This window comes from Bos grunniens, chromosome 29 (assembly GCF_055505025.1).
Source record: "Bos grunniens cultivar Pamir isolate PY7600 chromosome 29, Bosgru_T2T1.0, whole genome shotgun sequence".
NCBI lineage: Eukaryota > Metazoa > Chordata > Mammalia > Artiodactyla > Bovidae > Bos > Bos grunniens.
In genome coordinates, this window is record NC_141193.1 from 15,560,962 (window position 1) to 16,599,088 (window position 1,038,127).

The following is a 1,038,127-nucleotide window of genomic DNA, read 5'->3' on the forward strand; positions in this document are numbered from 1 at the left end:
GGTTGCACAGAGTCCGACTAGAGTCGGACTGCTAAGCGACTTAGCAGCATCAGCAGCGGCAACCTCAGATAGGAAAAGGAGTACGTCAAGGCTGTATATTGTCACCCTGCTTATTCAACTTATATGCAGAGTACATCATGAGAAACGCTGGACTGGAAGAAACACAAGCTGGAATCAAGATTGCCGAGAGAAATATCGATAACCTCAGATAAGCAGATGACACCACCCTTATGGCAGAAAGTGAAGAGGAACTAAAAAGCCTCTTGATGAAAGTGAAAGAGGAGAGTGAAAAAGTTGGCTTAAAGCTCAATATTCAGAAAACGCAGATCATGGCATCTGGTCCCATGACTTCAGGGGAAATAGATGGGGAAACAGTGGAAACAGTGTCAGACTTTATTTTTCTGGGCTCTAAAATCACTGCAGATGGTGATTGCAGCCATGAAATTAAAAGACACTTACTCCTTGGAAGGAAAGTTATGACCAACCTAGATAGTATATTGAAAAGCAGAGATATTACTTTGCCAACAAAGGCCCATCTAGTGAAGGCTATGGTTTTTCCAGTGGTTATGTATGGATGTGAGAGTTGGACTGTGAAGAAAGCTGAGCACCGAAGAATTGATGCTTTTGAACTGTGGTGTTGGAGAAGACTCTTGAGAGTCCCTTGGACTGCAAGGAGATCTAACCAGTCCATTCTAAAGGAGATCAGTCCTGGGTATTCATTGGAAGGACTGATGCTGAAGCTGAAACTCCAGTACCTTGGCCACCTCATGTGAAGAGTTGACTCATTGGAAAAGACCCTGATGGTGGGAGGGATTGGGGCAGGAGGAGAAGGGGATGACAGAGGATGAGATGGCTGGATGGCATCACTGACTTGATGGACATGAGTTTGAGTGAACTCGGGGAGTTGGTGATGGACAGGGAGGCCTGGTGTGCTGTGATTCATGGGGTCTCAAGGAGTTGGACACGACTGAGAGACTGAACTGAACTGAAAGTGTATACAGAATGGTGGGAACGGGCTGCATGCAGTGGATAACAGGTCAGCATTCTTAGCCAGACAAAGGGCAGAGCACATGGTGAGGGGCTCAGCACACTGTGGAATGATTCAGGACACTATCTGTCTTTCTTCTTCTGAGTGTAAATCAAAGGCTCCAGCTTTCTAGGCCGCCAACTCAACACCTTTTATAGGCACTTAATTCACTCAGAAATTAAAAATATATACACACTCCTCATAGAAAGTACCATTATTCTTCAGCTTGACACATGATTTGATTTTAAGCCTTTCTATGTCTCCTCTACATCCTACTGTGGGTTGGAAGCAGTCAAATGTGTATGATGAATGGCTACTGCTCCCCCGGCTGGTTACCTCTCAGGTAGATACTGCTGACATCCTCTGGGAAGGAAGGCTGTCCCTCCCTCCCCTGCAGAAGCCATCCTGTGAGAGTGGTCAGTGAGAGTCGTGAGAAAGGCATTGGCTTTGATCCACTTTAAATGAGAGAAGGGGGGCAGTTCATCCATGCTGAGTGGGACCACCGGGCAAAGGTTTGGAGGTGAACTTAGGGCTCCAGGGAAATCAAGGTGACCCAACCTGGTGGGTTCCAGGCTGCCTGTCTAAAGATGCTAGCCCCAAAACTCTCCCTGGTTCCAGGGGCAGCAAGTGGACAAGCCAGGAGTTTGATAGAAATATCACGCCGTGCCTTCTTTCCACTAGATCTCCTGTCTCCTGCCTTAGGACCACCAGGAAGGCTCAGTCAGGTATCACTGTTGGCATGCCCAGCCCCTGGGGTCTCCACCCTCGTGCCCTCCTCCTATCTCCCCCATAGCCCTGATTCCTCATGGTCACCTCTCCTTTCACAGCCTATGCTTTGTGACAAAGCTGAAACTCCTTCACCCTGAACTCACCCACCCCTTCCAGGTATGGCCACACGTTGAAGAATTCAGGGCTTTCAGTTACAAAGAACACAATTTGGATAAGTGTGCAAACTGGGCTCTTTTCTTGGGCATCTTGGTTTGGGGAACCTGGACATACCCTGGAGTGAAAGGAATGACACTAGACAAGGAGTCAGAAGGCCTCACTCTGCTCCTGGTTCTGCTTTAACTCAAATGAACCTGAGCAGGTCACCACCCTTCTCCAGACACCGTCTCTCTGTGGGAAGTGACTGTCGGGGAGGTCCATGGGCACGTTCCTGGATGCTGTGTATTTCACAGTCTTCCCCAAATCTGGCTAGTAGAATTCAGCAAGTTTCTACGCTAGCATAAGGCCAAATGATTCTTGCACTTAGGCGCTCAGTCATATCCAACTCTTTGAGACTTCACGGACTGTAGCCTGCCAGAGTCCTCTGTCCATGGGGATTCTCCAGGCAAGAATACTGGAGTGGGTTGCCATGCCCTCCTCCAGGGGATCTTCCCAACCAAGAGATCGAAACCAGGTTTCCCACATTGCAGGTGGATTCTTTACCATCTGAGCCATCAGGGAAGCCCCAGAAATATATAAATCTTTCCTCAAACCAGAGATTCCTCCTACCCAGAAAGTCATCAGTTAGATATTTACATGGAGGGAAGTGGCCAAAAGCAGTGAAGTGACATTTTATTGTTGAACAAGGGGCATCATGAACCCCCACGCAGGGAAGTGGGCTGCTCTAGGTCCCCAGGGGCCCTTCCACCTCCAGGTTTCAGCCTGGCTCTGCCCTCTGTTCAGATGCCAGGGCAGAGGCTGCAGATCCTGCCGGGACCCATGTGTGTGACACCTGGAGGAGCCTGGGAGCTGCTGCCCCACAATCCGCCCAGTTAGACCAGGAGAAGCACTGGACGGGCAGCTGTCCAAGCCCTGAAGGCCAAGTGGGAAGGGGGTCTCCTCTGAGGGAGGGTGTTGGCTCACTGTGTGTCCTGCCAAAGTACCCTCCAGAAATGCCAGTTCTCGTTGCTTTCACTGTCTCAGATCACTGCAACTTTGCTTCTCTATTTAATTCACACCTAACCTCTCAGCCATCAAGACAGACCCCCCCACCTATGCATCTGTGACTCTGTTTCTGTTTTGTAAATAAGTTCATTTGTACCAATTTTTGGGGGGGGGCATGGATTCCAAATATAAGGAATTGTATAGCATTACCAATTCAATAGACATGAACTTGGGCAAATTCTGGGAGATAGTGACGCACAGGGAGACCTGCATGCTGCAGTCCATAGGGTTTCAAAGAGTCGGACATGACTTAGCGAATGAACAGCAACAATACTGATAAAATTAAAAAAAAAAAAGACCACACGCAGGGGAAGATCAGATCACACGCCCTCTCAGCACCCTTGGACACACGGCTTCAGACCCACCAGGCTGGGTCACTCTGACCTCCCCAGAGCCCCAGGTTCACTTTCAGCTCTTTGCCCAGTGGTCCTATGCAGCGTGGATGAACTGCCCCCTTCTCTTATTCAAAGTGGACCAAAGCTGATGCCTTTTTCAGGGCTCTCACTGATCACCCTGATGGGTTCACCTTGGGACTCAGTTTCACTTACATTACAGACCAGTGTGAGGCAAAGAGCAGGGTCTGGGTGCGGAGAAGGCCTGGCCAGTGGGGACCTGGGCAGCCGTGGACACAGTACAGTCTCGCTACTTGCCGGCGACGGTTGAGAGCATTCAGCCTCCAGGGACGCTGTGAGGGTTAAGTGAGAAGACACACGAGCCTGCAGCGCTGCTTCCAACATACGGGGATGCTCACTAAATGGCGGCTCACTCCCTTCACCCCGACCTTCAGGAAGAGGGTCTTGGTCCATCTTGACTTCTTCTCTGACCTTATTTTAATTCCAATTTGATAATAACTCACTTTTTTTTTTTTTTTTTTTAGTAAGAGACCACAGACACCTACATTTCTACTTCAGACAACATCTAGACATTAGCCACCTATAGGGGAAGTCGTGTGGGGATGGGGGTGGAGCAAAAGGAGCCTGTATTCATCCGCCCCAATGCGGACCTGTCTGTCCGGGCACTTTCGGCTGCAAGAGACAGAAACTCAATCCAAGATAATTTAAGCAAAGAAGGGTGCGTGTTTCTCTTCAGGCCTGACTTGTCCTACTTCCGGTGACGCCCTCTCGCATCAGTTCTCATCCTGGTTTTGGTTCACTTCATTTCCTTGCAGACTTTCTCCACCTATTAGAAAAGTTGTCCCTTTGAGCCCTGCCTGTTTCCACACAGCACCTAGAAAAGTCTCAGGGGAGAAACTGATTGGCCAGCCCCGTGCCGCCTGCCCACCTTCACACACAGTGTTCCAGCTACATGGAGCTGATTCCTGGGGTTGGGTGGGGGGACAGTGTGCCAAGTCTCCCTTCCCTCAAGCCTGGAGAACACTGCTGGCCTTGAGCATCCAGAGGCAGTGACTCTCTGCCATGTTCACGTTGAGTATTACCCAACACTGTGATTGGTTTTCTCGAGCAAGCTGATTATAAAGACATTGGAGCCAATGTGTGTGTAAGACATAATAGCATATCGTTCAGAGTCTTCATCCTGGTTCATCCACATCGACTCTCTGAAGTAGACATTATTATTTCCACTTTAAGGACAAGATGGGCGGAGATGAGATGAGAAAATCGAGGATTGCAGAATTGAAGCTGATAAACGGAATTAGACTCAAATCCAGGTCTTTTGATTTTAAATGCTAAATTCTTTCTGTTATATTACTGTGCCGTCTGGCTTCTTTTCGAGATGATGATGATAACTCGTAGAAACCGATGCCAGATGCCTGTGCTTATAATTCCAGTTAGAAAACACAGACCGTGCTCCTCTTGTAGGAACATGGATTTAAATCTCTGTGTCCTTAATCTCTGTGCTGCTAAGAGTTCAACCTTCATTGTAATATCAGCTTAGGCAAATTATCGATACATCAGGAAATCAGCTCGAAGTTAACTTTTCAAAATAGATCCCACAGAATTCTGGTATTATTGGTACCTGGGACATATCACCTCCATTCACGTCAAAAGTGACCTTATCCACAGGAGTCACGCCCCAGATAGCTTTCCAGGGAGACTCCTTGAAAAGGTGGGGACCATCTTCTTCCCCACCATGGCTTTCTCCCTCCCAAAGTGACACCTGCAAATCAGAGCTGGGCCCCCTGCTCCTCCCCAGGTGTGGGAGGGTGGGCAGATCCCTCCCCCGGAGGTGGTGCATCCCCGTCCAGCCTCAGCCAGGCAGCACGGCCACAGCAGGTGGAGCAGAGTGGAGCAGCGGCTTTTGTTAACTCCTGCACATGATGTCAGGGCTGCTCTTTAGATTGAAGCCCCTGTGGTTCTTTCCATAATAGCTGCGAGGAATCAAACCCACTGCCCACACCCCTTCCCTCTCCTCCCACCCACACACTCTCCTCCTCCTGCCTCCTTCTCCTCCCCAAGGGCCTTGTCTCCAGCCTTGGATCAGGCCCACCACGTGCGATTGGTTGCCACCCTCCTCCTAGGGCTGGAGGGCTTGCTGTCCAGTTCAGCGAGGGGCCAGGAGCATGTGGCCAGTTCACAGAGAATCAGTCCCCACTTGCTCTTGCTCACTGCACAGAAGCTTCAGCTATTGATGCTGAACGGTGTATGAAATGCCATCCTGGCTGCCTCTCCTCAGAAGTTAGAGACTTCATCCATTTCCCTTCCTTTTTCCTTCTCCTCGTTCCTTATCTGCAAACAGAAAAATGACGTCCTCAGTAAAGTTCTCTTAACATCAAAGAGTGTGGAGGGTGAGAAAATACCATTTTGCCTAGAACAGGAGACCCTTTTCTGATGTTAATTTTGTCTTAAGACCATTCATTCTCCTCTCACCCTTGAACTGGGAAGTAAATGGTGTATATCATGCATCTGGCTGATCCAAGAAGTGAGTCTCGTTGTCCTGCAGACACCTGATGAGAAGTACTTGAACCTTTGAGCTCAGGGGAAGGAGATCTGATTGTTGAATGAGGAGCCGAGATTTCCAAGAGTCCCCTCCAATTAGAGCTTCCCCTAATCAGGACCTCCAGAGCACAGAATCTCTGCTGGACCCAGGCCACCCCATACGCAAGGACCTGATCACCCTCTGTTCGGGGCAGTTGCAGCAGAAAAGATTCCCAGGCTTGGGGCCTGAAAGATTGAGATTAAGATGGAAAAAGGAAAGGAAGATTTCTGACTGCCTCGATGTGATCCACGTATTAGGTAAGGAATGGGCCTGGTTGAACAGACCCCTGGGTGTGGAGTGCCCGGGACTGGCTTTCTCATCTGTAACTGTATTAATGATATGTTGAATATCCAACAGGCCTATGTGTTCAGCCCATGTCAGAGGAGGGGAACAGATGTCTTCTCCATCGTGTGCTCCTGTGAAACATGAGGGCCGCTGGGAAATTTTACTCGGTGGTAAATCCAGCCTTGAAAGAGCTATAGCTCTCCAGACAGCTTAGCACCGAGCAGTACTCAGAGCCCAAATTAGACTTGTGGTTTGATGGCCCCTAAGGAGAGCTTTCGCCTTGGTGAACGCACAAAGCGATTCTGGAATAATGCCTGCCAGGAGCTTAGTTCACAAGCACCAAGAGCTCCTCCCAGGGAAACGTGGCAGACTACTTCAGTCTCAACTTGATGAAAATGGCAAACCGTGAAAACTGGCTGATGGTTACGATGTATGGTGGTGGGGAGTTTGAAGTGTCTCTGCTGAGGCTCCCCTGGCCCCTAGGAGGCTGAGCCTAGGGTTTGGACCAGCCAGGCGCCCTCCCAGCCTGTGTGGGCCGTCAACAAGCTGTGCTGCTGTTGATGACAAGTGTCTGCTGGGTGTGCCTGTGTGTGCCAGGCATGGTTACAATATCTGTGTATAGAGGGTAAGTAATACAGATCAGAATTTGTGCCAAGTTCATTTTTTTATCTTTTAAAAATTTTACTGCAACCTAGTAGGGACAGATCAGGGCTCACAAACATGTTTCAAGAGCCCCAAAGTTAGGTGCTGTCTTTCTGTTTCTTATTTTTGATTTACGGTGTCTCTTGACTACATATTCTTCTCTCTGCTTTAGATCTGGTCTCTACCTCACTTTCAAGGTATTTTATTATGACTCTCACCATCCTCACAGGGCTTTTAAAACCTGTTGTAGAAAACACCCATTTATCACTTCTTGGCATTTGGATAAAATTACTAATTGTCTGTGCAAAGCAGTTGCAACTTGATTACTACTAAAAGTAATACATGGGGGACTTCCCTGTTGGCCCAGTGGTTAAGACTTTATCTTCTACTGCAGGGAGGGTGGATTCAATCCCTGGTTGGGGAGCTAAGATTCCACATGCCTTGCAGCCAAAAAGCCAAAAAATGTAAAATAGAAGCAATAGAGTAAAAAATTCAATAAAGACATTAAAAATGGTCCACATCGAAGTAAGTCAGAAAGAAAAACACCAATACAGTATGTTAACGCATATATATGGAATTTAGAAAGATGGTAACAATGACCCTATATGCAAGACAGCAAAAGGGACACAGATGTATAGAACAGACTTTTGGACTCTGTGGGAGAAGGCGAGGGTGGGATGATTTGAGAAAATAGCATTGAAACATGTATATTATCATATGTGAAACAGATCGCCAGTTCAGGTTTGATGCATGAGATAGGGTGCTCAGGGCTGGTGCACTGGGATGACCCTGAGGGATGGGATGGGGAGGGAGGTGGGAGGGGGGTTCAGGATGGGGAACACATATACATCCATGGCTGATTCATGTCAATGTATGGCAAAAACCACTACAATATTGTAAAGTAATTAGCCTCCAATTAAAATAAATTAATTAATTTTTAAAAATAGTCCACTTAAAAAAAAAGTAATATACAGGCTTTCCCATATTTTCTCTGTGGATGTTTGTGCTGTTTCATGTAAATTTTAATATCATAGGCTATTAACAATAGCAAAGGGGTTATACAAAAGAAGATCTGATATCTATTTGAGTCCCTTGGAGTATTTAGCATAAGATAATATTTTAGAGGTTGGTCTGAGAGACAAATGCCCAGGTTCACATCCTGACTCCATTGCTTACCAGCTGTGGATAAGTTTTCCTTGAGTCTCAATGTTCTCATCTGTAAAATAGGCATGACAATTGCACCATTCATAGGGTTTGAGAATTTAATAAGAGAAAATTGCATAGGAAACTCTGGCCCTCATGCCTGGCACATAGCAAATGCTCACACTTATGGATGGTTAATAGAAAGTGGTGAATGTACAGATTTGTTGCAGGTCAGGGTGAGGACACTTGTAAGTTTGGTGTGTCTGCCTCTCTTCCTAACAGCTTACCAATGACCTGTCATCTTCATCGTCACTCTGGAGAGCAGAGAAGTGGCGATGACGAAGCCACCGTGCCTTCTGTCCTGGGCAGTTATCACTGAGGCCACAGCCACTCTGAAGCACCTAACCGCACAGGTCACTGTGCGGATCACTGCACAAGACTGGTCTAGAGATAAAGTGCTTGTCCCTTGGGAGTTAGAGATAGGAAGGACATTTTGATGGACTTGTGAATTAGATTGCAGTGGCTTAAAAATAAATCTGTTAACATAAACACCTTTAAAATGAAGAGACTTGAAACACAGTGCTCTGGTTGTATGAAGGGAGGACGAGGTGACCTGCCCACTGTTCCTCTGTGTGTTTGTAGCTCCAGCTGGATCCAATATCCAGACCTCGATGCTCCGTCCCCTCGGAGTTGCCTGGCTGAACACCTGCAGGGGGCGCTCTCCTTCACACACAACCCAGGGTGAGCAGTGCCTCTGGGGCTTGTGTAAAACGGCAGTGCTGTTTCCAGTTCACCTGTGCACTCAGTATCTACTTTCACTCTATGCAGCTCGGGGATATATACACTAACATTATTATGGGGTTTATAAGGAAGTATAATAATTACTGTGGAAATCTGAAAGAAGCATTTCAAAAATATGTGGGTTGAGGCATCATGATGGTACCAGATATATCAGAATCAGCTAAGGAAGGTGGTGAGAACCAGCCAAGTTTTCCAGAATTTTTGTTCACATTATAAAAATTGCTTCCAATAAGAGAAAAACCACAAACTAGATGGTCAATTTTCATGGCCCTTAGACGATCTCTCAAAAAGTCCTCACATCTGTTAGATTATCTCTGTCCGAGTTATAGTGTATCCATCATCAAGGACGTGCAGCTCTCTGAGGACGTTTGGTAACCACACACAAAGTCTATATCTGGAAAGTTCATCAGCGTGTCTAACCTAAGTCTGTCTTGCTGCAGTTTAAATAAGCTCCAAGCACTTACATTATTCGTTGCCATGCATGTAGGTTGCCCGAGACACACAGAATAAACTTCTCCCCTGCTCCCTCTTGGAGAAGCTTCTTCATGTGCAGACTGCAGTCCTCAAATCTCAGGACCCCTCTCCCTTTTCATGTTATCATATGCACATGGATGACTTCAGGAAATAAATTAAGTGAATGAAATATAGGTGTAATGCTGGTATTCTGAAACAGGAGTGACAGGAGAAGAAAATAAAAAGTTATTTACTATTTTCCAAGCAATGAAATAGGAGATTGATTGGAAAAGGTGAAAGATGAGAGAGAGAGAGAGAATCTGTCACTGAATGATATTTTCATCGGAGAGGAAAATAAATACCAGCAAATGAAATTTGACTCATCTTTGCGAGTTTCACCAAGCATGAAAATGTCCCTTTAAAATTTCTAGTAAGCAGTGGCTGGCTATGGGATTTTTCCAGTGTAAAGGGAATCTGAGTTCAGGAGGCCAGGGAATGCCAGAGGAAAGGGATTTTTTGATGTTTGGGGCTCTGAGACTGTCAGTTTAAAAAATGAAGGCAATATAGAAGGGCCAAAGTGACATTTATCATGCCATCTCTCCAGGCTCCTGTCTCTTTAATCAGCTAGCCTGATTTGCCCAGTAAATGATTCCTGACTGTGTGTGTGTGCGCGCGCCTGTGTGCCCGCGCGAGTGTGTTGTAGCTCTGTCAATCCTTGGATTAGAACCAATGATTGCAGCTCGTAGGAGGGCTGTCCAGGGCCAGATTGTACGATGTGTCTCAGTGCCAGAGTATGAAGAGAGATAATTACTGAGAAGTCACACTCTCCCATCCTTGGCTTTCTTGTGGTGTCCTTCAGCAAAACAGTGGATTTAAACCTCCTTCCACCAGCTCGAGAGCAACGCAATCTGTCAGGAAAGAAAGAAAGAGAAAACCGAACCTGACAAAAAAGAAGAAAAAGAAGAAAAAAAAATCATGAAAACCATCCAGGCAAAAATGCACAATTCTATCTCTTGGGCAATCTTCACGGCGCTGGCTGCTCTGTTTCTCTTTCAAGGTAAGAGCTTGCTATTGATCTGCCTGCAGCCGACCCAGGAATTGTACAGTGTGCTGTGGGTGATTCGCAGACTCTCCGAGTCGGCTCTGCTGTATGGTTTGCAGGTGGAGGAGAGAGCGTTCGCTTGCGTTCCAGCAGCATGGCTGGGACGTTCTCCTCCCTCCCAGGCTGTAAGGGTATTGATCGATTCTGGCTGCTAGGGGAACGGGCGGGGGATGTATGTACATAAGTAAAGTGTGTCTGGGGCTCCTGTTTGGTAACGTGGCTGTGTGCTGGTCCCCTGGCTGTCTGTACATTCTTGCACACACACGATGGATGGAGACACATGGAAGCCGGGGAATTAAGGATTCGGAGGGCGGCGGGGAAGCTAATGCGTTGCTTGTGGTACTGGGAAGAAATTTCGAGAGGAAACTTTAAATATCTATCCACCAGTAAACTTGCAAAGCTTCTGCAAGGAGCAAATGGAAAATGCAGGCTAGGCATAATCAGGTAACTACGCTTTGTGGTCAGAAAGCCAGCTCTGAGGGCTGAATCAGTCTGCAGCGGAGCTGGAGAGCCGGGTTAGTTTTCTGTGTGTTTGGGGGTGTGTTTGTGGAGGAGAGCAGCGGGGGTTGGTTAAAAAGCAGAGAAGAGGCTGCGGGAGCAAGCAGGCTCTGAGATTCCGGAAAGCTGTCCTAAGTTGAAGGGAGAGAGGCGGTAGGAGTCGAATGCTAACGTTCTGTTTCTTTCTCTGGGAAGCCGAGCCCTTTGGGCTGCAGTCAGGGCCGGGCTTGCCGAATTGTGGTCCTGCTGTGCTGGGGGTGGGTGGGAATCCATTTCAACCTGGACTCCCCTCGCTGCACCGGAGGTTGGGGGAGCCCAGCGCTCTGTCCCAGCTCCCACCTCCCAGCAGGCTCCCACCTCCCAGCAGCCGCTTTCCCTGCCCACCGCCTGCCCTGTCCTTTGAGGATCTGGAGTGCGCCTAAGACCCCTGCGTTCTCAGTGACTGAGGTGGGCAGAGAAACTTTCCCTGGTGGGTGGCCCAGCTCCGCCTCCCACAGGAGCCCACTTGGGAGCTCAGTGCTGGCTGCTGCGTCCCCAGAGGAAAGTTGGCTCCAGGTGGGCGGGGGTGGAGAAGGCTGGGGAGTCCCACCCATCCGGTTCCCTTCCCCACTGCAGTACCTGGCTCTTGCGGTCCCCGTCACTAGTCCCTTGAGTTCCCCCTGAGGGTGGTCTTTGGGGACTCCCCTTGCCGGAGTTGCAGAGGCGTCCACACAGACCCACAGGAGGTGGGCAGAAGGACCAGGCTGGGAAGGATCAAATGCCTGCGAACCCTCGGCTGGGGCTCAAAGAGCGGGGAAGGGGACCCTGGAGGGCTCCGCAAGGATGCAAGGAAGTCCATCGTATGGGATCTCCTTGCCCTGCAGCTCCCAGCCTTGGGGGTGGGGAGCACGGGCCTCAGGGTGTCCCTCCTCCCCCACGGGGCAGTGGGTGTGAGCGTGAAGGAGGCCACGTGGAGGCAGCCCTGACTCCTCTTATATAACATGGAGCAGAGGCAGCATGCGTGTGTGTGTGTGTGTGTGTGTGTGTGTGTGTGTTCACGTGCACCCCTGCTTGTACTTGGGTGAACAGGGGCTCACCCAGTGAGATCAGGGCCCCAACTCTGGCACTGGGGAAACTGAGCCCAGAGCCAGGCAACCTCCAGTAACAGCTTCCATCATGTAACCCAGAAATGTAAACCAAATGGGGGCAGGGTGGAGTCAGGGGTCCGGAGGAAGGGACAGGGAAGGTCCCAAGACCTCCATCATTTCCATCTGTCCTGAGGTCTGAGTCTCTTCCATTTTAACCTCCGACTGGAGACAATTGCCAAAATTCCACCATCCACAGCCCCACTGGCAGCTTGCCAGGAGCCCCAGGGCCATACTGGATTTACATATAAATTAGCATACGTGATTTTTTTTTTCATCAGAAATAAATGCAGGGAAGCATAATATTTGCTCATACTTTGAATCATTCCCGAACCGATGAGAAGAAAATGGGGGTGCGAAGTTCTCCCCCCAGGGAATTCTGATTGTACACTCTTGTTGCCATCTTGGGTGGGGATAAGGGTGACTGGGTTACCCCAGCCCTCCTCACATTCTACCAAATCCTGAATTTCCTAAGACGAATCATGGCCTTACTTGCACTATCCACCTCGAACCAGCTTTCAATAGGCTTCGATGTGTCAGAAAAGAACCGGGCTGCCCAATTTCAAGGCAAAGTGACCCCCAAGACCCACCCCCCACCCTCGCGAGCCACGTGGCAGTTGGACCAGCCAAGGTGACGTGTGTTTTCTCTTTCAGGGCATGGGAGCTGGGGTGGGCCAGTTACCTCTTATCAAACTCACAGAATTACTCAGGCAGCCAGGTCTTGCCTGCAATAACCCACCCCTATTGCCTTGACCCGGTGGGACTAGTTAGAATGCAGTACACATTCTAAGGCAATTTTTTTCTTCTCTGTTTTTGTTTTAGGCTGGCTCTTCCTAGAGCCCTTACTTCCTGGGCTTCTCGCCTTCTTGAAAAGGTGTTGGGGGCTAGGGGTGGTTGATGGACCCCTCCCTGACCTGCTCCTCACCCCATTCCACAGCCACCATGATCCAGCTTAGAGGAGGAGGGAGTCAGCCCTGATTAGTGATAGGGAGAGGGTGGGGGTGATTAGCGCCCAGGGGCTCTGGCCCTAAGACGCTCTGGGGTTGATTAGCCAGAGCTCCTCCTCGGCCCTGGAGCCAGAGAAGCTCCTGGATGAGGCGCTGTCCTTTTCAGCTCACCGCCCACCTCCTGCCACGGAGAGGCTCAGAGAGGAATGGCTGGTGTACGGCATCTTCTCTCTTTCCAGAAACCCGACCATTTCTCCTTCGAAGGATTAATGCTCCTTTCAACACCTTCCCAGGAACTGGGCTAGATTCCTGTCTTACCTTTCTCATTTTCTCTCATCTCCTCACTCACATCCCATGTCAACTACCTGCCCACATACACAGCAGCAGGGCAGAGGGGAAGGGAGAGGAAATGGAGCTGGGTTCCCCTCTCTTTCTCTGTGCGCCGGCGACACGGACACGGTTCAGCTGGGCGGATCGGCCAAGTTCCTGCCACTCACAGCAAACACTTGGGTGCCAGCCGCAGCCTGAGCTGGGCAACGCTTCTGAGATGGGGGGAGTGGGGGTGACAGATGAGACCATAACAATGTTTACTGGCAGAGTGAAAAATCGGTTTGGGGAGATGGGCTCCTGGGCCTGATGTAAGTAAGCATTGTGGGCACTTGGAAGCATGGCCAAAAAAAAAATTAAGGGGAGATGACAGAGGAGCTTCACAAAGTGAATGCCAGCTGCCAGACTTGGAGCTTCCAATGGGGGAGGCAGGGGGGCCACGGGCAAGTCGTGGAGTGCATAAGAACTGCAGCTTCCCTCCACTCTTCACACCCTGGGACTGCCCTCCGGGCATTGGATGGAGGTGGGCGCAGAGTCCCAGCCAGGGGGGCTCTCAGGTGGCAGTTTCAGGCTAGTCCTAGGGCTGGCTCTTCCCTTTCATCACTTTTAAAGCCGAAGTGAGCCCTGGAAACCCTTTTCCGCAGCTGTGGCCTCTCCCCCTGACTTCCGTGGTTTCTCAGTGGCCTCTCTTGTGGCACGGGGCTGAAGGGTGCGGAGCTGTGTCCCTGGAGGGCCTCTCCTTGTTCCCTGCTTGAGTGCTCCAAGGGCACTGTCCCTAGCAGCTCCCTGAGGACCTGCCCCTGCTCCCTGGCAGCCCTGAGGTGCAGCAACCCAGGCTGGGGCCAGCTGCTTGTCATGGATGGGTCACACCAGTGTTGGCTTCAGCCACGTTTTATCCCTCGGGATGAGGTGTGCTCTCTGGACATCCTAAGAAGGGGTGACCTGCAGGACAGGTGATTCCTGCATATGTAAGAAGATGCTGGAAGAATGATGTGCGATGCTCTCACTCTCTCCTTATGGTGGAAACACTTTGGAGAGGATGATTGTGTCGAGGATTTGTCTCTGTTCCAGATATTTTATGTCTGGAGCTCATGGCCTGCTCCTGCCCATCAACTAGAAAGATGAAGGTGTAAAAAAAAAACAAAAAAAACCCACTTTGCTTTATATTTAACCTCAGCAGAGGTCCTATGGACCCTTCAAACACTGTAATGGGCGTGCCTGTCTGACTGATTTCCAATCGCTTCAGGTGGCCTGAGCACAGCTGGGTGGGGAGCAGGTACATCCGAACACAAAGTTCCCCATGACTTCCGTAGGTGACGATACTTCCCTCTGGGAAGTCTCCCCACCTGTCTGCCAGGCCGGGGAGCAACTCCCCCAAGGGTTGTAAAGACTCATTAATGCTTGTAATGCAGCAAACATGTGGTGCTAAGTGGAGCTCCACGCTGAGCCTGCTGGTATTTACGCAGCTCCTTTCCTTTCTGCTCTACTGGCTTGTTACATGTTTACTTTATGTCTGTAGTCATTTGAAATTCAATAAAACTAATTACACATAAAAAATGAAAACATGCAAAAATAAGGTAATCGATGGCCTGCAGGTAAGATGGAGTCTTGGGTACCACATCCTCCGGGGTGTCTCCTCCGCCGACCCGTTGGCTCGGCCCTCCTTCTCTTAGAGGGTGCGCGGTGGAAGAGGACCAGAGGGGATTTAGAGGAAACACGCGGGACCACGCCTCCTCACCCTTTCCTAGTAGGAGGAAGACTTTAGCCAGGAGGTGTCAGGGGGCGGGGCCCATGGCAGAGGGGCGGGGCCCTGGGGGAGGGGATATGGGAGGAACCAGGAGTTTCAGAGAGTAAAAACCAGATGCAAGCTGGACTGGCAAAGGGTGGAAAGAAGAGGCCCCCATCCTCTGCTTTGACTGATTTTGTTCAGCAACCTCTAGAGCTTATGTTTTATGTATTTATGTGTGTGTGTTTCTGCAACCTTCTGAACTGAGCCTGCCCTTGCTATGGCAGCTTAAACTTGCGGGAGCGTCCGTAGAAGAGATGTGCGCGTCCCTCCACCGTCCCTTTCCTTCCCTCTCTCCCCTCTTCTCCCTCCCTCCCTCTTTCTGCCCCCTCTCCCCCTCTTCTCTGCCCTCCCTTTTCTGTTTCTCGTGGTCCCTTATTCTTTCTTCCTTTCATTTTTCCTTCTCCTCCGTGGGAAAAATAATTGATCAGCTGACAGATCTGGGTCAAGCTGGTAGGGGCTGCTCTGCCTCATGTAGGCTTGCCTAGGAGAGGGGGGAGAGGGGTCTGTCCTCCCAGGTCACAGGAGCCCAGCTGATAGACTGCAATGGTGGTGCGGGGTGGGGGGGGAACCAAGGAACCAGTGGGGAGTTCATGTCCGTAAGGTTGGCTGCGATCCCACTGAAGGCAGCCTCCTCAGCTGTTGCGTGTCTGATACCCCAGGGTTCCACATCCCTTTTCCCTTTGCCTCTTTCCTGCTTCTGTTCCACTTGTACCCCCTACTTGTTCCAGTTTCTTCCCTCATCTTTCTGCTTGCCCCTCCTTTTCTCTTCCTTCCCAAACCAAGACAGGAGATCACAGAATCTCCCCCGCTTAAGTCATATTAGAGAAATGGCCTTTTGTTTATTTGCAAGAAGAAAAACAGAAACTCTGCCAGAAGAGCTCTGTAAGTCATTTGCAAACTGCAAAACAAACCAACAGCGCTTCACATTTCCATTGCTGAGAAAAGAGTATTTCAAGAGAGACTGTCAAGCTGAGAAACCAAATATTGGAAAACACATTCTTCAGCTCTGTTACTAACGACATCTTAGGTTACTAAATTTGATTTTTTTTTTTTTTCGGCTTCTTGAAGAGTATTGCCCTTTACAGTAATAAAGGACTGTTCAAAAGATGGACTGGTTTTGGCTTCAGTAGCTCATTCAAATTCACTCTCCAGAGGTGCCTCCTTGGCTTCATCTTGGTGGTGTCACCAAAATCCAATTCAACACAGACTAGATCTGGTTGTTTACTTGTGCATTGGTTCAGTCACCTGGCGAGTGTTTATTGAGTTCCTATTATGTTCCCTGCATTGTTGTAGGTGCTGGGAATATATCAGTGACCAAACCAACTAGAGTACAATCCCCAGATTTGATTTGATTTGTCATCCTTTTTAATCACGTTGGGAAGAACCAGCAGGAATATCAGAAGTAGGGGTGGAGGGGTGCTGGGTGGCATAGTCTTTTGCACAGTTGCCTGTGCATATTACGATGGGTGGCAAGAGCACACCAATCCTGGAGGCTTGTTTTTAGATAGGGAGCGTGGGAGAGCAAGCGCAGCCAGGCTCTGGGTTCATCACGTCAGAGGTGCTACCTCTGTTGCTCCATTGTGACTCCTGGCCAGAAGGGCTCAGGGTGTGTGATTCTCCCTCCCTTGGCACGTGGCAGCAAAAGCTGCTGTGAGGTGCTGGCTTGGTGACCATTGGCTCTTGTCATTGTCATTCAAGTTATTGGTTGGTTCTTGGCACCACTGCCACCCTTGCCAGTGGCCTGTCCAATGCCTTCATACCCTGCCTTCTGCAGAGAACTGGATGGCCAAAGACAGCAAGGGGTGGGGGTGCTTACGCAGGCACAGTGGGGTTTGCTGAGGCAACTGATCAGGGTGAGGCAAGTTCAGTTCATGGGACCCTGAGGGTTTCCTATTTTAGGGTGGACTTAAGATGACCTCCTTTCTGAGAACCCTTTCTTTGCTACCTACTCGTGTGCTCAGTCATTCACTGAGCCCACCAGTCTTTTCTGTTCATGGGAATTTCCAGGCCAGAATACGGGAGTGGGTGGCCATTTCCTTCTTTGCTACCCACTCATCACACCCTGATTTAGGGTTCCTAGAATGACAGACAAGCGTCATCATTCATTTGCTCTCTGATGCTATAACTGTGGTTGGGACATAGCCTTTTTTCAGTCGTCAGCTTGTGTTTTCAGCTGTATGCACCCAAAGAGAATCGAGCTTCCCTTCTGCTCACAGTGTGTGTTGTGGTTGCCCTCTGAACACTTTAGGGGGGTTACTCACCTGGCTGCTTCTGTCTGCATTTCCATAGTGCTGGTGACTCTTCTTAGCATTTCCCCTGTAGAAGTACAGGTAAGTACCTTTCTCATGGATCCACGATTCTTCAAGTCAAGCAACCTGGAGCAATCTGCCTCTACTGTTAGGAGGTCCTCATGAGACAGGTGCAATGTGCCTTTGTTTGCAATACTCCCATTTTCTAAGCCAATGGTCCTCAAATTTGTTCTACCATGGAATCACCTGAGGAGCTTTATAAAAATGCCAATGCTTGGACCCCATCCCAGAACGCTTACATCAGCATCTCTTTGTGAGATGTTCTGATATTTTCCTGTGCTCTCTAAGAGGTTCCAACCTATGGCCAGGTTTGAAAGCCATACCTCTTTGGTTATCAGAAAACTTTCTCCAACCTGGGATAAGGCACATCCCTTCTAGGAGCCTCTGTCACTTCATCTCTAAAATTAAGCGGTTAGACTCAAAGATTTTCCAGTTTCACGTCCCACATTTTGCAATTCTGCAAATAGCCTTTCTGAGTCTAGTACTTGAAAGGTAGTGGTGCTAGGAGAAAACATTCAGAAGCAGTGTCTGTTTGCAGGAAACTAAGAATATAAACAGCCACAGACGGGCGACCACAGTCGGAACATGTGATGGTGTGTGTGCACACAAACAGTGCACACTGTATCATACACACTATCACGTATCCACACGTGCCTGTGTTTCTCGTCTAGAAGGCATCCTTCAGGTGGGAGGGAAGGACAAACGAGCCACAGCATTTCAGGTAGGGGGACTCAGGAATGAGAATGATCGATCCCATAGGAGAAATTCCGGAGCCTTGGAATGTGTGAATGTGGGTCAAGAATGGATGTGTTGGAGCCTGATTTAGCGCGAGCTAAGTGATGGTGGGTCTTGGCAGAAGCTCCATTCATAAGTGTGAAGATTTCCATCTCTCTCTCCTGGCCTCCACTCCCGCTCACTCCCCAGGAACCGGCTACCCAGCCTGCTGCTTCCATCTCTCTCCTTCTCACTGGCAACAAAGGCTCCGTGCTCAGAACCCCAATGGCAGTTTGGCAGCTACTGTGTTAGGCTGAGGGAGGCTGGCTCTTGCCTCCCAGCCAGGTCAGACCCTGCAGCACAGGCAGGAGGGAAAGCATGCCTGTTTTGATGGAGTCAGCAGGAGCAGACAGCACAGGGGGAGCAGAGCTACCGTGCGGATTTGTGCCAAGTATAGTCCCTGGGTAACTCACGAAGTGTTTCCACTGCTGTGTCAGCCAGGCAGAGTCACAACCAGCTCAGGCCCAGAGAGACTTTCATGATGGTTTATTTCAATCCCTCTGTTGGAGCTCTAACATCCCAGTGGTGCAGCTGCAGTGGTCTCCTCACTTCTATCTCCAGTGTAGGGAACTTGCCTCTCTCCAGAGCTACTGCATCTGACTGATCAGGAAGACAGGGAGACAAAGGAGAAGAATCTGTCCTCTTATTGATTCCAGCCCCTTGTTCTCGATCTGGAGAGGAAACACAGCATAGTCTTTGGATGGTCTGGGCCCAAGCTTTGGCTCTGCCACTTTCTAGGCTGAAACTTTTGGCGATTTAATCAACCTCTGAGGGCAATTCAGTTCCCTCTTGTACAAAACAGAGCTAATTCTGAGACTTAGGTTTAAGGCTGGTGTAAGGATTACATAAGTTACTGCAGAGAAAGTGCTCAGAACACTGCCTGGCACACAATAAGCTCTCAATAAATATCACCTATAGTATTACGAGTGCTGCTAATACTACTACCCACAGGACGAGACTGGTTTTTCTTCGACATGACTTTTCTTCAAATATTTGAAAACACGATTCCCTCCCCTTCTCCCTAAGTTAAATATTCCAAGCTTTTCTCCTGTTTTCTGTATCATCATTCATAGAAAGCATGCCGATGGCCCTTTCCTAAAATTATTCTGGTTATGCTGTTTTCTTCTTAAGGTAAATCTCTTCCCCGTGTGCTTTGAGTATTATAGAATGTAGCCTCACCTGATTCTAAATCCAGATAAAATGAAATCTCTGCTCTCTGAAAAGGCATGAGCCGGGGGTGCCAGCCTCTCTCCAAACCCTTTGTCCTCTGGTTCCCTGAATTCCTAGGGCTTTGCTGCAGCTTCCTCCTGGTAAGTGTGTGCCTGCTCCCTCTACTGATGGCTGTCCTGTCCACCTGGCAAAAACTTGCTATGATTCAAGACAGAACTCCCAGCTCAGCGTCTCTCCGAAGCTCATACTGCCTCCTTTTCTGCCCCCCACGGCTCTGGTGCTTCCTTTGGTCTTTGCATCTATTGCGAGTTGTGTGGTTCCCTGCTGACACCTGTCTCTGTCAGTGGACAGTGAGCCCCTGGAGGTCTGGGACTGCCTGTGTGCCAGCGCACCTAGCCTAGTACCTGGCACACAGCTGATCAGTGTTTATGGATAAAACAGAAGGGGGAGAGAAAGAGACAGAGAAGTGCCCTTAGGTTTATCAGGAGCCAGAGAACCCTGTAGAATCCGGGTGAGCTATAATTACCCCTTCCTTCTCCGATGACTGTGTCATACTGTTCACACAACAACCTGACCTTGGAACTTACCCTTTTCTGAAGTCTGTTTATCAGATTCAACTCATCTCCTCCTCTGACAAGACCTCTTTGAGACTCTGAATATGAAACTACACACATCAGTCACCCCTGCTGGCGATCACCAGCCATAAACCAGATGTTATAGGTACACAGGTAGCGGAAATGAGCTCTCATTCTTCCTGGCTAAACTCACCCAAGAGCAGAAATTGGTCCCTCTAGAGGTCAGCTGGTCAGAAGCCTGGAAGAGAGGGCTGCTCTCTGAGGTGGCATCAGAGGGCAAGGGAAACTCAGACCTAAGACAAGAGGAGAGTGACTGGTGGGTTTTCTTTATCTAGAGAAGGTGAAGAGGTAAGTGCTTCTTACCCACTTCTTCAAACCTACTCTGCCTCCTCCTTCGCCACTCCCTACCCCGGGGGCATTTGACTGTCTTCTAAACAGCCAGAGGAGACCTGACCCAGGCACAGCAAGATTAATTGACAGCCTTTTTTCTCAGTGCAATTGGTGATGCAAAGACATCTGTAGTTCAATAAGCCATTTTGTCAATTCTGAAAACAAGAATAATCATTCTATATTTCTCTTTCCTTCCTCAAAACTTCTTAACAGAAGGATTTGAATGCCTTATCACCACTTTTTCATCACTTTCTGGCACTGCTGAAGCCTTGTCCAAGGCTAAAATAGTTTAATCACCAAGTCTGGAAACTTTTCACAGACTTTCTAGAGTTGTGGGAGGTACTTTGGAATTTGCCTGGTCTCCCACCTGAATAATGTTGACTAATTCCTGGGTCCAGCTCCAGGACCCCCAGAGAGCAGATGCTGTCTGAGTTGTGGTCCTGGTTCTGGCTGTCTATCCGAATCACCTGTGGAGATTGTTAGACGCCCAGGTTCAACTCACAAAAAAATCTCAGTATATGGATCAGAATGGGGTGAGGTCATCTCTACTTTGAAACACTTAGGACTTTCAGTGCAGATACAGCTGAGAATAACTGACACCAGCCCCCGTTTCAGAGTAGATAAACTCTGCAAGAAAGTACTGCTCAGTATAAATTCTACCCTTTCTCTTTATACACAGTGTTCTAAATTTGTTCAGGACAGCAGTATGCTTGTTTATAATACGCACCTCTGAGATTTGCTTAGAGCCGAGGAGTCATGCCATGTGAGTCAGGCCAATGGAAAGCAGGCGGAAGTTTCCCGGGTGGCAGTTTGAGGACTGCACTCAAGAAGCCTGTGCTTTGTGAACCCTACCACTCCCACAGCTTTTCTTGACTGAGAGACTGGCATACTATCTGGGGGCCCAGGAACCAACCTGCAAACAGAAAGGCAAAAAAAAAAAAAATTAAAAAAACACTTACAACCAGAATGGCAAAACAGGAAGCTCTTAGGTTGAACTAAATGAATTTGCTGTTTGAGTAAATCAAAGATAGTTGGATAGAAACAATTTCACATGGCTCCGTCTAACAGAAGGACCCCAAGTTCAAGATAACATAGCAGTCATGCCAGCTGTGCAATATGTATTTCCACACTTATTATTTATGGAAAATATTTCCATATAATTAGGATTCCATTACTTGTAGCTGAATACAATCCTAGTAAATCTACATGGAGCAAAAATGTGCCTCTTTCTGACTTATGCCAGTTCAGTTCAGTTCAGTCGCTCAGTCGTGTCCGACTCTTTGCAACCCCATGAATCGCAGCATGCCAGGCCTTTCTGTCCATCACCAACTCCCGGAGTTTACTCAAACTCATGTCCATCAAGTCGGTGATGCCATCCAGCCATCTCATCCTCTGTCATCCCCTTTTCCTCCTGCCCCCAGTTCCTCCCAGCATCAGAGTCTTTTCCAATGAGTCAACTCTTCGCATGAGGTGGCCAAAGTATTGGAGTTTCAGCTTCAGCATCATTCCTTCCAAAGAAATCCCAGGGCTGATCTCCTTCAGAATGGACTGGTCGGGTCTCCTTGCAGTCCAAGGGACTCTCAAGAGTCTTCTCCAACACCACAGTTCAAAAGCATCAATTCTTCGGCACTCACAGTCCAACGCTCACATCCATACATGACCACTGGAAAAACCATAGCCTTCACTAGACGGACCTTTGTTGGCAAAGTCATATCTCTGCTTTTCAATATACTATCTAGGTTGGTCATCACTTTCCTTCCAAGGAGTAGGCATCTTTTAATTTCATGGCTGCAGTCACCATCTACAGTGATTTTGGAGCCCCCAAAAATAAAGTCTGACACTGTTTCCCCATCTATTTCCCATGAAGTGATGGGACCAGATGACATGATCTTAGTTTTCTGAATGTTGAACTTTAAGCCAACTTTTTCACTCTCCTCTTTCACTTTCATCAAGAGGCTTTTTAGTTCCTCTTCATTTTCTGCCATAAGGCTGTTGTCATCTGCATATCTGAGGTTATTGATATTTCTCCCAGCAATCTTGATTCCAGCTTGTGCTTCTTCCAGCCCAGCACTTCTCATGATGTACTCAGCATAGAAGTTAAATAAGCAGGGTGACAATATACAGCCTTGACGTACTTGAGTTAGAGCCACTCAAAGTACCAGTAATATTGTGCGATCCAGTTTCCTTCTAGAGAAGACTGTGATGGACCCTAGTTATCTTATCTTGACATTCTTAGTTCCTTATCACCATTATCATGTGTAACTTCTAAACCACTAATCATTGTGATCGCTATCTTCTAAGAATGTTCCAGTTTGATGATGAGTCACTAAAAGACATTAGCAGATTGTTCCTGCTGTAGTTTGATTGGCAAAGTGGGGAGTGGGTTATTGCCTACTACACTTTGGACTTTATACATCAGACCACTTTATTATTACACTCATTTCTTTTCTTGTTCAGATATTCCACTCTATTGCTCATTGAAGTTGCACTCATTCCCCTGTCTAAATTGCTGTTATTCACGACCTCTCCCATCCTTGCTTTTATGTGTTTGAAATTTCATTGCATGTGGGTCCATTATTTAAATCCACTGAGGCTATTTTTGTATTCTGATGAGCTGTCACCGTTAGTTTCCTGTCGTTTCCAAGTGATATAAACTTTCGTGTCCACATCGCCAAGGTGAATGATTAAAAAACAGCAAAATCATAGATTCAAGAGTATAGCGGAGTTCTTACTTACATTTTTAGTTCAACTACTCCAGAGTGATTTACTCAGACCCCACTGTGTGCTAGCCATAAACAATAAGTCCTAGTTCTCACATTCAGTCAAGAAAAACAATTCAAGACAACATGGTAAGTGTTGGCATGAAAGCAAGTCTTGTTTGCCATTGCCACATCGAGATTTTTCAGGTCAGAGAACTCTTCTAGAAGGAAGAGATGTTAAGCTGAGACACAAATGTTACTAGATTCAACCAAGTAAGAGCAGATAGAAGTATTACAAGCAAAGGAATCAGCATATGCCAAATCCTAGAAATAGGAGAGTATGCTAGGAATTTAGGAATCCGGTACCAATCTGGCTAGACTGAGTGTGTTGGTGTAGTTTCCTGGGATAGAGCGGGGGTGGAGGCAGCTTGTAGGTAGAAAGACAAGGGGTGCAGTTAGAGAAGTAGTCACAAGTCACACCTTGAGTGTCTTTATGGTTCTTGTTAAAGATTTTATTCTGAGGGAAGAAAGGGTTGTGTGCCAGAGAGCAGCATGATTAAGCTTGCAGTGTTAATTGATAAATAACATTATTTAGGTTACTTAAAAATGTTAAAATGTTACTCCAGTTGCAGTGTGGGAATGAATTAAAAGACTAGAGGATGTGGCAACCAAGCAGGCATGAGTTAACCATGTGAGACTGACAGAGACAAGGAGATGTGGGTATTCAAGCGTCATGGACTTAGAGCAGGGGTCCCCAACCCCCAAGGCCACTGACAGCTACCTGTCCAAGGTCCATGGCTGGTCAGGAACTGGCCACACAGCAGGAGGTGAGTGATGGGAGAGACAGCAAAGCTTCATCTTCAGTTCCCCATTGCTCTCCATAGCTCACATTGCTGCCTGAAATATACTGTCCCCCATCTATGGGAAACTTGTCTTCCACAAAACCAGTGTCAGTGCCAAAAATGTGGGGACTCTGCTGACTTAAAGGATAGGACCTGGAGATGGAGAGAAAAAACAATGATGCACGAGAAAGCAAAATTGGAGAGGACTTCTCATATCTGGGTAAATAGGACACAGGCAGGTTTTAGGGAGGGTGTGATGAAAGCAATTTGGGTCTCGATGGTTTTATTGCTGTACACAGAGCTCTCTGATATGAAGTTAGCTGGATGAATCTGGAACTCTGGAAGATACTTGAGCTTGAACAAAGAGGGTCTTTGACACAGACACAATGGATTACCCAGGAAGGGAGATGATGAGAAATGGGGCAGACAACCAGGATTTAAGGATCAGGAAGGGAAGAGATCTTGGGGAAAAAAATGACAAGTAGGGGCCAGAGCATGAGAGAAAAACCAGGAGAGTGTGATGACATTGAGGTTAGAGGATGTGTGTTTGGGGCAGGCAGGAGCCTTAGCCACCACATCAATATTGCTGAGGATCAACTAAGATCAGACTTAGAGGCAAGAATATCTTCTATTCTCTTGGGAAAACAGTCTTTGGGGGTGAAGACATAGTGTAGGGATCAAGTGGGATAAGAACAAAACATGTGGATGATTATTTAAGTTTTTTTTTTTTTTTTTTTAAGGGAGATAAAGTTGTGACACCCATGGGAGTTGTAGTTGGAGAGAAGTTTGTTGCTTTTGGAAAACAGATTTGAATGCTGGTGGGCGGGGCTGGTAAAGGGAGGGTGGAGGGGAGATAGGAGGTGGATACCCAGGTGAGGGCCCTGGAGGAAAGTGGGGCTGGGTGGGCAAATCTTGAGCATAGGAAGAAAAATGGGACTTGCAGAGAAGGAAAAAAACAGCATCATTACTATTAAAAGTAAGGAAGGAACCACATATTTGAAAATATCCATGACCTTTGGGTTCAGACAGAAATGACAACCACACAGTGAAAGTGGTTTAAAGAAGATAGAAGTCTATCTCTCTGGCTACAAAACCACCCCTCTGTGTACCTGGCTGGTGCAGTGTTCCCAGCCTCAGGGACACTCAGGGACCCCACCCTTCCCATGGTTTGGATCCAGTGTACAAGGTCTAAGAGGGCAGCATCCTTGTGCCAGGCCATGGGATGGAAGAGGAGAAAGAATAAGGGGCAGAATGCATACACGGACCATCTCCCAAGGATGCTCCCTCCCTTGAGGCCATCACAGAATGTCCTTCCTCACAAGCCCTGGGCCAGAGCTTAGTCACTCGGGCACACTGAGATGCAAGGCAGTGTGGGCAAGGTACCATCCACTCTGGAGGACCACATGCCCAGGCAAACTCATGGGCCTGTGACCATGGAAGAAGGGGAGGGTGACTATTAGGAGCCAATTCATGTCTTATGAAAGGAGGAGTTTAAACATCCCTTGACAAGGACCGGAGGGGCCCCCATACAAGTGCATGATTAAGGCCTTACCACTTACTCTGCGGCAACTAACCATGGGTTTGCAACATCTCTGGTCCTTAGGGAAATGCAAATACCATAATTGATACTACTTAATACCTATGAGGATGGTTTTTATTTTTTAAAAATGGTGACAATATAGAGAAACTGAATTGGAAACTTGTGCACTGCTGGTGGGAGAAGGCAATGGCACCCCACTCCAGTACTCTTGCCTGGAAAATCCCATGGATGGAGGAGCCGGGTAGGCTGCAGTCCATGGGGTTGCTAAGAGTCTGGCACGACTGAGCGACTTCACTTTCACTTTTCACTTTCATGCATTGGAGAAGGAAATGGCAACCCACTCCAGTGTTCTTGCCTGGAGAATCTCAGGGATGGGGGAGCCTGGTGGGCTGCCGTCTATGGGGTCGCACAGAGTTGGACACGACTGAAGGGACTTCGCAGCAGCAGGAGCAGCAGCAGCACTGCTGGTGGGAAGGTAAAGTGGTCAGTCACCGCGGAAAATCAAAAAATCTCGGTTCCTCAAAAAATTAAAAATGGAATTACCATATGATCCAGCAGTTTCACTTCTAGGCGTATATACCCCCAAAATTTGAAAGAAGACACTCAAACAGATATTTGCATGCCAATGTTCACAGCAGCATTATTCACATTAACCAAAAGCGGAAGAAACCCAAGTGCCTTTCCAGGGAGGGATGGATAAGCAACATGTGGTCTGTACATACAATGAGATGTCATCCAGCCTTATGGAAATGAGTGAGTGACATTCTGACACAGGCTACAACATGGGTCCCCAGCCTCTGGGGTCTAATGCCTGATGATCTGAGGTGGAGCTGAAATGGAAATAAAGCGCACAATAAATGTAATGCTGTTGAATCAACCCCATACCATGCCCCACCCCGAACCGGTCTGTGGAAAAATTGCTTTTCAACAAACACTTTCTTCCTGGTGCTAAAAGGGTTGGGGACCCCTGGACAACATGGAAAAACCTTGAAGACATTATGCCAAGTGAAATGTCAGACACAAAAGGACAAATATTGTATGATGCAACTTATATAAGGTACTTAGAACAGGAAATTCATAGGCAAAAAGTAGAATCGAAGTTACCAGGAGTGGGAATGGGAGTTTATTATTTCATGGGTACAGAGATTCTGTTAGGAAGATGAGAGATCTGGGGACACAGATGGGGGTTATGATTGTACAACATCATGAAGGTTCTTAATGCCACAGAATCATACACTTGAAAGTGGTTGAAATGGTAAATTTTATGTGTATTTTGCCACAATAAAGACAAATGGAAAAACGAGAGCTGATTAGCAGTCCGTGGTACTGTATGGATGCAGGTAAACTTTGAAACTTAGTGACAGGAAGTTGAAGAAGTTTGCATCTGATAGCTTATATTTTCTCTGAGTGTAATCCATGGTAGGTTTATGTGCACACACTCGTGAATATAAATTTCCTGTGTATGCCTATAACTGTATAGGCTGGCTATTTTTTTCCCCAGAAAACAGAAAAGGACTGAAAATAGTTGTGTGAATAATGATGGAGAGAACTGGCTAGAGAATCAGAGGGATTCCACATAGTATTAATCACGCCTTTCCTCATGGCATTCTTTTTTCTCTGGATTTTAAAATTATTGTTATTATTATTGTTTTTACTGAAGCATTGTTGAAGTACAATATTATATGTTACAGGTGTACAGTATAGTGATTCATAATTTTTAAATGTCATGCTCCATTTATGTTACTGTGAAATGTTAGCTTTGATCCTCTTTTCTCCGGATTTGTAAGATACGATATGATCTACTCTCACCGTCTTTTCCATCTCTTTCCCCATCGTTGAGGAGATACACGACTTTCTCCCAAATGCTGTCAAAACTCATCTCCAACTCAGTTCTCACATGAACTCTGTAAGGAATTACTGAGATAGAGTTTTGCGTTTACAGTTTGCAGAGCCTATCCATGTAAAATATATTTCTTGATCTCCACACCAATCAAAAATTTCTTTTCTCATCGCAGTTCCATTGTTAACTCTGCCTTTAGAAACTGAGGGTTTTTGTTTTGTTTTGTTTTTTCCCTAAAGGCTTTATTTACCTCAACTGTAAATGGGATATTTAAACTTTGTTGAAATGTAGTTTTCATGTTTATGTGGATTATTTTCTGAAATTCGTCTCTCCATTCATACTGAAAAAGTAAAGCCAGGGACCCTAGGAGGTTTCTGAACAGTGCACGTGTTCAGAAGGAACATGTGGCTGTTTCTCCCCATGACAGCATGTGCACGCCCCTCCCCTCCTCCCCCACAGTCTCTCACCACTGGCTTCCATTCTGTTTCTGACCATCCCTTTGTCTCCAGTGCCAGCTCAGGCTGCCATCATTGTTCACAGGACTACTGTTGCCACTGAACGGGTCTCCTATACCAGTCTGCATCCCTCCATCTTGCCCATTACTGATTATCTTGCTACAAAAACAAATTTAGCCATTTGAGTGCTTTACTGAAAATCTCCATGAACTGCCTGCAGCTCTCAAGATAAAGCCCAAGTTCCTTAACTTGGCACAGGCAGCCCTTCCCCCTCTGCCCAGCCTGGGTCCTGCTCTGTCTCTCAGAGACTTTCTCGTGCTGCCCTCCAGCCCCACTGACCCAGACACTGACCCTGCACACTGACTTGGAAACTGACCCTGGAAACTGACCCTGCACACTGATCTGGGAGCTGACGCCTTTCCACATCGCAGTGACCCTGCAAAGCTCTCAGCCCAGGGATGTCCTTACGGAGAGGTCAACACCGTGAAGCCTGCACACACTTGTGCCAATGTTGAGAGGGGCAGACAGAAGACAGCCAGGAACAGAGTTTAAAAGGCTGGAAAAGAAGAACAAAGGGTTTTTGAGATCTGCTCAGATTCACCAATTCTACCCACAGAGTATCCCTCTTGGCAGTTTCCTTGTTAGGAGTCAGCCTTGTAGCCCAGGCATCTATTATGTCTGGTCCAATCTTGGTCCCTGAATCAGAAAGTCTGGGGCTTTCTGAAAAGGCAGCTACCTGTGTCTAGAGAAGCCCCTCAGATGGGTGAGTCACCCTAAATGTTGAGAACCTCTGACGTCAGGCAGTCGTGCAGCACAGGTGAGGAACTCTGATAGGAAGGAAGGACTCCCCTGGGGCCTGCTGGGGCCTCAGGGGAAGGGTCTCAGTTTCTCTGGAATATTCCCACCTTAGGAAAGAACCTGCAGACAAAGCAGACTTGGCGGTACGAAAGCTATAGTGAGTGAATGAATGTTAGTCACTCAGTTGTGTCTGACTCTTTGCAACCCATGGACTGTAACCCGTCAGGCTCCTCTGTCCATGGGGATTCTCCAGGCAAGAATACTGGAGTGCGTAACCACTCACTTCTCTAGGAGATCTTCCTGACCAGGGGATTGAACCCAGGTCTCCTGCATTGCAGGAGGATTCTTTACCATCTGAGCCACCAGGCAAGTCAATAGGAATATGTAAACTAATAAGAATTTCCTTTTGGGTTGCCAGCCTTAGTAGATAAAAATCCAGGACACTCCACTTATTTCCAGATAAGCGATGCCTAACTTTTAATTATGCATAGCACATACTTATATTAAAACTTATTTGCTGTTGATCTGAAATTCACATTGAAGGGGGCATCTTGGTTTTGTGCGATGTTCATCAGACACCTGCCTCTTGTCCATACATCTTAGACCTCAGGAAAATGGCCAGATCAGAATTAAGAGTCTAAAAGGTAAAAGTTTTCTTGGCTTCTCTTCTTTTTAATGGGGAGGTATGTAGTTTGGCAGTGGGGAGAAAAGAGATGGCTTCTCTTTCTGGCTCATTGGATTATATATAAAATCCACATTTGGGAAAGAAAGAGAAATAGAAAAACAGATGGTGGTTCAAAGTGGCCCACGTGCCAGGAATTCCCTCTTCTCAGTTGAGCTAATTGAGCACCTACTATGGTCCACCCCCCGAACCCACAATCCCACAACAGAACGAGGGGCCAGCTGCAGGGAGACCGAATTCTGTCCCTCGGGGCCCTGCCTCTGGGCAGCTTTTCTGCAGCCACTGGTTTACCTGCCCCAGGTGGCAAGATGCAGCCTCATAGGGTGGGGCTGTGGTGCAGAGACTGGGGGATGAAAGACGGGCTTCCTAACAGGATGTAGCTAAGGGAGCCGTGTGCTGACAGAACAATTTGCTGGTGCCCAGAATATCCGCCCAGCTCCGCAAAGCGGCAGCCAGGGCGTCAGGAGAAATTTCAGGATTTATCATTTGCCGGGGTGTCAGGCTTTCTGGGAGCCGCATGCTTTCCAGCGCACTTTTCCAGACCTGCAGCCTTGACAGGCTGTCCATAGAGGCTTCCAGAGCCTTAGGAATAACATGCAAAACTAGTCCGTTTTTCTCCCTTCCCGATCCACTGGTGTTTATGTAAATGACTGGAAAAGTAGTTTTAGGCTTATTTCTGGAGCTTAAGGGCTTGGTGAGAAGCCTATTATTGAAAAATCAGAAAACTGAAAAGCAACTTCTTAGACAATGAATTAGCAGCTCGAGGAGTATGTGTAAGGCCGAGTGCACCGTAACTGGCTGCCTTGCAAATAGGAACTCCCCCGGGACTCAGTCATCAAACACGTGGCAACAGGATGTCTGTTTCAACACAGCGAGTAATCAAAGGAGATTTGCAGTTAATCCAAATAGAACAGAGAAGTGTCCAAGGGAAGGCCAGGAAGAGGAGACTAGAAGCAAGGCGAGGGGCAGCCCAGAGCTTTTGGACCTGGAATGCCAAGTGCAACTGAGACAGCCTTGGAGGGCTGGAGGGTTGGGGGCTGACCCACTCAGCCCCTGAGGCACCAGCCACCCAGAGGGGAGACCGAGGCTTGGCTTGTGTTGATGCAAACGAGAACATGAACCCAGCGCCTGGCTCTTCTGCTTCACCAGCAAGGTAAACTTTGGGAGGAATTGACCTGGCCTTCACTGATTTGCTGGACATTTCTGAGTCCCAGACTGGCTTGAGGGGCAGGGGTCGGGCAGGCGGGGACCACTTGCCATTCAGGAGGTGCCCTTTGGGCGGTGGCTCCACACTGTCTTTCAGGAAACTGTTCCCTTCGCAGGGCCATCACGGTGGTTCTGAGTGTGGTCAGCACCACCTGGGCACTTGCCAGAAATGCTAGTTCTGGGGCCCCACCCCAGACTTCTAGACCAGGGGTCCCCAATCTCCGGGATCTAACGCCTGATGATCCGAGGTGGAGCTGATGTAATAATAATAGAAATGGAGAGCAGAATAAATGTAATGTGCTTTGAATCATCCCCAAACCACCCTCCCCCACCTGGGTCCATGGAAAAATTATCTTACCTTAAACCGGTCCCTGATGCCCAGAGGATTGGGGACCCCTGGTCTAGACCCTCAAAAATGCTGAAGCTAATGAGGCCCAGCTGTTGTGTGGCTTAAGAAGCCCTCCAGGTGACTCTGATGCTCACTGTTGTTGAAGTCTGAGAACCAGGGACTACTGTGCTCACGCGGGGGCCGTGGTATGGGCAGGTGAGGCAGGTTTGTCCTTCTTCGGCAGGCTTGTCTTCGAGTGCAGCCCTGGCCAGTTTCAGATCCCGGAGCAATTCTGTGCTCACCATCCCCTGTCCCGGTCCCCTCCTGGGCCTTTGGGGCTGTGGGGAAAAAAATGAAACATCTATCAAACACGTCCCAGTCCTCAGTGCCAGTCACCAGTGAATGTTTTATGTGTAATATTTTATTTAATCCTTTTCTACAACTTGTGAGCCGCGTTTTGCAAGATAGGATTTTATCACTGACAAAAATTTTGGCTCCAAAAGGTCAGATCACGGGGTCTGGATGTTTCCGGAGCCTGTGCTCTTTGTACCGAAGCCCCACAGCACCTCTGACACTAGCATCCTCTGCCCGAAGAAGCCCTTGGGTGCCGCCCACACAAAGCGCCTGCCAGCCTGGCAGAGCCCCGCTTGGCCTCCCACCTCCCCCACCCAGCCGGCTCCTTGCCTCATGTTAATTTCCCACCTGAGCACTGAGCACTTTATAAATAGCAAATCCAAAATGAATTTTCTACCAGCGATCATTAGCTCCCTTGACATCCATTAAACATTCTCGCAAGCAGAGTGAAGTGACAAAGGCATTGATTTTTACAGTGTGCTTAATAGGGGAAAGAAAGAAAGGTGTTGACAAGTCCCTTTTTTTTTTTTTGGTCCTGATATCACGAGGAATTTGAAATCAGTCAAATGACTTTTATCTGAAAAAAAGAAGGCTAGGATTGGGGGTGGGAGGAGAAACGGGTAGAGGGAAGAGGCTTTCTCAGTTTAGCCCATTGCTGCGTCTGTGACAGGTAAACATGAAGTTAGTTAGCTTGGGCTGGCCACCAAGATGAATATGTCAGATTTAATGCTTCAAAATACAGAGGGTCCTAGCTGGGGAGGGTGTGGGGACTGGTGGTGGGCGGGGGAAGTGAGCAGCAGCAGGGAGACGGAAAATCACCCATCTTCTGCTGAAACGACTGGAAGAATAAATGTATTGATGCAATAGTCAGAGTCAGAGAAGGCTGGCATACGAGGCACAGTAGCTGAAAATTCAACTTTGATTTCAATTTTCATATTTGTCAGCAGTAATTAGATTCACGAAATGTTGTGCCACTGTTCTAAAATACTAATAAGTAGAGGCCTTTGTAGTGTGGTTAATGGAGTCTTTTTTTCCTAGTGGTCTAGAAAAAATTTCATTAAGGCACAAAGTCATACTATATTACAGCGCTTCACCATCATGGACCCTGCTGCTACGGTAACACCATCGGAGACCGGAGCCCTCTGTCTGACCAGAGCGCCTGGCTTGGAAGGGGTCTGGGGCTTCATATGCCTCAGCTGTCCATTATGTTTGACCTGCACGGACCTCCGTGGGTCATGGGGGAAGCCAGCTGGCCAGAGACAAAAAGAGAAGCAAATTCAATAAAGCATCATCATTGAAAGGATAAGCCTGTGAGAGCAAGTGGAAGAGAGGACACGAGGAGAGGGTGGGCAGGTAGGCACCTGGCCCCAGCTGGGAAGTGTGGCTTCCACCCGGAGAGGAGGTCCACTCTCTGTCCATCTCCAGACTGGACCCCTCTGTGGCTCAACGCTGAAGCCCCATCAGTGCCGAACCCACATACCGCATGTCCCTCTCATCCCAGACCTGCTTCTGCTCGGCACAGGCCAGATTCTCTGGGGACAGGGTTTGCTGAAAAGGTTCAAGGTCTGTGATTTTTGAGTGACTTTTCCCTGGGGTGTCCTAACCTCTCTCTGATGTCCCGGGAAACTCCCTGTAGGCAGGATGTGCCGGGGGTAATTGCACCTGCCTGGGTAAGGGTGTAGTTTCCACATTCTCTAGAGAGTCTGATGGAGCTGGGGGAACTGGGCCACCCCTACTCCATTCGCTCCATCTCAGCACCACTCCCCTGCCGTCATGTTGGCCCACTCAGGTGGCCGGTATCTCTGGGACTGCTCAACAGACACAGCTACAGAGACAGCAGCCTCTTAGCTGGACTCTCGGAATCTAGTAAACTCAAGAACTCTGCCGTGATGCTCTCAACTCTCCTCCCCAAAGTCCTGGAGAGAAGCCCAAGCGGTCAGTCCTGAGGCCTCCAAGCAATGAAAGAAAGGAAGAGCAGAGGACCTGTGTGGCCTCCTCCACTGGCCCCACACTCCCTCTCGGTTGAAACTGCTTTGCTCAGCCCAGGAGAGGAGTGACTTGAGCTACAGCACCTGAGCCATGGGTGGGTGATGATGGAGGACCGTGTGGACGGAGGGAGCCGACCAGGTGAGCAGGAGCCATTCGTGGTGAAGGTAGGGTACATCCATCTCGTGAATGCCGGGCCCGCAGCTGGTCACCCTGCCTGGATCCCGCTCTCCTGGACCTTCCCTCACCCCCTACCTCCCTGTATGTGAGTCTCTGACTGTATCTCCTTCGCCAGAGCTTGCACACCTCCTTGGACCAGGCCTCCCCCGCCCCCCGCAATCCCCTCCCCACTGATCATGCTTTGGCTGCCGCGCCGCATCTCCCCAGCAGCATGTGCCAGATCTTATCCCTGGGCGGCACTTCAGGATGAAAGGAGGAGGGGATATTACATCCCCCAGTGATACCCGTGGCAATTGGGAGAGGCTTTTGTTGTGTCATTTCCTACCTCCTTCAGCCTATTAAGCAAACAAAAGTGCTTGTGGAATGAGAAATGTAAATGGCCCACGCAAGCCGATTAATCCTAGATGTACAATTCCATTAATAAGGCCGCTTTTTAATAGGCGGCTCTGGCAGCGGCGGCGGGCAGGCCAGGAATTGATGTATTCTTTGTAATTGTATTGCAACTAATAGGATGTGAGGAAAACGGTACCAGAGAAGCAGGTCTTTCAATACCGCTTTCTAATCAGTCGAAATAATGACTTGCAAGAGAAAGCCTTGAAAAGTAACGACACACAAAATATATAACATCATCCAGGGATGACCCATTCTTCCAAATCCTAGCTTGGGCTTCTTCCTTTCATTTCTTCTCCTGATCTCTCCCTGTCTGCCTCCCTCTTCCACCACAGGTGATCACCTAAACCCAGGCACTGGGCACGTCGAGCTGGGAGACCCACACATCCCCAGGCTCCAGCATTCTGGGATGCAGAGGTGCAGGGCCAGTTGGCTGAGATTGCTTTTGCCAACAATCTGGAAGTCATGGTGGGGAGCGGGAGAGAGGCAGGGTGATGGGAAGGGGAGGGGACTCTAGGAGGGACCCATGCTGGAGCTCACACACTTACCTGAGTGACTTTGGCTCGGTCTCTGCACCTCCCTGGGTCCCCTACCTGCTCCAAAATGCAAGGAATCTGAGTGAGTTTTCAAAGAACGGGTTGGGGGAAGCTGGAACCCTCGTATTCCAGGGATAAGAAGAGCCAGTGGCTGTGCCCAGGACCTGAACACCCATCGCCCAAGGCTCTGCCGGGCTCAGGTGTCTGCACTGGATGTGGCCCCTCCAGAGGTCCTTGCTGTGCATTCTAGTCACAGATAAACTAGTTCATCTCTCCCTCCTTCATGCCCCGATTCAACAAATACTGGCAGGGCGCCACGATGCGCCAGGCGCTGCTGTAGGTTCTGATCAGGCAGCAGTGAGCAAAACAGACTCAACCCCACACCTGCCCTCATGGCATGTGTGGAGTCCGTAAAGCTTGCGTTGAGCCCTCACTGCGGGTCTTATCAGGATGGCGCCTGCTCGCTGGACGAGACCATTCCAGGACAGGAACTGGAGTGCCGGCCCTCTGCTGTGGGCACAGTGGAGGAGCCAGGGCCCCCTGCCAGCCCCTCCTGGTCACTGGGTCTCTCTCCTGCCCATTTGTATGCGGGCTCTGACCCTCCCTTGTTCGCAGGCTGGAGAGTAAATATAAAAAGAAAAGGCAAAGCACATTTCAGTTGAAATCCCCAAGGAAACTGATGTGATTGCCGTACAGAAATGCTTCCAATAAGGGCAGAAAGGAATATTGCTTTTATAGCTTTGGGGACATAAAACATTTAGGAAATGTGATTGACTGGCAGGGCCTAATTTATCATTTATCTCGTTCCCTCTGCTCACTGCCTTCTCCCCACTTCACCCGGGCAGACAGAAACAGGCAAACTTTTTCCCCCTTTTTGCTTTCCTTTCTTCTCCTCTCTCGGAGACTTGGATTTATCATCATTCTGTTAAGCGGGAGAACTCCTGTGGCTATTTATAATTAATGCTCAGAAACCTGCCAATCCATTTAATGACACTGGCAGGTCAAGGCCCCCTTATAGCTCTCCATTAATCATCATTAGAACAGCTCTGAGTTTTTACATTCTTTTTAAATGTTAATTCACCTCTGTAATGCTCCTTTTAGTTAAAACTGTAAAGAGGCAAGTGGCTGGTGGCTCCGTGCTGCCCGCCGGGGGAAAGGCATGATAGAGTTGATAAAGCCCGCCTGGCTTCTTCTGTTCTTTGTCCTCCACCCCCTATCCTCGGCACCAGATGTCAACCCCATTTGTTCTTTGCGTGCCTACATTTATCTGTAGCAAAAGTGCCTAGTGACTTAAAGTTCTGGGCCAATCAACACACTCTGATGTCTTTGGACTCTGGGGGCAACAGCTCTCAGGGCAACAGCCTCTGAGGAGCTGCTAAGCCAGGGTCCTGACATGGTTTGGTGGTTCTTAAAGATAACAGGGCATCAAGGACTCCAGAGGTAAGTGGGGCTGAGAACTGCCCACATGGCTTTTCCAACACTCGCAAACAGGCAGCACACGAGCTGTTAAAAGGGGTCAGGGCACATGAATTCTCTGCTTGCCACTCGTCTCCCTTTGGCCACTAATGGGTTCTGAGATGTTTTGTGGGCAAAACATTTCATCTTCTCCCTCATGTACAAAATGGGGCCCACGTCTGTCCTGCCTAACAGATAAGGTTAAATCCATAAGGAAGAATTAGAGTTGAAATTATACTCAGCTTTGAAAACTGCTATATTGATGCACAGCATCAGGTTTCACCCTTCCCCACCTCTCCTGCCCTCTTAGCCTGCGTCATTAATACCCAAGTGTCTGTGCTCTCAAACTTCTGTTGTTGTTCAGGCACTAATTCGTGTCTGACTATTTGTGAACTCACGGACTGCAGCACGCCAGGCTCCTCTGTCCTTCAAGGATTTTACTCAGACTCATGTTCACTGAGTCAGTGATGCTATCGAACCAGCTCATCCTCTGCTGCCCCCTTCTCCTTTGGCCTTCAATCTTTCCCAGCATCAGGGTCTTTTCCAATGAGTTGGCGCTTCACATCAGGTGGCCAAAGGTTTAGAACTTCAGCTTCAGCATCAGTCCTTCCAATGAGTATTCAGGGTTGATTTCCTTGAAGACTGACTGGTTTAATCTCCTCGCAGTCCTCCATAGCTGTTGCTTTATATCATCTTTCTCAAGTCAGAAAAGTATATTTTGAATCAGCAATATCTACGTAGCAAAAAGAATGTTAAATCTGGGAGGGGGACCTCTATTGGATTGGCCAAAAATTTTATTTAGGTTTCTCCTTAAAAATGCTACAGAAAAAACAGAACAAACTTTTTGGCCAACCCAATAGATCTGAATATCTACTCTGTTACTTATTAACTGTGCAGCTCTGAGCACTTGCCTCATCTTTGTGAGCCTCTTGTCTCTTACTGTTGGGCTTGATGTTTTTAAGGCCCTTTGACCTAGTAAAGCCTATGATTTTCTTGCCTGTCCCAAAGGGCCAGGGCAGTGACTCAACCTAGCAGTGACAAAAGGGTCCCTTTGACCATCTGAGCTCTTAGATGTTCCTTGTCTTGTCAAGCAACATGGCCTAGAATTTAGAACTCTAACAAAAGCAAGCAGAAATTGATATGGAGAGTAGACAATGCATTCTTAGGAGAGAAATGTACATTAATTCACCTTTGACTCTGATTTCTCTTGATTCCACGCACCTTTGTGCAAGCCATTTGGAACTATGAACTAGACCTTATTTTCAGTGTTGGTCATTCAGTCGCATCCGACTCTTTGCGACTCCATGGACCATAGCCTGCCAGGGATGGTCTGTCCCAGGCAAGAATACGGGAGTAGGTAGCCATTCCATTCTTCAGGGTATCTTCCTGACCCGAGGATCAAACCCGGGTCTTCTGAACTGAAGCTCAAAGAGGTAGGGTTCAAGGTTCATGTAGTTCATACTGTCCAGGGTCACAGGTCAAACTCAGACCTCTTGCATTTAAGTCCAGGTTCTCTCTGTTTTTGTTTTGGTATGACTTCATCTTGTTCCCACCCCCCCTCCACAATCTTGATGAATGATAATGAGGTGATACACCTTGGATGATATAGACATCATCCGGCAGCTGCTCCTGTTGTGACTGAATTCTAACTAGCAACCTTTAATTTGGGCTAAAAACTTCCATTCCTGAGTTACTTCCCCAGTGTGTTTACATTCATATGGGCCTTACTGTGTGGAAGTGAGATTCCTGGGGTCTTTGACAGAGAAGCCCACCATGTTCAGTCTTCCTCCCTGTGTGGTCCCAGGACCCATCCTTACGGTCGTCCCATGGAGAGGCCTCCTCATCCTCATCCCATGGAGAGGCCGCCATGCCTCTCCAGCCCTCCTCCGTAAGCATCACTGACACTCCAAGCAGACACTGGCCCCCAAGCTGGGCTTTGGCCATCTGTTCTGCCCATCACTTGAGAATGCAATAAGACCGGCTTGACAATCGTGCCAACACAAAGGGCAGAGAGGGCTGCACAGCAAAAAGCTGTGTCACTTTCCTTCCTCCAAAGGTTGCGTCAGGAATATTTGGGCCCAAAAGAACTCTAGCAGCCAGTAGAGCGCTGTGTTGTGTGCCTCCTTCTCAAGTCACTCCTTGGCTTTGTTAATGGGCTTGTGTCAGTTCCCACTTGGTACAAGTTAATCATAGTAAGGAGTTATGATAACGCAGCGCTGTCCCATTTGAAAAAGCTTTCACACATCTGCTGTCTCTTTAAACTGTCATGGTTGCAGTTGGATGTTAGAACTAAAGGCCTTAGAAAATATTTACCCTAACTTTCTTAGCTGATTATTATTGACGTATTTAGCTTAAGTAATGCATCCTTGTTAAATATAATTTGGACACCATACAAAAGTAGCTTTAAGAAGATTTAAAGTCACTCATGCACAATTACATTTAATGTATTTTCTTCCATTTTCCCCCCTTATTCTCTGCCATAGTTTTTATTATGCAGTTGTAATCATATCATTTATATCTCATTTTTTCTTTTAAGAACAGATCAGAAGCAATTTTCCATGTCGTTATGTAGTATTAGTGAACATAATTTTAATTGGTTTCATTGCGTTCCATCAAGGAGATGTACAGTACCATTACCCTCTGTGTGGACATTTATGTTGTTCTAATTGGGGGCTGTTATAAATAATGTTTCAGTGAAGATCTCCATGCATCCAGCCTTAATCCAATTTTAGGGTTCTTTCCTTAGAGCAGGTCACTAGAGATCCTGTTGCCACCAGTTCGCTTACTTCTCCCAGGGAAGTGAGGCAGGGAGAGATGAGATGACTCCCGATCCCATGGACCATCAGAAGAGCATCACTCAGGCCCAAGGTCAGGTCTTTGGCCTCCTGATTTCTCATTTCTTTCAAGCCATGGTGGTCTTTAGAATTGTTAAATAAAAGGACTTGAAAATGTATTGGGTGCCCACATAAAAATAATTTTAGTATCCAGTGGTTGAGGGGAAAAAAAAAACACAATAAGAGCTACCATGAATTCTGCAGCACTGTGATCAATGTGTATGAAATCAAATGGAGCAGCATCCCTATATACTTAGAAATAACAGAAGCCATATATGCTGAGAAATATCTATCCCATCTGCTGACACTGCTTGATGTAGGCATGGATTCTGAACCTATTTTAAAACTCTTGTCCCCTCTTGACACTGCAGCCCAAGCTAGGTCCCCTGTCTTCTGCCAGGATATTAATTCCAAGGTGAATGAATCCAAGATATTCATCCCATGTCATAGAATCCGTGCGAGCCAGGATTCCTTCCCTCTGGACCTTCCTGTCCTCTTTACTTCAAGGGTAGCCGAGTGGTAGAAGAGAGACAGAGAGGTTATTATGAATATTGAGAGTTGGAACAGACCTGCCACAAGTTTATGTAAAGACTTCAAGGCTTTACAGCCTGAAAGAATAGTCTCCAATAAGCACAACAGCACACTAGACACCAGGTATGCATTATTTTATACAAGTTGACAATGTTTCTGTGAAGAGGGTGCTCCATGTATCATGATTGTTACAGGTGGGAAAGCTGTAGAGGACAGCAGTAGTTCAGGGTATCCAGAAACTTGAGATCCAGTGGGGATTTAAGCCTTGGAAACATAGCCTCTTACCTGTGCACACACAGCCTCCTTCACCCCTGACCCCAACGTGGAGAAGTATGATGAGGCAGGTCATTGTCCTTATGTGGTCAACTCTTGTTCTCATCCTTACCACCCACTCAGAAGCCAGTGAAGGGCTTAAGGGAGAGTGTGACTGTTGGGACCGGCCCTCCTCTTCACCCACCAGCTTCCCAGAATCATGGAGTCAACACTTCCTCCTATGGATGGGGAAGGGTGGGTGTCCAGGCAGCAGCCTTCTTTGACCTAGGCTCTGTGTACTCCATGACTAGGAACATCATAATAGGTGATCATGATTATGGCATTTGATTCAGATCAGATCAGTCGCTCAGTTGTGTCTGACTCTTTGCGACCCCATGAATCGCAGCACACCAGGCCTCCCTGTCCATCACTAACTCCTGGAGTTCACTCAGACTCACGTCCATCGAGTCAGTGATGCCATCTAGCCATCTCATCCTCTGTCGTCCCCTTCTCCTCTTGCCCCCAATCCCTCCCAGCATCAGAGTCTTTTCCAATGAGTCAACTCTTTGCATGAGATGACCAAAGTACTGGAGTTTCAGCTTTAGCATCATTCCTTCCAAAGAAATCCCAGGGCTGATCTCCTTCAGAATGGACTGGTTGGATCTCCTTGCAGTCCAAGGGACTCTCAAGAGTCTTCTCCAACACCACAGTTCAATTGGACCACACAAAATTGCCAGCATTTCACCATTCTGATGTTCACTAGCATCATTTTCATAAGGCTGGTCTTAGTGTATGTCTGGGCCTGATGGCCTTAGCACAGCTCAGTGCTGGTTGGTAGAATACTGCAGTGAGTGGGAGAGGGTGGGCATATGGCACTGTGCCCACCACCCGTCCACAGCTGGCACAGAGGAGTTGCAAAGGGACCTTGCACACCTAGAGTGCTGTAGGGCCTGTGCCACCTGTCCCTTCTCTCCAGTCTCTCTTCATGCCCCCTTGTGTGAACCAGCTCTCCTGAGAGGTTGCCATTTGGGTTCTGCTCTTACCAGCTTTCATGAGAATGCGTAATAGAGTTCTGATCTCCTTTTGGCTGAAGACTGTGCTCCTTTTCTGAGCTTAAAGCACCAGGGGAGAGCCACCCAGAAACATGATCTTTATCCCTGGATGGCGTCTTGATCTAGTTTCCTCCAGCATCGCCCCAAGCCCAGGGTTTAGAAATATAGGGGCCTTGGTTTGAATCTTGCTTCTACCACCTGTTATGTGACCTTGGGCAGTTTTTTTCTTCTCTCTCAGTTTGGGTTTCATCAACTACAATCAATACTGATGATTAAGTTCTGGAATTTATGTAGAATTTTTCCACGCATCATGGCCGTGGGACACATTTTGCTCCCATTTCTTTCTGAATCTGGTGACCTGGGAGGATGCCAGGGAAGGCAGCTTGACTTTGTCTTTTCACAGAAAAACTCCATGTGCTGAACCAAAAGTTGGCCCCAAGGTTCCAACAAGGGCAGGTATGCGTGTGTGGACAGTGGACCACAGTGTTTGAAATAAGTCACATTGTAGAAAATCTAGGACGTGTGTTCCTTGTTATTTATTCTCTCTTCCTTGAGCTTGGAGGAAAAGCAGTTTTCTGCTTCCTCTCTCTGGGCCTCACCTTTTAAGTTTCTGGAGTCTGATACTGCACCCCCTTAATAAACAACCCCCTTTCCCACATGGAGATAGAGAAACATAAAAAGAGTGAGTCAGATGGAGCGCAGAGACAGAAAGAGACAGAAAAAGACAGGGCAGGTGGCATGGAGAGAGAAAACAGGTAGATGTTAAAACACTATGTCCCCAAAGCCAACAATATTTATGATCAGAAAAGCCTCTAATTAAGAAAAATGAATTCCTCTAGGTCTTATAAAGCATCCCCAGTAAACTCCCAGGGCACTTAGGTTTACCTGTTCCCAAAGAAGGTCTAATTCCATAAAGATCTGTAGCATTTCAGAAAGTGTGTTTGCCACACTCTTTTGCTCAGGAAAGTATATTAGGATGCCTCTTTCAACTGTTTCTTTCCGTGAAAACATGGGTTTTTAAAGCAACAAGTGTTCAAAACTCTGAGGTTCTCTGTGCTGGCTGTTATTTGACCTCATTAGGTCAGCCATAATCCTTTAGTCTAAGTTATAAAGATGTTATTATAAAGATGAAGTGATACGTGACCATGCTTGATATGTAGCAGGCACTCGGCAAATGGAGACGCTGTATTTAAATTTCTGATATTTAGACGTGTCCATCGTGGCTACTTCTTTCTCTACCTTCCATCACGGGCCCTTCATGCTCTTCAGTGTCCCTTTTCTTTCTGAGGACATTGGGTATTTGGACAAGATGTGCTAATTGGGGCAATCAGAAGTGGTAAACTGAAAGAATTCCCTTCAGATATATTTTATCAAGAAAATACCCTTAACCCATAATTATCTCATCATTGTGGGAATCAGGCCATTGGATTTTTACATTTTTTATTTAAACTTGGTCCCATCTTCTTCACTTCCTTCAGTGATATGCATTGTCAGCATGACATGTGTTAGTTTTAATTGCCATTTAAAATTTCTTCAAAAAATGATACTTTCAATCACACATTGATTTTGCGTTGGGATGAAAATCATGTATTCAGAAATGCATACAGACAGAACAGCAGGGTGTAAATTTGACAATAGGCAAGTCCTATCTGTCTTTGGAAGAATGACCACAACAATTAAAGGCTTTATAGGATCTAATACAGAAAGGATGCCCACAGCTGATCATTTTGTTGTTGAAATATATAAAAACTTAAAGGCCAAGGGAATTGCTAAGTCCTTTGCAATAGAATAAAACTTCGCATCTGTAGAGGCTGATATGACCAGCTGAAAGTGTTTGACTTATCTTATTAGTACTTAAGTTAATTGTGTGTCCCAGAAGAGATTGCATCTGCCATCTGATGTATCCAAAATGGAATTCATTATCCTACCATCTTGCAGGCCACAGAGGCTATTCCTCCTACAGTTTCTCTGACTCACTTACTGGCACCCTTCTTAACATATTCCTTAAACGGAACCACTAAGAATTATCCTTGTTCCTCCTTTTTCTTCACCTCTAACATTAAATCCGTCTACTTGTCTTGTTGGTTCTTCCTGCAAAATAAATCTCCCATCCATTTTCACTCCCTTCACTCTAGTGCCTTCACCCGAGAGATCATGACATCCTGCCTGGACTGTTGACATCCTGCCTGGACTGTTGCAGTAGTCAGTTCTGCTGCTGCCACACCATCCAGCCATCCTTTACATCATGAGTCAGACAGTCCGCTCTCCAAACAGCAGCCTAAATAATGCTTTCCAGAAGAGATGAGGCTTTGTCACTCCCCCTTGATGCTAAGAAGAAAGTCCACACTCCTCCCTGCAGGCTCTGACGTCGAGGACCCTAGAGGACCCTCCGCCACCTCTTAGAGGCTCTTCTGTATCATCTTCCTCAGAGACTTTGCTCCAGAATTTCGATCTGTCCTCTGCCCTCTGTCTCTCAGACTTGTCTGACATCAGGGACTGTTCTTCCAGGCTTTCTGCCTGGAGCTTTCCCCCTCCAGACTTGCCCAGGGAGGGCTGATTTCAGAAATTCCATCTCAGAGAGGCTGTTTGCACCCAGCCTCTTTCCATGTGATCCAGCCTTTCTGGTGCGCATTTTCCACCCATCACACAGGCCCCTACCACTCCTGAGGCTAGCTCGTTAATTTGTTTACTTGTGTGTCACTTATTTCCTCCCACTAAGATGTTAGTTCAAGAGAGAAAAGGTTACATATTGCAGATTCACTTCTTTGTATAGCAGAAACTAACATGCACACACACACAGTCAGTCCTCATCAGATTTTCTCTAAACTGCTCACTTTGCAAACTGAATGATAATTGAATATTAAAGAATATTTTAAAGAGGAAAAAAATAAGGGAATTGTCCCCTTCCTTATTTGATCATGAAGACTTAAGGTAGCATTTAGTAAGTAGCAGATGATCACTCAATAATGTTAGAATTTGGGAAGGAACAGATAGTCCACCTTTTTTTTTTTTTTTAACAAACTGAGCAGTTTGTTAAACCCCACTAACTATGTGTGCTTACTGTAGAGTGGCCATGCAGAAATCCTTATCTCTCTGGGATATTTGGAGAGTTAAAATAAAATAACTTATGCCAACAAATATTTTGCCAATTGGGAAAACTTATCATGTCACTCTTTGAGAATCAGATGAGGGCTCTTGACCAGCCACAGGGTGCTGGCTACAGGTGTGAATTCTACTCTGCACATACCACCTCCAAAAACCTCACTTCTCCCCCACGCAAACTTGATTGGTTACCTTGATCCACACTGAGTCAGTCTGCAGGTTGATTACAACAGTTTGGAAAGTTAAGATGCCTACTCTTTACAGTTAATGGCTAGGACACCATTTTATGTTTTAAGTATGAAGGCCCCCATCTGTTGCCAATTCCAGGCACTGGTTCACTCCTAGGAGGCCCCCTCCATTTTCTGTTTCTATCAATGGCCTGAGGGTTTCCAGAGGATAGTTATAAGACTGGGTTTAAGAAAACAAAAAGCAAGGCCCTCAGGAGAAGTCCTTAGTGACTCAGTGTCTGTCTTGGGATTCAATGTGTTTTCATCCCAAGGAGGATTATGTAGCCAGAAAAGAATGTCACAAAGGGAACCTCACATCCTCGGTGTCAGCCCGTCTTGACACGAGGGCTGCATTCGCTGCCCTGGAGGCGGCACCAGTTGTGAAATAGCTTATTGCAGTTCCCAGTCTGCACACCCAGAGAACCCAGTGACTGAGTTCAGAAAGGCAGGTTGTAAAAGTTACAAGGGAAACATACACTGGGCCCAGTGGAGACTCTGAGAGCACCCAGGGAGGAGCCTGGGGAGAAGAAAGGTCCGACAGGTGGAAGCTGCCAAAATGAAGCTCTGGGCCTCTCCTCTCTTCTGGGCTCAGGACTTGTCACCCTTCCTTCCGTAATGCAAAGACTCTGAGATGGTCCCTGGTGGACTGCATGTTGAGAGGAAGGAGCCATGTGGTCTGGAACGCTTCTGGGATGTCACAGGTGGGGACTTTCTGGCCCCGCTGCCCCATCCCCTGACTCCTGGGCAGGAGAGAAGGCCATGGCGATGAGGGCTGGACCCGCCCCTTTCTCTAAGCAAATATGCCAGTAGCATTTGGGTTAATGAACTGTGCCTTTTAATAAATGGTTCTTATCTCGCCAGAGTGGTGCTAAATTGTCAGGATTTTAAATTAACTTAATAGTTTCGGGGATGGTACTTATTCACTGGTTACTTGGAAAGTGAACGTGGCCCCCAGCCTGGGCCTCTTATTGAATTATGCAACAGTTAGTTACTTCATTTGGGTTTAAGGGGAAATGTTTAGGATTAATGTGCAATGCCTCAATGCCCCCCTTAATGGGCATTTCCAGGCCTCCCCTAAACTAAAAGCCTGCTATTCATCATCGGGTCACTCTGTGTTCTTCAAGTGTCTTGCACAGGAGTGGCCAACAGCCTGTTGGAAACACCCTCCCTGATGAAAGGGAGACAAAATGCCCCTCTTCTCTTCCTTTTGTTCATTTGTGCAAAATGTTTACCGAGAGGGGCAAACCCCTATCCTGCCTGTAGGAAGCTTATCATCTATACGTTCAAAAGCTATAAATATATAAGACAGGGAAGTTACGAAATTCTAGAACTTCTGAAGGGAAAGGAAAAGTTAATTCTGCCCTAGGAAGAGGAAGAATTGAGGTAAAGCTTAAGATCCCCTGGAGAAGGAAAATGGCAACCCACTCCAGTACTCTTGCCTGGAGAATCCCATGGAGGGAGGAGTCTGGTAGGCTACAGTCCATGGGGTTGCAAAGAGTCAGACACGACTGAGAGACTTCACTTTCACTTTCACTTTCTAGGAGGTAACATCTGAGCAGAGCCTTGAAAAATGCATAATATTTATATGCATGGAGTTGTGAAGAGCCATCCACGTAAATTCTTAATCCCATGCTTCTCTAGTTTACAATGATCAGCTTGTGGGTAAAAAGAATTGCCACTTTTTGAGCATTTACTATGAGCCTGATAAGTTCTTCGTGAGAAGCTTATGAGAGATAAAGTAGCATCCTGAGAATTCCCTGGGGGTCCAGTGGTTAGGGCTCCATGCTCTCACTACTGAGGGCCTGGGTTCAATTCCTGGTTGGGGAACCAAGATCCTGTAAGCCACGTGGTATGGCCAGAAAATACATAAAAAAAAATAGATACAGTAGCATCGCTTCCATTTTACAGAGGAGAAAACAGGCTCAGAGATGGTAAATAATTTGTGCAAAGCCACACAGCCTTTGGCACACAAAAATTCTAACCAAAGCCCAAGTGGGTTGGTAAAACTTAATATTTTTTTTTTTTATTTTAAACTTTTCATTTTGTATTGGAATATAGCTGATTTACCATGCTGTGATAGTTTCAGGTAGACAGCAAAGGGACTCAGCCATACATACATATGTATCCACTCTCCCCCAACCTCCTCTCCCATTCTGGCTGCCGCATAACATTGAACAGAGTTCCCTGATTATAAGTAGGTCCTTGTTGGTCATCCATTGACCATCCCACACTCCCTAACTATCCCTTCCCCCCATTCTTCCCCCTAGCAACCATAAGTTTGTTCTCTAAGTCTGTGAGTCTCTTTCCTGGTAACATTGCTTTGGAAGCAATTCCTTTATATCAAAATTTACTTCGGTGGGTTCATTCTCACCACAAAGCAGGTTCATCCATCAGTGCATCAGAAATTGTGTTGGGAAAAAAAGAAATGACTTTGCAAGCAGTGAGCAGGTGCCAACTCTGTGCAAAGCTTGATGCCCAGCGGGTTCTGAAACAAGCAGAGATGAGGACAAGCAGAGGAGGTGCACCGTCCCTTCCAACCAGAGACATGTGATCCAGGGCCAGAATCACCGATGGCGGTGGTGAGCAAGTGTAAGGAAGGTGACGGTCAGATGCTAAGTGCAGGGCAGAAGGCAGAAAGGCCGGGCAGTATTAGCATCAAGCGCCTCTTAGAAGCAGGAGGATGAAGACGGCAATAGGGATGGAAAGACTGGCGCTTCCCCATCTGCCTTGTGAGCCCTCATTCAAGCCCTGGTCCAAGCCCCTCCAGGACCATGTCCATGGCCCCCGGAGGGGTGCAGCAAGCAGAGTTGGACAGACACAGTTGCGAGGGGGTGCTCCTTCTACCGTCGGGGCACAGGTCCCCCAGCAGCTGCCGGACCTGCCCAGCTAGGAACTTCAGTGTCTCTGCCCTGGGGCAAGGACTCTGCTGTGACTCGGAAGAAGCAGAAAACAAACCCCGGCCCTTTCAGCTCCTTGGCGGTCCCCGGGAGAGGCACAAGGGGGCCTGCTGAGTGGAGTGACCTTGAGAAGGTCGGGCGGGCGTCTGAAGTGGAACAGCAGCGCTGGGGCAGGGGGAGCCACACAGCCATCAAGGAGAGGCTGCCTATAAAGGATCCCTTCTCCCTTTCTTCTGGCGCAGACACAGCCCCGACTTCATTCTGCATTCATAAAGCTTCCCTTGGAAGCGCCTTTAAGTACTGCTGAGGGCGGCTTGGAGAAGCATGTTGGAGGGTCAAACACACATCTCCTTGGGCTTTCTTTCATCTGCCTCAAAAACAAAAATCTCTCCTTTTTTAATCGCCTCCTCCTGTAAAAAGGGCTAATCTTTTTGTTGGCAGCAGCCTCCTGTGGCCTAGAATCTTAGCAATTAATACACCATGGCTGGGAAGAGAAGGCAGGGACTCTGTTCTACGAGGAAGACCGAAGCAGGTCAGAAAGGGAAGCTGCAGGATGTGGGGGAGGTGGCTGGGTCCCAGGAGGATGGAAGCCTGCAAGGTGCTGCCTGAGCAGGTCTGGCCTCAGAGAAAGGTGCTTTTCAGGTGCAAATTTGATCCTATGGCCAGTCACTTCAGTCTGTTCAACTCTTTTGCGACCTCTGGACTGTAACCCTCCAGGCTCCTCTGTCTATGGGATTCTCTGGGCAAGAATACTAGGTAGCCATGACTTCCTCTAGGGGATTTTCCCAATCCAGGGATCGAACTCAGGTCTTCTGCATTGCAGGCGAAGTCTTTACCACTGAGCCACCAGGGAAGCCCCTGAGGCCAACAGATCAATCCAAATTGGCACCTGCATGGAGGGACTAGGAATGAGAAGGGTTTTCATCTGACTGTGTTCTTAGGCCCCCTTCTTCCTCCTGTGACCCTTCCCCTGATCCCCGATAGAAACCTCTTCTTTGTAATCACTTTGTCTTTAACTGAGGCACTCACCCTTAATCTCTGTCATAAACAGATTTATTTTCTTCCCAATTTCTGATTATGGTCTGTTGCTTTAGAGTTATATTTCTAAGAAAAATGTGTGCTCCCACCTGGCTTAAAAACCTTCAGTGGCACCCAGTTTCTCCCATGGTAAAAGCCTGAACACCACAGCATGGTTTAAGGTCCTCGTGCCCTGAGTTTTATAAACTCCCATCCTCCTGGGCCACCAGGTCCCTACCCAGCGACCTTGCACTTCCACCCACTTGGACGTGGTATGATGTGACTTTGCCTCCGGAGTTACTCCACCCTCCAGTCTTCTCCCCTATTTTCCCCACTTGGCAAATCTCACCTTGTCCTTTAAAACTCTCCTAAAAATCACTGCCTCTGAGAAGCCTTTGCGAGCTCATCAGGGGGTTTTTATCATTTTCTCTGCGATGCTTGCAGGGCGTCTAGGTGCGCCACTAATAATGTGCTTGTTGTATTTCGTCTTAATGATTTGTTTATGTGGACATTTTTTACCTCCATGAGATTTTCAAAAGCGTGGAGTGTGCGTGATCCATCTTTCTCGCACAATGCCTGGGACCTAGTTGACACTGAACACATGTCTATGCTAAAGATTGCCAAGATTCGAGGATAAAATATTAATATAATAACCTAGCCTCCAAAATCCAAAGATAGGAGAGGAAAGAGGAAGAAAAGTTTTTGGGTTCGAGTGATTTTGTTCCATAAGGAACATTTGAGCATGAGGGACCTGCCGGATGATAGAGAGGGGTGTGTGTTGCGCATGCGCATACGAGCTGATGAAGCCAATTAACAATGAGGGGACTGCAGTTAGCAGCTACGGGGTTCCTAAAGTCAAGAGCAAAGGATGCTTGTCTTGCAGACTTGCAGGAGGGACCCCCAGAGGCCCCCACATCTTGGTTGCAGGTGGGGACCTCTCCGCCCACCGCGCCAGATTCGCAGAGCACAGACAGCATTTTGGGCAAATCAGAGCACATGGCTGTCACTTTTTTATTCTTCCCCAATTATGTGCTTGGAACAGAGCCCTGAGGACAGTTTGATGCAGCAAAGGGAACAAAACCATAAGCAGCATTTGTCTTACTTCTTGAAAGGAGCTGTTATAAACCCCCTGCGTGGCTAGATCTGAAAGCGTAGCTCCTCCTCTCTGTCCTCAGGCCTGGGGACCCCTGGACCCAGAGCTCCTGAGACCCCTGCCCCTCTGCCTGGGGAGTACAAGTCGGGCTGGCTCAGAGCATCACTCAGTGTCACTGCAATTCTGAGGGCACGTTGCCCTTCAGTATATTGGGCCTAAAAGTTATGTCCCTACGTCTTCCTTCCTGTCCTGTGTTAGCCTGGGAACTCCTGCCAAAGGGATGTGAGAGGTGAGGAAGCAAAGGCAGCATCTGCTGTGACCTTGTGAGCCTGTGGATGCTAATCATGGATAATGACGACTTGGCCTCTGGGACCTAGGAAACCTGTCAGTGGGGGGGCAGGGCACCTTCCAAGTGTTTCAGTCTTCTGGAAATAATGCCTTGTGGAAGGAAGGAGGGACAGAAACAGGGAGGGAGGGAGGGAGTGAAGGATGGAGGGAAGGAGGAAGGGAGGGGGAGGGAGGGAGGCAGGAAAGAAAGAAAAGAAGAAAAGCAAGTAGACCAAACAGTTCCTTTGTCTGTGAACTTTCAACCTAAAACATTCAGTTAAGACCGGAATATTCACCTCTGTAACCTTTGCCTCCTTGGCTTCCGGATAATCATTGGAATGCCCTCCCCTCCCCACTGCATCAAGTTAGTCATTCGCATACTTTGCAGGAGAGTTTTATTAATTCCTGAGTAATTGATAGTAATGAATTTGTTCTCCAAGTGCTGTGGTTTATTGATGACACTTGGGTCTGATTTGCTCTCTGTGCTTATAAGAACAGGATCTGTGCTTGGCTTGTTGAGTTAATAAAATCTACAAAGTGGTTTCACAGAAGAATATGCACTCGAATGTAGTTCTTGGCAAAAGCAGCCGCGTCTTTAGGGGGAGTGTGTGTATGTTTCTGAATCATCACTAATTACCAGAAAGGGAAAATGCCTGCTTTCTACTGGTTTGTTTAGATGGTAAACACAGGACAGAACTGTTTGGTGCTGAGCGGGGCTTTAGATTCGGAGCTGAGCTTTGGTCAGAGAGTGTTTCGGATGTCATGAGACCTTGTGGTGGACTGGTGAAAGTGACACGGAATCCTGGTTTTGTGAGGTTGCTGTGAGTCTCTGCTCACCTCCGGACCCCACCTCCTCCATGTGTCCATCTGATAGATGAGGGCAGATTCTCCCAGGGAAGGTTGCAGGTACCAGGGGTGGATTGAGGCAGCCACCTCGGAGAAGCCACTGCTGGCAAATAATACTGTTATGAATGTTAGGGAAGCAATTAAAATGAACTCATCATTCCCCAAAATATTTATGTATTGAAAGTAATTCTAACTGATTGCCTTTAAGTAGCATTTTCTTCTGTTTTGCGCGATAACCACTGGGAGTGTGTTTTCCTTTGATTTCGGGATTCAGTCCTCAAGTGTGTGGAGATGAGCAGGGGACCTAATCGGTGATGTGGCTGGATATCCAACCCTGACATCACCCAAGCTGCTCCCCTGTCCCTCCTAGAGCTTCGGGAAGAACCTGGCCCTGAAGGGACACTTTTTGTTTCCCTCACCGAGGGAGGAAAGAAATAGTCAGTTCAATAAGTAAGTCTTAGTTGCTCAGTCATTTCTGACTCTATGCAACCCCATGGACTGTAGTCCTTCAGGCTCCTCTGTCCATGGGACTTCCCAGGCAAGAGTACTGGAGTAGGTTACATGCCGTCCTCCAGGGGACCTCCCCAACCCAGGGATCAAGCCCGGATTTCCTGCATCTCCTGCATTGCAGGCAGACTCTACTGCTGAGTCACCAGGGAAGCCCGGTCAGTTCAATGCTGCCTCCTTAATGCCACTGCCTGAGACAGACGGTGGCTGGAGTCAACTAAGGCAAACACACCAACGGCTGGGTTGCCCCACGCCTCTGAAGGATTTTATTAAGAATCATAGTGTTTGTGCCCAGATGATGGAGGAAAACCTGTGACAAACCCCGCTCAGGCAGGTGGGGGACCCCGTTTCTCCTCCTGGTGTGGTCCTAACTGGCTCTGTGACTTCGGGACAGCCCCAAACACTCTGAATCTCGACTTCACTCTCCTTGTGTGAAAACAGATCTTCAAGGTCCCTTCCTTTTCTGACATGCTTGAATTCTGGAGAAAACTCCAAATGCAGAGAAAGCGGAGAGTGGGAGGTTCTGGTCAAAGGTATGGTAATATGAAAAATAGACCAACTGTGTGGGGTGTCCCCTTCCCTGATGCTGGGAGAGGAAGTGAACAGAAGGGCCCTTGTGTGGTAGTTCTGGGGTCAGGGCTGCTGTCCAGGACCAAGTGGGTGGCCTGTCCTCCAGCTGCCTCGGTGCAGCTGACCCCTCTCTGTGGCCCTGCATCACTGAGCTTGGGAAGGGGCCAGGGCTCAAGGTCAGACGAGACTCTGTCCTGCGACAGGGATGCTGTAGCCGATCAGGGTAGAGGCCTTGATGGCCACTTTACTCAAGTTTGGGAGTGCTGAGGAGGGGGACAGAACAAGGCCAGCCCCCTGACGTCACTATGACACGTGCATCCTTGTCTCCCATGCCCAACGTGGGCCCTGTGCTCTGAGCCCTTGGTGTTTGCTGGTGATGGATGGAGGTGCACACTGGGTTCCCCATTCCTTCTTTAATTTTGTCAAAATCTGCATGTCTGTTTCTCTAATTAGAATACCGTGCCCCCACCCACCCGCGGTATGTGACATCCCTAATTTCTCGCAGCTTCTTTGTAACCCTTCACAGCCTTGCATGCTATTCCTTCAATCTCCAAGCAGAGTTCTCTGTACAATACAGCTGCCCAGGCCTTTGGAAAGCAAGCTTTGCATTCCTGAAACCCACCCAATTCCAGTGTGCCCGTCCTGCCCCTTGCCACCTACTGAGGATAGTCATGACAGTGACAGTGACTCTGGGGCCACAGGTGTGAGCCAGGATGCTCCTTCCCTGAGACATGGATAGAACTATTTATTGATAGTGAATCCAAGGGCAGGTCATCTGGGAAAATAACAGGGGGTGGAATTGGAATGGAGTCGAGCTGTAATCATAGACTCTTAGGAAGGATCTTCAGTGATTTTCTAAGTCAATGGGTTGCAGACTTTTTTTTAACCAGTTGCACCTTTATAACCACAGCATCTCTAGCAGCCTCCAGTGTCTTACAAAGCAGATATAGAGAACTTGCTGGTGGAAGCAGGTAGAGCCTGGAGCTGATGGGGCTTGGTCCTCAGGGAAGTTTGCAAACCCCCTGAGCCCTGGCCATGTGAGCACATTCTGAACACCATCAATCTAAGCTAATAAACTCTCCTACAGATGAGATCATTAAGGACAGTGCTTCAGTAACTTATTCCTTTCCGTGTTGCTTGATTTTGTCATCCTGATGAGTTTCACATGTACCGTATGATTAAAGCCAAGCAAAATGGTTCTAAATTGTTTATCTGGAGTTGCACGTCCTGTGAGGAACAGAACAGAAACCAGAATCATGGGTTACCTGCCCTGTAGGCTAGCATTCCTTCCTCTAAGCTAGAGTCCAAGCCAGTGGCATCATGACTGCGGGCCACGTGTTAGGAAGGCAGATCCTCAAGCCCATCTCCAGACTGACTGCATCTGAAACTATAGAGATGGGACCCAGAAATCTCTGTTATTATCAGGCCTCCAGGTGACTGGTGCACTATGAAGTTTGAGAGCAACTGCCGTGGCCTAAACTTTGAAGATCCTCGGACTTGCCCAGTAATTTTGAATGTTCTTAGTGTTGTGTGAGTTAAGGCTTTGGGTGTTTTTATGTTTTCATGTTGGTCATGGGTGCAGGAGGAGGGGAGAAGGTATAGAGTATACAGAATACCCCCTCATTCAATATTTGGGATGAAAGTTGACAGATTTAGCCAATGAAAAAATACAGGATACCAGTTAAATGTATTGCTCAGATAAACAATGAAAAATATTTTTGTGTAATTATGTGATATTTAGGACGTATTAATGCCAAAATGTTATTTAGTTTTTATCTGGCGTGCACATTTAATCGGGCATACTGTATTTTATCTGGCAACCTTATCTGGGACAGATCACAAATTGGGAATATTGCTCTCTTTTTTAGAGTCTTTTTCTCCTGCCTTCTCGGATCCAAAATCAGACAAGTATCTCATTTGGTGTTGTTTAGTCGCTCAGTGGTGTCTGACCCTTTGTGACCGCATGGTCTATAGGCCACTGGGTTCCTCTGTCCATGGGATTCTCCAGGCAAGAATACTGGACTGGGTTGTCATTTCCTTCCCCAGGGGATCTTCTTGACCCAGGGATCGAACCTGCATCTCCAGCATCTCCTGCATTGGCAGAGAGGTTCTTTATCACGGCACCACCTGGCAGCTTCCACATATCTCATTGCAGGGCTATTATTTCCCAAATCCCTTTCTGTGTTGGTGAGAGAAGCTGGCAGAGAGGAATTAAAGCATGTGAAATGGTAAAGGCAGTAGCCTGCCAACTCACCATTGTTGTTTTGTGTTTTTTCCTGAATATTAAGTAATTTTTATTTATTTATTGGGCTGCTATGGATCTTAGTTTCAGTGTGAGAGATCTAAGTCCCTGACCAGGGATCAAACCTGGGCCCCCTGTGTTGGGAGCAGAGAGTCTTAGCCACTGGACCCCCAAGGAAGTCTCCAGCTCACCATTTTTCACCACTATTACTTCACTGGCACAGACACCATATTGTAGAGATTGCTGAGTAAAAGACCAAGAAAACCTTTGCAGAATCACAGACTTCCTCTTTCTCCCTCTCCCATGCAGCAAGCTCCCCAGCCTGTCCACCACCCACAGATCTGCTGATGGACTCACCAGGCTGGCCAATGAACTGCTTGTGGCCCCAGCAAAACTGGGGTCACAGCTCTCAGATGCAGAATCAGACTCAGACGCAGACTCAGCTTCCACTGGCAGGAGCGGGGAACATGTCATGGGCAGCAAAGAAAATCCCGTTGCTTTTACCATAAGATCTTCCAAATGAACTTGAACCTCCAATAGGACCTGATTAAAAAACCCAATTAAATGGCTCTGTAGTCTTGTTTTTGATGTATTGTCCTATGTAATGGAGCTGGAGCTGGAGATTGGGAGGCAGAGAAATGCAAAATTCAATGGAAGATTGAAAATCCTGTTTTCTCACTATATCCCTAGTCTGACTCCCCTGTTTTGGTGGCATTAGGACTGAGAGTCAGTAGGCCCATTTTATTTTTTCTTGACTTTTTAAAAAAATACTTTTTAATTTTGTATTGGATATAGCTGATCAACAATGTTGTGATAATTTCAGGTGAACAGCGAAGGGACTCAGCCATATATATACATGTGTCCCTTCTCTTCCATCCTGGCTGCCATATAACTTTAAGCAGAATTCCATGTGCCATACAATAGGTCTTTGTTGGCTATCCATTTTAAATATAGCAGTATGTACCTGTCCACTTCACACTCCCTAACTATGGACTCAAGGCAGAATGTAATGAAATATGATTTTGGACTAGGGATCTGTTTGATCTGAACAGTGTATCCTGTCCTTTTTAGGGAAGGCTTTCCTGCCTCGAGAAAGAGCTGAATTTTGTAAGACATTAAGGCATTTGTTATTTAATATTCGTGTGCAGTGGACAGATAAGTTCACTGGTCTAGAGGGAACTTCAAAGTACTATGCAGCCCTCCCAGGCTTCCCAGGTAGCTCAGTGATAAAGAATCTACCTGCCAATGCAGAGGACTTGGGTTTGATCCCTGGGTCAGGAAGATCCCCTGGGGAAGGGAGTGCCTACTCACTCCAGTATTCTTGCCTGGAGAATTCCATGGACAGAGGAGCCTCGTAGGCTCCAGTCCATGGGGTTGCAAAAGAACTGGACATGACTGAGCATACCCGCATGCATGCAGCCCTCTGTGCTTAGGCGGAAAACTTAATCACTGAGGGGAAAACGTGTTCTAATGTAGAGAGCTCTGCAGGGGATGGGAGCAGGTGTGGTGATGCTCTCTGGCATGGCTTGAGGAGCTGAGTCCCTGCCAGATGTCATGGGCTGTGCTCATTGGCTTTAACACGTATCCCCTGGGGCAGACGTGCAGGGCACACACAGGCGCCACACCTAGCTGTGTGGTGGCCTAGTTGGATCCTTGCAGAGAGCAATGCCCTAGCAAAGCATTTTGAAACCACAATAACCCACAGGCCCCCAAGTTCCCATTCATGCAGGATCAAATTAGCATTTCATTTTCCTGCTTGACCCAGGATTTTTTCCCTGTAAGAGAAGGGTCCCAAGGTTAGTTCTGTCCTAGATGTTGTGTTGTTCCCTGTACACTTTAACTCTTAGAGAACTTATGTCAAGGAGCATTAAATCTACTCTTCTAGGCTGAGTTTTTTTATTTAGAAGGAAAACGACATACTCCTTATCTTATTGGAGGTATTCAGTTTGGAAGTTAAAATGAGGGTTGTAAAAGTTATCAAGAAAAGGACAGAATCAAGGAACCCAAGGCAATCATAGCCTTTCAATATCCATCTGGACTATCTCTCTTCCTAAAGGAAGATAGGGCCTGATCGTCCCCACAAGAAGGAGGTCAGATAATGACTTTCCTTCCCTTGATTCATGGGTGTCCCAGGTAGCTCACTGGTAAGGAATATGCCTGCCAATGCAGGAGACCAGGGTTCAATTCCTGGATCAGGAAGATTCTCTAGAGAAGGAAAGGACAACCCACTCTAGTATTCTTGCCTGGGAAATCCCATGGACAGAGGAGCCTGGCAGGCTGCAGTCCACGGGGTTGTGAAGAGCTGGCTGTGGCTCTGCACACACGCATCCCTTGATTCATACCATATGCAGGCAGGATGTTGTATGCTCTGTCCCACCTAATGACCCCCTTTGGCAGGGCAAGTCTTTGGAAAACAAACCGACCACAGTGGGAAATGTCCTGAGGTTGTGGCAGCCTCCTGAAAAGTTTGGTTACAAGTTTCATTTGCTCTCTGTGAGTTACTGGCAGTCAGGAGGGTTCAGACAACTGGCTGAACAGGAGGCATCAGAAGATCATAGAATTTTAGAGCTGGAGGGAGCACTTGGGCTTGCCTTCCAGACAGAAGTCATTTTGTCTGAGGTCCAGCTACGAGGTGGTGAGGCAGGAGTGATTTTACCCAGTCCTCTTGGCCACATGACAAGACTTATGGAGGCCTTTAAATGTCAACAAGGCAATTCTGAGTGGAGTTCAGAGCCCACTGGGAGACTACCATCAGAGCTGTGTTGCTGGAGGAATTATGGGAACTAAATATCTGTGGAACCCGTAGAAACCTCAGGCTACAGCCTGCCGGCTTTATCAGCATCCTGGAGAAATGGTCCCTCTGAGGCCATGCAGGCCAAGAGCTATTGGCTCAGATCATGATCACAGTAGAGCACAGGTGGGATGTGACAGAAAAATATCCAAATCGCCTTTGTCTCCCACTCTCCAGGGAATTGGTAATGGTTCTTTCAAAGACAGGGCTTTGAGCGAATTAGAGCAGGTGGAGGAGGAGCAGACACCTTGTCTGAGCTCACCTGGCGTGGTCCGTGCAGAGTGAACAAGGGGGAGGATTGAGCCATGATTGAGTTGGGCCCAAAGCCGAACCGTCAACTCACAGACCAGATGTCATAATGTTCTTGTTTGTCTCCTGTGGGAGGCCAGCTGTCTGTGCCTTGGTAGGAATCTCTGGTTCGGAGAGATGAAATTGACATGAGATTTTCCTGGTTAGTGAACTGGTTCTCTGTTAAAACTCAAGGAAGCAAAATAAGTGACCAAGGCCTCTGTGTTGATATTTGTGTATCACGTGTGTATTGAAAGATGGACACAGTATCAAACCAAGAAGGGCCCATGCCCCAGACTGATTCCCCAGTGTGTTGAAATAAGGTTTTTATCACCAAATGGACCAAGTAAATCACCCAGGAGTGTGCTTAGGAGACCAGGATACAGGACAGAGTGAGTTGAGCATCTCCTCTTGATTAGTTTTCATAGATGCATCTGAATTCCCATTCATTCACCATCTACCCATTTATCTATCCATCCAAATGGCCCAGCTGCTCAGTGTATGTGGATGAAAAGAACAGACCTGAGCTTGGTCCTTGCCTTGCCTTGCAGTCTAGTGGGAGAGGTATTAGTCCGACCAAAAGCAGTTGCATTGCTGGTAATTTTTTTGTCTTACTTTTATTACATATGAGTAAGAAAAGTTATTATTATGTGCAAGTAAATAAACAGAACATTGCAATGTCATAGGGAGTGACATGGTGTGTGCATTTGGACCGTGTACAGAGCAAAGCAGAGAGAACAGGGGAGGGTACAGGGTGGATTTCCTGAGAAAGAGTGACCCAGGGAGGAGCTCTGGGGGGACTGAAATTTCAGTTGGAACCTCAGGGATCAAGAGAGACCAGCGGTGAAAAGAGGAGGTGGAGGGAGGAGCATGTGAGAAGACTATGAAAGGAGACAGAAGCCAGATCATGCAGGGGTCTGAGAACCATAAAAAAACTTAGTTAAATTTTAAGTGCAATGGCAAGACATTGGAAACAGGTGTGGGGTATGAAAGGATTCTTTTAGCTGCTGTGTGTAGATGAAACTGGAGGACTGTAGCAGATATTGGGAGCTGTTGTAGTAACTTGGGTGAGAGATGACAGTGTTTGAGCAAGAGAAGCTGTGTGTCAGGGCTGGATGCCCATCTTTCTCAAGTACCAAGAGCCATGCATGTCCAGGAATCTCCCCAGAGGATTCTATTAATACCATGGGAGCCTCTGTCAGCTTCTTCCTGCCTTTGTGGGTTGTGGGTAGGTGATCAGTGCCAGGTATAGGGTCCTGTTCTTGCTTAAGGAATTGCTCAAGGGAATTTTGTAAATGGCAGTGCAGGCAGATGCATTTTGGTCCCCCGTTGCTGGAGAAGACTCTTGAGAGTCCCTTGGACTGCAAGGAGATCCAACCAGTCAATCCTAAAGGAAATCAATCCTGAATACTCATTGGAAGGACTGATGCTGAAACTAAAGCTACAATACTTTGGCTACCTGATGCAAAGAGCTGACTCATTGAAAAAGACCCTGATGCTGGGAAAGATTGAAGGCAAAAGGAGAAGAAGGTGTCAGAGGATGAGATGATTGGGTAGCATCACTGACTCAATGGACATGAGTGTGAGTAAACTCTGGTAAATAGTGAAGGATAGGGAAGAATGGCATGTTGCAGTTCATGGGGTTGCAAAGAGTTGGACATGCCTTAGTAACTGAACAATATTACTTATCCATGCTCTGAACCCTGGAACCTGAGAGTGTATTACTTTACATGGCAAAAGTGACTTCACAATGTGGTTGTATAATGGAGATGGGAAGATGATCCTGGATTATTCAGGTGGACCCAGTACAATGATAAATATCCTTGTAAGAGGGAGGCCAGAAGGTCAAAGACAGTAGCAGGAGCTATGACAGTGGAAGCAAGAGGTTGGATGGATGCAAAGAGGGGCCACAAACTAAGGCCTGTGGGCAGCCTGTAAAAGCTGAAAAAGCAAAGCAAAGAAATGGATTCTCCTCTGAAGCCCCAGAAAGAACCAGCCCTGGGGACACCCTGACTTCAGCTTAGTGAGACCTATGTTGGATATCTGACCTGTAGACCTCTAAGATAATACAGCTATGCAGTTTTAAGTCATGCACTTTGTGGTAATCCATCCTGGCAGCAATGAGATACTAATACAGAAGCCAGTAATGATGGTATTGGGTAGCCTGAAGAACCACTTAAGGAGTCAGGGCCTGATTTCTACACCCTCCCGGGCCCCTGGTTTAGACCCACTGGACTGAGACTGGCCCACATTACAGCGCAGCTCAAGTTTGCTTCTGTTAACAGCGCAGCCAACTGTGGACGCGACAAGTCTCAAGGTTCTCGACAGGCTGAAGGAACATAACCCAGAAAAAGCAGGCAAAGAATGTATTCTTTTTCTGCTTTATAAAAGTCAAGTTCAGGCACATAGCAAACAGTGGAAAGAATGATAGCTTGTTAGAACTAGTGAGTGCTTGTTGGCAGCTGCTTGGTCTAACCGTGTGAAATGATCATGAACTTTCCCTGTTAAGTCCCACCCAGGCTCTAGCACTGGCCTTTATTTTGTCTCCTCAATCCTTCCTTCATTCTCTCTCTATTCAGAATCAGTGGAGTGTGTCTGCCCTTCAGACCCTGGGGGAGACAGGCGGATCCATGCTGGGTGTGAGATGGGCTGGAAGTCCTTGTAGAGGACTGCACTAGAAGAGGAATTACCAACAATTGTTTAACTGACAAATCAAGCATTTGTACCCTGAAATAAACACATACATCTGTCTGACAGGTCTGTACCGGCTCCCACCATTCAGGTCTGTGTCAAGTCTGGTGATGTGGCTGTGGAGTGTTTCTGGCATGGAGTGACCAAAGGCCCCTTGGATATTTTTTTTTACCCTGTGAAAGTTACAGGGTTCCCCAGAGGAGGAGAGGACCAAGACATCTAAGAAAGACTTAGCATCCCCCCCTCCTTGATGGTTCTTCCCATGTAGGGCTGCAGGCACGCAGTGGTGCCTGGAGGACAGAGAAGGGATTGGATGGTGCTGACGGTTCTTCTGGACCCTTTGACCTTTTCCCCACATAGATTCTTTCTTTGAAACCAAGACTAATGATCTGGTAACCCTCCAGACAGCACTCCCGGAGTCAGGGCTTAATTAGGGCTCATTTATAGGAAGTTGTTGCATATGCAGTTCCAGGAGACTTCCCCAAGGGCTCCAGATGAAGATGACAGGGGTGTTGTGGGTCAGGACTTAGACTCTCTCTTTCCCAGAACTATTGCTCCATCCTGCCTGGTTTAGGCTGCCCACGTTCTACTTGAAGTTTCAACACAGCACTTGCTGACTCACCTACACACCTTTATTAAGGACTCTCCACCTCAGCCTCAGAGAGATGCATAGTTAGCATTGTGATTATTTGGGGTTAGCTATTTTTTTCTCTTGTGAATACACATGAGGATTCTCCTTTTCCTCCTAACTGTGTTATGGTGAATGCCTCACTAATAAGGGCTGTACTTCTAAATGCATTTTACATCCATAATTACTGAAGGACTTAAGTGCTCTCTGGAGATACTAGCTGTTCTTCCATCCTGTGAGCAGGCAGTGGTCAGAAGCATCAGCTGCTGAAGAATCGGTGGATCAGATAACCTGCAGAGTTCTCATGTTTAGTTCTGAAGCTCACATTTTGGCCACAATGCAATGCGCTTCCTCAGTGTAGGTGTCCTGCTTTGTCCTTGCTTGAGCAGAAGAAGCCCTAGGATTCTGATTGGCTGTTTGGAAGGATAACCATGACATCTAACAGAGTTGGAGATGAATATTTCTTACCAAATGTCTCAGAAATTGACGTGTGCCCAGCTCTGATCAGCTGTGTCCCTTCTGCCAGAATCTCCATCTAGACACCTGTGCCCTGGATGTCTGTCTCCTCCCCACAAAGTTTCTCACCTGCATCCCAGTGCCCTGTCCAGTCTGGCTGCGGAAGGTACCATACTGCCTGTTCTGCTGGCCAAGTCCACTGGGCACTTCCTGTCCCCCTGGACTCAGCTCAGGTTTCTGACCGTGAACTTGTGCTGACAATGACCCTTCTGAATTGACACTCCAGTTTAGGAAACTCTAACTTCCTATACTGTTCATGGGGTTCTCAAGGTAAGAATACTGAAGTGGTTTGCCATTCCCTTCTCCAGTGGACCACATTCTGTCAGACCTCTCCACCATGACCCGCCTGTCTTGGGTGGCCCCACACAGCATGGCTTAATTTCATTGAGTTAGACAAGGCTGTGGTCCGTGTGATTAGACTGACTAGTTTTCTGTGATTATGGTTTGTGTGTCTGCCCTCTGATGCCTCTCGCAACACCTACCATCTTACCTGGGTTTCTCTTACCTTGGACATGGGGTATCTCTTCACCGCTGCTCCAGCAAAGCGCAGCCGCTGCTCCTTACCTTGGACGAGGGGTATCTCCTCACAGCAGCCCCTCCTGAACTTGAACATGGAGTAGCTCCTCTTGGCCCTCCTGTGCCCGCGCATCCACTGCTCCTTGGACGTGGGGTAGCTCCGCCTGGCCGCTGCCCCTGACCTCAGGCATGGGGTAGCTGGTGATTGCAGCCATGAAATTAAAAGATGCTTACTCCTTGGAAGGAAAGTTATGACCAACCTAGATAGCATATTCAAAAGCAGAGACATTACTTTGCCAACAAAGGTCTGTCTAGTCAAGGCTATGGGTTTTCCAGAGGTCATGTATGGATGTGAAAGTTGGACTGTGAAGAAAGCTGAGCGCTGAAGAATTGATGCTTTTGAACTGTGGTGTTGGAGAAGATTCTTGAGAATCCCTTGGACTGCAAGGAGATCCAACCAGTCCATTCTAAAGGAGACCAGTCCTGGGTGTTCTTTGGAAGGAATGATGATAAAACTGAAACTCCAATATTTTGGCCACCTCATATGAAGAGTTGACTCATTGGAAAATACTCTGATGCTGGGAGGGATTGGAGGCAGGAGGAGAAGGGGACGACAGAGGATGAGATGGCTGGATGGCATCACCGACTCAATGGACATGAGTTTGGGTGAACTCCGGGGGTTGGTGATGGACAGGGAGGCCTGGCATGCTGCGATTCATGGGGTCGCAAAGAGTCAGACACGACTGAGCGACTGAACTGAACTGAACCTCCTATATCTGTGGCCAGCAGGCCAGTGATATTCTGAAAGAGAGAGGATGAAAGATATAGTCCATCTGTAAATTTTAAAGTAGACTTTACATTCCAAGGAGGTGACATGACAGGCCCAGATGGATGCAATACAAACAAGGTACCTAAGCTTGAATTTAGGGAATCTACGGCTTTGATAACAAGAAGTCAATTGTCCATGGGGTGCTGTTCTCTCATCTTGAAAGATTACCAGCAACATGAGCAACGCTGAAGAAAAAAATTTCACTAAAACAATTGTTTAGAGTCTTATATCTGCTTTTCTTTCCTTTTGTAAAAAAACAACATGTTTATAGCTTTCTATTAACATTGGTGTATTTATTCTGCTTGTTAGAATATAAACTCTATGAGGCCAGAGATCTTTATCTTTTTTATTGCCATTGTGCTCTGAATACCTAAAACAGTGTCTGGCTACAAATAGTGACGCAATTAACATTCTTGTCCATGTAGGAGAGTTCCTACAGGTTAAATAATTTAAAGCTGTTGAGATGATGGGTGTATTATTTTCAACTTAACTAAACATTTTGAAATTTCTTTTTAAGATGAGCATAGCATTTTACACATCTGTCATAGGAGTTCACGGTTTTTCACATTTTTATGAGCAAATGTTACTGAAACACTGCAGCGTTTTGCTGCAGGTTGGGTATGAAATGGTTTTGAAGTCGCCTTTTCCTAATTACTAACGAGGGGCTTCCTTGATAGCTCAGTTGGTAAAGAATCTATCTGCAATGCAGGAGACCCTGGTTCAATTCCTGGGTTGGGAAGATCCACTGGAGAAGGGATAGGCTACCCACTCCAGTATTCTTGGGTTTCCATTGTGGGCCAGCTGGTAAAGAATCTGCCTGCAATGTGGGAGACCTGGGTTTGATCCCTGAATTGGGAAGATCCCCTGGAGAAGGGAAAGGCTACCCACTCCAGTATTCTGGCCAGGAGAATTCCATGGACTCTCCATGGGGTCTCAAAGAGTCAGAGACAACGGAGTGACTTTCACTTTATTATTTAATTTATTCAAACTAAAGAAAAAGAACAATTATTTCTTTCACCTCCCCACCAATATGCTCTTGCATCTAATGAACTTATTTTATATATCTTTATAATATGTAAAATATATTTAAATGTATTTTATATATTTAGTACATAATATGAATATCAGAGGAGGAAATGGCAACCCACTCCAGTGTTCTTGCCTGGAGAATCCCATGGACAGAGGAGCCTGGTGGGCTGCCGTCTATGGGGTTGCACATATATTTGTATGTATTTAAATTCCACGTATAAGAGAAATCATACAGTATTTGTATCTTGGTCAATTTCACTTGGTATAATGCTTTTGAGGTGCATCTACGCTGTCACAAATAGCAAGAATTCATTCTTTTTATAGCTGAGCAATATTCCATTGTAGATATGCATCACGTCTTCTTTATCAGTTCATCCAGGGAGGGGTAGTTGGGTTGTTTCTGTATTTTAGTTATTGAAAATATTTTTATAATGAAAATTGAGGAACATATATCTTTTTAAATTAGTATTTTTGTTTTCTTCTGATAAATAGCCAGAAGTAGAATTGCTACATCATACAATAGTTCTATTTTTAATATTTTGAGGAAACTTCATACTGTCTTCCATAGTGGCTACACCAATTACACATTTCCGCCTTTAGTGTGTGACGGTTCCCTTTCCTCCACATTCTGACCAATACTTTTCGTTTCTAGTCTTTTTATAATAGCCATTTTGACAAGTATATGATGATGTTTCATTGCAGTTTTTATTTACATTTGCCTGATGGTTAGTGATGTAGAGCATCTTTTCATGTCCCTGTGGATCATCTGTATGTCTGAAAAAATGTCTATTCAGATCTTATCTTTTTTTTTAAATCAAATTGTTTGGTATTGCATTTATGAGTTCTTTATATATTTTGGATATTGATCCCTTATCAGATATATGATTCACAAATATTTTCTCCCATTTAATAGATTACCTTTTCATTCTGTTGATGGTTTCCTTTGCTATACAGAAACATTTTTGTTTGATGTAGTCCCACTTGTTTATTTTTACTTTTGCTGCTGTTTCTCTGGGTGTCAGATTAAAAAAATCATTGCCAAGACCCATGTCAAGGAGCTTATTGCCTATGTTTTGTTCTAGGAGTGGCTTTATTTTAGCCCATTCTATTCTGTTCCATTGACCTGTGTGTTTGTTTTTATACCAATACCACAATTTTAATTAGTGCAGCTTTTTAATATAGCTTGAAATCAGGGAACATGATGCCTCCAGTTTTCTCCTTATTTCTCAAGACTGTTTTGTCTATTTGGTATATTTCATGATTCCATATAAATTTTAGGTTTATATTAGTTCTATGGAAATGTCATAGGTATTTTGATAAGGATTGCATTAAATCTGAAAGTTGCTTTGGATACTATGGTCATTTTAACAATATTAATTCTTCTGAACCATGAGCATGCAATATTTTTCCATTTATTAGTCTTCTTTGACTTCTTTCATAAATGTCTTATAGTTTTCAATATACATGTCTTTCCCCTCTTGGTTGAACTTATTTCTAGTTATTTTATTCATTTTGATGCTATTGCAAATAGGATTGTTTCTAAAAAATTTCTGTTAGTTTGTTGTTAGTGTATAGAAAAATAGATTTTTGTGTATTGATTTTGCACCCTGCAACTTTATGTATTTGCTTATTATTTCTAATATTTTTGTGAAATCTTTAGAATTTTCTACATATAATGTCATGTTATCTGCAGATAGTGAGCTGTCTGGTCCTGGGCTTTTTTTGTTAGGAGGCTTTTGATTACTAATTCAATCTCTTTATTAGTAATTGGTTTGTTCAGATTTTCTCATTCATCATGATTGTCTTATGTACTTCTAGGAATTTATCCATTTATTCTAGGTAATCCAACATATTAGTGGATAGCTGGCCATAGTAGTCTTTTATGATCCATTTTATTTCTGTGGTATGGAAGATCCGTTCAAGAGCAAAGTAGGAAAATCTGAAAATGGTCTTCTTCCCTGGACACACCACAGACATACTGAGTCTACAGTCTAAAAATTTCTGCACATGTAAATTCTTTCTCTTTAAAACAAACAAACAAACAAACAAAAAAAAAACTATAGGCTGGCTGTGTGGTTACTTCACATCAAACAAACAAGAAGAAAATCACAGCAAAGCATGGAGGAGAGGCTGGGACAAAATCTTGCCATAAATCTCATCTGATGTAACATCCCACAACCAGAAGGGAACTAAAACCCAGAAGTTCTCCCTGGGGAGTGAGGGGTTTGAACTCCATATGGGCACCCCAACTTTTAAGACATACACTTGAGAGATGATCCCCTAAAACATCTAATTTGAAAACCAATAGGTCTTGTGTCCTGAGACCCACAAGAATCCAGTGATCTGAGAAACTGCTCTTAAATTTTTCACGTGCTCAGACTCACCCACCCCAAGACTCAACTCAGAGGCAGCCAATCAAGTCCAAATTAAAAATGAGGGACACCTCTCCATTCACCTAGATCTGGAGGCCGGAGGAGAGCGCGTGCTTGGTCCCATGAGACTGCAGTAATCCATGTCACCTGACAGGAGTGCACGCCCCTATCTGGTTCCAATTTTTGTAATTACTGCTGGATTTCCCTGGTGGATCAGACAGTAAAAAATCTACCTGCAATGCAGGAGATGCAGTTTCAATGCCTGGGTCTGGAAGATTCCCTAAAGAAGTGAATGACTACCCATGCCAGCAATCTTGCCTGGAGAATTCCGTGAACAGAGGACCCTGGCAAGCTACAGTCCATGGGGTCACAAACAGTTGGACATTACTGATCACACACACAGCAGTCATAACTACTCGGACAAGCACGAAGGTTTGAGCTGAGCAAGGTTTAACGACAAGGTTCATCTCCTACATGAGGCCACTCCTTCAAGACTGGGAGAGGTGATTGTTTCATCTGCTGTATAGAAACCAACACACAGACTCAAGCAACATTAAAAAAAGGAATATGTTCCAAATGAAAGAAAAAAGATAAAACCTTAGGGTAGATGGGGGAACACCAAAACTTATTGAAATGGAGATAAGTAATTCACCTGATAAAGAGTTAAAAGTAATTTTCATAAAGATTCGCACTGAACTGGAACGAAGAATGGATAAACACAAAGGACAAAGAGATGGAAAATATAAGAAAGTACCAAATGGAAGTGACAGAGCTGAAGAATATAATAAATAACTGAAAATTGCACAAAAGGGGTTCAACAGTGGACTAGATCAAACAGAAGGAAAGATCAGTCAACTCAAAGACAAGGCACGCACTCAATCAGAGCATAAAAAAGAAAAAAAATTCAAAAAGTGCAGCTAACGTAAGGGACTTATGGGACAACATAAAACAGACCAAGGTTTGCATTTATAGGGCTCCCAGAAGGAGAGAGAGAAAAAGGGAGAGAATCTTGTTTGAAGTAATAAGAACTGAACATTTCCCTAACCTGGGGAAGAAAATAGATCTAGGAAGCCCAGAGAGTTCCAAATAAGAACCTGAAGACCCCCACACCAAGACACATTATAATTAAAATGTCAAAAGTTGAAGAGAGAATCTTAAAAGCAACAAGAAAGAAAGTAAAAAATAAAAGCAACAAGAGAAAAACTTGTTACATAGAGGGGAACACCCATAAGACTATCCACAGATTTTGCAGCAGAAACTTTCCAGGCCAGAAATAGTGTGATGATACTCAAAGTGCTAGGAAAAAAAAAAAATCTTCTGACCAAGAATACTCTACCCTGCAAAGTTATCCTTCAAAGTTGAAAGACAGCTCAGGAGTTTTCCAGGGAAGCCAAAGCTAAAGGAGTTAGTTCATTGCCACTAGACTAGTCTTACAAGAAATGTTAAAGGGACTTCTTTAAGCTGGAAAGAAAGGGCACTGATTAGTAATAAGAACACATGGGAAAGAATAAATCACACTAGAAAGGTAAATACACAGTAAAGGAAGTAAATAATCACTTACTTATAAAACTATTGCAAATGTTAAAAGACAAAAGTAGTAAATAAATAAAACTATGATTATAATAGTTAAGGGGGGGTGTGTGTTAGTCACTCAGTTATGTCCAGCTCTTTGTGACCCGCCCTGGTCTGCCCATGGAATTCTCTAGGCATTATGCTGAAGTGGGTTGCCATTTCCTTCTCCAAGGAGCTTCCCAACCCAGGGATCAAACCAGGATCTCGTACATTGCAGGCAGATCCTTTACTATCTGAGCTACCAGGGAAGCCCCAGTTAAGGGACACATAAGATAAAAGATGTAAAAATGTGACATCAAAACCAAAATGTGAGGCAAGAGCATAATAGTTCATCTGGATTAACATGCTCAGGCTTCCACCACAAAATACCATGGACTGGTGGGTTAGACAAAGTAAATTGATTTTCTTGCAATTCTGGAGGCTGGGAACCTGAGGTCAGTGTGCTGGTGGGTTTGGTTTCTCCTGAGGCCTTTCTCCTTGCCTTGATTCAGCCTCCCTCTTGCTGTGTTCTCATGTGGCCTTTCATCTGTGTCTGTACCTCTGACATCTCTCTGTCCAAATTTCCTCCTCTTATAAGGACACTGGTCAGATTGCATTAGGGCCAACGTGTGTGACTTCATTTTATATTAGTTATCCATGTGAAAACTTAGCTCTAAGTGTTTTGAGGTGCTGGGAGTTAGGACTTCAGCGTATGAAGTCTGGGGAGACACAGCTCAGTCATAGCACCACCTTACACAGCTCTTCATTACAGCCTGCTACCCATACACATGATAACAGTAATTTGTTGTTCAGTCACTAACTTATGTCCAACTCTTTGCAACCCCATGGACTGCAGCATGCCAGCCTTGTCTGTCCTTCACTATCTCCTGGAGTTTGCTCAAACTCGTGTCCATTGAGTTGGTTATGCCATCCAACCATCTCATCCTCTGTCGTTCCCTTCTCCTCCTGCCTTCAGTCTTTCCCAGCATCAGGGTCTTTTCCAGTGAGTCAGCTCTTCGCATCAGGTGGCCAAAGTACTGGAGCTTCAGCTTCAGCAATCCTTCCTGCAATCCCGCATAAGACAAGTGTTTCAAAGTCCCCTCTTCCAGGGGGAACTAGATGCTGGCAAGATGAATGACCTCACTCGGATTTACAAGTCTAGTGATCATGAGAGTTGAGATATGAAAAGCAAAGTTCTCAACCGTCACACAAAGTGCCTCCTGATGTTAGAGGGTAGGAGCCCAAGGACTGTCTCTAACGGGGGAAACAGCAGTCATGCTTCCCTTAACCTGGCTATGAAGAGTCCCGTTAAGCAAATACCAAGATGTTCTATAACTTGCCTTCTCCATAGGGAGATAGAATTAAATTGATCAAAAAATGAGGAGAGGAGTAAAAAGCTTTTCCTCTTTGAAACGCTGGAAAAAGAATGGTTTGTCAAGTATCGTTCAATTTTTGGTTTCACTTTGGGAAGAAGCATTTGGCTTTGGCTTTTAAAGTTGAAGGACATCATCCCTGGAGCTGGATGCTTGGAAGTCAGATGAGCAATGGCTATCAAATACCTGAGGCTTTAAAAAGACCATTCATTCTCGATCAGGCACACATTAAATTGAAAACCAAAAGCTGTGAGGTCCTTCTGAAACCCACTCTGTGAAAATCTTCTTGGGTAAATCTCAGAATCCCCAGTGTTAGCAAGAATCTGCCCAAGTAAGCTGGCTCATCCTGCTCTTCCAGATCATCTAGAACATGGTCTATTTTAGACCCTTTGGTGAGTAGGAAATCTCAGGGTAGAACCTCCTCCTTTCCCCTGCCTGTCAAACGGATGTATTTCAGTATAAATCAAGGAGGCAACACAGAGGAAGTCACCGAAAACGACTGATCTTATTCTTTCCTCCTCTGCTTTAAATCTACCTGCTTATTTGATACATTTCACACGTGTAATTTATTTCTCCTAAATTGTACACAGTTCTTGAATATTGAATAAATCAGCAGCTTAAGGTCAGGGAACATATCTCTTATTGTTCTTGCTTCTAATTTTATAACAGTGAATGAAGCTGTCTACAAGCAGCAAGCAATCAATAATAAGATCTATGTTTGCTAAGCATTTTTTAAGTGCCAGGCAGCATCCTAGGAGCACTACATCTCTGCTACACGAAACACAGTGCCAGAGCAGCAGTGCTGTCTTTGCTTGGGAGATTTTCAGAGATGCGATCACTCAGGCCCATCCCACCACCTAATCAGCATCTGCATTTCAACAGGACACTCAAGTGGTCCCTCTACACATCCTGACCTGAGAGATGCTGCTTTCCTTCATTTCATTTATCTCTTACATCACCTCAGGGTGGAAGGGATTATTACCCCATTTTACAGATGAGAAAACTGAGGCTCAGGAACATTAAACAAGTTTCCCAAGGTCTTATTTGCTAAACTGGTATCAGGGGTTCAAATTAAGTTCTCACTGTTCCCATACTCCATGCTTTTTCTTTACTGCTGTGACTTTAGAGGAGAAAAACATTTATGATAAAGATTCAGCTCTGTTGATGCCTTGGTTCCTTACGTGGAGAAATTTGCTAGAATAAAGCTGACACTATGAGAATGTCTGAAGTGCTGCCGAGTAGAATCTCCATAAGTATAGTTCGTCCTTTGCTCACTGTTGTGAGACCACACCGTTGTTGAACTTCTCTTGGAACCAGGCAGCATGAGGGGGGTGTTCAGGGTACAAGCTTAAAGGGTGTGGTGCCTGCCTGGGAGGGAGGCTTGTTGCTGAGAAGCGGTGACAGTACTGGCTCCTCAGAGACCAGGGGTGCTTCTGATATCAACCCGCGGTCTTCTAAAATGGCAGGCCGCCTGGATGTCGATGAACCCCAGATACCCCAGGTAATAAAGTACCTGGTTCCTTCTGCATGGCTGCTCAGATTGCATCAGCTTTCCCTGTCTTGTCTAGGGAGGGAGCTGTGGGAACAAATTGGGCTTCCTCCAGTAAACCAGCGTCCAGGCTCTGCGTTCCCAGCTCCAGTCTTTCACCAGTGGGGCGTTTCCATTTCCCTGAGGTCCTCCAGGAAGAGGCTGAATGTAGGGTTCACCTGGCTGGCTGCTTAGGGACAAAGTCTTACCCGTAGACTCCCACTTCACACCTAGAGCTTAAAGCTGCCATACAAGTACTGATGACTTTCCTCCTGCGTTTATGTTATCAGGAGTTCTTTGACTGGCATTATGATGATAAATGAAAAATGCTTTGCACCATTACATCAAGCAGTAATGCAGAGTGCAAAAAATTTCTGCACCACCACCCCCCCTTTTTTTTAAAGAAAAAGAGAGAGAAAATAGAAGATGGGAAAGCAATTGACTCCTGGTGTTCTGCAAAGTTATTTGCATGTGGGCCTGGGTGGAGGCTGCCTGGAGGTGGTGTCACTCACGCTGCCTGGGGCAGGTCCTTGCCGGCGCCTGCCTTCTCTGTACTGCAAAATGTTACCAGCCAGGATTTCCCATTTCTCAGGGATTCGTGATCCACTTAGACCCATTAGACCTGCAGGCAAGCTGAGTTATGCAACTTCCTCCAATCATTGCAGACAAATGCCTGGAGCATCTAACTGGCCTGTGAACCAGTATGCTGATCGTTTACAGTCCACTTGCAGTGTTTGTATGCGCATGCGTGATCAGTCACTCAGTTGCGTCCAACTGTTTGCAAACCCCTGGACTGCAGCTGGCCAGGTTCCTCTGTCCATGGGATTCTCCAGGCAAGAATGCTGAAGTGGGTAGCCATTCCCTCCTCCAGAGGACCTTCGCAACCCAGCAGTCAAATCCAGGTCTCCTTCAGCTCCTACATTTGTAAGAGAATTTTTTACCACTGCGCCAACTGGGAAGCCCTTAGAGCTCAGTTTTATTTTGTACCCTCTTATTCTTCATTTGTCTCCCCTCTCAAATTTGAGTGCACTTTGTTGTGAAGACCATCAGCCTAAGAAGGAAAAGGCTTGAACTGAAGCTCTCACTTTCTCCCGTCTTCGCATTGTGAGGGAGCCATTCTGGGACTCAGTTTCCTCATCTTTAAAGTAGAGATGTTTGGTACTTACCTCTTTGGGGTTGTCTGTTCTGTTTGCTTCTTTTGGTTGGATTTTTTTGTGGTTGTCGGTTTTTGGTTGGTGGGGAGTAGATCAGGAATAATTTAAGTGAAGTGCTGTATGTGCTGGGTTTTGATAGAAAGCAAAGCCATACTGCCCACACAGCATGCCACAACTCCTTGCTGAGACTTACAGACCACCATGTCCAAATGGTCTGAGGTCATGCATGTCAGTCAATAGCGGCCTTTTGATGTTAAGGCCCAAAACATTGAAGTGAATAATAAACACATTTAAAACCCTCTAATGAGATAAAGAAGACTTAGAAATCTAAGTGGGGAAGGAGGGCTGAGCCTGGGGCTGAATTCTAGCTCCCCTTTAACTAAACCAACCTGTTACGTGACAGCACCAAGTTCATGGCTTCCCTCTATAAGTAGAGCACTGTTTCTGCATAGTCTTCTGGGTGCCCTTGTGGAGAAGAGCACGTTCAGGCTGCTTTTGAGATGCCTAAGCCTGGTTTTATGGGGGTCTTTCCATGTGAGCGTGAAGGAGGGTCTCATTAGGATCCAGAAGGTTCCTCATGTAACTGCTTAGGATGGGTGGACACAAAGAGTCTTGGGGGAGGCTGGCCTTTGATGTTTTCTGTTGATGATGTAATGGGTCTTTCAGGAAGCTCCTGGAAATAACAAGAAAATTATTTGGAAATGTTACCTTCCTGAGCAAGAGCCTTAGAAATGCTCAAGTGTTGATGAAGCCAGAGAAATGCAGAGATTGGGTTGTCACCTAGGAGGACCCATCTAGGCTGGTCCTATGGGGACAGTGTTTGGAGCTGGTATCACCCTGGCCCTTGCTGCCAGCTAGGGTCACCTCTTGGAAGCTGTCATTGAGGGTCTGGTGCATGCTGCAGCCGGAGGGTCCTATTTGGATAAGAGGTCACCTTGTCCTTCTCAACTTTTCTGAAGACAATTAGTGGCCACAGTTTGGGTGTTGGGATGAAGGCTGGTAACACAGAGTGCAAGTTCTTGATTTTGCGTCCACGTGTTTCTTTGTTGGCCCTGTGAGTGAGGAGGGCAGAGGGAGGGTGGCGGGGAGCCTTGAAGGAACCCGGGACTCAGGGCACCTGTACTCTGGTTGGTGGTCCTCTGTGGCTCAGTGTACCTGAGGGCTCTGGCTTCACACCGTGGACTGACCCAGCACGCAGGTGGCAGCAGGTGGTGGGAAGGGCGGGGGCAGGGGATCTCTCCACTTCCAGCTTCAAAGGAGTTGTATTGAGCAACTGTGAATAAAAAACAATTAAATTTGCTAAAGGTCTGTGAAATCAGATCTAATCTCTTTGGGGACTTGGAAAATACAAGCAAACAAAAGAGCTGAGTTATTGATTGCTGCATTTCAGCAGCTCTTAATCTGAAATGAAATCAGCCTGGCTGGAGGCCCAGAGGCCAGGGACCCTGCTCTCCATCCCCCTCCCATCCCGTGCGCTGCCAGGAGGCCCACCTGTCAGAACCAGGGCTCCTCGCTGGACGACTGAATTAGCAGGCAGGTGGCGGGTGGCAGAGGGCTGCAGTCATTGAGCTTCCCTGGCCACAGAAGGCAGAGGATGACCTGGCTTATTTTCATAAGTTTAAAAGAGAGGAGCAAATTGAGTTCACAGGTCCGCACCACCCAGCTTCACGTCTCAAGAGAGGCACCTGCTTCTCCGGTGGCCATGCTTGGCCTCAGTCCTCCCATCTTCCTTGTCAGAGGGGCTGTCACTCTACCATCTTAGCCCCAGTCGGTCTTTATCCCCTTGACCTTCAAAGCTGGAGGGGAAAGAGGGCAGTGGGACTGGTGAGGAGAGAGATAAGGGGGGCGACTTGCCCAGGAGGAGGAAGGCTTTGACCTTGAACAAAGGAGCAGGTGGGTGGAGCCAGAGGCCAGCTCCTGAGGGGGCACGTTGTCCCACTTGGACTTTGTTTATTTTTTTCTACTCTATTGGCAATTGTAAGAAAGATTATTTCATACTCCCTGAAGCAAACCAAAGGAGGTCTGAAATGACAAGGTGGCTCCTTTGGCAATTACCCTGAAAAGATCTAGCAAATAAGTCAGGATGTCTTACAAGTTACAGCTTGTCACTTTACCTTAGACCCAGGGACAGGAAAGAGGAAAACAGGCAACACCTATCTGTTAGTGAGACCCCTTTATCCCTTAGTCCATTCAGTCTGTGACATAGAATATCACAGACCGAGCAGCTTCTAAACAACAGAGATTTATTTCTCACAATTTTGGAACCTGGGACATCCAAGATCAAAGTTCCAGCAGACTTGGTGTCTGGTGAGAGCTTGCCTCCTGGTTCATAGGTCTGTGCCTTCATGTGGTGGAAGGGGCAAGGGGCCACTCAGGAGCCCTTTCCTAAGGACATGAATCCCATTCATCAGGGCTCCACCCTCATGACCTAATCACCCCTCAGAGGCCCCACTTCCAACTGAGCATTAGGCTTCCGTACATGAACTTTTGGAGGACACATTCAGTCTTTAGTGTCTTTGAATGGGATTGGGGATGGGGGTGGGGCTTCCCTTGTAGCTCAGTTGGTAAAGAGTCTGCCTGCAATACAGAAGACCCAGATTTGATTGCTGGGTCAGGAAGATCCCCTGGAGAAGGAAATGGCAATCCACTCCAGTAGTCTCCCCTGGAGAATCCCATATGCAGAGGAGCCTGGCAGGCTACAGTCTATGGGGTCAAAAGAGTCAGATACGACTAAGCACACAGCACATACCCCCCAGGAAACCACAAGTGAATTGAACTTGCAGGGCAGGTGAATCTGAGAATCTTCAAATTGATAGCTTAAAGTCTGTAAGTTGCCATGAATAGGACTCAATATTCTGCCCATACCCCTATTCTTCTAAGAGGGTCTCGAATCCTTCCTTCTTAGCCTACTGCACATCAGCTTCCACTGTGACTCCTGTTCGGTGTCAACCATGACCTTACCACTGACTAATCTCATTCCTCCTTCAGCTTGGTTTCCTTGAGGACTTGGAGCAGTGGCATTCCTTCCCTGATGGCCAGAGTGCTGCATTCTCCTGCTTCTCCATCTGCTTCTGATACTCTGCCCCTTCTGCATTTCTCTGACCAACTTAACATTTAGGGTTTGCTGAGGTCTCCCCTTTAACTCTTACATTTCTATACACTCCGAGTGGTCAGTCTATTCCCGCACTTCTACTCTCATGTGTGCATGTGTGCTAAGTAGCTTCAGTTGTGTCCAACTCTTTGTGACCCAATGGACTGTAGCCTGCCAAGCTCCTCTGTCCATGGGATTCTCCAAGCAAGAATATTGGAGTGGGTAGCCATGCCCTCCTCCAGGGGATCTTCCTGACCCTTCTATTCTCAGTGTAGAGACTAGTATACATTCTACTCTGGTTTACATCTTTAGCCCAGACCTCTCCCCTCTGATATAGGTCCATATTTCCAGCTGCCAAATAAACATAAGCACCTGAATGTCCCTTAGGCCTTTCAAACTCCATATGGAGAAAACCAACTTCTCAAATCTTCTCCTTGCCTCACTGTTGGGACTGATGTCATCACCATTCACTTAGTTCCCTGAGCTAGAACTTCTGACTTCACTCTTCTCTCTGTCCACCTCCTTATTCAATTTAAATCCAGACTTCTTGGTTTAGCATATGAGGGTCATCACAAGGTGGCCATAATCTGCCTTTCCTGGCCTATGTGTGCATCAAATCTAGGCCAGTTTTCCACCAGACTATCTCTTTTTATTGCTCTCTAGCACTGCATATATATTTACTCTTTATTCATTTGTCTATAAATGTCTGCTATACATCAGGCCTCTTTCCCTTCTGGTAGAGTCCATTTCTTATTCTATAAGACCTCTGTTGGATGATGGCTCTTTGGGAAGCCTTCTCTCTCTACCAGACAGAATTCCTGGGTCCTCCCAGGGTACTGTTGACTAAAAAGTTAGGCACAAGCTGAAAGTAGAAAGTTTTTTTATTTGGTGGGAGTGTTAAGGACTCTGAGTCCAGAAGATATCATCTCAGGTAGCCCTGAGAGATTGCTCGCTCTAGGGAGGCAGGAGAGGGAGTCAGGCTCTGTTTGCAACAAGAGGGCAGGCAGTCTGAACATCACAGATTATTATTAAGTAAGGAAAACCAGATATCAAGTTAAGGAGTTTAGTGTTATTCTGTGTATGGGAAGGCACAAGAGTATGGAATTACTGAAGTCATTCTTTTCATATACATCTCAGCTATTTGGGGCCAGCATCCTGTCCTTTTGATTTCTCACATCCCCACCCGCCTCCGCCAGCTCCTCAACAATCACTGTGGGGAGAGTTAGGGGGCGGCAGTGTCTGCTGGATCTAAGGCATTGTGTTCCCTTTTGGGAGCCCTCATTCACATTTGGAGGCCCGAAATCACTGACGGATGTTACATCCTTGTTTATTGATATGGCAGGAGATATTCCATTTCACAGTACACACCTCACCTGGCCATGTCACACCACAGTGACATATCTGTCCCTGCCCCCAGACTCGAGGAAAGCACGGAGAGAAATTACTCTTTTATCTTGGTATCATTTCAGTGTTGTAGCACAATTTCTGGCACATAATAGAACCATAACAAATCTGGGTCCAGTGAGTGAATGTTTGGAATAGGAATAAATTCTGCTTCGGACATTAGTGAGTCCTTGAGACAGATGTGGTCCTGCCAAGGAACTCTCATCTGCCCCCTGGACGATGGCGATGCTTTGTGTTTGATGGTGAAGGGACTGCAGGCCGGTGTAGAGGCTGACCAGGAAGCAGGCGCGGAAGGAGGGCCGGGAGAGTCAGCCTCGTCAGAAAGAGCATGAAGTGCACAGGGAGGTGGAGAGGAGCCCAGGTTCTACCTCACTTTCACAATGTGAGCAAGAGGTAGCCTCAGATACCTATGTGTGAGCAGGCAAAGCTTCCTACTCTACAAAGTTGTTGTCAGAATTCAACGAGTATCCTGAGAGCGTTCACAAGTCATTCATGAGCCTAGATTTTGAATGTCATTACTTTTTGGAGTAATTATCTGTGAAGCTGATGATAACGATGATTATGAAAAAAGATATGAATAATAAAGGCAAAGTGACTCAAAAACAAATGGCCGTATAACTTACATGAGAATGTTGAAACCTCAAAACAAAACAAAACAAAACTAGAGAACACTAAAGCCACTTGAATCGACAACTCTGCTATTTCCATATATGCTGTTTTAACACGTATCAGACCAGGGGGTTCTCATATAAGGACATGCTTAAGCATGCATTTCTGTCTGGTCTCTGTCTGACTCAGGTTTTTCATTCATAGAATATTGTTCTAATATATGTGTTCAGTGAGGTTTATAATGCAATTATGAATTCATGCCATTAACCTTTCCAAGTCTCCAAAGACAGCTCTCATTTCTTTCCGACATGTCCCAGGGTACCTTGATTTTACTTTTACCATGACCCTGCCCTTGCAATTATTAGTTTACTTCTCAGTCTTTTGCAGACCTTATTTGAGCGCGTTGTTCGCTGTGCTCCTGGTATTCAGTCGAGGGTGAAATACTCTTAAGTTTTGCTCAAAAGGTATGTGCTGGCATTTGTTCATTCACTGACACACGTGGTGGGAAGAGCTTCCACTGTGCTGGCCCCCAGCCTGCAACGGTACCCCCAAGTGCCCACTCGCAGACATCGTGGAGAAGCGGGACTCAGCCAGAGGAATTATTTAATTGACACTGCAGTGAAGTCCAGCAAAGCAAAAACACAAGGTCCCCCGGCCATGTTTAAGGTGTAGGATTTGTGAAGAAATTACTTTAAAATCTAAAATATGAGAGTTATCCATACTGAGTGTGCAAGGGAGGGGACACTGGGAGATAGTGTGAGGACACATCCTGGCTGAGCCCCGCTGAAACCAAGCACCTGAGCCCCAGACAGATAAAGGCCAGCTTCTCCACGAGTTATGAGGTCAGCTTACAGCAGAAGAAGGATTAGAGTCCAGGGGTTTATCCCGGGCCACACAGCACAATGCAGAGCTATGCTCCAGAGAATGAGAGAAAGCCCTGAGGGATTTGAGAGTGACAGTGGGCCAGGATCCACGCTGACTCCAGGAAAGCGAAATGGCAGGCTTATGCTGCAAGTCACATCACGCTCCTGGGGACCAGATGGTTCTCCTGCAGCAGAGACAGAGTCCTGCCCCTCAGCAGGTGCTCAGACGGCGAGAGTGGTGCTGACTGGTTCCCACCCCCGACAGCGCACCTTGCCCATTTGCTTCTATTAGAGAATCTCCCTGCAGTTATGCCAGCAGCGAGGGGCCTTTCTGGGCCTTACAGCCCAGGTCATCTGCTTTCCCAAGTGCTGTCTCCCAGCAGGATCCTGTGGGTTGTCTCCAGAGCCTGTAGCTGTACCCCAGGTGGTGTCTTTCTCCAGGGTGTGTGACAGCCTCGCTCCTGCCCACAGCTGCGGTGTGGGAGGTTGTATGGCTGCATGTTGGCTCGAGTTGCAGCAGCTCTGAGCAGAGGGTCCCAGAGACTTGCAGAAGCCCTCAGGATTGGGTTGTGTCTGCCTTCTATGGTTTCTGGGTGGTGACTGTCTGTCTTTATAGCCGCCTCTCAGCCCTGCCCGGGATGGCAGTGTTTTGTGTGAACTCACTCACTAGGAATGTGGGTTTCCCACCTGGGCTTTGTGGATGGAGGGATGGGAGAGGGAACCAAAGGGGGAAATAGTCACTCAGCATTGTGAGAGCCATCTCATCCTCCACCATTCTCTTCTCCTTTTGCCTTCAATCTTTCCCAGAAGCAGGGCAGAGGGTGAGATGGATGGATGGCATCACCAACTCAATGAACATGAACTTGGGCGAACTCCAAGAGACAATGAGGGACAGGGAGGCAAAGTGTGCTGCAGTCCATGGGGCTGCAAAGAGTTGGACATGACTTAGAGACTGAACAAACACAACAATTGTGAGAGCTGCTGCCCTGGCAGGGGCATAGCCCCTGGGCATTTACTTCCTGCCCAAGACACCCTGTCCCTATCCCACCCCCCATATATTCATGCTTGTTTGGGGTGGTGGTGGAAGGGTAGAGACTGACAGGCAGAAGAGGTAAAGAGATATGACTAAGCAAAGGCAAGTCCAGGTTCAGGACTTGCCCACCTCCCCCCATAGATTTGGAGCTCCAGACCAGCAGAGAGTTGTGCTTAGGACTAGCCCCAGCCCCTGACACACAGCTGGCCCTTCCAGCCATGTCTAAAGCCAGTAATTGTGCATTTTCTCATTTGATTCACACAATCACTGAGATCTGGGTGGGATAGTTTTGGTCTCTAGGGCCATTTCACAGATGAAGAGGTGTCCTTCTCAAAGTTATACAGAGCCTGAAGCCTCACACACGTCTCCTGATCTGGCAACTTCCGGGTAAGGGGTCTGCTCCCCACCAGGGTCTCCACGTAGAAGCAGAACCCTCTTCCCCCATCCCCACCTCCCCACCCCAACCCTCTACTCTCCCACCTTTCCCACCACAACTCATCTTTCTCCCGCAGCCCTCACTCCCTCTCCCACCTCTAAACTTTCTTATTTTGAGTAGTAGAAGGAGGAACAATGAAAGGCACCTTGAAAAATAATTTTCAAGGAAGAAACGCTTTTATCCCTAATGACTATTATTTGAGAACTTACAGAAGGCTGAATCTGGGCAGGAGATCCAGAACCTTCACAGTGTGGAGAGAGGCCTTGGCCCTCTCTCTGCACTCTGACAGGTGTGTATTCTCACTACCGAGAACTCTGTGCTCTATGGTGGAGTGGGGAGTGGTTGGTCCTCTTCAAGGAGAGAGCTGCCCCTTTTGATGCAGGAGGACAATTCTCACGGTGAGCTCAGCTGCAGACACGTTCACACCTTCGTTCATTCTCTGCTCGGCAGTGAGGGGTCACGTGGTGGACACTGAGACCCATTCCTACGGACTTGCTACTCTGGTGGGGAGACGGAGTAAATGAACCATCTTCCCAGAAAGATTATGATGACTGCCCAGCAGAACAAGTTTCTATGAGAGAAACTGATAGGAACCCCTTTGTACTGGAAGGTGTTGGAAAGACGTTTCTGAGGAAGTGACAAATAGATGACAAAATGATAAATTCCACCTAATTGAGAGACACTCATGAATCATTCAAGGTCATAAACGTGATGTAATAGAATCAGGACTGGGGTCAGAGGACATTTGTCATTGTTCAGTTGCTCAGTCATGTCAGATTCTTTGCAATCCCATGGACTGTAGCCCACCAGGCTCCACTGTCCATGGGATTCTCTGGACAAGAATACTGGAGTGGGTTGCCATTCCTTTCTCCAGGGGATCTTCCTGACCCAGGTATTAAACCGGAGTCTCCTTCATTGCAGGCAGACTCTTTCCTGGCTGAGCCACCAAGGAAGCCTGTTATGCAGATATTTAACCTTAAAATTATCAGTCCCCTCAACTAGTTTGGAGTTAATCTTTCTAGGACCAATGGCTTCTGTTTTCTTGATTTCTCCCATGTTTTGGAGGCACACACCTTTCAGCTACTTCCTGAGAAAGTCATTGACAACTTGCTTGTTTGAAAAATATCACACATCTTTCTTCACATGATCGTTAGTTAGGTTAGATAGAGATATCTCACCTAAATATTTTACCTCAGAATTTCATCATTATCCTGTAGCTCCCAGGGTGGCTGCTTAGAAATGTTGTACCACTCTGGTTCCCGCCTCTTTATATGTGATCTATAGTTTTCCTAGAAAGATCTTAAGCAATACTCTTTATCCCTGATATTCTTAAATTTCTTCATATAGTGCCTTCATGAGGGGGTTGTTTTTTGTTTTTTATTTAATTTACTCTTCTAGGTACTTTGTGAATTCCTTTTCAATCAGTTTTGGAAACTAATCTTTTCATATTTACATGTTAATTTTCTCCTCTTTTTTTTTTTTTCCTCTTTCTGGAAGTTCCATTAAATGGATACACACACACACACACACAGGCTTCCCACATGGTACTAGTCGTAGGAAAAACCAATGCAGGAAACATAAGAGACATGGGTTCCATCCCTGGGGTGGGAAGATCCCTGGGAGGAGGAAATGGTAACCCACTCCAATATTCTTGCCTGGAGAATCCCATGGGCAGAGGAGCCTGGTGGGGTACAATCCATAGCATCACAGAGATTCAGATACAACTGAAGTGACTTAGCAGGTGTGTGTGTGTGTGTGTGTGTGTATATAATATGTCTATATTATACCAGTTCAGTTCAGTCACTCAGTTGTATCCGACTCTTTGTGACCCCATGGACTGTAGCACGCCAGGCTTCCCTCTCCATCACCAACTCCCGGAGCTTGCTCAAACTCACGTCCATTGAGTTGGTGATGCCATCCAACCATATTACCCTCTGTCATCCCCTTCTCCTCCTGCCTTCAATCTTTCCAAGAATTGGGGTCTTTTCCAAGGAGTCAGTTCTTCGGGTGGCCAAAGTATTGGAGTTTCAGCTTCAGCATCAGTCCTTGTGATGAATGTTCAGTACTGATTTCCTGTAGGATAGACTGGTTGGATCTCCTTGCAGTCCAAGGGACTCTCAAGAGTCTTTTCCAACACCACAGTTCAAAAGCATCAATTCTTCAGTGCTCAGCTTTCTTTATAGTCCAACTCACACATCCATACATGACTACTGGAAAAAACCATAGCTTTGACTAGATGGACTTTTGTTGACAAATTAATGTGTCTGCTTTTTAATATGCTGTCTAACTTGGTCATAGCTTTTCTTTCAAGGGGCAAGCGTCTTTTAATTTCATGGCTGCAGTCACCATCTGCAGTGATTTTGGAGCCCAAGAAAATAGTCTCTCACTGTTTCCATTGTTTCCCCATCTATTTGCCATGAAGTGATGGGACTGTATGCCATAATCTTTGGTTTTTGAATGTTGAGTTTTAAGCCAGCTTTTTCACTCTCCCTTTCACTTTCATCAAGAGGCTCTATAGTTCTTCTTCTATATTTGTGTGTGTGTGTGTATATGTATATACTTATATATATACACTTTTCCTCCCTTTCTATTTTCTATCTCTTTTTCCTACTTTTTGGAAGATTTCCTGCACTTTATCATCTTTTAGTTAAGATTAGTAGTCTTTAAATGATTGCTTCAACAGTAGCATTTTTAATTCCTAACACATCTTCATCCTGCTTATTCTCTCTTGTTTTTTATGTTTACATTTTTATTTGATATTTTGTAATGCCTAAATTTTTGCATTTGAAATGTCTTGTATGTTTGGCTTTGTGAGTTTTTAAGTTTTATGGGTTCTGATCACATTTTAACTTTTTTGTTTTTATTCATTTTTATTGGACTATAGTTGCTTTACAGTGTTGTGTTGGTTTCTGCAGTACAGCAAGGTGAATCAGCCATAGATATGCATGTATCCCCTCTCTTTTGGATTTCTGTCCCATTCGGGTCACCACAGCACACAGAGCAGAGCTCCCTGTGCAGCACAGTAGGTTCTTATTCTCTTGTTTGCTTTTGTTTGAGGAGCAAGTGCTAAGCAACCCTTTGGAAGGTCTGTGTAGGAGCTCGTTGACTAGGGGGCCTTCTTGTAGTGAATGGTGAGGAGCCAGATACTCCTTAGGAGATCCTCAGGGACCCACCACTTTGCCCCTTTCTTGTGGAAGAATTTTTTCAGGGAAGACACCCAGGCCACTGAACTGTCACATCCTTTCTGACACAGCTCTGGGACAGCTTGTGAGCTGGCGTTTCTGACAAGTTCCCAGGTGACCCTGATGCTGCTGATTTGGGAACCACATCTCTGAAAATTGCTCTTTTAGGTCAAAAGCTTTCCACCACTTGTGTGTGTGTGCTCAGTCGTGTCCGGCTCTTTGAGACCCCATGGACTGTAGCTCACTAGGCTCCTCTGTCTATGGGATTTCCTGGGCAAGAATATTGGAGTGAATTGCCAGTTCCTCCTTCCGGGGATCTTCCCCACACAGGGATCAAACCCACATCTCCTGCATTGCAGGTGGATTCTTTACCAGTGGGAAGCTCGTTTCCACTTCTTATCAGGATAGAAGTCAGTTTTCAGGTCTCAGAAAGGATTTATGTAATATAACTTCTTCTCAAAGAGACTTTCAACATCTCCTTGCTTCTTGGCCCATCATTACCGCAGCCTCCGCAAAGATACCGTGTCCCAAATTCATGAATATTTCTAGTGCTGCAGCCTGAGTCAGCTTGCTCGTCCCATTTTGGGCATTTTGGGATTAACTTTCCCTACTTGGTTAAATCAATGACCATTCATCTGCTTTCTGTCCTATACAATTTTGTCAGCATGTTTCATCTGCTCATGTTTTCTTTCCTGTTTAATTTGTCAACATAGTTTTTTTTTTTTTTTTTCTTTACTGTTATTTTGGATGGGTATTGGAAAAAAGCAGAACCTAACAGACTTCTTCAGGCCACAATAATTAATCATATCAAGGGTTTATTCGATTGTAGGGCTTTGCCTCTCTTCCCGCAGGAAGTGCACCCCCCCTTTGGCCATACACTCAGAATAAGCTGGAGCCGCCTCCAGCCAGGGCCCAGGGACCATGCATGTGCCATCATCTTCATCAGGAAAAACTCTCATCCCCATTTTTGCTGAGAGAGGAAGGCTTCCCAGAACTAACATACACCCCAGAAAGAAGAAAAAGCAGTTTGAGATTTTCTTGACTATTTGGAATATTTTTCCTAGCACAACAAGCTATTTATCCTCTGCTTTGATTCTCACTGAATTAAGGAGGGAGAAAAGAAATCACTTCACCCTCCAAATGCTACAAGGGAAAAATCACCTCTCACTAAAACACTATGGAATATGTAGGAAGGAGGAAAAGAAGATAAATCCATCAACTAATAAGATAAATGCCTTGTTCCTCCATCTGTTACTGCTGTGTCCTTATCTAGAACAGGAGCGTGGCAGCCACAAGGTAGCTGTGTCAGGTATTATATTCCAAAATCATATGAATGAATTTTCATGTGAGGAATCATCCATGATCTCACCAAGCCAGGGCTCAATTTGTCCTGAGGCACCCACTGTCTTTTTGCATCTGGAAGTCCACTGAGATCACAGGCAGGCATGGGGTTGGCAGTGCTCCTGTGATGGTATCTGTCTCTCAGCTTTTCCAGCTTTGACTCCCTCTCTGCCATGCAGAGGCTGGTGGTAATGACTTAGTTGATTCACCTCTGAGTGCTTGCTGGTGTCCTTACAGGAGACAGGAAAGCACTGGAAGCCTGGGCAAAATGTATAGAGAGGTCTGTGTATGGATACATCTATAATGATAGCATCATTGATTAGACGATTGATCAAATGTGCCACTTCTTAGGTCGCTGGGGAAAACTACAGAATAGTGTTCAATTGCAATGACATCCCAGGCACTTGAGCAGCCCCAATTATCCTGTGATGATTTCCTCATTCAAAAACAGAGTTTATTTTGAGAGCTGAGCCTTGACTGAGCTCCCAGGTGCAGACAGAGATGATGACACGTGGCATCGGAACCCGTGCTTTGGCGTCTCTGTCAGGGGCTGAGAGTCGCAGCAGATAGATAAAACTTGTTTGCGTGTACGATGGAGACTGAGCTTTGCATTTTATTACAGAGACAGTGTAATTCGTCTATATTATCATCACTGTCATCGTCATCGTCCTCGGCAGCAGCAGAGACATCACAGCTTTCAGCACTTGCTGGAAACCTTGCCCATGTCTATCCCTGTCCTCCCAGCCTGAGAGCATCGAACACATAACACAGGGGGTGTGCTGGTCAGGCTGCAGGGTCCATGAGATAGATGCGTGTCAGGCGTCCAGGTGAGATGCATGGGCAACTCAAATTTGTATGTGGTCAGAGGCTGGAAAGAAAGGAAGCAGGCAAAAAAAAAAAAAATGTAGTACATAAATTCAGGAAATAAAGATTGATTGTATTGTAGTAGAATAAAAGAGTGAGACATGAATTTGTCCTCCAGATTTTAAGCTAGGATGCCTAGGCTTAGAAATAGGAGAGAATAGGTCATATTGTTAGGAGAGAATACAAGTTCTCTTTGGAACATATTGGGACTGAGATGCTGAGACGCATGCGCTTAAGGAGGGCTGTCCTGCAAGAAGTGTGTATATGAATCTAAAACTCGAGTGCCATGTCCAGGCCTAGAGATGCAGACGTGGGACCACTGCTGCATAGGTGGTGTGCCAGGCAGCCTCTAGATATGTCCAGTGATCCCCATCTGCTGATCTTCATGCCCTGTATAATCTAGCCTCTTCCACTGGGTATGGGCTGGACTTTTCATCTCACTTCTAATGGTAGACTACAGCAAAAGTGATGAGATGTCATATCTAAGGTTATGTTATAAAAAATACTGTGCCTTCCACCTTGTGCTCTCTTTATCAGCCCCTCTTAGATCACTCATCTTGGTGATGGCCAGCTTCTGTGGTATGACGCAGCCCTGTGGAGAGACCCAGCTGGCCAGCAAAGCCACATGAATAGGCTGGGAGTAAGACTCCCCACACCCTGCCCCATCCCCCCAGTGGTGTCTTTAGTTAAAACCATAGTCATGGTCAAGCACTTGACTACATCCTCATGAGAGATCTTGAGTGAGAAGAACTCAGCTAAGCCTCTTTCTAATTCCCTACACACAAAAAACATAATAAAAAGTCTTGGTATTAAGTTGCTAAGATTTAGGGTAATTTATCCATGCCTGAGAAATCCCATGGACAGAGGAGCCTGGTGGGCTACAGTCCATGGGGTCATACAGAGTCAGACATGACTGAAGCGACTTAGCATCACATAGAAATAAATTACTAATACAGGTGATTAAAATTATGAGAATATTTGAGCTCATCCAGGAAGATAGTATAGAGAAAGAAACATAGATCCTCATGCTCACTAATGTCTAAAGGAACAAAGAAAACATAAAGAGAGTCAATATGGGGAACAGTAGAAACAGTAAAAGTAAAATGAGAAAAACCAGGGCAACTTAGCTTTATAAAAAACAGGTGTGTAAGTGTGTGCTCAGTCGCTCAGTCACGTCCGACTCTTCGAGACCCTGTGGACTGTAGCCTACCAGACTCCTCTGTCTGTCCATGTGACTTGCCAGGCAAGAATACTGGAGTGGGTTGCCATTTCCTCCTCCATGGGATCTTCCCAACCCAGAGACTGAGCCCAAATCTCCTGCTGCTCCTACATTATCAGGAGATTCTTTACCACTGAGCCACTGGGAAGCCCAATAAAGACACAGGGAATGCATTTTATGGAGAGAAAGAGATTAACAGTATTGAATGCTGCAGATAGCTCAAATAATATAAGGTTTGAAGTGTCCTATAGGTTTGGCAATTGGGATAAAGTCTGACTGATCTTTCTAAGAGCGGCTTCAGCAAAGTAGGAATAAAAACCAGATGGCAATGGATTGAGTAATAAGTGGTGCATGAGGAAGGGGAGAAGGAGGTTGTAGACTATGTTTCTTGTTTTGTTTTTTGACTATGTTTTGAGAGGAATGATTGAGGAGGAAGGACTGGATGATTGAAGATATGACAAAATGATGGCTTTTCCTGATAGAAGAGCTAGATGCTTTGACTACAATAAGGACAGAGGAGGGGAAGTGGTGATATCAGAACAGGTTGTGGATGGACCAGCGGACAAAAGGCACGGAGGAAGTGGGAGAACTGGGGTCAAGCGCACAGGTGGAGGGAGCTGGTCCAAATAGGACTGTTGCTCATTGGCTAAGATGGAAGATACAAGGGAAGATACAAAGATACTGAAGATACAAAGATACAAGGGAAGATGTGGGTACTTATATGTGTTTCTGGGAAGGAAGATGAGAAACTATAAGGCAGTACCTCTGCCCTTGATTTTCTTAGAAAAACAGGAAGGGCTGTCGATCAACACTGTGCTTCTCAAACTTTTCCACTCAACATCCCTAGTGAGAGAGGAATTAGTGTGCGTCCCTAGGAATCTGAAGTCATAGTACAAAGTGGTGAGCCGCAAGCTAAAAAATTAAAATTCATTATTAATACATGCTATTTATATTACATTCATTTCATAGCCATATTTTCACAGATGTTTTAAATTGGTTGTATTTAACTTTCCTCCAAAGTAAAAAATGTATGTTTCTGAAAGCTTCATGTATTTACCTTTTTTATATTTTATAATACATTTATATTATTTTGTTTTCTTAGTACTATTATGTTTATCTTGGCACACTGCCCTATATTGTGTGTATCTTGGTATATTGGCTTGAGGGTATTTCTCGAGTGGTTTGCAGGTTCCAGCACTAAACCATTAGCACTCACTGCCACATGAGCTCAGTCAGATGTTGAGATTCATTCAGGTCTTGGTGGGCACCTTGGGAAGCACAAAGCTTCACCAGAGTGAATGAATGAGGAAAAAAAAAAAAGTATACAATTGAGGAGCTGAGTGGGACATCTCAAGCCTGGGGCAACATCATCAGACTTGGTCTCTTCAGCATCGAAGAGGTTGGGCTGTGTCCTCATGCGGCACGGGGAGGAGCTGATATTTGGGATCTGGCATGGGGTGGCATCATCAGCCCCAGATTGCAGGAGTTGGCTAGAGATGGCAGAACTTGGGGAGGGGTGTAAGGATGTGAGTACAGGAACAATTGACTTCCCCATTTTTCCAAGTCAGCATTAACTCCTGCAAGATGAGATTTATGTATATACCATATAAACTTCTTTGCTCTGAGAGGAAACCATACAAATTACCATGAGCCAATTTTTTGTCTAGATCTAGAGACCAGGGACGGAGAAGGCAATGGCACCCCACTCCAGTACTCTTGCCTGGAAAATCCCATGGGCAGGGGAGCCTGGTAGGCTGCAGTCCATGGGGTCGCTAAGAGTCAGACACGACTGAGTGACTTCACTTTCACTTTTCACTTTCATGCATTAGAGAAGGAAATGGCAACCTACTCCAGTGTTCTTGAGAATCCCTGGGATGGGGGAGCCTGGTGGGCTGCCGTCTATGGGGTCGCACAGAGTCGGACACGACTGAAGTGACTTAGCAGTAGCAGAGACCAGGGGACCCACTCCAGTGTTCTTGCCTGGAGAATCCCAGGGACGGGGGAGCCCGGTGGACTGCCATCTATGGAGTCGCACAGAGTCGGACACGGCTGACGTGACTTAGCAGCAGCAGTAGCAGCAGAGACCAGGGGTTGGCAAACTAAGGCCCATGGGTCAAATCCAGCCCCTACCCCTACACCCCTCCCCACACCACTTTTAATAAATGAAGTTTTACTGGATGGAATATGGTCATGCTTATTTGCTGTCATATTGCCCATGGCTGCTTGTCCCTGATAACGACAGATCTGAATAATTGTGACAAAGAGTTTATGGTCCAAAGCCTAAAATATTATCTGGCTATTTATAGAGAAAGACCCCTATGTTACCATGACCTGTATTGTGAGATAAAACTTAGCCAATACATTTTACAAATATTTCTTGCTCATTTTGATAGTGATTCTGAGTCATCAGACACTCAGTGTAAGGCCCCTCATGCCTGGCGAGGGAAGGGCAACTTACCCTGAAGAGGGTCCTCAGCCTTCACGTGCACCCCTCAGAGTGCTCAGTCGTGTCCCACTCTGCCACCCCATGGACTGTATAGCCTGCCAGGCTCCTCTGTCCACTCGGATTCTCCAGGCGAGAATACTGAAGTGGGTTGCCATGACCTCCTCCAGGAGATCTTCCTGACCCAGGGATTGAACCCGCATCTCCTTCATTGGCAGGCACAGTCTTTACCTCTAGTGTTACCCAGGAGGCCCCAAGATTGGCAGGGTGAAAGCCTATTAGAATTTCTGTGCTCAAGCAGAGCTTGCCTTCCAACAGAATTTCCCTGGTCTGTTTCACCCTCATAATGCTTTCCCCACATTCCCGAGCTGGCAGGAGCTCCACTGAGAAGCTGCCTTTGCTTTGTCTCTATTCACCCTTCTCAGCTGTTCTCCTTCCAAATTTTACTTTTTTTCTCTTTTAGAACTTCTGAGCAAGCACACTCAGAGTTCTGGACTCGGACTCTATCGGTTCCTTCTTCTTTAATCCTCAGCAGAGAGGCCCAAAAGAACTAGTTAGCACAGTAAAAAAAAGAAAAAAAAAAACAAGTATTGGTCATAGGAAAGGATTTGCCCAGCCATCACATCAGGCATGAGAGTCTGCATTTATTTGCTTTCCTCTCCTCCAGTTCTAAAATACAGAGCCTCTGGAGCCATTTGAAGCACCTTCTTTTTTTATTATTGGGGGATAATTGCTTTGCTTTACAATATTGTGGTGGTCTCTGCCTTATGTCAATGTGAATCAGTGGCAATGGCACCCCACTCCAGTACTCTTGCCTGGAAAATCCCATGGACGGAGGAGCCTGGTGGGCTGCAGTCCGTGGGGTCGCTAAGAGTCGGACACAACTGAGCAACTTCACTTTCACTTTTCACTTTCATGCATTGGAGAAGGAAATGACAACCCACTCCAGTGTTCTTGCCTGGAGAATCCCAGGGATGGGGGAGCCTGGTGGGCTACCATCTATGGGGTCGCACAGAGTCGGACACGACTGAAACGACTTAGCAGCAGCAGCATATTATATATATATATATAAATATTATTATCTACAGTCCAAGGGATCGCAAAAGCCAGATACAACCGAGCAACTAAGCATGAATATATATATGAGTTTATATATATATATATATATATTGCTCCTCCCGGCCGCCGCCCCTGGCTTCGGGCGTGGGGGCGTGGGGTAGCTCCTCCCGGCCGCCGCCCCTGACCTCGAAATCAGATTGATTCTATTCTTTGCAGCCAAAGATGGAGAAGCTCTATACAGTCAGCAAAAACAAGACCAGGAGCTGACTGTGGCTCAGACCATGAACTCCTTATTGCCAAATTCAGACTGAAATTGAAGAAAGTAGGGAAAACCACTAGACCATTCAGGTATGACCTAAATCAAATCCCTTATGATTATACAGTGGAAGTGAGAAATAGATTTAAGGGCCTAGATCTGATAGATAGAGTGCCTGATGAACTATGGAATGAGGTTCGTGACATTGTACAGGAGACAGGGATCAAGACCATTCCCATGGAAAAGAAATGCAAAAAAGCAAAGCAAAATGGCTATCTGGGGAGGCCTTACAAATAGCTGTGAAAAGAAGAGAAGCGAAAACCAAAGGAGAAAAGGAAAGATACAAACATCTGAATGCAGAGTTCCAAAGAATACCAAGGAGAGATAAGAAAGCCTTCTTCAGCGATGAATGCAAAGAAATATAGGAAAACAACAGAATGGGAAAGACTAGGGATCTCTTCAAGAAAATCAGAGATACCAAAGGAACATTTCATGCAAAGATGAGCTCGATAAAGGACAGAAATGGTATGGACCTAAGAGAAGCAGAAGATATTAAGAAGAGATGGCAAGAATACACAGAAGAACTATACAAAAAAGATCTTCACGACCCAGATAATCATGATGGTGTGATCACTGACCTAGAGCCAGATATCCTGGAATGTGAAGTCAAGTGGGCCTTAGAAAGCATCACTACAAACAAAGCTAGTGGAGGTGATGGAATTCCAGTTGAGCTATTCCAAATCCTGAAAGATGATGCTGTGAAAGTGCTGCATTTTCACAGCAAATATGCCAGCAAATTTGGAAAACTCAGCAGTGGCCACAGGACTGGAAAAGGTCAGTTTTCATTCCAATCCCAAAGAAAGGCAATGCCAAAGAATGCTCAAACTACTGCACAATTGCACTCATCTCACACGCTAGTAAAGTAATGCTCAAAATTCTCCAAGCCAGGCTTCAGCAATATGTGAACTGTGAACTTCCTGATGTTCACACTGGTTTTAGAAAAGGCAGAGGAACCAGAGATCAAATTGCCAACATCTGCTGGATCATGGAAAAAGCAAGAGAGTTCCAGAAAAACATCTATTTCTGCTTTATTGACTATGCCAAAGCCTTTGACTGTGTGGATCACAAGAAACTGTGGAAAATTCTGAAAGAGATGGGAATAACAGACCACCTGATCTGCCTCTTGAGAAATCTGTATGCAGGTCAGGAAGCAACAGTTAGAACTGGACATGGAACAACAGACTGGTTCCAAATAGGAAAAGGAGTTCGTCAAGGCTGTATATTGTCACCCTGCTTATTTAACTTATATGCAGAGTACATCACGAGAAACGCTCGGCTGGAAGAAACACAAGCTGGAATCAAGATTGCCAGGAGAAATATCAATAACCTCAGATATGCAGATGACACCACCCTTATGGCAGAAAGTGAAGAGGAACTCAAAAGCCTCTTGATGAAGGTGAAAGTGGAGAGTGAAAAAGTTGGCTTAAAGCTCAACATTCAGAAAACGAAGATCATGGCATCCGGTCCCACCACTTCATGGGAAATAGATGGGGAAACAGTGGAAACAGTGTCAGACTTTATTTTTCTGGGCTCCAAAATCACTGCAGATGGTGACTGCAGCCATGAAATTAAAAGATGCTTACTCCTTGGAAGGAAAGTTATGACCAACGTAGATAGCATATTCAAAAGCAGAGACATTACTTTGCCAACAAAGGTCCATCTAGTCAAGGCTATGGTTTTTCCTGTGGTCATGTATGGATGTGAGAGTTGGACTGTGAAGAAGTCTGAGTGCCGAAGAATTGATGCTTTTGAACTGTGGTGTTGGAGAAGACTCTTGAGAGTCCCTTGGACTGCAAGGAGATCCAACCAGTCCATTCTGAAGGAGATCAGCCCTGGGATTTCTTTGGAAGGAATGATGCTAAAGCTGAAACTCCAGTCCTTTGGTCACCTCATGCGAAGAGTTGACTCATTGGAAAAGACTCTGATGCTGGGAGGGATTTGGGGCAGGAGGAGAAGGGGCCGCCAGAGGATGAGATGGGTGGATGGCATCACTGACTCGATGGACGTGAGTCTGAGTGAACTCTAGGAGTTGGTGATGGACAGGAAGGCCTGGCGTGCTGTGATTCATGGGGTTGCAAACAGTCGGACACATGACTGAGCGACTGATCTGATCTGATCTGTATATGTATATGCATATATATCCCCTTCCCCGTGAGCCTGCCTTCTCCCTCCACCCCACGCCTTAGATCATCACCGAGGACGGGGCTGAGCTCCCTGCTGGTTATATAGCAGCTCCCTGCTAGTTACCTGTTTCACTCATGGTGGTGCATGTATGGGCTTCCCCGGTGGCACACGTGGTAAAGAATCTGCCTGCCAATGCAGGAGACATAGGAGATGTGGGTTCGATCTCTGGGTCAGGAAGATTCCTTAGAGGAGGGCATAGCATCCACTCCAGTATTCTGACCTGGAGAATTCCATGGACAGAGGAGCTTGCCAGGCTACAGTCCAAAAGGTCGCAAGGAGTCAGTTGGACATGACTGAAGTGGCCTAGCATGCATGCATGCAGTGCATATATGTCAATACTACTCTTTCAATTTTCAGTTCTTGAGAGGCTGATGTACCTAGAGCCTGTTATGCAAAGCGAAGTAAGTTGGAAAGAGAAAAACAAATGTAGTGTATTAACACATATATACGAACTCTAGGAAAATAGTAGTGATGAAGCTATTTACAGAGAAGAAATGGAGATGCAGACATAGGGAATGAAGTGCATTTTCCCAGGCTCCCCCATCGTACGGGGTTTCAGAACCTTCCTTGAGCCCTAAAGGTGTCTCTGATTCAGGGTTTGGGATGAAGTCGGTGTTGCCTACACGTGACACAGCGGTGAGCACAGTGTGCAGGTCTGGGTGATGGACTGGCGTCCTCAGCACACTTTGGGGCTCCACCTTCCCTGTTACCTGGAAGATCCCTGGGAAGCATGCTGTCATTCAAGTAGGTCTCAGGGTTACGGGTGCCTAACGTGAAAGCTGGCTGTGAAGCTTCATGACCAAGTCTGCTGCTGCTGCTGCTAAGTCACTTCAGTTGTGTCCGACTCTGTGCGACCCCATAGACGGCAGCCCATCAGGCTCCCCCGTCCCTGGGATTCTCCAGGCAAGAACACTGGAGTGGGCTGCCATTTCCTTCTCCAATGCATGAAAGTGAAAAGTGAAAGTGAAATCGCTCAGTCACGTCTGACTCTTAGTGACCTCATGGACTGCAGCCTACCAGGCTCCTCTGTCCATGGGATTTTCCAGGCAAGAGTACTGGAGTGGGGTGCCATTGCCTTCTCCGAAGACCAAGTCTAGCAGTACCGAAAAACATGTGGCAGATTCAAATTCAACAATAGCCAACTTTAAAAGATCAGCCCAGAGTATAGAGTCAGCAACAGGGATACAGACAGTAGTGTTCTAGTCTTGGAAAACTGGTTTATTTATAGCAGAGCCCCTGACGGTGGCACTGGCCATCTGGCCCAGTCATTCCAGCGAATCCCCAGCACGTGCAAGTCCATTCATGAAATCTAGGCCGTGGAGGTGGAAGTTTGGGGAAAGCATGGTTTGCTGGGTTATGTGGATTTGCGAGCCTCTCCTTAGGACCCTTCAAACAACTGCACATCACTTTGTTTTAAATCCATGTGCTCTGAAAGCAGTCCTGACTTGGGGCTGGATCAGAATATCAGAAAATGGGGAAGAGAAAAGCTGTGACATTTACATGCACAGGAGCAACTGCCTGGACTCTTAGTTCACATTATAAATGCCTACCCACTGCTCAACACCTGCCATGTGGCCCAGGGATGCTGGCTATTTGCATCTATTAGCGGCGTGGCAAGGGAGTATCATTGGTCAAAAGTGTAACTGTGCTGTTCCTGAGAAGAAAAGCAGTCCTAGTGGGACCCAGCGACTTCCCAGGAGTCACTGTGTGCAGGAGAAAGCTTCAGCTCCCAGGATCTTGAGCTTTTTTAGGCAGGAGGTGGTAGCAACCTTCCACAGTGGGAAAGGCATGTGAGGGCAAGTGGGTGCCATCGGGGTGAAATTGTAGTGGAAGCAAAACATAGTGAGAGTTTTGAGGAAGTTTCACTCTGTGATATGTGCGTGTGTGCATGTGTGCTCAGTTGTGTCCAACTCTTTGGGATTCCATGGATTGTAGCCTACCAGACTCTTCTGTCCATGGAATTCTCCAGGCATGAATATTGGAGTAGGTTGGCATTTTCTTCTCTGGGAATCTTCCCAACCCAGGGATCAAACCCGCCTCTCCTGTACTGGCAGATGGACTTGTTACTACTGCGCCACTCTGTAATACATGCTGTGATTCCCAGCTTGCCCCTTAAATATGCCTGCAGTCTTTTTTGCCGGGTTTCTGAAACGGCACACTGCACCTGGAATTGAAACGATCCAGCTTTGTCCAGGCTGCATGCCACTCCCTCCACTGGCACCTACCAAGTGCCCTCCTACACACTTGCTGTCTATTTTCTCATGTATCCTTCAAAAAGACCCATGAGGTAGCTAATACTGCTGAAGACACAGACTCAGAGAGGGTAGGTAAATTGGCCGTGAGTCACACTGTTGGTAACAGGAAAGGTCAGGCAAGGTCCCACCAGGTCGGCCTCTCTCCAGACCTTCTGTGTGCTGAGACTGGCAGGCATCAGTCAGCATGTCTGGATGGGCTGGGGGCTCAGATGCTGCCAGAAACACGCGCGTTTAACTATTAGCCTCACTAAAAATAATGTCAGGAAGGGAAGCAGTAACGGGACATGAATATGAATGTGTTATGCGCACCAAAGCCCAAAATAATTACTTTTGCTTTAAGTACCCTGCCATTTTATAGGATCCATGGCAAGGCCACCTGCTTCCTGACATGGCTCCTGAGTTGTTTGTGTTTGTAGGTGGGGGCACTGTCTCTCATTTATGATATTTTCTGGGCTTTGAGGACTTGTATATGGGCTGGAAGAGCCTGCTTTAGGGATGGTGGATTGCAGACCCCCTCACATGCTTCTTAGGCCCTGAAAAACCAAGGTTATCTGGCAGTTCCTTCTCTTGGTATTTCCCTAGGCTGATGCTTCAGTTTATCCTTTTATCTTTGCAGAGTTCATGGGCTTACACTGAACTGAAGAGACATTCCTTCTTTTTTCCTTCCCATTTGGCCCCTGACGGATTCTGGGCATCTCTTCAGAGCTCCCAAATCCCTCTTCTCATTTCAATTAGAGCGCGCTCCACGGCTGTGCGGGCCGGGCTGAAGAAGCGAAGCCTGGTCCCCACGTTAGAGCTGATTCATCTCCTTCCTAAGCTCAGCCTGCTCTTGGCTGGTGGGAGGGAGAATGGAGCGGTCTTTCAGGAGGATAAATATGGTTTGTTTGTGTTTGTATTTGCTTCCACGCTGAATTCTGATTGCATCCGGTGCCCCGACACCACAATTATTATTAATTTCCCTGTCTGCTCTCCGAATCTTGCTGCCACAGAGATGTGATGACGGATCGTGTTAGATGTGGTAATTGGATGGGGGAAGGGAAAGGAGGGAGAGACAGATGTTTCATTCTGAGATTCGCATCTGAGTGTGGGCCTCCAGAGCAGAGGCCCGAGATGAAGCTGGAAGCCAGAGGGTCCCACGTGGATGCTGTGGGCCTGTCATCCTGGGTCTGCATCTCTGCTCCACTGGTTTCCCATGGGCCGCTGGACTTCACACCCCTTTGAGGCGAAGCAAGTGAGACAGAGCATGAGAAGTAGGTGCATTCTGACTCCTCAGACCATGGAATGCCCCGTTCGAGTACAGGGGTCAAACGGCCTGGCTGGTAACCACAGCTGGTGAAATAGGAGGGCCTCCGGCAAGGCCTCCTGCTTCATGTTTACAAATGCGGTCTTGGTAGCCCCTGTCAAACTGCAGGTCTCAGCGCTGAAGAGGCTGGTCTCTGATGAGGAAGCTGCTCAAGAGGAAGCACTTCTGCAGGGCCCTCCCCGACCTAGACTGCCTAAGCAATTTGGGGCTCAAATTTCAGCCCTTTAATTACTTGGTCTCTCTGGTGACCAGCCCCATCTGCCCTTTCTAGGGCCACCACCTAAAGTCATCTCATTAGCGCATGCTTAAAAGGGGCTTTTTTTTTAAATTGAAGTACAGTTGATCTACAGTAGTATGTTAATTTCTGCTTACAGCAAAGTGATTCAGTTATACATATGTGTACCTTCTTTTTCACATTTTTTCTATTATGGTTTTTACAGGATATTGAATATAGTTCCTTGTGCTATAGCGTATGACCTTGTTGTCTGTCTCTTCTCTATATAATAGTTTACATACGCTAATCCAAAACTCCCAGTCCATCCTGCTCCCAGCCACCTCTTGATAAACACAAGCCTGTTCTCTATGTCTGTGAATCTGGTTTTGTTTCTTAGATAAGTTTATTTGTGTCGTATTTTAGATTTCACATATAAGTGGTATCATACTGTATTTATCTTTCTCTTTCTGACTTCACTTAGTGTGATAATCTCTATGTCCATCCATGTTGTTGCAAATGGCATAATTTCATTCTTTTTTTATGGCTGAGTATATTCCTATATTCCTATACTCAGCCATAAAAAAGAATGAAATTATGCCATTATATATACACATAAATAGGAGATCAAACCAGTCAATCCTAAAGGAAATCAGACCTGAATATTTGTTGGAAGGACTGATGTTGAAGCTGAAGCTCCAATACTTTGGCCACTTGATGTGAAGAACTGACTCACTAGAAAAGACCCTGATGCTGGGAAAGATTGAAGGCAGGAGGAGAAGGGGACAACAGAGGATGAGATGTTTGGATGGCATCACCGACTTGATGGACATGAGTTTGAGCAGGCTCCAGGAGTTGGTGATTGTCAGGGAAGCCTGGCATGCTGCAGTCCATGGGGTCCCAAAGATTTGGGCATGACTGAGTGACTGAACTGAACTGATATATATATATATATATGTAAACCAGGTGAAGGAAGGTGTTAGTTGCTCAGTCGTCTACAATTCTCTCTGACCCCGTGAATTGTAGCCTGCCAGACTCCTTTGTCCATGGGAATTCTCCATGCAAGAATACTGGAGTGGGTTGCCATTCCCATCTCCAGGGGATCTTTCCCACCTAGGGATTAAACTCACATCTCTTATGTCTCCTGCATTGCAGGCAGGGTCTTTACCATCTGAGCCACCATATACATCTCCTTCATAAAAGAGGCTTCTTATGAATGATGAAAGACAGTCCTTCCACTCAAAAAGTTCCAGTGTTTTGAGGAGGTCTGTGCCTGGACCAGGGACAAAGACCAAGTACATTTCTTATACACTGTGCAAGTCCATTTCTTATGATACCATACTTGTCCTTAGGTGTTCTTCTGAAGATCAGAGCTCGGCGGCCCGTGATGTTGGTGACCCCCAAAGACCACAGGACAAGGCTTACTGCATGCTAGTAGCCTTCACCTTCAGCTGAATTAGATCATAGCAGAGCTGGAGGCATGGCGGCGACAATTATTTAGGGGGTCTTCCTGGGGGCCTCTCTTGAGTGCCCTCCTCTGCTTGGGGAAGGCTCTTGTTCACGCTCTTCAGACCCCCCAGGGGCTGCAGTAGGGCCTACCACATACGGGTACAAGATGAAGGGGCCAATTTTAGTGAACAAGCAGCATCTGGCAAACAAAGGAGTTGTGCCTGTCACTCCTAGGGAAGGGAAGCCGGGAGAGTCTCTGGGGACTTGGAGCTGTAAATCGGTCCAGTCAGATTAGGTGCTTACATTTATTTTTTTCTCATCAGCACGGACGCCGTGGCTGGTAATGGAGCTGCCGTGTGGTAACTCATGCATGAGATTAGCACAGAGGAAGGATAGGAGGGATGGGAGAGGAGAACCCGAGGGGGACCAGGTGTGGCCGCTCGCTTGTGGACTTCCGCAGGACCAGCAGACCGGAGCCTGAGTTTCTAAGGAACAGACAAGGAGTCCAGCTTCCTCACTGTATGGGCAGCAGAGGCCGGGTGAATGAGGGACATGCCTCAGGGCACACAGCAAGCTGGTGGCCCAGCCTGGCAGGGAATTTGAGCAGTCAGCTTGCCTTTCTGGTGAGCCTTTCCTCTGCACAGTCTTGCCTATGGAGGGTTAGTGGTGCGGTGAGGAGAGGGCACGGTGCATGCACAGCCAGGTGGCGATTCTAGCATCGCCTAGCTCGTTCTCTCCTCATCTTCCTCATGCAAACCCTGTCTCCTCTCCTAATGAACCTCTCTCGCTCTGTCCTTGTGGTAATTTCTACCAGCTGGCCTTTCGCAGGTGTGTATGTGTGTGTGTGTGTGCGCGTGTGCCTGTGCACAGAATCAGCGGGGGCCTCTGGTGTGCTGGCCAACCCTGTCCTTTGTGCAAGGCTCTGGACAGCGCTTGGAAGCCCAACTTGTCCCAGACCTGTGCTCTGACTGGGTAAGTCTGTCTGGACACACGGGGCTCCACCGTCCACTCACTGTGAGTGCCAGACAGAAACGGGGCGAGTCCAGGAGGGACACCCCTGCCTACTCGCTGCATCTCTTCGGTTCCAGGTGCCTTCCCTGCGTTTACTCAAAGCAGAATTGGAACTGGAGTTCCTGGAGCCTGAGAGGCCCAGGGGCGGTTTTGTGAAGGGTCCGGTCCTCTTCTGAGGGCATCCCTGCTCCATCTGATCACCTGGGGATCAGAGCTCTTCTCTCCTTTCCTACAGGCCTCAGGCTAGGCTGCTTTATTTAATCCTTCAAGTTGTTACCATGTACTCTGTCCCTCAAAAACTTCTCAAACCTAAACTCCCATGTGGAGCAGTCTTCTGGGCACCACTTCCCCCTGTATCCCATCTTGGCTGACTCCTCTCTCCATCCTCAGTTTCCTCTGGGTTCATCCAGGAAATGGGGAAGAAAACCAAGGTTGCCATTTGGGGCAGGGACTCACACTGGGGTCTCCTGGGCAGACCTAAGAGTGGTACATGGGCACCCTGGGCTCTCCTGGCCAGAACCCAGGGTCATTGCCACTGCCCATGGAGTCAGCAGCTGCCTCTGTCCTTGCTCTGAGATGCATCACCTAGAACACTTCTGTGTACATTTGATTGATTCCTACTCTGTTAGCTGTTAAGTCAGGTTTTGTTTCCCCCCAAGAAAGCCTTCCCTGGACCCTTAACCAGAAGGTGGCCTCCCTCCTTCCGTAACACATCTTGTGTGGCCTTACAGCATTCATCACGAGGTCAGCCCTCCTCACCTACCTTTCTCACGGACCATGCCCTTCTCAAGGCCTGTGCTGTAACTTGTGTCTTTTTTTTTTTTTTGGAGGGTTCCCCCCTCTACAGTGGTTCTTAATAGGAATTATGACTTAGAATCACTTGACGATCTTTTAAAATATCCGCACTTGGACCTTGGGCTTCCCTGGTGGCTCAGATGGTAGAGAGTCTGCCTGCAGTGCGGGAGACCCGGGTTCAATCCCTGGGTCAGGAAGATTCCCCTGGGAAAGGAAGTGGCAACCCACTCCAATATTCTGGCCTGGGAAATCCCATGGACGGAGGAGCCTGGTAAGCTACCGTCCAAGGGGTCACGAAGAGTTGGACACAACTGAGCAGCTTCACTTCACTTGAACTCTGTTGTTGTTGTTTAGATCGTTAAGTTGTGTCCAACTCTTTGGGACCCTATGGACGGTAGCTCACCAGGCTCCTCTGTTCACGGGATTCTCCAGGCAAGAATACTGGAGTGGGTAGCCATTTCCTCCTCCAGTGGATCTTCCCAACCCAGGAATCGAACCTATGTCTTCTGAATCGGAAGGTGGATTCCTTACCACTGAGCCACCAGAGAAGCCCTGGTGCTTGGACATTACCTTCAAAGAATTAAATCAAAATCTTCAGAATATGGGGTCCTGATATATTTTAGTTAAAATTTCAAACATTCCTTTAGGGCTGAGAACCATTGTAGTAGGTACCTCAGGATGGTTTGTTGAATGAGTGAATGCTTTGCTCCAGCATTTAGGGCTGCAGAGGAGATGTAGCAGCACAAGGAGGGTCCCCCTGGAGCCCAGCAACTCCCTTCAACGGGTTCTGCCCACTTCATGTGGTCTCTGTACCAGAAGCCAGCCTGTCTCTACCATTAAAAAAAAATCATTCAAACTTGTTCTGGATATTATAAATTGAACTCAGTAGAGTCCATTTCCTCTATCTGCAGAATTAGGGGAGAAGGTGTCTACGTAGAGAAAAAAGTAAGTAAATAATTGACAGACATTTTATTATAAGCAATTACTGATTGCCAACCATATGCCTACTGTGCAGTGAGCCTGTGGGAGATACACACACACACACACACACACACACACACACACACACACACAGAGTAAAGGCATGGATTTTCAGTCTAGATAGGGAAACCAAGCAGATGCACAAGTCAGGGCTTGTAGATGAGTATTTTCTTTAAATATTTTTAAGGACCACCATTACTTGGTACAGATAATTAGAGAAGACAACCGTGGAACACCAGGTGCTAATTATGCAGGGCAAACATAATGTACAAGGAGCAAGTGACGGGAGACACCATTGTGGGCTCTGCCGAGGAGCATGGCTGTGGGTTCAAGCTAGAAGGACCGGCCCCCACAGGACTGCGTGTGGGTGGTGGGAGGTGAGTCGGGCCAGGGGAGGCGCATGTGCAGATCCAGAAATGGCAATTGCATCTGAAAGTTTGTAGAGAGACAGGTGTGACTGGGACAGAAAGTGTCTGGGGCAAGGAATGTAGAAATCCACACACTTGGGGAGGGCAGACCACATTAGGACGGACTGGGGCTGGTGGTGAGACTGACCCTGGGGCTAGTGCTGAGCATCACTGGTGGGGACCGCGGGGACCTGGTGGTTAGGCTGGTTGTGACAGCAGTGTGAGTGGCAGATGGGAGAGAGACAGGCAGCAGCACAGAGGAGGGTAGGGATCAGGGTCACCTGGGCATTGTGAGCAGGGCCTCTTCAGGCTCCCACGCACATGGGGGTGGGCAGGGAGGGGTGTGTCGCATGTGTTCGAGAAAGGCCAGGAGCCTGGGCATCACAGAGCTGCTGCCAGCAAGGCCTAAACAACCACTCAACTGGGCTTCTGTGCCGTTGCCTTAATTCCCAGGCCCTCAGCATTCTTTCCTCATGTAGTTGGAGGTAATTTGGGGCCCAGGATTTGAACCTGGGGTAGAGCTCCTTTGGAAGGGATGGATGCTACTTTATCACCTTGAGTATCTTTTCATTGTTTGGAGTTTTCTGCACTTCATGGGCTGAGAAATGGAAGTTCTTGCATCTGGCCGTGGCCCCGTCTCCCATCCTTTCCTTTGCTGCACGGCTCAGGGCTTCCTCCTGGCCACGGGCACCTGCGTCCCTCCCAGGCTTTCCAGGCTGTGGAAGCCTGTAGCCCAGGCACACCTGGCTCAACCCACTGTCCACGGTGGTCTCAGGAGGGAGCCCCCTCTGAAGGCATTCTCCTTTTTCAGTCGTAAGACTCCTGGAGCCTAGGTCCTCGGCAGAGGGCCACTTACTTAAAGGAGTGCTGGATTTAAACGAGATGGCAGGATGTTTCCTGAAGCAGGTGATGTGTGTTCTCATTTGTAAAAAGGGGTGAACAGGGCCTTTTATTCAATCTTGTAAAGGCAAGTGATGACAAATGAATGTATCTTCTGCATAGCGGCTGCTCCAAGAGGAAAGCTGTGATTAACAGAGACATTCCTTTTCATTCCTGTGCAGCCCCGAGGGGCCTCTTGGCTTTCCCAAGATCTGGTGAGCTGTGGTCCTCAGGGTGAGTCCAGTGCCTCTGAGCTTCCGAGTGGCCCACCTTCTTCTCTGTCAGCACGGACGGAGCTGGGGTTTCATCTTTATCCAGAGCCCCCTTAGAAAAGCAATACTCATAACCACTTCCATGGCCAGCTCCCTCCAGGGATAGTGCAATTGTCAGTGTCCTGAGGGACAAAGCCCACAGGACTCAGGTTTCCTTTGGCTCTGAGACCAGGTCTCCCAGGACCAGATTTCCACCTTATTTCTCAGAGGAGCTGCCTGTTCTAAAAGTAGACATATTTTGAAGACATACATGCTTCCTGAATCTCTGAACCTCCTTTCTTGCCCACAACATCCTCTCAGGACCACTGGTCAGACAGAAACCCAGGATTCATGGTGGGGGAATTCCTCTCAGAGGTGCATATGGGAAGCAAACCTAGTTTGGGAAAATGGGAAGCAGAAAAGGGAGAAATTGCCTTCTGTAGATACTCTGACCTCTGCAGCTTCCCAACACATGCTGTCAAAGAGAGGAGACCTCTGTGCAATTATAATTAATACTGATGAGTGATCAGAAATAATTCTCTTTCCAGAAGGTTTGAGAGACAGTCAGTAATCCCATTGCAATGCAGGGAGTGGGTTTTCTGTGTGAACAATAGAATTGTTCCTGGTGAATTCGAGGTTCTTGATGTCTTGTTGCAGAAAGCATTCATTGAGAGACAATGTGATAGGCAAGAAGTACGTTTATTTAGAAACACACTTCACAGTCAGAGTGTGGGTCATCTCAGGTGAGAGAGCCCTGAAATATAGCATGGTTAATTTTTATGGGCCAGGTAATTTCATTGGCTAATGAGTGAGAGGATTATTCCAGCTGTTTTGGGGAAGGGGCAGGGATTTCCAGGAATTGGGCCACTTTCCACTTTTGCCTTTCAGGGTTGGCCTGGGAACTATCATGGCACTGGTGGTCACGTCAGTTAGCTGATGTGTTATAATGTGTGTATGATTCGGCTCAAGGTCTATTGGAAGTCGAATCTTCCACCCTCTTTGACCTCGTTTGTTCTACCCAGTTTTTGTCATGTCCTATGAACATGTCATTCTTTTAAAGGTGGTGCCTTGCCCCCTTCCCTCCTGTTTCACAAACTGCTGCTTTGGTGGTGGAAAGAGACAGAGAGAGGGAAAGACAAGTACAAGGAAAAGAAAGAGTAGTTTTATTCCAAAAACTAAACAAGCAAACCAAAGGAAAGGAGCTGCTCTAGGAATTATCAAGCCCATAGTCTCACAGAAGACCCAGTTTTGTGCACTGCTGGGCTGTATGTTGGTACAGAGTGCATGCATGCTACAGTGAAATGAAATGCCTGACATTTCACAACCCCGGCCCCAGTCAGTCCATGTTGAAAACATAAGCCATCTGCCACCTCTAATGTATGCCCAACCTTTGCTCCAAATATCCACCCGATGAGGAGATGGGTATTCCTAGTAATGTACCCTAATTGTCCGTTCCTCTCTTTGGCTGGACTGCAGGCCAAGACATGCTCCTGTTTCCAGCTTCCTCTCCGAGTTGGAGCTGGGGCTGGGGACTTTGTGGGTGGAGGCAGGGGAGGTGGAGAGGCAGAGTGCATATATCCATCCAAGGAAGCATGCTGCTTGCAGGTGCTATAAATTTTAGGAAGTCGTCTCCACAGGCAGCGTGGAAGCATGGAGTGGTGGGGGAAGGGGTGGGAGGCAGGGAGGAACAGGCCAAAGACTCAGAAGTTAATGACATCAGCAGCGAGCCTCCACATCCTGATTTGGTAATAAGCCGGGGCCACAAAGAGAAGAAAAATCGCCTGTATACAGATCCCGTATTTGGCATAGTTTAAATAATTTTAAATGAAACTGTCAGCCTTAAGCTCTGAAATGTGCCTCCAGCAGAAGATAAACACAGAGATGACATGGGGGACTCCAGCAAGGGGGAAGATATCACAATCTTTAATATTTTTAATCAGCCTGTCTTCCCCAAACAGGAAGCATGGTTGCGTATACCCTTGTAGACCATACATCTCCACGTTTTGGATGTGTGCTCATCAATGCAGGCGTGATAGTTCCATTTCAGAGCTCAGTGAGACTTAAAATCTCTGCTTGGCAGCAGCTGGGCCAATGAAGGCGTCAGGTGCTGTCAGCGGGCGGCTCAGCCATCGACCTGCAAGCTTGAGGCGGCAGCTGCAGGAGGCTGGCGGGTGGGAGGCTTGGTCATAGCTCGGAGGCAGGGCAGTGCTACAGGGGAGGCCAAGGCCAAGGTGGTCCACCCCAGAGGCTGTGCATCATCTAAAGCCCTGCACGCCCCCCAGGTGTCCCTGTTCTCAAGCTGCATGCAGAGTTCCCACCACCAGACTCAGACCTTGATTTAGCCTCTATCTTGGAGCTGAAGTCTTACTGAGAGTCTTACTATGAAGGGGTAGACCACAGGGTGAGGCAGGGCCTAGAACCTGATTGAAGAAACTGTTCGCAGGGAGGAAACAGGCCACTGAGTTAGGAAAGGCAGCTGAGAAGAACAGAGGCATGGTCTCCCAAATCCTGGGAAGCTGGGCCTAGCAGTGGTGCTGAGTGTCAGATAGAATTCAGCTTAAGTTCAGGCTCAAATGGAGGCCTGAGTCCAGGGCTGGAAGAGGAGCTGGAAGGGAAGAGTGGGCTTAATCAGCCAGGCATGGGCGTAACGCAGTTCCGTGCTGGTGGCTATACCTGGTCTGGGAGAGGTGTGGGCTGTCTAAACAGACCTCAAACTCCTCAACATGGCATAACTTCTCCACTTTGAAGCTGGTCAGGATTTCCCTCCCTCCCTGTCCTCCTGGGGCAAGCCAAAGACCAGTGACTCGAATAGCTAAGGTTGGGAGCCAACAGGTCTCCTTGCCTGGGGGTTGGGGGGCAGAGTAGACAGCTAGAGAAGTCAGAGGTCAAGTTCAGATCCAAGAGAAACAGGACTGATGAGAACGGAAAGCAGAGCTCAAAAGCAAACCTCAATATTATGCGTAATGTTAACTTGGAACCAGAGCACACTCCAATATTCTTGTCTGGAGAATCCCAAGGACAGAGGATCCTGGTGGGCTACAGTCCATGGGGTCACAAAGAGTCAGACACGACTGAGTCACAGAGCATGCATACATGCAAAGAACACTTTGGACTGGGAAGGTCCCACCAGGGATGGATCAGCTGTACTCAGCGCAGCTGGCAGGGGGAGCCAGCCAGGAACTAGGGAGAGGAGTTGAGGTTGGCCGTGTCAAGGTCAGCCAGGGTCTGGCGAGAGCCTTCCTGGAGGACAGGCGAAGACATCTAGATTTGCATAATTTGATGAAGGCCCATGGGAGATGTATTTGTGGAGACACAGAAGGAAAGCCTGTCTCGACATCCCTGGGGAGTTCCTTCCCCAAGCTCTGCTGACCAGAGCCCCAGCCCTCCTTCCAGGCACATCTCAAAAGCCATTCCCTCCATGAATCGAACACCAAGAAACTTTCCTCTCATCCTCTCCTCCTCAATCTGGCTGATTCACTTTCTCCTTTAATACCTTATAGAATTTTTTTTTGATACTTTACATGTTATCATTTCCACTGTTGCTGCTGTGGACATTGTTAGCAGCTTAAGGAAAGGGGCTGTGCCTTATGCATTACTCACCTTCCACCTCACCTCTGCACCTGGCACGTTACCTGGAATAGCCAAGCCAGACGTGTTTGCTAAACTGAATTTTGAGAGTTATTACCAATCTCAGGCTCCCCCTTCCCAGGGCTGTCTTGACTAGATGTCAAATGCTAGAACAGTGGTTCTCAATTTTTTTTTTCTCCCAGATCACTTGGTGGGTTATTAGAAAACAGAACCCTGGGCCCCACCCCTGAGTTTTGGATCCTATAGGTTGAAGAGACCCAGGAGTTTGAATTTTTAACAAGCTCCCATTGATATTGGGGCTTCTAGTTCAGGAAAAACACCTTGAGAACCCTGCCTCGGAGCTGGAGTGTGACTTCTTTCAAACATGTCCATCATGCAGCTTCCCTGGAGAAGGTGGCACTTCTTCTCTCTGTGCATCTGGTCTGGCTGTGTGGGAGAATGCACACATGGTTGACTACCGCATGGCATCATGCATCAGCATCCTGCGAAAAGGAGGGGTAGACATCGGGTGGGCCATCCGAGACGACCAGATAGCTGCTTCTGAGATCAGGGCCATGGGCTCCTTACACTCACCAGCAGGGCTGCCAACCAGGCAGGTGAGATTCTCCCATGCCTTCTGCAGGTTCTGAAAAGGTGTGTGGCTCCTAAAAATGTTTGAAATTATCTTGTAGTTTTATTCACACACACATCACTGAAGGCCTGAATCGTAGGTCCACCTAATGGCTGTTGAGAACAGGAAATGAGCCATATTTATTCTGAATGTTCAGAGCATCCACGGCTATGCAGTGTCCACTTTTAATAATAAAGATTATAGGAGAAAAGTATTCCTAGGATGACTGTGAGCACTTAGAAAGGAAATTGTACTCATTACAAGGAAGCACTGGTTCACTGCCACAAAGTCCTAGCAGCCCAATCTCATTTCCTTTTTATAACAGTCTACTTGGGGAGTTTGGTAGACATCACTTTTCACATGTAAGCATGGCATTTCCTGGGGTCCTCATGAGGTTCCCAAGTGGTGGATGGATTTGGACTCCATGATGTTCTGAGTAACGGATCAGTGTCAGCCTGGGGGACATCGTTGTCTTTGACCCTGTCCCGTCTGACGTTTTTATCAGCATTAAATGAAGAAGCAGCAGGCACACAGGTCACACCTTCGCCTAATTCAAAGCCAGGATGGAGAGTTAATAGCATGACAGAACTGAGTTTCACAGGATCTTGACAAGCTCAGGAAGTGGGCTAGGTTTTGGAAAAACTGGAACACTAATCTCAAAGCAATACAAAGAAGAAACAGTGAGTAGCAGAACTTTAAAAAAAATGTTTAGGAATGTTAGTTGCTAGAAAGCATGACATGACATTAGTGCAATGTAACTTCCCCAGAAGCTGATATATGAGATAGCATTCATAAACCAATAGGACCCAGAACAAACTGCATTTGCAGCATTATAAGCAGTTAGGGATTCAGGCAAACAGAATTATAGCCAAGTGGCTTTGATGATGAATAGGCTGGATAACACATCTCATGATTCTTAGGTAGAGTTACAAAAGGAACCGAGGGAGTCCCTGGTAGCAGACGGTAAAGAATCTGCCTGCAATGTGGGAAACCTGGGTTTGATCCCTGGATCAGAAAGATCTCCTGGGGAAGGCAATGGCAACCCACTCTGGTATTCTTGCCTGGAGAATCCCATGGACAGAGGAGCCTGGAGGGCTACCGACCATGGGATCTCAAAGAGTCTGACAGGACTGAGCAACTAACACTTTCACTTTCACTTTACAGAAGGCTGAGTTCAAAGGCACAGAGTTTGTCTCCACAGACTTTGAAATGTCTCATATAAATTCCATTTATTTTGAATGCCCCAACCCCCAAGCCAAATGTAAGATCAATGGATGAAGTACTAATTTTGGCTTAATACAAAAATGGGAATTCTAGGCTCCAGATTGTCTATAGGTGAAATCATAATAACGATGATAATATTGATGGTGATGATAATGTCAGCAAATGCTCTAACAACTCATGCAGGCATATTAAGCACGTCTTACTCCAGATCCAGTGCTTGATACCAGTAGCCCATCAGCACGGTGGGCTGACATCACTGGGAAAACGCAGCCATTGGCTGAGCAGTGATGTTGCAGAGGAACTCTGGCTATCAAGAGGCTGAACAAGATGGCCTTACGTTCTGGAAATATTGGAAATACAGTGCCTTTCGGAAGGCTTGTGCACATAGGATTGTCAGTACAAAATATTTCTGTTCTTCTACTGTTTTATATTCTTTCCTCTGGATGTTTTCAAGTATGAGGGAAATTGTGAAGATGAGGGTGTGGGTTGGAAAAACATCCCCTTGCTGCACATCTGAGTGATGGGTTGCCTGTAAGCCAGAATCGACCGGTGTGTCTGCAAGTTTCTGATGGTGGTTTAGTAGCTAAGTTGTATCCGACTCTTTTGCAACTATAGCCCAGCAGGCTCCTCTGTCTCTGGGATTTCTCAGACAAGAATACTGGAGAGGGTTGCCACTTCCTACTCCGCGGGATCTTCCCAACCCTGGGATCAGACCCATGTCCCCTGCATTGGCAGGACATTCTTTGGCAGTGGATTCTCTACCACTGAGCCACCTGGGAAGACCGAGAAATGATTCCTGTGGTGTTATTTCTTATACGCAATCAATGTGTTGGTTGCTTATAGCCACCCCTGTCCCAAGACGACCTGAGTTGGCTGGTGAATTTCAGTTCCACCTCCTTGCTGCGATAGAGCATCTACTACTGAGTCAGCAATTTGGGATCATGTACACATCCTGGAGAAACATCTCATGCATCTTTGCAGCTTCAGTGTTAGCGTAATGCCCAGTACCTACTGTATCAACAATTTTTTGTTGGTTAAAAGGAGATTAGAAAAGAACTAAAGGAAAGTCTCTATACAACTGACCTTAAGAGATGTGAGAGATCAAATACAGAGAGGTTCAAGTTAATATCCCCTTACCTTGTACCCCAGCAAGCACAACCACATGTGAATATCTGTAACAGCTCTTTAATAATTTCCCCAAGCTGGCAACAGCCCAAATATCTTTCAGCTGGTGAGCAGATAAAACAGTAAAGTACATGCACACAATGGAATACTACTCAGCAGTAATAATAATAATAATAATAATGAGGGACTTCTGATACACAGATCACCATGGCTGAACCAGGAATACTTTTGCTAAATCAAAGGGGCTAGACCCCAAAAGCTAAAGACTGTGTGATTCCATTCATATAACATCCTTGAAATGGCAAAACTGTAGTGACAGAAAACAGGCTGGCCTTGGGGGAGAAACTGACTATACAGGAGCGTGCGGGAACTTTGTAGGTGATAGAAAAAAAACCCATAACTTGATTACAGTGGTGATGACATGACTATGTTCAGTAAAATATGTAGAACTAAAAAAATAATGTAGAACTATATATAGTGAGAATGGTGAATTTTACTGTAGGTAATTTATACTTCACTTAAAAAAAAAACAATGAAATAGAGGCATCAGAGGAAATGGGATAAACAGTGGGCTTAGAGTGGGGAGTTAGGTTCAGCTGGGAGGAAGGATGGAAGATGGCCATGTGAATTCTGCACTCCTTTTCCCCGAGTTCTTTTTTCCGTGGTGTAACTGCTGCTTTTCATCCTGCACCAAGGCAAACTCCAAGCAGGTCCCTCCTCCCCAGCAGCAGACAGCTGTCCTAGGGCCCTGCCAGCAGCATGGTCCTCTTCTGAGGGTGGACAGCCTGTGGCCTGAAGCTTCCTGCCTTCTCACCACACCCTGAGGGCATCGAAGTTTCACCCTGAATTACAAAGGGCCACCGGCTTCCTCCTGAGGAGCGGGTGTGGGTCAGAAGAAGCTGTCACTATTTCAAAGGTTCAAACACAATTTCTGTGCATCCTCTTCAAATACCGTCGAGAAATACAGCCTTCAAGAACTGGAATCTAGGCCCAGGTTTTCCTTGAGGTCTCTGAGTTCACCTCTTCTGGCAGCAACATTCCCACCTGGAAAAAGACGACAAGGGTGTGAGAGCCTTCCTGGCACCATCCTCCTGTCCTCGGTCCGAGCCCTGCTCCTGACACGCTTTCCAGTGTCCCTCCAACTGGTGCCACCAGCTGTGCACACCAGCATCCCTGGAAGGGTGGGTGCTGCTCCAGGGGACTTGGCAGGGAGCGGGTGTCAACCACAGCAGGGGGCACAGGGGAAGGGTTGGAACCCTGGGTCTGCCCCTTGACTGTGACCTTGGGTGGAAGGCTTAGCCTCAGTTTCTGCAGCAGAAAGTTACAGTCATCTGTACCCTGTTGAGTGGTTGCTGAAGACTAAACACTGAGGACCAGTGTACTGCTGCTGCTGCTAAGTCGCTTCAGTCGTGTCCGACTCTGTGCGACCCCATACACGGCAGCACACCAGGCTCCCCTGTCCCTGGGATTCTCCAGGCAAGAATTCTGGAGTGGGTTGCCATTTCCTTCTCCAATGCATGAAAGTGAAAAGTGAAAGTGAAGTTGCTCAGTCGTGTCCGACTCTTAGCAACCCCATGGACTGAAGCCTACCAGGCTCCTCCATCCATGGGATTTTCCAGGCAAGAACACTGGAGTGGGGTGCCATTGCCTTCTCCGGGACCAGTGTACTAGGAGGGTGCAAAGTATTTAGTAAATAACAACTGCTAAAATATGTCATTATTAAATATATATATTTCTTTTTTGACTGCACCATTATGTGGCTTGTGGGATCTTAGCTCCCAAACCAGAAATGAAATCCACATGCTGGGCATCTAGGCCCAGTGAAAGCACAAATTCCTAACCACTGGAGAGCCAGGGGAGTCTCTATGTTTTATTTATTTATTTATTTATTTTTACAAATTAAGAATTTATTATATAATCAAAGGAAACAAAGCCATAGTATCTCCATACCTAAACTGGTGAATAGATAATCTATCATCACCCGTTACTTTCATCATTTCCTTTTTTAAAACATTGTATTGGAATAGAGCTCATTTACAATGTTGTGTTAGTTTCAGGTGTATAGCAAGGTGATTCAGCTATGCATAGTATACACATCTACTGATTTTCAGTTTTCGAATATAGGTTATTACAGAATACTGAGTAGAGTTCCATGCACTATGCAGTAGGTCTTTCTTGGTTATCTGTCTGATATATAGTAGAGTGTGTGTGTTAAACCCAACCTGGTTTATCCCTCCCCATCATGTTTCCCCTTTGGTGACCATAAGTTTATTTTTGAATTCTGTGAGTCTGTTTCTCTTTTGTAAAAGCATGTGTGTGTGCCATGCTCAGTCCTGTTCGACTCTTTGCAATTCCATGTACCGTAGCCTTCCAGGCTGCTCTGTCCATGGAATTGTCCAGGTGAAAACACTGGAGGGGGTTGCCATTTCCTCTTCCAGGGATCTTCCCAACCCAGGGATCAAACGCTGGACTCTTACATCTCCTACATTGGCAGGCAGGCTCTTTACCAGTAGTGCCACCTGGTCCTTCTAAAGAAGTTCATTTGTATCATTTAAAATACGAGTGATATTGTATGATACTTGCCTTTGTCTGACTTAGTATGATCATCTTTAGGTCCATCCACATGTAGTATGGCGATTGTTGCTATCATTAATGTCAGAGGTGTTAATAGTCAGTATCTGAAAAACAACCCAACACACCAATATGTCAGTTACCATCAACCTGCAAACCTGACCGTTATAAATATTCTCCTCTCTGACCTTTTCCCTAACACCAGGGCATCAGCCTGACTCTCAGGCTCAGTCCCAGCCTGACTTGGACTCTGGAGGTGTGTGCACTTGCAAGCCAGGAGGAGAGGATGGAGCCTGGAGGCGGTGGCGGTGGTAGCTTCTGGCTTTCAGGGATGGATTTATCACCACGTTGCTGACGAATGTGTGAGAAACACTGTGGTGATAAAGCAGCACCTGCTGTAATTAAAGTAACAGCTCCTGTGTTTTAAATGCTGTTTATGTGATGCTTGGCTTTCTAGGCAGTTTCCCTTCTGCCACTCTAGGACACAGTGTTCCCTCCATCCAGAGACTTTGGTGAGAGCAATGCTGAGCATGAGGAAGGCGGCTAGGACTAGCAAGTCAGGAGGACAGAAGCTGGTCCTTGATTCCAGCCGGTCCTGCGGCCCCAGTCTGGGTGTGGATGCCTCCTGAGAACAGGAACATGCAAACACCACACAGGGCCAGAAACTTTGGAATTAATATAAAGGAAGGACACCGTCTCTCTCAGTGTCTGCAGCAACCAACAAGAAGTTGGGGGTGGTGGTTGCTGTTCAGTTGTTTAGTCATGTCCGACTCTCTGTGACCCCATGGACTGCAGTATGCCAGGCTTCCCTGTCCTTCACTATCTCCCAGACTTTGCTCAAACTCATGTCCATTGAGTGAATGATGCCATCTGACTATCTCATCCTCTGTTGCCCACTTCTTCTCCTGCCCTCAATCTTTCCCAGCATCAGGGTCTTTTCCAACGAATCGGTTCTTCACATCAGGTGGCCAAAGTACTGGAGCTTGAGTTTCAGCATTAGTCCTTCCAATGCATGTTCAGGGTTGATTTCCTTTAGGATTGACTGGTTTGATCTGCTTGCTGCCCAAGGGACTTTCAAGAGTCTTCTCCAGCACCACAGTTTGAAAGCATCAAATCTTCGAGCATGTGATAAATCTGTCACTAAATCCACTCTTGCTGTTAGCTGTCCCCAAGCTGAGCAGAGTGTTTTCTAGGAGTAAACGCCGAAGCTGCATGCAGACTTTGCTGGTCTCTAACACCAGCCTCGCTTTTTGGGTTTCCTTCTCTCTTCCTAACTCCCCCGACTCTTTTCTCTCTTTTCCTCACCTCCCCTCTGCTGCTGCCAGTTTGGCCAAAGTCCTGCAGACTCAGACACTGTGACACCACAGACAGGCTCACAAATCAGGATGTCTTTAGATGGAATCCTGGGACCAGTTGTGCCCTCCAAGGGGCCAAGATGCCCCGTTGGCAGCTGAGAACCATGTTCTGGCAAAGACTCTGGCAGGCTTTCACTATCGATGTCCATCCAGGGCTCCCAGGGCCAAGGGTGGCCACGAGTCATGCTTTAAAAGTTGATTGAACAATTTACTTGCTTTTCCTAAAAATCTCAAGCCTCTTGAGAACACATCATACTGGGTTGATAGATTCTTGGACGAGAACTCCAATTGTCATTTTTTAAAAAATAATTTTGTTTAGTTATTTATTTTTGGCTGTGCTGGGTCTTTGTTGCTGTGCGGGCTTTTCTCTAATTGTGGTGATCGGGGGCGTCTCTCTAGCTGCGGTGCTCCAGGTTCTCGTTGCAGGGGCTTCTTTTGCTGTGTGACACGGACTCTAGGGTGCGTGGGCTTCAGGGGTTGCAGCTCATGGGCTCTATAGAGCACAGGCTCAGTGGCTGTGGTACATGGGTTTAGTTGCTCCATGGCATGTGGGATCTTCCCAGACCAGGGATCGAACCCACGTCTCCTGCATTGGCAGGCGGATTCTTTATCACTGAGCCACCAGAGAAGCTCCTCCAATTGTCATTTTAACCCATTGTTTCTACAACCTGGACTCAGGGATGAGTGGTATTAAAATACGGGAGGAAAACGACACACTCAGACACCCATATGCTACTCTAGGTCTGGCCAACCCCCACTCTTCCCCAACAGTGGCTACATCCCAAATATGAATGACCCCGGAACGACTTATCTTTGGCCTCAATGTATGTTAGGCAATTAATGCATGGTGGTATCATCTTCCTAATTGGGCTTTGCTTGGCTGATAAATGCGTTTGTGTTCCTTGAATACATCCCAGCTGGATGCCGAGGTTGAGCTGCTCTGGGATGAACTGCAAACAGACGGCCCCACAAATGGGTGGCCTGCTGGATCGTCACCCCCTGGATGATGGTTTCCGGGCAGAGTTACTGCTTCAACTGAAGCCTGGGCTTTCTCTGCATTCCAGACTGGAAGGGGAAAGGATAGATTCTGAATCAGATGAGACTCCAAGAAAACTCCAGCTGGCCCTGCACTGGGAATAATGGACCCGCAGGAGCCCGGAGCCATGAAGGAGGCTATGCCCGCCAGGAGACAGCCATGCCTGCAACCTCACCCGCTTTGCCAGCTTAGTGCAGCTTGTTTTGTTTACAATCAAAATCCATGTCATGTGTGAGATCCATGGTTCCCGGGTCCTGAGGCCTAAGCCTTTGAGTGAAAAGTCAAAGTGTTAGTCACTCGGTTGTGTCCAATTCTTTGCTACCCCCATGGACTGTAGCCTGCTAGGTTCCTCTGTCCATGAAATTCTCCAGGCAGGAATACCAGAGTGGGTTGCCATTCCCTTATCCAAGGGATCTTCCCGACCCAGGGATCGAACCTGGGTCTCCTACATTGGCAGGTGGATTCTTTACTGTCTGAGCCACCAGGGAAGCCCCAACCCTGAAGACCTATGTATTAATCCAAGGTTCCATGGGTGATATATTTTCACAGAGCAGAGCCCAACATCTGATGGAAAGTCAATAACGTATTCAGTTCTACAGTCAACACTGTCTTCTCTTTCTCAGAATTCCAAACCCGAATCTAGTTAACACACACAGACAGGATGAGGTACGCAAATCTAAATGCACTACAGCAACCCACAATGTTGCTGAAATGAAGCTGAAACTCCAATATTTTGGCCACCTGATGTGAAGAAATGACTCACATTGAAAGACTGAAGGTGGGAGGAGAAGGGAACGACAGAGGATGAGATGGTTGGATGGCATCACTGACTCGATGGACATGAGTTTGCGTAAGCTCCAGGAGTTGGTGATGGACAAGGAAGCCTGGCGTGCTGCAGTCCATGGGGTCACAAAGAGTCAGACATGACTGAGCAACTGAACTAACCGACGGAACCCACAATGCCTGTATCTGCAAGTCCGTGTATGAGGAATTGTACCGAGGTGGGTAGAAATGGTTTGAGGTGGTCCCCTGGCCATCCTTCGTATCACAAAGCCCTTGTCTATCCTCCAGAGCCTAACAGGGTGGCCTAGTGGTTGCTCTTAACCAACAGATGTCACCCGGCAGGGTTTTCAAGCAGGCAGGGTGTGTGTCTATCAGGCTCCTAGAAGCTTTTGCCCAAACCATCACCTCTGGCACATTCAGCAGAGAAATAGACACTGGGGACCAGGCATCTGATCTCTCCCCCCGACATCCCCCCAATTCCACTGATATTCCAGGTGACTGGCAGCCAAGGATTCTGCCCATGAATGGAACCCAGGGGAGAACGTAAGGGAGAAAGGACAGGAGGGGGAAGTCAGAGAAAGATGTGTGAACAAGTGGGAGTGTTTTCCAAGCTGATAACACAGTCTTGATTGATTAAATACTTCTAAGGGCCAGGCCTGTGCACACTGTATCTCAGTTAATTCTTAGAGCAATCATCACAGTGGGTGCTGTGAGTGTCTTTGCTTTATAACTGAGGAAACTTACCTGCTGCACGTTTAAGCCACAGCCCTAGGACGAACAGTGCAGTTGGCAAAAGATTTAAGGAGCTGTGAAGGTTTGGGGAAAGTGACAACTGAATCTTAATTTCAGATCTTGGAAACCCACCCTGCCCTGGAGCCGTGCAGGCCTGGGCTGGCTCTTCCAGAGGCTGGGCCCCAGGAGACCTGCTCTCTCTCCTTCTCTCTGTCCCTCTCTCTCTCAGATGTCACGCAGCACAATTAGTTAATGCTTATAATGTGCTTTCAACAAGGAAAGTGCCACTTAAATTCACAGCTCTGCTAACCCCTCGGTGACTACGTCTACAAATTCCCTCTTCTCCATGGAAATTGGGTGCTGAGTGTATCATGGCTCCAAATCACTGCAGTTGCTGATAGAGCAATAGAGTCAAGTGTGAAACTAATATGTTTAGAAAGGAGACAGCTTTTCTGAAAGCAGAATCACAAAGCAATAATTTCTTCTTTCCTGTTAAACTATTCTCTTAGCGCTGGGCATTTGTAGACTCACTCCTCTTGGACGCTGTGCTTTCACAACATGTCCTGCAGGAGACACAGAGGTTGGCTGACTCTGCTTCATCACACACACACACACACACACCACACACACACACATACAGACACATTCACCACACATACACAAACACACACCCCTCACACACATGGATGCACTACACATACACAGACACACCCACCACACACACACACAGAAGTATACACACACTGCACAAACACATACACAGAGACATACACACACAGATACATGTACACCACACACACAGACACACATATCACACATATACCACACACATGCACCACACACACACACACCATACACATACCACACACACACACACATGTATCACATATACACACAAACACATACCACACACTTACAGACATACCACACACATACATACACACATATGCACCACACACACATCACACACACACACCACACATACATACACATACATTACACACACATGTATCACATACACACAAACACATACCACACACATACAAACACACCACACACATACATATACACATATGCACCACACACACCACACACACACATACACCACACATACTACATACATATGCATCACACACATACCACACACACACACATACACACTACACACACACATGCATCACACACATACACAAACACATACAGACACACCATACACACAGAGAGACACACGTACCACACACACACATTCACACACACACACACAGGTACACCACATACATGCCACACACACACACACCCCGCACACAAACAGACACATTCACCACACAAACACACACACCCCCACACCCCCCACACACATGGACGCACTACACATGCACATACACAGACACACCCACCACACACACACAGAAGTATACACACACTGCACACACACACAGAGACATACACACACAGACACACATATCACACATATACCCCACACATACCACACACACATACACACACACATCACACACATACACAAACACATACCACACACATACAGACACACATACCACACACACGTGCACCACACACACATCACACACACACAGACACACATACCACACACACGTGCACCACACACATATCACACACACACATACACTACACATACTACACACACATACACACCACACACACCACACACACACACAACATACATGATTTTCAACCCGACACAAGTTTCTGGCCTATAGGGACTATGAGAACTTGCTTTAACAGATTGTGGTGATGAACAAGGAATTTTTTTTTTATCTATACTTATCGGTAAAGAAAAGATAGGGGAGGGAAAAGGTGAGGACTCAAGAGGAGCAATAGGAGGAAGGCACAGGGTGGGGATGCAGGGCGGGAGGGAGTAGCAGAGAGTCCTGGGGAAGGTGAGGCAGGATCAGAGAAGCTGCCTCGTGACAAGCTTGTCCTCGGCAGCCCCGTTCCCCCGAGATGTGTAAGCATCTTCCTGTTCCCACTACAAGTCAGGAGCAGTCAGAGCCTGGCCACCTGGAGCACTTGGACCTGTCAGCCCAGCTGCCCTGCCAACAACCAAGGAATCCAGCTGCACTTAGAAAGAACTCCAGGGCAGAGCAGATCTGAACTGGCCACTCTGGAGTTCCCCCAGGTGTATGCATGTTTCTTTGAGGTCGGTGCCTTCTCTGGCTGCAGTTCCAGGCTCCTCTGTCCATGGGATTCTCCAGGCAAGAATAATGGAGTGAGTTGCCATTCCCTTCTCCAAGGGATCTTCCTGACCCCGGGATTGAACCTGAATCTCCTGCATTGCAGTTCTGCTTGTTCTCATCAGTCAACCAAGGTGGAATTCAGAATAAGGAAATGTTGTAGGAATGAAGGACTCCCTAGGTGCCTCAGAAGGTAAAGAATCCGACTGCCAGGCAGGAGACGTGGGTTCAATCCCTGGATCAGGACGATCCCCTGGAGGAGGAAACAGCAACCCACTCCAGTATTCTTCCCTGGAAATCCCATGGACAGAGGAACCTGGTGAGCTACAATCCATGGGGTCACAGAAAGTCAGACATGACTTAGCGACTAAACAACAACATCAACCCAAGATACTTCATTGTTGGACTAAGTTAGTTGTTATTCAAACTGCAGGCTTCAGGCTTCAGTCCATTGTCTGCGTAGTAAGTCGCTTCAGTTGTATTGGACTCTTTGTGACCCTATGGACTGTAGCCCGCCAGGCTCTTCTGTTCATGGGATTCTCTAGGCAAGAACACTGGAGTAGGTTGCCGTTTTCTCATTCTGGGGATCTTCCCTACCCAGGGATCAAACCCATGTCTCTTATATCTCCTGCATTGGAAGGTGGGTTCTTTGCCACTAGCACCACCTGGGAAGCCCCTGCAACCCTTAGAGGTTATTAAATATTTTAGTGGCTTCCGCCTGTGCTTAAAAAAAGTGATCAAAGTACATGACATAATGTATGGATATTTTATGAACATTTTATTTCAATGTTGTGTGGGGGGTGTGTATATGCAGGGGGGTATTGTGATATAAAATGAATTTGCTATTTTAGGTCACTGTCAAATGTTGAAAGCCATGCGACCAGGTAACCTGGCAGGCCCACGCCTCTGACTCAGAGCAGCCCCACAAGTCCACTTAGGTCTAGAAAACATGGGCCGGGAAGACTTCTGATGACAGGTTCTCCTATGTTCCCTCTGTCTAGGGGACTAGATGTTTGAGAAGAGTCTAGTGTATCGTCGACATCCGAAACGTCACATCATGGAGTGTACTGGGGCAGCTCCGGACGAGCACGGTTGGGGAAAGGACTGAGAATGGGCGAGTCTAAACTGATCCAGCAGGCAGGGCAGGCGTGCAACACCAGGGCCTCCAGACGCAGGGCTGCCGCTGACGCCGGTGGGTGCCCACCTCCCCTTCTTGCCCGTCTGCTCAGCCACGTCTGATTGACTGGCTGACTCAGGCAACCTAATGAGAGGTAACACCCCATATGACGGAGCCAGCACCGGGGAGTCGGTTGATTGACATCCTGGGATCTGACTCTGTGCATAGCCCCACTCGAAGATTCTGTTAATGGTGGAAAAATTAAAACGGTGCTCCGTGCCTAATGAATGCAGCATGTGCCTCCTATTAGCACATGCCAGCTGCATCTCGGGCAACTAGGAAGCAGTTTCTAAATTATTTATCAGTTCCCTTACCTCCACCCCAAAAGAGAGTTGGCTTATGCATTTCTTTATTTCATGGACCAATATGCAGATTAATTGCTTTGGGTTTTTGTGAGTTTTTGTTTGTTTTTCTTTTCCTATGGATTTTTTTTTTCCTGATATAATGTCAGGTGGGGGCGGAAAGGATAGAAAATATCATGTCAATGTCATTTGAATCATAATAGCTACAAATTCACTCCCCTGAATAAATAGAGAAGCTTATTTATCAAACACAGACAAGATGTCTGTTGGGTTGTTAAAGAAGGAGAGAGATTTGAGTCGGCAGCAGCAGTTGCAGAAGTTTACATGATTCCGGAGCTCCCCTGGGAGCAGAAAGCACTCAGCTACTTCCCTGGCCTGGAACCTTGGGGGCTGGCAGCCAATGGGCCACCCAGACGTGGCTGTCTAAGCCCATCTAAGCTGTTCAGCCATCAGGGGCTTAACCCAGAGGGTGAGACGGGCAGATAGCTCAGGGTGTCCCGCCAGGACCTGAGGAGGGAAGAGTGTGTGTCTCATTTGGTTCCTCATCCATTTTGTTGCTGTTGTGCAGTCGCTCAGTGTCTGACTCTTCGTGACCCCACGGACTGCAGCACCCCAGGCTTCTCTGTCCTCCACTGTTTCCCAGTTTGCTCAAACTCACGTCCATTGAGTCGGTGATGCCATCCAACTCTGTCTCCCCTTCTCCTCCTGCCTTTGATCTTTCCCAGCATCAGGATGGCTCCCATTTATTGAGCAGCTACATCCAGGTCCTTTCTGAGTGCTGTACATATATTATTTCATCTAATGCTCACGATAAACAGTGAGCCTATTTTATGACAAATTTACATCAATGAAAAAACCAAATCCAATGGTAAGCTGATGACTTGCCCGAGGTCCTTCCCATGGCCACGTGTCCAGCTAGGATTTGAGCCCTACCTTTTATTTCCATCCGTATATATAGACAGACACCTGGACTGTGGACCTGGTTTTGAGCCCTAACAGCTGAGTTATCTTGGTCCAGTTGTCCTTAGCTGTCTGGGAACTCAATTTCTGGGTAGCAATGAACTGTCATAGTGGACAGAGTGGGCTCCTGGGTTTAGACCATAGCATGCTGCAGTGTGACCTTGCAGGGGGCTTCCTTGACCTCAGCTCACTCCTCTGTAAAGTAGAGGTGGTGGTTGTAACATCGCCCCGGTGGGGGTGGCTTTGCTGAGCTGATGGGTTGCCGCAGGTGGGAGGGCTCTAGCCCGGCTTGGTACACCATCAGCCCTCAGTATATGTGCATTCTTGATCCTCAGCTTCCATCCGTGTGTCCACATTTGTAGCAGGAGATGCAGGAGTTAAGGCCTACTTTGGTTAGGAAATTCTATGAATCAGGTCTCTGTGTATACTTAAGCTCTGTAGTTATCTCTGGTGTTATGCCAGTGAGAACAAAATTAGTGGGTGAAAACTGGAGTGGCTACGAGCAGTGTGAATGCCTGGCACGGATGCATCTTTTCCACTGGCAACGCCTGTTTCTGTCAACACCTCATTTCATACTAACGTGTCCACCTCACGTTATCCCTTTCGGTAGGGCGGCGATTGCGTTCCCATCTTAAAGAATTACTCAGCGATTAGCCTAAGGTCAGAAAGTGAGTGGAAAGAGCGGGTTCTCTGTCCACATGCCCTGCTTCCAACACAGTTCTTGCTTGTCTGCAAGGCAGAGGGATTTGAGATTCTGAATCAAACCCTAAGCAAAGAGGCGCCTTAGAAAATGAGCTTTTTGTCTGACTGCTCTAGGCATTTTCTTTTCCAAAATAAAAGGCTGGGCAAAACGTCCTGGCTCTATTTCACCAGCTCATCTTTTTCTAAACATAAAAATGTACCACTTTTCCTTTTTCTGACTGGAGAGCAATTAATCTTGTCTCCTCTAGACCCTCACGTTGGCACATAGTACAACGGTCTTGAAGGCAGACGGTTCCCTAGGGGAAGAGAAAGTGAAAACATCCCAAAGCAACAAGAAGGATTGGCGAGTTCAAAGTCTGGCCAGTAGGAACCCAGGAAGCTGCCTCAAGCCTCCCCAGTTATTCCGGGAAGTCGGGTCCCCTCCCCTTGGCAGCAGGCAGTGTGTGCAGGTCAGAGCAGAGAGGAACCCCAGTTGGTCATTTGCATGCAGCAGGGCTCTACCAGGTCCTGAGGGACAGGGAAAGGCCAGAGACCTGTGAACTTGAAAGAGAAAGCAGCAGTCTTTTGTTGAGAATCAGAAAAGCAATGTCTGTTAACACTTGCACGTCCAGATCCCAGAGCCTGTAGACTCTGGTCCATGGAACCCATTTCTGAGCTGTACTGTGCTCCCTCAGGAAATCTTAGCTCAGGGTTGACAGGGAAACTGACATCTCTGCAGTTGAGCACCAGGTTGCTGCTGCTGTTGCTAAGTCGCTTCAGTCGTGTCCGACTCTGTGCGACCCCAGAGGCGGCAGCCCACCAGGTTCTGTTGTCCCTGGGATTCTCCAGGCAAGAACACTGGAGTGGGCTGCTATTTCCTTCTCCAATGCATGAAAGTGAAAGTGAAGTCGCTCAGTGGTGCCCGATTCTTAGCGACCTCGTGGACTGCAGCCTACCAGGCTCCTCCGTCCATGGGATTTTCCAGGCAAGCACCAGGTTGGGAACATAGCAAATGCTCAGCAAATTCCTAAAAACAATCAAACTGGATTGTCCACACTGAATCCAGCTGAAATATTATCTAACAGTGTTGTTAGCTCTTAAATAGCAGTGTGGGGAGGGCAGGCCTGATCCAGGTAATCCAACAAGAGTGGCTGATCCCCAGGACAATTCTGGGATTCCTCTAAACACATAGTGTTCTATGTCTATCTGCCTTCCCCAGGAAGTTTTCCCTTGGTTAATTCACGTACTCATTCAGCCTCTATTTATGGAGTTTATACAATATGCCCGGCGCCATCCTAGGAAATACAAGGATATGAAGAGAGCCATAGTCTTTGCCCACACAGATTTGATCATATATGGGAAAAAGATCAATATTATGCCATAATTAAAGGAATGATTTAATTACAATAGTTAGAGGAATTCTTTCTTGTTTCTTAGTCTTCAGAATTTTTGTTTTAAATTGGAGGATAATTGCTTTACAGTATTATATTAATTTCTGTCATATATCAACATGAATCAGCCATAGGTATACATATGTCCCCTCCCTGTTGAATCTCCCTCCCAAACCCCACCCCATCAGACCCCTCTAGGTTGTCACAGAGCACGGGGTCTGAGCTCCCTGTGCTATACAGCAAAGTCCCCCTGGCTGTCTACTTTACTTACGATAATGTATGTGTTTCAGTGTTACTCTTTCAATTCGTCCCTCCCTCTCCTTCCCCCACTGTGTCCACAAGCCTGCTCCGTATGTCAGCATCTCCACTGCTGCCCTGCAAATAGATTCATCAGTACCGTCTTTCTAGATTCCATCAATTCAGTTCAGTTCAGTCGCTCAGTCGTGTCTGACTCTTTGCGACCCCATGAATCGCAGCACACCAGGCCTCCCTGTCCATCACCAAGATTCCATATGTATGTGTTAATATATGATATTTGCTTTTCTCTTTCTGACTTACTTCACTCTGTATAACAGGCTCTAGGTTCATTCACCTCATTAGACTGACTCAAATGTGTTCCTTTGTATGGCTGAGTAAAATCCCATTGTATATACACACCACAGCTTCTTTATCTATTCTTCTGTCGATGGACATCTAGGTTGCTTCCATGTCCTAGCTATTGTAAATAGTGCTGCAATGGACACTGGGGTACATGTGTCTTTTTCAGTTATGATTTTCTCAGAGTGTATGCCCAATAGTGGGATTGTTTTATTCCTAGTTTTTTAAGGAATCTCCATACTGTCCTCCACAGTGATTGCATCAATCTACATTTCTACCAACAACGCAAGGTTGGTGCCTTGTTGCATCAACTTCTCTCCACACCCTCCCCAGCATATATGGTTTGTAGATTTTTTTTTCTTGATGACCATTCTGACTCATGTGAAGTGATACCTCATTGTAGTTTTGATTTGCACTTCAGTTAGAGGAATTGTTAAAAGAATAGCTCAGTGTTAAAGGAATATTGCAATAGGTAAAGGAATTGCTTAATTGCAATGGTTATATACCACAGTACGAATTAGAGAGTGTTATAAGAGTATGTAACAGGAAGTCGTACCCAAATCTGCCCCAAGGACAGAGTGGAGGTGAGAGAAGAAGGCTTTGAGGACATTTATATTAAGACATGGGGAATGAGTGTGAGAGTTCCAGGAAAGTTTGGGGGAAAGCAGGCTGAGCTGTTTGCCTTTCTTAAAGACTTCTGACCAGAGGATAATTGCAGGTTGACTGATATGGACACAGGCCTGAAAACTCACCCTGTCCTCGGTCTTCAGGGTGGCCTGGCCTTGTTCACACCTCAGAGAAGGAGGGGGTGCCCCTGGAGCTCCATCTGTCAAGCTTGGGTGTGGGACCTCACTATACCTGCGGCTGCCCACCTACGCATTCAGGAGCTTCAGCCTGGGAACAAACTCTTCTCATCGAGGCCTTGAAAGGGGTAGAGCCAGAGTCTGCTCGGTCAGGGGACTCACTGGGAACCCAGGTTCTCTCTCCAGTGCTGCGGGAATACCACCCAGTTTCCCGAACCTGAGGCAGTTCAATTAATGGGCGGTGCTTCACACCAACATTTTTCTCTTCCCTGGCTTCCCAGTCAGATGGCTGTGTATTATAAATAACAATAAGCCGGCCCAGTCAGAGGCTATAATTGAGTCTCTTCTTTCTGCTGACATCAACGGGATTCCCTCCAGTGAGTTACTATGTGGGTATTTAATTGGGAGACACATGGGAGGAAGCCAGCCTGCTCCTGTAGTCATGTTGGGTATGCCCACCGATGGCAGGCCCGCCCCCTGGAGGGGCTCCGGGTGTCACTTTCGGCCTGGGAGACTATTGCAGAAAGGTCAAGGAAGACCAAGGACAAAGCAGGTCAGCCTGGAGGCTTGAAAACAGAGGGAACCTTGGCAGAAAAGAGAAATGACCCCGCAAACAAATACTGTTGCCCTAATTTCAGATTCAACTTGTTTAGAACATGTTTATTGATTGTGTGTGTGTATGTGTATGTTGGTGAGTGGTTCATAAAGAAGGGAGAAGAACCTTGGAGAACACCATAATCTGTACAAAGTACAAAGGAACAGCTGCTAGGTGCCTAAAGAAACCATTTCAGCACCACTTTCTTTAACTAGGAAGAAGGACACGGGAGAGGATTTCACTGTTTTATTTACCTGATGGATGTCTGGTGATGAATTTATACAATAGCCCTCTAAGGTAGTATTTAACATACCCATTTGACAGAAGCTGGGTCTAAGAAAACACAGGTAATAAGTGGCAGATATTCAATTCAGACTCATGTTATTGTGACTCTAAATCCCATATTAATTCCACTCTATGCCTCAGCTTCAGCCACTGCTCAGTCCACTCTCAAGCTTCTTGTATATCCATCGATTAATTAATGTGCAAAATATTTGTTTCCAGTGCAGGCACGGAATAGATTTCAGTCCTGTAGAGAATATGAGGAGCAGTCATAATACTAATATTGACAACAGTAGCTAATGTTTACATGGTGATTGTTTTCTTCTAAGCTTCCTTCTAAACATTTTGTAAATATTAACTTGATGAGGCATTGTTCAGTTGCTATCATGTCCGATTCTTTGCTGCCAGGCTTCCCTGTTCTCACTATCTCCCAGAATTTGCTCAAACTCAAGTCTGTTGAGTTGGTGATGCCATCCAACCATCTCATTCTCTTTTCCCCCTTCTCTTCCTGCCCTCAGTCTTTCTGTGTCAGGGTCTTTCCAGTGAGTCGGCTTTTCGAATCAGGTGGCCAGAGTATTGGAGCTTCAGCTTCAGCATCAGTCCTTCCAGTGAATTTTCAGGGTTGATTTCCTTTGAAGGATTGACTGAGTTGTTCTCCATACAGTCCAAGGAGGTACCAGCATCTAGATAACTGGTGTCCAAAGACATCACCGTCATGCCCTGAAACCTGATCCTTTGGGGCTGAAGGCCCAGGTGGCAGGCTAGAGTAAAGATCAGGCTTAACCCATGACTGAGGCCAGGGCCGGGGTGGGCTACATGCTTCAGACTGTGGCACAGGGGTTCCGGACCAAAGCCCAATTCCCCAAGCTTTGCCACTTGCTCCAAGAAATTGTCCTCATGGGGTCCTTGAGCAGAATGTCCAGGTCCTCGATGGAGGAGGGGCTGTGAATCAGTGGGTTAGGGGTCTTCACCAGACACTCAATACCCCTCCCTGCCCATTCCCTACTAGGGGCTCGATTTTTCTCTGCAGCACCTGGGGATGCCACAGATAAAGATGTCCTTTATCCTGTCAGCAAACAGGCTTGGATGGGCAGGATTAAAATCATATCAGAAGAACTAAAGATTGGGTATTATTGAAAATTTCCTAGCTGGAAGGTTTCTGAGAAGCTTGGAAGCATATCTGAGTTAGGGGAGGGGAAGTGGGAGCTTCACCCATCATGGAATTGTGATGGCAGTCAGCTCCCTCTCCTGTTGCCTCCCAGTGACTCTAAACAGAACCGCTGTCCATGTCTGACCACCAGGAGTAGGTACAACCTGCTCTGTCTCTTCTCAGGGCATGGGGTGACCCTCCCCCTTCCATGGGCTGACCCTGCCCCTCCTACCACTGACCCTGTCCCCCCATTTTCCTCGGGATGTTGCTCCATTCACTTCTGCCCTCTCTCTCCAGAATCTTTAATCTCTTCTTCTCCTTGGCCACTTGTTTCTCATCCTACTGTTTTTTCAACTTATCAAGTTTTCCTTTGAAATTAAGAAAAGCAATAAACATAGTTCTCTTGTGATAATTGCCTCATCTCTTTCCTCCCATTATCATCCAGATTTCTTTTAAGGGTAGTCTACAGCCCCACTGTTTTCACCTTATTACCTCATATTCACTTTTCAAGCAACTGTAATGTGACCTCGCGCCCCACCATTTCACTCAAATTGCTCTCATTAAAGTCAGAAATAATGGCCTCCTGCAAGACAAAGTCTACAAAGCACTTCCAGGATTCCTCTGATCTTTCTCTGAATGTATTCACATCTCACATCTTTGTAAGGGTTGATGCAATTCACTGCCTCCTCCATCCTGAAACTCCTCTTCCTCGGCTTCTAGGATACCTGCTTGTCTTTCGCAAGTATCATCCTAAACAGTTGGTTTCTTTCTCTCCCTCTCTTTTAAAAATATTTATTTATTTGGCTGCCCCAGGCCTTAGTTATAGCTTGTGGATCTTAATTACCTGACCAGGGATCGAACCCAGACCCTCTGCATTGATAGCTCACAGTCTTACTGGACCACCAGGGAAAGTCCCATGAAAAAGTTAGTTTCTTTGGGTTCTACCCTTAGCATGCTTTTTTCACTATGTGCTCTCCTTGCCAATATCATTTAAACTTATGTTTTGAAGTTCCACTTATATGGTAATAACCCCCAAATCTCTATCTCTGGTCCCTGAGTTCCATACCTACATAACCAACTGTGTGCTGGATAGAGTCACCTGAATGCCTCCCCAGCACCATATGCTTCACATTCTTTACATCCAACATGGAATTCATCATCTTTACCTCTTATCCTGTTTTGCTCTGAATTCTCTTTCTTGATTTGCAGCATCTCCATCTGCTCAGTTGCCCACCCAGGAACCTGGACTTTTCAATATACATCTTTCTCCAGAGCTCCATTTACAAACCAGTCACCAGTTCTGGAGTCTTTATTTCAAGGATACCGCCTTTTGTCATTCCTGATGCCACTCTGTTAGTTGAGCTTCTCTTTGTATCATGCTTGGACTGGGGTGTCCATCCCCTGTCCTACATAACACTCAACATGCTGCTCCAGGACAATGCTTCCAAAATGTGGAGTTACTCTGTGAGCATCCATATTCAATCAGACAGAGCTTAAGCTCTTCCATGTTACATCAAAGTATTTAAATGATGTGACATGAGCACATTCTCCACCTCAGGGCCTGCCCTTGCTCTTTCTGTGACATGGATGTCATGCCACTTGCAGTTACCTCAATCTCGTGTTGGTGCTTCCTAGCCCTCCACTCAGACTGTCCTTACAGCATCCTGCGTCCTCTCTCCTCCATCATATCTTTGGATCCATTGGCTCTTTAATCTGTCCTCTCAGTTGGCTGAGCACATTCTTTTGTGGATAGAAGGGAATAAACTTGTCAAGTCAAGACCAAGTTTACAAGTAGGATGGGTGCCTACCCGTGTGGTTTAAATCATAAGGCTTAGCGAAGCTTGTAACTAATTATATTTCATTGTTTAAAATTACTTCATTATTGGGTCATTCCTTTTGTTGTCTTAGTCTTTTTGTTTTTGGAGAATCCTCTGTAAATTTCTGTGGGAAGAGGTTCATCCCATGAACTTTTATAGTCCCACACATTACAGAAGGCTGGTCATGGCAGTCAGCTGAGAGTGAGGCTCTTGGTGAAACGGGACACGGGATGAAAAACTGCACTGAGGATATGGAGGCCTGTCGCTACACAGAGAGAGGAGAACACATCAATATAATACCTATATTGCAGAACTAACTTGGTTGAATCATGTGGATGATACCAGAAAGTTCAGTTCAGTTTAGTTGCTCCGTTGTGTCCGACTCTTCGAGACTCCATGGACTGCAGCACCCCAGGCTTCCCTGTCCGTCACTAATTCCCGGAGCTTACTCAAACTCATGTCCATCAAGTCAGTGATGCCATCCAACCATTTCATCCTCTGTCATCCCCTTCTCCTCCTGCCTTCAATCTTTCCCAGCATCAGGGTCTTTTCCAATGAGTTCTTCGCATCAGTTCAGTTCAGTCGCTCAGTCGTGTCTGACTCTTTGTGACCCCATGAACCGCAGCGCACCAGGCCTCCCTGTCCATCACCAACTTCCGGAGTCCACCCAAACCCACGTCCATTGTGTCAGTGATGCCATCCAACCATCTCATCCTCTGTCATCACCTTCTCCTCCTGCCCTCAATCTTTCCCAGCATTAGGGTCTTTTCAAATGAGTCAGCTCTCCACATCAGGTGGCCAAAATATTGCAAGTATTCAGCTTCAGCATCAGTCCCTCAAATGAACACCCAGGACTATCTCATTTAGGATGGACTGGTTGGATCTCCTTGCAGTCCAGGGGACTCTTAAGAGTCTTCTCCAGCCAACTAACAGCACCAGGAATTTAGGATTCAAATTAATGCTCAGAAATTTTTCTCAAAAAAATGAGAAAAGATAAAAATATTTCCTGAATAATACAGCATCATCACCTATGGATCCCTGTGTTCATTTCCTTAAAGATTATCAAAGAGAGATTGCTTTATTGGATCTTGTGAGATGGCAAATATATCATCTGAGCTTTAGAAGTAAAACATGAAGATAGTGCACTTAGCATCCTATAGGTGGTTGGAGGTAGATCGAGTAAGAAACTATGTGACTACCAAAAAACTAGGAAGAAAAGGAAAGCAGGAAGAGAAAGACACATGCAACAAATTTGTGTTGAGCATCTACCCAGAGAGTATTATTCCACTGAGATGGTGTTGGACCAGTGTGGGCCCCACCCCTGCTGTGAGTATCCACTTGGCATATGACAGGTGCTCAGTATAAATGTTTGTGGCAAGAAGGAAGGAATGAGGGATGGAGGGAGTAAACAAGTGCCCTGTTGTTAGTTGGTTTAGAATAGCTTAAAGCAAATGGCTATTAAAAATTTACTGTTTAGCTTTTCACCCTGTGGTATGTTCTTGCCCACAGCGTGTTCCTCCAGAAAATTCACACTATATCTATTGCTCATTAAGGTGAGGGAGCACTTTATCAGGCTAAGTGGCCTATCCATCAGTTCAGCATGTTAAATCTGAGAAGTTATTAAAGCAGACAGCAAGGGAGTGACATAGCTGGGGTTCTAAAATCAGGCACCAAGAGCAGCCCAGCCAGTCATGTACCGGGGCCCTGTAGCCGAGCTGGAGTCAGAGGACATTTCCCTGCTAGTCTAGACCTCTGGACAGGCCAGTCATCCAGCACACACCCAGAAAGTGAGAGTAAAGGCAGTACCATGCTCAGGGCCCAGGTAAGCTCCGTCTTTGTTTTCTGAACCATCTCAGTTACTTGCAGGGCCCAGAACAATGGGGAGAGGGCAAGCTTCTAACTTTCGATCAGGGGTGTTTATGTGTGTTTGGGGCCAGTTTTGTAAGACAGCTGCCTTAATAAAGCATTTATCAAGACAATAAAACAAGAGAGGAAAGAGCCTAAAGATGCTCTGGTGAGGATGGCTCTTTTATTCTATGAAAGTCTAAGAGGGAATATTTTGAACAGAGGCCACAGTTCACCCACGCCCACCAGCCAGCCTTCTCCAGCCCAGCCTGACACACAGGCAGAAGAGCTCTCGATCCTCCTCTCAGGGTCTAAATACTACAGGCACTTGACAGTTCTTTTTGTTGTAGAACACCTAACCCCAATTCCCTTACCCCAGATGGGTTTTCTCTTTTTAGAAATGGCTTTCCTAGTTAGGACTTCCCTGGTGGCTCAGACAGTAAAGTGTCTGCCTACAATGCAGGAGACCTGGGTTCAATCCCTGGGTTGGGAAGACCCCTGGAGAAGGCAATGGCACCCCACTCCAGTACTCTTGCCTGGAAAATCCCATGGATGGAGAATCCTCGTAGGCTACAGTCCATGGGGTGGCAAAGAGTCGAACACCACTGAGCGACTTCACTTCACTTCCTAGTTAGGTAGTTTTGGGGATTTCAAAGATGGCTTTGTTCTAACCACTGAAGCAGTTTTTTTCATTGAAATTGGGCATTTTGACCACGTGACAGTCACTAAGTACTTTTCCATGTAACCCAACATCAACATCCCAGTTCCACTTGGCTCTTTCCTGAGTGTGTCTGCACTGCACATGTGTTAGGTGGGAGGACTAAGAGGCAGATTCCAGGCTGCTCCTGGGCTTGTGGAGGTCACCAGGAACATTTACCAGTGCCCTGCATACCACCTCGCACACACAGGAGTTTAATGTAGGGTTATTTATAAGCCTTCTGACCACAATGATTCAATTACTCAGTTATTCATAATTCATCCATATGTTCATCGCACTTGTCTTGAGCGCCTGCTATGTGCCTTTAGTACAGAGATGATTTAGCAACAGCCTCCTTGTCCTTGAGAAGCATTTTAGAGCCTAGTGGGGGAGACAGACAATTACAATGCAATGGAAATTGTGTTCTAACAGAAATTCACATAAGGAGCAATCTTTCCTGACAGAAGGAAGAGAAAGGTATTCTAGGCAGAGAGAACAGTATATATAAAGTGTGAGAAGGCTGGAAGAGGACATGCGAGGGCCAGGAAACTGTTAGGTCTTAGGTACAGTGCATTGTAGGGCAAGTGTTGACGAAGTGTCTGGGGAGCCTGGAAGAGGAAGTGGTGAGAAACGAGGCTGTGGAGGCAAGCTAAGGGTTGCCTATAGTGAGACTAAGAGAAATGAGGGTGAGACCAGTTATGGCTTGAATTCCTTTCTGTAGCCCGAGGAAGTCCTGTGCACGTCTCAAACAGTGTGAAAAGTGGAATCAACAATATGGAAAGATGTAGTTCTGGAAATTAGTGGATCAAAGAGAGGACCATTATATTAATGCAAGAAAGAGATGATGAAGAAATGAACTGGGCCTGGACAGTAAGTGTGGAAGGAAAGGAGTGATTCAAAAGGTAACTGGTAGTTAAAGGTAATGGTCGTGAGAGGTGGTGTGTGTGGAGTCAGGACAGGGTCCAGAAGAGTGTAACCTCACTTCAGGACAGAATTTAGAGGGTGTCCATACTCAGTAATAAAGAATGATCACATTTTAATGCAATCTTTTAAAGAATACAAATTAATGCTAAATAAATCCCCACAATTAACAACATAACACATTTTAAAATAGAGACAGATCATTATGACCAATTTTTCCTTTTACATCTGGCTTCAGTATGGCTTGACATGGTAATGTACTGATTCTGGCTTTATTTAAAATGTTAGTAGATTGTTCATTATGGTTTTTTGATACGATTTTGATTTTTAAAAAACTATTGCATTAAATGATTGTCTTAATTACTATTGTTTAGGTTGTTGCTGTTCAGTCACTCAGTCATGTCCGACTCTTTGTGATCCCATGAACTGCAGCATGCCAGGCTTCCCTGTCCTTCCCTGTCTCCCAGAGTTTGCTCAAACTCATGTCCCTGAGTCGGTGATGCCATCCAACCATCTCATTCTCTATCGCCCCCTTCTCTTCCTGCCCTCAATCTTTCTCAGCATCAGGATCCTTTCCAATGAGTTGGTTCTTTGAATCAGGTGACAAGTCTTTTAAGGGTGCCTCTTAAATTTTGTGCCAAGGTAGGTCCCTCATTCTTCTCACCCCAGTTCTGGCCCTGGAATAGGTCTGGGGTCAGAGAGGAGGGGGTGTCAGGAAAGATGTAAGATGCTGTCAAGTAGGATATACTAAGGGCCCAATAGGAAGTCTTTCTCTATTGAAGGATTGCACAGTCAGCTTCTAAAAGTGACTTTCTTCCCGGACACCTTTCCTCTGCCCATCACAGCTTGCCATTTCCTGCTAGGAATTTTCACCAAGTGAAGACTTCATTCAGACCCTGCCTGTGGCCCTCCCTCTGAGCAAACTGCGTTTGGGTCTCCCATGATGAAACATATATACAGCTTGTATACCACTTGCCTAAATGCTACAAATGCTTTAGAATAAGCATGGAAATTGGTTTCTAAGCTCCAGCAGTTTCTAAAATAGGAGTGGTTTAAAATAAAGCGGTGCTATAAAAGGGATTCCTATAGAGCAGATTGTGGGAAATGGTGGTGAGCCTCTAAAACAGAAAACCTGGGGAAAGAGTCATCAAGGGCTTCCAGTCAGTGCTGGAAAGGGTGCCCGAGAGGGAAACGTGGTCTGCCAGGGGAGCAGTCAGCTCCGTCTCCAGCTCCTCGGGGCCACGAAACTCATTTCTATCCATCTCCTGAAGCCGCTTTTCACTTTATATCCTGGATTGATGCAGAAGTAATATATTCTGTCAGTGCAAAAATTTGGCTTAAAAAAATACCATGGCCTTTGGACATCTAGGAGGGAATTGGGTGGGGGGGGGGCTTCCAAATTAATTGCAATGCACAGCTGGAATACAGTGGCATGGTGAGGGGAGGGCATGGACATGGCAATGTTTGGGTGGAGAAAATGACTGGGTGGGCATAAACAGGCAGTGGGGGAGTTGGATGATGAAGGAGGGTAGATGGACATGTGAGTGGAGCTGTCTGATAGCTTCAGTTTCCTTAAAGAAGTTGGAGAAAATATTGCTTTCCGAGAGTCTGGGGTTGGGATGAATCTTCGGCAAGATTGTGAAGGTTAAGAGAAGGGGAGAGAGAGGATTGACCAAAGACCATGTGTGAATCTTCATGAGTCCTTGCGGACCTTCTGCACTTGGAAGCCGCGGATGCACAGGACTCCAGTCTACACAGCTGCAGGATTATTTAAAAGCATTTATTTAGTTAGTTTAGGCTGCAGTGGGTCTTTGTCGCTGCATGTGGGTTTTCTGTAGTTGCAGTGCACTGGCTTCTCATTATTGCAGAGAACGGACTTTACAGTGTGGGCTCAGTAGTTTTGTGGGGCACAGGCTTAGTTGTTCCGCGGCATGTGGAATCTTCCCAAATCAGGGATCGAACCCGTGTCCCCTGCATTGGCAGATGATTTCTTAAAGAACTGGACCACCGGGGAAGTCCACCAATTGCGTGACTTTCATCTCTGGGAAAAGGCTTGGAGAAGCCAGGCCCTGGGACTGAAGCCAGGTTGGCAGATGAGGGGTCAGGGGTGAGGGAGCTGGGCAGCACTGAAGAAGAAGGAGAGTTTAGGAGTAGCCAGCATCAGGGGGTTGGGTGCAGCAGGGAGTAACCAATGAGACCAGTGATGAAGCAGGGAGAAACCAACAATGCTGAAGAGTCTCAAGCTTCCAACTGTTCCATCACTTGTTGAAAGTACGGGATGCAGCTGAGGGATGCTGTGTGTTATAGGGTCCTGGCTTGGCAGGACCAGCCTGGGTCAGCAGAGGCAGCCACGCTGTGCGAGCTCCCTGGCAACCAAGGCCCCTTTCACTCTGGTGGTGTCCCTACAATCACGATGACCTCTGTGTTATTACATTACTGTCTTTTCTCTTGAAATGCAGCCACACAGGCCCCTCTTCAGCAGAAGAAGGCATCTTTTCTGCCTCTCTGGGGCACCATGTAGGAACAGGCATCCCTGTATGGAAGACTTACTTCGTCAGTAGCACTGTTAGTTTCCCCCAGGCCACCTACTCATCCTAAAATCGATAAAATATGACAGTCAATAGGGCTTCCCTCGTGGCTCAAATGGTAAAGAATCTGCCTGCAATGCAGGAGATATGGGTTCCATCCCTGCTTTGGGAAAACCCCATGGAGGAGGAATAGCTAAGAGTCAGACACGACTGAGTGACGTCACTTTCACTTTTCACTTTCATGCATTGGAGAAGGAAATGGCAACCCACTCCAGTGTTCTTGCCTGGAGAATCCCAGGGACAGGGGAGCCTAGTGGACTGCCGTCTATGGGGTCGCACAGAGTCAGACACGACTGAAGCGACTTAGCAGCAGCAGCCAGTATTCTTTGCCTGGGAAATTCTATGGACAGAGGAGCCTAGCGGGCTATAGTCCATGGGGTTGCAAGAGTCAGACAAGACTGAAGTGACTAAACAACAACAACAGCGATGAGAGTCAATAAAGCAGGCACCGTCCTTGGGTTGCTAATGAAGACGGACTCTGCTAACAGTTCTTACGACTGTACTGAATACAGCTGTCAAGGCAGTGGGGAATTGGAGAAGGTGGTGTGCAATTAACCTGGTTGGAATTAGGCCAAGGAACCCAAGGTTAATGGCCCTGGGAATGGGAACATTAATGACCACTGATGGTCAAGCCCCTTTTTGTCTTACTCATTAGAGCTGCCTTTTCTATTCTGTGAGAGCCTGGCCTCTGGCCCTGGGACGGAGGGTGATGGAGAGTTGCCACTCCTCCAGATGACGTGTTGTGCATTCTGACAGCTTCTGCCTAGCGCTTGATTTCCCCATCACAACATCCAGGTATAGTGCACAGCAGATCCCAAACATGCCCGCCATCTGCTGAGCGCCGCTGACACACTATGCATATTCATGCACCCAAACCACTCTGGGTTTTCATCCGACAGACTGACAAAAGTGTGACACCCCCTTGCTTTCACCTGTTTGGTGCTGGTGTTCCATTTTCTACACGCTCCTGGGTGAGCTGGAATAGAATCTTTAACCATGCCAAAATGTGTCCTCAGTCACATTTGACGGTGACAGAGTTATTAACATGTGAATCTTCACGGCCTTACGCCCTAACGTGATTGACAAAGAGGATGCTATTTCTGTCCACTCCGCATCTCTTTTTCCCTCTTCCTTTTACCCTCTGAAAGAGAAGTCCACCTTTGCTGGGGCTAATCTCCTGTGATAAGCTTTTGTGATGCAAATTTGGGACACTGGGTGGATAGAACCGGAGTGGGGGTGATGAGGTGTAAACTCAGAGGAGGGATGAAAAAAGCCTAGACCCAGCGAAGGAGCAAGAACAGCCCAATTCAGGATGGGAGCAGTTTGCTGGGGAAGCTGAGCCCGGGGCTAGGAAAGAAAGAAGCTTCCAGGGAGCTGTGTAGGGTGTGTGAGAAAGAAAGTGGAGGCAGGGGAAGGTGGATTTTAAGAAGCCTGGTTGATATTCTCAATCAATCTCTTTGGGCATCTGTAGAGAGAGATGAATAAATGCTGCTTTCAGTTTTAATTCTGTCTGGTTGCTGGAGAGCTTTCCCTCCCATGGAGGACACTGGGATTATCTGGATTATCCCATCATGTATAACTAGGGGCTGAAGGTTGAGGTTCAAAGGACAGTGACCTTGCATTCTCCTCTTGATCTTAGAGTCAGAAACACATTTTGTGGCACCCCTTTCCCTAATGGACTTTAACAAATAGTGTGTTAAAAATTCATGAGTACCAAGACATTCCCTGCTATCCACAATTGCAAGTCTCTAGAAGGCTCTATGACCACCCATCAGTTTTGTACCTTCTTATAGAAGCCTTTCAGAAAGTCTCAGGAGGAGATATTTTCCCATTTCATGGATGTGAAAACTGAGGTCCAGGACCCTAGAGTGACTCACTGGTCTGTGGTTAGGTTACAAGATTCATAAGAAGCAGCTCAACACAGGGTTCATGTGTGAATTTTTATAAAAGGGGAAATGAACATAGAGGGAAAGATATTGAAATGTGCAAATAGTTCTTAAATAGAGGCAGGAATTCAGTAAAAACCACAAGGCTCCAGGGTTCTGGAAGCCTGCCTCTCCTGGGTGGTTCTCTAACACGCGGTCTCTTTGAGTTTTTTGCTGACAGTGAGAACCACAGAGGAGCAGAGACGCAGCTCTGTGAATCTATCTATTCATCCCACACCTTAGCTTCACATGGCCAGTGGTCCTCTGTTCACCAAGCCCTTTTCTTTGGATCCAGCTAAAGTGTGGTGGGGGACTCGAAGCCTGTCCTCTGCCCTTGGCAGTGAAGGGCTGGGTGAGGTGAAGGCAGGCAAGGTGAAGATGTCCACACCATGCTGACAGCCTTGGCATTTCCTCGGCAAACCTGCAAGATAATTCAAGCCATTAAATCAGCCCAAATCACTTGCGGTGACTGTCATTCTCCTGTGTGAACATCTCACTGGCTGAACACCAGCATCTCAATAGCCACAGTGCCCTAATTTTCTTCATTGGAGACAACAAAACCAAAGGTAGTGAGTAAGAGGAGGGACCGAGTCCCAGGGGCAGTCTCTCCAGGGAAGTCTCTTGGGCTTAAATATATCTAAAGTGGATCTAAAAGAAAGCGGTGATTACAGGCTAATTTTCTGCCTGCATTATGTTAAGTGTACCATCATCTACACAAACAGCAATTGCTTTATGCCAGAAATCCTTTGACTGAATTCCTCTTATTGGTAAATTTTGTATTAAAAAAGAGAGAGCTTGAAGGAAGATCTTTCTATTTAAAGGTGAGACTATTCAGCACACCAGTAAAAAGACACGAGATGGGCAGGGAGCCAGAAGATACTTTTCCCTTTTAAGTGCAAATACTAGCGAAGGAGAGATGGTCTAGTAACTGCAGGGAAGGGTCTGGGAGGACCACGCTGTTAGCTTGAGGAGGACGCAGCTCTGCCTCCTGCAAGCATCCTTGGTTTTCTGGCAAGAAAGCTGACAGCGGAGCAGAGGTGAGCAGAGGCTGGTAAAAGTAACCATTCCTGAGTCATTCCAGATGGGAGTGAGGGGGGCCTGGTGAGATCTCCTTTTCCTGAATCAATACCGCCCTTTCCCAGGGGCAATGGAAGCCAACCGGGCCACTGCACTGAGACCCTCTTTCTGGGGCTCAGTACTATGGGCGGTTTTATTATAGTCATTCATTCACTCATCACCTAATCTGTGAACATTTTCTAAACACCTTCTAAGTTGCAGATCATGGGCCACGCCCAGGGAATTAAAAAAACAATCATGAAAAGGAAGCTGGCAGCATGATAGTCAAACAGGAATAGAACGTGGGCGCTGAAATCAGAGAGATCTGAATGAAGATTTTCACCAAAGCTCGTCTTGCCTGGGATAGATAGCTTATGATTTTGTACTTGTAAGTTGGGATATGGGGATGGATTACTGATACCTGCTTCAGAGAGATATTGAAAGGATTAATAATGCGTATAAAGCAATGATCAGAGAGCCTGTTGCCAAAGCAGTGTTCAAGAACCGTGAGTTGTTCCACCCTCCTGAATTCTCATTTGGTACCCAAACTTACCCCTGATGCTGGGAAAGATTGAGGGCAGGAGGAGAAGAGGACAATAGAGGATGAGATGGTTAGATAGCATCACTGACTCAATGGACATGGGTTTGAGCAAGCTCTGGGAGATAGTGAAGGAGAGGGGAGCCTGGCAGGCTGCAGTCCACGGGGTCACAGAGTCAGACATAACTTAGTGACTGAACAACAACCAGAACTTACAACCTTCAGGCATCAAACTCCCAGGCCAACATCAAGAGACACTTGGCTGTTCTTATTACAATCCAAGGCTATGAATTCCTTGACACAGGAGGCTGGGAGGAGGCCCAGAGATTGGGATGTGCGGAGAGGGAGAATTGGATTCTGAGGGAACAGAGAGCTACAGAAAGGCCCTTCTGTGCCGGGTGCCAGTTAGGCGTTGTGTATAGATAATTTTGCAGGTCTGTGTGGTGCAACTGGGCAGTAATTTGAGCATTGGCTTTGCCTTTCTTTGGGATTGGGATGAAAACTGACCTTTTCCAGTCCTGTGGCCACTGCTGAGTTTTCCAAATTTGCTGGCATATTGAGTGCAGCACTTTCACAGCATCATCTTTCAGGATTTGGAATAGCTCAACTGGAATTCTATCACCTCCACTAGCTTTGTTCATAGTGATGCTTTCTAAGGCCCACTTGACTTCACATTCAAGGATGTCTGGCTCTAGGTCAGTGATCACACCATCGTGATTATCTGGGTCGTGAAGATCTTTTTTGTACAGTTCTTCTGTGTATTCTTGCCATCTCTTCTTAATATCTTCTGCTTCTGTTAGGTCCATACCATTTCTGTCCTTTATCGAACCCATCTTTGCATGAAATGTTCCCTTGGTATCTCTAATTTTCTTGAAGAGATCCCTAGTCTTTCCCATTCTGTTGTTTTCCTCTATTTCTTTGCATTGATCACTGAAGAAGGCTTTCTTATCTCTTCTTGCTATTCTTTGGAACTCTGCATTCAGATGGTTATATCTTTCCTTTTCTCCTTTGCTTTTCACTTCTCTTCTTTTCACAGCTATTTGTAAGGCCTCCCCAGACAGCCATTTTGCTTTTTTGCATTTCTTTTCCATGGGGATGGTCTTGATCCCTGTCTCCTGTACAATGTCACGAACCTCATTCCATAGTTCATCAGGCACTCATCTCACACGCTAGTAAAGTAATGCCCAAAATTCTCCAAGTCAGGCTTCAGCAATATGTGAACTGTGAACTTCCTGATATTCAAGCTGGTTTTAGAAAAGGCAGAGGAACCAGAGATCAAATGGCCAACATCCGCCGGATCATGGAAAAAGCAAGAGAGTTCCAGAAAAACATCTATTTCTGCTTTATTGACTATGCCAAAGCCTTTGACTGTGTGGATCACTATAAACTGTGGAAAATTCTGAAAGAGATGAGAATACCAGACCACCTGATCTGCCTCTTGAGACATTTGTATGCAGGTCAGGAAGCAACAGTTAGAACTGGACATGGAACAACAGACTGGTTCCAAATAGGAAAAGGAGTACGTCAAGGCTGTATATTGTCACCCTGTTTATTTAACTTATATGCAGAGTACATCATGAGAAACGCTGGACTGGAAGAAACACAAGCTGGAATCAAGATTGCCGGGAGAAATATCAATCACCTCAGATATGCAGATGACAATACCCTTATGGCAGAAAGTGAAGAGGAACTCAAAAGCCTCTTGATGAAGGTGAAAGAGGAGAGCGAAAAAGTTGGCTTAAAGCTCAATATTCAGAAAACGAAGATCATGGCATCCAGTCCCATCACTTCATGGGAAATAGATGGGGAAACAGTGGAAACAGTGTTAGACTTTATTTTTCTGGGCTCCAAAATCACTGCAGATGGTGACTGCAGCCATGAAATTAAAAGACGCTTACTCCTTGGAAGGAAAGTTATGACCAACCTAGATAGCATATTGAAAAGCAGAGACATTACTTTGCCAACAAAGGTCTGTCTAGTCAAGGCTATGGTTTTTCCTGTGGTCATGTATGGATGAGAGTTGGACTGTGAAGAAGGCTGAGCACCAAAGAATTGATGCTTTTGAACTGTGGTGTTGGAGAAGACTCTTGAGAGTCCCTTGGACTGCACGGAGATCCAACCAGTCCATTCTGAAGAAGATCAGCCCTGGGATTTCTTTGGAAGGAATGATGCTAAAGCTGAAACTCCAGTCCTTTGGCCACCTTTGTGAAGAGTTGACTCATTGGAAAAGACTCTGATGCTGGGAGGGATTGGGGGCAAGAGGAGAAGGGGACGACAGAGGACGAGATGGCTGGATGGCATCACTGACTCGATGGACATGAGTCTGAGTGAATTCTGGGAGTTGGTGATGGACAGGGAGGCCTGGCGTGCTGCGATTCATGGAGTCGCAAAGAGTCGGACATGACTGAGGGACTGATCTGATGTGATCTGATGTGGTGGTCCAGGGGTCGGAATTCCTGTCCTACACAACCTCAACAACTCCAGCAGAATGTCTTCAGGGTCAGGAGGACACATAAGAAATGGCACCTTCCCAGAACCCCAGAAGAATGCTAAGCCTCAGTCTTGGACCACCAAGGAGGTGATCATTTGGAAGACATTCGGAGGACACTCGGCAGGATCATTAATTCCTAAACGGAATAAAGATTTGTGTTGTCATTGAGAATAAGCTGTAAATTAGTCATTAGTCAGCTTTTTGCACACAGAGTTTGGAGACCAGGGAAGATCAGCTTACCCTCCAGCCATCCCCAGGGGAAATCTGGGACTTAATTTAAACTTATCTCCAAGTGTCAAGTACCAGCGCCAAGGTGTGTATTTTACTTTCCTTGAACATGTTGACCCCAGGCTCCTGCAGTGCACATATTATTATGGAACCTTCTAAATGACTAACAGCCTCCAAGGTTGAATGCAGCCTCAAGGGCACAGTTGTGAGGGAGAGAAGAAGGGTGTAGGACTCTATTTCTAGGAGAGACTCAGAGCAGATTGTAATCCACATTTCACCTATGATGAGTTGTGTGACCTTGGATGAATTACTTTATTTGTCTGAGCATATCATATCCTCTGGAAAATGGGGATGGTACCTTCTGACAGATTTGTTGTGAGACTTAGAGACCACATTTTATATACCAAGCTGAGCAATGGCTGCTTACTGGAGGCCCAGTTAATACTGGTGACCTGCTGCAGAAGGCGGGATGAAGGACACTTGGCAGAGATGCAATGTCTGATGATGATGGTGGTGAACAGAGCCTCACTGCTGATGCTCAGAAAGGAAGACGAGCAGCAGACTCCATCACCTCCAGAATCGGCAGGTGAGTCAGGCACGAGGTGTGGGAATGAGGATGGAGGTGGCTTCATTGATTTGCACCACCAATTTGGGCCCTGAAGTCCAGCTGCAGACAGAAGAGTGGTCCACAGCACATACGGTGACAGGCCACAGGAGGAAATGGATCGCACCACGGGCTCACTCAGCTCTGTCTTCTCAACCTTGGTTTCTCAGGACCAACCATCAGTTCACCTCCTCTGCCAACAGTGAGATGCTCTCAGATGGGGTCCCCTCTGCTCCCTGACCGGCAGCCACCCAGCTTTGCCTCTGATTAACCCTCTAAAGCCCGGTAGAAATGGACTTCCTAGATCGTATCTCGCTCGTCAGGAATTGACAAGGGCTTAAAGGAGCCGCTCGGATGGTAAAGCGTCTGCCTGCAATGCAGGAGACCTGGGTTTGATCCCTGGGTTGGGAAAATCCCCTGGAGAAGGAAATGGCAGCCCTCTCCAGTATTCTTGCATGGAAAATCCCATGGTCATGGAGCCTGATAGGTTACAGTCCATGGGTGGCAAAGAGTTGGACGCTTGGACACGATGAAGCGACTTCACTTTCACTTCTTTCATTTTAAAGGAGCCAAGCCCCATGCCCTCCCCTGGCCCAGATCTCCTGGAGTGTGGGGATGGCTTCCTAAGGCGTCAAGCTCTCTCCCTGGCAAGCTGAGCATCTCCCGTCTGCATGAATGACTGTCTCCCTCTTCGGTTTGCCTCTTTTCCTTTCTATCCACGCTCTTCTCCAACTTCTCTTTCTCCCCCATCCTCTCATTCAGGCTTGCTCAAAATCGCTGAGTCAACAAGCTCTTTTCCTGCTGCCCGTCTCAGAAAGCAGACAAATAGCAGGATGCCACCCTGGATGGGCCATAAATAATGCATAGTGCACAGAAACAGCTGGAGAGGCCCTCTGATTACAAAGAGATCTTTAGATAACAGAGCATCCCACTTACTCTTCTTAATGCCCTAGTTCTTCATTCTGAGAGGCGCTCACCTGCTCATTCATCAATAGAGACCCCCAGTGAAGGACAGTGTTTCTCCTGTGGTCTGACCCCAGCTCTACCACCAGGAAGGCCTGTCTGACATCCTCTTGTGATGTTATTCCCTGGGCCCCTGGACACTTGTGGTAATGGTGGCCAGGCTAAATCAGTTCAGGCTTTAAATTTCATTATTTTAAACTCTTGCTATGATTTTGATGTCTTGACACTTGCTGAATTCTGGAAGAGATGAAACCTCTATCTTAGTGCCCTGATATATTTTAAATACGGTGCCTCATAAGTTCCATAGTTAGGACTAAGGGCTTGGTGAATACTGGATGCTCCAAGCAGAAACCTGTAAAGTCGGTTATTAGCATTTCCAGTTTCAGTTGAGGAAATTACAACTCAGATAAGTTAATTGATTAGTTCTAGGTCATCGAGCTAAGAAATTATAAACCTAAGATTGAAATCCAGTATCTATGACTTCATCTTCCATATTCATTTTTCTTTCTGCTAATTAGGAATCAAGATGAAGGGACTCACACAGCAGAGTAGATCAGCCAGGGCAGGAGCAGAGAACAGTTCCAGTTGGGTCAAAGGAAGGTAGGGTCTATGTGCTTTGATTTGCAAAGTAGAAATAGAGACACAAACATAGTGAACAAATGTGGGAACTAAGTGGGGAGGGTGTGTGGGGTATGAACTGGGAGACTGGGATTGACACATATATACAGTACTATGTATAAAATAGACAACTAAGGAGAACCTGCCATACAACACGGGGAACTCTACTCAGTGCACTGTGGTGACCTAAATGGGGAGGAAATCCAAAAAAAATGGATAAAAATAAACATAACTGATTCACTTTGCAGTACAGTGGAAACTAACGCAAGATTGTAAAGCAGCTATGCTCCAATAAAAATTAATTTAAAAAAAGGGAAGACAGGGTCAGGAAGAGGAGATGGACACGTTTGTAGGCAGAATACAGGAAATTCAGCAGGAATGTTGAGGCTCCCAGTGATTCCCCATCAAGGGAAGCGGTTCTCATCTCTAGGCCTGGAGGGAAAGGAAGCAGAATGGTGTAATCATAGACAAGTGAGAGCGGAGCCGAGGAAGAGGCTCTGCCCTCCAGAATCTACACCTCGGAAGGCTTGGCCACTGTCAGGACTCAGCCTGAAGCACAGAGGAAACAGGAGTAAAGGGTCACCTTCTTGACGAGGCGTTTGACAAACACACCTGGAACCAACCAGCGAAGGAGAAAGTGATGCGTTTCATCGGTAGAGTCAGCAACCCTGATACAAAGCAAAACACAGAAGGGAGGGGGCAGCCTGTAGGGGACTGGACTGGGAGAATCACCCGCATGGAGAGTCAGCACACGGTTCTTTATCATTTGTCGTGTGCATGAGTCACTGCCTCCATCCCCAGGCTCTTCGCCCAGGGCTGGATTTCCCATGAAGCTGATGAAATTTAAGCTTCAAGGTCTATAAGCATTGTGTCTCACTGCACAGCAGACTACCTAGAAACTTGACGGCCTAAAACAAACATAATTTCTTATTTCCTGCATTTCCGTGGGTTGGCCAGGTGGTTCTTCTGCCTCTCAAGGTGCCAGCTGGAGTCATGGGTCACTTGTGCAGCTGATTTCAGCCAGGAGCTCAGCTGGGTCTGAATCGTACTGACAGCTCCCCTTCATTGTCTGGGGCCCTCGCTTCTCTGCACACTCTTTCTCAAGGTCTCTCATCATTCAGCAGTCCAGCCCAAACCTCCTTCCATGGCAGCTGGCTTCTAAACGAGTAACAGCAGGAACTCAGGCCTCATACTATTATTGGTCAAAAAAAGTGGCTGATTCTAGGGGAGGGAAGAGCAGCATGCATGTACAGAGGAAAAGACCTTGGGGGTTTTACAGCTCACCTATGCTCCCCGAGACCCTGGTTGGGGTCATCCAGCGGCTACATCCATCTGTACTCCCCAAGGATGGGAACATCTAAGAAAGACTCAACCCACTGTGTCTTGGGACAGTCTGTTATATAGTAAGAGCTAACAGATGCTGAGTCCTGGGGAGAAATAGTCACCTAGTCAAACATATTTGGTAAATATAGAAAAGTAAGACAGTTTAATTGCAGCTAATCAGGACTTCTGTTACTTTTGATCTGACATCTCATTCATATACCATCCCTGTATCAGGCAGGTACCAACTGAATTGGCCATAAACATGCTGTGGATCCAGCTCAGAGGAATTTGAGCTGGGCTTACTTTGATGCACACTTTACATAGTTCCCTGTCACTTCCACACACATGAGACCCTTGCTGTCGGCTCTGATACAGTCACGGCTCCCAGAGTGATCCCATTGCCTTGGGACACTTATCGACCCAGCATCACTGTGCTGTGCGAGTGCGCGCTCAGAGCCCCGAGCTGGGAATATGTAGGGAGCAGAGGAAAGACAAGGTTTGGATGGTAAGAAGCCTGAGGCTAGTCTGTGGAAAATTCCTCCAAATATCACAGCACACAAATGAAAGAAATCTGATGGATGTTTTTCTAGATTTGGCCCGAATCCTGAGAATTCTCATGACACTAACGATTATGATTTCGGAAGCTAGAATAAACTGCTCTGAACTATCCATTTAAAAAATCTGCCGTGCTAGAGGACATTGGATTTAGCTTTCATTTTTTTCTGTAGAAACTATTATAAAATCATTATCATGTGAAGAATTGATAATATATATAGCTAATCAGTCAATCCTAAAGGGATCAACCCTGAATATTCATTGGAAGGACTGATGTTGAAGATCCAATACTCTGGCCCCCTGATGTGAAGAGCTGACTCATCGGAAAAGAGTTGGGAAAGATTGAGGGCAAAGGAAAGGGGTGACAGAGGATGAGATGGTTGAATGGCAATAAAGTATTACTGAAATGTATTGGGAGAGAATTAATATCATTGTTATTTTTTCTAGAGTTTCTGACCTTTGTGGGTACTTTCTATCTTTTAAAAATTTACAAGTTGCAATTTCTCATTTTAAATACATCCATACTTTTTTTTCTCAAATGTTAAATTTCTTTTATTTCTTTTCTTAATTGAAGTATGGTTGCTCTGCAATATTATGTAAGTTAGTTGTACAATATAGTGATTCACAATTTCAAAGTTCACTTCCATATTTATTTTTCTATTTGTAATTTCATGTTTTTGTTTTTTTTTTTAAAGAGAACCTCAAAACTATATAAGCTTCAGGCCCCACTGAGTCTGGGCCATGTCTGCATCTAGACCAGGGGAATCAGAGGATACTCACTAATAACATCCTGGAGCTGATGCTACCTCTCAGCATGGGGGAGTCGAGCTCGGTGTAAAATGACATCTGGGTTGTCTTTCTGGGGAAATAGAGATTCAGAGGATTCCAGAACGAGATAAGACAAGATGAGCCATGAAAAACTGCAGAAGAAAGTTGTCTCACCTTGTAGCTGCTGAGGCAGAATGAGAACAGGGACTTGTGGCCATGGGACCCTCTCAGTTCCAAAGCTCCCTGACATCTGGGAGCACAGATAGGACTGCTAATAATAGCACCGAGAGTGGAGCTTGGCCCACTTGGGTAGGTGCCGTTTCAGGTATCGTTTTGAGCACTTTGTGCGTATTAACTCACTGGACCCTTAACAACCTTGTAAATCTCCATGTCCCTTCCATCTGCAACCTGGGGAAGCAGGCACAGAGAGGACAGGACCCACCCAGGGCGTGCTGGTGTGGTGGGGCTGGGGATGCTTCCTTACCTACCTAAGGGCTTGCATCAATACAGCAACATGCAGCTTATCATGCAGTTTTACAGACAGCATCTCACTTGCAATCCTTATAGCCCTGAAAAAGTTGGCAGGACAGTTGCCGCTACTCTCATGTTAAGGGTGATTAATTGAGATCTAAAATTACAAAGTGACTTATTCATGATCACATAGCCAGTAAGCGGAGGTATTGGAACTGAAAGCAGACTCTTGTGTGCTTTTCATTATATCACGCTGTGGATTAATACGTTTCAGCCCAAGTACTTTTCAGTTTCTATAACATCTTTATGTATAATGCTAATGTAATAACGTCTACCACTTTATAAAAAGGTGTTATTATCCCAATGCTACCATAGAGAAATGAACAAGGTAAAGAGACAGCACACAGGCTGCACCTGAGCCCTGGCTTTTTTCTCCAAATTCACAGGCACACAAATTCAAATTCGCACACTCCCTCACAAGTGGCAGTGCCCCAGTCTGCTTGCCAGATCCTGAATGCAGGTTGGCGCTGGGGGGGAACAGAAGGCAGAATCAATGCCCTAGGATTTGGAAGTGCCTGGTGGGCCGAGGAAATTTTGAGAGGATTGGTGTGGCTGCAACAGAGGGTAGACAGATGTTAAACTGGAAAACAATTGGGACCAGAGGGTGAGGACTTTGAGTAGCATGATGGGAGCATTATTTTGCAGGGAATGAGTATTGGGCACACACCGAAATCTGTACCAACAACGGTGAAAAAACTAAAGAAAGTGAAGTGCATTCTTTAGCGGCAAACTGCAGTCAGGGCTGGGAGTAACAAATGTATATAAGGGAAGGAGGAGAAACAACAACGGTAACAACAAAACAAACACTTCAAAGTATTTATGAAAGAATACATAACCTCTTAATAAAAAACTAGTATTCACCTATTGAGTCTTAGGATCACATAATTGTAAATAAAAGGGTAATATAATAACTGTAATATTTAAAATGCCCCAGAGACTCCATGAGAACCCTGCTTACTAAATATTTTATGTTTAAGGTTGACCTAGAGGTTGACCTAGATCATACCTTTATCAGTGGCCATTGATAAGTGGGAGAATTCTCTTCTCCCCATAGTCCATTAGATTACTGTTCCTTAAACACCTCCGTGGGGGTGATGATGATGGTGACGATGGTTTTTGTGGTGATGATGGTGGTGATGATGGCTGTGGTGATGATAGGACGGTGATGATGGTGGTGATATGATAGTGATGATGATGATATGATGGTGATGATGATGGTGACGAGGGTTTTGGTGATGATGATGGTGGTGATGATGGTGGTGATGATGGTGGTGATGATGGTGATGATGGTGACGATGGTTTTGGTGATGATGGTGATGATGATGGTGGTGATGATGGCTGTGGTGATGATAGGACAGTGATGATGGTGCTGATATGATGGTGACAGTGATGGTGACGATGGTTTCGGTGGTGATGATGGTGGTGATGATGGTTTTGGTGGTTATGGTGGTGATGATGGTGATGATATGATGGTGATGATGATGGTGACGATGGTTTTGGTGGTGATGATGGTGGTGATGATGGTTTTGGTGGTGATGGTGGTGATGATGGCTGTGGTGATGATAGGATGGTGATGATAGTAGTGATATGATGGTGACAATGGTTTTGGTGATGATGATGGTGGTGATGGTGGTTTTGGTGGTTTTTTGGTGATGAGATAATGGTGATGATGATGGTGACAATGGTTTTGGTGATGATGATGGTGGTGTTGATGGTTTTGGTGGTGATAGGACGGTAATGATGGTGATGATATGATGGTGATGATGGTGATGACATCATGGTGACAGTGATGGTGATGATGATGGCTGTAATGCCAGTGATAATGACGGTGGTGACAATGATGATGGCAGCCACCATTACTCATTGCTGGCTCTGCTGTAGGTCACAGGTATTGCCCCTGATTCAAAGTTACTCTTTAAGTTAGGTTTGAGTGCCCCCTTTTACAGATGAATACAGTGAGGCCCAGAAACATAAGTGCCTTTTCCAAGTGGTATACCAGAGCTTAACACAGGTTAAAAAGAAGATAAGCCTCAGAACCTTTTTATTGCACTCTACCTCCCCATTCCTTTGCACACAAACTAGCATTGGAATTCTGTTCACTACTCATTTAAGGTTGAGCAACTGATGTTCATATTTATGGCATCTACACTTGAGCCTAACCTACATATTCATCCTCACTTTTTCCCCTGTAGCCTCTTATTTTAACTTTATTTTCTTACAAACTCATAATCCTTTCTCCTCAAACACCTTTCCCCTAAGTGTCTATCACTAAGTTCTATTAACCCAGCTTTTTTCCAAGTACTTTTCTCAACACATTCACAAGTCTCTCTTTCTCGAATGCTTCTCTCCAGCCCTGTCAAACCCCATGTGTCGTTCAAGGCTTAGCTCTCATGTGTCATGTGCATCAGTTCAGTTCAGTTCAGTCGCTCAGGCGTGTCTGACTCTTTACGACCCCATGAATCGCAGACACACCAGGCCTCCCTGTCCATCACCAACTCCTGGAATTCACCCAAACTCATGTCCATCAAGTTGGTGATGCCATCCAGCCATCTCATCCTCTGTCGTCCCCTTCTCTTCCTGCCCCCAACCCCCAACCCCTCCCAGCATCAGGGTCTTTTCCAATGAGTCAACTCTTCACATGAGATGGCCAAGTATTGGAGTTTCAACTTTAGCATCATTCCTTCCAAAGAACACCCAGGACTGATCTCCTTTAGAATGGACTGGTTGGATCTCCTTGCAGTCCAAGGGACTCTCAAGAGTCTTCTCCAACACCACAGTTCAAAAGCATCAATTCTTTGGTGCTCAGCTTTCTTCACAGTCCAACTCTTACATCCATACATGACCACAGGAAAAACCATAGCCTTGACTAGACAGACCTTTGTTGGCAAAGTAATGTCTCTGTTTTGAATATGCTATCTAGGTTGGTCATAACTTTCCTTCCAAGGAGTCAGATCAGATCAGATCAGTCACTCAGTCATGTCCGACTCTTTGTGACTCCATGAATCGCAGCACGCCAGGCCTCCCTGTCCATCACCAACTGCCAGAGTTCACTCAGACTCATGTCCATTGAGTCAGTGATGCCATCCACCCATCTCATCCTCTGTTGTCCCCTTCTCCTCTTGCCCCCAATCCCTCCCAGCATCAGAGTCTTTTCCAATGAGTCAACTCTTCACATGAGGTGGCCAAAGGACTGGAGTTTCAGCTTTAGCATCATTCCTTCCAAAGAAATCCCAGGGCTGATCTCCTTCAGAATGGACTGGTTGGATCTCTGTGCAGTCCAAGGGACTCTCAAGAGTCTTCTCCAACACCACAGTTCAAAAGCATCAATTCTTCAGCACTCAGCCTTCTTCACAGTCCAACTCTCACATCCATACATGACCACAGGAAAAACCATAGCCTTGACTAGATGAACCTTTGTTGGCAAAGTAATGTCTCTGCTTTTGAATATGCTATCTAGGTTGGTCATAACTTTCTTTCCAAGGAGTAGGCGTCTTTTAATTTCATGGCTGCAGTCACCATCTGCAGTGATTTTGGAGCCCAGAAAAATAAAAGTCTGACACTGTTTCCACTGTTTCCCCATCTATTTCCCATGAAGTGGTGGAACCAGATGCCATGATCTTCATTTTCTGAATATTGAGCTTTAAGCCAACTTTTTCACTCTCCACTTTCACCTTCATCAAGAGGCTTTTGAGTTCCTCTTCACTTTCTGCCATAAGGGTGGTGTCATCTGCATATCTGAGGTTATTGATATTTCTCCCGGCAATCTTGATTCTAGCTTGTGCTTCTTCCAGCCCAGCATTTCTCATGATGTACTCTGCATATAAGTTAAATAAACAGGGTGACAGTATACAGCCTTGACGTACTCCCTTTCCTATTTGGAACCAGTCTGTTGTTCCATGTCCAGTTCTAACTATTGCTTCCTGACCTGCATACAAATTTCTCAAGAGGCAGATCAGGTGGTCTGTTATTCCCATCTCTTTCAGAATTTTCCACAGTTTATTGTGATCCACACAGTCAAAGGCTTTGGCATAGTCAATAAAGCAGAAATAGATGTTTTTCTGGAACTCTCTTGCTTTTTCCATGATCCAGCAGATGTTGGCAATTTGATCTCTGGTTCCTCTGCCTTTTCTAAAACCAGCTTGAACATTTGGAAGTTCATGGTTCACGTATTGCTGAAGCCTGACTTGGAGAATTTTGAGCATTACTTTACTAGCGTGTGAGATGAGTGCAATGGTGTGGTAGTTTGAGCATTCTTTGGCATTGCCTTTCTTTGGGATTGGAATGAAAACTGACCTTTTCCAGTTCTGTCCTTTTTCAGCCACTGTGGAGTTTTCCAAATTTGCTGGCATACTGAGTGCAGCACTTTCACAGCATCATCTTTCAGGATTTGAAATAGCTCAACTGGAATGCCGTCACCTCCACTAGTTTTGTTTGTAGTGATGCAGTCAGGTGCATAGCAAATCAGTAAATATCTACTGTTGTTGTTATTGCTATTTTCATTATTATTATCAATCATCCAATGAGTCTTTGAGAGCCTTCAACCTGCCCAGTATCCATGAGGTGTTAGGAATACAATGACAATAAGACACGATCCTGGGCTCCAGAAACCACAGTGAGGCGAGGGTGTGTTGGGTGAGAGGTGGAGGGCCGTGTGGTAACACACAACAGAGCATGTAAGAGTGCCCGATGGTGCTGAGAAAGGATGAAGTCCATTCTGGAATTACTGTAGAAAACTTTCCAGAAGGTACCTCTGAGCCTAATGAACACATTGAAATTAGCCAAGAAACATGGCTTCATGTTAGGATTAGGGGTTTTCTGAGTCACTGGATTTTAAGCACTAAAACTGGGACAGTTCCAGGCAAAGCTGGCAAATATTTTTGAATGAATGGGTAAATCATGCCTAATAAGTCCATGAGTGGAATTATCCTGCACCCATTGACCTCCCTCTGATGTTCACAGACCCAAATCTGACCTGAGTCTTTGCAGCTAGCCTTGCAGGATCTCCTTCAGTGATGCTCCTCTGGGTGTGCATCTGTGGCAGGATTTTAATAACGAAAGACGGAGAAGAAGATGTAACAGTCACCCAGGTGGGAGAGGATGGCCCTGGAAAATCTCTCCCCTTCTCTCCCTCCCAAGCCTGTGTGTTTCATTAAAATATGTATGACAACATTTCTCCTAATATTATTGCATTACACCATCCTTAATTACATAATTCAACATTTTCAAGGGTATTTGGAGGAAATTTGGATGGTTCATTGACTGGTATTTGAAGGAAGCTGAGAATTAAATTAGAAAACATGAGGGGAAATTAGTAGTAAAGAGACTGATGAAAGGGCCGATGTGGCCCGACTTTGAGCTCATCACGCATGCCGTCTGGAGTCTTGGGGTCTCTCACCCTCTGTAAAGTCGCTGTTTCCCAGCCTGGTCACCAGGAGCAGGAGAATGGCATGGTCAGAGGCTGCTGTGGGCATCACACAGCCCGCTGTTGTTTGTGTTGTGATGTCTGACATGCGTTTTGAGATTGCATATTTCCCCTGCTCCATGGAAGGCGCACGCTCTTGGGCTGATTGCAATCAGGCTGATTGTGGCCCAGGCCCGCTCTTCCTGCTGGCGTGGTGGCTGGGCTCATGGTTCCGTGCTCTGCCCTACAAACTTTCCTCCCTCACCATGTTCCCCTTGAACTTCCTTCTACCCAGCAGAGGTTCCCCCACCCCATCATCCCTTCTCCTGGGCTGAGACCAGGCCCACAGCCTGGGCCTACAGCCAGGAGGAGCCACCCTGGAAAGAGGTTGGGCAGGGGGCCAGGTGCCCCAGAATAGCCCCCCACAGCCCACAGCACATTCCAGCCCCAAAACCCTATTCCTCCCCCTGGAAACAGCCCTCCTCCGGGCTCAGCCAAAACCTCAGGTTCAAGTCTGCCTCTTAGCCACACTCTGAGACCACCTGCGTATCAATAGAATGTCTCATTACCACCCCCCACCAAGTGCTGCATCCCACTTTGCTGGTGTGACGGCTTTGTCAGCAAAAGAGAAAGCTGGAGGGTGGTGGAGGTGTCAATTTATCAAAACAGAAGCTAAGATTTTGAGAAGCGATGGCCAAAGATCTGAATGGGCTTCCAACTCCAGCGAAAGGCAAACCTGAGATGTTTGGCTGAATCCAAAACTGAACTCTTAGGGGCAGACGGAACGCAAGTGGACGTCAGAATGCAACAGAAGCCCCTTCCCCAACCTGGACCCCAGCTTGTCTGGTGCAGCCCCCACAGGAGGGCTGGGAGGCAGGGCGTTCTGGGGTCATTTCCTGTTCTGAGACTTCAGAGTTCACGGCTGAGAATCACCTAGGCATTGGCTGTCACAGTCCCTCACCCCAGAGAGTGATGCTTTCAAGGTCCTGCTGGCAGCCAGCGGGAGTCTGGCCTCGGTTGAAGAAAGGGCCGGCCTCCTGGAGGTTCTGCAGCTGTGCTCCTGTCAATGCCCTGCATCTCCGAAAACTCCTCCTCGCTCTTGATCTTGGGCACTGGCGTTCACCTTGAAGGGGGCCTTGCCTGGGACAGGACCCCTGCTCCTGCCTGCAGACAAAGCAGGGAGCCAACCCCAGCAGGCCAGGATCAGGGCGCCGCGGCCTGGTCTCACACACACACCTGGGCCCGTCATTGTTCACCTGGGGCAGGGGGCACAGAAGCTCCTGGGAGCCCTGTGCCCAGTGGGTGGAGATCAGGCAAGCCCTCTTCACTGGGGGCATCCTGACCCAGCATCTCCATCAGCCTGTTTGGGAGCGGGTAGTTTGTTCCAGTTCAGTAAGCCACTCCATAAAGCTGCTGGTGCCTGACGCGAATCCCTAATTGGAGTGTGGCTCCAGGCCCGCTGGCCGCCCCTCCTGGGCCTGGCACCTCCACCACCTCCCCACCCCCGTGAGTAAAAACCAGGTGATGTGAACGTAGGAGCAGGGAGTACTGGGGTCACACCAGCAACTCCCAACAGGGGCAGAGGGACCCTGAAAGGCCTCGCCCCAGAGCACAGGCAACCCCACAGCCCAGCCAGCCATCATCTCCAGGCCCCTCTTGGACAGAGATGAGATTGGCTGTTACTGAATCCTCAGCCTTGGGCTTTGCTTCACAGCAAGGTTGTTCAGGTCTGGGGAGACAAACGTGGCTCGAGAGGACGCTCTGGTCAGGAAGCAGAGTCACTGTCTCCACCTGCCTCAGCCAGTGGTACCCTCGCCTCCCACCTCCATCACTCACCCCCACCTCCAGTCCCCCATTCCCGCCCCCTGTCTCCTACCCCCCTCTCTCTACCCCCCGTCACCTACCTCCTTCCTCCCATCTGCTGCTGCCTGAGCCTGGGTCTGCCATGTTCAGGGCTGTGGCTGGTGCAAGACAGAACAGAGGCCGCTGTGACTGGACCTTAGGAATACTGGCTCGGCAGTTAGACCAAAGTTCGTGTCCTGGCTCTGCCTCTTTCAGGTCACGTGACGTGAGATAGATCTCAGCCTTGGTTTCCAGGTTCCAAAAAACAGAGCAAACACTCCCTGCCTTGCAGAGTGGCTGGTAGATGGATGCACTTGTCCGTCTGCATGTTGTGAATATTTATTGAATGCTGTTAACCGTTACCGAAGTAATCGTCTATTCTGTGTTGTTGCTCTATGGATTCTGCTACTGTCACTTTTATTATGGTCACGACAAGGTTCTTCTGAGTCCTGTGGACAGCTGTGACCTCTACCCTGGGGCTGGGGCTTTTCCCTTCCTTTTTCTTCAAAAGCCACAGCAAGTTATCACCCATTACTTCTCTTTCCCTGTTGTCTGGTTTCATTAAAAATGCTAATTCCCCCAGCTTGCCTTCCCATCTTGGCACTTGCATATATACGTGAGCGGCTCCTTCCCAGGCTGGAGTGGGCTGCAAAGCTGGAGCTGGAAGGGAGCTGTGCTGGGGAGGGCTGGCTGTCAGGAGGGCCACTGCTCAGCTCTCCCCAGTCTCCTTTTATTCACCTGCCCTTTTCAGGAGGCACCTGCTGGTGAGCAGGAGGAGGCTGGCTCCTGCCACCGGTGCTTCTAACTGCATGGTCTTGCCAGCGTCTGGTCCAGGCAGGAGACATGATCCGTGCTCTTGCAGTGCAGGAGGCTGGTCCTGGCATGGCCATTCCAGGAGTCACATCACTTGGCCGAGTGGCCCCAGGACATTCCATTCCAGCACTTGGATGCCACATGGATCCCAGTGCAGCCACACAATAAGCACAATGGTTATTGCAGCTCATGTAGCCTGGAAGACGTACCCACTGAGCAGGTGTCCGTAATTTCATGGGAGAATGTCAGGCGCATGGATTCAATGATTTTGCACATTCTTTTTAAAGTGAGTGAGTGGTGGAGAAAGAAAATATTGGGGGGCGGTCCGTAGATGTGGGTTCAAATACAACCTTGTGACTAAGCTAGGTCAGCTAGATACTCACCTCCTCTGAGCCTTAGCATCTTCATCTTTAGAGTGGGTTAGTGGTAACTGCCCCACAGAGGTAAGGTGGTGTTGAAGCAGGCCCAGGCCTTGCCCACAGCTCAAACCCCAGTATCTCCACTGTTCATCCTGGGACTCCAGTCTCCCATCTGGACTACTTCAACCATCCCTGAGGTCCTCCCACACACCCCTCTTGCTTCTTTCCAATTCTCCGTGGAGAATGTCCTTTTCAAAATACAAACCACATCATATCATGCACTTATTTTAAACTCTAAATTGGCTCCTCTTCTTTTTTTGGGGGAAAAAAGTTCAAAAAAGTCTTTCTACTCTCCTTTTACACCCTGGCCTGGTATAACCTAAAAATATGTCAGCTTCCTTCTACATCAGAGAAAACTCTGCTGTGTTCCCAAACCAGATTAGGTCCCTTTACTGAGCTCTGGGCGTGTCCCTGCTGTCCACATAGCTTTCATAATTCATTTATATTTTATTGTTTAATGAATCATTCGCCCTCTTTGAGAAGCAAAATACCTCCCTGAGGGAATGTGGCATCTGAGGGAGGACCAAGCAAGAGGAGGACGGAGAAGTGCTCCTTGGCTCTGACAGGTCAGAAGTCACTGCTGTTCATGATGAGCTGGATTCTGATCAAGGGAAAATGAGGGTGAGGTGGTGCAGGGGCGCAAGATGGAGAACCTCCTTGGGGGTCTGGGGAGACCTTTGGTTGGTTGATGACGTCTCTGTTTTCGCTGGGAGACCCCGAAGCACGTGGGCCCGGCATCTGCAGACTGATGGGACTGTCCAGGGCAGGGAGCCCCTGGAGGTGAGGAAACTCCGGTGCGCAAAGGCAGGCTGCAGTGTGTTGGGGATGCATGGGGAACACACGGAGTCCTGAGCACAGAGGGGTCTTGACTTGAGATAGAATGGAAACAGGAGGGAGTGTGGAGCAGAGACTTGGGGTGAACTGGGGAGGAAAGATGGCTCATTTTCTTCTCATGGGTATAGCTCCTCAGAGGTGTAAGAAGTGAGGTCTCCACCCGGGGGGAAGGAAGGAGGTTGGAGGAGGGTGGACAAAGTGGAGCCATAAGGTGGTTCCCTCTGGAGTTGAGGAAAGTGGATGCTGTGGGAAATGCACAGGGATCAAGGCACAATTCAGGCCCGCTGGGCCTCTGAGGTCATGCGTTTGAATCAGGCAAGGTGGCCTGGCTTCCCTTTTCTCTGATCCCTTTAGGGACCAAGCTGTCCTGGCAGAAAGTCCTGAGCCAGAGCCTTCAGAGGGGACCAGAGACACTCCCCTGAAAGTGAAAGTGTTAGTTGCTCAATTGTGTCTGCCTTTCTGCGACCCCATGGACTATAGCCCACCAGGCTCCTCTGTCCAAGGGATTCTCCAGGCAAGAATACTGGAGTGGGTTGCCATTCCCTATCTCCAGGGGATCTTCCCAACCCAGGGATGGAACCTGAGTCTCCTGCATTGCAGGCAGATTCTTTACATTCTGAGCCAACAGGGAAGCTTGGCCCTGAGGTCCACCCAAAGCAGCATCAGCCAGCCCAGCAGCCCCTCCGGGCTGCTCTTCTGCCCCCACCAGCTGTAGACCCCGGGGCTCCTCTATCCCCACCTGACCACCGGCCATTCCTGCTCACCCTCCCCTTTGTCCTCATCATCACACCCCACTTCTGACTTCAGAACGTGGGTCCATGGGTAGAAATAGACCTTCCCTGCAAGGGGGTGACCTCAAGTCAGGTGGGGCTGCAGCAACCCCGGTTAACACTTTGAACTTGGCAGGAATGGATTTCTCAGATGGAAGTTCCCGGCAAAAGAGCTTGAAGGGACTTAAAACAACAGTACCAGCATGCTGCCCATTCCCTGCCCCAGGTGGAATGGGAGTCCATTTCACAAAGCACTGGGGTCTCTCTCTGAGAGACGGCGATGTCCCTGTGTCTGCCTCTGGGTTGGTATACCTCTCCCTCGATTGGCAGCCTTTCCTGGGCTCCCTGGCCTGTGTGCACTCCCACACGTCTGCGGGCTGCCAGACTCCCCGGGTATCTGTCTCGGTATTGATCTGCAGGCTCCTGGCCATTGTGCACCCTGTCAGCCTGTCCACCCCCTGCTGCTGCTTCTGTCTGCACGCGTGCCCGCCTCCCACTCCAGCCTCATGCCCTCTGTCGCTCTTTCTCTGGCAGTTGGCTCTCAAGTCTCAGAATCAACGCAGACATGTTGAAATCAGCCCATCCCATCCTCAGTCCTATGGTCCCCAGCCGGACAGCAGGCAGAGGGTGCTAACACCAGGCAGGACTCTGCTCTGCCCCCAAGACAGGTGGGGGACTTAGGGCCAGGCATCTTGTCTTGCAGCCGCTAACATACCTTTGCTTCCTCTTTTCTCTCAGCCTTACCTGCCCCATCTGAGAAGCAGGGACCACATGTCCTGTCAGATAGGAATGCTTCAGGGTTTAGACAACAAGGTATCCTTATATGTCTAGCTCAGCTTATGGCACATAGTAGGTCTTTTAAATGCTCTTGAGCCTCTGGTGTCTGGTCTAAATCTCAAACATGTAATAGAACAGCCATTTATAGAAGAATTATTCTCACCATGTTAAAGCTGTTATGTGCTTTGTTGTGTTTAATTTTTCTAAAACTTGGTGACCTGGATTATCAGTGTGGTTCCAGAAGCAGTAGCATGGGTATTGCCTGCGGATTTTTTAAAGGCAGACAGGGGATGAGGAGACTTCCATTCAACAAGCTGTGTGATCTTGAGCCTGTTGCTTCACCTCTCTGAGCCTCTGCTGCTTCATTGATAAATTGAAGTGATGGAACCCAACGCTATTACAATGCCTCTCAGCAATCATCCTTTGGTTTTGCAGGTGACTGGTGTTTTGGCAGTCTGTAGGCAAAAGAAGTTTGTCAGTGTTTCTGTTTGATGTCAGTTACTGCTCCAGCAGTGGAGTTGCATGGGAGCAGGGCAGTGGGGAGAGGCAAAAGGGATGTAAGTTGCTTTAAGAGAACATTTGAGGTCTGAAATCCAAACCTGGCTTCCCCTAAAACCAGTTTCTCTAGAGCGTGTACAAATCAGGAGGACCCTGTGTCAATTACCTTTTGTGAATATTCTGGAGCCTGTTTGTGGAACCAGAGGCCCTTTCATACATCATTCCTAGGACTTTTCTCAGGGGGTTTATGGACCAAGGACATCTGGTGCCTGAGGCTTTATGTCTGTTGGTGTGATCATCCGGACGGGGGAAGGGCTCATAACACTCCAAACGCTGGTGCCCGAATATCTTTAATTCCTTCTGAAGGGTCGGGGTTATTTCTCCATTGGGAGTGCTAATGGGATTCTAATACCCTGGCAAATGGGATTTTTTACAACTGCCATTCTGCAGTTACTGAGATGGTGTGTCGCTGGGACAGACCTATAAATCCTGCCAGTCGCTCAGAGAAGGAGGAGGAGAGGGGACGGACCACAGGGAGGGCTGGCTGGCTCCGTGGTGCTGACCACGTGTGTGGCGGGCCCGCTGGGGGGCCGCTCTGCATCCAGTTCTCAGGATGAGTTACTAACTGCACTGTGGAGCCCAGCTAAGCTGTGAAAATACGGCTGGGTCCACAGCCCCAGGGCCTAGAAGAGACAGAATTTGATGGAGCTGAGGCAGAAGCCTGTGAGAAATATACTTTTCCTCTTTCCCTCTACATTTGGCTTTCTTTCAAAAGCCTATGTTTGGAGGGCTCATGGACTGAAGCTTAAGGATATTTTCCAAAAGTAGGTACCTGTGTCCTTTTGAGCCCAGTGGAATAGGACCCCAAGAACATGGGAGGAGTCTTGTGGAGAAGGAACTGCATAGGCCCCGTCTTGATGCTGGGTTAACACGGGAGCCTCAGAGTAACATCACTGTGAAATACAGATAGACATTTCATGTTCAGACTGATTACCACATGAGCAGGAGCTCCTCGTGACGTCAGGTCCCAGTGTCAGCCTACCATCTACTAATAGCCTTCATTAGATCCCCGCAGTGGAGAAGAAGGACAGTGGAGCAGATTACATTTGTTCCCTTGTAGAGATGAACAATAATCCGGGAAATCTGAAATAAGTTCTTACAGGACATGCCAGTTGGTGAGGCAAGACTCAGATCTAGACTTCGCGATTTGAACCCAACCCCACTCCCAATCCTTCTTCAGGAGGGTGTCAGGCAGAATCCACTTTCCAACCCCACTCCCAATCCCTCTTCAGGAGGGTGTCAGGCAGAATCCACTTTCCTCCTTGAAGTCAGGCTCTCTCAGAGGGAAAAATTCACCAAAGTGGGAGTCATAAATAGGATTTGGGTTGCCTAAGAGTGGGGGCCACCTTACCTTGGGGCCGCCATCCATGGGCACCTCCACAGGGACCCACTCCGAGCCCCCTTATGCAGCCTGTGCAGCGCACCCCCAAGCTCTCTCTGCTTTTGTGCCCCTTTTCCAAACTTCCCTTGCCTGCTGCCTTCCTCTCCAATCCCACCCCCACCTCTGCCCCCGTCCCAGTCCCACAACACAGACATCACTCAGGGACATCAGATCTTGTGAGCCTGCTTTGTCCAGACAAAAATGTCAGCTTCTTCAGGGCTAGGCTGCAGCAAGCATTTATTGAGTAAATAATGTTTGTGTAACTGGACCCTATGGAAGAGATGAAAACGATAAAACCTAACTCTAGTTTTCGAGGAACTCACAAAGGTCCTGGGGAGACAGGCTATATCCATCCATAGGTTAAGAATCACCGTGATTTGTTACCATTGTTTAGCTTTTCACAGATAGTCTTCATGTTCGGGACAGCATCTCATCCTGGCCTCCCATTAAGGAGAGGATATTAGGATTTTGATTCCTTCTTTAAAGAAGAGCAAAGCAGGTAGGCGGAGGCTGGTCCAAACCTATGAAGGTAGAAAGCTCTTTAACTGCAGCTCCATCCTAGGCCCGTTGCTTCAAGTAGGCAGGCTGGCGAATAAGACGATGCCAGTTCACACCATATAGACATAAATGGCACAGTCATCAAAGGAAGAACAAAGAAGTCATCAAGCAAGAAGAACTGAAAACACCTTCATCCAGGTGGGAGGCAGTGTTCTCTGTCTCTCCAGAGTAGCTGCTTCTCCATGACTCAATGAGCACCCAGCAGAGCCCGTGGAGAGGAGGGCTGTGGACCCTCCAGGCTGTGGCCACATGGCCATCGTGTCACAGGAGCCGGAAATCTCAAGTTGCAGGAAGCAGCCCAGGCTCTCCCACTGAGGGGGACCACTGTGCAACTGCAGATCTGAGATGAGCCCTGTGTGTCAACACGAGCAGCAAGGCCCCTCCTCCTCGCGCGGCGGACCAGCTCGCAGACTCGCCACTCTCCACCTGCCTCCATGGTCCTGGAGCCCTGCTCAGAGAGATGTGGCCCCCGAAGGCAACATCTCCCCTGTAGGGCACCCGGCCCTGCACAGCACCTCTGCCTGCATCCCTCCCTGGTCCACATGGAAATGAATGGGCCTGCTGTACGTTCTCCTCTCCTGGTTCTTAGCTTCCCAAGGAGTGTGGCTTGGAGCCAGACAGCCCTTGGTTCAAATCCAGCTCCATCTCTCCATAGCTGTACGGCTGTGTTCAATTTACTAACCTCTTTTAAGTATCTAATAACTTCAGCCTCAATTTATTTTCAAGTATTTTAAGTTGCTCACTTATGTCCAACTCTTTTTGACCATAAACTGTAGGCCTCCAGGCTCCTCTGTCCATGGGATTCTCTAGGCAAGAATACTGAAGTGGGTTGCCATGCCCTCCTCCAGGGGATCTTCCCAACCCAGCAATCAAACCCGTGTCTCTTACGTCTCCTATATTGGCAGGTGGGTTTTGTTTTGTTTTGTTTTGTTTTGTTTTTTTACCAGTAGTGCCACCTTGGGAGCCCCTTGTTGTTATCATTTTGTTATTATTGCACTTACTGTATTATCACCTGACCTTTCTGGAAATCCCAGGGGCTGTGTAACTGGAGGATCTGATGCTCTGCTGGGGGCAGGGAGGGCAGATGGCTCGGGGCTCTGCCTTCTGCTTAGCCCTGTCTGGGCAGGGTCTGCTGCGTTTGCTCGGCTGTGAGAGGAGCGTTGCAGCAAAGCCTGCCTCCCGGTTCCCTGGAAGAAGCCAGGAGCCATCTGGTTGGAAGGAAATTGGCATGTCTGTTCTCACCTGGGTTCTGCTACCAACTTTCAGTGCGCTTTGGGGAAGTCACTTCATGTTTCAGAAACTCCAGTTTTTCAGGTTGAAAACCTTTTCGAAGAGAATGTAACCCCTCTGAGGCTACGGAGGAATAGGATGCCCAGCCTTCATAAACCATACAGCCCTGGCCACGTGGTGTTTGAGTGATGCTTTGAGGAACTCTTGGTCCGTTCCTCTGAGACCCACACATGTAGATGCATCTGAGGAGGGAGGCCAACTGGTTGGTAGACACAGGTTCCCAGACCAGCAGGAGAAGTTCAAAAGAAGCCAAGCCAGGCCCTCAGGGCTGGAGCCAAGTGGACAAGCCCAGCAGGTGAGGCTGGCCTGCAGGCAGTGGGAAGAGCACAGCAGTCCCGGGTTCTAATTGAATCGAAGTGCAGTGGCCAGAGTCTGGCTGCAGCCACCCTCGGTCTTTGCCGGTCTCTGGCCAGGGCTCTTGTGACCCTCATGCTGTTGCCCTGTAATCTCTAACCCCCCTCCCCCGCCACCCTGCAATTTTCCTCCAGCCTTAAGGATGATTTGAAAACCACAACATCAGTGCCTTTAGCCTTCACTCTGAAGCCTACGACCTCATGTCAGCTTGACTCCACGCCTGTCCTTGAAAAACAACAACAGTAAAAAACCAACCCAAACAAAACAAAAACCCCGAGGTTATACATTTTGCATGATGGCATCCGATCTCTGCTAAGGACTGATTTTTCTCCATCCCCAGTTGCGGGAAGCCAAAAAGATGGGATTATTGTCTCGGGCAATCAGGAGTGAGGCACCTGGCAGCTGAGCCTGCACCTCGGCTCCCCACACGCTTGTACATAGGCACCATCTAGCCACATCCTGTCCCCAGAAGCCTCAGCTTGCATGGCACCAACAGCGGCATTTACTAAATCCTATTATAGCGGGAAGAGCGCTTTGCAAAGCCAGTCTCTGTGTCAGAGGGGAGTTCTCAGAGCAGGAACGCAGAGGAACCTCACCCACGGTGGGGGTCACAGGTAGGCGGCTCAGGGTCTCCAGCCTCTGGGAAGCCAGGCCCACTCACCTGTCATCCACACAGGTTCCAGGGACATGGACTGGGAGAAGGAAGAGAGCCAGGGGCCAGAGCAGGTGTCATCCACTGACGTGCAGAGACCTGCCAGTCCCTGGCCTCCGGGGCCATGGCTTTCTCACCTGGAGCCCTGAGCCCACCTGCAGCCATGCCCCCTCCCCAATGACTGTCTCTAAGGAACTAGGGAACAGGGCCTGGCTGTGCTGCCTCCCTCCTTCTGGAAGTGAGTTCCAGCCAGGCGCATCCAGCCTCTGGCTGCAGCCAGCAAAGCCCCAGCTCTGAGTCCCTGAGCTCAGGACAGTAGAGGCTGGGATGAGCAGGGTGGGCTGGAGTGCACGCCCAGGCCCAGCAGTGCTGGCCTGGCCACGGGTCCTCTGCTTTGTCATCTGACTCTCCCGTCCCCTTAGCCACCGCCCAGACCCGGATTCACCACTGGGCGGAAGGAAATGTCTCTTGTGTAGACCCTGATGGAAGAGCCCCACACCCTCTGGCCTGCAGATTAGAGCCTCCGTACCCTGTCTCGGGGGTCTTCAGGGTGATTGACTGCAGCGGGGAACCAAGCCCGTCAGGCCAGAAACACTGAACAGTCACGAAGGAAGACCTTGAAATACAAGTCAAGGGCCTATCCCTCCATCAGGTCAGCTGTGTCGTGAGGGGAAGGAGCCACTGTTCTCGGGTTTCTGGGAGACAGGATTGCAGAAGGAGGACAGCTTCCTTCCTGATATCCTCTTCCCACGTCAGAGGAGGGGACCAGAAAATGAAAGCACCGGTATGAAAGGGCTTTGAACTTTTTAGGCTCAAAGGAGCTTTAAGGATCTAAAGTCTTATGATTATCTTTTAACCGTGTGATAATATTGATGCTACGCTGGGGCCTGTGGCTGTCTGGACAGAGTCCTAGGAAACTGAACGTCTTTCTTAAGTATTGTTGTGTAAAAGTCCTCGGCAGCTGAGACGCAGAGGGAGATTTATAAAGGTGGTGGAGGGCCAGAGGTGAAGTTTTATCTTAATTACGTCCTGGGAAGTGGCTTTCTGCCAAGTCCTAGTCCAGGAGGGTGAGAATCAAATGTACCCTTCCCCACAGCACTGTCACCTCTTAATAGACACTATCACTTTGTGTCATCTTCACTGTGGCTCCTGCCTTAGGCACGTGTGCTCCCAAGCCAGCATCAGGTACCACCTGAAAAAAGTATTATTAATGGTGATAATAATAGTGGTAAGTCAGCTGACACCATCACCAATGTCCCCGAAGAGAAAGCGGAGGAAACTCGCCCCTAAGATAAACACTTGGATTTTATTTCCTAATAAGTTAGGAAATAATGCAGAATCCTACAGTTTTCTACTGCAGCTGATAAAGTAGAAAGATCACAGATCTCAGAGTCAGAGAAAATGGGGCAGGAATCTACTCCTGATTGTAGAATCTTTGCAGATCCCTTGATTTTTCTAAGTCTCGGGTTCTTTAAATGCAGATAATATCTACCTCATCATGTTGTCTTAAAATTCAAATGGGAAGGAGCATGCAAAGCATTCAGCCGACTGTCTAGCTCATGATAATTCTCTAGTATGGTCAGCTGTATTAATGCTGGTATCATTGCCAGGCTTTGAAAAGGCTGGAATCACCTCCAGATGTTTTTTAAATGCAGATGTAGAGGCTCAGCCCCCAAGACTAATGATTCAGAATCTCCCTTTAACCAGAGATCAGAATCACTGACCTGACTCAAAGTTGTTTATCTTAAATTCATTAATTATTTGATTAATTCATTTGACTGCACCAGGTCTTAGGTGCAGCATGCAGGGTCTTCAATATTCATGCAGTATGCAGGATGTAGTTCCCTGAGCAGAGATGGAACCCAGTCCCCCTGCGTTGGGTGCATGACGTCTTAGCCACTGGACCACTAGGGGAGTCTCCTGACACAGTTTGTGAGGATTAACTTAGATGATGTAGGTCAAGTGTCTGGCACAGTGGGCAGCACACAGTAGGTCCCCAGTATTTGTTTGCACCCAGACTCAGACTCGGGAAAGCAGGAACAGGGCTCTGAGCTCATAGCCGTGGTGCTTCCTGCCTCCCTGGGAACATCGCTCACCTGCTCGACAGTCTGGTGCTGTGCATCCTCGGCCACTACACACAGCCCTAAGCACTGGGATAATTACGGCCACACCACATACCTGGAGAGAGTCACCTAGCTAGACAGCAGGTAACAGATGAGGTAGGAATTCTCCAGGAGTTCAAGGTGAGAATTGTGAAGACCGTTTTCTGCTGGTGTCAGGCATATTACTTTAGGAATGTGCGGTTCTGGCCTTGGAAGCCAAGCCTGGTTCAAAACAATAATTCACAGTTAATGAACTTACAGAGTTATGGCCCTGGGATCAAAGCTTTCCTTGCATTCATTTGGCCAGTTTGCCTGGATCAGGTGTTTAAACCCAGAAATGAGAAGCGTTTCAGCGAGATTGCACATATAAAGCTTCCTGTGAATGTCCAGGCTAATATAGGCCATTTTTGTTTAATTATACTGTGTACTGCCATGCGAGGGATGAGCAAATTAATATTCTCTACCTAGTTTCTAGGGAGGGAAATAGACACAAAGAGAAGACTCGTGTGGAATTTGGGTTTAGAAAATATGGACAACTTCCTAAACTTTGTAGCATTTCCAATGAGCTAAATAGAACCTATTCTTCCCATTGATAACCATGTGTACTGGTTTGCTTGCTTGTTTAATAAATATATTAGATACAGAGAAACTACTGCTTGATTGAATAGATTTCCTTTAATCAGTGTTTTATTTCTAGAGTGTGCTTTTAATTTCCCAAAGTGCTTTTACATATATTATCTCATTTGATTTACACAATTGTTCTAGGTAGCAGGAAGCAGATATTATTTCATTTCATATAACAGATGGAGGAATCGAGGCTTGAGTTCCTTAGGCATTTAGTCCAGGGGACATGGTGGCCTTGCCAGAGCTGGGACCCCAGGCTTCCATGTCTGTAACCTGTGCCCTTTCTGCAGGATGACCCTGCCCTCTTGAAAAATCACTCCATGCATTATGAGAAAATATGTGTTGCATTAATTTGACTCGGGGGATGGAGAACACCTTGAAAAACACCATAAAAAATTTCTTGTTTCACTGCCCAGGGAGAAGTTCATCTCTCCTTGTCTATCTTTATCTCTTCCTCTTCTTAATGTAAAAAAGGATTTTTGGCCTCCTCCTGGGCCCTTTTAAGTAGTTTCTGCGGAAGTAGATACAGAGCCACTGTGGACTTCATTCCAGAATTTGTTGCTGGAGCAGGAAAGGTGAGCACGCCAAAGCAGGTGGCCATCTATCTTGATACAGGTACGGGCTCAGGAGGAGGGTGATCACTGGAAGTAGCTCCATGCCTGCTCAAGGTGGGGGTACACAGGTCGACTGGAGAGTCTTTCCCAGTCTTGGCACAGACCTGAACACTGTGGGTAGTGATGAGAAAGTCTGTCTCATGTTTTTTATGCTGTGGCCAAGGTCTGAGCTGCTGATGAGGGCTCAATCTACAGAAATTCCAACCACGGCCTGCGACGGGCTTGACTGGGGCTGCACTGAGAATCCTTATATAAGAGTCTGCATGATACATAGAAAACCAGAATCTGGCTGCCCGAGTCACATGTCAAACAAAACCCCCAGAGTCGCTGTACTCAGGACCCTTCCCTTCAGGGTCAGTACTGCTCTTCCTCTGCCACCCAGCCTGACGATTAGCACTGGGTGCATCCCAGCAGCTTAATCACAAGTCATTCGTAAAAGCCAACATTAGCACACAAGCTGGCAAATGGTGGTGCAGGGCAATCTGATTGAGTTCTTCATTTTGCTTACGTGTTAAATCCAGTGTCTCACATATGCCCTTTCAATATCCTTCCTAATTGGTTGCCAAACATCACTTTTTTCTTTCAGCAGCTGGGCGTAGAACCCAGGATCTTTGGTCTAACTCTTCTTTGTTTCTGCCTCAGGCAGAATGGGCTTCCAGTCTTGGCAGGTCCCTGGAGAGACTTTACAAGGCCCTGGGGCCTGTATCCACCTGCCTTCACTTGCCTAGGTCTGATGTGCCTACTTTCTACCCAAAGTTCCCACTCACTGAACTTTTACTGACTTCCATTCACCACCCTCCTTCGAGCCCCAGGCCCTGCTGCTACCCAGGGTCGCATGGCCCATCTGTACCACTCAGTATTCTGGGTATCCATTCAGCCATCCAAGTTAGCACCAACACAAACATCCTCATTTACATGGAATGCACAGAAGGTGACATTCTGTCTGTAACAATAGGTTATAATTATCATGTCTCTCATTTGTATTCCATTTTGCAGCTTCTTGAATTGTTTTCACATGCATCACCCCGTTTGATTCTGCTTACAAGGCTGGGATGTAGGCAATTATTCATTCATTCCTTCACTCACCGAATATTGATCGAGGGACTGGGGAAGCCGAGGTAATTAAGACAGGCATGGTTCTGTCCTGGTGGAGTTTGCATTCTGGACCAAATAGATGTTCCCTTTTGCATTTTAGAGCTGACCTAGCTGAGGCCCAGAGAAGTCAGACTCAGGTCTCTCAAGTAGGAAGTACAAAGTGAGGGCTGGAACCCAGATTTGTGTAGTTTGCTCCTGGGCCTCTTCACCTGGTTGTTTCTCTGAGGGTACAGGAAGTGCCCATCACACACAGAGGCTGTGTTTCAGAGGCTGAGTACTTGAAATGCAGGACACATTCTCCCATAGAAATTATGTTATAAATGGTTACTATGTTACAAGGCCATTCAACAAAAGCCCAGTTAACCCGTTTAACCCATAATGTAGCTGAAGCGTGCTATTAATAGGACAATTCCTTCCACTGACACACATGCCGAGGAGGTCTTCATTCAAAATTGATGCTGGGGAAATAAGACCAAATTTTGGCCTTTGGATTTCTCTTCCTCACTCACTGTGGCCAGGCCGCCTTCCCAGTGTAAGAAGCCAACTTTCCCCTATTTGCTCATTTTCCTTATATTTTCTGTTCTAATTTTGTATGTGTTGCAAGGAGCTAATGTGTATAAGCACCGTGCTTGGTTTGTGTGGATCGTATGCTTTTAAATGAGGAAGTGATTGTCTGGCTTAAGGACAAATGTATGGCTGTTTTCATGGATACCTGGTCACAATAACTAATTAAACCAACATGTTAGCCAAAGCTGATTCCAGGGGCATTTCAGATGTGACCTACTCCAAACAACCTATATTGCAGGTGTATTTTTCTTTTTATTTCTCTTTGGTAGCATCGATAAATAACTTCTGCGGCCTTTAATAGAGACTAAATGAATAGAGATGAGGAGTTTTGCCACTTGGTGTACTGAAGCAGCATCTGGTAAACTTCATGCCTCACTCACGATCTGAACTGAAATCTACTGAATTGCTTCTAGGGTTGCTTCATCAGAAGAAGTACCAACTTCCAAACTGAGACCCAAGGGATGTGCCTGTCCTTCCCTTCTCCTGCCCCCTTCTCTCATCTGAGGCTTCATTAGGACATGAAACCTTCATGGGAGTGGTCATCACCAACCCAACTCTTCTTTACCCATAGGTCTTCATAGAGGCGGCATCTTGTGTTTTGCTTCTGTGTTAGGACCTGAGAGGCAGTGAGTGGAGGCTTGAACTTCTGTCCCATCCCACAGTTGTACTAGAGACTCACCAGAGAGGAAAGCATCCTAGAATGGCTCTAGTGTTGGTAAAGTAGGAGCTGTCAACATTATGCTGCTGCTGCTGCTGCTGATGGTTATTGAGTATCCAGCGTCCAGAGGTACTGTTCTTTATACTTTACAAAGATCCTTTTGAGTCCTCCTGACAATCTGATATTATCACAATTTTGAGATCAACAAACTAAGCTTGAAACGTTTAGGTCCTTTGGCTAAGACCATGAAGCTCACAAAGCAGCACTGGGATCCGAGACACAAACTCTGCCAGTTTTACGGCACCAAGAAGTTCAAAGGCCCCTGGGAAATCCCAGGTATCTGTTCTCTTTATTAGCTGTCCACCATCCTTCGGTAGTGTCCCAGATAGCAGTTTGATTTATGATGGTCCTTAGACCTGGGCTCTTTCTTAGAAACTCAGGGAGCAGGAAATTTAAAAAAAAATCCTTACAAATACAAATGCCTTAGGATGGTTAACTTTGATTTTATACTTTGTGTCTTATGAAAGCCCAGTCACTATTGCCATGCCATGATCCTCCCTTTACCTTGATGACTTAAAGAGTTAAAAAGCTTTATATGTATATTACCCTAAAGGAGAAAAAAACTCCCTGAAATCCACCACTTAGCACCCCTCCATTTAAGTATGTGCTAAGAGGATGCTGAACTTGTATGAAGCTGCACATATATGAAGCTGAAAGATGCTTGCTTCTTCTCTGCATGTTAAGACCCTTCCATCCATACCTCACTACCTCATTCTTCCCCTTTGTAATCTCTCAAGATCCTTATGCCTGGGTTTTTCATAAATCCAGGTTTCTCTCATTTCTAATATAATAATAGGTCAAATGTCTCTTGGAATCATAAGTGAAATTTAAATTTAAATTGATGTGATTTACATGAAAGGACAGCCATGCAGATATATATGAAAAGCCAACAGTGGAGAGTGAGTGGCTCTGGTTCCTGGATGAAAGAGATGAGCGATTTTATGATTACTGATCAAACTCGGGGGGCAGAGGCACATAAAGATTAATGGCTCGGGTCATCTTAGATCTCCTCTGCTTTCAAGTTCAACATCCATGGGCTGACTTTTGAGCAAGTCTTATTTTTCTTAGGACCATTGGTAATAACTGCAACTATTGGAAGGAGAAGAGAGAACTTGGAAGAATCAAAGTCAAGCCTTGTACAAATTAGCCATCTCATAGATTAGGTGACTAGATGTTCTGCTAACAATATTTGCAGGACAACAGAGAAGAGCCCCCTAGTTGATATATGCAGGGCTTCATTTGTAGCTAATGTAAGTGAGAAATATACCAAGATGATTTGCTGAAATCTTGACTGATATGCATTTCATAACAACTACTGTGCAATTCACAGTTGAATTGATGAGCTATCAGGGTTACGTGTTTCCGTAAAACAGAGACCTCTAACTCAGAAAAGCTTTCTCCAGGGAAACAGCTATTTGAGCTAAATCAAAACAAGATTAAGGAGTGATTAGAGTGCGGCAAATAAGAACTATGTGGAAACGTTGGGGAATTGGGTTTATTGAACTGGAGGCAGAAATTCTGCAGAGATTTCAGGAAAACTTCAAGTGTCCCAAACGTTCTCCAGCCACAGTTTTCCTCTGTCTCTGCAGAGCACAGAGCAGGGTGGATGATCTTAAGCTGTATTATTAGGGATTTAGGTCATTCAGTGGCTCTCAAGCCCCAGCTGCTTGTTAAAATCACTCAGCAACTGTTTAAGCCATACTGATGCCTGGGTCTTGCCCTAGACTAATGAATCTCCAGACGTGAGACCCCAGCATTAATGTTTTCTTTAAGTTATGCTGGTGATTCTAATATGTAGCCAGAGTTGAGAGCCACTGGGTTAATTAAAGGAGCTGATTTCCTTACAACATGGGTCCCAGAAACTGGTCACGAAAGCATCCACAGATATTTTAAAAATCTAGGTGAGTCATATTTGAACTGGACTGGTTATGGCTATGTCAGTTGACTTAGCAAACCCATTTCTGACTTAGCCATTTATTTCAGCTACTTAGCTGTCTGGGATCCTCAAGTCACAAAGGATATCTCAGCATGGATTCTCAATCAATATTTCTTGAATGGAAATATGAATAAATGCTAGAAGTTCTCACAGGAAGCCAGATGGCAGTTTCCAATGCTGGCCTGCAGAGGTGAATTTCAGGAATGGCTTCCCCAAAGCAAGTGATGCTTAAACTAAGAAAATGCCACTAGACTTTGCGATTCAAAAGTATCTGCTGAACTTCAAGACTTTCATGCCAAAGAGGCAGAAGTCAGAATAGAAGATAGAATAAGTCAGGATTCAAAGGACAACAAAGAAGTGGGTAGCACAGAAATGGTGGTTCCCTGTTGAATAAGTCATTTGTGAAGCTCGGAAGTAGAGTAAAGAAGAGACAGTGAGGTGCACTGGGAGATGAACCATTTTCTGTGCAGGTTTGAAGATGGAGAGGAAGAATGAGGGTGGGTGGAGGTTGAGGTGCTGGGCAGGGTAGTGCAGCTGAGAAGACTCCAGAGGAGAAGAGATGGAAGACAGAGGTTTCTCAGGTTTCAGGTGGTGTCTCTGGTCCCGTTAGCTATGGCTGTGAAACAAACTAGCCCCAAACCATCCTGACTTGTGGATCAGGAATTTGTTCATAACTTGGCTGGGTGACTTGCCCGCTCCTCATGCATCTACTGGAGTCAGTTGCTGGAATGTGGATGGTGACTATGTTGGCCTGGGGGGTCCAAGGCAACTTACTTTCAGGCCTTGCTGCTTTAGAAGGCTGTGTTCGCTTGGCCCTGTGGTCCCTGTGGACTCAAGACTTGCCATGTGGTCTCTCTCATGCAGATGCTGGACTCAGGTGTGGGTGCTAGCCTAGAGCCCAGGGCACCCATACGGAAGCTGCCGGCTGTCTCAGGCTGTGCCCACAACCCTGGGATAGCATCACCTCTGCTGCAGTCTCCAGTCTAGCAAGACTCTCGGACTGGCCCAGATTCGGAGGGAGGGGGGCTACCTCAATGGCAGGGCTATCGAATGATGTGTGGCCATCACTAGTCTGCCACAGCCACTCCCTAGAAAGAACTGATGATCATAGAAAGAACAACATTCAGGCAGAAAATAGTAAAACTGCAGTGCTAAATAGACTTACATGTTAGTAAAAGAGAGATCGGGGCACAAGAGCCTATGAGACTCTGGCTTAAGATGAACCTGGTTTCTAACCCTGGCTATTTAACCAAGCAGTCTTGGACTGTTTCCTCATCTGTAAAATGCAGTTAATGGTAGACCTACCTGAGTCTTAAGCTAGGCTCTTCAGGAAGTAGAATCTGTGACAAAACTGAGAAAAAAGTTGTTGGTTAGGGGGACCCTTGACATCAGCCATCCAGAAAAGGGGGTGGGGAAGTAAATAAGACAGAGGAACAACTCAGATTGTGATGTATGATGAACCAGCTCAGTAGACGCGCCAGGATTTGTTTTGGAGTGAGTATGAACTTTCTGATCAATTCTAAGTAGGCTGAGATTGCCAGGTCTCTACTGAGTCACTGCCTGTGGCCACCCGGAGAGAGGACAGGCCCTTGAGCAAGATGGTTCTCTCCAACTGAGGGATCCCTGTAGGGCTGACAGCCAAGGGCATCTACCAATAACGCCCAGCAGCTGGAACAATGATCCGTCATTGGAGGGGGCCCTGGGTGGGGTACCTTGTGCCAACCAAGGGGGGTTCGTAATGCATCAAGACACCAGCATGGCTTTGCCTGCCAGCTCTTGTTTGCCTGGAGTGCTTGTAGGTTGGACAAGAAAGTCAGTTGCTGAAGGGTGATGTGTGGAGAAGGATCAGAAGATAACAAGTGATCTGGGCTAGGGCTGCATCAGCATTTAACAGAGTCAAAAGTGGCCAGAGAAAGCTCAGCTAATGGACCAGGCAAATCTGAGAAATTGCTAATACATTCCCAGGCCAGTGTCAATAGGTACCACTCTCTTCACTGTGAGAATGAGTGAAAAGGTCAGGGGACCACGTTTCTCCTCTTTCCCGAGATGATTCAGCATCACTGGGGCACGAGGTAATGGAGAGATAATGGGCTCTGGGTTCAGATCTCAGCTCCACCGTTCACCAGACGTGTGAACTTTAGGAAGTTAATTAATCTCTCTGATCCGCGGCTTCCTCATTTTAAAATGGGGACCACCGCAGCCAACTTGCTGGGCAGCTTAGTGGTAATGTAATATCTAAATTGCCGGGATGAAGGCGTGGGATCAACAAGTAGGAATGTTTATCTTGGACAGGATCACTTATGAACGGCTTCCTTTCTGTGTTTAGAAATTATGTAGGATGAATCCCAGGGCATTTACATTCAACAAAAACACGGATGAAGCATGCCTTGGGTCAGGCTCTGTCTGCCCATGCTCTCATGGGAGCCTCACCGTGGTAAATGTCTGATGGCATCATTGCCTCTTTTCACAGAGAAGACAACAGAGGCTCAGAGAAGCGGAGGGCCTAAAGGGTTAAGTAGTGCCTGAAGTGGCATCAAAGCCATGGCTTCTGACTCCAAGTCCATCCTGCCTCTGCATCCCCATCCTGCCCTAAGTTGAGGCACAGCTTTGGGTGGGGTTTTAGGTCTGCAGCAGGGCACAAGCCATGCTGGCCACATGGGTGCTTCAAGTAGGCTGGAGCGTGCATCTCTGCCATCAGCTTGGACTGTCAGCTTTTTTCATAATGATTAAAAGAAGGTAAAGGAGGAGAAAAAGGACTAAGGAAATCGTCTTTGTACATTTTAATCTGAGCTGGTTTTGAGCAGGATGATAAGGCGGGTTGTGGAAATGTCAGCTTCTCCTTATCTCTAATTGACTTAAGTCAAGGCAGCTCTAATCCTTGTGTGCACAGCAGCCTGGAATGGAGAGATGAGGACAATTGATTCCTACTTTTTAATTAACACATGAGCTGCTTTAAAACAATAGTATATTGGGGGCAGCCTGGGAGCAGGAGGGAATGTGAGGTGGGGTCATCTCCACGGTGGTGACATTTAGAGCAGCGTGGACAGGTGTCAGCATTTGATTGGAATCGGGGCTGGAGGGGAATGAGTGCATCTCGTGCCTGGGCATGGTCCCAGAAGGCTGCGGCCAAGGAGACAAAGGAGTCTCCATGACTTTTCAGGCACAAGTGGGTGACTGTAATTTACTACTAAGTCTGGGCGTACCCAAGGTGTGCATTTGAGAAACTGGTTCCTCACACTGTCCTCCGTGTTGCTGCTTGGCCGGGTGGTTCCTGAAGCTGGTGGTCTAGCTAAGTGTCGGAAGTCCCATGTACACTAATGACAGGAGCCGGAGTATCCTTGTCCCCACCGTGGCTGCTGCGTCTGTGTGGTAGGTTCCCGGCATCCACAGCTTCCACCTCATCTCCTCTTCTGTGCCTGGTTTACACGTCCAGGCTTTTGTCTTCATTCGTGTTGTTGTGGTTTAGTCCAACTCTTTCGCAACCCATGGATTGTAGCCCACCAGGTTCCTCTGTCCATGGGATTCTCCAGGCAAGAAGACTGGAGTGGGTTGCCATTTCCTTCTCCAGGGGATCTTTCTGACCCAGGGACTGAAACCCTGTCTCCTGCATTGGCAGGTGGGTTTTTTACCACTGAGCCACCTGGGCAGTCCTTCATTCCTGTTCAATTCAGTTCAGTCGCTCAGTTGTGTCCAACTCCTTGCGACCCCATGAATTGCAGCACACCAAGCCTCCTTGTCCATCACCAACTCCCAGAGTTCACTCAAAAGGTTTCCTTATTCTGAACTCCACCTTGGTTGACTGCTACCTAAATTTTCTACAAAACAACTTCTGTGCTCCCACCCCCAGGAGATGGATTTTGTGTTTGATGCCCTGCTCCTCTTACTTCATCCCTAGTCTTCTATGAGCTTGATCAAACCTACGACCACAATTGATCTTCTGCATTCAGTGAGCATCACCAATCCTATCACTCACTGGATATTCCTACTGCCATGTCCATCCTGTTCCCAAAATTACTTCTCGAGCATTCTGTTACTGTTACCTAAGATTTGCTTTATCTCTTGGACATTGACATTTGAACTCTTTTCAGCCCTCATTGGGGATAGGAAAGGAAGAAGCTTCATGTTAAATTAGCTTCCCGAGACCCATTCTTGCAAGAGCCGTTTTTATTTCTTTTTTCTTCCTGGTCAATTTTCAAGAGCCCAGCACTCTAGAGTAGTTCAGGGCCAAATGACCATGGGTCATGGCACTTACAGTGTTACTAGAGTGAGCACTAGAGGGTAATATGCTTTTAATTAGTGCTCTTAATATATTAATAGATGGGAGACAAGGGCATGGACGAAGTGGCCTCTGAATGTTTCCCTTTCCAGGATTTAAAGATCTGACTGTTCTGTAGATTTAGAAAGCAATAAATAACTTGGCTATTCATAACACTCTGCCCAGTCCATCACACGACACTTTGACCTCTTGCTCTTTACTCTTGCTCTCGTTTTGGTTCTTTTCATATTTTTTTCAATTGAAATATAGTTGATTTACAATGTTGTGTTAGTTTCAGGTATACAAAAAAATGACTCATATGTGTGTGTATATATATGAAAAGAATTTTTAAAATATATGTATATTGGTAATACAAGTAAACTATAGGTTATTACAAAATATTGAGTATCGTTCCCTGTGCTATACAGTAGGTCCTTATTGTTTAGTAGTGTATATATGTTAATTCCAAACTCCTAATTTATCTCTCCCCCATCCTTTACCCTTTGGTAACCAAAAGTTTGTTTCCTGTGACTGTGGATCTTTTTCTGTTTTGTATATAAGTTCATTTGTATCACTCTTTTAGATTCCACATTTAAGTGATGTTATATATTTGTCTTTCTCTATCTGGTTGACTTCACTTAGTATGAGAATCTCTGCCGCTGCTGCTAAGTCGCTTCAGTCGTGTCCGACTCTGTGCGACCCCACAGACGGCAGCCCACCAGGCTCCACCGCCCCTGGGATTCTCCAGGCAAGAACACTGGAGTGGGTTGCCATTTCCTTCTCCAATGCATGAAAGTGAAAAGTGAAAGTGAAGTCACTCAGTCGTGTCTGACTCTTAGCGAGCCCATGGACTGCAGCCTACCAGGCTCCTCCATCCATGGGATTTTCCAGGCAAGAGTACTGGAGTGGGTTGCCGTTGCCTTCTCCATGAGAATCTCTAGGTTCATCCTATTTTCTTATTTCTTATGTCTTCCCCAAGCTCTGGTATTAGGGAGACACATTGCTCTGGAAATTTTTCTCCATCAGAATTCGTGTGTTTTTTAAGGATGGGGACCATATTTTATCCACTGAGGTTACTCTATGCTCATAACAGATTTGACTTTACTGAACACTTATTTGTGTCTGAGACTCTGCTCTGTCTTTTGCAGTTACTTCTTTGGATGTGAACATCCACTCTATGAGGTGGTGCCATCATTCCTACATTTTCTAATTGAGGAAAAGGACATTGGGAGATGTTAAGAAAACCGGTGCAGGTCCATGGTGCTGTGTGAGTGTCAGAGACGCTGAGTTAGCTTGCAGCAGCTTTTCTGAATCTGTCCCAGAGCATGACACGCCAGAGATTCTCAGTAAGCTTAGCTGAATAAACAATGAATTAAGACAAGAATTCTGTTTCCATTTCTGCTACTAACTTGAACATTTCCTCTAAATAACTGAGCTTTATTCTCTCACCTACTACCTTCCAGAGGACCCGGGTCATAGCAAGCATTTAATAAATGTTTCATAAATGACCAAGTGGATGGTTGACTCTGGAAGTCTTTTCTAGGCCAACCATCTGTGACCACAGCTTGGGTTTCTCGCTCTTCTCTGACCGCACACACCACATTCCATGTCTAGACCTTGGATTCCATTCTACCCTGCAGGTCCTAAGTGCTGAGCATGTGTTTTCTGTATTCCCCAGTTCCTTGTATTATATGTCCTTCTCCTTGGTCCTGAGGCCAGTGTCCGGACTATAGCGTGAGTTCAGTGAATACAGGCTGAAGTGGAGCTGAGTGTTGCCCAGCACACCTCAGGCCAGAAGGAGCACTGACACAGCAGTAGCCTCCCAGGATCTTGTTTTAGTCTTCAGAGAAACTGCCATGTTGTTTCTGCTAAGCAGATGTTTTTGACAGGTCAGGAGGCAGCATCCAGTCTGCTGGCGTAAGGCACATTTGCCACAGTGCCACAGTGCACTACCAGCCGTCTCTGAGTGCTAGTCTCCAGAGACAGAGGGTGTTACGCAGTTTTGGGGGATCCAGAGAGCAATGGTCTGGGAGAAAGACCCCACGGTAATTGACAAAACTCCACTCACCGGATGAATGGTGTCCTGAAATGGTTACACACACATACACACACAACACACACACACAATCAAACTTCATTATTCCTCATCCTTCAGCTCCTTTCAAAGTTGTGGGCAAGACTAGACTCTCGGTCTTGCTCTTTCCTGAAAGTGGAGAGCAAACAATTTTCAGAGGGTAGATAGGATGAGGGAATGAAAATAGGCTCTCAGTGCCCAAAGAACACAAGAAAAGCCATGGCCGTGTCAACAGTGGCCAGAAGATCATGGCTTTCTCCAATATTTGAGATTCCAGAACTTAAAGAACACTTACTTAAATAAAAACTGATGGATGCATGTGTTGGCTTCATGGCATGAATATTTATCCATAGATCATAGATTCTCTAGGAAGTAATTGAGGGAAAAGTTAAGAGGAAGATGGGAAAGTCTGAGCCTGGAGGGACTACCCGCATACCCTTAGTTATCCTGCTGCATGTAGCTAACTTGATATCCCTTGCAAAAAGACATCCATTCCTTTTTTTTTTTTTAATTCATAAATAATTTACTCTTGGAAGAAATGAGATCTTTTCCTATTCTGCCCACCTCTTCAGACACTCCCACACCAACACTATATATATTCACCAGACACTCCTTTAGGGCAGGGACCCTGTACCGTTGATCTGAGACCCTCTGGTACTAGCATAGCATCTGGTCCACAGTGGGCATGAATAAGTGTTTGCTGAAAACAAGAATGAAAGAAAGTCTATATGGAGTTGAGATATACCCAGCTTATCTTGTTCAGTTCAGCCGCTCGGTCATGTCTGACTCTTTGTGACCCCATGACTGCATCACACCAGGCTTCCCTGTCCATCACCAACCCCGGAGCTTGCTTAAGCTCATACCCATCGAGCCTGTGATGCCATCCAACCCTTCTCATCCTCTGTTGTCCCCTTCCCCTCCTGCCTTCAATCTTTCCCAGCATCAGGGTCTTTTCTTAAGAGTCAGTTCTTCGCATCAGGTGGCCAAAGTATTGGAGTTTCAGCTTCAGTATCAGTCCTTCCAATGAATATTCAGGAAAACTTACCTTGATGGATGCTTTATATCTTGTTTTTCTGTTTTAATTTATTTTTCCCCCTGTGAGAAGTTTTAATGTATGAGTGTCCAAGGGCAAGAAGAAAAGAAAAAGAAATACACTTACCATGGAAGTTATCCAGTAAAGTTTAGTCCTTTTCACAAAGAAAAATTTACCAGTTATTTAATTGGGGGACTTGAAAGCTCACAAAAGGGAAAGAAGGGTGGGAAAAGAGGAGGGAGAGGAAAAGTACTTTCCCACCATAGGGAGGGCTGGGGCAGGAACAAAAGCTCTGTGATTCACCCAAGAATAGTAGCTTAAATGACCACGACTACGTGCCAAGGCACCGAGGTACTGCCAACCTCAGCTCTTGTGGGGCATTTGCCCTTTGATGCAGCCAAGGGAAGGGATTTAACCAGGCAAGTGGTGGCCTTAGAACAGCTGTCTGGAGGCCGTTTTGAAAGAGAAGCACCAATATCCTCACCTGTTCCTTGACACTCTCCCTCTAATTGCCAAGGAAGCTAAAGAAAGAGTTAATTAAGAGACTAGAAAGAACAAGATTGTGTTGTTGGTGGAATGACCTAGGCAGAAAAAATGTGGAGGCAATTAAGGAAGAAAGAACTTGGAGGAGGGGTAGGGAAAAGAGGTGGGGAGAGAGATGACCCTTGAACAGGGTTCCCAGAATAGGAGCCTGCAGTAGATAGCATAGCCCACCCGGGAGGCCACCCTGAGCCAGGGACTTCCCAGATCAGCTCCCCAAATCCTCACCAGCAACGGAGGGCCTACCTGCTCTTCTCACATCTTGGAGGAGGAAGCGAATTTTCAGCCAGGTAAAAATAATAAAAACCAGGACTCCAGGGACTTCACTCAGCGGGGGGTCAGAGGCCGCAGCCTTGCCAATGAAGCAGAGCCCAGGAAGGGAGGAAAATTCCCTTTATCTGCCCTGAGGCTTCTGATTTGTCTATTGTAACAGTGTTCTCTGAGCAGTTAAGACAGCCCACCCCCAACCCTCACAGAGCTAAAACAAAACAAAAGACCCACCGGTGTAATTAAATATTCATTGAACTCCTCCTAGGAGTTAGGAAGGTGCTCCTGTGCTGCGGATGCAAAAATGAATCAAACATTGCCCCTTACACAGGAAACTCCCAGCCCAAATCAGGAAATCATTGTCAAACAAGGTAGTCATTTAATAAGGCATGGGTAAAAGCTTTAGGAAGACACAGAGGAAAAGAGGAAGACCCCTGCTGCCAGGGGTCTATTGGCTGAGCTTCTGTGGTAAGCTGAGGTTTTTGAAGGCATCCCAGGCAGAGGGGCCACAGCACAGAGCCACACCATGGCATTTAGGGTCAGGCGGCCATCAGGCTGTTTGGTGGGGGGACGGCGGAGATCAGAATCACCCTCCACGATCTGTGACCATAACATCTGTTGGAGAGGGGGTATTCGGCTTTGCTTTTTAAATTGTGGCAAAAATTGCATAAAATAAAACTTTACCATCTTACCTAGAACTTGAAGCATTATGCTAAATGAAGTAAGTCAGAGAAAGACAAACACTATCTGTTCTCTCTTTTACATGGAATCTAAATATAAACAAAGAAGTTCACAGACACAAAGCACAGATTGGTGGTTCCCAGAGGTGGGGAGTGGGAGAAATGGGTGAACTGTTTTTTATTTTAATTTAAATGCGTGCTAGGTTGCTAGGTCATGTTCAACTCTTTGCGACCTCATGGACCATTGCCTGCGAGGCTCCTCTGTCCATGGGATTCTCCAGGCAAGAATACAGAGTGGGTTGCTGTGCCCTTCTCCAGGGGATCTTCCCGACCCAGTGATTAAGCCCATGTCTCGAATGTCTCCTGCATTGGCAGGTGGGTTCCTTACCACTAGAGCCACCTGGGAAGACCAGTAATGTAATATCATAAAAGAATTTTTATATTGGTTACACTGTTGAAATGACAACATTTTGGAGATACAGGGCTAAAAAAATTATATTATTAACATTAATTTCAACATTAATTAATTATTAGCATTAATTTCAAATAAATTGACACAAAAAATAAATATCTTAACCATTTTTCAGTATATAATTCATTGACCTGAATGAATTCCACTCATAATGTTGAACAGTCATCACCACCATCTATCTCCAGAGCTTTTTCATCATTCCAAACAAAATCTCTTAACCCACAAATCATTTCACCCTCCATCTCCCCTTCCCTCCAACACCTAGTAACTTAAAGTCTACTTTTTGTCTCTGTGATAATTTGTCAGTTCTTCACATGAGCGAAATCATACAATGTCCTTTTGTGTCTCATCTCACTTACACAGTGTTTCCAGGCTCATCCAGGTTGTAGCATGCATCAGAAATTCATCTTGTTTGTGCCTGAATAATACTCCATTGGATGTATCCGCCATATTGTGTCTGTCCATTGATCTTTTGATGGACAACTGTGTTATTTCCATTTCCTGGCTACCGTGAATAATTCTACTATGAATATTGGTGTACATGTATCTGTTTGAGTCTCTGCTTTCCATTCCTTAAGGTATATACCTGTTAGTAGAATTGCTGGATTGTATGGTATTTCTATGTTTAAAATTTTGAGGAACGATTAAATTGTTTTCCACAGTGACTATACCATTTTATATTCTCATCAGCAATGCACAAGTCTCAATTTCTCTACACCCTCACCAACATTTGTTGTTTTCTGTTTTTTTTTTTTTTTTTAATTATACCCATCCTAATGTGCATGTGAAGGGTTATTATGGTCTTGATTTACATTTTCCTAGTGATGAGTAACGGAGAAGGCAATGGCAACCCACTCCAGTGTTCTTGCCTGGAGAATCCCAGGGGCGGTGGAGCCTGGTGGGCTGCCGTCTATGGGGTCGCACAGAGTCGGACACAACTGAAGTGACTTAGCAGCAGCAGGAGTGATGAGTAATGTTGAACATCTTTTCATGGTCTTGTTTGCCATTTATATATCTTCCTTGGAGAAAAGTCTATTCAAGTCCTTTGTCCATTTTCACATTGGGTTGTTTGGTTTTTTTGTAGTTGAATGTTTAAGTTTTGAGTATTAGGAACCACAGACAGAGCAGCCTGGTGGGCTACAGTCCATATCGTCTCAAAAGAGTCAGACACGACTTAGCTACTGAACGAGAACAACAAACTATGGGATAGGAACTAAACAGGACCAATGATGTTTTAAGGTGTCCTGAGGTGTTAAGTCATCCATGGTGAAAGCCACTGGATTAGAAACCCATCGACCTTGTCTGACTTTCAAAGGCCCATATGTTTCAAGGAAGTTTCAAGTGTGATTAATGTATATCGCTGCATTTAAGGAAACGGGAGAGGGTGATCTGACCTGGCCTTGAAGCCGCTCCTCTCTGTCCGGAAGTCCAGCCCTGGAGAGCAAAGGAGTAGGTGCCCCACTCATGCCATGGGGGACCTGGGCCGAGGACCACCTGTGTCCATCAGCTTAGGGGCTTTTCCTCCCGCCCTCACTGGATCCTGGATCCTGGATCCTGGATGGTCAGGCAGGCCCTCCTGCTCCCTCTAGTGGATCGAGTCCAGGACTGGCGGGCAGATTTCCTGCCTTCAAATCCTAGTCCTCTGTGTTTTTCAGGTGACCTTGGAGGTCCCTGAACCTTAGGTAACACTTCTGCAAAATGGGGAAAGGAATTGCAGCTCTAGGATTGTGATGTGACTCCTATGAAACAAAGTGTGTTCTGCACACAGTGGGTCAGACAGGTCACAGGGTTTGAGAGATGCTAGAGAAGAAGGAAGAAGGGCAGAGCAAGGCCAGTAAAGCCTCTCAGCCTGAGTGCAGAGGAGGCGACTGCAGCCTCGTGCAGCCCAAAGCAGGTGTAACCTGGCAGGTGGAGTGTCCTGTGCCGTGTTTCCCTGTAGACCTGAAGGCCCCTCTCCCCTGGCCCAGACCCCCACCCACGCCCCCTTCCCCGTGGGCCTTGGCATCACCAGGCATTCCTGCTCTGTAAGCGTTAATCCTTCAGGGTTCCTCTTGGAGGGAGGCTTAGCTGCATTCATGAATTCACAGTTAAATCCCTCACAGTCCCCAGTCCAATGGAACAGCTGGTTGTGGATACTGACAGCAAGGAGAGAAGTCATCAGTTTGATGGGTGTTCCCCTGAATAATAAGTGAACTGCTTATGACATTTCTGAAAGCGACCGACACGCCCGGCCCCAAGCCCTACCACCCCTGATGTTAGCAGCGTGGACAGGCTCTCTGTGCCTTGACACTCAGGGAAAGCGCCAGCTCTCCTAATGCTCACGGAATATGTATAAACGGTGACATCAGGCCAGAGCCAGGGGCCTGCAGATAGCATAGGACATACGCACATGCTCCTACAGGATTTAGCATCAAGTTCTGACCATTGGCTCGTGGTCTTGGGCAAGCTGTGAAGCATCTCCGAATCTAGGTTTCCCATTGAAATGGGGTCACTATCTTACCCCAAATGCCCTGCTGGGATTAAATAGGACAGCAGAAGGGAGGGTCTCTGGCACTCTGTTGGTGCTTCATAAATGCAATCCTTCAGTCTCTAGCCCAACATAGAAGCAAACTGTGGACTTATTTCTTTGCCCAAAGAAAAAACCTTATGATGGTATTTTGGGGGAGAGAACAGGAGTAGGAGGGACACAAGAAATTTTCCCACCGGTCGCACTGGCATCCCCCTTGGGCACAGGGCCATGACTGAGTCGCTTACAGAAACGGTGGCCGGGGCAGGAGGAAGGCTGGACTTGGCGGGGCTGGGCTGCCTGAACATCCAGGACTCAGAGCCCTTCAGCCAGCCAGTGCTGAGCCGGTGGCGGTGCTGGTGAACCCCGCCCGCCCAGCTGCTGCACAACCATGCAGCACAAATCCCTGTATGGAAGGAGCCGCTCTGCTGCCCCTGAAGAGAGGAGGAAACAGACCTTTCCCTGCAAGCGTGTTTGCTCTGCAACCACCGCTGAGCGCGATTTTAAATTTCACGTGCGGGCTGCCTCCCAGGGTCCTGATGCTGCTCACGGAGGACAGCAGCTCATTTGTCTGTGTGCCTCGTGGCCAGGGGTGTCCAGGTGACAGCTGCTGCTTGGAAGCATAACGGGCCCCGGGCGGCCGGAGGACTTAATTAATCAGTGCATTGATGGAGCCGCTACTGAGAGCCAGGCCCTGTGCTGGGCGCTGTGGGGGAGAGAAAACAGGGCAGAGTCTTGCCTTCTGGTGTCTTAAATTCTAGCCCAGGGTGGTGACACACAAGTGTGTGCAAAGTTAAATAGAAACATAAGAAATAAATAACAACTCAATTCAATACTACTGGCAATGTCACGTTGATACTCCGGTTCATGATTAATTACCCAGGGAAAGGAGCAGACGTGAAGTGCTACAGGAAGGAATCCATCAGTGTGTTTATTATTGACTGCAGACCTAGGGCCATGAAACAAGCCAGATCTTTCTCAGGACCCCTGCCCTGGCCTCCCCATCCGACGTTGTTTCGAAGTTCTTGGCAGTCCATGAAGTGCTAGAGAGAGAGCCTAGACATCCTTAAGAGAATCCCCATCCCCTCCAGTTTGTTCCAGGTGCTCAGGGTTGGTGCTTAAGTGCCCCAAGTGGAGAAGGCAAGGAAGAAATTAGCATCTGCATCATCAGTGTGTCTCCTTGGAGCCGTTATCACAGCCTTGAAACAACTGTGTCTCCCTCATAAGAGTACAAACCACCTGAAGACAGAGCCTTGTCTTGCCTGCTTTTGTAGCTTCCTCTTCGCCACTGCTTGCTATGATGACCAATAGTATGCTACGGGCTTCATGTATTGCCACTGCCAAACTTGCCAGATATCTATAACACAATGCTTAGGAGTGGATCTTGCTTTACTGGAAAGCATGACTCGTTTCTGGTCAAAAAACCCAATGTTTGTAATAAAGATAGAGGTTGGGTCTTAGGAATTTGGGGGGAGGTGGGCAACTTACCTTATTCCCTCTTTTCCTTGACAGAGAACTGGGAGGAGGCTTATGTGATAAGTCGCTCCAGTCGTGTCTGATTCTTTGTGACCCTATGGACTGTAGCCCAGCAGGCTCCTCTGTCCATAGCATTCTACAGACAATAATACTGGAGTGGGTTGCCATGATCTCCTCCAGGGAATCTTCCCGACCTAGGGATCAAAAGTGTGTCTCTTATATTTCCTGCATTGACAGGCAGTTCTTTACCACTGGTGCCACCTGAGAAGCCCTGGAGGAGGGAGTCCTGCTCAGTTACATCTTCCCTGAGACAGTCAGAGCAGAAGACAGGTCACTTGAACCCCATACATAGTGGAAGCAGGTTGGGGCAGAAGAGATGGGCGGGATTCAAGAGTAAGACGTAGTATAGCCTGGTACTCCAGCCTGCTATGGAAATGTTGTCCAATGCAGATGGTAAGTCAGGAGGCAGACACAGCTTGAAAGGTGAATCAAGGGCACAGGGGTGGACAGAACTGGCAGCTTGCACTTACTAGCTGAGCACCCACTACCGTTTTTCAGCATCACCCTGGTTATCAGAGGATGCAGGCACAGAGAGCTCAGAGCCCAGGATGTAGTAGGCACTTCATAAGCATTAACTCAAGATGAACGAGTGAAGCAGAAGATAAGAAACTTTTCTATGTTTTTCAACAATTTTATATGAAAGTCATCAAACATACAGGAAAGATGAAACAATTTTACAGTGAGTACTCACTAACCCATCACTAGACACTACAATTAACATTTTATTCAATTTTCTCTATCAGAATTCATCTATCTATCTATTATCCATCCATCAATCTGACACTTGTGATTTTATAAAGGATATATTCCACTTAAGGAAACAAGGCAAGTACACGTGAGACAATTACTCAGTGTTTTACAGGACAGTGCTAAATAGTGAGATATAAGCACGCATATGATTGGAGAGGAGAAGGTGATCTTCTGTGAGGAATAAAATATCCAAGGACCATTTCAACGGAGACAGGACTTCAGCTGGGCCTGGAAGAATGTGTAGGATTTGGACAGCCTGAGGGAGGGAGCATGGGTTTCAGTGGGCAGGACCCCATTGCTCCGGGTGGTACTCCACCAGCCCTTTCCTCCTATCCAATGCCAGTCTAGTGTCATCTTCAGAGCTGAGGACAAAACCTGGATGTGAATGCCTCCAGGGCTTCAGACCCTGAGGACTCTGGGCATCTCTCTTGTTGAGTGACACACAGTGGGATTCAAGAGACTGGCCCAGAGGGATATGATCTTTTCGCCCAGAATGAAGTTAAAGAACAAGGATGTAATTGGGTGTGTGGGAAGCTGCAGGAACTTGAGGAAATGGTTAGGAAGTAGGTGGGTGTCTGGGGGCTTCCTCTGAAGGTACCGAGAGAAGACCAGGGAGCTTTCCCCCTGACCCCCAGGCGGGGGAAGCAGCACAGAGCAGCCAGAAGGGAATACGATGGCCTCGGAAATGGCTGGTGGTCCTGCGTCTCTGATGGAGCAGGCCCGGTGTGGGGGTGGACACAGCTCAAGGGGAGGCAGGAGCTGTAGTTCTACCAAATAAGCCAGCAGTCTCCTGGCGCCGTCTGGGGAAGAGGTTTCTGAAGAGTAGCTGAATGAGTCCCGGTCGCCCAGTCATGTCCGCCTCTTTGTGACCCCATGAGCTGTAGCCCACCAGGCTCCTCTGTCTGCGGGATTTCCCAGGCAGGAATACTGGAGTGGGTAGCCATTTCCTTTTCCAGGGGATCTTCCCAATCCAGAGATCAAACCCCGGTCTCCTGCATTGCAGGCAGATTCTTTACTGTTAGAGCCACCAGAGGTTTCTGAAAATCAGCTTTAAAAGGCTGTTAGCACGTGGGTTCCTCCCGGGACATTTGCTGGTGATAGCAGTCAGGTGCCTGCCTGGCTTGTGCTTCAAAGACAGACAGAGAAGGTGCTGAGCATTATTGAGCAGTTTGCACCATTGTAAGAGCTGGTTGCCTATCTCCCTGCAGGAGAGGGTCTGGCTGCCTATACCTGGGGCACACCATCTTGCCCTGTGTTTCCTTTTTCTTGCCTCTCGTTTCCCCAGGCTGCTCTCCCCCTTCCCCTGAATCCTTTTTGTCCCCTTTGAATTGTATTGCTGTGCTTGGATGCAGTCCATGTAGGACTCCTTCGGGGAGAGTTGTGGCCCCTCCCTCTGCAGCGGTCGCCCTGGTCTGCGATGGCTACAGTGGGCCAGGGGCTTTTGCAGAACAAAAGATACCTGTTCTGTGGACAGTCCAGGTGCAGGCTGAGAGGAATTCATCCAAGTGCAGTGGAGGATAAGCCCATTCATTTTGTGATGCAGCCTCTGTGTACTTTGTCAGCAAGATGGAGAACACTCACTATTTTCTCTGGCTTTTAGGATTTCCATATTTATTGCTTGTTTGCTACTGCTAGGGAGAAGCAAAGGTGGGGGAAAAACAACAACTTGCTCTATTTGAAATTTTAAACATATGCATTTAAGTTTCCTCCCACCCCTGCCCCATCCCTCCCTGTCCCCTGCAATTTCAGCAACCCAGAGAACCGTGGACTGTTAGAGCTGGAATCACTCGAGAAAGCCAAACCCTATTTCCTCATTATGCACACAAGGAAACCCTGGGCAGGACGTGGAGGGAGTTGGTCATCGCCACATGCCTAGTTCCTGGCAGCCCTGAGACTAGCGTTTATGCCTGCAGAATCTTAATTCCCCATCACTGGACCAAGCAGACTCCTTTCCTATCAAGTCACAGTCCTACTGTGTGCAGGAGATCCCACTGTGCGTGAGGTCCTGTGTGGCCAACTTGTGCATTCCCTGCATCATTCCTCGCAAGGGTGGGAGTCTCTCCCTGTTGGTTCGGTCGGTGAGGTGCAGGAATCATGGGGTAGGTGACACCGAGTCAGGGCTGGGGTGAGGGTGTGGGGGAAGGGGGTCCTCAGGAGGTGAGGACACAGAACAAAGCTGACACAGTAAGGAATGCAGCATTATGGGAGCTAAAGCCCTCGGTGTCCGGCGCACAGTACAAGCTAGATGCTTGTTAATGGACAAGAGGGAGACATCTCCCACCAAGAGGCCAGGAAAGGCTTTTCAAGACATCAGCACTAAGTCTTCTGCTGGAGGAATTTCAGCTGCCAGCCACGAAGATATTTCCAGCAAAAGACAGAAATGAGCTGGAGTGTGTTCAGGGAAAAGGGAGCAGCAGGTATGCAAATTGTGTGTGGAGGGGGATGGGGGGTAGAAGGTGGGGCTAGAAAGGAGGCTCAGCTGTCCACAAGACGGGGGTCACGGAAGGCCTGCCACATGCAGGGCAGCCTTGTAGACCTGGAATTTTGCAGCCCACAAGACAAGAGAGGATGGGGATGGGAGGCATAGACCCACACACAGTCTGTGATGTGACAGCGGGTGCCTGGGAGCCTGCAGTGACGGGGGTCTCTGGAGGTAACTGTAAGGAAAAGCCGGCCATGGGAAAACCAGTGTTTACCATGGAGGGAGCCCTCCATGCAAAGGAGAGGCAAGGGGAAAGCTTTGTGGCCAGAACATACTTGGCACATTTGAGAGAGAGAAAAAAGACTCTCATGAAATAAATTTCAGTGGAGTCTACCAGTGGGAGAGGAGTTTGGGATCAGATTATGTAGAACCTTCTAGTCCATGGCTGGGAGAGTGAATTTCACTCAAATATGATGAGAATAAAATCTAACGTCATTCCCTGCATCACCTGGCCTTGGCCTCTGTCTTCATGGAAACAACTCACCTTGGTTGACCCAAGTCTTTCTCCTTCTGAACATTGAAAGCCCAGCATCTCATGAACACCGTCATTTCCTGCAAGTGAGGAGGGGTCAGTCCCCTCACCTCCCACTCTCATTCTTCCCTATGACAGTCCTATCACAATGGGGCGGCATGTTTGCAGAGTCCCTCAAAACTCTCTAGATGATTCCCTAGAAAATAGATGGCCATTCAAGATTTCTGAGAACAGGAATGACATAATTAAAGCTACTTAAGCAATTTTAAAACACTGAAAGCCTCTAGGGTCATTACATTTACATAAAGATGCCTTTCTGTTGCAAATCTGGGATTTATTTGGATGCAGGAAGGCTAATGGACCAAGAGGCAGGCCTTCCTTGGGAATAAAAGAAGGTCATCTACATCCAGATGTTCCTGTCAACACCCTCTCTTGCAGAATTGATTGGACTCTTTAGTCCTCATTCCTCAAGATTTGAAGCTTTGAGCTCTGAATCTCTCTGTAGTAAGCAAAGCTTAAAGGGGCAGGCCTTCACACGACTGTCCCAGCGGAGTCTACGCAGTCTCCAGGATTATCTAAAGCTAACTGTGACAGAGATACGGTGGCCTCTGTGCTCATCACCTCTGAAATAGTAGTTTATTTCTTTTTTTTTATTTCTTTTTTTGAAATGGTATTTTCTAACTTCTCATTAGTTAGGTGTGAAATCAAAATAGTACCTGGCTCCTTTAAGAATCTTTACCAAGATAATGAAATTTGTGATCTCACAATTGCATAAATCACTGCCAGCCCCCTTAAGTCAATTCATATTTCTGTAGTTCGTTAGTGGCTCGGGAGGAAATTGCATTTATTATAATTGCCTCTAATTGCACCAGATTAGTGATTACAATTATTGATGGCAGCTGATTATTCATTAGGCATCAAATCAATCCCTGTGCTTCTTCATTACTCGAAACAGTAACTCTGATGAGGAGAGGTCTGAAGGAGACCACGTCCACCCTCTTCCCTGCCTGGCAGGCGACCTCCCCAGGCTGCGTCTAAACAAGCACCTGAAAACGATTTAGGACTTAAAGTGACAGAAAAGCAGCCCTCTCCTTCCCCGTCCAGTGCCCAATGATGCCAAGCCCAGCACTGACTGATGAAATGGTGGAATCAATTCAACATCACCAAAGGCTATTTGGAGGCCCTGGAATGCTCTGGACCTGCGAGCTCTTCCAGGATGCCCTCCTTGATTGCAGAGTAGAAACGTCAGAGTTCCCTGGCCCAACTCTTCTGGAATATACACAACCCCGAATATGGAAAGAGAATAGACCCGAGGGCCTCACGGACCAGATTTGTAACTGTGGCTGAACCCTTGGGAGCAGTATAGAGCCCAGCGAGACACTTACCTGCCTGTGCTGAAGAATCACCTACAGGTTGTGAGTCAACAGTGATGAGATGTCCTCTGCTCCTCTTGTTCACCACTAGACTCTCTCACCCAAAACAGGGCCTGCAGAGAGGAAGAGCTGATGCCTGGGTGAGGAGGGAAGACCTGATGGGGTGGTGCTGACGGCTGAATTAGACAACATCCTTAAAGCTCATGTCTTACACCAGGTGATGAGTGGCTTCTTGGTGAAGGTCACTTCCTCCCCACGCCTACTCCCTCCAAACTTTAACATCTACATTATCTTCGAAAGTTCTGTTCCTTATCTCTTTGTGCACTGGTTCAATATTAACAGTAAATTCATCTTCCCTATAATATCTGTAATAGAAGAGCTGCTTCCAGAAGACCTCCCCATGGTGGTTTTCATTCTTTGGCTCACTCATCAATACCTACAGTGTGCCAGGCACTGGATCTAGAGGATCTGAGAGATAAATAAATCATGGGTATTGACCTTGAACAGCTCACAACCAAATGGGAAAGACCATCCATTCTGTCTCGAGGCTTTGTTTGCATTCACAGAACATACACGGTCTAATCAGCCCACCGAGGCTGGGGAAACCCGGCTCATATTGGAGGGTCAAGCAGGCCTCACAGACGTGGAATGTGAGATTGAAATGGAAAGAATCTCTTCAAATGCCTAATGGAGTGGCTAGATTTTCAACAGAACAAGTAGCACCTGAAAAGTGGGGAGGCGAAAGGAGCACCATTTCAGAGCGGCACTGCTGGGTGAGGGCTTCAAACCCACTGCCAGGACGTTAAGCACTGTTTCCAGATATTCCCGGAGGCCAAGACCTCCATGACCAATGGGCCTTCCCTTTCCTAGCAGCTGAGGTCTCAGAATTGTCGAGTTGTCTGAGGGTTTTTTTTTTTGTGGACTCTGTGACCTGCAGAATCCTAACCCATCCTTTCCACAAATGTTCAGGTCACCCTGCTCCCCTTGCCACCCCAGGGGCCTCATCCATCAATTCTGCTGCTTTTCACAAAACTCCTTTCCACCTGGGACTAAGCTCAAAGTGTGTAAGTGTCCGCAGGGATCAGAGTTGTTTGGGGCAGCTGCTGTCAATGCAGAGGCAGGGTCCTCACTCTCCGGAGAGGGAAGGATGGAGGCTGTGGGCCAGGAGGTGTGCAGACGGATCCTGTCCACATGGGTGGAGGCTGGTGCTCATTTTCCTGGTTGCTCAGAGCATGAGCCCTGCAGTGGGTCTGACCTGTGCCCAGATTCCCTGAGAGAGTAAACAGTCATCCCTACATGGGATGAGGGGGTGAGCCTGGAGGACAGGGCCCCAGTGGAAAAGTCTCCTTTCTGCCCCAGGACTCTCCACATCCCAGGCTGCTGACTCATGCAGATGGAAGAGGCTCTCTTCTCTAACTGACAGGTTCATGTACCTCCTGTCTTCCAAGTGTCCCATACGGTGGCTGTCTGCTTTTGAAGGCTAATCTTTTAGGGCAGGGGTCCCCGACCTCTGGCATCTAATGCCTGGTGATCTGAATTGGAGCTGATTAATAATAAGTGCACAATAAATGTGACGTGCTTGAATAATCCCCAAATCATCCCCGCCCTCTTCTTGTCCATGAAAAATTTGTCTTACATGAAACCAGTTCCTGGTGCCAAAAAGGTTGGGGACCACTGTAAATTTGGGGGGAGGAAATATATAAGTATAGAATCATTTCCAAAGAAACCTGAGAATATTAGTCTTCTATGATACCTCAGAAACCCAAACAAGGCTTTCTCTTTCTTGGCAACTGCGCCCACCCCCAGCCTCTTTCCCAAGACCCGCCGGAGGTCCGAGTTTCTCCTCAAGGGCAGCAGGACGCTCACCCACTGACCAAGAAAGGAAGTTGTGTTCGGCAATTTTCTGACTCACGAGAAAGCTGCTGTGGCCGGAGCCAGAGAGGAGTTCTGTGCGGGGACCAGGAATCACAAAGATTTGCCTGGGCTGTTCTGGGAAGCTGTCTGGACCCTGCTATCAGTGCCTCCATAGTTAAGGAGAAGCCTCCTCCCCTCTGCTCCAGCAAAGCTTCCCCAAACTCTAAACTTCCAGAGAAATGCAGACCCGAGCTCCCCCGCCCCCACCCAGCCCTCCATCAGCCGGTGCCCATGGTCCAGCTTCACCGTGGTAACAGTTGGGGAATGAGTCCCAGTCTAGCTGCCTGTGCAGGATGGCTGTGCAGTAAGAGCCTTCATCCTTATGGCAGGCACATTAATGCCAAGTTTGCTCATTCTAATTAATAACAGTCAGTAAACACCAAAGAGAGCTAATGATGATTACAGGCCGCAGCTCCTGCCTGTTAGCAAACACACACAGGCAGGTGGCCCCCTCCCTCCCAGGGAAGAGGCTGGGGCTGCTGCACCGGCCCTCCTCCAAGCCCTGCCCCGTCTGGTCAATCTTGGGTTACTCTTCTCCTGGATTCCTGGCCAGTAAGATAAGAACAAGGCCTGTGCAGGCCAGCCATATGAGAAGAATCCCTGGCTTTGAGAAAGAAGGCTGTGGGACAGGTCTGTGGGTCCTTTTGGGTTCTCAGTCAGTGTTCCCTGGCACTGGGCATTAACCAAACTTTTCTATTTTTTTCCCCTGATTTTAAACATATTTTTCCAGTTTCCAAAATAACTCAATTTGCTTTGAAAATGAAAAATAAAGAAGTATGCATGGAAGGGAGAGCTCCCTGGGTGGGGTTTGTGGCTGGCAGAGCTGCCTGCATTTCCCACCTGGGGCTCCGTCTCTCCTCTTGCCAGCTTCTGCTCCCATTCTGCACCCTCCTCTGCGTGGTGCACACACGATGTTACCCGATGACTGAATGATCACCGTAAAGAACCCTTCATTCCTGGTCCTACAGGGCTCTTACCCCTCCTCCAGCCCCAGTTCTATCCTCATCTCTGATTCAAGGGTTCTTCCCAGGGCCATATTCCAGGACCAAGAGGGAAAAATGAGTAGCACCTGCGGACCTGAAGACACCCCATCTTGGAATGTTTTCTTCTTTGACTTCCAGGGGTTGTGGCAATTAAACACAAGTATATAAACACCTGGGCATTCAGGCTGAATCTAAATTTGGAGAATGTCTTACTTCTCAAAACATTCCCTGACCCCATGTCCCTAGGTGGATTTGAAATCTCCTCCTTGGGGAAGCTGTCAGCTCTCCCTTATGAATCCCCAAGCGGCCCCACAGCTGGATTGGGAAAACGGATCTCTGATCACCCAACTAAGTGATGATACAGCTGTGGCAGAGGCTTGAGGAACAGAGCAGCCGCGGTGCAATCTGAATCTCACAGTTCGCTCTTTCGTTGGAAGACCTGGGCCCTCTCAATCTGTCATGTTTTTCTTTGCTCACCCACCCTCCTTACACACACTAGTTTATTTGGCTGCAAAGATAACGTTTCTTTTATCACCTTCACTGCAATTCAGACAATACTTTTTTCCTCGAAGGGCTGTTCAGTCTACTCCACCCAGAAGTGTTTCTCTGAGAGTTTAAGAATAAAGAGAGTAGAAAGAACTATGAAGGTGGCCGTGTGCCATTTCTAAGGATGCTAATGAATAGATCCAAGTAAATAATGGGATGTGAGCTGCCGGCCTTATCTTCCTGTCTTTTTAAATGAATGAGACCTTTTCTTTGTTCTTTCTTTTCTTTTTTTTTCTTTTATTTGTCTCCCTTTCTATGGCTATTAGTCTTTCTTCCATTTTTTCTCTATGATTTTTTCTCTCTCTCTTTTCTTTTCTTTCTCTCTCTCCTCTCCTTTTGACTAGAATAAGGAATTGAAGGTCATTTCTAAATTTGGTGCAATGCATTGAATGCATTCATTCATCTGTCTGTTTGTTCACTCCAATAACATTCCCAGAGCTCTCACTTTGCATTCTTGGCTAGTTTCTCAGAGCAGAGAGAGGCACAGACCAGCTCTGCTCTGGAGCAGCCCTGACTCAGCAAGGGGAGAAAGGCACAAAGTCAGAGTGACTATTAAATACACGTAGCAGATGACAGGAGCCACAGGAAGGTGAGGAGCAGGTCGATGGGGTCATGTCAGGGAAAACTTCATACAGAATGTGACACTTGGGCTGAATATTAAACTGTGTTGAGTCACCAGGTAGCAGGTGGGATGCAGGGGCTGGTGGGAGGATGGAATTTAGAGGCAGAGGGCGCTGCCTGAGCAAAGGCCAGAGGCAAGAGCCCAGGTCCTGTGAGCATTGAAAGAAATAGGACCCTACAGGGAGGGTGGAGATGAAAACCTACCCAGAGATGGCTGCTGAGTTTGAACATCAAGAACCTGGCAGGATACCAGAACACACACACAATGTTTCCATGTAGGAATGTATCTTATTTTTTTTTTTTCTTTTTTTAAAACTTTATGGCACTAGTGGTAAAGAACCTACCTGCCAATGCAGGAGACTTAAGAGATATGGGTCTGATCCCTGGGTCAGGAAGATCCCCTGGAGAAGGAAATGGCAACCCACTCCAGTATTCTTGCCTGGGAAATTCCTCGGACAGAGGAGCCTGGTGGGCTACAGTCCATGGGGTCGCAAGGAGTAGGACACGACTGAAACAACTTAGCATGTGTGCACGATCTACAGTTGGTTTACGATATTGTGTTCATTTCTGCTGTACTGCAAAATGATTCAGTTACACATATATTCTTTTTCATATTCTTTTCCATTGTTTTATCCCAAGATACTGAATAGAGTTCCCTGTGCTATACGGTAGGATACTGTTGTTTTACTATCCCTTCACTTTAAAATAGGTGAGTGTAAACTCTATGAGGATGAGATGTTTGGATGGCATCACCGACTCGATGGACATGGGTTTGGGTGAACTCCAGGAGTTGGTGATGGACAGGGAGGCCTGGCGTGTTGCAGTTCATGGGTTGCAAAGAGTCGGACATGACTGAGTGACTGAAGTGAATTGAACTGAAACTCTTTACATATTTCTTCAACAAACTAAACCAGTCGATATTTACCTCTGGGTATCAGAGATTGGTTTTATCTTCGTTGGGCAATGACCCTCAGTAGAAACCAGGCTCCCTGCTACTCCATTAGCAATTCCGCTCTGCCTGGGTTTGCCTCTCTTTCCCTGTTGTCCTGCTCATAGACACCTGCCTTTCCTTTCATATTCTGCACACCAGGGATTTCTGATGGGAATGAATCAGAACTGCCAGTCAGTTCCTGGTGGGTGATATAAACCATGCCTCGTCTTCCAGACTGGGAGCCAGCCTTACCCCCTGCACCAGCTGATGCACCAGGCCACCCAGCTGTTGCCATCGGGACTTTTCCCATCTGGAGTCACCTTGTTCCCTGGAATTAGGAGAGAGCCAGTAGCTTCTGCAGCCAGGAGTTGATGAGCAACTTCATAAACCAGGAGTGACAGGTGCCACACTGGTCTCTCTGCAGAGCTGCCCAGAGCCCCTAGGAGGGGATGAGGAAGCAGCTGGCCTTGGGGTTGTGAGAAAAGTAAGAGGCACCGAGGAAGTACTCTCCCTGTTTCTTTCCCTGCTTCTTGAGCTGTGCCTTTCTCCTCCTCTGAGTTTGTCTCCCAGGCCTCAGACAAGACAGAGTGTGGGCCATCTCAGAAGGCAAGCAAGTGAGCAAGTGTAAATCATTCAGCCATGTCTGACTCTTTGTGACTCCATGGACTGTATCTCACCAGGATCCTCTGTCCATGGAATTGTCTAGGCAAGAATACCAGAGTGGGGGCCATTCCCTTTTCCAGGAGATCTTCCCAACCCAGGGACCAGACCCAGGTCTCCCACACTGAGGCAGATTCTTTACTGTTGGAGCTACCAGGGAAACCCCAAGGCAAAAGGCCACCCAAATATGGAGTGGTTAGATTTGTGAGCTGGGTAATTTCACAGGCTAATGAGTGGGAGGACTATTTCAACTATTTTGGGGAAAGGGCAGGGATTTCCAGAAATTGGACCACCATCCACTTGACCTTTCATAGTTGGCCTCAGAACTGCTATGGCACCCATGGGTGTGTCATTTAGCTGATAAATGTTTACAATGAATGTATATTGAGTCTCAAGATTTACTGGAAGTCAACTCATTCTCCATCTTGGACCCAGTTGGTTCTAACCAGTGTATGCCCTGTCCTCCATAGTTGTCCTCTCAAAGTTTGTGCTCAGCCTTCCAGTCTCCTTTTCACACCCAGGTCACATCTATCCCCGATTGGTTGCTCTTGGATTCTGTGCGTCAATCCCACTTCCTCTTTGGAAGATCTTTGGAGGTGGGAGGCAGGATTTACAAGTCATCGGTAGCTCTCAAACCTTATAGCACACTGCTAGGCCATAGGTGGCTAGAAGGCATCGGAATAAGATCAGGAACTTGTTTTCAAGATCAAACCAAAAAACCAGGAATTGCAGAAAGAGACAGAGAGAGATTCGAACTCAGCCTCTACCACGGATCAGTTGATCTTGGGCAAGGTCTGAATTTAAAGGAGCTTCTTTTTCTGTAACTATAAAATAGGGACAGTACTACTTCTCTGAGAATTTTAGGGACTGTTGAATTAGAACATAAAGGAAGGAACTTGGGGTCTGGATATTATTGATACTAGGTAGTCAAAACATATTCCTTCCTTCTTGAATCTTTGAAAGAATTTCCACCCCTCTTTGGACACAAACATGCTTTGCCTCCACTGCTGCCTTCCGCTGCTGCATTTTTTCTAAGTCAACCCCACCCAGGAGGAAATAGCCTCCAGGCAGCACATCCATCCAGGTGATGCCTCCAGGAGTGAGTCGGGAGAAGGTAGAAAAAGAATTTTATGAAAATGCGTTCTGTCTCCCTAGAAGAGAGGGGTAAAGCTTGATCAGCTTTTATATTCATGGTACCTTTTTTTTTTCTCCTCAGAGACTCAGTGTATATAAATGTAAAATTACAATAATTATGATAACATTCAGATTAACTGTGCTCCTCACAAGGCATCAGGAGGTACAGAAGTTTACTGATTCCCACTGGAGTACTTTTCTACCCCGACTGACTTCTGCGTTCTAATCCAGGGGGACTGCCTGGGGAGGTGGGGGTGAAGAGACCAGAGGCTGACCCCTTGGTGCTTTATTTATTCACGTAGAATACATCAAATGCCTCCACTGCCTCCAGGCCTCTTAGTATATCTAAAACCAGCAGTAAGCGTGTACATTAAATGAAAAGAAGTAAGCCAACAGCAAACTTTCACTGTGGCCCAATCATTTCAAGTCAGTTGCCAGATAACTGGGAATTTGAAACACAGATACAGTAAAGATTTTTACTGCTGTAAAAATCTATAGTAATAAAGGAGTTCATAGCTAATGATCTGATTGCCCTCAAAATTGGGAGTCCTTGAAACCAGAAATGTATGAATTCTCATACTTTTTGTTTCATATGTGGTGCTTGTGCATAGGTGATAGTTGAAAGAATGAATGAATGAATGGGAATTCCCTGGAGGTCCAGTGGTTAAGACTTCCCCTTACAATGTGAGTGGTGCAGGCTGGATTGCTGGTTGGGGAGCTAAGATCCCACATGCCTCTCAACCAAAAACCAAAACATAAAACAGAAACAATATTCAATAAAAACTTTAAAAAATGATCCACATCAAAAAATGTCTTAAAGAATGAATGAATGAATAACCAGAGGCACAGAAATTCCTTGTCTCCACCATTCACTATTGTTCTTAGTGTCCAAAAAGCGACAGCAAGAAAGTACAGTCATCATTCAAAGAAGGAAGATGGGAGAAGGAAGCTTTTTCCCTTTCTGGAATATTCTTGATCCTGTTCTAGAGTTTGACAGCAGAAGCATGGATGTATGAAGTACGGGGGTTGGAGCATTTAATTAGAAAAGAGCATGCATTTATCTGGGATGGTGCCTCAGAATATTGCAATCAAGTGAATAAAGAAATACATGTTTGAGACCACATCCTTGCTGTTGTTCAGTCACTCAGTCATGTCGGACTCTTTGTGACCCCATGGACTGCAGCACGCCAGGCTTCCCTGTCCTTCACCATCTCCCGGAGTTTGCTCAAACTCATGTCCATTGAGTTGGTGATGCCATCCAACCATCTCATCCTAGGTATAAGAAACACCAGGCAGAAATAGACAGGAAAGTGAATCAAGAGTTCCTGACTGCCTACAAGATGCCAGGCACTAAGCTGAACCTTTCATATTTCTTATCCCACAATGAGTCATAGAGCAGTGATGGCATCCTTCATTTCCCAGGAAAAACAAAACAAAAAGACAAAACTGACCTGAGGATGGGAAATAGTGCCCCCAGCCACAGCAAGCTGTGTTTTCTGTACCAAAAACTTTCTGACACCACGCACTCCCTTGCCTTGGACTCCAACGGAGGGCATTCCTCCAAGGACAAGCTCCACTGGAGGTCATTCAAAGTCCTTTCATGCAGCCTTTCAGAAGTCTTCATTAGCAAAGAGCAGGGAAGTGGTGAGGGGTAGGGTAGGAGGATAAAATATTCACAGGAGCAAATTAAATTCTGCCCCAAAGATGATTAACATCTAACACTAACAATGAGGTCCCATCCTTCAAGTGACAACACGTGATGTCAGGGGGTATCCTTTAATGGACACTGCTGCCCATCATGAATTGTGTCAGTAGAGTCAGGCATGTGAAGATGTCCATTTCCTGTTCTATGGGCAGGCCCACGCGCACACGAGAAGTGCTTGCATCACTCCAGGGAAGCATATGGCTCTGGATGCGGGGAGACAGAGATCCGCACTGGCCAAGGGAGCAGGGAGACTACAAGATAATCACGAGGACAATAGACAGCTGCATTAAACATTTACTATGTGCCAGCTCTGCTCTGAACACATTACCTGAAATGTATTAATTAAACTTCAAAAAAAAAAAAAAAAGCCCTATGAAATAGACATTGTTCAACCTTTTTAAATGAGAGAACTAAAAAAAAAAAGAAATGAGGGAAATTTAGACGTGAAGCTTCATTTGTGAATGCTACAGGCTGGCAGCTGCAGAGCCTAGATTCAGACCTAAGCTTTTTACTCTGGAGTCCTGTCTTTTAGAAGAAGGAAATGGCAACCTGCTCCAGTATTCTTGCCTGGAACACCTCATGGACAGAGGAGGCTGGCGGGCTACAGTCCATGGAGTTGCAAAAGCACCAGGCACAACTTAGTGACTAAACAGTAATGATATAATGAGATAGATGCTAAGGTTCACCCACAGGATGCAGGTGGAGGGGAGGAGGAAGGTTAGGGAGGGTGAAGAGAAGAGAGAGGGAGAGAAAGGACAGAACAGGAACCTGCCAGCATCAAGTGCTGGCGAGACTAGAGTAACGTCTGCCTCATGCACAGCCAGTGGGACTGCAAATTGGGACAGTCCCTTTGGAAAAGAGTCACCTTTATGTACCAAAGATATGAATACCATATGACCCAGACATTCAGTTTCAGTTCAGTTCAGTCGCTCAGTTGTGTCCGACTCTTTGTGACCCCATGAATCGCAGCACACCAGGCCTCCCTGTCCATCACCAACTCCCGGAGCTCACTCAGACTCACGTCCATCGAGTCAGTGATGCCATCCAGCCATCTCATCCTCTGTCGTCCCCTTCTCCTCCTGCCCCCAATCCCTCCCAGCATCAGAGTCTTTTCCAATGAGTCAGCTCTTCGCATGAGGTGGCCAAAGAACTGGAGTTTGACATTACACTCCCACTTATAAGAAATGCATGCATGCGTGTTTCAGGAGCTGTGCAACAATGTTCCTGACCAGGTTGTTTAAAATCGCTTTAAGATGGAAACAATGGAATGTCTATCTTGGTGGAATGAAGACATCCATTGTGGTCCCTCCATTCCATGTGATGTAGAACAGCATTGAAAATTAGTCAGTTCTAAGTATACTTAATGAGGATAACTCACACACATCACACTGAGCTGCAGTATCCAAAAAAACACACACTATATGACATCACAAAACAGACGTAATTAAACTCTTGTTTTTAAGGATGCAGACTCACGTGGCAAAACAGGACAAAAACAAATGAACAAAGCCAAGGTAGTGGTCGTGATAAAGTTTCAGATGGGGTGATGTTCAGCGGAAGGGGAGTATGGGTGGGGAAGAGGCACCTGGGTTCTGGATGCTGCCTGGGTGATGGTTACCAGGGCATTTAGTTGACAATAATTCATCAAGTTATACTTCTATGCTTCATGCATCTTTTTAATTTTATATATTCCACAGTTTTTAAAAAAGATTTTTAAAAATCCGAATGAGAACAGAGACCAATTCTGCTTGCCTGAGTGCTAGATGAACTTCCAGCCATCCACCAGACAGCTTGACCAGAAGGCCCACAGACGGCTTCAACTCTAAGGGCTGTGATCTCACTCATCCCTCTGGCCTCCAATTCTGCTCCTTCTTCTGTGTTTCCTAATTTGATGAGTGGGGAGGCCATCTTATCTTAGAAAACTGCAAGTTATTCGATCTTCTCCTCCCATGTTATCACTTCCAACTTTTGTATGTGTGTGCTCAGTCGCTCAGTCATGTCCGATTTTTTGCAACCTCATGGAATGTAGCCTGCCAGCCTCCACTGCCCATGGAATTCTCCAGGCAAGAATACTGGAGAATAACAGTTTGGCTACTTCCTCCACCAGGGGATGGTCCTGACCCAGGGATCGAGCCCACGAGAGAGGCAGTCCTCAAACATGAATCTTACTAGGTTAGATCATACTTTTAATGGCTTCACCATTTCCCCATCATCTGTAAAATCAAGTTTTGACCTCTTTGTGTGGCACACACAATTATCTGAGCCCTAACACCTACTTATGGTTTCATTCCCATTTCCCATGAGGCTGACCACCTGCTGTTTTAAATCCTCTTAGCCCATGCTGTTTCCTCTGCTGCCAATAGCTTCATTCCCATTTTTGCCTAGTCAATCCCACTCATTTATCAATAGTTCAAAGCTCAAATCAAATAGCACCTTCTCTGTGGATGCTCGTCTTCCTGACGTTAGATCTTGTAAGGGTTTTTCTTCCCTCCTTTATACTGCTCCAATAGCATGGACTAAGTTGTGACTTAACATGCTCTCTGGACACTGCATGTTGACAGATATGTCTCCTCATCAGATCACGTGAACCTCTAAACAGCTTTGGTACGTGTATGTCCATGGTTCCTAGAATAAGGTCTGGCATAACATATGATCTCAGTCAGTTACTGAGTGAGCAGTGAATGACTTACAGGATGACACTGCGATAGTCCGAGGCTTTAGGCTCATTGTGAAGATAGGTCCCTCCAGTATTTGGTAGTGTAGCCCTTGTTGACCAAAAGCAACATTTAGTCACCTATGACTTTTGGCAAACAGGGAAAGTCAAGACCTTCAACAATCGAGAAACTTCCAAATGAGTATTGCTCCAAACGGGTATGCATGCCCATTCAGTTGTATCCAGCTCTTTATGACCCCATGGACGATAACTCTCCAGGCTCTCTGTCCATGGAGTTTTCCAGGCAAGAATACTGGAGCGGGTTGCTATTTCTTACTCTAGGGGATCCTCCCAACCCTGGAATCAAACCCTCATCTCTTGCATCTCCTGCATTTGAGGTGAGTTCTTTACCACTGTGCCACCTGGGAAGCCATTACTACAAACACTCTTTCTAAATACAATAGACAAAGTTTACTCAGGTCACCTTCAAACACACACACACACACACCTCTCTGAAGGGATAGCCCATAAATACAAAAGAATATGGGATCTACTTCTTACCACTCTATTCTTCTAATTTCTGCTAGCTTTTCCATTTCTCTGGAGTACTGTCTTAGAAAGTTCACAAGTGAAAAGCAAAAACATTTCTAAGATTAAGTTATATATTAACCCTACTCTGCTATGTACAAAGAGCAATTAAGCTTCAATAAATTGTTTTGAAATCACATGGACTGTTTTCCCTTATTTCTTTGAGAAATCCAGTCTCTGTCTGGGTGTGCTCTGCTTTTCCTTCTGAAGGGCAGGGCCTCCCAACCTCCTCGTGCCTGGGGAATGGAGGCTGTTGACAGGATGGCAGCTACCCCACTATTCTTTCTAATTAAATCACCCAGGGTGCCTCTGGGTGACCAGCTTAGCAAGGCATAAGAACCCAGCTCTTTTAAAGAAGTCATGAATTTACTAAGGGACCAATATGTGTTTAACCCAGTTAGTTCTGTGCATCATGAATAAATGGGAAAAAAAAACAAAAGAATCAGTCAGTCAGTCGTGTCCAACTCTTTGTGACCCCATGGACTGTACCCTGCCAGACTTCTCTGTCCATAGGATTGTCCAAGGAAGAATACTGGAGTGGGTTGCATTTCCTCCTCCAGGGGATCTTCCTGACCCAGGGATCCAACCAGGGTCTCCTGAATTGCAAGCAGATTCTTTACTGTCTGAGCCACCAGGGAAGATAGATATAGATGTTTTTTCCCAACCTGTGGGCAAAGTCAAGCTACTCCTTGTGCCATTTACTTGGTTTGTTTTGGTTGGTTCTTAGGGGAAACATGGGATAAACGGAGTAGAATTCCATTAGACAAGGTGGTCCCTTGGCCTTTATGATTAAACTTATATTGGAGATGATCTTTTAAGGGTGAAAATATTTGAAAGTCATTGGTAGTCCCCAAGTTTTTCTTGGTGAAGGTGTGGTTTGTCAAGCAGAGGCCTCCAGTACAGAATTAACTAATGGTCCTGAACCGCCTGTGTGTCCCCCAAGTTTCTGGCCTGTGACAAAACCAATTACAGGTAGATTCTCAATGAGTGAGGTGCTTCCCTTTAGCTCAGATGGTAAAGAATCTGCCTGCAATGCAGAAGACCCGGGTTCGATTCCTGGGTTGGGAAGGTCCTCTAGAAGAGGGAGTGGCAATCCACTCCAGTATTCTTGCCTGGAGAATCCCATGAACAGAGGAGCCTGGAGGGCTACAGTCCATGGTGTGACAGAGTTGGACATGGCTGAGCAGCTAACACTATTACTAGCAATGGGTGAAGCATAGAACTATCTCAGAATATTTCTTTTTTTTTTTTTTTTTTAACTGTCCTGGGTCTTCACAGGGGTGTGCAGGCCTTCTCTACTTGTGTACATGGGCTTCTCCTGTCGTGGAGCACAGGCTCAGAGCGCATAGCCTTAGTAGTCATAGTATGAGCGCTTCTCTAGTTGCGGTCTGCTGGCTTAGTTGTCCTGAATCATGTGGGCTCTTAGTTCCCTGACCAGGGATTGAATTCGAGTCCCCTGCATTGGAAGGTGGACTTTTAACCACTGGACTGCCAGGGAAGCCCCTAGGAACATTTCTCTTTGCTCATTTTCATCTGTCTGTCCCAAGCCAATTGTCAGCTTTGGTTTTCAGACGGTATCTGGGGAGAGGAGCCTTTGGAATTCTTGCACAGGCAGGAAAGGTCCTTGCTCCTGCCTCCTCTTTCCTCTCTTAAGAAGATGACAGTCCCCTGGGGCCCAGAGCATACTTTCCCTGCCAGCATTGGCTCCTTAGAGCAGTCACTGCCTTCAGGGCATTAGCTTAGTAGAACATTCTTAAATGCCAAGCAGTGACAATGCACTTTGAGCCCCCAGTCCCAGGCCTCTGGGTAGCAGGGAAGGAAGAATTCCTCACAGCAGAGGGGCAAAGACCCTGTCTCTGGGTGCCTCCAGCTCCACGCACACACCTCAGGGGAGGTGAACCAGCCTCCAAGGGATCAAAGTTCAAGGAAAGCCTCTTGCTTTCACCAGGAAATGCTGTCTGAGTGTCCAGTGGGAGAAAGTCTGTGTTGTGAGAGTTTCATGGTAGAGAATATGTCCTCAGGGCTTAAGATAACAGGCAAACAGAGAATGAAGGTTGGGAACAAGAGTCAGAGATACACAAGGTGCCAGAAGAGAAACAAGGATGCCTCTGATGTCAACCTCTGAGTGATGTTGTTGTTCAGTCGCTCAGTCGTGTCCGACTCTTTGTGACCCCATGGACTGCAGTACTTCAGGCTCCTCTGTCCTCCACCATCTCCCGGAGTTTGCTCAAACTCAGGTCCATTAAGTTGGTGATGCTATCTATCTCATCCTCTGTCACCCCCTTCTCCTCCTGTCCTCCGTCTTTCCCAGCATCAGGGTCTTTTCCAAGAGGTGGCTCTTCGCATCAGGTGGCCAGAGCATTGGAGCTTCGGCTTCAGCGTTAATCCTTCCAGTGAATATTCAAGGTTGATTTCCTTTAGGATTGACTGGTTTGATCTCCTTGCTGTCCAAGGGACTCTCAAGAGTCTTCTCTAGCACCACAATTTGAAAGCATCAATTCTTTGGTGCTCAGCCCTCTTTATGGTCCAGCCCCCCATCAGCTCCCCCACATCCAAAATCAGTCCACTAAGACAGAAAGAGTTATCACCACCTCCTTCCCTAAGCCCCAGAGCGAAGCAGGTAGTGGAATATCATTCATCACTGTAAATTTGGGAAAACAACCTTTTATATATAGATTATATTAAAGGCAGGGTATTATCACTTTATATTTCAGAGTACACTTATTGGAAATGGTATTTAATAATGGGTAAGTCAGAATGTCTGGGTTGAAAGCCTGGGTCCGCCACTTACAAGTTGTGAATCCTTGGGAAAATGACTGCAGCTCTCTGTCTCTGTGTGGGGGAGGGTGGGGGAAGGTATAAGAACTGCACCTGTCTCATCGGGAATTTTGAGAATTAAGTGAAAAAAAAATCTGTGTATCTGAGGAGACCGTGCTGTCAATACTAGAGATTGTCATCACTAATTATTGTATCATCCTATGTGGAAGGGGAGTCAGAGAGCTAATGATGGGATAACTTCCATGCTGTTTTGATATGTGTGTGTGTGTGTGTGTGTGGCTACAAAGAAAATTTCAGGTGACTTGCAACTTAGTCTTTATTTAATTAATTTTTATTAGAGCATAGTTGCTTTACAATGTTGTGTTAGTCTCTACTGTACAGCAAAGTGAATCAGCCGTAATAAGCACATGGCCCCTCCCTTTGACTTCCTTCTCATCCAGGTCACCACGGTGCATTAAGTAGAGTTCTTTATGCTATACAGGAGGTTTTCATTCATTATCTATTTTATCCATAGTATATATTTATCTATCTATTTTATCAATAGTATTTATGTGTCAACCCCAATCTCCCAATTCCTCCCACTCCCATTATCCTCCCCCCGCCCTCCTGCATATAACTTAGGTTATAAATCATAAATCAGTCTATCATGATATGCAGGAGCAGCTCTTTCTAGTGTTTTGAAGCAAATTATTTTCTCTGGGTTTCCCAGGAAGGGAAGCTGTGCACAGCTGGAGCCCTCGGGCTGTGCTTTGTGGCTCCGTGTTTGTATGTGTGGTGGGCTTGTGGGTCCAGAAGGGGCAGGCTGAGGTCAGGCTGGGGTACTCTGAGTGTCGGGGGAGGCTTCAGAGGACAGAAAAATCCATCCTGGAGGCGGCTGTGGCGACCACTCTTCTAGAAGCAAGTATGTAGATGAATCTTCTCTCTCCAGCTAAGCCAGTGACCTTGGGGAGGAAAAAAGAGGCTGTGTGTAGTGTACAGTAAGTGACTGGGCACTTATCTTGTGGCTGAGACGTGGGTGCCACCAGTGGGGTGTTCTGGGAAGAGTGGGCTGGCTCAGAGGAACGGGAAAGGAGGGTGGGATCTGCAGAACCTGGGCCATGACCTCCATCTCTACCTGGACTCCTCACCCCTGAGAGCCACCTCAGCTCTCTGTGCTCCAGGCTCCTCGTTTGAGAACACAGTGGAATCGAGAATCCTTTTTCACAGATGTGAAAGGATTCTCATCTCGATGAAAGCATGCCTCCTCCATCATCACGACTGAATTATAGTGTAAAGATCTTCCACACTTTTAATGTTCATGCACCCTCTTGCTTCAGGAAGCCGAGGCTCCCTGACCTAAGGCCAGTAGTAGACTTATTTTTTAGTTCTACTTGTGAGGCACATTTAAAAATTAAGTTCATCATGTTTTATTAGCTTTATGATACACAGAAGTGTATGGGTCTGTGCTTTGCCATGTCACCTTCCTGAATGCAGGGGATTCTGTGGTTGATTCATCTGATGCTCTGAGGACACTCATTGCAGTGGCTTCTCTTGTTGCAGAACATGGGCTCTAGGACATGGGCTTCAGTGGGCTTCAGGCTTAACAGCTGTGGGGCACTGGTTCAGTTGCTCTGAGGCATGTGGGATCTTCTCGGATCAGGGATCAAACCCGTGTCTCCTGCGTTGGCAGACGGATTCTTTACCACTGAGCCCCCCTGGGAAGCCCTGCTTCCCCTTTCTTTGCTGTAATCCTTCTCCTTAATATCTATAGGAAGAGCATGGTATGTTTGCTTTAATAAAATTGTCTCAACTTTATTATAGTCCTGACCCTTAAGAAGTTTGTATTTAAAACCCAGAGGTAGAAAGTGTAAAATAATACCTTAGTTCCAAAGGTCATTATAATTGAGTTTTGTGTTAGTCAAGAAAAAAATGCTTTAACAAGGGCAACTCCAAATACAATAGCTTAATCAAGGTAGAAATATATTTCTCTCTCATGTGGTAGATGGCCTAGGACTGGTAGGGTGATCTTGACAGCCAAAGCCTTTAACTCCAGTTTCGAAGTGGCTGCTTCAGCACTTGCCATCACACCTGTAACCCAACCAGCAGAGAGGAATAAGGAAACAGGAAACCATACTTTCATTCTTTCCAAAAGCATGACCTGAAAATGGTACCCATCACCTCTGCCCTCATCCTATTGGACAGAACAATGTCCCATGGAGACCTAACTGCATCAGTGGGTGGAAAATGTAGACCACCCATTAAAACAGGAAGATGCAATATTGGTAAAAATTAGAATTTTCTGCCACAGCTTGCTAGTGACCCACCAGGACTCAAACTCAGGTGTTCTGATGATGTGTATGGTATTATTTAGAACATAAAACAGCAAGGTAAAAAAAATGACTTGGCCCCCAAAATGAATGAACACAGTTGCTGCACCACATGTGTTTAGAAGACCCTGTAGGTAAAAGTCACAGATAAATCCTGTGATTCAGCTGATCTTTGCAAATCTTAGACAGAAATGACTTTGCTATGCTGTCACAATTTTGCTTGGTCTTATCTTTCATGGGAGGTTGGGGAGTTTTCCGCTTTTCTAGATGAAAAGCCCTGGTTTTCCTCACTTAGAAATTGTAGAGATAGTTGCAACTAACATATATCCTCTTATGCAAACATATTTGTAGAAATTTTGATTCAAAAATCCATTATACAGGGTCAGGACCCGAATATATGTTCCAACGTGCCATACATTCTCTAGTAATCATATTGTGTTTTTCTTTAAAAAACAATACTTAGAAGTCAGCCTATGGTATAACATCCAAGGAAGGGAACCTTTTGTGGAATTTATTTTCTATTGAATTTTTGTTGGTGGATGCCTTGTATGCCAGAAGAAGCTATCAGCCTTTTTCTTCCTTCATTATTCTGCTGGTCCCTCCCTCCCCCCTTTCCTCAAGTTGCATCTTTTGAATATGAAAAGCTATATTTAATGCTTAATGTATTCTTCCTGAAAAAGCTTTAAGGCCATCTTCATAAACACCACCATTTCTTATTTAATAAACAATCGCTGTCTCATTAAATGTAAATGAGTTCTTTATCCTTAGCGATATTTGTTGAATCTATTACTTACTGTGTTTACCAATTTTGTTTCCTTTGGCTGGAAAGCTTTCTGTAAACTACTCATAAATGTAAAGTTGAAACGAAGGCATTTTCTCTATGTCGAAGCACCTGCATTAGGAAGCTTTGAAGAGCCCTTTCCTTAAAGTCTGCTGTCTTTCCTGTCCCCCTGGAGAGGGCTTGGGACTCCTGCTTCAGGCCACCTGACCCCTATCTTTTGTCTCTCAGGAATGTTTATGCCTACCTTCCTGAGTTGGAATCAGAGGACTTGCTGCAGGTAGAAAACAGGCGATCCTGGAAAAGCACAGCGCAGCCTGTCTTTGGCCGGGTGGAAAATGAGTTCTCCGTAGTGGCGGCAACATTTGGCACTTTGATTCACTCGATCCTCCTATCGTGTCCAGGTTTCCTGGCTTCTAGGGCATGGAGTAAGGCCCATCTGTTCCAGCAGGCTTTCCCTGATTAGATAGGATGCTTGGCAAACAGAGTCTCAGATAATGGATATTTGAATATTTTTGTAATTTCCATGCTTGCGCCTAACAGCTTAGCAGTTGGCCCTATGTTTAAAGAAAATGGATAATAATCATGAGTAATGTGGCAATTTCCATTCAAAAATTTCAAATGGTGCTTAATTAAATCTTCCAATAACATTTGGAAGCAAAGGTTCAGCCTGCCCATGCTGTAGTCATGAAGAAAAAAAGAGGGAGAGGATAGTGGATGGAATCTTCCAGAACTGGTGGTGGGGAGACCAACCCAAGCACAGGAGCTGGGACCAGGCACTTCATCGCAGCCCTTATATCAATGGTCCCTGAACTTTTTGACATCAGGGACCAGTTTTGTGGAAGACAATTATCCACAGACGGGGGCAGGGGTAGGGGATGGTTTCAGGATGATTCAAGTGCATTGGATTTATTGTGCATTTTATTTCTACTATTATTGCATCAGCTTCACCTCAGATCTTCAGGCATTAGATCCTGGAGGTTGAGGACCCCTGCCCTAGATCACTTTCCACAGCCAGCCATTCCCATGAAACTGCCTGCCAATCAGGAGGCTCCTTAGCATCATCATGTATTTCCACAGCATCTATTAGAAAGGATGGAACACCCCTGGTTGAATGCCTGGGGGTGTGAGGCAGATCTAGAAGACTGTTCTGCTGACTCTGTCCTCATAAGACTTCCCTTTCTATTGTCCAGATGGCAGAGGTGGCTGCTGGCCGGCCAGTGGGCTCATTCAGAGCCGGTCCTGGATTACAGAGCATCCCTCATCAAACTCTTCCCACCATGGGTACTTATTTTAATTTTAAACATCTTCCATTGTAGCAGCGTTCTTGAACTCTCCTTGGTAACTTTTAATGTCCAAAACCCCGCTGATACTAACATCGAAGAATCTTAGCATTTGGAAAGAGTTTGGAAGTCTTCCATTTAGACCGATCATTTTAGAAATAGACCCTGTGTCCCATTCTCGACTCACCCAAAGGCTGTACATTTACCTTAATTCATGCCAGCAGTTTGCATCCAAGCTTGTCCTGGTCTGGAGACTCCCAGTCCAGAGACCTTTGGTTTCAGCATTGAAAATGGATTTTTCGTCTGTTGAAATGTGAAGCTATTTTTGTTCCTTCAGTTCCCACCGGGGGACAGGTAGGAGGAGGAGTGATATAGGACAATTTGTCAGCATCCTACTTTTGTTCAGCGTTCCTATCACACTGGGGCGTCACTCACCACCCCTCATGTTCCCTCTCCATGTCCCTCTGGCCTTCCAATAGCACCTTTCCTCCTCTCCTCCTCTGGTCTCATTTTCCCAACCTGTAAAATCAGGTGAATAGGATTTACCCTTTCCCCTCTAGGGATGTTTGAAGATTGATAACATGTCAGGGAAAAGACTGGATTTATTAGAATTTCGCAATATCCCATTTAAATAGAGAAGAGACCACAGGGAAAAGAAATTTGGAAATAACTTTCTCTTATATTATTTTTAAAATTCATCATTTCCCTTCATATTATTATTAGTGTATGTGTGTATATATATATATATATATATTTTTTTTTTTTTTTTTGGTCTGACTCTACCACAATTTAAAGTCTTTTATAAAGGTCTTGACTGTTCCCAAGGAAGTCGGCCATGCACTGAAGCAGGACAGAGAGAAGGATGATACAGTGAGCCCGGCCTGGGGACCGAGAGCCCTGTCACGCTGACTTATGATGAATGGAGGGGGAGTCTATTTCTCAACCACAGTGGGGGGAGGTAAAGTGTAAAGAAAGATGCAACCATGAGTCTCTGGGTGATCCATCTTGCAACAGATAAACTTTCAGAGGCTGCAGTTCAGGAGAGAAGAAAGAAAGAAGAGAAGAATCAAATTCATTATGTGAAGTTTAATCTCATGAGGAAATATCAAAATATGTCAACAGCACCCAAGACAGGAGGGTGGGGGAGAGGGTGGGGAATTTGCTGATGGTGTTTGTCAGCTGCTAAACCAGGCGTGGAGGCAGAGAGGCACTGGGCTCCGGGGCTCTGACTGCAAACAGCTTTCCCAACCGATTCCACAGGAGGCCAGGCAGAGCTGAGGGCATCTCAGGCAGAATGAAGCCAGGGGATTCAGCAGACATAGGGGACCTATCTGAAGGCCCTACTTCCATCTGCAATTCACCTTCACATCCCTTTCTTTGTGTTTCTTGAGTTCAGGCTCTGCATCATGGTTGGGTATAAATAATCCCATGAAAAGTGTGGCATGGAGCTTTCTCTCTAAAAACCTTTTGCCATCGTGTCTTCCCTGACCACTCCCTGTTCATTTCCAAATTAATTTCAGCAGATACTGCCTTAGCACGAGCAGCCTAAATCTTGCAAAGGAAATTCATAGCTTGAGGAATCTTTCCTGTCACTTTAAGAGGGCTTCTTGGGGTGAAATTCTCAATGTCCTGCACAGACACGAGGCACCAGCCAGCTCCTTCCTCCTTCTGTGCAGACCTGACCCCTCCAGCACCCCAGAGGGGGAGGCGGCAGAGGCATCCCCCACCTCTAGGCACGGAGGCAGGTTTTGCAATTTCAATCTCCGTCCCACTCCTCATTCCCACAGTGACCTTGGGCAAATCGCTTTCACCTCCCTAGGCCTCAGTTTCCACATCTGGAGAGCTGAGATAATAGCTACCTGCCTCCTGGGGGGAGTCTGCGGGGCTTAATTAATTAATGTTTGGCAAAGCTTCCGAGACCTTTGCTTGAAAGAAGCCTTGCAAGCGCAAATTATTATTATTATATCACAGAAGCCTTAACTCCAATTTTGCTGCTGAGGCTAATGATTATTTCTTTCCTGAATACAAAAAAAAAAAAAAAAATTAATTTTAACTCCAAGTCATTTATCAGGTAGTGGGGAAAAATTCTCCGTTTGTCAAGGACAACGCTGTCTAAATGGAATTTCCAGCAGCCCCTCTCGGGGGAAGGTTGCAAGAATATCTTTGCATTTTGCCCTCTTCCCCGGGCACCCTCTGTCTGTGCCCTTCTCCTGTCCCTGTTCTTGGCTCTCTCTCCGGGTCGGGGCGCTAGCCCGGGTGGGCCAGGATGACCCTTCTGCTGAATGTGCTTTTGATTTCCTGGGCTGTGGGGTCCTCACCGGGGTCCTGGTCTCCACCCACTGCCCTTTAAGCAGCTGACCGTCCAGCTCTGGCTCAGCATCGAAGCCAAATGCCAAGTATTTTTAAGGAATCAGACTTTATTCAGTACCGTGAAATTCAGGATCAATTTCAAATAACTGGGCACTGTCACTATTAAAAGCATCAAACTGATTCCCAGTGTCAAACGACCCCCTCCCCTGAGAGAGTGGCCTCATGTTTTCCACAGGGATAAAAATAATGTGAGGCGTTGCATCTGTTTCCTCACTTTCCTGTCTGTCCCTGAGGCTTGATGGGCTGCCTGGCTCCCCACCCCAGTTTTTACCCACCCCTCCAGCAGGTTTCTAGGGCTTCTTCTCTGTTTCTCAAAACAACCTTCCCGGGCTCGTGTGCCGCTTTGCTGCGGGGCAGGGACATTCCTGGCCCCTGTCCTCGCCCTGCCAGGGAGCCTGCGTCACCCAAGGTCAGATCAGGAGTGCCTCAGTGCGGCACCCAGCGGGTGTTCTGTGCCAAGCTTTTCCTCCCAGACCTGAATGCCCCCTGTTGCTGCATGAGCTGTCGGAATCCGAAGGCTAGTGATGACTCCATTTTACTGAGAAAGAAACTGAGGATCAAAAAATAGCTTTCCACCTGCTCTCCTTCACCTGGGTGCAGCCAGTCCTGACACTGCAGGCCTGGCCTGTGAGGCTCCTCCGCTGGCCCGAGTCTTCACTCTCACTGTCCGCTGTTCAAAAACATTCTCACCACACACACACACACACACACATTCTCATCTACGTACACACACAGTCTCGACTAGTACACACACATATAATCATCAGCTCACACATACACATTCCCACACACAACCTCATCAACTCTCTCTCACACACACCCAGAGTCTTATAAACTCACACACACACACACACACACACAAGCTCATCAACTTACACACACAGTCTCAACTCACATACAAATATACAAACATCAACTCACACACAGACTTGAGAGTGCCTCTCCCTGTGTTCCCCCCAGACCTGGGCGTCCCTCTCCCTGTGTCCCCCATCAGACCTGGGGGTCCCTCTGCCTGTGTGCCCTCACTGACCAGGGGTCACTCGATGGTTAACGTTCTCCGTGCTGGGTGAGCACCTGTGTTTTCATGGCTCCTTCCCCTTCTTATCTAGAAACATCTTGGGAACAGTGCTTGGCCCTTCCTTGGCACCAAATAAATATTTAATAAACGAATGTGTGAGCAAATAAGTGCCTCTCTGTTCCATGTTTTTAGAGCAAAAATTAACCATACATTTGATGTATTTTGTATGTGTGCTAGAAACATATCTGAGCAGTCTCTATTGGGCCTCGAGTCCCTGCGGGAGCTCTGCATGTTGCTTCTGATAAGCGCAGTCCAGTGCATCTTGCTGAAATCTCCACACTCTGTCTGTTCCAGCAAGACCACAGGCGTGTTGTAGTGTCTGCTTCATCAGTCAGTTCTCAAGAGAGACCTTGATGCCTATGCCAGTTTGTCTCCATACACAGCAAGTCCTACCTTTGTTCTGTCTTCAGTCCTGGCAGCCCCAAGCTAGAAAACACTGCATCTTCGAGGAAGATGGGTAGCCTCTGTGTACAAGCCCAGACTGAAGTGGTTGGGAAGGGAAATGTGATGTCGATAGAAGATGATATTATTAGAAACCTGTTAAATGGGTTCCTGGTGCGTGCCTTTCACATCTCTCCCTTCAAGAAAACCGCCCCACACCGTGACTCATTTTGTGCAGTCAATACAATCCTGATAAGACCTATCACAGCACTCACGGTGCGAGAAGAAATTAAACATTTAGGGGACTCCTCCCGAGCCACGCTGATTGAGCTGGAAGGATGCTGCTACGTTGACAGAGGCATTTGTCTGCTCTTGCAAGCTAGTAAGTCTTCCTGGCAGAATGAATTACAAATTCCTTAACAGCTAAGGAGATAAAAACAAAATCAGGAGCTCCTTTCTTCTACCTTGATGCTGTTTTTTTCTGGAAGGGAGTCTTGGTGTGCCTGCCTGAGGTGTGCATGTGTGTGTGTGTGTGTGCGCGCGCGCGTGTTGCAAGGGGGTGCAGCAGGAGAGCCACATAGCGGCTCATCTCATCACACACACAGTGTGAGTCTTGAGCTCTCCCAGGCTGACCCTCTTTTCCTGGCCATTCTGTTAATTGAACCAACCGTGCCAGCTCCTGAAATGCAAGGACAATTTTGTCAGCGGGGGAAGGCACCTTGCACCTCTCAGCCAAATACAGCACAACTTTAAACCGATTAATAAAACTCTTAAAAGGATAATATTGTTGGGCAAAGTGCGAAGGGGTCCTGCTCTCGCTCGGGTTGTATTTTTATTAAGCTGTGAGCTGTATTTTTTAAAAAGAGAGAGAGAGATAGAGGGAGAGACGGAGGAAGAAAGGGAGGCTTAGAGCCTGCAGCCTCTTGTTTGCAGATTATTTTATGAAGATGCTCAGTAGAATATCAATTGCCTGTGATTAAAAGTCCCACCAGGTACTATCTTGAAGAGCAGAGGCTTTAGGAGCGAGAGCGACTCCTTGGAGAAGCTGTACCTTTTAAATTTGGAAAAATGATGCAGTTGAAATTTTGCCTTCAGAGTAGGCAGAGCAAGGCAGGGGACTGGTAAGGACAGGGCCAAGCCAGGGTGAGGGGCCGGTTTGAAAGGAAGATTTCTTGCTTTGCTCCTGTTCCTCTTGGTGAGAAGGGGACTGGTTCCTCATGACCAGAGGGGCTCTGGGGGCCCAGGGAAGGACACGCCAAGGAAGGGAATAAGGAAAAGCCTGGAATCTGGTCTTAAGAGATACTGGACAGACCTCTGGCTCCAGAAGCCTCAGAAGCTCTCATTGGAAGTTCTGCCATTCAGGCCTGTTCTATAAGTTCTTTCCTGAATTATCAAATTCACCGCACACATTAAAAATGTGTTCTTTGCTTTTTTGGAAATGAGAATAATTCTAAGTGGAAATGTGATACTGCATCAGCTCAGTCATGTCAATGCTGACGTTTCTGCCCCAGATCACTTGACAAAGATGCTCCCAGGGTCCATCCTGCTTGTCCATCACAGTGAGGATGGCACTAGCCATGGCCGGCTGGTGGGGTGACAGAGCATCACTCGGGTTCCAGGGACAAAATCTTACAAACATTTATGGTGACAGAGCTGTTCTCACAGCTCAGGGTTTGAGCTCAGGGATCACTGGTTGGATGACTGCCCCAGGGAGTGATGGTGATGCTGGTCAGTGTTCATACGAGGACTCCACAACACGGGTCCTCTGTGTCTGGCTCCTTCCCTGAGTGCCGTGCTTTCAAGGGCTTTCCATGGATCTGGGCCTAATTACTCTATAGCAGAGCCTCTCTTCTGCCACCGTCTTGTCTTTCACTGAACTTCCTATTTTTACTTATAGATTCAGGTTTTTCTCTCGTTCATTTTTCCAGTTTAAGAGACCTGGGCCTTCTCATCCCAGGCACGCTTCCCAGACTTGGAAGTCATTCTCCTTCGAAGCAGCTGAGCTTCTCTTTTTTAAAAATTAATTTTTATAAGAGTATAGTTTATTTACAATGCTGTGTCAGTTTCAGGCGTACAGTGAAGTAAATCAGTTCTACATACACATATATCCTCTCTCTTTCAGATTATTTTCCTATATACGTCATTAGAGAGTATTGATAGAGTCCCCTATGCTATACAGGGGGCCCTTAATAGTTCTCTCTCTTACATATAGTAGTATGTATATGCTAATCCCAATTTCCGAATTTATCCCTCCTCCTTTCCACTTTGGAAACGGTAAGTTTGTTTTCTACATCAGTGAGTCTAATTACGTTTTGTAAATAGGTTCATTGGGATCATTTTTTAAAGATTATATACAATAGAATATTACTTAGCCATAAATAAGAATGGAATGATGCCATTTGCAGCAATATGGATAGGCGCAGAGGTTGTCATACTGAGTGAATAAGTCAGACACAGAAAGACAAATACCATATGCCGTCACTTCTGTGTGGGATCTAGGAGCAGCTGAGCCTCGGAGGCAGCTGTGGTCTCTGTGCAGGGCAGCTGGGGGTACCGGCCCTCCATTTCCTACCTTGGCCTTTTTTTCTGTTAATGCTTGCTGTACTTTGTCTAGGTCACTGAGTCTGTGTGCTCACTCCTCCCTTCCCTCTGATCTTTGCTCTCAAAGCTTCTCACTCAGGGCTCCTCTAACTGCAGGGTGCAAAGAACCGCCCAAAGCTTATTTAAAACGCTGATTCTTTTTTTTTTAATTTATTTTTTTATTGCATCAAGGACTTTTTTTTTCTTTCTTTTTTCTTTTTTAAATTATTAAAGTATGATAACACATTTGTAGGAGACTTGGAAAATACAGAACAAAGTTACATATTGTTCTGCTATATATTACAATTATTTTTAAGTAGATAAACTAAGATTTTTAGGTGGAGTTTCAATATCAAACTCTCAAACATTGATAGAATGAATATTCAGAGAAGTAGAAGGATATAGTAGATATGAAAATCACCATGAACAAATGCAATAGAATTAAGATTTTTATGATTTCACATATGTTCCCATAGACTATAAACTAGGAGCTATGTAACACGTCTAGGGACATAAAATAAGATGCAAAAGCTTCATGATCTAAAGGTATTGAAATCATATAGAGTCTATTCTCTTATCACTGTGGAACTGTGTTAGAAATCAATATAAAAAGATACAAAATGCGGACTCTTGCACCTTTGGGTGGGAAGTGGTCCCTGAGCAGGCACACGATGGAAGCCTATTATGCCTGAAGGGGAGCTTGGGCTGCAGTTCTACACAAACTCTGAAAAATCCCCCAAACCCAGAAGCCCTATGTGCATTTTGAAGACAAATGTATGGAGAATACATTTAATGGGGCAACTTCATGGGTCATGCATCTGTGGAGTCCTTTACCCACAGGGAATAAGGCAGGCTAAAGTAATAATTTAAAAACAACAACCATTCAATCAATAAACACCATTGCTTGCTGTGTACAGGCACTGGCAGACTCAGCAATGAACAAGTGCAGTATGGCCCCTGCCCTCCTGGCATGTACAGGGTAACAGAGAAGAGGCCACCGAAGAAGTGACTAAGGCCCCGTGGCAGCGCAGTGAGGTGGGGAGAGAAATGCTTTCCAACCCGCCTGTGCCACATCTCAAGTCTGCTGTGTGGCCTGGGGCAGGTGACCCAGCTGCTCTGTGCCTCAAATTACTGATGTGCAAATGAGGATAATACTAGCGCTTCATTGGCTGTGATAAGAAGATGCTGTTGCTAAGTCACTTCAGCCGAGTCCGACTCTGTGCGACCCCATACATGGCAGCCCACCAGGCTCCCCCGCAAGAAGATAAGTGCTTCAAAGGCCACCTGACACACAGTAGGCACTCAGCATTAGCCAGTAGGTACTTAATGGACTAATGGACTGTGTTTTTGCTAAATGCTTAAGGGGAGGTGGGGTCCACGGTACAGCAGGAGCTCCTTCCTAGGGCTGGAAGAGCCTCCTGATGGAGTGACATTGCAGTGGCTCCGAGGTCGTACCAGATAATTTACATATATTAATATGAATCCAAAAAAGTTTTGCAGAGTAGGTATTCTGCCTGTTTGAATTTGCCCAAGAGAAAACTTGATGTTTTTCGGGAAGTTTGAGCATCTTGCCCAAGGTTGTATAACAGGAAACAGAAGTGACTCCTACTCCAAAGGCCAGGCTTGTGCCCAGCACATCACTCTGGTGAAGACACAGTTGTGGGAGGGAAGCTGCGTGACTGTCACTGAAAGAACAGAGTTGTTTGGGGAGCCACACCCTCTTGGTGCTGTGGTTAGAAAGGCTGGACAGGAGAAGCCGTGCTGTATTCCAGGGAGGCAATAATGTTCTGTTCCTCTGTGTTCATGTTCCTTGTTAAAAAGCACAATATGGAAAGACAAAGGGAGGCCCCGATGCCCCTACCTTGTAGCTGATCCCCCAGCGAAGGAGGCGCCGTCTGAGTCTTGTACTATTTAATTAAAGCGACATAGGACCCAGCCTTTCAGAACTAGGTCACAAACACGCCTTCGTGCCCAGACACTCCTTTTCCGTGAGACAGGCTTTGGGAGGAAGAGAGCCTGTGATGAGGGTGAAGTTTGCTTTCCTATGTGACCTGTCATCCTGCCCACCAGTTTTTCTGTCCTGCAGAGTGCTGCAGGTTGGATGGACAATCTTATAAAGCCACCTGAGATTCTGGATGGGCTCATTTGAAATAAACCTGACTGATACCAGTTGGCTTCACGAACACACGTCAGTACACATAAGACACATGTGTACAGCCACACACAGGGGCCTTGTCTTGCAGGCAAATGGTGAGTGAGACACCCTGATGCACTGCCCCCAGGAAGCAGGCTGTGGTCCTACGATTTCCACAGGAGGCGCCCAGGTCAGAGGGTCCCCACCCAGGGTGCATCTCAAAGGTCCCTTCCCAGGACCAAGAATCCTTCTGACACTCAGAGCCATTGAATACATGCTCGCATGCTCACTCAGTCGTGTCTGACTCTTTGTGAGCCCATGGACTGTAGCTCACCAGGCTCCTCTGTCTAAGGAATTTTCCAGGCAAGAACACTGGAGTGGGTTGCTATTTCCTTCTCCGGGGATCTTCCCAACTCAGGGATCAAAGGCAGGTCACCTCTGTATCATGCACTGGCAGGCAGATTCTTTACCACTGAGCCACTTGGGAAGCCCGCCATTGAATACATTTGCCCTCAGAGAAAGCTCTCCCCTTCCGCTCTTCTCCAGAGGGGTAAGACCCCAACCTGAAACATCACGCCCACCCCCAACCCTTCCATCCATCCGGGTGCCCTCTCTTCTTCCACCCCGCCTCGTCCTCTTTGTCTTCCTTTACCTGGCTGTGCTTTTTGATCTCCGGTGTGACAAATTTCAGCTGCCACTAATGTTCATGTAGAGCATGTTTCTCTTTCCCTTTGGATGACTGTGCGCTCAATGAAAGACTTCTCAGAGAAGGCTCCCTGAATAGAAATGCACAGGAGACAAACAAAGCCCGCCGCTCAGACATCCCCACCAAGCCTCGGGGAGTTTAAAAAGCCCCCGTCGCCCTAGAAATGAGGCTATTAAGGTGTGACATGATTCTCGCTTTCAGGCAGAAGCTTTTTAAACTGCTGTAGAGCCCAATCAAGAGGAGATGAAAACTTCAGTGTTTCAAGATATCTAACTCTTGTGCTGATGAAGGAGGACATGCCGGGACGCAGGAAGAATGGGAAGCAGGTTCCTGGCTGCCCATCAGCCACCTGGCAGAGAGCGTGCCGCCCCGCTGTCCCCTGTATCTATCCACTTATCATCTCCCCACAGACTCCCGACCATCAGGAGGGGTCGAGAGGGGACCAGACCCTGCAAAGACATCAGTCGGAGCGGCACGGGGACACCACTTCGCCTTTCCATCTCTCTCCCTCCTGGGGTCCAAGGGCTCCTTGACAGGACAAATGGCAGCAACTAGCCTGGTGACCGGCTGCGAAAGGGGTGCAAAACTCCTGCTGATTCCAACCTACTGGCTAGAGCACAGGTGCTTTTTCATCATCTCTGGAAATTAAACTTGACCCAGGGAGTGACTTGACCCAGGAAGTGACAGAAGATGAGATGGTTGGATGGCATCACCAACTAGATGGACATGAGTTTGAGTAAGCTCTGGGAGTTGGTGATGGACAGGGAAGCCTGGCGTGCTGCAGTCCATGGGGTCACAAAGAGTCGGATATGACTGAGTAACTAAACCGCACTGAGGGAGTGACTTTGGAACCAGGAGAGTCAGGGTTGAGGTCCCATCCCTGCTCATTGATCACTATATCCTCTCACTTCAGTTTGCTCATTTGCAAAACACCCGCCTTTTGAAACTGAAGAGAGGAGCAGATGAAGTGTGCTTCCTCAAGTGCCTGGCTGGAGAAAGGCTGTGTAAATTAGCCTGGCTGTGCTTTCAAATGGCAAAAAAACGAAGGCAGGGACTCCCAACCGGTGGGCTAGGGCTCAATTCAACTGACGGTAATTTCAGATTCCCCTAAGTGTTGACATGAGACAGAAATTCTGCTCCTTCCCAAAGGCTTAGCTGGGAGAGGCATGCCTCTCCCAGGCAGGTCCAACTTGGCCAAGGCCCCTTCTTCCAAAATAGCTTCCTCTTCCAAGATCGCCAGAGAGAAGCTGGAAGGAAAATGAAAGAGGATTATTTTAGCCAGCAGAAACGTCCTCTTTACCACCAGCATTTTCCTGCCCACAAACCTCTCCTGAAACTGGGTAATATCCAGTAGAAGTATTGGGTTGGCCAGGAAGTTCATTTGAGATTTTATGTATAAAATACAAACAAGCTTCTTGGCCAATCCAATACTTCAAAGAAGGGTTGGGGACCTTAAAGAGTCAGAATCTGAGACAGCTCCTCAGTCCTCTTTTGGTGATGAGGATGGGGGTATATTCTAAAGTGACAGAACACACTTCCACCTGAGAACATGCAGGTACCCAGGGGTTTCTTCTCTGAGCCCCCAGACATGATCTGTCTGTGGGAAAGCACAGCAGATCTGGGATAACTTAGATGATGAAGGCATGTTTCTTTCTTCTTCAATCCAGTGTCCTTTCTTCCCTCTCATGCTGCCAGCATGGGTGTTGGGGAGGGATTCAGACCTGAGGGTGTGGGAGCTAGAAGTCTAGTGTGTGTGCCTGGGTTTTACAGAGGTTCTATAAAGGGCTTGGAGAGACAGACCTAGGTCAGCCTTTTAAAAACCAAATAGACCTTGAAAAGCAACATCTATTCTTTTCTTTTTTTAAGAATATATCTTTATTTTATTTTTGGACTGTGAGGCATGTGGGATCTTATTTCCTAGAGTCTTAAACACTGGTCTGCCAGAGAAGTCCCCCAAATTTGTTCTTTGAAGCTGCACATGAACTGCTGAGTGGTGGCTGCCATTAAGAAACCAGAATCACTGTACCCCAACTCTAGTGAATATGACCCCGAGTCACACGACACTCTCAATGCCCCTTACATTCAAGACTCTCTGCAGTTTCTTTAACACCCTAGGGGAAAAGAGGAGATTCATCGTCTCTCTGTTTTGCATAAACTGAGACTTGACTAGCGGTGATGTGCTTTGTCCAAGGTTGCTCAGGCTGAGGGGGAACTTCAGTCCCCACTGGACAGCATTGGCAGGGCCACAAGATGCAAACCAGTCTATGTGTGTTCAGTGTGTGCATGAGTGTGTGGGTGTGTCTGTAAATGTGTGTTGCATACAGGTGCACATTTACACTGAGTGAGGCTAGCATCCCTTCCTGTGACGCTGGTGGAGACCAGCCAAGGTGAACGAGGCCGGCAGCATTGAAGGAAGAGGGGCGACGTGGACTTGGTCAAAGAAGCAATGCAATCCCTCCAAGAGGGTCCTTTTCCCCCCAGGTCTGCACTCGGAGAAAATCCCCATCACTCAGCCCTCTCACAGCAGAGAGGGGGGGTCTCTCATCTCCTAGACTCGCCTCGTTGGTGGAGCTGGGATGGGCCTGTTTGAACAGCAGCAGGCCTCTGCTGGGCTTTGACCTCCTTCAAAGAGGTCCCTACCTGGCCAGTTATCTGGATTCTCTCAGGCTTGGAGGAGACCATAGACGGCACCTATTTTAACCTCTGTTTAGTGTAAGAACACCCTATTCAGCAAGGTTTCCCAAATTTCCAAAAAAAAAGTAAAATCAATCCCTTTGGATGGCTCTTTAAATAAAACATGGAAGCCTCTGTAGTTCACCAGCTTGTGAAAATGTTGGACACCTGTCTTCCCCTGAAAGATTCACAGTGCAGTTTGGCTTATCAATGGGCTTCCCTGGTGGCTCAGACAGTAAAGAATCCGTCTGCAATGCAGGAGACCTGGGTTCTATCCCTGGCTTGGGAAGATCCCCTGCAGAAGGGAATAGCTACCCACTCCAGTATTCTGGCCCGACATGTATAGTCCATGGGGTTGCAAAGAGTCAGACACAACTGAGCAACTTTCACTTTGGCTTATCAAAGCTCTGAGAAGGCCTGCAACCAGAAACACATTGTTAAATTATGGTGAGACTAACAAAATTATATGCAGACACAGTCTGAACAGCTTCAGTGACAGGAAGTCCACTATCACAGTCAAACTTGCTCCTAAAGTGATCTTACAGTATGTGTCTTTGGAGATAGCCACATTTTATTTTCTCTTCTAGTTGAGATGTTTCTTTAATATGAGAATTATGGATCATAGCATTTGCTTCATAGTCTAGAACACACAGACTCAACGCTGCTCTTCCCAATAGGATGTATAAGCAAATTAAAATAATACTTTCTAACTGAATCATGTACTTAAGGAAATAACCTTGTTGCATTGTCAGATCACTGGATCTTTCAGAATTCAGACAGTCGATTTGGAACCTACCTGTCTGTCACTCACAACCTGTCACTCCGGCTTTTATCCCATTTCTTCCCATATTTTAGCTGAATATCTTTAAGAAAACCATTTAAGGGGGTTCGAAAGTGATCCCTGGGCAGTGGTGGGGGCAGCAGTCATAGAAAAGACGGCTCAACCTCCCCCAGTTCCGGGCCAGTGCAGGGCTCCTTGCCCAGACCCCTTGGATCCCGCTTCCTCTTATTAACATCCTGTCTCTGATTCCTCTGTGTTTTTGCTCCCTAGGTGTTCTGTGGATTCCGGCCAAATTAGTTCATAGCAAATATACTCTGAGAGAAGGAAGAGTGCAAAGCATCTTACATCAGCAGGCTTAAAATGTCATTTCATTCCTTGTCTGATGAGATCCAGGACTGTTTGTTATCTTCCTTCCTACTCAGTAAGCTGTAGAAATACATGTCAACAGAAAGGCAGCCTCCAGCTCAGTGTCTGGAAGATGGGCTGGAAGGAGGGAATCATTTTGATTTGTATTCCCTTCCTTCTACTCTGCTCCTGACAATTAGAGGAGGAAGGGAGCAGGCCCCATACCATAAATATCAGTGACACCCCTCAAGTCCTCCTGCTTCCAAGCAGGCTTCTGCTCACATCAGCTACACATCCCCCAGGCCTGCACTCTTTCCTCTCCTTTCCAGCACAGCAGGAATAAGAGGAGAGGAAGCAGCTGGAGGTGGCCATTTGAGGGGTCTTCTTTCAAAAGAGGCAGGACCTTTCTGTATCTAAATGTGCTAACAATAAAGCCTACCTTTGTCCCTCGTCCATCTCTCCCAATAGACACCCACCCTTCCTTCTAGGACTGTGGCCCAGACACACCTCCACCCAGCATCTGAACTTTTGCCTGGTTCTTCACCCCTTAGCCTATTAAAGCTCACCTGTGTGGCTAGCCCCTTGCTTTCCATGTTCCGCTCTCAACTGGACATGTCAGACAGGCTCTGCTTCTCACTAAACCTTTAATGACTGATGGGAACTGCTTCCATGTAAACATAAGTCAATGCTTCACTCAGCAGAAAAACATAATCTCTGATGGTATATTCACCTAGGAGGGCTCATGGAGATGCATAAAGCTTCCAAGACCCCTCAAAAATTGCCAATGGGCACCTGCCAGTGTCTAGCTTGAAAATAAGATGAGCCCTGATGTAAACAATAATAGCATGGCTGCTGACAGCAGAGCATCTGGAATCGGGGGACGTGGACTTGACTCAGTTCCATCATTGTCTTTCTCTGTGCCCCTGGGAAAGTTCTTCATCTTTACCCACAAAATTGGCCATCGTACCATCACTGGCAGTATGGCTATTTGTTGGTAAATGAGAGAATCTTTGTAAACACTCAGCATAGTGCCCAGCTCATGGTAAACACGCACAAACATTAGCTCTAGGTTTCCTGATTGTGATAGGAGACTGTGAGATATGAAGGCAAATTTCAAGGACGTTGGGACGGAGCAAACCAGAGTGAGAATTTTGACTCTGAACACTGGTTGTGTGATTAGAAACAACTGATCTAACCTCATTTTAGCATCACCTTCCTCGTTGGTAAACAGGAATACACCTGTCTCCCTCGCTAGGATTGTTGCAAAGGTTGAAGAAATCATGTGTTCAAAAATACTTTGTAGCCAGGAGGCATTCAATAAATGTTTGGGGATGGGAAAAACATCCTCTAAGCAGATCGCTTGGAAAAAATGACAAGGATTCTTTTGGGCATTTCGATGTGTGCATTTCAATAATGGACTTGCTTCGTGGCTCTGTCCTAAGGCTATCTATCAACTCTTATAGCACTTCAGTGAGGCAAAGAGCAAATGCTGATAATAGTGTCTCGATTTTATTAACAAAGTTAGTGTCCCAAGCACCAGTCAATAAAGCACAATCAAGTACACCTCTAGACAGATGGATTGCTTTCTTCCTTTAAAGCAGTCATTTTCCAAATATATTTTACATCTCACATTTTCAAGAAGGATCTATAATAAACATTATTAAAATATACAAAATACTGGAGCTGCTCTGAAAGCCGGGATGGGTGGTGCCTGCTCCATTTCCCCCGTGGGCCCTGGGTTAACCTCTGATCCCCTCTAAGGAAGTCTAGGACTCCACAATAGTTCAGAACCCAATGTGCTGGAGGCATAGAATTTTCTTTAGACTCTTAAACAATGCACAGTGTGAATTAATAGTGATTTCCTACTGTCTTGGATTTATTAATACTAGGTCACATCAGGCAAACCTCATTTCCGACTTTGACAGTGTATTACAGGGAGACACAGTAGGCCTGGTGAATCGGTATTTCAGGAATGCATTTTACATGGCTTTTGAAATAGCTTTGTTGGCATGATGAAGAAACTTAGGCCGAATACTAGTAAAATTAGGTGTATTAGTGAGTGGATGAACACCTATAGCCAACAGGTTCCTGAACAAGTAATTGATCAATGTCAAGCGTGGGAGATACAGACTGTGTCCTGTGTCATTAAACGTTTCCATCAGCAACTTGGATGAAGACATTGAGATGACACTTATCAAATTTGTGGATGACATGATTGGGAGCCAAAGCAAATTTATCGGGGGATCGCATCCAGAAAGATCTTGTCAGGGCTGGAGGAATGGGTCAAATCTAAGATGATGAAATTTAACACGGGGGGGGATATGCAGTATCTTATAATTAGGTTGTAAAAGTAATTATTCAAATATAGATTTTTGTCAAATCTTATATTATACTCAGGCATGGTCTGGCTCACTGCAGTGACTTCCCCAGGGGAGGGACTCTTTGAGAGGGTCCTTGGTCTAAGCACTGGATGACGCCCTTAGGAGAAAGGCCAGTACAACAGGGATGGGAGGGGTAATCTAGAGAGTGTGGCTGCAGGAGAGGGTGGTGGACAAGAGCTGGCAACCATTCCAGGCTGAGGTCCAGGTACAGAAAATATTTTTTTTTTACTCATTTTCTAAATATGTTCATTCACAAAGCTGTAGTGTTGGGTCTTTAAGGGCCCAGGCTCTGTACTGTAGCCTGGCAGGCTGCTCTGTACATAGAATTTTCCAGGCGAGAATACTGGAGTGGGTTGCCATTTCCTTTTCCAGGGTATCTTCCTAAGCCAGGGATGGAACCTGGGTCTCCCACATTACAGGAAGATTCTTTACCGTCTGAGCCACCGGGGAAGCCCAGTACCCAGGCTATGCAGGATTAAATACTGGCTTCACTACCCATCAGCTGTGCACCTTCAGGCAGGTTACTTCGATCCCCTGTGTCTCAGTCCGCGTCTATAAAGTGAGGGTAAAATGCAGGGTCCTTGTGAAGTCCAGTTCAGTGAAGCACATGAAGCATTTGCTGTTTTGACTTCTCTTTACTAGGTACACAGCTTGATTGAGTGAGGACAGGTGAGTCACATGATGTACTTGGAAGAAAAGTTGTGGGAGTCATAGCAGAACACCCTGCAACGAAGATCCCAAGGCCTAGAGCTCAGCAAGATAGTCATGGGGGCAAGACAGGAAGCCAGTGACCAGAACTGTATCACTTGGAGCAAACTGGATTTGGGAACTAAAATGCAATTTAAGCCATCAAAAGAAATGCAACATCCAAGTCAAGCTAGCGGGCCCAGGGCCCGAGGTATTGGGCTAATGTACTTTAAATCTCTTGTGTGTGATGGTAGAGACAAAATCAGGTGGAAACTGTCATGGACGCTTCCCACTCTGGACCCTGCTCTCAGTAACAGTGGCACCCAGAGGCAAATAGTTGAAATGAGGAAGAGGACAGTAGATTGAAGAATTTGGTGTTAGCAGGGTGGAAAAGGAAGACCGAAAAAAAATGTACTGGTCTCATTGACTGTTAGTTTCCTACCAGTTACAAGAGTGTGGTGTGTGCAAGCTCAGTGTCTTCAGCCTTGCCCAGCTCTTTGCAACCCCATGGACTATAGTCTGTCAGGCTCCTCTGTCTATGGGGTTTTCCAGGCAAGAATACTGGAGTGGATTGCCATGCCCTCCTCCAGGGGATCTTCCCAACACAGGGATTGAACTCATATTTCCTACGTCTCCTGCATTGCAGGAGATGCATTCTTTACCGCTGAGCCACAGGGAAAGCCAAATGTGGTACCTCCCCCCTGTTATATTATATAAAACAAAACATTCCCAAGTGCTGTGTTACTACAAGCTAGTGAGACAATCCCCTGAGTGCCGTGCTGACCACTGCACACACGTAAAGGTTTGCAGTGGCCCATGCTGGCAAGGGTGGGTTTTCCAGGCCCGTGGACATGACGCCATTTCCTGGCAGATTTTGCCTTCTTTGACGTTTTACTGACATTGAGCTTCAGAAGTAAAGTTCTTTCCCCGGAAGTCCTATCCTCTGGTCCTTAGCAGCGCATTGAACAAGGATTTGTCACCCTCCCTTCACAAGACAGCCCTGCATATATCTGAAGAGTTCTCATGTCCGTGTGTGGACGTGGCTTTGATAACCCAGTAGACACTTCAAGCTCTGTAGTGGGCATCTCAGCATTGCTTCAAGAGTTGGGCTAGATGTCATAGGGCTAGATTTTTCAAATATAGTACTCTGTATTTTTATGAAAACTACGATGAAACAATTGGGTAAGTCCTGGGATTTTGCCTGTAGTGCCAAGGCACCAGCGCCATCTTTGGAATGTCTTGCTGGTCTGCACCCCTCTCTGTTCTCTGCTTGCTGCTACTAAGCTGCTGCTTAGTCGATTCAGTCGTGTCCGACTCTCTGCGACCCCATAGACGGCAGCCCACCAGGCTCCCCCGTCCCTGGGATTCTCCAGGCAAGAACACTGGAGTGGGTTGCCATTTCCTTCTCCAATGCATGAAAGTGAAAAGTCAAAGTGAAGTTGCTCAGTCGTGTCTGACTCTTAGTGACCCCATGGACTGCGCCCTACCAGGCTCCTCCATCCCTGGGATTTTCCAGGAAAAAGTACTGGAGTGGGTTCCCATTGCCTTCTGCGGCTCTCTCTTTAGAGGTCCTTTTTTATCGAGCTGTAGTTCAAGGCCAAGCCGGGAGGGGGAGCTGCTGTGTGAGGTGCCTGGACGCCCCGCCAGGAGGGCTGTGGGATGAAGTGAAGCTGGGGCTCCGGTGGATTGGCAGCCGTAAAGGAGCCCGAGAGCTAATCAGCCGCCATCTGTCTTCATTTTGCTAACCCCCTCCACTGGATGCCACAAGCAGCTCACTTCCTATATTTATAAACATCCCCAATCAGTCATTTCTCTGCCCGCTGTCACATATTTGTGGCGTTAATGCCGGCTGCTTTATCACAGATTGGACTTCATTTCAGGCATAACTCTCCTACACTGTGGTTCTGAGGTCTTTATGGCCACATTACGCTCTATGGCTGAGCTGTGATTACACTTCAGCACAGTGAGGCCACAGACGGTGATCTGGCCCACACGCACCCACCTGCCACCCCTGCCCTCTGTGGGCAGCCAGAGCTCCGGCTACAGACACAGACAAACCGGGATCCACGGGAAAGAGCACGAATAAAGGGCCAGGCACTCTCACAAGGACTCGGGGAGACCAGAGCTCACAGCGCTGAGAACCACAGGGCTGTCTCTTTCGGGTGAGTGACTTGCCAGATGGAGAGAGTTAACGGTGTGAAAGCCAGGTGAGGGGGAGGAGTCTGTCCTTGAACTGACCTTTCTCAGGACACCCACCCCCACCCCCCCAGGTCTCAAGGCTGACACAGGGGCCATAGATTTTTTTTAATCTCATATCTGAAATGAAGAACCTTAGTGTTTCTTCTTACTCCCTGCATCAAGCTTGCCACATTCATAAGACTGTTTTCTTATAGCAGTGGAAAAAAATTTTTTTTCTTCTGTTGGATTTGGGTTCTTGTGGGTCCTGAAATCCACAGTCACATGGGAAGTAGCAAAAGTCCCTCTCCTACAAGTTGCTGCTGCTGCTGCTAAGTCACTTCAGTCGTGTCCGACTCTGTGCGACCCCATAGATGGCAGCCCACCAGGCTCCCCTGTCCCTGGGATTCTCCAGGCAAGAACACTGGAGTGGGTTGCCATTTCCTTCTCCAATGCATGAAAGTTAAAAGTGAAAGTCAAGTCGCTCAGTCGTGTCCGACTCTTTGCGACCCCATGGACTGCAGCCTACCAGGCTCCTCCGCCAGGGGATTTTCCAGGCAAGAATACTGGAGCTCCTACAAGTTGCAGTGGCTATCAAAAATTAGAAGTAAAGTTATACTTGGTCTGCAGATAAACATAATATTTTAGAAAATTGTAGGACCCTGAATTATTGCTAGAACCATGTAAAATACTGGGGATGTAATATGCATATTCAAAGAAAATGTTGTTTTCCATTCTGGAAAAACAGCACTTCAGTCTTCTCGGCCAGGCTGTCTTCTTTCTCCCCACAGAATCCCTGCTCTTCCTTCCTCTTGTTTCTGGTTCTGGGGCTCGTCCCAGGCCTCCGCAGGTCAGCACCCGCCCAGGCTTCTCAGGGCTCCGGCAGGCTAGTCACCTCTTTCCTCAGTCCTTCTACCTGTGTGTCCACTTTATCCCCCGATGTAGGCATTGTCCTTTTCCTTCTTCTCCAAAGAGATGAGGCCACATGGTGGTATTGAGGGAAGTCACTTCAAGGAAGAAGGTTGATACGTGATGCCACACTTCTGACACCCAGCACTCTAACTCTGCCTGATACCTTCCCTCACCTGAAACCTGGGCCTGCTCTGAATTCCAGGCCCCAACCTGCCCCATCTCAAGGGAGACAACGTGCCACCTCTGCCACCCTAACTCCCTAGGGTGCTGCTCTGCCCACAGGAGCATGGTGTTTAGTGTTGTGATGGAGAACCTTTCCCTCCTGATGTTCTCAAAATCCCCTTCAACTATCCAGCTCAACCCATGAATCAAAAAGCTTATTAAAATCCTCATTGCCCTACTCCCAGTCTCCACATGCCCCCAAAGCCAGCTTGACTCAGCGTGAATTCTGTACCACCACCACCCCCACTCAAATGCTCCAAAAGTTACACCCTTTGAGGGGGTGGGTTTCCTATACTAGCAAAATTTTGTTGTAAAGGAACCTCAAGAATCATCTTGAAGTGGGGAAACATGGCCTGGAATCTATACCAAATGGCCCTGCCCAGCTGATGAGAAATTGGAGAAAGAAAGCCGCCCAGCTCAGTCCTGTCAGCCATGGGACCACCGTATGGAAATGAATCCTCATCTCCTTTTAGACCCATAACAGTAACTTCACTTCTAAATTTAAGTGATACACTGCTAAAGTTAACTTAGCCTGTAAGCTGTGCTTTGAATTCAGGCTGCCTGCATTTTAAATCTAAGCTTCACCACTTACTAGTCTTGTTTTGTTTTGACTCTGAACAAGCCTCTGTGTTCTCATCTTAAAAAGGGAATCACAGCCTCCTCAGAGTTGGAGGGAAGCACCCTCAATGAACATCCTCAAAGCGCTTGGGCCAGCCCATGTGACAGGGGTAACACTCAGTAATTTATGCACTGACATTATTCATCATAACCAATGCCACATCCCCTGTTAAGACAGGAAGGGGGCAGGCCACAAGCTTTAAAAGAAAGACAGCCATTGTGGACACGACATAAACTGGTTACAACCAACTAGGTCCAAGATGGAGAGTGAGTTCACTTCCAGAAGATCTTGAGCATGTTTAGACACTGCTCCTAACACATCAGCTAAGTGACACACCCACAGTTGCCATGACAGTTCCAAGGCTGACCATGATGGGTCAAAAAGTGGGTGGTGGTCCAATTCCCGGAAATCTCTGCCCCTTCCCCAAAATAGTTTTAATACTCCTCCCACTCATTAGCCTATGAAATTACCCAGTCCTATAAAAACTGCCAGCCCCATACCCTGGTGCCTCTCTCGCCCCCTGAGATGGCCCTCACTCTGTGGAGTCTGTATCCTCCTTGAACAGACCTTCTTTCACGTTCCTAAGGCCCACTCTTGAACTCTGTCCTGTGTGAAGCCAAGAATCCCCACTTGTCAGCCTGTCCCAGGGACTCACCTGGGACCTGGGACGCGATCATCCTCTCATGCCCCATTCTCTTTCCGGCACCATCGTTTGGCCACTACTTTTCTCATGGGCAAACGCCTCAAAAATCCCAAAGCAGGCTCTTCTGGGATGTATTCCACTTAGGGGTGCTGCCCTTGCATCCAATCTGGGCACCTGTGAGTCCCCCTCCCCAAGCTCTGTCATCCAGGCCACACTGCTCTCAGCTGAGCTTTTAAGGAAATTGAACCGGAGGGCCTTTCCTTTAGGACCATGCCTCCAGATGCTGTTACCCGCTGGTACCTGCTCTCTGCCCAGTGTGGGCCCGTCTCTTCTGCTCGCGCTGATTAGCCCAACGCATTACTAACCTACCTCCAAGGTGAGTGGGAGGCTGGGATGAAAGACTGCTCCCTGAGTCTTCTGTTCCAACAGAACGAATTCTGTTCTGTGGTTTTCCGACTGGATTCAGATCCCTCAGCTGAATCCTGCTGGCCCTCGAGAGTAGAGAAGTTGGTCTCTCTGCACCTCAAATTTAACTCATTTCAGAGAAATGTGAAGCCTCGTAACAGTCCCTCCTCCCCCACAAACGCCCCCACACACAATACAGGCTTTTCCTCTAATTCCTCAGCCCTTGTGGCAAAGAGATATTAAAATATTAAATCTGTCTTAGATATCTTCTTCATAAAAAATTAAGGGAAAATGTCTGTGTTAACAATGTTTTAACATGAAATCATAAACAAACTGCAGTAATTGGATATTTTTCTCCTGAAGGTCATATGCCTCCATAAAAATCACCATGGCAAGTGTGCAATTTGGAAGAGTAATCACACCTTACGTTCAGACACCATGCTTTTTCGTGTTCAAAGAGCATTCTTTAAACATTAATTAGTTACTCCACCAAATATCCTAGGAGGTGTGGATTAATATCTGTTTAACGCAAATGGAGATTCAAAGAAAGAGCAAGGCTGAGTCGGCCTCATGTCACAGGATGATTCTGAGACACAGATTATTAGTTAAACCCTCATAAATGGACCAGGAGTAAGTCACGAGTGCAGCTTAGGTCAAGGATTATTTCTCCTAAATTTCTTACAGATTCATTCTCTTCTTTGATTTGCGTGAACGCCATAGATGTGTGTATGCGTGCTAAGTCGCTTCAGTCGTGTCCAGCTCTTTGCGATCCCATGGACTGTAGCCCACCAGGCTCCTCTGTCCATGAGATTCTCCAGGCAAGCGGGTTGCCATGGCCTCTACCAGGGAATCTTCCCAATCCAGGGATTGAACCCACATCTTTTATGTCTCCCATGCTGGCAGGAGGGTTCTTTACCACTAGCGCCACCTGGGGAGTGCCCCCCCGCCCCAATAAATGAGTTCCTGAGAAACACTTTCATCTCCCCACTCTTAAATCAGAAATTCACTGATTCCAAGGGTCTGGTTAAAGGATGTTATAATTGGGATTTCCCCCTGCCTAATAAGATGCGGGTTACTATACTTGGTTTTGAGGACCATTTCATCCATGAGTGATTTTGCCTAAATGCCAAAAAGCAGGAGCAGGAAGGCTGCTAAGGGAGAACACAGATCATGGAGATCCACAGCATCTCCTGGGATGCTACTCTCCCACGGCTAGGACGGCAGAAAGCTAAGATTAACTGGCTGCAAACCCGCTTTGCTGACACCTGCCCTGAGTCACAGGTGTACATCCCTAGGTCCCAGCTCTGTGTTTTTCTTGAGGACTTATGAAATGCCCGTCACATAAAACCACTTGCCTCCGTTCCCAATAATTGCAGCTTGAAAAGTGAGCTGATCAGCATCTCACTTTTATGGCCGGCTACTAACCCAGCCAGCATTTTCTAATAATACTTCGCCTTTATGTCCCAGGATCGCAGAGCAATTTACGAAGATTAATTAGAAGCGCCTCAGAACTCTCATCCTTGGTGGAGGCAGGGGCGGAGGCCACGAGAGGGGAGTTAAATTAACCTCCCCTGAGAGTGGGAAGTGAGGATTCTAAGTGAGGGCTTGTCTGGTTGAAGCCAGGACTGTATCCGAGAATAAGACCCTGTGTCCCATTAGTAGGCAAGAGAGAAACACTATGTCATCAGATATTCCAAAAGGATTCAACTGGGAGGAAAGAAGGAGGCTGTGTGTGTGTTTATTTTTTATTATAAAAATGATGTAAATATGCAAAGTTGTGAATGCCCCCGGGGTCCTGGCAAGATGCCCAAGATATCTGTAATCCTTGGAGATTACAGTTTGCATCATGCAGCCTGGGTCATTTCACTTTCTGCTTTTCCCTGCCCCAGGCCTTGCAGTTCCTGCTTCCCCAGGAGGTCAAGGGCATGGCAGGTGTAAATGTGACCCTCTGATAGATGGCAGAATGCAGGCTGCCATCTCAGGGCTCCCCTCGCCCAGTGTGCCCCTGGGCCTGGCCGTGTGGGGATCAGCTTGGAGGCAGAGAATAGGAAGTGATGACAGAGAAAGGAGGCGATCAGGACATTGAGGAAGTGCAGCTGCGGAGGGGCCAAGTGGGGGGTGGCGCGGCGGGGGGAAGCTGCGGTGACGTCCTGTTTTGTTCTTGGAACTAAGGCACAAATTAAGGCAAAATTAGAGACTTTCTTTGGGCGATTGGACGGATGGGAGGAGGAGGAAGACTGGGAAGCAGAGCTTTTAAGGACAGCAATTTGAGAACATCTGAGACAAATCTGTGGTTGATTTTTTTTTTTTTTCTGGTGGATTAGTTAGTGACTTTCTTTCTGTATTCCGGAGGGGTTTTTCCCCCCTTCCTTTCCCTTTTTGCACCATGCACATGTAAATGTGATTGAGGATTCTTTCGTCAGATCTGCTGCCTTGGCAGCCTTCCTGCCAGCTGGCTGGGCTGGGGGAACCCGAGCTGGTGGCTGACTGCCATTGACAAGTTCTTGCCGGCCTCGTGGGAGGAAATTTGCCTCGGAGACACTGCCAGACCCTTGTCTGGGCTTTGGTGCCCGGAGGAAAGGAGGGCAGAGGGGATTCCCCCAGCAGGACTGGATCACTCTCTGCCCACGGATGGATGGTGCCTGGGCCAGCACCGCCATTTTGCCTTTGTCCACCCAGCACACAGTCACCAGCGCCAAGTGGTCCCCTGCATTCATTGGAGCACTGTCCCCACAGAGTCCCTGGTGCCCAAAGTCCATCCTGAAAGGCCATGTAAGCCACCCTCCTTCCCCTGTTTCTAACCAGGGCATTTCATTAAAACAGCAAGACATAAGAGGTGTGAAAACCTTGCCCACTTGAGTGGCTGTGGTTTCTGGCCAAATCAGTCTTTTGCTCCTGTTTCCATTCATTCTCCTTTGTGACCCCTCCTCCATCCCCCACCCTGGCTTCAGGCCAGAGGCATTTGTTAGTGTTTTTTCTTACCTTCTTTAATTTTTTTCCACCACCACCACCCCCAACCCTTCCCGGGGAGGCACCTGACTCAGGGCTCACATCCTCCAGAGTTCTCTCCCGTAACATAAAGGGACCCTGTGTGTAAACTGCTAAGCGCAGAACCTGGTTAAAGCAGCAGGTCTCTCCAAGGTCGATGGGGCAGGGTCCCATCATGGTGATCTGTAGTGTGTGTATGTGCATGTGGGTGGGGGAGGGCAGTGTTAACTCAGTCTTCTGAGTTAACAGGTTCTCAGTCTTCTGAGGAGAAGACAATGGCACCCCACTCCAGTACTTTTGCCTAGAAAATCCCATGGATGGAGGAGCCTGGTAGGCTGTAGTCCACAGGGTCGCTAGAGTTGGACACGACTGAGCGACTTCACTTTCGATTTTCACTTTCATGCATTGGAGAAGGAAATGGCAACCCACTCCAGTGTTCTTGCCTGGAGAATCCCAGGGACGGGGGAGCCTGCTGGGCTGCCGTCTATGGAGTCGCACAGAGTCGGACACGACTGAAGCGACTTAGCAGCAGCAGCAGCAGCAGCAGCAGTCTTCTGAGAACCTGTTGGCTCTTCTTTATCTCAGGGTCATAAGGCTACAGGTGTGCAAGTCTCCAGCAGCCCCTTTTCATGTAGGAGTCTGTGGCAGTCAGCCAGAGAGAGGTTCCAGGACCCCCGTCTCCTGATATTCATAGTCTGTGTGACCCCCTCCTCTGGAGAGCGGGGCTGCACTTGTTGACTGGATTCTAACAAATAAAGCATGGCAGAAGAGATGCCATGTCACTTCCGAGATTAAGTTATAGAAAGACTAGGCCTTCCATCCTGGGTGAGCTTGCTTTCTCTCGGGGATGGACCCCGCTCATTGCCGCAATGCATTCCACATGCCACGCCCCAGGTCCCCCTGCTGCAAAGTCGGCCTGTGTTCCCTCTGGTGTCACAGGACCAGTGGCCTGGCTTTCACCTCCGGGAAGCAGCAGGTCAGTGGCCCTCCCCTGTGAGTCACACGCCCCTCCTCCCTCTGTGGGCCAGGGATGCAAATGGCTTAGGGTTGATGGTGATGCTCGTCAGGATAGGGGCTCGTACTGGTCAAATCAATGATGAGGTGAAGAAAACTGTGCTTTATTGAGCATCTATGTGGCTTTGACCACGGAAGGCAGACTCCTGGGCTCTTTAGAGCCTGCTGATGCTGGTGGCCAAGAACCAGCACCCCCAGTACTGGCTGAAAAGCCTTGGGCATGTAATAACCGCCAAGACTCAGCTTCCCCCTCTCTAAAGTGGGGTTATCATGTCCACCTTTTCCAGGGCCACTGCTGCCTCCTCTTAATCTAATATCCACACAGCCAAACCTGGGACCTGGGGTCACAGATGCTCAATTATTTCTGCTTTGGTAACAAGTTGATGGGCTTCCCAGGTGGCTCAATGGTAAAGTATCCACTTGCCAATGCAGGAGTCGTGGGTCTGATCCCTGGGTTGGGAAGATCCCCTGAAGAAGGAAATGGCAACCCACTCCTATATTCTTGCCTGGGAAACCCCACAGAGAGAGGACCCTTGTGGGCTACAGTCGATGGGGTTGCAAAGACTCAGAGACGACTTAGCAACTAGATGACAACAACACTTTGATACTTGAATAGTTGTGGTACATTTGAAATCTCTTCCAAGGCTTGGCTCAGCAGGTTTCTCAAAAAACTAGAGCCTTTTGCCCTGTAATGGTGGTGGCAGTCATGCAACCAGGGACTGAAGTTCCCTCTCTCCTGTTCACCTGCATCACACACATGTGCATGTACATGAGCGCAGACACACATGCACACGGACATGTGCAGGCACTCACCCTCACGCCTGTGCTCACAGCTGACATCTCAGCGCCTCCCCTCTTCTGTCTTCCCCATCACCTCTTGCTCCCGTGCTCCTCCCAGTCTCCTTGCCAGCCCCTGACCCCACGTTCCCCACCCAGCAGCCCAGGTCCTCTCTCCCTGCCCTGTCCCCCAGCATCCTGGGCTCAAGACAGGTGTGCGGCAGCCCGCCATCTTGCCTTGTCACTCTCTGGCATGCCTGGCAGCTGGAATCGCAATTCGCCTTGTTTACAATGCATTGTAATTGCAGACACAGGCTCTGCTGTCACTTGTAATTCTATCTTGTCCTCTTCTCCCCACACACTCTCTTGCCTAAGAGTCAGGCAGGTGCCCTTGTGAGAGGTAGTATTGCCAGGAAACGTGCTCCAACAGCAACATCCAGCGAGAAACACGCTAGGACTTCTGCTCTTTCCCCACATCTCCACGTGAGAGAGGAAAACAGGCCAAAACAGGACATGCCCTCTTCTAGTCCCGCCCACCCTGAATCTCCTTTCCGGTCCCTCAGCTCTTCCGGTCACGTGGCCTTCTGCTTGGCCCTTGCTCCCACAAGTTGGGAGGTTGGAGGGGAACAAACAGGGAAGTCATTTACCTCTTTGCTGAGCTCTGGAGTAGGGAGTATGGGAACCTCCTGGAGACAAACTGCCCTCCCGCAGGGCAGGGAGCTGAGGTCCAGAGCATGCAGGCACAAGGTGACCCCATCCCGTGCACCTGAGCAGGCCTGGGGAGGAAGGCCCACCCACCCAGGCCAGTCTACACAGCCACCCTACCTAGTCCCCATGATAGCTCTGCAAAGAGGGCATTAGTACCCCTGCTCACATGTGAGGAATTCAGACCTCAGTGCCCAGGAGGCCACCCAGCCAGTTGTGTCAGAAAGCAGGGATGTGAACTAACGCCATCTAGCTCCCCACTTTGTATTGGTTTTGCATGTGTATCTTTATTTGCATGTCCACTCTGTCTCTGGACTCACAATATGATGGAGGATGAACTGTTGTCTGTTTGTTGGTTACTAAACCTCAGAATCCTAGAACACAGGGCCTACTTATTTCACTGACTCCCGTTGGCACCCAGCACAGTGGTCAATGCCAAGTGGACCATCCACATATATTTGTTAAGAATGTACGCATTCAGGAGGTCGATATTTCTTTGCTTGGGTTGCTGTCTGGCAACTGCTAAATTCTGTGCACCAGCCTTACATACACTTGTTTCTGATGAACATGGGAAATTTTAGATGCATAGGTTTGATTGGTCTTAGACAAAGTTTGAGAGGACAATTCAGAGTATATACTTCATGACAATTAGATTCAAGCTAAATAACAACCTGGAGTCCCATGCACCTGTTGTTTAATTTGGTACTTGACAGGATTTTGGAGAGAAATTCTGGTATGTCCTGCAGATTCTTGGAATAAACATAAAGTCGTCCCATGGCTGTCCACTTATTAATAGTGTTTGTGTCAGGATGGGGCAACTAGAAGTGGATGTCCTTTCAACTCTTTCTTCGCAGGTCTTACATAATGTTCTCATGTTATATCTATAACAAAAAAAGTACTAATTTAATAAAGATTGATAGCAATATTTTTTCCAAGGAAAATATTGCCGCATCTTGAAGGGAAGAAAGGTACCCTGGCTTGCAGATCTGCAAAAAAAACCCTAGAGCAGTTGGTAGGAAGGAAGGTGTCACAGCAGTCAGTTCTCCCCTCTCCCTTGGCTGATGCTCTGTCCCTGCTTAGCCACTCACTAGCTGTGTGTCCTTGAGCCACTTACTCAGTCTCTCTGTGCTTCCATTTCCTTGTTTGAAAAACTGGACTAATGATGCCTCTGCATTGTAGAATTTTGCTAGATTTAAATAGATCATAAAATATATGAAGAATGCCTAGGGTAGTGGCTCATACTCAATAGGTCTTCATTTAAGGAGGGCTCTTAATTCCATGGCTGCTTTGATGCTTAGGGACAGAGCCCTGTCAGAGACTGGGTGGCTGGGGCCGTGTCTCACATGAGACTTGCTGCTCTGTGTGGGCTCTACTTGGGGTAAACAGGGCTCACATGGCCACCACCCAGGCTCGGCCACCAGCTGCTCACCTGCTGGCGGCTGTCCCCTCCCTCCACATCACGATGGGCCTCCACCAGCTGAAGGCAACGAGAAAGCTTTGATGAGATCCAATTAGGAAAACAGAGTCTGCATTCAAGAGGGCTGAGCAGTTCATACAGAGGGAAGAAAAGACCCTGGAATTAGTCTAAGTACTTTCCTCAGATGTCCTCACACGCTAAATAGTTAAGAAAGATGTGTCATTTAGCAGGACTGACCCCGGGGGTGTTTGCCTCTCATCAGCTGGGACGCTATTATTATTTTGCAAACGACACTTCCATCTCCAGCGACTGTGCTCACCCCTCACTCTAAACAGACACAACTGAATGATATTCAGAGATCGGCTGACTGGGGCGGAGGCTTGGCTGAGATGGAGGACCGGACCCCTGCATGTCCAGGCGCCCCCTTCACGGGCCCCCGGATGGACTCTCAGAGTCTGGATGGACTCTTCTGAAGGTTGATATTCTTTGAGTCTGATTTCTTTGAGTTGATATTTCTCAGAGTCTAGACCCAACTCCTCCTTCCCTGGATGAAGGGATGCTTGGTCCAATGTTTCCTAGGACACTCAGCTCCATGTGCGTCTTCAAGATTATTATTTAACAGAAAGTCCAGTGATCAGCAAACATTTTCTCTAAAGAGCCAAATAGTGAACCGTTAGACTTTGAGGGCCAAATACTGCAAATATGTAACTTGGCCATTGTGGCAACACAAGTAAGGGAATGACTAAGGCTGTGTCTCAATAAAGCTTTGTTTATAAGAATGGACACAAGGGCCATACTGTGTTGACCCTCACATAACTTCTCCAGGTTTTCCTCCTCTGCCTGCCTCCCTGTGCCTCCCCTCCAGCTCCTTCTGCTCTGCTCTGCTAGCCAGGACTCCTGTGGGGTTTGTGGGTGTCTGAGGGTGCCCTGGAGAATGACTCCTCCTAAGCCCTTGCAGATCTCCTATCTGAATCTCTGTGGCATGGCCCCAGGGCTCTACTAGGCTTCCTCTTGGGGCTGAAACTTGATTTATTCTCCCAGTTAATACAAGGCTCAGCTTAGGCCCTCAGGAGACTTCAGTTCAGTTCAGTTGCTAAGTCCTGTCAGATTCTTTGTAACCACATGGACTGCAGCATGCCAGGATCCCCTGTCCTTCACCATCTCCTGGAGTTTGCTCAAACTCATGTCCCATTGAGTTGATGATGCCATCTAAGCATCTCATCCTCAGTCATCCCCTTCTCCTCCTGCCTTCAATCTTCCCCAGCATCAGGGTTTATTACAATGAGTTGGCTCTTCGCATCAGATGGCCAAAGTGTTGGAGCTTCAGCATCAGTCCTTCTAAGTCATTCAGGAAACTCGGGGCCCCTTTAATGCCACATGCATGGGACCTTTCAGCCGCCTGGCACTCTCTCTCCCCTCCACTTTCCCTCTTTCTACCCACCTTAAAATCACAATGTCTCCCCTTTCCTTCATTCCCACTTCCTGTCCCAGCCTTCACTTTAGCTGCCTTCCGCATGTGTGTTAGTGATAAAGCATCTGTAAAGGCTGCCTCCACACTCCAGCCCAAATCACCTCCACCTCCAGCCCGACTGCTAAGTTCAGCTCCTCTAATCCCTGAGCAGGGACCCTCTTCTCCTCAAGGTGGACATCCAGACCTGAACAGTCCTTTTTTCTACTGTAGCGTGGATGGCACCTGCTCTGCACCATTTTTCCTGGGGAATGGTGGGCTTTGAAGGTCATGGTCCAGCCCACTGAGCTTTGCACTCTTGTCTCCACAATGATGGTTCCACTTTTCATGTCACCCAGATGGAAGGGAGCATGCATGCATGCAGGGGAGCTATTTCATCACAATGCCTTATTTCCTAAGGTCAACACCCAGATCAATCTCCTGGCAGAAGTGGCCACATCATTTTGGGTATTCTTTACTATTAAATACAGGGAAACAACATTCAGAAGAAATCAGAAGAGTCCATTTGCCCAAGTGAAGAAAACCTCCACAGTTTATCAGGAAATCCCCACAAAAGACAAGTCACAAAACTCTAAACATTGCCAGCCTGGGTGACTTGGGACCCCTAGCTTCCACACTTTGGCTGTGATCTCCTTCTGCTCCCCAAGTTGCAAGGATATTGGGTCTGCCATGTTGGTCTTTAGCATTTCTTAGCCTTCTTAACTGCCATTTTAGAGAGAAGCATTCAGTTTGCCATGTATTTTGTGTATCTATTCACTCATTCTAAATGATTATTGAACACCTAGGTTGTATTACGGAGAAGGCAATGGCACCCCATTCCAGTGCTCTTGCCTGGAAAATCCCATGGACAGAGGAGCCTGGTAGGCTGCAGTCCGTGGGGTCGCTAGGAGTCGGACACAACTGAGCGGCTTCACTTTCACTTTTCACTTTCATGCATTGGAGAAGGAAATGGCAACCCACTCCAGTGTTCTTGCCTGGAGAATCCCAGGGATGGGGGAGCCTGGTGGGCTGCTGTCTATGAGGTCGAACAGAGTCGATACGACTGAAGCGACTTAGTAGCAGTAGCAGCAGCAGGTTGTATTAAGCATATTTCTGGGCATCAGGGTTATAATGGTGAGCAGATGAGATCCTTCCCCTTGCTAAATGGCTCACAACAATGAAATAATGCCGTGTGACAAATGCTGTAACAGGAAGGATGCAGGCTGCCTGGGGAGTACCTGGCTGGAGGAGTCACAGTGCTCAAGGACTTGGAGTTACTCAGGCAGAAGAAATATTGTTGGTGGTTGGATGGTGATGAAAAAACTAAGATTTTTCCAAATCATATCCTGTGTCTGTAGCAGAGAGTGAAATCCAGGACTCTGTGTCTCTGTGGTCAGAGTTATACCCGCAGGTTCCTGTCCTCGTGGAATAAGCACAGTAACCAGTTCAGTCAGTCAGTTCAGTCACTCAGGTGTGTCCAACTTTTTGCAACGCCATGGACTGGAGCATACCAGGCTCCCCTGTCCATCAACAACTCCTGGAGCTTGCTCAAACTCATGTCCATCACATCAGTGATGCCATCCAACCATTTCATCCTCTGTCATCCCCTTCTCCTCCTGCCCTCAATCTTTCCCAGCATCAGGGTTTTTTCCACGGAGTCAGTTCTTTGCATCAGGTGCCCAAAGTGTTGGAGTTTCAGCTTCAGCAATAGTTCTTCTGACAAATATTCAGGACTGATTTCCTTTAGGATTGACTGGTGGTTCTCCTTGCAGTCCAAGGGACTCTCAAGAGTTTTCTCCAACACCACAGTTCAAAAGCATCAATTCTTCAGGACTCAGCTTTCTTTATAGCACAGCTCTCACATCCATACATGACTACTGGAGAACCATAGCTTTGATTAGACAGATCTTTGTTGGTAAAGTAATGTCTCTGCTTTTAAATATGCTGTCTAGGTTGGTCATAGCTTTTCTTCCAAGTAGCAAGCATCTTTTAATTTCATGGCTGCAGTCACCATCTGCAGTGGTTTTGGAGCCCAAGAAACTAAAGTCTGACACTGTTTCCACTGTTTTCCCATCTATTTCCTACGAAGTGATGGAACCCAATGCCATGATCTTCATTTTTTGAATGTTGAGTTTTAAGCCAACTTTTTCACTCTCCTCTTTCACTTTCATCAAGAGGCTCTTTAGTTCTTTGATTTCTGCCATAAGAGTGGTGTCATCTGCCTATCTGAGGTTATTGATATTTCTCCCAGCAATCTTGATTCCAGCTTGTGTTTCATCCAGCCTGGCATTTCACATAATGTACTCTGCATAGAAGTTAAATATGCAGGGTGACAATATACAGCCTTGATGTACTCCTTCCATGATTTGGAACCAGTCCATTGTTCCATGTCTGGTTCTAACTGTTGCTTCTTGAGCTGCATACAGACTTTTCAGGAGGCAGGTCAGGTGGTCTGGTATTCCCAACTCTTTCAGAATTTTCCACAGTTTATTGTGGTCCACACAGTCAAAGGCTTTGGCTTAATCAATAAAGCAGAAGTAGATATTTTTCTGGTATTCTCTTGCTTTTTTGATGATCCAACAGATGTTGGCAATTTGATCTCTGAGTCCTCTGCCTTTTCTAAATCCAGTTGAACATCTGAAAGTTCACATTTCATGTCTGTTGAAGCCTGGCTTGGAAAATTTTGAGCATTACTTTGCTAGCATGTGAGATGAGTGCAATTGTATGGTAATGTGAACATTCTTTGGCATTGCCTTTCTTTGGGATTGGAATGAAAGCTGACCTTTTCCAGTCCTGTGGCCACTGCTGAGTTTTCCAAATTTGCTGGCATATTTAGTGCATCACTTTAACAACATCAACTTTTAGGATTTGAAATAGCTCAACTGGAATTCCATCACCTCCCCTGGCTTTGTTCATAGTGATGCTTCATAAGGCCCACTTGACCTCACATTCCAGGATGTCTGGCTAGGTGAGTGATGACACCATCATGGTTATCTGGGTCATGAAGATCTTTTTTGTATCGTTCTTCTGTGTATTCTTGCCACCTCTTCTTAATATCTTCTGCTTCTGTTAGATTCATACCATTTCTGTCCTTAATTGTGCCCATCCTTGCATGAAATATTCCTTTGCTGCTAAGTCACTTCAGTCGTGTCCAACTCTGTGCGACCCCATAGACGGCAGCCCACCAGGCTCCCCCATCCCTGGGATTCTCTAGGCAAGAAGACTGGAGCGGGTTGCCGTTTCCTTCTCCAATGCATGAAAGTGAAAAGGGAAAGTGAAGTAGCTCAGTCGTATCTGACTCTTAGAGACCCCATGGACTGCAGCCTACCAGGCTCCTCCATCCATGGGATTTGGTTGCCATTTCCTTCTCCAATGCATGAAAGTGAAAAGGGAAAGTGAAGTAGCTCAGTCATATCTGACTCTTAGAGACCCCATGGACTGCAGCCTACCAGGCTCCTCCATCCATGGGATTTTCCAGGCAAGAGTACTGGAGTGGAGTGCCATTCCCTTGGTATCTCTAATTTTCTTGAAGGGATCTCTAGTCTTTCTCATTCTATTGTTTTCCTTTATTTCTTTGTATTGATCACTGAGGAAGGCTTTCTTCTCTCTCCTTGCTATTCTTTGGAACTCTGCATTCAAATGGGTATATCTTTCCTTTTCTCCTTTTTGCTTCTCTTCTTTTCTCAGCTGTATGTAAGGCCTCCTCAAACAACTGTATTGCTTTTTTGCATTTCTTTTTCTTGGGGATTGTGTTGATCACTGCCTCCTGTGCAATGTCATGAACCTCTATCCATAGTTCTTCAGGCACTCTATCAGATCTAATCTGTTGAATCTATTTGTCACTTCCACTGTATAATCGAAAGGGATTTGATTTAGGTCATTCCCGAATGGTCTAGTGGTTTTCCCTACTTTCTTCAATTAAGTCTGAATTTTGCAATAGGAGTTCATTATCTGAGAGCCACAGTCAGCTCCCAGTTTTGTTTTTGCCAACTCTGTAGAGCCTCTCCATCTTTGGCTGCAAAGAATATAATCAATCTGATTTCAGTATTGACCATCTGGTGATGTCCATGTGTAGAGTCTTCTCTTGTGTTGTTGGAAGAGAGTGTTTGCTATGACCAGTGCATTCTATTGGCAAAACTCTGTTAGCCTTTGCTTTACTTCATTTTGTACTCTAAGGGCAAATTTGCCTGTTACTCCAGGTACCTCTTGATTTCCTACTTTTGCATCCCAGTCCCCTATGATGAAAAGGACATCTTTTTGGGGTGTTATTTCTAGAAGGTCTTGTAGGTCTTCACAGAACCGTTCAGCTTCAGCTTCTTCAGCATTACTGGTTGGGGCATAGACGTGGACTGCTGTGATACTGAATGGCTTTGCCTTGGAAACGAACAGAGCTCATTCTGTCATTTTTGAAATTCTACCCAAGTCCTGCATTTTGGACCCTTGTTGACTATGAGGGGTACTCCATTTCTTCTAAGGGATTCTTGCCCACAGTAGTAGATATAATGGTTATCTGAGTTAAATTTGCCCATTCCAGCCCATTTTAGTTCACTGATTCCTAATATGTCGATGTTCACTCTTGCCATCTCCTGTTTGATCACTTCCAATTTGCCTTGATTCATGGACCTAACATTCCAGGTTCCTATGCAGTATTGTTCTTTGCAACATTGGACTTTCCTTCCATCACCAGTATCCACAACTGGGCATTGTTTTTGCTTTGGCTCTGTCTCTTCATTCTTTCTGGGGTTACTTTTCCACTCTTCTCCAGTAGCATATTGGACATCTACTTACCTGCTGAAAGCATCATATCTTTTTGCTTTTTCATACTGTTTATGGGGTTCTCTGTTCATGGGACCTTTTGAAGGAAGTCACCATTATGTTCATTACCTCCACCATAGTTTGGTTTCAGATCAAACAACAGGGAGGAAACACAGCCCCACCCACCAACAGAAAATTGGTTTAACGATTTATTAAGCATGGCCCCGCCCATCAGACCAAGACTCAGTTTCTCCCACAGTCAGTCTCTCCCAACAGAAAGTTTCCATAAGCCTCTTATCTTTATCCTTCAGAGGGCAGACAGAATGAAAACCACAATCACAGAAAACTAATCAAACAGATCACATGGACCCCAGCCTTGTCTAAGTCAATGAAACTATGAGCCATGCTGTGTAGGGCCACCCAAGATGAACAGGTCATAGTGGAGAGTTCTGACAAAACATGGTCCACTGGAGAAGGGAATGGCAAACCACTTCAATATTTTTGCCTTGAGAACCCCATGAACTGTAACCAGTCAATCCTAAAGGAAATCAACCCTGAATACTCTTTGGAAGGACTGATGCTAAAGCTGAAGCGCCTGTACTTTGGCCACGTGATGTGAAGAACTGACTTGCTAGAAAAGACCTTGATCTTGGGAAAGATCAGGAGGAGGAGAAGGGAGAGGCAGAGGATGAGATGGTTTCAATGGCATCACCAAGGCAATGGACATGAACTTCAGCAAACTCCAGGAGATGATGAGGGACAAGGAAGCCTGGTATGCTGCTGTCCATGGGATTGCAAAGAGTTGGACATGACTTGGTGACTCAACAACAACAGCAACAACAGGAACTGAACATACAGCCCAACTGCTATAAAAGTGACTGTCTCAGGTTGATTATCTTCCTTGCCTTCTCCCAAACAGTCCGCATCACTTCTTGGAGCCAGCTCATCTCTGGCAGTTAGAGTTGAAATATACAGAGGTAACCTTAAAATCTGCATCTCTTACAGATTTGTAATTGTTAATGACCTGGGGTATAGTTGTCCATGTGGAAACTCTCCCAAGGCAGCTTCCTCTGGGGGGCTGGGGTGAGGGTTGTGGGGAGACACCTTGCTGTTTAATAAATAATAGAAGAGCTTCAGAGAGTGTCTGGGAAGCACATTCCTCATGCAGAAATGTTACGGAATAACACAGGATGAATAATAGAAAAGGTTATTGAAAAATTCATAATTTCCAAGTGCCAGTGAAGGGCAGCTCCAGTGCAGTCTATTTGCCTGTAGAAAAGTGATTAAAATATATATTATTGTCCTGTCTATAGGAAAATGTATTATTAAGTGGATACTAGCATGACATTTGAAAAATCCATTTCATTCCATTTAGCAGCAGAGGGGTTTTGGCTGCTGCTTTGTGTTCCCAGGTTTCGCAAGCGTTTTAATAAGCCATTTAAAAAACAAAAAGCGATTTTAATTATGGCCCCCTGCCTCCCAGCCATACTATTGCTTTGCATTTACAGTTCTTTTGCCAAAGAGATTTAAAAACACATAATAGGGAATGTAAACATCCTGCCTACATTTATTATGTCAATTGCCAAGAGAGAAAACTGATCATTGACCAGTACTTACAGGCTGAAAGAAGAGTGGGGTGGGTTGGAGAATGAATCTGCTGGTCCAGACACACAAAGAATAAAGCCTCAGCGGAGAAGTCCTGCAGTTCCTGCCAACTGACCTGTGGCTACTTTTCTAATGGATATTCAGCATCTTTCTTGTAAAGCCAGGAGTTCTTTGTGAAGTGTGCTTCTAAATGGTTCCATCATAAGCAAGAATTCTAATTTATCCACGGGCAGGGTGGAGCTCTCCAGCTTGAAGATTCCATCGCGGTAAAATTCAGAGTTGGCTCCGAATGGACTCAGATTTGGGGGTTGGGGTCGGACAGCTCTGTGATCCTTACTCAGGACTAACTTTCTCCAGCAAACGAGTTAAGGGTCGGAGTGGATGAGGATGTAGTCTGAGAGGCATGGACCACATGCAGTAGACCTAAAGTGCGGATTCTGCTGGTATAGCCTGTGGCCTTTCGGTAAGTGTAGAGGTAGACAGTGGTGGTCCAGAGGTCGTAAAGCAGTTGGTACAGTCCTGGATATTCATTGGAAGGACTGGTGCTGAAGCTGGAGCTCCAACACTTTGGCCACCTGATGCAAAGAGCTGACTCACTGGAAAAGACCCGGATGATGGGAGAGGTTGAAGGCAGGAGGAGAAGGGGACAACAGAGGATGAGATGGTTGGATGGCATCACTGACTCAATGGACATGAGTTTGAGCAAGCTCTGGGAGTTGGTGATGGACAGGGAAGCCTGGTGTGCTGTGGTGTGACATGACCGAGTGCCTGAACTGAACAGGAAATCAGAAATAGCAATGTTCTACAAAATAGCACATTCATAGTCCCTCTCTCTTACCAACTGGGTCATTTTTATGGAATCACCTAAGTTCTCTGGGTCTCAGTTTAAGGATAAAAAAATAGAGCACTTTTCATCAGATCGTAATTTTTAGCATTTTTACTTATTTATCCTATTTTTTAAAAAAGACTATTCAACTATTTGTTCTAATAGAATCTCACTTGCAAGTTGTAAAATTGTTTCTCTAGTTAAACAACTAGAGAAACTTGTCTGTTTGCAATCCCATGGACTATAGCCCACCACGCTCCTCTGTCCATGGGATTCTCTGGACAAGAATACCAGAGTGGGTTGCGATATCCTTCTCCAGGGGATCTTCCCATCCCAGAAACTGAACCTGGGTTTCTTGAAGTGCAGGCAGAATCTTTATCCTCTGAGCCACCAGGGAAATCTGCAGTTGAACAACAGCCAGGGGATCAAATTGCCCTCAACTCAAACCAATGTCCTTCCCCTTTTCCAAGGCAACCCTCAGCAAGACGAGAGCTCTGATTTCATAGGGATTCCTGGAGCTCCATGTGAAAACCAAAGTAATCTTTCAATCATCACTTTCTGATATTGAATTCTGGCCTGTGTATGATTTGTTGAAATGGGAGAACAGATTCTTCTGGACTCAGATTTTCTGCCACTTATTTAGAGTCATCATATATTTATCTTTTATTCAACAAACATACATGTATTACATGTAGAATATTGGGCTAAGTAATGTTTCAATATAGAACATGTGTAAGACATGGTTCTTACTCTTATGGAGCAACAAGTATCTGAACAACTTGGTATAGTTAAAAATACAAGAAATAGGGTGATGATGGAGGAACAAGAAAATTTTTTACAAGTAAAAAGTGAATTAGATTTAAAATAAACTAGATAGACATCTCTATCAAGGTAATGTTGGTCTCATAAAATGAGTTAAGAAGTGTTCCCTCTTCAATTTTCTGAAAAAGTTTGAGAAGGAATGATATTAAATCTTGTTTGAATGTTTGGTAAAATTCACCACTGAAGATGTCTGTTTCTGGGATTTCTTTTTTGTTGTTTTTTGGAGGTTTTTGATGACTGTCATCTTCTATACTAATGACTAATCTATTCATATTTATTTTCTTCATAATTCAGCTTTTGGAAGGTTGTATGAGCCTAAAAATGTGTCCATTTCTTCTAGGTTGTCTAATTGATGTATAACTGGTCAAAGTATTCTTTTTTAATCCTTTGTATTTCTGTGGCATTTTGGTAATTTCTAACGATTTCTGATTTTATTTATCTGATCCTCATCTTTTTTCCTTAGTAAGTCTAGTTAAAGATTTGTCAATTTTGTTTATCTTTTCAAAGAACTAGCTTTCAGTTTCATTGATCTTTTCTATTCTCTCTTTAGTCTTTCATTTATTTCCACTCTGATCTTTTTTATTTTCTTCCTTCTATTGCCTTTGGACTTTGTTCTTTTGTCTAGTTTCTTTAGCTATAAGGTTAGATTGTTTATTTGAGACTTTTCTTGTTTATTGAGATAAGCCTGGAATGCTATAATTATACTTTTTAGTACCGCTTTTGCTGTATCTCATATGTTTGTCCTATTTTAATTTGTCTTCAGGTATTTTTTTTTTATTCCTCCTTTGTTTTCCTCAATGACCCAATAGTTGTCCAGTGGCATGTTGTTTAATCTTGTGATTAAACAAGATCATACTTGTTTAAGGAAGATCTTTAAACAAGATCACAAGTATGATGTGATCATACTTGTGATTTTTCCAGCTTTCTTCCTGTAGTTGATTTCCAGTTTCATACCATTGAGATCAGAAAGATGCTTGATGTGATTTTTAAACTTCTGAAATGTATTGAGTTTTTTTTGTCCCAACATGTGGTCTACCATTGAGAAAGTTCCACAAGCACTTGAGAAGAACATGTATTCTGCTGCATTTTGTTGCAATATTGTATATAAATCCATTCAGCCCATCTGATTGAATGTTTCATTAATGTCAGTATTTCCTTGTTGACTTTCTGTCTGGATGATCTACCCATCAATGTACCTGGAGTGTTAAAATTCACCCTTTAGGTACATTAATAATTGATTTATATATGTTGGTGCATATGCGTTAGTCACATGTATATGAGTAGCTGTTGTATCACCGTCCCGTACTGTCCTCTTTATCACTACACAGTGTCCACTCCCGTGTGTCTCGTTACCCTTTGTGGCTGATATGGATGTGGCTACATCCACTTTCTTTTGGCTCCCATTTGCTTCAAGAGTCATCTTCCATCCCTTCACTTTGAGCTTATGTTTGTCTTTAGGGTTGAGATGGGTCTCCTGGAGGCAGAATATTGTTTTTAATCCACCTGGCCACTCTGTCTTTTGAATGGTGGATTCAATCCATTTATCCTTAGTTATTGATAAATGAAGAAATAGTGCTGGTGTATCGTTTTCTGGTTGGTCTATATCGCCATCGTTTCTTTTTCCTGTGTTTCTGTCATTTTAATGTGATGGTTTTTTATGATGTTTCTCTAGGTTTTCCCTTTTTTTTTATTTTAATGTTTTGAGTCTCTGCTCTAGATTTGTATTTTGTGATTACCATGAGGTTTGCATTAAATGTCTCATAGATAAACTCATCCTTTCTCTACTAATATCACTTTATCTTCATTTGCCTCCCTAGATTCTGCCCTTTTCCTTTTCCACTTTTATGGTTCTGTTTTCTCAAATTACCCCCTTTTTTTGTTGCGAGTTTGTTGCCAAATTGAAGTGCCTATTTTTCCCCTTTAACCTTTATGATTTAATTGTTTAACAACCTATTCTGATATAAAGTTGCAGTTTTCTGATTTTGTCTATTTACTACCTTACTCAGAGTTTGTGTAATTTTGCCCTTCTGTTTCAGGTAGAAGAGCTCCTTTCCACATTTCTCATAAGGCAGGACTAGCAGTGATCAACTCCCTCAGTTTTTGTTTGTCTGGAAAAGACTTTATTCCTCCCACATATCTGAAGGATGGCTTTGTCAGGTAGATATTCTTGGCTGACAGCTTTTATCTCTCAGTATTTTGTATCTGTCACTCTACCCTCTCCTGGACTGTAGATTTTCTGCTGAGAAATCTTCTTTTAGCCTAATGGGATTCCTTTGTAGGTTTTTGTCTTTTTCCTGACTGCCTTTAAACTTCTTTCCTTCTCATTGACTTTGGATAGGTTTAATATGTGTCTGGGAAAAGGTCTTTTTGCCTCGAGGTAACCAGGTGTTCTCTTAGCCTTGTGACCATGTATATCTAGCTCCTTTCCCAGGTTTGGGGCATTCTCAGCTCTTCCTTCTGTAAACAAGCTCTGTACCCCACCCACCCCGCTGTTTTCTCTTTCTGGGAAACCCACCATCCTTATGCCACCCTTCTGGTGGGGTGGAATAGCTCTTGTAGGATCTCTCTCTCTCTTTTTTTATCTTAGCATCTCCTCTTCTACCTGAATCATTTCTAGATATCTGTCTTCAAGCTCACTAATTCTCTCTTCCATATGGTCTGCTCTATTCCCATAGGTTTCTAATACATTCTCCATCTCATTTGCTGAGTTCTTCAACCCTCGGATTTTGCTTTGATTCTTTTTTAGAATTTCAATTTATTTGGCAAAATATTCCTTCTGTTCATAAACTTTGTTTCTGAGCTCATTTAGCTACCTTTCTGAGTTTTCTTGTAGCTTATTGAATGTCCTCATGACAGCTATTTTAGATTCTCCATCAGTTAGATCGCAGGATCCAAGACCTTGGTTTCTGGAGAATGGTCATCTTCTTTTTGTAATACCATGTGTTATTGTGATTCTTCATGGTGTTTGGTGACTTGTTCCTCCGTTGGCTCACTTGAAGTAGCCAATACGTTTCTTATTTAGGTAAGGCATTTTTTTTTTTTTTTGATTCTAACAATTCAATAGGGCTTCCCTGGTGGCTCAGTGGTAAAGAATCTGCCTGCCAATGCAGGAGACATGGGTTCAATCTCTGAGTCAGGAAGGAAATGAAGATCCTCTGGAGAAGGCAACCTACTCCAGTATTTTTACTGGGAAACTCCATGAACAGAAGAGGCTGGTGGGCTACAGTCCACGACGTCTCAAAGAGTCAGACAGGACTAACAACTGAACAGCAACAGCATTCAGGTTCGTAATTAGAGGCCTTTCTTGTAGTTTCCAGTAGGTGGCGCTATATCACAAATATTTTGGATTCTCTAACCTGAGCTGCCCTTGGTCCTCTGTGAGAATCTCACTCTCCTCTCTCCATTGCCTCTGTCAGAGGTTTGCCTGGTGCCCTTGTGCTTCTGGGGTTGCCAGTGTCTTTTTGCCACCTGTGTTGCTGCTGTTTCTGGTGTTGCCATAGCAATCACTGGGATGGTGGGACCCTCCACTGTGTCCAGGGTGATCTGGATCACAGTGACCATGATGACAGCAAGGGGTGTGGGGAGCCAGGGCCGTGGGCGCTTCTGCTGAATCTGGGATTCTCGGGTTCATAACTGTCACTGCTGTGGTCAGGGAGGCTGGAGTGACACCGTGGCTGGAAGAGACCGAGGTCCCTGGCCCCTCTCCAAGTTCCCTGGCCCCTCTGACGCCACTGCCCGTGCCCCGGGCTGTGGACCCAGTTGTGTCTTAGAGATTAAAGTCCCATGTGCTGCCTCTGCTGCTGACGAGTTATCTGGGGCTGCGGGCTCAGCTCCCCAGCTGGCATTGCCTCCACTGTTTCCCCAGTCCTCCCACCTCTAGATGTACAGCTACGTGGAATTCTCCAGCATCTTGGTGTGTTGCAAGCAGCGGCGACTCTGTTGACTTGTGGATGTTTTACTGGTTGTAGATTGAGAGGGAGACATGGGTGTGCTCATGCCGCCATGACGCTGACATCCCTCCTTCCTCAGTAATTCTGAGCAGCTTGATTGAAGTGTGACTCACATACCTTCACAGGTCACAACTTTATGTTGTGCAATTCAGTGTTGGCTGGTATATTGACAGGACTGTGTAGCCACTGTGACAGTCCATTCTGGGACATTTCAGCACCCTGCACCCATTACTAGGCATCCTTGACATCTCCCCTAAACCCCAGTCCCAGGCAGACACTTGTTGTTCAGTGGCTCAGTCCTGTATGACTCTTTGTGACCGCAGGGACTGCAGTACGCCAGCCTTCCCTGTCTTTCACCATCTCCCAGAGTCCACTAGGCAGACACGAGCCCACAGCTGTCCTTACAGACTTGCCTGTTCTGGGCACTGCATGTAAATGAAATCATACAACATGTGATCTTCTGTGACTGACTTCTTTTGCTTGACATAATTTTTTCAAAGTTTATCTATATCATTGCAAGTATCACTATTTCATTCCATTTTATGGCCAAATAATATTCCATTACGTAGACACACTGCACTGTTTTTTAGCCATTGACCAGTTCATGGACATTTGAATCATTTTCACTTTTAGTCTATAGTAAATAATACTGTTATAAACCTGCATATACAAGTTTTGGAGAAGGCAATGGCACCCCACTCCAGTACACTTGCCTGGAAAATCCCATGGATGGAGGAGCCTGGTAGGCTGCAGTCCATGGGGTCGCTAAGAGTCGGACATGACTGAGCGACTTCACTTTGACTTTTCACTTTCATGCATTGGAGAAGGAAATGGCAACCCACTCTAGTGTTCTTGCCTGGAGAATCCCATGGACAGAGGAGCCTGGTGGGCTGCCGTCTATGGGGTCGCACAGAGTTGGACACGACTGAAGCGACTTAGCGGCAGCATACAAGTTTTAGTGTGGAATATGCTTTCATTTCTCATGGGTATGTATTTAGGAGTGAATCTGTTGGGTCATAGGGTAGCTAGCAGATATCACATTGCCGACAAAGATCCATACAGTGAAAGCTATGATTTTGCACTAATCATGTATGGAAGTGAGTGTTGAACTATAAAGAAGGCTGAATGCTGAAGAACTGATGCTTTGAAGCTGTGGTATTAGAGAAGACTCTTGAGAGTCCCTTGGACAGCAAGGAAATCGACCCAGTTGATCCTAAATGAGATCAACCCTGAATATTCATTGGAAGGCCCGATGCTGAAGCTGAAGCTCCAATACTTTGGCCACCCGATGTGAAGCACCGACTCATTGGAAAAGACCCTGATGCTGGGAAAGATTGAAGGCAGGAGGAGAAGGGGTTGACAGAGGATGAGATGGTTAGATGGCATCACCGACTCGATGGACATGAGTCTGAGCAGCCTCTGGGAGATAGTGAAGGTCAGGGAAGCCTGGCATGCTGCAGTCCACGGGGTCACAGAGTCAGACATGACTTAGTGACTGAATAACAACTTGAGATTTAATCATCCATCTATTTCTGGTGCAAAGAGGTACAGCCTGAACAACAACAAACAACCAAACTGCTTTTCAAAGTGGCCACACCATTTTATAATCTCATTCTTGATGAATGAGGATTCCATTTCTCCACATCCACCCTAACAGTTGTTCTTAATTCTAATGTTTCTCAGTGGTTTCCTTAGGATTATCTCCACATAAGCTCATGTCATCTGCAAATAGAGAACTTTAATTTTCCCTTTTCAATCTGCCTACTTGCCTTGACTAGACTGTCCAGTGCAGTGTTGAATATAAGTGGTGGGGGTAACCATCCCTGCCTTACTTCTGTCTTGGGGGAAAGCTGTCTGTCTCCTATCAGTAAGGATGCTGTCAACTGTGGGTGTTTAGCAGATGCCCTTTATCAGGGCAAGGGTGTTCCCTTCTATCCCTGTTTTATAGAATGTTTTAATACACAAAGGCATCTTCTTCCATTTCAAATCAGCTTATAAGGTCTCTTGTTGAAGAGCCCTGAATCCAGCTCTCTGAACTCCTCACTGGACAACATCCAGGTCAGCTTTTCTAGCCTGACTTTATAATTATTGCTTCTGCCCTGCACTTCTTTTTTATTACTTATTACATATTATAAGCATTTTCACCTTCCTTCCTTGATTTACTTTTTTGTTTTATTTCTTTATCCTACCATGTCCTTGAAACTCTCCCCAGGAAGCCAGGGACCGAGTTTACCCTGTTCACTTCTGCTACCACAGTTCTTGAGACAGAGTAGTTGATCAGTCAGTAAACATTTTGAAAAAGTGAAGAAATGAATGTATCCTCTGTAGGTGCACAGGTAGTGCTGAGTGGTCACTCAGCACATAGAAGCAGAAGACACAGGTGGCCAATGACTGGATTTTAAGTAAAGATGACAAGCGGTGAGTCGAGAAAATAATAGAAAACCTTTTTCAATGAAAGGTGTTTTTTGTTTTTTTTTTCAATCAAACAGTAGCCAAGACCGCAGGAGAAGCTCTGTAGAGGTGGGTCACCCTTGTACCTGAGCCCAAATGCAAGCCACACGCGTTCAGTGAGGACGTATTATTTCTTTCCCAGGTAACAATAGCTCTCTAGCATCCTAAGCACAGGGCCAGCCTGCCCCATGGCTCCCTATTCCAGCAAGCTGTGTGTCACAAAGCAAAGGCCGGCCCATAGGAGACCGCACAGGGGCCGCGTAAATCAACCTCTAAATGTACCTTTATCATCCGTTTCATCTTATTCCCTTCGCCACCCTGGAGTTAAATCTCTCCATTGCTCGGCCCCCTCCTCCTGGGCCCCCGTGACGATCATCTAAATTAAAATCTGTTATCGGTGTCTGGGTAATCCCCTCTGATGCCCTAAGTACTGCAGGATCTGTTTTGCTCAAACCACGCATGTAAGAGCTGATAGCTTTTGAGCAGCTGAAATGGCTTTGTATATCTCACACAAATGTCTGCATTGCTTGCAAACAGCCAGGACCTGGCAGAAAAGACACATTCTTGGCTGGAAGGTTTCTGAAGCTGCGAGTGGAACTGCTTTGGAGGGCAGCTCTGGAGGGCTCCTTGCCATGTTCTGTTCACTTCCCCAGATAGAAGAGGAAGAGGATCCCAGGCTTCTCAGCAGTCATCTCGATATCATCCTCGCCATGCCTAATTTTGCATGTTTCATCACAATCTTGTTCTTCTAGGTCATCCTGGTGAGTGTAGTGGCCAGGAAAATGTTGATGAAACAAATGATGACTTCTCCTGGGCCTGTCAACCACAATCATGACAGGAAACAGAATTTCAATTCTGTTGTTTTCCTATTTCTTTCTTCCCTTGTTAATGCATTTTCTCTTCTGGGGAGGAGGGGTATCTAGTGTGTGTAATAGAAAGGATATACATTTGGTGTTAGCAGACCTTGGTTTAAATTCTGCCTGTGATGATTCTAGCTGAAAAATGCTGGAAAAGGTATTTGAGCCTCCCAAATTCAACCCCATGGTCTATAAAACAAAGTCTTTAACACTCACATAGCACTCATTAAAAGAGAATATAATTGATGATTGCTGAGCTTATTTATTGTCATTCTCCCAACATATACTGTACGTGTGTACATGGTTAACTGTGTCTGATTCTTTGTGACCCCTGGACTGTAGCCTACTAGGCTTCTCTGTCCATGGGATTTCCCAGGCAAGGATACTGGAGTGGGTTTCCATTTCCTCCCCTAGGAGATTTTCCCAACCCAGGGATTGAACCCACATCGTTTCTTCTGCATTGCAGGCAGATTCTTTACTCGCTGAGCCATCAGAGAAGTCCCCTAACATATATTGTAAATGAGGCCATAAACTCCACAATGGCAGGGAATGATTGCTTTGTTTCCTGTATTGGCAAAACCTCATATACATCACTCAGTAAGCATTTTTGAATGAATGAATGAGATGAATCAACAGGAAAGTGCTCAGGGTGACATAGTAGGTATTTAAAACATAATTAATCCTTTCACTACTAACTTGAATGTTTCTCAGATCCTGTCTACTGATGGGCAGATTTGAAAATCTCAATTAAGGAGAAAGTGCCTTCTTTTTTGAGCCTTTTCTGTGCAAGAGTGTCAGATCATTTTTCGTAAGTGATGGGCACTGTCTAATGCTTCCTGACCTGGGATCTGTGATTGACAAGATGTGGATGAAGCTTTGCCCTGGTCCCCAAGCCTTTTCCGTGGAACATCTCCAGGGACTCTGTTTGCACTGTCTCCTCTTCCCCTTCCAGTCTGCCGATTGCTCCCCCTTCCTTTTCTCTTTTCCTATCTCGCTACCTTCATCCCTCTCTTCCCCTCTCCCTCTCTCTTCTCTAGCATAAGTCTTCCCAGGTGGCGCAATGGTAAAGAATCCTCCTGTCAGTGCAGGAGATGTGAGAGACATGGGTTCGATCCCTGAGTCGGGAGGATCCCCTGGAGGAGAAAATGGCAATGCACTCTAGTATTCTTGCCTGGAGAACCCCCGTGGAGAGAGGAGCCTGGCGGGCTACAGCCCATGGGGTTGCAAAGAGTTGACACACGCAGGACACAGGCTACTGCCTGGTGGAAGTGCTTTATTTGTTCAATAAGAAAACATTTTCAAAAACATTGGATTCAAAATATTCCACCAAGTTGGAGGCAAAGTCACAAATATCAAACCTTTAATCCCAATCTTTTTGACTCTCTCGTATTTATGCTACCTATAATACCTGGAAATATTAGTTAAAATAATAGTACCAGGAAATATTAGTTAAAATAGTTATGTTAACTTTTTTTTTTTTTAAACCAAGGGAACGCCTTTCATCAAAATAAATCTATGCTCATGCCCAATGATTAAAACCAAGAAAAGTGGATATACTCAGGTCGGGGTGTGGAGGAAACACACACATTCAGCTTCCCTCTGAACCTCGGGAGGCTGGCCTGGGCCAAGGGTCGGGGTCTCCAGGTGCTGGACATGGTGACAAGTGACTGTCAGGCTCCACCCCAGGTCAGGCTGGTACAACCTTCCTGACTCGGCCTGTCTCAGCCACACTGAGAGCGTGGGCCTGCACTGCTTGGCCTGGCGGGTTATTTCACTGTTGTTATGCCTGGCTTAATAGTCGGTGTGAGGTGCTGGTCAGAGCTCTATTATTCAAGTCATTAAACCCAGACAAGACCAAGTCTGAGAGCACACCCCGCGGGGAAGCCCCTGCCCACACTTGGTAAGGTAATGGAAGCTGTGACCTCAGCCTCCTCCACCTCCTCTTTCAATCTCCTCTGCGTCCGCATTCATGCTGTGCGGGTCCCTGACTGTGACTCAGCCTGGGTTTCCATCAACAGCCTCTGACTTAATCCCAAGAAGATCGAAGGCTCCTTGGTGAGGCGAGGCACTGAAAAAGCAGACTGAAGTTTGCATTTGAGCTAGATTTATTTCTTGTTTTTTTTTTCTTCTTTCTCCTTTTGTATGAATAACAATAGCAGTCCCTGGATCTGGCACTTAACAGATCCTTATTTACTAGCCAAGTAAATAAATAACAGCTTCTCTTTATTAGCCACCCCCACAAACAGCCAAAACATACGTCCATCTTCAACCCTTCTCCCCAGCCCTAATTCACTTAATATAAATGCTAATTAGGATGTAGGTTAAGGCCATTACTCTCGCTCAGCAAGAAGATGCCAAACTTGGACTTTCCTCTTGCTGAGGATCGTGAGTCTCAGGATGCCTGTCTTCCTCCTGTCTCCATCCCTCCATCCTGGGGAAGGAGGTGGGAGTCTCTGCCCTTGGTAGTACAAGAAGTGCTTTCCTTTGTTGCAGTCTGCTTGCACAGTTCTGGCATTATCACCGGAGCAGCATCTTGTGGAAAACAAACATATACAAGCACAAATTACTCCAGCTTCCCACAGCAGGTAGTCCCAACAGGACATTGGCCAGTGGCACCAAACACTGTCGTTACACTGGCAAACAATAACCAGGGTAAACTGAGAGAGGACATAAGCTCAGGGCAAGTCAACCAACGAGCTGGGCATCAGCGCTGGTAGAGAGATGCTGAGAGGGAAGAGGGGACACTGCCACGCCCATCACTGATGCAGAAGCCAAGGTTTCGGGTTTAAACCATGATGGGAAAGCTAGCTGTTTCCCCCCAAAGTAGCTGTTGAGCTAGAAGAGGAAGAAGGGAATCAATCCACTGTAAGCCTTATTTCTGAGTGTCTTATTAGAGTTTTGTCCAAAGAATTCATTAGCAAATAAGTACCGACATCTTCTTATACATAGAACAGTTGCTCAAGTGTGGAGAAGACCCATGGTCTAGTCTATAAGAAGACTCTTGTTTAAGGAGCTCTATTCCCAGGGTAAGAGGAGCTTGGCTTTAATACAAGGTTATCCACTGGGTCAAATGAGCAGAGCAGACAATAAGTGGGGTTGGAGTTTAAAAAAGGCAAGTGCCTGAAGGGCTGAGCAGGGGCAAGGCAACCCCAGGAATGGAGAACATTCTGAGTAAAGGCATTGGTGAGGGTTCTCAGTTTGGTGCAAGGGATAAATACATAGAAATATACTCTAGAACGAATATATGCCAGGCCAAAGAGTCTTGACTTCATTCTGGCATCAGTGGAAAGATACTGGAAGGATTTTGAGCAGAAAAATGAAATGATGAAAGTGGCATTGAAGAAAGCTGGATCTGGTCAAAGCGTGCAGAATCTGTTGGACTGGAGGCAGGGGGCAGCCAGACAATGCAGAACACAGAGGCAGATAACATTTTGAAAGGGGAACAAAACCTGGACAGAGGTGGTGATGAGAGGAAAGAAGGATGAGCAGAGAGGCTTTTCAGCATTGGCCGCATGTGTAACACCAGGCAAAGTTAAGCAGACACTGAGGTTTCCAACTTTCGCATCATTTTATATGGAAATATAAACAGGAAAATGTTAGACAGGAGAAGAAGCTGACTCCTAGGAGAAGATGAATTTGGCTTGATGTAAATATGCTAAGTGTGAGCTAATAGCTTGATATTCTAGCACAAGTAGGTGGAGAAATGCAATTTAAAATTGAGCTTCAAGAGGGTTCCTTTCTCTCCACACCCTCTCCAGCATTTATGGCTTGTAGGTTTCTCACTGGTGGCCGTTATGACTGGTAGGAGAGGGCACCTCAGCTTACTTTTGACGTGGAGCACCTTTCTCTGATCCTCAGTGATGTCGAGTACCTTTTCATGTGCCTCTTGGCCATCTGTATGTCTTCTTTGGAGAAATTTCTGTTTAAGTCTTTCTCCCATTTTTTAACAGCGTTGTTTGTTGTTCTGATATTGAGCTGCATGAGCTGTTTGTATATTTTAGAGATTAATCCTTTGTCAGTTGCTTCGTTGAATTGGGAGATGATGATTGATGATATATACACTACCATGTGTAAATTAGATAGCCAGTGGGAAGCTTCCGATTAGCACAGGGAGCTCAGCTCGGTGCTCTGTGATGACCTAGATGGGTGGGACAGGGGAGTGGGGTGGGAGGGAGGTCCAGGAGGGAGGGGTATGTGTATACATATAGCTAACTCCCTTGTACAGCTGAGACTAACACCACATTGTAAAGCAATTACTCTCTAGTAAAAAAGACTTGAGCTTCAAATGGCACCTTGGATCTGTGCAGAACTAAGTCCTGGTACCGGCTCATGTGACAGCATTTTATAATCATGTGCTACACACTGCATATGCACATGAAGTTAGTAATTACAGGATAAATCCTCTGGCTCTTGGCCTCTCCTGCTCCTCTGTGTGGAATCATATTGCTCTGGGACCAAGAGAACAGTTGATCAAAGGGTAATCCACTTACATAAGGAAAGACAAAAAGGGCAAGGAGGAATGACAAAAGGTTTTTAATTCAAAAGGAGCTGACCATACAATGGTCCTGCAGCAGCGATGAGAGCAGAATCAGGAGAGAATGGACAGGAAAGGGAGGCATTAGGAAGGAAGGAGGGCTGGACAGAACTGGAACGGGGTGATGGAACAGAAGCTGCCAGAGACAATGGAACACCGTAAGACTGAGGCTCTTCCCACGTGGAGCTAGAATTGTCTATTTGTGTGTCTGTGAACGTGAACATATGCTTCTGAAGATAGTCCAAAAGGAGACTCCAAAGATTAATATCTAGCTGAGGTAGCCAGCCTCTGAGATACACCCCAGTGCCCTCACGTCCTGGAATATAGACTTTTTCCACAGTGAATCCTATGCTACAATATGCTAGGAATTGATGGGATGTGACTTCAGAGACTTGGTCATAAAAGGCATTGCCCTTTCGGCCTTGATTCCTTGTATCACTTGCTCAGGGGAAAGCTGCCTGCATACCCTCGCACACCCAAAATGCCCTCAGGCAGCCACGCGAGACAGCCACCTTGGAAGTGGGTTCACCAGCCCCAGTCTATCAATACTAGGAACAACTTCAGCCCCCACTGCATCAGGCTTCAACCTCATTGTTGTTCAGTTGCTAAGTCATTTCTGACACTGCAACCCCATTGACTGCAGCACACCAGGCTTCCCTGTCCTTCACTATCTCCCAGAGTTTGCTCAAACTCATGTCTATTGAGTCAGTGATGTCATCCAATCATCTCATCCTCTGTCGTCCCCTTCTCCTCCTGCCCTCAATCTTTCCCAGCATCAGGGTCTTCTCCAATGTGTCGGCTCTTCACATCATGTGGCCAAAGTATTGGAACTTCAGCTTCAGTATCAGTCCTTCCAATGAATGTTCAGGACTGATTTCTTTTAGGATTGATTGCTTTGGACTCGCAGTCCAAGGGACTCTCAAGAGTCTTCTCCAACGCCATAGTTCAAAAGGATCAGTTCTTCAGTGCTCAGCTTTCTTTATGGTCCAAGTCTCACACACATACATGACTACTGAGAAAACCATAGATTTGACTATACGGACATTTGTTGGCAAAGTGATGTCTGTATTTTTTTAATACAGTTTCTAGGTTTGTCGTAGCTTTTCTTCCAAGGGGCAGGCATCTTTTAATTTTGTGGCTGCAGTCACCTTCTGCAGTGATTTTGGAGCCCAAGAAAATAAAATATGTCATTGTTTTCACTGCAATATTGACCCTAAACCAGAATTTTCCAGACAAGCAGCTCCTGCATTCATTCCTGACCCACAGAAACTGAGAGATAATAAAGGATTCTTGTAGTCAAACGTACTAAGCTTTGGGCTGATTTGTTATGCAGCGATGGATAACTAATACACCAGAGTCATACAAAATGAACGAAGACTGTTTAGACTGTTCATCTCAATGTTTGATATGAAAAATATTTTGGCTGCTGTAATGCATCAGCAAGCTATTGAAATGTATGAATACGTGTTTTCAGCCCAAAGTCTATCCAAAGATGTGCAAAGTTCCATAGAGGGAAGCCGAGCTCGGGAAGAGAAATGGATGCAGATTAGATGTCAAGCACGTGCTTATTGAGTTAAATTGAATTGCAATTGCAGACAGTTACAGATGAGGCACTTTACATTGTCACCTCACATGTTTATCAAATGCTGAACTACCAACAACACTTCTGTGGTTCCGGGTAACGTGGTGGAACTCAAGTTTACCCAGCCACGCCAGAGGAAGGTGAGCGGCAGACGCCTTGGATAGGATGGCATCTTCTATTGGCCCAGGGCCATGCACACAGCAGCAGGGAGCTCAGTTCTCTCCCTGCCATGCTCCCCATAGCCTGGCCATCGCCCCCTCCCTTGGTCTCTGCTGCAGGAATGTGACACCCACAGCCTCACCTCAGTCCAAGCAGGCAAGTGAAATGAATCCTGTCTCCCTAAAGCTGAAGCTCACGTTCTGGGGACCTGACCGTCTGAGGACACAGAACGTCAGTTGCCCTCAGCAGAGCCTCCTGGTCTGTTCCTCCCCAAGGGGGTCTTCATTCAAGCTGTTCCCAATTCCTGCTTCCTTTACAGGATCTCTTGCTTTCTATCTGGCCTGCTTCTTGCTGACAGTGTCTGTTTGAGAGCTTTCACCTGGGAGCTGGCCCTGAGCCTACATATCTGGGTACCGTCCTTGCCCTTGAAGCACATAGGTCACTCCTACAATTGGACCCTTCATGGGCTCACTCACCACCCCATGGACTGTGGACCCAAGCCAGTTCCTACTTTCCCCACAGCCTGGCGTCCTCATGCTGAGGTCTCTGAACAGAATTTTTAATTACTCGAGGTTCCCCGCGGCCCCCTGTGGAGTGTGTGTTTTTCTCCCAGTAGGCGCCATCAGAATCTCTTGGCCCCTCCCTCAGGCTGCCCCTCCCTCTGGGGTGTGCTGTGCTCTGCTTTCTAACACTGATGCCCAAATGCCATACACAGGAGGAATCCAGGATCCGTTGGGCACTTCCTTCAAATGTAATAAAAATTAAAAACATACCATGACTCAAGTTCAATAGTCCAATCTTAAAATATTAATAGTTACAACTTCCACTTATAAGGCATGATGAAGAGACAAGAAGAGTATGTACGTGGTCTCATTGAATCCTCATTGTGCCTCTGAGAGAGAGTTTTATCATTCCTGGTTCACAGAAGAAGCTCAGACTCAGGGAATTTAAGCACTCACCTAAAACCACACTGCCTGTGGAACCCAAGGCTTTTTTATTTCTGGAGCATCTCCACTGGGAGATACCTGGGCGCTCCACTACCACAAGGCTGGAGGGAACCTGAGGGAGCTCTGGGTACTAGCCTTGATTCCATGGCTGGGGAAGCAGGGGTGTTTTACTGGGCAATGCCTCGCTGGCCCTGCTTTCTCCTAAAACACCATTTATCACATACAGACATGCATCCGCATTTCCCTCCCCACTATGCAGAAAACCTCAAATGTCAGTTGCAACAGGGGATTTTGAGTCTCTCTTTGTACAGGTGCAGGATGACATAGAGAGGCTCAGTGCCTGCACAGTGTCACCAGGATTCTGGGCTGAAGACTGGCCGGCCTAGAACCAGGAGGACGCGTGTGGGGAGCTCCCTTATCTCAGGCAGAGGGCAGGCCTCTGTAGGGACTGCGGGTCGATCACGGACACAGGGCCCAACTTCTAGAGCTGTCCCTGGCGTGACCTGACCAGAGAGCTGTTTCTGTAGATGCCCTGGTGCCCTGAGGGCTGTGCAGAGTCAGGAGGAGTCCCTGCCCCGGTACACTGGGGTCCTGCTCCCCACTCCAGCCTCACTATTAGCCCTTACAGGTCTGTCAGCGCAGGAAATGAGCACTTTCCCAAAAATGGGTCAGGTTTTTTTGTTTGATCTCTGGTTTTTCCCAAGGGAGGCAGAGCTGCTGGTGTTCCTGCAGGAGGTGAGGGGCGGGTATGGAGCACAGTGGGCACACAGGGCGTGGACTCTCCCCGTGCCCTAGGAAGGGGCAGCCCTGGAGGAAGGCCTTGGAGCCACGGCCAGTGAGCAGGAAGTCATCCCCCGAGGCCAGAGCTGAGCTGCCTGAAGATCTTCGAAAGACATGACCCAGTTTTCAGGCTAGCTCAGGGTGGACTTTTCACTGATTGCCACTTTTTTGTCAGGTCTCGTCTCAGTGTCCCCTGGGCTATAAAACTGCCATTGTCTGTCCCAGGTCTCAGCGCAAAAAGCTGTGGCAGCCGCATGGTGTCCACCAGGACTATGAAATTGGAGGACACAGTTATTTGCAATGAGTTTTGTTGGAAGTAGGTGATCTAAGTCTCCATGGGCTAAGCCCCTTCCAGCTCCTCCCCTCAGGTCCAGCTCCCAGGCCATGACCCTCATCCTGCCCCACCTCCCAGCCCCTAACTTTGTGAGGTGGTGGAGTAGAGTTTTTCACCTTGAACCTCCCTCTTCACCCCAAAATGCTGGTGAGCAGATACACCTCTAGTCAAAGCAGTGACCCAGGTTCCCTGAAGCATCACTCAGGATGGTTAAACACTTGAGCAATCCTGGTTCAAATCCTGGCTCTTCAGAACGTCCTCATTCTGCAAACTGGATCAAGTTATGAAGGCTCTCCTCGTCAGCAATACAAGAGGGATGATAATGCCTGCCTCACAGGGCGAGGGGCCAGAGTTAAAAGCTGAGCACCATGCCCGGATCCCAGTAAGCTCTGGATAACCCACGGCCCCAGGTGTACACAGGATACCTAGGTGGGGGCCCCTGGGGGTACACAGCTCCCAGAACGTGGAGTTTTGTCCCAGGCTTCTTCTGTAGACCCTGCTGTTGTTGTTTCATCGCTCAGTCGTGTTGGACTTTTTGTGACCCCATGGACTGTATAGCCTGCCAGGCTCCTCTCTCCATGGGATTTTCCACGCAAGACTGCTGGAGCGGGTGGTCATTTCCTTCTGTCACCCTGCCTGTGCTGAGAATGCTCATCCCTGGGGTCCCTGAGTGACTGCTGAATCAGCTGAGATCAGGCAGCCCAGTGCTGGGGCAGGTGAGCGAGGTGGGACCTCTGCTGTGCTTGGCCGTGACCTGGGGGTGGCCGATGTATTTCCATGCAGAACCCACGAGAGCCAAGGCTGAGAGTGTCATCTGTACACCCAGGGTCAGTCGCCGTGAGGAGTAGGGTGGGGGCTCAGGATGAATGTATTCAGCACATTGGGTTTCCTTCATTTTCTTGCTCAGCCTTCAGTGGAGTCCCCACAATAAGCTAACTAGCCAGGGCTCTTTGCCGCTCTTGACGGCTTCCTCGGTTTCATGCTCTTACGGAGCCTGTTTCTTCAGGGGGCACAACTCATCTACAAAGAAGGAGCCCAGCTCTGCCCAGGAGAGCGAGGTGAAGAATAGATTGTGTCCTGGCGAGACAACACTGGACGTGGGGCCAGTGCCCACTGCCCCCTCTCCTGGCCCACATATCTGCGCCCCCTTCTCCTCCTCCAACCACAGCAGTGTCTGCGCCAGACTGCTCAATGCAGACCCCCACTGCCTAGGGACAGGGCTCAGGAGTTCAAGGACGGAGGAGAAAGAAATATTTCTCAAGACTAGAGAATGGGAAATGACCGCAGACAAAAGGCTGCCAGAGCCAGGCCATCATAAAACAGAGGAAACGATTTGACAATGAGGTGAAAATTGCCACTGCCAATTCTCCCTGACACCCTGAGCTTTACTCCTGGGCTCAAAGAAAGCTGTCACTGGCTCAGGAAAAGGTCTGCAAGGAGCTGGTAATAGTTTAGTAATGGCCTGGTGACTCGGAATGAGAAGGCAGGCGGCAGCTGTGCCAGGAAGACAGCTCCTGCTTTTAACCCAAGATGGCGAGATATGGAAACAGCCCTCTTCCCCAGCCCTGCTCCTCTGCCAGCTGAGTACATTGGCTCTGGAAAAGCCACAGGGACAGGGAGGAGGTGGAAAAAAACTCAGACTGAGACAGGGCTTTAGAAACAGCCAGATTGTGAGTGTGAACGTGTGTGTGTGTGTGTGTGGTTTTTCCAATAGCTGTTTTAAGGCATGCACCTCCCACTCCTGAGCCCCACCCCCCTCCCTCTAGCATCTCTCTACTTTATGGCAAATGGGTTTTGATTCTGAAGCAAATTGTCCTTGAAATAAGCTCCAGGATCTGAGTCCTTCCACCCCAGATGCTGGGGTTTGGAGCACAGTCTGCTCATTCAGCAGATTCAGGCTCCATCACAGGAGTCTGGAGGGGTGGGTGGTTGGCACTGCCGGTTGTCAGCCTGATGGACAGAGTTGGAGTCTTGAGTTGGAAGCTGCCACAGGCAAGAGTGGGATATAAGGCAGATGTGGGTGCTGCCTTGGTTCTCCTTTCTGATTGTGAGTGTGTGTTTGTGTGTGTGGCTGTAATTGAGAATGTGCTTGTATTCTGGAATTTTGCAGTGTGTAGCAGGGGCTGGGACTGCAAATATCTAAGGTTCTGTGGCTGTGAAACTGCTCACCAACTGGCCATGTCACGGGGAAATGGAATCAGCCATATGGGAAGAGGATGTGTGTTATGTGCAGGCATGTGTGTGCAAGTGAAAGCTGGCATTTATCAACATTTACACCAGACTTCTGTTTGAAGTTAACTTTGCCTCAATTTTGCTGGATTTCTGACCTTCCTATGTCGTTTGTGTCAATCAAATGTCAGCCTTATTCTATGTTGATTGTAATTTAGGGATTTGATGTAACAAAGCCCAAGACAGTGTCTTTGCTTTGACTGTCTGCCCCGTGCCTAGCCAGGAATACTGCCTTAAAGGGAAAGCGTGAGCCCAGCTGACGTGCAGAGAAGGAAGTGCCTGTGTTCAGCTTATGGTGTTAGACGCTGTTAGGACACAAGTGTTAGACAGTCCTGGCTCCAGTTCTAATCTGAAGGTGATCTCGTTTGCTTTAATGTGTCCGAGTTCAGCTGCATGGTTCATGAACTGAACTGGAAGTACAGGGGCTCATGTCAGTAGAGCTAAAATATTCTCCCCCCCATTTTCAGCTCCCGTGACACAAGCTGTTGTTGAAAACATGCTCTTTCCCCAGGGAGTTTTGTTGTCACTGAGGCTGAAGCAATGCAACAGATCTGTGCAAAGACAGCCAGATGCCTTCTCTAGAGGACGGGGATGTGTAGATCATAAGGCAGCTAAGCAGTGGGGGTGGGGTCGGGCCACAGACACACCCTGAGTCCATCTGACCTTGAGACAGGGTGCAATGGGGCTGTCTTAGGAGCAGCATAAAACTTTCAACTCAGGCTTTCTGGGCCAGAGCCGGCTCCTCCGAGGTGGCCTAGGACCAAGCTTTGGGGGTGAGCTGGCAGAGAGATGAGTAGAGAGTTAGTGCCAGAACAGCAATCCCAGAAAGGCTTGGGGCCGCTCATTCCTCTTCCAGTAAGGGAGGCCATGGGGAGGGATTTCGATGGAAGAAGCCATTAAGTATAACCTGGGTTACAGTAGAAATTCAGCAGCTGCAAGACCTCAAAAGTCCCCCAGAGGTTCCTAAGTGCAGCCCTTTCCCCTAAGCAAGTCTGAGCCTACAACCATTCCAGAACCATGGTGTTTCCCTTTAAGTATTTCTCGGGCAGGATATTTCATAAACTCCTTAATGCACTGGTACCAAAACAAAGCTGAGCAGAGAAAGAACCAAATTTCCCCTGGACAATGGCCCAGTGCAATCCAAGATGAATACAGATGTTTCAGAAGCAGTCAGTGAGTCGGCAAATGTGCCAGCATACCTCTTTTGTGTGCCCTCGGGTGACACGCTTCCCAAATTAGGTTAGCTGGATGTGTGGTCCCACGCTCCCTCATCTGATTCATCCTGGTGGGAACAGCGTTGTCAGTTCAGGGAAGAGAGGTATGCAGAAGTCTTGGCTCTGAAAGCATCAGGACCTCCTTTAGCTTCCTTGATGTTCAGATGAGATGGACAAATTGGAATTTAATAGTCAGTTACGCACCGTCCATAGTCAGCTTGCGTTTTATTGAGTTGGCCAACAGTTTCCTTTGGAAAAACCCAAACGAACATTTTGGCCACCCGATGGCTCGTTCAGGTACAAGTGAATACCAAAAAAAACAATGTGTTCTGTAAACAACAGGCTTAGGACATCTTCCATGCAGGGATAAAAAATAATTTGTTTGAATGAGCTGGAAACTAAGTGCTGTATACGGTTGCCCGTGAGCATTAGTCACTCATCACTTGTGCTGCCAATGTAAGATGGTATTCCGAGGAGGTGGTAGTGAGAAAATAGAAGGCATAATTACCTGGAATGTGTTTAGAGTGTATGAAGAGTGATTAGAGAGGACAAAAATCTGTGAATAAAAATACGCTGAGAATGAAAGAATTAATGCTAGGCTAAATTGCTAATTGCTGGAGAAGGCAATGGCACCCCACTCCAGTACTCTTGCCTGGAAAATCCCATGGACGGAGGAGCCTGGTAGGCTGCAGTTCATGGGGTCACACAGAGTCGGACACGACTGAGCGACTTCACTTTCACTTTTCACTTTCATGCATTGGAGGAGGAAATGGCAACCCACTCCAGTGTTCTTGCCTGGAGAATCCCAGGGACGGGGAAGCCTGGTGGGCTGCCGTCTATGGGGTCACACAGAGTCGGACACGACTGAAGTGACTTAGCAGCGGCAGCAGCAGCAAAGATGTATGCAAGAAAAAAAAAATTTGTAAAGGAAAAGGAAGATGTTAGAACTTTGCCCACAGAAGCAGGTGGAACTTCTGAGATGCTGTAGTTTCAGATTAAATGAGCTCAAAGGAGAATGTGCAGGCATACCCCTCTGAGATTGAGACAGGACGTGTTTGTATTGGTGGGTCTTATCCTAAAAAGGATAATAGAGGTGATTGTATGAAAACCTGACAAGGCTATTTAAGAAGCTTCTTGGGCTGTAAAGTAATATGCAAAGGCATCCAAGACTCACCATCCCCATGATGGCCCTCCCTCTGGTTTTACTCTAAAACATTTGGCCCAGGCAGGAGATCATGGAGGAGACAAGGCTCTAGTGACCATGGAGGCTCAGAGAAGATGCCACAGGGGGAGCTTAGATTAAGTTTCCATCTTTTCTAGCGCTGAAGACAAGGATGGGAATCAAATGCAGAATGGAGAAAATTAAATGTGGTTATGTGTTTAGGACTACAGCACAGCAGTTTGTCTGTGAAACCCTAGCTTATCAGACAAAAGTCATGGGCATGACAACAAATGGAGAGTACCCATGGGAAGAGAAGAAGGCACACGTTTGGCCAGACAACCAAGAGGATGGTGAAACAAAACTTGTGGGAAAAGGAGAAAAATGCTTGATGACACTGTCACATCAGATCTTACGGAGAACGGCAGATGTGATATAGAAAGAAATGTGATAGATGCAGTGTCCAGGAAAATCACAGGGAAGCATAGAGAAGTAATATTTCTTCCTCAAATACCCATATGCTGAAGCATGAATATATGTAGTAAATAAAGGTAGCTTGAGATTTCACCCACAGAGGTAGATTCTGTAACCCTAAGTTGAGCCTCATCAGGACTGGCTGAACTAAAGTTTTCTGTATATGCCTTTTCTCTGATTTCTTTGTCCCTTCGCTGCACTGAGAATCTCCTCATGGCACTGCTAAAACTTCTAAAGTCCTGATGAGGCCTCCTACAAACCCCTGACTGATTTTGTTTCTACTCTTTTGCCCATCCCTCCTTCTCATTCACTACTCACCAGACAGAATTATCCCTTCAAAACACAGATCACATCCTGTCCCTCCCTGCTTATAATCTCCAGGTGACTTCTCATCTCCTGCAGCTATAGTTCAAATGCTTCAGCCAAGTTCATGAGGGTTTCCCAGCCCAACCCCTGCCCCTTCCACAGCCTCTTGTCCTCCCCTTGGTCCTTGCTCTCTTGGCCCCAGATGCATGGGGCTTCCTGTGATTCCACAAACCCACCGAGTATGCACCTGCCTCAGGGCCTTAGCACTGGCTGTTCCCTCTGCCTGAGACGTTCTGACTTGTCACAGGGCTGCTTGGGAACTTCACTCAAGTCTATGCTCATATGCTTCCTCCTAATATTGCATCTCCACCACCAGACCTATTATGTCTTCATTGCTCATTGCTATCTGACTTTAAATCACATGTGTATTTATTACACAGTATCTCTCTCCTAAGCTAAAATAGAATTTCTGTAATAGCTGTCATTTTGTCTTTTGGTCCCCTGGTAGATCCCAGTGCCCAGAAGGGTAGTTGGTACATAGTAGATGTTCAGTAACTGTTTGGGAAATGAATGAACTAACAGTGAATCATAACTAGAAATGATGCTACCCAATGACACCAGTCACTGTCAGAAAACTGGATACTTCCAGAACACAGAGCTCTCCAACACGTATGAAGCAAGGATGTGCTCAGTCGCTCAGTCATGTCCTACTCTTTGCAACCTCATGGGCTCCAACCCACCGGGCTCCTCTGTCCCTGGAATTTCCCAAGCAGGAATACTGGAGTGGCTTGCCATTTCCTCCTCCAGGGGAATCTTCCCAACCCAGGGGTTGAACTCAAGCCTCTCACATCTCCTGCATTGGCAGCTGGAAGCAAGAACACAAAAGCTCTAAGTGAATTCACAAAAGAGAATATGAAGGAAATTCAGAGCTGGTGGAGCCCATTTCCTGTTAAGACAGTGAAATCCCAACCTGTCCTATTTATTGATGTCCATATAACTAGTAAGTAGTGTCCAATCAATGAATCGAGTCTCTGTATTCATTGACCAGAATTTGGCTTGTTTAGTCAGGAATCTATTTGTCCTCTGAAAATATACGATTGTAATGAGAAGACCAGATGTGTGAATCTGATACAGTAATGGTGGAGCATCTGTGAAGGATGGTAGATGGAGTGGGGGGTGATCAGGAGGTGAAGAGGGAGGGGAGAGGAGCTCCGTGGACACGGGGATGGAGTCCTGAGTGTGCCATGTGAGGGACAGTCATGGAATACACAAGGGAAGTGACCGTCTGTCCCTAAGCCAGACCGCAGACCAAGAGTCACCTCTGGGGAAGCAGGTTGCTGCAGACAGGCACCGAAAGGACTGTTTTCAGGCTGGACTCCATGAGACATGCAGCCTGTATTTGGGGGCCTAAATAGCAGAGAAAAATACAGAGTCAGGGACAGACCATCTGTCCAGTTTCTCAGTGGAAGCATGGAAACAGCACTTTAACCAGAATAGCTGAGTTTCTGAGGAGGGCTTCCTTGACTGTGGGTGCGATAGGGGTCGTGCTCCAGCCACTGACAGGCGTGGACACTAACAAAAGGCCAGGCGTGAGGGCAGGAGGGGGCTGTCTAGGGATCCAAAGCAGTCAGTAGGAAGATGCAGCCAGAGACTGAGTTCCCCTAGTTATGTAAGAAGGGTGAAGACCCGCCAGTTTCATTTACTAACCCGTGACCTCACGGGTGCCCGCAGCCAATGAGGACTTTGGAAAGATGAAGAGAAATGCGGTAGGCAAACGTGCATTTTGTTCACTTCCTCGTACGTGTAATCTCATGTGAAGAAGCCTGAGAGCCAAGACTCAGATCCCCAAGTGTGTTCAATCCTGTCATTGGCCATGCTGCATGGGGACGGACATTCATTTGTATGCTCAGTGTAACCCAGTGTTCAAAAGTGGTTCTGGAAAGAATGAACAAATAATTTACTTCTTGCTTGAAAAGTTAATTCATTTATATTTGTATTTTGTTTATTATCTCTAAGTTGACCCGATTATTAAATTAACCATTATTTGGCAGCCAAACTTTTGCTGCACAAACAGAATACAAATTGATTGTATCTATTCTATGAAAAGGCAGTTCAGAAAAAACCCTGGGGATAAAAGAAGTAAAACAGGGCACACAGCTTCAGCTCTGCTTCCAGGCCCCTGCTCCCTGTCTTCTTCAGAAGCAGAGAGGATGAAAATGTAGGGCAGTATCCTGATTCCCCCTAGGAAGTCCATATCCCAGTAACCCACCAGTGATCACCTGTGTTGGGTCCTTTAGTTAATGAAAGAAAAATCAAACTGGCTGTCCGGGGACTGTCAGTCAGTTGGCACTTGACTATTAAATTCAGGTTTTCATGTTTGTCACTAAGACACCTTCCATTGAACTCTCGCTGGTACATAGGCTTTCATATTAGAGCTCTCCAAAAGAAAAAAAGAAGATAGTGGGAGATGTCATCTCAAAGGATCTCAGAAAACTCACCCACTCAGTTACCCCCAGCATTGCAAGGATGAGGCTTCATGAGTGCACAGACTCCTCCCTAACTGGAATTTTACTGTGCAAATTCCTTCAAGATGAGCCCGCCATGTAGCAGAGGGACCTCGTCAAGTGGTGGTGTGGACATAGTGTGGAGTATGAAGTTTGAAAGCAGAAGACGGAGGCTGAGTCCTGATTCTGCCTTGCGATAACTGGGTGACCTTGGGGAAGTCATTTCACCTCTCTGAGCCTCAGCCCCTTCATCGTCAGTGTAGATGGTGTTACCACCTCCAGCACTGTTGAGAATCAAATGAAAATATGCATGAGAAGGCTTTTTACACCTGCTCACAGCTCCAGCCATATACAAATGATGGTTATCATTACAATGAGATCTTTTTGGCTGTTCACTATTAAGAGGTGCTTTATTAAAGTCTAAGACAGACCCCATGCTGGACACCAAATCCCATTTTATACCAAATCATATGAGAGAGTCCAAGTGCTTCCATGTTAATATTCCATCTTCCGCTGCTTGCATATTTAAATAGAAATTCATCTGGATGGCAGCACGCTTGGAGCAAGACAGCAGTGACTAAGCAAACAAGCAATCAGCGATGGATTAGGCCCTGATGCAGAGCACGCGGGGCAGCACCAGCCGGGGAGTGATCAGAGCCCGCGGTCCTCACCCTCCAGCGTGTCGCCCTCTGGTCCAGGACCACTCTCCCTCCTGCAAAGACAGCGCTGCACAGTCAGTCACCTAAGCTAGTGTAGGTGGTGGGGAGGAGCCGACCCTGCGTGTGTGCTTAACTGATCCTTTCTGTGTTCTGCTTTCACTCAGCCTGGGAAAACCTCACGTTTGGGTAGGATAAAATGGGGCGTGTGCCCTGGCAGTTCAGAATTTGTGTCCCCACATCCACTCATCCAACAAAGTCTGTTACTTTGACACAAGGGGCTAAAGAAGCTTGATTCTTTTTGTGACAAGAGGTGATGGGGCCATGTTGGGATGTTTTTACCCCTGACTTTTCTCAGGACATCCTGAGCTCTGCTCCTGGGAAAGTCCCAGGCAAGGCGGATGGCAGGACTCAGAGCCCATTTTCCCAGTTCATGGGGGGGCGAGGTCTGGTCTGGGCATCCATTCTGCCGGTGTCCTGCGCGCTTTTCCTGACCAGCTCACTCAGCACATCTTCCAACGTGGACCGTGTCACTGCATATAAAGCCCCACCGACCAGCTCTGCGATCCTAAGGACATGGCTTTAGGGTTCTCATCGGTGATGTGGCCCCAGGGCCAATCAGCCCACTGAGCAGTTCTGGGGATTGAGTGTCGTCATCCAATATGGGGCCCAGATGGTATCTGCCACCTCATCAACCACAAACGTACAGGATGTCACCCCTGCCTGCTCCAGCACCCTTGGCTGCTCTTCCCAGACAGGGCATTACTGCTGCGTATCTGCACCATTCGTGAGCTCCTTGTATAATTTGCTGTTTCACAAGTGCCTGCCTTCGAGGGTAGGAATTGTACCACACACACTCACCTAACACTTGCAGCACTGAGCTCTGTGCTGAGCATAGTGTAGACTTTTAACAGAAGGTTGCATTGCTCAGTCTGATTTTCTGCATGCCCGGTAGAAGAGCAAAGTCGAACACCCGTGCCCGTGGTAGACACCCTGAGGTTCTCCATGGCCCGAGCCCAGGGCGTCCACTGTCTCTGTGGTCTGAGCTCCGGTTTGCTGCGTGCACTCACTCTTTCTCTCACTAACCGCATCCCACTTGCCTCCTGAAGCCAGGACTCTGGAAAGTGAGAGGAGCAAGGCAGCCGGGGTCCCACCTCCACGAGCTGCAGAGGGGTAGGCTCCAGTCACTAATCTGCCTTAAGTTGTTTGCTCCTTCAAAGGAGAAATCAGCAATGATTCAAAGTCCTTCAGTTCAGTTCAGTTCAGTCGCTCAGTTGTGTCTGACTCTTTGCGACCCCATGAATTGCAGCACGCCAGGCCTCTCTGTCCATCACCAACTCCCGAAGTTCACCCAAACTCACATCCATCGAGTTGGTGATGCCATTCAGCCATCTCATCCTCTGTCATCCCCTTCTCCTCCTGCCCCCAATCCCTCCCAGCATCAGGGTCTTCTCCAATGAGTCAACTCTTCTCATGAGGTGGCCAAAGTACTGGCCTCAGCATCAGTCCTTCCAATGAACACCCAGGACTGGTCTCCTTTAGGATGGACTGGCTGGATCTCCTTGCAGTCCAAGGGGCTCTTGAGAGTCTTCTCCAACACTACAGTTCAAAAGCGTCAATTCTTCGGCCTTCAGCTTTCTTCACAGTCGAACTCTCAAATCCATACATGACCACTGGAAAAACCATAGCCTTGACTAGATTGACCTTTGTTGGCAAAGTAATATCTCTGGTTTTTAATATGCTATCTAGGTTGGTCATAACTTTCCTTCCAAGGAGTAAGCGTCTTTTAATTTCATGGCTGCAGTCACCATCTGCAGTGATTTTGGAGCCCCCCCCCAAAAAAAAGTCTGACACTGTTTCCACTGTTTCCCCACCTATTTCCCATGAAGTGATGGGACCAGATGCCATGATCTTAGTTTTCTGAATGTTGAGCTTTAAGCAACTTTTCCACTTTCCTCTTTCACTTTCAACAAGAGGCCTTTGAGTTCCTCTTCGCTTTCTGCCATAAGGGTGGTGTCATCAAAGTCCTCAGGGATCTGCATAACCTGAAAACCCTGATGGTGTGGAAACAGCAGCCTGCGCCTTCTTATGTTTGTGCGTGTGCGTGTGTGCGTGCGTGCTAAGTGGCTTCAGTCGTGTCAATCTTTGCGACCCTATGGATCGTAGCCCACCAGGCTCCTCTGTCCATGGGATTCTCCCGGCAGGAAGAGCGGAGTGGGCTTCTGTGCCGTCCTCCAGGGGTTCTTTCCAACCCAGGGATCGAATTCAGGTCTCTTACATCCACCTGCATTGGCAGGCATGTTCTTTACCACTAGCACCACCTGGGAAGCCTCGTATTATTTTTACCTGTGATTAAAACTAGAAACAGAGTTACCAACTCAGACGCACTGCACTACCTTTAGAGCTTGTCTCTTGTTATGAAGGCAACCATGTGGATAAATCACTTCATTAAAAAAAAAAAATGCTCATCGTCTTTTGTAAGTGTGTTTTATTATCATGCTTTTTGGAGACGAGCTTGTCCCTTCAAAGGCATGTGGCTACCCCGGAAGCCAAGAGGCACGCATGACTGGTCACCCTGATAGGATCCTCTGCAGGGGGGCTCCCAGGGAGCCCCCTGAAGAGAGAGAGACTTTCTGGTGCCATTCCTGTAACTGGCAGAGGAAGGAACAGGAATCTTTAGGATTCAGAGTTGACCAGGGCACTGAAGACAATGCAGTCACTTCCTGGGATTCATAGAAATTAATTCTATAGAATCTTTTCCTAGAGAGAGAGAAGGAAGGAAAGAGGAAAGACTTCATATACATTTTTTAAACTGTCTTTAAGTATGTACAGACGAGTTCACAGAACGTCAACTCAGTGAAGTAACACAGACTGAACACATCCAAATGGCCAGCACTCAGATTAAGGAGCAGAACACAGCACGCTAGAATCCCCATCCCACTTACATTCATGACTCCCTTCCCCTGGGAGCTAGTCTCACCTCCACTCCCAGCACCAGGGGTGTGTCTGCTCTTCAACTTACATGGGCGGTATCTTACAGACAGTCGTTCTCCACCGTGACTGGCTTCTCCTCTTCAGCATTGTGTTATGAGATTCATTCATGTTTATGTATTCCTGGTTGCTGTTCTCTATGCTGGGCAGTATTCCCTTATGTAAATATGCAACCATAACAAAAGGCTGAGTGCCAAGAACTGATGCTTTCGAATTGTGGTGCTGGAGAAGACTCTTGAGAGTCTCTTGGACAGAAGGAGATCAAACCAGTCAATCCTAAAGGAAATCAACCCTGAATATTCATTGGAAGGACTGATGCTGAAGCTCCAATACTTTGGCTACTTGATATGAAGAGGCGGCTCATTGGGAAAGACGCTGGTGCTGGGAAAGACTGAAGGCAAAACGAGAAGGGGGTGGCAGAGGATGAGATGGTTAGATAGCATCACCGACTCAATGAGCATGAATTTGAGCAAACTCCTGGAGAGAGTGGATCACAAAGGAGCCTGGCGTGCTGCAGTCCACAGGGTCGCAAAGAGTCAGATATGACTTGGCGACTGAACAACAATGCAACAAATATCAAAGATTCACAGAAGAGGAAAAGTTTTTAAAAGTTTGAGCTCATATAGAGACTATACATGTTAAAGAGAAAGATATCTAATTGTATCAAGGCACACTTCTTCAACTATTTCATTGTCAGATCAGATCAGTCGCTCAGTCGTGTCCGACTCTTTGAATAGTGATTAGTAATTGCTGCAGTACTAACAATGAGTAATACAAAATAGTTATGACCCCAGTGCTTTCTTCTTTTGGTGGAGTTCTATTTTATCTCCAAAATGATTGGGGAAAAACATGTATTCATTAGATCACAGCTCTGGGACATGTGGTTATTTATCCAGAGGGGGACAGCTTACCTCGGTTGCAGGCAGAGCATTCTTTGAAGAAAAGAGCAGTCTTCAGAATGCTGGGTTTGAAACATTCTATCTGTGGAGGAGGGACAGTGAACATCGCAAACCGTGGGTGATGGGCAGAAGGAGAGGGCAAGCATGACTTGGCAGACAGCTTTCTGTCACTTAAACGATCAGGACAGAATGAGAGGATCAGCCACTGGGTGAGGCTCCCAACCAGCATACTTACTCCTCACATGTGACTAGCAAACAGCCTTCTTACATGACACGGTTCTCCTCGTGGGAGCAATTTGCATCCTCCGCTTCTCAGTTTGCTGAGAAAGCACAAATGAGTAAATAAACAGCCCAGCTCTCCTTCTCAAAATTGCTTCTTCCACCTGCCTCTTTCCAGGAAAACCATCTTGTGAATCACAGAGGCCTGGACAAAATCTCTCAAAAATCTCCGTGCCTATCCCTCTCCCCCACACCCAGTGGTAAGATAATGAGATGCAGGGCTCGGATGTGTTTGACAAGCTGGTCTCTCCAGCAGAAGAGTTGAGAGGCTCCGGGGCTGGGACTGGAGATTAATTAATGCTAAAAGGCACAGTTTGATGTGGCAATGAGATTTCGATTATACCAATCTCTAATTATCTTGTACCACGAGTGCCCTGACTCTCCCAGGTGTTTCTTCTTGGTTGGGAATTGCTATTTGTGCATGAAATAAAGCAGACTGCATTTTTGGGGGGTGGAGGGGGTGTACATGGGCATAGTGGGAGTGCAAAGAGTGTGCACATTGCCCTCCCTGTCTGGAAGCAAGAGGGTGTCGGAGAATCTCTCTGAGGACAGTGAAATTGGCATTGGGATTTTATAAGAAGTGTGACTGAGGCAAGGTGAAGGAACATGTGATGAGCCAAACTGAGTCAGAATCCTTATTTCCTGAGAAATGGCTGCTGGACTATGCCACCCATATGGCTCCTGGAGAAACCCTAGCAGAGGACAAATTAAGTCTCATTTTCCCAGGTCCTATTAGGGGTCCTTTTCATCATAAAGGTCTCCGTTGGGAGAGAGAGTTAGTGACACCAAGCATGAGGCTTATGTCTATTTTATAGTGTTACAATTATGAGTCATATTGATTGCTAATTATTGATATTATTATTATATATATTGGTACTACTAATTACTGTTAGTGAAAGTGAAAGTCGCTCAGTCATGTCCTACTCTTTGCAACCCCATGGACTATACAGTTCATGGAATTCTCCAGGCCAGAATACTGGAATGGGTAGCCTTTCTCTTCTCTAGAGGATCTTCCCAACCCAGGGATTGAACCCAGGTCTCCCACTGGGATTCGTTACCAGCTGAGCCACAAGGGAAGCCCAAGAACACTGGAGTGGGGAGCCTATCCCTTCTCCAGTGGATCTCCTGGACCCAGGAATTGAACTGGGGTCTCCTGCATTGCAGGCAAATTCTATACCAACTGGGCTATCAGGGAAACTCAATATTACTGCTATTACTAACATGAATCAGTACTATTCTATGAAGCATCTCTTCCTGGGGATGTCAGATTTTGGGATATTAATTGTAATAGATTTCTTCTGATTCAAAGTGAGGTATGTGTGTGATGTGTGTGTAAAGCTGCTCAGTCGTGTCTGACTCTTTGTGACCCCATGGACTGTAGCCCATCAGGCTCCTCTACCCATGGAACTCCCCAGGCAAGAATACTGGAGAGGGTAGACATTCCCTTCTCCAGGGAATCTTCCCCATCCTGGGATTGAACTCGCATCTCATTATGTCTCCTGTATTGGCAGGTGGGTTCTTTAGCTCTAGCACCACCTAAGATCCAAGGTTGGAAGGAAACGTAACCTCCCTAGGGGAGGACAGGAGGCCCTCTTCCCCCTGCAGACAGCTTGCACCCTAAGTCCCCAGATGAAACCCCCGAGTCCATGGTAGCAGCTGTGTCTGTGAAGGATGTGTGGACTATTCCAGGTGAGACACCTCAATTTTGCTTCAAGGTTACTCGTAGAGTTTGGTGGATTCATCAAGCCAGGTGAAGAAAAGTAACAAACTCACCTTCTGCAGGCCATGGAGGGAAGAGAGGTCTCTGCACTCTGACATCAGCAGGATGTGACAAGAAAACCCCCTAACTTCTGCCTGTTTCTCCCCAAGTGACCCTTCCCACTCGTAGCAACAGTTCAGGCCACGTTCTGTCCACAGCACGAGCTCTATGGCTGTGGGAGAGTTCCTCAGCCTCCTGACCTCTGCTCTTCCATTTGCAAAACGTGGGGAATAACAGTTATTAATACTTTACAAAGAGTATTTTAGTGTGAAAATGTGTTTGGCACAGTGTTTGGTGTGCAATAAACACTTAATACATGTTGCTGTTAAAAAAAAATATTTTCAACATTCCTGGATCCTTTGCCCAAGCATATAGACATTCAAATAGCTTTTAGGTAGAGTCACAAGTGTGTGTACACACGTGTGTGTGTGTGTATTCGAACTAACTGCTCATCAGGTTTATTTTGGGCATGTCTCATAGTCAAGAGTCAGGTACCCAAAGGGTACTCATGTCTTTCATCCTCATCCCCGATACTAATTACCCTGCTTTCCAAGAAAACTACTGCCTCCATCTGAATCTCATTATGTGTCAGGAGTGCTGCTGGTCCATCCAGACCAAGGGTTATCAGAGTCGACGTGTAGGGAGAGGCCTTTATCGCTGGAGACATGCAATTAAAAGAGTAGGCTGATGTCCTGTTGAAGTTTTACAGAGTGTCGAAAGGGGACCCTGAGGGATGGCGGCACCCTTGAAGCAAAGGCTAGTGTCCAGCTGGGGTGATGACCTGGGCGCCCAAGAGCCAGGGCTGTGGCACAGAGGAGACAATAAAAGGAGATGGACGTGGGTCCTGCAAAGGGGAGGTTGGTGACTCATTTTGAGGTTCATGGCTTCCCAGTTGGGGCAGGGGTCAAGAATCCACCTGCTAGTGAGTTAGAAGACGTGAGTTAGATCCCTGGGTCAGGAAGATCTCCTGGAGGAGGGCATGGCGACCCCCTCCAGTACTCTTGCCTGAGAATCCCGTGGACGGAGGAGCCTGGCGGGCTACAGTCCACAGGGTTGCAAAGAGTCGGACACGACTGAGCACACGCAGCGCAGTGTGTGTGGTGCATGACGTGGGGGCTGGGGCCAAACTGAAGCAAAAACAGGGCTCCCTGGCCTGCAGCTGAGCCGTCTGCTAGGCTTGTGAGTTGGGAGAAGGATGATCTTGGGCACTGTCCTTGGGAAGCTTGTAACTGGGAGTTTGGGGAATTTTTCTATCATCCCTTTAAATGAAAATGACAGAGGTCTTCCTTCCCAGGGACTTAATAATGGATTCAATGAAGAGTAAAGCCGTGTGGCTGCAAATGCATTAAAGATTTTTTTTTTTAATCTTTAGAACCAGTACAGAATGCCTAAGTCATTTTATACAAGGTTCTTATAGTCTGATCATTTCTGGTTGTGCCTGAATGGAGCCTGGTTTCAACTTAAGCCCAGGGAAGCTCTGTCACTCCTTATCCTCCCGCATTCCAAGTCTGCATGACCATCCAGCCTGTGAAATGGTCTCATGCCTGGAAAAGCTTGGCATCCTTAGCTGAGGGACACCTGCTTTCTTAACAGGCAGCTCTATGGCAAGGAACTGTGCCAGCTTCGCTACCCATACATTGAATAATTGGCTGGCTGCAGAAATTGGGACACTCCGCTGCCTCTTGCTCACACTTATCTGCTTAAAATTGCTTCTACTGATGGAAGCCCTGGGAAGAAGGCAGCTCACTTACAAGAAACACCCCGGAGGATGCATGGATACATGCACACAGTTTCAAAACAAGAGTATTTACACTTGGCTCCTTTGGTTGAACAAAGGATAGAACCTTACTTGCTCTTATTTGACCCACACTCTCTGTGCAAGAATAAGGTTGGCTTTTGCTAAAGGAAAGGTATCAGCCCCAGGTTAAGCTGCAAGAAAACCTGAAATAAAATGGCTTAAATAATAGAGAATTCCATGTTTCATACATCAGATTTTAAAGATGGGCAGTGCAGGCTGGTTTGATGTCTCTGCGGTCACCCAGGACCACTGACTCTTTCAGTGTAACGCTTGGCTGCACAGTCTTGGCTGGAGCTCCAGCCATCACGTCATTCACCTTCCAAGCAGCACAGAGGGAAGAGGGGATGTCAAAGGACACAAGCCAGCTATTGTTTTGGAACAGTTCTTGGAAGCTTCGATGCAACCCTCCTGCTGGCTAGAACTTAATCACATTTAATAACATAGGAGATGATTGGGCTACATGCTCCCCTAAAAATGTATGATTATGTGAAGGTCAGATTGTAAAGAGTCTGCCTCCAATGCAGGAGACTCAGGTTCGATCCCTGGGTCAGGAAGATCCCCTGCAGAAAGGAATGGCTACCCATTCCAGTATTCTTCTATGGAGAATTCCATGGACAAAGGAGCCTGGTGGGCTACAGTCCATGGGGCCTCATGGAGTTGGACACGACTGAATCGGACATGACTGAGCCACTAATGTACATACAACACACACACACACCCCTTGGATTAGGAGAAGTCAATTATATTTAATATCCAAAATCCCCAAATTGGATATTCCCAGGAGATGCAATACTATATATATATATATATATATATATATATATTCCCCCCCCCACCTTTTCCAAGCCCAACTTAATCTCTTGTGATTAATTCTAGCTTTGAACGTTTGGGTAAGCCCCTTTAAATTGAATCTGGGGAAAACCTTGGAAATCTTCAGATGTATGTGAATTTTCCAGGTTCTCAAGCCTTGCTCTTTTCCTTACTTCGCTTGAGTTGAATAACAATCTTTGTGTGGTCAGAGTTTACCAGACTGATGATCAATTCTCAGTCATCCTCTCATTCCTCAGTGTTATGTTTCATGCATGGACCAGGAAGCTCAGTGATAAAAATGAAACCTGCCATCGGAGAACAAGACAAGAATTGAGGACTCTTAGTATATGATCCAATAGGCTCCTTTAGAAACTGCGGTTTTCTCTATGTTACATCCCTCCTGGGTCAGATCATGATAATCGCCTTCTGCACTGGGATCTCTTGGAGGTTAATTAGTTATCTGTATCACAGGTTGAGCCTTTTATTGAATATTTTTCTCTCTTTATCTCTGGTACATTACATGAAATTTTAACTACAGTTTGTTAAGGATTTAGAGTTTTTCCCTTCAAAAACCTAATGTCAAATGATATCTCTGTGATAACATTCGTCAGAGCAGGGAAGAAATTTTGGATTAAAAAACAACAACACTAAAAAGTAAAACCATGTTTTCAGAAACCAAAAGATCGCCCCAATTCTTTTCTTATATGTTCCACATATAAGAACATGTATGTGGCTCAGATGGTAAAGAATCCGCCTGCAATGCGGGAGACCTGGGTTCAATCCCTGGGTCGGAAAGATCCCTTGGAGAAGGAAATGGCACCAGCTCCAGTATTCTTGCCTGGAGAACTCCATAGACAGAGGAGCCTGGCGGGCTACAGTCCATGGGGTCACAAAGAGTCGGACACGACTGAGCGACTAACACTTTCACTTTCTTTCTTTCCACAGTGGCCAGCCTGCTTTTTCATAGCCTAGAGGGAACTCGGTTCTATCGGTCCAAGTGAAATCAAATGAACTGAAGAAGTACAGCATGGTGGTTAATAATCTGGAAATACTGTATGGATTTTAACAGGGCTCTGGCCCCTACTAACGATTTCTTAGAACCTGTCTGAATTTTAGATTTCCCCCCAATTCACTCACAATGACAGTACCTAGTATGGGATATTGTGAGAAGTTTATGAGACAACGTATGGAGATTACTTAGCTTACTAAGCAGTCAATAAACTGTGGACTTCCACTGGTTAAGATTCTGTGCTTCCACTTCAGGGAACGCAGGTTTGAGCCCTGGTTAAGAAACTGGGGTCCCGCATGCTGCATCCAAAAATAAAATAATGAATAAGTACATAGTGTGTGCAGTAAATGAACTTACTGCCTAAAGTATCTAAGCAGAGGTCCACGTTGTTAGGTATTTTCAAAACCAAGACGGAGTTTTAATCACAATGTGTATTTTTTTTTCTAAAAGTTCCCTCAAATATTCATACAAGAGATTAAAATCATTAAGATATTAGAAATTTTTTTATAATACATGTTTTCAATACAGACAGTAGCAATTGACTCACAACTAAAAAGGATATGGAAATAAGCCCTGCTGTACTTCCTCGCACTTTCCTGTTAATTATGTCATTATTTTTCCATTGTCATTCATTTTCGTTACAGCAATTTCCATAATTGTTTTGGTCCTAATTATAAATTTAAATGCATTGAATTTTCACAATCAAGGAGTCTTCCACCTCCTTTGCTTCACTTTGATTGGCTCACACATTCATGCATGTTTAAGAATGTCTACTATTGCCTTTAGGGCAACTTGGCTGCATAATATTCTGGGGTCACATTTTATTCCCCTCAAAGTTTGGTGGACACTGTTTCCGTATCATCTGGTGTTGACTGTTATGTTGGAGAAGCCTTAGATTAACTTGTATATTTTGTTTTTTTCTGATAATTTTATTTTTCTTTTCCTAGATGCCAGAGATCTCTTACTTAATCCTCAGTGTTATGTGACAATGCTATGTTTCAGCACCAATCATTCTGAAACAGTTCAAGGAACTCAGAGTCCTTTTTTGATCTGTAGATTCTGTTATTCTTTCAGAGCTATTCTGTATTATATGCTTGAATACTTTCCAGTGCATTTATCAGGGTTTTGGTTCAGAGGAACCACTTTTTCTTATGTTGAATTCCCTCCATAGTCATTATCATCTCCTTAACTTCTTTAATCACTTTGTCTTTTTTCCCTCTTTCTTTCCTTGTAAGAGTATCCCACGTCTTTGCTCTATACCAGTAACTGAAATGTCCACTATGTCTTCGTTTTTCTTAATGGTCCCAATTGATTTTTCTTGAAATGGTCTGCAGTTTGAGTTTTAGATACAAGTCTTATGCTTTCATCTCAGTCTCCTGTTTTCCAGTTTTTCCTGTAATTCTTATTTTGAATTCATGCTCTTATCAAGTCGTTGTACAACACAAAGTATTCACTGGCATTGGTCTCATGCATTTCAAATGAGATTTTCTTCCAAACAGGGTTCTTCATTTGATGTTTGCAAGCAAAACTCTGGTCTTTATTTCTGATTTTATTCTCCCTTTTTTTTTCCGTAGCATGTTGCAGAGCCGCCATAGCACTTCCTTTCATCTTGACCAAGCGTGGGCCACTTTGTATGGATCATCCCTTCCACATTCCTCCCCAGCCCTGTCCAGAGACAGGAGTTGAGTGTTCCACCCCACCGCAGCCTGAGGGCCCAGCAAGGGAAGAGGGCCACAGAGTTCATTTGAAGTAGTTCTCAATAACTGGGCTCTGATTTACCCTCTCATATTCTGTTAGCTGTGCATTCCCAGGGGGGCTGTCCTGAGCACAGGACTCTTTCATCTGGGAATATTGCCGACTTCACTCAGGCAGTGGGGAGCTAATCCTCTTATGAGAGGCTGTAATTTCCTCTTCATTTGTCTTCCTTTTTTAGTTTTTATTTCATATTGGACTATAGTTGATTTACAGTGTTGTCTTCATTTCAGACCTACAGCAAGGTGATTCAATTATTCATATGCATGTATCTACTCTTTTTCAAGTTCTTTCCCCATTTAGGTGATTACAGAATATTGGGCAGAGTTCCCTGTGCTATACAGTAGGTCCTTATCTGTTTTAAACAGAGTACTGTGTACGTGTCCATCCCAAACTCCCCATTTCCCAATTTATCTCTTCTCTAAGCCCACTTTACCACCTTGCCTGTCCCATGGACTTAAACAGAACCCCGTGTTTGAGGCATTAGATTAAAAGTGAGGCTCAGCAAAAGTGATTGTTAGGGTTTGATCCAATCTCTGAAATGCAGAGTTTTCTATACATTTATTAAGATTGTCCTATCTTTCAAACTTTTAAAGGGAGAATTTTGGCTGCATGTCCTTCTCTATGTTTCATCCAAGGTTCTCTGTCTCTCTGTCTCTCTCTCACACACACACACAGCCATGCAATTTAGAAAAGCAAACAGCTGGACATAAACATGTTTGGGCCTTCCTAATGAATCTGATGCTGGGAGGAATTGGGGGCAGGAGGAGAAGGGGACGACAGAGGATGAGATGGCTGGAGGGCATCACTGACTCGATGGACATGAGTCTGAGTGAACTCCGGGAGTTGGTGATGGACAGGGAGGCCTGGCGTGCTGCGATTCATGGGGTCACAAAGAGTCGGACACGACTGAGCGACTGAACGGAACTGAACTGAATGAATCAGAGCCTCTACCATGGAGAGCACTTTCATAACTGCATGGGTGGGGGAGCTCTGTTGCTCATGGTGTGACGTTCAGCCAGTGCACATTAGGAGCAGGAGAAGAAAACACGCAGCCCGAAGTCATAAATATCAAGGCAGCCCAACTGGTCTCTTCCAGGCTGTATTAAACCAAACCCCCTGGTGAGCTGTTTTGAGTTGCAGATCTGGTTGCAAATGAGCTTGGAGCATCCTGGGTAAACAGAGATGGTTGGTAAATTCTACTTCACTTCACCAGTGAGCTGAAAAAGCATTGGATAATATGTTATGAGTTGTAGATCTGTTTGATTGCATTGTTGCAAAGTGGGAATTGTTTTGCAACATAGATTCTTAATCACTGAGGCATCTATGATTGAATGCGTCGAAAATTGGCTGAAATTGAAAGTTAACTATACTGCAGACGGCTTATTCTGGTGTATAATTGAAAATAAATTCTAATAACTCTTCTCGAAAAAGCTGCTCAGAGGAAATTTGAAGCGCCCCGCCCCCCCTCCCCCCCCCTCCGCCGGAAAAAAAAAATGCTTTCTTCAAGAGGCTCTTCCTCTGCATAATGTAGTCATGAAAACAAAGCTCTCTCTAAGTCTAAACTAGTTCTTCTGTGATTTTCATTGCACTAACCAAAAACATGGAGAAGGCAATGGCAACCCACTCCAGTACCCTTGCCTGGCAAATTCCATGGACAGAGGAGCTGGTAGGCTGCAGTCCATGGGGTTGCAAAGAGTCGGACACGACTGAGAGACTTCACTTTCACTTTTCATTTTCATGCTTTGGAGAAGGAAATGGCAACCCACTCCAGTATTCTTGCCTGGAGGACCCCAGGGACAGGGTTAGCCTGGTGGGCTGCCATCTATGGGGTCGCACAGAGTCGGACATGACTGAAGCAACTTAGCAGTAGTAGAAACCAAAAACATTGATACTGAACACCTGTAAACTTATTTTGTAACGTGCTTCCAAAGGCTTTATGCTGGAGAGGTCTTATCATTGCTATCTGAAGTCACTTTAGGGTCATTTTACACAAACATAATCCAGTCTGGGGGAAAAGGCTGTGAAATTTTTTTAATCAAACGGTCTAAGTTTCGATCCTTGCTCTAGATTTTACAGTGTGCCATTGGTAATTCATTTTCTTTTCCCTAAGCTTCTGTTTTTATCTCTTTAAAATGAGTTTAATAACGTAATCTAGTATTCTCTGTTTTGTGTACTGTCAATATGAAAAATAATACATTTATATGAACAGTGTCTTGTACAGAGTTGGCACTCCACACAGGGTAGAAATTACACATGGGTATGTGTGTATACAAGTAAAGTCTATATACTCATTTAGCAGTTATTCATACAGTCATATCTTACTTAAATATTTACCCATCTGCACAACCATAGGCAGCAATTCTGTAAGAGAATCAGAAGGCAGTATCTAGCCCCACCTGGAATAAATATTTAACATTCTGGTTTTGGATTTGGAAAGATCAGCATTCCAATCCTGCCCTGGGTATTAGCCTCTCTAAGCCTCAATTCTTCTGTCTGTAAAATTGAAATAAATAACATCATGCATTTTGTTAGGTCATTGTTACATGTTAAATAAAATCATGCAACATACCTGTTGTATATTAAGTTCAGCTTATGACACAATCTCTGTGCTGCTGCCAAGCCCAGTGGACAAAGAGTGGGCTTCAGGACCAGGCTGATCCAGGCTCTCTCAACTGCTCCCCTCATAGCTGTGCAAACTTGAGCAAGTCCCTGCATGTCTTTTGAGAGGCCACAGTCCATACATCACAACAGATTCTGACCCATGTCAGTTGTCTCCTGAATTCCTCTGTAGTTGGCGTTGGCCTGGTTTGGGGCAGGGTAGACTTTGACGTTGCCTTTTTTTCATGGTGGCTTCCTCTCAGGACACAACTCAGTGACTAACACTTTCCTCTTAGAAGGGGCCAAAAGAACAGTCCCGTCTTCACCTCTCAGCTTCTGCAGGGAACAGTCTCTGCTTTGTCTAAGGCAGTGGGTACCCGTGAGGACCCCAGGCCATCACTCTGCCTCCTGGTGGCCTGCCCTGACACCGCCGTGCTCAGTCCCTACAGAAACCAAGTGCACTCAGGCCTCCCCTCTGTGGCTGGGGCGCCTGCCTCTGGCTGGTGGTGTGTGCAGCTCCTGAGGTTGTTTTCTCCATGGAAGGCCAGAGTATTTTCACTGGAAAAAAATTAAAATTTAAAAAGCCACAAAGCAGGGGTACTTGCTAGGGCACTAACCTGGAATGTCTTCAAGGGATGTGTGTGCACGTGTTCAGGGTCTCTGCACATACCTACATCCATGTCTCCTCCCCTGGTTCCCAAACTGGGTTCATCAGACCCCCCTGTCTTCTCAGGTCCTTTCCAGTGGGCCTACTTTCCAGGCTATGCTGTCCTGGTCACCCCTGTTTTAGCCAGGCCAGCAGCTTTCCCTCCTCATCCTGTGCCTTCTGCTAGTCAAGAAGTCTGGCCCAAAATCAAGGTGTTGAACTCTAAACCAATAACTCATCCCCTCTCACCATCACTGATATTGAGTCTTACCTGCCCCTAACTTTGTTCTCTACCATACCCCTTCTTTCCAGTTCCTGTGCCTAAGCCACAAGAATAAAAGCAAAAATTTAAAACACTTGTCCTCAAATAGCTATTTTCCATGAAGTTTCACCTCCTGAAAGCCAAACCATCCCTGGTGGTGTGCAAGAGAGAATGTCTGGCAGGGATGTTGCAAGGATGAGACAAAAATGAAAGTGCTTGGAGAAAATATGCTCTCAAAAATGATAGACTTTTCTATTTGCTTCCCAGACTCTGATTCCAGCCTCAGCTCCTCAGTGGCTGATAACCAAGTACTGGTTCCCCTCGCTGGCCCCTTTTCCTCAAAAGCTGGACCCCACCAGTTCAGATGCCCTCTCCAAATATAGCACAGCCTCAGTGGGGCAAGCATCATTGTCTGAAGAGCATCTTGTAGTTTGATAAATCCTGGTTCTCGTGCAGGGTAACGATTTCTGAGAGGAAGAGTATGGGTACATTAGTTCATGAAATTTACCAATTATAGGAAAATTCTGCCACTAGACATGAGTTTGATCCCTGGGTCAGGAAGATCCCCTGGAGAAGGAAATGGCAAAGTATTCATGTCTGAAAAAGCCACTGGATAGAGGAGCCTGGCGGGCTATAGTCCATGGGGGTCATAAAGAGTTGGGCATATCTTAGCGACTAGACAACAAGAGCTGATAAGGTTAGGCGCACTGGTGTCATGGGGAAGAGTCAGATGGAGCTGAGTTTTAAAAATGCATGGAAACATTATTCAAAAGCAAGCATAGAAAGATGCCTAATAAGTAAATCAGATACAGAAGCTTTATTCTGGAATTGCTCTGGCTGAAATTGGGTGGGGTGAGGGCTTCCCTCAAGACATGCCTCTTAAGTCATCGGAGTTGTGCCCTTTTGTGTGGTTTGAAGGTCATATAGTACCCCAGGTTTGCATCAGGAAAGCTAGATCCTAGTTCCAGGCTTTGCCACCAAAAAGCTGGAGGATCTTGGACAATCCCTTTGGTCATAGTTTTATTATCTCTAGAATCAAACAGTGCACTTCACCCTGTATGCCACATGAAAGCGTGTTTAAAAGTTAAAATTTACAAGAACAGTGATACTAACAACAGCAATAACAGCTTAGACTCATGGAGTTCTTACAGGCACTCCTCTAGAAACCTTTGCATGGCTCATTCAGTCTTCACAGCAACCTTAAAAGCCTGGTCACTATTATTTTGCCCATCTGACAGGTGAGAAAACAGACACAGAGAGGCTGAGCTGCTTGCCTGAGGTCACACAGTTGTTAAGTGGTGAAGCTGAGATTTCACAGCAAGCCTTCTGAGCCCACACTGGCACTACCACCTCACACCGCCTCCCTAGCAAAGAAGGTGGTGGTCCCAGCAGTACAAGAAGAGGTATTCCAGGATGTTACCATGTTTGTCCGAATCGAGGTAGTCGCTGCCACACCATTTGTAATGTAAACCGACTTTATCAAAACTATTTGTAAAACTATTTTTTTCCTGATTTGGGGATTTCCTAAGACGCTGCTGCCCTGGAGGAGGAAATGGCAAGCCACTCCAGTGTTCTTGCCTGGGAAATCTCATGAACAGAGGAGCCTGGTGGGCTACAGTCCATGGGGCCATAAAGAGTCGGACACAACTGAGCACGCAGGCACACCAAGGCATTGTTGCCTGGTCCTTCTCTCTTTGCTGATAGCACTTATTTTACAAATAAAATTGCTATTTATGAGATAGGATTTTATAGGTGGAATGCAGCTTTCAAAAAGGAAGTGGAGAAAATCTTAAAAAATGCCATATGCTGCCTTTTACCTCATGCTACAAACTCCTACCTGGTAGGGCAGATACTTGATCCTCACATTGTGGGGAATTGCAAGAGCTAACTATTCTTCTGTTCAACCAAGTGGTGGAAGAGATTCTTTCCAAAGCGCAAGCTTTGCCTGTGCCCCACTGGACAAAGGCCTTTCCTGACACTCTCTGGGGAGAGGTTGGCAGCCTTTCAAAGAGGAGGGATGTGGCCAAATCCCCTTTTGGTTCTGTTGTGCCAGGAAAGATGGGAGTGTCTGCCTGGGAGAAGAGGGGAGCAGAGTAGCTACAGTTCTGAGAATGTGTTTTTGTTATCTATCTCCTGTGATTTCGTGCTGGCTCTGTAACCTCCTTGCAGCTGGGAAGAATATAGTCTTCAAAGGGCTTCCTTAGGCCAGAAAAAAAAGTATGAGGCCAAATCGAAAGAAACAGTACTTGTTCATGCTAGAGGGATCAGCATATTACAATTTATTACAGTGGCAGTGAGACAAAGACTAAAAACAAGAATGGGTTCATGAAAGGCTCAGATCCATGTATCTCAGTGAAGATGATTAGCAGAATGTGAGCTTCTGGCTCATTCTAGTCCTTTCAAGGTAACTCTTGGGGAAGACAATTACCCTCCCCAGCAGAAGGCTGCCCTGCAAATGCATATTAGGTATACTTTGGCATTGCCTGAACTTTGGGATTGACCTAATTTGCTGTTTCCTATCTTGTTAATGAGGGTAACTACCCCACTGCTTAAGAAAAGACCTTGAAACGCAAGTCCAGAGACCAGACTGCAAGACACTGTCTTGCAGAGGTGACTTCAGTCAGGGGCTGGGACTCCCCCTGCAGCCTTCCCCTAGCTCTGCATGGAAACTACCTGTGAAGCTTTCTAAAAGTGGTAGGTGCCCTGGGCCCACCCACTCCAGCATGATAAGTCAGTCTCCAGGAGGGCCTAGAACATCAGAACTATTTAAAAGCTTCAAGGGTGATTCTGATGCTCAGCCCAGGTTGCAAATGACTCGTACATGTGACTGCTCATCAGTCACCAAAGTCTAACTTCTGCTCACCTGCAGGTTGTGGTAGTAAACAAGTCATTAGAATTTTCCAGACACTGAGATCAGCACCGAGTGTTCGCTCTCAGTATTAATACAAATATAAAGGGGATCATGGGAAGGATGCTGCTCAAGAGACTTGAAGCAGGTATGCATAAGAAAACATGCATTCTGAGGGGCTGTCCCTCTGTCCTTGTTTGCCACCTTAGGGCAATTATTGTGTGTCCGAGTTGTTGTTACTTGCTAACTTCTCTAGTGAGACTTATGTTCTGTACCCAGATTGACATCATGATGATGAAAGTGTTGATCATAATGATGCTGCTGCTGATGGTGGTGGTGATGATGGTGATGTTGATGGTGATGATGATGGTGGTGATGGTGGTGGTGACGGTGATGATGGTGGTGATGTTGACAATGATGATGATGGTGGTGATGGTGATGATGGTGGTGATGGTGATGACAGTGATGATGGTGGTGATGGTGGTGATGTTGACGGTGATGATGATGGTGGTGATGGTGGTGGTGATGGTGGTGATGGTGATGATGGTGGTGGTGATGATGATGACGGTAGTGATGTTGATGGTGATGATACAATGATGGTGATGATGAAATTGCCCCAATTTACTAGACTAAGCAGTTCTCTGAAACAATGGGTATGACTCTGGGATGTCAGGAGCTGGTCACCACTGTGACCTTGGGTGAATCACTGTCTTTACTAAACCTTAGCTTTTTGGTGTTTTTTTTTCCACTTATAAGAAGAGGTGTGATAAAATAGATGAGTAGTTTTGCACATCTGTTTCACAGTGGAACCCTTCCAAAATAAATAAGATTAAAGGGGAGTTCCTCTGGCTGCACCCACCTGTTGGGACCTGGGATCAGAGTTCTCCCTTTGTGCAGTCTCACTGAGGCCAGCATGAACACTCGAGAGCACAGCAGCAGGAAGAGCTGAACTCACTGACTGAGGCCCTGTGAGTGTGTGAGCTGTCCGCCTGACTGCCTTCTCCCACAGGGAACTCTGCATCGCAGTCACTCCTTTTGGGGAGCTCACAGCATGGATGAGAGTCATCAGTGGCCATGAGCAGGACAGCAGCTTGTAAATAAATCAGTTCAGTAGATAATCCCCAAGTTTCATTAAAGCTCCAATATTCTGGATTTTAAGATTTCTGATTCTTAAAATACCTCTTAAATGAAGCAGAGAGGGGAAAAAAAGAGATTTTCTTTTAAACTTTGGACAAGTGAGCCATTTCCTGGCACAACTTTGGAGCAACTGATAGGTTGAATGGAGCCTGGAGAAAATGAAGAATTGGAAAAGGAGCTCCAGGCTGCAGCCCCATACAGAGTCCCAAACTTTTGAGAAAGTCAAAACTGTTTGGAGAATGCAATGGCACCCCACTCCAGTACTCTTGCCTGGAAAACCCCATGGATGGAAGAGCCTGGTAGGCTGCAGTCCATGGGGTCGCTAAGAGTCAAACACAACTGAGTGACTTCACTTTCACTTTTCACTTTCATGCATTGGAGAAGGAAATGGCAACCCACTCCAGTGTTCTTGCCTGGAGAATCCCAGGGACGGGGGAGCCTGGTGGGCTGCCGTCTATGGGGTCACACAGAGTTGGACACGACTGAATCGACTTAGCAGCAGCAGCAAAGCAGTTTAGCGGGGAGTCAGTGTTCCATTCTAGAAACTGGAGAGACCCAGACAGTTGCTTGTCAAAAGAATAACAATTTGGGGAAGTGGGAGAACTGACTTTGCAACAGATGAAACAATATAAAACTCCAATAAACTCAGGTATCACTCTGGAATTAATGGAGGACAAATTGAATCTGCTGTTAACTTAAATACCCATCTGCTCACATCCCTGCAGCCCATAAATTTGTGGGGCTAATTAGTTGTTGCCATCCTGAGAGCAGCAGGGGGCTAACCACGTTCCCTGGAGTTTTGTTATATGCACAACCCATTCTCCCTGCCTCTTCAGACACCTGAGCTAGAGGGGAAGGGAGAAAGATGGAGATGACCCTTCCTGGAGTGGTCCAAAGAGCTTGGATGTGATAAGGTATCTTGTCTTGACCTTCCTAAAAGATGGACTTGAGAACTCTGCAAACCCATTTACACTTCGTCTACTATTTTTTCCCCAGCACTACAACAAACATTGCTTTTCCTCATCTATCCAATTATCACCCCGGCCCCTCCCTCAATCCCCCTCTGCCGCCTGACTTGACTTCTCTAAAAGCAATTCTGTCTGTACCAGAAATGTGAAGCCTTAATATAGGCTCTTCAGCATAATCGCTTCTTAATTAAGTCAGGCTATGGCTTAGTTTCTCCGAATCATTTCCAGAGGGCTTAATTTTACTTCTGCTCAAAATTAATATTTTACATTTTACTCTTAAAAGAAACAAAAAAGGCTGGAAAGGAACTCGTGAAGAGGGGAATGAGAAAATGATCCAGGGAAAAAGAGAGATCATATTTCAGACCTCATTACTGAAGCGTTCAAGCCTCTGTCGCAATTTCCAGCGAGTAATACTCAATCTGTGACATTCACTTTAGCAAAACAAAGCATGGATCAAGGTAATTAAATGGCACAACTCAGAGCGAATTAAAGGATGATTCTATCAACAGGCGACACCTGCTGATCTGACACTTTCCACGTGCCTGGTTTGTCCTGGCCATGCCTACTCTGGTGAGGGGGTGCGGGGGAGTCTGCTGACTCTTCCAGAGCAAGGAGTTCCTGGCTGCTCCCAGGAGTGGGCAAAGTCGGCATCTGTGTGCTTGTCAGAAGGGCGGGAGGCCCAGGAGACAAATGATGTTAATCCTCTTCCTCTAGAGCTGGCTGACTACTGTCCTGAGCCCTCCCTGGGGCTCTGCTCAGCTCTCACTGTGGACTGTGGGGCAGAGCCTTGTGCTCCTGTTCACCCTAAGGTTGCAAGAACTCTTTCTTCCACAAGGAGGTTCAGGGTGGCCGCTCCCACCCAACAACCCTGTCATCCATCCAGCCACTCACTGACTTCTGACTGTGGACCGGACTGTGCCCGGGTGCTGGAGCAACGTCATGATGCAGAACTGAGAGCCACTTTCATCAATCTGCAGCTCGGGGGCCATGGAACCTGGGTGGGCCGAGAGTTCACTTGCAAACTCACTCTAAGTGTGCGCGTGGAGAACTGTACAAAGGAGACCTGGGAATCCTCAAACAGAGACCACAGGTGTACCTGGAAGATAAGTGCTGCCTAAAAATCGGATGACAGGACCACACACCCACACAAAGGTCCACCTGGTCAAAGCTTTGGTTTCCCCAGTGGCCACGTACAGATGTGAGAGTTGGACCATAAAGAAGGCTGAGCACTGAAGAACTGATGCTTTCAAATTGTGCTGGAGAAGACTCTTGAGAGTTCCTTTGGTTGCAAAGAGATCAAACCAGTCAATTCTAAAGGAAATCAACCCTGAATATTCATTGGAAGGACTGATGCTGAAGCTCCAATACTTTGGCCACCTGATGTGAAGAGCCAACTCTTTGGAAAAGACCCTGATGCTGGGAAAGATTGAGGGCAGGAGAAGGGGATGACAGAGGATGAGGTGATTGGATGGCAGCACTGACCAGATGGACATTAGTTTGAGCAAACTCTGGGAGATGGTGAAGGACAGGAAAGCCTGGCATGCTGCAGTCCATGGGGTCACAAAGAGTCGGACACACCTTAATGACTGAACAGCCAACAACAAAGAATAGGACTGGCTTGGAGTTTTGCAGTATGGCCATAATCACATATGCACAGGAATTCTGCACTGCTCCCATCATCCTATCATCATTATAAGATCAGCTCTGTGGAATCTCCAAGGACTGTGGAGAAGTGGTGCTGGGGAATCTATGCTGAGACCAAGAAGCTGGAAATGAGGTGCTGGCTCTGGCTAAATGTGTCACAAGTTAGTTGCCATCTCTCTGGGAAATTTTTTCCTATTATCCTCAGCCTCCTCTCCGCCTTTTAGCTAAGACCAGTGATGTAGGGGGGCTGTGGAGGACAGGAGGAGTTGGGGGGAGGAGAGGAGGGGTCAGAGGAGGTGGAAGATGCTCAAGCACCAGTTAGACTGAGTACCTAACCATTTATCTAACCACATGGGACATAAGCATCCGTGGGAACCTAGGTGATGGCACCTGCATAGGTGATCTGTGTGACTACCTGAAACTATGGTTCCAGTAGAGTGTGGCGGGATGTTGAGAAGCTTCATCTTAGGGCCTGTAACTGACATTGCCCAGGGTGATTCCTCTTCTCCTGGTTCCCACAACTGAATACTGGCCAGACGTCCCCTCCATCCCAGACCCATGGCCAAAAGCCAGCTCCAGACCAGCAGAAGGGTGTTTCTGCTGAGTAGCCTGCTCTCGCCCAGGGACTGTCCAAATTCATTACTTGCCACAGATTTTTATTGTACAAATATTCTACAAGGTCATTGTGCAGTCCACCAGCAGGGCTTGGGAAATCCTTTTATATGTCGATTATCTTCATTACCGTATGTATATTTTAGGGACAGACTTACTGTAAGGGTCTTTGTAGCATTTCTCAATTTTTTTTCCTCTAATAATTTGTCAGCATGATAGATTTGTCTTAAGATGATGAAAGATACATTTTCCTTTTGCCAATTTTAATAAGAAGGGAAATGATTTTTTTCCCCTGAAAAAGAATTTCGGATGGCAATAAGCCCATGTATGTTCAGGTGCTTTATAATGGGAGCTGGGGTCTCATCATTTATCCCATTTTGTGTATTGTTCCCAAACGCTTCCTTTGCAGGGGAAAGACTTGAAAGATTGCCAGACGTTTGTGCTGCCAGGCTTCCCCAGGCCCCGGTTTGGGGTTTCTGAGCTCTTGTCCGTATGAAAGGTACCATGGACTGAGCCCTTACCACATGCCAGGCCTTCCTTCAAGCGCTTCATTTATAGTAAAGAAACTTCACAGTGATCACAGGAGGTGATTGCTATTATTAGCCATTTAACGGTTAGGAAAATTGAAGCACAGAGAGGATAAGCGACCTGCTAAGGTGATAAGATAGTGGTGAGGTCTAGTTTCAAGGACAAAGCCCCATGCTTGAGTCCCCATCATGCTTTGGAGATGAGCCTACTTTCTGTCCTCAAATGTGCTGATTCTTCTCAGCCTTTCTACAAAGCATGGAGTCCTGCCGCATCAGAGCCCAGTGGCTGGAGAGATGGCAAAAGACGGCAGGCAATCTGGGGAAGGTGTGAAAGAACATTCCATCTCAATCACGACTTTCAAGTTCAGACCTACACAGTAAACAGGGAAAGCCTTCTCTACCCTCAAGCCCTGTCCTCCTCTCTTTATAGTCATCCTGTTTTAAAATTCACCTCTTCCAAGAAGCCTTCTTCCAATGATTTTTTTTGGTATTCTACTTCTTAGGTATTTAGGTCTCCAAGGCTAGATTTGTAGGTACCTTTGGATTACTCAGCTCCATAATTTATACATAATGATACAGTTGACCCTTGAACAACATGGAGATTCATCCGAAATAGAGCTTGTGGTAGGTCTTCTATATCCGCAGTTTCTCTGCATCTGTAGTCTCCACCAAGCATTGACTGTGTTGTGCAGTAGTATTTACTTTTGAAAGATGTGTGTGTATGACTGGATCCATGTAATTCTAACCCATGTTATTCAAGGGTAAATTATATTATGTCTTAAAAATATGTATATATGTTTCCTATTTCCTCCATTGGACAGGAAGTTCCTCTTAGGAGGGTCAAATATTCTGTGTTTTGTACGGTGCTCCCAATAGGATCTTAGATAGGTCTGTAGACACTAGCTTGTATAGGGCACACAGCATGGATAAACACCTAATGTTGGGATTGAATCGTGAGTTTAACATCACTCTACAACCTCAAAAATGTCTGTGATGTCTACCATTGCAAAGAGAAATACAAACCTTAGAGTATAACTATTAAGAGTATGACTCCCCAAGACTGGAATTTTCCTGATGCTCCAGTGGTTAAGACTTCACCTTCCAAAGCAAGGGGTGCGGGTTCCATCCCTGTTGGGGAGCTCAGACCCCACACATAAAACAGAAGCAATATAGTAACAAGTTCAATAAAGACTTTAAAAATGGTCCACATCAAAAAAAATCTTTTTTTTTTTTAAAGCCCCAAGACCAAGCAAGCTCAACTGCAAATGTGTATGTACAGATGCGTGTACTAAAAAGTGTACCTACACAGCACGGAGAAAGAGACAAGCATGAAAGTTTGTTTTATGGATAGGCTTCAAGGGGCAAATACAGAGTGATTATCTAAGACTGGGGTCAGCAAACTCTGGCCTGTGGGCCAAATCTGGCCTGTCACCTGTTTTTACGATAAAGCTCTACAGGAACACAGCTCAGCTCATCCTATTACACGGGACACAGGGCTGCTTCCCACAGCCTCTGTGGAGCCCAGGAGTGAGGCAGAGACTGTGACCCCAAAGCCTCGATTGTACTACACAGCCCTCTCTGTTTCTATTTCTGACACACGCAACTTCTCAACGTCATATGGAAAAAAAAGAAAAAAAAGTTCTCTGAAAATCCATCTTTCTCCCCAGACCTCAACCTATTTCCTTTTCCTCTTCCAACTATCAATTTGAAAATATGTCCAGCACTTCCACTCCTGCAAATCAGTTATTTCCTCAGAAAATGCAGAGCCATGGTCTATTTAGAAGCAGATTTTAGATGAAGTTCCACATTTTTTTATTGTACTTTACCTTTTTATAGTACATTTTAGCATAAATGATACTAGAATTCTTTGTGTATTGTCTCACACTTAGAATCGCTCTGCCAAATCCTTCATTTTGGCAGAGACTTCTATGGTGCGTGTGATAACCATCAGACGGTCCTTGACACCTCCAACCAGACTGTTCGGTGAGAAATGGAAAAGAAACAAACGCTAAAGGGGGCTTCAAGCTCAGAATTTTCAACATTTGGAGTTTTGTTTCAATTTCAACCTACTATTCCCAGTAAGACATGTTTCCTAGTTTTCTGTATTGATTTTTATATTATAGAAGAAGTACAAGGATATGCGGCTTCTGGGCCATGTTCACACTATCACGTGTTCACAAAGGCATGTATAAAGCCCTAAGCCCCGAATTACACGGAGACAGGAAACATGGAAGGGGACATGTCACCAAGACACTGCTCGTAGAGCTTCCAGGCCGTAGGCTGTGCATAGGTAGTTTAGCCTTCAAGCCCACGCGGTACCTCCTGAGAACTCTGGGCTAACGCATCTTAAATCTCACACCTTTATCGGTAGGATTATATCCCCTACCAACCTTCCTTAGCTAAAGGTCAAGTGGATCGCGGAGAGGGGTCTGGAAATAGCCAGGCATGTCCTTGAAACTCAGAAGCATTTGATGCAGGGAAAATATGAGCTCTGGGCAAAAAGAGAAATTCACAGCTTACTGTAAACTCGAGAGGCTCATCATTAAGGGTTCTCTTCAGCGCGTGGGTGGACTTCAGTGGGTTATTAGAAAGTGCTGGGAGGACGGCATGGTGCCTCCCCAGCCTTCGAGAATGGCCTCACGGCGGGCAGCACACTGTGTGAGGGGCTATAAGGTCCAGCATCCCAGGCAAGATGCCTTTGCAGGAACTTCTCAGCTTCTAGTACAGGGAAGGGCAAGCAACGAAAAACACCATGAGGGGTTAGCCACCCCACAGACAACGAGCATCTCCGGCCTGCTGAGCACTTGTCGTACATGACCTCTTTAGTGCTCGCCAAATTTCTGAATTCTATAAATCACCTCCGTTTAATAAATGATCAAATTAAGCCCTAGTGGAATGAAGCCCTAGTTTGTCCAGAGATGTATATTGGATCGGCCAAAAATGTCATTTGGGCTGTTTGAGTGTTTCGGTAACATTTTATGGAAAAAATCAGAATGAACATGTTGGCCAACCCAATAGTTCATGTGTGATGGAACAGGACACAAATTCATAGCTGATTTTTTTTTTTTTAACTGCATCATCCTGGGTAGAAATACTAGCATCCCAAGCAGTCTTGGGGACCAAAGCTAGGAGGAAACATTGACTTTTATGTAGCTTATAGATAAGTTTTTTTTTCCAACTCACTAGAAATGATGATTTTAATACATACTTTAGGTCATTTCCTGTAGGCATACTGTGTGTCCTAGGCTAAGTACGTCTCAGGACCTAGCTTCTCTTGGTGATGTACACTCTTCACAGTCCACCTCTTTGTAATACTAACATGCGTTAACCATCAAATAAGGAAAGGAGATGGCATGGAGGTGTGCATAGTGGCAGGTAAATCCCACCTCACTCCTGACCTCTCTCTGTACTTTATTTTACAGCATGAGGCATGGGACCCAAGAGGTGTTGGCCATTTCTTTTGGAGACCTTCTGAGGGATTATTCACAAGCTACTCTGTGGTACAGAAGCTGTTCAGGGACAACATGGCATTCCCAATGTGGGGACAGTGGTGGTCATTTCCTGGTGTCACGTGTCTGCTGCTTGGAGACAAACGGACCACCTGTGTTCAGATTAGCATTGCCTGTCCCTCTGTGACACAGCAGTGGGAGATGGAAGGATCTCTTTCCCTAAATCCTAAATAATAATGATAGTAATTAAAATGTTGTGCATGCCACCAATTAATGATAAGAAGGAAGCTCACTTAAATCAGTTAAATCTAAAAAGTATTGTTTTGATAACTGTATCTGAGTATAGGGTGGAGCTTTCAGAAGTAGAATGTAGTGTCTGATTATGGGAGGTGGGAGCGGGAACAAATACTGAATGGACTGAGAAGTGGTCTGCGCATTCTCAAGCCCCTGTCAGTACCTGGAGAGAGCTCCATGATTCATAATCTTGAAATGCATAGGCAGATAATTGCCTTAATCACCAGAGAAACATGGCTAAAATGTACTGAAATAAGCCATAAAACTCATTACAAGATAACAAGATTCTATCTACTCTCCAAGGTCACGTTTGAGCTTCATAAGGTCAAGGAGTTAATCACCTCGTTCAGTAAAAGCACCAAAGATAAGAACCTGGGTGTGTGTGTGTGTGAGTTGTTTAACTAGAATCCAATACAATAGAGATGGCCAGGTAGGTGAAAAGTAAGTGGATGACAGTCTCAAGATAACTAGTCATTTTGTGCTTCCCTTTTTAAGTTCTGGAGCAAAAACATCAGGGTATTTGCTTTGCAGAGTTAGTATTTCCTAGACTGGTCCCTTCCCATACAGAACACGTAAGCTGTCAATAGGTCAACAGTGGAGCTGGGCCATGGCTTTAGAATCCGGACAACCAAATTTCTTTCCCTTTGGCCTAATGAAGTGCACTGCAGGCTGTTTTATAGGAAGGAGTCTTACGCATCGCCTACTTTTACCTCCGAGTCTGTCAGATGAGAGAAATAATGTTCAGGCAGGTGCAGGGCTGTCCAAAGTCCCATGGGTTATTCCAGGTGTAACACAACCACAGAGGCCATGCAGAGTACGAACTCTTATTTTACTAAGAGGTCAGGCTCTCGCAGAGGGGAAGGTGCAGCCTGCAGGCACGACAGGTCTTTTCCTGAAGGTGAAATCTCTTCAATCCCCAGTGATGCAGTGAGCATCAGATATGAAGGATGAACTCTCACGTCTTCACACACCTCAGGTGTGGCCTTAGAGTGGAGTTGGTTAAACCTGGCCCAGGGGCAGTTATTGCTCTTGCATGTTATCCTCATCTGAGTCCGGAGGTCCTCAGTCCTCTCTGCAGGCCCTCAACTTACCCCTGCCCACCTCTCTTCTCCAAAGCTGATAAGAAGCTAGACTTAGATCTACATCGAAGACTAGATCCCTTGGTTTCTAAGTAAAGACTGAAGAACAACAACAATAACAAGACTGCCAGAAGGATGTTTACGAAGATAAAATGAGATTATGAGCCTGATTCATAGAACATTCTCAATAAATAGTTATTTTTGTCATCATCACCTTCATTGTGATCGTCACCATCATTACGACCATCATCATCATCAGTTTCAAAAGGGTTGGATTGAGGAATACTAGGGAAGACTGATTGACTAGCTTTCATCACTGCAATGGCCCCATTAAAGGAAACAGGCTTAAATTGCAGCAAAAAAAAGAGGAAAAAAAACCTAATTTTTTAAAAATAAAATTACTGGGAAATTCTGTTATTTACCTCCAAGAAAATATCTAAAATCCCTCTGGGATGATAAATGAGTTACTTTTTGGAGCCAAGAGGTAACTCCAGTGCCAACTCTGAATGTTTTCAGGCATTTAGACACCATTCATCATCAATAAATTACATGTAAATTTAAATCTACTGATAAGAAATCCTACTTTTTTTCTTGTTTTTTGGTACAATGTGATTTACAAATCTGTATATGAAAAAGACCAAGAAAGCTATCATTTTTTTTAGTTATCCCAACAAGGAACTTTAGTTCCTGGCCTCTATGACTACTAACTCCCCTGGAAAGATTTTTCTTTAAGTTGCTCTGTAAAAACAATTCAAGCTCCCAAATATGCATTTATTGAGGATTTACTTTGATAGATTCTGCATAGGTGGTGATTGCAGAATTAATCCTCATTAAATACATTTTTGATAATTAGTTGATTTTCATTTAACACTTAGTAACCACCACACAAACTCTAGGCAAGTATATCTAGTCAAAAAATAAAAAAAGTTTAATAAATACCAGCCAGTGAATAAAATGATTTATTGAGAATTAACTCCTTATTACTATCTGGACCCAAATTCATTGGAGACATTCATGGTTAATTTTACATGGTATGCTCTGGCGGAGCCATGGAATAAAGATTATTCACTGACTTCCATAGGGTTCTTGGATATGCATCCAGCCTGGAGCTAGTAAGTCTAAATATTTGTCCCCTAGACCGAGGATAAATGAAGAGAGTATACAAACCACACTGGACTGCCTAGGGCAGCTGCTCTGACGAGCTTGGTAAACTGTCGAGCACAGGCTCAGAGTAGCCGGAGGTGATTTCCAGCAGTTCAGTCCTGCCGGCGCTCTGTCAGCCTCCCCAGAATAGGGGCTCAGCGTCGGGCCTGCCTCTGAGTCCCAGACCTAAGAGGGAAGAGCTGTGACCTTGAGCAATTGACGCGCTCTCTAACATCAGTTCCGCCCCCCAACCCTGTGTGAAGTGGGCATGTCAAAGACTACCGATGTCCTAAGACTTCTTACCAAATGTGATAGTAAGCAGGTGCATGAAAGGGCCTTGCACAGCACAGGAGTAGAAGCCCTGTGGTTGTGAGGATTTTCCTGGGAAAATAGGTTTGGGATAACACTTTAAGAGTTCTGATGAGGCATTCTTGGCGACCAAAGGCGTTTGTTGGGGAGCTCAGTGTCCAGGTGTCACTCAGTGTCCAGGTGTGCCCTCAAAATGATGCCCAATGGTGGTCCAGTCTCAGTTCTGCCCTGGGCAGGCGGCCCAGACCCAAGTCCACCCAGGTGGGGGCTCACCTCCTGGCTGAGTGCTCCACCCACTCTTGCGGCTGATGTTTTTGGAAGATCACCCCTCCGTAGCGTTGACGAGTGTGTAGCAGTCCAGCTCAGGGCAAGATGGCCGCTGACTGTCCACACCTGGAAAGAACCAGAGAGGGAGGCTCTGGGGAGGGCCCGTGCTTTACCCCTGAGGGGTTCCAGAGGTCAGAAGGCTGGGGCCAGAAGCTCTGGAGCTGGACCTAGTCCAGCCTGCCCTCCCCTGGCTGCTAGAGTCCTGAAGGGCAGGGGGGGGCCATCTCCACCGTGTCATGAATAAACCAGCCATCAACTGAGGGAAGGGGCATCATCACACTGCCTTCCTGCTCCTCCCTGCAGGGGGCCGTGGCGTAGCAAGTCCAGGGGCAGCTGGTGGCGGTCACTCTGCCTTCCCAAAGCCACTTGGAATGCAACCTGCGAATTGCCCTCATCTTTTACTGCTCTGCCAGGCTGTTTACTGGAGCAACCTTATTACCGATCTCCTAAAAATCCCCATAAACTCCATAGATCATAGACTCTAGCGTTATTACAGCTGCCAGCCTGCATGAAGAGCCCCTGCAGTTATTCGCCAGGGGCTGGATGAAGCAGGCCTTGGTCACCAGGTCCCCACTCACGTACGCGACGTGCAACACAGAACCAGCCCCAGAAACGAGGAGGAGGAGGAGGAAGGAAGAGACCTCGGCAGTCTTCTTTTTTTAAATCTCTTCCCCTTTTATGGATCTTTTTTTCTGAATGCAGTCTTTTTCTTTCCGCTCCCTTTGTTCTTTCAGTCTCACACGTCTCCTCCACCTAGTGTCCCTCTTAGCCTCCAGAAGCAGATGCAGGACGTTAGAAAGACAGCTTTATAGCTCTCGTCCCTCCCGCGGGAGGCCTGGCAGCAGCCAGCAAGCCCTGGTTGGGGGTGGGGGTGAGGCTCAGGTCCCTCTGGCTGCAGCTGTGGGAGAAATCTCAGCTGAATTTCAAAACCTGGCTTTGCTTGGGATGTGATCAACAGTCACAGCGGGGCCTCTGTGTTTTACTATATGAGCAAACCGAGAGGGAGGGGAAAGATCCAGCCCCCCTACTCCAGCTCGCTCCCTCCCCTGTGCAGTGCAGCTGAGTGGAGGGCGTGGAAAACTCGTCTACCTCTGGGTCGGTCGTGGGCCTGGGCCTGCCCCAGGCACAGCGGTCCTGGAGAAGGTGGAAACTGCGGCTGTGCTATCAGCAGGGAGCCTGGCCACCTCTGCCTGAGATGTTCTACCAGATGTAGGGGAGGGGCATCTCTCAGCTCCTGCCAGAATGTCCTGGGCAGAGAGCTTGGGGCACCCGCATGAGTGGGGCTCTGAAGCCGCTCCGGGTACCCGAACACAGATGGGAGGGTACTAGGCAGCACCCCGTCTTCAGGCTCTGCCCTGCTCAGCCTCCTTCTCGAATCTCCTGAGGACTGGCTTCCAGGTTGACAGGATGGCTGCATTGGTGAGAAAGTGTTGCTGGAAGTGGGCGGTAGGTCACAAAAGTTCCAGCAAAGGAAAACCTCAGGTGATCACAGCCTCCAGCTTTATCACAAAGGTGGATGGAACGTGCACAGAAGGAGTTTATGAACAGTTGTTGATTATGCCAGAAGTCAGGGCAGTGCAACAGCCTCGGGGTTTCCTGCCCATCAAATGGGCCACCCACTCATGGACTGTCGCAGCAGACACAGAACACATGTCTCCCTGGGCTCACGGCTGTCCCTGGGGTCTCCCTGTAAGACAACCTGCTTCCTGTCTCAGGACACTACTGGGTAGGCTTGCGGGGTTCCTTTCTAAAGGCACAGAGTCCACCTCTGGCAACAGGGGAGGGGAGACAAGGAAACTCTGGCCTCCTTTCCTTTCTGCTGGTGAAACCACTTTCGCAGAAATCTCTTTCCAGGTGGAGCCCTGGGAAGATAAGGACGAGCCAGGTGGACCTCCTTTTCCTGATGGCAGAGCCAGTGCCCTTATGTCTGTTCCAGAGAAGCCTTGTAGGATGTGTGGGGACCTCAGAGCCCCAGAAACTGCAGCTGTAATGGGGAATGACTTCGTCAGGGTGCACACCCTCAGGGTCTACCTAATACGATGCATCTCCAAGCCTTGTCCCCCACCTGCAGCAGCACCATCACCCAGGAACTCCCCAGAAACGCAGGTTCTCAGGCCACCCCTCTAACCCAACCCACTGTCTTTTAGAACACCTGCTCCCAAATACTCCATCTCTTGATGATCCCGCGTCATCTCCCTGCCTCAATAGACTCAAAAGCAACCCTCATTGCTCTACCTTCCTGCAGTACAGTCTGGGTGATGGTGTGGTGCCTTGGAATCAAGGGAATAACTCAGGAGTCATCCCCAGTGGCATGGACAGGGTGCGAGCTGGCAGAGTGTTATGGGTACCAAGGAGGAGGTGAAACTTTGGCCATGCATGGCCCATTACAGAGATGCTGTTGGAGGATGTGGAATGGGGCTTCTGCGGATGAATGTTCAGATTCCCAGGTTGTAGAGTGTGAGTGTCAGAGCAGGGCAGGATAGGGTGGGCACTGCAGCCCTGGACCCAGACACTTGACTTTTCATCCTGTCTCCTTTCCCTTGAGGCCCAAAGGCCATCTGAAGGAGGGCTGGAGAAGAGCTAGTCTTGGATCTAGTTTGGAATAAGTATGCAACTGTCAGAATAAGCTCTTCTCCTGGCAGAAGACCCCTTTCCAGGGAAAGCACTTGAACTTGCTGCGGAATGTGTGCATTTCAGATTTGCCTGAGTCCTTGGTGCTCCGTGAGCCACCCTGGGAGTCAGGCATGCTTTCTGAACTCTAAAGCCTGAGGGGTTCCTGGCTGCGGGACTGAACGTGTTAATAGAGCCGCCTTCCAGCAATGGAGAAACAGACAGAGAGAATAGACTTACAGACGTGGGGAGAGGGGAGGAGAGGGTGAGATGTATGGAAAGAATAACATGGAAACTTACATTATCATATGTAAAATAGATAGCCAATGGAAATTTGCTGTACGGCTCAGGAAACTCAAACAGGGGCTCTGTATCGACTTGGAGGGGTGGGATGGGGAGGGATCTGGGAGGGAGGTTCAAAAGAGAGGGGATATATGTATACCTATGGCTGCTTCATGTTGAGGTTTGACAGAAAACAACGAAGTTCTGTAAAGCAATTATCCTTCAATAAAAAAAAAATTAAAAAAAGAGCTGCCTTCACACTCAGGTTACAATGAGGACTGGGGATGAGCAGAAGCCCCTCTGCAGTTGACTGCATCACCACGGTTGGGCTGTAACCATGTGTCTGAGGAGCCGACAGAAAAGTCACTGACAAGGGTTGGGCTTGTAGGGCCTGGAGTGGAGACAATGTCAAGCAAGGCTGTCTGCAGAACTGGCTCCTTTTCTTCAGAAAGGACAACATGAGAGTTCATCAGAGGAGAACTTTGCAAGGACTTCCCTGGTGGTCCAGGGGTTAAGGTCTATGCTTTCAAGGCAGGGGGCACAGGTTCGATTCCTGGTCGGAGAACTAATATCCCATAGGCCACATGGTGAGTCTAAAAAATAAAATATTAAAAAAAGTTATACGAAAGAGAAGAACTTTGCATTCAGGAGGCAGAAAATGAAGGCAAGCCTGCCCTTGCCGTGGAGGGATGGAGGACACAGGTGGGTAGCGAGTTTTTAATGCAGCTCTGTAGCTGGAGCCGCTCAAAAAGGGCCAGCCTCTTTTTGAAGTCCTCCCTGATCCTTTCTACCAAACTCCAGTTTGTTTCTTTCCCTTTATATTATTCTCAGCACCCAAATGAAAGATGTGGGTGCTCGGTCCTCCCGTGGCACCATATGCCTGCCCGGTGGGGTCAGCCCAGATGCCACATTGTAATTCAGCCTCCTCGTCTGCTTTCTCTCTAGACTGCAGGGAGGCAGGGATCACATCTTTCATCTGCAGCCCCAGAGCTATCACAGGGTCTGCTGTGTATAGATACACAGTCCCTTATCTGCAATTCCAAATTCAGAAAGGTCTGAGAACCAAAAAGTCTTCTTATAACTCATTTTGCAGTAGAATCTGGGCCAGGTATTGGCAGGTTTTCAGAGGCAAGATGTAGCAGCAGAGTGGAGACAACTCATGACTGACAACATGGAAGAAACGCTAAAAGCCAGAGTGAGCAGCAGCCACTGGGCTCGGAGGAAGGGCTGCTACATTATGGGGGCCAGTATGGGGTGACCTCAGATACCTCCTGGCACTTGTTGTTCACTTCAGTCGTGTCTGACTCTCTGAAACCCCATGAACTGTAGCCTGCCACGCTCCTCTGTCCAGGGGATTCTCCAGGCAAGAATACCAGCTTCTCCAGGGGATCTTCCTGACCCAAGGATTGAACCTTCGTCTCATGCATTGGAAAGTAGATTCTTTACCACTGAGCCAACTGGTTTTAAATTGTAGGTGCAATTCTCAAAGATGAGGAGCCGGAGGGGAGGTACACTTGGGAGAGCACACACGATTTTCTGAGTATTTTCCAAGCTTGCTCAGTTCCCCTCTTCCCGTGGAGTTTCCAAACTCTCCCAGGGCTGGGACGCTGGCCCATTTTTTCCCCATTCTTTCCACATGGCCCAGTAAAAGGTATTCTGAGGACAGTCCAGAATTCTCCTGTCCTGCTGGAAAGACTTCTGGGCCTTGCACATAGATTGCAATCAAGAATACAGTTGGTCCTGGAACAACTCAGGTTTAAACTGTGCCGGTTCAATAATACATGGATTTTTTTTTCAATAGTAAACATTACAGAGGGTTTCCCAGGTGGCTCAGTGGTAAAGAATCCACCTGCCAGTGCAGGAGACCTGAGTTCCATCCCTGGATCAGGAAGATTCCCTGGAGAAGGAAATGGCTACCTACTTCAGTATGCTTACCTGAAGAGTTCCATGGACAGAGGAGCCTGGTGGGCTATGGTCCATCAGGTCTCAAAAGAGTCGGACACAACTGAACAGCAAAACATTACAGAACCACAAGATCTGCAGGTTGGTTGGGTCTCCAGATGTGGAAACTGCAGACAGGGACAATCGACTCTAAGTTAACAAGGGTTTCGGCTGTGGGAGGATAAGTGATCCTAACCTCTGTGCTATTTGAGGGTGCTCTCTCCAATAAATGAAAACTTAGATAGTGTGAGTTTTACATTAATATGCCTTATTATTATTATTGGTTTGTATTAGAGCCGTTTTAGGCTCCAGCAAAATGAAGCAGAAAGTACAGAGATTTTGCACCCATCCCCCTTACAGAAGGGCTTCCCTGGTGGCTCAGTGGTAAAGAATCCACCTGCCAATACAGGAAAGGTGGGTTCAGTTCCTGGGTTGGGAAGATCTCCTGGAGGAGGACATGTCAACCGACTCCAGTATTCTTGCCCGGAGAATCACACGGACAGAGGAGCCTGGTGGGCCACAGTTCATGGGGTCACAAACAGTCGGACACAGCTGAGCAACTAAACAACAGCAACTCCTTACAAAAGGCTCCCCCATCATCGACAGTGGAACAGTCCTTGCATCATGTACTGACATAGAAATGGTATTATTTTAATGCCCATTTGTCCTCCCGTAACAGTAATAACAACTTAGACAAGGGGTTGCTCCCCAGCTCTGATCGGGCACCTCTTTCTCCTTCCCTTACCTGGAGGTTCTTGGTGTACTGAGAAGCTAGCCCAGCTGCGATGTCGTGGAGCAGAGAGGAGACAGGATGACAAGCTTTGAAAGGGGTCAACACTGAGAAGACAGACAAGCTTCCCTGTGCTACAGAGGGAAGCTCACAGGCATAGGCACTGAAGATGGAGAAAGACGTATGGGATGAGTTCCCTCCCTGGGGACTGGAGTGGGAGAAAGGAATCTGGGCACATCAGTCCAGATCTCTCGCCCGTGGGGAGGGCAAAAGCCGCAGCAGCTCCTGGGGGCAGCTGGAGACCGGTTTGTCTGTTTCTCCAGGAGTGCCGCCAGACAGCAGTCCTGGATACCAAGCCCTGAAAACCATTCACTGCTCACAATTTACAGCGCGCATTTGAACATGTAAAGAGTCTGACAGCCTCACACATGCTGGTGGAGCCTGCAGGGGGTGCGGGACTCTCTCCACCTCTCAGAGGAGGGGCTGGGCAGAGCACGCTGGTGGGTCTCTCACAGTGGGTGAGGGATGAAGCCAGAGTCCAGTAGGCAGGTCCTGGGCTGTGCTTCCCACAGCGCATGGAGAGAGGAACATTCTCTCCCGGGCTCCTGGCCACAGCCTGTGATGAAACCCCAAGAGCAACAACACAACACAACCATCCTTCTGAACCCGAGAAGAGTGTTTTAGTTTGTGTGTGCGTGCGAAGTCATTTCAGTTGTGTCTGACTCTATGACCCCATGGACTGGAGCCCACCAGGCTCCTCTGTCCATGGGATTCTTCAGGCAAGAATACTGGAGTGGCTTGCCATTTCCTCCTCCAGGGGATATTCCCAACCCAGGGATCAAACCCGCATCTCTTACGTCTCTTGCACTGGCAGGCAGGTTCTTTACCATGAATGCCACCTGGGAAGCCCATTTTGTGTATAGGAAAAAAAAAAAGTTTCTGCATCAAATACTTTTAAGAAAAATTTAAGCTTGGCTCTTCACTGCAGACCTTCTCCAAGTCTTCACTAGACTGATGTGCTACAAAGCTCGCAGGGAGAGAGAACATATTTCCTGGAGGCATCTGACCACGACTCTGACCTTAGCAAAGCTTCTTGAATGGAAAGCTCTTTGGGGAATGAATGCAGCATCAGAATTCATCAAATGGGAGACATGTGGTTACTTTTCAATCTTCAGCTCTGGGGGTGTCCTGCAAGGAGGTTCTCAGAGAAGCCTGAGGGGGAAAGACAGACAACTAAAATCTCTAAGAAGGGGCTCAAAAGAAGTGAGGTATTCAGGCATAATAAGAAAAGGACAGTGGCAGGCCACTAGAAAGAAAAGAATGAAAGTCCCTCAGTCATGTCCGACTCTTTGCGACCCCATGGACTGTAGCCTACTGGGCTCTTCCGTCCATGGGATTTTCCAGGCAAGAATACTGGAGTGGGTTGCCATTTCCTTCTCCAGGGGATCTTCCTGACCCAGGGATTGAACCTGGGTCTCCCGCATTGTAGACAGATGCTTTACCATCTAAGCCACCAGGGCAGGCCACTAGAGTTGACTTTATCTACAATGTGAGGGGATTCGGGATCTCGGGTGGTGAGCTGCTGCTCTTGGAAGAACAAGGGACTCAGCAGGGCTTCCCTGCAGCAGAGGGAGGGGGTCCACTCAGCTGTGAGGAACCTGCAGTGTGAATGTTGGGTGCCTAGGGGGCCAGGAACCAGGCAAGGGGAGGACCCAGCATCCTGTTCATGGACAGAGGTTCCCCTAGGATATGGATGGACCAGGCTAGATCCTACTTGGAGTCAGGTGACTAGAGAAAATGACCCATGTGGGTCTCATCTGGCCTTGCGATGCTGAAATAACTAGTGATTCCTCTAGAAGCAGGTCTGAACCCTGAGCAACGAGGTGATCCTTGGATACTATGTCACAAAGGTGGGGGCAGAGATCTTGGGTGTGTTTATCCCAGGAAGGAGGAGTGAGGAGGGGAATGGGCGAGGGAGAGACAGAAAAATTCAGAGCCAGAGTCATCGAAAAGCTGCCAGGGCCTCCAAGGAAAGTCATCCTGGGGGAACTCTGACCCTTACCCCTAGCTAGGCACCCACCAGCCCTGACCCCAAGTCCCCACACCCCCTCCCCCGAGAGGAGAGGCTCCATGCACTGCACAACCTCATCCCCATGTCCCATTCCCTTGGTCTCCCCAGCTTCTGGTCCTCTCTCATCCTCCCGCCCCATCCTCAATGAAGAGAGGGAGCGGGCAGTGCAGGGCCAGGGTGGCGGGGAGGGGCAGGGAAGCGCCACAAAACCAAAGGAAATCTTGAGGGGAGGCTGGGCCCAAGGGATGGGCTTCTTGCAAAATCCCGAGTTTCATTAAATATAGAAAGGTGGGAGGAAGAAAGAATACCCACTCACTGTTCCGGTTTCAAAGTCGGAAGGCTGGCCTTGATTTCAAAGACCTTGTGTGTAATGTGATGCATGGCTTTCTCTTCTGTTTCTCTCTTTATAGGTAAGTGACATTTCATTCTGCTCATCCCCAAGGCAAAGTTGGATGGTTTTAAAGTGGAAAATAAAATGATCGGAAAGAAACGGGGAAGGTGGGAAGAGGTGGCCGTCGAGGGCGGTACAGGTAGGTGCCCACGAGATCGCTGTCCTTTGCGCAGACAGGGAGGGGGAGGCACCCAGAGTGACGGTGAATGCCTTTCCCCAGGACTGGAGGTCCGGGCCATGGCTGTGGTTTCTGAGATGATGTAGAAGCCTTTGCTCCTGGAAGGAGGTCTGTTCTCTAAGGTGGATGCTTAGCGCTGTCTCCAAGGAGTCTTTCCCTGGCGAGGTTTCCAGCCTGTTAGGGGTTGGTTTTGTGTCCTGGTTCTATGTACCAGCTGCTTTGCGGTGGGCAGCTGATGGGGTGCTGGTAGAGTGGGTAGGGAAGGATGGGATTGCATCTGGATAGACAGAACATTCCGGAGGAGGATCAGGAATTTGGAAGGTGAACATGCCTGTCGTGATGCGACTGCAAATGGCACGGAAATTTCTGGACAGGAAGGAGATTTGTGGGGAAACAGATCCTCTGGCACATTAAGAGTCTACTTAATCGCCAGGTCTGTTTAGTTACCACAGACATTATTTTTCTATTCCTTGTGGTCTCGGAGGCTACGACGGCACTTCTTTTCTCCTGAGCCTGCAGCTAAGCTGAGTCTTAAAGCTGGAGGCTGACTTATTACAGATGAGTTGGTCATTCAGGGAAGGTGTTTTGAAGTTTAAGATGAGTCTGGGTTTTCTACTCTCTTGAAATTCAATTCCTCTCCCCTAAGATGAAAGCGGAAGGACTTCTAATTTCTCCTATAACTTGCGAATGATCCACTGAAATAATTGATTGACGGCTCTGTTGACATGTATTTTCTATTTTTTTTTTTTTTGAAAGAAAGAAGGAAATGTAAAGCCTTCTGTTTAGTAGTCTGTTAATCTAGGTGAAGGACACATGGCTCAATTCAATAAAAATATTTAAATTGCATCGTCTTATTATGCCCAATTAAAGGCGATAAATAGAGTTGACTGGGTGGAGGGGAGGTTGGGAAGAAGGAGACAAAGATAGAAACCACTTCAGTCTGTGGCACTCAGAGGGGGAAATTCTCCTCCACACACAGGAGGCAAATCTGAAGACCCTAGAAATGTTAGAAAGAGGCAAAATTACTAGAATTTATTATTTAAGCTATTTGATGCCATGTCTAAATGTTTGCTACACCGTGGGTTAATTCTCTTTTCCTCCATTTCAACAAAGAAAACAAACAAACAAAGAAAACTCAAAATACGACATCCTTCTCTGAAATTGATTCTATATGGAAAATGACTGCGAATCTCTTTTCATGTCCTCCTATCCCAATCTTGAGGTCTTTTATTATATTCTCAATGAATGCCCAAAGACCCCAGGTGCACTTTCAATGCTGTAGACAGGCCAAGTAAACTTCTTGGCATTTTCCCTGCAAAATGGGAAAAATTAGGCTGCATCTATTGGGATCCTAGTCCAAAAGAGAGGTCTGTTCACCCTGCCCTGCTTTGAAAATGCAGAGAAACTGCAGTCCAGAAGCAACGCTAGCATCTTGCCTGGCAGGCAGCATAAGATGGGGTTCTAAGCTGGAGGGCTTTCGAAGGCCCCGTGTTCAAAAAGCAGATATTATCTTTGGATCAAGGTTGATTGAGTGACTGACTTTGTTGGAAAATGCATCTTCTTTTAGAATTTGTAACAGAATAAGGGCTGTGACATAATCCTTCGTCATCTCGATAGTCTGCCTTTTATGCAGATGGCAGGTATTGGATGGGTGGGAAGGGACTGCATTCACCCCCAGGCTTCCTCTTTGGACACTTTAGTTTGACTTGTGGGCTCAGAGGGAAGAGCCGCTGAGAGGCCAGGCTGTTGGAGTGGATAGTCAGTGTCTTGGAATTTCCTGTTAATAAGGAGGTAATGGAGTATATGTTAATTTTACAGGAAACATTTCCACAGGGTATATAAGTACAATGGATGTATTTGAATAGTTTCCATATGCTGGGACTCTCGGAACCAAGAGGATAAAATTCCATTTGCACCTGCCTTATAAACAACACACTGGCAGCACTCACGTGCCCTGTGGAATCGGAGGATGAACGGGCAATGCTTGCACACGCATATATCCCCAAACATGCCGTCACTTGCACATGCAACACACAAATGCATATTTTTAGATGCAAAAACACCAAGCTGTGATTTTGCCTTTGAAAGGTGACGAGGAGCAAAGATCTTTCTGAGAACCAGCTCTGCCCTCTCTCGCTCTTGTTCCCCAAGACCCCACACACTCTGTTCTTCTTCCCCATCACCTCCTCATCGCCTGGTCCAGTTGCTGTATTTACTGCACAGCCTGGTCCCTGAAAGTGTTTCTTCCTTGGCTTTGGGATCTATTGTATGCCCCCCTTCTCGTCTTGAGTGCCCCGCAGAGTGGTGGGCGACAGTTAACCATGTGGGTCCAGCATTGACCTCCCTCTCTGTTTTCCTCTCCACTTTGGGCTCTGAGGCCTTCCTTGACCACTCTGTCCATCTGCACCAGCTCTGGAAAGGAGGGACAGGCTGTTGGATGGAGTTTGTGCTTCTTGGACCTTGAGGTCTCTGGGTGTCAGAAGGCAGTGATGAGTGTGAGGGGTCAAATTCCACAGCCCCTCCTCTGCCACCTTTGCAAGGCCTGCTTTGAAGCCAGCAGAAAGTCCCACATTTCTGATAAGGACCATTCTGTGACATTTCTTTAAAGCTAGCCTTCTTGAATTTCAGACACCATGCGAAACTGTTCTCTCTCTCATATTTAATTTTCAAAACGACCCTATGATGTTGGTGTTATCACCTTCTTTTTACAAATGAGGAAGTGAGAGAATGTTGCCCAAGGTCACTTGACCTTGAACCTGAACTTGATGCTGTACCTCCCTCGCTATGATAGCTGTGGTTTTAACTGCTGTGTATCGCATAGAGCACTTAAACTGTCCCAGAAGAGGACCAGGTGGCAGGGAGGGAAACCTTTAAACCTTAGAATAACTGGGCTTCTCCTTTCTAGCTCTTTAGATCTATCCAACTCTGGACCAAACAGGCACCTTCAGGACATGGCCTTGGAGGAGCCAGCACAGAGCAACAGAAAAGAATTGGGCACAGACATAGCAGAACTGGGGTTTGAGGCCTGAATCTGCCGTTAAATCTCTGTGTGACTCCAGGCAATTGATTTAATTCTCGGAGCCTCTCACTTCACGACAAAGGCATATCAAGCACAGCACTATTTCAAAAGCTAAGTAGGAGACCCCATCGGAGAACGGCTCCTGGGAAAGGATGCTCTAACCATACCTGCCCATCATCCTTACCTGAACGTCCCCTTCCATCCTGGCTCCCCAGATCTCTAAGCCGAGTTCTTGATTTTTCTGATGAAGTCTAGAATTTTTGCCAACAGTAAAGAACAGTTCTTGGCAGCTTCCTGAGTCTTCACTTCCTTTCAATACCAGGCCTAGTGGAGAGCAAAATTAGCCTGCCAATCACTCAGAGACATGTGGGCCCCAGGAAATTAAATTCCCCCTCTCTCCAGCTGTCTCCCCCCACGCGCCAGGTACCAAATGAATGTGCAGGCCACGCGTTTCCATTCCCGTCTCTCCTTCCTATATGTTAATTTGAGCACCTTAGTAGAACAAAACCAACCTAGTGGATATGAGATGAAGTTCATTATCCCCCAAAGCCAAAGGTTATAGGACGGAGTTAGTTGGAAGGTAGGTTTGGCTCTCTTCCATCATTATTTTGGATTAGAACATTTTCTTTTTCCAGCAATATTTAAAAGCCACCTTCTTACACAGGTCACCGTCTTTCGTGACCAATTGAAAGGAGAGACGTGAGCAAGGGACCGAAGCCACTCAGCACCCACTCGGAGTTCCTGCAGCTGCCGGGGTCTCCCAGACCTCATGCCCTTCCTGCATCTATTTGGCACCCGGGACAGGACCCATGCTACTGCTTTCTGAAGATGATGTTTGGGGACCCAGCGTGCAGTTGGGGAAACTGGGCTCCCAGTGCTTTCTGTGTCTGCCAGTGGCATTCACACAGTCCCTCCTGGCCTTGGGGGGATTAGGGAGGACCTCCTCTGAAGGCTGACTCTTGAGGCGGTCACTCTCTTACACAACCTTTCCACCTCTCAGCTGTGGAGCGAGGGCTTTTAATCCTGACATTTGCCTGAGCATTCAGAGGAAAAGCCTCTTCAGTACCATGGGGCAAAAAAGACTTCAGATACACAGTCACTGCACAGATGTGAGAAGCCAGGAATAGATCCCAGGGCAAGTGAAGAACACAGAGCTTTATCGGAAACTTGCGGGCACTATTGTGGGGTACCTTGTGTCCCCTCTGAACTTCGTATGTTGAAGCCCTCACCCCCAGTCCCTCAGAATGTGACTATCTTTGGAGACAGACCGTTTAAGGGGTAGTTCAGGTAAATAGGAGTAAATAGGAGGTCATAGGAGTGGGCCGTTTTCCAGTCTAACTGATTTCCTTACAAGAAGAGATTAGGGGCCAGACACACACAGATGAGGAAACAGGGAGAACACGGCCATCTCCAGGCTAAGGAGAGATGCTTCAGAATGAAACCGAGCCCCTAGACACCTTGATCTTGGACTTCTCACCTCTAGAACTATGAGGAAGTAAATTTCTGCTGTTTATGCCATCCAGTCTGAGGCGCATCTTACAGCAGATCAGGCAAGAGAACCCAGTCAGGGCAAGAGACAGCGCAGGTGTCTGGACACAACAGAAGTTCCCATGGGCTGCAGAAAATAGGCAGACTCGCAGATCAAATCCCTGCCCCCACGCTCCCGACCTCTGGCTATTTGCTATTTTAAGCCCCACTCTTCTCATCTGTAGAATGGGTTTGACCTGTATCTCACTGCTGTGTTGAGAACTGATTGATAATGAGCAACAGATATTGCAGTAAAATGCTCAACATCCAGTTCTCTACTTCTTATTATTTCTCTTAATAGTGATAGGGATGAAAACCCAATGTATATATAATATTGTGATTTTAGTGTGTGCTAGGCATTGTGCCAAACTTTCACCCAGGACACTTCATTTAACCTGGCCTTTTTATCTGGTGATTAAAAACAAGGCTAGTCTCAGGGCTCTGTGCCTGAGATCGTTGAATTCATCAACCTCTAAGCCAGGGTCTGAATGGAGACTTGTGAACTTCCCACTTGTCACCCCCTTGATTGACACTTGTCGGATCTCAACCTTCTTGGCTTGGGAAGAAGGACTGCCTCAATCACGGGTCATGACAGGTCCACACCCCATCCCCAGCCTGCCTCCATTCATCTCCAGGTGTTCCTCTATTTAAACGAAACTTGTAGACAATTGTGGCCAAGCCTGAGGTGTTCACTGATAACTATTTACATCGTTGAGGGTGAGATATTGAGTGTGAACACGTCGTGCACCACAAACACACATGCATTGAAAGGTGGGGGGGGCGGTCAACTGCTCTGCCAGTGGCCTGGTCTGTGTGGATGTGGAGCCCATAACACACCCTCCCAGGTCAGCGGATCTCAGGATGGGTAAGCACTCAGCAAGCACGCACAGTTCTGACGCCCTGACGGGGGCGAAGCCCGTGACCTCCAGGCAGAGGCCGAGTGACAGCTCAGAAGTCCGAGTCGACATTCCCACTGCTGCCCTTGCCCTGAGCCCGGAGATCTCTGCTCAGACAGTCTGGGTGGGCTGGGGCATCCTGGGCCATATCCACGTGCACCAGCTCTGGAGCTCTGCGTAAAGACATTCCCCTTCCCACTGCCTGAGTCTGGATTAGTTTAACTCCAAGAGCACCTTTCCTCCAAGTTCTTAGTCCTAGCACACTGTGTGAATTGCTCTGCTGCCTCATGAAGCTCAGTCCTCAAGGTAACAAAAGATAGCTATTGGCATTCCTGTTTTGTGGGTGAGAAAGTACAGCTCAGAGATACGAAGCATCTGCAGTAAAGACACACAGCTCCCTCACGAATTCGTGTCTTTCTAACTCCCCGTATCATATAGATACTGTGTCATATCTCTATTCCTGCCTGGGTACAATCTGTACATAATGTGTAATATATAATATATATTACATATCAATATTCTATATAATTATGTATCAATATTATATTAAGTTATATAGTAAATGCTAATATATATATATTTACTATTGAGGACGATGCCTGGGTATTCCTAAGAATTCCCTTCTAGGAAGTACTACAAATTGAGAACTGAGGTTTAAAAAAAAAAACCCAGCACCTCGATTATATGTTACAAGTTGAGAATTGAGGTTGAAAAACCCCAGCACCTCGATTATGTGTTACAAGTGTCTAAATCCTTGGACTATGTCCCCTCACCGATCACTTACAGCTTTGAGCTGAGAAAGGGCAGTGCCTGTGTGGCCACTTCTCTGAGCTGTCCAGGCTTTTTTCTTGTTTAACAGGAGCAAGGTGGAAGGGATAATGAGACAGAAGCAAAGACTCGAGACAACTAATGTTTCCCCCTTCTTGTCCCCAATTTCGGACAAACATGGGGCCCAGAATGAGTGAGGGAATTAAATTAACGAAGACAATTTCTCCCTGTCATTGAACTCTGACTAATGAGTCTATTTCTGGGTAATAAGAAGGAGCAGGAAGTGACAAGGCAGTGTAATGAATTAGTGGCCCAGAACCTCGTTAGTCAGAATAATCTTTCCACGAAAGATAAATGATGCAAACATTAATTATAAAGCCAGGCTGGAAATGCATCCCATTATTTGGCTTCCTAAGAAATATCTCCCAGTTATCACAGGCATTTCAACCAACAATAACAATAAAGTAAAGATTCACTGAGAACTCTGATCCTGGGGAGACTGGCTGGTGGTGAGAGCTTGGGGACCGACCCTGCTCTCTAAAGTGGCCCATTCTCAAATCTCCTGCAATCTCAGGGTCTCGTCCCAGCCCGGCCTCTCTGTGACCTGCAGCCTTTCTCTCCGGCTTGGCCATTCAGAGCCGTCTACTCGGGGCCACTAGAGCCAGATGAGGCCAGGAGTTCAACGGGACTGTTCTCCCACGTCAAAGAGAGAGAGGGCAAGATCAGGGTTTTCCCAGTGACTCCAGCATCCTAAAAGAGAGCTAGAGATCAAAACTGTGCAGGAAATAGAGAAACAGGGGTCAGCTAAGTTTCTGTCCCGGCTCTCTGTGTTTGAAAACTTAGCCTGTTGTTTTGCTTATTTGTTTGTTTGATCAGAGAACTGCTGAGAGTGAGGTCTCTGGTTAAGAGTGCTCTTGGTGAGGGTTAAGTCAGGTTGGCACCTATTAAGTGCTGGGTGAATGCCATCAGCACATATTGTGATGTAGTTTCAAGGCTGCAGAGCTGGCAAGGGTATGGAGCATTGGGGGCAGTTCTCTTGGAGCAGGGATGAGGCAGAGAGAGGCACCTGCCTGCCAATGTCCCCAGGGGGTGAGTGCCAGGCCCCTGAGGGGCTGTCATCTCAGGCTGGTTATCAACTGGAATTTTGGGAGGTGCCCAGAAGGGAAGGGAGGAGAGGGAGGAGGCCTTCGCTTGGAACCAGAGTAGAGACTGAGTCAGTAATAAATGTGCTTTGCTGCGGCCATTACTCCCAAGAGTAAATAAGCCGGAATTAAAAACTATAAAAAAGTCCTCGGCAGCATCCGGTAATAAACTTGTCCGTGACTTCACGGCTTAGAGGTTCCTGAGCTTCTAAGGATGTTTGCTCCCTCCTGCCCATGGAAGGGCTAGGAATCCTTTGCTGCAGACCCGGGAGTCTGAAGCACGGAGGCTGGAAGTTTCCGAGCCTCCTTCCAGGTAGCACATCGAAGTAGAGGCTGCAGGCGGCTTTGTTTCTAAGGCTTGGTTGTTATCTGACTGGCAACTCTTGGTAATGAGAGAAGAAAAAACCAATTAATTGGGAATGAATTTTAATTGTCTCCGACTTCTCATTTGTAGGCTATTAAAACGAGTTGCTATTAAGCAATCACGTTGGGTTGCATCATCCGAGAAGATGGATGCCCCCCAAAAGTGCCCTCTCGTCTTCCAGCCTCCCCTTTGGACAAAAACTGGGCTCTTGGGCTTTATGCAAGGTGAACCCATGGGGGGGAAATATAGAAAAAAGAATCTTGCTGCCAAAATCTAATTTTTTTCTTTCTTGTTTCTACTAAAGAACAATTGCCCGCACTTGTCTGTGATTCTGTGGCTGTTCACCTCTTGCACATTTTGGGAGCTGTAGGAGGGTTGCCGGGGAGGCAGGGCTTGCTTTGGGCAGTTTCTCTGGCAGCTCATCACTGGCTCCATGGTTGTGGGGATGTGAGAGGCTGTAAAGGTCCCTGGAATCAGCCCATCTGGGCAGAAGGAGGGGACCCGGCTTGGGAAAGGACTGCCAGGACCACTCCCCGCCTTCCTCCCCTCCACCCACCTCTTACGGCTCCAAAATGAGCTTTTATTATTTTGAGCTCTGTGTGTGCCTGTGTGCGTGCTAAGTTGCTTCAGTTGTGTCTGACGCTTTGTGACCTCATGAACTGTAGCCCGCTAGGCGCTTCTGTCCATGGGATTCTCCAGGCCAGAATACTAGAGTGGGTAGCCATGCCTTCCTCCAGGGGATCTTCCTGACCCAGTTGATGGAACCTGGATCTCTTAGTTTCCCTGCATTGGCAGGCGGGTTCTTTACCACTAGCGTGGCCTGGGAAGTCTTTTTTGAGGTGTGATTGGCAGATAAAATTTGTATATATGGAAGGTGTACAGCCTGATGCTTTGATGTGTGAATACATTGTGGAACAATGTCGCAATCACGCTAAGGCATCCATCACCTCACACAGTGACCACGTTGTGTGTGATGAGGACCCTTAGGATCTGCTCTTAGCAAATTCCGAGTGCGGGATAGGATACCGTCAACTGCAGTCACCTTGCTGTACACCAGGTCTCCGCAACTCACTCATCTCAATTAACTGCACGCTTTGGCCAGCACCTCCCCACACCCGCCTCCTTGTGATTTCCACTACTTTAGATTCTGCAATATTTGTCTCTCTGCATCTGGGTTATTTCACTTAGGATAGTATTCACGGCAGAATTATTCACAGTAGCCAAGATGTGGAAACGAGCTAAATGTCCATGGGGGATTAATTGGTAAAGGAAACACGGCGTATCCATACCGTGGAATATTACTCAGCCTTGGAAGAAGGGAATCCTGCCATTTGGGTCCTTGTGGAGGGGCCCGCAGGGTCAGCCAGGTCTCCTTGCTGGGAGCTGGGGGACGTAGCAAGGTGGGTACCTGAGCTACTACGGACATGGCAGGTCACTAGATGTTTCTGAACCTGCCCGGCAGTGCAAGGAGTGGAGATCGCAGCCCCTCCCTGAGGGCTTGTGTAGATGTCATAGGTCAGATGTAGGTTGTGTAGGTGTCCAGCTAGATGCTAACCACGAGGGCCCGGGGGTCCCCAAAGTGCTGGAACCCCAGCCCCTCCCCTTTCAGCTCTCCCTCATCGGCCCCCTTCCCATCCCTCTCTGATCTTTCTCTCTGCTCAGTTTTCTGAACGCCCATCACCTGTATCTCACCATCCATGTCCCCCTGCTCTCTCCACACAAAAGGGCCAGGGCCCCCATAGAAGGCTCTGCTGAAGGCTCTGCTGGGTAGGGCTTGGCTCTCTGCCTCTCCAGGTGAGCTCTGCCCTCAGCAGCTTTATGGCTTTCAAGGTGGAGCTGTCTCTGCCCCCTTGGGCAGAGACGTAATCAGCCTGGAAGGCCAGTCCCGCCCCCTCTGCTCCCAAGGGTCTTATCTGGCCTCTCTCCCCACCCCGCAGCCCACCCAGCAGCTGCACAGTATTTATGGAGGGCCGGGCACCTGTCCCCTTCCATCTCCTTCCATCTAAATCACCTGCATGTTCAGGGGACTAATTCATGGCTCCTGCTGCACTCAGCTTGTCAGCTCTGGGCTTTGCAGAGGAGGCGGTGAAATCGCTCTGAACTCTGCAACTGGTGGTGCGGTGGGTGGGGCCCGAGGAACCCTCACCAACCCCACCCCCAACACACACATCAGAGCCCAGGGCATCTGTGGACACGGCATCTCTGCAACGTGACGGGCTGGCAAGCGGCTTGGCTTGTGAGACTGGCCAGGAGTCAGAGGTGTAAGAAGTTAAGGCTGGAGCAAATCTGGAAGTCACCAGAGGTTGACGAAATGCTGCTAATTGACAGTAGCTGATCAAAACGACATCAGAAATGCAGAGAGCCCAGTCCTGAGTGAATACAGGGAGGCTGGTTGAGGCAGTGCTATTTCTCCGTTTGGGGGCTGTGGCCCCTCTGAAGGTTGAGGTCCAGGGACTCTAGAATGTGGCACCTTTGATGGCAGAAGTTGCTGGGCTCAGGAGCCATGCCCTCCTAACTCAGCTCCCCATCTTTGTCCCCATAGCTCTAGGACAGCCTTAATGGGATAGCAGTGTTGGTGTTTATTTTTCTTGTCCACTAGATTCCCAGAATTTTTAGGAAATGGACACGATTCTCTTTAGGTTTTAGTTCTTCTGCTACCTGGGAGGAGCTCAGGAGAGGTTTATGAAACTGAAATACCCACGGACGCCCTCTGACTGCCTCTTCCCAGCATTGAAAGTAAGGCTGTGTGATGAGATTTTCCCTCAGAACAGAGAAGATCACCACACACTTGATTAAGAAGCTACTGTTATTTGAAGCCTAAAAATAGATCTAGACAGATGAGAGGATGGACGGGGTTTCTGAGATGAATTGTGGGGACGTGATGGACCAAAAGGTGACCCACCGACCACTGTGCTGTTGGGGATCCAGGGCACGCTCGTCCAGGGCAGCTCAGGGGTCCCGGTGAGCAGCGGGTGGGGCTTGGAGTGATTCGTGGGATCCCTAGTGCCTCGGAGGACACGGAAGCCGGGGGCGGCCTTCTCTGAATGCCAGAAATGGCAGCCCCAAAAGGAGCGTGTGGCCTTTAGACCGCCTGTTTCCCGGGCGTCAGCCAGGCTTCAGATCTGTGCTTTGTGAGAGCCGCAAGCCGTCACCCCCTTGTGTATGTGTATGGGTGCCTGTGTGTGTAAGTGTGTGCTGTGTGTGTAAGCGTGTGTGTGTGTGAACACCCGTGATCTTTCTTCCCACCCCTTCACCATCCTGGTCACCCAGCTCTGGACAAAGCCTCCCTTTAAGTGCGGCACCAGACACCGACATAGAGAGTTCTGGGGGTGTCTGCCCACTGCTCCCCTTTTGGCCTCTGTCGGGACCTCCCCAGAAATGCTCCTCCATCCCTCACCCAGAGCATCACCAGAGAACCAGAGCTGGAGGCTCTGTTCCGGGGGCTCCCAGCTGACCCCCGTCTCCTCCCCAGGCACCATCACGGCCTTCACCTCTCTAGGCCTCACCCACGGGGCTGGAGAACAGAGGCCTCACGTCTGCAGACTGCCTTTTAAAACAAAACATCCGAACAGGGAAACTACATCCCCACCCACCCCATCCCCCACCCACCCCCCTCCCCCTCCCCAACCCTTTCGGTCTATTGGTGTCAGACTCTGATACATTGAAAGGCAGCTCAGCGAGAACGGGGGTGGGGAGAACAGCATCTCAGGGAGATAATTGACTTCAGAAAAGCTATGTCTGAGATGTAGGAAGAAAACAAGTGAAAATATGTTATTTTACAACCTTGATACTCCTGACCTCATTGAAAATAAATATACACATGCTGTATGGGCGATCAGGTAGGGAAGTTCCCTGGCATAGGGTACTGGCGCCATCTTGTGGTCAACGTGAGTACTGCCACACCACATTCCACATTCGGTTTCCCACAGAAGCCGGTGTGTTGCAGGAGTTGCTTGGGCCCTGCTTGAATTAGAGCCAGAAAATGATCCTAATTGAAAAAATGAGCCATTCCTAAAAGCCTCCCTTCTCCAGACAAGACATCTGGTCACTCCTGGGCTGGCTGGCATGCTCCCAGAGAAGAGGAAGCTACAGTAGGAACGCAAGTCTTTCCAGAGCTTGGTACCGTTTTTTGTGATTTAACAGTTCCAGGTCCTTTGAGGGTCTGAGTCTCATCACCTGTAAAATGACAAACTGGAAATGCACGGTGCTTCTGGTTCCTTCCAACGGGACAGCTGTCAGGCCTCAGCAGTCCTTGAGAGAGGCGGAGGCCTCAGGGAGCTGGTGAATCACTGATCAGTCTGGGGGTGGTGGGACTTTTTGTATGGGGTTGCTTCATTGCATTAAGCTCATTCGCTGCTATTATGACAGGCTTTCTCTATTGCTGATGAATCCAGTGTTGGCTCAGTGTAACAGAACCAGACCTATTGTTCCCTCGTCTGCAAGAACGTCCCCATTGTCATTCCCGGGCTGACTTCCAGTCTGTGACTTGTGATGTTGTCTCTGAAAGTGGTGAGCGAGGGAACCTTCCCAGGGGCTGTGATCATCAGACACCTAAGCTCAATCCCACCGCAGGCCTGCACCCAAGGATGCTGGTGGGCGGATGGCACCCTGAGCTCTGAATTCGGGGCACGGTTGGTGGTATTTGCTCTTATGTTTTTTCCTTTCATCTGCATCTTAATACAGTTCACTCACTTACTGCATGAAAAGAAAGCTCCCCAGTCTGGACTGTGTTTAAAAAGTTACCATTCTCTGCATTCACTCTTTGTGTAGCAAGAATCTCTCTATCTTATTCTTGTAGATACAAGACTTAAGTTTAACTAATCTTTTTAAAAAACTTTTTATTGCAAGGTATTTGCTTTAGGATAATGCGCTGGTTTCTGCCATACATCGACATGAATCAGCTACAGGTGTACACGTCCCCTCCCTCTTGAACCTTCCTCCCATCTCCCACCCCATCCCACCCCTCTAGGTTTTCGCAGACCACCACCCATGTGTCGCACAGCACATTCCCACTGGCTATCTGTTTTACATACGGTGATGTATATGTTCCATGCTACTCTCTCAATTCGTCCCACCCTCTCCTTCCCACACTGTGCCCACAGGTCTGTTCTCTACATCTGCATCTCCATTGCTGCCCTGCACATAGGTTCATCAGAACCATCTTTAAGATGTTTAGCCCTGTGAGCTGAGCAAACATCAGCTCTCACCCCTGACCCTCACCTCCTGGTCGCCAATGGGACCATCTCACAGACTTCAGTTCTTGTGTAAGATGAACAGAGTCGTTCATCTTTTCTGTTTAAGCCCGTGGGATATTTCGGTTTGGCAAGACAGCAGTTTCAGGAAGCTACGCTGTTTTATTAAATGTATTAAACAGCACAGAAGCTCATCTGTTTGGCCACAGTTTGTCTACTGGTTGTCTTGGCTTTTTCCCAATATATCATGGGTTGTTTTCCCAACACATTTTAAAATTCTTATTAGTGACTACGATGTGCTTTCGTTGATGTTATTATCATAATTAATTTGTTTCTTACATAGCCGAAAACACAGAGTGGACCTTTGCCAAATTTGCATCATTTATAACGTTTCCGGAATGGTGGCCACATCCATTAACGACTGGTACTTGCTGAGTGCCTACTAAGGGCCACGTGCATGCTAAGTCACTTCAGTTGTGTCTGACTCTTTGCGATCCTATGAACTATAGCCTGCCAAGCTCCTCTGTCCAGGAGATCCTCCAGGCAAAATACTGGAGTGGGTTGGCACGCCCTTCTCCAAGGGACCTTCCTCACCCAGGGATTGAACCCATGTCTCTTACATCTCCTGCATTGGCAGGTGGGTTCTTTATCACCAGCGCCACCTGGAAAGCCCACATAGCTTTGCATTTACTTTCTTCAGTTATTCATCACAGCCCTGGAAGGGAGATCATTTTATCTCAGCGTCACAGGTGGGGACACTGAGGCCCCAGGAGCTTGAGTGGCTTTCTCAGTTCTCACAGCTACTGAATCCTGGAGGAGATAATGCCTACACCCAGTTCTAGCCCCAAAGCCCAAGCATCGCTCACCATCACCTCCACCTACAATCCCACCTCCGCTGACATCCCATGGAGGACTTGATTCAGGAGCAGGTCCACAAGTCAGCAGATAGGCCGTGGCTTCACATGGCCTCTCCTGTGAAGGTGACTGTTTGAATGGAGTGTGCCAAGCACCCTCCCAGGAAAGGCCCTGCTCTGGGAGGGGAAAGCTCAGATCTTGGCTTGGCTCCCAATGAGCTGGAATCTGGACCCAGACACGCAATCTGTGAGGGTTTTAATTGTTCTACTATTTAGTGCTGGGGTGCGAGCTCCGGCAGAGAAACTTGGTTCGTTGGTTTGATTCTTAGGCGCTTACTGAGCTGGTTTGTATCACTCAGTCTGGGGACACTGACACGGTCAACGTTTGTAATAAGAGCCTTGGGCTTGAGCCCCTTTCTATTCTGGGGAATTTGAAGTTTTGCTCTTTTTTTTTTTTTGGCACGCAGGGTTCTTTAGCTGCGGCACGTGGGCCTGGCTGCCCCATGACCTGTGGGATCTTAGTTCCCTGATCAGGGATCAAACAAGCATCCCCTCAGTAGAAGCACTGGATCAGCAGAGAGGTCCCCAGAATTTGAATTTTGACAGGAGACTCTGGGAAGGCTCCAAGGTCCATGTTGGTCCTAAAATATGCAAAACTATGGAGAGGGACTGAGAAAAAGGAGATGCTGAGAACCCATAGCTGTTTTCAAATACTCTGGGCTGAGCTGTTTTCTATATGAGCACGTCCAGTAGAGCCAAGACCAACAGGCTCACGTGATGGGAACCATTAGCTCAATATAAAATAAACGTAAAGGTCAGAGGTGCCCACAGAGGTGAAGGACTGCCTTGGAGTTCTTCCAGCACTGGGTGTGCGTGTCTGTGAACATGCATTTACACGCTCGTGCGTGCATGGGAAAGGGCAAGCGGATCTGATCAAATCACCCTCACATCTCTATGATTTAGAATTACAGAATGATCTGTATAACTAAATTTGATGGGCTTTCAGGCAGCACGCTGGTTATCAGAGACATATGTTTGCTCGAGATATCTGCCCATTGCACATTTTTTTAGTTTCGAACCTTTACAAAAGTAACACGAACAGCATACGAGCAGCTCTCACCCACGTTGGCTCTGCAGCTTCTTGGAACCACACGGTCTCTTACGTAATCCGTAATCACAAAGGAGTGATCAAGCTCAGGAAATTTACGTAGATGCCGGTGGCGTCCACTGTCAGCTCACACACAGTCTGTCTCACAGTCTCTTCTCGGTCACAAGGTCCCCACCGCTGGCCGTCCCCGCGGCTGGACGCATCCTCACATCTCCTTAGCCTCCATCCATCCTGACACTGACGTTCTTGAAGATGACAGATGGACTGGTAGTTCCTGGTGCTTTTCTAACGTTGCTCGCGTGTCCAGCAGACAGCTCTGTGTCTGGAGCACTGCACCTGGTCAGGGTCAGCAGGACAGAAGGCTACCTGTGCGCTGGTGGGCCAGGGCCCTGGCCATCCTGGCCGGCAGGGGAGGGACCGCCATGCGTGGATTCTGAGCTTGTGCCTGACCCCCGCCTCCTGAGACCCGTGGCTTCCTCACCTCACAGAAGTCATGAGAATTAAGTGGCGTATTGTAGGTAAAAGTGCTCAGTAAACTATAGCAAAGAGCTAGACCTGCACAGTACATTGCAATTTATTATTAATACACCAGCAAGGCAGCCTGAAGCCAGAATCAGAGGGGGAAATTGAGAAGTCTATAAAATGCTGGGTTGAAAACAAGAGCGGGCTGACTGAGTGGGGCTGCTGGCCGAGTGGCTAGACCTAGCGTCCCCAGCCTGCCTCTGCTCAGCTCGACCTTCTGAGGTTGGGGCACAAGAACTGGCCGTGGGGACTGAGCCTTCACCAAGGGCCAAGCCCTTTGTGGAGGGAGGCCCCGGTGTAATGGAGAGTGGGTCCGGCTGCTCACTGCTCAAAAGCCAATAAGGGGCTGGGCTGGTGGAAAGAAAAGTTTGCTTTATTTTGGGTGCCGACACCTGGGGCGGAGAGGGTGGATTCCTGTCCAGTGGCCGACTACCCCTCGCTGACAGTAGGCAAGAGCTCTTATAGACGGTGGGAGGGGGTTACTTGCAGAAACAGCACCGTCAGCTCTGACAGTCATCTTGAAGTTGGTCATCAGCAGTCTGATCAGCGTCATCGAGGTGGTTTTAGGTACAGTAGTTGGTCATCAGCAGTCTGATCAGCGTCATCGAGGTGGTTTTAGGTACAGTTTGTCTTTAGTTCTAGGACCAGTTTGTCTCTGTTTCTTGAGGCCAGTTCTCAGAACTGTGGCTGCTTCTCTCATGGCTACAGTCTGGTCATCATGCAGTTAACTTCTCCACCTGGGGGCGGTTTCAGCATCTAAAGACAACTCACAGGATATGGCTCAGAATATTATCTATAGCCCTGGAGAAGGAACTAAAGGTCCTTGATTATGCTTAATGACTAAGCTCTTACTATTTGATTTCCTTTGACTGTTTTCCTTTGTTTTTGAAAGTTCTCACTTCTCTGATTAAACTTATTTTTTTGGCTCAAATTTTTCCACAGACAAAAGACAGGCTGAGGACATGGGAGACAAGGTCCTACTCCATTTCACTGATGCTCATGAGAACTCAGAAAGGTCTTAGGGTCCTTCTTTTAGAATGTAGAGCATCAGAGGTGATATTAGGCACTCAAAGTCACACGTCAGGAAGTGTCAGAGTCAGGAAGTGCATTTCCAACCCCTCCTGTGGCACATATGAGCACACACTCGTATGTGAGTGCATGCTAGGTCATGTCTGACCCCTTTGTGAACCACAGACTGTAGCCCACCAGGCTCCTCTCTCCAAGGGATTTCCCAGGCAAGAATACTGGAGTGGGTTGTCATTTCCTCCTCCAGGGGATCATCCCCACCCAGGGATCCAACCTGCGTCTCCTGTGTCTCCTGCATTGCAGGAGGATTTTTTACTGCTTGAACCATCAGGGAAGCTCATATGTGTGTAAGTGTGTAAGTGTGTATATGTGTGTGTGTGTGTGTGTGTGTGTGTGTATGTTTCCCCTCCGTGGACACTGCAGCTGGAGCATTGAGGTCAATGACCTCAGTGGATAAGCTCATATCCCCCCATCTCAGATGACATCTCTTGGGGAGACCACTTCCAGGGCTGGAGGGCTGGAGGAAAACCTCCTCCACACCAGGAATCCCCTCTTACCAGCTTCACCGTCTGCATCATGGCTGAGACACCTCGCAGGCTATGAGGACCACCGTGCTGAATTCTGACTCCATTGGCAGGTTTCTGATCTCTAGTCCCTTGTCAGCTACTGAGAGATGGATGCATGACTGCTGGCCGGCCATACGTCTGGGCAGCCTGTTTTTTCACATGGAAACGGGGTGATGCCCGTCTTAAGGGTTGTTGTGAGGACTGATCTGAGAGTCTGTCACCACAGAATCGCTGCTGCAGTTCAAGGCACTATGAGCCCGCCTCTGGGGACACCCTGCAGGGCCCGTGGAGGACCGAGTCCCAGTCCCTCCTCCGTGTGTGCTTGTCTCCCTAACTCCACAGAGGCCGGGCGCTCGGAGCCGAGATTGGCTGTGGTCCCTTCTCCCATCTCGGCCCCTCCGCCTCAGCTCCGTGCTGTTTGAACACAGCTGTAGTCAGAGCCGGACACCCTGTGCTTAGCCTCTCGGTGAGCAGGGCTGCGCTCTCTGGTGGCGGTTGGCAGTGCTACAGGCCCTCAGCACCGCCTGGCGAGGAGGAGGACCCGCCCCTCACTTCCTCTCCAGGCTGCAGTGCTGGGAATGGTCCTTCCTTCTCACGCCAGTCTCTCGTCCTCTGCTGAGTGTCTAAGCCAGAAACCTACCCAGTTCCGCTGGATCTGACACTGGCTCCCCCAACACATCAGAAATGTTCCCTCTGGACTCTGCCCTCACCTCCTCTCAGGGTTCGGGTCCCCCCTGGCGGCCCAGAGGGAGGTGGGCTTGGCATCCCCACACTGTGCGTGAGGGCGTGTCTGGGCTCATGGCTCGTGTGCATGTTACTGCCAGCCAGGCCTGCCCTGTGCAGAGCACACTACTGAAAGGCATGTGAGTGTCAGAGACAGGACAGCACCTTCCCCCAACCCTCTCTCACACACACACAGACACCCATCCAAGGACACACAGACAGAGGACCCCTGGATCCAGAGAGAGCTGTATCTCTCTGTGGGATGTTGGGGCAAGGAGTGGCCAGTTGCATCCATCATTCCCTCCCTCTCTCTGCACCCGGCGCTGGCTCCACCCACTCTTCCAGGGTGGTCACGGAGGGTCACTCTAATGGGCGACTGGTGATGACAGAGATCACAGGACGATACCCTGAGCCCGCTCACCCCCTACAGACTGTGGGGAGGTGGTTGGTTCTCCTGCACTTCCAGGGAAAATGAAGCATGGATTTGGGGCCCTGCACAGAAAACCTTGTCTCAACAGCCTTGGAGCGGTTGGCAGCATCTTCCTTGTCATGCCCTCTTCCACATGGGCTGCAGCTTACAGGGTGCTGAGAGCGGGCAGGGAGTGGACACAGCCTCCCCTCGGGGCTTGGGACCTGCCAGTCTCCTGTCCTCTGGCTGGGGCATGGGCTTTCTTTACACTGAGTGGTTGCTTAGCTTGGGGTTTGAAGCTGGGGTCTGCAGTCTACCCACCTAGGTCTCTTGGCCCTGCCTCCCTTGTCCCATCCCTCATTCCCCCACGGACCCTCCTTGTTCCAACATCCCACCTTCCTAGAGACCAGGGAGGTGTCAGGAGGCAGCAGTTTGAATCCAGCCCAGGTGATGATCTGGGGGAGATCACATTCCTCTCGGATGTGGCAGCCCCCAGGAGGAGAGGAGGAGAGACAGAGGTGGGAAGAGGGCAGGGGCCTGGTGTGATGAAACTCTAGAAGGAGCCTCAGAGGGTTGCCAAGCTGCCCCAAGGGAGGACCACAAGCAAGCTGATGTCTGCGGGAACGCCAGGCCTCCCTGTCCATCACCAACTCCCGGAACTTGCTCGAATTCATGTCAGTTGAGTCAGTGATGCCATCCCACCATCTCATCCTCTGTCGTCCCCTTCTCCTCCCGCCTACAATCTTTCCCAGCATCAGGGTCTTTGCAGATGAGTCGCCTCTTCGCAACAGGTGGCCAAAGTATTGGCGGTTCAGCTTCAGCATCAGTCCTTCCAATGAATATTCAGGACTGATCTCCTTTAGGATGGACTGGTTGGATCTCCTTGCAGTCCAAGGGACTCTCAAGAGTCTTCTCCAACACCACCGTTCAAAAGCATCAATTCTTCAGCGCTCAGCTTTCTTTATGGTCCAACTTTATAGTCTATTTTATATATAGTAGTGCGGATTTGTCAAACCCAGTCTTCCAATTTCCAATTTATCCCTCGCCCCTCACCCGCCTTGGTTAACCATAAGTTTGTTTTCTATATTTGTGGCTCTATTTCTGTTTTTGTAAATAAGTTCATTTGCACCTTTTTTAAGATTTCACATAGAAGGGATACCACGTGATAGTTCTCTTTCTGTGTGTGACTAACTTCATTCAGTATGACAACTTCTAGGCCCATCCATGTTGCTGCAAATGTATTAATCCGTTCTTTTTTCTGGCTGAGTAATATTCCACTGTACACAGGTACCATATCATCTTTATCCACTCCTCCACCAATGGACACTTCGGTTGCGTTCATGTCTCGGCTATTGTACCTAGTGCTGCCGTGATCGCTGGGGAGCACTTGTCTTTTAAAGTTATGGTTTTCTCTGGATCTATGCCCAGGAATGGGACTGTAGGATTACATGTTAGTTTTATTTTAATTTGTTAAGGAACCTCCATACTGTTCTCCACGGTGGCTGCACCAACTTACATTCCCACCATCAGTGCACCAGAAGGGTTCCCTTTGCTCCATACCCTCTTCCTTTTAATCTGTGTAGCGTCAGTCTCTCTACTAGAATTAAAGTTCCAAATGCTCAGAGGCACTTTCCTGTCTCCATCCACAGTATCTAGAACATTGGCAGAAAAAGGCACTTAAAAAACAAATTTGGGGAATCGAGTCAGAGTGACTGAGGGACTTCTCCGACTCTGAGAGGTCGACCTTGAGCTGCATGAGCAGTGCTACGCTCTACACTGAACATTTACAAAGTCTAGACTCAGCCCCGCCCCAGGGATTTGCACAAAGATCGGGGGATGAAGCACAGGTAAGGTGTTGAGTAACCAGGGGCCCATGAGAGCCCCCAGTGGGGAGGAGCCACAGGGCCACATGGGGGCCTGGGAGGGGCTGCGAGCAGGTACGCTCTGCTCGCAGAGCCCGGGGGTCATCTCCCCGGCTCATCTCCCCATCAGGGATTTTGTGGTTTAGAGACACCTCTCTGCGCCTCTAAAGGCTGGGCCCCACCCAGACGCCACAGTGAGGCTGGCTCAGAGACACCGATGAGAATGGGCTAATTTTCTTCGCTTTCCTTTGATGTCTTCAAAGGTAGAAAATAATTTCTGTGCTTTTCTGAGAACCACTCAGCCGAAGGCTGGGGTTTGGGGAATGTTCCATCTGTGGGAAATGCTAATTAGAGACAATTACACCCCAGATCTGGCCTGCCGGGTGCACCTCCGGGAAGCAGCCTGAGCCAAGTGCCCTGGTCGGAGGGGTGCGGGGGGCCCTGGAGCCAGGCCCGCAGGCCACGTCCTCCAAGGACAGCCCAAGGGCGGCTGCATTTGGGGGCAGCAGGGGATGTGAACAGGGCGCTGGCTCTCAGGGCAGGTGGGGCTCAGTCTCAGCTCACCCTGCACGCTGCCCCCCACTCCCCCAAAACAACCTCCCTGCCTGCTGTCAGGTAACAAACAACTGAACTAAAAATGTTCCCGGGAAGCTAAAAAGCTCCGTCAAGTGTGAAAAACATGGAACACAGTAGTGAACGTGGACAAATCCGTCAGCTGCCAGGAGTTCTGGGGTGCCCAGGTCACCTGTATCCCAACTGTGTGAATGTGGGGTTTCTGCCCTTTTCAACTGGGGTCCCAGCAGGGCCCGGCCCGCTCAGTCACTCTGTGACCCTAATGAGGACAGCACGAGGGTGAGAGTGTGCCTCCTGCTGCCACCTGGGGCTCCCAGGGTCCCCACCCGGCCACCAGGCTGGTTCCCACAGTGAGAGACCTTCCTGAGCATCCAGCCTGGAATTGCCCTGGACTGTCCACCCTATCTCCTGGGGTGACCTGAACTGGGTAACCACAGGTCCTGAATTAATGCACCCTGGTGCCTGCAGAGACTGCCAGGCACTGCGGTCCAGGTGGGCATCGGGGTAGTGGGCACAGAACCCCTCCCCCCCCCAGGGAGCAAAATGACTCGATCCCCTGTCACCAGGGAGAAAGGGACAAAGGGCCGCAGGAGGGGAGGGGCACTGAGCAACCGGGCATCCAGGCCGGCTGGGAACTGCCCCCTCGTGGCCTCCACTGCCGACCCTCAGGTGGTCCCCAGCGCCCACTGGCCCTGCCGCCCCAGACACGTCCCCTGGCGCCGAAAGAGCTCTAGCAAGGCAACCAAGTGAATATATTTTTAAAAGAAAGCTCATTTACCGAGCAGGCTTCTGCAGCAGTTGATGGAACAGCCCTCCTCTGGATGGAAATAGTGGTGTAATGGCCTCCTCGGGGCTATTATTGCGCTGACATTAACGGGGGCTCATAAACCCCACCGGGTGCGGCGCGCGCAGCCCGCAGGTTGCACAATTGGATCCGGGATCCTGCAGACGCGGGGCCTGGCGCGCCTGCAGCTCCGAGGACGGCCACCGGAGGGCGCGCCCGCGCTCCTCGCGCCGCGTTCTTCGCTCCAGGCAGGCGGACCCTGAAACTGGGGCGCGGAGGGATTGGGGACGCTTCGCAGAGCGCTCCGCGGAGGAAGCGCAGTCTGTCCTGCTCTCTAGCAGTCCGCACCCCCAATGGGTGTCCGAACAATGGTTTGCAAAGCCAACAGCACAGGTACAACCAGAGGAGGCTGGGTAGACACGTCACTAAACCAGATCCCAGCAGGTGAATGATGGCTTTTAAAGTGCCTGAAAAATCCTTTCAGATCATATCAAAACAATCGTTTCAAGTGGGAAGGTCTGTGAGGTGAGCCCCAAACTCCCAAACTGGTCTCAGCTCTCCCGCCTCCATCTGCTTCTCTTAGGGAGCCCCTGACCCGGGACCCCTAGGGCACCGCCCCACCCGCCCCCTGCTCCCCGTGGGCTCCCAGCAGGGACAGAACCTGGACTATGCACCTTGCATCCCCAGGGCCTGCTCCGATGCTGACAGCAGTTCATGTTTGAGTTGAAGCTGACACTACTTCTTGTCGGGTGTGGGGATGCTCGGGCAAAAGACCCCAGCCGCTCCCTGCACACTGAACATCAAATCCTGATCCCACCGTCAGGCCGTGCAACCCCGTGGAGGATGGGAAAATGCAGCACCCGGTCTCACAGAACAACGGGCAGACATCCAGTCACGCTCTGAGATGGTTTCAGCCAGTCCCGGAGGCCCACGGACCCCAGCCCCTCTTAGAGATGTTGCCTTAGGGCTCTTAGACCACTCTCAAGACCAATGGCACATTTTATTTTCTTGTTTATTTTAAGTGTTTAGTTAGCTTTTCAAATTCTTTTTTATTGGAGTAGAGTTGCTTTACAATGTTGTGTTAGTTTCTGCTGCACAGCAAAGTGAATTAGCCACAAGTATACATATATCTCCCCCCCCCCTTTTTTTTATTTCCTTCCCATTTAGGTCACTACAGAGAACTGAGTAGAGTTCCCTGTGCTATATATACTATGTTCTCATTACATAGTAGTGTGTATATATATATATATATATATGTCAATCTGTTTTAATTTTCCATGTGTGTATTCCCAGGTGGCGCTAATGTAAAGAACCTGTCTGCCAATGCAGGAGACATAAGAGACACAGGTTCAATCCCTGGGTTGGGAAGATCCCCTGGAGAAGGAAATGGCTACCCACTCCAGTATTCTTGCCTGGAGAACCCCATGGACAGAGGAGCCTGGTGGGCTACAGTCCATGGGGTCGCATAGAGTCGAACATGACTGAAGCGACTTAGCGTGTGTGTGCACGCCCTTTTAGAAAGAGCAAATGCTAGCAAACGAGTTGGATGTTTGTTAAGGAAAATGGGGCTGAGGAAGGAGGGAAGCCTTGGAGTGGGGTAGCTCTTTCTCCTGGGGCCTCTGCCACCACCTGTGGCTCTGCAGCGGGACCAGGCGGAGCCAGGACAGAGGCGGGCAGGACCCTCCCCCCAGCTCCCAGTGTGGCCCAGGAACCCAGGAACTCCTGAAAGGATCACTCAGGGGGGCCAGGGAGGACAGGAGAAGGAAGGAAGGGGCAGGTGGAAGTGAGCCTTGCCTTTCAAGTTTCAGGGCAGGATCGTTAACTCTTTAACTTTCAGGGCCTTAATTTGCAGGCTGATCAGTCCCTAGACCGGATGCAGGACATTTATTCTAGGGAATTCCGTCTCCCACAAATGCCGCTTTTAGCCCCAGTTTCCCCCGGAAGCACTGGTTCCTCGCAAGGTGATGTTCAAGAGGAGGGGCGGGGTTGGGTTGTCCTTGTGCAGGAACGGGTGCTGGCATCAGGAGATGTCAGTTTCTCATCTTCCTCTGGGAAGGTCTTGCAGCCCAATTCACAAAACATCCCCTCCTGTTTGGATACCGAGTTCGTCTTCTCCTGGGCCCTTCCTGTCTCTCTGTCCTCCGCCGGGGCCCCTCCACTCCAAGGAGGTGGCACCTGTTACAGGTACAGCAGCTGATGCTGGTTCACATGGGATCACAGAAGACAAAACACGATGCCATGTCCCGGCAACAGGCTGAGTAAGGCGCTCTGTGGGCAATGCTGAAAACCGCCCCTATGTTCATCCTTCAGTTCCTGTCTCTTGGCAACCCTCAGGGGGCTCGTCATCACCCCATTCTGCAGATAGGAATGTGAGGCCTGGGGAAGTGGTGGGTCATCTCCGGTCTCACATCCAGTCCCTGCTCCCGCTGACCGCTTAGGCTGGGCTCTTGCAGAGGCAGAAAGCACAAGAATCGCCCCCTAAGGCCTGGCAGGCTGGGGAGACAGCCCTGGCTGGAGAGCATGGTTCTCGTGTGCCCTCTAGACATGAGAAGTGAAGAGATACCAGCCTGGTGCTCCCCAGAGCCCCAGGATGGAGAGACGCGCTTGCAGTAGAGATGCAGGCACAGCCAAGGCAGGATGAGAGGACCACAGTGGGTCCTGGGTTCCGGGCTCAGCCTGTCCATCTCCCTCCCTGTTCCTCATCCCCCACCCCACCCAAGGCTGAACTCCCACAAGGCTGGACCAAGGCTTGCCTCGTCTCCTCCTCCAGACACCTGAGGCTGCGCTTCCTTCACTGCAGAGACCACCAGGAGGTCACTTGGCTGTAACCCAGGGGCCCAGACTGGCTGAGCTGAGATGTCAGAGCTGGAGGGGGGTTCCATCAGCTGGCCCTGCCCCTCCACTCCCCCTCTTCCTCCCAGACCCCCCCCCCATCCAGGGCTCCTGTGGGCACCGACCTCTGATAACTCCCTCTGCCTGTTTCCCCTGAGCACCTCTCACCATCCTTCTTCCCATTGCTTTTGTTTTCTCCGCTTCTCTTTCTCCTCTTTCATTCTTCTCCCCCTTAATATAAACCCCCAAAGCAGTATGAGCACCACACCCCAGAGGATGGGGTCCCTCACTCAGGGTTGGGGTGCAGTGACCCTGCTGAGCTCAGGCCCCTCCACTGGGTGGAGCTCATCAAGCACTTGTGTTTCCAGGGTGAATTTAGCCGAGATTAGCAGGCTGCTGGAGGCTGGGGGTGGGGTGAACCAACATGCACTGAGCTCTTCTTGTTAGGAGTTTGTCATATCCAGCCTTACTCATTACCCAACACACACTCACACACACACACACAGACACTGCTACCAGGTAGATACCATTAACTTTTCAATGAAGAAATTGAAGCTCAGCGATCTTGTCTAATTCAGATACTGAAAATGATGGAGATGGCCGTGTCCTCTGATCAGGAAAGAAAGGCGCTCTGGCTGGAGCACAGCCAGGCGGACCTGCGGGTGGGGTGGACTGGGGTGGGAGCTGCGACCATGGAGACGGGGCAGGGGCGGCGCAGGACGGGAGGAAAGAGACATGGCGAGGGCTGGGAAACCCCGGCTTGCGCTTCTGCGGTCTTTACAGCTCCAGGTTTCTCTTCCTCCCCTGCCACCACCCCACACTTTCCCCCTCTGGGACCCCTCCTGGAGGTTGTGCGGCAGCCGCCTTCCCCCATGCAGATCTCCAGGTGGTGCTGAGACCAGGCTAACTCCTGTTTAAAGAAAGGAGAGAAAGAGGAGAGGGAGAGAGATCGACCGGGAGAGAGAGAAGAGGAGGAAGGGAGATGGAAGCGGGGAGGAGAGAGAGATTGAAATCCCATCCTGGTCTCTGGACCAGGACAGGGACAGGAGCCCCTGGCCGACGCTGACAGGGCATCAGGGCTGAAGGCATCTCCCTGAACTTCATAAAGGAAGTTAGGTAAATGCAGAGACTCAGGCAGAAAGCCAGGTCACCCCACGAGACTCCTTGAGGATTAAAGACACTGAGAATGGAATCCTAAGGAGAGAAAGAGTTCAAACAAAACCATAAATAAGGTTTCATGATTCCAGAAAGAAATCAAAGGGAAGAATGTCATGAACGTTCGGGGCTAGTTTTCGATGCCTCAGCCCAGAAATAGCCTGGCAGGTCATTAATGAACCTCGTTGGGATTCTGGGCTCTTATGCTATGGTTAATTAATCTGTGTAAGTATTTATAATGGTAATGGCAGAGCGACCATCAGCCAAGACAAGTCATTATAAGGCTAAATCAGGCCAGGCTCGGACCGGGGTGGGGAGGGGCGTGGGGCTGGGGGCCCGGCCTTACAGGAATCGCTGTGTTCTGAGTGTTCTGGGTCAGGGCAGAGGTGGCTCAGAGGAGCAGAGCCACAGTCTGAGGATCAGAGGTCAACAGCCCTGGTCCAGGGTGGCATGGGTGGAACAGAGGCTTGCCCAGGGGCCTCTTTCTAGTTCTGAGCTATTCTGTCTCCATGAGGGATGTGGGGAAAAAAAGTCTGCAGCTGAAAAATGTCACCTTCAACCTGACACTGGAGCCAGAGCATTTACAAATCTGCCTGTCACCGTGACAGCCTGACGGATCGCAGCCTCAGTCAGGACTGAGTTGAATCGCCACTATACGTCTTGCAAGAAGTTGGGGCTCTTAAGATTTTTATCATTGAGACAGGTTAAGAGATGGAGAGGCACACCACTTCCAAGCAGGAAGGAGACTGAAGCTGTGAGCCTACCTTCCCTGGGACTCCAGCAGCTGCAAGATTATCTATTACCAGAGGGGAGGTGACGGCAGAAAATTACCCAGCATCAGCCCCATCTGTTGCTGAGCACTGTTTATTTCACCTTCACTAATTCACTTGGTCAGTCATTTTTCCTTTGTCTCCGTGTCAGGCACCAAACCTTACATCTCTTTGCCCTGGTGTCCCAGCCAGGCAAGTGTGGCTGCAGAAGCAAAGCCTGGGGAATCTTTTCAGAGAACTACAGTCACTCTGCGTCTCTGCCTCCTCTGCCTCATTGTCATTTCCTCCATAATTGATTAGGAACTGGAGGCAAGAGAGAAACTGTGATTGCTTTTACAGCCTGGGTCTGCAGGCAAAGCACATTTCTGTGTTTGCTTTGTCTCCTGGGACCTGACTCTGTCAGCGGAGGTGGCAGAGTGTTAATAAGGGCTAGCAGACTTGTGTCCCCGGGAGCGAGGTTGCACACCTAGGCAAGAGCCCTGGCGCCCCCGTTATCCTTGGCTGCTTGGCCATCAGCCTCTCCCAGATTTGTCTTCTCATCTGTAATAGATCTGATCCTGGCTCACCCCACCGGCCAAGGTTGATGTAAAGATTAAATGAGATAGTATAGGGGTGAAGCGTCACTGTGCCTGTTTAATGAGTAAGTGAATTTAGTGCACTTAACAGAGCCTTGCAGATAGCAAATGTTCCATAACTACCTTTCTATTATTATGCAAATAGAAGTAACCATGGTGATTTTTTTTACCCTTGCAGCATCTGCCATTCTTCTGGTTCCTGAGCTAGATAGGGCTTCTCATTCAACATTTATTGAGTGAGTTCTATGTGCCAGATGCTGTATCTCTCCTGGGCCTGGGGAGACTTTTTAAATGCAAGCAGAAATGGTAGCTCCTGGGTCTGGGAGCACACAGTCTCGTGGGAAGCCCTGTCCCCGAGTTGAGAGCATGATGCTTAGGTGGGCACCCCACTTAGAATGGGGTGGGATTGCCAGAGAAGGTCCTGATTGAGAAAGCGACTTTCGAGATGGGTTCTGTAGGGGTTGACTTGTTGAGGTTGCGGGCAGGAAAGAGCATTCGGGTAGAAATTATGCTCAGTAACACTTCTGGGTGGGACAGGGATCAAGGCTCTCTGAGAGAAGCACAGAGCCCAAGGTTTCCCTGAAGGATGCTCTCCCCCTCCATATCTGGGAGTGGACATGTGGATAAGGGAGAAATTGCAGGAGTATATTCATTTGTTTCTGAGAATTCTGAGCTTCGCTAGAGGGCAGTGAAGACCGTTAAAAGGTTTTGAAGAGTGCGATTACAAAGAGTGAGGTTAGCCTAGAAGGTTACCTGGATTGCACGGGCCATGGACAGAAGAGGCTGGTGGGCTGCAGTCCATGGGCTCACAAAGATCTGGACACAGCTGAGCAATTCACACACACACACAGGATGCAGAGGAAAGATCAGCTAGGCTGACAAGACAGAGATCCAGAAACTGCCTGCCTGAGGAATGGGTGAGAGAGCAAATACTGCAGTACACCCTCGTGCCCTGTGTCAGCACAGAGGAGCTGGCCCCAGAAGAGGCAGGATGGCGGGGCCTGGGGCTGGAAGGGAAGCCCCCTGCCAGTTCAGAAGAGCCATGACATTGTGGGCTATCAGCACCAGAGGGCAGTGGCGGGCGGGCTGAGACGCAGTCAGTGCGCAGGCTTCAGGTTCAGCCACCGCGAGGGTGGGGCAGAGCCGTCTGCAGGGAGAGCGCTCAAGCGATGTCCAGGCTCTTTTCACCTGAAAATGTCCTGGGGCCAGGCCAAAGATTCAGCTTGAAAAAAATCTCTGCGATCTCACCGACCAGATGCACAGTGGGCTTGCTTGAGACTTCGGGCCACCTGGGGTCCTGTCTACACCCCAGGTTTGATGCTCAGTGCGTGACCTGCCCCACCTATCAGACGGTGCGGGAGGTGGGCTGGGCTTGCCTGGAGGCTTCCGAGAGGATGCCTTTGCCAGCAGTGTGCTTTCACAGGCCCCGTCTCCACAAAGCCTCCCAGTAAAGCTTCAAGTTGCAGATTAACAGTTTCCAGATGCAGGTTAATTCTTTACAAATGTGCTTCAAGCGGCTTACCTGATCTGCAGGGAAATGAGGCAGCTGGCGTGGCCTCAGGGCTCAGGTCCTTCCCCCTTGCACTCCTAGTCCAGTTCTTTGTCCTTTGAGATCGGGTGTGTTTACTTCCTCGGGGGCGCATGTGTGGACTGTGAGTGTCCTGGAGAAGCTTGATCTGCTTTCTGAGAGCGTGGGAGGGCGTCCTGGGGTGGATGGAGATGGACAGCCCTGAACGCCAGGCACTGGCTGTGACTGAGACACTCACCCAGATGCGTCCCACTGAGTCTTCGAGGCAACCCCATGAGAAGACTTATATCCCTGCTCTCAAATGGGGAAACTGAGGCTCGAAGAGCCTTCTGTCCTGAGTCAGCACAGCCAGTGGCCCCCCAGGGTCTGTGAACGCCCTCTGCTGGGGTCTGCGAGCCCCCTGGACTGGGTAGGGGGTTGAGGTCATGAGGAAGGCTAAATTTTGGCCCAGAAAGGGACATACGTATTTAACATTTCAGAACTAGTTAACCAACACCAAATGTGGTCAACACGATGGACCTGTGATCGATCATTCAGGGCCAAGCAGAGGCCGATTCCATCTGGGACCAAAAGACCCATGATCATTCAGAGAACAGATACAGGTCCTCTGCCTGTTGGGCTGGTGGTGGGTGGTCCCCATCACTGTAAGGACAGGGGCGAGGATGGTCAGGCCCAGGACTTGCCAGGATAGGTCCCAGGCAGAGAGGAGGAGAGCGGGGAGGCAGCCCAGGACATAGCACTGACTGCACAGCTGGACACAGCTGAACACCGTCCCAGCGGTTCTGGTCAGAGCCTCCACGTGTCCTGGGTTCAGAGGTCAGGCCAGCATGGCCATTTGCTTCCTCCCTGGACTCTGCAGAGGACAAATACCCAGTCAGATGGCCCCACCTATTTCCCAAGCCTGGGTTAGACCACACACGGGTGTGTTTCCATTTATGATGGACTCTAGGTTCCTTCCAGCATATGGATCTCCCTCTGTCTTGTTGGTCTCCTTTTCTAGAGCTAGATTCGAGGCTATCTGACCTTCTCCTCTTCTAGAACTTCTCTGAGCCTTCTTATCCTCACGTGATAAACGAGCAGGATACTGCTCTCCGGACCCTCCTGAGTATGGAAGGGATCAGTGTGTATGACTGCAATCAGCCCAGGGGATGGCACAGATGAAAGCGAAATAAATATTGGTTTTCTCTCTCCCTTCACCTTTGTGTCTGGAACACGCACACGTGTGCACACACACAGGGCAAACCGCAAACCTTGCCAATAAATCTGTGCAAAGTCAGAGTTAACTTAGAGAATCGACCTGGTGCAGAAGCTTTTAGAGGACTGGCGTGCCTCAGGTGATGGAAAACAATAATAATAAATCTTCGGGAATGTCACCTTGCCCCTGGCACCGAAGACAAGAACCTGAAATGTTAGTGGAATAGCCTTGAGTGTGTGGAGGAAGGCTGAGACAGCCTTCTTCCTGCAGGAGGGGCAGCGGGGTCTGGAGGGAGCCCCTGGAGGGCACAGGGACTGGTCTGGGGATTGTCAGAGTCTGTGATTGTTAATATCCTAGATTGCATGTCAGGATGGCGATGTGAGGAAAGATGGCTGTGCATATGGTACACACAGAGATCACGGGGAAATCTGGAGATGGACTCGCAAATGGGGATGCCTCAGTGCAGAGCTGTGCAGACTTGCACCTCTCAGAGTCCTAGATGCCCCCAGGGAGCTGGTGCTGTCCCGACTGGCATGGTGGTCTTTCTGAGCATGCATCGGGCTGCCCACTGCAGTCTCGTCCAGAGCACTTTACTTTGGATTGTCTGACATGTTGTTCAGCTGCTCAGTCCTGTCGGACTCTTTGCGACCCCATGGACCAGGGAAGCACACCAGGCTTCCCTGTCCTTCACCATCTCCTGGAGTTTGCTCAAACTCATGTCCATTGAGTCAGTGATGCCATCCAACCATCTCATCCTCTGTCATCTGGCTGTTTGACATATTGGTTGATTACTTTCAGTACTTAGGTCCTTCAGTCATTTTGGAGAATTGTTACTTTTCCATTGTCTCTTCAAATATTATTTCTGAGCTCTCTCTTTCTGAAGCTACTGTGAGGCATGGATTTGGTCCTTTTACCATTAACTGCTGTTTCATATTTTTCATTTCTATACATCTGGATGACTTCCAGGTTTATCTTCCATTTTGGTAATTTTATCTTCTCGGATAACGCTTAACCATTCATTGAGACTTTAAAATTTTCATGACTTCATTTTTTACTTCCAAAAGCTCTTTAAGGCTTTACTTTTTCTGTGCCTTAATTTCAGATGTATTTGATTCCTGCTTTTTAAAGCATTTTAAGCTGAGCGATTCTATAGTCTTGATTTGGTCTTCTGATTTTGGCTTCCCAGGTGTCGCAGTGGTAAAGAATTCATCTGCAACGCAGGAGACCCAGGTTTGATGCCTGGTCAGGAAGATCCCCTGGAGGAGGAAATGGCTACCCACTCCAGTGTTCTTGCCTGGAGAACCCCATGGACAGAGGAGCCTGGCAGGCTACAGTCCATGGGGTTGGAAAGAATTGGACCCGACTGAACAGACACACACATGAGCAGTGTTTTGATGACTTAGAGTACTAAGAGGCTGTGGTTCTGTCCTTGTGTGTTTGGTGATGTGGAATCAGGGGCCCGTGATCAGCAGGAGAGGGTGGAGACTGGGGTGCCAGCATATCTCTCCCTCTGTGTTTGGCTCCACAGGGACCCTGGGGAGTGAATCAGCCCAGGAAACACAAATCAGACCCCCAAACCCATCCGGGCACAGGCTGCAGTCACACCTTCCCTGGGGAGACTCAGATGCTCCACCCATCAGGTCTGGACAGACGAGGTTCCTTGCTGTCCTCGTGCTAATTCTGGAATCTTTTCCTCATCCAGCATTTGGCAGCTCTCGAGGGCTCTAGCCTCTTGTGAAAATGTCATCCAGTCCTGTCCTCGATCTCCAGGTTCCCATGAGGACATGGCCCTTCGGCTTCTGTGTCCGCAAGCTGACTCTCCCTCCCCTGGCTCCAGGGAGCTGCATCTCCAGCTCATGCCCTGGCTGCTTTATTCCAAGTCCCTTTCTCTGTTGGCGGTCCTTATAGAATTCCTTTATTTTCCCATGTCAGCATCATCATTAGTAGCAGCCTCATCGTGGCCAGCATTTATTAAGTCCTTTAATACGTGCCAGCCCGGCCCAAATTTCTTGCTACAAATGAACTCATTTACCTTCATAACAACACCATGAGGCAGGTGCTATAATTATCCCCATTTTACAGATGATCAAATTGGAATTTTCTTTAAAGCAGGGGTCCCCAACCTCTAGGATCAAATGCCTGATGATCTGAGATAGAGCTGATAGAATAATTACAGAAATAAAGTGCACAATAATGCAATCATCTGGAAACTTTACCCCCGCCCCCACCGCCTCCCCCCACCCCACCACCGGTCCATGGAAAAATTGTCTTCCACAAAACCAGTCCCTGGTTCAAAAAGGCTGGGGACCCCTGCTTCAAGGAACACATACTCCCTATTGGAAAAAAAAAAAAAACATCCTAAAGATTTAAGTAATAATTTTATAGCAGAGGAAAAAGAATCAGATTCATAAAGGAAAATTATTTTCCCAGGTTCTCATAGTTACTTTACACCAGAGTCAGGACCATCCCCTTAGCCCAAAGGGGATGAAGTTCTACTCTTTTCTTATATTGTAGACAAAACTTGATCAGCAGAGGGAAATCTGAGAGAAGGTTTGTGGCATCCTCTGCATAAAGGTGGGCTTTGTCACCTGGGTCATGGCTTCTCTGATCTTTCTAACCAACCTCAATACTGGGAAGATAGCAAAAGGATTGTATCATCTGATCACAAAATTGTTATAAAGGACTGGCTGTTAAATTTTGTCTTCCATGAAGGGTGTTTCTCACAAACCCAGAGCCATGTATTTATACAGGTAGAACATCTCTAAAGGAGAGGCTGAAAGATGATCTGGACTTCCTCCCTTAATGTGAGTCATTTTGAAAACAAAAATCTCCCTGCTGAAATCAGTCTCTGGATTAGGCTTTGAAATTACATTTCTATTTCTACAGAGACTGATGGTTGAAAATTAAAAGTCACAGAGAAACACGGGCTCCTTCTGTTACCTTTCAGTCCTAAGGTTTTCTTCTCTTTGTTCACAGAGAAGACTGGTTTTGAAAGCCTGATAGGGTGAGTCAGAAAAAGTGGGACGGGGAGACATCCAGGCCTGGGATCTGCCAGGTCTGATAAAGCAGGAAAGACTAGGAAGAGGCTAGAAACAGCAGCCTCTGAACTGAAGAAAGCAAAGAATCAGCCAGAGAAGCCAGGTGACTGCACAGCTCAGGATAAAGCTCCCAGCTCTGTGTGCTGCCCGTGTGTTTCCCGGCCAGTAAGAGTCCAGAGCCCACGAGTGACCTTCCCCTCCCCAGGCAGGAGAACATGCCAGCAACGTCACGAGACATCTCTAACACTCTCCCCTACCTGTGTGAAGACCTGCATCTCTACCACAAACAACTCTTGTCTCATCACCTGTGCTGTTTCCTCCTGACCCAAAACCTCTTGTCCAAACAAACTACCCCAGGCTCTACTTGTGGGCTTCCTGACTTTGCCAGGCTGCTTTCCTTCCGACATGTTTTATTTCACCTTTTCTTTGACACCAAACCATGGATTTCATCTCCTGCGTGTTAGCAGTCATTCTGATAAGCAGTCATTCATTTCCTTCATAAAACCCGGGGTTGACCCATCCCTGGGTCATCCCCCTTCCTATTCTATGCATTAAACATCCAGCTTGCAGCCTGATTCTTGAATGATGGTGGGAAATTAACCTGGGAAACACACAAGGAAGCCTTTGGGGATGAAAATGATCTTCATCTTGAATATGGTGGTGGTTATACAAGTATATGGGCTTTCCCCATGGCTCAGTGGTAAGGAATTTGCCTGCCAACACAGGATATGCAGGAGATGCAGTTCGATCCCTGGGTCATGAAGATCTCCTGGAGGAGGAAATGGCAACCCACCCCAGTATTGTTGCCTAGAAAATCCCATGGACAGAGGAGTCTGGCAGCCTATGGTCCATGGGGTCACAAAGAGTAGGACATGACTGAATGACTGAGCCCAATCAATCAATGCACAAGAATGACAATACACAAGTATTTACAATTATCAAAGTTCATTGAGTGGTGCACTTAAAATGTGTGTAAACTATACCTCAACAAAGGTGACCTTTCCCGGCAAAAACGTCCCATACTGGACAAAGAAGGGCTCAGATCACTGATGTTCTCACATCTTCTCTAAGTCTAATCTGGGAACAAAAGTGGGCTGGACTACAGAGAAGATGCTGAATTTAAAAATGAAGTTTCCAGGAATAAATTTTTAACATGAGAGTCTTTGAATACCTATGATAGTCATGCACTGTGCTGGGACCTGGGTCTAGGGATAAAACTCTGATGTAAGTTTGTAGTGTAACAGGGAAGCCAGAGAAGCAGGAAGGTTCAATTCAGTGGATAAGTGCTGAAAGTGGGAACCAGGGAGGTGAGCAAACCCAAGTGAAGCAAAAAAGATTTTCTGAAGGAAGTTGTGTGTATAGGACTAGGGATCAAGAGGAAACCTCCAGCATCACTAGTCAAAGTGGCAACCAGAAAGTATCAGAGATGTGTGTGTGTATGTGTGCATGCGTGTGTGTACACACACACGCATGCACAGGCATATTCAGTGTCTTGAACTAGACCACAGCTCTGAAGACCCACGACTCTTCACCACATAGAACCCTGGGTACCACATTTGGGTTGGAAGCTGATTGAGGGGCTGGGAAATTATCAGCTACTATGATGCTGGGCACAGTTTCCTGGTCATTCTGTTCAGGGGCGAAAAAGAGCAGCTGGGTTAGCTGTGGTCCCTTTTTCTCTAGGAGTTCAGTTTAATCTTATTTTGTTTGTTATTTCTGACTCTGTTGGTTACCATCCAAGGAATTGTCTTCCTTGGTCAGAGACGCAATGCTTTATTGCAGATATAGAGAGTAATTTCTCTTTTGTTGAAACGTCAGAAATGGCTTTCTAATGGCCAGTCTTCATCCAGTTCCTCCGAGACCGTTTGTGCGTCTCTGATGTTGCTTGTCCTGAGGCTCTCTTCTCTTCTTGTTCGCTCCTTTCTGCTTTTCTCCCATGACTTCAGTTCCCATCTATACATTCAGAATGCCTGGTTTTGCATCTCAGCCAAGATCTCGCTTTCTTAGTTCCATATGACCCAGTTGCCTACTGGGTCATAATAATCTTCTTAGCTCCGCGATGACCCAGTTGTTCACTAGGCCGTAGTAATAGCAAGCGCTTCTGTAGCGCTCACTCTGAGCTAGGCGTCATTCCAAGCACTTTAATGACTAACTCATTCAGTCTCCGCAGCAACACTTCAAGGAAGGTGCCGTCATTTCTAAGCATCCTCCTGGGGGTGCCATCCACAAGCCTCAAACTCAGCGTGTCCACAATGACGTCACAAGCACTTCCCTAAAACCTGCACCTCAGCCTTATCCAGTTCACATTTCAATGACTGACATCATCTTCCCACTGGCTGCTCAACCATGAAACCTGGAAATCTCCCTTGACCTTTTCCATATGCAGTCTATATTCGGTCACCAGCTTTGCTCTGCTACCCAGGTCACACCTAAGGCTTTCTCTTGGGAGTGGATAGCTTGGAATCCTGAATCTCTGCCACTTTACAGCTGCAAGTCCTTGTAGAAATTACCTAAACTCTCGGAGAGCTTGTCTATTGGGTCAGTTGGTTAAGAATCCATCTGCAATGCAGGAGACAAAGGTTTGATTGCCTGGGTCAGGAAGATCCTCTGGAGAAGGAAATGGAACCGACTCTGGCCTGGAAATCCCCCTGGACAGAGGAGCCTGATGGGCTATAGTCAAAGGGGTCACAAAAGAGTCAGACACAACTTAGCAAATGAACAAACTCTCTGAGCCCCAGTTTCATGGTGAGAATGAAAGACATTAAAACATGGAACGCATTTAGAATGGTGCTTGGAGTATAGTAACGAAGTATTTCTTCATCTGTGCCAGTTTCACTAACGAGAACGAGGCAGATGGTGACAGCAGACCTGGGGTTGCATCCTTTTTGTCACTAGCCATCCCTGTGATTTGGTCAGGTTGACTGATTCACTGGTCCACCTTCTTCATCTAACGAGATGATCTGAGGCACCCACAGGGTCCTTGTGAGGAGTAAAGTAGAAACTGGGTGGAAAGCCCCAAACACAGCGTCTGGCATATGATAGACATGCAATAAATGTATTTCTCTGCTCCCCTGAACACGGCTGTTATCCGCACCACCACCACCCCATTTCCACGTCTAAGAGGTAAATAATTAGTTGCCAGAAAAGCTTCTGGAATGGGAAGGAGTGAGGGACCAAGTCAGCAGATTTGTGAGCTTTGCCATGAACTACAGCGTCCAGAGCCCTGGGCAAGAATTGTGCCTCTGACATTCCCATCTCTTTCATGTTTCATCCTCTCTCTCTCTCTCTTTTTTTTTTTTTTTTTCAACGAGCTGAGTATCTGGTTAGCTTGTAAATCACGACCTGTAGTTTAACCGTGCACCATGTCCGATACGCACATTTCTGATAAAGTGTAAGCTCCAGCTCTCCCTCCCACTTCATGGAAAGCGCACTCTGAGTGCCCTTTCCTTTCCTAAGTTAATGGTGTGTCAGTGTGGAGGAAGAAGGGCCCAGAGGGACCCAGAGCTGTCCTCTCCCCGCCAGCTAGAGGGCCAGGCATGCCATGGGTCAGCCGCATCTTGTGTGGGCCCAGTACAAAATGAAGGTGCAGGACTCTTGTTCAAAAGTCAGTAAACATTTCAGGTTGGCAGTAGCAGAGCATGAAACCTGTGGCCTCCCTTAAATATACAGAAATTTCCCCAAACCTTTTCCCTTAGCACTGGCTTCATCTTTTTACCTTCGGCTCAGCTCAGACCTCAGAAGCAAAGCCCCAACGTCAGGTCGTCAGTCACTGCACCCACTCTGTGGCCTCGATTTCTCAGACTCTGCTTCTCCAGTGATCTTCACTCCTTCTCTATATAAAGAAAAGATGGGAATGACAAAGATGGGTTGATTTTTGAAAGTCATCATTTAGAGAGTGCTTCTTAGTTCCACACAAAGGGCTTTTGGTGTAATTTTCTGTTTAATCTTTAAGACTCTCTCATCAATGGTTACTGCTTTAACTCCATCCTAAGGAGTAACTCATAGATTTAGGAAGATCAAATATTCTGTCCAAGGTCAGACAGTAAGAAAGCTGGAGCTGGGAACAGAACCCAGAACCTCTGATTCCAGAACAAGGGGGGAGCTTTCAGAGTCTGGAGAGATTTGTGATAAAATGGAACCAACAACAGCAACAAAAAGAGAGAGAGAAACAAACTATATTTGTGACAAGAAGATTGAAGACTATTAAGATGTTAGTTTTTCCCAAGTGACTTTATAGTTTTAAGGCAATTCTAAGCAAAATGCTAATAGTTCTGTTGGAATAGCTATCAGGGGAGAATAGAGTTCACTTTCAGCTTTAGCCATGAAAACCCCCAAAGAGAAGCCAACTGGAGGTTGGGAGGAGCAGCCTGGTCTATTTTAAGTCATTTCACAAACTACAGTGATAGGAACGGTGGGGGTCTGGCACAGGAATCAATAGGTGGGTCTCTGTAACAGAATCGATTGCCCAGAAATACTTTTATGAAGTATAAGATTTGTGGGCATGAATATGACAATCTCAGAAATAAGTTAGGAAAGATACGGGTGTTCAAATAAGTGATGTAGATTTTTCTAATAGTGAAAAATCTATACTGAGCCCAGCTGCAAAGTGAATGACAGATGACAGAGAAGAAAGCAAAACCCAAAGCCGTTAAAACTAGAAGGAAATGCAAGTGAGTTTACAGGTCTGTCTGTGTCCAAAAACTTGGCATAATAAAGGCAGAAAAGTTGATGAATTTGGCAACATTAAATCCTTCTTTATGTCAAACATCATGTAATTTAGCAACAATCAATGGAAGTAATTTTTTAACAATTCCAAAAAATGGTTAATATTTTTAATACATAAATAACTCCAAAACCATGAATATTTCAGTAACAAAATAAGAAAAGGCTCTGAAGAGCTAGTTAAAAAGATGTTAATGAGTAAGAAACAACAAAAACTTCAAATCACTTTGCATCAAAGAAATTCAAATTCATGTGAGATTGAGATGTGCCCTTTTTTTTTGCCTTCTAAATTGCCAAAGGTAAGAAAAATAAATGCTAACTTCACTGTAGCAGTGGGTATTCTCAAACACTATGGTTGGAAAATTAAGCTGTAAAGCTGTTTGACTGCATGCAACAAAGGCATTAAAACACCTACGTCATTTTACCTGGTGTTCCCATTTATGGGATTATATCCTAGGGTGGTTAAAATGTAACTAATAAATGAGTCTTATAAAAAGCTATTTGTTGCGATGTTCTATAAAACAACAAAATAGTGGAAAGGACCTAAACACCCAGCCTTAGAAGAGTGGCTGTGTCAGTGAATATGATGCAAATTATGAAAGTCACAAGTTTCATTCATTCATCAAAAATTCTAGTAAGGACTTTCCATGTGTTTGAAATGATTCGAAACCATGGGAGCACACCAGTGAACCAAACAATAAAAACCCTTGTCCTTGGGGAGCTTACATTTTCGTAGGGAGAAGAGATTAAAAAATAATATAAACCAAAAACTGGAAGATGTAAGTGCTAAGAGGAAAAGTATAGCAGGGTAGGAGATGGGGAGAGACAAAGCATGAGACGGCGGGTTGCATTTCTCAAGTGGAGCATCATAGGTGATCTCACTGGGAAGAGGTTATTTGAACAAACATACGACAGCAATGATGCAGCAAGTGTATTGGGCATTTGTAGGGAGAAGACACATTCCTCTGGGGGGAAAGAGCCTGCAAAGGCCCTGAGATGGGAGTTTGTCCGCTACATTCAAGAAGATTAAGGAAGACAACATGACCAGAACAGAGTGAGCAGGGGCTGGGGTAAGGTAGAAGGTGCTAGAATTAGGGGGTAAGGCAGGGGACGAGGGCCAGAGATGAACGACTTTAGAGCAGAGGTTGTTGTTTGTTTTATTGAAGCATAGTAGACTTACATTATTGTGTTAGTTTCAGGTGTACAGAATCATGATTTACTGTTTTTGCAGATAAGACTCCATTGTAGGTTATTACAAGATAACGTGTATCATTCCCTGTGCTCCACAGTATATCGTTGCTGATTATCTATCTTCTATCTAGTAGTGTGTATCTGTTAATCCCCTACCCCAAATGCATCCCTCCCACCTTCCCTGTCCCGTTTGATAACCATGAGTTTGTTTTCTGCAACAGAGTGGATAGGCCTGGAGATAGGATGCTCAGAGAAATGAATCAGAGAAAGACAAATACTGTATGATCTTGCTCATACGTGAAACCTAAAAAATACAACAAATGAAAGTATGTGCAAAACAGTAGAGTTGTGTACGTCTCGGGAGAGCTTCTGCTTTCACTGTGCTGTGCTTAGTCACTCAGTGGTGTCGACGCTTTGCAACCCCATGGACAGAGGAGCCTGCTGGGCTACAGTCAAGAACAGGCAAGAATGCTGGAGTGGGTTGCCATGCCCTCTTCCAGGGGATCTCCCCAACCCAGGGATTGAACCCAGGTCTCCCACGTTGCTGGTGGATCCTTTATCATCTGAACCACCAGAGAAGCTTTCACTGTAGATGAAAGGAACTCCATCGGCATCTTCAGAGCAGAGCAGTGGTATGGAATGACCGGTGATCTCTAAGGGTCACTCGGGCTGCTCTGGTGTGTTTCAACTGGTGGTAAGAGTGAAGATACTTGTTGGGACACTATTTCCAAGAATCCAAGAAAGAGATGATGGGAAAGTAATGAAAATAGTAAGATATCTGTGGTTAATTTGAAGGCAAAAGCCAACAGCGTTCCCTAAAGGACTGGTTGACAGTTGTAGGTGAGAGACAGGAGTTAAGGTGAACTAAAGGATTTGGGCTCCAGCGTCTGAAAGGACAGCACTTCCACTAACACAGATGGGGAAATCTTGGTCAGGCAAGACCAGCCATCTCTCTTCCATGTGTTCACTTTGAGACTTCTGATAGTCATTCAAGCAGAGATGTGGAGAGGACAGTTAGCTGTGTGGTTATGTGGCTTATAGCAGAAGTCTTGTGGGATTGATGCATTTGGGAGTCATCAGCATGTAATGACATTTAAGTTATAAACCTGGATAAGATCATGGGAGTGTAGATGCAAAAAAGAAGGTGTGCAAAGTGTGATCCCCAGGCACTGCACAGGAAGGGGAAGGGGGCAGGGGAAGCAGGGGAATAATAAAAGAGGCTAAGAGGGAGCGGTCCTTGTGATAAAAGGAGAATAGCACACCCCAAACAGGACAGCGTTTGAGGCTGAGGGGAAAGGGTATGCTGGAAGCAGCTTGAAATCCACGTGTGATGAGGAATGAACCCTGGATGGGGCGATGAATCAGCAATGTGGAGACCATTAGTGACCTTGACGAGCACAGTGCAGAGGTGCAGAAAGAGCAGTTGGAGACAGAAAGCCTGAACTACCTACCCACTGGCGCAGGGACGCTGGCTCCTTGCACTCAAAGCCAACCCTCCACTCTCTCTACCGTGCCATCAACGCCTTCTCCTGAATCACCCCCATCAACATACACATGTTCCACAATTTCTCAGTCTGTGTTTTGTTTTTTTTAACTACTTAATGGCATCAGAAAATGCTCAGAATCTCTGGTTGAAGGGCATAAATGGCACAAAATAAGATACCAGTGTGGGGCCACGAGCCACCCAAACATGGGCTCAGTCTCTTTTTCTTGAGTTACTAAGCCAGTGGTTCTCAAGGGGGCTCAAATCCGAGTCTCTTAAGCCTCCTGCATTGGGAGGTGGGTTCTTTACCACTAGAGTCACCTGAGAAGCCCCAAATATACATACATATATATATATATATAGGTTATAAATTGTAGAAGGCAATGGCAACCCACTCCAGTACTCTTGCCTGGAAAATCCCATGGACGGAGGAGCCTGGTAGGCTGCAGTCCATGGGGTCGCTAAGAGTCGAGCACGACTGAGTGACTTCACTTTTCCTTTTCACTTTCATGCATTGGAGAAGGAAGTGGCAACCCACTCCAGTATTCTTGCCTGGAGAATCCCAGGAACAGAGGAGCCTGGTTGGCTGCCGTCTATGGGGTCGCACAGAGTCGGACATGACTGAAGCGACTTGGCAGCGGCAGCAGGTTGTAAATAGATACAGGCCATCATTCATATATCCGTGTGTCAAAACAAAAAGGTAAATGATTACCCTTAACTGATAGAATAGTAGATGGCTTTCTTCTTTTCCTTCTTCCACCTCTTCTCCCTTCTCTTTCTTCTTCTCCTTCTTTTTTCTTTTTCCAAATTTTCTGCAGTGGACATATTTCACTTATATGACAAAAATGGATGAAAACTGGAAAGAAACAAAAGAAGAAAGAAATAATCATGAATGAGTCAGTGAAGGAAAGGAGAGGAGGACGGAGAGGGGACCAGGGAGCCTCACTGGCCCCTCTGTGGAATGCGGGGGGCGGTGGGTGAGCTGGCTGCAGGCTGCAGACCGTGGTGGGGCGGGGTGGGGGGCCAGGCCTGCTCAGGGTGGAACTTTGTGGAGGTTGCAGCCGTTTGTGGAGGCCAGTCCACCCCCAGCAATCCATCTCAGGCCCTCTACTACTGCCCAGCGCCTTTCTGGAGCACCATGAGCCTAGGGAGGCAGCCTGCCTTTGTGTGGGAAACCAAGGAAGTGGTGCTACCCACTGGGTCTGTAATTATAAACAAGTGGAAATTTTTGGTGCAACAAAATACAAAATAGTTGAGAACATGTTCTAAATATAAACTACACAATGCCAAACACATACATAAAGAGAGAGAGGGAAGATAGCAATCCGCTGTGCATGAAAGGGTATTGTTGCCACTTAACTGTGATAAAGTTCCGTCTCCAACCAAGGGCTATATTGTCTCCTCCTATCTCCCTGGTTCAGCCTGGTCTGTCTCAGCGTGGCCTCAACGATTAAGCAAGTCCAAACGTTAAATGCCTCATTAACACCTCTTGCCACCAGGAGCAATTGTGTCTCCAGTGATTTTTCTCACCTTCTGAAGTCCAGTTCATTCTTTTCTATTTTTAAAGAACTAGCCTCTGAAAGCCTTTCCTCTCAAGGACTTCCTTGGTGGTCTAGTGGTTAGGATTTTGCTTTCCAATGCATGGGGTGCAGGTTCCAACCTGGTTGAGGAACTAAGATCCCACATGCCATGCAGCCACAAAAAAAGAAGAAGCAGGAGCAATATTGTAATAAATCCATTAAAGGTTTTTTTAAAAAGATTTTTTTTCCTGCATGTTTTCCTTTTCTCTTAATCCTTAAGAAGGTATGTGTTATACTCAGGTTGGCGACCAAATGCACTTCTCTCTGTGTTTCCAGAGGAACCCACACCACTCATTTGGGGCTTCCCAGGAGGTTCTCGTGGTAAAGAATATGCCTGCCAGTGCAGAAGATGCAAGAGATATGGGTTCGATCCCCGCATTAGGAAGATCCCTTACAGGAGGAAATTGCAACCCGATCCAGTATTCTTGCCTGGGAAGTTCCATGAACAGAGGATCCTGGCTGGCTAACATTCCATGGAGTTGCAGAGAGTCGAACATGACCGAGTGTCTGAGCGCATAGCAAAAAGAAGTCACTCATTTTCAAATTAATCTAAATGTGCTTTGTCACAGTGAAGCAAGTGCTACCATTAGCAGCAGCGCATGTGGAAGGCATACATCTTATTTTCAGAGCTTTCCTCCTGGAGCCCACTCTGGCTCACCATCACCCCGTGATGTCTGTGAATATTAGATATTACTTGCAGATGGCCCTCTGTAGAGACATGGCCAAATTCCCCAGGCTTTGCTCTCTCCCATGGCAAGAAAAGACGGATTGTGGGTTGAGGAATACTATTTCACAAAATTTATGCTCATTGACATTTACTGAAATGGCCTCCTTAGTCTTGCAAGCTGAAGCAGTCTTAGAACCACACTGGCTTAATAGACGCTTTTTTAATGATAATATAAAGAAGCAAGAGCTGTTTATACATGGAATTGTGCCAGGTGCTTCAGGAAGATTCACAACAAACAGTAGCTTCTAGAAGCTTATGATGCAAGACAGAGGAAGGGATGGTTATTAGACACATTGTTATTAGGTGGGGAGCAGCACCCTCCCCTCAGTACGGTGGTTTAACAGAGAGAGAATTCTACGGCCTCTCACCTCACAGTCAGAACTGAGGTGCACAAGGATTCTGGCATCACCAGTTCCCGGTTGGTAAAGAGGAAGGAAAAATGCAAGATAAGCCATGTACACCTTTATTGCCTCTATGCCGGGGCCTCAAACCCGTCACATGGTGACACCGGCAGGAAGCCTGGGGACTGTGGTCTTTACATGCAAGGTTGATGCCTGGCTGAAACCCGAGAAGGGGAGAAGCACCTCCTGTTTCTGAAATAGGGAAGCAAACACAGTTTCCTGGAGGCTGTGTTAGCTCTGGAGCTGCCATAATAAATTAGCACAAGCTGGGCCACTTCAAGCAGCAGAAGTGTATTCTCCCACAGCTCTGGGGCCAAGGCCCAAAGCAAGGTGCTGGCGGATTTGGTTCCTTCTGGAGGTTGTGAGGAGGACTCTGCTCCAATCTCTCTCCTTCCTTCTGGAGCAATCCCTGCTGATCCTTGTCTTGTAGACACGGACTCCAGCATCCGCCTGCACGTTCTCTCTGTGTCTCAGTATCCAGATCCCCTTCTCCTTCCTCTAAAAAAAGACCAGCTGTTGACTTTAAAAATAGTCACAATGTATAAGTTGAGAGTTATGTTTTATCTTCTGGGTATTTTTAGGATTTCGAGCCCAGGAGGCAGCATCTCAAGTTAACACTGAGAGAACTGTTTCGAGGAGGTGAGGTGAGGAGCCAGGTTATACAGAGGTTTTGCGACAAAGGGCAGGTAGTCTGAATATCAAAAGATGATTGTTAGTTAAACCAGGTATCTCAAGTTAGGGAATTTAGCGCTTTTCTCTTTACACAAAGATGTGAGAGTCTGGGCTCACTGAAATCATTCCTTTGCTGTGCTATCTGGGGCCAGTATCCTCTGTTTTCATGTCCTGAGTTTTCTCAGGGTTCAGGGTGGGGAGTGGCTGCAGTCTGATGGCTGTTAGATGGCAGGTATTCTTTCCTTCCTGAGTCCCCTCAGGGTTCACCAGCTCACCATCCGTGGTGGCTGCAGTCGATGGTGAGTGCGACATCCTTTGTTTACTGATATGGCAAGAAATATTCCATTTCTCACACATGTGCTCAGTTGGTAAGTCATGTCTGACTCTTTGCGACTCCGTGAACTGTAGCCTGCCGGGCTCCTCTCTCCATGGGATTTCCCAGGCAAGAATACTGGAGTAGCGTGCCATTTCATCCTCCAGGGGTCTTCCCGACCAAGGGATGGAACTCTTGTCTCCTGCATTGGTGAGTGGGTTCTCTACCACTGAGCCCCTGGGAAGCCCATGCTCACACACATGCCCCGCTCTGTTTTGGACTTCCTTCCCATTCAGGTCACCACAATGCATTAAGCAGAGTCCCCTGTGCCATATAGTATGCTCTCTGTTTTATAGTATAGCTTAGTTTTAGTTTTATCGTATCGAACAGCTCTCTGTTTATAGCAAAATTATCTTTTCATATAGCATCAGTAGTGTATATGTGCCAATCCCATTTCCCCCTTGGTATCCATATATTTGTTTTCTCCGTCTGTGTCTCTATTTCTGCTTTGCACACAGGATCATCTATAAGATTTTTCTAGATTTCACATATATGTATTTAAAAAAAAAAACCCAGTTACCAGGGGTTAGGATTTGAAAATATCTTTTTGGGGAAAGTCCAATTTAACTCATCTCAGAGCCTGTTAGAAGTATCCTGCAGATTATGTCAGCAGTAAATACGAGAAAGGAGCATCACAAAGAAGGAGACTGGCACGGAATTCCTATTGCTATGCACAGCAAAATTGAACCACGGAAACCCTGTGTGCGGTGAACCCAGCAGCAGTTCCCAAAGGCAAGTCGAGATTGAAGAAGAGTGTTAAAATAGGTGGAAAGGTTTTCTTGTCGTTTGTTTCATTTCAGCATCTCAGATTTCACCAATCTTTGTCTGCCGTTTTTGTGTATATTTCACAGCCTTATGAGACAAAATTGATACACAATAAGGAGTGCATATTTCAATGTGCAATATAGTAAGTTTTGACATGTCTGCACACAGGCGTCCCATTGAGGTCTAGTTATCACAGTCAAGTGAGCAGATCTGTCGTGTCAAAAGTCCCCTGGTTGAATCCTGTTATTCCTCCCTCTTGCCATCCCCTCTCCACCCAGGCAACCTCTCGTCTCCTTTCTGTCGCCATAAATTACTTTGCATTTTCTAGAGTTTTGTATATTTGAAATCACACGTTGTGTATTCACTTTTGTCTGACTTCTTTTACTTAGCGCAATTATTTTGAAGTTTACCCATATGGTTGCATTTATTAACAGCTCATTCTTTTAAACTATGGAAGGGTATTTCATTGTATAAATAAACCACAACTTCTTTTTCCATTCATAGGTTGATGAATATCTGGGTTGTTTCTAGTTTTTCTGTATGAGAAATAAAACTGCTAGGAACATTCATAAGAAAGCCTTTGTATGCCTTTGTATGGTCACATGGTTTCATTTCTCTTGAGTGAATACGTAGGAGTGGAATTGCTGATTCATGTCATTAAATGCATGTTTAGCTTTTTATGAAGTTGCCAAAGTTTTCCAAAATGGTTGCATCAATTTACCTTCCCACCAGCAGTTTAAGAGAAGTTTTAATTCCTCCATATTCTTGCCAACATTTGGAATTTTAATTATAGCCATTCTAACAAGGGTGTAATGGTATCTCATTATGGTTTTAATTTGAATTTCCTTAATGACTAATAATGTTCAGAATCTTAGTCTGTGCTTATTTGCTAATTGTATGTGTTTGTTAGCAAAGAGTCTGTTCAAATCTTTTGAAATCTTTTATTGGACTGTTTTATTTCTTCTTATTGAATTTGAAAGTTTATTGTATATTCTGAATATAAGTTCTTTATCAGGTATATAATTCAAATATTTTCCCCAATCTGTAGCATATCTTTTTGTTTTTCTAACAGTGCCATTAAAAGAGAAGAAATTTTACATTCTGCTGAAGTCCAGTGTATTTTTATATTTTAATTTATAGATTGTGCTCTTGGTGTCTCATCTGAAAAATCATTGCTTAACCCAAAGTCACAAAGGTTTCCTCTTATGCTTTTTTCAAGAAAGTTTCACATTTGGGTCTTTGATCCATTTTGAGTTAATTTTTGTATATGATGCAAAGCATGAATTGAAACTTTTAAAAAATGATTGATATCTAGTGTACCTGTATCATTTATAGAAAAAATTCTATATTTTAATACCATGAATTGCCTTAACACTGAAATAATTTAGTTCTTACAACTGTGGGTCAATTTTTGGACTCTACTTTGTTTCGCTGACTTATTTTTCCATCTTCATGATGCATTGTTTTGTTTACAGTAGCTTTACAACAAGTCTTCAAGTCAGGTAGAAGCCTCCACTTTTTTCCCCTAAATTCTTTTGGTTATTGTGTATGTTTTGCATTTCCATGTTGGTTTTAAAATCAGATTGTCAATTTAAAGTAAAAGAACTACTAGTATCTGGATTGAAATTGTATTACATCTGTGGATTAATTTTGAGAGGAATGTCATTTTAATAACAATGAATCTTGTGACTGATTAGCTCAATATATATCTCTATTAATCTAGGTCTTCTTTAATTTCCTTCAGCTATGTTTTGTAGTCTTCAAAGTACAGGTCTTAGACACTCTTTGATAGATTTAGCTCTAAGTATTTAAATTTGCAATGCTATTGTAAATGGAATTTTTAAAATTCAAATTTCAAACTATTCTTTGATTTTGCAGAGAATATTTTATCTGGCAACTTTGCTGCACTCATCAGTTGTAACTTTTTTGTATATTTCATCAGATATTCTATAGTGACAATTATGTCACCTGCAAGTAACAGTTTTACTTATATCTTTCCAGTCTGAATGCTTTTGTTTGCCCTCATCTTAGCGCATTGGCTAGAACCTCAATGTTGAGTAGAAATCGTGTAGACAGACTTTCTTTTCCTGTTTCTTATTTTTTGGGGGGAAGCATTCAGTCTCTTAATTTTAGATATGCTGGAAGCTATAGGTTTTTCATAGATGCATTTTATCAGATTGAGAAATGTCTCCTCTTAATTTGCTGAGAGTTGTTTTTTGTTTTTCCTCAATCAAGAATGATGTTAGACTTTGTCAAAGGTTTTCTTCTCTACCTTTTGAGATAATCATCTACTTTTCTAACTTTAGTTTGTTAATATTGTGAATCCCATTGTTTTGATTTTTTCTTACTATTAAACCAACCTTGTTTTCCTAGAGTAAAAATACGTGGTCATGATGTATCTTTTTTCATATGTTGTTGGATTCAACTTGATTAATTTAATTTTGCTTAGCATTTTTGCATATATGTTCATGAAAGATGTTGGTCTATAGTTTTATTTATATATTTTTGTACCATCTCTTTACAATTTTGGTGTCAGGCTAATACTGAGCTCATAAAATTTAAAATGTGAATGATTTCTTCCTCTTCAACTTTCTGAGTTTATTTATAATTGATATTGTTTCTTCATGAATTCATCTGGGCTTGCTTGTTTCTTTGTGGGAGGATTTCTATCTACAAATTCAATTCCCTTGGAATATCACATTGAGCTTTGTTAGGTAAAATCAACATGATGTTTAGTGTTGAGACCATGATGCATTGTTTTGTTTACAGTAGCTCTACAGCAAGTCTTCAAGTCAGGTAGAAGCCTCCATTTTTTTTTCCTAAATTGTTTAGGTTATTGTGTATGTTTTGCATTTCCATGTTGGTTTTAAAATCAGATTGTCAATTTAAAGTAAAAAAACTACTAGTATCTGGATTGAAATTGTATTACATCTGTGGATTAATTTTGAGAGCAGAGATGCTGCTGCTGAGGTGAGATGCTCGAGTCAAGAGTCACAGGTTTTCCAGTCTGACTTGTAGGAACAGGCAGTATTCCTGGCCCTGCCTGTGGGCTGGGCCGTGTTCCCTCTCACCCTCTGGAGGGTTATTTCCCTAGATTTTGGTAATTTCATTGCATGTACAAACTGACTACCTGCTGAATACTCAAGGGGACCCCAACAGATTTCTGAAGTCCTCTCTGCATGCAGGTCTCCCCTGCCTGATAGTCTATCCTGAGAACTCTGCCTGCTGGCATCTCCCTGGTTCCTCAGTTGCTCAATTCTGAGTCTGCTGGACTCTGCCTGGTCCCCACTCTCAGCGCACGCTGGGGAGCTCTCTCCAGGCAGCAAGCTGAGAAAAGGGTAGGGCACACCTCATCTGTTTTCCATCACTCAAAGTTCACTGTCTTTCCCTGCCTGAAGTCTAGTATCTTGAAAACCACTGTTTCATATACTCTGTCTCTCTTGTTGCTGCTGTTGTTTAGGTGGAAGGGTAATCTGGGGCCCGTCACGTATCCTGGCCAGAGGCAGGAGCTAGCATTCGCTTTTGATTCTGGGGAGTCACGCAATGTCCTCATGGAGAGGCAGCTGTTGGCTGCACCAGAACCATCATGTCAGAGAAGACTTTCAGGGAGAGGAGCCCCTGATAATCCATAGCAGTAAAAGCTGCAATCAGGTAGACAAAGGTCACACGGAGGGGTACTCATCACAGAAGCAAGAGGTCCTAAGCTCTGGAAGCTTACCATGGTGAAGGGGGCAGTGTCTCAGGAGGGCTAGGTCAGAGAAATGATGGGTTCCTGAGTGCCTAGGAACCTAACAGCAAGCCGTTCCATGCCTGTGCCTCCAAACTAAATGTGCTACTGGCTTGCTAAGTGTGGAGGCATTTCTGGAGGCCAGGAGGGCCCTGCTTATCTTCCACATCCTGTTGTGTTCCATCAATGCTAATGGGGTCTGAGCAGCCGAAGCACCACAGGTTACATCCACCGGGAAATTTTCTCTCTGAGATCTAAGTAGAAACGTAACAGCAGCTTCAACTTTAGGACACACTCATATGGAGGCAGGTGGCAAATAATAGGAAATTACTTTGTTCTGAGTGTGCCCACATGGTGGACTTCCTTTATTTACAAGGTGCCATTCTCACACTGATGTCCATTTTCTACTTTTGTATATTTGGCAACCTTGAAAACCTAGGTGGAAGGAATTTCAGGAGGTGCTTTCTTAGAGCAAAGAAGCACCACGATTCCAACAAGGTAATGATCAACCCAGACTACAGACACTACTGCTTCAGTCGATGTTCGTTTTAGAAAGGCGACTGAGAAGTTACGGATTATTGAATGACTGCATTGTGCCAGGAGAGTGCTAACAAGCACATGTGACCACATAACCTCAAGTCTATGGAGAAGTAAGTGGAGACTTATCTCCAGGCTTCCCTGGTGGTTTGGTGGTTCGGTGGTAAGGAATCCATCTGCCAATGGAAGATTCTCAAGGGAATCTTCCTAACCCAGGAGATGTGGGTTCGATCCCTGGGTCAGGAAGATTCCCTTGAGAAGGAAATGGCAACCTGCTCCATTATTCTAGCCTGGGAGATCACTTGAACAGAGGATCCTGGTGGACTACAGTCCATGGAGTGGCAAAGAGTCAGATATAATTTAGCGACTAAAGAACAAAAAGTAAGTGGAGGCTCAGGGAAGCCATACACCTTGTTAAATGCAGTGAGTCTCTCCTCAGATCTCAAGCTCTTTGCTTATGCTGCCTGAAGAACCCTTAGCTTTGGACAGCTCTGTATTGATGTGTTCTGTGAGGCAGTCCTAACAGAATGCTGTTAGATTCTGGAATCAGATGTGTATAATTTAAAAGGTGAGCTCCACACCCACCCGCAAAATCATTCATCCATTCAACAGATATATAGGGACGGTAATGAACGGGGTGGGGGAAATTAGTCAGATTCTTAGTTTGATAAGTTTGGCAACCTAGTGATGGTGGCAATGTTGCGAGTCAAACCTAACTTTGTCTGTCATCCAGGCTTGAACCTTTGCACCTCTCCCTGCATTCCCAATGCAGTTTAGTACTATGTTGATTCCTGTTAGGCTAAAGAGCTCTTTTGACTCTGGAGGCAGTATATTATGGTAGTTAAGAGTGTGGACTGTGAAATAGGCTGCCTAAATTTAGGTCTCATCTCTGATACTTACTTTCTCTAAGATCATGTGTAAATACCTTTCTTTGCCTCAATCATCTTGTTGATAAAATGGGAATAATAATGAGTCCCTACTTTATAGGGTTTTGTGAGAATTAGATGAGTAGAGCATGCATTTGGTGTTTGGTCCATTCCAAGTACTTAAAGGATAATAATTGTCAGTTTTTCTTCGGGGTCTGTACATAGAACACTTTCATTTTAGAGTTAATAAAAATTGTTTTCCTTTCCTAGGGAAAAAAATTAATGCACATTAAATTAATAATTTTAGAACTAGGAAGAAAAATGGAAAATAACTTTGAAAGTACATAATGTTATTACCCTTTCAAAAACCCTCCAGCCCAATTAGGATAAGTGACCCTGAGGAACTAGAATAACCCAGCTAATAGCAATATAATTACCACTGGAACCCAGGAGATGACAGAGTTTCTCTTTTCTTTAAACTATGATGCTCCTCTGCCTCTGTTAAATTTCATCTTCACACAGTGACTTTGGGGGCTAAGGACAATGGAGAGATTCCTGGTGCCTCTAGTTACTGGCTGGATGACCTTGGACAAGTTACCTAAACCTTCTGAGCTTTGATTTTGTCATTTATGACATGGAGATAATAGTGCTTCCCTCCTTAGGTCTTCATGGTCATAATTTATGATAATATTTGCAATGCAGGAGATCTGGGTTTGATCTCTGGGTCAAGAAGTTCTCCTGGAGAAAGAAATGGCTACCCACTCCAGTATTCTTGCCTGGAAAATCTCATGGACAGAGGAGCCTGGTGGGACACAGTCCATGGGGTCGCCAAGAGTCAGACACAATGGAGTTACTGAACAAAAACAACGGCTAAAAGCAGAGTCTGGTGTCATGTATGCCTGGGCCTGAGTCCCCCGTCCCCTCATCAGAGATGTGTGACTGCTTGAAGGTAATGACCTTACCTAGACCTCCTCTTAGACCCTTGATCTGTATAGTAGGATTGCATTATCTCTGTCTTAAAGTTGATGTGAATATTCAAGCAAATAATGCTTGTAAAGCACCAGACGCAATGTCTGGTATATAGTCAGTGCCCAGTAAATAACAGATGTAAATATAGTTGTGATTCCTCTCATTTTTATTTTTTTAATCATCTTATTTCTACCATATCAATACCTCTATGTGCTTAAAATATCGTTCTATAAAGCAAAGTCTCATCACTGGGTAATGGAGAGGAGGGACCAGATTCCAACTCTCTGACATACTTTATATTATTATGCTCTTAAAATCCTAACATTTCACTAAATTCATTACTATTTTCTAATTTCTCTGTCCAGAAGTGAAGTCATCTAAAGTCACATAATTATTTAATGGCCCATCTGAAACTGGACTCCAGTTCTTATGATTCTCAGTTTGCTATTCTTTCCACAAAAAAAAAAAAAAAAAGAAAAGAAATGCCCAAATCCTCTTTTCAGAGCCTGGCTATTGAAAGTCACGAAGCATTATCTTATGCCTTTCATATCATCCAGTAGTGTTTTAAGCCTCCTTGCCGTGGCAACCATCAAAATATCAAGCCCCTCAAAGCAGAATTGGAAAGGCAACTCCAGCCCAGCTATTGTTCCTGCTGATGGATGGAATAGCGTAGAGCCAAGAATCAGTTACCACTGGTCATCTTCCACTCAAGGGATGTAGCTCACACAGCTGCTGGGCCAGAATTCAGTCTCCTCTAAGATGTCTTTGCCGTGTGGAATGTATCCTGTGATAGGTTCATGCTAAACACACAGCAAGTAAAGACAGGCATGATCGTGGTAGGTTATCCAAGACCACTTCTACTCTTCCTTCTGTTTCCCTCCCCTCCTTCTTCTCTCTCTTCATTTCTCCCATTCTTCATCTCTTTCTTTGTATGAGAATGATAGCATAGCCTCAAAACCATGGCTTCAGACAAGAAGATAAACTCCGGCCATCACATTCCGAGCCTCTAAGACACCAGACCCTGGACGTAATGAGAAATGTAATAAAAATATATCCAGATCATTTTCTTCTTGTTAGTCTCCTTCTTTATCTTATTTCTCCATTTCTGACATCTTCAGCAAAAAGGTGTGTGTGTATGCAATTTGTGTGTGTGTGTGTGTGTTGGGGAGAGAGAGAGATGTGTGAAGTTGTATCTGAAACAGACAGGTGATGCTTCAAAGGTGGTTTGCTACTTGCTGACCCTGAGGTGACCAAAACCAGCAGGGGGCAGGGAGAAGGGAGATGGCGGTGACCAGCAGCAAGAAGGCCTAAGGGCCAATGCACTTGCTTTAAAGCAAATTTCAAAATAATTTCCCAGTTTGACATTATGTATCTGGCAGTGCATCTTTTAAAGGAGGTCATTTCTAATGAGTCAGCAGAGGGAGGGGCTATACCTTTTCGGGCTGGGATTGTACGCTGGCACTGTAATTAGCGCCAACTGGAACAGTGTGTGTGGGGGGAGGGGTGCAGGTACCAGGCCGTGGTTTTGTTCTCCCGTCCAGATGTTGCGCCAGCTGCAAGGTCACCAGGGAGCTCGTGGACCCCACCTTCTCTACTTGTCTGATACATAGCTGGAGGCTTCTCTCTTCAGCTGCCCATCTGGCTCCTGGCACCAGGAAGTAAAATTATTATTATTTTTCCAAATGAAAGGCTTTGAATCACAGCTGTTAATTACCAAATGATTATTAAAAACACATATTGCCTACCGAGGTTTGAGAAGACAACTCATGCGTGCTGACTGGCCCCCTTTCAGGGATTCTTCACCTTAAACATTGCACATGTTTCTTTAAAGAGCAAAATGTGATTTTCCTATACATTTAGGCAAATGTGTGTAAGATGGGTGGTGGATAGATTCCAGGGTACTACTTAAAGGAATATGGATGTTTTTCTCCCAGCACAGAATGTTCCAGAATCTCTCATTGCTAATCTTACCCCTTACATGACTCGAATTACCTTCGTTCAGGGACCTTTCAAACACCTGCAGCCCCTTTGATGGTGTTGACTAAGGCCTGGGTATAAGTGATGCCTGAGAGAGAGAGAATGAAAGAAAAGACCCTGCAGAAGGGCACTAATAAATTATGGATCTCGGCTGTCATGCTGCGTTGCTGGAACTCGGCTGAGGGACAGATGGAGGCTGCCTGAGCAGGCAGAGCCTGGGGGCAGGGACAGCAGCCAGCGAGAGTGGACTCTTTACATGTCAGGGGTGAGGACCGGGAATCGTAGCTGGAGGGGAAGAGGGAGCAGGCTGGGGGCTTTGAGCTGTGAGCTGGAGGGAGTTGAGGGGAGGGAGCTCTGGATGAATATGGGGAATCACATGGGCTTTCTGTCTTGAATCCCAGGTCCAGGGGACAATGTGGTCAGATCTATAATTAAGAAGCATCATGTGCTTTCTAAGTTCTCAGCTTGGTGCTGGACATGGTGGTGAAGAGGGTCATTCATGAAGCTTACACACTAGTTAGGAGATCCAACCAGTCCATTCTAAAGGAGATCAGTCCTGCATGTTCTTTGGAAGGAATGATGCTAAAGCTGAAACTCTAGTACTTTGGCTACCTCATGCAAAGAGTTGACTCATTGGAAAAGACTCTGATGCTGGGAGGGATTGGGGGCAGGAGGAGAAGAGGACGACAGAGGATGAGATGGCTGGATGGCATCACCGACTCAATGGACGTGAGTTTGAGTGAACTCGGGAGCTGGTGATGGATAGGGAGGCCTAGCGTGCTGCAATTCATGGGGTCGCAAACAGTCAGACATGACTGAGCAACTGAACTGAACACACTAGTTGACCATAAAGACAACAATGAATGGGGTCGCTCGTAAACAGGGCAGACAGGAAAGAAGTGTTAAATTCATACATTTGACAAACAGGTATTGAATATTCATCACCACATGAGTCAGATACTGTGTCAATGAACAAAACAGGAAAATATGAAGCAAGATCTCTTGTTTCTTAGCTAACATCCTTGCAGAGTGAGATGAAAAATTTGAGGAAGTGAAATATATACAACATTACATGCAGATATATCCAATGGAGAAAAAAATCAGAAAACAGAAATGAGTCGTCTTGATGGGGGCAAGCCTAATTGTAAGTAGTGTGACCAGGGTAGGTGTCACAAAAGAAAGGGCCTGCAGGAGGGGAGGGACCGAGCCATGCAGACCCCGGGGGAGCGTGTGACGGGCTCAGAAAGCCGTCCCGATGAAGGTGTTGAGGCAGGAGCAAGCCTGGCACGTTCTCCAGGCACTGGATGCTGTGACTAGAGTGGAGGGAGTGACGGGGCAGTGGGAGATGGGCACGTGAGGTCAGGCAGGCAAAGGGGAAGCAGTGTACATACAGGAGCTTGAAAGCTGTTACGGAGACTGGGCTTTGCTAACAGTGAGGTGAGAACTCACTGGATGGTGTTGATCTGAAGAGAGAGAGGACGGGACTGCCACTCTCAGGAGGTGACTCTGGCCCCCAGTTGGTTCTAAACTTTGGTGCGTCAGGACCACACGCAGGGCCTGTGAAGATGCATGTTGCTGAGCCCAAGTCCCAGATGCAGAGCGTCTGGGGTGGGGACTGAGACCTTGTATCACTACCAAGTTCTGTAATGGTGCTGCTGCCTCTGATCTCCCGGGCACAGGTCAAGGACTCTGGGAGAAATAGCAGAGAGAAACGAAGTGTTGGGAAGAGGTGGACCGACCTTAGGCCCTGCAGAACAGGTAGGATTTGGACAGTGGAAGGCAGAATCAGTCAGGAAAAGAGGAATTCCAGGAGCAAACTCAGAGCAGTGTGTTTTTTCTTTTCCATTTTATTTTCTGCTAAAAGATGGAGAGCAGTTTATAAAGTGTGGAATGCGACCTTATTTTTTTTAATTGAAGTTTAGTTGATTTACAATATTGTTTTAGCTTCAGTATATAGCAGACTGATTCAGTTTTATATATATATTTTATATGTTATATATATATATATTATATACATATATATTCCATTATAGGCTATTACAAAACACTGAATATTGCTTGCTGTGTTGTACAGTAACTTATCTATTTTATGCATGCTGGTCTATATGTGTTAATTCCATACTCCTAATTTATCCTTCCCTCTTCCTTTCCTCTTTGGTAACCATGTGTTTGTTTTCTTTGCATATAGATTTATTTATATTATTTTCTAGATCCCACATATAACTGGTATATATTTGTCTTTCTCTGACTTACTTCACTTAGTATGGTATTCTCCCTGAATGCTACTGAAAATGGCAATATTTCATTCTTTTTTATGCCTGAGTAATATTCCATTGTATATATGTAGGCATATGGGGCTTCCCAGGTGGCTCAGTAGTAAAGAATCTGCATGCAATTCAGGAGATGTGGGTTTAATCCCTGGGTTGGGAAGATCCTCTGGAAAGGAAATGGCAACCCATTTTCCAGTGTTCTTGCCTGGGAAATTCCATGGACAGAGAAGCCCAGTAGGGTTATAGTCCATGGGGTCACAAAGAGTCAGACACAACTTAGCAATTAAACAACAGCAAATATGTATGCATATGTACATAATGTTACTGCCCTGAGTTTTTCATCTGCTTGAAGGGGTCATGGTGAAAATAAACGTGTTAATCCATGTAAGGCACCTGGGATGAGCTGAGTGGTCAGCACGTGTTAGCTGTTAAAGCCACGACAGAGGATGAACACTTGGTAAATACTGCTGGGGTCAATGCAGGCATCTGGGTGCTTGAGGTGACACCCCGTCACCCACGAAGATGGGACATTTAGACAACATCCCAATATCCCCATGGGATATTTATGAAAACAAGTTCATTTACAAAAACTGGCATTGCTATTCACATACTATAAAATGTACCCTTTTATTTTTTTATGCAGTTCTTTTTAATAGGAGGGTATTTGCTTTACAACAAAGTGTTGGTTTCTGCCATACATCAACATGAATCAGCTGTAGGTACATCTGTTCTCTCCCCCGTGAACCTCCCTCCTACTCCATGCCACACCCCTAGGTTGTCATAGAGCACCAGGTTTGAGCTCCCTGCATCATATAGCAACCCCCAACTGGCTATCTAGTTTACATGTGGTGATGTATGTTTCAATGAAACTCTCAATTCGTCCCAACCTCTCCTCCCCTCACTGTGTCTACAAGTCTGTTCTCTATATCTGCATCTCCATTCAGTACCATCTTTCCAGATTCCACATATATGTGCTAATATACGAAATTTGTCTTTCTCTTTGACTCAGTTCTAATAAGGTAGATGAATCTAGAGCCTATTATACAGAGTAAAATGCACCCTTTTTTAAAATTTATTTTTTTATTGAAGGATAATTGTTTTACAGAATTTTGTTGTTTTCTGTCAAACTTCATCATGAATCATCCATAGGTATACATATACCCCCTCCCATCTCCTGCTTCATCCCTAGATCAGTATAGAGCCCTCTAGATTGACATAGAGCCCCTGTCTGAGCTTCCTGAGCCATACAGCCAATTCCCATTGTCTGTTTGGTAGATTTGGTAATGTAAGTTTCCATGTTACATATGGTAACGTACGTTTCCATGTTACTCTTTCCATTCATCTCACCCTTTCCTCCCCTCTCCCCATGTCCATAAGTCTATTTTCTATCTCTGTTTCTCCAATGCTGCTCTGTAAATAAATTCTTCAGTACCATTTTTCTAGATTCTGTATACATTAAAATACGATATTTATCTTTCTAAAATATACCCTTTTAAAGTATACAGTTCAGTGGGTTTTCGTATTTTCATGAAATTGTGCAATCATAGCCACTGTCTCCAGAACCTGTTTTAATCACTCCCAAAAGAAAACCTGTATCTGTTAGCCATCACTCTCCCTCCCTGTCCTCCAAGTCCCTAGCAATCAGGAACTACTACTTTATTTCTATGTGTGTGCTCAGTCATTCAGTTGTGTACAACTCTTTGCAACCCACACACTATAGCCAGCCAGGCTCCTCTGTCCACGGAATTGTCTAGGCAAGAATATTGGAGTGGGTAGCCATTCCCTTCTCCTGGAGATCATCCTAACCCAGGGATCAAACCCAAGTCAACTGGGTCTCCTGCATTGACAGGTGGCTTCTTTACCAATAGCGCCACCTAAGAAACCCCTTATTTCTCTTGGATTTGCTTATTCTGAACATTTAATGTACGTGGGACTATTCTATATGTGGCTTTTAGTGTGACTTCTCTCATTTAGCCTAATGTTTCCAAGACTGATCTGTGTTGTAGCATGAATCAGTGCTTCCTTCTCTCTCGTGTCTGAATAATATTCAATTGTCTGAATATACCACATTTTATTTATCCATTAATTAATCAATAGAAAATTGTAATATTTCCCCTCTTTGGTTATCATTAATAATGCTGCTATAAAAAAAGACAGTAACTAAGCCCATACCTTAAACAAAAAATGAACTCAAAATACATCAGAAGTCTAAAAGTATACAATTATAGAACTTTCAAAAGTAAACATGGGAGAACACATTTGTAATCTAGGTTTAATCAGAGAGTTCTTATTCACCCAGAGCATGATCCATAAAAACCTCTTATCTACAGTCACTATAGCACAATCTAGGGGGGTTTTTTTGTTTGGTTGTAGGGGAAGGATTCTGAGTTTTCCAGTTTTATGGTTTTCTTTTACCCTATAGCTTCCCTGGTGTCTCAGACGGTAAAGAATCCACCTACTATGCGGAGACCCAGGTTTGATCCTTGGGTTAGGAAGATCCCCTGGAGAAGGGAATGGCAACCCTCTCCAGTATTCTTGCCTAGAGAATTCCATGGACAGAGGAGCCTGGTGGGCTACAGTCCACGAGGTTGCAAGAGTCAGACAGGACTGAGTGACTAACAATTTACCCTACAGCACCCTAAATTTGCCTTCTTATTTTTCTTTTCCTTTACACAATTCTTTTGCCAAGAGCATATCTATCTTCCTTTTTGACCTTTTTTTCTCCCTTAGAGGCTTTGTATTTTGCAAGTCCCCTTTAAATTTCTCCTACCCCTTTTAAGTGTTTTCTCCTCTTTTAAATCACACCTGCCACTTTAAACAGTACCTCCTCCATTGAATCATATCGACTTAAAAAATCTCTTCTCTGTAGATTATACCCTGATCTGTCCAAACACTTTCTCAGTATTTTCAGATTTAGGATAGATTCAATATTTTTGGTGCTCATTGCAAGTAAATAAAAGTAATGCGGCTATGAACATTCATATACAAGTTTTTTGTGGACATGTATTATCATTTTGGGCTTCCCTGGTGGCTCAGTGGGTAAAGAATCCACCTGCCAATGCAGGAAACGTAGGTTTGATCCCTGGGTAGAGAAGATCCCCAGGAGGAGGGTGTGACAACCCACTCCAGTATTCTTGCCTGGAGAATCCTGTGGACAGAGGAGCCTGGCAGGCTATAGTCCATAGGGTCACAAAGAGTTGGACGTGACTGAGTGACTAAGCATGCACATTACCATTTCTCTTGGGTATATACCCAGCATTGGAATTGCTGGGTCAACTGGTAGTGCTGTGTTTAACACTTGGGAGAACTACCAAATTGTTTTCCAATCTGGTCTCACCATTTTCCCTTCCCTCCAGACAAGGATGAAGGCTCCAAGTTCTCATCCTCACCAGCGATTGTCAGAGCCTGTCTTTTGATTATAGCCATCCCAGATGCTGTGCAGTGATAACCATGGTTGGGATTTCTATTTCCCTGATGGCTAATGAATTGAGGCATCTTTTCGTGTGCTTATTGGCTGTTTGCATATTTTCAGCACATTTGTTGTTAACATGATACATTTGAGGTGGGGATGATAGATCTGAATATGCCCAAGGGGTAACATATGTCTTATAAAGTGGGCATGTATGTGAGCGGATGAGACTGGACTTTGAGTTTTGTGATAATCATCACATGGGTGGTTATTGAAGTTGTGCAGAGATCTGAGTTCTAGGAGGAGAAGAGCAAGGAATCCCTGAGCCTTGGGAAACATCCATCCTTAGTGGGAGAGTTAAATGGGAGAAAGGGAAGAAGAAGAAAAATGATCAATAGCCAGGTATGGACCTAGGGTACCTCCTGAAAAGCAAAATTTAAATTTAAGGAATTCTGTTAGGATCAGTGAAATATCTGAGGTCAGTGGTTTCTCTCCGAAATAGAACAGTCCCCAGGAAGATTCTTTCCTGTTCCAGAACAAAGCCAGTAAGATTTCATCAGGTTTTGTTATTAAAAAAAAACTATTTTTATTCTCCTTAGGGTATTATTACCCAGTGCTTCTGACATCAGACTGCTAGACCGCTTTTATTAAAACCAGTGAAATACCTTAGAGATTCAGAATGTAGAGTTATTTTCCCTTATAATTTCTCAGGCCAGGAAAATAGTCATAGTTTAATGGGAGACCTGATTGTTGGTTCTAAAACTTTTCAGGGTCCACAGCCTTAACCACCCCCCGATTTGTTCTTTTTGTACCTTCATGTCCAATTTCTTGACCCTAATTTTGCTCTATTTAGAGAACTCCAAAGAAAATCATGAGCATTGTGTATCTTTCTCGACTTTACACTTATCTGGTTTCTTTAGATCAAAGGTATGTAGATCAGCTCCCATTTTCATGTTGCTTAAAATAACTCAGTCTGGTTGGGCAGGTCAGTGTTTGGTTTTGATGCCAATTTTCCATTTGTGTCTGAGATCAGAGCGTTTCCTTGTATATGATGTTATCTAATCAACTCCAAATTTCTCTAAAAGGGCTCTTAGCAGTTCCTGCTTATCCCTCTGATTTCAGTGCATTTTATGCAGCTTCAGACACAACTGACACTCACCCAGGTCCATTCATGGAAAATAAAGGTCATGGCTGGGGCACCGATCATCACCTCTCCAGACTTCTGTTCAGGCTTGTGTCTGCGTATGTCAATCTTTTCCATTTTCTTCCTGATTTAGTAGAAGCAATCATAACAGAATTGGCTCTGAATGTAGGCTGCCATGCTTCTTTGATGAAATTCACCAGCAGGCAGGCAGCTGAACCTCATGACTGAATTCACCCAAATGCATTTTCAGAGGCGAGGAGCCAGCCCAACACAGGCTCAGCGATGGAGAATCTTTCTCTGGAGAATACTCCTTGGGCTGTGTCTGCTGGTGATGGCTGGTAGCTGCTCGGTACCTCGGTGATCCCTCTGCACAATCCCCCCAACCCCCACCCCAGCTGTGCTGCTCTCTGCACATATGCTTGTCCATCTGATGTCCTACTGTGTGTGATATAACAAGTCAGGAAGAGGCATGCATTTTCAAATTCTACTATCTCAGCAACGTCTTAATTGGGTGACTTTGGGCATATTTTATGTGCACGCTCCAGGCCTCCGTTTATTCTTCGGTAAAGTGAAGATAATTAAGGAACCTGTTTCATAGGGCTGTCGTGAGAATTAATGAGATAAGCTGTAGCAAGTTCTCAGTACAATAGGAAGTGCAAAATCCAGCTTGTGTCTTGTTAGTTATTAGCCCCATTTGTTACGTATTCGCCCAGTGGTCTGAGCCGGAAACTTGGGTCTTTACGAATATCTGCTTCTCTCCTCCTTCTCTGTCCCATCGGCCTCCTCCTTCTGGTCATCCTGTCATAGTCGGTCTCCACTGCCACCTCTCTTCCCCGCTGCCCTGCAGTACCCCAGGCCCTCACCATCTCCAGGGCTCTGCTGGTCACCCTCCACTGGTTCCTCTCTCCACTGTCATCAGACACGTCGAACTGAACACTAACTTTCTCTCTGTGAGATTTCCTTGGGGCAAATTTTGAGGCAATATATCACTTGTAATTTTAATAAAATCCCTCTCTCCCACTTCTGATTTTCTTGCATCTTTTTGTCACATGAAGTCTCATAATCTCCAGCCTGGGGCTATATTCTTCAGTCCTGTTTGCACCAATAGGTTTGTGTATTATTTTTCTCTCTTTTTTATTATTTGAATTATGAAAGTATGATAACATATTTACAGGAGATTTGGAAAGTATAGAACAAAGTTACATATAGTTCAACTGTATATTACAATTATACTTTATAGATAAATTAAGATTTTTAGTTGAAGTTTCAATATCAATCTCTCAAATAATAGTAGAATGAATAGACAGAAAAGTATTAATAGAATGACATAGTAGATCTGAAAATTACTATGAACCAATTTGACATAACTAAGATTTATACAAATTTTCACACAACAGCAGGAAACAAATTCTATTCAAGTTCCCATAGACTATAAACACTGGAGACACTGGAACACATCCAGGGATATAGAACAGGGTGCAAAAATTTTATGGTCTAAAAGTACTGAAATCATACAACCTCTATTCTCTTATTGCTGTGGAATTATGTTACAATCAATATCAAAAGCTATTTGGGAAAAACCCACATATTTTCAAGCGAAATGTGACATTTGCCAAGAGAGGTTTATGCATTCTTAGAAGAATAGGACTATTTGTGGATGATGCCTATTTGTGTGGGCATTTTTCATTTTTCAGGTACATGGTCCAGGCCTGTAGAGAGTATGTATTTTTCCATATGCATTTTTACTGTTTCAAATATTATTTTAATTGTACTCCTGCATACAACAAGAACCATGCTATCATAATTGCATACTTATCATTACATGATAACGAATCACATGTCAGTTTCACAAAGAACATCTAAAGATTAAAAAGCTGATTTGTTATAGAAAGCAGAGTAGGAGAAAATAATGAGCTATAATTTTCATTTTTATTAAAGAGCTATCCCTCTGAGAAGAATCAAATCAATTAATAATATTCACAACTATTACATCCTGCAAATAATATATACCTGGGAAAGTTACAAAGTCTCATGTGCTTTAGTCATTTATTATGTGTTTTGGTTTCTTTTTTGATTGATTCTGTTAATATAATATAATGTTTTACATTAACACCATTACAGTGATAATCACTTATTTATTTATAGAATTAGCATGACAAATCTAAATTTTAACTAAATAGTAAAGCCTTGATTTAATGAAAAATGACAGATACATTATTCTTTTACAAAGAAATTTTGCTGTTTCCCCATCTCCATAAAGTGAAAGGGTTAGTTGCTCAGTTGTGTCTGACTCTTTGCGATCCCGTGGACTGTAGCCTGCCAGGCTCCTCTGTCCATGAAATCCTCCAGGCAATAATATTGGAGTTTGTAGTCATTCTCTTCTCCAGGAGATCTTCCCGACCCAGGGATTGAACCTGGGTCTCCTGCATTGCAGGCAGATTCTCTACCATTTGAGCCACCAGGGAGGCCCATCTCCATGAGTTAAACCCAAATCCCCATAGCATGGTACCCAAGATGAACCTACTAATCCAACTTCCTCCTTCCTTGCTCCACTAACCAGGACCTTGCCCTCTAGTTTGCTTTCCTGTTTTTTTTCTTTTCTCTTCACCCATTTAACCTCATCGTGTTTTCCCATGCCTTTAAAAGTCCTCTTTTAATAGCTGCTTAATAATCTATCGTATCATTAGGCCATAATTTATATACCATCCTCCTATTGTTGATCATTAAGATAATTCCAATGATCTAATATTATGAATAATGTTATAAAGAGCATCATTGTTCATTAATTTTTTTGTCTACAGTAACAGATAATTTTTTGGAGTAACTTATTGATGACCTGAAAACGGGCTTAAAGTAGCAGTTAGCAGCGACTCCCGTGCAGTATAGACAGCAGACAGCAAAGCACCCTCATGGGGAAGTGGCGGAGCCGGGGGCAGGGGGCAAGGGAAGATGAGGACAACCTGTTAGTCACTGATTTCCCATCCGTCATTCTGCATCTCGTCCCCCAGCTCAGAAGCTGACTTGTCCTCTGCAGATTCTTCACCATCTGAGCCACCAGGGCAGCCCTGTTACCAGTCACTCTGGAAATAATCCTGGGTTTGGAGTGGGTGAATGACCATCATAACGCAGCTGGAGCATTTGAGAAAGTCCACCTAAGGGCCGGGTACCTTCCCCTTTCTTCTCTGACTTTGATTGACACCTTTCTACTTTAGTGAGTCCTTCCTTCCTTCTTCCTGCCTCCCTGCCTTCCATTCTTTCAGCAAACATACACTGTGGGCCAGGTATGCGTTTCCTAGTGTGTTAGAGGGACCCAGAGGTGAATGAGACTCGGCCCCATCCTAAAGGAGTGACCCTCATCATTCGTCATTCACAGGACACAGAGTCAAGAATTTGATGCCTGTCCCTAATTGCACTGCTCATGTCAGTGACTCCCTGCTCTTCCTTGAACTTGTATTGCCCTATTTTCTCTCAATTTAGGGTAGAGACATTGTTAACACCCAGACTCCTCCCCTTACACTACCTTAAGATATACGAACATGCACAAGTTATATTTCTCTAACATGCTCTCAGCTTCCAGATGAAAACTACTTCGTTACTGCCACTACTAGCATCATTATTAATAATCTATTAATAATCCAGTAATAATATCCATATGACCAGCAGCACAGTATTCCCTGAGCCACTCCTCACAACAGTTATTATTTTATCTCTTTTTATTATTTCCCCACCATCACCCAGGGGCTGCTCAGAAAATTAAAATCCAATAATAAGAATGAAGAATAATTAAAATAACACCAAGAACAATAGAAATGAGATGACAAATACTGAGAGAGCTAAGAAAATTCAACCAAGGGGCTAAGTTCCCTGTGAAAGGTGCCAATAAGATTGGCCAGGAATATGTGACAAAATCCTCCCAGAGAGCTTGAAAATTCTCTGCTTCTTACTCAATGGCCTTTTTGCCACCGAGGTCTCAAGAGGTGCTAGGATGTATAACACTTATTTAGCTGATCCTGCCAAAAATGTGCTGCAAAGGCGAAAAAAAAGATCAAGAAAAGGAAGGACAACTCTTTCATTATGAGAGCCACACTGAAGAATATTTCCCCTCTGGCTAGACACTGGCGAGACTCCCAGGCTCTCTCCCAGCTGTCCAGTTCCTGTGAATGCTTTGCAGGGCTTATGGGGAATTTTACACTGTATTTCCCACCATGTTCTGTGCACCCTTACTGAATCTGATCTCAGTTTCTCCATCTGAGAAATGGATGCAATTACCAGGCATACAACTCATGAGAAAAGTTGGGTAAAATGAATGTTTCTAAACGAAACATACTATAGCAACACAGCAGTCATTTTGATGAAGCACTTGGGTATTGAAAGTCTGAGGGGATGGCAATTTACTGCCTGAAACAAAATCAGGAGGAAAAAAAATAAACAGAATAGTCAAGTTCTGTTTTGTGTATCCTGTGGCAAGGTGTTTGGCTTTGAACACCTTTAAAGTTTTACATTTAATTGACCCTCAGTCATGGCTATGTTCACCTGATGCTTGGCAGTTTCTTTGAGGGCTTTTGTGTTCTGTAACACAGGTGTTCCTTCCGTTAATTTTATGACAAAGATGAACATTGCCAGGCCATGCACATGTTGGTGAAAGAGCGCTGGAGTGGTGGGAGTCAGAGACCTTGGCCACACCCCAGGTTTTCCATTCTGGACAAATATCCTTGGGTACGGTTGGGTCAGTCTGTGTAAACAATCAGAGCAGTTGTTGTTGTTGTTTAGTCCCTAAGTTGTGTCCGACTCTTTGCCACTCCGGGGACTGTAGCCCGCCAGTCTCCTCTGTCCACGGGATTATCCAGGCAAGAATACTGGATTTGGTTGCCATTTCCTTCTCCAGGGGATCTTCCTGACTTAGGGATTGAACCCATGTCTCCTGCATTGCAGGCATATTCTCTTCCACTGAGCCACCAGGGAAACCCCAAAGCAGTAGAATCCTCCACAAATTTCATTTCCTTGTGTCTCGGTTTTGTAACATACCAAAAAAAAAAAAAAAAAAAGTAGGGCTTTGGATAAGCTGTTCCTCTCAACACTGATTTAATTCCCACTATATTGAAAAGCAGAGACTACTTTGCCAACAAAGGTTCGTCTAGTCAAGGCTATGGTTTTTCCTGTGGTCATGTATGGATGTGAGAGTTAGACTGTGAAGAAGGCTGAGTGCCGAAGAATTGATGCTTTTGAACTGTGGTGTTGGAGAAGACTCTTGAGAGTCCCTTGGACTGCAAGGAGATCCAACCAGTCCATTCTGAAGGAGATCAGCCCTGGGATTTCTTTGGAAGGAATGACGCTAAAGCTGAAACTCCAGTACTTTGGCCACCTCATGCGAAGAGTTGACTCATTGGAAAAGACTCTGATGCTGGGAGGGATTGAGGGCAGGAGGAGAAGGGGATGACAGAGGATGAGATGGCTGGATGGCATCACTGACTCGATGGACGTGAGTCTGAGTGAACTCCGGGAGTTTGTGATGGACAGGGAGGCCTGGCGTGCTGTGATTCATGGTGTTGCAAAGAGTCGGACACGACTGAGCGACTGATCTAATCTGATCTGATCTGATTTTGAAAAGGAGAAATGGGTCTAGGAAAGATGCCTTGTCCTCAGTCAGATGCCTCAGTTGGATGCTGGAAATATACAGCCCTGTGCAGCCAGTCCTAGATTCCAGAGCTATTTCCACAAGGCAGAAGCTCCTTAGTATTCAACAGGCCGTGGAGATAGTTACGCCTCTCCTCTACCTACTCACACACCTTTATCTGTCCTCCACCCGTCTGCCAGGTCTATTCCACTGCCCACACATTCCGAAGTCCTCAGCAGATGCATTCGGTTAGGCAGCTCTGGAAGTGGCATGGTCTGCCCAAGACAAAATCTGCTCTGCTTAGGAAGCATTGAAGCTCCTGGGAGGGTCCAGGCAGCCCACTGCCTGCTCTGGCTCCTCCTAACATCAGTCAGTCCAGTGCTGGCTGCTCCTGAGAAATGGATCTCACTTTTTGTTCCATCTCATTTGACACTTTATCAGCTGGAGATGACAGGAAGCCAGGGATCTGTCAGCTCCCAAGATACGTAACATATCTGCCGAAAACTGCTTACTCCCTGGCAAGGCAGCCCAGGACACAGCAAAGACGAGAGAAAGAGGTAGATGATCAGCTTAACTCAAGTTCATTAAAGTCCTGCAAAAATCCCCCTGGCTTCTCTTTGGGCAGCACAGGGGAGGAGAAAAGAGGGAGGAGAGGATCGCCATCCCTGCTTCTGTCCTGGAAGCAAGCTTGTCCATCTCAGCTGAGAATTCAGTGTTCACCCATCATATCCTCATGTATTATTGAGACATGGCTTTACTTTATAAATAAGCCATTATTTCTGTGCAGGCACCACTGCCATGGCAAGAACCCTGCATATAATAACTGTCCTTGGGGAGCTTAAAATTATACCTGCTCCTTCAAATGCATGAGAGTGCTCTACCTTTAGAATTTAGAAAGTTGACATCCTGTGAATGTCAAGCTGTCGGGCTAGTGGTGTCAAGGGGAGGAGGGCAGGAATGGACACTCACTGGGTTCTGATGTATTGATATCTGGCACTAGATAAGGTATCCTCTTAAATATGGCAGCACACATAAGAGGGGGCCGTTGGTCACGTGAGATGAGCCCCATCCACTTTGTGCAACGAGGGCTAAGAAAAGGCAGTTGGGAGGATTCTAGGGGAATGGAAGGGGAGGGACATATCACAGAAGCACAGGAGCTGGACTTGGGGGGGTCTCACCCCTTTGTCTTAGGACCTACTCTAGGCTGACCACAAACAGCCCTCATGGAGGAGAATCTCTGTTCTGAAGTTCAGTTAGCCTGCTTGCTCTGCTCCACGTCTCAGTAGAAGAAAACCCATTCACGTTATTTGTTTTACTGCCCCTCTGTTTTTATCTGGTATAAACTGTGTTGACTTTTTCAGCGTTTTCTTATTTGTTATTTCATTTGCCCTCCAGAACTCAGAAAAGAGCATCAGACATCATTTTCCTTCTCCCTTCCTGATCCGGGGGAAGATGAATGGATCTGGTTTTATGATGTCTATGCTCTCTGCTCCCTTTCCCCTTTTTCTTTCTCTTTTATGTGCCTCCTCCCCCTCCCTTCCTTTGGCTTCCGCAAATATCTTCCGCTTAGAATCAGATGCTTGGTTGCTGCCCTCGAGTGAGGCAGGGAGGTGTGGGGGGAGTTCCCATTCTTCTCAAACTCTGTCAGAAATATGAATACCCAGTACAAGGTTGACACCCCAGGGCCCGGGGTTGTATCTGCCACATTTTCTCTTTCTTGTTCAATTCAGTTTCAGGAGTTATATGGTTTATTTTTTGAAATGAAAATTAATTTCTGGACAAGAAGAAATATGCCTGTGCAGGGGCCAAATTTGTGTTTTCTCACCACATGGCTGTAATTCCACTATAGCTCAAATCGACTCATCCTCAGGGCTTTTCCCCCTCTCCGTGGTCCTGAGGTTGCAGGGGTGGCCTGGAGCAGGGGGTTTCATATAGCAGTGGTGCAAGGGGTTGGCGATGGATGGGCTGGGTTAGCCATCATTCCCAGATCACTCCCCTCAAATTCTTTCTCTGGGTGGACATGTCCAATCTGTACAAACACGGACGGAGCTGGGGCTCAGGTCTCCGGTGCAGTGAGGAGGTTGGGGGAGGTTGGCGGCGATGGAGGTTCCCTTTGTCCTGTTTGTTGCAAGCATTTCCCTCCTGTGCTTTGAGATGTCAGCAACAAGAAGGCTTTGACACATTTCTCGTGGTCCCTGCACATTGCCCATGACCACCCTCCCTTCCAAAAGCCTGTGTTCACCTGCTAAGAATGGTCACTGTGAATTAATATCAAGGTAAGAACTTGTGAAATAGGGCAGAACCAACAAGAAATTTTCCAGAGTAATGAAAGTGAAGTGACTTTTATGTTGTATTCAATATTGTGACTTCTAGAGGAATTTCCAGGAAAACCATGGCCTTTCTTCATACCCCAACTCCCACAGCTAATTCTAAACTGCTTATATATATGTGTGTGTGTGTGTGACACACACACACACACACACACATATATATATATATATATGTAGCTGTACCACTGTTTGGTATAATTAGATATATGGTCCTCAGGTGGACATCTAGTCTTGCCTATAAGCCATGTATCACCCCCCAAAGAAGCCTCTTTGATTCTGACACCTACAAAGTGAATACAAACTATTTATTCACATTGTAGCTAGCCTTCCTCCAAAATCCCCATAATATGCTGGGTCTGAATGATTTGTGTATGGAGAAAGGGTTGTTCAGACATACTTTATACATTGGAAAGTCAACCCGGGAGGTGTAGACAACTCTCATTAAGTGAGCCAAGGCTCAAAATGAGATTACATGTTCTTTCAGATTGAACTGGGGACTGAGGGATGTGGGCTCTGATCTCTCCAGTGCTGTCATAGGTCCCCAGTGGCTATTTCTCTTTTTTCCATCTGCCAAGTGAGGTGAGGTACCAGTCCCTTTCCACACACCCTGCTCACAGCGACATCTTAAAGATGATTGAGTTTCAGTGACTCCCAGGCAGAAAAAACTTTCTCACAGCCCTACTCCATCACTGTAATTATTATTATTATTATTTTAATGAATCAAATTATGGTTGGATGGCTTTTGAGAAGTCAAAACAGTGTACTTTTTTGGAGTGGAATAAACATTAAGGATGGGTTTTGGAATCAAGCAGTTTAAGATTTGAATCCCAAACTTACCACTTACTACATTGATGGGCAAGTTACTCAGCCTCTGGGAGCTTTATTTTCCCACCTGAAAAGTGGGGGTAACAGTGCCATCTATGGAAAGTTATAAGGATAAGTAACCACCTTTATTACATCAGTACTCTTTCAGCACTGAGAGAAAGAATTCCATGTTTGAGTTCTTTGTAACTAAGGAAGCTCTTACCACCACACACTGGTTGCAGTTCGCCTGTGCCCCTTCTCCTGTCACTTCTGATGCCTGCAGAAGCTTCCGGAATCCAGTGTGCTCAGAGCCATGTAACCGAGAAACGTCCTATGCTGAACCCTGTTGTGTGCCTCCCGGTCCAGGGCAGGAAGCCCCTGCTTGTCACTCAAGGGCTCTGCTCCTGGTCAGAGTCCCCATGATTGTCCCCAGGAGAGGAGCCTGACAGGGTAACAGTAGGTCTCAGGTGGGAAAATGCAGCTGCCCAGGGATGCCTGAGGTTCTGGTTTCTCATCACTCCTCAATACAGACAGACACCCAGCACCAGCTGAAGGTGAAGACTCTGCAAAAAACCCCAGTGAAGGGCTCAGGTGTACGGGAAACACCAGGAATGAGGAGAGAGCTAAATGCCCAGCCCTGAGACCCAGGAGTGCGATTATCTGACAGTTTGGCTTAATGGAAAAATCGATGGTTTAGGAGGTGCTTCTGGGTTTGAAGCCTCCTTCTGACAGGCTCCTGAGCACGGTGCTGAGTCAGCGGCTTTCTTCACAGACTCCCAGTTTTCTTCGTGACTAGATCAGACTAATAGTTCCCTCACGGGGCTACAGGGTGAGTGTTCAAACCCCAGCCCAGCCAGTGAGCACCTCCAGATCTCTGGGAAAGCTGCTTACAGCTGTCTGCCTCTGTTTCCACATCTGTGAAACGAGGACACTATTTCTTGCCTGTCTCGCAGGGCATGGTAGGGAATCAACTGTATGATGAACCCAGGAACCCTAGGGTGCCCAGCACCTGAACTCATGAACAGTCCACAAATACACTGCCTATAAGTAGCAATTATGGATGCTATTATATTATTGATTTTAGCTTATTATACACAAGACTAGATAACTGCATTCTGCTGCTCAGTAGTGTCCAAGCACCCCATGGACTGTAGCCTACCAGTCTCCTCTGTCCGTGGGCTTTCCCAAACAAAAATACTGGACTAAGTTGCCATTTCCTCCTCCAGGAGATCTTCCCGACGAAGGGACTGAACTGCGTCTCCCACATCTCCCACATTAGCAAGCAAATTCTTTACCACTGTGCCACCTGGGAAGCCCAGACTGGATAATACTTACCTACAAATTGGACTAGACTAGGACAGCAGTTGAACCAAGTGTGTGCTTTTAAATGGCTCATACTAGGTAAAAGTCCCAGAAAATTTTTATTTTCTGAATTTTTTTTCATGACTCTGGAGTTTCCTTTCTTAAATTCATGATTCTCAATCTCCCTCTCTCTCTCTGTCCTCCATGCAGTAAAACAGAGCTGCAGGCGGTCAATTTCGAGTCAGTGGGCTGTGGAAAGCAGTTAGAATAATAGTTTATTGACCCTGAATGTGGCAGCTGGAACTGAGGGCAGGCTAGTCTTGGGCACAGTGTAATTGTCACGAGGGAAGTTTGATCATCTTTGATCATGTCAGCAACCTTTAAGAAACAGGATGTTTGCAGAGGAACGTGGTGAGCACAGCCAGAGACCAGGGAGACAGCCTCCCCAGAGAAGGAGGGGCTTGGGTGGAGTGTAGGCAGGTGGGCCACAGAGGTGACGGCTTGCTCTCTGCACCTGAGCATTGACCTTGCCTCCCCGGCTTTGGGTGTCTGAGCGCTGAGCAATGACTGGAGCTCTGAGTTCCACTGGTGATGCTTAACGCCAGTTTCAATGTGTCAGAGCCACAGAAAGACTCTCTGCTTTTCAGATCATCTTTTGCAACTGGGATTGTTCCTGAATACTGACTGGCCTGCTTCCTTCACTGAGATGATCACAAACCTTTTAATGGAAACATAATTAGGAAGTAAACTATAGTTAAGCTAATTTAATATTTTAATATTACAAACAAACTTTTTGCAAGCATAATTTCAAATAAGGGAGAGAGTTGAAGAAACTCAAAGAGTCAGGAGAGCATGAGTTAGTGAATGAGTAAACAATGATTTACATTTTGCCTAATTTGTGAGCTGCATAATCAAAGAAGAAAACAAGACTCCATAGTCACCGAATAACATACACTTAATAAAGAAACTCAAAATGTATTAGTTCTGGGTAAAATGGGTTGTGGCCTTTAGAAAATATTTCTAAATAATATGTTACCTCATTCTCTAAGTGACATTTTTACTTCATTGGTTGTGCTTATATTTATTCCCTTTGTGATCCTTGAGTTCAACTACCTATATTGAAAAAAAAAAAAACACACCATGTTAGTATATTTTTTCCTTTTTAAAAGAAAGCACCAATACAACTAAAGAGGACATGAGTCTTTCTTGGTATCTGCCATATGCATTGTGGCTGAAGCAACAAGCTGCATTACATAGAAACTGGGATTGTAGCTAAAGAGCTTCCGATATTAGATAAAAGGCACTTATGTCAGTTTCAAGATGTTATGAGCTCTGAGTGAAATATATGAGAGGAGGAGCATGAATTATTTCTTTTCATTTAATATCTTTTCACTAAGAGCAGGGGAAGTCCTGGTGAACAAGCTGGTCAGGTAAAAACCAATGTAAGGAGAACTGACTGCTCTGGGAGAAAGAGAAAAGGGGCTGTGTATTCAAGTAGAATAGAATCTAGTTGAAGGGTGAGAAGATAGAAATGAAATAATAGTTTGTTTTTCATAGCAACAATCCAGCAAGTGCACAAGTTAAATTTGTGGGAGCTGACTGCCTAAGTGCTGACTCTCTCTAAAGAAACGTGTGAAGAAGCATCTCTGAAGGTTGACACAAGAGGCTGATGGATTCAACTTCACTTTTTTCAACTGTTTATGCATTTATATGAACCATCTGAGGTCTTTATGCTTGATTGTTCAGTCAATTATTGCAAGAAGGGATTTCAGAAAAACCATCTCTGTCTTTTTTCCCCCCCGCCCTGCTCATGAAGTACGCAATTGTTTCCACAAGAGCTGAGACATGGTGCTAACCTCACAGGCACATGCGGAAGACTTATCAAGGTTTTTTTTTATGAACTTTTTCCTTACTGTGTGTTTCACTGACTACTGTTAACATTGTTTTTTTCACATTTTAAAACTAATGATTCTTGGTTAGGATAGATCCATGTCTGATGTCTGATAATTATTTAAGAAACAATTTTGCAGAGTTAGAAGAGAAGTAAAGATAAAATGTGTTATGAGATTCACATTTACAAAATTTCCTTTTAAAAATCAACACTCTATTTTCTAGAAACCAGAGATGGCAAGTTTCTGAAGAAACTGTGAAACAAAATAAAACCTAACAAAACTTAAGAATGGGACCTTCTTAGTACTCTTCCTCAGAAGGGTAATTTGCTAATTTGCTATGTGGATTTTCTCTCTCTTTTTAAAACTGTATTTAGTTATTTTTGGCTGTGCTGGGCTTCACTGCTGCTTGGGCCACTATCTAGTTGCTGTGCATGGACTTCTCATTGCTGTGGTTTCTCTCGTTTCAGAACTTGAACTCTAGGTCACATGGGCTCAGTAGTTGAGAGCAGAGGCTCAATAGTTGTGGTGAATGGGCTTGGTTGCCCCATGGCATGTGGAATCGTCCCAGAGCAGGGATTAGACCTGTGTCCCCTGCATCAGCAGGCAGATTCTCAACCACAGGGCCACCAGGGAAGTCCAGTGTGGATCTTCAGTGCATTCAGGGTCATGGATTCAATGAAACTTAGTCACCAAAGGCAGTGTCCCTACTAAATACTTGGCCAGAAGAAAGGTACGTCTGGCAGAGGACATCCCACTTCCCAGATGTACTGATATTTGCAAGTCTTTGACCCATTGCAAGCCATTGGCCCTTTACATCCATATCTCAAGAAGAACAGGCAAGAAGCAATGAGGTTGGGAAGCTGTGTGAAACAGTAGAAACAACTGTTCTTATTTTTCCAAAAATGTGTACACTCTTCAGCATGAACCAGATAAACCAGAAATTTATCTACAGTTTGTTTAACCCTGGGCAGTGCTGTTACATCGAGGACAATCTCCAGTTCTTAGACACTATCATATCTGCTCATTTCTGGCACCCCAACCAAATACAGTTTTGTTGATCATTTCTATTTTCCTCAAGGTTTCTTGTGACTTCAATCATCTCCCTGCATTTGATTGGCTCTTAGGATGAAACCTCAATGTCGTTTTATACTGGGAGCTCTTGATGTTCCAAACTTAGCCCATTTTGGGGAAGCAAGTCCTATTCTGCCTCCTATTTTTGGAGACAACTGATTTTCTTTGTCACCTGAACCAAGCCTCTTTACCTTTCCTGATTTTCCCAACTGTGAATTAGAGGTAATTATTCCTAACCTGAAGGAGTCGTCGAGAGGATCAATTTGTTAATGTTTGTAAAGTACTTTGGATACATAAAGTGCTAAGTATTATTAAATTCCATACAAATAAATTGAAATCTAGACTCTAAAGGGACTAAATAATTGACTTTATTCTTGTGAGTTTATAATATTCCAACAAATGTACAAAATGTGGGTATTTTTTCTATCTTACATTTGTATGGATATTATTATTGTTTGTAATACAGAGCATGCAAAGCAACCCCTCCTTCCTACTCAAGTTAATAAAAACGTAAAAGAAATGACTGTCATTATAAGCAAAGTGAGTGTCCCAGGGGAAATATCCCCCAATTTCAAACGTTGCTGGCAATTTCCTCTTCCAGCCGTCTACAGAAAACCTGCCCCGAAAAGGTAAGAGGAACCAAGAAGGCAATTAAGGAATTGAATATGGATTAGACAAGCAATGTTAAAAACTCAAGAATCTCCTAATTATGGTGCTTTCTAGATTCTGAGACAGTTGGGGTAAATAAGCAAACTTAAGGTGCTTGCCCTCAAGTCCAGTTTCTTCAGGACCTGGGTACAGATTAGGGCACTGGCTGTACCTTGTCCAGCCCCAGGGATGTTCAGCCCCGGGTGATCACATGTCCCTCTGACATCACCACACTGCACTGTGTCATCCCTGCCTGTGTCACATGAGAGTTGTTGGAGATTCCATAAATATTAGACCACCAGGGCCTTGGGCTTGCACGCATGCTCATCTCTGGGGTAAACGCAAGCACTGCCCGCTGACACAGTCCCTTGATGAGGATAGCTGAAGCCAGAAGCAGTCTCCGCCAGTTATAAAGGGGTGATGCTCTTTTTTTTAGGGGCTTTTTTGAGTTTTAGTTGTGGCATGTAGGATCTTTCCATGTGGGGCACAACTCAGTTGCCCTGGGGCATGTGGGATCTTAGTTCCTCGACCAGGGATCAAACCCATGTCCCCTGCATGGGAAGTGCAGAATCCTAACTACTGGACCACCAGGGATGTCCATGGGGTGACTCTCTTTAAACAAACCCTGGCCCACAAACCAGTGACTTCCACTGGGGTTGTGATGACTTGCTGATGGGTGGGGCCTCCAGAGACCACTCTGTGGCCTTAGAGCCTTGGGTGAGAACGATGACTTCTCCCATCTCTGGGGCTGTTTCCTGGAGCTGTCCTGTGGGGTGTGTAGGATTCCGCAAGAGGACGGAGCATCTGGGTCCTGCCTGCAGTGGGGGCTGGGAGGCCCATCGAGACCTGGGTGAGGGACTCTTTCCCTCAGTCTCCTCCTCTTTCAAGCCGAGAGGGTTACTGAAGCTACTACCCACCTTCTAGGATGAGGACAACGTGGAACAATAACTGTGAAGGCATCGGAAAGCATACACGCCCTGTGCAAATATGATGGATCCCATGGGAAGCACCCTTTCTCCTGTGAGCAGAGTCATCTCCCTGGCTTAACAATGCCTCGGGCTTCAACACTCCATCCACCGCTGCTGTGGTTCATGCCTGGGGAACCTCACATCCCGACAGATAATAAGTGAAGTTTTAGCACTGAAATAAATCCCTCTCATAGGGCATAAGAAACCCCGTTGTTTTTTTTTCTCTTTTAATTTCACCAAAGGAAGAATTTCAGGGGAATAACTTCCTTCCCTTATGGGTGCCTCTTTTTCTGCTTTTAGCCTGGGCTGCTGGGTGGCCCAGGGCAGCGGACAGGGCACTGAAAGGGGACCCAAGTGTTCCAGCCCCTGGGCCCATGTCATCACTCATCTGAGGACATTTCATTTGCCCTCTCCAGGCATCTTTATATCCTCCTGCTCCCATGGATAACTAGAAGGATAAAGTAAGTGGGTATGATGGAGAACAGGCAAACATCTTCCCTCCAAAGGTGACTTTCAGGGTTGGAGAGATGTAATTTATTTCTCTGTGGCAACCATCGGGGACGTCGTCCAGAGCTGGTTGGTACACTTCCTGCCTGGGACTGGGGCACAGGCTGCTCTTATCCAGGCCTGAAAAAGTGACACATTGCCCAACTGGGCACTCTGTGTTGGTTTGTGTAGCCGAATTGGTGCAGTGGAAATTTCACAGACGGGAAAGGAGGAGACCACAGAGGAAAAAAAGACAGCTGCTCAGGAACTCCTTTCTTCATGATGCACCCAGGGTCCAAGTTGGCCTTTCTCGATCCTTGCGACATCACTTTCCCCATCAAGATAAACATGAAGTGTGTTGTCAGTCTCCGCTGTACAATTTGCAGTTTCAGGCTCTGCTCAGATGAATAGAACTGTGAGTTTGCAGAGACATTAATAAGCCTATGCATTTAAATAACCTTTATCTTCCAAGGAGCTCAGAGCATTATAAATGATGGGACGTTGCTTTTATTTTTTTTTTCCCCCTGCTTCAGACACTTAGCATTCTTATAAAACCTGAAATTTCAGTATCATCCTTCATGAGTCTAGTGTACCATCAAGAAAAAAAGAGTGATAACAATGATGTCAACAAATTATTATAACAAAGACTCAGTGATACATACAGAGAAGAGGCAGAAGGCTGGAGATTAAATCTCGACTAAGTCATGGATGTGCTACAGTATTTTTAGCCAAGTCACCTCGTCTTAGACACTCAGTTTTATTACCTGGAAAATTGGGATTAAAATATTTTCATCTGTAGGGTTGTGGTAAGGAAAATGATAAGATAACCTATTTCCTTGCAAAGCATTACACAAATAGAAGATGATTGCTCTAAACATTTCTTAGGATCCGCTGCTCCCCTTAGGCACAGTTTCCTATTTATGTAAATACGCCGGAGGGAAACTAAGGCACAGATGGAAAATAGACTTTTTCCTACTGCAGTCTATAAACTCACAACTCCCAAATCTATTAATGCAGCCACAACTCCCATGAGCTTAAAACTCTGTCGCCAAGATGCCGGCTGTGACTTAGAGCCCCCACTGCCACATCTCTTCTGAGTTCCCCTACAAACCATGCCTCCTTCTGGGTTCCTTCTTGCAGTTCCTGTCACAAACACCTGGGCCAGGAACTGAAGCCCCATCTTGGCCCCGCTTCTGTAGAGCAGAGGCCGAGTCCAGGCTTTCAGACTGTACCTCCTAGGCCTTCCTCCCATCACTCTCTTCCTTGTTGTTCCTACTATGACATCTCAGCAGAGCCCCTCCTGTGTTTCTACTAAATGCAGTAGCTTTTGCAGTGGGGCTTTCTGCCTCTTCCTCCCTCCCAAAACCACTTTCCATGATCTTGCCAGAGCTATGTAAACAAAGTGCAAAACAAACCATGTCGAGTCTCAGTGTAACCCCTCTCCCCTCCAGAGGTCCCTAGACCATAGAATAAGCTCAAGTTTTGCTTCAGGATGAAGAGGGCACTTCATCACATGGTGTCTCAAACACAGACACTGCCATGCCTACCTCCCACTGGAACTTCCAGCAACACCAAGTCCATCCTAAAAGCCCCATGCACCTGTCCTGCCAGTGCCCCTGATGCTCTGTCCCCCTTGCCCAGGATCTCGCCCCCCACCACCCCATCTGGCAAGCCCCTCATCGTCCTGTGCTCAGGCGCGCCTGCTCCAGGACCAGCCACCCATCACCTCTGTGTCACAGGGCATCTGTCACTTCTCATGGTGACTTTAGTTACACACGACACAGCTTTCTTAGCAGAATCCACTGATGAGGGTTAAGGGGTTTAAACGCTACTGTTTATGCAAGATTAAGGTTTGTTGTTGTTTATTCACTCAGTCATGTCTGACTATTTGTGAACAAGATTGTCACCTTCCCTGGAGCCTTGCTCACTTCCATACAAGTTACTGTAACAGTTGCAGGATTCCCGGTTTTGCCCCCTGTCTTCCTCACTCTCTGCTTGGTACCTCACCTCCCTACCTGCTCGAGGCAGAGGCCCAGCGGCCTGTTACCCTCCCTTTCCTACACTCCTGTCATCTGCTGTTAGTCCCTCAGGCGTGTCTGCCTCTTTGTGACCCCATGGACTGCAGCCTGCCAGGCTCCTCTGTCCATGGGACTCTCCAGGCAAGAATACTGGAGTGGGTTGCCATTTCCTTGTCCAGGGGATCTTTCCAACCCAGGGATTGAACCTGTGTCTCTTGCCTGGCAGGTGGATTCTTTACCATTGAGTCACCTGGGAAGCCCCCAAGATTAAGGCAGCAAGGAACAAATACGTTCAATGCAACAGTAGAGCTGTGCGTGTTTGGTCATGCAGTCATTGGACCAGCTCTGTTAAGGGCCTATGTGTGCCAGGTCCTGGATTAGATTCTAGGTCACGCAGTACAGCCAGTGCTCTGGGTGGATGTCTGGGGTGTGGACCATGTAGTGGATACACATGGATTCAGGCATCTGCCTCATTCCCGAAACCTCTGAATGTGAAAAGTGTTAGGTGCTTAGTCATATCCGCCTCTTTGTAACCCCATGGACTGTAGCCCTCCAGGCTCCTCTGTCCATGGGATTCTCCAGGCAAGAATACTGGAGTGGGTTGCCATTCCCTTCTCCAGGGGATCTTCTCAATCCAGGTATAGAACCTGTGTCTCCTACACTGTAGGCAAATTCTTTACCATCTGAGCCACCAGGGAAGCCCCGCATCCCTAGAACCTCTGCTGCTAAGTCACTTCAGTCGTGACCGACTCTGTGCGACCCCATAGACGGCAGCCTACCAGGCTCCCCCGTCCCTGGGATTCTCCAGGCAAGAACAATGGAGTGGGTTGCCATTTCCTTCTCCAATGCATGAAAGTGAAAAGTGAAAGTGAAGTCGCTCAGTTGTGTCCGACTCTAGCGACCCCATGGACTGCAGCCTACCAGGCTCCTCCGTCCATGGGATTTTCTAGGCAGAAGTACTGGAGTGGGGCGCCATTGCCTTCGTTCTGAAAATAAGGGACCAGAGCCGCAGAGAGTGGTTCCTACCAGCAGGGGTCACTGCAGCCAACCAGACACCCAGACAGCCATCATCCGGAGGCTGGAGCTCTGCCTTGAATTAATAACATTCTAAACGTTTTCTATTTATACGTGAACATTCACATTTCTTTGCCTTTTGGGACCAGACTGGATCTATTCATTCTCCTTAATGGCTTTGTAAACACTGTGGCTTCTGTGACCCCCTCCCCTCCTCCCCCCTCGCTCCCTGGCTGTGGACCGCCTCTTACTACACCCAGTGAAGAGTGATTTGATTTTGATTGTATTCATTTCCTATACGGAGAGAGGCTGTAAGTGAATCGTACATCGGTTCAAATGACTTTCTGTTTTGAGAGTGTTCCCACGGGGGTGCGATTCTTTTAATTTATTTAATCTGATGTGCTTTTTCAGAATCCCTTGCTCTTCTGCAGAACAGATGGGAGGGGATTGCGGGGTAGACTCTAGCTCTCTCTCTGCTCCCTGGGGAGACCCAGGTCCTCTGTACAAAGCCCAGGGGCTGCGTGGGGCTGTGTGCTGCCAAGGGGGCTACAGAGGGGTTTCTTCAGCAGCGTGGGGTCTTCCACCTCCACATAAGGCCTTGCTCTTGGCCCCATCCATAATAGCCACCCCCCCCGCCCCCGGTTTGGTCTGGCTGGATAAAAAAGAGCACAGAGCCATCCATGTCCTCATCACTTAGATCCCGGAATCCTAAACCCTCTTTGGTCAACTGGGGAAGCATCACTGGGCCCTGGGGAGGGTGTAATACACGCTGCCGACTTCATCCGCAGTGAAGTCCGTTGTGAATTTATTCATCATCAAGAGCCACTATCATCAGGAACGGGGCTTGCGAGTCACGTGAACCTGAGTTTAAACCCCAGTCTGGCTACTTCTTGAGGTGAGTTTGGGCAAAATGAAACCACAGTTCCTAGAGTTTAAGGACAGGGAAGCCTGATGTGCTGCCGTCCGTGCGGTCACAGAGCGTCGAACAGGACTGAGTGACTGAACAACAAACAGAGGAATAGCAGGAATACCTCCCTCCCAGGATTGCCCTGAAGAGTAGCTGCACAGAACTTGCTGAGTGCTCAGCCCTGTATCTGCACAGAGCAAGCACCCACTGAGCCTGGCAGTTTTATTATTATTAATTGTTGTTGTTCAGTTGCTCAGTTGGGTCCGACTCTTTGTGACCCTGTGCACTGCAGCACATCAGGCTTCCCTGTCCTTCACTTCCAAACTCCCAGAGTTTGCTCAGATTCATGTTCATCGAGTCGGTGATGCTATCTAACCGTCTTGTCCTATGCCACCGCCTTCTCCTCCTGCTCTCAATCTTTCCCCAGCATCAGGGTATTTCCAGTGACTTGGCTCTTTGCATCAGGTGGCCAGAGTATCGGAGCTTCAGCTTCAGCATCAGTCCTTCCAATGGCTATTCAGCATTGATTTCCCTTAAGATTGGCTGGTTCGATCCCCTTGCTGTCCAAGGGACTCTCAAGAGTCTTCTTCAGCACCACAGTTTGAAAGCATCAATTCTTTGGTGTTCAGCTTTCCTTATGGCCCAACTCTCATATCCGTACTTGACTACTGGATAGAGAACTAACACTAAGGGAAGGCTTACTTTCCCTTTTTCCAGTGGAAGGAATTTGGCCTGTTGGATGTGGGTCCCACCTCGACACCTTAGGCCCTAAGATCCAGATCTGACCCTCCACTCACATTGCTGGGTTGTCACTGGTTTGGGTGCAGGGCCACTGGACTTCCTCCTGTTGCTGTCTAAATCTCCTGCCGTGTTTAGGCAGCATCTTTCATAGTTCCACGATGCCCAGCAAAGGAAGGCAGGGCGCTTGCTCCTTGGTCTGTTTATTTAAGGTCCCACTTAGAAGACCCCAGGTGACAAGCCATTAGGCGCCTGCTTACATGTGACAGAGAAGAAACAGCAATTACCGTAATGTTCCTGTTTCTCTCTAAAGCTGTCTTTTAGAATACCTGCCTGACATTTCCTTTTGAGAGACATCATCTTCTTGTCTTCTATTCTTGAACCTAGGTGTTGCCAAGTCATTCAGGCTGGACGGGGCAGAGTCTACACCCATCTGTGTGGAGAGGCCCTGAGTCTCCCCGGTTAGGCAGCGTCTACTGAGAGAGACCCTAGGACATTACACAAAGCCCCAGGCGTGTTGCCACACACTCGTGTATTTTTACTGTCTTTATTTTTGCAGTCAGGAAAAATGTTACTCTGGAAACAAGATTATCACCTTCCCTGGAGCCTTGCTCACTGCCATACAAGTTACTGTAACAATTGCAGGATTCCCAGTTTTGCCCCCTGTCTTCCTCACTCTCTGCTCAGTACCTCATCTCCCTACCTGCTCAAGGCAGAGGTCCAGTGGCCTGTTACCCTCCCTTCCCTACAGTCCTGTCATCTAATATTAGTCCCTTAGTCATTTCTGACTCTTTGCGACCCCATGGACTGTAGCCCTCCAGGCTCTGTCTGCCCATGGAATTCTCCAGGCAAGAATACTGGAGTGGGTTGACATTTCCTTTTCCAGGGGATCTTGTCAACCAGAGTCTCCTGCATGACAGGCAGATTCCTTACCATCTGAGCCACCAGAGAAGCCCACCTGCCATCTAGGTCATCACCAAATCCTGTTGATTTCACCTCCAGAATTCATCTGGGACTCCCAAATGTTTACTCTCTCCACCATGGCCCACACCTCCATCATCCGTAGCAGCCACTGACCTACATTTCACCCCAGCCTCATTCAGACTCTCTCCTCGCTGGAGCCGGAGTCTGGGTGGGATTTTGAAAGCATGAATTACTCCACTCCCATTCACCCTTTGGTGAATTTCCACTCCACTTTGAATCGTATGCTTGCTTAATGAATGGGAAACCAGCATTTATTTTATTTTTCTGGATGTTTTACAACTCAGTTGACCTCAGGGAACTGCAAACCAGACCACCATGAGATATCACTCACTCCACATCTATTATAATGACTAATAATTTTAAAGGCTGACCACAATAACCAGGTGTTGGCCTACATCTGGAGTGACTGGCATGAATGTATAGTGATGGTGGACATGCAAAATAAAATTATACATTTGTACAAAGACTTGTGCCCAGTTGCTAACAACAGCTTTAATTATATTAGCCAAATTTGGGAGCAATCTGCGTCCATCACTGGGTAAATGGATACAAGAAGTGAACTGAAAGTTGCTCACTCTTTGCTACCTCATGGACTATACAGTCCATGGGATTCTCCAAGCCAGAATACTGGAGTGGGTAGCCTATCCCTTCTCCAGGGGATCTTTCCAAGCCAGGAATCAAACCAGGGTCTCCTGCATTGCAGGCAGATTCTTTGCCAACTGAGCTATCAGGGAAGCCCAAGTGGATACATAATGACAGTAAATCTGTATATGGAATTGACTTATCAATAAATTGGAATAAACTATTGATACAGGCAACAATAGGGCTGGATCTCAAATCATTATGCTGAGCGAAAGAAGGCAGATGCTGAAGAGCACAGATGCTACAGTCCTTTAAGTCCATTCTATGGACTCCTAGGAAAAGCAAAAGTAACCTATAGTGAAAAAAGTGAGCTGGTGGTTTCCTGGGGCTGACTGGGGAGTGGGGATCAACTGCAAAGGATATGATGTAACCTTCTGGGGTGATGAAAACCGTCTGTATCTTGACTTGGGTGATGGTTATATAGCTGTACACATACATTCATCAAACTCATAGAGACATACAGCGAAATGAATACTTTCTATTGCTTGTGTGTATATGTGTGTGTGTGTGTGTATATATATAGTATCATATATACATGGTATGTATGTATATATGCATTTATCTATGACATCCTGATTAAGTTGGTTTACAAATCTCCACCGGGCACATCAGGGAATGTCAGTCTTCAATGGTCATATGTAGAGGTTTCCCTCTTGGCTGAGGAGAAGTTCCAGTCTCCTGGGAGTGGAGACCGGCGGTGAAGCAGAGGAGAGATGGATTGTTTTTTCCTTGATGACATTTTCAGTTTGTCATGGCAAAGTGAAGCTGGAAGCTCTAGGCATCAAGATATAGATGGACTACATTTAGGGTTGCCATGAAAAATACAGGATGACCACCCAGATTGCAGTCTGTGGTAGATGACAGTTTTAGCAAAATAAGTATGCCTTGTTTAAAAAAGAAGTATGTCTTGTGTAGTATTTGGGACACACTTATAGTAAAAACAAAACAAAACAAAAATCGTCATTTGTCTGAAAGTCGCATGTTACTGAGTGTCCTGTATTTTCATTTGCTAAAGCTTGCAACTCTTCCAGCATACCATGTCACCACCAGAAGGCTTGAATGCACACGTGGGAAGATTTTCTCTGCAGCATATTTTGCATTGTATGACGCTTTTCACAAGGAAAATTGGAATCGATGCTATACGGTGAAAATAATGTGGATTTTGTAGTGACTCAGATCTGATTCTAATCCCAACTTTGCTTCCTAAATCACTCTGAGAGTTAGGCCAAGTTGTTAAACATCTCTGCAAAGTGAGGATAGTAACATCCAGCTCACAGCTCCGTTCTAGGAATGCCAGGAAAGGACCAGGTATTTGTCATCCCTCGTCTGGGGAACTGCTTCTTTTCCCGCTGCTGCTCTGTTTGGCCAGTAGAGGGCAGTGTGTCAACTTCCAGAAACCATAACATTGTGGTGAAAGGAGGCGCTCTTTGCTGACAATGACCCTGATTCTGAAAGGGGCTCTGGGCATCTTGGTTACTGCATCAGCATCCCTCACACTCACTGGTGTTCGTGGACAGGCGAGGATTAGAGCGGTGGTGTTAAGAATCAGGCTGAAATGTCATTTCCACAGTCCACTGATGCTTCTGAAAGGAAAGGAAGGGTGTGTAGGATTGAAGAGGAATAAAGAGGGGTCTTGATCCACTCTGGAGAAATGGGAGGGGTCTCCTCCTGTTAAAGGTTTGCTCAATTAGGGGATCATTTTACCTCAGGAAGGAAAAGGAAGAAAAAAGTGCAAGGAGGGTAGTGAAAACTGCTTACTCCCCTGACTTTCCCTGACAGCAATGCATAGACCTGTGGGCACTTGGGGAAATTTATGGCCAGTGAGTTCCCAGCCATTAAAAGGAAATGCTTCTTTATCTGCTCTGCAGTTGATTGCCGTGGGAGGTCACTGAAGCAGAACTAGGGGCTCTGTTTAGAAAGGGGATCCAGCAATTCTACGAGCCATAAAATTTTGGCTGGTTAGGCAGCTTGGAGCAGGGCATCCAGTGCCACCTGGGAACCCAAAGTGATGGCTTCTGCCTTCAGTAGGGGGGGTGGGGCTGACCTTGGGCCACTTCTCCTGGCCCAGTATAGTCCTGGGCAGCTCTTGGCACTGGGAACATCATTTCTCTCTTTGACCCTTCAGTTCTAGGCCTCCTAGAGAGTTCCTCTGGCTGCTGATTTATAGGTTACCTTATCATCTACTCCTTCACTTTTCCAACAACTTTATAGCTAGCTCTCATGTGAAATTCCTTCTGTTGGAGGACTGCCATGCATGCCCTTTGCCTGTCTGGCCCCTGACGGATGCACCTGGACATGCCATTTCCCCCAGAATATTTCTGCCATCTTTAGCAGGATGGATGGGTGAGGCAGAATCTGTGCAGCTGAATGTGTGTGCATCTGTGCTTAGCCGCTTCAGCTGTGTTCAACTCTTTGAGACCCTGTGGATTGTATCCCACCAGGCTACTCTTCATGGGGATTCTCCGGACAAGAATACTGGAGGGGGTTGCCATGCCCTCCTCCAGGGGATCTTGCCTGCCCAGGGATCAAACACATGTCTCTTATGTCTCCTGAATTGGCAGGTGGGTTCTTTACCACTAGTGCCACTTGGGAAGCCCCATGCAGCTGCATAGTCAAGGCAAATTTGGACAGAAGATGATTTGGGAACTGACTCTCTTCCTGCTCTTCTGGCATCCATCCGCAGGGGTGGACCAATTAGTTCTACAGACAGTGCCGTATGACTGAAGACACTCCCATTAACTCAGGGGACATGACAGTCATGCCAGGACTTAAAGTTCTTCCAGATTGCACTGTGTGACTTAAAGTTAAATCTTCGGTTGGCTAGTGTTGTTATCCTTGATGTTTTGTTTTCTTAAAAGGAAGTTATCCCTAAGGTATTCATGCAAAATCAGGATTCAGGGAAGTTTAATTCTCTCACAGAGAAACTTAACCAAGACAGAGGCAACAGAACAAAGATTGCACCCAGTTGAAATAAGAGGGTTCCCTGGTGGCTCAGATGGTAAAGAATCTGCCTGCAACACAGGAGACCAGGGTTTAATCTCTGGGTTGGAAAGATCCCCTGGAGAAGGGAACAGCTAACCACTCTAGTGTTCTTGCCTGTAGGATTCCATAAACAGAGGAGCCTGGTGGGCTCCAATCCATGGAGTCACAAAGAGTCAGACACAACTGGGTAACTAACCCACACAGGAGGAAATAAACCCACCTCAAAATAAAAGGCAGAGAACATTTTAAAAACACAGTTATGAAAAATGTATTCTGTGGATAAAATCTGGGTTAAGGACTTAAGGTTTAGTATTATTCTGCTAGCTTCAAATTTTATACAGACCTTCATTGAATAGTCTATGGGATTAAATGGGTCATGTTTCAAAGAGCTCTCAGTGATCAGTGGATATTGCAGTTTTCTGCTGAGAGCAAGTGCCCTGACTTAAGCAACAAGCAGAAAAGTCCAAGATGGTAATTAAGTCCACTACAGACTACTTTATATAGCTTCACATTGTTCTAGTTGGTGGTTCATTTAAATGTGTAGCTACAAATGGTACCGTTTTTAAACTTTCGTCTTTGATCCCAAATCCAACTTCTATTTTTTCCCCCACTACTTTGTCGCTCTTGTTGTTCTGTGGCTAAGTCGTGTTTGACTGTTTGTGACCCCGTGGACTACAGCAAACCAGGTTCCTCTGTCCTCCACTGTCTCCCAGAATTTGCTCAAATTCCCGTCCATTGAGGTGGTGATGCCATCCAACCATCTCATCCTCTACTTCCTTGTAGCAAACTCTGATGATGTGGCCACATTAATACACAAATGTTTCATTCTGGACATTGGTGGGAAATTGAATGCTATTTACATTTGAAAAAAAAAAAAACGGAGTCATACTTCACATTTTCTACAAAATACTTTCTTTGAAGCAACATCCTCAGAAAGCCTTGAGGAAGGAGGGAGAGAGACAGACAAAGACAGAGAGATTTTTTTTTTTTAATAGAAGATTATTATCCCCAAACTTACCAGTTTGGCACACTCAGAGCTGTTTGAATGATATAGTCTTAAAACATTTATCTACCTAGATGGGTCCTAACAGAAGCAGTGACTGCAGGAACATGAGCAGATCACCCACCTCCACTGACATGAGGAGGCAGCCTTAAGCACTCCAGGCGTTTTTATCTCTGAAAAGTTTGGTTTAGTATAATCCAAAGAGGAAGCACCGGGCTGCACCTCTGTAGCTATTGTTCGGAACAGATTCTTTGAAAACCTTCACACCTCTGTGATTCCACAGAGGACATGGCAGCCATAATGAGCAGGTTCAGAGCTGAGCAAGGGAAAGCTTGAAAGCACACCATCTTACTATGCTCTTTTCCCCAGCACTGTTCATTGCCATATTTATAAGCCCACTACAAAATGCTTCAGGCTTTTTAGAGAATGAGAAAATAGCTCCATGTTCCTGATTTCAAGTGACGTATTCCTGGGGCTGCAAAACCCATGCTGGAGAGGCTAAGCTTGCCTGGCATTCTGGAACCCGAGAGCAAATAGAAGATGGTATTCAATTTATGCAGCCCGGCAGATCTTACTCAAGTCAGAATTGGAACATGGACATTTTCATTGGCTTAACAACTGGTCTTTCATCACTCTCTTCTCCTAGCTCTTATCTCTTTCTCTTTTTATTTCTAACTCATTTGTTTGCAGGATGAGTTTATAACAACAGTTCTGTTTGCATATAGTAACAAATTCATAACTATATAAGGCAAATTTGCAAGCGATTAGAAAGAAGGCCGTTTTTCCATAGGAGGCTAGTTGCCTGAAAGTGTTTAAGACCTTTCTCATGATGTTAATATTTGTGCTTATCAGGGCTTATTTTCATAGCTGCTACCAAAATGTCCAGGGAAGCATATACTTTACCCAGGTCACTCATTTACCTTCTTGAAATTGATAAGCTCGGAAGGAAGAATCCATTGTAACTTTGATCCCAAATGGATTTCCCTCTCCAGGAAGGAATCCAAGTTTCATTTTATGTTTCGTGTTTTTTAAGGTATTCTTCATAGGAGGGAGAGGGTGATGTCAGAGTGTTAATGAAAAAACTAAATAACTCTCTGAACATGAACCCATCATCTGAAAAACAGAAGCTAATTTTGAATTATTAAAGGAGGCTGGATCACAACTCACCACTGAGAAGCAGAGGGAGGGAAAATGGTGTTTGGGAAGTCCAATTATTTCTAAACCAGAGACAGTCTTATTAAGTTGGGCAGAAAATTAATTAGGCTAATTAGAAAACCACATTGGAATTCAGCAAGGAGTTATGAGAGGCTGCATGACAACATGGGGTGTGGGGGAGAGGTAGAAGGTATGGGGAGAGGGAGATGGGTTTTTCAAGGAGCAATTGGAGGGTGAGTCACACTCAGTGCAGTTGATCATTGGGTCACTTCAGAGGAAAGCAATCACGTTTTTATGGACTTTCTGTTCCCAGTTGCAGGTCTTCACTGAATGTTAAAAATGATATCTAGTGTATGTTATAAGAGGAGAAAAAAACTAAGATTTATTCTGAGGCTTCAGTGGGATTTTATATTTATTTTGGTATTTCTGATATGCTGGTTCATCAGCATGGAGCATTGTTAAAAAGTGCTGGGTGGGTGGTTTTTCTATCTTCACGGATTTATGGAGTTCTTAAAACATCTGTTCCGTCCTGATTCCCATGCCCAGGACAAAGACGTTAGTCCCGGGAAGTGTAGATGGCAGGGCTGTGTTGCTGCACTGACGTTGGGAGAAGCTGATGGAGATCACTCTGATGAGAGGCAGTGGTGATGGGCTGGGAAGGAAGGGCCAGGATTTCTGCTCTGGGAAAAGACTCGAGGAAACGGGGCCCTGAGACATGGCTTGACGCTGCAGACACCGGGACTCTCGAGTGAGGCAGGAGGGGCCCCAGGGTGAGGAGGGTACAGGAAGGTGAGTGGACTGGGGAGCCCTGTTCCCCAGAAGTCATAGCCCGAGAACACCGGGCTGTGTCAGTAACAGAACAGAGCTCTGTTGGTGACCTCTGTATCTCTCCAAAGGTCCTGTTATGGTGACTCCGTTTTCAGTGGGGCCCTGGGAGAGGAGGAGTTGTCTCGCTCCTAGGGAGTGATTCCTACTGCTCTTGTTGTTTTCTGGGGTTTTAAGGTACAACCCAGACCAGTTCAGCAGAATGGAGAGACTCAACAAAGAAGAGACTGTTTCCATCTGAGGGTAGCATTACCGTGGAACCGCTGATGAAAAGAGAGGCTGCCGTGGATCAGAGACTCCTTGAAAGAAGCAAGAAGGATGGGACCAAATGGACAGTTTTAACACCTCTTGTGTGTCAGAAGTTGTCTCTGCAGGCTAGTCTAATGTACGAGGTGCTGTTAGTCACATTATGTTGTTGTTTAGTCCCTAAGTCATAAACGGCTTTTGTGACCCCATGTCCTGTAGCCCACCAGGCTCCTCTGCCCATGGGATTTCCCAGGAAAGAATATTGGAGTGGGTTGCCATTTCCTCCTCCAGGGGATCTTTCTGACCCAGGGATGGAACCTGTGTCTCCTACTTGGCAAGTAGATTCTTCACCACTGAGCCACCTGGGAAACCCATGTGTCACATTATACAGGGGAAGTAACTGGTATTTTGGAAATCAAGGTCTTATGGGATCCACACCTAATAAGAAGAGGAAGCTGAAATTCAAACCAGGGGGTTCTATGGATTGAATGTTTGTATCTCCCCAAATCCATAGTTTGAAGCCCTACTCCCCTGCCACGTGGTGGTTTTTGAGATGGGGCTGTAAGGAGGTGATTAGGGTTTGATACGGTTAAGAGGATGGAGCCCTCCTGATGAGATGAGCACCCTTATCAGTAGGGGAACAGAAGGAGAGAGATTTCTCTCTCTCTCCACATCAGGGAGGAAGAGCCAGGTGAGGACACAGTGAGAAGACAGCTGCAAGCAAGCCAGGAAGAGGGCTCAACCAGACCCCGACCCTGCCGGCAGCCTAAACTCACACTCCAGCCTCCAGAACTTGAGAAATCACATTCCTGCCATTCAAGCCCCACCAGTTTCCTTTGTTACAGTAGTGGGAGCTGCTGTTGCTGCTAAGTCGCTTCAGTCATGTCCGACGCTGTGCAACCCCATAGATGGCAGCCCATGAGGCTCCACCGTCCCTGGGATTCTCCAGGCAAGAACACTGGAGTGGGTTGCTATTTCCTTCTCCAATGCATGAGAGTGAAAAGTGAAAGTGAAGTCGCTAAGTCGTGTCCAACTCTTCGTGGCCCCATGGACTGCAGCCTACCAGGCTCCTCTGTCCATGGGATTTTGCAGGCAAGAGTACTGGAGTGGGTTGCCATCGCTAATCCATATCTAACCATTGTCAACATTGAGGCTGCAAAGAGTGATGAGCTTGACTTGGGATCTTATGAATCGTGGTTCAGGAGATGCAGATTTGGGTAAAACCAAGAGAGTATACTGGGGAAGAGAAAGTGTCAGGCAGAGGCTGTTAAAGTTGCCCAGAGAGAATTGTGATGGACAAAACTCAGTCCTTCAGGACTCATGAGATGCTTTAGGGCTGGGCCCGGTAAGCACTCTGTGTTTCTGGCAGGTGTCCTGGATGCCTCTGTCAGGACAGTAAGGGGTCAGAAGGTCAGAGTCCACCCAGGCTGAGATGTGTATAAGTCATACTTTCTCAATGGCCTCCGCTCTGTTCCAGAGAGCTCTCTTAGCCACACCACCTCCATTTGTATTTTCCTTTCATATATGGCAGGTTTGTCTTCCTCAAAGTCCTTGACCTTCAGCAGCACTGCAGTGCCTCCAGGAGCTCCCTCAATAGTAGCTGGACACTGGACATCCTTTGCCTCCGTTTTATAGCAGTGGGTGAGGAAGCCCAAGGATGATGGTATGACAGTAATATGTCCTACTGACCTGGAGGAGGACATTACTTTCACCTTTCTCGGTGGGGTGAGGCGGGTGGTAAAAACGATCTTAATCGCTGGATTTAAGACACTGGGGCACAGGTTCAAAACGAGGCCAAGGGGTCCGAGTTCCGCGTGTCCTTCATCATTGTAGCTCAGAGACACAGGCAGAAGGGCAGCGTGGCCTCCCTGTCGGCCGGGGCCAAGTCAGAGCTGCATGCTGGACAATGGCAACCTGAATTTGTGGGGCTGACATTGGGCAGTCAGCCCACAGTCCCCTGGGCCGCCAGGTGCCCTGGCCCCCCAGCCTCTCCTTGGCCCAGACCCCCTCTGAGGTCGTCCTCTGCAGTCACTAGGTTTGCCTGTCAAGCTGCTCTAGTAACGAGACAGAAGTCAATTATTTCTCCCCAATAGACTGCTCCCCTGTCTATTCCCAGCCTCCCAGGTGACCCCATTATGATAATGGCCTGGCCTGGCTGCTCTCAGAACAGGTCTGCTGGAGAAGTGAGAGCCTCCTTGAAACGTGCGTTACAGAGAGGCTGGCAGTGATGGCTCTGTCCCTGCTGGCTCTGGCCAGGAGCCTTCTGCCTCCCCACTGTCACCGCTGAGCGATGCCATGTGCTTATTCAACCACACGCTGCTGGCATTCGGGGACACCCACCACGCCATCCCCTCCAACAACGGGCTCGATCTGCTGACACTCGGGGAGCTGGGTGGGCTCAGACTGCAAAATGTGCTGCTCTCACTCCGGCCTCCCCAGCTGAACTCAGTCTTTGGAGCAGGTGCCCAAGTTTATGACTTCAGGTGTATGAGGGTGTCCCTCCTTCCAGACCTCGATGAACACACCTTTCTATAAAATCTAGGCAGCCTGACTGCAAAGCTTTAGGATAAAAAAAATTAGCAAGTCAGACAGTCATCTGGATATTTGATTTAACATCAAGCATCTTAGTCTTTCCAAATATTTGAGTATGTTAATATTGTGATAGCGCAACCAAAGAAACATTGTGAGAGGGTGATTGAGTGCTTCAATAATCTCAAATAACTTTCAAACAGTCTCATTCTCAACCTCTGGCAAGCTCTCCGCCCTTGGTATGCACGCACGTCACTGACTCAATGCAAGTAGCTGAAAAGTAGTGATAGAATATTTGGCCAAGACTAAAGCTAAATTTTGGGATACTTCAAAACACAGAGATTAAATGTATGTCACATGCAATAAGCTATTCAGTTAAGGGGATTATACTATTCGAGCAATTTATAGCCCTCAACAAATTACTTTGTGTTCTGGGGGTGATAAAATCCATACAGATGTCTGAATCCAGAAGAACATATTACACACCCCAGGTTCTTCTTCCTAGGCTCGTGTTGCCTTGCTTGGGATCTATAGGCAAATCTTTTTTTTTTTGATCCCTTCACAATTTCCTTTTCTCCTCCATTCTGCAAGCTGCTTTATATAGTGCATGTCCCTGTAGTTCTGGGATAATTTATTATTTAATTATGTAACCATTATATAATTCTTCAGCTTCAGCCTTCAGTGTTTCTATTGTTGTTAATGTAACTGCTATGGAGACATGTAAGTTTTATTTATTGTTTCTACCACAGAGCTATAATTATGTAACTCTGCAATTCTGCAACTATTATTTCTATTTGTTTAATTACATAACTATAAGGATATTAAACCCCTAAAACATTTGGTGATAGATTTATGCAGAAGATGCTAGGAGACAGCAATAATAATGATGTATCAGAGCAATAATAAAACTAAATAATAGTATTAATATTAATATTAATGGCAATAACAGTAATAAGCCGCAAGATTACCATTTGCTTTTCCTTCATGCTGTCTTTGGTCCCTTTAATGGGTTCCTTCCCAAATCTCTGTGGTTAATTAGCTATAGAGCATTTGGTTCTCAGCAGTGGGTGCAACCTCATTTCCAGACTTTACCTGGCAAGGCTGTGCATTATAGAACACCAGATGGAATGGATCTGTTCTGTCCTTTATATAGGGCTGGGAGTGGGCAGATTTCTTTCTTCCCCTTGTCACCTGGGGACCTTCCATAGTTAGGATGCCCTGTGCTGAGACATGCCGGTGCTGAAGGATCCTACGAACCTGAGATGTGTCTGGCGTGCAGGTGTATGCCCTGGAGGAGCTGTTCTAGTGAGAGAAGCATGGGCTTTGGAAAGAGACAGATCTGGATTGCATTCTGGCTCTACCACTAGCTAGGTGACCTTGAGTAAGGTTGCCTGACTCCTTTGGACCACAGTTTCCTCATAGTTAGATCATCATTGGTGGACATCATGTCTACATGACTGTGAGACTATCGTGAGGATGAAACGCAATAATGACTGCAGATGACAAGGGCTTCTGTGGGTGCCGGTGGGCACTACTGTTCTGGACCTACACTCAGATGAGAGTCGGAGGGACAGCAGGGCTTGAATTTGTTACTTCCTATGAATTACCTCGTTCTAACCTTCTCAGCTCAACTCCCTCCCTCCCAGATCCTAAAAGTAATCATAATAGTTAAAGAGCTAGTAAGTTGCCAGCAATCAACACATACCAGCTTCCTTACCCACATAATCCGGTCAACCATCATGACCACTCTAAAAGGTAAGTACGATTACTATCACCTCGTTGAGGAAATTGAGACACAGGGAGGTGAACAGCTGACCAGAGTCCTCCCTGCTTGTTGGTGGTGGTGCCCGGCCAAGCCCCACCGTGCCTGTCTTCATGGCAAGTGTTCATACACTACACCACACACATGTAGCATCTGCGTCTAGAAGCAGCAAAATGAGCGCCTCCTCCTCTGAACACTGGTGCCTCCTTCCCTTCTTGCCCTATTCCAGTCCATTCCCCTGCAGAAGAGCCTATAAAGCACCCTAAAGTGTAAATCAGACGCCACTGTTGCTCCTTTTCAGCCCTCCAATGGCTTTCCGTTGCTCTAAAAACGTAACCCCTTGTCAGGGTACATCTGAGCATCTTCGTGATGTGACCCCTGGTTTCCTCTCCAAAGGCACCTCCTCCCGCTCTCCATCGCTTGCCAGGCCCTGGACACTTCCAGGCTGTGCCAGCCAAGCCCCACCCCTGTCTCTCTCAGGTCACTGCACTCCGTTTCCTATGCCTAGAATGCTTTGTACCTTCTCATCCTCTATGTCTCAGCTTATATATAATCTCTTCTAAGAAATTTCTCTCAAGGCTTCCCTGGTGGTCCAGTGCTTAAGAACCCACCTGCCAACTGGTTCTGGAAGATTCCATATGCGCCACAACTGCTGAGCCTGCGCTCTAGAGCCTGTGCCCCATGAAAGGAGAAGCCAACGTCATGAGAAGCCCAAGTACTACAACTAGACAGCAGCCCCCCACTCGCTGCAACCAGAGAAAGCCTGCACGCAGCGACGAAGACTGAGGGCCATCAGAAATAAAAGTTAGTTAATAAAAAGAAATTTCTCCCCAAAGCTTTACCTAAACTACTCTCAGCCCGACATCCTATCCATTAGTAAGCATCTTGTTTCGTGTGTAAAGTGTACTGCCCCTCCATCGGTTGTATTTTTCTGATCGTCTGTGTTCTGCAGGGTGTCTTCCACCAGGACATAACTTCGTGAGACCAGGCACTGTGTCCAGTTTGTTCAATGTCTGACCCTGGCACAGGGCTCAGGATCTGGACCTCGGTGAACATTCGCTTATGGAAGGAAGGACACTTGGCCTGCGTGTGGCCATAGGTGTCCGTGGGCTTTAGACAGTTCATGCGAAATGGGGAGAGAGGAGGTTGTATTCTCATGTGCAGTATTGATTAACACTCGAGACGTGCCACAGCGCCCAGCTCCAAAAGCGTAGACATGGATGGGAGTATGTTGGAGCCGGGAGCTGGGGATGTCCACACAGTCAGCCAGGGAGGAGTGTTGGGGAGAAGGCAGCAGAGTCAGAGGCTGAGGGGAGAGTGCCCCTTGCTCTGTAAAAGTGAAGGGAATCAGGTTTGCTGTTCTAAACTGACATCTGATTGAATCTCTGGGGTTCAGACCAGCTGCATTCCCAGGGGTCGTCACAGACCCCACCTTATGCCAAGAATATCTCTTGTTTGTACAGTCGCCACCAAAAAACTCCAACCAACCTCTGTTATTCTGCCTGTTATTATTTTATTGAAGCATTTTCCTTCCTTGGGTTATATATCTCTGTGTAATCTTAAAAAATGTGTATCGTTATTTATAGTAATGCGTTCTTTCTCCTTTCCACTATTTTCCTTTTCAATCAGACACTTTTTACTCTTACCCATCACATTTCAGTCACAGCCACATGAATAACAGGGAGCATAAATATTCAGACCTGGCCTCCTTGTCCCCTTCCTAATTCCCATTTTTCTTCTTACTTCACCTTCATGAGGATATTCCTCTCCATCTGTCCCGATGTCTTTGTTACCATAACTTTATCTTCTTCAAAAGTCATTGTTTTATTTTTCTGTTATTCACTGATGTGACGGAGATGGAATCGCTTAATTGTTTATGGCATCTCTCTGTATGTTTTCTTTTACATCCAGACCTATAGGTAAGGAAATAAATGTCACATAAAGGTTAATAATTCAAGCTCCAGAGTCAGTGTGTTGAGCTCCTAATCTCAGGTCAAGGGCAAGCTACATGACATTTTGAACCTCGGTTCCTTCTTCTCCAAAGTCTTACCTCACTCACAAAGGCTGTGAGAGTTACACAAGGCGATCTACGCAAGGTGCTCAGTGATTTTTCCGAACATCCTTAGCAGTAGTGGTATTTGTAATAAGGAAAGCGTGTGTGGTCCTAATAGCACCAGTAGACAGTAAGTCCTGTTTCCCAACCGGTGGAGCCCAGACTCCAGGACAGTGTGGGCTGGATAAATGATATGACCTAGATATTTTTAAATTATTACTTTTCATTGGAGTACAGCTGGTTTGCAATATTGTGTCAATTTCAGGCATACAGCAACGTGATTCAGTTTATATATATATATATTCTTTACCTGGGAAGCCAGTGTGTAAATATGGGTTTCCCTGATAGCTTCGTGGGTAAAAAATCTGCCTGCCAATGCAGAAGACGCAGGAGACATGGGTTCGATCCCTGGGTTGGGAAGATCTCCTGCAGAAGGAAATGGCAACCCTTTCCAGTCTTCTTGCCTAGGAAATTCCAGGGACAGAGGAGCCTGGCGGGCTACATACAGTCCCTGGGGTTGCAAAGAGTCAGACACAACTGAGAAACTGAGCATAAACATAATATTTATGCATCTATATTTCAGATTATTTTTCATTGCTGCTGCTGCTGCTAAGTCGCTTCAGTCATGTCCAACTCTGTGCGACCCTGTAGACAGCAGCCCACCAGGCTCCACCGCCCCTGGGATTCTCCAGGCAAGAACACTGGAGTGGGTTGCCATTTCCTTCTCCAACGCATGAAAGTGAAAAGTGAAAGTGAAATTGCTCAGTCGTGTCTGACTCTTAGCGACCCCATGGACTGCAGCCTACCAGGCTCCTCCATCCATGGGATTCTCCAGGCAAGAGTACTGGAGTGGGGTGCCATTGCCTTCTCCGTATTTTTCATTATAGGTTATTAAAAGTTATTGAGTGTAGTTTCCTGTGCTATTCAGTAAATACATGTTTGTTTTTTATGTAGTAGTTTGTATCTGTTAATCCCATAATTAGCATGATTAATCCCATAATGGTATCTGCTCATTATCCCTCCCTCCTTCCCCCTTTGGTAACCATGAGCTTATTCTCTGTGTCTGCGAGTCTGTTTGTGTTCTGGATTCCACGTACAAGTGGTATCGTACGGTATTTGTCATTCTCTGTTGGACTTACTTCACTTTACTATGATAATCTCTAGGTCCATCCATGTGGCTGCAAATGGTAACATTTCTTCTTTTGTTACGAGTGAGTAGTATTCAATATGGGATGTCTTCATAAACCAGTTGTCTGTCGATGGGCACTTGGGTTGTTTCCATGTCTTGGCTATAGTAGAGAAGTATGCAGTTGCTGTTTATATTTAATAACAACCTCATTTAAATGCTGCTGATTTCTTTAAATAAAAGGAAACTTGAGTAGGGGAGGTAAAGGGTCCTGATATCTGAACAGGTTGTTAACCATTGGCACGAGCTACCGAATCTCATTCCGTGTGAGTGTTACATGTCACAGGCTCCAGGAGAGTCTGTCAGAGCCACAGCAATTCAGTGTAGCGGCTTCTGTCCTATAGCTGGTGTTCTTATCTCACAGAGATTCTCCTCGATTCAAATTTTCACGCTCAGATCTGGATCCCCTACACTTTTTTTCCACTCTATTTTATTCCACTCTATTTTATTCTCCAATGATTCAGCTTTTTAATTTTTTTAAGGCAAAATGTCTTCTACTGAAGCTATTCTTTCAATCAGGAAGAAAAGCACTCAAACCCTTTTCAAGCTTCACACCTCTACGAAAATGCCAGCTAAGAAACCAGCATAAAAACAAGAGGAGAAAGGACACAAGAAGAAAGGAAAGAGAAAGAAATGAAAGAACAAAGAAGACAAATAAGTGTCCATCAGCAGCTAGCTTCTGGTATCTGTAAAGTATTTACTGTTTCCTTTTTTATGGGAAGTCAAAATAGGTTAAGTTCATTAATGGTAGCCATGTGGAGCATGCTGTCCTGTCTGGAGAAGCTCTGCATGACCCCACTTATGGAGCAAACTTATTAACCTTTTTTTTTTTTTTTTTACAAATGAGGCACAGAAATTCAGACCACTGGTGTGAAGAGCTCACGGTGACAGCCAATGACTCGAGGCAAGGTCTTGGGTTCCAAACACTGTGCTCTTCTCACTTGTGCACGAGAGGAGGCAGGAGAGGAGAGCATCAGTCATATCTCTGCCCTTTGGATTCTGAACTGCCTGAGAACTAGACTAAGTCTGGTGATAAATGCCCTGCAGCCCCAGACAGACTAGCAACGCCATCGTAGGGCCCCTGCTGGTCGACATTGCTCCCCGGACTGTGAGAGGGTCACTGGATCCAGGGGCACCTGTCCAGCCAGAGCACTGGTACTCAGGACCTCTCCTAGACAGTCCAATCAGTTAGGGCTCTCCTGTCCTCAGGTAAGAGTGAGAGGGAGGGAGCTGGGCAGGGGAGCAGGGCATGAAGAAGTGTGGCTCCAACTCAAGTTTCCTCTTGGAAACAGGAAGCTGAGGCAAGGTACAGAGAGTCCATGTTACTCTTCTGTTTGCTTCTTTCTTTTTTTTTTTAAGATTTTTTTTTGACATGGTCCATTTTTTAAGTCTTTATTGAATTTGTTACAATATTGCTTCTATTTTTTTATATTTTGGTTTTTTGACCATGACATGTGGGATCTTAGTTCTCTGAGCAGAGATCAAACCCGCAACCCCTGCAATGGAAGGCAAAGTCTTAACCACTGGACCACCAGGGCAGTCCTTGCTCATTTAGTTTCCATTAAATCCTTTACCCAGATCGCCAGGCAGCATGATTCACATCCCCAGTCACCTGGATTGCTCCTCCCCTGAAAGGGGAGCCGGGTGGCCAGACGAGCAGGCTCAGATTTTTCTTTCGTCCTCCATCTGTACATGAGTTTGAGCAAACTCTGGGAGATGATGAGGGACGGGCAAGTCTGAAGTGCTGCAGTCCATGGGGTTGCAAAGAGTTGGACACCACTGAGCGACTGAATACATCTGCACAGAAGGTGCAAAAGGGCATTATGGTCAAAGGGAGGAGGAGCGGGTGTGACTCCAGACCCAGACTCACTTTACAGAGCTGATGTGGTCCGCACAGTGGGAACTCTCTCATCAGCAGCAAAAATATCCAAGTCCCAAAGGATAGAACAAGAGGTCTTGGGGTTCCATAGACAGGGTGACTTTCTTTGCCTGAGTTCTTAGGCAAGTCTGGTTGGAATTAGGTGTTTACTTTGAGGACTCCAGGGTTAGGATTACTTCTGAGCCCTGGCTTCATAAGTCATGAGATTTTCCTAATAAGAAATAAGTCTGCTAAGTTAAATCAATAGCCTGTGGGTGGAAATGATAGCTTCTGCAGGCAGAAATCCCCAGCTTCTGAGTTGGCAGAAACCCCAGTCGGAGCTTCTTGAAGTATCCTCTGCACTGTCTCTGTTCCAGGGCTTTGTCTTTGATCCCTGGAAGGACTGGGGATCCTGGCCCTTCACAACTTTACTTTCAACTTCCTGGGTGGGGTGGTGAATGTCACTGCCTGTAGCTGCATCTCTGAGTCAGAAAGGCCCACCATTAAGGGAATCGTGTCTCTGTGTCCCCAGAGCCAAAGCCCAGAATATTTTTGTTCTTTGTTCTTTCTGCTGCTGCTGTGCATGGCACACTGGTTTTTGTAGATGCTTAGATCTGGGTTGATACTCCATTTCACAATCATTGTAGCCATGGCGACTGGAATGCTGAAGCCCTCTAAACATGTGCCCATCTCTCTGAACAATCCGCAAATGCTGAACCCCACCAGCTGTAAAACTCACAGAACAAACCTGGCAATAAAAATATGTTGTGTCTTGGTAAAAGTCATCATGGAAATTCTCGAAACGCTGCCTCCATCTGACTGTCAAGTTTTTATAAAGTGTGTTACTCTTGGTCCTGCTGGCAGTCAAAGGCAGCTTGGCCTCCCTGTGATTCTGCAAGCCTGCTGCTGTGCATCAGGGTTTCCAGGCTTGTGCTCCGAGCAATATTGCTTAAATAGGTGACATGGTGGGAATGAAGATGCCAGCATTTCTAGATCCCTGGCTGACAGCCAGCAGGAAACAGGACTCAGCCTTTCAGTACCTAGGCAATAACTCTCTCAGTCACCCGCAGAAGACTGAATGGTCTTTCCTCACTGGAACCTGGAGGTAACATTACAGCTGGCTGACACCCACGTTTCAGCCTTGTGAGGTCCTACACAGACCACCTAGCTAATTCATAAGGGCTCCTGATCCCTCAAAACCGTGAATGCTTACATTTATGGTCATTAGTAATGGTCATTAGTCCTGCAACAAAAGAAGACTCACACAGACATTTATAGCAAACACCAGGGCATCAGAGAGGGAGGAACAGTTCATTCTATCTGTAAGGGGTGGAATATTATAGAGTGGAGGGGCTATTTCAGATGAGACTTAACGGAAGAGTAGAGATTTGCAGATAGACGAAAGGGAGAGAGGTTTGTGGCTGTGACACCCTCCAAGGCATGTTTGCAGAGTAGCTGGTGCGCTGGTGTGACTAAAGGGGATGCCTATGCTCGCCCTCTTGAGTCCCAATACAGCCATTCCACAGTTATACTCTTGACCTTCCCTATGTCAAGAAATACAGTTACCCCCGTCCGTGTTTCCCATGTCAGTGATGCCCCACATACGTCACTGCCCAGAATTTTCTCTATCACTGTTTCCTTTTTTTCTTTTAAGACCAGAAATGCATGATTAACACCTGCAGCAAATAGTTGGGAGGGGTCCTTGACCTTGACCCCTGGCTGTGTCTCTCCTGTCTGACGACCCTCATCCTCGCATGGCTAATGTGTGACTTCAGACTCATAATATTAGCATCCCGAAGTCACACGTCGTCCTGTCAAAGAAAAGGTCTTTATCCAAGAGTGCTGGGAAACCTGATTATGTCCCAGCCTGAGTGTTCCGCTCTTCACTTCGGGTGACTGAGCAGTGCGTGCTCTTCTTTATTATAAGGTCTGGGCCCTCATGCTTCATTCTGTCAGCCAGGACTGCTGGCCTCCCCGTGCAATCCCCACACGTGTTTTAAAGCCTGAATTCAAGAGTGTTAAGGACCTCCGGTGCCTGACATTTTCTGTCCTGCCATTTTTAAGCAAAAGAGTCAATAGCCTTGGTGTCATTGACTTTGCCTCCTTCCGCTTTTCCAAAATTGCTCTGAAACCTTCCACCAAGCTTGGTGGATTCTTCATAAATGTCAGTGGGAAAGCCCATCTGTTCCAAGAGCTTCCCTTATCTCAATAGCTTTTATTGAGCTTCCTACCCCTCGGGCTCTGGTTTTGGCCCCTTGCAACCTCAATTTCTTCTTCCAAGCAACATCCTAAGGATATGCGGTCTTCATTTCTTCCTCCTCCCCTTGGGGATGTCCATTCTTAGCACTCACGCTAGCCTTTGACTTCTCACACAACTGAACACACTTTCTTATGGTGGCTCAGACAGTAAAGAACCCACCTGCAATGCAGGAGACCTAGGTTTAATCCCTGGGTTTCGAAGATCCCCTAGAAAAAGAAATGGCAACCCACTCCAGTATTCTTGCCTGGAGAATCCCATGGACACAGGAGCCTGGCAGTCTATGGAGTCACAAAACTCAGACACAACCGAGCAACTAACACACTTTCTTAAGGAGCTAGATAAGTCATTTTTGAGAGTTGCCTAACCATCTTTCTTTATGGCAGAATGATGTATGTTTCCCCACCTTCTGCAAAGAACAGTCTTCTCTATTTGAATCATCCCAGCCAGGCCAATAGAATCTCTGGTTGCCACAGCTGTGTCCCCGGCATGGGAAGTAAATGAAGAGGTCATATTTTTGGCTCCAGATACAATTTTCCATCTCTGATTTAGGTAACTATGTGGCTGCCAAGAATTGTGGCGTTTTTTTTTTTTTTTTTTTCCCCTATTACTTGCCATTAAGGGACATTCCTCAGAGCTGTTCTCCTTGTGGTTTCCAGGAATGTATTAAACTTCAGGTGAAAAAATTTGACCTCAGCATTCAGGAGAAGCATCTCATTAATGATCTGAGTGCTGCTGTGGGCTCCTTCCTTCCTAAGATGCCCGTGGCTTTTTGGGCAGACTCAGATACCAAACCTGCTGGGATAAATCCCATAGTGTCTCATGAGAAAAGGATATGTATGTTCCCTTCCCTTTTATCTCCCTTCCCTGCACAGATTCCTAGGGCTCAGCCATGCACATCTCACATGGAGGAGCTTGTTTTCATGGGCATTGGAAAAACCACTCTGAAGATGAATGCTCCCCCAGGTTACAGTCAGTCTTACCATTGCTTTTGCTCAACATCCCTTGACAGGAGCTCAGCACAGGGTCCGCTCAGGGGAGGGCTACACCCCCAGCTAATCTGTGACTTACCAAACACAGTCAGCCACGTCTTAGAAAAATATGTGGAAACACTGTGCATGGGGCCCATCCCCTGAAAATATTAGCTAGGGAGCACGACTGCTCAGCTGCGGTTGGCACCATTATCTATAAGCTGCCTTGGTTTGTAGTTTAATATTAGGTCACTTTTTGCTATGTACAGCACTTTCTTAATAAAAATGGTACCATGTTTTCTCCCTGGAGGTGGGCTTCTTTGCCAGGCAAAGATGAGATGAAATTTTGGTGATTTTTAGATAATAGAAACCCATATAACTGAAGATCTTGTCACTTTAGTTTTCCTTACTTGATAAATCCCCAAAGGGAAACATTTGACCCATGACCTCCTACCTCCCTCCATTTAAAGGGTGTGTCTTCCAGATACTAGCTTCGATTATCTCTTCCATCCAAAAGGAATGGTCACTGGGGAACTCCAGGCACATGACATATGTTGCAATGGCCCTGTCTACCTTGGGCGCACCATGGAAAGAGCTGCATGTACTTGGCCTGTCTCCTCTAGAAGACTTCAGTGTAGAGTATGCAGGGATATAAGAAACCCAGTCAGCATGATGCCAACGGCCAAATGAAGGCTTCTGTGCCAAAGAAGCAATGGTGATGTGACATGGATATGTCCCAGTGCAAGCTGTGAGGGGAGGCGTGTGTAACAAGGAAGTGACTATTTGGGACGGAGTGTTGGTTAGGATGGAGTGAGTGCTTTGACAAAGATAACCTGAACTGCTCACCATTTCCAGCCAGCATCCTGCGCCAAGACTCACGCTGAAAGCTCTTTCCTGAAATAATGCCGATATTCATTTTTCTACCCCTTCTCTCCCCTCTCCTACCATCAAGGTAATGGTAGGTAACTTGAGGCTGTTTGGAACGATAGTCTGGGGTTAACCTCATTTTTAGCTGCAGGGCTGTGTCACTTTGTTTAATTGAGAAGTCTTAATGGGCCTTCGGGGGCACAAAGATTTAGACTTATTTCTCATTGTTCTTCCTCTAGAAGCAATTTCAAATCTCTGCAACTCCAAGTTTCTGGTACTTTTTTAAAATTTTTTTCTGCTTCTTTTTTGTCTGCAAACCAGCTCATTCTTTCTTGAAATACTTTGCCAAACACAGCAAGAGAAAATCAACATATGCTAGCATTCTGGCTCTTTCCAAGCACTTTTCCAAGATGCACAGAGTCAGTAGGCACCGGGTCTGCCTTCCACGCTAGCAAGGGTGACCGTTTTACCAAATGTTTCACTGCAGCAGAGCAGGGATTTCCAGCTTGTTTGATCTGTCTCCTTGCTGTCTACTGCAAAATTGCTAAGCTCCTGTCGGAGAATTTAGATATATTATGGCACCATGTACTTCAAGGCCTGAGTTTCTGTCTTGTTTCAGGTAATGCTAGCAGCTGCAAGAATTGAATCCCCACATTTTCATGGCATAACCAAGTGAATATTATTTTTGCGTACAAGTCCCAGTGCAGGTGTTCTGGGTCATGGAAACCTGGCTCTCCTCTACTTGGTAAAGCAGGGATCCAGGTTCCTTCTGTCCTGTTACCTTTATGTTCCAGGGCTTCCAAGTCTTCAGCCTCTAGCCAACAGGGGAGGAAAGGGCGGTGGCCTTGGTGAACCAGCCTTGGAAGTGTAACTTATTACTTGTTCTCAGGCTCCACTTCCCTAGAACTCAGTGAATGGCTGGGCCAAAGTGTGAGCAGGCTGGCAAGTGTGGTCCCTGTCTGGGTAGCCACTTACCAATGACAGTAGTACCCTGTGAAGGCACAGCACACAGCTTGGTGCTAGGAAGCTGTTTCTGCCATATATGGGGAAAAAACTGTGGACTTAAAAAATATTCACAACCTGAAATTTGAGAGTTACATTTTATGTGGTGGGAATCTTTAGGACTTCAAGCCTGGGAGACAACAGCTCAGGTGACTCCAAGAGAACTGCTCCAAGGAGGCGATGGGAGGAGCCAGGTGACTTAGAACTTTGTAACAAAGGGCAGGTAGTCTGAATTCAAAAGATCATTGCTAATTAAAGAAAACCAGATATCTCAAGTTAAGGAAGTTAGCACTTTTCTATGTATGGGAAGATGCAAGAGTCTGGGCTCCCTGAAATCTTTCCTTTGACATGCACCTCACCTATGTGGAGCCAGCATCCTGTGCTTTCACATCCTGAGCTTCCTGAGGGCTCACCATAGGGAGTGGCTGCAGTCTGGTGGCTGCTAGATGGCAGGCATTTCTTTTCATCCCTGAGTTCCCTCAGCATTCACCAGCTCACCATCCGTGGTGGCTGATGACTGTGACGTCTTTGTTTACTGAAAAGGCAGGAAATATTCCATTTCTCAAGTTTCAGAAGAAATTATTGAGTTCTACTACAGAAGGAAAATGAATATTCAAGAATACTTACACATATTGTGTGTACATATGGATACTATATATGGATACTGTATATCAGTATATAAATATGACATTGACATTATGTATATATATATATATGGAATGTAACAGTTTCACCAATACCTCTCTCTGCAGGCCTGGGTCACTCAACTTGGTCTGGGAAGAGGGAATGTCAAGGAGAATAACTAGGCTCTATGAAAAAAAAATGCACACCTTAACACACACCATACCACACCGTGTAAAGTGAAGATCTTTTTGTGAACAATAGGATTCCAATTCATCTTTATGATTCAAGGGCTCTTCCTTTTTGATTTTGAAATATATAAGCATGAATTTCCATGCCCGATTCTTTGAGAGTAGATGTTTCACCATATGGAGTCCTGGTGTTAGTCTGAACTGAAGCATCTGCAACAGATTCTTCTCTCCTGTAAAACAGTAATATTCTTAGGAGGAGTTTGAAGCACATGTCTGCTCTGCACAGTGTGCTCTGAGTCTGTGCATTTGCTTCAAAATATGGCATCCAAAAAACCAGAGAATTTCACTCTCATTTTTATAAAAACGGCTCCCCAGTATTGCTTGCCATGCTGTTAACTCACTCTAATTTCCTGGCAAATTGATATTGCTCAGAAATTGCAGGTGCTCCCAAGTTTCTGGTTGCTTCAGGAATTTCTACATTGTATTAATGTAATAACAAAGTTTTTCTCCAGTAAGTGACTGTGAATGTCCCAGCATGCACTTCCATTAATAGAAACACCACAGTTTTTACATTAATCATAAAGGGAATTGATAATTGCCTATGGGAGTTCTACCTATGAGCAAAAATGTTTGACCCAATTATGTCGGCATGGTGTGGGATGAATATATTGAATCATGATACATCTATCATCGGTGGATTTCAGGGGAAGAGAGGAACTATCCCAGGGGGATACGCCATGAGTGAGCAAGTGTTAAAAAAATTTTAAAACTGATAATACTGTCATTACATCACCTGTCACAGCTCAGAAGTTTAATCCCACTCAATGCAGGAGATGAAAAGGTAAACCAGTATGTTCAGTAACATTAAGCACCTGTCATTCAAGTCCTAGAATCCAGATGGATTTGTAGAAAAGCAAGATACACCTTCCACAAGGAGCTGAAACCGTTATTCCTGGCTTGTGACTAGCTTTCTAGGAGGTTAAGTGGAAGCTAATGCAGCTGCCTCCATGCACTTAAGGTTTGCAAAAAGGTAAGCTGCCAGTCTTAGCTCAAAAGCCATCAAACACATTCTTTTCAACTTGAAGTTTAAGGTTTGATTTAGAGTTGATAAAATTGAGCAAGAAACTTAAGAGTGGCTGATCGGACTTAATTCCACATTAAAGTCCCTTTTCACACATGTAACTCCTCAAAGGCTGAGGGTTTTTTTGGTTTGTTTGTTTGCAGTGAATTAGAGTAGAAGGCAATTATAGAGTAGAAGAAAGAGCATTTTAGTAGCAGTCAGGACTGCTGCTTCTATCACAAAGTACAAAATTCCCTAATTGAACCACACATATTTTTTTTTTCCTAAGCTGAGGAAGAAAGCAGTTTTATTATCGAATAGTGTGTTAGTCGCTAAGTCATGTCTGACTCTTTGTGATCCCACCCATGGACTATGGGCCACCAGGCTCCTCTCTCCATGGAATTCTCCAGGCAAGAATACTGGAGTGGGTTGCCATTCTCTTCTCCAGGGGATCTTCATGACCCAGGGATTCAACCTGGATCTCCTGCATTGCAGGCAGATTCTTTACCATTTGAACCATCAGGGAAACCCTGTCTTAAATCAGAATGTGATCATATCATAGGCAGTCCGTTAAGAGAGTGTAAAAATGGAAAGTAACTGCACCCCCTTACATAGCTAAGGAGATACAGCCCCTTACACACACATTCTCAAGGGGAACAATAACTAGTCCCCTAGTGAGAGGACTCAGAAGTACCTTTTGTGGCACAAAGCTATGAGCCACATATTTTAAAAATCTCTGTGCTTAGCTGCTCAGTTGTGTCTGACTCTTTGCAACCCCATGGACTGTAGCCCACCGGGTTCCTCTGTCCATGGGGATTCTCCAGACAAGAATACTGGAGTGGGTTGCTCTAGTGTATCATAATGGTAAAACTTGCATCTTGATCATAAAGACGTTTAAGTCTCATTTTATCTTCCTCTTCAATACTGGCTCCCCTTTCTATTTCCCAGAACTGACATGAGTACCTCATGTTCTCCAGTTAACTGTGGTGGTAGGGAGAGTTCACAGATGCCCCCCAGATCCTCACCCTGGTGTCCATGACCACGGAAACCTCTATGAGGGAGGGCAGGAACGTGAATGAGATGAGATCACCTGTCGTTGCCCCCTCGGCTAGGTTCTACTCTATGGCAATGAAGTCAGGTTAGGTTTATAAAGTTTCTGTCATAACAGATGAGGGAGTGATGGAGTCAGACAGGTGTGTCCCTCTTGGTCTGTAGGAAAGGGGCCAGCACTGTTGTGAACTGCCGATGAAGACCGTGTGCTAAAGGCTCCCGCAGTCAGCCTCTAGAAGCTGGGAGTGGAACCAGCTAACAGGTAGCAAGAAGGCAGGTCCCTCAGCCCAATAGCACAGCCCCAGTCATCAGCTGGAGGAGAAACAGTTGTCTCAGATGAGATCACAGGCATGAGCACACAACACCATGTGTACAGCCTGGGCAGACTCTGAGCAGTAGACTCAGCGACCTCTGGCCCATGAAAATGTGAGACAATAAAAGTTCTGTTGTTTTAAGCTGCTAAATCTGTGATAGTTTATTACGCAGCAAAAGAAAACTAATATACCTCTATGCAATATTTCAAAAGAATGTTCAACTCGTTCTCCTCTTTCATTTTATATTCATTCACTCTTACAAAAGATGCTTATTAAGTAGCTACAAAATGGCCGATGGCCTGCTAGGTACCAGTGATATGACACAGTCCCTGACCTTGAAGTTCTGCAGGTTATGATGGAAGCTAAAGAAGAAAATAAGTACAGAAACAAATTCTGTTAAGACTGGATCACATGTGCTCTAAGAATAGCTCACTCATACCTGGTACAGCCAGAGCACAAAGAGGAAATAAATAAGTCTACTTGTGAGATAGGGGAGATAGGAGGAGTGATTCTATTATAAATGCAACTTGAGTAAATTGTTAGAGAAGAGTGGGTGTTCTTCAGTGAAAAGGGGAGAGAAGGGCATTTTGAACAGAGATGCTATATGACTAATCATGAGACGTTTTTCTGGGCCCTTTAGGTGGGTAAGTGGGTGAAAAAGGGCTGCGGCGGAGGAGGCAGAAAAGACGATTGTAGAGAGTAGTGTGCATAGAAATCCCCATCTTAGAGACTTGCTCCTTGAAGTGTGGTCCAAGGAGCATCAGCACGGGCATCACTGGGAACTTGTTAGCAAGTGTGACATCTCGGGTCCCGCCTCAATCTACCGAATCAGAACGCATACTTTAACCACCTTCTCAGGTGATCCATGGGCACTTTCATGTTTCAGAGCACAGTGATGCTGCTGAATGTGGATATTATCCTTTACATAAAGGGAAGATATTGACATACTTCAGTGCAGGTAGTAACACAGTCAGATCTGTCTCTGAAAAAGCACTGAAAGAAAGGAGAAGGACTGACTGGAGGAGAATGATAACAGAAAGAAGAGAAACCAGTTAGAACATTATTCTTGAGTGCAGGCACACAAAAACAGCAGGAGCGGTGGACACAGAACAGAGTAGAGAAACAAGACAGATTCTAAGGAGGCAGATGATGTAGAATCTGGACAGACTTAGATATGCTAACTGCGAAATATTGAGCTGTTTAGAAAGAACCTCTGGTATCTGGTCATCATAACTATGTGGATGGTCATTTTCAAATGCTGGAATTATAGGAGGAATGATGAGTTTCATCCCGGAGACACTGTGTTTGAGATGCCTGAGGCTGATGTGAAAAATATGCTAGGAAGAAGATGGATGCATCCGAGGTCACCAGGAACATCCAGGTCATTCATTTAGAAGCCAAGGATGTGTAGGGTACACCTGAATTCCTGAGAGCGAGTGAGTGCTACCCTGCTGATATTTCCTGTTCAATGGTTTCTTCTAAATATTTTTAAAGACTTCTAGATTCAATATTTCTCTTGGTACTTGATATCCCTTCTTCCACCTTATTAAAAGAATACTTCTGAAAGCACAAGTGTATACCCAATATTAAAAGGTTTGAAATGGGATAAGAACATCACTTAAGATTCTGATGTAAGAGATTTCTGACTTCTCAGTTAGGAAGTGAGGCTGACATGGAGGAAAATCCACCCACCCCTGAATTTGCATAATCCTTCTTGTTCATGGATAATTGCAAAGAAATAAGTAATAACCATAAGAGACCAGTTAAAAGACTTGGCAAAGCCTCGTTATAATTACAAGATGAATATCATTACACCCAAGATACAAGGGAGGAAATACAATTTTTAAAATAGTTACACTACAGAATTCAGAAGACAACTTTAGAGAGTAAGTTATATATAATTTTCATATAGTCAAAAAATTCTGTGAAAAGAGTGATAAAATAGAAGATGATGTAATAGCAGATTGAGTTACAAGAGTGTTCCATTATATCAAGAGATATTTAAGGAAACTAAAATTCAATAGAAGGAGGATAGGACAGAAATAGCTTTCTAAAATGTAATCAGTGATGCAGAGAACATACTTGAGATTTTTTTTTTTCCAAATTAGAAGATATAGAACAAAGACATGAAAGAATTAAAGTAGAAAGAAAAACAATTCCTACCTAAGGAGAATTTGTGTCCTCTGAGAACATAGCTTACCAATTGAGAACAACATACATATGATAAATAAACATTTATAAATACAGGGAAATTGAAATTAAAATATATTTAATTTACAGGAAAAAATATTGGCAAACACTAGGTGAAATAAATTGGGAAAGCTCAGCAGTGGCCACAGGACTGGAAAAGGTCAGTTTTCATCCCAATCCCAAAGAAAGGCAATGCCAAAGAATGCTCAAATTACCACACAATTGCACTCATCTCACACACTAGTAAAGTAATGCTCAAAATTCTCCAAGCCAGGCTTCAGCAATACGTGAACTGTGAACTTCCGGATGTTCAAGCTGGTTTTAGAAAAGGCAGAGGAACCAGAGATCAAATTGCCAACATCTGCTGGATCATGGAAAAAGCAAGAGAGTTCCAGAAAAACATCTATTTCTGCTTTATTGACTATGCCAAAGCCTTTGACTGTGTGGATCACAATAAACTGTGGGAAATTCTGAAAGAGATGGGAATACCAGCCACCTGACCTGCCTCTTGAGAAACCTATATGCAGGTCAGGAAGCAACAGTTAGAACTGGACATGGGACAACAGACTGGTTCCAAATAGGAAAAGGAGTACGTCAAGGCTGTATATTGTCACCCTGCTTATTTAACTTACATGCAGAGTACATCATGAGAAACGCTGGACTGGAAGAACCACAAGCTGGAATCAAGATTGCCGGGAGAAATATCAATAACTTGAGATATGCAGATGACACCACCCTTATGGCAGAAAGTGAAGAGGAACTAAAAAGCTTCTTGATGAAAGTGAAAGAAGAGAGTGAAAAAGTTGGCTTAAAGCTCAACATTCAGAAAACGAAGATCATGGCATCTGGTCCCATCACTTCATGGGAAATAGATAGGGAAACAGTGGAAACAGTGTCAGACTTTATTTTTGGGGGCTCCAAAATCACTGCAGATGGTGACTGCAGCCATGAAATGAAAAGACACTTACTCCTTGGAAGGAAAATTATGACCAACCTAGATAGCATATTGAAAAGCAGAAACATTACTTTGCCAACAAGGTCTGTCTAGTCAAGGCTATGGTTTTTCCTGTGGTCATGTATGAATGTGAGAGTTGGACTGTGAAGAAAGCTGAGAGCCAAAGAATTGATGCTTTTGAACTGTGGTGTTGGAGAAGACTCTTGAGAGTCCCTCGGACTGCAAGGAGATCCAACCAGTCCATTCTAAAGAAGATCAGTCCTGGGTGTTCTTTTGAAGGAATGATGCTAAAGCTGAAACTCCAGTACTTTGGCCACCTCATGCGAAGAGTTGACTCATTGGAAAAGACTCTGATGCTGGGAGGGATTGGGGGCAGGGGGAGAAGGGGAAGACAGAGGATGAGATGGCTGGATGGCATCACTGACCCGATGGACATGAGTTTGAGTGAACATTGGGAGTTGGTGATGGACAGGGAGGTCTGGCGTGCTGTGATTCACGGGGTCGCAAGGAGTCAGACACGACTGAGCGACTGAACTGAACTGAGGTGAAATAAAAAGGTCCATATAGTCAAAGCTATTGTTTTTCCAGTAGTCATGTATGGATGTGTGTTGGACCATAAAGAAGGCTGAACACCAAAGAACTGATGCTTTTGAATGGTGGTGTTGGAGAAGACTCTTGAGAGTCCCTTGGACAACAAGCAGATCAAACCAATCAATCCTAAAGGAAATCAATCCTGAATATTCATTAGATAGATGATACTGAAGGTGATGCTCCAATACTTTGGCCATGTGATTCGAAAAGCTGACTCATTAGAAAAGACCCTGATGCTGGGAAAGATTGAAGGCAAGAGGAGAAGGGGATGACAGAAGATGAGATGGTTGGATGACATCACTGACTCAATGAACATGAGTTTGAGCAAACTCCAGGAGTTGATGATGGACGGGGAAGCCTGGTGTGCTTCAGTCCATGGAGTCACAAAGAGTTGGACATGACTGAGCAACCAAACAACAGCAACGACAATGACAAGGTGAAATAAATGAAAAAAGAACATAGGGATCAGAATGAGCCTGGTCTAAATTTTAAATTATATATTAATTTATAATTGTTAAATGCTTGACACTACAGCAAGTGCTAAACGATTCTGTTGAACTAATTAATAAAATATTGGGAAAAAATAAAAAGCTCCACAAACATCAAAAAGTTGATAGTGAGGCTTCCAGAATTTTGCTTCTGGCTATAAAAGATTAACTGGTCCCAGAATTCCCTCCTGCTATAACAAAAACTAGAAAATGAAGCATAACATATAAATGAGTGTTTTTCAGACACTGGACAACAGCCAGTGGGGATGGTGATCCCTGAGAACATGAAAGCCGTCGAGGTGAACCCCAGGATCCACTTTGATTTCAGCCTAGAAGCTTTTTCTGGAAGCACATCAGTCTTGCAGAGTTGAGCAGAGATCAGAGTTCAGTGAGGTTGAGGAACTTAGGAGGAGGAATGTATGTGAAGAAAGAGCTGCAGAAATTGAGAAAGGGGTCCCCATGATTTTGTTGGTGAATGGTAGTGTGCTTGTGCAAAATAGGGAACCTGTACAGAGACAGGGAAAAAAAAACCTGTCAGGGATTGCACAGTGGTCTAATCCCTGAACTTGGAAAAGGGCTGGGAGGTACCCAAGTTCTGACCAGCTAGGGATGTTGTTAGACATGAGGGTCATTCAGGGAAGACAGCAGAAGAATCTCAGTACAGAAAAGAAACAGCAAAGTTTTTGGTTATTTAAATCAATAAACCTCAAGTTTTTATTTCTTTAAATAAAGAGTTTTCTTTTAAAAAGTCAATAAAATTGATAAGCCCCAAGCAGACTGATCAATAAAAAACAGAAAAGACAATTACCAAAAGAGAGAGAAAATGGGGGTATTACTACAGCTTTCACAGACATCAAATGGATGATAAGGGTGTATAATAAAATCTGTATGCCGATAAATTTGACAACCAAGATGAAACAGAAAATTCTTTGAAAAACAAGCATGTTTTATATATATAATAACAAGATATTACAATATATATAATACATGTATAGTAGGGAAATTAAAAGCATAGTTTGAAATGGTCCCACAAATGAAATTCAAGGCCTGTATGGTGTTCCTGGTTAAACATATAAAATAATTAATGAAGAAATAATACCAGACCTATGGAAACAATTTCAGGAAATAGAGAAGTAAGAAATACTTCTCAATTTTATGACACTGGCATTACATTGATATCAGAATCAAAGAAATACAAGATTTAAAAAATTATAAAGCAAAATCACATGTAATCATTGACACAAAAATCTTTGACAACATAATGAACTGAATTCAGAAATACATGAAAGTGATAATTCATTAAGACCGTGGATTTTATCCTAGGAACACAAGGTTGACTTAATATTTGAAAATCAACCAATATAACTGTCTATAGTAACAAAATAAAAGGGAAAAGACTCAATAGATATAGAAAACCCATCTGGTAAAAGTCAATATCTATGCATGAGAAATCTCTCAGCAAACTAAGATGAGAAGATAACTTTCTCAACCCGACAATGGGCAGCTGCAGAAAATCTATAGCTATTGTGTGGTGGTGGTTTAGTCACTAAGTCATGTCTGACTCTTGGGACCCCAAGGACTGTAACCCCCCAGGCTCCTCTGGCCATAGGATTTCCCAGGGAAAAATACTGGAGTGAGTTGTCACTTCTTCCTCCAAGCTATCACATTTAGTGCAAAAAGATTGTTTTTCCCTAAGACTGAAACAAGGAAAGAATGCCTGTTCTCACTACTATTTATTATTGAACTGGACGTCCAAGCTAGTACCATAATGTAAGAAAAAGAATAAAATTTATACAGATAGGAAGGAAAGACTTTAAATTGTCTGAATTCATAGATGACATGATTGTAAACTTAGAAAATCTGAAGAAATGAAAAAAAATGCTAGTATAAATCAGTGGTTTGAGCAAGGCTGGTTGATACAGGATTGATATACAGAAACCAAATTTATTTCTGTATGCTAGTAATGAGTTGGAAAATTCAATTTGAAGAGTCCCATTTACAATAGCATCAAAAGTATGAAATATTTAAAATGGATTTTTTCCCCAGTTTTATTGAGATATAATTGACATGTAACATTTTGTAAGTTTAAGGTGTACAATGTTAGGATTTGAAACACATATGTATGCAGAAATGTTTACCATGATAAGGTTAGTTGACATATCCTTCACCTCACATATTGCCATTTTGTTCTTGTCATGGTGAGACCATTAAAGCTCCACCTTTATAGCAACCTTCAAGTATACGATACAGTATTGTTAACTATAGTTGTGATGCTGTGCATTCAGCCTGCAGAACTTTTTCATCTTACAGATGAACGCTTACACCCTTTGACCAACATCCCCTCATTTACTCCAACTTTGAGGCCATGGAAATTATCATTCCGTTCTCTGTTTCTATGAGGCCTAGGTCGTTCAATTCCACATATAAGTGAGGTCGTATTTGGCTTTCTCTCTCTGACTTATTTAACATAATGGCCTCAAGGTCCATCCACGTTGTCTCAAATGGCAAAATTTCCTTCTTTCTCAGGGCTGAGTAATATTCCATTAGATAAATAGACAGATAGAGATAGATAGACAGACATCACATCTTCTTCATCCTCTCACTCCTTGATGGACGCTTAGGTTCCTTCCATATCTTGGCTATTACGAATAATATTGCAATGAATATCAGAGTCCAGATATCTCTTCAAGTATGTATACATACATGAAGTATCTCCTTCATGTATGTACCTCAAAGTGAGATTACGTGATCATATGGTAGTTCTATTTTTAATTTTTTGAGGAACATACTGTTTTCCACAGTGGCTGCACCAAGTTCTGTTTCTACTTGCAATGCATGAGACTTTCCTTTTCTCCGTAGCCTCTCCATCATTCTATCTCTTGTTTTTGATAACAGACATTCCAACAAGTGTGAGTCTGTATCTCATGGTGGTTTTGATTTACATTTCCTTGATGATTAGTGATACTTAGCACCTTTTTGAGTACTTCTTGGCCATTTGTATGTCTTCCTTGGGGAATTTCTACTTTAAAAAATCTCATTTACAATAGCATCAAAATGAACTTGAAATATTTAGATGTGGATTTTTAAAAAAATAGGTATTTTTATGTATACATGCTTGTTCACTTCAAACCACAAAACACTGCTGGGAGAAATTAAAGAAAATCTGAATAAAAGAGAAGAGATGTACCATACATGTGAATTGGAAGACAGCACACTTACCATGTCCATACTCAATACTTAACAAATTTTATATATGTGCTTAACACACATACATACAGGTTCAACAAAATTCCAGTCAAAATCACTGCATGATTGTTTGTTGAAATTGATAAGCTGATTTAGAATAGCTATATACATATAATCAAACAATTTTTAACAAGAGTGCCATGAAAATTAACTTGGGAGGGTGTGAGTTTGCCTTTTGAATGTATAGTACTAAAAAAGAAACTGGATAAAATATGGGGGAAAAATCCATTCTTACTTCATATCTTGTACAAAACTCAGCTCAAAATGGGCCACAGATCTAAATGTAAAAATGAAGACTATAAAATTTCTGGAAAAAAGTTGGAGGAAAGTTTTATGACCTTGGGTTAGGTAAGTGGTCCTTAGATCTTCCACATAAAGTACAAACCGAAAGATAAAAATTAGTATTGAACTTGATTAAAATTGTGATATTTTATACTTTGAAAGCTTAAGAATATAGCAAAGAAAGCCACAAAATAGAGGAAAATATTATTGATGCATATATCTTAAAAATGACTTATATTCATAATTTATAAACCAATCTTACAATTTAGTATGAAGTGGTCAGACAGCATAACATGTTTCTTTTTTTAATGACGGAAAGTTTAAAAATATTCTTCACAAAAGAAGATTGATGAAATGTCAGTAATCAAATGAACAGATGCTCAACATCAAGGAAGCCATCAAGCAAATGCAAATTAAAACAAGGAATGTCACTTCCCACCTTCTCAATTGGATACAATTTAAAAAGCTGAAAAAGAAAGTGTAAATAGGCTGTAGGAACAAGAGGAGCTCTTTTATATTGCTGGTATCCTTTTGGAAAACAATTTGATAGTTTCTTACAGAAGTAAATATACTTATGTTATATAACCTATCAATCCCTAGATATTTACCTAAGATAAATGAAAATTGTCCACACAAAATCTTGCAATCAAGTGTTCATAGCAGTTTGATTCACGATAGCCTCAAACTGGTAATAATCTAAATGTCCATCAAAAAGTGAATGGGTAAGACGTTTGTGTTATAGCCATGTGTTGGAATTCTGTTGAGTACTGAAATACTGATACACAGAACAGAATGAATGAATCTTAAAGCACCATGCTGAACCAGAGAAGCTAGACACAAAGAAGAACATTATTATTGGATTTCAATTCCATGATATTCTGGAAATGACAGAACCAAACTCTAGTAAGAGAAAATCTGGCATCAGGGTCAGGGCATAGGGAGTGTTTCATGAATACACTGTAAAGGGACATGAGCTAATTTGCAGGGGGGTGGGTTTGGAAATGTTCTAAGTCTGATTTTGGTGGTAGTTATATGATTGTATATAATTATCTAAAGTCATTGAACTGTGTGCTTTTATTTTTTTTCCAACTACAATTTTATTTTATTTTTAAACTTTACAAAATTGTATTAGTTTTGCCAAATATCAAAATGAATCCACCACAGGTATACATGTGTTCCCCATCCCGAACCCTCCTCCCTCCTCCCTCCCCATACCATGCCTCTGGGTCGTCCCAGTGTGTGCTTTTAAATGGTTGCATTTTATCATATGCAAAATATGCCTTAACAAAGTTGATAGGAATGAGTTTACAAATGGTTTTAAATTTCTCTTTTAGACCTTTCTATATTTTCCAAATTCTTTCATTGAATTCATATATTTAAATTGTCGTCACAATACACTAATTGAAATAGTAGTTATAGCCACTTTTATTGCCCTTGTAGTAAACCTTGTGGATAGAGAAAAAGTGGGAGCAGTGACAGATTTTATTTTCTTGGTCTCCAAAAACACTGCAGACAGTGACTGCAGCCATGAAATTAAAGACTCTTGTTCCTTGGAAGAAAACTTATGACAAATCTAGACAGCATATGAAAAAGCAGAGACATCAATTGCAAGCAAAGTCCATATAGTCAAAGATATTCCAGTACTTATGAGAGTTGGACCATAAAGAAGGTTGAGCAGTGAAGAATTGATGCTTTCAAATTGTGGTGCTGGAGAAGACTCTTGAGAGTCTCTTGGACAGCAAGGAGATCAAACCAGTCAATCCTAAAGGAAATCAACCCTGAATATTCATTGGAAGGACTGATGCTGAAACTGAAGCTCCAATATTTTGGCCACCTAATGCAAAGAGCTGACTCATTGGAAAAGACCCTGATGTTGGGAAAGATTGAGGGCAGGAGGAGAAGGGGGCGGCAGAGGATGAGATGGTTAGATAGCCTCACTGATTCAATGGACAGGAGTTTGAGCACATACTGGGAGATGGTGAAGGACAGGGACGCCTGGTGTGCTGTAATGAGGTCGCAATGGGTTGGACACAATTTAGGGATGGAACAAGGTACTCTTTATAAGCAACCTAGTCAACACTACCAAATATAATCAGGATCTGCGACGACTACAGTACTTAATCTTCCTGACTTGGTGTATACATATGTAGATTTTCTTCTGCTGAAGATACTGGATTCATCATGTAAAACAACATAAACACAAAATAGTAAAGGATGATCAACCAGTGCATTGGAATTAAGATTTATAGTTTTCTTTATCAGTCTTGGCTGGAGCTGGTCTGTACAACCCTCTCATCTTGTTATATAAGAGCATGGACCATGGCAGGTGGGGGGCCAGGCGAGCCCACTACACACGGAATGAAACCACCTGAGCCATGATGAAGTCTAAGTCATATCAGAAGCAAAAATCAAGATTATATGAATTTCAGCACATTAAACATAGTGTGCAATGAAACAGAGGTTAAAAAAAGATCAGAAATCATCTCAACAATGAAAGAGTCAATTCTTCCAGATACCCAGAAAAGCTAATTGTACAACTGAGCCTTTGGCAGCTAAAGCTAACAAAGAAATTATGTAGTATTACTTAATTATCCTTTTCCACTGAAAGAAAGCATGACAATTTTCTGATAGAAAATGTGTTTCTGGAGCAGAGCTCGACAGAATTTATTATGGGGAAGATGAACTTTTGGTAATGAGGTAAATGGTGTCTTCAAGAGAATTTTTAAAAAGTCAAAAACTCTGCTCATAGACACTGTCCTTATGCCCAAGAGGGCAGAGGAGGTGACACTAAGATGGAGACCTGGTTGAAAATGGTCAGTTTGGGACACAAGGTTAAGGCATCACTTTCTGGTCATCTAACTTAATACAGTAGTCAGAGTGCTAGAAGGGAATAAAGGGGAAAAAGCAGTTGATATGAAGAGATACAACTGAAGCAATTTAACACACATGCATGCACTTGCCTACTGTATAGGACTTCCCTGGTGACTCTGCAGTGAAGAATCTGCCAATGCAAGAGAGGCGGTTTCAATCCCTGGGTCAGGGAGATCTCCTGGAGAAGGAAATAGCAACCCATTCCAGTATTGTGTTAGTCATTCCGTCATGTCTGACTGTTTGTGACCCCATGGACTGGAAGTAGTGTGCCAAGTTCCTCTGTCCAGGGTGTTTCCCAGGTAAGAATTCTGGAGTGGGTTGCCATTCCCTTCTTCATGGGATCTTTCCAGCCCAGGGATTGAACCTGCCTCTCTTGCACTGGCAGGCGGATTCTTTACTGTCTAAGCCAACAGGGAAGCCCAGTATTCTTGCCTGGGAAATTCCATGGACAGAGGAGCCATGGGATTGCAGAGAGTGTCAGGACTCAGCGACTGAAGAACAACAAATGCCTATTAAACAGCCTTCCTCAGATATTAGACGTATCAGGAGAGTCTCTGGCTGATACTGAAACTGACAATTTCCTATTGCATCCTCTAACAAGGTCCTGCAGTGCGGGCATCCCACATTGCCGGGCTGGCCATATGTTTCCCGTAGCAGATGGAGAGGGAGATATCGTTCGGTTATGAAAGGTGAGGAGCCAGACAGAAGGCTATCTCACTTTAGAACAGGTGGGGACAGCAGGGCTTCTTTCAGGTAAAGCCAGCATTTCCTTCAGGGAAGAGATTTCTGTCTTCTAAAGTAGTTAAGTATGTGCTTGGTTAAGACCTCAGAGTTTTACACAACCTGGAAAAAATGCCTTTATGCCTGAAAATATTTAAGACAAGTCTTACAGCTGACCTCCTTGTTCATCAGTGACTTGAGCGCTAACCCTGTGGTATGTCTGTTTTTTAGACAGGCCACATCTTGATGTATTTTCCAACACAAGAAAGCTACAAGGTGAGCTGAAAGCTTCACCTGTGCCTTGGGTGTGGGGATGTTTTAACATATTTGTGTTCATAAATGCCTTGCAAATGTAGTGTTTGCAACTGTGGCAAAAAGTGATGCTGAGACACCCAGGTTGGATGCTCCTCCAGACCAATCATTATTAAAGTCCATCAGACACTGGAGCAAGGCACACTTTAGTTCAGCATGATTTGATGTCCCAGATGACATCTGAACACCTGCAAGAAACCAGGGAGATCAAGAAATGGTAACGGGCACTGGGGATTTTGAAAAAATAAGGAAAGCACTCTTAAAGAGCTCGGAAAGTACAAAGATGCAATTGATCTTTTAGATTTACCATGTTATTTAAATATGAAAGGATAATGTGAGACTATGTTAAGGTACAGCTCTGACTGGTAACATTTAAATTAGAGATAGCACCTGCAGGAGACTATTCCATCATGGCACTGGCTAGAAAGAGAGGTTAGACACAGGTCTAGAGAGGCATGCAGCCAGTCTGTTGGCCAGAGACTATTCCTGTCCACTGAGCTTAAAGGTCAGTTTAAAGAACACCACAAATAGAAGCTTCACTGTCACATGCTTTTCTTTATAAAGTGACGGAATGGCCAAATATAATTATATAAACTCTGGGTTTCTGTAGACATCCATGCGTATGCCCTTCTATGCACAATAATATTACTAAATCTGCACTCACTAATGTCTTTGAGAGCTAAAACCAAACCTCTAATTAACTACAGAAACTTCATTTGTTAAGGTAGAGAGATTATTTTTCAAAGATCCTAAGATGAAATTGCTCTCAACCAATTCTAATTTCCAGTAGTCTGTTGACTCTATGAGTTTTACTTAGGGTCTCCCCAGCACCAGGAGAAAGCCATACTGTGTTATACTTTTTTTTTAGTTAATTGCTCATTCTGTTAATATTTTAATGTTTAATTCTGTAAATGTTTTCATGTCTATATGCCTGAATGAAATTGATTTTTAACATTTTTATTAGGTTTTGGTATTAACGTAATACCAGATTTATGAAACAAATTTGGAAGTTTTAGTTTTCCTGTAGCCTGGACTATTTCAAATATCATTGGAATTTAAAGGTTAGGTAAACCTCAACTGTGAACCCATCTGGTCCTGATTCCTATTAAACATAGCAGGTGTTTAATTTCATCAGTTCAGGATTTCTACTTCTGAGGTGAACATTTCATAAATTTGCATTTCACTAGGATGTACATTTTGTCCTTGTTGCTGTTGAGTATCATGTAGTATCTTAACATACTGAGCTTGTTTGGATTCCGAGCTTTTTTCTTCTTCTTTCTATTTCCTCACTCTTCATTGGGCCTGTATTTGCTTTTTTTCTGTTTTCTTCTTAATCAGGCTCGCAAAGGACTTTTCAATGAACTAGCTTTGGATTTTTTCTATTCTGTTTTTATTTGCCTGTTTGTTTTTCATTAATTCTTGATTGCATCCATGTTAATCCCTTCTTCCTAGGTCTGTTTGCTTATTTTGTGGTTCTTTTCTAATTTCTTAAAATGAGTATCTAGTTCATCCATTTTTCATCTCTTCATTAATATTAAAGATGATTAAGGATACTTTGCTTTTTTTCCCTGTTGTTCCATAGACTTGATGTGAGATATTTTAACTTATTTTATTTAATTACTTAAAATTCCCTTTTCTGACCCAAAGATGATCTGAGGTATGTTCCTTATTTTCTAAGTAAAGGTTTCCCATCATGTTTTTATTATTTATTTCTAATTTAAGGAATGTTAGTAAGAGAATGATGCCTGCAAAATTTTTAATATTTAAAATTTCTTGAAGTGTCCCTGTAATCCAGTGCAAGATCGTCTTTTTAAACGATGCCTTGTTTGTATACAAATTAATACTATCTAATTATAGCATATAAGAATGTAAGATTACACCTGAGGTCAATTTCATTGACTATATTCTTCAATTCTTCTATTTTCTTATCACTTTTTGTCTATAAAATATGCCAAATTCTAAGGAAGTTGTGTTATTGTTTCCTGTTATACCTATTTTTATCAAATGTTTCTTGCATTATGGATAACTTTGTCCTATACAATTGACTATATACTGTAATAGATAAGTAATAGATAAAAGATAGATTCACACCTATTACATCTTCTTTACTTTTATATAATTCTTATGTTGGTTCTTAAATAACCTGAATAATTGGCACCAGGTTTCAGAAAATTGGACAACTGTAGGACTGAACGTAATTTTTTTGACGGTTGACAGAGTGGATTAATTTTTTTATATATATTTAAGACAAACCTTTAATCTGAGCTTAAATTTTTTTTAAGATTGCATCTGAATTACTATCAGTCCTGTCTCCACCTTTGGAGTTTTAGATGTTCCGTTCTACTTTTTAACAGGTATAATCTTCTTTGCTGACACAAGATTTGTTTCCTATTATTTGAAAAACCACATAAAATATAACCTCCTCACTAGGTTGACTCTTGTCTAGTAAAATGCATCTTTCCCTCCCAATCCTCCTCGACTAGACATGATGCTTGGAACACTTCTCTTCCTCCCCCCGCCTCATCACACCTCAAATCTTAGCTATTTGCTTGCTTCTCCCACTTTCTTTCCACTGAACCTGAAATTCTAGGTTTTGATGCAGCATTCTGGACAATTTTTGTCTTTGTGTGTGTGTAGCGGCGGGGTACCTGCCTTCTGTGCCAAGGATGGGTTTACACACACTGCAGGGTGAGCTTGGCCCATCGCTCTGGGAGCAAGCAGAGAGGCACCGATCTCTTTCTCCTGTTCTGCTCTCGCCTTTGTCCTGCAGCCTCTGTTGTGCCTCATTCCTTGTTTGCTCCGAGCTGCTCTCGGCACTTCCTTCAGACGGGCCTCATGCATGAAGCAGTCCCTGAGTTACTGCCCAGTCTCACCATCTTTCTTTTGCTCTGACAGGTGAATGACGCCTTGAAGGAGCACAGGATTCTAACATTGTCGTCATTTGCTCTCAGTCATCTGCAGGGTCACATCCTAGGCTTCTCCTCCCTGTATTGCCCATGAGTTCAAAGACAGTCTGATTTTCTCCCTGTATAAGCCACTTTCTGTGTAGGAATTTATACAATTATATATTTACATAGAATTCAAAAATTTTGCAAAGCATTGCAAAAAAAAAAAAAAAAAAAAGCAATATTCTGAGCCATGTATTTTCTTAACAATCCAGCCAGGAATAGAGAAAACGCATTCAGTATCCAGACTCAGGTCTACTCACAACTCCTCCAAAGTTTCTTCAATTATTGGCTCAGATTTTGTCTCTGTCTTCTCAGTTTTTTCTATACAAAACAAGTTTTATTTGTGCACTAAACTCCTGTGTCTGTCCTCAAGGTTGTCATATTTTCATCTGTGCTTTGAGATATACTTTGCCCCTGGCAACTAATTTGAGTCTCAACAGTGGTATTTTCTCTTTCTGTTCAACAATAGAATTTTTTGGTTAAGAAATTATGCATTTTAAAGAAATTCAGATATAATTGTGTGCAGTACTTGAATTCTCCTCTGTGTATATATTATGTTATAGATAATATGTATCTATATTTAATTCACTTTGTCATCTCTAGCAACTTTGTTTCACCAAACACGTGATTCTCTTACTGATGGTGCTGCTTGAATAGATTATTTTTCTCTGTCAATAGATTAGGATTCATGTCTTGTTGAGAAATTACTGGTTAGGTGCTGCGGGGTGAAGCAGTCTGTCCTCCTGGGGGTCACTTTCTCTTCCTTCCTGGACTCAGGAACCAGAAGGACACAGCCCACGTGTTCAGCTACTCCTAGGCTCCCCAAGGACCTGGGAGAACCAGGTTATTCAAACCAGGCGGATGTTGAGATTTGATCTCCCACCTAGAATTTCAGAGTTGGCTGTGGGATACCCTTGCTCCAGAGGCCCAGCACTTTCTGGCTGGTCTGCAGGTAATTTCTAGTTCTTTTCCTGCTCACAGGAGAGCACGTTCTATAGACATTCTCTTCATAGCAATTACAGCAGAGGTGCTTGCATGAGCCTGCCTTTTGGACGCAGACTTATGGCTTTGGAGACACAGATCAAAGTTCAAAATAAGAAGAAAAGAGAAGTATTCAGGTCACCACTTTTCCAGGTCTGCTTGAATTACTCAGAAGTATCTTGGGAGAGGTCTTTATCGAACTGAGAATGCAAGCAGCAGCAACCACTACTGATTAGTGGCGGCCCTTTACAGTTTCCCAAACACATGTGATCCTTGAACTCACCCTGTGCTGTGGGTGAGAAAGCAGGGTGAAGGTGTTTAGGCGATGCCTGAATGCATAAGTTGGAGAAGAACAGCAATAAAACCCAGGCTTTCTGTCTCCAAGTCTAGTGATTTTTGCACAACTGTCTTAAAAAGCAAGATGGAATCAAGTCTAGTTTCATCTTTCCTACTTCAAGCTGCTGCTAAGTCGCTTCAGTCGTGTCCGACTCTGTGTGACCCCATAGACGGCAGCCCACCAGGCTCCCCCATCCCTGGGATTCTCCAGGCAAGAACACTGGAGTGGGTTGCCATTTTCTTCTCCAATGCATGAAAGTGAAAAGTCAAAGTGAAGTTGCTCAGTCGTGTCCGACTCCTGGCGACCCCATGGACTGTAGCCCACCAGGCTCCTCGGTCCATGGGATTTTCCAGGCAAGAGTACTGGAGTGGGCTGCCATTGCCTTCTCCAATATAAAGTCATAGAGTAAAGCATATAAAACAGTAAGAAACACCTGACATCAATACGAATAGGGTACTTTCAGACATTCGGGCTAAGGAAGAATGATTTTTAAAATTCAGTACAGCATTAGCTTTCTAAAGGCAAAGACTTTTCTGCTTGTTTATTTGTTTTCATATGTGTTTGCAATTTTACTGTGTCATTTTTGGTAGATGTGTGCATATACCTACATAGATATGTACATTCAGAAAAATCCACATAGCATAAAAATATACATCTTCATGCAATTTCCAGACTGAACAAATCTATGCAACTAGCACCAAGATCAAGCAACAAAACAGTATGAACATCTAAGAAGCTGCCTCAGGCTCCCTCCCCGTCAATGCCCACCCCTTGAAGGATGGGCTACCACCCTGACTTGCACAGCCTAGATGGCTTTCATGAGAACACCCTGATTTACCATGCTACATCCAACTTTTAACACTGAAGGCTTGCTGTGCTTGACAAATATCTGTGGGATGAGAGAATGAATGAAGGCATCAACGAAGAACTGAGTGAGTCAGAATTAAGACCCTTCAAAGGTGAAATATTGCCAACTGACTCTGGAGCCAAAGACTGGAGTGAAGCTCCAAGTTTAATTGGCTGTGTGATTTGAAGCTAGTTATTTAATCTCTCTGAACCTCAGGTTACTCATCTAAAGATGGAAACACCAAAGTCTATGTCAAAGGGCTTTTTGCCAAAAGTCTTAAAGTTGATGTATGTAGAACAAGTGCCTGGCACCTAATAGGTTGTTTAATATTGGTACCTAATAATTGTTGTTATGGCAAGAAAAGGATTTGGCTGTCTGTATTTGGGGCATGACTAATCTCCTTACCTTGATCTTTTATCTCTTAAATAACATCCAAATCCTTTTAAGAAATGACATTTTAATACAGTGGAAAGGGATTATCCTTACTCAGCATCCTAGCAAAAAACAAAAAGAGAGCAACAAACAGACAGTGACTTGGGGTTAAAGCAGCTTGTTTGTGTCCTTGAATAAGTTCAGGTCCTGATCGACATTTCAACTCCTCTGCCTGCACCATCCTCTGATCACAGAGTGTTCTCATGAATTTCTGATCCTCCAGGCCTTGGCTTATTCCTGGGGGTAGATAACAGCCCAACCTGATGAGCTTAAGCCTAAGTTCCAACTCTACACATTAATTGTTTGAGTTTCACTGGAATCTAGCCTTGCATGACCCCCACGAGGAGAATTCCTCTCTTTACTTCTATACGATGGTGTGCCTACCTCCACATAAAGTACTCTCCCTCTGACCACCACCTCCAGCCTCACAGCTTATTCCATTGGAGGCGGCAAAGGATGCAGACAAGACGTCCCTGACGAACAGACATGGCCTCTCCACACCGCTCCTGCCAAAATGCCTGTGTGGTCCTTGCTCTTTGAATTGGTTTTGCTTTCATTTTGTTTTCAAGTTAAAAAGAGTAAGCATCCAGAGTGAAGTAAGTCAGAAAGAGAAAAACATATGTCTCATATAAATGCTTATTTGTGGAACCTAGAAGAATGGTATAGATGATTTTATTTGCAAAGCAGAAATAGGGACACAGAGAACAAACGTATGGATAACCAAGAGGGGAAAGGCAGGGTGGGGTGAACTGGGAGACTGGGATTGACATATATACACAACTATGCTTAAAACAGAAAACTAATGAGAACCTACTGCAGAGCATGGGGAACTCTACTCAATGCTCTGTGGTGATCTAAATGGGAAGAAAATGCAAAAAGAGGGGATATCTGTATATATAGGGCTTCCCAGGTGGTACGGTGGTAAAGAATCCACCTGTCAATGTAGAAGACACAGGTTCAATCCCTGGGTCGGGAAGATCCCCTGGAGTAGGAATTGGCAACCCACTCCAGTATTGCTTGCCTGAAGAATCCCATGGACAGAGGAGCCTGAAGGGCTACAGTCCATGAGGTTGCAAAGAGTCATACACTGATCACATGCATATGTATACGTATGGCTGATTTGTGTTGCTGTTCAGGAGAAACAAACATAACATTGTAAAGCAACTATGCTCCAGTTTTAAAACATAAAAAGAGTAACACATAAAGGTGGGTGATTTGATATGAAAGAAGAATGATTAGGCTATCAAATGGTTTGTGGTCTGCATAACCTATCCATTGTCTGTGTAGCAAGAACATCTTTGTGGAATGAACCATACCTGCTTTAGTTAAGTTGAGTAACTTCTCTAAGTTGCGTTTATCTTGCCTGTAAAATGGAAGAGTCTGGATCAGATTCCCCAGGGTGCACTTAGACAAATGCACATCTGGCAGGGGAGTGGAGACAACCCCATAAAAGGAAGGCTGTGGGACCTCTCCTTAGGAAAGTCACCACTGCCTGGAAAGACTTTTCAGTTTCCCTTTTGCATCTCCATCACCAAAGCTGCCAAACACTGAGCGCTACCTGGGGATGCGGCCTGAGAGGCTGACATGAAGCCAGCTACTCTGGCAGAATAACCCTCATCATATTGATAACGGACATGCTGCTGCTATTCGGCTGCTATGACTTCTTTCATTGTTATCGCTGTTAATGATAATGGCAATAACACTGTGTTAAGTATCTGCTGGACTTCACGTGTATACTAACTCCAGCATTCGTGCATGGCACAGACTCAGCACATATTGGTTAATGATTGGATAGGGGGCTTCCCTGATGGCTCAGGTGGTGAAGAATGAGACCTGCGTTCAATCCCTGGGTCAGGAAGACCCCTAGCGAAGGGAATGGCAACCCACTCCAGTACTCTTGCCTGGAGAATCCCATGGACAAAGGAGCCTGGTGGGCTATACAGTCCACAAGGTCGCAAAGAGCCAGACACAACTGTGCCCAGTATTGTGCAGTGTTATCTTCTATATCTTGAAGCTGACCTATAAACTGGGAAGCATTCTATTTCACAGATTCGAAAACTGAGTAGCAGAGATGTTGAACAACTTCCTAAAGCCAGAGCCCCTGAGGGCTTCCCTCTCCGCAGTCTGGTTGGAGTCCAAGCCACCCCTTCCATGGACCTGTAATAGTACCAGGTTTGGGAACCCTGGGCAGATTCTTCTTTTAGACTATTTTAGATCCTTCTATCCTGCAAACCTGACACGCCATGCTTCCTGCCTCCCACTCTACCTTATTTTCAAAAACTGGAATTGGTGTGCTAGGAAGAGATCCCGGAGGAAGTTTCCTGAAGCAGTGATGCAAAGTCTGAGCACTTCTGTATCACTTTGAGCATCAGAGCACAGGGCTGGGGTTCAGCGCTCCCTGCCAGCTGCTGTACCGGGCTCTGCCTCTTGTCATTTCTGTGTCAGACAGAGGTAGACGAATGGAAAGGCTGTCACCACAGAGCAACAAGAATGATTAGAGGGCTGGAGGGATTGACTAGTGAGATAAGATTAAAAGACCTCAATATTTATCATTTTCTGAGCTGTGGCTGTGGGCAGACAGAAGACCCATCTACAGGTATATGTGGGGTAATCACCTCTGACCCCCGGGCTCTGCAGGCAAGGGGATGCTGGCTGTCAGAAAGAAAAGGGGTTGGGAAGGTTGGAGTGTGGTGCCATTCTCAGCCTGCTGGGCACCTCAGTGCCCACACCCATGGTGCCCCCACTTTCATTTAGGCTCTCCCCTGCACCACTGGCCCAGCAGCTAACTCCACCTCTGCACTGGCCCCGTGGGTAGTCACACTGACATTATGTAGGTAAGCCAGTCTGTAGCACATGGGTGATCATTTTGTCACAAGCTGCTTTAAACTAAGGCAGCAGAGGAGAAGTGTAGTCCTTTAACTCAGTGATACCTGAGTTCTGGAACACGGGTAATATGCCGGCCATAGCCATTAGCCAGATAAGCCACCCAAGGTGTTCATGATCTCTAGTTTCAGGCACAAATTAATATTAAAGCAAAGTGGTCTGCCTTTATTTCTCATCTGCAGTTTACTATTTATTCCTTGGGGGTTATCGCAAGGCAGACAGAATTTTGCTCTTTGGTAGGTTTTGTTTTGTTTTGTTTTGTTTTGTTTTCTGATAAATTCATCGAATTCCAAAAGTACTTGAATAAAGAATGGTAATAGACTGAATACATAATAGGCACTCAGTGGCTATCAGTTTTTCTTTCAAACTTTAAACGTTTTCCTTTATACTGTCATATAGCCGATTAACAGTGTTGTGGTAATTCCAGGTGAACGGTGAAGGAACTCAGCTACACATATATACGTATCCATTCTCCCCCAAATCCCCCTGCCCTCCAGGCTGGCATATAACATTGAATAGAGTTCCATGTACTATACAATAGGTCCTTGGTCGTTGTCTCAATGGCTATTAGTTGAACAAATGAATGGATGAAGAAGTGGTACATATAAAGTCAGAACTGCACATTTCAGCCCTAAAACGCATGACATCTAAAACTAGAGGAGATTGAGTAGACTGTAGAGAAATAGAGTTCCATAAGACATGTGAAAACCATTCATGTTTTTTGAAAGCCCCCGCCTGGACTGCTCTGCATTCAGCTCAGAAAGCTATAGGAGACCATGCCTTCTGTAGATAAATGTCGTGATCACCCTGGCTATATGGTGAGCAGTAAATGATTAAGGGTTTGGAGCTGCGGAGACTGAATTTGCACTTCTTCTCCACGTCTCACTGGATGTGAGATCACATGCATCTTTCAGAAGCTGTCTGCCATATCAGAATCTGAGGACAAAGAAAAAATCAGCAACATCTACCTCAGCTTTGCCCAAACTTTTAATATCTTGTTTATCATCAATTTTTATATTCATTTTAATTTTTTTAAAAAGCATGTTGTATCAACATGTGTGTGTTGATTAGTCAGCTTTTGTCACTTAGATTTTGCTCTCAAAGAGATCTCCTTCACTTCACCCTTGTCTCATCATTTCGGTATCATTTTTTCTTCATAATAAGATAGCAAAGGGATTCTTTTTTGCAAAACAGGACTTTTGCAAAAGAGGTTAATGATTTCTCCCTCATAGGGTTCATTGCTAGAATTTAATGAGGTAGTGCAGCGTCTAGACATTTATCGTGTGGGCAACAAGTGGCTCAGCAGTAAAGAACCTGCCTACCAATGCAGGAGACACGGGTTCAGTCCCTGGATGAGACAGATTCTATGGAGAAGGAGATGGCAATTCATTCCTATATTCTTGTCTGTGAAATCCCATGGACAGAGGAGCCTGGTAGGCCACAGTCCGTGGGGTCTCAAAGGAGTCAAACCCAACTGAGTGACTAAACAACGATTATTGTTATCCGCTATTTGCTTAGCATCACTCAAGAAAGGACTAGTGGTGTTTCAGAACTGTCCTTAGACTACTGTGCTAAGATTAAATGCTAAATATGTAACTTGAAGAAATGATGCCTAGTCACCTCTAAGCTGACTTTTATCCTCCTGTCCTACAGTTCTTTCTCACAGCAAAACAGCATCCTGTCAGAATACAGCGAGGTCATTTTCATTTGATGTTTCCTCCGTGAGGATCTTGCTCCCTCCAGTTCAGAGCCCCGAGATCCTGTTAGGAGTTCAGTCCACACTTAGGCCAGTATGGGGGTAGTGCACATTAGTTCAGGGCAAACAGTCAATATTTGTGATATTTCTTCTAGATTCTGGATATGGTCAGAGGTGTGGGAGAGGCAGTGACCCACATTGTGACATTGTCTTGGGGACAACTGACTGGGCAGAAAAAAGAGTAGAAATATCTGAGTGATGGAGTATGGGTGCAGGCGCAAGGATGTGTAGGATGTAGAGGAAGGATGTGCAGGATGTAGAGGAAGGATGTGTAGGATGTAGAGGAAGCATGTGCAGGCCATTGAGGGGCTCTCTGGGACCAGGTGATGCCCAGTGGCGCCACAACAGCCGATCAGACATCTGCAGGTGAGGGAGATAAAAGGTCCTTGCAATGGAGGGGATGTCAAAAGCCGTGAAAGACAACGGCTACGGAGAGGTGTAATAACAGTGCTGCACAGGAAGATGCAACCCACGCTAGTTATTTTACCTGGGAGCATCTAATAGAGAGAATCTGGCAACAAGGTGCTGAAGGACTGCAAGGACGAGAGGAAACAGTGGAGCCCATTTGGGGCTGGGGAGAAGGAGAAGCTAGGACTGTCAGAAACCACACTTGTGGGATTTGTAGAAAGGCTCTGTGATCGGGGACCAGCCCTGAAGGAGAAGGAGGGTCTCTGGAGCACGGAGGAGGGGCTGTGTGAGGCTAGGAGCAGACTCTGGGGGTGGGGTGGGATGTGGGTCCTGCTCATGCTGGTTCCCATGGCAGAAACAGTGAGCTGAGTTGGGGGGTGTGGGAAGAAGCTGGAAATGAACCAGCTGTTCCTGCAGCTAAGTGCTGCTGTCGGGTGAAAGGTCGCTGCTGGGGTGATGCTGACTAAACAGCCCCTAACAGAAGGGAGCAAGACCCTGTCCCCTTTCCTGCCCCCATCCTTCCTGTCCCTGCTGAGGTTAGCAGGAAGCCAGGGGATACAGAAGAAATTAGTCTGCAGAATCCCAGCTGCATCGTCACCAGGCAGAATAGAGAGGGTGCACTTGGAGCCCAGACAGACACCTGGGGCTTGGAAGTCATGCCAGATGCCCTCGACGTCGGCAGGTGGGGTAGAGGCTGGAGCTAAGTGGAGCCCTGGGAAGGAAGGGAGCAAAAGTGTGGTAACACCCGGTCCCCTGAAACGCATGGCCAGGGCAGACGGTGCCTTCTGGGGAGGATGAAGCCCTCTCCCCCTTCTTTCTGGTGTGTGTAGTGGGGGGAGGGCAGTAACAAGTCAGTGTACGAGGCGCCAACTTTTATTACACTCACAAGTAGTTGGAAGTGATCCTTACCAAGTCATGGAAAACATTTGGCAAATGATTACAAAGAAATCTCTTTCTTCCTTTTGTTTTCTCTTAGCAAAGCACTTCATTGTTTAATGAGTAACTAAAGAAAATACTTAACAGAATCTAATAATGTAATTCTAATTAAATGCTTTTTAAATTTTTTTTAAAGATTCTGAATAATGTGTTTAGTAAGTAATGGTGTTCCTGAGTAATCTTTACATGAAGGAAATGACTTAAAACCATTTATTAGAAACTAGTAAGATTATTTTTGCATAGTTTTTTCCTCCGTGGTGTCCACGGGCAAGCAAAAGAACATCAACAAAGCAGGGAAAGGCATTTTGTGCAGGTGAACGACTCTCTCAGTTCCACATTCTTATCCAAACTTCTTTAGAGAACATTCACCCTAAGTGTGGTCCCCAACGGGAGGATGTGATACAGTAAGCCTCAGAAAAACGTCTAATCTTCACCCTCCAAGAATTTACAATTTAACTGAAGAGTTGCCGTGAACACACAGCCTTGTGTTTGCCTTTGGCAGCGTACCTTGTTCATCCCAGAACGAGTCTAAGGCAGCATGAGGTGCAGGGGACCTTTCTCATACATGTCTTTTCCTCTAGCTGATGGCCCATTTTGGAACTGAAGTTGTTACTTACTTTTTTTGTTCTTTTGCTAATGTAGGCAAGAATCTCTCAACTATTGAAAAGTAATAACACAGTATGGTAATGTGCATAAATCAATAATGTGTGTTGGAACAATGACTAATGTCGGTCCCAGGCGTCTTTTCTCGTGGATGGATTTTTGTGTTCATTGGAAAGTAACAATCACTTTAGTATGTATCACTAATTAAAAACTGTTGAATAATTTCCAACAGATATTAAGTAATTATTGGCAATGCCATGTCAGCCCCAGTAAATAATTATCTTACCTTGTAACACATAATTAAAATTACATTGCCCCCCAAACAGGTATTAAATAGTCATAAATGATTCCAACTGTACAGCACATGGAGCAGCCATGTATTCAACTCAGTTATGTTTATAATTTAAAATGACATTTTTCATATGACTGCTGATTTATGAAATTTTAAAAAATCAATTTGCCTTTCTTAATGGGCTAATGCCTTTGGGGGATACACCAGATGTTCTTCTGCCCAAGGTTGGCAGCTGGGCAGAAAAAAATTAGCCAAGCATATTGATACAAGACCTAAACAAGAAAAGGGTAGTAATAATGGGTGGCAGGGTGAAATAAATTAACTGGGGATGTGCTATGAAGTGGTCCTTGTGAGCCTCATCTTGACGATAAGAGGCTGTGCAGCCTGTGGTCTGCAGGTTCCCCGGGCACCTCTCTACGCTCTTCCTCATGGCCATTGTTATCATGGAGCTGTCAAGGACTGCACGTGGTACCATGTCTCTTCTGCTGGGATCAACATCTAAGTGCAGGGAACAGAGGAAGGCTCTTCCAAATGCTTAATGCATTGCCCCGCTACAGCCTGACTTCCCTGGGACAAGGGTGTAGCAGGAGGGATGGCAAGAATGAGGACTCCAAAGCCTGATTACTTTCGAGCAGATGGCAATCTTTCCATTGGTCGTCATTTGACAGATATTGAATGAGCACTTATTGTGTGCTAGGGACTATGGTTGATGTAGATTTTAAGGTTCCTCGCTTTTAAAATGTGAGACAATACACTTTGTCCTTTCACCTCCAACCGTTTGTTTATTGATTTGTATTTATCAGATAGTAAGTTGTGGTTGTCCATTTCTACCAACGTGTGAATATCAGGCACGATATAGCCAGATCATCCCCAGCTTTGTGGATCCTCAGATATCATCATGGGTTGTTTAGGGTATCTGCAGTCTCCATCCCTGAGATGGGAGTCACCATCAGCACCTGGACCTGCCTTGGGTTACTTAAGTTCTTTCAGGAAGCAGATGGTAACAGCCAGTAACCTTCCAACTGCTTGTTCAATGATCTTTCCCCTACCAGACCATGAAGTTCCATGAGAGAAGACTTCAGGTCTATATTAATCACTAATATATTCCCTGCAATTAGACTCGTGTAAATATTTGTTTCATTAATCATTGATTAAAATTCCAAAACAGTAAAAAGAGCAGAGAGCAAAATTGCCAATGCCTCTCACTCTTTATAATCAATTCAGAGTATCCATCTCGAAAGACAAATATGACTACATCCTTTATATATCACTCCCAAACCACAGTATATCCCCAGTCCTGAGTAGCATCCTACATCACCATGGAGAGGGTGCTTCCAGGTGTTCCATGTAATTCACAGAGTTGGGCTGGGCTGGGTGCTTGGCACAGACACTGGGGTGGCTCCGGGGACTGTGTCAGGAGTTGCCTGATCGGGGCTGATGGATATTTTTCACTCTTGCATCAGGAAGAAACCCTGCGGGTGTACAAATCAGATCCAAGGGAACTGCATTTATTTGTTCTATATCCTCAGGCAACATATGGGCCATCTGTAATGAAGGATTAAGAAGCCTAGGCTGGAAGGGAAGAGCGGCGATAAAGACAGTGCTGTGCTGTGCTTAGTCACTCAGTCATGTCTGACTCTTTGTGACCCCATGGACGGTAGCCCACCAGGCCCCTCTGTCCATAGGAGTCTCCAGGCAAGAATACTGGAGTGGGTTGCCATGCCCTCCTCAAGGGATCTTTCCAACCCAGGGATCGAACCCAGGTTTCCCACACTGCAGGTGGATTCTTTAGTGTCTGAGCCACCAGGGAAGCCTGATGAAGACAATAGGAAGCCAGGTTGTCTTCAGCTTTGGAGCCCAGGCTGCTCCATCCTGGCTCAGTGGAGGTTCATTTTCCCTGTGTGCCACATGTGGGGACACGGGTTCTAGAGCTTTGAATCCATTGCCAGCTGATCAAAGCAGTAGAGCTGGTCACTCTTTCTCTGAGGCAGACACAGGAGAGTCGCTGTGAAGAGGGGAGGAGAATGCAAACAGACAGCCAGTACATTGATGAGTCTGGCTCAGTTCCTAGTGGGCAAAGGATGTTCTGAAATCCTTGATGATGTATCTGATCCATATAGAAAGTCACTTCTGAAAGCTTTGTTTGAATAGGTAGATGAGTCAAAGATTTGGGAAGGCAGGAACAACACAGAAAAGTTTCAGATTTATGGTTGGAGTAGATTCTATTACATATCCAGGTTGGACATATTGATGTGAGGTGACAACACTCCAGAATAAAAATGTAGTGTTTTTTAAAACTGTAGATTCATGTAGGTGGGACCTGAGTTCTCGGGTACCTGTGCTTTGGGGTACCAGAGTGGTTTTATTAAAACCTAGCAACATAACCAGAAGGTGATGCTTCATGAGTGCCTGTGTTTGTTAAATTCCCAAAGGATGCAGTACAGAGACTTCAGCAGGTGGCAGAAGGATGCACGGTACTCCTGTGCCTAAGAGCTCTTCCATCATCTCCTCATGTAGTTCTAATACAGGAGATTCTAGATGTCACTTGCCAATCCATTTTTCTCTTTAAAGAAGAGTGATTTGACAACAGCTTCATATAATATTGTTGTTTAGTCACCAAGTCGTGCCTGACTCTGCAACCCCATGGACTGTAGCCCACCAGGCTCCTCTGCCCATGGGATTTCCCAAGCAAGAATACTGGAGTTGGTTGCCATGCCTCCCTCCCAGGAATCTTCCTGACGCAGCGACTGAACCCATGTCTCCTGCGTCTCCCGCAATGGCAGGCAGATTCTTTACCACTGAGCCACCAGGGAAGCCCTTCATATAATGTTAAATTCCAGTAATTTAAATCATGTATCATTTTCATTCTCTCTTTATACTGACTCTGTCCATCCAGCTCTGATGTCCATCAAGGATGGGACCCTTCCTGCACCAGTGACTCAATGGCCTCTTTCCCATCAGAGTCCTGCCGTCCCCATGTCACTGACGGCAGCAACCCCATGTGATGGAATGAGTAGGGTTTTGGCCTTGAGTGATTTTAGTTTCTGTCTTAGTTTACCTCTCACCACTTACAAGACCTTGGTCATTTTTCTTTAACTCATGAAACTGATTGCCGTTATTTAAAAATGAAGAAGCAGTAGCCACCTCCAAGGTTATTGGTGGATTTAATGAGGTGGTGCACATAAAGCCCCAAGTGTGGGTCTTGGCACCTTCCAGACCCTGAATAAATCTCCATTTGCCATGCACTTGGCACCTGGCCAGGCGGAATGGGCCATTGTGAAGGAGTCCAAGGGCTCCTGGAAGTGCTTCTACTTATGAAGCAAACAGATTTACCAATACTAAGGGTTCCTGATGTTGACAATTTAGAAACAATTACAGTCCCCGTCAGACTTCCCTCATGGATCAGTGGTAAAGAATCCGCCTGCCAATGCAAGAGACGTGGGTTTGATCCCCGGATCAGGAAGATCTCCTGGAGGAGGAAACGGCAACTCACTCCAGTATTCTTGCCTGGAGAATCCCATGGACAGAGGAGCCTGGCGGGCTACAGTCCATGGGGTTGATGAGTCAGACACAACTTGGTGATTAAACAACAAGTTCCCATTTCCTTATCTGGTAGAGCCAACCTACACAAGTGTTATTTCCCATTTATTGAAGACAGAGCAAGCAGGCGAGGAGGTTCGATAGCCAGTTACCCCATTATCCTGTATTTGTGCTGGGAGAACATGCTTTAAAGTATGAGGTTCAGCTTCCCTGGCTCCCAGGTCTCTACACTCCCAGTGGGAATTCTGGGGCCACGGGCACCCCCAGAGGAGGTTACATATCTTTCTATCTCCTTGCAAAAGATTCACGTGGGCAAAAGAGATTGGATGGGTACATTTTGCTTTGTTTAAATAACATTTGCTTTTGCTGCTTTTAATCATGGGTTCCCCTGAGCCTGGCGTGCTCTCCACAGCACACACTGGCTGCATACCTAACAGATATTTTGAATACAACAGCTTGAGTCCCCTGCTGCTCGGATGATAGCAATTGGCTAGGTGTTCCAGCCTCTTCCTTCTCGCTCCTCCATGGATGCAAGGAGATTTCAAGTGCAATTTGGCCTTGTACATCAAATAGCAATTTTCCTGCAGAAATCACCGCCTCCAAAAACTCTACTCTAATCAAATCTATCAAGCCCAATTTAGGGGCAAGCTTGTGTCTGTTTATCAAGGAAATGGAGTTGAAATTGCCCCCTTTAATAGAATCACAGCTGCCCACCACAATCTTTCACATGGATGTTTGAATTAATGGCAGGCCATGGCCCATGCTCCCCAACCTTGGCATTTGATTCCAGTTGGAGGAAATTGCTATAATTTCTGCCCTGGGGTTCTGGGGAATATTGGGGCATTTCATGTTGGGATAAGAATTAACATGTCAAGGGAATTAAGGAATTCGGAAGTGGTTGGGGGAAAGATTAGCACTTTACACAACACCCAATGGGTCACCTTGGCATCAAAGCAAACCCAATATGACTCATATGAACCACTTTCACCAAGCCAAGGAAAAGAAAATCACAGAGGGATGACTTTCTCTGAAGTTGATATTTTAAATCAGAACACAGTGGGTCCAGGTAGCATGTATCTGTTCTGAATATAGAGCACCTCATTGGTTGCAGTTCCGTTTTAAGAGTGGATGGGTGGGCAAACAACCTGATGTAGGAGATGGATGGGCTCCAGGTTAGACATTTACAACTGGTCTCCTGTTTGCCTTTCATGGGGCATGAAGAAGTGGGCTTCAGGCAGGATACTTAACAACTGTTAGCACTACTGAGACAAGAGATAGGTGGGCTCCAGTTAAGGCATTTTTAATCAGCCTCCCGTTTGCCCTCTGAAATGGAAATAACAACAGAAACAGGGTAAGTAGCCGGTGTTTGTCTCTTAAGGTAATAATCACAGCAATAGTCATGGCAAGGACAAGGAGGGGCAAGACCCTGTTTAAGTAAAGGATTAAGGGATCTCTAGTTGACTCATTGGAAAAGACTCTGATGCTGGGAGGGATTGGGGGCAGGAGGAGAAGGGGACGGCAGAGGATTAGATGGCTGGACGGCATCACTGACTCGATGCACATGAGTTTGGGTGAACTCTGGGAGTTGGTGATGGACAGGGAGGCCTGGCGTGCTGCGATTCATGGGGTCTCAAAGAGTCGGACACGACTGAGCGACTGAACTGAACTGAACTGAACTGTGTCCCACCTCTTTGGAGAAGGCAATGGTAACCCACTCCAGTACACTTGCCTGGCAAACCCCATGGACGGAGGAGCCTGGTAGGCTGCAGTCCGTGGGGTCGCTAGGAGTCAGACACGACTGAGCGACTTCACTTTCACTTTTCACTTTCATGCATTGGAGAAGGAAATGGCAACCCACTCCAGTGTTCTTGCCTGGAGAATCCCAGGGACGGGGGAGCCTGGTGGGCTGTCATCTCTGGAGTCGCACAGAGTTGGACATGACTGAAGCGACTTAGCAGCAGCAGCATAGCACAGCAGTCCCACATCTTTGGGGTCAAGGGAGACACTATACATGAGCAGAAAGGCTCCGTGTGGGTCAAAAGTCAAGGGATAATGCTAGACCATAATGAGTCTTGATCCTCCCAAAAGCCTTCACTTCAAGATCTATCTTGGCTGAGGGGTGTGTGCACACCCAGGGGAGGGTCCCAGGGTAGGTCAGGTGTGGAAAAAGATACCAGATAATTGGCCTGAAGGAAGACAAAGACCCAGAAGAAACGACCTCTATAAATGACTTAACCACCTCTTTGCTGTGCTCCTCCTCACGAGGGGGAACGCCCACCCCCTTTCTCTCTGGTTGTGCCTCTCTGCCTTGCTTCTGTGTTCACTAGACAAACTGCTTCTATGTGTACTCACCCACTTGTTGTTATGCTATGTCTCTAATAATAAATTTTATATCTATATTTACAGTTTCTACCTCCATGATAAATGCATTTTTCACTGGGTGCAAAGATCCAGAGATAAAGAGCTTCTAGTCTCTAGCCCTTGTTGGCCTGGTGGCTAGGATTTCTGATTTTCATCCAGGCTACCCAGGTTCATTTCCTGGGCAGGGAATTAAGATCTTGCTTTATGCTACTGCTCACAGCTGCATCGCTGAGACCAAACTCAGCTGAGATGTCTGGGCCCCCTGAGCCAGGGAGCAAGCCAGCAGCTTCTCTTCCTGTTGGCTCTGGCAGCAACCTCAGCCCTGGGATTTCCTGCTGAAGCCCTAGAGACGGGCTTCTGTCCGGCACGTGGAAGCGGACAGTCGCTGTGATCATTTGTCACCCAGAGACCTTCTCATTATCAGGAGACTTTTTTTTTCCTCTTTCAAGCGTATTAACATCTTGTATTTTTATAGAACTATTCTAATCATTTCTTTTCTGGCACATTTTCATGTTTTCATCCCGTTTTATTCTCACAGTACAGAAGGGAGGTGAACTATTTATAAAGCAATACTGTAAACGAGGAAGCCAAAGTTAAATGACACATCCAGTTAACGGAGCCTCTGGAACAAGACGTCCTCCCCACAAACCCCTTGCTCCTGCGTGTCCCTCCCTGAAGTACTGGAGCCCTCTGACCTCCCGCTGTGAGAGTGGGGGGCACAGCCTTCCTGCCCCCGCACCCCCTATCCCCCCCAGAACTCCAGCAGCATCTCCTTCTCCTTTTAGGAAGCTTCCATCTTCCCTTTCCCTCCAGAAATAATCCCGGGCATTTTACAATCAATAGGTAATAGAGATCCTCTCTTTGTGAAATGGACCTGAAATTTTTCCTCTTCCCATTGAAAATAAAGGACTCCTAAATGAGAGCCTCATAGAAATTTAATAAATGTGGGAGAAAGCCTATTTATTTTCTTCAAGAGCTGCTAATGCCTCTCCAAAAAAGCCTCCCATTTAGAATTAATTCAGCTTTTCTCTTGCATCCTTTTCTCATTCCTTGCTCTCCTCCTAGACCGGCCTCTTTTCGTTTTACTTAGGGCCATTTGCATGAAAACAGCATTGCAACTACCGGGGGCTTATCTGCAGCTGTTGATTCTCACTCAGAATTCCTAATTCCCCTGGAACCTTCAGGTCTCCCCCCACCACACGCGGGTGTCTTCAGGCATGAGGGTGTGTCCTTTCTCTGGTACCAATGGGCACCCTGGGGGCCTGAGTGGTGCATAGGGGAGAAGCTGCCACTGGTGAGGTGTTGGGTCAGGAAAAGCATCATGAGGGTAGGCGACCAGAGAGCTGTCTCTCCTGCGGCATCAAGGCTCTGCTCCTGAGCTGCTGATGAATCATCAATCATCAATCCTCGGTCTGTGTTAGGAGCTCAGAAAGGAGAGACTGATTTCCTGTGCGGCCAGAGAGTTGCACTCTTGTTCCTTCCTGCACTTCAGAAGGCATCTAATAGCTGGAGTCACTGTGGAAAGACAGGGGGAAACAAAACCACAGTGCTTAAAAAAAAAGGAGAGAAACACTGTGCTATTTCCCCCACTTTATGAAATTGCTTGTCAGGTTATTGATTGAGGCTTAGCCCTTCTTCTGTGCAGTAGCCTCTCTGCTGCCAAGACTGCCTCTAACTTAGGACCAGATGTGCTGCCCTTCATTGGGTTGTGGGGGGCTGGGGGCCTCTCGGCCAATGCAGACCCCCTCTGCCTGGTCAAGGTTGGTGCCAATCGCAGGCGTGTGCATGTAATTCTAACACTCGGTGGGCCCAGCCACCTGAGTTCCCAAACGTGTCACAGAGCTGCAAACAGCAGGTCAGGCACCTATAAATAAGGTCCCCCCATGGAAAGTGGGGTGAGCCTCATTGGGGTGTTCCCCTCCTTTCACTGACAGGCTTTGGGAGAGAACGTTGAGCACTTACTGTTTACTGTCATCTCTATGCTCCTATTTTCTCCTCATAACACTCCCAGTTCATCTCTTGAAGCTTATCATTGACATTAACGATAAAATAATTGGCCAAATGGGCTTCCCTGGTAGGGCTTGTGGTAAAGAATCTGCCTGCCAATGCAGGAGACTTAGGTTCAATCCCTGGTTCAGGAAAATCCCCTGGAGGAGGGCTTGGCAACCCACTCCAGTATTCTTGCCTGGAGAATCCCATGGACAGAGGAGCCTGGCAGGCTACAGTCCATGGGGTTGCACAGAATTGGACATGACTCACTGTCTGAGCACAATTGGCTGAATCTCAATCCATCCCACTGCCTTCTGCAATATTCACCCAGGCTTCTACTGCTCCTCTGAGACTGAACTTCCCATCCTGCTCCTATTTCTGGGTCCTCATTTCCTCCTCCTACACCCTCTTGCCTTTCTTTACCTCCAGAGCCAAGGAATTCTTCAGGGTTTGGTCTTTGGCTATTCTCTTTTCTTCTCTATGCTCTCCTCCTTGGTGTTCTTCCCACCTCCCACTGTCCAATTATCACCTCGGTGGGACTGATGCCTAAATCTGTCTCCAGTCTTGACTCCTCTGTTGAAATCTAATCCCACATTTATAATTACCTGAGGAATATCACCAGTGCTCTCTCCTTGCAGTTCAGTTCAGTTCAGTGGCTTAGTCGTGTCCAATTCTTTGCTACTGTGTGGACTGCAGCACGCCAGGCTTCCCTGTCCATCACCAACTCCCAGAGCTTCCTCAAACTCATGTCCATCGAGTCTGTCTCTCAGGTGTGTTGATCTGTTGATTCTAACTTTTTAAATTTCCCACCCCTCCTTTTCATCTCAACCACCTCCATCCTAGTTCATTATTTCATTACTTCTCACTTGAACTATCGGGACACCCAATTAAAATCTCTTTCCCTTCTGGCTCTACCTTTCATGTCTCTGCTGTATTAGTCTTCTTTAAGAACAGCTCTGACCCCAGCAATCCCTTATCAGGAACCATTCATGGTTCCGTTTCTGGTGAATTTGTTTCTTACTTTATTGCAATAGATGTTGGAGATGAAGTGATAGTTAAGAAGTGGATTTATTTAAAGAAAAACACACTCCACAGGGGGTTCTCTAGTAGCTCAGTTGGTAAAAAATCTGCCTGCAATGCAGGAGGCTCTGGTTCTATTCCTGGGTTGGAAAGATCCCCCGTAGAAGGGATAGACTACCCACTCCAGTATTCCTGCCTGCAGAATCCCCATGGACAGAGGAGTCTGGCTGGCTACAGTCCAAGGGGTCATGGCAAAGAATCAGACATGACTGAGCAACTAAGCACAGCACAGCACAGCACACTCCATAAACAGAATATGGGCCATCTCAGAAGGCGAGAAAGTCCTAAATATGGTGTGGTTACTTTCTATGGCCTAGGTAATTTCACGGAGAAGGCAATGGCACCCCACTCCAGTACTCTTGCCTGGAAAATCCCATGGGCGGAGGAGCCTGGTAGGCTGCAGTCCATGGGGTGGCTAAGAGTCGGACACGACTGAGCGACTTCACTTTCACTTTTCACTTTCATGCATTGGAGAAGGAAATGGCAACCCACTCCAGTGTTCTTGCCTGGAGAATCCTAGGGATGGTGGAGCCTGGTTGGCTGCCGTCTATGGGGTCGCACAGAGTCGGACATGACTGAAGTGACTTAGCAGCAGTGGCAGGTAATTTCATAGGCTAATATGTTGGAGGATTATTCTGATTATTTCAGTTATTTCAGGGAAGGGGTGGGGATTCCCAGGAATTGGGCCAACACCCCCCCCCTTTTTCTTTTTTTTTGCCTCAGAACTGTCATGGCACCCGTGGGTGTGTCATTTAGCTGATGTGTTACAAGGAGCATATGATGAGGCTCAAGTTCCACAGGAAAGACCCTGATGCTGGGAAAGATTGAAGGCAGGAGGAGAAGGGGACGACAGAGGATGAGATGGTTGGATGGCATCACTGACAGGATGGCCATGAGTTTTAACAGGCTCTGGGAGTTGGTGATGGACCGGGAAGCCTGGCGTGCCGTAGTCCATGGGGTTGCAAAGAGGTGGACGTGACTGAGCGACTGAACTGAATTGAACTGAAGGTCCACAGGAAGTTGACTTGTTTGGTTCTAATAAGTTTATGTCTTGTCCTCAGGCTATGTTGTTCTTTGAAAGGTTGTGCCCTGCACCCTTCCCTCTTGTTCAGTACCTTCTTCACCAGGAATGCTAAGTCCAGTGTTTTTTTTCAGGCACAGGTGAGTGGATCAGGTTCAACACTCAGTGTACCCTGGTCTACTTCAAATCCTCTCCTTCTTCCTCTTTGCAGGGACAAGGCCTCCCAAGCCACATTGGACAGGCAAGGGCAACCCACTGGATGACATGCCTAAATTTGTTCCCTCTGCCAGATTAGTTTTCCCTTCCCCATCTCACCAACCTCACTCCATCCCCTCCACCTTGACAAACTGTTTATCATCTTTCAAAACTAGGTGTAGAGATTATGTTCTCTGCAAAGTCTTTTCAGCAAACTGGACAACATTAGCCATGTCCTTTTCTACTCTCATGGTGCCTTGTGTGACTCTGTGTTAGCATGCCTGCTTTTATGAGGCTAGGACCACCTTGACCATCTTACTTATCTTTATAGTCACAGCACCCAACATAGAATAAGCTCTGCTATTATGTGAGCACCCCTGAATTCCTCTCTGTTTGCCTGGGCTCCAGCTCTTCCTTCCACCTGGAATCCCTCCTTTATTATCTTAACAAAGCTCAGTGTAAAATATTCCCTCACAAGATACCTCCTTTGATCACTTTAACAAGCGTATTTTTGTGTATGTGAACTCCCAAACATGGAAAGAATATGATTTGTATTTATCAGACTTGCATTAGATTTGGACTCAGACTAACAGAATTTTATTCCTTCATTATTTAAAAGTTTATTCCACAAGACTTTAACAGTACAGAAAGTCTCAAGGACAATAATACTTATGAACGATAGAACTTGGAACACAGCAAATGATCAATACATGTAAATTCATGTTCTTCCTTCTCTAAGGCACTTACCACTTTATGACTTTTAGCACAGACATTCACGTCATTTTCTTATTGTCAATAATAGAACAAAGCTCCTAGTGGAAGAACACTGTCTTACTCATATTTCCTTTTTTCAGCAGAGAATATCAGAGATTCTTACATAATTCAGTTGCTTAGAATATTTGTTGAATTTAATGGGGCAAACTTATTTTTAGTGCTTTATGCTTTAAAAATAATACAGTTTTATTATTTGTACAAAATTAAATATGAGGTTGATGGTCATGCCTATAAAATGCTGGCCATCACACTTTGGGTGAATAATGTAACCTACATGATAACATACTTCTACGGGAAAATCAGATTAGACATCCATCATTTCAACTTAGTATCTTTAACAGAAATATTCCTCTTTCTCTTTGTGAGAGCTGCCTCTTATATCTTTATAAGCATGGGAAAAAAAAATGAAACAGTATTGACTTGACAACGTTCTTTTCAAAAGTGGTCAATGAGGTAAATTAGATTACCTGGTAAATTCCATATAAAAAGTGAGTGTTTCTATAAATTTAAGTGAAAAATCTTTGAAGAACTTTGTTCTCAACAGTGGAGAAAGTTATGAAGAATTGTTTATATGCCTTCAACAACTATGCCTCAGAACACAGGAGCATTAAGAGAATCTAATCATCACCAAATTTAAAGACCTTTGACCATTACTTCATGGCAAATAGCTGGGGAAATAATGGAAACAGTGACACTTTATTTTTGGGGGCTTCAAAATCACTGCAGATGGTGACTGCAGCCATGAAATTAAAAGATGTTCGCTCCTTGGAAGAAAAGCTATGAACAACCTAGACAGCATATTAAAAAACAGAGACATTACTTTGCCGACAAAGGTCTGTCTAGTCAAAGTTATGGTTTTTCCAGTAGTCATGTATGGATGTGAGAGTTGGACCATAAAGAAGGCTGAAGAACTGATGCTTTTGAACTGTGGTGTTGGAGAAGACTCTTGAAAGTCCCTTGTACTGCAAGGAGATCCAACCAGTTGATCCTAAAGGAAATCAGCCCTGAATATTCATTGGAAGGACCAATTTTGAAGCTGAAACTCCAATGCTTTGGCCACCTGATGTGAAGAACTAACTCATTAGAAAAGACCCTGATTCTGGGAAAGACTGAGGGCAGGAGGAGAAGAGGATGACAGAGGATGAGATGGTTGGATGGCATCACTGACTCAATGGACATGTGTTTGAGCAAGCTCCAGGAGTTGGTGATGGACAGGGAAGCCTAGCGTGCTACAGTCCATGGGGTCACAAAGAGTCGGATATGAGTGAGTGACTGAACTGAACTGAACTTTAGTTTTCTCTTTTGATTTGTTTTTTTTTTTTTTTTTTTTAAGTGTGGTTAATATGGCCACCTGGCTTGGATCACAATGATGATATGAGAACTGCAAGTACAGCTCTTGATTCCAGGGTCTGTCTTTATTTCCACAGCCCAAAGTCTTATAAAGTGCCTGGAATAGAAAATATGCTCAATAAATATTTATTGAGTACATGAAGCATGCGAGGAGGATTTTGAGGACTTCATAATGTAACGTGGTGGAATTCACACTGTCTACTGTCACTTTCTTATTTTAGATGTGATAATGAGGCTCAGAGAGGACAAGGGATTTGCTTAATGTCACACGGCAAACTCCTGGCAGAACAAGGAGCAGACTCCAGATTTCATGTGTCCTGGTTTAATGCTCTTCACATACACCACATCGCACCAGCCATTTCCCAGATGTGATAATACACCATCTGATAATAGAAAGAACCAATGCAATTCAACTAATATTTATTAAGCTCTTGTTATATTCCAGGCATGGCGCTCAGCACTGCAGGGATTACAAGATGAATTACACAGTCTATGCTTTTAACTTCACGAATTTTGATGGAGGAGGAAAACACATAAACCGTTACTAAATACTTATTAGGAAACAGACACCATAATGGAGACATAGGGAATGTGCTGATGGGCTCATCCTGAAAGGAGTTAATAAATTGGATTACGGGATGGGTGGAGCTGCAGGCTGTGGAGCAGGTTTTATCTGATAGTTTTTCTGATCTTGGAACGAAACACAAGGATGCCATCAGCTAAGAGGGGAAGGGAACTATCTGGACAAAGGAAAAGTCTGGGAGAGCAAAGAGGAGGTGGATGGTTCCAGCAACTCCCAAGGCTGTGACTTGAAGGAGCCATGGTAGGAATGTGGAATGAAGTCTGGACCAGTAAATGTGGCCTTTTTGGAAAACCATCATGGCTGGAATGTGGTCAGAGTGGATAGATTGGCAACTGGGAGAGTAGTTACAGGGCTACTTCGAAATTCAGCAAAAGTCCCCTCCAGGGAGGAAAACAGTGAGCATATGAGAGATTACTCCAAATAGGAGAAACATTATGAGAAGAATTAGGAGCCTGGGCACTTGATTCAGACTGGCTGTCCCCCTTGCTTCCTCATACAGGTTAGTAAATTCTCTGTGCCCAGTGTTTACCTGCAAAGTGCCCACTCCTGCTGTGGCAACCTACTGCTGCAGGTGCAAAGTGCTAGCAAGGGCACCTGGCTCACAGGAGGTCCCCAGTAAATGCTGCTGGTTGCTGTTGGTATAAAGATGTTACATGGAGTGTGGGCCTCCTGAGAATAGGTACTCCTTTTATTCACCGGCATAGTCCCTAGCTAGAAAATTGTCTGGCCCATTGTTGCTATTGTTGTTGGTGTTCAGTCGCTAAGTTGTATCTGAATCCATGGACACCTATTAGGCATTTAATAACTTTGTTGTTGTTATCATCAAAGTTTCCTCTTTGTACCTTCTCCCTCTGTATCCGTCCAGGAGGATTGTATAGGAATTATCTCCATAAGGATTATAACTGGTGCCTTCCAACAACGTGCACTGACATGTGAAAAATCATTCATGATATCATAGTCTTTTCTAAAACCGGCTATCATTTTCAATATATTCAGCAGAGGCTTGGAAAGTTTTAAGCTGCAAATGAACACTTTGGAGGCATCCTTCCTTGAATTTGATTTAAGACATCAGGGAGCTGAGGTTGAGCTGTTAATGATTCAGAAGTCTAGGGTCCTGTTTGGTGGCTCAGATGACTCACTGGGTAGTGAGAGCCAAGCTGTGTTCTCTCTGTGACTCACTTTACTCATCTCTGGAATGGGATTCTAGCTGACCTCATAAACAGTTCTGTGCTGATGAGTGGGCACAAGTCTCTGTCTTAAGGAGGATGAAGGCAGTGGTGGGGAGGGCTCCTGGAGAGTACACAGGTCTCTAATGATCATCAAGGATTGGCAGGCTGGTTATAAGGCATCCTGGACTGGAGTTCTGGGAGCAGTGTGACCTATTTTGAGTCATACACTCCACTAAGCATGATATAAGTAGAACCCCTAATCCCTGTAAACTACAAACACAAATCATGCCTGTAAAAAGGTGAATTCAATGAAGAGAAAAGAGTGCTTTGATGGAGATACCTACAAGGCAGAAAAGAAGGAAGGATTTGCTGTGATGTGTGGAGCAGATGTTGTCCAGGGAAGGTGCTACGACATGAGCTAGGTGTCTAAGCGTGAGTCAGATCATAGAGGGTGTCCCAGTGGGAAACAGCTCATGCAAGGCTTGTACTGAGTTATCCCCATGAAGCAGGAGGAGTGTATTAGGAACTAGCTTGGAAGACAGGAAATGTGTCAAGTCTGTAGAAGAATGCATGTGTGCTGCATGTGCACACACACACACCAAGAAGCCAGTGGGATAGAAGGAAAAGCCAGCTAATGAGGTCAGACAGGTCAGGACTGGAATCCTGGCTCCTTCATCCCTTTGAATCTCAATTTTCTCATCACTAATATCGGATTCATTGAACCTACTTAGCAGTGTAAGTGCTACTAGAGATGTCCATTCATGTCCTAGAAAATACAGGCATTGTGTGCTTAGTCACCCAGTCATGTCCCACTCTGTGACCCCACGTACTGTGGCCCACCAGCTCTGTCCGTGGGATTCTTCAGGTAAGAATACTGCAGTGGATTGCCATTCCTTTCTCCAGGGGATCTTCCCAACCAGGGATCGAGCCCAGGTCTCCTGCATTGCCGTGGATTATCTTTACTGTCTGAGCCAACAGTGAAGCCCCCAAAATACAGGCATTAGCAGATACATATACTATAAGTGGATACGTCTGCTTCAGTGGCCACACACACACAATCCCATATGGATAAAATGCTTGCACACATTGATTGATTTGGTGGTGGACACTCAGTGTTCACTTCTTTAGTCCCTTCCTGATTTCTATAAAAGTCTTTGGAAGAACAGCACAGATCATGAGGTAACAACAGCACCGGCTGGTTAGCAGGTGAGTGGAGTGCCCTCTCCACACACCGGCTTTCCTGCAGTATCTTAGGTTTTATGAGAGTATAATTGCTTTACAATGTTGTGTTAGTTTCTGCTGTACAGCAAAGTGAATCAGCTATACGTATGCATATATCCCCTCCCTCTTGAGCCTTCCTTCCACCCCTATCCCTCTAGGTCATCACAGAGCACTGTGCTGAGCTCCCCGTGCTACACAGCAGCTTCCCACTGGCTCTACATTTTACACACGACAGTGGACATGTGTCTGTGCCACTTCCCGTTCGTCCCGCTCTCCCATTCCCTCCCGTGTCTACATGTCCATTCTCTATGTCTGCATCTCTATGTCTACCCTGCAAATGATGAATGGATAAAGAAGATGTGGTACATATACACAATGGAATATTACTCAGCCCTAAAAAGGAACGAAATTAGGTCATTTGTAGAGATGTGGAGAAACCTAGAGTCTGTCATACAGAGTGAAGTCAGAAAAACAAATATGCTATATGAACACATATATGTGGAATCCTGGGATATCTTGGTAGCTGATTGCAGCTGTGTAGGATTCATTTTTTCAAGTTGCAGTGCTGTTCTGCACAGCCATACTGCCTGCCCGGGGGATCTGCTGGGGTTAATTCTTGCCCACACCTCCCCGAGCTGCCGGCCACTGTCATGACCTCACTGAGGGCTCTGGTGGCCAGACAGGAGGACCACAGAGGGGAGAATCCAAAACAGTCAACTGGCACCAACAGGGAGGATTTCTGAGTTTCCTCCAGCACTTAAATTGTGCTTGCACACAGCTCTTGGAATTCCCTGACTGTGCCCCATTCCGGGTTTTGCCAGCTGCTGTCTCAGTTTTGTTGCTTTGAAATCTCCTTTCCCCTGATTTTGATGAGGCCGCTGTCCTCAGGTGACAACCAGCGATTCCAGATAACGGCTGGGATATACATCCTTGGCTTTCCCTCTGTTCTCATCAGAAACCTGGGAGCCAGAGTCAGAATGAGGCAGCAGCTCCTTTGACTGTGTCCCAGAGGAGGTGGGCTGTGGGCTCCCAGTGGCTGTCCTTCCACACCACCTACCAGCTTTGGTTCCACACCCTGCCTCGATGCCGATGTGTGTTTTGATAGAAGGTTAATGCATACGTGAATACACAACTTTTTGATTTATTGTCGTCGTGAACTCATCACTCTTTCCTTTAAATTAAAACTCCCTCCAGATGGGGATCTGTGACGCAGATTTATTGATCTGCAATAAAACCTCACTCATAATCTCTGCAGCTGCCCATTCGTCTTCTCCAGAAAGAGGGCTCATTACTCTGGGTGTCCCAAGAATGAAAGCAAGAAGCTAACTTTCTCCTTTGTTCCCTTCCTGCCCCTCCCTGGCTCTCTGCTTCTCTCCTCCCTCCTGTTCTCCGCCCAGCCCCTCCTTTTACTACTGAATCCCCTTAAAGACTCACTCCTGTTCCCCATCTCCACGCTGCTGCCTTATATTTCTCTTTCCTCCCCCTCCTGCCCCAAAGATATCCTTTTATTTTTGTGGGCACCTTGTAAGTGCCATGACATTGAATCTGATTTGTCACTTAAATCAACAGCCCAGTCTCCACTCTGCTCTTTCCAGATGGATTTGCCCTCCCTGGTTTGGACAAACCACTATGGGCTCAGTAGATGGATGAGGTCATTAGAAAAAGGGGGTGTGAGCAGCCAGACTGATCAAAATCTGAGCAAGTGACAGGTGGCTAGGTGCTAGGTCTGTGGCTAAAGCAGGGTACGTGTGGATAAAGAGTGCTTACCACTCTGCGTTTTGTTGGGTCCAAAGAGCCTTCTGATTAATGGCCTAGGAGATGTTCTGGAGTGCACACATGATCGAGGCCGCTTCCACTGGCCAGCAGATGGCCTGGCCCCCGTGCCAGGAAGCAGAATAAGTAACTGTTATCTCAGACTCAACAGAAGGAAGGGCAAAAGGACTTCTGGAGTGATCAGATGAATTGCCTAGTCAGTTCAGTGGAGTATCTCTTCATATTACTAAAATCCTCTTGGCTTTTCTTGCTGGAAAACAAAGTATCATCATGTCTGGCAGATTTCAGCTAGAAGGTCATGATACCCTGGTGTGTTGCCATCAACCCTATTGTGTGATGTGACATCCCCATACAATACATGTAACATATTACTTCTAATAAAGAGCTGGTTTGCAAATAAAGAATATAACAACAAGTTATACTCTTGTTAGAACACATTCTAAGTTATACATATAACAGTGTCATTTTTCACTCACATTATCTCTGATGTGATTTCTTGGACAGGAATTGGATATAGTGAGAGGAGACCTGGCAGAAATCACACGTGCGTGTAGTTCGCATTCATCTCTAGGGAGTGACAACCATTGCTCGGGTCTGTCTTTCTCTTCAAGCAGGAAAGCTGTCCTCAGGAGAACCTTACATACCCATCTCTTGTGTCCCTGCAGCTTAAAAAAAAGGGTGCGGCTTCTCCTCCTCATTTTAAAATGGCAAAGTCGCAACCCAGAGCCCAACAATGAGGGTGTGAGCCCGGAGTTGAACGTGAAGGCACAGATTCACATTCAGTGCACACTTTCCACTGGCCACTGCCTCCTCCAGCAGGCAGGTGAAGAGCTTGGGACAGAGGCTGGGAACAGGTCGGGGAAAATCGAGGAGGAAATGAATTGCCATTTATCACTGGAATCAGGAGGCTACCCCAAGCAGGTTTAATCACCCCGTGCAGAGAGGGCTGCAGAGCAAGTTTATGGTTTACAGTGAGCAGGCTGACACAGCTGATTGATGTCAAATATGTCATGATGTATATTGTAAAGCAGAGAGATTTAATGGTGTAACTCTATGGCAGGCTCAGAAGTGAGTTGCTGCAAAGTAAGGAGTGATGGATAGGCTCATTTACATGTAAAATTGCCAATGGCATTGACAGCCCTGGTATGTGAGGGGAAGATAAGAAGCCCTGAGCAAGATCCACTATTGTCCTAGTACTGGAATATTAAAATACAGCTGTGGCAGCATCTGGAGTTTGCAATGGACTTTAAAGATATAATTATTTTTCACCTTCAGCCCTGAGATAATCTACATATTTTATGAGGTTTCCTAAAAAAGTCACTGTAATGTCCCTGGATCAAATATTTGCAGTGGATGGTGATGCTAGTATGAAATTTAGTTGTATGAGATGGTTCACTTAAGTTCAGTCGCTCAGTCATGTCCAACGCTTTGGGACCCCATGGACTGCCGCACGCCAGGCCTCCCTGTCCATCACCAACTCCTGGAATTTACTCAAACTCATGTCCTTGAGTCAGTGATGCCATCCAGCCATCTCATCCTCTGTCGTTCCCTTCTCCTCCTGCCCCCAATCCCTCCCAGCATCAGAGTCTTTTCCAATGAGTCAACTCTTCACATGAGGTGGCCAAAGTACTGGAGTTTCAGCTTTAGCATCAGTCCTTCCAAAGAAAACCCAGGGCTGATCTCCTTTAGAATGGACTGGTTGGAACTCCTGGCAGTCCAAGGGACTCTCAAGAGTCTTCTCCAACACCACTGTTCAAAAGCATCAATTCTTTGGTGCTCAGCTTTCTTTTCCAACTCTCACATCCATACATGACTACTGGAAAAAACCATAATCTTGACTATATGGACCTTTGTCGGCAAAGTAATGTCTCTGCTTTTTAATATGCTGTCTAGGTTGGTTATAACTTTTCTTCTAAGGAGTAGGCATCATTTACTTTCAGGGCTTCAGTCACCAACTGCAGTGATTTTGGAGCCCCCCAGAAATAAAGTCTGTCACTGTTTCCATTGTTTCCCCATCTATTTGCCATGAAATGATGGGACCAGATGCCATGATCTTAGTTTTCTGAATGTTGAGTTTTAAGCCAACTTTTTCAGTCTCCTCTTTCACTTTCATCAAGAGGCTCTTTAGTTCTTCTTCACTTTCTGCCATAATGGTTGTGTCATCTGCATATCTGAGGTTACTGATATTTCTCCTGGCAATCTTGATTCCAGCTTTTGCTTCATCCAGCCCAGCGTTTCTCATGATGTACTCTGCATATAAGTTAAATAAGCAGGGTGACAATATATAGCCTTGACATACTCCTTTCCCGATTTGGAACCAGTCTGTTGTTCCATGTACAATTCTTACTGTTGCTTCCTGACCTGCATAAAGGTTTCTCAAGAGGCAGATCAGGTGGTCTAGTATTCCCATCTCTTGAAAAATTTTCCACAGTTTGTTGTGATCCACACAGTCAAAGGTTTTGTCATAGTCAATAAAGCAGAAATAGATGTTTTTCTAGAATTCTCTTGCTTTTTTGATAATCCAATGGATGTTGGCAATTTGATCTCTGGTTCCTCTGCCTTTGCTAAACCCAGCTTGAACATCTGGAAGTTCATGGTTGCTTACTGTTGAAGCCTGGCTTGGAGAATTTTGAGCATTACTTTACTTGTGTGTGAGATGAGTGCAATTGTGCAGTAGTTTGAGCATTCTTTGGCATTGCCTTTCTTTGGGGTTGGAATGAAAACTGACCTTTTCCAGTCCTGTGGCCACTGATGAGTTTTCCAAATTTGCTGGCATATAGAGTGCAGCACTTTCACAGCATCATCTTTTCAGATTTGAAATAGCTCAACTGGAATTCTATCACTTCCACTAGCTTTGATGGTTAGCAAACCAAAATATTCCATGGCTTTATCTATCCCAAGCCTAACGATGTCACAGTGCTTGTAGAGTAACCATGTAAAAGATGGTACCCTGATTTTTTATTTTTTGCAATTACATAGGTGCATCACTTATTAAATGGAACTATCTTTATAGTTGGGCTTCCCTGGTAGCTCAGCTGGTAAAGAATCCACCTGCAATGCAGGAGACCATGATTTGATTCCTGGGTTGGGAAGATCCCCTGGAGAAGGAACGGGCTACACACTCCAGTATTCTTGGGCTTCCCTGGTGGATCAAACAGTAAAGAATCCGCCTGCAATGCGGGAGACCTGGGTTTGATCCCTGAGTTGGGAAGATCCCCTGGAGAAGGGCATGGAAATCCACTCCAGTATTCCTGCCTGGAGAATCCCCATGGACAGAGGAGCCTGCAGGGCTACAGTCCATGGGGTCACAAAGAGTCAGACATAACTGAGCAACACAGCACAGCACATCTCTATGGTTGTGATGTTTGAGATAGTTCCAATTTCTTTTTTTTAATTTATTTTATTGAAGTATAGTTGATTTACAGTGTTGTGCTAATTTCTACTGTACAGCAAAGTGATTCAGTTTTATATATTATATATATATATACGTATATACATTCTTTTGTTTGTTTTGGCTGTGCTGGGTCTTCACTGTAGCATGTGGGCTTGGTCTAGTTGTGGCCTCTCAGCTAGAGAAGGGAGTTTTTCTAGTTGCAGTGAATGGGCTTAGCTTCCCTGTGTCAGGTGGGTGGGATATCAGTTACCAGAGCAGGGATGGAACCTGCGTCTCTTGCATTGGAAGGTGAAGTCTTAACCACTGGACCACGAGGGAAGTCCCTATATTGTTTTTTATGTTCTTTTCAATTATGGTTTATCACAGAATGTTGAATATAGTCCCCGGTGCTATGCAGTAGGACCTTGTTGTTATCCATTCTCCAAATACCGTTTGTATGTGCTGATCCCAAACTCCCAATGATCCCTCTGTGCCCCCCACCCCTTGGAAACCACAAGTCTGTTCTCTGTGTCTGTGGGTCTATTTCTGCTTCAGAGATAAGTTCATTTGTGGCATATTTTAGATCCCACATGTGTGACGGCATATGGGTACCTTGACTTGAAAACTCCATTTTCTTCCCCCAGACTCTTGCCTTCCACTGGTTTTCTCTGCAGTAGTAAAGGAAGAGAATCAGTCTCCCCCCCCCCTTCTTTCTTATTCTTCCCTTCCTTTTTCTTCTAATAAGGATGCCATCATTGTGTGTGGGCTAATATCTATTACATATGAGAGTGCTGCTGCTGCTAAGTCGCTTCAGTCGTGTCTGACTCTGTGCGACCCCATAGACGGCAGCCCACCAGGCTCCCCCGTCCCTGGGATTCTCCAGGCCAGAATACTGCAGTGGGTTGCCATCTCCTTCTCCAATGCATGAAAGTGAAAAGTGAAAGTGAAGTCGCTCAGTCATGTCCGACTCTTAGTGACCCCGTGGACTGCAGCCTACCAGGCTCCTCCGTCCATGGGATTTTCCAGGCAAGAGTACTGGAGTGGGTTGCCATTGCCTTCTCCGACATACGAGAGTAGTGAAATTGACTTATCCTCCCAGCAAATAATGAGGTTTGCATCGACTCCAGCTAAACATTCAGCTATGGGGATAGATGCCGGACCTGAAACTGGATGGTTGATAAGCACTTCATATTTGTCCCCAACATTAGAAAATGACAGAGTGGCCCTAGAGTGGCCAGCCTTCCATCACTCTATTTCTCCATCCTTCCATTCTCTTGAAAGTCCTCCTCCAAACAACATGCATGGGGCATCATGTGATGTCCTGGAGACCCAGCAGTGAATGAGACAGAGGTTAGAGCTTGGAACACAGAGGAAGAAAGAACCTCAGGACATCACTTCACCAAGGTTATTCTAAAGTGTCAGGGAGGGACCATGGGGATGCACAGGAGTATCTCCACGGGACCAAGGAAGGGGCGTGGCTGTAAGATAAATATTGAGGACTTCTTGGAGGAATCAGCATCTGAGCCAAGATTGAGGGTAGCAGGGCAAAGTGGGGAAGGGAGATTTGACCAAGGGAAAATAAGTGCACTTGCATCCAGATCAAGGAGGCATTTAGCAGCTTTAAGGACCTGCATCTACAGTGATGAAAGAGAAACAGACGTTTGAAAAGGGACAGAAAGCGATGAGGCTAGACCTAAAGAGCCTGACTATTTAAAAAGTTTGGACCAGGACACAAGATCCCTTGGTACCTATAGGGATGTTTTAGATTTTCCCTACACACAACTGTGGATTTGGCTCTAATAAGCTGAGTCTTATATATGGAGATGATTGCCAACTGTGTGATAAGAAAGATATGTTGACAATAATAAAATGCATCATCAAAGCCATGCCTTTGGGGGTGCTCATTGCTTGTAATTAATCACATAATATTCAGAACTAAGGATTTACCAAACATATTTGTCAATTGAGTCTAATGTATTTTATATACTTCTTCCATAACCAGATGATTGTTATCATGACAGCAAATTAATTTTATACGTTGGTTAATAGCATCCATGCTTTATCATCCTATCATATTTGTTTTACTCCTTCAAAACATATTTATTGAAAATTTACTAAGTTCAAAGCAGTTTTCTTGGTGATAAAGACACAAAGATAAATAAGATGAGTCTTTCTCATAAGCTAAGTAAGCCATATCACAAACTGAGCTTCTGTAAAGAATGGATTGGGTAAAGAATGGAGAACAGAGGAATTTATGGCCTTTGCTGGAATATGGGATGCTCAGCAAAAGAGATGTCCATGCTTTATCCTAAAGAATGTTTTGGAATTTTCTGTGGGCAATGTTTGATTGGACAGCAAAGAGATAAAACCAGTCAGTCCTTAAGGAAATTAACCCTAATATTCATTGGAAGGATTGATGCCTAAGCTGAAGCTCCAATACCTTGTCCATCTGATGTGAAGAGCTGACTCATTGGGAAAGACCCTGATGCTGGGGAAGATTGGGGGCAGGAGGAAATGGAGGTGACAGAGGATGAGACAATTGGATGGCATCACTGACTCAATGGGCATGAATCTGAGCAAACTCAGATAGTGAATATAGTGAAAAACAGGCGAGTGTGGTGTGCTGCAGTCCACGGGTTCACAGAAAGTCCGATGTGACTTAGTGACTGAACTTGCCGATGAGGAAACAAAAGGAGTTTTGATGCAAATAGCTGATTCACATAGAGTTTCACTGAATCTCACTAATTCATTTAAAATGATGTTGGAAATTATTAGGTTTATACAGTTTTGTTCATCATCTCTTATTCTTCTACGAACCTGGTTGTAACATCTGTGATGCAATCAGTAGGAAGGATGTGATTAAGATCAGAACCTCTGGAATCACAAAGACCTAGGTTCTCATTTGCTGCTTAATTGTCATAAGATCTTATACGAGTTGCTTAAAATTTCTGACCTTCATTCTCCTTTGTAATAGATCACATAGCATATTAAAGGAGGTAATATGTTGAGCTCAGGGTCAAGCACTGAGTAAGAGTTAAATAAATGTTAGTCATGTATGATTAACATTATTACTATTATCTGTCATTTAACGCCTAATGAAACTTTGAATGAACCACAACACGGTAACTTTCTGAAGCTAATGTACCTTCTAGAAGGCCTCATACAGCCCTCTTCTCCTCTCTCTTCAGGAAGAATGTGGCCATGTTGTAATAAATCACCAGCACAAAGTGGGCACACACGGTCCCTCTTCTCCCCTCGGGTTTTCCTGCAATGATTGTGCTATTTTCCCTGGTGTTTCCTTTTTTGCTCTTCAGCTGAAAACTTCCTGATTGTGCAGTTTGCTTGCTCTTTCCGATCATTATCAAGCCATGCAAGCTTGCATCTGGGATCCCTCCTCAGCCTCCCTCCCGTTAGGTACCTCCCCCAGCTCATTCTCTGGGAGACCAGATTGTGAGTACACACAAACACACGCCTATCACTCATCCGGGTGGTCACGTGAAAACTGAGGCTCTACAACCCTTTCATGCAGTGCATTTCCACTACTTGCTTTTCCCCAGCTTTTTATAAATGCTTTATCAATAGTTGGGAGTTTCTCAGGTGGTGCAGTGGTAAAGAATCCACCTGCCGATGCAGGAGACCCAAGAGACACAGACTCAATCCCTGGGTCAGGAAGATCCCCTGGAGTCAGAAACAGCAACCTACTCCAGTACTCCTGCCTGGGAAATCCCTTGGACAGAGGAGCCTGTCAGGCTACAGTCCATGGGGTTGCAAAGAGTCAGACACAACTATGCTACTGAGCACGCATGAGCACGCATGCATCAATAGCCTGGATCCTAAAACGCAGGGATCTCTAACCTCCAGGATCAAATGCCTGATGATCTGAGATGGAGCTGATGTAATAATAATAGAAATAAATTGCACAATAAGTGTAATACCCTTGAATCATCCCAAAGCCATCCCCTCCCCTGTCCCTGGAAAAACTGTCTTCCATGAAACCAGTCCCCGGAACCAAAAGGTTGAGGACCCCTGCTAACAGACATTCTTAAACTTGCCCTGCTCTTAATCCAGTGCAAAAAAAAGTGAAAAAAAAAAAAATAAACCAAAAGAAAACTCAAAGACAGAATGGGGAGGTGAGAGGCACCCCGCTGAAGCCCCTCTGAACTCTCTGTGGCTTTCTGTGCACAGTGCCTCTGTGATGCCCGACACTGACCTTCGTCTCTGCGTGGTCCCACAGCTGCCCTTTGTTCTGAGCTGCTGCACCCGCCCTGGTGCCCATTCTGGAAACCTGGACTTTCCTCTTGATCCCTTCCTCCTCCTCAACCATCACATCCAGGTAGCCCCCAGGCGAGTCCTGAGGATGCACCCTCACTGTGTCTCTCACAACCAGCCACATCTTCCCTCCACTGTCACCCCCTTTACCAACACACTGTGGGTGATGCCTGTAGATGGTCCTCCTTTATTTTTCGGCCGTCCCATGCAGCATGTGGGATCGTAGTTCCCTGGCCAGGGATGGAACCAGCACCCCCTGGTTTGGAAGGGCAGAGTCTTAAGCACTGGACCCCAGGAAGTCCCAGCCTCCTTTCACTCTTCTCCAGTCTTTTTTTCTACTCAGCAGTCAGGGATCTGTTACAAGGCAAATGCCATCTTGGTGGTCTCCACTTTCATGGGTTTCTATTGCTCTCGGGATAGGATCAAGTTTCCACTCTGTACTTGGCTGAGAAAGCTCTTCTTAACCGGCATGACCCTTCATCCCACATGACCCTTCATCCCACTGACAGCTTTGTTATCTGTAGCTACTCCCCTACCCTCCCACCCCCACTTTTGCTCACTTTCTATCTACAATGTATCTGTTGGCTTAGAGCTTAAATATGGCTTCCTCTGGGAAGCTTTCCAGCCCAACTATGCTCTGCTCCATGCCTGTTTATGAGCATCCGTGGTTTTCCAAACCTGCCTCATGGCAAGTACCACACTCTGCTCTGTTGCAGCTGCCTATCTTAACCAGCTGTCCCCCTTGCCGGGCTGTGCTCCCAGGGATGAGCCAGTCCAGTTCCAGGAACACAGTAGGTGCTCCATATAGATGTGGTGAATTCTTTCAGAATCCTTTTGAGGGGGAGACAAAGCCAGTCAGGGTGAAACCAAAACCACTCAGGGGTGGGAACAGGAACCCCTCTCTGCACAGGAAGGGGATGGGTGAGCATTCTCTCCACCACCTGTCTCTCTCCCCACCCTCTCCTGATCAAATCCAGCCCTCACTTCTCTCAATTCCACAGTCAGCAGAAGGGCCTAAATTGGCATATTTTTCCAGAGATGAGTTGAGTGAGCACGGACTGAGCTGACCCTGATAGAAATACTTAAGGAGCTTTGCAGCAGGATTAAGCAGCTGCCTTTAATCTTGCTTCCTTCCAGGTGGTGGGAGAAGATTCCAGCTTGTGGGTAGGGCTGGGCTGCAGCTTCTCTGAGTCGCAGGCTGTGGGGGCAGGCTGTGCACCAGGAAGGCAGGAGTTGGGAACCAGGAGAGAGAGCCCGCAAAGAGGGACTGCTTCCATTTCAACACTGTGAGAACCCAGCTGATTCATCTTCTCTCTCCTCTTTTATTTACAATTCAGAAAGCTTTCCTATTTCTAAATGCAAAGTGCTCTCATTAGTGGCTGGAAAATTCTACATTTGTGGGTTATGTAACCACCACAGCTAAACCCAGAGACACTGAAGCACAGAGGATTTATTCTGGATCACACCAAGTGAATCCGTCCAGAGAAACAGCAGAGGCTGGTCACCATTGTTGAGTGCATTTCAGACGCACTGATCCCAGGTTTTCCCTGGCGTCACATGGCGTGGCCTGGGGTACAGCGTCTGTCCCTCCAGCCCCTAGGACCCCCATAATAGTAGCCAGTTGCCCCCAGGATTACCTAGCAGGATCAGTTCTGAAAACCCCTGAAAAGGGAGAAATACAGTTTTACATCTGGGATGTGTCCCTTCTTGGATTCTCCATGTTTTAGAGGCTTTGTTAATATGTATTAAAGACAAAAGCAATTGACTTCTGAGTGCAATCCAAGAATTTCATTGGATATTAAAGGTGGAAAAGGAATTTAAAGAGTATTTACAACAATTCATCAAGGACAGGCGAGGAACCTGAGTCTGAGAATACATGCACACACGCTCAGTCGTGTCCGACTATTTGCTACCCACAGACCCACCAGACTCCTCTGTGCATGGAGTTTTCCAGGAAAGAATACTGGAGCAGATTGCCACGCCCTCCTCCAGGGGATCTTCCCAACCCAGAGACTGAACCACGTCTCTTGCGTCTCCTGCATTGGCAGGCGGCTTCTTTACTACTGCGCTATCTGGGAATTATCCTCAAGTCCTACAGCGCTCTATTGACTGAGCAGGCTTAGAATTAGGCCCAGCTTGCTTTTTTCCGAACCATACTAGAGGCTTTGGAGGTGGAGAGCAACCCAGGGCTGTGTCTTTGACAGGAGTCCTATTCCGGGCAAAATCAGAGCATGCATGCCCCACGCAAGCTCCTCGCAGCTTGAACACTTAGAGTTGAGTTTCTAGGCCAAGGGTCCATTCTTAACACAGCCTAAATTATAGCAAGCACTCAATGAATATTAGTTGGATAAGTGTCGGTCTGTCTATTTTCATGGACTTCGAGTGGGTTTCGGAGTCTCTGGAACTTCCTAATATTTTACCTAACCCTCCCTGGTATTTTTTTAACTGGGCATAGTGCCTATTACATTTCTAAATATTTCTTATTCAGGCTTCAGGCTGTGTGGGCATTTGGAAATTCAGGAGCACGTGAGGCTATGTCGCCTAATTTTGATTCAGCTGGGTCTACTGTTTCAGGTTTTAATTTCAGCAGGTTAATTTCAGTAAGGTACGTCTCACCCTGAATTTCTCAGCCTTTCTTTGCATTCACATCCAGGCTCTTTGGAGTACTCTGCATACCTGTGTGAATTTCCCTGAAAGACCCCAGTGTGTCATTGTACTTGTGTATTAATAATGTATCTGATTCATTACTACTGCACCCCAAGCATTACAAGCCTCAGGGTATAAACATGACATTTAAGACCAAGAATTATTTCACACAGAAAAGATCTGCTCAAAAGTAAAATCATCTTCAGGGATGTAGGGAGAGTGAGAATTTAATGGCTGGTGCTTTTATATTTTAAACCAATTGACCCTAGCAGTCCATCTCTCAGTCTGTTCTTTTATTAAGAATAAGAACCCAGTTCAGCCTGATGGCCAGCTAGCATCTCAGGGCGTCTGGGTGGCTCCGTAGCAGCTCTTCCACCAGACAAGCCAGCCTGGAGTCTATGGCTGCTCTGTCATCTCTCAGCCAATGACATAAAGAGGCTGGGGGGGCAATGTGAATACCCTGGGGATCCTGTGTTTTTCATGCACGTGGGCCTCTTCAAAGGTCTAGATGAGCCTATTTGCAAAGCAGAAATAGAGACAAAGACAAAGAACAAATATATGGATATAAGGGGAAGTGGGGGCGGCAGGTATGGAGGCTGGGATTGATACATATGCAATACTGATACTTGCATGAAATACATAATTAATGAGAAGACACTGCGTAGCACAGGGAGCTCTATGGATAGTCTGTGGTGACCTGAATGGGAAGGAAATCCAAAAAGGAAGGGATATATGTATCCTTGTGGCTGATTCACTTTGCTGTACAGCAGAAACTAACACAACATTGTAAAGCAACTATGCTCCAATAAAAATTAATTTTAAAATATACTGGGAAATTTAGTAACACAATTGAATACTTCTTAATCAAATAAACAGATTTATTGCCTTAAGTATAAAAGGCCTATTTTATATAAAAGTATAAAAGATTTATTGCATTTAATAAACAGATTTATTGCCTTAAGTATAAAAGAAGAAGGCTGACCTGGAAGCAGGTGCTGAGCTCACATGCTGATGGTCTGCTCCGCCCTGAGTCCCACCTCCCCTCTGGCCCGACTTCTCTGGGTTAACCTCTTGCCCAGCCCTGGGGTCTCAGCCCTGGGGTCTCAGCCACACTGCTTCAGTGAGCCATCACCGGCCTGAAACTCCCCAGTGGTCCTGCACATCACTGGCTCACACTGAGTGACTTCTGGACCGTTTTCTAACCTCCCAGGGCCTGGGAAGTAGATGGGGCTGGTGCCAGCTGCTACTGCTGGGTTGGAATTGTACCACTTACTGTCTTTGCAAATAAGGAAGAATCCTGCTGACTGCTTCCTTCCAAAGAGCGTTTTCATCACTAGCACCACTGCAAGTGAGAGGCTGGGGGCTGGTGACCATCACACACATTAGCGGTTTTTTGCACCCAGCAGTCATCAGCTGAAGGAGCCTGAGAGCGACCATGACCTGAAATCTCCCTCCTCGCTCACAAACCCACCGTCATGCTGCAGTGCATCCTTCACAATGATTTCCAGGGAATTAATTTAAAATGGCTTTCTACTATCCTGCCAGTGTTCCAGGCCTGCCAGATTTCCACCCAGACTCTCTCCTACTGACTTTAGAAAATGGGTAAAACACATTTAAATAAAAGGGAAGACCATTTTTCGAGGAGTTATAAAGATCTCTCTACCTAGTGACAGAGACTAAAATCTCCCTGGGTGCAAACGCGTCCTTCCTGGAGGAGAAGCCATATCACTCTGGGCTCCAAAGCCATACATTTGCATATTGATAGAATCCTTGGACTTGTGTAGCTGGGTTGGAATATTAGAAACCATCAAGCACAATTCAGTGCAGCCGTTTGCCTCCTGGAAATTTGTGGGGAAGGTGATTATTTAATATCTAGTGAGGCAGAAATAGTCAATTTCCAAAGACAAGCCACACTTTGATTCACCCATGAGAGACACCATTCATTTACTCGCTCATTCAGTCACTCAGCCAATAGTTATTGGATCCCTCCTGTGTCAGGCTTTGTCAGTAACCAGAGATGCTGGAAGGAAATGATAATAGTGTCAGATGCTCTAACGCTTGTCTATACTGCTTATCTGCACTGACGGATTGTCTGTCTGTCCATCTACTCAGCATCTATGCAGACTATAAGAGGATTTATAGGGACCTAGAAGGTGATGGTGGAGAAGGCAATGGCACCCTACTGCAGTACTCTTGCCTAGAAAATCCCATGGACGGAGGAGCCTGGAAGGCTGCAGTCCATGGGGTCACTGAGTCGGACACGACTGAGCGACTTCACTTTCACTTTTCACTTTCATGCATTGGAGAAGGAAATGGCAACCCACTCCATTGTTCTTGCCTGGAGAATCCCAGGGACGGGGGAGCCTGGTGGGCTGCCATCTATGGGGTCGCACAGAGTCGGACACGACTGAAGCGACTTAGCAGCAGCAGCAGCAGCTCTCTGCTTCTTATTAGATGACATCTTGGAACACAGAAAAGGCACCCAGTAAATATTTATGCTGGTGGTTCTACTATATGAGTTCTGGGTCATGGAGTTTTAAAATCAGAGAGCTGTCAAAACCAAAGGGATCTAATAATAAGATCTCATCTTTTTTTGTTTTGTTTTAAACTTTTTTACTTTGTATTGGTGTATAGCCAATTAACAATGTTGTGATAGTTTCAAGTGAACAGCAGAGGGATTCAATATACACGTCATCTTTTTTAATGGATGAAGACACTGAGATTTGGAGCGCTTAGGTTACTCTCCAGAAGCCACAAAGCAAGTTATTGCTGGAGGTAAGATCAGATTCTACTCATCCTAAGTCCCTCTGGCTATTCTTTCTACTGCATAAGTTCATGATAAAAACCTGTAAATCTAGCTAAAGGAGACTGTAAGGGACCATCCAATCAAAAGTTCTCAGCTTTGGCCATGCGTTTAGAGTCACCTAGTGGAGCACGTCAAACCCTGATGTCTGGGTTTCAAAACCTCCCACCCCAAGAAATTTTAATTCACTTGACTTGACTCAGGTCTGGGTTACTGAGTGTTTGCAAGTCCTCGATGATGCAGATGTGTTGCTTTCAGGGGAAATTCAAAGGGACCATTCACCCAGACATTCTACTGCTGTGTTCATTCATTCATTCATGCTACATCTTTCCTTAAATATTAGTTTAGCAAGAGAGATGCATATAAAAAAAGCTCCCAAGCTGGGACTGCCCTGGTGGTCCAGTGGCTAAGACTCTCAGCTCCCAATGCAGGCAGCCTGGGTTGGATTCCTGGTCAGGGAACTAGATCCCACACCGTGGAACTAAGACCTGGGCAACCAAATTAATTAATTAATATTAAAAAAAAAAAGCTTATAAAATCTCCAAAGGGTCCATGTCCAGTGTCAGGGAGCTTCTGCTAGCTTCCCAGCACACCACAGGCCTTTGCCATCCCTCACCTGCTCCCTAAATGCCACTCCCAAGCAGGATTGGCCAGCCAGCCCCTCAAAGGCTTTGGCTTCCAAGCCTCCTCACAGGGGATCCAAGACAGAGGCCTACCGCTGTCTGCTGGGACCACACTCACGCTCAGGGCCGTGACAGAGGCACCAGGGCCTCCGTTTCCCATTATTTACTTTTAATTATCATTTTCCCTGTGTGGCTCTGCCCTCCCTCGAGAGTGGAGGCCCCCTGTTAATGGGATTATGTGGTGGGGACGCTGCTCTGTGCGGTGTGTCGAGTCTCCCGTCTCCGAGTCTCACCAGATAATTGATTTCGGTCTGTTCCCTGACACTTGCCTTTACGGCACAGGGTGTTATTAGGGCCTTTGTTCCATTTTTGAGTGACAAAGCCTTTACAAGCCAGCCAAGCAAAAGCAATTGTTGCATCTCTCACTTTTCTTATTAACTAACAGAGAATTGCAGGCAGCTTGAAACCCGCTGAGAGAAATAATAACATAAGCGACTGCTTGGGAGCAAAGTGGATCCTTTCAACCACAACAGTCTGGCGGGATTAACAAGGCCCCTCCCCTCACTCGCCCGCAGGATCCCAGCTCCCTGTCTTCTGTCCTCCACCCCCTCTGTCTTCCCCCATCACATCTCTATCTGCTTCGGGACCCTCTCCCACCACCCAAGCAGCACAGTGGTGTAGGGAGAACATTCCCCACCTGGATCCTGGCACGCCCTGGCCTCAGCTCTCTGGGGAGTAGAATGACCCATTCCAGTGCTTCTTGCTTGATGGTGTTTAGGACTCTCTCTGCTTGCATTTATATACTTTTTAATTAAAAATATGTAATAGGAAAGATTTTAAACATGCAAAAGAGACAGAAAAGAGGGAAAATGAACAGAAGTGTATCTGCCACCCAGATTCACAAAAAAACACATCACCTGTACAGGTGAGGTCTTCGAAGAACCACCCTCCGACCTCTCAGCCTCTCCCTCCCCACAGGATTCTGTACTATTTCAAATTTGATACTTATCATCCCCAGACCTTCATTTACATCTCTACCGTGTGTGTGTGTTCACCAAACGATATAAAATACTGTTGGCGTGTTTTTTTTTTTTTTTTAATGAACACAAATGTTATCATAGCATGTTTATTCAACAATCTGAAATTCCACGTGTGGTATACTTCTGTTTGAAACGTTAGCTGGAGTTCCTTCATTTTTTCCAGCAAGCACTTTATTTTTTAAAAAGCTTTCTATTTTATACTGGCATATAACCAGTTAACAATGTTGTGATAGTTTCAAGTGGACAGCAAAGGGACTCGGCCATATATATATATGTATCCATTCTCCCCTAAGCTCCCTTCCCATCCAGGCTGCCACATAACATTGAACAGCGTTCCCTATGCTAAACAGTAGATTCTTGTTGGTTATACATCTTAAATATAGCAGTGTGGGGCTTCCCTGGACGCTCAGTGGTAAAGAATCCATCTGCCAGCAGGCACTCTACGTCGTCGTGTGATACATCACCGTGATGCGCTCGGCTGTTCCTTTCTTGGCGCCTGTTTAGCTGCTTCCTTACCTTTGGCTGTGGCTGTGGTCACGTCTCCCAGACTCCCACCCTGTCTTTCCTTAGGCACAAGCCTCCACATGAGAGTGGCCGGGTGGAGCCACTGCTCCATCAGAGGGTCACACCGATGTGTCTTGAGATGAATTTTCTCCTGAAAGTGTAAAAACATGATGCATTGGGATTGTTGGCCCTATTTCACAGATGAGGGCAGAGAAATGATGTCCCCTTTGCTTGGCCAGGTGGACGACAGCACTGGGAAAGGAAACTATGCCCTCCCCCGCCCAACCCAAGTTCTCATTCTTGCTTCCCCATCTTCCAGGGTATTTTAGTTGAACAGAAGCATCACCATCCTATTAATGGAATTGGAGACTCACGCCTCCTTCTGTTTTCCTTGGTGACCAATTTCTGTCCTAAGCCATTGACAGTTAGGACCCACTGTCACAGACCTACTTCCTGGTGGCCCCCGGACAGTGGGAGACTCTCTGCTCAATTGCCTGGACCTTCTTTGAGCTGATCTGCCCTCTCTCCTCTGCTTCCCTGGAAACTTCAGCAAGTCAGGTGGGCACTCGGGCAAAAACTCATGTTTTGCAGTAAGAATCTGTCTTGAGTTTGGATTCTCAGACCTCATTAATTTTGTGAGTGCAACCAAATACTTAACTTCTTAAGCTGTTTCCTCATCTGCGAAAAAGAGAATAATCATGCTGACCTCACAGAGGAATTGTGAGGATTGGGGAAGAAAAGCAAAAGCACCAGTTTGGCTCAGAAAATAGCAGGCATGGCCTTAAATATATGTCTATTTTGTTTTTGTTTTAGTTTTTTTTTTTTAATTTTTAAAATTGTAGATAGCTGCTTTACAATGTTATGTTAGTTTCTACTGTACAGCGAAGTGAATCAGCTACACATGTACCTATATCCCCTCTGTTTTGGGTTTCCTTCCCATTTAGATTATGACGGTACCCTGAGTGGTGTCCCTGTTACACACTTGGTTCTCATTACTTGTCTATTTCTATATATAACAGTGTATATGTCAGTCCCAATCTCCCAGTTCATCCCACCTCCCTACCCCCTTGGTGTCCACACATTTATTCTCTACCTCTCTGTCTGTTTCTGCTTTGCAAATGTACATCTGGCTGCCATGCAGAGTGGCCTGAGTGCCCTGCGGTGGGGAAGGGCTCACCCCTTGTTCCTCACCTCCCTTCCTTCAGTCTCCAGTGCCCATGGCTGCAGCACAAGGGCGTTATTTTGACCTCCTGGACCGAGCTCTGACGAGACAGACCTCAGAGATCTTTCCTAGACCTGCCCCAAGGAGACCGATAGAACAAGCTTCTATGTGGGCAAGTCTCAGATTTGTGCATATGCAGCTCGCATGCATGTGTGCTAAGTTGCTTCAGTTGTGTCTGACTCTGTGGCCCCATGGACTGTATAGCCCTCCAGGCTCCTCTGTCCATGGGATTCTCTAGGCAAGAATACTGGAGTGGGTTGCCATACCCTCCTCCAGGCGATCTTCCCCACCCAGGGATCGAACCTGTGTCCCTTGTGTCTCCTGCACTGGCAGGCAGGTCGTTTACCACTAGTGCCACCTGGGAAGCCCACGATTGAGGCTTATGTAGACCTTCTTCCTGACATTGTTGTAACTGTCCTTTGCGGAGGTGGAAGAACAGCTTCCTGCCTCTCTCAGTAAAACCTCAGTAACGTGCAGACATGGCTGAGATCCCTTTGGAGGGGAGGGAGTGAGCTCAGACTCCGCTGCCTGCTGTCGGGTGCCCAGCTATGGTATTTTAATGTTGTTTTCTTCTCCACAATTCTCATTGTTTTCTCATGCAGTTGTCACCCCATTTAATTATCCCTTCTGTCTTTGTTTCTTCTCCAGCTCCCACCCCTCCTGATGCTTTTTCTTCTCGCCCTCTCCTGGTGTTTTCTTCCCAGCTCTCTCTCGGCTTCCTGGCACGGCCACAATTCACCCACCCTGTCCCCAAAGATTCTCATGCAGCCCCCTTGCATGAATGATTACTGGAAGGAATAGAATTGTTAAAAAAACAACAATGTTTTCTGTGCACCACTGTGTAAAATGTATAATAATAAAGTGGAACGGCACTAAATGAATTATGGTTTTTTTAAAAAAACAAATTACCAACCTGTCAAATACTATTAACGCTCAAATCAGTAGGAAGAATAAGAATATGTGCACAGAGGGAGCTTTTCTTCTTTTGTAAAGCAAATATCAGCCCCTCATAACAGCTGGTTTCAGTGTCTTGAATAAGTAAGTGATAAAGAAAAGGAAAGCAGGAATTCCAATGAATCGTTTCTCCTGGTGTCAATGTAATATGTATTTCTGTGTGGAGTTCATATGCATTTCTGAATTTGAGTGAAGGGCTCACTGCCTCTCCACTGGCTTAATGATATCTCATTCCATAGGATAAGGCAGATGGGAAAGGGGAAATTATGAAAAATAAAGTGGGGCTGGAGGTGGGCTTTCAATATTCAAGGACTGATGGGCTTCTCAAAATAGGCAAGTTTAAAAGGAAATACACAGGAAGATGCCTTGTCTCTGTGAATAGGCTGAAAAGCAATATCCATTTGGGCAGAGAGCAGAAATCTTGTTTTTAACGCTAAACGTCAGGAGATAAGGGAGCTGGGTCTTTAATCCAATAGAAGCCTGGTGTTCATAGAGGTACCTTAAAGTCAGTATCAGGAATGGGGAAGAACACATTTTACTTGAGAGGTTAGTGGCGCTGACAGTGATATTCGCAAGCTGCTCCTAGACCATGCAAAGTCCTCATTGACCCTTAGAGGGATATCTTCTCCAATGCTGGATAAGAGAGAACTTGGCCACTGGAGGTGGAGCAGAGTCCAAACACATTCTCACCCTGCAGTCACTTACTTCTTTGAATTCATCTAAGTGTTTTGATTTTGTCCTTCAGAAGTGAAGGCATTAGTTGAGTATGAAATTAGAAATAGGAGAAACTATACTATAAACAGATTTAGCTCATCCAGTCCATGGGAAATGCATAGCACATCTCAACTGAATGAAGAGATTTGGTATGAACCACAGGGATGACCTGTGACAAGCATTCTAATCAGTGAGTGTCTGGCTTTCATTCCCTGTTGAATGTACATAATATTTCTTGCTTGACCTTAATGTATGAGAATACAGTCTTTAAAAGCAGCTTGGGAAACTTAGATAGAAAATAATATATAAATATATAGCTTATTATTAATATCATCATTGCTTCATTGAAAAGAGCATTTCCTTATCATATTGATGTATTTATAAAATTTCTGTGTCTTTCTCAAATGGTCCTGGAGCAAACTGATTAAAATAAAAAAATAACTTTGAGGGAGAGAAGTAACTGTGGTTATATTGTTTCAGCTGTAGCTAAAGGGATTTCCACGGCTAACCCCAAACACAGAAGGCTGTTCCTTTGACCCTGGTTTATGTTTAAAGTGTCCAAATATAAGAGTGTAAGTTCAGGAGACAGTGAGAGTAAGTGGGAGACTTTCCATTTCCGTTTGTTCTTTGTGCTGTTCAAGGCTGTGTGTGATTATAGAGTTAGTTGCATTTAAGTGCTTTGTTTTCCCCTGGGTTACAAATAAAGGGAGGAGGGAGGAGAAGAAGATGGAGAGAATTGAAAAGAATCCTCAGAAGGCATTGTGAGCACATCCGCTGAGGAGTGAGTTATAAATGAATCTGAGAAAGAGACATTTAATTTCCTTCCACAGAAGCTGGAGGCTGAACAGAGGAACTTACTGAGCATAGCTTTACTTACCAGGAGCAGCGCATTTAAACCATCTTCAGTGCAGGGAAAAATAATTCAAGCCATTGGGTAATAATTACCCCTTAGGTATCTGCATAGTGCAGTCCCTTGAGCCCTACAATTTTTACACAATTCACTTCCATGTGTGTTTGTTGGGTGCCCACTAGGTTCCAGATTAGTGCTGGGCCTCAGAAGTTGAGACTCAAAGGAGTCAGAGCTCCTTCTCTCAAAAGAATAGCATCCTGTGACATAAGATCCGGGCACAGAAGGTGATGTGGCGAATTCTGTAATTGTGGGTAGCAGAAATCACCAGGGGAACATAGATGAGTGAGCAGTGAATCCTGCCTGGACTGGCATTTCAATCAGCCCAGAATATGTATTTATATAAGTATTCATTTATTCATTCAAATAGCCAATGATTTTTTTTTTTTTTTGGCTTGTCTGTGCTGTGACAGATATCACACTTGTCAAAGAACACCATGAATGATACCCAATTATCATCTGCAACAAGTCTAGTGAAAAATGCATCTTCCTTAGCCTGGCCTTCCTCAGGAAAGCCTTTCCTCAGCTGCTCATGGAACTGGATAATAGTTGGAGTTCAAGTGAAAGAGAGGAGGGTTCACATTCTAGATGGAAGGAAGGGCATGTGTGAAGCTCTGTTGTGGAGGAACTCGGGTTGCAGGCAGAGAAGGGAGGCCAGCATGGCTGCTTCTCTCAGAGCAAGGGGGATGTGGTATGTCTGTGTACACTTACTAGGGCTGCTGTAATAAAATACCACAAACCAGGTGGTTTAGAACAACAGAAATGTATTGTCTCTCACTTCAGGAAGCTGGAAGTCTTGAGATCATGAGCCGGCAGGTTGGCTCCTTCTGAGGGCTGTTCCAGGTCTCTCTCCTGGTGTCTGGTGGTTTTCTGGATATCTTTGGTTTTCCTTGGTTGTAGAAGCATCACTCTGCTCTCTGCCTTTATCTTCAGGTGACCTTCTCCCTGTGAGTGTATCTGTCTTAATTGTCCCTTCTTACGACATCAATCAACTTAGATTAGGGGCCCGAGCTGCTCTAGTATGACCTCATCTTAACTAAATACATCTGTACAACCCTATTTCCAATAAGGACACAATCCGAGGTATCGGGTGGGAGGGCTTCAGTCTATGGTGCCATGCGGGAGGGGACAAGATCGGCCCATAACATGATGGAATGAGTCTGGAAGCAAGGCTGGCTCTTCATGACTGACTTTTTTGAGTATCTATAGGTCATGCTAGGAAGTAGGCTCTTTATCCTAAGATGTTGAGCAGAGGATGCCGTGATCAAATTTGCATTTTGAAAAGGTACCCCTGCTTCTTCTTGAGGCAGATGCCCTTTGTCAATCCCATCTCCCTCCTCAAAAAGAGATGGGTGGGTGTGGATGTTGACTGAGGTGCTGTACAAATGAATAAGACCTCAGGTGGTTAGTGGTTCAGTCTCAACAGTTCTGAACAGGCTCTGTTCTAGTTCCAAATAGCAAGAGAGTTGGCTTCCAGAGTTGTTGTGATATGACATTTGTGGTTTCTGTCTCCCAGGAGCAGGGTGGGTGCAAACACAGGTGGGCAGATTTTTCACTTACACTGCGTGGGGTCATGATATTTCAACTATGGAACATGCAATAAGAAGTCTGAGCATCTCTGTCCGTCTAATTTATGATTGGAGATAGTGGTGCTCATGGGCAGTGCATTCATTCCCTCACTTATGCATGCATCCATCATTGTCTCTATTCATTCAACAAACATTGTTGAGTACCTATGATGTCCCAGGGTGAATACCAGGATGATTTCCTGGTACTCATTTCACCTTGAGTACCAGGGTGATGTCCACATGGTCCCTAATGTCTGCTTGGGGAGGATAGAAAAAAAATATCAAACAAAACCAACAAACATACATCTATTTATATGTTGGATAGAAACGTAAAATGTAAGCTGCTGTGATAGAAAATAAAAGGAGAGACATGCAAGGAGATCAAAACAGTTAATCCTAAAGGAAACCAACCCTGAATATCCATTGGAAGGACTGATGCTGAAGCTGAAGCTCCAGTTCTTTGGCCACCTGATGCAAAGAGCTGACTCACTGGAAAAGACCACAACGCTGGGACAGATTGAGGGCAGGAAGAGAAGGGGATGGCAGAGGATGAGATAGTTAGAGAGCATCACTGACTCATTGGACATGAGTTTGAGCAAACTCCAGGAGACTGTGGAGGGCAGAGGAGCCTGGCGGGTGCCAGTTCATGGGGTCTCAAAGAATCAGACACAATTTAGTGACTGAACAACAACAAAAACTTACATAGAGACTTTGGGTCTATATAGACAGAGAGTTTGGGAAATTAGCCAGATCTGGCCGTACAAAGCGTTGGGATGAAGCCTTCCTGGCAGAAGTGGGAAGGGATGATGGGGAGCCCCTGTGGACTGCACACAGTGGACTGACAGAGGATCACCCTGTATTATGGAGATGGGATTGTAGAAGGGCGGAGGCAGAGGGGTAACAGGGTTAGGTGGACTCGGATTCCATGCCCTCAGGGGAGAACAACCTGCCTGTCATTTGTCCCTAATGGGACATTTTCAATGGCCTATGTTTTCCGGGAGGCCTCACGGTTCATGTAGCAGGTAACACTCCCTGGAAAAGATATCCTTCGAAGCACAGAGGACAGCATACCTGAATTGCATTCATACCATAGCTTTTCAGGAAAAATTAGGCCTTAGACACTCGAAACCTAAATTAAAGAGAATGAATTCTACTTGACTGCTCTCAGGCCAGCCCTGTGTTCAGATTAACTCAGCGTTTATAGGAGCCCCTTAAATATTCATGAAAGCACAAAGGATCCCAAAGTTAATCTACATACTGAAAGTGGGGAACAGAAAGGTCTGACTTCCAAGTACAAATATATGTGAAAAGCCAATATTAGTCAATTCTCCTACACAGGAAGATTTGTCTGCATACAGATAGAGGAATAAAGAGAAAGAACTTTGTTCCCAAACCTCCTCAGACTCCCAAGTCAGCCATCCAAACAAGCCACACACACTCAAACATAAGCATAAACACTCATGTCAAATCTTAGATGTGAGAGGAGGAAAGAGCAGAGGTCATATGTATGCAAAATGCTTCCCTCTTTTGCTCATCACTTCAGAGTAATTTCTTCACCTGCTAGCTCAATGTCAGATTCTATGAGACCAAATCCAGAAGCAGCAGCCAGGGGACTGAGCATGTGATGTTTGGCAAAGCAATCATTACAGAGAAACCTCGCTTCTGAGAAAAAAACATGATGCCCTGAGGAGAATTTGACCTGCATATTTGTTCCTTCATGGCAAAAACGAATCATGATTCTATAGACTCACTGGCAGTAAAGAATTGACTACATGTTTTATTTTTGATCTCAATACAGGACAAATTCAGGCCTATGAATGGACTATGAAATAGTCTGTGATGATTAATCTTGAGTTCACCCTGAGATTGTAAAGGAGGTATTCCTGTGCAGGGAAACCTGGAGCGAGATCAAAATTCTGGATCCATTACCTACTAGTTCTGTGGCTTCAGATGAGTTACTAAGACTTTTCAAGCTCCAGCTTCCCTGCTTGTAAAGCAAGGAAAACACTAGAAACTCAACCTTAGGCTTGCTTGAGGATCTATCGAGGGAAGTGTATGCCTGTGTGTACCTGGGCATGGAAGGGCACACACACACAGCACACATATGTGCACTTACACTCATCTCTGCATGCACGCACCTAAGAGAATGGGCTTCCCTGCAGGTTCAGTGCTAAAGAATCTACCTGCAATGCAGGAGACACAGGTTCAATCCCTGGGTTGGTAAGACTTAGACAAGGGAGTAGCAACCCACTCCAGTATTCTTGCCTGGGAAATCCCATGGACGGAGCTGCCTGGTGGGCTACAGTCCGTGGGGTCCCAAAGAGTCGGACACGACAGCAGCTAAACAGCATGGGAGCACACTGTTAAGTGCTTTCCAAATCATAAACTGCCTTATGATCCAGCAATCCCACTGCTGGGCATACACACTGAGGAAACCAGAAGGGAAAGAGACACGTGTACCCCAATGTTCATCGCAGCACTGTTTATAATAGCCAGGACATGGAAGCAACCTAGATGTCCATCAGCAGATGAATGGATAAGAAAGCTGTGGTACATATACACAATGGAGTATTACTCAGCCATTAAAAAGAATACATTTGAATCAGTTCTAATGAGGTGGATGAAACTGGAGACTATTATACAGAGTGAAGTAAGCCAGAAGGAAAAACATAAATACAGTATACTAACGCATGTATATGGAATTTAGAAAGATGGTAACGATAACCCTGTGTACGAGACAGCAAAAGAGACACTGATGTATAGAACAGTCTTATGGACTCTGTGGGAGAGGGTGGGAAGATTTGGGAGAATGTCATTGAAACATGTGAAATGTCATGTATGAAACGAGATGCCAGTCCAGGTTCAGTGCACGATGCTGGATGCTTGGGGCTGGTGTGCTGGGAAGGCCCAGGGGGATGGTATGGGGAGGTTGGGAGGGAGGAGGGTTCAGGATGGGGAGCATGTGATTTAAAAAAAAAAAAAAAAAATATTGAGGAAAAAAAAAAAAAAGCTTAAAAAAAAAAAAAAACATAATACAATTAAGTTACAAATGAATCAAAAATTGTTCTAAGAAAAAGGGAGAAGGAAGCTTTTCTTAGAAGCAAGCAGTGGGCATTTAGTGAATGCAAGGCCCTAAAACAGTGAAAGGAATACTAAGGTGCCATGTTCATGCTTCTACTTAAGGCAGTCGGCACCTGGAAGGAAGATAAGCCTTGAATCAACTAGGAAACAAGTTAAATGATGCTAGTATAATATTGAAAGAGAGGAAATACTAGTGTTTGTTTTCTATGACCTCTATACAACCTCATCACTGATTTATCTCACCAGACATAGGATTCATATAGTGTGTTTTCTGTTGCTGCATAATAGGTTACCGCAAACTTAGTGGCTTACAACAACTCATTTATTATCTCACTGTAGGTTAGAGTCTGGGCATAGCATGGCTGGGTTTTCTGCTCAGAGTCTCACTGAGCTGATATCATGTAAGTTAGGACTGTGGTTCTCATCTGGGGCTTGAAGTGCTCTTCCAGGCTCTCTGGCTGTTGGCAGAATTCAGTTCCTTGGGGTTGTAGGACTTAGAGCCCCGTTTTTCCTGTTTGTTGTTGGCTGGGGACTGCTCTAAGCTTTTGGAGACGGTGCCTAGTTCCTTGCCATGCAGCTGCCATAGGCAGTTCACATGGATGTGTGCTCTTTTCTAGGCCAGCCAGTGGGTATCACTCTGCCTTTTTCTTCTGTGACTAGCTAGAGAAAGCAATAAATTAAAAAAAAAAAAAAAAAACAAATCATAAACTAACTTAAAAATATAATTTAGGTTGCTAATTTGCTATTGCACATAAGAGGAAAAAATGTTAATGAAAGAGCAGAATTATAACTGTAGTTAATACTCATGAAGTTTTTCTCTATAATAGTAACTAGCCCAAAACATATTAAGCTCACAAAATGTATCCTGTTGGCTGTATCTTGAACAGAAGTTTATAAATATAATATCCAATATACTAGATTACATCTGACTGCATGTTTTCCTTAGATATCTTTCCTGGTTTGGGCATTTAAAGATTGGATATATGACCTAAAATACTTGCTTCCTTAATAGCAACCAAGAAAGATGGGGTTGATATTCATTATTGGTCACAAAATGTCTTTTATATTCTTTCTACAAGCTCAGTATTGTTCTCAACACAGAGGAACACAGCAGCAAATGGGATCTGCAAAGATTCCTGCCCTCATGGGGCTTACTAACCTGGAAAGAAAATGCATTGTAAGAATTTTCACATCTTTTAGGGGCCTCCAAACTGGAGCCATTCCTCTATCTTTAAGTTTAATGCACAAACGCTAACCATTCAGAATGGCAAATGAAAATTGCCAAATATGTGTGTGTGTTACATGTGCATTAAAGGCTATGACTGGAGATTGAATTTAAGCTCCTTAATCTGAACAATTAAGACATTCATCGTATGCATAACTGACAAATGACATCCATAGAATGTGTTTTGTTGTTGTTCAGTCACTAAGTCGTGTCCAACTCTTTGAGACCCCATGGACTGCAGCACACCAGACTTCCCTGTCCTCCACTGTCTCATGGAGTTTGCTTGAACTCATGTCCATTGAGTCAGCGATGCCATCCAACCGCCTCATCCTCTGCTGTCCCCTTCTCCATGTGCCGTCAGTCTTTCCCAGCATCAAGGTCTCTTCCAATGAAGGACTTTTCCAGTGAGCCGGCTCTTCACATCAGGTGGCCAAAGTATTGGAGCTTCAGCTTCAGCATCAGTCCTTCCAATGAGTATCCAGGTTTCATTTCTTTAGGATTGACTGGTTTGATCTCCTTGCAGTTCAAGGGACTCTCAAGAGTCTTCCCCAGCATCACAATTTGAAAGCATTAATTCTTTGGTGCTCAGCCTTCTTTATGGTCCAACTCTCACATCTCACATGACTACTGGTAAAATCATAGCTTTGACTATACAGACCTTTGTCAGCAAAGTGATGTCTCTGCTATTTAATATGTTGTATAGGTTTGTCATAGTTTTCCTTCCAAGGAACAAAGGTCTTTTAATTTCGTGGCTGCAGTCATGTGTAAGCAGCTCTCACAGATCAAAAATAAAAAGACAGACATCCAATAGAAATGTGAACATGATTTAAACAGGCACTTCATAAAATGACTAATAATTTTGTAAAGGAACTTGACCTCACTAATCATTAGGGAAATTTAAATAAAAACCACAATGATATATTACTGTGTAGCCATTAGAGTGGCTAAAATGAAAAGACTGACAATGTGCTGGTGAGGGTGCAGAGAAACTTGAACCCTCTTGGGTTGCTAGGGAAGAGTCTAAGTAGGTAGAAACCCTTCGGCAAATTATTTAGAACACAGCTACAGAATCGCATATTATTCTTCCCTGTGAAGACTCCCCAAGCATAGATATTTTACAACAAAATTCAGAGTTATAATATTTGTTTTACCCTTTAACTGGAAGCCTCTGAAACATAAATAGTCTAATGGATATCTCAATTGGGATATATTCATTCACTAGAATAGTATAAACATGAAGTATAAAGAATAGTATAAACTGACAAAATGTATATAACATGGAGGAAGACTGACCAGAAGCAGCCAGACACAGAAATTTACCGCAAGGCATCCTGTTATATACAGAGTGTGAAACATATAAATTACTTGTAGATAGAAGTCAGGAAAGTGTTACCTTTGGAAAGCAGAGGAAGGGAGGGGTCGGGAGAGGGACTTCTGAATAAAAGTGATGATCTAGTAGTATTTCTTCAATCAGTGGTCATAAAGCAGCTCTATCCTCTGTGGGAATACTTACCCTGCTGTTCACTCTATATGTATTTATATTTTAATAAAAACTTATCTTCACAATGATCAGTGTATTTACCCCCTTGCATTTCCTGGTTCTTCCTCTGTTTTCCAAGATTTCTCATGGAATTCTATCTCTATAAAATAGTTTGAAAGCTTCTCCAGAGCAGAGTTCTTGCTTTTTCTTTCTTTCCTTTTTTTTTTTTTTTTTAGATCTCCCTTAAATCTTTTTGGACTGAAATAATGAGTGAATTAAAATGATTGTTAAGGAATTCTCATTTTTATATGCCAGAGAACAGTACAATGCCTGGAACTCAGGACGGAGATAATGAGCACTTGCTCTGTCAATGAAGGGTGGATCCACATTTCTAAACTGTGTTAACATGTCTTTTTAGTATCTACACTGGTATCTGAGGCTGGGAATTCAAGCTCATTTAAAATGATTTTCCAATGAGCACGACCTCCCCGTACAGTTTTCAGTTTATGAGTGTCTGGACCTTTATTGAGTCTCTGTTGAAGTCAGTTATCCATTAAGGATGCTTTATTTACTTTAAATATGTGAAAAATGGTTTCATTCCTCAGGGGATTATTAATTACTGGTTTACTAATTACTCTGGAACAGTAATTTTTTTTTTCCTTAAAAAGAAGCCTAGGCAGTTGTTTGAATGAATTCTTATTTAAGTGAGTAATTAGTTAGGTCAAAATAATTGATTAAATTAAGAAATTCTTTAATAGACATTATTGAGGTGTCAGTTTGATTTTGCCACTGGTGATGTGTAACAAAGTCATTGTGTGATTAGTAATAACCTGTCACTCCTGAGGGGATTCGTTTTAAAACAAAAGGGAAATCGCTTGTGAGGCTTGTGGGGAACTCCAGTACATATAAGTTACAAAATATTTTGCATTTTGTCTTTAAACTTCACTGTCAAAACTCAAAAGATATAGGCTATACAGAAAGTGTGTGTGTGTGTGTGTGTGTGTGTACATATATATGCTATGCTATGCTAAGTCACTTCAGTTGTGTCTGACTCTGCGCTACCCCATAGACGGCAGCCCACCAGGCTCCCCCGTCCCTGGGATCCTCCAGGCAAGAACACTGGAGTGGGTTGCCATTTCCTTCTCTAATGCATGAAAGTGAAAAGTGAAAGTGAAGTCGCTCAGCCGTGTCGGACTCTTAGCGACCCCATGGATTGCAGCCTACCAGGCTCCTCTGTCCATGGAATTTTCCAAGCAAGAGTACTGGAGTGGGGTGCCATTGCCTTCTCTGGTACATACATATATATATGTATATATATATCCTGGAAATCTATACATTTATTTTAATTTTTAAAAATTTATTTTATATTTATTATTTGGTTGTATCAGTTCTTAGTTTCAGCACACATGCTTAGTTGCCTCTTGGTATCTGGAATCTTAGTTTTGCTGCCAGGAATCAAACCCATGTCCCCTGCATTGCAAGGCAGATTCTTAAGCACTGAACCACCAGAGAAGTCCTCAGGAATATTTTTTGAGCCATGTTGCTGTCAAGACCAGGGCAGGAGTGGGCCCTTTGTCTAATATATAAGCATTTCCACACAGGTTCTTGTGAAGTTCACCCCATCTTCAAGACCCTTTGAAAAGATACTTCCTCTCTCATGCCTTCTCTAACCCTCACCTCTCAATTAAGTAGTTAGTGACTCTGTAAATTGAGTTTTTCTAACAGATGGTGCAAATCCTGAAACACTGTTCTCATCATAATGTAGATATCCAATGATAGCCCTTAACCTGCTCCAGTAATTGTTTCTGTAATCTAGAAGTCAGCTATTAAAGAGTGAATCAACAATGCATGGATGAGTTAATATTTAGGAGAGTCACATTCAATTGGGTCCTTGCTAAGAGCCCTTTTGCTGTTTCCTGATTGATGCGGTTTTTCTAATGATGACACAGATCACTGGTAAGTAATGCTAATTCTTCTCCCACTTTGCTCAGGATGCTCCTTAATCATTCTTCGAGGGCCAACCTAGAATAAAACCAGCAAAGGATTTTTAAGCTCCTGAGCTCCTGGATGCATAACGTTACTGTGCACCCAAGTCTATGTGTAACCGTCTCGTGAGACCCGGCATCATTACCTGCTGTAATGTAGGGCTCCATCCAGAGAGGGGTAATCACCAGTCGCAGTGGGCTCTGCGACTCCTGGTGGTAGGCACCCTGACGTTGGAACACATGTTCTAACTGGGGATGACTTGAACTGCCTGAGCTAGAAAGGGGTCGTGTATAATACCAGGTTTTATATTAAACAAAAATAAATTTTCTCCAACGCGAGTTTTCAGACAGGTTGTCCTAATATATTAACTTCTGTCTGTGTTTTGAATAGTCAATTTCACGGTGAAATGAGTTCTTAATAATATATTTACCACCTGGGAGAAATCTCCCAGCCATCTGGAAAGGAGAGGGGATTTAGTGCCTCCGAACGGAGATTGGATTTTTTTTGCACAGTTATTTATTTATTTTTATATCAGGTAGCGGGAAAGATGACCTGGTTCCCGGCTGGCGGCTGCAGTGGGTGGGGGGGAACCACAGAGGGCCGTGCGCATGCTCAGTGCCCGCAGGTCCAGGAAGGCGGGCTCTGCCTCCTGTGTCGGGAAGCTAGCCATTTAGGATGTCAAAAATCCTGAAGGAGGTCCCGGTGAGAAAGACAGAAATAGTAACAGTTAGTGTCCGGTCTTTTTTGTATTCTGCATTCCTATGGGGCAGCAGAAGGTGAACAATCAGAGCAGCGGGCTGTCTTCAAACCCTGACTCTTTGATTTTTTAGTTGCGTTACAAGTTAATAAATTCCCCTGGGTTTCCTTTTCTGCATCTTTAAAATAGACATAAGTATGTCTACCTTTCTGCATTGTTGTGGGGACTGGAGAAAGGGAAAGTGTTTAGTTCAATGGTTAATAAGAAAATATGGAACGTGGGAAAGAAAGTTAAAAATATATGATTGTCTGTATCTATATGTGTGTGCACACATACATACATACCTCAATGAAATATACAGTCAAAATGATCAGACAAAAGGTATTGAAACTGGATGGATAAAAAGGAGAGTCTTGAGTTGTTTGTTTATTTTTACAGATTGGTTTGCTTGTAATTTTTATGCTTTATTTCCTTTTTTAAAGCCTACATGTATATTCCAAGTAAAACCTGTTATTTGTGTAATGAATACATGCACACAAGCATACACAGGGAGGTTTAAGCTTTAAAAAGAGTTTTCCAGAATTAAAAAAAAATCCATTATTCATTCATTCACCAAATATGGACTGAGCGCCTACTGGGTACAAATACTGTTCTAGGTGCCTTGTGTATGTCTAAGAATAAAACAAATATTCTGCTTTCTTTGACTTTAGATTCTCAAAGTGGAAACAATCAAGGGGTAATCAATCCACAGTAATGTAATGAGTAAATGAATCTGGCTATAAGTTTTAAGGTGATAGAGGATAGAAAAGAAGCAGAAAAGGGTTAAGGACTGAAGTTTCAGGGCTGGAGCAGGTTGTAGTTTTAACAAGGTTGTTGGGGTAGGCATCACTTATAAGATGCCAGTAGAGCAAATATTTGGAGGAGATGAGGACGTGTGGACATCAGGGGAAAGACTAATACAGGTGAGGAATTAGCAGGAGGCGAGAGCCCTGAGGAGCATGCAGGGCTGGCTCAGTGAGGAGCAGGGTGGTCAGTGTCTGAAGCTAAGTGAACCCAAAGATGCTGTGGGAGTGAAGGTAATAAGATAACAGGAAGCTAGGAAGGGAGAGAGTTACAGGTCATTTTAAGGACATAGGCTTTTACTAGGAGAGATGACAGCCACTGCTGGGTTCTGCGCTGACCTTACATTTGAAAAGAATCATGCCTTTTTCAACTACAATGTTGAGACTAGATGTGGCTGTTGAGAAATCATCAGTTTGGGGATACATGTCCATGGTAGAGAATCATGATTTCCTGATGGACTGAGTCTGGTATTTGAGAGAAAGGAAGAAGCATGGAGGCATGTGTGATTGCAAGGCATTTAGCCTAGATCACTGGAAGAATGAACTTGCCATCAGTACAGATGGTGAGGCTGTGAGGGGATCCTGTTTGGGAGGTCCAGTCAGGAGATTCGTTTTGAAGATGCTGAGCTTAGTGTGTCTATTAGACAGAGGTGGAGGTGAAGAGTCTGCAATTGCATACTCATTAACATAGTTCAGATGTGAACCAGACACATAAGCTTGGACATTTTTAGCATATAGATGTTATTTAAAGCCATGATTGCAAATGAGATCCCCAAGAAAGTGAATAGGAATGGAGAAAAGAGCTTTCACTTGAGCCCTCTGAGCCTCAGTATGAAGAAGATTGTAGAGGAACAACCAAGAACGTGGGCGCCATGTGAAGCAGATGTATCACAGAGGGTGGAGTGATTAAATGCTGCTACTAGGTCTCATTAGATGAGGCTGAGGAGTGACTGCTAGATTTGGAGGGAGGGTGTTCAACATTCAGGTGAGTTCAGGTGAGAGCAGAAAGATAATTTAAGAGGCAATATGAAGAGATTAATAGAAAACAGACTGTTTTTGAGGCATTTTTTTCCTGTGGGGGGAGCAAAGAAATGACAGGAGAAGTAAGGTCAAATAAGAGGCTTTTGTTTTTTTTAAATGAAGTGCACAACAATATATTTATGTGTTGATGAAAATGATCCAGAAGGGAGAATAAAGACGACCTGTAGGAGAGAGTGTGGAGAATGGATGAATGATGACTTTGAGTCCAATCCCAAAGAAAGGCAATGCCAAAGAATGCCTAAACTACCACACAATTGCACTCATCTCACACGGTAGTAAAGTAATGCTCAAAATTCTCCAAGCCAGGCTTCAGCCAATACGTGAACTGTGAAATTCCAGATGTTCAAGCTGGTTTTAGAAAAGGCAGAGGAACTAGAGATCAAATTGCCAATATCTGATGGATCATCGAAAAAGCAAGAGAGTTCCAGAAAAACATCTATTTCTGCTTTATTGACTATGCCAAAGCCTTTGACTGCGTGGATCAAAATAAACTGTGGAAAATTCTGAAAGGGATGGGAATACCAGACCACCTGACTTGCCTCTTGAGAAACCTGTATGCAGGTCAGGAAGCAACAGTAAGAATTGGACATGGAACAGCAGTGTGGTTCCAAATAGGAGAAGGAGTTCGTCAAGGCTGTATATTGTCACCCTGCTTATTTAACTTATATGCAGAGTACATCATGAGAAACGCTGGGTTGGAGGAAGCATAAGCTGGAATCAAGACTGCTGGGAAAAATATCAATAACCTCAGATATGCACATGATACCGCCCTTATGGCAGAAAGTGAAGAATTAAAGAGCCTCTTGATGAAAGTGAAAGAGGAGAGTTAAAAAGTTAGCTTAAAGCTCAACATTCAGAAAACAAAGATCATGGCATCTGGTCCCATCACTTCATGGCAAATAGATGGGGAAACAGTGGAAACAGTGGCAGACTTTATTTTTGGGGGCTCCAAAATCACTGCAGATGGTGATTGCAGCCATGAAATTAAAAGACACTTACTCCTTAGAAGGAAAGTTATGACCAACCTAGATAGCATATTCAAAAGCAGAGTCATTACTTTGCCAACAAAAGTTCGTCTAGTCAAGGCTATGGTTTTTCCTGTGGTCATGTATGGATGTAAGAGTTGAACTATAAAGAAAGCAGAGTGCCAAAGAATTGATACTTTTGAACTGTGGTGTTGGAGAAGACACTTGAGAGTCCCTTGGACTGCAAGGAGATCCAACCAGTCCATCCTAAAGGAGATCAGTCCTGGGTGTTCATTGGTAGGACTGATGTTGAGCTGAAACTCCAATACTTTGGCCACCTCATGCGAAGAGCTGACTCGTTTGAAGAGACCCTGATGCTGGGAAAGATTGAGGGCAGGAGGAGAAGGGGACGACAGAGGATGAGATGGCTGGATGGCATCACTGACTCGATGGACGTGAGTCTGAGTGAACTCCGGGAGTTGGTGATGGACAGGCAGGCCTGGCATGCTGTGGTTCATGGGATCGCAAAGAGTCGGACATGACTGAGTGACTGAACTGAACTGAAGCCCTCTATATCTGCAGGTTCCGAATCCATGGATTCAACCAAGATCATGTTGAAAATATTCAGGAAAAAGTCCAGAAAGTTTGAATAAGCACAACCTGGATTTGTCCCACACTAGCAACAATTAACATTGTATTTACAACTATTATACAGTATTTACATTGTTTTAGGCATTACAAATAATCTAGAGATGATTTAAAATATATGGGAGGACGTGCATATGTTATATGAAAATGTTGCACCATTTTACAGAAGAGGCTTCAGCATCCTTGGATTTCAGTATCCATGGGGGGATCCTGGAACCTGGCTGTCTTGGATACTGAAGGATGATTGTCCGTTAGTTGGAGTGGGTCCGGTGCTCACTGTGGGTGTGGATACTGGTAGGTGGATGAGAGATGGCTGGTCTAACAGGTACTCTTCTGAACAGTTTACTTTTCTCAATGATTTAGGAAGTGAGGTCTTGAGAAAAATCTGAGGATAAAGAAGAGAGAACTTGTGAGATGATCTTCGTAGGGAGTTGGACACTGAATAAACCAGTGGGATGCTAAGGTTGTCCAGTAATCCAAGCCCACTTGAGGCTTTTGATGATTAACTTAAACTGAGGATATTCAATTTATGGTCAGTTAAATAAGTCAAGGACAAGTTTTTGAGACATTTTATGGGTCATGAACTGTTCTTGGCTCTGGAGACACAAAATGAGCAGGATGTAGTCCCTCCCCTCAAAGAACTCACAGTCCTGCAACAAGAGAGACAGAAATATGAAATCAGAGACTCTAACAAATTGTGATAATTCTGTAATTGAGTTATACTCATTGATTTGGGAATTACTGCCAAGTGCTGTTGCCAAATATAGTGGCACAGCAAGCTGGCGGGGTAGTTCACATCAGAATCAGAATGTGATTCTGCATAAATACCTTCCTTTATTCAATAAACATTTATTAAGGGTCGAGCACTGTGCTAGGTGGTCATGCCACCATAGCAAATAAGAATTTCTGCGCTCAAAGAGCTTGCCAGCTAAAGCAGTGATTTCCAATCTTAGCTACACTTTCGAATCACCTGGGTGTTTTTAAAAAACCCGGTATCCAGACTGTGCCGCATAATAATAAGTCAAATATTTATAGTTCCCCAGCATTTCCAACATGTAGTCAAGGAAAAGGACTATTGATCTCGGGGGGAAAGGTGAAAAGGAACACAGAAAATGGAAACGCAGGTGTGAAAAATGCTGTAAGGCATGGAAGCATGTGGTACTAGGGGTCACCACCTCAGGAGGGAGAGCCCTGGAGCTGCGTAAAGAGTGAGGGAGCATGAGTTTGTAAAGTGGAGGAGGGAAGGGCATTCCTGCTGAAGGGGCAGAAGTGGTGAAGCCCCCAGGGATGAAAAAACAGGCCCCCTTCAGAAGTCTGTGAGTGGCTCAGTAAGTTCAGAGCAGGGCGTGAAGTTGGAGAAAAAGTGGGCAGAGAGGCTTAGTGCCCAGCAGGCAGGAGCCACCCTGGAAAGGGCAAGTTCCACATTTGTTGCAACGTTACTGTAGGGTCCCCATTCAAAGACGGCCGGGGAAGCCCATTGGTCATACAAAATTGGGTCATTGAATATGTTGAGCAAAGAAGAACCATACTCCTTGGAGATTCTAGGAGGATCAGAAGTTAGGAAACGGCACTTCACAGAGCTCTGGTGGCTAGGGTTCATCCCAAGCTGATTTGGGACAGGGACTGGTAAGATTCCCTCCACCAGTTGCATTGCTCGAACAGTCAGTGGTCTTCTCTTCGGAACACATGCATGGTCTGTTTTGCAGCCTTATTTTGGGACACTAAGGATCTGAAGGAGTGGATATGAGAACACCTTGACCTCAGGTAGCTTGTGTGGTGCGTCAGTGTTTAGGAGAGGTCGTTCGTTTTGCCAGTTGCAGTACAGTTCTGCAAGCTGTGGTTTCTGTTTCATTTCTTGTACTTTACTGTGTTAAGAAAATGCAGCATACAAGTAGGGCATGGAGAATCAAGAGTCTGCCATAAAATAGTGTCAGCAAACCCACTGAGCCCTGGAGGTGCCCTAACATGAACACTATCTACTGGGCATGTTCCACACATCTGGGAGAAAGGGAAAATAATTTACAGAGAACTTTTTGCTCAAAGACACTGTAAAAGAAGCACATTGATCCCCTGTATCAACCGCTGAGGATGGAAATTTGCATATGTTTTTATGCAAACACTATTAAAATTAATATCGTTTACAATTTTTCCAAATATATAGAAAAAAGGATGAATAACAAAACACAAAAATGTGTACTAACTACCCATTTTTCTGACATCATAGCATTTTTACCTCAGATCTCTTTGTTAGAAAAATAAAACATTACAGTCACACCAAATAACCCTGTTTATTCTACTTCAATTCCATTTTCCTAACTTCTTTTCTTTCTCCCCAGAGGTACCCATAATTACAAATTTAGGGAAATTTTTTCCTAGTTTCATATGTGTAAATAAAAGATTATGTTGTTCTCCATGATTTTTAAATTTTATAAATAATCTTAATCTGATGGTATTCTTATAGTTATTTGTCTTGCCTATATGAATTTGTTTCTGAGATTTGATCTTTTTCATTTTGATTAATATATACATATATAAGTAACCATATATATGATATGTATGAAATGTGTTAGTTACTCAGTTTGTCTGACTCTTTGCGAACCCATGTACTGTAGACCACAGGCTCCTCTGTCCATAGAGTTCTCCATGCAAGAATACGAGAGTGGGTAGCCATACCCTTCTCCAGGGGATCTTCCTGATGCAGGGACTGAACCCAAGCCTCCTGCCTTGCAGGTGGATTCTTTATCATCTGAGCCACAAGGGAAGCCCCAGTACAACCACACATATGAAATGTAAAACCATATACATGATATAAATGAAATATACATTTAATTCTTCTTAATTGTAATATAGTCTCCACTTCATAAATACAACACTATTTCAGCTCTGTTGTTTTTTCCAATTATAACAAACAATGCTGCAATAAACAATTGTGTATATACTCCTTGCTGCTGCTGCTGCTGCTAAGTCGCTTCAGTCGTGTCCGACTCTGTGCGACTCCATAGACGGCAGCCCACCAGGCTCCCCCATCCCTGGGATTCTCTAGGCAAGAACACTGGAGTGGGTTGCCATTTCCTTCTCCAATGCATGAAAGTGAAAACTGAAAGTGAAGTCGCTCAGTCGTGTCCGACTCCCAGTGACCCCATGGACTACAGCCTACCAGGCTCCTCCATCCATTGGATTTTCCAGGCAAGAGTACTGGAGTGGGGTGCCATTGCCTACTCCTTGGGCACACATAAAAGAGAATTACTGGTATGGATAAGCATACCTTCAAAATTTCTCAGTTAAGTTCAGTTCAATCACTCAGTCGTGTCCGACTCTTTGCGACCCCATGAATCGCAGCATGCCAGACCTCTCTGTCCATCACCAACTCCCGGAGTTCACCCAGACTCATGTCCATAGAGTCAGTGATGCCATCCAGCCATCTCATCCTCTGTCGTCCCCTTCTCCTCCTGCCCCCAATCCCTCCCAGCATCAGAGTCTTTTCCAATGAGTCAACTCTTCGCATGAGGTGGCCAAAGTACTGGAGTTTCAGCTTTAGCATCATTCCTTCCAAAGAAATCCCAGGGCTGATCTAATGGACTGGAATGGACTGGTTGGATCTCCTTGCAGTCCAAGGGACTCCCAAGAGTCTTCTCCAACACCACAGTTCAAAAGCATCAATTCTTCGGCGCTCAGCCTTCTTCACAGTCCAACTCTCACATCCATACATGACCACAGGAAAAACCATAGCCTTGACTAGATGAAACTTTGTTGGCAAAGTAATGTCTCTGCTTTTGAATATGCTATCTAGGTTGGTCATAACTTTCCTTCCAAGGAGTAAGCGTCTTTTAATTTCATGGCTGCAGTCACCATCTGCAGTGATTTTGGAGCCCAAAAAATAAAGTCTGACACTGTTTCCACTGTTTCCCCATCTATTTCCCATGAAATGATGGGACCGGATGCCATGATCTTCGTTTTCTGAATGTTGAGCTTTAAGCCAACTTTTTCACTCTCCTCTTTCACTTTCATCAAGAGGCTTTTTAGTTCCTCTTCACTTTCTGCCATAAGGGTGGTGTCATCTGCATATCTGAGGTTATTGATATTTTTCCTGGCAATCTTGATTCCAGCTTGTGCTTCTTCCAGCTCAGCGTTTCTCATGATGTACTCTGCACCTAAGTTAAATAAGCAGGGTGACAATATACAGCCTTGACGTACTCCTTTTCCTATTTGGAACCAGTCTGTTGTTACCTGTCCAGTTCTAACTGTTGCTTCCTGACCTGCATACAAATTTCTCAAGAGGCAGGTCAGGTGGTCTGATATTCCCATCTCTTTCAGAATTTTCCACACTTTATTGAGATGCACACAGTCAAAGGCTTTGGCATAGTCAATAAAGCAGAAATAAATGTTTTTCTGGAACTCTCTTGCTTTTTCCATGACCCAACGGATATTGGCAATTTGATCTCTGGTTCCTCTGCCTTTTCTAAAACCAGCTTGAACATCAGGAAGTTCACGGTTCACATATTGCTAAAGTCTGGCTTGGAGAATTTTGAGCATTACTTTACTAGCGTGTGAGATGAGTGCAATTGTGAGGTAGTGTGAGCATTCTTTGGCATTGCTTTTCTTTGGGATTGGAATGAAAACTGATCTTTTCCAGTCCTGTGGGCACTGCTGAGTTTTCCAAATTTGCTGGCATATTGAGTGCAGCACTTTCAAAGCATCATCTTTCAGGATTTGAAATAGCTCAACTGGAATTCCATCACCTCCACTAGCTTTGTTCGTAGTGATGCTTTCTAAGGCCCACTTGACTTCACATTCTAGGATGTCTGGCTCTAGGTCAGTGATCACACCATTGTGATTATCTGGGTCATGAAGATCTTTTTTGTATAGTTCTTCTGTGTATTCTTACCATCTCTTCTTAATATCTTCTGCTTCTGTTAGGTCCATACCATTTCTGTCCTTTATCGAGCCCATCTTTGCATGAAATGTTCCCTTGGTATCTCTAATTTTCTTGAAGAGATCTCTAGTCTTTCCCATTCTGTTGTTTTCCTCTATTTCTTTGCATTGATCACTGAAGAAGGCTTTCTTATCTCTTCTCGCTATTCTTTGGAACTCTGCATTCAGATGCTTATATCTTTCTTTTTCTCCTTTGCTTTTCGCCTCTCTTCTCTTCATAGCTATTTGTAAGGCCTCTGCAGACAGCCATTTTGCTTTTTTGCATTTCTTTTCCATGGGGATGGTCTTGATCCCTGTCTTCTGTACAATGTCACAAACCTCATTCCATAGTTCATCAGGCACTCTATCAGATCTAGGCCCTTAAATCTATTTCTCACTTCCACTGTATAATCATAAGGGATTTGATTTAGGTCATACCTGAATGATCTAGTGGTTTTCCCTACTTTCTTCAATTTCAGTCTGAATTTGGCAATAAGGAGTTCATGATCTGAGCCACAGTCAGCTCCTGGTCTTGTTTTTGCTGACTGTATAGAGCTTCTCCATCTTTGGCTGCAAAGAATATAATCAATCTGATTTCAGTGTTGACCATCTGGTGATGTCCATGTATAGAGTCTTCTCTTGTGTTGTTGGAAGAGGGTGTTTGTTATGACCAGTGCATTTTCTTGGTAAAACTCTATTAGTCTTTGCCCTGATTCATTCCGTATTCCAAGGCCAAATTTGCCTGTTACTCCAGGTGTTTCTTGACTTCCAACTTTTACATTCCAGTCCCCTATAATAAAAAGGAGATCTTTTTGGGGTGTTAGTTCTAAAAGGTCTTATAGGTCTTCATAGAACCATTCAACTTCAGCTTCTTCAGCGTTACTGGTTGGATTGGATTACTTGTGAGACTTGGATTACTGTGATATTGAGTGGTTTGCCTTGGAAATGAACAGAGATCATTCTGTTGTTTTTGAGATTGCATCCAAGTACTGCATTTCGGACTCTTTTGTTGACCATGATGGCTACTCCATTTCTTCTGAGGGATTCCTGCCCGCAGTAGTAGATATAATGGTCATCTGAGTTATTCACCCATTCCAGTCCATTTCAGTTTGCTGATTCCTAGAATGTCGACATTCACTCTTGCCATCTCTTGTTTGACCACTTCCAATTTGCCTTGATTCATGGACCTGACATTCCAGGTTCCTATGCAATATTGCTCTTTACAGCATCGGACCTTGCTTCTATCACCAGTCACATCCACAGCTGGGTATTGTTTTTGATTTGGCTCCATCCCTTCAACTTTCTGGAGTTATTTCTCCACTGATCTCCAGTAGCATATTGGGCACCTACTGACCTGGGGAATTCCTCTTTCAGTATCCTATCATTTTGCCTTTTCGTACTGTTCATGGGGTTCTCAAGGCAAGAATACTGAAGTGGTTTGCTGTTCCCTTCTCCAGTGGACCACATTCTGTCAGATCTCTCCACCATGACCCGCCCATCTTGGGTTGCCTCACAGGCATGGCTTAGTTTCATTGCGTTACACAAGGCTGTGGTCCTAGTGTGATTAGATTGACTAGTTTTCTGTGAGTATGGTTTCAGTGTGTCTGCCCTCTGATGCCCTCTTGCAACACCTACCGTCTTACTTGGGTTTCTCTTACCTTGGACGTGGGGTAACATTTCTAGATATTGCCAAATTGCTTGATAAAATGGTTTTACCAGTGTATCATTCTCCCTAGGATGTATGAGAGTAGGAAATTTTTTGAATGTATACTGATATCTCAGTGGTGTTTTTAATTTGTGTTTTCCTGATTACTAGTGTTATTGAGCATCACTTAAAATATTTATTGACCAAACCTCAAATAGCCAAAGCGATCTTGAGAAAGAAGAATGGAACTGGAGGAATCAACCTACCTGACTTCAGGCTCTACTACAAAGCCACAGTTATCAAGACAGTATGGTACTGGCACAAAGACAGAAATATAGATCAATGGAACAAAATAGAAAGCCCAGAGATAAATCCACGCACCTATGGACACCTTATCTTTGACAAAGGAGGCAAGAATATACAATGGATTAAAGACAATCTCTTTAACAAGTGGTGCTGGGAAATCTGGTCAACCACTTGTAAAAGAATGAAACTAGACCACTTTCTAACACCATACACAAAAATAAACTCAAAATGGATTAAAGATCTCAACGTAAGACCAGAAACTATAAAACTCCTAGAGGAGAACATAGGCAAAACACTCTCTGACATACATCACAGCAGGATCCTCTATGACCCACCTCCCAGAATATTGGAAATAAAAGCAAAAATAAACAAATGGGGCCTAATTAACCTTAAAAGCTTCTGCACATCAAAGGAAACTATTAGCAAGGTGAAAAGACAGCCTTCAGAATGGGAGAAAATAATAGCAAATGAAGCAACTGACAAACAACTAATCTCAAAAATATACAAGCAACTCCTACAGCTCAACTCCAGAAAAATAAATGACCCAATCAAAAAATGGGCCAAAGAACTAAATAGACATTTCTCCAAAGAAGACATACAGATGGCTAACAAACACATGAAAAGATGCTCAACATCACTCATTATCAGAGAAATGCAAATCAAAACCACTATGAGGTACCATTTCACACCAGTCAGAATGGCTGCGATCCAAAAGTCTACAAATAATAAATGCTGGAGAGGGTGTGGAGAAAAGGGAACCCTCTTACACTGTTGGTGGGAATGCAAACTAGTACAGCCACTAGGGAGAACAGTGTGGAGATTCCTTAAAAAACTGGAAATAGAACTGCCTTATGATCCAGCAATCCCACTGCTAGGCATACACACTGAGGAAACCAGAAGGGAAAGAGACACGTGTACCCCAATGTTCATCACAGCACTGTTTATAATAGCCAGGACATGGAAGCAACCTAGATGTCCACCAGCAGATGAATGGATAAGAAAGCTGTGGTACATGTACACAATGGAGTATTACTCAGCCATTAAAAAGACTACATTTGAATCAGTTCTAATGAGGTAGATGAAACTGGAGCCTATTATACAGAGTGAAGTAAGCCAGAAGGAAAAACATCAATACAGTATACTAACGGATATATATGGAATTTAGAAAGATGGTAACAATAACCCTGTGTACGAGACAGCAAAAGAGACACTGATGTATAGAACAGTCTTATGGACTCTGTGGGAGAGGGAGAGGGTGGGAAGATTTGGGAGAATGACATTGAAACATGTAAAATATCATGTAAGAAACGAGTTGCCAGTCCAGGTTCGATGCACAATACTGGATGCTTGGGGCTAGTGCACTGGGACGACCCAGAGAGATGGTATGGGGAGGGAGGAGGGAGGAGGGTTCAGGATGGGGAACACATGTATACCTGTGGTGGATTCATTTTGATATTTGGCAAAACTAATACAATTATGTAAATTTTAAAAATAAAATAAAATTAAAAAAATTTTTTTATTGACCATCTGATTTTCCTCTATCTGAACTACTCATTTTTCCTATTGCTTTTTTTTCCTTTATCATATTTTGGATACTAATTCTTTTATATTTGTGTACATTGCAATTGCAAAATGTCTTTCCCAGTCTGTGACTTGTGTTACCACTTTACTTCTATTTGTGGTGGGGTGGGGTAGAAAAGGGTTTTTTGGTTTTGTTTTGACTAAGTAAAATTATATTTTTCTTTATGTGTATGTGTGCATGTGTATTTGCATAAAAAATCATTTCCTACCAGATGCACATAAGAATACTTATATTTGTATTCTAGCTTATATTTCTAATCTAAAAATGACAGGCTTTGCTTTTCATATTTAGCTCTTTTATCTGTCTGCAATTGATTTTTGTATATGGTTGAGAAAAGGGTCCAGCATATTTATTGATTTCCCAAGAACCTGCAATGTCATTTCTTTCCTAAACCCAATCTCCATTATAATGTGGTCTGTTTGGTGCTTATATCCTGTTCAGCTGGTCCATTTATTTATTCTTAGAACCCATACCACAATGTCTTAATTATTGCAGCTTTAAAATACATCTCGCTATCTGATAGAATTGAGTCTTCCCATCTTGCTTTTCAAATTCATCTTAGTTATTCCTGACCCTTTGTTCATCTTCCTAAAATTAACATCTAGTACTGTGTAAAACTCGTGGGATTTAGACTGGCATTGTATGAAATGAAATTTGTGGAATAACTTGGTGTGAATTGACATATTTATGATGTTGAGTTTTTCCCCCCATGGACATACAATGTGCTTCCATTTCCTCAGGTCTCATTTTTTGGTTTCTGGTAAAATATTATTAAGTACTTATGTAATTACGTAAGTCTCTTACATATGTTTTATACAGGAATTCCCACAAACCTTATTTTGTTGCCATTATAAATAGTGCCTTCCCTAATTAATTTTTTATGTGCATGCAGTCTGTGTTCGAAAATTTAATTAATATTTCTATATTGATCCTAGATTCAGCAAGTTTTCTAAACTTGCATATTAATCCTAATTAATCTTTTGATTTACTTGGATTTTCTTCACAGATAATCATATCATTAGAAAGCATTACAATGCACTTCATTCTCTTCTTTCCTAATTCTTAGATTTTTAATCTCTTTGTACAGTCTGTCTGTGACTCTGAATTCCAGAGGTCCAACCCATCCTGAAGTGAAGGGGTTTACTTGAGATCATAGACAGCAAGGGAGTAGGGGAAGTCATTAGAGGCTGGCTACTACACAAAGGAAATGTCCATTATATATTAGAATCATGTTTCATGAATGAACAAAACATTTTTTCTCTCTCTTCTTTATTTTCTCCTTTTGAAGCAAATTTTGCTGAGTATCATATAAACCTATTGTGTCATTGAGTGGAAATTTGTTTATGGGTTCTAAATTTCAGATACAAAGTTGGTGTAACAATACAAAGTAACTTGATTGTACATGTATTTTCTTAATTTCATCTAAATCCCCTTTCTTAGTACAGACCTCGTTTTTATCTGTCCATTGGATTCTGGCTAAAGAAATAATTTTTTTCTTTCATCTTTATTGTTTAAATTATGAAAGTATGATAATATTTACAAGAGACTTGGAAAATACAGAACAAAGTTACATATAGTTCCACTATACATTAAAATTTTTTTAAGTAGATAAATTAAGATTTTTCATTGGAGTTTCAATATTAAACTCTCAAAATTTAATAGAATGAATATACAGAAAAGTAGAAGGATAGAGTAGGCTTGAAAAGCACTGTGACCAGTTCAACATAATTAAGATATATACAATTTTCATACACCAGTAGGATACAAATTCTACTCAAGTTCCCATAAGCTAGGAGACACTGGAACATATCCAGGAACATAAAACCAGGTGCAAAAACTAAATAATTTGATAGCTGTATATAAAGATAGGGAATCCCCCATGTGGTCGTAATAGTCAAGTTGAGGCGTCCTTTACTGTTCTTATTAAATAGTTGAGCCCTTTTCTTCTCCACTAATAAGATGAACCTATGGCCATTTGGAATCCTTCTCTACGTGAAAGTCTCTTTCCTGACTTTGCGATGGTATCAGTGGTAATCTGGCCATCAGCTGCCTGAGTGGCCCTGAGGAAGGTCACAGCAATATTGTCACAGAGAATGCATGCCTCCCAGGAAACATTGATGCCTCATATCAGCCTCCGCTCCCATGTTTCCTGAAGAGTTTTGCTTCCCTCTGACCTTGGATAGTACTATTACTATGCATGCTCACTTTGACAATACTATTAATAACTAACATTTAGGCTACCTTTACATTTGACAAAGAGCTCTCATATGTGGCATTGCCCTTGGTTCTCATCCGGGCTCTGGAAGGCATCACACTGGCCTTAAGTCACACTTGTAGAAATATCAGAACCAGAACTAGAACTCCGATCTTCTCCCTTGAGTCTTTGCTCTTTTAATTGCATCATAACACACTGTGAAGTGCCAACACTGTTTTCTTATTCATAAATTAAAGTCTGTTGTCTAAGTCACTTGACTTACTCTACTTTTCAATGTTTCCAGGAAAGGGTATCTCTCAAGTAATTTCTTGCCAAATAACTGACGTTTCTTGTACAAGCTGTTTCACTGTTTAGAAAACTTAAGCTTTCTCATCTGTAAAATAGCTGTACAATCATTTCTCCTAATAATAATTGTTACATGAAACTAAATGAACTCAATGTAGTTAAGATTTTAAGCATAGTTATTTTGGCTTCCAATGGCATATTTCAAACAAAGCCCAGTGCTAGACAAACTAAGAGTGTAGAGGGAGATGGAGATCTCTGATGGAGACCTCTACCCAGGAAAGATCGTAAGTTAAGCAGTTTTTCCTAGTATGTTTTTTATCAGGTAGTTTTTCGGTCCTTTAAGCACTATGGCACTTCCCTGAAAAATTCCCACTGACAAAAAATATTGCATAGGATTTCAGGGGCAATTGTAGATTAGCTAAAACTCATCTTTGGATGCCCGTGACATCCTCTGATTTTGAGGCCTGTGGCCTGCTCTCAGGATGCTTAGTGTAGGGTGCAGTGACCTTTAACAGTAGGCTAACGCCCTGGATTAGTTTTAATGGTTTGCTAATATTAGTGAAAACATAAAGATTGGAAATCATTTCTCTCGATAGGTAAAACACACTTTCACATTCAGAGTGGCAGCTTTGGGTATTTGGGTTAGCAACCAAACGGTTTGAAGTGAAGGATTTCTGCACAGTTGATAATAGACAATGAATATCTTCTCCATTCATTTGATTAAATCTGTACCCTCGAAGCTGTTGAAGGACATTAGCCCCTTGTCGTTCTTCAGTCGCTAAGTCGTGTCTGCCTCTTTGTGACCCCATGGACCGCAGCACTCCAGGCTTCCCTGTCCTTTACCACCTCCTGAAGTTTGCTCACATTCATGGCCACTGAGTCAGTGATGCTATCTAACCATCTCATCCTCTGTCGCTCCCTTCTCCTTTTGCCTTCAGTCTTTCACAGCATCAGCCCGTTGTAGCCACAAGGAAAAGAAAGCTAGCCCTATGTCCTTGCCTTCTCCACTTGGCTCCAAGGTTTCCAAGGCTGCTGGACACCAGCACATAACCTTTCCTCATTGACCTTGAGCAGCATCGTTGATTAGGGAGACTCAGAACAGAGAGGGTGACCAGATGGACTAGGTTTCCTTCCCTGGGTAGGCAAGTTCTGCTAGTCCTTCAAAGTTGGAGGTCACTGCTCTCAACTGGCTTAAAGAAAACTCAGAAACAAACAAACAAAAAAAGGATTAGCTAAAATTCCTTTGGGTAGGCAGCGGCTTCTCAGGAAAATGGTCTAATGAGGGGAACAGCAGCAATCAATGTTCAAACAGGGGTCAGCGGGTCAGGTCGCGCCATTGGATTTGGCTGGGATTGTTCAGTCGATAACTGACCTGGCAGGAAATGACTATAAATGAAGTGCACCATCTTTAATTCAGGTGTGGGCCGAGGAGAGGGCACTGACCCGTGGGATTTCTTGATTAGAACAATCGGCAGTGGGTTATTTCTCAGATGGCTTTCAACAGATACACCTACTGAGCTGAGTGGTGATCACAGAGCTGTGCTGTCTGCCCTCCTGCTTGTCTGCCCATCTTTGCAGGCTGCCATCCGTACCACAGCCATCTTGGTTCTGTTACTGAGTGAGCACCTGCCGATGCTCATGAGATACCCATGAGTATCTGCATGTAAGCTGGGGTGTTCTTTGCTTTAATCTGAGGGGAACCACATTTTATTTGCTTTGCCAAGTCTCAAGGAGAGTATTTTGATTTCTGCTTTTATATAATTATTGATGTCAAATGGATCTAAATAAATGATTAAATGAACGTAAAGCTACGGGACTTCCCATGTGGTTCAGTGGTTAAGAATCCACCTGCCAATGCAGAGGACACGGGTTCAATCTCTGGTCCCAGAAGATCCCACATACAGCGGGGCAGCCAAGCCACAATTCCTGAAGCCCAAACCCTAGAGCCTGTGCTCCTCAACCAGGCAAGCCACCGCAATGAGAGGCCTGTGCACCGCAACTAAAGAGTAGCCCCCATTCACTGTAACTAAAGAAACCCACCTGCAAAGCAGTGAAGACCCAGCACAGCCAAAATAATAAATAAATTTAAAAAACAGAAAGTAAAGCTACAGCAGAGATCCTGATATTCAACATCTCTGGTTCTGTGTATTAACAGTATCCTCAGAGTCACAGATCTGTCCAACACTGGGCATCAAAGAGGCTCAGAGTCTATGGAGTCCAGAACCTGCATTTCACAGACGTGAAGTTGGAACCCTAAGTGCTTATGTGATGCGCTGGTCACAACTCAGTGCTCTTTCTAGTGAAAAAAAAAAATATTATTTGTATTTTTTGGTTGATATTTCCATCCAACATGACTTTATCCTTTAATATACTTAGAGAATAACTAAGTATACTAATATACTTAGTATATTAGTAATAACTAATATACTTAGAGAATAATTCTCTCCAGATTCAGGGGAGAGGGGTGGTGTTTCCTGTGATGATCACCCCAATTGCTTGTGTACCCAGAGTCCCTTGCTGAGTTGCAAACTGTTCACACCACAGCTGGAGTACAAGCTCCAGGGTCTGGGAGGAACAGGGAACGTGCGTTCTGTGTCTGGTGCCTGGTGCAGGGGGAGCTAGCAGGCAGCCTTTGTGCTTTTGAGATGCTCCCCTCTGTGTTCTGCAACACAGCTCAGCAGCCTTCTTCTGTGCCTCTTCTGTAGATATGTCTCAACTTCTCTGGTGGCTCAGACAGTAAAGAATCTGCCTGGAATGCAGGACAGCAAGGTTTAATTCCTGAATCGGGAAGATCCCCTGGAGAAGGGAATGACAATCCACTCCAGTATTCTTGCCTGGGAAATCCCATGGACAGAGGAGCCTGGTGGGCTACAGTCCATGGTGTCACAAAGAGTCGGACACGACTGAGTGACTTCATACATATCTAGGAGCAGTTTTAGGACATAATGTCTCTGTTGTCCTACCAGGCGGTGAACTGCTTGAGGGCAGGAACTATCTCCAGTAGGAAACAGCCAAACATCAATAATTTAAAATAGCTGTAATCAAACGCTAGGTGGAAGAACAGCCTGTGCATTGCTCAAAGCTCTGGTAACATGAAAGAAAAGCAATGAGTGGGACAGAGAATAAGGGGGAGAGAGAAGCAAAAGGGAGGACAAGAATTGTCATTTTGGTGGGAGTTCTAAGGAAGGGTTAGGTCAACTTCCTTTTCATCTTTTAAGTCAATTTGCCTGTTGGAGCCTGGGTGCGGAGGCTCACCAGGCTGGATACGCTGGCTTTATCACCAGCTGCTGGACTGGCTGATAGAATTGTCCTTGATGTTCTGGAATGGAGAGAAAGGCAGACACCGGCAGAGGGGTATGGGGACGGCCCCCTGCGGAGCCCTGAGCTGTGTGCAGATGGCAGTCTGCTTGCTTTGAAGCCTCCCCCTTGGGAACTTCAAACAAGGAGAGGACAGACAGATCATCTACGGGAAATTAGTACCCGACAGGGCTCAAACCTGTTCTCCCTGCCACCTTCATCTCCTGACTGCTCGCAGACGGCATTTATTCTCTGAACACACAGAGCATTTAGTACAACAGAGGCTCCCACACCCTTGGTTTTTCTAAAACAGAAAACCTTACATTTCAATACTACCCATCTTGACTATTTCCTTTTTTTTTTTTTTGCTTCACTTTGAATCCTTCCTTTCTCTAGGTTTTGGAAGGTCCCCTAGGGAGGAAACAGGAGAAGGAGAGCCAGGAAAGCCAGGTTGGCAGAGTAAATCCACTGTCCTGCCCTGTCTTGAGATGCTCATGAAATCAAATTCAGATAGAATGCCCACTGGGGGTCAGGAGCAGGTCTTCTCCCTCTGCATGGACATAAACCTACATACCTCAGAATATTTGCTTGACTCAGGGGCTGAAGTAGAGAAGCTTGTCTTGGACTATCCTGGGAAACAGATAGGATTTGCCTTCCCTGGTGGCTCAGATGGTAAAGAATCTGCCTGTGATGCAAGAGACCCAGATTTGATCCTTGAGTCGGGAAGATCCCTTGGAGAAGGGAATGGTTACCCACCCCATTATTCTTGCCACCCCATTATTCTTGAAAGCTTAGGAGCCACAATTCTAAACAGGTTGTGACTTCTGACCCATCCATATTTTTCTGTCTTCAGAGGCTCTCAGAATCCTGTATGAGAGTGACTAGCTGAGAATCCCATGGACAGAAGAGCCTGGCGGGCTAGAATCCATGGGGTTACAAAGAGTTGGACACGGCTGAGAGACTAACACTCCATCCACTCATCCATCCACTCCTTCAACCAATCATCTACTCCCCACCCATTTATCTATTTCACCACCCATCCTTCCATCTACTCACTTGAACTTGCAGGCAGATAGTCCACTTTAAGTTGACCTACTATACACCCAAAGCTATGATAGAGGCTGGCAACAAGTACAGGATAATATATGGCCTGTCCTTGTTCCTTACGTATTCTACACAGGGAAAGACCCAAAAGCAAACTACTACTTTATGCCACCCTCTTATGCTCTTGCCTTTGATTTGTGTTGGTTAACCTGTTCGTCAAATTCCTCTTGTGGCCACCTCCACCCCACCCCTGCTGCCCTACGTCACAGAGTACTGATTTCACACCACCTAGGGTGACCTATTTATCCTGGTGTGCCCAGCACTGCCCAGGAGTTCCTGGGTTTTAGCACTGAAAAATCTCATTTCCTAGGACATTCCTCAGTCTCAGGCAAATCAGATTGGCTGTTCAGCTCATTGCAGCCATCTCAGATTCTCTGTGAGTGGTGCTCAAAGTGGACCCAGTTCTCCCATCCAAGCCCACCCAGGAGGCCTGAGCATCGCCCAGGGACTTGTCAGAAATGCAAATTCTTGAGCTCTTCCCTGATCCACTGAAGCAGAAACAGGAGGAGTCATATCCTGTTACCCAACACAGAATCTGTGTTTTCACAAACTGTCTAGATGATCCCAAGGCACAGGAAAGCTTAGGAGCCATGCTTCTAAACAGGTTGTGACTTCTGATCCATCTGTATTTTTCTGTCTTCAGAGGTTCTCAGAATCCTGCACGAGAGTGACTAGCTGATCTGATAAACTAACTATGGCCAGGTGGTCATGGTGATAGGATATTCCCTGAACTAATAATAATTAATAAAGAAGTAAATAAGCATGCAACTAAGGAAATTAGCTATGATGACTGAAGAACACTGAAGCAGCAACAGGAAGCTGAGAAGCCACATCTGGCAGTCAAGGGGTGTCTCCCCTTGAAAGGGCAATGTGCATGGGAGACCAAACTCGTGCCAAGCCCTGGTGGGCTGCCTGGGAAAGTGTGTCCCTTTCTAGGTCATATTTTCACAGAGTTGGTTCTATAATGCTTTTGTAGAAAGCCTCTACAGTATTTGCCTGGCTGTATTTTGAGAGTGCTTGGAGCACTGTCGACTTTGTCTATATATAAAGCCAGTTCCAAGAACCATGCTGGGAGGTAGGAGTCAGGGAACCTGGCCTGGCATCTCGGCCCGGGGAATAAGGGACTTTGCAAGAGCAGTTCAGCTGTTCTGACTTGACTTCTTTCATTCGCTAATAGGTGTGATAACTCTTTGCCTTTCCTCAAAGATATTATGAAGCAGATTCTTTTGAAAGCCATGTTATTGCAAGTGCTTGTTTCCACGATGGCTGATTTATACACTCCTGGGTTGTATAGAATGGCACATTATGTGAATGAGTTATACGTTCCCTTATTGAATATAATTTATTTTTTTTCTGGAATTATGTGGAAATGGCAGTAGTAGAAATTATACAATGGAAGGATCTAGGGAAGATGCAAGTGAGCAAGTCAGGAAAGTACCTCAGGTGCAGCAAGACCCTTTGTGATAAGGCTATTTCTTAGGGTCACAAAGAAAGCATTAATAATAATAGAAGGTTCTCACCACTGAAGTCTCAGCATAGAATTGTGGTGGTGGTTTAGTCACTAAGTCATATCCAACTCTTGTGACCCCATGGGCAGTAGCCTGCCAGGCTCCTCTGCCCATGGGATTCTCCAGGAAAGAATACTGGAGTGGGTTGCCATTTCTTTCTCCAGGGGATCTTCCCAACCCAGGAGTTGAACCTGGGTCTCCTGCGTTGCAGGCAGATTCTTTACTGGCTGAGCTATGAGGGAAGCCCCCAAATGCCCATGGTGGTTGTGGTTTAGATATGTTTTCTAAAGTTGCTCCTATGTATAAGGACTGGATGCATCCCAGCAGATACAGAGAGGATCTCTGACCTGTATTCCTGATGTCAGAGGTGACCAGAATACAGAAATACACAACACACACCACATCCTTCCCATAAAAAAATACCATTGAGTGAAATGGTATGATAATAAAACACAAATTTAGAAAAAAAGATCATGCCTGCACTCATGGGCACTTGGAGGTACTGAAAACAAGTATATGACTTATGTGGGAGGGAATTGCCTCCTGTGGATGATGGGTGAGTGAGAGAAGAAGGCCTTTCTGAGCAGGCAGCATTTGAGTTGAGATCTGTAAGAAGAGAGAAAACTGGTGTTCCCAGATCAGAAGGAGCTGTATTTTAGGCAGAGGGCCATCGAGGGCTCAGGTCTTGACATGAGTGTGGGCTAAGGATGTTGGGAAAACAGAGGGACCCGTGTGGTCTGAGCCCAGTGAGGGGTGGGGAGGGTGGAGAGAGCTCAGGGAGGTGGAGATCAGGGTCCTTGAAACTAGGGGGGATTTCCCTGGTGGTCCAGTGGTTAAGATTCCAAGCTCCCAATGCAGGGGGCCCAGGTTCCATCCCTGGTCAGGGAGCTAGATCCCACGTGCTGCAACTGAGGGTTCACATGCTGCAATTAAAAAGATCCTGAGTGCTGCAACTAAAGATCCTGCGTGCTGAAACTAAGACCCACGTAGCCAAAAAAATGAATAATATACCTTTTTTTAAAAAACAGTGATGGAAAGACACGGGAGGCTTTTAAGCAGAGTGAACATTCAATATATTGTCCAAATAGGATTGCTTTTGAAAGTGAGAGGAGGCACTCTTCCTAAGCTCCTCTGGACAGTGGGTATCACAGGTAAATTGGGACTCAACATTTTCCCTAATTTTGAGCAATGTGGTGACATGATTTCCGTTTGCAAAAGATGGTTGCAGCAGCATGTTGAGAATCCATACTGGGAGAGTGAGAAGGGAATGTGAGCTGTGGGAGCCGAGATGAAGCCTGTGGTCCAGAGGGGAGGCCCCAGTTAGGGACTGAGGCTCAGACGGTCACAGTGCTGGGCAGGGGATGCAGATGGCAGTTCTGGATCATCAGAACCAAGAGGCACCACGTGCACTTAGAAAGGACAGTTCAGTTCAGTTCAGTCGCTCAGTCGTGTCTGACTCTTTGCGACCCCATGAATTGCAGCACGCTAGGCCTCCCTGTCCATCACCAACTCCCGGAGTTCACTCAAATTCATGTGCATCGAGTCTGTGATGCCATCCAGCCATCTCATCCTCTGTCGTCCCCTTCTCCTCCTGCCCCCAATCCCTCCCAGTATCAGAGTCTTTTCCAGTGAGTCAACTCTTCGCATGAGGTGGCCAAAGTACTGGAGTTTCAGCTTCAGCATCATTCCTTACAAAGAAATCCCAGGGCTGATCTTCAGAATGGACTGGTTGGATCTCCCTGCAGTCCAAGGGACTCTCAAGAGTCTTCTCCAACACCACAGTTCAAAAGCATCAATTCTTCGCCGCTCAGCCTTCTTCACAGTCCAACTGTCACATCCATACGTGACCACTGGAAAAACCATAGCCTTGACTAGACGGACCTTTGTTGGCAAAGTAATGTCTCTGCTTTTGAATATGCTCTCTAGGTTGGTCATAACTTTCCTTCCAAGGAGTAAGCGTCTTTTGATTTCATGGCTGCAATCACCATCTGCAGTGATTTTGGAGCCCCCAAAATAAAGTCTGACACTGTTTCCAGTGTTTCCCCATCTATCTGCCATGAAGTGATGGGACCAGATGCCACGATCTTCGTTTTCTGAATGTTGAGCTTTAAGCCGACTTTTTCACTCTCCTCTTTCACTTTCATCAACAGGCTTTTTAGTTCCTCTTCACTTTCTGCCATAAGGGTGGTATCATCTGCGTATCTGAGGTTATTGATATTTCTCCCGGCAATCTTGATATCAGCTTGTGCTTCTTCCAGCCCAGCGTTTCTCATGATGTACTCTGCATATATGTTAAATAAGCAGGGTGGCAATATACAACCTGGACGGACTCCTTTTCCTATTTGGAACCAGTCTGTTGTTCCATGTCCAGTTCTAACTGTTGCTTCCTGACCTGCATATAGGTTTCTCAAGAGGCAGGTCAGGTGGTCTGGTATTCCCATCTCTCAGAATTTTCCACAATTAAAATGAAGTGCTTCTTATCCAGCAGGCAGTAATCCCTACAAACTTGTTACTCCACTACAGAGTGCAGGCGGACAGCCTGCAAAGAGGTTAAAAGAAAGTTCATGCAATGAGTTGCTAAGGGAAACTAGGTTATTTTGGAAACATACATAACATTGAGATATTAATTTGAAGGAAAGAATGATGGCTTCTCCAAGCCAACTTCAAAAGCAGAAGGGGACTGAAAATCTTCCACCGATACCCTGCTTGGCAGTGTTCATATTTTAAACTTGCCACTGCCTGCTTACAAGCCCAGACCCTCCTCATTCAACCAACCAACAAACAAAAAATAAACAAAATATAACAAAACCAAACATGAAACAAAAAGCAAATCTTTCACTTGGCACTGGCAATCTTCAAATGACCGAACCATTTTCTTTTTCCTTTGACCACAAAACCTCTTTAAACTGCTGGTCTTCATGGTCTTGCCGTCTGTTGTCACTTAAAAGAATGGCTTTGATTTTCCATCCCAACAACCCTATTGAAATATCTGTCTAAGCAGTGGTCCCCAACCTTTTTGGCACCAGGGACCGGTTTCATGGAAGACAGTTTTTCCCCGGGCGGGGGCAGGATGGTTTCGGGATGATTCAAGTATGTTACACTTATTGTGTACTTTATTTCTATTATCATTTCATCACTTCCACCTCAGATCATCATTAGATCACAGAGACTGGGGCCCTCCTGGTCTAAAGGATTTTTATGTCAATATCCACTAAGATCAAATACAATGGGGTCTCTGTTCTTATTCCTTCTTTCCCATTGGCAGCACTGGGAGATCTGTGGTCCTTACAGATCTGAGACCCTCATCTCCTCAATGAACTTTGACCTCCATGAGAATGGGGACTATGCCTTATTTATCCTAACGTCTTTAGACGCTAGCCTCCTGCCTGGCACATAATAGATGCTCAAAATTCATTGTTTAATTGGATTATGTATGAAGTGGTCTATGGGGTTCCCTGCCAGATCCCTGTGCCTGAGAGATGGTGGATGCCCAGTGAACATTTGTTGAGTGACTGAAAGAAGGACTTCTTGGGCTGATGAGAGAGCGTATCCATTGCACACCCTGGGGTGCAGCCTTGAGTTAGGCGCACTGGTGTCATCTTTGAAAGTGCCTTGCAAACCCATTAATCCTGACCAGCAGAAAAGCTAACATCTTTTAAAATTAAGATTTCTTTCAAATTGTGCAGAGCAGCAGTCCCCAACCTTTTTTGGCACCAGGGACTGATTTCACAGAAGACAATTCTTCCATGCACAGGGGGTGGCGGGGTGGATTTTGGATTATTAAACCCATTGCATTTATCATGCACTTTACTTCTAAACTGATGCCGAAGCTGACAGGAGGCACAGGTCCAAGGCATGGAGTTTGGGGAAGCCTGGTGTCGAGGATTGACAATCTGGAGCTAACGGACAATACCCCTGGTATCTTGGAGGCTTTCCCCATGTGCTTGTTAAAGGAGGGTCAGAGGTAAGACTGCCTCTTGTCCCTGAAACAGGGTCTCCTCAGGGGCCTTGCTCTGTTTTATCATCTCCTTCTCAACCATATTTCTGTAAGGCTGACAATATTGAGTGAGAGGATGCCACTATGTCTGAGACTTACCTTGTCTTCATGCGGAGCACGCCTGTGTGGGACCTGGACTCCACTGACCAGTTTTGTGACTTGGACACATTACTTGAATTCTCTGTTCCTTAGTTTCATCATCTAAAAAGAGGGATAATAATATCACCCATTAGCTGTTACACCCCAGTATGAATTTTTAGCTGAGATCTATGTATGTAATGGGCTTTGCACACACCTCGTGTGCACTAAATGCTCAGCTCACAACTCTGAAGAGGACGGTGTTGCTGACCGTGGTACTAAAGATGGATTCTGAGACATTCTGCATTTCCATTTTAGGAGCCCCCACCTTTTTTTTCCTCTTTCTCTCTTTCTGAGACTATTAAAAGTTATTCTCATTAGTAAGGACATTTTCCCCTCTTTTCTCACCTCCTCCCCCCAACTCCCCCAACTCTGTAGGCTCCTAGGTAAGAAGAAACATGTGTTTCTTATCTGTGAGTAACTGAACGTCTATTCGAGTCCTCTGGGTGGGGAGAGCTTAGTCACCGCTGGGGGTGAGGCGTCTATATTGGGCCACAGCTCATATCTGTCGCCGCTGTCAGTATCAAAAATAAATCTCAGAAGCAGCTGCGGGCTTCAGGGTTGAGGGTAGGACAAGAAGCAGCTGGAGAGTTTTCTCTGGGAGGAGATGTGTAGAGGGTCCCTCAGACGCCCTCCCGTCTGGAGAGTCCCCGGGAGGACTCAGGGGACTTGGCGTGCACTGAGCTCCTAAGTCACCTCGCCACACAGGCAGTAGGGACTCACAGCGAGTCCTAAGGGACAAAGATGCAGGTGGCACAAGAGGAGACTCCGTGAGGCTTCCTGGGCTCCCATCCCCCCATGAGGGGTCATGCGGAGCTCTCTCTTCCCCGGATACACGCCTGGGAGGTGTCAGCCCAGGGAGCCCAGCAGGGACTCAGAGCTCAGGGCTGTCCTCCGGGGGCTGCTCACGTGGGCACCCTCTGCCTCACACTGACACCCCAGACTCCCGAAAGGAAAGCAGGTGTTCAGCATAAACCGTGTTGTCTGCACAAAGAGTCCAGGCACCGAAAATAAGCCTTATGTTAACAGTGATGGGGACACTCTGAGAACCAAGTTCCCAGACGCCAGCCAAGGGCCAGCCTTGCAAACGGGCCTCTCTAGCCACAGTGGCCTTGGGCCTGCTGTGTCCCCTCCTTTCTGCACCAAAGGGCAACCCTTCCCTAGAAAACACTAGTGTTCTTACATGTTGGCCAGTCCTCCCGGGGAGGGGAGTTTATTGGGAGGGCTGCGGTCTAGGCAGAGCCTCTGGCTACTGAAGACCCCACAGGAACCACAGGGGGTTCCCAGTCTTCTGGGTCAGCCTCAGCACCCCCACAGCTGCATCCCCCCCACCACATACCCCTGTTCTCCATCAGGCATGAATCTCTGCCTCAGATCACCTGCCTCCTGAGTCCTTACCTGCTCCTCCTCAGGTGGTGATGGGCCTACATCTTTTCCCTTATTTTCACACCCTTCCTGGACACACCTCTCTTTCCCCTTATCTTCCTGGCTTCCTGGTTGCCAGTGACTCTGCTAATGCCAGGAGACCCGGGTTTGATCCCTGGGTCAGGAAGCTCTCCTGGAGAAGGAAATGGCAACCCACTCCAGTATTCTTGCCTGGAAAATCCCATGGATAGAGAAGCCTGGCGGGCTGCAGTCCATGGGGTCGCAAAGAGTCTGGCATGACTGAGCGACTAACACACACACACACACACACACACACTGCTAATGCCAGTGGTAAGTGAGCTGATGTAGACTGGTTCCGATGCCCAGCGCTGTGAAAAAATCTGTTAGTCACTCAGTTGTGTCCAACTGTTTGAGACCCCATGAACTGTACCCCACCAGGCTCCTTTGTCCAGGGAATTCTCCAGGCAAGAATACTGGAGTGGGTTGCCATTCCCTCCTCCAGAGGATCTTCCTGACCCAGGAACTGGACCTAGGTTTCCTGCATTGCAGGCAGATTCTTTACTCTGTGAGCCACCAGGGAAGCCCCAACGCCCAGTACTGCCGTGCCCCTAACACACTGGCCACCACCATCTGACCTGACAATAGTTAGAGTTTAGCCCAGCTTGCCACAAGCTTTAGCACTCTGTCCACTACTAATCAGCTCTTCTCTGAGGGTGCCACCTTAGCACTGGAGGAGCCCCTCAATGACACGCATGGCTCCCTGACTTCCCAGGGGTATGTTGATGCTGAGACTGAACCTGTCTTTGATGAAAGGGACAATGGGGTTAGAAAGAAGCCCCCCTGCCAACTCCCAGAGATGTCCCTTCAGTTCCATGACAGCACTAGAGAAGTTCTAAACATCAACACCAAATATTAACAGAGTGAGGACCACACTATCCCATCCCCAAGTGCTGGAACTACTCTCAGACCACTTGGACCTGTGGCTTGATTGCACATTCTCCTTCTAAATTAAAACATCACCCCCAGCAACGGGGCAACAAGGTTGTGGGCAGCACCCCCCCCGAATCCTCCCTGCCCTTCCAGCCTCCCTTCCCATCTCATCCTGGCTTTAATTCTCACCCCTTTCCCTCTCTGTCTATTCCTCCTTCTGTGTCCTCTATCTATCTTTCCTTTCTTGATGAAAATTAAGAAAAAAACAACTTGATAGATTTTCCAATAACCTTCCAGAAAGTCTCACCGGGTTACATTTTGCTTTAATAGCATTTAAGCCAATCTGCCTGATGTTGCTGTAAAGGTCAATTAAATTCACCCTAAAAATTTCACTTCTGGCTCATTATACAATTGGAAAATGAATTAGAAGCACATGCTGCCCCTGAGGTTTCTGATATTTCACTAATGAATATGTCTTAGATGGGGGGAAAAAAAAGGTGGCATAGGCCACCCAGCTGCTCGCAGTGTTACTGGCCCGACTCAGATCACTGCCCCAGGCAGTGGCTCGAGACGAGTGGGCGCTGCTTAGTCCTGTCTCCACTCTGCATTAGAGATGCTCAGGCGTCGTCTTCAGTGCCCGCAGGGATGGTGTGCCCTTCTGTGTCCCCTCTGCACATCTGGAGCCCATTCTTAAACCCCAAGTCGGGCATGTAGCTCTCCTTTCTCCCCACTGGCTGCCCTCAGTATGGGCTCAAGGACTACAAGTTCAGTTTAATATCAGCCTAAATAAAATATGGAGTTTCCCAGCTGGCTCCAGTGGTAAAGAATCCGCCTGCCCAGCAGGAGATGCAGATTCAACTCCTGGGTCAGAAAGATCCCCTGGAGAAGGAAATGGCAACCCACTTCCGTATTCTTGCCTGGAGAATCCCATGGACAGAGGAGCCTGGCAGGTTACGTGTAGCTCATGGAGTCACAAAGAGTCGGATGCAACTTAGAAGCTGGATATATAAGGAATTTGGCAGCAGCGGGGGGTGGGGGTGGGGGTGGGGTGGGGAGGGGGTGGGGGCAGGGACATGCATTGCAAATCCAGTGATGAGTTGATCTAGGGGCTCTCCTATTCTGATAAAGTTGGGGGATGTGCCTGACAGGCAGAGAACCGTGTACGGAGAAGAGTATGTATTTCTGGCTTCACTGTGGGGCGGAGGGTACAGGGAACACACAGTTAAAGTTGCCCCTGACTTAGGAAAGTCATTTTCTTTAAGTTTTGTTGTTTTCTTTGATGTGGACCACTTTTAAAGCCTTTACTGAGTTTGTTACAATATTCCCTGTTTTATATTTTGGTCTTTTTGATTGTGAGGCATGTGGAATCTTAGCACCCAGATCAGGAATTAAACCTGTACCTCCTGCATTGGAAGCTGAAGTCTTAACCACTGGACCCCCAGGGAAGTCCCTAGGGGAGTCCTTTTTAAATGACCTTTTCTATCCCCCACACTAAAAAATAAACCACCAGATAAGACAGTGCTTCCAGTCCCTGAGGGGTCTTCAGGGAGCAGAGTGACCCTGGGAACCTTCTATTCAAGGGTCTTATGTTTCAGGTAGAAGGCTCATTTATTGTTCACTCAGCATATTTATTGATGTATTAATTTCATAGACAGAACTAACCTTTGAAGCCCGCACTCTGAACTGAACAGCCTCCTTATTATGGATTGAGGTTTCCTTTCTGAGAATAAAGTTATTTTTAAAGGAAGTTTCCATATCTAAGTATCTAGTTTCAAAACAGGTCCTGACATCCATATATTGCTCACATCAGGATTTTAGACAGACAGCCAAGGCTGCAACTGATCCTCTCACAGGACACCACACACTGGTTTTCTATTTCAAGGCAAGATGGCTCCAAATCCAGTAATGCGAGTTATTGGACATTTGCCTCACGGTTTAGGTAAAAACCGAGCTGCATTAACTGAGATGCGTGGAGACAAGCTCTCAAGTCCTTCAGGGAGAAGGCGCTCAGCCTGTATGTCCCACAAATATCCAAAAAGGATTTTAGGTTTTCAAAGCTGGAAAGCACATTGAAGTCATGACGTGGGGTTTTCTTGCCAAGTGGGGAAACGGAGGTGGCTTTCCTCAAGTAGTTAGTACATGAGCAAGCTGCTTGCCCCAGAGTCTCAGGCCTCTCTCTCGTCATGGCTTCTTCTTTTTGTAAACTTGTGCTTCTCTTGTGAATGGCTCTCTGGGAGATGGAGGCCTCTCTAATGTGTGTCCAGGCAGCCTACCAGGCAGTGAGCAAAGAAGGGCGTGGACAAGTGGGGTTGCCTCTGAATCCCAGGTGGCTCTGTCCCGTCACTGACGTGGCTTCCTCCAAGCCTGCCTCTGCGAGACCCTCATTCACGTTTCTCCATGTTTCCATCTTTGTTTCCCAGTGCCTGGACCTTCTCGTCCTTTATCGAAAACCTATGTCAGTTGATGCGCTCGGAGTCCTATTGATGCCATGGGACAGTGGGCTGAGGCTCTTCAGAGTGTCCCCAAGAAGGGACCATGGAAGTCAGCCAGCCACCGCTTCCCTGCACTGACTCCCTGCCACCCAGCCTTGGAGCTGCAGAAACAGGAACCCACGTGGAAACCGGGGCTGCAGGCTGATAACAGCACGAGGGGAGGGCTCCCCTTTCCTTCTGTCTGAGCCCAGCCTGCAAACCACGGCCATGGAGACTCAGCCTTCCCAGCCGATTTCCACTATTAGAACAGGCCCCCTCCCTCTTCCTGTCCACCTTCTCTTCCCTAAAAAAACACCATGAGCGCAGGCTGCCGCTGGGGCTGGAGGGTCATCCTAAACTCGTGGAACTGGTTAAATTAAGGTAGCATTCTGATGCATCCTTAGCTACTAATCTCAAGGGACCCAATATAATCAGACTTCGGATAAACCAGTGCAGGGCCTGAGGGTGAACCTGATGAGTTCGGGGTTCCTGTAGAAAGGGGTGCATGAAATCAGGATATTAACGCATATATATGGAATCTAAAAAATGGTACTGACGAACCTACTTGGAGGGCAGGAATAGAGACGCAGACGTAGAGAACAGACACGTACACAGTGGGGGAGGGAGAGGGTGCGATGAATCGAGAGTAGCACTGTCCCACACCAGCCTGTGTGAAATAGATGGCTAATGCGAAGTTGGGCTTCCCTAGTGCCTCAGACAGTAAAGAATCTGCCTACAATGCGGGAGACCTGGGTTCGATCCCTGGGTCAGGAAGATCCCCTGGAGAAGGGAATGGCTACCCACTCCAGTATTCTGGCCTGGAGAATGGAATTCCATGGATAAAGGAGCCTGGCAGGCTATGGTCCATGGGGTCGCAAAGAGTCAGACGTGACTGAGGCTCAGGAGGAAGGGGATGTATGTTTATCCACAGCTGATTCACGTTGTTGTGTGACAGAAACCAACACATTGTAAAGCAATTGTCCTCCAATTAAAAAAAAATCAAAAATAATTTTTAAAAAGGGGATGAAATGCATGAGGTACCTCGATTTGTGAGAGGCAAGAAAGGAAGGGTAAGAAGAGATGGAAGGGAAGTGACAGTGCAGGGTAAGATCACCCAACCCCAGAATTACCTGGCATTCAAGACACAGGACTGTATCCTTTGGAATGTCATGCATCCTTCTGGAAGTGCAAGCAGGTAGGGAAGAAAAGGAGGGAGAAAGGAAAGCAATTCAGCGAGAGACAAAGCACATCATTGAGGACAGAACACACCAGGAGAGAAACCTCAGGTTACTCCTCTGCCCAACGCAGGGCTTCTGGCCGCTGGTGTTTGGAGGGCATCTTTCCACTGCTGCTGGTGAGAGGGACAGGCAAGGTCGACCTGAGATCCTCTCTTTGGACTCACCAGTTTCAATTAAGGCTGTAACAGAGGCTAATTATTACTTTAAACCTTCCTCCCAGACACACTCTCCCTCTTGCTCTGTACGGATTGCTTAATGGCCCCAGCACAAGGCTCTGAAACTCCAGAGGTTCCCTATTAATTCTTTGCCTCCAGCAGGGACCAGGGACTTCCAGAGTGTTGGGTTTCAAGGGAACATAGGCTCAGCGATTCTCTCTTTCTCTTTCACAGAAACAAAGACTTAGCATTGGGAGAACATTCGATTTCAATTTTGATAGAGTTGGACCTTCCGCTGCATCAAAAGGTTTCCCTCCACGCCGTCCCTGGCTGGGATTACCTGACTTTGTTTGAGCACACCCTGCGACAGGGAGCTTATTACCTCCGGGTCCTTTGTTGGAGAGCTCTGGCAGTCAGAACATCTCTCCTAAGGCTGAGCTGACCTCTGCCTCTTGCTAATTTCCATTAGTCTCAGTTCTGCCTTGTTCTAAAGGTTTCTGGGTTTCAACAACCCAAGGTTGTCTGATTCCAGCAGTACCTGCACTTGGGGGACAGGATTGCTGCTGTATCTCATTGCCCTCTGCCCAGGGGATCCGCCACCTGGACTGCCCATCTGTCTTGGGGTTGAGGTGCTGAGGCTCTTCCTCTTGTTATCCTGCCTCTGCTGGACAGCCAGGGAGACAGACAGTATATACTTCATTTACTGTGCTTTGTGACATGCTCTACTGTGAGACAGTGTGTACATGCTCTGGAAAGCAGACATTCATGTCTCCACTTTCCAATCACGTGGAGGCTCAGAAAACATTACCTAGGTTACTCAAGGTCACACAGCTAGTACATGGCAGAAGCCAACGTTCAAGTGACTCTCTGTTGGACTCCAAAGCAGGTTTTCCTGCGTCACGCTGGACAAAGACGTGGATTACATGGCTTACCAACTAGAAACGTGCCTCTGAAGACAGCCACTCAGGAAAATCCAAAATATGTTATGTTTATATAGGTTAGCTGATCGGTTAGCAACCTGAGCTCTTCCAGAGATAGTCCCTCTACTTTGTTCAACTAGCCTAACTCCTTCCTCCCGCTTTGCATTTGAGAGCTGTTTAAAACAAACAATTGAGAACAATGCCAGCAGAGCCTGAGTATACTCATACCCACTGCTTGGCCCTGCCTAGGGAGCTAGCTCCCTCCTCCACACTCTCCCTGTTTCTACATGCATGGGCACGCGCGCATGCGTGCACACACACACACACACACACACACACACACACTTTTGTCTTTTCATCCTTTTTTTCTCTGGAGTCTTGTCCCAAATTTACCTGGGCAAAAGCAACACAGAGCAAAAACATGAATGCCTTTTGGAGGTGAGGGCCAGTATTCCTCAGCGTCATCAATAGACTGCGGCTGGGACTCGGGAACTGCCCGGGCAAGTGAGTCGTGACGATGCGATGGGCGGTTGGGGTATGCTTCTCACTGGGGGATGGGGATGCTGGGGACCCGGAGGCTGATACTAACCCAGGGAGCAGAGCATCAGAGACCTGGACCCACCTGTCTGCAGGTACAGGGCACCTATTCTCCATGGATCTCCAAAGCCTGGAGGAATGAATGTTCGGAACCAAGAACCTACCTTGCATGAATTCAGTGTGTGTACGTGTGTTTCGCCGCCCCCCCCCCCAAATCTGTGTGGACTAAAAATACCTGTGCACTCCATGGGACCAGAGACCACTGACAAAAGATTTCACATTTGCAGTCAGAAATGACCCTTGGATTACTTTTGAAAGAACCTCCCGTACATTTTAAACAGGTTGGTAGATTCATCATTTAGGCTACTGCCAAGAGGCAGCTATTAAGAGATGTGGCAGGGAATGGCATTTTTCTTAAAAGGTTAAAAAAAAAGGCAGTTATTTTCAATAGTGCCATGATTTTTCTGGTTTAGAAATAAAATCCATCTGAACTTGGGATCCTTTAGACAAACCAATATCTTTGGGAAAGTAGGTTAATAGGAAATGCGCGTGGAGGAGCCAGGTTGTCTTCCAGAATCTTCTGGAATGAGCAGGGCACGGTGTGTGCAGATGCCAAGACAGACAGCAGGACACTGGTGGGTGGGAAGAAGGGCCAGCCTCTCTCCTCCCGGGCCCCTGGGATGGGGGAGCCGAGGGTCAGAGGGAATCACAGGAACAGTTAGCAGTCTGCAAGCAAATTAACCAGCAGATTAACTTCTCAGACGCCCAGCTGGTTGTCCTCTCAAATCCTGCAGTCTTACCCGTCTGCTGGTTCCACTTTGCAGCAGGGCTGGGAAAGTGAGGCTCAGCTTCAGTTCCTGGTCATGCTAGGGAGCAGAGCTCGGGGGCTGGGGAGCACAAAGCGGAAGCACAAAGCGGAAGCGAGAGCAGGAGGCCAGGCGGGCAGGAGGTGCATTTACGACCGGGCGTCGAAGAGGGAAAGAGCCGGCCGCGCGCGTGTGTGTGTGTCCACTAGCGTGTGCATCGGCATCTGTTCTGTGTGTGCATCTCTGTAGGTGCATCTGTGTGTCTGTGTGTGTATATGTGTGCTGTGTGTCTGTGTATGTGTGTGCGCGGGTGGGTGGGTGAGAAGGGCAGGGAATAGGTGTGGTGGGTGAGGGCGTGTTGAGGGCACAGATCGAAGATTTAGCACAAACCCAGAGGCCACAGGATTCCACACCAGCAGATGGCGCTGTAGGTACGAGTTTGAAGGAGGCAACGCCTGGATTGCTAGAGACCTAGAGGGGAAGATAGCGTTGAATGCAGGGAATAAGGGACATCACACCCCACCTGCATGGAGAGGATGGAGCCTGAGGAAACCTTGAACACACCTAGCAGCTCTGTTTCTCCGCGAAGGAGCCTGTGTGCTTTAACGCTGATTGAAGCGCCTGCACTAAGGGACCTCCTTTGGTTCCCTCCTCACCGGCCCTCCGGATCCATCACAGTGAGAACCTTACAGTCTGGGAGCAGCTGGGAACGTGGGGTGCCCGTGGTTTCACAGGGGAGGTCGTGGGGCTGCATTACCTGGGCTTCCTCTCTCCTACTCTTTCCCTCTAGTCCTTCTCTCTGTCAGGTTTTATCAAAGCATCTCTCCCTTCTCCTCATCCCTCTCCTCCGGGAAAGCCCTTCACTACTTCCCAGGGGGACCTCACCTAGTTCTCTCCTTGGGGTCTCTGCCCACAGTCTCTCTGACTCCCACCTCATCTTGCCTGCTGCCAGGAGGTTAATCTTCCCTAAGCGCAACTCTGCGATTGCATCTGTGGCCCCGGCATCTCAGCTGCCAGCCCGCCTCGCCTGGAGACAACACATCTTCCCGTCCTGCCCCCTCTGCACTGCTCCTTCCAGAGCCAGGCTGAGCTCCCTCCCTCCCCTCCCCCACTCTGAGCTCTGTCGGCCTCTCCATCATTCTATGCGTGTGTTTAAATTCATCCTTCTGTTCCATCTCCAGATGCCCCACTCCCTTCAAATCCCCCCTCATGAGCCACCTGCTCCATGAAGCACCCTGCTGACCTGATCTCGCAGCCTCCACTCCCAGCTCCGACCTCCCTGGGCGCCCTGCCCTGCAACCTGCCCCCGCTTCCACACTGCCTGTGGTTCCTTGCAGACCTCACCCCCACCATGAAGGCGACTCACTTCCTGTTCCCACCACTATTCCACCTGGGAACTCAGTAGAGCCCTTGGGTAGATGAACAGAAACGTTTACCTCTATTTGCTTTTTCCTTAGCTAAGCTTCAATTTGAGGAGGTTGATGGTGATCTCTCCCCCAGTCCAGAAACAAGAGACAAGAGACCCCCATCTTTTTCCACTGGCATTTCCCTTCTGCCTTCAGTTTCCTCAGCTCCTAACTGGGGGCAGTGGTGGGCTCAGTCATTTGTTTTGAACCCCTTTGTCTTGTCCCCTCGGGACTGACAAGTCTTCCCTGTCCGCCCTATGCCATCAGGGGCAGCTGTGGGAGGGAGGGTGGGACTCATCTCTTGGCTCAAACTCTCGCCCACTCTCCTCTCCTTTCCTCCAGCTCATGAGAGCATCATTGTTTCAGAGAAAGAAAGTCCCTTCCAGGAGCATGCCTCACTGTGTCATCTAACATGGCTCTTCCTACCCTTCCTAGCTTGACTATTTTTCTCTTCCCCTTCCAGGGGCTGTGGATGTAAACCAGGACCCAAGAAGCTCTGCAGCCTCTGACATCTGTTAATGCTCCTGAGCTTCCCCAAGAAGCTGGCCCATCCTTTCCTTGCTCCTCTTTTAAGCCAAATAAAATTTAACATTATTTCAGATGGCTTAGTCGATGCCAGCTTTCAGGCTTCCAAATGCTATTTCTAAAAATTTATGTTCTCATTTTATTTTATTCTTAGTAAGATTATATAGACTTTTAGAAACAGAAGGAAACTTCAGTGGTAATTTAGAAGACTTAATTGTGGAGCTCAAGTCAGCTGCCATCGTCACATCCTTTCTCTCCTGTCCCCGTCCTCCTCACCCAAGATAGCGCTTGGAATTCCTGTTGGGAACAGGGTTAACTCCAAGGCCTTGCCTCGTCATCCAGGTGGGAGCCATCACTACAACGTGAACACTGCCAGTTGCTTAATCCATCTTCCCTAAACCCAAGGGTCTTCATCCTTGCTAGAGGTCTAGATCAGCTGGCATTTGCTGATTACTGACTATGTGCTGTGCAGAAGTCATCACATTTGATTTAGGCCACCTCTCTGCAGTGTGTGTGAGTGCTATGTTGCTTCAGTCGTGTCCGACTCTTTGTGACCCCATGGACTGTGGCTCAACAGACTCCTCTGTCCATGGGATTCTCCGGCAGGAATACTGGACTGAGTTGCCGTGCCTCCTCCAGGGGCTCTTCCCGAGTGAGGGTAAACCTGTGTCTCTTACGTCTCGGGTTCTTGACCACTGGCATCACTCTGCAGGGTACATGCCAATCACACAAGATGGAAGAACTGAGACATGAAAAGTGAAAGTAACTCGCCTAAAGGTCTGCAGCCTTCAAGAGCTGAGGCTAAGACGTGAGCCTGGGAATTCTGACTTCAGAGACTTGGCCTTTAACAAGTCCATGCTGCTGAGCTCTGGCGAAGGCACAACCCAGAGGAGGGAACATATTTCCTCAGTGAAAAACAGCAGAAAGGGGGCGGGTGGGCTTTGGGTGTAAATGGAGCTGAGTTGAATCCTGGTTTTAGCAATGACTTGTGTGATCTTGAGGTTATTTTAACTTTTCTGAGCCTGTTTTTTTTTTTTTTTTTTTAATAGTAAAACAGGATAATAATGCTATTTCAAAAAAAAAAAAAATAGCACATGAGCTGAAGTTCTCGGTGTGGAATGCCTGGCAGTGGTGTCTGGTGAAGACTAAGTATTCTCTGAATGTCAGCTTCTTCCCTTTGAGTAGAAGTTCCAAAGTCCTCACTTTGTTGGTGGGCGCACCTGTCTTGGTTGGTGCGTCTCTGGAACTTAGCCCAGGATCTGACACCAGGCTGCGAGCCGGTGGGGCTCCTCTTTACCCTGTGTCCCTTTGTAGCTTTGAGCCGGACCTCAGTCTCCCCTCCCCATGGGGTACGAGGTACATTACCATTTCCAAGGTTCAAGGCCTTCTAGTTCCCTTGAACTTTCAAGGTGAGAACATGCTGATAGAAAGACACCAACTTGCAAAATTTAGAAGCTGATTCTCAGAGAGAAAATGATTGAAATAAAACCCTTTCAACCCGGAGTATAGATATGAGCATCAGAAATGACCTGTGGGTACTGCCATGTATATATATATTCAAATTTTTTATTTTATATTGGAATATAGCCAATTAACAACAGTGTGATAGTTTCAGGTGGACAGCAAAGGGACTCAGCCATACATATACTTGTATCCATTCTCCCCCAAACTCCCCTCCCATCCAGGTTGCCACATAACATTGTATTTTAAAGATATCTTTGAGCTCTCCCCCTCCACTGAATCCCATTCCATCATAATGTTTGCTGGGAACTCAGATCTGTGGTTGAAAAGTATCCCTGTTTCAGAACCACCATGCTGGGCCTGGTAGAAGGTGCTGTGACGAGCCTATTTAAGAACCTGACCCTGCTCAACAGAGGACCGGCAAGCTGCCATCTACAGGGAGCAGACATAAGAAAGCCCATCAGAAGGCACGCTATAAATGCTGTAAATCTATAGCTAAAATAGAGTCAGCTTATTATCTGTTGCTGCACATGCCAAAAGGTGCCCAGAAAGAGTCTGTGTGATCACGTGAGCTGATTTCCTCCTGTTTCCATCACTGAGGACATTCGAGTCTGCATACGTGTTCTCCTCCGGCTTGGCAGCTACATTTGAAGTTCACTCGCTCTCGTTCCCCAGCCCAGGTGGTGCTGCTTGCGTTTCCTCCCTTGTTCATTTTGACGGGTTAGTGTTCCTGTTTTCATTTTTAGCTTTTCCGCTTTCTATATATTTTAACATCACAAGCTGTCTCAGACCCTTTTTTCTAGGTAGGTGGAATATAAATCAAGAGTAAATAAATAAAGCTACTGAGGCAATGAGTGACTTCTGAGAGTCGGGAGGTATTGTAGGCAGGCAGACGCAGCGGGACTGGATAGCATTATAATGGGCTTTTATACTTTGATGCTAAAACGATAACTACTAACTATGAAATATAGCTTATGCATTGTTGCCTCTTGTATGTTTATTAATTGATTTGTATAAGCTGACATACAGAGTTTTTCAACACAAATCCTTTGCATCTATGGGCTTGTTTTCTTGCAATTAATCTAAGGAGTAAGTAAGAGAGGGACAACTTTGCATCCTCGGTCTATTCCTCCTCTGGATCTCAGCCCACACTGTTTTTGTCCTGTGTGGCATCCTGACCTGGGTTCTCAGGGGAGACTTTTTCCTCTCTCTTCCTTTGCGTTTTCAACTCTTGGTCTCCTAGGTCCTTCCTTTCTCATCATGTACCTTGTCTTCTTCCTCCTCTTGTTTCCCTGAAGCTTCTGCAGTTTCTCCCAATTAAAGATGAAGTGGCTCAGCCAATTTCAGTCCTAAAACTGGGAAAACCTGTCAGTGCCTTTAAGGGATTTCAAGTCTCCTTGTGAACACATGCTGTACACATCCCTAGAATTCCCTTGGCACGTTCACGAGCTTCATTCAGTCTTCCCTGCCACTGGATTGCGTGCTAATGCACTTAGGACTTCTTATTACCAAAGCTTTCCCCCGCTGGGCACCCCTCTGCCAAATCCCAGACCCCCTTCAGCAAAAGCAGAGTAGATTCAGCAGATCTGGTGCAAATTATTCTTCAGCATGTGAGGACACAGAGCTCAGGCACTTTGGCCAGCCTTCGATTAGTTCTGAGGAAGTCCTCCTTTAAATTTCCCCGGGGCTCCACAGGATCCAGCTTTGGGTGGGAGGATTCAGAAAGTTTATAAAAAGCACAGATAGATACACACTTAGGAATGACCATATTTGTCAATTTCTCAGTGTCCTTCTTCCGTGTTTCCGCCCGTCTTGATCACCTGAAGTGACTATCTCATGTACTGGCTGGTTCCACCAAGATCCATGCCTCCCGTTCCTCCTTCTCACAACAGCCCTCCTATTCGTATTATCAAATGGCCACTCACTGTGTTCTGGTTTGCTTTATCAAATTTTTATAAATTTGAAAATAACTCAGTAAAGTTGGTCTATCTACGGGCCTATGAGCAGATGTCATTGGAAGGATGGGGTGATGCATATAATGAGCACAGATACAACTGGAGTATTTCAGAGCATATCCAACCTAGTGATATTTATTTTCCCATCAGTGGATGGTGGCTCTATTGAAAGCCGGGACCATGGAGATCGTATTAATGAATTATGCTTGGGTGTTGGGCCAGATTTAAAGTGGGCAGCAGTGGCACTCAAAACTGTAACAGAGTGCTTAGCATGGTGTCTTGGTGGTTCAGTGGGGAAATAATTAGGAGATAAAGGCCTTCTTGGTCTCACTCAGGCTCCCATGGTTTATATAGGTTGGGGAGGATGTGGTCCTCACCTCTCCTTCTGAGCAAATGGTGTCAATCACTTCGACTGACAGTCCAGCGAGACAAAGAACAGGAGCCGTGAACCTGTGGCAGGTGGCATGCTGGGAGAATCATGTTTTTCACCCTGAGGTTCAGGGATTTCTTTTGAGCTGATTTGTTTTCATCATGACATTTAGTTTTCTAGTTACCATTATTAAAAGCAAAAAGGAGAGCATCAGCAGTAAATAACAGTAAGTTGTTCTCCATTAAATAAACATCACTAAGTACTATATGAAGAAAATTAAATCTAGAATTCTATATAATGAATTGGTCAAGTTTCTTAATTGCAATATTAAAAAAATTATACGCCTTGATTTTGAGGGTTGTAGATACATCTTACTTTGGCCCCCTGATGCGAAGAGCCAACTCATTGGAAAAGACCCTGATGCTGGAAAAGATTGAGGGCAGGAGAAGGGAACGACAGAGGATGAGATGGTAAGTTAGCCTCACTGACTCAATGAACACAAATTTGAGCAAACTCCAGGAGAGAGTGGACAGAGGAACCTGGCCTGCTGTAGAATGGGGTTGCAAAGAATCAGACATGACTTAGTAACTGAACAACAAGTTACGTCTCAACTATTTTGCTGCTTCTTGAGTATTCTGTTTGTTGGGCAAATCTTTCTCCTTTCCTTCTAAAACTGCTTATATTATAGTATAATACTCTAATCTAGTTTATATACATATGATGAACACTTAGGGTCTTTTGGGTTTGGCTTATTAAAGTCCACCAAATGATTGGTTAAGGGCTTTATTTTGCCAGAGTTCTCCTTCTGATCCAGGTAAAGGATCAGAATATTGATTCCCAGTCCCAGCTTGGATATTCCGTATCAGGAATAGGGCTGCAGAAATGAAAAGCATTGTTGTCAGTCGTGATTTGAGAAAACCTTGACATCTGTCATTTCTGCAGAGGATGAGCTCAGTGGGGACAGAAGCTGGCTTTCCTTCCCTGTTGTATTCTAGGACCCAGGGGGGAAGCAGGAGAAAGACTTTGAGCTCCAGCAGAATCACTACCACATCCTGTGTTCTCCACTGGTCAACTGTGGGATAAAAAAATTACCAAGAGCTTCCCCAGTGGTAAAGAAACCACTTGCCAATGCAGGAGACACCAGTTCTATCGCTGGGTCAAGAAGATCCCCTGGAAAAAGAAATGGAAACCCACTCTGGTATTCTTGCCTGGGAAATCCCAAGGACAGAGAAGCCTGGCAGTCTATAGTCTGTGGTGTCACAAAAGAGTCAGATATGACTTAGGGACTAAAACAACAACAAAAAAATTAGCAGACTTCCCTGAGGCTTTTTCACTATGCATAGACTGGGTTTTATACTCTCTCTTTTACAAGTTTTCTCCATCCACTCTTTCTATGTAACCAAAAACCTTGATTTCTTAGTCTCAGATGTCTTGGGCTTTCTTGAAACATTTTCTTTAAAGGTAGTTTTCCTACACTTTAGAAGAAACCAAAAATCGAATATAACAGTTCATAGCATCTGTGAGTTCCTTGAGGGCAGAATCCATATTTTGTCTATTGCTCTGTCTGGAGAGCCCAGCCAAGGACCTGGTGTATAACACAGAAGCTCTGAATTGATTTTGGAATAAATGAATCTATAATTATCCAAAAACTCTCCTGTCCTGTGTCTCACAGCTAAGCACTGTTGTGGTTGCTATTATAATAGAAGTAGAGAAAAAAGTGAAAGTGTTAGTTACTCAGTTGTGTCTAACTCTCTGCAGCCCCATGGACTGTAGCCTGCCAGGCTCCTCTGTCCATGGAATTCTCCAAGCAAGAATGCTGGAGTGAGTAGACATTCCCTTCTTCAGGGGATCTTCCCAACCAAGGAATTGGGCCTGGCTATCCTGCACTGCAGGCAGATTCTTTACCATCTGAGCCACCAGGGAAGCCCTAGAATAAACAGTAATTCAGGGAAGGTTTTTGTAGGATTTTAAGCTACAAGAAGGCAGAAGTATCTGTATGTTATTTCCTGTTGACAGTGACCTGGGCATAACCTCTCACAATCAATTCGCGTAATAAAGGCTTGGATAATGAGGACACTGAAAATGATGATAAAATTCCCCCCATGTGGTCCCTGGTGGACATTGTCCCAGAGTTGGGCATAGCCAGCCGGCCAAGGAAGATCTCTCACCCACTTCTTTGACCTTTTATTTATTATCTATTATTCTCCATAGTGACAGGCTTTCCAAGGGCTGTTTTTCAGTTCATCCTCCTCTGGAGGCTGGAGAAGTGGCTTCCTGAGAGGTGTGGAGGCAGAGGCAGGAAGGCAGCTAATGGGCAGGGGGAGAGGAGCCCTGTGTGAAGAGAAAGTCAGGCCAAGGGATGACACTTGACAATTTTGTTTTGAACCTCTCTGTTATTTCCAGTAAAGCAATTTCCTTGACATTTTCCTGTGGCATTTGAAAGGGGGGAGAAAGCAGGTTTTTTTCTTTATCATCTTTTTTTCCTTTTCTCCCTCTCCAGAGTGATTTATCTTGTCTTTTTCCAAAAGCCAATGCTCCCCAGTGTCTAGCAAACACTGTGAGTGTTGTACAAAGATGCACATCCGTGCCCCTCAATCAGTGTGGGGTTTGTGTGTATACGGTGTGTGTGTGTGTGTGTGTGTGTGTGTGTGTGTCAGCAGCTGGGACTCAGGAGGCTGAGCACTGTCACATAAACCTCGTGATGAGACCCCAGGCACTAAACCAGCTGCAGGGCGCATGGGTAGAGGCCCACTCAGGTCCACTCCACTTACCTGCCTCTTCCTTTGGGCCACCTGGCCTGCAGATGACCCACAGCTTGTCTTGACACTCTGGCTTATCCTCAGGTAACAAGCCCTATTCACCTCCCAATGTGTGATCACAAAAAGACCAAGCCAAACAGAACAAGAGAGATCTGTTAAAGGAATAACATGAGTCATTCCCAAACCAGAAGCAGGTCAAATCCCATCACGAGGAATGTCATGACATGCCCTGCTTTTGTCTTCTCTCCATGAGCTAGAACCACTTTAAAGAGAAATTAGCAGGAGCACAGCATCAGCAGGAGCTGAGAAAGGCCCACTTGTGTGAGTGAGACATCTACAAGATGCTCTGTCTATCGGATGAAAACCACTATGGCTATGCTGGAGGGGTCATGTCAGATGTGAAGAAATGAGATGCAAAGTGTGAAGTGCTGAAGAACGAAAAGGTCAGTGTTGACTGATGCTCACCACACTCCCCAGGATCGCCTCACTCCCTGGTCTTCAGTGGGCTCTCTTCCGGAGAGTTCATGTCCTGTGCATGAGTGCTGTGTGTGCTCAGTCATGTCTGACTCTCTGTGACCCCATGGTCTGTAGCCCTCCAGGCTCCTCTTTCCATGGGGTTTGCCAGCGCAAGAACACTGGAGTGGGTTGCCATTTCCTTCTTCACGAGATCTTCCCAACTCAGGGATTGAACCTGCATCTCTTGCATCTCCCGCAATGCAAGCATATTCTTTACCACTGAGCCACCTGGGAAGCCCTGAGAGCCTTGTCCTGACTCCCCTGTTAACGATCTGTACTGGTCAGTGCTGCCTGCCAGGACCCGCATGGATTCTTGCCACCTGGCTCCTCTCCTTCAGCTTGGTCTGGGGCTTGGAACGGACAGGCTATCTTCAAGTTCACCTCCACAAGGAATCTGGCTGGAATTCCTGACTCGCAAAAACTTCATAGGAATATTCTCAGATGCTGCTCTCTGAGTCCCAGATAGACCTCAGCTGGTACCTGATGGCCCCAAGAGGGCCCTTCATACTTCCCTAGGGAGGCAGCAGCCTCATAGCAAAGAAAAAATGCACCCATCCCAGGCATGCTTAAATCTCTGTTGCATCTGCATTTTTTTTCTAGAAATGCTTGCGGAATAAATGGAATTTATAATCAGAAACCATAAAATGTCTGATTTATTGCTCATCTTGATGACAATATTTAATAACTCGTGTATATTTTATCATGTCTTTTTAACACTCTGTTGTGGAATTTTACTTAATGGGGTGATTCCATCCTCTGTATCAAACTATCTTCAGCACCAAAAGGGAAGAGCATCCTTTTGAGTTAAGGGTCCAGAGATGATGGGGAGAACGCCCAACTCTTCCAGGTGGTCTGAGGAATCTCGGGTTACCAGGGCAGGGCTAGCTGCTTCCCAAATGGCAAGAATCTCATGACACTTGTGGAGAAAGATAAGTCAGCGTTTCATCACCTACTTCCCGTGTGGGAAATTCTATGTTTAGAGATTAATTCCTTTGAGCCTTGGAGGCATGTTCTTTTCAAGTGTTCCTTATTGAGATTCTTATATCCCCAGAAAGAAAAACTGCTATCACAGAGACTGGAAATTATGTAATAGCCAAATTGAAAGAAGCACCTTGTAAGAAGAAGATATGGGGGAGTGGCTAGAGATGGAGAGAGGGAGAGTGCTCAGGAGAAAGTAAGCAGAAAAGGGGGCTAGAGTGGAGTCGGCAAGCTTGGCAGTTTTGCTTGGTGAGATAGACTTCGCCTACTTGTTTCCTGCTCCATTCTTCTGGGTCCAGAGTCTCTTGAAAGAGAGAAAAATGTGCCTAATAATGAGGCCCATCCTCTCTAAGGGACCTCCAGTGTTTATTTCCCCCAAACAAAAATTCTATCTTCCTGACCAGTATATAAAGGTGAGGTGAAGTCACTCAGTCATGTCTGACTCTTTGCGACCTCATGGACTGTAGCCCACCAGGCTCTTCCATCCATGGGATTTTCCAGGCAAGAGTACTGGAGTGGGGTGCCGTTTCCTTCTCCAGAGGATCTTCCCGGCCCAGGGATCGAGGTCAGTATGATGCCAAAATAACCTTGCCATACAAGGAACTCATTCATGTTGCCAACAGTCGTGACAATATCTCTTCTTCCTCTCCTGCCCAGGAGCTTCTCCAGGAGCACACATGAAACTCAATTGCCATAACTCACAGTCTCCTTCAGTTTGAAGCAGTGGTGCGTCCTTCTGTCTTTCATGCCCTTATCAAATGTCAAGGGTATCCAGACCTCGCATTCCAAAGCATGACTTTGAACCTGCTCTGCCCGCCTTTGTTTTTCACCGGTCGCAGGTGGTACATTCTTGGCAGGAATATCACAGAAGCAATGTTGCCACAGGTCAGGAAGCACGAGTCTCCTATGTCCCACTTGGAGATGTTAAGCTTCATTCCTTAGCAAATTGGTCCTTCCAGGGTTCTTCACTGTGTCAAAAACTTTACTGAGATCAACACGAAAAAGACCACACCAGGGAGAAGGCAATGGCACCCCACTCCAGTACTCTTGCCTGGAAAATCCCATGGACGGAGGAGCCTCGTAGGCTACAGTCCATGGGGTTGCTAAGAGTTGGACACGACTGGGCGACTTCACTTTCACTTTTCACTTTCACGCATTGGAGAAGGAAATGGCAACCCACTCCAGCATTCTTGCCTGGAGAATCCCAGGGACAGGGGAGCCTAGTGGACTGCCATCCTTGGGGTTGCATAGACTCGGACACGACTGAATCGACTTAGCAGCAGCAGCAGCAAATCATCTAGACAACACACCCCACTCCCCAGGTCCAGCCTTCAACACTCTTACACTCAAACTGAAGTAAGGTCACTGAGGTTAATTCAGCTATAAATTTGCAAAATAGAGAGGTCCCTCCAGGTGGGAATGGGAACTCTTCTAACCTGCCAGCTTAGTACCCTAGTGATGTCTTAGGAGGACCTGATGGGTCTCAAACTCAAAATATACTCAGTTTGACTTTTCAAAAATATCTATTTGAAAAATATTTTTAATTTTTTATCCTCTGGATCATAGAGATGATTCCAGCTACTTAGAGTCTTATGGATAAATTCCTCCCCAAATCCTTGGCTCAAGGCATAGGTCTTCTCCTGCTGTCTTTTAAACAGATTGTCCCAAATTCTTTTCTTCTCTTTAGATTCCATATATAGTCTTCTTCATGTTTCAATGCTCTATGGCCTCAGAGTCTTGAAAAGCTGAAAGAATCATCTATGTTTTAAAAAGGCTCTTTCAGGATTTTTGTGTGTAGTGTTTGAGATTTTCATTTTTTGATTTTTTTTTAGTTTTTGGTTTTGTCATCTTCAAGAATTATGATAGAAGAGAGGAGCCACAGGGCCAGAAAGCTAGATGCTGGAGACACAGGAAAACCAGTGTACCTCTTTTTCCTCTTCTTTCTCATCTACCCGGCGATGCACGGGCATGCACACATGCATACAGACACATACATGCACACACATGCACGCAGACATCTGAGCAAATCTCTAAATCTCTGTTAACCCAACAGAAAAACCATAAAACTCGTTAAGAGAATCAAGAGGGCCAGTTCCAAGAGTGGCCTTCCCCCCTCTTCTGAACCACTGCTGAAGCCTGAACGAGGCTTCCAGATTCTTCCCAGCACCAGCTCCAGCCCCAGAACTCCCAGACATGCTCAGTTTCACAGTTGGCAGATCTGGGTCTGATGTTAAGTTACCATCTACTCAGGGAGAGCGCTCAGGGGCAGATGATCACAGGCTAAACATACCTCCAAGGCAACAACACAAATGAGGGAAGAGGATTATTGGTTTGCTCAGCAGGTGCTGGGACCAGGGGCAGTGGCCTGGAGCTGAGGAGGAGAAGTTCAAACGGGGGATTAGCAGAGAAGCTCCCCACACAGAGCTTCCTGTTCTGGACTCTGGGGTCCAGTGCCAGGTGCCAGGGACTGACGCATGGTAATCAGTGCCCTCAGGGATTCCTGCCAGATTCACCGGAATCTGGGTCACAGGGGCTGACCTGAAGCTTTCTGGTCATTATATGTATTCCTAGGGCGGCAGCCACACACACCCCTTTGCCTCAGGCATTTAATTTCTTTTTCTTTTATTTATGTATTTATTTATTTTTGGGTGTGCTGGGTCTTTGTTGCTGCCTGGGCTTTTCTCTGGTTGCAGTGCATTGGCTTCTCATTGTGGTGGCTTCTCTTGATGTGGAGCAAGGGCTCTAGGGTGCACAGGCCTCGGTAGTTGTGGAGTGTGGGCTCAGTAGTGCTTCCCAGGCTCGAGAGCACAGCTCAGAGTTGGGGCACACAGGCTTAGTTGCTCCACAACATGTGGGATCTTCCTGGATCAGGGATCAAATATGCGTCCTCTGCATTGGCAGGTGGATTCTATACCACTGAGCCAACTGGGAAGCCCCAAGCATTTAATTTCCAACCTGGATGTTTAGGAGACAAATTCTTCATGTTTGATCCTTTGTGTTGTTGAAAGATCAACTCTTTTCTTTTGGTTCCCAAAGTTGGGAGAGAGTAAGTGAAAGAAGCTCAGCCTTGTCCAACTCTTTGCAACCCCATGGACTGTAGCCCACCAGCCTCCTCTGTCCATGGGATTCTCCAGGCAGGAATACTCTAGTGGGTAGCCATTCCCTTCTCCAGGGGATCTTCCTGACCCAGGGATTGAACCTGGGTCTCTGGCATTGCAGTCAGATTCTTTACCATCTGAGCCACCAGGGAAGCTACACTCAAGTTTGAGAACTAATATCCAGCCTGGGGTGCTTATCCCGGTGTGCAGAGATATAGGGCTCTGAGTCAGATTGGGTGGGTGGGTGGCTGGGGGAGTGGTGGTGTTGGATGTTCAGAAGATAATAGAAGCAATAGGAAGAACATTCTGGTGATAACTGTTACTGATTAAAATATTATCTGACTGTGTTTTATCTCCTCAATAAAAGTGTTAGGGGGAATAGAAGGAAAAAAATAAGGAGTTGAATGTGAGACTTTATCTTTTGAAATCCAGAAAGCTTCACATCCAACAAATGAATGTGCCCAGAGAACATTTTGCCTACAGGGAAACGATAATGTTACATCACACTATGCTATACATTAGGGTTCCTCAGAAAGACAGAACTAATGGGATGTAAGTGATCATGTATATATTCACTAGGATGCATGTGTAAAGAAAGAGGGTTTTATTTCAAAGGATTGGCACACAGGATCATGGATGTAAGTTCAAAATAAGGCAAACCACCAGGCAGAGTCAATGCTGCTGCTTGAGTTTGAAGGCTGTCTCCTGGCACAATCCCCTCTTCTTGGTGAAACACAGACTTTTCCTCATAGAACCTTCATCTGATTGCATGAGGCCCACCTACGTCATGGAGGGTAATCTGCTTTGCTCAAAGTCCGCTGACTCTATTTCATCTGAAAGCAACCTCCAAAGAACCATATAGACTTAACGTTTGTCCAAATGTCTGGGTGCTGTGACTCAGCCAAGTTGATACAGAATACTAACTGTCCCAGCACCACGGAGAAGTCACTTCCTAACACACATGCTTAATACACTCCTTCCCTCCTAAAGTGTCTCACACACAGTGGGTTTGGACTAAGCCTCACATCAGTCAGGGAACCAAGGGGAAGGACAATTTACAAGTGACATGAAGGAGTTCGTGTCTGCAGAGTAGAAAACAAGGGAGAGCAGATATTCTCTGCAGATTTGGGATGGGTGCTGAGGCAGGCGATTCTTAACCTCAGTACAGAGAGCCTTGAAGACCATGTTGGAAAATGCAAGCTGGATGCAATAAAAAACCGATAAGAGTTAAGACTACCTACTTCATTTTATTCTTTCTTGTTTTTCCTAAGAGGACACAGAAGTCAGAAACATTCAAGAAAATCATGAGTGATGAGTCAGGCTGCATTAAAGGCACTTAAGCCATAATCCCTGGGATAGAAAACACGTGGTAAATCCTGGTGCATGTCCCTTTGGAGGATGGGGAGCTAGAGGGGCTGGTCCTCAGCCCTGAGCTCAGGAGGCAGCCCAGGCAGTCCCCGGGAAGGCGAGAACAAGAGGCTTCTCGTCCGATGTTTCCTGATGGCCATGATCTACACATCAGCGTGCAACCTTGTCATGCCAATAACAGTGCATCTCACACAATTAAAAAGGAACAGTTGAAACATTAATATCTCATGTTCAAAGGTCAGGATGTCTCCACTCAGCTTTTCAAAGCTGGTGATAGAGGGCTTGCAGCCTTCCCATCATACGATCCAAGCGGAGGTCATAGGCCAACGCATCCTGTCTCAAGGTTTCTGCCCCATTGTGGCCAGACTGTTAGGCTCTCAGAGAACTTGGAGTTATGGTCACGTTCACAGAGTCTGAGAACAGAGAAGGACCCAAGCAGCATCCAGCGTGCTCCCATCACTGTTCAGATGTGGGAACCAGAGTCTGGAGGGAAGTGGTTTTCTCCACGTTGCACACTAATTTGTGAAAGAATTAAGACTAGAATTCAGTTTTATGACCCCAGACAGGTGCGCACTCTCTTTGGCTTCTGTTCGAAAGCCAGCGTCTGCAACAGTAAAGCAGAAGGGTGGTAGAAGAAGAACAAGTGCCAAAGAGAGGCCTGTGTCCCTGCCTTTTCCTCCAACGTGCTGAGTTGGGATATATCGTCAAGGTAATTTACTATAAAAAAACATAAAACTCATTTGCACAGCAAAAGAAGAGAAAAGACAGCCTCATAGCAGGTGGAAATGACCTGCTATCCATAGGCAGATGAAATAAAATGGGAGGAGTCTTACCTATAATGAAATGCCTGCTTGCATGTGTGTTTGGGGGGTGTTATATAGTATCTATAATTAATAGTACTTACCATTGATTGAATATTTAATACAAAGCTGGAGCTATTCTAAGCCCCTCATGGGAATCAATCTATTTAATTTTTTTTTTTTTTTTGGCTGCACTGGGTCTTCATTGCTTTGGGCAGGCTCTCTAAAATTGTGGTGAGCAGGGGCTATTCATCGATGCAGTAAGCAGGCTTCTCATTGCAGTGGCTTCTCTTGTTGCATGGGCTCTGGAACACAGGCTCAGAAGTTGTGGCCCACAGGCTTAGTTGCTCCAGCATGTGGAATCTTCCTGGACCAGGGATCGAACCCCTGTCCCCTGCATTGGAAGGTGGATTCTTAACCACTGGGCCAACACCTAAACCTATTTGATCTCTACAATAATCCTGTGAGCTGGGTACTCAGCGCCTCAGTTTTACAGATAAGGAAACTGGGTTGTTGGAAGTTATTCACACTGACAGGGTCACACAGCTAGAAAGTGTCAAAGTTGATATCTGTGGCTTTGGAGGCAGGACTCTCAGCTCCTACCCCGAGATGCCCATCTAGCTGTGGAGAGCTAGAGGAAATGCCACCTGTGAAAACATGACTTCTGCAGATAAGAGATCCCTGGGTCTAGCACAGGAGAATACGGGAGTCCTCATAAAATACCAGAGGCTCTAAGGAGGGAGCACAATATGGGAAGTCTTGATGAGAGGATCGTGAAGGAAGAAGGTAAACAAGTCTGTCTTGAGCTTGTGATGGGATCGCGCCCTTGAGAGACAGACGGACGAATCCCGGAGGAACTATATGTCCAGTAGGTTTCCAGGACAAAGCACCCAAATACAGAGAAGGAAGACTCATGTCCCTTTTCAGACCCTTATAACGGCTGATAATTTGCACGTGCCTCCAAGCTCCAGGTCCTGTTCTCAGCCCTTTTGCACGTGTCACCTCATTCAAACTTCACAGCAAAGCATGAGACAGGGACTATGGCACCTCTGCTTTCCAGAGGAGGAAGCCGAGTGGGCTCAGAAAGTTTCAGAAGCTTTATAAGCAAGGTCACAGCTGTGTTGACTCAATCCTGAGAGTTACAGAGCTGGGTCAGAGCTCTGCCATCCCTCATCCAAGCATAAAGACTAGTCCTCAGGAGGGGACCAGGGTGGCTGGAGGTCTCGGTTCTGAGGAGTAAGCAGGCTTGCAAAAAACACACCGGGCACCAACTTGCATGAATGTGGATGGACCTACAGATTATCATCCTAAGTGAAGTATGTCAGAATGTGACATCATTTACTGTAGAATCTAAAATATGACACAGATGAACTTATTTACAGAACAGAAGTAGATTCACAGACATAGAAAACAAACATGGTTACCAAAGGGGGAAGGGAGGGAGTTTGGTTACTCTGTTTGGACTCCACAATACTCTATTTGGACTCTGTGGGAAAGGGCAAGGGCAGGATGATATGGGAGAATGGTACTGAAACATGTAAATTATCATATGTGAAGCAAATCGCCAGTCCAGGTTCGATGCATGATACAGGGTGCTCGGGGCAGGTGCACTGGGATGACCCAGAGGGATGAGATGGGGAGGGAGGTGGGAGGAGGGGTTCAGGATGGGGAACACATGTACACCCATGGCAGACTCATGTCAATGTATGAAAAACCAATGCAATATTGTAAAGTAAAATAAAGAAATAAACCTGAAAAAAAAAATAAAATAGATAACCAATAAGGACCTACTGTATAGCGCAGGGAACCATACTCAATATGTTTTGTAATAGCCTATAATGGATATGAATCTGAAAAAATATATACATATATATGGGCTTCCCAGGTGGTTCAGTGGTGAAGAATCTGCCTGCCAATGCAGGAAACACAGGAGATGTGCATTCGAATCCTGGGTCAGGGAGATCCCCTCGAGGAGGACACTTCAGTACTCTTGCCTGGGAAACCCCATGGAAAGAGGAGTCTGGCAGGCTACAGTCTATGGAGTCACAAAGAGTCAGACACGACTAAGTGACTGAGCGTGCACATACGCATATATGTATAACTGAATCACTGTTGTACACCTGCAATTAACACAACATTGTAACTATACCTCAATGAAAGAAAGAAAAACTGGGCACCATATGGGTGATGGACGGTAACTAGACGTGTTGTGGTGACCATTTTGCACTGTATACAAACATCAAATCGTTATATTATACACCTGAAACTAATATAATACCATATGTCAATTAAACCTCAATTATAAGAAGAAAGCTGGTCACCACACGTTGCCTGGGGAGCCAGGCATATGGGATTCCTTGGTCCACCTGCTGGGGCACTCACCAGGCTCCCTGCACTGTGTATACAGGGAGCACAAAGAACCCCTGTCCTCACAGAGCTTTCAGCCTGGCGGGACCCACTCGCAAGACGAGGCAACCAGCGTCCCCCATCAGGACCAGCCTGGTCTGGCAGCCCCCATCCCCTCAAACCTGCACTTCTCACATTCTTCCAGGCGGGTGGGGGCCCCGCGGTGAGTCGGCTGACACATAAAAATGGCCTTCTGCATTTCTGCTGACACGTCTTCCATATCTGATGGAGTTAGATCTTCATTATGAAATTAGATGAGATTTCTGATGCGCAGACTAATAGATAACAGCCCACATTCTTCCTCTGAGCAGCGGCAGAAACAGCCAAGAGCAGGGAGCTGGGAGCCGCAGCTGCCCCCGCCCATCCCATCCCATCTTCCTACCCACCTGTCATCGTCCGCTAACATTGTTAGCTCACCGAGGGGAGAGCATCTCATTGTGTTATCCGCTCCCCTGCAACCAAAGGGCTTTGTGTACTAAGGCTGTGGTTAAGTTATGGAACAAATAAGATACATTCTGCACAGGAAGGGGTGATGAAGATAGCCAACAGCTGTCCTTCATTTTCCAGCAAGGAGGAGGGGATCTCTGGGGGGTCCCCGGGACTGGGGTTCCCTGGCAACCACGCCTGAGGCTGCCTTCCCCTCTGTCCTCCTTGTGAGCTCTCATACACAGAGTGCCTACTGTGTGCCAGGCTCTTCGTGTGCAATGTCCTATTTAGTCCTCATGATAAACCTGTACGTGGGCACTGTTCTTTCTAGCTCACAGCTTGGGAGCCTAAGGCTGAGGTGGTCAGGTGATGCCCAAGGCCAATGAGCTGGTCAAACTCACATCAGTTAAACTCCAAGGCCCCTGATTTTTCTATCATTTTGCATTGAGGTCTTCACCTATTATTTTTTTTTTTCTATTAAACTTTTAACTTTGCATTGGAGTAGAGCTGATCAGCAATGATGTGGTAATTTTAGGTGCACAGCAAAGGGACTCAACTATACATATACATGTATCCATTCTCCTCTAAACTCCTTTCCCATCCAGACTGCCACATAACCATTGAACAGAGTTCCCTGTGCTGTACAGAAGGTCCGTGCCGGTTAATTCACCTCAGTGTAGCTCCATGCCTTGCATAAGTCTCCACTTCTGCTTCCGGACTGCAGGTGGAGACCAGAGCCATCTCTCCTTGCAGCTCCACCTTTATCTCCCCAGCAACTTTCCGTCCAGGCCTCAGGGGACCATTCCCCCTTTGACCAGCCGGAAACCAAGCTTCTGATGTCCTTAGGGGATTGCTTTCTTCTTTCCATGAAAGACACATCCTTGGCCCCTATTGACTTTGCAAACATTTCATGGCTAACATTTACCCTTTAATGCTGATACTTTTAGCCTTCCTTCTGGGGTGAGCCACACAGTGGCCGAGTCTTGGGGGGGTCTAGGGAAATTTTCCTTCACAGGCTAGTTGATCTATGGTTCCCATCGGATAACACAGAAGAATTTAGGTTGCGGTAACTAACACACAGGGAATGCTGGTGAGACATGGACCCTTTTTTTCCAAGTGCCAAAGAGAAACGGATTTTGCTTCTGATGTGTTGGCAGCTGTGCCTTTCTGGCAGTGCACATTCACTGAGGCTTTCATCTACATGGCCTCCTGGTGTCAGGGTCTGCATTCCACTGCAGATAACAGAAGCCCAAGCTCACAGGCGTCCCTGTGGAGCATGAAGTCCAGAGGTGGGCAGGCTGCCCATCATGAGGACCAGCCACCTGGCGGCATCAGCCCCCCAGGGGCCTCTTGTCTGTCTTCTCTGCAATCTTCAGTGTCAGATGCTTGTCCTCATGGGGGAAAGATGGTGCCTCAACCTCACCCTCACTTGAATTTCCAAGGAGGAAGAAGAAAAATAAGTTAGACGGGGGAAGAAGTGTTGCCAGAACGAGGAAGCAACTCTAGGAAGTTACCACTCTTGGGTCACTGGCCAGGTCCTCACCGTGTGCTGCCCTCTGGCATAAGGAGAGATGGGAAAGGCGGTGCTTAGATAGGCCCGTGCTCCCCTAAACCAGCCTGAGATCCTGAGAGAGGAGAATGGGGAGAACACTTAGCTGGTGGATAACTTGCTGTTATCCACTTTCCCATTCCTCGTACTTGGACTTTTCTAGGGCAGGGAAGAAACCATTAGAAGGAAATTCTTATGTTCAATCTGCCCTTAAAGACAGAGGCCTCCATGTCCACTCACACTTTCTGTTACAAGGTCACTTTTTTAAAACTTTTCATTCATAATGGAGTATAGCCTATTAACAATGTTGTGATGGTTTCAGGTGGACAGCAAAGGGACTCAGACGTGCATATACATGTATGCAGGCTTCTCAGGTGGCACTGGTGATAAAGAACCCGCCTGTCAATGCAGGAGACGTAAGAGACACAGGTTCGATCCCTGCGTCAGGAAGATGCCCTGGAGGAGGAAATGGCAACCCACTCCAGTATTCTTGCCTGAAGAATCCCCATGGACAGAGAAGCCTGGCGGGCTATACCCTATGGGGTCATGAAGAGCCAGACATGACTGGGTGACTTAGCAGGCATGTGATGGTGGAGGAGGGGCTGACCTTTCTTGCCTTTGGCCCCATACATTTGTTTCCCCTTGGGCTTCCCTGGTGGCTCAGGTGGTACAGAATCTGCCTGTAATACGGGAGACCTGGGTTTGATCCCTGGGTCAGGAAGATCCCCTGGAGGAAGGCATGGCAACCTAACTCCAGTATTCTTGCCTGGAGAATCCCATGGACAGAGGAGAGGGCAGTCCTTGGGGTTGCAAAGAGTCAGACATGACTAAGTAACACACATTTTCCCCTACAAGGGTCTCTTAACAGTCAGTGCCTCCACTCCTTCTCTGCCTGCCCATCAGTCCTCCATACACTGCTGCTTAAGAATTCTGTGTTGCTTTACTCTAATTTTTACCACTGGGGAGGAGTTATTGACATTATCTATTATATAAAGAATTTGTAAAGATAGGAGAGCAATTAAAATATGATAACAATGGGTAAAATCACTCAGCTGGATCATGCCTCTACCCTTTCTTAGAAGCTCCAATGAATCCACATTTTCAAAAAAAAGGTGGAACCCAAACTCTTTACCAAAGCATGTGGGGTCCTTCAGCATCCCCTCCCACTGTTCCCCAGACACAAACAATTGCTCACTTTTTCTTAAACAAGCCTTGATCTTTTAAATCTCTATTTCTTCATTCTTTCTGTTGTTTGCTGCAAATAGATCCCTCTTCTCCAATTGGTGACATACTACCTACCTTACAAAGCCCAGCCCTTCTGCTAAGTGTTCTCCAGGTCCTTTGAGCCTCAGGTCCAAAATTTCAGACTCACTAGATGATCACTATTGTAGCTCCCATCACACTGCTGGCAATTTGTTCACATATCTGTCTCCTCTACTAAGCTATGAGCCCCTGGAATGTGGGCACAGGCTCTTACACACCACTGCAGCCCTTGTGTCTAGGGCAGTGCTTGCTACATTGCAGTTGCTTATTTGTTGTTCTGTCGCTCAGTCGTGTCCGATTCTTTGCCATCTTATGGACTGTAGCACACCAAGCTTCCCTGTCCTTCACTATGTCCCTGAATTTGCTCAGATTCAGGTCCATTGAGTAGATGATGCCATCCAACCATCTTATCCTCTGTCACCCCCTTCTCCTCCTGCTCTCAATCTTTCCCAGCATCAGGGTCTTTTCCAATGAGCTGGTTCTTTCTTGCTTCTTATGTCATTAGAATAACACCATTTCAGCCACTTTGTATAAAGGAGGCACTGTTATTTCCAGCCCCATTTTACAGATGGGAAAATCAAGGCTGGAGAGGGTATTTGCCACTTTTCTACACAAGTGAAAGAGGCGTGATTAGAGCTTCTGGCTCCAGTGCCTGAACTTTGAGTCATGGCTCAACACTGCTTCCGAATAGAGTATTGGATGGAAGAATGAATGAGACCATAGACATTGTCCAGCCTGTTTTGGAAAGGGATCACAGAATGCAGAGAAATGTGCAGCTCATCCCCTCCAACGTATGACTCACTTCTGACCCATCTGCCAGTCCAGCTCTCCTGCCTCCAGCAGTGAGTCCGGCACAGGTGCAGGCTGCCTGCCGGGGTTTAGGCCCAGGTTCAGCCCCTTTAGGCCAAAGGTCACGTTTCAGCATCCTGGCCAGGTTCCTGGGTGGTGCTTGCTCTGTCTCTTCTCTGCCTATCCTCCTCTCTCACTGCCCCCTGTCCCTTCTGCTTCCCTGTCACAGATGTAGAATCTATGCAGCCATCTCTGATGCGTCTAAGCACAGGCACTCAGGCACAGTCTTGCTCCAGATCCTGCCTCCTATTTTCATATTTCCTGTGGCGCTTTGTAGAAATAGCAGAACAATTACTCATCTACGGGGGGGAAAGGGAGTAGGATTTTATATAATCAGATGTTAAAGTGACAAAGTTTTCCAGCCAGTGGGGAACGTAGAGGGAGGGAAGGCGGCGTGGGGATGGTTGGGGGATGGAAGAGGAGCCTGGACTGCTCATCCGTGGTGCAAGCTCCAGCAGGAATCTGCTTCGTACCTGTGACGCTGAAGGTGGATACAACCTGTGCCTTTGGTTCTGCCTCCCCTTCAGTGAGGCCCTGCATCACCTCTGGCTAGTGAGCCTGCCGAAGGCTGCTTGGAACTCCCTAGCTTCCAGAGAAACCATTTCAGAAGCCTTGATGCTTTATATCCATCTCCTGCATCGATTGACGAGCGAAAAAAAAAAATAGTAGTTCATCTCCCAGCAGGAACATTCTTAGCCAGACGAGGGACAGAGTCCAGAAACATCTGTCTGTAGCAAGCATGCTCGGAGTTTCCCATAAACACACGTTTCCATGAAAACCGAACAAAGGAGGATGAGAGAAAGGCCAGACATGTCCCCACATTTAAATAAGCCCCACAGCCTCATTTCTTTCCATCCAGGGTGGGTTAGGGGAAGAGGGTGCTGGCTGCTGTCTGCACCCAGACCCGTGGCTGGCTGTCCCCACCAAGGGCCTCCTTCCCACCACACGCACCGCTGCACATGGACAGGCTCTCCGGCCGTTTGTTCCCTGATGTGCGCTAAGTGAAACATAATTACCCACTTTGTCACATCACACGTGACTTTGACGGCCCAGTGTGTGGGTTTAAAAAAAAAATGCATTAGAATGTCTTCAAAGGGAACCAGTGTTCCTTTGGGGATGGTTTTTGGAATTTCGATGGGATTCCTAACAACAGAACCCCAGAGCTGGTGCTTCCAGGAGCAGCAGCTATTTCCGGCCCTACCTGCCTTCACCACTGCCCATCCCCTACAGGGAGGTGGGAAGGCAGGCGAAGAGGGAGGGTGTGGGGCAAGGGGAGGGGGGCATCCAGGAAGGCTTTAGCAAAGAAGACAGGAAAGGAGGCAAAGGAACACGAGAGGCCAGAGCACACTTGATTGCCTTCTTTTGCGGGATGAATTGTTTCTAAAAGCAAGGTGGGCCCTGCAGGAACCCCCTCCCTCCACCTTGGGAAATATCCCACATAAGCACTGTGTTTAGTCTCTTTTCCAGATTCCTTGTACCCCACATCTCGTTTTTCTTGCTCACAAGACTCCTTCCCAGAAGGGCAAAGCTCCTCCCTCTCCAGCAGCACTTGCCTCCCTCTCTCAGGACCCTCCCCCTTGACCCAGTTCCCTTTTCTAAAGGAAGGCTCTGGGCCTTCTGAGATAGTGCCCTCATGTGCAAGTGGGCACACACACACACACACACACACTCCTGACCCTCAGAACCTGCACTTCTTTGTGGAGACACACACACTATACACCCTGGAAATAGAACTTCCGCAACACAATTTGAGGCCATCAATGCTGCTAGGGCTCAGGCTGTGAGTGTCTTTAAATGGGAAGCCTGCTCGTTACTGCAATTAATTGGCATTGCTGCGCTAATCGGAAGGCAGCCTGCCTATAATAAGCGTGGCAGCAGCCTACTGCGTGCAGCGGGGAGGCAGAGGTGGGCTTGGAGCCCTGGGCAGTGTTTACAGCAGACGGTACAGGAAATCCATAAGCATTCTCAGCTTTTGTAAAGCAAGGTTGCACTATTGGGTTTATATTAGCAATTTTCAATCATCTTTTATTAGTGCTCCATTGATCTTCTGTCCATTTCCTTAATGTATTAAAGCATAACAATCTGCAGAACATTCTTCCCTGGTCAGCTGACTACATAAAAGCATCACCACCCAACCGCTTATTCAGAAGCTCCGAGTCCCTCATGCAAACCCCTTTGGATGGGAACAGACATGTGCTGAATGAAATGAAGTTTCTCTGAAGTGAATTGGACAGAGAGGTCCATACTGATCCTGCGTGTCTCTGGTGGGACACCTTCCGGCCAGGGAATGTCAAGTCTGGGGGAATTTGTAGGAATCGGTCATATAGCCTTTCACTCCAGCCTCATTCTAGGCAAGCAACTCACGGAGTTAACGGTGCAAATGAGTTTCAGCTCCTATCTGGCCTAACTGTATGAAAACTCATCTGTAGGCTTGTCTTTCCTCACCTATAAGAGGAGGACATTCACCTGGATGACCTCTATGGGTTTTTTCAACAATAAATTGAATTGGTTTAATAAAAAAACAAAGACCTTCCTGACAATAGGCTTATCTTCTTGTAGGGAAGATCATGTGTATTTATAAGCATTTAAAATGAAAGGCAATGTGTTTTATATGCTGGAGAAGATCCTTCTCCAGGGGATCTTCCTGACCCAGGGATCAAACCCAGGTCTCCTGCATTGCAGGCAGACTCCTTATTGTCTGAGCCACCCAGAGGAGTCTTATATACTGGAGAAGATACAAAATATTGACATAAAAAGAATCCAGAAGAGGGAGACATTTTTCAGTGAGATGACCCAGCGGGGACTGCCTGGAGGAGGCATCATTCAAAAAGCATCTTGAGGAGTGGGAACTTAGTCAGGAGAAATGGACCCGAGGGTGGGACTTGCACTGTGATGGTGACATTGCAATCCTGGGAAGAGAGGAAGGGGAGTCTAGAAGGTATGGTGCTTTGAATTCCAAAGACTGAGACCATTTCAAGAAGGAGGAGAGTATTTCCGGGGGCCACATGCTGCCAGGAGGTCAGGGAGGCTGACTGCTGTGTCCTGAACAAACACAGCCCCAGACAACAGGCTCCGGTCCTCCTGCTGGCCCCTGCCTGGGCGGCCAGTGATCACCTGTGAAATGCCCACCTTGTTCTTCATGGTAGAGCTGTATTTGTGCTCCCCAAGTCCACGGTGTCTGTAAGTCCTGCTTACTGCTCTGTAGACAACACATGCTGCTTTTCCAGACACTGAAAGGTGATGCAACAGGAGATGAATGGCGGGTGCTCCTCTGCTCAGATGCCCTGCACTGCCTTCCCATCCTCACTGTGCCCCTGGGCCCACTTCTGCACAAGGTTCTGATGCTCATACATCTGCTCCTGAGTTGTGGGAGTCCTCCCATCCCTCATGAGTTATCTCCCTTATCCTGCCAATGTGCCCCCTACCCTCCCAGTGAGCCTGGGCGTAGGGGATATTCCACAAGGAAAGAGGGTGGGTCCTTGCCTTCATTAAACTGCAGGTGAGTTAATTAACCTACAAATGAGTCTCTCAAACTCCTTGTCCAGCAGAACCACTGCCTCCGTTTGACAGATGAGCCAACCAAGGCTTATGTGTGTGTAGGCAGCTTCCCTGGCTTCCCTGGTGGCTTAGATGGTAAAGAAACTGCCTGCAATGCAGGAGATCTAGGTTTGAACCCTAGGCCAGGAAGATCCCCTGGAGAAGGGAATGGCTACTCACTCCAGTATTCTTGCCTGAAGAATCCCATGACAGAGGAGCCTGGTGGACTACAGTGTATGCAAAGAGTCAGGCACGACTGAGAGACTAACACTTTCACTTGAGTCTTAAATTTGGAGTCAGAGGTTTGGATGTGAGCCTGGATCTTCCTTATTCTACCCTGGGAACCTTATCCTTTACACACATGAGCCTTGGTTGGCTCATCCGTTTGATGCAGGGAGTGGTTCTGCTGGACAAGGAATTTGTGAGAGAATCAGATTACATGACGAAAGGGAATTTGTTTTGTAAATCCAACATTTTGATTTCTATTATTGTTGTTTCAACTGTGCAGAGAGAGATAATCTTTATCATTTTAATAAGTTCATCAACCATTCCATGAAAGAAGTTAATACATGTGATTTGAAATTATGTGTACATATTACATAGCTGCTTTCAGACAGTTTGCAACTCCCTTTACTGTCAGGCATTCCTGGCTGATTTGTAACTTAAGTCAGGTATTCGGAGCTTGCCTCTATGAATTGTCTTCCTCTGGTGATCCTCGGGGTCATTTGGCTGCACGGCTACTGTGAAGAGTCACCACGTCTTGCTCTCTGGGTGGCTGCACTCACATGCTGGAGGGAACTGAAGGGTGTTGGATGCGAGAGCTGGACCATAAAGAAAGCTGAGCGCTGAAGAATTGATGCTTTTGAACTGTGGTGTTGGAGGAGACTCTTGAGAGTCCCTTGGACTGCAAGGAGATCCAACCCAGTCAATCCTCAAGGAAATCAGTCCTGAATATTCATTGGAAGGACTGATGTTGAAGCTGAAACTCCAATATTTTGGCTACCTAGTGCGAAAAACTGACTCATTGGAAAAGACCCTGATGCTGCGCGAGATTGAAGGCAGGAGGAGAAGGGGATGACAGAAGATGAGATAGTTGGATGGCATCACTGATTCAATGGCCATGAGTTTGAGCAAGCTCTTGGAGTTGGTAATGGACAGGGAAGCCTGGCGTGCTGCAATCCATGGAGTCACAGAGAGTCAGACATGACTGAGAGACTGAACTGAACTGAACTGAAGGGTGTTGGGTGTCCCTGCTCTTTTGTCCTTCTCTTAAGGAGTGATCTCGTAGAGTAGTGGTTCCCAACCTTTTTGGCACCTGGGACTGATTTCATGGAAGACAATTTTTCCATGGACCAGAGGTGTTGGGGGGATGGTTTAGGGATGATTCAAGCACATTGCACTTACTGTGTGCTTTATTTCTAATCTAATGCCACCACTGATCTGACAGCAGTTACCAGTCCTTGGCCTGGATGTTGGAGACCCCTGCTGTGGAGGGTGCCTGGTCCTTATCCTGGACCATCAGTGGCTCTCAGGCCAGCCCACACCCTCAAAGAATAAGAGCATCCTTCCCCTGACAGGGCTTCACAGCAAGCCCCCACCTGCCTGAGCCCATGGCGTCGGCACTTTGCTTCTGGGCAGAAGGAAGCTTCTCGCCTGTCCCCGCCGCTCCTTCCCTGGGAACAGTCTCGTTTGCCCTTTCTCTCCTCTAGGGCAGAGCTCTAACATCATTTTTAGAACTTAACATCACTTTGCATTATTGACTCCTCTCTTGGAGGATTCTTCCTTGACTGAAAGGATACAGGGAGGCAAAAAAGGCCTAGAACATCAGAGAAAGACATGTTTGCTGGAAACTGAGGATTTGTCTGTTGGTCTTGGTTATTTGCAAGGGGTCCTATGGGGTTAGGTGTTTAAAGTATGCTCTTGTGCATCAATTGCTTTGGGGGCATGACTGTTCAGATGAAGGCTGTTTGAATTGCATCCCTGCCGGTCTAAAGTATATTTAAAAGTGTGAACGTTGGGGGAGGAGAGGGAGCTGGAAGCCCACTCATGCAGATATAGAGACTTACATGACTCAGTTTCCTTCTCCAAAAAGAGGACAATGATGTGGTTGCTTTCTGGCAGGGTAGCTAGCATGTGGGTGCTGTGCTAATTAATGTCATATGGAATTGCAAAGCATGCAAACTTTAGAAGCACCCTGGTGCAGTACAATTCTTGGTGCCTGAGTCAGCCTGTGTATGCCAGTATTTATTCATATAAATATGAGTGAAGGAGTAAGAGAAAGCTGGCAGCAGGAAGCAGAACACGTGTGCACACAGAGCAAGACCAATTCAAGGCTGAGTGGAAGCAAAGTGGAAGTGTTAGTCACTCAGCTGTGTCCGACTCTTTGTGGCCCCATGGAGCCTGCCAGGCTCCACTGTCCATGAAAAGCAAGAATACTGGAGTGGGGTCCCATTCCCTTCTCCAGGGGTTCTTCCCCACCCAGGGATCGGACCCTCGGCACCTGCGTTGCAGGCAGATTCTTTACTGTCTGAGCCACCAGAAAAGCCCTTAAGGCTGAGTAAAGGATTCTAAATAGATTGTCATCTTCATAAAATTAACACAGTTTTCCTGATGAAAAGCCAATGCGATGTTTAGGGTGATTTGGGCTGCAAGTAATTGAACCCTTAGTAATGGAAACTTAGAAAATCAGGACTTCAAAGAAGCCTAGAGATGGGGTGACCAAAAGTTCAGTAATAGCATCTGGGACCCAGGATATCACAGCTGGCCTCCATCATACTTGAGACGTGGGGTCATCATTCCATGAGTGGGAAGCAGCTGCTTTTCTCCAGCCCTCATACCATCACCTGGCTGTGATCAGAGACAGGAGCAGGGACTTCCCTGGTGGTCCAATGGCTAAGACCCCATGCTCACAATGCACAGTGTGGCAGGGCCTGGGGTTCAAATCCTGGTCAGGGAACTAAATTCCACCTGCTGCAACGAAGTTCAAAGATCCCACATGCTACAACAAAGACCTGGCACAGCTAAATAAAATGTTTTAAAATTTAAAAAGAGTCACTCAGTTCAGTTCAGTCGCTCAGTTGTGTCCAACTCTTTGTGATCCCATGGACTATAGGACACCAGGCCTCCCTGTCTATCACCAACTCCCAGAGTTTACGCAAACTCACGTCCATTGAGTCGGTGATGCCATCCAACCATCTCACCCTCTGTTATCCCCTCCTCCTCCTGCCTTCAATCCTTCCCAGCATCAGTGTCTTTTCAAATGAGTCAGTTCTTATAAAGAGTAAAGGTCTTTAAAAAAAAAAAAAAAAGGCAGGAGCAAAGGGAGTTGGACAAGTGCACACACATCTTTTGATGAGGGCAGGACAGCCCATCTACTGGGCATGTGATGTGGTCAGCCATGGATATAAGAAGGCGACTAGCTGGCGTTTTTAGCCTCTGTTATGAGAGAGTAGAAAGGAAAGGAGGGGAGAAAAAGGATTTTATAAAGCTGTCAGCACCTGGTGTCTTTGTGAGCAATGGGCTTGTAGATAAAGATCTGCGATTTGTTGGGGAATGTTCACTCTGTGAACACCTGAGATGACGGAGCAGCCTCCCTCTAGCTGCCAGCAATATGCCTGCCTAACAAGCTTCTCTGCGGTGCCGCCTCCCGGTACGTGCAGGCTGCAGAGCGCTGGCCTCATAGTTCCTTCTCCCAAACGTGGATCCTCCCCAGCAACAGACCCTCCTGGACATGCATATGGCGCCTGTGGTGTAGACTGGGCTCCTCTGGTGTCCCCCTTCCATGACACAGACGGCACGTGAATGAGGGTTGTGGGATGCCCACCCGCTCTGCAATCTTGTCGGCCGACTAACCCTGCAAACCTGGATACGGTACAATATGTGTATGTGGTGTTTGTCACCTCAGTCGTGCCTGATTCTTTGCGACCCTGTGGACCATAGCCCACAAGGCTCCTCTGTCCATGGGATTCTCCAGGCAAGAATACTGGAGTGGGTTGCCAGGCCTTTCTCTGGGGGAATCTTCCCAACTCAGGGACTGAACCTGGGTCTCCTGCCTTGCGAGCAGATTCTTTACTGTCTGAAACACCAGGAAAGCAGTACGTGGATGGTGGCCCTGAAAGCCGATATGCAGCCCTGCCTGGGCTTGATAGAAATGGGGCCGTTCTATTGAAAACCCCGGGCAGAAGGCCTAATGAGACGTTAGTCAGATGTTCAGGGACACTGTCTACCCAGGGGCTTCCATCTGCTTGTACCCCTCTCTTCCAAACCAGGGTCCAACTGTGTTTGCTGATCACCAACTGGCCGCCCTTCCTCTCCTCTCCCTGAGTCACCAGCCGGTTGCTGAACTTCCTCCCCATCAGACCGGAGCAGCTGATGGACCTTGCTCCTGCTCCTCACTCTTTTCTGATGCATTTTTCATCATTAAAGGGAAAATGTCATTTCGGTGACAGATATTAGTGTGATTGGTGTCAGGAATGAATCTTCCTTTCTCTGTCAGCCTTGCTTCACACAATGCTAAGACAATGTTCCGTTAAAAGGCCACTTCCATTTCCAGCTCAGGCAGCGTGCGAGAAGGGCAGGCTTTGGCTGTGATGGATGGCTTCGCTCAGGGCTGGAGCTGGGCCAGGGAGCACAGCAGGAGGCTGACCCTTCCAGCACCGGGAGAGCCCGAGGGCTCTGGGAAACCCATGACTTGTTTCTGCTTGCATTCCACGGGGGACGTAGTCTGGTGAAGTGGACACCTACCGCTCTACTTGGCAACCAAGTCTTCGGGATGGATTTTCCATCATCAGTGGCGTATACTGTGATATAATCCAAACCCTTATATTGAAAAGCCAATCTAGCAATGAAAAGTTCTGTTTTCTTTCAGCAAAATGTAGGCCAACCTCTAGATGTCCGCCTAGATGCAGGCTGAAATGAGGTAGTGTTAGGTGTCTACCTCCCTGCACGTGTGTGCTCAGTCATGTCCGGCTCTTTGAGACCCCATGGACTGCAGCCTGCCAGGCTCCCCTGTCCGTGGCATTTCCTAAGCAAGAATACTGGAACAGGTTGCCATCGTCTCCTTCAGATCCCCAGGGATCGAACCCACATCTCCTGCCTTGGCAGGTGAATTCTTTACCACTGCGTCATGTGGGAAGTCTGGTTACCTCCATAGCATGCCTCATGTGATGCCCTGCGTACAGCAAACTTTCAGAACTCATTGAGAATTCAATTTCCTCAAGCTGAGGTAAAGAAAATAGTGCCCCAGCTTTCCCTCTCCACAACTGAGCTGCTCATTCAATTTGGTGGTTGTTTATTGAACTCATGCTCAGGGCCACACTCTTTGCTCAGCTCTGAGAAGGTACAAAGATGAACAAGAAGTGTTACCTGGCTTCAGAGAGCTTCCAGCCTTCTAGGTGAGATCAGATGAATAGGCAGTCAATTACAATACAAATATATATAATAAACTCAATATTTTGAATTATTTCTCAATGAGATGCATACAAATGTATCCTAAAAGTGTTTGATTCTAACCAATAGAGGAGAGGGATGGGGGACTCAATAAAAGTAATATTTTATAAAGAAAATTAAATTTTAACTGGTCCTTGAGTTTAGGGCTTCCCTATTGGCTCAGATGGTAAAGAAGATCCCCTGGAGGAGGAAATGGCAACCCAGTCCAGTATTCTTGCCTGGAGAACTCCATGGACAGAGGAATCTGGTGAGCTACAGTACTGGGAGTGGCAAAGAATCAGACAGGACTCAGTGACTAACACACTGAAGTTTGAATGGGATTTAGAAATCTGCATGGAAAAGAAGGGACCCTGTAGAAGTCTAAGCAAATGCTTAGACTTGGAAATAAAGAGAGGCTCAAGAGCCCCAGGGTGGCAGATAAAGCTGTGGATGGGGCCACAACAGAGACCAGACCGAGCCTAGTCAGTTAGGCTGACATATTTCTAAGAGTCTTGATTACTCAGACGCGAAAATTTGCTATATGTAAAAGTGGGGGAGCCATTGAATTTTCCTGAACTGAGCTATGCTTCAGAAAGATAAAACTGGTTTCTGTGTATGAAATTGTTTATATCAGGAGTTATCTCCTTTATCTGATCCAAATCTTATTAAAAATATTTTGTAATACCTTTATTTCTATGAACATTAAATTCATAGAAAAAATAAGCTACCTATATACCTACTTGAAAAAATGACCTATTTAATGTCCTAGCTGGATCTGTAAGATACATAAATAGAAAATGACTAATAATCAAGTTAGTGTAAGATAAATCTTTCTTTTTTTTAAATGTAGACCATTTTTAACATATTGAATTTGTGACACTATTGTTTCTGTTGTATGTTCTGGTTTTTTGGGTATGTGGGATCTTAGCTCCTTGACCAGGGATTGAACACACACCCCCTACATTGGAAGGTGAAGGCTTAACCACTGGACCCCCAAGGAAGTCCCTAAAATAAATCTTTAGGCACAGTGACATCATATGATGTGATGAAATGTGGAAGCTTGTGTCTGTACATAGAATCTCTGTGAACCTATTGGCTGCTGCGCACACTGACTCGGGGCTGGAGAAGTGGCAACTCAAATACAATGAGCTTTACCATTGGTCATGTGATCTTTCAAACTAGTAAACAACTCTTGGTGAAGAGCTGAATAAATCAAAGCACAATCTTCCCTTAGCTGACAGGTAGTTGCATTCCTAAAGGATTAGTGACTGCTAAAACCTTGTAAAAATATTCTGTGCTGATATATCAAATAGAGTTCATTTTAGGCTACTCGCTTAGATGTGAGGCGGGCATTCAACAGCAGTGACAGTGTCCCAGGCATGGCTGAGTGTCCAGCCTCTCTGGTCCACAGGCATGGGAAGCTGACGTGTCTCTGTAATTACAGTGGCAATCAACCTCCCCCCAGGAGTCTATCCTGCCCCTGTAAGGAAACAGTGGTTTAGGGAAAGGCAGAGTTGGAGGCAGAGAGATGAGTTAAGATTTAATTAAAATAGTGGAGAAAAGAAACAAGGGGAGACTTCATGGTTGCAGTGGAGCCCGGAAAGGAGGGAAAATGTAGTAGACATGCCCACACAAGTGAGATAAGGGATGTCGGTGGTGAGGTTTCAAGCTCTTTGCAAATATTGCTGCTGTTAGAGTTGAATGTCATTATGTTCACTTCCAGAAAGGAAATCTGAAGCCCTGAAAAGATGCAGTGACTTTTCCAAAGACATAGAACAGGTCAGGAATTGCATTAGACACCAAATGCCTCTGACCTACATTTCTCTGTAATTACTAATGCAAAGGAGCTTCTACTCAGCGTGGAGAATTATAAGCAGAGAACTAGAGCAGAGCCAGTACAAAGATGGAAACAAGTTCTGGAAATTGTCGAATTCCAAGTGCTCCATTTAGCATCTCGATATTTCATAGAATGCCTAGAAAACTCCAGGATTCCAAACACAGATCAAGATTTCTCCAATCCATCCACTTCTGTGTTTGCTTAGGCCTCTAAATATTCATCAGTAACATTTGAGACAAAGGGAAGAGATAATTACAAGGAGAGGTTTTTCAAGATAGTAAAGGTTAACAGGATTCTTGGCATTTGTGGCCTGCCAATTTCCATGTAATTATGCTCAATTCCCAGAATTCTGAGTCAGTTGTACCTGTTAATACTTAAAGATGATATCCTTGGAAAATAATTTATAAGATCGTTTTTCACAATTTTTAAGTTCAAACTGAGCACCCTGGCTAATGGGTGATTATTAATGTCCTTCTTGGGTGGAGAGTGGTAGGAGGTCATAATGTGGATGTTGGGATTAGAGTGGACTTTTTATGACAGCGTGATAAGCTGGCTTTGCCAAAAGCAAAATGAGTGCCCTGAAAATATTTATATAACCTGATATGCAAATGTGTCCTATTTTGGTTTGATAAATAACAAGAACTTGGGAAGGGTGCCCCAGCTCCCTAGAACCTACTGCCTCTTGGAAGAAAGAAAAAGGTCAGAGAGATGCCTGTGTATGGAGCAGGACAACCACCTGGCCTCATGAACAGATACTGAGATGCTAGATTCTAGATGTTCTTACATGTTTATTCATTCAACCATCCTTCTTACACTCCCATATGATTTCATCTATGTTACCCTGTTCTGTGCTAAAAATAGAGGGATTATAAACAAGACACTGTCCCTTCCTTTTTCTGTTCCCCTGTCCTTTTGTCATGTGCATCACACTTGTGATTCATTGATTATTAGTACAGTTACTTCTAGTGTTTGTCTGTAGCCCTGGGGTCTGGACAGAGGTTATGACCATCCCTGTTGTATCATATCATCAGCCCTGGTACTCACCTGTTGAATCAGTGTGAGAAGACTGTACTCATTGCCCCTGTGGATCAGAAACAAGCTTTCCAACTAACTTCCTTGAAAGTAACTTCTCTCTATTTGGGAGGAACTTTCCTAGAGTGCTTCTGGTCTTGGGTTTGCCCTGTCCTTGAAATGCTGGGGTCCTGTCCATGTGATTCAGCTGTGTCTTCAGGAAGTGAAAGCGCCTAATAGAGATTCTCAAATGAAGTTATAGTTAGAAACCTTCTGGTGAAGCAAATTGTGTGGAGAGTAAACTCAGCACACAGGTCTGTGTGTTACCTATTGTTTTGGGCTACGGCTGTCATAGTGCTCTTTCCCAAGAGGGAAAGACAAAGAATGATATGAGAAACTGATTGCCCTTCGTCATCCCTGGGAAAGTAGGCTGATACAGGGAAGCAACGAGGTGGAGGAGAAAGACCAGGGGACCAGGAGTCTAAAGACCCATGCTGCGACCCACATCTTCTGGTTATTAGAAGTTGAGCTGGATCAGAAAGAGGGAGTCAGGAGAGGTGAGCAAGCGGCCCAAGCACTTGGGAGTTGATGTTCAAGGAGACAGTGGTTCAGGATGGAGCAGGTCTCCCATAGTTAAGAGTGGAAATCAGGAATTGGACGTGAAGGAAATAGCCAAATAGCAGAAGGTAAGAACTAAAGGTGGTCCATCTAATTCTCCCTAAAGGGTGAAGGGGGCTTTTCCCCTGCTTGGGGGGTCACCGTTCACACAAATTGCACTCACCTTTTCTTGCAGCATCTCAAAATTGTTCTTCCTAAGTGTACACAACTGTTGAAGAATGGGCTGCCGTGAGGTGTGCAGGGAGAAAGATGATCATATTTCCATTATCCCCAGCAACGTGGACAACAAAGTTATTGTGACATTACAAAGGCACCCCAGGTCATATCAGTTCAGATGTCCTCCTTACGCATTTTGGACAGTGGCCATTTTGCATGGGAATCATACTTCAAAGGTTAGAGATATACATCAGACACCCCTAACTTAATAAACCAGAGTGGGTCTGTCACCCATTAATTTTTCCAAACTTCCCTTTATCCTATTTAGATATTATTTTCTGCCTGTTTAACCTTTTATACAGACAGGCTTGTTTTTATCCTTAAACTACCATCTTTCAATTTCTTGGAGTTGTTACTTCTAGCTAGAGATTGGTCATTAAGTGTGTGTACGCCCTGTTCGTATACTTCATGAATACCAAATATTCATCTTCTTAACATTCCTTCATTTGGAAGTCCCTGCCCTGCCAGAAAATAATTTTAATTTTGAGTTTCCCCCAGCTATACTTAAAGTCAATAAATATTTATCAAAAACCTAATATGTGCCAGACATCAAGGATATAAGAGGATAAGAATTTAAACTCTTACAAGTGTTACGAATGTTAGAGGGTGCCAATGCAGTGGGCTTTTACCTGATTGAATGGAATAGGTATGGTCTTTATGAGGGAATAAGAATGTAGAAGGATGAATAGAATTTAGCCTGAAAAATGTGGGGACAGTATCGGTGACAGGAAGTCAGCATTTGCAAAGGCCCCACGTTGAGAAAGAGAAACCTTTGAGGGATGAAAATAGTCATCAATTAAAATAAACAGTGGCATAGCTCAATAAAGGAAGAGGCACCAGGAGAAAAAGGCGAAAGCAAACGAGGCCGCATCGTGAAGGCTCAGAAACCACAGAAAGCATTCGGGGCTTTATTCAAATTACTGCGTGGAGCCACTAAAGACTGAAGTGGGAGAGGGGAGACGTGGTCAGGTTTTCAGGAAAACTTGATTTGAAAGTGGAGCTTGAAATAGATCTGGTAAGAGCTGACGGAAGAAATCCCTGGAAGAGGGAGTCTCATTATTCCAAGGAAGAAAATAAGATGGCTCAGGCAGGTAAGTGGGGCTTTGGAAAGGACTGGACACTGAAGGTGAAGAACCCGTGAAAGAAAGGAATTGCAGAAACACATGGGAGTGGGCAGTGGTAAGAACAGGGGAGATTAAGAGTGGGTCCCTTTTCCTCACCAGAGGCTGGGCATGTGAAGTTCCTGGATGTTTTGTGATGTGTAACAGTAAGTACTGAGTGCATTTGCAGAATTTAGACACAGCGATTTTGAGTAAATAAAATGCTTCTTTGTTTCTGTTTCCAATATTCTTCCAAGAGCTTTCATAAAATGTTACTCCCAACATTTCTTTTTTGGCAAAAAATCCTGATACCTGTTAACAAGATACTATCATATTCCAAAAATGCGCTTTAAGTCCCCTAACTCAGGAGCCACTAGCCATGGCTGTTTCTGGCATTGTTTTCCTGGCTACCCACGTGGAGGCTGTGCCACCCACCAGCTCCTTCTCTGGGTACTATACATCTGGCATCTCATTTACCCCCGCATAGCAAGTATGTGGAGTAGGACATATTCCTATTTAATAAGAGGAGAAAACTGAGGCTCTGAGAGGGAAGAAAATCATCTGAGGTCAAGCTGGCCACTTGTGGAGCTTGGACTAAAAGTCAGAGCCATTAGCCTCACCATCCGTGCTCCTCCATCCACTGCTCATCACTGCTCCTAGCCTACTGCCCAGAGTTCAGGGTCAAAAAGCATCAAAGATCAAGGCATTTTCCATGATCTTTACTCAAATATGTGACATTGCATTTCACCCACTTCTCTGCACACTTGCATAACTTTGTGGATTATTTATAGCTCATCGTGTCAACTGAAGGTTTACTTACTTAAGGGGACCTAATGTTTTTTGCAGACGTGGGACAGTTCTCTATGAATCCCCTTCGGCAGATTGTTGATAGAAATACTACATTTGGTTTGTCCCAGCAACTCTCCCCTGGAGAATCTGGTACCAGTGCTTCTCCAGATAGAAACATGTCAATCTGGATCTTGATTTCCATCTTAGCTTTAAGCTCAATGCTCTACTTTTGAAAGAAAAAGATAGTATCTTCATTAACCACTTTCTCTTTAAGGCATCTTTGATCCTGACACCTTGTGGACATTCCCGTGAAAGCTTAGGTGAATTATTTGCTTGTGTTGTCCATGTTCCCATGTCCGCTTACAACATTTTCCCTGCTCTCCCTCCCCAGGATCAGGGATACCTGAACCACATCAAAGTCCCCTCTCCCAGGCCACTCCCAGGTCACTGACTGTCTCATTACCTGCAGCACCTCTTGTAGCTTTCTGGTATCCTAGATGAAGAAAGCGTACACAGGTTTCAGGGAAATTGTTCCGTTCTAGGAGGGAAGGCCCACATCAGCTCCCAGTTTGTGAGGATGTGAGGTTATATCTGTCACTGCCATTGCTTTGTCTTAAAAGATCCTGAACTTCCAAAGGCAAGTGCACAATGAAAGATGGACATGGGGAAAGCCAGGGAGATGCATGAACATGCAGAAATGTGTTCCATTATTTTTTGAATTTATAAGGTTCAATAAAATAAAGAATAAAGATGCTTTATTCTTTAAATAAAACAGAGGATTTGTTTTCCAACTGAAGACATTGTGAGGATCTCTAGTGTAACCTGATGATGATTGAAGTAAGGGAGCAAAAAGGAAATGGATGGTTTGTGCATTAGAAACACAAAGAAACACGGGTTTTCTAAGCAGCACACAGTAAAGCCTTTCACGAGCGAACAGTTGAGAATACATTTAGTCCCCTTAAGAATGTGTAACATGCCTTCTCACCTGCCCACCTGCCCTCGGCTCCACCCTGTATTCCTCCTCCCTAAATCCATCTTACACCACATCGCTTCTCCATCACTAGGCCTCTCCAGGCCCTGCAAGGCAGACAGTGAGCCTTCATATGTCTAACTCAGGGACCTACACCCTCAGAAACTTCAGGGTGAGATAATTTAGTCTCAACCAGCTCCCACTTCTTGAGGAAACTTAGCTTCAACACTAACCCATCTGATGAGGTGTTTATCTTTAATCCACATTTCACTAATAAACTGAAAGCAATGAATATGTGTGTGTGTGTGTGTGAAATGCTGTGAATGTGTTAAAATCATAGCAAAATAGCATTCCAGAGGTTTTGCTGTGACAACATTTATAATAAAAAATATTGATTGATTTCAGGGATAGCAAAGATCAGTCCTACCCAATTACACTCTCGCTGCCCCTTCTAAAGCTGTGTGACTCAGGGATTATTTCACAGCTCTTGGTCTTTTGTATACAACTGCCATTATAAAATGTTCTTTATGACACATTCAATTATACACACACACACACACACACACACATGCTATGCTTACTTGCTCAGTCATATCTGACTCTGCGACTCCCCACCGTACACCTCTGTCCCTAGGATTCTCCAGGCAAGAATACTGGAGTGGGTTGCCATGCCCTCCTCCCAGCTCAGGGGTCGAGCCCCGCTCTCCCACACTGCAGGCGGGTTCTCCCACTAGTGTGTGTGTGTGTATAGCATATATATGTGTACACACACACACATGTTCACAAACACAGAAATTGCTATGTATTTTACTTAAATGGCCTCTCTTAACAAACTCAAAGAAAGACTGAGACGAAACCACTGCAGAATGAGTGTAAAATATGAGATGTAAAAGAAGAAAGTCACCAGCAGAAACAAAGAGAGAAATTCAAAATGGAAAGACGACAGTGGAGAGAAGCAGATGCAGAGATAAGAACACACATTGACGCCCTTACTGAAGAGATGGGGAAAATGGGCCCCTGAAAGCCCCAAAACACAGGGTATAAAACTTCCTGGTCCAGTTGACCTCTAAGGCCCTTCCAAGCATGCTATTGTAATCTTCCAGTCTCAGAAGGAGGCTGAACTCTCCTCTTTATGGCTGGATGCCTAGCACACACTATGATCCAGGCAGCCATGTCCCAGCTAGGCTGGAGGGGGAGAGTCCCAAACGGGCAATTAATTTAGATTTAATAGGACAGTTACTGTAAGTTTAAATAAATGCCAGTTAAATATTAACAGCCTATTTATTGAAGATTAACATTGCTGGTTGCATTGTGGGATTTTCTTTTCTTTAAAGAAACCCTTTATCGGAAGACTTTTAATCATCCTGGCTCTTCCATTGCCTGCCTTAGATCCAGTGCAGCTCATTAATTACTTTGCGCCACCGTTTTCTGAGTTTTGAAATGGACACCTTGGTGAGTGGGAACAATGGAAGGACAGGGTGAGGAGGGCAGTTTCTCAATAATAGGAACCGATGAGCAAATAGGAAGGATAACCTGATTTCGAGAAGAGTGTTAGAAGCAATAAAACCAAAGACTGAGAGTTGGAAGCGGACTGTGCATGCTAAGTTGCATTAGTCGTGTTCGATACTGCGACCCTATGGACCGTAGCCTGCCAGGCTCCTCTGTCCATGGGATTCTCCAGGCAAGAATACTGGAGTGGGTTGTCATGCCCTTCTCCAGGGGGTCTTCCCAACACAGGGATTGAACCCGCATCTCTTATGTCTCTTGCATTGGCAGGTGGGGTCTTTGCTGTCTGAGCCACAGGGGAAGCGGGAAGGGGACTATGAGGTTGTTTAATCCCAGCTCCTCACTTAGAGGGAAACTAGACATGATTTGGGCAACTCCATACAGCCTGTAAGTGACAGACTTGGGGAGTGGCAAATGCTTTACCCTTGACCCCAGCCTTCTACGAGCTATCACCCTACTGTTGCTGTTCAGTAGCTAAGTTGTGTCCTACTCTTTGTGAGCCCACAGACTGCAGCATGCCAGGCTTCCCTGTCTTTCACTATCTCCCGGAATTTGCTCAAACTCATGCCCATTGAGTCGATGATACCATCCATTATCTTACCGCAGAACAGTGCTTTCAGCTTTCAAAAGTGCATTAGCCCATTTGGATGTATTGGTTGGCGCTAGATCTTCTCAAAGACCTACATTTCATGGAGATGTTGGTTTTTCTGAAAACAAATAAGCTAAAAAACAAACAAACAAACAAGAGACTTGTCTAATGTTGGCCAGAGTTAAGACTTGGATCCGGATACTCTGGTTTACAAAATGATGTTTACAAAATGCCGTGTCCGGTAAGAAGTACAATTGAACCCATATGTTATCAAGCAAATTCTTGTCTCATTACAGTTTTTGTCTTCTGCAGTTGCTCCTGGCTGGGGAGAAAATGCAAAAAATGCAGACAGAAGGTTAAAGAGAGACTTGAAGGTAACTGATTAGGGAGAAAGGCATCAGGGCATGGCTAGGCAAGCCAAGCTCCTCTAAGGGTACATTTGGGGTTGAAGCTTCAAGTTTGGGGTTGGCCGGTTGCCATCCAAAGGCTCTTTCTCTGAGACAGCCGCTACTGACCCTGGTTAGGCTGCATCATCTAACCTTGGAACTGGAGTCTGTGTGTGTGTGCAGGCAGGTGTGTGCAGGTCACCCCTGCTCACTTCCAAGAGGCTATGAGGCACTGGGGTGCTCAGTGGTGGGAAGTGGGAGCAATGAGGCCGAAGCTACATGGTATTAATAATATCCATTGACTAGTGTAAATCTAGACCCTAGGATGGGTAGGGGGCTTTGGGCTCCATTGCCAGGCCCACAGGAGCAAAGAGGGACCCAAGCTGCATGCAAGTGGTCAGAGGCGCTACTTATTTGCTGCTCGGAGGAGGCGTCTCGCCTTTTCTCAGGTGGTTTCCTTTCCCGGTGTATGTGGGAGCCTGAACAGACAAAGGTACCCAGGCTGCCACACAGAGAAGCAGCCCCGTCCTCTTTCTCAAGCTTCAGGCTGCTTCCCATGGGCCCGGATCCTGTGTGCTTCTCAAGACCTTGGGGTGGGAACAGGAGGGTCACCCATTTCCTCCTGCCTTGGTTTGAAGCTCAGCGACTGCCCTTTCTGACCACATCTCAGTTGAAGTTTCTGCCCTGCTCCAGGAACGACACCCTCAGGATGTGCCCAGGGATGGTTCCTGACACTGAGACGGCAGCTCCTGGGTTCTCAGGATGAATATCCCACCGAGGCCCCTCTGAAGGAGGGGAGCACATGCGTGGCCCCCTTTCGGTCCCCCCATGGGAGGCTTGCAGCTGCCAGGCCCTCTGCTACCCTCTGTCCATCAGACCCTCACAGCATCCTCACACCTCCCCTTCGTGGTAGGTACCGTTTTGAGCACTATTTTGCAAATGGGGTTATTCCCGCAAGGTCACACAGTTAGTGATGGAGACGAAGTTTGACTTCTGGTCTGTCTGAGTCCAAAACCACTGGTCATCCTTAATTGATAAATATGTACTGAATGAATCAATGAATGCAGGGACACAGGGTGAAGAAGCAGTTAGGGCTTTCCAATCAGACAGAGCACTTCAGACGTCCCCACCCTCAGTCTAAGGGAGCACAGTCTGAATATAAAAGGCAACTTTGGCCCAGCCTCCTTCCAGTCTCTGGTTGTGCACATTCTGGCGAGCCTGTAACCAGATTCCGGCCCACACCACCTGCACACTCAACTCCTTCGCACTATGGAGCCCCAGTTTCATCTCCCGATCTTCCCCATTCTGTGAGAGCCTTCTAGCACGCCTGTTCTTCCACTTCCCCACGGTGCTGATCACCATCACGTCTACGTCTTGTGAAGTTCTTACTTTCACATCTGTCTCCCCTGCTGGACAGTGTCCTTAATGAGGGTTAGACACAGGATGGGTTTTGTTTTTGTCTCTCTCGCCCACAGCTGAAATCCAGCACCTAGTGCATTGCTGGCATTTAGTGTGCACTAAAAACGTGGTTTGTCAAGTAGATGAATGTTTTCCCTACAATTTTAACATCCTTGAGAGTACTCCACCACCTCTGATGCCACTTATTTTTGTTTTTTTAAAGATTTTTTTTTTGATGTGGACCATTTTTAAAGTCTTTATCAAACTTGTTACAATATTGTTTCTGTTTCAAGTTTGATTTTTTTGGCCATGAGTCATGTGAGATCTTAGCTCCCCAACCCCGTGCACTGGAAGGGGGTCTTCATCACTGAACCACTAGGGAGACCCTAATGCCACTTCCAATGAAGCTTAGCTGGAAATCTGGACACATGAAACAGGATCGACTGTTCCCAACTAGGAGGCACATCCCAGCTCATTCTTGGCAATAAGACTGTTCTCAGGGGCTTCCAGGGACATAAATGCAAAAAGAACCATGGACAACTCCGATAGCACTCAACTGTAGGCAAATTGAGGGCAGGGTGATGTCTTTCATCTTTGTATCTCTAACTTTCTGCTCCATAGGAAGAGCTCAAAGTCTACTTGGCTACCTTCAACATTTCCTGGCTATATTGAATTCAGTTGAATAATCAGACACTCAGAAGCATTAGTACCGGGCAAAATAATAGTAACACTTCTGTGGTTCTCACTTGCACAGATGTAGCAGCCATGGGAGATATTTTATCATTTGGTTCTTAAGCAGTGTCCTTACTTGCCAGGTACGGCCAAGAGAACAGGGCAGTGGCCAGCAGCCCTGAGTTCTAGTCTTGATTTACCAGTTGTTAACTTTATTCCCATGACAATGGGTCCTCTCTGCTGGGTTCCCTCCCTACCTCCTTATGAAATGAGTGGGTTACATGTCTTTCAAGGTGCCCTGTGACCCTAGCATTCTGTCATTCTCTGACTCCAGGGTCTTAAGATGACCCCAAACGTAGAAGAAGAGAGATGGTTCCCCTCAGGACCCCTGACTCTAGTTTTGTTCCCCTCTGGGTATCTGGTGTTTGCTTTGACGTCACTTTGATTTTGCTCATTTGCCTGGCGCTTCTTTCCTTTTCTGTCTGCCTATTACTCTGCTGACAACCTCTCCTCTTGATGTAACTTACAAAGTTTCACGGCTCTCACAATCCACGAGCAGCCTCACCTTTGCCCTGTTCCCTTCCTCCTCAGTTCTCTCCATTCATGACCGCTTTCTTTTCCTCTGATGCTTCTTTCCCTTCTTCAAGCTGCTCTTTGGCTCTTCCCTCTGAAATCCTCACACACCAGAGTCTAGCCCAGATGAACAATGATTTTTTGATCCTCTGCAGGACAGAAGAGCACGTATTCTTCTAGAGCCCAGCCCTTCCTCACTCCCCTAGAGCCATCACTGATTCAGATGGACCCCGCCCCTCCTGATTAAACATCCTGCTGTCCATTTGGTGCCACCCCATTCTCTGTAACCACCCTGCAAGCAACATCTTCTCGCCTGAGCTCCTATTTGGAATCTCCACCAGGAGAGGGGGGCCTTTCGCCTTTTTAGAGAAGGCAGCAGCAGCACAGGCATGTCTCAGGCTAGAGCTCTTCTTTCGGTCTCTTGTGTGTATGGAGAATTCACTGCTCTTCAACCAACCCCAGCTTGCTGTAGGCAACACAGGGAAAAACAAAAACAGCCGATTTCCCTTCCATTGGCAAGTGTTCCCTTCTCCATCCCTTCTTTAGTGTGGAGATGCGCCACTGCTGGGAGTCTTCATCTCCCCCACGTCCTCACCTGCCTGCCAGCCCTCCAGTCCACACGGCAAGCTCCTCCGTGCCCCCTCCTTTGCAGTCCCAGGATTATTAAAGGAATATGATTGTTTTCTTTCATTCAGACAGTTTGTGTGAGTGTGTATGTGTGTGCCTGAGAGCTTGAAAGGCATTGTCCTATAGATATTTTTATAACCTGCAGCAATTACAGCTGTCAGCACAGAGACAAGCTGTGACAAGTTGATTTATGTATACAGTATATGTGTATGCAGGAGGGAAGAGGGGGGTGCAGAGAGAGATGGGGCGGGGGCACGGAGGGGAGAAGGTGGAGGTGGGCGCTCGTTAGGAATCCTCTTTCCAGGAGGTAGAAAGGAAGTTGTTTCTATAAAGAACACAAATAATGAAATTGCTCTGACTGTCATTCCTTTTTCATTAACTCGGATATGCTGGGCAAAAAATAAAAAAAAATAAAATAAATAAAATAAATCCAGCAGTTTTTATGAAGCAAGAGACAGGATATAAGATAAGCCACCAAGTGTTGGTTATATTTAGGGATTAGGCGATGAGACGGGAGCTGACATATGATTTTGATCTTCATCTATTTAAACCGCTTCAATCATGAGTTTCAATAAAACGGATTCTGCCTTGTTAATTGTGCCGGCATCTCTGACCTCTCACCGCTTTCTCAACTTCCATTTTTGAATGAAGTTTGGATCCCTGGGTCCACGAAGCAGCTATGAGGTTGCCAGTGGCTTTTCTTTGTCCACCCTGATCTCTGCTGGGTTTCCTGTTGGCCAGGCCAGGAGGCTGCGGCTCACCACTGTCCCTTCCCCAGCCAGACACAAAGACGGTGTGTCTATCTCAGACCAAGAGCCCGCAGACTGGTATAAGCCGAACATCCTACAGAGCCTGTGAGAAGAGTTCTTTTTCTGCCTGGCTATAATAATGAAGCAGTGGCAGGCAAAATATATTAATAAACCATCTTCTACCTTAAATGGATTTCTAAGTATTTTACCGTAGAGTTAATCATGTCTGTAGGCCCCTCGGGAAGGCTGGCTGTTGTCATTACACACATTCCGAGATGCAAAAACTAATGCTCATTTGTACCTACCTGGGAATTAGATGCAAGAGCCAGGATAAGAATTTATCATGAAAGGAGTCATGCCTGCCATTCTCAAGTCTGGAGGAAAATGACTCCAAACCCCAGAAAGAGTCCCTCTCCCTTCTCCACTGCTGTGCTTGTTTCTACTTGAGGTGCTAAGACCTGTTTACCAAGAGGAATTGGAGGGGTGGTTACAGTGGTGGTGGATGGTCAGAGGTAACTCCTTAGCCCTACGGGAGAATCCCAAATTCAGCAGACTGAGGTCAGCAATCATGATCTCACACCTAACGTCTGCTATCATATAACATTTGAGCTCGGGGAAATCATGCGATTTCCTATTTCCCCGAGATTTCCCACTGCAAATATCGAGACAAAATAGGGTCTGGCAAGAATGGACTGGTGCTGAAATCGGTTAATTCTCTTCTTCTTTCAAAAACATAAACAAAATCTCCTGCTCCCCATAGACATCATTTTTGGTTTTCCTGAGAGCAAAGTCATCCTTTGTGGTCACAAGTTGACAATTGATTTTTCTTTTTTTGGTGTTATATATCAAATGGCCCCACCAGCTAAAAGTAGCAGATGGATTTCCCTGAGAATTTAATATTAGAAAAGTCAGTGGAGGAAACGAGGGGGAAATGGGCCTAATGATGGATTAAGTTTGATCTTCAGTGTGAGTTGCTCAACTTTACCTGGTAGTACATTTTCTGGGGGCTTCCCAGGTGACTCAGTGGGTGAAGAATCTATCTGCAATGTAGCAGACCCGGGGTCCATCCCTGGGTTGGGAAGATCCCCTGCAGGAGGGCATGACCAACCCACTCCAGTATTCTAGCCTGGGGAATCCTGTGGACAGAGGGACCTGGATGGCTACAGTCCATGGGGTTGCAAAGAGTCAGACATGACTGAAGCGACTGAGCATGCACGCATGCACACTTTCTGATTACCTGTTAAAAGAGGAAGCCATACCTTCTCAGTCTTTCTTTGTTACCTTGTTTGGCTTCCACATCTGCACACCCACCTCCATCCCTTCCAACCCAGGGCAGTTGTGGGCACGGGGTATGAGGAGTGAAATGCTTGTGCATCATTCACACACGTGTTATCTACACGTACCTGGGATGATTGGTTGAAAGATACACGGACTTTATGGCACCAGGACCCTTACATGACAGTGACTTAGTTGGAATAATTCAGTTTCTTTTTGGTGGTGGCTGGATGACTCTGGGAAGAACACATTTTTTGTTGTTATTGTTGCTTTTTAACAGTTGTTAAAAAAAAAAGCCTCCTGGTTGGATTTGGGAGAAAGTCCAGGGGAAAAACAAAGCCACACTGCCTCTTCTCTTTCCCCAGGGAGAATCTGGGTCAGTGCAGGGAGCTCAGACAGGAGTCCCCAAGCAGAGAATCATGTTGGTGTTAGCATGCAGGGTGGGCTGTGTGCAGCTCGGGGCTCCCCCCTTGCTCAGGAACCTGGCCTAGGAGGGAAGGAGCCACATTCCGTCAGAGCTGAAGTAAGAGGAAACATACAAAGGTGGGCACACAGCAGCCAGAGAGGAGAAGTGACAGGAACTGAGGCCAGTGCAGCTTCCCCCTGAGTTTCAAGAATTTGAGAAACACACCTCTTAAGATGAAACCAGCTCTGCAAGAGTGTGAAGCCCTGGGCACTTGGGAATCTTCGGTATCAGTAATGCCAGGGGCTCACACTCATTCATCTGAAATGAGCACTCTGCAGGGCCAGCATCTTTTCATGTCGACAGAACAAGAATAGAGAATGTAAGTCAGTGTCGGAACTTGACCAACATTTTGATGTGGTTTTGCCAGATTCGCACGCTAAGAGGCTTCTGTGATTTTGCAGTGGTTTTATACATGGAAGATCTCTATTTAGAATGATGTTTGAAGGAGCTTTTGGCGGGGGGGCGGGGGGGGGGGCGGCTGTTGGTGGGGTGGGCGTTGACTATTGAATAATAAATGGAATTATTCTAGAACATCCTCCCAACACTTTAAATTTACTCTAAACGCTAATGAATTAATCTGATAATTTTAAACGTGCACACGTGCATGCTTCAGGGTTTTCCTTTCCTAGTTAATTAGTTTGTGACCCTTATTAAGATGTCTCGGGCTTATTAAGACCGCTTGGTAACTTTGCCTTTCTTCTTAATTTGGAAATGACAGCTCCTCAAGGGGGGAAATGGTTAAATTCCTCGCCCCGGCTCGTGCACGGCCGCAGCGCGGCGCGGCGGGGGTTAAGGTGGGCGCCCGCGCCCCGCGCCCCGCGCCCGCCGCCCGCAGGGATGCGCGCGGTCCGCCCGCTCGCTCGGCGCCGGCACCGCGGAGAGCGGCGGTCAGTGATGGAGCTGCTGCCATGACAACCCCGGCGGTCGGGGCCCGCGCGCGTCGGGGCTGCTCCCGGGAGGCCGGCGGCGCGGAGGCCGGGGGCGGCCGCTGAGCTTGGCGTCCGCACGGCTCCAGGGCCGGCAGCTCCTCGCCTTGCCCAGCGAGCGAGCGAGCGAGCGAAGGGCCGCCGCCGCAGAGACCGCCCAGGCTAGACCGGCCGCATCGCGGCGGCTGCAGCGCGCATTTGGGCTCGGAGGAAGTTGACCGAGGCGGCTGCCGCAGCAACCTCCGTCCGGATCGCACGAAGCCCGGCGTAGCCTCCCTCTCCTGCTGGCTCACCCCTGCGCCTTCTGCGTGCTCCACTTTTAGGCTCTGCTATTGTTACAGACTTATCTGCTGGCCATCCTTCTTCCGAAACTTACAAAGAAAGTATTGGACCTGCCCTTGTTGGAACTGAGGAATTCAGATCATCTCTGGGTGGCCGGATCCAACCCACCCCTGTCCCCTTCTAGTACCAAAGTGCTTACTCCTCTCCCAAGTGCCATGCCTGAACTATTAACGCAAGGAAGGGGCTCCTGAGACGTGCCCGCACCTTCGCACCTGTCTGGCGCTTCTCCTCTCTCGGCCACCTTCTCGGCCAAGCAGCACAGAGGCAGCCCCCTTTGGATGTCCTCCGTGGAAACCGCTTCTCCGAGGCTGGAGCGCTGAGGCTCGATTTGGGGAGGAACACCCGATTTGGAGGAGTCTGCGCGCTTTTTCTCCAGCCCGCGCCTCCGGGTCCCCGTGCTCGCTCCCCCACCCCACCCACTTCCTGTGCGCGCCTGGGGGGCGTGTGCCGAGCCGCCGCCGGAGTTCTGGGAAGTTGTGGCTGTCGAGGATGGGGGTCTGTGGGTCCCTGTTCCTGCCCTGGAAGTGCCTCGTGGTCGTGTCTCTCAGGCTGCTGTTCCTTGTACCCACAGGAGTGCCCGTGCGCAGCGGAGATGCCACCTTCCCCAAGGCGATGGACAACGTGACGGTCCGGCAGGGGGAGAGCGCCACCCTCAGGTAGGGAGCCGCCATCCCTCTCTGAATCGACAGTGATTTGTGGAGGGGACGTGGGGGGAGAGCGCTCGGGGTGCAGGTGCGTACCGTGGAGCTGCTGCAGGGAGGCTTCGCTGCTTCGCTGGGCTGCCCACTTCATGGCTGAGCTGGGTGTTCTGCCTGGAAAGGTGGTGGTCATGGGGAAACGTTCAGCGGTTCCAGAGATGAGCTGTTTCCCAAACCTGGCCTCCTTGGCTCAGGACTTGGTAAGCAGGAGGGGCGCTGGGCCAGGGGGTCTCTGATATGGACCAGGGTCCTGAGCGCTGTCTGTTGCCTGAAGCTGGTGGTGTGGTGATTGGGGGCCTGGCTGGGGCTCAGCGTGAGCAGTCTTCTCTGAAGTTAATGAGTCCCAGAGGTCGGGTCTGGCTTCCTGTGAATGCCATCACTCTGCCCATGCCATGGGAAGTTGCCAGCCAGCTCCCATACTCTGGTCGAGCGGCTGTTTTGTCCTGGGTCTGACTGTCTGGGCTTTCCTGGGGCACCTTCGAGCCTCGAGCTGGTGACCAGAGGGACATGCTTTCTCTATCTGAACATGGCCCTGAGATCGAAGCCATGGACATGAGTCTGACTTCTCCTTGGAAAATATCACTTGCTCTCTTAGTGGTGCTCTCCTCCACAGCAGTGTGTGCAAAGCTCATCTACCCAACGCAAAGGGGATTTCATTGTTGAGTTGGGTCCTGATGGACTTCTGGGGTTCAGGCTGATAGGAGCTGGAGGAAGAAGAGAAGAAGAATCTTGGCTATGTTTTGTGTGAGGTAGGATGAGCCTGTCTCCCTTTCTACCCTGCCTCCTGAAATGCTAACTCCAATTTCCAGTGTCTACAAACCATGCCACACACAGGAGGGCCACACAGAACGTCAGTGATTGTAAGAGGGGATCTTACGCTCTGGAATTTGATGAGAGTCCGCAGGAGGTAGAAGTTAAGAAGGTTCGTGGAAAGAATGATGTGCTTGCTTAAATAAAGTTTCCCAGACTGGGCCACCGCTGAGCTGACTGCACGGTAGTGTGGCAGTATTCCATTCTCTGTGCATGAAGATTCTTGGAGAGACAACCTTGGTGCTGGTAGCCACTGTTTTACCCCTTCTGTGACTGTCCTTCTAAGGTTTATGGATGATGCATGAGGCAATACCCACAGGATAGAAAATGTTGAGGAAGGGGCATGGGTTACAAAGCTGACTTGTCAGGATGTTGCCGGAGGAGGGGTGTGATTTAAGGGCCTGTCGAAGCCTGTAGGCACCCATGCTCCTTTGTCTCTGGCAAGCTAACACCCATGCCCCCAAGGATTGCTAGGTTTTCTTTGGTTCTGGGATCCACCTCTTCCACGGAACCCTGAGTTAGGGATGATTTTGAGCAAAGGTTAAAGATTTGACTGCCTCATACCCGAAATAGCTGTGTGTCTGCTTTGTAAAGGATTTTGTGGACGCTTCAAATGTGTCCTGATCTCAGACTGTTTAGAAAGAAACACAAAAACAAGCCTCTGAAGCAATATAGTGAATGGCATGTAGTGTCCTCTGCATGTGCCCTTTGTCCCCCAACCTTTGGCTGCAAGGTGTAGCCCCCAGGAGACAAGACAGAGACAGTCGTACCGGAGAACACTGTAGACATGAATGGAATGGTACTTTCAAGAAGGTGGAAGGTAGTCAGCTCTGTAGACATTAGGAGATAAAGAAGCAAGACCAAGGGGTCTTGCAGACAGTAGCTCCCATAGTATAGGAACAGTGAGGGGATATGGGTGGGCCGGGGTGTGGTCTTCGGCAGGCAGCCCCCAGGCTCAGGAGAATCAGGACCCCGCCAGCATATGCTCCGCCCGGGGCCAGGCCTGGGTAGGAGCAGCTCCTCTTGAAAAATCGCATGATCGTGTACCTGCTGGCTTCTCTCTCTTTGTCTTCACTACCGTGCCTCTTGCTGGCTTTCTCTGGGCCTTTCTCTCCGTCTCTCTCTTGCTCTCACGTTTGTTTGCATTTTGACGTGTGTTTGGACTCACTGGTCTTGACTGGTTGTAGATGGAAGAAGTGGGATACTGTGGGGCTTCCACAGCCCAGCTCTGGCGCAGAGGCCCTCCTGGAGCACCCCCTGACACTTAGGCAGCCCCTGGGGCTGACTGTCTTCCCATCACGCAGCAGAGAGACCCTCCCAGTGGAGGGAGCCCTCCAGGGCGGGGGTTAGAGGAACGGGGATCTGTCTGATGCCAGCCCACTGGCCGCGGGCCTGAGTGGGGATGTGAGCTGGGCCTCAGGGAACGGGGGTGCTTGAATCTCTGTAGGACGAGCTTGGTCCTCCACACGCCCTCCCTCACTGGACGAGGAAGGGCCACCATGGTGGGGTGCACTTCCGTGGAGAAGCCCTTAAGCCCTCAAACATGGGCTTGGCCTCTTGAGATTCTCTGTGCAGAGAAGCAAGTAGGAAATCTCAGAATGTATTTTGTTTGCTCAGAAATTGCGAAATTTGCACGTAACCTGATTGCAGGTTGCAACACTGTAGTGGTTCAGGGCTCTGGGTTATTTTCCTTTGGGTTTTATTGTGTGTATGTTGGTCTCTTCTTTCTTTTGTCCTCCCTCCCTTTCCCTCCTTCCTTCTTTCCTCCCTTCCTTATTTCTTGATTCAACATGTCACCAAACTACCCACCCCAGTCAGGCTGGCCCTGACCACCCCAGCCCTGCCAGGGGAGCCACCCTCCCCAAGTCACCCTGGGTGACCATGAGGTTTACGCTTGTAGTTTTCTCCTCAACCAGCAGAGGACTTTTTGCTCTAATTTCATATTATTCTGCTTTGTTCTCACCAGTTTCGTTTTTTTTTTTTTTGAGGATCTTTTGCAGTCCCCAAAGAATGCATGCTTCAGCAGCAGATTCTAATGTAAGGGAACTTTTTAGGAGGTTTTATTTCCTCCAATTAGCTCTAATGATCCTTGTGGAAGAACCAGGAGACCTTTCACCTAGTATGGCATCCACAGTCTGAATAGAATTACAGACAATTTGCAGTCTCCCACTCCTTCTGCCCTCCTGCCAATAGTCTGTATGCATATTTTTACAAAAGAGTGAGGTTTCATACAATAGACTGTGAAATAATAATAATAATATGAACCTAAGTTTCTTGGGTGCTCACTATGTCTGAAGGAGTATTCTAAGTGTTTTATATACTGTCTCATCTATCACCAAACTCATAACATAAACATTTAACCCTAATGCCACCCCTCTGATTGTAGGTGCCATGATCATCCCCATTTTACAGATGCTAAAACTGAGGCTTGGAGAGTTTATATCATTTGATTAAGGGTCACAGCTAGGAGATTTGGAAGCCAGATTATGCAGCAGTAGTAATAATGTTAAATAGATGCATGCATGTCGCTTCAGTCATGTCCAACTCTCTGAACCATAGCCTGCCAGACTCTTCTGTCTATGGGATTCTCCAGGCAAGAATACTGGAGTGGGTTGCCATTTCCTTCTCCAAAATAAATGCATAGTACTATCAGTTACTGGTCAGTTATTCGCAATGAATCCAACTCTCTGAAATAGATCTAATAATCTATTACATCTCAAATTACAAGCCCAAAGTCTCCATTTTGGGCTTCCCAAGTGGCAGTGCTAGTTGTAAAGAATCCGCTAATACAGGAGACGTAAGAGACGTGTGTTCGATTCCTGAGTCAGGAAGGTCTCCTGGAGGTGGGCAAGGCAACCCACTCCAGTATTCTTGCCTGGAGATTTCCATGGACAGAGGAGCCTGGTCGGCTACAGTCCATGGGGCCACAAAGAGTCAGACGTGATTGAAGTGACTTTAGCACACACACATGCGTCTCCGTTTTATAGATGAAGATGCTGAGACGCAGAGAGGGGAGTTTACCTAAGATCACACGTTAGTGAGTGGCCCAGCTGGAATGCCGAGTCCTTGACTTTGCAGGACCAGCTTTCCCCAGCTCGTCCTGTGCTCCCCTGATGACTCTTCTCAAGTGGTTGGTGTCTCCCCACTCATTTTCTCTCTTGCCCTGTCTTGCAGTGGCATTCATCTCCCTTTTCCCTCTCCTTGTGGTTGGGGGGCAGCGAGCTCTTGGAAGCAGGGGTCCTATTTGTTGTGTCCGGAGCGCCATGTGCCCCCAGATGTCCATTGAACAGATGAGATGGCTAAAAACAAAACAAAACAGAATATCACCCAGTCTCCATACAACTGTGGTCCAGCCAAGATGTGTGGAATGGTTCTTACTTGAAGGACGTGAGCTGGATGTTGGGTGTGGAAAGGCTTGAGGCTGAAGCTTCTCACCCAGGACCTTGGGTCCAACTCACAAGGCTGGGCTGTGGGCGCAGAGGTCGAAGAGGTCATCAACTGTGGAGGACGTTGTGTCCATTAATGGGTGGGTGGGTGGTCTGCCTGTGGTCAGAGAACAGTATCTTCCTCCCAGTGGACATGACTGTGCTGCTCTGATGGGATCAGGGGAGCCTGAGATATCAGCTGTGTGGCTCTCATTAATTAGACTATCACTAAATGTCACCATGTCACTTGACAACTTTGATGAATGCATGTCACGTTTTCATAGATTCCCCAAATGAGGCAACTGGTGAAGTCAGTTGTCTCCTTGGGTGAGATCTGGTAAGTGGGTATCAGAGCTGAACTATACTTTCTGTCCTGTCCCTAGACTCGAGGCTTTGCCACTGCAGGACGTTTTATTTAAAAGAAAAAAAGTGAGAAATTTACAAGACGAAAGTGGGGTTTCATATAACAGTTCCAGGGGATAGCAGAGAACAATGTGATTTCCATACTTGAGGAACCCCGAGGGGCCTCTTCTGCTGCAAGAAGCGTGTGTTACTCAGGTTTGGAAAGCCTTTAACATTTCATTCTCAAAGCTGGTGGGTCCTCTGTGAGTCTCTCCAACTACTGCGCGGCCTCTTGAAACCAGAATTATGCCGCTTTCAGGTTTCCGTTTCTAGTTCCTAGTGCATGACTTGGACCAGGGATTTTGCTAATAAAGCCTGGCTTGCCTCCCTCTCTGTGCTGTGGACACCCTGACCTTCTTTCTGTTTCTTGAACACAGAAAGATTACTCTTGCTAGAGAGCCTTCCCACGTGTGGCTCCCTTTGTGGTGATGCGCCTCTTTCAGCTCTTCCCACGGTGGTGGCTGTTCATCATTTTGGCCTCAGCTCAGATGGAATTCCCTCCCTCTAGCCTGACACCCAGATAAAAGTGATTCCCTAGCACTTCCACCAGGCTTGGGCTGGCATGTCATCCTGGATTATTTTCAGAGCAGTTTTTCCATTCGTTTGTCTGGTTATGTGCTCGTGGGTTTGTCTTCCCCAAGCAGGTTGTAACTTCCTTGAGGCTTGGTGTCTTCTCTGTCTTTTCCTGTCTTATCCTGTGCAGTATCTGGGAGATGCTAGGTGCTCAGGATGTAGCTCTTGCATGAGTGGAGGAAGACATGTGGGTCTGAGATCACCATCTCCTCCTTGCCCTCTCTGCCCTCTGTCCTCAGTTGTCCAGAGTTGTCCTGGGCCTGGGTGTGTTCCTGGCTCAGTGTCATTTCTGTCTGGGTCGTGCTGTGTTGGGCATGAGGGTGCTCTTGAGGAGGGCACAGCTACACAGAAGTCATTGAACTGGTGTCCTTCTGTCCAGATCGCAGATGGTCTGTGTCAATTGTCTGCTATTTCATAACCGCGCCCATGACACATGCTATGTTTCTGCCAGGTCACTTTCCTGCCCAGTCCTTAAGCTTTTGAAGAGCTGCTGCTCTCTGAGGATGTACTCAGCCTTAGGTAGATCTCAGGGAAATGAGCATTTTCAAGATAAAGAGGGGCACAGAGAGGCGCCTCTCTGCCCATCCTTCTTTCTGTCTGTTTGGAGTCTGCTGTCAGTGGGTGTCTGGTCGGGTAACTATGGTGTCTGGTCGGGTAACTATTGATTCGATGCTTCTGAGTTAACTCCTGCAGAACAGCAATGCCACTTGGGAAGCGGGTGCTGCCCTGGCCCCTCCCAGGATGGACCTCTGTGCACTCACTTCGCCAGGCATCCTGCTGGGGGACCGAGGCTCAGAAGAGCCTGGACAGATGGGACTGTGGAGAGAGGCTCCTGGAAGCACACTCAGCCTGTTAAGGAGCCAAAAACTAAAATGGGAAAGCTGAAAACCCAGCCAAATGCTGGACAGAAGGAAAAGGACATGTGAGTTCATAGGAGAGCCCGAAGAAGGTGCAGAGCGACAGCCTGTTTCTCAGGGACTCCTCACCTATAAGATTAGGTGGTTTGCAGAAATGCTTCTCTTTTCTTTTGAGAAAGAATGGCAGAGACCAGGGGGTTCAGCCATCTACTTTTCCAGATAGTGAGACTGGTGACATCAGCTCACACAAAGAGGCTTCCTGCAGAGTGAGGAGGAGCTGACCCCCAGCCCACACTGCGTCACACACTGGGAGCCCTTGCTTACCTGTGTGCCTGAGACAAGGTCAGCTTGTACTACTAAGTGCACAGGCCTCACGCCACCTGGGATGCCGCCGACGGACCTGGCCAGCGTTTACCACCAAGCTCTCTCCTAACTGCTTCTTCCCTCGGCCACTAAAGTCAGCATTCTTGGCCTGTATCAGCTCTGCCTGCGACTCTGTGGGACAATGTGTCAGGCAGGCGCTGAGCACCCTACCAGTAGAGACGTACTGAACACTCGGAGCTGCTCCATGAGCCAGAGCCAGTTATCATTCCAGTTTTACACATCAGGAAGGCAAAGGACTGGAAGGCAGAGAGAGCCGTTTCCCAGCCATTTCCACACGGTCAGATGGAGACAGGGGCTGGGACTTGGACAGGTTTTGTCTGTTTTCTAGGCTCCTTCTCTTTTTGTAACAAAGGACTTTCCTCATTCTGTTTCTTTTCTTTGTCGTTAGTTTCATCTCCTCCCAGAAACCAAGTGCATTTTTTGTTCTTCTTTGTCCTGGGCACAAGAACCCCCTTTTTGAAAGTGTTTTAGGAATTGGGTATGGGGGGCGTATACAGTTTGGTGTGGTCTGTGGCATGATGGAGTGTGTAAGGTTTGGTGTGGTCTGTGGCATGATGGAGTGTGTAAGTTTTGGTGTGGTCTGTGGCTTCATGGGAATGTGTAAGGTTTGGTGTGGTCTGTGGCGTGATGGAGTGTGTAAGGCTTGGTGTGATCTGTGGCATGATGGAGTGTGTAAGTTTTGGCGTGGTCTGTGGCTTCATGGGAATGTGTAAGGTTTGGTGTGGTCTGTGGCGTGATGGAGTGTGTAAGGCTTGGTGTGATCTGTGGCATGATGGAGTGTGTAAGGTTTGGTGTGGTCTGTGGCTTCATGGGAATGTGTAAGGTTTGGTGTGGTCTGTGGCGTGATGGAGTGTGTAAGGCTTGGTGTGATCTGCGGCATGATGGAGTGTGTAAGGTTTGGTGTGGTCTGTGGCTTCATGGGAGTGTGTAAGGTTTGGTGTGGTCTATGGCATGATGGAGTGTGTAAGTTTTGGTGTGGTCTGTGGCATGAGGGAATGTGTAAGGTTTCGTGTGGTCTGTGGCATCATGGGGTTGTGTAACGTTTGGTGTGACCTGGAGGCATAAGGAATGACCCAGCTGGCCTCTAGAGGTCCCTTCTCATCAGAGAAAAATAAAATCTCCATAGATTGTTCAGAGTAAGAATTTTATTCCAGGTTCTTCCACCAGCCTTTTGCTTCAGATATTAGCAGTCTTGGGCTCTCTCACAGAGAGTTCACATTGAACACATTTCAATGGAAACATGAGTCTGTGAGGACTCCACAAGCCAGTCTGTCTGGCTGCCCAGGCATTGGAGGTGAATAGGTAACAGCTCAACCTATTAATGCCCTTCTTTGTTGTATTAGAAATAGGGCCATTGGCATCTCTCCTGGGGAAACTTGAAAAAATTTTAAGTAATATGAACATCATATTTCTTTAAGTTCAGAGTCTCCACTGAAGGGTAAAATGTAACGTTATTCTTGCATTCTTTGAGATTATTTTGCTTCTTCAGGAGCAGGTTGATAGAATCCTGCTATAAGGAATCAATAATACCATTAACATCTTTTAAATGATCAAGTGATAATATTTTTAGGAAAGGAAGAATTAGTTGGGGTTAAGATGCAAGTTCAAGTCACAGGTGGGAACCAAAGGCAGGGAGGAGACAGTAGGAGTGTTTAAAGGGAGTGCAATTGAAGGAGAAAAAGCTCTTCACAAGACAAGATCTTTCTAATTCATATTCCTGCAGGAGTGGTGTGCCAGAGAGAACATGGCCTGGGAGACAGGATTCTGCTAAGTCTGACTTTCTCTGTGTCATCTTGGGCTGTTTTTACAAATTCTTCTGTATAAGGAAGATAGCCACTTCCTACCTCAAAGGGTTGTTTTGGGTTAAAATGAAATAATGTATACAAAGTTTAGTCTAGAATTATAGCTCTCTTTCTGTGTGTGTGTGTGTGTGTGTGTGCGTGTGTGCGTGTGTGTGTGTATAAGCATATAAGTATATGAATGTATGCATATACATAATAGTAACACATGTTGCAATTTTCATTAAAACCTATTGCAGTTTAAACACTGCCCACACTTTGGTGGATGAACTACAGCTGGCTTCTGGAAGATCTATGAGGAGAAGAATGCCTCTTCATCCAGCTCATACTTCTCTGGATGTTTCTCCTACACATCTGCTTAGATCCTAGGAATCTTCTGTTCACATACTTTCTTGAGCTATTTTATATCAGAGATGGAGTGAGGAGAAAGGTCTTTATTTTTCATCACAGATTCTTGGATAGCAAGTTATGACAGTTCATGGCTCTCAAGATGAATTTCCTACCAAAAACAGAAAATTATGCTAAAGGATCTTTGGAGCCCAGTTCAGTTCAGTTGCTCATTCGTGTCTGCTTCTGCAACCCCATGGACTGCAGCACACCAGGCCTCCCTGTCCATTACCAACTCCTGGAGTTTACTCAGACTTATGGCCATTGAGTTGGTGATACCATCTAACCATCTCATCCTCTGTAATCCCCTTCTCCTGCCTTCAATCTTTCCCAGCATCAGGGTCTTTTCCAATGAGTCTGTTCTTCGCATCAGCAGGTGGCCAAAGTATTGGAGTTTCAGCTTCAGCATCAGTCCTTCCAATGAATATTCAGGACTGATTTCCTTTAGGATGAACTGGTTGGATCTCCTTTCTGTCCAACCTACCTGGCACAGGTTACCTGGCACAAATAGTGGGGTCAGGAGTTGATGTACAGATTTAGGATTTGTGCCTTTTTACCATGGAAGACTGATTCTTCCATGACAGGTCCATTGGAGTCAGCTGGCAAAGCAGGGTAGGGATGACACTTAAGTGGGGCAGAGAGATTAAGCTCTTCCAGCTTTGAAGCCCTGAGATTGCATTTCCCCTCATCCTCACCTCTTCACTGAGAGGCCATCTCAGGACCCCCATATCAATGGTGAAAATATAAAAGGGTCTCTCTGCATTTGGTAGTTTTTCTCTGGTACAGTTCTGGGATAAGACCAGTGTGCCTGGCCTGAGAAATTGATCTTGAAAGTGTCAGTCACTTAGTTGTGTCTGACTCTTTGCGACCCCATAGACTGTAGCCTGCTAGGCTCCTCTGTCTATGGGATTTTCCAGGCAAGAACCCTGGAGTTGGTTGCCATTCACTTCTCCAGGGGATCTTCCCGACCCAGGGATCGAACCTGGGTCTCCTGCATTGCGGGCAGATTCTTTATTGCCTGAGCCACAGGGAAGCCCATAGAAATTGATGTTAGAACTAAAGGAACCATAGAAACCATCCTTCTCGTTGCAACTCTGTGCCACAGGGTTCAAAATAGTTTAAATTATAGATAGCAGTCTGAGTTGTTCATGATCTGTTTCTCCCAAATCTCATTGATTCATGTGGTTGAGTTATTTGGGTTGATTTGGGTGTATTTGGCCAACTTGCTGCCTTGTCAGTGTGAGATGTTTTGGCTTAGAAAGCTTTAGAGAGGTTAGATTTGTCTTGTACTATGTACATATGAAGTAATCTTACCATCTTGCTGATGGATTTTTAAAAATAATAGAATTTTTAATGAAAGCAGCAGCAACCATGAGACTGATGGAAAATGACAAAACTGACATCAACCTTCAGATAAAGCTTTGTTGGCCCCACAGAGGAAAGTGAGATATGTTTGTGTGAAATAATTTCTTGATCTTCTCTGCCTTTCAAACAGGCTGTAATATAGTGGATGAGTGGAAAAGTGCTCTTGCCCTCAGAATAATCATCTTTGGACAAATTTACTTATCAGGAAAGCTCAATCCAAAACAATTCTAACTGGTCAGAACCCAGGAGGAAGAAAGTAAGAAAGAGAATATATGCAAAATATTTTTAATTGGATTCAGCCGTCATACATGAAAACTGGAAAAAAATAGCACTTTGGTGTCATGAATTGAACTGCATCACTCCCTCCCAGTCAACAATTCTACTGAAGTCCTCACATCCGGAACTTCAGAATGTGACCTGCTTTGGAAGTAGTTATAAAGAAGAGTTCGCACTGGAGTCCAGTGGGAGCCCAGTGCAGTGCAACTGGTGTCCTGATGGGAAGGTGACGTGTGGAGACGTGGTAGACGCACAGGGAGCTAACTATGTGATGATGAAGACAGATTGGAGCAATGGGGCAGCAAGCCAAGGAATGCCAGAGGTTGCCTGGAAGCCGCAGAGCTCAGAAGGGGCAGGGAAGAATTCTGTTCTATAGATTTCATAGGGAGCGTGTCTGCAGCACCTTGATTTCAGAATTCTGGCCTCCTAAACTGTGAGATGTATGTTTCTGCTGTTTCAGGCTGTGCAGCTTGTAATGCACTGTTATAACAGCCCCAGAAACTGATACACGTGGGTGTTATAGAGGGATGTCTTAAATAAATCATCACATATGATGCTCATGGTCTGACTGTTCCTCTCCTGGTTATCAGGTCCTAGCCTCCATCACACACATCTAGGAGGCTAAGCCAGGGTAGTGATGCAGTTGGAATTGATTACTTCTTTTTCTTAATGGACCATCAGGACAAACCCTACTGCATTTTACTTCTCAGTGATCTTAGCCACCTCAGAAGTCAGAGATGTCCCAGACTGTGTATCATTTTTTAGATTCTAATCACCATACGGTTCTGTCCATCAATAATCTGACCTGGTTGCAAACCTCTCTCTAATCTCCCAAACCTTTTTATCATCCTCTGGTCTTTATGATCTGTCACATCATATTTGGGGATATCCTCACATCCCCAGTCTCTTCTCTGAACATTCCCCCAGCTTTTGCTTCATCTGAAACTTGGCTGTTTCCTGTCTGATTTCCACTCCTAGAGTCAGATCATAGGCTTCCCTGGTGGCTCAGATGGTAAAGAATCTGCATTTAATACAGGAGACCCGGGTTTGATCCCTGGGTCAGGAAGATCTTCTGGAGAACGGAATGGCAACCCAGTCCAGTATTCTTGCCTGGGAAATCCATGGACAGGGGACCCTGGCAGGCTATGGTCGACAGGGTCACAAAGAGTCAAACACAACTGAGTGACTAACACTTTTCAGAGTCGAATCAGTGGTGATTTTTTTTTTTTCCCATGTCCTTGCTTCCATGAGGTCTGAAATGTGAAGAGATGTTCTTCTTGCTGTTCGTCATGGCTTATGGATATTTCTTCCCCATCTCTCGGAATCCTATTACACTGCAGCACACGCTGTGTACCCTCAGCCTGCTTCTTGCTGCCGTGTCTGCTGTCTGTCCTGACTCGCCTTCCTCACTCTGGAGCTCCAGGCTGTCCATCCTAGTGTTAATCCATGCATCAACTTTCATGACTCAAATGTTTCAAACTCTGCCTCAAGTGGTGTTTTCGATACCAGCCCCATGTGACTCATTGCCAGCCAACAACAACCTGATCTTCCTTCAGTCTGCCCCATCTTGGGCACAGACACCACCGTTCATCCAGCTGCTGTGTCCCAACACCTAAGAGATACGATGGTTTTTCTTTTTCTCCCATGTGATATCTAGTCCATCAGTAAATCCTGTGTCTTTAAGACACATCCTGAATTAGATCACTTTCCCCATCTGGAACATGGGTGCCCTAGTGAAAGCCACTATCAGCTCTCTCCAGGACCATTCCAGGGGTACCTCATCTGGTCTTCCTGCCTCTATGTCTGTTCTCCCAGAGTCCATTCTCACCTAGTAGGGCAAGGTATCATTTCAGAACATGAATGGAATCTTGTCCCTCTGTTTAAAGTCCTATAGTGGCTTCCGGTTATATTGAGAATGAAATGCGTGTAAAAGACTGTGTTACCTGGTGTGCACCTATCCCTCTATCCTCCCTGCCCCGCTCACCAACCTTCCTTGTTGTTCCTTGAACCCAGCAAGTCCATTCTTGCTGAGGACACGTTCTTTCCTCTCCCAGGACCCACTAGGGTGGCTCCTTCATGGCACTCATGTGTCTGCTCGTCTCCCATTCTCAGAGAGGACCTTCCAGACCATGCTATATGAAATAGTTATACTCTCACATCACTCCATCCCCCTACCTAACTTCAACTTTCTCTATAGCCCTAAACACTTCAGAAATTCTGTTATTTATTTATCTGATAGTTATTTATTGCCTCTTCCACTAAAATGTGAGATCCCCAAGGCCATTGGTTTTATTACGCTCATTTATAGTGGCTAAATTACCGCCTGGAACATGGCATAGATCAAGGAGTATTTTTCGAGTGAATGAGAACTTTATTAGGAATCATAGTAAGCTGCTAATAGTGAAAGTATTTATCTTTTATTGGAAAGAGGTGACTCAGGAGTAATTCTTTCTTGGCCTAGGTTTGGGGTTTTTACACAGAGCTCAGAGGAGGGTGTATGGGACTCAGCCTTGTTTTCTAGACAGCAGGTGGGTCAGGCCTTGTGGACGGAGTCGCGGGGTAGCGTGACACACTTCATAAAGTCTACACATCCAGAATCAAGAGGACCTTTACAATTCCAGCTTCACAGGAGGTTTTATAGAAAATCTAATAAACACTTGAAAATCGGGATTAGTTTCTAGCTTAAAGCCTATAAACTTGGGCTGGGGAGGAGGGAAGGAAGTGGCAGTCAGGCAGAAAGCAGCCTGTGAGCCTGAAAGTTAACACATTGTTCAATGTCCATTATTTTGTCTGACACTTTCCTGAAGAAGGGAATTGTACCTTGAGGCTGTGGAGCACGTGGATGGAGTGCGGAGTCTGGGGCCAGACCGTTCTCTGGGGTTCCAGTCCTGATTCTATCTCACTTTGCAGTTGTGTGACCTTCGGCACGTTGATCCACCTCCCTGGGCCTCCATTTTGTCATCGTTTAAGGGAACTGATCATAGGAATGCTGACCCCTAAGTGAAGTATGGGGCAGTGTGAGCAGTGTCCAGCACTCAGGAAGTGTTAGCGTTGTTTAGCTGGGGAAGGATGGAGCGCGGAGCGTCTCTGCTGTGGGCCCAGTGTGCTGATGTGTCCTGTGACTCCAGGGATGCTGCCGAGAGGCATGTGGACCAGGAATTAGGGTTCTGGAGCCCAAGCTGGCGTTGGTTGGTGCAGACCTGCCGTTTCAGGGGCATCTTTGTGGTGGAGGATTTTGAAGAGTCCTGGCAAATTTCGATGTCTTGGGAATGTGAGCGGTGGTTTGGGGCTAGGGTGACCTGAGTTTTAGTTGCGGCTCTGTCACAACCCACCATGAGATGCTGCTAAGAAAATCAGTGTTCCCAGTCCTGCCGCTTTCCCGCGTGGGGAGGGGAACAGATCCATTCTGCTCCGTTCAGTTTCTTACATCTGAGGAAGAGATTCTTAGCTGTTAACACATATCTAAGTTGTAGAGACTGATTACCTCTTTTTCTAAAAAGAATTCTTATTGGATTGTAGGTGCTTCCCTGGTGGCTCAGATGATAAATAATCCTCCTGCAATGTGGGAGACCTGGGTTCAATCCCTGGGTTGGGAAGATCCCCTGGAGAAGGGAATGGCTACCCACTCCAGTATTCTGGCCTGGGAAATTCCGTAGACAGAGGAACCTGATGGGCTACAGTCCATAGCGTTGCCAAGAGTCGGACATAACTGAGCGACTAAGCACATACAGCAGATAGATATATACTAGATGTGTATATATATATATATATATATATATATATTTAGATCTATTATATCTATATGTAGATATATAGATATATATATAAAGTTTTTTACCCACCTTCTGCCACAAAGCTTGACTGTGTTTCCCAGCCTCTTTTGAGTTTAGCTGTGGCTAGATGACAGAGTTCTACCCAAAGGTGAGCAAAAGTGATGTTGGATTGGCCCCTAAAAACCTCCCATGTGAAATACTTCAGACTGTTTCGCCTTGCACCATCTGGATGTTGGTGCCCAAAATTACCTTGGGAACTGTGGCCTATTTGGCAGATGGTTCATGAGCCAAGTGATTGAATGTTCTCATAGAGAGGGCTTCAGCCCCCGCCCTGCCAGCTGACCCAGAACCTCACTCCTTAGATTAGTGCATGAGGGAAAAATGTACTAAAATATACTTCCTTTGTGATAAGCTTCTGTGATTCTGGAGTTCATTTGTTACGATAGCTAGCTTTACTCTCTCTAATTCAGCACAACTGTTGTAAGTCATATTGTCTGATTTCAGCAGCATAGAAATACATGGATCTATCTTCTTTTTTTTTAATCCAAACTTAAGCACTTATTAAAATTTCTTGGCCAGGCTTTTGGTGGTTTTTGCCTGTGTCTGAAAGGAGGAACTTTGGCCTTTTCAAACTGAAGCTGCAGATGTTTGATTTCCCTTTGCTTGAGTCTTTACATCTCTGAACCAAGTCACATGTCTGCTTTACTCTACAAGTTTGTGAAAACCAGTGACAAAGAAAAGTTCTACCTTGAAGTAAATTAGCACATGTCTGTAATGGCTGCGGTTCGAGACATGCTGTAATTAGTGGAGATACCTTTTAGATGACAAATTGCTCGTTAATGGCTGGAGGTGTCTTATTTAGAGTAACCTTTTGTGCTGGAGATATTCTAACATTCAGTGTTTTAATTGACACACAAAAGAGACAGATGGGATGATTTTTAGGCTTGTTCTTTAAAATGTTGAAGAGGAAGGAGAGAATTGCTGTCAGAGGGCAGATTTTAAAAGAGCAGCCGGGTGGTGGGGCCGTCACCTGTGGCTTTGGGGACAGGGACAAGGGGAGAGAGAAAGGTGTTGTGGGGGCAGGTCTGTAGGAACCAGAGGCCAAGCAGAGACCGCGGGTGAGAAGTGGTTCCACGCCAGGATTTCGCGGTCCAGAGGTGCGATCCCTTTGCTTTCATTGTTGTTTCAGGATGATAAACAGTGGCTGGCACAGGATGGGCGCTTCCTGTTGTTGTTTAGTTACTAAGTCCTGTCCAGCTCTTTGCCACCCCGTGGACAGTACCCCGCCAGGCTCCTCTGCCCATGGGATTTCGCAGGCAAGAATACTGGTGTGGATTACCATTTTCTTTTCCAGGGAGTCTGCCCACCCCAGGGATCGAACCCGCATCCCCTGCAGAGAAGGCAGGTTCTTTACCACCGTACCACTAGGAGCTTCCTGAATCTGCACTGTATCCATGTGTCACTTGGGCACCACTTACTGTGCATCTCCTGTGGGCCAGGCATTGTTCTAGGCCCCAGTCCCTCTCTCCCCACAGGGGAGCAGGAGCTACAGGTTGTACAGAGTGAAGGAGAGTAATCTTCTCCCAGCCTGCAGCTTGCAGCGACCACTTAGCCATAGGCGCTCTTCTCCCAGCCTGACGCGTTCACTAGGACTTGGAGAGACAGACCTGCACTAATGCAACTTCTTCTACTTGGTGCTCTTTGAGCAGTGCACAACCTGCACGACTGTACCAGACGGGCACCAGCTGTCAACACGGAAATCAGTAGACAAACAACATGCTGCGTGGTGAAAAGCTAAATATGGGTGCGGTGCAGGGGCATTTGCAGGATGGTCCAGGGCCTAATAGTGGGGACAGCTCTATGGGGATCAGCAGGAAACACATTCTAGGCAGAGGAATCGGCAAGTTTCATGATCTAGTGTAAGAAGAGCAGGGTGAGAAGGAGGCGGTCTCAAAACTGAAGGCATGAGAAAAGGCGGATTTAGGATGCTGAGTGTCTTCGGGAAATAGAATAACATCAGAATGAAGAAGCACATGATGAAAGCATCTTCAACTTTAGGAGATGAGAAAATAAATAAAAATCCTACCCGAACAAATCCAGCACCTGTGTCGATGTCACTTCCCATGTGAAGTTTCCTAGTGGAGACTGTCCAGCCTCTCACAGCGTGGTTGTGTAGCAGCTGGTACTTGCTGTCTGGATCCCACCTCACACATGTCTAGTCGTGTGAGTCTCGTGGTTTTCAACTGTAATGTCATCTTTCTTGGGTTCATGTTCTTTGTCATCTTCATTTATCACATACGAAAAGTATAAACATTTAAAATCTGCCCAATATCTGATCTGACTTCTTACCTGTTGCCATTTCCAGGATATTACATCGTGAAATTAAGCCGGCGTTTTACGACCGTGTGCAAATGTGTGTGTGTATAGCAGACACATATTTGGAATTAATGGACTTGTAGAAATCAGAGATGGATTAGGCCTAATGAGCTGTTGAGAAGAATTATTTAGCACATATTTCATATCTCTGTTCGGTAATCAAGCCTCCACACTGAGTATGCTAAGAGGGTGAGGTCTTTACATCTCTTCTCTCCTTGGATCATCTCCGTGTGTGCCCGAGAATTTAACATCGGACCTCTGGAGCATTTTGTACCAACTTTATTAACCATCCAGGTTGACATTTCCCTGCCCTTAGGGTGATCTTGGTATTGAAAAAATAGTTGCTTAGCTTGTACCGTTTATATGGAAAATAACTGTTGCCTGGCTCTAAAGAGCCCCCGGGGCTGCTGGACTGGCTCCGACCAGGTGGCAGGAGTCATCAGATGCCAGGTCCTGCCCCCTCCCAAGACAGCCCCTAGTCTGTAGGACAGACAGGCCTGACCTTCGAGAGTGCTGGTTGGAAGACTTGGAGAATTAGCCTAGATGAGAGGTTTAGATATATAATGTTTTGAATTTGTACCCGAAACAGATGATTTCTCTACTGCCTTCTGTTTTCACCTAAGGTATGTTAGAGCTGCCCGTCTGTCCAGTTGGACCAAATGCACTTGGCTGAGGCTCACTCTGTTTATACTGTCCCTTCAAGCCTATGTTTTCAACAGACTTTCAAAATCCTATTCACAACAAAATCCTATTCACAGCCTATTCAGGTTTTCCTGACTAACAGAAAGGAAAGCATTACGAAAGGTGGGCCCCTTGATAGTGTGGAATTTGACCCTGAGAAGGGCTGACTGTTTGAAGCCGTAACAGAGACCTGAAATTATAGGACTTAAAGGAGACGGGTCGGCACAGGTCAGCTTCTGATAGTCAGATGCCTGCCCTGTGGGTTTTCTTTATAGCCTGGTTGGGTATAATACATAAATGCAGAGCCTAAATGTAGAGGCTTCTCAATTCTTGTCCGTCTGCATAAAACATGCTCATTGAGAATGTGTTCTGTAGTGGAAAAAAGATGGAATCCATAGAGGTTTTTGTAAATCAACTATACTTCAATAAAAATCATTGAAAATGAGCGAAAAAGAAACTTGGGCAAAAATGGGGAAGCTAAATGGAAAGCAAAATGAAAATTACAAATGGGAAAAAGACGATGGACTCAGAGTTGGGTAGCTTTGAGCTGGAACTCAGCTTGATCTGGGAAACCGTTAAACCTCTCTGAGCCTTTACATTTCTTATCTGTGCAGTGGGGCTTAAATAACTCCAGGAAAGTGGAGAGTAGGTGGTAATTTGAGACACTGGTTGGAGGTTTTTCTGAGACAGGACCTTTGAGTGAGAACTGACCTAGTGAAGGGAGTGTGTGTATGTAGATGTGGGGAGGATGTTCCCGACAGAAACACAGCCCATACCCAGGTGCACAGGTCAGGGCATCCTTGACTCCAGCAGACAGAGGAGAGGAGGGCAGAGCCGAGATCTTAGCCGCGGTCATCTCAGTGTCCACAGCGACCACTTCTCAGTTTGGCCTTTGTGTTTTGGAAACCACCGGAGCAGTTTGATCATTTTGGTTGCTGCATATTAATAGATTTTTCTAACCTTATTTTATGATTATTTTCGTGTCCCACCCTTGTTTAACTGTAAGGCCAAGCCCGTGTATGACATGCATCCTGTGTCAGGACTGGCCAGAGCCCACACCAGGCTTAGTGAGCTCTCCAGACCCTCAATCACCTGAACCCCTTGTCATATCAGCTCTTTTCCTGCGTCTCTGTCTTTGGTTAGACTCACAATGATTCCCAAAGTAAGAAGCCACTTCCAGCTGTTACATTGTGAGGATGTCCTTGATGGATCAAGAAATTCCCCCAAGTTCAAGGCCACTGGTTTCTTGGGTGAATAAACAGTGTGCTGTCACTAGATTTTCATTCTCATTTATGATCAAAGCCTTGGCCACCTCACCAGGCCCCTGTCGCTCATGGTCTTATGATGGTTGAAGTTGATGAAATGTCCTGGAAGAATGATTTGTGATAAATGCTTCAGCAGAAAGGCCATAAATCTGCTATTCTTATTTTATTATTTTAATTGAAACTTTTTTCACTAATTTTAAAAAATAGATAATTATTATTCATTTGCTTTGTAATTATTACCTTGGCTGATGCTGGGTTGTTGATGAACTCTATGGTCTGCACTGATGGTGTTTTTGGTCTGTATTTCACAATAATGCTGCTGAGTTGCTGATAAAATATTAATTAAACATACTCTTGTTTTTATCTTTTTACATATAGTTCCTATCAGAAATATATTTTTAACTATTCCATTATTTCTATGAGTGCTAAGTCACTTCAGTCGTGGCTGACTCTTTACAACTCTGTAGCCCACCAGGCCCGTCTGTCCATGGGATACTCCAGGCAAGAATACTGGAGTGGATTGCCATGCCCTCCCCAGGGGAATCTTCCTGACTCAGAGATCAAACTCGAGTCTTATAAATATCCTGTATTGGCAGGCAGATTCTTTACTACTAGCGCCACGTAGAAAGTATCATTAATTCTATAATTTCTATTAATTTTGTAATTTGTTCTTTATTTTCTATTAATTGTTTTAAATGGTAGATTATGATATAATTAAAAAGTACATTTTATTGGCCATGCTGCACAGCATGTGGGCTCTTAGTTCTCTGACCAAGGATTGAACCTGTGCCCCTTGCATTGGCAACTGAGTCTTTGCCACTGGACTGACTGTCAGTTCTTTTCTACTAGAAAGTGGGGATCAGGAACATCCCCTGGAGAAGGGATAGGCTACCCACTCCAGTATTCTTGCCTGGAGAATCCCATGGACAGAGGAGCCTGGTGGGCCACAGTCCATGGGGTCGCAAAGAGTTGGACACGACTGAGCGACTAAGCACGGCACAGAAAGTGGGGGTGGGTCATGGACCAAGCTGGTGGGTGTGATGAAGGATGAGCATCACTCCTTGACCTGAGATTGGTCCTCCTTCCTCTGTATTCATTATGAGGTCTGCTAGATCCTCACAGCCCCTCACAATGGGCCTGGCTTGTGACAGGCCCTTAGTACTGGTTTGATGCAATGTTTACTTGAGTAGCACAATATTTTATGAATCCTGCGAGCCAAACATGGATTATTTTCCTTTTTATTATGAAACATTTTATACATCAAGTACATGTATCATGTTTGTGTTTTAAAAACATAACTAGTTGTTCGCTTATGTCCCCTCATTCTTTCAAAAGCTGTGAAACCTCCTATGTTCCCATTATTTTATACCTTGTCTCTGAGGAGCTGACCACAGCCCTGAACTTTTAGATCATTTCATTCCTTTTTTAAAAGTTTTACCAAATCTGTAAATATACTTAAATAGTATATTGTTTTGGATACAGTTTTGTTTTTTCTTTGTGTAAAAATAAATTTTATTTATTATCCTGCAAGTGTTTTTCATTTAACATTAGGCATTTTTTAATAATTTGAGATTAATATCATCTGAGTATGCATAAAGGCAGACCTCTAAGTCATTTCAGATAATTAACTGGTCTATAATTCATCAATCAAAAATGGTTCAAAGCCCTGGAATGTGAGTGTGTGCACACAAATGCCTGCGAAAAATAATAAGCAGCGGAAGGCCTTTCTACCAGCATGATGATGCTCATACAGCTTCAGGGTCGGGGAATTATAAGTGACTTTGATTTTCCTCTTGCGTTTTCTGTATTTATTAAATTAAAACAAATTAAATTTTGGTTTTCCGAAACTGGAAAAAGGCCGATGTAAAATCGAATAAAAGTAAAAATAGCCTACCCTTTGAGCCCATGATGCTCCATCTGGGTCTTAGGGCTCTTTGGACACATACTATACTGTGTGGGGGGTTTTGGTGGGCCCCGTGTGGTCTACCAGGATAAATAGGGCATGGTGCCTTCCTCGACAAGCCTCCAGCCTCACCAGAATCAGGGCATGGGAAGAGTTGGAGAAGGACCCCACTGCTGGTCTGGGAGCCAGTTGTGGCATGGGTTGTGGGAGGGGCACATTGTGGGGCACAGAAGGGGACTTGGGGCATCAGAGAGGAGACCAGAGGGGGCTGCCAGTGGCTGGGCTGTAAGGCCAGAGCACGACAGTGCCTGGAACAGCAGCAGCAGCTCACTCAAGCTGGCCCTCTCCTGGAGGGGATCTGGGCTTTCTGGGCTGGTTGGTCTGTTCCCCACAGCCATGACCTGGCCCATTTCACATCTGAATCAGGGTCTGGGGTCTGCCCAGACACAGACTAAGCAGTGGATTCTGTGTGTGGCCAGGTCACCTTTGATTTTACTCAGCAGATATTGATTGTCTGCCAGCCATGTGCCAGGCAGAATTCTAGCCGCTGTGGAATCTGCTAGTAAACCAGACAGTCCCTGCCCTCATGGAGCTTTCTTCTGGGAGAAGGAGACAAACAGAAACAAGATCCAGTAAGTGGTCTATGTACAAACAGGTTCCACTCTGAGAGCACATTTGTTAAGACCAGTTTGTCGTTAAGTCCAGCACAGTTGGCCTAGGTACCCAACTAACACAATTGACTGTTTAGTACTGCACTCTAATAGGTTTATAATACTTTTCACACAAATAATACATTAAAAAACAAAGACAAAAATAAAGCATTTTAAATCTTACAGTACCTTGAAAAATACACTAGTACATATAACAGCAGGCACACAGGGGCTGGCCTCCAGTGAACAGACAAGAAGAGCTACTGACTGGAGAAGGGAAGGAGATGTGAGATGCTAGAGCTGAAGGATTGTAAGCAATAGGAGACGGTGGGCAGGCTGCAGTTTCACCCACATCTGACAGTGATGGGATGCATGTTCATGTCTTTGAAAGTTTGCAACTTGAAGGTTTGTATGTAGGGGACCTACTGTCCATACAAAATCTGGATTCTATCAATATTAGCTGGTGCTGTGGGCTGCGGAGAAGATGGAGTGTGGGGAGCTAGGGAAGGGGTGAAAGCCATGATTTCAAGTCGATGTCAGACAAGGCCTATGGGGTTACTCTTCACGTACCTGTATATTTTAAATGGTCAATGAAAACACATTATTTGGACATCAGAAGAAATGCATTAGGGCAAAAGTGAAAGACACCATTTAAGGCAGTGCATACTTTTTTCCGCCTTTGCGGAAAGGCTGTTGTGCACGTGTATTAGAAATACGTCCCAGTGTCTAACACTCGCTGCAGCCACGGTGCTGATACTCACTTGTCCGCCACGCTCTTCTCCCTCTGTCTTAGTTGCTGCTGCCAGAAAGAGTACAAAATGGAAGAGCTTTGTCCGGCTTCATCACGGGAGACCTGTCTCTGATCAGCACATGAGGAGTAATGAGATGGTGCTGATGGTGGGATTATTCACGACTTCACGAGCGTACACGTCTCGTCGGTGCATGGGCGCTGCAGAGAACTGGCTGGAGATGCACAGCTGTCCTCAGGAAGCTTTCTGGAAGCTTCTGAGGCTGGTCTGGGCCGGTGCAGAGCCAGGGGTGGTCCAGTCCATCCTCAGGGCAGCATTTAGCCCAGGGGCCTTTGGAACCACTTTGCATGGGGCAGTTTAACTGCTGGGATGCCTTATAGCCTCTTGAAAGCAATGGCGGGGGAATAAGGCAGGAGTTGTAAATAGATAAACCAACCAGCAGATAAAGGCGTTAATAAGTGGATAGGGGAGCAGAACCCGAGCTGTGAGCACCCGCCAGATCAAGAAATGTCAGCTTTCCTCTCAGCTTCTCCTCCACGGCGCCAACTGTCAGTAATTTAACTAACATTTTGTAAATAAATGTGGCACTCGGACAGCTGTCAGCGCGCCTGCGATAAACACTCCTTTTGTCACTGAGAGCTGGCAGGGCCGCGCTGTTTCTCTGTGACTTTAGCGGCCACTGCCAGTTGGCTCCCTGGCCTTGGACGGACTGTCAGGGGGGCTCGGGGAGGCCTGTGTGCCCACGTCCCTGTGTCCCATGCAGCTCCGATCCTGTTGGCCCACAGCTTCCTATAGGCTCAGCACTTCCGGTTGTGTTACCGACCAGGGTTCTTGGCCTGAACCAATCAATAGGAATTGACCAGAGGCCAGACAGGAAATTCAGGCTAGGCTTTACTGGGGCATCTGCTACAGCAGAGGGGAGCGAGAACAAACAACAGGTTCCCTGCCTGCTCCCTGCGGTGAGCTGGGCTTGTTCCACATATGGGGTGAGGGGGAGGGGTGGGTCCAGGAGTCGGTCGGGCTGGAGGGGTGGCCCAGGTGGTCTGCCCACTCCTCTGGTGGTATTGAGTGCAGGGGGCATGTGCAGTGCCCTGCTTTTCCTCCCGACACTCTGTTTTTGCTTCAGGCTACTCAAAAGTGGCAGTTGGGTTTTTTGGTCTCTTTGCATCTTTTGGGTACAGAATTTGCCCCAACTGTGCACAGTCCATGGGGTCACAAAGAGTCAGATATGACTGAGTGACTGAGCAGGCATGCACTCGCATGCACACGTTGTTTTTCGTCCCATACAGCTTCTTTGCATTTTGTAGCTCGAGGAGAGGTGTGTCGAGGTGCATACATTGCAGCTAAGGATCCCAGGTCCCAGCCTGTCTCAAGTGTACTCAGATGATTGGGGGAGGTCTTGCTCTTTCCTGCTTGTCCTGGATCCCAGGTTAAAAACCCAGGCTGCAGTTTTCCAAACACCTTAGTGTTTTAGGTAGGAATTCCAGGTCCCTGATCCTTGGGTTTCCCCCAGTAGCTTTACTCTTGTTAAGGAAGAGACATTTATTTATCTAGGCCCAAGATACCAAACTTGCTGTTTTCTGCTCCGGCTGCCCGTTGATTATTTAATGTCATGCATACAGATTCCTCCTCCAGAGCATAAGACAAATGGTTCAGGACTGTGTGTGGATTCGCCCAGGTCTCATCATTGATCTTTATTAAATAGTTAGAGCTTCCCTATGCTCTGCCGCCCAGCTTCAGGATTCTTAACCTATACCCAAGAAAAAAGCAGAGGGAGAGGAAGGATCTGTCTTAATAGGAAAGTGCCATGGGCAGTAAGTACATGGGGGTTATTGTAATCTAGGTGATGGAGCTCGGTGAGAATGTGGATGGACTGGGTAATTAAGTAGGTAGAGATGTGTTTAGTAATAATAAAATTTCTAGTGAACATTGGTGAAGTCTTGCTGTTTTTTGGTCCTGCTCTGTCCACCTGCCATACATAGTACCTCACTTAACACTCACAGCTGTGTGTCCATCCCTGTTTTACAAATGAGGGTCAGAAGTACAGACACTTCTACAAGCTGCTCAAGGTCTCATGCCTAAAGCCTGGAGGAAGGGGTTTAATTGCCAACCATTGATTCCTGGTGCTCCTGGCAACTGCCTTAGGCTTCTGCAATTGTAGGTTCCATGTGTGCTAGGTATGGAGTCACCGATTTTAAAGAAGTGTGTGTGTGTGTGTGTGTGTGTGTGTGCCTGCATGTTAAATCACTTCAGCTGTGTCTGACTCTTTGCAACCCCATGGACTGTAGCCCACTAGGCTCCTCTGTCTATGGGATTCTCCAGGCAAGAATACTGGAGTAGGTTGTCATGCCCTCCTCCAGGGCATCTTCCCAAACCAGGGATGGAACCTGCAGCTCTTATGTCTCCTGCATTGGCAGACGGGTTCTTTACCACTATTGCTACCTGGGAGACCCTTAAAGAAGTTAGGACACCATAAAATAAACCCCACACGAAAACCAAGGGACTAGCTTTGATCTTTTTCCAATGAAGGGGGAGGCTTTTTATAGTATTGGGGAGACCCATGAGGGACATTATTCCCTAGACAGGGGTCCACAAACCTCCGGGATCTAGTGCCTGATGATCTGAGGTGGAGCTGATGTAATAATAATAGAAATAAATTGCGGTATAAATGCAATATGTTTGAGTCACCTTGAAATCATCCCTCCACCCACAGCCCAGAGCAAAATTGTCTTCCATGAAACCAGTCCCTGGTGCCAAAAAGTAGGGGAGCTGCTGCTCTACAGGATATTATAGTTAATATAGAGAGAATATAGAGGAATGATTATGAGAATGGACTCGGGTGTCAGCTGGGAAATTTACTTAACCTCTCTGGTAACACAAGAATAATAATTAATAGAAACTACCTTGTAGGGATGTCCTAAGGATTAAATAAAATAGTCCATATAAAGTATTTAGCAGTACCTGGTGCAGAATAAACATTCATTTTCTCATTGAAATATTTATTACACGCATGTGGTGTGGATTCTGCTGTGACTAGGAGACATAATATGTTGTTGGAGCTTCTGTTCTCTTGAGGAAACCAACAAACAGACCTATACAGATATATGAGCTCCCAGGAAGTGCTATGATCAGGGCCACCTGAGTGGTTGCTGTAAGTTGGTGGGTTAGTGACAGTCTCTTGAGAGGAAGTGACATTTGAGCTGAGATCCAATGGGGATCCAATGGTGTGGGAATGGACCCCTCCAGGCATGAAGGATGGGCTTCATTTGCTGGAGGAAGAGAAACGAGGTCGTTGTGTCTGGAGCTGAGTGGACAGAGGGGAGGAATGCAGAATGAGGTGGGAGGGGTCAGATGGGCAAGGCTCTGGAAGTTAGGTACTGGATTTCTGTCTCATTTCTTTAAATGACAGCACGCTATGGGAGCATTTTCTTTTATTCTTAAGATTTTTTTTAATGTGGGCCATTTTTAAAAAGTCTTTACTGGATTTTTTACAATATTGCTTCTGTTTATGTTTTATTTTTTGGCTGCAAGGCATGTAGGGTCTTAATTTCCTGACCAGGAATTGAACCTGCACTTCCTGCATTGGAAGGTGAAGTCTTTCCGATGGACTACTCGAGCGCCAGGGAAATCCCTGCTGTGGGAGCACATTAAATAGAACCGTGGCAAGGCCTCAGTTACAACAAGATGGTGCTGGGGTCATTTGGGGGTTGGTCTATTAGGCTGAGAATTGGAAGCTCTGTTACCTGTAGAGGTTATGAGAAATCCAGGTGAGAGCTGGCAGCAGATTTGACAGTGGGGAGGCATTAAGATTGAGAGATGCCAAAGATGTGTTTGATGGTTAAGCAGACTAGGCTGATGGGTGTGACTGACTACCATACTTGTACTCTGTGTTACTTTAAAATAACAGAACACTGTGGTTTTATTGGACTTTCATTATGGTGGTGTTTCCATGATGAATTATTTACATTTTGAGATACACCCAGAAAATGATTTGTCATATCACTGCTTTGAATCAAACATGGATGTTCTGATTTAGAAAGCATCGCCCCACCTCCACTACTTAAAACCCATTCAGGGGCACCTATTTTTGGTTTTTACTCCCTTTCTCTACTTTACTTATGAAATTGAGATTCTTTTTTTTTTCTTTTCATTTTAATTGGAGGCTAATTACTTTACAATATTGTGGTGGTTTTGCCATACGTTCACATGAATCAGCCATGGGTATACATGTGTTCCCCATCCTGACCCTCCCTCCCACCTCCCTCCCCATCCCATCTCTCAGGGTCATCCCAGTTAAATATTGTCCTGAAAGTCATTTGGTGATTTGGTGTCTTAAGTCCATATCCAAATTTCCTGATAGAGTTATTTTGGAATTGGAGTGGTGTGTGTGTGTGTGTATGCTGACCACAGATAATTAAGGGAAATAGGAAGAGGGTGCATGCAAGCTAAGTCACTTCAGTTATGTCCAACTCTTTGCGAACCCATGGACTGTAGCCCACCAGGTTCCTCTGTCCATGACATTCTCCAGGCAAGAATATTAGAGTGGGCTGCCATACCCTCCTCCAGGGGACCTTCCTGACACAGGGATTGAATGCAGCTTTCTTATGTCTCCTGCATTGGCAAGTGGGTTCTTTACTAGTAGCACCACTTGGGAAGCCCAAGAAGAGGATACGATAGGGATTTGGTGAGGAGGGGAAGGAAGGGGGAGAATTCCCTGTCCTGATTCATCAAATTCCCTCCGCAGCCCTCCTGTTTACTCCCAGGGTCAGATTTCTTTTCTGTGGACCTGGTTTATTCTTACATAGAATAATAGAGTTTACTTAGGGTCTCTTTCTCGAGTCTTCTTACCTGCAGAGTTTTAGTCCAGGAGGACAGAGGAGACTCAGCCCTGTCTCCTGTAGAACAAAGAGCAAAAGGTGGGCAAAGACTGTGACAAGCTCACTTTTTAATAAAATACTGGCATTCACTGTCATTAATTCTGATATTTTGTTCTTTTGTGTAATCAGTGTTAAAGTACCAGAATGGTAATTTTGCTCAGGTATTGCAATAACTAGGAATGGTAAAAAGAGAAGAATCAAGGAAATCATAGCTGTACTTGTATATAGAGAGCAGATTCTTAAATATCTCATTAACTCCTAAAAGTATCAATGTAAAAATTGGTGTTCGGAATGAAGAACCCGAGACATCAACACTTTAAAATATATTAAATTACATTCAGCCTATTCGGTCTCCCGAGGCATTGAAGGGAGTCATATATTTTCAGCAATTTGTCATCAAAGTCGGTTAAAATTAAGGTGATCATTTCAGCGCATATAGAATTAAACTTCAGTTTGTCTCAACATTCATTTATATGATACATTGCACTCCTCTACATGATACCAGCAAACTGAGGTATTGCTGGAAAATGCATGTTTTTAATCTCTTTTAGGTTTGAGTATCTTTTAAGCAAGTTGTTCCCTTGAGTGTCTTTTTCTCAAGCCTTAGATATGCTAAGTGGTGGATTATCAAACCACTGGCCAGAAGGAGCTAGTTCTCAAGATCAGCCATTGCTGAAAAAGAGACCCTACCTCTGATGTGTCAGTACTGGAACCAAGGAGAACGTAGATTTTATGCAGAGTTAACACCAGCATTTGTCAGTCACTTTCCATGTACCAGTTAGAGTTCTGGTGTTTACATCTATCTCATGACAATCTATACAATAGATTCAACTATTATTACCACTCCGTAGTTAAGGAGGGGCTTCCCTGGTGGCTGAGTGGTAAAGAATCCGCCTGCAATGCGGGAGATGCGGATTCGATCCCTGGGTTGGAAGATCATTTGGAGAAGGAAATGACAACCCACTCCAGTACTCACGCCTGAGCATCCCATGGACAGAGGAGCCTGGCAGGCCACAGTCCGTGGGATGGCAAGAGAGTGGGACACAGCTTAGTGACTACACAACAGCAACAATAGGTGAGGAAATTGAAGCTCGGAGAAGTAAATAACGTGACCCCCCCACCCCAGTGACCAGGTTTCCTTTATAGTTCCCAAGGAGATTCTTGTCTGAGGTCATAAGGAAAGCGTCCACCCTCCTATCTTAACTCGCTAGGTTTCAGCTGTGAAACTGGAGAGAGGCAGGGAGAGGTACTGCGAGTGCCCGTCTGTGACTGCATCTAGGGCCTCTGCTGTTATTCCCGCAGAAACAGAAGCTCTGCACTTTCACTTAGGACTGAAGTCAGCAGTTTATGTGTGTGTTTTTAATACTATCATAGCAATTAATTATCCCTTTTAATAAACGCAGTGAAAAAGAATCATTATTGGGCTACTCCTTTAATTGAATTAATAATTTATTATGGCTATTAATGTTTTTTTTTTTTCATTTTCTGTGTATTATTCTTGTTCTATTAGACAGATATGACAGGGAGAAAGAGTGTGAAGTGCTCTGGGCATCCATGGATGGAGTCTTCTGAAACACACAGACTGACAGCGGTCTGTGTTCCGTGGGAGGGTGCAGTAGATAGATGGTGTGAGACGCACTGAGATCTTCTCATCACTGCAAACGTGATTGAGGTCTTCCGGGTAGTTTCTTGGGCAGAGGGGAACGGAATCACAAAGTCATTCATGGATGATGCAGACTTCTTCATCTGAAAGTGACTTCTCAGTCAGGTCCATTCCCATTTCTCTAGTTATCCACTGACCTAGGCAAGGGGATGCTTTGCACTTAATAGCATGATAATCTGGTTCTAACTGTAGAAATAAATCATAATTTCTTTATATCCAGCACTCCATTTAGAGAGATGGCCCCTGTGTTGGAGTTATAATAAAGCATGCGAGGTGTGGATTAAGGTTATTTTCTAGGGGGTATTCAGCAAAATGTCTCAATGGGCAGAGAAAAGATGAAAAATTCTTTTGGGTTGTACATAGCCTGTCCTCTGTACTTGACTGCTTCTTGTCTAAGATTGTGTGCTGTGTTATGCTTAGTCTCTCAGTCGTATCTGACCCTGCGACCCCGTGGACTGTAGCCTGCCAGGCTCCTCTGTCAGTGGAATTCTCCAGGCAAGAATACTGAAATGGGTTGCCATGCTCTCCTCCAGGGGATCTTCCCAACCCAGGGATTGAACCCAAGTCTCCCGCATTGCAGGTGGATTCTCCACCATCTGAGTCACCAGGGAGTAATGAAAACTAGGCTCTTTGTTATGTCTTGTTATGTTATGTTATGTTATGTTATGCCTATAGCTAGGCATCTAGCTATCAGTTTAGCTGACATGGTTCTTTCCTTCATTTATTCACTTACCTAACACTCACTGAGGGCTTACTGTGTACTGGCATTCGTCCAGATGGGGGGAGTACACAGGTGATCAAGATACACAGCCGGAAAGTCCTCACCTTCATGAAGGCTCACATCTTAGCGTTTTCATGGGAAAAGCAGATGATAAGCACAGAATTAAACAAGGGCTGAGAAGAAGAGGAGCCAGTGATGTGATGGGAAATAAGTGGGTCAGGGTAGCCTGGAATGGACTCTGATGGTGGAAGTCGTTGAAGTGAGCCTTGAGGGGTGGGAGGGAGCCGGCCAGGCAGAGAACCTGGAAGGAAGGATGGAATTCTAATGAGGAACAAATAAGTACGAGCTTGTATGTCTGGACTTGTGTGTCATCTTGTGGGGAAGACAGAAGATGTCACTGTGGCCGAGCACAGTGACAAGAATGACGATGCCGTAAGAGAGGCCAGGTAGCCAGGCAGGCACCAGCTCCCGCCCTGCCCTGCTGGCCAGGGAGGAGCCTCTGCGTTTTCTTTGGGTGCAATGGAAAGAAGTAGAGGTGTTAAGCCAAAAAATGGCTCAGCCATGTGTCTATTTCTGAAATACTCTGGCTGCTCTACATTTAATGCAAAGTGGGAGGGAGCAAGGATAAATCATCACTGTGGAGGCTCTGTGGTCATGCCAACGAGAGGGAGAGGTGGCAGCTTGGACCAAGGATGTGGCAGTGAATATAAAGAAAGGTAGATATGGAAATATGTGTTTTGGAGGAGAGTCGTAGGATGCTATACTGGAATTTGCAATGAGAGAATAGAAGGACTCAAGGATGACTTCCAGCTGCTTGACTAGAGCACTTGATGGATTGCGATTCTTTTACTGAAGTGGACAAGATGAGAAGACGTAGGTGCGGGGAGGAGAGGAGGAAGTGAGAGGGCCATCTGAGGTTTGCTCAGTGCAAGATTTAGGATCAAGAGGAGTTTTCAAGTGAATTTACGAGCGTAGAACTCGGGAAAAAAGATGAGAGTTGCGGATATAAATTTGGGGGAGATCAACTTCTATTTGTTTTTAGAGACTTGAAGCTGGATAAAACCATCAAAATAAGGAGAGGATATCTCTGAAGTGAAGGATCAAGGATTAGAGTCTGACAGAGGAAAAGAAAACATACAGAGTCAGCAGCCAGTCAAGCAGGGAGAAAACCAGGAGAGTGTGGAATCGAAGGGACAGGAGCAGAAGATGTTCTCATAGGGAGTTACCAACCTTGTGGGATGCTGCCGCAACCAGGAGTCTGAAAAACGGGAAAATGGACACATCCATGGCATTGTGTCGTACTGAAGGACAAATCTGACTCCATACTGGATCTTTTCCTTTTACTTTAAACTTTGCATTCTGTTGCCTTTGCTCCAGATGAATCATTAAAAGAATGTTGCCTAGAGCCTGTAATATGCGAGGTAGCCCATTCCCAAAGCTTGACCTTTAAGGGGATTAACATTTTTCCATTCATTGAGAGATAAAACTTATAGAACGGAGAATAATTCGTCTTGTTGGAGGTTTATAGGAACACTGTGATCAGACCTAAATGGACAGCTGCAAGAACAAGGGATTCCGACACCAAGGAGTTTGCAACAACCAACCCTACCACCTCCCCTCTTAGTTTAAAAGATGCCTGAATTCTCACTCATGGAAGATGGTTCTGTGGGACGTTAGGACACCATCTTCTGAATAAACTCACTAGTTTCCATATAAACTCGCTATTTCTTGACTCAACAACTCATCTCTCTGGTCTGCTGTGTGGCAAGTAGAACGAGCTTGAGGACTCTGTAGCAATTAAATGAGATGAAGGCTTAGTGATGGTGGCAGTAGGGATTTCAGGTGAGCAGTAGGTCAGGAATGCAAAAACAGATGGAGGTAATTGGAGAAGTAAATCAAATAAAAGTTATTGTGTGTTTGTTTATGTGTTCAGACACGCTAACAAGAGTTTAATTGCCTGCAGGTGAGGAAGTTATAGTAGAGACGGGGTAATTGCGATGCGGGAGGGCAGAGGTGAGAGGCAAGTGTAAGTACAGGGCAGGCCTTTGAGGGAATCTAGTGTGAACCCTCAGTGTGACGATGATTTCCTCTCTCAGAATCTCCACCCCTGTTCTTCTCTTTAAAGTCTGTATTTATGTATTTAGTTTTGGCTGAGCTGGGTCTCTGTTGCTAAGCAGGGGCTTTCTCTACTTGCGGCCAGCAGGGACTCCTCCAGCTGTGGTGCGGGCTCCATTGTGGTGGCTTCTCTCGTTTTGGCACACGGGCTCTAGAGCACAGGCTCAGTAGTTGTGGAGCACGGGCTCAGTTGCCCTGTGGCGAGTGGACTCTGCCCAGAGGAGGGGTTGCACCCACGCCCCACCCCCCACCCCGGCATTGACAGGTGGGTTCTTAAGCACTGAACCACCAGGGGAGTCCTCACATTGTTACAAACAACTTAGCTGGGACAATTTCACTGCATATTTTTACCCATTTGCCAATGAGATAGTTGGGAGTATGAGGAATTTAGCGCATGAAGTGGATTTTTCAGATTCCTCTTTTACTCCCTTGAAACGATGATACCATGTTTTGTGGACATCGGGGCAACTTAAGACAGGAGGTGGGCTGGGTACCACATTTCAGTAGGATGCGGTTGGATGTGACTTGGTGATGTTGACGTGTGAGGACAGTAGAATCTTCCAACTGTGTCCGTGGATGTGCAACCTGTGGATATGAAGGGCTGAGGAAGGGATTTGGAAGCATCTTTGGATTTTGTATCTGTGGAGGTCCTAGAACCAATGCCCTGTGGGTACCAAGGGGTGACTTACCAAGTTTGATTCAAGGAAAGCCACCATGGGCTTCTTCATTACTGTGGAGATTTTTACCTGCATCTTCTCTTCTTGTTTGAATAGTTTGTTGTATGAATCTGAGCTGTACCAAAAGAAGTCTGTTTTAAACTGTGTGTAGAACATCTCACTTCAGAAAACTTTCCTCCCTGATTTTAACTTCATTGACCCCAACTTAGGATGGACAAGTTTGAAGAGATCTGATGTGTCTTATATTCAGTCTCCAAGGTGAAACCCTTACCAGACTCTGATTGATTATGGTTTCTTAGTTTCAGTTTTGACTTAATGGAAAGTGTCATCTGCAGCTCCTGTGCAGTTTTATTATTGTATAACCTAATATATTATAACATAACATAGCGCTGTATAATATAGTAGATTAGCTCCAGTACTCTTGCCTGGAAAATCCCATGGACGGAGGAGCCTGGTGGGCTGCAGTCCATGGGGTCACTAAGAGTCAGATACGACTGAGTGACTTCACTTTCACTTTTCACTTTCATGCATTGGAGAAGGAAATGGCAACCCACTCCAGTGTTCTTGCCTGGAGAATCCCAGGGACAGGGGAGCCTGGTGGGCTGCCGCCTATGGGGTCGCCCAGAGTCGGACAGGACTGAAGTGACTTAGCAGCAGCAATGTAATATTGTAGGCTATTCCCAGGAATGGTTGATTGCAGAAGAATGGGTATGGGGAATGCTGGTTGGAGATCAAACGAGTAAAACATTAATTCGTATAATTTACTGGATAAATTTACTGGATGGGGGCCTGTGTTTACTTGGTTGTCCCAAGTGTTTTCCAGATAATACCAAGTATACGTATGAGCAGATTTCCATGCTTAGTGTTTACACTGTTATCTAGCATTCCATTTATTGGGGAGCATCTTACAGACATAGTTCACTAACTTGAGTCTCAGATGTACCCAGACACTGTGAGTCTCAGATGTTTACAGACACTTTTATCCCAAATGATTGTCCCAAAGCTTTCAGCAATGTTTCTTTATTTTATCTCTTTAAACAAGTTTTTGTGATTCTTAGAGACAGGATGCCTTCTTTCTGATTCTGGGTAAGTTTACTGGAATCTTTGAGTGCCTCACGCCAAACACAGGCTCAATCACTCTCTGTACCCAACAAATGTTATTAATGAGTGTGAAAGAGAGATTTGATGCTGAATCTTGCGTGTTATCCTAATGTTGCCGCATCCTTGAAGCATGAAAATTATTTAGATAAATTGACTAACCTTATTTTGAGGACATAATCAGTTTATGAGTTGGCACAGTGCTTTTTTTAAAAGATGTCATTTATGAATATGTATGCAAGTTACCAAAATGTTTTATCAAGGTGAACCCATCCCATCAAATACATTAAAATTTTATTTTTAATTGATTCTATTGACCAGAAAGATAAGGTCACATGATGGAATGAACACAGCATGTGGGTGGGTTCAAGAGTAGAGGGTAAGAATACCCTAGAGCAGGGGTCCCCAACCTTTTTGGCCCCGGGGACCAGTTTCTTGGAAGACAGTTTTTTCCACAGTCTGGGTGCGGGGAGGGAGGTTTGGGGATGATTCAAGCGCATTTCGTTTCTTGTGCATATTATCTCTATTATGATTACATCAGTTCGCCCTCAGATCATCAGGCATTAGATATCAGAGTTTGGAGACCCCTGCCCTAGAGGCTAAAGAGAGGAGAGACACATTTGACAGTTTCTCGCACATTGTATTTGTATTTGCATATTTTTTAAAGGGCAGTCACTCATACATCTGTCGCTCTGATTCCACTCATGGTCTGGCATTTTTCCAGTTTGTATTTGTGGGCAGAGCAGCATCTGCTTGGCCCAGAGCTGGGGCTGCATCTCTGACCACCCCTCTCTTTCCAGCCCCGGCTCCTTTGGGGATTCAGAAGAGCACTCGGAAAAGAGCCCAGGGGTAGGGATTCAGGTCCTGTCTCTAACCAGTTGGGACCTGGATTTCAAATCCAAACCTGCCTGAACCCCAGGCCCCTGCTCGTCTGGGTCCCCAAGCTGGACATGGGCTAGCGGCTTCCTGCATCCGTGCAGCGCTTTCCAGCCTGTGAAGCATCTCCTCAGAGTCTCTTTACTTCTCCCTCTCCCCTGAGACTCTTAGCACCTGGAGAACAGGGAGTGCATGTCTGGTCTCTGCATCTCCAGAGTGCGGCAGGGCTCCTGGCCCCCAGCATTGTAGGACAGAGGCAGGTTCAGGCATCTCAGACTCCATTTCACTCCAGCCACAAGTCTGAGCGGTGTCAGGAGGACTGGGGTAAAGCTTGGCAAGCACCTAACACAGCTCAACAAACACAGGTTCCTACTATTAGTACTGGGGAGCTGGTCTTATTCACTCAGAGTGATCAAAACAAAATAAAAAAAGAACCCGCATAATCGATTTGAGCTCTCAACTCACTTCTTGTGTTTCCACTCGACTCCATTGCCCTTCAATCTAAGTGAAGTGTAGGTCTATTCAAATGGGCAGGTGTTGGCTGCATATGAATCCACATTAAGGAGCACACTTATAGTTCCTGAGCGTCATCCCATTGTATATAGCTGATTTTCCTTTCTTTACTTGTTTCCTTTTCCCGGCATCTTCTCTTCCCTTCTGCATGTATTTATCAATGATCTATTTTATGCCAGGGTTTTAATGTTTGCTGGAGATGAAAAAAAAAGTAAAGAAACCTGTAATTTTATGGGAAGATGGGCACTTTAAAAACTAACCATGATGTAAATGGGAAGTGAGAGAGCAGAGGCAGGTACAGACTGCTTGGCAGGAATGGAAGGGAGGGTTGATTAGTGCGTAACTATTACTAGCTGCTGTAATAAACAACTTCCAAATCCTAGTGAGCTAGCATGGTGCAAATTAATTTCTTCCTCCTGCAGCGTCCACTGCAGGTGACATGGGTCTCCTGAGTGGCCTCTTCTGGGTGATGACTCAGGGACCTGGGCTCGTTCCATCCGGTGACTCATTTTTGTTGGCTCCTTCACTTCCTTGCAGGTGGACACAGGAGAGAGGAGAGGGAATTATGTATCCCTCTTGGGTCCAGGCCTGAAAGTGGAGCCCAGAACTGTAGCATGTCCTCACTTCGATGCAAAGGGACTGGAAAAAGGCATTCTGGCTCTGGGCCCAGGAGGAAAGTGATCATGGTTTGGTGGACACACAACAGTGTGTGTGCACAGGGAATGTTGTTTCACTGAGAGCAAAAGCAGGAGTCTGGAGTCTTGGAAAGACTCCATGGGGCCGTGTTTGTCCCAGCTCTTGAGGGATACGCAGGCTCCAGCCATGAGACAGAGTGGCTGGGCATCCCAGGCAGAGACTCACAGGGGACTGGGCCCTGTGCCTTTGCCACTCTGACACAGTTGGGGATGGGGTCCTCAGAGGAAGGGGCCTTTCAGGAGCATCCTTGAGTCCTCTTCCTGAACCTTCGTGCCACCATCCTGCCTCGTGGTGGGTATTTACAGTTTGATTACCCAGCCTCCAGACTCCTCTCCTGTTGGAGAGTCTCTGTGGTGTGTGCTGTGGCCCAGCCATGGGTCCATCTCCCCTCTGTACGCCCACTCCTGTACTTGCCCTGCTCATTCCCTGGCACCTTGGGTGTGGACACATGATCTAGGCTCATCATAACCAAAGCCATGTCTGAGATGTCAACTTTGGGCTGTGACGTAGAGGAGGAGCAGGGTGGCTAGATGCCAGAAGCTCTCCAGAGCGGGCAGGCAGGGGATGGCTAAGGACTCTGCATCTTAGCAAACTCTTCAGGTGCGTCTGATGGATGCTGCAGGGTGAGAATCACCGGGAATCTCCGCTTTACCCCTTTCTCCCTGCTGAGTTCACCCTCAGAGTTTCTGATTCACTAGGCCTGGGGGCAGGGGTGGGGCTGGGAATTTACATCTCTGACAAGTTCCCAGATGATGCTGGGTGCTGCTGGTTCAGGGACCACACGTGGAGAGCCTCTGTGCTACCTCATTACCTGAAAAACGTAAAGAATAGGAAAGAGAGGGAGGAGGGACATAAATGCATAGACTCTCATCCAGGGTGGTCCAGGGAGGCCAGTGAGGGCCCTGCGGGCTGCCGCTCAGCTGCCTCTCTTGTTTCCCTCTGCCCTCTGAGCTCAGGCCTCTTCTCTGCCCCATACCTTTCCATCACATCGGTCCCCTTAACAGGGCTAAAACCATTGAGAAATGCAAGTTTCTGCCTTTCTTTTTCTCTGCAGATGCCAGTTCTGTCATTAGAAATGTCTTGCCAAATTAGATCACAAATAAGCCAAGACTGTCCTTCAAAATGCAGATAATCAAAAGCACAGCGTCAGAATCTGATCATTCGATCCACATCCATGGTGACGGCCCAGAGCTGCTCCCTTTACTGTCTGGCAAGACATTCTAATTCTGACTCACATTTTTTTTTTCCCTAAAAGGGGAAAAAAATTACCTCTTAGATTGATATTCCTTAAAGAAGATTCTTTCTTGGAGGAACTTTATAAAAATCATATTTGAGCATTACTTGTATGTGAAAATTGAGCTTGTCCTGCTTATAAACTTTTCTGAAACAAGTTTTCTTCCCCACCTCCCCCCGGCTTTTTTGTGAAAGCTTAGAAAAGGCCTGGCGATTTTCTTTCTTTTTATTATTATTATTTTTACTTTACAATATTGTATTGGTTTTGCCATACATCAACATGCATCCGCCACGGGTGTACACATGTTCCCCATCCTGAACCCCCCTCCCACCTCCCTCCCCATACCATCCCTCTGGGTCATCCCCGTGCACCAGCCCCAAGCTTCCTGTATTCTGCATCAAACCTGGACTGGCAATTCGTTTCTTACGGCCTGGCGATTTTCAAACGTATGTGACAGTGATATGCTTTTGGTAGCAGATAAATGCCCCTGTCTCGGGTGAAGACAACTTGCCTGGAAAATATGAAGGGCTATATATCCAGAATTACCAGGCACTGAGTAAAATTCTTCATTTGTTAAGAAAAAAAAAATATCACCTGACACGGACTTGAGGTAGTTGAGTCTGTTCTGTGCCTATTAATCCTTCGTTCATTTTGCGTTCGACACGGGAGGAAGGGGCTGCTGGTGAGCGGTGAATTCTTAATGAACTGTGTTTGGGTCACCAAATAACCTGTGTTGCGGGCTGAGAGCTTGGGCAATTCTCTGGTCCACACAGGAGATGTTGGGAATGCACCCAGTGATTTGAACTTCCACATCCCATCCTTGCCCTAGCTTTGCTTCCACTCAAGGAGCGATGCTATCAGCTTGTAATCTCAGCATTTTGCCCTTGAAATAAAATCCCGCCTGCTGCTCTTGATATCCAGTAGCTCACTCCTCACTAATTCGAAATGGGTCCCTGTGGGTTGGCATCCCCTCCATCTGAATTGCATCATGCACTTCATCTCCTCCTGTTTAAGATGAGCATGAGCATGCTTACCGAGCTTAAGAGTTGGAAGCTGCTCAGGGATAGGTATTTGCAGTGTCATGAATTATTTATGTAAACAAATGTATATAGAGTGTTTATGTGTTGGGGTGTATGCCTGATCAAGTGAAAGGGGTCTCGTGGAAATGCATCATTCCACAGCATCACCATGCTGTTGACACATGTAGCGTGTAGAATCAAAACACTGTTACTGGGAGAGAATGGGATTAGCTGAGTTTGGAGTCATTTGGCTCTCGTGATGCAGGACTAAGCACATGAGTTTTATCACCCGCCCTGTTGTGTAAGGATGAAGCCCAGCCTGCATCTATTTGGGCTGCATGCCTGGAGTTTTGAACTAAACACAGTCCCATTGGTGTGTTGCAGGATTTCATTGTTTTTGCTTGGTTTTCTCCTATCTCCAAGTACAAATCCAGGAAGACAGCAGGATGTGTTTTCTAGGTTTTCCTTATAGAGAGACTCACAAAAGAGTATTAATTGAGTCTGATTTTTAAATACATGTGCAAGACAAAGTCTTCCTTGCCCTATTTCCTCAGCATCTCCTGTCTCACAGGTACACAACATGGGCACAGCCGGAGGTCTGCTGTGACACTTAACGATGCATCCAGGTGTTTAATTTGAAGCAGTGCCAGAAGCCAGAACCTGAGTATCCTCACACATCTGGGCATATCCAGCCTGGAGCTCACTTAGAACCCTTCATTCCACCAGGCCTGGTTGGGGGCAGCTTCTTGACCCCCTGGGCATCCTCAGCTGTCCTTTCTGGTCCATTGGCAATTAAAGTGAAGTTAGAGAATCTAGAATGTGGCCTTAAACTCATGCAAGCAGGTACTGCTCTTTACACATAGTAGGAGCTGAAAGCCCAAGAGGAAAATGTTAAACGGGTGTTCCAAGTTTTTTGCCTCAATATTTCCAAAATAATTTGAGGAATTAACCTCAGAGGGAATTATCAGCCAGCCAACGTTTGTCAAAAAGAAAAGGCAAATAGGGTCCATGGCCTGGTTAATTGCCCCTGAGAGGTAGCCTCTGAATCGTGCAGTGACCTCCTGATACCCTCCTGGAGTCCCACACGGAAGGGTAAATGTAATCGCTAGCTGTGGTGCGTCCACCCTGAAATCTCTGGGAGACAGAAGTATTAAAATGAATAGATGGCGTCTGGCAGATCACTCGCTGCCAGCGATAAGCAATCTTGCCTATTAAGTGTCTCCCACTGCAGGCAGACACTTACATTCCAGGCACGGCCACCGGCGTGGCGTGGGGTGATGGATGGAATGTATCTGTACTTTGTATACAGCTAATGAACTGGGGATGCTTGCTTAAAAGGAAGACGGATAGAACCCAGAAGTCACAGCCAGACTCTGGCCAGAAGGAGAATGAGAAAGCCGTCCAGGGAATCGGGCTGGAGGGGAGACAAATCAGATGGAAGGCGGTTATAAACAGGCCTGGGAGGCGGGGGCTTGCCGGCAGCATGAGAGATCTCAGGAAACAGGGTGAAACGAGGAAACGGACCACTGATGGATGCTGCACAGCTTTCCATCCTCAGCAGACTTGGGCTGGGCAGCCATATGTGCTTTTTAGAAGGGAATCTTCTTTCTGAATCCTAGAAACAGTCGCCTGAAAAGATGTGAAAAATCGTACCAAGTCCCTTGTTTTATTTTTTTATTTATTTTTATTATTTATTTAAATAAACCACCCTTTATTTTTTTCTGAGACTTTAAACTTATTATTTTATATTGGGGTATAGCTGATTAACAATGCTGTGATAGTTTCAGGTGAGCAGCCAAGGGACTCAACCATACCTGTATCCATTCCTCCCCTAACATTCCTCCTATCCAGGCTACATTAGAGCAGAGTTCCCTGTGCTGTACACTAGGTCCTTGTCGGTTGTCCATTTTACATATAGAAGTGTGTACATGCCCATCCCAAGCTCCCTAACTATCTCTCCCCCTCCGCTTTCTTCCTCCCCCAACCACAAATTCATTCTCTAAGTCTGTGAATCTGTTTCTGTGTTGTAAGTAAGTTCACTTTTGTATCACTTCGTTTTATATTTCACATATAAGGAATGTCATCTGATATTTCTCCTTCTCTGACTTATTTCACTCAGTATGACAATCTCTAGATCGATCCATGTTGTAAATGCCAAGGCCCGTATTTTAGATAGAAAGCACCTAGCTAAAATAAATTGTATCAAAAGTCAAAGGGGCATATTTCCTCACCTTTGTTGTTTCTAAAATGAAAAGAAAAATGTTTACTATTATTGTTTAAAAGAAGGAAAAGAAGAAGAAAGGGAGAAAAGGACTTATGCTCATTATGAAAACCTAAACATTATTTTAAGAATTAGGGAAGGTTTGCTTAGAGAGGTCTTTTTCCTCCTTTTCAGAGGAGTCTGTAAGTTTGCATGTATTTTCACATTAATTTCTACCCAATATGATGAATACAGTATGAATCGTACACAATGAAATGTGTTATATGTATTTATCTGTGGTTTCTTTCATTTACAAACAACATTTTGGCTGTATGCCTCCTTGCCAGCGTGAATAAATTAGTCTTACTTCTTTTACCTTGATGAACAATATGCTATTTTCTAAGACGCCATCCTGTATTTCACTGCTGCTGCTGTTGCTAAGTCGCTGCTGCTGCTGCTGCTGCTAAGTCGCTTCAGTCGTGTCCGACTCTGTGCGACCCCATAGACAGCAGCCCATCAGGCTCCCCCGTTCCTGGAATCTTCCAGGCATGAGTACTGGAGTGGGTACTCAGCCATTTCCTTCTCCAGTGCATCCTCTAGTTCCTTATAAATTCACATGCAAGTTGTTTCTCTTTCCTCTGCTCTGCCAAACAAGGCCACTGAGAGCATCTGGGTGGATACATGTGTCTATATAAGGAAAACTTCTAGATATGGAATTTCTGAGATCAATGGTATGCAAATTAAAAGTTTAAGAAATATTGTAAAATTGCAAAAAGAGAGGTTGTTGTAATGTGCAATCTCATTGACTGTGTATGAAAGTTTCCAGAAAATATGGCTTTTTACATTCACCAGACTGTGAGAAATGGCTAATTTATATTTCTTTAACTATAAAGTTAAATGTCTTTTCATAGAGTCACTGGGCATTTTTATTTTATTATCTTTGCTTTTTTATATTGTTTGCCTACTTATCTGTTTTTTCATCTTTTTAATATTGATTTGTGAGAGTATATAATATGTTAAGGTGATTTGATAATTGTCATGTATATTATAAATTACCATTTGGTTGTTTGCAGTCTTATTTTGTTTATCAGATATATTTTTCTACATAAACTACTTTATTTCTACGTAGTCAGAAAACTTTGCCTTTATGACTTCTGAGTTCATGGGATCTTTTCCTTCTCCTCCTCAAGATATTGAACACTGTGAATTATAATAGTTTCCTAATGGTCTTTACGGATTTAATTTTATATTTAAATTGTTGATCCATCTGAAATGTATCTTATATCAGGAGGAGGATCAAGCTTATCTTTCGTATAAATGGGCTCACATCCCCAGCGTCATTTATTAAGTAATCTATCTCCTCCTTGGATTAGAATTGCCATCTCAGTTGTATAAAAATGACTGTATGTGTCTGGGACAAAGTCTGGACTCTCGTTTGTTTCACTGAGTTGCCAGACTGTCGCCGGGCAGTTCTACGCTGCGTTGTTCTCGCAGAGGAAACTGCTCCGTGGCTTCTCTGGTGCGTCTGGACTCCATGTACAGCTTCCGCCTTCCCTTGCTTTTTTATTCGATGCTCTCCCATGATTTCCTCCCATACCTGACACTGATGAGCTGGGTACCTCAGACCTCATTCTATTTTCCATCCTCACTGCACACATTAAGTGTGGGATAATGTCACGGTCCACTGGAGGAACTTTCTTTGCCCTGTGGGTCTGATCTCTATCTTCATGGTCCGTAGGGTCTGTGTTCCTGTCTTCAGCACTGCGTCTGTCCACCTTCACTGGATCCCTGCACCTGGCAGAGAGCCTGGCAAATAAATAGAAGCTCTCAGGAAGTGGCTGGTGAGGGAAGAAAGCCTAAAGGGAGAGGGGAGACAAGCAGGGACACTCCAAGGATGCACCAAGCATTTGGAATGCATGTAACATCTGTGGGATGCTGGGACGCCAAGGGCTGTCCTTGATTCCGGTTTGGTGGTCTTGTTCAAGTGCATCAGCAGCCTGGACCATGTCCCTTCAGAGCCCTATCCATCCAGTTACCCACATGGGGGGAAGCTGGCGTACCCCTTAATCACGTGGGCTTTGACAGCAGTCAGATCTGAATGTGACTAATGGCCAGACCACGTATTAGTTAGTTATTGGTTTAATTTACCTTTTTAAGCCTCAGTTTTCCTCCTTAGGTTAGTGAAGTTGAAATGGGAGAATGTATTTAAAGCCTTTGACACAGAGCCTGGTATGAAATAAGCATTTGATAAATGTCAACCTCGACTAGTAGGATTTCTTTTTTTTTTTGTTTTAATTTTTGCTTTTATTTCCTCCAGCACTCTTGATTAAAGCCAACAAACAATTCTTAAAAAAGCAACACATTGAAATCAACATTCCTATGAGTGTGTTCTCAAGGATTTCTATTATTTTTATTAATAGTATTACTATCTTATTATTGAGTGGCAAGATTTTAAATGCAATTTTGTCTCTGGCCTTAAGGCTATAGGTGCTGCACTGGGCAAGATACAATATCACTTCCCTTTAACCTCATCCCTTTCTTTATATAGTTAGGTCCTGTTGTTGTGTTAGTTGCTCAGTCGTGCTGACTCTTTGGGACCCCATGGACTGTAGCCCTCCAGGCTCCTCTGTCCATGGGATTCGCCAGGCAAGACTACTGGAGTGGGTTGCCATTCCCTTCTCCAGGGGATTTTCCAGACCCAAGGATTGAACCCGGTTCTCCTGCATTGCAGGCAGATTCTTTACAGTCTGGGCCACCAGGGAAGCCAACAATTATAATCAGGTTGCTCAAATTAGACTTTTGTTTTTCTTTACATTTTTAAAACGATCTCGTAATTTTAGAAGAATAAATGCTGGTAACCTGCCTAGAAAATACGTGAAAAAAAGAGTAGGGAGACTGATTTGCCCTAGTAGATATCAGAAAATGCTACTGTTGTTGCCAGTCACTAAATCACGTCTGACTATTTGCGGCCCCATGGACTGCAGCACGCCAGGCTTCCCTGTCCTCCACTATTTCCTGGAGTTCACTCAAACTCATGTCCAGCTTAAAAAGAACTTGGAATCTGGGCAAGTCCTGAGTCTGCTTGGCCAGGGGATAGCTCTTCCCTGAGCTTATGTTTAGTTTAAAAATCTGTCAAAGGTCAGGGAATAATGACACCTGTCTTATCAGGATATTGTTAAGTAAAATCTTATGTATGAATGGTTTGGCAGAGAGGCAGTCCCATAAATATGAGCTATTATTTCTCTTCAAAGCCCCATTCAAAAAATTTCACTCTGCCAACTCTGCCCTCCAGTTTTCCCAGACACGCTTCCCTTCTTCCTTTCTGTCCTCTTGGAAGTCATGGCAATGCTGGCCATGCATTAGAACTCTTCCTACACACACTCTATTCCCTCCTGTCCATCTAAGATGAGAAACGCCTTGAAGTCAGGGATCTTTTCTTGTGTTCCGTGTGACACTCTGAACATTACAGTTGCTCCATATATATATTTTTTAACGGACTAAATCATTTTGCTGCTATGCAGGCTTTTTTTCTATCACAATATCCTGCAGATTAGGTAAAGATAGCCTATTTTCCACTGTGGTAATGGCCCAGCAGCTAGGCCATGATTTTGAGCTCTTAATATGGTACCAGGAAAATCACTAGCTTTGAAAGAAATAAGATCTGAGGGTGAATAAAAAGGCATTTGATGAGGCTCTCAGTGTAACAGTATGTCTGGCTCATCTTTTTTCCTTAGCCTTTGAAATAGACAATGGCCTGGAGCCTTCTCGGCAGATGGACCATGTTTGTGCCTTAGCCACTTAACAGCCATTAGCCTAATTCCATACACTGCAGCCAAATTAAATGATAAGTAAGAGCCTATGAAAAGCTGGTTTGGAGACAGCGTTACTGCCTTTCACTCGACGGCCTCCTCTGAAGCAGATGCTCCCTCTCTACCCCGTTAACCTGGTCCAGGAATAAGGAGCCTTCCACGTGGAAACCAGGAGAGGCCTGGAGAGAGCTGTCTGGACTCTGGAGAGAGGGGATGGGCCCAGTGGTCAAAGTCCAGCTTCCTCCCACGCCTGCCCCCTACATGCCCCCTACCAGGAAGACAAGGACTTCAACCCAGAGGTGCAAGGTTATGTCTGCTTTGATGGGTCAGAAGTTGCTCTTAGTTCTAACGCGGGTACAGAACCTTCACAAGCTCAGAACAAGGAAGCCTCACCCGCGTCATACTCCTATCAAGTCTGATTCACCTTTGTGCCCCCATGTTCTTTTTTTTTTCAGATTTTTAAATTTTATACTGGAGTATAGCTGATTAACCATGCCATGATAGTTTCAGGTGAGGTGGACAACAAAAGGACTCAAATGCATGTATCCATTCTCCCCCAAACTCCCCTCTCATCTAGACTCCACATATCAGTGAGCAGAGTTCTCTTTGCTCTAGAGTAGGTCCTTGTTCGTTATCCATTTTAAATATAGCAGTGTGGACATGTCCATCCCAAACTATCCCTTCCCCCTGCCCTTCCCCTCTGGCAATCGTAAACTCATTCTCTAAGTCTACAAGTCTGTTTGTATTTTGTAGATAAGTTCGTTTGTATCATTTCTTCTTAGATTCCACATATAAGGAATGTCATATGACATTTCTCTTTCTCTGTCACCTCCCTTTTCTTGCATTTATGTCCTCGTTTATGAATTCCTCCTCCAGGAATGCCTCCCTGCTAACCCACAAGTCCTACGCACTATCCAAGGACCAGCCTAAGTGTCCCTGCCCCCCTGCAAACATGTCAGACTCTCCACATTACTCTCTGTTGCCACTGACCCAGCACATCCTCCTCTGAGCGCCCACACTCTGAATCTCATCATAATTTTCATGGTACTTCCCACCTTCCCACTTGTATTATGAATTATTTGTGTGTGTGCCTTCCTTCTAACATCTAGGTTCTTGGAAAGCATCTTTCTATTTCCTACAAGTTTAACCTGACTTGTAGTTTATCTGTGAGCATACATATCAGTATGCACAAATACAGGAAATATTTTTTAACCAATGCATGCAAACTCACAGACATTTTAACTGTATCCCCCAACACCCGCCCCATAGTGAACTTAAATCCTTTCTGTATATAGGCAAACAGGTGTCTGTATTTGTGAAGCAGCTCCATGAGCTGTCACTGCTCATTATCTGGTTGTCAAGAATTAGATTCTGTTATCTTTTAGAAAGCGTGGCTGCATTTTTCAACTCGGATTTTGGCGGAACACAAAAGCAGTGAACTCAGTTTTCATTAAAAAAGAGGACATCCCTTATTCTACTGTGAAGATCCTTATTGCAAGTTACACTCATCAATAGGCCCACCTGTTCACAGGCGTGGTCCCTCTGACTGCAGGTTACTTCACTGCTGTTCTCTCTTCTTACTTTTGCTGAAGATCCGCCAGGGTAAAGGGAAGAAAGACAAAGTTGTTGTGCTTCTGCTAAGTGAGATGGCATGTAACTCTAAGGTCCCTGATCCTAGTAACTCATGCCAACTTATTTGGGGTCTGTTTTATCAATTTTTCAATGGCAGAACATAGTCCATCATCAGATTCCTATTCAGGTTCCTCCAGCTGCTGGCAAGGAAGAGCCTGAGGTGGCGGAGTCAGATTCTGGCTGGGTTCAGGCATCAGGAAGACCGGATGGTCTGTTGTCCTGGCAACACTTCTTTGATGTTGCAATAAACGTGGAAGATGAGGTACTAAGTTGTCCAAAAATAGAGGCATAATATATCCTGTTTTTCTCCATTATTTTTGTAAGATATTTTCGCCCCGTATCTTAGGAGTAAGAATCGAGATCATTTTTCCTGGTTGTGGGGGGTGGGAATGGTGGTGGATGTAATAGCCAGGACACTTAGAACGGTGGAAGGCAAGTCCATGTGGAGTGAGTGTGAGTGTGTGTGAGTGAGTGTGTGTGCACTTAGTACTGAAAACAGACTCTGAAGACCACTTCATCTACCTAGCGGCATGAAGTACAGTGAAGCGTGTATTAAAATCATGTTAAATTTTGGGGAAAGTGGGTAGTTCTGCCTCCAAACCCAAAGAAAGGCACTTTCTCTAGGTAAGTGATTCCCTTGACTTGGAGGCTCTGTGTGGTTGGTTTTCTGTGGTGTTGCTAGTCTGATCTGGCTTCCCTGATAGCTCAGTTGGTAAAGAATTGCCTGCAATGCAGGAGACCTTAGTTCGATTCCTGGGTCGGGAAGATCTGCTGGAGAAGACATAGCCTACCCACTCCAGTATTCTTGGGCTTCTCTTGTGGCTCAGATGCTAAAGAATCTGCCCACAGTGCAGGAGACCTGGGTTTGATCCCTGAGTTGGGAAGATCCCCTGGAGAAGGGAAAGGCAACCCACTTCAATATTCTGGCCTGGAGAATTCCATGGACTGTATAGTCCATGGGGTTGCAAAGAGTTGGACACCACTGAGCGACTTTCACTTTCACTAGTCTGGTGGGCACTAGGTCTGATTGAGGCTCAGTGCCGGACAAAGTACAAAATGGCCCCAGGAGTCTGGGCTTAATGTAAAATAGTCAACTCTGTAGCAATTCAGATTTTAATGAAAAAGAAGGAGGAGAGCATAGGAAGAACGGCAAATTGCTGATAGGCTAAAAAGAGCTGGATAAACTGAGAAAAGAAAAGATAGAGGGATCACAGGTGAGAACAAAGAGGCGGGTAGGTGAGAAGCAAGCCCTGTGTGGGGAGTCTGGTTCGCCAAGGCACTCTTGAGAGGGGACAAGTTCAGGGCATGCCTTGGTCTCTGGAGCCACCAGGGCCTCTGGTGCTCTCCATTTGTCTGTCAGGACAGAGAAGTAAGTTCCTTTTATTTAAAGACTTGTAATTAAATTAGTCAAATCAGAGGGTTGCAGCAGCATCTTCCGGCAGCGTTCTCAGGGCTGAGATGCTGTCAGCGCTGTGATTTAAGGCAGGACCTCCTTTCCCTAAGACAGCCCCTTGGAGGATGCTTCCTGGCACCTAAGGGAGCCTGGGACTCAGAGGTCAGCAGTTTGGGGAACGGGAGTGACACAGGCATTGCAAGCAGCACAGGGGGCTTCTCTCACTGAACCAGGAGCCCCGGTAGACTTATGGGGAGCGGTGTTGGGGGGCAGGACCATCCTGCTGTCCTCTGGCCCCTGCTGAGGCTCTGCAGCACCCACGCTGCCAGCTGGGCCTTCCCTGGACGTGGGTGGAAGCCCCAGCTGTGCAGGGAGGAGGTGACCCTGCTGTTCCTGAGTACTTCATGAGGTTCACGTTCAGCCAACCAGTGGCTTGCTCAGGGCTGGCGGGGCTGCGGCAGGATGGTGCGGGTCCTTCCACTAGGACCTCCCAAGCCTGCTTGCCTGATAGAAATAATTTCTCCCTGTCATGCCTGAAACTACGTGCATGCTCAGTCAGCTTTTCTAGAGTAAATTGTGTGGTGTTTTTTTAACAAATCATTATGTTTGTTGTGGGAAGTTTTAGGAAACACTGATAAGAAAACAGACACACACGTGCGTATACAATTAAAACTATTTGCAATTTATCCTCCACAGTTCATCACTGTTAGTCATGTGTATGCTTTCAGTCTTTATGCAGTTATATGTCTAATTATAATTTTCATTTACAAAAATTAATCTCTACCTTACACAATCTTTTGTTACATATAGAGTATGTATATATCATATAACATAATATTATGTATTGATATATGTTTTACATATATGTGTCAGTTCAGTTCAGTTCAGTCGCTCAGTTGTGCCCGACTCTTTGCGACCCCATGAATCGCAGCACGCTAGGCCTCCCTGTCCATCACTAACTCCCGGAGTTCACTCAGACTCACGGCCATCGAGTCAGTGATGCCATCCAGCCATCTCATCCTCTGTCGTCCCCTTCTCCTCCTGCCCCCAATCCCTCCCAGCATCAGAGTCTTTTCCAGTGAGTCAACTCTTCGCATGAGGTGGCCAAAGTACTGGAGTTTCAGCTTTGGCATCATTCCTTCCAAAGAAATCCCAGGGCTGATCTCCTTCAGAATGGCCAGCGTAGTATATAATATATAGCATGTAATATATGCAATAAGATATGTAACATCTGTTATATATAATATGTATATGTGTTATACATAATACATATATGTTACAATTATATATTATGTGTATGTTATATATAATATGTATAAAATAATATGTATAATATACAATATATTTTATATATCATATATAACATATTTATATGTGTAAGGTAGAATTATACATATGTTATATTTATAATATAATATAGAATATATTTCTGTGTTATTTAATATTTTATAAATTATATGTTGTGGCTACAAAAATCCTGTTTTATGAAGGGATCATTGTTCATTTAACTAGTAATCCTCATGGCTGGACAGTTAGGTTATTTCCTATGGTTTTGCTGTTGTAAATACCATTCAAATGAACATCTTCGCTTTTGAGTCTGTTCACAACCAGAGTTCTTTCCAGGAAGCGTCCTTCCAAGTGGCGCTGTAGCAGAGAGTGTGCAGACCCCCAGGACTTCTTGGGGTCTGCTGTCAGGCTGCCCAGGGGGGTGTTGCTGCGCCCGGCTAGCGGAAGGGCCTCACAGCCCCACAGCTTCCCTTGATACCCACCCCATCCGCGCTTGTGGACTGCTGCCCTCGTTTTGTTGGCATTGCTCGTTTGTTAGGTAGGCATGCCAGGTCATTGTTTCAGATTGCATTTCCTGTCATAGTAATGAGTTTGCACTTTTCTCCACCTGTTGCTTGAAGCACTGATCTTTTTGCCTAGTTACCTGCACAGGTAAATCCTGGCTCAGCCCCTGTCTGGAGCTATAGCAACCATTAGGCTTTCCCTCTCCTTGGTGAGAGGTCAGGTAGCAAGGATGCCTCATGTGTTCAAAAAAATATTTTAAAATATAATACGACGAATAGAGAGGCAAATTACAAACCGAGGGCAATTCTCCTAGTTCTCAGGAAGGCAACGGCTCAAAAGACACATGAATAATAAAAAGAACAGATTGTCTGGGAAATCCACTCATTAGATGGTTTGGGAAATCCACTCATTAGATCATCCGCTCATTAGATGATCAAGAAAAGCACACCCTCCAGTCCTCCCAGCCAGACCCGCGTTCAGTGCGCCACCGTGACTTCACAACAGTGGTTTTGTGCTAGTGTTCCCACCAGTGACACGTCCTCCCCTAACTCACTGGAACCAAAACATTCGTCTCCTAAATATACAGTCCGTGCTTTAGCTTTTAAAAATAATGGCAGGAAATGACCAGAGCAGCACTCGGTGACGTCTAAAAATCCTGGGGCAAGTCAGCTTGTTCTGTCCTTGTCTTGCTGAATTATTTACAAAACCTGTGGGGCAGGGGCCACGTGAAGGCATTTCCTGTCTGAACACCGTGCTCCAGAACTCTCAGGGCCTGGTGGTGGGGAAGCCAGTGTCTCATACTTGGAGTCGGGGAGTCTGCCATTGATTTTCTCCAGAATAGAGCTCTCTGCAAATGCCACAAACCTGCATTAGCCAGCCCTCTAGAGACCTGCCCAGAGGCAGGCAGAGAGGACAGGGGAACCCCACGTGCTGGTTTCACCTCTCTGTGGATGGTTGCTTCTTTTCACTTCCGTGTCTTAATGGTGGGGAGAAGACACATGCTCCCACACCTCAATCTGAACGGTGACCCCAGAGCATCTGAAAGGCCTGGCTGTTAAAGACACACTTATATCCATCTGCATTAAAAAGGCATTTGGGAATGGGAGGAGGGAGATGGGAAAAGATGATGGGCTTGATGTTTGAACTGATTTCTTCTCAACAGTGGTGCTTTCAGCGGGCTTTCTCAGATAATTTAAGATACTCTATCATTACTTTGGGCCTCTGGCCAGATTTTTCACTTTTGCCAAGTGGGGAGGATCTTAGGAGGAGGAAATCTGGAGAAGCCCCCTGGCCTTCAGGCACCACCGAGCACAGCTTCTTCTCAACATCTTTCTCCCTGTGGTTGGGCCACAGTTCAGAGAAGGCTCCATGCAGGGTGGTCCTTCCAGCTCAGGAACCATGCTCTCTCTTCACATTCACACTCTTCCCTTGCATTCCTTTAAAACTTGCATTTCGCTCCTAGTATCTTTCCTTTAACTGAGGGAAAGTAGGCACAAGTACCTGGCCTTCCCCCTTCTCGGCAAGGTCAGCACACACCTGTGTGGGGCTCAGAATTGAATCCCAGGGTCTGCAGCTAAGTAGCTCTGTATCATTAATCATATCCCCTAACTCTTCAAAAGGATTGATGTGTGTACTTTTAATCCTTAAGCATCTATTTTGCACTGTCTACTTTATGACAAACCTAGACAGCATATTAAAAAGTAGAGACATTACTTTGCCAACAAAGGTCCCTATAGTCAAAGCTATGGTTTTTCCAGTAGTCATGTATGGATGTGAGAGTTGGACCATAAAGAAAGATGAGTGTTGAAGAATTGATGCTTTTGAACTGTGGTGTTAGATAAGACTCTTGAGAGTCTCTTGGACTCCAAGGAGACCAAACCAGTCAATCCTAAAGGAAATCAACTGTGAATACTCATTGGAAGGACTGATGCTGAAGCTGAAACCCCAATACTTTGGCCACCTGATGCAAAGAGCTGACTCACTGGAAAAGACCCTGATGCTGGGAAAGATGGAAGGCAGGAAGAGAAGGGAATGATAGAGGATGAGATGGTTGGATGGCATCACTTACTCAATGGACATGAGTTTGGGTAGGCTCCGGGAGATGGTGAAGGGCACATAGGCCCTGGTGTGCTGCAGTCCATGGAGTCCCAAAGAGTCAGACACAACTGAGCAACTGGACAACAATAACTTTTTGCCCTTTGCGTGTTAGTCACTCAGTCATGTTGGACTCCTTGGGATTCCATGAACTGTAGCCTGCCAAGCTCCTCTGTCCATGGGATTCTCCAGGCAAGAATACTGGAGTGGGTTGCCTTTCCCTTCTCCAGAGAATCTTCCTGACCCAGGGATTGAACCCAGGTATCCTGCATTGCAGGCAGATTCGTTACCTTCTGAGCCACCAGGGAAGCCCTGTAAGAAGTTATCTCATTTAATCTTGGTCATCTTTCTTATGTTAAGTAGGGAATAGCATCACTAATTTACATACCTGGTAACTGAGATTTGTAGAGGTCTGTGGTCACAGGAGCTACGAGGTGACTGTGTAGGAGTTAAACAAATACCAGTTTTTATTTTAGCACAGCTCTTATTTGCTTTTCAAGGTACTGTGGTTGCCTTATTTCACAGGGCTGTTTTGAAGAGTGGATGATTGTAATATATATGAAGATAAAAGAAAACAGTCTGGCCATTGTCAGGGACTGTTGTGATTGCGTCTGTATTCTAGTTGCCTGTCTGTTAGGAAAAGGCAAGTTTTCAGAGACCCTGGCTTTGAAGGAAAGGACTAGGAGAAATAGAGGGAGGGGGAATTGGAGTTTCTTTTTTCATCCCAGGAGACCAGTTCCACTCTGGCCTCATTCCACAGGTCCACTTGTCAAACTGGACCTTTGGCCACAACCCTTCTCTGACTACAGAAGGCCAGCCGCTCCTGGCTGGGCTCAGCTTCCCTTTAGCTTATGATCGCTTATGTTAAAGTCACTCTGAATTATCTTATTACCTCATTTCAGGGTTCATGCATCCTCAGACCCTGGACACTACTTCTTACTCTTGAATTCTTTTTATTTATTGTTGAAACAACCCAAGTAAGAATAAGTATAATAAACGTAAGAGTATTTTGATGGCCATCCCACTTATCTTAAACATCCACCCTTTCTATTCTTCTGCCACTCTGGAACATTTTGAAATATGGAAGATTATTTTATCATCTTATCCTCTTTTCTTAATCTGAAATCAGAGGGTATGAAATTTTAATATTAATGTACTTTTTTAGAGACAGACTTTTTCCAGAGGATGATGTAGAAGATGAATGATGGATGGATAGGCAGGTTGAGACACACACACACATACTCATACACACAGACACACACACACACACACATACTCTCCCATGGCTTCATGTAAAGTGTTTAAAGATCTTGGAAATTTTGCTTTAGGAATGGAAGCAGGAGAAGCCTCAGGCTTCATGGTTGATTGCTTTTCTGATTGGTGCCATAAAAAAAAATGCATTAGAGGGAATGTTTGATTTAAAGAGCGCCTGGATGCCGACACCACCTCTGTTTGTTTTCCTTCCTTTAGCAGAAACCTTGTAAAATTTTTATGAAGCATTAATGGATCTGAGATTTTCTCAAGCAAATTTTATGAGGTGAGCTTAATCCCACACATCCGACCCAATTTAGCAGTCTTTAGAGCCACAGAACATAAAAGGCACTTGGAAAGCATCCTGGGAGCCTCAGTGCCACAGGGAAAGGAGCACTGGGCAGGGGACCCGCCTTTACTCGCCCACAGCAACTTTGATAGGAAGTTCCAGGCCCCACTGGGTGGTAAGAGTAGCAACCATTCAGGATGGAAATGAGTCTTCCTGGCCTCAAAGATTACCCACAGGTAAGCCCTCACTGCAGGTATCCGACCTGAGTTCATTATTTAGCACTGACTGCAACAACTCCCCCATATACCTCTGTTCATCAAGGAGAAAAATCACATTAGAAAAAACAAAATGTATTTGTATCAAGAACTTCTGCAATGTCAACCTGAAATCAATGGCTTTGATTTCAGAGACACGCACACACACGCGTGCACACAAACACACATACAGACAGCTCGCCTTCCACCCTGATTTGTTTTCTGTATCAGAAACAAAAGAGCTTTGAAGATGATAAGTTAAATTTGGATGAGTGAAGTTCTGTTCTGTAACGTGAAGTCAAGCACCTCAGCATGTATTCAGAGGCGCGTGGAGGGAAGCCCTGGAACTTGCCTGCTTGCATTGCTTTTGTCCTGCTCTAAGGAATCCTTGTCATTTGCTGTGGACATTTGGTCAGACTTAGGGTCAGATTTATGTTGCTGGGAGAATGGCATCTTCTGGAGGACAAGCAGAAACCCCCAGATCAGAGACCTATGACTGCCCTACTAAGACAAGATATCCTGCCTCCTGGGTGCTGACGGGGCACACGAGACCTCTGGGCCAGAGATTAAGGATGTCATGACTCTTGGCAGAGTGAGCAGCTTGCCCTTCAAGTTCCCATCAATCCCGTTGGTTTTTTAAGTCCTTGGAGGGCGATGAGTGTGGCCCAAGTGGGTGTTCAGGCAGTTTGCCTGACTTTGGGAGAGAGGTGGGGAGACAAAGTGGTGTTGACAGGTGTGTAGTGAGGGCCTTGCAGGAGCAGCGCTATCGCCTGCCATCCTGATAAGCTTTTCAGAAGGTTCCGGGGAGTATCAATCAAACTGTGGTCTGGGCCATTGCACGTGATGGCAGATTGGTAGTCAGTTGAATTAAGGTATTGACAGCAGTTTAGGAGAGTTGCGCCTGGTCATTTTCCTTGTGAAGAAGGCTCTGTGGGTGGCTTTATTTTTTACTAGTTTTATTTTTATGTGTCTGTCTTTTATTTTGGGCTGTGCTGGGTCTTCATCACTGCACGTGCACTTTCTCTGGTTGCGGCGAGCACGGGCTACTCTCTGGTTGCAGTGGACGAGGTCCTTGTGGTGGTGGCTTCTCTGGTGGTGGGGCTCCGGCTCTAGGACTTAAGGAGCTGTGGCTCCTGGGCTCTACAGCATGGGCTCAGTAATTGTGGCACACAAGTTAAGCTACCTTGTGACAGGTGGGATCTTCCCAGACCAGTGATCGAACCCTGTTCCCTGCATTGGCAGGCAGATTCTTAACCACTGGACTCCCAGGGAAGTCCTCCAGTGGTGGCTTTAAAAGACAAGCAGGTGACTTGTGTTGCTTCTTCCCTGTCCTTTCCAGGAGGGCCTGGGGTGTCCCCTCCCAGGTGCCTGGGTTTTTGCTCCCTACCTCCAAAAAATTGGAATGTCATGTCCAGCAGCTATAACTTCACCTTTTCCAGTCATCGCCTGTCTGCACCTAGGTCTTTCATCTGGAAGAGTCAGGTGTAAGAGCATGGTGGACATCGTTATGAAAGTTACAAAGATGCACTATGTCCCCATGTTAACCCTTGTGAGCCATGGTGGAGGGGTTCAGGCGAGAGAGTATGGAGCCACGTGGCCATTTTCCTTTTGATCCTGGACTTTGTCAGTCCAACAGGAGAATCAGGAGGTTGACCAGAATCGAGTTTGAACCCTCTAGATTCCCTTTGGTCAGGCTTCTGCTGGAGGATGGACCAACCTGCTGGCCTGGGCTTGCTGCTCTGGGAAGGAGAGATGCCATGCTCAGGAATGGTCAGAGCACCATCTTGAATTCTCAGGAAGGGCTTGTGTAAAAGCCTCATTCATTTCGTCCTGCTCATTATCTGATAAATGGCTGGAAAGGGATGATATCTTTCCTGGAAGAGACACAGTCTGTTGTCAGGAACTGTAGGGTCTGGGAGTTGAACTTTCATGCTAACAGGGAAGCTGGCCACAGGCTCATGGGTGCTGATGGGAAACATGAGACCCCTCCCTGGGCCAGAAGCAGAGGACTTCATTCCTCCACCACAGCATATACACAAGCCTCCCCCTCACACCAGCTTCCCATGCTTCCCAAGTCCACAACTGTGACACAGAGCAGCCAGCCGGGGTGTTGTGCATCCAGGGTATGGCATCACAGCTGTGTAACCCCATGCTCAGGGAATCTGGGTCTCTTGCTCTAAAAGCAAACCTCCCTAACATATACCTAGGAGGGAAACCTTGTCTTTATTATACAGGACAGCAAAGAATATATTTACTCTGCTCTGGAGGAAGGTACTAGCTCTGTCTTCCAAGGTTATTCACTCTGCAAACATCTGTGAAAAGCCTTCTGGGGCCTCTGTTTGTAAAGATGTGCAGAAATGCAAGTGACCGTGATAGTTTTCTTTTTCCCTGAAAACTTGTAAAAGGATTCAAGCCAGAGGCACTGGCCAGATGACTGTTGGAGTGCTAGTCCTGACTTGAGAGCCTCCTTTCATTCAATGGCTAGTTACTAGGATGTTGTAGGCTCTAGAAGAGGCACAGAATCTATAAGAAATAGCTTGCATGTGTGCATGCTCAGTCACGTCTGACTCTTTGCAACCCTATGCTCTGTTGCCCACTAGGCTCCTCTGTCCATGGGATTCTCCAGGTAAGAATACTGGAGTGGTGCCATTCCCTTCTCCAGGGGATCTTCCCTACCCAGGGATCAGACCCGCATCTCCTGTGTCTCCTGCATTGCTGGCAGATTCTTTGCCCACCGAGCCACCTGGGAAGCCCAATAGATAGCATAGCTCTCTTTTTCTTCCATGGTAGAGCTTCTGCAGGCAAAATAACAATGGTGACAACTGCACTTTCACAGGACGAATTACGTCCCAGGCCTTTTGTAAGTATCGTGCATTTTAGTCATTTTTAAATGACACCTTGAGGTGGAAACTACTATTATTATTGCTCTGTGTACAGATGAGAAAGCTGACACTGAGATGGAGTCAGGATTCAAACCAGGCAGTGTCTCGAGTCTGGGTGTCTGATCACTTGGTGTCCCGCTTCTTCTGGTGGAATTGTCACATAGTATCATGAATTGTGATTTATGGCTCCTTTAGGAGGAGCTTCTGGGCCAGACTGAAGGGCATCCCAGAGGAAGTGACCTGTAAGAGCATGGCTGGAGGATGATTAGGTACTAACCACGTGGAGGTGGGAGGAGAGATTTTCCAGTAGGGAAACTGCGTGTGTGAAAGCATTGGCGGTGAGCTGAGATAGTTCATGATAATAACATTTGCTTTGATGGGTCAATTATTCTGAAGTGCAGGTTTCTTTAGAATGAGTCAGGTTGATGAGATTTCCCCCAGAATTCTAACTCACAGCTCTTTGTTTTATATGTATTTTTAACTAAAATTATTCATACATTTATTTTATTTTTAGGGAAGCTTTATGTTTTAAAACCTTTACTTTTTTATTTAAGTATAGTTGATCAAGGGGCTTCCTTGGAGGCTCAGTGGTAAAGAACCCAACTGCCAATGCAGGAGATGCGAGTTCCGATCTGGGTCAGGAAGATCCCTTGGTGGAGGGAATGGCAACCCACTCCAGTATTCTTGCCTGGAAAATTCCATGGACAGAGGAGCCTGGTGGGCTACAGTCCGTGGAGTCGAAAAGAGTCTGACACGATTGAGTGAATAAGCAACAGCAATAGTTAATTGACAATGTTGTGACAGTTTTAGGTGTACAGTGAAGTAATTCAGTTATACATATACATGTATCTATTTTTCTTCAAATTCTTTTCCCATTTAGATTGTTATACATTAATAATATTGAACAGAATTCCCTGTGCTATACATTTATTGTTGAGATGGCTCAGTTCAGTTCAGTCACTCAGTCGTGTCCGACTCTTTGTGACCCCATGAATCGCAGCACGCCAGGCCTCCCTGTCCATCACCAACTCCCGGAGTTCACCCAGACTCATGTCCATAGAGTCAGTGATGCCATCCAGCTATCTCATCCTCTGTTGTCCCCTTCTCCTCCTGCCCCCAATCTCTCCCAGCATCAGAGTCTTTTCCAATGAGTCAACTCTTCGCATGAGGTGGCCAAAGTACTGGAATTTCAGCTTTAGCATCATTCCTTCCAAAGAAATCCCAGGGCTAATCTCCTTTAGAATGGACTGGTTGGATCTCCTTGCAGTCCAAGGGACTCTCAAGAGTCTTCTCCAACACCACAGTTCAAACACATCAATTCTTCGGCACTCAGCCTTCTTCACAGTCCAACTCTCACATCCATACATGACCACTGGAAAAACCATAGCCTTGACTAGACGGACCTTTGTTGGCAAAGTAATGTCTCTGCTTTTGAATATGCTATCTAGGTTGGTCATAACTTTCCTTCCAAGGAGTAAGTGTCTTTTAATTTCATGGCTGCAGTCACCATCTGCAGTGATTTTGGAGCCCCCCAAAATAAAGTCTGACACTGTTTCCACTGTTTCCCCATCTATTTCCCATGAAGTGATGGGACCAGATGCCATGATCTTCGTTTTCTGAATGTTGAGCTTTAAGCTAACTTTTTCACTCTCCTCTTTCACTTTCATGAAGGGTCTTTTTAGTTCCTCTTCACTTTCTGCCATAAGGGCGGTGTCATCTGCATATCTGAAGTTATTGAGATTTCTCCCAGCAGTCTTGATTCCAGCTTGTGCTTCTTCCAGCCCAGCATTTCTCATGATGTACTCTGCATATAAGTTAAATAAGCAGGGCGACAATATACAGCCTTGACATACTCCTTTTCCTATTTGGAACCAGTCTGTTGTTCCATGTCCAGTTCTAACTGTTGCTCAGGAGCCTTTAAAATGTCAGCAAAATAAGCCATGGCATGGTGGAAATGACAAACAAAATCCACCATTATCTGAGTTTATTTTGATTTATGAAGGACTGAATCCCATGGACGGAGGAGCCTGGTAGGCTGTAGTCTATGGGGTCGATAAGAGTCGGGCACGACTGAGCGACTTCACTTTCACTTTTCACTTTCATGCATTGGAGAAGGAAATGGCAACCCACTCCAGTGTTCTTGCCTGGAGAATCCCAGGGATGGAGGAGCCTAGTGGGCTTCCGTCTATGGGGTTGCACAGAGTCGGACACGACTGAAGCGACTTAGCAGCAGTAGCAGCCTAATTATTTTGGGGTTTCCCTGGTGGCTCAGATGGTAAAGAATCCACCTGCAATGCAGGCAACCTGGATTCAGTCCCTGGTTCAGGAAAATTCTCTGGAGGAGGAAATGGCTACCCACTCCAGTATGCTTTCCTGGAGAATCCCATAGACAGAGGAACCTGGTAGGCTACAGTCCATGGGGTCACAAAGAATCAGAAATGACTGAGCGATTAACATTTTCACACTTTCATAATTATTTAGTGGCCAGAGAAATTAAGGTCAGCCATGCATGGGGTTATGGGAGAGAAGAAAACTGTCCTAAGCCCAGAAGACTGGGTGTTACTAGCTTCTTTGGTGGCCTCGCTTCCCATGACCATTGGTAGACCTTACTTGCTGTCCACCTCCTGGCGCACTGTTGGGCTCCCCAGGGTGTGAGCACTAGCTGAATACTCTGATCTTCCGCACCCTAACCTTCCCTGTGATCTTTCGTCCTTTTCCCAGCCGGCAGCCCCAGGTGGCAAGTGCCCTGTGATCTGACAACTCTGAATAATTGATACCCCGCACACAGAAGTCAGGTTTAGGTCCTTTGGTTCAGCACGACGCTTTAGTCTTGTTGACCTTAACCTTCAGAGGCGCTCGGGCATTACAGAGAGATCAATAAAACTTCCCCTGGCCGGTCTGAGCGGACAGGAGCCTGACAGAGAGTGATGACCAGGGGGAGAGGGAAGGGAAGGTTGTGCTGCAACCTGGGGAACCGGAGAAGGGAGGGGGCATGAGGCGGTGATGGGGGAGGCGTGGGTCCAGGGAGAACATAGCGAGAGACAGGGAGAGAGAATTTTTAGGTTCCATGAAATGAATAATAAAGTGATGGGGAAAGGGGTTTGGCAAAGAGCGAAGACAGTTGAAAGGATACAGGAACACAAGGACAATGCAGGAAGGATAGGAGATTTATTTCTTTTTAAAAAAAATTGGGGTATAATCGCTTTACAACATTGTGTTAATTTCTACTGTGCAACAATGTGAATCAGCTATGTGTATACATATATTCCGTCCTTCTCAAGCCTCCCTCCCGCCCCACCCCCAGTCTCACCCCTCTAGGTCATCACCGAGCACTGAGCTGAGCTTCCCGTGCTGTACAGCAGCTTCCCACTAAAACTGCTGTTCACGTGTAGCATATGTATATGTCAGTGTTACTCTCTCAGTTCGTCCCACCCGCTCCTTCTCCACTGAGTCCACAAGGCCATTCTTAACTGTCATGAAAGGACATGCATGCAAAGCTCTGTCCTTTGGGGATGTCTCAAGTGGCTCACGACTCATGGGCAACAGACAACTAAATACTATAGCATTAGTCTCTCAGTCGTGTCCGACTCTTTGCGACCCCATGGACTATAGCCTGCCAGGCTCTTCTGTCCATGGGATTTCCCAGGCAGGAATACTGGAGTGGGTGGGCATTTCCTTCTCCAGCAGATCTTCCTGACCCAGAGATTGAACCCAGGTCTCCCACATTGCAGGCAGACTCTTTACCGTCAAAGCCATCAGAGAATGAGGCAAATAAAATAAGGTCATGACACAGAAGTGAGGTAACTGCTTGCCCTTGGGGAGGGGAAGGGCCTCAATGCTTGACTGTCAACTCTGCTACAAGGGCATCTGGTACTATTCGGTTTCCTTATCTGACATTAATTATATTATTACATAGTATATGATATGCTGCAGTTATTTAATTGTTATTTAGTTGAATTATCTAGGTAGAACTATAATCCTCACCTTAAATGTGTAGAAATGTAAGCTTAGAAAGGTTGGACGTCCTGCATAAGCCAGTTGATAAATGCCAGAGCTGGAATATGCACTCGGTTTCTCTTGACCCCTAAGACTGTGTGTTCCCTTCACCATCTCAGGCTGCCACCCACCAAGTGAAGCTTCAGAGTGATTTATTCATCGAGCCATTGGAGAAACCTTTAGTGAACTGTAAGCTCATTAAAAGTGGGCTATCTTATTAAAAAAAAAAGTCTCCCTTGTCTATAACATCGTATATCCTGCATAAAGTATGCTAAAATATTTGTAGAAAGAAGGAGGAGATGGAGGGAGGCAGGGAGGAGGTGAAGGATGAAGGGAGAAAAGAAGGGAGGAAGGGAAGGAATTGTGCTTGAGCTGAATCTAAAAGAATAAATTGTATTTTTCTGGGGATGGTGGTGGGAGGAAGAGTTATTTGAGGCTGAGTAACATCCTCAAAAGGACGGGGTGTGTATTTATGTGATAGAAGAATGACAAGTAATTCTTTCTAGTTAGACTCTAGAGGGAAGAGAATAGTGGAAGGTGAGCTTGCTAAAGCAGAACCGGGACTTGTAGTTCATTCATTCAGTCAAGGAAAATCTATGGAGGGCACTGCTAAAGAGGCTTAGGGCCTGACAGTGAATGAAACACCTGACCTTTGGATCTCATCTTCTAGTGAAGAGAAGCAGGGGATAAACATATAAATAAATTATACAGAATGTGAGAGGTACTAAATGCTTGGGGGTGGAAAATGTTAGTTGCTTAGTCGTGCCCGACTGTTTGCAAACCATGGACTGTCAAAAATCCCACCAGGGTCCCCGGGCCATGGGATTTCCCAGGCAAGATTACTGGAGTGGGTTGCCATTTCCTTCTCAAGGGGAACTTCCTGACCCAGGGTTCAAACCTGGGTCTTCTGCATTGCAGGCACATTCTTTACCATCTGAGCCACGAGGGAAGCCACCTTGCATGGGGGTGGAGGGTAAGCAGCAAACAGGAGCAGACCCAGACAGCGCATTGAAAGTAAGTTATTAGGAAGGTGACATTTGACTGGCATCTTGTGTTGGGGATGAATTCAGGTAGCGAGAACAGGCTGCCTGAGGACTCGAGGGCAGAAGGCCAGTGTGGCGACGTGCGCTTGGTAAGGCTGGAGGTGGGAGAGGGGCCAGGAGTCCAGAGCATGTCAAGCCTTGAGGGAAACAAGGAGCACTGGCCTATTTGAAGCAGAGGAGTGGTGCTTGTCTGGAAAGGGTTAATCTGGCCGCTTTGTGGGCGCGGGTGTGAGGTTAGCTGTGGGGATATTACAGTGGCTCGAGCAGCTGACTGTTTTAAGGAAGGTGGCTCCGGTGGGCTCTGCTACCCATGACCAGATTCTGGGTGTGCTTAGAAGGGAGAGCTGGTAAGATTGTCTGATGGGTTAGACACAGAGTGTGAGAGAAACGTGGGGGTCAAAGGTAACCCTAGGCTTTTTATGTTCAAGTTTCCAGTATCCGGGGTGGAAATATTGTGGGTAACTCGAGTTTGTTGGCAAGGCTTTGGAGCTATTTTGTGCAGGATCCTTTGACAATTAGACACCCAAGTGGAGATGTCAGGTGGGCAGATGAATATAAAGAGGCTGGACCTTAGGGAGAGGACCCAGCAGGAGGCTTCTCGTGTGGAGTCATAAGCACGTAGAAGGGATTTAAAACCATGAAACGAGGAGAGGCAGCCAGAGAGAGGAGGGAGGTCCACACATCACGGATGGGCTCATCTGCCGTGCCCATGGCTTGAAACTTCAGTTTGGATGGATGGGGAGCTATGAATATTTTGGGGATTAGGAGTCACAGAATCTCAGCAGGGCTTGTTTCCCGGGCACCTTTGTTTGCCTGTTTTATACAAATGCTGCTCTGATGGTCCCATGGGGATGCCCCAGGGAGGGGCAGTGGCGAGCCTGTGCAGTAGCCGCATGCACGGGCAGCGGGGGCCTGCGGCAGACCAGGCCTGGGCAGGGATGGAGGGGCTAGATAAAGGGGAGAAGGGAAAAGGCGGCAAAACCAATTTTCCCTTCTACCCATTTCAAAACAGAAATCACCAGATCAATAGAATAGAAAACATAATTTAAGCCTAAAAAAGGGTTTTATGTGTTCTCTCTCTCTGTCTTAACTGCTTGAGGCATGGCTATGGTTTCTAATGCTTTGCTTCCTGGGGGCATAGCTGACAGCAGCCAGAAAGGAAAAGAGAGTTTTCAATGTCTCAGAAAATTCCTGTCTGAACCAAGGAGCATGAGAAGCTTGCTCTTTCCATTAACCGTTTGGCACGTTCAGAGAAAACTTGTGAGACAGAGCTGAGTCCATCCTGATGGAAAGATGGGATTGCTGTATCCCCGAGGTCCCCCAGACTAAATAATTGTAGTCATCTCACCTTGTATGGGATAGATGAGAAGGAACACAGTGTAGTATCTAGCCTTGTCATGACACATGCTAGCTGCTATTTGACTAAGAAGAATGCTTTATGGTTTAAAATCACTTTTTAAAGTTTTTATTATGGGGGTATAATTGATTTACCACGTTGTGTTAGTTTCTGCTGTACAGCAACATGAATCAGCTGTAAGTATACATATATCCGCTCCTTCTTGAGCCTCCTCCCCACTCCCCGCTCCGCCCCGTGCACCCCTCTAGGTCACCACAGAGCACCGAGCTGAGCTCCCTGGTACGTATATACAATGCAGTCTTACTCAACCAATAAAAAAGAACAGAATTGAGTCATTTGTACTGATGTGGACGGACCTAGAGTCTGTCATACAGAGTGAAGTAAGTCAGAAAGAGAAATACAAATATGGTATATTAAGACATATATGTGATGATCTAGATGAAATCTAGAATCTACAAACCTATTTGTAGGGCAGGAATAGAGACACAGACATAAAATCACTTTTATATACCTTATCACAATGAAGAATCACAATGATCCTTTGACATAAATGAGGAAGGTTTCCCTCTTTTACTGAGAACAGAGAAAGTTGGTCCTAACCAGGTGAAGTGACTTACTTGCATCACAGAGAAACAGAACTGGGAACTGACCCAGTTTGCAAAGCTGAGATCTGCTTTTCCGGAGCGTGTGCTGCCCGCAGAGGAGCCACAACACTGAGTACACTGGGCCTGGTGTTTAGAGCATGTTCAGGCTAGAGGGTGCATAATCCTCTCCCCTCAGCTCCATACTTGACAACTGTTTCTTGAAAATATAACACTGAAGTGTGGCTGGTCACTGCCATCATCCACAAATGGGCCTGCAAAGGCGATCTCCAAGCCTACAAGGGGGTTAAACATGGCCCCCATGTTGGTCAAATAGCAGTTGCCAGGCGTCAGGTCCAAGGGTAGGAATTATACTGTGTTCTTATCCACACATGCCCTGTCTCCTCATCTGATCACGTCCCCGTCTTCCCCATGCTGTGCATTTTGCCGCCAGGTCTTCCTGGCTGGCCAGGTGATGTAGTGAGAGAATAGTGGCCTTTCCAACTGGAATTCTTTTGCTATTTAGTCACTAAGACAAGTCCCACTCTTTTGCAATGCCATGGACTATTATCCATCAGCCTCCTCAGATCTTAGTAGGGCATGGGGGTGGAATTCTTTTTTCATTGTCCTAAATCACACATGCACACGCATGCTCAGTCGCTTCAGTCGTGTCCGACTCTTTGTGACCATATGGACCACAGCCCACCGGGCTCCTCTGTCCATGGGATTCTCCAGGCTGGAATACTGGAGTGAGTTGCCATGTCCTTCTCCAGGGGATCTTCCCGACGCAGGGATGGAACCCGCATCTCTTTTGTCTCCTCCATTGGTGGCTGGGTTCTTTACCTCTAGCGCTGCCTGGGAAGCCCAAATCGCACGTTTCCTCCCCTAGAGGCATTTTGAATTTAGTTGACGGATCACAAGCAGCCTTCCACGCCCTTGATTCTCTGGATGAGGATTTCAGCTGCTTCCCTAACTGTCTCTCCACTGCACTTTGTGCCTGTTGAAGACCAGTGATGTTGGAGACCCACCTGATGGATTTGTTTGTCAGCAAGCAAGGAGACTCCACCTCTGTCCCTGAAACATTGTGATCAAACACAGTTAATTCTAGGGCAAAGGCAGTGCAGCGGCAGGGCTTTTAAAAATCAATTAGCAATGCAATTCAAGATTAAAAACAGAAGAGGACTAATTCTGTTTTCCATTTGGGAGGTAGGCCATTTAAGGAATAGCAGGACAAAGGCCAAAGTCTTTATAGGAGAATTTAATCAGAAGTGAAGTAAGAAGCCAGGTGTCTTTGTTGGGTTCCCTGAGAGTGCTCAGTGGTTGAAGGCATGCTTCATTCCCCAGGACCTTTCAAGGCTTTTGTCTTCCTAACCTCAACTCTACTCCATTCTTTTAGCTCTACTCTGTATGAATTATGTGTACTTGTTCATGCTTTTTTTTTTTGTCCCTGTAATTATTCAAAACTATGTCTTCTTGACCTGTACCATTTGCCCATCAGCTCTAGAGAGCAGGGTCTTTTAATCTGCTGACTTTGAAGCTGGGGAGGGGCAGGGTACATCTTCCATGCCTTTTACTATGGATTAGAGCCCCATAATGAATGTCAGGGGTTCATTGTTTGGGGTTTAGTGGCAAAGGATGTGAAGAGAAGTACTTTAGACACTGGCAGATCTATGCGTTTGAAGTCCTCCTGTTATGTCTAATTTCAAGCACTACATAGAATGGACACTCTTTACGTTTTGAAAATGATAACCTATTCTAGACTGAAATTTCTCTCTAATGCCAGGATCCGCTCTCCTCTCTCCCCTTTCTATGTTTTCATCTTAGTATAAGGAGAGAATGGAGGAGGAAATGGCTACTCACTCCAGTGTTCTTGCCTAGAGAATCCCAAGGACAGGAGCCTTGCAGGCTACATCCGTGGGGTTGCAAAGAGTCAGTTACAACTGAGCGTCTGAGCACCCATAAGGAGAAAAATGATAATTCATTTATAAAGGCTGCGAAAGTAATGCAGGTAGAGACTTCACCCATGCCTTATTGCAACTAGATCATAATTGTCTTCCTGAGTCCAGGTCAGGAAAGACTTGAAGTGTTACCAAATGCACGTGTGTGTGCCTCACACACAGTGAGGCAAAACAAACCGGAACGTTGGAGTTTGGAGCAAAGAAAGGCTTATTGCAGGGTCCTTCAAGGAGAGGAGTGGCTTGTATCCACCAAACCCCTGGAGGGTTTCAGCAAAGCATCTTTCAAGGCCTCGTGAGGGAGCGGTGTGGTTAGTTGTTGCAAACTTCTTGGTGTTGGAATCCTTTGTTTTTGCAGCCATCCACACAGGTAAACCTCCAACAAGAAAAATGTCATCTTCTATTCTGCAACTTTTTATCTCTATGTTAATGGGAAAATGTTATCCCCTTAAAGGCCAGAGTCTTAAGAATGAGATATCCCTTTGTTTCAGGCTATGCGTGGGTGCTAAGTCGCTTCGGCTGTGTCTGACTCTTTGTGACTCTGTGTACTGTAGCCCACCGGGCTCCTGTGTCCATGGGATTCTGTAGGCAAAAATACCGGAGGGGGTTGCCATGCCCTTCTCCAGGGCATCTTCCTGACCCAGGAATTGAACCTGCTTTTCTTTTGTCTGCTGCTTTGGCAGATGAATTCTTTACCGCTAGTGCCACCTGGGAAGCCCCGTTTCAGGCTACAGGCAACATTCTTTCACAAAACGTGCGGAGCCAACATGACTAAGCACAGGAAAAGGAACAGATCTATTACAGAGTCAGATTTGTTCTTCCTGTCACAGAAAGACATTCACCGTGGCTCCGGTTTCCCTTGTGTTTCTCCTTAGCTCTGCTCGTATCGCTCATGAGATTCGACTGTGTGTTTCCTGTCTGCTTCCATGTTCCAGCTGCCAGTGAGCTTGGAGTGAAGTTCATTTACTCTGGGCCTCTTTCCAATTCTGCACAGAGTAAACTCTGACTCCACACAGACCTTCCAGTTCTCTCACCCCGGTTGTCATTCACCTGTCATGCCTGATGTCATCATCACTTTCCTACGGACTTTATCCTTCCCCAGCTGTGCTGCTTGATTCCTACCTGTCTGCTCCCAGTTCTCAAGACTCCTGGGTGGAGGCAGCAGCTGCTTACACTCTTGTGCTCCCCGATTTTGGGAGTCAGCAATGTTCACCCTTGCATCTTGTTCCACCATGACTGGTGTTCCAGTTTCTCCTCCTGGGCTCTTACCTCATTATCCATCCCTAACCCACTCATGAGTCTTTTATATTGTTCTTATTGATATATAATGGACACAACACAGTTATAGTCATCCTAGGTGTACAACTTAGTGCTTTCATATATGTGTATATTGCTAAGTAATCACCAGAGTAAGCCCAGTGAACACTGGTCACCGAACATGGTTACACATTGTTTTTCTTGCCGTGAGAACTTTTAAGATCTACTCTGTTAGCATCTTTCAAATATGCAAAATAGTGTTATTAACTATTGTCACCAAGCCGCAGGTTACCTCGTCCTCTCATTATTCTTCATTATTTACATACAGATGTCGGGTGGCCGAGGGCTGAGCTAATCTCATTCTTCAGTACACAGCACACTTTCACTCCTGAATGCAGAGTTCCAAAGAATAGCAAGAAGAGATAAGAAAGCCTTCTTCAGTGATCAATGCAAAGAAATAGAGGAAAACAACAGAATGGGAAAGACTAGGGATCTCTTCAAGAAAATCAGAGATACCAAAGGAACATTTCATGCAAAGATGAGCTCGATAAAGGACAGAAATGGTATGGACCTAACAGAAGCAGAAGATATTAAGAAGAGATGGCAAGAATACACAGAAGAACTGTACAAAAAAGATCGTCACGACCCAGATAATCACAATGGTGTGATCACTGACCTAGAGCCAGACATCCTGGAATGTGAAGTCAAGTGGGCCTTAGAAAGCATCACTATGAACAAAGCTAGTGGAGGTGATGGAATTCCAGTTGAGCTATTCCAAATCCTGAAAGATGATGCTGTGAAAGTGCTGCACTCAATAGGCCAGCAAATTTGGAAAACTCAGCAGTGGCCACAGGACTGGAAAAAGTCAGTTTTCATTCCAATCTCAAAGAAAGGCAATGCCAAAGAATGCTCAAACTACCGCACAATTGCACTCATCTCACACGCTAGTAAAGTAATGCTCAGAATTCTGCAAGCCAGGCTTCAGCAATATGTGAACCATGAACTTCCTGATGTTCAAGCTGGTTTTAGAAAAGGCAGAGGAACCAGAGATCAAATTGCCAACATCCGCTGGATCATGGAAAAAGCAAGAGAGTTCCAGAAAAACATCTATTCTGCTTTATTGACTATGCCAAAGCCTTTGACTGTGTGGATCACAATAAAGTGTGGAAAATTCTGAAAGAGATGGGAATACCAGACCACCTGATCTGCCTCTTGAGAAATTTGTATGCAGGTCAGGAAGCAACAGTTAGAACTGGACATGGAACAACAGACTGGTTCCAAATAGGAAAAGGAGTTCGTCAAGGCTGTATATTGTCACCCTATTTATTTAACTTATATGCAGAGTACATCATGAGAAACACTGGACTGGAAGAAACACAAGCTGGAATCAAGATTGCCGGGAGAAATCTCAATAACCTCAGATATGCAGATGACACCACCCTTATGGCAGAAAGTGAAGAGGAACTCAAAAGCCTCTTGATGAAAGTGAAAGTGGAGAGTGAAAAAGTTGGCTTAAAGCTCAACATTCAGAAAATGAAGATCATGGCATCCAGTCCCATCACTTCATGGGAAATAGATGGGGAAACAGTAGAAACATTGTCAGACTTTATTTTTCTGGGCTCCAAAATCACTACAGATTGGGACTGCAGCCATGAAATGAAAAGACGCTTACTCCTTGGAAGGAAAGTTATGACCAACCTAGACAGCATATTCAAAAGCAGAAACATTACTTTGCCAACAAAGGTTTGTCTAGTCAAGGCTATGGTTTTTCCTGTGGTCTTGTATGGATATGAGAGTTGGACTGTGAAGAAGGCTGAGCGCCGAAGAATTGATGCTTTTGAACTGTGATGTTGGAGAAGACTCTTGAGAGTCCCTTGGACTGCAAGGAGATCCAACCAGTCCATTCCAGTCCATTAGATCAGCCCTGGGATTTCTGTGGAAGGAATGATGCCAAAGCTGAAACTCCAGTACTTTGGCTACCTCATGCGAAGAGTTGACTCATTGGAAAAGACTCTGATGCTGGGAGGGATAGGGGGCAGGAGGAGAAGGGGATGACAGAGGATGAGATGGCTGGATGGCATCACTGACTCAATGGATGTGAGTCTGGGTGAACTCCGGGAGTTGGTGATGGACAGGGAGGCCTGGCGTGCTGCGATTCATGGGGTCGCAGAGTCGGACACGACTGAGTGACTGATCTGATCTGATCTGACCCCTGAAAAACACTTCCTTATTTTCCCTGCATCTCCAGTTTCACTCCTGTCGTCCTTTTCCCGTATTCCCTCCTGCTCCCTATTCCCCCACGTGAATGTGTTCTTTAAATCTCATTAAATGTGCATGGATGTGCATGAAGCATGATGTGTACTGCATGTGCATGTCACTGATGGATCCATTCCTCTGATTCTTCAGGGCTCTTTCCAACTTCCTTGTATCCCACACAATTCCATGACAGGCACCCCCTTTCACACACTCTTTCCTAGTGCCTCTAGGAAGCAGAACCAGTGATGGCATGGCTGAGTGACGGGACTGCACATGCTGACTTGTAGTAAGAGCTGCCATATTGCTTTTCCATGAGGCATTACACGTCTACACTCCTCCATACACTGTGAGCTCCCATCTGCCACTTGCTCACCAACACTTACTCTTATCTACTTCCTGATTGCTGTTTTTGTATACCATGCTCATGGGCGCAGAGTTAGCTCATCATTACTTTCTTTTGTAATTCTCAGTTTACTGCTGAGTGGGAGCCTCTCTTCATGGACTTGTTTGCTTTATGGATTTTTCTTTGGTATGAGGCAGAGATTCTTTTGCTTATTTTGTTTAATTTTGCTGCCTTTTTCTTAGAGATCTGTAAGAATTTTTTTTGTTATTCCAGATATTAATTTATTGAGCTTCAGATGTTAAGAAAAATATATATGTATGTGTGTGTGTGTGTGTGCTAGTTGCTCAGTTGTATCCGACTCTGCAACTCCATGGGCTGTAGCCCACAAGAGTACTGGAGTGGGCAGCCATTCCCTTCTCCAGGAGATGTTCCTGACCCAGGGATCAAACCTGGGTCTCCTTCAATATGTGTATATATATATTTTGAACCTAGGCAGTTGGGTTACAGCATATACACTCTTTATACTCTTAATCACCATATAAGGCACCATTGACAAAAGTAATATACATATATATACACACACACACACACACACACACACACACACACATATATATATATATAAACTTTTGTCAATGGTGCCTTATATGGTGATTAAGAGTATAAAGAGTGTATATGCTGTAACCTAACTGCCTAGGTTCAAATCCTAACTATGTGGCTTTAGTGATGCTCGTCTGTTTTCTGTCTATAAAATGGGCATACTAAAGTTACCGTCCAAAATCTTCCCACCCTCTCCCTCTCCCACAGAGTCCATAAGACTGTTCTATACATCAGTGTCTCTTTTGCTGTCTTGTATACAGGGTTATCGTTACCATCTTTCTAAATTCCATATATATGCGTTAGTATACTGTATTGGAAGATTTTGGAGAATGGCATTGAAACATGTAAAATATCATGTATGAAACGAGATGCCAGTCCAGGTTCAATGCACGATACTGGATGCTTGGGGCTGGTGCACTGTTACGACCCAGAGGGATGGTATGGGGAGGGAGGAGGGAGGAGGGTTCAGGATGGGGAACACATGTATACCTGTGGCAGATTCATTTTGATATTTGGCAAAACTAATACAATTACGTAAAGTTTAAAAATAAAATTAAATTAATTAAAAAAAATTAAAAAAAAATAAAGTTACCGTCTTTATTTGGGATTAAATGATTTTACATTTGTAAAGAAAAAAACTCTGTGTGTGTATTTTTGCAGTGAAAGCAAATATATTTTTATCTTGGCTTTACACTGTTCCCATTGAGGTAATTAATATGAAGCCCACCTTAACATAGTATAACCTTGATGTAACGAAACGTAAGGATCTAGCTTTGGTTTTTCCCCATGGTGTGAGCCAGTGTTCTTTCTCGGACCATCTACTAAACAGTCAGTCATCCTGTGGCTTTGTGGAGCTCCTGTTCCTGTGCCGAGTTCCTGTGCGTACTCGGTTATTTTTCTGAGCTCTCTCGCCTGTTCCATCCGTCTGCTGTTCCTGGGCTTGTGCTGCACTGTACCCTCAGCACCCAGGAGGATGCTTTTCCTCTTCCTCTGCATTCTTTCTCCTGGATCCCTGTTGTGCTGGCAGTGCATGTGGTACACATCTCATGGTTTCCGTAAGATTCTCAGAAGCTCTCCTGGACCAAAACACTTACCACATTTTCTTCCTCTGTTGTTAGACTGTAAACTGGTGCATCTTTTGCTCTTGTGGAAATTTCCAGGCATAGTATCAGGGGCAGTCAATTAAGATATTTTTAAGGATTAAAAATAAGCACCACTTGCCAATTTCACCGTATCATTCTAAATGAAAGAATGTCTAATGATTTTCATGCACTGTTGAGTGAATTGTGAGTCGGCTTTGTCATTCTGAGTTTGTCCATTTGAGGCAGAGAGTCATTTTTAAAACCAACTCTGTCAGAGAGGTTTAAACCATTGTGCACTCTCTAAGCTGAACCGATTCAAAACAATGAATAAACCGACAGATACATGTAGAGCAAACAAATTAACGTGGAATAAATGCTGTGCATTTACCAGTCTGCTGGGTCATCAGGACCCCGAGAAGAACTTTAAGCTCATTAAAATGGACTCCAGGTTTCCTACAGGGCTGTCATGGCCAGATTACCTCTGCCCTCCGTTCCTGATATAAGAGGTCAGTAGGATGAAAGTGGTAAAGAATCCACCTGCCAGTGCAGGAGACACCAGGGACTCAGGCTCGATCCCGGACACGACTGTGCTACTGAGCATGCACGCACTGTCACCAGGAAAGGGGAAAGTTCTGCCCAGAATTTCCTGTCATTTATCATGGAGAGCTTTGTGGTGTTCTCTGTGCAGGATGAGGGATGAGATGGCCTAGACCAGCGACCCCACAGCTGCTTCATCAGAACCCTACGCTGCCAGCCCCAACAGCCAGACGTCCTCAGGGGGCCCTGGCCTGTGTCCACGGGGTCTTGTTACCTTTGCAAAAATAATTAAGTGGCCTTAATGTATTTAGAGTGTATCATTGGTGCAGTTTAATTGTTGATCTTTTTCATTTTTGTAATTCTGGAGAATCTTGAATGCATATATTGGCTTTTGATATAATGGCATAAAGTCAAAGCAGTGAGAGCAGGGCCGTGGGTGGGCTTGGATGTGGAAACAGGTGAGTGGAGGCGATGAATTGTTCTGATCCTTATTGTTCCTTTCCTGTCTCCAGTCGGGCTGGTGGGAGGGAGTCTGGTTTGCTGGACAGCTGTCAGTCAGCTCTTGTCTAGAAGCTGCCGTTTACACCTCATAGTTTTCCATGTTCTCTTCTCATTCAGAAGAGAAATCATCTGATACATTCAGTTTTCTAAATTCTTCCTTTCTTATTCATGGTTTCTGGCTCTATGAGATGGGCACCCTGGGTAACACACAGGTAACTCAGAAGGATGCGGCAGAATCATCCTCTTTGCTCCAGCCCCTCCTGGCTGAGGGGTAACCGCATTCACAACCCATGGATCCAATTACTGGTGTATAACCAAGTCCATATGCACTCTGCAGCTCCAGGGTCTGCAGTTTGAGGGCATACTCTCAGAATTCAAAGTCTTCCCCATGCCTCTGTTTCTAATTTACAGAGGGAAACAAGCCAATGTAGGGAGTAGTAAAAAAAAAAAAAAAAAATTCTGGCAGAGATGCCCACGTGCTAATACAGCTCGCATTTCCCTAACTTTGCTCTCTCTGAGCACAAGCATGTTAAATTTCCCACAACTGTTACCTAAATGAGGAGCAGCAGGAGTGATACGCCACGGATGAGGTTATGAGTGTGTGGGTAGCACATGGCCGCTAATCTCTGCTGACATTTACTTCCACTCCTGAGCAGGGGGTGACCAGCCCCGCCGGTCCTCCTGCAGAAGATAAATGTCAGCCCCGTCCGTCGGATGCTTTCTATGCATGCGTGCATATTGGAAATCAAACCTATTTGGCATATAACACACGGAGGCCCCGGTGCCCAGCCCTCAGAAGCACATTGATTGTTCTTGGCCATCCCTCTCACCACCAGGTTTGACAGAGCTGGAGAACAGCGGACGAGTTTGCTGCATGTTTAATGGAAGAACAAAAAAAGCCGACTAAGCTTAACAGTTTCTGCCTCTTGTGCCTTCAGGGCTAGGCTTTGTCTCCCCATGGGTTGTGCTTTTCCAGGAGCATCTGCTTGTCCTCTTGTGAAGGCAGTGAGCTGGTGCATGTCCAGCAAGGGCTTTCTGTTCCTGTCCGGTGGTTCTGTGTGTTTTGATTGCCCTCAGAGTGGGCCCTACCCATCACTCAGGTGCAGCTTGCTTGCTTCTTCAGCCCTGGGCAGTGGAAGTCATAGCATTCTTGAGCAGTTGCTTCCTTCACATAAAGGAAAAAGAGGTTTTGGTTTTAAGGTCTGGCAAGTTCATTAATGAGCTTACTCTTAAAAAAAAAACAAAACTTTTATTGGAGTATAGTTGAAAATGTTGTGTTAGTTTCAAGCGTACAGCAACATGAATCTGTTATATATACACACAGAGATCCACTCTTTTAAAATTTTTTTCCCTACAGATCATTACAGAGTATTGAGTAGAGCTCTCTGTGCTATATAGTAGGTCCTTATTAGTTACCTATTTTTATATAGTAGTGTGTATATGACAATCTCTGCTGCTGCTGCTGCTAAGTTGCTTCTGTCATGTCCGACTCTGTGCAACCCCATGGATGGCAGCCCACCAGGCTCCCCCGTCCCTGGGATTCTCCAGGCAAGAACACTGGAGCAGGTTGCCATTTCCTTCTCCAATGCATGAAAGTGAAAAGTGAAAGTGAAGTCGCTCAGTCATGCCTGATTCTTAGCGACCCCATGGACTGCAGCCTACCAGGCTCCTCCGTCCATGGGATTTTCCAGGCAAGAGAACTGGAGTGGGGTGCCATTGCCTTCTCCGATGTCAATCTCTATCTCGAGTTAATACCCACCCCTACTCTTTCCCCTTGGTAACCACAAGTTTGTCTTCTAGGTCAGTGCCTCTATTTCTGTTTTGCAAATAAGTTCATTTGTATCCCGTTTTTTATTCCACATGTAAGTGATGTTGTATGACATGTTTACTCTTAACCTTGAATATCTAAAGCCATTTGCACACAGTGTTCGTATGAGGTGGTAAATGGCTGGTATAAATATATCCAGTAAGGGCTGGCATCATAAAATAGTCACACACAGGAGATTTTGTTTCTTTTGGTTTCATCCCATAAAAATATGGTGTCCCATGGAGATCTGAAGTGCAAACCTTGGTCACTCAATGCAATGTGAGATGCTTTCAAGAAAGAAAATGGAGAGGGTGGTGCCCAGTCTCCATTCTCTAGGCGTGATTAACAATGCAGCATGATGTGGCCTCTGATAGGCAAGCACAGCACCAAATAATTTTTGGAGCAAATCAATCATGAGCCAAAGAGAAGAGAAAGTTGCCCAGAATGGTTGCAGAATCAGGAGGGTGTGTGCTGGAGGGAGCTGGACTGATACCCGGGGGCTCTGGGTGCTCAGGAGGAAAGCAGGGGTGTGTGCAGTCAGGCTTCCATGTACCTTCTGGAATGTTAAGAATGAGAATGCATGTCATTTCTGCAGCTGAGATAAAAAGCCTGCTTAGAAAGTAAAGCAGAATTTATACTTTGGAATAGAAGGTGTGACCTTGGAAGAAGCAGTTGTGGAGGCGGGATTACTTGGAACAAAATAGTAATACTTTGAGTCCAGAGAACTCCAGGAAGTTAGTCATTTGGGTATTTTGTTATCACATATCTTTCTTCAGAGTTTCCCAGGTGGCGCAGTTTTAAAGAATCTGCCTGCCAGTGCAGGAGATGTAAGAGTTGCGGGTTCGATCCCTGAGTCAGGAAGATCCCCTGGAGGAGAGAATGGCAACCCGCTCCAGTATTCTTGCCTGGAAAATTCCATGAGGAGTCTGGCAGGCTATAGTCCAGGGGGTTGAAAAGAATCAGACACGACTGAGCATCGCACTCACACTCCTTCAAAACAGTGATAGACTCATAGAACGTTTGCAGTGGGGAGGACTTCAAATAAGTTTGGTCAGAGAATCTGTTCTTATGAACTGATCTTATCTAATATTAAGAAGTGAAAGCTAACAGACAAAATCAGAAGAAAAAAACCCTAGTAGCCCCGTGGTGGCTAAGGGCAGGTGCAGTTGGAGGTCTTCCTTTTCACCTGACCCTGTCCTGGAGACCACCCCGCCCCCATCAGAACCTGAGGGATTTATGGAACAGGTCTGGAACCCTATTATTTCTGGTATTAGTTCCTCAACCAGCTTCACATGTACTCTATCAGAATAGGCTTCCTTAGGATGTTAAGTGTTCAGAAGCTGCTTATATAACCAGCGCCCGGAGAATGGCAGTGCGCACTAGTGCTTGGAAGGCTGTGTGGGATCCTTCGGTTCTGAGGTGCATTCATGCATGTTTGACCTAGTTTCTCCCCTGCATCCTTGAGTGTATCCGTACCTGACTCAGATACCCTTTCATCAGAAACACCTATTAACATCTGGGGCAAACAAGTGGCCTGGAATGCGGTTTAGGAGACATGCCTCTTGTCAGGGTTCTGGTCTAATTCCCTCATTTTTCAAGTGGGGGCTCTGAGGCTCAGAGAGAGGGTGACATGCTGGGGTCACACATTGGAACATAGTTAGGAAGCGTGTGTAGGACTCGTGGGTCTGTGAAGTTAAGGGGCTTTCCAGATATTCTTTTGATTTTAACACTTCCTCATGTCTCTAGAAAAGTTGGAGGCTTTCCAAGTGGCTCAGCAGTGAAGAATCCACACGCAATGCAGAAGATGCAGGGAACGTGGATTTGATCCCTGGGTCAGGAAGATCCTCGGGAGGAGGAAATGGAAACCCACTCCAGTATTCTTGCCCGGAGAATCCCATGGACATAGGAGCCTGGCAGGCTGCAGTCCTATTCCGTTCTGTCCAGGCTGCACCCTGAAACACAGAAAGTCAAGATTTCCTAGCTGGACTTGACTATGAGACTCGCTACTGTGCCCCGGTTTACTTACTGGGTACTCAGTCAATCTCCCTGATGAAGAGCAGAGGTAAGGCTGCCCATTTCTTAGATTTCAGGACATGCTAAGACTGAGATTTCAACTGAAGCAGATGTGCAATGGCATCATTAGCAAGTGGCATGGTACTTTCATAAGGTTTCAAGAAACCAGTGGTCCTTGCCAACCCTCTGTAGTGATCTAGGTGTTTTGCTCTGTTGGCATCAGGAAACTGGACAAATCTCTGACCAAAGGAAAGGGCAGCCTATAAGAATTATGGAGGTGCGATGAAAGGGAGCTACAGAACCCTCTCAACTGCCCCCGCTTACTTAAGATTTGATCAGGCAGGCTCTCTGTGGCCATTAATTCATTATCTGGTAATCCAATAAGGGGTGATTGTTTGAGGCTGTTTGAGAGACACTTGCCTCATTATTAACTCAAAAGCGGCCAGAAAGCACCAGGTACTAAGATGTCATTCTTTCTACCCAGAAGACGGTGTGACATTGAAAAATATTTGACATTCATTTTTGACAGTGCTTTTACTTTCAGACTTTATGGCTGAAACATTCAAAAATCTGTGGATATGATAATGGAGCTGGTGACATCTAATTACTAATGGCAATTAATGATAATAGCCCTTCGTGAATATGGCGGGCCATTCTGAACAAGGAGCTCACTGCTCTTTGCCCATGTTAATTAATAAAGACGAGCATGTAGGACCAGAAAGGCAACTTTCTGACTTTACTGCTGCTGAGTAAACTGAGTCATATTTGAGCTTCCTCTTACTAATATACAACTCATTACAGAAACCACACAGACTATAGTTTTAAAGTTAATTGAAGAGGAAAAAGGATCAGAGAGAAGAAAGTAGAAGCAATGGATGTCAGGAAATTTGGTATTATTAGAATATGTGGTTGCCTTGGTTCCTTCCATTCATGTATTTTTGAAATAAGAGTTGGTCATTTGTAAGGGCTTCGCTGAAAGCTCAGTTGGTAAAGAATCTGCCTGCAATGCGGGAGACCTGGGTTTGATCCCTGGGTTAGGGAGATCCCCTGGAGAAGGGAAAGCTACCCACTGCAGTATTCTGGCCTGGAGAATTCCATGGGCTGTATAGTCCATTGGATCGCAAAGAATCGGACAGGACTGAATGACTTTCACTTTCACTGGATTGGCAGCCAGACCTTTTCCGGTAGATAAGCTGTTGGCAAAGTGATGTCTTGCATATGTGTCCAGAGCAGGATGAATTTACTAACTTCCTGTATAGCCTCTGAGATGCTGGGTTCTGCTGTGAAGTCAAACTCAACTTGAGTGATGGTGCTTTATTGGCCCTGGTAAGTAAAGTAAAGTAGCTCAGTTGTGTCCCACTCTTTCCAACCCCATGGACTGTAGCCTACCAGGCTCCTCTGTCCATGGGATTTTCCAGGCAAGAGTACTGGAGTGGGGTGCCATTTCCTTCTCCAGGGGATCTTCCTGACCCAGGGATGGAACCCAGGTCTCCAGCATTGCAGACAGATGTTTTACAGTCTGAGCCACCAGGGAAGACACAGTGGCCCTGGTAGATGTAACCAATGTCTGTTTGCCAGACACCTATTTGGAAATGGAAATTTTAATTAAAAGAAGGAAACTGAATTGAATGATCTCTATTGATTTCCTCTAACATCTCCCAAATTATCTAATGATGACTTATGTATAGAATATCAAACAAAGAATCATCTTTAAAAATGAATTTACCATAAGATCCAGCAGACCCACTCCTAGGCATAGATCTGGAAAAGACAAAGCTCTAATTTGAAAAGATATGTGTACCCTAGTGTTCATAGCAACACTATTTACAATAGCCAAGACATGGAAGCAGCTTAAATGTCCATTGATAAATGAATGGATTAGGAAAGTGTGATACATATACACAATGGAGTGCTACTCAGTCATAAAAAAGGATGAAATAATGCCATTTGTGGCGACATGAATGGATCTAGAGATTATGATACTAAGTGATGCTATGCTATGCTAAGTCACTTTAGTCGTGTCTGACTCTGTGTGACCCCATAGACGGTAGCCTACCAGGCTCCCCCGTCCCTGGGTTTCTCCAGGCAAGAACACTGGAGTGGGTTGCCATTTCCTTCTCCAATGCATGAAAGTGAAAAGTGAAAGTGAAATCGCTCAGTTGTGTCCGACTCTTAGTGACCCCATGGACTGCAGCCCACCAGGCTCCTCCATCCATGGGATTTTCCAGGCAAGAGTACTGAAGTGGGGTGCCATTAAAGTTAAAGACAAATATCATATCATGTCACTTATATGTGGAATTAAAAAAAAGTACAAATAAACTTATTTAGAAACAGACTGACAGACATAAAAAGAAAACTTACAGTTACCAAAGGGGAAAGGGAGTGGAGGAGGGATAAATTTGGAGTATGGGATTAGTAGACACAAACTCTATACTTACAGTAGATAAACAAGGATTTTCTTTATAGCACAGGAAACTGTATTCAGTATCTTATAATAGCATATAATGGAAAAGAATTAAAAAGCACACACACAAATACATATAAATGTGTATGTATGTATGTGTATATATATATATATATATATACAGCTTCAGCAATATGTGATCCTTGAACTTCCTGATGTTCAAGCTTGTTTTAGAAAAGGCAGAGGAACCAGAGATCAAATTGCCAACATCCGCTGGATCATGGAAAAAGCAAGAGAGTTCCAGAAAAACATCTATTTCTCCTTTATTGACTATGCCAAAGCCTTTGACTGTGTGGATCACAATAAAGTGTGGAAAATTCTGAAAGAGATGGGAATACCAGACCACCTGATCTGCCTCTTGAGAAATTTGTATGCAGGTCAGGAAGCAACAGTTAGAACTGGACATGGAACAACAGACTGGTTCCAAATAGGAAAAGGAGTTCTTCAAGGCTGTATATTGTTACCCTGTTTATTTAACTTATATGCAGAGTACATCATGAGAAATGCTGGACTGGAAGAAACACAAGCTGGAATCAAGATTGCCGGGAGAAATCTCAATAACCTCAGATATGCAGATGACACCATCCTTATGGCTGAAAGTGAAGAGGAACTCAAAAGCCTCTTGATGAAAGTGAAAGAGGAGAGTGAAAAAGTTGGCTTAAAGCTTAACCTTCAGAAAACGAAGATCATGGCATCCGGTCCCACCACTTCATGGGAAATAGATGGGGAAACAGTGGAAACAGTGTCAGACTTTATTTTTGGGGGCTCCAAAATCACAGATGGTGACTGCAGCCATGAAATTAAAAGACGCTTACTCCTTGGAAGGAAAGTTATGACCAACCTAGATAGCATATTCAAAAGCAGAGACATTACTTTGCCAACAAAGGTTCGTCTAGTCAAGGCTATGGTTTTTCCTGTGGTCATGTATGGATGTGAGAGTTGGACTGTGAAGAAGGCTGAGCGCCGAAGAATTGATGCTTTTGAACTGTGGTGTTAGAGAAGACTCTTGAGAGTCCCTTGGACTGCAAGGAGATCCAACCAGTTCATTCTGAAGGAGATCAGCCCTGGGATTTCTTTGGATGGAATGATGCTAAAGCTGAAACTCCAGTACTTTGGCTACCTCATGCGAAGAGTTGACTCATTGGAAAAGACTGATGCTGGGAGGGATTGGGGGCAGGAGGAGAAGGGGATGACAGAGGATGAGATGGCTGGATGGCATCACTGACTCGATGACTCCGGGAGTTGGTGATGGACAGGGAGGCCTGGCATGCTGCGATTCATGGGGTCGCAAAGAGTTGGACACGACTGAGTGACTGATCTGATCTGACAGCTTCACAAGTGGTTCAGTGGTAAAGAACCCACTTGCCAGTGCAAGAGATATAAGAGCCTTGGGTTTGATCCCTGGGTCAGGAAGAGCCTCTGGAGGAAGAAATGGCAACCTACTTGGGTATTCTTGTGATGGAAATCTCATGGACAGAGGCGCCCGACAGGCTACAGTCCATGGGGATGCAAAGATTTGGACATGACTGAGCACACATGCACATATATTTGCACACACCTGAATAACATTATTGTATATCTGAAACTAACACACTATTGTAAATCAACTATACTTCAATTGAAAATGTTTTAAAAATAAAATTAGAAAGGGATAATTACTCACATTTTCCAGTGTTCCATATAGAAATGAAGTGACTTTTCACCGTACTCTCAAAAACAAGTGGGGGACCACACCATCATTTTATATATTAGTTTAATTCCCAATAGTTAATGAAGGACCTCCTAGGTTCCAAGCACTGTGCTGAGCCCCTGATTTATTAACAGAAAAAGCTTTGATTGTGGCCCTTAAGACACTCAGTTCAGTGATAGAAAAGGAGATAAACCAATATAATCCAGTGTGATAAATCCTACAGCAGAGGCATGAGCAAGCTGTGGCCAACTGGGGTGCAGAGTAGAGCAAGAGTTGACCTTGCAAGTAGCCCGATGTATTTTCAAAGACTAGAGTTTGAATCAGAATCTATTATTGCTAGGAAGATTAATACTTGTTCTACAAACCTCTTCCTGCCTGTTACTTACAGTGGATTTCATGCTCTGCAATTTGGAAGGATAGTGAGCATGTGTGTGCGTGTACAAGTGTATGTGTTTACAGTAAGTTAAAATCTGCTGATTATTTTACAACCTCACTAATCCCTATTGGGATCTATTTGTTTTGATGTAGGGAGGGAAGTGAGATTTGGCATGTCAGGCATTCAGTAAATATGGTTTCAGATGCAATACTAATTGTGTCCTGAACAATTTGGGCAGTTTAGTGATGCTCAGTATCTTTTTGCTCCAGATTTTTTAAGGCTACCTGTTGAGGCCCAAGGAAGAGAGGAATAAAGTTGTTTCAGGTTGCATAGGTGTTAAATAGGCACAGTTTTTCCACCTGGAATGCTGGAGTGTGTCTCTGATGGACCAGGAAATCTCTGGAAGCCCCCTGCAGTCCCTCCCTCGCTCTCTCCAATCACAGGGCTGGAGTGGTCTTGATGAATCTCTCTGCAGGCGTTTCTTCCTCCACCGAGGAGTGATTCATTGGCATGAAGCTCTTTGAGCAATTACAATAAAACACTTTTATGGAAATGTTCTGCCTTCTCTGTGTTTCTGGCACCTCTGCAGTGTCTCTGTGGCAAGAGAAGCCCAGAGCAGACACATTGCGTCCTTGTTTCTTCTCTTGTTAGAATATTCAGTATTTTATGCTGGGATAGGGTTTGGAAATTGTTCTAGCTCGTTTCAGATCACCATACATGTGCTCAAGGGTTTCGGAAAAGAGAGGATATAAACCCCCAAAACCACAACTTGAAATTGGGTCTGAGACTGCCCATCCACCTCGAGGGCCAAGAAGAGGATGAGCCACGACTGTGGATGAATGCCGCTGGGCAGCAACAGCAGCCTTACCAGGCAAAGGAGGGCTTTCTGTCCTCCTTTTTGTCATTTATATGAAGGAACTTGCCCTGATGACCATGAGCCGCCTGGGAAGCCCAAGAATCCGCCTGCCAATGCAAGAGACATGGATTCGATCCCTTGGTCAGAAAGATCTCCTGGAGAAGGAAATGACTACTCCAGTATTTTCCCTGGAGAATCCCTTGGACAGAGAAGGCTGGCGGGTTACAGTTCATGGGGTCTCAAAGAGTTGGACACGACCACTGACTCAGCATGCACACACGCAGGCATTTGCCCTGATTGGAGAAGAGTTTGCGATCCTCACCAGTGTGGGGTTTCTTTATAACAGAAGGCGCAGAGAGTGACAGTGTAAAGAGGAGGAAGGAGCACAGGCAAAGATAAAAGGAGCCAGAGGATAGGAAGGGAAGGGAAAGGAGGAAGGGGGAGGGGGAGGGGAGCAGAGGGGGGAATGGGCTAGATATAACTGCTTCTCAGATTGCACAAGCAGCTGCGGCCATGCAAGGGGATCTGCCCAGAGGCGAGGGTCCTCCCAGGAGGGATGCTCTTCTTGAAAACCAGAATATCTGCTTCTCTAATATGTACCCTTCAAAGCTAGCAACACTGGGGATGTATACAATGAAAGGAAGGGAGGGTGGAGAAAAGAGGGAGATTATTATACTTCTTACATAGATGACTTTAAAAAGCAATGATTTGAGTCCTTTTATTCATTACACATCATAAAGGACCCAGACCATTTTGCCGATGGCTTTAGAATCTAGGGCCCTATTAAAACCTTTTCTTGTTAGTTACTCAGTGCTTTGGAAACTAAGGGAAAAAGCCAATTTAATCAAGGCAAGGTTTAATACAAAGAGAGGACCCAATCTTGCCTTTCTGCAGAAAAACTTTCAGGATCAAATGGCTTATGATGTGCCTTTACCTAAAGAATCCCTGTGGAATCAGAGGTTAAGGGGTGGGGGTCTTTCCTTTAGCATGTAGGGCTCACCCAGATTTTGTTTTTCTTTTTCTTTTTGTTTCCATACTAAGTCCTGACTGTCTCCTTACTGATTTAGAGAAAAATAATGTTTTTTCCAGTAATTCTTGGGAGAAAACTCATGCCCTAAGCTGGAGATGAAAACAAACCTACCTAACATCTGAAGGTGGGAAAAGACTGGTTTATCTTGACCCCAGTAGACCCTTTTCTTAATGACTGCTAGTGTGTCTTCAGTCTTTGGTTGATTGTGGGTGCACCGAGAGGAGATGCTGGAGCTGGGGAGACAGAGATGGGTGGTTATCAGGATTATGTTCAGTGCTTAAATAGTATCAAGCCCCTGGTTTTACAATTTTGTCAATCTTTGTCTCAGTGGGTAAAGAATCCAGCTGCCAATGCAGGAGACACGAGAGATGTGGGTTCCATCTCTGGAGGAGGAAATGGCAACCCACTCGGTATTCTTGCCTGGAGAATCTCATGGACAGGGGAGCCTGGTGGGCTGCATTCCAGGGGGTCACGGAGTTGGACACGACTGAAGTGAGTGAGCACACATCCACTGAAATAAGTGTTTTTGATTGTTGGTGAGGTGAGAGCTTCTGCTCCTCACTCTCGGGGACCCAGGCAGACAAGTTTCTGCTGCCATGAACTTGTGACATTTAAGATCAGCCTTCCAGCCAAACCCAGAGGAGGCCCACAGAGAACTACACGTTGGAGGTTCTCAAGGGTTATGATATTACAGGTCTTTTCTTTTTTTTTTCTCACATTTCTTTAGCTAAAGTGCAGTCACTGACTGCAGAGCCTTAGGAAAGGAGTCTAGCCTAATGCCAAGAAAAAAATGGGAAGTGTATTTTGGTGTGTAGTAGCTGGTCATTGTAGCTACAGTATTGTAACCAAACACCCATCGGTACCCTCATTCACGTATTGAGAACACACAGCCCCAATCCAGCTATTGCATCCAGCTCAGAGTCCAAGCTCACTTGGTCGTATTTACTCCCTCTCTTCATGACTAGACACAGCTTTTCATGAAGAAGTGACCGTGACCTATGGCCATGAATTTGAGGAATCTCCGGGAGACAGTGAAGGACAGGGGAGCCTGGTGTGGTGCATTCCGTGGGGTCGCAAAGAGTTGGAAAGGACCTAGCGACTGAACAACAGCCACAAGAGTGATAAAGGTTGCTACCATTTATAGCATCCTTTTTAATGGCTTGCCGGAGAGGATCCTCACAGTGGGTGTTCAGGGGTTTTAGAATTTGGAAAGGAGGAGAATTGGAGATACAGAGCAGTTACTGGTCCACGGTGGTAGTGATACCCACGTCCTGGCACTTGGAGACACTCCGTTCTCAGATGCTGTTCCCTGGAGGAATTTCTTGGTCCTGCGCTCTGGAAGTCTCATTCCTCTGGGCAGTTCTTCTTTGTGCCATGTTCTCTGTCACTGCGTCTGTAGTCAACACTGTGGAGTACCTGCCTGGGGCTGAGGGGTTTACATAGCTTCTTCCCTGTTAGGATGTGTTGGGGAGCTTGGCAGCTGTTTTACAGTCGTGGGCTCTTTCAGAGTAGACCCAGAGTTTCTTTGGCTACACGATTGCTTTAGAAGCGCAATAAATATTGCTGTTTGTTTTCAGACAGATCCATTTGCCACATGAAAAAATATCAAAGGCATAACAATGTCACTTTCAAGCCAATCTTCTTTCCTTCCTTCTGTGCCCCCATGATCCTCTCTCTCAACTTTATGTGGTTACATTAAGGTCATTCTAGAGTCTCTTTCTCATTTCAATATCTTCTTGAAACTGGTACATTCTTTCCTGAGCTGGTCTCTTTCTTGTAATCTTTGGTGAAAACAGGGAGGAGTGATGAATACACATGGGTATTTTGGCATTTTCAGTCCATTTCTCTATAGTTATCGGCTCAGCAGGCAGTGAGTTTGCCTTTGAAGTTATCCAGAATGACAGTTGTACCAAATGTCCTGCTATTGCAAAACAGGGTTCCCCAGCCTTCTCGCCCCCTCTCTCTGTTTCATTGACCACCACAGCCCAGCTTCAAGGTAGTGCTTCTGGGGTAAATTGTACCTTTTGAGGTCACTCAGCGATGCTGCATAGTGAGCTGTTGCCATTTAATATGTGACTTCCAAGTTTGCAGAGCTTCCTAGGTGGCCCTAGTGGGAAAGAACCCAACTGCCAGTGCAGGTTAGACATAAGAGACCCGGGTTTGATGCCAGGGTTGGGAAGATCCCCTGGAGAAGGGAGTGGTAACCCACTCCAGCATTTTTGCATGGAGAATCCCATGGACCTAGGAGTCTTGCAGGCTCCTGGCAATTATTCAAGTTAGCCCTCAAAGTACCCAGTAACCACTTAATAAGCACAGGATAAATGGATCACTATTCTTGCTTTTTTCTCCTTGGAGTCAGGGACCTTTGAAATCTGACCCTGTTTTGGATTGAACGATGCTGAATCTCTTTGGGTCTGATTTTTGTCTGAATTAAAAAGATCTCTCAGGAAACCTACAGTCTTTTCCAAAGAACCCCATCTGGTCTATTGGAAACTGTTTCAAAGTTGAAACATCAACCCTGACAGGTCCTTTGGCCACTAAAGATGTAGCCTCCAAGGACATGTCTGTGCTGGCTGTTAACATAAAATAGCATAGCAAAAATCGGATGAAAGTCATCTGCTGTGATGGGTTTGGCATCCTTCTTATACACACCTGCTTTTAAATATACTTCTCACAGAAGCTTGGTTTTACTTTTCCCAGATTTTAAGTCGTATTTCAGACCACAGAAAGAATAATAAAGGGCTTGTTTTGTTCCTTTCCATTTCTGTACTTATTTATAGTGTTTGCTTCTTTTCCCCTCCACTTCTTTTTTTCAGTTGATTAAACTAGTTTCCAATATTATTGAGGTATTATTGACAAATAAGGTTGTAACGCATTTAAACTGTGCAGTGTGATTATTTGACATGCATATACATTGTGCTTTCGAACTGTGGTGTCGGAGAAGACTCTTGAGAGTCCCTTGGACTGCAAGGAGATCAAACCAGTCAGTCTTAAAGGAAATCAGTCCTGACTTCTCTTTGGAAGGACTGATGCTGAAGCTGAAGCTCTACTACTTTGGCCATCTGATGCAAACAGCTGGCTCATTGGAAAAGATCCTGATGCTGGGACAGATTTAAGGCAGAAGGAGAACAGGTGACAGAGGATGAAATGGTTAGATGGCATCACCGATTCAATGGACATGAACTTGGGCAAACTCCGGGAGGTGGTGAGGGACAGGGAAGGCTGGTGTGCTACAGTTCATAGGGTCACAAAGAATTAGACAGGACTTGGTGACTGAAAAATAACAACAACAGAAAAATACATTAAGAAAAGATTCTCCCTATTAAGTCACTTAACATATCCATTATCTCACATTTTTGCCTTAATTTTTTAATGAGGACAGTTAAGTTCTACGCTTACTGCAAATTTCAATTAAACAACACAGTGTTATCAACATGTAAATTGGTCACCAACTTACACATTAGACCTTCAGACTTTATTTATCTTATACCTGGAAAGCTTATTTCTTTTTCCAACTTCTCCCTATTTCTCCCACCATCCCTCCACACCCCCACCCACCCCACTTCAGCCCCTGGCAGCAATTTTTGATTCTATGTTTCTGTGAGATTTTTTTGGTTGGAGACCTGGGTTCGATCCCTGGGTTGGGAAGATCCCCTGGTGAAGGGAAAGGTTAACCACTCCAGTATTCTGGCCTGGAGAATTCCGTGGATGATATAGTGAATGACCTTCACTTTCATTTAACTTTCACTTATTTTTTAGTTTTCACATCTAAGTCATGCCATGCGGTAATTGTTTTTCTCTGTGTGACTTATTTCACTTGACACAATGCCTTCCAAGTTCACCCATGTTGTCACTAATGACAGGATTTCACTTATTTTTGAAGGTTGAATATATATATATGAATGTATAAATAGTGGAATAGTATATATAAAATTATACATAAAATGGGCTTCCCTGGTGGCTCAGATGGTGAAGAATCCGCCTGCAATGCAGGAGACCTGGGTTCAATCCTTGGGTTGGGAAGATCCCCTGGAGGAGGGCATGGCAACCCACCCCAGTATTCTTGCCTGGAGAATCCCCGTGGACAGAGGAGCCTCATCCATGGGGTTGCAAAGAGTGGGATACATATATATATATATATATATATGTATAAAATATATAAATAGATGTATATATTTAGTGAAATATCATATATTAAATTATTTATCAGTTCAGTTCAGTCACTCAGTCGTGTCCGACTCTTTGCAACCCCATGAATCACAGCATGCCAGGCCTCCCTGTCCATCACCAACTCCCGGAGTTCACTCAAACTCACGTCCATCCAGTCAGTGATGCCATCTCATCCTCTGTCGTCCCCTTCTCCTCCTGCTCCCAATGTCTCCCAGCATCAGAGTCTTTTCCAATGGGTCAACTCTTCGCATGAGGTGGCTAAAGTACTGGAGTTTCAGCTTTAGCATCATTCCTTCCAAAGAATACCCAGGGCTGATCTCCTTTAGAATGGACTAATTGGATCTCCTTGCAGTTCAAGGGACTCTCAGGAGTCTTCTCCAACACCACAGTTCAAAAACATCAATTCTTTGGCGCTCAGCTTTCTTCACAGTCCAACTCTCACATCCATACATGACCACAGGAAAAACCATAGCCTTGACTAGACGAACCTTTGTTGGCAAAGTAATGTCTCTGCTTTTGAATATGCTGTCTAGGTTGGTCATAACTTTCCTTCCAAGGAGTAAGCGTCTTTTCATTTCATGGCTGCAGTCACCATCTGCAGTGATTTTGGAGCCCCCCCAAAATAAAGTCTGACACTGTTTCCACTGTTTCCCCATCTATTTCCCATGAAGTGATGGGGTCAGATGCCATGATCTTCGTTTTCTGAATGTTGAGCTTTAAGCCAACTTTTTCACTCTCCTCTTTCACTTTCATCAAGAGGCTTTTTAGTTCCTCTTCACTTTCTGCCATAAGGGTGGTGTCATCTGCATATCTGAAGTTATTGAGATTTCTCCTGGCAATCTTGATTCCAGCTTGTGCTTCTTCCAGCCCAGCATTTCTCATGATGTACTCTGCATATAAGTTAAATAAGCAGGGTGACAATATAAATTATGTTAAATTATATAAAAATACATATACACAGAACTGTATATGTGTATATATATAGGGTTAACCAAAAAGTTCATTTTCTATAACATATGCAAAAACCAGAGCAAACTTTATGGCTAACCCTATGCATATATTTGTCACATAGTCTTGATCCATTCAACCGTCGACAGGCACTTAGGTTATTTCTGTTACAGGAGGCAAGTTCCTGTCCCCAGTGCGTAGTGAGGCCAAACAAACGTAAACATCAGAGTTTAAATCAGAGGAAAGTTTACTTCAGGGTTCTGCAAAGAGAGGAGTTATTTGTACCCTAAGAAACCCAACTCCCTGAATGTTTTCAGCAAAGCATCTTTAAAGACAAGGTGAGGAAGGTGTGTGGTTGCTTGCTGCAAACTTCTTCATGTGGGAATCCTTTGTTCTTACAGCAGAGGTCAGTTCATGAGGTTCCTGTAAACCTCCAGCAAAACAAATGTTATTCTCTGTTCTGCTCTATGTTTTTTTTAATCTCTTTATGAATGGAAAAGTGTTATACCCTTAAAGGGCAGAGCCCTGGGAGTGGGCTTTCCTGTATATTTCAGGCTTGCAGGCAACGTTCTTTTACAAAAGGTGCAGGGTCACCATGACCAAGCACAGGCACAAAGCACAAGGGTTACAGTAAAGGAACAGATCCCATATGGAGTTAGATTTGTTCTTCCTGTTACATTTCTATGCCTGGACTGTTGAAACTAATGCTTGAATGGACATGGGAATACAGGTGTCTCTTCCAGATAATGGTTTCCTTTGGATATGTATTCAGAAGTGGGATTGATATGGTAGCTCTCTGGTTCCTCTGCCCTGAAATCAGAGATCAAATTGCCAACATCCCTTGGATCATTGAAAAAGCAGGAGAGTTCCAGAAAAACATCTACTTCTGTTTTATTGACTATGCCAAAGCATTTGACTGTGTGGATCTCAACAAACTGTGGAAAATTCTTCGAGATGGGAAACACTGACCACCTTACCTGCCTCCTGAGAAATCTGTATGTAGGTCTAGAAGCAACAGTTAGAACTGGACATAGAACAACAGACTGGTTTGAAATTGTGAAAGGAGTACATCAAAGCTGTATATTGTCACTCTGCTTATTTAACATATATGCAGAGTACATCATTTGAAATGCCGGGCTGGATGAAGCACAAGCTGGAATCAAGATTGCTGGGAGAAATATCAATGACCTCAGATGTGCAGATGACACCACCCTTATGGCACAAAGTGAAGAAGAACTAAAGAGACTCTTGATGAAAGTGAAAGAGGAGAGTGAAAAAGTTTCAGCATTAAGAAAACTAAGATCATGGCATCTGGTCCCATCACTTCATGGCAAATAGATGGAAACAGTGACAGACGTTATTTTGGGGGGCTCCAAAATCACTGCAGGTGGTGACTACAGTCATGAAATTAAAAGATGCTTGCTCCTTGGCAGAAAAACTAGACAGCATATTAAAAAGCAGAAACATTACTTTGCCGACAAAAGTCCATATAGTCAAAGCTGTGGTTTTTCCAGTAGTCATGTATGGATGTGAGAGTTGGACTGTAAAGAAAGCTGAGTGCCAAAGAAGTGATGCTTTTGAACTGTGGTGCTGGAGAAGACTCTTGAGAGTCCCTTGGACTGCAAGGAGATCCAACCAGTCAATCCTAAAGGAAATCAGTTCTGAATGTTCATTGGGAGGACTGATGTTGAAGCTTAAGCTAAAATACTTTAGCTGCCTGATGCAAAGAACTGACTCATTGAAAAGACCCTGATGCTGGGAAAGATTGAAGGCGGGAGGAGAAGCGGATGACAGAGGATCAGATGATTGGATGGCATCGGTGACACAACAGGCATGAGTTTGAGTAAGCTCCAGGAGTTGGTGATGGACAGGGAACCCTGGTGTGCTGCAGTCCATGAGGTGGCAAAGAGTCGGACACCACTGAGCAACTGAACTGGACTGGATGGTAGCTTTTTTTTAGTTTCTTTGGGAACCTCTATGCTGTTTTCCACAGTGATTGTACCAGTTTATATCCCACCAACAGTGCATATCCCTTTTCTGCATATCCTCCTCAGCATTTGTCATCTCTCAGTTTTTGGTAGGGCTTCCCTGGTGGCTCAGACAGTAAAGAATCCCATGGACAGAAGAGCCTGGTGGGCTACAGTCCATGGGGTTGCAAAGTGTCGGCCATGACTGAGCACAGTAGCATCAGGTGTGAGGTGGTGTCTCATCGTGATTTTGATTTGTATTTTTCTGATGGTTAGTAATGTTGAGCACCTTTTTATGTGCCTGTTGGCCAACTGTATGTCTTCTTTGGAAAAAATGTCTGTTTTAGTCCTTTGCCCAGGTCTTGATTTGATTCTTGTTTTTTCAGTTTTAATTGTATACATTTTGTCTTGTACAGTTTTTATTAATCCCTTATCAGATGCATAATTGGAAGTACTTCCTCAATTCTATAGGTTGCTCTTTTATTTTGCTAAGAGTCTCTTTTGCTGTGTGCCGGTTGTTTTAGTTTGATATAATCTCCCTTGTTTATTTGCGCCTTTTTGCCTTTGTGTTTGGTGTCAGATCTAAAAACTCATTGCCAAGATCAGTGTCAAGAATTTACTTTCTATGTTTTGTTCTAGGGCTTTTCCAGTTTTTAGGTGTATGTTCAAGTCTTTAATCCATTTTAAGTTGATTTTTGTGTATGATATAAGATTGGGTCCAGTGTTATTTATTTGCAAGCTGATTCATTAAACATTTGTTATGTCATGAAGTATATGGGACACATATGTACATAACTTCCCCAGAGTGAGACTTTTCCTAACCATCCTAAAATAAAAATTCCTTCCACTGAGCACTTTCTGTCCTTCACGTATGTTTTAATGTTTTATTTAACATATTAGCTGTGGCTTGCTTGTTGTCTCAGCGGTAACGAATCTGCCTGCCAAAGCAGGAGACGTGGGTTTGATCTCTGGGTCTGGAAGATCCCCTGGTGAATGAAATGGCAATCCATGCCAGTATTCTTGCCTCAGAAATCCAATGGATAGAGAAGCCTAGTGGGGTCCATGGGGTCGCAAGGAATTAGATATGACTTAGCGACTAAACAACAGCAATTAACATGTTATCTACCAGCATATTACTTCTTTGTTTTTTGCTCATCTTACTCGTTTAGGATTAAAACTCATGAAGTCCAGGACTTTTTACTGCTTGTGTTTGTAGCTGTCTCCCTGTTGCCTAGAACAGTGTCTGACTGTAAAAGGGGTTCAGTAAGTATTCATTGAATTAATAAATGATTCTTATTTGTTGCTTTTAAAAAAAACTTAAATGCTTGTAAGCAGAAATCTGCTAGTAAACACATACTCAGATAATTAATAAGGCAAAAATGACTATATTGACTACCTTTAAAAGTTGCAGTGTTTAAGGTAAATCAAGGAGAAATAAGGGAGAATAAACTTTTGCTAAAGCACTGTTATGGCATATGAACCTCACTTACATTATTTTATTTATTTTAATCCATAGAGTAATATTGAAAAATAAGTGGCTGATCTCCCATTTTATAGACGAGGAAACCAATGCTCCAAAAGGCAGAGTCTTTTGTTCAAAGTTAACAACTGGTAGAGACAAGATATTACTATACTCTACCTGGCTTTTTTTTTTTTTAAATCTTCAGCAGTGATTTACAAAATTCTTTCTATCCACCCATAGAAATAAGCATATTCGAATTATAATGCTGTACAGATAAGCACTCACACATGTATGCATGCACACACACACTCACATAGACAACAGAAGTATTTATATGTGAATCTTGCTAACGTACTTCTAGTCTGTTCTGTTCTGTTCTATTCTATCCTTCTACTCTATTCTATTCCATTCCATCCCATTCCCTGTTTTCTCTTTTTCATCCTATCCTATTCTATCCTGTTTCTTAATTTGATTTGACCTATTAAAGTGTTTTTGCAGCAAAACCTATGGGTTGCAAAACAGAATTTGAAAATAACTTACTCTTGTCAGTGTTGAAAGAGACTGGAGCCCTAGACCACATGCTGAGTAACAGGAAAGACTTTATTGAGGAGGTGACCTTTGAGCTATGCCTTGAATGATGGGTTGGGTATAAGGAAACTATTACAATACAAATTTCACCCATTCAGGCAATAGAATACTTATATAATTTAGGCTTCTATCAAATCATCCAGATGCTTGACATTTGATGGTAAGGCTGAAAAATCAAGGTACTCTGATGTCTTGCTTTATTCACTTGGATACTCAATCCATCAAGCGCTGGTTGCTATACTTAGGGAGTAATTACTGAGCACTAGTTACATGTCAGGCAGGGAGTTCAGCACTGGAAACCTGTAGACGTCTCCAGGGTGATGTCTGCCCTTAAGGAGAGTGTGTTCGCATCTCGCTTTCCTCAAGCTGACCTGGCAGTGGGCGCTTTGCACTGGCATGTCCAGCTCTAGCCCATGTCCCCAGGGAGCTGGTGTTCTTCATGTTTGGCTTTCTGCTGGGCAATTCTGGGGATACGGCATTGTCCTTTCCTTTCTTCCATCTTGAAATGGGATTCTGAGTTAAAATGGAGCTATTCCTTGTGGCCTGATGACATATTGATTGGCGATGGCTTTTCTTTGTGAAAGCATTTCACGTGAACGATGCTTCTAGACATTGTGAGGTAGGGTTATGGGTTTTGTCATCACCTCTTTCGGCCGAGATCAGATTTTTATCCCCCCAAGTCAGAGAAATGAAAGTTGACTCATCCATTTAAATCAGGGATTCTCTAGAGAAATTGATGTGTGGTCCCATTCTCAGTGCCTTGATTTTAACAGTTTTTAGGGTCTGATGAATTGATTGGCAGTAGAGGCAGTTAGGCAGCTGGTCTTTGGCAAAAAGTGCTCCGACAAGGACGCTTCTAGCAAAAGTCCTCTGTTTTAAGTAGGCTTTCAATAACTAAATCATTACACCAAAAACTTTAATATATTTCCTTATTTTAAGCCTGTTGTAATGAACTTGCATTGTTTTGGAATGGATAAATAAACGAAGATAATAGAAACATGAAATAAAATAGAAAGAGGCACCGTCTTCCTGACCTCGTTAACTCAGATATACTGGGGCTGGAACATTCCATACAATTTTTTTTGTTTGTTTTAATGGATGCAGTGCTGTTTATTGGTACTAGGCTCAGTCACTGAGATATGTTGCTGGTTAGGATGCTGGTTTCCTTTTACAATATTCTGGGCTAAAGTCCTTTGAAATTAATTCTGTGTTACACGCTTCATGTTATTCCCAGCATGGTGTCTAACAAAGAGTAGCTGCTCAAAAACATGCTAATTGACAAATTGATATCAACTCATATATCAACACAGCAATTTGTAATTTATTTGATATACACTTTGATATACATTTTCCCATTTGATTTTTAATGTATTTAGTGATTAGTTTTTATCAAGTCTTAACAATGTACTGAACGTACACTTCATAGAATGAGATTACAGCATGAAATTACAGTAGTTCTGTATGGTAAAAAGAAATTGATTCTCGGCAATTATTTGCCTAACTTGTAGGATCAGAAAAGTGCTAATATACTAAGTATTAGTCTAAGAACTTTGGACTTTTGGTATGTTTTGCAGAGGAAATAGAGAGCATCAGTTAATCTGATGGGGTATTTCAATGAAAATTAGTTAAGAGGGATACTAATGTGTATTAGTCAGCTTTGGCTAAGTTATGCTGCAATAACAAATGTCCCCAATATGTCAGTGGCTTACAACAATGATGGCTTACAACTCTGTGTACATTCTTTATGTGCCTACTGATACAGATGTATGCGTAGGCAGATGGGATAGATGTAGATGTATATGTATGTATTTATATGTATTCACAAACACTGCTCCATCCTCCCCTCTCTTTCTCTGCCCCCACCCCATCCAGTTATTTCTTTAATTCCTGGACCACAGTTTGAAGGAGTAGGTTTAATTGGGACATGCAGTATGACTCCAGAGAGAAAAGAGTGACAGAAACACATGATGTCTCTTAAAGCTTTCATTTCATAGTGACACAAGAGATTTCTATTCCCATTGCATTGGCCAAAGCAAGTCGGATGGCCTGGACTGAGGTCAGTGTCAGAGGTGAAATATATGACCCTTTCCTATAGAGAAGCTGAAGATACTTGGCACAATATAGCCATTACTCCCTGCTGTTAGTATATGTAGCTAAAATGGTGATTTAGATCCTCATATTAATTTAGATCCTTATAAGTAACCATATGTTCAACAAAATATGTCTTATTCACTACATTGTATAGACAAAAAGACCCCTAGGCTATTTTTTAAAACAATTTCAAGTCTTATAGCTGGTAAATGGCAAATTCTAAATTTGAACTGAAATCTGAATCTGACTCACTTCCTAACCTAAATCTAAGTCTGATGCTCTTCGTGGCCGTATTGCATATGTGAATGTCTGTAACTGGAACAAACAGAGAATGTATCAGCTATAGTATACTCTAGAATGTGGGTTTAAATTTCCATTTATTTGTTTCATACTTTTTTTAAGGTGACCAATATTTGACCAAGGTATTCTTTCTGTCAGTGGATATACTCAATTATTTTAGATTCTTTTTGTTAAGATAGTAAGTTTGGTGCATGAGGGTATTTGTGTGTGTGTGTGTGTGTGTGTGTGTGTAATGAAATCAGGTCCCTTCAATCCTCTGCAGGACCTTGACATAAGATTCTTACAGACCCTGCTAAAACTGCTGAGTTTCAAATCAGGAATTAGTTCTGAGTCTGTTGATGTAAACCTGAAAAGAAAGGAGAAATAGAATCCACCTTCCTGTGTTATTAAGATTTCAGATATACAGTTTTGATAAAAGCTTGCAAGTACAAAATTTGCTATCAAGCCTAATGTAGCATGGAGGATTTTGTCTGAGCTAGCAAAGGATCACATTTTCATCTCCTATGAGGCAGAGACTGAGCTCTATAAACTATTTTCCACATGCACACTTTACTCAAAAAGAAGAAAAAGAATATTTTGTTGTGAATCTTTGTCTGATTTTAGAATGTGTGGGGGTAAATCCTAGACCCAGTTACCTGATAGATCACATTCTATAGGGGTGATGTGTGTGTGTGTGTGTGTTTGTGCGTGTGTGTGTGTGTGTGTGTGTGAGTCGCTCAGTTGTGTCCGACTCTTTGAGACCCCATGGACTGTAGCCCGCGAGGCTCCTCTGTCCATGGGGATTCTCCAGGCTGGAATATTGGAGTCGATTGTCCTGCCCTTCTCCAGGTGTGATGCACACACTGCCTAAACTGAGCAAAAACATTGGCCTCAGTTACAAGGAAAACCGATACTGCACAATAAATCGGTCAAGTGACCCGTTCAGCTCTATTCGTGCATGCGGTGCAACTGGGGCTGGAGTGTGTGCCCCAGAGAAGATGCAGCACCCTCCCAGAACTGAGGCGTCCTCCCTGAAGAGATGGGTTAAACTGTCTTGGGGCAATGCTCTGGAGTCAAGTTTTAAGAGAGCCTTTTTCCATCTGACCTGCCTTTCTCCCCCCTAAGACTGAAACATGGTCATGTCCTCTGCAGCATAGTTGAGAGCAATAGTTCCAGAATAAGAGAATCTGGTTTAGAAGTCAGATAGTGAGTCATTACTGGCCGTAGACAGTCACTTTTCTGACCTTTGCTTCATTTGGCACCATCTTCTGATTATTTAGTAACTAATAACTGATTCGTTAATGAAATCAGTTCAGCCCTTCATTTAATAAACATTAAATGAGGCCATTCTCTTGAGTCCAGAGCTTTGCTAAATGACAGAGAGCTAAGGTTGTCAGCAGGCCCCTTACCCTTCATTTTCAAGTCCTTGTGGGAAAGCAGACAAGTCAACCAATGTTTCTAAATGCCATGTGACAAAAGCTGTGTTGGATGTGAGCACAAGCCCTTCTAAGACATGGGAAAAGAATGCCTTTTCTAGATTTAAACATCCCGGTAGGGGGTTTCTAGAGGAGGTGGTCCTTGAACTGAATCTTCTTGGATGAGAAGGCTAATTGCCCAGATAAAGAATGTAGAGGGAGGGACTGTAGATCTGTGTCACACGGTAGCATGCGCAGGAGAAGAAGGTACCAGTGGTCATGACAAGGAGGTAAGGACGGTGGAGGTGGAGGGCACTGGGGAGGAGAAGAGTTGGGGATGATGGTAGACAAGTAAGACAGAAGTCGACTTCACGAAGCACTCAAAGTCCATGGTTATTAGTCTGTGCTACTTTGAATTTATGTGTAGAAACCAACTCAGGAAGGAAGGAAACTTGCTTAGAAACACTGAATATTTTCCTGGAGTACATGTGAGGCTACAACTTGGCCTCAAAAATAGGACAGGGATACCACCAGGGACCTCCACTCCATCCTTCTGTCCTCTTTGTGGGTTTTTATTGCCCTCATTCTGCAGAATTGCTCATCCCCTTTTTTTTAAATGCAGTGATGGGCACAGAGGATAAGACCATCGTCTGAGATCTTACATCTTACACGTAGATCCACCTGGAAAGATTGAGTGCCTCTCTCTGTTCATACAAACTCTTTCCAAAAGGAAATCGCTTTGGTCAGCTTGAGCCTGGTACCTCCTCTTGTACCCCTTTGTGATGAGAAGGCAAGTTGTGTTGCATGAGCTTGGTTTCTGGGATCATGATACGCTGGGGCACTGGTTACCTTGGAACTTCCCAAGGAGAGAGACTGGGAATTTTACAAATAAATGGATTATCTATGTGGGTTTCAAATGACAGTCCACTGGTAAGGTGCCTCATGATAGCTTCTGGAGTTTTGGAAACAGGCAGCAGCATATAATTGGGGTGTACCTGCTCAACTTTCTGAGTCAGTAGATCTGAAGTGGGGTCTATGGGGCGGCATTTAAAAATTCAGTAATTGATACTAATGCCCTCCCTGGTAGTGTCGGAATCCTTTTAAGGAATTTTCACTTTATCTCAAACAAGAGACGAAACCTCAGGAGGAAGACAGGAAGGCCACGGGGTAGGTTTGTATCATGGGACACCCGCGTGGGCAGGTGATTTGAAAAATAGGCGAGGATGTAATGACTTTGTAGCAGTCTATTACATTCATCCAGTGTAAGCACTCACTGAAGGCGGGAGTCATGCAGAAAGGGGCTTAGAAGGAAGAGATGACAGCTTGTTGTCATCAGTTTTATCTAGGGGGGCAGGGGGGCGAGGAGTGTGATGGAGCAGGACCCTAGGGACCTTCCCCTATATCCTCTGCTTTAGCTCCTCTCTGAAGTACCCAGATATAGTATTCTATGCACGTTTCCTGAGTTGTTTTGCAGATGTGAACCCCCCTCCCCAAATGGAAGATGTTAACTACTTGATGACCCTGAGCACATTGCCCCAGGCCTCCTGGAGCCTAAGGACCGATGAAGTTAACCCCTGTGACCCTGCCCTGTTCCCTCACCATCAGCCAAGCACAGAATTGTGCACAAGCTGATCACACACCCCTCTCCATCATCTGCCCTTTAAAAGCTCTTTGTGAAAATCCTTCCAGCAGCGCTCGGCTCTTTAGGGCCTGAGCCAACGGTCTCCTCGCGTGGCCCCTGCAGTAAGCCTTTCTCTGCTCCACACTCCGACGTTTCAGTTTCTTTGGACTCACTGTGCGTTGGGCACAGGAACTGGCACTAACAGGAGTGCCTCTAGAGCAACTCGCATATTTTGGGCATGGGTAATGAGGTAACTTCCCTGGTAGCTCAGAGGTTAAAGCGTCTGCCTGGAATGCAGGAGACATGGGTTCGATCCCTGGTCGGGAAGATCCCCTGGAGAAGGAAATGGCAACCCACTCCAGTACTCTTGCTTGGAGAATCCCATGGAGGGAGGAGCGTGGTGGGCTGCAGTCCATGGGGTCACAAAGAGCTAGATGCGACTGAGTGACTTCACTCAATGAGGTAACGAGGGCTTCCCTGGTGGTTCAGTGAAGAATCCACCTGCAGTGCAGGAGACCCAGGTTTGATTCCTGAGTTGGGAAGATTCTCTGGAGAAGGGAATGGATAAAGACTCTAGTGTTCTTGTCTGAAGAATTCCATGGACAGAGAAGGATGGTGAGCTATATAGTCTAAGGGGTCACAAAGAGTCGGACACAACTGAGCAATTAACACTTCCACTTTTTTTTCCATTGAGGTAATTAGGTGATATAGGATGACAAATGGGACTTAGGACAGGACGGAAGATGACACAAGACCAGAAGGGAGCTGGGTGCAGGGGAGTTCTGAGCTGAAGACGATGCTTTTGTAATCATTGCTTGCAAATGACACATGAGGACTCTGTGTGCCGATTTCCTAGGGTGGGTATGATTAAGGACTGATAAGTCTATGGATTTGGGGGACATCAAAGATTAAGTAGGAGGGGAGGTGAGAAGGTTGAGAAGGAGACACATCAATGGAAGGAGAGTATAAGTCAAGCGAGACTGGTGTCCATAAAACATAGGGAGAGATTTTAAAGAAGACAGAATTAACCATATGAAGTTAGCCAGATTTTCAGTGTCAAAGACGTGCTGTGAGTCTGACTAGTAGCAAATGAATTACGACCTTGAGGAGAGCAGTTTTATCCTTTAAAGTTATTTTCATCTATCTTTCCTCCCTATCTGATGGTAAACTTCACTCATGCATTCATTGAGTAAACACTCTGTAGGCAGGGCTAGGAGTCCTGAAATCCATAATTTTTGACTCAAGGAGCTCATAATTTAATGGAAAGACAAATAAAAAGATCGTAGTAGACAGTGATGAGCTCTGGTGAAGGTACACAGAGTACTATGTATGGGTGCCCCCAGGAAGGAGAGCCAACCCCTTAACTAAGTAGGCACTTAATAAAATTATATTAAATTAGCATATTTATTAAGTTTGCTGGTGCAAAAATGAGTAATATTATCAATAAGTAAGCAGACACAGGGCCAGCTAATGAGGGCTGGTGTGTTGGCAGAAGTTTAAGAAAGGCAGTTACTCCTCTCTGGTTTCTTTAAAGGCTCATATTTTTCAGAGTTTTGTCACAAACTGGTCTCTTCTGGCTCTGCATAGACACCAAGGACTATTTCCTTCCACTTCAGTGATTTTAGCCTTTGGACCACTAACTCCCCAATTTATGTGTCTGGCCTTTCCCGGAAACCAGTCTAATCTCTAGCTGCCTGTGGGATATTTCCACCTGTGTGTCTCACACACACTTCTATTTAACAGGAGCACAGATTGGACACCATTTCCAGATTCATATTCTGAATTCTTTTTTTTTTTTTCCTAAGCCCATCACCTACCTGGCCACCAGACCTGGGGTCATCCTAGACTCCTCCCTCTTTACTTCCCTTTGCTGCTGAGTTTATTTTCTGAATGGCTTTCGTCTCTCATCTGCATTCACACTGCCACTGTGGCAGGTCAGACTTGTTTCTTCCCTACCTGGTTGAAGCCAGCAGATACCCCATTCTCTGTACACCCTCTTCCCTGCCATCTTTCTAGGTCTTTAAGCTGATGCTTCCAGCATTGGTGGCTCCCTGTTAACAATAGTCGACCATCTAAACAACTTAGGTGGTCACGCCACACAGCCTGTTTCCAGGCTAGGCCAATTCAGCAATTTAACAGAATTTTATTTTTTCATATCATTTGCCGGGCACTGTGCCAACAGTGCCCTGCTCTAATGGTGCTGACATTCCAGTGTGGATGACAAAAATGGAACTTGGAATTGAGAGTCCAGTGAGTGAAAGAAGTAACTGGAGGGGTGGGAAAGTGTGGCTGTGAGTCTTGGTTAGTCCCGGGGATGTGGTGGCATTGGGGGCCAGCCAGGGAAGCTTCTCAGGGAAAACCACATTTATACTGAGGCTGGGGAATGAAAGGGAGGTGGGCAGGTACAAGCTGAGCTTGCAGACATCCTGGGTGTGAGGAAGATGGGGTGTGCATAGAGCCAGCAGACGGAAGGGCCAAGGCTATAGGCGATCCTGGTTGGACCTCTGTAGGGGCCAGGTCAGGGAAGACCATAAAGGACTGCCTCAGGGGACTTGGACTTTCTCTTATGGGCTGTTTTGTGCTTGAGAAGGCAACTCTGGACTGCTCTGAGAGGAATGGATTGGGTGGGGCCAAACGTCAAGACAGGAAATGCAGCCACCTTACTGGTCTCACGCCAGTTCTTGTCTCCTGAGCTCACTGACCAGCATCTTCCATGCCCAGCACAGCATGTTCAGCACACTTGTTCAGCCAATGACTTACCACACTATGCTTCTCTATAAGGAGCTAATGTTCTCTGCAGAGTAGCTGCCTACCTTGACCTCTGCATCAGAGCTTCCTCCACCAGGAACTTCCTTCTCCTTCAGCACCAAAAACTCATATCCACCTGTTAGAAGGCTGTTTAAATCCCACTTCCTGTTCTCCTCTAATCCTTATAACAGCCACATGAGGAGCTGTATTGTCTCCACTTTATTGTGGTGGTTTGGTTACTAAGGCATGTCCAACTCTTTGCGACCCCTTGGACTGCAGCATGCCAGGCTTCCCTGTCCTCCAGTGTCTTCCAGAGCTTGCTCAAATTCATGACCATTGGGTTGGTGATGCCATCCAACATCTCATCCTGTTTTCCCTTCTCCTTTTGCCTTCAGTCTTTCCCAGCATCAGGGTCTTTTCCAGTGAGTCACTTCTTTGCATCAGGTGGCCAAAGTACTGGAGCTTCAGCTTCAGCATCTCGTGAATATTCAGGGTTGATTTCCTTTAGGATTGACTGGTTGGATCTCCTTGCTATCTACGGGACTCTCAAGAGTCTTCTCTAGCACCCCCATTTGAAAGCGTCAGTTCTTTAATACTCAGCCGTTTTATGATCCAACTCGCACATCCGTACATAAAACCATTGCTTTGACTATATGGACTTTTGTCAGCAAAGTGGTGTCTTTCCTTTTTAATTTGCTGTCTAGGTTTGTTACCTCCACTTTATGAGAAGGAAAAGGAGGTTCACAAAGGTTAGGACTTGTCTGAAGTTATATGGTGGGGTCTGGGGCTTTACAGCTAAGTCTTCTTCTCTTCATACCCGTTTTGCACCTGACCAAGACTCCTGGGAACAGGAGTGATGGCAGAGGAACAGTTACCCACTGGGGTCTCAGCCCCGACGTGAGCCACGGCCCCTGGATGTGGCTGTGTGTCCTCTTCCAAGACTTCCTGACCTCGCCCTCTGACCTGCACCCCTGCTCTGTCCCTCTAGATGGAGGGACCCACCCCACACAGCAGTCACTCAGTGCAGCCCGTCACTTGCTGTCCTGTCTATCTGCCTTCTCCAACCTGGAAAACCCAAGGCCTCCTGGGTCACCCTTTAGGGCCACTGTCAGCTTTGTCCCGGTCCTCACTGACCTGGACACTCTGGGGACAAAGCCTCTGTGTCTGGGGTATTCCGTGTGGTCTGAGGTCAGCCTCTGTCACTTCTGTCTTGCTCAGGTTCTGTGTGTGGATGCCTGTGGGTCAGAGTGAACCCATCGGCCTATCCATTCCCCCTGCTCCGCCCTGAGTGCTTCCACCAGGAGCACCCACAATGCACCCCAGCCCTGGCCCCTGACTCTGCGGAGTGATGCCGGCTCTTCGTGGGGATGTGTAAAGCACACATCCTGGCTAGCACATTTGGATGATTGAAGATTCCAGATGCGGGCACAGGATGAGGTTGTCTCAGCCACAGTGACTCAGAAGGGGCCGATGGGCATGAGCCTCATTCGTGCCCCAGCTGAGGAGTGAAGCCTGCAGGGTTTGCAGCACCAGGCTTGCTCTAGCTGGGTGGAGGTGTTCTCACCCTAGTGGGCAAGTTTCTCTGAACTGCATGGAACACTTAAATTGCTCTGGGCTGGCTTTCTGGCCCCTTTTCTTTCTCTCTCTCTGTTTTTTGTTTTTTTTTTTTCTGTAATGCAGGTGTCATAATGATGGGAAGATGTCCTTGAAGAAGTGCTATGGAGCCTGTGGTTCCCTGGCGGCTTCATTTTTTATCTTTCCACTGAAGGCACTTTCTTGTTCAGCCCCTGTTAGTTATGGGTCTGTCTGCAGAACCTCAGCTCCCTCTGTGTTTGGTGAATAGTGTTGGGATGTGGCATTTTGGTGCTCTTGAGTGTTGAAGACTGCGAAACCGCGTTCACGTGTATCTCTCCCGCCTCCCTCCCCTCCCCTCCCCCTCTTTCCGTGCCTCCCCTCACTCCCCATCCTTCCACCCCACCCACACCTGCCTTCGCTCAAGGCAGACCCCCAGCAGTGTTTCCTCCATCTTTCCTGGAGGCCTTGTAAATGCACAGACCATTTAGACTTTAAGACGGTGGGGCCACTTTTCATCTCAGGCCAGGCTGCTGCCTGGTTTTACGGGGTCATAAAAGTCCTGACAGGAGTCATAAAAGCCTCCAATTGCACTGCAGAAGCCCTTGGAGTATATTTTAAGGGCCCCTGAGTTTTCATTTTGCTGCTTTTATGGGGACTCGTAAAAGCTGCGTGGAGGGAGCTCTCTGATTGGCTGTTCGGCACGGAGGTAGTTAAAATTACAGCTTTAGACAAATTGTTCCAGTCCCAATAAATCAGCAGTGGGCATGTGGCGGGACCGGCTTCCAGCTCTGCCGCATTCCCTGTGGCCTCCTGTCCCACCTCACAGGCAAGTCTGTGCTTGGCGCCATGGTTCTCCAAGCCATTCCTGCAAAGAGAACTCTGGTTAATCAACCAGCTGCTTGTATGCATTTTACCAGAGAGCTGGTTGAATTTTTTATTTCTGTAAACCTGGGTGTTTGAATGCTGATTTATTTTTTGAATCAGCGGGAGTTAGAGACGCGGTCTCAGACTGTCCATTTGGATAGTCACAGCATCCCCCCAGCCCAGCTCTCAGCATCACCTACTGTCTCCCTGCAGATGCCTTGGCTTCCTGCCTCCCCACAGGCCCTTCTTTCCTCCACCTTGTACCTACTGTTGTGCTGGTGTGTCATTCTCAGCCAGTGATGGGCCAGTGCGGGGCCACTGTCATCAGTGGGAACGACATTCGCTGCCCCCATCCCAGCTATTCTCTGATTGTGACTGGCAGAGAACCAAACGACAGTGGATATCATGGGGTGCTGTTTTGTGCCGTTATCAACTTTTTATAAGCTTTTGTTCAAGTATATCACAAGTCAAACAAGCTGAGGCTCTGTCAAACTCTTAACTGAAATGTGGATGTTAGGCTGGACTCACCCTTTACAACTTTGGATTTCTCCCTTTTCAGGCAAGGAAAGTTTTCAGAGAGGCTCGGAAGGTGCTTGAAGCAAGGAGGCTCTACTCAGCACCCCCTGGGAGGAATGTGCTACTCCTGTTAGTGTGGCCGCCTCCGTTCCCATGGCAACCACCTCTCTCCCCTGCTATTTCTGAAGAGCACGTGCTTGTGGGAGTATCATTCTGGGAAAAAAAAAAATGATGCTCTCTCCTCCTTCTCTGGAGATCAGCCAAGTCAGCTCCTCCAGCAGCATGAGGTTTCCTATTACTTAGGAGACAGGCAGCTAGTGGAGATGGGTGGGGGAACTGAGTGAAGCGGGGTGACAAGCTTGGGGTGGGGAAGGGATGAGGGGCCTGCTGCCAGGCAGTGGATTAACTTGAGAAATCAGACCAAGACACATGTGAGGAGAGCTCCACCACCATCAGCTTCCTTTCAGAGCCATGGGCTGGCAGATCAGCCCATCTGAACTGGGGAGGAAAAGGGACGCAGGCATTGCATAAGTCAGGGGAGAAAACAGGCTGTCTGCTGACACATACCTCTGTTTTGAAGGGACTTGTTCTTTTCTTAAATAAATGAACCAATCACAAAGGTTACAGGCTACGTGAGAGAAAAGCTCATCCTATTTCTGTCTTGCTCTAGTTTTATGTAATTATTATATCAACTGTGGCTGATCAAAGCATTCATTAAAGAGAAACTATCTCTCCTATGCTTTTGTTACAGTTTGGAGAGAGTTGACAGGCTTTCTATGTCTCTGGCTATATTTCCCCTTTCCTTTTTCATGGTCGATTTCTCTCTTCTTCCTCTCCTCCTCCCCTTTTTCTATACCGGTGATTTTTAACACATTTTTATTTTTTTTTCTCTCCACCTGGCTTAATCACATCTCTTTTAAGGCATCAAGGGAACCATGAGCGCAGGCAGCTCCTGGTTGTATCTGTGGTCTGGAGAGTGAGCAGATCTCCAGTTTGAGAGAATGGAACCTGCTCTTCACTAGGCATGGCCCTCACCCCAATCATCCCTCTCTGGTATCTTTCCTGTGACTGATTTTGGTGTCAAGCTTACTGCCTTGTCCCAGTAACTTCCTCTCAAAGACAGGCACAGATTTGACATCGCTTTGTCAAAATTAGGAGAATCCTGTGCTAGCAAAGGAGTTCCATATGGTCAACTTTCTGTCTTTGCAAACTCTCACTTTCAGCATCATGTTTTGCTTCTCCTCTTTTCCTTATTTCAGTGCTATTGCTCCTGTGGAGCCTGCTCCAACTTACTTACCATAGAGGGCTTTCCCCCAGGGATTTCAGCAACCCAATCAATTATGGGAGGATATGACTTGAACTTGGAGAGCACTGGGCGTGAGTGTGTGAAAGTACATTTTTCATATTAGCATATGCCTCTATATCCCATGGTGTGGCACAATTTTATCTCACTCTCCACTGGGCTGGCTAATGACAGACTCCTTCACAAATTTATGAAAGAGCTTCGGTCTTCAGTCTATATTTCATCCTTTATTTGTTCACTGGTTCAACAGACAAAGCACAGACTATGCGCTAGGTACCATGCCAATGTGCAGGCACGTGGCGATAAATAAAAACAATTCTGTCTTCTTGCAGTTCCTAAACAAATAAGGCAGGGAGAAAGCACAATCAGTTACCTGTTAACCATTGTGGAAAGTGCAGTGATGCATAAGGAAGCGGTAGGGATAAGCAGTGACTTTCCGGCAGTTTTTCTTCAAGAGGACGAAGTAAGGAAAGGACATTCCAGGTAGAGAGAGCAGCGTGGGGAACTCCCAGAAATGTATGGCAGTGTGTGTGCAGCGTCGTGGTTTTCTGCTGATGAACGGCTGAGGGAAAAACTGGACAACACAGATGCTGGAGAGGAAATCAGGGATCAGATCTGGAGGGTATTTGTGTTATAGGATGAAAACCTGCATTTAGATTACTAAAGACAAAACACATCTCTGTATGTTGCCATACCAACTGGGGCATTTGGCAACCCACTCCAATATTCTTGCCTGGAGAATCCCATGGGCAGAGGAGTCTGGCGGGCTACAGTCCACGGAGTCCCAAAGAGTCAGACATGACTGAAGTGACTTAATACACACACACACACACACACACACACACACACCCCCTTCAACTTAGCAAATGCTTTTTGAGTGTCTACTGTATACAAAGTAGCATACCAGATGTGGCAGAGATGCAATGAGAATTTAAAGATGTATCTTAGTACCAGCCTTCTAATGATCAGAAATACTGTTGCAGGGACAGGACTTCATAGCTGATGTATGGCGACACACACACACACACCAGACATCAGTGGAAAGTGAGCTGACAAGATCATACATGAGTAACTGTTAAGTAATCTCAAGGATGATCATGGAAGTGGAGGAGAGAGTACACAGGCATGGATGGCTGAGGAAGGCAGTGTAGAGGAGGTAAATTTGAACCCAGAAGGATGGGAAAGATTTGGGAAGGTAGAATCTACATGGGCAGAAAGATTTGATGGAAAGCGTGGTGGCAGGACAATCCAGATGCCCATTAGAGCAAATACAGGAAACGTGCTGGGAGGGGAGCTGATGGCAGTGCCGGGTGACTGGGGCCGGAAGTGAGCTGCCTTCAGACCCTGCAGGGTCCTCACATGTCAGCTGGAAGCCTGTTGGACTTCTCCCTTTGGCGGCAGGGATCCACTGCAGGTGTGAGTGGGAAGTGACATAGGCTTGGCCAGATCCTCCTTATGGACTGTTCCTGGCACCTTTACTGTGGGAAAGCCCTCACCTTCAATAATTCTTCAGTTATCTGGAACATTACTGTAGCAAGATATCATATCTTTTAATGGGAATTCAGGAATGGGAGTTTACTGATAAGCAGCTGAATTAGAAGGCTATCAGGAGGAAAAATTTGGGGCAAAGAGGATAAGAAGGTGAGTTTTGAGTGGCAATGGTCCAAGATAAACCCTACTGTATCACTTTCTTTTAAGGAAATGCAATTAATACTCTGTTAACCATGTGCAGAGAAATGAAGTGGTGCCTTTGGGCTTGTTGCCAAAAGGAGGCAGTTTCTGGCCATTGCTTGTGTAACTTTCTGCCATTAGCGAGCACAGATTTATATTTTCTTCTTTCCTTTTGTTAATACCCCTGATTCTCCTGAATCATTTCTCTACTCAAGAATCTCAGTCAATCTACTAAATTTTATGGCAGCGGATTGCCTGGGTTTGGATCCAAGTTCTGCCACTTCCTTGCTCTGTGATCTGGGGTGAGTTATTTAAACTTTCAGTGCCTATATTAACTCATGTGGAAATGGGGCAAAATACTAGTAACAGTTTCATTCAGTTGAGGAGTAAGTACCCTTACTCATAAGAAGTACTTAGACCAAGTCCTTCACTTATTAGCAAGCTCTTTTCTCAGATCTGCTTGCAGAGCTGGCCTCACTAAAATGTTTCTTGTTCAGGATTTGTTTTTCAGTCACGCAGATTCTCTGTGAGTTCAAGGTTCTCTTGTGACCTTTTTTTTCTGGAACATCCTTTAGCCCCTGGGTGGCCCAGACCTCCTCTCTTTATTTTTCTGGCCTAATAGCCTTCTTAATCAAACATTAGCATGAAGTATTAGCATATCTATAGCACAATTATATTTTGATTACTGTAGTCCCAGTCAGACTGAAAGAGGCCTTCAATCTAGATGTAAATAATTTAGACTGTTTACACCAAGGGGAATTACAAGGTAGGGAAGGAGAGACAAAGAGTATTTGTGTGTATGGGGTTTGGTGGGTGTCAGGGCTGTGATGGTGGCAAAAGATACGTTAGACCTTGGGACACCACCTCATCCTGCACTCTTGTCTGTATTGTTCTCTGTGAGAAGGCGTGTGTGTGTGTGTGTGTGTGTGTGAGAGAGAGAGAGAGAGAGTGTTAATCTCTCATGTGTCCAGCTCTTTGAGACCGCATGGACTGTAGCCCACCAGGCTCCTCTGCCCATGGGATTCTGTAGACGAGAGTACTGGAGTGGGTTGCCATGCCCTCCTCCAGGGGATCTTCCAGATCCAGGGATCAAGAGAGAGAAAAAAAATATTTAAAATACAAACGGCATTTTGAATTGCTTCAAATCCTCTCCTTCCTTTTAGTGTCATTAAATCTACCAAAACTGAGTCTTGTTTATTAAGTAAAGATGGTGGTTTTGACTTGCGTTTGTTCCCTGGGGCCTCGGATTTGTTTCTGAAAGCTCCTTCTTCCCTTGTGCACTTAACTTCCTCACCTCATCACTGATATCACCTGTCTTTGCGCTCCTTTACTGTCCGTGTCGAAACCCAGTTCCCCTTGACTGGAGTCCTCTGTAACCAGCTACAATAAATCTTACTACATTTTGGCCCTAAGGAAGTTTCACTCATGGGCGTGTGCGCATGCATACACACACACACACACACACACACACATCGTATCAGCGGGAGCCTGGGCATATCTGTGGTAGAATCACAATCACTCAATGTCTGTGAAGTTCAGGCTGCCTCCGAGATTGATTCAGCTTTCAAGTATCTGTGGATGGTAAGATAAAAGGACTTATTTCCTGGGGGACTTCTAAGTGGTGACATTATTGGTTGTCCTCTGAGCAGCATGGAGAGAAATTTAAGGCCTGAAGTGGAGATGACTTTTAAAGTTACATTTAGGATGAGTTATGTATATATATAAACCCATCCATGAAAATTGTCCCTCTCGTACCTTCCCGCCCAGAATGACTGCTGGAGGCTTCAGAGAAGCAGATCCTTTTTTGTTTGTTTTTATTTTTGATGTGCTATTGGTGATGGCTGAGATGGTGTGGGGGCTAAAGAAGCAGGGATGACATCACTGGTGTGTCTGATCATATGATTAGGTTCACCAAGGGTGTTTAAAAATTTTTTTTTTTTACTGGTTTCTAGACCCAAACTTGGAGATTCTGCACCTTTGGAGCTAGAATCCCATCAGCTGACTGGCAGCCCACCAGACTAGGGTAATTTGGGTTTAGATGTGTCAGAAACACCTAAGCCTGAACCTAGACAAGCTTAGGCAAGACGCAGCTCTCTGTATCTCAGTTTTCTCACACTGTGGTCTCTGTGTTCCAACCCCGCTCCTCACCAGAAGAGAAACGACTCGACGGCTGTAGGTCTATTTTTTCTTTGTCATCAGTTCTTTGCGTAGCACCAGAGAGTAGGAAGCCAATTTTAATTCTTTTAGAATGCATGAACGAGTGAATGAGTGAGTGTTGGAAGGAAGGAAGGGCTGCTTGAGTGAGACTCTAAATGCATTGTGAGTGTAAAATGAGTGGTTGTGAGTAATGCTCTTGTGTCCGGTGGGGATTCAAATTTCCTTCCCCCTTTTTCACTTGCATTTTCTACAATCCAATAAGTTCATTGCATTGTCCTTATTTTCATAGTCCTTTCCCTTTTTATTTATTAAAAATTTTTAAATAGATAATTTTATTTATTATTTATGAATTTTATTTATTATTAAATAAAATAATTGTGGCATGTGAACTTCATGTTGTGGCTTATGGGATCTAGTTCCCTGACCAGGGATTGAACACAGGTCCCCTGCTTTGGGAGCATAGAGTCCTAACCACTGGATCTCCAGAGAAGTTCCCCATTGTCCCCTTTTTAAAAGGGGGAAAGGTGCTAAGACATTGTCCACCCCCCCATCTATTACACTCGTTTCGATCCTTAGCATACATTATTAGCACACCTAGGTTTACAGACTATCTTTCTGACTCAAATCTTTCTTTTTTTCCTTAAGAGAACAAATACATCTTTTCCTTCAAAATTATAAAATGACTTTAAATAAGAAAGACTTCTTTTGAAGAAATGGAAAATAAAGGATTGTAACTCCATCTGTGTGTTTCGGTTCCCAGTGTTCACCTTACCCCATTGATGGAGATGGGTGAGGTATCTTTGTGTTATTTATTTATTTATTTTTATCTTCCTGCCAGAAACACAGCCCCTTTCCTTGCTCTTTCCTAGTCAGCTGTGCCCATCTTTCAGAAGCCTCGTTGCATTTGGCTAATGCATCCTGACACCTCCTTTAATAAGAGTGCTTGGTGTTAGCATTCAGGGAGGTGTAGGGGTTGACAGAAACCTACCTTGCAATCTTTTCCTGGCTTGAAAATAAACCAGTCACCCAGGGAGACCTAGCACCTGCATCTCTCAACCCCAAATGGTGAGAAAGCATAAGGGGAGAGGAATGGCCATGGATTTAACAGAGACAGTTTGATTTGCTTGCGTTTCTTTTCTTCCTCGTGAAAAGGCTGGAGGAAGGAGGAGAAATTTGGGAAGTAGAGAACCTGTTTCAACTTACCCCTCACCCCCCCCCCAAAAAAAAAAAAAAAGAGGAGAACTGCCAAGAACAAGACCCAAGAGAATGTGAAAGAAAAGAGCCACCCTTTGAAATGCATTAAAGCTCCTATTGCAAGAACATCATGGGACACGGGAATTTCTATAGGATTGGAAACCCCAGCAAGGCACCTGAGATCTGGGGCTCACACCTCAGGAGAGCCTTGGAGGGGGCATCCCGCAGGGCAGGTGTACCCAGGTACTATGCTGAATTCAGGACAGCTCTGCAGTCTTTTCCTTTGGGGACAAGGCTTAAGGGGCTGGTCTAATCAGTGATATAATATCAATAGGGCTCTTTCTCCCACAGAACAAGCATGTCCAGGGTCGTCTGGAACTCACTTCATGCATCTCTTCCCCAGAGGCCCAGGTTCTGTGGTCAAAGGGTAGTCTGGGAGGCACCAGAATGCCTGGGGTCCCCAGGGAACACCCGTACTGCACCAGTGGAGCTCTCTTCTTCCCGACCACATCCTTGGGAAGGATTGTAATCCTCTCCTGTCCAGGAGGCCTGTGCCATTCGTCCTGGCCCGTGGGAGGCAAGCAGAAATGGCGGATGGTCTCAACATCTCCTTTCCAATGTGGGGTCTCCCAGAGCTCTCCCTTCACCCTGTCATGGCAAATAATGGCTTTCAAGATTGTGGCTGTTCCATCAGCATGGGTCCCTGAGTGAGGGGACAGAATGAGCCCCACCCCACTGTGTCCCACTTGCTGATCTATGATGGAATCTTGTGTAAAAGACAGATATACTTGTGTTGTTTCAACCACTGAGACTTTCCAGTTGTTTGTGGTTTTGGCATGACCTGACTCATACAGGCTCTGATACTAAAGCAGAAGATAATCAGGAGTCGAAGCCTGGCTCTACAAAGTGCCTGCTTAGTTGTGAGGCTCTGCATTCTGCAGGGGAGTTTGTTGTTGTTCAGTCACTAAGCCCTGTCTGAGTCTTTGCCACCTCATGGACTGCAGCACCCCAGGCTTCACTGTCCATCACCAACTCCCAGAGTTTGCTCATACTCATGTCCATTGAGTTGGTGATGCCATCCGACAATCTTATCCTCTGCTATCTCCTTCTCCTCCTGCCTCAGTCTCTCCCAGCATCAGGGTTTTTTCCAGTGAGTTGGCTCTTTGCATCAGGTGGCCAAGGTACTGGAGCTTCAGCTTCAACATCAGTCCTTCCAATGAGTACTCAGGGTACTTTGATGAAATGGAAGTAGGGGAGTAGTGACAGTTCCTACCAGGGTTGCTTGTGAATACAGATAGACTGGCGCCAGATGCCAGCTTGTGAACAGAAGCGGGCCCCCAGGACAGTCAGTGGGGCCTGCCTCCCGCTAAATATTAGGAAGAACAAGAGGTTTGGGCAAGAGCTCAGCGCTCGGTGAATAAGCCCTCGATCTGAGGTCTCCAGGCAGATGCTTTCAGTGCTGCCTTTCATTGCAGCTTGCTTTGCTCTGTGCAAAGGATATATCCCTGGGGGAAAATCAAGTCGTAACGCAAGTGCATCAGAGAAGCTTACTATTTCAGGAAAGCCGTGGTGAAGCCTTTTGTGAAGGAATGGTCACCCACCCTGATTTGCACTCACTTTGTACATGTTGGGGTGTCTTGGTATGTGCTTCGGGTTTTATGAATTTGGGGCACATTGTAATGCATGTCAGGTATAGAGTCCAACAGAGCTGGATTTTATCCTTAGGTCAGCTAAAGCACTTAATTTGACTTTATAATGGGAGGAGGACAACTTCTTCCTAAAAAGCTCTTCCCCATGAAAGGCAGGGATGAGGCAGATGGTGGGAACAGTCCTGGTGGGCTCAGGCTGGTTGTGAAGGAGGCCAAAGACAGCTGAAATAGGGGGAGTGGAAAAGAAAGCGCTGAGCAGCCTGAACTCGGATTTTAGAGTGCGCTTTAGTCTTTGGAATGTGGAAATTATGAAAACTCCACCCAGCCCTGGAGTCAGGAGGCAAGAGGCACATCTGAATGTACTAAGTGAGAATAGAGAGGACACTGGGTTTGATTCATTCAGTGACCAGAAAAATGAAATAATGGGAAGAGCATGGACTACGGTCTAAGATTGATGGGAGGTTACATTTCAACTCTGACACTTGCCACTTCCTTGGAAGGATCTTTTTGGGCAAGACTTACATGTTTTAATTTTATTACCATTATTTTTGTCTTTCTGAGCCTTGGTTTCCTACCCATGTGCTGATTGTCATAACCTCTCCTTGCAGGACTGTTATGTGGATCAAGAGCCTGTGGATATCTAGTGCTAATATTATAGCTGACCCCGAGCAGGATGCAGGAAATTAAAACTATTAATATTGTTGACTGCATATTTATTTTTCCCCCAAATCCTGTTAAAGTGTTAATCATAGTGTGGAGTCCATGGTAGGGCTTTTCTTAAACAAATTATTTATTTTTTATTATTAATTTTTAAATTTTTATTTTGGTTGTACTGTGTCTTTGGTGCAGCTGGCAGTCTTCTCTAGCTAAGGTGTGAGGACCTAATTGCACTGCAGCGTATAGAATCTTAGCTTCCCGTGTGTGTGTGTGTGTGTGTGAGTTCAGTTGCTAAGTCGTGTGCGACTGTTTGCGACTCTATTGACTATAGCCCACCAGGCTCCTCTGTCCATGGGATTTTCCAGGCAAGAAGACTGGAGCAAGTTGCCATTTTCTCCTCTATGGTATCTTCCCAACCCAGGGATTGAAACCGCACCTTCTGCATTGCAGTGGATTCTTTACCACTGAGCTACTGTGGAAGCCCACCTTAGCTCCCTGACTAGGGATCAAACCCACATCTCCTGCATTGAGCAGTGGATTCTTAACCGTTGGACCACCAGAGGAGTCTCATGGTAGAGCTTTTTTTTTTTTTTTTGGTCCTTTATTTTTTTTTTAATTTTATTTTATTTTTAAACTTTACATAATTGTATTAGTTTTGCCAAATATCAAAATGAATCTGCCACAGGTATACATGTGTTCCCCATCCTGAACCCTCCTCCCTCTTCCCTCCCCATACCATCCCTCTGGGTCGTCCCAGTGCACTAGCCCCAAGCGTCCAGTATCGTGCATCGAACCTGGACTGGCATCTCGTTTCATACATGATATTTTACATTTTTCAATGCCATTCTCCCAAATCTTCCCACCCTCTCCCTCTCCCTCTCCCACAGAGTCCATAAGACTGTTCTATACATCAGTGTCTCTTTTGCTGTCTCGTACACAGGGTTATCGTTACCATCTTTCTAAATTCCATATATATGCGTTAGTATACTGTATTGGTGTTTTTCCTTCTGGCTTACTTCACTCTGTATCATAGGCTCCAGTTTCATCCACCTCATTAGAACTGATTCAAATGTATTCTTTTTAATGGCTGAGTAATACTCCATTGTGTATATGTACCGTAGCTTTCTTATCCATTCATCTGCTGATGGACATCTACGTTGCTTCCATGTCCTGGCTATTATAAACAGTGCTGCGATGAACATCGGGGTACATGTGTCTCTTTCCCTTCTGGTTTCCTCAGTGTGTATGCTCAGCAGTGGGATTGCTGGATCATAAGGCAGTTTTTATAAGTATTTGTTGAGAGACAGCCGCAGTGCCGGTGTAGGGACCATGCAGGGTGGAAATCAGACATGGGTGCTTAGGGCGGTGGGCTGCTCTGTTTAACCTTCTGCTTTTCCTTCTAGCAATACTGACACCCCCATTCATGATTGCTTGCTAAGTCGCTTCAGTCATGTCCAATTCTTTGTGACCCCATGGACTGCTGCTCTGTCCATGGGATTTCCCAGGCAATAATACTAGAGTCAGTAGCCCTGCCTCCTCCAGGTGATCTTCCCGACCCAGGGATCAAACCTGCGTCTTTTATGTCTCCTGCATTGGCAGGCAAGTTCATTACCATTCGGTCCCATTTCCCCCTAAAAACATGTCTATTTCATAGAACCCACGTTGCTCAGAAAGATGAAACCGTTTTCAGCAACTCCATGTTCTTTTCATCCCTTCTCACTTGCCCTGTCAGGCTCCGACCCTTTGATTCCACCAACTCAAAGAGCATTCCGTTTTCTTTCCCTTTAACTTTTTCCTTTCGTTTTCTTTCTTTCCTTGTTTTTTTTTTTTTCCCCTTGTTGTCAGAGCCCTAGGAGTTTCTTTTCCTTTTTTAATTAAGAGCAAATGAAAGTAGTGGAGTGTTTTATCACTGGAGAGAATTCCGCAGCGGGACACCGAGGTGGAAACGCATGTGGTGAGAGAAAGGCGGGCAGCTGCATCTTGGCATGGAGGGAGGTGGCCGCCACGGGGTCTGTGTCTTGCTTTCCCTTAGCCCAGCCCTCCCTCTGCCTGGCAGCTTGGAAACTTTACCTCAGGCGCAAGTCCCCCAGTCTTTTGTTAGGAAAAGCTGCAGTTGGAAGCGTGTTTCTAAAAAGCATTTTTAAGCACACAGTGTGCTCTCCTGAAATACGCCTGTGCCTGCAAGGGCCCTGCAAGTTAATTCTTGCCGCCCAGGGAAATGTCCTAATCTTCCCTGTCTTCGCTCACCTGCTCCTCGTGGTGTACTTGGCTGTCTTTAAACACAGGTGTGGTCTGGGGTTGGAACAGCAGGTCCAGTGGAAGTGTCTGCCAGGTGTGTGTGGATGTGCTGATGTGAAGCACGGACAGGAGGCTAGGAGGACGCCTGTAAGCAGGGAGAGGGAGGATCAGGTCCTGTTGCAGAGAGACCCTTTCCACCATGATGCTGTGGCCAGGCCAGGGCTCTCTTGCTGTCCTGGCAACTCTGGAGGTTCTCCTCTTGGGAGAATGGACCAAGTGCAAACTCTCAGTGACTTCTCCGGAGCCCTGGGTCTGACCCATTGGTTTCCCGAGCTGTATTCCAGATTCCACGTTTAGAAGATGGCGTTATGAGATTCCTAATGAGGAAAGCGTGCTTTTATTAAACTCCTGGACCAAACTGCCTCCCTGTTGCCCTCTTTCTTTTTCCATGAGACATGATGGGTTATTACATTTGTGATTAAAACAATCCGTCATCGGTGTGTTTTGCCCGTTCAGTTTTGTAGGAAGGTGATCATAATGCCAGTTCTTAGAGGAACAGAATGATGGCAAAGAACAGGCAAGTTTGGATATTTAAGGCAATGCAGCCATAGAGAGGGCTGAGCCTGTTTTTCTACATTCACTGCTGGCCAGGTGACTCAGTGGCGGTGGAGGGTCACTGAGCTGACCACAGGCACACTGTACCAGTTCTGCATGGCGAGTGAAGTCACGGGATGGGCTGGCTTCTCAAACCAGTGATGAGATTATAAATGTCCATACAGATAGTTCTGGAACTTTTAGATCATCCAAATAAGTGCTCATCCTTGCCATGGCTTTCACATGGTACCTAATCATGCCAGTTTTGCACCTGCTCTCTATTTGTATCTGAATGTTTCAGAAATGACAATTTCCTTTAAAAAAAAAGGTATTGAACACAAAACCGAGCATGTGAAATTCAGTGTCTAATACAGTGGCAGTCCCAAACGTCCAGCTCACCTCAATCACTTAGATATGAAAGGAGGAAGAAGGTAAGTGTTCCGTTTCTCTGTGGTTAGACCACCTGCTTGCGGATCTAGTTCTGAAGTTACTAGGAGGTGGATACAGTACAAAGGTCGAGTTCCTTCAGAAGCCCCCACTGCTCTTCCCGACGACTTGACTCCTCCTTGGAATTGGTAGGATGGTGTCTTAACTCATTTCTTCATTTCCAGTCTCAAACCTCCCATTTGTTCCGTGTCTGGGTACAGTCCTTTGTGCTGAAAGAATGCCTTGATCCTGTCTAGTCTCTCCTTGAGCAAACTTCAATGAGTTTCCCCTTCAATGGCCATTCCTGTCTCATCCTGGCATTTGAGGCTCCCTGTTAAGTTCCCACTTGTACTTCTTCTTGTCTTCCACTCGACTGCACTTCATGGCATCTGGGTGGTACTCTCAGCAATCATGGAAGGGGCCTCATACAGTTCTCCCGGACTGGGACTTTACCAGCATCTTTTTGTCTCCTCATAAGTACAACTTCCCCCTCCCTTATTTTTGTCTATCAAAATTGCACAGTTTTATCAAAAGCATGGCTGCTTGCTGACTCTCTTAAGATTTCTCGATGAAAGTAGCATTTACTTGATGCCAGGAGACTCGGGTTCCACTTCAGCTCTTGGGAAGGACTCTTAGACTTCTCTCAGTTTCAGTTACTTGTCTATTTTTTTTTAAGATTTTTTTTTTTTTTTTTGATGTGGACGATTTTTAAAGTCTTTTATTGAGTTTGTTACAGCATCGTTTCTGTTTTATGTTTTGGTATTTTTGGCCGTGAGACGTGTCGGACCTTACCTCCGTATGTGCATGGGGACTCAGTTGCTAAGTCGAGTCTGGCTCTTTACGACTCCATGGCCTATAGTCCTCTGGGCTCCTCTGTCCCTGGGATTTCCCAGGTAAGAATACTGGAGTGGGTTGCCATTCCCATCTCCAGGGGATCTTCCCGCCCTGGGGATCGAACCTGCATCTCTCGAATCTCCTGTGCTGGCAGGCAGATTCTTTACCTCTGCTCTACTTGGGAAGCCTTTAGCTCCTTGACCAGGGATCAACCCTGAACCCCCCTGCACTGGAAGGTGACGTCTTAACTAATGGACTGCCAGGGAAGTCCCTACTTGTCTAATATAATCTCTAAATGATCTTGGTCTACATTCTGTAATGGAAAGTGACCGGACACTCATGTATCTCTTATGGGCATTGCCACTATGTGTATTACCTGGCAGTGAGTCATTTGTATACCCGATTAATTATAAAGCTCAATAAGCATGGGACCATTTCTTATATGACTAGTATCCTAAGAAGTAGTTCTTATATCATAAAAGCAATTAGTTCTATGCTTTGTAAAATTTGTCCCATAAAGTGAAGAGCTGAATGAAATCGCCTCTAGTGAAAACTCTATAATGATCCTATGACTTGAAAAAAATAAAGGGATATATGGAGATGAGGAAGTCCATGTATGAGACAGTAGTTTCTCACAGTATTGCTAACATTTTCTTGAAGTGTAAGTAAATGAATTTTAAGAAGTTGACTTCTCTTTGAAGTGACCTGAATGCTGGCAGTGCTCTGGAATGGAAGGAATTAAGCATCTCTGTTAAGGAATAGAAGGCAGATGCTGGCAACGTCAAATTGGTGCCTCACCACGAGCTAGGTGAGAGATATCTGTGCGCCTGTCCAGCTATTTCTTCAGCAGGGCTGTCTATAGTTGACATGGCCTTTTTACTTATAAGAAAAGGATATTTGCATGGATTTACATTTTCCTTATTTACAGTGTCCCTGAACTTTATGAGCATTATTCCAATTAATGCTCTTAATAATTCTGTGATCCGATATATACACATTGCAAAGCTGAGGAAAAAAAAAAAAAAAAACTAGGACTCAGGGAGTGTAAGCAACTTGGCCAAAGCTACGCAGTTAGTAAGTGGCAGAGCCAGTGTTCCAAACCAGACAGGTCTGAATTCAGAGCTCATGGTCTTTCTGGGCGTCACATGGTTTCTAGGTAGGCCCCTCCCTTTTCCTGCTTCTGTGTCTTTCTGCAGACTTCTTCCCAAGCTTGCACTGCAATCTTCCCGTCTGCATCTCTACAGGGGTCTTCTCTTATCCCTAAGCCCTGTTCTCCATCAGTTAGGAAGTAATTACTCTTTTCTTGGGAATTCTCTCAGCACTTAAGATTTTTATCTAAAACTCCTTAAAAAAAAAGTAATCTCTTTCATCCACATAATATAGTCATTTATGTACTGATTTCATCTTCCTTGCTGAGCAGGATGCTTCATGAGGGAGAGCTGATGTCCTTTGATTCATTGGGATTCTTCAGTTAATGCACTGTGTAGTCACCCCATACACGTACGTGGAAGATGGGGTCGGGGAAGGAAGGAGATAGAGAGAAAGGAAGAAAAGAAGGAATTACAGAACAATAGAAGCTGGTATATAATTAAGTGTTAAATCGTGTGGTTCAGACTAATTATAAAGCCTTTTAAAAGAAACGCAGTTTTATTACTTTCAAGAACATAAAGTTAATTAATGGCTAACACAGTGTTGTCAAGGCGCTGTCTTGTCATTCCCACTGTAATTAATCAATGCTTTTTTGCATAAATGCAAAAGTGGACTTAAACCCAGCCCATCTCCAGGTTACTGAGAATTTTAAGTTAGCACAGTCTGAAATGATGAGTTTCTTAGAGGGTACGATGGAGGACTAACGATGAAAGTGTATGTTGATAAAGATGGCATAGGACACTTCTAAATATTTTTTTTTCTCTTTAAGCAGTACTAACCAAGTGAAGGTTGTGCAGTCATGTCCAACTCTTTGCGACTCCATGGACTATACAGTCCATGGGATTCTCCAGGCCAGAATACTGGAGTGGGTGGTCGTTCCAAGGTATCTTCCCAACCCAGGGTATCTTCCCAACTCCAGGGTATCTTCCCAAGCCAGGGATCAAACACTGGTCTCCCGCATTGCAGGCAGATTCTTTACCAGCTGAGCCATCAGGGAAGCCCCAATTTTGTTAAAGCACATATAGGACCTTACTTGCTCATTTGCTTAGAATTTTGACGACTTCTTTCTTCTCTATCAAAGGTTCAGAAATAAGAAAAGTAATACCAGTAAATAGCAAAGTGATAATTGATAAAAGGTTACTGTGCACACAATAAATGGACAGCTTGTAAACCAGGATTCCTCAGACTAAAACGTGGAATGGGGCTCAGGGGTGTATTGTTATACAGCAGCTTATATAGTGAGAAAACAGTGACTGTAAAGGTGATTGGTTATCCTGTTAGAAATTTCTTAAATGATAGGGAATTGGTTAGTAGTTACCTGATATCAACTTTGAGAAATAGTTTAAATTTTGCATAGGCATGAGCAAGAAATGGCTCAGGTCAAATTCATCTTGCAAAATAAGCTAGGGAGTTTTCAAGGCTGGTCTTCTTTTTGTTTGTTTATTTTAACATCTCCTTCTTTTGATTAATTAAATGGTTTACTTATTCATTTTAAAATAGAGATTCATGTCAATGTATGGAAAAAACCACTACAATATTGTAATTAGCCTCCAATTAACACAAATAATTTATAAAAAGATAAAAAAGAGATCTAAAATGACTACTTAAAGACTCATTCAAGAATGCTAAAATGATACGATAATAAGGACAATGAAGCCAGTAGTAGGAGAGAGTGGAGAGGAGAAGATAGAATCAAAATCTAGAAACGATAGACTGGGACTGGGAAACAGTCTAGCATAGGGATCAGGGACAGAGAAAGGGCTGCTAAGCAGCTTCCAGATTTCTTCTTAGACAACAATTTGGCAAAGGTTCACAGATGCAGAAGAAGAAAGGGATTTGTGAAAAACAGTGTGGGATTAAGTCTTGGACCTGTGAGATTCAAATTATTCAGAGAGCAGGTGACCAGTAGACATGAAACTCAGAAGAGAGGGTCACCTTGAGATAACTTGCTTAGAGTCATCAGATATGGTAGGTGAAGCTTTTCAACAAGGAGGCTGTGTCAGGTCAGTCGAGAATGGACCAAGGAATGGGCCATAAAGACCCATCGTAAGACTCAAAGAAGCTTATCTAACTAATGGCTTTGAGAGTCAGAGAAAAGCCCAGAGAGAGTGAGGTTGACGGACCAAGAAGAGAGTGTTTTTAAGAAGGGATTATTAAAGAAAAACCTACAAAGCATCTACTATTTAGAGTGTTGTGGACCAGAGGAACCTTACTCTCACAATGGAGGAGGAGCCCCACTGGAGCTAACTGTGGGATGAGAATTGGGAGATGGCCATGTCTATCACAGACTATTCTTCTAAGACATGTAGCAATAAAGGGGAGAAGCTAGTGGAGGACTTGGGAGAAACAGAGAGAGTTGGGAATAAACAGGATCCAGGGAAAAAAAAAATGATGGAGGTCCTTTGGATCAGGACCAGCATCCCTGCCTCCACTCAGGAAGAGAGGTATAGTCACCGAGGTCTGACTTTGGGAGACAGCTTAGTGAAAGGTTCAGCTTGCTGTCGTGTTGTTGTTCTTTGTGATAGCTCTGTTAAGATATAACTTAAACAGCATAGAATTCTTTCTTTAGTGTAAAACTTGGTTATTTTTAGGTAAATTTATTGAGTTTTGTTACCATCACCACAGTTCAGTTTTTAGAACATTTCTAATCACTGTAGGAAGTTCCCTTGTTCCTGTGTGTTTAGTTCAGGTCAGTTCAGTCCCTCAGTCATGTCTGACCCTTTGACCTCCATGGACTGCAACATGACAGCCTTCCCTGTCCATCACCAACTCCCACAGCCTGCTCAAACTCACGTCCACCGAGTTGGTGATGCCATCCGACCGTTTCATCCTCTGTCGTCCCCTTCTCCTCCCGCCTTCAATCTTTCCCAGCACCAGGATCTTTTCCAATGAGTCAGTTCTTTGCATCTGGTGGCCAAAGTATTGGAGTTTCAACTTCAGCATCAGTCCTTCCAATGAATGTTCAGGACTGATTCCTTTAGGATGGACTGGTTGGATCTCCTTGCAGTCCAAGGGACTCTCAAGAGTCTTCTCCAACACCACAGTTCAAAAGCATCAATTCTTCGGCGCTCAGCTTTCTTTATGGTTCAACTCTCACATCCATACATTACTACTGGAGAAGCCATAGCTTTGACTATACGGACTTTTGTTGGCAAAGTAATGTCTCTGCTTTTTAATATGCTGTCTAGGTTGGTCATAGCTTTTCTTCCAAGCAGCAAGCGTCTTTTAATTTCATGGCTACAGTCACAATCTGCAGTGATTTTGGAGCCCAAGATAATAAAGTCTGTCACTGTTTCCATTGTTTCCCCATCTATTTCCCATGAAGTGATGGGACCAGATGCCATGATCTTAGTTTTCTGAATGTTGAGTTTTAAGCCAGGTTTTTCATTCTCCTCTTTGACTTTCATCAAGAGGCTATTCAGTTCCTCTTTACTTTCTGCCTTAAGGGTGGTATCATCTGAATATCTGAGGTCAATGATATTTCTCCAGCAATTTTGATTCCAGCTTATGCTTCATCCAGCCTGGCATTTCATATGATGTACTCTGCATATAAGTTAAATAAACAGGGTGACAATATACAGCCTTGATGTACTCCTTTCCCAATTTGGAACCAGTCTATTGTTCCATGTCTGGTTTTATCTATTGCTTCTTGACTTGCATACCTATTTCTCAGGAGGCAGGTCAGGTGATCTGGTATTCCCATCTGTTTAAGAATTTTCTTGTTTGTTGTGATCCACACAGTCAAAGGCTTTGGCGTAGTCAATATAGCAGAAGTAGATGTTTTTTCTGAAACTCTCTTGGTTTTTCGATGATCCAAAAGATATTGGCAATTTGATCTCTGGTTCCTCTGCCTTTTCTAAATCCAGCTTGAACATCTGGAAGTTCTCAGTTCATGTACTGTTGAAGCCTCAACTGAAGAATTTTGAGCATTACTTTGCTAGTGTGTGAGATGAGTGCAATTGTGCAATAGTTTGCACATTCTTTGGGATTGGAATGAAAACTGACCTTTTCCAGTCCTGTGGCCACTACTGAGTTTTCCAAATTTGCTGGCATATTGAGTGTAGCACTTTGACAGCATCATCTTTTAGAATTTGAAATAGCTCAACTGGAATTCCATCACCTCCTCTAGCTTTGTTTGTAGTGATGCTTCCTAAGGCCCACTTGACTTCAGACTCCAGGATGTCTGGCTCTAGGTGAGTGATCACACCATCATGGTTACTGGGTCATTAAGATCTTTTTTGTATACTTCTTCTGTGTATTCTTCCTTGTTCCTGTGTGTAGTTAATCTCTTTTGTCTACCTCCACCCCAGTTCAAGGCAACCACTAGTTTGCATTCTGTATGTATACATTTTTTTCCTTTTCTAGATATTCTATATACATGGAATTATAGAATATATAGCTTTTGCATCTGGTTTCTTTCATGATGTTTTTGAGGTTCATTCCTGTAGTTTGTTCTTTTGCATTGCTTAATAATATGCTATTGCAAAGATATAACATGTTTGTTTTTTTATTCACCAGTTGTTAGCTACTTGGATTGTCTCCAGATTCGGGCTGTCCTGGATAATGTTATTATGAACATTCACCTTCATGGCTCTATGTGAACATATGTTTTCATTTCTCTTGAAAAGATTCCTAGAAGTGGTATCACTGGGTCATTTAATAAGTTTATTTTTAACTTTAAAAGAACCTGCCAAATGTTTTTCCAAAGTGGTTACAACATTTTACATTTCCAGCAGCAGTTTATGAGTTTTCCATCTTCTCCCCATCCTCATCAACACTTGCTTTTATCTCTTTTGAACATAGCCATTCTAGGGGGTGTGTAAACCACAAGGGGTATCTCCTTGTGATTTTAATTTAAATTTCTTTAATGACTGATGTTGAACATCTTTTCATGGCTTAATGCCTTTCATATATCTTCTTGTGTGAAGTATTTATTCAAAAATTTTTGGCAATTTCTTCTTCATGCTGTTTTTGTTCTTAAGTTGTAAGAATACTTTATACACTATAGATACAAGTTCTTTATTAAGTGTATGATTAGCAAATATTTTCTCCCAGTTTCTAACTTGTCTTTTCATTTCCTAAGTAGTGTTTTTTTTAAAGACAGTAATTTTAATTTTTATGAAACACAATTTATCATTTTTTTCTTTTCCAGATCTGTCTTTTGCTATTGTTTCTGAAAACTTTTTGCCCAGTTCAAGATCATGAAGAATTTCTCCTACATTTTCATTTAGAAGTAGCATAAGGTTTTGTTTCTTATATTTAGATCCATGATCCAATTTGAGTTATTTTCTGTGTATGATATGAAGTAAGGATTTACATTCATTTGTTTTCACATAAATATTCAACTGTTCTAGATCCATGTAGTGAAAATACTCTTTATCTCATTGAATTATTTTAGCATTTTTGTCAAAATTCAACTGATCCTATATGAAAGTTATGCCTCTTCTTTTCTTCCTGTGAATAAGATTTATTTCTGGAATCCCAGTTCTATTCCCCTGATCTAAATGCTTGTCCTTGCACCAATAATATGCATCGTTGATTTCTGCGATTTACAGTGAATTTGAGATCTGCTAGTGTGAGTCCTCCAACGCTGATCTTCTCTTTTTGAATTACTTTTGCTCTTCTATATCCTTTGCATTTCCATATATAGTTGAGAAACAGATTGTCAATGTACACCAGCCTGCTGAGATTTTTATAGGGATCACATTGAATTTATAGATCAATTTTGGGAGAATTGCCATTATGACAATATTGAGTCTTCAAATCCATGAACATGGAATGTCTCTCCATTTATTGAGATCTGTTTTAATTTCTTTCCACATGGTTTTATCATTTTCAGGGTAGACTAAGTATTTAATTCTTTTTTATACTGTTGGGAATGAAATTGTTATCTGAGTTTCATGTTTGGCTTGCTTTGGTTATTGATACACAGAAATACAATTCATATTTGTTTATTCATGCTATTTCCTGCAATTTTGGAAAATTGTTTATTAGTTCCAATAGTTTCTTTGTGAATTTTTTAACATATTTATATTCAGGATTCTATCAAAGGATAATAGAGACTTCTATATTTCTTCCTTTTCAATCTAGATGTCTTTCATCTCTTTCTCTTTCTTTTCTTCTTTCTCTTTGCAGTGAGTAGAACTTCTGACTCATTGTTGAATAGAAGTGTCAGAATTGGATGTCCTGCCTCCTTCTTGGAGAGAAACATTGTCTTTCATCATTACTGAATGATCTTAGCTGTGGATTTTTCATAGATTGAGGATATTTCTTTATAATACTCTTGGTTGAGAAATTTTTCTTTTTGTCATGATTGGGTGTTGGATTTTATCAAATGTGTTTTCATTATTTGTTAAGACAACCAAGTGGCCTTTCTTTTTATTCTGTTACATGATATGTTTCATTATTAGATTTTTAATATTATATCAAGCTTCCATTTCTGTGATAAGTCCCATTTGGTGTTGGTGTATAATTCTCTTTACATATTGCCTGATTCAGCCAACTAATATTTTGTTAAAGGTGTTTTTGGTTTTTTTTTTTTCCTCTTGTGATTTTTTTTTGGGGGGAGGCATGGGTCTAAAGTTAATATCAGGTAATACTAGCCTGAAAGCATGAGTTGGGAAGTATTTATCTTTCTATATTTTAAGAGTTTATGAAAAATTAATATTTTTCTTTTTAAAATATTTGATAGAATGCACCTTGAAATCACAAATTTCCCTAGTGGCTTAGGTGGTAAAGAATCTGCCTGCAATGCAGGAGACCCAGGTTCGATCCCTGGGTCAAAGAAGATACCCTGGAGAAGGAAATAGCAAACCATTCCAGTATTCTTGCCTGGAGAATCCCATGGACAGAAGAGCCTGGCAGGCTACAGTCCATAGGGTCTCACAGAGTCGGACGTGATATAAGCAACTTAGCATGCACACGTGGCAACTGTGAAATCACAGGGCTATTTTGTGGGGAGAGTTTTAATTATTTACTTATTTGTTGGATTTAGTTCTATTCAGATTTTTTCATGTATTCTTGAGTCAGTTTGGTAACTTGTGTCTTTCTAGGAATTTGTCCATTTTATCTAAATTGGCTAATTTGTTGACATAAAATTGTTAATAAGATTTCCTTCTAATCTATTCATAGTCATATAAGCTTAGGGTCTGTAGACCATGTCTTTTTATTAGATTTTTGGTATTTTTTCTTAGTTACTGTACCTAAAGATTTGTTCATTTTTTTGATCTTTCAGAAACCTAATTTTTTGTTTAACTGACTCTATTGTTTTTCTCATTCTATTTTATTGACGTTTCTCCAAATCACTGTTATTTCTCTTCTTCTGTTTAATTTTGATTTAGTTTTCTAAACTAGAAGTTTCTTAAGATATAAACTTTGGTTACTTATTTGAAACTTTTCTTCTTTTCTAACATAGGTATTTACAGCTATAAATTTTTCTCCAAGGTTTGCTTTTGCTGTGTCCCATAAATTTTGATGTCTTGTATTTTTGTTTTCATTCAGCTCAAAATATTTCCTATTTCTTTTTGCTATTCCTTCTTTGATCCATGCATTATGTATATTTCTTACTCTCAAAGTATCTGAGGATTTCCCAGATTTCTGTTATTGATTTACAGTTTGATTATGTCATTATTGGGAATATGATTCAACCTTCTTATTTTTATTTTGTAACAGATGTTTTTTGTATATGGACTATTTTTAAAGTCTTTATTGAATTTATTACAGTATTGCATCTGTTTTATGTTTTGGTTTTTGGTCAGAAGGAATGTGGAATCTAGCTCCCTGACCAGAGATCCAACCCACTCCCCTTCATTGAAAGGTGAAGTCTTAACTTCTGGACTGCCAGGAAGTCCCCAACACTTTCAAATGTTGAGGATTCTCTTGGTCCACCACTTATTGAGTCCTGGAGAATATTCCATGCACATTTTAAGTAAACATATCTGCTACAGACATTGATTGAAGTCTTCAAATATATCTTTAGGTCAGCTTGATTGATAGTGTTGCTTAAGATTTTGGGCTGTTCTATAGTTATTCAGGGTAAGGTATTGAATATCCAACTTTAAATGTTGATTAGTCTATTTCCTTTTTTCTTGAAATTTTGTCAGCTTTTGCTTGCTGTGTTTTGAGGTTCTTTTTTTAGATACATCTATAAGTTTTATAGTGACTTCCCTGGTGACTCAGATGGTAAAGAATCCACCTGCAGTATGGGAGACCTGGGTTCAATCCCTGGGTCAGGAAGATCCCTTAGAGAAGGAAATGGCAACCCATTCCAGTATTCTTGCCTGGAGAATTACATGGACCGAGGAGCCTAGCGGTCTACAGTCCATGGGATTGCAAAGAGTTGGACACAGCTGAGTGACTAACACCTTCACTTTTCATAAGTTTTATATCTTCCTGATATGTGGACTGTTCATGAAATACATCTTATATGAACTTTTTTTAGTTATTTTTTTTTATTTTAATTGGAGGCATATTACTTTACAATATTGTGGTGGTTTTTGCCATACATTCACATGAGAAATGTTCCTCTTGGTCTTTGAATGTTCCTAGTCTTAAAATCTGTTTTGCCTGGTATTAAAATTCTTCCTCACCAATTTGGACGCCTTCTTTTTATGGCTACTGTTTGCACAATACATTTTTATCCTTTTACTTTCGGCCTATTTGTAGCCTGAATCTAAGGTGTGTCTCTAAAGTGCTTGTTATAATTTTATCCAGTCTGATCATCTCTGACTTTTGATTGGGCTATTTTTGCCATTCAATTTTAATTATAATTATTTTTGCGTTTGGATTTATATTTGACATTTTGCTCTTTGATTTCTTTATGAGTCCTATCTTTTAAGTTTCTGTTTCTTTTAAATTAACTTCTTTGTACTAAATAAATATTTATTATTTTGTTTGTATTATTTGTATTATTTTGGTTCTTTTATTGACATTTTATCTATATATTTGAGTTGTGTTTTAATTGATTGGCCTAATGATTTTATGATCCAGATTAGCTTATTAGGATCTACTTCAGATTAATGTTAACCAATGGATAAAATATAGAAAACTTGCTATATTAAATCTCTGTTTTCTTACTTCTTTTTTTTTGCTATACTATTGTCAGATATATTGGGTTGGCCAAAAAGTTTGAGTTTTTCCATAGAGGTTATAGAAAAATCTGAATGAAGTTTCTGGCCAACTCAATATTATAACTATATATGTTATAGACCCAATGAAATATAATAATTTTTCTTTATTCATTTTTAAATTTTAATTATATTAGAGGAGAAATGAGAAAATACTTATAGAGATATTTATATGATTCTATGTTTACAGGATGTTTGTATGTATTATTTCTTGTGTTCTTCATTTCTTCCTGTGTATTCAGGTCACAATCTGGTTATTTCATTCTGAAGGACATTTTTTAGTAATGCTTGTAGGCTAGATCAACTAACAACAAGTTATTTATCTGAGAATGGTTGTCTTTCACCTTCATGTTCTGCTGGATGGAGACTTCTTGGTTAACAGTCTATGTATTGTTTCCTTTCGGTACTTTGACTATGTCACACCCCTGTCCTGGCCTCCATCTCTCAGATGAGAAGCCGGCGTCTGCTTGTCGCTGCTCTGCTGTCTGCTGCCTTTTGCTGCTGTCATGATTTTCTGTTTCTCTTTGGTTGCAGTAGTTTGATTATTATGTGTCTATATGTGGATCTCTTTGGAGTTATCCCACTTTGGATCTATTGAATTTCTTAGATATGTAGATTAATGTTTTTCATCAGCTGTAAGAAGGTTTCCCAGTTATTTCTTCTTTTTTATTATATAATGGCTATTTCATCGTCTTCTTCTTCTTCTTCTTTTTTTTTTTTTTGGCTAAGCAGTATGGCTTGCAGGATCCTACTTCCCCAGTCAGGGACTGAACCCAGAACCTCGGCAGTGAAAGCCCTGAGTCCTGATCACAGGGAATTCCCTGCCAGGTACTTCTTTGAATACGTCTTCCATTCCTTTCTCTCTTCTCCTGAGACTCCTATTAAGTATATGGTTTACTCTAGGCTCAGTTTTTCACGTTTCCTCAATCTTTTTTCCCTTCTATTTTTCAGTTTGGATATTTTCTGTTGATCTCTTTCTAAAATCATGGATCCTTTTTCTGCCTTCTGAAATCTGCTCTTGAGTCCTCCAGTTAAATTTTCATTTTCTCATTATATACTTTTCTGTTGCAGAGTTCACATTTGGTTCTTTGTAATTTCAGTTTCTGCTTTGAAAATCTATTTACTAATTTATGGTTGTCATACTTTAATTGTAAAAACATGGTTTCTTTACTTTTTTTAAACATATTATAAGAGTTGTTTGAAAGTTTTGACTGCTAAACCCAACATGGGTCGCTATGAGTCGGACACGACTGAGTGACTACACTTTCACTTTTCCCTTTCCTGCATTGGAGAAGGAAATGACAACCCACTCCAGTGTTCTTGGTTGGAGAATCCCAGGGACGGGGGAGCCTGGTGGGCTGCCATCTATGGGGTCGCACAGAGTCGGACACAACTGAAGCGACTTAGCAGCAGCAGAGTTTCTATTGCCTACTTTTTTGTGAGTATGGATCACAATTTCCTGTTTCTTCCTGCATCTCATAACTTTTTTAGTGGACATTTTGGAAGACACATTGTGGCCAATCTGGATCATGTGGCCTCTTGAAAGTTCCTGTTCTGACTATTTTGCATTTGTTTCTTTCTTTATTTAACTGCCTGGAATAGCCTCTGAAATCTGTCTTCTCTGCTGGGCAGTGTGCAGTCACTCATATTTCTCCTTAGCTTTTTAAAAATATTTGTGTTTTAATATTTGAGCCTAGCCTCTTACAGTTACCTCTGGCTCTGTGGGGCTGAGTTGTTAGCCAGTGATGTAGCAGAGGTTGTGTTCCAAGAGCTGAAGCCAGATTTGTGTGGGGGTGGTATTCTTACCTGGAAAATCCCATGGACAGAGGAGCCTGGAAAGCTGCGGTCCATGGGGTTGCTGAGGGTCGGACACGACTCAGCGACTTCACTTTCACTTTTCACTTTCATGCATTGGAGAAGGAAATGGCAACCCACTCCAGTGTTCTTGCCTGGAGAATCCCAGGGCCGGGGGAGCCTGCCGGGCTGCTGTCTGTGGGATCGCTCAGAGTCGGTCAGGACTGAAGCGACTTAGCAGCAACAGTAGCAGCAGGGAGCACATTCAGAGACCCAGCTATTTTCAAATCTGTCCTGGTTTTATCTCCTGCTGGAGTCCTGGGTGTCCCTTTGGCTTGTCTTCACAGCTCAGAGTCAGTGATGGGTGAAAGGCTGACTGGACTGCTTCTGCAGGCTGTGTTTGCTCAGCCCCAACCAAAACCTCATGCCTTAGGATGCTTGTACTCCCTCCAGCCATTGAAGGTGTCATTTCTACCAACAGCAACAGCAGCGTCACCCACAGCTCCAGCTCATGGGAACCCCTTACCCTGGTAGGGGAGCTGCCCATCCTCAGGATGTGCCCTGCTCTGGAAGACCCTCCACATGACTGGGCAGTGGCTGCAGCCAGAACACCACAGAGTCCACAGGTCTGCGCCAAGTTCAGCAGCTTCCCGTGGGGGTGTTCTCAGATGGTTGTCTTTGTTCAATTTCCCTCACTTTTATGGTTGTTTCTGCCAGTTGTTTTAAACTGTATAATCTCTCTTGGGCTTTCCCGTGAAATTTGTCTTCCCTGGTGATGGACAGGAAGCCTGGCGTGCTGCAGTCCATGGGGTCACAAAAAGTTGGACACAGCTGAGCGACTGAACCGAACTGGGCTTCCCAGGTGGCTCAGTGATAAAGAATCCACCTGCCAATGCAGAAGACGCAGGAGATGTGGGTTCAGTCCCTGGGGCGGGAAGATCCCTTGGAGTAGGAAATGGCAACCCACTCCAGTATTCTTGCCTGGAACGTTTCATGGACAGAGGAGCCTGGTGGACTACAGTCCATGGGGTTGCAAAGAGTTGGACATGACTGATCACACAGCACACACGATCCCTCTTGTTGTGGAGAAAGTCCAGTCTTTCTTCTGAGCCATGGCAGGAGTCACTGGGTTTTGTTTAATACAGATCTCAGACCTTTATATTTGTCACTTTGGGTGATGTTTCTTCAGGACCCACATGACATTTGTTATAACATTCTCAAAATTTGTAAGCAAGCTTCTAGTCCCAGGAACCCCTGCGGGGACACTGCCTCCGCTGTCTGTCAGTCTCCATGAAGTCACCTAAGAGACTTACTCCACTGAGCTTCCAACACGCCACCTTCAACAGTGATGTAAACTCAGAGGCTTGCATTTGCTGAGTAGTGTGGAGTCTGTGGTAGTCCCCAGTCTAAGCATCTCTTGAATTCACTGGTTCGACTCAGGACGAACATACCATAGGCAGCTTTAGCCCCGAACTCGTCATGGAGACAGGATGCCAGGCCTGCACTGAGTCACGTACCACGGGAAGAATCTCAGAAAATGTGCAGCGTGGTCCTTTAAGATTTGAAAGCTGCAATTCAGGGGCTGTTAAGACCTTCAGCTGGTGATAATTGGATTTGTGAGACAGTGCAACATGTGATAAAAGCGCTCCTGCTGGATGAGATCCCAGTTTTCCTCTACCCTTCCTATTAATGTGATAAATGCTGCTGTCTCAGCTGATAGGGCCGTGTTGGATAATCAGACTGGAATCAAGTTTGAGTTCTTCCGGCTTGCTCCGTGGGAAGCTCGTGGGAAGCCTTGGGAAAATGGTGGTAGAAAATGAAAGGGGGACTCGGGTTTGCGGAGAGGAAGTCTTACCTTTATCATGAGGCTCTGTGGGAGAGTCACTCACTAGAGACTGAAGTCGGGGTGGAGCCTTTGCCCGCATGTCCCTGGGGTGGGAGGGGCAGGGAAGCACCTCCTGTGTTACTTACTGGGCATGTGCATGTGCCTACTGGATGCTGTGGAGTGGGGCCGCGGGGCCAGGCGGGAAACAGCAGCATCTCTTGATGTGGGTGTTGGGCCAGGGAGGAGCCAAAATAATGTTGGAAAATTAAACCTCTCTTAATTAAAGCTGATGGCAAACAAACTCGAGTAATATGGCACTACAGCTGGGAAACAGAAGTACGATTTGAAACTGAACAGCTGTGAAATTGGGCGCTCTGGTCACAGCTGGGCCTGAGAAAAGGACAGACGCCCTGGCAAAGGCACTCACCCTGGCTGGACTGGGCTGCGGACTGGTGGCCAGACTGCCTCTCTCCACCCCTGACTGTTTCTGCCACAGCAGACCCCACCCAGATACCCTCTCTCTCTGAGTCTCCAGACTCCTGGGATCTGCTCACCAATAGCACCCGTCTGTCCCATAGGCTGGTTTAGGATATTTTTCTGAAGTGAACGGCATTGTTGCCAGTGTGGGAATTGAAGTGACTCAGAGAGGGGAGAAGAGAATGTGTTTTGAAACATTTTGATCTATTCATTTTCCCATCAACCCCCCAGGCTGTGCCCTTCACTGTTGGTATGGTCCACTAGTCAGTTCGTGCCTCCTGTTTCCAGTCTGGTCCTGAAAGCCCTGGGCTGCAGCAGACAGTCTGGATGTGGTCTGGCCGCACACTTGCCGGGATGGGGGTGTTTGAGGCTTCCCTGAAGTTGTCACCTTCTGACTCAGTCACACCTCCTCCTTGTAGGCACATGGCTATCACTTTCTTCTGCATTTTTTCCTTGGTCCTCTTTCTCGCGTTAGGAACAACCACAGCAGTGTATACTGATCATCACGTGTGGGTCAGGACGGGCCAGGCTGTGCTGCCGAGATAAATAAGCCCTGAAATCTCAGAGGCTACATTGAAGACAGTCAGTTCTCACCCCGTTTACTGCTTGCATCGGGTTGCACAGACCCACGCGTGTCTCTTAGCTAACTGGTAGCTCCTGGACCACAGTTCCTTCTCTTGGGTGACACCTGTATCTTGGAGTTCCACAGCACCTGGCCACAAATGAGAGAAAGCAGAGCTAGGAGACTGGGCAATGGGAGGGCAGGCCAGTGGAGCAGGACGCTTCAGGGTGTCTCTCCCCTCACTCCGTGGTCTGGTTCAATAGTGCCTTCAGCCTCCCTGCAAGGGGACTGGAGGAGGGAGCCTTGCCCTGTGCCCAGAAGTTGACCAGTCTACCACACCATAAATGCTAACATCAGTCTGTCTGGTTGTCCATGACGTATTGCCTGGGCTTGAAGGCATCTTTGGAAGCAGTTTGGTACTTTTTCTGTCAGCATCTGAAATACCTTAGCCCAGAGCTTTCAAGAGTGTGCCCCTGGGACAAGGTGGTCCTTGGCATCGCCTGGCAACTTGTTAGATGCAAGTTCTGGGGCTCTCCTTCTGACACACTGTATTGACAATTGCGGGGCTGGGGCCAGGCGGTCAGGGCTTTCATAAGCCCTCAGGTGATTCTGATGCCCCCTGAAGTTTGGACCCATTTTCCTAGGCTAGCAGTTTTACTCAACCAAGACCACCCTCTGGGATTTTCCAGATGGCCAATCTGAATGGTCAAATTCATAGTCAGAAAGTACGTTGGTAGATTCCAGGGGTCGGGGGATAGGGAGGTGAGGAGCGGGGATGGGGAGTTAGTGTTCAATGGGGACAGTTTCAGTTTAGGAAGGGGAAGAATTCGGGAGCTGGATGATGGTGAGAATTGCTTTATAATGTGAATGTACTTAGTGCCACTGAACTGTACAGTTGAATATGGTTAAAATAGTATGTATGTTTTATATCATGTGACTTTACCACAATAGAAAAATACATTTAATAAAAATATAAAATCCTTGTAGGACCGTAAAAGAGTACTGATTGCTGGGTCCACATCCAGAAGACTCTGAATTGACTGGAGTTGTGGCTTGAGTCCGGGTGAGAACTATTAACCTAGGAGGATTTCTTTAAAAAAAAAAAATTTTTTTTTTTTTCAGTTGTTTACTTGGCTGTGCCTGGTCTTAGTTGTAGAACATGGGATCTTTTATGCGGCCTGTGGGGTCTAGCCCTCTGACCAGGGGTCAAACCCGGGCCCCCTGCACTGAGTCTTAGCCACTGGGCCACGAGGGACGTCCCGCCTAGGAGGATTTCTGATGAATGCTTTTCCCCCTGAAGATTTTCATGAAAGTAGATTCCTTGTAGCTTCGGTGGCACGTAACAGCCAGTCAGAGGCTATGGGAGTGATTGTGTTTCATGTCCTAGGCACTCCCCTTTCCTTTTTAACTGGAAGCACCACCCAGCTTTGTATTGAGTGAAGACAGAAGCAGAGAACTGGGGACTTAGAAATGGAATCCTCATTGTGTTGTGGACTCATCACGTGGCCGTGGGCCAGTCGATTCATTTCTCTGTGTCTTGTGTCTTTGAAACAGGAATAGTAAGTTGCCAGCATTATTTAATTAATGAGCAGAGTGCGTCTGGGAAATACAGAGTACTGTACAAATGCTAATCATTATGATGAATGCAGTGCATTTTGCTGATACCAAAGTGCTGTGTATATGCTCATAATTATTGTAATTATTGCTCATACCAATAATATTTCTACTACTGAGACTACGTTCCCCTTGCAGGGGGAGCTCAAGTGTGTCCTTTGGGTTCATATCTTCTCCACATTGTCAGGAAGTCTTGCTAAGCAGCTGTCGATGACATTGCTCCCCATCTCCTGGGAAAGTGTCATTCATTGGAAGTGCAAATAGTCATGTGTGCAAAACATTCTGGAGTCCACTTAGGAGAGGTCCCTGACTCTTAGGTCATTGTTAGCTCATGTTACAGACACTCTTCTTTAGGTTAAGGAATGTCTAGAATATATAGTTCAATGATTCTCTTTACTATTTTCATCCAAGGAAATTCTGTGTTCCGTCTTCTGCTGGTCTTTTATCTACAGTAGCTTTGCCATCCGCTTTCATTAGGTGGTAAAAGTGCTGAAGAGAATCCTAGTGTGTGTGGCAGAGTGAGCTAGGATCTGGTGCTGACAATTCGCAGACATTATCGGCAGCGATTGGTGTTGAGAACAGTGTAACTATTTTTGCTGTGGTTTTGCTTTGTTCAGTTTTAGCTTGGATTTTGATCGGGCGGAAGGGTCAGGCAGTTGTGTCTCTACTTCTGAAGAAGGAAATGGTACTGGGAACTGAGGAACTGATTTGGGCAAAGCAGATTGGGGAAAACCATTGATAGGTGATACGAGGATACAGTCGGCAACGTCAAGGCCTTTGCCCTGTATCCATGATCATTCTGACTCCCGTTTTCTGGTTATAAGATGTGGAAGTCTGAATTGCTTGGACTTCATCCACACTTGTGCTTCCTGATATGGATGAAGCTTACAACTTAAAGCCATCTAGAGAATTATTCCAATCTAGTCCAAGGCCTTGGAACAGATGGAGTTGCCCAGTTGTCTCTGCCAAAGACCCCTGCAGGCCCTCCAGGTATCATCACAATTTCAGAGCCCTGATGGCTGTTTCCTTTGCCTCTTGGTGAGGACACATATGAAACCGACGTGTCAAGCTTCTTTATTGTCAGCTGGAACAACACCAACCGGATTACTGCTGATTGTCTCATGCAGATCAGAATCTCTGATTGACAGGGATGTCTTGAATAAATAAGAAATGTGAAAACAAAATATTATGACTTTAGATGGATCCAAGTTTCTGACCTACATCGTTTTTCTTTTCTTCAAAGAACTTCTTTTGACATTTCTTGCAAAGCCCTTCTACTGAACACTGATTCCCCCAATTTTTGATTGTTTGAGAAAGTCTTTATTTCTCTTTCACATTTGAGAGATAATTTTGCTAGGTACCGGATTCGAGGTTGGTGGGTCTTTACTTTTAACACATGAAATACTTCATTCCACTCTTCTCATTTGTGTGTTTTCCGAAGAGAAGTCTGATGTAAATCTTACCCTTGCTCCTCTGTAGGTGAGTCCCTCCTCCACTAGTTTCTTGCTTTGGGACTTCCTGTGCGTATGTACCACGTCTTCTTTCTCCACTCATCTGCTGATGGACACTTAAGTGCTTCTGTGTCTTGGCAACTATAAATAAGGCTGCTGTGAACTTTGGGGTGCTTGTATATTTTCAAATTAGCGTGTGTTTTTTTTTTCTGATATATGTGCCAGTGTAGAATTGGTGGGAATGTAAATTGATGCAGCTACTGTGGAAAGCAAGAGAGATTTCTTAAAAATCTAAATATAGAACTAATACTCATAGCTGTGTATTAAATTCCCAATCTCATACCTTCAATATCGACGCCATATCTGAGTCTGGTTCTAATGCTTGCTCTGTTTCTTGAAACTACCTTTTTTGTCTTTTGGTATGTCTTGTAACTTTTTTGGTGACAGCCATAAAAATTTGTGAAGTAAAGGGAACTGAGTTAAACAGGTGTTCAGTGTAAGGCTCTGTGTTTATCTGGCTAAGGTTTAGACACTCTTTATTCTTTGCCTTAGCTATAGGTGTCAAAGGCTGAGACTTTCTCTTGGTATCCTTGTTTTTGTATGCCTGTTGTCTTTGGGTTTCCCTAGACATTTTCCTAGAAGGAAATGGCAACCCACTCCAGTGTTCTTGCCTGGAGAATCCCAGGGACGGGGGAGCCTGGTGGGCTGCCGTCTATGGGGTCGCACAGAGTCGGACACGACTGAAGTGACTTCGCAGTAGCATCAGAGACTTCTCACATAGCATCTGAGAAAATGCACCATAATTTCAGCTGTGATCTCCTGTTATTATATATAGATCCCCTTTGGTGTGTGAGATGTGGAGGAGAGAAAGCGTCCAGAATCCTGTGATTAGGTCTCAGCACTGTGGTGAGCCCGGGTCCGTGGACTATGACCTTTATAATCACTTCTCAGTTTTGTTTTCTCCTCTTCCTTAGGTGAGTGGGTGCAGTTTGGTATTTTCTTTTGCCTGGTCATTTAGCTGATGGTGAAATAATTTCTCTTATGATCACGCCTTGTTCAGAAGAACAGGATGCCCTGGATGGAGTTTACTGTGGCCCTGTTTTCTCTTTTCTTTCTGGAAGTAAGGGGGGATTTTTCCTGATCTTCACTGAAAACCTGGTGGGGCTTCTGGAGGTGACGTGACAAACGTGTGTAGAAGCATCACTAAGACAGGAGCCCCCAGAGTTATTAAGCTTCAACCTCGTCCATGCGGCTCCTCTAGTGATTCCTGGATAACAGTGTAAGTTTGTCTCTCCCAGTGGTGATCCCCATGAAATTGCTTCCTCCTGTGATTCTGCCCCTGTGGGTTGGGACCCTCTGTATCCACCTGTCTGTCCATTCGGTTTCGGGGCAGCAGTTTTCCCTGTGACCTTAGTTTTCTGATGGGTCCGAGGAGAGCTGTTGGTTTTCAGTTTGCTCAACTTCTTTCTTGTGGTGTGACGGGAGCCGTAACTTTTGTGCTGGACTGGAAATTAGAACTACTGTTTGCTCTAATAACTACCACTCAAGATATTCCGTCCATGTAGTTCATCAGGCAGAAAATAATCATCTGGGCCTTTAGCAGGGAAAAGGTGGAAATAGACTCTAACTCATAACTCCCAGTGTTTGTTTTCACAAACTGCCTTTTGAAGAGAAAAAGAAGAAAGCTGCCTAAGGTCATAGAAGAGGAGTGGGTAAAAAATCAATTCTGCTCATTATTCATGGGGAAAGAATAATCAGCAAACTCATTTCAGATCCTGATGTTTATAGAAGAAAGTCTTGTTTATGAAGCATCCACAGTGTTCCACATGAATGAATTTGTCATATAGCTGAGCTGTCGGCCTTTAAATTGAACTTAAAACATTACAATCCTTTTTGATAGAGTTCTTTTTCTAAAATATATATATTATTGTTCTGTCTTATTGAGCAAAGCGTGGAGAATACCATTTATCTTATTTTGTTACTCAGGTCGTGACTGTAAACATCAGTCACAGAGCTGCTCCCAAGGGCTCTCGAGGTGACTGGGATCATGGGCACCTGAGCACTGTACCTGCCTCCTTGCTGACACTTCTCACCAGTGACTCACCAAGCCCCCAGCTCATCTGTTCACCCTCAGTAAAATTAAATATATTTTATTTGTTTAAAGGCTGTCCATTTATCTCGTGGAAGCATTCCACATTTCACTTCATGGTACACATACAGCAGCTGGAAAACCACTGCTCTGTAGGGTATGGAGAATTGAAAGTCAGCAGGGGAACCTAAATTTATGTCTGTTTGATTACTGAGCAGACTGCAAGTGCGAAAGTAAATTATAGGCTCTGGCCTATTGGCTAAAAAATAAATAAATGTTTAACATGTCTATTGTATTATGGAGTACCGTGGAGAAAAATAAGCCGAGGCAAAGGGTCAGAGAGAAGTTGAGACAGAGGCCCTGGAAATCCTCTTTGTGAAGACGATATTGAATAGAGACCTGAAAGAAGTGAAGAACGGGACCATTTGGGTATTGTGGAGTAGGGAGTGGTAGCTGCATGTGCAGAAGGCCTGTGGCAGGAGGACCCTGAATCAGGAAAGAGAAGAGGCAGCTGTCGAGGTAGAGTGGGGTAGGGGGACACGGCTGATTGTTGAGAGGCAATGCAGTGCTGCAAGCAGAACTCTGAGACATACAGCAGCATCTTTGCCCCTCACTTTTGGATTTGTAAATTGGCTGCAGTGGCTGTAGGCTGCAAATTAGGCTCAAGCTTCTTTCACACATGTTCATTCTGGGCCCCAGGCTGAAGAGCCAGAAGCCACCCAGCCCCAATCTCTTCTCCAGGGAGACCCCCAGAGTGCGAGAGGAAAGCCTGACCACCCGAGCACTTTGCAAGCTTCAAGCCTGAGTGTGTTCTGTCTACAAACATCCCAGAGGCCAAAGCAAGGCACACGGCCAAGCCCCACATCAACGGGCAGGAAAGTACACCCCGGCCACATGGGGAGGGGAAAGAAGGAGACTCAAGCCCAGTAATTCAATCCACTGGCACCAGGAGGAGTTTGTAGACCGCTGAGAGTCTTTGACGTTTACTCTTTATGTAAAGGGAGGACACCGAAGAGTACTGAGCCAAGTAGTGACTTGTTCTGACTTTTGTTTTCAAAGATAACTCTGGGAACCCGAGGAGAATAGACTGTAAGGGACTAGCTGGATGCAAGAAGAACAGTGAGGAGTAAGTAATGTGTCGCCGTATTCCAGAGGTGAGGTGATGGTGGCTTTGGGATGATGTGGAAGAGTCCTTTTCTGGATCCGTTTCATGGGGCTGCTTGGCAGATGGGATGTTGGGTACAAGAGGAAGAGAGTGGACAGGAAAGACTCCACGGTTTTTGGCTGGAGAACCTGGACTGAAGTAGGAAGGCAGACAAGGAACAGGTGTGGGAGCTGGAGGTGGGGAATCTGAAGTTCCAATTTGATCACATAAGGTTTTGATGTCCATTGGACTCTCAAGTACAGATGCCAAGCAGGCAATTGCATATATGAACCCAGGGCTCAGGAGGGAGGTCCAGGCTGGAGACAGGGTTCCCTGAAAGCTTATAATAGACTTAGGCCTATGTTTGTCTCGGTATTAAAAATACTATTTCACTTAGAACCGAACTCTGCTATGTCATCTCTTGTGGGTGAAAGTCCCTAAATCTTCGTGTTCTCTATTGGATTTTCCCCCCAAAACACAACTGAAGCTCACGTCCTCTACTCCCTCTCTCTTTTCCTGTTCATTTATTTCATTCTTAAGTGACATTTATGGAGTAAAATCTACTTCCTTATTTCTGTTCATTCCTTAATAGTCTCACAACTGCATCTATGAAAAGAGCTCTGACAAACTTCCCAAACTCTGCACACATCCGAGTGCTTCTTTCATCACTGCATTCAGATCAGCCCTTCCCGAGCCCCTGTCCAGCTGTGGCTTCAGCAATCCTGCTTCCTTGCTTGGTTTTCATCATGCCCCTCTAGATATTCTGGCTTTGTCTCCTTGGGGGCACTTTTCTGCCTCTGCTTAAACCCCTTAACACTGGCTCTGTCCCCGACCCAAAGCTGCTAGCCATCTCTGTGGGAAATCTCATGCATTTCCTAGGTTTTCACTGTCACTTACGTGTAGGGGCTGCACACAGGACCATCTCTGACTACAGTCCCTTACTTGAATGTAATCAAAGTATTTCTAGTTATAGGTTGCCACACTCAAATCCATGACCAATAAGTACTTCAATGCACGTGTATCCAACATAAAACATCCCCTGGTAGTGGGAGAGAGGTAGAGCTGCCATTCTTTCTTTAAATGCTAGTGACTCAGACCTTCTTGGAGAAGGCAATGGCACCCCACTCCAGTACTCTTGCCTGGAAAATCCCATGGACAGAGGAGCCTGGTGGGCTGCAGTCCATGGGGTCGCTAGGAGTCGGACACGACTGAGCGACTTCCCTTTCACTTTTCACTTTCATGCATTGGAGAAGGAAATGGCAACCCACTCCAGTGTTCTTGCCTGGAGAATCCCAGGGACAGAGGAGCCTGGTGGGCTGCTGTCTATGGGGTCGCACAGAGTTGGACACGACTGAAGCGACTTAGCAGCAGCAGCAGACCTTCTTATAGATATGTTAACCACCAGTCCTGACTTAACACCCATCTACCTCTGAATATCCCTGTGATGCTCCCATAAGAGGATGTCCTCTGAATGCTCCTTTCCTTTATTTCAAGTTGCTCTACTTCAAGACATCTGATTCAAATGGTATTTCCTCTGAGAAGGGTGCCCTGAATTCATAACCAGGAATAGGTATTTGTCCTTGGTCCTCTGCCAGCTGTTCACCTGTCTCATCACTCTGTATAGACATGCTATGTATATCTTTTTGCCTCACTTTATTAGTTCAGCTTCTCCAGGGAGGAATGCTGTATTCATCAGCACCCCTCAAGTACCTAGATCAGTACTCAGAACCTGATAGGATCTCAAGAAATGTTCCTAAATTTAACAGAAATGACAAACAGTGTATCTCAGTAAAGATAAGCCAAGCCTTGATATAGAGATAGACATGTAGTCTTTTAGACCTCAGAGCTTCACCTCTGGAATTCATGATCACTTTGGTCCATGCCAAAGTTTATTCTTCATGCCTGTTGTACACATAAAATGAGGGTGTGCTCATGACTATAGGCAAGAGCCTGGATGATTTACATGAGTTCTGACAACTCCTTAGAAAGAGAAAGTAGCCCAATCCTCTCTGGCTGGGTGATGAGTGTGTCTCATGTTATTTCCAGGCAATGTAAGGTTTTATTTTTGTCGTGCACCAAATGGACTTAGTGTCAGGCAGTCAAATGCCTGGCAATCTGCCCAGCTGAAGGGATAACAGGAGTAGTGAATAGAACATTATTGTGTGATAATGATTTCCAGCAGCTATTGAAGATAAATTCCAATGCAAAGTAGAAAGCTTTATTTCCAGGGGAGGAGATATCGATCCTGTGGCCACTGTAAATACCATCAAGTCACTGGTGGGGAGAGACGTCCTGTCTTGTGTTGGGCGTTGAAATCTGACCAGGGGAAGAAATTGCGACCAGAAGTGGGTGCAGACCCACGTGTTGGGGGGCAGTTGGACTTTCTCCTGATGCTGCTGTTCCCTGCAGGGACATGTCCTGGAGATGAGATGCATCATGTGAAATGTAGCTTCCTCCACAGTGTTGCCAGGATGTTCCTAAATGCGTACCCTGAGACTTCTGTGTATCAACCATGATTTGTCACAGTACAGCCCTGGGATCTTGCTTGGTTCTTTGAGAGAAAATATTGTATGAGCTAGAGATAGGTTAGGAGCCTAGGTGACTGAATTAGTTTATAGCCTTAATTGTTGGTTTAAACATGAGTCTCTTTTTCAGCATCTTGAGATCGAGGATGTGATTATTCTTCATTAACTTTTGAAAAACTGATTGTTACAGCCCTTCTAATTCATCTAGGGTGGACCTGAAGGACCATATCTCCCAACCTTTTTCTTTTTTAGCAAGGAAATGACAGCCCAAAGATAAGTAACACACACACAGTCGCATAGTTAACTTGGAGTTTTGTTTTTAAAGTGTTATCAAAATGTGGCACTCTTTTTAACCTTATTAGGATTCTGGTGGTTGTAGAAGATATCTTCTTTGGGATAGCACTGATTTATTCCAGAAAGAGAAAATCTCCACTGACACCTTTCTAGTTATTAAGGGTCTAGAGCGGGTGCAGACTCTTTACAGTTTTTCCATGGAGAAGTGAAGACCTCCTGGTGCCCTCATTTTCCTTAGCGTCACCCAGAGACCAACACCAGTGGGCCCTAGAATTTAAGGTTTCCATCTCCAAGGTCTCTGGGGGCCTGAACTGCAGTGTCACTAACTTCAGGGTCCATACGGAGTGCGTCTGTACACCTCACAGGTCAGTGAAGAACATTTACAGGGTAAATGTTGTAGATCTGTGGCTGGAAGGTCAGCCAGTCGAAAGTCTGCTCAAGTGCCAATCAGATGATGGCAAATGGGTTTCCACTAAATCCAGATAAAACCCAAGAGGCCATTTTGATTAATCTTCAGCAGTAGCTCTATAGTAACTCTGTCATGTCACTATTCCCTGGACAGCCAGTTAGGAATAATCATTGGAAGTTGGAAGTTTAGGGGCCAAGGAACCTGGAGAGGGGAGGTTGTTTCTTGGAGAAATACCCTCATTGATCCCCAATGGATTGTGCCCTGTATTTACTGGACGCTTTGATTAAAACTTTTGTACTTTCTCAACAGTTGTGTTTCTCCCTGTCTCAGACAAGTTTCTGAGTCCTTTGGTTGATCAACAAACATTCCTACTGCTGTGGATATAATACCACCCAAGTTATAAGAATGTCCTCAAATACTAAGGGACACGCATGTTCTTAGGATGCATCTGGTCTCCTTGCACCTTGACTATACACAGCTTTAACCTTGTTTATGCTCATATTTCTGATATTTTCCTTCCCAAGGTTTCTGTTTTTCCTTAATTCAAAAAATGAACTTATTTACGAAACAGAGACAGACTCACAGACTTAAAGAACAAACTGATGGTGTCCGTTGGGGAAGGATGAGGGGAAGGGATAGTTAGGGAGTTTGGGATGGACATGTTACACACTGCTATGTTTAAAATGTACAGTCAACAAGGTCCTACTGTGTAATACAGGGAGCTCTGCTCAATGTTCTGTGGCTGCCTGGATGGGAGCAGAGTTTGGGGGAGAGTGGATACATGTATGTGTATGGTTGAGTCCCTTTGCTGTCCACCTGAATTTATCACGACATTGTTAATCAGCTCTACCCAATACAAAAAGTTTTTTTTTTTTTTAATTCTGTTTTTTTTAGTGGTTGTTTTTGGTTTGCTCTTGGAGAACCGAAAGGACTGTGGATGTGGAGAAATGTGAACAGTCTCTTTCTAACAGACCTTGAGTGAAAGTGGTATTTCAGCTGTCTTAGATGTTCATTTAAATCTATAAGAAGTGATGGTTACGATTATATCACCCCAAAGTGAGTTTCCTTTTTCTGTTATTTCTATAGTTCTCATGTCTGTTCCAGTCATTTGGCAGATAATTATACATTGCCTGTGGAGTTATAATTTAACTTTTTATGTATTTATGTTATCTGTGTAAGTGGACTTAGATACTTGGGGGTGGGGAGAACTGAGTATTATTCGTCTTTGTTTTCTCTCTATCACCTAGCAGAATGCTATGTGCACAGTCGGCTGTCAAACAATATTTGCTGAATAATCTACCACACAGAATTTCTTAATGCCTCTGCATAATGGTCCCAGAGAGTATGTTGCATAAAGAGAGACAATATTCCTCGCAGTATTAAAATATTCAGTGAAATGTTACAATAGTGATGTTTCAAAAGTCTGCAGATTAAATGTTCCAGGCAGTGTAAATTGGCTGTTGGTATGTGTGTGCGTGCCCAGGCACACATGAGCATTTTTGTGTGTGTGTGTTGGGGAGCATCAGGATAGAGATGTGTGTGTGTGTTGGTGAGCCTTTGCATTTTGTCTCTAATTGAGGGAACCTTCATCAGTCCCTCTGATGTGAAGGATAGAGATGTGTGTGTGTGTTGGCGAGCCTTTGCATTTTTGTCTCTAATTGGGGGAACCTTCATCAGTCCCTCTGATGTGAAGGATAGAGAACGCTACCTGGTTAATGGATGTCTTGCTATGGATGGTGAGGCAGTTGTGTCTCACCTGGAAAATCATTAAATCCCAGATTCCAGCCTGTCTGTCTGTCACCTGTCATCAGCAGCAAATCTGCTTTAGTGGCCAAGAATTCCCTTATCTCTCAATGACTACGGACCATGCGCTGCTGCTTTCTGTAGATGCGAGATAGAGCCGCATCGTTCCCCGGAGGTGACAAGGATGTAATTTACAGTCTCAATCTGCTCTCGTTACCGTGTAATTACAGAGTTATTACATGGCCGTTTGTTCCTGATGGACACCAGCAATCTCTTCTCCTGTTCTCCTGGGGTCTGTTTCTTGTCTTATGCAACTAAAGACGTTCAGTCTCTTTGGCCTGGAGTGTTAAATGTGTACTGGGGACGAAGGACAGGGACGGTGCGGGATGAGATGTTGATTATCCATTCGTCTTCTTGAATGGTCCTGGTGTGTATAATAGCATCCTGAGCCTTCCCTCCCCTTGACTCCAAGTTCACATTTGCTCCTTAAGAGGAAAGATGGGGACAGTATTTGATGGTGTGGGGGCCGGGATGGGTATAAGAAATATTCTGTCCAGTCCCACTGAAGAAGAGGTGGCAATATCAACCTCGAGATTATGTCACCACCTCTTGTCATTTGAGGCTCATGTTAACACAGTACCTCTTGGAACAAAGATTTCTATTCATAATGAAGAGGAGAGGAAAGCATTTGAGTGTGTAATTCAGTATCACAGAGAGGTCAGGAGAAGGTTTGGTCACCTGCCGAGCATCACCCAGGGAATGCAGTGTGACAGGCCTCGATTCCTTCCACTCGAATGAATCTCGGTGAACTCCTGCCTTCAGGAACCAGCGCACTGTTAGAAGCACAAGTTAGGAAACATGTGAAGAAATTTGAAGATTGCTACACGCTTGCTTGAATGGCTTAGGACAGGCTTCTCCACTCTGGGGTTGTATGTATTCATTACCAGTGGATTGTGTGATACCACTTCATTTTCTGAGGGTGTCTAATATGTGTGAAATTTTAATTTAGGAGAAAATGGTCCTCGTGGGGCATTTCAAGAAGTGTGACAGACGATGCGTTCGGATGTGGGTGGTGTACTTAACAACAGCATGGCATGCAGGCCAGGAGACTTGAGTTCCGGTCTCAGGTTTCCCCCCTAAACTGTGTCATCCAGAGCCACTCCCTTGCCTGCCCGGGCCTCAGTCAGCCTCTCTGACTGGTGATCAGTGGGTCAGACCATGGCTGAGGTCCCTTTCAGCTCTGACAGTTGTCTGACTCCATATTTGATGGCCTGCAGATGAGTCTTTGAAAGCGGGCAACATCTTGGGTCCAAGGTCACATAGAGACAATACCCACTGTTGTTAGTAGGTGAGCATCGCTCCTCCTGGGAGGCAAGAAGGTGCTGGCGTACCCGTCCCATTTCAGTTGATGGAGTGCGATGAATCATTAAGCTCTCTGCCGCTTCTCTCTGCTCAAAACACCTTGCTGATTTAATTAAAATACTTTTTTTTTTCACCTTTGAATGGCTGAAAACCAGCACTAATTATAATGTAACTGCTATGTAACTAATATGTGCAGGTAATATTGTGATTATATATAGACAGCCATATGCTACGAAGCAGCCATTCTCCCTGCCGTTAAACTGCTGAAGCGGATGACTCCGTGTCCGCGCACAAAGTAATTGCACCAAACTAATTTGTGTTTGCAAACAGACCCCAAATTAACTATGTAAATAGGCAGATCTGCAAACAAAATATTAACGTGTGCATGTGTGCATATGCACTTGGCCAGTGGATGATTTTCTACCTGCACAAGTGATGTCGGTGAGAAGAACCAGGTCTGTGCTGTGAGTTCCCTTCCCGGCTTGAGTTTCTCTGAATTCTTGTCCCATGTCACTCGTTTGAATGTGGTAATGAAGGGCAGTCTGAGTTTGTTTTCGCTAAGCATGAAGCATGATTTCCATCAATCTACCTTTCTTGACCTCCCTTGGCGATCTCCATGCATTCTTTGGCAATGGTTCTTACAGCATGCCCATCTCTGCTGTTGCTGCTAAGCCACTTCAGTCATATCTGACTGTGTGCGACCCCATAGACTCCAGCCCACCAGTCTCTCCTGCCCCTGGGATTCTCCAGGCAAGAACACTGGAGTGGGTTGCCATTTCCTTCTCCAATGCATGAAAGTGAAAAAGTGAAAGTGAAGTTGCTCAGTCGTGTCCGACTCTTAGCAACCGCATGGACTGCAGCCCACCAGGCTCCTCCATGGGATTTTCCAGGCAAGAGTGCTGGAGTGGGGTGCCATTGCCTTCTCCATACCCGTCTCTGGCTAAGGGTTTAATGCAGAGTGAAGGTTTTTTCACTGTAAAGAGAGAAGTTGGTTCTCTGGCCTGGCATTTGTTATTGTCCCAAGGACTGCACACGGTCTTTTGAGTCAAACAGGGCAATTTGCAATCATGATCCACCTTGGGCGAGTCCCTGGACTTCTCTGTTTCCTTGTGTAAAAGGATGGGTTTGGTGTTGGGAGTTGCCTCCTAGGGCTGTTTGGAGGAGGAAGTGAGTGTGTGGGGGTAGCGTTAGCCCAGGATCAGGGGTCCTTTGGTGCCTGAAGCCACTTGGGCGCAGTCCTCCCTGGCTGTCCCAGCACAAGTTCCTGGAACTCCTGTCGCCAGAGGAAAGACTGATTTCAGGCAGGTTCCTGAGAAGGAAGCCCGTGGTAGTAGCCAGGGTTCTCCAGAGAAACAGAACCATTAGGATTTATAGGGAAGAGAACAGTTGTCCTAGGAGTCAGCAGGCTGAGGGCGTGCTGCTGTGATCTACCACTGGATGCTGGAGATCCAGGGATGCTGATGACGTAACTCGGTCTGAGTCTGAAGACCCGAGAACCAGGAGCTCCAGTTCTGTGGACAGGAGAAGACAGACGTCCTAGTGCAAGGAGCACCTAGTGCCTTTTGTGCACTCTGGGCCCTTGTTGGATGGATGATGCCTGTCTACCTTGGTGAGGGGGTCCTCCTGACTCAGCCTACTGATTGAAAAGCTCACCTCCCCTGGAAACACCCGCCAAGACACACCTGGCAGAGATGCTAGCTAGGTGATCTGGGTGATGTAATTAGCTATCTGGACTGACCTTAGCCCAGTCAAACTGACACACAAAATTAAACATCACACCCCAAAAGGCGGGCCCTGAAAGATCACACCTGCCTGCCTCCTGTGTCCTCTGCAGCCTCCACCAAGTCCAATACCTCCCCTTCAGGGAGGAGCTCCAAGCTCATGGTGATGCTCCGCCAAGCAAGCCCCCATCTTTCACCCTTCTGACCTGCTCCTTGTTCCGTTCAAGCCTGGTTCCTGGGGCCCAGCTCTGCAGACTTGCCCTGCCCCTGGACATTTGTGTTGAGCAGAGTGTTTGAGGGCACAGTGGCCAGGCTGGTCTCTGGGGGTCCCTTGCTCTAGCTGCTTCCCTCTCCCCAGGTCTTCCATCTGACCCCACTTTCTCCAGTGCCCCCCACAAAGACAGGATGGCAGAGAAGCCCTAAGTCCCGCCCAGTCTCCATTCTTTTTCTTTCCCTGTCCTAGTTTTTCTTTTTTTCACAGCTGTCATCACCTTCTAATATTTTGTGTTTTCCTTATTTGTATTATTTGTCGTCTGTTTCTCTTCACTTGCTTATGAGCTCCTTCCAAGCAGGGTCTTTGTTTTGTTCATTAGTGTTTGTGAAAGAGCTTGGTCTGTGCCTGACAGTAGAAGGGTCCCTTGTAAGATTTCTCACAGCTTTGCCAGCTCTCTGACCACGGACACATCACTTGAGCACCCGGTTTCCTTATACATACAAAAAAAAGGGTAACAGCCAGTCCCATGGTTGTCGCAAAGACTCAATCAGTTGGTTACATGGAAGTACCTGACAGAATTCCTAGCACATTTTAGGAATGCATGTTCATTTTGCCCTTCTGTTCATAAATTAGACTAGCTGGAGTCTTCCACACGCAGAATTTAGAAAGACAGGGGGTTCAGTTACATTCATCTAGATGAGAGCCTTTGTTTAAAATGCACACATCCGCCTGTGTATTGTTTTCGCTTTTCATTTTATGGTGTGTGTGCGAGCCTCTGTGTATGTGTATGTCTCGTGGTGGCTTTTTTAGGGGAACTATTTTTGTTTTGTTTTGTTTTTTTCCAATTTGTAGTCAAGGCAATGGAGAGAGCCAAAGGAGAGTCAGGTGGAACTGATGATGGGAACGTGGAAACAAAGGACGTTCACTACGCTCGGCCTGAAGTGCGATAGCAAAGGACGTTCATTTGTCAAATCCACTCACATATATTCAGAACAACCTGAAGCTTATTTGGACAGGCATGCATTTTATTTTTGTTTCTCGGCCTTAATGTGCTGACTTGTAGGATTATTAAACTATAATTCCCGGCAATAGATTGCTGTCACTCAGTGGGTATGAAAGTGTAATCACCAGCAAGCTCGAGGTTCAGGAGTCTTGATTCTTTGTTCAGTGGGAACAGAAGAAGGAGTGTTACTGATGCCAGAAGCTGGGGCAAACTCCCACTGTGTTCCTGAATCACTGGAAGGTTCTAAGTGATAATGGATTTGGAACCAGAAGATCTAGGAACCAATTCCAGCAGTATGACTTTGGGAAGCCCACTGGGCCTTTCTGAACCTTAATTTCCTCATCTGTAAGATGGGGAGAATATTGTTGTATTGTGAAGATCAAGTAAATTACATCTATTGGCAGATTAATAGACTGTAAAATGGTCACTATGGTTTTGTAATTTTACATTAGCCGTCCTGAGTTAGTACTCAGTTTTCCAACTTGGGAAATGAGTGCCAGATGGTGCTAGTGGTAAAGAACCCACCTGCTAATGCAGGAGACATAAGAGACATGGGTTTGATCCCTGGGTCTGGAAGATCCCCTGAAGGAGGGCAGGGCAAACCACTCTAGTACTGCTGCCTGGAGAATCCCATGGACAGAGGAGACTGGCAGGCTATAGTCCATAGGGTCGCAAAGAGTCAGACATGACTGAAGCAGGCACTTAGCATGCACACATACATCATTTCTGCAAGATTTGAAAGTGGTCACCCATTATGGCTGCTGGCTGTACCACTGGGTCAGTTCAAGCACATGACTGCGTTATTCTCCCCGTAGCTGAACGCAGGGAAAACCAGACCCAGTACTGGATATTCAGGAAAAGCTGGGATTACTGTTGTCTCAGAAGCATTTGCTGAGTCTGAGAGGAGAGGAGAGCATTCAAATTGAAGAATCATGCAAAGAGTAAAAGTGCTGATTGAATAGCATTGACACATATACACTGCCATGTGTAAATAGGTAGCTAGTGGGACGCTGCTGTACAGCACAGGGAGCTCAGTTCTGTGCTCTGTGACGATCTAGGGGGGTAGGATGGAAGGTGGGAGGGAGACCCAAGAGGGAGGGGATACATGTATACATATAGCTGATTCACTTTGTCGTACAGCAGAAACTAATAAAGCATTATAAAGTAATCATACTCCAATAAAAAAAAAATCACCAAGGATCTCTACTGTGCATCTTCTCCAGATCAAAATTATGTCTTCTTTCTGTGTCCCCCTGGCATCCCACTACTGTGTGAGAAGATGAACAATACAGGACAGAAGAGCTGGAAAAGGAGAGAGAACCAGGCTTTCCTGCTTGCTGTTGTGTGTTTCCTGGGGCAGGAGGTTAATCAGTCTCCATGCATGTGTGTGCTCTAAGTTGCTCAGTTGTGTCTGACTCTCTGCAATCCCTATGGACTATAGCCCACCAAGCTCCTCTGTCTATGGGATTCTCCAGGCAAGAATTACTGGAGTGGGTTGCCATTTCCTCCTGCAGGGGATCTTCCCGACCCTGGGATGGAGCCTGGGTCTTCTGCATTGGCAGATGGATTCTTTACCACTGAGCCATCTGGGAAGCCCCTTCAGTCTTCATAGGGTTGTAGACAGTGAGAGTCACCTAAAGAGATCCAATTCCAGCACAGTCTCTGCTTCCCTGAGTGTGCCTCCTAGAGGAAGGGGCTGCGGTCAGATGGGGAGAAGAGGGCTTTTCTTGTAGGAACAGCTTGCTTATTGGGTGTGTGCTCCTGTGATAAGCAGGTTCACATCTCTGCAGGCAGGAAAGGGTTAAGCTCTGGCACTGTGTGGGAGGCTGCAGATCTGAAGGAGAAGGAAGGTGATGCTGACAGTGTTGCTGAAAGGAAGAGAAGTGGAGAAGGACTTGGAGAGACAGGAGTGGACCGGGTGGAGTCATGGGCCAGCCCTCACAGATGCAGTGGGAAGGAGACGACTCTCTTAAAAAACTGATAACACTTCTTTTTTCAGTTTATAATTCTATACCTAGAGCTGTCTGAAATTGTTCTTTGGGCACATTTCCTTATATTTAGCTTCTTTTGCAAACATGATATGATTTTCTATGTGAGCGGTTATTGTTCAGACATGTGATTTTGATGACTATTTAATATTCTATTCTATGGTTAGTTCACCAATTCCTTAAATACAACCCAGCGGGAAAAGCATGGAGCGTCCTCAGCTCCCAAGTCTGAGTACTGCTAAGTCAGAGCTGGGGTTTCTTCCGAGCCTGTTTCTTGGTGTGGGTCAGTTGGCAGTGGGGCTGCTTTCTGTTCTGGGATTTCTCCATCCCTGGTACAGGGGGCAGGCCTGATTCTCAGTGTTCACAGTCACCAGCTCACTTCCTTTGACTCATTTCCTTTGACCTGGAAGAGCTGACCATTTTTTCCTGAGCTCTTGCTGAACTCCCACTGTCTCTGGACATCTACTGGTGGGTCCCCAGCAGTGTTTGAATGGGAAATCAAGAGGTGAGAGAATCCTGCTGCCCTGGTTGTGCAGAGACAAGTAGTTGCTTATATACATTAAGAAACTGCAACGTATTTTATCTGTGCAGCTGCCTGTCTCTCCCACCGAACTGTAACCACCCTTTACTGCATGACCTTGTACGAGTCACTCGACATACTCAACCTTCCTTTTCCACAGAATGGGAATAAAAGGAGCGTCTACTTCATAGGATGGTTTTGGGAATTAAAAGAGATAAATAAGACCCTGTGCTTAGCATAGAAGCTGGCAGCCAGGGAATGTCCAAGAAACGACCGTTCTCGCATTTTTGCCTTCGTTGCGATCATTCTGACCTTGTCTACAGCAGAGACTGCATTGTATTTATCTTTGTTGGAGATATTCAATAAATATTTGTTAAACTGAGCTACCTGTTCCAAGTAAAAATAAATAAGTAAGAAAAAGAAAAAAAAAGTCTATCCTTTTGTATAACAGTGCAGCACTTCCACTGACCAGTGGAGAAAACATACGTCCTTACTGTGAGGATGTGAGTTATTATCTCTGAATAAACATAAGCCTTTCATATGACCTAATGATTAATGACTTAGGCAAGGAAATTTTAATACCATTAATAAAAAATTAAGCAGCAAGCGTTCACCACTCTTTTGACAGTGTCAGGCTTTCACCTGTTCTCCTGGGGACAACAGGTTTCTGGGAACATGCTGAGTACAGAAAATAGATCATCCCAACAGTGCTCCCCATGTTCTTTGTGTCATCCTGATCATTACGTGGGATGAAGACAAGACACTCTGTAGAGAGAAGAAAGGGCCATGAAGCAGAGGGAGCAGCTGAGTGTTGTCTGCCTACCATCTGTCCTTTATCCATCCAGTCATCCATTTATCCATCTGTCCATCTATCTGTCCATCCATCTGTCTATCCATCCATCCTTTCATTCATACATTGTTTATTCATTCATCCATCCATCTATCCATCCATCCATCCATCCACCCACCCATCCATCTATCTAGTATCCTTTAATCTCCTTTGCTAGGTCTTCTATGCTCTTGTAAACTAGGATCTGAAATGACATCAGTCATTCAGGCAAGAATGAACATGATTCTGGCACTGAATGCCCAGGAAGGGAGTCTTATTCAGTTATCTAAACAATCTTTTAGTGTTGAGGCCAGATTCCAGCCAGCATATCCAGGCCAGCCTGACACTAATTGCTGGATATCCCTTATGCATACCTTGTCTACAAGCCTTTGAACAGCAGTGTTTCCACATCAGATGCCATTTTTCTTTTCCTTCCAAGGCAGGTTTCAAAGCATCATTTGAAAGCAAAAATGCCAAATTTCTAAACCCAGAATTCTCAAACTTCAAAACTGAGGGAGTCTGCCAGAACCTTGCCATCGCTGAAATTGCTGAGCAGATGTGAGCATCCCTGACCCTCCTGGACTGGCTGGACAATATGCACCCTCAAATCTTTGACATCCTTGCTGTCCCTCGGGCCCCCGTGTTTTCTCACATCACTGTTCTGAGGCCAAGAGAAGAGAACTCCTTCCCAGTGAACTGCTCCTCGGCATGGTCTTGAGGACTCCATCCTGCTCTTGACCCATATGAGAGTCCTTTTCAAGGTCAGAGCTCAGTGGGTCAACAGCGTGCTGTCTTGAGTGTGTGGTTAGGTTGCCTGTGTAGCCCCAACTCCCTCATTCTCTATGCTGAGCTAACTTTTCATCTTTAGTTAGTTTCATGTCATTTCTTTGCAGCTGTGTGTGTGTACCTGAGTTTATGCTCATACCTATTCTTCTCAGCTACACTTTTAGGAGGAAGATGCTATTCCTTCTTTATCAGCTTTTGGGATGAGCCCAGAGTATAGGGATGAACCTGAGTGCCTCAGCACACTGCTGCCTGGCGGATCACGGGCGTCCTCTTCTGCTGAATCTGAAGGCATGCTTATGGAGCAGTGGTGCCCCCAACCCTCATGCCTACACCCCTCACCCCTCCCTCCAGCTCCAAGCAGAGCCCAGGCGCCTCCCTGGAAGGTCAGACTATCTTCTGGGCTGTAACGATCTCTGGGTCCACACCGCACAGAATCTGGCAGCGGGTGCGCCCTTATTTGCTGCCAAGGATGGAGGGGCTGATATTACCTATTGGGGGTGAAAAGCAGGACCATCGAAGCTCATCAATTTGTGCTTGTATTCCCTCTGGAAACAGAAGAACAGACTCTTCTCACACATCAAAGTGCAAAGAGTCCTTTGTTTCTTGTCATGGTTCCAGAGTCCCTCTGAAGCCACGTGTGAGAAAATCGCAGGACTGTGGTAGACATTGGTGGATGGTTGGTCCCCGCTGGCAGTGACAATGGCTCAGGGACCCGGAGTCAAGAAACCCCAGCAGAAGTCACCTTGGTTTCAGAACTAGCATCCTGACGTTCTTGGGACAGATAAACAGAGAAACCAGACCAAACCAAGCAGCATCACTGACAACATCAACACACAGAAATAACAAGAACTGTGATCTCAGTAACCCAAGAGCTACAACTGCTATAACACACGCCAGCCACCGGCTTATGCCTGGGGCCAGGCGGGAACACATCTGAAGAGCCAGCCATTGTCCTGTAAGAGACCCCACATAACCAACCCTGGAGAAAAAGACTCCTGGATTATGACCCAGGATTTTTGTTTGTATTTTGCTAATGATAAGCCCCAAAGAAAGGAAATGCAGTTTTTCAGGTATGACCAAGCCACAAGAAATGCAGTGGAAGGAAAATATAACTGCAAGGTGATGTGCCTTCCTGACTTCAGGGTTGCACACCTCACATGTCTACTGACGATAAGCAACAAAAAGAACAACTCAGACCTGTGTGACATAGAAGAGAAAAATCCGAGCGTCAAGTATGTTGGCAAAAACTCACAAGCGACCCCTGGAGGAAGACTTGGGCAGATGACCCAGGAATGGAGACCATAGTGGGTCACGTGGGCATGAAACATTTCCGAGGAGAAAGGAGAGTGAGTTTTCCCCTTTGTCTGTCACCGCTGCTGGGACTGGTTACTCCTGAGAAGGTTCACTGGGTCCTTTTATCCAGTCAGCCTCCTGCCTGCAAGCAGAGCTGGGAGAGGCAGAGATGGAGATGGCAAAGAACAGGAGGCAGGAGGTGGCACCCTCAGTGAACAGAGGACCCATCCCCCAAAAACATAGCTTCTGAAGTCAACAAAGGCTGTCTTGAAGCCACAGCTGGTGGGAGGAGCATGCCCTTCACCTGCAGCCTCGATGGTTGTCAGCACCGCTGGTGATTTTCATCTCATCTCACTCGCCTGGGACCAGGTTATATGATGTCAGTCCTGGTGGCTCGTGGGGACACACTTTACCTGGGAGACAGGCACAGCGCCAGGTTCAGCTGGAGGTGCCATGGGGAAAGCTGGAGGGAGGAGAAGACAAAGCAAAGAGGGACATGCATTCCATTTAGCTCAGCCAGGAGGGCAGCCTTTAAAGCTCTTGTGTGTTTGATGTACCGGCTACCTGATGGAGGTGGAGCTCCAACTTAGGGGAACCTTGATACCCAATTTCTGAATTTCCGAGTCCCTTCCTGTGAGGCTCTCCAACAGGGCTCATAGGACACCCCTCACCCTGCCTATCTCCACATTATTTAGAAAGATGCCATCCATGTCTTCCTCCCAGCTTTTGCACTGACCTTTTTCTGAATTTCTGGGTTGGGCCATCCCAGAGGTGACTGGAAATTTGCTCAGTGGCATTTACCTAGCTGAGGCCACTGGCAGTGTGACAGAGTCAGGTGATCTAGGGTTTAAAGAAAAAAACACTGGCAGGAGAATGGGGAGGGCAGGGAGGCTAGAAGGGAGGCATAGATGTCCCTCTCCTGTAGTGCTGTGTGATGCTTGAACGCCAGCTGTTTGGCTGATAAGTATCCCTCCAGGGAGTTGATGGGAGACCCGCTGCCCAGTTTGGGGCTGTTAGAAAGGCGGAGCCTGGACCCAAAGCTGGCGGGCTCCCAGACCTGCTTCCTTCGCCCTGTCTTCTGGAGCCGCAGGGCAGTCCACATTTGGTCCTCACGGCCAGCGTGGACGAGCACACCTCTTCATGATATGTCCTCTCTGGAGATTCCTGAAATAGGTTCACAGGAGACAAAGGAGGAGGGAGAGGCCAGGCAGTCATGTCCCTGGAGGAGGTGCAGTCAGTAATCCTTCACTATATACTGGGCATTGCGTGTGGTCAGACCATGGAGAAACCACCCCTGCCTCCATGGGTGTTATTCTCAAGTGAGGAGACAGACATGAGCACAGCACAGCACATCTGGGCTTCAGGGGGGACCGTGTGCAGTGGAGGGCTTAGAGGAAACAGAGTCTAGACTGCAGAGGCCAGGAGCTCCACGCTGAAGGGGCACTGCATCAGGCACTTCTAGGATGGAGAGGAGGCAGTTAAGCATGAGGGAGGGCACAGCTTCACCAGGGAGAAAACCTCCCAAGACCGGAGCAGCTGAGCACACTCATCTGGAAGGCCATCAACTCCAGGGCAGAGCACAGGACGCTGCGTGGGCGATGGGGGACATTTCCCTTTCGTCCTTATTTGCCTGTTCCTGCTGTTTGTCTTTTCATAGTTACGTGGGATTCCTCCCTACAGATAGGGAAGCAACTTTACCACCTCTTCTGCATCACTGTGTCGTAACTGGTAGTAGGAACTCCGTGAGTAGGACTTGATGTCTCAGAGCCAAACCCTGTGTCAGGAGGTGAGAAGGATGTGTTGGTGCCCACTACTTGGATAACCTTGACCAAGAGAGGTGTCTTGATTCTTGGCTAAGCATTTCCCCTCCGGAGTCAGATATATGTCAGTTTGAATCCTAGCTCTGTGACTACATAATTGAAGTCTCAGTCACATCTATAGAAAAATACAGATAATATCTGTCTTCATTCACCTGCGAATAATGATGATGATGATAATGACACTTTTATGCCCAGCACAGTCCTGAGCATTTCACAGGTATTAACTCATTCAGTGCTTATCATGGCTTTGTAAGGAAGGGAAACTTATTATTCCCATTGTACAGATGAGTAAGCTGAAGCCCTGGGGAGTTATTACACAGTGACCATGGGTTGGAGCCAGAATGTGGATCCATGGTCTTTGGATCCTGAATCTGCACACTCAGCTACCATTTTCAGTCTGTTTGGGGTCTGGAATTGCAGGTAATGCTGTGTCCCAAGAGACTGGATGGGGTGGAAGTGAATCGGCCACAGTGAGCCAAGATCCCCTCTTACCCCTCCCTCAGTATATCACTTTTTATTAGTATTAATTTTATTTATTTATGTATTGGTTATGCTGAGTCCTTGTTGCTGCGTGCAGGCTTTTTCTAACTGCAGTGAGAGCCGGGGCTCCCCTCTAGTTGCGTGTATGGGATTCTCACTGCAGTGGCTTCTCTTGTGAGCATAAGCTCTAGGGAGCACAGGCTTCAAGGCTTGTGGGCTTAAGTATTTGCAGCTCTTGGGCTCCAGGGCACAGGCTCAGGAGCTGTGGTGTGCAAACTTAGATGCTTCATCGCGTGTGGGATCTTCCCAGACCAGGGATCAAACCCATGTCCCGTGCACTGGCAGGCAGATTCTTAACCCTGGACCACCAGGGAAGTCCCTGTATCACTCTTTTGTTGGAGGCTGTTATTTATCTGTGATGTTGGCCTCTGGTGTCTCCGGGGTGAGAAGGGAGGGAGCAGAGGGGAAGGACTGAGTCCCTGGTGGTGGAGGACTGATAGATGGCCAGCAGGACGGGCCAGGTGCTCCCTTCTCCCCAGTCATCCTTGAAGGAAGAGTCCCTGCTAAGCCCTGCCACCCTGGATTGTTCCCCCAGCCACTCCATCTACAGTTTTGATCCAGAACACGTGGGGCAAAGCCATGTAAAAGCTTTCTCAAGTGCTGAGTCCATTTCAGAAATGATTGTCGGGAACTCAGGAATGCAGGCAGCTTATTGCACTGTGATCCCTGCAGATTGGATTCAGTGCTGTGCGAGCTGACAGCGTGATGGGCTGACCCCGCTGGTGGGGTCACCTGCTGATTGCGCCCTGCAGTCCTGCTGCTCCTCTCCCCAGCTGTGGAGAGACTGGAGGCAAGAGGATCAATTAAATTGGTGGAGGAGGTTTCACCTTTAAAACGTGGGGAAAAAAATCAGGCTTTGTGTATAGAAGTTGATGTAATTATTAATAAATAAAAATAAAAATATTGCCATGTTAAGAAAATACCCAACTGGTTGAGAAAAAATGTTTTCTAAATCCTCAACAGACATTTATCCAGAGGAGGAATATTCACTAAGCCAAATTTGCTCTTAATCCTTAATCCACAAGGCTATGATCCCTGATTTCACCAAGTAAGAGCTGGCATGAATGCTAATTGGACTCTCTCCCGCCCGCATCTCTTCTGCCTTTGGAGGCCTGCATTTGACGTTTGGAAGTCCTGCCTTGCTTTCCCTTGCGGGGGCCTTGTGTTTGAATGACACACCCTACCATTCTCTTTGCCGTTTGTAGTTTAATTGTATTTTATCGGTGAAAATAGGAATCTTGTCAATAGCCCCCAGCTCAACCAGGCTTATCAGGGAACCAGAGAGGGAGAATGAGATTCAGAGAGATGTACCTGGCCTGGTTCATTCCAGAAGAGTGATAGATGGTAACATTTCCGGGCAAGACATGGCAGGAAATCTGACAGACAGGAATTAAGGCACCAAATGGAAAAGTCAATCGCTTATTCACTCCAAGTTTCATAGTTGAAGGAAATGTTATTTGATTTCAAAGCTCCCTCTTCCCCTATTTCTGCAAGGCAGGAAGTACAGAATTAATTCTCTGTCTTCACAATCATTTTCCAGGCTCAGTGAGTCTGTGTTTGTGTGTGTGTAAATTGTCATTTAAACTTGTACTAATGTTTTGCAAATGTGTATTTTTTCAACAACATTAGGTCTTTCAAAGTCTCATGTAAGTAAAAGGCTGTGATTCCTTTTCTCAGAATGTCTCCTGTCACTTCCAGGATAGACCCAAAGCAAGAGCGAAAGTAATAAGAACTTAAAAAATAACGATACTACTTTTCTGTATTATGCATCTTATTTGTACACCGTTTGATAGTTTTCTATGATACTTGCATTGCATTTGGTGGAAATGGCTAACAGCAGTGGTATGCCATTGACGCAAAGACTTATCAGCTAAACACTGGGCACACGTGATATAAAATGTTGCTTGCACTGACCCTGGGACCAAGTTGCTGCCATGTTCCTCACTTACCAGGGAGAAGCTCAGGCTTGGAGAGTTGATTCATGTCCCCAAGATCCCCCACCAACTAAGGGAGAGAAATGAGGTTTGGTCTAAGCCACATTGACACTGGAACCTGACCTCTTAAAAGGTTTGTTCTCCCCGTGTTCAAAGTGAGGATAGGGCCAGAAAATGGACCGACCCAGGCATTAGACTCAGGTCTTGTTAACTCTTACAGCTGCTCTCCTCACCCTGCTGAGGCCAAGGATAAGGATAATCTTGGCGCCGAAACAGGAATTCCTGTGGGGTGCCTTCCAGTCACCCTCTCAATGCAAGAGAAAAGGGTTCTGAGACTCTGGGCTAATCTATGCATGGTCCCTTGGGACGTGAGAAGGGAGAGAGGGTTAGTGAGAATGGAGACTGACCTTCTGAGCGTGAAATTCTATGAAACAAAGAAGAAACACTCTCTCCTCCCCGACCCTGACCTTCCAAATAAAATTCTTACAACATTAAGCAAATGCTTGCTTCAAAACCTCAGACAGAGCATTCATCGCCTCTAAAGCTGCCCAGGTGTCCCCTGGAACGGAAGGCTTGCAGTGACTGTGTGCTGTTTCTTTTCTCAGACTGATTACTCTGACTGGTGGGTTCCCTTGGGAGCCATGGGCTTCCCTGGTGCTCAGATGGTAAAGAGTCTGCCTTCAATGCAGGAGACCCAGTTTCGATCCTTGGGACACGAGGATCCCCTGGAGAAGGGGAGAGCAACACACACCAGTGTTCTTGCATGGAGAAGTCCATGGACAGAGAAGCCTGGAAGGCTACAGTCCATGGGGTCCCAAAGAGTTGGACATGACTGAGTGACTAACACTTTCACTTCATTTCCAGTAACAGCTGTCAGCTCCCCACCAGAATTACTGCTGTCGTTCAGTGGCTAAGTTGTGTCCAACTCTTTGTGACCCCGTGGACTGCAGCACTTCGGGCTTCCCTCCTTCACCATCTCCCAGAGTAGTTGCACTGATTCTTAGAGTCTATTTACAGTAGCGCTGATAGGGTTACCCAACAAAATTCAGCCAAGAAATAAAATTAAAATAGTGTGCCTTGGCTTCCGCTGTGCAAGCGGCCTGAATTTGATCTATAGCTGCGTACATTCCATAGAAGAGTCGGGATTATCACCTTACGGTCTTGATTTACGTTTTTTTTTTCTTTAAGCAAATCCATCAATTTAGTTACAAAGCCATTGTCTACATTATTGTGGATGAAAGCAACTGATTCCTATCAGGGTCATAGTCATTGAAAATAGCCAAATGATTTTTAAATTAATTTTTATTGGAATATAATTGATTTGGGCTTCCCTGGTGGCTCAGACAGTAAAGAATCCACCTGGAATACAAGAGACCCGGGTTTGATCCCTGGGTCGAGAAGATCCCCTGGAGGAGGGCATGGCAACCCACTCCAGTATTCTTGCCTGGAGAATCCCATGGTCATGTAGCCCTAATTCACTGTGATGTTGTTGTTCAGCCACTAAGTTGTGTCCAACTCTTTTCAACCCCACGGACTGCAGCACACCAGGCTTCCCTGTCCTTCACTGGCTCCTGGAGTTTGCTCAAACTCATGTCCATTGAGTCAGTGATGCCTTCCAACCATCTTGTCCTGTGCATGTCCATCCCATGGACTTGTAGCCCTCAAAGAGTTGGATGTGACTGAGTGATCATCATTTTTATTTTTCTATAGTTGCTTTGCAGTGCTGTGTTAGTTTATATTGCACAGCAAAGTGAATTGGAAAAGACTGAGGGCAGGAGGAAAAGGGAGCGGCAGAGGACGAGATGGTTGGAAGGCATCACCGACTCAATGGGCATGAGTTTGAGCCAACTCCAGGAGATGCTGAAGGACAGGGAAGCCTGGTGTGCTGCAGTCCATGGGGTCGAAAAGAGTTGGACACAACTTAGTGACTGAACAGCAACAGCAGAGTGAATTAGACATACACAACAAATAATGTGGAATGCACTTCCATACAAAATCCTTTCTCTGAAGATCTCAAAGCAACTTTGTATTTATTATGGCATTTGGTGGCTCAGATGGTTACACGTCTGTCTACAATGCGGGAGACCTGGGTTCGATCCCTGGGTTGGGAAGATCCCCTGGAGAAGGAAATGGCAATCCACTCCAGTACTCTTGCCTGGAAAATCCCATGGACAGAGGAGCCTGGTAGGCTACAGTTCTGGGTCACAGAGAGTCAGACATGACTGAGTGACCTCACTTCACTTCATGGCATTTCTACTCAAAATACTCCTTTAAGATGGGAAGGTGATAGTGGTAATTTTCACATTAGAGAGGAGAAATGGATGGAAGCAGAGTTAGTTTGCCAGTGTGTCTTTGTGCTGGCGACTGTAAGTGGATAAGCTGTTGCTGCTAAGTCACGTCAGTCGTGTCCAACTCTGTGCGACTCTGTAGACAGCAGCCCACCAGGCTCTGCTGTCCCTGGGATTTTCCAGGCAAGAGTACTGGAGTGGGGTGCCGTTGCCTTCTTTGGTAAGTAGATCAGGTGTACATTATTCAACTCAGACCCAGGTACAGTGGGAGGAGGAGGGAGCAGTCGGAGGGGACACCCTAACTTGGAAGCCACTGGAGACTTAGGGATATCACCAATCTACCTTGAGTGGAAAAAAGGAATCCCTTTAGGGAGTACTGCTGATTTTCGTAAAACTAGTCCAAGTGTTTGTGTAGCTTATGACAAACTTAGCCAAATAATTCTGTGAGATGATGGAATTGAGATAGAGGTCCTGGCAAATGACCAGCTGCCCTACATGCTAGGATGGCACCCAGGACCTTGATGCTGCAAGGGGTGAACAATAGAGGTAGGCAGTCCTGATGAGGGCTTCAAAGGGTTTGGGGCAGGGATCGAAGAGGGTGGAAGAGGGTATGGGACAGATGTGGGCAGAGTCTCAAGAGCCCTCAGAAGGTGTCTTTAAAGGTGTACTGCCCTCAGAAGGCAATGGCACCCCACTCCAGTACTCTTGCCTGGAAAATCCCATGGACGGAGGAGCCTGGTAGGCTTCAGTCCATGGGGTCGCTAAGAGTCGGACACAACTGAGTGACTTCACTTTCACTTTTCACTTTCATGCATTGGAGAAGGAAATGGCAACCCACTCCAGTGTTCTTGCCTGGAGAATCCCAGGGATGGGGGAGCCTGGTGGGCTGCCGTCTATGGGTTCACACAGAGTCGGACACGACTGAAGCGACTCAGCAGCAGCAGCAGCATTCCTCGGGGGAGGGAGATGATGCTTTTTCTGGGAACTTGACTGCTGTGGACATTTAGAGATTCAGATCTCTACTCGAAGTAACCGTGATTGTCAAGAGTTGAAATCCACACCAAATGAATGTGGTGTGTGTGTGGGTTTCATCTGATTTGGTTTGGTTTCTTCTCCCTCCTCTAAAAGGCCCTGCCTGTGTCACTGTGATTGACATGTCATTGTCCAGGGATGGGCATCCAGAGTAAAGAGTGAGGTACCGCTTCCGACACATTATTCCCTCAGTCTATCTCCTCTGCGTGTGACCATCACCCTTATTGAGGTAAGGAGACCAGGGCTTTTAGACATTCAATAACTAACCCAAGGTCAGGTGGCAAATAGTAACTGACTGAAGAGCATGGACTCAGCTACCATGTCAGGCTTTTGGTCATTAATTTATTTAGAAAGAAATTTAAAATTCCCATCGATTCACTTATAGGTCTCAGAATATGTCTAAAAATAAGTGTCCTTTGGTCAATAACCGGCCCAGCGCTGTGGTTAACTCCTTGCGTTCAGCCCTGGCTCCCTTGCTCGCTAGCTGCATGCCCTCGATCAAGTCATTTAACCTCTCTGTGACTCATTAGAACCCTCGTGAAGGTTGAATGAGTGAGTTTTTATAAACCACTTAAGACAGCATTATTTGACATCCCAAAGGTTTAAGAAAAGCTGGCAGGCCAGAGAATGAAGTCAGAAGGGTCCGAGCTCCTTGCCGAGGGGCTGGATGGAGTTAAGTCCTGTTGCAGAGGATTTGATGCCTTAGAGTTAGGATCATGTATGGCTGTGTTTTTGACTGTCAATTTCCATCCCCAGTCTTCTCACTTGAACACCTTTTATTGGCACTAAATTTGTTTTCGGATAATGAAAGCAGATGTTCTGTTTATGCCCTCACCCGCTCACCTCCAAGTCTCACCTCAAAGACACCTTCCTTCCTCCAACCCTGCATCTGAGCTCAGTGGAGCCCTGTGTTCAGGGCCGAGGTAGGCGTGGGGAGAGTGCGCTGCTGGAAAGCCATAGCCTGGGAGGGGTTAACAGTATCTGGGCCTCCTCCTCCAGTCGTTGGGGCTCATCAGATAAACAAACGCACAAACTCACAAGTGAATAGAAACATGTTTACTAGAGTGGAAGAAAAACAGCCTTTTGGCATTGCTGGCGCTGTGGCCTCAGGAACAGCAGCTGCAGCCTGGGACAGCAGTCAGGGGGGCGGGGAAGAGAAAGCCCACGTGGACCTTCCAAGTGTTCCACTTCAGGAGTGGGCATTTCCAAGCAGAGGGGAAGTGTGTATGTATGAGAGAGAGAGAGAGAGAATTGGAGAGGGAGAGAGAGATGCCAAAGGAGATGGGGAGAGAGAAGAAACGCAGGGGGACAGTGACAGAGGCGCAGCGTGGTGCCACAGAAGCAGCAAGACAGTGGCAGGCGAACATAATCCCAGTGGGTTTGGGTTTGAATCCCATCTCTTTCAGCCAGGAGCTGGGTGTCCTTGACCTCGCTCCTTGCCCTCTCTGAATCTTTGCTTCTTCACCTCCATGATCCTGGCCGTAATCCGTCCTTGGCATCTCAGTATCACTTGCTGTACCTTTAGCATCTAGCATGGGACCCACAACACAAACGGTGCTCAGTAAATGCTGGTTCTCTCTGTGGTTCTGCAGTGGATCTTCCTGGAAGGCTGCAAGAGCAGAGGGTCTTCCATGCTAAGTGCAATGCTTTCAGGAGGGGAGGGGGATAGGTGAGAGGTGTCGGGCAGCAAGAACTCTTGAGAACATATTTTTACTTATGAAGTCACTCTTGCAGAGGGTGGAGAAATAGGACACACACCTCTTTTATAATTAAAAGTGAAACATATTTATTTTTATTCAGTAAATACAGAGTATGACTAAACTATACCCTCATCTCAAACTTTGCCATTTAACAGGGAAAGTAGGAAGAAGAGAGAGGTGTTAGAACTGAGATGAGCTCAGCTCAGTGCTCTATGATGACCTAGAAGGGTTGGAGGTAGAGGGTGAGGGAGGCCCACCAGGGAGGGAATATACACACACACACACACATATACATATATATATTTATGCATGTGGCTGATTCTCTTCATTGTACAGCAGAAACTAATACAACATTGTAAAGCACTTATACTCCAATTAAATAGAAAAAGAAATGAAATAAGGAAGGGCCCTGGCTTGCAATCCTGGGTTCCTATACATCCTCCCATCCCAACCCCAAATAAACAGCTCAGTTTCATAACTTGCTGAACGTTCAGTGTAGGATTTCATTGGCCGATTAGATTCTGCTACCTAAAAGGGAAGTGTGATAGCCATTCATGTACACTCTTTGGTATCTGTTCTTTCCCAAGCAAATGTCAGCTCCATGAGGGCAGGATCAGCAGTGCCTGCAGAAGGCGAGCTTACACAGATGATGAGCTGATGAACACACGAGTAAAGGATGGGAAGAGAGGAGGCGCAGACAAGGGAGAGTGTCTTCTGAATTGCTGCTTCCTTTAAGTGAGTCTAGCCTAGAGTGTTGTTTAGTCACGAAGTCTTGTCTACCTCTTGCAACCCCATGGCCTAGAGTGAGAACTTCCTAAATTTTACATGCTAATTAATGTGCCATGGATGAAGAAGGCATTCACGTTTAATGGAACCATGGACATTAAAATAAGAGCTTCCCTGGTGGCTCAGATGATAAAGAATTTTCCTGCAATGCAGGAGACCCGGGTTCGATCCCTGCATCGGGAAGATCCCCTGGAGAAGGGACTAGCAACTCACTCCAGTATTCTTGCCTGGAGACTCCCATAGATGGAGAAGCCTGGTGCACTATGGTCCATGGGGTCAGAAAGAGCTGGACAGGACTGAAGCAACTTAACAGGCACAGGTGTTAAAAAAGTGAGTTATTCAAAGTGGTATCCTTCACTGATGTAAGCTGGGGGAGAGAGAGCTTTTTGCTACTGATAAAGCAGTAAATTTACTAAAGTAGATCAGAAAGGTGGAGCGACACAGAAAATGCTTTGCCCCATCACGTGTTATTGATGAAAACTGTTTATAGAAACCAAAGGCAGACTGTGACTTCCAGTCCTGGGAGTAGTATATACTATGTCAGATTCCCTTAGGAATATACATTCTCTTGGGAAACGATGGCTACTACCCTTTTTCTTCCATGGGGTCTCGACCTGAGGCTGCAGAATGTTGAGGCTGCAGAAATCCATGCACTGCCTGCTTCATATTGGTGTGATTAATCTTTTCTGACTTTACGTGTCTACAAATGGTGTTAGTGGCCATAACTGCGCACGACTGCTATTTTTATCGGTCTGGAAAGTGAATATTTGTGTTAGAACATCTGCAAAAGCAAACACTTTTGCTCTGTTGAAAAATAATGAAGATCTAAGTGATTTTAAGAATAAACACTTAAATGCTGCTAGATTTTTATTCCTTTTACTGTTAATGCTGCATTGAAGATATTGTCATGCTGCAGCACACTTTTTTTTTTTCTTGTTTCTTCTTTTCCTTTGTCTTTCAAAACATATTCATTCTAGCTGCATTTTCCCTCAAAAATCATGATAGCCATGCAGTATGTTCATAAGTAAATATACATAAAATAAGCAGGATCAGGTATTTTCTGTCACAAAATATGTCACAGTCATATAAAAGTCCTTCCTGACACCTTTGGCGTCATACTCACTAATGTTTAGCACGCTCATGCTGCAGTTATAAAAGTCCCTCAAACAGTAGCTGATCAATTATTTTAAGTTCCTTGTATGGGGAGGGGTAGTGTTTAATTTTCATACCAGCTTGTAACTAATAGAGTATGTGGTTAATGAAGGTATTGAACTAAATTGAATTAGATGGAATCAAACTGAATTGAACAGAAAGAAATTGAATTGTATTGAATTATGAACCAGAGAGTGAAAATACATGACAGTCTAATAGCATCTGATAATCACAGAATACTGAATGCATATGCCCAACTTAGGAGACATTTGATAACTCGTAAGTGAGAAAATTGCCCTACTCCTATGTTATTGGGTATCCTTGCCAAATGGATATGAACAGCACAAGAGATCCAAGACAATTATACAGTTCAAGCATCTTCTGTGTTTGTGCGGTGGTAGATGGTGACAGGAGGGTTACAAACCAGCTTTATTCTGTGTGTCACCAGGTAGGAGCTCTGATTTTTCAATAATTAAAAAAATTTTTCCTTTTGTTCAGCAGCAGCTGGCTGTGTGCAGGCACTTAGAATAATGTGATGCGAGTGTGTGTGTGTATCGGATAGGGGGTGTCATTTGCTAGTTTTAATTGGTAGATTCAGCATCTTCCACTAACAGTGCAGAAGCCACTGGCTGAGATGTTACCATGGTAAATCAAACCCTGGTGTTTGGTCGTTTTCTGAAGCAGGTACAATCGTTTGCATCAACTCCAGGAAAGTTGAGGCCATCTGGGTTTGCCTCACCTGGAAGTAATTTACCACTCCAGGTGCAAAAAAAAAAAAAATTACCCTGAGGTCAGTAACACTAAACCTAGCTCAAGATGTTCCAGCAGGGCATGAAAGAGGAACAGTGTCACATAGTAATTTTTATCTGTTTGTGTTTACATTTTTGAGCTGGGAAAAGTGAGGGGCTAATCATGAAAAACAGAGCCAAGAATAGACTTGGCAGATGCTAACCCAGTTCATTCCAAACAGCAGAGCAAAGCCTTCAATCTCATTCTATAGCAACTATTTTAGTGGTCCTGTTCTGAATGTCTAATAAATGGGGTTTTTTTTTAAGCCAACTTTCATAGGATTCAAGTATCTCATGAATATGACTGAAGAACATGGTGTGATTTGAAGGAGTAAAGAGTGAACTGGATGTACATGCAATGAGGGACATCTTTCAAAAAGGCTTCCCCCTCCAGAAGTGTGTTTAGGACATATGTATATATTTTACACAGCAGCTTAGTATTTTAGATAGTCTTGGGGTCACATATAATGTAACCAGCCCTCACCCAAGTATAGAGGGTGAGAAGACTGTAGATCATTAGTTCTTTGGAATCCTCAGAAGGATTTATTTGGCTCATGTAACATTGATTTGTTTTGGCTGCACTTGAAATGTGTGGTCTTTGCAAGTCAATAGAAATGAAGTCCTTTATTGAGAAAGAAACTCCATGGAGTGAATTACACAAAGAAACTGAAGGCCAAGGCTCTCAGTCTCTTGTGCATTTGTGAGAAGGCACGCTAGGGAGAAGGGGTTGGAGGATGGAGGGGGGTGATGAGTTGGAGTTGGGGGATTGGGGGGAGTGACGAGTGGGAGTTGGAAAGTCAATTTACAGGGAAGTCATAGGAAGCATGTTTTGGAAGCTGGAGTAGTGAAATGTATGGTCAGTGGGAGCCTAGGAGAAGAGGAGACAGAAGACCACAGTGAACCCTTAATTCTTCCAGGAATGCCATCATCCCAAGGGCTGGGAGTGCAAAAGCCCTGCAGAGTCATTTCGTAAGATGCCTCTTTTTATTAAAGAGGCGGGTGGAGGGTCACAGAGCAGCTGAGGGAAGAACTGATAAGAAGTGATGTGGGTGGATCTAGAGTCTGTCATACAGAGTGAAGGAAGTCAGAATGAGAAAAACATATCACATATTAACGCATATATGTGGAATCTAGAAAAATGCTACTGATGAACCTATTTGCAGGGCAGGAATAGAGGCACAGACATAGAGAACAGACTTTGGACACAGTAGGATAGGAGAGGGTGGGACGAATTGGGAGACTGAGGTTGACATACATACACCATCGGGTGTAAAACAGATAGCTAGTGGGAAGCTGCAGTGTAGCACAGGGGGCTCAGCGCGGTGCTCTGTGATGCCCTAGAGGGGTGGGGTGTTGGGTGGAGGTGGGGAGGCTCTAGAGGGAAGAGATGAATGTATACATAGAGCTGTTTCACATTGTACAGCAGGAACTAATATAACACTGTAAGGCACCTGCTGCTGCTGCTGCTGCTAAGTCGCTTCAGTCGTGTCCGACTCTGTGCGACCCCATAGATGGCAGCCCACTAGGCTCCTCTGCCCTGGGATTCTCCAGGCAAGAATATTGGAGTGGGTTGCCATTTCCTTCTCCAATGCATGAAAGTGAAAAGTGAAAGTGAAGTCACTCAGTCATGCCTGACTCTTAGGGACCCCATGGACTGGAGCCTACCAAGCTCCTCCGTCCATGGGGTTTTCCAGGCAAGAGTACTGGAGTGGGGTGCCATTGCCTTCTCCGGTAAAGCACCTATACCTCAATAAATAAAAAAAGAAATGGTCAAGCAGAGTGAAGCCCAGTTTCACAGACAGCACCAGCTTCAGGAATCTACCAATTCAGCAGGACCCAATTCGTTCATGGAATCAGGTTTCTCCCCACCCCCTCCATGAACTGATGTTCAGTTATTTCAGAGCCTTCAGACTTCAGTGGCTGGAGATGAATCCAGCATTGCAAGGAGCCAGGTGGATCTCTGATCATCCATGTTCTCTTTGATCCTCGACTCTGTGTCTTAGAGGCCATAACAGGCGAAGGAGGAAGGAACAGTTCTTCCGTCTGCCTCCTGGGGCTTTGGCTGCAGTGGAGACACAGTGAGATGTGCTCTTAGTGAGTCAGCCTCCACTTGACCTTCTCCACACAAAGGAGACAAACGCAGTGCTGGCCATAAGCCGACCCCTTTCAGCACCTTCCCCACTTAATCTGCTGGTCCTGTCCCCAGAGTCAGACCCAGTGAGAACCCACTTAGCTTGGCTGAAGAAGCAGTAAGTTTAGGGAGCAGGATGTTCTGTCCCGGAGCGTTGAAGGCACAGCCCGATTTGCTTTAAAAAGTGCAGGGGCAATTGAGCAGGGGCAGGGAGCGTGTGTTAAAAAGACGGTAAGGAGGAGGAGAGAAAGGGAGAAAGGAGGGCGGGTGAGAGAGAAAGAGAGTGGGGAGAAAAAGGGAGAATTTAATGCCAAGAGTCAACCTTTGGGAGTTGCACACTGCTTTTTTTCCTCCTTTTTTGTCTGCACAGCTTCCCTGACCAAGGATTGAACCTGGGCCCTCAGCAGTGAAAGCGCCAAGTCCTAACCACTGGACAACCAGGGAATTTCCATTACACACTATTTTAAAGAATCTGATAAAGATGATCTTTTTCTCCAGGAAACAAAGCCAGCTATGTGTCTCACGTTATGAGTTACATATATAAATATGTATAGATACATATAAATGCATATATAAAATCAGTTTAGCAAAGTTACATATATATGTATGTATGTATATCTATTAAACACACACACATACATATAAATATATATATATATATATATAAATGTGTCATGCTAAGTTGCTTCAGTCCTGTCCAACTCTTTGTGACCCCATGGACTGTAGCCTGACAGGCTCCTCTGTCCATGGAATTCTCCAGCAAGAATACTGGAATGGGTTGCCATTGCCTTCTCTGATAAATATGTATAGATACATATATATGCATATATAAAATCACAGTTTAGCAAAGTTAGATACGTATATATGTATGTATGTGTATGTATGTATGTCTATTAAACATATATAAATATATATATATATATATAAATGTGTCATGCTAAGTTGCTTCAATCGTGTCCAACTCTTTGCGACCCCGTGGACTGTAGCCTGACAGGCTCCTTTGTCCATGGGATTCTCCAGCAAGAATACTGGAATGAGTTGCCATGCCCTTCTCCAGGGGCTCTTCCGACCCAGGGATCAAACCCCTGTCAATGTCTCCTGCATTGACAGGCAGGTTCTTTACCACTAGCAGCACCTGGTAAGTCCCATATAAACATATATATAACCACAATTTAGCAAAGTTACATATATATGTGTGTGTCTATCTATCTGTCTATCTATCTATATTTTTTGCTAAGTTGCGGTTAGGTTACGCACGTGTTACCCAAATGGAAATGGGACACAGATATCAACTACAGCCCTGAGTATCTAAATTGTACAAGAGTGAAAGATGAGCAGAAACTCAGCCAAGACAAGTTCAAGGTGACTGTCAAGGAGTGAGGAGTTAGTGGTGTGGCTCCCACCATGCAGTGCTTACTTTAAGGGAGAGGATTTGATGATACCGGTTTTGGACGATTTAAGATGAGCTTCACAAAGTCCCGGATAACACAGTGCATGAGACAAACCTGAAAATAGCCAGAGGAGCAGACGGGGAAGATGAACAGATATTTGCTCTTTGAACCCCATGGTTCCCTTCCATTTCATCTTTCTTCAAACCAACATAGTTTCTTTTCCTATGGAAGGCAGCTTAAGTGGCCACCACCTTAGATTATGGGTCAGGGCATCGTATCTCACTGTTTCAGATGGATGAACATTTCATAAAAAAACTGCATTTCAGTTGTTTTCCAGAACATGACTCATTGCCTGTGTATTTCTGCGTTTCTGCTTTGTGAAGTACAGTGTGATATTATGGATTTGCAGCCATCCCCTGCAAGGATGTGCCCCTGTGCTGAAATTCTAAGAGCATGTTTGTCTCCACTCTCAAAGGAACAGATTAGGGACTTGCATGTTGCTGCTGGCCTATCTGTGCCCAGAGTGTATGGCTCTTGGAGCGACATATGCAGCTGGCTGTCCACATCATTAGGAATCATGAAAGGCAGGCTTTGTAAACATTGCATACATTCCCAGCCATTGAACACTGTGACATTTCATAATCAGCTCTCTCAGAAGAGATGCCAGGCTCAATGTTCCTTCTGGAGTAGCCTGGTGTAATTAGGCTGCCCCCAACTCTTCACCAGCACGAACACGCCTGCCACATCTTTCTGCTGTTGAGTCATCACATGTGTGCGGTCACTTGTCTGCCTCCTCAAAAATCGTCTCCAATCAGCAAACACGCTATTTGGAAATATGCTTCTTGTTCTGTCTTAATCAGGGCTTCATTATCTACCTCCCAGAACCTCTTGCAGCAGGGTCCAGACTAGCTCCCTTCTGACTGATCTTTCCACTACCAGACAGCCATCTGTCTGGAACACAGAAAAGGCTGTGTTATTCCATCCTTGAAAGCCTCTCCATGGATCCCAGCTCGTATCGTAAAGTCCAGACCCCTGGTGTGTCATTCAGGGACTTCACATTCTGCTTTGAACGCAGGTTTCTAGCCTCACGGTGGAAGGGAAGCATCAGCTGTCTAGAGGGGAGTCCTGATGTTCTGTCTTCCTTACTGTTACTGAATACTGAGTTAAGTTCAAGGAACTGTGCAGGTGTGTGGCAAACATTAGCTAATTGTCCTGATAGCCAGGCAAGGCAGATGTCCTTAGCTCTGTTGGTTAAACTGAACTCACAAAGGTTCAGTCACTTATCTGTGGACACACAGAGGCACTTCATTTGAACTCAACTCCATCAGATGTCAGTGCTCTTCCTTTACCCACTGGGCTGTCCTGCCTTTCTTTGTCTCTCGCTCTGTGTTCCTCGGAAGTCTCTTTCTTTTCCCAACATCAAGTTCAGGAATGGGGAGTAGACCAGAAAACAACAACAACAAAAAAACAGTGTATTTAGATCTTTTTATAGTTCTCCCATGTCTCTCATAAAGCATGATTTGAGGGTCACTACCCTGGAGAATCCCAGGGACCAGGGAGCCTGGTGGGCTGCCGTCTATGGGGTTGCCCAGAGTCGAACACGACTGATGCGACTTAGCAGCAGCAGCAGAACATCTCAAAGAGATTGCTTGCTGTAGCATCCTAATTTTAGCTCTTGGCCGGTTGTGGCCCTGCTGTACCACTTCTCAGAACCACAAATATCATGATTCTTCCATGTGGAGCATCATCGTCTTCTCTACTTCCCTGCGTCCTTTCTCCTGCTCGCTTCACACACCTTGCTCTCTGTGAATCCTGTTGATGCAAAAATAGTCCAAGCTCTTCACACTTCATTTGCTTTATTGTTATCTGTATTGTTGCCAGTCCTGGGTTGGAGTTTTATGACTCTTCATCTTACAGAGCTTATGAGCTCTTTCAAGGAAAGTCATATCTTTTTCACCTGATTTTTAAAATATTAATATTTATTTATTTGGCTTTGCCAGGTCTTCGTTATGGCACGTGGGATCTTCCATCTTCGTTGCTGTATGAGGGACTTTTAATTGTGGAATGTGAACTCTTAGTTGAGGCACGTCCGGTCTAGTTCCCTGACCAGGGATTAAACCCAGGCCTTCTGCATTGGGAGCATGGAGCTTAGCCAGATCACCAGAGAAGTCCCTCATCTTCATTTTTGATAGAGTCTGTATTGGTTTCCTGTGGCTGCTGTAACAAATTCCCACCACCTTGATGGGTTAGAACAACACAAATTTATCTTCTCACAGTTCTAGAGCCTAGAAGTTCAAAATCAGTTTTACTGGGCTGAAATCTGTTGGTAGGGCCACAACCCCTTCAGGGGCCATGAAGGGGAATCTGTTCCTGGTCTCTTCCAGTGTCTAGTGGCTGTCAGGAGTCCTGGACTTGTAATTCATCCCTCCAGCCTTCGAGGCCAGCATTTCTAACCTCTGCGCTCCATCTTCACTTGTCTTCTCTATGTGTATTCAAGTCTCCCCCTGCCTTCCTCTTCTAAGAATGCACCCATTTAGGGCCACTGCATAATTCAGGATCATCTGCTCGTTAAGATCCTTAACATTTACATATGCAGAGACCTTTCATTTTCAAATTGTTTCCATATGAACTTATATACTCAGGCTCCAGGGCCAGGGCTGTAGATATCTTTGGAAGAGATTTTATAGTGTACTAGGATTTGCTCATTCCTCCATAAAAATTTATATCATTCCATGTGCACAATATCTTCACCCTGTCCTGAAACCCCCAAATTTCTCAACCAGTTACAGCATCAACTCATGTAAAAGAAATCTCACCTAAATATCATCAGCCCTCAAGGTCCCAACTTTCATCATCTAATCAGGTATGGGTGACAGTCTGGGGACAGTCCTCCTAAGACAAAATGCCACTCCGTCTATGGGCCTGTGAAACTAAAGGGCATGGGACCTGCTTCCAGAATGCAGTGGCGGGGCAGGCAGAGGAAAAGAGTTCTAGTAATACTCTTCTTCCTAATGAGAGAAGAATTCAAGGAAGAAGAGGCCACCAGTCCTCAGCACCTTAAAAAGTCAATTTTAGGGTGCAAGGGCTGGGAATGATGCTCTGTGAGTTCTCCCTTCATCTCATGGGCCCACAGTTCTGCCTTCTAACCCTGTATTTCTGGCTTTTGGACCCAAGTCCAAGTCTCAGCCCTCAGGGTCAACCTTTTTTTTTGAGAGGCAGCACCCAGTTGTACCTTAGTTTTAGCCACCTGGAAATCCCATCAACAGAGGAGCCTGGTGGGCTACGGTTGCCGAGAGTTTGACACGGCTAAGTGACTAACACTTCCACTTTCTCTTGCCTGTAGAATTTGCAGAGCCCAATGGTTTTCTTTTATTCTGTCACATCTTCACCATTTTCAGCCCAAGCTGGCAATAGTTCTGCTTAAAATTTTCTCAAAACTTTGTGGGTCTCTTATGAATATCATGGGAATTCATATCATTAGGCAGAAAGGTCTCCACTGAACTTTTTTATGTAACCCCTATCTGTTTGTGGCTTCTGCTGATATGGCCGAATGGTCCCATCTGATATCTTTAGTGCTATTGAAATGCTGTCCACCCTTGTTTTTCTCTTCAGAGCATATTTTCCTGATTTTAGCATCTTTTGCAATTTAAATAAGCTAAAAATTTCCCAATTCATCCACTTTTTTTTAAACAGTTTTCCCCAATTTATATTTTTCCCATTATATTTTACTACAAGCAGGGAACGAAAGGTCGTGTGTCCCACCCTTTGCTTGACACTCTCCTCAGCTGAATTCCCAGTTCATAACTCAGAACTTCAGCTTTCCACTCACTATAGGACACAATTCAATTATGTTTTCTACCTCTATATTGTGTGGGTCATCTTTCCTCCAGTTTCCAATAACATTTTACTCACTTGCTTCTGAGATCTCACCAAAAGTGTTTTTACTGTCCACATTTCTGACAGTAACCTGTTTAAGGAAATACAGCCTTTTTCTATCATGCACCTAACAATTCTTACAGACTACCCATTATCCAAGTCCAAAGCCACTTCCACATTTTAAGGTATTCGTTCCGACAGCACCCAACTTCTTGGTATTAAAATCTGTCTTAGTGAAAGTTCAGAGAAACAGAAGCAGTAGGAACCATGTACTAAGGGTCTTATTGTGGGAATTGACTTACATGATTGTGGGGCTGGCTAAGCAAGTCCAGAGTCCACAGGGCAGGTTATCAGGGCAGCTGAAGCCTCTAGTGGAGGTTGAAGCTGCTGTTCATGGTGGGACTTCTCCTGCCCAGAGGTCTAATTCTGTCCTTATGGCCTTCTAGCTGATCTGGGTGAGGCCTGTCCTGATTATCTAGGACCATTTACTTGAAGTTAGCTGAGGGTGAATATTAATCACAGATTAAAATAAAACACTATGTTAGTGGACTATTGTCTTCATACCAGTGAGGAAGACATTTGGTGAAAGTCCAAGACCATTAAAGACTCATTAAAATCCATTAGACACCTAGAGACTGTCATACTGATGAAGTAAGTTGGACAGAGAAGGAGAAATGTCCTATGACATCCTTTATATGTGGAATCTAAAAAGAAATGATACAAATGAACTTATTTAAAAAAACAGAAGCAGACTCACAGACTTAGGGAACAAACTCAGGGTTGCTGCTGCTCCTGCTAAGTCGCTTGAGTCGTGTCCGACTCTGTGCGACCCCATAGACGGCAGCCTACCAGGCTTCCCTTCCCTGGGATTCTCCAGGCAAGAACACTGGAGTGGGTTGCCATTTCCTTCTCCAATGCATGAATATGAAAAGTGAAAGGGAAGTCGCTCAGTTGTGTCCGACTCTAGCGACCCTATGGACTGCAGCCTACCAGGCTCCTCCGTCCATGGGATTTTCTAGGCAAAAGTACTGGAGTGGGGTGCCACTGCCTTCTCTGAACTCAGGGTTACCAGGGGGAAAAGATGAGGGGAAGGGATCGTTAGAGAGTTTGGGATATACATGTACTCTCTGCTGTATTTTAAATGGGTAATCTGTATAGCACAGGGAACTCTGCTCAGTGTGATGTGGCAGCCTGGATGGGAAGGGAATTCGGGGAAGAATGGATACCTGTATATGTATGGCTGAATCTCTTTGCTGTGTTGTTAATCAGCTATATCCAAATATAAAATTTAAAAATTTAATAAATAAACATCCATTAAAAGTGAAGGTGTTAGTCATTCATTCATGTCCGAGTCTTTGCAACCCCATGAACCGTAGCCCGCCAGGCTCCTCAATCCATGGGATTCTCCAGGAATAGGTAGCCATCCCCTTCTCTAGGGGATCTTTCTGACTCAAGGATTGAACCTGGGCCTCCTGCATTGGCAGGCAGATTCTTTAGTCTGAGCCACCATGGAAGCCAACTTTAGGTAATGTAGTAATATCAAATCTTGTTTTAATCACATAAATGTCTATTTATTTATCCCATTCTAAATAACCATCCAAATACTTTTTTTTAACTCATTTGTGGTAACTCCTTTAAAAAATATGCCTCACTGAAGTAATAGCTAGATCTTTTTTGTTTTTTTCCAAGTTTTTTTTGTTGATATTCTTAAATGCTCTTATTAGCATCTGTAAGCCCATTGAGAAGGCCTCAGTGAAGCTTCCTAAACTGGTTTTTCCTTTCAAAAAACCCATTAGATATAGTTATAATGGGAAGTCGGGCGCGGTGGAGAGGGGAAACCCACTCAATATTTAGCAGAAGTTAAACTTCTAATGAAGTGAAATTTCCTAGCCTGGGGCTGGTGTAGCCATATAAACTTCAGGACAGCCGTGAATTTTCTAGAATTATAAGATGTGTGTGTGTGTGTAAGAGAGAGTGAGAACGTACATTTGTCTGCAATCAGAGTCCATAGTCTTCATCAGATTCACAAAAATATTACTTTATCATATGTAATAAACAGTAAAATACTGCCTCATTTATATAGTAGTCAGATTATCCATCAGTAAAAATAGGTCTCCATTAGAAGTCTGAACTGGTGGATCTGATAAAATCTGTGCTCTTAAACCCTCACCCACATGGATATTCTACAGCCAAGTCCTAGAGAACTCCCAGGTACTGCTGAAAACGGTTCTTCTGAGGACTGGCTAGGGCAGAATAAGGAGATGCTTATTAGCCCAAAGCTTACCAGGAGATGTTTGCCACTAATAACTGATAACGTCTGGCCTGAGTCAGTGGCCGAAGGAGCCAGGTAGCAGTGATCAGCACAGCCGCACAGATGAGCCAAGCACTGCACCTCCCCCGACTTAGAAAGGGGTTAATGCACACAGATGGCTGCAAACCCCCCAAGCAGTCAGCATCCTGTAAAACAATATTAACATCACTGCCTTTTGAATACCACGTCTTGTAAACCCCAGGATATGACAAGCCTCTTTAGAATCTTCTTTGATTGTGTTACTGAGTCTCCCGTAGGGAAGTAGGGAGGGGTAGGGGGTAGATTCCAGAGGAAACATATAATTAGATATCTCTTAGAACAATAAGGGTCCTCAAACACATATGCATGAAACTGCTTTGCTGCTCTGGTTTTGCTGTTGGTGAGTAATTAGCCAAGTTTGGTGGGGAGTGTGTAAAGTTTGGGCAATCCCATTATTGTGAGCCTTGGGGACAGAATAGTTCCCTTTAGCTACGTTTTCAGGGAAACACTGAATGGAGATGTGAATGGAGAGGAAAGAGCAGACTTTCTGGAGAGATTCCACTGTGGTAATGTCAGAACTTCCTCTCAGACTCAGATAAATCTTTCTTGTTCTCATCCTTATTTTTAGTTTCGCGGAAGACAGCAGGCCTGTTTCTCTGAGAGGATGCTGTGTACGTAGATCTCCTTGTCACATCCTCAAGAGAGACCCAGGGCTGTCTCTACTGGTTTCTGGTTCTGGTTTCTTTTTCTTTTTCTTTTTTTTTTTACTGTAGTGATTCCTCATCATGACACTGACTGTGCAGATCACGGGGAGGAGGTGTTTTTATTTTAGTGCAGAGAGAAAGAGAGGTTTTCTCCTGGCAACTCTTCTGAGAGAACACGTTTCTGACAAACACTTTCTGAAAGTTACTCTGTGGCCAGATTCAGATCACCAAAGACGATTGTCACTGCTGAGAAATGAGGCTGGCCGTATGGTTGTCTGCCTGCAGCCTCTGAGCCTCTCCACTTAGAGACGCCCTTGAGATGCTCCGCTTGGTCCTGGGGACCACTCGGACTTGCTGTCATAGACATAAGAAAAAAGAGTTTGGCAGTTCCCTAGGCTAAAGGTTTCCAATGTAAGTGGCCTCTGTATTAAAAATAGGGAGCTCAAATGGGAATTTTTGTGTTTATGAAAGGAATATGTCTAAAAAAATAAAATATTTTAATTGAAATTGGAGACCTTGGGCACGTGAATTATCTTTCCTGGGTCTCAGTTTATCTATCCAGAAGAATGGGAGCAGAAGTATTTACTTATTCATAGGACTGTTATGAAACTTACAGTGCTCATGCAATAATATTCTGATATAACTGGCTGCAAAGTGCATCAGGTTAGTTGTATTAATAGTAAGTTTTCCAGAGTACCTGGCTCCTCCGATAAAAATGACCTTTCAGAAATGCCAAGCTGTGAATACTGTATAAAGGAGGAATGGTTTCACCTGCTCTCCAGAAAAGTGAGGAATATAGGGACCGCTGTTTAAGCAAAGGAAGAGACTCACTGTCCTGACCTGAAATTGTCCTCAAAACTGCAGTCCCAAACTCCTCAGTGCAATTCACCAAGCTAACCACTACGGTCAATTCTGTCTGGAAGCTGCTGCTGCTGCTGCATCATTAACTCATCTATCCAGTAGTTTAGGCTCCTGTGTGGTCCAAGCCTGCATTTGGAGGCTGCAGTACGTCCTGGATTCAGGAGCCCCTGCTCCCATAAAGAGCTTTCCCTTTCTGGAGTCGGCGATCTCGGGATGATTCCACTGTTTGTTTTTCGGGCAGCCCTCATCTCTGGCCACAGAGATGGAGTTTGATGGGTCATCAGTGGACACAGACAACTACTCGCCCATCAGGTTGCTGACTGTGGAGGTCGCGGTGGGTCTGGAAGGAGTTTCTTTGGGGGCTTTTAGGGGATTGGTGTGATTTGCATGTGTGCTGTCCGGCCACGGTCACGGTGGCAGTTCTAATTGGCTGAGGATGAGCCTTGAAATGTCACAGGAAGATTTATCTCTCAGCACAGACTGTCCCTCAGCTAATTTTACAATAGAATGTGGGATAATGGGTTGTTGGGAAAACAGTGCCGTCTCCGTGGCTTTTTGCTTTGGGAGAAACCTGGTAGACTTCTTGGAGCAAAGGAACGCATGGGGACGAAAGCCACGATGGGCTGAGAGACGGTTTTGCTCTGGGAATGAAGGGCCTGGATACTGCGAGCGATTTTGTTGTGTCTTCCCCCGGGTGCTGTCACTGTCCTTGTGGGGATTCATCATACAGGTGGGTGGAGACACCTGCCTTGGGACTTAGGACCCCTGAAGAAACATGAGGTTTGACATCTTGGACCTGTTCTATCAGCAGCAAGGATTACTTTTGGACACGATAGTTCATGAAAAATGGACTTCTTCTCATTCACGTTTGGTGGCCCAGGAAAACACAGTTTGTTGAGTTGAGCTCCTACTGCCTGTCAGGTGCTTGTTGATTTAATGATAACTTTTTTAGGGCTGGGAGAAGTAGGAAGGTGGGTACCATGTTACTTGCACATACAGATTATAAGGTACATTTCTAATTTGGAAACCTTAAAATGTGAACATATATTTTGTAAAACAGTATGACAGAAGTAAAACATTATTTTTGGTGGCCCAGCATCAAACGTTCCACATGTATTTGCTCTGAAATCTTTTTCCAATGGGATTCCCAGCTTGATATGGCATTTCTTAAGACAATGAAGGACTGGTTGTTTTACACATGTGTACATCTAAATGAGAAGAGAGTTTCTGATGGTTTTGATTTCAAACAAAGCCCCTGTCATCTTTAGACAGCTCTGGATTTCCTGAGCTATTATTAGCCTGCAGAGTATAGATAATTGCAATCCACACAGAAATCTAAAAATAAAGTGTTCATTATCTCAGAAGATTTTTTTTAGCACATAGCATTTTTCCAGAAAGGTTTACAAGTGCTTAGATTAAAGGATGACGTTTTGCATAGCCCACCCTCCCCCTGGAAGTTTGAAGGAAAAGCAAAACAGCCCAAAGGCAGAAATCAGGAGAGGAGAGAAAGTGCAGAAAAGGTCTTATTAATCTGTCTCAGAATGATTGAGAATTGGATGAAAATCTAAGTCTTCTTATGCAATTGGTAACCTTTATGTTGCTGGCATTTACTCACACAGAGGTAAATGTTGATAGTGTTGGTAAGTATATAATCAATGACATCTTCTCATCATTTTTTTTTAAAGGACACAATAGTATTGATCACCCCATACATTCCATGCTAAGTAGTGGCATTAATCTGACCTAATGAGTATGTGTTTTTGAAACATGGTTGTTCTGCAACTGTCACCAACTTTCAGCCATGATCCTGCTTGCTAAAATATATCTTTGCTTTATCTACAACCTCTGCTTGATTCTTGTGAGCCAAGGGTCAACACTCTTTTACTGCAAAGGGCCAAACAGTTACTATGTTAGGCTTCCTGGGCTGTCCTGTCTCTGATACAACTGTTCAGCAAAGCTATTGAAGGGTATGCAGTCACGAAGGCATGGCTGCTCCATGTGCTTAAAGTGTGGGCCCTTGGAGTTGGGACTTGTCTGTATCTGATACATAGGCTGTATCTGCTAATCACATTGTGATCTGGGATTGGAGAAAAAGCTGTGATCATCACTGTGACTTGTTGAGGACCAAGTCCATGGTGGCAAGCTGGTCAACTTTCCTGCTCTTCCAGAGTTAACATTCTCCCTGAGAATAGGGAAACAAAAATAAGAAAGTAAGTTAACAACGTAATTTCACCTCTATGTGAAGAAAGGAGATTGGATGAAGAATAACTTACACTTGTTGGGTTTTGATTATGAACCCAGGTTTTTGAGAGCCAGATTATCTTTTCCTAATGAATTTTGTGATTCCCTTCAGACTCACTTTTTAATTTGTAAATTAATAGCAATACTTGTCTCATCAGGTCGCACTGAAGGATGAATACGATTCGGGAAGGGTCTTTTGTGAACCAGTAGCGCCCATTCCATGTTTATACACCTTATTGTCCATAGTGTTTTTAATGTCATTTTTATCATTCACATCCTTGTTATCAGTCACATTTGCTTAGAAGGGAAGGAACTATAATGAACATAACAAAAGGTAGTCCAGAAGAGGCAGAGTGAACTGCAGTTCTTTGCCTTTTGTATCCGCTGAAGAGACTTTCTCTAGGTCACTGGCAAGTTGAAGCTGTTATCTGCTATTCAGCCAACATGAGAGGCCAGTGTTTACTATCCACACTTTTCCCCCTCCTGGAATATCCGTCTTTGTCAGCAGCCAACCCTATAGACTTGTTGATAACATTTGAAAAAGCACAGGAGGAGTTGGTCCAGACGCTCAGCAAAAGACGGTGGGCAAACTTCGGAATTGTCCTTGCTTGTCAGCAGCTTTATAAACATCCATTGACAAATGCGATGAGTAACAAACGGAGATAATTAAGCTTTCTCTTGCTCTGTCCTCTCGGATTCAAAATGACCATCTGAAATGTGTGCTCCGTTTCTGCCTCCTGAAGTCAGATTTCAATGGAAACTCGGAGTGCTTAGAATATGTGTGACCACAAAATACAAGCAGCAAGAAGAAAACGCCGTAGTGGCTATCCATTGCTGAGACTTTAGAAGCCAGGGACTCTGTCAGAAACACTGGATTCAACTTTTTTCTAAGCTCCCCAATAAACTGCCACAACCTTTGTAGGTAGTAAAATTCTCATTTTACGAAGGAGGAAATGGAGCCTCAGAACCAGAGCTTCTTCCCCAAGGTCATCTAGCTGCTGGGCAAAAGAAGCAGAATTCAAGTGAGTCTGAACCAGGCCAGCGCTTTATGTACCCGACAGCGATTTTTAAATTTTTTTTTTAATTGCTTACATCCTCCAATAGGAAAATAAATCATACAAAGTAAAACAAAGAACAGCAACTTAAAAATACATATCTCCCTATTATATGCATGGGTATATGGTGAAAGGTGAGAGCGTTAGTTGCTCAGTTGAGTCCAACTCTTTGGGACCCCAGGGACTGTAGCCCGCCAGGCTCCTCTGTCCATGGAATTTTCCAGCCAGGAATACTGGAGCGGGTAGCCTTTCTGCAGGGGATCTTCCTGACTCAGGGATCGAACCGGGTCTCCCACATTGCAGGCAGATTCTTTACCATCTGAGCCACCAGGGAAGCCATATATACCATACATCTGTGCATCATCCATAATTTTGCATATTTATTAACAAGGTAAATCTCTGTGTCATTATACTAACACATATTAAACAAAATAATCAAACATTTAGTAAAAAAGTGAAATGTAAAAAGGTTGCCCTAAGGAATGAATACAAAGGAAAGAACTTTTCTTCCCTGGGTGAGCACTCAACTCGTGTTGAGTAATGGGTATAGCCCACTGCACTACCCTCCAAGACAGGCCAGATAGACACAGCAGGTCTAATGGTATTTTGTCTCCCTGGTAATCAAGTTTAATCTCTGCATGCAGCCCTATCTACATAGCCTTCATATAGCATGGCATGGCGAGGCTGGCTCAGGTGACGGGGGGCTGGCCCCCATGGGTGTGGGGCCTTAGCCCTCCACAGACCGATGGCACGTACTGGGGAGCAAAGCACAGGCTCCCTCTGAGTGACCCTGGCCTCTACTGCCACCCACTCAGCAGCGGGTCCTTGGGAGAGTGCTGCCAGGCGACCCCAGCAGTGGGTTCCGGCCATTTCAGAAATGAAGTGCTTCTTCCAGCGCACAAATATCTGGCTCATCAGCAATTAGCCATCAAGGGAGAAGAAACGAGGGAAACTGGGGATCTGAAATAGTCTCCTAAGAGATGTTGGGGGAAAAAAAAGCCAGCACTTAAAGTAAGCCAGATAAAAACGGGGAGCTGCCTCATTTGGGCAGGATGCCTCACACTGTTTTTCTAAATGTTTTTGATTCAGCAAAGGGCCCCAGTGCATTCTACTAAGGTGCTTTCTCCCTTTAATTTTTAAATGCATTCAGATTTCAAGGGGAATCTAATCCATATGTTTCTGGTTCTTTTACACTTAACTCATCAAAATGTTGTTCTTTAAGAGCTGTTTGATCTGTAAGGCTTATGAGCCTTTGTTATAAGCCTTTTCGAAACCTCTTTCCCCCTTTTGAATCAGCAAATGGAATTGTGCCAATTCTGAATGGGATTTGAGTAAAGAGAAGTCCAACTTTAGGATTAAGTGCAGAACCTCACGGGGATCCGAGCGAATCCTGCAGAGACTCCCAGGTGGCCCTGGCATGGAGGGAGCACCACCAGCATCCTGGGTGCACTCTGCACGGGGCGCAGGGCTTGGTCAGAGCCAAGAGACGGGGCTGCAGAGGGTGTGCATATATGTTTGAGAACCAGAGGCCTTAGAATTAGGCCTGAGAAGCCACCTACTCCATCCCTCCATCCGGTGGCATCTGTGACACATAATAATGAAAATGACATTATCAGTAACAAAGGAGCTGATACTCAGGAGCACCAGCTCAGTGGCCAGCTGTTCCTTTATCCTCATCAAGCTCTGAGGGAGGCTTGGAGTTCGTAAAATTGAGTAGCTAGAGCTTAGGATTTAGAATCAGCTGACCTGGTTTTGGACATCATCGTCAACATGGTACACTGCAGAACATCAGGAACATTGTTTAATGCTCCCCAAACTGTGCTTCCCTTGCTCTTGTTCCCGTTGTCATGGTTGTGATAATGCTGCTGAAGATGCTGTCACACTCCACTGTCTTATAGGGCAGCCATCGCTTCCATTGTTAGCTGCTATTGTTAGAAAGTTGTCTGTCACCTTTTTGGTTTGTGTTTATTTCTGAGTCAAAATCTCCTATCTTACAAAGTTGACCCATTCATTCTATAGTAGACGCCGGCTAACTCCTTTTCCACGTTGCAGGCTTCTCACACTTGAAGACGCTTGTGCCTCTGAACTTCTCTTTTCCAGGGTGAATGAGTCATATTTGATCTTCAGATGTAGAAAGGGCCCTGTTTCCTGACCTCTGTCCACCTGCCCCCCTTGTCGCTCTGTCCTGATGCCCTAGAACACGCCGTTGAGGTCTGGCCAGGGTGAAACATGATGGAAGCCTGCCTGCTTTGAGTTTGTATTTTATGCTCTAATTAATACAGTTGTTGCATCCTTTAGCTTGTGGCGTTCACATTACGCATTTTTGTTGATTCATGGTTAATTCCAGTAATATAGGCTTCCTGGGCTCAGTGGTAATGAATCTGGTGCCAGTGCAGGAGACTTAATAGATGTGGGTTCGATATCTGGTTCAGGAAGATCCTCTGGAGGAGAGCATGGCAGCCCACTCTATGCCTGGAAAACTTCCATGGACAGAGGAGCCTGGAGGAGTACATACAGTCCACGGGGTCACAAAGAATCAGACAGGACTGAGAAATTAAGCACGCATTTGCATGCCAAAAACATAAGGTGTTTTTTTCTTTTTTTTTTTTTTTTTCGTGAGTTGTTTAAGGCAGTGTTCCATCTCCTGTACTTTTGCAGTTGATCTTTTGTTTCAAAATATGGTGCTTTCTCATAGGCCCTGTTGAATTCATAAAAATGAATAGGGATTTAATGGGGGAAATGCACATTGTACTGAGCATTTAGATGTTAAGAGGGGACGTGATCAAACAGGAAGAGTTCCATGGATTCCTCTTCGTACATGAAGTGAATTCATGGCTCTCAGATTCCAAGCCTTTAAAGCCTCATTCTGGAGTCATTGTGAAGCTCAGGTGAGTTTTATCATGAAAGAATGCTGCAAAATCAATTGCCCTTGGCCCTCCCATTGGGTAGGCAACTGAGAGTGAGCTTACAGCCTGTGTAGGACATCTTTTAATTTGCCAAGTGACTAAATGTGCAGTCACTGCAGCAGGCGTCCGCCAGCTGTGCCCACATGGCCCACTCAGCTGGACTACATTTCAGAGAACAGACCAGGCTCATCTACCTTATCTTGACACTAAAATTCCATTCCAAAAAGACCATCATTGGATTTGAACATTAGCGTGAAATCTCCAGCAGCCAAAGGGAGGCGGCTTCGCTCGACAAAGGCAGTTCTTGTCCTTGGGTCCAACAGGCAGTGTCTGGGGAGCGCCTTGCCCACTGTTGGGCACCATGAAAAATGGCCAGTCCCAGGAGCTAACCACCGGTCGTGCTGGGGAGGCCAGCCATCTGTCCGCTTACCTTTTCCCTTCATTTCATCTCTGTATTCTCGTGGGTGCCAGTAAGCCCTTTAAGCTTCCCTGACCTATTCTGCTGTGAGCTGGGAAGCCCCTGCAGGTCCTTACTTAACGTGAGAGCTTTTCAAATGCATCTCCATGGAGATGTCTTCTCTTGCTAACAGGCCTTGGTTTGTATTTTAATCCCAGAAAACTGTGAAATGTTATTGTTGTATATGATGTTTCTGAGAGGCTGCTTGGAGATCAGATATCAGGTAGATTAGGACAAGAGAATTTATTGAGAAACAGCACATGACTTCCTAATATGCACCCAGCCTGGGGCTGGACCCAGAAAACCACATGTGACTTAAGGCAAGGACCCATCCCCTTCCAGTCCTGATGGCCATTTAATGTGGTAGAGACACAAGTGCTTAGGAATTTGGTACAGGCTCTAAATTCTGTGGTCACTGGAGTGAGAAAGGACACTATAAGCCAGAAGGCAGGACCAGATCTGGGCTTTCAAACTGGTAGGACTGAGAGGGGTGCAAGAAATGGTGAGGTCTGGGAATGAGGGTGCATTGTTGAGAAATACCGTACATGGAAGCCAAACGGACAGACTACAGGCACACAGATGCATCACAGAAAATACAGGTCAGTGGTATTTCATCCTCATTTCATTTCCTGACACTCAAAAGCTATGTTGCCATCACTGTTGCCAATGGTGATGGACACTAGCATCTTTTTAGTAAGACTTTTTTCACTGCCCAACAGGGTGGACACTATCCCTTTTCAGAGCCAGAGGAGCTCTCTACATTTACTGACACTTGGCTGAAATCACATGTGGAGAAACAGTGCAGGCAATAGCCCAGTGGCTGGCACTTGGAAGGTGAAAAACACCCATACTCTGTGTAATTCCTAGAGCCCTTGCTACGTGCTGGGCACTCTCCCGAGGGCCACATGTACATGTCCATGGTTTCCTCTAATCCTTAGGAGGACCTCTGAGGGTAGGAACAGTATCATCCTCATTCACAGAGAAACAAAACAAGGTAGTGAGAGACTGAGGGCAGGAATGGAATGAAGCTGTGAACCACACATCCTGAATAAGATCAGTCTTGAAACAATGGTTTGTGTGTAATGAAGCCATCACATCTGCAGCCAACCATTTGCAAATAATCTTCTCATGTGAGATCTTCTTTGTCCTTCACAACTTTTCTGGGAAATGGAGAGTATCATGGTCATAAGAAGCCAGGTTGTTCAGCCGCTCAGTCATGTCCTACTCTTTGAGGCTCCAGGCTCCTCTGCCTATGGAATTCTCCAGGCAAGAATATTGGAGTGGGTTGCCATTTCCTTCCCCAAAGAAGCCGGGGATATGCACATATCCTTTCTTTTTTGAAGTCTGTGCGTCTGTTTCTATTTTGTAAACAAGTTCATTTGTATCATATATATATTTTTTAAATTCCATATGTAAGCAGTGTCATATGATACTTGTTTTTCTCTAACTTCACTTTGATCCATCCGCATTGCCCCAAAAGGAATTATTCCATTCTTTATTATGGCTGAATGGTATTCCATTGTATAAACGTACCAGATCTTCTTTATCCATTCCTCTGTCGATGGACGTCTACATTGCTTATGTCTTGACTATTGTGAATAGCACTACGGTGAATACTAGGGTGTGTGAGTTTTTTGTAGCTGAATTGGTTTGCTGTACACCTGAAACTAACCCAACATTGTAAATCAACGCTACTCCAGTATGAAATAAAATATTTAAAAATAAATAAATAAAATGTATGAAAGAAAAAAAGAAGCTGAGGTAAAGAGAAAGGTGCCCCAAGGGCTGCCGTCTTCCCTCTGTCCAGGCCTGAGTCGTGCCCTGTTTGGTAATGACTAGTAGACATTGCGCGTTCAGTATTTTTACCTCCCCTTCTCGAGTGCACTTCATGTCCCTTCCCTGGGAGCTTTCCATCCATGCGTCTCCTCTGAGCTCTGCCATCACGCCCAGTTCTCCAGCTCAACCAGGTGATCAGATGGCCTGTGCCCTGGCCGCACCTCCTGCCCCTCCCCAGCCTGCTCATCTGGTTCTTCCTCCTCCTCCACGACACTGAGACCGAGGATTCCCTGACCACTCTCCTTTCCTGAGTCTCTCAGCATCCTTTCTCTGCTCCCTTCTGTATCTGGCAGAGGTGAGTGGTCCGTGGTTTCATCTTCCGTTGCCAATATCCTCAGCATTCTTATCCCATGGCCCTTGTCTCAGACTCTCATGGCAAAATTGAATTCCGGGGGTAGGGGGTGGTGGGAAATACATCAGAAGAGGTCACTGTGGGTACTGCTGGAGAAAAGCCTAAAATTCTTTGTAGTGATATCTCCATATTGACATTATCTCTGATCTTACTGACATCTCTGATCTAGACCGCCAGACAGACAGACAGACAAGCAAAAACAACAGAAAACCCTGGCAATTCTGAGTTTCCCTGTTTGGTCTCCTTTCTCATCTAAACAGTGGCCACTTCCAGTCTTCTCCATAACATTTAACCCTCTCAATCCTACGTTTGTCTCTTATTCACAGAGGGTTATCTTGCCTCTAACTTGGCTTTTCTGCCTTTGGCAATTTTTTTAGCTTCAAAATCATTTTTTTCAGGGAGGTTCTTCCTCATACCTATCTTTTCCTGGTTTCCTTATCTTTCTGATTGTAACACCACATGTTTTATTGCTTGTTTAAATTTGCTATTATCTCTAAGTTTAAAGAGGTCTAATGACATGAGTTATCCTCTGTGAGTGCATGTTCTAGTAGGCGTCTAATCAATGCTGAAATGGATGAATGAATAGAGGAATGAGTGAAGGAAAAATACACACAGGCCAGCATGTAAGAGCTTTCTTAACCCCTTGCACTGGAGCTCTGAGTCCTCCTTCCACACCATCTTCTGTCCTCCTTAAAGGATAAGGTGTCCTCTCCCATCCAAAGCTCTATCTCCCAGTGATGCTGGGCCCCCATTTACCCCCACTGTCTTGGCCACTTTGTTTTATCCTCCTTCTTCTCTGATGCCTTTAACATTTTACTTCTTATTGTTTCTCCTCAGCAGTTGAATGTGATCACATCTATCTCTTCTTTAAAATAAAGCCCTTTCCTTGATTCCTTCTCCAGCTCCTGTAGTGTCTCCTCCTGGCTTTGTTTACCTTGCTGCTGCTTCTCCTGGTCATGCTTGGTCCTCACTGCCTGACCTCTGCTGCCACCACTTCCCTGACACTGGGATCTTTGTGGCTTGACTTCCTGTGACAATCGTGGAAATATTGCTGTTCCCCTGGGTCTCACTGGTGAGCCTGGAGTCCAGGGCCTTCTGCGCACTGGTGACTCACCTCCCCTGACCCTCCTTCCCTGTCCTGTAGAGACCACAGACACCTCACACTCAGCAAGTGTACACTCATTCCATTCGCTTTCTCCCAAACTGGCTTCTCACACCACGATCACTCACCCCGAGGACCCAGTCAGAAACCTTGGTGTCATCCCAGTTCCTCTGTCTCTTTTCCCAAATGTCCATCAACCCTGACCCTGTCTCTCCATTCCCATAACCACTTGGCTGGTTCAGGCGACCTTGACCTCTCATCAGGACCACTGTCCCTAACTGCCCTGCTCACCTTTGGCTGAAACTGATCTGATTCACTCCTTGTGCTGCAGCCAGAGAGGGCCTTGGGAATTGAATGTGGATCTTGTCTTGTCACAGGTTAGCACTTCTCATTGGATTTCTCCTTTCAGGATGAAGTCCTGCCTCCTTGATGGGGCTTCCAGGGCCCTAAGTCTTTCATCATCTGACATCTTCCTGTCTCTCATCTCCACCCTCACATCTTTATCACCTCCTCCCCCTGGCGTACTCGCCACATCTCTCATTCCATTCTGGCCACACTCTGACCTGATTGTGGCTTCCTCCCAGGCCTGCTTCTGCGTCTGGACCTTTGTGGTGCTGATCTTTCTGGCTGGACACCGGTCAGAAGGTCTGTCACTGTTACACGTGCTTGCTGAGTCCATGTGTTACATGGGGCATCAGAAGAACACACAATTTGGAACCAGAGACCTGGCTTACCAGTGTATGCCTCCATCTGTCCACCCACCCATCCAACAGATGCTGGGTCAGCTCCCTCCTCCCCTCTTCCAAACACACTTGACCCGGCTGCTTCCTACTTGTCTTCAGGCTGCACCTTAGCCCTCAGCTACTCCAGAGAACCTGAACACACACACACACACACACACACACACACACACACATGCATGCGTGCGCACACTCTTCTGTCTTTTTAGGAGTTGCGTTGTACCCTGAACTTTGCCCATCACAGCAGCTTCTGTAGTCAACCAGCCTGAGTTGAATGGCTCTGTTGTGCCAGGTGCGTGGTGGGTGCTGTCCACACTGCACATTGTGCGTTTCCTGCCATCTGTGTCTGCAGTGGGACCCGTGCTGCCTGAGGGCTGTGACAGGGAGCATCCCACAGCTGTACTGTGCCAGCAATGAGCCCTGCTCGTGGATTATGGAAGATTACTAAATAATTTCTGTTGGCTGCTGGCTGGCTGGTGAGAAAGACAGTAAACTGGCTAGCCCCTTCTCTGATTCTACATCCTGTGCTTTTCCAAGTACCCTGGGCTCTCTGTAGCTTCAGGAAGTGTTCCTAAGATAGTCCTCCTGGTTTCCCTCGGGGGGCCCTAGCCGGTCTCAGGGGCCCAGGCCTTCTCATCCCTGCCTCTCTGGTGTCTCCACCTCATTTGTCCCAGTGAGAGTCTCAGCCCTTCATGATCATAGCCCTTTTCTTTGGGAAGGCTCAGAAAGCAATTTGGAGGGCCATACAGTGGGGGGATGTACCAGGACTGAATTATTTGGCTAGAATTTAGCATCCGTGGAGGACAGTGGACTCCAGGTGTTGATAAATAGAGGTCCCTTTCAGCAGAAGCGCAGCAGGCTTTTCCTCCTCTTTTATTGTCATGATTATTATTATTTTTGTGGTTCCCATGGAAACAACTAGAGTGAGAGAACAAAAAAGTCAGGGAGGTTAGAGGGATGAGACGGCCCCCATATGCTTGAGAAGACTGTGAGTGTGTGTGCGCGTGTGTGGTGTGTGCACATGTTTGTGTGCACTGCACTCACTTTGTTCCCCAGCACACTGCTGGGTTGGGGAAAATGGTGCTGTTTATTCAAGGCGTTTGTTACAATTGGGCTCAACCAGGAGACAACTATCAGCTTTCAGCAATTAGGGAGCCTTGTAATGACAGCTCCCCCATCTGATTAATAGCAGAGGGAGGCGGGCAGAGATGGAGACATTCAGAACGAGAGCCAGAAATGTCGGAGAAGAAGACGTGGCTCAGAGATGGAGTCACGGATTGGCATCCTGTCCCCTCTTGTGTCCTTTGGTGGGTGTCGGGGGGCAGTGGGGGGTCTCTAGGTGCCTCCTCTGTGGCATCAGTGGGACACAGGGAGAACAGCGGCCTGGCAGCCCCGTCCTGGGGTCCTTCATCTGCAGTCTGCTTGCTGCCTTTCTGATTCTGTACCTGACTCAGGGGTTGGAAGAGGAGCCAGCTGAGGACCCCTTGTTCAGTGGCCAAGCTGATCACTAACATCTTGAGCCCCTAGGAGAGGTCACAAGGACCTTTCCAAAGCATCACTCCCCTCGACTGTCCTTCCTGTGGACCTGGAGGGACTGCTCGGGTCACCCCCTCAGTCTCGTTCCTGGCCTTAATGATCAGGAGGCCTTAGGATCTAGGTGGAGTCCCAGCCACAAAAGGCATTGAAACAGATCTGCAATCGCTGGACTGAGAGCGATTCATTCAGCTGGCACTGGAGTGGAGAAGACAAAGATGAGAACCTGAGGAGGCCTGCATGTAAGAGAGTGACCTGCCCACGGTGGGCGGCCCTCCTCTCCAGCCCTGAGCTCCATGTCTGGAGAATCCAGGGCTTCTTATCAAGCCCTCCCTGCACTGGCTGTGGCCAGGTGGCTGCTCCTCACTCATGAGGTTACCTGTGCTACTTCCAGACCTCCCACCGCTGTTATTTCCTCGCAGGACAGTCTTGGAGAAAACATGCTAAAAACACATGAAGCTCATCATCCCAGGCCCCTATGCTCAGAGCATTGGCACCCCCACCCTGGCCCCAGCAACTGGCAGCACTCACCTTTGGACTTGAGAACTAAAGTATTGCTACCATGTCAGTTAACAAAGGAGGCTGGAGCCATCAAGCCAATTACAGCTGCCAGAACGGTGAACCCTGAAGAAACTCAGGATGAGAAAACACAGGATGCTGCTCCCAGATAACTGAGGTGGATATTAAAGGAATAATTTTAGTGAGCCCAGACTCTCGCATCTTCCCATACATAGACAAGTGCTAAATTCCTTAACCTGAGATATTTTGTTGCTGTTATTTAGTAGCTAAGTCATGTCTGACTCTTTTTGCGACTCTGTGGACTGCAGCCTACCCAGGCTCCTCTGTCCATGGGATTTCCCAGGCAAGAATACTGGAGTGGGTTGCCATGCCTGAGATATTTGGTTTTCTTTTATGAACAGTCACCTTCTGACATTCTGACTACCTGGTCTTTTGTTGCAAACTCCTGTATATATCTTGGCCCCCTCACCTTGCCTCTTCAGAACAGTTTTCTCAGCATCGTCTGAGACGCTTTGTCTCGGACTTGGAGTCCTCAGAAAGTCCATTGAGTAAAAACTAACTCTCAGCTTTTAGGCTGTGCATTTTTTTTCAGTCAACACACTGTGCGTGCGTGCTAAGTCGATTCATTCGTGTCTCAGCCTTTGGGACCCCATGGACTGTAGCCCACCAGGCTCCTCTGTCCGTGGGGATTCTCCAGGGAAGAGTACTGGAGTGGCTTGCCATATCCTCCAGGGGATCGTCCCAATCCAGGGATGGAACCTGCATCTCTTATGTCTCCTGCATTTATAGGTGGGTTCTTTTCCATCAGTGCCACCTGACTGTACCTAAGCTGAAAGACTCTTCCTCTGCAATTGCCAATGGCATCTCTGAGTTTTCTAGCCACAGCCCCTTCTCCTCCCTAACTAGGAGATCCTCTCTCTGTGCAGTGCAGGAAATGGAAGTCATCTTCTAACCCACCCCACTGCCCTAGCAGCCCCTTGGATTTGCCATAGTGCCTTGGACTGAGTGCATCCAAGCCTGAGTGACAGGTCCCATCTCATGCATTCCTCCTCCTTCTTCATGTGTTCTTGGCACCCATACCTTTAAGGTTAATTTTTCCCCGCCCTGAATGATATATTTTTTTTCTTTCTGACCAGTGGCCTTTGATAGCAAGGAGCAACTCAGTTGCATATTACCAGAGGAACAGTGTGTGTTGTAATTGGCCAGGGATCGGTCTTGAAATGTCAAGGAAAGATTTATTTCCTCATGCACCCTCTTGAGGTGCTAATTTTGCTATAGGCTGCTGGATAATGGTTCCCACTCACAATGGCCTGAGTTCCTAATCAGAATACCGGGCTGTAATTGGGTTGAAGGGATTTTAAATCATTAAAGTTGCATTTAGAAAGGGGAATAGAAATAGAACCCCAAGATTGAATGACTCACTTAGTATTTAATGAGGGAGTCATGGAGTATTACTTATAATATTCTCTTAATGACCTTACAAGCAATGTAACTCCCCCCGCCCTCCAGGGTCTGTTCACGAGGCGCTGTTCTACAGCCTCCGATCCAGCACTCTGGAGCAATTAATTACTGACCCATCAAAGAACAATCAGGCCCTGCTCTGCCAGCAGAAGCGCTGATTTCTGTCCCCACCATCTCCTCACTCTGCATCATGCTGCCGTCCCTGTTCTGGGGCTGCCAGGAGAGCACTGGATGTTTCCCAGGCCATAAGTCATCAGGCAGTTTTTGGAAAGCCTGGCTTACCATGAGACTGAGAAGGTGTCAGGGAGTTCCACGTGGTGGGTCTACATGGAGAGGGTGACAGGAGGGGGATCAGGGGCTCTGGGGGTTCACAGACTTCAGGTTTCTGAGAATACTCTCTCAGTGCTTCCAGCTGGACTGGCCTGTGCTGGGTTGTCCAATGTCAATCACTGGTATAGTGCTTTAATAGCTGGGTTTCCATGTTATTACTAGCCATCAGAATCAGGTCAACCCTGAATATTTATTGGAAGGACAGATGCTGAAGCTGAAGCTCCAGTACTTTGGTCACCTGATGTGAAGAGCCAACTCATTGGAAAAGACCCTAATGCTGGGAAAGATTGAAGGCAAAAAGAGAAGGAGGCAGCAGAGGGTGAGATGGCTAGAGAGCATCACTGACTCTATGAACATGATTTGAGCAAACTCTGGGAGATAGTGAAGGACAAGGAAGCCTGGCGTACTGCAGTCCATGGGGTCGCAAAGAGTGGGCATAACTGAGAGACTGAACAACAACAATAACTGGAATCAGGAAGCAGGTAGCATAGAGGAAGGAAACAGACTCCAGAGTCCTATAGATCCGGCCCTGCCTCTTAGGAGACCTGCGGCTTTGGGCATGCGACTAAGGGTCCTGGCACAGGGCAGGCACTGGACGAGTGGTCACTTCTCTCAATATGGTTGTGAGCAGGGGTTGCCCTCCCCCGGCCCCTGCCAAGTAAATCTGTCTCAGGTCGTATGCAGTTCCGGCACCTATGTTGGCTTTTATCTCTAGGCAGACTTGTAAGCCTCCAGACCCATAAATAGCATCCCTCAGCACTGAGTTGCAGAGGGGCTGCTTGGGGTGCGTGAACCTCTTTCTTTGGTGAATGCAGAAAGGCCTAGACTCCAGAGGGAGCACACGAGTGTTGCACATATGCGGGCCCTGTCATTGCCTCTGGGGACAATGGCCAGATAGGACCCCACCTACTGGGACACACAGTTTGGAATAGTGATCCTTGCAGAGTGAGCTGAGCTGCCCTGGAGTCAGAAGGTCCAGAGTCAGCTGCCTGTGGCCACAGGGTCCCTGTTGGCCAGGCTCTCTGAAATGCCTGTTCTCTGCACAATTGACCCAGTGTCCCTTGGCAGGAAGGGCTTCACCTTCTTGAGTCATCAGTGGTGCCACGTGCCTGTTCTGACTTAGGCCCTTGGGGAGGGAACTTCGTCTTTGCTAGGACTAAATAGTAAGTCTGAGCTGATTTCAGCTTCAGTTGTAATTCCTGTTGTCTGACCTGCAGTGGAGACACATTGATGAGCGAGTTGCACTTACACAGCTGCCTATATTGGGTCCATCGGAAAGACTCTGATAAGGGAGTACAGTTTCCTGAGCACCAGGGAGAAGGGTGAGGCCATGGGTAACCGGGTGTTTTCTTTAGATGATAGAGTTGTATTGCACTTGGGTGGCTATGCAGAGGACCATCCTCCATAAAAGGGCAGGAAGGGGAGAGAGCTGATGTTTGTGGAGTGCCTCCTCTTGGGCAGACAGCAGACTGGTCATTGCATGGAGAGGAACTGCTTGATGATGCCTTTGGGTGGTTTGTTGTTGTTTAGTCACTCAGTTGTGTCTGACTCTTTGTAACCTCATGAACTGTAGCCCGCCAGGCTGTTCTGTCCATGGGATTTCCCAGGCAAGAACACTGGAGTGGGTTGCCATTTCCTTCTCCAGGGGATCATCTCAACCCAGGGATCAAACCCTCATCTCTTGCATTGCAGGTGGATTCTTTATCACTGAGCCACTTGGGTCAGGTCGTACGTTCCCTCTACCAGTTTTGCTTTTGCCCAATGGATGCAAATTGTGGCAAATGTTTTGTTATAATATTTATCATTAACATCCATTGAGCTTACCAGAAGGAAATGCACTATGATTCAGAAAGTTAAAACAACTGGGATGTTCTTTAATTGTGAGGTGTTGACTGATTTCAGTTTCAGTTCAGTTCAGTCACTCAGTCGTGTCTGACTCTTTGTGACCCCATGAATCGCAGCACGCCAGGCCTCCCTGTCCATCACCAACTCCCGGAGTTCACTCAGACTCACATCCATTGAGTCAGTGATGCCATCCAGCCATCTCATCCTCTGTCATCCCCTTCTCCTCCTGCCCTCAATCCCTCCCAGCATCAGAGTCTTTTCCAATGAGTCAACTCTTTGCATGAGGTGGCCAAAGTACTGGAGTTTCAGCTTTAGCATCATTCCTTCCAAAGAAATTCCAGGGCTGATCTCCTTCAGAATGGACTGGTTGGATCTCCTTGAAGTCCAAGGGACTCTCAAGAGTCTTCTCCAACACCACAGTTCAAAAGCATCAATTCTTTGGCGCTCAGCTTTCTTCACAGTCCAACTCTCACATCCATACATGATCACTGGAAAAACCATAGCCTTGACCTGACAGACCTTTGTTGGCAAAGTAATGTCTCTGCTTTTCAATATGCTATCAATGTTGATCATAACTTTTCTTCCAAGGAGTAAGCGTCTTTTAATTTCAGTTTAGTCCCTGTGAAAGCATCAGTGGTTAGCGGGATGGTTTACCAAAAGAAAAAGTGATCATGCACACATCTTACAAATCAAAGCCCAAACAGTGTGACATTGTGTGTGAAAGAACACTCTCCTTTGTTCAGTTAGCTCCTTCCACCCCAAACTGTGACATTTATTATAAATCTAATCATGTCTTACATGCAAAAAATTGTAAAGAGTCCTACAGAGGCTCCTTTGTGCAAAGATTCTTGGTCATTGCCGCCATCTCTATTAAGTCATCAGTTCAGAAACTTCCAGTGTCTGTGCTTATCCTTGAAGAGGGCCACCTCTGTGCATTCTGAACCAGATGGTTAGAGTGTTTCTGTGTGGGCTGCATTTGTCACCAGATGCTGGAACGACGGGGACCGAGCGTCCAGGCCACACGCCCCAGCTACCGGCAGGCCGCTCTTTTGTCACCAGATGCTGGAACGACGGGGACCGAGCGTCCAGGCCACACGCCCCAGCTACCGGCAGGCCGCTCTTTCTGACCCTAATGCCATCGCTCTCCTTTGGACTTTTGATCTTCCATTTCTGTTTCAGTCAAGGCTGGCTGCCAGGTCAGAGGGCCCCTTCTAAGAGGAGGAAAGCCTGCCCTCATGGGTAAACATGGCCCCCCAGTACAAGGGAAACCTAGGGCATCTTTGTGCAAATTAGATCAGGAGGTGCGGCCCCGACCCAGGCGTGTTGCTGGTTTCTAGCCCCCTGGAGACCCTTGGCCTGGCTCCCTTGGGCAGTGAACAACCATGCAGTGTGTACAGGGCTGCCCTGCTGTCCTACAACCTGACCGTTGTGATCATGGCCAGAGCAGCATCCGAGGGATCTGCTCCGTATTTAGGTGAACTTGATGATGTTCAGTCTGGAGTTATAGTTTTGTCTTCTGTATAGAAGCAGCAAATCCCCTGAAGCTGGTCAGGCACCCCAGCTGTTTACCGCCTGCAGAAGCTGCTGCTTATCTCCACGGAACAACCTGCCTTTCAGAGATCATGTCTTAATTAACTCCGGGCTGTCGAAACTGAAATCGTAGCAATGTCGTGAGATCACATTGTCAGTGAAAGACAAAGGGGCAGGAACTCTGCTGACAGGGAGTGGTGCTGGGCACTCTCTCCTGAGCTGGGCGCTGGCTGCGGGCTACTCAGTGGCGGCTGGCCGGGATTCAGAACAACATTTTATTGCACTTGGAAGGAATCTTAATGCTCTTTTAATCCTGCAACTTGGAAATATCTTTAAAAGTTTTATACCATATAACTTATTCTTACGGTACTCAGGATGCTCCGATAATTTCTGTTCTATCCTATTTAATTCATTTACAAAATCGATGGTTAAAAATCGTCCAATGATTAAGGGCCTGCTACTGATTCACAACATGAAGACTGAAGAACAGTGATCTAGTTCAGTTCCTAAATGTTAGCTTTAAGGATTGAGAGACAAAGAGACGAAGGAACTTGTCCTGGGTGGTTGTTAGTATCAGACCTTGTTCTTACACTCTTCCCAGTGGCTCTGTGCCTGCTGTTACTGGACCCGTCCCTGGGGAGCCTGTTCCCTTCAGTACAACATTAGCTGAGCACTCCTGTGGTGTGTCCTTGGGGAGACAGGTGCTTTCTCGTGTACAAAGTGTTGGCGACAAGCACTGGTCCTTGGCACACGGGACTGTGTTCCCAAACAGGGCAGTGGGATTGCAGATGCCAACACCTGACCTAGTCCTGTACCTTCACCCACACTGTACTTGATCCAGTGTGTACTCGCCTCTCCTGGAGCTGCTCCTGAAATGGTGAATAGTCAGGCACTCTTGTGGGGACTGCACTTTTAGTTTTTAAAAGAGAAAATACTTGGGACATCTTGGCAGATGTGTCTTGCTCTCCAGGTCTGGGTTTACATATTTTTCATGCCCTGAAGGGAGTTTTCCATTGAAAGTCTCCTTGTTGATTACTGTGCCCATCAGCTTCCTCCCTGTGGCCCTCGCAGCAATCCACGGACCAAAACAACTTACAGTGAGTCCTCTCCACTCTGAGAGCATGTTCCTAAGACCAAAAAAGTTAGCCTAGGTACCTACCTATTAGATGCGCTCAAGTCACTTCAGTCATGTCCAACTCTTTGCAACCCCATGGACTGTAGCCTACCAGGCTCCTCTGTCCATGGGATTCTCCAGCCAAGAATACTGGAGTGGGTTGTTATGCTCTCCTCCAGGGGATCTTCCTGACCCAGGGATTGAACCCACATCTCCTGCAGCTCCTGCATTGCAGGCAAATTCTTTACTGCTGAGCCATTTTGGAAGCCCACCCAACTAACACAATTGACTACATAGTACTATACTGTAATAGGTTTATAATACTTTTCAGACAAATACATGAGCAAACAAACAAATGCAGAGAGTAAAGAAAACATTTTTAACTCTGCAGTGCAGTACCCTGGAAAGCACACCAGTTCAGTACAACAGCAGGATCACAGAGGCTGACATCGAGCGAACAGACAAGAAGAGTTACTGATGAAAGAGGGAGAGGAAGTGGGGAGATGGTAGGGCTGAAGGATCACCAGCAACAGGAGACGGAGGGCAAGATGCAGTTTCACTCACGCCTGACGTTGATGGAACGCACATTTGCATCTTTCAAAGTTCACAGCTTGAAGGTTTGTATGTAGGGGACCTCCTGCAGCCCCTTCCCAGAACACAGATTGGCAGCGTGCATAGCATGCTCCCTGGGTCCTGTTTTCAGAGAGTTGACTCCTTACTCGTGGCCTCAGGTCCTCCGGCCCTGGCATGTGGGCACACACTTCTCTGAGTAGCCGCCTTCAGGAAAAGCACCACTTTGTCCAGCAGACTGTCAGCAACCCTGCCGCCTTGGGATGGCTCTGTTCTCTTCTTGCTGGGGGAGCCCCCCTGCCTTTCTTGACTGGGGCGGCTCACCACCAGCCCCACCCCCTCACAGACACAGATGCTGAGCCGTGTTTAGCCGTGTTTACACATATGAGGTGGGCTATCAGCTGTAGTTTAACGAATGGTATCGCTGTCAGAATTTTACAAAATGAAATCTCATCAGATGCTGGAGAAAGATTCTGCATAGAAACTAACAGAGGAAATTTGACAGCCTTTCAATCCAGTTATCAAAGCGTTTGCGGTTCAAAACCAGTGAAACAATAACGGAGTCGTAGCGCTGAGTGCTCATTTGTATCTGAGTGTTTCAATAAATAAAATGGTGGGGGAACATGAAAGCAGACCTGTTGTCTCCAGTCCACTAAATTTAATATCCCGAGTATTGACTGACAGCTTTTTATCACCATAATTAGTATGGATTGTTCCTGAGGCCATTGATCAATCTTCCCTACCTCTGTGGACTTGAGTTGCTGTTTTCTTCCTCTCTTGCCCTCCCCACCTTTTATTTTAATATTGATCCTGCCAGTTGCAATCTGCCACAGGGAGGCTGCTCACTTAGACAAAGGAAACCTGTGGGTGAGGAGGGAGGCTGAGCAGCTGCCAGCCCTTCCTTGCTGGTCCCCAGCTTTGATGTCACGCTGCCTCATCCTCCACGAGCTCCTGGCCTGGTCCCAGGTCCCAGGGACCTCCAGGATCTCTGATGTAACTACACGCACACACCACCTCTCCCTTGGGTGGGGGCCATGTGAAGACAAGCCACAGAGCTGGTAGTCAGTGGATACTCGTTGCATGACTATTCCTTCTTTAGTGTCACCAAGGCAGAGGAACCAGATATCAAATTGCCAACATCCGCTGGATCATTGAAAAATCCAGAGAGTTCCAGAAAAACATCTATTTCTGCTTTATTGACTATGCCAAAGCCTTTGACTCTGTGGATCACAATAAACTGTGGAAAATTCTGAAAGAGATGGGAATACCAGACCTCCTGATCTGCCTCTTGAGAAACCTGTATGCAGGTCAGGAGGCAACAGTTAGAACTGCACATGGAACAACGGACTGGTTCCAAATAGGAAAAGGAGTATGTCAAGGCTGTATATTGTCACCCTGCTTATTTAACTTCTATGCAGAGCACATCATGAGAAATGCTGGGCGGGAAGAAGCACAAGCTGGAATCAAGATTGCTGGGAGAAATATCAATCACCTCAGATATGCAGATGACACCACCCTTATGGCAGAAAGTGAAGAAGAACTAAAAAGCCTGTTGATGAAAGTGAAAGAAGAGAATGAAAAAGTTGGCTTAAAGCTCAACATTCAGAAAACGAAGATCATGGCATCTGGCCCCATCACTTCATGGCAAATAGATGGGGAAACAGTGGAAACAGTGTCAGACTTTATTTTTTTGGGCTCCAAAATCACTGCAGATGGTGACTGCAGCCATGAAATTAAAAGACACTCCTTGGAAGAAAAGTTATGACCAACCTAGATAGCATATTCAAAAGCAGAGACATTACTTTGCCAACAAAGTCTATTTAGTCAAGGCTATGGTTTTTCCTGTGGGCATGTATGGATGTGAGAGTGGGACTGTGAAGAAAGCTGAGCCCTGAAGAATTGATGCTTTTGAACTGTGGTGTTGGAGAAGACTCTTGAGAGTCCCTTGGACTGCAAGGAGATCCAACCAGTCCATTCTAAAGGAGATTGGTCCTGGGTGTTCTTTGGAAGGAATGATGCTAAAGCTGAAACTCCAATACTTTGGCCACCTGATGCGAAGAGTTGACTCATTGGAAAAGACTGATGCTGGAAGGGATTGGGGGCAGGAGGAAAAGGGGACGACAGAGGATGAGATGGCCGAATGGCATCACCAACTCAATGGACGTGAGTTTGAGTGAACTCTGGGAGTTGGTGACGGACAGGGAGGCCTGGCCTGCTGCGATTCATGGGGTCACAAAGAGTCGGACACGACTGTGCGACTGAACTGAACTGAACTGAAGCTACATAAAGAAGACTGGCTAGACTGATGAACTCAGCTGTGTGTGTGTGTGTGTGTGTGTGTGTCTATGGATGTGATCTGTGCCTACAATACAGACTAGAAACCTAGGAACACAGGACCTACCTTCTTTTTCACCAAGGTTTTCCAGTTTCAGGTTCTGGTTCTTTCATTCCATCCTCCCTCCCTCCGTCTCTCTCTCTCTCTGTGTCACATCATCTCATCTCAGTGATGTCGTTGATTCCTCACTGGCCCTTCACCTGTGTTCATTTACCGTCTCACCTCCTATCTCCTTCCCTGTCTTGGCCATCCTCAACCTTCTATCCTTAAATCCTCTATACAGACCATAAAAATGTTACTCGCTCAGTTGTGTTCAACTCTTTGTGACCCCATGTAGCCCACCAGTGTCCTCTGTTTATGGGGTTCTCCAAGCAATAACACTGGCATGGGTAAGCCATTCCCTTCCCTAGAGGATCTTCCTGACCCAGGCATTGAACCCAGGTCTCCTGCATTGCAGGCAGATTCTTTACTAGCTGAGGCACCGAGGTACACTGAGAAGCCCATACAGACCACAGGTAGATTTACATGAAATACACATTCTTATTATGCCCCATGTGCCTTTCTTGTCCAAGCTCCTGGCTATAGCACAGAAGGTTCTGTAACCTGATCCCTGCCTGCCCCTGAGCCAGCCTGCCCTCTAGGTCCTTAACCTCCCAGGAAAAACTCCCTGTAGCTCCTCTTCTCACCACCTGTCTCACACTGGTCTTTGCTCACAATCTTGATTTTACCTGGTACAGCTTTTCTGCCTCTTCCCTTGACTGCTCTTTCTCCTCCCTGAGGACCCTGCTTAGAGGGCATCGTTCTGGAACCAGTCTTTTAGCCCCAGGAGTCCCCTATGAATGCCTGTCCTCTGAGATTTTTGAGGAGTACGCATGGGTTTTCTTTCCATGTGTCTGTGTCTCATAGGAGAAAGTGAACCCCTTGGGGACAGGGGTGTGTATGTTTTTGTTCTAACCCCAGTCGTGTGGGACAAGACACCTGACACCTTGATAGTGTTTTTATCCTGGAAATAAGAGCCCCCGAGAAGAGAACCAGCAGTCTCCAGGAGCAGGGGCCTGCTTCATGTCCAACAGGATGTGTTCGTCCTGCCTGTAAGGTGCTATGCTGCAGGACTGTGCCCTGAGTGAGAGCCCTGGAGGGTCTCACTTGTGAGGCTGGGGAGAAGGGCTGGGGATGCATGCCCCATGCAGGTGAGGAGTAGCTGGGTATCTTTCTCTGACCGCAGAGAATCCAGGGCTGGCACACAGCTGAGGTTACACAGTGTGAGAGAGTTTAGCAACCTGCACATTGAAAGGATGTCTCTTGCCCATCTTCCCGGTGGAATTTCTCTTGCCCCACCTCGTAGCAAAGATCACGCCATCAGCACCAGTTTTCTGGAGGGTGTTTACTGAGGGGTGCAAGACTTGGGCATTTCTCTCGGTGCCCGCTGAGCCCTTGTGGGCTGCCCTGGCATCCCTTGTGCCATCTTGGAGACAAACCTCCCCCAGCCCCCACCCCACACACCTGTGGAGCTGCCTTCCTCGCACCCCAACAAGACGCCCCCCCCCACCTTGCAGGTGCACCCAGGCTTCACACGCCTGGTGTTGGGGCCTTCAACTGTGTGCAGCTGTCCTTCTTGACTCAGCACAACAGAGCCCAATGGGAGGACAAAGGCCACGCCCTCTGGGGGCCCCCAGGGAGCCTGGGTGTCTGCAGTGCAGAAAACAAGCAGTGCCAGGGCTGGCCTGCATGGCAGCCCCTGTGCCCACTGCAGACACTCGTGCAGGAGTTCCTGGAGGTGACCTCCAGACGCATGCAAACACGGGGCGCCTCCTGCTCAGCCGCCCTGCTCTGCCCAGCTTCTGCAAGACGGATTTGACAGACTGATGCCAATTGGCACATCTCTGGGGCCAGATTGGAATCAGCCCCTTCAACTGTCCACGTGGCTACTGTCCATGACGGTCCACGTGGCTTCAAGGAGAACACACAGAAGGAGCATGATTGTCAGTTAGGCTGCCAGTCCTGTTTGCTTCTGGGCTGGCGTTTCTCAGCTTGGGCTAAATGTGGCTGCAGAGATCAGACCTCGCGATGCAGCTTCCAGCGCGGGGGCTGTGACGACCATGAAACTGCCCTTCCTGCCTGTGCAGTTGGTCTGCTTGGTTTACTCTAAAGCAGAACCACTACAGAAGGTTCCACGTGTGCTGTTAACATTCTTCCTCATTCATTTCTGTGTGGCCAGAACTAAGGAAGGCCCCCGCTGTCTCCACGTAAGACTTCAGTGGCTTAAGCCTGTGTGTCCTTTAACCTTTAAACCCAAAGGAAGGTCAGGGCTTGGAGGTCTCCCTCTGGCTCTTGAGTGTACCAGAGGCTGGCTGTGAGCTTGGGCAGGACGCTGAATTTTCCTGAAATTTTGTGCCCTCACCTGTAAAGTTCTTTCTGGGTTGGTGTGAGGCTTAAACAAGGTGCCCTGTATGCAGCAGCCCAGCACAGAGCCTGGGACACAGCAGGGGGTCAATAAATGCCACCCCCCTCCCTTCTCTTTGGATGGACTTCCCACAGAAGGAATCGCATGCCTTCTGCACGTTTTCCTTGAAGCCGCATGGACCCTGGAGGCCTGATTCCGATCTGGCCATGGAGATGTGCCTTGGGACTTAAATAGCTTATTCATAGTACAGTCCCATTGCATATTGTGTATATAATGACACACGCACGTGGATGTTGCTGATAACTGTGTGTGTGTGTGTGAGGATGTGCATTGAGATGTTAATAGTGAACATTCCTCAGTGAGGGGAATATGGGTACTCTACTGCTTCCCCTCTGTCTCCTTCCTGCCTTCCCTCCCTTTCACCCTCTCCCCTCTCTCTCTCCCTCTTTCTTTCCTTCCTTCCTGTTCAACTGTTTTCCCTAAATTAACACTTTATAAAGTCATAAAATCTATATTAAAAAAAAAAAAACCATCTTGAAAGTTCACCCAAGGCTCTAGCAGTGGAAGGATTGTGACTTGGGACCAGAGGTCTGAGCAGAGCTGAAGATGTGATTTCTTGAAGCTGCACCCCGTTTAGTGAGGATGAATGGCAACTTGGAACATGGAAAGTCCCTAGGGAATGGGATGCTGTAAGTTCTGAATAAATAAATGTATGTCTTATTAATTTAATATGCACTGTTAGACCAGGAACCTATTTGTATTAGTGTGAGAGAGAGGGGTATTAAAAAATCATCTCTTAGGAGAGGAACTTGAGAAATCAAAGGAGAGGGGAAAGGAGCAGGGTGCCAGGCAGGGACCGTATGAAGAGCGAAAGAGCCAGGACAGGGGAGGATGTGATGAAGAAAGACAAGAAAGAGGAGTGGGAAGAGAGAGAGGGAGGGAGAGAGAGATGGAGAGACAGAGAGAAACAAAGAGGGAGGGAGGGAAGGAGGAAAGAAGGAAGGAAGGGATGGAGGAAGGAAGGAAGGAAGAGCGAGCCAAGGCCCCCAGCAGAGAAGCTTTCATCCCAAGGTCCCAGGGTCAGCATAGAGCGAGGGTCCTGTACAGCCTGGCCACATGGCTAATTACCCTCAATGATCATGAGTTGACTCTTCCAGGCCCCCAGGCCAGGACTTCGGGTGTTTTTCTCTGCTTGACTGCCTGACACCGCAGGTTTTTGTCATCACAGTCTTGATGGGCTGGCTTCCAAGTGCTGAGCTGATGGCTTCATGTGGGGTGACACTGGCTGTGGGCCCGCCTCCACCCTGCCATCTTTTGCTCCTGAACCTAAAGATTTCCTTGAGACCCGGGAAAAGCGTCTGTTCTACGTATCCATGCGCTAGGAACAGGGGACCTGTGACCAGCTACACTGACTACACAGTCCTTGTTGTAAACCCTTTGGACAAAGGCATGTGGAAGTGTGTCTATTCCCGGGGGTCTGGGTGCACGTGCTTGGTATCTGCTGGGGTGGGTGTTGGTCTGGAATAAGTCAGTGAAATCATGAGTTTCGGTGACGTGCCTGCTCCCTGAGGCTGAGACAATTGCTGTTAGCCCACCTAACGTGGCTTGACCTATATTTTACTTGAAAGCCTTCAGCTAATAATGAGTTTGAATGTTGAGTTATAAATAAACATGCTCCTATTCCAGAAGTGAAAGGGGGAGCTACCCAGCAGTCACCCCCTCTCTTCCCTCCTCCCCTTTGGCCTCTGCCTTCTGTTGGCTGTTTCAGCTGAGCTTTGTGAAGGGGATTGTGATCAGGGAATCACTTCTTCTAAGGGGCCCGATCAGAAGTCACGAGGCAGCCAGGCAGTATCTGGGCAAGTGGCAGGGTCCTTGGTGCTCGGGAGATTTGAACCATCTGGATAAAAAGGGTCAAACTCTCCACTGGCAGCAGCTTCACTGCTCCATGTGGGGAAGCCACGTGACCACGCCACGGGCACTGCCAAGAGCAAGAGATTAGTAAACAGAAGCCCACAGCAGCAGGCGTCCGGGCTGGCCCGCCTCCGGTCACTTGGCATTCGTGTGATCCCACCCGCTCTGAATGTTAAGGAAATCAACCCTGAATATTCATTGGAAGGACTGATGTTTCCAAACTCCAATACTTAGGCCACCTGATGTGAAGAGCCAACTCACTGGGAAAAAACCCTGATGCTGGGAGCGATTGAAGGCAGGAGGAGAAGGGGATGGCAGAGGATGAGATGGTTGGATCGCACCACTGACTCGATGGACATGCGTTTGAGCAAACTCCGGGAGGTGGTGAAGGACAGGGAAACCTGGCGTGCTGCAGTCCATGAGGGTCGCGAAGAGCTGGACACAAGTTAGTGACTGAACAACAACAACACCTGCTCTGGGGTCCCATCTGTCTGTGCCCACAGCCTGCCTCTGTGCTGTCTGCAGAGCTGAAGCAGACTCATTTCTGTCTGACTTTGTTTAAGATATTGACAATCCAGTGCCAAATGGATCCTGATGATGAATCTCAGGCATCCATCGCAGCATCCTTTTCCACACACATCCCTGGCGCCTCTGACAATCTGGCTGCTCCTCACTCTTCGCTGAGAGGAGCCGGGAGATGTGGTGTGGTTCAGCGCGATGCTGAACTCTCAGGTGGTGATCGTGAAGGTTCATCTGACGTTCACAACAAGGTTAGGGCACACGGGCCTGGGTTATTTTAGGGCAGTCATTGTGCTGATTTTCTGAGTAATGGAAATCTTCTATGAAAAAACAAAATCAGGTGCAACTCCCAAATGTATCACTTATTCATTCAACAGATGTTTATTTGCCAGGCGCTGTGCTAGTCCATGTGGCTAAAACGGAGACCCATTCTCGTGCAGGCTGCCTCCTAGCAAAGGAAGAATGCACAGGCCTTGTGAGTGTAGACACGCCCCCTCCACCATCCCCACCTGCTGTCCTCCTTGTGAAGTCCAGTGGCGTGTCCGGAGGCAACTTCACATGACCCAACACTGGTTTTTCCCAGCGCCGTGTAACACCTGGAGGCTTGCCTGTCCTCTGTCGTGCGTGATACAGAATGGTAGATTGAATAAAGATCTATGTTTTTTTCAACATGAATTAAAGACAGCTTCCTATACAGCAATCCCATGGCACATTCTCAGTGTTCCTAATTTCCTTAGTTTCCAGGCATATCACACCACCCCCTTGTTTTCTTTGTCCACTTTCAGTGGACACTGGTTGGCTCCACACTATCTTGGATGTTGCCTTTGCTTAGGACTCTAACCCTGTGTCTTTCATACACTCCAGATCTCTTTTCACAATCTACATCTCCATGAAGCTCCAGACTTGCAGGAATATCATGATGGACAGTCCCACCTGAACTGATTATCATAATACTTACTGTGCATCCAAGGGGTGATTCCAACTGGCCACTGTGTGTATAGGTCTAAAACAGGACTACCTGCACACTGCTATATATAAAATAGATAACTAAAGAGGACCTACTGTATGGCACAGGGAACTCCACTCAGTACTCTATAATGACTTATGTGGGAAAAGAATGTAAAAGAGTGGGTGTATGTGTGTATAACTGTTTCACTTAGCTATACACCTGAAAATAACACAGCATTGTAAATCAAGTATACTCCAATGTTTTTTTTTTTTTTTTTAATGTGAAAAAAAGCAGAGCTATTGTTTTTCCCCCTCAAACGCTGTTAGTCAAGCCCATTCTGTTTCAGTAAAGAATGCTGACTTCCAGCCTATTGCTCGGAGCACAAGAAGTCAAGCTTGACTCCTTTTCCATTGTTCGTCTCAGCCCTGCCACCTCCCCTGTCTCCATTGCCTCCACAACTTTTGTTGACTCTACTTGCACAAGGTGTCCCTAATCCGTCCTTTGATCTTTATTTCCACGGCCTCTAGTTAAAGCCACTGTCATGAAACACGGTGGGAACCACACAAGCTTCCGCATTGGCCTTCCTGCCTCCTTGATCTTCCTTTACACTTGGTTCTCCACACAGAAGTCAAAGGCATCTTTTATCACATAAATCACATCATATAACTTCTCTGCCTAGAACCCTTCAGGCCAAACTCTGCACGTTCAAAGCCCAGGCTCCTCACCAGGTGTCTAGACCTGCGAGCTCTGGCCCCTGCCTTCCCCTGACCCGGGCTCACAGCATCCCCCAGGGGCCCTGGAACCAGCTGCAGTGGTATCTCCCCTCTGCTCCAGGACTGCCCCTGATCCCCACTTTCTCAGCACCTTGGCAGGATTCTTCCCTCTGCTCTCCCCACATCTGCACTCTGTTGGCTGATGCTCACAATGTGGCTTTCAGGACAAAGGTTGCCCCTGAAAGTGGACTCAGTCAAGACACAACCCCGCCTTTTGCTCCTCTCATCTCCTAGCTCATTGCCCGGGCGGTCTAGAGCACTCACCAGTCTCAAATAATCTTGTTCAGTGTCTCTCTTCCATGCCATAGAAAAGGAGGGGTTTTGTCTTTGGTGTGGACACCCCAGTGTATCCAGCTATGGCTGACTGGCCTTGGCGCCCCACAGATACTTGCTGACTCAGCGGATGAATAGCTGAGCAAATGAATCATGAACTCCTCACCCCGTAATTTTGGTCTTCCTATCTCTAGCCGACTTGAGAAATACTATCTTCATCAAAGTTTCTATGAGCCATATCTCTACCAAGGACAGTGCCCTCGCCGAGGGGCTGGTTGTCAGCCTCGGCTGAACTTCAGTTGTGTGGACGGCCAGCACAGGGTAGATTCACGTTGCCTGGTGGTGAAGGGCTTAGCGTCTTCGCCATGTTTGAGAAGTGACTTCAATGCAAATGTTTTTGATCATAGTCGTGCTTAGTGGAAATGTTGTCGCAAGAAGTCATTTAAGGAAATAGGAATTTTTAAAGCTTGAATTTTACGTGAAAACATACTGCTATTATTGGATGTGGTTTCAGGATTTAAATGAGCAGACAGAGTTGTTTCTTGAACTTCTGTATTCATATAGACTATACTTATATGTCCTCTTCCTGAATCCTCACTTGGTGTTAACAAGAGAACATACAGCAGGAAGTCTCTAAAAGTTCCTATACACACACACACACACACACACACACACACACACATATTTATTATCTATCTTCCTATCTATCTACCCATCTGTCTATCTATTTAAAGTTTTTGGTCTCTTGATTTTCTTTGTCTTTTCTATCTCTTTTTGTTGGGAAAAACTGGAGTTAAAAAAACTTCAAACCTAAGCTTCTTACGAGCAAGATTAGTGAACAGAAGGAATGTATTACATTGAGCTGCTTTTTAATTGAAATATAGTTGATTTACAATGTTGTATAAGTTTCTGCAGTATAGTAAAGTGATTCAGTTATACATATGTATACGTTCTTTTCTAAAATATTTTTTCCATTCTGGTTTATCATAGAATATTGAATATAGTTCCCTGTGCTATACGGTAGGAACTTGCTGTTAATCCATTCTATATATAATAGCTTACATCTGCTAACCCCATCCTCTTTCTCCATCCCTCCGCCATCCTTGAGCTACTTAGGATAAGCTTAAAGATAGCTTTAATACAGCCTAGAGATTTAAATGCAAAGGTGAGCACTGACGGGTCACTTCAGTTGCTGGTCCCCTGGTCCCTGGTACCCTGCAGTGCTGAACAAACCAGAAGCCTCTCTTTGTGCTGCTGCCTCGTCTGTGTTAAATGTTCGTTGTTTTAGGACTTTCCATGAGAGTTCCTTGAACTGACCCTCTGAAGGGTTGCAGGCGCCTCAATCATCAAAGTCAACTGAAGAAAAATAAGCACGAGGCTTCAGATTTATTTCCCCAAATGATTCCCTTATGGAAATTATTTACTAGGTAAGACAGAAAACGTTTCTTCCAGCCAGTTGACACCAACTGGGATTGGAGTGAGCCTCCATAATCATGATTATTAATAAAAATTCTTTAGTGCACATTTGCACTTGCTGCCAAGGTCGTCAGCGATTCATGCTTGAGGCAGAAGGTGACCAGTTTGATTCTAAACAGGCATTTTGGTTGCTGAGGGGAACGGATAGTCAGGGACTTTGGGAAGATCATGTACACATTGCCATATTTAAAATGGATAAGCAACAAGGACCTATTGTATAGCAAAAAATAAATAAACAGGCATTTTGGCAAAGGAAGGGGGAGTTTATTTTTTCAGTCAGTTTAGTTGCTCAGTTGTGTCCAACTCTTTGTGACCCCATGGACTGCAACACCCCAGGCTTCCCTGTCCATCACCAACTCCCGGAGCTTGCATAAATAATTTCCATCGAGTCAATGATGCCATCCAACCATCTCATCCTGTCGTCCCCTTCTCCTCCTGCCTTCAATCTTTCCCAGCATCAGGGTCTTTTCTAATGAGTCAGTTCTTTGCATCAGGTGGCCAAAGTATTGGAGCTTCAGCTTCAGCATCAGTCCTTCCAATGAATATTCAGGATTGATTTCCTTTAGGATGGACTGGTTGGATCTCCTTGCATTCCAAGGAACTCTCAAGAGTCTTCTCCAACACCACAGTTCAAAAGCATCAATTCTTCGGCACTCAGATGTAGAGGAGCTGCTCTACAAGGACTGGAAGGTCACTCCCCCACTTTCATGGTTCCTTCCCTGATTGTCTGAAATAGGGTGAATTGAGCTGCTCCTCCTCCTTTCCTTCTCCTGTCCCCCTGCATGGCCAACTTCACCTGCTGCATCATGGGTGGTGTGTCTGACCCACGCTGAGGGTCTGTATAGATGGAACAGACCATAGTTGAAGTGGTCTTGCACCATTGTCCTGTCTTCTGGAAGTCATTGAATGGTACATGAAAGAGACCAGTGTTTCTTAACAATTAGCCTAGTTCTACATCTTGAAAGACAAGTTGGGTAGAAGAATGGAGCTAACCTGTCAGTGGGTGAAAATACGAAAGGAGGAAAGAAAAAAGACATTTTCATAAACCATTCACTTAGTAAATAATAGAACTCAGAAAATCCCTTGAGTTTCTCTAAATTGATAGAAAGTGTTGTTTCAGTCTTGGTATGGGACATGGCTGGCTGACTCAGCAGCAAGACGTCAAACTCCCATTGGGAGAGTGTGTCCTGGCTAAGTTGCAAGTGGGCAAAAGGGAACTCAGTCCACGGCACATCCTTCCACAGAGCAGACCCCTGCTCCCTCATCCTAACCTTCCCAGACCCTCGGGGGGCATGACTTGGACCTGAACGCCTGTGCCGATGTAATAAGCATCCTGGCTTGTGGAGTGCATCCCTTCTATGCAAGTACATACTGCGGGACTCCTGTTCAGGGGAGGGGCTAATGGCGGGGCCAGCTTTGAATGAAATAATAGCAACTCTGTTTTCTTATTGTAAAGATTATAAGGATCACAGTGGGTGAAATAGTCAAAGGAGGTCTTGTTACCTCTAGGAAAGCCCAGGAAGGCGCTGGAATTCCTGCGGGGCCGGCTGGACCACCCTTTATGTTTTTGGACAGAAGGAAAGGTTTCCTGGGAGAGCTCCTGGGAGCTTCTCTGTTGCTTTTTTGTATTGTTGTTATTATTCAGTCACTAAGTTGTGTCTCGGAGAAGGCAATGGCACCCCACTCCAGTACTCTTGCTTGGAAAGTCCCATGGATGGAAGAGCCTGTTAGGCTGCAATCCATGGGGTCACTAAGAGTCGGACACGACTGAGCGATTTCACTTTGACTTTTCACTTTCATGCACTGGAGAAGGAAATGGCAGCCCACTCCAGTGTTCTTGCCTGGAGAATTCCAAGGACAGGGGAGCCTGGTGGTCTGCCGTCTATGGAGTCGCACGAAGTCGGACACGACTGAAGTGACTTAACATAGCATAGCATAAGTTGTGTCTGGCTGTTTGTGACCCCATGGACTACAGCACGCCAGGCTTCCCTATCCTTTAGTATCTCCTGGGGTTTGCTTAAACTCATGTCCATTGACTTGGTGGTGCCATCCAACCATCTCATCCTCTATCGCCCTCTTCTCCTCCTGCTGCCCTCAATCTTTCCTGGTGTTAGAGTCTTTTGCAATGATTGGCTCTTCACATCAGGTGGCCAACGTATCGGAGCTTCAGCTTCAGCATCAGTCCTCCAGTGAATACTCAGGATTGTATTTTTTGGATACATTGTGCAAATTGCCCGGTTGCTTCCGTCAAGTTAAGGTCATGGGCCCGATTCTCTCCTTGCCGTGTTCTGTGTCCACCTGACCCCCACCCACCTCACTGAGGAGCTTCACCTGGGCGGTTGATAAAGATATTCAACCTGCGACTTGCTTTTTAAATAACTTCCGAATCATAGCCACAGTTGTAATAAACGCCTCTGTGATTTGCATTTAAATAGTATTTTCATCCACAGATCACAAAAAGTGAAGCTGTCTTAACTCAGCATCATGACCTGAATTCCCTTCGTCTCAAAGCCAGCCCGTGTGCACCCGATACCGATTTTCCCTGAGTGTCACATTCAGGTCTGTGAACTATACTGATTAAAACAACAATTAGGTCTGAATGGCTGGGATACCCCCTGGGTTCTGTGCCTCAAACACGCATCGTTGCCCAGATCCAGCGAGCTCAGACCGCTGCACCTCCATCACCATCCTGGGTGGGATGCAGGGCAGAGGTGGGGCGTGGCCTTCTCTAAGCCCAGCTGGTGCACTCAGCACCCGCTAGTTAAGAAAAGCATCTCTTGGGTTGTCAGGGAGGCCAGTTTGACCTAGAAGTACTTGACAGGCAGTAAACACAGATCCCAGCTTCACTTTAGCAGTCACTCTGCAGAGCACTGTTGCTGTTTGAAGTGACTCCCGTGCACTTCCTTGGTTTCATTGGCTTGTCAGCTCTTGGGAAGACAGGAGAGAGACAAAATGCTGGCAGGACGCAGAGTTGGAGAAGGCATCTGAGCACACACGGGCACAGGACTTCAGCCCCACTGGTGACAGCTCCGTCCTCATCACCCAATTTATACTCTGCCGGGGCCTTTCTCGAGTCTATTTGTCCCATTTCATGTCATTCTTCTTCATTTTTTAGCAGGGACTTTTTTTTTCATATCGTGCCATTGAACTTATTTCATCATCAACACATTTTTTTCTCTGCTCCGTGGATTCTTTAAAAGGCATCCTTTGAAGATGTGTTTCTATTCAGACAGAAGCTTTTGTTTAAAAAAAAAATAAAAGAGGTGTAAATATGGAATTTTATTGAAAAGGTCTTATCTTGCTTTAGACATGACATCGAAAAATGTGTTTAAAATAAAGAGCAAGTGTAGTACAAGGCATGTGTCAAAGCAGTTGGCTTCCTGTTGTGAGAAACTTCGGCTGCTTAAATGCATCCTTGCCCCTGCAAAAGCATTCCATGTCTTCGGTCTCTGTGACCCCAGTTCCTTATGCGGATATGTCCCTTCCTGATCTGCCGCCAGTGGGGCACATGGGACTCTGGTTTGCTGCCTCACCTGGATCACCAGTTAGTCCATGTCAGTGAGGTAATGGGCTTCCCTGGTAGTTCAGCTGGTAAGAAATTCACTTGCAATGCAGGAAACCCCAGTTCAATTCCTTGGTCAGAAAGGATTCCCTGGAAAAGGGATAGGCTATGCACTCCAGTATTCTTGGGCTTCCCTGGTGGCTCAGATGGTAAAGAATCTGCCTGCAGTGCGGGAGACCTAGGTTCGATCTCTGGATTGGGAAGATTTCCTGGAGGAGGGCATGCAACCCACTCTAGTTCTTGCATGCAAAATCCCATGGACAGAGGAGCCTGGCAGGCTACAGTCCACAGGGTCACAAAGAGTCAGACGCAACTGAGCAACTAAACACAGCACAGTGAGGTAATAGATGTACAAGTTGGAACATAAAGGAAGGCTGAGCACCGAATAATTAATCCTTTTGAATTGTGGTTCTGGAGAAGACTCTTCAGAGTCTGCTGGGACAGCTAAGAGATCAAACCAGTCAATCATAAAGGAAATCAACCCTGAATATTCATTGGAAGAACTGATGCTGAAGCTGATGCTCCAATACTTTGGCCACCTGATGGGAAGAACCGAACTTTTCATTGGAACTTTTTATTGGAAAATATCCAGATGCTAGGAAAGATAGAACGGCAGGAAGAGAAGGGTGAGACAGAGGATGAGATGGTTGGATGATATCACCGACTCAATGGACATGCGTTTGTGCAAACTCTGGGAGACAGTGAAAGGCAGGGAAGCCTAGCTTGTTGCAGTTTATGGGGTTGCAGAGTTGGACATGACTTGGTGACTGAATAGCAACAACCATGAGATAAAAATATTTTTTGAAAAATAATAATATCATTGTCATAACGAGCATAGTCTTCCTGACTTGACATTACCCTCTTTATTCACTCTCCCATCTTCCCACACCTCTGGACATTAGCATGTAACACATTCGTAATTCTATAGATCAGAGAAAAGTGCAGGGAATTCAAATTTGTTCTATAAACCCTAAACCACAATAGACAATTGTAGCATCTTGGAGGGCCTCCTTAAGATGAGGAGAACTGAGTTCAGAAAGATGGGCAAGGCCGTGTGCTCATTCCTGGAAGGCACTAATTGACAGTTGTTTGGCGGGATGCCCTGAATGCCTTTGAGCCCAAGGCTCACCTCACAGGTGCACACGCTCTTCTTCCCTGACGTTTGTCAGCTCTGGTGCTTGGGATCTTTAGTGGTACTGTCCAGTAGATAAAAGTCAGAGACATGTAATGTTTGTGGTACAGACTTCAAGAAGGCATCTCTGAAGGAGCAGGCAGATGCTTTCATGGAGGGGAAACCACTGCCATCCATCTGGAGTTGATAACATTCCCCCTGACAATTGGTCACTGCACCCTGAGGGCATCCTTGGAAACTGGCACGGTCCCAAAATCTGTTGCAGACACCATGACCTGGTGTCCCCTGACCACCTGCTTTCTGGTTCTCATGTGAAGTTTGTAACATCATGATGTGCACTCTCTCCTTTCATTGATTACACTCACACTTTCTTGGAATCTGGTCATGTACACTCTCCAGAGGCTACCCAGAACAGGTGGTGGAGCTCAGATCCTCTGCAGCCCATCTCCGTGACCATTCTCTGTCTATGGCCACCATGTGCAGACACGCTGGCCCCCAGGACCTGCCTTCACACCTGCCCATCCTCCTATTACGCTCTTGTCTTTGACTCAACTCTCTGGGGCCTTCCAGATTGGGCTCAGGGTGTCCTCCTCCTCCGATGCTTTCTGAGTGTTTCCCCTCCCCCTCGAACCAGCCAGAGCCACTGTCAGTGTAACAGGCGTAGTTGGTTGCACAGTGATGGAGGTGATGGGGAAGCTGAGGAGCCAATCAGGAGATCGAACACCATCCGCTTATACCTGTCCTCTTCCCATCCATATGCATCTCCAAGCTGGGGGCATGCAGGGAGGGGCACTGGGTCAAGTTAGGGGGCCAGACCCAGCCATCAGGAGCTACATACGCAGAGAGGGGCTGGAGCCCCTGGGAGATGCAACCAAGGCCACAGATGCCACCCAGATGGAAGGGAAGGTCCTCCTGCTCCGCCCTGCCCTTCCCCAGTGGACCCTGTCCTGCACTGAAGCTTGAGGACAAAGAGGCCTGGGAAGTATGGGGGATGCAGTACTCTGGACCAGAGTTGAGGAGAGGCAGTCAGGAAGTGGACAAGCAGACAGGTGCAGTGATGACTGAGCCCCTTCTCTGGACTCACAGCAGCAGACCTAGTGGTCACCACGTTGCATCTCCTCATGATTAGTACGACCTCCGATATGCCCCAGGGACCTGGCACAGTGGCTGGTGCAGAGAAGTAGTGAAGGAATGCATGTCAAGGTCTGCAGAGTGATGACGTCTTGTAGAAATGCAGCTGACTGTCACATAAGTCAAGCCAGAAGCATGAACGTGATTGAGGGTGGCCGATTTCCAGATCTTGCTTCACCACGGGTGGCAGACAGACAGCTCCACTCTTTTCCCTGGTGCCATCCTCGTTTGTGGGTTTGAAAATGAAAAGTAATGCAATCTTTCACTAGGAGGCTGTGGATGAATAAACTACCTGTTCAGAAAAGAAAGGTGCTGTGACCAGCCCAGGTTAGAGGAGAGTAAGAATAGAAATGTCCACGGAGCACTCTGCAGAGCTTATGCTAATACTTTCTCAAGAGGTGAGTCTTTCCCGGCATCTGTGGATCCAAGCAGGATCTGCCCAGCCCCCACCAGCCATATAAGTTCAAAGTTCCTGAGTGACTCACATTTAGTTCAAATTATGCATTAGAAAATTTCCATTAGAAATCAAGAGTGTTCTGTTAAAATGAGTGTTTCTTTGTATTACAACTATATTCTACTAGCCTAGTAAACCCTCCAGCAATCCAAATAATAGTATTCAGTCTTGCCACACAAAGACAAGAAGCATATTTGCCAAGCTCTGTACAGGGAAGGAAATACCATTTTTATTCTCTCTGTTGTTGAGATTGAACAGATCAGAGAGGTCTGTCAGGCTTTAGGCTGGGGGCAATGGGTGTGCCCCCCTCTGCCTGGTCTGTGTGTGCTCTTGGTCCATCTTACTGGCTAGATCACCTATGATCCTTTGGCTTTTACAAGCTCCTACTGGTGGAATGACAAGTCCTTCATCTCAGAAGTGGAGGGCCGTGCCTTGGCAAGGCCCTGATGCATAAAGAATTGCTATCTTTAGTGTAACTGATGCTGAAGCCATAGACCTCCAGGTCTTTTGATTCCTCCCAGAAAGAAAATCCCAAAGGCGTTGAGCTCTGCTTGGTTGATGTGCTGCAATAATTAAAAAAATAGTAAAATAGAACCGCCACCCATCTTTCTTCGCTTCCTGTCACTCATTTATCTTCCTCTAGAGCACTTATCCTCTGATGCATATGCTTTTTTGGTTTGTTTGTGTCAGCCCCAGGAGAATGGGGGCTTTGCCTTTGTTTTGACTATGATGCTGGGTGCGGCATGTGGAATCTTAGTTTCCTGATCAGGGATTGAACCCCCAGCCCCTGCAGTGGAAGCATGGAGTCTTAACCCCCAGACCACCAGGGAAGTCTCACATCTTTTCTTTTCTAAAGTCACTGCTCTGTACCCGACTCTGAGAACAGACGCGCTGCAGAGGCTCCGTACATACACATGTACAGGATATACATATTCCAGACCCCTGTGGAACTTCAGGGCAAAGATCATCCAAGAGTTACAGGTGTCAGTCTAGTGCCCTGCCTGTCCCTACACCCCAAGTACCTCCTTCGAAACAGAAGAGCTCAGGCTGCTCTGGAACCAAGATCTCGGGACTCTTTGAATTAAATCCATCTTGTCACTCCCATCTGCCTGCCTCCATGTCGGTGTGGATTAATTACAACATAATAGAACACAGAATATAGCATCTTCACAATAGTCCCGGGTCCTTTACAGTCTTACAATCTAATTAAATTGTAGCTTTGAACATGGATTTCTTTAGTTTAAATGTATAAACTAAGCAGACAGACCTCGTTTTTTTTCAACCTCCCTCTTCTAAAACTAAAAGACCAGCTGATTTCAGTGTCCCTGAGTATTATTAATTACCAGTAGCTGAAATCAATGCACAGGGTTTGTCTAGGAAGCTATTTCCTCCTTAGGTGAATGGCTGAGAATACAATACATGATCATCAATGATTTGGGATGGGTGTGGATGGAGGCTGAGAAAAGGTTGGAGCTTGGCATTGCCTTCCCCTCCTGGTGCAGGAGGCAGAGAATGAAACTTGACTCTGCAAGGAAGACAAAGGTGGAGATGTTTTCCTCGCACACGTACATGGCCAACATGCCAGAGTGAAGACAAATTCATGGAACACAGGCTTCCTCTCCAGGGACCCATACCTGCAGTTTGGAGCAAGCTGACGTGCACTCCTCTCACCCAGAAACTGCCCTCCTGAGGAGCTGCGGGGAGGGGCTGGAACTAGGGAGCCCACCAACAAAAAGAATGATGAAGTGGCCCTTTAAATATCAATCTCTGGAGCCCCAAACCCGGTGGATGTTCCCTTAAGTATTCAAATGAGATTGCGGCATCAGATTGGTATGCATTAGGCTGGTTTCAATGAAAATTAACATGTAATTGCTTCAAATGAAGTAAGTGAGGAGGTAATCTGTTCTTAAATTGGATTCCCAGGATTTTGTGGTACCATAATGCAGCTGTGAAATGAAATATATTTTAAGGATGATGTCCTCAAGGGGGTGCAGCGGCTAAGAGGGGGAGGAGCGGAGAGAGGAGAACCACTCTCCCCCCCAGCCTCACTGCCTCTCAGGCTGGTTCCCCAGCTGCCAGTGGATGAAGAGACTCTCCTTCTCGACCCTTGGGCGGCTCCCCTTTTCCTGCTGCCTAAACCGAAGCCGCCTACCCCGTGGGTCCTCTTCACCCTCTTACAGTGTCAGGAGCTGATTTCTGGTGGCACTGAACACTCCTGGCCCCATCGCTCTGTGCTCTTCCTTCCAAGCTGGATGGAAGATGCTCATTCTGATTGCAGTCCCTACTGAGACCCTCCATCCTGAGGCTTGTGCCCCCGGGGTTGGTTGTTTCATCCGGAGCACAGAGTGCAGCAGTTGAGTCACGGCTCCCTGTCCTCCTGGTGCTTCACCTCATGACTGACGCTTCTGATATCAAAGACTTAGCCTGGAGCAACAGCAGCAGCAGCAGCCACCAAACTCATGACCACCTCTAAAGTCTATGTCCAACCAGACTGATCTCCACTCCCACCCACCTCCTCAGCAGCCATGATATGCTCTGCAAAGTCTGGAGATGAGCCTGGGAATAATTAACCTTCTTACCCTTCAGTCAAGATGAGAAGCAACAGGGTGAGGACTCAGTGTAGGTTAATGCATTAAATGGTTTTCCTTTGCAGCCCGAGGCTGAAATGGGGTTTTCAGCCCCCCTTTGAAATGAGCTGGTGGTCCTCAGGTCCTGTGGCCTCAGTGCTCTTACCGAAGAGACATCTCTGGTGGGCTCTGGGGGCCTCCTGCACCCAGGCACAGATGGGCAGAGCTATTAGAGGAAATGAATCACCTGTCAGCGGGCAGGCAGAGCTGTGGTGAGGTTCACGGTGGTGCTGCTTCTGGGCTGGCCTGAGCTCCCCATCAAGGGGCTCGGGATCAGGCTTGTAGGGCAAGTGTTCCTCGGCTCGTGAAGCGATAAGGATTTATAATAGGCTGTATAAAGAATATATGTTTCAATAAAGGAGCCCCCATCCGTGCTACGGAGCAGGGAAATTAACAGGAAACGGGGAAGAATGAGTTTCTGTGGTGTCACGGATGCATCGCAGAACGGGCGCCAGTCTGAGCCTGGCTCGCCTTCCCCCAGTCACAGCTTGGTTTTACAGCTCGGTTGATGATGTTTTTAATTCCTGTCTTTGTTTCTCCCTCTGTTTATGTTGCTATTTTCTTTCTGCACATGTTTGAACAGCTCTGGCTTTAAAGCTGATCAGAGCTAATGGCTTCTTCAGATGTACATGCTGTATTTCTCTCTCGGTACGTGTGACCAAGAAGATTTTTGAAAGGACACCAGGCTGGTTCCCTTCTCCTTGGGGACTGCTGGGCTGATGGATTCAGAGAAGATAAAATGCAGCCGAGAGGGAGAGGGAGGAGAGGAGACAGCACCTGGCTGAGGACAGGTCTCCCTGGAAACGATGGCCCGAGACCCCTGAGGTTACCCTGGCTATTGGTTTTTATTTCCTACTGTAGGCATGGCCACAAGGTTGCATAGAAAATCAGGGTCTTCACTGTGGGCAGAAGGGGGACTAGGCTTTGCTATGTATAGGGAATCCAACCTCCGGTTCCTCTTAGGAAGAGACGTTCTCTACCACTTTAGACAAATCATCTGGATGGATTGTTCCCTATCTTTCTTCGTCTGACAATGGGAGGAGACTATTATTTGCTTATCTGCCTAGGGTTCTGCAAAGATTCACAGCTATCTCGTCCCCATGCCGATCGCAACAAAAGAGCTTGGCGTACTTTTCTAGGACGTGCAGATGCTGTGTCTGCTTTATATTTCATTTGTGCTCAGCCCCACTGCCAGCCCTTGGTAGGAGCTGGTGGGGCTGCTATAAGCTGATCCTGGTTAGGAGAGACTGGATGGAAATGAACATCTTGGTGTATGTGTATGTGTGTCTATGGTACACACAAGTGCATCAATCTATCCCCTGATGATCTGCTATCTTGTATTAATCACTTTGACACCCTTTTCTGCTGTCAGAATCCATCACATGGCCCCCTGGATGTGCTCTTCTGGTTTCACCCTCTCCAAAGTTTGCAGAGTTCGCAGAGAAAAGTAGACAAGGCCATGGTTGTATTCCCGTTTTAGAGACACAGAAGGAGCATTCCCTACACGAGCCTGAGGAAGTGTAATTTATCTTCATCACTGGATCGTCCGTGTGATGACATCCACACGCCCTTCTACCCGGGACCTCATTTGCTTTGAATATTAAATCGGGGTCACGGTGTTAATGTCCTGTTCTTAAAACACGAGACAGCATCAAGGTCCAAGTATAAAAAGTAAAATATAAACCCAAATGCATAAAGCTGATGCAGCCGGGGATATTTCAGTCTGACACAGAGAGAGAACAAAATCAAGTGCTGCCTGTGACTCCCAGGGTCACTAGGGGCTTGAGGAGATGCTCAGGCTGAGGGACCACACGGAAAACGCCTGGCTCCATTCGTTGAAGTAAAAGGACTACGAAGTGTAGAAAATATAAGTGAAAAGCTGGTCTGGGGACTTGCCTGGTGGTCCAGTGGTTAAAGCTCTGCCTTCAACTGCAAGGGGTGCGTATTCCATCCTTGACTTGGGAGCTAGGATCCCACACGCCTGGTGGCCAGGAAACCAAAACAGAAGCAATGTTGTAACAGATTCGATCAAGACTTTAAAACATCGTCCACAGCAAAATAAACAAATAAATCTTTAAAAAAAAAAAAAAAAACTGGTCCATAATGAGATCCTGTTCTGAGGTCCATTCTTCCCACCCCTCCCCCTACCTAAGCCATCCCCTCCCCCAACCTATGCCATCCCTTCCCATCACTATCTTAAATTCGACTTCAGAAGCTTTAGTTCTCATTCTGTTCTCCTCCCCCATGTGTATTCGATGTCCCCACAAGCTCCTCGGCCCTCTCTTCCAACCAGCGGACCCACCCCTTCTGTTCATCTTCTCTTCCAAGGAGCCCAGACTGACAATTTTGCCAGTAGTTTTCATGCATAATAACTTAAGTGCATCACTTTCGCACAAACATGCTAGCGTTCAAGTTCAGTTCTTCTCCTCCTCGCCTTTTGTACCTGGCAAATCTATTCCTCTGACGTGTGTTTAGGAAGATGGCTTCGTTCTGTGCTGTGCCATTAGTGGTGATTGCACAAAGCAGAAACACAAATTACCTGCATTCCACAGACGTCGCTAATAACCTAGACACCACGGGCTGGCATTCAGTGCAGCCCCCGCCTCCTTGCAGGAGCCTGAAAAGGGACATCTGAACTGCCTATTAGTGTGAAATGTAGGTAAAGTGCAGAGGCTCTGGAGAGTCTGTTTGGGAGATTCTGTGTGCCAGGCGCTGGGGGCTCTGTGCCCTTTCCCTGAAGGAGGGCTCTGTGCCAGCCTCGCTGGGGAGATCTGGGGCTGGAGAGCTTAGGACCCTGCAGAGGCTGAGAATTCCTATGAAAATAACCCCTACTGGAAAAGAAGCAGATAAGCCGCCCAACAGGGGGGCCAAGGAGGGCGCTTCCTGGTGTTGGGACCTGGAGAGGCACGCGTGGGTTCCTCACTGCACTGCTCTGGAAGACTCTCTTCCCACTGGTTTTATTTAGGCAACTCTGTAGTCAGCAAATCAGCCTCCCCTGGGGCTGTTCAAGTCAAATCCACAGGGTTTTCATGGAACAAATACTTATAACAAAGAACCTGGGCTCCTCCAATGCCACCTACTGTCAGACTTCAGGAATGTGCTAAGGGAAGCCTAAAGCTGAGCCTCACCTGCCTGGGGAGGAAACAAGGGTCCCTTTTGTGAATGGGCTCCCCTTCCCTGCCAGCCCTGGGTGGCCAGTATAGACACCAGGAGTCTCAGCAGTGTAGCCTCCAAAGGGAGCAAGGGGGCCCTCGCTGGAAACCCCCTGGTGCTGGGCAGACTGGTCCTTCCCAGGACCTATGCCGCCAGACTCAGCCTTGTGAACTCCCTCATTGGTATTGCTGTAAAGACACTTCATCTCACCCCTGCTCGGACTTACTGCAGGTGTGGGGCTTATCACAGTGCAGCCCAGACTTGATTCTTGATGCTTGTTACACACACACACACACACACAGACACACACACACACATTCATCCAACAGGAAACAAAGAATAACTCAGAGAACAGGAAACCTGTCTCTCTGTTTTCTTCTTTTTCCCCATTAAGAAAGCCTCCTCCTTAACAGAGACCACAAGAAACTCCTGCCCTTAGAGGTCCAGTCCCCACCTTATGACTTATTACCTGGCTTTCCTCTTTCCCTCCCGAGCCCCGTCCTGTCAGCCTCCCTGTTTCTCCATCCTGACCACCCCTTTGCTTCTCTCTTGTCTCTCTTTCTGTCACTTGTAATGAGTCTGCCGGGCACCGGTGGGTTAATGCTGTGAACCACCAGGGATCAATGTGAGGGCCACAATGACAAGGAGTGAAACAGGTAGATTTCACAGCTTCATGTCCAGTGCACTGTCCATGGCAGGGACAGCGAGGACGCTGGAGGGTGAGAGTGGTTTGGGGAGAGGGGTGGACCGAGGACTGGCTGCATAGCGGGGAGGGGCGCACCTGTGTTCTTGCAACGGATCTGCCATCTCTCCCAAACCAGACGTGTCCTCAGAGTGATACCCACCCAACTCTGCAGGCTCCGATGGTGGGGGTATCTGTGGGCCCAGGGCACACATCAGAGGCCCCCGCAGCCCTCCTCCTTGAGAGGTCCTGGGACTGGTCCTTCTGTAGACAGTGCTGTGTGAACATCCTGTACACTGGTCAACAGGTGTCTGCCCACCTTCAGGGGACCAGCCAGCAGGAGCAGCCTTTGAGGCTCAGCCAGAGGCCCCCATCCCACAGGCATTGGCAGGCTGGGTGGGGAAGCGATGCCAGTCCACAGAGTCCTTAGAGAGCCACCTGTGACACTCACCTTCCAGGCTGAGGCCCCTGTAGGCATTGCCCATGCCTTATTCCAGGGCTCTGCCCTCACCCCCTCGCTCCAAAGGGGATGGGACCTGGCTACAGAGTGCCAGTCTCCTGGAGACAGGCCACCAGAGGTCCTGTCCCTGCCTTGTGACTTATTACCTCTGTGACTGTGGGTGATCTGTCAGCTTTGCTTCCTTGCGTGTGAAGTGGAGATGTTGCTGACCACGGCCTAGCTGAGCAAGTTGAGGGAGAGCAGAGTCCTGGTGCCCAGTGCCCGCTGGCCCCCAGGACGTGTTCCCTGCTCTTCCTACTGTACCTTCCTCCCTTCCCCACCCCGCCCACCCCCAACTCCCCAACCTGGATGAGTATCTCTCCATCCCTAATCTCCATCCCTCCATCCTTCCCGGGCCCTGCCCTGCCCTGCCTCTGCCCACAGCCCTAGCGGTCTGGACCACGGGGGGTCTCACAGATGCTCTCTGCTTCTCAATATGCTCTCCTGCGGCAGAGACACCCTTTCACGACACAGGTCTGAGCACATTCTCATCCTGTTTGAAACTCTTAGACTCTACGTGTCAGATTCCAGTTCCTCAGGGTCCAGATTCCACAGAAAAGACCCTTCATGATGGTGTCTTTGCTCACCTGTCCAGGTTTTCCATGAACCTGATTTCTGTCCAAACCCTGCCCTCCAGCCACTCTGAGATTCAGTAATAATTCTCAGCTATATCCATCAGAAAAATCTGTGGAGCATGTTTGGAATTTGGGCTAGGGATCTATTTATAAAACACAGTCTTTTTGTTAAGAAAGATTCCACGACTGTGTCTGATAAGCCTCATTAATACCACCTCGAACATGCTCTGTGTTGGGCTACACAGCAGGCAGGCACCTTGTCCTGTTGACCTCTGTGTCCCCAGGCCCTAGCACGTTGACTGGTTCACAGTAGGGTTGCAATTTTTTTGGGTGACTTATTGATGATTAATAAATGAAGGATATTTCCCGTGATAGCAGAGAGGTTGAGACTAAACCACACACCACATTCACACACCGGATGCAGGGAAGCAAAAGAGTGTGGGCTTCCCTGGTAGCTCAGCGGGTAAAGGATCCACCTGCAATGCAGGAGACTCTGGTTCAATCCCCGGGTTGGGAAGATCCCCTGGAAAAGGGGTAGGCTACCCACTCCAGTGTTCTCAGGCTTCCCTGGTGGCTCAGATGGTAAAGAATCCACCTGCCATGCAGGAGACCTGGGTTCGATCCTTGAGTTGGGAAGATCCCCTGGAGGAGGGCATGGGAACTCACTCCAGTATTCTTGCCTGGAGAATCCCCATGGACAGAGAAGCCTGATGGGCTACAGTCCTTGGGGTCGCAGAGTCAGACACGACTGAGCGACTAAGCACAAGCACAAGAAGAGAATATTGTGTGCATGTTTGTATGTGTGTGAGAGAGAGACAGACGGAGAGAGAGAGGCAGTCTAGCCTGGGGGGATGTGTGGGCTGTTGGCAGAGGGAGGGAGCAGGCCCAGGAAAGGTGCTACATCACATGTTGTAAGCACTGTGAGTCTTCATAGGCACCACTGCATGATGGGGGTGGGAGACGCGTTTCAGTGGGGGTCTGGCCATCTGTGTGTGTGAGTGAATGTACGTGGATGGGAACAGGAGGACCAGGACAAACAGCCAAGGGGAAAAGCATCCTGCATCCGTCAGTTCTTTCCAGAAGAGGAGTCTGGTAGATGGGATCTGTATGTGCTAGAACACTGCAACAGCAGAGCTGCAGCCCAGCTGTGGCCAGTGACTTCTCCACGGTGAGGCGGCAGGGGCAGGGAGAGAGCCCCGGGTGGTGGGTGGCAGGACACCTGCACCAGCCATTCGCCCCTGGAGATGGAGGTGGCTCCTTCTTTTATTCCTTCCATCACCCCTTCTCCTCTGTGAGAGATGGGCCGAGCTGTTTGCGGTGTGCAGAGGCTGACAAAACGCAGTGATCAGATTGGAAATCAAAGCTCTCCCGGCGCTGGCTGGCCGGGTGCCTGCCTTCCTGCTACCTCCCGCAGTGGGCGCAGCAGAGGGATGAAGCAGCTGCTGCCGTTTTCCCCCAGGAGTTGTTTGGGGTTTTACTTTTATTTCTCCCAAGACAGAGTTGCTGGAGAGGGTAGCCAAGGCCGCCAAAGAAAGGAAAGGAGACAGAAGGCAAGCATTGGAATGCACAGGAGAAAGAGCCGTGCACACGGGGAGGACAGACAAGACAGGCAGCTGAGGGAAGCCTTTGTCCCTGCCTTTTTTTCTGTGTTCTCTGATTTCTGCATGGCCTCCTATCTTTTTCCCAGCTGCCCTGCCTCTGTCGTCAGAGGCACTCCACAAAGCACGGTTTAGCGCACAGGGTGTGATGGAAATGAGTCATGTGTTCTGCTCCCTGGAATGGCTGGGAAACTGAGGCAGGACACATTCGGGGCTCTTTAACTGGATGCTCTTTGGTCCTACCTACTCCCTGTCTTTGGTTTCGGAAAGTATCCATCCTCACATTCTCCTTACAGGATAAAGCGTTGATTCCTGTCTCTGCTTCTCTGACCCCTTCTCCCAGGACGCTTCGTGCTTGGAACTGCCCCTCAGGGTCCCTGACCTAAGTGTTATGGGTTGACTCTGCCCTCTGCTGGATCAAAAGGTGGAAATGAGGCAGAAAAGGGGAATCGTTCCAAAAAACACACGCTGGTCTGCTTCCCAGGAAAGTCTTTGGTTAAAGCAACCCAAACCCTAAATGAATACAGCTCAATATGTCTGTGATGTATTAATACCCTGATAAGCCGGTCAGAATAGGTTTCCAAATAGACCTGTTACATAAGAGGCAATAAATACTGTCTCTCTTCTCTCCATGCTTGTGCAAGAGAAGGGCCTTTGTGCAGGATCCTGGGGCCTTGGAGACAGAGTCCTGGAGATTCTGACCTCTTGACTGCGGGGGTGGGATGGGAGGGTGGGGTCCTGAATCCTATAACGTAGGTCTCCCGTGACGCCCACACCGCGCAATCCTGCCCTTTGCTCACTGCTTAATGACTTTCTATTTTGTTTTACAACCTACAATCTGCTGCCTGTCCCGGTCAACGGTATCTCTCTTTCCTGCTGCTGCTGCTGCCTCGGATGCTTTTATGGCCATCGATTCCCTCCACTGGTTCCCCAAAGAGGTTCTTTTCCTTGAGCCAGAGCGTCATTCCGGCGGATTACAGTGCCTGCCACTCTGCACTCCGATTTATTGCCATCCTGGGCTTTATTCTCCCCTACACTTGCAGCCAAGCCTCATTCATTTCGTTTTCTGGGGCAAGCAGAGTGCAGGAAGTTGCTATTAATAGGAGAAAGAATGTCATCCCGGCAGGGTTAGTGATGTCTGCCTTTATGGTCTGCAGTTCCAGAGCCTGGCTGTGGCCCGAGCACCACTCTTCTTCCCAGAAGTGATGAACCCAGTAGGAATCTCCCTTAGGAATTGACCCTCTGAAAGCTTGACACTCTTTTCAAGCTTTAGTGGACAAATGGTGTTCTTGTTTGGGGGCAAGCTCGGCCATACGTTCTACACTTTCCCCTGCGTGTGACCAGCAGTTTGCATCTAGAGGGAGAACTGGACAGAGCTGTAGGTGAGGTCTGAGTGCAGAGGGCTGGGCGCGAGGGAGGTGGAGAGGAGGCAGGCGCAGCACGTGACATGTCAATTCCCCTTAAGAGGGCTTTGCAGGTTTCCCGGACACTAATGTATGTGAATCCAATTGAAGTCACTCTATCGGTTATATTTACTTTGATAAACATGTTTACTAATCACTTATCACAAATCAAATAATAGAGCACTTTCTAAACAGTGTCCCACAGATAATAAATATCTTTTGCATATGAATGGAAAACGTTACATCTCAGCTGTTTGTTGCAAGTCTGGCTCACTCTCTCAGAAGTAGAGTTTAGAAACTGGCCAGGGGCTGCAGAGAGCAAAAGGGCAGCAGCTGCCCCTCCAGGGAACTTCCTCAGCTCCTGTGGACTGCCCGCAGGCTGTGTAGTCTTCAGCTCCTTCATACAGGAACAGGAGCCACAGAAAAATCTCCCAGTGGGTTACACTTGTGGGTGTAGTTCACCCAATCTAACTGACTAGCCAGGAGACTTCACAGAGACAGCCGAGGCGGTTGGAGACCACCAAGGACTGTGTTGGGATTTTTTCCTGGCATGGGCTCAAGAAGCCATGTCTTAACAAAACGTTCCCAGGAAAGTACAGTTTGCCAAAGCAGTATGGCTGGGGGATGGGGTGGCTGAGATAGCATCTGTTTGGTCATGTATTCTTTTTTTTTTTTTTTTAATGTTATTGAAGTATAGTTGATTTACAATGTGTTAATTTCTGTTGTATAACTGAAGAAGGACACGATGGTTGGCTAGCATCAGTGATTCAATGGACCTGAACTTGGACAAACTCTGGGAAGCAGTAAGGGACAAGGAGGCCTGACGTCCTGCAGTCCCTGGAGTTGCAAAGAGTCAGGCATGACTTAGAGACTGAACAACAACAACATCTTTATACACACACACACACACACACATATGCACACATCGGGCTTCCCCGGTAGCTCAGATGAAAATCTCCTGGAGAAGGAAATGGCAACCCACTCCAGTATTCTTGTCTCAAAAATCCCTGGACAGAGGAGTCTGACGGGCTACAATCCATGGGGTCACAAAGAATTGGATAAGATTGAGAGACTAACATACATTAAAAAAAAATATATATATATATATATACACACATATAATTTTTCATATTCTTTTCCACTATGGTTTGTCATAGAGTATTTAATATGGTTCCTTGTGCTATACAGTATGACCTTGTTCATATAGTCTATATATAATAGTTTGCCTCTGCTAATCCCAAACTCCCATTCTTTCCCTCCCCTCCCTGCCCCTTGGTAATACCAAATCTGTTCCTTATGTCTTGAGTCTGTTTTTGTTTCAACGTATGTTGATTTGTATTGTATTTGTTATTATTTAAAAATATATGATTATGTATTTATTTGGCTGCCTTGGGTCTTGGTTGCAGCAGGTGGGAGCTTCATTGCATCACATGGGATCTTGCGTTATGGTACGCCTGAGTTGTGGCGCTTGGGCTCTGGAGAGCTCAGACTCAGTAGTTGTGGCACATGAATTCAGTTGTTCCGTGGCATGTGGGATTTTAGTTCCCTGACTAGGGACCAAACCCGTGTCACCACATTTCAAGGTGGATTCTCAGTCACTGGACCGCCAGGGAAGTTCCTGTATTGTATTTCAGACTCTACATTTAAGTGATACCATAGGGGCTTTCTTTTTGTCTGTCTGACTTAGTATGATACTCACTAGGCCCATGTATACTGCTGCAAATGGCTTTATTTCATTATTTTTGGTGGCTGAGTAATATTCCATTGCATATGCATACCACGGCTTCATCCATTCATTTGTCGATGGACATTTAGGTTGCTTCTGTGTCTTGCGTTTGGCCACATATTCTAAAAGAGAAGTTTGGAGGTGGTCAGGGTGGGACTTGGTGTCTAAAGTGATGTGCGTTTCTCAAAAGGGCGACACTATATAATGCACATGATTGTGTGAGAAGCATCATTGCCGTTAGGTCTCTAATGACTGTTTTACAGCCAACACAGAAGGTACTCTTGCAGCCTCCTGCATGAGTACTGATCTGAGTATTGGACTTCACCTCCAGGAAGATAACAGAGTGGCTGCAAACAGAGCCTGGGAGCCTGAGTCCAGCTTTGTGGTTTCCAATTGACTCTGACTCATCACTTAGACCCTGTGGGTTCCTAGTCTCATTTTGAAGACAGGAGAAATATATTTTTAGAAGAAATTCCTAAATACAGACCTTGGTGGGGGCTGGAGGGGGGGACAGTTTCCCATGCCTACCTAGAAGCAAGGCCAGCTTTAGATCAGTCTACAGCATCCTGTCTGCTCTCACTCAAAACTGTGGAAGAGAGAATTGCTAGGAAATTAAAATTAGACTTTTGTTATTATCATTCTTGTTTTTCTTTAGCACAGATGCAATAGCTGCCTCCTTCCACCAATCATTCCAAATTGGCATGTTCCTCACTCTACAGAAAGGCAAGGGTGAAGGATGTAAAGAATATGGGAGGTACCACATCCCTGGAAGCAGTGAACGATGCTCAGACAGCAGTGTGACTGCTTCCCCCACCCTCCTCTACTCCACTCCCTCTTCCTAAATTTTCTGAGCAATTTGGCCCAGGCTTTTCGTTGAGAATAATCTTCAACCCTGCAGGTAACTATATTGCAACCCTCTTTCTCCCTGGGTGTTCTTCTGATCACTGAACATTTTAAACCGGTTTTGATGAAGCTAAAATTGCCAAAATGCATCCTGTTAGGACTCTGGGAGTACAGATGTGTGTTAGCACCACATTCTCAGTAGGAGAAAGAAGCCCAGGGGTGACCAAGAAGAGGGGCTTACCCTGCAAGGTGGGACCCTGCATCTGAAATCCATTCACTAGTGGGGAAAGAAACAAGGGGAGACTTGGTCAGCTTTGTTGGGGAGATGCTAGGAAACACTGTATCGGACATAGAAAGCCACAAGATCAGGGAACCTGGCAGGTCTCCAAGTGGGACGAAGGAGATCTGTGCTTTCATCCCCTGACTTGGCAATTCTCTGATAATTACCACTGAAGGAGCCATCATGTTGCTGATTTTACTTAATGTGCTTAAATTCTAATTAATATTATTGGATTCTTCTTAGAGGTGAAACTAAACATGCTTGTTTGCTCTTTCAAGAATTTGCATAAGGGGTGAAGGCATGTTGGCATTTATTGCTTTTCAGCAATTGGCATTTTCATCTTCCCAGTCTCACTCCACTTTCTGTTCTAACCTGCTAACCTTTTCTCTCTCTGTTCACCTGGCTGAGGAGAGGACAGCTGTGGGTGTCAGACAGCCCTGCCTGTCAGAGACCAGGATGCAGTGATGGGAGCCCAGGCAGGGAACTGGGAAGTCCTGCAGGGCTGGGGTTCCTGCAGAGACAGCTTGTCTCGTGCAGGTGAGGAAACTGAGGTGAAGCTTCACAGAAGCGGAGCGACTCACCTGTGATCACAGGTTTAGGTTCCTGTGTCTGGAGGTAGAGATTTGTCTCTGCCTCCGGCCTTGTTTTGATAAGTCCATGAGATATAATTATACATGAAAGGATTTTGCCTGCTATCATGTATCAGAAAGTCTGAGCTATTATTTTCCTGGTTAACTAATAAAACAACCCCAAACTCCCATGCAATGTCTGCTGCGTCCTCCTGGCCCACGTTTCGAGCTTTCATGGAGCCTGAATTGTGCCGTGGTGACTTCTGGTGGCTCGCCATGTGCCACGAGGGGCAGGCTCCTGAGTCGCCGTGGAGGGCAGCTGGAGCGATTCTGCGTTTGGGTTGTGCCTGAGGCCAGCCTGGTCTCAGAGGAGCCTGGTTTGGGGTGGAGTGTGTCTGCCATGTGCCTTCCCTCTGGACATTCACTAACTGGGGGTGAGGATGGGCGAGGTGCCATGCTGAGCACAACTGGGCAGGGGGGTAAATAAAAAAGAAAATGCATGAGCCCTGCCTTCACAGTGGGCACGTGGCCTAGGCAGTGACAGAGGTGACCACGGATACAGGTATTGCAGGGTGGTGGATGTCAGCACAGGCATGACAGGTGGGAAGGAAGGTGCATGTGGGGAGGAGGTGGGGAGAGGTGCTCTAGGCAGACAGATGGGGCAGCATGGGATGTGGAAACCCGGAGAAACTCAACAAACACACCCTGTTTTACGGCTTCTGTGCAAGGTGATGGGTCTGGATGAGGCTGGGGCGTCCTGGTAAGCTGTTCTGAAATGTCATACTGAGGGTTCTGGGCATCACTGGAGGCTTGGGAACAAATGAGTCTCAAATAGATTTGCTAGAAAGGTCCTTCCAGCAGGAAGAGAGGCTGGAGGCCAGAGGTCAGTCAGGAGAGGCCGGAGTGGCTGCCACCCAGGGTGGGTGAGGTGGGAGCCTCCCCACCCATCCCATTGCCTGGAGTTCAGAAGGAGGTCAACCTAGTGAGCTTTGGGATGATTTGAGCTGCTGCTGAAGGGTCAAGATAAGGGGGTAATTTATGCAGAAAAAGACAGCTCTCCTCCAGCCCAGTGAGAATCCCTTCCTACAGAGACCAGCTAATAGAGTTTCACTAAAGGCACCAGGGGGGTGCTGTGAAGGACTTGCATAATCACTTGCCTGGTGTTGGTTGAAGGAAATTACTCCGCTAGGATCAGCTGATGTATCTCCAGCCACATGAGGGCTGACTCCATGGCTGCATCTTTTCTTCGGAGTTTCCTGCTGCCTCCCCTTCCAGCCACCCTCACCCTCCAGGATCCTTCCTGCTCTTCCTGCTGCTTGGGGAGGCGGCCAGAGGGGTGGAGAGCATCCCTCTGTGCAAGGCTCCCTGCTTTTGGTTCAGGACTGGGCTTCATGCCTTCAGAGCTAAGATTGTGTCCATCTTTTCCAAGTCTGTCTGGTGTCTATTACTGAATTGTCCATGCCAGTCCCCTGCTTGCTTTCTTTTAAGCAGTTGTTATCTCCTTTTTTGGATAAGCTCCTAAAACATAGATAGTAAGGAACATGTTTTGTTCTAAAAAGCGAGCAGAGCATCCCCACAGGCATAGAAGCACAGTAAACAGCTGTTTAGTGGTCAGCGTGATGACGGAAGCATGGATTTGGTGTCTTGGAAAATCATACCGAAGAGAGGGGTATGTGTGTTCGCACACAAGGTTTTAAACATCAGCACCTCCCTGTTCTTCTAGAGTTCTTTCTACTTTCCTTGTATGTTTCTTTGAACCTTGGATGGTTTTGAGGATTGAATGGGCAGATAAGTTTTTCCCCATTTGACACATAGGAAAACTGAATCGCAGAAAGGGTGGGACCCAGGCTTGTCATAGCAAATGAGATAAGAAGACAAGGATCCAGCTGGCTCGACTCTGTGGAAGTCAGGCCAGAAGCTCGGTGCATGGCCGCTGCTTCTCTTCACTATGAACTGGGAACTGAGGTTCCATCAGATAAAATACACCAGTGTCTAGCAACCTCCAGATGGGAGAGATCTTAAAATCTAAGTAATACCTGGTGCATTGTCAAGCTTTCAGAGCGCTCAGTGCACAGTCTCTCTTTGAATCCACCACCCCCAGAAAACACTGTTGTTTTATGTCAAGTTAAGGAATCAGGAGATACACGTTCCCATCCCCAACCTTTTTTTTTTTTTTTTAATTTCTATTGGAGTAGAGTTGCTTTACAATGTGTTAGTTTCTGCTGTACAGCAAAGTGAATCAGCCATGCATATACATACATCCCCTGCTTTTGGATTTTCCTCCCCATTTAGATCCCACAGAGCACTGAGTAGAGTTCCTTGTGCTATACAGCAGGTTCTCGTTAGTTATTTATTTTATACAAAGTAAAGCACCCCACTCCAGTACTTTTGCCTAGAAAATCCCATGGATGGAGGAGCCTGATAGGCTGCAGTCCACGGGGTCGCTAAGAGTCAGACACGACTGAGCGACTTCACTTTCACTTTTCACTTTCCTGCATTGGAGAAGGAAAGGGCAACCCACTCCAGTGTTCTTGCCTGGAGAATCCCAGGGACGGGAAGCCTGGTGGGCTGCCATCTATGGGGTCGCGCAGAGTCAGACACGACTGAAGCGACTTAGCAGCAGCAAGCAGCAGCAGTGTATATATATCAGTCCCAATCTCCCAATTCATCTTACCTTGCAACTCTTTTTTGAACTAAATAGCTACATAGCCATAGGCTTAAGAGGGACATAGCTGTTTGTCTAAATTTCTCCAGGGTCTGTATCTATAGATGAATTCTTAGGCCCTTCCAAGTACCAAATATACACCTTCTGCAAAGTTCTCAGTAAAACACCTTCCCTGGCACATAGACGCAGCACACAGACCTATTTATTTTCTGTGCAACACCATATTCTATCCTCTCATAAAATGCCCATGATTGATTATAATCTGTCTCAGCTTCTCTTTGGCAGAGCAAAATATCTGTGTCTGTCTTATTCATCCTATGCGGCATCACTTAAGCGCCCAACGCGCTGCGTGGTCCGCTTGTCAAACAAGTGAAGAATTCGATAAGCCCCTGATCCTAACCCTAACCTACAGCCCTGTGGCCACGGCCCCATCTCTGGATGCTGTTTTCTTCCCGTGGAGGCAACTCCCTTCCCCTGTGCTCCTGCGTGTGTACGTTTAGTTCAAGGCGAACTCAGAACTCACTGTCCTGCCCTGAGATTCCCAGTCCACATGCCCCTCCCACCTCCAGGCAGCTGACACCCCCACCAGGAGGCCCTTCTGGTGCTCGGACCTGCTGGCTTGACCCTTTGCCCCGTGGTGTCAGCGCCCCTGGGTGGCCCTTACCCACCCCGCCTGCTCGTCTGGCTGCTGGCTCTTCTCAGCACCTCCCAGAGCAGGACCTCGTTGCCCACCTCACCCGCCCCCCCACACCCTGTGCTGGTTCCTCTCTGCAGCCTCCCAAGCATCTCATGCAGCCTTTCTTATAGGGTCACCTCCCAGTTGCAAAACGTTTGTGAAAATTACAAACAGGATCATCTTAGTCCTGAGCCCCAGAAGCCGGCCCTGAGAGGCGAATTTGTGTGAAAGTGATGTATTAAGGGCTTGTTCCCCGGAGAGACAGAAGGAGCAGGGGTGGGGCAGCCAGGAAGGGCAGGTGTCCCAGAAGCTGGCACACCACTGCTGCCGTGGGGACACACACCCCTCCCCGGGCACCTCGGCCCCTGGGAGTGGGTGCGGAGGGGCACCCATAGTCTAAGGCAGCCTCCAGGGAGAGGCAGGCGTGGCCTCTTCAGAAGAGAAGTGCAGAACCAGGGCTAGGGCACAGACACAACACGAGGGCCACAGGGGCTGGGCCGACAGACTGCAGCCACGCGCCGCACGGGTGGGGATACCCTGTGGATGGAGGGCTGGGACTCGCACCCGGCTTCCTGCCTCGCTGGTCCAAGTGCTGTTTTGTCTCCTCAGCCTTGAGCTTCTCCCCAGCTGGTGGTTCGAGTCCTCACCGTAGGTCATCCTGACTGGTGACAGGAGGGCATCGGAGAGAGGATCCAGGCCTGGGGGAGGGATTCCAAGTGTGTCCAAACAAGGAGCTGGAGCTGAAACTCGCCCCAGCGATGGGACCAGCGTGGCACATATGCTGCTTCGTCTGAGGCTGTCTCCCACGCACAGAGTGCCAGGCTGGCATGTCTTCCCCAGCCACCCCCAGCTCTGGGCTCAGGGACACGGAGGACTTCCAGGCCTGTTTCCAGCATGACCGGGCACCCTGATACACACCGTCCACCTCCAGTGTACCTGAGTGAGTACTGGTTTTCCAGGTGTACCTGTGAACGGTGTCAGCTTGGACCAAAATTAGTGCATCCCCCTGCTGCTCTCCTGCCAGCTGGTCCACCCTCTCCAGGGTGAAGCTCCACCTCAGGTGTGGGCTCTACACAGCCTGGCTGTCAGGACAGGATGGCTGGTGGGATCAGAGACACAGATGAGAAGAAGCAGATTGATTTGCCTCTGGGAATCTGGCCCCTCCTCCCAGGGCGGGCCACCCTCGAAGAAGGGGGAGGGGCTTAGGCTTGGTGTCTCGGTGGCTTAGTGGCCCTTGACGATTCTTTCTGGTGGTCCTTGCAGAACTCTTCAGTTTGGGTCTCTGGTCTTTCCTATCTTCAGGAGAAAGGAGACAGTCCTTCACGTGGCTTGCTGCCTTAGTTCCTGTAGGGAAAAAATGGCACGCTTAAACTAGGCAATTTGAGGAGAGTTTTTAATAAAGTGGATGTTTACAAAAGTGCAGCCAAAGTGCAGGAAAGACCACGATGGTTAATTAGGACCCCCAGGCACAAACGGGGCAGGAGTGGGGATTGGCTGATACCTCCAGGTCTCGAATGGTTAAAGGAGGAGGCTGAAGCTCTAACCAGGGACAGAGGCCCCTGGCCAGGAGCTGTGACCTCTGACAGGGGTGTGGACAACTGGTGGTATTCCCTCCCCAGCCCATCAACTGACCCGACAGGAGGTTGGAGGTCAGGAAACAGTCGATGTGACCCACACTAGTCAGTCTGAGGTGGATGGATGGGACACAGAAAGTGCAGGACACTCACTTACTGGCTTCATCTCACCTACCTTTTCTGCCAAAGCCTGATGCTCCTTACAGGCCAAATGTCCATCCTTCTGCAAGCACGCTGGTGTCTTTCCACAGCTCCGCTGCACTTTGCTATGCTGTTTTCTCTACCTGAAATGCTGTGCCTTGCTCTGTTCTCTTTAGCAAGCTCCTTCCAATCTCAAAGGCCACCTTGACTCTCACAAGACCCAGATTGCCTTGAGAATAGCCAAAAATCCTTGGAATAGAAAGACACATGTTGTATGCCCCCTCCCCTATCCATATTACAGATAGACTGAGGATGGATGGCCTTCAGAGCACACATCTTTTTTTTCTCTGAAAGGCAGAAACTGTAGCAGTTCAGAGATGTGAGGCCAGTGTGAATTGTGAGTTCAATGTTTGTGTCTGTAGGTGACCCAAGCCAATTTCATACAAGTGTATATTCCAGTAGGGTCAAAACTGGGCTTCCCTGATGGCTTAGTGGGTAAAGAATAGGCCTGCAATGCGGGAGACCTGGGTTCAATCCCTGGGTTGGAAAGATCTCCCTGGAGGAGAGCATGACAATCCACTCTAGTATACTTGCCCAGAGAATCCCATGGACAGAGAAGCCTTCCAAAGGATCACAAAGAGTCGGACATGACTGAGCGACTAAATACACACACACACACACACACACACACACACACAGGGTCAAAATTAGCAACCCCCCTTGCCCCTATAGTAAAGAGCTAAGGTGCCAGCTGTTTTTTGCTGAATTTTCAGCAGGTTGGTGATGGAGCATCCTGGTTTGTCTGTTGGTTGGTGTCCTGCAGAAGCGGACGTGGGAGATGCACAGGTCAGCTGCACAGAGCTCGCTGTTGGTATTTCTGGGCCCTCCTCCTTGTGATGCTTTGCTCTGAAGCTTGAAGGGAGGTGCCAGGCACAAGCTCAGAGGAACCAGGCTTAGGGTGCAGCCAGACCATTTCTGTGAGATAAGAGGAGATTGTGATCAGGTGCTGTGAAGGACGGAAGCACTTACTTCGCCGTAGGCTCAAATGTTGCTGGAGACGTGTCGCTTTTCAAAGGCAGTTAAAGGGCCATTTGAGAGAAGGGATGGGTGGATTACCCACTGTCCAGGCCCATTATAGTCCTCAGATCTTCAGGCAGGTGTGTTTAAGAAAGGCCGAGCCAGAATTGTTCTGTCTTTCTTCAATAATCCTTCTCTTTATTTCAACACTCTTTTTGTGTCTATCTTCAGAAGGTGCCAAGCAGATCTTTCTGCACTATTTTTCTTCCAGCTTCCAGGTTCCTATTTCTCTCTCTGTCTCTTTTTCTCCTTTTCTCCCAAATCCAAGAGGAGCTTGAGGCCCCGAATCCACATTTTATGTTTTATCTCTGCAGCACTCATCTTAGCCTTGCTTAATCATTTTCTCTTGCTATTCCTCTATGTACGAATGCAGCCACTGTAATAAAGCCGCTATTCATCAGCAGGAGATTAAGGGCACAGAGGGCTGCATTTTCAGAGCCTTGGTATAATCGGAGCAGCTGCAGAAAATTTCAGGTGTATCAGCTCTCCCCGCCATGCACCGTATTCAGGGGCGTGGTCTGGCATGGCTCCGTGGGGCTGGTCCTCTTCTGGGCAACTACACGTGAGACTCCTCATTGTCAAAGGGGATGCAGACTATTCACGCAGGCCGGACACCCTTCACGGCGTGCACTCACATGGACCAGGCCCATTCTCTGTAAGAAACCTCTCCAAGGAAAGAACAGGGTGAAGACAGACAGACTGAGGACACGGGCATCGCTGTGAAGTGGTGGACAAGCCATGCCTCCCAGGTTTTCTCTCTCTGTCTGGATCCTCCCAGGATGTTGCATACAGGCGAGACCATGCACTGTCCAGGGGGGGTCTATACATGGGAAAGGAGAGCCTCCAGTCTGGTGGGAAGGGAAGCCCTTTCAGAGAAGTAGGGAAGGCTGAGGACCACTGCCTGGAGGGCCGGACTGTAGACACAAGTGAGGGCATGCACTGAGGCTCTGAATGGAGAGATGATTGGAGTTTGAGGAGTCCCAGGACTCAGGCTGGAAGCCCGGTGTGTGCAGAGGTTGTTCCTCTGTTCTTTGCACGTGTCGCGGGACGGGCAGAGGAAAGGATGCTCAGGGTGGGTGCCTGGTGCGTCTCAGGGCTGTGGGAGAGGGATGGAGACCTTCAAGGTTGGAGCAGGGAGTCTCCAGTCCTTCCTGGCTCTCTCCTCCTCTTCCCGGCCTGCCTCATGCTGGCTTGTGACTCCTTCTCCAGTGACAAGTAGCTATGTCTTGTTACTCTCCCCTGGAATAGTTAGGGCTGGTTGAGTTTGAAGCTTTACTTATTCCTGATTAATTTTACAGTTGATCCCCATCCTGGAGGAGTTGAAATAGTAATGAAATACGTCTGATTTTAGGAGTAATGTTGTAGAAGTGAATTAAGGGCTATTCCTGGAAAAAGCCTGGTGACTATATTTTCCACCCAGTCTTCTCCCGACTCCCACTGACCGAAGCTTCGGCTCTGCTTGGAAGTGCACTTACGCTCTTTTCACTTTTTTTTTTAACTACCTGGGAGAATCGTCTCCCGTGCATTGTGATGGAGACTCGATAAATGAGACAGATAGAAGGTGGCAGGTGTGAGGAGGGGCCAGGAGTTGGCTGCCAGGTTACCTCTGCGATCCAGGTCTGTCGAAGCCACATTAATTCCGTGGAGACTCAGCAAGACTGATAGCCAGCAGTGGTGGTTTGGACATCTACTCATGACCTTGGAAGTGTCCCAAGCCAGGATGGAAGCCATGCCAGATTTTCCATGTAGTATTTCACAAGGGGGCCGCCTAACCACGCTGCAGTTGGGTGTGTTGGAGCATGAGTGATTCTGCAAACGGCCGTGTCTGGCCCTGTGAGCGTGGTGCAGTGTGGTGAGACCGCTTCCATTTCAGTCAATTTCCAGTCATTAGACACGAGAAAGCCCAGCCTGGTCCCCTCATGTTCACCAAGAGGCTGCGAGATGCCCCCTTGACGGGCATCAGAAACAATTATTCAGGCAGTTTCGAGGTTGTTGATCAGCCTGTCCTGCAGCAGCTCCGTTCACCTGGTGTCTGGTTGCATTTAAGCTGCTGGAGGAGAAAATAGCCAGGACTCTGCTTCTGACTTGCCAGAGTGTATTGGTCGTAAGAAAGTTCTTTCCTATAAAGTGGTCGAAAAGTGTTTCAAATGAGAGTCCTAGTGCCCATTTTGCTGCTGCTCTCATGTCACCAACAACCAGAGAAATGTCTAAATTAATGGTTCTCAAAATGAGGTCCCCAGCCCAGGTAGGGGCCGAGCAGTCTGTCCTTTATCAGGAATTACAGGTGGTTCTGGTGCTTGTTGAATTCAAATGTTGTGGGGACTTTAAAAAATATATATTTTATTGCAAAATATTTGCTTTACAATATCGTGCTGGTTTTTGCCACACATTAAAATGAATCGGCCACAGATATACCATATATCCCCTCCCTCTTGAAACTTCCTCCCATCTTCCACCCCATCCCACCTCTCTAGGTTGTCATAGAGCACTGGGCTGAGTTCCCTGTGTCATACAGCAAATTCTGACTGGCTATCTATTTTACATATGATAATGGATATATTTCCATGCTACTCTCTCAATTCATCCCATTATGGGGACTTTTGAGAGGCCCTGGATAAGGACATTCAAGATCACTGGCTTTAGGGAAAACAAACAAAAACTGGGTTTGCATCTTGTTTCTGCAGCTTACTATCAGGGTCATCTTAGTTCATTTGGATAATATTTATTAGACACAGTTAGCCTCATCTGTAAATTGGCAGTAATAAGTGAACCCAACCAAGTTTTTCAAGATGACAAAATAACACACAGGTTACACTTGCAGTGTGTGTGGGCCAAGTCGCTTCAGTTGTGTCTGACTCTTTGCAACCCCATAGACTATAGCCCGCCAGGCTCCTCTGTCCATGGGGAATTCTCCAGGCAAGACTACTGGAGTGGGCTGCCGTGCCCTCCTCCAGAGGATCTTCCTGACCCAGGGATTGAACCTGCATCTCTCAAAAATCCTGCATTGGCAGGCGGGTTCTTTACCTCTAGTGCCACGTGGGAAGCCCCAGAGACTTGCAGGGTACCTAGCATATAGTAATATGTGTTCAGTAAACATTAGCCGTGAGTATGAATTTAGCCAGTTCCTCCATTTGCATCCAAGCAAAATCCTGAGCAGCGGTCACCCTTAAGGTCATGAATATGAATGACATCCCAGGTACATTGCCAACAAAGCAGGCTGTGGAGTGTGTTGTTCTTAAGGGATTTCACACCATTATGGGTCAAATCCACAGTTCAATGAGGTCGCCTGAGAGGAAGAGCATCAGGTGTGCAAGGAAAGCACAGCATCAGGGGAGGTCCAGCATGAGGTGCTTCCTCTATTGGCTGCACTTTCTCAGGTATGTTCAGGATATTATTATCGCAGCTGACAGTAAGTGTGCTCTAGACCGGTCCAGCCTGCAAGTGCCTCTGGTGACTGGAGAGCTTATTAAAATACAGGTTCCAGTTCATTACATCTGATGTGGGGGCCTGAGAATCTGTGTTTCAAATAAGCTCCCAAGTGATGCTCATCTGCTGGTTTTCTGATCACACTTTCCTGTGGTGAAGTGCTATTAATAGCTCAGTGCTCCTCAAGCCCTCATATGCATATGATTCCCTCTAGATTTATGCTGTTGAAGAAACGGTCTGGGGGCCGCCAGCATTGTCATCTCTTGGGAGCTTACTGAAAGTGCAGAATTTCAGGCCCCACCCTAGATGTACCAAATCAGAATGTGCATTTTGGTAAGAGTCCAAGGAAATTTATAAAATGTGTCACCCATTCAGGGTATGTGTTTATTCACATTGGACCCGGCTCTGGTTAAATGCCGTGCTCTCACCATCTTGAAATTCTTAATAATTCTTAAACAAAGGGTTCTGCATTTGCGTTTTGCACTGAAAACCACAAATCATGCAGCCTGGTCCTGGACACCGCTCTCTACATCCGTGCTTTTCAAACTTAGGTGGGTACATGACCCAACTGGGGTATTGTTAGGAATTCGTGTGTCTGGCTTCCAAAAGATTCTGAATCGGTAGGACAAGAAGATCTGTAACAAACACCTCACCTGATTTTGATGCAAGTGGTCCATACCCACTTTGAGAAATACTCCACTGGTCAGCTTTCGCATCATTTCTCTCCTTTATTGTCCAAAAAAAAAAAAATAAATCAGTAAGCGGCACAAAGTGAGCTGGACAGCAGAGCAGAGGTGTTTCTGGTTGAGCAGTTTTCCCCACAGGGGCTCTCAGCAAGCCTCCACACCCGCGCCTGAGAGGCCCAGTGATGATCCTGTGACATTTACACGAGTATGAGTGGAAAGGATGCACAGACCAGGAGAGCGGTCTCGAGAGGGACCGCCTGGGGGAGCGGGCACGCCTGGCAGCAGTCCTCAGGCTTTTTATGGTCACAGAGAACTTTGAGAATTCAATGGGAGCAACTGTCCCTCCCCACTGAAAACCTCACCTTTGCGCATCCTAAGGGGAACCCAGGACCAGGAATTAGAACCTGGCTGAGATATTTGACTCCATCACCCCCAGCTCTCTGTTCTGGGCAAGTTATCCGACCGTTCCGATCCTGGAGGCCTGATCTTTAAGGCGGAGAATGGTAAGATCATCTATCTCAGCAATTTGCTGCAGGAATCACAGTGTGGATGTAAAAGCGCTTTGTACTCTGCAGAAGAAGATATAAATTGGAGGCAATATTGTACCTACTGTGGCTCTGTTGCTATTTCCAGCCTTATACTCAGGATCAGGACACTGCCTTTGTGAATTTAGCCTCAGGCCATAGAACATATCCTGTGTAGCTAGAGAAGGAAATGAATGCAGAGAAACTTGATGAGGACTTGGCCAGAGTAGCTAGGAAATTTGAAAGTGCAGGAAAAGAGAAGGGAGCTTCCACAATTTGGGGACTCCAGATGCAGAAATAAAAGAAAGAAAATCTATTTTTACACGTGCGAACAGTTTTGAGATTTTGGAAAATGCCTTCAGTCTAGCAGTAATTGAACATTTCTGCCCCTGGGTGTAATGAAGAGAAATAGCAATGGTGGTGGTCTGTATTTAGTTTTGACTTCAAAAGCCTTCTGTTGGAATCTGCTATTCTGAGATGAGAGGAAGAATGTTTAGTAGTTAAAAGTCTGGGTTTCTGATCTAGCAGCTATTATCTGTGTGATTTAGGAGATGCATTCAGTGTTTCGTTCTTCAATTCTTTTCACCAATAGGACCTTCCTCGTGGCGTTGCTATGAGTACTGGACAACTTAGTACACCCAGAACATTTAGAAAGTAATGCGAGGAATTATTATCATGCATATCATGGAAATCTCAGAGGGAGGGGAGGTGGGGGTAGTCCCAGGGCCGAGCTATTCTTGGGATGGACAATGACTCCAGGTTATAGCTATTGAATATTTAGGACCATTGAAACCATTCTGTGCTCAGGGGTTTTCAGACACAGGGTCACTCAGCCAGTGTGCTGAGGCTGCAGTTCTGCAAGGCCTCTGATGCTGAAACCCAGGCCAAAGCAAACAGGAGGTGCCTGCGTGTACACTGGGAGCAGGGTGCCCAGTCATCTCAGTCTTGCCAAGAAGACCCTGATGGCATCTCTTTCTTTGTGGTCCCCTTGACTTACCCATCTGGTCCTCTCTCCAGGTGCACGATTGACAATCGGGTCACCCGGGTGGCCTGGCTGAACCGCAGCACCATCCTCTACGCCGGGAATGACAAGTGGTGCCTAGACCCCCGCGTGGTCCTCCTGAGCAACACGCAGACCCAGTACAGCATCGAGATCCAGAATGTGGACGTGTACGATGAGGGCCCCTACACCTGCTCCGTGCAGACGGACAACCACCCCAAGACATCCCGCGTCCACCTCATCGTGCAAGGTAGGCAGCCTTGGGGCCAGCCAGGGGTGGCTGGGAGGGCCTGTGTCTGACACTTTCACTGTGATCCTCAATTTAAATGAGACTGTCTGTTCCATCTGGCCAGGACGGTTTCCTAATTTTCGCTTTGCCCTTAGATGCTGAAATTTCAAATCATTTTCCCATTGAATAGGACTAGGATTTGGGGCCTTTTCTTTGCTCCTCATCCAATAATGTATTGTCTCAGAAAATTATCTCCTCATTATTTCTTTCCTTGGCTTTTTTCTCCTCTGAGTTTTTTAAAGGTTCTATCCAGCGCTAAGCGTGCTTTATTTTCAGAGCAGCGTGTTAGCTCTTCTGGCTCTGCACATATGCCATCCCTCACACAGCCTGCAAAGAAGGCAGAGCCGACCGCGGATGCTCTAGACACCTACCTGGGATGATGACAGCCACCTCTGCTGTTTGCAGCTTGCTTGCTTCTTCTTTCCCCTCCAGCCCGGGACCATGTCTCCCCTTTAATACCTGTGTCTGATTCTCCATGTTTTGATTGCATCCCACTCCCCTCCTGTTCCTCAGAGCCTCTCAACTCACCCCCAGCTTTTGGGATCTGTGTTTTTGCTTCTCTCTTACTTCTGCTGTCTCTGTGCTTCCCTGGAGCTTCTGTGCTTCCCCATAAGCAGAGCAGGTGCTAAACATTCAGACCACAGGTGACCACACAGACAGGTTCCTTGTCAGGGAGCCAGCGCTTTCTGGCTTGGGGGAACCTCAAGTTACCAACTGCGTCTCACGGTTTCCTTCTGTAAAATGGAATCAGTATTGCAAAGGTCTGCGGTGAGGATTACACTTTCCACGTACTGGAGTGTGAAACAGAAGAGGGTCTGGCACACAGAGATGCTATCTAAGTGTTAGCTAGGGCTTCCCTGGTGGCTCAGCAGTAAAGAATCTGCCTGCAGTGCAGGGGACCCGGGTTCGATCCCTGGGTCAGGAATATCCCCAGAGAGGGGAATGGCAACCCACTCCAGTATTCTTGCCTAGGAAATACCATGGACGGAGGAGCCTGGCGGGCTACAGTCCTTGGGGTCGCAAATAGTTGGACAAGACTGAGAGACTCATGCTTTCACTTTAAAAAAATATAGTTGTTTTTAACTTTTTAAAAAACATAGTTGTGTGTGGACCAGATACCTTATTGTATTACCTCAGAGGTGAAGCCCCCAAGTGATGGAGCTGGGCCCTCTGCTGGGGTTTCTCTCCTGTTCTTCATCCCCCTAGATGGCAGGCCAGGGGCGATATGCCCCCGGTCGCCAGCAACCCCCTTGGCAGTACACCCACAGGGAGGAGATAGCTGTGGATGGTGGGTGAAAACACAGGGAGCAGGATGGTGCTTCAAGGAAGATGAATAGGAAGGAGCTAGAAGATTCACGGGGAGCAAGCTGGGAGAAGGCAGGAGAGAGGGCAGCCAGGGTCAGGGTGCCGATTGGGGAAGGCAAGTCGGTGGGCAGTGATGGTTAGAGATCAGGCTGGAGGGACACTTGTTCAGGGATTAGGCCGATGAGGCCTCTGAGCCCCTCGTGCTGCGACACACCTTGGTCACACCACGTTGTGTGCATTCTATGTTTTTTTTTTTTTTTTCCCCTCTCCTTTTTCCAAAAGAAAATGATGATGGCTTTTTTCTTTTGTTGGTTCTATATATGAATATCTTTCAAACTGCTGAGTACAAGCAGCATTTTTTAAAGGAAATGAAATTACAGAGACAGGATCAGAGTGTATCACTAACGGAAGAATAGGTTTTGCTCCTTGAGATGGTTTCCGTGGGTGAACGTGTTGTTGCGAAGAATTGGCCAGAAGAAGGCTGAGAATCCCTCTTCTGCAAGCGGGACTCAAGGATGCCTCAGTGGCTCGGGTTGCAGCAAGTGGTGTGTCCCAGGCCACACCCCATGCCCCTCGCCCCATTCCCTCCACATGCACACACACTTACCGCCGAGAGTGTCTGACACTGACCGATAGACCTTAGGAACTCTGCACCATCACAGACACTTGTGTTAGGCAGCAGGGCTTTTATGGAGCCAGAAAACGGAAGGAGTTGTGAGAAACTCGGAAGCCCCTGTGCAAACAAGGATCATGTTTGTGCCATTTCTTTCTTAAGTTCCCCTCTCCCTCCTCCCACGCACCCATACACTCTCACCATGAGTGCCTGGCAGGTGTCTTAAATAAAGTGCACATTTAACAAATGCTTCTTGAAGCAAATGGCTGGATTGTAGCCCCAAGGACTCACGTAGACTCAAGGAGGGGAGGTTGAGTGTGTAGGGGTGGGGAGGCGCGAGGGGCAGGGGATATGGGATGGGGTCTACAGCAATGCTCCCTCCTGTCCGCGCTGATGGAAAGTGTCTAATCTGCAGCTCAGCATTTATACCTCTGGCTTGGAGCGGTGGCCTCTGAGCATGACACACCTCCCTGAGTATCGAGATCTCATCTTGGGCTAATTTTCGAATGCTGATGGGTGTATTGATCTGGAAACGAGCCGGGTTAAAAAAGGCTCTGGTCTTGTCCACAGACTCAGCCCCAGCTAATCTGCTGTCGATGTGCCTGGACCGGGCATTATTGACACTTTAATGAATAGAGGACCGTGGTTTCTTGGAGCCAGCCTGTTCCCGCTCTTAAAAGCAATCAGACAAACTAAATACAGCCAAGCTTCCCTGTTTCTGTATTGGAAAGAGGATGCATCACCATCCAGGATTTTTTGTAAGAATGTATTTATCTTGGGATCATTTATTGTACTGAACATAAACCCTCATTCCCTGCAAAAGCGGACTTCTGGATTCTGTTGTCATCCCCGCTCAAACTTTTGCAGAACAGTGTTGAAATGAAAGATGTATGAACTTTTCAAAACTGTATTGTGATCGTTAAAAACACACTCACAGACAGACACACACATCGTAGCAGCAGCAGAAAGGAAGTAAACTGATATTTTTACCCAAGAGTGTGTGTATTTGGGTACGTGTAGTCAGCTTCGTACATAAATAAACCCACACAAAAGGAAGGTAATTTTTTTTCACAGGATCACATGAGCTTATTGAAGTCTAAGATTATGTTTCCCTCATTCCTATCAAATACCCCTACTGCCCCACTTGTTCTCTCTACTGGGTCTCCTCTCTGGTTGTGATTCTGTGTGTTTATCCCCTGCTTAGGCCTGGTTCCACCCTTAAATCTGTCTCAGTACCAGCCACTCTGCCCTCTCTGTATGCGCCCCCACCCTCGCCTTCATTCATAAAGGCGAGGGTGGGGCATAAATCACCATTGAGAACAACTCTGTCCCGGGACCCTGGCCCAGCTCTAGGCACATGAAGATGAATGAAATGCCACCCATGAAGCATGAGTTCCCCTTCATGGGGAGTGGATGGACTTGCATGCCACCTCCAAACCCTCCCCAGGAATTTAGGTTCTAAGCTGCTTCAGTCGTATCCAACTCTTTGCCACCCTGTGGACTGTAACCCACCAGACTCCTCTGTCCATGGGATTCTCCATCAAGAATACTTGAATGGGTTGCTGTGCCCTCTTCCAGGGGATCTTCTCAACCCAGGGATCAAACATGTCTCATGTCTCCTCTACTGGTAGGTGGGTTCTTTACCCCTAGCGCCACCTGGGAAGCCCCTCTGGGAGTGTAGACTTTGGCTAAATCCCTCTGGGGCACCAACTTCCTCCAAACCCCTGGGTCCTCTCACCCCTCTGGTATGTGATCAGACATTGTAATAGCATTCAGAAACCTTCTCTACAGAGACTGGTCCACTTATGTGGCTCGCGTGTTTCCGAGGGCTGCTGGGCAATGGTCAGTCCTCTGGCTGAAGCTCGGGGCTGAAGGCTAGGATTTTCCTTTCCTGTGTCTTCCAGAGCTCGAGTTCTTAGTGCATCTTCAGCCCTTCTACCCCTCAGGGCAAACCTTTCACTGTGCCAAGTTCTAGAGTTGTCCTTGGTTCCCTAGGATATTTTAAAAACCTACTGAAGGAAAAACACCAATACAGTATACTAACGCATATATATGGAATTTAGAAAGATGGTAACGATAACCCTGTATACGAGACAGCAAAAGAGACACTGATGTATAGAACAGGCTTATGGACTCTGTGGGAGAGGGAGAGGGTGGGAAGATTTGGGAGAAATTAAAAAAAATAAATAAATAAAACTCAACATTCAAAAAGCTAAAAAAAAAAAAACAAACCTACTGATAATCTGTCACATCCTTATAGTAAAAGAAAAGGGAAAGAAGGGGTGTTCAGTTCCTTTTATTAGTGGGTCCGTCTCTTCTCTTCTCACTACCTGTAGTTGTTGCATTGTACTTTCTGTGTCTCTCTTTTTTTTTTTTTAGATGGATAGCTCTGGAGCTACCTATATTCTCCCAGAGCTTTCCAGTGCTGGTGAGGAGTGGGGTGGTTTCCAAAGGTCCCGGCAGGACTGGTGAAGTGACTGGAGTGGAGACGGGGGTGAGGCAGGCCTGGGCGGCAGGGAGAGCCCTGCAATGGGCAGCCTGGGGAACGAAGGAGCAGCTCTGGAGTCAAACCATGGAGAGCCCCGGGGCAAAGGAGGGGAGAGTGTGAAAGCCCAGGGAACTCAACCTTCATGGCCAGGCCTGTAAGACCAGCCAGCAGGATAGAGTTGATGGTGCTTCTGATTTGCATTGTCCCGGGACAGCGTCTGGGGAGGAGCCTGGGCAGTCACATGGGGTGAGTGTCCGAGGCAGGTTGGGAGCAAGGGGCAGCCTTGGGTGGAGAGCGGTACTGGAGCTGGTGTGGGAGGGAGGTGGGGGCAGGCAGCTGGGGCTGGTGGCAGGAAGGATAAGAGACAGACAGAACAGGTGAGCTAAGTAGCTGCTCAGCAAGGTGGCTTTTAAATTAAATTCGAATTAGCTATAACCAAATGCAATTTAAAAATCTACTCCTTCAGTCACACTGGCCATATTTCAGATGCTTCTAGAGCTACAGGGGGTGGTGGCTCCTGTACTGAAGGGTGCAGATGGAATGTCCCCAGCGGCCTTGAACCATCACCTGGGCAGCAGGTGCTGAAGCCAAATGGGCTTCATTGACTTCAAAGGCCGGGTGTGAGGTGGAAACAGGGATGGGATTTTGGAGAGAAGACGGAAATTAGAAAAGATGGTGGTGCTTTAAATACAAGAGAAAACTGTGGGGAAAGATGTAGGTCTGGGGTTCCTCTGTTAGCTTCAGAGAGAAGGACGTCCGGAGTCAGGAACTTTGTCCTAAAGAGCAGAGCAATAACTCGGTGGCTGAATAAGTATGTGAATGTGGGGGAGGCGCGTCCACCAGGACATGGAGATTCTGGCCTTGGAGCCTGGGGCAGGGTGATGCTTACTCGTCTAAAGGGCCCTGTGCTGAAGAGGCAGCAGGGTGGGGGCTTTAGCCGACATGGGGGCAACAGAAAGGGGGGCTTCAGACACTAGGAATTCTTGATTTTCTGATGCCTTGAATTCTCCATTCAAAATAAGTTTGTGAAGAGTAAAAAAGACCACCCAGGGGTTTGCGTGCCCACTTAGGCAGCCGGAATGTAATCTCTGAGACCAGAGTGAGGGAGCTCCATCTACGATTTATTAAAATTTGGGTCTAGCGATTTCCATCTCTTTGACCTCAGGGTGCCCTGCTTTATGAGTGTAATTAATAAGAGGCCGCTTCTCCAGTTCAGTTACACGCTTTAACTCTTTCCCCCTCTGGATTCGGCTGCCAAAGCAAGCTTCTCGGAAAAGCTCTACGCTTGTCTTCATTGCTCCTTTCAAGAGGCCCCATTCTGGAAAGCAGAGTGAACAAAAATGCTTTGTGCTGAATTGTTCTCAAATTCAGGACAGCATGGAAGACCTCCCCAAAGCCCTAATTGTATCTATAAAAGCCCTGGTAGTGCAGGGAAACCGCCCTGGTGGTCTTAGGGAACCTTAGGGAATGGTCTCCGCGTTGTTGGTGTTCAGTCACTAAGTTGGGTCCGAATCTTTGCCACCCCATGGTCTGCAGCACGCCAGATTTCCCTGTCCTTCACCATCTCCCAGAGTTTACCCAAATCCATGTCCCTTGTGTCGGTGATGCCATCCAACCATCTCATCCTCTGCTGTTGTCTTCTTATCAGAGGGCAGAAATTGACTGGTGGTCTACCTGCTGAGCTTAAATCTCATTTGCATGATAGAGAAGAGTAGAATACAGTGCTTGTAAAAGTGGAGGTATTGGTATAATAATAATAATAACACAAGCTTTTGGACCTTTATCCGTTTTCTAGACCCTAACTAGGTCTCTCTTTTGTCACTGGAGCATCAAATCAACCCCTCCCTTTTGTTTGGTGTAAATGAGTTTTCGTAGTTCTTCCTGGGCAGAATTAATCTGAAAATCCTTTCTATTGTTTGATAGTTAATTACCTGCCTTTTGGAGTCAAACAGGCTCTGGAGCTCACGTGAAGCGGGGCCTCCACTAATGTCTGTGGAATAAGGCAGAAAGGAGCAGAGGAAGCCAGGATGTGGCTGTCCCTTCCAGAGAGAAAGGGAAAAGGCCAGGGAATAGCCGGCAGCAGCCAGTGACTTGCAGACAATAAACAGAGCTTTGCAAACACCAGCCCTTCTTTTAGCCTGTGTTGTTTCTCTGCTCAGAGCCCTCCCCTCTTACCTGCCTGATAGGTATAATAGTGTTGCTTCCTAATCCCGAATAATTAATTGACCTTGTCAAGCCAAACTCATTATTATGATTAAGAGAACAGGAACAATAACTTTTAATTTCTAGACACCAAGCCCCGTAGACCCTCCCCAACCCAAACCTGAACAAAAGGGAATTTGAAAAACAACAGATCAAACGGAACCATGCGGTGTAATCCTTACAATGAAAGCAAGTTCTGTCTCTCCAGTCACATCCTCAGGAAAGCAGTCTCCCTCCTCCTCCCCTCTTCACCTGCCCACCCCCAGCCCTGCAAGGCTCCCTTGGAGCTGAGAAAACCTTTGCACCATCTAATTTCCATTCGGGCTGTGTCTCCCTGAGTCCATAACAGAGGAGCATCATCGTTGAGCCTGAGTCCACAGAAGTCACCTTTTGAGCCCATCTGCCTTCTTCAGCTGCCAGTGGCCTTGCGTGGCTGGAGGTCCCGTTTGCCATCCCAAACTGCTCTCCAAACTGTCTTAGCCACTCCCTGCCCCATTCAGGACAGAGATGAAAATGCATATTTGCCCTGGCTGTAAGACTGCCTCTGAATTCCACAGGACTTTCCCCAAAGTCAGGAAATTAAATTCTTCCACGCAATTAAGTGTTCCTCAGAGCACCCTGGAGAATGACAAGAAAGTAGGGCATTTTACCTGAAATTGATTCACAGAATTTCAACAGCATGCGAATGAGGCGACTTAGTTTTACCTGCTGAGTTTTAAAAATTTTTGATGCGGTTATAGGCCATGGAGGGGCAAAAATTCTGAGCCTGTTAACTCAATTTTAGTAAACCCCCTGGAACGTCATCCATCTGCTAAGCCAAGTAGGGTAAAGTCTATTAGACTAAAGGAAACTGAGGAAATTGCCATAGTAAAATTTATATAGGTGTAATAATAGCATTTTCTGTGGGGTCTGGTGTTGCTGGGGAGGGTCCTCCAGTTTTCTAGGCTAGTGGGGAAAACCAGGCTCCTGCCTGCTGGGGCTTCCTGGTCAGCACAGTCAATATTATTATGGGTCCCGTGTCCAAACTGTCCACAGCACAGCAAAAGGGAAGCAAAAGCCTGGGTGACCCCATCACTTCACAGCAAGCCTTAGGGCGTCGGACAGTGTCCCTCCAGGCAGGCAATTAGAGCTCCCGAGGGGAGGTCTTTGCGCAGCTGCAGAATTCTCCCTTAGGTGGTCTTCCCCAGGGAGTCTGCGCTTCCTCAGATTCTCATCCCAGAGGCTGAATCAAGTGGCTCCTATTTCTCCTGGTTCTTGTGTAGCCTTGCAGCCTCCAAATAAGCCTTGTTGTCCTTTTTCACTGGGGAGAGGTCACACATCAGATCCTGAGCGAGCAGCTCTTCCTAATAACTTCCTCCAGACTCCCATTCCACACCAGAGGCCCCCAGTGGTTTACTTAAATTGAGCTCGAAGCAAATATTTTTAATGAAGGATTGTATAAGGTGTCTTTATAGCTTTGTGACCCACTGGATCTGCCTCATGGCTATTTTCCTAAAGATTCTGGTAGGTCATCCCTGTAAGGGTGTGTATCAAGTGCGATCAAGAACAGCATCTTTAATTTGAAAGTCATAACTGTTGTCAATGACTCAGAAACATCTGAAACCTCTCTCCTCTTCTTGCTAAACTTGAAATGCCCAGCTTCCTAGGGCATGGGGAGAAACTGGTGACCAAATCTCTTAGTCTATCTTTTGTCAACTTGAGAATTGTCAGCTGTCAACTTTCAGTTCCATTTAACAAACATTTGGAAACCAGCCACTGGGCACATGAGTGTTCAGAGTGCCCGCCTTGTCTGTATTGCTAATACTGAGATGCAGTATTAGCAAATAACCCTCTTAGAAGGTCACAGGGATTCAGATGCTTATACATAGAGAAGCCATGAATACACCGAAAGGGAGGAACTGACTTTATCTGCAAGATTAGGGAAAACTGCAAGATTGCATGGGAGAAGCCAATGGCACCCCATTCCAGTACTGGCAAAGATGTCTGGCAAATCCCATGGATGGAGGAGCCTGGTAGGCTGCTGTCCATGGGGTCCCTAAGAGTCAGACACGACTGAGTGACTTCACTTTCACTTTCCACTTTCATGCATTGGAGAAGGAAATGGCAACCCACTCCAGTGTTCTTGCCTGGAGAATCCCATGGACAGAGAAGCCTGGTAGGCTGCAGTCCGTGGGGTCGCACAGAGTCGGACATGACTGAAGCGACTTGGCGGCGGGGGTGGCAAGATTGCATTTCTCCAGGGTCTTCAGGGGTGAGCAGGATTTCGGGGGGCCTCCGACAAGAAGCAGCCCAGGCAGGAGCAGCAGCATGCACAAAGGTGGAAAGTCTGAGAGTGTATGACATGTAGGAGGAGGAGTACAGAGGAGCAGGCGGAGTTCCAGGGCAGGGCTCCTGGGACGAAACCACTGAAAGTGTGGCCAGGGAGATCGGCTGCATCTAGGCTGGCCTGTGTGTCCAGAAAGGAGCTCAGTGATGATCAGAAGGATGGGTGTCCTGCGATTTCCCTTGACGTCCTATCCCTTGACGTCCTTCAACAACATCACTTCTCTTCCTCAAGGAAAGTTGCATTCCGTTGTTTTGGCAAAAGCCAAGTATCCAGAAGGCTCTCAGTGGGATAGAGAATGGCAAGTGTCAGGGGCAACGCACCTTGGAGGAGACAGAAGTGTTGGAAGGAAGAGCAGATCCAAACCCAACCAGTCCAAGGCCCCTCGCATGTCCAGATACCCAGGGGAAAGACTGCAAAGATTCTTTTGCCATAAGGTCAGTATTTAAAGCATAGCAATATATGTTTTATAATTGCAGTCACATCAATGATGACAACTTTCCATCACTGTAGTTAAGGTACCTTTCTTTGTACACTAGCGTATGGGTCCCCAATCTCCAGGATCTAAAGCTTGATGATCTGAGGTGGAGCTGATGCAATAATAATAGAAATAAAGTGCACAATAAATGTAATAATACTAGAATCATCCTCAAACCATCCCTGCCCCTCACTGGTTCATGGGTGGAAAAATGGTCTTTCATGAAACTGGCCCCTGGTACCAAAAAAGTTCCCCTGCACTAACAGAGTCCTTGGAGCTGGGGTTTTTAACTCTGTCATCATGATGACTGAATCAGAGAGGGCAGGGATGCTGCCAAGGATAAATGAGAATCACAGGAAGGGGTCCACAGCCCCTTGGGTCCACAAGACCACCCACCACCAACATCCGCCTCTCATTGATACCCAAGAGCCTGTGGGCAGAGGACACCCAGTCTTTTAGATGTCTCCAGGCCAACTTAGGCTAGATGGTATCACCCCTTGGAGCAGAGCGTAAGATTTATATTCCTGTTGAGAGCCGTCTGTGATAATTTAGAGTCTGACATTGGTGAGAAATCTAATTGGCTTCTGCTGGAGTTGGGCTCAGTGGAGAAGGACTCCCGGAGATGCTGGAGCTGGATGTTTTCCTTTCGGGAGATCTTCATTTCATGTTATTTGAGAAAAAAATTTATTGATTTAAAATTAGGGCAGTTTAATTTGGTGGCATGTTTTCTTTATGTCTCAATTATATATTCATGTCTTTGTGGTAAACTCAGCTGGTGGGGGGATTAAGAATTCAAAATAGAGGATTTTCACTTGGCAAATAGTGTTTTCTACTCTGATTAATTGGGAGTCTGCACAGTGAACCCGGCGTTGGCTCCGTCGGGGATGGAATGGCTTAGCAGAAAGAAGTAAATTTCAGGATTTAGGAGTCCTGGATTCTAGTCTGAATCTTGACATAAGTACCTGGAAAAATGACCTACTTCTTTCATCTATTTCAGATTAGACACACTTTATAGAAATGTCTTGATGTATCACCCAGTCTTAATTTGGAGAAAGGTACAGGAGAGAAGGAAGCTGAACATCGTTAGATAATAACGTCCTCCGTGTGCGTAGTCATTTATCAGCCATAAAGGCTTCCAGGCTCTTCCCTCCCTTTGTCTTGTATTGGCTCTTTTAGACAGTCGTGGTTCTCTGTACCAAGAATGCATCTGTGCCCTCTTGCAGATTTGGGTCCCCGTTCTTGGAGGTCATCTGGGGTGCACCCCCCTCTCCCCATCCTAGTCCCTCCATGGCACTCTGTGTGCCTGGTTTTCTGACCTCTGACCTGCCGATCTCCCTCTGCTCTCCTGCCATCATCCCCCTCTCTCACAATTCCCAGGTCTGGTTTGTGGGGTCATAGGGTACCACCGTGGCTGGACTTCATCAGGGGGCACTTGTGCTCATGCTGCTCCTCCCTCTAAGCACCCAAGCTGGCCATGACTTTGCTCACTGCTTTGAGATAAGGGATCAGAAAATCTCACTGTTCTTTTCCCCTTTCACTTGTGCATCAACTATCACATGTCGAGTACTGATATACGGTTTGGAATAGATACAAAGATGAATGAGACCGGTCCCTGTGATCAGGAGGTATAATGGGGTTGGGACAGTAATCAGGGTTTATAAGGGAGCTGTTGGGACAGAGCCATTCACAAGGATCCAAGGACTAAGACAGAGATGCTCTTGTGAGCTGGGGAGCCAGCTTGGGTTCCGGGAAGGCCAGGCAAATAGAAGGTCTTTTGAAATGAATGGTCTGACATTTTAGCCCTTGGCTGTTAAAATGACAATAAAACAGCTCGTCTGCCCACACACTCTCTGCTCTCCATCACCCACCATTTCTTCACTTGAAGCCCAAGTGCACTTCTCAAGCCGTCTCTGGGGTCACACAGAGTCGGACACGACTGAAGCGACTTAGCAGCAGCAGCAGCAAGGACTTTGGGGCTTCCCAAGTGGTACCAGGGGCAAAGAATCCCCTGCCAATGCAGAAGGCATAGAGACATGGGTTAGATTCCTGGGTCAGGAACATCCGCTGGAGAAGGAAATGGCAACCCACTCCAGTATTCTTGCCTGGAGAATCCCATGGAAGTGGGCTGTAGTCCATAGGGTCGTAAAGAGTCAGACACAGCTGGGCGTCTGAGTATATATATGGACATCCTTTAGACATGAATCCAAATGCCATGTCCTGAGGGAGCTTTCTCAGACCCCCTGTCTTAGGTTAGCCCCTACCCTTCCTTCCCCTGGAGGTAGAATCATGAAACTCTGTGTTTCTCGCTGCAGTTGTAATTCGACATTAGTTTTGTGATTAGCTGAATTATGTATGTTTTCCAAGAAGCGTGTCTGCTTTTGCATTCTATCCCCAGGGCTTGGAACTTAATAGGGGCTCCCAGGCTCTTTGTTGGATAATGAATGGACCCATAAAGCTTCTTTTTTTAAATCGTTAAGCAAATTGATTTGTTATATGTTGAGACTGTCTGCGACCAGTTAAATAATCCCCACCCAAAAATATCAGGTCCTAATTTTTGGAGATTTGAGTGTTACCTTATATGATGATTCTTTGTAAGTGATTAAGGTTTGGCATGGAGAGATTAGCCTGGATTAACCAGGTGGACACTGAATGTAATCACATGTATCCTTAGAAGAGGGAGGCAGGAGATTGTACACAGACACAGAGGAGAAAGCCATGTGAAAATGGAGCAGGGCCTCAAGGTTGCTGTCCTTGGTAACTGGGGTGAGGTGGCCATGAACCAGGGTGTGTCAGCAGCCCCCAGACTCTGGAAGAGACCAGGGACAGATTCTCCCGCTAGAGCAGCCAGAAGCCGTGCGGCCCGGCAGGCATCTTGGTATCAGCCCAGCGAGACTCACTTTGGACTTTTGGTCTCTGAGACTGTGGGAGAATACATCTCTGTTGTTGTAAGCCACTCTTTGGTAACCTGTTAACAGCTTCCACAGGAAGCTAATACACTGGCCTTTAACACTGCGAGTTCCCGGTGGCTGAGAGTCAGCAAAGTTTGGTATTTCAAATCTGCCAGAAGTGCAAGTTTGGCCAATGTAAGAGTTGAAGAAAGGGCTATCTTTGGGGCAGGCTGTTTCCATTATTTATTTTTTAAAGTAAGAAGCTCTTTGGCGATCCACCCTTGTAATGTAGACATATGTACGATATCAACTCCTTGTCCGTGGGGGTGCCTGCAGGAGGTGACAGAGTAATCCAGATGCCAAAACAGAGACTATGCTCTGTGACCATAACTGGCCCCCAAGGTGCTGGGGTGAGGGAAACACATGTGGGTCTAGTGGGAGGAGACGGGTGACATTGTCCAGCCCTGGGCTATGAGATGTGGTTTGGGAATGTGGGGTTGGAGTTGAGATAAAGTTGCTCAGTGTTCTCTTATTAACTGGCTGGGATTGGCGGGGGGCGGGGGTGGTGGTTGTTACTCTTTGGACTTGATCTCTGTCTCCCGGGCACCTTAAACTGAAAAGGTACAACGTTGACCTCTTGCATTCTAGCCGTCTTTGCAGATGGGCCCTCACCCCGACCCCAAGCTTCTTCCTTCTGTGTCTCCCCATCTGTGGCCTTGAGCGCGTGTGAGTTGTTGATGATGCCCTGGGTTGGCCACAGTGAGGCCCTGTTTGGAACATGGGCAGGATGGATGTTAAATGCGCACTCTCTCTGGGACGGTTGTTCCCTCCCTCTGCCATCTCCCGTCTGTCTCTCCGAGACTGTTTTCATCTGATCTTGCCAGCAGCTTCTTTTCTGTTGCCGCCTGCGCTTTCTGCGGTCTTCTGCCTCTTGCAGTCTTTCATCCTTTTTCCTTTCTTTCCACCCCTGCTCAGGTTTGCTCTCCTTGTCGCTCTGTTTCCTGAGCACCACCTTGAACTTGTGGCCGCACTGTCCTCACTTTGACCTCCTGGTCTCTGTCCTGTGCCATCTTGTGCTCATGGGCTCTTTGCTCTCACGTTTGTCTGGATCCCCTCTCCCTGCTGTGTTTTCTTTCTGTCTCTCTCCCTTCTCCCCTGCTTCCTTGGCCCCTTTTCGTCTAGCATCCCTTAGTCTCTTCCCTCCTGTCCACAGCCCCATGCTCCCCGGCCTGCCCCCTGCCCCGCAGTCTCTGCCCTCCAGCCTGTCCACTAGGACACTTTCTCCTGTGATCGGCATCTGTGATTTCCCTCCAGTACTGAGAGCTCACATGGCTGTGATGCAGAGAATAAGTAATCAAGTGTGCTTTTTATTTCTTTATTTTCATTTCACCTAATAAGCACATCTTGAAATGGAGCTGTGTGTCACTCACACTATATCACTTCCCCTGGGGAGTCCTCATTCGTTCTCACTTGGAATTCTCTCCCTGCACAGCCCAGGGAGGGAAGATGGTACACTGAAGGTTTCTTTGTTGGGCTTCAAACATGGTGTGTCTGTGTCCTTTATCCCTAATGCTGCTGTATGTGTTGGGGAAGGGGTGTATCTGTTTATGAGCCAGAAGGAACTCACAGTTGATGGTGATGTAATGGACTTATGTTAGGCCAGATTGAATGTGAAGAACCATAGAGGGAAGGAGGGCTGCACCCTGGGGCTGGGGTCTCTGGGGTGACTTTGGCAGAAGGACCGTTCTGAAAGACTATTCCTTAACTCCACCTGCCTTTCCACTGACCCACTCAAGCAAGTGAAGAGTGAAAGTACCAGTTGTCTGAAACATCATGGCCACTCCACTGGTCGCCCAGACCCTTCTCCGCAGAGAGGCACTGCCTGTCATGAGGCCGGGCCCAGCCACACGCAAGAGCAGCAGGACAGAGGGACTCCCCGGAGTGGGATGGTGGCCGCAGGGCAAGCGTCTGAGCTGAGTTCCGAGGTCTTCCCGGCCCCCTCTATGCCCAGAGGCTCTAGACTGGGGTGCCTTACTGGGGTACAGTGTGCCCACAGCTGTGCTGGTCTTGGGAGGTTGTAAACATAGCTTCTCATCTCATCTCACTGTAGAGGCAACTGGAGGAAAACAGAGTGCTCGAGCTTTCATCCTGCAGTGATCATGATACTTACAGCTGTTCCTTACTGAAAGCTTACTATGTGGCAGCCAGGAAGTGGGTGTAAAGCACTTTACATATATCATCTCATTTAGTGCCCAAAACAACCTTGTGCAACCGATGAGGAAACAGAATTTTACTCGCCTGGGTCTAAGGTCCCCCACATTGGGAAACAGCAGAGCCAGGTCTGAGCTCTGGTGTCTTGACCACTACACACCTGACCACAGGCATTGCCCTCCCTCTCATGAGCAAAGACTCAGGCTAATCTGACTCAGGAGGAATGGCTGCCAGATGGGAATGTGCCCTATGAGCGTGGACCATGGTCTCAAACCATTTCAGAGCTGGAAACACATTGAAGGCCACCTAGCCAGGGATCCTCTGTGCTGTTGTACATCATTTTTACTTAAAGCATTATCCAACAACACCAGTCTTGAAGGTCTCCTCCCCAACTAGGGTTTCTGACTCAGTTTACTGGAGATATGGTCATGGCATACTTATATCTTAAAACACCTTGGGTCCTTATATATTTCACCTACGTTGAGAACCACTGTTTTATATTACAAATTGTTCTTGTTGTTCAGTCACTCAGTCGTGTCCAACTCTTTGTGACCCCATGGATTGCAGCACGCCAGGCTTCCCTGTTCTTCACTATCTCCCGGAGTTTGCTAAAACTCATGTCCATGAGTTGGTGATGCCATCCAACCATCTCATCCTCTGACACCTCCTTCTCTTCCTGCCCTCAATCTTTTCCAACCTCAGGGTATTTTCCAATGACTCAGCTCTTCCTATCAGGTGTCCAAAGTATTGGAGCTTCAGCTTCAGCATCAGTCCTTCCAATGAATATTCAGGGTTAATTTCCTTTAGGATTGACTGGTTTGATTTCCTTGCAGTTCAAGAGACTCTCAAGAGTCTTCTCCAACACCACAGTTCAAAAGCATCAGTTCTTCAGCGCTCAGCCTTCTTTATGGTCCAACTCTCACATTCATACATGACTACTGGAAAAACCATAGCTTTGACTTTGCAGACCTTTGTCAGCCAAGTGATGTCTCTGCTTTTTAACATGCTGTCAAAGTTTGTTTTCTTTCCTATAGAACCCCTAATTCAGTCACCTGATCCTATAGGTACCCCTTGTTTATATTGGCCCATCTTTACTGTCACTGTCTTGGTTCAGGATTGTATCTCAGTTTACCTAATCAGTTACCTAATTGGTGTACAGTACGTGTCCTCCACTATGCATCCTCTATCCAGCAATCACAGCAGTAATCTACTAGAAGGAGCGTGCATGCATGTTCAGTCATGTAGAGTCTTTGTGACCCCATGGATGATAGCCTGCTAGGCTCCTCTGTCCATGGGATTCTCTAGGCAAGAATACTGGAGTGAGTTGACACTTCCTCCTCCAGGGGATCTTCCCAACCCAGGGAAATTAACCCAGGTCTCCTGCATTACAGACAGATTCTCTACCACTGAGCCACCTGGGAAGCCCACAAGCAATAATAATAGAAAACATTTATTGGGTTTTTACTAGATCATGGGTACCAGGCTTTAGTACTTAACAAAATGTCATTAAATCTCACTGCAGGTACTTCCCTGGTGGTTTAGCAATTAACATTCCCGGCTTCCATTGCAGGGGGTGCAGGTTTGATCTCTGGTAAGGGAACCAAGGTCCCCTATGCTGCATAGCATGGCCTATATATATATCTGTCTGTCTATTATCTATCTATCTTTCTATCTATCTCACAACAATCCTAGGTGGTAGGTTAAGAATATGATACCTACACTTTGCAGATGAGGACACTGAAGCTTAAAGGGGTTAAAATCTTGCTAGAGATCCTAAAGCTTCCACATGGAAGATGGGCCTTGAGCCCTTACGTGCTGTTGAAAGGGCCCAGGGTGGTTTACCCCCTTGTTGGCAGGCTGAACTTTTGAGGTACTTTCTCAAAATCATCCTCTTGCCAAATGCTGCTACCTACAGAGAAGAGTCCTTTTTTCTTTTATTTTTGGGAGTTTCCCTGTTTTCTCCATAATGTTGATTTCATTGCATTTTCATAATATTTCATGCTTTAATTTAATTTATTTAGTGCTGTTGCACAGTGCCCTGGGCGTCTCAGGAGAAGCAGGAATTTTATAAATAAAATTATTATTACAGCTGCTCTGATAGCAGCCCCTGAGCTAGTTGGTTGATGTATTGATTACTCCCTGTGTTGAAAAGTTTCCCCTAAAGCCCTTTATGGCCCAAGTCCTCCCTGTCTTTTTCTGCTTTCTCCTGTTTGTTGAAATCTAGACCCAGTTGTGTAGATTTTCTTCTAGAGGTCCCTGCCAGGGAGATCAGAGAATCCCTCAGCCAGTGTTCCCTGTAATGTATTCCAGAGAGCATGACCTATTTTATTTTTTTTTTAACCTTTTTGAAGCACTGAAGTACCAAGTCCCATTTGCTAGACCTATAATGTCAGTTTTGCAGTGATTCAACCCTCTTGGCCCACCATGCTAAATAAGACCTTGTTAGTTATTGGACTGCAGCAGGAATCTCTTCCAGGACACTCTCAGGCTAGATAGGAGTTAATCATGACACTCATTTGGAACCTAGAATTTCAGAACTCTAAATTTTAAGAGATAAGCAGACGTAATATGTGTCAGTCTCAAAAGGAAGAGAAGCCCAAACCACAAGAAGAAGGTGAGAGTCTGTGTTATTGACCATCATTTTTAGCATTAAGGCTTCTTTCTGGAACTGCCTGCTGCCTCACAGTCTCAGAGACCTTTATCAGCAAGATGTGTGGGAGGACCATTGTCTTGTATTTATAGAATACCTGTGACATGATGAGGAATTCACAGGATAAGCTCATGGCTGTGCTGGGGTTTCTCCCTGGACATCTCTCAAACCATACCAATGGATTTGACCTTCCCTCTCTCAACTCCTTACATGGCATGTTCCTTTTCCCATTATTTTCAATGCATTTTGCTCATTTATTCATTCAATAAAAATTTTTCAGTGGGAGCATTCTTGGTGGTTCAGTGGTTAAGAGTCCACCTTCCAATGCGGGGGACACGAGTTTGATCCCTGGCCGGGGATCTAAGATCCCACCTGCTGAACGGAAGCTAAGTCCGTGTGTCCCAATGAAGACCTGACACAGCCAAACATCATTCATTCATTAATTTAAAAGAAAAAAATTCTTAAAAAAATTCACCGAGCAAAATTCCCACAAACAGGAGAGAGCAGCAAAAGACAGGGCGAACTGGGGCCACAGAAGGCTTTAGGCGAAAGTACATCCCACCTCTGTGGCCAGCGTGCATCAAGACAAGGATGAGCAAGATCAACCTCGGTACTCACTTCTTTGGTGTTGGTTCCCACCTCCTTTCCTCCTTTCATCTTGACTTGTCTCCATCTCAAGCCAATATTTTCCTCCTAATTTACAGTTGCCTTTAGGATTTCTGAAGAAGTTTCCTAATTAACCAAGAGCAATACGCTGCGCTGTCTCTGTGTTTTTAGAGAACGAATGTGAGTAGCCAATCTGTCCATTGCAAATGAGTTCATTCCTATTCAGGCAGCGGCTGGCACGCACCTTGCCTGAGGCTTCTGATGTTATGAGCAACATATTGGCTTTCGATGTCTGTACTTCTTCCCAGCTACACTGGGAGCCCTGGATGAATGGAAGACACAGTAACTTGAAAGAATTTATTGCATTACACATGGCGGCCATGCATGGTTTCAGTAGCAGGCAACACAGTGGGTTTGTTCAGGGTGAATGTGTGTGGCCTTCTTTCACCACACAAAGGTTGTTGGCTATCTAACAGCTGTATTTTCTTCTAGCCAAATAAGAATATGAAACAAGCTATGACCCAGATGTCTAAGTCCATGAGACATAGACAGGATGAAGCCTGTTTCTTCCCCAAAGGGAAGAATAATTTCCAATGAAAAATGACTAACTGACCGTTTGCTGCAAAGGAGGGAGCCTAGAGACCTGTCTAGTTTGGTTAAAATTTCCTATGGCTCACAAATGCCTCCTGATCCTTAGAAAGCAGAGAGAACCCAAGGAACTTTGCATTTCTCAGCCCAGCCTTCTCAAGATATAAGAATCACTCATTGGCAGCTTGTAGCCCTACTAAGTGCAAGTCACTGGTTCACAACACTGCTTGGGCTGAGCAAGGACATTCTACCCCATTCTTCATGGTACCATGAGTTTGGCTGGAGTGATTTGTCTTTTGTCCCCTCTCTAGAGTTCATCTAAAGAGGTACAAATCTCCCATTTCTCCAAATAGACTGAGTTTAGGAGGCCTTCTTACCTGGATTATGAGAGTCCTAGGCTGCTGTCTGTCCCTTCTCCATTGAGTGTCTCATGTCACTCTCATTGTCATTCTCTGCTAGTCCTTTAATGAAAATGGCCAACTCGCTCAGAGATAACAGAATAGGAATCAATGGGACCTGCAATTGTCTGCATGCCAGACTCTCTTGTCAACCTCGTCTCCGATCCATTCTGCCAACCCAACCTCCTCTGGGACTGAGACGTTTGAAAACAGTGCAGCAGCCTCATCTCCCGGGCAGTGTTTTTCTCCATCATTTGCTTTATTAAATATTGATTTTCTGTTGCATTATTAAACCTTAAGTCTAGAGCATAAATTCTGGGCTGATACTTTAATCTGGCTCTCCTCTTTTTTTTTTTTTTTTTTTGGCTTTTGGAACTGATTTTCAGGCCAGATCTCCTGGGGAATCTTTAAGTCAACCCAAGGCCTGTGAGAAATCTGCCTGAAAGAAGGGGGAAGAGCCCAGGCTTGAGAGTAGCTCACCTCCTGGGGCAGGACAAAAAAGACTGAGCTTATGTAAGGCAGACCCTCACTTGGTGCAGACCCAGGAGCCTGGCCCTGCTGGGATGCACATGCTTGTACCAGGAAGGCCTTTTGGAGTCCCACCACCAGAACTGAGGAGCAGGCAAATGGTGTACTGAACTGATTTTAGAATCAGACATCACAGAGCTCCTCAGATGTTATCTGATCCATTATCCATCCACCTCCTTTTGTTTTCTATTGTGGTTTCTATTATTCCTAGGATTTGAGTCATCAATTCTAATCACACAGTCCTTTGGCTTTTCACTTATTTTGAACCTCTGGTTCATTCTTTCATCTTCCTCTGTCTTCTTCCTGAGGGCCAGTGGCTGAGTGGTCAACAACATCGTCCTTTGTATGGAGCCATACATGTATGATACATGTATGATGGAGCCAACTCTTTCTGAGGGATGTAGACATCTCCAGACAGCTGTGTTAGCTAGGGCGATCTCCAAGTTCAGCTATTCCCCATCCTGAGAATAGCCTCCTGGAACTGCTACTGGCCGGGGCCTGGAGATTAGAAACAGGAGGAGCACCTTGCCTTTGTCTTCAGCCCTGACAGACAAATAGGAGAAAAACTAGGAGTAAATATTGATGGAGTTTCCCTGGCAGGAATGGAGCATGGCAGTGTCTCTCTGGAGGTTTGCAGAGAGCTATGACCATCTCCTGCCCAGACTTCAGCTCATCCCATCTCTTTTTCTGTTGTTGTTCAGTCACTAAGTCATCTCTTTTGCAACCCCATGGGCTGCAGCATGCCAGGCTTCCTTGTCCCTCACCAATTCCCAGAGCTTGCTGAAACTCACGTCAATGAGTCAGTGATGCCATCCAACCGTCTCATCCTCTGTCATCCCCTTCTCCTCCTGCCCTCAGTCTTTCTCAGCATCAGGGTCTTTTCCAATGAGTCAGCTCTTTGCATCAGGTGGCCAAAGTATTGGAGTTTCAACTTCAGCATCAGTCCTTCCAATGAATATTCAGGATTGATTTCCTAAAAACTGTGCCTCCCTCTAAAACCTGTCTTGTTTTTTATCCTCAAATTGCATAGAGTAAGTTGATTTCTTTGCAATAATAAAAAATGTTTGACATTGAATCAAGAGATATGAAGTTTGAATCTTACTACTGTGTAAATTTCCACAAGTTATAGATCAAAGTGGCTGAATATTAGCAGTTGTGTATGTTTCAATCAAACACGTAATCTCTCTGGGTTCCGGATTTCTCATTTATAATGGCCTGAGTACAACCACTCATCACTTTATCGTGATGTGGATAATATGAGGAAGCATTGAATATTTTTTATTACAATTCAGTTTGACAAATATTGAGTATTTGTGAATATTTGTGTTTTGAGGCACTGTGTTGAGTGCTAGGAGTAGGACAGTCAGCCATATGTGGTCCTGACCTCATGCTGGAAATGACAATATTTGACAATGCCTTTCGTGTTCCTTAAGTGTCCTCTTCTCCCATAATCAGATTGTTCAAGCATTACATGGGTCTCTCCTTGTACTGACCTCATTATATTCTAATTATCTATTCACCCAAAAAACGTAGCTCTTTGGGGCTCAAGAGTCATTTGCCAAAATGTCACATATTGTCCTCAGTAAATGTGGCTTGTTGAATGAATCTCTAATTCCTCATCATTCATTCTGTGATAGATTCTAGTGTCTTTAGGACTTCCCTCATGATGCAGTGGGAATCTGCCTGCCAATGCTGGAGACGCAAGAGACCAGGGTTTGATCTCTGGATCAGGAAGATCCCCTGGAGAAGGAATGGCAGCCTACCTTAATATTCTTGCCTGGGACATCCCTTGGACAGAGGAGCCTGGCGGGCTACAGTCCATAGAGTCACAAGGAGTCGGGCACGACTGAAGTAACTTAGCATCCAGCACGTGCACGTGTGTCTAGTCAGGGTTCTGCTGTTGCAAATTGATACGCATAAAGTGTTAGCAATCGGCAGCTTTCATAAAGGATGCTTTGTAACATCTGCATGTTAAAAACCAAGGGTGAGGACTTCCCTGGCGGTCCAATGCCTAAGGCTCTGTGTTCCCCATGCAGGGTCCCTGGTTCCATCCCTGATCAGGAACTAGATCCCACATTGAGTTCACATGCCACAGCTGAAGATCTCATACGCCACTGCTAAGACCTGGCACAGCCAAATAAACAAACAAACATTAAAAAGAATACATGGGCGCTTTGCATGAACCGTGTCTGCTTCCTCCTGGTTCTTCTCATTTGTTTGACTCCCTTCCTGAGCACTGTGCTGAGACACAGTCAGCAAGTGTGTTCAGAGAGCACAAGGCTTCTGCACAAAAAATGACTTGGGGGAAATTTGTTCAGTGACTAGAAATCATCCTCAGTTTGGCTGGGAGATACAAAAATGTTTCGGCCTTATAGAAGAACGAGACCATTAAAATCTACTTCAACGCCAATAATGCATGGAGTCACAAAGAGTGGGACACGACTTAGTGATTGAACAACAGCCACAGTATTGGGGAAGTCAGTCAACTCCCAAGTCTCTACAGCACGCACAAGATGTGCAGTTCCCCACTTGTGCGTCACGGAAGGCTCCAGGTCACATAGGAATATTGCAAATGGGTTGGGGGCCCAAGGGCTTTGGGCTGTTTCTGCCTCAAATTATTTTGATTTTTCCATTCAGTGCTGTCAGAAACTCAGGAACTGATCATTTGTGCTGGAAATAGCACAACTTCTGCCCTTTGTTTCGATCACTTTGGCCGTGTTTGATTGGCGAATTTGATTGCTGGCCGCAGAAAATTGCATTTGTGTCGAGAGCATTCTGAAGAGATCAATGTAGGAGGAAACCAGGCAAGATCAATTATAATACCAAAGGGCTGGTATAAAAAGTCATGCAACTCACGTGCCATCCTGTAGCTCTCTGTGTCTAAACATCTCCCAGGTCATCTAGAGGAGAGGGGCATAACTCCATGTCCATGCACCTGACCTTACATAGCACATGTGCAAAGAGTGAGACAACCTGTAATCCTACAAATAATTATGATAATTGCTCCCCATGTTTTCCAGCTACGGTGTCATCTCCTATAGGCCCATTTTTAGTTGAATCTTCAGTAGAAGTGTGTGAAAGTGATAGCTGCCCAGTTGTGTCTGATCCTTTTGCCCCTACGGACTGTAGCCCTCCAGGCTCCTCTGTCCATGGAATCCTCCAGGCAAGAATACCGGAGTGGGTTGCCATTCCCTTTTCCAGAGGATCTTCCTGACGTAGGGGTCACATCCAGGTCTCCCACATTGCTGGCAAATTCTTTACCATCTGAGCCACCAGGAAAGCCCCTGAAATAGAAGCTTTGAGTTAAATCTCTCTATCATTGCCATTTTATACCAAGGAATCAGAATTATAGAGGTTAAGGAATTTGTTTTATGACTGTTTCCGTGTACCCAGGAGGTGGGGATGGGCATTTATGTTCTGACTGCTCCAATTCTATCCTTTTAACTATCTTCGTGTGTTTTCGTTGTGTTTTTAAACCACAGCATTTTACACCAGTGTGAACATGCATTGTAGCTGCTGCTACACGTGCTGTTTTAGTAATTCCACCGGACGTGTGTAGTAGGCTAGCCATTTCCTCGTCTCCACCAGAGGACTCTGGGAACCTTGGAGGAGGTTTCTCAGACTCTTAAGACATGTGTAATAGTTGTACACATGTGACTTTATAAAGCGGTTTCCATGCCCACTATTACCAGCAGCTTATGAAATAGGGCAAGTGTTATCAATTCCATTTTCTAAGTGCTGACTGAAAAAATGCACAATGTGAGAATTTTGAGTTAAGTTTTATTGGGGGCAAAATGAGGACTATAGCTTAGGAGGCAGCATTTCAGATAGCTCTGAGAAATTGAAACTGCTCCAAAGAAGTAGGAGGGAGAGTCGGCATATGTGATTTTGGTGAAGGGGAAGTGCATGTAATCAAGCACATATTTTTTGCAGAAGCTTTCTTCTGGTCATGAGGCACACTCATCACTATGAAGGATTTTAATGCTTTTCTAGATATGAAGAGACACAAGAATCGGGCTCCTAAAATCAGCTCCTGAAAATATCTAACTCTGAAGTCCTGTTCTACCAGTTCTTCCCTAAGCACAGAGTGCCTCATTTCTGGTCTCCACCCTGAGCTCCTTTCCAGGGTTGTTCAAAGTCAGCAACTACTGCAGTACCTGATTTAATCCTTGTAGAGGTAGATGGCAAGTGCCCATGGCAAGCACCAATTTGTAGTTGACATAAGCGAAGAAAGTGAGTCTCAGTGAATGTGACTGGTGCCCAGGAAACTACAGAGAGAAGCCCTCTGGCTACAGAGCTGCTGGTCTTTCCACTCCCTGCCCTTCTCTAAGGTAACACATTTACTTTAACAGTAGCACAGCTTAAATGGGATGATGCTTTTTCTTAAATGTTGGACTGTCTCTATTCCTTCTCTCTTAAAAACATGAAACAGCAACAACAACAGTCACCAAAACATTCCAGAATGCTTTGGTCAAAGAGTGTGTCTTGTTTGATGATGGCTTATACGTGGTTTGGCCCTGCCTACGTTTGACCCTGCACGCATGCATGCTGAGGCTCTTCTGTCATCTCTGACCCTGTGAACCTATGCGTTGTGGCCCCGCCAGGCTTCTCTGTCCATGGGGTTCTTCAGGCAAGAATACTGGACTGGATTGCTGTGCCCCGCTCCAGGGGATCTTCCCAACCCAGAGATTGAAGCTGAGTTTCTTATGTCTCTTGCATTTGCAGGTGGGTTCTTTACTATTAGCACCACCTGGGAAGCCCACCTTTGACCCTACCTAGCTCTTAATACTCCAGCACTCTTGCCTGGAAAATCCCATAGATGGAGGAGCTGGGAAAGCTGGAGTCCATGGGGTCACTGAGGGTCAGACACAACTGAGCGACTTCACTGTCACTTTTCACTTTCATATATTGAAGAAGGAAATGGCAACCCACTCCAGTGTTCTTGCCTGGAGAATCCCAGGGACAGGGGAGCCTGATGGGCTGCTGTCTATGGGGTCTCACAGAGTCGGACACGACTGAAGCGACTTAGCAGCAGCAGCAGCTCTTAATACTCCAGCACTCTTGCTTGGAAAATCCCATGGATGGAGGAGCCTGGTAGGCTGCAGTCCATGGGGTCACTAGGAGTCGAACACGACTGAGTGCCTTTCCTTTCACTTTTCACTTTCATGCATTGGAGAAGGAAATGGCAACCCACTCCAGTGTTCTTGCCTGGAGAATCCCAGGGACAGGGGAGCTTGATGGGTTGCTGTCTATGGGGTCACACAGAGTCAGACACGACTGAAGTGACTTAGCAGCAGCAGCAGCAGCAGCAGCTCTTAATAGATTGCCTTGAACAGAGAGAGATGTGAGATAGAGGCTTCCACTGGCTACTAGACTACCAACTCCTTGGTTCAGATACTTAACGGTTTAGTCTCATCATGCTTTATTGCCAAAAAAATGTTTATTTATGGCCTCCTGCTTTCTAAACCCTCAGCTGGGCACTGAACAGATGGCTGACCTTGAGTAAGTCATTGAACTTCTCCAGGCTTTGATCTTGTGATCTGTTAAATAGAGGTAATAGTGGTCCATTCCCTAAGTCAAATAGAATAAAATTGCATCATGGATGTGAACTGATGATGCAAAGTAGTCAATCCTGTACTTATATATTACATTGAGCTCTCAAAAATGTTTGGAGATGGGTTGGCAAATGAAGAACGTGCTTTTCTACACCCACTAAGTGGTAACGGAAAACAATGCTGAAAAAGTGACCTCGTGAACTCAGGTGTGTTGGATGAAGGCTGAGCAGGACGGTGGTCGCTGTGTCCCTCTTTTCCCCTCTTGGTGGAAGGGGCCGCCTTGGCAGGATTTATCCACTCATTTCTGTGTTTGAAACTGCTTGCTCAGAATGGTGTGATCTCTATGGCATTTTCTCCTTTCTCTTTCTGACAGTGACTCTTTGAAATATTTTTGTTTCCTCGACGGCAGGGGTATATAATTGATGGCCTGTCTGGGTTGCTGGAGCCCCGCATTTAAACCGTGCTCGCCTTGGCTCCTACGCCTGTGAATTCATTACTTTTTGAAAAGCCTCACGTCTGTTTGTGTTCAGATGATTGTTACTCTGGAGAGGGAGGTGACTCTCAGGCAGGAGGAGGAACATGGAGCGGAATTCACGATAGTCAAATCGTCTCTTGTCCTTAGATGGATATTTCTGGGTAACAGGACTTCACGTTTATCTGATGTGGCTGTTCTGAACTAGGGGACTAAGAACCTGCACTTTGCCCACAGCATGCCAGAGGGGCTCTGCCACTTTCGGTCTTGGGATGTGGGAGGCTGCAGCTTTGCAAATAAAGTGGGTAATGAAAGTGTCCAGCTCAGGTACTCGAGGATGATTTAGTGCAGAATATATACATGCAAGATTTTTAATTAAAGGTGTGGGATACTCATGGTTCTCAGTGATCAGGAAGGTGGAGGGCACATTGCCTCCTCCCCTCAGCCTGGGGTTTTCTCTGCTCTCTGCAGGGATCACCATGTCCCTCTCAGCCCTGCTCTTTCAGCCCACTGGTTCCCCCACATACATCCAGACCCTGTCTCATGCTGTCCTGCTTGGTAAGCAATAGGGCCTCAAATCTGGTAAAGTCAATCAAGTTTACAGAAATTTAGAATATCCCACAACCTAGTCTTTATGGCAGATGAAGAGTAATGTCTTCAGTTTGCCAGAGACGGAGATTCAGAGACTGACTGAGGGAGTGGTTGTGAGAGGTAGAACCGAGAACTTTTAATTCTCTGAAACTTCCTTCTCAGCCTGAAACAAACAAACAAGCCCATTCTTTAAGGCTGAAATTAACTGCCTTCTTGGAGAATCCATCTTTTGAGAGTCCCCTTCTGCACCCATCCCATTTCAAGCAAGCAGCTGGGCTCTGTCCTTCAACTTTCAAAGATATTTGTTCCTATTGTGACTTCAGCGTCCCTTACACTGTTCCAGGATTATTCATCTTATGGGCGCTTCCTTTGCCCTCATTTCACCCCTAACAGGAGCCAGGCAGGTTTCTTGTTTATTTCTGTATAATCACTTTTCAGTGTGGTCCTGACATATGCTTGACAATAAAGAAAGGTTCATTGTATGAATCCGTGGAAGGACTTCGTTGATCAAAGCACATTCACATCATCTCTGCAGTTACACGCCACTGTGTGCAGAAGCGAGTCTATGTGCTGTGCAGAAGGCGTGTTCATTCATCTGCCCTCAGGAAGCTCACGTGGCTTCTCACCCAGGGGGAGAGGGAGCCAGGTGCTGCATCTTAGGTGGGCCTGTTTGCACAAGGGTAGGGCTTCCTCAATGGCTCAGATGGTAAAGAATCTGTCTGCAGTGCAGGAGACCCAGGTTCGATCTTTGGGTTGAGAAGACCCCCTGGAGAAGGAAATGACAACCCACTCCAGTATTCTTGCCTGAAGAATCCCATGGACAGACGTGTCTGGTGGGCTGCAGTCCATGAGGTTGCAAAGAGTTGGACACAAATGGGCAACTAACACACACAGGTGATAAAAAGAAAGCATTTGTAAAAGATGGGTTTTGAGCATTTTGGTCAGTTATAGAGTTAGAATCATCCTTCAAAGATAAAAAAGAACACACACGTAGAAAAATTAGTTTCAGGAAGAGTTTTCATCTCTGTAGGAGATTAAGTGCTTTTAAGTTGAAGGCAGTTTCTTTCCCTTTTGTAAGATCATGAGTAGAAGACACTCATGTCTCATCATCTGAAGGCTGTACAACTAGATTATATAAGTAACAAAAAATATCATGCATACAGTGATGTTTAACAAATAAATATTTGAAAGATTTTTCTCTATAAATGTCAAAAGACTTTCCAAATAAGACTCCAAGGGGTAGACTTCCTCACAGATTAGGCGTGGCGTGTGGTATTATATCGATATACACCTTAGTATTCTGGGAGTGAGGAAGGATTTAGGCTTTCTGAATCCTAGTCAAGTATATGAGTCTAAAGTCTATTGTTTCCTTGTTGCTTAGCCTTCTCCTTGATGCATTCCTCGCTAGATTGTGTGGGTTATAACAGCCTAAAGCTCAGAAAAGTGGAGATGATTATCAGAATTTGAAATGCTGTGACATTTTGCTGCCAAGAAGTAATTGATTTATTAGAGACATTACAATAAATGCACAATTCAACTTAAGAGATTCCTTTGAACTTGTTCAGTATCAAATCCTGTGGGAGACTAATTTCTTTCAGAACCATGGAGAGAAACTCCCTTTCATTCTGATTCCATTGGCCTTGGAGAAGTAAATTCCAATCCAGTGGCCACCGTATGACTCAATTTCATAGCTTTAGCAATTCCACCTGGCAAGTACCAGAATGTTAATGCATTACTGTGCACTCATGTTGCCACACAGTGGAGTGAGGGACAGGATGCTGCTGCTGCTGCTGCTAAGTCGCTTCAGTCATGTCTGACTCTGTGCGACTCCAGAGACAGAATCCCACCAGATTCCCCCATCCCTGGGATTCTCCAGGCAAGAACACTGGAGTGGGTTGCCATTTCCTTCTCCAATGCAGGAAAGTGAAAAGTGAAAGTGAAGCCACTCAGTCGTGTCCGACTCTTCGCGACCCCATGGACTGCAGCGTACCAGGCTCCTCCGTCCATGGTATTCTCCAGGCAGGAGTACTGGAGTGGGGTGTCATTGCCTTCTCTGAAGGGACAGGATAGGATGACTTATATTATTATCCTTACTATCATTCTGTTGCTAAACATAAGGATAATACCTTGCAGCAAGTCAGATAAAACACAGAATATTTCAGAAGACATTTGAATTTTTCCTAACAAGCAACTTCTTAGTAATGCTGTACTTCAAAACTCTATGCAAGAAGCTGTAATTGAGTTCAGTGGTTCCACACCTGAGCAATGAACCAAGCAGACTAACAAAATGCTTAGAGCTAATGAAAATCTTGTTGTTGAAAGCAGTGAGGCCCCAGTGGGCCATGGGGTAAAATACTGGGACGATTAGGCTCTCTGCCTTAATGGTTGTGAGCTAATATACTTATCCTAACCAGCTAAAAACCTCTAGTCAATTCCCAGTTGCTTTGGGCATCTGTTCAAAAACTTTTTAAAAATAGAGACACAGTCTTAATCTAGGATACTGTTTGCTTCTTTATTCTGTATTTACTGATTATTAATTTTCCAGAGCAACTTTATTACTTCTCATGCATGTGACAAAATAAATGAAAACTAATAATGGGGTAATTCAGAACCTTGGCTGAGTAACTTACATTAGACTGGAGTATAGAAGACATATCCATGTTGGTGGGGTAGTGGGATGAGTTGGGAGATTGGAACTGACATATATTCGCTGCTGATACTATGTATAAGATAGATAACTAATGAGAACCTACTTTATAGCACAGGGAGCTTCATTCAATGCTCTATGGTAATCTAAATAGGAAGGGAATCAGAAAATAAGGAATACACATACTCATATAGCTGCATCACTTTGCTTTACAGCAAAAACTAACACAACATTGTAAAGCAACTATACTCCAATTAAAATAAATAAAGTTTCTGGTTAGAGCATTAAAAAAGAATCCATATCCATATTGATGCCAGACTTTAAACTATTTATAGAACATAAGATGATATAGGTCTCAGGTAACATGCAGTCCATGTCATCAGTAGGGAAACCGTCTTCCTATAGCTAAGGAGATTTGGATCATCAGAACAGCATCACTTGCCTGAGGTCTCAGGAATAAACATGTGGATTATGCTTAGGACTTGTTTGGGGAAAAAAAAGAGGGCAAGCTTTAATATGATGTACGTTGTCTTTTTTATTATTATTATTATTTGGAAAAGCTGCAATGTGTCCTTCCTACTTAACAAAGCATTCATACAACTGAACATCATTCCCTTTCACCCTTTATCCAAAAGAAACTTAAAGCTTATAATCAGAATGTACGCTGGCATTTATTATTGCCTTTTGAGGTATGTATTCTGCTTTCCTTGGACCTTACTCTGTGTGTTTACCTTGCTCTTTGATTTTGTGTGTTCATTGTAAGATGCCTCAAATTTATTGTGGAGATTGTGGAATATAAATAATTGTGAATAACTTGGTAAAGATACACATTTATATATATATACATAATGTAGCATGTATAAACATATATATAACACAAGTTATGTATAATCTAATGTTTTAATTATGCCCTGGGCCACTGATGACTCGTGCTTTTTATACATGTGGATCATTTGTTTATTTTAAAACTTCAGTGTGAAGGAGGATTGCTCATTATTTGTCCATCAAGAAAACATGATGGGGAAGAAGGATATTAAAAATTAAATCAAAGAAATACGAATTTCATTAGTGTAGATGTCGGCCATCTAAGAGAGGCAAGATTTTTATTGAGAACAGAAATGTTTTTTAAATATTATGGGAAAATTTGAGTTATTAGAATTTAACATTTAACTTGTCAGTTGGATTAATGGATTCAAAGCAAAGAAAAACTTGGGCGTTTCAGTTATTCAGTTCAAACAATTACATTAATTAAGGAAGCTGAATTCACTTTTTATTCCCGATTTTATTTGTTTTGCCGTTCATTTATTGAGTGCCTGCCATGTTCCAGGCGCTCTGTATTGTCTGAGTATGATGAGAAAAAGAGAATTGCTTTTCTCATGGAGTTTTCAGGAGGCTCCACCCTTTGTTAACATAGAATGCAATGAATTGTTGTAAGATGCTGGAGAAACAGAAAAGGGGGTCAAAATTGACCTGGTTCAAGGTGGAGGAGTCAGGGGAGGCTTCTAGATTGGGTCTAGATGTAAAGGGCTGACTGGAGTTAGCTGTGTGAAGACTGAGATTCTGCCAATCCAAGGAACCAGAATGGATGCACAAGAGAAAATTCTGGGGAGAGGCGACTGGCACAAAGATCCTAATACAATTTATTGATGTCAGTGCTTGAAAGATTGGGGTAGGTAGGCAAAGACTGAGCGTGTTTGACTGTGTGATGCCCATGAGTGTGTGTGAGAGAGAGTGACTGATTGCTTGACTGGGTACCTTACAGTAAACATAAGCTTGCTGGAGCTATTCATGCCAGTCCTGAAGGTCCTTGCTTGATACACTCAAGTAAGGATTATACACACTGCTAACCTGAATGAAAAGGGAATACTTTAAAATATTATAAGCCAAGGAAATTTGCACTTCTGAAAAGATAAGGAAGTTATGTTGAAAGACGTTCTGGACAGAACTGGCATCCTCTACTCTAGTCATTCCAGGGGACCAGTGAGGATGGCCTGAATTAAGGTAATTTGCTGTGATGATGGGGAAGGTAGTACAGACTTGAATGCTTTTTTCACCAGTAAAGACCCATGGGATTCAGTGACTCATATGGAGAGTAAAGAAACTGAAGAAGGATGGGAGAAGTCCTTGATTGTGGAATAGTGTAGCATAACGGTTTAGCACTGAGAGCTGATTGGCTATGTTAAAATCGGACTGACCATGACATGTGTCTTAACCTCTCTGTGTCGCAATTTTTCACCTGAAATCAGAGGTGGTAATAATAGAAATGTTATTTCGCATGCACTTCCAGAAAGTTATTGGAAAATCTGATACTCTTCCTTAAATCTTCTTAAAGGCCCATGAATACCCGTTTAAGAGCTTTTAGAATATATTATAAAAGGGAGACTGATTGGGTTTGGAGAAAAAGGTGATTCATTCAGTTTGGAACTTCACATTCACTTTGTATCATGTATTCACATCTAATAAATTATTTTCTAACCTGTGAAGATGAAAGAGAATAAGAACATCCTTAAGGAGGATGAAATTATCCAGTAGATGTTGGAGATGATTAGCAAGGGCATTTGGGAGGCAGAGAGAAGTTGACAGTCATGTTAAGTCAAACATGGCTTTTAAAGAAGCTACTAAACAGTGATGGATTATTATTAAAGGCAGAGATTAGCCAAGAAGTGAAGCAGGCAACTTCAAAGGAACAATAAAAATGGACGAAAATGTGTTTAAATCTTTAAAGTAAGAGGACAAATGATAGAAATTTTATATAACTGAACAGCTTCCCCTAAACAAGTAGTTCTGATCTGCCCTGGATTCCAGGAATGCAAGCTCTAGGTTTCCCAGGCCAGAGGAGGAAAAACAAAAAACAAATCTTCTCATAATTTTCCAAAAGTGTGTCCTGAGCAGCTGGACACAAACAAAAGGACCTGAGTTCCTAATTTCTTGTAAATCTGACACCTTTATCATCACCAAAGTACGAGTTCACAGCACCACCTCCATCCCCTGTTCTCCTTTGTTGTTCAGTCGCAAAGTCTTGTCTGACTCTTCAAGACCCCATGGACTGTAGCATGCCGGCCTTCCCTGTCCTTGATGTCTCCCGGAGTTTGCTTAAACTCATGTCCATTGAGTCGGTGATGCCATCCAACCATCTCATCCTCTGTCACCCCCTTCTCCTGCCCTCAATCTTTCCCAGAATCAGGGTCTTTTCCAATGAGTCAGCTCTTTGGATCAGGTGGCCAAAGTATTGGAGTTTCAGCGTGAGCATCAGTCCTTCCAGTGCACATTCAGGGCTGGTTTCCTTTTGAGTTGACTACTGAATTGAATATGGTAAAGTTCTGTTATCAGATGTCTCTCCACCGTTTTCTGCTGCTACCAGTACTGGGAAAACATGGGGACCTTTCCTGGAAAGAGTTTCAGAAAAAAAGAAGAAGGAGAGGGAGAAGGGAGAAAGAAGAAGGAGCGGGAGAGGAAAGAAGTGATACATTTGGTCCTCCACTGTATGGATATGGTTTATCATCTGATGCTATAAATTAAGACTACTTATTTTATTTGAGGATCTCAGAATAAGTTACTCAAAATGAGGTAAACTCTTCCTCTAAGGACACCAGTAATTTCTTAGCATCAACTCCCAGGGCATCTTTTCAGTATTCTTTCTGCTGAAATTGATGTCTTTGCCACCGCTCTTTTTTGATCTTTTTTTCTCATTTTTCATGAAACAACTCTCTCCTGACATTCACCTAGCTCTGACCCACTCCAAGTCCCCTTTGTTTAATAACCTAAATCCTTCTCATAAATCAAAAATGCCGACTCTCCTCTGGGTTTCAACTTTGAGCTTGTTCCCTTCGTGTTTCCCCAGGTGATGCTATCAACCATGGCATGGGCTGGAGATCCTGATGTGGGCAGACATCAGAGTGTGCCCACCTCTAAATTCCCACATGATTACAAGCTGTCTAGTGAACATCTTAACCTGTATGTCCTGAAGACATCTTGAACTCAACATATTTCAAACTCTTCTTATTATCTTCTGTATCTAGCTGGGTTCTTGGTCTCAGTCAACAGAAATTGACTCAGTTTGACTTAACAGAAGAGGAATTGATTGCAACTATGTTGTACAGCTCAGGAAATTGACAGAGGGCTGATTAAAAAATGGGAAGGATGTCAATATGCAGGTAAAAAATCACAATACAAGAAGAGTCTTGCCAGGGCCTTGTGGCCACCATGGCTAACATAGGGACTGTTCTTGGCACTACTGTGGTCCTTATGACACCTTTGAGCACCAGGCATCCCAACAAGAATGACTCCCACACTGTCCCTGCCTCTTTTCATCACTCAATATAGAGGCAGAGTTCTTGAGAAGAGCACCTAGCAAGCGGAGGCCAGGCAACGTGCCCATTCTCCAGCTACTGGAGTAGAAGAGCACAGCTCTTTGATCTTACCAGATGTCAGACTAGACTCACACTGTCTAGGGTTTCTGATATTTAGGAAAAAGCTTCAGAGTCCAAGTAATAGCTTGAAAGAGTGGGAAATGCATACTGCATGTTCCGTAAGATAAATCAACCCCTCTGGTATTTCTCATCTCAACAAATGACACCAACATGCATTTGGTCAACAAAGCTCAGAATCATCTGCAACTCTTTTGTAAAAAAAAAAAAAGAAAAAAAGTCTCATCATTTATTTACTGGCTACACCATGAAGCATGTGGGATCTTAGTTCCCCAACCAGGCATTTAACTTGTGCTTCCTTCTGTGGAAACACAGAGTCCTCACCACTGGACCACCAGGGAAGACCCAAGTATGTCTTTCTCTTTATGGTATGCAGCTACTTTGTTGGTGTTGTTTGTTTAAGTCATTAAGCCTTAAAATTTTATTGACAAAATAGTCCTTAAATCATTTCCACTCTACTTTTTCTATTTAGATCAACCTATGCCATTTCTAGAGGACTTTAAATGCTTTCAACCAATGATGGGGTGAACGGTATAAAGGCTGTGGATGCCGTGTGTACAAATCATACTTCTGTCAGTCACTAGCTGGGTGACCTTAAGCACTTTCGCTCACCTTGCTCTGTGTTGTGTATTGAATAATGTTAATAATAGTACTTGTCGCCTAGGATTGCTGCAGTGACTGGTTGAGGCCGTCTTATTAAAGCGCTGTGAATGCTTACAAACAATAGTCATGCCCTACAGGTCAGGTAAGGCTGAAAGTGAAGAGTGGTGGTGGTGAGTTGATGATAATGATAATAATGGTGGCAGTAATGGTAGTAACTTCCTCTGACTAGTACTCTCTCCAGTATGCAGTCTTTATTGCTATCAGCATTATCTTTCCAAAGTAAGAATTTGATTTTGCTATTGTCCTGCTTGGAATCCTTTGGTGGCTCCCATTTCCTACGAGATAAACTCCAAACGCTTTAGTGAGATTTAGAGATTCCTGCAAAAGGGGACCCTGAATTATTTTTCTACGTGTCTTCTGCCACTTGTCCTCACTCATGTTGTGCTAGAGGAACATGGATCAACTCATCCCTCAGCATTTTGTACATTTTACTTCTAGTGTTCACACACAGGCTGTTTCTGCCTCCTACATAACCCTCTCTTTTGTAGCCCTGGAAGACCAAGCACATGGCAGCTATGCATTCCCCCTCTGGCCTCCTCCCTGCATGCCCATCACAGTTGGTCCATGAACATGGCATGGTGAACATACAGAGTATTTGTTCCATAGATTGTCAACAAATTCTACACCTGCTGCTGTGCCCTTTCCCTGAGTGTTCCTGTCTTATTCATTTCTGCTTCTGTTTTGTGGAACTGGCACACTATAGGTACTCAGGGAATGGCTAATCAACTCCTGTATTAATGAACACATCTGTAAGGACTCCATGAAGACCCAGAGGAGTCCAGAAGAGGTGTTGCAACTTGTTCCCAATGAGTTCACTGTGTTGTACCGGCTACACTTGGCAGTGGAGTGGACAAGCAGAGCACTTGATTCCTGCAGCTCTGCTTTAATTGTTTCCAGTAGGTACTTGGCACCATGCACCTTGCTAGATATTAATACTTTAACAGAATATCGGGAAGACACGCTCTCTTTTTCTGAAGGAATTTTCATTTCGGTAGACTCTAGTCTACTTCTTTAGTAGATTAGCAGACATCATCCGTATGGGACTCTGGAGCCAAATTTGCAATCACCATTAAGGGGAAGAGCCCAAAAACTGTGAATTTCCTAGTACAATATTCTGAAACTGCCATCACTGCCTTTATAAACACAGGTGCCATATGAAAAAGCTCTATGTTCCTTGGAAGAACCAGGACAAGTGTGTTTTCTCTGGATTTAAGAAGCTGTAGAAATTTGCCTGCCTTCCTGCCAAAATAAAGTCACACACCCTAATCAGGCTAACTGCCACTCTCTTTATTGTATTTGAAAACAGTAAGTACTATTGGATGAAACTAAATTATCTAATTGGAAGAGAGAAAAAGAGACCAGCTGAGTTTAGAATATAATTCTTATATAATTTAATTATTGAAAAAGGATAATTTTATACAAATGCATGGACTTTCTATTTGTTGAATATGCCACACTACCCAGAAAGAATTCCCTGGAAGTATTAAGTTCTGGGGACCAGTGTTGGGAAAATCTTGGTCTAAAATGCTTCCATGGTCTGATTTGAGAATGAAGGATTTTAGCAAGTACTTGGAAATTATAAATCATTCTCTAATTAACAAATGTGCTACAGCAGAGACACAGCCCCATCATATCATGGGTCTAAAAGAATTGCATGGATTTCCTGTAGTCAGAGCAAACACCCTCAAGTTCTCCACTGCCACAGGGCAACCATCACTGCTCTAGAATCTGATGCCTCCACTCTTTTATCCTCCGGCAGTGACAGCACCCTTGCCTGTGAGCTGCTTAATGAATGTTATGTATGTTAGTACTGTGGAAAATCATTTGATCTCAGCATCTCCTATGCATGCAGTTGAACTAAAATAAGAGAAGGATTCTATACATCAAATATTTTATTTTTGACAGCCTCTCTGGAAAGGACTGAGTGTTGGGATAACCGTGGTTTCTTCTGCCTCATATCCTGTGTCCACTCACCAAAAGGGGGAAATTCCACAAAAATGCCTGTCTCCTTCCTAGGGATGGAGAAGAAGGAGTTGTCCCTCCTGTCTCTACTCTCCTCTCTTGGAGGAGAAAGAGTGATACTGAGTTGACCTCTAGATCGTTGACCAGTTCCAAAGCAGAATTCTCTCCCCTTGTTCTCTTTGGACCCTCATTTTTATGTGTGTCGAAGGCACTTACAGAAGCCTGGGTTCCGACAGTAACAAGCAGGTGGGTCTCTGTTATCGCTAAGACTTTCCAACAACTACTGGCTAGGTAGACCAGATGGCTCGAGAAGAGCTGCTCTTTTTCTGTTCATGTAGGAGGGAACAGGAAGTTCCTTTGCCTGCAGGCATGCTGCACTCTGGATCCCCCTGTCCTGGCAGTAAAGCTGGTGTAGCCCTTGACCCCGCCTGAAGTTTGATCTTGACCAAGAGTACCTGAAAGGAAAGCCCAGAGAAGAACAAGCTCCCTAAACATCAAGCTGCATTTTTTTAAATTTACAGTATTTGTAATTCTACTGTATGAATTCAATGAACCATTAAATACATATATATATATATATATATATTTTTGGCTAAAAAAATATCAGTTACAGATACTGGGTCTTCAGGAAGGTTAACACAGTGTTATTAATGTATTTGTGTCACTGTGAACCTACACTATACACCATCACACCATCTGGTTACGCGTTGCAATTTAGGAGGTGACATTCCTATGAAACTGTGTACCTGGCCTTCTGTTTTCTGCTCATTTTTTGGTGTTAATTTCTGTTGATTTGAATTTTACTGAAGTCTGCCTCAGCACAGCAGGTTCTTCTGCTGAAACTGTTCATTGTGACAGTCTTATGATGGCATCTGATCTGTTATTCTTCCAGTTCCTCTAAAAAAATCTTGCATCTGTGTTCAATTCTATAGAAATAGAAGAATTTCTTGACAAAAACAGAAAACAAAACAAAAAAACTCTTATGTGCTGAATGTCGGAAGACACTGCATGCTTGAACATCGTATACCCTCTCTGTTGCTCCCTGCTCACTCCTTCCCAGCACGTGTGCCTTAATGCAGATGCGTACGCAGAAGTGTATATGTGTCCATGCACATGTGGACCTATCAACCAACCTACCAACACACATGCATGCACGCATTTTCTGCAGGAGACATTGAAGATTTTGCTTTTCTCTTTAATGTTCACTTTTCACTTTTCTTCCTCAAGAGAGGAGATTTTCATCCATCAGAGCATCTCTCTGAAATTAGCCTTGCGTTTATAATGCATGTAAAGATTTTTTCCAGCGCTGGTCTAATGAAAAATGATACCCCAAATTAGTGATTGCTGCCTTCCAATTATCCCATTGCTCATGATTCTGTTACACCACAAATAGTTATCCGCTTCCCTCCCCAGTAACGACATAAATGGGCTGTTGTAATCTACTCCAAAACAAATGACCAGGTCTGGCTAATTTTGCTGTATATATAGTTTTATGTATATATAGTTTTTAAAATGTCAATTATTAGAAGAAGACTGTCTGGTTAGTGTGTGTGGTCCCAGTCATCCAAGGAGCCTCCACATCTCTAGCATGGAAGAGGGTTGGAATTTCGTTTTCCAAGAGCATGGCTTCTCTGAGAGCTGGGAGAGAGCCCAAGAGAGGGCAGGCAGGGGTTAGGGGGCTCAGGAGCATTCATCACTTTCACGTTATATTGTGGCTTGGATTTTCCAGTGCTGACCCTGCTTTGTGCTCAGGCAAATCACGGGTTGTGGCACTTAAAAGCAGACAGCTGCACTGGACTTGATTCATCCTAGTCACACATAATGGCCACACTTGGCTATTAATCTCTTTTTCCACCCTAGAAATAAAGAGAAGGGGAAGAAGGAAGTCAAATCTAAGTGGTTGTGCCTTAGATGTTAAGAGGACTGTTGAAGTCAGTCAACCGCAGGCTTTGGGGTAGCCCACTAGATTCCAGATGTCCTGGAGACAGAAATAAAGAGACTTTGCAGGAGCCCTGGTCACCACGCTAGACCCTGGGACTGTTCCCAAGCTCTCTTCTCACACTGAGGTTCTCATCATGTCCTGCCCGTGGGGAGCACACATCACAGCGAGCACAGGCAAGATGGAACAGGTTGGACTGCAGAGGAGCCAGAGATTCAGGAATCAGCCAATGGGCAGCAGATACACCAATATGCCAGTTTGCCTGTTTCCATCAACCCAGACCTCTCCATGGAAACCCCATCAAGTCTCAGGTGACTCAGGCAGCTTTCTGTCTTTGGTTTGGCTTTGGTGTCATGGCTCCCCGAGGAACCCACAAGATGAGAGCAGGTGGAGACCCTGCTCCTCATCCAGGTGCTCACTGCGTGGGACTGCCCACTTCCGCTCCCTCACCCCACCCTGACCTTTGGGTCATAGCATCACAGCCCTGCCTCATACTTTTTTATTTATTTAATTTTTTTAAAATTTTATTTTATTTTTAAACTTTACAATATTGTATTAGTTTTGCCAAATATCGAAATGAATCCGCCACAGGTATACCTGTGTTCCCCATCCTGAACCCTCCTCCCTCCTCCCTCCACATACCCTCCCTCTGGGTCGTCCCAGTGCACCAGCCCCAAGCATCCAGCATCGTGCATCGAACCTGGACTGGTGACTCGTTTCATACATGATATTACATATGTTTCAATGCCATTCTCCCAAATCTCCCCACCCTCTCCCTCTCCCACAGAGTCCATAAGACTGATCTATACATCAGTGTCTCTTTTGCTGTCTCGTTGGAATTTAGAAAGATGGTAACAGTAACTTTTTTATTTATTGATATGAAAACATTTTCATTTAAATTGCCTAATTTGAGTCTCACAAAACTCTGTAAGGCAAGACAGCTATGATAGTTTCTAGTTTATAAATAAAGACAATAATCTTCAAGATATCAATCCTTTGGCCCCAAGTGCACTGGCGCTGGGAGTCCTGTGGTTCTACCCCAGCGATTCTGCCCTGGTTTCAGTGCTGCTGTCTCGGGTGCCCTGGCCAGGGCTTCTTGTGATCTTACATGGGAGGGTCTAAGAGCTGGTGTGACTGGCTGTGGACTGCATACGTCATCCTCTCAGAGAGGCGTGGTGGTGGCTGGTATGTGAACAAAGCTTCTTGCTTGGTCCTACATCCAGGGAAGCACTGTGAGTCCCTGAAGGCCACTGTCCACGTCCACCAGTCTAACCTTCCCCACCATGTGCAGGATGGGAATGGAGCTGGTCAACCTCTGGCCTCTCTACCCTCACCAGGAAAACATCTCTGGAGACCTTCTCAGAGTCTTGCTTCTCTTTTCTTCATTCTCAGTGGGAAGGAAATTGCTCAGATGGTGTAATTTTTTTTTTAAGGCTCTGGTGCCCTGGAAAAAAACAGATGATAAGTCTGCAAGTATGTTCCATGCACCGTGGCTGCTCTCTTGCGTCCCCCACTGACTTCGTGTTTTTCTTAGCTGTTCTGTTTTAGTTTGTACCAACATAGACTCCCTCCACCTCACATATCTCTTCAGGGTGAAATGCCTGCTCAGTAAGCTTTGGAAAGGCAGTATATTTTAGGCAGCCTGATAAAAGGCTCTAATCGCCCCAGATTAATGCATTCATTCCTAGCCAATTGAAGGATTCATTCCAGTGCTCAGGCGGAGGCTCCTCTGATGGACTTGCCCTGGGTAATGAGCCATTCAGCAGCTGCTCCCCTGCACTGCTGGGAACCTGCAGAGTGGGCCGCGAGAGGGAGCCAGGCAGTCGTAGGTGAACTGCAAAGGAGAGCGGGTGTCTGGGTACCTCTGACCCTGGAGGGAAGTCGTGGGAGCAGGAAGGTGCTGGTAGCCATGATCTCTGCCTCTCAAGCGGGAGGTGGGAAGCATCTGGTGCGGATGTGCCAAGGAATGTGGCCACTCAGATGGCACGCGAGCCGCTAAAGGCTGGGAGATGAGGTTCACGGTGGACAAAGGATGTCTAGGTTTTGAAAGCAAAGCCCAGTCGTGCAACCAGAGAAGAGTGTATGCTGGAGGAGCTTCCAAACAACTGTGCTCTGTGCCCCTAACTCACCTCTCTACGCGGACATTTCCAAAGAGGGAACGAGAGACATAGAGCCAGAGAAAAGTTAGGAGACTTCCTAGGGGTTGGCTGGCCTGGAGTCTCTAGGAGTGGGCGTGTGGTGTGTGAGGGGGAGTTTCCCCTGCCAGGACACTTGATGATGTCTGGAGACAGCTGTGGTTGTCCAGAATTTCAGGTGGAGAAAGAGAGATGATACTGGCATCTAGTGGGTGAAGCCCAAGGATGCTGGTAAACATCCTGCAAAGGACAGAATAGTCCCCAACACAACAGAGGAGCATCCGCTCCCCAAACCAGGAGTGCCAAGGCTGGGAGCCGGCTAGCCCAAACCTACGCTATTGCCAGTGAGACAGATGAAGCAGGGCGAAAGCGATGGGCTCAGGGTTACGCAGATGGAGGTGGAGGAGTTGGGAGGGCGGCAGCCTGCGGTCTTTCCCTCTCACCTCCATGATGCCCCTAGATCCAGGAGGCCTGCTTTCCAGTTCTGCACTGCACTGATAAGTGGTCTCAGAAGCAAAGTCGTTTCCTCCCCTCCTGGACCACAGAGCACCTTTCCAGCCCCTGTCCCAGTAAGGAAAATACCACCGCCTGCCTTTATGAACGCACGTCGGTGCCTACCCACTTTGGTCCAGGCAGATCTCTTCTGGGGGATTAGCTTATTATCTTTGTTATGCATTTTAGAAGCGGATGCTACTGCTGATAAAAATAGGAATTGCCAGAGGAGCTAGCACCAGACGTTATGAGATGCTGACGCTCTGAGTTGTTGGAAATGGTTCCCCATGAGGGTAGAAAGGAGACCCCTTGTGTGCACATAACTACATCTCACAATTATTAAATATTGATTCATCTCAACAGGGGCCTGAGCCTGATTCCACATGGAGGCCAGTGCATTAACTGTTGTTGATCTCCTCTGAACCCCCTGGCATCACACCCTTGACTATCTCTGCTGACCCTTGTTCCCAGACTGACAGTGTGGAGGGGAACCAATTCCTTACCCCCCATTTTGACAAGAGAAATAAGTATATATGAGTTTATATCGGTAGTCTAGGGTTCCTGGGGTGTGGACGCTAGAGCTTCATAAACAAAGAAAAGAAATCAGTCTGTAACAGTCATTACAGGGACTTAGATTAGTATCAGTGTCCGGAGCAATCATAAACATTTCCTGGGACCTGTGTTTGATGGTTGGGGGAAGAGTGGTCAGGGGAACAGAAGGAGAGAGGGGCCAAAGATAAGAACAAATATTCAAGTCCAGAGTGTGTGTTTAATGGAACTGAGATTTATTTTTCTGTGTGTCTTTTTAAGCCTCTAGATAGATCACAAAAAATACAGCCAGCCAGGAAAGAAATAGCCCAAATGTAATTTAAAGGCTGACTTTTTAAACCAATACTTCAGCTTAGAGACACCTGTCCTGGTCCCTTGAAGACGCCCAGCTCAGGGGAGGAGTATTCAAGCTACTGATTTATCTTCAGGCGCACAGACCTATTTGTAATGTGTTGCCCAGTGGCAGGCTTTTGTTTAGCTTTTCTATGCAACTCTACACACCCTTCTCTGTGGAAGGAGAACAGCCCCGTAGGCCATTGTTTCCTCTGACGTCCTGACACCTCAGAAGACACAGAGCCTGGCCATCCACGTCAACACTTTCTCTGGCTTCATAACAGGCAGAAAATCCCAAAATAGGAGATACAGCCGCCCTGCCCTCTGACGTACAACTGAGAGGTGTGTATGCACACCCAGGACGTGTGTGTAGCTTTGGGAGTACAGGTGGCAGTAACAGAATGTCCATGGAAACTCTACTGCAAATATGTCTTTTACTTACCAGGGAGCCACAGCAAAGACAGGCCTGATTCAGTCCAGACATACATGTCACACACATGTCAGACACAACACATGTAACCATGTAACACATGTCATGCATGTCACACACATGTGCACGAACACCTCTCGGTTATGGGTTAGAGGGCAGGGCGGCTGTATCTCCTATTTTGGAATTTTCTGCCTGTTACGAAGCCACAGAGAGGATTGATGCAGATGGCCAGGCTCTGTGTCTTCTGAGGCATCAGGACATCAGAGGAAGCAATGGCTTATGGGGCTCTTCTCCGTCCACAGAGAAGGGTATAAAAGAGTCGCACAGAAAAGCTAAACAGAACCTGCCAGCGAGCATCTGTTGTCTGCAAGGACCCTTGCTCCTTGTTGGGGCAGGCACAAGTGAAGCCTAGAAAAAAATAACACAAGTATGATAGAGCTGTCCTTGTGGGTCACGTGTTCAAGTGAGGGTGTGCTGTCCATATACAAACGATGCAAAATGGGATCTGTTTTCTGGGAGTGATGTTTGAAAATTTTACTTTATTCAAAGATAGTTGATGTTGAATGTGTTAATTGCTGCTGTACTGCACAGTGACTTAGTTTCGTAATATTATTTTCTATTATGGTTTATTGCAGGATAAAGGAACATATAGTTCCCTGTGCTATAGAGTAAGACTTAGTTGTTTATCCATTCTCTATAAAATTGTTTTCATCTACTAGTTCCAAGCTCCCAGTCCATCCCTCCCCCGTCCCCTCCTCCTTGGCAACCGCGAGTGTGTTCTCTATGTCTGTGAGTCTGTTTCTGTTTCATAGAGAAGTTCATTTGAGTCATATTTTGGATTCCATATGTAAGTGTTGTTCTGTGGTATTTGTCTTTTCTTTCTGATTTACTTCACTTAGTTTGATAATTTCTAGGTCCATCCATGTTGTTGCAAATGGCATTACTTCCTTATTTTTTATGACTGTATGACTAATATACTATTGTATGTATATATATAATTCTGCATCTTCTTTATCCAGTCATCTGTTGATGGACAGTTAAGTTGTTTCCATGTCTTGGCTATTGTGATTAGTGCTGCTGTGAACCCTGGGGTGCATTTATCTTTTTGATATATAGTGGCTCGAACTATAAAGAATATGCCTGCAGTGCAGGAGACCTGGGTTCAGTCTCTGGGTGGGGAATATCCCCTGGAGAAGGGAATGACAGCCCACTCCAGTATTACTGCCTGGAGAATTCCATGGACAGAGGAGCCTGCCAGGCTACAGTCCATGGGGTCACAAAGAGTTGGACAGGACTGAGTAGCTTCCACTTTACTCGTCTGTCCAGATAGATGCTCAGGAGCAGGGTTGCTGGATCATATGGCAGCCCTGTTTTTAGTTTTTTGAGGCACCTTCATACTGTTTTCCATGGTGGCTGCACCAACTTACAGTCTCACCAACAGTGTAGGAGGCCTCCATATGCGAGTGTTTTGAATGAAGGACAGTGAGAGCTGAAGAAGGGGGAAGTTGATTGTGACCAGGAAAGGTCGTGTATTCAGCATGCGTGCACTGAGCCCCTACTGTGTGTTGGGCACTGTCTTGGGTGACAGAGATACAGAGGGGATGAATGAAGTTTAGGGTTTAATGAGAAGAGATAAGTAACAATAAACAAATAAATGGCGAGTTTCAGAGAATGAATATGAACCATAAAATAACTAAAGCAGGTAACTGGGATGGGGCTGGGAGCTCTTTGAGATATTGTGCTCAGGAAGAATGCAGAATATGTTACAACTGAAATGAGAACTGAGTGATAGACGGGTATCCCCATGGAGATCTGGGGACAGAGCATTTTAGGGAGGGGACAGAAGCAGCAGTGGTCATGCTCAGGTCAAAATTCACCAGGGGCAGCTATGTCAAGTCTTTGAGTCATGATGTGAACTTTGACTGTCATTCTAAGGGCACTCAGGTGCCGTGAGAGGTTTTTCAGCACGGGGTGATCTGATTTATGTTGTGGTTTTTAATTGATCCACGTGTGATGCCGAAAATGGAATGTCCATGTAAATAGCTGAAAAAAAGAACAGAAGACATCGAGGCAGAATGAGGGTTATTTTTGAGATAAAGTCTATGGGGCTTAATAAGTGGATGTAGAGTTTGAAGCAAAGGGAGACATGATGGACAATTGCTACAGCTTTGTCCTTGACAGGGAGACAGTGATGGTGTCATGAACTAGGATGGGACAATTAGGACCAGGAGGCGAGGAATCTAGACCTCTCTTTGGGACATAGCAAGTGAACTTGTCTATTGAACAACTAAAGATCAGGCCACCTTGCTATCATTTATTTAGCACACACTGTATACCTGGTATTATTCTAGGCTCTTAAGTGTGTGACCTCATTGAATCCCCAGGATAACCTGATGGGAAGAAGAAGGTGAGACTCTTTGATGAGCACAGATAGCCAAGTGCTATTCAAACACTCGTCTCTCGCAGCTCTTATGGGTGAGGGCAGAGGCTGGCAAGGAGACCATACAATGGTGTGTCCAAGTGGTCAGGTGCCCTCCTCCTCTCTGAACCAGGAGAGGAGAGCTCTCCTCCCAACTAGTACCAGGGAGCAGACGGCCTCCTGTTAAGTTTCACTGACATCCTGACGAGCCCATTTCCACCTGCTGTGAGCTGATGAGGGAGAGAGAGAGCTATTGTCGAATTCCCAGCTTGCCCTTTTCGATATAAAGTTCACTTGTGGTCTTTTTTTTAACTCAGGTTGCTAATGCATCTTGTTCTCCAGAGTGTGAGGGACCCAGCTTCCCTCGTAGCCTTTAATTAGTTTCTGGATGATAACATCTTCACCGAGAAGCAACTGGTGGCGTCCTCCCACCATCTCGGGGGGAGGTAAAAGAATCTAATAAAGACATTCAGTGTTTCTAGGTGATGTGTTTGACAAGCTTTGTATTAACAAGAAGTCTTGTTAGAACTTTTTTTTCTTTCCCACCACGCTCCCTCCTTGGCCCCGGATCCCTGGTATTTCGCAGGAGAATTCACAGAACTGAGAACTTGTAGCTTCAAACAGACCAGTGCACATCTCCACCTCTCGTCCTAGAGGGGAAGAGACTTCACCTTGATCTGTTCGCAGACCGTAACCTTTATGAGGGATTTAGTGGCAATAAAGCTTCAGAACAAAAACTCAGCTTAAAACCAACTGACAGGTTACTTTGCACAGCAGTGGGGCCACTTCCTGGGCCTCTGGATTCAAGGCCAGACAATGAAATGTTCCTTCATTCACCTTAATTATTCCCAAAGATGCTGATCACAGGGAGGGAGGTATAACTCACAGTTTAGTTTTGATGTCTGCAGCATCAGTACTTGGATGGAGAGAGGCAGAAACTCCCCTCCGAGCTCCTCTGAACTTAACCTTGCAGGTGCTTGAGGGAAGGAGAAAAGTCTGTGGAAAAATTTGGGCCATACGGCAGTCCAGGCGGGGTGGGGAGGACTCCGCGGCCACTTTCGCACTGCCGTCAGCACAATTCCCCGCTGCACATGGTTTTATAGCTTGTGTTTGAGCGTGTAACTACCAGTGCTTTTAGGCAATTAGAATTAAAGTGCTGATGACGCCATCAAAGCAGCTGAGAATGGAAGCGGTCTTGGCACCACTGGCAGTCAGCAGATTGACAGCCTGGAGATGCCGGGCTCTGCAGAGCTGAGTGCAGGGCCCCTGGGAGGCAGGGCCTCCATCCCTGCCCTGCCGCTGTGCCCCTCGGCCCCCGTCTGACCCAGATGAGGCAGCCTGGGAGTAAGGGATGATTGGAGCCTGCTCTCCTGGGAAGCTCTCAGGGCAAGAGGGGAGTCTGAACAAAAAGAACCACTGCCAGGAATCAGGAAGATCATGGTGACATGTACAGACACATCTGCGTAATGTTTTCTCTCAGGATGGCCAAGGGTGAAGTTCATCCTGGGGTCGGGTGAACAGCCGTGCCGACTGTTGTAGAAAGACTGTTCTCTCTGCAAAGTGGGTTTCTGAGCAGAAGAAAGAACATTCAGAACATCCAGGGACAGAGTTAGGGAACATCTTCCTGAATGGGGAGAAATAGAATCCCTGCTATGCAGGGAAAATGCAGTGGGAGCATCGGAGCTGAGGACATAAAACTGAAGTAGGTAAAGGGTCCCTGCATCTAAGGCCAAGGCTGCCTGGAGGACCCAGCTGTGTGTCCTGAGCCAGATGGGGGCTGTGTCACCTTTCTCTGCAGATCTTTGAGGCTTGTGCAAAAAGTCTGTCTGGAGGATGGGGTCTAGGATACAATAAGACAGCAGTCACACTTGGGTAGCTGTCCTTAACTGGCCCCTCGAGTTTCATGGGCATCAGCTGTGTGCCTTCTTTGGAAAGCGAGAGCCACCGAAAGATACCAGAGGTTGTTGCTCAGTCACTCAGTTGTGTCCAACTCTTTGCAGCCCGCGTGGACTTCAGCCCTCCAGGCTTCCCTGTCCTTCACTATCTCCCAGAGTTTGCTTAAATTCATATCCATTGAGTCAGTGATACTATCTAACCATCTCATCCTTTGCCACTCCCTTCTCTTGCCTTCAATCTTTCCCAGCATCGGAGTCTTTTCCAATGAGTCAGTTCTTTGCATCAAGTGGCCAAAGTATTGGAGCTTCAGCTTCAGCATCAGTCCTTCCAATGAACACTCAGGACTGATCTCCTTTAGGATGGACTGGTTTGATCTCCTTGCTATCCAAGGGACTCTCAAGAGTCTTCTCCAACCACCACAGTTCAAAAGCATCAATTCTTCGGCACTCAGCTTTCTCTGTGGTCCAGCTCTCATATCCATACACGACTACTGGAAAAGCCATCGATTTGATTACACCAGCTTTGACTTTGCCAGATGCCAAGGCAGAAAAAGAATCTGCTTGAAGAGGCCTGGGGGCAAGGCCTCCAAGGACGTGGCGAGGCTGTGGCTGCTGGGACCAGCAGCATGAGACAGCTCCTGGAGCATCTCCCCAGCCCCTGTGTCTGAGTGGTGTGGAGGAAGCTGGCTCTAGGTGTGCTGTCGGGAAGCCCTGGTCAGCTCTCTGGGTTGGCTTTTGCAGCAGACCCTAGTGCTGTTTATCAGGAGTGGATTGGACTCTGTATTATGTTGATTGATCACAGTAGCATTCATCCGCGGTGTAATTAGCAGTTCACTAAGTGCTTTCAGTTATGGGACATATTTCATCTGATCCCAAAGCCCTATAGGCCGAGCTTAGGTCTCAGATCTGCCACTTCCTAGCTCACTGGCTTTGAGCGAGTTAGTAGCTGTTTACAGCCTCAGCATTTTACGTTAAATAGGAAAATACATGGATTCAGTTCAGTTCAGTTCAGTCGCTCAGTCATGTCCAACTCTTTGTGACCCCATGAACTGCAGCACACCAGGCCTCCCTGTCCATCACCAACTCCCGGAGTCCACCCAAACCCATGTCCATTGAGTTGGTGATGCCATCCAGCCATCTCATCCTCTGTCGTCCCCTTCTCCTCCTGCCCCCAATCTTTCCCAGCATCAGGGTCTTTTCAAATGAGTCAGCTCTTCACATCAGGTGGCCAAAGTATTGGAGTTTCAGCTTCAGCATCAGTCCTTCCAATGAACACCCAGGACTAATCTCCTTTAGGATGGACTGGTTGGATCTCCTTGCTGTCCAAGGGACTCTCAAGAGTCTTCTCCAACACCACAGTTCAAAAGCATCAATTCTTTGGCGCTCAGCTTTCTTCACAGTCCAACTCTCACATCCCTACATGACCACTGGAAAAACCATAGCCTTGACTAGACAGACCTTTGTTGGCAAAATAATGTCTCTGCTTTTCAATATGCTGTCTAGGTTGGTCATAACTTTCCTTCCAAGGAATAAGTGTCTTTTAATTTCATGGCTGAAATCACCATCTAAAGTGATTTTGGAGCCCAGAAAAATAAAGTCAGCCACTGTTTCCACTGTTTCCCCATCTATTTGCCATGAAGTGATGGGACCAGATGCCATGATCTTAGTTTTCTGAATGTTGAGCTTTAAGCCAACTTTTCCACTCTGCTCTTTCACTTTCAGCAAGAGGTTCTTTAGTTCCTCTTCACTTTCTGCCATAAGGGTGGTGTCATCTACATATCTGAGGTTGTTGATATCTCTCCCAGCAATGTTCATTCCAGCTTGTGCCTCTTCCAGCCCAGCGTTTCTCACGATGTACTCTGCATATAAGTTAAATTAGCAGGGTGACAATATACAGCCTTGCCATACTCTTTTTCCTATTTGGAACCAGTCTGTTGTTCCATGTCCCATTATTTATCAATTGTACAGAAAATATTGGAGTCCTCTTTCCAATTTTCTTCATGAAATCATGTATGTGAATCAGGTTCTTGATGCCATTTTGTTGTTCCCTCATTTTCATTTTTGAGGACCTCAGTGTGTATAAATTTTAGTTGATTTCTCTCTAATAGTAGAGAAAAATCATCTCTCTACTATCATCATCATCTGTAGTCTGTCTGACTCCCTGTATGGAGACCTTGGGTTAGCTGCATCACCTCTCTGAGCATCAGCGTCTTTGCTGTACAATGCAGGGAATGCATATGGGTTCCCTAGAGGATTTAAGAGGAAGTAGCAAGTGGCAAGGAAATTCCAAAATGGCTCAATAGTTTAAAAAAAAAATCCACCTGCTAATACAGGAGATTCAGGAGACAGGAATTCAATCCTTGGGTCGGGGAGATTCCCTGGAGGAGGCAATGGCAACCCAGTCCAGTATTCTTGTCTGGAGAATCCCATGGACAGAGGAGCCTGGCAGGCTGCAGCGCAGGGGGGTGGTAGAGAGTCAGACAGGACTGAGTGACCGAGTGCACACACACAGCAAATGTTAAGCCCCCGACAAAGCGCTTGGCGTTCAAGGTGTCCTTGCTGTCTCTCCTTCCTTCGTGAGCTGGTCCCTAAAGAGCTGAATGGGGAGCAAGAAGCCAGTCACGTGCCTTCAACCCAAAGCAAGGTGCTTTCACACTAGAGCTGGAAAGCACTTGCTCTGTCTGGATATCGTGATGAGCAAAGATTCCCTTACATCTGCACTTTAAACAATTGATGAAGAGAGCGTTCTTAGCAATTTCTTGGATGTTGCCAAATATAACGGCGCCCTGATGGTGGCAGGTAGGTTGCTGTGAAATTCAATTTGCGCTAATATGCCCAGAAGCAGGGAAGCGTGGCGTGGGGCCCGCGTGGTGTTTACCCTCCTGCCCACGTCTCTATCAGGCATGAGGAAACCAGGTCAGGATCAGAGCTCGCAGAAACTTCCGCCTTTCAGTGGATCCTGAAAGGAACACATTCCGAACTTCGGAACCAGTGGCTTATGACTAATCCCAGATAAATCACTAGCTTTTCTCCCCAGGCTTCTTGATTTTCCCCCTGCAAACAAGAAGGGTTTTAATATGGGGAGAGAGAAAGAGTAAGATGTAAGAAATGACAAAATGATTCTGGGTAAAGAAAAAACAACCCGCCCGAGGCTGTGTCATCAAGGAGCTCTCTACATTTTCGGACTCTAAATTGGGATTCTGAGTATCTAGGATCTAACCTCTCCCTTCTGGAGAGTGGAGAGAGCAAGCACAGTGCTGGGGCGGGGATAGGGGAGGCAAAGGGTCCTTTTGCAAACCCCCACCCCACACCCTGTGCATCCCATGTCCTCACCTTAGGACCCTGCTTACCTCGAAAGCACCAGTACTTCTGAAGAAGGGATGAGCACCCACTTGGGGGGTGGTCAAGCCCATCTCAGCCTCTAAACAAAGTGTCCTTCTTCTGCCCCACTGCACCTGATGTCTATATTTAGCCTCATCTGGGCCTCTAGAGATACACATTGTTAGTAATATCAATAAATCACATTTGAATAGTACTTTATGTTGAAAATATAATTTCTCACAGTTTTATCTGATCCACAGAGCATGTGCTTTAAAAAGGCAAGACAGGTATTCATATAATTAAAATAATCTGAGAGTTAAATGATTGACATGAGTTTATACAGCTAGAAACAGTCAGCCTGGGCTTAATACTCAGGCTTCTGGGGCAAAGCTGAGGATTCTATCGAGAGATCCCACAGATCCCACGATACCTGAAGACATTTCCTATTATACAAATATTTGTCCTGGAAAAAAGGAAGAAGGGAAAAGGAATGAAGAAAAGACAAGCTGATTAGTTTTTTTTTCAGTCAAAATAAGCCAAGAGAATGCCCCTCAGTGGACTCAGCAGTGGGTTTGATGGATCATTTCTCTGTCATGATACAGGGACAGCTAGGACTCCTGGTTGTAAGAGGCGGCAGTTACAGCCTGCCTCACATGAACGCTCCCCAGGAACTGTGGCTCTGGGGTCCAGTGTACAGGGCGAGGCCAATGCAAAAGAGAAGGAAGGTTAGGAAGAGCCAGTGATGGATAGGGAAGATAACGAAACAGTTATGCAGACACTGGAAGGTCCAAAAATATGCTGATGAAACCTCTCACCCACTCTCCTGATAGAGACCGATGCTATGTAGGAATAACCAAGGTCTGTGGGTGGACAGGTGGTCACAGGGAGCTGCAAAGCCAGGTGCCCGTCATGGGAGGGTGTGTCAGCAAGACCCCAGGCAGGGTACCCACACTCCACTGCACTAACTCTGTGTGCAGAGAATACGTTTGGGATCAGACATAAGCTGCAGTCTGTCTCACCATCTGGATAACCTGGCACATATCACTAACAGCTCACAAAGCCTTAGTTTCTTCATCTGTAAATCGGAATCATAATAGTGCCATCTCATAGCATTCTTGTGAAATAAAATAATGGAATCACACTTCCTATAAAATTTCTAATGCTAGACAGAAATTCACAGTCTTGGTGCATATATGAGATGGTCGAATTCTTTTTTTGTGTGTGCATCCTTGATTCAACATGCATTTCTTATTTTTCTAACCCATCTATCTGCTCATTAAAAAGAAAACACTTTAAAATTCTGCATTATAAACTCCCTACACTTTACAGATGAAGATGTACCTTCACCTGTAAAGTGTAGGGAAGGAAACAATGAGGGTGGCCCAGGCATCTCCGTTTGCCTAGAACTTTTCTGGGTTTAGCACTGAAATTCCCATGTTCTGGGAATCGCCTTGAGTGCTGTGTGTGCTTAGTCACTCAGTCGTGTCCAACTCTTTGCGACCCCATGAACTGTAGCCCACAAGGCTTCTCTGTCCATAAGGATTCTCCAGGCAAGAGTACTGATGTGGGTTGCCATGCCTTACTCCAGGGGATCTTCCCAACCCAGGGATCGAACCCAGGTCTCCTGCATTGCAGGCAGATTCTTTCCCATCTGAGCCACCAGGGAAGCCCAACTTCCAGGTAAACCAGGATAGTTGGTCAGCTTGGAAATAATATCTACTTGTGGGATTAATGCAAGGGTAAGATAAAGTGGGGCTTCCCAGGGGGTGCGCATGATGAAGAACCCACCTGCCAATGCAGGAGATGCAGGAGACATAGGTTTGATTCCTGGGTGAGGAAGACCCCCTGGAGGGGGAAATGACAGCCCTCTCCAGTATTCTTGTCTGGGAAATCCCATGGACAGAGGAGTGGTGGGCTTCAGTTCTTGGGGTTTCAAAGAGTCGGATATGACTTACTTACTAGAAAACAACAACAATTTAATAAACAGGAACCATTGAAATTATTATATACTCTGAAAGCCTTCAAGGGCTATTTAAAGATGTTGAGGAAGTTTAGTTATTTCAATGTACTTATATTTCCATACAGCCTTGTTAAAGCACTCATTCATTCAAAACCCACGTGTTGAACACAAACTGTATTCTGGCATCATGCTGTGTGCAGAATGCTTCGTGAGCAAGACAACCAGTTGGGGTTACATTTTCCTTGCGAGAGCAGACCATATGCAATAATCTGGTGTGGGGTATTCTACATCAGGAAAGATGATGGAGGAAGGCTTCATGGAGGACCTAAGATTTAAAGAGTAAGACAGACCTGGCCAGGTGAAGAGTGGGGAGAAAGGAAACTATGAAGAACCAAAGAATGACCTGCGGTGTTTGGGGAGGAAGGGAAGCCAGTGACTGGACATTCCTACACCAGGTTATGGACCCAGGCCTGGGTGTCTCTGGACACCAGGGAAGTCGAGGGTATTCCAGATGGATCCTTTTAATTCTGAAAGACACAGGTCCCAAGGCCTTAGCTGTGATGCAACCCTTGCTGTGAGAACAGTCCCGAGCTGCCATGGGCATCTCAGATCTTCACTGCAGAGAGGAGGTGAGGGTCAGGGGGTAGTGTGAGGAGGGGGGGACATGACGTCAGCAGCAAAGGCGGCATCTAGGATCTGCACGTGTCCTTAGGAGCCTGGTCCAAGGCACTTCTGCGCATCCTCAGCCCCACAGGACCGTGAAAGGCTAATAAAGCATCTTAATTTGGATTTAATAGGGTATCTACTGTGCACTAAAAACAGCCAATTGCTATTTATTAATGACATAATTATTAGAACTTAACACCTGGGCAGTGGAGGCTACATGAAGAGTGAGGAAGTTCCCCAGAATACTGTTTAATAATTATGTTATTTAATTATTTACACATTTGAATTAAAATTCAATAAGAGCCATATTATACCTTAGCATAATACACTAACGTGGAACTCAATCCAAACAGCGTGGCTGAGGGGGTTTCCACCTTTCTTTCCAAACCTAACCTGACCATTTCCCAATTGTTCTGGTTCTATAGGGATTGATTTTCTAGATTCAGACCTCAGAAGTCAGCAGAGACGTCACATGCATCTATGTGGAAATAAGCTGATGGCCTCTTTTAAGGGTCCATGGACTCTTTGCAGATCTCAGACTCACCCCAGACCTCGATTGTGTGATCCCAGCTGCCAACAGGACAGTCCTGCCAGTCTGCTGGTCCCTTGTCATCCCCATGAGCTTGTCTAATACAGAATCAAACTAATGTTCTGCCCCAAAGAAGTTACTCATGTAATGTAAATGAATGAGCCATCCAGCTGCTGTTGAACAGAACGGCCTTCATGTCAGACTCCAGGCTCCTGAATCCTCCACCTAGGAAATCCCCAGGCACCACAGCTTGACCTTGGCGTTGCTCTCAAACCCACCCTTTTCTTTAAGCCCCATGGTTTAACTCAGGCCTTGAAGATTACTTGTAGAAATTGGTTTCTCAGCTCGAATTTCTGTGTATTTGCTCTCTCTGACACCTTGTTACAAGCTTATTTTGTTTAAAGCATATTAATATGTATATATATTTACTATATACTTATATATAGTATTTCCTCTTTTAAACAATTTCAAATGCTTGCCATTGCCTATAGGATGGAGTTAAAACCCAGGAAGTGGGTTAATCCTTGAGTGGGTTACATTTATCTACCATTCATTTTGTGTTGACATGGCGTACATATTTGCCAAGGACTGTGTGTGCATGCTCAGTCTTGTCCGACTCTTTGTGACCCTATGGACTGTACCCCACCAGGCTCCAATATCCATGGATTTCCTAGGCAAGAATACTGGAATGGGTTGCCATTTTCCCCTCCAGGGGATCTTCCCGACCCAGGGATTGAACCCATGTCTACTCATGTCTCCTGCGTTGCAGGCAGTTCTTTCCTGCTGAGCCACTAGAGAAGTCCTCACCTAATACTAAAGCTCACTTATTGCCTAGTTCACGTAGCTTGGAACTTCTGTAAGTGCATTTCACAAACTTACCCCTAAGTCCTGAGAAGAACCCTGTGAAGTACATGCATTTGACTTCATGACATGAAGATGTGAAGCACAGAAAGTTGAGGTGATGCGGAGACTGCCCAGCTCGAGTGCCGCAGATCCAGGATCTGGACCACTGCTCTCCATTGCCTCTGGCGGTGGGTAGACTGCATCCTCCCATGTGTCCTGGATTCCTGCCTTCCCGTCTGTGCCCGTGCACTTCTGTCCCACCTGAAGCAGCTTCACTTCCTTCACCTTCTTGACTATATCTCCATTGTTGATCCCTACACTAGACTCTGTGGCCCAGGAAAAACTGTTCCCATACCCTCACTGGCTGTGATTCTCCCACACTAACTCACAGAACTTAATGTCTGTACTGCTGGTGTCCAGTCACACACAACCCTGTGATGCACTGGGATGTTTATAGGCAGTTTCCCCCAACAGATTGTAAGTTCATGGAGGGTCCACAAAACATATGCATTTCTGCACATCGTGCACACACCTAACCCACAGTTATGTATGCAGTAGCTGTTGACACAATGTTTTTTTTTTCTTTCAATGTGGACCCATTTTAAAGTCTTATTGAGTTTATTACAATATTGCTTCTGTTTTATGTTTTAATTTTTTGGCCATAAGGCATGTGGGACCTTAACACCCCGAGCAGGGATCAAACCTGTACCTCCTGCATTGGAAGGCAAAATCTTAACCACTAGACCATCAGGGAAGTTTCTTACTCAATGTTTGATGAGTGACTTTTGGCCCTTCCTCCTTCAGTAGCTATTCTTCCATTAATAATGGTGCCTGGCCGTCAGAAGTCTTAATAATAGGATTTTTCTAACATCGCCTCCTTTGCCTGGAATGTCTTTCCACCTCAGAACCGATTAATGTTTACTTATCTCCTGGAACTTGTCTGGGGTGTCTCATATCCAAGGAGCCCTCCCTGACATCCATCTCCAGGCTGGCTAGGGTGTCTCTCTCTGCATTTCCTCACCACCTTATCGTATACATTAAAGGGATTTGTTTCTGTTCTGGTTTGTGCATTTCTAGACTGTGGACTCCTTGAGGACAAGCACGATGTCTTTTTATCGTCATGTCCTTGGGGCTGAGCACAACACTGGTATATGGAAGTACTCAGTGAATATTGATGGATGAATGAATGAACAATGCGTAAATCAAATGAATGAACAATGCGTGAATGAAAGCAATGCAATCTCAGTATGTTTCTAACAGCCTGCTCTTGATTAGCCAAGGTAAGATGCAGGATGTATCCATGAAAACAAAATAAAATTGTGAGTAGCCCTATCCATTGGCCAAAATCTTCTTATGAACATGTATTAGCCACAATCACAGTGCATCCTTGTCAATTTATTTTAATTTTACATACTGGCAGCATGTTAGAAGTTGCCACCTGGACAATGATACTTGTAATCTCCTTGCATCTTAGGCACTGTGCCAGTTTGGTTCTGATAATTGGGATTGCACCTCTGGTCAGACCACCTCACCTCTCTGCCCTGAATGGTCTGCCTTTCAAGTTCATCTCAGGGCAGTCTGCCATCTTCAAGCTCTACTCTGAGGCAGGCTTGAAAGACCAGCGAGCATTTCACCAACTTCAGCTGCATGAGTTGGATGAGTTCCAGTTGTGAGAGGAGGGAGACAATTCTAGATGATTCTTCCAAGCATGAGGTGTGATGGTCTCATTTGATATACTCACTCTGCTGACAGCTTTGGCCCAAACTTCCTCCTCTTCTACTCGGGGACTGTCCATTGTTCTCTAGTGTATGATTAGCAGATTAGCTATCATGTAAGAAGCCAGGAAAATGAACTCCCAGCAAGCCCTTCCAAAGCAAGAGTAATTCATTACCCAGCCTGATTTCCACTTAAAATGTATTTTGAGCACACTTCCAACTACAAACCCTAAATCACCCTGTGTTCACAAAGTCCATCATTTTTTATTTTATTGCGTGGCGTTGGCGTGACATAATCCCTTGCAGAGCATCTCAGAGTGCTTTACAGATCAATAAATTACTTACCTGCAGAGTTGAAGCGATGTCTGCAAGGCCAGCACCGTCATTCTGCAGCAGCCTGTCCTCTGAGAAACAGGCAAGGCTGTGCAATTGCCAAGTGGGGGCAGGATCAGGGCTAGGGCTTCAAGAATTACGTGCCAGTTAAAACTGTGTGTATAAAATGCATCAGATTTAAATGACTTAGAGAGCTTAGGAATTGGGATCCTTCAGACGGTCAGCAAATCAAGTGCTCAGTCATTAACTGATCAAGTTTCTTTCTCTTCTGGAAGTTTCAATTTAGCTTTTATAATGATACAGCCATAAATCACAATGATATGTCTTAGAAGTTTCAGATCTTAGAGGTTGGGGTCACTCCCCAGCCCTGGCTACATCCACCTTCACACTGCTCCTACCTGAAGCTCCATGTGGATTTAAGTCTAAAAATGATGAATTGGTGCTTGCTTTATGCAAGGTGCCGTATTGGAGACAGCAGAAAATAAAATGATGAGCAAGGCTCTTGTACAGTGTCTTCCAGTATAATCATGTATAGTCAAGGAAAAATATGACGCATGTTATGTAAACCAGCTTATTTTAATACTGTGGAGGAAGCTACATGGTCTCTAGGATGGAGAGGCAGTGCCCTTGGGCATGGCCTGGAAGACCTCCTGGAAGGGATGCTGGCTCAGCCAGGCCTTGAACGATTCCAGTCGGTCTAGACAGTTGGAGAAAGGTGCTAGGGGACCAAAATGAGAAGCAAGGGCTTGAGGCTCAGGAAACAAAGTCCAGTGAATGCTTGTTAATGAGCATTCCTGGTTGGGTGGGGCTTAGAGATGGATGGGAAGTCAGTTTTCAGGAGAAGTATAGAAAATGGCAAAGAACAGCTCTCTGCAGACACCTCCATTTCTGGAGGAGAAAATCCAGCATAACCAGGAGTGAGTGATGAATAATTCCAGAAGAGAAAAGACAAGCGCAGAAAGTTCCAACCAGTCTTATTTTTGTGTGAGGGTTGCGTGGGGTCTTAGCCACGTCTGGGAAGTGAGGGTGATGCTCAGCTTGCCTGGGGTCTCCTGCAGGCCAGGTGTCACCGTGTCTTGGGGGATCATGGGTTCTGGAAAGACACTTGGGGTGGCTCAGAGGCGTGCTGACTGAAGGAGGAAAACTCATATGAAGACACCTATGAGAATTGGACAGAGAGGGCACGTAAGCTTGAAGCACTAGTATGTCAGAACCAATGTTGGTAGAATTGAAATGACATGTGTTATTGGCCCGGTTTTGAGGTTGTTGTAAACATGTAGCTAGTTGGGGAAATGATTCCTTTGAACAACCGTTCTAATTCCATCCTATAAATATTTGTTGTATTTTTACTATGAAAATGCATAGTAAAATGTTTGTGGCTCAGTTGTGTCCAACTCTTTGCAATCCCATGAACTATGGCCTGCCAGGCTCCTTTGTCCATGGAATTCTTCAGGCAAGAACACTAGAATGGGTTGCCATTCCCTTCTTCAGGGTATCTCCTAACCCAGGGATCGAACCTGTGTCTCCTGCATTGCAGGCAGATTCTTCTGAGCCACCTTCCCAGGCTCTCCGACATTGCCTTTATATAGGAGGAAATAGAAGCTGAAGTCAAGGTGAGATGTTTCTCTCAAGTGTAAGGTGATCCCTCTAGTTCCTCCTCATTGACTATAGCCCCTGTGTTTCTGTCCCTGGGTTATTCTGCCCACTCCCCTTTGAAGAAAACAAATAAATATTTCAACAAAATTTTAATTTTCCTTCTACCTGTTTTGTCTCCACAGTATCTCCCAAAATTGTGGAGATTTCTTCAGATATCTCCATTAACGAAGGCAACAACATCAGCCTCACCTGCATAGCAACGGGTAGACCAGAGCCCACGGTTACCTGGAGACACATCTCCCCCAAAGGTAAGAGAAGCGGCTTGGGACATCGTGTCATGCGAGGAAGTGGGAGAATCGTTGGCTGTGGCAGGAGGTTATGGTGCTGATGGCCTGGTCACAAGGATCCCACATTCTTGGTGGCCTGATAACAATATACCCGTAGCTCCGCAGAGAATATCGGTGTTCTCGATGCAAGATGGGCATCACCTCTAAGATTCCAGAAATCACGCTGGAGGATTGATGCAACCCCTGGGAGAGTAATCTACCTTGTTTCTGGGTGAAAGGGTGCTGAGATGTCCTGGGTGACTTTTCCGTTCACATGGATGGTAGAGTGCTCAGTGCGGTGTTGGTGGCATTGTTCAGCTGGTTGTGGTAAGAGAGAGAAAACACAGACGCACAGTGATGGGGGAGACCTTGGGATGGCCACGTCCCTAAAAGGAACACTTCCAGGTCTGTACTGCTTCAACATTGCCAAGCATCTGGTCTCTAGGCCATGAGTCCTCGTGTGGTTTTGTCGTCGTTCTACTCTGATTAATCCCAGATAACAAATATCACTTAATGTGTGACTAAATTGCAAAACTCACTTTGTCTAAATGTCTAGATGTTCTGTAGACCAGACTAAGTGTTGTTTTGGGCTTGCATAGATTGAACCTGAAACTTTAACAATTTAAAGCAAGATGCCATTTATTAAGGGCTTCCCCAGTGGCTCAGCAGTGAAGAATCCACCTGTAATGCAGGAAATGCAGGAGACGAGGGTTCGATCCCTGGGTCAGGAAGATCCCCTGGAGGAGGGCATGGCTACCCACTCCAGTATTCTTGCCTGGAGAATCCCATGGACAGAGGAGCCTGGTGGGCTACAGTCCACCGGGTCACAAAGAGTCAGACGTAACTTGAGGGACTGAGCGTGGGCGTCATATATTATAAAGCTAGCTTTTGTGCAAGGTGCATTACATGGTTTCATTTGTTCTTAAATGTCGACTGAGTGCTTGGGGATATAGCGATAAGCCAGAACAGGCAAGTCTCTGCTCTCATGAGCTCACATCCTCATGATACAAATAACCAGTGATATTAATAATAATAATAAGTGGCGATAAGGATGGGACAATAGAACAGGATACGTGGACAGAAGGACAAGAGGTTTGGTCAGGAAAGGTGTTTGACATGGTGACATTTGAGCTGAGACCTGAATAAAAATCCTTAAATTTCATTGCTTGTGTCTGGCTAGCCTAAAATACACTCATGTAAGTATGTATGTATACATGTGTGTATTTGTGTGTAGGCATGTGTGTATATGTAAGTGCATTGTTGGCTCATGAAGGTTTAAGATGCTAAAGGACAGATACCCCCTATTGTAAAATAGATAAACAGCAAGGGCCTACTGTAAAGCACAGGGAATTATACTTAATATCTTGTAATAACCTATAATGGAAAAGAATCTGAATATATGTGTGTGTGTGTATTTATATATATATATAACTGGATCACTGTGTTGTACATCTGAAACTAATCCACTACTGTACATCAACTATACTTCAATAAAAATGAAGATGCTAAATTCACCGCAGGGGTGGTCATTTGCTTGGTGTTGCAGTCTGAGTCCCCCTAAAGCAGACCCTGAGATGCTGATTGGTGAGCTAGAAGTTTATCGGAGGTGGCGTTGGGCTCAGCCCTGTGAAAGGGCAGGGGGGTCGGGCTGGGGGAGAGGTTGACTGTGGTGCCATGTGTGAGAGCAGGATGCCTGTGGGGTGTTCTGAAGACAGGGTGGGTTGTGCCCTACTGAAGGTACGGGGGTGACCTTTTACGCCAGCACCGTAGTTGGTCAGAGAATTTGGGCTGTGAGCCCAGTCCAGGTATCTCTCTTCCTACTGGAGCTGAGGACTGTCTGGTCCACCCTGGGGCAGTTGTCCTCCATTCCTGAAGAAGGCAGGCATCGCAGGGTCCACTACACCTGGGCTTTGATGCAATCAGTTGAAGAAGACTGCATGGGCCCCAGATAGCAAATCCCCCTCTTGGGGTGACAAGTCGCCCTAAGGATGTTTTCACAGAAGGGGTGAGATTTTCAGTGTGTTTAGCTGAAACACACTGAGAACTCTCTGTAGCCACTGCACTTGAATGCACCACTGTGAGCGAGGGAATCAGAGAGATGCTTGCGTTTCTCCGGTCTCTCAACTGGAACTAACCTTACAGGGGGCATGGCCCACAATCTGGGAGGAGGTTTCACTGGACCTAAGACCGCTAGTGATGAAAAGTGGTCTTGGGGCACATCCCAGGGAAGGGTGTCCAGGTGGACAGACTTTCTGGTTCAAGGTGCGCGGCGTTCATCCCTGAAAATGTCGGGTCCTCAGTGCCGCTGGACGCTGGGACGGTCTGTGCCTGTAGACTCCGCAGAGCATTCATCATCTCAGCATCACGGACTTTGCTTCTATCAGGAGGCACCTCGCCCTCCATCCTGCAAGTCCCCCTCTGACTCCTGTTTGATGTCTTTTCTCATCCCTCCTCTGGCCCTGCAGCTCTTTGTCCTTTTCTGGGTTCTTTTTCTTCCTTTCCTTTTCTTTCCTTTCTTCCCCTCTCCTCCGTACGTCTCCTCTTTTTGTCCTGGCCTTTCATGCTTTCTCTTTTTGTTCTCTGCTTTCCTGTCTCTCACAGCCTCCTACACGTTCCCCTTCAGTCTCATTTCATCCCACATTGTCATCTCCTTTTCTCTCTCTTCCCCTCACAACCACTTTTGTCTCCCCACTGCATTGGCACCTTCTCCGTTCTTCCTGCGGAGGTTTGCACTGCTGTGCGCTAGCGTCCTTCCCCCACCCTGGCCATCCAGCTGCCTCATTTCCCCAGGAGACTTTACCTGAGCCCCGGCCAGAGGCATCCATTTTCCTGGGGTTTTAGCTGCTATGGAAACAGAAGATGGATCAAGAGGAGAGGAGCAGGATAATCAGAATCTACCTGTGGATCAGAGTAATTTAGACGCGCAGCTTTTCCCAGATCCCCGGTCAGGATTAACTACCCAGATTCAAGCTGACGAGAGACATGCCACGTGGTAACTAATCACCTCGGGGTTCACGCAGTGCTGCTTTCTCGGTGACTGATTATTTGGAGATGAGAGCTGTCACTGGGCTATGGCTGAAACCAAACGGAAGCTGGAGACCCTTAGTGGCCAGAGCTTCATCTCACCCCACTAAGTGCCTGCAAAATGCGGCTTATTTTACGTACATGTGGACAGAATGGGGTTCCTTAGAAGAAAAGATGCCCTACACCAAAGCGAAGGCTCCAAAGACAGAGCCTCTATCATCCCTCGTGCCATTCTGTGTGGGCAGGTCACGACTCAATCAAGGTCATTTTTTTAATTTAAATTTATTTATTTTAATTGGAGGTTAATTACTTTATAATATTGTATTGGTTTTGCCATACATCAACATGAATCTGCCACAGCTGTACATGTGTTCCCCATCCTGAACCCCCCTCCCACCTCCCTCCCTGTACCATCCCTCTGGGTTATCCCAGTGCACCAGCCCCAAGCATCCTGTATCCTGCATCAAACCTGGACTGGCAATTCGTTTCTTATATGATATTATACCTGTTTCAATGCCATTCTCCCGAGTCATCCCACCCTCTCCCTCTCCCACAGAGTCCAAAAGACTGTTCTATACATCTGTGTCTCCTTTGCTGTCTCGCATACAGGGTTATCATTACCATCTTTCTAAATTCCATATATATGCATTAGTATACTGTATTGGTGTTTTTGTTTCTGACTTAGTTCACTCTGTATAATAGGCTCCAGTTTCATCCACCTCATTAGAACTTATTCAAATGTATTCTTTTTAATGGCGGAGTAATACTCCATCGTGTATATGTACCACAGCTTTCTTAACCATTCATCTGCTGATGGACATCTAGGTTGCTTCCATGTCCGGGCTATTATAAACAGAGCTGTGATGAACATTGGGGTACATGTGTCTCTTTCAATTCTGGTTTCCTCAGTGTGTATGCCCAGCAGTGGGATTGCTGGGTCATAAGGCAGTTCTATTTCCAGTTTTTTAAGGAATCTCCACACTGTTCTCCCTAGTGGCTGTATGGCGAAGGTCATTGTTATTATACTCACACCCATGAAAGACCTGGGCCAGGCACTGTGGGCAACCTCAGTGGCTTCACTACGTCTTCTCTCCTGAATGATCTGTTTGTTCTGCACATTTCTGGAAACTCCTAGAATCCTGTATCACAACTCATATGGTGCTCCCTGCAATAAGCTGGCATTGGTTTATAACATTATATAAGTTCCATGCATAAAAGATTATATTTTGACTGCTGTATACACTACAGTGAGCTCACCACCAAAACGCTGGCTTCCATCCACCTCCATACAGTTGACCCCCTGCTCCCATTTCACTACCTGCCCCCACCCCACTCCCCCTTCAGTAACCTTTATTCTGTTCTCTGCATCTGTGTGTTTTGGTTTAGTTTGTATGTGTATATATATATATGTGTGTGTATATATATATTTATATATATATTCCCCATAAAAGTGAGATCATATGATTTTTGTCTTTCTCTCTCTCACTTATTTCACTTAACATAAGGTCCCAGCTTTCACTGCCTTTTATGTGGAAACAAAATAAAGAAGTGTTAACCACCATTGTATAACAGTGGCTTATGTATCCAGATATACAGAAGCCGGGAGTGATCTTATAGTGGGCAAGGGGTGGCAGGGGTCTTTCTCAGAAGGCGTCTGCTTGGCACGTTACATCAGAAGGCAAAAGTCTTTTCCAGAATAGAGAGAAGGTAAGACTTCTCAGGCCACCTCTTGACATCGCCACGGAATGTGAGAAGTAACATTTCACCTGTTGGTACTGGTTGTATGTCTTATTGGCTCCCTTCATGAACTTAGAGCTCTCAGGAGTTCAAGGAGAAGGTGTACTAGCTTTATAGAGATACCTGCCCTCACTGTACATACCTGTTTGGAAGGGTCCAGGTGTTGCCTTGGTCTTTTAAGGACAAAAAGCCCATCTCACTCTCTCCTACAGAAACACCATCTGGAGCTACACAAATGTTGCAGTGGCCCCTTGCTGAATCCCCCCTTAAACCTGCTGCTCCAGGCACTGAAGGACAGCAGTGGTCCCCAAAGTCCCGCAGACACAGCCCCCACTTGTGACTCTGTGTCTTGTCTTCTCTTTGCCTTCTCGAGATGTTCAAGAACTTCTCTTAGCACAGCCCTTGCTATCCAAAAGAATACCTTTAATGCTGTCTCTTCCTCCGAGTCTTCTAAGTAAACATATATCCCATCTCTTCCAGTGTGTCCTAAGAGATGCTTTTTAGGACCTCACAATTCATAGGAAAGTATTCTCAAAGCCCAGTTCTGTGTCTCCAGCTTCCTCTGGGCTGTCAGAACTTTAGAGAGTAAGCTGAGATTTCTGTATTTCTACCTCCCTGGGAGCCCCTCATGAATCCCAGTTGAAGGCTGAGTCCAGCTACTATACCTATGGGGTCTGGACTCCCTGACCATCCTAAAAGAAGCAGTCCTCCTGGGTACACCTACCTCAGCATTTATCCCATCAAATCAATACTGAAAATGACCACATCACCAAGGCTGTTGAGAGGAAGCTTCCAACTTGAGTATTGGCTGGGGCTCAGGAGGGTCCAGCGATCAGTCCACAGAGATGTCCAGATTCTGGCTCATGAGTTGAGACCAGGGCCTGTGTCTCTCTTTTCTAAGATCTTCCGCCTCCTAACTCAATACCCAGCACCCAGAAAGCATCTAAGGAATACGTGTTGATTCCATAAACAGCACTTGTGCTTGCTGGTACCCCCAAGTGCATGACCCCCAAGTGCAGAGTCCATCTGCAGCCTTGGGATTCTCCTCCACTTTAATATTGTGGTCCAGAGCTGGTGTGTTTCCTGCTGAGACTCTTCCAGTGAGTCTCCAGGAGATTTTCTCTGGTCTTTTTCTCAGGAGATTTTCTCAAGCCCTTCTCAAAGTCCCTCTGGCGGGGCAGCTGCTGTGGCAGCTGGACGTCTCCTTGAAGGAGTGAGTCCTTTTCGAGTTCTGTTTTGCAAGGGCTGAGATGGCTCCCGAACATCTTTGGAGGTGGATCTTGGGTGGGCTGCCTTCTGCCCTCATCACTGCCTCACTGCAGTCACTCTCGCAATGTCTGTGTTTCTCTGACACATAATTCACCGGGCCCTTCCGGGCCCCTGAGCCTTTTGCACACTTTCTCATCCCAACCTGCCTGTGCCTAAACCTATGACAACTTCCAATGGTTTTGTAAATCAACCCTGGGTATTCCCAGAGAGAATGAATTCAGTAGTCCATGAAAATGTACTGTTCCTCATGGGTTAAAAATAATAAAATTGATACAAAGAAAGAAATCAGTACAACAAAAAAGAAATATTATTTAAAACGTCTCCCCTCCATCCCTCAGTGTATGAAGTGACGTGGAGTAGAGGTGGAATGTTTCTTCTCGGGCACCACAAAGACCCCAGGGTTTGGGGGACAGAGTTAGAGCCAGAGTCTCCATCTATTGAGCTGCACACGAAGTCCAGCTCTTCCCACAGTGCAGGGTAGATGCTTCTGCAAGCCTTCCACACCCTCACCTGTGGGGATGGGCAACCTGCCTCCGCTGCACATTCCCTTCCGCCTCCTCCCTGAGCTCTCCTGCTGGACTTGAGGACCCGGGGGCTGTCGGCTGTCCAGGCCCGTTCTTGTTTCTCAGAGCCTTCAAAGGCACCAGCTGGTGAGGACAGGGTGACCCGCGGATGGGAGGGCTTCTCCAATGTTCTGAGCCCTCCCTGACCCGCACCACCCCCCCCGCCAGGCCCTCCCCTGGCCCTATGCCCACCCATTTCCCATTTGTCAGCACTGACAGGCCTCCCTCCCGACCCGAGCAGGACACGGCACACTAATTGGCACTGGAGGTATCACAGCTTGAGTTCAACCAAAGCTGGCAGGTGCCGCAACTCTGGTGACAGCTCTGCGGAAGGGTGTCAGGAGTGGAGCTCCGGCGTGCCACCGGCTGACGCGGCACCCTGGCACTAATGAGCAGCCTGTCAGCACCCGCGTCAGGGGCCCCGCGTGGCACAGGGATCATTAGGACGGCCAACGAGAAAAGAAGTCTCCAGCAAAGAGGCGCCGGGGATGGGAGGGAAGGAGGACAAAGTGGAACTAAAGGCTTCACCTCGCCCACCGATGTTCACCACCCCGAAGGAGGGGGCCAAAAAAAAGACGCAGGAAAGACAAAGATCTTCTTGAAAGGTCTCTATCTACGCCCACCCTGGACAACTCGTGGAAACTTGTTCTGGTGGCTGCCCTGAAATTAGCAGTACAGGCGATACATCTTTCCTGCCATAAGCCGGGTGGGGGTGCAGGGGGCACGGACCTCAATGACTGAATCACCTGTCCAGTCACAGCCAAGGTGTGTGAAGCCAGGGATTAGCCTAAGTTCCCAAGAAACAGGGGCCTGAAGGAGAGGCGGCCTGGGGATCTGTGTTCTTTGGCTCCGTGTCAGGGAGGCTCCCTGGCAAGGGGACTGGCTGAGCTGTGAGGGGCCCGCCTATCTTCTGCTGGAAGGTTGGAATCGGGGCGAGGCAGTGAGCAGAAGGCTTCTTCCCTGAGGTGTTGCTTCCCAGAGGTGGGCTAGGGTGATGAGCAGTGTGTCTGCTCTCTCCATCTGCTTCCTGAGGATAGGTGAGAATGGTCCAGCCGGTCCTTTCTTCTGAGACGTGTGCAATGTCTGGCCCTTGTCTGAGGCTCTGACCACCTGTAGTGATTCCTTGTCCTGGCTGGAGTGACCTTCCCGAAATGGGTGACTTTGAAGGCAGGTCCAGCTGGGTTTGCGTTTCCTTCGACAGCTCAGTGCCTGGGTCCCGCTGGGGCAGTGAGACGCTTTTCTGAAGATGCGCTTCTTTCTTGGGATTTTGTTACTGCTTCTCGGCAGAGCACCTGAACTTCTGGGATCTGGTCATAGACTCCAGGGGCCCTCTGGCTCGTGCTGTGGGTCACATTGGGACTTGAGGTTCACCTCCCTCTAGGACTCACCCTGCTCCCCTTACACATCTCCCTGCAGCTTCTCGATTGAGTCCTACTCTTTTCTTAAGACCAGACTCAAATGCTACCTGTTTGAGAGCCTCTGGTGACTTTCTTCCAGCAGAGCACCTCCGTCCTTCCCCACAAAACCCCACAGCACTCTGCACGGTGGCGATGTTCGCCATTGGCCCAGGGCTCTGGAGGGCTCCGCGACCCCACATCCATGGGACCAGGGGAGCAGCGGCAGGCCTCCTGAGGTTGCTTTACCTCCAGTGCCGAGTGCAGCACCTGATGGTGGCAGGTACTGTAGGGGATCAGGGAAGGACCAAGTGTCCGGTAGTGCAGATAGAGGATGTTTCTTCCCTTTTTGAAGTTGAGTCTGGTGCATAATGTAAAACAAAATCAACTTTAGCAAGGAAAGGGTAAGATCCAGGAATGTCATATCTGCATCATCACGTTTCACAAACCAATCAAAGGAGTTTGTATAAGAAATGCCTCTCCCGCCTCCCCTCCCCACCCCGGGAACCGGCTCCCTAGTAGACCCAGGACTGAGCCTCAGACACTTGGTCTGCAGAATAGAGGTAACCAGGCCCTGCCAAGGTGGACGTGGCTTGACAGTCATGCTTCCCAATGCAGGGTGCCCAGCTGACAACATACAGCAGGCGCCTAACCCTGGTGGCTTCCATCGCCCAGGCCAGCCCTTCCTCTTCTCTCCCGCCCAGAAGACAAGAACAAAAAGGAGGAAATTAAAATTCCTTCCTCTGAAAAGGTTAAGTCCTTACAAAAGGACTCAAGTTCAGTCAATTGCCATAAAGGATAGATAGTCAAAGGTGCTTCCTCAGCACCTCCCTCACTCCCATGATTTTCTAATTAACGTAGGTGCTTGATTAAAATTCCCAGAGTACCCCAAGTAGCCATCCCAGGAGGGAACACATAATTGCTATTGCAAAAGATATTACAGCGCTCATTGATGGTGGGAGAAAAAAAATAATTGCATCATAATGGAAAGTGGTGGATGTCCTGTCCCGGGGAGCAGGGGTGCATACGGTATTAGGTCCAACCTATACAGAGAAAGCAGTTCATTATGATGGAGATAAACCAGTGGTCCATCCTCAGATATGGGGCGGAGCGATCCACAAACTCGTTAAGTAAATGGTTTAAACACAGATCAAGGTGGCAAAGAAGGAAGTGGAGACAGACATTTATAGATCACTCTTTTAACTCTGTAATTTTCTTTAACTGTAACATTATGGCTACATAGATACATTTAGGGTAAAATTTGCCAATGTCAATAAGGGTTTTGTAAGTTTAATATTTATGATCTGGTTTAAAGCAATATTAGAGCCGTGCAGCTTCCTACTTCAAAGAAGAGGGAAATCATAAAAAGACTAGTGGGGAAATTAATGAGTTCAATGTGCCTCAATTGAGAACATATGAAATCAAGCCTCCGTCTAGAAACCGAGGGCAGGAGTGCACACCACAGACGCTGTTTGTGGTTTTACCCAATTATTTTAAAACCCTTGAAAAATGTAGACTGAGACGTCCGCTGAATGCAGGCACTGCTAACAGCATCCTCCCCCACGCTCTCCTGAGTCTTGGGCTATTTATGCGGGTACTTGGTGACTGTTACCATGCAGAACTGTTTTGATGAAACGAAAAAGGAAACAGAGAAGCAGAGAGATTGTATTGTCTTCCCCACAGATGCTAGCCGCCCTGGCTGGGTTATTACAAAGGCCGGTTAAAACAGCAGCCCCTCTAGGCCAGGAGACCCCATCTCTGAGGACCATACCTGACAGGCAGCTCTTTGGGGGGTACAGAAGGGCCTCTGCAGGGCATCGCCCCCCACTACAGCCATGAAACCTCCTCTCCGAGGAATCCCGTAGACCAGATGAGGGCTTCACGAATCCCATAGCCAGGACTCACCAGGAGCTGCCAGGAGAGCTTGGATACAGTTTGCAATCAGATTGTCCTGGTCACGAGGACTTTGCTGTGTTGCTTTGACTTTACAGCTGCTTTTCCATCTTGCATCTTATCTTGACCTGTGATGACTGCTTTTTCCCTAGAGTCTGACTGGAAGGGTCTCTATTATCCAACCACAATAACTAAGACTCCGAGGATATTAAAAAATATGCTATCCACTCTTCTAAACATGCAGCAGAGTCGTATGAACTCTTCTCAACAACAGTGTGAGCAGGTCCTGTGATGAGCTGCTTTACTGATGAGGGGGCCAAGGCTTGGAGCATAGACAAGTGGGCCAGGAAACAGGGCTCCAAGTGGCAGAGCTGAAACCCCACCCACGGCCGCAGTGTCTCCAGAAGGCAAGTGCTTAACCACTGTGCTGGACAGCGCCACCCTCCAAGGGTGGTCCCTGGGCCAGCAGCACAGGCGTCACCTGCGTCGTACCCCAGACCTCGGATGGGACGCAGAAATCTGCATTTTGGTAAATCGCCAGGGAATTGTGATGCAAACTTGAGAGCCACCGCTGGGTGCTGTTTGCTGTGTGCCGGGCACTCTGCTTTACATACCTTAATATCACTTAACTCCTACAGACGCCCTTACAAGCAGGCATCATTTCCATTTTGGCGATGAAGAACTAGAGAGCTGATAGGAAAACTGGCCCACAGATATTAAAAAGGTGAAGTTCAACTCCAAACCTTTTGACTTCAGGATTCATATTATTTTTAAAAAATCTTTTTAATTTGTATAATGTTGTATTGGTTTTCTGCTGTACAGCAACATGAATCAGCCACAATTATACATATATCCCCTCCATCTTGAGCCTCCCTCCCTTCCCCCATCCCACCCCTCTAGTCATCGCAGACTGCCAGACGAGGCTTCTTGTGTTATACTTCTCACCAGCTATCCACTTTACACACGACAGTGTTTATATATTGATGCTATTTTCTCCATTCATCATATTCTCTGCCTCCTCCACTGTGTCCACAAGTCCGTCGTCTACATCTGCATCTCCATCCTTTCCTGCAAATAGGTTCATCAGGACTGTTTTTCTAGATTCCATATGCATGCGTTAAGATACGATGCTTGTTTTTCTCCAAGATCCATTTTCTTTTCCCTGCGTTGCTTCTGACCCATGGCTTCTCCGTCTGTGGGACATGACTACTCTCTTTCAGGCCTCCTTCCTGCCCAGAGTCTGTGGTCCTTGGGTTCCCAGCTTTCCACAATATTCCTACAAGTTTAGTCATACTCTTGTCTAGACCCTGGGCTCCAGGCTGGGCTCCATGCTGGGCCAGCATGCTCCATCCTCCCCAGGCTCTCAGGTACCTTCCAGTGGATCTGTGTACCATCACCTCCGAGAGCAGCAGACGCAGCCCCAGCACGCACGGCGACCACTCAGTTCTCAAAGGAGGCATCATCCTCCCCAGAGCAGCTTGTGTGAGCTTCAGGCTCTCTTCCCTCCCCCGCCCCCCGGACCATGGAGCACGCATAGCAGTGTGGCAGCTGCTCTCTGACTCAATATATTTCTTCCTCATGTTAAATACTATCATTCACTCACACAATGGTATGTCTTCTGCTTTGATTGTTATTATTAGGTTGTTTTACACTTTAACGGCTTTAGATATGAAAAGAAATTGCTGGATGCCAGGCTATGTTTTTCATTATCTGACTCCATTCAGTTTCGCTCCGTGTCCTTGTGGCATTTGGCACACTTCATCTTCCTAGGGGTGTAAAATGCCTTTCCTGCTGGAGCCAGGACAGTCAGAGAGCAATCCGCAGAATACCAATTCCTGTTCTTCCAGATCCAGGGGCCAGCCTCCCTCGGGGCTGGGCTGCACACGCTCTCCAGATGTCCCATGGTTGCCTGGGTGTATGGGGTCAGAACTAGGTAGCCCTTCCTCGCCTAAGAGCATCGTCCTACCCTTTACTCTAACAGAGGTTGATTCTTCTACATTAACCCTCTCCCCCAGCTCCCAAAACAAATCCTTCTTCTCTTCTCTTAGCAAGAGTTAAAAGGAATGACTTTGGTCTTAATCATTACTTTGACAGATTCTGGACTCCTCATGTTTAACGGGTCTGCAGCCCAGGAGGCCTCATGCTCCTTCCTAATTCCCTGCATCACTGCTTTGCCCTTTACGGGATGGTTCACCAGGTCACAATGGTTGACGATATTTGGCCAGACATCTGCGTGATCGAGAAAGATGGATGGCTTCTTCCCTCCATTGATTTATTTCTTCTGTCGCCCATCATTTCCAAAAGGGATTAAAGCAGAGAAGGTGACATGGATTTTTGTGCCCAGAAAATCTTCTAGACAAAACAATCTTGGTTGTTTCTACATTGATTCAACTATTTACTCAATAATTGCTGTTGAGCACCTGCTTCTCTGCAGCTGTCTCAGACCATGCAGATCCATGGCAGGACAAAGCAGATGGAATCCCTGGTCTCACAGAGCTTATATTCTACTGGGAGAGACAGAAAGTAAATCCAAGGATAAGTGAACCTGGGAGTGTATGATATTGTAATTACTGTGAAAAAAAATTAACCAAGATAAGAGGCAGAGAGATTGTCAAGCATCAGTTTGGGGTTTGCAGCCTTCCATAGAGTAGATATGGATGGACTTATTAAGAAGATACCCTATAGAGGTTAGGGGAGGAGGTATTTGGGACTTTGCTGGCAGGGCTGGCTCTTGAGTCCCAGGCCCTCCATCATGACACATCCAGGCTGCTCCAGAGTCGTCATGGAGACCACCCGGCTCTGGAAGACTTGCTCAGTACCTGCTCGCCTCTCAATGAACTCTGATGCTGAAACCAACAACCCAGCAGTTTCTTGAGAGCTCCCCAGGAGGTGCCGACCTCAGGGAATAGCTGGATTTTGGTTAATAAAGGCATTCCAGGGGCTGCTCAGCCCAGAACCTGAGGTCTGGGCCAGCATTTTGCTTAGGAATTGGGTGTTCCAGAAGCAGAGCCATCAGACATGGAAGGTGGGGGATGTGAGGGATGAGAGCTGCAGAGCATGGAAGGCGGGGAGGCGGTCCCCTCCGTGCATGACCCCCCCCCCGAAGTGAGGGGTATGAGGCTGGTGGGGTTCAGCCCCCATGGTCACCAAGGGAAGGCAGGAAAACACATTTTACAGGCTTCAGCTGCAGCCTCAGTCCTTTTTCTTTCTGAGCCTTCAGGTGAGTGGTGACAGTAGGTAGCTGTTGGCAAGACCAAGCCTTCTGATGATCCAGAGCGAAGAGGCTGACCTTCAGGAAGCTACTGAAAGGTCAAGGATCATGAGATGGCATGAGTGGAGAATAAATGTGGAACGTGGAGATACGTAGGGGACCAAATTGCTGGAACTAGCCATGGGTTTGATGTAGGTATGAAGCTGAGAAAGACCTCCACGTTTCTGATTTGACCTCCTTTACTGCCCATTTCGAGGGATTGGGGATTGTCTTTATGGATGAGATTCTCATGAGTCCTCTCATGTGGCTTTGTTGCTGTTGTTCAGACACTAAGTTGTGTCTGACTCTTTTCAATCCCATGGACTGCAGCACACCCTGCTCCTCTGTCCTCCACTGTCTCCCAGAATTTGCTCAGATTTATGTCCGTTGAGTCAGTGATACTATCTAACCATCTCGGCCTCTGCTGCTGCCTTCTCTCTGTGCCTTCAATCTTTCCCAACATCAGGATCGTTTCCAGTGAGTCAGCTCTTTGCATTAGTGGCCAAAGTATGGGAGCTTCAGCTTCAGCAGCAGTCCTTCCAATGAATATTCAGGGTTTGTTTCCTTTAGGATTGACCAGCTTGATCTCCTTGCTGTCCAAGGGACTCTCAAGAGTCTTCTCTAGAACCATACTTCAAAAGCATCAGTTCTTCACTGCTCAGCCTTCTTTATGGTCCAACTCTCAATATCCATACATGACTACTAGAAAAACCATAGCTTTGGCTGTATGGACCTTTGTTGGAAAATGTGACTCATGTGGTTAGGTAGAATATTAGGAACCAGCTGGTGCCTGATTTATTTCTGCCTGTTGATCCACGTGGGTTAGTTCCCTTTTCTCCAAAAGTGATCGTTGCAACCCCAGGCTTATTTATTTATTTATCTTTAGAGAATCAGGATTTATTAGATTGAACAGAAATGAAAAAGTACAACAGAGATATGATAAACAGGCAGAAATGAATCATCTTTTATTCATCAGATATTTTTTGAGTACTGAATACATGACAGTGTGTGGCCATGAACACAGCATTCAGAGCCCCTGCCCCATGGGACTGCAGTGTGGGAGTGGGGAATACAGTCAGTAATAAATATGTGAGCTGATGTCAGGGAGACAGTACCGTGGAGAAAAAGGAAACAGAGGTAAGTGAAAAATGATAGTGGTGCTCCTTTGGTTAGAGTGTTGAGAGAAAGCTTGAGCACATGCTGATGCTGAAACTTGGCCTCTGCACACTGATGCGAAATTGAATCTCAGAGACAGAGGTTGGGGTGAAGTAGAGAAGAGCTTTATTGCTCTGCCAGGCAAAGGGGGCCACAGGAGGCTAATGCCCTCCAAACTGGGTGTCCCAACCCTGGGTTGAGGGAAGGGATTTGGTGAGGAGTTTGATAGCAGTGCTTCACGAGCAGTCTTGCTGATGAGAATCAAGGTATTTGCAGGACCTGGATTCCTTTAATCCAGAGGTCATCTGGCCTCAGGCAGTCTCAAACTGTGCCCTTCTCTTTGGATTGAAGAATGCTTCGTCAAGGAGTTAGCATCTCCCAAGTGTGGGCAGTTTTAGTCCTGCAGAACAACTCAGAGATACTGTTCTGTGTATCCCTGGCGGGGGAACCAGGAGCCTACTCTAAGCTGTGCTACTGTTTCTTGACTGCTCCTCCCTTGTCTCCATATTCCCCTCCCTTCCCAGATTAGTGGGCTCTTTCCTGGTGGCTCAGATGATAAAGCATCTGCCTACAATGCGGGAGACCTGGGATCCATCCCTGGGATGGGAAGATCCCCTGGAGAAGGAAATGGCAAACCACTCCAGAACTCTTGCCTAGAAAACCCCATGGACAGAGGAGCCTGGTAGGCTACAGTCCATGAGGTCGCAGAGAGTCGGACACGACTGAGCAACTTCACTTTCACTTTTCCCAGAAAAGCAAGTGTTTGAACCTACCCTTTGGAACTCAAGGAAGATCTGGGGGGCTGAATGAAGCCTATTTCCTGCAAACAAAAAAAGAGGGACACAGAAAGACTTTTGCCCGTAAGAGCCCCACTGGGTCCTAGTGGGTTTCAAGACCTTGGGAGCTGAGTGCAGTGAAGCAGTGAATAGGTCAGAGAAAGAAGGGGCGCTCCAGGCAGAGGGACCTGCGAGTTCCAAGGCCCTGAGCTGCCAGACCTTTGGTGTCTGTGAGGAACAGCCAGAATAGAGATATAAGGAAGTGACATGGATGCTGTGAAGAGAGCCAAGAGTCAGGTCATGTACTGCCTCGAAAACCAAGTTAAAAACTTTGGCATTTGTCCCAGCAAGTGTCAAACAGGATCATGAACTGATTGAATAAATGTTGTTAGAGGGTTACATTTACTGTTTGAAAGGAAAGACTGGGGTAAAGGGGCAGGGGTGTAAGTGTGGCAGATCTGGTACTGGTTGGGATGCTGTTGCTTAAGTCCGTGACAAAGTGATGAAGCTTGGGCTGTGCTGGTGTTGTCAAAGATGGGAAGGCTTTATCGAATCTGGGATGTATTCTGCAAGCTCACAAGGTTTGCTGACTTCTTAGATAGGGTTTGTGAGAATGAGTTAGGAATCAAGGGGTATTCTAGGATTTGTGACCTGTACCAGCTGGTGGCTACTTCTATCAATTCCTGCCATCAGGAACTCCACAAGGAGCAGGCAGGCAGAGGAAAAAGGAGCTTGGTACTTTAGGTATGCACATGGAGATGCCGAGTAGATAGCAGGCTCTGCAAGGGGCAGGTGCTGGGAAAATAAATCCAGGCATCATCAGCATGCAGATGGTGTGCAGAGCCACATGTCTGGCCATCACCACCTATTGGGTGAAGGTGGACAGAAGAGAGAAGTGTGCACAGAGCCCCGGGGTATTCCAACATTGTGGTGTTAGAAGAGGAGTATCCAGCAAAGGCAATTGTGAGGAAGTGGATGGAGAGTAGTGGAGGAAATCTGAAAGTTGGGTGCAGACAATGCCTTGTGGAAGAAGGGAGCAATTAGTATCACATGCATTGCTTAGAAGTCAAGGGAGATGAGGACTGAGAAATGGCAGAACGTACTCACACGAGACATTGGTGAGAGAGGTTCTGCCCAAAGATGGTAGATTAAGATTAGTTGCAGGACTTCCCTGGTGGTCCAGTGGTTAAGAATCCGCCTGCCAGCACAGTGGACGTGGGTTCGATCCTTGGTCCACTAAGAGACCACATACCATGGAACTAAGCCCGTGCGCCACAACTGGAGAAAGCCTCCGTGCAGCAACAAAGACCCAGCACAGCCAATAAATAAATAAAAAAGATCAATTGGAAAGGGAGAGAATGGGTTGAAGAAATGGACAAGACTTTTAGAGAAGTTTTGCAATAAGGTTTTGTAGAATATGGGATTGATGGGAAATGTGAAGTCAAAGCGACTTTTCCCCAAAGTGTGGTCTGCATCCTGGTCACCCTTGGCCACTCCCTAGCTGTACTGCTGGGTAATTGCTAGCCTTCAAGTTCTCAGCCGTTTCTTCTTCAGGTGAAAAAAAGAAATGAGCTATGACTTGTCTCTTTTTGCGGAGCGGCTTATACATTTTGTTTCTTTAGGAGGCTTTCCAGTGCTCTTGGGAAACTGGAGCCAAAGTCACCATGTTGCTAAAGCAACCGACCATCTCTGACCTTGAGAAGCATCGCCTGGAGGGGAGACCGGCTGGGAGGTCTGGTGAGGGTTCCCTGCTGGTGGTGGTGGTTTAATCACTCAGTCATGTCTGACCTTGGTGACACCATGGACTATAGCTCACCAGGCTCCTCTGTCCATGGGATTTCCCAGACAAGAATACTGAACTGGGTTGCCATTTCCTACTCCAAGGAATCTTCCCGACCCAGGGATTGAAACTGCATCTGCTGCGTCTCCTGCATTGGCAGGCAGATTCTTTACTACTGAGCCACTGGGGAAGCTGGGGTTCCCTGGGGACTGATAGTTGAAGCACTTACTTCTTGGAGTGTGAAACCTCCCAGGAGGAGGGGCCTGGGTATGTAGGATGATTTCTGCTCACCCCCAACCTCTCCCCAGGGACCACGGGAAGTTCTCAGAGTCCGCAATATTCTACCCTCCTTGACCAGACATGAACCTGAAGCAGGATGTCTGAATTCATCTTTTCTTTAAAATCAGAACAGGAACCAAGTTACCCCGGGGAAGCCCACATATGGCAGCCCACATAAGCCCACTTATGACCACAGTCATTATCCAAGTGAAGCCTCCACCACAAAGAAAGCTCCCTGTGGATGGAAGGAGAAGGTCAACTAATACCAGGAAGTGTGGACAAATACAGCCCAAATCCAGTTCTGGAGGGCGATTCTGTCTGGGGAAAATACCTTAGCCTTTACAGCTGTGCACTTTGGACATTCTGCAAACACCTCTGCTGTTTGAGGGCGGCTGAGGCCGGGGGTCAGGTGCCAGCGGGGCAGAGAAAGCAGACGACCTCAAGTGTTCAGTCTAGAAAAATACTAGAGACAGGGAAGAGCTCACCCACCTGGAAGAAAGCTGCCTGTTGCTCTGACAGGTAGCAGCAGCGTCTTCTCCACCTAGTCCTGCCTTGCAGGCACGTGCCCGAGTCTCCATCCACAGTTTCTCCTCCGGGTCCAGACAGACCCGCTCTCCCTGTCCTCCTTACACTAGGGGCACTCCTTGCCTTTCAGAGGGGAAAGCCTGACTCCGTGGGCCCCACTGTGTAAGATGGAAGGATTGGAGCAGACGAGTTCCATCTCCATGTGCATCTCTCTCTCTATCTAGAGCCCCATGGTGCTTGAGAATCCAGGGCAATTCAGCGAGTGTGACCTCAGTGTTTTCTTCAACATTATTTTGCTCCCTCTGGCTTTGTCGCCAAGTGTCCGCACTGACCAGCCCCAGTTCTTGCTCCTAAGAGGCCACGTTTCCCGTGTGTTGATGCGTTTCCTCTCTTTATCAAGGCATTTCCTAGGCCTCTTGATTTCAGTCACTCAGGTGTTGTCATGGCAATGACATCCTCAGAAGAGCGGTGCTGCTCATGTTGTCATGGTTATAAGGACCTCTTGATGAGAGCCCCACTTCATTGTCATCACGCGGCCCGCAGCGAGGAACGCCAGGATCTCTTGGCAAGCTTGAATCCTTAGGCTAGAAGCTAGTGGTTCTGTGCCTGAAAATGCAAGGGGCAGTAATTAAGAAAATGACAGCAGTCTAAAATGGTCAGATTCGATCTGCATGTAAAGGAGACTTAAAGAAGGACCATCCTCACCTCCTTCTCCGCCTCCTCCTCTTCATCATCATCCTAACAGCTAATATTTTTATTATAGGTTGGCTGTTTTCCAGGCACTTTTCTAAATGTTTTACCTATGTGAACTTTTGTATTCTCTTGACAATCTTTTGGTGCAAGTATTATTAATGTCCTCTTGTAGGTGGAGGAACTCAGACCCAGAGCATTTACTTAAGTAACTTGCTCAAAGACACACACGAGGCTAGGAGGTGGCTGAGACTTAAACAGCCACATTGGTTGCAGAGGCCGCACTCAGAACGCGTTAATCCACTGTTTGCCATTATTCCTGACAGCAAAAATCAGGATGAATCAGTCCAGCTAGTGAAGGAGAAACCAACATTGATCATCTCTTTTCCCCACTGGAATTTGAGTAGTTTATACCAATTTTAATTTTTAAAATAGTTTCATATTTTCCTTTGATTCCCTGATATGCTTGTGAGTTTAATATCACTACTAACTGTTGCAGAGACTCTGCTGGGTCTTCATCGCAGCTCCCGGGCTTCTTCTAGTTGTAGCGCACGGCTTTGTTGCCCCACAGCTGTGGGGTCTTCACTCCCTGACCAGGGATGAACCCACGTCTCCCTCATTGGAAGGTTGATTTCTAACCCCTGGACCACCAGGGAAGTCCCTGCTATTAATTTTATTTTACAGATGAGAAAACCCAAGTTTGGAGAATCTATGGTTTCCCAAAGAAACTTGTCTGCTAAATTGTCAGACTAGTGGTGAATATGGAGAAGGCAGTGGCCCCCCACTCAAGTATTCTTGCTTGGAAAATCCCATGGACAGAGAAGCCTAGCAGGCTGCAGTCCATGGGGTCGCAAAGAGTCGGATACAACTGAGTGACTTCACTTTCACTCTTCACTTTCATGCATTGGAGAAGGAAATGGCAACCCACTCCAGTGTTCTTGCCTGGAGAATCCCAGGGACGGGGGAGGCTGGTGGGCTGCCGTCCACTGGGTCGCACAGAGTTGGACACAACTGAAGCGACTTAGAAGCAGCAGCAGCAGTGATGAATACATGACTATCTACAGATTCAGAACCAAGGCTTTTGTTCCATCCCAATGCCCATCCTACCAAGGGATGTGGCCCAAAGACAGGCTCTGGGGAGAGGAATAGCTGAAGCATCTTGGGGGAAGAGTTGCCCGCAGTCACCTCTGTCGGTGACAGAAGGGATGAATGGCAGGTCAGCCTGTTACTCAGGTGGACATCTGCCCTCTCCCGCCTCCTCCTTCTGTGTGTAATGACTCCATGGTTTCAGCAACGGCTTCTTCCATCCATCACAGCACAGGCGGCAGAGGGCAACCTGCCCGCCATCCTGACTACTGTCATTGACTCTGCTCCTGTGAGCAAGCAGTGTAACCTACGTGGGAGAATCCCAATAAAAGGTTAATTACAGCTCCGTGTTTATGCTGATTTTCAGAAAATGACAATTAGACACATGTAAGTTACTTAGAAACCAGTCTCTGAGAAGGGACAGCTATCATAGCAGAATGCACAGACCCCTAAGAGTTGGTAGGCCTCGTTCAAGTAAAGGGGCTTGGAGGGAGATGTGCTGGGCAGGGGGTGGCCGTGAGGTTCATAAAGGTGATAAAAAACGATAACAACAAAGGCTTATGGTGCTAACATACTACTGTATGTTAGCGCTTTCCCTCTTCTGACTCATTCAATCTTTGGAACAAAGCTGTGAGTTGAGATTCTGCTGTTAATCCATATGTGACAAATGAGGAAGTAGGCGCAGAGTTGCTCAATAACCTGCTGAATGTCAGGTGGCTGCTAAAAGGTAGACCTGGAAACTGACCTGCCTTCTGAGTGTGTCTTTAGACGCTGTCACACTGTCTGTCATGGCTTGGGCTGGGTTCCGGGAACTGGGCCTGAGCTTAGAGGCTTGAGAAGATGAACTTTCACCACTCGAGCTCTGAATATACCTCTTTCTGTGCAGAGTTCCCTTGCTCACAGTGCCCACCCTCGGAGCCTTGGTCATCTCACCTGGAAAGGGAGCATCCTGATAGGATGGCCATCCTGTTTCTTGTAAGGATGGGGTGAGTGACCACGTAAAGGCACGCCCTTTGATTGGCCCAGGAACAATGCCCTGTGAGCATTTGTCTTGGTAGTGGCGGCATCATGGTGGTGCAGACGTCAGCATTACCAGGCGTAACTCCCCTGTCCTTGGCCTTAGCACCTTATCTTACTTTCAAAGATAAGCAGGCTGCTCAGAACATCCGTAGGGTGTGTCAGAGGTCATGTGCGGCAGGTGAGGTGGACGCCCAGTGCCGTGCCTCCAAGCACCCCATCTCATGTAGCACAGAGTTGTTCCCACACTGTCTTTACACGGCCTTTTGGTGGAAGGGCCACCATTTCCTTTGGACAGCCCTTTCCAGAGCCTCTTCTAATGGCCCTGGTGGCCACTGGAGGCTCCTAGCATATGCCCCTTAAGTGGAGACAGTGAATGCCTGACTGGTAATAAGGGTCTCCTTACCATCCTTTCTTTCTTCTGCAAAAAAAATCAAGTTCACAGCAGCATGTGGGTGGCACTGACATATATACACTACCATGTGGAAAATGGATAGCTAGCGGGAGGCTGCTGTGTCAACAGGGAGCTCAGTGCAGTGCTCTGTGGCGACCTAGAGAGATGGGATGGGGTGGGAGTCAGGGAGGGGGTGCGAGAGGGAGGGGATCCGTGTATGCTTATGGCTGATTCACATTTTTGTATGACAGGAACCAGCACAGCATTGTAAGACAATTATGCTCCAATTAAAAAGAAATTTTAAAAAACAGAGTTTTTTCAAATGAAAAAATACAGCAGAAAGTGACTAGAGATTTAACCAAACATAATACATTTTTTTTAGGTTTTAATAATGGAAAGCACAAATCGAAAATTCCTATTTTACTCTAAAAGGACAATTATCAGGCCTGTAATGAATCATGATTGAGTTGGATGGGTTCTGTTCTTGTCATTTCTGTGTAAGTGGTGTTCTAGCTACCTGAAGTGTGTGTGTAGCTGTGGACTGAGAGTCCAGTCTGTAGGAACAGGGGACCTGACAAAGACACCCACCTCCAGCTTCCAAGAAATGCAGCTTAGAAACAGGGTCTGTGCTGCCCATGGGACTTGGTCACGGCACGGTGCTCTGCAGATGTCCAGGTGCGATGCTTAACCATCCGCTCTGGGGAAGTTTCCACCTGCCTTTTAAGATAAAACTCTCTTCTCTGCCTGGCCAGCTGTTAGGGCAGCCAGCGGGGAAGGTGCAGCTTGTCTGCTGCCTCGTGGGTACCATAGCCACCAAGGGAGTTGAAGGCCAAGTGGGAGAGAACCAGGAGGCTCACAGTGGCGTCTCCATCAAGATGCAAGTTAGACACAAAAGGAAACTGGAAGCTTCCTGTTAAGCTGTCATTGCCCTCCGTGTGCCTCTTCTGGAAGAGTTCTCCAGCTGGGAGCGCGAAGCATCCAGCCCTGGGGAGCTGTCCCCATCTTGTGGACTATAAACTTCCCGCTGCGAGGAGGATAAAGGGAGGAGGCCCTTGCCAAGTGCACCAAGGGAGAAATGTAAGTGATTCAACATCTGAGGACAGGCCTCACATTGGGGAGCATGTTAGTGCATGCTCACTTGCTCAGTCAGTCCTGTCTGACTCTGTGGACTCATGGACTCATAGACTCATGGACTATAGCCCGCCAGGCTCCTCTGTCCATGGGATTCTCCAGGCAAGAACACTGGAGTAGGTTGCCATTTCTTTTTCCAAGGAATTTTCCTGACCTAGGGCTTGAACCCGCATCTCCTGTGTCTCCCGCATTGACAGGCAGGTTCTTTACCACTAAGCCACCTGGGAAGCCCTGGGTAGGGAAGAAGAGGAGGAGACAGTAAAGAGTGTGATGGGAAGCTGGCAGCAGATGGATCATTGGGTCTTCACTGAAGAGTTTCCATGTGAATCAGAGTAACCTTCCAGAGCATTCCATCAGACACCTGTTTTCATGGAAAGCTTGGCTATCTGTGTCCCTACCCAGGAAGGGAAATCCTTCCATGCATAGATGCCCACCTGGAAGCCCAGGGCACACAGGACGAGAGCAGGGGTCAGGGATGCAGGGACTTGAAAAGCGCAGCTGTGGGGACCCTGGATTTGACTCTTTGCTCTGCCAGTTACTAAGTGGGTGACCCTCCTGAAGCCAGTGGACCTCCATGAACCTCTGTCGCCTCTTCTATAAAACAGGATCAGAGCATGGAGTTTAGTAATCCCACATTCTGGGTGCTTGGTCAATAGGAAAACATTGTGTGTGTGGTCCTTTATTAATAACCAGTTCTGCATGAATCATGCATATTCTCTGGAGTGATGCCAGGAAAGTCATGAAGGCGGGGAGAGGGGAACATGACCCCAGCACAGGGCAATCTTCTAAGACAAAGATGCCTTTATGTTTTTGCAAGACAAACTGGAAAAGCAAATGATGCAACCGCTGTTTGTGACCGTTGTTATAACAACAGCGATTATCCTGTGTTCCCATTATCTAAGTCGTACGTTTATCGATGTGGCATAATTAATTTCAGAGTTCTCCTAAAGCATTTCACAAATGCTACCTAGATTGTTGCCCAAATGAGGAGAGTTGCGTCTGGAAATTGTTTGAAAGGAGCAGAACAATAGGCCACAACCTCGCGAAACAGAAATTACAGAAATCAAAAGGGGAATTGTAGGGCAATAGGAAGATGGGGGTTGGGGCTGATTTTAGGATGCAGCTGGGATCTTCGGCTTCCCCTGGACTCAGGATCTGCAGACCAGGGCTGGTTCTCTGTGTCCTATTTCACTGCAGCAGGGATGAGGCTGGTAGGTGGGCCGCATCCCACGTGCTGGCTGCTTTTGAACCTGTGAGCTCAGAAGGAACTTTACATTTTTAAATGGCTGAATTTAAAATGAAAGGATAGGACTAGTTCATGACAACTGCACGTTATTTGAAATTACAATGTTTTATGAGAACTTAAAGTATGATAAGAACCACCACACCCCTTGGCTTATGGTGTCTTTCCTCTTCCATGTCAGAGCTGAATAGTTTCCATGAGGTCCTATGTCCTGCAAAGTCTAAAATATTCATTTTCTGCTTCTTAGGAGAGAAGTTTGTCAGCATCTGCAATGTGTGAAGAGTAACTCTTTTTAAGAAACTTTTGAAAAATCGTTTTACAGTGATAGGTTTACAGTGTCTTGTCAATTTCAGATGTACAACAGTAATTCAGATTAACATCAGATCAGATCAGATCAGATCAGTCGCTCAGTCGTGTCCGACTCTTTGCGACCCCATGAATCGCAGCACACCAGGCCTCCCTGTCTATCACCAACTCCCGGAGTTCACCCAGACTCACGTCCATCGAGTCAGTGATGCCATCCAGCCATCTCATCCTCTGTCGTCCCCTTCTCCTCTTGCCCCCAGTCCCTCCCAGCATCAGAGTCTTTTCCAATAAGTCAACTCTTCGCATGAGGTGGCCAAAGTACTGGAGTTTCAGCTTTAGCATCATTCCTTCCAAAGAAATCCCAGGGCTGATCTCCTTAGGACTGGACTGGTTGGATCTCCTTGCAGTCCAAGGGACTCTCAAGAGTCTTCTCCAACACCACAGTTCAAAAGCATCAATTCTTTGGTGCTCAGCCTTCTTCACAGTCCAACTCTCACGTCCATACATGACCACAGGAAAAACCATAGCCTTGACTAGCCGGACCTTTGTTGGCAAAGTAATGTCTCTGCTTTTGAATATGCTATCTAGGTTGGTCATAACTTTCCTTCCAAGGAGTATATATATATATATATTCACATGTATTATAAAGATATATATAATCTTTTCTTACATTCTCTTCCCGTCTATGTTATTACGAGATACTGAGTATAGTTCCTTGTGCTGTATAGTAGGTCCTTGTTGGTTATCTATTTTTTATACACAGTAGTGTGCATCTGCTAATCCCAGTCTCCCTGTTTATCCCTGCTTCCCCTTTGGTAACCATAGGTTTGTTTTCTTTGTGAGTCTATTTCTGTTTTGTAAGTAGATTCCTTTGTCTCATTTCTTTAGAGTACCCACATCAGTGATATCGTATGGTATTTGTCTTCCTCTGTCTAGCTTACTTCTCTTACTGTGGGCCTCTCCAGGTCCATTCATGTTGATGAAGACTGACTCTTGACAGTTCTAATTGCTGCTATTAACATTCTTAATTTTATCCCTGAACCTCCCTTGGTTCCCTTTCCCACCCTTCTGTGAACTTGCAGTTGTGGCAGTTTTCATCCATATTCACAGTGGTCCTTCCAAGGGTGGTCCTTCCAAGGCGGCCCATGCCTTCCTCACGGCCCCCCACTGGCTCGCAGATGCCACGCTCCACCTGACGGCTCTGTCTTCTCTTGGTCTTGACCTCTGCTGTCACAAGGCTCTTACTTTCCGGGCGCTGGAGGAGTGCTTCCCTGACGCTCACGCTATTCTGCCTTCCACTGCCTTTGCCTTCTTGCAAGCCACCTTTGCCTGGAAGGATCACAGCAATCCAGCCCTCACCCGGGTCTTTGATCTTAAAAGCGCCAAACATGATTGCTCCTCAGTTGTTGATTCTGATTTTCCCCTTGGTGAAGCTGTTCAGATGTTGTTGCTCTTTCTCTTGTTCCCGTGGTAGCATCTGATTCTGCCTTCACTCCTGGTCTTAGTACTGGGTATCGTCTCCTGGGAGGAGCAGGTTTGCCTTAAATCAGCACCTTCCGACCACCCTTCATGAGTGCAGACACCTTAGCGCCTCTGGTTTCGCATCGTATCTGACCACCACTGGCACTGCCCCCTGCCTCCTGTTTTTGTCTAAAATCTGCCTCTCGCACTTTTATTTGTGAAGCAGAGGTGACTGGTCTTATGAGCCCTTATGGTCATACAGATTCTACTCAGTTTATGACTTTCCTTTTGAAATTCTCAGGCATCTGCTAGATGAATAGTCTTTCAGAATCTCATCATTGTGATTTCATAGTTTCAAAAATACTTTCCACATTATTAGAATAATAATTTGACCAAAGAGAGAAAAGGATCAATCTGTCCAAGAGATTTCTTTCCTATTGAGATGCATGTTGAAATTCTGTCACTCACTTTCAAAGGTTGAATCCCAGTCTTTACATCAAAAAAATGAATGAGTGGTTCTTGCTAACTATTGAAATTACAGATGTCATCTCTATTCTTCCCAACTTTCCTACTTCTCAAAATGTTTAATATATGACTGCAAAAATTATATTGTCATAAACTTAACCTTGAGAAATGGGTTTTCAGTTTTCAAAAGTTGGGAAAAATAAGATATTGAGTTTAAAAAGCTAGGCATTTGGTGAATGCCCAGCAAATGGGCCTTATTGTAGACTAATTCTCACCCTAGGACAAAACCAGATTTGTTCATTCATTTCCCTCTTTCCTGTGATTCATAGAGTTCCCTGTGATCTTAAGACTCTGTTTTAGCAGACATCAGAATCACAGTACTCCCCTTCTGTCAGTGGGATAAATACTGGAACAAAGCCTGGACCCTAAAGTCAACCCACAGGGTTTCCTGCAGCTGGGCAATCATTTCTGCTTCCATCTTCATTAAACATCATTATAGCCATCTTTGGTGATTCTGGAAGATGCTGGAGTCTGGTGGTGACATCAGTGGGAAGCAGAGTGTACAATTGAACACCTATCAAGTTGTCATGGTTCTGTGCATGTGTGTGTGTGTGTGTGCGCGTGTGTGTCTGTCTTTATGTCCTATGCATTTCTAGCCTCCACATTGTTCACGGTTCTGTGCATGTGTCTGTGTGTGTGTGCACATGTGTGTCTGTCTTTATGTCCTATGCATTTCTAGCCTCCACATTGTTCCTCCTCTTGTGTTGTAATCACATTGAATGGAGAAGTGAGGAGGTTTTACAATTAGCTGATGCCTAGAATGTGGTACTTTGGGTAGTACTGAAATAGAAGGGAAACTATCAAGATGAAATTCTTTGTGTTTTCTCCATGTTCGTTTCTTTTTCCCTCTCCCTATATACCACTAAAGAATCCGATGCCCTGGGAGCATCCCTTGGGCTTTTTGTCAGTTCACTGAGGTAGTCTATCTCGAGACATGTGGAACTCAGAGGCCATCCCCACCAGAAGCATCGATGGTTAAACAGCTGACAGAGTCAGGTGCGGGATGTTTTTTCAAGACAGCTCCCCAGACGCTCTATGGGCCTGCTTATTAGTTCATCATTGGGGTTATTAAAAGTGAGTCCCCTGGGAAGGCACAACTAATTAAATGTTCACCTTGGCATAGACCGTCTATTTGAACAATATGGTGCTGTTGACAAAGATCAGAATTTTAGTGAACCCCTCATCCATCAGCAGGGCGGCCTTTGCTCTCATGAAGGTGCCTGTTTAAAAAACCATCACACTTTTTGACTAAAGGAGCATGCACAAGTAATTTAGTCAAAAAATTCAATGGCTTTATATATATAAATGTATAGTGTTATATATGTATATATGTATGTATATATACACACACACATATGTGGGGGGTTCCCAGGTGGCTCAGACTGCTAACAATCTGCCTGCAATGTGGGAGGCCCAGGTTCAATTCCTGGGTCAGGAAGATCCCCTAGAGAAGGGAATGGCTACCCATTCTAGTATTCTTGCCTGGAGAATTCTATGGACAGAAGACCCTGGCAGGCTACAATCCATGGAGTCACAAAAGAGTTGGACACAACTGAGCGCCTAAACAACAATAGCCATATTACTCATCTAATTCATGATACTTTGATCCAAATGGCTCTCCACAAATGTAAAAGCCATGCTTGAAGAATGAGCTTCTTGTCATTGAAATTGTTAAGAAAACATCACCAGGAAACTTGTTTGGAGCTTTTATTCTTTGCCAACCCTGTGCAAAGTGCTCTCCACCTATGGTCGCTTTTAATGTTCATTACAGCCTAGTGAGGTAGGTACCATTATAATCTCCATTGTACAGATAAGAAGCTCTGGTGAAGCTCAGAGAGGTCAGGACCCTTCAAAGTCACACAGTAATAACAGCTGTTGTTATTTTTCATTAACTTGCATGGTATCTATAGAAACTGATTTCACATAGAAAAAAGACAACACAATAGAAAGAGAATAGATGTGGAATTAGACAGACCCGTGTTTGTGTGATTAACCTTTTGCAGCCTGTTCCTTCATTTATTAATTGGGAATAATACGGGCACTTCTAACTAGGACTGCATAAGTATCTTGTGTCATTTATAGGCACCAAGGAGCATTAATTAACAGAGGCAATGATCACTAGTATTATTATGAAGACACATGGGGAAGACTATCTGTATATGTTACCAACTTAGAAATGGACAGAGCAATGATGAGAATTTGAACTGAAATTAGAGAAAAAAGAAGCCTGGTACTGTGATGGGAAGGCAAGAGGCAGCAGGACCGGCCTTGTGGGCTGTGATGGTCTTGAGACGTGCCCACAGATTCTTTGAGCCCCTCCCATGAGATGGAATCCCAGCCCTTCCCTGGATTGCTGGTGGCTTTCTTGACTCCCCTAATGCATGGAAGGAGGTAGAAGCCAGGCTGGTGACATGCAAGACGAGGTTCCCAAATCTTGTGCTGCTTTCTGGTGGCACATGGGTTGGAGAGCCATCAGCCACCATAAGAGAAACACAGTTACCCTGAAGATGCTGCAGTGGAGGCTATCTGGACAGACTCCAAGGAATGCTAGATTCCGAGGCTTGGCTATTGGAGTCAGTGAACAAACCTTGGAGAGGACCTCAGCCCAGCCCAGCCTCAACCTCATGCAAAACCCTGGCCAGACCTCCCACGTGAGCCCAGAAGACCCCAGCGTCATGAGAAAAACAATTCAAGCACCTTGGAAATACTGCCTGTTCAGTTAGAGACCACAGCAACAAAGCAAATATCTCAATTAAGTAAGTCACAAAGTTTTAGGTTTCCCAATGCATATAAAAGCTGTATTTCTACAACACTGTAGTCTAGCAAGTGTGCAGTAGCATTATGTCTAAAAGTCAATGTATATACCTTAATTTAAAAGCACTTTATTGCTAAAAAATGCTAACCATCATCCGAGCTATCAGCAAACTGCAGTTGTAACATCAAAGATTACCAATCACATAACAAATACAATAATCATGAAAAAGTTTGAAATACTGCAAGAATTACCAGAATTTGACACAGAGACACAAAATGAGCAAATGGTCTTGGAAAAATGGAGCCCATAGACTTGATCAACATACAAACTTTCAATTTGTAAAAAAAAAAAAAAAATGCAGTATCTGTGAAGCACAATAAAACGACTTATTCCTGTATGACTATTGCTGTTGTACGCCTGTGTCTTGGGGTGGACTTTCCTTAGCAATAAGTTACTGAAATGTGGGCACATAAAAGAGATTAGAAAATTCCTCACTTAGCTATTGCCTTATTTTTCTGTTTCCTGCTTTGGTTTCTCCTTCCTGCTGCACTTTTTCCTTCTCTTCAAGCACCTGTGCTGTGTGCGCTCCATTACTCTGGTTTCTGACTCTTTGCCACCCTTTGGACTGTAGCCTGTCAAGCTTCTCTGTCCATGGGATTTCCCAAGCAAGAATACTGGAGTGGCTTGCCATTTCCTTCTCCAGGATCTTCCTGATCCAGGGGTCGTACCCACGTCTCCTGCGTCTCTTGCATTGCAGGTGGGTTTTTTACCCGCTGAACCATCGGGGAAGGTAGACCTAATGATCTTGGTCCCCTGAGGGCCTTTTTGGTGCCTGAAGGTGAGAATCTGGTCTCCAAGTGTTCCTCCCAGATTTCAGTCATTTTTGGTGAGGCTGGTGTTTGCATTTGATGACAGGGAGCTTCCAAAAGCTCCGAGGGTTAATTCAGGCCGCTGTGTGTGTTCTGAGAACTGTCTCACTGCTTTGTCTGCCTTTGGGCCACAGTGCCCATAAAATGGAGGAAATTTGGAGAAGACCGTAAGTAAAGGTCCTGAGTTTCCCAACCCAGACATTCCTGTCCTCACCCCTCATAAATCCCATTAGACTTGAGACCTAGGCTGAGGGGTCCTCCGTCATCACAGTGTCATTCCCTCTTCCTTACATCCACAGGCAGAGGCCCGGGCCACCTTGCCTGTCCTTCTCTATAAATCAGAAGCAGGGCAATAGGAAGCTGGGGGATCTCTGTGTCTGCATGGCCAGAGGAAACCCGGTTGCTAGGAGAGCTTTGGAACACTTGAGCAGAGGAGCCTCACTTGGTCCTTCTCTGTCAGCCAGTCCCAGGCCTGGCCTCCAAGTCAATTAACTGAACCGTTTCAACAGGCTTGAATTCTGTCAGCAGCTCAACCATCCCCTTGTTTACTGTTGAAATAATTACTACTTTGCCATAATATTAGCTCTGAGCCGTGACTCCATTACCATTATCACCGGAATATTACCCATTTATTATCTCCCAGCAACCCTGGAAGATGAATACTGGGCTTCGGAGACCCATCGCTGTTGGGCAGACAGGATCTGGGTGTGCATTGTTTAATGAGGTAAACTGCACTCCGGCCAGCTCTCACTTGGCTGCAGTGCCTCCACTCCATCACTCTTAACCTGTAAATCTGCCACAGTTTTTGATGTGAATCAGCGAGGAGGTACAGCACCATCTGAGGAGGGAACAGAGCTTGGAGGAGACGAGGGGGAAAGGTACAAGTGAGCTCTGTCCTGTTCCTCGGTGTGTTCGTGGCTGGCTGGGGAGCCTGAGAGGCGTGGATGTACCCCTGGGAACAGGAGGAGGAAGCGGGCAGTGTTCACACAGCCTCTGATCCTTGGGTCACAAGTCCTAAGAAGATGCTAAGATGATGTGATGGTTTCGACATAATCAGAACACCTCCCCTCTCCCAGCTCAGGAGTCGTGGGTCCACAGAAAGCATTTTCTCATCACTCTTGGTGTTTCGCTGCTTCTGTTCTGCATCCTTGGCATGGCCACCACCTCTCACCCCCAGAAGACCAGGAGAAGCAGAAGATAGAGCTGGAAGTCGAGAGTGTCTTTTTGCCTGAGTGTGGGAGAGGCTCCCGGAAACAGCCAGCCCTCCCTGCTTTGCTGAGCACATGGGAGCCCTGCGTGTGGGCGCACAGAGCTCTTTGCCATTGAGAAAACACAGCTGGAGACATTCCGGGGGACCAGGGAGCCGAGCAGCAGATGAAAGAAGAGCCTGCAGCCCTCCCTTGTCAATGCCATGCCTGCTTCTCAGACTTTTAAGGTGCACAGCAACCACCTGGGGATCTTGTGAAAATGCATCCTCAGGTTCAGTAGGTCAGGTGCAGCTGGAAATTCAGCACTTCTAACCAGTGGGGCTGAGGCTGTGGGGTCCACAGATTCACCGCAGGGGACGTGAGGCCCACGGGCGAGGGGAGTGTCTCCTGGCGCAGAGGGAGCCATGTCTCAGGAATGCCGGCGCTGGCTTGGCCCAATTCAGACGTGGGCAGATGGGGTTGTGTGGCTTTTGCTCCATCACATGCTGGCGGCTTCCATACAGGCTGGGGGTGAGCAAGGCGTGAAAACTTCTCAGAAGTAATATTCCAGGAGCAAGGGAAAGCAGGAAGCCTGCCAGAAATCAGTGCCTTCGGTTTTTTCTAGGATATTTTGATGTAGACCATTTTTAAAAGTCTGTATTGAATTTGTTACAATATCGCTTCTGTTTTATATTTTGGTTTTTGGTCTGGGAGGCATGTGGGATCTTAGTTCCCTGACCAGAGATCGAACCCATACCCCCTGCATTGGAAGGTGAAGTCTTAACCACTAGACCCCCAGGGAAGTCCCTACTTCAGTTTTTCAGGTTGAGAACATTGTATTCCTGAGGTGTCCTAAGATTGCTTTTATAGGATAAATTGTCAAAGAAGCAAAAGGACTTGAATATAACTTTGGGCTCTTGAACTCTCGATGCAATCTTGTTCTTCAAAGAGAATTACACTTTCTGCCATGTCACTTGTGAGTTTCCCCAAATAACCTCTTTTCTGGATCTTGAAAACCTTCTCTCCACAGAAGCTAAGTAAACTTCAGACTTCAATGTTTCCATTTATCAATCCCAGGTAATTAGGGTTGAACTTAACAAAATTGCTCCGGAAAGTTACAGAGTATATTTTTTTAAAGAGTAGAGCTAATATGCTTCTCTAAAACCTGTCTCAGTTTACCTCCTGTCTGTCTTGGGGTAATGCTGAGTTTTACTGAAAGGGAGAAGGACAGGGAGAGGGAGAAATCTTTGTGATTTAATAAGTAATTTCAGGAGCAACGGGAACGGGCAGACAGGATAAATTTGGAATATATCTTACTGTGTACCACAGCTTTTCATTGTATTCATCAGAAAACTTATTATTTTTATCTCAAGATATACATTGGAAGTATAATATCAGGGTTTGCATGTGTGTGTGTTTCATTCTTTATAAGACTAGAATAACAATAATAATTTTCCTTTTAAATGTAATTATAATTAAAGAAAAAGAACAGATAATTTTCTATTGTCTCCAAAACTGTTCCAGCAGTGGTTGGATAACCTGTGTATGGTTTGAGAGCATAATTCTTTCCTTGGTTCATTTGCCCACCCATTCACTCATCCAAACGTCCATACATTTGTCCATCCATCCATCGAGATAATTATTTAGCATCTACTAGGCTCATGTATGGATGTGAGAGTTGGACTGTGAAGAAGGCTGAGCGCCGAAGAATTGATGCTTTTGAACTGTGGTGTTGGAGAAGACTCTTGAGAGTCCCTTGGACTGCAAGGAGATCCAACCAGTCCATTCTGAAGGAGATCAGCCCTGGGATTTCTTTGGAAGGAATGATGCTAAAGCTGAAACTCCAGTACTTTGGCCACCTCATATGAAGAGTTGACTTATTGGAAAAGACTCTGATGCTGGGAGGGACTGGGGCAGGAGGAGAAGGGGACGACAGAGGATGAGATGGCTGGATGGCATCACTGACTCGATGGACGTGAGTCTGAGTGAACTTCGGGAGTTGGTGATGGACAGGGAGGCCTGGTGTGCTGCGATTCATGGGGTCACAAAGAGTCGGACACGACTGAGTGACTGAACTGAACTGAACTGAGGTTCCCCTAACCGACTGTAGTATTCTTGCCTGGAGAATCTCATGGACAGAAGAACCTGGCAGGATATAGTCCATGGGATGTAAAGTCGGACACAACTGAAGTGACTCAGCATGCACACAGGTTCCCCTAAAGCTAGAAGAAAATAGAGGAAAAATAAAAATAAATGAGACATGATCACTATCCTCAGGGGTTTCACAGTTTAGCAGGAGAAGCAGATACATAAAATGTTGGTTGGGATACCATTTGCTTCCAATCATGTGTCCTTCCCCTAGTCTTGAAAACGGTTTGCTTTATTGAGATTGCCTATTCTCTTTTTAGTGAAACATAGACAAATGGTTATGTAGAATCTAGAAGAATGATACTTAAGTAGTGATTATCACAGCCTTATTGAGAGCGGGGTTTCCAACACAGTTGCATCACTAGCTCTTTGTCTTGATTTCCCCAGCCTCAGAACTGGGCTAAGTGTCTTGAAGATTCCATCTCAAGAGCATTTTTCTAGACTCCAGTGGAGGGTTGCCTCATTCCAAACCTGGCTGGGGCCTTCAGCTCAGCTTTGTAGAGCAGCTGTTCCTGTCCACTACGTGTTTGAGAGAAAATGCCATCCCGCTGAAAATGCTTGGCCACTGGCCATATTCAACCGGGGGAGACGCTGCTGAAGAAAAGCTGTTCAAAAGAACTTGAGAGACAGTGGATGACATTTGACAGAGAAACATCCAAACTCTGAGAGGTCTATCATTGTAAAAGACACTTTGGCTGGCATACCAAGCTGGTGGACTGAAGCAGTTAATTAAGAACGCTGGGGAAGCGGAGACCCTAAATGTTTCTCTTAGATGCGCTAAGACACTGGCCTTATCAAAAACCCAATTATAAATCAAGTGCGTATATTCATATATATTTTTGTTGTTGTTGTTCAGTTGATAAGTCCAATCCTTCATGACTCCATGGACTGCAGCAGGTCTGGCTTCCCTGCCCTTTACTATCCTCCATGCATGCTAAGTCATTTCAGCTGTGTCTGGCTCTTTGTGACCCTATAGACCATAGCTCACCAGGCTCCTCTGTCCATGGGATTCTCCAAGCAAGAATACTGGAGTGGGTTGCCATGCCCTCCTCCAGGGGATCTTTTTAACCCAGGGATTGAATCCAAGTCTCTTGCATCCCCTGCATTGGCAGATGGGTTCTTTACCACTAGAGCCACCTGGGAAGCCCTCTGTCTCCCAGTTTGCTCAAATTCATGTCCATCGAGTCGGCGATGCTATCTAACCATCTCATCCTCTGCTACCCTCTTCTTCTTTTGCCTTCAATCTATATAAATAAATGCACATTAGGGCAATAATGCACATATACATAATAATGTATATATATTATATAGATATACTATCTTTGTGTGATACATGTAAAATTATGTTTTTCTTTTTGATACATGAACGTATATCTTACCTGGTTGCTAATCAGTCATGTGGTTAGTGTTTTGATACAGATTTAACCGTATTTATTGAGCAGCTAACACGTGCTAGTCATAGTACTATGTAATTAAGTTTCATCTTATTTACTCTTCATCCGCTCCTAGCAGTATAATTTAGTGGTGTCTAGTTACATGAGCCAAATTAACTAAGGGACTGGTTTTGGCTGTTGATCGAGCAGGGACACGAAGTCAGAGTGATTCAAACTGACAAATCTAGTGTCCTTGTAGTTGCCTCTGTTCTGGAGCCTTCACCTCTTACCATGACCTATCCCGTTTTTCTCTATAAAATGAAGCAAATGATGAGTTGTCTCTATTCTCAATACTCGAAGTATCTGTGGCATAGATAAACATTTGGAGGGCCTGACTTAAAAGAGATCATGAAAAGCAGCATCCTTTGGCTCATATTTGTCTGTAAGTCTCTTATCCATCAGCATGCCCTCCTGTCCTGTGCTCTGATTTCAAGTACATCCATCAAGCCCAATTGCCCATAAACAGCAGAAAGGCTCTGTTACGAAGCCGTGTTTGGGAGGGAAGATGTAAACTACCCTTTGTTGTGATGGTCTCAGTGTGTGTGCTCTGTTCTCTCACTTAGAGGCAAATTGCTGTGGGTAAAACATGCATTTTGTGCTCAGATGCCATCCCAGTCTTTGTTCAAGCGCACTCTGCAGAGGCACAGTTCAGGGTGGTAGTTTGAAATAATCTCCTTGGTTTCTCTCATCATATTTGTTTGTCTCTCCACTGATGGGCAGAATTCAGAAGCCCTTGGTGGGTCTCTCTGTCCTTCAGCCCCACCTCAACCAACCAGGCCTTCAGCATCCTGGGGACCCTCTGGAAGTCACGCCTTCTCTGTTTGCTTTAGTGATCCACTCTCAAGGGAGGCAGGAACCACATTAACAATTAAAGTACCTACAAGAAGGCAGCCAGAGCTTCCTTTTGGCTTCCCTGGAAATAGGGGATCATCCTGGGTAAATTCATTATGCTTCTAAATTTGTAAAGACAAATGGTAAAATTTAAAAGGGCTTCCCAAGTGGCACAGTGGTAAAGAATCTGCCTGCCAATGCAGGAGACATGGGTTTGATCCCTAGGTCTGGAAGATCCCCTGGACAAGGAAATGGCAACCCACTCCAGTATTCTTGTCAGGAGAATCCCATGGGCAGAGGTGCTTGGCAAGGCTCTACAGTTCATGACATCACAAAGAATTGGAGGACTTAGGGACTAAACAACAACAAAATTTAAACAAGTTCTGCTTAGCTAAAAAATAAAAAGAAAAAGATGAGTTGAGCAGTGGGAGAAAGAAAGAATGGCAAAGAAAGAAGAGGAAGGTGTCAGGCATCTCACTTGCCTTTCCTCTACCCTGGTTATCAAAAGAGCAAAGAAACCCCCACCCTACTTTCTCCACCCAGATGCACAGGTCTGAGGTTTTCACATGGCCCAAGTAAGCGCCCTGCTTGAAAGGAAAGCAGGAACAGCCATGGAGTAGCTGAGATTCCTGAGATCACTCCACAAATTAAAACCTTTTATCAGCCTCTAATAGCTGTGCAAACTAATTATATTTTGGCCAAACCTTGCCAAAGACTCCCCCGAGGTATTATTATAAAATTTTGAGCTTGGAAATGCGTCCCCATTCTGTCAACATCAGGATATTTCAGCTGCAGGAATGGAGCTCTGGATCATTTTAGCTTCCATGATGGGCTTTGCATACGCGTGGCATTTGCAGGCTGGTGGGGCGGGAGGACAGCGGAGAGGGTACAGCTGTATTTGAAAGCGCACAGGAGTGTGTTGCCTGCCTGCCGTCATATTTCAGACGCAGGGGCTGAGTTTTGAGAAGGATCCATTTTTTTTTCTCTCCCAAATTTTAAGGAGCTGCTGTAGGGAATCTTAGTTCATTCAACATCTCTGTTGAAACAGCTTCTAACTTAGCAGGGAGGGTATGTCATCTACCTTCTCAGGGCCCCAGTTCTTCACATGTAGTCCCCAGAAAGACACTGTTCAACTCCTTGGTTAGGACTCAGAGCAAAGTCTGGAGGGGCAGGGGAAACTTTCTCCAAGAGCTTGATAAGAAGTTGTTAGAGTCTCGGAGGATTTAGGTTTACAGATAATAAAGGTTCACACCCCACGTGGTTGAAATGAAGTTTTTAGCTACAAGTGTTTGTTTACCAAACACAAAGGGACAGGGTGGCACTGTTAGAGGTACATGGAGGCACTCCTTATGCCTGTGGGGGCTGGCAGGTCCCTCCCGCATCCTTCTGGATAATTCTCTACAGCAAATGTTCCCATCCTCAAGCACAGAGTCCCATGAAACCATCGGCGTCAAAGGTGACTGGAGAAGCCAGCTTCTCTGTTCGAGACCTGGTGTTCATTTCCCTTGCTGGCCTCATTTAGTCTGAGAGCAGGAGAATGAGTAAGATGACCTTCCAATGTACTTGAGCCACATAGGAGAGTGTGTACTGACCACTGCCAGAACTGACCATCTGCTTAACTTTTTGACCAGCTGTGGGCCACTGGTGCAGCCAGGAAGCCTGGAGCGTGTTGCCCAACCGTCGGGGGAGAGTTTTCGGGGGCTGGCTCTTCATGCTGCAGCCCCTCCAGCCCTGCAGTGTGGCCCAGAGCCCTGCCAGGCCCAAAGCAGAGGCAGGGGACTGGGGATCAAGGAGGCTGCCAGGGTCTAGACGCTCCCCCACCAAAGGGTCCTGAGTTCCTTTTTGTCTCTGCCATCTGCCATCCCATCTCCAGGGCTCCCAGGATGGGTTCATCCGATTCTTGAATTCTTTCCAGTTGTCTCTAATTACACTGCAGGTCCGTAAATCATCCCAGGCTGGGGCTGACAGGGAGTGACACGGGCACCCTGCCACTCGAAGCCAAGGGGCTCCCAGCCCCACCTGCCACAGGGACCTCCCAGGCAGCCACCCATCACTGCTCCGGGCAGACCAGAAGGACAACCAGTCACTCAGCCCCCCGTGCCCCAGGGACCTCCCTGTTCCTGGGTCAGCCCTGAATATGGGTTCTTGCCCTGAAGCTGCCTCCAGCAATGCAGTCAGGGCTGGAAGAGTTTAGGCTTTGTGTGTGGAGCAGAGGTGGTGATCCCTGTGTCCCTATTGAAGGCAGCTGAGCAGAAAGGTGACGTTATTTCACCTGGAATTTTACCAAATTGGGACACTGCTTCTCAGATTTCACTAAATACTGTGATAGATTGATTCCTTGGTTCTCAGGTGGGTCTAGAAATCTGCATTTTAAACACACACCCTAAGTGCCTTGTGGGCAGTGACCCGGCACCCTACCTGAAGGACGGCTGGGCATCGGGTTCCACCCTCCCTCTCTCTGGCAGTGGGTCTGTGAGGTGCTGACGTTCTCATTCCAACCTCGGTGTTCCAGTAAGGACTCAGATCCCTCTGATGAGAGCCACACTCAGCCTCTCTGGCACAAGCGCCTCAGGCCCAACCCAGGTGTCACGTCGCTCCAAGACCTGCAAACTGCAATGCTTAGGCACCCCCAGCCCCTGGCTTCTAGGGCACAGATTGCTGGCTAATGGGGCGGAGCTAGCTGGAGTGCCTTCTATTAATGGAGCAGAATATAAACAGAATAAAGCCTTCATTTCCCAGGCTGTGGTTTCATTATTAATATACTTTACAGTTCACGGGTTGTAGTCCGCGCCCGTGTTTTCTCAGCTGGTGTAATCTGCGGCTCCGAGTGAGAACAGTCATAAAATTTTCATTTCCAGTTGAATGTGCGTCCAATTCGCCGTGAAATGTTCTATCTGTCGTGAATATTAAGTGCACTGAAGCAGTGGCTGCCGGATTAGGTGGGGAGGCTCCTGGGCCCCTCCCAGGCCGGGCAGAGGACAAGGCTCCCTGGGCCGGGCCGGGACTGTCCCCGGGAAGCCCCTGGAAGAGGGGAAATGGGCACTGAGGCGGCTGAGGGTCAAGGGAACAGAGATGGATAGCTGGGGGCCAGGGAAGAGCCAGCCATCGGTCAGGAGGTCAAAGGGGTCTGGAATTCAAGTGCAGGGAAGTGGGGGCAAAGTCGTGTGGGCAGGGAGGCCGGTGGGCAGGCGGGATGGTGGAAAGCAGCTGCCTTGAGAGGGGCAGGTGGGATAGGGGCAGGACGGACGGGGTCGGCAGTTAGGAAAGCATTGCTGTTGCCTGCATGGCCTTCAGACCTGGGGCAGGCAGCAGCGGCAGGGGCTTGGTCCTGGGAATCGGTGTCACCAGCTGCCCGCTGCCCAGACGGGAATTATTTGCCTCCTGGCACTAACCTCATCCTTCTTTCTCTCTCACTGCCTGTACTTGGCCACCAGCCAGTTCTGGCTTCCAGGTGCCTCCCTCCTCCCCTGATGCCTGGGGAGCCTGCAGTCAGGGCGGGGGGCCTCACCCTTCCCTCTGGGAGCAGCAGCCGCCCACCACAAGGCAGCTGAGATGGGACGGGCGGCCTCCTGGGCTCCGCTCCACTTGGTCCTCTAGCCGCCCCCCAGGTTCTTCCCTCCCCCGGGCCAGCACCCGTCCTGGAGGGTTTCCTGTGCTCCCCGTCGCCCAGGCTGGAGGGAGTGACAGGCTGGAGGACGGAGCTGGAGCCAGTGGAGGCTGTGGCCTCAGGCCCACAACTTCATTAGCGGTGGCAGGAGAGCAGGCTGTGCCCTCGGGAGAACATGGGAAGAATCTCCTGGCACTGCTGGTGCTGGAGGCCAGTCTAGGCCCGGGGCTGGGCCCGCAAGGCCCCCAGGCAGGCAGGAGAGTCCCAGCTGGCCAGCGGGGAGAGAAACAGAGGTGTGCACATGTGACTGTGTGTGCGTGCATGTCTGTGTATACACAGTCAGAAATCCAGAGCCAAGGGGCTAGCGCACCCTTGGCTGTTTACATGGAGAGCCCACCCGCCCAGGGTTGAGCATTGCCCTCCCTGCCCGGGCAGGACCATAGCTGTGGGCATCCAGGATGTCCTCTTGGCTCCAGAGCAGAACCCAAGGTGGAGCCGGAAGAAAACGCCCATGTTCTGATGGGGAGGTGTTCCCCCCACCCCCCAATTCCGTGTTTGGCTCCCTCTCTTAGTTTCCAGTTGTTTCCATGTTGTATTCAAATCACTTTCTGTTTCTCGAATACACACCACCTAGGAGACATAAGGGTTTCCCTGGTAGCTCAGCTATAAAGACTCCACCCATAATACATGAGACCCCAGTTCAATTCCTGGGTCAGGAAGATCCCCTGGAGAAGGGACAGGCTATCCACTCCAGTGTTCTTGGGCTTCCCTGGTGGCTCAGATGGTAAAGAATCCGCCTGCAGTGCTGGAGACCTGGGTTTGATCCTTGGGTTGGGAAGATCCCTGGGGGAGGTCATTGCAACCCACTCTAATATTCTTGCCTGGAGAATCCCCATGGAGAGTGGAGCCTGGTAGGTTACAGTCCATGGGGTTGCAAAGAGTCAGATACAACTGAGAGACTAAGCATAGCATAGGAGACATAAGTTGGGGAGAAAAACTTGAAAACAACCTGAGCAAGGAAGGTAAAGCAATCAAAGACGAGTAACACACCATCAAAATCCTAAATGTACCCAGTTTCAGTCCCGGGGCTGAGAGCCTGTCCTTTCTCACACTGATGGCACACCTACTCCTCTTAATTGCAACAAGCACCTTGGGAACAATCTCAGAATTTCTCACAGTGGGGCATACACAAGCTAAAACTGAGTGATGTGATCAAAGATGATGAAAACACCCAGAAAACCTTGCCCGAGCCTCAGGGGGCCCTTGTCTTCCAGGGCCCTGCAGGGGTAGCAGGCCAGACCTGCTACAGCCAAGTCTCTGCAGATGCCCCTCCCTCTACCCAGGATACCACTTCATCACCCCCCACCCAGCCGACCCCCAAACCTCTCACTCACTCTGCAGTCCTTCCAGAGTCAGTTTACACTGGGCCCCCTGGGGACCCCCTTGGCACCTCCAAAGCACAGTTCCTCTCCTGGCTGTCACCTGGACATGCACCCCCTCCCTTCCAGGGCTCATCACACAGGGCTCATTGTCTCTCTGCATGTCCAGCTCCCTGGAGAGACAGTGAGGTTTTCAAGCAGGGACTATGGAACCTCCACCCTTTAATAGACATCGAATCCAGAGCCTGGGAGCCTGGGCTTTGAAATTAGACAAACATGGATTTTTAACCCAAGAGCAGCCCCTTCTGTGCTGTGAAACTGACTGAATACTACAATATACTTGTGCATGGATCAATTTCCTGTTCTCTAAAATGGGGCTAAGTAGCTTCCTTAGGGGCTTCCCAGGTGATACCAGTGATAAAGAACCCACCTGCCAATGTTGGAGACATAAGAGACCCGAGTTTGATCCCTGGGTCGGGAAGTTCCCCTGGAGGGAAAAATGTCGACCCACTCCAGTGTTCTTGCCTGAAGAGTCCCATGGACAGAGAAGCCTGGCAGGCTACGGTCCAGGGGGTCGCAAAGAGTTGGACACGACTGAAGTGACTGAGCAGAGCGTAGTTTTCTTAAAGGCAGGTGGTAACATATCTGTGGGATAGTAGATGTCACAGGAAACTTAGAACAGTATTGAACATAAAATAGTGCTTTAGTGAAGGCTGGTTTCCTTTCCTTTAAGAAACATCTCTTCTTTCCAAAAACTGTTTGTTGATTAAGGAAGATTCATGTAGTAAAATGCAAAATGAATGAATGTTTCAGATTCAAATTCTATGAGGGATTCAGAAGGAAAAGATCATCAAGATCAAGTGGTGGGGAAGGTCTGCCAAGAGGAGTTGCCCTCCAAGTGACCCTTGATTTAGATAGAGTATCTTTTTCTTTCGAATCTAAGAGGTTGGCTTTCTGCACATTTGTACGTTTCTTTCTCTCTCTCTCCCTCTTTCTCTCCCTTCTATTCTCTGACCCTTTCCCTTTATTGGAGCTGAAAATTTAGCTCATGCTTTCTACCTTGTGGAGTTTTATCCCATGTACTTCTTTAACCTTAAATTAAAATCGTTAACCTCTCAGAAAGGTCTTAATTCCTGGGATCTTCTGAGAGCATCATCTTCTCCCCATTGGCCTTGGAGAGAAGGGCCTGAAATGACGCTGAATGGTCACAGTCCAGAGCGTCTACACACGGCAGAAAATGGAGAAATTAACAGGAACTGCTCTTCGACTAAGCATGCCTTCCGCATCCTTAATTCTGCCCCTTGTTGCTCAGAACTCCCGCCCTTCAACTGCATTGAAAATGAATCCCCCAGCGGCCCCTTCTCAGAGAAGGACAGGGGGGAAAAACTGTACATCCTTCTCCTGGCTTGTCACTGCGGAGTTGAGATAATAATAGTCTTTTTCTGATCCCCTGAACTTTCCCATCTGCTTCATAAAACAATGGCAATTTTTCCCTTGCTCTGTCTTCCCCTCTCTCTCTTTTATTTTTATCCTCCTACACTATAATTTAAAACTGTGGCAGTGCTATAGCCCTTGAGTTTTTTTTCCCTTTCTTCTCCCCTTGCTTTAATACATGACTGTTATTTAAAATGGCCTTTCATGTGAGCACGGGAAGCTGCCTGGCCTGGGCTCTTGCCTTGTGCCTTTGTGGAGGGAGGGTAGGGCCAGCCTGGCCCCTGGCTTAGCCCAGGACCTGCTTCCTTGAAAGTCAGGAGTGTTGTTTGTGTGTTTGTTCCATTCCCTTCTCCCAAGGCATTTTTTAGGAAGACGTCAGAAACCTAGGTCCCAGAAATGCCCCCACCTCTGAAATGGCCATCCTAGCAAGCTGGTGACTCTCAGCAGTCCACGGGACACCAGGTCCAAACAAAGCAATTCCAGCTGCATGCAGCAAGTGCGGCGTGCCCACAGACGCCAGGAGGGACGTGTGTCGGCCGCCAAACACAGGGACTTTCAGCTGTTGCTATGCAAGCTTCTCCATGGGTCTTCTGCCAATCACGCCCCTCCATGCCCCCTGCCTCAGCCGATGGCCATGCACAGGAGAGGGCGATGCCAGGGCCTGCTTTCCCAGGGGAAATGTCATCTATTTTAGGTATCTCCAAGGAGGGCATCTCACCCTAGTATTTCCCAGCCAGTGCTACAGCACCTCCCTGCTTCTGGGTTTGGACCTCCGACCAGGTGTCACTCTGCTGTAAAATTCCTCACATGCTGCCTGTCTCTGTGTCAGTTCATTACGCCGATGCACCTGTACCTCGAAAAGTGATTTTGGCCTTGTCGTTTCTCTCCAGAGTCTCCTCTGAGCTGGCATGGGCAAAGCAATCATATTGTAAATGATCTTCATGAGGGAAGATGCCATTGCAATAAAACACAGGGACAGAACAAGGCTGAAGGCTAGAATATAGAGCATGCATAGGGGGGTTAGAGGGAGGCCCATCCCAGGCTCATGGAGATGATCACTCGGCTCTTTGGAACATGCAGCCATCTCGCCAGCTGGAGACGAAATCTCCGGGGAGGACAGGGAGTGCCTGGCCCCAGCTGGTCTGCTGGGGAGGCCACAGACCCGCTGGAAACGCATGCAGTTTGCATCCTAGCCTGTGAGCTGACTTCTTAGCTGTGGTATCCAGACCAATGGGTGGCAGGAGGAGGTTCCCAGATGTCTGGTCTCTTCATTCAGGTTTTGGGGCTTGTTCTTTTGGATTAGGTGTCATGGCTTCTGTCCCTTCCTCTCCTCTGGAAAACTCCCTTCTCTTAAACACTGGGGATCATATTTAAAGCCACAGAGATATAAAGTTGAGGGGGAGCCTGGATTCTTGGTGAAGGAGATTTCCAGCCCCGAAGTGGTGACACAGGTCTAGGCCACAGCCACCTGCCCTCCTCCGTAACTTGATGAAGAGTAACTATAATCAGTATCTTTACCTTCCTCTGATGTGCTTCCCTGGTGGCTCAGACGGTAAAGACTGCCCGCAATGTAGGAGACCTGGGTTCAATCCCTGGGTTGGGAAGATCCCCTGGAGAAGGGAATGGCTACCCACTGCAGTATTCTTGCCTAGAGAATCCCATGGACAGAGGAGTCTGGTGGGCTACACTCCATGGGGTCATAAAGAGTCAGACATGACTGAGAGACTAACATTTTACACTTACCTACCTCTGAGTGTCTCCAGGGATGTCAGAATATTTGAAATTTGTCTGCCACCATTCCAATTTCATAGCCATTGCTGACCTACACTGTGATTAAGAATATAGTATTTTTATTGAAGTACAGTTGAATTACAATATTGTGTTAATTTCTGCCGTGCAGCAAAGTGATGCAGCTAAGAATGTGTGTGTGTGTGTGTATATATATATATATATATATACACACATTCTTTTTCATGGTTTTATGGATAGTGAATATAGTTTCCTGTGCTATACAGTAAGACCTTGTTGTCTGTCCATCTTGTATGTGATGGCTTGCATCTGCTCATGTCAGCCTCCCACCCCATTCTTCCCCGCACTGCGGCCACCCTTAGTCTGTTCTCTGTGTCCCTGAGCCTGTTTCTGTTTTTGTAGGTAGGTTCATCTGTGTCAGACTTCAGATTTCACATGTAAGTGATGTTGTGATTCTTTTCTTTCTCTCTGACTTATTTTACTAGGTGTGACCATCTCCAGTTACATCCGTATTGCTGCAAATGGCACCATTTCTTTTTTTATGGCTGAGTAGTATTCCATTGTATAGATGTACCTTGCTGACCTACAGTATAATTAAAAATATAGTTTTGAGTTAAGGTTTCCTACAACTTTCATTTATCACATTTTTATCACATTCTTTGCTCTTCATCCCTCCCTGCACCTCCATCTAGAATTGATTGTTTATTTAAATTTATTTATTTTTTTCCTGCTTAAAGTACTGTGGTTAGGGCTTCTAGTGTGATCTGTTTGTGACTTTTTTTTTGTTAGTTTTGTTTAGTAAAAATGACCTATTTTGCCCTGATTCCTGAAAGGAACTCTTTTGGGTTATAGAAGTTTGAGTTGAGAGGTGTTTCTCTTCAGCTTCGTTGGATCTTGACTTCCAACATCACCGTTGGGGGTCAGTCTTCCATCTTACTTTGCTTCGATGGATGCGATCTATCTTGCTCTCCCATCTCCCACAATCCTCAATTCTTTTAAGGCTTTTTCTTTGTTCACAGTTCTGTCTGCTGTGTCTAGGCGTAGATTTCTATTTTTATGTGGCTTGGGATTTGTTGGTATTCTTGAATTTGTGGATAATATTTCTGCTAGTTAGTTCATGGGAAATTCTCACCCATGACATCTTTTCTCCTGTCCCTTTCTCCCTTTCTCTTCTCTGGAATTCCTTCCTGAATGTGCCAGAATATTCCTTCAATCTGTGATCCTTACTTATCTTTTATATTTCTCTGTCTTTGTGTCTCTCTGTTCTATGTACTGGTAATTTCTTCTGACTTATCCTGCAGTTCATTGATTCTCTCTTTAGCTAAGTCACATCTTTCCGTTTTTGTATTTTGAGAAGTCTTAACTGTGTTTTCCTCAAATATGCTATGTACTCTTCACGGTTTCATTTTCCACAAAGGATTTTCAAATTTGTCACTTATCATTTTATAAAAGCAAACACGGCTGTTTTACCTTCTCTGTTTCATAATTTTTTATCTACTGTATCTGCGAGCCTTTGTGTTGTCATGTACCTTATGCTTCTCTTGCTCTTAATATTTTATTTCTTCTCTGCTTACTAATGTTTTGCTGCATGATGGACCTTGTGTTTAAAAAAAAAAGTTTTAAACAATTTAAGCACTAGGATTAAAGTATTTAACTTCAGAGATGCTTTGGATTTGTGCCTGCAGGATGGTTAGGGGACTGTTCAGAATCACTTTAAGCTAAGGTCTTCTTGTTCCCTGGGTTGCCAGGTAATTCAAACCATGATGCACTTTCTTGTAAATATGTTCAGCTTTCAGGGCACCCTCATCTTGGAGAGGAGACCTCTTGAGGCCTCAACTTGCAATAGGAGTGTTTTCCTATGAGACACCCCCACTTCAGAAGTGTCTCGAATTTTTATTTCTGTTCCCCTGGCCTCTAGAGGTTGTCAGACACAGCAAATGCCTTCAGGTTAGGGCCCCAGTGTTTCTTGCTACCTGTTTTCCTTTTAATTTAAGGTCTAAATTCCCTACCAGGAAGGAATCTCTTTAGTGTCTTCAAGAAGGATGTAAATTGTGCCTTACTTATCTCTTTCAGTGATTTTCAATAGAAGGCCTGGCTGAATAACCCAATCTGACCTTTCCAGAAATAAAAGGGTCAGTATTCTCTGAAGCCACCACCCGCGTCACCCTTCCATCACGTACTGAAACTTGTTCATGTGATGATGACTGATGATGACTGATCTCATGGATTCCTCTCCAACATTCAAGGGCTGTTTGACTTTATATGAAATTGTTGTCTTTCAAGGTCTCAGTATCTTCAGACATGAAATGGGGTTTTCACTGCCTCCCTCACAGGGTTACTGCAAAGCTAAGTACAATCAGAATGCCTGGTTTTCATTGACTTGCTAGTGTATATGAAGTGCTTTGTGATATGACGAGTTTCCTATGTATTTACTAGGCTTGGGATTTGCTTGCTTCTCAAACAGTCAAATGAGGAGAGTGTTTAAGTCCCCTGCTGCCGCCGGCCCATCCTCCCTGGTGAACGAAGTCTTCCTGAGGGAAGGGAAGAAGCCCAGCATCAGGTCTGGCCAGTGCAGAGGAGACTGTAGGGGCTCGAGACTTCATGCTCCTCCCAGTGGAAGGTCTTGGCAGGAGGGTTCCTCCTGGACCCTCACCCCTACCATGAAGCCCCCCAGCCTCCCTCCTCCACCTGCCCTGTCCTCCCAGCTTGGCCAGGGCTGGTCAGTCAGTGCAGCACTACTTGGCAGACCTTCTTTTCCTCATCTTTATTTTAACGTTTGTTTCCCCATCTTATGAAAAATTGAAAATTTATCTACAATCAGTCTTCGCCTGTCTCCTCACCGGCTTCCCCTGTGCTCCTCACTTCTTCCCATTTATTTCTGACAGGCATCTTGTAACAGGTGCATAATTTGATGAGCTAGAAGCAGCTGGAGGCAGAACAGGAGCTGGGCCAGGGCTGCCTGGTGGTGGTCCTGGGTGACCCAGACCATCCACTGCCGACACCTAAGAGCACAGTGCCTGCAAAAGGGGGTGGCGTAGATGGGTGAGGAATGTGGAGGAGCTGGGCAGCAGTAAAAGAAACCCTCCACAAAGATCAGTGGTGTTGTTTGAGGAAGCTGGAAGGTGGGTCCTGGAGCCTGGATGTGGGTGGGTGGATATGGCTGTGAGCAAGTTCACTGCTGGGTTAAAAGAAAGAGGCAAGATGCTTTCCAGCACCTGTGGATACTCTGATAATGATGGATGAGAGTCATGGTTGAATACATGGAAACCTGGGTCTTTTCGTGACTGACATATTGCTGGGTAAGCAAGGGATATGTGTGTGTACATCCCTCTTTCTGAAATTGTGTTCAGACTTATACTGATGGCCTCCATAAGACTAATAGGTATTTCTGTAGGAAGTAAAAATGTACTGTGTTCAAATCAGTTTAAAAAACTGTGTGTGTTCTAGTCCCCGTTTGGAGATCCGTGGTGTGTAAGAACTGATCAAAGATTCTGAAGAGCCTGCAATTGAATGGATTCAACCCAAAGTTTCTCCAAACTTGTTCAAAACAGAAGTCTTTCTTTTTGAACAGTGATTATAGTAACATCTTGTGGGGCACTTAGAACTGGGGGGGAGAATATTAATCCTAAAGCAAGAGCCCTCTCTGTTTTTTTCCTCTGTGGTTTGGAGATTTTCTATCCAACAGCAGCTTGTTTCTAGAAGAATACCTGTGACCAAAATTCTCCTCCTGGAAACTCCGTGTGCTAGGAGCTTCCTATCTGGCCATACATTGAGGGTCTGCTCTGTGTCCCGTGTAGCGTGTCTAATCCTAACAACAAGCCTGCTGGATTGATAGATAGCATTGTTTCCATTTCAAAGATGAGAAAACTGAGCCATTCTTGTGTCTGAGGCCAGTGTCTCAGCCAGGATTTGACTTAAGGTCAGGCCACCTCTAACACAGTGGCTTCCTATTCAGTTCAGTTCAGTCGCTCATTCGTGTCCAACTCTTTGTGACCCCATGGACTGCAGCAGGCCAGGTCTCCCTGTCCATCACCAACTTCTGGAGTTTACCCAAACTCATGTCCATTGAATCGGTGATGCCATCTAACCATGTCATCCTCTGTCGTCCCCTTCTCCTCCTGCGCTCAATCTTTCCCAGCATCAGGGTCTTTTCAAATGAGTCAGCTTTTTGCATCAGGTGGCCAAAGTATTGGAGTTTCAGCTTCAGCATTAGTCCTTCCAATGAACACCCAGGATTGATTTCCTTTAGGATGGATTGGTAAGATCTCCTTGCAGTCCAAGGGACTCTCAAGTGTCTTCTCCAACACCACAGTTCAAAAGCATCAATTTTTCTGCACTCAGCTTTCTTTATAGTTCAACTCTCACATCCATACATGACCACTGGAAAAACCATAGCCTTGACTAGACGGACCTTTGTTGACAAAGTAATGTGTCTGTTTTTTAATATGCTGTCTAGGTTGGTCATAACTTTCCTTCCAAGCAGTAAGCGTCTTTTAATTTCATGGCTGCAGTCACCATCTGCAGTGATTTTGGAGCCCCCCAAAATAAAGTCAGCCACTGTTTCCCCACCTAATTGCCAGGAAGTGATGGGACTGGATGCCATGATCTTAGTTTTCTGAATGTTGAGCTTTAGGCTAACTTTTTCACTCTCCTCTTTCACTTTCATCAAGAGGCTCTTTATTTCTTCACTTTCTGCTATATTACATCAATTCTGAAAATACAGCCCATGGACAAAACAAAAGATAGCTACCTGGATTGGTTTAGAAAGCAAATCCAGGTAGCTATCTTTCTCAAGTTCCATACAAAACAACATTGGGTGTTGGCTCCAGAGAAAAATTCTAAAAACCATCTAACAATAACCCGGTGTACGAGACAGCAAAAGAGACACTGATGTATAGAACAGTCTTATGGACTCTGTGGGAGAGGGAGAGGGTGGGAAGATTTGGGAGAATGGCAATGAAACATGTAAAATATCATGTAGGAAACGAGTTGCCAGTCCAGGTTCGATGCATGATGCTGGATGCTTGGGGCTGGTGCACTGGGATGGCCCAGAGGGATGGTATGGGGAGGGAGGAGGGAGGAGGGTTCGGGATGGGGAACACATGTATACCTGTGGCGGATTCATTTTGATATTTGGCAAAACTAATACAATTATGTAAAGTTTAAAAATAAAATAAAATTAGAGAAAAAAAAAAAAAAAAAAACCATCTAGCCCTATTTTTCTCATCCATTTGCAAACAAGCATCTCTTGCGTGCTCTACTTGTTATTTCTATGATTTCTCTTCCTCTCGTGTCTAGAACCGTGGTTCTGTTTTCTCACCTGTCCCCATGTCCCTTGGAACAGTACCTCATCCACGTCAGTATCAATTTAACACACTGCTTGTGAATAGGCTTCGTCTCCACTCTCCTAAGCTCCCCACATATCCTGCCGTGTTTCTTCACAGCCCTGCCCACAGTGAGCTCCCGAGGAGCTTCTAGCATCCACCTTCCCTCAGCCAGCCCTTTGCTGTGCTGCATTTCACTTTTCCTCTCCATGTATTTTCATCTCCTGCCTTGACGTCTCTTGTAGAGAGCATCCTTTTCTTTTCTTTCTCCGACTTACTCCTCATCCCTCTACCCTTTTGGGTGGCATCCTCTGGCTCTCTCCTGACCTCTGCCCGGGGAGACCGAGCGGCTAGGTTCCTAGAGACGCCAGTGCGAGTGGGCAGGAGGGAGCTGGGGCTCTGCAGGTGGGTCAGCATCTTCTGTCCTGCTTGGGTCCTCCAGTCTGGGGCTTCCAACCTCAGGACCACTGACATTCAGGCTGGGCCATCCTCCGTGGTGGGGGTGTCCTGTGGGCTGCGGGCTGTCCAGCAGCATCCCTGACTTCTGGTCACTAGACACCCGCAGCCCCCACCTCCCAGCTGTGACAACAGCAATGAGCAGACATCTGAAGGGGTGAACTTGAGCTTGCCGATGTCTGAAGGGGTGAACTTGAGCTTGCCTTTATCGGTGTGGTTTTGGTCCCTTTCTTCCTCCCTTCCTTCATCTTTTTATCCATGTTCTCTTTAGCCTGACTTCACTATAAGCCAGGCTTCTCTCTCACGTGACCACATGGCGCTCTTGAGCCCAGTCTGCTGAACACAGCCTTGACCACAGCCCCTCAGCGCTCCTTGCTTGTGGGCTCTACCGGGGCCCCGTCTGCGGCGTCGCCCAGCTGGCTGCTCCAGGAAACGAGGTTTCCTGGTTCCCAGGTGGTTAACGCCTGTTAGATTAGCTGTAAAACAGAATCCAGCAAATGCCAAGAGGCAAATCTTAATTCACCTTTCAGAAGGGAGCTGGCTGCCCAGTCAAAGATGGGGGTGAAGTGGGGTGTGGAGTACCCCAGCTTATTAAAGCGGCAACTGGTGAGCAGCCGGAGAATGGGTTCTGTAGACACACCTGCTGAGTCACCTTCAGCTTTTGGCTGCAACTCTGGCGGGAAGAAGATCTGGGCACAGGCTGCCCTCCCAGCTCAGCTCTGCCTTCCTGGGCCGGTGCGTCCTCCACCCTGAGCAGCAGCTCCTGCCCTAGTTTAATGCCACCTTGTAACTTTCACTCCAAGCTCACCTCCTCGACCAACAAGCTGATCTCTACCATGCTTCTCTCGCAAACACATCTCACTCCCAAATCTGCTGGGAAAAAAAAAAAAAAAGAGAGAGAAGAAAATCAAAGAATTAAAAAAAAAAAAAGACAGAAAACGGACATACCCAATGAACCCTTCAGTAGATAGGAAAAAAAAAAAAAAGACACCCATCTTCTCTTCTTTCCCCCTGCACTGCTGCGCACAGCCTCCAGCCACTCTGGAAGGGAATGTGGACTATTCATTTGGGATCACGTGTGTGGCCGGTTTCGGATTATCACTCCTTGCACCGTGTTCTGCCGTGAAGCACTAAGGTTTCACTATGGCTGTGGTCTCGATGGCGGAACATCTTATGTGCAGCCAGACCCCATGGTCATTATTACGACAGCATCAGGACCAGATAGGGCTCATCAGCCAGTGTTGCCTCCGGTCTGCTGGTCACAGCAGAGGCGCTGTAAAGGACAACTGACCAGATGTAGAATGGCACGCGTGGCCCAGGCCACCGCACAGCTGGGCCTCAGGAACATGTGTGCTTCTTACCCGATGGGGTCAGTTCTACCTTTGAGTTCCTTTCTACCTTGGCTTTGGTGTATCTCCTTCCCTTTCTGCACGTTCATGATTCTCTGGATCGTTTTTACCCCCGGTGGTTCTTCTCTTTTATTTTTCTTCCTGCTGCACCACTTGTGGGATCATAGTTCCTTGACCAAGGATTGAACCCACACCTCCTGCATTGGAAGCACAGATCTTAACCGCTGGACCACCAGGGAAGTCCCCCCAGGTGCTTGTTAAATAGGGATGCTTTCTGAATCTAGCCTGTCTCCCTCCCACTGCATTGGTTTTTTCCTGGGCCTGTGTGGACAGGCACAGCGTCACCTCAGACAAGAGGTATAACTGGGACCTGTGTGCATCCACACAAAGCCCCCTAGGAGGCCTCCCATGACTACAGGAGAGGCTGCGGTAGGCTCACCAGCTACCGACTCTGAAGCCCACAGCTCACCTGTGACGCCTGCTGATTCCCGCCCAGTGATAATGGGCGAGCATCCCCGGGCCTCAACTCCCACAAACAGGATGTACGTGTCTGTCTGGCTGACTTTCTGCAAAAGCATCTGTCACTCCCCAACGTTTCCTTTCTCATTGCAGCAAAGTATTTAAACACTACCCACTGAACCCCATCTGTCGCCAAGCCCCATCGCTGTCAGGGCCCGGCCTCCCCAGGTCTGTGAAGAAACTCGCTGCAAAGGCTCTGTGCCAAACAACAGGGCAAATTAAATCAAAGCTCGTGCTGCACCCAGGGGGACCATGCACATCAGCTTTGACTTACTGCACAGAGCACGCTTACAAGAGAGAAAGCAGCGGCTTTGTCACTGCGAGGGGCCATGAAAAATGAATTAGGGCCTCTGCTGAGAGAGGGCATGGAGGAGAATCTTTCATTCCGAGACTCTGTCCTCTCTCACCTTGCAAGAAGGAAATAATGAAGGAAGAACTTGTGGTGGGTCTGAGTGTCCCCCAGGTTTGACTGTGCCCTTAAACACTGCCGGTGCAGAAAGGAAGTGAGAGGCTGGGAGACGGACCTGGTGGGAGCCGTGGTAATAGCTGAGGTTGCACGAGGCTCCCCGAGGGCAAGAACCTGAGCAGATGCAACTGAGAGCAGGTGGTGCCCTTCGGGGGAGGGTGTGCAGAACTCAGGGTCTGGTGCTCAGTCTAGATCAGCCCAGACCACAGACCCTGGGGAATGGGCCAGGGCATCTCCAGCCCCTCATGACGGGTCACTTACTGTGCTAACTCTTCTTCACGCCGATCTCTCTTAATCCTCATGTTCCCACGAGACAGGGATCCTTTCTGGCCCATTTTACAGATGAGGAGCCTCCAAAAATTTAAAGCCATTGCTTGCAGCCATCCAGTTGGTGTGCAGCGGGGCTGAGAGCTCAACCTACGTCTGCCTGACTTCAAAGTGCATTGCCTCCCCACGTAAAGGAATCTGTCCTCCGTCTCCGGGCTGCCTGTGAGACACAGCTCATTTATTTCCCTATAATGAGGGAGGGGCCTTCCATTTCCTAACAGATTGCTCACCTGCCGTACTAATGGAGCTGGCACTCACTGTGGTTTTAGCCGCAGCGTTTTACCCACCAGACACATTTGTACTTGGTGACGGGGTAGAATGGTGGACAAGTGCTCAGGGTTTTCTGATGCAGCCTTTCACAGGCAGAGATCTGGGCTTGGACAACATTTTACAGGAGAAGAGGAACCCAGGGACCAGCTCTGGTTAGATCACGGACCAGACAGCTAGCCTTATGTGCCTGGGGTGGGGTTGGGTGTGTGTGTTAGCTGGGCTGGCAGAGGGGATGTTGGACAGAGTCACAAATTCTTGCTGTTCTGACCTCATCTCAGTTGCTCACCATCTTCTGTCCCTGTGTATCCACCTGTGGGTTCTCACACTCCGCCATCGGGCATTTTCCTCAAGTTAGGGGTTGGGCTTGCGTAAAATCTACTGGGCTGGGCTTGGGCTTAGATGGTCGGTCATAGGTTTTATGATTTTGCTCTGGAGGATGTCTGGGTGTCGCCAAATGTTTGGACAGGGCTTGGACTGCTGACCCATTTCGAACAGACTCTCCACCTGAGTAGTATGGTTTCAAAAGTCTCGAGGAGAATCAGTTAATGAAAGGATTTGTCAGGGGGCGCATAGAAGAAGCTCCCCAAGAAAATGTGGGGTATTTTGTGTCTGAACCACTGGGGAGAGGGAGGACCACAGTTTGGGGAATTCGGTGACTCTGCTTCCATGGAACTCATCTCGACCCTTAACTCAAAGTAAAACTGGGTTTATGCAGTCTTTCTTTCCTCAGTTACCAGGGGCCTCTACAGATAAATCAAATGTTCAGTCTGGAAAGGATTTTAAAATCACACAGCCTAATCTCTTGCTCCTTTATTTATTTACTTAAAAAAGAGAAAGCACAAGTTCAGAAAAGTTTCAGTGACTTTCTCAAACTCACACAGTTAATTAGTAGCAGAAGCAAGACTGTACTCTAGGAAGCTGGACTTTATAGTAATACTTTTCCTAAACCATCATGCTGTCTCTTTGTATCCCCATGCAGATCTTTAATATTGTTTGTTCCTTTTTAAGAAAATTCTTCACTTTTACTTTGGATAAAGATGCTTCAAAATGCAGGTGACATAATTAGAGGCCAGAGAAGCTAGAAGATGAATAAAAGGTAGTTATACAAATCTTTAAGATGGTGATCAGTTGTGCAGAGCAGAAAATTTGATACAAATCTGTGTCCTCAGATTTCACTTGTCTAGTTTGTAGAGCTAGATTATAAAGTATTTTTAAAAGCAGTTTTATTCACAGTCTGCCCAAATTGACTTGTTTTGGCTGAAGAGCTGCAGCAGAAGAGGGTCGCCAGATGGGACAGCCCTTCGTCCCCAGAGCGTGGCCTGAAGCACAGCTGAGTTTTTAGGGGCTGGCAGTGGGACACAGAACACCTTCTGTTCAAATGTGCCCCATACCCTGCAGTCGTCAGCCACAGTCTGCTCTGGAAAGAGGTTCATAAGACCTGACCTTTTTCTCCTGCGCATCGTGGGTAGATCATGTTCTTCAGGAGAGAGAGCAGCTCACATGAGCAGGTATCACGGTACTTTATGCTTGGGAATCAGGATTTGGGTTCATTCACTTCATCTCCTCATTTTAGTTTCTTGGCCTGTGCTGTACTGAATCGCTTCAGTTGTGTCCGACTCTTTGCGACCACACTGACTGTAGCCTGCCAGGCTCCTCTGTCCGGGGGATCCTCCAGGCAAGAATACTAGACTGGGTTGCCATTTCCTCCTCCAAGGGATCTTCCTGATCCAGGGATCGAACCTGCATCTCCTAGGTCTCCTGCATTGAGCAGAGGGCTCTTTATCACTAGCGCCACCTGGGAAGCTTGGTCTTAAGCATGTCTGTTACCTGGATGTGAAGGTGAGACATTTTGCTCATGTCGTTAGCTGACCTGCACTAAGCCAGATCACAGCTTCCCAGGTGGCACTAGGGATAAAGAACCCAGCTGCCAATGCAAGAGCCCTAAGAGATGTGGGTTTGATCCCTGAATCGGAAAGATACCCCGGAGGAGGAAATTTCAATTCACTCCAGTGTTCTTGCCTGGAGAATCCCATGAACAGAGGAGCCTGGAGGGCTACAGTCTGTGGAGTCACAAACAGTCGGACATGACTGAAGTGACTTAGCCCAGCATAGCACAAGCCGGGTCGAGTGCCTTACCTGAAGACAACAGTGGACATTCCATGCTGCTGCTAAGTCGCTTCAGTCGTGTCCGACTCTGTGCGACCCCATAGACGGCAGCTCAGCAGGCTCCCCTGTCCCTGGGATTCTCCAGGCAAGAACACTGGAATGGGTTGCCATTTCCTTCTCCAATGCATGAAAGTGAAAAGTGAAAGTGAAGTTGCTCAGTCGTGTCCAACCCTCAGCGACCCCATGGAATGCAGCCTTCCAGGCTCCTCCATCCATGGGATTTTCCAGGCAAAAGTCCTGAAGTGGGGTGCCAGAGAGAACTATTCTTTTTTAGTATATGTATTTATCTGTTTTGTTTGGCCAGGTCTTAGCTGTGGCACACAGGATCTTTGATCTTTATTTGTAGAATGTGAACTCTTAGTTGCAGCATGTGGGATCTAGTCCCCTGACCGAGAATTGAACCCTGGGCCCCCTGCATTGGGAGTGGGGAGTCTTAGCCATTGGATGCCCAGGGAAGTCCCGAGAGAACTGTTCTTTAACCAAGGGTGTCCGGGTAGCTTCACTGACCTGTCAGAACTTCCAAACAAGCGGTCGAGAACCTTCCAGTTTATCGCATACCTCTGAGCTTCTCTCATTTTCCTAAAGTCAAGCTGGTGATGGTACCCAGCCCACCGTGGGTGGGGAGGCTGCAGAAGGATGGAGTGGGAGGCGCCGGCTGTGACACTCCGCATTGCAGCTGGGGAAAAGCAGCCGCTCCTCCCTTCCATGCAGTTACAATACTTCAACAAGTGGGGAAGATGAGCAGAGCGGATGCCAGGCAAGAGAGGAGGTTGGGACCTTTCCTGTGTTTGGGCAGAGCTGGTTAAAGGCAGAACTGGTAGTTCAGCTGCCCACGTTCGCAACCTCGTTTAGACGAGGCATCTCTGAAATGCCCTTTAGATGGAAGATCTGATCCTCAGACGCCACACAAGCATGATAGGAGACGGAAGTCTTGCGCTTCATTGTCTGGAGAATAGATGGGTTGCAGGCTTCCGGAGAATAGGAGCTGCCAGTCAAGCAGTTTTAATAGAGCAGGGAGGATAGATTTCAATAAAAGAAATGAGTATAAATATTGTGAGTGGAGGAAGGGAGACAGCAGCACGATCATGTTTGACTAGTCACAGTGGGGAAACTTCAGGAACTCGAAACAGAAGGCTCTGACTGAGAGCTGAGGCAAGTGACTGGGCTGATTCCGGGAATCCAGGGCCGCTCTGGGAACACCTTAATGAGGCTCCAACTGGGTAGGGGGACCCCAAATCAGTGGGTCTCAGCCGAAATTGAGCCCTCCCAGGCATGTGGAGTGAGCACTCAGGAGTACACAGCACCGAGGGAGCCCCACCTGCAGACTGTCTATGGATGGAACCTCATGGGCCAGGGAATTCAGAAATCATGTCCTCCTGGGGGTGCCTGCGGGCAGCATCTCCCCCACCCCCATAGCACCAGAGCTTTCTTCCTTAGCAGCTTCCTGCTTTGCCCCAAATGTGCAAAGCTGCCCAGGCCCCTGCCCCCTTCTGTGTGGGCCAGGTCTGAAGCCCAGGAGATTTGGGATCTGCCTGGCTGTGCCGAGGTGCTGGTGCCTCTTGTCCGACTCTGCCTTGCCTCTGGCCAATGTCCAGGTGGCCGGACGCCCAGCCTGCACTGCGCCTGCCTCCCCTATCTGGAGCCAGCGCCCCGCCATCCTCGCCCTGCCTTCGTCTGCACATCTCCTAGTGGCCACTCTCCTCGTGGGCTTAACCTGCAATCGCAGTCTCCCTGGAGGTGTCCTGTCTGCCCTAGCCTTGCCTGTCACGGTTCTCTGCCCCTCCTATTCCCAGCAGGTCACAACCAGTTTCATGCTAATTTTGTGGGCGCCAAAGCTAATTCAAAGAATGTGGCTTTTCCTATTAAAAAAAATACATATTTACTTTAATTGGAAGACAATTACTTTACCATATTGTGATGTTTTTGCCATACATTGACATGAATTGGCCACAAGCATATGTGTCCCCTCTGTCCTGAACCTCCCCTCCCACCTCCCTCCCAACCCAGGTTGTCATAGAGCACCAACTTTGGGTTCCCTGCCTTGTACATCAGACTCCCACTGGGTATCTATTTTATATATGTGGAAGCGCAGAGTCGTAACCACTGTACTGTGGTCTGTTAAGTGTGCAATAGCATTATATCTAAAGCACAATGTACAAATCTTAATTAAAAAATACTTTATGGCTAAAAAATGCTAACCAGAATGCAAGCCTTCCACACACTGTAGTAATAACATCAAAGATCACTGATTGCTGTAGCACATATAATAGTAATAATAACATTTGAAATATCATGAGATAATGGGAATCAGAGACACAAAGTGAGGAAATGCTATTGGAAAAATGGTGTTAATAGACTTCCAGGGTGGCCACAAACCTTCAGTTTGCAAAATCGCAATGTGTGTGAAGGGCAAGAAAGTGAAGCACGAAAAAAACAAGGTGTGCCTATGTGACCACGTGGTAATTTTATTAAGCTTTTGGATACATAGTCATTCATAGTCCTTCCCTCGAATAGCCTTGGACGTATAGATATTTATACGCATATGTGAATATTTCCACAGGCTAGGTTCCTGGAATAGAACTGCTTGGTCATGTTTATTTAAAAGCGTTATGTTGCTAGCTCTATTACTCCCAAAAAGGCCGTGTCAATTAGCAATCTCACGAGCTCCCCGAAGTGCCCATGTTCATAACCCTTGGCTGTTCATACAGATATTCTCAATAGTTTACATTCTGCCAAAGTGATGGGCAGGAAATGGCACCTCGTTTCAATTTGCATATCCCTGTTACCAGAGAAGTTACAGCATATTTATTTCCATATTTCATATGTTTGCAGGGTATTTATATTTCTTCAGTGAATTGCTTGTCCACGTTTTTCATCCATTTCTGAATTGCATTGTTTATCATTTTTAAAATGAATTTGTGGAAGTATATGTATGTTACATAGGTTAACCCTTAGTTATAAACGTCGCAGACAACCCTCCCTGTCTGTCTCTTGCCTTTTTTCTTCATCTGATAGTGTCATTTGTCATTCAGCAGTTTCAGATACGCTAGGAATAAAATCTGACAATCTTTCCTTAAGGTTCGGCAACCCCTGCTTTGCTTATGTGGCTTTCACACACACAAATTCTGTTGTGTATTTGGGTAAGTTAACCTAAATCCCTTAAAAAAATTAGAGGCAAGACATAAAGAAATGAATGAATTAAAGTGAGAAGACTTCTTCCCAGGCACGTGGAAGGTAGCCGTGTCTTATATGTAGGTAGCACTGTTACTTGGAGAAGGCAACGGCACCCCACTCCAGTACTCTTGCCTGGAAAATCCCATGGTAGGCTGCAGTTGATGGGGTCTCTAGGAGTCGGACACGACTGAGCAATTTCACTTTGACTTTTCACTTTCATGCATTGGAGGAGGAAATGGCAGCCCACTCCAGTGTTCTTGCCTGGAGAATCCCAGGGACGGGGGAGCCTGGTGGGCTGCCGTCTGTGGGGTTGCGCAGAGTCGGACACGACTGAAGCGACTTAGCAGCAGCAGCAGCAGCACTGTTACTTGCCAAGCGTTTTCTGCTTTAGGATCTCTTTAATCGGGTCCACAGTGCGTCCAACAGACAGAGCTGCGCCCTCAAGCGGTGCTCATTGAATTCACCACTGTTCACTCTGCTGTCACCCCAGGAGGGATGTGCAAACTCCTTTAGGTGGGTAACCTGGAATCACAGCCTTGCCCCACAGTACTAGGCTGACCTCAGGGACCCCTGGCAGGTCACGAGGAAGTCGCTGCCATTGTGGGGGACAGGATGACTGGAGAGGTACTTCAAAGTGCCCACTAACTGGGGAGTAGTCGGGGGCCCCTCCTGGCATGACTTGCCCTGGCATTCACGCTTCCCCACTATTTCACTTCAAGGACAGCGGGCAAGGTGGCAGGAGGCTTACAGATGCTCCTCTGAGCCAGCAGCTAAGAGGCGGGAGAGACTTCCTCGCTTCAGTCTTAGCAGCCTTACACTGACTGACAGCCTGAGTAAAATCCTAGGATGTGAAGATAAGGAGGCCTCAAGGAGGGGAGGAGGTAGGCCCCCGCATGGAAGTCTTGAGGCTAGTGTGAGCACACCAGCTCCGCCCAGACCAGCCATGGAGACAAGTGCATGCATGCTAAGCAGCTTTGGTCATGTCCGACTCTGTGACCTTATGAACTGTAGCCCACCAGGCTCCTCTGTCCATGGGATTCTCCAGGCAAAGATACTGCACTGGGTTGCCATGCCCTCCTCCAGGAGATCTTCCCAACCCAGAAATGGACCCACATCCCTTATGACTCTGGCACTGTCAGGCAGGTTCTTTACCACTAACTGGGAAACATGGAGACAGGCGCCTGATTATAACTTCCATCATCATGTTTGCCGTGTCAGCCCCAGGACACTGGAATCTACTCTCATCTCCTGGGGCTGTCCAGAGGATTAAATAAAAGTATATATCTGAGGCTTTTTAAGAATAGTCAATGCTCAAGAAAAGTCGGGTATTTTAAATAAAAAGTTCCATCCTCTGGTACGGTTGAAAGGACATGGTTTTTGTAGACAAACTTAGGTTTGACCCTGAGCTGTGATGTGGGATCATGGGTGAATGGCCCGACTTCTCTGAGAGGCTGACGTCCCTTCCCAGCCTGGTTCTGATGTGGCTCCAGAAATGACTCAGACTCTCAGCTGCCTCCTGAACCCTAACTGGTGGCTTGGGTAAATTCGTTACCAGTTAGGATTCCTTGCAGGAAACCTGCACTAATTCCTAGAATCGGAAGCTAAAGAGAATAGAGTGTCAAGAATATGGGCCCACAGAATTTATAGAAAACTTAGAAGAAAGCAAAAAGTAAGAGAGCTAAGAAAGAGAGAAAGAAGAAGCACATGGATGATTATTGTGATGATGGAGACCACGGACACAGTCTGTGTATCAGACACAAAGCATTTAACATAATCACCCATTCAGTTCTAATAACAATTGGAATTAGGTACCTAGTAATAATATCCCCATTTCACAGATGAGGAGACTGAGGCAAGGGTGCAGCAGAAAGCCTAAAGGAACACTCCCAGCAAAGTGGCAGAGCTGGACTCCCATCAGGGTGGGGGCTCTGGCTACAGCTCTTCACTTCCCCCCCAGAACACTGTCTCTACCTGCCCTGGCTTCAAGTTCCTGGAAAACAGAATCTTATGCCAGAACTGTGTCTGCTAAGTCTCATTCCAAATTGGGAAAGGCTGTATATTGTCACTCTGCTTATTTAACTTATATGCAGAGTACATCACATGAAACGCCAGGCTAGATGAAGCACAAGCTGGAATCAGGATTGCTGGGAGAAATATCAATAACCTCAGATATGCAGATGACACCATTCTTATGGCAGAAAATGAAAAGGAGCTAAAGAGTCTCTTGATGAAAGCGAAAGAAGAGAGTGAAAAAGCTGGCTTAAAACTCAACATTCAAAAAACAAAGACCATGACATCCGGTCCCATCACTTCATGGCAAATAGATGGGGAAACAATGGAAACAGTGACAGATTTTATTTTCTTGGGCTCCAGAATCACTGCAGATGGTGACTGCAGTCATGAAATTAAAAGATGCTTGCTCCTTGGAAGAAAAGCTATGACAAACCTAGACAGCATATTAAAAAGCAGAGATATTACTTTGCTCACAAAGGTCCATCTAGTCAAAGCTATGGGTTTTCCAGTAGTCATGTTATGGATGTGAGAGTTGTTGGGCCATAAAGAAAGCTGAGCACAGAAGAATTGATGCTTTTGAACTATGGTGTTGGAGAAGACTCTTGAGAGTCCCTTGAACAGCAAGGAGATCAAACCAGTCAATCCTAAAGGAAATCAGTCCTGAATATTCATTGGAAGAACTGATGCTGAAGCTGAAGCTCCAATACTTTGGCCGCCTGATGTGAAGAACTGACTCATTGGAAAAAACCCTGATGCTGGGAAATACTGACGGCAGGAGGAAAAGGGGATGACGAGGATGAGATGGTTGGATGGCATTACTGACTCAATTGGCATGAGTTTGAGCAAGCTCCAGGAGTTGGTGATGGACAGAGAGGCCTGGCCTGCTGCAGTCCATGGGGTCACAAAGGATCAGACATGACTGAGCGACTGAATTAAACTGAACTGAAGTCCTTCTTCAGGGTGCAAAAGAAGGAAGGATGAGGATGAATGCTAGAGAGAAGAGAAGCAGAGACAGGAGGTCTCCTGGCCAGAGCTGGTTGCTCTCCCTGGTGACCTGGTCTCAGGGATGATGTTGTAGATTTACCTAAAACACCTACACCCGGATGCATAATTCATCACCTGCTTCCTTCACATCTCTTGTCTGCGTTGGTTGAAGCCCACATCTCCGGCTGGGTTACCCAGACTCCCAGAAACCAGAGAGCCCCCGGGGCTACTCCAGCCAGAGGGCGGGCAGACTGGTATCTCTCTGATTGTCTACATGATGTGTGGGCTCCTGGTCAGAGCCACAGAATGGTGTGCATCCAGGCTAAGGCCACACTGCAGCTCAAGGAATAGCTATCATCCCCCACAACCTGAGGTGAGGGTGAAAGAGAGTCCCATTCTCCATCTAAAGACTATTTCACGTGGAGATCACTCTGTGGGACTGAACAGAAGCCACACATAATGAAGAAAGAGGCCTTTAATCTCTTCCTCTGAGATGCTGGCATGATTTCAGTTTTAAAGATAGAGAAGTTGAAGCCTAAAAGGATTATGTGATTTGAAGGCAGTTTTACAGCTATTTAGAGATGGCGGTGGGAGAAGGCAATGGCACCCCACTCCAGTACTCTTGCCTGGAAAATCCCATGGGAGGAGCCTGGTAGGCTCCAGTCCATGGGGTCGCTAAGAGTCAGACACAACTGAGCGGCTTCACTTTCACTTTTCACTTTGATGCATTGGAGAAGGAAATGGCAACCCACTCCAGAGTTCTTGCCTGGAGAATCCCAGAGATGGGGGAGCCTGGTGGGCTGCCATCTATGGGGTCGCACAGAGTGGGACATGACTGAAGCGACTTAGCAGCAGCAGCAGAGATGGTGGTAGAAAGAGAATCCAGTGACCTAGACCTTTCTGAATGAAGACTCCTGGATTTCTGATTGTTGTTGCTCATGTGGTCTAAGGTGCTCACAACCATGTGGGGTCGGGTGGGAAAAGCTACAGGAAGGGAAGCTGTTGGGGACTGTGGATGGATTAAGGCCACTTGTTTGGAACAACACAGGCAGTGGTCCAATGACTTAGTCCACATCCGAACCAGAGGAACCCATTAATAGATTTTGACTGCAAGTATTTCATTGAAAAGCAAATGATCTTTTTGCAGAATACAAACATTAGGGGCTGGTAGACCTCTTCAGGGGAGGGTGGTGTATCAACTATGATGAAAACATCCAGCTGGGATACTCAGGTAACAGAAGAGGAAAAGACAAGATGGTGAGTCCCTCTGTTTACCGTACTCAGGTGCTAGCACCTTGTCAAAGGGACCAGCAGTCTCCTGTGTGTATAGACTGGAGTCCCTCCTCCAGGAGCATCTGCATCAAAGCGGTTCTCCTGTCAGGAGCTCATTTAGTCTCACAGCAAAGATTCAATAGATGAAAGACTAGATGTACATTCCAGGAGCACAAAATCAATTAATTTGAAAAACACAGTGTAATATATTATAGCTGGTTACTTGGAGACTGCTGTTGAAATACTGGGAAGATCATTGGGGGCCACATTATTACTTAGATCTATGCATTTCTCACCCTTTGGTTACACCACTCTCCTTAAATCTACTGGAATTTACTTAATCTCACGCACACTCTTTACTCACATCCAGCAAGTTTCAAAAGTATACATCCAAGCCCTTATTTTAGGCATTTTCTTGAAGCAATCTTTCATCCTGAATTTGCCTTGATGCCTATTTTTTCTTTACCGGGGAACTCATGGGGCATCCTACCTGATCTATGAGCTTCTGCCTGGAATCCGAGAGGGCGTTTTCTTTAAGATTTAGGAAAGAAAAGGATCTGAAGGGAGGGTTGCCAGGACATCACCAAGAACACCCTGAGTCCCTCTCTTCTCAAATGGGCACACGGCTCTTAAAAGGCAGAGACTGGATCTTCAAGCCTCAGCATAAGGGACACCACCTATTATTACCAAACTGTGAACTTAATAAATATGTGTTGAGTGCTGTCATTGTGCAAAGTCCTGTGCCACTGTGAGTTGGACATGCATGACTAGCACATACCTCAGCTGACATCCACATGGGAGTCGGAGATCATTCCAGCAAGGTGTTTTATATGGTAAGCTTTTGGAATCCTATATTTTTCTTTAAAATCACAGGTCTAAATAGGTCTGTGTGGCTTAAAAGACACAAAAGGTCTATATTTTTACTACCCATCTCACACTGTCTTAATTACTGTTTAACACTATAATAATAGATTTTGAAATCCAGTATTAAAAAAAAATAAAAAGAAAAGTATATATTCAGTGCTTCCTTTGTGCCAGGGACTGTACCAGTTAAATGCACATTTGTGTTAGTTTTTTAGTTTTATTTTTTTGTGTGTGTGTTAGTTTTTTAAAACACGCATTTATTTTTGCGTGCACTAGATCTTCATGGCTTTGTGCAGGCTTTTCTCTAGTTGCGGCGAGCGGGATCTACTCTCTAGTTGCGGTGCGTGGGCTTCTCATTGCGGTGGCTTCTCCTGTTGCGGAGCATAGTCTCTAGGGTGCGTGGGCTTCAGCAGGTAAGGCTCATGGGCTGAGTTGACCCAAGGCTTGTGGAATCTTTCCGGACCAGGGAACAAACCCATGTCCTCTGCATTGGCAGGCAGATTCGTAACCACTGGACCACCACAGAAGTCCTATTATTGTATTTTAATCTGTATTGTAAACATGCAAAGTCAATAGTGTCTTCATTTTTCAAATGAGAAATTCTGACTCTATGAAGAGTTTAATAAAAATTAGCAACACACACATAATAAACAAACAGCTTCTGTATCATGTTTCATTGTTGTTTTAGAAGATTGGCAGAGGATTCTGTCATGAGAGCGGAGCCTGCCCATATGTTCAGGGTTGGCTGATGGTGGTGATTCCTAATTCAAGTGTTCACATGCATGTTTGGGATGGAGGGACTAATTTAGGATAAACATGCACCATTTATAAAGGTGGTCTGGGCTAATCCCAGTTCAAAGGAAAATCTCCAGTTTGCTGAGAGGACAGTAATATTGATAATGACATCTCTAACAGAAAAGAAATAATAGTGAATCTGGGCCGGGGTCTGAGGAAGGTCAGAGAAAGTTGACTATCTATCTCCCTGAGTAACCTGAAGTGATTGTCCAGACTTGGTCACTCACGACAGCTCAGCCTCAGACATAATCAAAGGATCACCCTAATCTCCATCCTCCTAATGCCTTTATCCCTTGCATTCCAGAGCCAAAGCTGCATGAAAGAGAGAGGGGAAAATAAAATTGAATCTGAAGGCAAAATCCACGTTTCCAGTTTAATTGAATGTAAGAAGGGTGGCTGTATGAGGCAAAGGGAGAAAACGCAGGAGAACAGACAGGGCACTGTTCCGAAGCAGCGACGCTGAACAAGAAATAAAATGAGGAAAAACTACTATTTCATGTGCTTCAGAATTTGTCTTGTATTTAGACTTAACTCCACTGCAGATCTAGGGATTGGGAGAAAAGAAGAGAGAAGACAGTGCTGGGGATTTGTTTTGTTTTTAAATTAATGACCAAAGACAATTAAATTTTCCCTTTGTGTGGCTCAGATGGTAAAGAATCTGCCTGCAATGCAGGAGACCTGGGTTCGATCCCTGGGTTGGGAAAATCCTCTGGAGAAGGGAATGGCAACCCACTCCAGTATTCTTGCCTGGGGAATTTCATGGACAGAGGAGCCTGGTGGCCTACAGTCCATGGGGTTGCAAAAAGTTGGACGTGACTGAGTGACGAACTTTCACTTCCTTCACTTTGTGTTTCAATGGGCACAGAGTGAGACCAGCTCTGAGGACAGGCTGGCATGTTTCCTGGGCTTGGGCATGGTTGCATCATCGATTCCCATGAAAATCCTGCGGATAATTCAGCCGAGTGCAGCACTTCTCTGTGTAGATGAGTGTTAGTAAAATACTTGGTGGCAGCAAGCCCATCTAATACGGCAGATGGCTAGATAGGTCTTATATAGTTCAATCTGTGCAACGATCCCACAGAACAGGGATGTTACAGGCCCGGATTTATACCCCAAATTGCACAGCTCGTAAATGATACAGCCTGGGTTGGAATCACGATTCCTGACTTTCAATTTAGCTTTCTCTGCGTTACACCATGCTGTACTGAAATTACCAGGATATGGATGCCAAGCCAGGAAGGTGAGAAAGCACGGTCTTGTGATTTGGGGGTCCTCGCAAGTCAACAATTTACAAGTGTTCTTGAAATCCCATCGCTCGGGAGCTAACTCTGCAAACACATCTGAGAGATGTGCGATTTACTTGTTCAAATGACTTGTTGGTTTTGTTTTGTTTTGATTTTTTAAATCAACTTGGCTGAGCTATAATTGCATACAACGAAATTTAAACATTTTAAGGTTGATGGCTTTTGACAAATTGTATACAGTCATGTAATTACCACCTTAATCATGGTATGAAGACTTCTCGTTGACTAAGAAGGTCCCCTCACACCCCTGTGCCATCATTCTCCCTCCCTAGCACCCAGCCCTGGGCAACCACTGATGTGATCACTGTACCTATGGGTGGATGTTGTATTTATGAAGTCATGCACTAAGCAGTCATCAGGTGATGCTTCCTTCACTTAGCGTAATGTCTGTGAGATGTGTCTGTGATGTTGCACACAGTACTCTGTGTGGAGGGACACTGAGATCATTTCTAGTCTCAGGTTATTAGGAATAAAACTATTCAGAGCATGTGTACACATACTCCCCCCAGTATGCATACTTGGAAATGTTTCCCAAGAGAGACAGCATGGTAGTTCATAAAGGAAGCCTCAGTACATTTAAAGTAATTGAAAAATAAAAAAAAATAATTGAAATCATACAAAGTATATTGACTGACCACAATGAATTTAAATCAGGAATCAATAACAGAAATAAATTTGAGCAAGTCGCATGTATGTAACATTAAACTACACACTCCTAAACAACCAGTGGGTCAAAGAGAAATTAAAATATGTACCAATAACTGTATCTCATGTTAACCATATATTATTAGTAAATTTTACATGATATAATCACAGTTTACAGAAGTTGTTGAGCCATTTTACTACTGAAAATATGAGCCTTCCATTTTATCCACAGACTAGTCTTTTGGAAGTAGGTATTTATTTTGGTGTTACAATTAGTTAATCCATTGATTAAATAAAAGAACATAAAATATAATAAAATAATTTCAGTTGTCAGCATTATTGAGATATAGCTAACATAGCTTACAATCCATTCATTTAGATGTGTAACAAATTAATATTTTCATACATTCACACAGTTCTACAAGTGTCAGATTTTTTATATGCAACACAATTGTAGAAAACTTTCAGTTCAGTTCAGTTCAGTCAATGAGTCATGTCCAACTCTTCGCGACCCCATGAATCGCAGCACGCCAGGCCTCCCTGTCCATCACCAACTCCCGGAGTTCACTCAGACTCACGTCCATCAAGTCAGTGATGCCATCCAGCCATCTCATCCTCTGTCGTCCCCTTCTCCTCCTGCCCCCAATCCCTCCCAGCATCAGAGTCTTTTCTAATGAGTCAACTCTTCGCATGAGGTGGCCAAAGTACTGGAGTTTCAGCTTTAGCATCATTCCTTTCAAAGAAATCCCAGGGCTGATCTCCTTAGGAATGTATTGGTTGGATCTCCTTGCAGTCGAAGGGACTCTCAAGAGTCTTCTGCAACACCACAGTTCAAAAGCATCAATTCTTTGGTGCTCAGCTTTCTTCATAGTCCAACTCTCACATCCATACATGACCACTGGAAAAACCATAGCCTTGACTAGACGGACCTTTGTTGGCAAAGTAATGTCTCTGCTTTTGAATATGCTGTGTAGGTTGGTCATAACTTTCCTTCCAAGGAGTAAGTGTCTTTTAATTTCATGGCTGCAGTCACCATCTGCAGTGATTTGGAGCCCAAAAAATTAAAGTCTGACACTGTTTCCACTGTTTCCCCATCTATTTCCCATGAAGTGATGGGACCAGATGCCATGATCTTTATTTTCTGAATGTTGAGCTTTAAGCCAACTTTTTCACTCTCCACTTTCACTTTCATCAAGAGGCTTTTGAGTTCCTCTTCACTTTCTGCCATAAGGGTGGTATCATCTGCATATCTGAGGTTATTGATATTTCTCCCGGCAATCTTGATTCCAGCTTGTGCTTCTTCCAGCTCAGCGTTTCTCATGATGTACTCTGCATAGAAATTAAATAAGCAGGATGACAATATACAGTTTCATCATCCTCCAAAAGAAACTTGTATTTGTCAAATGTCATCTTCACCTCCCCTCTGTCTGATACTTGCCCTCAGCCATAGGTAAACACTAATCTACTTTCTGTTTCTGTAGAATTGGCTGTTTGTTTGTTTGTTTGGTGGACGGGCTTCTCGTTGCAGTGGTTTCTCTTGCTGCGGAGCACAGACTCCAGGGCAGTTGGGCCTCAGTAGTGGGGCACAGGTGTAGTTACCCCACAACATGTGGGATCCACTCAGACTAGGGATCAAACCCGTGTCTTCTGCATTGGCAGGCAGATTCTTACCCACTGGACCACCAAGGAAGTCCTTGTTTGGAATGTTTTAATAAATGGCATCTTTTGTCATTGCCTTCATTGGCTTAGCAGGATGTTCTCAAGGTTCATTTATGTTGCAGTGTTTATCAGCACTACATCCCTTTTTATGATCAAAGCGTTCCATTGTATAGGTATTAATGGATATGCCAAATTTTGTTAAATTCACTGATTAGTTTGTGTGTACTTGGATTAGTTCTGAACAGTGAAAGTGTTAGTCATGCAGTCATGTCCGACTCTTTGTGAATCTGTGACTGTAGCCTGCCAGACTCCTCTGTCCATGGGATTCTCCAGGCAAGAATACTGGAGTGGGTTTCCATTCCCTTCTCCAAGGGATCTTCCCAACCCAGGGATCGAACCCGGATCTCCTGTATTGCAGGTGGATTCTTCACTGTCTGAGCTACCAGGGAAGCCCAATTTATTTTTAAGTGTCTCAAATAGCCTCTTTATACAGAGAGCATGAAAGTGTTAGTCACTCAGTCTTGTCTGAATGTGACCCCGTGGACTAGCCGGTCAGGTTCATCTGTCTGCTTTGGGACTATTGTAAATAACACTGCTATAAACATTCGTGTGCCAGTTTCTATGTGGATATATTCATTTCTGTTGGATGCGTACTTAAGAGTGGAATTTCTGAATCACGTGGTAGCTCTGTTTCACCTTTAGAGACACTTCTAGGCTATTTCCCAAAATGCTGTACCATTTTATATACTCACCACAGTGTATGAAGTTTCCGAGTTTTCTGTATCCACACCAACACTTATTATCCGTCTCTAATCACAGCCATCCTAGTGTGTGTGAAGTCTTGTCTCATTGTGGTTATGATTTACATTTTTCTGATGGTTAATGATGTGACTATCTTTTGATGTGCTCCTTGGCCATTTATATACCAAATTTGGAGAAATAGCTGTTCAGAACCTTTGTCCATTTTTAATTGGGTTGTATATTTTTAGTGAGTCATAAGAGTTTTAAAAAAGTATATTCTATTAATATATATCAGTCCCTTATCCAATTTTTGATTTGCAGACATTGACTCCCTGAGGGTTCACTTTTCGCTTTCTTGGTGGTATTCTTTGGTACCAGTTCTTTACATTTTTATGGAGTTCAGTTTTATGTTGTTCTCCCTTTTATTGTTTGTGCCTTTGGTGTCCTGTCTAGGAAACCATCGAGTTTCCACGGTGGCACTAGTAGTAAAGAACCCACCTGCTAATGCAGGAGACACAAGAGACATGGGTTCAGTCCCTGGGTCGAGAAGATCCTCTGAAGGAAGACATGGCAGCCCACTCCAGTATTCTTGCCTGGAGAATCCCAGGGACAGAGGGGCCTGGTGGGCTACAGTCTGTGGGGTCACAAAGAGTCAGACATGACTGAAGCAACTGAGCACGCACACATGCTAGGAAACCATTGCCTACCCCATGATCATGAAAATTTACTCCTATGTGTTTTATAAAAGTTTCATTTCTGGCATTGTTCATTTTGAGTTCATTTTTGCATGTGGTCTATGGTAGAGTACAACTTTATCCTTTGCATGTTGATATCCAGTCTTCCCTGCTCTGTTTGTTGAAAACAAAATCTATTATTTTGGTCAGTGACTTGGTTTTGGCACTATCATAAAAGATAAACTTATGAACTTGGGGGTTTGCTTGTGGACTCTGAGTTTTATTCCATTGATCTGTATAGTTATCCTTATGTCAGTATCGCACTGCCTTGATTATTGTGACTTTGCAATACGTTTTGAAATTTGGAAATATAAATCCATCAAGTTCGATTTCCTTTTTTCCAGATTGTTTTGGCTGTTCTAAGACCCCAGAATTACCATATGAAATTTTATTATCAGCTTGTTAATTTTAGAAAAAATTTCAACTTGGATTTTGGTAGCAAGTATATTGAATCTGAAGGTCAGTTTGGGGTCAGTCTGAATGTTAACATACTGAATCTGCAGGTAAATTTGAATGTTAACATTAAGCCTTCAAGTTCACAAACACAGAAAGACTTCTCAATGATTTAGAGTTTCTTTAATAACTTTTAACAATGTTTTGTTGAAATGCATTGCCAAGTATTTTATTATTTTTAATACTGTTATGAATGGAATTCATTTTTTGTGATTTCATTTTCAAATTGTTCATGAAAATGTACAGTCATGGAGTTATTTGTTATGTATTGATCTTGTATTCTTAATATTGTTGAATTCATTTATTAGCTCTAGTAGTTTTGAATGGATTCCTCAGGCTTTTTCTGTATCTAAGATCATGTCATCTGTGAATAGAGTTTTACATCTTCCTTCCCAAAAGATCTGTTATTTCACTTTCTTGACTAATAGTCTGGCTAAAGCTGGCAGTACAGTGTGAATAGAGCCAGTTGATAATAGATATTCTTCTCTTGTTCCTGATATTGGGGGCGAAGGGAAGCATTCGATCTTTCACCATTAAATTTGATGCTAGCTGTGGGTTTTTGTCAAACCACATTATCAAGTGGAAGAAATTTTTTTTTTTCTATTCCTACTTTGTTGAGCGCTTTTTATCAGGAAAGAGCATTGGATTCTGGCAAACATTATTTTGATGTATTGAAATGACCATGTGTTTTGCACTTTATTCTGTAGATACGGTTCATTACCTTAATTGAATCGATCTTGCACTCCTGGTATAAGTTCTGTTTGGCCATTGTGTGCCCTCATTTTCGCCTGCTCCTGGGTTTTCTTTGCTAGTATTTTTGTTGAGGATTTCTACGTCTACATTCATAAGAGATGCTGCTGTATGATTTTATTTTATTGTGAAATCCTTGTCTGATTTTGAAATCAGGGTATACTGGCCTCATGCAATGAGTTGTGTATTTTCTTCTTCTTCTTCTTCTTCTTTTTTTTTTTCCTTTTTAGAGCATTTGTGAGGAATTTATTAGTTCTTCTTAAAATGTTTGGTACAATTCATAGTGAAGCCATATGGACCGGAACTTCCTTTGTGAATAAACTTTAGCCACTAATTTAATAGCTGTATTTGCTATAGTTCTATTCAGAATTGTTAACTCTCCTTGAGTTGGCTTTAATAGTTTATATCTTTCTATAAATTTGTCCATTTCACCTCAGTTACCTAGTTTCCTGCATATACTTATTCATACGATTGCTTTATATTTTGTTTTCAGGAAGGTTGGCTGGTATCTCCTCTTTCATTCCTCATTTTAATAACTTGAATTCTTTATTTTCTTAGGTACTCTTTCTAAAATCTTGTCAATGAACAAACGTTTGGCTTTGTTGATTTTCTCTGTTGCTTTCTGTTGTCTATTTCATTCATTTATTCTTGATCCTGATTGTCATCCTTATGCTTGCTTCAGGATTAGTTTACTCTTGTTTTTCCAGTGTCTAAAGGCGGCAGGTTAGGTTACTGATTTCAGATCTTTCTTTTTAATCTTAATGTAGACATTTACAACTATAAATGTCTAAGTACTGTTACCTGTATCCCGTAAGTTTTGATATATTCAAATTCATTTTAATTTATCTCAAAGTATTTTCTAATTTCCCTGTGACCCACTGGTTTTTTAGAAGTGAGTTGCTTGTTTTTTACATATGTGTGAATTTCCCAGATTTCTTCCTGTTACTGATTTCTGATTTCAATTCATTGCGTTCAGAACAACATACTTTGCATGGTTTCAATCATTTTAAATTTACTGCGGCTTGGTTTACGGACGAGCATGTGGTCTCTCAGAAAACATTCCATGTGCCAAAGATGTTTATTGGGTAGAACATTCAATGCCACTCTTTTAAAAAATGTGTTCTGCTCTAGTGAGTATTGTTATTTCATTGTGGTTTTAATTTATGTTTTTCTGCTGAATAATGATATTGAATATCTTTTCATGTGTTTATGAGCCATTTGTATATCCTCTTTCATGAAATGTCTTTTCAAGTTTTTGCCAATTTTAAGTGAAAAGATGTGTTGCTATTATCAAATTATACGAATATTTTGTATGTGGGATGTGATTCCTTTGCTGAATACATATGTATTGCAAAGTTTTTTCCCCCGTTCTTTAGCTTACATTTTCATTTTCTTAAGATGTCTTTTGAAGCGCTAAAGGTTTTACTTTGATGTCACTGAAATTACCAACTTTTACTAACACGGTTAGCTTTTTCTTACTTATGCAGATTTTGTAACCAGCCAAAGATCTTTGTCCTACCTCAAGGTCATGAAGATGTCTTCCTATGTTTTCTTCAAGACATTGTATCATTTAACCTTTGTGTTTAGATGTACTGTCTGTTTATTTTTTCTTATATGATGTAATGGAAGGATCGAGATCATTTTTATGATTCAGATATCCAGTTTTCCAGAACATTTGTTAAAGAGGCAATCCTTTCATGCATTGAATTGCATTGATGTCTTTTCAAAAATTATATGGTCATATATGTGGGGGTACTTTGAACTGAGTATTCTCATCCATCAATCTAGATGTCAGTGCTTATGCTTATACCACAATATCTTGTAACTTTATAGTAAGCCCTACATAAGATAATATAACCTCTCCAAGTTCAGTCCTCTTTTTAAAATGTTTTGTCTATTTTTCTTTTTTATGTATTTTGCTTGTTCTTATATATTTTAGTTTTTCAATTTCTTTTTTAAAAAATCCTGGTATTTTTGTTGCTGTTGTTATTGTTTTATTGGTAGGTATTTGTTCTGAAAGAATTAATATAGCAGACCCAAGACAGTTACCTTTAAAGAGAAGTGCCTGCAAGATTGACTCCTAGGGGTGGTGTCTGGGAACATTCCCTATAAAATGTGAAAAGTGAAGTGAAAGTGTTAGTTGTTCAGTCATGTCTGACTCTTTGTGATCCCATGGACCATAGCCCACCAGGCTCCTCTGTCCATGGTATTCTCCAGGCAAGAATACTGGAGTGGGTAGCCATTCCCTTCTCCAGGGGATCTTCCCAATCCAGGGATCACACCTGGGTCTCCTGCATTGCAAGCAGATTCTTTTAACATCTGAGCCACAGTTTTATAAAACTTCCCCTGACTGATAAGAGAGGCTCACTGGGCCTAGACCGTACAGTGTGCTTTACGCTGCACACCTGGTTTCTTCCTGGAAGTCTGGAATTTGGGTACACATTAGGCACGTGAACAGGCCCCAGTTAAAACCTTGGGCATTGAGTCTCTCTTGAGCTTCCCTAGGCAGAAACATCACCCATGTTGCTGCATATTCACTGTTGAAGGCAGCCTGTGCTCTCTGTGACCCCTTGCGAGAAGAAGAGAGCCCATAGAAGCCTCGTATGGACTCCTTCCGACCCCGCCTGTGTTTGGCCCTTATGATTCAGTGGCTTCTCCTCATTATGCCTCTGTGATCAATACCAGACATGAGCACAACTCATGCTGAATCCGGTGAGTTCTTTCAGGGAATCACTCAGGGTGAGAGTGGTCTTAGAGACCTCGGACTAATTATTCTGTTCCAAGCTGTTGGCACTAGTATATAGAAATACACTTTATTTTTGCATGTTGACCTTTTCGTGTGTGACCTTGATAAATTCACCTGAAGTCTAGCAGGTTTTTTGTAGATTCCTCGTATTTCTGTGGGCAGTTGTCATCCGTGAGTAAAGCTAGTTTTCTTCTCTAATCTGCAACCCATTTTATTTTGTTTCCTATTTTTTTGTTTTTTTTGTTTTTTTTTTTTTGCTCTGGTTAGGTCTTATATTGAATGGAGGTAGTAAGGGTTTGCATTCTTGCCTGATTTCTTATTGATGACAGAAAACATTAATTCTCTCATTATTATCACTTACACTTTCAACTGATTTATGACTTAACTTTACAATTGTTTGATATTTTTCTAAGAGAATATTTCTCCCAAACAAGAGATAGGACAACAGATACTGTGTGCGTACCTGGTGACCAAAAATTGATGGATGTTTATGGATGAGGATAAAAATAACTGAAAGCTAAGCTTGTCGTATCTAAAGAACTATTTAACATCTTTTGTGATTTTTTTTTCCCTCTAGTTTGCCTTTCTTCTTCACCTTTATATCTCTTAGTTCCTGGACTAATGCCTAACATGGTAGATTCTCAGAAGAATAAAGCTTAGAGAATACTTGAATCAAAAGTCAATCACTACAAGTGATTATTATTAGTTTTGTTAGATGCCTTAATTATATTTGGCAATATAATATCAAAACTCTTGACTAGACAGACCTTTGTTGGCAAAGTAATGTCTCTGCTTTTCAATATGCTATCTAGGTTGGTCATAACTTTTCTTCCAAGGAGTAAGCGTCTTTTAATTTCATGGCTGCAGTCACCATCTTCAGTGATTTTGGAGCCCAAAAAAATAAAGTCTGACACTGTTTCCACTGTTTCCCCGTCTATTTCCCATGAAGTGATGGGACCGGATGCCATGATCTTAGTTTTCTGAATGTTGAGTTTTAAGCCAACTTTTTCACTCTCCTCTTTCACCTTCATCAAGAGGCTTTTGAGTTCCTCTTCAGTTTCTGCCATAAGGGTGGTGTCATCTGCATATCTAAGGTTATTGATATTTCTCCCGGCAATCTTGATTCCAGCTGTGCTTCTTCCAGCTCAGCATTTCTCATGATGTACTCTGCATATAAGTTAAATAAGCAGGGTGACAATATACAGCCTTGACATACTCCTTTTCCTATTTGGAACCAGTCTGTTGTTCCATGTCCAGTTCTAACTGTTGCTTCCTGACCTGCATACAAATTTCTCAAGAGGCAGGTCAGATGGTCGTGTATGGATGTAAGAGTTGGACTGTGGAGAAAGCTGAGCATCGAAGAATTGATGCTTTTGAACTGTGGTGTTGGAGAAGACTCTTGAGAGTCCCTTGGACTGCAAGGAGATCCAACCAGTCCATTCCTAAGGAGATCAGCCCTGGGATTTCTTTGGAAGGAATGATGCTAAAGCTGAAACTCCAGTACTTTGGCCACCTCATGCGAAGAGTTGACTCATTAGAAAAGACTGATGCTGGGAGGGATTGGGGGCAGGAGGAGAAGGGGATGACAGAGGATGAGATGGCTGGATGGCATCACTGACTTGATGGACGTGAGTCTGAGTGAACTCTGGGAGTTGGTGACGGACACGGAGGCTTGGCATGCTGCGATTCATGGGGTCGCAAAGAGCGACTGAACTGAACTGAATATCAAAAGTACTGCTTTTTAATGATGTATTTTGAAGAATTTCCAGGGGAAATAATTTTTAAATATCTAGGATTTACTTTAAAATACTCCAGCAAACAAGAGCAGTAACTAAAATGATATTATGTTGGTCATTATAAAAGCTGAGTGCTGCATGTATCATACTAAAAGTCTTGTGAAGAGATCAGTCGTGTTAAAACTTTGTGACCAACAGATAAATTCTGATCTGGTAAATCTTATTTTCTGAGTTCCAAAACATGAAAAGTATATTTGCCAATTGATTTTTTGGTAACACATTATTGAGAACTGAGAGCTTCCCTGGTGGCTCAGCCGGTAAAGAATCTGCCTGCAATGCGTGAGACCTGAGTTCAACCCCTGGATCGGGAAGATTCTCCTGGAGGAGGCTATGGCAACCCACTCCAGTATTCTTGCCTGGGGAGTCCCATGGACAGAGGAGCCTGTGGTCTACAGTCCATGAGGTTGCAAAGAGTCAGACACGACTGAGTAACTGAGCACAGCACACAGCACTGAGAACTGTAAAAAATATTGGCGCTCATCAATCATCAAACTGTGTCTGAAGGAAAAGAGAAAACCTGGTAGAAAGAGCAGTCTGCTTTTCCAGTGCTTACCTCGCTAGCCTACCAGAGTCTGCCCTCTAATCCCACTGCTGCATTGAGACACTCAGGCCACCGTGGGCCTTCTGGTTGGCAAATCTAATAGACTTCTCCTCCTCTCACTCCAGGTGTCTGCTTCCTTGTCCACTGGGTCTTTCAGATTTCTGTCCCTGTGCTTGGCCTACTGGAACCAGCCAAATGGTTAGTGGTGGAAACTAACAGTGGTGTCCCCACTCACAGGTAGTTGGGCAGGGATCTGGAAGGGGCATAGGGGACAGCCTGCGTCTGTCCTATGACACATAAGGCCTCACCTGGCAAGGCCTGAAGGCTGGGCGAATGCTTGGGGCATGGAAGCGCCTCCAGGCACCCTCACCCACCTGTGTAGTTACTTCTGCTGATGGTTGGCTGAGATCTCAGCTAGGCCATCAGCCAGGCATAGGCACACAGTCTCTCTGGGGCCCATTTGGCTCCTTCACAGCAGGGGTGACCAGGTTCCTAGAGAGCAAGTGAAGGTAGGATATAGCCGACACAAGTGAGGCTGACACAAGGAAAAGGCACCACAGACCCACTTCCCAGCGAGAGGTTGTCCGTGTCAGTGTGCCTGGGAGACACTGTCGAGAGATCTTTAGGAACATGGTCTCCTTAGCCCCATCACTCTGCTCCGTGTTTCTCCTCCCTCTTTGAAATTTGCTTCTTAACCTCTCTCTACTCTCAGCTTAAGGACAGTAATCTCCTGGGTGGGTCTGGCCTGGATCCTTTCCTCTTTTCACTTGGCACTTTCTCCTTTCATCTCGGTCTAGACCACAGCCACCGCTAGCTCCACAATGTATCAGTAGCTGCAGGAAACAACACACCAAGCAGGTCTGTAGAGCGCAGACTCCACCGCTGAGCCTCAAATCCAAAGCGCTGATGTTTACCGACAACCCATTTTAATGCCCTATAGACGCCTTAAACTCAGTTTTTGCAAATGGAATTCATTATGTGTGTCCTGTATTATTACAGGGAATGGTGTCCCTGTTCCATTGCCCTAGATAGAAAATTATTATCTTAGATTCCTTCTTTTTACTGCACGTATCTTTTCAATCAATTTCCAAGTCTTTTAGAAGGATTCCCAGTCCTTCTCAATATCTTTTCAAAACCTAATTTCTCTCCATTCCCACTGCCCCTGCCTGGTTGAGCCGCATACGACCTCTTACCAGGATCACTGCACTGTTTCTTTCTCCTGCTAGTCTTTTTTCCTTAACATCCACACAGAAAGTTCCTCGTTCTTTCCACTGGTGCACTTTAGACTCCAGGATCGACACACTTCTTATGAATATCTCTTAAAGTGCCACACGCTTTTGTGCCTCTGAGCCTTTACACCTGCTGTTCTACTTGCCTTCTTCCTTTTGTCTCCCAGCCTCTTTGTTAATGGTTTGCCTTTTAAAATCTCAGTGTCAGTGTTACCCCGGGAAGCTCTCCCTGATAAGCAGCGCCCTTCACCGGCACACATACACATTCCCACCAAATCAAGAACTGCAAGAACTCTGTACACTTGAGGATGCAGTGCTCTGCACTGCTTCCTCTGTGCCCCTCCAATTTAAAATACTTCCGCGTGTGACCATGGCTGTACTGCATAACTCTCTGCAGGCTGTAAGCCTCTTCCCATGAGAACTCTCCTCTCCTAATCTGTTATTTATTAATGCTGTCCACAAACAATGATGGCATCTCTTGCTGCTGTTGTAGGGGCCAGATGCCATGGTAAACAGGACTCCATTCATAGCTTGGCTGTAGCTCATGGTAGGTTTTCAGAAAATCTGTGTTTATAGCTTGGCTGTAGCTCATGGTAGGTTTTCAGAAAATCTGTGTTTACTGTTTGAATAAATGATGAAAAGTTGTGGGTGCTCACCAGCGTTTTGCAATGACTGATGAGAAGGAAGGCACCTCCCTGAATCTCCACTGGGGTCTTTACAGAAATCCTCTTGTGCGCATAGGGCCAGGAGTGTGATTTGCCAGTTTACATAAAGCAAGTCAGTAAACCTCAAGTATGCTGTGGAAGCTCCCTTGCTTTAAAGGCTGTTGACGTCCATGTCCCAGAGGAAAACAGTTAACATCACATCACAGAAGCCCACGCCTCACCGACAGACGTGGGCTGTCTGCATCAACACTCCCAGCTCTTTTTCTTTCCAGGCTGCACCTGCTGGCCTACCCGAAAGCACATCTCCAGGCCTGTTCTCCCAGATCCCTTTGGTGGATTCTCTTGGGAACTGTCTCCACTTGAGTCTGGTCATGTAGCCCACTCCCAGATTTGGAAGCAACAAATACCTGTTCTTTACCCTTCTATTTTCCCAGGTGGCACAGTGGGTAAAGAACCCACCTGCAGGTGCAGGAGATGTAAGAGACTCGGGTCAACCCCTGGGTTGGGAAGATCCCCTGGAGGAGGGCATGGCAATCCACTCCAGTATTCTTGCCTAAAGAATCCCATGGACAAAGGAGCCTGGCGGGCTACAGTCCATGGGGTCAGAAAGAGTCGGACACGACTAAGTATGTCATGCACAACACACCAGTCTATGGCATCAGCTCCCATTGCCCTCTGGGCTACAGGGACTCTGGGGGGAAATCATGCTTTAGGCGAACATCATTTATTTCACTTTTAGCAGCTTTTATCTTTTGGCGGGAGGCTCGATCACATTGTAGATGTTTTTATAATTGGCATAAACCTTCATTTACTTTTATTTGACCTGTACTGCTTTAAAAGCACCACATCACCGCTGAGTATCCCTGGCTTAGTGACTGAGCTCTGTTCATAGCTACAAAGGATCGACTTTGGGTGTGATGGTCCAGAACCACAGAATGGCCACTTTTGCTTGGTTAAACATGCCATCAGGCTAGTCAATCCACACACATTTACCAGGGCATCATCACAGGTCCGAAGGGTGCAGGGGCTTCCTTATGGAGGAACATTGCTACTTTCTCAGTATGTTATCTGTTCTAAGTACCTGGCAGTGTCTAGGTGAATAGATTCTGTGCAGGCCAAAGCACAGGGTACTGCCTCCAAGAGAAAATAAAAAACATACGTGTTATATGATTTTCACACTTCTAACTGTTCTGTATTTTCAAAATTTTACTTATGTGAGTAATGTGCTTGTGCGTGTGTGTGTGTGTGTGTGTTTGCACGCGCACCTACTCAGTTGCTAAGTTGTGTCTGACGCTTTTGCAACCCCATGGACTGTAGCCCACCAGGCTCCTCTGTCCATGGAACTTTCCGGGCAAGAATAATGAAGCAGGTTGCCATTCCCTTCTCCAGAGAATCTTCTCAACCCAGGGATTGAACCTGCATCTCCTGCATCTCCTGCATTGGCAGGTGGATTCTTTATCACTAGCGCCCCCTGGGAAGCCCTGTGCAAGTAATACCAAACCATCTGTCCAGTTTCAACTGGGGCTGTTCATTGTGCCCTAATGGATGACTGGGAACCTTCCCCACCCTGTGAGCATAGACTGTGGGGGAGAACAAGAACCTTCTTTTGTTCACAGAACAACAATCTGTTCCTTGTAGACAGATAGAAACACAGGGGCCTGATGCCCAGAAATAGCCTGTGAAGCCTGATTCTGAAGCAGGAACCGTGAGACCCCAAACAGCTAGACAGCACCTGCCCACCCACACACAGGTCAAGCCTGGGCACTTTTTTCTTTTCAGTTTGGAATAAGGGTTAATCACATAATTTAGGAAGCACTTGGGAACAAAGTCCTGTGAATTCTCACAGTTACAGTTAATATTAAAAATTAACCTCACATGTGGTGAAAAGAACAGGCGAGATGAGAATACTTTCAAGTTAAAAAAAAAACAACAACCCTGTTATATTAATAACACAGAAGAAATTTATTTTTATTAACTCCTGCTTCTAAAATTTCAACCAGTGTGATTCAGGCTCTCATCTTATCATACTGTGATGTTCTGCCAAAAGTAACTCTGTATCGATATTTTAGAAATGCCGCAGGGCTTTTATGTAACTAGTTGCTATTTTACCTCAAAAAAAATAAATAATGCTTCCTGTTTTTACTTTTACTTATCTGGAATAAGTAGCTATTGACATCGGCTGAAGTCAGTATAAAGATTTATTTACCCCGATGCAAATATTGACCAATAGGGAGCCTGGCTTGGTGTTTATATTGAAGGACAATAAATTGTGATATTGACTAGGCTGGGGCATCGATATTTGCATTGTTGTAAACATTTAAAAAATCTCCATGAAATATTCTTCAGAAATCCTCCTGTCATCAGAGGAGCTGAGCTAGAGCTGTTTGGGGACGAGCTGTGTCTAGAAGCAAGCAGGTAACTTGAAAGAGCTATAAATTGTTCTGGTTTCCACGTTTACACAAAGACACATTTTTTATGGTGATGGATAATGGTGATTATCAGGAGCTTTCAGGTGACAACTCTCACCCCCACCCCAAATAAAAGATTTTTGTCTAAAACACCTCCCTGTGCAGAAATAGTCTCCACAATCAGCTTATGTCTTAAAAAATCTCATGTCTTCCAAAGAATATCTGCTCCTAATAGAGTGAAACATTAATTCCAACTAGACTAATTCATACCTGGGGATATTTAGACTCCCCTGGCGTCAAGTTTTCCTTTGTGTTTACAATGGAAAGAAGATGGTTTAAAATAAATTGGTAGGTAGGGCAGGTAAGATGATTAATTGCCTACTTAGTCAATTGAGCAAAATCTATACAAAATCTTATCAGTGCCTATGAATACTTGCATGCTCCTGTAAGTTCTTAAGTCAAGTGGTGTGTGTGTGTGTGTGTGTGTGTGTGTGTGTGTAGAGTATGTATAACTTTTACCTAATTGCATACATATGTGATTGCATACTTTTGACAATATGCCTTGACATTATGGTATAGAATTGTAAGAAATGAGACAGTTCCTACTAGCTGCTGCTACCGCTGCTAAGTCACTTTAGTCGTGTCCAACTCTGTGCAACCTCATAGACGGCAGCCCACCAGGCTCCCCCATCCCTGGGATTCTCCAGGCAAGAACACTGGAGTGGGTTGCCATTTCCTCCTCCAATGCATGAAAGTGAAAAGTCAAAGTGAAGTCGCTCAGTCATATCCGACCCTCAGCGACCCCATGGACTGCAGCCCACCAGGCTCCTCCGTCCATGGGATTTTCCAGGCAAGAGTACTGGAGTGGATACAAATACACTTTCTAGTTAATCCATGAGTAGCAAAGAGTCAGACACGACTGGGCGACTGAACTGAATGACTGACTGACCGCATGTATGGTCAGTCATGTCCAACTCTTTGCAACTCCATGGATGAGATTTCCCAGGCAAGAATACTAGGGTTGCCATTTCCTCCTCCAGGGGATCTTCCCAACTCAGGGATAGAACCCCACTTCTCCTGCGTTGGCAGGCAGATCTTTACCACTGAGCCACCTGGGAAGCCCAGTTAATCCATAACTCCTAATTATTTCCAAGTTGGGAAAGCTGTAACTTCCCTTCGCCAGCCCAGTAATCCTAGGTGAGTGACTCCAGGTAATGAGCTCCCTATTGGAGAAGCAAAGACTGAATGTCCCAGCACAGGGTTTGAGGTCCAGTGTCTTGGTAAAGAAAGGCAACTCCTACAGCACCCTGATCGGAGGAGATCAAAGAGTGTGGGAAGATGAGCCAAGTAGGATGCCTGTTAATGTGTGAGCATGAATTTGGATGGAAAATTTGGAATTTCAAGATATGTGCATCACGGTTACATTCCTAGAGGATGTGAGATACAAAAAAGAAAAAAATAAGTGCTCTATACGTCTTGTGATGCCTAATTATCTCCTCTAGGCAGTTCTCTCTGTTATAGAGCCCTGTTCTCAGCCTCTCAGCTGTAACCCCAGGCCCTCTCTGCCCTCGGCCTCCCCAGCTCCAGGACTGCACCCCTCCCCACCCTGACTCCTGCCCTGCTGCCCATCAGGGGAAGGCAAGGTGTGTAGGGGCTGCGGGCTTTCCTCCAAGGCCCCAAGAGCCTGCCCTGAATGCCCAGCCACACAAATGCCACAGTCATCTGGCTCAGAGACACCAGGGCCCAAGTACTCAGGAGTCTGAGCTCCTGGTTTTGCCACTTGGACACAATGATGAAGCACAGCTTAAAGATGGATGTTGCCTGGCTCTCTTGGCAGCCGGAGGGGAGGGGAGAGTCTGGGATGGCGCTGCGCCCCCCAGGACAGCAGGAGAAGCAAGTGAATGATCAAGGTTCCCATCTATGCTGTCCCCTCCAGCCTGCCCGCCTCTTGGTCTTCCATCCCACCCCTCGCAGGACTGGACTCTGACTTCTGTCTGCTTCGTGGCTTCCCCTGGTCATGAACTGGGTGTTATCCTGGGTGGTCATGCCCCACAGCCCCCACCCTCCACCCTGTGATCACAGGAACATCAGAAGGCACTGCTCTGGGTCCTTCCTCATATCTCTCTCTTCTCATCCTTTTGAACCTTTTTATAAATTGCCATATGAAAGTGAAGTCACTTAGTCATGTCCAATTCTTTGTGACCTCATGGACTGTAGCCTACGAGGTTCCTCCATCCATGGAATTTTCCAGGCAAGAGTCCTGGAGTGGGCTGCCATTTCCCACATGTAAATTGCCATGTACATCTTTTAAAAAGTGGAATGAAGTCCCTCAGCTGGCTGAGTCTGTCCCTCTCCATCGCAGCCCTGAGCCAGCTGGCACCTCCCTGGCCCCGTCTCTCCTTCCTCCTCTCCAGGCCATGACCTCACTTCCTGCTGCCAGGTGCCGCCAGGTGTGGCCACCACGTGACCTGGCTGGCCTTGCTCGGTGACACGGCATCACCCACTCTGCTCAGCTCTGCTGCTCCTTGAGAAGCACCCCCAGGGCTCCCCTGGGACCAAATTCACAAAACAAGTTTCGCTTTCGGGTCCAGTGGCTGCTCAGAAATGATTTATTCTTCACAGCACACTCCTTTCTCAGAAAGAAATGAATCTTCCCGTCTCTGCTCCGGCCCTGTTTGCTGCCAGTCCTCGAGCTGTCGGCCCCCGGCCCGTCCTTGACAGATGAGTCTCGCTGCACCAGGGTCTTTGCAATTCCAGGCACAGTCTGCCCTCTTGCAGATGGTCCTCTTGTGAACGCCCCTCCTCCAGCTTACCCTGCTGCATCCTGAGACTGGTGGAGCTGAGCACAGGACAGGATAGGCCCCAGGTAGGCGGCGCTGGCAGATACCTGCAATCTCAGGATCGTCCCCTGTGAGGAGGACCCATAGCCCCAGCAGCTGACCCCAGAGGCTTGGCCACTGGCTAGCAATGGACCATTAATCAGTACCTTCACTGTGAGTGTCTGAGTTTTGTGAATTAATAGCTTCTCGTGGCCATGCAGCATTCTACACTGTAGAGAATATGTCCACATATTTAAAACACGTAAGCAAACCCGTAGAATGTAGGGTAGATATTCACACCTTCCCCTCTTGTTTCAGAGGGAACATAAGGGACTCTGCCCAGATAGCCCAGAGACAGTTCAGCTAAAGCAGCCAGGGGACTGACGGTGGGACACCGCTGTCTGTTGCAGCTGCCACTCCGGAATCCATTACAGGAGAAGCAGTTTAAATGCCTGGTTGTTCTTTCCAAATGGGGTTGTGTTTCTGTTGCTTTCTTGGAAGAGGGTCTTTTCTGAAGGGTTGGAAGAAGATCAGAAGGAAGGAGGCATAGGAGTAACCCAGAAGTGCCACCAAGGACGCCGAGAGGGAGAACACAGAATCACAGCCCCCCACCATCCTGGCCCCTACCCTGGCCCCTCAGTGGCAGCTGGGTCCCACGTGCTCTTGTCTCTCTGCGATGTTACTGCGGCTGGGACTTTTCGCACTTCATCAGCACGCCTGAAGACACTCTGCACTCAAGGCTCTCTGCTGGGGGCACTGTCACTGGGGTGAATTTGAATATGTGAGGGCATGTTTGCTTCTCAGAATGACTGGGGGGTTTAATGGCATCCAGAGGAAGGGAGAGCCTGAAAGCCTGCACATCAGCACCATGGTGGGGAGCTCCAGCGGCCACCCCCCCAACCCCCCGCACGGTGTCACCACCTGCGGACACATCACATTTAGGAAGCCCTGCTGTCGGTCCCTGGAATCGCTGAGAACCTGGGGGACCGCGCTTCTCTGCTGCTTCTCTGCGTCTGCCTGCTCATCCTTCCTTCAAGATGTTTTTCTTAGGTGCTGTGTCCCCTTCCTTTTGAAATGACCTCACCAGAGGAAACCTCTCCCTGATACGTGAACAGAGACTTCCTCCTTTAAATTCTTTCTTGTGTGTGTGCTCAGTCGCTCAGTCATGTCTGACTCTTTGTGACCCCAGGGACTGTAGCCCGCCAGGTTCCTCTGTCCATGGGATTCTCCAGGCAAGAATACTAGAGTAGGTTGCCATTTCCTTCTCCAGGGGATCTCCGCGACCCAGGGGATCAAACCCATGTGTACTGCGTTGCAGGCAGATTCTTTACCACTGAGCCACCAGGGAAGCCCAAATTCCACTCTAGTGTGTATTTATTCTTCAAAATATTCTCTGCACCCTTCAGGCACTTGACAACAGAGACTATCCTGTTTAAGCCTCATGGATTGTTCTTCGGAGTCAAATCTGACTCCCCAGTTTTAAGCCCTGGAGGCAAGGCCAGTTTCCATTCTTCTAGGTGCAGGGCCGAGTGCTGTTCTTATGCACAGATAACGCTACAGTCTCAGTGGTCATCATCAGAATCATGAGTTTTGGTAAGTGGAATATCCTAGGCTTTCCAAACACTTTGTTTTCATAACAAATAGAATGAATAATGCAAGAGACATGGAGCTCTCAGTTCAGAAGTTCTGTTTGGGGACATTTTTCCCCATGACTGGGAGGAGCCTTCTTTGATGTAGTGCTAGACAGCGGGTCAGGCCAGGTGTGTGCACCACCCAGCAGAGGGCACCTCAGCCCATGTATATGTCACACTGGGAGTGCATATGAGGTTGAAATTCTCTGAGTTCCTGGGGATGGGGGGAAGTCTGGTTTGTAAGAAAAAACGAAACACCAGAAAGAATTGAAAACAGGATCTGAGAGACTGAATGACCCCTAGAGAATATCATTCTAGAAAGTCAAGTGCTAATGAATCAGGATCTTGGGATTCCATGAATGTTCCCCAACATGGAACATCTGAGAAATAGATTTACAGGGAAATAAATGGCAAGCTAAGTATTCTGCTAAATAAAGAAAGAAAATATGCTAACATATATGCATGTGTGGGCATGCCGGTGAGTTTGTCTCAATAACTTATAAATGTATGAGCTTACTATCTGGGGTCTGTGTATGCCCAGGAGCATCGACGTGAATAAAAAGAAAATGACGATGTTCTGGGGATGTCTTTGGAGTTTTATGCATCTATTTTGAAAAATATTGAAGAAAAATGTGGGCAGTTCATACAATAAACATTTCCGTGGTTGATGGGGACAATGTATATCATCCCTGGAGACCAGACTGTTGAAAAGTAAAATTTCAGTTATTTTATAGGCTTCGCGAAATATAATCTCCTCGTTTTTTTTTTTCAGAAAACTGTTAGCAGTGTGTGTGTGCACAGAGCCTAGAATCAGTGTTTCTCTGGGAACGGAAGCAGACAGCTTACCAGCCAGTGTAGCGGGAGCCACCTGGGGGAGGGCACAAGAACGGGGTAGAGGACGTGACCTTCAGTGGAATCCAGAACCGAGACTCCTAAGGTCAAGAGGGCTGTGAGCGTCTCAAGAATCCACAAGCTATTTGAAGGAATGTCAACTTTCTCAGTGCACAGACCATCCAGATTTACTTAAAGGACACGGCGATTTTAAGAAGCTGCAAAACTCGAGGACAGCCAAGATTCTGACACGCGATGAAATTTGTTTGGCACCTGTGTTATTCCAAGCTACTAAAGTTAGCTGCACGTTTTAGTGTACATTCCTGTGAGTTTTAACATATGCTCGGACTCATGTACCCACCACCGCCAGAACTGGACACAATACATGGCGTGCATCATCTTGCCCTTTTGCAATCAAGCTCTTACCCTTCTCCCAACCTCTGCTGCTCAGACGCCACGAATTCTGTTCATCTGTTTTCAAGTTCACTGACGCTTGACTCTGTTATTTTCATTCCACTGTTGAGCTTATCCAGCGAATATCTGAAATTCAGTTCTAAATATTTTCATTTTTTTATTGTTTATGGCTTCTGGGTCTCTGTGGAAATTCTCTATTTTCATATTCCTTTTGAGAGGGCTACCTTTTACTTCATGGGACACAGTTATGCTAGCTGCTTTAAGTCTTTGATCATGGTAACATCTAGGTCTTCTCTGAGTGGGTTTCTGTTAACGGTCTTTTCCCTAGTGAATTGTTCAGCTTTGCCTTGTTCTTTGTGTGATTACTAATGGACTGTATCCTGCCCGTTTTGAATATTATGTTAGTAGACTCTCAATCTGGTTAAAATCCTTTGAGAATACACTGGGAGGTAGAATCGACCCAGTTTTAGCAGCCAACTAGACCAAAATCACTGCAGATGGTGACTGCAGCCATGAAATTAAAAGACGCTTACTCCTTGGAAGGAAAGTCATGACCAACCTAGATAGCATATTCAAAAGCAGAGACATTACTTTGCCAACAAAGGTCCATCTAGTCAAGGCTATGGTTTTTCCAGTGGTCATGTATGGATGTGAGAGTTGGACTGTGAAGAAAGCTGAGCACCAAAGAATTGATGCTTTTGAACTGTGGTGTTGGAGAAGACTCTTGAGAGTCCCTTGGACTGCAAGGAGATACAACCAGTCCATTCTAAAGATCAGTCCTGGGATTTCTTTGGAAGGAATGATGCTAAAGCTGAAACTCCAATACTTTGGCCACCATGCGAAGAGTTGACTCACTGGAAAAGACCCTGATGCTGGGAAGGATTAGGGGCAGGAGGAGAAGGGGACAACAGAGAATGAGATGGCTGGATGGCATCACCGACTCGATGGACATGAGTTTGAGTGAACTCCAGGAGCTGGTGATGGACAGGGAGGCCTGGTATGCTGCAATTCATGGGGTCACAGAGTCCGACACGACTGAGTGACTGAACTGAACTGAGACCAGTTAGGCTTACACCACAGTCCTGGCCCTCCTGCTCCTGTGGCTCTAATATTCGTTCTGATTTCAAAGTGTTGACAGTGTTGGAAGATTGTTCTGCATTGGCCAGCCAGGACCCTGAGTGGAGGCATGAACCACAGTTTAGTTCTCAAAGCCCTTGGTGTGCTGTCCTGGGTGAGTTCCACACACAGTCAACGGTGAGCCTGAGATTGCTCACAAGCTTCATGTGAGCTCCCTTGTCTCTGAGATTTCCCCCCACAGGCTGGCTCCCTGGGTCCCCCTTCCTTGCCCGCAGCTTAGAAAGCAGAAGCCTTAGCTCCCATGAATGTCTCTCACTTCCTGTGACTGCAAGTCAAACTGCAGGGCAAAGCAGGGAAAGAGGAGAGAAAACTATAACTTAAATTCCTTCTGTTCTTCTGAACACAGTTCCCTTAGTATTCTCTTAGTACCGCGGGTCCCAAAGAAGGTCTGGCTTGTTTTGCTGTTTTGTCTTCAATTTTAGGTGGCCTCTGAGGTTGCCACCATTGCTTCTGGACTTTAGCTTCAGGACTGAGGTTTACCACAGGGCAAGGAGAGGGGGAAAAAGAACAAAACAAGTAACAAAAACAAAAAATAATGTCTCTCCATCTTGAAAGTTTTCCCTTTCCTTTCCTCAGACCAAAAAGCGAGGGTTTATCATGTTTTTTCCGTTAGCATCCTCTACGCAGTTTTAGATTCTGGCTGCTCTGAGTCAAGCCAAGAAAGAGGAAGAAAAATACCAAGAAATTTACCTCTGTGGTATTCTTCATACAAGTTTCGATTCTCCCCTTCATGTACCTTCTATTCTTTACTTTTCAGAGTCCTCAGGTTTTTAAAAATGTTTCTTTTCTAGTTGTAAGAAGCAGGAGAGATCAGGTGAAGTGTGTTTGTGTGTGTATGCTCAGTTACTTTAGTCGTGTGTGATTCTTTGCAACCCCACGGACTGTAGCCCACCAGGCTCCTCTGTCCATAGGATTCTCCAGGCAAGAATACTGGTGTGGGTTGCCATGTCCTACTCCAGGGAATCTTCCCAATCCAGGAATCAAATCCAATTTAATGTGATTTGAGTCTCTTAAGTCTCCTGCATTGACAGGCTGATTTTTTACTTCTAGCGCCGCCTGGGAAGCCCCAGGTAAAGTGTGTTTACTCCATCTTAACTGGAACTATGAACGCTGTCATAAGAATTGATGATACTGACAATAACTAATTAAATCAGTCCAGCTTTTTATTATCACTATGTTTGTGTGACTTTAAATGATATCTATGAACAGACATCCCCACCGCCCTGCCTTTGATAAACCATCGATGTAGGAAAATGGAAGCTGGGAATAATAGGAAAAGGGACTACAGAGTCAGGTATGTATGTCATACCCCTTCAATTATAGGGGAGGCACAGGGTTTAAAAAGATGCAGTCCAGAATTTCTATGGCAGAGCAAGGATACGAAAAAAGAATCAAATACACTGTAGCCTCCAGTGGACACGACCTGTCTGTAGGGGAATCCACTCCCCCAGACCCAGGATATCAGTGGTGGGAGGCAAATCTCCAAGAAGAGCGGAGGAAGTCAGGGATTGTGCTAAGCAGGTCCAGTGTGCAGAAGGAAGGGTCTGAAAGAGTGTGGAGGTGCAGCAGAGGAAGCAGTTTAGGAAACAGCGTGGCCTAGGGACAACAGGGAACAGGAGGCAGCTGGAGAGGTCAGACACTTCCATCAGGAGACATGCGCGTCAGGGGCCAGGGGACTGCAGCTCACGGCCAAGTCCCGTCTACCTACTGTTTTTTGTGTGCCCTGCAAGAATGTCTTCTTATGTTTTTAAATAGCTGAATGTCCATCAAAAGAAGAGGAATCGTTTGTGACACAGTAAGATGATGTGACATGAAAATGTTGTGCATAATCCACTTTGCTGGAATCCTCTCCTTCTGGCTCTTTCTCGTGGCTTCTTTTGAGTGACAGTGTCAGAGTTCAGAAGTCCCTGCACAGGTAGTATGGCCTCAAATATTTGGGAGGTCTCAAATATTTGCCACATGGTCAAAAAAAGTGTGCTGACCCTGTTCTAGAGGCTCGGTGATGATGAGAGCCTCACAGAGAAGGGAGGTTCCTTGGGCTGATGCTGGGGTCTTCAAGGCATCACAGAACACTCAGGTGAGGTCTGGGAGTCAGCTGTGCCCACAGGCTTCATACAAACCTGGCTATGGCCAAGTCCTCCCATGGGGCTGGCAGTGGCTTTGAGCTCTGATGAGAACAGAGCAGTTGTGGGGGCGAGCTTCTGATTTACCTGAACTACTGAGTGACTGTCTCCAGCAGACACCTTTGGTTCTCCCTGCTTTCTCTGTTTAACGTGTTATTTTATCATCTGCTTATGCTCTGTCTCTCTCTGCCCCTTTCTTCACCAGTTGCTGACTTCACTGGTTGATCCACGAGCTCCCATCCACCCCTCCCCTGCACCATGGAAGGTGCCAGCTGTCAGGTCGCAGATGTGGTCTGCTGAAGAAGAGAATTAGAACAGAAAGAAAGAATAACTTGTTGTCCCCCAGTTATAGGTGTTAGATTTTTCACTTCAAGGATCAATGTCATCAAACAAAAGTATTCCTCTATCCCAGATCTTGGGGTTGTGGGAAAGGAAAAGAGTGACTAGGTTGGAAAGAAACCAGAGGGGTGGGAGTTAACGCCATCTAAGCAGAGCAGCTGAGGAGAGGCAGAGAGGGAAAGAACTCAGCGGCCTCAGGGCAGGTAGAGCACAGGGCTCCAGAGGAGGAAGGGGCTTGGGGAGGTCACGTGCATCTCTGTGCACTATAGGTGTCAACCGCCGTGAAGCAGGTGCCGAGGTGTCTCAGGGAGGTTTTGATGCGCCAGCATGGTTTTGCCCTATTAGGTCAAGTTCAAGTTCAAGCCCTTGCTTGCATCCACATCCCGGTTGCCAGCTTCCATTCCTTGCCTAGAGCTCTCATCATCGTGCCTGTTAGTGTTTCTGCTGTGGAGGCTGCCGGTGTCTCTGCAGAGGCCCGTTTTGTGTGGACGGTAGCACTTTTTCCCTGCCTGCCCATCCCAGGAAGGTAGAGAGCCTAGTCACGTTCCGTGCAATCATTCCACTGCTAATTGCATATAGACAGAGCTGAATCACCAAGCTGATTCCACTCGGGAAAAAATGCAACCCAATTGATGATGCCATAAGAAGACTCTCTGAGACACTTCTGATTAGACACTTCTGAAACCCGCTGCATCCTAACTCATTCAGAGGAAGCAGGGGCCTTAGCTACAAGAGCTTTTAATGAGGGGTATTTGTGGAGATGGACAAACCAAGCTCTTTTCTTATTCACTCCAGGTCTAGCTTGATGGAGGCTTTTTAGTTCCCCCTTAGGAAATGTGCAATAAAATTATTTAACCTTAGGAGATTAGGACACATAAAGGACACTCTTTATGTGTCCAGTTCTGTATCAAAAGAAATAATAAATTTAAAAGATATCTGCTGGTTTCTTAAAAGTCACCAAAGAAGGTTTGAATAGTTCATTACAAGAGCCAGACTAGTCACTGGAATTATAGTCAGTTATTTCATTCATTCAGTCTTGACCATATAATCATTCGATGACTTCTGTGTGTTCAATGCTGCTATACATATTGGAGCTAAAGATAAATAAAATACCCTTCTGTCTTATAAATTTGAGGGGGGTAAACACATGCAATTACATAACAATGCACTGTGATTGGTGCAACACTGGAAGCAAATAAATGAATAAATAAATAAACTGTAGAGAGGAGGTAAGGAATTTTGATTGCAAGAAAGGGTTCCCAAAGGAGTGATATCTAAGATGGTTTTGAAGGCGAAAAGGGAGAGGATGCAAAGCACGGATGAACAGCTCAGTTTGTAGGAACTTCATGGTACATCTAGTGGGTGGGGGGAGAAAGGAGCTGGAACAGAAGACTCTAAAGACATGGATGAGAGCCAGCTCAGAAAGAGCAGTGGAGCAGGACAAGGGGTTAAGATTGGGGGAGGTGAGTTTTGTTTTTTTGTGTGTGTTGTAATCATTTGGGAATCAATACTAAATATAATAACCTGGAGGAAGGGGTAACAGTGGAGAAGGGGTTGTAATAATCCAGAGTAGGTAACTGGGATTGAATTAACACAGTTAACAGTATGAGAGAAAGAAGAAAATGGATTTGTTGATCGGAGGGAAGGAATGAGTGAAAAAGTAGGAATCAAATGTGACTCTATTTTATCCTGGGAGACTGGGGAGGAAGCCCCACCACCAGCAGAGATTAGCAGATGCTGGATGAGAGCAGGTTTGAGGGGTGAGATGATGATTCAGCCCGGGGTATCTGGGAGGCACATGAGGGGCGTTTCCCTGGCAGTTTCAGAGACAAAAGTCAGCAGATCGTCCTGGGATGCTGACATGGACATGGAAATCGGGAGTAGAGCTGGTCATTTAAACTGTAGACATGGGATTCAGAGTATACATTGACCAAGGGGACGAGATAGAGGAGAGCTGAGGAGGGGGTCACTTGAAAGATGCCATCAAATTGCCAAATTGCTCCTAGAATCTGTTCCTTCTGACTCTTTTAGATCCTCCTTTTGTGAAGGATCTAAAAACAATTTGCTCAAGTTCTCTCATACAATTCTCAGACCCAACCTAGGAAGGAGGAATAAAAGCATTTCCACATGTCACTAACAAGGGAACTGGGGCTCAGCAGTTTACTCAAGGCTGCGTAATTCCTAAGAGAAAGAGCCATAATGAGGGCTCAGAAGCACCGAGTTTGTTCTGACAAATCATGGTCGTCTTGTTTTCTTACATTGCGCTCCATCCACACGCAGGTGTGCACGCCTGTGTTTAGATTTTGTGTGAGATGAAGAGAGATGGAAGGAAACCTTAGCAGTGGAGCTGATGAAAGAGTAAATGAGCTCCTCTTTTTCCTGCACCTCTCTTCACTTCTGCGTGACGGGATTGAAGGCCCACCTGTGTGTGGAGTTCCACTCAGAGCTGAGGAGGGAGGCGGTCCCAGACAGCCAGGCAGGGTCGTGCACACATCTCAGCCAGTGTGATTCGGTAGCAGGCAGATTTGGTGGTGGGTAGATTTTGAGAACTATTTGCAAAGATTATTATGTTATGTTAAATATGTTCAAAAGTGATAGTGAAAGTGGCTAAGTCGTGTCCAAGTCTTTGCAACCCCATGGACCACATAGTCCGTGGAATTCTTCAGGCCAAGATACTGGAATGGATAGCCATTCCCTCCTCCAGGGGATCCTCGCAACCCAGGGATCAAACCCAGGTCTCCCACATTGCAGGCTGATTCTTACCAGCTGAGCCACCAGGGAAGCCCTAAATATGTTCAAAGGCTATAATCAAATTTAGTATAAACAAAGGTTTTCACCATGCCTCCCTTTCTCCCTGGACCCAAATAATCCTACATCCTCAGGCTTCCTCTTACCCTGGTGGGTGGCCTGTGTCCCCATCTCCTCCCTGGGCCAACTGGAAGTGCAAGCTGGCATTTCCAGCTCCAGCATTGATGACCCTTGCAGCTTTCTCTCAGGATCCGATCTGACTTTATTCATTAGATTATTTTAACTATAGATCTGATCCCATCCCGGGCTTTCTTCTCTCTCCCTTCCCCGAAGCGGGCATGTTTTCACAGCCTGTTTGCTTGGTACGTCACCAATGCTCCCTCCGTGTCCAGCAGGCCTCTCGTTGGCCTCCAGTGGTCGTGGGTCTCAGGGAGAAAACAGATCCCCACCCACTACACTGCGTTCCTCCTACGTCTGGGTGGGAGGAAAATTCCTCTTGTTTAGTGAACAAAGCACCGCTCAGATCTGCATGCCTATTCTTCAAAAGGATGATTTATAAGTTACTTCACTTTCCATCCTCTACAAAATATTTAACATATACACAAGGCTGTGCTTTACTCCTAGAGTTATTCCTTTTTCCGATCATCAGTTATATTTTAAAGAGTTTTCTCATTTTTCTTTGTAAAACTGGGGGTTGATAGAGACTTGGTTCCGTGCAGTCACTGTTAGATGAACCGCAGGACCATAGAGGGGGCAATATGAATCTTTCTGGGTCCTGTGCTCCTTTTAGACCCCTTTTCAGAAAGAAATAGAATCTCTTGTTAAAACACACATACACACATGCAGAGGCTTACGTGCATGATGTCATTTCCTTAGCTTCAGAAACCCCTAGGGTTGGAGTTCTAGTTTTAAGATAAAAAATCCTGCTCTTAATCCAGAAACCATCATCATGGCTAAAGCACAGACACCCCTGCTTTCCCAAGGCAACTCAGGACCGAGTGGCTACAGTGACGCCCTGCAAGTGGACTTCTGACCATTTGTGTGCATAATAGAGCCCGGAACCTTAACCCATTAAGAATCTTTTTTAAAAAATCCATTAAATTAATCTGGACAAGGGTTTTCAAAGCAACTTCAAATTCCGCAGCCCTCATTCCTGGCTTATATCTCTAGGGATTTAGAAAAAGAGAATGCAAACAGCCGACGTTCGAGGTAATACGACACTGCGGAGTTCTATATTTATCCCCTATCAATGTCTTTCAGATCAAATTGGCTGAGTTTACAAATCAAAAGCTGATTCCTTCATTTATTTTATTTATTTATTTTTTTTTTTTAGCAGCCATCAGCTGCACCATTGCAAACATCCAGGTTCCAGACATCAAGCTGCAAACTCTAAACCTCCAGCTGTATGTTTTCTGACTTTGAAACCATCCCCCATAATAGAGGGTCTGCATGCAAACCTGAGCTAGGGGTCCTCGTGAAAAGGCAGGCAGCAGAGGGACACAGAACCCCAAGAGCCCAGCCGGCTGCTGGAGCTGGGTCTGCAAAAACAGCTTGTTGTTAAGGGAAGGGATGGGCCTCGGAGATACATGGGACCTGGTGTGGTGGAATGCAAAGGGGTCATTTTCATATAATTGTGCTTTGGTTGTAGCTCCTCCTTAATACAAATGTAAAGATGATTCCCAGAAAGAGTCCCACTTTAAAAATTAAGGGAATTCTCTTTTCTTTTTATATATCCATAAAATATATTTCATGTATGCATATTCATATGTTTTCACAAGCATACATTTGGTTTCAACTGTCACATGTGTTCTTAATATGTCAGGATCTATGCAAGTGTTTTGCTCTTACCTTTATCTCTAGATAGGTAGGTATGCAGATAGATTGATAGATATATAGATGATAGATACGGTGTTAGATGGATGATACATAGATAAGTAGATAGATTGATAGGTTGATAGGGTGATAGGCATGCAATTTACAGTTGAATCAATTTATGTAAATTTAATTGGATTCTAATTACGTCTTTGTGATGGAATCAGCTTAATAGGCTAGTTTGAAGGTTGGGGGGACTCCCTCGTCTGTGTGGGGACGCTGTGAGAAATGATGAGGTGTTTCCCAGGTCTAAGAGAGGTCCGCCAGCGGTGGTGACGACTCTGAGCCTGGCAGGCGGGCACGGGCAGGGACTGCAGCTCCTTCTCCCCAGTACCCAGTGCGGATGCGTTTAGGGAGGGCTCCTTTCCTGTAATGGGAGCCAGAGACTCAGGAAAACTCATCCCACCCCACTCCCCAGCACTGGGCCCTGTGTTTGATGCATAACATTCTCATCAACGGTTTGAAGCTGTACCTCAATGCAAGAGCAGGAATAATCCAGAACTTTTCTCTGAAGAGATATTTGACATTCACTCATTCTTAGAGAGACTGTTAGACTCTCCATTCTACCACCCAGGCTATCTGCATCCAAAGAAAAGTTCAAGAAAAATACATACGTGGGTGTGTGTGTGCGTGTGCACATGTACACATGCTCAGTCATGTTTGACTCTTCGTGACCCCAAGGACTGAGCCACGCCAGGCTCCTCTGTCCATGGGATTTTCCAGGCAAGAGCACTGAAGTGGGTTGCCATTTCCTCCTCCAGGGGATCTTTCCAACCCAAGAGGATTGAACCCATGTCTCCTATATTAGCAGGTAGGTTCTTTACCACTGAGCCACCTGGGAAGCTTCTAATGTGTGCGTGTGTGTGTATGTATGTATGTATACACATGTTGGTGGGGGGGCAGCACTTCTCAGGTGGCTATGTGGGTAATCTCCAACATGGTAATTGCCAGTGCAGAAGATTTAAGAGATGCGGGTTTGATCCCTAGGTTGGGAAAATGACCTGGAGAAGGAAATGGCAGTCCACTCCAGTATTCTTGCCTGGAGAATCCCATGGACTGAGGAGCCTGGCAGGCTTTAGTCCATAGGGTGGCAAAGAGTAGGATACACCTGAAGCAACTTAGCATGCACCCACGTGTATATATGTATGTTCTTGTATTCTTAGCTGTGAAATTAGAGACATTTCTCAAGCCCCGAGTTGGTCTCACATGGGCTATACAGCTGCACCTGCCTTCTTAGAAGAAAGGATCCCCAGGAATTGTAACCTTTGTAAATAAATCAATCAAGACTTTGATTTTCTAAATCAAAATCTCCTAATTTAAGAGAACAAGAGTAGAACTTTCCAGTCCCAGGATCTGTGGTGCATCATTTGTAAAGTTATTATGATTCAGTCCCCCTGGAAAAGCAGAGGTCTGGTCATTCTTTCATTTTCTCATTGAGATGCTCCTGTATCAAGGACCTGGAGTATTCCAATATGCTCATGTCAGTTGTGGGTTAGTATGGGTAATCACGAGAGCTGCTGGTTGGTCAGAGGTTACCGTGTGCTGAGTACTTGACTATACTTATTGAATACTCACAACCACCCTATACAGTGGTGTCATTTTCTCATTTTAAAGAAGAGGAATCAGAAGAATGGAGAGTGAGCCATTAGCTAGGATGACCTCAGGGGCCAATGTGCAAACATGGGAACTCACCCCTGCCCACAGTGCGGCGGAGGCCAGTGGGGCTAAGACCTGAGATCAACGCTTCAACCATTTTGCTCCAGCTGAATACCAGTCCCTCGGAAGCTCTCCTGTGTCTATTACTCAGCAGTAACAAACATTGCATTAATATTTAGAAATGACTTTTGACACTGGTCATCTCGCCCTGTCACAGCAGATGTGGCTTTTGTCTGGAGCCCACGAGCCCCCAGCCTAATCCCACAGCCCCAGGATTCCCCCAGCACCAGGTTAAGATGGCCCTGAGGGCCCATCTCCATGCCTAGAGACCCCAGCTTTACCTCTTGTTAGTCCTCGGAGGCCCCCTCCACGCAGCCCCCCACCACTGCCTCTTCAGGCTGAGGTAGAGTGAGGGTCTGCTATAAGGGTTCTTGGCTGAAGCCTAGGAGACCCAGGCTGCTCTGAGTTCTCAGCAAGAGTGGCGGAGGGGGTTGAGGAGGCTTCCTTGCTGCATCGGCAGCTGCTGACTCTGGATCACACAGCAGCCTCGCCCACCTCTAATGTCTTCCCTGAACACATCTTCTCTAGTTCCACCCTTGCCACTTCCTCCTTCAGATCTCAGACAAGCTCTCTGGCTTTTGAGGGCTGCTGTTGAGGGTACCAACCATGCTTCTATCACCACGTGTTTGCAGACCAGACCTCCCAGCACCTGAGCAAAACCATGGCTTCCTCCATCAAAGCACAAAACTTCCCATGCTGCTCAGCTCAAAATCAAGACACCTTGGAGGGACACCCTCTTACCTGTCCTGTAAAGAGCTCTCCCCAAAGCCCAGTCAGCATTGAACAGGAACTTCCTGATGCAAATCAAAAGGGAGGAGGGAACCAGAGTCTAGAGGACTAGTTTAGGACTAGACGAATCTTCCCAGGTGGGCTTTCCCTGGTGGCTTAGCTGGTAAAGCATCTGCCTGCAATGCAGGAGACCTGGGATCAAGCCCTGGGTTGGGAAGATCCCCTTGAGAAGGGAACGGCTACCCACTCCAGTATTCTGGTCTGAAGAATTCCAGGTACTGTGTAGTCCATGGGGTCACAAAGAGTCGGACATGATTGAGTGACATTCACTTTCAGACAATCTAGAGGATGAATCTAGGACTAGACAAGTCTAGGACTAGATTAGTCACAGAATTTGAGATAATTTTTTAAACGATTCCAAATTTGGAATTCTAGAACCCTATGCTTTTTTTTCTCTTAGTTTCTGAGGTCCAGTGATTTTTTATTTCAACTTATATTTATGCCATAAAAATATTAAGCAAGGAGACAGCTGTGCCTTCTTCTCCTCTCCAATAGCTGCAGCTGTTCTTGACAAGTGTTTCTCGGGTGAGATAAAAATGATAACCATGGCTATTATTATTTTCAGTTATACAGATTTCAAAGCCCAATCTATGAACTCGGAAACTTGGGGTTTCTTTTCCAAAGGAATATTACTTACACAGGGCAGTTTTTGTCCTTCTGTGGGTTATAAACTTCTGAGCTTAAGTCCTCCGAAGAGTATGAAGCTTCTTCGGAGCTTCAGGAAATGAAATCCAACTTACTTCCTTTCCCTACTTGGATTGTCAGAGTCCACTTAATGAAATAGTTCTGTTCCTGAAAAGTTAGTTGCAAAACAAATTCTGTTAGATAAATCACATTGCCTCATTGATCTCCATTTTTAAATAAAGGATGCATTCCCCAAGGAAATAACTGGCCCCAAGATTAAATATAAATTATACTAAACCCTTGATAAAACTTTTAAAATCACATATTTAAAGAAAGGCTATTGTTAGAATACTAGAGGGTGATGATATTTTTTAAAGTCAGGAAGTACAAATACTTTTCCAGGAACAGTTACCAAAGGTGGTGCTGTTTGGGAACAGAGTGAATGAATAAGGGCGATATGATACATATATACCTTGGAATATTATTCAGCCATAAAAAGGAGCAAAATTGAGTCATTTGTAGAGATGTGGACGGACCTAGAGACTGCCATACAAAGTGAAGCCAGTCAGAAAGAGAAAAGCAGGTATTGTATATTAATGCATATAGATGGAAACTAGAAAAAGGGTACAGATGAACCTACTTTTAGGACAGAAATAGAAACACAAATGTTGAGAACAGACTTATAGACACAGTGGGGGCAGGGGAGGACGGGATGAATCGGGAAAGTAGTGTTGACATACACACACTACCATGTGTAAAATAAGTAGCCAGTGGAAGGCTGCTGCACAGCACAGGGAGCTCAGCGCGGCGCTCGGCGATGACCTCAAGGGCTGGGGTAGGGGAAGGGTGGCAGGGAGGCTCCAGAGGGAACGGATATATGCGTGCTTAAAGCTGATTCCTGGGCCAGGAAGATCCCCTGGTGAAGGGATAGGCTATCCATTCCAGTATTCTTGGGCTTCCCTGGTGGTTCAGATAGATGGTAAAAATCCACCACCTGTGATGTGGGAGACCCAGGTTCGATCCCTGCATTGGGAAGGTCCCCTGAAGCAGAGTATGGCAACCCATTCTAGTATGGGAGTCCCCATGGACAGAGGAGCCTGGTGGGCTACAGTCCACGGGGTCACAAAGAGTCGGAATGGATTGAGCGAGGAAGCACAGCACAGCATAGCTGATTCACGTTGTGTACGGGAAAACCAACGCAACATTATAAAACAATTATTCTCCAATTAAAATAAAATTAATAATATAGAAGCAATAAATAAAAAGAAAAAAGAGGTTGACAAACTTCCAATTATGTAAACTACATCTTGAGTGCCTTGAAAGCCAGAAATGCCCAAGACATGGTCCCTGCTGTTAAAGAGCTTCAATTACATGGGAAATAAAGCCAGTGCACGAGGCATAAAACCACCATTAGAAAACACTCATAGCTGCGGGATTAATAGGTGTGGGCGCCATCCTGTGACCTAGTGTGCTGCCTCTGTCCACATGTGTGATCCTGGACTCGTCTGAGCTTCAGTTCCCCACATGAAAAATACAGGACTAACCTAGATCCCTAATTCCCAAAGTTGAGTATACATGAGAGTTTTTAGAACTCCTCATCCCAGGAGATCCTGATTCATTAGGTATGACTGGCAACTAAAATTCTCTATTCAAACAATGATTCTATGCAATTCTATTGACATCAGCCTCTGTCCTGCCTCTGTGGATCTGTTTTCTTTTTGTCTCCAATATTTTTATAAGTTCTCCATTTGAGCGACAAAGCACTGATCATTTCATAGCCAGAATACAGATGCTATTAAAGGAAAACTTTCCTTGAATCATTAACTCTATAAATTCAGATTTCAGTTAATGTTTTTTTTCTTTTCTGTTTGCTTGCTTAAGTAGTACTGATGGTTACCTCATTTCTGGTGATTCAGAGTTTTATTTGTTATCTACGTATATGTATGTATGTTTAGTCGCTAAGTCATCTCTGACTCTTTGTGACCCCATGGACTGTAGCCCGTCAGGCTCCTCTGTCCATTGGATTTCCAGGTAAGAATACTGGAGTGGGTTTGGCATTTCCTTCTCCAGGGGATCTTCCTGGAACAGGGATCAAATCTGTGTCCTCTGCATCGGCATGCAGGTTCTTTACCACCAAGCCACCTGGGAAACCCATATATGTATATATACACTAGCTTTCTCTCTGGTTTTGATATTTTTGCTTCTAATTGAGAAAAAGTATATGAGGAGAAAGGTGAAAAATATGACAATGAAAGCTAAAATGTGTAAAGCATTTTAATCTATACATATTAATTTTCACATACCTTACCCAATTTAATTAGGAAGTGTAGGGACTTCTGCTTTATTGATTATGCCAAAGCCTTTGACTGTGTAGATCACAGCAAACTGTGGACAATTCTTCAAGAGATGGGAATACCAGACCACCTTACCTGCCTCCTGAGAAATCTTTATGTAGGTCAGGAAGCAACAGTTAGAACTGGACATGGAACAACAGACTAGATCCAAATTGGGAAAGGAGTACATCAAGGCTGTATATTGTCACCCTGCTTATTTAACTTACATGAAGAGTACATCATGCGAAATGCCGAGTTGGATGAAGCACAAGCTGGAATCAAGATTGCTGGGAGAAATATCAATAACCTCAGATACACGGATGACACCACCCTTATGGCAGAAATTGAAGAGGAATTGAAGAGACTCTTGATGAAAGTGAAAGAGGAGAGTGAAAAGCTGGTTTAAAACACAACATTCAAAAAACCAAGGTCATGGCATCCAGTCCTGTCACTTCATGGCAAATAGATGGGAAACAATGGAAATGGTGACAGACTTTATTGTCTTGGGCTCCAAAATCACTGAAGATGGTGACTTCAGCCATGAAATTAAAGGACACTTGCTCCTTGGAAGAAAAGCTACGGCCAAACTGGATAGCATATTAAAAAGCAGAGATATTACTTTGCCAATAAAGGTCTGTCTAGTCAAGGCTATATTTTTTCCAGTAGTCATGTATGGATGTGAGAGTTGGACTATAAAGAAAGCTGAGCACCAAAGAATTGATGATTTCAAACTGTGCTGTTGGAGAAGACTCTTGAGAGACCCTTGGACTGCAAGGAGCTCCAACCAGTCCATCCTGAAGAAGATCAGCCCTGCATTTTCATTGGAAGGACTGATGCTAAAGCTGAAACTCCAATACTTTGGCCACCTTATTCGAAGAAGTGACTCATTGGAAAAGACCCTGATGCTTGGAAAGATTGAAGGCAGGAAGAGAAGGGGAACAACAGAAGATGAGATGGTTGGATGGCATCACTGACTCGATGGACATGAGTTTGAGCAGGCTCCGGGAGTTGGTGATGGACAGGGAAGCCTGGTATGCTACAGTCCGTGGGGTCACAAAGAGTCGGACACGACTAAGCAATTGAACTGAACTGAACTGTAGGGACTTCGCTGGCAATCCAGTGGTTAAGACTTTGCCTTCTGTTGCAGAGTCGTCCAATGCATGTGGTGTGGGTTCAATCACTGGTCAGGGAGTTAATATCCCGCGTGCCTCAAGGCCAAAAAGCCAAAACAGGCAAGGGAAACAATATTGTAACAAATTCAATGACTGTACTTTTTCTCTAATTCTCCGTTTGTTCTAGAGAACACAGGTTAGTCAAATTAAGCTTCCTTGGTTTTTGCAGGATGACGTTAGCGTAATTCTCTTCCTCCGGTAATACAGATGTAGGTCAGTAGGAAACATACACTTTGCCCAAATCTTAAACTATCCAGCTTCCTTCCCTACATAAAATTGCCTGATATTAATATTGTAAATTTCACATAAAGTAGCACAATGTTCCCACAAAAAACTTGAGAATTAATATTTTTTTTTACTATGATTGCCCTAATATTTACATACTTGCATTTCACCCTATGGCAATATCCCCCTCTCTGCCTCAACTTCTCCATTTGGATGTTCCTATAACAAGTTCCTATAACAATGTAGGAGACCTGGGTTCGATCCCTAGCTCGGGAAGATCCCCTGGAGAAGGAAATGGCAACTCACTCCAGTATTCATGCCTGGAAAATCCCATGGACCAAGGAGCCTGGTGGGCTACAGTCCATGGGGTTACAAAGAGTCGGACACGACTGACTGACTTCATACTTCATACATAACAAGTTCATCGGAGTTTGGTTCCTGTATGTCTTACTGTGGTCGCACAAGAACCTGTTTGATTGGTAGAATTAAACCAGATGCGTGATCTGTGGTTGGAGAGAACAAGGGACCCGGGAACCCTGAGTCGTTTTGTTTCCTTGCTTTGATGGTGTCATCGAAGCCTCCCAGGAGATCTGAGGTCCTACCAGCCACTGTCCTGACACTGGAGCTCAATCCAGAAACAGCTCACCAGAGCTAATTTATTTCCTAATGCTACAGCACTGTTAATTTATAAATTACACTGGTAATTCGAGCTATTATTAATTTCAGATGGTGTAGGGCAAGCCTAATTAAAATATGACACCAATTGCCACACATATGTACCAAGGACCACCATTTAAAATTAATGGGAATATTAAGTGTGACACGAGTGTCCGCGATGCTCTGCACAGTAATTACAGCATCTAGCGGGGAAGATCTGACACGTGTAGGCTCACGGTGGGTGCAAGTAAACAACCACAACGTAAAAGGGAGCGCGAGCTCTCCATTCAAGCCTCTTCTCCGCATTTCCTCCACCCTTCATCAGTTCAAGGTTGGTGCTCTTTCCCCTGAAGATGCTTAGGGAGCAGTGACAGACAATTAAGGCCACTGTGACAATTAAGGCCACTGTGCTTACTGGTGGGGACCATGAGTCTCTATGGGCTAATGTTGACTGTCGTCTCAGACTCTGGACTTTGGGGCCCTGCCTGCTACTTTAAGCGTGTTCTTGGTTCTTCCCGTGGATTTATTAACACTTGCTTGCCTGCTGTGATAGATGCTGTCCGCAAGCAATACAGGCAGGGGAGCTCCTGTACGTGTATACCACAGGTTTCATAGGGCAGAAAGACACCTGGGGGATGCTCAAGTTGGACTAGGTCTGGATGATGACAGACTTATCAAGACCCAGGAGTGCTGGCCCCTCTGGGCAGGCAGTGGTTCTTCTGTGTACGAGAGCTGTTTTCTTCTATGTCATTGTCATCACTCTTGCTATTAACCATTATAAAAATGGTGATCTTAGCAATGTCACTTAACAAATACAAGCATTGTTTACATGTTATTGTTGTTCAGGCGCCCAGTCATGTCCGACTCTCTGTGACCTCATGAACTGCACCACGCCAGGCCTCCCTGTCCATCACCAGCTCCCGGAGTTTGCCCAAGTTCATATCCATTGCATCGGTGATGCCATCCAGCCATCTCATCCTCTGATGCCCTCTTCTCCTTATTTACATACCACGCACATAATTCTTTGTATGACATCAGTTTCTTTTTATTGTCATATTTATTTTCTGCATCACAGATACAGGCAGCATTATGGAGAGGTTTTATGCCCTGGGGGAAGGACTGTGCCTCTTCCCTCCCCCTCAGAATGGGCCCCCCACACTGTGTTAACAGCCCTGATCCTCTGAGTCTGGACCTCCAGGAAAATCATAGGATAACTGTATAGTGCTTTCAAAGTGGGTTTCAAAGTGCTTTCATGTAATCGGCTTATCATTTGTTCCTCCAGACATCCCGGTGTGCTCTGTGATGACCTAGAGGGGTCATCCTAGGTCATCCCCCATCCCTAGAGGGGTGGGATGGGGGTGCCTATCTCAGACCCAGAGCCTGACTGCTTGGTGAGATTCGGGGAGGGTGAACATTGACATTATTCATCACTTACTGAGGACCGGCAATTCTCCAGACTATGTGCTTGGTCCGGGTGGGAGCATTGTACCTGGTCTGCTGGGGAACCGAGGACAAGCTAGTGATGTAAGAGGCAGAAGGGAGGCGGGCGGGGGAACTGGCTTCCGTCCTGAGAATCTGAACTGAGAATAAGCACAGCGCTCTGCAGACGTAGCCGCTCCACACTTGGTTTGCTAAGTTTGTGCCTTCAGTGTTTTTCCTCCTATTTCCTCACCCCTTCTCCTGCAGCTGTGGGCTTTGTGAGTGAAGACGAATACCTGGAAATCCAGGGCATCACCCGGGAGCAGTCGGGGTACTATGAGTGCAGCGCCTCCAACGACGTGGCAGCCCCGGTGGTGCGGAGAGTCAAGGTCACCGTGAACTGTAAGTAGTCTCAGGCGCACCCACCCAGCACCTTCGGGAGGTGCTGCCCTCCTGGCCACAGAGAGAGCTGGACCACAGTGCCAGCCGTGACTCGGGGCGGGAAATGGGGCAGCCTCGCTGTCCATTTTCTGCTTTCAAAAGCAACAGTTCTAAACTCTTAAAGAAAATAAATGGGTGCTGAAAGTAATTTTATATAATCCAAAACTTGACTTAGAGTCCTAAAAGATCATTACATGGCATTCAATGCATAATTTATACAAGCTTGTCTTTGAATCCCAATTTTTACTCATAATGTCACCAAGCTTCTCATTCTCTGGACAGTCATCTCCTTAATAGGGAGCAAAAATAAAAAGCACATGTATGGAAGAAATATTATAACTTATGTTTATGGTATACTTATGTTATCTTATCCTCTTCTAGTTATGTATGTTGATTGACATGGTATACATTCACAATTGAACTATAAATAGATAAACCTACACATATCCAATATGAGAGGGTATATCTCATACCTATGTTTTGCTAATAGAGGTGCTGCTTCTGCTGCTAAGTCGCTTCAGTTGTGTCCGACTCTGTGCGACCCCAGAGACGGCAGCCCACCAGGCTCCCCCGTCCCTGGGATTCTCCAGGCAAGAACACTGGAGTGGGTTGCCATGAACCCCAAAAGCTGGAGGCCACTTCTCTGGACTCCTCCTCTTCCTTCACCAACCCAATTCTCTCTGACATTGATGCTGCTTAATGTCCCTGCTCCCTCATGCATTCTCTCTAGGTTCCCCGTTAGGTCCCCTGACTCAGGTCTCTAGGACATCCGGAAAATTTTCCCAGCTGTGCTGATTTCAGATGTTCTTAGGACAGAATAGAACCCAAGAGTCAAACCAGCAGACAAGAAGAGTTTCTCCTTCCAAACTTGGGTGGGGTTGGACATAGAGGAAGAATACCTTGGTGTGATGTTTACTCCTTCTTTACTTTAATATGTTGATTCATGTCACAATCTGAGCCTAATTAACACAAAGCACCTGAAGAATCAAGGAAACAGGTGAAGCAATCATGCCATTTTTGTGACCAGCAGACAAGAAGAGTTTCTCCTTCCAAACTTGGGTGGGGTTGGACATAGAGGAAGAATACCTTGGTGTGATGTTTACTCCTTCTTTACTTTAATATGTTGATTCATGTCACAATCTGAGCCTAATTAACACAAAGCACCTGAAGAATCAAGGAAACAGGTGAAGCAATCATGCCATTTTTGTGCCCTACCCCAATTTCTGTTTAAAGTGACATAATTCACAGTTAATAAAGATTAACCTAAACAGTAAGGAGATGTAAGAGAAGGGGAAAACCTATGTAGGGAAATAAGAGAAGTCTATGGGTAAATCAGCACATGGTGTTTATAGCCTGAGGTGGTCAGATGCGGGTCCAGGATTTGGCTTTGAGGTGCAAAAGCAAAGAGAGGAAACATCATTGGGTTTGAGGTTTATGTCCATAAAATAAAAGTGAATTTGTCGCTTGGGAGAAGCACTGCTTTTTTCTGGTGCTGAGACTTGAAAAATAATTTCACTTGAAGGTCTCTATAAATAGAGCACGACAAGCATCACTTGAAATGGCCATGCAATGGCTGGCTGTGGCTCCTTTCCGTAACGCATTTCGTGCAACTGTCGGCATGACAGGGGGGGTTTGGCAAAGACTCGGGATGAAAGCAGCCGGAGTACTTAAGTTGTCCTGGCTGTGTTCACGGGTCCGGGAAGAACACCTCCAAGAATGACAGATCTGTGTATCCCCAGGCAATTCTCCGTGACTGTTATTTCTTGCAACTGAGTTTTCGATGGGAACTGAATAGCTCAAGCTTATATACTCTGGCATAAACCTGGTGTGCAGAACATCTATAGGGCTAGATTAAAGGTACTGTCAAGCCATGGGGCATGCGGTGGATGGCGTTGGCTATCTCCTGTGAAAGTGGCAAAGTGTATATGGGAAATGGGCCTAGATGCCTGCTCATCCCACTGGCGTCCAGAGGGGAGCGGAGGCAGTGCACGCGAGCCTTTCCCTGGTGATGCGGGATGGCTTCATTCTCCGGCACTCCGTGGAGACCAGAGTTAGAGTGGGGCCTGGAGAACACAGCAAAGGGGGCATTAAAGACGCTGTCGAATGTCCTCTCTTTGTAGATCCTCCATACATTTCAGAAGCTAAGGGGACCGGCGTGCCTGTGGGACAGAAGGGGACCCTGCAGTGCGAAGCCTCCGCGGTTCCCTCGGCGGAATTCCAGTGGTACAAGGACGACAAAAGGTAAGACTCCCTTCCCCTCTCCCTCCCCCAAGAAGGAGGAAGCTCTTCCAGGCCCCTGGTTCCACACGGACGCAAATGGATTCCTACAAAGTCCTCTCTCGAACTCCTCCTGCCTATGAAGGAGAAACAGAACCCAGACCGGTCTCGTCTTGACGTGAGTGAACTTCAGCTGTGTTTGTAATGCTGCCATGCAGAACTATCACTCGCCAGTCAACGAGCCTTAGAAAAACTATTCTTTAGGAAAATGAACTGTCAAAGGAAAGACCACCAGGAACCCTGGAAAGCCTGTGAATTTTTTATAGGCCTGAGAAATAAGTGTTCTGCCTGCAGCTATTTTTAACACATTCTCAGGCTTGCATTAAGGCGTCAGGAGTGCTCCCGGTGCTGAGTTAGCTGCGGCCGAGGACTCGGGTTCCATTCCAGACGAGCTCAGTGGTGGTGCAGGGACATGTCCATGACCCGACTTGGCGCTCCTTTGTACAGAGCTTGCACTCTCATGGCAGGAGAAAAGACAAGGGCCTCCCCGTCCCCTCCTATTGTCGCAGCTGCCATCCGGATGTTTGCCGTGATTCACTGAAGTTTGTCACCTCGAGGAGTTATCAAATGGCACGTTAGCACAGGGTTCAGCAGCTCCGAAAGCCAGGCAATTACTGCCATCAAAGAGCTATTTTAAGGTGGATGAACAGCAATTGATGGGCAAGAGCTGTCCACGGTCAGAACCCAACTTGGTGAAGATGGGAGGGGCAATGCAGGGTCCTGAGGTGTATGTGGGGTATGGGAGGGAGAAGGAGTGACGAGCCTGAGAAGCTGAGGGAAAAAGCCACAAAACGGGCAACTTTGGGAAGGAGAGAGGGTGAGCAACTCCAGGGCAAGACGCAGATTGAGAGCGACCCAGCTGCTGCCCGCAGGACTCAACATCCCCAGTGGCTGGGGCTCTTTACTCAAGAGGCCAGTGTTCATGGCAACACTAGGTACAATAGCCAAGACGTGCCCACTGATAGATGAATGGATAAAGAAGATGTGGTACGTATATACAATGGAATATTAGCCAGCCATAAAACAGCATGAAATAATGCCATTTACAGCAACTTGGATGGACCTGGAGATTATCATAGTGAGTGAAGTGAAACAAAAAGACAAATACCATATGCTATCACTTATATATGGGATCTAAAATATGACAAATGAACTTATTTACAAGATAGAAACAAACTCGCAGACATAGAAATCAAACGTGGTTATCACAGGGGGAAGGGAGGAAGAGAGATAAATTAGGAGTTTGGGATTCATAGATACACATTGCTGTTGCTGCTGCTGCTGCTGCTGCTGCTAAGTCGCTCAGTCGTGTCCAACTCTTAGCGACCCCATGGACGGCAGCCCACCAGGCTCCCCTGTCCCTGGGATTCTCCAGGCAAGAACACTGGAGTGGGTTGCCATTTCCTTCTCCAATGCATGAAAGGGAAAAGTGAGAGTGAAGTCGCTCAGTCGTGTCTGACTCTTAGCGACCTCATAGACTGCAGCCCACCAGGCTCCTCTGTCCATCGGATTCTCCAGGCAGGAGTACTGGAGTGGGGTGCCATTGCCTTCTCCGACACACTACTGTTAAATATATATAAAAGAGATTCAACAAGGGAAGGACCTGCTGTATAATAGTACAGGGAACTATATTCAACATTTGGTAATAACCTATAAGAGGAGAGAATCTGCAAAAGAATATATATATGTGTGTGTGTGTGTGTGTATGAATGTATAACTAACTCACTTTGCAGTACACTTGAAGTTAACATGACGCTGTAAATCAACTATACTTCAATAAAAAATAAAGTTAGGGCCTTCCCTGGTGGTCCAGTGGTTAGGACTCTGCTTCCACTGCAGGGTGTGCAGAGTTGACCCCTAGTCTGGGAATTAACATCCCGCGTGCCACATGGGGCAGCCAGATTTTTTTTTTTTTTTACTTTACAATATTGTATTGGTTTGGCCAGTCAGCACCAAGAACCCCTCTAGTCTCTAACTTTGTTTACAACCAAGTCACTTAGTCAGAAGTTCCACTGTGGCTCATTATAATCCTTCCAAGTGAGAAGCACTACTTTTTGTTCTTAAGCGCCAATTCTGGCAGCAACTTGGGTGCACCGTTTTCATCTAGCCCATTTTGTATATGTATGTACTGAGACAGATTGAGTAAAAGCAGACTCAGAAAGAGATTAGAAGAAATAACTGGCTTTTCCCCTTGTTCCCAAAAATTCATAAGTAAGCAGAAGGGAATGGTATTTTCCCAATAAATAAACATGGGTATCTTTCTTCAAAATCCTGCTTCATTTCTCCATCCATTTTTTCTTTTCTTTTATACTAAGAATAAAACTGAGACGTGAAAGTCCAATATCAGAAAACATAGCAAGAAAACAGAAATCGGTTGAGCTCCAGGGTAAATTCCTGAACTTTCAATGGTTCAGATCTTCAAGGAAATTAATCAGCTACATCCTGTTTTTCTAATCCTTGATGGGATGAAAATGCAAGCAAAATGTGGAGGAAACAAAATCTTAAAAGACGTGGAGGAAAGATTAGCCCTTAGGCAGAAGTGGCCAATGGTGGGCATACGAAGGGCGAGCTCAGCTCTGCACAGCTGCTGTATCACAGGGAGGGGGCTGCGGGCTTCACCTAGGACAAGAGAGCCCGACTGACAGCATCTCCATGGGCAGGGGGCTTTCAGAGCCCTGGGCCCAGGCAGCTCTGAGTCCTCTGTCTGAGCCCTTCTCCAGGCAGCTCCTTTTCTCTCCTTCAGTTGATTCTGCTCAGTTTTTCTATTTGTTCTTCATTTATTTACCGCCTACCCCGTGTTCTCCCGTTGAATGGAGGTGTCTGTCCTCTGGACACCAGGCTCTTGAAGAGCATCTCTGCCTCTGAACTCTTGTCACTGCCTGTCCTTCCTGGACCACTGGCAGGTCACTCCTCCCGGGAGGTCTCCCAGGGAAGATGGCCCCCACTAGAGGGAAGGCCACCTCTGCTGCTGCTGCTGCTAAGTCACTTCAGTGGTGTCCGACTCTGTGCGACCCCATGGACGGCAGCCCACCAGGCTCCCCCGTCCCTGGGATTCTCCAGGCAAGAACACTGGAGTGGGTTGCCATTTCCTTCTCCAATGCATGAAAGTGAAAAGTGAAAAGTGAAAGTGAAGTTGCTCAGTCATTTCCGACTCTTATCAACCCCATGGACTGCAGCCTATCAGGCTCCTCTGTCCGTGGGATTTTCCAGGCAAGAGTACTGGAGTGGAGTGCCAAGGCCACCTCTAACCTAACTGATATCCCAGGTGAGATGAGCGGATTTCTGAGACCAATCAAAGTAAAGGAGTCCTTGTAATGGAGACAGGCAGTTTTCTCAGAATGTAGGGTAGACGTCTCTCTTGACTGCGTTCTAGTCACTCAGTGCCCGCCACCACCGTGTGTGCCATGGATCAAAGGGAGAGGAAATGGAACCCTATCCTTAATAAGGACCACTCATCTGTAGGGACTTGAATTCTTGAAAAGCATGAAGAAGCTGAAGCCTGGTAGTGATACTGAACTGACCTCTGTACCCTGACCCTGACCAGATTGACTGTCTCAGAGACAGAGTTTTGGGTGAAGAGAATAGCTTTATTGCTTTGCCAGGAAAAGGGGATCACAGTGGGTTCATGCCCTCAAAACTTTGTGTCCCAACCTGGAGGGGATAATGGGGAGTTTTATAGTAATGGTTCTGAGAGGAGGGTGGGATCAGCTAGTGGACATTCTTCTGATTGGCTGATGGTGAGATAATCAGGGATCAGCAACATTAACATTTTGTACTTGTGGGCAGTTTGTAGTTAACTTTTCCCACCTGGTGGTGGTTTCAACATCTGCTAAACAACTCAAAGATATTATGTGTACGCCTTAAAGGGGAGAGGAGGGCATAGCAACCCACTCCAGTATTCTTGCCCGGAGAATTCCATGGCCAGAGGAGCCTGGCAGGCTACAGTTCACGGGGTCACAGAGTTGGACACAACTGAAGCAACTTAGCACGCACACATCCCTTAACAGCCTCCCCAGTGGCCTTGAAGGGGAAACAAGACCCTGTCCCAAGGCTGTCCCATTGCTTCTTGGCTGCTTCTCCCTGTCTGGCATGCCATCCCTTCCCTAATTAGCAAGTGTTTGAACCTGCCCTTTGCAACTCAGGGAAGGCTAGGAGGCTGAATGAAACCTATTTCCTACAAACTAGAAAACTGAGGATACAGAAAGGCTTTGTGCACCAGAGCTCCACAGGGTCCTGCTCAGTTTCAGCACACCTGTCTCAGCATAGCTGTCTCAGTTTCAGACACCTCCATTCTGCCATTGGATGGAGGTGTCTGTCCTCTGTGGCACGTGGAACTGTGTGACCACACGGAGCATCAACCCAGAAGCTGCAAAATGCTGCCGAATACCACTGCCCGCCCTGCTCTGCTTTTAGCTAAAGACATTTCAGAGCTGTCAGCAAAGCCTGCTTTCTGGGCAAGTGTCTCTCCCCACTGCAGAGCTGAAATCTAATTCACAGCTTGGTCCCGATGTGACGACTTCCTCCCCAGCCCAGGGCTGGCTTCACAATGGCAAAAGGGATCAATAAGGTTGAGGAACGCAGAGAAGCCTCTGGCAGGTGGGCTGCAGAGCCTCCTGTGGACAGCATCCCCTGCAGGACAGCAACAGAACAAGCTGGAGATAGAACGGTGGCTTCTGGCTGCACAGCCAGACACCTCACTCCTTTCGGACTGTGCTCCCATTATAACAAAGTACGTGGACCCGGGCTGGTTCGCTGTCCCACGTGTGGGAGAGATAAAAGCACCCAGATGAACATCTACAGGATGGAAAGCAGCACAGTTCCCACAGCCCTGCTCTGACTTCCCTGGAGACAGACGCTGGGTTGGGACAGAGGCCCGAATCCTGGTCTTCTCATCACAGCGGTCACAAGTCTTGGCGATGGAGAGACCTGTCCATTCGTCCTGCAGAGAGGACACCTTCAGAGAATGATACAGCAGCTGATGTCGCTGCCAAAACTGTCCTGTGGCCCAGGGGCAGGAAGGAGTTTGCAATGTCTCACTCCATGGAAATATATTATTTTGAATAACATTTTATGGTTTACAAAGCATTTTTTCATCATTGCCCTGCTGGGCTTTACTTTCTATTTCTGCCTGGAATATTGTCTTTCTCGGTTTGATGACTCCAGTACCAACCATTTGCCTCAATTTCTGCCCTGCGAACCCATTCCAACATGTGTCCACCTTGACATATTGTCCTGTCCACATGTCCTGCTCCAGCCAGGCCCTACACAGGCAGCCGAGCTTTTGGGATCACTCCCTGAGATCCTCCATTTAGAAGCATGGTTGTCCCCACTGGTGGTTATCTTTCCTGTAGCATAGACAGCTCCTAGGCAAGGAAGACAAATTATTTCAGGGAAACTAACAGTTTGGCTTAAAGCCTGTTCTCCGAAATAGGACATCCCAGCGGTTTTTACAAAGATGAGCGCTGGTCTCATGATTTCCATGAAGACATGCAGGTTCAATAGGAATTGCTCCTAACAGCCTCCAAAGAAGGAGAAGGTGGCCCCACCCACCACCGAAGCAGTTTTTCCTGTCCCTCTCTGTCTGCCCCGTAATAGTGTCTGCATTTGTAACAAGTGTGTCTGGCTGTCCTCCCCACCTCTCTCCCTGGCTTTTATCAGTGGGCCCCAGCCACTGGTCTCAGCCCTTAAGGCACGCTGGACTCCATGACGGGGTAAGACAGCCAGCGAGGTGGTCCTGGCCACCTGAGACCACATGCTCGGGCTTCTGTAATCACTCCCAGGATGAGATGCTCAAGTGCAATGGACACCCAGGCCCATCAGGGTCCCCTAGTGTGAAAACAGTCCCTGATTCTTTTATCCTGATCAGGGCCCAAGATAAATGACTCTCTGCAGAATGTCTCAAGTTCTTAAGGGACAGTGTTACTACCAGGTGCATGAAAAACTTTGCTCTTTCAAACCTGTCGGGTTTTTCTCCTGTTTGAAGACTAGGTTCTTCATTTTCATGGTTGCCGCCATCATCATCTTCATCAATAACATCAATTATCCAGCACCTACTGCTCGGATCCTGTGGGGCTGAATGGCACACAGCTGGTGCGTTGTATTTGTTGAAGGCACCTGCCTTCAGAGAACTTCAATAACTGCACAGAGAGATGAAGATCTGCATTGTGCCAAGCATGTCTCTGGGCACAGACATAAAACAGAGAAATGTAATTATGTGTGCCATGGTGGCGAACTTGTTGTGTGGTTGAGTGGGAAAAAAAATGGGATTATAGTGATGCCAGAAAGGGAGAAGAGGGAAGATCACTAATTCCAGAGTTTTTCTTCTTCCTCGTGAGGAAAAATACATATAACCATCCCCTTTTTCCTCTCTTTTCGGTCTGTCTCTTGTTTGTCTCAGGCTGGTTGAAGGAAAGAAGGGGGTCAAAGTGGAAAACAGACCTTTCCTCTCAAAACTCATCTTCTTCAACGTCTCTGAACACGACTATGGGAACTACACGTGTGTGGCCTCCAACAAGCTGGGTCACACCAACGCCAGCATCACACTGTTCGGTGAGACGGAGCCCCACGCTGGACCACAAGGAGCGCGGGGGGGCCGGGCAAGGGGAGAGTCAGGAGTAGTTAGGCGGGGGTGGGTGAGAAGGACGGGATGAGGAGGGAAGGGGAGAGAGAGAAACAGTACACGTGTGAAAGGAGACACCGGGTTTCATCCTGTGCTAGAGGTCTGACACTGCAGGAAAGGGTTTGGGGGATACTGAAGTGATGTTGAACTTTCCCCCGCAGTATCTCCTTAACTGACCATGGGGATTGCAATCGCATCTAGTCAAGAACCCAGAAAGGAACATACACTATTTCCATACTTCTTCCCTGGATGAGTGTGAAATGTTACCATTTCTGAAACTTTTTCTAGTCCTCAGGATATAAGAGAAACTGCATTGTATTGATAAAAGTAGACTCCTGTGGGCCTTGGGATCCTGAGTAATGTTAGTGTCAGAGGGAGAATTAACATAGCCAGTGGGTGTGTCCCTGGTTCTTCATTTGTGTCCTAGGGTGTTGTCTGGCTGCATTAAGATATTATCTGTCCTACTGAGCCACCATCTCGACAGAAGTCGCATAATCATTCATGCATTAATTCATTCAGTCACTCTTTATTGAAGGACTAATCTGGGCAAGGCAAGTTGCGGTGCCTTCATTGCACACCCGGCAACTATAAGGATGCCAGAAACAAGGGAAGGAGGCAAGTAAACAGACTTAGATCCCCAGGTCTCACGCTTCTTTGGGGAGAACAGTCACACAGACCTGAGCCTGGATGCCCGAGGGCCATCCTGCATCTCTGACGGGCTCCCTGCCCAGGAAGATGCAGACTGACCGCACAGCCCATGGGTCTGCACACAGCCTTTGCGGGGGTGGGAGGCACATCCCCCCAGGCTCCAGCAAGTACCTTAGCTTGGAATCATTCAAATTTGTTCCTCGATCTCCCATGTTAACAAGCACTCTTGAGTGTCCTGGGGAGGGAAAGGTAAGGAAGCTAGCAGATCATTGGCAGGAGCCTAAACCCCTTTATTCTGAGAACTCCCAGATAATCCCAGAGTTCCATAAAGCACCCCTCACCCCCTGCCCAGCCTGCCACATCTCCTCCATGGCACCACAGACCCCTATCAGATCGTCCAGACAGCCCACCTGTGTTCTTCCCCTGCTCCGTCCAGATTTCCAAATTGCATTCCATCTCCCCTTTTACCCAGCACATAAAATAAAGCCCAGCTTTATCCTCCAGGGCTTGGAGGCGGCAGGCTGCCCTTGATCCCAGAACTGGCAGACCGGAATGGGCAGAGCTGTGATTAGACTGATTGATGTGTCTGACGCCTCCCACCCAGGGACAGTCATCAGGGCCGCTCACGTTTGTCAGCCTTTTGGCTTTTTGGCAGGTGTCTGTCTGCATGAACAGAAGGACCATGATTAGGAAGGGGCGGCCCCACCTCCCCTTGCCTCCCAGATCCGAGGCTGTCCCCGCCCTCCACCCACAGCCTTCCTCTTCCCTGTAAACAGTTTCCCTCCTCCTTTGACCCCTTTGCTCCTCCAAATCAGATGCATGAAATGGTTTTGCAACTGACTTTATCACTGCTGTCTAATTCCCTGGCCTCATCCCCTGAAGACATCTAAGATGAGAAGAGAGAGAAAAAGCAAACTTTAAGAGTGAAATACCGGCATTTGTGACAAGCAATGCAGTGAAGCATGCACCATAAATCTGCTCCTTTTCACAGACCCGTGTTTGGCAATTAAGACCTCTGCCCGCATGCCCGGCAGTCTGTCAGCATCCCCTGCTCCCCGCGTGTCCTGTGGGACGGCCCTACAGTTGCCAGCTTTCTGGAGTCCAGGGGACTCTCTAAAGACATGTCTGGAAAAGTCACAGTATGGATTCAAGTAGGTTTAGAAAGACTAGATCAAACAAAGATGAATTGGGTCCCTGTGGGGATGTTCTTTAACACAGGAGGGCTCAGAGCCCTTGCATGCTAAATCTCTAAGAGGGAGAAACAGTTTGGAACATTTCCAAATTTAATCAAACAGCAACCAGGTTTTTAGCCTCATTTAAGAGAGTGTTTCTGAGAAGCCCGTCACAGCATGACCACCTGGGTGACACCTAGTTCCTTGAGGCTATGAAATCCCATTAACGTGCCACGCCTACATTTCCACCCCCTAGGCTCACACTGCAGCTGGTCCACACAGCCTAGCCCCCAAACTCTTTATCAACGCCCACTATCAATAAGGCCTCTTGACAGATACAAACGTGTTAGCGAGTTTTCTATGCCCTTTCCTATGATCAGACCCGTCAAGCCGACTTGGGCAGGTTAGAAAGCAGCCTTTGCTTTCTGTGAATACACAAACTTTGTGATGAAACTCCTTCTTCTGTAGCATCTGAGAGCCAGCTAAATCAACATCATTTTGCCACCAACCTGCTCGGAAGCAGCACACATGACCTGATGTTGAAAAGTGAGGGATGCTGGTGCTGGTTAGATTCCTTCAGGATCAATACCTTTGAGGGACTACAGTCAAATGGGGAAGGGGTGGTCCTTCCAACAGGAACCCTACTAGTAGGATTCTGAGAACCTGGTCCCTAAGGCTCCGGAGGTGTCAGGGGACCAGGAGAATTCAGCCCCTGGGATCCTGAATCACAGAGATTCCTGGGGGACCTTGCTTCTGCTGTGGTGCTGGGAGGCCAGAAATCCCTAAACTTGGTCTCCCCAAGTGAACCAATGGAGCTGTGGATGAGACACAGATCTCATCTGGAAAGAGGCTTCGATCCTCTGCTACCAAGTCAGCACCCCAGCTCAGCACACACCCAGAGTCCGTGCTCCTGTGGGGGCTGTGAATGCATGGCCAGCCCCTCGCCTTTCAACCTCGGCATCACGTGTGCATGCACCCAGCCCTTCACCGTTCCTCATCTGCATCTTGCCCCACCACCTCTGGTTTTTGTGTGTTCCTTTATTTTTCCATCCCTCCAGAAATGTTTGTGAAAGCCGGTATACAAACTATATATGATGGATATATAGCTACTGTATATAATATGTGTGTTTGTTTTCATTTTTCTCTCCTGTGTGTCCCTCACCCGATATAGAGCTAAGTGAGCCTACAAGCTCATCTTTGTTGCAAGGTCAGTATCCCCCCTCCCCCTGCTTTATGGGTTCTCCCCTCCCCGCTTTCTCCCAGAGCCTCCTCCCCCTGCCCTGCTGTGTGTTCCCTGAGGCTCCTGTCTGTCCAGCAGCTAGTGGATGGCGGCAGGCGCTAAGTGGGTTACTGGGAGCCGATGAAACTCCAAGGACCCCCTTACTCTCTGCTCACATTGCCCTCCTCCCCTGAAGGGCTGGGAAGGGAGAAGAAAAGAAACAACCCTATCTTTTCAAAGCCTGGAGGTCTGCATGGAGACAAAAGGCTCAGAGAGCGAGGCTTGGGGCAACAGGCAGAGAAGTCCACCCACTGAGTGCTTCTCATAGGAGCCCCCAGTAACAGCCCCACCCCCCATCAGCCACAAAAGCAAACCTCCAGTGCAGGGAGTTTCAGAGGGTCCCTAAGCTGCCACAGAGCATTCATGGGGAGCGTCTTCAGGGAGGAAGGTGGGCAGGTGCCCCTGCAAGGTCCTTGGAGTGGACGCCGCTGAGCTCCTGTCCAGAGCCCGACATCCAGGGGTGCTGTGCACTTGGGCAGGTCAGGAAGTATTGTTTAGACTCAATTTCCTCTTCTGGGCCATAGAACTGACCCGCCTTACAATCTGAGAGTTGTTTTAGCCTTCACCTGAGAACACATAGAAAAAAGGCTTTGAAAACCACCAGGTGCGTCTTGAACCATTGGAGCCCAGTCTCTGGTTACAGGACCCCCCCATATCATGATCCAGGGGTTCATGAACTCATTTCTCAAGCCCTCTCCCTAGCTTCTTTCCACCTCTTCCATGCCAACCCTCCCCACACTGTGATACGTGCATCTCTTGCCTCGTTTTACTCAGCCCCTCAAATTTTCTCAAGGTCCCTAGCCTAGCTAAAGTGATTCATTTAGACCATGACGAAATGTTCAGAAGTGGGCCCAGGCTGAGTGGTGGAGTCGGACACATGGTGTGTGTGCCGTGAACTTTTCCTGCTGAGGACAGTGCCGACCCTCGGAGAGCCCCCCGGGAAAGCGGCTGTGACCACAGTGAAGAGAGGGTCTTTCCCCACTTCCTGCCATCCTTCTCATCCCACCTAGCACCCCCTTCATCCTGTTCATCCACTCACATCTGGCCATGCAAGTAATCATCAGAGGATGGCATTAGACTTGGGGAGGGGGAGACGGAAGGAAATGAATTATATGGAAAATTATTTGACAGAAGAGGAGAAAGCTTTTATTGTGAGAAGATTCAGGGATGCAGTATTCACCTTAGTGATATAGAGCGCCATGGTGATGAACCACAAACAGGAAAATGAAACAGAAATAGAAAGAAAGGGAAGTCAATGGAAGGCTCCAGGTTCAATTAGTGATTTGACGTATGCTTATTGAACCCCTGACCAAGGCATATGCACAGATCTCGAAGAACGTTGGAAAACTAGCAAAGGACATAAATGGTGAAAGGGACGTGTGAGAGGCTGGAGGTAGGCGGAGGAAACTTGCAAGGGACTTTAAGTGACTTACAGTGACTCAGCTCATTGTAATCATTGATATCTGTATTCTCAGCTGGAAAGGGAACTTTTGAAACAGGGATTGGTTCTTAAGGAATTAGAACTCCACTGAAGGTGCACCCCATGGATGGAGGAAGCACATCCCACATCGAAGCCAACAGTAACAAAACTGACCAGAAGCAAACAAATCCCTGCCTGGTTCTGAGCAGGGCACTAGGAGCAGAGGCTCCACCTGCCGACTCGGAGCTGAGCATCCTCACCGCGCTCTGTGCTCTGTGATCCACTGTGAATGTGGGGCAGGGTCTCCATGCCAGCTCTCTTCTCTACATTGCTCCCACCCCATCACCCTTCTCATTGGGTAGAGGGCAATGGGTCAAGGCCAGTGCTGTAGATGGTAGAATCCTGGAATATTCCAAGACTTGGATTAGTGTGGTCTTCAGTATAGCTGTCGGACTCTTGTATATTAAGGACTATATTAGAGAAAAAAGACCATGCTCTCGGGACATTTATCTTATGCATCCCTCTCTCTGTGTGTATGTGTGTGTTGCTTTTTCCTCCTCCATGGCTAGCCTACCCTAGAACAGAGAGCTACCTCGCTTCTCTGGAATATGCCCAGGTTATGTTCCCCTCATCTAGATGGATTTCCACCTATGAGGAACACTTAGCTTTAAGAGACATTCCAACCTATTTTGTTATTCAGTATCCGAATGGTCCAGAAGGATCCAGAAGAGAATTTAGTTCCTTCTCAGCATTGTCTGCCACCCTGATGTATTTCTCTGCTCCCCCTCTCGCACACACAATGGATTGCGTGTCCCCCTCTTGTGTTAATATGTAGTGCTGCAGGACTCCTGCCAGCATAACTAAGGACTGGCGGACCCACCACCATCCCTCATGCCCTCCCTCATAGGCAAGCGTGCCGGGGACGCACTCAGCGGCTCGGTGGCTGTTCATTTCCCATCCCTGGTCCATTGTCTTTTATCTCCTGGGCTAGGAGTCAGATTCGATGGTATCAGTAGTCTGGGGAAGGTCGGCTGATTCATGCCGGCGAACCTCGCAGTGACCATCAAATCATCTTAATAGAGAATAGGGGAGTAAGTCAACTCTGTGCATCAGAAGAAACAGTTGCAGTGAGAGAGAGGACCTGTTCTTCCCTGCTGAGGATGAGAGAGAGCTCATTAAACCCAGCCTCTCAGCAGTTAGCATTTCTATGGTACGTGTGTCTAAATACAGAAGGTGCCAAACTAAAATCCCCTCGCCCTATTTCTGGAATGTTTGTGTATTTTATGTATCCATTCTGGCATGAATCCAGCCCTCTTCTGCTCACTAGGACAGCAGCCCTGTGTGCTCACCTAGGAACTTGGATTCAGCTGGGTTTGGTGGCAGAGAGATCGTGTTATAGATTGACCATTGACTTCTCTGAGTCACCACTTTAATCTTTGATCACTGATCTGCCCACAGCCTTTTCCAGAGTGGCTTCTTGGGGCAGCTAATGTCCATTTGGATCAAGAGTTGTATCATGTCTCAGGTGCCTTTAAAGAGTAGACTGAGAGTTTGAATACATGGGGACCTACTCAGGTGTTTTTGGTCAAATGTTCTGGTTGAGTTTAGATGGAGTCATCTCTAGGTTATCTTTCCTTCTATATGCAAGGATCTTTGCACGGAGAATCCTATCACTTCGATGCAAAAGGCTTTAATGTCATTTGCTTTTTCTCAGCTTTATTTTCCCTTATTTCAGGTATAATGGATGAGTAAAATCGTACGATATTTAAAGTGTGCATCATGGTGATTAGATACCTGTACACAAGATGGAGGGCTTCCCAGGTGATGCTAGTGGTAAAGAACCCACCAGCCAATACAGGGGACACAAGAGATGCAGGTTCAATCCCCGGGTTGGGAAGATCCCCTGGAGAAGGAAATGGCACCCCACTCCAGTATTCTTGCCTGGGAAATCCCATGGACCAGCCTGGTGGGATACAGTCTATGGGGTCGCAAAGAGTCGGACACAACTGAAGTGACTTAGCATGCACACACGCACATACTCTGTGGACGGATTTCCCAGCCTCTGTATCCAGGTGAACATATGCAGAGGCCCCCAGCTAACGAGGAAAGATGAGAGGTCAGCCTGCTTCTGGCCAGTCAGCAGGACAGGCTCTATGCATTGTCCTGAGAGCCTAACTGGTGAATGGAGGTCTTTCCTGGTCCAGCCAGCAGAGGGGAACTGATGCCCAGCATTTCCCCAGGCAGGTCCCAGCATCTGGGATGCAGATCTTACTGTCTTAGACCACCCCAGAGAGAGGAAGCCCTCGGGGCCAGCTGGTTACAGTCTGACTCATCAAGAGAGGTCAGCTATCAAAGGCCTGGCCTCCTCCAGTACACAGAACCTCGCTCACTAATATCTCAAAGATACATAGATGAATGCCGGTTAACTTTACAGATCAAACAGAGCATGGGCACCTGCATTCATATTACTGCAGGAGGGCCTAAGCTTTAGTTTTATAATAAAGCCTGCAGACTTCAGGGCTTCCCTGGTGACTCAGATGATAAAGAATCCACCTGGAATGCAGGAGACCCAGGTTCAACCCCTGGGTTGGGAAGATCCTGGAGGAGGGCACGGTAACCCACTCCAATATTCTTGCCTGGAAAATCCCATGGTCAGAGGATCCTGCAGGCTGCAGTCCATGGGATTGCAAAGAGTCGAACACAGCTGAGATACAAACACTTCCACTTCTGCTTCTGCAGACTTCAACTAATTAGAAGGTAGTCTGGTGACCAAAGAAAAAAGGTTGTTCTACAGAGAAGTGTTTATTGGCTTAGGGGCTCAGGCTCCAGGGTACCAGCTTCCCCAGCCAAGACACGGCAGGGATGCTGGATCTCTGAATCAGAGATCCAATGTGAGCATTCTGCCCCAACCCCCACTCAACCTATGCCACCTGACTTCCCAGCACAGCAGAGGGGCACGTGTCCCAGGGCGGGGCTGTGGCCAGGACAGTACAGGGTCTGGGCCGGTTCAGCCTCCTCCCCTTAACCATCAGAGGGTAAAGTGAACATCTCTGGCTGCTTTCTGCCTTAACGGTGGCTTGTTTTCCATTTCTTTTAGAAGTGAAAACCACAACTCTGCCCCCTGGGAAAGGTTGGTATGTTTACTTTCCAGGCAGCTGCTGCCTTGGGCTTGGGGGCGCAAGACTCATCGCCTTCTTGCAAGATGCGTTCTCTTCTGCGCTAACCCCAGGAGGCAGCCCGGTGGGGACCGCCTGACCTCGGGCCGGCCCTGTGTCAATTCAGATTAACCATCCCCAAGGCCATCGATTCTCCCCGGGTGCCTCCTCTGCAAAGTCTAACTTGTCTTTGCTGGCAGCATGAATGGGGACCTGTCAGTGCCCAGAATAGCTCCACGTCTGGGCCCTTCTGTAGCAGGCCCGCCTCTTTCTTTGCACACGATGCTCTCATGCAATGATCTTCTTGGACCTTGGCCTTGCATGCTGGCCTCTGCTTACCCCATTCTCTCTTTTTCTAACTTGGAGCTGGAAGGGAAGTGGCAGGAGGAAGGGGTCAGGGGAAGGAAGGGGGCGGTTCTTGGGCGAGTCACTTGCCTACGAATAAAAACTCATCTTATCCGGGGGCTTTCATTCCATCCAGATGTTTCCGATGGGTAAATCGACAGTCGTCACAGCTCTCCGGGACCCTGACGGTCCTGGTAATTAGTCTCTTCAGGCCTCCAGAGCTCGCTAATGAGACTGAGGAAATAAGGCCTTCCCCGCCGAGTGGAGGTGCTGCTAGATGGGGCACACGGACCTCCTCTGTGCGGCCGCATCACCGAGCAGATGGGCTAAGCTCTTACTCTGGCCAGCACGGATTCTGAGAGGGCCTCGTGCCCAGAGCCCGGGATCCACAACCTGCCTGGACAGCAGGTCCTCCTCTCGTGGGGATCTTCCTGTGCCGATCAGTGTGGGCAGGCCTGGGGTCCCCACCTTGCCCGGTACCCGGGCTGGGCGGGCCCTGCAGCCTCACTCTCTGCTGTCTTCTCCTCTGGAGATGTGAGTGGCCCACAAAGCCACAGCTCCAAGTCCATGAAAAGAAAATTGTATTTGGAGACAGAAATCAAGGGACCTTGGGGACATCACTTATGAGTGAGTTTCCACACATTAGAGCAGGAGATAACAGCCTTTATCTCCTACATGAGGGGCTTCAAGGGGCCAGAACCCATTTTCCAGGTGCAAACACTCCACCTGGAATCCTAACCAATGTGGCCTTACCTCTGGGTATATCTTCCCTCAACCACGCGGATTTTCAGTGACTTGTACTGGGAATTGTTAGAAAAGTGGGGGAGAGGTGTTTGAAAGAAGGCAAAGTAGGAGAAGAGTGTTTTGCTTTGTTTTTAGTTTGGTTTGTACTTTTCTTTTTCAAGTAGAATTGTAAGAAAAAGCAAAACACACACAAAGTAGGTATAGACACGTCAGCAGGGTCACTGTTCTGGCCCCTTCCTTCCTTCAACTAATGTTTGTTAAGTACTTGCTGAGGGCCCAGCTGGGCACAGACCCTGCCCTTATGAAGCTCACAGCATGGAGGAGGAGACACATGCGAGACTCATGAAGGGAACTGTAGGACGGGTGTGTATTTTAATAGTGGGATGTGTATGGTGTTGTAGAAGGGAACAAAGCAAGTCAAGGAAGGCTGCCTGGAAGAGGTGGCTGAGGCCAGATCAGAACCTGGAACAAGGAGTAGAAATTAATCTAGTGAAGAGTATTTCAGGCACAAGGGGTGATGGTGGGAAGGAAAGAGAATAGGCTGGAAAGTGCACACTCATGTATACACATATGTGTGTTGCTGGTGTTGTGTGGAGTGGAAGCAGAGACAGCCCAAGGCACACGTGTCGAAGAGTGAGGCTAAGAAGTCAGAGCAAGCCTCTGAGTGTCCTACGGAGCAGCTGAGAGGTTTCCCAAAGGCCAAGGGAATCGAATCCACTAGTGGTCCGGTCAGCTTGGAGTCACAGAAACATCGGCCTGGGGTTGGCATAAGGAGCCAACCCAGAAAGTCCAGGCTGGGTGGTGGACAGCTGGTGCGTGGACTCTGAGAGGCTGCGAGGAGACCCCGCCTCAGGTTTCTCCAGGAACCACCACTGTTTCCTTCTCCAGGGCAGCTGTGTCCAGAGAGATGCTGGGTGGGGAGTAGGAAGGGATGGGGAGGTGAGGTCCTGCTGGGCCAGGGGGGCAGGCGGTGTCCAAGGGGGCACCAGCCCCACGGACACACCTGGGAGAGGAGGGAAGCTACAGAACATCATACTCTGAGCTCCCTCCCTGCTGCCTCACTCCCAGCAGGCATTTCATCTCTTCTCTGGGAGGCATTCTCTGATATGGGGGATCAGGGCCCTCCCCACAGGCTCCCTGTGTGCATCCCAGTAGGCAGCAGAGCATCCAGGAGCCCCAGGGGACTAGGAAGAATCGCAACACAACATGCACCCCAGATACCCGCCACACCGCAGCCATTGCCAAGTGCCCGGCATGTTTGCCAGCTCCCAGCTGCCTCCCACAGGGCGCTGCAGACTCCCTGGCCAGCAGACAAGGCTTCTGACTTTTCTTGCCTGGCCAGATCCCTGCTGGGCTGTCTGCCTGGCGTGTGCATCCTCCATCCACCTCCCTGGAGACGTGCGGTCCCCGCAGCCCAGAGGGGTGGAGGGCAGCAGGGGCAAAAAGCGTCTCCATGTGGGAACTGGCATCGTCCCCCTTTTCCTACCAGGAGCTGGAACAGGAGGGCCACGCTGGGATGAGTGGGGAGTGAGTTTCAAAGCTGTGTGAGCCAGTGTTCAGGAGAGAAAAGAGGTGAGAGAGGAAGGGAACCCTTCGTGAATTGCCTGTGTGTCCAGACACGTGAGCAAAGTGAGCAAAACGCACTTGGAATCATGGGCAGTGTGCCTGGGGGAGGGCCGTGCAGCCACCAACCCTCCCATCACACTTGGAACCTGGCTCCCAGGGACCCAGAACAAACTCCCCGTCTCAGAGTTGGCCTCGGGCAAAGGTAGGGCTCTCCTGCCAAGAATCTTGGGGTGTCCCAGAGTGGAAGGGCGTCCTCTCTGGGGGCAACTTCTCTCCTGAGATTCTGAAGAATGCTGTATAGAGTCAGCAGTGACTGGACATAAAAGCTGGGGTCTCTGGTGATGATCTGTATAGAAACAGGAGATAGATTTTAGAAGATGCAACCAATTTGTGATCAATGGTCAAGGATAAGCAAATCTGAAATTGAATTACAAGTCATCCGGAGCTTTGGAGGTTTGCAGGGGTGCCCCTTTGTCACAGGTATGCGGTGGACTGGGAGAGGGAGGGGGTTAAGTTTTATGTCACCCAGACACTTACCTCCCTGGTGGGGAGCAGAGGAGTCATCTCTTGTCCTTCTCCTCGGGAGAACTCGCTCTGCCAAGGAGTTCTGGCCTCAGGAGCCCTGCGGTTGGGGAGGAAGAAAATTTCCTGTATCCTTCTAGGTTCTTCTGGCTGGCTTAATAATTAAGTTGACATGAAACAGAGTAACAGGAGAAAATAAAATACAAATTTAATAATGCATATATACATGAACAGAGAAGGAAATGGCAACCCACTCCAGTACTCTTGCCTGGAGAGCCCCATGGACTGAGGAGTCTGGTGGGCTGCTGTCTATGGAGTTGCACAGAGTTGGACATGACTGAAGCGACTTAGCAGCAGCAGCATATACATGAAAGGGGTTCCCCTGGTAGCTCAGTGGTAAAGAATCCACCTGCAATGCAGGAGACACAGGAGATTCAGGTTTGATCCTTGGATCAAGAAGATCCCTTGGAGGAGGGCATGGCAACACACTCCAGTATTCTTGCCTGGAGAATCCCCTTGGACAGAGGCACCTGGTGGGCTACCATCCATGGGGTTGTGAAGAGGCAGACACGACTGAGCAATTGAACTCACACGAACATGGAAGAGACAAGGAAACCTGATGCACTCACCAAAGTGTCCCAAACCTTCAACTTAAATACCGTCTTCAGCTAAAGAAAGAAGAGGATGCTGGGGACAGGGAGTTAGAACTTCAAAGGGAGAGGAGGCAATTCACATGGAGATGGAAATGCCGCTGTGGGGTGGCAGTTATTGGTGGGCAGGCAGAGATGGACACAGAGGGGAAGGCTAACAGACAGATTCTGCAGGTTCCTCCCTGTCGCCACAGCCAGTTCACACTGTGGTTACCTGTGGTGACAGCTCCGTCCCTGGAACGGGTCCTCCTTCTACATTCTTTACCCAGTCAGGTGTTGTTTTTGTTCAGTCGCTCAGTCTTGTCCAACTTTTTGCGACCTTATGGACTGCAGCACACCAGGCTTCTCTGTCCGTCACCATCTCCTGGAGTTTGCTCAAACTCAAGTCCATTGAGTCAATGATGCCATTCAACCATCTCATCCTCTGTCGTGCCCTTCTCCTCCTGCCTTCAATCTTTCCAAGCATCAGGGTCTCTTCCAACGAGTCAGCTCTTCACATCAGGTGGCCAAAGTATTGGAGCTTCAGCTTTAGCCTCAGTCTTTCCAATGAATATTCAGGGTTGATTTCCTTTAGGATGGACTGGTTGGATCTCCTTGCAGTCCAAGGGACACTCAAGAGTCTTCTTCAACATGACAATTTGAAAGCATCAATTCTTTGGTGCTCAGCCTTCTTTATGGTCCAATTCTCACATCCATATACGACTAATGGAAAAACCATAGCTTATACCATGCAGACCTTCGTCGGCAAAATGATGTCTCTGCTTTCTAATACCCTGTCTAGGTTCATAGCTTTTCTTCCAAGGAAGATCAAAGCTTCTTCCTCAGTCTTGAGCCTTGACTGTTCTCAGCTTAAAATAATCTGTGTGCCAAGAGATACTTTGGGGTGGCGAGTCACCACCCTTCACTGAGAAGCAGCAGCAGAGACACAGAGGCTGGATGACCTGGTGCATTTCAGACTCATAACTGTTCAAGGGTAGGCTTAGGTTAGAAAAAGAGCTTTGTTCCAAAGGCCTAAGAAAGAAATCATATGGGCATTGCTTCCAGGCTAGGAGTTCTAAGACTTGAGAACATAGTTCCATATGGCATTAGGGAGCCTGGCTTGATGGTAAACTGTATTAGCCAGAATTGTCTCTGTGTCCAGCGTCCAAGTCAGGCAAGCAGGTCTAGCTTTGTCCCTTCAACCTGGTGAGGATGTGGACTTAGAGGGGGCACCGGCTTCAAATGCCTCTACTAAATCCAGTGATAGCATCACCGACTCAATGGACACGAATTTGAGCAAACTCCAGGGAGACAGTGAAGGACAGAGGACACTGATGCGCTGCAGTCCATGGGGTGGCAAAGAGCTGGACACGACTGAGCAGCTGAACAACAGCAACACAGTCCAGTGCAACAGAGGCTGCCAGAGCAAGTGCGGTCTGAGAAGACGCCTTGCTTCATTAGGCGCCTAATCCATTCGGGCATCCAGATGTGTGTGTACTATTCATGAATCCTAACTACATTTGTCATTGGAGTTCATGGTCATGGGGCTCAGGGAGCCGGAAAGCTTAAATGATAGGGAAGCTGCTGGGGAGTGTTATGACCTCAGAATTACTACCTTGCCTCCCAAATCTGGCTCCATCTCCAAGAGTCTCTGTGTGCAGGCCAGGCTGCTGTGTGGCTCTTAGAGAAAAGCGCCATCCATCTCCCCTCAACAGACACATGCCATGGCACGCTCTGCATCCCTCTGTCCCTGGAAATCTTCCTGTGTGCACAGCCAGAGGCCACCTGTCTCTTGGCTTGATCCCACCTCATGGCAGCTGGTTTTGACCTTCTCAGCCTGTGGAACTTGAGGGAGGTCTGATCTTAGCTGGTCTAGATGGGGGAGAGGCCAAGAGCAGTCCTGAAATACAGTGATTAACAGAAGCAATGCCAAGGCTGCGGCAGCATCTTCAGGGGTATGGTCAGTGTGTCCACCAAGTCCTTTCCTGCAGGACAGGTGGAGCAGCTGAAGGGCCACGTGGATGTTTGAGGCGGGCAGTACTCAGAGGGGTTGGACCATGATGTAGACGATATAGGGATTTCGCCTTACCGAAGCTCTGGGTAGGGTGTTCATGAATCCACCACCTTCTTCTTGAACCTGCCCCCTGAGCCAGGGCCTCAGCGTGTTCTGATGGCAGGGGAGTAGCGGCCACCTGCACACTGAAACCCATACCTCTCAGCCCCTCCCTGCACGGGCGGACTCCCCATCACCTAGCTGTGTCCTCGGGATCAGGCTGTGGAGGGTTCATTCCCCACGCAGTCCCAGTGTGTGGACCTGGGGCGCTGGAGGCTCCTGGCTGGAAAGGCGCCTCCATGAGGCAGGGTGCCTGGCTCATGGCAGGTGTGTTCTGTCTGCAGGCCCTGGTGCTGTCAGCGAAGTGAGCAATGGGACGTCGTCGAGGAGGGCGGGCTGCCTCTGGCTGCTACCTCTCCTGGTCTTGCACCTGCTCCTCAAATTTTGATGTGAGAGCCGCATCCCCAACGGGGAGGAGCCGCCGCACCGCCAACACGTCAGCGATGGCAACCGACAGCAACAAGGCGAGCACCCCTGTTCTAAAGCAGACACGATCCCACCAAATTCAGACAACAGAGCCGAAGGGGACACAAATTCGAGGGAGGGGAACAAAGAATGCTCTGGGAAAACGAATTGAATGAGGACACTGGAAATCACCGTGCAGATACCTAGGTACAGCCGAGTTTTCTTTCTTTTTCCAAATGGGAAGAACGCCCGTGGCTCTGGACCCACCCGTAAACTGCATGGCGTGACCTCTGTTACCAGGCGGGCAGGGGCTCAGCCGCTCTGCCCACCACAGTGCCCCCCCACCAAGGAAAATTCTGGAGTTCGGCCACCCCAAATTCAACCATTCCATAGAGAAGAACTCAGAGGGAGGCGAGCGGGCCCGTTCCTGGACTGTGTCCCTATGTTGCGTGTGTGATGAAATGCAGCATCAAAAAGATAAATAAAAAGGAAAAAAACAAGACAGCCTGACAGCTACAACAATCCCACAATCAACAGTCACAAAAGATATTCTTAAACGTTCTTTTTTTTTTTTTCCATTTTACTACATGGACATCATGGATAATAAGGGATTCTGATTCATTGTTAATTTTATTAATTATATTTTCTGATATGAGTCTAAAACTTAGTGCAAAAACAAGATAAAACTAAAAAAAAAAAAGTACACAGATGAAAGGGGTGAAGGGAAGTGTGTTTGTTAAAGGTTAGACGTGAATAGTGTACTTCTTACCTAGGTTTACAACTGGTGGACCACACACCAGGTACTGACCACCTGGTGAGGATTTGGCAAATCCACCAAAAAAAAAACCACATACAATTTAACCAACATCTCCACCAGCGCTACAGATTTCTTCTTATTCTGTGCATTTAATGCAGACAATACTATGCTTCTACATGCTGTTTAGAAACAGAAGGGTGACCTGCACTGTATCTTGAGTTTGCTGACAATGCTTCTTTTGATGACATATATTATATAGTATATATATATACATATATTTTTTTTGTTAGAGTTCTAGCCATTTTCTTTCTCAGCAGGGTCCTTTCTCAAACATTACTGCATGCTGTATATGGCGTTAGCTGTGTGTTGCTCTTCTAAAAGATGATAGAGTTTACTGGTAATTGTGTAATCAGCTCCTGCCTTTTTATTTTCTTGGGTTATTCACATGTCAGAGACATTTCTAAAACGCGAAAAGAGAAACCAAACACTAACACCAGGCACAGCATCTTTTCCAGGGGCGGCTCTCGGACACGAGGGCTAACGCGGGAGGCCCGGCTTCTCCAGCAAGAGTGTGGACAGACAGCAAGCAGCCGAACCAACTCCGCAGTCAGTAACCACTCGCTTTAGCCCGTCATGGGAATCTAGGATGCCTTTGTGACCGCTGGAGAATCGAATCCTCTTGGTTTATTTTATTTAATTTCCCACCTTTGTGTGCGTGTGTATGAAAGAGAAGAAAAGGCAGTTTTTAGGTAAACTTTTCTTCGTCCCCCGAAGTCTGGGAACCGGAGGGGCCTCGGGGAGGGGTCCTGATGTGGTAAGGGAAGGTGGGATTGGGGGCTGGGAGGGAAGGGTTGTCTCTGACTTGACATTAAAAAGTGTTCCATGTCCCTCTTCACCTGGTGTGGTACCTCATTGTCAAGCAGGGGGTGTGGGGGAGCAGAGCCTGCCTGGCTCAGGCATGAAGGAGGGGTCGGGCTCCTGACTCAGGCTCTCTGGCCCCCTTGGGGGTGGACTGGGGCTCCCTGTGGTGTGGGCTCTGACCACAGGCAGGGGTTTGGGAAAACACTCCTCCATTACAAGCAGGGGAGGTGAGGCTCTGGCGACTGCACCTCCAGTGTCTTCAGGAGGACCTGCTGTGTCCACAGCTCCCCTGGTAACCCAGATGGCAAGTCCAGGGACAGCTTTCACATATGATTACTTCCGGGTGCAAAGTGCAGCCATCGCCACCCCCCAAACATCTGAAATATTGTGCGTGAGTATTGACAAATTGGCCAGTGTGTCGGGGACTTGCCATCCAAGCCTGCCTCCCAAACCTTGCCTCTAGCAACAAATTAAGAGCAAAGGTAGGTGTTAATGCAGAATAGTTTTCAGATAAGTCTAACCTGTTGTGATTCTGGGATTTCAATAAGCAGCTGGAGAGTCGCTGAAAGGCAGAAATGAGGTCGGAGCTGAACCATGCAGGGATTACTGTGCTGTGTCCTTGGGGGCCAGTCCCACCCGAGAGGAGGAAGTGTCGGAAAGCAGTCGTTTCATTTCCAGCAGCTCCTGGCAGCTTTGGAAAAGCTTGTTAACTTCATGTTTCTTTTTTTTAAAAAATTCTTTTCTTTTTTTCATATTCTTTCCCACTGGTTTATCACAGGATCTTCAACACAGTCCCGTGTGCTCTACAGTAGGACCTTGTCCTTTATCCATTCTAAATGTAACGTTTTTGCATCTCTTAACCCCAAATTCAGTCCGCCCTTCTCCCACCCATCCCGCGTCATGTTTCTTTGTGCCTTTTCTGACCTTCCACCTCCGCCAGCAGGTGTCAGATTCTCCAGCTTCTTCCTGGCAGCGTGGTCTGAAAAAGTCTGACCAAGCCTTGCAGATCTGGGCTGCCCTGCAGTCATTCTACCCTATGTCTCAAAACTGCTAAAGGCAAGGAGCTTGTCTCCTTCCAGTGAGAGTGGGTGAGATATACTAGCTTCCGTGTGACCAGAGCTTCTGTAGACACGGAGGACCAGAGGAATTCCATGCAGATTGTGCATCACAGGAATAGTGCAGGAAAAAGGCAGATTATTTCCATACTTCTCAACTTGCACCCAGAACCGCTCTGAATAAAACGTACCAGGGCACTTTGCAGACAGTCTTCTCAGACCTTGCCGGGATGAAAGCACAGCATGACAGGTAACCTCCATGTGATTCAGAGCTTTCTCATTCAGATTTACTAAGCATGATTTACTTCACGCATCACCATCCTCCCAGGAAGGATTCTATCTGTCATGACCAGCTCTGTAAAGTGATACCGATGAAGAAGCTTTCATTTACCTAGTCACCATTTCCATAGCCCTTCCTATCTCGAGGCTCTTTAGAGCTGTGGTCATTCCCAAGCGTGTGTCTGATAGAACCAGCTTTGCCATGACCTCTGGCCTCGGCAGCTGGGAGAGCTCCCTGCCTTGCCTCCAGAGGGTTTCTTCTCTTCTTCTGTTTAGTGCAATGCACAAGTCGTGAACTGCTGAATTTCAGTCTTTTTTAAAGGGTGCCTACGAGGCAGGGCCTCCCGCCAGGCTCAGAGTTCAGTCCAGGAGGATGTGGTTTTGATAGGAGCTCATGGAGTGATTCCCTAGCTTTTCTTCTCAGGAAAGAAGCTTGGAAAGACAGTGCTCGCTACAGCAAGTAAAGAAGGATCCTGAATAGCCTGTGTGGGTGGTTTTCATGGTGCAGGTGCCAATGGATGCCCGTCACTGCCTGCCTGGATTTCAGACATACAGGACCCCTTTGGAACTCAAGTTGTGGTCATGTTTCAGGGTTCAGGCACCACCTCTAACCTTAGGTTGTCCTTTGGGGAAACCATGATTGTGGTTTTGCAGATTTTATCCTATAATAGTGTGTGTGTGTGTCGGAGGAGCTGCTAATAGTGGGGTTCGAACCCTAATCACTCTAACCACATGCTCGCAGAGAAACCCATTCATCTTCTTTCAACAGAATATCTGCTCCTTTCCAACCTCACAAGTGCGAGCTGCTCTTGAGTTCCTGCCGTGAACTCTCTCCCCATCAATGCTTCTGCACAATTGGTTTAGATGTCTAACGTGTTATAGAACTGGTCCAAGGATGTCCGTCTGACAAATGGGATGTGCTGAGCTGGAGCTGTCTTTGCCATCGATGAGCCACAAATGCTTGCGTCTGTTGCTATGCATGGTGATAATGATGGTGATGATGAAACACAGTTATTGCTCTTCAGGCTGGAAAGAAGTTCACAAGTGAGTGGACCCTGGAATCTGATGGAGGTCCAGGACACTTCACTGGACTGACCCTGCCTTTACCTTGTACCTCTGGACCCTGAGTTCAGAAGGGAAAACAGTCTCACTAATTAATCCCAAGAAGGTCCCTCTACTGTGTGGTTTGTTTAGTAAAAGTGTATCATCTTGGAACAGCAAATTGCTCCCAGTTTTGTTTTTTTTTTAATTCTTATGAGGGTAAACATTTGAGGAACTTTTCATTAGAGCACAGAAGTCTCTGCAGATGGATAGAAGTGGCTGAGGGGTGAGGTCTGCCCCATGAGCCTGCCAGCTGCCCTGATACTTGCTCACCAAGTGCATATGCTCATGGCAGTGACCAAACAGCTGAGACTCAAGAGTGTTTGTATCTGTGTGAGGCACTACTACTACCCCTCTCAAGCATTTTTTAATGTTTATTTTTTTAAAAATATTTATTTGGTTCTGCTGGATCTTAGTTGCAGCAAGCACTCTCCTCTTACTGCAGCATATGAAATCCAGTTCCCTGACCAGAGATGGAACCCAGGCGCCCTGCATTGCGAGCACAGAGTCTTAGCCACTGGACCACCAGGGAAGTCCCTTAACGTTTATTTTAAACCAAACCCCAGAACTAATTTGGTTGCGAGCTTACTCCTTGGGCTTTGAGGACATGGAAGCATCTCCTTCGTCATTCCCATTGTGGCTGAGTCAGCCTGTCCAAGAGCATCGGTGCTCACCCCTCTCGGCTCTTACTTCCGGCCGTATTTCCAGGACTGCCCAGCTCTGTCTTCCTTCAAGACAATACGTGCAAGTCAATAGCGCTGTGATATATGAGTAACAGAGCTCTGAGATCTCTGCCCCTTCATGCTCACGCACCTCCCACAACTCCCATCTTCTCCCATCAGGTCCATATCATGGGATGAGAGCCACCTGGCTTTCTGCAAAAAGACTACCCCTAATTCCTGAGCATTCCATGAAGGTCATTTCTTACAGTGTGTATCTGATGCACTGGGGGCATGGACCTTTACGTAGGAAGCATGGTTTGGCTTTAGTTGTTTGCCTGTTGATTTTACCTTCAGGCAAGCCTGCAAATCACCTAGATACTTGCTTCTGGCATATTACATGAGTGTGTGAGTAGATTTCCATTCCTTAGGGCTCATTAACATTATTTGAAAATGAAGTATTCCTCTGTCAGAATATCTATTTGATTAGAACTTCCTAGAAGTGTAAGTTGGCTATGGCTGTACACTTACCTGGCTTTCAATGAATCTGATTTTTGGAATTTCTGAATATCAGCATAGTATTCTGGGAAGGAACTGAATTGTTAATCAGTAGAACTAGGTTTTAGTTCAGATTCTAGCTAGGCTAGAATCCTTTAGTTAGGCTCCTTTTCTGTTTCCTGTGTATGAGCTGTCATGATGGAAGATTGCTATTTTTTTTCCTCTCTTTGAAATAATCAAGTATTTTGGGATTTTAAAAAGATTTCTACAAGAAACATTTTTGGAAAGTTGCTTTTTTTATATATATAAATGACAATTGAAGGTGTGACTCTGGGCAATTTTATAGCCAGTGCATTGTCTTTGTTCCCAGAATGGCTTATAGGAAGGGAAAACATACCATCAGAGCTGCCAGTTTTGCAGACTTTTGAAGTGGTTCCTCAAGGAGAATTTGAGGGATGGACATCATAGCAGTTGGAAGGGAATGTTTTCTAATAAAAGACAGTGGCTTTTTCTGGGACGAGCAATGATGTTAGCCCCAAGCTGTTGTTCAGTTTTGTTTTCTATATGACACAAGAAAAACAAGGGGGAAATAAACTGCCAGATATCTTAAAGTCTGCAGAAGGAAACTATATTGGGACTAGACAAAACTCTCAGAGTTCCCACTAAGTGTGTGTGTGTGTGTGTGCGTGCATGCGTAAGTACCTGTGCACGTGTGTGGTGTTTACTGTAATTACTTAATTCCTCAAAACAGATGACATCTGTTATTCCCAAGATTCATCTTTAAAATAGCAGGAAATAATAATGAAAAGAAGGTCTCCAGATAAGGTTTTTAATGATCACATCACATCCTCCTGAACAAGTATTCTCCTCAGGAGAAAACATTGGTGTGGATCTCATTTGAAATATTTGTGTGTCATGGGCTCAATTCTTCATTCGCCATGCTCCCTACACCTTTCTTCTCACACCCTAGACCTTCTGTTTCATTTTCAAATTCTCTGAGAGGAGCAGGAGGATGTAAAGGCAGCAGGCCCAGCTCGGACCAAGCTTCTTTCGGTCGTGGAGTTGAAGAGAGGGCCAGGTGGGGTCACACCTCTCGTGCTCTGTCAAGGGAAGGGAGAGCACTGGCTCACGTGTGGGCGGGGCGGGGCGGGGGGGGGGTGGTCCTTGTGTTCCCTGGGGAGGACGGACGAGACAGCGAAGGAGAGTGCAATCAGTGATCCAACCTATCACCAGTCCCAGCTGTTGCCACGTCATTCCCTTCACTCACACCCACAGTTCTCATCTGTACTGGACCCCTCGGAAAGGGAGGCAGGCAGGAACTGAAACGTACGGCAACAGACGTCATCTGTTAAATACAGAATCTTTTCTCTAAATGCCCATGTTATGTTTAAAACATGAGAATTATGGAAATGAAAAGATGAAATAGAGAAGAAATCCAAAAGGCTAAAGTTATCCTTTCTGTACATGGGAAGAAGTCTACCTGTACAGATGGCAGGCGTGTTCCGTGCTGCTGACGGGAATCCTGGGGAGCAGAGGTGAGGCCCCGCCTCCCGGCTCCCCCAGCACAGTGAGCTCCGCTCCTCCACAGGCTCTTGATGACATACAATCAGGGTTTGCATATTTAAAGTGGCATGCGGACTGCTTGTCAATTTCCCCTCACTTTTTTGAGGAATGGGTATAGGTGGAGTAAATAGAATATGACACAGGCAGACAAAAGATGCCTTCTGGTCCAGACACAGCCTCTGGTTTGCTGTGGGATGCACAGCGGGTCATCGTACCTTCCAGGGCCTTGATTTTCCAAACGGGAAAATGAACGTTGGCCGAGCTGCTGTCAGGAGTCATCGCGAGGTCTGAAATCCTCAGCCTCCTTCTGTATCCTCACATGGCTCACATCTGTTTCCAGAATTAAGACAAGGCCACGTTTGAAGCCAAGACAGAACCTTTGGACCGCCATCAGGCAGCCGTCAGCCTCGTGGTGCTGTATAGGAAACACCCCTTCACCACTCACTGGGGAAGGACCTCCTTCTTTTGGGATGATATGAGATGGGAAGAATGCCTGCCATTCTCATACTTTCAGTTGTGAGGCTACTTTCTGAAAGTCAGAAGACAAAACACAGAGGTGCTCTCAAGAGAAGAAACCCCAAAAAGGTACGAGTGTTCAAAATGCTCTAGAGAGTTTTGGATGCTGTGTGAGCTATTTCAAACGTGCCAGTGAACTCCTTGTTTAAAAAAAACCCTACTGTGGGGCTTCCTGGTGTTCCAGGGGTTAAGACTCCCCCTTCCAATGCAGGACATGTGGGTTCCATCCCTGGTCGGGGAGCCAGGATCCCACTTGCCTCATGACCAAAAAACCAAAACAGAAGCGATATTGTAACAAATTCAACGGAGACTTTAAAAATGGCCCACATCAAGGAAACCTTTAAAAAAGAAAGCCTGCTATCACCTTGGATTTACTTCTAAGTTGCTTAAATTTCTCAAATATACTTGAGAAGAGTTGTGTTCAACATGCTTTGACATGTAACGAAGTAAACAATTAAAAAGAAAAGCAAAACCCGAGCCCCTTCTGGAATCACCCAGGGAGCTGTCCATAGGTTAGATCCAGTTCTTTAGGAATGGGGACACAAAGGCACTGGGCTCTGACTGCTCCAGCTCTTTACTTCCAGACTTTCTGCTTCTCCTCAGTATAGGTCTGACCGCTGTAGGGAAAGGCAAACCTGCTTGTGTTGTTATTTGTAACAGGGAGTGATTTTGTGATTTTGGCTCTTCCTTTACACCTAACAGCTCATAGCCCACAGTGAGCCAAGGAAATTAAATCGACGCTGTTTTGTTGTGGCGGTTGTTTTCTGTGAGGCCTAAGGTAGTCAGAACATTTTACTCAAAAAGAGCTTGCTTAATTCACCAAACACTTGCATGTTAGGGTTCCAAAATGTCAGTATAGTTCATTCCTCTCGTTGGCATTTCTTCCCCATGTTCTGGGTAGGGGATGCCTTCCTCCAAGGGTAAAACATCATCTACTAAGCATGCGATTGAGCCAATGTAAGCACAGCACGTGTGTGAGAGGGTCAGGCAAACCATTTGCCCAGCGCTGGCTCCGAACAAGGAAATCAATATTCCGTAGTGTAATTCACTAGTCAGAAGTAATCGCCCTCGATCACAGTGGCGCAAGGGCAGTAAATTCATTACAACCTGTTTGCTGCCACTTCTCTCACAAACCTCAACACCACTGTTTTACAAATACTTCAGACACCCTGGCCTCCTGATCATTTTTGCATTAATATATGTCTTTTTTCACAGCCACATATAGAATCATTTTTCCAAAACGTTGGCACACTCAGAGCATCTATATTAATGCCTCATCATTCCTTGTCTTCAAAAGTATAAAAGAATAATCAGTCAGGCAGAGTCCAGGGCATAGGATGATCTGAGCACCAGGACACTGGGGATCAGACTGGAATTTGTGAATAGAAGCTCGGTCTGTTTCCATTAACAGATACAGCAGTGTTGAGGTGCATCCCTGAACCTTTGATGAAAAAGTCTTTCCAACTAAATAACCCATCCCCCCGGATCACCCACAACTCTTTTAGTAGCATTTTTCTATGTATTTCCCTCTATCGCCTGTTCTTTTCCCCATTTGCTTCTTCCGGTGCAGCCCACCTTTGCAGTAAAAACCTAAGAAGTAAGCTATCTGCTGCTGCTGCTGCTGCTAAGTCACATCAGTCGTGTCCGACTCTGTGCGACCCCATAGACGGCAGCCCACCAGGCTCCTCCGTCCATGGGAGTTTCCAGGCAAGAGTACTGGAGCGGGTCGCCAGTGCTTTCTCCGTGCTATCTGAGGAGGATCAGTTTCAAAAATCAGAAAGTGCGCTGTCCACAGTGTTGTACTAAGACCCCTTTGTTTACACTAGGGGTTCAAAGAAAGAGATGTGATCAGTCTGGGCAACCCCCCCGGGAGAGTGCATTAGGTGTTCCTTGCCCTGACATACATACACATCAGCCCAGATCATTGCCAAGGGCTCCGCTGGCCTCTGAGGCTGCTCTGAGTGGTAAGTTGCACCAGTGCATCCCAGTCACTAGGTTAACAGGAAAGTTGTCTACACTCAGGCTCTTTTATTCAGCCTCAGCCACCTAATGAATAACCCAGATTAGCCACATGAACAGAGCAAAGAACTCCAAGTTCCATCCTTTCAAAAGTTCCTTGAGGAATGATGTCAGCAACATGGCGGATAAGACATATTTGTCTTATCTCCCCGTCTCCAGGACAACAGCTCAGCACCTATCCATGGAAAAACCTTCCTGCATGAAGCTATATGCCCAGGGCCTTGGAGGGGACTTGACCACTTATGCATTGCGTGTTAGGCACATAGATCTCAGTCCTGGCTGTGGGCCCAGCGGTGGTCTGTGAATTTGGCCCAGTCCCTCTCAGCTGAGGAAACTTGAGCTTTAGGATCACCCATGAGAAAGCCAAAGGGAGGTGTCACAGCTAGACTTTGCAGAATCAAGAGAAGGCATATAAGCTGAGGAATTCTGCCCCATGAGAGAGCAAAGAGCATGGGACAGTCATATCTGCAGAAGGTCTCAGCTTCAGTGTGCATAGCAGGGCCAGGCATTTCTCTCCCAGAGTCACTCAGTAAAGACAGGAGGAAGTGACTGCCACTTTAAATGTGAAGTTAGCAATGCAAAGCTTCAAGGGTGTGAAAAATCAACACACATGACCCCCCTAAATGATCATGATAATGCTCCAGCGACCCACCACCAACACATGCAATCTGCAATCTTCCCAATAATTCAAATAACTGTTTTAAGGAAGCTGCTCACATTGGGTTTGGCGACAATTTTTTGGATATGACAGCAAAAACACAAGCAAGAAAAGCAAGTGTAAATAAGTGAGATGATGTTCCAAAGCTAAAAATCTGCAAAAAAAATTGTCAGCACTATATATAAAATAGATAACCAACAAAGACCTAGTGTATAGCACAGGAAATTATATTCAATACTTTATAATAATCTAGAAGGGAAATCTGAAAAGGAATATATATATGTATATATATATTTTTCATATACATACATATAACTGGATCACACTTGAAACTCACATGACATTTAATCAACTATACTTCAACAGAAGAAAGAAAGAATCAACAAAATGAAAATGTAGCTTACAGAATAGGAGAAAACATTGCAAACCATGTATCTGATAAGGCTTTAAAATATATTAGGAATATATACAACTCAATCACAGACAAAAATTACCTGATTTTTTAAAATGAGAAGAGGGACCAAGTAGACATTTTTACAAAGAAGACATACAAATGGCCAACATGTACATGCAAATATGCTCAGTATAATTGATCATCTGGGAAATGCAAATGAAACCCACACTGAGAATCACCTCACACACGTTAGGATGGGTGTTATCAAAAGTGAAGAGAACAAGTGTGGGCAAGGATGTGGGGAGAGGAAACCCTTGTGATCTATTGGGGGGAATATAAACTGGTGCAGTCACAATGAAATAACAGCATGGGGGTTCCTCAAAAAATTGGAAATGTAACTACATACAGTCCTGCAGTAGCATTGTTGGCATACTTCCAGAGGAACGAAAGCAGGATGTTGAAGACACGTCCGTACCACTATGTCCATCACAGTGTTATTCACAATGGCCAAGACATGGAAACAACCGCAGTGTTCCGCTGTGGCTGAATGGATGAAAAATTATGTGATAATGCATATTGTATATATATCATATATGTGCTGTGCTTAGTCACTCAGTTATGTCTGACTCTCTGCGACCCCATGGATGGACTGTAGCCCACCAGGGCCCTCTGTCCATAGGAGTCTCCAGGCAAGAATACTGGAGTGGGTTGCCACGCCCTCCTCCAGAGGATCTTCCCAACCCAGGGATCAAACCCAGGTCTCCTGCATTGCAGGAGGATTCTTTACTGTCTGAGCCATCAGGGAAGTCCATATGCTATATATGCAATGTATAATATATAGTGTGTTTGTATAAATATGTGTGTATATATAATATATATTTATATACAATTCACCACTTGAAATAAGAAAATCCAGTCATCTGTGACACCATGATTGGACCTTGAGGGCATTGTGCTAAGCCAAGGGACTTCCCCTGTGGTCCAGTGGTTAAGACTCTGAGGTCCCAATGCAGGGACCCAGGTTCAGTCCCTGGTCAGGGAACTAGATCCCACATGCCACAGCTAACTGTTCGCATGCCACAACTAAAGATCCTACCTAAGACCCAGCACAGTCAAATTAAGTAAATAAATAAATATGTTAAGTGAAATAAGTCAGCAGAGAAAGACAAATACTGTACAATGGCACCTAAATGCGGAATCTAACAAAGCCTAACTCACACTAACGGAGAGTAAAATGGTGGCTTCCAGGTGCCGGTGGGCGAGATAAAGGGGGTGTTGGTCAAAGGGACAGGCTCCCAGTTTGGGGGAGGATGGATACACGAATGTATAGCTGAGTCCCTTAGCTGTTCACTTGGAACTATCACGACATTGTTAACCAGTTATATCCCAATACAGAATAAAAAGTTTTTAGTTTTTTTTTTTTTTTTTTTGAAGTACAAACCCCCAGAGATAATATAATCAGCAAGTTTGGGGAATTTAATGCACAGTGTGGTGACTGTAAGTAACAATACTGTCTTTTGTACTTGATTCTTCATCAGAGTCTTATACTTGAAAGTTGGAAATTGTGTGACATGACGGAGGTGCTAACTAACCTTATTGTGGTCCTCATTTGGTAATAGATAAGTGTAACCCATTATCACAGTGTAATCCCTAAATTTACACGTTGTTATTTGTCAATTATAGCTCAGTAAAGCTGGGGACTGGGACTTCCCTGGTGATCCAGCGGTTAGGATTTCACCTTCCCGCGCAGGGCGTGAAGGTTTAATCCTTGGTCGGGGAGCTAAGGTCACATATGCCCTGTGGCCGGATAAACCAAAACGTAAACAGAAGCAATATTGTAACAAATCCAATAAAGACTTTTAAAAATGGTCCACATTTTTAAAAAAGGCTATCTTTGCCTTAGAGCAGAAATCAGCAAACAAACAAACAAAATTAAACTAAATTTAAAAAAATTAAAAACTGTGCGTGTTCCTTAAGGGAAGGAGAAGGTCATATTAAAGTCCAGATGCCCAGTCGCTCTGTGGTTCCCGGTGTGAGAGACAACCAGCGCAGGCTCAGTGAAAGTTTCCACTTCCACCCTTACATCACATGAGAACTTATCTTTCAGAACTTTAGGTCTCTGCAGAGAGTTGAAAGAGGAATTCAGCAGACGTTTGTTTTTCTTACAGAATCTAAGTTTATGTAATGACTTCTTTCAGTCCCATTGTTTTCCTTACATTTCTGAATCATGTTATCTTCTTTCTGGTGCACGTGTTCCTGAAAGTAAACAAGCACCTCTCTAGAAATCAATGCACTGCCTCAGTGAAAAGCAGTTACATTGGAACTGGGTAAGAAACCCATGTATACACTGCCTCATTGTTTATTCAGGACCTAATATGTTCCTGTGGAGAAGGCAACGGCGCCCCACTCCAGTACTCTTGCCTGGAAAATCCCATGGACAGAGGAGCCTGGTGGGCTGCAGTCCATGGGGTCGATAGAGTCGGGCACAACTGAGTGACGTCACTTTCACTTTTCACTTTCATGCATTGGAGAAGGAAATGGCAACCCACTCCAGTGTTCTTGCCTGGAGAATCCCAGGGATGGGAAGCCTGGTGGGCTGCCGTCTATGGGGTCCCACAGAGTCAGACACAACTAAAGCGACTCGGCAGCAGAGGCAGCAATATGTTCCTGACACTGTGCTAGGTGTTGGGGATGCAATGAAGTGCAGCTGAAGCCATTCCTGCTCTGGAGATGTTTCCAGTCTGGTGGGTGAGAGAGTCAATAATAACGTTATTATACACATACACATACACACACAGCACCCAGCATTTCACAACCCATGGTAGCTTTCAATTCACTTTATTTCGTGGATTCGGACAACCCACCTTTGGGGCACTTCTCTGACTCTGATTTTCAGATCCCTGTGTTCAGGCATAAGGAGGCACAGGGTCACTAGAGGTGAAGCCAGGATGGTAACCCAGGGGCCTGACACTGGAATCTGCACCTTCCGTCTCTGAGCTGTCCGAGCTTCCACGAATACCGCTTGAATTCAGTGCTGAGATTCATGTTGAACTTTTTGAAGATGTGGCATGCACTGAGTGGCATGTCATAGTTTAGCTGGCATCTTTTCCTTTCTTGTGGTACATAAACTGACAAATGAGCGGATGGGCACAGGAGGAGCAGCGTCTCTGCTCTAATCCTTGCCCCCAGGAGAGCAGCACACACACGTAGCACGCTGAGTACTGAGGTCTATACAGCTGTTTTTATTACCATCATTTGGACTTCCCAGGTGGCATTAGTGGTAAAGAACCCGCCTGCCGATGCAGGAGATGTGAGAGACACAGGTTTGATGCCTGGGTCTGGAAGATCCCCTGGAGGAGGGCATGGCAACTCACTCCAGTATTCTTGCTTGGAGAATCCCATGGACAGATGGAGCCGGGTGGTGTACAGACCATGGAGTTGCAAAAATTTGGATACAATTTGGCATGAAAGCACTCACATAATTAATTATACATTAATTTATTTAACAAAAAAGAACTTAAGGGCAAGTTATATTAGAGTACCCCTCTAGGTTTAACATTTCCTGATGACTATGAAGAATTTTTATACTCAAATATTTCTTCCAAAATGCTATCGTGAGATTTTTTTTAAGGCATTAAATTGATGCCATTTCCCATCTTTCTAGATGGTTTGATCTAGATGGCCTTAATTTAAGCCACCATGATTATTATTCTCTGTGAGTCACACCTCTAAACACAGCCTGATGTTTTCTTGTGTTAGAAGAAAACGAAATCCCCACCAGGTACAGGTAACGCTCTCGTTTCTATTTGTTGGTATGTATTTTATTCATTATTTTAAGTGGCTGATTTGGACTGGACATTTGGGGGTTTGCAGCATACTGGGAATAACTGCCTGGAAAATCCTGCACTAGTCATAGTATTGAAAATAAAAATCATTTATTCTTTGCAGTTTACAAAGTCCTTTCACATACTCTATCTTATCAAATCTTATTTAAAGCTCTCCATCACTATGGAAGGGAGACCAGCCTTTCACACTCTGCACATTCTTCATTGCTTGCGTCTCTCTCAGACCACCCTTTGGGCTCTGAAATGCCTACTTTGGACCCAAAGACGTGAATTAGCCAAGGAGATATCAAGGGTCTCAACAAATGGGGAATTGCCTTCTTAGGTGGGAATGAGCCCTTGATCACAGATAACAACCACTAACACGTGTTCCATGACCCTACCTACAAATACCAGTTCAGTTCAGTCAGTCGTGTCTGACTCTTTATGACCCCATGGACTGCAGCATGCCAGGCCTCCCTGTCCATCGCCAACTCCTAGAGTTTACTCAAACTGATGTCCATTGAGTCAGTTATGCCATCTAACCATCTCATCCTGTCATCCCCTTCTCCTCCCACCCTCAATCTTTCCCAGCATCAGGCTCTTTTCAAATGAGCCAGCTCTTTGCATCAGGTGGACAAAGTATTGTAGTTTCAGCTTCAACATCAGTTTCCTTTAGGATGGACTGGTTGGATCTCCTTGCAGTCCAAGGGACTCTCAAGAGTCTTCTCCAACACCACAGTTAGAGAGCATCAATTCTTTGGCTCTCAGCTTTCTTTATAGTTCAACTCTCACATCCATACATGACTACTGCAAAAACCATAGCCTTGACTAGACTGACCTTTGTTGTCAAAGTAATGTCTCTGCTTTTTAGTATGTTGTCTAGGTTGGTCATAATTTTTCTTCCAAGGGGTAAGCATCTTTTAATTTCATGGCTTTAGTCACCGTCTACAGTGATTTTGGAGCCCCCCCAAATAAAGTCTGCCACTGTTTCCACTGTTTCCCCATCTATTTGCCATGAATTGATGGGACCAGATGCCATGATCTTTGTTTTCTGAATGCTGAGCTTTAAGCCAACTTTTTCACTCTCCTCTTTCACTTTCATCAAGAAGCTCTTTAGTTCTTCTTCACTTTCTGCCATAAGGGTGGTGTCGTCTGCATATCTGAGGTTATTGATATTTCTCCCAGCAATCTTGATTCCAGCTTGTGTTTCTTCCAGTCCAGCGTTTCTCATGATGTACTCTGCATATAAATTAAATAAACAGGGTGACAATATACAGCATTGACGTACTCTTTTCCTATTTGGAACCAGTCTGTTGTTCCATGTCCAGTTCTAACTGTTGCTTCCTGACGAACGAGGGGCTTAGAGAAGATCCACAGGGCAGAGCTTGAGTGGCAGGGACCCCTGAGCCAGGGACATCTGTGACAAGCTCTCTCTATGTACCCCCGGATGTCACGCACAGACACACACGTGTTCTCTGTGTGCTAGGACACACTGAGGTTGGGAACATTGTATACTTCAGAGCAGATTAGACCTTCCATCTGGGCCCTAGAAATCCAGGCCCACTTCCCTGACCAAGTCTGTGGTTTCCTCGCCTCTATGCAAGAAATGCACAATCGAGCTGTGGATGGAGCACGCTGCCTGCATGGCTTCTGCTGGGCCCTGTGTTTTTCTGCAACAGAGATGCTAAAACAATCTCACCATTCAAGTCCACATGTGGCCCTGTTCTTGGAGATTCCAGGCCAACCCAGGTGCAGTAAAAAGCTTCGGGCTTTGGAAAATTCCTTTAAATAACCTCAGGATCTCTGGGAACTAAAGCTCAGAGCAAGATGATACTGCCAATCCTTACTCTTCCCGCTCACCATCTTCCAGGGACCCGAGAGGACTTTCTCAGACATCCCCCTCTGCTAAGATGAGAACTAGCGCGGGTGTGGCTAGAACACATCCTCTGTGGTGAAGCAGGCTCTGCTGATCCAGAGCAGGTGTCTAAGCCCCATGGATATGATGTGGGGACTAGCCCTTTATGTTAAACAGGATTAGCAGCCCAGCCATTAACAGAACTATAATGCCAGAGGCTCTAAGACCCTCCAGGAGCCCAGGACCTCTGGGAGATTTTACCTTCCATTCCATTTAAATCCAAGAGGCTTTAACCCCGCCGGCAGCTCGGGAGTTACTGCGGAGGCTTAGGGAGAAGCTGTTATGAAAAGCCAAGGTTGTTGCTAAGCAAAGGGAGTCTGGTTGAGGCAACTGACGGAGTCAAAGCAACACCTGGTTAAACTGAAATTGACAGGAGAGCTCCTCTCTGCTCTGAGCTGCTTTTGTGAGGGTTAGAGTTCCATCCGCCTAATACTAAAAAGGCAGTAAGCACAGAGAAGCTTGGTTCCTCTAGACACGTGTGTCCCCTACAGCATGGACACGGTGAGATATATGACAAACTGGGGGGTCATCCTGGGGACTCAGGGTGTGGGAGGCCCCCAGCCCACGCTCACCATTCCGGGCTATCCTGGGTTGAGCAGAGGTGGGCTGCACAGAGAGGGCAGACCCTGTACCATAACATCCTCCGCCAGCCTCATCTGGAGAAAGGAAAGTGCAGGACAAATGGCTTCTACCTGGTCGGTGAGAGGGCAGGGCCTCAGGCATCTAGGGTGGAGGTGGTTTTGCATCTGGGAGCCTGGACCAGCTGGTCAGCAGGCCTTGCTTTCCCCTCGGAGCCGCAGTGCGGTCTCAGGAGATCTGGGAGTCTGCTCACGGTCCAGATCTCAAGGTAGTCTCCTCATTACAGCACTGATGCACAGCAGAGATTTATTTTAAAGATAATGTAGTTCAAAAGGACACATGTACCCCAATGCTCATTGCACCATTACTCACAATAGCCAAGTCATGGAAGCATCCTAGATGTTTGCATCAATGGTCCATCGATGTCTATCAATGAATATAGAAGATGTGGTACATATACACAATGGAATACCACTCAGGCATAAAAATAACAAAATAATGTCATTTGCCGCAACATGGATGGGCCTACAGATTAGGTGAAGTAGGTCAGACAGAGAAAGACAAATAACATATGATATTGCTTATATGTGAAATCTAAAAATATGCAAATGAGCTTACTTACAAAGCAAAAACAGAGTCACAGACTTAGAGAAGAAACTTACAGTTACTGGGGAGGAACAGCAAGGGGTGAGGGATAATTGGGGAGTTTGGGATGGACACGTATGCACTACTATATAGTAAGGCAGATAACCAGCAGGGACCTACTGTATAGCACAGGGAAGATGTATAGATGCACGTGTGTGTAAAACTGCATCACTTAGCTGTGCACCTGAAATTCACACTACATTGTAATCAACTCTACTCCCATGTTAAATACAGATGAAAAAGAATAAAAGATAGCAGAGTGTCAGGATAGCCCAAATGGTGTTGCACAGATTCTAAGGAGGGCGGGTATTTAAAGGAGACTGGAACTGTAGTGGGGAGATGGTGTTTGGAAGGGCCCGGGCATTCCATTGAGTCAAGGCAGGACAACAAGAATATAAGGCCTTCCAGCAGGGAACCCACACGTGGGAAACTCCAAGGTGAAAATGAACAGCAGAGTTAGATCTTTTTGGAGTGAGAAGAGACAAGAGATGGCTGAGACCTGAGCATTTCTCAATTTTTTCCTTCTCCGAATGCGCTTCCGCAAAGGCAACGGAGAGAGGATGAGGACACAGAGATGAATGCACTCAGCTTACTGCTGTGAAACTTTGACTGCAAACACAGCTGTGACCTCTGCCCTGGAGCTGGGCCAGCTGTCCTGTGGGTCATGGTCCAATTGGCTGCTGCTTAAAGGCTCACTACCCTGACTGCTGGAAAAGCTAGTTCCTGCTTTCTTCCTTTGGCAGAACTTGCCTCTCTTCTCCTGATTAGAGTAGTAAGTTCTAATGGAATGAAAATATAATGGAAACTAACACAAAATAGGAAAGAGAGTGTGCCATTCTAAGACATTGTGCTTTAATCAGACCCTGGTGCCCCAGGAAACAAATCCATTCTATCTGCTATTCAGGGACAAGAAGAGCCTCCAGTCAACAGGACCCGGCCTGGGCCACCGTGCTCTGCCAGGCCTTGGGTGCCTAGCTTGAGTATCTTCTTTCTGTCCCTCTGAACCAAGCTCCTTCCTTCTCTCCCATGCTCTGCACCCAGAAGGCTGGCCTTGACTGCTGGCCTTAGTGATGAGCCCTGCTGCCCAGTTCTAGGCTAGAGGTGGCTCCTGGGGCCACCTGGAGGAATCCAGAAGGGAGAGGAGGGAGTGGTTGGGGTTTTCATTCCTGGGCCCCTTCCCACTGGCTGCGGTTGGTACAGACTAAGTGCCTTCATGAATTCAGGCCTCAGCTCCCACCTGGCAGCCGTCTCCATGGTGACAGATCTACCCAAATTCTCATAAGCACTCCACGCCCTTGACCTTTCAGGCTGAAGGATTGCCGGAGCTTCCCACTGTCCCTGGGGCTGTGATGTCTCTCCATCCCCTAAGGCTTTTCCTTAATGCCAAACATGTGACTCTATCTGAGTCCTTATTTAATCTCTCTTCAGCCTCCCCCTTTTGGACTTGTTTCCTGCTTCTTCCAAAACTCCTGGATGATCCAGACACCCCAGCCTGACTGTGGAGGGTCCCAGGAAGCTCCACGTAGAGTGGCTGGGGTGTCCAAGCGCAGCAGAGGCATTCAGGGGCCATGTGGCATCCAGCACAGAAGTGCTTCCACATTTCAGCAGCCGCAGTCATCACACAGGTGCGTGCTGGCTGCCATCAGCCCCGTCCTGAGCATTAACTGCACTTGTCTCATTTTTCACATAAAGAAACCAAGACTCAGGAAGGCTCAGGAAGGTCAAATGAAATGGCCCATTATAATTTTCCTGTCTGCGAGGGTTTGGGGCTACAGCTCACGAATCCTTTCAGGATGGTGAATGCCACATTCTATATATAAAATCATGACATATAAAGGAAACATGTAAGAAATTCTTTCTAAAGGGTCAGAACCCTGAGTGCATTTATGTCCTTTACCTGTGATTTTTTTTTTTTTTTTTTTATCACCAACTCAATGAATTTAGTTTCTCTGCTCCCTGGGAAGAGACTGTATGATAACAGAGACCTTACCTAATTCTTTGTTTTGGTACAATGTCTAACATGTTTTGGGCATTTAATGAATGTCTATTAATAGCATCTATCCACAGGGGCTCAGTGCTCAATGTGGTTGCTTGCTGCTTCATATGTGGACATATAATACAAAATAAGAGGTTCACTTTCTTCCAGGTGAAATCATGGGTCAGTCTTCAAGAGGACTCTCGGAGGCTGTCGCCCAGCTCTCCACGCTGGGCAGTAGTGGGCTCCAGCTGTGACCATCCGGGTGGTGTTGCTCACAGACACCCCTGCATAGGTGCCTAGCGGGCCCTTCCCAGGGGCTACCAGGCTGGCAGCACCACCTCCTGTCCAGTCTAACCCCTTACCCTTTCTGTGCACACAGCTGGGCAGGAGGAAGTGGGTGGGAAATGGAAACATACTCAGTAGAGAATAACAGCCAAGGGCTGGGAGGCTGAGCGCTCACTCCTTTCGAGTCGAAAGCAGAAGGATGCGACCTTTTGAGGGCGGTCCTGTGTGCCTTCCTCCCCAACACAGGAACAGACGCTGAACCTCTGTCGTGTTTCAGGCAGTGTATTAGGTGCTAAGGATGCAGGAATACATATAAACATAAAAAGACAACATAGAGATGAATTCCAACCATGAGGAGACTTCTGTTTAAAAAGGATGAAAACTGGGACTTCCCTGGCAGTCCAGTGGTTAAGACTCCAGCCTTCCACTGCAGGGGGCCCAGGTTGGATCCCTGGTCAGGGAAATTCCCGCATGACACACCGCATGGCTTAAAAAAAAAAAAAAAAAAAGATGAAAACTAGAAAACAGTCCCATGATTGGTGGCTAATTCCTTCCTATATTCTGAGAGCACCTACTTATTTCAGGAGCCTGGGATATGAACAAGAGAGCTTTGGATGCCTGCTTTCTGGCAGTGAACTAGAGTTAACCATTAGCTCTAAAAAAAAAAAATCAGATGGTTATTTAAATACCCTAGTACCCATGGCATCAGGTTCTGATAAGCTTAGATGAGTCACTATAGAGAGAGCGCTTTGAAGACTGCCTGTGTAGAGAGGAAGCGATACATGAGGGTCACAAGGAGAGGTACAGAGTGAAATGAGAGAAACCGGGGGCCTAACCTGCTCCTGGGGATCAGAAAAGGCCTCTCAGGGGAAATGTCCTGTAAACGTGGGTCGGGGTTAGGCTGGGAGAGTGCCCCCAGGCAGAGAAATCGGCACCGAGCAGACACTGTGGAGCAAAGAGCTCGGGACAGGCCGGTTGGGACGCAGGTGAGAAGAAGGGGATGATGAGGGAGGAAGCTGCCTCCACCCTCAGGGAGCAGACCAAGCACAGCCCTGCCAGCTGGGCGGGTGGTGGGCTAGAGTCCAGTCCAGACATTAGGGTCCAGCCAGTCCCCCTGGAGCGCTCCCTTCCCTCTGCCTCCTCTGTGTCCAACTCACGGAGAACGAGGTCCCAGAGGCCCAGAGAATTGAAAGACCTCACAGTGGAGAATCCAGGACTGTCATTTCTGTGATGCTGGATGGGAGGGATTCATACTGTGGGGACTGGCATGATCTCTCAGGGACTCGCCCAAGCACTTCTTAGGTGTCTAAGGGAGACCACCCAATATTTTTCAGGGTACATTTTTGAATTGATCCCAAGTAGCTGACACTACCTCAACCAAGAAGGAAAAAATGAACATGTACATTTCATTTCAATGGTAGACCTCTTCCAAAAGCTTTTAGGATAATCCTGATCCAGGAAACTCGTTTCAGGAGACTGCACTAGGCAAGGACCTGCACGTTTAGCCCTGGTGGAGTAACAGATTTATTCTCCCACCTTATGATCTGGGCCACAAACTGAATACAGGAGCCCAGATTTCACTCCCTGCACGACAATACCAAGGCAGCAGGGAACAGCCATCCTTAGAGAAAGGAAACAAAAGAATTCAGTCAACAATCGCCCCAGATCTCTGCTCAGAAAGAGTTCCCAGGCTTCAGTACAGGGAGCAGAGACCAGCATGGGGCTGGCAGTCTCCTGACTCAGCTGGAATTCACAGGCAGAGCATGGAGAGAAGAAAGCAGCCCAGGCCCCCTGAGGGGTCTTCAACTGAGCAGGTATGTGCCTGGCACACCCAGAGCCCCAGAAAAGCCTCTGGCATGGATTAGGCAGAGGAAATGACCACACAGTGCCCAGGGATGGGGAGCCTCCAGGCCTACCGGACAGCGTAGAAAATCCTCCTAACACAGAGCTGCCTTGAAAAAATAAGTGTCTGTTGCTTAACACTCAAAGCATGTACATCCTGCTTCTGGATCCACCAATGTGGGTGCTCCTGGTCCAGTTCAGAAGCAGGCAGCGTCCACAGCAGTCCTGAACCCAGAAGGAGGCTGCCTTGGCCATGTTTGCCGTTGGTGTCCAGAGCTGCCCTGGACATGGACGTCCCTTTGAGCTCAGAGAGGACAGACACTGGGGGCCATGTCTTTCCACTACGTTGTCCTGGAAGTCACACATCACATCTGCTCTCATCGTTGCGAGGAAGTTGTCATGTGGGCCACTCAACAACAGGGATGACTGCTTGAAAGAAGTCTCTTCTCGTCTTCAAGGAGTCTTGCCTCCTAGACGCAGAGCAAAGTCACAGGGGTGTGAGTTGTTTCAGTGACTGAGTCCAGAGAGAAGGCTGAAGGGTAACTGGCGGGAATTGATATGCTTGTTATCTAAAGCTCAAATCCCGCTGTGTGCTTGCTAAGTCGCTTCAGTCATGTCCTACTCTTTGTGACCTTATGGACTGTAGCCCACCAGGCTCCTCTGTCCCTGAGGTTCTCCAGGCAAGAATACTGAAGCAGGTATATTTCTCCATCTATTAGTGTCCTCTTTGATTTCTTTCACCAGTGTTTTATAGTTTTCTATATATAGGTCTTTAGTTTCTTTAGGTAGATATATTCCTAAGTATTTTATTCTCTTCGTTGCAATGGTGAATGGAATTGTTTCCTTAATTTCTCTTTCTGTTTTCTCATTATTAGTGTATAGGAATGCAAGGGATTTCTGTGTGTTGATTTTATATCCTGCAACTTTACTATAATCATTGATTAGTTCTAGTAATTTTCTGGTGGAGTCTTTAGGGTTTTCTATGTAGAGGATCATGTCATCTGCAAATAGTGAGAGTTTTACTTCTTCTTTTCCAATTTGGATTCCTTTTATTTCTTTTTCTGCTCTGATTGCTGTAGCCAAAACTTCCAAAACTATGTTGAATAGTAATGGTGAAAGTGGGCACCCTTGTTTTGTTCCTGACTTTAGAGGAAATGCTTTCAATTTTTCACCATTGAGGATAATGTTTGCTGTGGGTTTGTCATATATAGCTTTTATTATGTTGAGGTATGTTCCTTCTATTCCTGCTTTCTGGAGAGTTTTTATCATAAATGGGTGTTGAATTTTGTCAAAGGCTTTCTCTGCATCTATTGAGATAATCATATGGTTTTTGTTTTTCAATTTGTTAATGTGGTGTATTACATTGATTGATTTGCGGATATTGAAGAATCCAATATAGTGAAAATGAGTATACTACCCAAAGCAATTTATAGATTCAATGCAATCCCTATCAAGCTACCAACAGTATTCTTCACAGAGCTAGAACAAATAATTTCACAATTTGTATGGAAATACAAAAAACCTCGAATAGCCAAAGCGATCTTGAGAAAGAAAAATGGAACTGGAGGAATCAACCTACCTGACTTCAGGCTCTACTACAAAGCCACAGTTATCAAGACAGTATGGTACTGGCACAAAGACAGAAATATAGATCAATGGAACAAAATAGAAAGCCCAGAGATAAATCCACACACATATGGACACCTTATCTTTGACAAAGGAGGCAAGAATATACAGTGGATTAAAGACAATCTCTTTAACAAGTGGTGCTGGGAAATCTGGTCAACCACTTGTAAAAGAATGAAACTAGAACACTTTCTAACACCATACACAAAAATAAACTCAAAATGGATTAAAGATCTCAACATAAGACCAGAAACTATAAAACTCCTAGAGGAGAACATAGGCAAAACACTCTCTGACATACATCACAGCAGGATCCTCTATGACCCACCTCCCAGAATATTGGAAATAAAAGCAAAAATAAACAAATGGGACCTAATTAAACTTAAAAGCTTCTGCACATCAAAGGAAACTATTAGCAAGGTGAAAAGACAGCCTTCAGAATGGGAGAAAATAATAGCAAATGAAGCAACCGACAAACAACTAATCTCAAAAATATACAAGCAACTCCTACAGCTCAACTCCAGAAAAATAAATGACCCAATCAAAAAATGGGCCAAAGATCTAAATAGACATTTCTCCAAAGAAGACATACAGATGGCTAACAAACACTTGAAAAGATGTTCAACATCACTCTTTATCAGAGAAATGCAAATCAAAACCACTATGAGGTACCATTTCACACCAGTCAGAATGGCTGCGATCCAAAAGTCTACAAATAATAAATGCTGGAGAGGGTGTGGAGAAAAGGGAACCCTCTTACACTGTTGGTGGGAATGCAAATTAGTACAGCCACTATGGAGAACAGTGTGGAGATTCCTTAAAAAACTGGAAATAGAACTGCCTTATGATCCAGCAATCCCACTGCTGGGCATACACACTGAGGAAACCAGAAGGGAAAGAGACACGTGTACCCCAATGTTCATCGCAGCACTGTTTATAATAGCCAGGACATGGAAGCAACCTAGATGTCCATCAGCAGATGAATGGATAAGAAAGCTGTGGTACATATACACAATGGAGTATTACTCAGCCATTAAAAAGAATACATTTGAATCAGTTCTAATGAGGTGGATGAAACTGGAGACTATTATACAGAGTGAAGTAAGCCAGAAGGAAAAACATAAATACAGTATACTAACGCATGTATATGGAATTTAGAAAGATGGTAACGATAACCCTGTGTACGAGACAGCAAAAGAGACACTGATGTATAGAACAGTCTTATGGACTCTGTGGGAGAGGGTGGGAAGATTTGGGAGAATGTCATTAAAAAAAAAAAATAATAAAGAAACAGATGACAGGTAAAAAAAAAAAAAAAGAATACTGAAGCAGGTTGCCATTTCCTCCTCCAGGGGATCTTTCTTACCCAGAGATTGAACCCGTGGCTCCTGCAGCTCCTACATTGGCAGGCAGATTCTTAACCACTGAGCCACCTGGGAAGCTCCCAAATCACCAAAATCAAAAGCTCAAATCAGGACTCTGTAAAAGGACCTCCCACAAAAAGTGTATCACCTCCCTGGCTGAGCGCCCAGTATCCCATGAAAAACTACCATCTTTGTCATCAGATGTAAATCAGGCTCCTGAACTCTGATGAGCTGCTGAGGAGGGTTGACATCTCAGGTACAGATTTGCTCTTGAGGTGGTCATTATCACTCCATCACTGACCAGTCCTGGAGGAAGTTAAGTGACAAACTCGATTTAAGCAAAGTCCTCAAAATTAAAGAAGCAGCGTTTTCCTCTTCCGCCCCTATTCAGGGATGATGCATCCATGTCTTCAGCGCTGAAGAGTCACAGTTTGAGGAAAATGAGTGTCTACCCCTTCTCTGACCCTTCCCCTCCTTGCCTGCATGCTTCTATCTGGCTGCAGCCTTTTGGGGGTGTCAGGGGGTCAGAATGCCAGGGGTCCTCCTGATAACACATAAACCATGTCAAGACAGCTTCCCCGCTAGGGTCGCCTCTCTAGAACTTTTCCAGACTATGGATCAAAATCATAGAAATGGTAAAAGAAAAAGCATTTTCAGCTTCACAAACATTTTCCCCAATAGTCTTTAATTCTACTCAAGTAGGTCAAAGTCTGGTTTCAGCCATTAAAAGACAAAAGGCTAAAATAATAGTCTTTTATGTCTAGAGTGAGCGTGAGTGTGAACCCTGATCCTAGCTCACCCCATGTGGGCTGCACAGAAAAAGGGCTTCCCTTGCCCCCTTCCCAGGCCCCAGTGTTTATTTGCATGATAGAAAAACTGGCCCTGAATATTCGGTGACAATCCAGATGGGAAAAGAATTTTTAAAAGAATAGATATGTGTATATGTCTATCTGAATCACTTTGCTATGTTTTTGAAACTAACAGGACATTGTAAATCAACTATACTCCAATATAAAATAAAAATTAAAAAAAAAAACAACCAAATAGGCCCCCAGAAGAACTTTGTGTCCTCAGTCCTGGGCAGCAGGCAGCACACAGGGCAGGGGGCTCTGACCTGTGGGTGAAACATCACATTCGTCCTGGAACAGGAAGATGCCGTGGGTTCTCGGGGATTTGTCCCTGCCCAGAGAGTCAATGTTTGAAACAGAACTTGGCTGTCTCACAGTGGGTGGCCGAGGTGCTGTGCGGTGCCCAGCAGGCAGCCTTGGTGAGAGATGTGAGCAGAGAGAGAAAAGTGAGCCTCCCAGGAGAGCTGGGTGGTGGAGAGGGTGAGGGAGGTGGGAGTGAGGTCCGGCAGTCACTCAGGGGTGGACAGGCCAGCAGAGTTCCTGCTGCAGAGTTCACAGCAAGTGAGGGTAAAGCCTGCATCAGCTGGGTTACGCTGTTGGTGATCTCAGGCAGGACTTGGAGGAGCCTGGTACAGCGTCCATTGGCATCCCCAATGACTGCTGTTTTTAGACTAGAGTCAGAAATACACCTTGGCCACAACCACCACACTGCCCAGAGGCTGGACAGAGTGCAGGTAAGCAGCCAGGTCTTGGGGTCTCACACGACAGGAGAAGACCTGTGGTTGGGTCCACTTTGATGATGGAATCAGTGCCCCGAGGAGAGGCGTCCTGTTAGGAACGGGATACCTCAAATAGGGAACAGAACCTAAGTGATTTTTTATGAACTCTCTAAAGCAGTAACATATTTGAAAATGTCTCGAAAGCATCCAGGGAGGAGAATCCTTGGAGGTGTGTGTAAGCATTGTCTGTGCACACCTCATTTCTAAAACCACAGACGACAGAACTCCACCCAGAAGGGAGTCTTCTGAGGAAGACTATGCCTCGCGAGCCTGCATCACTGGGCACCTGGCACAATATGAAAGTCATGGTGATTGTTCACAATATCATCCCTCTCAGACAGGGCCTCAGGAAGTGTGTCTCTCCAGGAGGCTGTGTTTGGGGAGGTTTCCGTGGAGGCTGTGTCTGTGAGGTGGACTCAGGATTTAAGCGAATCTGCAGAATCAAAACACAATAAGGTGACTCTGCAGAATCAAAACACTAGTCAAAAATGGCCATCATCAAAAAATCCACAAACCATAAACGCTGGAGAGGGTGTGGGGGAAGGGGAACCCTCCTGCACTGTTGTAGGGAATGTAAACTGGTACAGCCACTAGGGAAATAGTATGGAGCATACTTTAAAAAACTAAAAATAGAGCTTCTGTATGATCCAGCAATCCCAGTTCTGGGCATATATCTGGAAAAAATTATAATTGGAAAATATACACGGACACCTTTGTTCATAGCAGGGCTATTTATAATAGACTGGACATGGAAATCATCTAAATGTCCATTGGCAGATGAATGGATAAAGATGTGGTACATATCATGGAATATTACTCAGCCCTAAAAAAGAATGAAACAATTCCATTTGCAGTAACATGGATGGACCTGGAGATTATCATATGAAGTGAAGTAAGTCAGACAGAGACAAATACCAAATAATACCACTTACATTCGGAGTCTAAAATAAGTGAACCTATCTACACAGCAGAAACGGACTCAGACATGAAGAATAGATTGTTGGTTGCCAAGGGGCAGAGAGGGGTTGGGGAGGGATGGACTGAGAGTTTGGGGTTAACAAATGCAAACTATTATGTGTATGGGCTAGATGGACAAGATCCTACTTTATAGCACACGGAACCATATTCAATGTTCTGTGATAAACCATAATGCAAAACAACCTACAAAATTATACATGTGTATAACTGAATCACTTTACTGTAAAGTAGAAATTAACACAGCATTGTAAATCAATTACACTTCAACTTAAAAAATAGGAGTGTCTGCAGGAGCGTTCAGGATGAGGTACCTCACCAGGAAGTGGTTCAGACATGCTGAGAACCCATCGTATCCAGGTGAACACCAATCACGCAGAGCCCACACTAACGGAGGCGGGTGACAGCTAGGCTGCTCCTTCCCCCGGGGACCCTGTGTGGCCTGGAGCAGAGGTAAGAGAAAGGGAAGAGCTCTCCACTAGGGGACGTGTCTGGAGTTCCTCTTCTGCTTGCATGCAAGTGGCTCCCAACAGTCTGTACTAATTAGCCCTGTCACAGTTGGTTTTGAGGCATGTCACAAGCAATTTGTGGATAATAATAAAGGAGCAAATTTTTCCAATGATTCCTTTCTTTATAAATTAGATTAATGTGTTAAGACTTCTTTGGTTGTAATCGAGAGAGAGCCAAATTGAATTAGTTTGGGCAAGAAGAACTTATTACAAGCTCTGTGTCGCGCCAAGAGCAAGGCTGCAGCTGACTGTGACCAGGGACCCCGTGTCCTCAGGGTGCTCCTCTCACCTTGCACACCTACTTTTCTCTGCACAATGGATTTATTTTCCCAGCAGTACAAGCGTCTCAACACGGCAAGAGGTGCAGTGTAAACAGTTCACAAGCCTCACATTGCACATGTTACTAGTCCAGCATCCTAAATCTCTGTTCCAAGTTTCTGTTGAAACGTCTCTAAGGGTTGAAGCCAACTCACTGGAAAAGCCCCTGATGCTGGGAAAGATTGAGGGCAGGAGGAGAAGGAGGGTGGGCAGAAGATGAGATGGTTAGATAGCATCACCAACTCAATGGACAATGAAGTTGAGCAAACTCTGGGAGACACTGGGGATCAGGAGAGCCTGGTGTGCAGCAGTTCATGGGGGTCTCAAAAAGTCAGACAGGACTGAGTGACTGACAACAACAAAGGGATGAAGAATTCCTGGGTGTGTCTTTGGTGATGCGGCCACTGCCCAAACAAGGTGTGTAACATTCCTGGTTACCGGACTCCAATCCAGGTCCCCACCTCCCAGATAAATTCTGTCACCCCAACACAACCTCTAAATCCCTTTAATGATCATTACTCTGACCCCATTTTCCATGTCTCTCCAAAATCCTTTACATTCTGGTCCAGAACTCACAGTCTGCCAGTAGAGAGCGCCCGAATCCTGAGTTCCTTCTCTAAAAGTGACTCTCACGAGCTACTCTGGACAATACTAGCTCTTGAGTTCATTTCTCAAGTGGAGGCTGAGTCTTCTCATTCCCTGTTTTCCCAGAATCTCCAACTCTATATATATATATACTCCTTGCTCTCTGTTGCTTCTACAAAACTACTTCTTCCTCAGATTCACCCTCTTCCTCCAAGACATCTACTTTTGCTTTATTGATTTCGCCAAAGCCATTGACTGTGTAAATCACAACAAACTGTGGAAAATTCTTCAAGAGATGGGTATACCAGACCACCTTATCTGCCTCCTGAGTAATCTGTATGCAGGTCAAGAAGCAACAGTTAGAACCCAGCATGAAACAACAGACTGGTTCCAAACTGGGAAAGGAGTACCTCAAGGCCGTATATTGTCACCCTGCTTATTTAACTTATATGCAGGGTATGTCATGTGAAATACCAGGCTAGAGGAAGTACAAGCTGGAATTAAGACTGCCAGGAAAAATATCAATAACCTCAGATACGCAGATGACACCACCCTTATGGCAGAAAGGGAAGAATTAAAAAACCTCTTGATGAAAGTGAAAGAAGAGAGTGAAAAAGCTGGCTTAAAACTCAGCATTCAAATAACTATTATCATGGCATACAGTCCCATCACATCATGGCAAATAGACGGGGAAACAATAGATACTGATAGACTTCCCTTTCTTGGGCTCCAAAATCACTGTAGATGGTGACTGCAACCATGAAATTAAAAGACTTGGAAGAAAAGTTATGACCAACCTAGACAGTATATTAAAAAGCAGAGATATTACCTTGCCAACAAAGGTCCATCTAGTCAAAGCTAAGGTTTTGTCCAGTAGTCATGTATGGATGTGAGAGTTGGACTATAAAGAAAGCTGAGTGCTGAAGAAGTGATGCTTTTGAGTTGTGATGTTGGAGTAGACTCTTGAGAGTCCCTTGGACTGCAATGAGATCCAACCAATCAATCCTAAAGGAAATCAGTCCTGAAATTCATTGGAATGACTGAAGCTGAAGCCAAAACTCCAATACTTTGGCCACCTGATGCAAATAACTGACTCATTTGAAAAAGCCCTGATGCTGGGAAAGATTGAAGGTGCGAAGAAAAGGGGATGACAGAGGATGAGATGGTTGGATGGCATCACTGACTTGAACATTAGTTTGAGCAAGCTCCAGTAGTTGATGGACAGGGAGGTCTGCCTGGCGTGCTGCTGTTCATGGGGTCACAAAGAGCTGGACATGACTGAGCAACTGAACTGAACTGAATTGGGATTCAGGTGAATAAGTCATATCTATCCCCATGTGCTCTATTCACCTCATCACTGACCTCCCAATCATTTCCCCTTTTTCATTCAAATTTGAGCATTTGCTTTTTACTATCATTTCTCTACTCTGTCTTCCCTTTCTGTGAGGACAATTCATCCCAAATCTTGCTGTTATATTTGCATTATATTTGGGCCAGTGGGAACCCAAGGGGCTGCAGAGAACAAGGGAAGAAAAATGTAATTTTAAAAAGTGGAGCCTCAGCTTTGCTTTGAATTATGCATGATGGAGTTAGATGGTACCGGGAAGGGTGTATCGGGGTAAGAGTGGTGTGGAACTAAAACAGCCTCATTCGTGTCAAAGAGGAGACATGATTTCTACTGGGCAGGATGGAGGGGAGTGGAGAGTGAGGAGGGCTGAGGGAGCAGACTAGGAGGAAGCTTTGGAGGGCTGTCTCTGATGACTGGAAGGAGGTCCATCTTTCTCCTGTTTTTACAATAAAGGAGAGTTGAGTGGTTTGGCACCTGGGCATGTGTTGGTGACAGTATTTTGCACTTTGTTCATGATAATACACTTCTTAGGCTCTCTCTTTCAACTGAAGATTTCTGAGATGCAAACATCCTCTCCATCTTTCTATTTCCTTTAATGAACACATAGTAGGGACTCTGTGTTCGCTGAAAGAAACGGTAAACCTTGTGAGATCCCTGAGCATTTCCTGTTCATACAATTACTTACAGAGAGAAAAATAGAATGAAAAGTGTATTCCAAGTTTTGAATAGTAGCCTTAGAGACAAGCTTTTGGAAACCCAGCTCATCCACAGCCCATGCTCCACAGAGATGACATTTTTGTGACTTTGACAGTTTTTCAAACTTGCCCTGGAGAAGCGTGATTAGGCAAGTTGTGTCAAGGAGTTTGGGAATACAACTAATACTTTACATGGCTTTATTACTTAACAGTCTGCTAGGTGGTTTTCAGGAACATGATTTTATTAAATCCTCTCCATCAAGCGTGAGAGAGTGAGAGGGAGGTCTTATCATCCTTGCAAGAAAGTAAGGCAGAGACTTGAAGCCACTTGGCCAAGGTCATACAACCAGTAAGTGACAGAGCCTGGACTTAAACTGGTATGTTTGAACTTAACTGACTCTTGACTGAACTTGAACTGGTTCCAAGTAGAGGATTTTTCTGTTTCTTTGCACTGACCCTGGATCACAGTAAGAATGCCTGACATTGGAGAGACTGTGGGTTACCAGTGAGGTTGTCCTACGGTATCGCTTAAAAAAAAAATCCCTAGGTTAAAGCCATCTGTGCTAATAAGTATGTGAACTGCCTACAAAACCTGGGAATACTTTCATCCTTTCACTGCGATTGGTCAGACCCTGGTATTATGTCTGGCCTGAATCTCAGTCTTTCAAGAGAGATGTACAGAAATGCAAAAGGGTTCAGTCTATTCTATCTGATATATGAAAGAATATTATGGGAGGCTTATGGTCACCGTCGGCACACGGGGAGGGCATAGCCTCACAGGAAATTAGCAACTTGCTGCAACATAAATATAGGGTAGACCCAAGGGAAAAAAAAGTCCTGATTGTAAGGGCCGTGAGATGCAGAGAATGTCTTCAAAGCAGGATATGAATTCTCTATCACTGCAGATTTTTAAGAATAGGAGAAATTCTTTTCAGAGTATGTTGGAAAGCTGGGAGCTGAGGAATATATATAATCAGCTCTGGTTTTCCTCCTGAGAGGGCGGGGGTGGCGGGATGTGGCAACAGTATCCTTGGGGCTTACCCTGAACTTTCGCTTTTTATTCATCTCCCCTCCCATATTATGTTACTGTGTACCTTGCTAACTACAAGTAGATGTGTTTCCCTCTGTTTATCGTATTAAACATGGGAAGCATGATCTAGGTATCCATTCCCAAGAAATATCTGCTGTCTGAAAAGTCCAGCCTGCTGGTGATAGCAGAGGTGAAAACAGAAGAGAGAAAGACATGAAACCATCTGTCTTTCTCCTATCTTGTCCTCAGCAACCCCATGTTAGAAGCATCGTGCGACCCTCCTAAAAATGATCTTAGTGATTCTTTTCACTCTTTATCAATCGCCTTGTTCTGCACACTTCCCTAGATCCAAAGTAATTATATATGACTGTCTTTTTGTTTAAAATATGTACTTATATGTTTGGAGGCATGTATTTTTGGAGGCCTTTAATGATTTTCTTCTTACATCATTGCACACTATTTTTAGGGTGCGTGGGAGAAGCTTCAAAAATAACAGGATTCTGCCCCTCCCTGCATCCACCTCATCTTGCCATACACGAATCTGAGCGATCCTCCCCATTGATTCTGGGCTTGGCAGATGCCAGCAGTCCGTCCTGTATCGCCAAGCCCCTGGCCAGCTCACCTCTGAACTCAGTTTCATCAGAGTCCACAGAGATTAACAAAAACTAAGCCTATAGCCAAAGAACCATCAGTTGATCTACAGAATCCTTACTTATTATACAAGTGGTTGGTTGAAAACACTCTGCTTTTCAATGGTGTGTTACCCAACTCAAGATAACTAGAGTCCATCAACTTAGAAATGGCAGGATTTGTTTCTAATCACTTCCATTTTAGGTTTGGCTTATTTCTGGGGGGAAAAAAACAAATACAAAAACTAAATACACATACAGAGACTAATGCATCAAACCCCTATATTTTAACACTGTGTTTGTTTCAGTCATTTATAATAATGAGAGGATTACAAACCCATTCTCCTTTTTACTTCCTTTTGGCAGTTATTTTCATCAATTTGGTATGAGTTTGTCCAAGCATTTCCACTTGTACTCTACATATGTGAGCATGTATTTTATTTAGATAAGAAAGTTTTCTTTAGTCAATGAGGCTAAACATATTTTAAATTATATATACACCTGTGGCAGATTCATGTTGATGTATGGCAAAATCAATACAATATTGTAAAGTAATTAGCCTCCAATTAAAATTAAAAAAAATAATAATTATTATATATAGAATCCCTTCATGTATGTAAACCTGAATTAATTTTTCCATCGCCTGCTGATAGACATTTGTGGCTGCTTCCCACCTTATAAACTGTACATCTGTACTTATTTCCTTGTGTACATATGAGGGTATTAGCTAGAATCAGTTATTATTTAATAACTGTTTAATGTGCATCTTCTCATTTTACATAAAACTTCCAGCTCTCTAAAATAGCAATGATAATTTAAATTTGTATTAGCAATGCATGAGCTTCAATTTCCTCACCTGAAACAAATACTTAAATTTTTTTTTCAGCCAAGAGTGAGGTTAAGGAGTAAAGCAAACATTTTGAAACATCAGAAAATTAAATAAAGGGAACTGTGTACAAAAGATTTAAGTATAATATGTGCTAATATATTTTAATAAGATAGATGAAAACAATATCTTGTTTTATTTGCATTTTCTTGATTACTGATAAAATATAGCATTTCTTTATGTTTCTTGGTCATGCAGACTCTTTTCCATGAATTTCCTGCTTGAATTGTTTGCACATTTTTCTATTGTGTTTGTCATTTTCTTACTGTTTTTTTTTAAAGTTCTTTCAATGCATCTTTACTCATTTTTTTTTTTATAAATGTTACAATAATTTCATCCAGTTGGATTTTGTGTTTTACTTTGTCCTAGTATCTTAGCCGTACAGAAAAGTCCATTGTGGTGTAAATTAATGTAATCCATCTTTTCATTTATCATGTGGGCTTTTTTGGTTCACCCTTTGTTTAAAAAATTACTTCCTCATTCAAATTCATATATTTACATATATGTCTTTTAAATAATTCTGTAGTTTTGCATTAAATCCATGTGGAACTGAGTTTTTGGGCAATGAGGAAGAGATCATACATTATTAATAGGAAAAGGAAATTTCCTTTAAGGAATTATGCATTTTAACCCTTTCTGCTCTCCACGTTGATTTTTAAAAGTGTCTGAATTAAACTATCAGACTTTTTAAATGCTTGGCTCTGGTTCTGGGTTTTCTATCCCACTCTGATTTTTTCCCCCTCTTTGGTCTATTCTTAAACCCACATTCATTTAATTATTGTATCTTTAAAATGAATGTTGACAAATGGTAATACCTGTCTCGCCTCTTTGTTCTTACTTTATAGAACCATCTTGGCTACTCGTATTCATTCATTATTTTATTTTAGACATGATGTTTTAAATTTCACAAAAAGTCCTTTGAGATTATGATTAGAATTTTGTTGCATTTAAAGATCAAATTGGAATAATTTTATATTTATAATATTGAACTTTTGTATCAGAATAATGAGTGCCTCTCCATCTATTGAGGTCTTCTTTGATGCTCTTCATGAGGTTTGTATTTCTTTTCATAAGAGTTCAGCACATCTTTGACCAGAGTGCTTCAAAGGACCTTTTATAGGTTTTATTGTTATTGCAAAAATAAGGATTTTTTTTCCCTGTTACACTTTCTCTCCCATCATTCTTCACAAAGAAGGAATAAAACACTCAGATTATATCCTACAACTCTGCTGTACTTTTTATGTCTATAAGTTATTTTAGATTTCTATTCATGCAATTATTACATCTCAAATAAACCAAAAAGTATAGCCACTCTTCCTTTCCAATTCTAAAACGTCTTTTCTTTCTCTTCCTTGTCTTATTTTTGTTTGGTATTTTTGTTTTGGTATTTCCAGTAAAAGGCTTAACACTAACTTGTACCCCAAGTGTTCACTGAGGACTTGCTACATGACGGACCTTGCAGTACACAATATATAAAACATAAAAACATCATTTTCCTCATGTAGGCCCCATTCTAACAAGAGACAAAAATATATGTAAATCTTATATGTATGTTGCTGCTGCTGAGTCACTTCAGTTGTGTCCGATTCTGTGCGATCCCATAGACGGCTGCCCACCAAGCTCCCCTGTCCCTGGGATTCTCCAGGCAAGAACACTGCAGTGGGTTGCCATGTCCTTCTCCAATGCCTGAAAGTGAAAAGTGAAGTCGCTCAGTCATGTCCGACCCTCAGCGACCCCATGGACTGCAGCCTTCCAGGCTCCTCCATCCATTGGATTTTCCAGGCAAGAGTACTGGAATGGGGTGCCATTGCCTTCTCTGATCTTACATGTATAGTGTTAAGCAATTATAAGTGCTATAAGAAAAATATAAAGCAATGTTGGACTTCCCAAGTGGTGTTAGCAGTAAAGAACCTGCCTGCTCATGCATGAGACCTGAGAGAACAGACGGGAGTGTTGATTCCTGAGTCAGGAAGCTCCTCTGGAGGAGGGCACAACTAAAGCAACTTGGCACGCACTCACGCAAAGCAGGATTACAGAGCATAGGCTCAGAGGGTTATTGTTGTTTAGCCGCTAAGTCACGTCAGACTCTTTTGCAACACCACGGATTATAACTCACCAGTCTCCTATGTCCATGAGATTTCCCAGGCGAGAATATTTGAGTGGGTTGGCTTCCTACTCCAGAGGATCTTCCTGGCCTAGGGATAGAACCTGTGTCTTTTGTGTTGGCAGGCAGGTTCTTTACCACTGAGACAGCAGGGAAGCTCAGGCTCAGAGGGTACTGGCTATAATTTTAAGTAGGATTCAAGAGATGGGAATACCAGACCTTCTGACCTGCCTCCTGAGAAATCTGTATGCAGGTCGTAACAGTTAGAAGAACAGTTAGAACTAGACATGAAACAAGAGACTGGTTCCAAATCGGGAAAGGAGTACATCAAGGCTGTATATTGTCACCCTGCTTATTTAATTTATATGCAGAGTACATCATGAAAAATGCTGGACTGGATGAAATACAAGCTGGAATCAAGATTGCTAGGAGAAATATCAATAGCCTCATATATGCAGATGACACCATACTTATGGCAGAAAGTGAAGAAGAACTAAAGAGCCTCTTGATGAAAGTGAAAGAAGAGAGTGAAAAAGTTGGCTTAAAACTCAACATTCAGAAAACTAAGATCATGGCATCGGGTCCCATCACATCATGGCAAATAGATGGGGAAACAGTGGAAACAGTGGCAGACTTTATTTTGGGGGGCTCCAAAATCACTGCAGATTGTGACTAAAGCCATGAAATTAAAAGACACTTTCTTCTTGGAAGAAAAGCTATGACCAACCTAGACAGCATATTAAAAAGCAGAGCTATTACTTTGCCAATAAAAGTGCATCTAGTCAAAGCTATGGTTTTTGCAATAGTCATGTATGGATGTGATAGTTGGACTATAAAGAAAGCTGAGTGCTGAAGAATTGATTCTTTTGAGCTGTGGCATTGGAGAAGACTCTTGAGAGTCCCTTGGACAGCAAGGAGATTCAACCAGTCAATCCTAAAGGAAATCAGTCTTGAATATTCATTGGAAGGACTGATGTTGAAGCTGAAACTCCAATACTTTGGCCACCCGATGTGAAGAACTGACTCATTTGAAAAGACCCTGATGCTGAGAAAGATTGAGGGCAAGAGGAGAAAGGAATGACAGAGGACCAGATGGTTGGATGACATCACCGACTCAAAGGACATGCGTTTGAGTAAACTCCAGGAGTTGGTGATGGACAGGGAGGCCTGGCGTGCTGCAGTTCATGGGGTCGCAAAGAGTCAGTCAACTGAACTGACTGAACTGAACTGAACTGATCAAGATGGGCCTTAAAGAAGTGATGTTTGAGGAAAGATGTGAAAGAGGTGAAATGGTTCACCTTGCACTATCTGGGTGGATGTTCAGGCCACTTTAGATGACTGTTTGCTTGCTGTCTATCTATCCCACCTACAACCAATTTCTGCTTCACCTACAACCCCCCTCACAGACTGACCTTCATCCTTAGGAGCAGAGCCTAGTAGTGAATACCTACATCCTCCCCTCCACCCCCAGCTGGTGATTGTCCCAATCTCTAGATCAGGATGACTCTCCTCAGACAGCTTAACAAGCACCTTCCTTCCTTAGCCCAAGGGGCTAGGAGGGCCAGGCTCTTCTGGTTTCCCTGTTAACCAATGGGCCAATCAGATGTCATGCATGATGCTAAGTCACTTCAGTTGTGTTTGACCCTTTGCGACCCCATGGACTATAGCCTGTCAGGCTACTCTGTTCATGAGATTCTCCAGGCAAGAATACAGCAGTGGGTTGCCATTTCCTCCTCCAGGAGATCTTCCTGACCCAAGGATCGAATCCGTGTCTCTTTTGTTTCCTGCATTGGTAAGTGGGTTATTTACCACTATTACCACCTGGGAAGCCCAGTAGAGCTGCGGGATATAATGATGTCAATTCCTCCTATAACTGGTACTTGTCCTCTTGCTCCCATCATTTTCCCGGGAGCAAAGACTGCTGCTGTTTTCTGCTCACCATCCATAGTAGAGTGTCACTCCAGAACCCTTTTGCTCTAGACATGTAAGATTGCCCATCTATTTATTAAACCATTGCTGTCATCGACTCCTGGCTGTATCTTCTGTCTAAGGTGTGGCTAAGTATAGGGCTTTGCAGGGCTGTGGGGAGCAACCAAACGTTGGGGAACACCAACACTGGAGAATGAACCCTCCAGAAGAGAGAAATCCTCCGACAAGGTTCAAGGCAGTGGATAAGAGGAGAAATGAGCAGTGACCGACTCCTGGGTGTTCTTCTGAACTGGACTTGATGTGTGAAAGAAAGGAAGCCCTCATCACAGATTCTTATGTTTGTGGCCTATGCAATCAGAAAGAGGCTTGTTCTCTCAATGGAAAAAGGAAAGTCCAGGGTTAAACAGAAGAATGTGGAGAAGATGAAGCATCTAAATCCAGACATGGTGCTGGGCTGCACCCCGCAGGCAGTCCAGATTCAAGACAGAAGAAACAGCCCAGTGTCAGCAACATAGACATGGATGGTTTAATGGATGGGGAGCTTGCACATCACAAACAAGGTCTTGGAGTAACACCCAGCCAGTGCACTGGGAGGCAGGCCAGTAGTCCTCCTTGGGGGTGGTGGGGGGAGATTATCAGTTAGAGGGGAACTGACATCAGGTGGGGCTCATTAGTTACCAGGGAAACCGGCAGAGGCACATGCCCTGCATAGCCCCTTTGTTAAGAACACTCCAGCAGCTGGGGCCTGGGGCAATAGGAAGGTAAATCAGAGGGCAGGGTGGAGGTGAAGCAGACACAGGTGTACAGAGAGCAAGAGAGCAGCCACCTGACAGGGCCTGACTACAAATCTGGAAAGCTTGAGCCATGGATGAGAAATCCAAGAAGAGACCTGAAATTACAAACTGACATTCAAAGTTGGTAAGAGAGGTCTGGCTGGAGATAAAAAATTGAGAGACATTGGCAAATAGAAAGTATTTAAAATCAGGATATTAAGTATTTAAAGTCACAAGATGGTTGGATGGCGTCATTGACTCAGTGGACATGAGTTTGAGCAAACTTTGGGAGATAGTGAAGGACAGGGAAGCCTGGCATGCTGCAGCCCATGGGGTCTCAAAGAGTAGGGCATGACTTAGTGAACAGCAACAAAAGTCAGGAGATTAGATGAAAACATTTAGACTGAGAACTAAGCCCTGGGACACTCTAAAAATAAGAGACTGCGGTGATGAGGAACCAGGAAAGGTGAAGGAGAAAGGCCTGCCAGTCAGGAGGAAAACTAGGATTCTGACATCCTAGGAAGTAAATGCAGGTTGTGGAACAGGAGGAGAGTGAAGACGGGTGTCAAAAGCTGTGGAAGGGTCAGCAGAGGAGGTCAGAAGTGACCACAGAACATAGACCTAGATGAGTTCCTGTGCCATAGAACACGCAGACAAACCCTCACTGGGGGATTAGGATGGAGAGAGTCTTCTGACACAGGAAAAGGAGCTCACTCTTCAGAGTTTTACTGGAAGGGAGAGCAGAAAACTGAAGCTGTAGCTACAAGAGAAACAAAAGACGCAGAGCACAGAGAAACTGCGAGTTTACTGTGCTGATGAGAATCATCCAACCGCAAGGGAAAAGATGCAGAAGACAAAGGTGGAGGTTTTAGAAGTGACGTCCTTGAGTGAGGAAAAGGGAACACGATCTTGAGTGTAAAGCAGGAGAGATGGAGTCAGATAGAGCTAATAAGGCATTCCTAAACAAGTCATGGGCATGCCCTTCACTCCACTCTGCTCAGAGCTTGTGTGAATCATAACTGAACATTAAGTTGCATCGTATTATTCTCTGGGACCTATTTCACTGATCATAGCACGTTCCCTGTTTTATTAAAGTGGTATGTTAGAAGCTTATCTCATGTTGAACATCTTTGTAAACATGGGACAAATACTACTTAGTCGTGATGTATTTTTATGCAATATTATCCTCACTATTTTATGAATATTGCTTCTGTGTTTATAAGTCACACAAGATTATGATTTTTTTGTATCATCATTGTTCAGTTTGGGTCAGTTTTATACTAATGCTTGAAATGAGTTGAGTAGTTTTACCTTTTTAAAACAGTTTTGTAAGTCAGGAATTATCTGTTTCTCTTTTCTGAGAATTTGGTGAAATCTGTAAAACTATCTAGAACTGATACTTTTCTAGGGAGAAAATTTAGACTAATGATTTAATTCCATCATAATTATTAGAATATTCGGATTTTTCTACTTCTTCTAGGGTCAGTTTTGTGATTTATATATATATATATATTTTAATTGTAGGAACAAAATTTTCATAATATTGCTTTAAATATGCCTGTAATTGTGTTCATTTCCCATCTTCATTGCATAGAATGTTTTAAAAATTAATTTTATCATGATCATTTATTTTTAGTTACACAGATATATGCAGTAGAAAAATAACTAACTTTTCTAATTCTAAGATAGCCTATGTGCTTGAGTTTAATTCTAAAGATATCTTTGAAGGCTCACTGAATGGGCATACATGGCAAGGTTTATAAGTAAATTTTACTTCCTAGAACAAATATGAAATGAATAAACACAATTTCCCACAACAATATTAACATACATTGCACCAATCATAACCTTGGACCTTAGAGTTATATTTTATAAGACACATGTAAACCGCTTTGGTTAGAACCTCTTAGGAGAATTTCTTGCAAATAAACTAGCTAAGAAAGCAATATTATTGCAAAAGTACAGGTGAAAAATAGATATAATCTTAAAAAAGAAAACTTTTTGCCATCTGGCTAAAAAACACTTGTATCTACAAACATTCTACTTAAAATTTCTCACTATTTAGAATTAAATGAGTAGCCTATGATTTATTCTAATTTTAACCAAGACTGAATCAATGTATTGGGGACTTATAATTTTCTATTCCCACTTCTCTCTTTCTTAAAGTTTTGCCATACTTTTTCTATTGTGTTATTTTAATTTATAGAATTAGCTTTTGGCTTTGTTAAAAATTCCTAAAGACCCATTTAGTTTATTTCTGTGTCAATCATCTTTACTTTTATTTTTATTATTTCCTTCATTCATTACATAGTTTATTTTTCATGGTCTAGATTTGTGATTGAATGCATAATTCATTAATGAATACCTCAAGTTTCAGATTTTCTTCTTTTTCATTTTGTGCATTTAATGCTATAAAATTTCCCCCAATTATTACTTTAGACACAACCTGCAATTTGGATGTAGAGAGATTTCTTTGTTGTTCCTCTCTAGATATTTTATAAGCCTACTAAGATTTCTTTACTTCATGAGTTACTTAGCAATATGTGTTTAAGTTGCCATGAACATGGGTAGAGGTCATTGAAATTGTGTTTTTGTTGCTAATATTGCACTGAGATCAAGGAACTCTACGTGTTTTCTTCTGAATTTCTGATAAGTGTGCAAATATAGATATAAAGCTTCATAACAATAGGAGCCTGCTATAACATCATTTCAGCTCTAAACACTTGAGGTGTGGAACTGTGAAAGTAGAACTCCAGAGAAAGTCTTCACATATTATCTGTGGCTAAAGTCAGTTTAAATAGCTTTGTTGTACTCTTGTTTTGTTTTATTTTAATTTCCAAACATCCACAAACTAATACTTTTGTAAACTACAGAGCCAAAAGCTTAGCTGTAGTGATGAGGTACCATTTCACGCCAGTCAGAATGGCTGCGATCCAAAAGTCTACAAGCAATAAATGCTGGAGAGGGTGTGGAGAAAAGGGAACCCTCTTACACTGTTGGTGGGAATGCAAACTAGTACAGACACTATGGAGAACAGTGTGGAGATTCCTTAAAAAACTGGAAATAGAACTGCCTTATGATCCAGCAATCCCACTGCTGGGCATACACACTGAGGAAACCAGAAGGGAAAGAGACACGTGTACCCCAATGTTCATCGCAGCACTGTCTATAATAGCCAGGACATGGAAGCAACCTAGATGTCCATCAGCAGATGAATGGATAAGAAAGCTGTGGTACATATACACAATGGAGTATTACTCAGCCATTAAAAAGAATACATTTGAATCAGTTCTAATGAGATGGATGAAACTGGAGCCTATTATACAGAGTGAAGTAAGCCAGAAACAAAAACACCAATACAGTATATAATGCATATATATGGAATTTAGAAAGATGGTAACAATAACCCTGTATACGAGGCAGCAAAAGAGACACTGATGTATAGAACAGTCTTATGGACTCTGTTGGAGAGGGAGAGGGTGGGAAGATTTGGGAGAATGGCATTGAAACATGTATAATATCTTGTATGAGACGAGTCGCCAATCCAGGTTCGATGCACGATACTGGATGCTTGGGGCTGGTGCACTGGGACGACCCAGAGGGATGGTATGGGGAGGGAGGAGGGAGGAGGGTTCAGGATGGGGATCACATGTATACCTGTGATGGATTCATTTCGATATTTGGCAAAACTAATACAATATTGTAAAGTTTAAAAATAAAATTAAATTAAAAAAAAACATACAGACAAAAAAATGATAAAAAAATGATATATGAAAGTGTTCAGTTGCTCCTACTTTCTATACTTATTAAGTTATCCCTTGTTGTTACTGATGTTCAGTCACATAGTCATGTCTGACTCTTTGCGACCCCATGGACTGTAGTCCTCCAAGCTCCTCTGTCCATGGGATTTCCCAGGGAAGGATACTGGAATGGGTTGCCATTTCCTTCTCCAGGGGATCTAATCTATTCTGCACGCAGCAGCCAGGAATATTACTTTAAAAATACACAAATCAGATCCTGTTATTCCTAGTTCACAAACCTCCAGTGATTTCCCCAACTCATTTAGGGGAAAAAGATTATTTATTTATCATGGATCAGCAGCACCTGGAGTACCAAATTTTGAGTAGCATGGCTCTAAATACTTTAATCAGATACCCCACTCCAGTACTCTTGCCTGGAAAATCCCATGGACGGAGGAGCCTGGAAGGCTGCAGTCCATGGGGTTGCTAAGAGTCGGATACAACTGAGTGACTTCACTTTCACTTTTCACTTTCATGCATTGGAGAAGGAAATGGCAACCCACTCCAGTGTTCTTGCCTGGAGAATCCCAGGGATGGGGGAGCCTGGTGGGCTGCCGTCTATGGGTTACACAGAGTTGGACATGACTGAAGTGACTTCGCAGTAGCAGTAGCAGTATATGTGTGTCTATGTATACATACACAAGCACATGTACCAACTGCGGAATGAGAAATGTTTTGTAAAAGTTCAGTTCCGTTCAGTCGCTCAGTCATGTCCGACACCTTGCGACTCCTTGTGACCCCATAGATCGGAGCACGCCAGGCGTCCCTGTTCATCACCAACTCCCGGAGTTCACTCAAACTACGTAAAAGTTATAGAAATTCAAAAGCATGGCACATTTGTGCTGCAGTCTGAGATATACTGTATCATTGCAAAGTGCAACTGGCTGCGCTCTTCACCTCCTTCAAGTAAGCTAGAGGCATAGCCCTTGGTTGTCCGTTTAGGATTTCTGAGGTAAAATATGCATCATTTGGGATTATTGCCTCAGATAACTTATTGAGCCATCCAGAGACTTCCATACAAGGGTTTTCTGTAAGTTCAGACTGCGCACCATGCTGCTCGGCCTCCTGGGCCATATAATTCAGGAAACAGAAGAACCAGGGTGGGTGAGGATACAGGTGACATTTTTGTTGAACTCTAATAGAAGTCACAGAGAAGATGTCTATGATTTACCTATCAGGGAACCACTTTCCACTTGAAAAAGAGCTTCTAGTGAGAGACTGGGGTGTAGTAGAGACTGGGCTCCTGACCACAGAAAACCAAAGAATTGTAACCTGCAAAACGGCCAAGGAGCAAAAGGGCAGAGCCTAAACAGAGAAGCGCATCGGAAGCTCTGAATTACAAGCACCTTCTAAAACTCCACAAATGTAGTCTAATGTCAAGGGGCAGGAAAGTGCATTCTGCACACTCTGAGGTCAAAGAAGGTCTGTGACCAAGTCAAACATCAGTGGTGGGACTTGCCTGGTGGTCCAGTGGCTAAGACTCCATGCTCCCAGTGCAGGGGGCCTGGGTTCAATCCCCAGCTAGGGATTTAGATCCCACATGCCACAACTAAGACCCAACACAACCAAATAAATAAACAATTTAAAAAAATAAATACAACTGAGACATAAACACCTCCTCTGGAGGGAGGGAGGAGAGTGAATATGTTTGAACAATAGCATAATCTATTGTGCCTACTAAATTATAAAGTTGGGCAGGCCTGTCAGAAGTCCATCAGGTAACAGAAGTGGTACCTTTGAGACCAGGCTCAAACAGACCCAAGAAGCCCAAATGGGTTATATGCACAGGTGTCAGCTGCATTTGATATCCTGTCTCTGTTCCCTCAACCCGTCCTTACCACCCCCTTGTCACCTGAGAAGTTTCCTATGACCATCTGACCCCAGAGGAAAGGAACTTGACCAGATTCCCAGATGTATCAGTACAAAATATTAGCACTAATGTGAAATGAAGTACTGCCTCATTGTCTGGAAGGCATGATAGACACAAGTAAAAGGTTGTTCCAGCGTTCAGATGAAAACAGGAGGCATTCTGGATTGGCTCTTTATCTGTCGTGCTCTCCTATCAACATAAATTCCATTAGCAGTCACTTAAAAACAAATCCTAGACCCAAACATTTCTCGTGCTCTCCACCGATGGCACCTGAGAGAAGCCACCCTAACATCCAGCCAGGATGACTGCGTGTCTTCCAACAGCCTCCCTTCCTTCTTTTTCTTCTAATCTACACTGCACACAGCAACCAGGAATATTACTTTAAAAATACACAAGTCAGATCCTGTTATTCCTAGTTCACAAAACTCCAGTGATTCCCCCAACTCATTTAGGGGGAAAAGATTATTTATTTATTTAATCAAACTCACAAGGTCTTGCATGACCAGGCTTCTGGGTGCCTCTCTGATTTCATCTGCCAAGTCCCCTTCATCCTTATTCAGATCTAGCCTGATGTCTCTCAACATCTTCAACATCCAACCACAAGCTGACCTCAGGACCTTTACATCTGCTCCTTTAGCTCTTTTCTAGAAGTTTATAGCTTGTTCCTCCATAGCATTCAAATCTATGCTGATATCTAAAGGTCTGTCTCCATTGGGCTAGTTTATATTTTTCATACCACTTATCACCGGCTGGCAACTTATTCCATGTTTACTTTAATATTTTTTGTCTTTCCCATGAGAAAACGTGGTCCACAAAGGTAAAACAATGTCACTCATCTTTGTATCCCAGCTTGTCGCTGGTATTTAATAAACATTTGTTGAAGGAATAGATGAACGAGTGAAATGACTTAAGTGCCTTTTACCGTAATATATATGCTTCTCAGGTGGCACAGTGGTAAAGAATCCACCTGCCAATGCAGTGGGTTAGATTCCTGGGTCGGGAAGATCCCCTGGAGTAGGAAATGGCAACCCACTCCACTATTCTTGCTTGGAGAATCCCATGGATAGAGGAGCCTGGCGGGCTACAGTCTATGGGGTCACAAAGAGTCGGAAACTGTTGCCAGCCAAAATCTTGGCCTTCTCCACCCACCAAATGAAAAATACAGAGACACAGTTTGGAGCAAATAGAAAGGTAGTTTTTATTCTCAGCTGGTAAAGAGGGGAATACAGTAGGCTCATGCCTCAAGACCTGTGCTTCCGCTCCATGAGGAGTCTAGGGGCTTATATATGGCAAGGGCTCACAGTCTGGAGTCAGTGATGAGGAGCAGAAGGTGATAGGATCTTGACTTCTTCCTCTTTCATTGTTTCAAAGACAGTCATAAGCTGGCGTCTGTAATCTAGTAACTGGGTCTGGCAGTTCTGTGGGTCTGCAGCCTTCTTTCTGATACGTAACAACAAGGGGAGGGGGCTGTAAGGGTAAACGCTAGATGGTGGTAGTGGTTTAGTCGCGCAGCCGTGTACGACTCTTGCAACCCCATGGACAGTAGGCTGCCAGCCTCCTCTGTCCATGGGATTCTCCAGGCAAGAATACTGGAGTGGGTAGCCATTTCCTTCTCCAGGAGATCTTTCCAACCCAGGAACCGAAACTCAGGTCTCCTGCATTGCAGGCAGATTCTATACCAACTGAGCTATGAGGGAAGCCCTCGGAACCCCCAGACACTAGATAGGGGATGTATTTAGCATAGAGTCAAAGGAAAATAGGTGTGAAGTTTAGCCCCTGCAGAGTTAGAGGGCAGAGCAGCAAACTTAGTTCAGACATTCAGAGTTAGAAGCAGTTAAAGTAAAAGACTAGGAATGATCAGGTCTGCTCCCTGTTCTCTTTCTCTTCTTTGTTCTCAGGGAAGGGAAAGAGAAAAACTCATTCCTCTTTTTACCTTTTCACTGCAACAACATGACTGAGGGACTGAGGACACACGCGCACCATGGTATATACAGGCTCATCTTTATTTATTTACTTAAGCTACTTATTCTTTTCTGAGTGTGTTTTTAGCTGCACACACGCACATTATGTCTTCCTACTTTAGGGATTTCACATTTCTCACAGTTGTAGTTTTTACTTTAAATACTGAGATATTGGATTTCTGTACATATTTTAGCACCTTGGATCATGAACTCTGTTTCCCAGACATGTCTTCTGTGAGTATTCCTGTGTTCTGGGGACCACAGAAGCATCCAGAAAGCTTGGTGTCCTAGTTGCCTCTGTTAAATTGTTGCTAATTTGCAGGTTCCTAACCGGTTTTATTTAATACAAAAATTTGGGTCTACATTCATCTGCAGTGCAGAATACCCTCTCTGAGTTCTGTGGTTGAATCCTTTGTGCCCCAGGGGTGCAGCTAGTGTTATTACTTCCTGGCTTCCTTCAGGCCAGAAAGTGAAGATTTTTTTCCAAGCATTTCTAACATTTCCCAGGCTCCTGGCTTTTTCAGCTGCTCCCCTGCCCCACCCCAGAGAGGTCTGAGGCCCCTCAGGTGTCCATCCTGCCCATTTTCCTTCACACGTCCTTTGGTCTCGCAGCCTGGCTTTCTTCCACGTGTTCCGTCTTTCCTCTGGAAACTGGAGTTAGTCCCTTTTTGATTTCCGAGCTTGGCTACATATTTGATTTCTTTAAAAACATCTATTTTGGGACATCTCTGGTGGCCCAAAGGTTAAGATCTTGTGTTTCCGCTGCAGGGAGCGCTCGCTTCATCCCTGGTTGGGGAACTAAGATCCTCCAACATGCGACACATCATGGCCAAAATAAAATAGAATAAAACAAAAAGATGACTAGTGCAAATCTGCTATATAGCCCAGGGAGCTTGGCTCGGTGCTCTGTGATCACCTAGAGGGGTGAGATGGTGGGTGGGAGTGGGAGGGAGGGAGGTTCTGGAGGGAGGGGATATATGCATACTTACAGCTGATTCATATTGTTGTACAGCAGGAACTAACACGACATTGTAAAGCAATTATCCACCAATTAAAAACAATTAAAACAATTAAAAAAACTAAAATTAAAAAAAAGAAAGGATGAGTAAGATCTACAGGTACTGATGCCCATGGTCTAATGTAAAATGGAAACAAGAGGAAAAGCAGACTATAGATATTGTGGGGTATGATACCATTTGCTAAAAATGAATAAATAAATAAAATACATATTTTACGTAATGTTTTATGTGTTTGAGGCAGAAGGTGACTTCCCATCGTAGTTCAGCACTAGACTGGACATATCTAAGGTTGTCTACACACACCTGGGGAGACATCACACGCTCAGAAGTTCACAGGGCTGGAAGTGGTGGTGATTGTCCCTGTGACGTATCACATGGGGCTGCAATGAGCCTCTAAAGAGGCAGTCTATATTCAATATCCTGTAATAAACTACCATGGAAAAGAAAAATAAATAAATAAATGAATCAAAAGGCAATTAGTATTGGGAAGCACTTCCAAGTGTCTGAAAAGAGGTCACAGATGCTGGATTGACTTCCTGTGTTTGCTAGAACAAATTATCACACAACTGACCATTTAAAGCAACACAGAGCCGCTCTCTTACAATTAGAGTCCAGAAGTCAGGCATCAGTATCCCAGGGTGGAAATCAAGGTGTTGGCATGACCATACTCCCTTCCAAATCTGTAGGGGAAGAGGCATTCCTGACTCCTTCCAGCCTCTGATGGGGTCAGTGTTCCTTGGCTTGTAGCTACATCATGTCAATCTTCAAAGCTGAAATCTTCGAGTCTCTCTCTGCTCTGTCTTCACATGAACTTCTCTCCATACGTCAAATATTCTTCTACCTCTTTCTGGTAAGGATCCATGTTATGGCATTTAGTGTCCACTGGGTAATCCAGGATACTCTTCCCATCTGGAGATTTTGAACTGGAGAGACTCACCCTGTTTTGTTTTGTTTTCTGTTTCTATACAAGGATAGATTTATGGATTTCAAGACAAAGGTCTGGATAGTCAAAGTTATAGTTTTCCCAGTAGTCATGTATGGATGTGAGATTTGGACCATAAAGAAGGCTGAGAGCCGAAGAATTGAGGCTTTCACTTATGGTGCTGAAGAAGACTCTTGAGAGTCCCTTGGACAGCAAAGAAAATCAACCCTGAATATTTATCGGAAGGACTAATGCGGAAACTGAAACTCCAATACTTTGGCCACCTAATGTGAAGAGCTGACTCATTAGAAAAGACCCCGATGCTGGGAAAGATTGAAGGTGGGAGGAGAAGGGGACAACAGAAGATGGGATGGTTGGATGGCATCACCAACTCAATGGACATGAATTTGAGCAAACTCAGGGAGATAGCAAAGGACAGGGAAGCCTGGCATGCTGCAGTCCATGGGGTTGCAAAGAGTTGGACGTGACTTAGCAACAGAACAACAAATGGATTGCATGAATTGGAGGGTGGGTTCATGACTGACCCACAGCGACAATCATGTGTTTGGTTTAGGGGACCACTTTTCCATCTACTACAGGTGGTGATGAAAACTGTGAACAAGAAAATTGTCTCTTTTCTCCCAGCATACTAAAGGAACCATTTCAGAGGGAGAAGCAGAAACAATAGACAGCATGTTCGCTAAGACCAGGAGAACTGCTTTGCAGAGAGGAAGTGGGAAATGAGATGAACCCAGTCACAGCTAGGAATGTGCATCAGAGAGGAGATAGTTTTGAGGTGATTCTGTTCTGCTGGGAACCCTAGGGAGATGCTTGAGGACAAGGAAGATGGTAGAGCTGCCGTAGATACCCCCTGGTCCTCCATGGCTCAGCTGATTTTTAGGCAACAGGTTTTACTAGATAATTCCAACAGTGCACTTGTCTATGAATGTGTGTGTGCTTAGTCGCTCAGTTGTGTCTGACTCTTTGCAACCCTATGGACTGTAGCCTGACAGGCTCCTCTGTCCATGGGACTCTCCAGGGAAGAATACTGGAGTGGGTTGCCATGCCCCTTTCCAGGGGATCTTCCCAACCCAGGGATCGAACCCATGTATCCTGCTTTGCAGGTGGATTCTTTACTCTCTGAGCCACCAGGGAAGAATGGCTGATGGAATAAAACCATAAACGTGCTATGTCATACTCTCTTTCACCAAATTCCAAGAACATAGTGTGAAAATCTTGAGGGATGGGGTCAGATAGAGATCAATACATTCAGTTCACCAGGGTCGACTGAAGGGCAGTGGAAATCCCTCAAAATAAATTAAAGCATGTTCTACGGCAAAAGTATATTTTCAAAATTTGGAGAGGGGAAGAGGGGAAGACCCAGGCATACAGGGGTCATGTCAAAAGAGGGGTGGGATTGCACAAAGTTCAATAAACTAAGAAGCTCATCTGGGTCAGAAAAAAAGAAAATATTAGAGGTCACGCAAGTCAAGTTAGAGACTGAGTGCTATTTCTCTACAAAATTAAGCAGAACAGGAGTGTCCCTTGAAGGCAAAGTTTGGAGAAAAAACAGAAATTTTCCACACATGCATCAAGGCTTCTTGAGATTCAACAGAAAAACTCGGTAAGTTTCTTCTCAGACTTGAGGATCCAAGTATTTGATCAGGGAAAGGGTGATAGAAAACCCCACACTCCCAATGCAACCTGATCTGGAAGTACATTCTACCTCTTATAGGTTCACAAGTCTAGCAGAGCTTCTCTTTTTAAAACACAAATAAGCCCAGAAAGAAAAAAACACGGCGATCATTATAGACCTCGGTGTGAATATCTTCTGTGAATGAACCCCTTGCCTTTTTTGTGCTTCAGTCTCAGGAAAGACATTAAATATATATATATATATATATGTGTGTGTGTGTGTGTGTGTATGTAATTATTTCAGGTTTGATTGTTCTTCATTGTTGCTCGGACTTGCCTCTAGCTGTGGCAAGCAGGCTTCTCATTGCAGTGGTTTCTGCTGTTGCAGAGCAGGGTCTCTAGAGCTCAGGCTCAGTAGTTGTGGCTCATGGGCTTGGTTGCTTGGTGACATGTGGGATCTTCCACCAACTAGGGATCAAACCCGTGTCTCCTGCATTGGCAGGTGGTTTCTTTCTCACCCAGCCACCAGGGAAGCCCTATTTTATCTTATTATTATTATTATTATTATTTTTGAGGAATCAAGAAGAAAAATGGATACAGGGGAAACTTGGGGCACCTTCAAAAGGGGAACCCCAAGGAGACATCTGGGCCATGAGCTGTGGTCAGCCTGAGGCAAGGGAGGGAAGCTCCCAGACATTTGTTTTCACTCCTGTGTGGAGAATATTGCCATTCATCATCTCTCGTTTACGTTTCCAACCTGCCCCTGTGGGTGGTGGGGCTGCCTCACCTCACAGATGTAAGGGACACCATTAGGGTGACAGGGTTTGGAGCCAGAGGGGCAGGAAGTCCAGCCCTGGCTTCTCTGTCTTACTTCCAAGTCATGAGCTTTATGGTTCTGGGGGTTGGGATGTGGCCACGTGTTGCTTCCCTGCGTCTGGGCTGCCTCAGGCCCAGGGGAGGGGTCCTCACACCCTCCTCCTGCTCCTGCTGCCGCTTCCGGTGGGCTGGGTCCCTCCCTTGCTGTCCCAGCACCAATGCCCCAAGTTCCCCAGTCCCCGGGCATCCTGAGAGCAGGAACTGGGTCTTATTTAGGTGGCCTGCCAGGTGCCCAGCACCAGGCTCGCTACACATAAAAAACGGCCCAGAATATGGTACCCAGTGAGGGCACAGTCCTGACAGGCCGTGGCCCTGGGAACATTCAGCAGTGTCCTCTGGGCTCCAGCACTGTGTCAGGCGCTCACATAAAATTTGCGTTTGTTAATCCTCAAAAGCACCCTGTGCCAAGACTGTGACTCAATTCCACAGAGAAGGAAACCAAGGCTCAGAGAGGCAAACCGGCTTGTCTGAGGTAACCCAGCCACGGAGGGTGTTAGGGCCGGAGCCCTGCCTGTGGTGCTCCCCTCACCCCAGGCTGGAGGCCCGGAGATGACCACAGGGGTCTGGCAGCACCAACAGCACCTTTTGTATGGAGACACTTAAGGGAAAAGATGACCCGAGGGTTCTGCAGAAAGCAGCCTGTTCCATGAGCAGGTACAGGGCTGGCTGACCAGCATGCTGGGAGTGGGGGCTAGGGGTGATCAGAGGAGCAGGGACCCTGAAGGAGGAGGGGGCCTGGAACAGCAGACTTGCAGCCTGCAATGCAGTCTCTGCTCCCTGAGAAGTGGGTGAATCATCTGCTCAGCAGCTGCGGAGCAGACGTGTCGCCAGCGCCCCCCTGTGCACACAGGGAGAATTGGATCCGCCGCAGGGGTGGCCCTGCAGCCGCTGAACCCTGAGCATGGCGCACGCCTGGCTTCCAGGCCAAAAATTGGCAAATGCTCCTTCAGTCCCAGGAACAAATGACTAAGCGTGTCTCCAGGCCCAGCGGGAGCGAGGCCAGCCCTTCGGTCTCTCCTGTCGCAGTGGAGCCTCTGGCCCTGGGCCCGATTTTGGGTCTCCGGGCTCCTCCCAGTTGTGCCGGGAAGGGATGAGCTGGGGCATCCTCCAGAGGAGAGCAGGGCTTTACAGTGAGTTGTACTGCCCAGCTCTCTGCAAGCGGGCAGGTCTCGGGGAGAGGGGAATGTGCGCTGGGCTGTCTGCTGGGTTGCCTTCTCCTTTCATTGGGCAGTTTTTTCTCTGGATTTCAGTTTCTCCTCCTGCAAAGCGAGCATTGGATCATATTGGGGCTGACATAGGGTCAGGTGTTGTTTGCCTCCTCCTGGGTACTTTCTGGCCCTTCCCCATGGCCCCTCATTGCATACCTCTCCTTGGAACCAGTCATAAGGAATGTGGAGGGTTTTAATAAAAAGAAAAAAAAAACGGGGGTAGAGAGTTTATTTACATCAGAGATCACAGGACAGGGTTACTGAGGTTCCTCTGGCTGCAGGCTCAGATTCCACGGGAGAAAATCCACTCCGGAGCTGAGAGGTGCTGTTCCTTTAATTTAATGGTCAGGTATTTATTTAGCAACTATTATGTGCCAAGTGAAGCACTGTGCCCATTCCCCCTCTTCCTCCCTGCAGCCTAAGTAACAATCTAGAGAAGATATAGAGTTGCATCCTAGCGGCTGTAATACAGAATTGTGTCTTTGCTCTGCTTACATCTCTGTAAATATGCCTTTGCATGAAATCTAGAAAAATGATACAGATGAACCTATGTGCAGGGCAGGAATGGAGATACAGACACAGAAGGGGAGAGTGGGATGAAGTGGGAGATTGGGATTGACATGTATGCACACCCTGGGTACAACTGATAGCTAGCAGGAAGCTGCTCTGTAGTGCAGCGCGCTCAACTCAGTGCTCTGTGGTGACCTCGAGGGGTGGGATTGGGGGAGGGCTGGGACGGAGGGCCACGAGGGACGGGATATGTGTATACATGTAGCTGACTCACTTCTTTGTACAGCAGAAACTAGCACAACATTGCAAAGCAATTATAGTCCAATAAAAACAATTTAATTGCCTTTGTATGAGGAAAAGAATTGGAGAGAACTAGAAACTTAAGGTGGCTCAGCAGTAAAGAATCCACCTGCCAGTACAGGAGACCTGCGTTCCCTCCCTGGGTCGGGAAGATCCCCTGGAGGAGGAAATGGCAACCACTCCAGTATTCTTGCCTGGAGACTCCCATGGACAGAGGAGCCTGGTGGGCTACAGTCCACAGGATCGCAAAGAGTCAGGCACGACTGAGCACACACACACACACACACACACACACACACACACACACAAACACGCACACACACTGAAACTTAAAGTGTGAAACAAGAGTTGATTTGATGGTGTGTCAGAAGATGGGAATGGGCAGCTTTTGCTGTTACACTGTTGCCCATGAAACACACACACAGAGCATCCCAAGGGTGTGTTGACACAGACTCAGGGAGCCTCCACTCTGGGGCCCCAGAGGCCCTCTGGCTACAGCAGCTAGAAAGTCCTGGCACAGATGTCATGTCAACATCAGCATTAAAGCAGGATGTTCACACACCCAGGGAAGCAACTACAGAATTAAAAAAAAAAATAATAGATTCATTCATTCCGTCAGTCAGTCAGTCATTCATGGCTGAAGATACACAGATAATTAATACACACTTCGTGCCCCGCAGGAAAACACAAGGAGAACAAACGGGAAAGAGTCAAGAAATGTTCTTTATCAGGTGAGCACAAGCCCGAGAGAAGTGTGTTCTTAATTAGCAATTAATGATACATTCCCATCTTCACAGCTCACTGTTTATAAGCAATCTGTCAGTTATGAGTACTTTTATTGTTATTATTGACATTATTATTTATGGAGCTTTCTGGGAGAAACGGCAGGGAGGAAAGAGAGACAGGAGGAGTATATTTTAAATGGACTAGGAGAGTCTATCAGTTGGAAAACAAAGCTCTTAAAGAAGTTTTCGAAAACTTGAAAAGAATCTTTAACATACCAATTAACCCTGAACTCACCCAGGACATCTACTGCTGCCCCCAGTCCCTCCCATCCCCAGAGCACCTAAATAAGGGTGGAGAGTGCTCTTTGACTGACCTCTTTCTCCAGGACTGCAGGGACTGCATGCTGGTCCCCTCTGTACCCTGGGGTGCAGCAACCAGTCGCAAAGAGGGGTGGCTGGGGATCACAGCTGAGTGGGCAGTGCCCCCTCTCTACCTCTGGTTAACCCAGCGGGCAGCCTGGGAGGAGGCAGACCGCAACCCTTCTGTGCATTACTGACCCCTGACACTGCAGGGAAGTTCAGGGCAGGAGTGGACCCCACTGATCAGAGGAGGGTCTGCTGACCCTTGCCGAGGGGGTCGGCCCCTTGCTGGCCAGCATCCTCTGCTTTACGGACAAGGCGGGCAGGGCGGATCTTCCAGGACTGGGCAGAGCTTAGCTGAGCTCTTGAATTCCTGGCTTGCTCCATGCTTGTCTTCCTCCTGGCTGATGAATGAATTGGATTATCGAAAAACAAACAAAAAAAAATGGACACAACCTCAACCTTTACTCCATGACCATCATTACCACCAAAATGTTCCCCCTCCAAAGCCCTGTAGGCTTATGCACATATGAATAAAACAACCCCCTTTGCCCTCTCCTCTCCTCCCAACCCCTACACTTCATATAACATTAGGCCACCAAGAAAAAAGGATGTTGCCTAAGAAACATTACGGAAAGCCTGTGGATTTTTGTTTACGCGGACCTTTCAAATCAAGCTGTCATCTTTAATATTCTTATCCCAAGCGCCATCCAAAAGCAAAATTCCTGTAACCAAAGCCCATGAGGAAATTTAGTACAGAAGAATTTCACAGGGATCAGACTTTTCTCCCTTTCAAGAAGGTACTGAAGCTAAAATACAACAAACAATACAACAGCCTCTGCAGGAAAGTGCATCAGAGAAGCCCTTGCTTGTTTCTATACATTTCATTTTAAAAAATTTCTTTATTTTAAACTGGAGGCTAATTCCTTTACAATATTGTGTTGGTTTCTGCCATACATCAACATGAATCAGCCATAGGTATACACACACATGTCCCCTCCTTCCTATTTCATTTTTTGATCAACTTATCTGCCCATGAAAACTGAGCCCAGGGGAACGGATGTAAGTCCCAGTCTGGGGCTGCAAAGGGTTAACGCTTTTTTCTTCTTGTGTGGAGCTCTGAAGATGTGAGAAGAGCCCTGGTCAATAGACAGATATATTGACTTGTTATTATTTAAAGTTGTTTAACCAGGTAGAGATAAACGAAAGCTTTCAGCAGCTGAACTATCACACAAATCACAATTAAGGTGGCATATGTGTTTGGGAGACGTAAAATCAATTCCCGCGAAGATAATGTTTTAGTCTCTATTTGAACTTGAAAACAGAAGTAAATTTTCAGCAGCAACAGCTGGGCTTGTTCCATCCAGGAGGCTCTCTATTAACTGTACAAGAAGGGCCTTTATTACCTCTTCTAATGGTTTTCCTCTATGGTTTTGTCTTCATCAAAAAAGCCAAACTGATTGCGGTGGTGCTGTTTACTGACGCGCCGGTCGGGGTAGGGGCGGTGGCAGCTGTGTGTTCCCAGCCCCCGGGTGGACCTCTCTCTCCTTGTGGTGAGCCTCTTGTTGGGAGGCCAGGATGATGGAGCCCTGGGGGCTGCTGGGGGGACCGGGTCAGGAGTTTGGGGGGCTGGTCTCAGCCTGTGCAGGAAACTGAGGCATCTTTTGATCTAAAGTAACCCCTGGGGTTGGATCACCTGCAAAGATTCCCCCAGAGGGATGCGACCTCTGAGTCCCACCATTAACATGTTAATCATGTGAGTGTGTGTGTGTGGTCATGTTAATTCTGTCTACTCCCTGGAGTATAGGGACCATATTTAATTTCGCTGGGTCCTTTATTGGACTTAGTGTGTTTCTGGCACATCATATGTGATTACAAAGTGGGTAATGGATGTGGGGAGCCCACAGGTGCAAAGGCCCGGATCTAATCCACTCCCCGTCGCATTGCCCTTCTCAGCCTTCCTCACACTCAGTCACGGGCATGGAGGCTGGTGACTTTTCACTCCTCTTGCATTTTCCCAGTGAACTAGGACAGGAAGCCGCCAGGTAAGCTAGTGCAAGCAAGGGTGGGCACAGGTCCCCCTTTGGGGGTCACAAGGCTTGCCTATGAGTAAAAGGAATATACAAATGAGGAAGATTGGCCTCCACCAGGAAGCCAGTAGGGGAAGAAGATACCTTGGTTCTAGAATAAGAACAGAGCTGGTCAGGAGAGGAAGAGGGTCAGTGAGGGACCAGAGGCCAGGAGCCCGGCCCCATTTTCATCTCGTCTGGGTGCTACCAGCTGGGAGGTCTGGGGCTCACCACAGGCTCTGGGTTGTAGGGGCTTTGTCTGAAAAATGTGAGCGGTGAGATCCAGGCTTAAAACATGAACGCTTGTAAAAATGCAAGATTAGTATTCCTGCCAAAGGGAAACAGACAGACGAGCAAACAAAACAAAACAAGCAAAAAGAAGAAAGGTGAAAAGAGACGACTTGTTCTGTTCAGACCCGTTCTCGTTTAGACAACGGAGTGAGTAGGTGAGTCCTATGACAAATCTCGCGTCTCAACGTCTTTTGCTTCTGGGTGATTCTTCCTAACCCCTGACCTCACTGCATCAACGCTGGGGACCAAAAGGTGGCCCTCACACCGGTTTCACCCTATGGTGTTGACTGCCCCCTTTCCGTCTCCAGGGCATCTCTACACAGCCTCTGCTCAAGGGCTGTTTAGATCAGGTTCCTCAACTCAAAAGCCAAGGAGTCACTTATGCACCAGTTACTGAGGTTTTCAGTGCACCAGGTACCGTGGTAGGTGCTGGGGAAGCAAGCTCTGTGACAGACAGGGGAGTCAACAGGGGAAGAGAGAAATTCTCACAGAGACAGGACACTTATATTTATAAGTCAGTGGTTCCTAATCGCCTGAATGGAGTCACATTTGGCTGAATAGTGTCTGTATTTCCATCATCCATAATCTGTTATCCTAGGCAGTGATTTTTGGTGATCTCTCTTTTTCATTCAAACTAGAAAACATGACCCTCTCTGTGTCCTGGGAGCCTGGAATTAAATACTTTCCTCCCTTCATTTCTATGCAGGATCAACAATTCCCTCTGTGTATTGCTTCTCAGAGGCTCTCAGACTTGTGCTTGGTTTAGGGTCAGGCACTCATGAGCCACCTCTCCCTGGGGCTTGCTCCCTGATGGCAAAATGGAAAGGGGCAACCCGCAGAGGACAGGCATCTTCTAGACCCGACCCTTGGAGCCAAGAGAGCGTCCTGGGACTTGGTGCCATTTTCTCTCAATATGTGTCACCCCGCCTTCCCTTCTGGAAGCTCACAGGGAAGGTGGATGTCCACAGACTTAAGTGACTGCTCTCGGTTCGGTCAACAGAGCCCTGAGAACAGGGGGCCGTGGACCCTGAACCAGGAAGAGTGTGGGGTGTGGAGCCAGAGGGACCCAGGGTGGAGGTGGTTCCAACCCTGCTGACTTCTAGCCCCATGGAGATCCCTAGCACCTACCTCTGGTCTCCAGGGGGATGGTGCATCTTGCTTGAGGTGGTTTGAATACTATATGAATTAGGCATGGGAGAGCTCCTAGCTCTGCTAGGTCCATGCGTGAGCTCAATAAACATTAAGTGCTGTCTCCCTTAGGCCCTTGCTCTTCTCCCTCCATCCTGCCTGACTCCTCCCTGTACACACATTGCCGTTGTCATAACACAGCTGTGCAAGGCACACTGGGCCGGCCACAGTGTCTCTTTCTTCTGAGCATGTCACCGTGATTGTGCATCTTCACCCTGGGCACATCCCCGTCACGTCTTACTCTATTCCTCAGCAATTTCCAGCTTCTTAAGGTAAGAACTTTGAGAAAGAGAGGGGCAGATTGAAGAGCGATGAAACTGCCCATGACCAGAGAGAGTGCAGGGAAGAGTTGGGCAGGGACAATGGAGCTTCTGCCTCTACAGTAAGGATTGACATCAAAGCGGGCACATTCAAACCGCAGACTGACTCTGATACCAGAGCACCGCTGCATGAAGTGGAAGACGGCAGACGGGAGCAATCGCAGATAGGGTTGTCCAGGCAGCCCTGAGATGGAGGCTCTGGCTTCATCAAGAGAAGAACTGGGGGCTTTGTATCTGAGGACCTCCAAGGAGTCCCTTTACTGTCCTAGCCGACTCCATCACTCAGCCACTGCTTCTCTAATAAGCTGATTCCCCCGAGACCTTCACCGAGGAAGAGACAGAAACAGCAGTGATTTGGTCTTGTAACCAGAGCAACCGTCCTTGCAAGCTCGCCTTGCAGGGAATGAGGCCAAGAGTGAAAAAGGAAGCAGGCTCCATGGGTAGCGCCCAGCTTGACTTCCTCCTCAGCCAACCCAGAAAGCATCTCCCACCCTGTGGGGTCCAGGCATCAGGGAAGCCAGGGAACTCCTCTGTGCTTTTGAAGTCAGTTTGCTCATCCGCCTAGGACCACATGGAAGCAGAGGAGAAAGAGGGGAGAAAGTGGCATTATTTAACACTCAGGGGCTGGATGCTTTGCCTGGCGCTCTTCATGTGTTACTTCCTGTGACCCTAAGGACAGCTCTGAGAATATGATATCTAAGTAGAGCCATTCTTCCTGTTCTGTGGGGTAGGGGATGGTCCTCCCCGACATGTTGGGACCATCGTGTGGGGTAGTTGGGGGTGGTGGTTGTAGAAGGGACAAGACAGAGCTGAAAGTGAAAGAAAGAGACTCACTGCATGGCCACCTCCCTGTTCAGAGCATCCAAGCTGGTAGCTTGCCTGTTCTTCCCATAGTGTCTGCCCTCGTCCACCTCGCAGCAGTGCCGTGACAATTATAGACACAACTTTGCAGACAAGGAAACTGAGGCTGTAAGAGATGTTGCTGTAAGCTCACAGGCACACAACTCATCTACGGCAGAATCTGGATTTCAACTCAGCTTTCCCTGGTGTGCAGCTTCCACCCCCTCGCCTCTGAGCAGCACACACGGGCGGGCCCAGACTCACATGGCTAAGTGCTTATATGCACTGATAGGGCCTCCTAGACAACTCATGGTGCAGAGATGCAGTGGACACGATGCCTCCTGCTGAGATGCAACCTTCCTGGCGGGTCTCTCTGGGATCATCGGGGCGGCGGAGGGGAATGAACAGAGCAAGAAGAGTCATTCAGGTGGAATGTATGCCTCTTAAAGTTGCTCTCTGATGAGGTCTGGAAGCTTACAAACCTTTCTGAAATTTGCTCACGAGCAAATGAGCATCAAACAATGTGATAAACAGACAGAGGACTTGCCTGACTCTAACATTGAACAATGTGGGAAATAGACGGGACTTGCCTGACTGCAATGCAGACAACAGATGAATCTCGGTGCTTGGTCATCCCTCCCACCCCGTCACCCGCTGAACTGAGGTTGGGCCTCTTGCACTAGACATGAAAAGTGCCAGATCCTATCTAGGTAGGGGGTAGCTGTGCTGGTTTGCCTTCTTCCTGCTTAACTCATCTGGTACTTCCTGACTCTCCTCTTCCATCACAGCAAGCGATGAAGGCAACACCTTTGTCAAACAAAATCAAGATGCAGAGCAAGTGGAGGATGCTGAATGAATCGCAGATGATCCAAGGAGTTAGAGTTCTTATGGAATGAAAGTGGGAAGCAGAGAAGGAAATCAGGGTCCCTTGTGGATGGTGATGATATAATTAGATGACTCAGGAAGACGCTGATGGTGCTTAAACCTCTCCACCTGGAAGTTCTAAGGATTTTTGAAAATGAATACATCAAAAATTGCATGAGACCTCATCATCCTCCTGTTTTGAGGATCTTAGAATTGTACCATCTCCTACCCAGTTGGCTGACTTAGAGACCTGGAATGTTCCTCATATTTCACATTCTCCATCACCCCAGGCATCTAGTCCTTCTTGTTTGATTTCTCTTCTAAAACTCACCCCCGACTTGGTTAGTGTTCCTTATCATTCCTCACCTGAAAAATTTTAACCCTAACATGTTACTTTTTTGCCCATTAATCTGCTTTCCTGACATGGTGATCTTCCTAAATTGCAAATATGGTTTAGCTACCCTACTGATTAAATCCTTCTACACTTCCCCTCTTTTAAGACAAGTCCAAGCATCTCAACATTTCTGGAGATTTAAGGACCTGTCCCTGCTTGCCCCTTCCACCCTGTCTCCTGCCATGCTGCCCCTGCCCTCACCCGTCTTGGGATAATCTGCACTTCCAAGTTCCTGACCGTGCTATGCTTCTCACATCTGTACAGGCTCCTCAAGGAGAAACTTCTCCCATTACTTAGCTGTTTGCCTCTCTTTCCCCAGCTCAGCCCTCTTGCCTCTGTAAGGCCCAGCTCAGGCCTCTCTGCTGCAAGTGAGCCCTGAGCCCTGCAGTCTGGCTGCCTGCCCTTGCCCTGGGCTCCTGTGGCCTTGACACTACCTGCTACATGATGTAGTTCTACATCCTCGGGACCAGGGTTTCCTGGACAGTTGCTCTATCCCTCACGCATGTGCCGTCATTATTTGTCATATATTAGCTGCTGACACAAGCTTATTAGACTGAAATGCACTTCCACCCTCTCTACTTTTTCAACCTTCCTGGAGGTTCTACAAAAATTCTTCCCACTTTCCAAGCTTGTGTCCTTGAATTATCCAATACTCAGAGGTGCCTTCCTTCCTTTTAAGCTTCAATAAATAAATAATTCATAAAATACTTTTTTCCCAGTTTTTTGAAAGAAATAAACAGAGTTGAGATTCTATCTTATGCAGCAACTTTTTTGACACCAGGGACCAGTTTTGTGGAAGATTTTTTTCCATGGACAGTGGGGTTGGGGGCTTGTTTCAGAATGATCCAAGCCCGGTACATTTATTGATTTATTGTGCTTAGTATCTCTATTATTATCACATCAGCACCACCTCAGATCATCAGGCATTAGATCCCAGAGGTTGGGGTCCCCTAAATAGAGGATCAGGTACATGAGGACAGTGAGGGAAAGCTGAGGGAAGGAGAGGAAAAAACAACTCATGTTTGTTTTGCAACGAATAAATAACAGGTACCGTGTTGCATATCTTTTCTTATTCACACCTAATGATTCTCACAGTCTGTCTTCTGAGGCAGGAATTATTACCACTGTATTAATGAAGATGAGACGAAACGGGTATCACTTGTCTCTGAAGAGAAAGGACTTGGAGAACTTACAGAGAAGGAAATATGTCTCGTAGGACATGAAAAGTGACAGAAACCTGGTGGAAGTGGTAGTTGCTCAGTCGTGTCTGACTCTTTGACTCCACGGACTGTAGCCCACCAGGCTCCTCTGTCCATGGGATCCTCCAGGCAAGAATACTGGAGTGGGTTGCCATTTACTCCTCCAGGGCTTCTTCCTGACCCAGAGATTGAACCTGGGTCTCCCGCATTGCAGGCAGATTTTTTCCCCAACTGAGCCACCAGGGAAGCCCCTTATAGGCCTTAACAAATAGAAGACGGGTAAGAACTGTAAATATTCTTATTTTGAAATAAGATATGCTGTTAAACATGTAAATGCAAGTGAGCCATGTCTTCACCCTAAATCCTATAGTTTTAGGAAGAGCTTATCTGGAGAAACTCAGTTTTTAGAGGAAACCATCCAGAAAGACGAAACTTTCTGCTGCCCACCCTTTGCCTCTTAGTTTTGCCCTGCTCCTCAGTCTCTGCTTCCTCTTCCCCTCATCAGAAAGGTTAACGGAGATTTGACATCCTATGAAAGATGCTCCAGAACCCCTCTCTCCCCAAAATTGTTATATTCCAACCAGATTTGATGTTCTCTAGATGGTATATGACTGGAGAAGGGAATGGCAAACCACTTCAGTATTCTTGCCTTGAGAACCCCATGAACAGTATGAAAAGGCAAAAAGATAGGACACTGAAAATTGAACTCCCCAGGTTGGTAGGTGCCCAATATGCTATTGGAGATTAGCGGAGAAATAACTCCAGAAAGAATGAAGAGATGGAGCCAAAGCAAAAACAACACCCAGTTACGGATGTGACTGGTGATGGAAGTAAAGTCTGATGCTGTAAAGAGTAATACTGCATAGGAACCTGGAATGTTAGGTCCATGAATCAAGGCAAATTGGAAGTGGTCAAACAGGAGACAGCAAAAGTGAGCATCAACATTTTAGGAATCAACAAACTAAAATGGACTGGAATGGGTGAATTTAACTCAGATGACCATTATACCTACTACTGTGGGCAAGAATCCCTTAGAAGAAATGGAGTAGCCAACAGAGTCAACAAAAGAGTCCGAAATACAGTACTTGGATACAATCTCAAAAATGACAGAATGATCTCTGTTCATTTCCAAGGCAAACCATTCAATATCACAGTAATCCAAGTCTATGCCTCAACAAGTAATGCTAAAGAAGCTGAAGTTGAATGGTTCTACAAAGACCTACAAGACCTTTTAGAACTAACACCCAAAAAAGATGTCCTTTTCATTATTGGGGGCTGAAATGCAAAAGTAGGAAGTCAAGAAATACCTGGAGTAACAGGCAAATTTGGCCTTGGAGTACAGAGTGAAACAGAGCACAGGCTAATAGAACTTTGCCAAGAGAATTCACTGATCATAGCAAACACCCTCTTCCAACAACGTGAGAAGAAGACTCTACACAAGGACATCACCAGATGGTCAACACCAAAATCAGATTGATTATATTCTTTGCAGCCAAAGATGGAGAAGCTCTATACAGTCAGCAAAAACAAGACCAGGAGCTGACTGTGGCTCAGATCATGAACTCCTTATTTACAAATTCAGACTTAAATTGAAGAAAGTAGGGAAAACCACTAGATCATTCAGGTAAGATCTAAATCAAATCCCTTACAATTATACAATGGAAGTGACATAGATTCAAGGGATTAGATCTGATAGACAGAGTGCCTGAAGAACTATGGATGGAGGTTTGTAACATTGTACAGGAGGCAGTGATCAAGACCATCCCCAAGAAAAAGAAATGCAAAAAGGCAAAATGGCTGTCTGAGGAGGCCTTACAAATAGCTGTGAAAAGATGAGAAGCAAAAGGCAAAGGAGAAAAGGGAAGATATACCCATTTGAATGCAGAGTTCCAAAGAATAGCAAGGAGAGATAAGAAAGACTTCCTCAGTGATCAATGCAAAGAAATAGAGGAAAACAATAGAATGGGAAAGACTAGAGATCTCTTCAAGAAAATGATAGATACCAAGGGAACATTTCATGCAGAGATGGGCACAATAAAGCACAGAAATGATATGGGCCTAACAGAAGCAGAAGATATTAAAAAGAGGTGGCAAGAACACACTGCTGCTGCTGCTAAGTTGCTTCAGTTGTGTCTGACTCTGTCCTACCCCATAGACGACAGGCTGCCCCGTCCCTGAGATTCTCCAGGCAAGAACACTGGAGTGGGTTGCCATTTCCTTCTGCAATGCATAAAAGTGAAAAGTGAAAGTGAAGTCGCTCAGTTGTGTCTGATTCTTCGCGACCCCATGGACTGCAGCCCACCAGGCTCCTCTGTCCATGGGATTTTCCAGGCAAGAGTACTGGAGTGGGGTGCCATCGCCTTCTCCAGGCAAGAATGCACAGAACTATCCAAAACAATCTTCACAACCCAGATACTCATGATGGTGTGATCACTCACCTAGAGTCAGACATCCTGGAATGCAAAGTCAAGAGGGCCTTAGGAAGAATCACTATGAACAAAGCTAGTGGAGGTGATAGAACACCAGCTGAGCTATTTTAAGTCCTAAAAGATGATGCTGTGAAAGCACTGCACTCAATATGCCAGCAAATTTGGAAAACTCAGCAGTGGCCACAGAACTGGAAAAGGTCAGTTTTCATTCCAATCCCAAAGAAAGGCAATGCCAAAGAATGCTCAAACTACTGCACAATTGCACTCATTTCACACGCTAGCAAAGTAATGCTCAAAATTCCACAAGCTAGGCTTCAATAGTACATGAAGTGTGAACTTCCAGATATTCACGCTGGATTTAGAAAAGGCAGAGGAACCAGAGATCAAATTGCCAACATCTGTTGGATGATAGAGAAAGTGAGAGAGTTCTAGAAAAACATCTACTTCTGCTTTATTGACTATGCTAAAGCTTTTGACTGGATCACAACAAACTGTGGAAAATTCTTAAAGAGATGGGAATATCAGATCACCTGACCTTCCTCCTGAGAAATCTGTATGCAGGTTAAGAAGCAACAGATAGAACTGGACAGGAAACAACAGACTGGTTCCAAATCAGGAAAGGAGTATCTCAAGGCTGTATATTGTCACTCTGCTTATTTAACTTATATGCAGAGTGCATAATGAGAAATGCTGGACTGGATGAAGCACAAGCTGGAATCAAGATTGCCGGGAGAAATATCAATAACCTCAGGTATGCAGATGATGCCACTCTTATGGCAGGAAGCGAAGAACTAAAGAGCCTCTTGATGAAAGTGAAAGAGGAGAGTGAAAAAGTTGGCTTAAAACTCAACATTCAAAAAAAAAAAAAAAAAAAAACCTCAACATTCAGAAAACTAAGATCATGGCCTTGGGGCCCGTCACTTAATGGCAAATAGATGGGGAAACAATGACAGACTTTATTTTTCTGGGCTCCAAAATCACTGCAGATGGTGACTGCAACCATGAAATTAAAAGATGTTTGCTCCTTGGAAGAAAAGTTATGACCATCCTAGACAGCATATTAAAAAGCAGAGACATTACTTCTTCAACAAAGGTCCATCTAGTCAAAGCTATGGTTTTTCTAGGTGTCATGTATGGATGTGAGAGTTGGACTATAAAGAAAGCTGAGTGCTTAAGAATTGATGCTTTGAACTCTGGTTTTGGAGAAGACTCTTGAGAGTCCCTTAGACACCAAGGCGATTCAACCACTCCATCCTAAAGGAAATCAGTCCTGAAT

General features: G+C 46.0%; 1 protein-coding gene, 1 long non-coding RNA gene and 1 pseudogene across 5 annotated transcripts; all 3 read left to right on the plus strand.

Moving 5' to 3' along the window:
• Positions 1-9,984: 9,984 nt before the first annotated feature.
• Positions 9,985-974,747, plus strand: NTM (neurotrimin). Of its 4 annotated transcripts, XM_086384149.1 has the most exons (10): positions 9,985-10,271; positions 557,116-557,200; positions 792,174-792,406; positions 849,378-849,503; positions 951,178-951,312; positions 953,472-953,592; positions 960,026-960,177; positions 963,239-963,274; positions 967,864-967,896; positions 974,125-974,747. In XM_086384149.1, exons 1-10 carry the CDS (start codon positions 10,190-10,192, stop codon positions 974,226-974,228), a joined length of 1,107 nt encoding a protein of 368 aa, XP_086240275.1. In that variant the 5' UTR covers positions 9,985-10,189; the 3' UTR covers positions 974,229-974,747. The 4 variants fall into 4 exon arrangements, with proteins under 4 accessions (XP_086240275.1, XP_086240278.1, XP_086240276.1 ...); XM_086384150.1 differs by lacking the exon at positions 967,864-967,896 and having other exon boundaries at positions 10,016-10,271; XM_086384151.1 differs by lacking the exon at positions 963,239-963,274 and having other exon boundaries at positions 10,016-10,271.
• On the plus strand, positions 25,231-25,345 carry LOC147342194 (U6atac minor spliceosomal RNA; annotated as a pseudogene).
• LOC147342195 (uncharacterized) lies at positions 510,219-511,820 on the plus strand. The gene is made up of 2 exons (XR_015158182.1): positions 510,219-510,478; positions 511,671-511,820. It is a non-coding gene; the product is annotated as an uncharacterized LOC147342195 (long non-coding RNA).
• Positions 974,748-1,038,127: the final 63,380 nt, after the last annotated feature.

Excerpts from the sequence above, each read along its gene's own strand:
- NTM (XM_086384149.1), top strand. The coding sequence starts at position 10,190 with ATGAAAACCATCCAGGCAAAAATGCACAATTCTATCTCTTGGGCAATC. Across the intron at positions 849,504-951,177 it reads GAGACACATCTCCCCCAAAG|CTGTGGGCTTTGTGAGTGAA; the intron begins GTAAGAGAAGCG and ends CTTCTCCTGCAG. Across the intron at positions 967,897-974,124 it reads AACTCTGCCCCCTGGGAAAG|GCCCTGGTGCTGTCAGCGAA; the intron begins GTTGGTATGTTT and ends TTCTGTCTGCAG.